The sequence below is a fragment of the Mobula hypostoma genome, chromosome 7 (genome assembly GCF_963921235.1).
Source record: "Mobula hypostoma chromosome 7, sMobHyp1.1, whole genome shotgun sequence".
Classification (NCBI taxonomy): domain Eukaryota; kingdom Metazoa; phylum Chordata; class Chondrichthyes; order Myliobatiformes; family Myliobatidae; genus Mobula; species Mobula hypostoma.
In genome coordinates this window covers 143,661,351-144,811,718 of record NC_086103.1, presented here as the reverse complement: position 1 = coordinate 144,811,718, position 1,150,368 = coordinate 143,661,351, and the positions used below count along the sequence as shown (strand labels likewise).

Here is a 1,150,368-nt window from a genome sequence, read left to right as displayed (position 1 = left end):
TTCGGAACTCTGGCTCTGGCTCTGGCTGTGAACTCTGTCCGGAGCTGTGGCTCAGAAGGAAAGGGGGGAGAAAAGGACTGCAATAGTGACAGGTGACTCCATAGTTCGAGGAGTAGACAAGAGATTCTGTGGACTATTTCTGTATGTCGCTTTCCAAGTGCCAGGGTCAGAGATGCCTCAGATCGGTTCACGACATTCTAAGGGGGGAGGGCTAGCAGCCAGAAGTCTTGGTACATATTGGCACTAATGACATGGGGAGGAGGTTGTAAGAACATAGGAAATAGGAGCAGGAGTAGGCCATCTGGCTGGCCTGTCGAGCCTGGTCTGCCATTCAATAAGATCATGGCTGATCTGGCCATTTACTCATCTCCAGCTACCTATCTTTTCCCCATAACCCTTAATTCCCCTAAAGAGGGGAAAAAGGAAAATTCCCATAAAGAGGTCCTGAAGAGAGAATTTAGAAAGCTAGGTGGCAAACTGAAAAGAAGGACCTCCAGGTTAGTAATCTCTGGATTGCTGCTTTTGGCACATGACAGTGAGGGTAAGAACAGGATGATTTGGCAGATGAATGCATGGCTGAGGAATTGGTGCAGGAGGCAGGGCTTCAGGTTTATGGATCATTGGGATCTCCTCTGGGGAAGGTATGACCTGTACAAAGGGATGGGTTACACTTGAACCTGAGGGGGCATAATATCCTTGAGGGCAGGTTTGCTGGAAATGTTAGGGAGGGTTTAAACTAATTTGGCAGGGGTATGGAAACCAGAGCAATAGGGCTGAGGATGGGCAGTTGATATACAACTAGATGCAGTGTACAGTCAAACTATCAGGGAGATGATAGGGCAAAATTGCAGTTAGTGGGATGAGTTGTAGTGTAATATGGGAACAAAATCTAAAAGGGTGTTGAATACAGGACGAAAGGTGAAGTGGTTCATTTTGGTAGGTCAAATTTGAAGACAGAATATATTAATGGTAAGACACTTGGCAGTGTGGAGGATCTGGAAGATCTTGGGGTCCGTGTCCATAGGACACTCAAGGCTGCTGCACAGTTTGAGTGTTATTAAGGTGTATGGTGTTGTGGCATTCATCAATTGTGGGATTGAGTTTAAGAGCCATTGAGGTAATATTACAGCTATATAAGGCCTTAGTTAGACCCCGCTTGGAGTACTGTGTTCAGTTCTGGTCACCCCATTACAGGAAGGATTTGGATACTATAGAAAGAGTGCAGAGGAGATTTACAAAGACGTTGCTTGGATTGCAAAGCATGCCTTCTGAGAATAGGTGGAATGAACTTGGCCTTTTCTCCTTGGAGCGGCGGAGGATGAGAGGTGACCTGATAGAGGTGTATAAGATGATGAGGGGCATTGATTGTGTTGATGGCCAGAGGCTTTTTTCCAGGGCTGAAATGGCTAACATGAGGGGGCATCGTTTTAGGGTGTTTGGAAGTAGGTACAGAAAGGATGTCGGGCATGTTTTTCACACAGAGAGTGGTGGGTGCGTGGAATGCACTGCTGGCAATGGTGGTGGAGGCATATACAATAGGGTATTTTAAGAGACTCTTAGATAGGTACCTGGAGCTTAGAAAAATAGAGGACTATGCGGTAGGGAAACTCTAGGCAGTTTCTAGAGTAGGTTACATGATTGGCACAACATTGTGGGCTGAAGGCCCTGTAATGTGTTGAGGATTTATATGTTCTATTTGACTATGCATATACAGGATGAGGCAGATGATCTTGTAGCGCAACTAGAGATTGGTAGGTGTGACGTTGTGGGTGTCACTGAGTCATAGCTGAAAGAAGGGAGTTTAATATTCATGGATACACATTATATCGAAAGGGCAGGCAGGTAAGCTGAGGGAGTGATGTGGCTCTGTTGCTAAAAAGTGAAATCAAACCTTAGAAAGAGGTGATGTAAGGTCAGAAGGATTGTTGTGGGTGGAGTTAAGAAACTGCAAGGGTAAAAAGACCCTGATAGGAGTTATATACAGACCTCTGAACAGTAGCCAGGATTTGGGCTACAAATTGCAACGGGAGATAGAAAAGGCAAGTAATAGGGCCAATGTTATGATAGTCATAAGGGATTTCAGTATGCAGGTAGATTGGGGAAATGTGATTGGTGCTGGAGCCCAAGAAAGAGAATTTTTACAATGCATATGAGACCACTTTTTAGAGCAGGTTGTGGTTGAGCCCACTAGGGGATAAACTATTTTGGATTGGGTGTTGTGTAATGAACCAGATTTGACAAGGGTATAAGGAACTGGAGATCTGGAAGAAATTCGGAAGGCGCAGGATAGGTACTGTACATTCCAAACATGAGGAAGTGTTCTAAAGGCAGGATGACACAACTGTGGCTGACAAGGGAAGTCATAGGCTACATAAAAGCAAAAGAAAGGTAACATAATAGAGGAAAAATTAATGGGAAGTTCAAGGATTGGGGAGTTTTAAAAACCAACAGAAGGCAAATAAAAAAGCCATGAGGAGGGAAAAGATGAAATATGAAAGTAAGCTAGCCAATAATATCAAAGAGGATACCAAATTTTTTTTCAGATATATAAAAAGTAAAAGAGTTGTGAGAATAGATATTGGGCCATTAGAAAATGACGTTGGAGACGTGGTAATGGGGGACATGAAAATGGTGAGCGAAATGAATAAATATTTTGCATCAGTCTTTGCTGTTGAAGACACTTGTAGTATGCCAGAAGTTCGAGAGTGTCAGGGGGCAGAAGCGAGTGCAGTTTCTATTTCTAGGGAGGAGGTGCTTGGGAAGCTGAAAAGTCTGAAGGTAGATAAGTCACCTGGACCAGATGGACTACATCCCAGGTTCTGAAAGAGGTAGCTGAAGAGACTGTGGAGCTATTAGGATTGATCTTTCAAGAATTAATAGATTCTGGCATGGTTCCAGAGGACTGAAAAATTGTAAATGTCATTCCACTCTTCAAGAAGGGAGGGAGGATGAAGAAAAGAAATTATAGGCCAGTTAGCCTGAATTAAGTGGTTGGGAAAATGTTGGAGTTGATTGTTAAAGATGAGGTTTCAGGGTACTTGGAGGCACATGATTAAATTGGCTGTAGTCAGCGTGGTTTCCTTTAGGGGAAATCTTGCCTGACAAATCTGTTGAAAGTAACAAGTGGAACAGACAAAGGAGAGTCAGTGGATGTTGTGTACTTGGATTTTCAGAAGACCTTTGACAAGGTGGCAGCTTAGCAAATAGGAGCCCATGGTATTACCGGAAAGTAACTAGTGTGGATAGAGCATTAGCTAATTAGCAGGAGGCAGAGAGTGGGAATAAAGGGAGCCTTGTTTGACTGGCTGCAGTCATTGGTGAAGCTCCACAGAGGCTGATGTTGAGACTGCTTCTTCTTACACTGGATGATGGAATTGATGGCATTGTGGCCACGTTTGTGAAAGATATGAAGATGGGTAAAGGGGCAGGTAGTGTTGAGGAAGCAATGTTGAAATTGTACTGGAATTAGCATATTAATGTTATGGAGGTGGAAGAGACTTTTGTCAACAAAGAAAGCTGGAGGTGTACAAAGCCATTGTGTATGCATGTGAAATCCAAACAGTGTAGAAACCACATTTCATTAAAATGGACAACTTACATATGAACTGTCTGAGGAAACTGTTGAGGACAAGGAGCCATTATAAGGATTTGTCACTGGGGTTCTCAGATGAGTTGACAATTTTTGCCAATAAGGTCCCAGGTCACATCACCAGGACTTCAGACAAACAATTCCCACAAAATGTTCCATGACAGGCTGAAGTAGGAAAGCATTCTCAGGGAAGCCTGAAGAAATGCTTCAGAAACCACCATAAGTCACCCTTGAAGCATTTCAAAGTATATTTATGATCAAAGTATGTATGCAGCATACAACCCTGAGACTCATCTTCTCACAGACAGCCATGGAACAAAAAAAACATCAAACCCCCAATGCACAAAAAAAAACAAATTGCATAAATGGCAAAAAAGGAACAAAAAGCGGAGAATATAAAACTTCAAAGCACAGAATCATTGAAACAGTCTAGGAATGTTCACACAAAATAATCTGCAGATGCAGAGAGAAACAGGTGAATTGATTATGGGGAGCAAGGACATGGCAGACCAATTGAATAATTACTTTGGTTCTGTCTTCACTAAGGAGGACATAAATAATCTTCCAGAAATAGTAAGGGACAGAGGGTCCAGTGAAATGGAGGAACTGGGTGAAATACATGTTAGTAGGGAAGTGGTGTTAGGTAACTTGAAGGGATTGAAGGCACATAAATCCCCAGGGCCAGATGGTCTGCATCCTAGAGTGCTTAAGGAAGTAGCCCAAGAAATAGTGGATGCATTAGTGATAATTTTTCAAAACTTGTTAGATTCTGGACTAGTTCCTGAGGATTGGAGGGTGGCTAATGTAACCCCACTTTTTAAAAAAGGAGGGAGAGAGAAACCGAGGAATTATAGACCAGTTAGCCTAACGTCGGTGGTGGGGAAACTGCTGGAGTCAGTTATCAAGGATGTGATAACAGCACATTTGGAAAGCGGTGAAATGATCGGACAAAGTCAGCATGGATTTGTGAAAGGAAAATCATGTCTAACGAATCTCATAGAATTTTTTGAGGATGTAACTAGTAGAGTGGATAGGGGAGAACCAGTGGATGTGGTATATTTGGATTTTCAAAAAGCTTTTGACAAGGTCCCACACAGGAGATTAGTGTGCAAACTTAAAGCACACGGTATTGGGGGTAAGGTATTGGTGTGGGTGGAGAATTGGTTAGCAGACAGGAAGCAAAGAGTGGGAATAAACGGGACCTTTTCAGAATGGCAGGCGGTGACTAGTGGGGTACCGCAAGGCTCAGTGCTGGGACCCCAGTTGTTTACAATATATATTAATGACTTGGATGAGGGAATTAAATGCAGCATCTCCAAGTTTGCGGATGACACGAAGCTGGGTGGCAGTGTTAGCAGTGAAGAGGATGCTAAGAGGATGCAGGGTGACTTGGATAGGTTGGGTGAGTGGGCAAACTCATGGCAGATGCAATTTAATGTGGATAAATGTGAAGTTATCCACTTTGGTGGCAAAAATAGGAAAACAGATTATTATCTGAATGGTGGCCGATTAGGAAAAGGGGAGGTGCAACGAGACTTGGGTGTCATTATACACCAGTCATTGAAAGTGGGCATGCAGGTACAGCAGGCGGTGAAATAGGCGAATGGTATGCTGACATTTATAGCGAGAGGATTCGAGTACAGGAGCAGGGAGGTACTACTGCAGTTGTACAAGGCCTTGGTGAGACCACACCTGGAGTATTGTGTGCAGTTTTGGTCCCCTAATCTGAGGAAAGACATCTTTGCCATAGAGGGAGTACAAAGAAGGTTCACCAGATTGATTCCTGGGATGGCAGGACTTTCATATGAAGAGAGACTGGATGAACTGGGCTTGTACTCATTGGAATTTAGAAGATTGAGGGGCCATCTGATTGAAACGTATAAGATCCTAAAGGGACTGGACAGGCTAGATGCAGGAAGATTGTTCCCGATGTTGGGGAAGTCCAGAACGAGGGGTCACAGTTTGAGGATAGAGGGGAAGCCTTTTAGGACCGAGATTAGGAAAAACTTCTTCACACAGAGAGTGGTGAATCTGTGGAATTCTCTGCCACAGCAAACTGTTGAGGCCAGTTCATTGGCTATGTTTAAGAGGGAGTTAGATATGGCCCTTGTGGCTACAGGGGTCAGGGGGTATGGAGGGAAGGCTGGGGCGGGGTTCTGAGTTGGATGATCAGCCATGATCATAATAAATGGCGGTGCAGGCTCAAAGGGCTGAATGGCCTACTCCTGCACCTATCTTCTATGTTTCTATGCTGGGGTCAAAGCAACACTCAACACGCTGGAGGAACTCAGCAGGTCGGGCAGCATCAGTGGAAAAGATCAGTCGATGTTTCGGGCCGGAACCCTTTGTCAGGACTGTAGGGGGAAGGGGCAGAGGCTGGGGCAGTCCTGACGAAGGGTTCCGGCCCGAAACGTCTACCGAAAGCTAGTAAAAGTACTAGCTTTGTGAACTGCCCGTTGCTTTTGGTTGTGTTGTTCACTAGCGCCATCTTTTTCCAGTCTGACAGAGTATGGCAGTATCTCCCTCATAATCATTCCATCTGATGAATCTCCACCCATACAGAAGCTACCATTGGATAGTAGAACTGAGCTATTGAAGCAGAGCAGAGTTGTGGACAGTGTTCCGGTCATGAGAGTAATATGTAGCTGTTAATCATCCAACTGAAGCAGGCATCTCCCGCTGCAAGAATTGGCCTTGTCAGCCACTTGCATGCTCACAGAATCCAAACCAACCAGTTTCGTCATTGTTACTGTTGAGCTTAGAGAACAAACAACATAAAACGAATTCCACTTTAGTAAGTTACAAACCATATATTAAAGGCCTTTCGTTCCGCCTCTCTCATGTCTCGGTGCCACACTTCTATCATGTGCACTTGCATTTCATAATGAAAAGGCTGTGTTGTATTCTCCACTAGTAAATCAAAAAGAACGCCAAAGGCTGGAACACACATTAAATATCTCAGGTTTCTTTAAATCATTTGTTAATTGCTAATGCAATTTTGCAGGCACTTAAGATAATTATAGGAACAGCCCTTATAGAAAACTTTTAATTTAGTAATAGACTAGCATCTTACTAAAGAGAGTAAAGTAAGCATTTCTTATTGAAGTGATAAAATATAGTAGACTTTTTCTTTTTATAGAGCAAGTTACAAAGACTGATCCCGCAAAGTCATGTGGAGGGGATATCAAAATTACTGAAGGTTATAAGGTTAGGAAGGAAAAGAGCATTGTGAGCATCTGCTAAATACTGACATGAAGGGGATGAGTAATAATGCAATCAATTATTTTGTGTTTAATAATTGTAATAAATTTAGAACAACTTGTAGAGATTTGTTTTCACTTTGACACAAAAGGGTCTTTTCTGTTGATCTGTGTCCAGCAAGTCAAATTAAACCCACTGTGATCTAATGTTGCAAAACAATAAAACATGTAAACTTCCAAGGCAGGGAGGGAGGATGTGAACACTTTTTGTAGGCACTGTACAACGGCAATGTAATTATATATGGCATGCTCTGTTTAGATCACCAACACAAATGGAAACTTTTCACCATCATGATTGATACAAGCGACAATAATATACCAATAAAAACAGAAACCGCTGGAGATGCTTTGGCTAGGCTACACCTATGGAGAGAAACAGGGTGAATGTTTCAAGTCAATGACCCTTCAACAGAAATAAAATTCTTGTTTCCCACTGAACCTTGTGTCTCTGGGAGAGGATCTTCACCAAACTTATTGCAAGCACAGTAACAGCAATAAAGAAAATAATGGCTGAATCAGCAGAATACCCAAATTAATTTTCAGAAGTGGTCATTATGGCATCATCTATGAATATCATTTATATGGAACTTCAGAAGACACTTGATAAAATCCTTTATCAGCTTAAAAAAATTGTAACCAACTTAGGAATTTGGCAGAGGAGTGGGAAATAGAAAATAAGATCAGTTTTAGTGTGATAGCTAGTATTTAGAAACGGTATACAAAATGAGGTTGAAAGCAATGTAAATGGATTTGCCACTGATACAAAAAAGTAAGACATTGTAATCAGATTACATTGAGGAATAAAATAGCATTAATGTTAACGGCAAATCTGTGGCAAATGGTTTTGCCAAAAAATCGGACAAAGGCAGATGTACATGGAGGATTAGATCAGCTATGATCACCTTAAGCCTTAAAAGAGGCTCAAAGTGTTAAATGGCCAACTCCTGCTTCTAAATTTCTGTGGTCTCAACCAAATTAATTTTGCTCTCTTTCTGTTGCATCAGCCTCACTTGCAAATTCAAAAACTGTCAAATAGAAGTTCAAATATTAAAGAGTGCCTCACATTTTATAAAGGCAATATTAAAACTGAATCACAAATATGTTAATAACCCCATCTAATTGTATTTCTTTATATAAAAGGAGTGAGTTCAGTTAGCGCTCAAGGTGAAAGATATTGACAGAGTAAGCATCCCTTCACTGCTAATACCCTAAAGACTTAAGTTCTGATTGATGTTTAAAACCAAATTTGATGACTTCATATTTGAACTCTTTTTGCCATAGTTTTGCCAATGAACTTGATCCGTTTGCATTTCTGCAATTTTCTTTGTCAATTTTACTGTTTATAATATTCCTGATTTTATGACAATGGCAAACTTGAATGCATGGTTCTCTAACCCATCATAATTAAGTGCATGGAAAAGGTCCTGGCTGAACACAAATCCTTTGTAGAGAGTGAATCGCAGAATCTCTCTACTTGAGTGGAGACCAGAGGGAATGCAGATGCTGGAATTTAGAGCAACGAACGATCTGCTGGAGGCTGATCAGTATCTATGGTGGTGGGGAATGCCAGTGTTTCAGGTCTTCTTGAGCCTTTGGTGATTTGCTTGACCGCCTCAGAGAGTGGTTACTAGTTGACCATATTGAACCACATGTAGGTCAGATGAAGGTGATAGATTTACTCATTATAAGACGTAGGAACAGAATTATGCCATTCAGCCCATCAAGTCCTCTCTGCCATTCCATAATGGCTTATTTATTATTGCTGTCAACCCCATTTTCCTGCCTTCTCCCTGTAACCTTCGACACCTTTACTAATCAAGAACTTTAAATATACACACATTTTAGATCATGTTTATTTAAATGAAATTTAAATTTGTTGACACATTTTAAATCAATGTTTCAGATTCACTTTAATCTGTACACTTTTTAAAAATTATTTATTGTCAAAGATTAATTATCCATTCAATGCTGTGTCATGACTGTCTCATCTAACGAGAGATGTAGTTCTGTTTCAGTATATCTCAGACGTGCCCAGTATCAAGTTGCTTCAGATTAGAAACTGGTACGAAATTGGGGACAGGAAGCTTGATTGACTTCTGTATCAGGGACATCAGAGCAGTCAAAGATAATTTTTTTTTTGTTACATTGTTGAAAACAGATGTTTCCAGTCATCTCAGACATATTAGACAGCATCTCATTAAAGGATAATGCTAAAGGCAGTGATTTTCTTTTTTACTACTTCAGGCAGCAGTTGAAGAACTGGACCTGTGTTTATTGGCTGAACAATAGAGTGGGTAGGTCATTTTGAGAGATGGATGAGCTATGGACCATAAGGAGGTAATTTATTATCTAAAGCCTGTGGCTTGGAATTGCCTGGTAACTTGAAACACCCCCACGTCATATTTTGATTAAATGAGTCGATTTATTATTTTAGGTAGCAAGGAGTCTCATAAGAACGTGATTCACCATCCACATTCTATCCTGACCTCCTGTGCCATTACGCTGTTTGTATATTCTCCCCGTGACTGCATGTTACCACTAGTTTCCTCTCACACCCCAAAACTGTGTTGAACATTAGAGTCAGTGGCCAGTGTAAAATACCCCTTGTGTGGTTGGCTGGCAGGGAAGCTGGAAAAAGTTGATGGTAAGTTATAAGTAATTTGGGGAGGAGAAGGGCTGAGGAGAATGCTCTTAGAGCTGGTACTAACTGTATGGGCCAAATGGTGTCCTCCAATAAATCTGTGTAATGTAAATAAATTACTTGTAGGTTCAGTGCCTGAATCTCTTTCTGCGATGACTGCCAACTGGTGCCACTGCTTGGATCTACTGCCCATGTTTCCCTCATGGTTTGGCTATACTCTGGAGGTCTACCTCACTGACCTGATACCAGTGGTATGGTCTGGATGCAAACAAGCCAGTGGTGTAGTGGTGTCATGAAGCGACCCAAAACTCCCCTGGCAGAAATAACCCATCTGTGAGTTTTCCAAATTGTAAAAGTTGTATGATTTCCAATAGTTTTTACAATATCTTCAACATTCAGGATATTTTAAAAGATTAACCTTCAAGAAAATGATCTTAAAATGTAAAATTCATTTGAGTTTTGGCGGAAGAGGTTTATTAAAACACGAAGTGAAAACTAGAAACTGAAGTGAAATAAATTTTGAAAAGTAATTCACAGTTATTTAATTAGCGTCAAAATAATGTGGTCTTTGATCCTGTGATTTTTTAAATTTGCACAAGATCTGAGAGGCGGGTTGCCTGCATAAGACTGCAAGATCAGAAGACAGAGGAGTCAGATCAGGCCATTTGGCCCATTGAGTCAGCTATACTATTCCATTACGGCTGCTTTATTATCGCTCACAATCCTATTCTCCCGCCTTCTCCCCATAAACTTTGACACCATGACTTTCCAAGATCTATCAACCTCTACTTTAAATATACTCAATGACTTAGCTTCCACAGCCATTTGTGGCAATGAATTTCACAGCTTCACTACCCTCTGGCTAAAGAAGTTCCTTCTCACCTCTGTTCTAAATAGACATCCTTCTATTCTGAGGCTGTGCCCTCTGGTTCTAGACTCACCCACAACAGGAAACATCCTCACTATATTCACTCTGTCGAGGCCTTTCAATATTCGATAGGTTTCGATGAGATCCCGCCCTCATTCTTCTAAACTCCTGTGAATACAGGCCCAGAGCCATCAAACGCTCCTCACAGGTTAATCCATTTCTTCCCAGACGCCTTCTCATGAAACTCCACTGAACTCTCTCCAAAGCCAGCACATCTCTTCTTGGATAAAGAGCCCAAAGCTGCCAAGATACTCCAGGTGTGGTCTGACCAATGCCTTATTTCCGGAGACCCAATCAGTGGCAGGAGCAGGCCACAGCAATGAGGTTTCTCGCAGGTCGGCAACACTTGTTTAAAAGGAGAGCTTCGTGGGTGTTCAGGCTTATTCCAACGGTCCAGCCAGTGACAGGAGCAGGTCACACTGATGAGGTTTCTCGTAGGTCAGTGGTGCTTGTTTAAAAATGCAGAAGGGACAAGCAAGGTGGCCATAGTTGGGAGTGGGTCAGTGGTGAGAGTAGGAGTGTCAGGCTTTGGCTTGAAAGAGACATTTGCACTGGGTAAGTTTCTGTTATGGTTCCCTTTTTTTCTCTCTTGCAGTAGTAGTAAATGGCCATTGTGTGTTCTTCTTGCCAGATGTTGGAGTCCTGGGAGACAGTCTCCGAGGGAACTACATCTGCATGAAGTGCATCGGGCTGAAGCTCTTTGAAGACCGTGTTAGGGACTTGGAGCAGCAGCTGGATGATCTTTAGCTTGTACAGGAGAGTGAAGAGATAATTGATCAGAGTTACAGGGAAGTAGTCAACCTGAAGTTGCAGGAGGCGAGTAGCTGGGTGACTGTCAGGAGAAATGGAAATGTTAATAAGCAGTTAGCACAGAGCACCCCTGCTGTCATTACCCTCAATAATAAGTATATCGTTTTGGACACTGTTGTGGGGGAATGACCTCGCAGGGGAATGCCACAGAGACCAGGGTACTGGCACTGAGCATGGGTCCATGATGCAGAAGGGAAAGAGGGAGAAGAGGAAAGTGGTAGTGATAGGGGACTCAATTGTCAGAGGAACAGTCAGGAGATTCTGTGGACGTGAATAGGACACCCAAATGGTATGATGCCTCCTAGATTCAGGGACATCTCGGATCACATCCACAATATTTTGGAGAGGGAGGAAGAGCAGCCAGATGTCTCGGTACATATTGGAACCAATGACATAGAAAGGAAAAGCAAAGAGATCCTGAAAAGAGAATTTAGAGAGCTAGGCAGAAAACTGAGAAGCAGGATCTCCAGGGTAAAAATTTCTGGATTGCTGCCTGTGCCACATGGCAGTGAGGGTAGAAATAGGATGATCTGGCGGACTGATGTGTGGCTGAGAAGCCAGTGCATGGGGAAGGGCTTCAGATTCTTAGATCATTGGGATCTCTGCTGGGGGAGATATGACATGTACAAAAATGATGGGTTGCCCCTGAACCTGTGGCAGACCAATAATCTCGTGGGCAGGTTTGTTAGAGCTGTTGGGGAGGGTTAAAACTAATTTGGCAGGGGGATGGAACTGGAGTGAAGGAACTCAGGACAGGATGGATGGTAAAAAAGCAAAGATAGCATGCAGTCAGACTGTCAGGAAGGGCAGGCAGATAATGGGACAAAATTGCAGTCAGCAGGGTGAGTATCAATGCATTTGGGATGTAGAATCAAAAAGGTAGAAAATACCTGTGGTAACAAATTCCACAAGTTCACCACCCTCTGGCTAAAGAAATTTCTCCGCATCTCTGTTTTAAATGGATGCCCCTCTATCCTGAGGTTGTCCCCTCTTGTTCTAGACTCTTCCACCATGGGAAACATCCTTTCCACATCAACTCTGTCTAGGCCTTTCAACATTTGAAAGTTTTCAATCACGTCCCCCCTCATCCTTCAAACAATATCAAAGTGGATAGCAAAAGCTTTTTCAATTACGTAAACAATAAGACAGATGAGAATGGATACAGGACTGCTAGAAAATGAGGCTGGAGAAATAATTACAGGGGACAAGGAGATAGTAAATGAACTAAACAAGTATTTTGCATTAGTCTTCACTGTGGAAACACCAGCAGTGTGCCAGATATTGAAGGGTGTGAGGGAAGAGAAGTGAATGCAGTTACTATTGCAAGGGAAAACATGCTCAAAAAAATGAAAGACCTAACTGTAATTAAGTCACTCAGACCAAGTGAACTGCACCCTAGGATTCTGAAAATGGTAGCAGTAGAGTTGTGGAGGCATTAGTAATGATCTTTCACAAGATCATTGCTGTTCTGTCATTATCTGTGCTAGTGTCCTCTTCCAATCAGCTATGGCCAGCTCCTCTCACAAGCCTCTTTAAGTCTCTTTACTCCACTGTAATACCGATACATCTGACTTTATCTTCTCCCTTTCAAACTGCAGGGCGAATTCTATCATATTATTATCACTGTGTCCTAAGGGTTCCTTTACCTTAAGGTCACTAATTAAATCTGGTTCATTACAAAGCACACTGTCCAGACTTGCCTTTCCCTTGATGTGCTCAACAACAACCTGCTCTAAAAAGCAATCTTGTAGGCATTCTACAACTTCCCTCTCTTGAGATCCAGCATCAACTTGATTTCCCTAATCTACTTGCATATTTAAAAATTCTCTATGACTATTGTAACACTACCATAAGTACCATAAGTTTCTATTTCCCATTGAAATTTATATCTCACACCTGGCTACTGTTCTGAGGCCTGTATATAACTCCCATCAGGGTCTTTTTACCCTTGCTGTTTCTTAACTCTACCCACAAGGATTCTACATCTTCCAATCCTATGTCGTCTCTTTCTAAGGATTTGATTTAATTTTTTAGCCACAAAGCTATCCACCCCCTCTGTTTATCTGCTTGTCCTTTTGATACAAGGTGTATCTTTGGATGTTAAGGTCCCAACTATGATCTTCTTTCAGCCATGATTCAGTGACGCTCACAATCATCTCTGCCAATCTCCAACTGCACTGCAAGATCATCTACCTTATTCCATATACTGCATGGATTCAAATACAACACCTTCAGTCCTGTATTTATCACGATTTTTAATTTTTTCCCACTTGTTACACTTCGCCTTATCCCAGTGACTACAGTTTTGCCCTGTCATCCGCCTGCCATTCCTTCCAGTCTCACGACTTGTATACCAACTACCCCGTCCACAGCCCTATCACTCCACTTCCCATCCACCAGCCAACTTAGTTTAAACGGTCCCCCAAGTTTGCATGTGCCAGTTCATGCAGAGTGCAAGGCAGATCCCAGAGCTCTTCACTGAGTGCAGATAATGAATTGACAATGAGTCTAGGGGAAGATGGGAAGAACAAAAGCACATGAGGAGGGTCTGTCATAACAAATGAAAACAGGAAGGAAAATCCCAGTGCAGTTATGCTAAGGAGTGAATAACTATAGCTTGTGGGAAGTGTGAGATAGGAGAGGAAGGTTTTTAAAGGAATTGTGTGTCCATAAGGTCAAAAGAGATTTACGACACAGAATTGGGGGCAACAACATAAAGAGACTTATTAGCAAAACTGAGTTGCTTGGGGGGTCTGAAGTGATAGGCCGATGTAGAAATGAACTATAACAGATTTCAGGCAGGGTAGGGTTTTTAATTACAACATCAAAGGAGGAGTAAAGGGTGTGGTTATACAGAGAATTTTTTCACTACATTTGATGATGTAAGTGAAGACTAATTAAATTTATATTTCACCAACAAAACATAATTGCATGGGGTTTATTGTATAACCAACAATATTTCTTTCTTGAAACATTGAAAGAAATTGGGGAATAGAAAGATAACTAAATAAATGGCTGGAAATGGAAAAACCTGGACTGCCGGTGCCAGGAAGCAGCTGCTGATGCTCATACAGCAGCTAATAATGGTTGGATCGCATGTCCCTGAAACAAAGAGCACATTATGGTGTTTTGCCCATGGTCTATGTGCCATACACAGTTCTGATTCTCTTGCCATGAGAAGTCGCATGTACCTAGTCATGAAATATAAAGGCCCTTTGTTTTGTCTCTGACTGAAGTGGCCTATGAATTGGAATGTGCTGCAGGTAGTAATCTACACTCCTGTCATTGTAGTCCTAGCTGAGCATTAACTCACTGGTAGGTTTTTGTTTCTTGGAGGCAGATCATAGGCGTAATTTGCATCTATGCACTCTGAAAAAGCCCACAACAAAGTAACAGATCTTCATATCACAGACCATGCTAAGAGCACTTTCATCTGCCTGATGATTGGGGTCAGTCTACTTTTGATAGCTGAGGGTTTATATTTTTATTTGCAAGGTTCTCTCTGCTTGAGTGGGTGTTGTAATATTATCCAGCTACCGGCAGGATTCCTATCGGAATTTTCAACTCTGGGGTTATGGAATGTAGTTTCATTTCTTGTTGCTTTTGATTAGGATGAGACATGCAGGCTGAAAAATACATCACTACCCACTTGGCATTTGATTCCTGTACATGTTTCTTTGTTCTGTTTTCCAGAATATGTTAACAAAAATGCCATGGCTTTTTTAAAAATGTTTACGTTTTCAATTAGTTTTCCCACTTTCTGTTGAAGCGATGTAAAATAATTCAACAATCTGATTCATTGCACTTCATTTGTAACTTTCTCTGTAGCTGTTTAACAGAGAGGAACTTCTGACAGAGAGCTGTTACTTACAGCAGCCTGGTTAAAGCTAAACGCAAAGAACTATTTTTCCTTCAGGAAAATTTCAGTTTGATCACTCAACAAGGCAACAAAATGGGCATGAACCAAATAGTTTCAGAGATACTCTTTTGTTGATTAATCATTGCTGAGCCCGAATTCAACACTCATGAATAATAGAAATGACACTTAAAGCCCTGTTGGTAACAGTGTTTACTTAAAATAAATTATTTTGTAGTAAAATTACTTTTCTGTCAAGCACATGAAGAATGTTGAAAGAAAAGCTCACATTTCTATAGTAATGTTCCTGGCCTTGGGTTGTCTCAATGCAGCTTCCAACATTTGTAAGTAGTTCATGTTGTAATATAGTAAACACAGCAATCCATTTGGTGAGCTCCAAAAACATCAATAAGATCATACCTTATAAGAAATCATACTGGTATCATTGTGCTAATTAAACTGTACATGAGCAATGGTTCCATTTATCATTCTGTTCCAATACAGACCAATTCTAAATCCTGGCACTGGACCATTTGTAGTGGGACAACAAGAGTGCCACAGCAGGAAAGAATTTGAATGTCACTATAATACATGTGCATCCATGAAGGGGCAGTACAGGAGGAGGCCATCTCCATTTCACCCCCTCCACAATTTCTTTATTTTATTGTGAAGGAGAGGGGTCGCTAGTCTTGTGCACAAAATATCCTTTACAACCTTCAATATTATCAGACTTCTGTTTTAATTCTCACCTCAGTGTTTTGAATAATTTTCTCATTGTAGCTTTTTTGAATGATCAGTAAACCTAGGCTCCATTTGCCCTCCAGATGAATCCAAAAGATCCCCTGAACAGGGTAATCCTGCTGCCCCAACTTGCAGTTGTCCTTTCACTCTGTGTCAGTAACAGGAGAAAATCTGCAGATGCTGGAGATCTGAGCAACGCACACAAAGTGCTGGAGGAACTCAGCAGGCCAGGCAGTGTCGATGGAAAAAAGTACATTCGATGTACTTTGGATTGGGACAGGTTGTTCTCTGGCAAAGATGTGATCGGTAGGTGGGAAGCCTTCAAAGGGGAAATTTTGAGAGTGCAGAGTTTGTATGTTCCTGTCAGGATTAAAGGCAAATTGAATAGGAATAAGGAACCTTGGTTCTCAAGGGATATTGCAAATCTGATAAAGAAGAAGAGGGAGTTGTATGAAATGTATAGGAAACAGGGGGTAAATCAGGTGCTTGAGGAGTATAAGAAGTGCAAGAAAATACTTAAGAAAGAAATCAGGAGGGCAAAAAGAAGACATGAAGTTGCCTTGGCAGTCAAAGTGAAGGATAATTCAAAGAGCTTTTACAAGTATATTAAGAGCAAAAGGATTGTAAGGGACAAAATTGGTCCTTTTGAAGATCAGAGCGGTCGGCTTTGTGCAGAACCAAAGGAAATGGGGGAAATCTTAAATAGGTTTTTTGCGTCTGTATTTACTAAGGAAGCTGGCATGAAATCTATGGAATTGAGGGAATCAAGTAGTGAGACCATGGAAACTGTACAGATTGAAAAGGAGGAGGTGCTTGTTGTCTTGAGGAAAATTAAAGTGGATAAATCCCCGGGACCTGACAGAGTGTTCTCTCGGACCTTGAAGGAGACTAGTGTTGAAATTGCGGGGGCCCTGGCAGAAATATTTAAAATGTCACTGTCTACAGGTGAAGTGCCGGAGGATTGGAGAGTGGCTCATGTTGTTCCGTTGTTTAAAAAAGGATTGAAAAGTAATCTGGGAAATTATAGGCCGGTGAGTTTAACGTCAGTAGTAGGTAAGTTATTGGAGGGAGTACTAAGAGACAGAATCTACAAGCATTTGGATAGACATGGGCTTATTAGGGAGAGTCAACATGGCTTTGTGCGTGGTAGGTCATGTTTGACCAATCTGTTGGAGTTTTTCGAGGAGGTTACCAGGAAAGTGGATGAAGGGAAGGCAGTGGATATTGTCTACATGGACTTCAGTAAGGCCTTTTACAAGGTCCCGCATGGGAGGTTAGTTAGGAAAATTCAGTCGCTAGGTATACATGGAGAGGTGGTAAATTGGATTAGACATCGGCTCGATGGAAGAAGCCAGAGAGTGGTGGTAGAGAATTGCTTCTCTGAGTGGAGGCCTGTGACTAGTGGTGTGCCACAGGGATCAGTGCTGGGTCCATTGTTATTTGTCATCTATGTCAATGATCTGGATGATAATGTGGTAAATTGGATCAGCAAGTTTGCTGATGATACAAAGATTGGAGGTGTAGTAGACAGTGAGGAAGGTTTTCAGAGCCTGCAGAGGGACTTGGACCAGCTGGAAAAATGGGCTGAAAAATGGCAGATGGAGTTTAATACTGACAAGTGTGAGGTATTGCACGTTGGAAGGACAAACCAACATAGAACATATAGGGTTAATGGTAAGGCACTGAGGAGTGCAGTGGAACAGAGGGATCTGGGAATACAGATACAAAATTCCCTAAAAGTGTCATCACAGGTAGATAGGGTCGTAAAGAGAGCTTTTGGTACATTGGCCTTTATTAATCGAAGTATTGAGTATAAGAGCTGGAATGTTATGATGAGGTTGTATAAGGCATTGGTGAGGCCGAATCTGGAGTATTGTGTTCAGTTTTGGTCACCAAATTACAGGAAGGATATAAATAAGGTTGAAAGAATGCAGAGAAGGTTTACAAGGATGTTGCCGGGACTTGAGAAACTCAGTTACAGAGAAAGGTTGAATAGGTTAGGACTTTATTCCCTGGAGCGTAGAAGAATGAGGGGAGATTTGATAGAGGTATATAAAATTATGATGGGTATAGATAGAGTGAATGCAAGCAGGCTTTTTCCACTGAGGCAAGGGGAGAAAAAAACCAGAGGACATGGGTTAAGGGTGAGGGGGGAAAAGTTTAAAGGGAACATTAGGGGGGGCTTCTTCACACAGAGAGTGGTGGGAGTATGGAATGAGCTGCCAGACAAGGTGGTAAATGCGGGTTCTTTTTTAACATTTAAGAATAAATTGGACAGATACATGGATGGGAGGTGTATGGAGGGATATGGTCCGTGTGCAGGTCAGTGGGACTAGGCAGAAAATGGTTCAACACAGCCAAGAAGGGCCAAAGGGCCTGTTTCTGTGCTGTAGTTTCTATGGTTTCTATGTTTCGGGCTGAGACCCTTCAGCAGGACTGGAGGAAAAAATGCTGAGGAGTAGATTTGAAAGGTGAGGGGAGGTGAGAGAGAAACACCAGGTGAAAGGTGAAACCTGAAGAGGGAGGGATGAAGTAAAGAGCTTGGAAATTGATTGGTGAAAGAAACAGAAGGCCATGGAAGAAAGAAAAGGGGGAAGAGCACCAGAGGGAGGAGATGGGCGGGCAAGGAGATAAGGTGAGGGATGGAAAAGGGGATCGGAAATGGTGAAGGGGGCAGGGGGGCATTACCAGAAGTTTGAGAGATCGATGTTCATGCCATCAGGTTGGAGGCTACCCAGATGGAATATAAGGTGCTTTTCTTCCAAGCTAAGTGTGGCCTTATCACGATAGTGGATGGATGTATCGGATTGGGAATGGAAAATGGGTGGCCACTGGGAGATCCCACTTGTTCTGGCAGACGGAGTGTGGATGCTCTGGGTCACTGGCCGGTTATCTCAACACTGTTCTGTGCCTTGCACAAGTTAACTGCTCCCTTTCTCTGTGTTGTGAAAGCGGCAATATTTGAAATTACTTTAGAATTGTAGAGAAATATGACATGGGAGTAGGCCCTTCGCCCACCAAGACCATTCTAGCCATCAGCTATCAGACATTAATCCACCTCATCACCTCCCCAGAGTTTAGTCACCTAGCCAAGGGCAATTTACAGTGAACAATTTACTTATTAACCCACCATCTTTGGGATGTGGAATAAAACCAGAGTACCTCGGAGAAACCCTAACAGTCACAGGGAGAACTTGCAAACACCACACTGACAATATCTTAGGGTCTCTGCATTGTGAGGCTCTACTAGCTTCACCACTGTGCTAGCCTATTGACTGTCAAATAGTTAAGACTTGTGAAATGATGGTAGATGCTTTACGCGTGACATTTTTTTTACACACTTCACAAGTCCCTACTGCCTTGTTTTGTCAGATGACACAAAGAAGACAGCAGCAAAGGTCTAGCTTGCCTGGCTTCCCAGCTTCCATTTAAAGGCCATGGAGGAGAATGTGGTAATGCCAAGTGATAGGTGAGTCATATCCTTGTGGAAAAAAAGGGAGGAGGAATCCTCAATGCCTAACGTTTCCTCTTGCACATCAATATGCGTTCGATGCCATGGCGATAAGCAGAAGAAAATACAGAACAGCACGATGAGGAAACATTGGAGGAATCCTTGTAACATAGTTGTGTATAAGTAACCTCTTTTGTCAATTGGAAATCAAAGTTTTCGCACAGAACCCTTAGATACTTAAGGCAAAGTGTACAAATGCAAAAAGCATGATCCTTTAATTTAGAATGTAGTACCTGAGAAAATGCCAATAGTTGGGGGTAGAGATTCATCTTTACCAAAGGAGGTGTCAGGCACTCCTTCCCTCTGCTCACCTGCCTTCTTCTGGGCAGCGTCTTTACGAGACTGGGGACCCCAGCCATTACCAATACTCTTCGGAGATTGTCTGCCTGGCATCAGTGGTCGCATGATCAGGGCTGTGATATACAGCCTGGGCAAGGTGTAGCACCTGCTTAGCCCCCATCAATCAGTCACGTGAAGCCATGGGAGCAGGTCATATGAGTATTAGTCATATGAGTAGCTGGTGCATATCACAAATACTATTTATGTGACCACTGACACCAGGTAGACAATCTCTGAAGAGTATTCATAATGGCTGAGGTAATCCATCTTGTAACGACACTGCCCAGAAGAAGGCAAAAGCATACCACTTCTGTAGAAAATTTGCCAAAAGCAATCATGGTCAAAAGACCATGGTTGCCTACGTCATACAACATGGGACATAATAATGACGCATTGGTCACTGGGACCCTCAAACACCTCTGCCCCCACCCCCACTTTCAATATGATCTCCCCTTCTGTATCACTTTCCCACAGCCCTCAATTCCCTCATCTTTTGCTATTGATTTAGCTCCTCTTATGTAGACGTATCTGCACTGGTATAGCCTCCCAAACCCTCTGGGGCAATGAATTCCAGTTTTCTATGACGCTCTGAGAGCAGGCTTTTAGAGTAATACTTCATTTTGATATTCATTTGATAGTAATGCCATTAAAGTTATGTAAACATCTAATAAAGCCAACATTTAATAAATATTACATTAAATTGAGTAAACAGCCAGCAAGTACAGATGCTGGAAATAATGTCAGAGAGCATCAGTGGAGCGATGGAATGTGTTGTGTCTGTGCACAACTACATATCGATTAAATAAAAGCATGCATGCAGAAGATGGTTTTACCTGGTGTATTCACACTGCAGAGAAAGAGAGAGATTGAGAGTACAATGCCCATGCATAGACAACAGTGCATGCACAGACGACAGATCAATACGTAGTGCAAAAGAGGGGGGTCATTGCTCTAAAACAAATAGATCCATACAGCACACTTCCCCCCCCCTTTAGATTCTGAGCTGTCTGAGGCCTCTGTCAATCAGAGTTGACCATGCATATTGTGTCCTAGCTGTCTAGAGATGCAAGCCTGGGCTGTACAATATGGAGAGCAAGCTGTTGCCCATGTAGCAAGCTCCCCCTCTCCACGCATCTGATAAACCCAAAGGAACAGCAGAGATCAATGCAGTTTGGTACCAGCAGTATCGCAGGAGTTGCCAGTCAGCATTGAACTCAATGTGGGACTGCCTTAGGGACTCCAGCTCTGGATTCTCCCCTCAGGGTTTACTCCTGAAGCCTTCCCCATGAGTGGATATAGCCGCAAGGCAGTGGAGGTTTGAGATCAGAGCTTTCCTTCTCCAAGGTAAGCTGCCAACCACAGCTGTCGAGCCCCATCTACCTGAAGTGACTGGTTTTAAGGCAGCAGTAACTTGCCTTCGCGTCTTCTCCTGTCATAGAAATGGTTCCACCAGGCTCAGTAGCTAAGCTGCACATGAAGGCCCAGAGCTGGACTTGGTTGTCAGAGGCTATTTGAGGCACATGCCTTTGGGAGCATTTAATAGGTAGTGAAAGCTTGTCTCCATTACCACCCCCGGCTATAAACTTAACCCCTTTAGATTAATGGAACATAAAAATGTGTATGTACAAAACATTCAATTTCCTTTTCATAAACCCATATTCCAAATAAACATGCTTTACAATAACAGTCCATAACTAACTTCACAGTTCTAAAGATTCAGTCTCTTGGGAGGTGCTCTGTTTCTTTCAGGATAGAACTTCTGGACTTGTGGAGAGGCATCAGGTTTGGTAGGTGTCTTGTCTAAGACAACATTCTTGGCTTCCGGTGTCACATTACTGTCAGAGATATCATCACTGAGAGGCAAGTCCAGTGACTGTAATGTGTCAGTCTTGTTGGATGTAGTTGACTCAGGTGTGTTCTTCGGTTGAGCATCCAGTACCTGCTCCACATGATGTCTCCATGTCTGATCTCCAACATTCACTGTGTACATCAGTGGTCCAGTTCTCGTAGCTATCCTACCGGGTGTCCACTTGTCTCCTTGGAAATCACACGCCAGGACTTCCTGTCCAATCGTGAAGCTCCTTGCTGCTTCACTTGGCCACTGGCTGAACTGTTTATTCTGCACTTCCCTCTGTAGACCTGGTTTCAGGATGTCTATGCGAGATCTCAGGTTCCTGCTCCTGAACAGCATTGCAGGTGTTTGATTTGTCGTTGCAGGAACAGAGTTCTGATACACAAAAAGGAAGTTGTTCAGCTTGTGCTGTAGAGGAATGTACTCCTTGTCCATCGCTTTAATGGATTTCTTGAAGGTTTGGATGAACCTTTCAGCTAACCCATTCATTGCTGGGTGGTGAGGAGCTGAACTGAAATGTCTGCTGCCATTTTTCTTCATGAACTGTCAGAATTCTTCTGACATGTATTGTGGTCTGCTGTCACTCACAATTTGTTCTGGTAAGCCATTTCTGGTGAAGATAGTCCTCGGTCAGAGACGATCTTTCCTGAGGTGGTTGACTTCATTGGTTTAACCTCCAGCCACTTTGAATGAGCATCCACAGCGATCAGAAACATGGAGTCCATGAATGACCCAGCAAAGTCAGTATGTACTCTTTGCCATGGCGAAGATGGCCTCTCCCACAGGGGTAACGGTGCCTGTGGGGGTGCACTTTGAACTTTTTGGCATCTGAACAGCTTTTAGCCATCTTCAATCTGTTTATCTATTCCCTTCTCAAACAGTTTCTGACTAACATTAAGCAGCTGTGACAGACTCTGTTTAGTGCCACCATTTGGGCTGCCATTGCCTGTTGTTGCCATAGTGAGAGCTTTGATTGAGTGCAAATCTAGCTGGATTTTCCTCAACCATTCATGTCCAAAAAGTGATGGCCCTCCACTTTTCAATACAAAAAAATCTAACTGTTGTGCTTGACCTCCATTAGTCACATTTACTTTCAGTTTGCTTTTGGGAGACACTTTGTCACCTGTGTAAGTCTTCAGCAGCTCTCATGGTATCTTAGAAAACAGCCTGTGTAGTCAGCCTCTGGAATTATGGACAAAGCCGACCCTATATCCATCTCCATTTTCAGTTTTACACCGGACACATCTATCGTGATCCAGATGATTCTGTGATCTGCTTCAGTTGTACCATGCAGTTCTAGACATGACAGTTCACCTTTGTCAAACTCTATGTTGTCTGATTCTGCTTTACTTTATGCATTTGCCTAGTTTGCCTAGTTTTGTGTTTGAGACTTTTCACTCAGTTGTGCTTTTTGTCTGCATTGCATGTTCTCTATATGTGACCTTGTCTGTGACACTTTCTTCAGACTTTTTCTTTGAACCTGTCATTTGCATCACGGGAGGATTTGCAACATCAATAACATTTTGCCTTATTGCACCATTCTGGGATATTTTGTGCATTTCACATTCAAACCTCCTTTTCTGTAGTTCTGCTGCACCCTTTGTTGCAGTCTCTAACAATACTGCAATGGTCAATGCCTGTTCGAAGGTTAGTGAGAGAGAGAGAGAGGGAAGAACAAGTGCAGAGAACAGATCACTATGTAGTGCTAAAAAGGTGGGGGGTGGGTGTCAAAAGAAATTGAAATAGATCCACACATTACAGAATGGTTTGGGTTTTGGGATTAGATACTTTGTCAAAACTCTGATCAGTTGTATAACAGATGGGCAAAAATAACAAGGAAAAAGTAAGAAATGGAATGTTGCATTTGGGAAAATATGCAATAGTTAGATGACAGATCCAGTATCAACAGTAAGAGGCTTAATGAGAGAAACTTCATCCTGAGTTCTGCAGCTGGGCTTTAGTGACCTGATTTTTTGGACGGCTCCTCCTTTCTCTTCATTCCCTTCAGCTGGTAATGATGGTCATCCAGGGAAACACCTCTGGCCAGGCAGTGCTGACACACCAACCTGGATTCGCATAGAATGACACAGTGGTGAAGGTGGCTAACTGACCCTAATAACTGTCCCAGCTTTCCGAAGGGGGTGATGAATTTGTTCACAGCCCTGTTCTGTCCTTAGTCTCTTTTAAATTTCTCTTTGAAATGTTCCTTTTGAATCTGTTTCAGGTCACAATCATGGTCAGGTCTCTGCTTCCTACTGAGAGCAATATTAATTTCAGGTGCCCAAACTCTGCAGCAAACGACCTGCTGAACCAGGAACCAATGGAATTTGGATGGGAACTAAAAGCTGTGTCTGTTGAGAGAAGTTCCACAGAGGAAAACCAGCCTTCATTATTCAGCATGTCAAGAGTATGGCCTAGTCCCAGTCTCACTCTTACAGGCTGACTACATGCATGCATGTTGCAGAAAATATTATTCTGAAACAACTTGGGTCAGTAATCTCAGGCCAACTGCAAGTCAGGCTAGGATCTGTTAACACTGAGCACTAATTCACTCTCCAGCTCTCTGAGATTTATACAGGATACGTTCTGGGAGAGCTTGGCCCCAGTACAATTCCAAGTGTTATTATATTTTGGTGTTGTAATGAAAGAATATCTGTGTTTTTTTCTTTTCCCGCTTTATTGCTCCTGTACACAGAACATACATTAATGTATAATAATTGTTCAGTATTAAGTCTCATCTCTCTATATTATTAAATATATCTATATTATCTCTATATTATTAAATATAAATCCTCTCTTAACGCAAGTACCTAGTAGAACTGTATAGTGCTTACACATGCTTAAAAACAATGACTATTCTATGAAGATTCAGTCAAATATAGGGAGAGCTTTGGTTCAAGAAATTCCTTTAATTTCTGCTGGATTTAAATTAGGAACTGAGAGATGAAAGTGCTTTAACACACTGCTCCACCCTGCCCTTCATTCTTTGTTCAGGAATCTGTAAACACATGAAAACTGCTGTTACTCGTCAACACTTTTCAACTGTTAACTTCAAAGAAGAAATGTATAACAAAGAAGACATTATTTGATGTCAACACATAGCTAGCAATTGCATTATTACATTCAGAAGGGTATGTTCAAAGTTAATTAGGCTTGAATTCTTCATGTTTTGTGACTTTTCCTTTCTAACTGACTTTTATTCATTTTCACCTGCTGTCAATTAAGCTTTGAAGAAAGATGCCTTAGATAATGCTGTGCTTCAAAATGGGCAATGAATGTGTTGCTCTCTTGCCATCTTCAGCTAATTGCAAGGAATGTCCTCAACCTTAACCTGAAGGTTTTCAGACTGGGACTGGGGGTGGAACAGGGTAAACAGGGCCGGCTTCTGCCACAGCAACATCATCAAAATCATTCATTCTGACTTCAGGGTCTCGTATTTCTGAAGCTCTTCTCTATTTACAATGCAAGTGATGGCACCAGAATTAAATGTTGGTAATCATCTTTTAGGCTACAGCTTTATGACTTCAGGGCAGATTTTAACATGTTACGCACAGTGTGCATTAACAGGGCTCCTGGACAGATTACCGTATGAGCAAAAACAAACCTGCTACATATCACTCCAATTCAAAGAAAGTTAAGAATCACGTTGAAAATGTTCATTTGCAGTCGCACAAGGGGTATCTGATTGTGTTTTGTTTAAGTAAACATTTTAAGTTATAATAAAGGGTAAAAACTAAAAATATTCATTAACTCGTTCATAATCCGTTATGGGTGTTAAAAGTATATTAGTAAAACAGTACGTTTTAATCATGATTATAAATAAACCACTAAAAAGTTGCTTGCAATAAAAATCTGTCTGTGACTGTATTTTTCACACCATGGGTGGGAATGTATAGGATCCAGATGGATTTTCTGGGCTTCATTCAAGACTGGGTTAACATTAATCATAAACCTTAAAGATGCTGGATTTAATCTTTTTGGGGTTCATGCCTCACACACAGTTGATGATATTGCACACAGTTCTCATCCTAATTTTTAATGGTTGAAACACCACTGACCAATGTTTAAGTGATTTCACTGACTGGATAAGGATGAGATGGGAGTCATGTTGCATGGAGGAGTCTGGCATCCAACTAGATGTGGTTTCAGTGGATGATTTCTGAAGAATGATCACACCCTCCTAACGCTAGAAATGTAAGGGGCCCGAACATGATGTGAGAGAGATGTCAGTGAAAGAAGTAATCTCACATGGATTCTGTATAGGGCAGGCTCAGTAGGCTGAATATCATTTCAGTTTAGATTTGAACTTTGTCAGACAAAACATTTGTATCAAATTCTTCCATCACCACATGAAAAAAAAACTTCTGGCTTAAGTCCATTACCAATCCTCTTCTTGACCCGCTGCAGCTTGCTTATAGATCAAATTGCTCAGTCCAGGATGCAGTTAACTTGTGCCTTCAACACATTCTTCAAAGTTTGGACTCCCCCAACACCTGTGTGAGGATCTTTGTGGATCTTAGCTCCACCTTCAACACTGTTGTTCCAGAGTTAACCCAGCTGGCTGTACCCTACAGTGTTCGTCAGTGGATTATGAACTTCCTGACAGGAAGGAATCAGTATGTAAAGCTGGGCTGCTACTTGTCCAATCCAATGTCTATAAGCACAGGCTCTCCCCAGGGCTGTGTTCTTTCACCCCTCCTGTTCTCACTTCATACCAATGACCAACTAGACAAATCAATTAAAATCCAAAAATTCACGGAGGACACAAGTGCATTTGGTCTCATCACTGATAATGATGTGACCTGCTGTCAGAGAGAGGTAGACCATCTTGCAGCACGGTGTGCTTATAACAACTTGGACCTTAATGCTATCAAGACAGTGGAAATAAGAACGGACTTCCGCTGACAACCCCTTACCTGCTCCCTTCACACCTTGGAAATTAATGGTCAGGCTGTGCCTGTGGTCGAGTCATTCAAATTCCTGGTGACTACTATTACTAATAAATTGAGTTACCTCATCACCAGGAAAGCACAGCAGAAATAATTCTTCCTACCACAGCTTAGGAAACTTAACATCTCAGCATGTACCCTGATGAATTTTTACTCATTGAAAGTGTTGTGGTCACTCTATCACCATTTGGTTTCCTGCTGCCTCCTCCCTCTCCAACTACAGGTTGTAGTGAGTGGTCCACACAAGGGAGAAGATTGCTGGCTGTCAGCTACTGACATTAAAGGACATGTTCATCGCTAGAGCAAAGAAAAGAGTCGGAAAAAATTACTGCTGACTCCACCAAATTGCCATCAGGGAGATGCTACAAGTCCATCACCACCAGGACCAGATAGATGTATAGATAGATGCTTTATTGATCCCAAAGGAAATTACAGTGTTACAGTAGCATTACAAGTGCACAGGTATAAATATTAGAAGAGAAGTAGAAAAAATAAAAAAAAATAAGTTACCACAAACAGTCTAACACTTCCTCAGCTATAGGTTGACTCATTATAGAGCCTAATGGCCGAGGGAAAGAATGACCTCATATAGCGCTCTTCAGAACAGCACAGCCGTCTTAGTCTATTACTAAAACTGCTCTTTTATTCAGCCAAGGTGGGATGCAAAGGGTGAAAAACATTGTCCAGTTCTGGTCACCTCGCTATAGAAAGGATGTGGAAGCATTGGAAAGAGTACAGAAGAGATTTACTAGGATGCTGCCTGGTTTAGAAAGTATGCATTATGATCAGAGATTAAGGGAGCTAGGGCTTTACTCTTTGGAGAGAAGGAGGATGAGAGGAGACATGATAGAGGTGTACAAGATAATAAGAGGAATAGATAGAGTGGATAGCCAGCGCCTCTTCCCCAGGGCACCACTGCTCAATACAAGAGGAAATGGCTTTAAGGTAAGGGGTGGGAAGTTCAAGGGGGGATATTAGAGGAAGGTTTTTTACTCAGAGAGTGGTTGGTGCGTGGAATGCACTGCCTGAGTCAGTGGTGGAGGCAGATACACTCGTGAAGTTTAAGAGACTACTAGATAGGTATATGGAGGAATTTAAGGTGGGGGCTTATATGGGAGGCAGGGTTTGAGGGCCAGCACAACATTGTGGGCCGAAGGGCCTGTACTGTGCTGTACTATACTATGTTCTATGCTCTATGTTCTAGAATTGCCAGGATTTTCCGTAGGGTCTTTTGTTCTACCACAGCCCCCAGTGTGTCCAGATTGACTACTATAACAGAGCCAACCTTTCTATCAGTTTATTGAACCTGTTGGCATCACCTGTGTTAATGCCTTTTGCCCCAGCACTCCACCTCATAGAAGACTGTACTGGTGACAGCAGACTGCTAGAATATGTAAAGGAGAGGCCTGAATACTCCAAAGGACCTCAGTCTCCTCAGGAAGTACAGGCAACTCTGGCCCTTCTTGTACACACCCTCTGTGTTGATGTTCCGCTCAACTCTGTCATCCAAGTGCATCCGCAGGAACTTGTAGGTCCTCAGCACATCCACGCCCTCATCATCAATAATAACAGGGAGCAGTGCAGGCTTAGTCTTCCTAAAGTCCATCACCTTCCCCTTTGTCTTACCAATGTTGAACTGCAGATGATTCAGCTCTCACCATTTGACAAAGTCCTCCATCAGAGCCTTCACTACACGTCATCTCTGAAGCTTCTTTCTTGTAGTTATCCAACTTCTTAACAAAACTCACTCAGGTGTAATACCTTAACTGTCTCTGCACAACATTTGTTAAATGATCTTTCCTGCTCTCCTTGTTTTACTAATAATTATTGAATTATTATGTTCATATGTTCAAATTTATTTAAGTTTGATTATTGATGATTGCGCATGTGACCATTCTGCTGATTGTTATTGCTCATGGCTGTTTGTTCCATCGTCTTGTAAATTGTTGGTTGCTATTATGGTATTGTCCTGTGTTTTATGCTTAGCTCTGAACCATAATCAATTCTGCTATGTTTCCCATACTGCCAATGAAGCGATTGTGATTCTGACATGAATTCCAATTTAAAAAAAAATACGCAGGGCTAGAAATTAGATTGCATAGCATCAAATAGTTTTCATGGGGCACACTTATAATCTCCAGTTGGTTGCTGTTGTCTCCAATATTTGTGGATAGGAGATTCAGTTGTATGGCAAGATTTGAGAAACTGTGTTTGTTCTCTGAAGGCAGATAAAATTAAGGAAGGATTTATTAGGAACATTCTGAATTGAGGTTTATTAACAGATGGATACTGTTTTAATAGGCAGGAGCAGCAGTATGTAATGCAACCATGAAAAGAAACAGCGGCTAGTGTAGGGATTTAGTAATTCAGTAATATTTGAGTAATATTGTAAATATATTGTTTCATTAAGCATTCTTAGTTTATTTACATAATTTATTATGGATTATATGTAAGAACTACATGAATGACATATGTCATTACACCGTTATATGTGGGCACCTTGCTAAAGAAAAAGAAAAACCAAGTAGGTAAATATCCCAGCTCGTGTTTTTTTTTTCTTTGATTATGTTCTAGAGTTACAAAACATAACAGTTAGATGACGACAATATTTCGTAGTGATGGGTTATGATCTGCAGCGAGTAGAGGAGAGAGCAAATTTCATTACAACTTTCGAAAGGAAGCTAGATAACTAGTTCAAAAGGAAGCATTTGCAATGTTATATAGAAAGAACAGATGAATGGGACCAATTGGAACATTCAGCCACTGAACTAAGTCCTGATGGAAGAAGTGGAAAAATGGAGAGGTACCTTATAACTTCAGGAGGTCCTGCAGAGTCAGGATCAGAACACAGTGAACACAGATTATGGCAGTGATAGACACCAGAGTGTTCCTTTGAGAATATGGATGCAATACAGAAAGACGTTTGACAATTTGATACTGCAAAGTATTGGTTGCTATTACTTAAAGAATTATATTATGTGACCAACCTGGTGTAAGCACAAATAGAAATGCTATTTAAGCTCTGTGTAAATTGTTCAGTTGATGAAATACTTTGTTAGTTTAACTCTTGGACAGTCCTGCAGTATTCTGGAGGTCAGTAACAACATCTCCTCCTTGCTGATCATCACCGTGGGTGCAGCTCAAGGCTGCCTGCTCAGCCCCCTGCTCTAATCTCATTACACCCACAACCGCGTGGCTAAACACAGCTGAAGTGCAAACTACAAATTTACTGTTGACACCCACTGTTGTCTGAATTACAGGAACTGATGAGTCAGTGTACAGGAGTGAGAGAGAACATATGGTTGAAAAATGTCACAATAACAACCTCAAGCTCAACGTCAACAAAACCAAGGAGCTAATTGTTGATTTCAGAAACGGGGAATTTGGGAGACTGCATACCAGATATTATTGGTGGGTCAGAAGTGGAGAAAGTAAGCAACTTCAAATTCCTGCACATTTAAATCTCGGATTGATTACCCTGGGTCCAGCAAAGAGATTCCTTCTTGAAGTGGCTGCGACAACTCCTTCACTTTCTTCAGAGTTTAAAGAGATTTGGCACTGTCACAAACTTCTACAGATGCATTGTTAGAAGCATCCTGACTGTTTGCATCATAGCCTGGTACAGATATTCCGGGGCAAGAGGCTGCAAAGAGTAGAGGACATCGCCCTACTTACCATTGACAGCATCTACAAGAGGTGCTTCCTCATCAAGGTGGCAGCTGTCATCAAGGTTTCCCAATCTTCGTGCTGCTACCTTCAGACAGGAAGGATGGAAGCCTAAAAACCCCACCCCACTAGGTTCAGGAGGAGCTGCTTTCCTACAATCTTCAGGTTCTTTAACTGATCGGCACAACTATAATCCCTCGTCAGCAATGGAGCACTATGGACCACTTATTCCATTCCTCTGGACTTGTCTCTGTCTCTCATTTTTACAGGCTTTCCTTTCTCTCTTCACTGTCTTGCATAATTCATGTACATTTATATTCTCAGTGCTCCATGTGTCTGAGTTGCAACTTCAAGTAAACTTTTTATTGTACTTCTGCTTGTGCACATGCACATGACAATAAACTCGACTTGAGGGAATGTAGAACATATAATGACGGGTCTATGAGCACCACATCTTACTGACTGCACCAGTAACCTCACCCACTCCTCATTCACTACATCCCATCGCCCAACTCAATAAGTTGGTCATCGGACTTCAATTCAGATCTTTGCATCATCAACACACAGCTGCACTTTGTAAAGCTTAATGATCAAGTGTCTGTCTCCCTCCCGCTTTCCCTCCCTCCCCACACTCGCACCCTCCTACCGCTCTCGCGCTCTCCCCCCTGCTCTCGCATGCTCCCCCTCGCTCTCGCGCTCTCCCCCCGCTCTCGCATGCTCCCCCTCGCTCTCGCGCACTCTCCTCCACTCTCGCATGCTCCCCCTCGCTCTCGCGCACTCTCCTCCGCTCTCGCACGCTCCCCCTCGCTCTCGCGCACTCTCCTCCGCTCTCGCACGCTCCCCCTCGCTCTCGCGCACTCTCCTCCGCTCTCGCACGCTCCCCCTCGCTCTCGCGCACTCTCCTCCGCTCTCGCACGCTCCCCCTCGCTCTCGCGCTCTCCCCCCTGCTCTCGCATGCTCCCCCTCGCTCTCGCGCTCTCCCCCCTGCTCTCGCATGCTCCCCCTCGCTCTCGCGCACTCTCCTCCGCTCTCGCACGCTCCCCCTCGCTCTCTTCTCTCTTGCTCGCTCTCACACTTGTTCATACATGACAGCTCCATTATTCAAACTCATGGAAACTCATCACTCTTTCTTCCCCAGCGTGGTGGTGCACACAGGTAGCACCCTAGAAGAGCCAAAATGATTACATCTATCAACTCCCAAAGACAGGGATGTGTGCCACAGAGGCATATACTATTGGCGGTGGAAAAATCTTTAATGATCATTATATCTGCATATTCAACCCTCCCCCTCCTGTCTATTACTCCTGCATCCAGTAACCTCTTGTCTAGTCAAGAAGAAAAGAAAAACTTACGAAAGGTTCAAAAAACTAGGAATTTAGAAAATTATAAGGCTAGCAGGAAGGAGCTTAGGAATGAAATTAGGAGAGCCAGAAGGGGCCATGAGAAGGCCTTGGCGGACAGGATTAAGGAAAACGCCAAGACATTCTACAAGTATGTGAAGAGCAAGATGATAAGAAGTGAAAGAATAGGACCAATCAAGTGTGACAGTGGAAAAGTGTGTATGGAACCAGAGGAGAAAGCAGAGATACTTAATGAATACTTTGCTTCAGTATTCACTATGGAAAAGGGTCTTGGTGATTGTAGGGATGACTTACAGTGGACTGAAAAGCTTGAGCATGTAGATATTAAGAAAGAGGATGTGCTTGAACTTTTTGAAAGCATCAAAGTGGATAAGTCACCAGGACTGGACAAGATGAACCCCAGGCTACTGTGGGAGGCGAGGGAGGAGATCACTGAGCCTCTGGCAATGATCTTTGCATAATCAATGGGGATAGGAGAAGTTCCAGAGGAATGGAGGGTTGTTCCCTTATTCAAGAAAGGGAGTAGGGATAGCCCAGGAAATTATAGACCAGTGAGTCTTACTTCAGTGGTTAGTAAGCTGATGGAAAAGATCCTGAGAGGCAGGATTTATGAACATTTGGAGAGGCGTAATATGATTAGGAATAGTCAGTATGGCTTTGTGAAAGGCAGGTCGTGCCTTATGAGTCTGATTGAATTTTTTGAGGATGTGACTAAACACATTGATGATGGTAGAGCAGTAGATGTATGGATTTCAACAAGGCATATGATAAGGTACCCCATGCAAGGCTTATTGAGAAAGTTAGGATGCATGGGATCCAAGGGGACCTTGCTTTGTGGATCCAGAATTAGCTTGCCCACAGAAGGCAAAGAGTGGTTGTATATGGGTCATATTCTGCATGGAGTTCGGTGACCAGTGGTGTGCCTCAGGGATCTGTTCTGGGACCCCTTCTCTTCGTGATTTTTATAAATTACCTGGATGAGAAAGTAGAGGGATGGGTTAGTAAATTTGCTGATGACACAAAGGTTGGAGGTGTTGTGGATAGTGTGGAGGGCTGTCAGAGGTTACAGCGGGACACTGATAGGATGCAAAACTGGGCTCAGAAGTGGCAGATGGAGTTCAACCCAGATAAATGTAAGGTGGTTCATTTTGGAAGGTCAAATACGATGGCAGAATATAGCATTAATATTAAGACTCTTGGCAGTGTGGAGGATCAGAGGGATCTTGAGGTCTGAGTTTTGGGGACACTCAAAGTTGCCATGCAGGTTGACTCTGTGGTTAAGAAGGCATACGGTGCATTGGCCTTCATCAATCATGGTATGAGTTCAAGAGCCGAGAGGTAATGTTACAACTATATAGGACCCTGGTCAGACCACACTTGGAGTACTAGTCACCTCACTACAGGAAGGATGTGGAAACTATAGAAAGGGTGCAGAGGAGATTTCAAATTATGTTGCCTGGATTGGGGAGCATGCCTTATGAGAATAGGTTGAGTGAACTTGGCCTTTTCTCCTTGGAGCGACTGAGTATGAGAGGTGACCTGATAGAGGTGTATAAGATGATGAGAGGCATTGATTGTGTGGATAGTCAGAGGCTTTTTCCCAGGGCTGAAGTAGCTAACAGACAGAGCACAGTTTTAATGTGCTTGGAAGTAGGTACAGGGAAGATGTCAGGGATAAGTTTTTTATGCAGAGAGTGATGAGTGGGCTGCTGGCGATGGTGGTGGAGGCGGATACGACAGGGCCTTTTAAGAGACTCCTGGATAGGTACATGAAGCTTTGAAAAATAGAGGGCTATAGGTAACCCTAGGTAATTTCTAAAGGAAGTACATGTTTGGCACAGCATTGTGGGCCAAAGGGCTTGTATTGTGCTGTAGGTTTTCAATGTTTCTATGTCTCTAAGGCTGCAGGAGGCCTCTCTCAGTAGGCTTTGTATTTTTCTCTCTCCTCTCACCACAACCCAACTCTGGGCATTTATGGCTCTTTCTGTGAGCCTTTCCATCTTCTTCTTCTTCGTCTGTTCTACAGCATCTGCTCACTTTGCCTCACCTGCGCATCATTGAGTGTGAACAGCTGGTTTTTACTGAATCCTTAATGCTTGTAAAAAATACTTTGGATTTACCACAGCACTCCTTGTCGAATTTGCAAGTTGGAACAAGTATGTAGAAAGCACCAAACATTTATTGAATTGTGGCAACAGACAGTAGAAATCAGCCAGTAGCTTAATTATAAACAGTTGATCATCCCTTTGAAGGCTGCTGGTTAGGCCTTTGCTGTTGCCAGGACATATGCCTGGACACGTTTAAGAGAAAGTGTCGGTGAAGTACTGGCCGTCAAGATGGCAGAGCCATTGATAAACCACCACTTGCGTTTCATGATCTACCTGGTCTACCTACCTTGTCTGAGATGCCTGCTGTGATTACCCAGCTAGTATGCGAGCACACATGCCCTTATGGAACTTAAAAGCACTTTTTGCATCAAGAGCAGTAATGAAGCCAATTTTATTGCCAAAAATTTTCCACTATTTTTTTTTCTGGTGAGGATGCTAATTCTGCATATGACCTTGAATAATTAAACTGAATTCTATAGTTTTGATAACATTGTTTCCCATCCTATATTAATACAGATATAGAACTGTTGGATTATTCTTTCTCCTTTCTATACTACTTCCTTTGTACTGTAAACGTACAATTAAGATGAGCTGTGTATTTGACTGAACATGACAGTTCCAAGCTGTGGAACCAAGCTATTTCACTGATCCCTTGCCAACAACTGCTGAAAAGAAAGTATTTTTAAGAAATACTATATTCCAAACTTGCTGAGTCACAGGCCATATTTAGCGGCTGGGAACATTCAGCCACCCCTGGATCACATGGACTCCATTCAATGCTTGGGACCCAGAGAAGAAACAGATTTCCTCAACTCCCTTTGTGAGTTCGGACATGACAGGAGGCTTGTGAAGCAGCAGCCAAAGACCACATGTTTGCTAAAGAGGATTAACGGCAGATGGTTTTCAGATGATGGATTAGGCTTTAAACTCTGTGGTCAACTAGCCAGATTATGGGAGGATGAGCCATCAACAATATCTCTATCCTCCATTATGGCAAGATCTGGCATGTGTGTGCTAAAAGCATTTGCAAATATGTTCAAACGGAGGAGGTGTATAGAGAATCCAACTTAGCCACATCCAGCATCACAGAAGTCAGTCTCAAGGCAATTTGATTCACTCCACGTGAAATAAAGAAATAGCTGAGAGACACAAGGAATTCTACAGATGCTGGAAATTTTGAGCGACACACGGACAATGCCGGAGGAACTCAGCAGGTCAGGCAGCAACTATGGAGAGAAATAAGGAGTCAACGTTTCAGTCTGAAACCCTTCATCAGGATTGGAAGGGAAGGGGGCAGGAGGAGGAGAACAAGTTGGCAGCTGATAGATGAGACCAGTTGCGAGACAACTGGACACAAAAAAGGATGTGGGTCCAGACAGTCACCTCACGATAATACTGAAAATCTGCTCTCCAGAACTAGCTGAGCCTCTGTTCATACCGTTCCAGTTCAATTGCAATTCTGACATTGACCTAAATGTATGAAAAATTGCTCAGGGTATGTGCAGTTCACAAAAAGTTGGGCAAATCCAAGCCAGGCAATTAATGGCCAAAGGGGCCAATTTCAATCACTGGCAAAGCCTCGGAAGTATTGGCAACGCTCACTAATCTCCATCATCCAGTTTCACCAGGACAGCTTGGCTCCAGACCTTGCCACTGCTCTGAGTTCCAGAGGTGAGGTGGCAGTGATTACCTTTGACATCACAACGGCATTGGACAGAGTGTGGCATTCGGGCAACCTGTTAAAACCGAAATCAGGCCCATTTCCAGTTGCCCACCCATGAAATTCCAATGGCAGTTCCATCATTTAGTTTCCTCAGTTAATATTCTGGAGCTCGGCTGGAATAACTACAGTGTGACTGCAAGGTAAGGTTAGGCCAGAGACTGGTTCCTGGTGGTAATTAGCTCATCTCCTAACACCGTTGTCCTTCCACCCGTAACAAGGCTTGAGTCAGGATTGGTAAGTTAAATTAGTAATTTTGTTTACTATTGTAACATATACTGAGATACAATAAATAGCTTTTCCTGGCATACCATTCATACAGATCATTTCACTGCAAAAGTGCACTGAGGTAATAGAATGTGAAGCAACGTTGTTTTGGGATACTCTCCATTTCCTTGGATGACTGCAGCTTCTGCAATGCTCAAGAATAGAACATAAAATAGTACAGCATAGTACAGGACCATTAGCACACAATATTGTGCTGACCTCTTAACCTATTCTAAGATAAATCTAACCCTTCCCTCTGACATGGACCTCCATTTCCTATTATCCACGTACCTATCTAAGAGGTTGTTAAATGTCCCTAATGTCTGCCTCTACTGCCATCCTTGGCAGGGTGTTCCACACATTCACCACTCTACGTAAAAAAAAACTTAACTCTGACATCCCCCTATACTTTCTGCCAATTACCTTAAAATTATGCCCCTTGGTATTAGCCATTTCTGCACTGGGAAAAAGCCTCTAGCTGTCTACTCGGCTTATGCCTCTTGTACATCTCTATCAAGTTGCCTCTTATCTTCCTTCACACCAAAGAGAAAAGCCCTAGCTCACCCAACCTATCCTCATTTCTAGAAATGCTCTCTGATCCAGGTAGCATCCTTGTAACTCTCCTCTGCACCCTCTCTAAAACACCTACATACTTCCTAAAATAAGACAACCAGAATTGAACATGATTTTCCAAGTGTGCTCTGACTAGGGTTTTATACAGCTGCATATTAAGAGGAATAGATAGAGTGGATAGCCAGCACCTTTTCCCCAGGGCACCACTGCTCAATACAAGAGGACATGGCTTTAAGGTAAGGGGTGGGAAGTTCAAGGGGGATATTAGAGGAAGGTTTTTTACTCAGAGAGTGGTTGGTGCGTGGAATGCACTGCCTGAGTCAGTGGTGGAGGCAGATACACTAGTGAAGTTTAAGAGACTACTAGATAGGTATATGGGGGAATTTAAGGTGGGGGGTTATATGGGAGGCAGGGTTTGACGGTCGGCACAACATTGTGGGCCGAAGGGCCTGTACTGTGCTGTACTATTCTAAGCTCTATATTACCTTGCACCTCTTGAACTCAATCCCCAATTAATGAAGACGAACATACCTATGCATTCTTAACCATCATATCAACTTGAGTGGCATCTTTGAGGGATCTATGAATGTGCACCCCAAGATCCCTCTGTTCCTCCACACTGCTAAGAATTAACCTGTATTCTGTCTTTAATTTCGACCTTCCAAAGTGAATGTCTTCAGACTTCTCTTTGATGAATTCTTCTGCCATTTCTCAGCCCAAGTCTGCATCCTGTCAATGTCCTTTCGTAACCTATGACAACTTTCTACACTATTCACAACATCCCCAACCTATTGTGTCATCTGCAAGTTTACTAACCCACTCTTCCACTTCCTCATTCAAGTTATTTATACAAGTCATAAAGAGAGGAGTCCCAGAGCAGATCCCTGCAGAACACCACTGGTTGCTGACCTCCAGGCAGAACACCCTTCATCTAAGCCACCCCACTGCCTTCTTTAGGCAAGCCAATTCTGAATCCACACAGCCAACTTTCCATGGATTTCATGCTTCCAGATGATCTGAACGAGCATGCCATGGGGAAACCTATCAAATACCTTTCTAAAATCCATATCCACCACATCTACAGCTGTACCCAGACCAATGGTCTTCAATACATCCTCAATGTCTCCTCAGGCATGAGCTGCTCCTCACTAAGCCAGGCTGATTATCCCCAATACGCCTATGCTTCTTCAATTCCTCATAAATTCTCTCTCTAAGAATCTTCTCCAATAATTTGCCCACCACTGAATATGAAGGTACCATTTATGGGTAATTTGGATAGTGCTTGAAAATGGGTGTGGGGATCTATTTTGTACTTAATCTGCACTTCCTCAACTTCATCTACACTTCATTTACTGGATTCTTATAGCTTGCATAGTCTAATGCTTTAAATGACTACCCAGCACTAAGTGCACAGTTGACTGCCTTATTTTGTAAGGGGTGAGGCAAGTAATGAACAATTAGTATCTTTTAGACCATGTGACATACACAGGAACAAACTTAGGCCGTTTGGCCCATCGAGATTGCTTTGCCATTCCATCATGGCTGATTATTATCCCTCTCAATCCCATTCTCCTGCCTTCTCCTAGTAACCTTTGATCCCCCGATTAGTCAAAAAACTATTAAGCTCCACTTTAAATATATTCAATGACTTGACCTTCATAGCTACCTGTAGCAATGAATTCCACAGATTCACCATCCTCCGGGTGGTAGGTTATTGGTCGTTGTAACTTGTCCTATGATTAAGCTAGAGTTAAATCGGGAGTTGCTGGGAGGCACAGCTTGAGGGGCTGGAAGGGCCTCTTCTGCACTGCGTCTCAATAAATAAATAAATATATTAATTGCATGCACATTGAGGCCACACAGTTTTATTTTGAGTTTCAGGCTGTTTCATTATACGTATTCTAATGTTCTCTACCCAATGGCTTTTGTTTCAATAAAAGGCAACAGTTAGCTATTTCAGCACACAGAATTCTGTCCAAAGTTTTCGGCTTTGTGCGATTTATCCCCCAACATCATTAGACATCTGCTTTTCTTGGTGACGAAGATTGATAGTTCCATAAATAACAAATTGAGAGCATTTTATTGTCATCTCCTGCCTCTGATCTAGTGGTATCGGCAGACCTCAGCCGGCATACTCAGGTCGTAAGTGCAGTTCCCCTTTAACAGAAGCGTGGAAGCTGAGCCAGTCTGTACATACGATTCAAACACAGAGGCTTTTGACTCCTGATCCCGACTATCCTGCAGATGAATGTACAGTCTCCTGAAAATAAAACTGAACACCTCAGGACAAGATTATAGTACCAGAGGTACATCAGGGACTGCTGTATACTTTGTTTCATAGAAATGTGGCTATCCTCTGCTATTTCAGATGCAGCTCTGTAGTCCAATGGCTTCATCATTCTCCGCAAAGATGGGATGGCTCAGTCTGTTAACAGTAGAGGAGGTGGCGTATGCTTTGATTAACTCATCATGGTGCACATGCGTGGCAGTTCTGTCTCAGTGCTGTCACCCAACCTCAAACATTTAGTGGTTGTTTCATCCATTATATCTGCCAAGGTAGTTTTCTGCCATCTTCCAAGTAGTGGTGTTCATTCCACCCCTGACCAACGTCAGTCAGGCACTGGAGAAGCTCAGTTCCTTGATCATAGAAACATGGAAAACCTATAGCACAATACAGGCCCTTCGGCCCACATAGATGTGCCGAACATGTCCTTGCCTTAGAACTACCTAGGCTTACCCCTAGCCCTCTATTTTTCTAAGCTCCATGTACCTATCCAGGAGTCTCTTAAAAGACCCTATTGTTTCCTCTTCCACCACTGCCACTGGCAGCCCATTCCACGCACTCACCACTCACTGTGTAAAAAACTTACACCTGATATCTCCTCTGTACCTACTTCCAAGCATCTTAAAACTATGCCCTCTCATGCTAGTCATTTCAGCCCTGGGAAAAAGCATCTGACTACCCACACGATCAATGCCTCTCATTATCTTGTACACCTCTATCAGATCACCTCTCATCCTTCGTTGCTCCAAGGAGAAAAGGCCGAGTTCACTCAACCTGTTCTCATAAGGCATGCTCCCCAATCCAGGCAGTATCCTTGTAAATCTCTTCTGCACCCTTTCTATGGTTTTCACATCCTTCCTGTAGTGAGGTGACCAGAATTGAGCATAGTACTCCAAGTGTGGTCTGACCAGGGTCCTATATAGCTGCAACATTACCCCTCGGCTCCTAACTCAATACCATGGTTGATGAAGGTCAATGTATATGCCTTCTTAACCACAGAGTCAACCTGCGCAGCAGCTTTGAGTGTCCTATGGACTCGGATGCCAAGATCCCTCTGATCCTCCACACTGCCAAGAGTCTTACCATTAACGCTATATTCTGCCATCGTATCTGACCTACCAAAATGAACCAGTTCACACTTACCTGGGTTGAACTCCATCTGCCACTTCTCAGCCCAGTTTTGCATCCTATCAATGTCCCACTGTGACCTCTGACAGCCCTCCATACTATCCACAACACCTCCAACATATGTGTCATCAGCAAACTTACTAACCCATCCTTCCACTTCTTCATCCAGGTCATTTATAAAAATCACAAAGAGTAAGGGTCCCAGAACAGATCCATGAGGCACACCACTGGTCACCAACCTCTATGCAGAATATGACCCATCTACAACCACTCTTTGCCTTCTGTGGGCAAGCCAGTTCTGGATCCACAAAGCAATGTCCCCTTGGATCCCATGCCTCCTTACTTTCTCAATAAGCCTTGCATGGGTACCTTACCAAATGCCCTGCTGGAATCCATATACACTACATCTACAGCTCTACCTTCATGAATGTGTTTAGTCACATCCTCAAAAAATTCAATCAGAATCTGCCTTTGACAAAGCCATACTGACTATTTCTAATCTTATTATGCCTCTCCAAATGTTCATAAATCCTGCCTCTCAGGATCTTTTCCATCAACTTTCCAACCACTGAAGTAAGACTCACCGGTCTATAATTTCCTGGGCTATCTCTACTCCCTTTCTTGAATAAGGGAACAACATCCGCAACTCTTCAATCCTCCAGAACCTCTCCTGTCCTCATTGATGCAAAGATCATTCCCAGAGTCTCAGCAATCTCCTCTTTCGCTTCTCACTGTAACCTGGGGTACATCCCATCTGGTCCCGGTGACTTATCCAACTTGATGCTTTCTGAAAGCTCCAACACATCCTCTTCCTTAATATCTGCATGCTCAAGCTTTTCAGTCTGCTGCAAGTCATCCCTATAATCACCAAGATCCTTTTCCGTAGTGAATACTGAAGCAAAGTATTCATAAGTACCTCTGCTATCTCCTCTGGTTCCATACACACTTTTCCACAGTCACACTTAATTGGTCCAAAATAGCGCACTCTGTTGCCTTCTGTATCATTGTGGAGATTTCAACCAGACCGGCTTGAAGAAGTCTTCGAACAACTACCTGCAAAATATCATCTGTGGAACCAGAGGAGCCAACACACTTGACCATTGTTATCAACCATCAGGAATGGTTACCATGCCATCCTGTACCCACACTTTGGAAAGTCTGATCATCTGGCTGTACTTCCATTCCCAGCGTATAGTCAGAGAATGAAGACAGCAGCATCGGTGGTGAGGACCAAGAAGGTACTTTTAAGGGAAGTGAAGAAGCACTTACAGGACTACTTTGAGTCTATGGACTAGACAATATTCAGGGAGCCATCTTAGAGTCTTAACTAATATGTGACAGTTGTCTATTAATCAAGACTTGTGTGGATGAGTGTGCGCCTTCAAAACATACCGGACATAACCAAACCAAAAGCCATGGATAAGCCAAGGGATTGTTTGTCTGCTGAGGGCAAGATCTATGGCATTCCAGTCCGGTAATCAAAAACTGTACCAGTTGTCCAGCTACAGCTTATGGGAGGCTATTTTAAGGGCCAAAAGCAACTCTGTTTGAAGTTAGTGATGGATTCGATGCATGTCAGCTCTGACAGGGTTTAAAGGCCATTACTTCCTGAAAGCGAAACCTACTGCACTGTATCATGAATGGTTGTGATGCTTCACTCCCAGATGAGCTCAATGCCTTTTATACACACTTTGAAGGAGGGGAATAAGACCACCTCTGTGAATCCCTGCAGCATCCGGTGACCCTGTGATGTCTGTGTAGGAGACTGATGTTACAATATCTTTCAAGAGGGTGAACCTTTGCAAGGCATCACGCCCTGATAATGTATCTGGTAGGGCACTGAAAACCTGTGCTGACCAACTTCGATCTCTCACTGCTGCTGTCGGAGGTTCGCAACTGCTTCAAATGGCGACAATCATACCAGTGCCAAGAAGAGCTTGGTGAGCTTACGCAACAACTATCGTCCAGTTACACTCACATCTACTGTGATGAATTGTTTTGAGAGTTTGGTCATAGCCAGAACCAGCTCTTGCCTAAGCAAGGAAATAAACCCGCCACAATAGGTCTACAACAGATGAAGGCTCACTGGCTCTCCACTCGGCCTTTGAACATCTGGACAATAGCAATACCTGCTTCAGGCTGCTAATATTAATTATAGCTCAGCATTTAGCACTATCATACCCTCAGTACTAATCAACAAGCTGGGAAACCTGGGCCTCTGTACTTCTTTCTGCAACTGGACCCTTGACTTCCTCATAAGGAGACCACAGTCAGTGTGGATCGTAAGTAAATCTCCTCACTGACAATAAAAAAATGGTGTACCTCAAGAATAAAATTGAAGACCTCTGAGCAAGATTGTAGTACCAGAGGGACCTCAGGGACTGCTGTGTACCTAGCTTCACAAAAACATGGCTATCCTCTGCCATTTTGGATGCAGCGCTCTAGCCCTCCATTCTCTACACCCCCAACTGTGTGGCTAGGCTCAGCTCAAACTCTTTCCATTTCCATCTATAAAGTTACCCATGACACAACTATTGGCAGAAATTCAGATGGTGACAAGGAGGCATACAAAAGTGAGATAGATCAGCTGGTTGAGAGGTGTCGCAACAACGACCTTGCACTCAATATCAGTAAAACCAAGGAATTGATTGTGGACTTCAGGAAGGGGAAATCGAGGGAACATGCACCAGTTTGCACCGATGGATCAGCAGTAGGAAGGGTGAGCAGTTTCGAGTTCCTGGATGTCAATGTCTCTGAAGATCTATCCTGGGTCCAACATATTGATGCAAATACAAAGAAGGCAAAACAGCAGTTATATTTCATTAGGAGTTTGAGAAGACTTGGTACGTCACAAAACACACTCGCAATTTTCTACAAGTATACCATGGAAAGCATTCTAACTGGTTGGATCACCATCTCATCTGGAAGGGCCACTGTCTAGGACTGTGTAAAAACTACAGAAAGTTGCAAACTCAGCCAACTCCATCATGGACACTAGCCTCCCCAGCATCGAGGACATCTTTAAAAGATGATGCCTCAAAAAGACAGCATCTTTCATTCAGGACCCCCGTTACATAGAAACATAGAAAATAGGTGCAGGAGTAGGCCATTCGAGCCTGCACCGCCATTTATTATGATCATGGCTGATCATCCAACTCAGAACCCCACCCCAGCCTTCCCTCCATACCCCCTGACCCCTGTAGCCACAAGGGCCATATCTAACTCCCTCTTAAACATAGCCAAATGAACTGGCCTCAACAGTTTGCTGTGGCAGAGAATTCCACAGATTCACCACTCTCTGTGTGAAGAAGTTTTTCCTAATCTCGGTCCTAAAAGGCTTCCCCTCTATCCTCAAACTGTGACCCCTCGTTCTGGACTTCCCCAACATTGGGAACAATCTTCCTGCATCTAGCCTGTCCAATCCCTTTAGGATCTTATACGTTTCAATCAGATCCCCCCTCAATCTTCTAAATTCCAACGAGTACAAGCCCAGTTCATCCAGTCTTTCTTCATATGAAAGTCCTGCCATCCCAGGAATCAATCTGGTGAACCTTCTTTGTACTCCCTCTATGGCAAAGATGTCTTTCCTCAGATTAGGGGACCAAAACTGCACACAATACTCCAGGTGTGGTCTCACCAAGGCCTTGTACAACTGCAGTAGTACCTCCCTGCTCCTGTACTCGAATCCTCTCGCTATAAATGCCAGCATACCATTCGCCTTTTTCACCGCCTGCTGTACCTGCATGCCCACTTGCAATGACTGGTGTATAATGACACCCAGGTCTCGTTGCACCTCCCCTTTTCCTAATCGGCCACCATTCAGATAATAATCTGTTTTCCTATTTTTGCCACCAAAGTGGATAACTTCACATTTATCCACATTAAATTGCATCTGCCATGAGTTTGCCCACTCACCCAACCTATCCAAGTCACCCTGCATCCTCTTCACTGCTAACACTGCCACCCAGCTTCGTGTCATCCGCAAACTTGGAGATGCTGCATTTAATTCCCTCATCCAAGTCATTAATATATATTGTAAACAACTGGGGTCCCAGCACTGAGCCTTGCGGTACCCCACTAGTCACCGCCTGCCATTCTGAAAAGGTCCCGTTTATTCCCACTCTTTGCTTCCTGTCTGCTAACCAATTCTCCACCCACACCAATACCTTACCCCCAATACCGTGTGCTTTAAGTTTGCACACTAATCTCCTGTGTGGGACCTTGTCAAAAGCCTTTTGAAAATCCAAATATACCACATCCACTGGTTCTCCCCTATCCACTCTACTAGTTACATCCTCAAAAAATTCTATGAGATTCGTCAGACATGATTTTCCTTTCACAAGACACGCCCAGGATACGCCCTCCTCTCATTGCTACCATTGAGGAGGTGGTACAGGATCCTGAAGACACACACTCAACAGATTCTCCCCCTCCTTTTTTATATATATTTCTTAATGTAAGGTATAGATTTAAAAATTTTCCTATATTGTAATGTACTGTTACCGCAGAACAACAAATTTCACAATGTAAGCCAATGATATTAAATCTGAATGTGGTTCTGAATCTCCAGTGCCTACTCTGTTTTTGTTTTGCTTACTTTTCCTTTGTAATTTGGCACTCACAATACCCCTGCTGGTAAGATTGTTCCAGCAAACTGTAGCATCAAGACAATGATTGTTTTTATGACTATCTAAGTTATGGATAATGCAACAGAAATTCTTCATTAAGGATACATCATTGGCTTAAAGAAAGACTAGAGATACAGAATTGAAATATAGGATTTTATTGAGTTCGTAGTCTTAGCTGAAAAAACATACCTTGAAATCTACTCTACACAGAAGTACTTTAACTACTATTTTAACCAAGTTTTAACATCTCGTCTATGAATGCCAATGTTCATCTTGCATTTATAAACAGAATTATCATTGCTGAAGTAAAATGTTCCAACTGAAAGTTTTCCAATCCTTTGACAAGAACTGGAACATTGCATGAGAAACAGACATCTTTTGGCCACTCTCAGCATGCACTAATGAGTAAAAGATCATTCAATTCCTTCCCCACCTTCTTCCAATACTTAGAGTCACTATCTTCCAATATATAGTCCACTACCAGCTACTCAACCAATCTTGATTCCTTCAGTAAGAAGGTTACACACATCATTCTTAATGCCAGTTATTTTGCTGAATTATTTCCTTCAGAGCACACTAGCAGTCAAATGACAGAGGTGAAAAACAATGCAAATGGCTATCTTCTTCATTTGAGAATATTAATACTTAAGAAATATTCTGTACAATGTACAGTAGCAATTTTCTAAAAAAACATTAAAGTGTACAACTGCATTTTCTAAAACTTTAATAGCAAAGATTTATATCTGGATACCTAATAAATCAAAACCAATTGGAAGAACACTGTCTATAATCCTCAGCAGGTAGTATAAGTGACTACAGTGGTTAATGCTGCAATCTTTATCTCACTGGTTGCTGTCCGAACCGTGGATCACTCATCACTTGTCTTCAGAAACCCTTTAGCAGGCTGAGTACAAAGATGTTTTGACAGTTCTTTATCGTCACCTTTGCAGCCTTAAACATTCCTTCCGCGAGCTTTGAACAACGTGCCAAATGGTTCACATAAAAAAAGTTAATAGTAAATCAGAAATGTATATTGTTGCTTAAGCTGAAGCATATATTTAATAGGTTGTGGTTTCTGTCTGTGCTGAAAACACTGAAGTATTACATGATTTGCCATTGTTCAGCTGGAAAACTCAATATCCTGAGATTTCGTGCCTTGGTGGGATATTCCTCAGCTTTAGAAGGATGAAAACTGCAATGCTCCTCCGGCATGATCAAGTCATATTCTACAAAGAGTTCTGGAAATATAAAGTTAAAGTCGCTATTAACAATAAGTAAACATACAGATAAATAAATTGTTATCCAAAGTGTAAAAAAGTCATGTGTTTAATTGAACTCACTGAATTTTTAATAAACACCCTCTATTTTTTTCTTGTTACCAACAACTAACACTTGTACATGGAATACTAACAATATAATTAAAGGTATTTCTTTGGTGTCTTTCATATTTTATATTCAATACATCCTAATATTCTGTAACCTACATGTGAAGTGCAGCCTATAACTCAAGAAACATGGTAATCAATAAATTCCTAATAATTTGCTTTGAATGATCTTAGTTAAGGGATAACTACTGGGCAGAACTACATTGGTAACTTCCAACTCTTGCTCCAACGTTGGGTTCTGGGATCTCTAATGTCCAGCAAAATGCACCTCTGATAGAATGATGTCCCTTACATACAGGAATGCCAGGTCATCTTATATATTTGTAATTAAGCCCCTGGAAGTTAGAGTGTTACAACTGAGCCATGGGTGATACAGTAATAAAGAATAGTCATTAGTAAATCATGTGATAAAAAACTGACAACTTTTCAGGCTAAACTTCCAGACAGAGCTTGATGCACCAACTTTATATAAATTTGAAATTGCAACAGGCCTAGTGACACACTCAACGTGTCAATGACCATGCTATCAAGTGGCATCTCCTCACCAATAACCTGTTCACTAATGCCCAATTTGGGTTTCTGCTTTACTGCAGACTTGATAAGAACTTCGATTCAAACGTTGTCCATGAGCTCAATTCCAGAGGAGAGGGTAAAGTGATGGCCTCTGATAGCAAGGCACTATTTGCATGGTTTGGCAAATAGGAGTCTTGGTAAAACTAAAGTCAACTGATATCTGGAAGGAAATGCTGTAATGACTGGAGTCACACCTTGCACAAAGAAAGCTGATTGCAGATGTTTGAGGGGTTCAGAGGTCAAAATCTTAGTAGTGTGGCATTTCTACAAGGCTTCCTTAGTCAGAAGACTACAATGAACATAAAATTGTACAGCACAGGATCAAGCCCTTTGACCCCAATGTTGTGCCGAACTAAATTAGTAATCAAATGAACAACTAATCTCTTCTACTTACACAATGTCCATATTCTTCCATTTTCCTCACATTCCTCTGCCCATCTAAATGTCTCCCTAAAGTCTTGAGTGTGTCAGCCTCTTCTACCACTCTTGACAGTGCATTCCTGGCACCCACCATCTTCTTTTTAAAACATTTGCAGCTCACAGCTCCTTTGTCATTACCCCCCCCCCATCTTAAATGCATTCCATCGGTATTTGATATTTTGACATTGGGGAGAGAAAGGTACTGTCTGTCTACATTCTCTATGTCTTTCATAATCTTATAAACCTCTGTTCAATGGTTCACCAACTTCTCAAGGACATTGAGAGATGGGTAATAATTGCTAAGCTTGTCAGCAATGCCCATATCCTGCAAATCAAATTTTACAAAACGCTCTGTTGTTTCAAAGAGACCTGATAATATATTCACATAATTGAACTAATTCTGCCCCAAAATAAAATGAAGGGTCCTACTGAAGGGTCTTGGCCCAAATTGTCAGCTGTACTCTTTTCCATATTTACTGTCTAGCCTGTTAAGTACCTCCAGCATTTGTGTGTGTTACTTGGATTTCCAGCATCTGCAGATTTTCTCTTGTTTGTGATCAAAATAAAATGATTTGTCCAAATGTGCACCTTGCAATAATAATTAAATGAGAAGTCTGAGTTTTGGAATAAAGTACATCACTCACTATTTCATAATAAACAGATCCCAAATTTCACTTTAATAAATCCGATACAGACTTTAGAACTCTCCTAGAATTCCGTGACTTTCAGATCAGGGTAATGAGATTTCCTCCAGGTTAGAAACAATAATCAAGCTTCAACCTGTCAAGTACTATTAGAAGAATTATTTTTGTGGTTGGTAACATGATAACCCATACTGGTGTACATAGCTCAAATATAAACACAACTCTGTATGCTTAAATAAGTTTTGAAATCTGTATTGATCCTATTTATAGTAAGTGTCACTCGTAATAATATTGACAAATCTGCTGGGCTTTTTTATTTCCACGAATTAAATATATAATTAAAACAATATTCTTTTTCTGTTTAAATTAAGTCAATCAGCATAAAGTATGATGAAACTTTCCACCTGACTGTGTCTATCTGTGCATCTAGATATGGGAATGTGATAAGAAGGCAGCAGGCGTCTGGCTATTTCTGGTGCTTTAACTCATGGATTCCCTGTGCTCAGGTTGTGGTAAGGGCAATGTCTGTGCTTCCTTGTGCAGGAAATGTTGGCTATTAATTTCAGATTTAAACTGCCAGCTTCCATTTTTACCATTTTCCACGCACAAGAGACATCACCAGCTGCTGTTTCACATTGTCACTCCTTCTCTGTCAAAGAACATTCATATTAATATTCAAAGTACTCAAAAGCAGAAAACTGTTGCTTGAATTTTACACCTGTCAAAAATATCCATATAGATCATTTTGATTGTTGCAGTTGCCTCCCCTATTGCGACATATAATTTAATCCCTGGTGATCCTTAAGTTAAACTTTTAGAAAATCCAAATCTATCTCCTTCTGATCTCATAAACACAAGAGATTCTGCAGATGCAGGAAATCCTGAGCAACACAACACAAAATGCTGGAGGAACTCAGCAAGACAGGCAGTTTCTATGGAGGGGGATAAAGAGCTGACATTTTGGGCTGAGACCCTTCATCACATCCTGATAAAAAGTTTCATCCTGAAACATTAACTGTTCACTCCTCTCCATAGATGCTGCCTGTCTTGCTGAGTAGAGTGCGCTCCTTCTGATTTCATTTCCTTCTCCATCGGTAAAACACAACAGGCCAAGATGACCTGAAAATCTATTGACAGAAAAAGTAAGCAGCAATGCAGGAATAATTGTACTGTGAAGTTTACAGACAAGTGACAATTCTTTCTTCAGCTGTATACCCCCTGCAATATTGGTTCAACAAGTGTTGTCCAATTGGTCATGACTTCCCGCATTCCATGAGCTTTAGAAATTTACTTGTGCTGAAATCTTTCTGAAAACAATGTCACTTCATTCAAGATTCTATCACTAGTGTAAACATCTTGATTCCTATCCTACTATGAACCCTTAAGAACTTTTATATTTCAATAAGATTCTTATTCTTCTAAACGGCAGACCCCATCTGCTTAGCCTCTCCTTATATAACAAATTACCCTACCTTAAGTGGGTACAGGTCGACCTTCACCAATCTGGCACCATTGGGACCTGAGGCGTGCCGGATTAGTCAAAGTGCCGAATTACAGAAGGATCACATTAAGCAATAGCTAACCTTCACTAATCAGGCTCCATTGGGACCTGAGACGTGCCAGATTAGTGAAAATGCTGAATTACAGAAGGATCACATTAAGCATAATCACTGCCGGATTATCGAAGGAACCGGTTTACAGGTAGTCGGATGAGTGAAGGTCGACCTGTATTGCGAAGTCATAGATTCCCAAATTTACTGATGTTTGATCGATGTTATTATTATATAGATGATTAAAGATTTAAATGAAACATAGGTGACATTCAACTGATCACTATGCCTTACCCCTCTATCTTCCTTTGGAACTTGCTCCACACTGCACTGCATTTGGCTCTGCTCTTCACCTCCATAGTTTGCTGTTGGGAGATCTTCGAGATGTTCAGAACCTTCTTGCTTTTTGCCCTCTACATTAGCTTCTTCCGTCTCAACTGGAAAGGACTGCAGACAAAGCGACTCAGATGGCTCCCCTTCCTTTGGACACGTATCTGAAGGCAGGATTATCGAGGCTTCTAAGTTAGGGCTACAGGCAGTGATGTGTTCGGGAGAAGTTTCAATGTCTGAGGGGTGCAGAGACTCACAAGAAGAAGCGGTGTTGCTACAGTTGGAATCTCGCATCAGAGGCCAAGCTTCTGAGACATCACTATCAAAAGAGGGTGTAAAGATGTCAAGGAGAGAAGGCAGTACATCGCGACCACAGTCCTTGTTCCTGAGTGAGACAGAAAGCATGTTACAGTTGGCAAGGGTTGGTTGATAAAGACTAGCTGGTAAACCAGTGACTCAACAGTGCAGGGCATCAAATATCTTGTGATAAGATATGCTTAGTTTCTTGAGTAAAATACAATATATTGTGCAACAGTAAATGAAAATTCAATAACTGCACATACTGGAAGTTGTAAGTAGAAGCAGAAAGTGAAGAAACACTTAGCAGGTTAGGCAGCAGTTGTGCAGAGAGAAACAGAGAAACATCTCAGATGGAAGACCCTCTGTCACCATTTGAAAAGAAAGGAAATAGATTTGGATTACTGTAAAGCTGGGAGACAGATAGATTGGGGAGAGGAAATATTTCTGTTAGGGTGAGGGCAGAATTGCCTCTGCAATGAGTTGAAAAGGTCAACCTGTCAATTTATTCATGGGACAGTTAGACAGAGAAAAATTATTTTCCTTTCCTGTTTATAATTTCACTCCTTCAGGCAGAGTAACTTGCTTTGGCATGGTATTAAGTGGCAGGAATAACAGGCAGAAATGCGTGAAGAATAGGGGAAGATGCGAGTATTCTCAGTGCATGATGGCAGCTAGAGACTGGGAATGATGAAAAAGCAATGTGAAGACATGCCAAATGCAATGCAGTATGAAATGCCTGTTAGGTCTGTTTATGCGAATAGACAAAGAGTAACACAACATGGCACTCTGTGAACTGAAGGTAGGTTTTCCACATACTAGTAACGCAAGAACACAGGGTGAAAGCAATACGACTCAAAGTCAGGGTCCCCAACCAGGGGCCCACGGACCCTTCAGTTAATGGTAGGGGTCCACGGCATAAAAAAGGTTGGGAATCCCTGCTCTAAGCCATGATCGAATGAGTCAAAACAATCTGAGACTAACCAGTTAGCACTGTAAAAGCAGACTGTTAATTGTTGCTGTGGTGAACTGTGTGAGAGCTGGTAAAGCAGCTTGCTGTTGGACACGAGGTACTTCCAGCATTTACCTTTTCAGATGCTCTGACGCACTTGGAGGGAAAGAGCTTTCACTACTGTACTCCAGACTGCAGGTGTCATCAAAGCAACAAGACGGAACCAGGTGAACAGGACCTGAAAGGAAAAGATCCAGTGACTGCAGGGAGGAAATGAATCGAAGTGGAGACAACAACATCCATGCTGTCCATTTTGGGGGGCTCACAATGTTCCTGTTCACCTTCTTAAAGAATTCTAAAAAAAGTACTGTGCTGATTCTCTTTTCTCCTCATGTTCCGCCCTTACTACTTTTGTCTTTGTCTTTGTATCTTTCCCAGGATCTGTGCTAGCTTTTCCACGTGATGAGCTTTTCCCTGTAGTTTGATCCTGTATCTTTAGCTTTTTTCTGGCACTCAGAGCTCCTGCCTCTCTGGATTATGAACTGGCTCGGTACCGCACATTAATTTTTGATCATCCCCATCTGATAGTCAGATAATTCTATCCATTAACAGATGCATTAGTCTGCAATGGCCCTTGGGCTATCTCTGTCTCGTTACAGGGAACTCAATAAATATAAATATAAATATAAATCTAGATTTTATGTTTCCCTCTCCCATACACCAGTTTGAACACTATTATAAACAATTAGATGATTTTTTTATGCTACAAAGTAAATATGGCTCATAATTGTTACATTGTCTAATCCACCCAGGCTCAAAGCTGATTCAATGACATACTCTTACAGGAAACTATCCCAAAAATTGTTCTTACTTTGCTCACAAAAATCATCTGACACAAGCTAGCTAGTTACTCATCCCAATCTATATAAAGAATTAAGTTATGCCATCTCACAGCTACTACCAGAGCATGCTTGCACAGTAACAACCATGATATTAAATCATTTTCCATTTCTTGCTTCTACACCTGAAGTCTCTGCTTCTCTTGTTACATACCTAGTGCCTCACTGAAATCAGCTCTTTTTTATTTCCTCTTTGAATAGGAGTGGCACAGCAACATGGTGGTTAGCGTAATGCTTTACAGCCAGGGTTTGATGGCCGCCACTCTCTATAAGAAGTTTGTTTACTTTCTTCATGACCGTGTGGATTTCCTCTGGCGCTCCAGTTACCTCCCACATTCTAACGATGTAAGGGTTAGTAAGTTGTGGGACTGCTACGATGGCACCAGAAGCATGGCGACACCTATGGGCTGCCCTGGCACATCCTTAGACTGTGCTGGTCATTGACGCAAACAATGCATTTCACTGTGTGCTTTAATGTTTCGACATAAGCTAATTTAGTTCCTCAGAGTTGTAAGAATCCATGTAGATGACTCAAGTCTCTGTATTTTACATAATCCCTCAGTCACTCAAAGATTATGCTCTGTTAGGTGGACTTCTTTGGCCAGAAATACAAAACTGCAGAGACTGCTAATCTGTAAGCAGTCACAGTACGTGGAACATCTTTCATTTTAAGGTAAAACACAAGGGAAGCCTCTAATTTTGATATATTTTTAGGATGTACAACTGAACCAGTGACAGAAGTTGCATTATGTCTTGTCAAATTATCACTAAAGAGTGTGCGTTTAACTTTGGACAAGCATAATTGTATTAACGATATTACTTAAATTTATTGTTAGGTTTGTTAAGTTTGTTTAGAATTTAGTAAACCCCATAATTTTCCATCAAATTGAAATGAATAGAAAGAAAACAGTCATGACTGATGCACGAAAACTAATTTAAGCTGTGCTGCTTGCAATCCTATTGTGAGACCATATGATATAGGAGCAGAATTAGGCCATTTGACCCATTAAGTCAGCTCCACCATTTCATCCTGGCTGATCCAATTTTCCTCTCAGCCCCAATCTCCTGCCTTCTTCCCATATTACTTCATGCCCTGACCAATCAAGAATCTATCAACCTCTGCCTTAAACATACATAAAGATTTGACTTCCACAGCTATCTGTGGCAAGGAATTCCACAGATTCACTACACTCTGACCAAAGAAATTCCTCCTCATCGTTCTAAAAGGATGCTCCTCTATTCTGGCTGTGCCCGCTGGTTTTAGACTCTCCCACTATAGGAAACATCCTCATTATTTTTGCATTCCTCTTACAATGCACATAAAAAGTGACTGCGGTTTTAAACAGTAAAGAGGTATAAGCAAGGGGAAACCACTGCAATGGAGGTGTCAGTGTTCCCTGAAACAACACAGGCCCTTGGGCACCTTCCCTCACACTTACCACAGGTCTGTGCTGGACTTTGCTGACAGTAGGCACAAGCTCGGTGTGGACTCAGATTAATCCTCTGCCTGTCAAGTGAAGATAGTTCAGCTCTATTGAACTGAGCATCCTGTAGCCTCATTGACCCTAATAGCAAAATAAAAAGAATGGTGCTTGATGCAGATCTCAGTAATTCTCAACATACTGTTTCAGTAGCCACACCCTCTTTCCGAGCACAGGTACTGGATGTATCGGTGACATTGGTTTTTCTACACCCACATTAACAGAAGTTTTTTTTGAGATAAACAATGATTCAAACTACAAATATTCTTGCATGACTAGAGCTATTTTAATCTTTTCTTTTCAAATATAATTAGCATATTAGATGGTACTCATGATTTTTAAGAAAAAACAAATATTTAACAGGCACTAGAAATTAGAAACATTTGAGATTCTGTGCTCATATTAGCATTGTAGATAAGATCTCCGTGTAAAGGATACACTAATAATACATAGATGGTTGTCTTAATCCAACCCTGGGGTATCCCAAATGAGATCAAGGACATTACATTTTGCAGGAGTTTATCAATGAATCAAATAAGAACAACCAGCTCCATAACCAACATTCTCAGAACATCTAAAACCTAGCACACTTCAATTATTTGTAAATGAGTTCTCATGCTAAATACAGACAGTGTTTCTTTGCAAACTTTTCTGCATATCAATGCCATATGTATCAACCCACTGAACACAGCTGATAATTTGAAATTGGTCACTTCACTGAGAACTTTGTTCAGACATAGAGACAGGCTTAATATAATATAATTGAAAACATTCCTCCTTCATGACAAACACTTCTTTTAAAGTTTAAGAGTCCTTTCCACCAGGCCTGGATTCAATCACTAGACAGGTCATCTGCCTTCCAGATCAGTCTTTAAATTTCACAACATATTCTGAAATGATATAATAAAGCTGCTGTCTATGTGTGGTCTGTATCTTTGTACTTGAAATTAATGGCTGCTTATGGTTAGTTTTAAATCCAATTGTAGATGTCAGTGCAATGAGAAGAGGTTCTATTTTTCTCACTGCTGGAAAAGGGCTGTTAACTTTTTGGTTCAATGAAAGACTGGGAAGTAAAATATATTTTCGATTTAATCCATTCACAAGAAGATAATTTAACTACACCAATATATTACAGTCGTAATGACATTATAGAACCCTGAGGACTAGATAGATAGGAATATACTCAGCTGAAGCCCGACTACTTGCTCCTTTTAGAAGCTCTTCAGATATGTCTGTACAGGAAAATTGTATTAATCACACCTTCACACCTCTTGTTACAATATTGCTTTGCAATGGTGATAAAAAGTGGACTTTGTGTCACTTTGAAATTGGTCATTTACCCCTAGACAATGACAGAGCTTGATTGATCCTGTTATCTTAATTCTGTGCACATGTGTGTTTATCATTGCTGAACTGTTGCATTTATTATCCTTTCGATTACGGTGTTGCTTGTTTCTTTAATAAAACTTTCTTAGTTCTAGTAATCCAGACTCCAACTGAGTGATCCATTTCTGCTGGTTCGGCAACCCAGTTACGGGGTACGTAACAATATGTATATTAAATTAAAAATAGTGCAAAAACAGAAATAATATTAAAAAGTGAGGTAGTGCTCATGGGCTCAATGTCCATTGAGGAATCGGATGGCAGAGGGGAAGATGCTGTTACTGAATCACTGAAAAAGTGCCTTCAAGTTTCTATACCTCTTTGTTGATGGTAACAATGAGAAGAGAGCATGTTCTGGGTGATGGGGGTCCTTAATAATGAACACTGCCTTTCTGAGGCACCAATTCTTGAAGATGTCTTGGATACAGAGGCTAGTACCCAAGATGAAGTTGACTAATTTTACTACATTCTGTAGCTTCTTTCGGTCCTGTCCAGTATCAGCCCCCCCCCCCATACCAGACAGTGATGCAGCCTGTCAGAATGCTCTCCACGGTACACCTGTAGAAGTTTTCAAGTGTTTTAGGTGACAAACAAAATCTCCTCAAACTCTTAATGAAATATAGCCACTGTCTTGCCTTCTTTATAGCTGCATTGATATGTTGGGACCAGGTTAGATCTTCAGAGATCTTGACACCCAGAACTTGAAACTGCTCACTCTCTCTGCTTCAGATCCCTCCCTGAGGATTAGTTTATGTTCCCTCGTCTTATCCTTCCTGAAGTCCACAAGCAGCTCTTTCATCTTACTGATGTTGAGTTCAGGGTTGTTGCTGCAACATCACTCAACTAACTGGAATATCTCGCTCCTGTCCACCCTCTCACCTCCATCTAAGATTCTACCAACAATGGTTGTGTCATCAGCAAATTTAGAGATGGCACTTGGGCTATACCTAGCACACAGTCATGGTATAGAGGGAGTAGAGCAGTGAGCTAAGCACACTTCCCTGAGGTGTGCCAGTGTTAGTTGTCAGCGAGGAGGTTTTATTACCAATCCACTGATGCAAGGATCCAATTGCAGAGGGAGGTACAGAGGCCCAGATTCTGTTGCTTATTGATCAGGACTGTGGGAATGATGGTGTTATACACTGACCTATAGTTAAAAAACAGCATCCTGACATAGATGTTTGTATTCTCCATGTGATCTAGGGCCACGTGAAGAGACATTGAGATTGTGTCCATTGTAGACCTATTGTGGCGATAGGCAAATTGTAGTGGGTCCAGGTCCTTGCTGAGACAGGAGTTGATGCTAGCCATGACCAACCTCTCAAAGCATTTCATCACTGTAGATATGATTGATACTGGATGATAGTCGTTAATGCAGCCCACTCTACTCTTTTACATGGCAAAAAGATGATCAAACTAACTTTGCATGGGTTGTCAGTTTGATGTTGGCATCTTTTAGCAGCAGCCATTCTTATTTCACTTAATCATGTACCTTGACACTCGGACCACAACTGATAGGACTGTGGAACTGTAGTTATACCAACCTTGTCAGTGTTGAGCTACCCTGAATCTTAGGTAAGGTCTAGCAACAGTTAAGAGGCATCCAGACAGACACAAGAACAGGTAGGGAATGAAGGGATACAGGTTATGTGCAGTCCAATGGGCTGAGTTTAAATTGGGCAAAGTGGTCAGCACAGATATTGTGGGCTGAAGGGCCTGTTCCAGTGCCATATTGTGTTGCATTTGCAGAATATATCTAGAAGGTTCCATGTGTTTGGAGTAAAAAGATGAGGCAAATTTTAACTGGAGAGCAGCTTCCAAACGATCAGCAGCAGCCAACCTTCCCCTTGCTTTTCTGCATGTTATTGCTTAGCCAATCACATTGATGTGCAGTCTATTTGACTGTAATGATACATTACAGAATTCAGTACTTTCAGAATCAGTAGTAGAATTCAATAAATATTCATTGAAAAGTAGCAGTATTTATCCTTGTATTTGACACAAGGGTGTTTTATCAACTTTAGCCATGAAGAGTTATCCTACCATTCTCTTCAGCTGTCCGTCACCTCCCTCTGTCACATCTCCTCCTTCCCTTTCTCCCCTCAGCCCTTTACCTCTTCTATGTACCACTTCCCAGCTTCTCATTTCATTCTCCCTCCCCCACCCACCCATTTTCTCCCTCATTTGAGCTCACTTTTCACCTGCCAGCTTGTACTCCTTTCTCTTTCCCCTTCCTTTCCAGTCCCTCTGAAGGGTCTCGGCCCAAGATGTCGACTGTTTACTCCCCTCCATTGTTGCTGCATGATCTGCTGAGTTCCATCAGCATTTTACTCAGGAATTAGCTCTTGTTTCTGATTTGCAGAACTCCATTCCCCACCAGGCCATACATTTATAGAGGGTCATTTCAGGTCAGAAACTTACAGTTGGGATTCTTCTCCATAAATTGTTTCTTGCAGTAGATGATGCAGAGGATAAGGAGAGCGAGCAGGACCATGGCCAAAGCACTGCAGATCACTGCAGCCAATGCCGTGTCCCGAGGACTGGAGGACGTTGATGAGATTTTCACCAGGTTCACTCTAGCACTACCTAAAAGCAAAATTAAATGGAAGTTAGTGTCAGAAATGACCTCAAAAATTTGGAATCCCACACTTCAGCCATAAATCACACCTAATCTGATTTGTATTCTGAACTATAGAGAATGAAGCAATTCTTCTATTCAGGGCCAAAGCAATTAGATTGGGCAACAATGTAGAAAGTGAGTCAGAGACCCTCTGTCAGATTTGACATATTAACTCTATTTATCTACCCGCACATTCTGCCTGATCAGCTGTATCCAGTATTTTTTACTTTTACTTCAGATTTCATAGTCACTACTGCCGTGTTGGAAACCCAACAGCCAATATGCACAAAGAAACTCTCACAGACAGAAATATGAAAAGCAAATGGTTGCAAGTAATGGAAATCAGAAAGAAATTGTAAAATGCTGGATGTACTGCAACTCTGCACAGCAAACTGAGACATGACAAAGACCGGATAGTTTGTTCTTTAACTTGACTGAGATATAAATATTGCTCAGGTCACAAATTCAGAGCAAGAAGGCTGTGAGAGGAACAGCTAATGATTTCCGGAGCAAAGGCATTTTACTACTCGGAGTAAAAGAGAGGCAAGACTGCACAGGCGCATGATGTCAGCCAGCAGAGTGAGAAAAGCTTAAAAAGACTGCCATATCCAGCAGGCAGCGGAATAAGAGGGCTTTGGCTCAACGGGCTTAGGCAGTAACGAGGCGAGGTAGGTCTAATGTGTTAATTGCAGAAAGGAAGTATGTGTGTGAGACTGGTTTTCTGTGCTCATTGTCAGATGTGGGAGGTCCTGTAGTCTCCCAGCCTCCCCGACGGCCACATCTGCACAAGGTGTGTCAAGCTGCAGCTCCTAAGGGACCGCGTTAGGGAACTGGAGTTGCAGCTTGAAGAACCTTCGTCTGGTCAGGGAGAGCGAAGAGGTGATAGAAAGGATTTATAGGCAGGTGGTCACACTGGGGCCACGGGAGACAGACAAGAGGATCACAGTCAGGAGGGGGAAGGGGAAAAGTCAGATACTATAGAGTACCCCTGTGGATGTAAGCCTTGACAATAAGTACTCCTGTCTGAGTACTGTTGTGGGGGACAGCCTACCTGGGAGAAGCAACAGTGGCCGTGCCTCTGACATAGAGTCCGACCCTGTGGCACAGAAAGGTAGGGAAAGGAAGAGGAAGGCAGTCGTGATTGGGGACTCTATAGTTAGGGGATCAGACAGGTGATCCTGTGGACGCAGGAAAGAAACTCAGATGGTAATTTGCCTCCCAGGTGCCAGGGTCCGGGATGTTTCAGATCATGTCCAAGATATCCTGCAGTGGGAGGGAGAACAGCCAGAGGTTGTGGTACATATTGGTATCAATGACGTAGGTAGGAAAAGGGAAGGGGTCCTGAAAAAAAACTACAGGGAGTTAGGAAGGAAGTTGAGAAGCAGGACCGCAAATGTAGTAACCTCGGGATTACTGCCTGGGTCACGCGAGTGAGTATAGGAATAGAATGAGGTGGAGGATAAATGCGTGGCTGAGGGATTGGAGCAGGGGGCAGGAATTCAGATTTCTGGATCATTGATCACACCTTTTTTGGAGCAGGTGTGACCTGTAAAAAAGGACGGGTTGCACTTGAATCCCAGGGGGACAAATATCCTGGCAGGGAGGTTTGCTAAGGCTACTTGGGAGAGTTTAAACTAGAATTGCTGAGGGGTGGGAACTGAATTGAAACGACTGGGGAAGAGGCGGTTGACTCACAAATAGAGAAAGCTTGAAGGCGGTGTGTGAGGGAGGATAGGCAGGTGATAGAGAAGGGACGCACTCAGACGGACGGTTTGAAATATGTCTATTTTAACGCAAGGAGTATTGTGAACAAAGCAGATGAGCTTAGAGCATGGATCAGTACTTGGAGCTATGATGTGGTGGCCATTACAGAGACTTGGATGGCTCAGGGACGGGAATGGCTACTTCAAGTGCTGGGTTTTACACGTTTCAGAAAGGACAGGAAGGGAGGCAAGAGAGATGGGGGCGTAGCACTGTTGATCAGAGATAGTGTCACGGCTGCAGAAAAGGTGGACGCCCTGGAGGGATTGTCTACGGAGTCTCTGTGGGTGGACGTTAGGAACAGGAAGGGGTCAATAAATTTACTGGGTGTTTTTTATAGGCTGCCCAATAGTAACAGGGATATCGAGGAGCAGATAGGGAAACAGATCCTGGAAAGGTGTAATAATAAGAGCTGTCATGATGGGAGATTTTAATTTCCCAAATATCGATTGGCATCTCCCTAGAGCAAGGGGGTTAGATGAGGTGGAGTTTGTTAGGTGTGTTCTGGAAGGTTTCTTGACACAATATGTAGGTAAGCCGACAAGAGGAGAGACTGTACTTGATCTGGTATTGAGAAATGAACCTGGTCTGGTGTCAGATCTCTCAGTGGGAGACCATTTTGGAGATAGTGATCATAATTCTATCTCCTTTACAATAGCATTGGAGAGAGATAGGAACAGACAAGTTAGAAAAGTGTTTAATTGGAATAAGGGGAATTATGAGGCTATCAGGCAGGAAATTAGAAGCTTAAATTGGGAACAGATGTTCTCGGGGAAAAGTACGGAAGAAATGTGGCAAATGTTCAGGGGATACTTGTGTGGAGTTCTGCAGTTCTGTCTTCCAATGAGACAGGGAAAGGATGGTAGGGTACAGGAACCATGGTGCACAAAGGCTGTAATAAATCTAGTCAAGAAGAAAAGAAAAGCTTACAAAAGGTTCAGAGAGCTAGGTAATGTTAGAGATCTAGAAGATTATAAGGCGAACAGGAAGGAGCTCAAAAAGGAAATTAGGAGAGCCAGAAGGGGTCATGAGAAGGCCTTGGCGGGCAGGATTAAGGAAAACCCCAAGGCATTCTATAAGTATGTGAAGAGCAAGAGGATAAGAAGTAAAAGAATGGGACCTATCAAGTGTGACAGTGGGAAAGTGTGTATGGAACCAGAGGAAACAGCAGAAGTACTTAAGTGAATTTACTTCAGTATTCACTATGGAAAAGGACCTTGGTGATTGTAGTGCTGACTTGCAGTGGACTGAAAAACTTGAGCATGTAGATATTTAGAGAGAGGATGTGCTGGAGCTTTTGGAAAGCATCAAGTTGGATAAGTCGCCGGGACTGGATGAGATGTACCGCAGGCTACTGTGGGAGGTGAGGGAGGAGATTGCTGAGCCTCTGGCGATGATCTTTGAATCATCAATGAGGACAGGAGAGGTTCCGGAGGATTGAAGGGTTGCGGATGTTGTTCCTTTATTCAAAAAAGGGAGTAGAGATAGCCCAGGAAATTACAGACCAGTGGGTCTTACTTCAGTGGTTGGTAAGTTGATGGAGAAGATCCTGAGAGACAGGATTTATGAACATTTAGAGAGGTATAATATGATTAGGAATAGTCAGCATGGCTTTGTCAAGGGCAGGTCGTGCCTTACGAGCCTGATTGAATTTTTTGAGGATGTGACTAAACACATTGATGAAGGTAGAGCTGTAGATGTAGTGTATATGGATTCCAGCAGGGCATTTGGTAAGGTACCCATGCAAGGCTTATTGAGAAAGTAAGGAGGCATGGGATCCGAGGGGACATTGCTTTGTGGATCCAGAACTGGCTTGCCCACAGAAGGCAAAGAATGGTTGTAGACGGGTCATATTCTGCATGGAGGTCGGTCACCAGTGGTGTGCCTCTGGGATCTGTTCTGGGACCCTTACTCTTTGTAATTTTTATAAATGACCTGGATGAAGAAGTGGAAGAATGGGTTAGTAAGTTTGCTGATGACACAATGGTTGGAGGTGTTGTGAATAGTGTGGAGGGCTGTCACAGGTTACAGCTGGACATTGATAGGATGCAAAACTGGGCTGAGAAGTGGCAGATGGAGTTCAACCCAGATAAGTGTGAAGTGGTTCATCTTGGTAGGTCAAATATGATGGCAGAATATAGCATTAATGTTAGCTGTGTGGAGGATCAGAGGGATCTTGGGGTCTGAGTCCATAGGACAGTCAAAGCTGCCGTGCAGGTTGACTTTGTGGTTTAGAAGGCATACACTGCATTGGCCTTCATCAATCATGGGATTGAGTTCAAGAGCCGAGAGGTAATGTTACAACTATATAGGACCCTGGTCAGACCCCACTTGGAGTACTAGTCACCTCACTACAGGAAGGATGTGGAAGAGATTGACTCTGTGGTTAAGAAGGCATATGGTGTATTGGCCTTTATTAATCGTGGAATTGAACTTAGGAGCTGAGAGGTAATGTTGCAGCTATATAGGACCCTGGTCAGACCACACCTGGGAGTACTGTGCTCAGTTCTGGTCGCCTCACTACAGGAAGGATGTGGAAGCCATAGAAAGGGTGCAGAGGAGACTTACAAGGATGTTGCCTGGATTGGGGAGCATGCCTTATGAAAATAGGTTGAGTGAGCTCGGCCTTTTCTCCTTGAAGCGTCGGAGGATAAGAGGTGACCTGATAGAGGTGTACAAGATGATGAGCTGCATTGATTGTGTGGATAGTCAGAGGCTTTTTTCCAGGGCTTAAATGGTTGCCACAAGAGGACACAGGTTTAAAGTGCTGGGGAGTAGGTACAGGGGAGATGTCAGGGTAAGTTTTTTACTCAGAGAGTGATGAGCGTGTGGAATGGGTTGCCGGCAACGGTGGTTGAGGTGGATACTATAGGGTCTTTTAAGAGACTTTTGGATAGGTACATGGAGCTTAGAAAAATAGATGTCATGTGTAAGCCTAGTAATTTCTAAGGTAGGGACATGTTTGGCACAACTTTGTGGGTCGAAGGGCTTGTATCGTGCTGTAGGTTTTCTATGTTTCTAAAAGATAAATGAAAAGCAATAAAAACTGTAGATGTTGGAAATCAGAGATAAAAGGTGAGCAGGTAAGACAGGATCGGTGGAGTGAGAAACCGTGGAAGCTGAACCATGGCCAGTGCACTGTTTCCAAGAATGGAGCAAGCAGGAAAGATCAAAGGGAAAGTCTGAAATTATTCATTCACACTTGGGTTCCCCATCACAATAACATGTCTGTTCAGGTCAGATGCTGTATCTCAAGCATACTTTAATTTTCATATAAGTATTCCCTTTTATTTTAGCTTTCCTGAAAGTGCAGAATGCATTACCTCACACTTCCACCACTGTTTTTAATTTTCCTCTCTCTCACGGCCTCATTCATCTCCTTCAAATTACATCTTCTCCTGACAGGTCATTTATAATCGCAAGCACTTCAGTTACCATCAGCATTATAGCCTTGATTGGTATCCACTCCTATCGCAGAAAAAACACGGTGTTTTCCCCATCCTCCTTCCCCACCTCCTCTCTGCAATTTAAATAGTTGGATTACTAAATTTTCCTAGTTCCATCAACATGAAACATTAACTCTGCTTTTCCCATTCTGTATTGATAATCAGTATGTTAGTCAACATACAAGGTTCCCAGCATTTTCTGTTGTTATCAATGGGAATAACGCCCTTGCTTTTTTTACAAAACCATGTCTTGGTATTTTTATTAGGGGCTCCTGATAGGGCAGTGTCTTGGTTTTAAAGTTCATCTGTAAGACAACATTTCTGAGAGGGCAGTAGTCCTTTGGTCCTACACCACAGAGTCAGTCTGGATTTAAGTTCCCAAATTGATGTGGGACTATAACCTCCTGATTCGGAATCAAGAAAGCTATCACTTGACCAGCAGCTTACTGGTTAATGTCATTGTAACACTGTTAAAGTTTAGGCGCAAGCAGTTAATACTAACAAATATTGACTTAGGCTGGAGCTGATGAGGCACTGTTAATCTTTTAACTGTTTCCCTGGCAAGTTCAACACTATGTCAATGTCAAGTCACTACTTGTTTTCTCAGCTTCTTAAAATGTCATGAAATAATCTTCATGTAGTGGGAATTACAGTTTCACTAGAGATATTGAATGCAACATTCACAAATACCACAACGGAGAAGGATCTCTGTTAATCATTTAGTAAAACTTTGTATGAAAATTTAGAAATCTGAATGACATTCAGAATGCAAAAGACATTACATTTCTTATTTTGGTCCTGAGGTAATTCTTAGGTTATATTGTTTCAGAAGATCACTTTGTTTAGAGGGAAGACAGGGTGCCCATGGTAGCTTACCACTTAGCACGACACTATTACAGCTCAGTGCATACTATAGTTCTGACCCATGATTAGGTTAGGCTTAATCAGATGTGGCTCCAAGGGCAGGAAGGACCTACTGGGCACTGTATTGCTAAATAATTTATTTATTAAGATACAGCACAGAGTAGACTCTTTGAGCCCTTTGAACTGAGCTGCCCAGCAATCCCTTGCTTTAATTCTGGGCTAGTCACGGACAATTTACAATGGCCAAGTAACCTACCAACCGGTACGTCTTTAGACTGTGGGAGGAAACCGGAGCACCTGGCTGAAACCCACATGGTCATGGGGAGAACGTACAAACTCCTTACAGGCAGCAGTGTGAATTGAACCGGGGTCGCCTGTACTGTAAAGCCCTAACCACTACGCTACCGCACTGTATATAAATAAAGATTTATATTTCTATTTCTGATTTACTGCAGCAGTTCCAGTATTTCTCCCACTCACTCAGAAAAGTAATATTCTTTTCATTGCAGGAAGCTGGCTAATGGGAAAACACACGGCAAAAAAAAAGATTTAAATGCATTTGTTTTCTTTGATAAAATAATGATTGAATTAATGAACAACCTTAATTTTGCAGATTATAGAGCAATTTTCATCCCAAGAGTCTGTTGTAATAAACCTTACTATTGAATCCTCCCTCCACTTCTTTAAATGTCAATACAGTAAGGTGTGGTAACAGAGCTGTGCACGGGACACCAGACACGGTCTAAACAGGGCTTTGTTTAGTGTTGACAAAACTTCCTTTTATGTTCTACTCCTTTAATTATAAGGCTAACATACATTAGCCTTTTTGATTTTTTTTACATGCTTATTTGGAATCTGGGCTGGTGTCACTGTACAATTGTTATAAAACAAACCGGTTGAATTCTGGAACTAGGTAAGGAATGAAAAAAAGATGGAAACACTGAGATAATCATGTGGCACTTGTGGAACGAGATATAGAGTTAACATTTCTGGTCAAAGACACTTCTTCCACCTGACCTGCATTTTCTATTTTCATTTCAGATTTCCAGCATTTGCTACATTTTCTGATTTTCATTTAGAGATAGCCTTGTTGATTACTATTTGGAAAACAAAGTAAGGCATTAGTACCTCCAAAAGTCTTTCAATTGCAGCGACAGAGATAACTCTTGAACAGCATGTGAATAAAAACTGTAAAAATGTAATTTTTGCATTTATATTTTGTGGAATTGTGCAAAATCAAAGTGAATCTTGAATGCGTTTACTGACTGGGAAACAACGCCATGAGTTTGATGACCAAGTTTTGAAGTGTGCACTTTACCCCCTACTCACAGGTTCCATCTGCATACTTACTGAGTGATGACAGACAGATTCCTGAATTAGGACAGGCAATATCTGAGGAAAGGCTGGACTTAGTCGTATTTCTCCAAATTCCCTCAGAGTTGCTCAAAACAGAAAGCTAAATTGAATAATGAGTGAAATTGTCTTAGCTCATTTCCTCTGGGAATTGATCAGAGCACATAAAGTCTAGTGGAAATAAACTAGGACAATTTCACTCATCATTCAATTATTCAACTGATAAATAGAGGGTTATGTGGGAGGAAATGGTTACTTTGATCTTAAGAGCAGGTTAAAAGGTTGGCAAAACTGTGGGCCAAAGGGCCTATACTATGCTATAATGTTCTATGTTCTAATATACCCTGCAATATATTTATTTTAAATACTAATTTCAGTGAGCTAAAATAATAGGCCTGCCTCTAGTCTCTATAAATCAGTTAGCTTAGCATAAGCCAAGAGGCAGCTTTGCCTAGATTTTATGGTTCCGTATAGTAAGGCTTTATGGACTAAATTACTGGACAGCTTTCTTCCACTGAACATTGAAACTGGCAAAATTATCAAAGAATCACAATAAATTTTTGTACACTTGATCTTGTTGATTCTTTAGGAGGAGCATGGGAGATTCAATGAATGTTATTTCAGCCTTCAAAGCCCTATATAATTGAGTGACTACAAGGCAAAAAAAGAATTACTGTTGTTAGGCACACAACAGCTTAAGAGAAGTAAATCCTACACGAACATAATCCCAGCATTATGAGGTCTGGCTGCATACCACCATGACAAGGTGGTTAGCCTTCACTTGCAGATGAAAGCCCTGGGGACTGGAACAAAGAAGTCTGCTTAAACAAAGAATAGGATTGAGGATTTTTTTTATTGGTGAAACAATTCAATAGAAACCTAAAATCTTTAATGGATTTCCTTTGTACTGGCATTTCTATACTGTATTATGCTTTCTGTCTGATTTTACCTGAGTGAACCCAACCTGGTGTTCTAGGCAAAGCCAGGGTGAGTCATCAGCCTACATGGCAAGTATGAACTTACCTCTATCAGATCTGACAGTGTCAATTTACTGACTAAAGCAGTCCCTGAACTCAAGGCCACGGCTCTGAGTGGTAGCAGAGTCTTTTGGGCATTAATGCCTTCATGTTGTACTTGGGGTGGAAGTGGGAAAGGTGTGGTATTGGACATTGGACAGAAATGAGACAGCAGTGTGGTAAGATGCTTTTGGGGTCAAATATCATTATCACTAGGAAGTCCTGGATAACTCTACTACCTTTACTTCAGAATATTGCTGTGGTGTGGTGTTGAGGGATATTGTCAACAGAAAAATGGAGAAATAATTTTGATAGCCAGCTAAGCCAGGTCTTCTTGCCTTATTGCCTGTCAAATATGCCTAAAACATGGAATATTGCTGCATTTTCCTATATTTAAAAAGCATTCAAAAAGTAGAAATAAAAATTTTTTAAAAATCGTAAGAACATATACAAAAAAACCAACTTAGAATTGTATACAAGTATTTAATTATTTACTGAGTCGTTTCTGGGCTAGGCTAATGCATTATCTCTGTTTTTAACTAATGTTCCTGACTGAGCCACAGAGATGAGCAAACAACATGCACCAGGCACACTGATGAGAGTGTCATTACTGGTTTACGTGGAAGCACCTCCATAGTCAGAATTCAAACATTTTCTGTTTGAACTGTGATTTTCACAGCCACAGAAAGAGTTTTCAGTCAATGAATATTTTTAATGTGCATCATTGTTGTAGAAACAAGGTAGCCAGCTTGCACTCAGCTGATACTCCACTGAACAGCTAGAAGTACTAAAGTGTTAATCTGAGATTCTATCGGCTTCATCAGGTGAATGTTATGAACTCCATTGCAATATTGCACAGTAAAAGCAGCAGAGAAAATCCTGGTGATATTTGCCTGCCTTCTCACTGATCCAGAATTCCACTTTGGCATCGTCCTGCATTATACACGCCAATGATTCTCAGCTTTATTTACAAACAACAGGAATTCTGCAGATGCTGGAAATTCAAGCAACATACATCAAAGTTGCTGGTGAACGCAGCAGGCCAAGCAGCATCTATAGGAAGAGGCGCAGTCGACGTTTCAGGCCGAGACCCTTCGTCAGGACTAACTGAAGGAAGAGTGAGTAAGGGATTTGAAAGTGGGAGGGGGAGGGGGAGATGCAAAATGATAGGAGAAGACAGGAGGGGGAGGGATAGAGCCGAGAGCTGGACAGGTGATAGGCAAAAGGGGATACGAGAGGATCATGGGACAGGAGGTCCGGGCAGAAAGACAAGGAGGGGGGGGGTTTGACCCAGAGGATGGGCAAGAGGTATATTCAGAGGGAGAAAAAGGAGAGTGAGAGAAAGAATGTGTGCATAAAAATGAGTAACAGATGGGATACGAGGGGGAGGTGGGGCCTTAGCGGAAGCTAGAGAAGTCGATGTTCATGCCATCAGGTTGGAGGCTACCCAGACGGAATATAAGGTGTTGTTCCTCCAACCTGAATGTGGCTTCATCTTTATAGTAGAGGAGGCCGTGGATAGACATGTCAGAATGGGAATGGGATGCGGAACCAAAATGTGTGGCCACTGGGAGATCCTGCTTTGCTGAACATCTACGCTCTGTCCGCCAGAGAAAGCAGGATCTCCCAGTGGCCACACATTTTGGTTCCGCATCCCATTCCCATTCTGACATGTCTATCCACGGCCTCCTCTACTGTAAAGATGAAGCCACACTCAGGTTAGAGGAACAACACCTTATATTCCGTCTGGGTAGCCTCCAACCTGATGGCATGAACATCGACTTCTCTAACTTCCGCTAAGGCCCCACCTCCCCCTCGTACCCCATCTGTTACTCATTTTTATGCACACATTCTTTCTCTCACTCTCCTTTTTCTCCCTCTGTCCCTCTGAATATACCTCTTGCCCACCCTCTGGGTCAAACCCCCCCCCCTTGTCTTTCTTCCCGGACCTCCTGTCCCATGATCCTCTCGTATCCCCTTTTGCCTATCACCTGTCCAGCTCTTGGCTCTATCCCTCCCTCTCCTGTCTTCTCCTATCATTTTGCATCTCCCCCTCCCCCACCAGCTTTCAAATCCCTTACTCACTCTTCCTTCAGTTAGTCCTGACGAAGGGTCTCGGCCTGAAACGTCGACTGCGCCTCTTCCTATAGATGCTGCTTGGCCTGCTGCGTTCACCAGCAACTTTGATGTGTGTTGCTCAGCTTTATTTACTTGCTTTTAAATATAATTCCCTGTAATTACAGCCTGATAACACAAAAAATAACTCTGAGAGGGCAGCTTTGGATCTTCCCGGCTGCTGCCTTGCTTTATTGTATTCCTACAATTTATTAGTTCAGTATTGTACTGCAGCATTTGCACACGAGGGCGTACAGGAGTGAGATATACCAACTAGTGGAGTGGTGTCACAGCATCAACCTTCCTCGGAACGCCAGTAAGATCAAAGAGCTGATTGTTGACTTCAGAAAGAGTAAGGCAATCCTCATAGAAGTATCAGAAGTGGCGAGAGAGAGAGCAATTTCAAGTTCCTGGGTGTCAGTATCTCTGAGGATCTAACATGGTCCCAACATATCGATGCAGCTATAAAGAAGGCAAGACCACAGCTGTATTTCATCAGGAGTTTGAGAAGATTTGGTTTGTCAGCTAAAACACTCGAAAACTTCTACGAATGTACTGTGGTGAACATTCTGACAGGCTGCATCACTGTCTGGTATGGGGGGTGGGCTACTGCACAGGATTGAAGTAAGCTGCAGAGAGTTGTAAGGTTAGTCCGTTCCATCATGGGTACTAGCCCCTATCCAAGACATCTGTGAGGAGCAGTGCCTTGGAAAGGTGGCGTCCATCATTAAAGACCCCCACCGCCCAGGACATACCCTCTTTTCATTGTTACCCTCAGTAAGGAGGTGCAGAAGCCTGAAGGCACAAACTCAGCGATTCAGGAACGGCTTCTTCTCCACTGCCATAGGATTCCAAAATGGACATTGAACCCGTGAACACTATCTCACATTTTAAAAATTATTTCTGATTTTCCACTACTATTATTAAATTTATGTCTTTAATATATATACGTACACACACACTTACTGAACTGATTTACTTGTTTCTATATTTATCATGCATTGCATTGTATTGCTGCTGCTAAATTAACAAATTTCACGACATATGCCGCTGATATTAAACCTGATTCTGATTTTAATTCCATTAGAATGGACAGAATTTTGTATACATCCATGTTCAGAAGTTGTGTGACTTGTAGAAGAAAATGAACTTAGATGATACGTCCTTTTCCCAAAACCATCTTGACTGTTCTTCTGATGGCGCCCCCTTTAAGGATTCCTTTTCATCTTTTACTTCTTCTGTTTCCTCATTTGTGCTCTGATAACGAGATTTTCTGCATATACTACCCCTGACTTCTCTTTTATCTTTCCTAATCCGCTTCTGTAACTGTGGCTTGCCCTTTACCATGGTAGAGAGAGTACTTGACTGCATCTCTTCAATTTCCTGCATTTCTGCTCTGTAACAGAAAATGAGAATACTCTGCTTCATTTTCCACCCTACTACTCTCCACATTGAAAAGATCGCCCTTCAGGGGGATGTAGCAGAAGCCAAGATTATGGCACTGGAAGTGGCTCTGCTGCACAGGAGGGCAGAAAAAAATGTGCCAGCGCTTTCGAGGTAGGGATTCTGTGGTAAGGGGTCGAGACTGTGGCCACAGACGGGACTCCTGGATGGTGTGTTGCCTCCAAGCTGCAAAGGCCACGGGGTGTCTCAGAACAGCTGCAGGGGATTCTGGAAGGGGAAGCTGAACAGCCAGTTGGCATCATGCACGTAGGCAGCAACAACAGAGGAAGAAAAGTAGTTTGAGATCCTACAAACCGAATTTAGGGAACTAGGAGATAAATTTTAATAAATAGTACCTCAACGGTAGTAATCGCAGGATTACTGTGCCATGTGCTAGTAGAGTAGCAATAGTAGAATGGTTACGATGAATATGTGGCTTGAGCAGTGAGCAGTGGGTAGGAGGAAGCGCTTTAGATTCCTGGGGCACTGAAAGTAGTTATTCCAGTACAAGCCAGGCAGTCTATGCTTAGGCAGAATTGAGATCACTGTTCTAAGGGGAATGTTAGCAAGTGTTGTTGGGAGGGTTCAAAGTAATATTTATTTATTGTGATACAACATGAAATAGGCCCTTCGAGTGGTTCCACCCAGCAATCCCCCAGTTTAACCCTAGCCTAATCATGGGACAAATTACAATGACCAATTAATCAACCAGCTGGTATGTCTTTGGACTATGGGAGGAAACTGGAGCACCCAAAGGAAACCCACGAGGCCACGGGGAGAATGTATAAACTCCTTACAGGCAGCAGAGGGAATTGAACCCAAGTTGCTGGTACTGTAAAGCACTGTGCTAACCACGATGCCACCATGCCCTAATATGGTAGGGGGATGGGAATCCAGGAAGAAAGTACAGAGGGCGGCAATGCAGAGACCAAAACGAAAGTCAGAAAAGTCAGAGAGTAGTAAAATTAAATGCAAGAGACCAAGATTACTAGATTCTCAAAGGACAATGAGCATTTTATCTGAATGCCTGTAGTATCGGAAACAACGTCAGTGAACTTGTGGCACTAATCAGTACAAAGGGTATAATTTATGGACATTACAGCAATGTGGCTGAAGGGTGGAGATGATTGAAAATTAAATATCCAAGGGTATCAGGAAACACGGAAGGATAGACAGGAAGGTAAGGGAGTGGGGTAGTGGTTTTAAGAATGAGAAAAGGGTGATAGCGGGAGATGATACAAGATCTAAGGAGCAGAACCTTGAATCCATTTAGGTCAAAATTAGGGATAGTAAAGGGACAAATCACAGGTAAGATTCGACTATATCGACCACTGAATTACATGTTACAGGCAATACATCAAGATGATTTGATTTATTGGAATAAATGGAATGGTAGTTATCATGGGGGGCTTTAAATTTTGCACACAGATTAGGCAAATCAAGTTGGTTGAGAAAGTCTTAGGAAGACCTCATGGAATATATCCACGAAAGCTTTCTTGAACAGCGCGTTAGTGAACCTGCTACCTTAGATCTGGGTCTGTCTAATGAGACAGGTGACAATCAACGATCTTGTAACTAGGGATCCCCTTTGAAAGAGAGCTCACAATATGATTGATTTTCTCATACAAATGGAGGGTTCAATAGTTTGAACTGAAATTAGTGCATTGTTATGATCTTGCACTTGATCGTTTACCTGCACTGCACTCTTTTGGTAGCCTTACACTTGATTCTGCATTGCTATTCTTTTACTTTACTCTAGCTCAATCATTGTGTGATGATCTGAACTAGATGAATGATATGCAGGATAAGCTTTTCACTGTATTTTAGTACATGTGACAATCATAAACCAATACACACCTTCATCGGTACTTTTCCCTGATATTATTATTATTATAATAGTGTAAATTAATTTATCAACTGTCTCAGATTATCTCCAACTAATACTTGTTTTCACATAGAAAGAATCAGGCTGAGAGCCTGGCAGGCAGGAGATGTAGATGGAGTTCATGAAACCAAATATTGGGAATGGCAGGCAGAAACCTTTGCATTCATGTCGTCCTGATGCCGAAAGAAAAATTAAACTGAAAATGGTTTCAGGATGATCAAGTCTTAATTCTGATTTAAAAATGAATTTCACCCTTTTTAAAAAAATAAATGTAACATTTAGTGAAAAAACACTTGAAACAAATATAACTTATTATAAAACATGGCTTTCCTGCAGACAGTTTTGATATTACCTTCTCCCTTATCTCATAAAATAAATAGTATTTTAGACTAGGGTAGCGGAAATCTTGCCCTAAGGTAAGGGTTCCTTACCTTAGAGCAAGATTTCCTTTAAAAAAGGAAGGCTGTGAATATAACATGATTGAATTCACCTGCAGACTGAGAGGGAGGAGCTAAAATCATGTATTCAGACTACAGTTCTATAAAGAGAATTACAGGGTCATGAGAGAGCAGCTGGCCGAAGTTGATAGGAAGGGGACCCTAGCAGAGCTGACAGCAGAACAGCAATGGCTGTCGTTTTGGGACTATTTCAGAAGACACAGGATTATTGCATCCAAAAGCAGCAGCATTTTAAAGAGAGGATGAGGCATCTGTAGCTGAAGAGGGAAGTCAAAGAAAGGATAAAAGCAAAACAGAGGAGATAAAATATTGTAAAAATTAGCAGGAGCTTGAGGATTGGGAAGCTTTTAAAAATGAACAGAAGACAACAAAAAATGTAATAAGAGGAGAAAAAATGAAATATGAAGATAAGCCAGCCAATAATATAAAAGAGAATACCAAAACTTATTTCAGATATATAAAGAGTAAAAGACAGACTGAAAAATGATGCTGGAGAGGTAGTAACTGGGAACAAAGAAATGGCGAATGAGCATTTTGCATCTGTCTTCACTGTGGAAGGTACCAGCAACTTATCAGAAATTCAAAAGACCCTTTGTAAAACATAAAGATGACCATGCCTGTAGTCAATTTTTCTTATACACAGTGGAGATCCGCTCCCTCACAGCCCCAGAGATTCTGGGAAGGTGTGGAGAATGACAGGTTTTAGTTTGTTGTTAATGGAGATTGGATGCTTGATGGTTGGCGCAGACTTTGTGGCTGAAAGGTCTGTTTCCATGCTGCTCTAAGGGGAGATCTTCTACTCTGAGCTCACTGGTTGTCTGATCATGATGTTTTGTGCCCAGTGTGGTCCATGGTATAGTTGACAACCTGACTTCCAGCACAGTTGATGGAGTGCGGGACCTTTCCCGATGTTTGGATGGGGTAGTGACAAGAATAGTGTTGACAACAGTGAGGTTTCTATACCCCTCTCACTTCCCCCTGAAACATGGTCTTAAAAAGGAATATTTGCAAATACCTTTAACTTTCTAACAATGTTAACAAACTACTAACAATAACTTAGAACACTGAACAAATTTCAGTACAGTACAGGCCTATCGGCCACGATTTTCTGCAAACCTTTTAACCTACACAATCAATCTAACATTCCCTCCCACATACTCCTCCATTTTTCTTTCATCTATGTCTCTTTAATGTCTCTAATGCCTCTACCAGCATATTCCATGCACCCACCACTCTTCTCTGTAAAAATCCTACCTCTGACATCCCTGCTGTACTTTCCTCCAAGCACTTTAAAATTATGGCCCCTCACATTAGCCACTTCTGCCCTGGGAAAATGTCACTGGCTGTTCACTTTATCTATGCCTCTATCATCTTATACACCTCTGTCTAGTCACCTCTCATTCTCTTTCTCTCCAAAGAGAAAATCCCAGTTTGCTCAACCTTTCTTCTTTAGACGTGCTTTCTAATCCAAGCAGCATTCTTGTAAAACTCCTCTGCAGCCTCACTAAAGCTTCCACATTCTTCCTATAATGCATGGAAACTTAAAGACATGCAAGACATTAGAGCCGATATTCATTAATGCCCTGTGGCCAGAGCTCTGCTGAGCAGAAGGCTTAAGCTTTAGGGAGAGGCACCTGTGGATATGGTGCGATCTTGGACACCTTGTTCACTCACTGTTTTGTTTGGGCAGCTGAAGTCCATAGTCAAAGATTAATCTGATGTTGTTCTGCTGGCTCCAAACACAAGGATATAACTACATGATGAAAGCAGCAGCTGAAATAGATCAAACAGGGTGGTGGGTGAGGGGCTGGGCTGCTCTCTGTTTGGACCCTGATCACTCTACAAATTTGCTTAGTTATCAGGATACATGCAAATACAGTTTCAAATGTCACTAGCCTGAGAGTATTAGCAGACATGGAACCAAATGTGTACAGTAATCGAGCACAATAACATTAAATCCACGTATCAGTAAATAAAAACTAAACTGATCTGTAGTGAGATATTTTAATTGGGTAAAATCACCAAACCAGAAAAAGTGAACATTTTAGATGAATATTAGCAGAGGAATGGTGAGCTGCCTTTGTTCTTTGGATTAAAGCACAGTTGAATGTGTCAAGATTAAAGTTTCTTTTTTTTGGTCTTACAAATGTTGACTAACCTGCTGAACAATACCAGCATTTTCTTCAAATGTCAACTATTCATGATCTTTTAGCTTTGGAGTGACTGTCATTCACCCGCGGAGCAATAGAGGGGCCTTGTGCATTTTCAGACTCATTCTCCGCATCCAAAAGTATGGCATTAAATGCAAGGCGTTAGCAATCCTTATTTGCTATATAATTAAAAGAAAAGATTGCAAGTATATGCATGCTGAACACTGTTGCTGGCCAGACAGATCATTTGCTGCTTGACAGTCTCTTCTCTGCCTTCTAAAACAAACATTATTTTGCTGTTTCTGCCAGAGAGGAAGCTTTAAATAACATAGTCCTTGTTAAATGGTGGCAAATTAAAAATGTTAAAACTTGTTTTTGAGGCTATTTAAATTGTCATGAATTGCAGTTTGGATGGGTACTATCACAACAACATTTCTAGCCAATAACAGAATATTTTCTAATCACAGCATAGGTTACAAGCATAGGCTGCGTCTACAACAAAAACTTTACAGTCTCATCTTTGCAAGGGAGTGGATGAAACATCCCTCCTCATTGCCATTTCATATATGCAACTTGTGGAAGTTATTCATAATTTTGCAAATATAAAATATAAAGGAGACATGCAACAATATAATTGATGTACCCCACAAATATGAATGAAATTTAAAATCAACAGTTCTTTACAGAAGAAAAAGAATAATGTTAATGAGAAGTTAAAGTGAAGGATTAAAGTTCAAAAGTTCGAAGTAAATTTATATATGTCACCATTTACAGACCTAAGACTCATTTTCTTGCAGACATACTCAGAAAATTCAAGAAACATAATAGAACTATTATGCAATTATTAAAGTTGAAACAGTAAGTTTGAAGAAAATAGGATAAGAGATTGATTGTATGAAGACAAATCTGGGTTTTAAAAGCTATATAATAATAATAATAATAATGATGATAATAATAATAGGAGACCAAAAAAAGTCGACCAGTGATAATGTACAGAATTTTGAGGACTGGAAATATGAATGCTCAAGAAATTATTTTACTTTGTTTTATGAGTAAGACTCTCATTCACAGTTGAATTTAAGTTGCCATTACTAGGGAAAAGTTGCTTGGGAAACAAAGGTCTGAAGATAGATACATCAGCTGGACCAGATGATCTACACCTCAGAGTTCTGAAGAGGTGGCTGAAAATTGTGGAAGCATGATCTTTCAAGAATCAGTTCTGGCATTGTTTCAGAGGACTGGAAAATTACAAACATCATTTCACTCTTCAAGAAGGAAGAGAGGCAGAAGAAAGGAAACTACAAGCCAATTAGTCTGACCTTAGTGGTTGGGAAGATATTGGGAGTCGATTGTTAAGGAAGAGGCCTCAAGGTACTTGGAGGCACATGATAAAATAGGCCAAAGTCAGCATGGTTTCCTTAAGGGAAATCTTGCCTGACAAATCTGCTGGAATTCCTTTTGAAGAAATAACAAGCAGGATAGACAAAGGAGAATTGCTGGATGTTGTGTACTTGGATTTTCATAAGGCCTTTTACAAGATGCCACACATGATGCTGCTTAACAAGTTAAGAATCTATGATATTAGAGGATATTAAAGATACTAGCATGGATAGAACATTGGCAGATTGGCAGAAGGCATAGAGTGGAAAAAAAGGGACCCTTGGCTGCTGGTGACCAAAGGGGTCTGTGTTGGGACCACTTTTTTTTTACGTTATATGTTAATTATTTATGTGGCTGATGGGCAGATAGTGTTGAGGAAGCAGGGAGGTTGCACAGGGACTTAAGACAGGTTAGGAAAATGGGCAAAGAAGTGCAGATGGAATACAATTGGGAAGTGTATGGTTATGCACTTTGGTAGAAGAAATAATAGGGTACACTATTTTCAAAGTGGAGAGAAAATACAAAAATCCGAGGTGCAAAGGAACTTGGGAGACCTTGAGCAGGATTCCCTAAAGGTTAATTTGCAGGTTGAGTTATTTGGTGAGGAAGGCACATGCAATGTTAGCATTCACTTCAAGAGGTCTGGAATATAAAAGCAAGTGTATAATGCCAAGGTTTTATAAGGTATTGATAAGGCCTTACTTGTATTGTGAGCAGTTTTGGGCCCCTTATCTAAAAAAGGGTGTGCTGACATTGGAGAAGGTTCAGAGGAGGGTCACAAGAATGATACCGGGAATGAAAGGTTTACCATATGAGGACTGATGGATGGCTCTGGGGAATTCAGAAGAATGAGGGGGGGGGGAAATTCATTGAAACCTATCAAATGTTGGAAGTCCTTGATAGCGTGGTTGTAGAGAGAATGTTTCCTATGGTAGGAGAGTTTAGGACCAGAGGGCATAGCCTCAGAATAGAGGGATGTCCATTTAAGATGGAGATGAGGAGCGATTTCTTCCAGCTAGAGAGTAGTGAATCTGTGAAATTTGTTGCCACAGGCGGCTGTGCAGGCTAAGTCATTGGGTATATTTAAGGCAGAAGTTGATAGATTCTTGATTAGTCAGAGTATGAAAGGTTACGGGGAGAAGGCAGGAGATTGGGGCAGAGAGGGAACTGGATCGGCCAAGATGAAATGGTGGAGCAGACTCAATGGGCCAAATGGCCTGATTCTGCTCCTATATCTTATGGTCTTATAACCTGAAGTCATTCTGTAGCCTGAACAGCTATCACAGATTCACAGAAAGTATGGAAGGCCCATTCAGCCTGAATATGCATTGTCTCTGTGCTAAAGAAATCCACTGTTGGAGATATTGCTGATGCCTAAGCAGCATTATCTTCACTAGTAAAGAACAATGTAAAATTATCTTTAGCTGTCATGCCCACTGCCTCCATGTGTCTTTTATAGTCTTACTGAGTACTCAGGATTGGGAATGGTATAGTTTCAATCTAATTTTAAAGGTTCTGAAGTAACTTATGAGGCCAAAATAGGAAGAATGGATTTTCCCACATATGGAACAGAAGGTGGTCAACAAGATGGTTGCCCAAGTAGCTTGTGAGGTAGTACATCCCTTCCAAGGCCTACACAGGGTTCCTGTGTGCTCCCAATTCTTCTCTAGAATTTCCCAGCTGTCAGAGGTGATGATGCAATTTTTCAAGCAAGCTTTGAGTATTTCCTTGAATCTGATTCTCCATTCACCTGGTAATCATCTCCCGTGACCGACCTCAGAATAGAATGCTTGCTTCAGGAGTCTGATATTGGGCATGCAAGCGATGCAACCTGCCCAGCATGGCCAACAGGTAGTTACTAAGGCCCGGAATAAACGGGCGCTGGCCTGGGAGAGGACACTGGTACTAAGTCACATCTCCTTTCAGTGAAACTAGAGGAGTTGGTGGACTCAGTGCTGGTAGTATATCTCCTGCTGTAGGTAGTCCGGCTTGCAGAAGCCTAAAGGGCATGAGTCTTATACCATGTTCCCCATTTGATCAAAGGTTGTACTATAACATTCAGCTGTTGGTGACTTTCAATATCACTGCTTGAGATTTGGCCCTTGAGATACACTTGAGAAGTTAATTACATTTTCCAGATTTTCACCAGGATCCTGAATTCTCATTGGGAAAGATGTGTCACAGCAGCAAGTTTAGAGAACCTCAATCATGTGGCAGTTGAACATAAGACCCAGTCTCCTGTATGTTTCACTGAACAGGTTAGCAATATGTATTCCAAATGCACACAAATTGCAGGAGTTACCTGTGCACTGCCACTTGACTCCTGTGGCTCGAGCCACAGTGCATCTTGATTCAGGAATGTCCTCATCCCAGGGCAAACAGTTTGGCACTGATTCTGAAGATTAGCTTCACTCTTAGAGGTACCTTCCCCCCCCCCCCCGCCCCCAAGAGGTACACATTGTGGTAAGAAGATTAAGAAGTGCTGGGTAAATAATACACAAACGACAGGAATTCTGCAGATGCTGGAAATTCAAGCAACACACATCAAAGTTGCTGGTGAACGCAGCAGGCCAGGCAGCATCTCTAGGAAGAGGTACAGTCGACGTTTCAGGCTGAGACCCTTCGTCAGGACTAACTGGAGTCCTGACGAAGGGTCTCGGCCTGAAACGTTAACTGTACCTCTTCCTAGAGATGCTGCCTGGCCTGCTGTGTTCACCAGCAACTTTGATGTGTGTTGGGTAAATAATACACCGTTGTTTGAATGCATTCTTCTCTGATATTGGTTCTGCTGCAGACCCACCAGATAGTTCCATGACTTGTGCGCCAATGTAGAGCAATGGTAAGATGCTGATTGAAACACGTATCCACACTTCTTTACACCTGCAAACTCTGCATCATCTAATGCCCACACACCTTCCTTTTTTTATTGTACTGTACCACAAGCAGCTCGTATTATTTCAACTGGCCACACATAAACAAACTTCTCTCTTCATAAAGGACACCAAGATGGAATCTTCAGGAAGGTCAGAGGCATTGTGAACATGTTTACTCCAGAGAAGTTTGACAAGCTATGCATTGAGCTCCTCAATATGGGTGTAGACTCAAATCTGGTCCTGAGAGGGACCAGCTTACTGACAGTAGACTGGAGAAAATGCTATAGAACAGAGTGAATTACACCACCTTGCAACTCGTCCATTTATATTCTCATCACAATGAACATTTGGAGAGGCATAATATGAATAGGAATAGTCAGCATGGCTTTGTCAAAGGCAAGTCATGCCTAACGAGCCTGATTGAATTTTTTGAGGATGTGACTGAACACATTATGACGGTAGAGCAGTAGATGTAGTGTATATGGATTTCAGCAAGGCATTTGACAAGGTACCCCATGCAAGGCTTATTCAGAAAGTAAGGAGGCATGAGATCCAAGGGGACATTGCTTTGTGTATCCAGAACTGGCTTGTCCACAGAAGGCAAAGAGTGGTTGTAGATGGGTCATATTCTGCATGGAGGTCAGTGACCAGTGGTGTGCCTCCGGGATCTGTTCTGGGACCCCTACTCTTCATGATTTTCATAAATGACCTGGATGAGGAAGTGGAAGGATGTGTTAGTAAATTTGCTGATGACACAAAGGTTGAGGGAGTTGTGGATAGTGTGGAGGGCTGTCAGAGGTTACAGCAGGACATTGATAGGATGCAAAACTGGGCTGAGAAGTGGCAGATGGAGTTCAACCCAGATAAGTGTGAGGTGGTTCATTTCAGTAGGTCAAATATGATGACAGAATATAGTATTAATGGTAAGACTCTTGGCAGTGTGGAAGATCAGAGGGATGTTGGGGTCTGAGTCCATAAGACACTTAAAAGGTTGCCTCTGTGGTTAAGAAGGCATATGGTGCATTGGCTTTCATCAATCGTGGGATTCAGTTTAAGAGCCGAGAGGTAATGTTGCAGCTCTGGAGGACCCTGATCAGACCCCACTTGGGGTACTGTGCTCAGTTCTGGTCGCCTCACTACAGGAAGGATGTGGAAACCATAAAAAGGGTGCAGAGGAGGTTTACAAGGATGCTGCCTGGATTGGGGAGCATGCCTTATGAGAATAGGTTGAGTGAACTCGGCCTTTTCTCCTTGGAGCGACGGAGGATGAGAGGTGACCTGATAGAGGTGTACAAGATGATGAGAGGCATTGATCATGTGGATAGTCAGATGCTTTTTCCCAGGTCTGAAATGGCTAACACGAGAAGGCACAGTTTTAAGGTGCTTGAAAGAAGAGATGTCAGGGGTAAGGTTTTTAGCAGAGAGTGGTGAGTGCGTGGAATGGGCTGCGGGCGATGGTGGTGGAGGCAGATATGATAAGGGTCTTTTAAGAGACTGCTGGAAGGGTACATGGAGCTTAGAAAAATAGACGGCTATGGGTCACCCTGGGTAATTTCTAACGTTAGGATGTGTTCGGCACAGCTTTGCTGGCTGAAGCACCTGTATTGTACTGTAGGTTTTCTATGTTTCTATGATTCTATTCCCATCATCTGCAAATTTAAAAAGAAATTCTTGTTAAAGTGGCCTTTTTTTGTAGTTATTGTTCATGCAATCTGTTGTCTATTTGTTACTTACAAAGATTACAGACAAAAACAATCCAGATCAAAGCTGTCTATTCTCTAAGTTGGCGGAGACAAGAGGAAATTAGCAATTGTTCAGAAGATTGGAGGAAAATTGGGGTGGAATGAGGTATGAATGTATATAATATTGGAGATGCAGAAACAATTTAACAGAAACCAGGTTAAAGAGCAAATAAATTGTGGCTTGAAATGGCAATTTAACCTAAGCCGGTAGATTGGTAATCAAGGGTGAGAGTGATGTAAACCAAATAGAATCGGGAAATCTTCAGAGACATCTGAGAAGACGCGACTACAGTCAAGAATCTCAAGAGTTGAGCACAGACACTGGGTGCAAAATTTCACTGGTAATGGTGTCATTGCTAAGCAATTTTCCTGTATATGTTACAAAAATTTAATAAACATCAACTCACTGTAACCCTTGTGTCCCTACATTTAAGGTCCAATTCAACAGAAACCCACAAGATTACTGTATTTTAAACAATTATTGTGGATAGAACATAAATGGAAAAGGAAACCCAACTTTAGGTCAGAACCTCTGACCACTGGCAAAGGGACAGCAATGACCTGAAGAAATGTTCTTAAAACCTCTAACCATCAACTCTGTGCCAACAAAAATGACTGGAACATGCATGCATGATTAAAATAGAAGTACAAAATCACAACAATAAAACAAAAATTAACAAGTTATTTAAAAATCTTTCTACTTCACAGTCATATGAGTAAATTCAAATACACACACAAAAAATTAGTTTAACGGAACCAGATGATTTGCTAAACTCCAATAATGGTTTGTACTTGGACTTCATGTAACTATGCACTATTTTCAGAACTTGGTAAACAGCCAAAAAGTAATAATTCATGCAATTTTGGCATCATTGAGATGTAGAATTTTTAAGTTACAAATGAAGTGCTACATGACATCGTACATCAATGATTTGGACAAGAGGATTAAGTTGGTTGAAGATACAAGGCTGCGTGGGTGGTGAGGAGGATTGAGAGAAGCTCTAAAGATATATAAACAGGTTCAATAAATGGTTGGGCAGACAGTTAATGAAATATAAAATGGAAACAATCAGATGTCATACAGATAGATAATTTATTGATCCCAAAGGAAATCAGTGTCACTGTAGCATTACAAGTGCACAGATATACAAATATCATAAGTTAGATAGAATAAAAAATAAGATGCACGAGATTTAAATATTACAAGATGTACAAGATTTCCAAGTTCACACTTATGATGGTAGTCCAAGAATTACCGTAATATTATACAGTAATGGGTGCACATTCACACCATCCAGATAAGAAGTGATGGTGACATTGCACAGGGTGTGGTAAACAAAGGTTATTGGCAGTGTAACAGGAGGGGGTCATCACTTCCCCAGCTATAGGGTTGACTCATTATAGAGCCTACTGGCTGAGGGTAAGAATGACCTCATACAGCACTCTTTGGAGCAGCGCAGTTGTCTTGTCTATTACTAAAAATGCTCCTCTGTTCAGCCAAGGTGGCATGCAGAATTTCCAGGAATTTCTGGAGGGTCCTTTGTTCTACCACAGCCTCCAGTATGTCCACTTTGACTCCTATAACAGAGCCGGCCTTTCTAATCAGTTTATTGAGCCTGTTGGCATTACCCGTGTTGATGCCATTGCCCTAGCACACCACCACATAGAAGATTGTACTGGCGACAACAGACTGGTAGAACATGAGAAGGAGAGGCCTGCATACTCCAAAAGACCTCAGTCTCCTCAGGAAGTGGAAGCAACTCTGGCCCTTCTCCTACACAGCCTCTGTGTTGGTGCTCCATTCAAGACTGTCGTCCTGGCGCACCCCCAGGTACTTGTAGGTTCTCACCACATCCATGCCCTCTTCATCAATAGTAACAGGGAGCAGTGCAGGCTTAGACTTCCTAAAGTCCATCACCATCTCCTTTGTCTTAGTGATGTTGAGCTGTAGATGATTCAGCTTACATCATTTGACAAAGTCCTCCACCAGGGCCCTGTATTCATCTTCCTGTCCTCTCTTTATACACCTAACTATTGCTGAATCATCAGAGGATTTCTGCAGATGGCGTGACTCGGTGTTGTATCTAAAGTCCGAGGTAGACAGGGTAAACCGGAAGGGAGACAATACAGTCCCCTGTGGGGCCACAGTGCTGCTTAAAGCCATGTCTGACACACAGCTCCGAAGCTGCACAAACTGCGGTCTGCCAGTCAGGTAGTCCATTATCCAGGGTACAATGGAAGTGCCAACCTGTATTAAATGGAGCATTTCCCCCAGCAATGAGAGCTGTATGGTATTGAAGGCACTTGAGAAATCAAAAAACATGATCCTCACAGTGCTGCCCTGATTATTCAAATAGGAGTAGGCTCTGTTCAGCAGGTAGATGACAGTATCGTCAACTCCAATGTGCTTCTGGTAGGCAAACTGCAGGGGAACGAGGGCTGATCTGACCAGGGGTTGGAGGTGAGCCAAGACCGGCCTCCCTAGGGTTTTTATGATGTGTTAGGGCCACTGGACGGTAGTCATTCAAGACTTTCGATCGGCCCTTCTTGGGTACTGGGGCCATGCATGATGTTTTCCACACCGTCGGGACCTTTTCTAGGCTGAGACTCAGAAAGCTGATAGAAAGACATATGTAAAAGTAAAATTTGAAATAGGAAGAGATTGAAAGGCAAGGGCGTTTAGAGGGACCAGGATTGATGAAAGTTAATGTGTAGTTACAGCAAGGAACTAGAAAGGCAATTTATTGCAAATGGATTTGAATACAAGGGAAAATAAAATGTTATTGCATTACACAAGGCTTTGACGGACTGCCCCTGTAATATTGTGTCGAGGTTTGATCTCTCTGCTCTGCTATAGTGCAACCAAAGGTTCACTAGAATGATTCCTGGTAAAGAGGGAATTGTCTTACGATGGGAATTTAAGCAGGCTCATTCAAGCATAGCAGGATAAAATATACAAAATTCTTTGTACAAGTGCTTCAGAGATGCAGGGGTAATTCCACTGACTGCAATGTCCAGAACCAGGAGTCACTGCCTCAGCATGAGCTGTTGGCAATTCAGGACAGAAACAAGAAGAAGTTTATCTACCAAGAAGATAGTGAATCTTCGGAATTCTCCAGTTACGACGAATACAAAGCTCAGCTACTGAGTATATACAAATAGGAAATCCATATATTTCTGGACACTGAGCGAACGAGAGATATGTGTTTCTGAGATAGCAAATTGGCTAGTTGAAAGGGACAGTAAGCCAGGCATATTGGGCTGAATGGCCTAACCTACTTCTTTATAGCATGTTCCCTTGAGAATGCTAAAACCAATTGCTGGTACTGTATAGATTTCTGTATTTGCCTCTGCATGCACAATATCCTTAAGGTGCTGCTAGTTTCATATCATTTGATGGCAATTGCTGGTAACTTCGCAAACACAAGGAAATCTGCAGATGCTGGAATTTCAAGCAACACACATAAAAAAGTTGTTGGTGAACGCAGCAGGCCAGGCAGCATCTCTAGGAAGAGGTACTACCTGGCCTGCTGCATTCACCAGCAACTTTTTTATGTGTGTTGCTCGTAACGTCACTGTTTTTATTACCATAGAATCTATATTTGCCTCTTTTTTCAATGGAATGAGAATTCAAATTGGAATTCAGCTGAGGTTCTTGCATCAAAGTGTTTTGCTAGGCATCAATCATGGTACAAAGTAAAAAGCTTGTGCTGAAGTACCTCATTGTGACTTTGTCAGCAGATGGAGTCATCCATCAGCCACTTGTGTTTATTTTTACACCTGAATGTGTGCTTGTTCAGCCTGGAGCACACAGGCCTGACCACAAGCAAACAGTAATCTTCTGAAGATCCTGGGCTAAGGATATATTAACATTCAACGGGAACTCCCCAGCCTGCCCCCACAGCTCCCTTTCTTCCTCAATCCCATATATTCTCGCAGAACAAAACTGACATGTCTGTCCTCAGTTGAACAAATGAAGCCGCAAACAATTCACACAAGTTGTTTTTAAATTCATGAAATCCTGTAGATCGATAGCATGCTTTGTTTAATTATTCAGGTGCAGAACATTTTAAAGCTGGTTATAGCTGGTGTTAAAAAGACAACAGCCTGACAAAGGAGTTTTAATATTGGTAAGGTCCACCATTTAAGATCGGAGAAGAAGTTCACTGGCGATCAATGATGGAAAACAGTGAAAGAATGCCAATGGGTAATTAGTTATCCAAACATAAAACTGTCACCATTACAGTGGAAGGCCCTTGACTCCACTTTGCTGTCCTTTCGGTCTGGACCTTCTCCAGTCAACCCAGACATATCTACACTGCTGCATATTCAAGGGAACTTTGTCTCCTGGGTTTTTGGCTTATGTGTATGTGTAAAAGTAGTCCTCAATGCAGCATCATTTATCAGTCCTGATACCAAGTTGTCATCCTTTGGTTTAAAAAACACAGGAGACAATGATGTGAAATCCCCTGTGACATTATGTTTTTACAGTTCCAGAAACAGTACAACTGCAAATCCACCATTGGTTGTCATTCCTACAAGTTTCTTTAATGCAGGGAAGATATTTAAACGAGAAAAGATGATTAATTTGAAGGCAAAAGCACTATAGCTTGGGGTAATATTCATTTCTCACTGCCTGCCTCTCCCTCTCCTTAAAAGGGTTTGCGTTACATGAGCATGCTTGACTTGGCCACTTGTTCCAGTCTAACCTTTAAGTGGCACTGACTTTCCACTTGCCCTTCCACACTCAGCTGCTTTCAGGAAATCACATTCAAACAGGAATCGAATGACTTTACCATATACTGGTTATCTCAGACCTAAGAAATATCACATGCATATCCAAAGCTGCCATGTAAAACAGCATTTACAGCGTAATCTGTCCCCCTGGGTTCAGATGAACTTGCAGCTTGTTGTGGATCCCTGCCTTCCCCACTTATGGCAAGGAGGGATGAGGAGGGCAGCTCTCATTGACTCTATGCATCCAGGATTCAGTCAATAAATACTACAAACATAAAAAAAAGAGACCTAGCCAGCATAGTGCAGAGTCCCCAACCCAAGACAGTATGGTGCCCTTGACTGGAGGTAAAGCTAGAGATGGAGCTTTGCCTCCGGAGGGCTTTTACAATATTTACAAGTTTCCGTCAAATTATTAAACGCGATTGAAATAATTAATCAATTGCTTTATCAGTTAAAAATTTAAAAAACTTAATTAAAACCACATTAATACAATGAACAGTAAAAATAAATTAAAATGAAGTAAAATAATTAACAGTATTTAGCAACCCCGTTCTCCAGACAAAAAATCTCTATTGAAATAAATGGGATCTGTCTGGCATATGACTGAAAGGGAAACTCATCCAGTATAAGAATGCTGGAGATAGCTGAAATGTTAACTGCACAGTTGTTGCCTGTCCTGATGAGTATCTCCAGCATTTTGTTTTTCTTGTAAATTTCAAACAGCTGCAAGTTTTTGCTTTCGAATTCCCCAGCATAATGTTGGGCAGTATGGCAAGACAGGTTCAGCCTCTGGACTCTGCACGAAGTCCTGTAACAATGGAAGGGAGGGCTTTGCTTTTGGACTTCATAGAGTCCAGCAACTGTGGGGTGACAGATCCAATGGAATATGTAATTTGGTATGTCTAGGACTTAATTATGTGGGGAAAGTCAAACACCAGAGATGCCTTTCAGAACGGTCAGTCATAACATCTGACCCATTAAAATTAGCTCCATTTTTTCAGATTTAAATTTTTTCCATAATTTCTTTCTACAGGAAATTCTATAAGAACTATTACAACCATTAGATTAATTTCAAATTACTTAATATTCTAATAATTAAGGTTTTAGAGGGAAAACTAGGTCCAGCGCAATGGCCCAAAACAAATGCTGGGGCTGATTATAAATCTACAAATTTATATTTGCAAATCTCATTCAAGCTTATAGTTGAAGAACCAAACTGCCTCCTTTAGATATGATGATCTTGTCCTGTAATCTAATCTTAACTTACCTAAGTATTTTAATTTAGGTTTAAATAATAAAACCACTAGGATTCCCCATTAGACTGAAGAGTATTAAAATTTGCCCAAGGGGTGAAGAGGCCCCATTGTTTTCCCTTTCTTTTAAAGAAATGGAGTGGAAGTGTGAGTCTGTACAAAGAAAACTGTACAAGGAACCTCCTAGAAATTCTTCCTCCTGCCTCCTGCCTTCTAAACAGAGGGAGGTGAAAACATCCGTTTACTACTGGGTAACAAACAAATGGAACGAGCTTGTACAGTATACTCACAATGAGGCTCGTAAGGAGGAGGTGGATCCCCACATGGTATGCACTCCATTTCTTGAAAACCACCCAGTTTAGTCTTTCTGTAAAACCTGGAAGGAAAGAGAAACAAGTTTCATCAGATTTACACAATACACATTTTGGGAATGTGGCAACACACTTAATGTTTCTCTTTCTCACACTGAGACACAAACTCAGAACTTCTCTGAAACGCTGTAGTCATAAGAGCCTGAAAAATCTTACCTCATACCCTTATCAGCTATAAAGAAAGGAAGGAGATGGAAGTATGAATGTGAAATGAGCATGATCCTTGGAATAATATTTTCAAAATAACATCTATAGTAATGAAGGAGAAATATACTTACACAAATTAATTAATAATGCATGTCATTAGTTTAGAAGATAAATAGCAATACACGAGAAAGGCAATCTTACCCAGATTAGGGGGTTATTGCCTTCAGAAAGAATAGAAGTGAGATACTCATCTTCATCCCCCATAAATGTGAGTAATAACATAAACCAAGACACTGTACAAAGTTCATCTCCCAAACCAATACCAGGAATGAAATTTAATTGTAGTCCTATTTAACAAAAACACACTACAGGTTTCCCCTGCCATCCGAAGGTAGAGCGTTCCTATGAAACGATTCGTAAGCCGGAACGTCGTAAAGTGAAGAAGCAATTACCATTTATTTATATGGAAAAAATTTGTGAGCGTTCGCAGACCCAAAAAATAACCTACCAAATCATGCCAAATAACACATAAAATCTAAAATAACAGTAACATATAGTAAAATCAGGAATGATATGATAAATACACAGCCTACATAAAGTAGAAATACTTTCCCGCAATCATTGCAGCACAGTCCACCGTAGTGAAAATCTCTTGCAAGCGCTCTCGGCAGAAGCACTCTCTCCAGTAACCTTTAAGCTATGAAGCTGCCAAATCATACCAAATAACACGTAAAAATACACAGCCTATATAAAGTAGAAATAATGCATATACAGTGTAGTATCACTTACCGGAATCGGGAAGACAGCGAGCACACTGATGATGGTGTGTTAGGCTGCGTTGTTGGAGGTTGGGGTGGTGGGACACTGGGGTGTCATCTCATCATCGTCTGTTTCCATCAGGGCAGGCAGATCATCTTCTTCTATGTCTGCCTGCCTCAATGTCGAAGGCCAAGGTTCGTCGTCTGCTCATGTGGAAGGCTTGAAAAACGACAGTATGCTTGACTACTTAGCCTCGCGCATTTTTCTATCATACAGTTCTTTGTAAGCACTAAAACCATCCTGCAAATATGCTCTAAACCTATTTACCCTCTCAAAATTAAACTAGCACTTTTCTGCAATCATTGCAGCGTTGTCAATTGCAGCGAAAATCTCACGCAGTTGCTTCACGTTCAGTTCTTGAATGACTTCACTTTCGGTCCGTTCGCTACTGCATTTGGTTTCGATTGTTATCCTTTCCTCTTCCAATTGCATCAGCTCTTCATTTATCAGTTCTTGGTCATGGGATGCCAAAATCTCTTCAACATCATCTTCGACAACTTCCACAAGCCAAACTCACTTTGTCCTTACTTTGTTCACCACGATCGAAACGCTTAATTATGTCTAGTTTTACACTAAGTGTAACACCCTTACGAGCTCTTTTAGGCTTTTCCAATACCTTAGAACTCATCTTGCTAACAGATGCTCAAAATAAATCGACATAAAGCACAGATGCTCACAGGCATGTGTTTAAGCAATGCCGGCTAGAATGCAGTTCCGGGGAAAGAGCTTGGCTGCTTGGGGCGTGCGCTGCCTTTTCTCGTACTGTGAAAACACCTTCTGTTAGCGAAAACAGGTTAACTAATGTAGGTCTTTCGTAACAGCGAGGTGTCGTAAAGCAAATGTTCGAAAAACAGGGGACACCTGTACTTGCAGAAAAGAAAACTACTTGTAAAATGGCTAACCTGCAGTTTTTGTTCTTTAGAAGCTTAATACTACTAAATAACTCTGCATTTTGAAAAGGATTGAAACTCAAAAACCCTTTGTCAAATCCATCCTACAATTCCTAGTTAATATAGTTAGCCTATACCATAAATTGCTTCCAATCCTATTTAATTGTCATTCCCAAATGATTCTTGGGGTAAAGGCATACTTTTATCATGTTGAAGCTCAAACATATATTTGGATTACAAAGCTTTCTCCAGGGCTTAACCAAGATACTTGAGCAGGACTGCTATTGCTGAAGCCATCAAAGTGATGTGAAAAAAAGCACAATCTTATGTCCTTAGAAGAAGGATAATAAAAACAGACAGAAAAGGGTCCCTTCATTATTTCTGAATAGTCCATGAGCCCTACCTGATTTGCAGTATATATTTACTTTTGTAGCCTATAGTAATTTTTGTTTTGCACGCTACTGCTGCTATAAAACAACAAATTTCGTGACATATGTCAGTGAAAATAAACTGTTTCCTTTCTTCTCTGTAGCTAAATTAGCATATCTTTCAGCATCTTGGAATCATTCAACTGTTAAAACACAAGAGGCCATTGGGCTCTTTATAAGACAATCTTGTCAATCCTGTTTTTTTTATCTCCCTGCATATTATCTTCCTTCATGGCCAGTCTGAATATCTTTCCATGGCCATGATTAACTCCATTTCCAACAGTTTTGTAGGCAGTGAGTTGCAAGCAATCATTCACCTGGGCCTTTAGCTTTTGTCTATCACGTAAGATCACTGTCACTGTATCTGCTAATGGGGACAGCTTCTTGCCATTTGCCCTCTCTAAACCAAGTTGCAATCCTGTACAGTTCTATCAAATCACCTCTCAATGCCCAGTTTGTACACATTTCCCCCAAGCACCTAGAAGCACTAGATCTCTTTACTCTTAAATTTCCTGACCGCTTACAATCTTCGAGACTTTTATCAAACAAGGCTCTTTTCTAATCATTGCATCTTTTCAAACTTTGTGATACTTCGTACAGCAAGCCATGATCCTTCAACATAAATGTCATTTTAAGAATTTTCAATAATTATTGGAAAGTCCTGATTTTAATCGGTGAAAAAGTGGGTGGGAAGTTCAAGGGGGCTATTAGAGGAAGTTTTTTTACTCAAGAGTGTGGTTTTTTTTTACTCATGGAAGGCACTGCCTGAATCAGTGGTGGAGGCAGATACACTAGTGAAATTTAAGAGACTACCAGACAGGTATATGGAGGAATTTAAGGTGGGGGGTTATATAGGAGGCAGGATGTGAGGGTCGGCACAACATTGTGGGACAAAGGGCCTGTACTGTGCTGTACTGTTCTATGTTCTAAAAAGCCAGATCAGCTGGTAAATGCTAATTATGAATATAACAAAAATTAGTTTCAGATTTTGGGAATCCTTAGAGTGTTAACTGAACACTTCATAGAATCATAGAATAGAAAACCTACAGCACAATACAGGATCTTCGGTCCACCAAGCTATGCCAAACATGTCCTTATCTTAGAAATTACCTAGGGTTACCCATAGCCCTGCGCTCCACGTACATGTCCAGGAGTCCCTTAAAAGACCCTATCATATCTGCCTCCACCACTGTCGCCAGCAGCCCATTCCATGCACTCACTGCTCTCTGCATAAAAAACATACCCCTGACATCTCCTCTGTACCTACTTCCAAGCACCTTAAAACTGTGCCCTCTTCTGCTAGCCATTCCAGCCCTGGGAAAAAGCATCTGACTATCCACATGATCAATGCCTCTCATCATCTTATACACCTCTATCAGGTCATCTCTCATCCTCTGTCGCTCCAAGGAAAAAGGCCGAGTTCACTCAACCTATTCTCATAAGGCATTCTCCCCAATCCAGGCAACATCCTTGTAAACCTCCTCTGCACCCTTTCTATGGTTTCCACATCCTTTCTGTGGTGAAGCGACCAGAACTGAGCACAGCATTCCAAGTTGGGTCCGACCAGGGTCCTATAAAGCTGCAACATTACCTCTTGACTCCAAAACTAAATCCCACGATTGATGAAGGCCAATACACCGTACGCTTTCTTAACCACAGAGTCAACCTACGCAGCAGCTTTAAGTGTCGCATGGACTCGGACCCCAAGATCCCTCTGATCCTCCACACTGCCAAGAGTCTTACCATTAATACTATATTCTGCCATCAAATTTGAACTACCGAAATGAACCACCTCACACTTATCTGGGTTGAACTCCATCTGCCACTTCTCAGCCCAGTTTTGCATCCTATCAATGTCCCGCTGTAACCCTGACAGCCCTCCACACTATCCACAACACCTCCAACCTTTGTGTCATCAGCAAATTTACTAATCCATCCCTCCACTTCTTCATCCAGGTTATTTATAGAAATCATGAAGAGCAGGGTCGCAGAACAGATCCCTGAGGCACACTACTGGTGACTGACCTCCATGCAGAATATGACCCATCTACAACCACTCTTTGCCTTCTGTGGTCAGGCCAGTTCTGGATCTACAAAGCAATGTCCCCTTGGATGCCATGCCTCCTTACTTTCACAATAAGCCTTGCATGGGGTACCTTGTCAAATGACTTGCTGAAATCCATATACACTATATCTACTGCTCTACCTTCATCAATGTGTTTAGTCACATCCACAAAAAATTCAATCAGGCTCATAAGGCAAGACCTGCCTTTGACAAAGCCATGCTGGCTATTCTTAATCATATTGTGCCTCTCCAAACGTTCATAAATCCTGCCTCTCAGGCTCTTCTCCATCAACTTACCAACTACTGAAGTAAGACTCACTGGTCTATAATTTCCTGGGCTATCTCTACTCCCTTTCTTGAATAATGGAACAACATCTGCAACCCTCCAATCCTATGGAATCTCTCCCGTCCTCACTGATGATGCAAAGATCATTGCCAGAAGCTCGGCAATCTCCTCCCTCGCCTCCCACAGTAGCCTGGGGTAGATCCCGTCTGATCCCGGTGACTTACACAACTTGATATTTTCCAAAAGCTCCAGCGCATCCTCTTTCTTAATATCTACATGCTCAAGCTTTTCAGTCCATTAAGTCATCCCTATAATCGCCAAGATCCTTTTCCGTAGTGAATACTGAAGCAAAGTACTCATTAAGTACCTCTGCTATCTCCTCCGGTTCCATACACACTTTTCCACTGTCACACTTGATTGGTCCTATTCTCATACGTCTTATCCTCTTGCTCTTCACATACCTATAGAATGCCTTGGGGTTTTCCTTAATCCTGTCTGCCAAGGCCCCTTCTGACTCTCCTAATTTCTTTCTTAAGCTCCTTTCTGCTAGCCTTATAATCTTCTAGATACTGTTATTACCTAGTTTTTTGAACCTTTTGTAAGCTCTTCTGTTCTTCTTGACTAGATTTACAACAGCCTTTGTACACCACAGTTCCCGTACCCTACCATCCTTTCCCTGTCTCATTGGAACATACCTATGCAGAACTCCACGCAAATATCCCCTGAACACTTGCCACATTTCTTCCATATGGTTCCCTGAGAACATCTGTTCCCAATTTGTGCTTCCAAGTTACTGCCTGATAGCTTCATATTTCCCCTTACTCCAATTAAACGCTTTCCTAACTTGTCTGTTCCTATCCCTCTCCAATGTTATGGTAAAGGAGATAGAACTGTGATCACTATCTCCAAAGTGCTTTCCCACTAACAGATCTGACACCTGACCAGGTTCATTTCCCAATACCAGATCAAGTACAGCCTCTCCTCTTGTAGGCTTATCTACATATTGTGTCAAGAATCCTTCCTGAACACACCTAACAAACTCCACCCCATCTAAACCCCTCGCTCTGGGGAGATGCCAATCGATATTTGGGAAATTAAAATCTCCCACCACGACAACCCTGTTATTATTACACCTTTCCAGGATCTGTCTCCCTAGCTGCTCCTCAATGTCCCTGTTACTATTGGGTGGTCTATAAAAAACACCCAGTAGAGTTATTGTCCCCTTCCTGTTCCTAACTTCCATCCACAGAGACTCCGTAGACAATCCCTCCATGTCTTTGTCCTCTTCTGCAGCCGTGGCACTATCTCTGATCAGCAGTGCCACACCCCCACCTCTTTTGCCTCCCTCACTGCCCTTTCTGAAACACCTAAAGCCTGGCACTCGAAGTAACCATTCCTGCCACTGAGTCATTCAAGTCTCTGTAATAGCCACAACATCACAGCTCCAAGTACTGATCCACGCTCTAAGCTCATCCACTTTATTCGTAATACTCCTTGCATTAAACTTCATAATAACAAGAAATGTTTTTTTTACACATCTTGGTTAATCAGTAACTATACAATTAGGACATATCATAAAGAAAGCGTTAGACTGATCATATGTGCCTATCTAAAAAACTTTTCAACTGAGAGTCTGCCTTTGATGTGAAGATCTATGACTCCATCACACACTTCACAATCTATCACAAACTATGCACTAACCCACTCCAGCAAGAGACTGAAAAGGTCATGACAACCGTTAAGTAATAATCCCTCTAGGGAAAGACCCTGCTGAAGTAATGAAACACAGCAGAGAAGAGGAGAGCATGCAAGGATATCTCAGACTCTATAATTGCCAACTTAAAGAATGGAAAATCTAAATGCAGTAACTACAGAGAGGTCTCACTGATGTTCATCACAAATAACAACATCCCTCTTCAATCACCTCCTCCCAGTTGCTGAAGAGTTCCAACCTAGTTTACATTCATCCAACATGAGCTACAATGGGCATGATCTTGACTGTGTGTTAAGTCCAAGAAAAATATACAGTAGAATCAACCACTGTACATGGCTTTTAATGAGTTCCTTAAAAACTTCAACTTTGTCAGCTAGGATTGATCATGGAGAACTTCTGAAATGTGCTGGTTACATGATGCCATGCAAGTTGGAATCCTAACCTGATGGTCCATCACAGACCCAGTACCAACAAGGCTTTGGTATCGCATCAGTCCTTTTCTCAATTTTCCCTTGTTGCAATTTTTCACCTCTGATCCAAGAAGCTCTCCCAGGGTGGGGTAGATTTACAGGACTAATAGAAAACTGAGAACACCCTAATCTCAACCATTAATTTACAAGATGTATAGTTGATATGATTTATATATATGGTTTCGGATTGTATGGCCTCCACAGAGCCCTGATCTCAACATCATCAAGATTGTCTGGGATTACCTGGAGAGACAGAAGGAAGTGAGGCAGCCAAAATCTGCAGAAGAACTGTGGCACATTCTCCAAGATGCTTGGAACAACCTAGCAGTCAATTTTCTCATAAACTGAATGGCCGTGTCCCCAAACAAAATGATGCAGTTTTAAAGGCAAAGCGTGGCCATGCCAAATACTGGATTTGATTTAGTTTTTTACTGTTACTGCTACTTACAGTAATTTTTTTGTTATTTAGAAAATTTTCATGATTTTTGAAAGCATATTCACTTCTTATTGTCATTTATAGTGATTTTTTAATAATGAATTGCACTGTACTGCTGCCGCAAAACAACAAATTTCACAACATATGCCAGTGATATTAAACCTGATTCTGATTCTGAAATCAAGCACTTCCTATCTGAGGCCGAGTCCGGGGATCCCATGCAGGACCCTTCAGCCACCTCAGAAGGAACAGACTGGAATGGAAGAAGCAAGTCACTCCTGATGCTGAGAAGGGCCCAAAAGGACTTTTAAATGATCTGATTTCAAGGACCACTGGTGCACACTCTTCCTTGAATACAATCTCAAAATTAAACTTCTTCCCTCCCCTCTACCTGTACATTCTTCTCATGATTGAGAGGCTTTTAAGCGCAAGCTTAAACAGCTAAATGTTACCTACTTGTTGCGTCTCACTCTTCAGAACATTCGTATGTGCTCCCTGGCACTTGGGATTCTAGTTATAAACACTGAAATCCTTGCTCTGTTAACAGTGCTCCCACTACAGAGATAGTTTACTTTTTTTGCTGGACTCAACTACAATTCCACGGAATAAATCTGACAATGATGGAGACATCACTTGGCTAAATGAACAAATGTGGAACACTTAAGTGTCCAACTTTGTTTACAGTTCTCATTTCCTGGGTTAATTCCTCACCAAAGTAAATTGACAGGGTATTAAATTCAAGCATAATAAAATGGTGGACATTACATTTTACAAACTGACCTTCCACAATAACCTTTAAAAGCATTATTTAGTGTACCAAAGAATGTAAAAACACAGCATCTCCAAACATCAGGCAATCAGTCTCAGAATGAGTAATGAATATAATGACAGGCAATAAAACAGGGGAAACATGCTAATGGCTTGTAAAAATCAGCTCTAAAAGTCACAGTTGTCAGTGTTTGCAAAATGGTCAAAAAGTCACGTACAAAAATAAACAGCATCTGCAGAATCTCTTGTGTTTATGAGCAGCTATTTTGGAATGCCTTTGAATAGCCTAATGTCCAAATTTAACAGCAATGTATTAAAGCTAGTACCTCTTTGAAACAACATGCCACATTCTATATTGTAACATGAAAATTTGACGGCGGCAGGCTGAATCATGGCAAACATGCCATACATGGTGAACTGTATTAATTAACTATTGACTGATAGCAATCAGATCTACCATTATGAAGTATTTCAAGAGGTGCTTATGGCTAGAATTAACTCCTGTCTAACCAAGAACTTGGACTCACTGCAATTTGCTTACTGCCACAACATACCTACAGCAGAGGCAATCTCACTGGCTTTCTACTTTGGAGCACCTAGCAAACAGCAAAATGTACAGCATGGTGCTGTTTTTTTGTGTACAGTTCAGTGTTGAGTACCATTGCTCTCTCAGTATTAAACACTAAGCTTCTAAACATGGACATTTTTAACTTCCTCATCGGGAGATCACAGTCTGTGCAGACTGGTGACAACAAATCCTCCAGCAGTCCTTATTGAGGGGCAACAGTGGAAAGTGTGAGCAGCTTTAAGTTCCTGGTGTCCACATTTTGGAGAATCTATCTTGGGCCCAACACATTGATGCAATCACAAAGAAGGCACACCAGTGGCTAAGTTTGACTAAGTTTGCTATGTCACCTAATATTCTTGCGAATTTCTACAGATGAAGAACGGAGAGCATTCTGACTAGTTTCACCTCAGTGTGGTATGAAGACTCCAGTGCACAGGATCGAAAGAGGATTGCAGAAGGTTGTAGACTAGCCACCTCCATTATTGGCTCAACCCTTCCCACCACCAATGACAACTTCAAGCAATGATGCCTAAAGAAGGCAGCATCCATCACCATAGACCCCCACCATCCACAACATGCACTCTTCTCTCTCATTATTATCATCAAGGAGTACAGGAGCCTAAAGACCAATGCTTAACCTTTTAGGAGCAGTTTCTTCTCTACCATCAGATTTCTGAACGGCCCATGAGCACGACCATTATAACACATCTTTTTCTCCATTTACTTATTTTGTAACCTACAGTCATTTTGTATCTTTGCACTTAACTACTGCCACAAAACAACAGAATTCATGTCATGTAGGACAGTGATAATAGTCATTGTCATACTTTATTGATCCTGAGGGAAATTGGCTTTCCTTACAGTTGCACCATAAATAATTAAATAGTAATAAAACCATAAATAATTAAATAGTAATATGTAAATTATGCTGGGAAATAAGTCCAGGACCAGCCTATTGGCTCAGGGTGTCTGACTCTCCAAGGGAGGAGTTGTAAAGTTTGATGGCCACGGGCAGGAATGACTTCCTATGACGCTCTGTGTTGCATCTCGGTGGAATGAGTCTCTGGCTGAATGTACTCCTGTGCCCAACCAGTACATTATGTAGTGGATGGGAGACATTTGTTTCTGTTGTTTCTGATTATGACTTTAATTCACTATGGGTAACACAAATTTAGAAGACATCAATGAATTCGGGATGACACAGATCCTAGCGACATTAATCCACTGGGACAGTAAAACTTATTGGAGAATTGTACCTGACTATGGCCCCCATTTCCATCCCATTCCTAGCACATCTTTATGTCTTCCCTGGTTCTTTGTTGTTGAGCTTGATTGGAAGCTCAACATCAACAAAGATGCTTGACACAGATATGAATGGAAGGTATGGTGGGAGGTAGAGGGAATGAATGAAAGCTTTTCTTAGAAATAACTGATATGCAGACAATAAAATTTCAATGTTCCTAATTCATAAGAACTAAGATGACTCAAGCATATACCAAAAAGCTCCCATGAGGATGCACATGAGGTACATAGAACAAGTTACACCTTCACACAAGAGAGCAGTTAGCTCGATGCTATAAGGGCGCAGGGTGTTGGATATCAAAGTTCAAACTTGGCATTCTTTGTAAGGGTTTGTATGCCCTCCCGGTGGATTATGTGGGTTTTCTCTGGGTGCTCTGGTTTCCTCCCACAGTCCAAAAACATACCGGTTAGTGGGTTCACAAGCAAGAGAAAATCTGCAGATACTGGAAATCCAAGCAACACACACAAAATGCTGGAGGAACTCAGCAGCCAGGCAACATCTATAGAAAAAAGTACAGGTGACGTTTCGGGCCAAAACCCTTTGGCAGGTTAGTACGTTAATTGGTCATAGTAAATTGTTCCCATGATTAGGTTAGGATTAAAATTGGGGGCTGCTCGACATTCGCCACTGCCAAGATGAGACCCAGTGCAAACATAAGAAACACCACCTCATATTCTATCTGTTTTATCTATAACACAATGGTATGAAAATTGAATTTTCCAGTTTCAGGCAACCTGCTCCTCCAAAGACTCGGCTGTCTCCCCTGGCCTAATCCATCTCCAATCATCTTATTTTGTCTTCTCTCCCATATCCCCCTGCCACCCCACCAACTAGACTCCCATTTTCCTCCCTCTTCCCATCCTCATTCCACCCGCTTACTATACTCACTGCATTTCCCTCTCCCCCATCGGCCTACCTCTCCTCTAATGGCTCCCTTGATCATCTTTTGTATTCGTCAGATTACAGCACTGGCACCCTGTTTGTCGCCCAACATCTGTCTCCACCTCCACTTGGTCCATCTGCCTGCCTATCATTGCCTTTTTCCATCTATCATCCACCTTCCACGTTTCCCCAACTTCACCCCTCCTTTCCCTACCTGGCTCCATCCGTCCATTTTCCTTCACCCACCTTCAGTCCACCAGTCATCTCACCAATCCCATCCTCTCTTTAGATTGGCTCTCTTCCCGCTCCACCCTCAGTCCTGCTTCGGGGTCCTAGTAAAAAATGTCAATAATTCCTTTCCCTCCCTGAACCCAGCACCCCCCCCCCCCCCCAGAAGCTGAGTTCCTCCATCAGGCTGTTTGTTGCTCCAAATTCCAGCATTGCGGTCTCTTGGGTTACCATCCAAATGGAAGTACGGGGAGTAACTACATCAAGGCTGGAGAGCTGATGGAACTGAAAATGGTGGGAAAGGAGAAGAGGAGGTTTTCAGAAGGCATGAATTTTAAGAAGAGTTGGTGGGAAATTTTTTGGGTGAGAGGAAGGGGAATAGAAAAGATTAAGAGACCGAATGAAAATAACATAGGAGGTGTAGCGTCATCCCCAGTGTTTTCTTTTGCACATTTCAATTCTGTCCACGTTATATCAACTTTACAGTTTTACTGATGTATTTTTTTTTATAGGTATCCTTTAGTCTCATGAGACCATGGATTTGCGCCTTGGAAAGTTTCCAGGGCACAGGCCTGGGCAAGGTTGTATGGAAGACCAACAGTTGCCCATGCTGCAAGTCTCCCCTCTCCATGACACCGATGTTGTCCAAGGGAAGGGCATTAGGACCCATACAGCTTGGCACCGGTGTTGTCGCAGAGCAATGTGTGGTTAACATTGGCCATGCGCCAACACTTATTGATGCATAGTGCTGTGCTAAATTATAAAGAGTTCCCACTGTCAACAGTATACTGGTAGGGAAATGTTTACAAGTCCTGAAAAATTCAGATTAATGCCAGGCACATATAGGGTTGGAATGGAATTACTGACATACAACTAAAGAAGCAACCGTGGACCAAGCTGAAGATATATGAAGAGTACAGGATAAAGAAGAAAGTGAAATAAATGGTTACTCAAAGTAAGTATAGTGGACTTCACATGGCGTCTCAGTAAATTTCCCCACTTTAACCAATATTGAATTATGGTACACCGTCTCTTTTGTAGCAACAAAAATAGCTATTAAAACAGAAAGTAAGGTGTCTCTTGGATTACATTAAGATGAATAGGGCTTGTTATGGAAGATTCTGGTGCTTTATTTTACAAAATCAGACAGATATTTGAGCAGAATATGCAGCCAAACGTTCTGTGGGAATAGATGTGGGATTTTTCCAACACTTTGTGCCTTCAAAGAGATAAAATTGAGTGATCCCAGATACTTAAAAGGTAAACAGATCACATCTGATGCTCCTTGAACCTACCCTGTCAAGCACTCTCCACATACTGCATTACTGGTGGCTGTGCAGTTGGCCTTCTGAATGCGATTAACGAAAGCACAGTCCAAGCATGGCTTACACTTCTGAAAACCCCAGTCTTCCTTGAACCTGCTTGGCCTGCAGGTCACGCACTGTCCATCATCCCCATATCCAAACCCGCATTCCTGAAAGGATTAATAAGAAAAGCCTGCTGTTAGAGGTAAGAGAAAAGGAGTGACAGTAAGGTAAAATTACTAGGACAAGAGGCATGTGTAATGAACACTGCAGACAGGCCTCAACTGAGACAATGGCAACCTTTCACTGCATTCAAATGCCCCTTTCAGCGTTAATAATCTCGCTTACTGCTTTAATCAACACTTAATCATTCAGTTATTTCACAATGCACAGAAAATTTGAATGACAATAAGGACTGAGGTCCCCAACAGCTACATTATTAATGGCTATGGTGCAGTTATTTTTTTTAATTAACTTAGTCACATGAAATGGAATAAATGACATGTTTCTGCATTCATTCATTGTGTTGTTTTAAAATCTGAATAGTGTAAAGAGGTTAATTTGGTTCCAAAGAAATGATTATAGCTGTCCCTTTTAAGGACTTTATCATTTGAGGCTAAAATTTTTACTTATGGAACTTGAGCTATTTTTGTTTGCGTTTGTGGTGCGAATTAAATCCACAAATTAGGAATGAACAGTATAATGAGCCTTTAGTATAATATAAAAATGCCCTCCCCTTACTCAATTTATTCAAGTATTATTAATTATTCGGGTATTTTTTGGCAGACAATAAATGACAACCAAAACTTGAAATTTTTATGATGGAAAAGTAGAGGAGGTAAGGGTTAGATTGACCGTAAGAGTAGTTTTAAAGATAAACACAATTTTGTGGAACGAAGGGTTTCTACTGTGCTGTAGTGTTTTATGTTCTGTGTTAACTATCTAACCCCTTGTTTCCAATTGGCAGTTGAATTCAGGAGCCCAGCTGCCAGAGGAGTAATTGAAACAAACCAAAACTGGGCATGTTCGAAGCACTCTCAGCAGGTCAGACAGCAACTGTGGAAAGAGAAACAGAGCTAATATTTCCAAAGAACCTTGTTGGAAATGGGAAAGAGAGAAGACAAGTTAAGTTTCAATTGCAGTGAGGGGAGATGAAGCAACTTCTTTTTTCTTTTTTCCAGTTCTACTGAAGAGTCGTCAACATGAAACATCAACTCTGGTTAAGTATAGAACATTGCAGCATGGTGGTGAGCTGCAATCATTGCAGGAGTTTCTTTATTGGTGAGGCTGCACGAGGTTTAAAAAGAACTTGGGGCCTCTCTGAACTTTTTAGCAATATGCAATCACCGTGATAAATTCATTCGTGGGGCCGTGAGAGGTGAGACTGCGCGAGGTTTAAAAAGAGCTCAAGGCCTTTCTGGAGTATTTTGGCGGGATGCAATCATTGTGCAAGGTCACTTGTTGGCGAGGTTGCACAAGGTTTAAAAAGAGCTCAGCCTCTTTGGAGGAATGTAATCATCACAATCTTTTAGGCAATCGGCAGGGGCCAAAAAAAAGATAGTGAGTTGTAAAAGGAGCGGCCATTGTTGGAGTGCGACAGTGTTAGAGAAGTCAGGCTTTGACACAACAGGGCTAGTGTTAGAGCGGACTGACTGTGATTTAACTGTCTTGGATGAGAACAGGCGGAGACTAGGACTTAAGCTTTAGAAGTTAGAGGTATAACAAGTGTAAGCAGGATGATAGTTCAGGCAGTGGAACGGCCCTCCACTGATGGGAAAGATGTGAGATTTCAGGGTACCTAACATTCTCCCTGATGACTACATCTGTATGGTCCACCCAAATTCAACTCCTGATTGAAAAGATCAAGGAACTTGAGCTGGGACTGGATTTAACCAGGACTATCTGCGAGGATGAAAAACTCATAGATGAGACTTTTTACTGAGGTGGTCACACCCAGAATGCAGGCTTCAGACAGTAGGTGGTTGATCACTAGGAGAAGAAAGGGGAATAAGCAGTTAGTACAGGACTCCCCAGTGGCAATTTCCCCCAGCAACAAGAACACTCCTTTGGAAACTGCTGGAGGGGATGACATATCAGACCACAACAGCAGCATGCAGGCCAGTGACACTGGCTGGCTCTGAGGATCAGCAGTGAAGGGTGAAATCAGGTAGAGTGATAGTGATAGAAGACTCAATAGTTCAGGGGCCAGACAGCCAGAATGGTGTGTTGCTTCCCAGGTGCTAGGATCCAGAATATTTCAGAGTGGCAGCAGAAGATTCTCAAGAGGGCAGATGAACAGCCAGAGGTTGTGGTGCACCTTGGCACCAATGATGTAAGTAGAAAGAGGGAGGAGGGGTCCTGCACAGAGAGTATAGGAAGAGGCTGAAGAACAGGACCATCAAGGTAGTAATCTTTGGATTACTCCTAGTACTATACGCTAGTTAGGGCTCAAATAGGATGATAGTACAGATGAATGTGTGGCTGAGGAAGTGATGCAGGAGGCAAGGTTTCAGATTTCCGGATCATTAGGATCTCTTCTGGGGAATGTATGACCTGCAGAAAAAGGGCAGGTTATATCTGAACCCAAGGGGGAACTAATATCACTGTGGGTGGGTTTGCTAGAGCTCTGGGTAGAGTTTAAACTAATTTGGCAAAAAGATGGGATCAGGAGTGATAGGGCTGAGGATGGGACAATTGGTATACAACTCGATGCAGTGTGTAATGAGACTGTGAGGATAGACAAGCAAATGATAGGACAAAATTGTAGTGGGATGACTTGAAGTGTAACATGGGGGCAAAATCAAAAAGGGTGATGAATACAGGATTGAAGGTGTTATATTTGAATGCACACAATAAGGTGGATCTTGTAACGCAGTTAGAGATTGGCATAGATGACGTTGTGGGTATCACTGAGTTATGGCCAAAAGAAGATCATAATTGGGAGTTTAACATACAAGGATACACATTGTATCGAGAGGACAGGCATGTAGGCAGATGGGTGGGGTGGCTCTGCTGGTAAAAAAAATGAAATGAAATCCTTAGAAAGAGGTGATGTAGGATCAGTAGATGTAGGATCCTTTTGGGCAGAGACAAGAAACTGCAAGGTTAAAAGGACTCTGATGAGAGTTATATATAGACTTCCGGTAGCGCTCATGGAGTGAAGTCGCGTTCTTGACTCGCTCCATTACCTCTGAGTTTTTTCTCTCTATGGTCAGCTATACTTTAATTAACTATTAAGGCATCAATTTTTACAATACTTTGAATTAAACTGAATTCTCTGACAATTGGATGATACTGAGATCGGCTATGTCTAAGAACGGGAAAGACGGCAAGGATGGTAAACCTCCGGTTAAACCGAAAGCTACGGATCTCCCTCCGACTGAATCACCGGTGACTTTGAAAGCGATATCGGAGTTAATTCAGAGGGAAATTTCAACCTCTGTTAGGGAGATGATTCGTACAGAAATTATGGGCTTTGTTAAAGACCTGATTCATACGGAAATCTCAACTAAGTTCCAGAAAATTGCCGATTTAATTGATAAGATGCAAACATGTATTGCGGAACATCAGTCGGCTATATCTGATCTTCAAAAATCCGCGCAACAAAGTGAGCTTAAGATGGGGAAAGTCGAAGAAACAATTAATGTAATGAAGAAGAAACTTGACTTTTTGACTTTTAAAAACTCTGACTTGGAATCTAGAATGCGACGGCAGAATTTACGAATGATTGGCGTCAGGGAAGCCGTGGAAGCTAACAACCCTATGAAATATTTCTCCCAACTTTTAAAAGATGCATTCCCTACTGTATTTCCTGACCAACCACCGCTACTGGATCGTGTTCACAGAATCCCATCATACTCGTCTAGGTCAGATAGACCTAGGCATGTTATCTTACGTTTTCATTACTTTCAAGACAAGGAGAGACTGTTTCGATTCGCTCGATCTAAAGGTTTCATTGATTTTTCGGATCTTAAGTTCCGATTCGTGGAAGATTTCAGTAAACCAATCTGGGACCAACGGGTCCGTTACAGATCCGTGATGTCGGAATTCTATAAGATGGATTTAAGACCAGCGCTGCTGTACCCTGCACGTCTAAGGATTCGCATGTTAGATGGAGCCCTTCGTTTTTTTGATTCTCCATCGGATGCCCAGAGTTATCTGGATCAACTTTCATCTTCAACATCTTAATTGCCTTTTTTTAATTTTCTCCGTTGATCGGAGACTGTGAATTGGTTGGTCTTAACTTTTCTGTGCCCTATTTGGGCAGAAAAGTTTACTTTCGATTTCTTAATATGGCTGCTAAACTTTCTTTTTAACTGCGTCATTTCTTTCTTTTCCCAGGGGATTCTGGGTGGTTACTTCCCTTTTGTCATCTTACGTATTTCCTGTGCGGCCTTAAATTTTGTAGTTTTTTTTAAATTTTATTCTGTTTTGCTTTTTATAATCATTTTATGTTAATAATCCTATTTTTTTTGTTGCTGTGTCTATTCATGAGTTTGAGGTTTATTGTGGTTTTTTTTTAATATATACTTTCCGGCTTTTGTTCTGTTCTGTGTGTATTTTAATTGAGCTAACTTTTTTTTACTTATTTTTTTACTGTTTTACAATTAGCTGATCCTTTTCATATTTATACCTTTTTTTTAGGGAGCGTATGCCGGAAGTCATGGGGGTAGTTTTAGCGCTTGCTTCTTTCTGGCGGGTCTGCTTTAGATTTCGCCTTGGGGTCTTGGGGTGGGGGGTGGTGGGAGGGGCTTCACGTTTTAGTTTGTTTCTCTTTGGGCTATATACATTATTGAAGTATTGGTTGCGTCCTTTTCCCCGGTATCTTTTGTATGTTCTGTTTCCTCTCCGGGTTTGTGGGTCGCGCCTATTGTCAATCCTCCTTGTTATGGGTTGACTTTAGGATTTATGGAGTCTATTATTAATTTTGTCTCCTGGAATACTAATGGTCTTAATCATCCTATTAAAAGGAAAAAAGTTTTTAAAGTGTTCCGGAGACTTAAAGCACAAATTTTATTTTTACAAGAGACCCATGTACGGAGGGGGGACAGACTACGTTTTTTCAAATTCTGGAAGGGACAACAATTTCATTCGAACTCCAATGCTAAGATTCGAGGCGTCTCTATTTTTATAGACTCCTCAGTTACTTTTATACAACAGGATATTATCTCTGATCCGAATGGTAGATTTTTATTGGTTAGTGGTTTACTATTTAATAAAAAAGTAGTTTTGGTTAATGTTTATGCTCCTAATATGGATTGTCCGGAATTTTATAAATCATTGTTTGATCAGTTTCCGAATTTGAACGAGTTTTCATTGATTTGGGGCGGAGATCTTAATACCTGTTTATCTCCAGCTTTGGACCGTTCGGCTCCTTTACGGACTTTACCTAATAAATCTGCAAATTTGATTAATTTTTTCCTTTCTGATTCTGGGTCGACGGACATTTGGCGTTTTCTGCATCCTCAGGAAAAAGATTTTTCCTTCTTTTCACATGTTCATCATTCCTATTCAAGAATTGATTATTTTTTCATTGATTCTCGTCTCATTCCTTCAGTGATTAAATGTGATTATGATTCTATAACCATTTCGGATCATGCTCCACTTAAGCTTTCTATTAAAATTATGGCCAATATACCAAACAATAGACAATGGCGTTTTAATTCGCTGTTGCTTCAGGACTCGGACTTTGTTAATTTTATGAATGAACAGATTGAGCTTTTTTTTATAATTAACCATACAGAAGATATTTCGGTTAACACTCTTTGGGACACTTTTAAAGCCTATATTCGGGGTCAGATTATTTCGTATTCCGTTGCTTTGAGGAAGAAACAGAAGCAGGAGGAGATGGCAATTGTGGACAAGATTAAAGAAATTGATAAGAAATATGTTATGGCTCCTTCTGAGGAGCTATACAAACAAAGAACTGAACTTCAAATGGAACACAGTTTACTACTCTCGTCCTCGATTGTAAACCAATTAAAGAAAACAAGAAGTGATTTTTATGTTCACAGTGATAAAATTGGCAAGCTGCTGGCTAATCAATTGAAATCTAATTATGTTAAATCTCAAATCAATCAGATTTATAATCAAAATGATCGATTGATATTGGATCATGTGGGGATTAATCATACCTTTTGTGATTTTTATTCTTCTTTATATCAATCAGAGTCTCCTCGAGATTCTAAATATATGAATGATTTTCTAGATAAGTTAGACTTTCCTCAGATTTCACAGGATATGTCGTCTTTATTAGATACTTCCATTACAATGGATGAGATTAAGAATGTTATTTTTTCTATGAATCTGGGGAAAGCTCCTGGCCCTGATGGGTTTACCGTTGAATTTTATAAATGTTTTGCTTCTTTATTGATTCCCTGGCTCTATAAGGTTTTTGAGGCTTCTTTGAAACTTGGTAAACTTCCGGAATCTTTTAATAGAGCATCAATTTCTTTAATACTAAAGAAGGATAAAGACCCTGCTCAATGTGCATCTTATAGACCAATATCTTTATTAAATGTTGATTCTAAAGTCTTTTCTAAGTTATTAGCAAATAGACTAGAAAAAGTACTTCCTTCTATTATTTCGGAAGACCAAACGGGTTTTATTAAAGGTCGTTACTCTTTTTATAATATTCGTACATTGTTAAATATCGTTTATACTCCCTCACAAAATGTTCCTGAGTGTGTTATTTCTTTAGATGCCGAGAAAGCTTTTGATAGAGTAGAATGGCCTTATTTATTTAAGGTGCTTGAAATGTTTAATTTTAGCCTGAAATTTATATCCTGGATTAAACTGTTATATCACTCCCCTGTAGCCTCGGTTCGTACTAACTCATTAAACTCACCTTTTTTTCCTCTCTTTCGTGGTACTCGACAAGGCTGTCCTCTTAGTCCCCTATTATTTGATATTGCATTAGAACCTCTTGCAATTGCTATTCGAGAATCTTCAAATATTACTGGGATAACTCGGGGATTAAAGTCCCATAAATTATCACTCTATGCTGATGATTTACTTTTATATATTTCTAATCCTGAGAGATCCATTCCTGCTGTTTTAGAGTTATTAGCACAATTTGGTCTTTTCTCAGGTTATAAATTAAATCTTAGTAAGAGTGAACTTTTTCCGATTAATAAACATCTTCCCTTATATTATAAATTTCCATTTAAATTGATTAATAATTACTTTTCATATCTTGGGATTAAAATTACTTGTAAACATAAAGATTTATTTAAGACTAACTTTTTACCATTAATAGACCATATTACTCAACTTTCATCTAAATGGTTTCCCTTATATTTAACTTTGATTGGTCGTATTAATGCAGTTAAGATGTTTTTTTTGCCAAAATTTTTATATGTGTTTCAGGCATTACCAATTTTCGTTCCTAAATCTTTTTTTGATAAAGTTGACTCTAAAATTTCTTCATTTATTTGGCAGAATAAGAATCCGAGACTGGGTAAAATACATTTACAGAAAGCTAAGAGAGATGGAGGTTTAGCATTACCTAACTTTAGATTTTATTATTGGGCTATTAATATTCGACATATGAAATTTTGGTTACTTGACCGGGACATACTATCTATTCCTAAATGGGTAGCATTGGAATTACAATCTGTTCAGGGTTATACACTTGGTTCTATTTTAGGTTCCTCTCTTCCTTTTGATTCGAAACGCCTTAAGCAGGTCTCTAACCCGATAGTTAAATATGCTTTGCGCATTTGGTTTCAATTCAGAAAATTTTTTTATCTTAATCAATTCGGGTTAGCGATTCCTATTTTAGGTAACATATTTTTTCCTCCCTCTTTTACGGATCGCGCTTTTCAAACTTGGAAGACTAAGGGTATTTTACGGTTTTTGGATTTATTTTTAGATGGTTCCCTTATGTCTTTTGAACAATTATCTAATAAATATAACTTATCAAGAATACATTTTTTTAGATATTTACAAGTTAGAAATTTCCTAAGTACTATACTTTCTTCCTTTCCAATGCTTCCTCCTATATATATTTTAGATTCGATAATTAACCTTAATCCATGTCAGAAAGGTGCATCGGCTATGATTTATAATATTATTATGAAACTTAGGAAAGCTTCATTTGATAAGATTAGGGTAGATTGGGAACAGGAATTGGGGCTTACCATTTCTGTGGATGATAGGGGGCAGATTTTACAATTAGTTAATACTTCCTCTATTTGTGCTAAACATTCCCTAATTCAATTTAAAGTGGTTCATAGAGCACATATGTCCAAAGATAAGTTAGCGCGTTTTTACTCGCATATTAATCCTTTCTGTGATAGATGTTCGGGGCAGATAGCCTCTTTAACTCATATGTTTTGGTCTTGCCCTACTTTGGAAACTTTTTGGAGAGATATTTTCAATATTATTTCTAAGGTATTAAATATAGATATCTCTCCTCACCCTATTACTGCTATCTTTGGACTACCTAAAAGTTCTAGTAATCTTTCCCCTTCAGCCCGTAGAATGATTGCATTTCTTACTTTAATGGCGAAAAGATGTATTTTACAACATTGGAAAGAGCTTAATGCTCCAACTACCTTTTTTTGGTTTTCTCAGACGATTTTATGTTTGAATCTGGAGAAAATTAGAAATAACCTTTATGATTCTTCATTTAAATTTGAACAGATTTGGGGACCTTTTATTCGATATTTTCATTTAATGTAATATTTACCCTTCTTGTTTTTTCTTCACTGTTTTAATGGAGGTCGGGATTGAGGACGTGATTTTAAGTTTAACTCTGTTTGGTTTCAAGTTAGCCCATTGCTTTGCTTTGCTTTTAGTTAGTTGCACGGTGGGTTTTTTTTTGGGGGTTTTTTTTTTCTTTTTTTTTCCATTGATATATATAAAATCTAGTATACTATTATGTTATCTTGGTTTCTTATGCTTAAATTACATTGTTTGTAGTATTTTCTTTTTGGTATTGTTATCTTTTGGAATTTTATTATACTTTAACATTGTATTAATGTTTATATGGCTTACCTTTTTTGTATACTTACTCAATAAAAAGATTTAAAAAGAAAGAAAGAGAGTTATATACTGGCCCATAAACAGTATCCAGGAGATGGGATGTAAATTTCAATGAGAAATAGAAAAAGCTTGTAATAAGGGCAATATTATGATAGTCATATGGGGATTGCAATATGCAGGTAGATGGAAAAAAATCAGGCTGGTGCTGGTTCGCATGAGAGGGAACTTCTGGAATTCATACAGGATGGCTTTTCAGAGTAGCTGGTAGCTGAGCCCATCAGGGGAAAGGCAATTCTGGATTGAGTGTTGTGTAATGAACCAGATTGGATTGGGGAGCTTATGGTAAAGGAACCCTTGAGACAGTGATCAAAATATGATAGAATTCATCATGCAGTTTGAGAGGGAGAAGCTAAAGTCAGATGTATCAGTATTACAGTGGAGTGAAGGGAATTACAGAGACATGAGAGAGGAGCTGACTAAAATTGATTGTAAGGGAACGATGGCAGATGACTAGAATTTATTTTCTAGGGTAATTTGTAAGGCACAGAATAGATACATCAACAAATGAAGTAGTACTCTAAAGAGAGGATATGGCAACCATGGCTGACAAGGGAATTCAACGATGCAAAAACAAAGGAGAGGGCATATAATATAGCAAAAAATTAGTGAGAACTTAAAAGGGTTGGGAAGCTTTTGAAAACCAACAGACGGCAACTTTAAAAAAAGGAAAGATGAAATATGAAGGTAAGCTAGCCAATAATATAAAAGAAGATACCAGAAGTATTTTGCAGTTATATAAAGTGTAAAAGAGAGGCAAGAGTAGATATTGGACCCTGGAAAATTAAGCTGAAGAGGTAGTAAGAGGGACAAATAAACGGCTGACAAACTTAGTAAGTACTCTGCATCAGTTTTCACCGTAGAGAACAGAAATTCAACTGTCAGGGGCCATATGGCAGTGTAAACTGAAAGATCTGATGCTAGGTAAGTCACCTGCACCAAGGGTATTTTAAGAGGTAGCCGAAGAGATTGTGGAGGCATCACTGGCTTCTGGAATTCTTCTAGAGGACAGGAAAATTGCAAATGTCACTCCACTCTTGAAAAAGGGAGGGAGATAGAAGAAATAAAATTATAGGCCAGTTAGCCTGACTTTTGTGGTTGGGATGATGTTGGGAGTCTATTATTGAGGATGAAGTCTCTGAGTACCTGGCGACACATGATAAAGAAGGCCAAAGTTAGCAAAGTTAGCATGGTTTCCTTAAGGGGAAATCTTGCCTTACTATCTGTTGGAATTCTTTTCAAGATTAACAGGCAGGATGGACAAAGGAAAGCCAGTGGATGTTGTTTACTTGGATTTTCACAAGGCCTTTGACAAGCTGCTGAATACAAGGTTACTTATCAGGATAAGAGCTCATGGTATTACAGGTAAGATACTACCACAGACAGGGCATTGACTGACTGGCAAGAGACTAAGACTGGAAATAATGGGGGCCTTTTCTGGTTGGCTGCCAGTGACTAAAGGTGTTCTGCAAGGGTCAGTATTGGGACCATTTCTTTTCACATTATATGCCAATGATTTCAATGACGGAATTGATGGCTTTATGGCCAAGTTTGCAGATCAATATGAAGATAGGTGAAGAGGCAGGTAGTGTTGAGGTAGCAGGGAGTGTGTGGAAGGAATTAGACATTTTGGAGGAATGCGCAAAGAAGTACAGATGGAATATAATGTAGGGAAATGTACGATCATGCACTTTGGTAGAATGAATAAAGGGTATTGATTGTTTTCTAAATGGGGAGAAAATGCAAAAATCAGAGGTGCAAAGGGCTTGGGTGTCATTGTGCAGGATTCCCTAAAGGATAGCTTCAAGTTGAATCAGAGGTAAGGAAGGCAAATACAATGTTAACATTCATTTAAAGAGGATTAGAATATAAAAGCAAGGATGTGATGCTGAGGCTTTATAAGACATTGGTCAGAACACACGGAGTATTGTGAGCAGTTCTGGGTCCCTTATCTAAGAAAAGAGGTGATGGCATTGGAGAGGATCTGAAGGAGGTTCACAAGAATGATTATGAGAATGAAAAAGTTACCTTATGAAGAATGTTTGATGGCTCAAGATATGCACTTGCTGGAGTTTAGAAGAATGAGGGTGAATCTCACTGAAACCTATTGAATATTGAAAGGCCTAGATAGAGTGGATGTGGAGAGAATGTTTCTTAAGAGTGAGTCTGGGATGAAAGGGCATAGCTTTAGAATAGGATGTCATTTAGAACAGAGATGAGGAGGCATTTCATTACCCAGAGAGTGGAGAATCTGTGGAATTCATTGCCATGGACAACTGTGGAGGCCAATCACTGAGTATATTTGAAGTTGAGGTAGATTCTTGATTTGTCAGGGTGAAAAAGATTATGGGGAGAAGGCAGGAGAATGGGGTTGAGAGGGAAAATAAATGAGTTAGGATGCAACGGCAGAGCAGACTCGGTGGACTGAATAGCCTAATTCTGTTGCTGTCTTCTGGTCTTACAGGCCCTTTGGCTACTATGTTGTGCTGACCTTTGAAGTTAGCCTAAGATTAACTAACCTTTCCCTCCTGCACAATCCTCCAGTTTTCTATCATCCATCTGCCTAAGAGGTCCTTAAATGCCTAATGGACTTGCCCGTACTGCCATCCCTGACAGAGTGTTCCACACACCCACCACTCTCTGTGTAAAAAACTTACCTCTGACATCTCTCCCTATACTTCCCTCCAATCACCTTAAAGTTATGTTTCCCGGCATTAGCTACTTCCACCTTTGGTTCCCTTTCCAAGGATGCTGCCTCATTGGCATTTATTGTTTTTACTTGTGACTTCCAGTACCTTTACTATTTGACTTATAGCAAACTAATTTAGTGTGAATTTAGCCTTAAGAAACACCCAATAACATCGACTCATAAACGTAATCTCTTTCGTACATATGATTCTAGGTTAATTCTCTGTGATATTCCCTTCCCAATATTGCCCCTTTTATCAATACATCTCACATTTCCTATGTCATTTTAGGAAGATGAACCAGCGCAGGATTTAACAACAGACCTGGTTTAGTTTGTCTGTGCATACAATTTTCCTAAAAACACAGACAAGTGATTGCACCAATTGTAAATGCACGAAATGGCCACTTTAACAAAGGAGCATTTACATCTCATAGAAGTTCTACAAGAAGTATTTAAGTCTAAAGGCCAATTTATACTTGTGTGTCATATTGACACTGTAGGTACGGCATAGCCGCGTACCCTACACCGTAGCCTGATGCGCAACTCCCCGAAAATGTAACTACGCGTCGCGGCAACGCAGACCGCAACAACTGTGATTGGTCCGCTTGGTAGCATCGTACTTCCTCCTACGCTGCAATAGCTTCCCATTGGGCAACTGAAGGGCAGGGAAGAAACTCTGGCTTCAATGCTTTCCGTAAAGTTTTACAGACCTCCGAAATTATGGAGGACCCTGTGCTTGACGCCAGTTTTTAGCTAGCTGTTACAGCCTGTTGACTTCCACCTGAAGCTGAAACTCAAATGGTGATTGCCAGTCTCTGAGTATACTGTGCGTACACTGATGCAAAATAAAAGGTGGGAGATGATGAACCAAATCATCAAATCTACCTGCCGACATCGGAAAATATTTGAAATGCATTTCCTCATCTATGTCTCTCAGTGGCCGGACAAGGACAGAAAATTCACTCTCCTTCAGTTTCAGTCGCCATTGTTTGAAGTTTGAGTTTCTTCGTGTTGCGTTTCAACATGAAGAAACTCAACACAGTGGCATAGAAACCCCACCGCCAACTAGCATTTTGGCGGTGAATTGCAGAGCAATGCAGACACACCAACGCACAAGTATAAATGCTCACAATGGCGTAGCCCACTTGCGTAGGCTACGGTGTAAGCCAGTACGCACAAGTATAAATCAGCCTTTAGGATCATTTTCAGAACCAAACCAACCTATGCATGATTTGCATATTAGTTACACAGTTCTTCAGCCCTCAACCTACACAGTCCAGCTTCCCGTCATTCCTTATGATTACAAGTAAAAGGTCATGAGTGATTCGTTCAACACTACAATAGAAATCGCTGGATGGAATTCAGATGAACTCAGATCATAGCAACACACACAAAATACCGTTGGAGCTCAGCAGGCCAGACAGCATCCATGGAAACGGTCGACATTTCGGGCTGAGACTCTTCAGTTCTGATGAAGGGTCTTGGCCTAAAACGTTGACTGTTTACTCTTTTCCATAGGTGCTGCCTGGCCTGCTGAGTTCCTCCAGCATTTTGTGTGTATTGCCTGGATTTCCAGCATCTGCAGATTTTCTCTTGTTTGGAACTCAGATCATAACTGCTTTCACTGAAAATTTATGACAATCTGATCTTTCACCTTGGATGAAAGTCCATCCTAACTAAGGTTGAAGACGTCATTAGCAATGGAGAACTACTTTAATTTAACAGAGTAGAACAGTTCCTTTAGTAGTTAATGAGTAAGTAACTGTCAATTGCCATACAAACTCCCGGGAAAATCCTCCCGGGAGGGGGGAGAAGATGGCGGCGCGACGACAGCGCACGCGGCCTCTCCAGTGATGAATATCTGTTATCTGTCAAGTAGGGGACCGCGCACAATTCTGATTTGATGGAGACAGACGTGAGAGAACAGAGAAACATCTGGAAAACTTCTGAAATGCCTGCTTCGCTGCCGCTGCTACTGTGTGGTAACCGGAATCTCCGGAGCTGAAGGCCCCGAAATCCTCGGCTTTGCGTGTTTCAGCAGCCGAGGAGAGGTCGAAGGCCCTCGGCAGAGGATGGCGCTCGGGAAGCTGTATCGGAGAGGAAGATTGGAAGCTCGGAGTTTTCGGACGGATGGACTCAGTGTCGGCTGCTTCCAAGGCATCGGCAAGTTGACGGTGCCTGGAGGTTTATGGCAGGGAGTTTCTTCCTTTTGCCGCCACTATCGGGGACTCGGGAGTCGATCGACTCAGAACTTTGAGAATTTTTTTTACTGTGCCCATGGTCTGTTCTTCATCAAAATATGGTATTGTTTTGCACGGCTGTAACTATATGTTATAATTATGTGGTTCTGTCAGTGTTAGTCTTTGGTTTGTCCTGTTTTCTGTGATATCACTCCGGAGAAACATTGTATCATTTCTTAATGCATGCATGCATTTCTAAATGACAATAAAAGAGGACTGAGTGATCTCGTAATCGAAAAAAAACGTGCAGATGAGAAGCATGCAGGCTCAGAACCCAGTATCAACAGAATATATTCATAATAGTTAGGGCAACAGTTGGAGTTCTGAAATTGTTTTTAGCATTTATGGAAAAGGGATGGGCAAATCTGCATATTGATGTCTATCTAATAAAATATTGGCAGGAAGTTGCTTATGTACAGATGTCACAATTTATTACCAAGGTTATCAAAAGAAGCCTCACAAAGGCAGGCAAAGTAACAAAACTATACCCCATCTGGGTTCATGGCTATTAGAGAGGAAGGAGCGTACTGTATTCAGAAAGTAATTATAACACAATTAAAAACAACTGTTTAAATAAATCTGCACTGACTATTTATTTCGAACCTTAACCCTTCTCTTTTGAGTTTTTCACTCATTGACTAGGTATTAAAAATGTTGATACTTTGGAAAGTTACCAGCTTATTGAAGTAATTTGCTTTGAATTCTCCCCTAGTGTCAGCAGCAGATTCAGTTCTACGAAGTTCAGATTTGCTCTCTTGTTAAATTATACCATCAGCCTTGTTTATCAACATCTGGGATCAGTGCAACATTTTCTGTCCTATCTCATTAGAGATAATAGTGGAAATTTCAGAGTGGCCGCCAGCTACAAATGATGCAGATTTTAGTTTTAGCTTCTCAGTGTAGTTTTCAAGATAATGAATTGGTGATGTGATTAGGTCACTGATCATAACAATGAACTCTTTGTTTAGTGCCTGGCAAAGAGCCTTTAAAAACTATGATTCTAATGGGACAAAAACTCACACAGTGAAGAGGGGGCTCATGTTAAATGGCTGTTAATCAAATACAATTTGATGTAGTAAGATTGTTCCTTCATTAACTTGATAGATATAGACAAGAATGATGCTTTCTATTTAGATCAGTTTTTGCAGGTCAAGTGGGGTAGGCAGAAGACTCACGGGCCTGCCTATTTGACTTGCCACTAATTTATTAGAATAAACACTCTATAAGAGTGGTAATTCAAATAACACTACAAGAAAAACTCAATAAGAGTTCTTTGGTCTATTCAGAGAGAAAAAAAATCTCTTTATATCTTTGTATGTAGTGGCATGTATAGACGCAGATGGATTTTTACAAAAAGGAAGGAAGAGTTTCCCAAGCTTACTGTTAAGAGGCTGGAGATTGTAAAGGGCCAGCACATATACAGGGGCAGAGTGGTGTATCCAGGCATAGTCTGGCTGTGTGAGGCAGCTAGTTACAGAAATTCACTCTTTGGGTAAAAAAAATCTACAGATGTTAGAAAAGACGGCAACATTCAGCATCATCAGTGGAAGGAGGACCATTAAGTCTCTTTCTGTTCCTAAGGGTGAAGCCTGTCCTACTGAGGGTTTTCTGATTTTATTTATTTATTATTTTTCTCCAAAGTTTTGACATCACTAGAAAGGAAAGTATCACACCACTGAATGCACCTCAACACTGAGAGGAGATATTGAGCAGCCTGAGCTTGAGGTTGAAAAAGGAGCGGAGATTGATCTCCCACCAGTGACACTACCAGCATCACCACAGTGGACCCCACAGCCTGAGGCTGACCATTCCCTGAACCCAAGCCCAAAAACCGTGTGGCAGTTCACCAAGGCAATGAGCACAAGCGCTCAGCCTAACTCTATTTGAGAATCCTGAACTCCAATAACTATGGAGATAAAACTGTAATCTCTAAATATACAGACTGTGAAGGAAACTACGTGGTGTATTAACGCCTTGCAAATACTTGCCAAGGTCAAGGCTGATGTGACTCTTGGCTGCCACATTTCTGTAGCTATAAGGTGGTTGTGATGTTGGTCCCAGTGATCATCGAGGTGTCGGAGGTGGGTGTGTGCAGGGAGGGGATTAATAATTGTACATCCAAGTTGGGTATCCTGTTGTGGGGAGACAACTTAATCTCTAAAGTTGGTGGATGGGTGGCTCCTTGTGGTTGATGTAAAGTAGTGTAACAATCAGCTCCGCTCATCAAAGTATACACTTCATCCGTTCTTTTAGCACAGACAAAAACCCTGGAAGCAATGGCTCAGCAGCAGAGTTGCACTCAGCTTTGTAGGACTAGATGGGTGAAGTGTATAAGATAAGTTTCTGGCTGGCAGCATGTCAGACTCCATGAGGAAGGGCTTTATTACCCTCATCAACAAATGAAGGAGAAGAAGGAGATCAGGAATTTTCAGTGTTGATTGTGAACTACAGTATAAGATTCTGTCCAAGGCTATTGCCAACCAGGTCAAGCTGCTCTGGGACAGGTGATCTACCCAGATCAAACCTGTGCTGTAACAGGCAAGAAAACCTGTAACAGCCTTGCACTACTCTGGGATACCATCAGCTACGGATAGGACAGAGAGGTGGATGCCTGCCTGGTCAGTGTGGACCATGAGAAGGATATCACACATGTGCATGATGGATATGTTCTCCAAACTAGGTTCTAGAGAGGAAATCAGAAATTGGATCAAACTGCTCTCCATAGATATCTGTAGTGTAGTTCAAATTAATGGTTGGGATACCATTAATATAGTTCACTTATCCCCCATCAAGAAGGCCTTAGAGCTCTTCACTTCTTTTTTGACAAAAGACCCAACTGGTTCCCTCAACCAGCACCCTCCTTCATCAGTCAGAAATGGTCCTCACCTTCAACAAATTTCTCCTTCTGCTCCTCCCACCTTCTCCAAACTCAGGTAGGAACCATGGGCACCCACACGCACCCAGGGTATGCCTGCTTCTTTGTTGGGTATGTGGAACAGTCCATGTTCCAAGCTTTAACTGGTAATGTTCCCCAACTCTTTCTGCGTAATATTGACTACTACATTGGTGCTGTTTCAAACACCCGTGCTGAGCTCGTTAATTTAACTAACTTTGCCTCCAAGTTCCACCCTGCCCTTAAATTCACTTGATTCATTTCTGACACTTCTCTCCCGTTTCTCAATGCCTCTCTCCATCTCTGGAGACAAACCATCTTCTGACATCTTTAATAAAGTTACTGATACCCATGGCTATACTGACTATATCTCCTTTCACTGTCCTGTAAAAATGCTATTCCTTTTCCTTTTCAAAGAATGAGGTTTCCCTTCTTCCACAACTGATGCTGCCCACACCCGCATCTCTTCCATTTCCTGGTCAACACTCACCCTATCTTCCTTAACAAGGATAAAGTTCCTCTTGCCCTATCTACCGCACCGTGAGCCTTCACATCCAAACACATCATTCTCGCAACTTTCACCATCTTCAACAGGATCTCACACTGCCACCCTGCCCAATTCCTTGCTTTCCACAGGGAAACATGCCCTTGTCCGTTCGTTCCGCACCAATGTATCCTTTCTGGCATGTATGCCTACAAATGACAGAAATGCTACACTTTCCCACTCTCTCCACCCTCACCTCCATTCAGGGCCCCAAACTGTACTTCCAGGTGACCAGCTTTGTGTGTGGATCTAAGTTATGTGGGCACTAGGTGTCACTGTGTGCTGAGGTTCTACTTGTCCCTGGTGTTGTGGAATAATAAAGGCTTGGCTTGCTATCTTGCAAAGCCCTAATCAGCTGGACATTGCCCCACTACCTGCCCTTCATGGAAGAGCACTTCCAAATAAATACCTTTGACCACAAGTCCATCAGGCACTGTTCAGCATGGAACATACTGTACAAACTGCAAGAACTAAGGATTCTGTGGGTTTGTTCCCTGAGTAAATGGTCCAAACCATCTGACAGAATGCCTCATTCATCAGCAGATCTGACCAACAAGCACCAATACCTCATTTTACTGGCAGTGAGAGGGACCCCGCCAGTCAGAGCCTTCCTGTATAGACAACATATCATCCCCAATGTGTGCTACCCTCGGGATGGATGTGGTGGGGAAAATGTGGTCACCCACCTCTTTGCAGAATGCAGATGTGCGAAGAGGATGTGAAGATGGATGCAAGGGTCTATGTCATGGTTTATCACCAGCAGCTGCGTATCAGAGGTCTACCTGATCTGCGGGCTGCTCCCAGGGACAGACACTGAAACAGGCATTAAGTACTACTGGAAGCCCATCAACTTGGTGAAAGTCACTCTTTGGACAGCTCAGAAATTGTTACTGTCACCTTCCTGTCAGCTTGAACTAGTCTTGCCATTCTCCTCTGAACTCCCTCAATAACAAGGCATTTTCACCCACTGAACTGCCACTCACTGGATGTCTTTTGTTTTTCACACCATTCTCAGTAACCTCTAGAGACTGTTGTGGATTAAAGTGCCAGGAGGTCAGCAATATCTGAAACACTCAAACCACCAAGTATGGCACCACAATCATCCACGGTCAAAGTCACTTAGATCACATTTCTTCCCCATTCTTATGTTTGGTCTGAACAACAAATGAACCTCTTGATAACATCTGTATGCTTTTATGCATTGAGTTGCTGCCATACGATTGACTGATTAGATATTTGCATTAATGAGCAGATTTACAGATGTACCTAATAAAGTGTCCATTGAATGCATGTTCCCAAGTTGATGTGGGACCATAATCTCCCCACTCAGAAGCAAGAATGCTATTACTTATATTACAGCTGGCAACTTACTGGTTAATGTAACTGTAACATTCTAAGGCAACCATGCTACAGGTGTACCTAAGAAAGTGCCCACTGAGTGTTAATCTGTTTTAACAAAAGCAATGTGACCAAAGTGACCAATTAGCTTCTCTCAGTACATTTTCTTGTTGATTTAGACTGGCTTCAAAACTATTTCTTCAAAGTACAAAATAAACTTTAATTGGAATGTCTTCTGCTTAAAAAAAAACAAAGTGCCTGCAAATTAGATCAGTGCATATCTGACTGCACTGGCAAAACCAAATTCTTCATACATAAACTGTAGTAATACTAACAAGTTCTAATGACTTTGAAGTGTATGCCAAGAATGAATTATTTAAAAAAATGGCATATGAAAAACCTACTTCCTGACTGTTAAACATAAAAGAAAGCTGAGTAACATTTAGATAAGATGGGGGTTAGTTGGGAGTCATGCAATTTTTCAAGAATCTACAGATCCCAAACTGGATGCAGACATGATTTAACCCATTACATAAAGGAATATTTTTTGCAACATATCCCTTTTTGCTTGCAATGTATAGAATACTTTGCTTTCTGTCATAAAAATGGTAAAACTAGTGCAGAGTTTAATTAGTAAGATTACTTGTTCAGTGCTTAGGGGGGAACAGAAATAAGCAATCCAAGATATTTTGAATTTTTTTGTTATTTTGAATGAATCAGTGTGAAGAAGCATTGATCAATGTGTGCAGTGGTGAGTGCTGGAGACAGCAGCCAGAGAATTGGAAATGAATACCAGTGAATTGATCCACTTGACCTGAAACAGGAGTGTGTGGGCCATGGCAGTCAAAGCTCAAACTGGGCACGGCACCTGATGATGATGATGATGGTGAGTGCTGACAATATCTTGAAATTAGTTTCAATATATTGCAGTCTAACCCTTAAGCTCTTAATATAAAAACTAAGAATTTGTATTTATAAAATATCTTTCATGTTGTCAGAATTTCACACTTAGTAAAGCAGATTTTTGGAATATTACCACTATTGTAACATTGGTATTGATTGAAAGGGTGAGTAATTATCATGACATCAGGGACAGCATCGCTAGCCTCCTCTGACATGCAATCTTTTATTTTCACCAGTGTAGGCAGAAAAGGACATGGTCTATTATTTCATCTAAAATGTAGCAAATGCAAAAGTCACCTTCCTGTGCTCCTGAAGTTGCTGCTACAGTAGTCATTGATCGACAACAACAATGCTGTTTTATTGTCGCTCTCTTTACATATGCTGCTTAGCTTCTTGAGTGTTTCCAGCTTTTTCCATTTATTTTACATTTTCAACATCTACAAAATTTAACTTTACTATATTTTCTAGAACAGGGGTTCCCAAACTTTTTTATGCCACGGACCAATACCTTTAAGCAAGGAGTCCATGGACCTCAGTTGGGAATCCCTGTATGAAATGAATAAATGCTATTAATCAAATTAAAGATCAAGTGAGATTTCAATATTATTTTACTTTAATGGAGCTACAAAATTTTATAAATCAGATTTTTTGTCATGCATTCTTCTGACCTGAGGTTATGCTGAATGGCTTCAGTTTTCATTATTTTTTTTTAAGTTACCATAGTGATAAACCAACACAAGTTCACAAATTGGCCAAAACATCATCAAAGATGTAGCCTAATTTTGAATGAATATTTTATAAGTTTGTTTTCTTTTGTACTTAAAGCTGTATAAGAGAATACATCTGATGACACTAACTAGAAAAGAAACTTGCTGAATATTTATGCCTCTCTTGAATCAATTCCAATGGAATGACTTCTGTTCCTTTATACAGTTCAATCTTCAACCTAAAAGCAGTCTTTTCAGTCCTTTCATAAGATATACATTCAAACAACGCAACAGTTGGAATGTCTCAACTTAGCATATTTTCAATCATTAAATTTGCCTACGTCTTAGAATTGTGCAGAGAATCCTGAGTCGCCTGAGCAACAATTCTGTTTAAAATCTATAGCAGTTAAAATGTTTCAAAGACAAAAAATACACCTGCACTGTCCGTGTATTGGAGGTTACTTTTCTTTCCAACCAATCTCATCACCAAATTTAAAGGCATTAAATCCTGAGATACTTTGGTGAGAATGATAAATGAAAATTGTTGTTTTGTTGCAGAGGTCAGGCAAAGGAACAAAGAAATTTGTTGGATTTTGTTAGATTAGTATTGGGGAACACTTATTTTCCTGCTTTCCTCTATGTGACTGCACACAGTTTGGAACAAGTGAATGCTAATAAACATGACTCCTGTGTTTACATATCTCGTTTTATGCTTCATGCACTTCCCTTATGATGCCTATTTAGATAAACATGATTTGAAAGTAAATATGGCAAAAATATACTGCTTTATGAAACACAACTCAACATGCTGGGCATACTGTTTTGGTGCCAGAATGTGTGGCGACACTTGTGAGCTTGCCAGCACATCCTTACGTTGTGTTTGTATTTCACTGTAATTTTCGATGTACATGTGATAAATAAATTAATCTGGTTTATTGAAATATTATCACTAATTAATATAGCTGATGAATTTATTAGCCCAGAAACCCACTCATAAATTTACCTAATCCACCTTCTGATTTTTAATATCCCACCATCATACAAAATGAATCCGGCATCCAGCCTCTCTTACTCAAAAAATTGGCACACCTGGGCTTTTGCTGAAAAGCTCTCATGAGGTTATCAACCACAACAGAGACTCTTATTTTACCAATGATCCTGCCACACCCTGTGCTCTGTGGTGCCTGCAGCAGATGCTAGCCGCGCTCCTAGGTTAACTCTGCCCAGCACACAGTGGTTCATTTCCAGGAAGATTAACTAAACAAGGAAAATAGGAAGAGTGTGCAAGTAATAACAGAGACGCATTGTGTAGAAAGGAAAATGGAAGGACATGGAATGAAAAATCCAAGACTTTAGAAGAGGGAAAAAGTGAGTGATGTTTGCTCCTATCCTTCTCATCATACTCCAGTATATCAGCCTGAACAAATGAGGATGGACTTTCAAATGAACACTAGTGGAGTTGGTTGCCCCTTATACCAGTTACTTGATTTTCATCCATTAAATCCATTGGAATGGAAATTGATCGTGTTCTCTACACAGACAGCGATGAGTCTGATCTTGTAGATTATTACCTACATAACCAAAGTCACCTGCTGTAATCTCCACAATGTACATAAAAATATTCACCATCCAAAAAGAAGGACCATGTCACTGGAGCCAGCCAATCTAAAAACTGTTCCTCGTGGTCACATGGTACCTTTTCTCTGATAAACAAAGCCCTCAAGATGTAACTGTAAGACCCGAAAAACAAGTTTGGCAGTCCTGCTTTATGGGCAATTGCAATATTTGACATTCAAGATCGTTTAATGTCATTTCTTGTACACAAATGCAAAGGATAACAAAATAATTGTTACTCCAGATCCGATGCACCACCACAAAAAGATAAAGAAGATAAAGAACACATTAATAATTTTTAAAAATGTAACAAATCTAAATACCCAAGATAGCTTATGTACTGTACATAGTTTTATTGTATGTCCACAAAGTGACACAAAGCTGTACGCAAGGTGAATGACAGGAAATAATAAAGCAGTGGTGGAGATGTTGATCACCCTTACTTACTTGGGAAATCCTTCATGATGTTATTGGCCCTTTTCTCACGGTTATAAACCCACGGACTCTCACAGCTACCTGGACTATACCTCCTTTCACCCTGTTACTTGTAAAAATGCCATCTCCTTCTCTCAATTCCTCCATCTCTGCCGCATCCGCTCTCAGGATAAGGCTTTTTATTCCAGAATGAAGGAGATATCCTCCTTTTTCAAAGAAAGGGGCTTCCCTTCCTCGACCATCAATGCTGCCTCAACTGCATCTTTTCCATTTCAAGCATGTCTGCTCTTACCCCATCCTCCCGGAGCCCTACCAGAGATAGGGTTCCTTTTGAACTCACCTACCACCCCACTAGCCTCTGTGTCCAGCACATAATTCTCCTCAACATCCGCCATTTCTGATGGGATCCCACCACCAAGCACATCTTTCCCTCCCCCCAATTGCTGCTTTCCGCAGGGATCACTCCCTACACAACTCCCTTGTCCATTCGTTCCTCCTCACTGATCTCCTTCCTGACATTATCCTTGCAAACGGAACAAGTGCTTCACCTGCCCCTACACCTCCTCTCTCACTACCATTCAGGGCCCCAAACAGTCCTTCCAGGTGAGGCAACACTTCACCTGTGAGTCGGCTGGGATCATATACTGTGTCCGGTACTGCCCGACGTAGATTGGGAGACCGCTTCGTTGAGCATCTACGCTCCATCTGTCAGAAGGAGTGGGATCTCCCAGTGGGATCACCCATTCCAATTTCTCTTCCCACTCCCATTCTGATATGTCACTCCATGGCCTGCTCTACTATCCCAATGAGGCCACACTCAGGTTGGAAAATTCCGTTTGGGTAGCCTCCAACCTGGTGGCATGAACATTCATTTCTCGAATTTCCGATAATGCTCCCCACCCTTCTCCACCATTCCCCAGCCCTTTTTCCCTCTCTCACCTATCTCCTTGCCCACCCACCACCTCCCTCTGGTGCTCCTCCCCCTTTTCTTTCCTCCTGTCCTCTCTTATCACCAAAAATGATGAGATAGCCTACAGAGAGGAGGTGGAAAAACTCGAGGCCTGGTGCCAGGCAAATAACCTCTTCCTTACGATCAACAAGCCGAAGGAGTCAAATATCTCTAGCCCTGTATCTCTTTCACCAATTAAATTCCCAGCTCTTTACTTCATCCCCCCCACCTCCCAGTTTCACCAAGTACCTTGTGTTTTACTCTCCCCTCCCCCCACCTTTTAATTCCGACTCCTTGGCTTTATTTCTCCAGTCGTGCCAAACTGGAGAGTCACCCTGAAACGTCGACTGTACTTTTTTCCATAGATGCTGCCTCCAGCGTTTTATGTGTGTTGTGTTGATTGCCAGTACCTGCAGATTTTCTCTTGTTTCTGCCGCCATTTATCCAGTTTAGTTTCTGTACCAAGCAGGGCTGCAGCTTGTTAGGATGCTCTCTACTGTACATCTGTAGAATGACATACGGATTGCAAAATCCAGTTCTCCTCAGCCTCCTCCCAGAATATAGGAGCATTGCTGAGCTTCCTTGGCTGTGTAGGATGTTTTCTGGGACCATGCGAGGTCGTGTGTGATGCGCATTCCCAGGAGTTTGAAACAGCTTGCAGTTTCCACTGCTATGCCACCCACATTATGGAGAGGTATGAGTGGTGTGAGTTCTTTTGAAGTCAAAAGCCACCTCCTTTGACTTGTTGACCTTAAGGAAGAGGTTATTTGCCTGGCACCAGGCCCTGAGTTATTCCACCTCCTCACTGTAGGCTATCTCATCGTTTTTGGTGATGAGCCCCACCACAGTCATGTCATCGGTGAAATTGACAATGTGATTGCTTGGGTGTTTGGCCGTGTAGTCGTGTGTGAGTTGAGTGTACAGCAGTGGGCTCAGCACACAGCCCTGGGGTCACCCGTGTTGAGCATGATGGGGAGAGAAGAGCGGTTGTGCATCCTTACTATCCGAGGTCTTTGGGTTAGGAAGTCCAACACTCAGTTGCACAGTGGCGTGTTTAGACTGAGGAGTAAAAGCTTGCTCACCAAGGTCTGTGGGACAACAGTGTTGAACGCCGAACTGAAATCCAGAAACAACCTTCTGACATAAGTGACCTTGTTTTCTAGGTGTGTCAGGGCCAGGTGCATGTCATAGAGTTGTTCTGTTGGTAATCATAATGGGGTGAGTGTCCAATTAGATTAGATTAGATTATGAGGACACGCAGTCCCCTTTTATTGTCATTTAGTAATGCATGCATTAAGAAATGATACAATGTTTTTCCAGAATGATATCATGGAAACACATGACAAACTTACTTAAAAGCTAACAAAAACCACATAATTATAACATATAGTTACAACAGTGCAAACAATACCTTAATTTGATAAGAACAAACCATGGCACGGTAATAGTCTCAAATTCTCTCGAAAGTCCCATCATCTCATGCAGACGGTAAACCTCCAGCGCCGCCAACTTGCTGATGCAGCATCCTGGAAGCATCCAACCACAGTCCAACTCTGAGTCCGTCCAAAAACTCCGAGCCTCCGACCACCTCTCCGACACCGAGCACTGAGCACCATATCTGCTGAGCGTTCCGACCTCAGCCCTGGCAACAGGCGATATGCAAAGCCGAGGATTTGGGGCCTTCTTCTCCGGAGATTTTCGATCGCGCAGTAGCAACAGCAGTGAAGCAGGCATTTCAGAAGTTACTCCAGGTGTTCCTCTGCGCTTCTCACGGCTGCCTCCATCAAATCCGGATTGTGCACAGCCCCTTAGTTACATATAATCGATACTCATTCGGAACGGCCGTGCGCGCTGTGTCGCATCGCCATCTTCTCCTCCCTCCTAGGTAAGAATGAGATAAGAATGGATTTTTTGATATGTGCCATTATCAGCTGTTCAAAACACTTCATGATGATTTGATGAAATTGCCACAGAGCAGCAGTCGTTCAGTTCTGAAGGCGTAGAGTCCTTTAGTACAGGGATGATGGCGACTGATTTGAAGCATGTGGGGACAGCAGCCTGGATGAGTGAAGTGTTGAATATGTCTGTAAAGACATCAGTGAGCTGGTGTGCACACTCCCGAGTACTCAGCCTGGGATGTTACCTGGCCCGGATGCGGAGTCCTTCTCGTGCCTGCTGCTCTTACAGACAGTGGCTGATCACCCGACGGGGGTAACTTTTGAGGCCGGCATTGTCTTGCATGCATCAAAAAGTGCAGTAAAGTTGTTTGGAGTGTCAGGGACGTAGGTGTTACTGGTACAGTTGACATTGTTTTTTTTGCGTAGTCAGTGCCCCGCCACATACAGTGGGGATCGTTATTGGACAGTTATTCCTGAATTTTGTGTGCGTAGGTGGCCTTTGCCCTCTTAATGCCTAATGCTGCTGGTTGTCCTGAGAGCATTTTTGTTACCAGACTTGAAGGCAGCATCCTAGGCTTTTAAGTAGGGAGGTCACCTCTGTGATCAGCCAGGACCTCTGGTTGGGATGTGAGACGATCGTTCTTGAGGTACCAATGTCATCTATGCTCTTGCAGCTGCAGCTGATGACAGATGAGGCATATTCCTCAAGGTTTGTGTCTTTTCTCTCTCTCTGGCAGTCTCTTTGAACATCTGCTAGTTAGTCAATTCAAAACAGTCTTGAAGCATAGAGATTGCCTCATTAGGCCATACAGCGATGGTCCTCTTGAATGGTTTCCCCATTTTCAGCAGCGGTCAGTATGCTGGGATTAACACTATGGCGATGTGGTCAGAGAAGACAAGATGAGGGCATGGGATGGTTTTGCAAGTACCACGTCTGTTTGTATAAATATAGTCCAGTCTGTTTGTTCCCCTAGCGGCCATGGTAATACGTTAGTAGAATTTGGGCAAACTGCCCTGCAGGTTAACATGATTGAAGTCTCCTGCAATTATGAAGAGACTGTCCGGATGCTTGTTTTGTAGAGAGTTGATAATACTGTAAAGTTCTCGCCGTGTGTGCTTGGCGTTCGTGCTTGTGGGGGGGGCGGGGCGGTGGGAGATGTAGACAGTGGTGGTGATGAACACAACAGTAAACTATCTGAGCGAGTATTCACGAGGAATTCTGCAGATGCTGGAAATTCAAGCAACACACATCGAAGTTGCTGGTGAACGCAGCAGGCCAGGCAGCATCTCTAGGAAGAGGTACAGTCGACGTTTCGGGCCAAGACCTGACGAAGCGTCTCGGCCCGAAATGTCGACTGTACCTCTTCCTAGATATGCTGCCTGGCCTGCTGCATTCACCAGCAACTTTGATGTGTGTTGTTTGAGCAGGTTTTCAATTGCCCCAGAACTGTGACTGCTAACTACGGGTGGGTTTGTGCATCAAACTTTGTTAATCTACACACAGATTCTGCCTCCTTTGTATTTCCCCAACAGGGAGATCCTCTCTGTGTAGGACAGTGTCATCGTGTTGAGTTGAGACACTGAGTCGGGCATGTTGTTGTTTAACCACAGCTTGGTGAAAACCAGAATGCAACAGTTTCTCACCTCTTTATGCACGTTCATTCTCAGTCTCAGTGAGTCCATTACATTTTCTAACGATTGGACGTTGGCCAGGAAAAGTGATGGTACCACTAGTCTGGTCAGGTTAGCTCTCTAGTGCCATATTTCTGCTACCCCTCACACCGGCTGCGTCTGCTGCTTCCTCAGCTGAGGTTGCTGTCGCTAGGTCTGGTGACTGTAGAATCCTAGTCTGTTCAACACCGCTATTAACTCTGCTTCCAGCAGATTAACTGTAAATTTGTCTAAGAGTTCAGTGTCGCCGTATTCGCGGAGCTTTGGATGACCGAAATCCTTGACTAAAAACTTTGAAACTATCTAAAACTTTAAAGCTAGCATTATTGGGAGTTGGAGTAGCTGCTGCCTCCCTGCACACCGCCATCTTGCAATAGTGTTTACAACATTGAAAATGAACACAAGATCATACAGAGGAGTATTATTCAAGTGATTTATCCAGACGACATTATATAATGTACATAAAATATTGAAGAAGGAAACAAACTATACTGGATTTGCAAAGCATCATGATAAATAAGGTTTTAAGAAGCAGCGATCAGCAAGATGCTATCACAGCTTGGGGCATTCCCGGAGTTTAGAGTTCAATTCCACTGCTGTTCGGTAAGGAGTCCGTCCCTCCTCCCCGTCGAATGTGTGGGCCTTCCTCCCACAGTCCAAAGACATACCAAGTGGGTTAATTGGTCATTGTAAATTGCCCTGTGATAGGTGAGGGTTAATCAGAGTTGTGGAGTTGCTGGGGCTGAATGGCTTGGAGGGCCAGAAGGGACTACTCCATACTGTACCACTAACCAGCTAAATAAACAGACAGATAAATAAATAAATAAATAGAACACGGAATAGAATTAAAAAGCTCTGAATCAGAAGTTCCAGAGGCTGTATTTTGAGAATATCTTTGTTAAGCATGCCCTTGAAGAAAATTCTCTTTACAAATATAAAATGTATTATATCGTCCAACAAGTCCTCAACCCAGTTATTGATTTATGATTTGTTAGTAGTGCATCTTTTGATCGCAGCAATATTAAGCACCCTTCTCACTGTTAAAATCTGCGCATAGTAATCCCAGTCTATTTCCTCTATATATGAATTGGTAGGTTGTACAATGCATTCAGTATTCAGAGCAGTTTACAGGTAAATGGACAGAGCAACTTGCCTAGGTACTTGGAACATGTCCAGATTGTGTAAATTGTGATTTAATATCTGTACAGCCTGTACCATTGTAAAACAAGTAAAAGCAGGAACTGACCAATGAAAGAACATAAGAGATCAGTGGAAATTTTGTATAATATATGTGATCAAGTAGCTAAACCCGTATCTTTTCCATTTTGGTGTTACTGCAATGATAGCATATTCCACAGTGTGAACCAAATTTCTCAATATGTTCACACCTTTCAGCGACTAGTAACATTAAAAGACAAAGCAATAACATTAATAGATATTGCATAGAATGGAAGAATGATTAGATACGTAATCATTGTTTCATTCTCTAACATTGCTTCGAGTAAGATCCCCATAGAAAACCAGGCTTAGCTGGAATTTTGATTGGCAGCCATTCAATTCTACAAAAAAAATATCAAACTTGCTTGAGATATAAGCCCTTATGGTTGCTTGGCTCCTGTGATAAATGATCACGTACATGCATTCACTATAAGTATGAGGGCAGAAATTTCCAAAGTTTTTCCCTACCAGTGCTTAATATTCCCATATTACACACATTTTACATGTTCTACTTTTAAAATAAACCCCAAAGGAATGTTATTCAAGGATGTTACAGCTTTTTGGATATGAATTTTAGTGATTGGAAATTCTGTTCTTTGGAGACCAAACAAAAAGATAAGAGTTAATGAACAGCTTCAAATGACAGCTGAGAAAAAGCATCTTATCACTGAAAGTATTTTAAAGAAACCAGGAGCAAGCTGGGTGTTTACCCAGGCCTTTTTAAGGCCAAAATCGTTATTTAGTTTTGATTAGAGAAAATATAAACATTGATAAGAGATATTATTATTTCGGGGTAATAATTGGGCAATTATGGAAATGAAAATAAAGAACTTACACTTGTATAGTATCATAGTTAATTAGTTTTTATTACTATTATTGGACAAACATAGCTGGCAGTTAGCACATTCACAAACAAAAGACAGGATAGTATCTGAAGAAATTCTTTTTCTTGAGATTGATTAAAGGATATAGTCAGCCCACTGTCATTCTTCAAGTATTTTATATCCACCCAAGCAGGTAACTGAGAGTTAGCACTAGATCCTTTTTTAAAGTTTAACATCTTGTTTACCACTGCAAAAAGAACCACCGCCTAGCATTTATGAGCTTAACCCAAATTATAAGGCTTTTATACCACATAACTTCCTGAGGCACGTTGTAGAATTCTCCAAGTGGGCTAAAAAGTTGCAGAAGACTTTACATCTGAATCAGACTTGTTTTCACATGTTGTACACATGCGTTTTCCAGCAGGGATCATCTCAAAAGTGATCAGGACCTACAAATGTGGCTGATATTTCCACTCCCTAGCCTGGGGCACTCAAGATCAGTTGTAGGACTCCTGCTGCTCCCCTCACTGAAATTAGCAAACCACCACATAATGCCTTAAAAGTTTAATAGAAATTTTCTTCCCAAAATAAAGGCTTATAAAATGAAGGCAAGGAAGTCTGTTGTGCTGGCAGTGTGGCACTATCAGAGGAAGACAACAAGACTACTAATAGGAATTATTAATTTGGTTACCCATGCCTAAACATGTGTGTAATTTTGCTCATTTCTTGCGCCAATGATCAAAATTCGTAATGGTCCATGAACAACAAAGACTTCGCTGAATACAAAGGCACAATGTGCATTAGAACAAGCACTCGAATTTCAATGGGTGACATGGTATTCTCACTAACAAAAAGTCACCATTGTCCCTGACTTTTTAGCATGACCATGTAAAGCAGTTCTAATGTGGCTAGGAACAAGATGACAGAACTAAAGATAACTTGAAGCCAAAACACTCATCAATGTCTAACAAAGTAAACAACAACTTAATCTAGTTCCCAACAAAGGGACTTCTAAATCACTTCTCTCTTCACACCCCACCAATAATACTACTTTGAAGCTAATCATTAATCACTTCAACCTGGTTGTATTATGAATCAGGATTTTAGCTGTTGTAAGTCATTCTGACTATTTGATTCAAAATTTATTAACTATTTGAAAATAACTGGAAACTTTTAGAGCTTTAAAAAGTACTTTTTTATTTGAGCTGAGACAAATTGATTATTCACAGTATGATGTCACTCTGTTCATCTTACTTTCAAACACATAGAGAATGGGCCAAATTCTCTAATTCTGCTCCTATATCTTATGGTCTTAAATTGGATAGCCCCCACTAAAATGACAACCATTCTGTGTGATTATATTACAGGCATTAACCCCGCTGACCATAAGGGTTCCCGCATGCAGATGGTGCTGACTGTAGCGTTCACGGCCAGCATCGGTTCAAGGGGTCTGCACCAAACAAGAAATGAATTTGAGCTGGGAGAGGGAGCAGAAAGATACAATTTTTACAAGAAACCCGAATGATTTTGGCCTAATCCATTGGGAACCTTGATGAGCAAGGGAAAATGTAGGAGACAAGTCTTAAAACAGAAATCTTATCCACTAGGATCAATAAACCCACCTCCAAATGCCACATCCCATCAACTGCATCAACAGTGTGTGACAGGTAAATTCACCAGCCCCACTGCTCACCTACCAAAAGCCTCATGTACTTCACTGCACATCTCCTTCATACACTTAACAGAGCTTCAGCCCTCCCACCCAAACTTCATGTTGTGTTGCAAAGGTTGGTGGGTTAATTGGTCATTGTAAGTTTCCTATATTTAGGCTAGAATTAAATCAGGGGCTACTGGGCAGCATGGATTAAAGGGCTGGAAGGGCCTGTTGCATGCTGTATGTCAATACATACAAACGTTTGTAAATACAATCAACCATAAAGGCTGAAACAGCCAGATGTTTCCTGATGGATTTCCTTCTCCCTTCAAGGTGAGATGACATACAAGTGGAGGCATCAGTGTCTACCTCTCCATAATGGAGGAAAGAACAAAGCTCATTATTGCAATGTACTTACATCGCTAAGGCTATTGCTTTTGATGGGGATGAAACAATAGAAATTCAGTCTACATTCACCTCTTCCTTCTCACACCCACTTGCTTCAGAATCCACAATACATCCCTTCATTAACACTAACTCCATTGGATCTCCCTTGCGTCTTTCTCTGTTCAGATAGTCTAAGGACAATCAAACTAGGCAATTGGTGGGGGGCGGGGTGTGCATAAAGTAATCAGTGATGAAGATAGGGAGTCACTCAATTTTGCATCTATTACTAATAGATATGATGGTGATATGTCATGCAACTGCATGGAGGTGGAATCTGTAACTACTGAGAAATAAGGAAAACAGCCAAAAGGATGGACAGTGCATTTGCCATTTCAGCAGTGAATGAGCTCACACAGAGATATAACAGGAGAGGATCGGGTGAAGAGTTTGAAAAAAATGGGTATGTTCAACAAAATACACCGAGAGGCAAGCCAACAACATTGAAGTATGTAAAAAACACAGTATCTGCAATAACGTGGCACATGGATTTGCACATAACTTGGAGCCCAACCTGCCTGGCATGGAAGTCAACATCAAAGTCAAGCTTATTGACATTTATGCAAAGGCACAATGAAAAACTTTCTTGCAGCAGTATCATAGGCACATGGCATCATTTAAGCAACATTCACAAGAAACAAGTCAAAGAAGAAGTCAAAGCTAATGTAAAAGTAAAAGAAAGGGCATACAACAAAGCAAAAATTAGTGGGAAGACAGAGGATTAGGAAGTTTTAAAAAATCTACAGAGAACAACTAAAAAAAATCATTAGAAAGGAAAAGATGAAATATGAAAGCATGCTAGCAAATAATATCAAAGTGGATAGTAAAAGTTTTTCCAAGTATGTTAAAAATAAAAGAGAAATGAGAGTGGATATAGGACCACTAGAAAATGAGGCAGGAGAAATAACAATGTGGGACAAGGAGATGGCTGATGAACTCAGTGAGTATTTTGTATCAGTCTTCACTGTGGAAGACACTAGCAGTATGTGTGTGAAGGAAGAGAAGTGGGTGTAGTTACTATTGCAAGAGAGAAGGTGCTCAAAAGGCTGAAAGACCTAAAAGTACATAAGTCACTTGGACCAGATGAACTGCACCCTAAGGTTCTGAAAGAGGTAGTGTTAGAGATTGTGGTGGCAAAGATCTTTTTGAAATGATCTTTAAAAAAATCATTGGACTCTGGCGACCTGAAAATTGCAAATGTTACTCCACTCTTTAAGAAAGGAGGAAGGCAGCAGAAAGGAAATTATAGACCAGTTAGCCTGACCTCAGTGGTTGGGAAGATGTTAAGAGTCAATCGTTAAGAACAAAGTGATGGAGTACTTGGTGACACAGGATAAAATGGTACAAAGTCAGCATGGTTTCCTTCAGGGAAAGTCTTGCCTGATGAACCTGTTGGAATTCTTAAAGGAGATTACAAGTAGGATAGATAAAGGGGATGCACTGGATGTTGTATATTTGGACTTTCAGAAGGACTTTGACAATGTGCCACACATGAGGCTGCTTACCAAGTTAAGAGCCCATGCTATTACAGGAAAGTTACTAACATGTTTAGACCATTGGCTGATTGGTAGGAGGCTGTGAGTGGGAATAAAAGGATCCTTTTCTGGTTGGCTGCCAGTGACTAGTGGTGTTCTGCAGGGGTCAATGTTGGGATCACTTCTTTTTATGCTGCATATTAATGAATTAGTTGATGGAATAGATGGCTTTGTTGCCAAGTTTGCAGATAATAGATGTAGAACGATTTAAAACAGATTAGGAGAATGGGCAAGAACGTGGCAAATATGTGAAAGTGTGAAACGGAAGCACCTCTTTCTCCCTTATTGTGGGGGGGGAGAGTGAGAGTGAGAGTGAGAGAGAGATATGTCAAATACCAGGTGAACGAGTAGTCTTTGGAGTACTGCAAGTCTGTGTCTTTGCTGTTGCTTTGCTGCATGCTTGAGTGCTTGGTGGTGGGTGCTGATGCTTTTTTTTGCTGGTGGGGGGAGGGGGGATCGTTGCTTGCAGCCGCTTACGCGCTGGAGGGACGGAAGCTCGGGGGGGGGCTTTGGGGTTTTAACATTCAACTATCATTCATTCTTTGGAGGTACTCCTCTGTTTCTTGTGGATGGTTGCGAACAAAAAGCATTTCAAGATGCATATTGTATACATTTCTCTGAATTGTACAAGAACTCTGCTGGTTTCAAGATACTGCTCATCGCTAGTAGAGTTTGTGACTGTTAGATGCAGACCATTTTATTTACCACGGGAATTCACCACTGTCCTTATAGTCAGTGTCTACATTCCCCCCAGCGCTAATGCTAAGGAGGCGCTCTATGAAATGTATGGTGCTATTAGCAAATGCAGAACGCACACCCTGATGGACTGTTTATTGTCGCCAGAGATTTTAACCATGCGAACCTTAAGTTAGTGCTCCCCAGATTCCATCAGAACGTGGACTTTACAATGAGAGGGGAGAACAAGTTGGACCTTGTCTACACAAACATTCCTGACGTGTACCGGGCAGAGCCCCGCCCCCACCTCGGTTACTCAGACGACATCTCCATTATGCTAATCCCAGCATACAGACCGCTCATCAGGTGCTCCAGACCCGCTCAGAAGCAGGTGAAAACCTGGCCAGCAGGAGCCATCTCTGCTCTTCAAGACTGCTTTGAGCATACTGACTGGCACATATTCAGGAAGGCTGCAACCGATGGTGACTCTACCAGCTTAGAGGAGTACACAGCATCAGTGACTAGCTACATCAGCAAGTGCATCGATGACGTCACTGTGGCTAACCAGAAATGGAGACCACATCCAGTGCTGCTGGCAGATCATCAACTCGGTGAAAGACGCTCTTTGGTCGACCCGAAACTTGATGATCTACCAGCACATGGAGATGTCCGTGGGAGAATGCTGCCAACTGGCACATTCTCGGCTGCAGGACTATGTGCTGAAACTTGGTGCAGCCACCGCAAGGGCTCAGTGGGGAAGGACCACAGTTTAGCGTTCTTCTCCCGTGGGAGTGGGAGGGGTTGGGTGGTGGGGAGTATACCCCTCAACAATGGTGTGGAAAGGTGAATCAACAGAGTGCCATGTGGGTGGCTAAAAGAGTGGAAATGTATAGACCGTAATAGAAACATCTGTAAAGGATTGACAGAAATTGAATGGTTTAATGTACATAATGTTATTTTTGAATGAAGTATATTTTGGTAAAAAAAACAGAAGCCATGGATGACCACGGAGGTGCGTGCGCTGCTCAGGATTCGTGACTCCGCCATCAGAACGACAAAGCGTGCACATGCCCAGCAAATCCACAGCCACTTCCAGGACAGCGGCGACACGCGGTGCATGTGGAAGGGCATTCAGGACATCACCAGCTACAAGACAACACCACCTGCCTGTGCTGGTGATTTCTCCCTCCCAGATGCGTTGAACAACTTCTACGCTCATTTTGAGGTGGAAAATGACGTGGTGGCGAGGAAGACCACCCCTCTTCCCAACAACCAGGTGTTGTGTCTTACTGTGGCCGATGTGAGGAGAACCCTGTGCAGGGTCAACCCACAGAAGGCTGCTGGACCAGACAATATTCCTGGCAGAGTGTTTAGAGGAAGTGCAGACCAGCTGGCTGAGATTCTCACTGACATCTTCAACATCTCCCTGAGCAGCGCCGTCGTTCCTACGTGCTTCAAGGCCGCCACCATCGTCCCTGTCCCGAAGAAGTCTTCAGTGTCCTGCCTCAGCGACTACCGTCCCATCGCACTCACATCCATCATCATGAAGTGTTTTGAGAGGTTCATCATGAGGCACATCAAGACCCTGCTGCTACCCTCACTGGACTCCTTGCAGTTCGCATACCATCCCAACCGTTCAACAGACGATGCCATTGCCATCACCCTCCACCTGGCCCTAACCCACCTGGACAAAAAAGACACATACATTCGAACGCTGTTCATAGACTTTAGTTCAGCATTCAACACAATCATTCCTCAGAAACTGACTGGAAAGCTGAGCCTACTGGGCCTGAACACCTCCATCTGCAGCTGGATCCTAGACTTCCTGACTGGGAGACCTCAGCCAGTCTGGATTGGAAGCAGCATCTCCAACACCATCACAATGAGCACAGGGGCCCCCCAGGGCTGTGTGCTCAGTCCACTGCTGTTCACTCTACTGACCCATGGCTGTGCTGCAACACACAACTTGAACCACATCAAGTTCGCCAATGACACGACCGTGGTGGGTCTCATCAGCAAGAACGATAAGTCAGCATACAGAGAGGAGGTGCAGTGGCTAACAGACTGGTGCCAAGCCAGCAATCTGTCTCTGAATGCGAACAAAAGAGATGGTTGTTGACTTCAGGAGGACACGGAGCGACCACTCTCCGCTGAACATCAACGACTCCTCTGTAGAGATCGTTAAGAGCACCAAATTTCTTGGTGTTCGCTTGGCGGAGAATCTCTCCTGGTCCCTCAACACCAGCTCCATAGCAAAGAAAGCCCAGCAGTGTCTCTACTTTCTGCGAAGGCTGAGAAAAGTCCATCTCCTATTCCCCATCCTCACCACATTCTACAGAGGTTGTATTGAGAGCATCCTGAACAGCTGCGTCACTGCCTGGTTTGGAAATTGCACCATCCTGGATCGCGAGACCCTGCAGCGGATAGTGAGGTCAGCTGAGATGATCATCGGGGTCTCTCTTCCCGCCATTACAAACATTTACACCACAAGCTGCATCCGTAAAGCAAACAGCATTATGAAGGACCCCACACACCCCTCATACAAACTCTTCTCCCTCCTGCCATCTGGCAAAAGGCACTGAAGCATTCGGGCTCTCACAACCAGACTATGTAACAGTTTCTTCCCCCAAGCCATCAGACTCCTCAATACTCAGAGCCTAGACTGACACCAACCTACTGTCCTCTATTGTGCACTTTATGCAGTCCTGGGTAGGTCTGTAGTCTGGTGTAGTTTTGTTTTGCTTTACGTAGTTCAGTGTAGTTTTTGTATTGTTCATGTTGCACCAAGGTCCTGAAAAACATTGTCTCGTTTTTACTGTACCAGCAGTTATGGTCAAAATGACAATAAAAAATGACGACTTGACTTGACATTAAATGCACCTTTGAAACCTTTGAAATGAAATACAATGTTGGAAAATGCATGGTCATGCAATTTGGTAGTAGAAATAAATGTGTTATTTTCTAAATGGGGAGAAAATCTGAAAATCTGAGATGCAAAGGTACTTGGGAGTTCTTGTGCAAAACACTCTAAAAGTTATCTTGCAGGTTAAGTCGGTGGTGAGGAAGGCAAATGCCATGTTAACATTCATTTCAAGAGGTCTAGAATACAAGAGCAACGATGTGATGCTGAGGCTTTATAAGGCACTGGTGAGGCCTCACCTTGAGTATTGTGAACAGTTTTGGGCCCCTCAGCTTAGAAAAGATGTGCTGGCCTTGGAAAGGTCCACAGGAGGTTCACAAGGATGATTCCAGGAATGAAAGGGTTATCATACTAGGAACATTTCATTTCTCTGGGTCTGTACTTGCTGTAATTCAGAAGGATGGGGCGGGGGGCAGATCTCATTGAAACCTTTTGAATGTTGAAAGGCCAAGGACAGAGTAGATGCAGAAAGGATGTTTCCCATGGTGGGACAGCCTAGGACTAGAGGGCAGAGCCTCAGGATAGAAGGGTGCCCTTTCCAAACAGAGATGCAGAGAAATTTCTTTAGCCAAAGGGTGGTGAATTTGTTGCCACAGGCAGCAGTGGAGGCCAGGTCATTGGGGGTATTTAAGGCAGAGATTGATAGGTTCTTGATTGGACACAGCATCAAAGGTTATGGGGAGAAGGCTGGAAACTGGGGTTGTGGAGGAGAAAGAAAAAGAATCAACCATGATTGAATGGTGGAGCAGACTTGATGGACCAAATGGCCTGATTCTGCTGCTATGTCTTATGGTCTTATGGATAAAAATTAAAATTATACACAATTTTTACAACAAAGAACACAATTAGAACAAAGAAACAATGTCTATTTTAGTGCAAAGTGATTAAAGTGGGCGTAAGTATTGTTAAACTGTAGTGATTAGGATCTTGCTGATTGGTTCAGGTACCCAATGGCTGAAAGGACGTAATGAATTGAATTGTCTTTATTTCTTACATCCTTCACATACATGAGGAGTAAAAATCTTTATGTTATGTCTCCGTTTTTGAACTTGATGCTGTGGGACTTCTGGGTTCTGTACCTCCTACACAATGGTAGCTATGAAAAGATGTTATAGATCTTTGATGAGAGACATTGACTTTTTGAGGCTGCATAATACCAATGGTGGGGAGTGATGTCTCCATGATGTGTTGGGTAGAGTTTACTGCTTTCTGCAACTTCTTACATTCCCACTATGATGAAGCCAAGTCAGATGTTTTCCACAGTACTGAAAGTTTGTAGGAATTAAGAGTGTTTGGTGACAAGCCAAACCTCCTAAGAAAGTACAGATGCTGTCATGCATTCCTTATGATTGTATCAATGTCCTGCCCAGGTCCAAGACAGGTCATCCATTATGCGAATGACCAGGTATTTTAAGTAGATGACTCTCTCCACTGCAGATCCCCCAATGTAGTAAGGTGTTTGTTCACCATCCTTCCCCTTCCAGCAGTCAACAATTAGCACTTTATTTTTGTTGATGTGAGTGGCATCTACTAAACCAGCAGGCCAACTGTATTTGTACACTTGTGAGTGTCGCAACTTCCATTGCAGAACAATGTCTTAGCTCTACAGTAGTAGGTCAAGTTGTTGTAAGGTCAGTTGACAACCTAGCAAGTTCATATCGTTTTCATGCCCATGGTATAAAATTACTACCCCACAACCATCAGCCTCTTGAACAAAGGGGATAACTACATTCACTTGAACATCCACTGAGATGTTTCCACAACCAATAATCTGACTTTAAGGATTCAACATCTATTTATCTCATCATCTGGTTCTTTATTGCCATTTATTTATATTTGCATTTGCACAGTTTGTTGTCTTCTGCACTCTGGTTGATCATTCACTGATCTTGTTATAATTACTACTCTACAGATTTGCTGAGTATGCCCGTAGGAAAATGTATCTCAGGATTGTATATGGTGGCATATATGCACTTTGATAATAAAATTTACTTTGATCATTGAACTCTTGACAGATAAATTTCCAAAGCGGCTTTCAGTGAGCACCTTCAATATCCCAATAATGATGGACAAGTCTGTTGAATAATGTAAGTTCAGGTTAGAAGAAGGCATTGTCTGAAGTGTAGCATGGTATCACATTAGCACAGTATGCTGTAGTGATCTCTGCTCTGCATATGTGTACAATAATGCCTTCAACCCAGGAAATCTGTGAAAATTAGCATTGTGAATGCCAACATGCATGTCATTTTGGTCACCAATAAGTAGAGAACCTTATGTTGCAGTCACAATCATAACAAATATTTATTTTTTAATTAACTCTGAGAATTTAACACTTTTGACTATATGAAGCTAACAACTCAACGATCTATCTTTATGAAGAACCATGTATGTTTTTAATATCCTTTTGCAAGTAAAGGCCTCTTTAAATCATTCCTGGCCTTCAGCTTCACTTCCACGGGGAAACTGGAGTAGATTCTGTTAAACGCTGCTTTGAACTTCCATCTGGAATTGGCAGAGCCCCCAGAAGATCTAAATTGGGCTCACCCTCAAATTCCAGCTCTGGTAAGTCAGATCCATAGCTTCAGCAATGCAGTATAATCAACAACCCCTTTGTTGCATACTTTTTGAAATCACTGCTGAGCACCATTTTATCAACATGTTGACAAATCAAAAGACACCATATGATTAAAGGCAAACAGTATTTTGTTTTTTTTTAATCAATAGTTATAAATTTATTCCAAAATGACCTCTAATAATTTTTACAACAAAACTTATTTCAGAACAAATGTGAGTTTATTCTGTTTTGAGTGAGTTCCCTCAGTATAAAAAGCCTTTAAATCACATTGACTCAAACTCTCTAGTATGTGCTTCACTTTGTATGCGCAGGGAGACAATAGTGAGCACAGCAGGGCTGGGGCCTGATGTTTTTGTATTTCCTTGTGATCTCTGAACCAGTGCCCCTTTGTATACTGGGACCACAAACAAATCTAAATTACTTGAATTCACTCACTTTTCAAGTCTAAGACAGTGACTGATTTTGACTAGTTACTTCAAATGTACCAAAGGCAAAAAGCATTAACACACTATAGTTCTGGAGCTTTGCATTTTTTTTGGGATTCTGCCAGGACTAGTTTGACATTCCATTCACTGCAAACTGTGTGCTGGAAAGTGCACGCCTTGCAGATTCAAATTGCATAGGGCCACGAACAGAAGAGAAGAAAAGTAGATAAATAATTTCTTCAGCATTTCGTACCTTTGAGAGTTCTTGCCCTGGACCACACTGTTTGCAGGCCACACAGTTCCCAGCCTCGTCCCTGTACTCCTGCTCCTGACAGTCTCCCGTTTCGCCTGCAGTTCCTAGTACCTAATGAAGATAGTTAACATTTATTGAACAAATCCAGTTCCAATCTTTCACTTATGTTGGAAGAACTAAATGTTGGTGAAGAGTAAGTGAATAATTGAAATTTCTTTGTGCATTCAGTGCCTGCAGAGCAATATCAAAAAAAAAGATGTTGATAAATCCAATGTGTCATTACTCTAGACTAAATGGGCATATTTAGGAATCAAACACAGATAAGCCTTAAGGAAGGTCTGTTTGAACTTAGAACGACAAACAAATGACATCTGCTGTTCCATACATGCTATCTAACTATTTCCAACAGTTTGTTTTCGAATTTTCAGCACCGATGTATTCCCATGTCTGGTGTTGCATTAATTCCACTACAAGTTTCCTTGTTATGTAGGTTCCAAATTGCCAGACAATGCTTATGGCAAATTAATGGGAGCCTACATTTGATATGTGCCTTCCCATTTTGGTGCTGGTGAATGTCTGGTGTTGCATAGGTTTTACACTGGCACTCCAATTACAGACAAAGCTTATGGAAAACCATCTGGAGTCTATGTTTGATCTGTGACTTTAGGACATTGCAAGGCTGGCAACAATTTCCCTTGTTTTGTCATCTGATCTATCTTCTAGCACGGCTTGATGTCAAGGACTGTAAGGATTGGCATGGAGTAACGGTGAGGCCGTTAAACTTTGCTGCAGGACCCAGAATAAACCAAACCCGTTGAGAAGATAACACTATACAAACAGTGTGGACTTTGATATTGAAGTCATCTCCGACAAAAGTCATTTTACTTTTGGAACATCTGGCATTCATGAAATGATATCAACTTAAACCTCAAATTTAGTATTAGACAATAACTGTTAGACATTCCTGCATTTTATTCTGGTACTCTGGTAATTCACGGTTGACCCTGGTTTAATTGAATTCAAGTATCTTAAAACAGCTGTGGGAATACTTGGCTAAAGAAAGATGGCAGTGTAAACATTAATATAAAACCATCCTCCTAAAATTTGGATATAAATAAAAAAGAGATAAGGAATGAAAAATATGAAAAGCCCTTTAAAATTAATTCAAGGAGACAAAATAAATGAAGGCTTATTCACAAACATTTGCTAATTGAAGTGTACTGCTGTTATACATTGCAATATATGAAAAGGGATTAGACTGACGCTACAAGGAAGAACCCTACCTAAGCATCCATTTTTAGCAGTTCCCTCCCTATTTTGCATCATTAAAAGGTTGTTTATTTATATTTTACAACTGGACTTGAGACAAATAGCACAAACTACCAGATCATGCATTAAAATACATAATGGACATATCTTCAGAATGGAATGGTCGGATGAAGAAAAACGAATAGCAACAAAAGAGAAAGGAGAGAAAGATGTTAATTCAGGCAGACTCCAAGTTACGTAAGGGGTCTTTTCCTCAGAACTGACTGTAAGCCAATTTTTCCATAATCAGAAACACCCATATTCTATAGCTGGCCATATCATATTGCTCTATATACACTTGCTATAATTTTTTAATTTCATTAAATAATTTCTCTAACACTACTTAAAATTAAACTAATGGAATATATACTGCTTCCATTCATTAATGAATACCATGAAACATTTGATAATGATAACTATTATTATTACCACCACCATTTAAAATACTTCATAAACGTATGGAAAAATTTCCATGTAAGTGATTTTGTTCTAACTCAAGTCAATCAGAATCTGGGGAGCTCCTCTCCAAAGACACAAGACAAGGTAGAAAGAGACTGATGTGATGCACAAGGTTCATGTATGAATTGTCCAATTTGAGAAACAACATAGCCTAATTATTGATTCACTTCTGAGTCAGACAGCTACCTAGTGCAGTTAATCACAATTCAACTAAAATTGGAGGTTTCTAATTCAGTGAGGATCAGACCAGACCAGCCCAGCAAGTATCCTGACTGATGTCAGGTACATCAGATTCTCATTAAGACTTTACAAGGAAATAAAAAGGGAATCTTTTTTTCTGAAAGTTGTTGTGTTACATAGATTTCCCATATTTTGTATGCTTTTGTTCAATAGATTGAGAAAAGTGTCTAAGATGTTTCACTGCAATTCATATATTGTCTAGAGATTTAAAAGAAAGGCAAACACTATTCTGGGTAATTTATAATTACAAACAACTCATGTCAGCCACCAGAAAGGCCAGGCTGCCAAAATCTGATAAAGTGTTAGGTTATCGTAAGTCTGGTATTACACAATATGCCATATTCCTTTTTTTGCACAATATATATCAGGTAACCTTCACCTTGTGTTTCCTGAATATGCAAAAATTCTAGAAAAATAATGTTAATTGAATTATCCATTTAAAGGCTTAACTGTAATTCATCATTTTGTAAAGATTATTTTGGGCAAACTAGTTAGACAGAATATTTTGAAAAATAATGGTACATGCAAAAGAAATGCAACATACATTTTAGATAGACTGCAGGTATTAAAAATTATAACATGACGCCTTCATGTTTTGTACTATCTGGGACTATTTTAAAGAGCTGGCAGCAATTTGCACTACTTTCTAAATGTTTTTGTATTTGCAAAATTGTGTACGTTCTCATTGTCCGAATTATGTGAAATATAAATGTGTGATGATAAAATGCACCTCTATCAAACTGCTCACCAACATAAAATACATAAAGATAATTTGGGAGTCTTATGATATTTGCATTACTTCCTGCAATGACGCACTGTAGTTTGCTGCAAAGACTTTTTCAAGGACTGGTACAGAAGAAGCTCCTTACCAGACAAAACAAAGCGATCAGCAGGTGTAGCAAAATGCCTTTATGTTTGTGGTCCATCCCGACTGTTCTTCGTGCCGCATCAAGAATATGCACTGAGATATGCCTCGGCTCTCCTACCAAAAAGTAGATCTGGAAAATAAAAGACCTCGGTAAATTCCAGGTAGACAAACCATCCAACTGACCACCGGCGTATCAAGCCACTCAGCTGGAGTGATAAATACACTCCCCCGCAGGATGTTCCAAATAGATGATTGCATTCCTGCAAGTTGTGGTTCAAACATGTTTTAATTCTTCAATATCAGAATTGTTCGTGAGTTGTCGTTAATATTACACTACACAAAAACATTCTGCCGACATAAATATGAGCATAACCTGATAAACATGAGCGTCTCCTTACTCAGCAGAAGTTTGTATTCCCCACAAATTCTGCCTTTGATCCAATTTCCCGCTTCTCTTTGCGCTCTTAGGTGCATTTTTAACTACAGTTTGTGAGGCGAATTGAGATTTTGCACCTTTGCAGCAGGAGACCCGGCGCTGGGTGAAGGACTACCCGCGCGGACAGCTCGGTTTGTGGCTTATTGGCGGTTCACGGCAGCGCAGAGGGGGTCGGTTCGGGGTCGCCTGGCTCCCGATACACCAGCGAGTGGCCGGGGACCTGGAACGGGACAGCTGGCGACTGCAGCCGGCTTTATCCGAAGCCCACGGCAAAGCGCGTTCTCTGGTAGGGACAGGGCGAGTTATTTTTTTAAAGGAGAAAGATATTAGTGATGCGGTTGATAATTGCCTCTGGGTCGTAACAGCATGGAGTGAAAACACTCCCCGTCCGGTCCTCAACCACAAGAGAAAGGAGCGGCATTTATACAGCTACGAAATATTTAGTTTCCCTGGGGATACTAATGTTTAATCGATGCGCGCAGTCGCTAGAGGCATCGATGACAAAGGGTGATCGTGTGGTGAGGCGAATGGCGAAGTTCGGAGCGGCTGAGCGTGACCGGCGAGCTCCCTGCGCTGGGTGACTGCCCTCGACCAGTCCCGCTCACCAAAGTAACAGGCATTTTTCCTGCGTGTGCACGAACTGCTCTCCGCGCACGTCCCAGTGTGTGTTTTGAGTTTTCTTCAAACTGGTCTGTTGTCGCCAAAGTTCAATCGACTATCAAAGGAGAAAGAGTGCCCTCGCTTTGTGGACAATTAAACCCAGCGCATGTTTCTTCCCACTGTTTTACCTGCGTCCGACTCGCCCCCATCTTCTTTCCCAGTTGGTTTCCTTTGCTTTCACTGTTTTACAATGTAAAGATTCCCGCTTCACCCCCAACCCCCACCCCACAAACTTGCCGAGCTCGGAGCCGCAAAGCCCTTTCCCGTCGGATCGCCCACTCAGTGAAAGCAGTTACTTCAAAGGAGCAGCCCGGCCAGCAGGCTCTCGTAATCTGATCGGAGATCAGCGAGCGATCAAAGGCTGCCGTGAACCCGGAGCATTTAAACAGGTTCAGCACCTACCGCGATGGGTTGCACTCTCTCTTTAATGTGGTGTCTACCTCGAAAACCTTTTTTTTCAGATCCGATTGCTTTTCTTGCATCCAGCAGTCCGGGGGGAAAAAAAGCGAGCGAGCTCTGCCAGACTTCCTGCGCAGTGTGATGTTTTATCTGGGTCTGATCGCTAGGCTGTGGAGTGTTTGTGACTGTGTGAAGTACTTCTCAGCGCCAGGGGTTACAGTCTATCCCTTTCATCTCGGTCTTCAAATCCCATGACATCATCTAAACTACAGACTGCAAAGCGGATTGGCTGGGAATGAGGCATCCTGGGGAAAGTTGGTAATAGTATAGAACAAAACTTTAATCCTTCTTCAGGCTGGCTTTAAACACATGTCTGTTTAAATTAAGAACGTAATCCTGACAAAGATACGGGCAACCACAACGAGATGCCGTTTGTCGTTTATTGTCAATACATGCGCCATCGAGGTGATACAATAAATTTCTGCATTGACATGTACAATGATAGCAAAAATTTTATTAAAACCAATTTTCACGGGATTCTTTGAAAGGCTACAGAATAGATGCAAGGTTGAATGCAAAAATACTTTGCATTTACAAAGTGGGCAGAATTGTGATGGTAACAACTTTTATGCATTTTGACATTGGGGGAATTCTTATTGCTCACTGATTTTTCCCTCCTGCTACTCAATAAATGTGAACTTCAGCTGAAGGTGGATTACACTCCAGTAACTCATCCGAGTGATTTTAACAGACTGCAAGGGGTGCCTGAACTGAATTTTAACCCATTCTCCATTAAAACATTCACACTTCTTGTAGAGTTCGTTAACTGGCAACACAAAATTGAAATACTGGTAAACACGAGAGATTCTGCCAATGCTGGAAATCCAGGGTAACATACACAAAATGGTGGAGGAACCCAGCAGGTCGGGCAGTATCCATGGAAAAGAATTAAAAGTCAATGTTTTGGGCTGAGATCCTTCATTGGGACTTGTGAAGTACTGGTGATAATCCTCTCCTTATTCCAAGGATCACATTCAGGAAATGAACCTGGAATCGTCCTGTTCATTGAAGTTTGATTATTCACTAAATTGTTATAGTTGATAAACTTGAGGAATTTTGGCTATAGTTTGGAATCATGATTACAAAATATTTCACTGTATTCTGACTTATAGATCCACATATTGCCAGATTAGTCAATGTCAGGCATTTTGTAGAAATATTATTTTCATCTCAAAACAATCAAATGAAGAAATTCACTATAAGAGTACAGGTTAAACCAAAATTGCATTGCCCTCATGAAGAGGTAACTGTAGGGATTCATCTGAGAATAACTGGGAATCACAAGATCTATAAAATAAAAATAAGGATTAAAAACAGAAAATACTCAAAGTCCTCAAGAAGTCAAAAAATGGATGGAGTAAGAAAAGCCGTAATGTTCCTTTTCTCTCTGCAGATGCTGCCTGTCCTGCAGAAACGCCAGACCGGGCAGAAGGACAGAGTAAAATTGAATCTTGAGAAAAACAGGGACCAAGGAGCTTGACAGGAGTTGAGACGCTTGGCTGTACGGATACATTCCAGATTCTTGTGATCAGTCTAGACTAAGAATGGCACCTTGGCTTCCTCCAGCCAATGCCTCCACTCCTCCAGAGCTAGCTTCACAGCCAGCAGCTCCCGGTTTCCGACATCGTAACTCCGCTCTGTGGGAGTGAGGCAGTGAGAGAAGGTGGTGCAGGGGTGTACCTTCTCATCCTTAGGCCGAGCACTGAGAGAGAACAGCTCTGACACCAATGTCAGATGCATCCACCTCCACAATGAGCTGCTGGTCAGTGTCGGGTTGAATCAGGAAGGGGGCAGAGGTGAAACGTTCCTTCAGGTCAGAGAACGCTTTTTCATCAGCGGGGGACCTGGAGAATCTGACAGCCAATGAGCTAAGAGCAGTGAGTGGTGCAGCCAGTGTACTATAATTTCTGATGAAGTGACAATAGAAGCTCAAGAAGTGTTGCAATTCCCAACGAGTTGAGGGTTGGGGCCATTCGACCACCACCTTGACCTTCTGTCGGTCCATCTGAATGAAACCACCTGAAATTACATAACAACAGATTTTGGATCTCCCCCTCCCCCTCCAACTTTCAAATCTCTTACTCACTCTTCCTTCAGTTAGTCCTGACGAAGGGTCTCAGCCTGAAACGTCGACGGCACCTCTTCCTAGAGATGCTGCCTGGCCTGCTGCGTTCACCAGCAACTTTTATGTGTGTTGCTTGAAATTACATATCCCAGGAAGGAGACTGTATTGCGATGAAACACTCATTTCTCAGCCTTTACAAAGAGCTGGTTCTCCAGAAGGCTCTGGAGAACTCTGCAGACATGTCCTGTATGTTCAGCAAGGGACCGAGAAAACAAATCAAAACATCATCGAGATACACAAAGACAAGTTGGTTCAGCATGTCCCTGAGAACGTCATTTACTAGGGCTTGGAAGACAGTGGAGGCATTGGTGAGACCAAATGGCATGACCAGATACTCATAACGGTGTAATCTGACACAGATCTGCACCCCTAGTGCATGTGCAGCATTCCTCTCTCCCATGTTTGGAGTGATAAAACACTTTTCTCATCATCTCCTCAGAAAATCACTGAAAACTACCGCAGGAAGGGGAGCATGCCTCCCAGATGGCTGTTCCCCATTCTCTCGCCCAACTGGACATTTGGGTGATGATGTAGACTACCTTGGCTTGATCAGTTGGAAATGTTGGTTGTAATTCAAAAATGAGGGTGCTCTGGGACAGAAAAGAGTAGCAGGTACCAGGCTCACCCGAGTACTTTTCTGGAGGAGGCAGACAAGGCTCTTAGACAGGAGGAATAAGCGAGAACGCAGAGGGCAGGGCAGAAGATGCAGTCGCAGAATGTTGACGGGTGCTCTGAGTTTGGGCCACAAGATCAGCTACATTGGCAGAAAACGACTCCACTGCCCTGAACACGGAGTCCAGCTGGTTCTGATATCTCCCCAGCATCATTCCCTGTTATTCCCAGACAGCTCTCGGACATCCGGGGTCTGCTGGATCCATTCTGGCCAGATTGAAGCAGGGACCCAGTTGCAGACCACATGCTGTGCACACTATGATATTTACTGAGTAGCAAATCCCCAGGGTGGGTAGGCAACAAAGTTCAGGTGGAGATCAAAAATTCCAGAGAAATCCAAAAACCAGAATCAGGAAACAGGCAGGGTCGTTATTCAGACAGACAGATTTCAGATACAATTGCTGGAAAGGCTCAGGAAAACTCACTAGCACAATCTGGCAACAAACAGGTGAAAACACAGGACTAAAATACACTGAGCAATATAACAGAGAGGCAGATGATAGGTGGAGCACAATGAGACATAAGTGGCAGGAAAACAGGTAATAATGAGAAATAGGTGAGAGGCGGAGTACTCAGTAATACAGGGGCCGGAGTAGAGCGGGAGTGGGGCCATGAAAACAAACAAGAGAACATGGTAATACAAAACCACAAACTGATGGCTAGGAGGAAACACACAAAAAGGCAGTTCAACTGGAAGTACTGACAAGTATATGTAAAACTTTACAGTTGTTTAATCCCTGAATTATTTGCCTTTGGTTAAGAAGAAAGTTATGTCAAAACAATCTTTTCAAATATTTATTGTAACATATCAAGATTTTAAACCTGGTTAGTCCTGATCCGATGTAGTATAAAAAGCACAATGAACATAAAGAACATTAAAAAAAGACAAAAATACACAATAAATAAAAATATAAAAGCAGTCCATACTGTTATATTGATGCAGCTATAAAGAAGGCAAGACAGAGGCTGTATTTCATTAGGAGTTTGAACAGATTTGGTTTGTCAACTAAAACACTCAAACTTCAATAGGTGTACTGTGGAGAACATTCTGACAGGCTGCATCACAGTCTGGTGTGGGGGTTGTGGGGGGGGGGGAACTACTGCACAGGACCGAAAGAAGCTATAGAAAGCCATAAAGTTAGTCAGCTCCATTTTGATACTGGCCTTCATAGTATCCAAGACATCTTCAAGGAACGGTGCCTCATAAAGTGACATCCATTATTAGGGACCCCCATCAGCCAGGACATGCCCTCTTCTCACTGTTGCCATCAGAAAGGAGGTACAGAAGCCTGAAGGCACACAGTCAATGATTCAGGAACAGCTTCTTCCCCTCTGTCATTCGATTCCTAAATAGAATCCATGAACAACACTACTCCACTTTTTACAAATATATATTATTTCTGTTTTTGTACTATTTTAATCTATTATATATACTTACTGAGATTTATTTATTTATTTATTTTCTTTCTGTATCGTCATGTATTGCATTGAACTACTGTGCTACATCGACAAATTTCACGCCGGTGATAATAAACCTGATTCTGATTCTGATTCCTATAAAACAAAATGTACAAGACATGCGAAATCTTTGCAAACTCCTAAGGAAGTAGCAGCATTGTCATGCTGTCTTTCAGAAGTACAGCCAGAATCAAAATCAGTTTTAATATCACTGGCATATGTCATGAAATTTGTTGTTTTGTGGTAGCAGTGCAGTGCAATCCATAATAATTTTTTAAAAGCTTTAAATTATAGTTGATTTTGGTTAATCGGGCTACATTGGGGCTGGTACATTTTGGCTCAAATAAGGGGCTACCTCAATTAGCCAAAGTTTAATTAAGTAACTAAAAAGATATAATAAAAGCGAATTACCATTTAACTGTTACTGCCTATTATACCGCTGGCGTTTAGGGCAGCAATGAAGGTCCTCCCCCTCTGGTGGTGCTCAGGGCTTCTTTCATCATGTCAGGAGCTTCCTCTCAGTTTTAACTATTGTTAGTCATCCAGTTTGGTCACCTACCTGCAGAAAAGATGTTAACAAGGTGAAAAAGTACAGAGAAAATTTACAAGTATGTCGCCGGGTCTGGAGGACCTGAGTTGTAAGGAAATATTGAATAGGTTAGGACTGTATTCCTTAGAACGTAGAAGACTGAGAGGAGATTTGATAGAGGTATACAAAATTATCGGGGTATAGATAGGGTAAATGCAAGCAGGCTTTTGCCACTGAGGTTGGCTGGGACTACAACCAGATGTCATGGGTTAAGGGTGAAAGGTGAGAAGTTTAAGGGGAGCATGAGGGGAAACTTCGTCACTCAGACAGTTGTGAGAGCGTGGAATGAGCTACCAGCACAAGTGGTATTTGCGAGCTTGATTTCAGCATTTAAGAGAAGTTTGGATAGGTACAGGGATAGTAGGGATGGGGAAGGCTGTGGTCTGGGTGTAGGTCAATGGGAGTAAGCAAGTTAAATGGCTTTGGTATGAACTAAATGGGCCAAAGGGCCTGTTTCTGTGCTGTATTTCTCTATGATTCTGTGACTCTAAGTCCAGAGTAGAGACTCAGAAATACCATTGCATTCAGATGTAGAAGGATTCTTCATTGCTGTTTCTGTTACAATTGTGTTTTACCAGTCTGGGCTGTTAGCCCAGAGCTGAACCCCTGAACCTGGAGGACCAGTGGACCACTCTTAGCCTGGCCTCTACCCTTTGAACTGTTTGGCCTGGGTGACCCTACCAAGAGCCAATGCATAAAGCCCTGACTGCAGCCTATGTAATTCTCCCAGGTCACCGAGGTACACAAGCCTCCAAACCACAGCAAGGCTGTGGTCCTCTTGGAGGACCATTTAATTGAGTTACAAATTAACTACCCATGGACACACTTTCAAGGACTCTTAATGTCACGTTCTCAGTTTTTATCGGTTATTTATTCTTTTTTCTTTTGTATTTGCATAGTGTCTTGCACATTGGTTGTTTGTCCGTCCTGTTGGGTGTAGTCTTGAATTGATTTGTTAGAAACTTGGGTTATGACCAAAGAAGAAAAATGGCTGGTGTCACTTGGCACTTCTGTGCATGGGCATTTATTAGGTGCATCAAAAAACAAGTTGACAAAAAAATAGTGAAAATAGTGAAAAGAAAAGCGCTAATATTAAAAAAATGGCATCTACCAGAAAACACAATAATAGCTCCATACTTTTTCATGTCCAGTGTGAACTCCTGGCAGCCATACTGAGGGTGATGAGCTTTTTATTAGGCACCAAGACATACTATCTTTAATTACCAACAATTTTAATTTAAGACTACACATGTATTAGAATACAATGTAAACATATTACAACTAAGTAGAAGTATCTACCTTAAATAGAGTATACAATCAACATATGAACATTTACACATCCCCATTACTAAAGAAATGGAATATTTTGTTGTGTATGGTGGGGAAGGCACCATAAAGTCAACCTGAGTGCATCAGCTTGGTTCAGGACCCAGCAGTGAAACAGCAGAATGCTCAACACGATCACATACTTACAGTTAAGACCATGACCATAAGATGTAGATACTAAAGTAGACCATTTGACCCATCGAGGCTGCTCTGCAATTTCATCACGGTACAAATACAGTACAAATAAAGAATAAAATTAAAATAAACTTTGGTGTCTGACTCGGAATGTATGCAGCAATGTGGGGGGAACCAGTGGGTTAATTATGAAAATATACCAGTGAAGACACTGAAGTACGTATACTCTGTGCAATGACAGCAGAATGACAAAGCAATGTTTGTGTGTGTCTGTGTGTGAATGAGAGTGTGTAAGGAGTGTGTTTAGCAAGTGCTCTCCGTCACATGATTCTATGTGTTTCTTGGATTTACCACGTACGCCCACCAGAAAATGAACCCCAGAGTTGTATAGGGTGACATGTATGTACTTTGATAATAAATTTACATTGAACTTTGAACTATAAACTGAATGAGAACACTACCAATACTACTACAGTACTATAAAACTGTGCATTAGTTCCTAATAGTTATTCACAGAGGAATTCATCCAATGTACACTGCCATGTTCTTTTGATTGACTGTAACTACCCAAAATCAGTACACAGTAATTTTTTTCAGCTGTGACAAATCTTTTTTTTTGGCATCTTGGCAAAGCTTTGACTTTTTTGAAAATGAAAATGAAAACCAAAATTATCAAAAATCTTTTTGAATTGGCATCTGCTGGCCCAAGTGGATAACACAACCCAACCACAAGCAAATGATGCTATTTAAAACCTGCTCACTCTAAGTAGGATGTAGTGTCTAACGGCTACACAAGTGCCACTACTGATGTGAGTTAGAAACTGTCAGCAGTCCCCTGCCCCAATTAAGCAGTATAGTGTCCCAAATAAATAAAGGAAATCCCAGTTATTTTCTCAATTCATTCTTATTCTTTAAGAGTCGTCCCAAGTAAGTGGCTGTCCCAATTAACTGATGGGCCAGTTAATTGGAATCCAATTTTTATATAAAAATTTTGGTTTAATATATAGTGCAAAAAGAGAGCCAAAAAAAAAAAAAAAAAAATGAGGTAGTGTTCATGGGTTCATTGCCCATTCAGAAAACTCTTGGCGGAGGGGAAGAACCTGTTCCTAAGATGCTGAGTGTGTGTATTCAGGCTCCTGAACCTCCTCCCTGTTGGTATCAATAAGAAGGGGAGATGTCCTGCGTGATGGTGATCCTTTAACGCCTTTTGAAAATATCCTCGAGGCTGGGGAGGCTAGTGCCCTTTGAAGATATCCTTAATGTTGGAGATACTAGTGCCCATGATTCAGCTGGCTGAGTTAATGACTTTCTGCAGCTTTTTCTGATCCTGTGCTGGGTTCCCACCATACCAGATGGTGATGCAAGGAGTTTAAATGGTCTCCACAGTACACCTATAGAAACTTGCAAGACTTTTGATGACATACCAGGTCTCTTCAAACTCCCAATGAAATATAGCCGCAGCCGTGCCTTCTTCGTAACTGCATCAATACGTTGGCCCAGGACAGATCTTCAGAGATGTTGACATCCTGGAACTTGAAACTGCTCACCCTTTCCACTGCTGATTCCTCGATGAGGATTGGTGTGTGCTGCCTCAACTTCTCCTTCTTGAAGCCCACAATCATCTCCTTGGTCTTACTGATGCTGAGTGCAAGGTTGTTTGTGATGACACTTCATGTGGTGGCTCAGGTCAGATCCTCTGAAATGTTAACAACAAGGAATTTAAAGCTGCTGACCTTCTCCACCTCTATTTCCTTAATGAGGACTGACTCATGGAACTCTGTCTTATTTCTCCTGTAGTCAATAATCAGCTCTTTGGTCTTGCTGAAGTAGAGTGAGAGGTTGTTGTTGTGGCTCCACTCAACCAGATATTGAGTTGTAGTGGCACAACTCAATCAGCTGGCCTATGGATGGTCATGGTCCTGGTAAAAGACACTTTAGCTGAAAATGGGAGATGGTCAGAACTGATTAAATGCTGTTGAATTGGAAAAAGCAGAGCTGCAGTCTCCCCTCTTTGGTGCACGAATGAGAACATTAGAATGACATTTCTGAATCTTAGTTTGTTCATTTTGATTTTCGAAAACATTTCTCCAGAATGTGTATCATATGCCAATAGTCACCATTACTAACTTATTGAAGAAACTGGTGGCTGAGTTATTCTCCAATCAAGCAGCAGTGCTGTAATCCTAAAATAAAACATGCATACGACAGTTGCTGATCTGATGACCTTTGCTCTGAAAATCATTATTGAGTTGATAAGTCAGATGACTTTCCATTAACTTTGAAAATTGAACCAATATTCTGACATTGGCATGTGAGGTGTTTATTTATTTATTTAGAGATACAATGCAGAATAGGCCCTTCCAGCCCTTTGAGCCACACCGCCCAGCAACTCCTAATTTAACTACAGCCTAATCACAGGACAATTTCCAGTGACCGATTAACCTACTAACCGGTCTTTGAACTGTAAGAGGAAACCGGGGGACCTGAAGAAAGCCCATGTATTCCACGGGGAGAACATACCAACGCCTTACAGAGGATTCTGGGATTGAACTCTGAACTCCAAGTCCCTGAGCTTTTATAGTGTCATGCTAACCGCTGCTCTACCATGCCGTGATTTGTGTGTGAGCTGTGAAAATAAGTTCATGTGGAACTGGAGTTTATCCATTTCTGCCAAACTAAATGTTGATGATGTGTGGTTGAAGAGGAATTTGAAGGTTTTATTATTATCGCTGACATAATCAGGTTTATTCTGCTGCTGACTAATAAATCCATGAGTCGATACAAAAAAAATTGACTGAAGTGATCAAGGCTTCAAGGCTGGAAGTTACTGTTGAAGGAAGCTTAGTGATTACTCTGCAATCAGAAAGTGCTCTGCAAGTCTGTGGGAATGGATATAGAGTTCAGGATGGGGTACTGACCAAATGTACTGTTTTATTGTTAATAGTATTGAGTGTTTTGAATGTTGTTGTAGATGCATCAACTTAACTGGGTTGTGAGTATAACATCCGATGAATTAAGTAGTCTGGAGGTAAGTCAGGCATATCAGAACATCCATCCCCTATTCTGCCCTTACATACAAATTGCTGATATGGCCAGTGAAGTTAAACTTCTAATCAAGTGTGCCCCAGAATATTAATTATAAGTGACACATTTTAATGCTACTGCTGAAAGTCTTTGGGAAATGTTTAGACCTACTTTGCTGAACATAGTTAATGAACTGGTAGTTAACATGATGTAATCTCACGCATTGCCTGTTCAAAACCTGGGCTCTCCTATTGGGCTGTCTAATGACTAAAGGAGCTGTGAATGGAGTGGAATATTGAAAAACTGTAAACTACCACTCACCACTCTTTGGCTTCTGACAGAGAGAAGACAATTGCTGAATGAACTGAACCTGAATGGGGAAAGGACACTGCCCAGAGAAATTCCAACATCTGTGCCTTGGTGCTGCAGTGACTGACTGATAAAGATAACCATTATCCAATATATTTAGTATCACTTTGCCCACTACAGGAACTCCCCATCAATCTTTCTTTGCAAGAGCTTGTTAACACCATACTTCATTGAGTGCAGCCTTGACACTAAATACAGTTGCTCTCCTCTCCCATATGGAGTTTCTTTTCCATGTTTGAATTAGGATTGTGATAAGATCTAGGACAAAGTGGTCCTGGAAAAACTCAAGTTGAGCACATTAATTGTTAGTTGAGTTTGTTTAATACACAGACTATGACTGTTTCAGCCACTTTATAGATGATTTTCTGAAAGATGTTAGGTTGATAACTGACCAAACCAAATGTACTAGGCTTTTTGTGGATAGGATGCATTAAGAGATTTTCATAACTGCACTTGAATATTTTGTTTAAAGGGCTATAGAATCATATAAAATAAGGGAGGACTAGTTCTTGCACACAAGTCTTTGGCATTATAACTCACAATATCTTGAAGTCTTTGGTCTCATCCTAGTGGACTGTTCAGCCTTGTGCTTTGCTTTCACATGGTGATGAGGATGCCTTCTGGTTTCCTTTTATTAGGTGCCTGACAAGATGCTATCATATCTTGGCAAAGATGCCCACCTTCAAATGTAAACTGAGATGGCATATAGCATTTACCCAATAGGTGTCGGACAATGACTGGTCTCACAACCGCTGAACTAAGTGTGTAAATGTAGGAGAGGACTATGTTGAAAAATAAATGTGCCAGGTTTTCTAAAATTGACTCCTTCTACCTTAGGCCACAAACTTATCAATCACCCCTAGTAAATATGCAGAGGAGAATGCGAAGCAAGTTTGTCCATTAGCCTTTATGAAACCCCTTGACAAAAAATAGTGAATCAAATTTATTATCACTGACATATGAAATGAAGTTTGTTGTTTTGCAGCAGCAGTACAGTGCAAAGACATAAACATCTATAGAATACAAAAACAAATAAATAATGCAAAAAAGGAATAATGAGGTAAGGTTCATGGGCCATTCAGAAATCTGATGACAGAGGGGAAAAAAACTTCTAAATTGTAGAGTGTGGGTCTTCATGCTCCTGTACCTCCTAATGGCGCAAATCAGGGTAAGGGAATTTTAGACCACAATGTCAAAGTTGCTAAGATGTTTTTTCAATGAAAATGCTTTCCCCTAGATGCCTTACTATTTAAAAAAAATTATTGACACTTTTTTTGTTATTCTCGTAACCCACTGCAATAGCTTTGATGCTAGATTAGTGGACATTCAGTTATGTTCAGTAAACAATGATTTTCCATCAAGATTAGTCTATGCAATCTCAAGAGCCTCCAGGAACATTCCTGCATTAGATAATCACAGGTCTGATGTAGCTCTCCCGGCTATTATAAAATATTGCTTAGTTGTACATTTGAGTTTGAAAGGAATTGACTTAAATTTTCACTCACTCTTCTTAAAAAAATATTCCTGTATGTAGATCTAGATTATATAATTGCATATTTATAAAATGGATCATAGAGAATGGTTTATAAATCTTATTATTGGCACTAGTTCCACATTACATGTTAAGAGCATGAATGTTTAATTACTCATACACAGGTAAAAAAATGAAAATTGTGCTTTGTGCTTTGACTCTATTGCCACAGTACGACAGTAATTATAAAGGAATCCCTTTGTATATATAACAGTGGCTGGCAGATGAATTATGGACAGATTTTCATAAACAATTCTAATGAAAGAACAGTGAAAAGAGCAACATTGAATTCTGGTAATAATTTGCTCACATTAGCACAGTGCCAGAAATTGTGTTTATTAAGATTGCTTTTATCATGATTTGGCTCCATCATCGTTGTTTTTAAACCCATCTCAGTTTGATTTGAATTCTTGGATGTTTTTCTCTTCTAGTAACCAGACTGAAGCTATCACTGTGCTCTCTTATGTTGAATTTATATTGCTACTTCATTAATCTTCTTATGAATTTTGCTCTTGGAACTTAGTTGAGAAAATAGAATGTTGTATTTTACTTTAATTAATAAGTAATTGTGAATGCATCAAGTTGTTTGTAATTATGGAGTACTTTTTGCCATAAGTGAAAGGTGTTCAACATACTCATTGGACCATTGAACTAGGCAAACCTACCTCCAATTTCCTCTACACCATGGAGCACCAATAAACATACCATATAAATTACTTAAACGTCAGCACACACAAGTTGTATTGATATACACACTGTAGAAAATCAGTGTATCTAACCTGCAGCTGTAATAACCTGGCTGCGCACACTTAATATCAATGAATATATTAAAAGTCCTCCAGTCCCAACCTGCACTAGTAATTACACTTTGGGTGGTTTCACCATAGATCACAGAATCTTTACAAAGGATCTTCTGTATACTGTGTGGTATCAGAAGTTTGGAAACAGAAAGATACTCTCAGTCATGGATTTATTCGAGTAGCTCCTATTTAAAGTAGAATAATTAAACCAATTTTCAGGAATTAATCTGAGCTAGTAGAGCTGCTGCCACACAGCTCCGGAGACCAGACCTCTGATACTGTCTGTGCAGAGCTTTCATTTTTTCTTTGCAACTGCATGTTTCCTCTAGGTGTTCCAGCTTCCCAAAATGAGCTGGCACACTATTTGTCCACTGTAAATTGGCCCTAATGTATTGGCAAGTGGTAGAATCTGAAGAAGGGTGTGTAGGTGTGAATGTAGGAAGAATATCAAACATGATTAGTGTAGATGAGTACTTGATGGTCAACACAGGCTTGCAGGATTGAAGAAATCTAAGAACAGGTTTCCAACATTAAAACTTGATGTTTCAGGAAAGCCCAATGATAGTTGCTTCTGGAATGTGATGAACTAAGTTCTGCGAGAATGATCCCAGGACTGATGTCTTCTGGATTTGCATCCAAGCTGAAAATTTTGTTAAGTCCATGAGGATGTTATGCATTAGAAGGGGCAGAGAGTAAGGTTGCTGGATTAACATTTGGACAGGGCAGGTTGTTTCATGAGGAAAACTTAGAAAAGCTAGACTTATATCCATTTGTCTTGATGAGTTGAATGTGGGAAGATTTTTCCTCTTGTGGGAGATTCCCAGATCAAGAAATTTTAGTTTAAAAATAAGTGTTCCTCCATTCAAGGTGGTGATGAGGTGACTTCTGTTTCCATTCAAGGTAGTGATGAGGTGACTTCTGTTTCCTCTCAGAGTTTGTGAGTCCTTGCAGCTCGCTTCCTAAACCATGAATAGAACAAGGAAGTGAGGTGATGAAATATTATTGCGGGTAAGCAGGATTGTGAAGGTTAAAATCACATGAACCATGATCTTATTGAATGGCAGAGCAAGTTTGGTGGTGTGTGTGTGTGTGTGTGTGTGTGTGTGTGTGTGTGTGTGTGTGGTTGGAATGTGGTGACCGATTCCCGCACCTAGTTCATATGTTTTGATGTCTGTAAACGGGATTTACATTGTGAATTGCCATGTTGAATTTCTGCTGCAACATGAAATGACCTGGAAGTGGTCATACTACATTACATTCTGGTTAAAAGTGCTTTTTCAGTCTTAAATGGATGAAATAAACAGCATGACTGAACTTGTCAGCGCTGAATTTTACATCACCTCACTGACTGTACGTTGATTGTTTCAATGAAAGCTGTAGCAGCTTATACAATGGAGGAAGTGGGGAATTACTAATAACAAGTTACGGATTTCTCCTTTGAACCAGCCATGTTTGCTCCAAATTTTGCTGTCATGTTTCATCCATTGAAGTGGAAACCCAAGCATAATTAATTATAAGTGCAATTCATTTATTTTTAAAATCCCTTTATTGTTTGCATTATCGGATTTAGTTCTGTTTAGATTAAGTTACATCTGGGCAGATGTCATGTGGAGACTCTAGGCCACTGAGCTCTGTTTTCTTCTGATAATCTTGTCCAACATTGGGAAATGAATGACAAGGAAAATGAGATTACATCAAATGATGAGGGCTGATTTCCTTCCTTGCTCACTTTGGCAATGTGAGTGCCTGCAGGAAATGCCTGATACAATGATCCCACTAATCTGTAATGACCAGTGTGTGCAAAAATCTTGTGCTGTGCAATTTTTTTTGCCCAATGACAACAACATATGCACACTGCATTTTACATTTTGAGGTATCCATTTTAGCAGCTAGCAAAACACTGTCAATAAGAACTTTGATCTCCTCTGGGTTTTGATCATTTTCGCTCTTATTCTTCTGCACTCTCACAAAACTTATGTAGCAGGTCTGTAATGGATAATGAAGGATTTTCTCACCGGAGCATATGCAAACTGCCCATATGTGATTTGCTTGCTAAATGACGCTTTAAAAAGTCAAGTTTTCAAATGTCACTCCACTTGCAAATTCTCCAGCAACTTTTGCATCGCGACAGTACACGCAGGTAACACCAGTTTCTGTATTGAACATAAATATTTCTCGTAGCTGCATGTTCCTGACCTCATGAGCTTTCGGTGTAGCAGTTTCTACTGTTTCATTAAGCCATGCTGCTTTAAATTAACTAGTAGTTCTGTTGCACTTCACACCCTTTGCTTCTTTGGAATTCGACATAGTGAATTAATAATTTCTTCCATAAAAACAGTATAGAACATAGAACATAGAATAATACAGTACAGTACAGGCCCTTTGGCCCACAATGTTGTGCCCACCCTTAAACCCTGCCTCCCACATAACCCCCACCTTAAATTCCTCCATATACCTGTCTAGTAGTCTCTTAAACTTCACTAGTGTATCTGCCTCCAGCACTGACTCAGGCAGTGCATTCCACGTACCAACCACTCTCTGAGTGAAAAACCTTCCTCTAATATCCCCCTTGAACTTCCCACCCCTCACCTTAAAGCCATGTCCTCTTGTGCTGAGCAGTGGTGCCCTGGGGAAGAGGCACTGGCTATCCACTCTATCTATTCCTCTAAATATCTTGAATACCTCTATCATGTCTCCTCTTAGCCTCCTTCTCTCCAAAGAGTAAAGCCCTAGCTCCCTTAATCTCTGACCATAATGCATACTCTCTAAACGAGGCAGCATTCTGGTAAATCTCCTCTGTATCCTTTCCAATGCTTCCACATCTTTCCTATAGTGAGGTGACCAGAACTGGACACAGTATTCCAAGTGTGGCCTAACCAGAGTTTTATAGAGCTGCATCATTACCTTGCGACTCTTAAACTCTATCCCTCGACCTATGAAGGCTAACACCCCATAAGAAACAGGACCTCCAGGGTAGTAATCTCAGGATTGCTACCTGTGCCACATGCTAGCGAGGGAAAGAATAGTAGGATCAGGCAGATGAATGCGTGGCTGAGAGACTGGTGCAGGGCCAGGGCTTCAGTTTCTTGGATCATTGGGATCTCTTCTGGGGAAAGTATGACCTGTTCAAAAAGGACGGGTTACACCTGAACCCGAAGGGGACCAATATCCTGGCGGGAAGGTTTAATAGCGCTGTTAGGGAGGGTTTAAACTAATTTGGCAGGGGGATGGGAACTGGAATAATAGAGTGGAGGAGGGGGAAAACAGAAATAAATCTAAGATAGTGAGCAGTAAAGATGTCAGGAAGGACAGGCAGGTGATGGGGCAAATTTGCAGCCATTGGGATGAGTTGCAGTGCAATAAAGTTTCAGTGCAATCAAAGCAAAAAGTACCAAATACTGGACTTAAGGTGTTATACTTAAATGCACACAGCATAAGGAATAAGGTGGACAATCTTGTCGTACAGCTACAGATTGGCAGGTATGATATTGTGGCCATCACAGAGACCTGGCTAAAAGATGAATATCTCTAGTGAACATCCAAGGAGACACGGTGTATCGGAAGGATAGGCAGATAGGCAGAGGGGGTGGTGTGGCTTTATTGGTAAGAAATGATATTAAATCATTAGAAAGAGGTGGCATAGGGTCGGAAGGTGCAGAGTCTTTATGGGTTGAGCTAAGAAATCGCAGGGGTAAAAGGACCCTGATGGCAGTTATATAGATAGGCCTCCTACTGCAGTGATGTGGACTACAAATTACAACAGGAAATAGAAAAGGCTTGTCAGAAGGGCAGTGTTATGATAATTGTGGTGGATTTTAACATGCGAGTGGATTGGGAAAATCAGGTCGGCACTGGATCTCAAGAGAGAGAATTTGTAGAATGACTGCGAGATGGCTTTTTAGAACAGCTTGTTGTTGAGCCCACTAGGGGATCGGCTGTACTGGATTGGGTATTGTGTAATGAACCGGAGGTGATTAGGGAGATTGAGGTGAAGGAACCCTTAGGAGACAGTGATCATAACATGATTGAGTTCACTGTGAAATTTGAGAAAGAGAAGCTGAAATCCGATGTGTCGGTATTTCAGTGGAGTAAAGGAAATTACAGTGGCATGAGAGAGGGACTGGCCAAAGTTGACTGGAAAGGGACACTAGCGGGAAGGACGGCAGAGCAGCAGTGGCTGGAGTTTATGTGAGAAGTGAGGAAGGTGCAAGACAGATATATTCCAAAATAGAAGAAATTTTCAAATGGAAAAAGGATGCAACTGTGGCTGCCAAGAGAAGTCAAAACCAAAGTTAAGGCAAAGGAGAGGGCATACAAGGAAGCAAAAATTAGTGGGAAGACAGAGGATTGGGAAGCTTTTAAAAGCTTACAAAAGGAAACTAAGAAGGTCATTAAGAGGGAAAAGATTAACTATGAAAGGAAGCTAGCAAATAATATCAAAGAGGATACTAAAAGCTTTTTCAAGTATATAAAGAGCAAAAGACAGGTGAGAGTAGATATAGGACCGATAGAAAATGATGCTGGAGAAATTGTAATGGGAGATAACGAGATGGCGGAGGAACTGAACAAGTATTTTGCATCAGTCTTCACTGAAGAAGACATCAGCAGTACACCGGACACTCAAGGGTGTCAGGGAAGAGAAGTTTGCGCCGTCACAATTACGACAGAGAAAGTACTCAGGAAGCTGAATAGTCTAAGGGTAGATAAATCTCCCGGACCAGATGGAATGCACCCTTGTGTTCTGTAGGAAGTAGCTGTGGAGATTGTGGAGGCATTAGCAATGATCTTTCAAAAGTCAATAGATTCTGGCATGGTTCCAGAGGACTGGAAGATTGCAAATGTCACTCAGCTATTTAAGAAGGGGGCAAGGAAGCAAAAAGGAAATTATAGCAAACAACAGGAATTCTGCAGATGCTGGAAATTCAAGCAACACACATCAAAGTTGCTGGTGAACGCAGCAGGCCAGGCAGCATCTCTAGGAAGAGGTGCAGTCGACGTTTCAGGCCGAGACCCTTCGTCAGGACTAACTGAAGGAAGAGTGAGTAAGAGATTTGAAAGTTGGAGGAGGAGGGGGAGATCCAAAATGATAGGAGAAGACAGCAGGGGGAGGGATGGAGCCAAGAGCTGGACAGGTGATTGGCAAAAGGGATACGAGAGGATCATGGGACAGGAGGTCCAGGAAGAAAGACGGGGGGGGGGGGACCCAGAGGATGGGCAAGGGGTATATTCAGAGGGACAGAGGGAGAAAAAGGAGAGTGAGAGAAAAAATGTGTGTATAAAAGTAAGTAACAGATGGGGTACGAGGGGGAGATGGGGGCATTAACGGAAGTTAGAGAAGTCGATGTTCATGCCATCAGGTTGGAGGCTACCTAGACGGAATATAAGGTGTTGTTCCTCCAACCTGAGTGTCAGGATGAGGCTTTTCATTCTAGGACGAGGGAGATGTCCTCCTTTTTTAAAGAAGGGGGCTTCCCTTCCTCCACTATCAACTCTGCTCTTAAACGCATCTCCCCCATTTCACGTACATCTGCTCTCACTCCATCCTCCCGCCACCCCACCAGGAATAGGGTTCCCCTGGTCCTCACCTACCACCCCACCAGCCTCCGGGTCCAACATGTTATTCTCCATAACTTCGGCCACCTCCAACGGGATCCCACCACCAAGCACATCCTTCCCTCCCCCCCCCACCTCTGCTTTCCGCAGGGATCGCTCCCTACGTGACTCCCTTGTCCATTCGTATTCCCTATCCCTCCCCACTGATCTCCCTCCTGGCACTTATCCGTGTAAGCAGAACAAGTGAACACATGCCCTTACACTTCCTCCCTTACCACCATTCAGGGCCCCAAACAGTCCTTCCAGGTGAGGCGACACTTCACCTGTGAGTCGGCTGGGGTGATATTCTGCGTCCGGTGCTCCCGATGTGGCCTTTTATATATTGGCGAGACCCGATGCAGACTGGGAGACCGCTTTGCTGAACACCTACGCTCTGTCCGCCAGAGAAAGCAGGATCTCCCAGTGGCCACACATTTTAATTCCACATCCCATTCCCATTCTGACACGTCTATCCACGGCCTCCTCTACTGTAAAGATGAAGCCACACTCAGGTTGGAGGAACAACTCCTTATATTCCGTCTGGGTAGCCTCCAACCTGATGGCATGAGCATCGACTTCTCTAACTTCTGCTAATGCCCCACCTCCCCCTCGTACCCCATCTGTTACTTACTTTTATACACACGTTCTTCCTCTCACTCTCCTTTTTCTCCCTCTGTCCCTCTGAATCCTCTAGGGCCTCCCTGCAACTTGTCTTTCTTCCCGGACTTCCTGTCCCATGATCCTCTCGTATCCTTTTTGCCAATCACCTGTCCAGCTCTTGGCTCCATCCCTCCCCCTCCTGTCTTCTCCTATCATTTTGGATCTCCCCCTCCCCCTCCAACTTTCAAATCTCTTACTCACTCTTCCTTCCTGACAAAGGGTCCTGACAAAGGGTCTCGACCTGAAACGTCGACTGCACCTCTTCCTAGAGATGCTGCCTGGCGTGCTGCGTTCACCAGCAACTTTGATGTGTGTTGAAGGAAATTATAGACCTGTTAGCTTGATATCAGTGGTTGGGAAGTTGTTGGAGTTGATTGTCAAGGATAAGGTTACGGAGTACCTGGAGGCATATGACAAGATAGGCAGAACTCAGCATGGATTCCTTAAAGGAAAATCCTGTCTGACAAACCTTTTGCAATTTTTTGAGGAAATTACAAATAGGCTAAACAAGGGAGATGCAGTGGATATTGTATATTTGGATTTTCAGAAGGCCTTTGACAAGGTGCCACACATGAGGCTGCTTAACAAGATAAGAGCCCATGGAGTTACGGAAAAGTTACATATGTGGATAGAACATTGGCTGATTGGCAGGAAACAGAGAGTGGGAATAAAGGGATCCTATTCTGGTTGGCTGCCGGTTACCAGTGGTGTTCCACAGGGGTTTGTGTTGGGGCTGTTTCTTTTTATGTTGTAAATCAACGATTTGGATTATGGAATAGAATGCTTTGTGGCTAAGTTTGCTGATGATACAAAGATAGGTGGAGGGGCCGGTCGTGCTGAGGAAACAGAGAGTCTGCTGAGAGACTTGGATAGATTGGGAGAATGGGCAGAGAAGTGGTAAATGAAATAACAGTGTTGGAAAGTGTATGGTTATGCACTTTGGCAGAAGAAATAAAAGGGTAGACTATTATTTAAATAGGGAGAGAATTGAAAGTTCTGAGATGCAACGGGACTTGTGAGTCCTCGTGCAGGATACCCTTAAGGTTAACCTCCAGGTTGAGTCAGTGGTGAAGAAGGTGAATGCAATGTTGGCATTCATTTCTAGAGGAATAGAGTATAGGAGCAGGGATGTGATGTTGAGGCTCTATAAGGCACTGGTGAGACCTCACTTGGAGTACTGTGTGCAGTTTTGGGCTGCTTATTTAAGAAAGGATGTGCTGATGTTGGAGAGGGTTCAGAGAAGATTAACTAGAATGATTCCGGGAATGAGATGGTTAACATATGAGGAACGTTTGTCCGCTCTTGGACTGTACTCCTTGGAATTTAGAAGAATGAGGGGGGACCTCATAGAAACATTTCGAATGTTGAAAGGGTTGGACAGAGTGGATGAGGCAAAATTGTTTCCCATGGTGGGGGAGTCTAGTACGAGAGGGCATGACTTAAGGATTGTAGGGCGCCCATTCAGAGCAGAGATGCAAAGAAATTTTTTTAGCCAGAGGGTGATGAATCTATGGAATTTGTTGCCATGGGTGGCAGTAGAGGGCAAGTCATTGGGTATATTTAAGGCAGAGATTGATAGGTATCTGAGTAGCCAGGGCATCAAAGGTTATGGTGAGAAGGCGGGGGAGTGGGACTAAATGGGAGAATGGATCAGCTCATGATAAAGTGGCGGAGCAGACTCCATGGGCAGAATGGTGACTTCTGCTCCTTTGTCTTATGGTCTTATGGTCTTATAAGCTTTCTTAACTACCCTATCTACCTGTGAGGTAACTTTCAGGGATCTGTGGACATGTACCCCCAGATCCCTCTGCTCCTCCACACTACCAAGTATCCTGCCATTTACTTTGAACTCTGCCTTGGAGTTTGTCCTTCCAAAGTGTACCACCTCACACTTCTCTGGGTTGAACACCATCGGCCACCTCTTAGCCCAATTCTTCATTCTATCAATGTCCCTCTGCAATCTTCGACAATCCTCTACACTATCCACAACACCACCAACCTTTGCGTCATCTGCAAACTTGCTAATCCACCCTTCCACCCCCACATCCAGGTCGTTAATAAAAATCACGAAAAGTAGAGGTCCCAGATCCGATCCCTGTGGGACACCACTAGTCACAACCCTCCAATCTGAATGTACTGCCTCCACCACGGCCCTCTGCTTTCTGCAGGCAAGCCAATTCTGAATCCACCTGGCCAAACTTCCCTGGATTCCATACCTTCTGACTTTCTGAATAAGCCTACCATGTGGAACCTTGTCAAATACCTCACTAAAATCCATGTAAATCACAGCCACTGCACTACCCTCATCTATATGCCTGGTCACCTCCTCAAAGAACTCTATCAGGCTTGTTAGACATGATCTGCCCTTCACAAAGCCATGCTGACTGTCCCTGATCAGACCATGATTCTCTAAATGCCCATAGATCCTATCTCTAAGAATCTTTTCCAATAGCTTTCCCACCACAGACGTAAGGCTCACTGGTCTATAATTACCTGGATTATCCCTACTACTTTTTTTGAACAAGGGGACAAGGGGACAACATTCGCCTCCCTCCAATCCTCCGGCACCATTCCCGTGGACAAAGAGGACATAAAGATCCTAGCCAGAGGCTCAAACAATTTCTTCCCTCGCCTCATGGAGCAGCCTGGGGAATATTCCAAAAGGCCCAGGGACTTATCCATCCTCATGTATTTTAACAACTCCAATACCTCCTCTCCCTTAATATCAACATGCTCCAGAACTTCAACCTCACTCATATTGTCCTCACCGTCATCGAGTTCCCTCTCATTGGTGATACCGAAGAGAAGTATTTATTGAGGACCTCACTCACTTCCACAGCCTACAGGCACATCTTCCCACCTTTATCTCTAATCAGTCCTATCTTTACTCCTGTCATCTTTTTGTTTTTTACATAATTGAAGAATTCCTTGGAGTTTTCCTTTACTCTACTCGCCAAGGCCTTCTCATGCCCCCTTCTTGCTCTCCTCAGCCCCTTCTTAAGCTCTTTTCTTGCTACCCTGTATTCCTCAATAGACCCATCTGATTCTTGCTTCCTAAACCTCATGTATGCTGCCTTCTTCCACCTGACTAGATTTTCCACCTCTCTTGTCACCCATGGTTCCTTCACCCGACAATTCTTTATCTTCCTCACCGGGACAAATTTATCCCTAACATCCTGCAAGGGATCCCTAAACATCGACCACATGTCCATAGTACCTTTCCCTGCAAAAACATCATCCCAATTCACAACCACAAGTTCTAGCCTTATAGCCTCATAATTTGCCCTTCCCCAATTAAAAAGTTTCCTGTCCTCTCTGATTCTATCGTTTTCCATGATAATGATAAAGGCCAGGGAGCGGTGGTCACTGTCCCCCAGATGCTCACTCACTGAGAGATCTGTGACCTGACCCGGTTCGTTACCTAATACTAGATCCGACCTGTGAACATACTGTGACAGGAATCCATCTTGGACACACTTAACAAACTCTGCCCCATCTAAACCATTGGAACTAATCAGGTACCAATCAATATTAAGGAAGTTAAAGTCACCCATGATAACAACCCTGTTATTTTTGCACCTTTCCAAAATTTGCCTCCCAATCTGCTCCACGGTTTCTCTGCTGCTACCAGGAGGCCTATAGAATATTCCCAATAGTGTAACTGCTCCCTTCCTGTTCCTGACTTCTACCCATACTGACTCAAAAGAGGTTCCTGCTACATTACCCATCCTTTCTGTAGCTGTAATAGTATCCCTGACCAGTAATGCCATTCCTCCTCCCCTCCCCCCCCCAACTCTTTTAAAGCACTGACATCCAGGAATATTGAGAATCTATTCCTGCCCTGGTGCCAGCCAAGTCTCTGTAATGGCCACTACAAAATAATTCCATGTATGTATCCAAGCTCTCAGTTCATCACCTTTGTTCCTGATGCTTCTTGCATTGCAATACACACACTTTAGCCCTTCTACCTTAACACTTTTTTCTGCTTCTCTTTCCTCAAAACCTCTTTATATGTTAGATCTGGCTTTACTCCATGCACTATACTTGCAGTTCTCGCATGATCTTTATCCTCCTCCACCTCAGAATCTGCTCTAACACTCTGGTTCCCCTCCCCCTGCAAATCTAGTTTAAACCCCCCCGGAGTATAAATAAGCCAGTTCTAAAATCTGCAGACAAACCATCACAAACTCCACATTGTCAACACTGTCTGCATCAGAAACTGGAAAAGGGAATGTGATTGTGTACGATGGTGAAATATACTTAACATGCCAGTGAAGTAGAGGGTGACAATCTTTTGTATGCTAGCAGAAAAAGATGTGTGCACACGCACACCTTAGAGGGAACATTGGCCTGATATTGGTCTCTGGGTTAGTGGTATTAAAGAAAGTACAGGGGAAAACACTTTTGTGTCTCATTTGAGCATGGATAAAAATGACATGTTGTTGCTATGTTTTTCACTGTTTCCCCACCTTCTTCAAATTGACGGTCCCTCTTCATCAGAATTTTGAGGCCTCACTGCACCATCCTATCCAATAGTCACCATCACTTCAGAATAGTAAGTAAAATGTCATACACTTAAATAGGGAGTGAAACTAAACTTTCTGCCTAAGGGACAACAGGCTTCAATTTGAATTTACATCATCATTCAAATCCAGAAATTGGCTAAATTTGCTATCTTTATTTAAATATTGAAGTGAATGTAACACAATATTGGTGCTGGGAAAATGGATTTTACCCTCTTACTAAATACAAGGTAAGGACAGATCTAATGCCAAAATGAAAATCAGCCAAAAGAAACACCAAGTTGGACATTCTTGCTTTAAAAAAGTTACAGTGCGATGTATACAATTCAGAGATGAATTAATGCTTTCCACCCATGCTGTTGCTCACGAAACAGGTGTTCGCCTTCTGACTCATGCAGTAGAAAATGGGTCAGTACTACTAATGTAATATTTCCAGAGAGATCCCCACCCTGGAGTAGGCTGATTGCCTCTCAGGTCACAGAGTCCAGAGCCCCAGGAGTCATCAGTACCATTAGGTCCCGATAGAGGGATCTGTTAACGGTAATTATCAGTTCACAAATCTCTGTTCTGTACCAGTGCTGACAGGCAATAGAGGTTCATAGGTAAGAAATTACTGGAGATACTTTTCAATGTGTAAAGTATTCCACTGCAATAGTTTAATTTGTGCGGTTTTCATGACTTTCAGCAGTTCTCCAACATAAATTTCCATAACACAAATCGGTTACAATATAATTGATGGATGGGGAACACTATTTGCAATACTCAGTCTACATTGGTTATGGTGCAATCACAATTAGGAAAACTTGTTAAAATCTGGGCTTGTACTGCTCTAGAACAACTTTCTTAGGAATGCAACTATCATGTCATAGCAGTACTACCTGTAATTGCACAGATCCTGATCATGACATCTAGTTCCAGTTTTGATTATTAAAAAAACAAGTCATGGTTTGCACTATGATTAGGTCATTATGGTGGGTGAAATGCAATGGGAATAATAACCCCTTTAGTGTGGATTATGCGAGGAGGTGCCCAATCCAATTTCACAATGGACGAGACTTTGCCAGGAAAAAGGCGCAAACTCTGGAACACATGCACAAATATGTATGTTATTGTTAAAACATAAAGAATGCATGCAAGTATATTTAGTCTAATGCAGTTTCTGAACTTGGCTCTGAAAACAGCAGGGTTTGCAAGCAGCTTCTATCATTGGCTTATAAATAGTCTGAAGTCTGTCTTTTGCCACTGATTTAATTTTTAAGAAAAATATCTTGGCAATTTTGCTTTAGTGCAGGAGAGGAGGATTTGATCCCTCAATGTAAGACTCCTACTTGGAATGCATCAACAAAGTTCTTCCACTCCAAACATCTGGACGTCAGCATTCTCCATTGGCAATATATCTGAGACTGGATTCTAAATGTCAGCAGCTGCCTCCATCATTTCTGGCAAAACTTCTGCAGCTGCTGTGTCATCTCCTTTCAATTCTACCCTGTGTAGTTTGTTCCAAAGATAATTTCTGACCATTTACGTTCTGTCATTTTACATCAAAATTTGTTCTCTGTAAGATCAGGGTTTCAATCCTGCTGCTGTCAGTAAGGAGTTTGTATGTTCTCCCCTTGACCACGTGGGCTTCCTCTGGGATCTTCTCTTTCCTCCCACACTCCAAAAGACATACGGTCAGGGTTGTGAGTTGTGGGCATACGATGTTGGTGCCGGAAACGTGGTGACACTTGTGGCCTGCTCAGCCACAATCCTCGCTGATTTGATTTGATGCGAAACAATGGATTTCACTGCATGTTTCAATGTACATGCGACAAATAAAGCTTTTCATTAAAATATCATACTCCAATTATATCACATAGTAAAGAATAGGAAATTGATTAAGATAAATTACTACCTGTTCTAATTATTTGTCACTTCCCTGATGCCAACAATGATGTGGCAGCAAAAAACTATTTGTCAACTGGTGTGTTATCCACTACTTTTGTTACCACATAATTAGATAGTAATTCCTAAACCTCAAAACAGATCTTTCAGGACATCATCTGAATTTTGAATGCCACCTTATCATAAGTGGCTGCAACAGTATGATAATATAAGCCCAGCATGTTGGTTTTTCTATTGTACATTTCCATTCTCTTAGATATTAGAAGGGTTGCTATTATCAAAATAAGGATCAATTTTTTATTTTCTGTTTGAATCTTTGCTGTAAGATACAAGTAGAAAAGGGAAGGTAAAGGCCTCAAAAACCTTTGTGGAATCTCTGTAATATTACCACTTTATCCCTTTAACCATGTGCAGAATGGTCCTTAATCAACACCCCATACGTGAATGATTTTAGTTTGTTGAAGAGATCCTACACATCCACATGGTGGTATCCTTTCCACACAAGGACAATGAGGCACCAGCGCAGGATCATCCCCTTTTCCCTCTAAAGGGAACGTAGGGTCAGTAACAAAGTCATTAAACCTACCTTGTTCCATGGGTAACACACAAAATGCTGGAGGAACTCAGCAGGCCAGGCAGCATCTATGGAAAAAAAGTACAGTCGACGTTTCGGACCGAGAACCCTTGGCAAGTCCTGCTGAAGGGTCTCGGCCTGGCCTGCTGAGTTCCTCCCGCACTTTGTGTGTGTTGCTTGGATTTCCAGCATGTTTGTTCCATGGGTCGGGTGTATTCACGGCATTCTCCTACACCAGCCCCTCAGCAGAGAAGAGGGAACCAACAAACCAAACAAGTTTCCATGAGATCGCCTGCCTTAGGAAGAGATATTCAGCCCCAACCTAGATGGTTGTGACACTAGGTATAGGTTCCAACCTATAGCTCCACCCTTCTCTTTGCGGAAGAAAGTCTTAGACCAAGATATTCCTTCAGGGACAGAGGGAACATTCAGAAACCCCATCTGTACTATGGAGAGAGTATGAAACTGAACACATGCCCCCAGGCCCATCTTATCCTTCACTCTCTAAATATACAAATGGATAGTGTCCATCCCAAAGGTCCACTTCCTCCCTGCAGCTCCAGGAAAACAAAATCTAAAGAAGGGGAAGGTCGACATTAATGTAACAAAAACTACACAGGAGAAATTTAGGCCCTTCCATATGCAAAAGCTCGTATTGTTGGCTAAATTTGACATGCAAGTTATTACAACAAATGCTACAAGAATTGACTCATAAAGATGTATAAATTTCCAAATGGCCAATAGCTTCTGGTCACACCCACTTCTTGAAAATGACAGACAGAGGCTATGCAATTTACATTTTAAAAAATTCTCAGCTTTATTGTACAAAAGTTAATTTCCTACTGTAAGTATGACAATTACTAATCAGGCATATAGTTTCATCCCTGAATTTAGACAAAACGTTGCTCAAGTAGGATATCTAAAGACCATAATGTTCCCCATGTAAGGCTCCTTCAGAAAGTAAGGAGGCATGGGATCCAAGGAGACCTTACTTTGTGGAGGATCTGAGAGATCTTGGGGTCTGTGTCCATAGGACACTCAAAGCTGCTGCGCAAGTTGACAGTGTTGTTAAGAAGGTGTATGGTGTCTTGGCATTCATTAACCATGAGACGGAGTTCAAGAGCAATGAGGTAATGTCACAGCTATACAAGACCTTGGTCAGACCCTACTTGGAGTACTGTGTTCATTTCTGGTCACCTCACTACAGGAAAGATGTGGATACTATAGAGAGAGTGCAGAGGAGATTTACAAAGATGTTGCCTGGATTGGAGGGTGTACCTTATGAGAATACTTGGCCTTTTCTCCTTGGAGTAACGGAGAATAAGAGGTGACCTGATTGAAGTGTATAAGGTGATGAGGGGCATTAATTGTGTGGATAATCAGAGGCTTTTTTCCAGGGCTGAAATGTCTAACACGAGGGGGCATAGTTTAAAGGTGCTTGGAAATAGGTACCGAGGGGATGTCAGGGGTGAGTTTTTTACACAGAGAGTGGTGGGTGCGTGGAATGCACTGCTGGCGGCAGTGGTGGAAACAGATAAAATAGGGTCTTTCAAGAGCCTTTTAGATAGGACATGGAGCTTAGAAAAATAGAGGGCTATGCACTAGGGAAATTCTAGGCAGTTTCTAGAGTAGGTTACATGGTCGGCACAACATTGTGGGCCGAAGGGCCTGTACTGTGCTGTAGATTTCTATGTTCTATGTTCGTAGAAGCCTTTTAATCAGCCTTAGATCTATTATGTTAGAGCTTTCATACCTGACTATGCTTAGTTTCAACAACATTATATGACAGAGGTAAGTGGAGAAATGCGAAGCTTTTTGTTTTTACCCCAGCAGATTATGAAGCACTAGAGGAATTGATGAATGCAAATTGTCAAGAATGTCTGGCCTATAGTAAATGAGCAGTCACATGACCACCTCCTGTAAGGAAAACAAAACCCACTGCACCAATGCAGGTGCGGCAAATTGATTATATAGACCTACTTCTGGCGTCCCAAGGCAACCCACCTCAGTGAAACCATAATAATTATTTCGTGATAATTGATCTTTGTACAGGATATACGTGGTTAGTTTCCACGACCTCTTGTAGTGAGGCCGCAACCATCACTGCACTTCAAAACTCCATAGTCCTATATTCTGGCAGTCACGCCTGCCATTCCTGCTAATCAGGGATCTTCCTTCAGTGGTAAAGGCTTTCAGGCCATGTGTGAACAAACAGACATGCAAGTGGAGTACAGCACGCCATTCCAGCTGAAATTGAGTGGCATGCTGAAGTGAAGGAATCAAGAGAGTAAGTAAATCCTGGCAAAACCAATCTACTCTATTTTATTTTATTTTATTTAGTGATATAGTGCAGATTAGGCCCTTTTACCTTGGAGCTTCGCTGCCCAGCAACTCCTAATTTAACCTAATCATGGGAAAATTTACAATCACCCGTTAACCTACTAACTGGTATGTCTTTGGACTGTGGGAGGAAACCAGAGTACCCAGAGAAAACCCACACTTTCCATGGGGAGGATGTACAGATGATGTTGGAATTGAACTCCGCTCTTTGAAGTCCAACGCCCTGAACTGTTCACTTGGAAGGTGGAACTTTTTAGTGACAGAAATTGTTCAAACACATTACTTACTTTTTAAAGTTTATAAAGGATATGACTCTTGGAGTAATTTGATGATTTGATCCGTGTTGTGTATCTCAAGAAAGAAATGCAAGTCTGGTTTTAAAGAATGACTTACGATGGATGCAACAATAAATGTTCTAAAAGGACCTGATATTCATTAACAATGGCTAGAAGAAACTCAGTTAAAGCAAAACAATATTTCTTTATACAGTGCATTGCATCAGTAATAGAACTGACACAATGAGACAAACAAAGCACCTGTTTCTTTCACAAGTTTTGGTTTGCAGACTCATACGAAACTCTAGACTAGATTAATGCTCTAGCTGAAACAAGAGCTCAGATCTTTCTACTAGCCACAGCACATTTAGCTTCTGCAGTTTATACAGTTTCTGCATGGATTGGCTCTACTTTAACTTGGGTTACAGATTTTTTTGTTTTGCACTTTTTAAATGGAGAATTCTCTTAGCTATTGGAATTATTGTTTTTGTATTCCTCTTTTTGTTGACATATTGAAGTCTGCAAGGTTGGAACTTTGGTGACTTCTGCTTTTTGTATAACATCTCCGCTCTTAAGACTCTGTTAATTCCCGTACCTAAGCTGCACTACCATGGGTTATCTTTCGTATAACTGCTCTGCTCTTTATCTATTCCTCTGGTTCATCCTCAGCCCTGGAAGAGTGAAGAACAGGGACTTCCCTGATCATGTTATCCTTGCCCTTTTCCTTTTCCTAGACCTGATCACTAACATTGCGTACGATTATGCATACTTCCTGCTTCATCTTAAGGGGGTTTGGGATGTGTCTGTGGCAAATAATTAGTTTAAAGACACAATCCCACAGAAAGATGAGTTGACAAACATTATTATTTACCTACCTATTTGGACGTTGCATATTTACTTTTTAACATATACTGTTTACTATATACTGTATATGGTTCCAAAAATGTTATATAATGTACTTTTTGTAAATGCGCTGTTCATTGCTAATGATGGCATTATGCTATCATGGTTTACACCTTTGACTTAAAAACCATCTACCCTACTAGCTTTTATGTGTTATTTTATACAATGACGTAAGACCTACCAGGATGAGAAAGATAGCTACCCCTGAGGAATGCTATACTACTGTTAACTTCTTACTTATTCTATTGTGATTTCTTCAGAAATGGAGGTGTAATTGTAGAGCAGTGGTTCCCAACCTGGGCTCCATGGACCTCTTGGTTAATGGTAGGGGTCCATGGCATAAAAAAGGTTGGGAACTCCTGCCCTAGAGCCTTCTAGGTCTACAAAGCATTATATTGTCTGAAGGAACTATTTGAATGTGTCTTACTTATTATTTAGGTATAAGCATATATTGTGTATGTGGTATTTCTACAATGCAACAAGTAGGACCACTAAGCCTAGTAATACTGCTACTTGTGTTATATTTGTTACCAGAGCAGTCTGTATATTTGGTTGATAAAATCCAGTGGTTTGACAGAATACACTGGATAGCCCATGCTTAGTTAAAGTTTTCTGGAAAAACACTGAAGTTTTTAGTTAAGTCCAATCCTTAAAATAGTAAATGAAGAAGACCTGAACAGTTATATACAGGACACAAGAAATTCTGCAGATGCTGGAAATCCAAAGTAACACGCACAAAATGCCAGAGGAAATCATCAGGTCAGGCAGCATCCATGGAAATGAATAAACACTTGATGTTTCGGGCCAAGACCCTTCTTCAGGACTGTAAAGGAAGTGGGAAGATACCAGCATAAAAAGGACATTCTGCTTTCAGTGGATGGAGCAGAGGTGGCTCGACGAAGCAGTCCTCCAATTTACAATGAGTCTCACCAATGTAGAGGAGACCGCATTGGGAGCACCAGATATAGTAGACGACCCCAGTAGATTTGCAAGTGAAATGTTGCTTCACCTAGAAGGACTGTTTGGGGTCCTGAATGGAGGAGAGGGATGAGGTGTATGGGCAGGTGTAGCACTTTGACCACTTGCAGGGTAAGTGCCGGGAAGGAGATTAGTGGGGAGGGACAAATGGACAAGGGAATTATGGAGGGTGCGACCCCAGTGAAAAGTGGAGAGAGTGGGGGGGGAAGTAAAGGTATGTTTGGTGGTAGGATCTCTTTGGAGATGGTGCAAGTTGTGGAGGATGATGTGTTGGATGCAGAGACTCGTGTGGTGGTAGGTGAGGAGGAAAGGAACTCCGTCTCTGTTAAGGCGGCAGGAAGATGGGGTGAGTGTGGATGCTCAGGAAATGGAGGAGATGTAGGCGAGGACAACATCAATGATGGAGGAAGAGAAACCATGTTCTTTGAAGAAGGAGGACATCTCTGAAACCCTGGAAAGGAAAGCAGCATCTTGGGAACAGATGTGGTGGAGACGAAGGTACTGAGAAAAGGGAATAGTATTTTTACAGGAGACAGGATGGGAAGAGGTATAGGCAAGTGAACCGTGTGGAATCGATGGGTTTATAAAAGAAGTTGGTCGACAGTTTATCTTGAGAGATAGAGACAGAGAGATCAAGAAAGGAGAGGAAGGTGTCAGTAATGGACCAAGTGGATTTAAGAACAAGTGGCAGTTGGAGGCGAAGCTGATGAAATCGATGAGCTTAGTATAAGTGCATGAAGCAGCACCAATAGAGTCATCATTGTTGCACAGGAAGAGTTAGGGAGCATTACTGGGGAAGGCTTGGAACATGGTCTGTTCTATGTAGCCAATGAAAAGGCAGGCATAGCTGGGGCCCATGTGTGTGCCCTCAAGAGTCATGAAAATAGGAAGAAACATACAGATGGTTTGGCTGGTATTAGAATATTAAGTTACAGCATACCAATGGATGTCCATGGAATGACATAACCAATTCCTATGTTGTGACTTTTTTTTCTGGGAGCATAGAATGAAAGTTAAAGACAGAACTCTTAACAGCAGAATTGTACTCTTCCCTGCCTTTGTAAATGTTTCTTTTTTTATGTATGTTACATTGTGGAATCACGTAGCTGATAGATATAAATTTTTATGAGTAAAATGTGAGATTACAAATCTTTAGGGAAAAAGAAGACAACGTTACACTATCAGTAACTCGTTTACAAGATTCAATTTCAGAAAACCTGAGTAAAATTGTGGATCACATCAAAGGCAATACAGACACCCCATGAAAGAGAAGAACTATCTTCAGCTTATTGAGAGACTTTGCCAGTTGACCTGATGAAGTAATGGTGACAGAGACTGATTTGGTTTGCATCAAGGAAATGGTAAGAACTGTTTGTGGGGAAGAAAATTTTAAAGGTGGACTAATATGGATTTATAATAAGGATGTTGCTGCGTCATTGTCAAGTGTTTATGGAAAATTATATTGGTGACCTTCCTTTGAGATTTGGGAAATGTGTGCAGCTGAGATTGAGAAAGTGAATACACAAAAGAGAAAATCACACAAGGAATCTCTACGTTAGGAAGTACCCAATGAGTGCTTTTGAGCATCGGATCAAAGAGAGTGAAGATAGACTTTTCTACCACCAGTAACCCACTGGAACCATTTGAGAAGTGATAGTCTGTTCCCAAGAGGAGTTTCAATCTCAAAGATAATATCAGTAGGAAGAAGTTGGGTTGGAAATCTTGCTAAGCGGGGTCGGGGGGTGGTGGTGGAGGTGATAGATAATTGCTCCTATCGCCTGTTTGCTAAGCTTGATTTTTCTAAAAAGCAGCTGTCGTTTGAAGGGTCACAAAAAGATGTAAGTAAACATTCAACTATATTGCTTTATTTAACTTCTGATTATAAATGGAAGACAGTCTTCAGTTTTTGAAATGAAAATGGAAAGCAGCTTGAAGTAAAAAAAAAATCACTCTTTGTAGAACAGCTTTAAAAATAGCCTCAGTATTTCCAAGACGCGCTGTCTGTAAAGAGTCACTGCACCTGCTTTATTATTGCTCAAGAGTAGAATATAAGACAATGGGTTGTTTCAAACAGACAAACTGACTCTTAAATTGATTAGTTCAAGGTAGCTTGCAGAATCAAATCAATAATATCATTCAGAATATCAATAACTGATGTGTTTATAGTTGGAAGAGCTTTATGACTCAGAAGTTAGTTTTACAGCATTAATGGTAGCTAGCTAAGATCTATTTCTCCAAAAAATGCTTGAAAGGATGTCTGAGGAAATATCACATGCTTGCAAGGTCACTCATGTGGGAGAAAAAGGGTACAGATGTAGAGAGCAGTTCAGGTTTATTAGGAATTGGGGAAGGAACATCAAGAAACAATGAATAACTAGAATCTATTTCTCCAGCTTTTGTTTCTGCAACAGACAACTTGTTTGTCTGCATCTTTGTTTTTTTTAGTTTATGGGAATTGTATTTGTGTTTTGGAAATCCTTAATCCTTTATGTTTGAGAAATGCTTTGTGTTTTGTGTTTTGGAAATGGTTTCTGTTTTAGAAGTGGTTTGTAATTGGGAAATACTTAAGATAGAAATCCTCTGTGAGTTTTAAATGTGTTTTAAGAGTGTTGTGTGGCTTTAATCTTGTATTACTGTAAATAAATAAAGTATGCTTTAAAATACTTTGTTAGCTGGAAGCTTGGTAGGGAGAGGAGACCCACCACTTGGATAAAATCATTATGGAGAGTAAGCAGGGAAGTAAACTAGTCTTCGAAGGTTGGGTAGTTACAGTATAATCTCCCTTTAGTGAGAATACTTGTAGCTATTTATATCCAATGTAGCTTGAAGTCTTCGTCTGAGTTTACAACTTCATGGTTAGCAAACCCAATACCAGCAGAGTATGTGATAGTATACACAGTTTCCTGGCTGTAACCATCACTTGATCACTCTGAATCATTCACCTTCCTTCTCTTTCTCATATGGCTGCTGCACTGACAATCACACATTTTGGTCATTAAGTGGAATTCTTGAGTTAGTTACTCAATCATTTCAGAATATACATTCTTTTCTCTGAAATCCATTAGCATACAAACTATTGCACTGTTCTGCATTTCCAAAATATGCTGGCACCAATTTGGGAAATGAGGTTATATCTGCAGAAAAACCTTAAATACAATGCTTTGAAAACATCACAATGCCTTCAGAAACAAAACCACATACAAGGCCAGTCAGTCCTTTTTATATGGTATGCTGGCATTTATAGCGAGAGGGCGAATGGTATGCTGGCATTTATAGCAAGAGGATTCGAGTACAGGAGCAGGGAGGTACTACTGCAGTTGTACAAGGCCTTGGTGAGATCACACCTGGAGTATTGTGTGCAGTTTTGGTCCCCTAATCTGAGGAAAGACATCCTTGCCATAGAGGGAGTACAAAGAAGGTTCACCAGATTGATTCCTGGGATGGCAGAACTTTCATATGAAGAGAGACTGGATGAACTGGGCTTGTACTCATTGGAATTTAGAAGATTGAGGGGGGATCTGATTGAAACGTATAAAATCCTAAAGGGATTGGACAGGCTAGATGCAGGAAGATTGTTCCCGATGTTGGGGAAGTCCAGAACCAGGGGTCACAGTTTGAGGATAAAGGGGAAGCCTTTTAGGACCGAGATTAGGAAAAACTTCTTCACACAGAGAGTGGTGAATCTGTGGAATTCTCTGCCACAGGAAACAGTTGAGGCCAGTTCATTGGCTATATTTAAGAGGGAGTTAGATATGGCCCTTGTGGCTACGGGGATCAGGGGGTATGGAGGGAAGGCTGGGGCGGGGTTCTGAGTTGGATGATCAGCCATGATCATAATAAATGGCAGTGCAGGCTCGAAGGGCCGAATGGCCTACTCCTGCACCTATTTTCTATGTTTCTATGTTTTTATATGTGTGCTGGATCTTTGAAGGGCTCTCCAGTTATTTTCATCTTCCTTTATTGCCAAATGGCTCTGCACAATGTTTCTTTTCAGCTTCAGATCTAATTCCCTTTGAATGTTCCTGCTAAATTTCCTTCCAGAAAACAATAACTGGTATCTCTCTTAACTTTCACATTCAGAAGAGAAAAATCCCAGTTTCTTTGTTCCTCCTAGATTACTAAAATTAGGTTTGTACATTCTGCCATATGCTAATCTCAGTGAAAAATTAAATCTGACTATAAAATTGGGCATACTGTCTTTTGCTGGAAATGCTGAACAGATTAATATGTACATGGAAACAAAGCCTATTTAGCTAATCATGTTTTATTCTCTCCACATTCCTGTCAAGTCTCCCAGATTCTGCCACTTGTCTACATACTTGAATGGCCAAATAATCTACTAAAGCATAGGATGTGGGAGCAAACTTGAAAACCTGGGGGAAAACCAAGCAGTTTCAGAGAGGATGTGAAAATTCCACACAGGCACCATCAGACCAAAATTGAATCTGGGTCACTGAAACAGTGAGGCAGCGGCTCTATTCATTGCACCAAGGTGCATTCCATGATTTAGTGCTTGCGAATCGCAGATAACTGCCCACTGTATGTCTAAAGTCCACATGCTAAGACAACCAAGGAAACAGAATGTATTATAACTTCAAATAAAAGCAGGACTAGTTATCAAGAGTAAAGCATGTGGAAGTGAGTTCTATATATAAATTATGAGCATAGTTTCAGTTATTTACAACAACGTGGTCACAAAGCCTGATTGATTGGGGAATTACCCAGTCATATCCCCCGGCTGGCATCAGCTTTGTGATTATGTCCAGATCTGACATGATAAAAAACCAGTATGACATTTTGCTACATTAAAATAATATATAACTGAAATTTGATGAAATGAATTTGTCCCTTTCTAAGTAATCTGTCAAACACGGACCCACAGTATTAGTACTCTCTTAAACCTTGAAATTAAGATCAGGATAACACGATTACAATTATCCAAGACTACTTTGCCTGCTATTACAATTAAGTCCATACTTACCTCTTTATTGTTTAGTTTTTGGAATGTAGGCGAGACCAGCATTATTGTCATCTCCAATGGTCCTAGAGTAGGTTATGCTGAACCACCCTCTAGAATCAGAACAGACCTTCTCGACCTACTCCTGACTTGAGGGGAATCCATAGACAGTGATATTCTCACGCACCTACTAACATAGTTCTTCTTCTTGTTGGAAGACAGTGGTAATTTTGGAACATGTTCAGTAACTGAAGTGTTTTACAGATGCCACATACTGCAGCCTTTTTGCTCTGGTTTTGAAGGGAATATTTATATTGATGCTAATCAATTGGGAAATTTTGTTTTGGATGACTCTAGATTCAATCACTCTTGAATACACTGCATTTAATCTTGTTTAATGTGATTCTGTCAAACACCAGGACTACTTTATTTGTTGTTATAGGCTATCTGTGTTCAGCCACTAAAATAGTCTCTGGTCATTTCTAGCCTAATATTACTGGATGCAAATATTCATACTAGATTTTCATATGATCAATATATGTGTAAAGAACAATTAAGTTGTTTCAATTCTAATCTGCAGAAGCTTTCTATTTTTGCTGTTTCCTTTTTTCTCTTATTTGGTTTTAATGGGATTCTTTCACTTATCAATGTGACAGAGGAACTTGACAGAATATTGCCGAGGAGATTCTAGAATCATTGCCCAACTTTGCTCCTGGAAACAAAGGATGGGCATTCACTATTTACCTCACTGAGAAATACTGGAGTTTTTGTGAGCTTGTAATGTTCTCCAAATATGCCATCTGTTTCAGTTTGGAGCCCTCTGCAGGATTTTATCTCTGTGAGAGTGGGAACTTGAATAAGAAGCGCTACTGCTCAGATTTAAGAAACCTTGTAGAACAGATAGAGAGAGAGATATTGAATTCCTTGATCAGGTGAGCTTGTGTGGGAGGGTGGTGGGGTAGGGAGTTGTGGGTTTTAATTAAACCAAGACTCATAGAGTATCAAAACCTAACCTAACAGTTAGGAGAATGTTGCATATATATTTCAGTAATATTTAAGTAATCATCTAAATTTATTGTTTGATTAAACATTCTTTGTTGTTTATATAATTCATTATGGTTATATGTGAAAATACATGAATTGCTTACATCATGACACTACCATGTGATACGTGCATGCCTTGCTTAAAGTATACGGAGTTAGACTCCATTTTGGACTCCTGTATCTTCTTTTGAATTAGTTTAATATTTTGAAGTTACAAAACATACCAGTGGTGATGAGGTATTTTTAAAACAAACCCGAGATAGCTACCAACCTGTTCAAGTACAACGAGATGTTGGAACTAAAAAAAAGTGCAATGAGGAACGGCGAGTAAAATATGCAGCCCAGCATGTGCAGGAATAGTTGAGTTAATAAAAAGCCAGTAAATAGAAGAATTTGTGGGTTCATAAATAGTGAGTACTGGGTGATAATAATTATAAATAAGAAGAGCAGAAATGGCTGGCTACATTGGAAAGATTGATGTGTTGATTACACAATGGATAACTGGCTCATGTAAACTGAGCTAATTGAACAGTATTTTGAAGCAAATGAAATAGCCAATGAGAAACAGGTACCAATTTTCCTAATTGGGTTTAAAGACATGCAGTTTCAAAGGTTTCAAAGGTACATTTAATGTCAGAGAAATGTATACAATATACATCCTGAAATGCTTTTTCTTCGCAACCATCCACGAAAACAGTGGAGTGCCCCAAAGAATGAATGACTGTTATATGTTAGAACCTCAAGTCCCCCCCAGCTCCCCTCCCTCCCACACGTAAGTGGCAGCAAGCACCAATCGCCCCTCCCCCCACCAGCATAACAAAAACACCGGCACCCGCCACTGAGCACTCCAGCATGAGCAAAGCAACAGCAAAGACACAGACTTACAGTTCCCCCAAAGACTTCACATTTCACCTGGTATTCGACATTCCACAGGCTCTCTCTCTCCCTAGTAAGGGAGAAAGAAGTGTCTCTATTTCACAGCGAATGGGGAGATATAGCATACAACCTGTTGGTCTATGATGTTAAAAGTCCATTATGTTGCTTTTTCGAGCTCTGTGCCCAGAGATCTCGAGTCTCTGGGCACACAGTCATAGATATTCCAACTCCCTCAATGGTACACGGGTCGCCTGCCGTGACACCAACCTTCAATCCACCCATCTCCAGAGCCCTGAGATCCTAGGCCTCCAAAGCCGAGCTGAGTCCTTGGCGTGCCGAACAATGGCCAGTTATGAAAACCCGAGAGTGGGTCCCATTCCCGTAAAGAACCAAAGTCAGCATGTAACTCCAAGTTAAGGTCTTCAAAAGAACCCTGAAAGGAAGGAATAAAGATATTAAAGAGGGAAATAGAGCAGTTTGATTTGAAGTTTAACTGCTCCAACCAAACCAGTAGAAGTTAGCTTTACTGATATTGTGAAAGTAGTGCAGGAACATTTAGAGCAAAAGCCATTGTTGATCGCAGAACACTTTAGGTTTCATAAGTGGAATCAAAAGGAAGGGGAGTCCATTTCAGCATATGTGGCTGAATTGAAGAGGTTGTCTGAGTGTTGACAGTTCAGTAATGGGCTTAATAATGCACTGAGAGATCATTTAGTTTGTGGAATCTTACAAGAAAGCATTAACAAATGGCTCCTAACTGAAACACAGTTCTTATTTAAAAGAGGAATTGAAATCGCTTTTTTTCAATGGAAATTGCAGACACTGACGCAATTGAGTTGCAGTCAGGAATAAAAGTGAATGTGAACAAAATTGCAAAGTCTAACCAGAAACTTGCCTGGCTGAACAAATTGCGTATCTGTGTGACAGGGACTCACATACACCAGACCAATGCAGATTTAAAGGCAAAACCTGTAGAAAATGCAACAAAGTAGGATACATACAAAAAGTATGTTGGGCAGAAATAGACTATACAGGGAATGAAAAGATAAAAGTCATGTTGCAGTTTCAAAAAGACCACTAATTTGCATGCTGTTGATGAAAAATCTGATGAGTGTGACACAGGACTGCATAGTCTTGGGATTTACAGTGTGAAAACTAACAAGAGATAAACCACATGGCTTACACCAGAAGTAAACTGCAAATTAACTAAAATATAACTGGATGCTGGCTTGGTTGTTTCAGTCATTCCACAAAATGAGTTTCCTTTCCAATATTTTTATTAGTTTCTACATCGAAGAATACAAAGTACAAGAAAGTATACATAAAAGGTCAAAAAAGATTTTAAAAAACTACCAGTTACATTATATCTATTCATAATAACAATCTCATTATTCCATATTCATGTAACTTTATCAAAAGTTATATTGAAATATACTAACTTATTACAAAAAAGAGTCTAACCCCCACCAAAACGGAAGATGTTTATTAAGGAGAAAATAAGTAAAATACCTTTTCATATAATAAAAATTAATAATAGCCAATATCTGAATTTAAACAACGAATTGAAGGTTTTGAAAGTTTTGAAAATAATTCAGAAAAGGTCCCCACAATGTTTGAAAGTCTTGATGAGATTCAGAAATTGAACAGCAAATCTTCTCTAAATCTAAGCATGTCATAACGTCGCATAACCATTGAGCATGAGTAGGAGGAAAAACATCTTTCCATTTAAACAAAAGTGCCCTCGTAGCTATAAGAGAGCTAAAGGCCAAACTAGGAAGGACAAACCAAGGTAGAACATACAGGGTTAATGGTAAGTGTTACGTACCCTGTAACTGGGTTGCCAAACCAGCAGAAATGGATCACTCAGTTGGAGTCTGGATTACTAGAACTAAGAAAGGTTTATTAAAGAAACAAGCAACACAATACTCTAATCAAAAGGATAATGAATGCAACAGTTCAGCAATGATAAACATACATGTACACAGAATTAAGGTAACAGGATCAATCAAGCTCTATCGTTGTCTAGGGGTAAATGACCAGTTTCAAAGTGACGCAAAGTTCAGTTCAATTTAGTTCAGTTCCGCAGTAATCGCTGCCGTGGCGATGGACAGTGGGGGGAAGGAGAGAGAGAGCAAAAACGAATGAATATTCAAAACGGCTTCCATACAGACCTTCGCAGTCAGCTTTCAGGCGAGCCCTTTGTGATGTCATCTGAGGTCACCGACCGTGACCCCTCCGTTTCCAGATACGATTGTTTCCCTGCGGTGAACCCGGCACCCAGGCAAGGGTGGACACACATCAGGTTCCCCCCGATCGTGCCTTTCCACCCTGAGCGTCTATGGCTTGATCCCACGACCAGCCGTCCTAAAGCTTCCCACTGACTTGTGGGAGGTGCACCGCTTCCAGGGTCTCGTTACCTCGGGTGTCGTGTGTGTCCCTGCCTTAGCGAACCTGTCCCTTTTTATCTCCCTGCTGGGGTATCGCCTGTCCATCACTTCAAACAGTTCAGGGTTCAAAGGGGGAGCCGATCTTGACAGCTCTCTCCTTCTCTCTCCCGTCGCTTCATTACACATCTCCAAATGCTGCTCCATTGTTTTCCTTATCTCTCTCTCTCCTGAAGACAGGTGGCAGACCAACTGCTGATCCCACTGGTGCCAGCACAGGACAGCTGCATCTTAATCTATGTGTATTCTTGTCACATAACACACTGAGGAGTGCAGTAGAACAGAGGGATCTGGGAATACAGATGCAAAATTCCCTAAAAGTGGCGTCACAGGTAGATAGGGTCGTAAAGAGAGCTTTTGGTACATTGGCCTTTATTAATCAAAGTATTGAGTACAAGAGCTGGAATGTTATTATGAGGTTGTATAAGGCATTGGTGAGGCCGAATCTGGAGTATTGTGTTCAGTTTTGGTCACCAAATTACAGGAAGGATATAAATAAGGTTGAAAGAGTGCAGAGAAGGTTTACAAGGATGTTGCCGGGACTTGAGAAACTCAGTTACAGAGAAAGGTTGAATAGGTTAGGACTTTATTCCCTGGAGCGTAGAAGAATGAGGGGAGATTTGATAGAGGTATATAAAATTATGATGGGTACAGATAGAATGAATGTAAGCAGGCTTTTTCCACTGAGGCAAGGGGAGAAAAAAACCAGAGGACATGGGTTAAGGGTGAGGGGGGAAAAGTTTAAAGGGAACATTAGGAGGGGCTTCTTCACACAGAGAGTGGTGGGAGTATGGAATGAGCTGCCAGACGAGGTGGTAAATGTGGGTTCTTTTTTAACATTTAAGAATAAATTGGACAGATACATGGATGGGAGGTGTATGGAGGGATATGGTCCGTGTGCAGGTCAGTGGGACTCGGCGGAAAATGGTTCGGCACAGCCAAGAAGGGCCAAAAGGCCTGTTTCTGTGCTGTAGTTTTTCTATGGTTTCTATGTTTTTTAATATGTAAATCAGATGTCTTCAGCTTGATATCCTGTCCTGCTGTTGCAAGGATGTGGCTGGGGACAAACCCAAGTGCAGGACACAGGCGCTGAGGCAGAGTCGTGAGTCGTGAGCACCGCTGCGAACGGGGAACCGGTATCCAGGAGAGTCTTTACACAGAGACAAGGGTCACAAAGAATATCCAGAAAACGATGCAAAACTTAGAACTGACAATTCTCAGGAATCAGGAAACGAGGTTTCTTCACACTAGAGTCGACCAACGAACTGGCAGCTCCTTGTTGTGATCACAGGGTCTTTATCCTGCATTTTCTGATGGAAAACAGATGTGTGTAGTTAGTGGAGCCTGGGAATGATCGGAAATTCAACCAGGGGATTGAGGCCCAATCCCTGAGGTAACTAGCAAGGCGGGGGATTGCCAGAAGGGACCATGGCACCTGCAACAATACCGAATAGGGCCGTCAGAGGATTAGGCTTAAAATTAACTTTGAAAAGTAAAGAGAAAGTTTGAAAAACTTCCTTCCAATATTTTTCAAGATTTGGACAAGTCCAAAACTTATGAATTAATGAAGCTTCTCCACTATTACATCTGTCACAGTAGGGAGATATATCTGAATAAAAATGACAAAGCTTATCTTTAGTCATATGGACTCTATGTACCACCTTAAATTGTATGAGGGAATGGCGAGCTCATAGTAATGAAGTATTAACCAGTTTAAAAATTTCATTCCAAGTTTCCTCAGATATTGCTGTCTGTAAATCTTGTTCCCAGAGATTCTTAATTTTATCTAAAGGAACATTCCTCGTCTCCAGTAACATACCATAAATATTAGATATTGAACCATTATGAAAAGGTGTCAAATTAAAAATTACGTCTAGTAAATTCTTATCTCAGCTTATAAGAAATGTGCATAATTGAGATCTTAGAAAGTCTCTGATTTGTTGGTATCTAAAAAAGTTAGTTTTGGGTAAGCTATATTTAGCTGACAATTGCTCAAATGAAAAAAAAAGATCTCCTCCAACAAACAGATCCCAAAAACATTTATTACCCAACCTGTCCCATTCTTTGAAAACTAAATCAGTCATGGAGGATTTAAAAAAAATAGAATAAGTGGGAATTGAAAAGGAAAATCTCAATAAACGAAAATGTTTTCTAAATTGTACCCAGATCCTTAGGGTATGTTTAACTATTAAATTATCTGTTAGTTTACTTACAAATAAAAGAAGTGAGGATCCAAGAAAAGAAATAATAGAAAATTTATTAACAGAGTTAGCTTCTAAAGACACCCATACCAGACAGTTTACACGATTAATATAACATAGCTAAAACAGAAGATATTGTATATTAACTGCCCAGTATTAAAAGCTAAAATTAGGTAAGGCTAAACCTCCAGACTTTTTAGATTTTTGAAGATGAACTTTATTTAAACGAGGGTGTTTATTTTTCCATATGAAGGAGGATAAAATAGATTCAGGAGAGTCAAAAAAGGATTTAGGAATAAAAACAGGTAAAGCTTGAAAAAGATATATAAATTTAGGTAGAATATTCATTGTAATAGAATTAATTTGTCCAATCAACGATATTGAAAGAGGTGACCAATTTAATAATATCCTTTTTACATGGTTTAATAAAGTAAGAAAGTTTTCTTTAAACAGGTGTTTGTAATTCTTAGTGACCGTTACACCCAAATAACCATATAACCATATAACCATATAACAACTACAGCATGGAAATAGGCCATCTCGGCCCTTCTAGTCCATGCCGAACTCTTACTCTCACCTAGTCCCACTGATCTGCACTCGGTCCATAACCTTCCATTTCCTTCCTGTCCATATATCTATCCAATTTAACTTTAAACGACAATATTGAACCTGCCTCAACCACTTCTGCTGGAAGCTCATTCCACACAGCTACCTCTCTCTGAGTAAAGAAGTTCCCCCTCATGTTACCCCTAAACTTTTGTCCTTTAACTCGCAACTCATGTCCTCTTGTTTGAATCTCCCCCACTCTCAATGGAAAAAGCCTATCCACGTCAACTCTATCTATCCCCCTCATAATTTTAAACACCTCTATCAAGTCCCCCCTCAACCTTCTATGCTCCAAAGAATAAAGACCTAACTTGTTCAACTTTTCTCTGTAACTTAGGTGATGAAACCCAGGCAACATTTTAGTAAACCTCCTCTGTACTCTCTCAATTTTATTGACATCTTTCCTATGATTCGGTGACCAGAACTGTACACAATACTCCAAATTTGGCGTTACCAATGCCTTATACAATTTCAACATTACATCCCAACTCCTATGCTCAATGCTCTGATTAATAAAGGTTAATCCACATGAGACTCCACCTTCAGGGAACTATGCACCATTATTCCTAGATCCCTCTGTTCTACAGCATTCTTCAATGCCCTACCATTTATCATGTATGTCCTATTTTGACTAGTCCTACCAAAATGTAGCACCTCACATTTTTCAGCATTAAACTCCATCTGCCATCTTTCAGCCCACTCTTCTAACTGGCCTAAATCTCTCTGCAAGCTTTGAAAACCTACTTCATTATCCACAACGCCACCTATCTTAGTATCATCTGCATACTAACTAATCCAATTTACCATCCCATCATCCAGATCATTAATATATATGACAAACAACATTGGACCCAGTACAGATCCCTGAGGCACACCGCTACACACCGTCCTCCAATCCGACAAACAGTTATCCACCACTACTCTCTGGCGTCTCCCATCCAGCCACTGCTGAATCCATTTTACTACTTTGATATTAATGCCTAACGATTGAACCTTCCTAACTAACCTTCCGTGTGGAACCTTGTCAAAGGCCTTACTGAAGTCCGTATAGACAACATCCACCGCTTTACCCTCGTCAACTTTCCTAGTAAGCTCATCAACAAATTCAATAAGATTTGTCAAACATGACCTTCCATGCACAAATCCATGTTGACTGTTCCTAATCAGACCCTATCTATCCAGATAATTATATATACCATCTCTAAGAATACTTTCCATCAATTTACCCACCACTGACGTCAAACTCACAGGCTGATAATTGCTAGGTTTACTCTTAGAACCCTTTTTAAACAATGGAACCACATAAGCAATACGCCAATCCTCCGGCACCATCTCTGTTTCAAATGACATCTGAAATATTTCTGTCAGAGCCCCTGCTATTTCCACACTAACTTCCCTCAAGGTCCTAGGGAATATCTTTATTAATATCTTTACTTATCTCTAAATAAGTAAATTGATTCCTTACAATTTTTAAAGGGAGATTAGTATTAAATGATACCAAATTATTTAAAGGAAATAATTCACTCTTATGTAGGTTCAATTTATATCCTGAAAACTGGCTGAAACGGGAGAGTAAAGAAAGTACGCAAGGTAACGTGGTTTCAACGTTAGAGATAAAAAGCAATATATCATCAGCATAAAGTGAGATTTTGTGCGTGATACCTCTCTTTAAAATACCACAGATATCATCAGATTCTCGAAAAGCAATGCCAAGGGGTTCTAAAGCTAAATCAAAAAGCAAAGGACTCAACAGACAGCCTTGTCTAGTTCCGTGGTGAAATTTAAATGGTTTGGAATTTTGAAAATTACTAAGAACCCGAGCAAAAGGAGATAGATAAGGTAATTTAATCCATTGAATAAAATCTGGTCCAAAATTAAATTTTTCGAAGGTTTTAAATAAATAATTCCATTCAACCCGGTCAAAGGCCTTCTCAGCATCTAAGGATATCACACATTCCGATATCTCCTGAGAAGGAGAGTAAATAACATTTAATACACAGCGTATGTTAAAATGGGAATGTTGGTTTTTAATAAATCCAGTCTGATCATCAGAAATAATAGAAGGTAAAATATTTTCAATCCTATGAGCCAGAACTTTAGAAAGAATTTTAGTATCAACATTGAGTAACAAAATTGGCCTATATGAAGAACGTTCAGTTGGGTCCTTGTTCTTTTTTAGGATAAGCAAAATAGAAGCTTCATAAAAAGATTGAGGCAAACTACCCAATTTGAATGAATCGAAAAAGACTAAATGTAACTGTGGTATAACTAATGAAGAAAAAGCTTTATAAAATTCTCCAGAAAAGCCATCTGGACCCGAAGCCTTCCCTGAGTGTAATGAACATATAGCTTCGGCGATTTCCTCGTAAGAAATGAGTTGACCCATCTCTTTGCAATTATCTGCAGAAAGTGCAGGAATATTTAATTGATCTAGAAAATCATTCATTACAGTATTATCTTTCGGGGAATCAGAACTATAAAGTTTAGAATAGAATTCTCAAAAGGTATCATTTATTTCAGAGTGATCAGTTGTCCTATCACCATTAGTTTTGCAAATTTCTTTAATTTGCCGTTTAACTACAGAAGTTTTTAATTGGTTGGCCAATACTTCGCCTGATTTATCTCCGTGAATGTAAAATTGAGAGTTATCTCTAAGAAGTTGAGTTTCAATTGGATATGTTAACAGACGATCATATTTAGTTTTAACTTCAACGCGTCTTTTATATAAAACAGGATCTGGAGCTATAGCATATTTTTGATCTAATTGTTTCAATTGATGGGCTAATTCAATTCTTTCTTTATTAGCTTTATTCATAACACTGGTAGTATGAAATCATTTGTCCTCTAATATAGGCCTTGAAAATATCTCATACAATAAGATTAGAAGTCTCTTCCTTTTTATTCTCTTCAAAAAACAAAATAATATGCTTCTATAGAAATTTTAAAAATTCCTTATCAGATAACAAAGTTGTATTAAAACGCCAAAATCAGTTGGTTTGAGGAAGACCAGGGAGATTTAAGGATAGAAATACAGGAGCATTAGCTGAAACAGCAATCTCTTTATATTCACAGGAACGAACTGATGAAATCATTAGATTATCAATAAAAAAAAATAAATCCTGGAATATGTATGATGAACATGGGAAAAAAAGCGAGTACTCCCTATCTAAAGGAATGTAAAAAATGCCAAACATCAACAATACCACATTTCAATAAAAAAGATTGAATAAACAAAGCTGATTTATTAAGAGACGCTGGTGTAAAAGATGACCGGTATAAAATTGGGTCTAGCCAACAGTTAAAATCTCCTCCCATCACCAAAGAATAAAGATTCAGATCTGGTATAAATGAAAAAAAAATGCTCAAAGAATCCTGGATCATCTACATTTGGGGCATACACATTGGCAAATACTATTAATTTATCATCTAGTTTTCCTGAAACTATAAGAAAACGTCCATTAGTATCAGCTACTACTTTATGTTGGACAAAGGAAAGTGTATTATCTATAAGAATCAAAAATCCTCTAGATCTGGCCTGAAAAGAAGAACGAAGACAAAGTCTGTTCCAACGGCTAGAAAAAAACGTGGATTGTCACATTTGCGTATGTGAGTTTTTTGTAAGAAAATAATAGGGACCTTAAATTTCCTAATATAAGCAAAAATCTTATTATGTTTAACAGGGTGATTTAAGCCTTTCACGTTAAAACTAAGTAAATTAATAGTTTGGTCCATTTTTAATATTATTTAAAGGAAGGGTTAAAATGTAACTTAAAACCAAGCCGTAAACCTTGAGAAATGGTAACCAAACGACAAGTTGGCTTAAAAATTCGAAAACAGCTTCTGAGAAAAAAAAACATACCCCGTCCACCTCCCAAAGAAAGAAGACCGACCAATAGAAAGTCAGCATCTACAACTACAGACAACCCCCCAAAAAACCTGATGATTACTCCAATTAGTTTCAAGGTTATTTGTATTCCAACCTAGACTAAACAATATCCAAAGAAGAAATTCAATTCTTGTATATCAAAAATACAGTATTAAAAATATGAAAAGAATTAGTTACAAAGGTTTACCAAAAGTAAAAAATACAATTATTCATACAGAAAGACATTAAACATTTAATCTTATATCTTCATGAAAAAAACAGACTAAGCAGTTAGCCTTCAAATTTAAAAAATCTTGTGCTTCAGCATTCAAACGATACCATTCGAAGAATCCATCTTTAATGAGATTCTCAGTCAAACTGGGTAGCCAAGGGACTGGTTAAGACCCTTGTTAAAAAAATTCCAAAAAAGTTTGTTTAAACTTAGCACATTCCTGCATAACCTTTGGCGAATAATCTTCGAGAATCTTAATATTCCACCCTATAACCAATCATGCCCCTTCAATGGGATTTGCGAATTAAAAGTTTCTCATTTAATCTTGTGTCTTCATGTTAGGACAAACTAAACAGCTAGCCTTCGGATTTTAAAAACCTTTGTGCTTCAACAGTCGAACGGAACCATTTGCAAGATCCATCTTTAGTGTGATTCTGAGTCGGGCTGGGTAGCAAAGGGAAGGCTTGAAACCCTTATTAAAAAGCTCGGACATAACTTCTTTGAACTTAACACGTCCCTGCGTAACCTCAGGCGAGTAATCTGCGACAATTCTAATCTTGCGAGCATTATAGTCAATCATGCCTCTTCGACAAGGTTCACGAATTAAGAGTTCCTTTGTTTTAAATTCCTGGAAACAAATTATTACTGATCCTGGTCTCTGACCCTTAGGAGGTCTAAACACAGGAGATCTGTGAACTCGATCAATCATGGGCACAGACGTCAAAATCTCTGGAAATAATTCTTGCAAAAAGTTTGCAAAAAATTCCATAGGATGATTACCTTCGACTAATTCTTTGAGACCCAGAACCCATAGGTTGTTTCTTCTACTTCTATTTTCTAGGTTGATAATCTTCTGTCTTAACTTTTCTTTGGACTTCGATTGCTTTTCACAAAGCTTTTGCAATTCATCCACTTCCGTTTCCAGAGATGCCAAAATTTCTTCATTATTTTTATACGTTCATCATGTCCATTAAGAGTTTGTTGAATAGAATCCAATTTACCTCCTATTTGTTTAAATTCAGAGCTGAACTGTTGAAACTTCTTAGAGGCTTCTCGTGTATGACTTTGCAGCAAATTCGTAATAGAATCCAAAAAAGCAGGGAAATCATCCTTTTTAGTACCTTTGGCCCTCCTTGTATCCATAATGAAAGAATATCACACTTAAAAAAGAAGCTTCAAGACAGGTTGGAAATAGTAAGATAGTTAGAGTTGGAGCAATGGCAGATTGCTGTTACTCCATCAGCCACCACCAGGAAAAACCCAGTCACAAAATGAGTTTGAATGGCATTTCAAACTTCAGCCTGAAAATATCCAACTGAGAAATTAATACAGGAGAAAAAGATAATTCCTGTGGGAATGACATTCATAACAGTGAAATAAAACAACCAACAAGCTATACTGGGTTTGTATGCAGCAAAAACAGGAGGGCCAGCATTGTGAGGATGCGATTGGCTGAAGCAACTATAACTTGATTGGAGATCCATTCACCATTTCCATTCTACATTCCTTACAACAGTGTCAACTGAATGCAAATCAAGAAAGGTACTGGATGATACCACCATGAATTGTTGCCCAACAGAGGGCAAACAGGTATTGGTGCCAACCTCTGTGCCTCTGGTTGGAAAGTATATTAGCCAAAGAAAGGATCATGCTGATCAGAGGAATCATGAAACTGATCTGACTACAATAGTTTTTGTAGGCAACATATCTGAGAAAGCTTCTGATACGTTAATCAGGCAGTTACTTGCAAAATGTGGCTTGGTTTTAAACTGGAAGAGAGTTCAAGGAGCTTCAGGAAAGTTGCAAGTATTTGGCTTTTGTGAACATAAAGAACCAGAATCTACTCTGAATGCATTAAGGTTATTGCATGAACTTCAAGTGGGAGACAAAAAAGTTGCTTGTGGAAGTAGATGCAAAGACCAAAGCCCAGCTGGATGACTGGAAGGACAAAAAGAAAGGAGTCAACGGAGATACAAAAACAAAAGATTCATCAGATGATGCTGTGAATGCAGAAGTCAAGGGGAGAGATCAGATCGTAAGGGGAACAAGAGAAGGATTAATAAGAGAATACTCCAGTGAACTGAAGAAGAAAATGTGAAAACCAGAAGAAGGAAAAGGAAGGAGAAGAAAGGTGTCCAGTGTTGGCAGAACCAGTTCTTGCAGTCTCAGAATCATCTCGTACAACCACCATAGAGGAGGCCCCAAAAACTAAAATTGTTTTCACAGCCACAAGTCTCACCTGCCAAGCAGAGTGATCCCCCTTGAGAGGAAAAACATTATCTCACAAGAGTAAGAAAGCCTCCACAGCGATTAAATCTTTAGGCCTGAATGGGACAATTAAAGAATTACTATGCTGTGGATGTCTGCATATAGGAGTTGTATTATATAGTATACTGTCTATATAGCTGAGATGCATTCTATATTGAGTTGGAGTTTATAGCTAAGCAGAGGGGAACATTGTGTATTTAATATTTCAGTAATATTTGAGTAATCTTGTAAATACATTGCTTGATTAAGCATTCTATGTTGTTCATGTAGTTCATTATGGTTATATGCAAAAATTCATGAATTGCTTATATCACGATGCTACCACGTGATACTTCTTTGCCTCACTTAAAGTAAACACGACGTTAAACTCACATTTCAGCCTCCTGTAACATCCTTTAAGTTGGTTTAATATTTTGAAGTTATAAAACATGACAGAGTATTGTAACTGGTTGCATCATGGCCTGATATGGAAACACCAATGCCCAGGAAAATCTACAAAAATTGTGGACACAGTCTAGTCCATCACAAGCAAAGCCCTCCCACCATTGAACTCACTTACAAAAAAGTAGCACTCATCATTAAATACCTCTCCCATTTAGGCCATGCTCTTTTCTCGCCGCTACCGTTAGGAAGGAGGTATAGAAGCTTTAGATCCCACACCCCCAGGTTCATGAACAGATTTTACCTTACAACCATCAGTTTCCTGAACCAATGTGGATAACTTCACTCATGTTAACTCTGAAATGATCCACGACTTACAGATTCACTTTCAAGAGCTCTACAACTTACGTTCAAAGGATTTTTAAAAAAAATTTGCACAATTTGTCTTCTTTTGTACATTGGTTGTTTATCTGTGTTTATTTATGTATAGTTTTTCATAAATTCTAATGTATTTTTTATTTTCCTTTAAATGGCTGTAAGAAAACTAATCTCAAGGTTGTATATGGTGTCATATATATGTACTTTGATAATAAATTTACTTTGATTTTTGACTTTGACTTTGAACCTGATTTCAAACCTGGTCACTTCTATATTTAGCCTAAATGGAGCAAGTTCCATGTAGGAACACTCCTCAGGACAATTGGGTTGGAAATTGATTGAATAAACTTTACAGTGTACGTTCTAAACTTTGGGGCAATTAACACTGCAGTTCCCAATGGCCATCTTCATCTTTGATGTAGCTTGTGCCCCAAGAAGAATCAATATCAAGACTCCAACGATAAGCAGCATTTTCCTTCTCACATACCTGTTTATGCATGGGAGAGCAGGAATTAGTAAAGTGGTGCTGTGTTCGGAAGGCCCCTTGAGGAGTTAACAAAAGCTGCAATGGCATATCTGAGATGGATAGATAAGGACAAGTCTGGCGAACTTGGGTTTTACATGCTCAAGATGGCATGTGGCATGCAGTTTCATCACTCGATTATTTAAACCACACCCATAATTAAGAATACATACATAATGATAATTTTTACTGCAAAATGAAGCAGTGAATGTTTTTTTCAACCCCAGAACAGTGAATTGTTTTCACAGGAAATGTCTTTTGCCAGCATGGTGCAAGCTAGACAGTTGCAAGAACACATGACGTTGGTGATATGTTTTGAAATCCTCAAAGACCTGGTATAGACCTCAGTATTTCGATAATAAGCAGTTGGGCCAGTTACCGCAGGTTTTGCTCTGCTTGTACATTTTCTTCTGTCATTTGTGAGTGAACACTGGATATTCAGTGATAATAAAGGTAAATACTATATGTAGTATAGCACCTCCATGAATATTTTGTCGGACTAAATGTATTTTCTTTATATTAGTAAAAGTATGTTATTAAAGTTTATCAGTGGGATATTTTTAAATTGCGTTTACCATTTTTCAGCTTGTTCAGAAGGTTACCTGAGAGAGAAAGCCATAGCAAAGAAACAAAAATGTTGATATGATGGGAGAAAAAGCGAAGATTTTCAAGAGTGATGGAGTGAAAGATCTGGCATGATTAAACAGGATGGTAAAGAATTATTTATCTTGTGTTCCAAAACAGAGGTGGGCAGAACTCCCTTTGTAAAGCAGCATTATGAAACTGTTCATAAATGGCTTTGCAATAACAGTGAGCAAGAACAAAGAGAACACACATTTCTTGAGAGATCGGCAACAAAAGCATGCAGTCAAATATTTTGATGATATTTGTTTCAGAACATTCCAAATTTGTTGCTGCTAGTTATGAGGTTTCAAATATGGAAAGCCACTCAGTGATTGGGAATATGTTAAAGAATCACAGCTAGAGTGCGCTCCTTTCCTTTTGATGGTTTTGCAAAAAACGAAAAGAATATTCAACACGTTAATGATTTGCTAGTGAGCAGAAACACAGTAAAAGATAGACTATTAATGATGAAAAGAAGCAGAACTATCAAAAGATATCAGTTCATGTATTTCCTTTTGTCTTGATGAGAGCACTGATGTTACATCACCAGCCAGCTAGCCATTATTGCTCAATTTTGTAGGTGTGATGAAGTATATAAATAACTGACTAAGCTGGAAATGCTACCTGAAAATACCATAGAATTGAAATATGTAAGACAGTAGTAAATGAATTGTTTGGTTGACAAGTTAACCTTTCAAGAATAGTTTCCGTGGCAAAAGATGCTGCACCCAGCATGGCTGGTAAAGAAACAACATACATCAAAGTTGCTGGTGAACGCAGCAGGCCAGGCAGCATCTATAGGAAGAAGCGCAGTCGACGTTTCAGGCCGAGACCCTTCGTCAGGACTAACTGAAGGAAGAGTGAGTAAGGGATTTGAAAGCTGGAGGGGGAGGGGGAGATGCAAAATGATAGGAGAAGACAGGAGGGGGAGGGATGGAGCCGAGAGCTGGACAGGTGATAGGCAGAAGGGGATACGAGAGGATCATGGGACAGGAGGTCCGGGAAGAAAGACGGGGGGGGGGTGACCCAGAGGATGGGCAAGAGGTATATTCAGAGGGACAGAGGGAGAAAAAGGAGAGTGAGAGAAAGAATGTGTGCATTAAAAAGAGTAACAGATGGGCTGGTAAAGAAGCAGATTTTATCAATCTGCAATGCATGTTGGAGAACCAACAACCCTGAATTGAAAATTCATCTCACTTGAAGAAACTGTGAAGTTCATAAACTATGTAGACAGTGTTAGAAAGTATTAGACAAACTGAATTTGAAAATGTTATAGTGGATTGATTTGGATACTTTTGAAATGCAGTTGATTGATTTAAAAAGCAGTTCAATTTGGAGGCAAAAAATTGTTGACTTAAAGCTGAACTAGAAAATAATGAAGTGACTGGATCAAAACATAAAAATCCAGACAATGTGTTTCTGAAACTCTGGAAGTCTATTCCTGAAGCTCTTAACTGTCTGAAAAATCTTGTAATGTCATTATTAACAGTATTTTCATCAAAATATTCATGTGAATCATTGTTTTCAGTGATGAACTTGGTTAACTTTGTTGGAATAGACTTACTGATGAAACTAGGACTATGCGTGTAGCTCTCAAAACAACCAAATAAGACACACACTCAACTATTAAGAAGAAGGTTTTTCCCCTCCACCTTTGGCTTTCAGAATAGTTCTTCATTATATGATCTCCTTTTTCACTATATTTTCTTTTTTATATTTCTTATTGTAACTTATATACAATAAATTTCATGACATACGTCAGTGATAGTAAACCTGATTCTGGTTCTGATCCTGATTCAGCCCAGATATAATATATTTGTCATATGAACAAAAGTCTCACTGAGTAAACTGCAAGTTTTCCTTTCCTTGATCTGTACCAAAGCTTATCATTTCATGTTCACATCTCTTAAGTTGTACAGAACAGTATATGAGGTATGGTAATAATACAGTTGAGAAATGATGTCATTTTTCAATTATCTTTTAAAAAATTAATATTACTCATTTTTGACAGTTTAAAAAAAAATACTTCATTTACTCCAATCTATCCGTTATTCCTTTATTAGTAGTAAATTAATGAATACATGTACATAAGCATTAAGACATCCTTTTTCCTTAAGGAAGTCCATAATTTTTGTAACTAATTCTTTAATCAATGATAATCTCTGCTCAAAATAACCATTTTGAAATTTTTAAAAGATTATCGCCAATATAGGTACATGGCCTCAAAAGGTTTTGCCACCCCTAGCACAGGGCATCTCAGTGGGAGGTCATATAAGCAGCTCCGACAAACAGTCAGCAGCAGAAGATGTTACATCTCCTTACCAGCCAGGTTCTTGCTTTGATGATGTGGACTCTGACAAAGGTAAGACAGGAGGTGCTTGACTGGATGAGAAGCTGGGGATTTTCAATGGTAGTGCTTTTTATCCACATTTACACTGGACTTTTGTGTGGCAGTGACAGATGGTCTCAAGGTTCTCAATAGTATCTTTCTCTATTTTGGACCGTCATGGGCCAGGGATTCTAATAATTGGGTAGTGATGTCATATTCAATCAACAAGACTTTGAAACAAGTTTGAAATGTTTCCTCTGTACACCCGTAAACCTTTTGTAGTAACGGAGCCTGGAATGCAGAATCTTTTTTGGGAGTCTCGTGTTAGTTATGTGGATAACCTACCTTTGTCCATTTCAGGCAGTTAGGTTTAATTAGGGCATCAGTCCTATGCATGTTTGCCTGTGACAGTGAGCTGATTTTGCTTCACTTATGCTGCCAGATCTGGAGAGGCAGCGTTGATGTTATCTCTCCAGTGCCTTGAGACTTTTGCTGTAGGTAACCCAAGACTCAGAAATGTACAAGAATCTAGAAATGTAAGAGACGGTGAAGGTGAGGGGATAGGTTCAAGAGGGATGTGGGGGGTAAGTTTTTTTTACTCAGAGTTGTGGATGCCTGGAATGCACTGCCTGGTTTGTTGTTAGAGACAAATACAGGTGCAAGAAAGAGTTTGTGAATCATTTGCAATTACCTGTTTTTTTTGCATTAATTACCCTTAAAATGTGGTCTGATCTTCATCAAAGTTATAATAGACAGATACAATTTGCCTAATCTAATAACACACAAACAATTGTACTTTTCATCAATACTGAGTACACCATTTAAACAAACACAGTCTAGGTTTAAAAAGGTATGTGAACTTTTGGGGTATTGCCTTCTACAAAAGCTATTTGGAGTCAGGTGTTCCATCAATGAGATGAGATTGGAGGTGTGGGTTGTAGAGGTGCCCTGCCCTATTAAAAAGACACAAGAATTCAGGCTACTGACAGAGCCTGCTCTTCTCAAGAAAGATCTGTTTATGTGCACCATGCCTCGATCAAAACCATTTTCAGAGAGCCTTAGAAGAAGAGATGCATGAAAATGGAAAAGGATACAAAAGCATTTCTAAAGACCTGAGTGTTCATCAGTCTACAGTAAGAGAAATTATTATTTTATCCAGAATATTATCTCTGATAGATCCTTACATACCAATTGAACAAGCTGGCTTCAGACATCACCACATTACTCATGAACAAGTTCTCACACTCACTTTGTACGTCAACTCAAGCTTCAGACTTTTATTGATTTATCTGTTGCATACAGCACTGCTTGGAACGGAGGCTTAATGTTAAAACTAGCCCAGATCATTCCATGTAAAAAGATCCTACGTCTCCTCCACAGAATGACAGGCACCTGTTCTTTCCTCATCTACCTATGAAGTGACACTAGTTGCATTATTAAATTCCGCAATGGCGCCCCCCCCCCCCACCCAAGGGTCAGTTCTGGTTCTAACCTTGTCCAATTTGTACTTCAGTGGCCTCCCTGAAACCAAATCTGCTAAATTTGGATACACTGATGACTGAGCCATAGCCTTCCAATTGAATGATGTCAAATCCATTGAGAAAAAACTTACCCAAGAAATCATCTCCCTTTCCAACTACTTCTCAAAGTGGTACCTAACTATGAACATCAACAAAACAGTAACTTCATTATTTCTCTGAATAACTGACTAAACTAACTTAAACTTAATATCAAACTAAATGACAGACAGCTATCCAATGATCCACACCCAAAGTACTTAGGAGTCACACGAGATCAAACTCTCTCATACAAGATCCACCTTCAAAATGTTGCAAGGAAATAGAAATCCAGAGTGGCCATGATCAGGAAGATAGCAGGAACCAAATGGGGTGCTAACCAGTCAGTCCTATGAACATCTAGCTTAGTACTATGTTTCTCAGTCGCCAAATATTATGCACTCACCTGAGAGAGAAGTGCTCACACAGACATCATCAGTACACAACTCTATACTTCTATGAGAATAATCCCAGGAGCCCCAAAATCCACACCTGTCCAAAGGCCAATGAGTGGAATAGCACCACTGGAGATCCATACAAGAGCAGCTTCAGCAAAATTCTACAAGCATATCAAAATAACAACATTCCAGTTTGTAAGCTCATCGAAAATGCTCCTCCAACTCAAATCCTGAAAACCTTCCTACAAGTTGAAAAACCTCGACTCCTATGATGACCACACTGAATGGTGCTGATACCAACACACCAACACACATCCTCCCCCCACCCCCCAGTGGAGATCTGATCGACAGCCTCGCTCCTCCTAGGCTTTACTATAGCTACCGGAAAAAAAAACTGGATAGCTGCAAATTGACTCAGAAGCTGACGTGCCAAAACAGCGCAAACACTACGCTGGTGGGGCACCTGACAAACCTCAGCTTGCCCCTGTGGTGCCTCAACCCAGGATGTCCTCCACCTGGTCCAAACATGCCCTCTCACCAAGATCCGAGGCGGCTTTGCCGCGGTCCGTCGATGTGCCATGAGCTGGAGGAGTGGCTTGACAAAAACCAATTAGAAGTGTGAAGAGAGAACCATCTGCCATATGAAACAACAAACAAGTAAGAGAAATTGTCTGCAAATGGAGGAAATTCAGTACTGTTGCTACTCTCCCTAAGAGTGGACGTCCTGCAAAGATTACAGCAAGAGCACAACGTGCAATGCTGAAGGAGGTGAAAAAGACCCCAAGGGTAACAGTAAAAGACTTAGATGAAGATCAGACCACATTTTATGAGTAATTCATGCAGAAAACTGAGTAAATGCAAAGATTTCACTAACTTTTTCTTGCCACTGTACATTAGAGGCTTTTAAGAGACGTTTGGATAGGCGCATGGATGTAAGGAAGATGGAGGGATATGGACATGGTGTAGGTAGGAGGGATTAGTGTTTGGGTGTTTTTAATTTGCTTTTTAGTTGGTTTGGCACGACATTGTGGGCCGAACAGCCTGTTCCTGTGCTGCACTCTTCTATATTCTAGGTTCTAATTACATCTTTCAGGTAGACCACAAGCTTTGTGCCAGGTCTGAGGTACTTATCTCCAAATAATCTTCTACTCGCATGGCCAAAATATGTGCAGAATTTTATCATCAATGTCAATCTTTATTTCATTGAAGTTTTGCTCTCAAGATAAGGTAAGTACGTTTTCCAGCGTATCTTTGAACACCTGTATTGACTGGTTTGTACAGGAGGGATACATTGTTGGGGAGCCTTTGTTTAGTTTATGCTTAGTGTAAGGCCCATTCTTTCATATGTTTCGGAGTGAATGATGATGCGGAGGTTGACCTTTTAACGTGCACATAAGCAATCATTGTCTGCATATTGTAATGTGGCACCACAGATTGAGTGGTTTCCCATTTGTCCTGCATTCCAGTGATGGAAGGGGAGGAGCTGCACTGCAGTAAGGAAGATTGAGAACAATGTCACGGAGACGATGATGTCTGAATTGATATCTTCCATGCTCTGTTGTGGTTCTGCAACAACACACACAAAATGTTGGAAGAACTCAGCAGGTCCAGCAGCATCAGTGGAGGGAAATAATCAGTCGATGGTTGAGGTAAAACCTTTCATTGGGACTGGAATAAAATAAAAGGGTTGGCGGGGGGAGGAACACGAGCTGGCCAGATGATATGTGAATGCGGTTGTGAGGGAGAAGGGGTAAGATTTTTAAAAAAAGAAATAACATTGGGAAGTGAAAGGTTGGGGAAACAAAAGGCTAAAGAATAAGGATTCTGATAGGAGACCAGGGAATAAAGGGAAGGAGGTGGGGAACCAGAGGGAGGAAGGTGAAGGTGATGGGCAGGTGGTGAAGGTGGGGGAGGAGAAAGAGAAGGGGTAATGGGGCCCCCTTCCTGAATGTGCTACCCTCTGCTCTTTCCATACTAATCCCAAAATAACCATCAAACCCACAAACAGGGGTGGTGTAGTCTGGCAGACTGACGTCAGCTCTCTGACACCTCCTTTTTCTAAACTCTGATCCAGGACCCCACTGAGAAGTATCAGGCCACTGCTCCTGCACCATCACCTCCTAAAAGAACATCAGAAATAGAAGCAGGAATAGGCCAAATTGCTTATTAAACCTTCTGCACTATTCATTGAGATCATAACTGATCTGGCCCTGGACTCAGCTCCACTTACCTGCCTTTTCCCAATAATCCTTAATTCCCCTGCTAGGTAGAAACCTATCTAACTGTGCCTTAAATATATTTAATGAGTAGCCTCTGCTGCTTCCTGTGCAGAGAATTCCACAGATTCACTATTCTCTGGGAAAAGCAGTTTCTCTTCATCTCCTTTCTAAACCTATTTCCCCAAATCTTGAGACTATGTCCTCTAGTTCTAATTTCACCTACCAGCAGAAACAACTTTTCTGACTCTATCTTACCTATTACTTAAAATAAGTTTGTATGTTTCTGTACATTTTTCACCAATGCTGCACCAATGCAGTCCCGGCTATGCCTGTCTTTTTGTTGACTTCGTGGAACAGTGCAAGCCCACAGCGGCATCGCTCCCCAACTCTCTCTACATTACATCGATGACTGCATTGGTGCTGCTTCCTGCAACCATACGGAGAGTTGACTCCAACCACTTTGCTTCGAAATTCCAACCTGCCCTCAAATTTACTTGGTCCATTTCCAACACCTTCCTCCACTTTCTCGATCTCTCTGTCCCCATCTGTGAAGACAGTTTATCTACTGATACCTTTTATAAACCCATTGACTCTCATAGCTATCTGAAGTATACATCTTCCCACCCTGTCACTTGTAAAAATGGATGACCTTCTCTCAGTTCCTCCATCTCTGCCACATCTGATCACAGGATGAGGCTTTTTATTCCAGAACAACTGAAATGTTTTCCTCCTTTCAAAGAAAGGGGCTTTCCTTCCTCAACCATCACTGCTACCCTCACCCACATCTCTTCCGTTTCGCACACATCCTCTGCTGCCACTCCAGGGCCTCCTGTCCTCACCTAGTACTGCACTAGCCTCTGTGTGCAACGGAATTTTTCATAATTTCCGCCATCTCCAATGGGATCCCACCACCAAACACATATTTCCCTCTCCCCACTTTCTGTTTTCCACAGGGATTGCTCCCCATGCAACTCCCTTGTCCACTCGTCCCTCCCCACTGATATCCCTCCTGGTACTCATCATAGAAAACATAGAAAACCTATAGCACAATACAGGCCCTTCAGCCCATAATGCTGTACCAAACACGTCCTTACTTGAGAAGTTACCTAGGGTTACCCATAGCCCTCTATTTTTCTAAGCTGCATGTACCTATCTAGGAGTCGCTTAAAAGACCCTATTGTATCCACCTCCACCATTGTTGCCGGCAGCCCATTCCACGCACTCACCACTCTCTGCATAAAAAACTTACCCCTGACATCTCCTCTGTACCTCCTTCCAAGCACCTTAAATCTGTGCCCCCTCATGTTAGCCATTTCAGCCCTGGGAAAAAGCCTCTGATTATCCACGTGATCAATGTCTCTCATCATCTTGTACATCTCTATCAGGTCTCCTTCCATCCCCCGTCGCTCCGAGGAGAAAAGGCTGAGTTCAGACAACCTATTCTCATAAGGCATGCTCTCCAATCTGGGCAACATTCTTGTAAATCTCATCTGCACCCTTTCTATGGTTTCCACATCCTTCCTGTAGTGAGGCGACCAGAACTGAGCACAGTACTCCAAGTGGGGTCTGACCAGGGTCCTATATAGCTGCAACATTACATCTTGGGTCCTAAACTCAATCCCACGACGATTAAGGTCAATGCACCGCATGCTTTCTTAACCACAGAGTTGACCCGTGCAGCTGCTTTGAGCGTCCTATAGACTCGGACCCCAAGATCCCTCTGATCCTCCACACTGCCATGAGTCTTATCATTAATACTATATTCTGCCATCATATTTGACCTACCGAAATGAACCACCTCACACTTATCTGGGTTGAACTCCATCTGCAACTTCTCAGCCCAGTTTTGCATCCTATCAATATCCTGCTGTAACTTCTGACAGCCCTCCACACTATCCACAGCACCCCCAACCTTTATGTCATCGGCAAATTTACTAACCCATCCCTCCACTTCCTCATCCAGGTCATTTATAAAAATCACGAAGAGCACGGGTCCCAGAACAGATCCCTGAGGCATGTCACTGGTCACCGACCTCCATGAAGAATATGACCCGTCTACAACCATTCTTTGCTTTCTGTGGGCAAACCAATTCTGAATCCACAAAATAAAGTCCCCTTGGATCCCCTGCCTCCTTACTTCTCAATAAGCCTTGCATGGAATAGCTTACAAGCGGAACAAGTACACCTGGCCCTATACCTCCTCCGTTATGACCTACTCAAGGTTCCAAACAGTGCTTCCAAGTGAGGCGACGTTTCACCTCTGAGTCTGTTGGCGTCATCTACTCTGTCCGGTGCTCCTAGTGTGGTCTCCTGAGACCGGACCTAGATTGGGAGACCGCTTTACTGAGCACCTATGCTCCATCCGCCAGAAAAGTGGGATCTCCCAGTGGCCATCTATTTTAATTCCACTTCCCATTCCTATTCTGACACGTCAGTCCATGGCCTCCTCTACTGCCGTGATGAGACCACACCATGGCAGAGCAACACCTTATATTCCAACTGGGTAACCTCCAACCTTATGGCATGAACATCGATTTCTTGAACTTCTGATAATTGCCCCCTCCCCTCTCCTTCACCATTCTCCATTCCTGTTTCCCTCTCTCACCTTATCTCCTTACCTGCCCATCACCTCCCTCTGGTGCTTCACCTCTTCCCTTTCTTCAATGGCCTTTTGTCCTCTCCGATCAGATTCCCCCTTCTCCAGCCCTTTATCTCTTCCACCAATCAACTTCACAGCTCTTTACTGCACCCCCTTCTCCCTCTCCTAGTTTCACCTATCACCTAGCACTGTGTACTTCTTCCCCCTATCCCCACCGCGCCCCCCCCCCCAGCTTCTTGCTCTGACTTCTCTTTCCTTCCAGTTCTGATGAAAGGTCTCGGCCTGAAACATTGGCTGTTTTGTCTTTTTCATAGACGCTGCTTAACCTGCTGAGTTCCTCCACCATCTTGTGTGTGTTGCTGTTCACTTTAGCTACCCCTTTCTGCTTTATATAAATATAGAGACTTTTATAATCTGTTTTTATATTTTGTGCTAGCTTACATTCATAATATTTACATCAAGACCCGTTCACCTCAAAATTCCAACCTTTCCCATTATCACTAAGACTTACCTAGATTTAAATAATTTGCAAAGTGATATCATGCAATGTCTTAATGTGGGCCAACCCTGCTCGTTCCTTCATTCATTGAATCTCTCCGTTGTGAAAGCTCACTGTGGACAGCGGTGAGAAAGATGGTCTTGCAATAGTGGTGGGGGCACAAGAAGGGAAAGAATGGTGTAATTGATACCCCCAGGTCAAGTCAGAAACTGGCAGGGAGTGGGGAGCGTTACTGGTTTTCCTGGGGATGTTTAAGGGCATCAGCCGTTCTGCTGTGACAGGAAGTGGGTAGAACCTGCTCTTTGCATTTGAGTAAGCCAAATGTTGGGGCTGCACCTCCCCCAGCTGTTCTGAAAGGGATTATAGCAGTCCCCTCCCCTGGGCCCGACAGTAGCCACAAAACAACACATTATCAGGTACAAAATGCTCTTTATTGGTACAAGGCAGTGTACAAGGAGAAGATGGCAGCACGACGCAGCGCGCGCGGCCACTCGGAATGATATCGTATATGTTAACCAGGGGTGCCACGCACAATCCGGATTTGACGGAGATAGCCATGAGAAGCACAGAGGAACACCTGGAGAAACTTCTGAAATGCCTGCTTCGCTGCTGTTGATACTGTGTGATCGAGAATCTCCGGAGACAAAGACACCAAATCCTCAGCTTTGCCTATTGCCTGTTGCTGGGGCTGGGGTCGAAGCGCTAGGCAGAGATGGTGCTCGGTGCTTGGTGTCAGAGAGCTGGTCGGAGGCTCGGAGTCAGACTGTGGTCGGATGCTTCCAGGATGCTGCATCGGCAAGTTTGCGGTGCTGGAGGTTCACCGTCTGTGTGAGATGATGGATCTTTCGAGAGACTTTGAGACTTTTACCGTGCCCATGGTCTGTTCTTATCAAATTACTTGCTTTGCACTGTTGTAACTATATGTTATTGCTTTGCACTGTTGTAACTATATGTTATAATTAGGTGGTTTTTCTCAGTTCTTAAGTTGGTTTGTCATGTGTTTCTGTGACATCATTCTGGAAAAACATTGTATCATTTCTTAATGCATGCATTACTAAATGACAATAAAAGAGGACTGCGTGACCTCATAATCTAATCTAATCTAATATGTAATTTAATAGGTTTTCCAAACAGAAGCACTTGTAACCACCGATATTTCCAAATTATTGCTTATAATAAAAAGTAAAATGATAATTAAAAACCGGCAGATCTTGGAAATCTGAAATATTAGAAACACTCAGTAGGTCAGGTAGCATAAAATTCATTATTATTTTTCAACAAGTTCTGTCTAAGTTATTTGCAGCTCAAAATTTTGATCCATCCTGTAGTTTAGGAAAGGCTTCTGTCATTGCAGTATAAATGCCACCTAGTGACTGAATACAAAATTTGCATTTACTATCTCCTGGAAACAACAATAGGAGAAAGTAGGTCATTTTCATTTAAATATGTCACCATATACTACCTTGAGGTTCATTATCTTGAAAGAAAATAAAGAAATACAATAAACGTTATGGAAAACTGTGAGTAACAAAGACTGACAAACAACCAATGTACAACAGACAATTTGTGCAAAAATAAACTTGAGAACATGATTTGACGAGTCCTTGAAAGTGAGTCCAAAGTTGGGGAATCAGTTCAGAGTTGGGCTGAGTGAGGTTAACCATGCTGGTTCAGGAGTCTGATGGTTGTATGGTAATAACTGTTCCTGAACCTGGTGATGTGGGACCGAAGACACCTATAACTCTTGCCTAATTGTAGTAGCGAGATGATAGCATGGTCTGGATGGTGGGGGTATTTTGATGATGCATGCTGCTTTCTTGTGGCAGAACTCTTTGTAGATGAGCTCGATGGTGGGAAGGGCTTTCCCTGTGATGGATCTGGGCTGTATTCACTACTTTTTGTAGACTTTTCTGTTCCTGGGCATTGATGTTTCCATACCAGGCCATGATGAAATCAGTTAGGGTACTCTCCACTCTGCTATAGAGGTTTGTCAAAGTTTTAGATGACAAGCTGAATCCATGGAAACTTCTAAAAAAAGTAGAGGACTTAGAAGTTCATTTGCTCCTTAATTGTCCTCTCTAATCTTCAGCTACTTTCTTTGGTTTTGGTCTTACAGGAATTTCTTTATACTGTAAGGATTCATTTGAGTTATTTTTTGAATAACGTTGAATAGAGTAAAAATATTTCAGCTGAGCTGTTTCTCTGTCAGCATTTTTAACAAGTACACTCAGTGGCCACATTATTATGTACCTCCTGTAATTAGTAAAGTGGAACTGAGTCTATGTTTGTGGTCTTCTGCTGCTGTAACCCATCCACTTTAAGGTTCAGTGTGTTGTGCATTCAGAGATGTCCTTCTGCACACCACGGTTGTAATGTGTGTTTATTTGAGTTATTGTTGCCTTCCTGTCAGCCTGAACCAGTCCGGCTATTCTCCTCTGACCTCTCTCACTAACAAGGTGTTTTCACCCCCAGAACTGCTGCTCACGGGATGTCTTTTCTTGTTTTTCACAAAATTCTCGGTGAACTCTAAAGAATGTTGCATGTGAAGTTCTCAGGAGATCAGCAGTTTCTGAGATATTCAAACCACCCTGTCTGGCACCAACAATCATTCCACAGTCAAAGTCCCTTAGATCACATTTCTCCATTCTAATGTTTGTTCTGAACAACAACTGATCCTCTTGACCATATCTACATGCTTTTATGTGTTGAGTTGCAGCCACATGATTGGCTGATTAGATATTTGCATTAATGAGCAGGTCTATAGGTGGACCTAATAAAGTGGCCACTGAGGGTATTTTTTCCCTTAGAATATTGGCAACTCTGCCAAAACTGGACTTTTATTGAATGTCCCTGCTTCTTCAAGATCGATCTTGATTGCTGTCTTCCTTTTCTTGGTGCTTTTCTCCTGACAATGTTTAGTTGTTTTATTTCCAAAGAAGTTAGCTCAGCAATGTGAATTTCTGCTTCAGGACCATAATCCCATTAAACAGTGCTCTGATCTTTCTTCAGGCACAAAAGGCAGGACTGTGAGGTGCTTCGGAAGAAGACAGTGAGCTGCTGCTTTGAATCCAGTACAGACTCCAGCTAAGGGCTTCCCTGGTGTAGAGGATGAATACTGAATCTTGTGGAAGTAGCTCCAGACTCTTCAATCTTTTCAGGTGACTAAATGAACATAGAACATAGAAAACCTACAGCAAAATACAGGCACTTCGGCCCACAAAGCTGTGCTGAACATGCCCTTACCTTAGAACTACCTAGGCTTACCCATAGCCCCCTATTTTTCTAAGCTCCATGTAGCTATCTAGGAGCCTCTTAAAAGACTCTACCAGTTCCACCTCCACCACTGCGCCGGCAGCCCATTCCACACACTCACCACTCTCTGCGTAAAAAACTTACCCCTGACATCTCCTCTGTACCTGCTTCCAAGCACCTTAAAACTCTGCCTTCTTGTGCTAGCCATTTCAACCCTGAGAAAAAGCCTCTGACTATCTAAACGATCAGTGCCTTTCATCGTCCTCCTGAGTTTCAGGTGGATGTCAATAACTAGGTTGGGTTGTATGGATGTTCAATATCCATAAACACATGAAACTGAAGGGTTTCCTTGCTAGACTTTTTCTGAAGAGACTACAATTTATTGGCAGTAGACTCATTGCTTGCCTACAAAAGTGTATCATTTACCCAACAGTAAATCACCGTTTAACATTAGTAAGCCTGCATGACAGCCACTCTAATTTGCCTACAGATGCAACAGGTCCACAGTAGATACCAGCTCATTGGCTCTTCACTCAACCTTGGAACATGTGGACAGTAAAGATGCATACATCAGAATTCTCTTTATCGACTACAGTTTAGCATTCAATACTGTCATCCCTTCAAAACAAATCATTAAATTTCAAGAACAAACAAGAGAAAATCTGCAGGTGCTGGAAATCTGAGCAACACGCACAAAATGCTGCAGGAACTCAGCAGGCCAGGCAGCATCTATGGAAGAAAGTACAGTCGGCATTTCGGGCCGAAACCCTTTGGCAGGACCTGAGAAAAAAGCTGAGTAGATTTGAAAGGTGGGGGGACGGGGGAGAGAAACACCAGGCGATAGGTGAAACCTGGAGGGGGAGGGGTGAAGCAAAGAGCTAGGAAGTTGAATGGTGAAAGAGACAGAAGGCCATGGAAGAATGAAGGTGGGGGGAGGAGCACCAGAGGGAGGCAATGAGCAGGCAAGGAGATAACATGAGAGAGGGACAAGGGGATGGGAAATGGTGAAGGTGGGTTGGGGGAGGGCAGCATTACTGGGAAGTTTGAGAAATTGATGTTCATGTCATCAGGTTGGAGGCTACCCAAATAGAATATAAGGTGTTGTTCCTCCAGCCTAAGTGTGGCCTTATCACAACAGTGGAGGAGGCCATGGATGGACATATTGGAATGGGATTGGGAAGTGGAATTAAAATGGGTGGCCACTGGGAGATCCCGCTGGTTCTGGTGAATGGAGAGTAGATGCTCGGAGAAGCGGTCTCCCAATCTACGTCGGGTCTCACTGATATACAAGAGGCTACACTGGGAGCACCGAGCACAGTATATAACCCCAACAGACTCACAGGTGAAGTGTCGCCTCACCTGGAAGGCTGTTTGCGGCCCTGAATGGTAGTGAGGGAGGAGGTGTAGAGGCAGGTGAAGCACTTGTTCCATTTGCAAGGGTAAGTGCCTGGAGGGAGGTCAGTGAGGAGGGACGAATGGACAAGGGAGTCGCGTAGAGAAGCAGAAAGTGGGGGGGGGGGAGAAAAAGATGTGTTTGGTGGTGGGATCCTGTTGGAGGTGGCAGAAGTTTCAGAGAATTATGCGCTGGATGCAGAGGCTAGTGAGGTGGTAGGTGAGGACAAGAGGAACCCTATCCCTGGTAGCGTGTTGGGAGGATGGGGTAAGAGCAGATGTGCGTGAAATAGAAAAGATGTGATTGAGGGCAGCGTTGGTGGTGGAGGAAGGGAAGCCCCTTTCTTTGAAAAAGGAGGACATCCCCTTTGTTCTAGAATGAAAAGCCTCATCCTGAGAGCAGTTGTGGCAGAGATGGAGGAATTGAGAGAAGGGGATGGCGTTTTTACAAGTAGCAGGGTGGGACGAGGTATAGTCCAGGTAGTTATGAGAGTCTGTTGGTTTATACTAGACATCGGTTGATAAACTGTCTCTGGAGATAGAGACAGTGAAATCAAGAAAGAGAAGGGAGGTATCGGAAATGGACCAAGTAGGTTTGAGGGCCGGGTGGAAGTTGGAGGCAAAGTGGATGAGATCAATGAGTTCAGTATGGGTGCAGGAAGCAACACCAATGCAGTTGTCGATGTAGCATAGGAAAAGTGTGGCATGGCCACCAGTGTAGGCTTGCAACATAGACTGTTTCATATAGCCAACAAACAGGCAGGCATAGTTGGGACCATGCGAATGCCCATGGCTACCCCTTTTGTTTGAAGGAAGTAGGAGGACCCAGAGGAGAAATTATTTAGAGTGAGGACAAGTTCCGCTAGACAGAGGAAAATGGTGGTGGAGTGGTGGTGGTTCAGAAAGAAACAGAGAGCTTTGAGGCCTTTCTGGTGGGGGATGGAGGTGTTTAGGGACTGGCCATCTATAGTAAAATTAAGATGATGGGGGCCAGGGAACCTGAAATCCTTGAGAAGATCAAGAGTGTGTGAGGTGTCACGAATGTAGGTGGGAAGGGGCTGAACCAGGGTGGACAAACAGAGTAGAGGTAAACTTCAAGAACTTGCCCTCAATACCTCCTTGTGCAATTGGATTCTTGATTTCCTCACTTGCAGACCCCAGTCAGTTCAGATTAGCAATAACATCTCCTCCAGAATCTCCATCAGCGCAGGTGCACCACAAGGCTGTGTGTTTCACCCCCTGCTCTACTTGCTTTATATTTATGACCGTGGTTAAGCACAGTTCCAACGCTATTTTCAAGTTTGCTGATGACACCACTGTCGCAGGCTGAATCAAATGAGATGACAAATCAGCATATAGGAGGGAGATTAAAAATCTGGCCAAGGGTGCCACAACAACAACCTCTTATTCAATGTCAGCAAGATGAAGGAGGTGATTATTGACATCAGGAGAAGGAAACCAGAAGTCCATGAGCCAGTCCTTATCAGATGATCGGAGATGGAGAGGGTCAACAACTTTAAGTTCCTCAGTGTTATCATGTTCTGAGCGCAGCACATAAATGCAATTATTAAGAAAGCACGGCCATACCTCTACTTCCTTAAGGGTCTGTGAAGATTTGGCATAACAGCTAAAACATTGACAAACTTCGATAGATGTCTACTGGAGACATCTGGTAAGGAAACTCCGGTAAGGAAAAGGGTGGTGGCGTGTACTTTTTGGGCAATACTCTTTGGTGTACCAACGTGGTGATTTATTCGAACTCATGTTCCCCTGACTTGGAACACATATTGATCAAATGCAGACCAGTCTATTTGCCTTTCAAATTATTCTTCTCTTTTATCTTGACTGCAACTTACATACCACCAGCAGCTGACTATAAGAAAGCACTCACAACACTGCAGACAAGAAACAGCTCATCGCAATGCATTTCAAATTATGGTCGGTGATTTCAACCAAGCCTGTTTGGAAGAAAACCCTTCCCAAACGTCACCAGTATACGACCTGTAGCGCCAGAGGTCCTAACACGCTGGACCACCGCTACACTACGATAAGGAATGCCTATTGTTCATCGCCGACACCGCACTTTGGCAAATTGGACCACTTGGCTGTCCTCTTACTACCTGCATACAGACAGAGCCTAAAAAGTAAGGCTCCATAGATTAGAACAACTAAGAGGTGGTTGTGGGAGGCCGAGGATCGATTACAGGATTGCTTTGAGTCAGGATACTGGGCCGTGTTCAAGCACTCATCTGAGGATGTGAATGATTACATCAGGGTTGTAACAGACTTTATTAAAATAGCTGTAGATTAGTATATCCCCATGAAATTTTTCAGAGACTTCCTCAATCAGAAGCCCTGGATGAACCATCAAATTCAAAGTTTGCTGAGGACCAGATCAGAGGCATTCAAGTCTGGAAATCAAGAAAGCTACAAGAGGTGAAGGTATGATCTCTGGAAAGCCATCTCATGGGCAAAGTGGAGATTCCACACTGGAGTGAAATCAACGAGGGATGCTCAACAGCTGTGGCAGGGTGTGAATGGCATGACCTCCTACAAAGTTAAACAAAGTGGCATGGAGGACAGCAGAGCTTCGCTTCCATGTGAACTCAATGCCTTCTATGCTCACTTTGACCATCAGAACATGGAGGAAACATCACACACCCCCTCATCTCCTGATGAGCGCTCGGTGCTCGGTGTCGGAGGGCTGGTCGGAGGCTCGAAGTTTTCGGACGGACTCGGAGTCGGACTGTGGTCGGGTGCTTCCAGGATGCTGCATCGGCAAGTTTGCGGCGCTGGAAGCTCATGGCAGGAAGAGTTTTCTTCCTTCAACCGTCTGCGTGAGATGATGGGACTTTTGAGAGACTTTGAGACTTTTTTTTACCATGCCCATGGTCTGGTCTTCTATCAAATTACGGTATTGCTTTGCACTGTTGTAACTATATGTTATAATTATGTGGTTTTTGTCTGTTTTTTCAGTCTTGGTTTGTCTTATGTTTCTGTGATATCATTCTGGAGGAACAAATTGTATCGTTTCTTAATGCATGCATTACTAAATGACAATAAAAGAGGACTGCGTGTCCTCATAACCTAATCTAATCTAATCTCAGTATCTGAAGATAATGTGCGGGCTGCCTTCAAGAGAGTGAATCCAAGGAAAGCATTCAATCTGGACGGAGTACCTGGTTGAGTATTGAACACCTGTGCTGATCAACTGGCTGGCGTGTTCATTGATATCTTTAACCTTTTGCTTTGGCAGTGTGTAAAACCCAGCTGCTTCAAGCACGCTCGATGGTGCTGGACTCAGGAAGAGTGGGGTTTCCTGTCTCAATGACTATTGCCCAGTTGGACTTACATCCACAGCGATGAAGTGTTTTGCAAGGCTGGTGTTGAAGTATATCAGCTCCCGTATGAGAGGCGACTTGGATCCACTCCAGTTTGCCTCTTGGAGCAACAGGTCCACAGCAGATGCCTTCTCATTGGCTCTTCACTCAACCCTGGAACATCTGGGCAGCAAAGATGCATACAGTACATCAAGATGCTTCTTATCAATGACAGTGCAACATTTAATATCATCATCCCCTCAAAACTAATCAGTGACCCCCAAGACCTGGGCATTAATACCTCCTTATGCAAATGAATCCTGGATATCCTCACTTGCATACCCCAGTCAACTCAGATTGGCAAAAACATCTCCTCCACAATCTCTATCAGCACTGGTGCATCACAGGGCTATGTGCTATGTGTGGCTAACTACAATTCTAACAGAACATTTAAGTTTGCATATGACACCACCGTTGTGGGCCATATCAAATGTGGTCATGAACCAGCATACAGGAGGGAGATTGAAAATTTGGCTGAGTGGTGTCATAGCAACAATGTCAGCATGACTGAGGAACTGATTGAAGATTTCAGGAGAGAATTGGTGTGCTGCACAGACACAGGAGAAGCATTCCCGTACAAGTCCAGCAAAGAGCTTTAGAATCCCAATCTCCATAAAAGAGGGGGTACCGCCTAGCGGAGCAGTCATTGTGGGAATAGTTGTCGTCAGAGTGGTCTGAGTCAGAGTTTGGTTCAACAGGGCTTCAGCAAAAACAGGTGGAGGTAAAGTAAGTTGGTAAGTTTATTCCTTATTTCTTGTTTCTTTTTTTCTTATTTAACTCTTGAGAGTATAGTGGGTATGTCTGCAGAGCCAGTTTTCTGTTCTCGGAGTCAGATGTGGGATTTCCGGAAGACCACCAGCCTCCCCAGTGGCCACATCTGCACCAGATACATCAAGATGCAGCTCCTTAGAGACCTTGTTAAGGAACTGAAGCTGCAGCTTGATGACCTTTGGCTTGTTAGAAAAAGCGAGGCGGTGATAGACAGGAGCTACAGGGAGGTAGTCACCCCAAGGCTACAGGAGACAAGAAAATGGGTGACTGTCAGGGGAGAGAAGAGAGAACGTCAGGTAGTGGAGAGCACCCCTGTGGCCGTCCCCCTCAACAATAAGTACGCCATTTTGAGTACTGTTGGAGGGACAACCTACCTTGGGGAAGTAACAGCAGCCATGCCTCTGGCGCCGAGTCTGGCCCTGTGGCTCAGAAGGCTAGGGAACTGAAGAGGATGGCAGCAGTAATAGGGGACTCTATAGTCAGGGAGTCAGACAGGTGATTCTGTGGAGGCAAAAATGAAACATGAATGGCTGTTTGCTTCCCAGGTCCCAGGGCCCAAGATGTTTCTGAACACAATATCCTGAAAAAGGAGGGTGAGCAGCCAGAAGTTGTGGTACATATTGGTACCAATGACACAGGCAGGAAAAGGGAGGAGGTCCTTAAAAAAAATTACAGGGAGTTAAGAAGGAAGCTGAGAAGCAGGACCTCAAGGTAGTAATCTTGGGATTGCTCTCTGTGCCACATGACAGTGAGGATAGGAATAGAATGAGGTGGCAGATAAATCTGTGGCTGAAGAATTGGGGCAGGGAGCAGGGGTTCAGATTTTTGAATAACTGGGATCTCTTCAGGGGCAGGTGTGACCTGTGCAAAAGGGATGGGTTGCACTTGAATCCAAGGGGGACCGATATTCTTGTGGGTAGTTTACTAGAGCTGTTGGGAGTGGTTTAAACTAACTTGGCAGTGGGATTGGAACCAATATGATAGAGCTAAGGATGAGCCAACAGGTTTACAAGTAGATGATGGGTGTAACATGAATGTAAGGAAGGACAAGTCAATGACTAGATACAAATACAGACAGAGCAAAGAGTTAAATTGTACCACAGAGGCAAAATTCAGAAGGGCAAAGAATGCAAGACTGTAGATGCTGTATTTAAATGCCCATAGCATTCCAAATAAGGTGGATGAACTTGTGGTACCATTAGAGGTTGGTCAGTATAATATTGTGGGCATCACTGAGTTGTGGCTGAAAGAAGGTCATTGTTGGGAGTTTAACGTCAAAGGATATACTTTGTATTGAAAGGACAGGCAGGAAGGTATAGGCGGTGGTATGGCTCTATTGGTAAGAGGTGGAATGACATCTTTAGAAAGAGGTGGTATAGGGTCAGAGAATGTTGAATCATTGTCAGTGGAGTTAAGAAACTGCAAGGGTAAAAAAGACCATTATGAGAATCATGTATAGACCTCAAAATAGTAGCCAAGATGTGGGGTTGAGATTTGAAAAGGAGCTGGAAAAGGCATGAAAACTTAATGACACAATTGTATTGGGGCTCTTCAATAATCAAAGGGATTGGGAAAATCAGGTTGGTGTTGGATAGAAAGAGAGGCAATTTGTTGCATGCCTACGAGATGGCTTTTTATAGCAGCTTGTACTTGAGCCTACTTGGGGAAAGGATTGGGTATTGTTTAATAACCCAGATCTTATTAGGGAGTTTAATGTAAAGGAACCCTTAGAAGGCAATCATCATAAGATGATTGAATTCATACTGCAATTTAAAAGGGAGAAGCATAAGTCACATGAATCAGTATTGCAATGGAATGAAGGGAACTACAGAAGTATGAGACAGGAATTTGCCCAGGTGGATCGGAGGGTGATACTAGCAGGGATGACAGCAGAACAGAGGTGGCTGAAGTTTCTGGGCAGGATAGATTTGTCCCACAGAAGAATAAGTTCCCAAATGGCAGGGGTAAGTAATCGTGGGTGATACGGGAAGTTAAGGACTGCATAAAAGCTAAGGAAAGGGCATACAAGGTAGCAAAAGTGAATGGGAAGTTGGATGATCGGGAAAATCCAACAAAAGAAAACTAAAAAAGCCATAAGAAGAGAAAAGATGAAATATGAGGGCAAACTAGCCAATAATATAAAGCAGGATACTAAAAGTTATATAAAGACTAAAAGGGAGGTGAGAGTTGACGTTGGAGCACTGGAGATGATGCTGGTGAGGTAGTAATGGGGAAAAAAGAAATGGCAGATGAACTTAATGGGTAGTTTGCATCAGTCTTCACTGTGGATGACACTAGCAGTATGCCAGAGGTCCATGAGTGTCAGGGAACAGGAGTGAATGGCATTGCTATTACAAAAGTGCTAGGCAAACTCAAAGGTCTTGCCCGACAAATCTGTTAGAGCTATTCAAGGAAGTAACAAGCATGGTGGACAAAGGAGAGGCAGTGGATGTCATTCGGTTTGATTTGCAGAAGCCCATGATGGAATGGCAGATCTGACTCAATAGGCTGAATGGCCTAATTCTGCTCCAATGTCTTACCGTCTTATGGTCTTAAAGAGGGAAGGCAGAAGTCCATGAGCCAGATCTTGGAGGATCAGAGTTGGAGAATATTAGAAACTTTAAATTTCTGGATGTCACTAACTCAGAGGATCTGTCCTGGACCCATCATATATATGTAATAGCAAATAAAGTACAGCAGTGCCTCTACTTCCTTAGAAGTCTGCAGAGATTTCGGCTCAACAGAGAAGTCAGCCTGAAACGTCGACTGTACCTCTTCCTAGAGATGCTGCCTGGCCTGCTGCGTTCACCAGCAACTTTGATGTGTGTTGCTTGAATTTCCAGCATCTGCAGAATTCCTGTTGTTTGATGAGCTGAAACAGTTTTGTATGAAGAAATGATCTAAAATTCCTCTTTGTTGTTGTGCAAGTCGGATCAGCAGCTACAGGAAATGTTTGGTGGAGGTTATTGCTGCTAAAGGAGGTTCTACCAGTTATTAAATACAAGGATTTACATAATCTTTCCAACCTGGACTGTGAATGATTAAACAATGTGTTCAATAAAGGCATGAAAAGTACAGTTCTTTGTGTGTTATTAGTTTAGGCAGATTGTGTTTGTCTATTATTGTGACTTAGATGAAGATAACACCACATTTTGTAGTAATTAATGCAGAAAACTAGGTAATTACAAAGGGTTCACAAACTTTTTCTTGTAACTGTATATGTACTTTGATAATAGATTTACTTCAAACTATAACTTTGAATCATTTTTATAGATCTGAAGATATCTTATACTCCTACACCCCAACATAGGGACTGAGATCCATCTGAGTCCCATCTTCTTCCGGCAACAGCTCTACCATTGCAACAGCTAACAATTGCAGGCAGAGCCTATGAGCTTTATTCCAGGCTGCAGCCAGCCAACACAATGAAACTTGCTCTGATAATTAATCCAGGTTCCTGGCAGAGATGCTAACACCCTTATCAAGACAGCTAAACAGATCACACTCTGGAGAAAAAAAAAGAGGAAAGAGAGATATCCACTTAAAAGCATTTCATCTGAAAAGTTTGAGGATTCTGAATTATTTACACAGGACTCAATATCCACCCTCCACACCATCACTACCCTTAGCTAAAGTCTGCACTGGATTTTTCAACAGCATCCCACATTTTACTGCTGTGCGTATCTGCAGTCTGATTATTAACTCAGATGTGAAGACTGAGTGATAGACAGCTGCATTGAGGGGACCTTGAAGAAGTTGAATCAAGAGAGTCACAGCTCAAGGATGCATGCTTAGTCCATCGCTTCATTTTCTCCACAACTATGACTATGTGGCTGGACACAGGAAAAATGGCATCGTTAAATTGCCGATGACAGAAATGTTGCTTGAAGAACCTTAATTGTTGATGAGGAGGCATGCAGGTTTGACATAGATGATCTGGTTGAGTGATATCATAATGCTAACCTTGCATTCAACATCAGTAAGACCAGGGAATTGATTGTGGACTTCAGGAAGGGGAAGTCTGGAGAACACACGTCAGTTCTTCCTGTGGGGCCAGCAGTGGAAAGAGTGTGCAGCTTTAATTTTCTGGGCATCAAAATGATGCCTGCAAGAAAATAAATCTCAGGGTTGTGTAGGGTGACATATATGCACGTTGATAATGCATTTACTTTGAACTTTGAACATCTCAGAGATTCTATGCTGCACCCAAAATACTAATGCAATCATGAAGGAGGCATGCTCACAGCTGTACTTCATTAGGAGTTTGAGCAGATTTGGTAAGTCGCCAATGACTCTAGCAAATTTCTACTGACGTACTATGGAGAGCATTCTGACTCATTGTATTGCCATCTGGTATGGAGCCTCCAACGCACAGGATTGTAAGAGGCTGCAGAGAATTTGGACTCAGCCACCTCCATCATGGGCATTAGCCTCCCCACCATTGAGGACATTTTCAAATGGTGATGCCTCAAGGAGTTGACATCCATTACTGAGGACCATCACATGCTGCTTTTCATTACTTCCATCAGAAAGTTGTTGCAAGCCTACACAAAATATGTCAGTGATAATAAGCCTGATTCTGAAGGAAGGTTCTGCCCAATTTAATGCCTGGATCTGCAAATTTTCTTGGCTGCAGCTTGCTGCATGAAAGAGTGAAAAACTATTGTATGGGTAAGCTTTGGGAGTCAAAGCTACCAAGTATCAGTTGTTGAATAGAGTGGAGAAGAGAATGATCAGAGACTATGATAAGAAAATGGAAGATTCAGATGGAGAGATTGCAAGACTTGGGAGAGATCAGGTTAGTTTGGAAGAATTTTGGAAAATTGCAGTGCATAATGAATTTATTTCAACTTCTTCCATGACAACAACATTCTTATAGAGACAACCACTCTGTTCGTTGGCAGTGTGTCAGCCACTGAGGCTAAAGTAGAGGCAAATGAGGCCCAGTCCCAGTTGATGTGCTGCCAATTGTTAGCATTCCATAATTGGAAAGTGGTTGTTTTTCTATGGGACACATTTTGCTCATGGCCAGGATGACAAAAAATGTCTTCTCCAAGGTTGTCACTCAGTGTACTTGCTGTTTCCCGTCAACCAACCCAGAACTTTGCCACTCTGACCAAGATGCTGTGATTCATAACCAGGGCTGGAGCATCTCAGGATATCATAAACCTGTTACTGCCATTTGTGGTCTCCTCTCACTACAAAGCACCTCTCCTTCTATCATGTTGCAGCAACTATGGTAGCATGGTGAACAAGCCATAGGAACAAAGCCATTTACATGACAAGCATTAAGAGAATGCAGAGATGATTAATTGTGTGGCATATGACCACAAATGACACATTTCATTGTATGCTTCGATATATGTGAGATAAATAAACGTAAATCTAAATTTAGTTCTAAGTTTTTCAGGAACTTTTATTTTTGCATTTGACTAAGTAAATACAATGATATAGCACTCACCACAGGTAACACATTAATCCAAACTTCATCATTATTGACCATAGCTAATTCAAATCCCACTCAAGCTGAAGTATTCATTATTCTTTCCAAATCTTGACATAACCAAACCCATGTGGAAAAATAGAAAATTAACCCTGTGCTCCACCTGTGTTGCTTTGGTCAAAAACAGAGGCGACATGTGGCATCTGTTAACCACACCCTGCTATTGCAGGCATCCTGTGCAATACTACCATCACTTCTTATCTGAACAATGAGTATATGCACCCATTACTGAATAATATAATATTACAGTAATTCTTGCACTACCATCTTATCAGTGTGAACTAATAATCTTGTAAATCTTGTAAACTTTGACTTATAAATCTTGTGCATCTTATTTTTAAGGTAACTTATTTTTTAGTCTTTCTTCAAATATTCGTATATCTGTGCACTTGTAATGCTACTGTGACACTGCAATTGCCTTTGGGATCAATACCTATCTATCTAAAACCAGGGCTCACTGTCTCATAACTAGTGGATAGTGAATGTTTGAAATTTTCTGTCCAACAGGGCTGTAGAGTCTTGGTCACTGAAAGTGAGAGATTCTTATTACTGTTTTAAGGGACATAGGAAAAGTGCAGGAAAATGGCAATTATCTAACTTATCAGCTGTGGTCAATTAGATCAATGATCTTATTGATAGACACAAAAGACATGAGAAACTGAATGATCTATGCCTACTTCTATTTCTTACGTTCCTATGTTTTGTGGCGGAGGAGTTATAAGTGAAAGAAGTGAGCTCAGGTTGGGAAGTTAGTTTACATTTAGTAGAGCAGATACCTGAAGCATAATAATGATGAAACAAAATATAGGGCAGAAAACCCTCTTTTTACAACTAATTAATTATAAGCCCTTCTACAAAATATGAGTGTTAGCAAATGGATGCTTCCTGTGAACCCGTATAGTTTATCAAAGAAAGAAAAGTTGAGCTTCCATGAGCCAGAAGCAAATTGTGCCCAATTTCCCCCTCCAATGTATATCATGAAAAGTTCCCATATTAGTTAATGAAAAACATGCAGTAATAATTAGAATTGATGTTAATTAGAGTGGATTGATCAGCTTGATTTAAATTGCAATTCATTGTCATAAGTTATCTTGTAAGACCATTGGTCTCCAGTTAGAAAATTGCAAATTTCAGAATCAGAAACAGGTTTAATATTACTGGTTAATGTTGTGAAATTTGCTGTTTTGCGGCAGCAGTACATTGCAATACATAATAATAAAACTATAAATTACAGTAAGAAGAATATACAAAAAAGAAAATTAAATAAGTAGTGCAAAAGAGAGGGGAAAATAATGAGGTAGTGTTCATTGTCCATTCAGAATCTGATGGCAGAGAGGAAGAAACTGTTCCTGAAATGATGAGTGTGTTTCTTCAGGCTTTTGTACCTCCTTCTTGATAGTAGCAATGAGAAGAGGGCATGTCCTGGGCGATGGAGGTCCTTAATGATGGATGCTGCCTTTTGAAGGTGTTCTGAATGCTGGGGAGGCTAGTGGCCATGATGGAGCTGGCTGAGGTAAAAACTTCCTGCGGCTTTTTCTGATCCTCGGCAGTAGCCCTTCCATACCAGTTGGTGACAGACCCGCTAAAATGCTCTCCACAGTACATCTGTAGAAATTTATGCATATCTTTGTTCACATTTAAATTCTCCTCAAACTCCTAATAAAATATACCTGCTATCATGCCTTCTTTGTAATTGCATCAATATGTTGGGCCCAGGATAGACCTTCAGAGACATTGACACCCAGGAACTTGAAACTGCTCACCCTTTCCACTTCTGATCCCTTAAAGAGGACTGGTGTGAGTTCCCTTGACTTCCCCTTCCTGAAGTCCTTAATCAATTCCTTGGTCTTACTGACGTTGAGCGTGTTTGTTGCTGCAAATCACTCAACCAGCTGATCTATCTCACTCCTGTACACCCCTTCATCATCATCTGAAATTCTACCAACAATAGTTGTGTCATCAGCAAATTTATAGATGGCATTTGAATTGTGCCTAGCCACACAATCATGGGTGTAGAGAGAGTAGAACAGTGGGCAAAGCATACAAACTTGAGGGGTTGATTGTCAACGAGGAACGGATGTTATTTCTGATCCACACTGACTGTGGTCTCCTGGTGAGGAAGTCAAGGATCTAATTTCAGAGGGAAATACAAAGGTTCAGGTCTTGGAGATTGTTGATTAGAACTGAGGGTATGATTGTGTTGAACGCTGAGCTGCAGTCAATAAATAGCAGCCTGATGTTGGTATTACTATTGTCCAGGTGATCCAAGGCCGAGTGAAGAGCCAGTGAGACCTGTGGGTAAACCTACTGTAGTCACAGGCAAGTGGTAGTGAGTTCAGGTCCATGCTTAGCCAGTGAGACCTGTGGGTAAACCTACTGTGGTCACAGGCAAGTGGCAGTGAGTTCAGGTCCATGCTTAGCCAGGAGTTGATTCTAGCCAAGACCAACCTTTCAAAGCACTTCATCACAGTAGAAGTGGGTGCCACTGGGTGAAAGTCATTGAGACAGATTTCCCTGCTCTTCTTGAGCACTGGTATGATTGTTGCCCTTTTGAAGCAGACGGGAACCTCTAACTTTAGCAGTGAAGATGTCCTTGAACAGTCCTGCCAGCTGGTTGGCATGGGGTTTCAGAGCCCTACCAGCTACACCATCAGGGCATGACATCTTGCCAGGGTTCGCACAGGTGTAGTTTTATTTTCCCTTTCAAAGGTGTTGAGCTCATCTGGGACTGAAGCTTCACTGTCATTCATGATGTTACGTTCTGCCTTGAAGGAAGTAATGGTCTGCCAACCCTGCCAGTGTTGATGTGCATCCAATTCCGTCTCTAACCTCAAACAGAATTGTTTTCTCGCCCTTAAAATAGCTTTCCGTCAGTCATAGCGGTACTTCTTGAATAGTTCTGGATCTAGCCCACAGATCTAGCCCTGAATCTCCTGGTTGATCCATGTCTTTTGGTTTGTGTATGTCTGGTATGTTCTCGAAGGCATACACTCATCCACACAGATCTCGATGAAGCCAGTGATGACAACTGTGTTTTTTCTATTCAGATCCAAAGATGAATTCCTAAATATTGGCCAGTCCACCAACTCAAGTGCTCCTCCACCTCCCTTGACCATATCCTTTTCATCCTCACCACTGGTGCTGCAGTTTTTTTGTCTCTGCCTATGCAGTATGTGGGACTACAGTCAGGGTGATTGGACTTTCCAAACTGTGGGTGTGAGATGGCACAGCAAGCATTCTGATGATGATAAGCATTCTCATGTGTGTTGGTTCCTCTGGTTCCACAGGTGATATGTTGGTGATGGTTAGCCAGGGAGTCTTCAAGCAGGTCTCACACAATGATAAGGAAAGCATCAAGGTACACAATTTTAGATCTACTGATTATGTTGCTCAGCTCCTCCAGTGCCTGGCTGAAAATGACCTGAGGTGAAATGTTTTAAGTTCAATACTGGAAAATATGGGCTCAAACATCTTGGTCGACCAACTAACATTGCAGTACCAACTAACTGTTTAGTTGTTCGGGGTGCTACCGGTCAGATGACATGTGAAGCCAAGGGCCCCGCAGGTGGACGTGAAAGAGCAAGCGGCACCGTTCTGAAGAAGAGCAATGGAGTTATTCAAGGTGTCCTTGGAAAGCCTGATCTCCCAGCCAACGCCATTTTTACACCGCTATTTGTGAAGGGTGCAAATTGCCTGCGGTGCTTTGAATAGTGATTCGGAACTCACACTGAAAAGCGCAATGGGACAATGTGTAGGTGCTGACAGGTGAACATTTCACAGGTAAGAAATACTATATTTTGCTCCCTGGATTTCACGAGTGACGTGATAGACTTAAAGGATCAGAGAATATCTTTGTCAAAAAAAAAGATGCTCCCAAAGTAACGGGCACAACGATTTTCATTCGACAGCAATTTCTGTCGATGTTGGTTGAGGAAAAGTGTTAACCGTCATGAAAAGCTCGGTGACCCTTTAAAATGAGGTAAACGCCTGCGCAGTGCGGTATGTTGGTGCTGGTGAGCGCGGGGCCAGTGTTGGTGCAGTGGACAGCTAGAATGTGTGTGCAGCCTGGGCTGCCGCATTGGAAAGACTTGCAACGGTTAATTTCACAGGGACATTAACCGCATGCTGCCACAGCACCGACGTCCGGTCGTCCCGCTGTGCAGATCTGAATTGTATCATCACTTCATTATCTGCGATTAAAGGAAGAGACAGTTACAGATACCATCGAGGGCGGAGACTTGGGAGCTGACAGTAAGTATTGTCTTTTAGCATCGTCCGCTGAGTGAATGGACTGCACGAGCAAAGGGGTATTTGTGTTTAAAGCAATAGCTGCATCCACCGGGAAAATCTGTACGATGAAGCAGCGGTGGATGTGACAGGCTCCCTGCAGTCCCAGTCGGTGCTCAGAGGCAGCATTTTTATTGTCTCCTTGCCGTGAGCTCCCAGTCTCTGCGGCTTTACGAGCACGGCCTCAAAGTAGATTCTGCTTGGGGTCCTCCAGATGGTTCCCCGGGCCGTGGGTGTGGCGGTGGGGGTGGGCCACACCGGTTTCCGATGACAGCTGTAATGCGCAGCAATAAACTGCAGGCAGCCCCGGTGAAAGATTTGACTACGGGGGTGCTGCAGTGTACTTAAGGCGTGGGTGTAAATATTAGCTGGTAGATAGTACTCAGTTAAGAAGCTGGCATGTTAGTAGTATCTTTACAAAACGTAAATTATATATTTCCTTCCTGTTTTAATGATAAGTAGTATGGCTTTACTGAAAGCAGAGACCCGATTGGTCTCTGAAGTTGTAAACAAATCAATCAGACCGACCTTGAAGTGCGAGTATTTTATTTGATAATTTGAATGTGACCAGTAAAATCATAGTTTCTTTCAGAATAATCTGAAAACATCGGACTAAATTTGAATTAATGAAGGATGCTCCACAGCTGTGGCAGGGCTTGAATGCTATTACCTCTTAAGTGAAATCAAGCAACACAAGTGACAACAGGGCCTCGCATCCGGATGAGCTCATTCGTTCTTTGTTCGTTTTGACCGTCAAAACATGGAGGGACACTCCCACAGCCCCCAAGGACCCCGTTTCTTCAGTCTCTGAAGCTGTCCTGAGAGCATTATTCAGGAGGCTGAACCCTCAGAAAGATTCTGGCCCAGATGAGGTACCTGGCCTAGTACTAAAGACCTGTGCTGATCAACTGGCTGGAGTGTTCATCCATATCTTTAACCTCTCGCTTGGGCAGTCTGAGGTACCCATTTGCTTCAAGCAGGCTTCAATTGTACCGGTGCCTAAGAAGAACATGGTAGCCTGCCTCAGTGCCTATTATCCAGTAGCACTTGCATCCACAGTGATGAAATCTTCTGAGAAGTTGGTAATGAAACACATCAACTCCTGTTTGAGAACAGGTCCACGGAAGATGCCATTTCATTGTCTCTTCACTCAACTCTGGAACAGCTGGACAGTAAAGATGCCTACATCAGAATGTTCTTTATTGACTACAGCATAACATTCAATAATATCATCCCCTCAAAACTAATCAATAAGCTTCAAGACCTTGGCCTCAATACCTCCTTGTGCAACTGGATCCTCGATTTCCTCACTTGCAGACCCCAGTCAGTTCGTACTGGTAACGACATCTCCTCCACAATCTTCATCAGCACAGGTGAACCACAAGGCTGTGTGCTTAGCCCCTGCTCTACTCACTTTACACTTATGTCTGCGAAACTAAGCACAGCTCTAATGCCATATTTAAGTTTGCTGATGACACCACAATTGTTGGCCAAGTCAAAGATGATGACGAGTCAGCATATACTATAGGAGAGAGGTTGAAAGCCTGGCTGAGTGGTGCTACATCAACGAGCTTCCACTCAATGTCAGTGAGACTAAAGAGCTGATTATTGACTTCAGGAGGAGGAAAGAAGACGTCTAGGAGCCAGTCCTCATAGAGTGGGGGGGAATCAGATGAAGAGGGTCAGCAACTTTAACTTCCTTGGTGTTATCATTTCAGAGGGCCTGTCCTGGGCCCAGCACGCAAGTGCAATTGCAAAGAAAACATGGCCGTGCTTCTACTTCCTTAGGAGATTGCAGAGATTCAACATGGCATCTAAAACTTTGACAAACTTCTATAGATGTGTGGCGGAGAATATATTTACTGGCTGCATTAAGCGTGGTATGGAAACACCAATGTTCTTGAATGGAAAATTCTGCAAAAGGTAGTGGATATAGCCCACTCCATCATGGATAAAGACGACGTCCCCACCATTGAGCACATCTACACTGGAGCACAATAGCAGGAAAGCAGTGTCCATCACTAGGGACTCCCACCACCCAGGTGATGGTGACAAGATGTAGGAGCCTCAGGACTCGGGTTCAGGAACAGCTACTGCCCCTCTACCATCACACCCTTGAACCAGTGGGAGATAACTTCACTTGCCCAGTCACCGATCTTTTCCCACAAACTATGGACTCACTTTCAATGACACTTCATCTTATGTTGTCAATATTTATAGCTTATTTATTTATTTATTCTTTTGTATCTGCACAAGTCATTGGCTTTTGCTGTTTGGTAGTTTGTCTCCTCTGTTGGGTGTGGTTTTTGATTGATTCTATTGTGGTTCTTCGACTTACTGAATATCCCTGCAAGAAACTGCATTTCAGGGTTGTATATAGTGACATATATGTACACTGATAATAAATTACTTTGAACTTTGAAAATATCAATACATACTATTAAGAGGAACTAAGAAATTATGAATGGAAGTTAAGATACCTTGGATTTTACTAATTCATTTATTTCTTGCAAATTATAAAAGCAGAAATCTCTGTAGTGATGTTCACACAAAGAACATAATGTTCCATAAATAATGAAATCTTGTGCTATCTGTCGTGATGTTGATTCGCTATTTAAAATCCTTCATGCAATAATTTCCTGTTTTGCAGTGCCCACTGTTGGTTCAAAAGTTAAAGGAATTGGAGTTTACTCAAATAACCTGGAACTCAGAGCTTAATAAGAGTAAACTAGGAAAAGCCACTGTGCTCATGTGGGTGGGACGAAAATGACATCTTACTGACTCAATTTTAAGAAGAGCCGTGACTGAAATGAACAGTTGGTTCTTCTTCATACTTAGATTCAGTGTTTTACTTTTGAATGATGTTATAGCTAAAATAATAATGTGCAATAATAAATGCATGAGTCATGTTCAACATTTTGCTTTGTGTGCTGCCCATGACTGAATCTAATTGAAACACTGATTGCTGAGATGCAAATCAAAATGTCTAATTTAAAAAAAAGTGGAGAGAAACTTGAGCAATGTCAGAGATTTTTACTAGTATATTTTTTTTCTCTCTGCTAATTTGCTAAAAATGAACACATGGTTAAATATTGAGAAGAAATATCACAAAAAGCAGGAGCAGAATTCCTTTAGTAATTGTCAAATGTTTTGGTGAATGCAGCAGTTTGTTTGGGAGCTCAGACACAAACGCATTTGGGTTGCAATTGTATGTCTATGTGTACAACTGGACTTGTACGCTGGTTATCCATTTACGGTTGAACGTGTAAAGGAGTCTCTCCAACCTTTGCGGCTTTGACTTGGATAGTCATGCAGTACTCCAGAAAAATACGTATGCTTTGGTTGTAAGTATTCCTGAAAAACTTACAGTTCTTCTCTCATCAAAGCTATTTTCAAATGGAAAGAGAAATTAGTTGTAACCTTGCCTTGGGGCCCTTTTCTGTGCTGTGTGACTCTGACTCTGTGCCAGCATTCACTGCTGGCTAGTGCCGACTCATATCACTGGCTGAGTGATGGGCAAGGCCTTGCATCTGGAGTGTATATTTTATATTGTCTTTGATCATACCAGCAACTCCTCTATCCTGGCCATTGACCCAATCCCACTGACCAAGATTCAACCATTCTGACTCTGGTTAGGATTGCATTCTTAGTTTTATGTGTACACTTGAGATAAGCTCCTGAGAACAAATCTATGCAATTGCTGAGATCATCTTCTCTAATTCTTTGCTTGAGTCATGTTCAACATTTTGCTTTGTGTGCTGCCCATAACTGAAACTAATTGAAACACCTAGTGCTGAGATGCAAATCAAATTGTCTAATTAAAAAAAAAGTGAAGAGAAACTGGAGCAATGGCAGAGGTTCTTGCTGGTATTTTTTTTCTCTGCTAATTCCTAAAAATGAACACTTGGTTAAATATTAGGAAGAAATATCACAGAAAAAGCAGGAGCTGAATTCTTTTAGCAATTGTTGAATTTTTGGCGAATGCAGCAGATTGCCTGGGAGCTCAGACACAAATGTGTTCGGGTTGCAATTGTGCACAACTGCACTTGTATGCCAGTATCGTTGGATTGTTTACTGACATTTTCAACCTTTCACTTTGGCAGTCTGAGGTATTCACTTGCTTCAAGCACATGCGTCAATCATAGCAGCACCCAAGAAGAATGAGCTAATGAAGTTGTGATAATCATTTCATTTTCACTCCTGGCTCTTTCTGGCACCTCCAAGCTTGAATGCTTGAAACCGCAGTGAGCAAAACAGTTCTGAATTGTCTTATTGTTTATTACACACCAACTAGCAGTGGCAAAAATCACTGTTTTTTGAACCTAAGCACGCAACTGATGCTATTTAAAAACTGTTTGCTCTAAGCACAATATAGTGTCTTACAGCCATATAAGTGCGTGTGACCAAATTGATTAGGGAGTTTAAAGTAAAGAAGTCCTTAGGAGGCAGTAATCATAATATGATAGATTTCACCCTGCAATTTGAGAAGGAGAAACTAAAGTCAGATGTATTAGTATTACAGTGGAGTAAAGGGAATTACAGAAGCTTGAGAGAGGAGCTGGCCAAAGTTGATTGGAAAGGTATACTTGCAGAGATGATGTTAGAACAGCAATGGCTGGAGTTTGTGGGAGAAATTCAGAAGATGCAGTATAGATACATCACAAAGAAGGATTATTCTAAAGGCAGAATGATGCAGCCAAGACTGACAAGGGAAGTCCAATGACATAGAAGCAAAAGAGAAGGTATATAATAGAGAAAAAATTAGTGGGAAGTTAGGAAACTTTTAAGACCCAACAGAAGGCAACTAAAAAGTAATGGGTGGAAAGGATGAAATATCAAAGTAAGCTAGCCAATAATATCAAAGAGTATATCAAATGTGTTTTCAGATATGTAAAGAGTAAAAGAGGGGTGAGAGTAGATAGTGGACTGCTGGAAAATGATACTGCAGAATGATGCTGGAGAAGTAGTAATGGGGACAAGGAAATGGCAGACAAACTAAATACAGGTGTCCCCCACTTTTCGAACATTCGCTTTACGAAACCTCACTGTTACGAAAAGACCTACATTAGTTCCCTGCTTTTGCTAACACAAGGTGTTTTCACTGTTACGAAAAAAGGCAGCGCGCGGAAAAAGCAGCACACGAAAAAAAGGCAGCGCGCGGTTTAAAAAAAAGTAGCGCGCGCCCTGAGCAGCCACTCTCCACCAGATTCGGAACTGCATTCTAGTCGGCATTGCTTAAACACGTGCCTGTGAGCAGCCGTTAGCAAGATGAGTTCTAAGGTATCGGAAAAGCCTGAAAGAGCTTGTAAGGGTGTTACACTTAGCATAAAACTAGACATAATTAAGCGTTTCAATCGTGGTGAACGAAGTAAGGACAAAGTGAGTTTGGCTTGTGGAAGTTGACGAAGATGATGTTGAAGAGGTTTTGGCATTTCATGACCAAGAACTGATAGATGAAGAGCTGATGCAATTGGAAGAGGAAAGGATAACAGTCAAAACCGAATGAGTAATGATGAAGTACGACTTTAATTTCGAAATGGTACGTCAGTTTACAGCATATTTGTAAGATGGTTTGAGTCCTTACAAAGAACTGTATGGTAGAAAAATTCGCGAGACTCAGCAGTCAAGCATACAGTACTGCCATTTTCAAGCCTTCCACAGCAGACGATGAGCCTCGACCTTCGAAATCGAGGCAGGCAGTTAAAGGAGAAGATGAGCTGCCTGCCCTAATGGAAACAGACAATGATGAGATGACACCCCAGTGTCCCACCACCCCAATCCCCAGGCTGCGGACAGATACTGATTCGCGGAGAATGCAGTGGTAGCTGGGAGGCACACAGCACATCTTTAAGAAAAAAGCCGAAATAAACATGCTAATTAATTAGGTGCTGCCGGGCACGTAATTGTTGGCCCAGATCAGAAGCGATGCAATCGGCAATCACATCTGATCTGGGCCGACAATTACGTGCCAGGCGGCACCTAATTAATTAGCTTGTTTATTTTGGCTTTTTTCTTAAAAGATGTGCTGTGTGTCTCCTGGCTACCACTGCACCCCTGCATGCTTCGCAGATTGGTATCAGTTCGCTGCCCGGAGGGTGGGGGCCACTGCACTACCCCAACCTCCAACGACTCAGCCTAACACACCTTCATCAGTGTGCTTGGCGCTTTCCGGATTCTGGTAAGTGATATTACACTGTACATACATTATTTCTACTTTATATAGGCGATGTATTTTTACGTGTTATTTGGTATGATTTGGCAGCTTCATAGTTTAAAGGTTACTGGAGAGAGTGTTTCTGCTGAGAGCGCTTGTGTGAGATTTTCGCTACGGAGAACAGTTCAGGCAATGATTGTGGAAAAGTATTTCTACTTTATATGGGCTGTGTATTTATCATATCATTCCTGCTTTTACTATATGTTACTGTTATTTTAGGTTTTATGTGTTATTTGGCATGATTTAATAGGTTATTTTTGGGTCTGCGAACGCTCACAATATTTTCCCAAATAAATAAATGGTAATTGCTTCTTCGCTTTACGACATTCCGGCTTACGAACTGTTTCATAGGAATGCTGTACCTTCAGATGGCGGGGGAAACCATCTGAAGTATTTTGTATCCATGTTTCCTTTAGAAGACATTAGCTGTATGCCAGAAGTTTGAGAGTGTAGGGGAAGAAGTGAGTGTAACTGCTATTGCTAGGGTGAAGGTGCCTGAGAAGCTGAAAAGCTCTGAAGGTAGATAAGTCACCTTAACCAGATGGGCTACACCCCAGGGTTCTGAAGGAGGTGGCTGAAGAGATTGTGGAGGCATTAGTAATGATCTTTCAAGAATCAATAGATTCTGGCATGGTTCCGGAGGACTGGAAAATTGTAAATGTCACTTCACTCTTCAAGAGAGGCAGAAGAAAGGAAATTATAGGCCAGTTAGCCTGACTTCAGTGGGTCGGAAGATGTTGGAGTTGATTGTTAAGGATGAGGTCTCATAGTACTTGGAGGCACATGATAAAATAGCATGGTTTCCTGAAGTGAAAATCTTGCCTGACAAATCTGCTTAACAAGGTAAGAGCCCATAGTATTATAGGAAATTTCTAGAATAGATAGAACATTGGCTGATTGTCAGGAGGTAAGTAGTGGGAATAAAGGAAGCCTTTTCTGGTTGGTTGCCAGTGACTAGTGGTGTTCCGCAGGGGTTTGTGTTGGGACCGCTTCTTTTGACGTTATAGATCAATGATTTTGATTTGAAATTGATGGATTGTGGCCAAGTTTGTGGATGATATGAAGATAGGTGGAGAACGGGTCGTGTTGAGGAAGTAGGGAGAGTGTGGAGGGACATAGACAGATTAGGAGAATGGGCGAAGAAGTGGCAGGTGGAGTAGAGTGTCAGAAAATGTATTGTCATGCACTTTGGTAGAAGGAATAAAAGTTTACACAATTTTCTAAACGGAGAAAATTCAAAGATCCAGGTGCAAAGGGACTTGGGAGTCCTCATGTCGGTTTCTCTAAAGGTTAACTTGCAGGCTTAGTCGCTGTGAGGAAGACAAATGAAATGTTAGCATTCATTTTGAGAGGACTAAAACGTAAAACAAAGAATGTAATGCTGAGGCTTTATGAGGCACTGGGTGAGGCCTCACTTGGAAACTAAGAAAGCATAAGACCTGAAAATATAGGAGCAGAAGTAGGTTATTTGGCCCATCGAGTCTGCTCAGCCATTCAATCATGGGCTAATCCAATGCTTCCAGTCATCCCCACTCCCTTGCCTTCTCCCCATACCCTTTGATGCCCTGGCTAATCAAGAAACTATCTATCTCTGCCTTAAATACACCTAATGACTCGGCCTCCACAGCTGCTTATGGTAACAAATTCACAGATTTACCACCCTCTGACTGAAGTAATTTCTCTGCATCTCTGCTCTCAACCAGTGGTCCCCAACAATCGGGCCGCAGAGCATGTGTTACTGGGCCGCGAGGAAACGATATGATTTGGCGATATGAAACGATATGAGTCAGCTGCACCTTTCCTCATTCCCTCTCATGCTCTGTTGAACTTGAACACCCCCAACACCCCCCCATCTCCCGTTGGCCGGTCCGCAAGAATATTGTCGATATTAAACTGGTCTGCGGTGAAAAGAAGGTTGGGGACTAGGGTTGCCAACTTTCTCACTCCCAAATAAGGGACAAAAGTAGCAGTCAAATATGGGACACTTGTGTTTACCCCGAGAAAGACTACCATGATCATGAAGCCTTGCGTGGGCACCTGTGTGCGCATGCGTGATGTGTGCATGTGTGTACGTGCTGATTTTTTTTTCTACAAATCGGTTTTGACTTAATCTTCCCGATTCTGCTTTTACTATGTGTTAGTGTTAACTTAGGTTTTAGGTGTTATTTGATATGATTTGGTAGGTTATTTTTTGGGTCTGGGAACGCTCAAAAATTTTTCCCATATAAATTAATGGTAATTGCTTCTTCGCTTTACGCCATTTCAGTTTATGAACGGTTTCATAGGAATGCTCTACCTTTTTGGGGGAAATACAGGATAAGGGCGGTCCTGTATGGGACAAACCAATTTAACCCAATATACGGGATGTCCTGGCTAATACGGGACAGTTGGCAACCCTACTGGGGACTCCTATTCTATATGGACGTCCTTCAATCCTGAAGTCATGCCCTACCATGGGAAATAACTTTGCCTTATCTAATCTGTTCAGGCCTTTTAACATTTGGAATGTTTCTATGAGATGCCCTCCTCATTCTCCTGAACTCCAAGGAATATAGCCCAAGGGCTGCCAGACGTTTCCCCATACCGTAACCTTTGCGCTGACCTCAGAGAGGGTTCAGAGGAGGTTCACAAGAATGATCACAGGAATGAAAGGTTTATCATATGAGTAGCATTTGATGGCTCTGGGCCTGTACTTGCTGGAATTTAGAAGAATGAGGGGAGATCTCATTCTTAGAAGAAGAAAGAGAAAGGCCGAGATAGAGTTGGTGTAAGGAGGATGCTTTCTATAGTGGTGGAGTCTAAAACCAGAGGGCACAGCCTCAGAATAGAGGGATGATAATTTAGAATGGAGTTGAATAGTAATTTATTTAGCCAGCAGGTGGAAAATTTGTGGAATTTGTTGCCACAGGTAACTATGGAGGCCTGGCCATTGAGTGTATTTAAACTGGAGCTTGGTAAGTTCTTGATTATTCTGGTCTTGTGATCTTATGTACTGTGCTAGTTAGAAACTGTTCGGCAACAGTCTCCTGCCCCAATTAAGCAGCATAGTGTTCTATATAAATGAAAGAAATTCCAGCTGTTTTCTTGATCAGTTTTGTTCTGGAAGAGTTGTCCCAAATAAGCGCTGCCCTGATTAACCAATGCCCAATTAATCAGAATCCACTGTTTTTACTGACTTTATATATTATTTGCACAATTTGTTCTCTTTTGAACATTGGTTGTTTGTCAGACTTTGTTAGTATGGTTTTTCATAAAATTCTATTGTATTTCTTTATTTACCTGGAAATGCCTGCAAGAAAATGAATCTCAAGGTAGTATGATGACGTATACGTAGGTTGATAATAAATTTACATTGAGCTTTGAACCTTGTTCATATTGTATATTTAATATTTCAGTAGTATTTGAGTAATATTTACAATGTATTGTTTGATTAAGCATTCTTTTTTATTTAAATTCATTACGGATTATATGTAAAAATAAGTGAATTGCATATGTCATGGCACTACCACATCATACGTGCACACCTCAGTTAAAGTAAAAATGAAGTTAGACTCACATTCTGACTCCACGCTTTTGCTTTCAATCAGTTTTTATGTTTTGGAGTTACAAAACATACCAGTTCATAGTGGGAACATTTGTCAAAACTGACAGGCTAAATTGGAGAAGCTATTACAGAGTAACAGGATGGACTGGAGTAATAGATACTCAGCTCCTTCAATGCCTAATGTGCCATGATATCAGCAGAGGTTTGTGTTCTGGTAAAGGCCCTACTCCATGGTGGTTACTTCACACACCTTTAATTAAATTTTAAGCTGGCGGTTATCCTCTTGTTCTGACATGCTTTCTTGGTCAAGATCAATACCAGCATTTTGTGTGTGTTGCTTTGGTTTTCCAGCATCTGCAGACTTTCTGGTGTTTTAAAATCATACAGTTTCTTTGTCATGAATTTCAATTCATGTTGCAGTAGATGCCGCTTTACTTCAGTTGATGTAAGCACTGTGTGTCTAATAACTTCATGGATGGACACGTGTGCCTGGAAGCCATTGATTCAGTTTCGTGCATGAATGCATATGCTGATTGCATTTAGCAATCGATTTTGCGCTTCACGCACTTAGTACAAAATAAACCAACCACTATACCATCAGAATTTCAAGGTTATGTGGTTTTACATGGATGATGTACTTTGTATGTCAGATTTGTTAGCAAGCCTGATAAAGTTTTAATTGTGCATTGAGAAGGTAAACATGAATGTGATGTGCTCCCTGACAATAAAAGTATTTAGCAAGAGTAAAATTGCTCATACATTTCCACTGTCTACCTCATAGCACAAGTAAGCCACTCTCTGCCTCTAGCCAAACAATTCAGTGTGGTTTTGTGCATGGGATAAATATTCCACTTGAGTCTGAAATGTCAGCAACCCCATGTCGTACGATGTAAGTGAGCGTGAACCAAATACGTAAGAAATGTGAAATCTTGGAATATTGTGGTCATGCCAGTGCCCAAAGCAGCTCATAGTAGCACAGGACTTTGCTTAGATTCTGGAAAAACTCTAAATGACAAAGGGAAGCCTTTGAATCCCTTGAGATTGTTCAACTGTTTATTAAGATCATTGCTAATCCCTGAGCCTGACTCAGTCCCTTCCCCATTCCCCTTTATTTAAGACATAAGACGTAGGCGCAGAATTAGGCCATTTGGTACGCCGAGTCTGCTCCGCCATTTGAGATCGGCTGATCCATTTCCCTCTCAACACCATTATTCTGCCTTCTCCCCGTAACCTTTCACACCCTGACTTATCAAGAATCTATCAACCTCCATCTTAAATGCACTCAATGACCTGACCTTCACAGCCAATGCTTTCCACAGATTCACCACCCTCTCATTTAAAAAAAAAATTCTCCTCATCTCGGTTCTAAATAGAACCTATTCTGAGGTTGTGCCTTCTGGTTCTAGACTCTCCCATTATAGGAAGCGTCCTCTCCACGTCCACTCAATCTAGATCTTTCAATATTCAATAGGGTTTCAATGAGGTTCCCTCTCATTCTTCTAAATTCCAGCAGGTACAGGCCCACAGCAGTGAAACACTCCTCACATGACATCTAAGAGAAAATCTACAAATGCTGGAAATCAAAGTAATGCACACAAAATTCTGGAGGAACTCAGCAGGCCAGGCGGCATCTATGGAAAAGAGTAAACAGTCAATGAATGGGGGAAAAAAAGAGATGAGAAGTCAGAGTGAGAAGGTGGGGGGAGGGGAAGAAGAAGTACAAGGTACTAGGTGATAGGTGAAACTGGGAGAGGAGGAGGGGTGAAGTAAAGAGCTGGGAAGTAGATTGGTGAAAGAGATAAAGAGCTGGACAAGAGGCATCTGATAGGAGAGGACAGAAGGCATGGAAGAAAGAGAAGGGGAGGAGCAGCAGAGAGAGGTGATGGTCAGGTAAGGAGATGAGGTGAGCGAGGGAAATGGGAGTGGGGAATGGTGAAGGGGGGCGGGTGGTCAATTACCAGAAGTTCGAGAAATCAATGTTCATGCCATCAGGTTGGAGGCTACCCATTTGGAATATAAGGTGTTGTTCAGCTTTTCATTCCCAGAATCATTCTCATGAACCTCCTCTGAACCCTCTCCAATGTCTGCACATCGTTTCCTAGATACGGGTTCCAAAACTGCTCACAATACTCCAAGAAAGGCTGCTCAATGCCTTATAAAACTTCAGCATTGCATCCTTCTAGTCCTCTCTATTCTAGTCCTCTCAAAATGAATGTTAACATTGCATTTGTCTTCCTAACATTGACTCAACCTGCAAGTTAAACTTTAGGGAATCCTGCATGAGTACTCCCAATCCCTTTGCACGTCTGATTTTTGAATTGTCTTCCCATGCAGAAAATAGTTTATGCTTTTATTCCTTCTACCAAAGTACATGACCATACATTTCCGGGCACTGTATTCCATCTGCCACTTGTTTGCCCATCCTCCTAATCTCCTTCTGCAGCCTCCTTGGTTCCTCAACATTACCTGCCCCTCCTTCTATCTACATAATACAATGTAAAAAGAAGTGGTCCCAACATCAATCCCTGTAGAACACACTAGTCACTGGCAGCCAATCAGAAAAGGCAACCTTTATTCCCACTCTTTGCCTCCTGCCAATCTGCCATTCCTCTATGCACGTTAGTATTTTTCCCGTAACACCATGGGCTCTGACCTTGCTAAGCAGCCTTATGTGTGGCACCTTGTCTAACGCCTTCTGAAAACCCAAGTACACAACATCCACCAATTCTCCTTTGTATATTCAACTTGTTATTTCTTCAAAGAATTCCAAGAATGTTTTCTGGCAAAATTTTCCCTTTAGAAAATCATGCTGACTTTGGCCTATTTTATCATGTGCCTCCAAGTACCCTGGGACCTCATCCTTAGTAATTGACTCAAACACCTTCTCAACCATTTGGGTCAGACTAATGGCGTAAAATTTTCCTTCTTCTGTCTTTCTTCATTTTTTGAAGAGTGGAGTGACATTTGCAGTTTTTCAGTCCTCCAGAATCTAGTGAATCTTGAAATATCATTACTAACGCCTCCACAATCTCTTCAGCTACCTCTTTCAGAACCATGGAGTGTTGTTCATCTGGTCTAGGGGACTTAACCGCCTTCAGACCTTTATGCTTCCCAAGCTCCTTTTCCATAGTAATAGCAACTGACACTTTCGAACATCTGGCATACGATAGTGTCTTTCACAGTGAACACTGATGCAAGATACTTATTCAGTGCATCTGCCATTTCCTTGTCTCCCAAAGCTACCTCACCAGCATAATTTTCCAGTGATCCAATATCTACTCTCTCCTCTCTTTTACTCTTCATATATCTGAAAAAAAAATTTGGTATCCTCTTTGATATTATTGGCTAGCTTACCTTAATATTTCATCTTTTCCATCATTATAGCTTTTCTAGTACAGTAGCTTTTTTCATTTTTAAAAGCTTTCCAATCCTCTTAACTTCCCACGAATTTTTGTTCTGTTGTATGCCTTCTCTTTTGCATTTATGTTGTTTTTGACTTCTGTTGTCAGACATGGTTGAGTCCTCCTGCCTTTATAATTCTTCTTCTTCGTTGCACGTATCTGTCCTCCATCTCCCAGGAACTTCAGCCATTGCTGTTCTGCAGTTATCCCTGCTAGTGTCCCCTTTCATTCAATTTTGGCCAGCTCCTCTCTCAAGCTTCTGTAATTTCCCTTACTCCACTGTAATACTAACACATACGACTTCAGCTTCTCCCTCTCAATATCTTTGATAAATGATTTAAAATTTACACCATACCATTACTTGCCTTTTCAGAAGGAATTTCCAGGAAGGTGGATGTGGTGCAGACTGTTGCAGTACTCTATGATCCTGCCAACCATCTTAAGCAGTAAGACCTCTGTGTACAGTGGCAGTCTGCACCTTGTATAACTGTAGCCTCCAGATGATTGTATCAGGAAGCAAAGGCAGAGAGAAAGGTAAAAGATAAAAATCAACTTTATTTGTTTCATGCACATTGAAACTTACAGTGAAATGTGCCATTTGTGTCAATGACCAACACAGTTTGAGAATATGCTCTGCGCAGCTCACAAGTATCTCCATGCTTCCAATGCCAGCTTAGCATGCTCATAACGTACTGATCCTAACCCATACGTCTTTGGAATATGGGAGGAAACCGGAGTAATCGGCGGAACCTAAGCGGTCACAGGGAGAACATGCAAACGCTGAGTTGGAGTCACATTTTTTTTCCTTTGTCTTTTAATAGAAATGAAATGTTTGTTCTTTTTGCTGCAGATACCTGGAGTGCACAACTGTAAAGGCTGGGGTACCATGAAAGTGGAGCATGGTCTCTCATGCATGCATTTGATGCTCTGTACATTTGGCCTATTGTCCTCTGGATGAACAAATTGAAGGCTTGTGATTTTATATCACTTATACTCCAGGCTATTCGGATGCTTATCAGCTTCGCCACCAGTCTTTGCTTGATTCCATAAGTATTCAGTTTGGTGGCTATTAAAGTTGAACTTCTCATGCCAGCTGACCAAAGCACAGGTCATCCTAGGTCCTCGAATAGATTTCCTTTGTTGTTTATGTTCCAACATCAGGTCTTGCTCACTTATGATTTCAGAATCACCAGGTCCACATGCTGGGCCTGAGTGCTGCCCAAAGTAAGCAATTTTCTTGGACAGGTCTGTAGCTGATTTAAGAAAACATGAATAGATCATCAGTGTAAGAGTTTTGAAGATCTTCCTGATGCATGTGATCAATTTTCACTGAGTCTTCTAAGCCAGCGGTCCTCATCCACCGGGCTGCAGAGCATGTGCTACTGGGCTGCGAGGAAACGATATGAGTCAGCTACACCTTTCCTCATTCCCTGTCACGCACTGTTGAACTTGAACATCGGGTTGCCAACTGTCCCGTATTTGCCGGGACATCCCGTATATTGGGTTAAATTTGTTTGTCCCATACGAGACCGCCCTTGTCCCGTATTTCCCCCGCTAAGGTAGAGCGTTCCTATGAAACCGTTCGTGCTGAAATGGCGTAAAGCGAAGAAGCAGTTACCACTAATTTATATGGGAAAAATTTTTGAGCGTTCCCAGACCCAAAAAATAACCTACCAAATCATTCCAAATAACACATAAAGCCTAAAATAACACTAACATATAGTAAAAGCAGGAATGATATGATAAGTACACAGCCTATATAAAGTAGAAATAATGTATGTACAGTGTAGTCAGGAAGATTAAGCCGAAACCAATTTGTGGAAAAAATTCGGCACGTATACGCTTGTGCACACAGAAGCCCGCGCAGGGCTTCATGGTCATGGTAACACACATCAAAGTTGCTGGTGAACGCAGCAGGCCAGGCAGCATCTCTAGGAAGAGGTACAGTTGACTTTTCAGGCCGAGACCCTTCATCAGGACTAACTGAAGGAAGAGTGAGTAAGAGATTTGAAAGTTAGAAGGGGAGATCCAAAATGATAGGAGAAGTCCCTCTGAATATACCCCTTGCCCATCCTCTGGGTTCCCCCCCCCCCCCGTCTTTCTTCCCGGACCTCCTGTACCATGATCCTCTTGTATCCCTTTTGCCTATCACCTGTCCAGCTCTTGGCTCCATCCCTCCCCCTCCTGTCTTCTCCTATCATTTTGGATCTCCCCCTCCCCCTCCCACTTTCAAATCTCTTACTCACGCTTCCTTCAGTTAGTCCTGACGAAGGGTCTCGGCCTGAAACGTCGACTGTACCTCTTCCTAGAGATGCTGCCTGGCCTGCTGCGTTCACCAGCAACTTTGATGTGTGTTGCTTGAATTTCCAGCATCTGCAGAATTCCTGTTGTTCATGGTCATGGTAGTCTTTCTCGGGGTAAATGCAAGTGTCCCGGGATTTGACTGCTACTTTTGCCCCTTATTTGGGAGTGAGAAAGTTGGCAACCCTAACTGTAAAAGACATATTGAGGTGAGTTTAACCCTACTTGAACCCCCCCCCCCCCACCAGTCAGCCGGTCCACAAGAATATTGTCAATATTAAACCGGTCCGTGGTGCAAATAAGGGTGGGGACCCCTGTTCTATGCAGTGCAGCTAGATGAAACAAGAATTCTGCCACTAGGTTGCTGTAGACCAACATAGCTTGTCTTCAATGGCCTTACTAGTTTACAGGTTACCACTTCTGCAGAAGGCAGGAGGATTATGATCTATGTTGTGTGATCCCTTCAGGGAAGTAAATGACCTAAAAGTGTATGTGATGGAAACGTTTGTGACTGATGATCTTGCAGAAATAAGAGTGATGTTGAATGGCGGATGGGAATAAGAAGTGCATAGACAGGATGTGATGCCACATCTACAAAGTAAATTACTGAATTGAGTAACATGGGTGTAGCCTTAAGAGGACATTTTGTGGGAGTAAAAGTCATGTGTATGTTAGGTGCTTCCTCATTTGATGAGAAATGGAAATCTCTTGTAGTGACGACTCCAAGAACATGGAAGCAGATTTCTGCTGCTTGTGTCTGAGCTAGCTTCTAGCTATGCTGTCACCAACAAACATCTTTCAAACATTCCTAGGAAATATGATATATGGATGTTCAGCAAGGAATTACTGAATTTTGCAGCAAGCTTTAGTCCATTCTTTTGCTTCCCTCGTGTTGCTGAGTCAACTCCTGATTCCATCAGTTGGCTTGTTCCCAATAACTGGAGCTGAATTTGAGGTATGGCAATTATCCTCAAACCTGCAATGTTTAATTGATCAGGAAATCCAGATCGTGAAGTTCATGCATTCTTAATGATTTTAAGAACAGCTGCCGAAGTATTTGGGCTGCCTTCCTTGGGACAAAGCTGCCTGCTTGTTTGGCATCAATCAACAATGCGAAGCAGCCACTCTCTCCACTGTTGGTGCACAGAGTTGAAGTGGGCAGATTCTGAAGGGAGGTTAAAAAATGGACAAAATGTCTGGGGCTGGGACCTCTGCTGTAGGGACTGTGATGAGATGTTTGTTCCCTGAGTGAAAAGTGGTCACCTGAGAAAGGTATTTAAGAAATGAAGGGAACTGTACAATAGGAAATTATCTAAATTGAAGAATCTGGACATGGAAGTTTTTGCTTGTTTTATTGCAGTTGAGCACCAGGTATTAAGGGTGTAGAATGATTGAAAATTTCAGTTCATTCCACACAGGACTATAAGAACACCTCCAAGTCCATTTATTCTACTTTGAGTTTATTCCAGACATGTGTGTTGCCTAACTGCACTGAAAATGTATTGAATTATAAACTATTTATAGTTGGCATGAATGGCATGCTGTTGTGCTGTATATTTCTGTAAAGGCCAGGGGTGCCAAATCTAAGATGAAACTAGCCCAAATCTCTTTGAGGTCAATAGATTTGTAGATGTTAATAACAACAAGGGGTATGAGGTTAAAATAGGAGGATGGCATTGAGGTAAAAGAACCGAATAGTGGAGCAGGGGTGACGGGATAAAGGACTTTCTTCTGTTTCTGCCGCCAAAAGAAATGAAAATTGTTCTTTCAGCCACCACTCATCTGAAACACTATTCTGTTGTTCAGGTTTATTCTGTTTTTCTAACCCATGGCACAAGACTGCTTCACTAGTTTTATCCAATGAAGTTATTAGGGTTCTTCTGTTAAAAGACATATCACATGCAGATACTTGTGTTCTTTCTTATGCAATGATTGGATGGAAAATTTTAGTTCAAAGGCATAAAACGTATAGAAATGTGAAATATAACCAGAAATTTCTGGAAATTCTCAGCAGGTCAGGCAGTGTCTATGGAGAGGGAAATGGCATTAATTTTGTAGGTTGCGGACCACGCTACCTGATGTGCTGAGTGTTTTCCAGTATTCTCTGTTTTAATTTCAGAAAGTTTTGGTCTTCCTGTTCTATCTACTGAAGAAATACTGTGTGCTTACTGACAAAATAACTATTGAGTAATGTTGGGGAGATTGTCATTTGTTTACGACAACCAAGGAGCTTGGAAAAATTTAGACAATCAAGCATACAGATATTCGTAATTATAAACGGCAGATATTTGTTATCTATAAAGCAAAACTCGTGGCTAGGGTCTGTTCAGAATGGTACAGACTTAATTCCACTCATTCAAAAACTTAACATGTTGAGCTGGCCAAAGGCAATTTTGAAAGGTTGAAGAACTGTCAATTATGCGGAATACTATCAAGCCCATTACTTCTGCAGGCAGATTGACATAATTAATTTGTGAAAATCTGTGATCTAATATTCTGAGAATACCATGTGGTATTCTAGATCTAGGCTCCTGGAGCTCTTTTCTACTGTGGCAGTGTGCATGTGTATGTGTGAAATTTCCAGAAGATACTGAAGTAGGGATGTCTCCAAGGAAATTCGCAGTCTCAGTGCAAAAGTTTGTGCTGGTGTTCCTTTACCCCCGAAATCTCAGTTGAAAGATGGTTGCTTCCTTGTGACAAGCGATCTTTGACCCAAAATGTTAATTCTGTTTCTCATCTTACAGATGCAGCCTGATCTATCTGGTAGTGAAAAAAGGCTCACAGACTTCTGATTGTGTTCAGATTGACATTTTAGCAATAAAAATTGTGTCTCTTTGCTACTAAAAGCTTGAACTAGCATAGAGACATAGAGTCAGAAGTACACAGTATAGAACCAGCTCCTTCAACTCATCCTGACCAATATGCTCCATCCAAGCTAGACTCATTTGCCAGTGTTTGGCTCAGAACCTTCTAAACCTTTCCAATTCCATGTACCTCTCCAATTTCTTAAAGGTTGATACCATACCTATCTTGACCACTACCCCGGCAGTTGATTACACAAGGATATCACCCTTTCTATGTTTAAAAAAAAATGAAGTTGCTCCTCAAGTTCCTCTTAAATCTTTCCTCTCTCACGTTAAACCCATGCTTTCCAATTCTTGATTCTCATATTCTGGAGAAATACTGAGTCCATTCACCCTTTGCTGCTTTATCTATCTCTACAAGATCACCTCTCAGTCTCTTATGCTCTGAGGTTTATCCAATCTCTCCCTATAACCAGGGGTGCAGTGCTGCCGGATCTCATTGGAGCACTGCTCCGGCACCTCTGTTATATAAAAAAGAGTCAAAATAAACAAGCTGCCAATTTAACAGTGGCCGCATATTAAATGGAGGGAATTTTACAGAAGTGGGAGTTGGGGAGAGGGGGTCGTGGCTGGTGGGGAAAATACCACTAATAACATTAGGATATTTGATTGTTTTTGGTGAAATCCTGGAGCTGTGACTGTTTTGTGAAATTCCTCCTCGCTCAACCCGTTCTCCCAGCATACCCTGCTGTAGCCTCCCGCCATTTCACAGATCCTCAGTCTCTCTCCAGCACTCGTTGTTTGAGCATTGTTCCCTAAACAATACAGTATAACAACTATTCACATAGCATTTACATTGTTTTAGGTATTACAAGTAATCTAGAGATGATTTAAAGTATACAGGAGGATGTGCGTAGGTTATATGCAAATACTATGCCATTTTATATAAGGAACCTGAGCATCCGCAGAGTTTGGTATCCACAGGGGTCCTGGAACCAATCCCCTGCAGATACCGAGGGACGACTGTACAAAAGTGTGAGCACTTTTCCGCTCTTTACAATGGGTACCAGGACTGTATGTTCACGGCAAACATCCTTGAACAGTTCTCAAACTTCTAAACCTCAAAGTATGTATAAATCCCTGCTAAATGAAATGTGTGTCCTTGATAAAGATAATTGGCCTGCTGAAATACCGCCTAATTATGGAGAAGCTGCAATGTCATCTCTCTGTAAGAGGTTTAAGCTTTCTTCTTCCTCTGTAATAAATGCCTTAAGAGATTATGTGGAGGATTGTGGACGCCGCATCCCCCAAGATTTACGCCCATTACTGAGCTGTTCACAAGTTATTCCTATTAGTACTGCTGAGTGTGAGAGAGGATTCAGTCACATGAGCTTGATAAGAACAACACAATGCTCAAGAATTCTCATAGATCATGTATCAGCACTTATGTTTGTTAAACTGCACGGACCTCCTCTAGTTTAGTGGAATCCTGAGCCGTATGTCGCATCGTGGCTGCGGTACCACAGATCAGCAGATGACACCAGGACAGGAGTTGCTTCAGACCCCGAACACATATTACACCTGACCCTTTGTGGAAATTATTGTGAAACTTCTCAATTGTGGCATTTGGTAAGTAAGTAATTACTTTTAAATTGGTAAAATACATGATTACCCTCTTTTTCTTTACTTGATAATTATATTTTATGATAATTAGTGAGTGCAACAGTGCAATACTTTGTTACATTATTAAATTAAGTATTGTATGTTTTATTGTAGTGATAGACTATAAACTTGTTGATGACTTAACTATCACTATATTTCTGTGGAGCTCTGGAATTCATATATTTCTTTCATCTTGGTTTAGTGCTTTACATTACAAGAAGTCCTATTCATATATATATATGTCACACCCAATTTGTGTACCTGCTCATTACATGAATGGGGCAAGGAAGTTGCCCAGTACTCAAAATGAGCAGGTACACAAATTGGGTGTGACATATATATGGAGAGGATATAGGAAATTGCAAGCATTTTGTCAGCTCCGGCACCTAAAAAAAAAAGTTTGCACTGCACCCCTGCCTATAACCCAGTCCCTCAAGTCCAGCCAGCATCCTTGTAAATCATTTCTGTGCTCTTTCCAGTTTAATCACATCTTTCCTACAGCAGGGTGACCAGTACCGAACAGAGTACTCCAAGTGTGGTCTCACCAGCATCCTGTAGAACTGCACCATGACCTCCCGACTATTATACGCAATGTGCTGACTGATGAAGGCCAATATGCCAAAAGCTGCCCTCACCATTCTGTCTACCTGCGACTCTACTTCCAGTGAGCTGTGTACTTACTCCCTGTTCTACAACACCCAAGGGCCCTGCTGTTCACTGTGAAAGCAGTGCCTGGATTTGACTTCCCAAAATGCAATACACTGCACATATTTGACATTCCTTGGCCCACTTACTGAGCTGATCAAGATCTCCCTGTAATTTTTGATAATTTTCTTCATCGTCCACTGTACCACCTATTTTAGAGGCATTTGCAATCTTACTGACTATGCCTTTAACATTCTTATCCTAATTGTTGATATAGATGACAAACAACAATAGGCCCAGCTCCAATCACTGAAGCTCGCTATTACTCTCAGGCCTCCAGTCCTTCCACCATCTTCATCTGCTGTCTACCATCAAGCTGATTGTGTATCCAATTAGCCAGCTCTCCCTGGATAGTACGTGATCTAATCTTTTGGAGCAGTGTACCATGAAGCTTATCAAAGGCCTGATTGAAGTCCATGTAAACCACATCTACCACCTTGTCCTTGTCAACTTTCTTGGTCACCACATCATAAACTCAATCAAATTCGTAAGACATAATCTCCCATGCACAAAATTTTGCTGACTACCCCTAATCTATCTCTGTCTAATCATCTCCAGTAACTTGACTACCACTGATGTTAGGCTTAATCCCTTGGGATTAATAAAGTACATCTATTTATCTATAGTTTTCAGGTTTTTCTTTGTTGCCCTTAATTATTGGCAGAATCAGAATCAGAATCGGGTTTATTATCACTGACATACAGCATGTGGTGAAATTTATTGTTTTGCAGCAGCATACTGTGCAATATATAAAAAAATGACTAAAGGTATAATAAGAAATATACAGTATAAAAATAAATGCATAGTGCACAAAGACAGCAAAACAGTGAAGTAGTGTTCAATTCTGATGGTGGAGGGGAAGAAGCTGTTCCTAAATCATTACAAGTGTGCTCCTGTACCTCCTCTCTGATGGTAGTAATAAGAAGGGGGCATGTCCTGCGTGACATCATTATGTGCCATGTTGTATGACATCAGCCATCATAGTCTATAACCATGATTGTTCTTGGTAAATTTTTCTACATAAGTGATTTGCCATTGCCTTCTTCTGGCCTGTGCCTTTACAAGATGGGTGACCCTAGCATTATCAATACTCTCCACAGATTGTCAGCTTGGTGTCAATGGTCACGTAACCAGGTTGTATGATATGCAGCAGCTCCTCATACAACCATCCACCACCTACATCCAAAGCTTCATGTCCTTGATTGCTCGGGTGGGGTGGGGTTGTGGGGCTAAGCAGACGTTACACTTTGCCCTAGGGAGACATGCAAGCTAGAGGAGGGAAGGAGTGCCTTACACCTCCTTTGGTAGAGACGTATCTCCATCATGCCACCCTGCATGGTGGTGGTCCTTAATGATCGATTCTGCCTTTTTAAGGATCACACTTTAAAGAGGTCCTCAGTGCTGGGGAGGCTAGTGCTCATGATGGAGCTGGCTGAGGTTATAGCTCTCTGTAGCTTTTTTTGCTCCTGTGCAATGTTAAAAGGAAGACACAAACATTTGCTACCCTCCAGTCTACAGGCACTTCACTTGTGGCTAACAATGGTGCAGATAACTCAGCCAGTGCTCCCAAAGTGTTCTTGGATATACCTGGTCAGGTCCTGGAGATTTGTCTACCTTTATACCTTCTAAGACATTCAACACTCTCTACAGTAATGCAGATTATCCCCAAGACCTCCACGTTTACTTTTTCTAGCTCCGAAGTCGTCTTGTCTTTCTCCATGGTTGAAACACAAGAGGAATACTCATTAAAGACTTCACTCATCTCCTGCAGCTCTACAGAAGGTGACCCTTTTGGTCTTTGACTGGCCCTAATTTCTCAGTTATTCCTTTTCCCTTAATATACATAAAAACACTTGGATTTTCCTTAATCTTTCCTGCTAAAACTATCTCATGCTCCCGTTCTGCTCTCCTGATTTCCTTGCTTACAGTCCTGTATCCCTTGTACTCCTCCAGGGATTTGCTTGATCCCAACTGCTGTAACTGACCCAGGAGGCTTTCTCTTCCCCGGCATTGGCCTCGATATCCCTCGTCATCCTGGGTTCCCTACTCCTACACTCGATAACAGGAATAATTAGACCTTCAGCTCTCATTATTTCATCCTTTAAACGTCTCCCACACGTCTGTGGTCCATTTGACCACAAGCAACCTTTTCCAACCAAACTTGGCATGCTGCTGTCCTGTACAGTTAAAATTTCCCTTGCTTCAATTATAAAACTAATAGGACTATCATCACTGGTCCGAGAAATCTCCCCTAATATCACCACAGACACTTGACCCACCCTGTTACCCAAAAATAGGCTCAACTTGTAGGGCACTATGTACAGTATATATTGCCTTAGCAAATGTTCCTGAATGCATTTAATAAATTCCACCCCATGTAAGCCATTAACGGTACACCAGTCCCAGTTGATGTTAAGAAAGTTAAAAATCCCTGACTAGGACACCGCTTATCCTTACAACTCTGCACAATCTCTGCATATTTGTTCTTCCAATTCCAATTCTGCGTAGGGTTCGCGGTGACGCCGTACCTACGGTGTCGAATTGACGCAGAAGTATAAATCAGCCTTTATCCTTACAACTCTGCACAATCCCTGCGTATTTGTTCTTCCAATTCCCACTAACTATTTGGGGGCCTATAGTACAATCCTAACAATGTGGTCATCTTTTATTTCTCAGCTCCTCCCATTAAACCTCACAGGATGATCCTTCAGTAATTCCATCTCTGATCTCTGCTGTGGCATTCCCCTTAATTGAAAGTGCAACTTGCTCGCCTCTCTTTCCTCCACATCCATCCCTAAAGTACCTGTACCCCAGCACATTAAGCTACAGTATTGTCCCCCCTTGGCCATGTTTCCATAGAGTCTATAATGTCCTAGTAACATGTAATGGCTATAATGTCCAAGCCCCAGGTTCATTGGCCATGCCTCTCAGACAGTTTGCATTAAAATAAATGCAATTTAATCCAATAGGCTTTCTTTGCTCCTTGCCATGCTCCTGCATGTTGTGCCTAGTCAGTTTACTGTCACTGACTTTTGCACCACTTTCCAGCCTCTCATTTGCTTCCCTATGCCTAGGATTCCACCCCCCCCCCCCACTAATCTAATCTAAACCCACTGTAGTGGTGCTTACCAGGATATTGGTCCCCATCCAGTTCAGGTGAAAATTGTCCTTCTTGTACAGATCACCCCTGCAATAGAACAGAACTATAGGTCCGAAAATTCGATTCCACCCCACCCCCCACACCAAGTTTTAAGCCACATGTTCTTTTGACACACCCTTGGGGTTTTGCTTTTTAACTTCTTCCCTAGCTCACAAGACATAGCAGCCCATCGAGTCACCGATCCCACTTAACCGCATACACCTGCCTTCTCACCATATCCTTTGATGCTCTGAATGATCAGGAAACTATCAACTTCTGTGTTAAATATACCCACGGACTTGACCTCCACCGCAGTCTGTGGCAGAGCATTCCACAGATTCACTGCTCTCTGGCTGAAAAAAATTCTCTTTACCCCTGTACTAAAAGGTCACCCCTCAATTTTGAGGCTGTGCCCTTGAGTTCTGAGTACCCCATCAGAGGAAACACCTTCTCCACATCTACCCTATCTAGTCCTTTCAACATTCAGTAGTTTTCAGTGAGATCCCCCCGCATTCTTCTAAATTCCAGTGAGCACAGGCCCAAAGTTGTCAAATGCTCCTCATATGTTAACCCTTTCATTCCTGGAATCATCCTTGTGAACCTCCTCTGGACTCTCTCCGATGACAACACATCCTTTCTGAGACATGGGGCCCAAACTGTTGACAATACTCCAAGTGCAACCTGACTACTGTCTTATAAAGCCTCAGCATTATCTTCTTGCTTTTATATTCTATTCCCCTTGAAATAAGTGCCAACATTGCGTTTGCCTTCTTCACCACAGACTCGACCTGTAAATTTACCTTCTGGGAGCTTCCAATTTTCACTGCACAGGATCTCTTCCATTTTGTCGATGTTCTGGCTGCTCACTGCCCCCCTCCCCCAAGGGAATGTTCTGTGGCTGATCCATGACACCAGGGAGGCAACATACCATTTCGGAGTCACTTCTGAGATATAGAATCTCCTGTTCACACCCACAACCCCCATCCCCACCTGTTGAGACCCCAATCACTTGAATCCTGAGCACAAAAGATTCTGCAGATGCTGGGGATCCAGAGTAATACCCATAAAATGGTGGACGAACTCAGCAGGAGATGCAGCATTTATGGAGAGGAATAAACAGTTGATGTTTTGGACTGACGTATCTTGATTTGGCTGTTAGGATTGCATGACTATTAAAGTGCAAATGGAATATCTGCCAGTTATCTTACCCTTTCTATCAAAACCAATTTCTTCTACTGGAAACATAATTTTTATTCTATTAAAGCTGCCGTAGAGATTAGACACATAGTACACCTACAATATCATGGAAGTTCCTTACTAGTGTTGAATCCCAGCTCATAGCAGAACTTTAGTACCTGTTTTCAGGATGTTGTCCTGCAACAATGAATCAAGTGAGGATCTGTAGGAATTGCATTGGAGCCACTCTTAGAAAGTGATCTGGGTTAAATTCATAGTTTCGACAGAGATAATCGATAATTAATGTTAAACTGTGGTAAATAAAATACAATAGAAATTCAGTTTGTTAAACTTTCAAGTGTGTTCCAATAGTTTTGACTGACTTTATCAATGCTAAATTACAGATTTGAGTGTCAATTTAATATGCTGATTTTTGAGCTAACTCCTAAAATGTAATTTGTTTACATGTTTACATGTTACTTAGATCATGAGATTTGATTTAGCATTAACGGGGTGGCACAGTAATGTAGTAGTCTCCTTGTTTTATAGCGCCAGCTGTAAGATCGGAGGTTCAGTTCCCACTGCTGACCGTAAGGAGTTTGTATGTGGGTTTTGTTCGGGTGCCCTGGATTCCTCCCATATTCCAGAAACATTGGGTTAGGTTTGGTCAGTTGTGGGCTCGCTATGACGGTGGTGTAAGTGTGTGGAGCTGCCCAGCACAATCATTGCTGATTTAATTTGATTTGATGCAAATGACGCATTTCATTATTTTGATGTTTATGAGACAAATAAAGCTAATCTTTAACAGTTATTTGTCGGCTCTTTAGATATATTTGCCCATTTTATTTTGGAATCTCCATAAAATTAAAGTACATTTAGAGTGCCATAAATTTGAAGCAGCTAGGTTGTGATTGTGTACTGTTTTGTGATTTTAGTTACAGATTTCCCAGTGCTTGAATGCAAATTTCTTTCTTCCCCAATACCCCCCTCCCTCCACTACATATTTACTCTTCGCAATAATGGGTAATAGCACGTGGATTTCTTGGTTGCAATTTTTAACTTGTTAATGCAACACCAGTGGTAATATCAGTGTTTTCCCCATTGTAGATCATTGATTATGAATTTAAGAACCTTATTAGGCACTGTGTACTCAGCATGAAATGATTTGTTTTTTTTAGTTTTAAGTTGATTCAGCAGGTAATTCATTTGTGGATAAACTACAACATACAATAACATTTTATAAGGTCACTAAAGTTTTACCTTTTTCCAGAATTTCTCTGTTACTTCCAGGAATTAAAGATCTGTCTTGAAAACACTGCTGACAGGACCCTAGAGGGGAAAACAATGGGGGAAAATAATATTCAATTAGGAAAATATTAGGTAAGGATAATGGTTAGTGGAGCATTCATTTGGATCAGGAAGAGTACCTTTACTGGTGGAAGATGCATGTTGTGGCATGAATGTGTGATTTGGACAGTTTGAAGCAGAAAGTTATAAAATGAAATATCTAAGGTCTAGTATTTTAAACTCTGATAATCATTCCCCTTTCAAAAGAAATTGATGAAGGCAGTTCTGAGGTTTATTTTTCAAGGAAAGTTTAATAAAATCGCAGTATCACACTGGAAACCGCTGATATTGAACTATCATGATTTAAAGGATATGGAGATCTGTCAGTTTAAACGCGGAAGGTGGAACATTGGGCCCATGGAACAATAGTTTCGGTTCGGCCCCTGGAGACTACAAGTACCAGCATGCAAAGTGCAGGCGCTGAGCAATAATTTCCCCAGCGGAGTCGAATCCGAGCAATTTATAATTGGTAACACATTCAGATGTGCTGAATCCGTAACTGTAGCAGGAAGTGACTGACCCTTGACTCTAATTATTTCCTCTTTATTCTCTTTCAGGGGAGATGGATCAGTGCGGGGAACGAATCTTCGAAGTAAAAACCCAAATATAAGTTTCATTTAAAACAAATGAGAAACGGGAAAGCAGACCCGAAAGTTCTTGTGATTTCGCGGAAAAAATATCTTCGCGAGGAAGGAGAAAGAGCAAACTGTAATCGACCAGGCAAATGGTTCGCACGAGCAGAGTTTTTCTTGGACTTTGAAAAGGCAGGATCAGCGAAAGGTTCGGGACATAACGGTACTTCTGAATGGCTGAGTCTGCCGGCCCTTTCCGAGTTGCAACGAATCGAATGCATGAGTTGTCCAGGCTGCTGGCGGCAAAACTAGAGGGAAGCAATGGAAAATCGGCTGGGAGGCAGGTACTGACACTGCGCACACTTCAAAGCTCTGCTCTATTAATTTCATAATGAAACGCGGACCGAACGCCGGCCAGTTTCATTAATGAAAATGACCGGCTTTCTCCAGGAATGATAGCGGGAAGTGTGTACGTTGGGGTGTTTGAGGAAGATGTTGACGGTTTCTAGGGGTGGTGGTGGGGGGGGGGGGGGTGCTTGCGTGTACGATCCATACGGCGTTTTGTGTTTAGTGAAAATTAAAATACCGAAGTTCACAATTTAGGGAACGCTCAGCGACTCGGCATGTGTGGAGAAGGGACTTGCAGCGGAGAAACAGGCCCTTTTGACAGAGTTAGCATTTCTGATCAATGACTGTCGGGAATGTGAAAATTCAGAGAATACGTGGGTGTGGAGAGCTGCCAACTGGAATGGTGTTGAGTGGGAACACTGTATTGTTGAAATGCTCTGCCTTACCCTTGCACTGATCTTCATTGAAAACGTCGTGAAGACTGAGTACAGAAGGCGGTATTCTTGCTTGTTCCCTTGTCAGAGATATCTCACCCTGAGAAGCAAATAACCAACGTGGAGCTGAAAGATATCCAAGAAAAATGTTTCAACAGCATGAAGTGGTGAGAGAACAGAGACCATGGGTATAAGGTCAAGTTTTAGTATTTTTGGTGATGCATGGGGAATTGTGACAGCAACTGGAGGGCCACCAGTGCTGATTGAGGACTAAACTGAGATATCTTGGAAAGAAAGCTCCCATTTTGAAAAGGAAGAGAATAGATTGAGTGTAATTAGCCTTTTCGCCTTGGAGCGTTGGAGGTTGAGAGGTGACCTGATAGAGGTGTAGAAGATGCTGAGAGGCATTGATCATGTGGATAGCCTGAGGCTTTTTCCTAGGGCTGAAAAGGCTAATATGAGGGGGCATAGTTTTAAGGTGCTTGGAAATTGGTACTGAGGGGATATTAGAGGTAAGTTTTTCACACAGAGAGTGGTGGGTGTGTGGAATGCACTTCCGGTGGTGGTGGTGGAAGTGGATACAATGGGGTCTTTTAAGAGCCTCTTAGATGGGTACATGGAGCTTAGAAAAATAGAGGGCTATATGCTAGGGAAATTCTAGGCAGTTTCTAGAGTGGTTACATGGTCGGCACAACATTGTGGGCCGAAGGGCCTGTAATGTTCTGTTAATCCCTATGTTCTATGTTTTCATGGGTGGTAGCGTTGTACAGCATGAAAACAGACCACCTGACCAACTTCTCTTCAACAATCAATAGGCAGCTTGTGTATTAGTTCCGTGTCCCAGCCTTCAATGCCAATGTGATTTAGACACTTCTTGAGTGCCTTCAGTGACCCAGCCTCACCACGCTCTCAGGCCGCGTATTCCCGGTACTACCATTCTCTGGAAGAGCTACACTCCCCCACCACCACCATATTCCCTTGAAATCTAAATCTGTGTTCCCTTGTCTTATCTGCTTCTGACACGGGGGAAATTTTCCTGCATATACCCTCTCTATCCCCCTCATGGATGTATATACCTCAATCATGTCTTCTCATTACATCCTCTCCTCCAGGGAGAACGAACCTAGTTTTGTCTGTCTGCCCTCATAATGAATTGCTTTATTCTAGGCAACATCATGATGACTCTCCTTTGCACCCTTTCCAGTGTTATCACATCCTTCCTATAGCATGGTGTCTAGAAATGCATGCAGTGCTTAAGCTGGTGTCATGCCAAGGATTTACAAAGTTGGAGCATAATCTTCTATTTTCAGACCCCTGACTAATAAAAGTAGTATTGTTTGTGCCTTCCCAACTATATTGTCTACCTATGTTGCAGCCTGCAGGGGTCAGTGAACTTGTACTCCTGTTCTGCTGCAGCTCAAGGCTATCACTCCACTGCCAACAACCTCATAGTTCCCACACCCCGCACTTTCCGTTTCTACCTCCTACCCAAGATCCACAAACCTGCCTGTCCAGGTAGACCCATTGTCTGAGCTTTCTCCTGCATTACTGAACTCATATCTGCATGCCTCGACACTGTTTTATCCCCCCCCTTGTTCAATCCCTTCCTACCTATGTTTGTGACACTTCTCACACTCTGGATTTTTTCAATGATTTTAAGTTCCTGGCCCCCACCGCCTTATTTTCACCATGGATGTCCAGTCCCTATGTACCTCCATCCCCCATCAGGAAGGTCTCAAAGCTCTCCGCTTCTTTTTGGATTCCAGACCTAACCAGTTCCCCTCTACCACCACTCTCCTCCACCTAGCAGAATTAGTCCTTACTCTTAATAATTTCCCCTTTGGCTCCTCCCACTTCCTCCATGGATACGGGTAGCCATGGGTACCCGTATGGGTCCCAGCTATGCCTGCCTTTTTGTTGGCTTTGTGAAACAATCCATGTTCCAAGCCTATACTGGCATCCGTCCCCCACTTTTCCTTCGCTACATCGACGACTGCATTGGCGCTGCTTCCTGCATGCATGCTGAGCGTGTTGACTTCATTAACTTTGCCTACAACTTTCACCCTGCGCTCAAATTTACCTGGTCCATTTCCGACACCTCCCTCCCCTTTCTTGATCTTTCTGTCTCTATCTCTGGAGACAGCTTATCTACTGATGTCTACTATAAGCCTACGGACTCTCACAGCTACCTGGACTATTCCTCTTCCCACCCTGTCTCTTGCAAAAATGCCATCCCCTTCTCGCAATTCCTCCGCCTCCGCCGCATCTGCTTTCAGGATGAAGCCTTTCATTCCAGGACAAAGGAGATGTCTTCCTTTTTTAAAGAAAGGGGCTTCCATTCCTCCACCATCTACTCTGCTCTCAAACACATCTCTCCCATTTCACATACATCTGCTCTCTCCCCATCCTCCCGCCATCCCACTAGGAATAGGGTTCCCCTTGTCCTCACCTACCACCCCAGCAGCCTCCGGGTCCAACATATAATTCTCTGTAACTTCCGGCATCTCCAATGGGATCCCACCACCAAGCACTTCTTTCCCTCCTCCCCTCTTTCTGCTTTCAGCAGGGATCGCTCCCTACGCGACTTCCTTCCATTCCATTCGTTCCATTCGTCCCTCCCATCCCTCCCCACTGATCTCCCTCCTGGCACTTATCCTTGTAAGTGGAACAAGTGCTAAACATGCCCTTACACTTCCTCCCTCACCACCTTTCAGGGCCCCAGACAGTCCTTCTAGGTGAGGCGACACTTCACCTGTGAGTCGGCTGCTGTGATATGCTGCGCCCGGTGCTCCCGGTGCGGCCTTCTGTATATTGGCGAGACCTGACGCAGGCTGGGAGACCTTTCGCTGAATACCTACGCAATGTCCACCAGAGAAAGCGGGATCTCCCACTGGCCACGCATTTTAATTCCATGTCCCATTCCCATTCTGATATATGTCTATCCACGGCCTCCTCTACTGTAAAGATGAAGCCACACTCAGGTTGGAGGAACAACACCTTATATTCCATCTGGGTAGCCTCCAACCTGATGGCATGAACATTGACCTCTAACTTCCATTAATGCCCCTCCTCCCATTCTTAACCCATCATTCATTCATTCATTCATTCATTTATTTATTTATTTATTTATTTATTTCCTCCCTCCTTTTTTTCCTCTCTTTTTTCTCTCTGCCCCTCTCACTATAACTCCTTCCCTCTCTCCATCTTCCTCTGGCGCTCCCCTCCCCCTTTCTTTCTCCCTAGGCCTCCCGTCCCATGATCCTCTTCCTTCTCCAGCCTTGTATCCCTTTTGCCTATCAACTTCCCAGCTCTTAGCTTTATCCCTCCCCCTCTTGTCTTCTTCTATCATTTTGGATCTCCCCATCCCCTTCTCACTTTCAAATCTCTTACTATCTCTTCTTTCAGTTAGTCCTGATGAAGGGTCTTGGCCTGAAATGTCGACTGTGCTTCTTCCTATGGATGCTGCCTGGCCAGCTGCGTTCCAACAACATTTTGTGTGTGTTGCTTGAATTTCCAGCATCTGCAGATTTCCTCGTGTCAAGGCCATGTTCCACACTTTCAACAACTCCTCAAGTATTTGTGTATCCATTAACCTACTGTTCTTGCAGCCCATGCTCCCATCTAACTCATTCACATAAATTAATGGAGCAGAGTGCCAGTGTTATCCTTGTGTGACACCACCAGTCACAGGCATGCAGTCACAAAAACAACCATCTACCATCACCCACTGCCTCCTATTGCAAACCCATTTCTGGATCCAGTTAGTCAAATTGCCCTGGATCCCGTAGGCCCAGCTCTTTGAACCAGTCTCCCATGTGAGACTTTATCAAAGTTTTTACTGAAGTCCATGTAAGTCACATCGACTCCCCTAGCCTCATCAATACAGTCTTGTTACCTCTAAAGAATTCAACTGATTTGGTCAGTCAGAATCTGTCCTTGTCAACGTTTCTGTCTCTGATTAGTCCCCACCTTCCCAAGTGATCATTAATCCTCTCCCAACAGAGTGTTGTTCAGTGTCATGCTTATGACTAGTGTCAGCCTGGTAACTATTGACCTATAGTCTTTTCCTGCTGCCTTTTATTGAAAAGCAGGATCACATTTGTCATTCTCCAGTCATCTTGTATCTCACTTGTGTTCAGCAAAGATTTAAAAATCTCAGCCAAAGTACCTGCATTCTCTTCTGCTGCATCCCATAGCAGCCTGGAATAATTCCTATGTGATCCTGGGGCAGGTGTGACCTGAACAAAAAGGACAGATTGCACTTGAATCCGAGGCGGGCCAGTATGCTGGTGGGGAGGTTTAAACTAGATTTGCAGGGGGGTGGGAACCAAAGTGAAGAGGCAGAGGGTGGGGAGGTTGGAGCACAAGTAGAGACAGCTTGTAAGGTGTTTGTGAGGAAGGATAGGCAGATGTTAGAGCAAAGATGCACTCAGCCAGATGGTTTGAGATGTGTCTATTTTAATTCAAGGAGTATCATAAACAAGGTGGATGAACTGAGAGAATGGAACAACATGTGGAACTATGACTTTGTGGCCATTACAGAGACTTGGATGTCTCAGGGGCAGGAATGGCTGCTGAGTGCGCCAGGCTTTAGAAGTTTCAAAAGAACGGAGAAGGAGGCAAAAGAGATGGGGGCGTGGCATTGCTAATTAGGGATAGTGTCACGGCGGCAGAAAAGGAGGAAGTCATGGAGGGATGGTTTACTGAGTCAGTTTGGGTGGAAGTCAGAAACAGGAAAGGAGCAATAACTCTACTGGATGCTTTTTATAGACCCCCCAATAGTTACAGGGATATCGAGGAGCAGATAGGGCAGATTCTGGAATGGTGCAATAATAATAGGATTGTTGTGATGGGAAATTTTGACTTTCCTAATATTGACTGGCATCTCCTTTGCACAAGGGGTTTGGATAGGGTGGGGTTTGGATAGGGTAGAGTTTGTTAGCTATGTTTGGGAAGGTTTCCTGGTGCAATATGTAGATAAACCAACTAGAGGAGAGGCTATACTTGATCTGGTATTGGGAAATGAACCTGGTCAGGTATTAGATCGCTCGGTGGGAGAGCATTTTGGTGGTAGTGACCACAACTCCATCTCCTTCACCATAGCGCTGGAAAGGGATAAGAGCAGACAATTTGGGAAAACATTTAATTGGGGTAGGGGGAAATATGAAGCTATTAGGCAGGAACTTGGGAGCAAATGTTCTCAGGGAAATGCACGGCAGAAATGTGGAAAATGTTCAGGGAACATTTACAGGGAGTTCTGCATAGTTATGTTCCATTGAGGCATGGAAAGGATGGTGGGGGTTAAAGAACCATGGTGTACAAAGGACGTAGAAAATCTGATTAAGAAGAAAGGAAAAGCTTACGAAAGGTTCAAGAAACTAGGTACTGTTAGAGCTCTAGAAAATTACAAGGTTGCTAGGAAGGAGCTTAAGAATGGAATTAGGACAGCCAGAAGGGGCCATGAGAAGGCCTTGGTGAGCAGAATTAAGGAAAACCCCAAGGCATTCTACAAGTATGTGAAGAGCAAGAGGATGAGCCATGTGAGAATAGCACCAATCAGGTGCGATAGTGAAAACGTATGCATGGAATCAGAGGAGGTACTTAATGAATACTTTGCTTCAGTATTCACAGGGACAAAGACCTTGGCAATTGTGGGAATGACTTACAGCGGAGTGAAATGCTTGAGCATATAGACATTAAGAAAGAGGATTTGCTGGAGCTTTTGAAAAGCATTAAGTTGGATAAGTCACCAGGACCGGTTGAGATGTACCCCAGGCTACTGTGGGAAGTGAGAGAGAAGATTGTTGCGCCTCTTGCGATGATCTTTGTGTCATCAATAGGGACGGGAGAAGTACTGGAGGATTGGAAGGTTGCAAATGTTGTTCCCTTGTTCAAGAAAGGGAGTAGAGATAACCCAGGAAATTATAGACCAGTGAGTCTGACTTCAGTGGTGGGCAAGTTGTTCGAGAAGATCCTGAGAAGCAGGATTTATGAGCATTTGGAGAGACATAATCTGATTAGGGACAGTCAGCATGCCTTTGTCAAGGGCAGGTCATGCCTTACGAGCCTGATTGAATCCTTTGAGGATGTAACAAAGCACATTGAAGGTAGAGAAGTGGGTGTAGTGTATATGGATATCAGTAAGGCATTTGATAAGCTTCTCCATGCAAGGCTCCTTCGAAAGTAAGGAGGAACAGGATCCAAGGAGACCTTGCTTTGTGGATCCAGAATTGGCTTGCCCACAGAAGGCAAAGGGTGGTTGTAGATGGTTCGTATTCTGTATGGAGGTCGGTGACCAGTGGTGTTCCGCAGGGGTCTGTTCTGGGACTCCTCCTCTTTGTGATTTTATAAATGACCTGCATGAAGAAGTAGAAGGGTGGTTATTAAGTTTGCTGATGACACAAAGGTTGGGGGTGTTGTGGATAGTCTGGAGGGTTGTCAGGGGTTTCAGTGGTACATCGATAGAATGTAGAACTGGGCTGTGAAGTGGCAGATGGACTTCAATCCAGCTAAATGTGAAGTCATTCATTTTGGTAGGTCAAATTTGAAGACAGAATATAATAGACCATAAGACATAGGAGCAGAATTAGGACACTTGGCCCATCGAGTCTGCTCTGTTGTTCAATCATGGCTGATCCTTTTTCTCTATCTCCTCCCTAACCTCAGTTCCCGGCCTTCTCCCTGTAACCTTTGATGCCATATCCAATCAAGAACTTATCAATCTCTGCCTTAAGTACACCTGACCTGGCTTCCAGAGTTGCATGTGGCAACAAATTCCACAGATTCACCACCCTTTGACTAAAGAAATTTCTCTGCATTGCTGTTTTGAAAAGGCGCCCATCTATCCTGAGGCTGTGCCCTCTTGTCCTGGGCTCTCCCGCCATGGGAAACATCTTTTTCACATCTACTCTGTCCAGGTCTTTCAACGTTTGAAAGGTTTCAATGAGATACCCCCCTCATCCGTCTGAATTTTAGTGAGTACAGACTCAGAGCCATCAAATGTTCCTCATATGCTCCTGGAATAATCCTTGTGAACCTCCTCTGGACCCTCTCCAATGCCAGCACATCTTTTCTAAGACGAGAGGCCCAAAGCTGTTAGAAAACTCAAGGTGAGGCCTCACTAGTGCCTTATAAAGCCTCAGCATCACATCCTTGCTCTTGTGTTCTAGACCTCATGAAGTGAATGCTAACATTGCATTTGCCTTCCTCACCACTGACTCAATGTGCAAGTTAACCTTCAGGGTGTTCTGCACAAGGACTCCCAAGTTCCTCTGCATCTCAGATTCCTGGATTTTCTTCTTGTTTAGAAAATAGTTCACGCGTTTATTTCTACTACCAAATTGCATGACCATGCATTTTCCAACATTGTATTTCATTTGCCACTTTCTTGCCCATTCTCCTAATCTGTCTAAGACCTTCTGCATCCTAACTGTTTCCTCAACACTACCTGCCCCTCCAGCACCCTTTGTATCATCTACAAACTTGGCAACAAAGCCATTTACTCCATCACCTAATTCACTTATAAACAGTATAAAAAGAAGTGGTCCTAACACCGACCCCTGCGGAACACCACTTGTCACTGGCAGCCAACCAGAAAAGGATCCTTTTATTCCCACTCGTTGCCTCCTAACAATCATCCAATGCTCTAACCATGTTAGTAACTTTCCTGTAATATCATGGGCTTTTAACTTGATAGGCAGCCTCACGTGTGGCACCTTGTTAAAGGTCTTCTGAAAGTCCAAATATACAACATCCACTGCATCACCTTTATCCTACTTGTAATCTCCTCAAATTATTCCAACAGGTTTGTCAGACAGGGTTTTCCCCAAAGGAAACCATGCTGACTTTGTAACGTCTTGTCCTGTGTCACCAAGTACTCCATCACCTCATCCTTAACAATTGACTCTAACATCTTCCCAACCACTGAGGTCAGGCTAACTGGTCTATAATTTCCTTTCTGCTGCCTTCCTCCTTTCTTAACGAGTGGAGTAACATTTGCAATTTTCAGGTCTTCTGGCACCATGCCAAAGTACAATGATTTTTGAAAGATCATTTGTAATGCCACCACAATCTCTAACGCTACCTCTTTCAGAACCCTAAGTTGTATTTCTTCTGGTCTGAGTGACTTACGTACCTTTAGGTCTTTCAGCTTTTTGAGCACCTTCTCTCTTGTAACTGTAACTGCACCCACTTCTCTTCCTTCACACTGCAAATTCAGACACACTGCTAGTGTCTTCCACGATGAAGACTGATATAAAATACACATTTAGTTCATCAGCCATCTCCTTGTCCCCTGTCATTATTTCTCCTGCCTCATTTTCTAGCGGTACTTTATCCACTCTCATTTCTCTTTTATTTTTAACGTACTTGAAAAAAGCTTTCACTATCCACTTTGATATTATTTGCTAGCTTGCTTTCATATTTGATCTTTTCCCTTCTAATGATTTTTTTTTAGTTGCTCTCTGTAGGTTTTTAAAAAACTTCCCAATCCTCTATCTTCCCACTAATTTTTGTTTTGTTATATGCCCTTTCTTTTGCTTTTACAATAGCTTTGACTTCCCTTGTCAGCCATGGTTGTACTATTTTACCATTTGAGTGTTTCTTCCTTTTTGGAATACTTGCGTCCTGCACCTTGCTCATTTTTCCCAGAAATGCTCATCTTTGCTGCTCTGCTGACATCCCTGCCAGCAGCTGCTTCCAATTTACTTTGGCCAACTTCTCCCTCATATCCTTACTCCACTGAAATACTGCTACATCAGACTTTACTTTCTCCCTATCAAATTTCAAGTTGAACACAATCATATTGTGATCCCTGGTTCCTAATGGTTCTTTTACCTTAAGCTCCCTAATTGCCTCCGGTTCATTACATAACACCCAATCCAGTATAGCTGATCCTCCAGTAGGCTGAATGAAAAACTGCTTTAAAAAGCTATCTCTTAGGTATTCAACAAACTCACTCCCTTGAGATCCATTACCAATGGATCCTTGATTTTCCCAATCGACCTGCATGTTGACATCTCCCATGACTAGCATAACATTGCCCTTTTGACACACCTTTTCTACTTCCTCTTGTAACCTATGGTCCACCTCCCAGCCACTGTTGGGAGGCTTGTATATAACTACCATCAACATCCTTTTACCCTTCCAGTTTCTTAACTCAACCCACGAGGATTCAACATCTTCTGATCCTGTGTCACATCTTTCCACTGATTTGATGCCATTCTTTACCAGTAGAACCACACCAGCCCCTCTGCCTACCTTCCTATCCCACTGATGTAATGTGTAACCCTGGACATTCAGCTCTCAACTACAACCATCCTTCAGCCACGATTCAGTAATGGCCACAACATCATGCCTGGCAATCTGCAATATTGCAACAAGATCGTCCACCTTATTTCTTATACTACATGCATTTAGATACAACACATGGAGTACTGTATTTGCTATCCTTTCTGATTCTGCATTCCTAAAATTAATGGTAAGACTCTTGGCAGCGTGGAGGATCTGAGAGATCTTGGGGTCCTTGTCCATAGGGCACTCAAAGCTGCTGCATAGGTTGACAATGTTGTTAAGAAGGTGTACGGTGTATCAGCATTCATCAACCGTGGGACTGAGTTCAAGAGCCGTGAAGTAATATAAGACCTTGATCAGACCTTGCTTGGAGTACTGTGTTCAGTTCTGATCACCTCACTACAGGAAGGATGTGGATACTATAGAGAGAGTGCAGAGGAGATTTACAAGGATGTTGCCTGGATTGGAAGGCATACTTTATGAAAATAGGTTGAGTTAGCTTGGCCTTTTCTCCTTGGAGCAAAGGAGGAGAGGTGACCTGATAGAGCTGTATAAGATGATGAGGGGCATTGATCGTGTGGATAGCCAGAGGCTTTTTCCCGGGGCTGAAATAGCTAACATGAGGGGGCATAGTTTTAAGGTGCTTGGAAATAGGTACCGAGGGGATGTCGGGGGTAAGTTTTTCACACAGACAGTGGTGGGTGCGTGAAATGCACTGCCAGCGGTGTTGGTGGAAGTGGATACAAGGTCTCTTAAGGCCCTCATAGATGAGTACTCGGAGCTTAGTAAAATAGAGGGCTATGCACTAGGGAAATTCTAGGCAGTTTCTAGAGTAGGTTACATGGTCGGCACAACATTGCAGGCTGAAGGACCTGTAATGTGCTGTAGATTTCTATGTTGTATTACTCTGCTTTTAACCCTGCTAAAGCATCTACGCTCACTCAGTGGCCACTTTATTAGGTACACCTGTGTACCTACTCATTAATGCAAATATCTAATGAGCCAATCATGTGGCAACAACTTAATGCACAAAAGCATGCGGATGTGGTCAAAAGGTTCAGTTATTGTTCAGACCAAACATTCGAATGTGGAAGAAATACGCTGTAAGTGACTTTGACTGTGGAATGATTGTTGGTGCCAGATGAGGTGGTTGGAATATCTCAGAAATTGCTAATCTCCTGGGATCTTCACATAACAGTCTCTAAAGTTTACAGAAAATTGTGCAAAAGGAAACATCCAGTGAGTGGCAGTTCTGTGGGCGAAGATGAGAGAGGTCAGAGGAGAATTGCCAGATTGGTTCAAGCTGACAATAAGGCAACAATAACTCAAATAAGCGTGTTTTAGAATAGTGGTGTTCAGAAGAGGATCTCTGAGCGCATAACATGTCGAATCTTGAAGTGGATGGGCTACATTAGCTGGGTTCTACTCCTGTAGCCACTTTCTTGGGTATATTCCTGCACTTAATGGAGTGGCCATTGAGTGTATGTCTTCTCATTTTTTTTACGGAGATCTGCACTAGGCTGTCATGTACCTCTTCACTGAATTCTCCAGTGACAAAGTTTGTTTCATCTGTTTATTTAGGACCTAATCTGGACCTTCTGGCTCCCCACACAGATTACCCAATTGTCCCTAAAGGACGTCCTTTCCCCCTTGTTACTCTTTTGCCCTTAATATACTTGTAGAATAGATTTCTCCTGATCTTGTCTGCCAGTGACTTTTTTTGTGACCTTTCTTATTTCCTTGTTAAGTTCCTTCCTATACTTTGTCTACTGTTGACAGGCCTTCCTGATCATTAGCTCTTTATACCTGCCATGCTTCCTCTCCTCTCGCTATACAATACAATATTCCTTGACATTGAAGGGTTCCTATATTTGTTACCTCTGGCTGTTACCCTTACAGGAACATTAGCCGTGAATTCTTGCTATTTCTCCTTTAAATTGGCACAGTGGGAAGCATTCAGACTTGCCTGCTGGTTGATATTCCCAATTTACCTTTTTTGCAAGATCTTCCCTTATGTTAATGAAATTGGGCTTTCCCTTATTTAAGACCTCTATTAGTAATACAGCCATATCCTTGTCTATAACCACTTTAAAATCAATGGATTCTAGTTAATTGGGGAAGTTGTTTGTTTGGGACAATTCTTTAAAGGAAAATGGCTAGAATTCCCTTTGATTTTTGGGACACTATGCTGCTTAATTGGGGCAGGAGACTGTTGCAGTACAGTTCCTAAGTAGCATCATACTTATGTGGCCGTTGGACACTACACTGTGCTTGGAGTGAACAGTGCCAGCTGCATGAAGTCGTGTTCAAAAAGCAGTGATTTTTGTCACTGGTAGTTGGAAAGAAATAAGCAATAAGATAAATCAGAACCGTTTTGCTGACTGCAGTTTCAAGCATTCAGGCTTGGAGGTGCTAGAAACAGCCGGGTGTGTAAATGAAACAATTTCAGTACATCAGCAAGTTAGTAACTATGAAGAATTTGAAGGTATCGACAAATCATCTGGATGCTACAATGAGAATGAAGATTTGGAGATTGCAATCGTCGATAGCATTGTATGAATGGACTTGGAGTCTGGACTAATTTTGTTCATTTACAGTCAATCAGAAGAATGTGGCAGAATACAGGTGTAGTGGATGATCTCCTCAAGCAATAACAATTAAGAACTAATGCACAGTTTTATAGTACTGAGATAGTATTTATATCGCTCTAATTTGTTCTGCATTTTATTTAAATACATAATTTGTTACTCAGTTGAACAGTAGTATGCCGTTTATTTATACCGTTTTAACTATTTCAGTGAAACTTTGGCTAATTGGGGCAGCTGCTTAATTGGGTCAATATGTGCTGGTCCTGAATTAACCAGAATCCACTGTTATGTCTCCAAAAAGATCTCCCACCGACACTGCCTCCATTTGACTAGCTATTATCCCCAAGACATTGTCCATTAATACTCCTCCCTTGTTGGTCTATTTATACTCTGCATCAAAAAGCTCTCCTGAACTCTTCCAAAAACTTTTCTCCTTTGAGCCATTCTAGTTAATATTTGGAAAACTGAAATCCCTGTACAATAACATTATTTATATTGCATCTGTAATGTGTGCCAACTGTACATACTTGCTTCTCTAATTTCTATTGAATGTTGGAGGTCCCAACATTCTCCTAGTAAAGTGACATATTTTATGTTCCAAATCTTTATCCATACGACCCTAGTTGAGGACTCTGCCCAGAAGGCACATGGAAAAATTTTGTTGGTATCTGGTATGCAGGAAATGTCTCCCACCGGCTAGATGATTGCAAGAACACATTACGTTGGATAATATGTTTTGAAATCATCGCAGACCTGGTGTACATATCAGTATTTGGACTGTAAATGGTTGCAATAACAATACTTTTAGATACTGCTATTTTTCAATTGTCTTTTTAAAAGGTTATTATTAATATTAATTTTTAAACAGGTTTTCTAAAATTATTTTTATCAATCCATTACACTTATTAATAGTAAAATAGTACTAATTTCTTGATGTACACATCACCGAAGATCTCACCTGGACTGTACACACCGGCTGTGTGGCAAAAAAAGCACAACAGTGTCTCTTCCATCTCAGGCAACTGAAGAAGTTTGGCATGAGCCCTCAAATCCTCAAGACCTTCTACAGGGGCACCATTGAGAGCATCCTGACTGGCTGTATGACCCCCGGTATGGAAACTGCACCAACCTTGACCGCTGGGCACTACAGAGAGTGGTACGGACAGCCCATCGCCTCTGTGGATGTGAACTTCCCTCCTTTGAGGACAATTACAGCAGCAAGTGTATAAAGAAGGCCTGGAAGATCATCAGGGACACCAGTCACCCCAACGATAAACTGTTTCAGCTGCTTCCGTCTGGCAAACGGTACCACAGCATTAAAGCCAGGACCAACAGGTTACGGGACAGCTTCTTTCTACAAGCAATTAGACTTACAAATTCACATGTCTGTACATTGCAACAGAGTCATAACAACGATTTTTACTCCTTCATATTGTGGGATGGATGTAAGATTCAAATAAATTAATTCAATTCACTCAACCAATAAATACATTTAAATAAACAACAAGACTCATCCTTCTTTTCTTATAATAAGTCCATTATTATTATTAATTCATTAATCAAGGATAATCCCTGCTCAAAATTACAATGGCACGAGAGGGAATATTTTTAAAAGATTACCGCCGATTTGGGGACAAACTCTCAGAAAGGTTTGCCACCCTTGTTCTAGAATATTCTCCCTAATACTGAAGTAATGCAATCTTTGACTGACAGTACAATATCTCCTTGTTTACTCCCCGGTACGTCTTGCCTGAAAATTCTATACCCTGACATATTGTGTTGCTCTTCCTGCCCGTTATTCAACGATATTGACAACAATATCATAGACCCATATGTTAAATAAACTTGAGTTCATCTACTTTACCAGTGATACTTTTTATGTTTAAATGGACACAATTTAGCTTTGAATTCCCATTTTAGGTGCAGGTACTGCCTTCTGAACTTACTATTTCTCCTGTATTTGATTGTACCTCTCCACCAGAATAACTATTCTAAACCCCCTCCCTTACCATCTCAGTTTAAACCTTATCCATTTACCATATATTACATATTCATACTTGTATAGATTCCTTATCTACTTATGAACTGAAGGTTCTAAGAATAGCAGAAGATGAATTGGTGTAGATAACCTTTTCTGACAATTCTCATTTCATGTAGCAATTGCTGGCAACATTGGCATTTATTACCTGTCCCTAATTGCTTGGTAGGTGGTGGTGAGCTCCTTTTTATTGGTAGTTTGGTGAGACAGGCATTTCCAACAGTGATGGAAAAAATGGCGATATATTCCTGTCTGTGCTTTTTTTCAGGGCACAGGAGACCAATTGGTTTTCATTTTTATCTGTAACTATATTAGCAATCATCATAAAGTGTCGCTGAAGTGTCGTCTTTATTTTTGTAGAGATACAGCATGGTAATAGGTCCTTCTGGCCCATGAGCCCGTGCTGTCCATTTACACCCATTTGAACAAGGAACCTGCTAACCCATGCACCTTTATTTTTGTAGAGATAGAGCACGGTAGTAGGTCCTTCTGGCCCATGAACCCCGGCTGTCCATTTACACCCATTTGAACAAGGAACCTGCTAACCCATGCACCTTTGCCATGTGGGAGAAAACTGGGGCACGCACTCATGAGGAGGATGTACAAACTTACAGAATTGAACCCGGGTCGCTGGCATTGTTTTAGTGTTATAGTAACTGCTACACGGCAGTGCCAAACTGTTTACAGAAAGCTACATTATGAAATGTTTTTGCAGAACCAAAGTTGTGACTTCTACCACAGAGAAGGGCAAGAATGTGGAATTACTTCAAGCCATATACTATTATTTCATTGTCACTCGATCAAAATCTTGTAATCCCTCCCTCTTAGCCATGAAATAACAGTCACCCCAAAGGTTGCAGCAATTCAAAGCTAAAGCCCTTTTCCACTTTTCCATAATTGTCTCTATGTAAATCAGTTCTCTTATTTGTTATACAGTATTCATTAAACTTCATATGTTATCCATGTGTGGATCTTTGAAGTGTGATCCTGCAAGGCTTCTTCAGTGAAATGTGCGTATGTGAATTTGGACGTCATTTAATGCCTTCGCATTGAGCTATTGAACTATTTAAAGACGCTTGTTCAAACAAGCTGACTGGACTAGAATTTTCAAATCTCTAAATGAATGCGCCCATTGTAGAATATTATTGCTGCATGTTGATTTACAACAAGGTTCAGATCTAACTATATGGTTTTTATTACTGGTTTCAGAAAAGTTTCATAAGAAATATTTGAAATGGTTAGAATTTAGTAAGTGCAGTGATGAAGGGTCTTGTTAGACCTCACCCGAAACATCGACTGTTCTTTTCTCTCCATAAATGCTGCCGGACTTGCTGAGTTCTTCAGCATTTTATCTGTGTTGCGCAAGCTGAACATTTTCTTGCTATATTCAGAGTCTGAGGAAAAGGCAGGTGGGTCACCAATGCCGCCTTGTCAGCAGCAGCTGGGTCATCGAAATGGAATTAGGAGCAAACAGGGAGGCTGCTTCTCATTGCTCCTCTGGACCTTGGGACAGTGCAACAGGGGCTTGGTGGCAACTTCGCAGTGCGTAGTACAGATAGAACTTTCTGGCAGAAATGAAATTAACGATTTCTAAATGTCTTTGAAACTCAGGAACTGGTTCAGACTTAGTTTAAAAAATATATTTTAGGCTCATAAGGATGGTTTTGGATGGTTTAGGGGTCAGCTTAGGGTTTAGTGACAGGGATATGGGGGAATTGGAGGACAGGCGAGATTCTAAGCTTCCACTCGGCATCGAAAGGCCAGCGGCACGGCTGTGATCAGATGCCGGGCTGGCAGACCGGTGAGGATATTCGGGGTCCTGTCATTGGCAAGACCAGAGATTGGATTGGATCATCGGTGAGTCTGGCATTCGGGGCCCTCATTCATCATCATCTGTGAGTCCTGAGTCAATCCCAAAGATGGAAGCCCAAAGGTCGATCGGAGGTCCAGATCGAAGTGCGAAGGTAGATTGGAGGTCCAGAGGTCGCGGCCTGATGGCCAGAGCCTGAGTCTGCAAATCTCTGCGAGTCCTCTGGGAAAGTCAGGGGTCAATGTCTGCGAATCCATGAGCCTGCTGGAAGCTGTGGCCAAAAAATAGCTGAAACTTTGCTTTCATTAGTACTACATAGTCCACAACTGAATTTTATATGGAGTAAATTGCAGTAACAACCATTAGTAGATGAAAACAAGGCAATCATGAAATTAGCTTAGACATGACTGCACCTGATATTCAAGTTCAAGTTTATTGTCATTCAACTGTACACATGTATACAGCTAAACAAAACAACATTCCTCTGAGACCAAGGTGTAAACCACAGTGCATATATCACATACAGCACATGAAGTTAATTAGTATTTTCTCATGAGCCTTACACTGAATGACGTTGGTCACTTTGCAATGCAAATTTCAAGCAATGCCAACATTAATTGGTGTTCAAAGTTCCTACAAAATTGACTTTTTGTCATGTAGACAAATGCATGTGTGCACAGATCCAATGAAAAACTTACTTGTAGCAGTATGTTAAGCTCATTGCATCAAAAAAGCAGCATTCACAAGAAAAACTTAATTTATCAGTAAATTATACACAATTTTTACAAGAAAAACAATTAGAACAATAAACAAAGTCAATTTCAATATAAAGAGAGCAGATTGATCATAGCATTGCTAAGCTGTGGAGATTAGAAGTTTGTCAGTTGGTACAAGAACCTAATGGTTGAAGGTGGAGGCTGACGACAGACTGTTCTGGAGTTAGAGCACTGGGTATGAGTGTTAGGGAGGGAGGAACAGGACATGTCGCACAGTTGTTGCTTTGTTGCCTGGTGTGTTATGCTGTCAAGCACTGTGGACTTGCTGTAATGGCTCCAGAATGTGTGGTGACACTTGTGGGCTTTCCCCAGCACATCCTTGTGTGTGTTGGGAGTTTGTTAACCCAAATGACACATTCTACTGCATGTTTTGATCAATAAATCTGAACCTAGTTTTAAAACAATTTTTTTTCAAATGAATGGAAACTTTAAGCTTAAGTTTGGGCAACCAGGTGATGTGGCAGGTAGTGCTGCGGCTTCAACACCAGCGATCCCATTGAGTTTGTACTTCCTCTCTGCGGCAGTGTGAGAGCTTCTGACAGGTAATCCAGATTCCTTTCATATCCCAAGGTTGCGTTGGTCAGATTCTGTAAGTTACCCCTTTGTATCTGCAAGAAGAATCAAAGGGGAGTTAACAGATTAATTTACAGGGGTAATTTTAAATAAGGAAATGGCAAAATTGAGCTGATGAGATTGTGTAGACTTAATGGGCTGAACAGTCTCCTCTGTGCTATATAAGTAAAACACACCTAAAGTTACAAATCTACTTAACTAAATAAAGCAATTGCATATCTTCAGGACTAAAATATTCATTCAAGGGAATAGGGTGTCTGATTCTTCATGAGTTCTGACTGGGCAGAAGATCAAAGTCAAATGCTCAAAGTAAATTTATTTGCGAAGTATGTATACCATAAACAATCCTGATAGTTATTTTCTTGCAAACAGTCACAGAAAAATAAAGAAATACAACAAAATACATGAAAAACCAAGCATAACAAGGACTGACAAACATCCAATGTGCAAAAGGGGACAAATCATGCAAATAATAATAATTTAAAAAAGTGAGTAAGTAATACTGTGAACATAAGCTGCAAAGTTGCTGAAAGTGAGTCTGCAGTTCAGTGCTGAGGCAAGTGATGCCATTCATACCAAGAGCCTTCAGAAAGATGATATTCAACTGGGTAATGCAGGGAATCCCTTTAAGACTTGGCTTCCCCAAAGGAGAGAATATTGATGAAATGTAATGATAAACTCCATCACATTTATCACTCATGAGGAACAAAAATAGAAGTAGGAGTAGACCTTCTGGATCTTCACTCAGTAAAATCTTTTACCCCATCACCCCTTTCCTGTATCACTTGATTCCCTAGTGGTCAAAAATCCATCAGTCTCTGCCATGAATAACACTCAGTACCAGAACCAATTGTATCAGGTCCCAATATAATTTCTAATAAGGCATCTTTATTCTGCTACTCAGATGTTTTTACAATAAGATAATAAATACTGTTTTCTTTTTTTGATTGCTTTCTATACCTGCACAGTAGCCTCCATTGATTTGTGTACAAGGACTGTCAGGCCTCTTTGAACACCAAGACATTTCAGTCCCGCCCTTTAAAATGTACTCCACTTTTCTCTACCTTTTCTACTCAAGTGGGTTGTTTGTGTGTCTCCATTATATTTCAGCTGCCACGTCCTCACTCATTCACTTAACCCATTTATATCCCCTTGATACCTATCTGTACTTTCTTCACTTCTCTCATTGTCACTCAGCTTTGTATCGTTTGAAAACCATGATTTATTACACTCGGTTTTCTCTATCAAATCATTGAGATGGAGTATGAAAAGCCAATCTTTGCGGTACTCCACTATAGTACTTCACTGAAGGGGCTGAATTCCGACTAGATGGAAGTGTGACTGGTTACAGGGCCAACAAAAGGTGCGACCATTCTATTTAAATGTACTTCTAATGACCGCAAGACCCTGCTAAACGTTAAGAACTTAAAGTACTGCAGGTCTCTACGGTCAGGGAGCTGTTTGCTGGTGGAGATAATGAAGGAGCTGCCCAATGTGCTGCTGCTGAGTCGATGGAAGCTTGCAGTCAAATAACGAGGGGCTGTTATGGTTGCTTTTCTTACGATCGCAAGACCCCTTTGGACATAGTTAATCTGGTACGTCACAAGCTCAATTTATTGGACTAAAGCAGGGGCGGGTGGGGGAGCTCCCTGGCCTCAGTCAGGGTCGGGTGGGGGAGCTCCCTGGCCTTGGTCGTATCGAGGACTAGGCCTGAAGCCATGGTGTCGCCCGTTTGCAGCCGCTGGAATGAGACGATGAAGCTGTTGCTTGTGGCAGGGCATCCAGAAGAGAGTTGGCTCTGGCCTCCCAGGGTTTCACGTGGCAGGAGGCAAGCTCTGTTGCGGTTGACTACAGTTATTTTTTTGGCGGCACTCAGTGGACAGGCTTCAAGCTGCGGGGTTGCTTGCTTTTCGGCCAACAGTGGGGAGGCATTCGAGCCATTGCACTCTACTGGGGGCAGCGCAGTACAGTTGTGGTCAACAGAAGATTTCAATTGGACTGAGGGGTCTGACCTGTATGCATATATATTTGTCTGGTTGTGTTTTTACTAATACTCTGTATGTGCCTATATAAGCAAAAACTGGGCTTCTAGCCATGGTATCACCTGATGGGTGTCAGGTTTTGTTGGGGACTGGGAGGTCTGGACTATATTCATGCATATTTTGCATTGTTGCATTTTTACTAATATTCTATTTGTGCCCGTATATGCAAGCACTGGGTCTCAAGCTGTGGCATCGCCTGGCGGGCATCGGAGCCGGTCAGCAGATGATCTCAGTGGACTGGGGGTCCGGATTATACATGTGCATATTCTGCGTTGTTGTATTTTACTGATATTCTATATGGGTTTGTTGACGTGTATATAAGAGGGCTGGGTGGGCGGCAAGCTGTGGTGTCGTGGGGGGTGCGGGGTATGTCAGGACTCGTTAATTCTGTGAATGTGTTCTTGTATGTGACTATCAGTAATGTGTTTTTGCACGCTAATCCCATAGTAACGCTGTCTCATTTGGCTGTATTCATGAATTTTCATGTATGATTAAATGATTTTGGTCCAATTAAGGGGCTGCCCCAATTAGCCAAAGTTTCATAGAAGTAGTTAAAAAGGTATAAAAAGGACAAGCTACCATTTAACTATTTCTGCCTGTTAAGCCTCTGGCGTTTAGGGCAGTAATGAAGGTCCTCCATCTCTGGTGGTGCTCAGGGCTCCCTTCATCATGTCAGTAACTTCCTCTCAGTTTCACTACTGTCAGTCATGAAGTTTTGGTCACCTACGTACAGGAAAGTTGTTAACAAGGTTGAAAAAGTACAGAGAAAATTTACAAGGATGTTGCGGGGTCTGGAGGACCTGAGTTATAAGGAAAGATTAAGTAGGTTAGGACTTTATTCCTTAGAAGGTAGAAGATTGAGAAGAGATTTGATAGAAGTATACAAACTTATGAGCGGTATAGAAAGGGTGAATGCAAGCAGGTTTTTTCCACTGAGGTTGGATGGGACTACAACCAGAGATCATGGGTTAAGGACGAAAGGTGAGAAGTTTAAGGGGAATGTGACAGGAAACTTCTTCACTGAGAAGGTCGTGAAAGTGTGGAATGAGCTGCCAGCACAAGTGGTGCATGCGAGCTCGATATCAATGTTTAAGAGAAGTTTGGATAGGTACATGGATGATAGCGAATTGGAGGGCTATCGTTGATGGGAGTAGGCAGTTTAAAAGGTTTCGGCATGGACTAGATTTGCCTGAGGGCCTGTTTCTGGACTGTTCTTCTCTATGACAATTAAACTTGAATTGATTGAATTGAAATTGAAAAATAGTTACAGTTTCTCCACTTCAAAAGGATCTGTTGACTCCAACAGTCTGTTTACATTGAATTTCAGACTTGCAGTGGACTTACATAGGACCACAAGTTACTTCTGCAGGAACGGCTCCTTTCGGAAAGATTCATTCCAGTTTTTCCACATCCATAATTATATCTCGTACCACAATTATGTTTGAAAAGCTAGTTGTAAGTAGCAGCAGTCCCTTTCCCTACCACACCCCATCCCCACCTTGTTGCCAATGCATGAAACAATGCTTTGTTTTCAAAGGCTGCTGAGTGTAACAGTTCTGCACGAATACATTGGGAGCAGAGTGTATGAGGTTGCATTGACTGCATCTGTTCAAGAGATCAAGGAGTTAATCTTTGTGGAAACGGATTTCCCTGCTTCTGAACAGCGGCTGATGCACAATGGGAAAGAGGTAACCTTGGCTTTGAGCTATGTTTGGTAATGATGCAGTAATGTAATTAATTTTATTTAGTTATCTACAAAACCTTAAAACAATAAGCTTATTCAGTACAAATTGGCAAAAATATGACTGCATGTGGATAAGAATTTCCACAGAGCCTTTTAAGGTTAGGATCAATAGTAAAAGGTTTACAGTCAGAGGGAGTTTGACATTATGATTTTGAACTCATTTGTTGCTCTGTTTTACGAGCTTGTGTGTTGTGCATTAATTAGACATGACTTGCCATGCACAAATCCATGTTGACTATCACTAATCAGTCCCTGACTATCCAAATACCTATCCATCCGGTCCCTTACAACACCTTCCGATAACCTACTCACTACTAATGTCAGGCTCACTGGCCTATAATTTTTTGGCTTATTCTTAGACCCCTTCTTAAACAACAGAACCACAGCTACCCTCCAATCCTCTGGCACATCACCCATTGCTAAGGATGTTTTAAATATATCTACTAGGGCCCCTGCAATTTCTAGCCTCTCACAAGATTGGAGGGAATGCCTTGTCAGCCCCAGGGTATTTATCTACCCTAATTTGCCTCAAGATAGCAAACTCTTTCTCCTTTGTATTCTGTAATCAGTTCATGACCTCACTGCTGTTTTGCCTTACTTCTATTGGCTCTGTGTCTTTCTGCTGAATAAATACAGATGTAAAACATTCATTTAAGATCTCACCATCTCTTTTCGCTCCATGCGTAGGTGACCACTCTGATCTTCTGGAAGACTAACTTTGTCCCTTGCAATCCTTTTGCTCCTAATATATTTCAAAGTTCAAGTACATTTATGGTCGTAGTATCTACATATTATACAACTGTGTGATTTATCTTCTAACAGGCAGCCATGAAACAAAGAAACCGAAAAGTACCCACAAAAAAAGACCATCAAACACCCATTGCGCAGAAGGAAAAGAAAAACAAATCATGCGAACAATAAACACAAGAAAATAACATTCTGAACTGAAGCCAACAGTGAGTCTGTGCCCAGACCCTTAGTTCAGCGCAGAGCAGTGAGCTGAACTGAACAGCCCTGTCCCTCGCCTCGGGCCCCAATACCCTGACCACTTCAATCTGGCCTGGCGCTTAAATTGTTGTCTGAACATCTGCTTCAGTCACTTCGGTACACTCTGGGGCCTGGGGCCTGGGCCTGGGGCCTAGACTCGGCCGCCTCGATTCTGCCTGTACCCAGCCTTTCCAAGTCGGCCTGTTGCCCAAATCAATTAAACCTTGAGTCTTCCTCACTTACGGCAATGAGCCTGCTGACTTGCCTCGCCTCAGGTGTGCCATATCGAATCGCCTCCAAGTCCAAAGGGAAGTTACAGGCTATTGTTTGCGATGATCATTTACCAGAAGAAGAATGAGTTGATTTCCTTGTTTCATTAGCCACCAACCAGAAGTTGCTGAGATTCGCCAGCGCCATCTTAAACCAGAAGAAGCCCTTGGGATTCTACTTCACCTTATCTACTGGAACAGTCTCATACCTTCTTTTATCCCGCCACAAATTTCCTTCTTAAGTGGTCTCTTGTATTTCTTGTACTCCTCAAGCACCTCACCTGTTATTTTCTGCTTACACCTGCTATGCACCTTCTTTCTCCTCTTAACCAGGGCCTCAGTATTTCTCAAAAATCCAAGGTTCTGTAAACCTGTTGTCCGTGCCTTTTATTCTGCCAGGATCATACAAACTTTATACTCTTTTTAAAATAAATAAATAAATAAATAAAATTTTATCTTTGAAGGCCTCCCACTTACCAAGTACACCTTTGCCTGAAAACAAACTGTCCCAAATCCACACTGGCCAGAACCTTTCTGATACCATCAAAATTGGCCTTTCTCCAATCTAGAATCTCAACCCGAAAACCAGACCTATTGTTCTCCATAATTACCTTGAAATGAATGGCATTATTTTTTACTAGATGCAAAATGTTCCCCTACACAAACTTCTGTCACCCGCCTTGTCTCATTCCCAAATAGAAGGTCTAATATCACACTCACCCTAGCTGGGACATCTTTGTGTTGATTAAGGAAACTTTCCTGAACATATTTGACAAACTCTATCCCATCCCCCCCCCCACCCCTTTTTTACAGTACAGGAGCCCTAATCAATATGTGCAAAATTAAAATCACCTACTAATGCAATCTTGTGTTTCTTGCAATAATGTGCAATATCTCTACAAATTTCCTCTTCTAAATCCCGCTGACTAGTAGATGGTCGACAATATAATCCTATTAATGTGGTCATTCCTTTCTTATTCCTCGGTTCCATCCATAAAGTGTCAGTAGACAAGATCCCCAGGCTGTTCTCACGATCTAGCTCATGCTCTCTTTTCACACCTACTATTGGGCAGAAGGTCTATAAACCTTCTACCAAGTCCCACACTACCAAGTTCAAGAACAGTACTTCTCTTCAACCATTCGGTTCTGGAACCAACTTGTAAAATGCTATCGCCAGTTCAGTGCAGTAATACTATGATTACTTTGTTCTACAATGGACAATTTTTAAATTCTAATTACATCATTTCCTTGTCTAATTTTGTATGATTTATGTTTAATAGTGTTTTTCTTGTGAATATTGTGTATCTAATGCTATGTGCTGGAGGTACTACTTACAATATGTTTCTCTTTGAAGCCATGCATGCATGTACTATACTTGTGCATAAACTCGATTTTGGCTTGGATTGGCGGTGCTAACATTGACCAGCTCTCTTATCCCATTTCCGCCTTTCACTGCAACCGCAGCTCTGACGTAGCCTGAGGCCAACTTCCCAATCCCAGCCTTGGGACAAGAGTAGTATGTTTCTATTCACAGAAATGTGCAGTGCCTGGTAACAAGTGAGTTCTGTGCACTGGAGCAGCAACCAAAATGCAATGCATTAATATTATTCAATATCCAGGCATGAAATAATAAATGTGGTCAAGGCATAATTTTCATATTATGGAAATACCTGCAGGTGAATTGTGTTCATAGATTGTAGGATATCAGTGTTGGAGAGTGAAATTTCCCTTTCTTATATCTCATCTACTTAACTTTTATTAACCATTATCAGTATCAGTAATCCAAAATGAACTATTGCATTACACCATGCAAAAGTAATATCCTTTAACTTTGCTCCCGATGCTATCTCTTGATGTTTATCACAAATTAGTGTAAAGCTGCATCACAATATCAGTTCTTGCATTTCACCTTTTTGGTTGCCAGCAGGGTAAACCAACCCCATGCTAATTTATAGATAGATAGATATCCTTTATTAATCCTGAGGGAAATTTCTGTGGAAGCATTCATGAGCATTTCACGTTATTAATCAAATGTCTTTCAGCTAGGGAGCAAACTGTGAGTATGACCTCCATGTAATCAAGAACAAACTGAGATAATGTTGACAATTTCGCAAATAATAACTGCCCCCCCCATTTGATTTATAACGTTTATTATCTGATTCATCATTTTCTTGTCTCTATGCCTTTATCGTTTGTTGGGTGCTGCTAACTTTTGGTGCCTGTCCTCTTCAGTATAATAAATTATTCTCAGCATTTTTCCCACTTTTCTTCCTTTCCATGCCAGGCATTTGAAATAGAGATCCGTCTCAGTACTTTATAACGTTAACAAAGTAATCGACTAACATTTTGTAGTTTATTTTGTCTTAAGCTGGACAGCATCCATCTGCTGCTGCTTAATTTCCTTTGCCTGCTTGTTTTTATATTTCTCCCAACTGATGATTTTGTGGAATGTTATTCAGGTTTCTTAATTAACTGCAAAATTTATTCTGTTATTATTTCTTGTATGTGTACAATATTGTTCAATTTTAGTAGGGAAATTGCACCCACTCAATCAAAAACCCATTGCACAGAGTAAATTGCCGCTCTTGGGAATAGTTCATCTCAGTTTTGGATGGTGCAAATAGTGATCCTGAAACCCATTTCTTTGCCAACATATGTCTCAAATCCTTTCCCCATCAAACCTTCCCTCCCTCTGAAAGTTATTGTTGAGGTCCAGCTCTCTGTGGAAACTTGATTGAGTTGTTCAGTATGCAGGGAAATTGATTCACTTCCAAATACTGTAGTTATTCTAGTTGAAATTATGAGATTAAGTAAAATTACATTAATTCTCCAATTTGGAGCAATCTAGACTGTAGTATCTTTTCAATATAATGGCCTCTGTTTTAGTTTGAATGGATGTAATTATAAAATTACTTTCAGACACTTAATATTTTTTCTGTTTATCAGGGTTTGCAGAAGGATATAATGTACCTGATTTTGATTCAAACATTGGATTGTAGAAATTTTATCTTGCTCTCTTCTCTAGTTGGAAGACTCGATACAGGTTGGGAGTTTGTTACAGTCTGGGACGCACAAGATTAATTTGACTTTGCAAGGAAGAGGCCTGAAAGGAGGAGGTAACTGATGTGGAATATAAAGTTGTCACTGCCAATAAGATTGACTTGGCATCCTCATTCTAATGCCAATAACTCTGTTCAGTAATGGAGTAACCGGTACATTCAGAATTAATTCAGAAGATCTATAATAATTTTGAACTTGTCTTGGGTGCAGTGGGAAGATCACACTGCAGAGGCAGCATATTATTAAGTCCTCTCAGTAATACCCTGTAATGACTGGGTAGCTTTAAAAGTATCTTTTACATCATTTTTTTGGTTTTGATATTTTTGCAAATGGGCCATTTTAAACCTTGTTTGCCTCTCCTCCCACTGTATGTCTAGCCAAAAGATGCAGTAAGAAATTTTCTTTCAAGATAAATCAATACTCTTGAAAAGGGGATGTAAGAAACAGAAAGTTGTAATAGTAGGGGATTTTAACTTTCCACATATTCGCTGGGACTCCCACAGTGTGAAAGGGCTAGGTGGCTTGGAGTTTGTCAAATGTGTTCAGGAAAGTTTTCTAAATCAATATCTCGAGGTACTAACGAGAGAGGATGCAATACTTGATCTCCTAATAGGGAACCAGACAGGTCAGGTGACAGAAGTATGTGTAGTCGAACATTTTGGGTCCAGTGACCATAATGTCATTAGTTTCAAGTTAATTATGGATAAGGATAGGTCTGGTCCTCAAGTTGAGGTTCTAAATTGGAGAAGGGCCAATTTTGTGGAAATGAGAAAGGATCTAGGAAGAGTGCATTGGGATAAGTTGTTTTCTGGCAAGGATGTGTTCAGTAAGTGGGAGGCCTTCAAAGGTGAAATTTTGAGAGTGCAGAGTTTGCATGTTCCTGCCAGGATTAAAGGCAAAGTCAACAGGCATAGGGAACCTTGGTTTTCAAGGGATATTGGTGATCTGGTTAAGAAAAAGAGAGAGGTGTACAGCAAGTATAGGCAACAAAGAACAAACGAGGTACTTGAAGAGTATAGAAAATGTAAGAAAATACTAAAAAAGGAAATCAGGAAGGCAAAAAGAAGACATGAGGTTGCTTAAACCCGAAGGGTTTTTCAAGTATATTAAGAGTAAAAGGATAGTAAGGGACAAAATTGGTCCCTTAGAAGATCAGAGTGGTTGTCTATGTGTGGAGCCTCACGAGATGGGGGAGACCTTAAACAGTTTTTTTGCATCAGTATTTACTCAGGAAACTGGCATAGTTCCTTCCTATAGAAGGAAGGGAAACAAGCTGTAGTATCATGGAACATACAGAGATTAAAGAGGAAGAGGTGCTTGCTGCCTTACAGCGAATAAAGGTAGATAAATCCCCCGGGCCTGACATGATATATCTTCGGACCTTGAGAGAGACTAGTGTAGAAATTGCAGGGGCCCTGGCAGAAGTATTTAAAATGTCCTTAGGCGCAGGTGCGGTGCCGGAGGATTGGAGGGTAGCTCATATTGTTCAGTTGTTTAAAAAAGGCTCCAAAAGTAAACCAGGTAATTACAGGCCGGTGAGCCTGACATCAGTAGCAGGTAAATTATTGGAAGCTGTTCTGAGAGATCGGGTATACAAGTATTTGGACAGCTAAGGGCTGATTATGGATAGCCAGCATGGCTTTGTGCGTGGTAGATTGTGTTTAACGAATCTTGTAGAATTTTTCAAGGAGGTTACCAAGAAAGTAGATGAAGGAAAGGCTGTGGATGTTGTCTACATGGACTTTAGTAAGGCCTTTGACAAGGTCCCACATGGGAGGTTAGTTCAGAAGATTCAGACACTAGGTATCCATGGAGAGGTTGTAAACTGGATTTGAAATTGGCTGTGTGGGAGAAGACAGAGAGTGGTCGTGGATGATTGTTTCTCAGACTGGAGGCCTGTGACTAGTGGTGTGTCTCAGGGATCTGTGCTGGGACCATTGTTGTTTGTTGTCTATATCAGTGATCTAGATGATAATGTAGTAAATTGGATCAACAAGTTTGCTGATGACACTAAGATTGGAGGCATTGTGGACAGCGAGGAAGGCTTTCAAAGCTTGCAGGGGGATCTGGACCAACTGGAAAAATGGCAGATGGAATTTAATGCAGACAAGTGTGAGGTGTTGCATCTTGGCAGGACAAATGAAGGTGCGACATACACACTAAAATGGTAGGGCACTGAGGAGTGCAGAGGAACAAAGGGATCTGGAAGTTCAGATACATAATTCCCTGAAAGTGGCATCACAGGTAGACAGGGTTGTAAAGAAGGCTTTTGGCATCCTGGCATTCATAAATCAAAATACTGAGTATAGGAGTTGGGATGTTATGGTGAGGTTGTATAAGACATTGGTGAGACCAAATTTGGAGTATTGTGTGCAGTTCTGGTCACTATAGGAAAGGATATCAGTAAGATTGAAAGTGTGCAGAGAAGATTTACTAGGATGTTGCCAGGTCTTCAGGAGTTGAGTTACAGGAAAAGATTGAACAGGTTAGGACTTTATTCCTTGGAGTATAGAAGAGTGAGGGGAGATTTGATAGAGGTTTACAAAATCATGAGAGGTATAGACAGAGTAAATGCGAGTAGGCTCTTTCCACTTAGATTAGGAGAGATCAATATGAGAGGACATGGCTTTAGGGTGAAAGGGGAAAGATTTAGAGGGAACTTCTTCACTTAGAGAGCGGTGGGAGTATGGAACGAGCTGCCATCTGACGTGGTAAATGTGGGCTCACTCAAGTTTTAAGAATAAATTGGATAGGTACGTGGATGGGAGGGGTCTGGAGGGTTATGGACTGGGTGCAGGTCAATGGGACTAGCGGAATAAAGTTTTGGCACAGACTAGAAGGGCCGAATGGCCTGTTTTCTGTGCTGTAGTGTTCTATGGTTCTATGGATCTAGGTTTAACCAAATCTGGTCATGTAATTCTGTGCTGGAGACTGTTGTTTGTTTTTCATTCACCAGGCAGGTTTGGTCAAACAACACCACCACTTGTGGATTTTCTCAAGGACATTTTGAGAAGGTATCCTGAGGGAGGGCAGATTCTTAAGGTGAGAATTGTTTTTCTGTTTTGTTATATCCAATAACTTTCATATTCCTTTCTCCTAACTTAGATTGTTTGCATGGAGTGATATATCATACTCAGATTGCAAAGTTGAGAGTGAGAGTGGACATTCAATATAGGAGTGGACATTCAATATAGGAGTGATAAAGATGCTCCAAGTAAACTCTTTAACATTTAGACCCCTTATTCTTTTGAGGATCAGTGGGGCTAAACCATAATTTTCAGTAGCCAGGTAGCCGGTTTATAAAGAAAAAAACAATCTCCATCTTTGCTTTTAGGAACTGATACAAAACGCTGAAGATGCTGGAGCTACTGAGGTGAAGTTCTTGTACGATGAAACTGAATATGGAACAAACTCGCTCTGGTCAGATCTGCTGAAGGAATATCAGGGTAAGAGAGCTACACATCAATAGTCATTGCTTCAGATCAGAGTTGAGGTTACTTACAGCATCATATTTGTGATGATATTGGGAGAATAGTGGCTTTTATAGATAGTAGGTAATTGTTTTGGTCAGGGGTAGGGATGTGGTGTTGGGGCTTGAGATAAATGTTATTCCTGTTAGAAAGTCTGCTTTCAGAAGCTGTAGTCCTAATCATCTATCATTGTAGTTGGAACTTGTTTGCAAGTACTAAGACAGACATTGAGGGCAGAGGCTGGAGCTGTATAAACTATAAACAGCTTGGAGTGAGTATAGTCCTAGCCATTGCATTTTAGGAAGGATGTAAGAGAAAGGTTACAGAGGAAATAGAGGGAAATTTTGTATAAGAAGTTTAGTTGGGGGGAGAGATTAGTTGAGTTGGGATTAGTTTCTTTGGTGAGGGGAAATAGTGATGTATAAAAATTGTGAGGCATAGGCAGGTTGAAGACAAAAGATCTTTGGGAGAGAAAGACCATTAAAGAACAGACATTATGATTAAAGTAACTAGTTAGAACACTCATTGGAGTATTTTGTTTATTGATTGGTTAATGTCTGAAGTTTGCAAACTGAAATGGGTCTGCAGTCAGAAACTCTCATGAAATTTTAAAAATGTTCTGGCTTAGCATTTAATATGCCATATGCAATAAAACCAGATTCTAAGAATTGGAAATCGAGCTTAATCTAGGTTACTGTATCCCTGCTCTATAACTTGGTGACTAAATGGATTCTCTGTATAGTCTGCCTGTTGTGATTTAGCTGTTTATGTATGTTAAACCTTCCTAGCTTTTAAGCCACTTTCTCCTCAGCCAGTTTTGTAGTACAGTTACTCTGATCCTGCCATGAACCCACGAATACTACCTAATTATTTCTGTTCTTTTTGTGCAATTTACTTATGATAGATTTGTATTGTTGTTGCATTGTACTGTTGCTGCAAAGCAACAGATTTAATGTCCTAAACCTGATTCTGATTCTGACTGCTGATGCTTAGGGAGCTCAGTCCACGTACTGACCTTTGCTAATGAATCATGTCAGTTCAGCAGCACTGCAAGAAGATGCATGCCACCACACTGTACACAGAGATGTCAATTCCTCCCATTTGAGCTGGGAATTGCATTGGCAGCTGATTGTGGGCAGAAGTAGAATTGAGTGGAAAGTATTTCATGATGGGAATTAATAGGAAAATGCTTGACCATAAAATGTGAGACATGGAGATCAATGAAAAGTAAGATAGGCAGTAATTGAAAGAAGAATGATAAAATTAATATTGATTGATGGAAGGACAGCTTCCACTCCTTGTACCAAGTGTGAATAGCTTTCCTCCAACAGAGTATTAAGGAGGATGGATATTTGTTCGCAATATGTAGGGTAGATAATTCCTGATGTTTTAAGGTTGGTACAAAGCTTCAAAGGTTTCAAAGGTACATTTAATGTCAGAGAAATGGATACAATATACATCCTGAAATGCTTTTTCTTTGCAACCATCCACGAAAACAGAGGAGTTCCCCCAAAGAATGAATGAGAGTTAAATATTAGAACCCCAAAGTCTCCCCCAGCTCTCCTCCCTCCCACGCATAAGCGGCAGCAAGCAATGATCCCCCCTCTCCCCCCCCACTGGCAAAAAAAAAGCATTGGCACCCACCACCGAGTACTCAAGCGTGAGCACAGCAACGGCAAAGACACAGACTTGCAGTACTCCAAAGACTACTTGTTTACCCAGTATTCGACATACCACAGTCTGTCTGTCTGTCTCTCTCTCTCCTCTCTCTCTCTCTCTCTCTCCCTCTCCCTCTCCCTCCCTCTCCCTCCCCCTCCCTCTCCCTCTCCCTCTCCCTCTCCCTCTCCCTCTCCCTCTCCCTCTCCCTCTCCCTCTCCCTCTCCCTCCCTCCCCCTCTCCCTCTCCCCCCCTCTCCCCCCCTCTCCCCCCTCTCCCCCCTCTCCCCCCCTCCCCCCTCCCCCCTCTCCCCCCTCTCCCCCCCTCCCCCCCTCTCCCTCTCCCCCCCCCAATAAGGGAGAAAGGCGTGTCTCTGTTTCATAGCGAGAAGGGAGACATAACAAACAACTCGCTGGTTTACGATGTTAGGTCCGTTGTGTCACTGTTTTCCGAGCTCTGTACCCAAAGATCTTGGGTTTCTGGGCACACAGCCTTAGATCTTCCATCTCCCACAGCACACTGATCTCCTTCCCGGACACTGACCTTTGAACCCCCATCTCCAGAACCACGAGATCTTGGCCATCCAAAGGTGAGCTGAACTCTTAGGCTAAGTCCTCGGCATGCCGAATAACAGCCAGTCGTGAAACCCCAAGAGGGTGTCCCATTCCGGCAAAGAACCATAGTCAGCATGTAACTCCAGGTCAGGGTCTTCAAAAGAATCCTGAAAGGGAAAAATAGAGATATTAAAGATGGAAATAAGAGCTTTTTCTGACAACGCAAGCAAAGGAGTTGCCGTCAGGTGCCATTAATCCTCCTAAGCTCCTCCTCCTTAACACTGATACTTACTTTTCCTGCTTGTGAAAAATCTCTTGAGATCTGTATTCCGAATACATTTTTATTAAAATGAATTAGTTGGTATTATGTAAATGCTAATATTCCAAAAACATTCACTTGAATGTATGTCCATGATCCCCAGATCAAGGAGATTTGAACCCAGTCAGGTGATTGGTGACAGCAGGTATACCTTTAGAGTTATGGTAAAATCAGTAGGAGTAAATTTCACATGGAACTTGCACAGCTTTTCCCTTCCAAGACAATGGAGTGTCTAGGTGAATTTGAGTAAAACATCTATTATTTCCACAGGATCAGCTTTGTACTCGTATAATAATGCAGTATTTACCCCAGAGGATTGGCATGGAATTCAGGAAATAGCAAGAAGCAGGAAAAGAGATGATCCCTTGAAAGTTGGTCGCTTTGGGATTGGTTTCAATTCTGTCTATCATGTAACAGGTAAGTGAATGGCTCAATTTGCCACCATTGGTGTAGTAAGTAAATAGAATTTCTGTAAATATTTTCCTGTACAATTATATTTTACAAGGAACCTGTGTCTAACTTGCCTTTTTCACACTTCGGTATTGAAGAAAGGAGAACAACTATTTAATTCTGGCTTCTTCAAGCCTGGTGCTACAAATTTAGACCCAACAATGGAGATGTAGGAAGGTTGTTTTCTATGTTGGAGTGGGGGGGGGGGTCTAAGACCAGAAGATAGAGTCTCAGAACAGAGGGATGTTCATTTAGAATGGAGATGAGGAGGAAGTCCTTTAGCCAGAGAGTGGTGGATCTGTGGAATTCATTGCCACAGGTGGCTGTGGAGGCCAAGTTATCGAGTAGATTTAAAGCAGAGGTTGATAGTCAGGGCATGAAGGGTTACAGGGAGAAGACAGAAGAGGGAAATGGATCAGTCATGATGAAATTTGTCCATTTTGGAACTTTTCCATTGTCTGTCTGCAGCTTGGCATCCCATTCATGTCCTGTGTGACTGAAATTGATTCTACACTTGAGTGAAATTTTAACTCATGTTGGATCCAACTGTTTAATTCTTAGATTAGACTGTTTAATTGTTATTTTCTTTGCAGTTTAACAATTAATTATCTGCTTGTATTTTAAGTATTGCTTAATAATGCATATAACAGTTTAATATGCCTCTAGTGGCTATACAAAGTATAATTTTGGAAAGCTCTGGAAGCATCTTAGTTTTGCATGAAGTGAATAAGTGCTTTCTCATTGATTAATTTGTATTGCAGTATTGAAGAAGTGCTTTGTAATTGGTTTATTCCTATCAATAGATTTGAAAGGAATTTTTCTTATCTTGGTAGTATAAAAATAGCTGTTTCTATGTTAGATACCATCTTTAGTTTCTTTCTTCTTCAACTAGTAGACCACTATCACTGTTCTGATCAATCTTCATCATTTAGCCCTACTTTCGCTATTTCCTTAAAATGTATTTGCCTGCTGGGTCCTTATTATTTCAACCAAATAATTTGTGTGTAAATTCATTCAAGAACACATAAGCAATGTTGGTAGAGCCTGTTCTTGATGGTTGACAGATAGCAGATTGTATTGGTTATGTAACCTAATTTTTATTACTCAATCAGCCCAAACACCTTTCAAAATTTCTCCCATTTTTCAAACAAAAACTAAAATTCAAGATTGAGTTCAAATAAGTTGAATGTAATCTGAATCTTATCTGTCCCCAATAATGGTGGTCGGGCTTGTGTGATCTGAACTTTATCTGTGCCCAGTAATGGCGGTAGAGCTTGTGTGATCTGAAATGAGGCCACTGTTTCTGCAGTTAATATCACAATCCAGCCTTAAGTTTAGTAATCTGTTCATGGAATGCCCAGAGATAGGATCTCAAATGTCTCCTGCGGGAAGGTAGCACACAATAGATCCTGTCAGGACTTTGTTGCCATGAAACCAAATCCAACTCAGATCCAAGAGACTCTCTTTTCTGTTAAGTTGCTAATTGCACCTCTCGGGGAGTGTACTGGTGCAGGATCAGATTTGGAATTTTAAGAAGTCGTCATTCACCAATAAGGAAAACTGTTTCCTCCTCTATATTTGTCTACAGATCCATGTTATGAACTCTCAAAGTTTGGCTGAATAAAGTGTTAGATGTTTAGCATGGAGATGCTGGCAAGAGAGGGAAATGTTTTGATGAAATGGTGTAGCATATGACTTTTTAAATCCAGAAGAAATGCCTTGCTTTTAATTGGCAGAAACCAGAGTGAGGAGAGAGACCATTAAAATGGGAAGTGGTGGGGTTTCGGGCTGGAGAAGAGAACTTAATTACTTTCATCCCACTATATTAGATTCAAACTAGCAAGGACATCAGCTCTGATGTCACTCATATCATTAGAGGCTGATGAGGAGACTGAAGATTTTTCGGGCCAGTAGGCAGATCAATAACGGAATTTTTTTATATTTTAGAGATACAGCATGGAACGGGCCCTCTGGCCCTTTGAGCTGTGTCACCCAGCACCTGACTGATTTAACACTAGCCTAATCACGGGACTGTTTACAATGACCAATTAACCTGCTAACCGGTGTGAATCCTCGATTACCTGATAATATAACTCTTAGTGGATAATTGCTGGTGAATAGAGTAATAGAAGGACAAAAATATAGATATCTAATGCGATCTAAAATATATTTCTTCACACAGATGTGCCTTGCATATTTAGTGGGACTCAGATTGGAATGTTGGATCCCCATCAGTCACTTTTTGGATCCTGTGAATCAGGTCAAAGTTGGAATCTAACAAGCGATCGAGATGAAATTAATGAATACCCAGACCAATTTGCACCATTCATTGGAATTTTTGATAGCACCAAAGAAACTTTTAAAGACGGCTTCTTTCCTGGCACCATTTTCAGATTCCCTCTCCGTAAGAAGCCATCCTATGTGAGCAGCAATGTTTACAATAAAGAGAAAGTTCTTGAGTTGTTTGAGTCATTCAAAGCAGATGCCAGCTCTGTTTTGCTTTTCCTTAAAAATGTGCAAAGTGTGACGTTGTACAGCAGGGAATCCAGTGGGACAGAGCGAATGCTTTTTAGGGTGAATGCCTCTGAGGGTAAGGAGCTGAAGCATGAGAGGCCAAACTCCTTAAAGATCCTAAGGACTGCTGCAGATCGGTACTGCAGTAATATTCCAAACCACAGTGTGACATGTGTGACCTACCATGTGGACATAATGACAGAAGATGTAACCTCAAAGGAAGTAAATGAAATGTCCTGGCTCGTCTGCAGCAGTATTGGCGGCAGAGGAATGTGCAATGAACTAGATTGTTTGGCTGAAGACTTGAAGTACATTCCCAATATTGGCATTGCCATGCCTCTCCTTGGTAGAGAGGAAGTGAAAGGGGCTGAGGCTGAGTTCACAGGGCGAGCATTCTGCTTTCTTCCTTTACCTCCAGGGGAAGAAAGCAAGACTGGTTTACCGGTGCACATCAGTGGTTTCTTTGGACTGACGGATAACAGGAGAAGTATTAAGTGGAGAGAAGTGGACCAGTGGAGAGACCCTGCTGCTCTATGGAATGAGCTCCTAGTTAGTAACGTAGTTCCAAAAACGTATGCCACCCTCATTCTAGAAGCTATAAAACGAATGCAGACTGGAAAAGATCAAGATTCTCCATTAACTCCCGAAGCAATTCACAAAGTATGGCCTGATATTAACAAAATCCGTGTACACTGGAAGCCAATTTTAGAGCCTCTCTTTAAGGAACTGATTCAGCATCCTGTTATCTATTCAATAAATAACCGCTGGGTGAAAGTTGACTCGGTTTATTTCTGTGAAATGGACATCAGCAGTGATTGCACAGAGCCTGTGCTCAACTTCCTCACGAAGGTGGGAGTGCAGATAGCTCAAGTACCTGCAAATGTCTCCAGTGCTGTGCAGGCCTTCAGTTCTGATGCAAGGAACCTAAAGAAAGTCAGTCCTACTCTAGTACGGCAGATGATTAGGAAATTTCGACACCGAGGCAGTGTTGAGGAGAAACTTCAACTTCTGGAGTACATACTGAGTGACCGCAACTTTGGAGAATTGATTGGATTGGAGCTACTTCCTCTACAGAATGGAAGCTTCAAATGTTTTGACTCCTCTGCAACAGACAAGGATGCTATTTATATCACCACAGATGATCATCCTCGGTAAGATTTCATAACATAAAATGGATCTGTGTTTGAGTTGTGCAGGGGAACGGGGAGATTGGAGCTACAGGATTACTGCTCACCAGCGTCATTGAGATCTGATTTGGGAGTGATAGAGAACTGAATGGTCAGGGGAATAAGCAAGTGGATGTCTAGAATGGAGGAGATTTGTGGCCAAAAAATAGCTGAAACTTTGCTTTCATCAGTACTACCAGAATCAGGTTTAATATCACTGGCATATGTCATGAAATTTGTTGTAATGTGGTTGGAGTACATTGCGATGCATAATAAAATCTGTGGACTGTAGTAAGAAGTATGTATATATATTTAAAAAGTTAAATGGGTAGTGCAAAAAGACAAAAAGAAGTAGTGAGGTAGTATTCATGAGTTCAATACCCATTTGCAAATCTGTTGGCAGAGGGGAAGAAGCTGTTCCTGAATCATTGAGTGTGTGGCTTCGGGCTTCTGTACCTCCTTCCTGATGGTAGCAATGAGAAGAGAGCATGTCCTCGGTGATGGGTCCTTCATGATGGACTCTGCCTTTTTGAGGCATTGCTTCTTGAAGATATCCTGGATGCTGGGCAGGCTAGTGCCCATGATGGAGCTGACTGAGTTCATGACTTCCTGAAGTTTATTTCGATCCTGTGCAGTACCCCCCCCACCCCCACCCTCCCAATACCAGATGGTGATGCAGCCTGTTAGAATGCTCTCTACGGTACCTCTGTAGAAATTTGTGAGTGTAAATTGCAATAACAAGCATTAGTGGGTGAAAACAAAGCAATCATGAAATTAGGTTAGACATTAGTGCACTTGATACTCAAGTTCAAGTTTATTGTAATTCAACCATATGCATATATACAGCTAAATGAAATAACATTCCTCTGAGATCAAAGTGCAAAACACAGTACATAAATCCCATACAGCACACAAAATAAAATTTTTTTGCTCATGAGCCATGCATTGAATGACACTGGTCACATTGCAATGCAAATTTCGAGTAATGCTGACATAAGTTGGTGCTCAAAGCTCCATCAAAGATGAATTTATTGTCATATAGACAAATGCATGTGTGCACGGATCCAATGAAAAACTTACGTTTAGCAGTATCATAAGCTCATAGCATCATGTAAACAACACTCACAAGAAAAGCATAAAATATCTATAAATTATACACACTGTTTACAAGAAAAAACACAATTAGAACAATAAACAAAGTCCATTTTAGTGTAAAGTGATCAGATTGGTCACAGTGTTGCTAAACTGTAGAGATTAGAGATTTGCCTTTTGGTTCAAGAACCTAATGGTTGAAGGCCATGCGGCGATAGTTTGTGGTACAATCTGAAGAGATTTAGTATTGTGATTTTTGCTTTATCTGTTAGTTTAGAGGTACACCCTTTTGACATGAGGAAGCTTGACCCGGCAACCTCAGAACTGAATGAATGTTCAAACAGCTCCAAAAACACAGAGGGTATCAAAACTAACAGGAAATGCTCATTGCAACTTTTAGCGACTGAGCTCCTTATTCCATAAGTGCCTTGAGAATCCCCCAGGGATCGTGTTCTATTGTCTGTTCAGGATGGAATGTCAGGACCTCTGAACACGATGCAATTCCAAGGAATCTGTAGAACCTGCAGCTGTCTTGGGCCAAGTCCCTTCATCAGGACTCTGATAACTCTAGTTCTGATGATGGATCTCGACCTGGAAGTGATAGGATATTAGTGGAGAGTGCATTGGTCTCATCAAGTTTCCATTATCCATTAAACTGAAAGCACCCCTGGAGTAAATATCCAATAGGTGTGATTCCCCTACTGTAGCTTGCTGCGTGTGGCACAGCTTTGCAAACAGTAGGCAGCAGTCAGTGGCAGGAGCAAAAGTCCAGGAGCGCGAGCCTCAGAGTGAGGAAGCAAAATCTAAAGATTGGTGGGAAGAAGAGGATGACCAGGGCTACAGGAGTATTACTGCCTGACTGTAGCAGCTTCAACTTCCTGCTGAGTAACTTACTCACTTGATTACTGAGCAACTCCCTTTATACAGAAATGCAGCTTGAAAAGTTAACATTCCCAAAGGAAACCAACGAAGAGTAGCGTAGGCCCCTTACTGATGCCACAGAATGTCAAGCAGTGAGTGAAGAGAGCAATAGACTCATGCGTGCTCCTCTGCCCCTGCAGGAAAGCAGTCAGGCAGTACAGCTCCCTTCTGTCCATGGAGAATGGCCAGCTGCTGACAGGCAGCAACCCTTTGCTGTTAAGCTACCATGGATCTTGGGTGCACTGGAGAATATAATCGGCCTAGATGTGGTATCTCCATGCTCAGAGAATATATCACCATATTTCCTGGTGATATATCTCTGTTCCTGAGAAGGTTCACGCTGCTCTTCTGTGACAGAAGCAGAGAAACTTTTTAATGGGCTTTGTGCTCCATGCCAGATGCCAGGTGGACTAGGAGGCATCAGTAGGGGACTGCCATTGTCCTTGCAAAGAAATGTGAAGATCGTGCTGGCCTAGCTCAGCAGGGGCCATGTGTTGACCAAATCCTGTGTGGTTCTAACATTTTGTTCTGTACTTTATGTTATTGGAGGATCTGTTATTACCACAATGGTAAATTGAGTAATTACAGACCCTCTGGCTTTATTCCCTATGACTGACTGTTGAGTCTGTACATCATCTGACTGTTATTGAAGCATGGAGTCACCAGACGAATCTGCAAGAATAATTTCCTAAAATGCAGAGATGACCTTTGATTTCTTTTCCCCCTCCTTAATAGATCACTTTTTCCCGGACTGGAAGGGAGATTTCTAGCTGAAAATTTGAAGCCATCTCTCCTGTCTGCCCTGAGGGAAGCTGCGGAAAGCCGAGGTAAGACGCATCTATTGGAATACATTTTACTGCACACTTGTGTTTCACTCCATTTTCCTGCAGCATTTGGGGGTAGGTTTCATACTGTTGGAGAAAGGCTCTAATATGACACTCTGAGACTCACTATATGAAAGTGATGTGGTTTTGTGAAATGGGACTTCCTCCGTTCTGGGAAGAATATTGCAGGCTGAACTTTTCACAAACTTGGTCCCTAAAAGCATTGGAAAGCCAAGCTCTCTAGCACACCCCCAATGAAACTCTTGACAGACATAGCTTGAAAGGAATGAATTTCGATAAGAACATAATTATTGTACCATCCAGTGGTATAAAGCGAACTTGCTGTACTGATAGGGGTCCTGATATACTGGGATTTCTAGGTGTCATTTCTCTTCTGGTACCAAAATCACCTTCCTCCACCTGTTGCCAACTTTGGCTGTAGTAACATCAGAGGTCTTGAGTATTGAATCCTGGCACCTACTGCACTTACAGACTTTGGCCCAGAATCAATAGGTAACAAGAACTTTGTTTCAAACTCATCTTGAATGTATTTTTCCCTGGGGCATTTTCTCCGGTTAACTAATTTTTTTGGAATATCTAATATTCTGACAAAATTGAGTGGCTGCAACATTCATTAGTAAGCTTTGTCACAACTTATTAATGCAGGTGCAGCTCTTTAAGAGCATAAGTTGCAGGACACTTACAACAGGTAAGTCTCCTTAGGCACCATTGATCTCTTCGGGAGAGGAGACAAGCGAGACCCAATGAACTGACTTGGTGATGTACATAGGTTCCTTGTTTGCAATGACATTTAAAAAAAAATTCTTAGCCTTATTTTCAAATCTCTCTGACTTTGTCTCCTCTTCTCTCTGAAACATCCATTAGTCATACAGCTGTGCTCCTCAAATTCTGGTCTCTTGATTGTAGCAAACTTGTACGTTCCACCTTTTGGCAGTTGTGCCTTCAGCTGTCAAGGATTAAAGGATTAAAGCTTTGGAATTTTCCCTTCCCTATCCACTCCATATTTATCTTTCCAACTTTAAGAAGAATTTTAGATTTACCTCTTTGACCAAGTCTTTAATTGGTTACTTCTGGTGAATCAAATAGTATTTTCCAATTTCAGTGAAATGCCCAATAAATTGCTGACTAGACCTGGCTGTTCCCTGCTGCCCTGGACTGTGTTGTTGAAAACAGTTCCACTTCAGTGTTCTGTAATCAAAAAAATGGCTTGTCTCTGTTTCAAAAACAACGCATACATGATGCTGGAAGAACTCAGCAGGTCAAGCAGCCTCCAGGGAGAGGAATGAATAGTCAATGTTTTGGACCGAGACCCTTCCTCGGGACTGGAAAGGAAGAGGGATGAAGCCAGAATAAGAAGGTGTGGAGAGGGGAAAGAACATCACCCAGCAGGTGATAGGTGAAACAAGGTGGGGGGAATGTGGGTGGGTGGGGGAGGAGTAATGAAGTGAGAAGCTGGTAGGTGATAGGCAGTAGGGCTGAAGAAAAAGAAATCTGATAGGAGAGGAGAATGGACTGTGGGAGAAAGGGAAGTAGAAGTCGGAGCACAGGGAGGTGATGGGCAGGTGAGAAGAGAAAGGGTAGGTGGGGAGCTAGAATCAGGAATGGAAAAGTGGGGAGAAATTTACCAGAAATTAGAGAAATAGATGTTCATGTCATCAAGTTGGAGGCTTACCAGATGGAATAGGAGGTTCCTCCAACCTGAGAGTGGCTTTATCATGACAGTAGAGGAAGCCATGGTCCAGCATGTTGAAAAGGGAATGGGAAATAGAATTAAAATGGTTGGCCACTGGGAAAACCCACATTCTGTGGTGGGCAGAGAGAAGGAGCTGTCTAACCGATGTGGAAGGGGCTACACCTGGAGCAACGGGTGCAGTAGGTGACCCTGACAGACTCGTAGGTGAAATGTCGCCTCACCCGGAAGGACTGTTTGGAGCCCACTATGGAGGTGAAGGGGCAAGTGTAGCACTTGTCCTGCTTTCAGGGTTAAGTGGCTGGAGGGAGATCATCAGGGAGGGACGAGTGGCCAAGGGAGACGTAAAGGGTGATTCCTGCAGAAAATGAAGGGTGGGTAGCAGAGTAAAATGTGCTTACTGGCTGCTCTGTTTAAAAAAAAAAGTGCTTTTAGCTTCAGATGGCAGGATCAGAGTTCTTATTGGAGACACGAGAGATTGCAGATACTGAAATCTAGAACAATAAACTATCTGCTAGGGAACTCAGCAGGTTGAGCAGCATCTGTGGGAGGAAAGGAGTTGTTGACGTTTCAGGTTGAAACCTGTCGATATGGAGGGATTACACCCACAATTTTGATAATTCCTTTTCTCCCACAGATACTGTGTGATCTGCTGAGTTCCTCCAGCAGATTGTGTGTTGCACAAACTTCTGATTGGTTCCTGACACATAGTTTCTTGAGCTATTTTACATTCAGTGTTATTTATAAATAACAAACAAATTTGCAGGTACAAATTTTGAATTAACTTGTTACCAAGAGCTGAAGAGTTTTATCAATAGAGCTTGGACATCCAGTCATGGTCTAGTCATGTCTCATGTGCCGGAGTGGGAGGAGTTAACGTGGAGTGTTTGGTACACTTGCCATTTCTGGAATTTCTGGGACATCTGCCGCAATAGGAGTGAGAAATTTCAATCTGGCTTGGGTGCCAATATATACATTGCCTGCATATCTGAGACATTTTTAGAAAAGGGTCAGATGTTTGTATGTAGTAGACTCTGCTTCTAGAAGATAGAACCGTAGAACATTACGGCACAGAAACAGGCCTTTTGGCCCTTCTTGGCTGTGCCGAACCATTTTTCTGCCTAGTCTACTGACCTGCACTTGGACCATATCCCTCCATACACCTCTCACCCATGTACCTGTCCAAGTTTTTCTTAAATGTTAAAAGTGACCCTGCATTTACCACTTCATCTGGCAGCTCATTCCACACTCCCACCACTCTCTGCGTGAAGAAGCCCCCCCCAATGTTCCCTTTAAACTTTTCCCCCCTCACCCTTAACCCATGTCCTCTTTTTTTTTTTCTCCCCTTGCCTCAGTGGAAAAAGCCTGCTTGCATTCACTCTATCTATACCCATCATAATTTGATATACCTGTATCAAATCTCCCCTCATTCTTCTACGCTCCAGGGAATAAAGTCCTAACCTATCAACCTTTCTCTGTAACTCAGTTTCTCAAGTCCTGTCAACATCCTTGTAAACCTTCTCTGCACTCTTTCAACCTTATTAATATCCTTCCTGTAATTTGGTGACCAAAACTGTACACAGTACTCCAAATTCGGCCTCACCAATGCCTTATACAACCTCACCAATGCCTTATACAACCTCACCATAACATTCCAACTCTTCTACTCAGTACTTTGATTTATAAAGGCCAATGTACCAAAAGCTCTCTTTACGACCCTATCTACCTGTGGTGCCACTTTTAGGGAATTTTGTATCTGTCTTCCCAGATCCCTCTGTTCTACTGCACTCCTCAGTGCCCTACCATTTACCTTGTATGTTGTACCTTGGTTTGTCCTTCCAAAATGCAATACCTCACACTTGTCTGTATTAAACTCCATCTGCCATTTTTCAGCCCATTTTTCCAGCTGGTCCAAATCCCTCTGCAAGCTTTGAAAACCTTCCTCACTGTCTCCAATCTTTGTATCATCAGCAAATTTGCTGATCCAATTTACCACATTATCATCCAGATCATTGATATAGATGACAAGTAACAATGGACCCAGCGCTGATCCCTGTGGCACACCACTAGCTGGTCTTGATTTGCATCTACCTTTGTCACTGAACTACACTTTGGCTTTGGATGCTCTAGAAGTTTCATAAAAGTCATCAGAATTTTACAGTTCAGGATCCAGACGATGAGTGAGGAGCTGGAGGAATGGAGTGTGACTTGTGCCTCTGGGGAGACTTTGGGAGTGGAGATTGAATTCATAGTTGTGAAGCATAGAACCAGATTCTATACCTTGTGCTGTTCCAACATTCCCTTCTCCACCCTGGAAATTTCAGGCCCGAAATTATGACGAGAGTGTTGAAATTGGAAGTGACCATACTGATATTAGTGATTATTGTACAGGCACAGAGTGTAATACTGGAGCTATTGGATTTCTGCATGAGTGTCTCATAATACTAATTTACCTATGAGGTTCTAGCATGACATTTGGCAGGACCCTTGAAAAAATGTTAATCTTCCCTGTGTTTCATGTTAGTGCACTGAAAATGACAACAACGAACATAAGTAACTACTTGAAGGTTTAAGTGCATTTGTTTTATGTGAATAACATAAAGCAAAATGCTCAAACAAAATCTCATTTTCATTGATACTAAACAGACACTACTAAACAGACATTGGGTATTCATTTTACCATTGTCTGCTTCTAGAGTTCCGTTCATTTAAAAGGTCCACTTAGGCAAAGGGATTAAATTATAAAATCCGTTCGTCTGGCAGAATAGTGTTTCTCAGTCCAGTTAATGTGAGAGTACATCCTAATCATTTAGCTTGCATTGCATTTCATTGCTGTTCTGTATTGACATTTTGAGCTTGCAATAGTGTGGTGATTAGCGAAATGCTTTACAGCGCCAACTGTAAAATTGGGGTTTGATTCCCACCACTGTCTATAAGGAGTTGGTACGTTCTTCCATTGACCTCATGGGAGTCCTCTGGGTACTCTGCTTTCCTCCCACATTCCAAAGGCATATGATTAGTGTTAGTGAGTTGTGGGCATACTGAGTTGGTATTGGAAACGTAGCAACACTCATGTGCTGTCAACGCATTGATTAGAAGTAAAACGATGCAATTTGATTTACATGTGACATATAAAGCTGATCTTTATCTTTTTAAATCTGTGAATTATGTTCAAATAATTTGTATAATTGAAAAAACAGAATTAAGGAGATGTCCTCCTCCTTCAAAGAAAGATGCTTCCCTTCCCCCATCATCAACGCTGCCCTCAGCCGCATTTCTTCCATTTTGTGCGCATCTGCCCTTACCCCATCCTCCCACCACCCACCTACACTCCATCCGCCAAAAAAAAAGTGGGATCTCCTAGTGGCCACCCATCTTAATTCCACTTCCGTTTCCTATTCTGCTATGTCATTCCATGGCCTCCTCTACTGTCATAATGAGGCCACACTCAGGTTGGAGGAACAACACTTTATATTCCATTTGAGTAGCCTCCAACCAGATGGCATGATTTCTCAAGTTTCTGGTAATGACCCCCCGCTTCACCCACTATCCTTCACCATTTCCCATTTTGCTCTCTCACCTTATCTTCTTACTTGCCCGTCACCTTCCTCTGACGCTCCACCCCTTCCCTTTCTTGGATAACCTTCTGTCCTCTACTATCGGATTCCCCCTTCGCTAACCCTTTATCTCTCTCACCAATCGACTTCCCAGCTCTTTACTTCATCCCGCCCGTCTCCTGGTTTGACCTATCACCTGCTACCTTCTATTTCTTCCTCCCCTCCCCCCACCTTCTTGCTCTGTCTTCTCATCTTTTTTTTCCCAGTCCTGATGAGGGGTCTCGGCCTGTATTGTTGACTGTACTTTTTTCCGTAGATGCTGTCTGGCCTGCTGAGTTCCTCCAGCATTTTGTATGTGTTGCTGATATAATTGTTACTGTCTCCTTTGTGATGAGTTGGAATACTAACTTTAGTGGAAAAAAACTGCAAGGTTATTTCATTGAGAGTATGTTAGTGGATCTTTTCAGGTTTAGATGATTACCAAGAAAGTAGTTGGTAATTGAGGCCTGAAGCCGTATATATCTCATGTGTAATATTAAACTATGCATGCTAGTCAGTGCATTGTACCCATCTTTGAAATTGTAATGAATCGAATTAATGCTGTGAATGGAGATGGATATTTTGGCACTAATCTTTTATTGTCCGATAGACCAGGCCAGCATGTCTCAGGCCGTGTATAATAAATAAAGTTATGTCCAGTATAATGCAAGAACAAGTACCATAGTAAAGTGGCATGGTGTCTTGGTGGAGAAACTGGAAAGTTGTAGACAGTAGTAATAGACAGTCTTATTAGGAGGAATCAGCATGACTTTGTGCACGGGAAGTGGTGCTTGATGAACCTTTGAGTTTTTTGAAGAAGTTATCATAAGCATAGATGAGGATAGGGTTGTGGATGTTGTCTAACTGGACTTCAGCAAGTCAAAGTAAGTTTATTGTCAATGTATATAGAAGTCACCGTATACCACATCGAGATCAATTTTCTTGCAGGCATTGACAGGAAAACAAAGAAATGCAATAGAATTTATGAACAACGATACACAAGCAAAGACTGACAAGCAACAAACAACCATTGTGAAAAAGAACAACCACGGCCTTTGACAAGGTCCTGCATGGCAGAATGATCTGGAAAGTTGAGTCCAATGCAACCCAAGGAGAGCTAGCTAGGCCAGGAGTCCCCAACCTTTTTTGCATCACGGACCAGTTTAATATTGACAATATTCTTGTGGACCGACTGACATGGGGGCGGGGTGGGGGGGAGGGTTGCCAACGGGCAAGAGTAGCAGTCAAATACGTAGTGTGTCCCCCGAGAAAGACTACCATGACCATGAAGCCTTGCACGGGCACATGTGTGTACATGCCAATTTTTTTTCTACAAATCGTTTTTGGCGATTCTGTTCAGTGAAACTACAGTGTACATACATTAGTTCTACTTTATACAGGCTGTGTACTTATCATATCATTCCTGCTTTTACTATATGTTAGTGTTATTTTAGGTTTTATGTGTTATTTGGTATGATTTGGTAGGTTATTTTTTGGGTCTGGGAACGCTCAAAAATTTTTCCCATATAAATTAATGGTAATTGCTTCTTCGCTTTGCGCCATCTTGGCACGAAAAGTTTCATAGGAATGCTCTATCTTAGCGGGGGAAATACAGGACAAGGGCGGTCCTGTATGGGACAAACCAATTTAGCCCAATATAAGGGATGTCCCAGCTAATATGGGACAGTTGGCAACCCTGGGGGGGGGGGCTGTTAATCACGACCAAAATATAGGTGATATGTCAACCATAAGTCACTTATAAGTGGCTATTACACTCAATTTTGTTTCTAAAAGGGTTTATGTAACGAATTTAATATTAAACACACAGCGCATATTTTCCTCGCATGAATATAGTGATAAGTCAATTATAAGTCGCTTATAAGTCAATAGCATCATAACATTTTAAGAAACGTTTGGATATTAAACACACAGCACATATTTTCCCCGTATGAACATATAAAATCATTGCAACACACCAATATCGCTGAATCAGTGGGAGCCCTGGGCTTGTTTCCCTGCAATGAGACGATCCCATCGAGGGGTGATTGGAGACAGCGATACTCGAAGAGGGTTCCTTATGTCCAGTCTATTCTGCAATTTAGTTTTCATTGCATTCATTGCAGAGATATGTTGGAAATGGAAGCAACGTTTTCAGTGCTTTCGTGGCTATCTCAGGATATTTAGCCTTGACTTAGATGCAGAATGCCGGCAGAGATGTTATGTCAAACATACTTTTCAGCCCACTGTCATTTACAAGCTGGAGGAGTTGATCTTTTTCCCGTGCTGACATGGATGATGCGTGCGTTCAAGTTCAACAGTGGATGTGACAGGGAATGAGGAAAGGTGCAGCTGACTCATATCGCCAAATCATATCATTTCCTCGCGGCCTGGTAGCACATGGTTTGCGGCCCGGTACCTGTCCGCAGCCAGTCGGTTGGGGACTGCTGAGCTAGGCGATTGAAAACTAGTTTGGAGATAGGAAGCAGAGGGTGGTTTCTTCGAATGGAGACCGGTGACTAATAGTGTGATGTTAGGACCCTTGTTATTTATGTAAGTAATTTGATTGCAAGTGCACAAAGCTTGATCAGCATGTTTGCAGGTTTCATGAAATTTGGAGGTGTTGTTGACAGTGAAGAAGGTTATTGTAGATTACAAGAGGATCTTGATCAGGTAAGGAAGTTAGCCAACAAGCCGCAAATGGATTTCAATAAAGAGTGAAGTGATGCATTTTTGGAAGCCAAACAGTGCAGGACTTCTACTGTGATAGCACACTAGGGAATGTAATGAATAGAGGGACTCAGCAGAGTTCATTCCTTAGAATGTAGGAGAATGAAGGATGATCTTATAGAAATGTTTAAAAATATTAGAAGCATAGATAAGTGGATGGTAACGGTCTTTTCCGCTATGTCTTAGTCTTATAACAAACAACAATTAACTCTGAGTGGGTCAATCATAAGCACATTTATTTTACTTGCTGCAAGGTAAGACCATCACTGCACAAGAGCTTCAAAAAAACAGATAGCATAGTCACTCCTTTATGCCCTAGTACAGATACAGTTAAAAGTCATTCTGTACGTCTGCTTAATCAGCGTACTTGGCATTCTTCCAGTAATGCATCTGCTTGTCTTTCTGCAGTTTGTTATATACTCAAGGTCCACCAGCATAATGTTGCCTGAATGCTATTAGAAGAGCACGCTGGTACAACACAGGTTCCATTTTGTTATAGACAAAAATGCCTTTTTGTTGCTACAAGTAATTTCCACAGGGATATAGATTTTAGGTGAGACTTAAAGGGGACCTGAGAGGGGGTGGTGAGTATACGGAATGAGTTGCCAGAGGAAGTGGTTGAGGTGGGTACAATGCAACATCTAAAAAGCATTTGGACAGGTACATGGAGGGGAGAGACTTCACGGATGTGAGCTGAATGGTGGTTACTGGGGCCAGCTGGGAGGACACTGTGGTTTGCATGTTCCATTTGGGCTGAAGGGCCTGTATCCCCACAGTATTGTGTTGTAATTCTATGAGTATGATTTAAAAAAACTCTTAATGACAACTACTGCTGAAGAAAGTAGTGAGGGGAGGTGGGGTGATGAGCAAGGGCAGATGGGATTAAAGGTTAATGGACAGTACCAGCATGAGGAACACGAATAAAGCAGAAAAAGTAAAAAAAACAAATCAAAAACAGCAGGAATTCTGCAGATGCTGGAAATTCAAGCAACACACATCAAAGTTGCTGGTGAACGCAGCAGGCCAGGCAGCATCTATAGGAAGAGGCGCAGTCGACGTTTCAGGCCGAGACCCTTCGTCAGGACTAACTGAAGGAAGAGTGAGTAAGGGATTTGAAAGCTGGAGGGGGAGGGGGAGATGCAAAATGATAGGAGAAGACAGGAGGGGGAGGGATGGAGCCGAGAGCTGGACAGGTGATAGGCAGAAGGGGATACAAGAGGATCATGGGACAGGAGGTCCGGGAAGAAAGACGGGGGGGGGGGTGACCCAGAGGATGGGCAAGAGGTATATTCAGAGGGACAGAGGGAGAAAAAGGAGAGTGAGAGAAAGAATGTGTGCATAAAAAAGAGCAACAGATGGGGTACGAGGGGGAGGTGGGGCCTAGCGGAAGTTAGAGAAGTCAATGTTCATGCCATCAGGTTGGAGGCTGCCCATACGGAATATAAGGTGTTGTTCCTCCAACTTGAGTGTGGCTTCATCTTTACAGTAGAGGAGGCCGTGGATAGACATGTCAGAATGGGAATGGGATGTGGAATTAAAATGTGTGGCCACTGGGAGATCCTGCTTTCTCTGGCGGACAGAGCGTAGATGTTCAGCAAAGCGGTCTCCCAGTCTGCGTCGGGTCTCACCAATATATAAAAGGCCACATCGGGAGCACCGGACGCAGTATATCACCCCAGTCGACTCACAGGTGAAGTGATGCCTCACCTGGAAGGACTGTTTGGGGCCCTGAATGGTGGTAAGGGAGGAAGTGTAAGGGCATGTGTAGCACTTGTTCCACTTACACGGATAAGTGCCAGGAGGGAGATCAGTGGGGAGGGATGGGGGGGACGAATGGACAAGGGAGTTGTGTAGGGAGCGATCCCTGCGGAATGCAGAGAGAGGGGGGGAGGGAAAGATATGCTTAGTGGTGGGATCTCGTTGGAGGTGGCGGAAGTTATGGAGAATAATATGTTGGACCCGGAGGCTGGTGGGGTGGTAGGTGAGGACCAGGGGAACCCTATTTCTAGTGGGGTGGTGGGAGGATGGAGTGAGAGCAGATGTACGTGAAATGGGGGAGATGCGTTTAAGAGCAGAGTTGATAGTGGAGGAAGGGAAGCCCCTTTCTTTAAAAAATGAAGACATCTCCCTCGTCCTAGAATGAAAAGCCTCATCCTGAGAGCAGATGCGGCGGAGACGGAGGAATAGCGAGAAGGGGATGGCGTTTTTGCAAGAGACAGGGTGAGAAGAGGAATAGTCCAGATAGCTGTGAGAGTCAGTAGGCTTATAGTAGACATCAGTGGATAAGCTGTCTCCAGAGACAGAGACAGAAAGATCTAGAAAGGGGAGGGAGGTGTCGGAAATGGACCAGGTAAACTTGAGGGCAGGGTGAAAGTTGGAGGCAAAGTTAATAAAGTCAACGAGTTCTGCATGCGTGCAGGAAGCAGCGCCAATATGTTCCTATCTATGTTCCGTGCCTATTCTGGTATCTGTCCCCCACTTTTCCTTCGCTACATCGACGACTGCATTGGCGCTGCTTCCTGCACGCATGCAGAACTCGTTGACTTTATTAACTTTGCCTCCAACTTTCACCCTGCCCTCAAGTTTACCTGGTCCATTTCCGACACCTCCCTCCCCTTTCTAGATCTTTCTGTCTCTGTCTCTGGAGACAGCTTATCCACTGATGTCTACTATAAGCCTACTGACTCTCACAGCTATCTGGACTATTCCTCTTCTCACCCTGTCTCTTGCAAAAACGCCATCCCCTTCTCGCAATTCCTCCGTCTCCGCCGCATCTGCTCTCAGGATGAGGCTTTTCATTCTAGGACGAGGGAGATGTCTTCATTTTTTAAAGAAAGGGGCTTCCCTTCCTCCACTATCAACTCTGCTCTTAAACGCATCTCCCCCATTTCACGTACATCTGCTCTCACTCCATCCTCCCACCACCCCACTAGGAATAGGGTTCCCCTGGTCCTCACCTACCACCCCACCAGCCTCCGGGTCCAACATATTATTCTCCGTAACTTCCGCCACCTCCAACGGGATCCCACCACTAAGCATATCTTTCCCTCCCCCCTTCTCTCTGCATTCCGCAGGGATCGCTCCCTACACAACTCCCTTGTCCATTCGTCCCCCCCATCCCTCCCCACTGATCTCCCTCCTGGCACTTATCCGTGTAAGCGGAACAAGTGCTACACATGCCCTTACACTTCCTCCCTTACCACCATTCAGGGCCCCAAACAGTCCTTCCAGGTGAGGCATCACTTCACCTGTGAGTCGACTGGGGTGATATACTGCGTCCGGTGCTCCCGATGTGGCCTTTTATATATTGGTGAGACCCGACGCAGACTGGGAGACCGCTTTGCTGAACATCTACGCTCTGTCCGCCAGAGAAAGCAGGATCTCCCAGTGGCCACACATTTTAATTCCACATCCCATTCCCATTCTGACATGTCTATCCACGGCCTCCTCTACTATAAAGATGAAGCCACACTCAGGTTGGAGGAACAACACCTTATATTCCGTCTGGGTAGCCTCCAACCTGATGGCATGAACATTGACTTCTCTAACTTCCGCTAGGCCCCACCTCCCCCTCGTCCCCCATCTGTTACTCTTTTTTATGCACACATTCTTTCTCTCACTCTCCTTTTTCTCCCTCTGTCCCTCTGAATATACCTCTTGCCCATCCTCTGGGTCACCCCCCCCCGTCTTTCTTCCCGGACCTCCTGTCCCATGATCCTCTCGTATCCCCTTCTGCCTATCACCTGTCCAGCTCTCGGCTCCATCCCTCCCCCTCCTGTCTTCTCCTATCATTTTGTATCTCCCCTCCCCCTCCAGCTTTCAAATCCCTTACTCACTCTTCCTTCAGTTAGTCCTGACGAAGGGTCTCGGCCTGAAACGTCGACTGCGCCTCTTCCTATAGATGCTGCCTGGCCTGCTGCGTTCAAAAACAAATCAAGTTGGGATGGAAGTCAGGTGTGATGTGAACAAGGAATGACCCAGAAATAGTGCACATAAATAGGCACGGTAACAGGAGTATGAGTTGGTGCTGAGTGTGTGGTTTCTACAGAGTTACAGCTTGGAATATGCCTTCCCTGTACCATTGTTCATTCGTCTAAAATAATGAAGAGGAAATGATGTAGCGCCCCATGACTACTGTGCTCAACCATTTAATCTGTGCCCTTTTCAGATGAAGTTTGTAAATTTGAGAGCAGTTTGAGTAAAAACAATACTGTAATGCCCTGCCAGACTTTCCTACCTACCAGATATCTGAAACATGGTAATCACTGGTGTTTCCTCCTAAATTGTGTTGAATGAGACTGTGTTATAACTTGTAACTCTACTCATACAAAAATTCTGAGAAGTTGTGCTGAACAATATTGTATGCTTACAGACTGTGAATGAGAACATTCTGATGGATGTAGTTGACTAATTAAGAGGCGTTTTTCATTGTTTTATTTTTGATATATATCTGTGAGTTAATCATGGTTAGACATACCGAATAACAATGGGGGAATTCAGTAAGTAATCTGGTGGAAATTATGTTTGAGAATAATACTTCTATAATTTTCTTTCTCTCATGAAAGCAAAATAATAGATTTTTTTAACTCAAGCAATGTGTTACCAGTTTAATTTCTAAAATGTAAGCACTTTATTCTTCTACAATATGGGCATGCATTCCTCATATCAAGCAGCAATATTAGTATTGAGAGTTATTGCCACATTGACCAGTGATTTGACATTTGCTGGATGCAGTATTTGTAGACTGCTCTCGTGCATCCTACGCTTGATATATAAGCATTTTACCAATGAAAGTATGCTTAAACTTTAATCTCCAACACCAGTAAGCCTTTTTATGATTACCATTAATGATTGTACATTTTCAATTTAACAAGAAAATGGCAGATTTGCAGATGCCTCACAGAATAAATCAAATTCTAGCTAAAAGCTGAAATGATTATTTCCTCAGGACGATTATTTGTGGATGACACAGTGGCTCAGCTGGTAGATCTGTTGCTCTAGAACTTTTGTGACCTGACCTGGGTCCATTTCTGTTTTTGTTGAGTTTGATAGCTCCCCATGACTCTGTGGGTTTTTTTCTGGGTGCTCTGATTTCAGCCCACATTCCAAATGTTGGATGGGTTGGTGGATCAATTAGCTACTGTAAATGTCCCATAGTGTGCAGGTGAGTACTACACTCTGGGGGTGGGGGTGGGAGAGGGAGTTGATGGTGAGAGTAAAATGGGCTAGGGTAGGACCAATGGCAACAGGTGCTTGATAGTAAATGCACACTCAGTGGGTTGAAGGACCTGTTTCAATGCTGATTCTATGACTCTTATTTATACTTGATGATTTTCAATAAGTTAATGGAGCTTTATGAAGATATTTCTGCCTCTGATAAAAATCTGGGTATTAAATACTGAATTTCAGTCGCAGATTTTCTGCATAGTGTTATAATATAGAGCCAATGGATAGGGGATTTGCCATTTCAAACATCAGGTTTTGAAACAAGTTGGTCTACTATTTTGCACTTAACGATGTAATAGCTTATTTTAACAAAGATATTAAAAGTAAAGTTTAAAATTTATTTTGACACAGCTGTCCATTCCTGTAGTAGACTGCTCTTCAGTTGTTTCTCATTTTCTTCAATGAAGTTCAGTACTGTGCAAACGTCTTATTTGCATTTATATAGCTAGGGTGCCTAAGACTTTTGCATAGTACTGTTGTAATTTTATGTATTGCACTGTACTGCTGCTACAAAAATAAACAAGTTTCATGATGAATGTGAGGGAAGATAAAGCTGATTCTGATGTGAGTATCTATTGTGGACTGAGACTGGGAAGGAGGCAGGGAGAGGGGAATTACGGTTGGGAAAAGGGGAAGTGAGAGGGGAGGGAGCGGGAACCACTGGAGAGACAGTCTATAATGATCAATAAACCAATTGTTTGGAATTTGCTCCTGCCAGGTTTACAAACTTGCTCTCCACTCCACATTGACAAATACAGTACTATGCAAAAGAATCAGGCACCCAAGCTATATATATGTAACTAAGACTTTCGTACAGTACTGTAAGTGAAAACTAAACCAAAAAGAAATAATGTGGCATGTATGTCATTTTGAAAAATGTCCTTGAAGAATCTGAAGTTTTACAATTTTTAAGAAATTGCATTACAAAGCAGAAAGAATTTGAAAATTGATTGATTGTGAACTCAATATCCAAAACTTATTCCTTGCTGAAAAATTAGTTGAACTGGCAGTGGTTTTGGCCCCTGTGCATGTTTAGAGCAGTATTCTTTTGTTTATGGATTTCTAGCTCTGCAGCTTGGATAAGTTGTGGGAGAGGTGAGGACAAGGTGTCCAGGGACTCGAGGGTGTCCAGTGCATTGAAGTTCGTGTAGGATGATGAGAGGTATTGGGAATAGGAACCATGGGAATCAGGAGCTGCTGGTTGATAGTGAAGGAGGGAGAAGGGGAGATCACCTTCACCTCAGGGTGATGAGCAACAGGGTCCAGTGGACTACTGTGGGGGGGCCACAAATTCTGAGTTGGGTGCTGCAGGGAGCACCTGCAGATGTTCGGTCCCAGCTAGTAGTTTTATATGGGCGTTGAAGTGAACTGTTAGATCTCTGCTAGCAAAGACTGAGCAGAATCTATTCTAATTCATAATAGAATTTTGAAATTGCCTAATCCTTTACGGTGCACTCTATCTCTGATTTGATGGTCTTTAAGGCATGACGAAATCTGTCTGGTTTCAAGATTTTGCATCTGATGAAGCCAGCTCAAATACATAGAGCCAAACCAAATTTTGCCAAACTAATAAAGTTGATGCAAAACCTGACTAAATGATACATGGATTGAATGATGATCACTTAAATTCATTTGGATTATAGACACGAGGTACTGCAGATGCTGGAAATCTAGAGCAATATACACAATGTGCTGGAGGAGCTCTGCAAGTCAAGTAGCACCTATGGATGGGAACAAACAGTTGACATTTCGGGCTGAGCTCCTCCTGCACATAGTGTGTATTGCTCTTCACTTGGGTTTCTCCTAGTTGTCTCCTGTTGACCTGTATATCTGCTATTATCTCTAACATTTCCAGTGCTCAGTATCAGGTTTACTGGATGGAAATGTCTAAATCTTTTAATTGCAATAGCTATCTAATAGTGAGTGACCCCCTATTGAAATTTTCTCTAATTGTGGATATTTGTGCTCTTTTTGAGGAGATCCAAATGTTGCTTGAATTTAGATCCTGAGGGAGTCAGAGAAGGAGAGGGATATATCTATCTATCTGGATTGTAAACATGAGTCCCAATTCATTTAGATCAGTGGTTTCCAAAGTGAGTGAAATTGCCCCCTGGGGGTGGTGGCAGCTTCTAAGGGGGCAATAAAGACAAGGGGGTAGGTGGGGTGGGTGCACGGTAGCAAGGGGGGCAGCTGAAGGATACCAGGCTTAATTTATGAAATGAATTACTCATTATAAGCACGTGATCCTCAGTGCCTCATAATTGATTACAATGATCACATAATCACCTCTTCTCCTACTAACCCACCATTCACTTAGACTTTGCTCTAAGTTATTGAAAAGCAAGCGACACTCTGTATTTAGCATATCTTGAGAAATCTGGACTAAAGAAATTGTGTTATTTCCAGGACCAACCACGCATTATTACCATTCACTACTGTAGTATAGTGTTAAATAGTATGATTTCCATACTCTTAAACACGTGGTGATGTAATTACTATGAATTGGGGTATGGCGTTCAAAGGAGTAAAGATCAGAATCTGCCTTTTCAAATTTCTCTTGCCTACGGCCAACCAAGATATTACTTTCCACTTACCTTTAGGCAGAGAGTCCGGTTTTGCCTGAGTTACGGTGACATCATAACTTTCACCTTTATTGATCACAGTGCTTGAGGTTGGACGTAAACAATAGGCGATTGACCATGGTTGTTAATCCATAACTAAAATGGCATAAGTAGACCAAACAAAAAAGAAGTGATAGCAGTATAGAATGGAGTATCTGAAATATGGAATTACATTAGCACCAACCAACCAAACAACCAACCAACAGCAGCCAATGTATCCGTCATATTAATTTTTCAATTTAGGCAGTGAATCTGTCCAGACTTCTTCAACATTTGAACAGAATGCACTCTGATAATGCAAGCAAGAACCTGGCATATCTTCAGACACTTTGTGAAAACTTCCTGAAATGGAAAACACTTAGAAACATTTTTTGCCCCCACTTCACACCAAAGCAATAATGGTTTGCTTGCTTCGTACATTTCATTGCTCATTGCTAAATCTGGAAGGCCCCTTACAATTGGAGAATAACTGATTTGGCCAGCAGTAATGGAGGTTCTGCGAATGGTTTTGCATAGGTCACCAGACAAAATAATTAAAGCAGTTTCACTCAGTGACAACTCTGATCAAAGACAAATAGATGAAATGTCTGAGAATGTGGAAGGTGCATTGTACAACATACTTAGGACAACAGAATTCTCTGCAACTCTGCAATTGGGTGAGTCATCTTTGCCCAGCAACAAATCTTTGCTTCTTGGTTATGTTTGCTTCATTAAAGATAAAAACATGGCTTAAAACAGTGATCCCCACCACCGGGCCGCAAAGCATGTGCGAGGAAACAATATGATTTGGTGATATGAAATGATTCGAGTCAGATACATCTTTCCTCATTCTCTGTCATGCTCACTGTTGGAACTTGAACGCACGCCAAGTCGTTACCCACGCGTCATTCATGTCAGCGCGGGAAGAAGATCAACTCCTCGAGCTTGCAGATGACGGTGGGCTGAAAAGTATATTTGACATAACATTTCTGCCGGCATTCTGGATCAAAGTCAAAGCGGAATATCCTAAGGTCGCCACGAAAGCACTGAAAATATTGCTTCCATTTCCAACATCATATTTCTGTGAAGTGGGCTTTTCTGCAATGAATGCAACGAAAACTAAATTGCAGAATAGACTGGACACAAGGAACCCCCTTGGAGTATCGCTGTCTCCCATCACCCCTCGACAGGACAGTCGTGTTGCAGAGAAACAAGCCCAGGGCTCCCACTGATTCAGCAAAACTGGTGTGTTGCAATGATTTTATATGTTCATGCGGGGAAAATATGCGCTATGTGTTTAATATTAAATTCGTTAGATAAACCCTTTTAGAAACAAAATTGAGTGTATTAGCCACTTGTAAGTGACTTAGTTGACTTATCACCTATATTCCGGTCGTGATGAACCGCCCTCCCCCCCCCCCCCCCACCGGTTGGCCGGTCCGCAAGAATATTATCAATATTAAACCAGTCTGCAGTGCAAGAAAAGGGTTGGGGACCCCTGGCTTAAGAGCTGTTATTTGTAAGGGAATTAGAAACAGGTATGAAGGGGGAGTCAATGTTTCAGGTTGCTGAGCAATTTTTCAGGGAGGACATTCCACTCACCAACATTCTTGCTTATGCAACAGATGGTCACTGTCAATGACACAATGCCACCGTGAGGTTATTACTTTCTTGAAATAAAACTGTACCTAATATACTTACACTGTACAATTCACAGGACGGCATCTTGTTGCAAAAAAAGAACCTAGCGATCGGCTGCACAAATCATTAAATACTGTTACCACAGCAGTAAATAAAATCAAGTCCCATACTCTCAATTCTCGAAGGTTGCCAGAGCTTTATATTGAGAAGTAGACAATGGGTTGACCCGTTGGGGCACCCTTTGAGAGAAGGGTAGTGCAGTCTGATGTGACCAGAATGAACATTAAATTTTCCTGAATGCTATTGGTATCGCTTTGCTTCAGAAATTGAAGAAGAAAACCTCAGTTTATTAAAGAAGAATGACGCGTAGCAAGGCAAATATACCTCCTCCTCTTTTAACGAAAGACCTTCTCTTTTAACGAAGGACACTTTCGATGGCATCATTTCTGGTTGATCTTCCACCCTTGTGCCTCTTGTTGTCATTCTGGAGATGTGCAGTCCTTTCATCTGCCTTCTCTTCATCTCTTCTGCTGTTTATTCTTTGTCTCCGATCTTGGAGATGTGCATTTCTCGGCTCCTTTGTCTCTTCCTCGCTCCTCCTCCTCTGCCTGTTTTTGTCATTCTGGAGACATGCAGTCCTTTCATCCCCCGTCTCTTCATCTCTTCTGATGTTTATTCTTTGTCTCTGATTCTGGAGAGGTGCATTTCTCAGCTCCTTTGTCTCTTCCTCTCTCCTCCTTCTATGCCAGTTGCTGTCATTTTGGAGATGTGCATGCCTCTCCTCCTCTGTATCTTCTTCTCTCATCCTTTTTGTCCTGACTCTTTGATCCTGGAGTTGTGCGGCCCTGGCCTCATCCGATTCTTGTTCTCTCCCTCTGCTTGCTGCTTCCCGACAACATTTGACGTCATCTCTTGACCATATTGTCCCTCTTCTCTTTCCACACGGCATAATTAGGCTGACCATTTTTTTTTACCCTAATGCTGGATAGAAGATATGAAGCAGTAACACCAAAGCCTCCAGGGTGCTGATTATTCTTGATGATGTGGTTGGTGCTCTCCTAAATGGATGTGATACAGTCACTGCTATCCTTTGACTGCAGCAAAGGGTTTGATGGGTGTCTCGAAGTACATCATTAAAGTAAGATTTAATTATCTCTTATTGATGGGTCTCAGTTTGATCTGTCCCAATCCTGCACATGCTGATGGTGATTAGCAGAATGTGACCACTCGAAATAGAGCTGCCCTGCCCTTTTGCTCCGGTTGGTATCGCTGCTGTGAGCATCGTGAGTCGCTTCTGAGGCTAGCCGTGTGCATGCGTCGTGGTGTTGCATTGCGGTTTCCATCATGGCTGACATCAGCTCTCAGGTGAAAGCGGGGCTGTTGATTTTGGTGAGTGATCAATTTTATACTTGTATATGACCCTGAACTTCACCTGCATTCTGTAAGTTAGTGCATTTTAAGTCAATTTAGCCAAAAATAGTGCTGCTGTAATGCACTGTTTGCGCTAATTGGAGGTCACAAACAGACAAACAGAGCACGAGAGTTTTAGTAGTGTATGGATGATAGACAATATGAATGCTTGCTGTTGCACACAGAAGTCAGATGGCTCGCAAAAAGAAACTGCTTGAGATACTTCTGAGCAGTTGATAAAATTCTTTGAAGACTTGAATGCTTCATTCAGTAATCAGCTCAAGAATGTTAGGTGTGACATTGCTTATTTGTTGGAATTATTCACAATGTTTAATGAAATCAATCTTTAATTGCAAGGAAGTGGTGTGAATTTTATAGAAGTCAAATTAGTCATGTCGACATTTTCTGTTCATGATAACCCTATTTAAGTGCAATAGTGGCAGTTGTGACCTTCCCTGAATTCTGAGCCTCTGAGTTGGAAGAGGAAGAAAGAATACCAGATGCTGATCTTCAAGTGTACTGTGCAGCCCACCTGGTGAGCTGTGTAAACCTATGTCAGAGAGATTTCAGGATCTTCTCTTGATCCAAGCTTCAGACTGGGTAACAAATCTATTCCTGAACACACATAATGAGGAATTAACAGGAAGGATGGAGGAATAACTGCTGTCACTACAAAATGATTTTGTACTGAAGCCGAGGTTCAAAAAATCATATCAAGATATTTGGCTGTAGAAATAAATCTCTGAATGCTCTCCTGCACTCTGGAAAAATATCAAGATGGACTTTCCAAAATATTTGGTGGAGCATGGTTTCAGTGCAGTCACCCAAATTCTTTCAAAGCAATGAAACAGCATGTGAGTTGCTGAATGTGGGGTTCTGACACTCCTGAGTGATATTCAGCCTGATGTTGAGAAGCTGATATCACTGCAGCAGGCCCATTGTAATTTGTAGACCACATCTTTGACTACTTTCTGTGCTGCTTGCACAAGTTTTTAGAGGTGCAGACAGATTTTAAACACTGCAAACCTCTCATTACATTGATCCTCTGCTGAGGAGTGGAGTCAATCAACGGTACGATCACACTGACAAGTAGCTACAGTGCAGATTATTGAGCAACATAAAAATTGCTCAATGGCCTGTATTGGAATCGATGGCTGTGGGTTAATCATGCATCACGATCCCTGTGCCTATTTCATTTTTAGAGTGATGAATTCAGCTCCAAGTCATACACTTTAGGAGAATACTATATTCACAGTTTGTTTAGGTGGTTCTTCTCTTAAAATCCACTGTTGGATTAAATGGACATTCAGACAAATCTGTAGGAATTAAATAATAACCATTGCTTTCTGTGTGTAGCTGAATAATTTCGTTTATTAAATTGATCGATATTTGTGCATTTTCCTTTATTTGAAAGTGCCCTTTTTAATTAGGTATCATTCTTAATTTTTTAATGCTTCTTCAAAGTTCAAAGTAAATTTTATTATCAAAGTACATATATGTCACAATATACAACCAAGATTCATTTTCTTGTGGGCGTACTCAGCAAACCTATAGTATAGTAACTATTACAGGATTAATGAAAGGTCAACCAGAGTGCTAAACACAACAAACTGTGCAAATGCAAATATAAATAAATGTCAATAAATACAAGAACATGAGATGCTGAGATCACTAGTTGTAGGAACATTTCAATGATGGGGTAAGTGAATGTAACTATCTCCTTTATTCACGAGCCTGATAGTTGAGGGGTAGTAATTGTTCTTGAACCTGGTGATGCAAGTCCTGAGGCACCTGTACCTTTACCCTTTACCTGATGGCAGCAGTGAGAAGAGAACATGATCTGGGTTGTGGGGATCTCTGATGATAGATGCTGCTTTCCTATGACAGTGTTTCACGTAGATGTGCTCAATGGTTGGAAGGGCTTTACCTGTGATGTTCTAGGCTGAATCCACTACCTTTGGTAGGACTTACTGTTCAAAGACATTGGTGTTTCCATCCCAGGCCGTGATGCAGCCAGTCAATATATCCTCCACTACATGTCTATAGAAGCTTGTCAAAGTTTTAGATGTCATGCTGAATCCCTGCAGACTCCTTAGGAAGTAGAGTTGCTACTGTGCTTTCTTCGCAATTGCACTTGCATGTTTGATCCAGGTCAGGTCCTCTGAAATAGAAACACCCAGGAATTTAAGGTTGATAACCTTCTCCACATCTGATCCTCTGACACGGACTGTTTCACAGACCTTGGTTTCCCTCTCCTGAAGTCTATAATCAGTTCCTTTGTCTTGCTGACATTGAGTGAGAGGTTGTTGCTATGATACCAGTTAGTCAAATTTTCAATCTCCCTCCTGCATGCTGATTTATCACCATATTTGATTCGGCTCACAGAAATGGTGTCATCAGCAAACTTGAATATGGTGTTGGAGCTGTACTTTAGCCACACAGTCATAAGTGTAATGTATGCAGAGCAGGGGCCTAAGCACACAGCCGTATGATGCACTTGTGTTGATGGAGATTGTGGAGGAGATGTTGTTGCCAATCCAAACTAACTGGGGTCTGCAAATGAGGAAATCGGGATCCAATTATACAAGGAGGTATTGAGGCCAAGGTCTTGGAGGTTATTGTTTAGTTTTGAGGGGATGATGGTATTGAATGCTGAGCTGTAGTCGATAAAGTGCATCCTAATGTACGCATCTTTGCGTTCCAATTGTTCCAGGGTTGAGTGAAATGCCAATAAGATGGCATATACTGTGAGTCTGTTGCTCCAGTGGGCAAATTGGAGCAGATCCAAGTTGCCTGTCAGGCAGGAGCTGATAAGTTTAATTACCAACCTCTCAAAACTATTCATCACTATTGATATGAGTGCAGCTGGGCGATAGTCATTGAGGTAGGTTACCAGCTCTTCTAGGGCACCGGTATAATTGAAGCCTGCTTGAAGCAGATGGGTACCTCACACTGCCGAAGTAAGGGGTTAAAGATCTCTGTGTACACACCAGCCAGTTGGTCAGCACAGGTCTTTACTACGTGGCCAGGTGCCCCGTCCGGTCTGGATGCTTTCCGTGGATTCACCCTCCTGAAGGTAACCTGCATGGCAGTTTCAGAATCTCAGATTGTGGGGTCAACGGCGGATGTAGGGGTTCGCGATGGTTTCTCCATGTTCTGACAATGCAAGCATAGGAGGCATTGAGTTTATCTGGAAGCGAAACCCTGCCGTCTCCCATGTCGCTTGATTTAACCTTGTAGGAGGTGGTAGCATTCAAACCCTGCCACAGCTGTCAAGCATCTCTCATTAATTCAAATTTGGTCCGGAATTTCCACTTAGCCTGTGAGATAGCTTTCCGGAGATCAGACCAGCATCTCTTATAGCTTTCTTGCTTTCCAGACTCGAATGCTTCTGATCTGGCCCTCAGCTGATTTTGGATCTCGCAGTTCATCAGGGCTTTTGATTGGGGAAGTCTGAATAATTCAGAGAATCATTGAGTGAGTCATCTGCTGCTTTAATGAAGCCCACTACAATCATGGTGTACTCATTCAGATTTCTAGATGAGTGCTTGAACACAGCCCAGTCATTGAGAATTTCTGCAGATGCTGGAAATCTGAGCAACACACACAAAATGCTGGTGGAACTCAGCAGTTCAGGCAGCATCTGTGGAAAAGGGTAAATAGTCACAGTTTTGGGCCACTACCCTTCTTCACTCCTTATCTTACTATAGCAGTGGTCTATATATTGGAACCTCTGGTGCTACAGGTTGTATGCTGGTGGTAAGTGGACTGGGTTTTCTCAAACAGGCCTGGTTGAAATCTCCGACTATAATTTGAAATGCGTCGGAATGGGCCGTTTCTTGTTTGGAAAAGACATCATGTAGTGTCGCGGGTGCTTCATTATGGTCTTTCTTTACTTAAATTTTTTTACGCTTATAAATTATGCGTTCCTGCAGTTTTGTTTGATTTCTTAAATCTGAGAAATTCGGTTTGTCACCATTTACCACTATCCCACATTTTTTTCTTTTTACTTTCCTTTTGCACTACTTATTTTTGTATACTTACTGTAATTTATAGTTTCAAAATTATATATTGCAGTGTATTGCTGCCACGTAACAACAAATTTCTCGACAAATGGCAGTGATATTAAAACTAACTCTGATCCTGATGACAAACTGTTCATAATGCAGTTAGATTTGCCCCATTGGAAGCTGCACTCAGTGGCCACTTTATTAGGTACCTCCTGTTTGTGCTCTTTTGCTGCTATAGCCCATCCACTTCAAAGTTCGATGTGTTGTGTGTTTAGAGATGCTCTTCTGTGCACTACTGTTGAAAATGTATGCTTACTTGTATCATTTCTTAACTCATGTATGCATTTTTAAATGACAATAAAAGAGGACTGAGTGTTCTCATAATCTATCTGATTTATTGTTGCTTGAACCTGTCTGGCCATTCTCTCAAACATGAGGAAATCTACAGATGCTGGAATTTCAAACCACACACATAAAAAATGCTAGTGAACGCAGCAGGCCAGGCAGCATCTATAGGAAGAGGAATAGTCGATGTTTCAGGCCGAGATCCTTCGTCAGGACTCTCGGCCCGAAACGCCGACTTTACCTCTTCCTATAGATGCTGTCTGGCCTGCTGCGTTCACCAGCATCTTTTATGTGTGTTGCTGGCCATTCTCTGCTGACTTCTGTCCTTAGCAAGGTGTTTTTGCCTACAGAACTGCTGCTTACTGGATTTTCTTTTCGTTTTTCGCACAATTCTCTGTAAACTCTAGAGACTGTTGTGTTTGAAAACCCCAGGAGATCAGCACTTTCTGAGATACTCAAGCCAGCCAGTCTGGCACCAACAATCATTGTACAGTCAAAGTCACTGAGATCACATTTTTTCCCCATTCTCATGTTTGGTCTGAACTGTACCTGTTGATGATGTTTGCGTGCTTTCATGCATTTTGTTGCTGCCCATGATAGGCAGATTAGATATTTGCATTATTGAGCAAGTGTGCAGGTGTACCTAATAAAGTGGCCACAGAGTGTAAGTTCACAACAATTGTGACTAACTTAAGAGGTAACTCTTGGATTTGAAACACATTGGGACATCCTGGAGACACAGATGGTTCTGTGTGAGTGCAAATCCTTTTTTCCTGAATCTCTTTTGATAAGGTTGTAGTGAATTCCATTTTTAGGCTTTTAAAAATATTTTTAAGCTTTTGATGATGAAAATCTCTGCTTTTTTTTGCCAAATGAATTGGACACAAACAAGTACTCTAAGTAAATTTATTATCAAAGTACATAGGTTACCATATATTAAGGTTCATTTTCTTACAGGTATTTACAGAAAAAAATGAAGAAATAAAATAAATTTACAAGAAAAAATAATACATAAACAAAGATGGGCACATAACCAATGTGCTAAAGATGCAAACAAAGCAAATTAAACTGAGAACACTAGTTGTAATGTGTTCTTGAAAGTGATTCTGTATGTCGTAGAATCAGTACAGGGTTTGTGTAAGTGAAGTATCCACGCTGGCTCAGAGTCTGATGGTTATAGGGTAATAACCGTTCATGAACCTGGACTGTGGGACCCAAAGGTCCTGTAGTAAGAAGAGAGCATAGCCTGGATGGTGGGGGTCTTTGATGATGGATGCTGCTTTCTTGTGGCAGTACTACTTGTAGTAGATATGCTCAATGGGAGAGAAGGCTTTGCCTGTGATGGACTGGGCTGTATCCACCACTTTCTGTAGACTTTTCCGATCCTGGGCATTGTTGTTTCCATCCCGGGCTATGATGCAACCACTTGGGGTACTCTCCACTGCCCATCTATTGAATTTTGTCAAACCTGCAAGAGAACAATAGCACAATTGAAATGTTAACCAAATGCAACTATCTACTGTGTGCGTTGTGTTCTGCTAAGTGTGTAGGCAAGCCATGTCACGGGAAATATGTATTTTATTTATTCTAGTTTTTATTTTATTGTTTTTCAGCCAAAATTTCATGAACATTTCCAGTCTAGATTTTCCAGCCAGGAGGCTTATACTAATAGCTGATTGACCTTGTCAATTAATTTAATCCAAATCATGTAGATTCAAGTCCTAACTCTCCAGAGATAAATAATTCTATTAAAAGTCAATGGGAAGTACAACTGTATAAATAGGTACATTTTGCATTCTTTCAAAGCCTGTTTAGAAGCTACCTAGTCATGTAATTTCTTATAAAGTTCCATTATCTACAGTTGTTCAGGGTCATTTACTAAATGTAATAATTCTGTTTGATTTTTAAATTGCAGTTCAGCAGCATCTTTTGGGATGTCCAGGTATGAAAGACTGAAGTGTGTTGGGGTCTGACTTCTATGCATGTTCCACTTGGAAAGTGAAGTAAAATGGCATGCATGTTTCCTTCTGTTGTGTGTTTCCTCCTGTGATTCTGCTACACAAATATTAAAGAGACCATTTGAGAAACTAATTATATCGGAAAATTTGCTGATGACTGGGTCAAGAGTTTGTGTAGGTTGGCAAGATGAGGAATGTTCTTGAAAGCCTTTTAAGGCCAGAAACAAAAGTTTCAAGATAGATCCCATTGCTGTTTATATGATGTAAATTAGGAAATTATTTTTAGGAGATGGCATGCTCTGCTGAAGCGGTGTCCAACTTTTGACTGAAATAGCACAGAAGGGCAGAATCACTGGAATCTCAGAGTATTGACTGAGTGTGTGGATGTACCTGGTGCAGAATGGATTGCTAAAATTGCCTGCTTTAATCTCTTTGTAAATGCTTAAAGTTAATATAATAATTTAGTTAGCTCTGAAGCAGTGCAGGCTGTGCAATGTAGAACCCTGTCCAGAATGAGATACAATATCCCCTTATTTACTTGATGACTCAAAGTAAATGATATTTTCTTTAAATTATCTACCTATATTATGCTTTTAGTCATGATCTAAGTTAGTTGCCTAAAAATTGAGGCCTATTGTAAGTTGTTGCAAAGTGTCAAATTGGCTAATTGTGTACTCCTTAATGATGATGAATGTTGCAGGTTCTTGTAATTTTGCAGAATAGTGAATACCTGCAAGAAAGTGAATCTCAGGGTGGTATATGGTTTCATATACATTGGTAATAAATTTACTTTGAACTTTACTCTTTGAAATTTTTGAGGGGTATGTTGGATCTCTGTTTATGATCCTTGGGGTTCTTCTGGGAATCAAAAATGGCAAGCAGTTTTAACTCCAAGAATTCATTTTATTTCAGGGTATAAACAAACATACAAGTACTAAGAAAACTAAATAAAGAGCTGAGAAATGATGCTGAGAGGGGAATTAATGCTAAGGGGAGTAAGACAAAGGAATAAAGAAAAAAAGATTTTTCAAAAGTGCTATATTGCTTTTATAGACAAAATGAAAGAAATCTCTTAGATAGGAATGAATTACTTAATAGGCCATATAATTAAAACAATTACATCATATGGGTAATATGCTAATACTTAGCCAATGAAAAATGAGAAAGTGATAAACCGTTAGTTTAGCTTTTTGTGAAAAATACATGAGTTTCTTAAAAAGTACAAATCTTATAAAAAAATATTATTTAAAAAAAACAGTGGTTTCCAACAGATACTATAGCTACGTCAAGAAAAATGCAAATTTGAAATGTTGTTCAGGATTGATGTCCTGTAAGTAGACCTCAGCTAGAGGTCTCAGCTAACCAATGTTGTGATTCTTGAATAGTAAAGTTTATGTATGATTGGGCTAAGCAGATTACCAGTTTAGTCAATCATGTTAGATATAATAATGTGTGTTTCTCTGTCTTTTTCAAATTTGAATGCTGTTGTATCATGCAGTGGAAATGAGATACAGGATCAATTAAAGTTGTGAATTGAAGATGAAATTGAGGATTGATTAGAATACAGAAGGATTATTTCCTACAATTATTTGCTGCATGGTCAATGTGCATCCATCTTTGCATATGGTCAATGTGCATCCATCTTCGCAAGTGCTATGAATAAATATTGACTTCCATAAAATTTGCATGTTGTAGAGTAGCTTACTAGCTCAAAGTTAATAAATTAGCAGGGGTGGATACTCTATGCTTGAGAATATTAACTGAGACTAACCACATTCAGAGTATGGGTACTTGAGGGAATAAATAAAATAAGCGAGAGCTTTTTAGAAAGGGAAGTTTTTAAAAATAAATAGAATTTGGGCAACTGTTCATCTGTATCTTGCATTTGTATTTGATGAAGTAACATAATTGAATCATTAACATAATGTGCTCTAACAAGCATCCTTGTTGATACTGTGAACATTTTTTTCAGCTGCTTGGCATCCTTTTGCCTAACAAGGAAACCTACCCTTCCTTAAGTCTCTTGTCTTCATTAGCCTTGATCCCATCTATCTCATGCTATTTTCCAAGTTTCCTAGTTTCTTGGACTCATTCCTGCAAACTATTTGCCACCCATTGTTTCTATGTGGCTTACAAACAATTTTATTAAATTTGACCTATGCAGAACTCCTTCATGTGCCCCTTATTTCATAACAAGCCTTGCTTTCCTTTCACACCTAATGGGTGCAGTTGCTCTTAGTGGAGTTGAACATTATTGTCCTTGCATTCCAGTGTTTTCTTTACCTCAGAGATACATACTGCCCTTTTCTGAATATTGATTCCCTTTCATCTGTTTCTTCCACTTTTCCTGTCGCTGTTGCTGTCTTGACCATCTCTGCCTTGTGGTCTAGAATTCTGTTCTATTCCAGCACACTCCTTAAAACTGACCTTAAGGACAAAAGCTGCTGGTTGCTCCCATTATCTCCTCCTTTGGTCATCCATTTTATTTGATGATGCTACTGCAAAGAACCTTGGGCATTTTTCTTGATGGTTGGTACAGACTCAGTGGACTGAAGGGCCTGTTTCCTACCCAAATGACTATGACTTTACAACTCAACAGGAGAACTTAGGATCTTCCAAGCAGAAAGACTGGGGAGAGAAATCAAATTGCTAATTGCTAGTGGACAGGAATCTAGATGGTGATTAGATTCAGGATTTTTTTTTTAAGAAGAGCAGTAATTTTGTACATGTTGTTTTTTGATTGAACAATAAATCTGACTTGCATTCCCTGCCACATTAAGTCTTCTAGTCATGTACAAAAATGGGGAAAATAATTATTGTGATTTATCAATAAAACTCTTAAGATTGCTACTCAACTACTGAAGGTAAATTGCACAAATATTTTTCTCCCCCTACCAGCTAGGTATATAAATCCTTTATATTGTGTTTACATGGATTTACAGAAGAATCTTAAAGCATTATGAAATGTACTGAGGATAAAACAGCAATGTCTATGAAACTGAGTGAGTGGAGTTGACTACAGCTGGGGAGCTGCTGCTCAAGCACATATTTACTGCTGGTGATTAAATGGAACGTAGCAAGGTAGTTTTCTGCGATGAAACCCTAAATGGGTTCATCCTAGTAAGGTTGCAGAGTTAATACACTCTTGCAACCAAGTCTCTCTAAAGACTACACTATCATAATTTTAGATATGGTCCATGCCTTGAGCTCATCTGTCTTTTCTATGATACTTCTTGAATTGAAATATATGCAGCTCAGGACCTTAGTTGCACTATGCCTAACATTTTGATTCCTGACTTTTTCTGAATTCTTAACAACATCTGTCTCCACAGCCTCTCCACTATCTGTTCAGGTGCTCTTGTTCTCATTCCCCTACAACTCTAGATTAAACCACCCCCCCACACACCCCCACAGCATTAGCAAACATTCCCACTAGGATGTTAGTCCCCTTCCAGTTCAAGTGCAAACCGTCCCTTCTGTATAGGCCCCACCTTCTGTGGAGGAGAACCCAAAGATCCAAAGATCAGACACCCTCCCTTCTACACCAACTCCTTAGTTAAACTGCATAATCTTTCTAGTTCTGGCCTCACTAGCATGTGGCACGGGTAGCAATCCTAAGATCACAACCCTAGATGTCATTTAACTTAGCACCTAACTTCCTGAAGCCGCTTTGCAAAATTTTATCAGTCTTCTTACCCATGTCATTGGTACCTACATGGATCATGACCTTTAGCAGCTCACCCTCCACCTAAGAATATGGAAGACTCAATCCAAGATATACTGGACCCTGGCTGCCTGGAAGCAACATACCATCCGGAATCTCGTTCTCGCCCACAGAGCCTCCTTTCTGTTCCCCTAACTAATGAATCCCCTACCACCAGAGCTCGCCTCTTCTCCCCCTTCCCTTCTAAGTCACAGAGCCAAACTCAGTACTGGAGACCTGAGAGCTGTGACTTTTCTGGTACTAGGTCATCTCCAACCCCCCCCACCCCACCCCAACAGTATCCAAAGTGTTGTTGAGGGGGATAGCCGCAGGGGTACTCTGCACTGGCTGTTTAACCTCTTTCCCCTCTGTTTCCTGTGTCCTGCACCTTAGGTGTAACTACCTCTCTATATGTCCTATCCATCACCCCCTCAGCCTCCCGAATGATCCGCAGTTCATCCAGTTCCAGTTCCTACTCCTTAATGCAGATTGTTAGAAGCTGCAGCTGGATGCACTTCTTGCAGTTGTAGTTGTCAGGGACACGAGATCTCCCTGCCCTCCCACATCCCACATCCCACAAGAGGAGCATTTCACTCTCCTGCCTGTCATCCCTAGTGTCCTAGCCAAGCAAATATAAAGAAGGAAAAAACACTAAATAAACTTGGGGAGGAAAACAATCTACCTGCAGCTTTTTCTCCTTCTCTCACTCAAGCCACTTCCTTGCTGAAGCCTTGAAGAGTTAAGGCCTCAAAATCCCCTCTCTACCTCTGTGCACTACAACAATGGCTGCTTCGCTTGCCCCTGCCTTATTTTAATTTGTTCTTGCCAACCAATCCCAAACGCTGATTGGCCACTGCTCAAAACACCAAACTGCCGTGAGTTCATGTCTTTTCTATTCAATCAACGAACCTGAGTGAGCCACATTTTCTCAGAATTCAGATCTCCGATTGGCCGCTGCTCAAAAAAGTTAGCAGCAAAATGGTAAAAGTAATTAACAGTAATTTAATAAATGGTAAAGGTAATCCAATTAAACAATGCCATGCTTATCACTTACAACATGGTTACTTGGATGTTTCTGTAATAAATCACGCCAATGCCTAGAGCCACAAGAGTTCATTCTTTTATAAGATAAGCTGATTTCTGCCCACTTTAAATGAACGAGATGCACCCTGAGAGCAGAAGTTTGTAAGATCAGAACACATAAACTGGGACTTGCATTAAACCATAAAATATTTCTTACTAGGGTAGTACCATGACCATATGTTTAGGAACAAAATCAACTGAGGGAAAATTGGAGGGAATATCAAGTCAGTATTAATGATCTAATCTTTTGCTAGTTGGGATTATTTGTAATAGTGGTCATTGAAACGGTTATAGTGTAATTTTTGTGTATGACCTCCTTTTCACTGAATAATTTTACAGATAAGGTGAAGAAGCAACAGCTAACAAGAAATAGCCGGTTGTTTTTTTTCCCACAGATCGTTGTACACAGTCAATTCTGTGGGGTATGCTAGTTTTATTTTGGATTGTTAAGAAATTTTCAGGTGCACTCATAAAGCTTTTTCTGTATTGTGTGGTTACAGAAAGTAGTATCTTGTCTGCTGCAGCCACATTTCTAAGGTTTGTATTTAGCTGTCTTATTTTCTCCCCCCACTCCTGAAACCAGAGTGTTCCCACCCATCTTACATTTTGACTCCTTGAAAACCTTTTGCCACTTGCAAGGCACACACGAGGAATATTCTTCACCTGGATAACAGCAGTTTCGACACTGATCAAGAAATTAGACTTCTTTCAGGATGATTAGTGCTCTTTACCAGGACTTGAGGCCCGAAATGTTGATTGCTCTTTCCCTCCATAGATGCTGCCTGATCCGCTGAGTTTGTAGCATTTTGTATGTGTTGCTCAAGATTTCCAGTGTTTGCAGAGTTTCTTGTAGTTTTAATAAGCAACTACCTTCCATACACTTCCTCAGCCTCCTTGACTTCCAGAAAACGTAATCCAAGGTGGCGCCAAGATCTGATTTATTTGTCTTCAAATTGTTTAATTGTTTGACCTTTCTTTCTTGTTTAATCTTTTTATTAGTTTTCAAGTTCATAAACATAATAACAATAGTGATATAAAGAGATTGGAATTACATTATTGGTAATAAACATATACAAGAGAGACTACAAATAGTACAAGTGTAATAGACTTCCAAGCTCTTAATATAATTAATCATGAAGAGAAAAGAAATAAAAAGAAAAGGATATCATAAAGAAAAACCCCCAAAACAAAAAAAAACAAACAAAATAAAACAGGGCTGAACCAATATATTAGATCGAATATATTCATTAATGTCGTCAACTCCGCTCCTCTATTCATATATTCTAAGTTAATAAAAAGGATTCGGAAAAGGTCAAACCACGTCATATGAAAATGTTGAATAAATGGCTTCCAAGAGACCTTTAATTGTTTTTTGGGTTTGTAATGATTGTTTTCAGGACCGAGTTAGGAAGTAGGGGTCAGGCTGGGGATTAGGAACAGGGATACGAGGGAATCAGAGGAGTTTAAGCCTCTGCACTGATTTCAAAGATCATTGACATGGACATGGGACATCTGTGGTTGGACGTTGGACTGGCAGTGAGTGGACAAGGGCAGCAAATTGTTGGCAGGTTCCGGAGTTGGATTTCCATGTGGGCAGGAGGAACAAGTTCCAATGACCCCCTAGCTTCATGAATCGATAAGACCAAAGTTCAAGATCTATTATTCAGGATCCCATCATCGGCAAGCCCAAATTTCGATGATCAGCGTGTCGATGCCCAAGAGTCAAAGGTCGAGGCCTGTTGGCTAGAGCTGAGTCTGTGAGTCCACTGGGAAGTTCGAAGCACGGTCTCTGCTCGCCCGAGTCTGTGTCTGCTGGAGGCTGCAGGTCTGAATTGAGGTTAAGGGACTGTGTATGTGCATGGGTGAGAGGGAGAGAGGATCGGGACTTGTTTATATATTGTTGTGTTCTGCCAAACATTGTGGGCAAGCTATGTTTGCAGTGGAATGTATGGCAACACTTGTGGGCTGCTCCCAGCACCCTCCCTGGGCTGTGTTGGTTGTAGATGCAGACACTGCATTTCATTGTATGTTTTGATGTACACGTGACAAATAACTTCGAATCTTGAATCAATACTGCAATAATTTGCTGAACTTTGTGGAACCTTCAACCATCAGCCTCTTGAACCAAAGGGGATAACTTCATTCAACTTCACTTGCCCCATCATTGAAATGTCCCCACAACCAATAGTTTCACTTTCAAAGACTCGTCATCTTGCTTGTTTATTTATTTATTTGTTTGTTTGCACAGTTTGTTATCTTTTGTATTTGCACAGATTGCTATCTTCTGCAGTCTTGCTGAACGCCTTAGCTGGATGGTATTTCATTGATTCTGTTATAGTTATTATTTCATAGATTTGTTGAGTATGCCCACAAGAAACTGAATCTCATGGTGGTTTATGGTGACATTTGATAATAACATTTACTTTGAACTTTGTTTAAATTCAAATGTGGCTAATGCTACCAGAGTCGCAGTTATTTTCCATTCCGTATTGAATTAGGCCACAGGGGCATAGCGGTGAATGCATTGCTTTATAGTGACAGCAGTCACCAATTGAGGTTCAATTCTCACTTCTTTCTGTAAGGAGTTTGTATGTTCTCCCCAAGTTTGCCTGCGTGTGTCCCCTCTGGGTTCTCTGGTTTCCTCCCACATTGTACAGTTAGGGTTACGAAATTGTGTGCGTGCTACGTTGGTGCCTGAAGCACTTTTGGGCTGCAGTCAGCACAATCCTTGGAATGTGCTGGCCATTAATGCATTTCGCTGTAATGTACGTTTTGATGTACATGTGAGAAGTAAAGCTAACCTTTAAAGTGATGGGGTTTATTTTTATAAACTGCAGAATTGTTTCTAACAATGCTTTTGGTAGGGAATTCCAGGTTGTTGATCTCATGATATGTTTCATGTATGACCGAAACATGAAGGGAAGGACACAGCACCCAAACAATACATATGGGCTCCGTACAACCTGAATTTCAAAGTACTAAAATATTTTACCATTGAGAGTTTAAAAGAAAGATTTAATTTATTACAAAGTGAAACAAAATGAGTGAAGATTAATCTTGGGGACATAGTCTAGAGCAAAAATTGCTGGAGGAGCTCAGCAGGTCTAGCAGCATCCATGGAGACAAAAGAATAGTTAACATTTCAGCTCGAGATTCTGTATAAATCCAGATCCAAAGTCTCTATCGGAAATATTGACCATCCATGACTTATCTTGCAGTGGAATAGATTTGGATGCTATTTTAAAACAAAATTGCACGTGGTGTACTCTAGTATTTCACCCAGTTGTCTTATGCGCTTTCAGATAGTTTAACTGCATGTGCTAAAGCAATCAAAATACCTTACTTATGTTTTTTGGCCTTGGGCAGTCAGTCCTGAGATCTTTTAGTAATACTAAAGCTATCTACTGAGGATATTTAGTTTAAAGTTATTTGGGTATCTGTCTGACAGATAACCCTAAAACATTTTTGCTTTGAGGAACCAGAAGAAAATCTGTCACCCACACACTCAAACTTCACGGAAGTTGACTAGAAGTGATCTCCATTAAGATGTTCATTTTGCGTCCACATCTCACCAGTTCTGTTAACTGAAGCCAGAGTTTGAAGTGCTTCACTCTTACGTGTGCTTACTGGTGCCCTCTACTGCTGTCTGTGCAGCTATAGGGTAATAACAGCACAGAAACAGCCCCTTTCAGCCCATCTGGTGCATGCTAACCAAGATGTGCATCCATGCCAGTCCCTTTTGCTAGCATTTGGCCCATAACTTTCTAAGCCTTGTCCTATCCTTGTAACTCTCCAACTGTCTTTTTAAAGCAAAATTATGTTTGTACCTGCCTTAACCAGTTCCTCTGGCGGTTCAGTCTGAAGAGAATAAAAGCAGGGCCCTTGATGCACAGGCTGACACCACTGGACTTGAAGATGTTTTTAATATGTGGCTTCCAGAGGAGAGTTACATGTGAGTTGCAAAATTTCAAGCTGACACAAGCAAAATTTAAACAGCTTTCCTACAGATGATTTGAAACCTCAGAGTACCTTAGTAAGTTTACACAAAGTTTTGATAAGGAAGTTTTATTTTCCAACCCCTCACACCTACACATCCTTGGAGAAATGTCACCTTGTTTTGGAATTGTTCTTGTGGATGGGATCAAATAAATGGGCTTTTGCTCCTTTCTTTCGTTCTGTGGTAATGAAGACTCTGAAATGATCAGAACTTCAATAAATGCCCTTACATACAATAGTCATGTAATTGTTGCAGCATTAGAAGAAGCCATTCAGCCAGTGAGTCAGTGTTAATTATATTGAGATAAGTTGGCACAGGTCAAATCTGTAATCAAAACTGTAATCAAATCTGGAATGGAATTTTCCATTGAACTACAAAGACTCCATTCTGAAAGGCCTTGAGGTGTTTTGTTCTGCGTTTGTGACTTCAGTTTTTATGGTTTGTGGTAAAACTAAAATTCTATAGATTCATGTTAATTGTGGTTCTACCAGAAACTATTAATATTTGGAATACTACAGTTGATTCTGGTATTTGTCAACATTTTTAGACAAAAATGCATGATCAGCATGATGAGATTGAACTTGCTGTTTTCACCTCAAACTATCATTGCACTCTGGATAAGACAGTCTGTCCTCAAGATGATATTTTTCCATGTTTGTGTATCTGTGTGGGGAAGTCAGTTGTTTGTTCTGGTTGGAGGTAAATATTTGGATTATCTGCAGTGTTGCAATGATGCCTTTAGCTTACTAGAAAACCTTAATTTTTGTTGTTGTTCCAGTTTGAAATTTTGCAAATTGACCAATATAACAGAATCTTGTTGAAAAATTAATAATAAATCTGTGAAGTTTACAGTAGATGTAATTTCAATATAAAAATAACACCAAAAATCAAAAACACAAACACAAGAAATTCTGCAGATGCTGGAAATCCTGAGCAACACACACACACACACACACACACACACAAATAACTCCCCCCCCCCCCCACCCCAGGAGGAACTCAGCAAGCCAGGCAGTATCTATGGAGCGGAATCAACAGTAGACAGTCTGAGCTGAGACCCTTCATCAGGCCAAAAATCAAATCTCGTTTAGAATAATTGATCATTGAATGATTTATTAATAGCAATTTTGTTTTTTCTGATCAACCCAAAGAAATGGCATTGGAGTAACTTTAGGCCAGCATTCAATGCCTTTATGATGTGACCATCTTGATAAATTGAGGTGTGTAATATGCCAGGTGCCCTGAGTTCCTTGCTGTTCTTTGTGAATGAGTGCTGCTGGTGGACTCTGGCAGGCTGTTTAACAGAGGAAGATATTAGAACCAGACATGATGATGATGTCATCTGATCCACACTGCATTCCTTCAGTGGTACAGTTTCTGGCAGAGCCACAAATGCTATCAATGCGTTTATTTTCTGTTGCTGACTTAAAGCTAATAACAGTTACTGGTGTTTGCCAAAATATAACGGTGACTAAAATGATAACACAGAGTTAGCAGCCAGCTGGGAATTGCAGTTGCTCATCAGGTTACTAACTCAGCGGTAGCATGAGAAGCCATGCTTTGTTTTTATCGCCACCAAATAAGCGACTGGGATTAATTATTCAATCCTAGGCCTGGTTGAGAGATATTAGCTATTGAAGTAGTTGGTTGAAGAGGCACTGTGCTGACACAGGCCAGTGGTTACCAAATTAGCAAACCAATGAGGAATGCGCTTTCTGAGAATGAAGTGCACAACATATTTTGTTTTGTCCCCTGAGTGATGAGCTATTTTCTATTTATGACCCTCCCACCTGCATTGCAATGTGAGCACTGCACCTCCCAGCTTTCAGAGAATGCCAGTCTGCTGCCAGAACTTGCCCGAGGCAGGTTTTATTTATTGCATTGTGCATTTCATCCAAACAGTCAACTGAGGATGCTTTCCTTTCTGAAGTGCCTTTTGAGATATTACCTAATGCAAGAGCAATTTAGTTTCTAGAAAGCTGAACCTTGTCACTGTCCACAGGACTTGGGTATTGATGCATCATGACCTAGTTAGATTCATTACCCACAATGTTATTACAGAGTATGTTTTCTTTAAAGGGGAATTGTTACTATATTCTGGCCCTGCAAAGTGTGATCAATTACTAATGCAATATGAGTACAATTGTGCATTGAGCTCTGTCTAAATTTGCCATGGAATCACAAGCTTTAAATTCATGAAAGCTGATTGCTGCTCAGTGAACTCCTGGTTCTTTTTCTGTTAGTCCAGAGAGGTCAGAGCAGAGGTTAGATGCTTCCTATTGCTGGAGAGACAAGGTACTACTGAAATTCTGCACATTGTCTTGCAGATTATTTTGTAATTTCTGCATCTGAAAAAGCTCGCATTCTGAATTGAATTAATGTGCTTCCAAACTAATTTTTTTTGGAGGGGTGGGTCATAACTTATACTTATTTGTTTAAAACTAAAGGTTACACAATGTCCTTCTAAATATTGCTGTCATGTTCTAGATTTCCACTGCTATTGAAAAGAGAGGGAGTGAGGTCAGGACAATCATATGCATCTTGAGATCAAAGATGGGGTTTAAAGGAACTGAACACATAATATGAAGGGAAGGTTGATGAAGTCAAACAATATTGCCATTTTCACAGTGGAGGGATTTAAATATTTGCCTCGTGTTCAGTGATCTATTGCATTTTCTGCTGAAACAAACCATAGTCACTCACTTCAGGTAGAATAAGACAGAAAACTTCAAAGGAGCACTGGTGAAAGTGACATTAATGAATTGGGGCAAATATTTTTAACTTTTTAACTAGGCTGAATACCAAGAATTCATATCCAAAGATATGTACTGGATGAAGTTATAGATCCAGTTTGGTCAAAATTGGACCATTTGTTGTGTATGTCAGAATGAGAAACTGTGGCTCTGGAGTTTCAACTGAGAATTAAAAGAGAAAAAATCTGGCGTATGTACAGAATAATTAACATAATGGAATTCTGATTGTATGGGCAGTCTAGTTTAGATGCAAATCAGTCAGCTGCCAATACAATGGGTTAAGAGAGTGTTGAACTAATGGGGGAATGACAGCTCTTTAAAACAATGGAAGCAGGCAGCAATCCTCCCAGTCTGTGGGCAGCATTTCTTTACGCAGGGCCTCTAGATACTCTGAAACAGCAAGTGCTCATAAATGCACTGTGCTTGGGAGTCCAATAGCAACTTTTTAACCCATTTTTGTACTGTAAAACTGATTGCGTTAGGCTAGGTTTTTTTTGCAGTTGTAAAGCTAGCATAAATTATTCAGCTGGATCATTCTTTTTTTAATTTTCTCTCTTTACTGCTATTAATACTCAGGTCGACTCTGTACACAACTGCAGTTGCTGACTCCCGAACGTTCTGCACGTCTTATCAAAGAAATGATGAATGCCTGCTGGCCTGGCAGAGAGATGATGGTGCAGTGGTCACCAGGAAGCCCAGAGAGGAAGCATCCACCAATGTCTTGGCTGACAACAGTATGGAGATATCTATATCATAACTTCCCTGAAGACCTAACTCTGTTTGAGGAGTTGCCACTGATCCCGAAGATGCCTTTGGATGAATCCCAAAGCACAGTCAAGCTTTTACGCCTCCGATCTCCTTCTCCCATAATCTTGGAATCTGAAAATGAAACACAGCTCCCTGAGTTTCTAGCCGATGTCATTGAGAAGCTTGGTGGAGTTGCCATTAAAGAGCTAGACCCATGTTTGCAGCACCCCCTTATGAAAAAGTACATCCATTCTCCTCTGCCGAGCACCTTGTTGCAGGTCCTGGATAATGCACTGCCACAAAAGATTACCAGTCAGGTCATGTTGTTGCCCCCAACACATAAAATTGCACTTAGGTGTTTCTTAGCTAGTTTGCCAGAAGTTAATGAGCGAGACAAGAAAATTCTTCAGGAATTAATTATCTTTAACAAAATTGAACCATCCTCTGAGAAAAGTAGCCAAAGTTTTATTGCATTGAAAGGAAGTAAAGTCTTGCATCATACTGCAAAGCTTCCGCCAGACATACGGATGTCCATTCCTGTAATACATTGCACTGATGAAGCATCCATTCGACTAGTTACCTTGCTGAAAGCTGAACAACTAAAGAGTACGGACTGCCTAAAAATTATACTGCAGGACATTGAAAAAGGCTTTTATTCTAGTAAGGATGTAACAAATATTGTATCTTGGATTCTCATTAATTTATCTTTTCTTAAAGATGAAAATGCTTTGTTTATAGAATGGCTGAAATCTTTGAAATTTATTTCTACCTCTCAGGGAAGATTACTGTCAGCTAAAGAGTTGTTTGATCCCAAAATAGAAACATTGCAGGATTTGTTTTATGCTGATGAAAAAACATTGTTTCCACCAGAGAGCTATACCTCAACTCCAGATATTTTACATGCTCTGAGACAAATAGGCTTGAAGAATGAAGATCAGTTAACTGAAAAAGAACTCATCCAAGTGGCCAAAAGAATTGAGGTACTGCAGAGCAGTAGCAAGTTTGAGCAGGAACTGGTTATCAGAAAAGCCAAGACATTACTAACAATTCTTCATAGACAAAAGACTTCACTGCTTTCTTCTGAAGCAAAGGCAACATTGCAAAAAATAAAGTGGGTTCCAGTTTGTAAGAAACGTCCTCTGAATTACCCACAATCCCTTGCTTGGAAAGGGGATGTATTAACTTTCCACAAGGCTTGTGAAATGCGGGATATATCTGATGCAGTATTAGTTGGCTCTGCCATGCCTCTTGTGGAGAACATCTCTGCTGCAGTTAGAAAATTGCTAGGATTTTCCACGGAACCCAGCTTGGACCGGGTTTTAGGGCACTTGAAGAATGTTGTGGATTGGCACAATTCCAAGGATTTCAATAACGATGAATGGTACCAGTTTCAGCATTTCTTGCTTGACATTTATGACTTTATGCAAGGACATCTGGAGAAGGATAAAGAAGGGTTCAAATCATTGATCTTTCCCTGGGTATGGACGGGGAAGGTCTTTACTGTACCTGGACATGTAGCTACAAAACCCATAGAAGAACTTGATCTGGAGCCTTACCTATATATCCTACCAAAAACAATGGCAAAATATCACAAGCTGTTTACGTTCTTTGGAGCACTGGAAGAAATAACAACCGAGCACATCTTCAATATTATTAAGATTATCAAACAGAAAAGTGATGGTGAAATCACTGAGCAAGAAAGTAAGCAAAACTTACTTCTGGTACTAAACATCTTAAGGTGGCTGTACATCAATCAAATCACGGTTAATGCTGATACTTCAATACCTATTCATTACAGTAAAGATCCCAGCAAGCTGGTAATGGAGCCCATTAAGAACTGTAGTTACTGCGACATCAAGGTGGATGACCTCAGTGACTTGCTTGATGATTCATTAGAACCCATTAATTTGGTGCATGAGGACATTCCTATGAAAATGGCTGAGGCATTGCAAGTGCCCTGCCTTAGTACGAGGCTCATTAACCCAGAGAATTTGGGCTTTGAGCAATCTGGACAAAGAGAGCCCCTCACTGTGCGAATCAGAAACATTCTAGAAGAATATCCATCAGTTGCGGATATCTTCAAAGAGCTCTTACAAAATGCCGACGATGCTGAGGGAACTGAGTGCAGCTTCCTGATTGACATGCGGAGAAACTCGGATATCCGGGAAAACCTCCTAGACCCAGGTATGGCACTGTGCCACGGGCCTGCTCTTTGGTCATTCAACAACTCTGACTTCAGTGATGCTGACTTTGTAAATATAACCAGGCTTGGTGGATCCCTGAAGAGGACTGAGGTTGACAAAGTTGGCAAGTTTGGACTTGGTTTTAACTCTGTTTACCACATCACAGATATCCCTATAATTTTGAGCCGTGAATTTATGATAATGTTTGATCCCAATATTAGTCATTTGGGAAAGCATATTCGTGATAAAACACATCCTGGGATAAAAATTAATTGGAACAAACATCAGAAGAGATTAAGAAAGTTCCCCAATCAGTTCAAGCCATTTGTCAATGTCTTTGGTTGTGATTTGCCACTGGACAAGGAAAGACCCTTTTGCTATATGGGAACTCTTTTCAGACTTCCCTTTAGAGTGGAGGAGGAGGCATTAGTCAGTGAAATTAGCAACGTTTCCTATAATATCACTGATATTTATTCTCTTGTAGATGAGTTCAGTCTGTGTGGCCATAGGTTGATTCTCTTCTCTCAGAATGTCAACACCATGTTCTTAAAATACTTAAAATCAGAAGAATCTGATCCTGGCTTTGCACAAAGTCTTATTGCAATCAAGAAAATCTTATGTTCATCAAAAGCTGTGACCACACCCATGAATATTTTAAAGGAGGCAGCAAAGTTGATGAAAACACTTGCCAGTACAAGACAGCTTCCTTCTGAAGCGCCTCGGTGTGCCTGCATAGTGCAAATAGTGGTGGATGAATTTCTTCAGGTATTCCGAAGGATAGTTGATCTTCAGTCACCTCTGTTCAGACTTCCAGATGATGGCGATTTCTTGGATTTTTCAGCAAAGATAGCACACAGCAGGAAGGGAAGTGAAGAGGAACCCCCTGAAAAAATGACTGAATCCACAACGTGGCTTATATGTTCATGCATGGATACTGAAGAAGCACTGATGTTTTCACTGCAGGAAAGTGGACGGAGATTGGGACTTGTCCCTTGTGGTGCTGTTGGTGTTCTTCTATCTGAAACAGAAGACAAAAAATGGAGCATCAAGACAAACGGTAGTGCTTACGGGGAAGTGTTCTGTTATCTGCCTTTGAGAATCAAAACAGGATTACCAGTGCACATCAATGGCTGCTTTGCAGTTTCCTCCAATCGGAAAGAAATCTGGAAAACAGATACTAAAGGCAGGTGGAACACCATCTTCATGAGGCATGTGATAGTTCAGGCATATTTGGAAGCACTTGCTGTGTTGCGGGACATGGCTGTTAATGCAGAGCTTGTTGATTACAACTATTACACATTATGGCCTGATATTACCTTGGTTCATGATGACTTTGCTGTGGTGTGGCAAGGTCTTTATGAGGACATAGCCAAAGGAAGAGGAAACAAGCTGACAGAGGTCTTCTCAGATGGAACTTCCTGGGTTTCCATCAAAAGCATAAGGTTCTTGGATGATACTTTGCTTCGTAGACCAGTCGTTGGGCCTTTGGCTTTTAGGATTCTCTTGCAGTTCCTCAAAAAGGCTGAGCCTCAACCACTGTGTGCTGTGGAACTTCCACCTTGGGTTAGAGCTGGCTTTGAAGAAGCAGGCTGCAAGAATATATTACTGGAAAATACGTTTTCTGAGAAGCAGTTTTTTACAGAGGCATTTTTCCCATATATTGAAGAGATAGAGGCTGAGCTTCGTGATCCATTAATGCTTTACATTCTCGATGAAAAGGTGTTGGAGCTTTCTGGGCTGCTGCGTACAACCTGTTGTATTCCATCGTCAGGAGAACAGCAACTGTTATCTGTTCCTTCAAGACTCATTCATCCTGAGGGTCGAGTTGCTAAGCTCTATGACATTAGTGATGGGAGATTCCCTTGTGGAACTACACAAGACTACCTGAACCCAGTCCGTCTAGTAAAGCTCGTACAACTTGGCATGATCAAGGATGATATATCCTGGGAAGATATACTGGAACGAGCGATGTCTGTGGCAGCACTAAATGAAAGTGATCATGCAGCAGCCTGCCTCCGGAGCAGCATCATACTCAGTTTAATTGATGAGAAATTAAAGTATCGGGACCACAGAGCTAAAGACTTTGCTGTGAAATTCCAGTCTGTACCTTTCCTTCCTTTCCTTAAAAAGCCTCCAGGTTTCTCATTACATTGGAAAGGAAATGATTTTCAACCTGAAACTCTATTTTCAGCTAAGGAGGTGTACGCACTTGAGTACCAGGAGATAGTCTGTCTTCTGCACCCGATTCTAAATGAAAATCCTCCCAGTAAAGGGTGCGGTACCCTGTCATTGAGTGTTAAAGACTTTTTGGGGTTGTTAAAGAAGCCACCTATTCTTGTAGTGTTAGAACAGCTGAAGAAAGTAGCCACTGGCTTTGATGGCATTACTCTTTGCCAAGAGAACATAACAAATGCTTGTTACAAATATCTTCATGAAGCCATGATGAAGAATGAAGGTGCAAAAGTGCAGATCAATGGGGAACTTGAAAATTTTGCCTTTGTTCTGGTTGAGAACACTTACGTTGAGTCAGCAAAGGTTGCCTTCCACTTGAATTTTGATGCAACTCCCTACCTTTACCAGCTTCCAAACAAGTATAGGAACAATTTCCGTGAATTCTTTGAAAAGCTGGGAGTTCAATCCTCATTCACAGTTGAAGACTTTGCATCAGTCCTTCAGGTCTTAAAAACTGAATGTGATCCTGAATCACTAAGTGAAAATAATTTTCAGCTGTGCCGAAGAATCATTAGTGAAGGAGTCTGGGGTCTCATTAGGGAGAAAAATCGAGATTACTGCAAGCGAAAATATGGAACCCTTTTGTTACCAGACGGTGATGGGTTTCTTGTTCCAGCTAAATCTTTGTGCTACAATGATTGTCCTTGGATTAGAGTGCGCGATAAGAGTGTGAAATATTGTCATCCAGATATTCCAAGAGAGGTGGCTGTTAAGCTGGGGGCATTACCAAAACGTCATAAAGCCCTAGAGCGCTATGCTTCCAATATTTGTTTCAGTACCCTTGGCAGTGAATTTGGACAGAAAGAGAAACTGACCAGTAGGATTAAAAGCATTCTCAATGCGTATCCTTCTGAGAAAGAAATGCTAAAGGAGTTGCTTCAAAATGCAGATGATGCAAAAGCCACGGAAATCTACTTTATATTTGATCCCAGGGAGCATCCAGGAGATCGAATCTTTGATGAGAAGTGGGGACCCCTCCAAGGTCCTGCAGTTTGTGTGTACAATAACCAGCCCTTCACAGAAGATGATATTAGAGGGATCCAGAACCTGGGAAGAGGGACAAAGGAAGGGAATCCTGGCAAGACTGGGCAATATGGAATCGGTTTTAATTCTGTGTATCACATAACCGACTGCCCGGCATTTATTTCTGACAACGACGTCCTCTGTATTTTTGATCCCCATGCTAAGTATGCACCCGGATCTACCAATGTCAGCCCTGGAAGGATGTTCAGAGATTTAGATTCAGACTTCAGAAATCAGTTTCATGATGTATTGAGTCCGTTTTTAGGTAACCTCTTCAAACTGGAAAATGCTACAATGTTTAGGTTTCCAATACGAAATGCAGAGATGGCCAAAATATCTGAAATCTGTCAAGTCCCTGTGTCAGATCAGATGGTCCAAAATCTTTTGGACAAATTGCGTAGCGATGGAGCTGAGCTCCTAATGTTTTTAAATCACATGGAGAAGATTTCCATTTGTGATATTGAAAAGACAACAGGGGAACTGAATGTTCTGTACTCGGTGAAAGCCAAAATCACAGATGCCGACAGGCTGAAACGGAAGCAATTCCATGCCTCTGTGCTTGATAGTGTAAATAAAAGAAAACAGCTCAGCCAGATACCAGTTCAACAGATCACTTATGCTATGGACATTGAAGATTCTGAAGGCAACCTTACAACATGGTTGGTCTGCAACAGGTCAGGTTTCTCAAACATGGAGAAAGTTTCAAAGTCTGTTATTTCAGCTCATAAAAATGAAGACATCACGCTTTTCCCTCGAGGAGGTGTTGCTGCCTGCATTAGTCATAATTACAAAAAGCCTCACAGAGCTTTCTGCTTTCTGCCTTTGTCACTAGAAACGGGTTTACCTGTGCACGTAAATGGACACTTTGCTTTGGATTCAGCAAGGAGGAATTTATGGCGGGATGACAATGGAGTTGGGGTACGCAGTGACTGGAACAATAACCTCATGACTACCTTAATCGCTCCTGCCTACGTGGAACTGCTGGTACAGGTACGGAAGCGCTACTTTCTTGGTTCTGACCCAACAATAACCGTCTTGCAAAACACACCCATTCATGTTATGAAGGATTCTTTAAAAAAATTTCTGACATTCTTTGCAGCCAACAAGCAGGACATACAGCCGGATTGGCATTGCCTTGTGAGATCCGTATATTGTTGTCTTCATGACGATCTCAAGCGTCTTCTTCCAGTAGTCAGGATACCAAATGCAGACAGTGGAGAACTGCACCCTACAATTTTTATTAGCTGGGTGAATACATCCACAGCTAATAGAAACCGGTCGTTCTTTGATAATTTGCTTCAGGATGAGCTGCAGCACATGAAAAGTACAGAATACAACATTGCAGTACGAAAGACGATTGCTGAAAACGTTTACAGGCTCAGAAATTTATTACTTGATATAGGATTCAACTTGGTTTATAGCTCGGATGAGACTTCCAACATTTACCTCTGTTTTCAGGAAGCTGGGATTCCAGTCCACTATGTAACGCCTGCTGATGTCCGAGAGTTCTTGCACACGTTTACATCTCCAGATTCAAGCTGCCACCTTGGAAAGTTGCCCTGTCGACTACATCAGACTGCACTAAAGCTCTTTCACAATTTGAAACTTCTGGTTGACTACTGCTTCAAAGATTCCGAAGAGAATGAGATTAGGGTGGAAGGGCTTCCTCTTCTCATTACTCTGGACAATGTCGTGCAGGCTTTTGATGCTAAGCGTCCAAAGTTTCTGACAACTTACCATGAGTTGATCCCATCCCGTAAAGAGCTATTCATGAACACACTTTATATGAAGTACAATAATATCTTGCTCAACTGTGGTGTTGCAAAAGCTTTTGATATAAACAGCTTTGCCGAGCTGCTCTCATTTGTGCTTCCCAGAGATTACAGAACAAGATTTGTTGTGAAATGGAAAGAAAGTTTTGTAAGTGAACCGTGGTTGAAAAGCTTTTGGCATTTCATCAGTGATGCAATTTCTGTGAAGGAAGGTGAAGCCGAGATTGGGCCAACATTTGAAATGATTGTTGAGACATTGAAGGACTGGGCTTTGTTGCCTGGTACAAAATTTACTATTTCCAGCAACAAAATGCTGGTACCAGAATGTGATGTTCTAGTACCACTTAGTTTAATGCATGTTTCAATCTTTCCAACTGGCCAAAATGAAAAGGTTTTCAGTACGCTGATGAAAGCTGGCTGTATTCAATTCGCATTGAATAAAACTTGCTCTAAAGAGAACATATTAGTCTCACAGTTGGTTTTACACTTGGCAAATGTTGAGAGTCCAACTAGCATTCTGAAGGCTCTCGATTATATGAACCGAACATCAACACTAAGGACAAATAATCTGAATGACAATGACTTTGATGTGCTTCTGATGTATTTCAATTCCAACTTGAATCAGCTGACTGCTCAAGAAGATGGTAAGATTCTGAAATCATTGCCTTGTTACAAGGCCATAAATGGCACCTATATCAGCATCTTAAAATATGGGTCTTGCTTTGTTCTAAGAAAAAACATTCCTCTAGCTGAAATTGAAAGATGGACACTGTCTTCTAACTTTGCATTTCTTGCAGACAATCCTCAGTTGAAGGACTTGTATAGTTTCCTCAACTGTGTTCCCGTGGATGATCTTGAGGTGTATTTGAAGCACTTGCTGCCAAAGTTTGATAATCTGACTACTGTGGCTAAGATCGAGCATTTGGTGCATCTGAAGAGAAAACTTTCCAACTTGGACGAAGGTACGCCAATCAGACAGCAATTGTTTGATAAACTTGAAGGCCTTGCAATCATTCCTGATTCGTTCAACCGCCTAAAGCCTACAAAGTGTTTCTATGACAGGACAGAAAATGTTTTTAAAGCAATGTTGCCAGAGAATGCTTTCATTTCTCAAGACTTTTTTCGACGACTGGAACAAGTTGAAAAACCCAAGAACCGTGCTGCATTCCTCACGTCATGGATAACGTTCTTTCGAAACATTGGACTGAATTACACAGTCTCCCAGCAACAGCTGCTGCAGTTTGCTAAGGACATTGGAGTTCGAGCTCAGGCAGAGAATTGGTCCAGAGAAACAATACAGAACAAAGTTGACGTTCTATTAAATCATATATTTCAAGAGAGGACTGATCTGTTTACCGGAACCTTTCTTAAAGACCTCTCGTTGATTTCATTCATCTACCCAGAACGCGCTTCAGCAGAGCTCTTGAAACTTCATCCTCAGTATAAGGAACTAAATGGGACTCTCTCTCTAATATGTTTCAGTGGAGCTCAAGTCAATCCCAAATTCAAGCAGACTGACGTTATGCAATTATTGTGGACATCATGCCCGGTTCTTCCAGAAAAGGCAACACCTTTGAGTATTAAGGAGCAGAAAGATAGCAGACTTGATAAACAGCAACAGGTAGAGGAACTTCTAGCAATGTTAAATGTTAGTCTGGATCCCCCACCAGACAAAGTCATTAGTAACTGCAAAAACATCTGCAACATTCCATCTCCAGAAGATGATATGATTAAAACAAGAGTCAAAGTGTTGCAGAGTACTTATGAATTTCTGAATGCAGAAAAGAAAGATTTCCGCTCCCATCTTCGAGGTGTTGCATTTGTTATGGTCGAAGATGGCCGGAAGCTACTTAAACCTGAAGAGGTTGTCATAAATCTTGAAAATGAGTCTGATTTTAAACCTTACCTGTACAAACTGCCTTTGGAACTTGGCAGCTTCCACCAGTTGTTTAAACTTCTGGGCACAGAAGATAGCATTTCGACAAAGCAGTATGTCGAGGTACTAGGGCGTATATTTAAAATATCAGAAGGGAAGCAACTGGAACCGAATGAAATGCGAACTGTAAAAAGGGCTGTGTCCGGACTTTTTAAGAGTCTTCAAAGTGAACCGGTAAGGGTCAGAATTGACTTTGAAAGTCTACGTGAGATAGGTCTTTATCTTCCAAGTCATGACGGGAGATTAACAAAGTCAAGCATGTTGGTTTTTGATGATGCACCACATTATAAAAGTCGAATGCAGGGGAATGTGGGGATGCTAATGCTGGTGGATCTCAGCCAGTGTTATCTGGGAAAAGACCATTCATTTCATACAAAGTTAATCATGCTGCTCCCTTCAAAACTTAGGCCAAGGTTACTCAGTGGAATCTTGGAAGAGATCTTAGATGAAGAAACGCCAAAAATATGTCAGTTTGGGGCACTTTGTTCACTACAGGGCCGTCTTCAGTTGCTGCTTTCCTCAGAACAGTTCATCACAGGCCTTATCCGGATTATGAAGCATGAAAATGACAATGCCTATTTGGCAAACGAAGAAAAAGCCAATCGACTTTGCAAGGCCTTGCGTGAAGGTCTAAAAGTTTCCTGCTTTGAGAAACTGCAGACGAGCCTTCGAATAAAAGGGTGTAGTACCATCCCTCATAGTAAAAGTGAAACGTTGGCATTCCTGAAGAGATATGGAAATGCAGTGATACACTTGTATATCCAGCATGCAGAGGGCAAGGATATTAATTTTCTATTGGCCCTGGCAATGACCCTTAAAACTGCCACTGACAACTTGATTTTGGATACTTCCTACCTAATAGCCATGCTTGGCTGCAATGACATCTACAGAATCAATGAAAAACTGGACAACTTAGGTGTGAAGTATGATTCTTCTACTGAACGTTCAAAACTTGAACTGCCTTTACCAGGCACACCTATACCAGCTGAAATCCATTACTTACTCCTCATGGATCCCTTGAATGTATTCTACCCAGGCGAATATGTTGGGTATCTTGTCGATGCTGAAGGTGGTGATATATATGGATCATACCAGCCAACGTACACTTATGCCATCATTGTGCAAGAAGTAGAACGTGAAGGAGCTGATCATTCCAGCTTTCTGGGAAAGTATTTCCAGATTGACATCGGCTACAGTGAGTACAAAATTGTAAGTTCTCTAGATCTGTACAAGTTTTCAAGACCTGATGAAAGTTCGCAAGGGAGAGATAGTACACCCACCACTCCTACAAGTCCCACTGAATGCCTTTCTCCAGGCCTCAGGCCGATACCTCCCCATTTTCCTGGAAGGGAAAGCCATCGAGCACCAACTTCAAAGCACCAGTCTCCAAAGAAGATTAAGCTACATGCCCTGCCTGAAATCCTTCGAGAGGTCACCTTGGTACTGGAACAGGCTTGGAGACTTCCTGAGTCAGAAAGGAAAAAGATAATACGACGGTTATATCTCAAGTGGCATCCTGATAAAAATGCAGATAATCTGGAAATAGCAACTGAAGTCTTCAAGCATGTACAGAATGAAATCAATAGGCTAGAAAAGCAAGGGATAGGAGGTTCTGAATTCGGTACTGACCGAGCTTCTAGAAGAACCTACTCTTCTTCATCTGCTCGCTTCCAATCAGAAAAGTTCTCATTTCAGAGATTTTACACATCCTGGAATCAGGAAGCAACTAGCCATAAATCTGACAGGCAGCATTTTAAAGCCAAATTTGCTTCAGCTCCAGGTTCGTCTCATTCTTCACGGTTTTTTGTGCCCCCAACCTTCAAAACTGTGGGCAACCCCATTGAGGCACGAAGATGGCTCAGGCAGGCACGAGCAAACTTCTCTGCAGCTAGAAATGACCTGCACAAAAATGCTAATGAGTGGGTATGTTTCAAGTGCTACTTGGCAGCAAAGCTTGCTTTGATATCAGCTGAATATGCAGTTAAGGGGAAGTCTGACAAAGACGTCAAACCAGCTGCACTTGCACATAAAGTGGAGGAATACAGCCAAAGTCTGGCAGGACTTGCAGCAGATGTAAATACTCTGGAAGCATATGGTGTGGATGGATTGAGAACCCGGTATCCAGATCTCCTCCCCTTTCCTCTAATTCCAAATGATAAATTCACTACGGATGTTGCAATGAGAGTGATGGAATGCACTGCACGGATCATCATAAAACTTGAAAACTTCATTCAACAAAAACTGTAAGGTTACAATTGGTAAGGTTAGGAAACACATAGGCATTAATCTGGACAACAGTTAATACAAACAGAAGCATTTTGTCATCTAGGATGAATCAAGGATATCTTATCCTTCTGTAAACGTAGCTGTCATGAAATGTTCATGTAGTCTTGTTAAATTAACTTTGTTTCATGAATTAAAACTGAAAACATAGCACAGCACTTGTTGCAATAGTTCTGAGCCAGTTGCCCTTTCTAAATGGCCAAAAACTCTTTTACTTATGCACCAGATCATAACCAGTTTGCCATCTGCAAGCTCTATATATGAAATGCTTTGAAAAAATGCAAAGAATTCTTCGTAAAGAATTAAAATGAATTAGATGTCCAGCGAGCTATCCTCCAAATGAGTGTCATGATTAGTTCAATGCCCCGCATAATATTTAAAACTTTCATTAAGACCAACATGTTCACCTCTAAACCATACGTAATATACTGAATAAATAGTTTTTTGTATGAAGTCGTTTCATATTCAGTCAATTTATCAATTTGATTATTATCTTGCTCACACTCGTAAACATTTTAGTGATTAAACCCGCTCAAAGTTTCCTTTGCACTTTTTGGACAATATGGAAACCTGTATATACACACCAATATGATTTGAAGGCATTCCTTTCAAGTAACTGTTTTGCTTTGAGAGAGAGGTTTTTCGTAAAAGATGATAGTCCCACTTTAACTCCAAATTTAACATTAAATTTCTTTCAATGCATTTGGCTAAGCATGATCAAGGTAAGCCGTTTCGTGTATCAGTGCTGAAACCCTGTGATCTTTTCATGCATCTTCATCAGCTGGAGCAGTGCAGACCAGGGTAAAGCTGAACTTTACGTAGCTGCTGGAATTAAGCTACTGTTCCGATAGAAGTATGGGCAGGCTTACTTTCCTTAATTTTAATGCCTTAAGTACATGCAACAGATTATAGTAACTTGCACTAGATGAATCCAAGAAGTTTCTTAACCTATCTCCTTTGCGGGGAAAGGAGAGGGTTAAGATTTAAGTTGTTTTCTCAATGCTTGCAATTGAAGTACCAATGGCTGTTACTAAGTAAGTATCTTTTGCCAAGTATATATACAATAGAAATCTTGAAATAAACATCCTACACAGTTGAAATCTTGACACATTCTATGAGCATTCACAAAACACAGACTGGGTCTAAACATTGGTCTACAAGTATATATATCACACCATAGTTTTACAGAATAAATGAATTGTTTGCAAACTATCACAGGTTTGAAACCTGAAGGTTCTATTTAATTGTATAATAAAAAAAAATCATTTTATATATGCATTATTGTGCAATATTTTTGTTTAAGATATTTGAGTACTTCCTGACAATAACAAAAAACATTGTTCACTGAATCAACAATGAGGTGTAATGGACTGATGTATTTTTGACTACTTTGCATGACATTTTCATAGTCAGTTTCTGCTATTCATTGTGCAGATGATGTGTGTGTTTAATGTATTTTTGGTTTTGATTTTATATTATTGTATTTTAGTGAACAGATGGCAGAGGTGCTGATCTGCAGAACACTTTTATATTTTTAATGTATTTCCTGTATTTTATTTAATGTTTCTCATTTTTCTAGAAGAGATGGGATAACTTGGTTGTTATCAGTGTATTCATACTGAATGTAATAACAGGATTCTGCTTTTTAGCTTTCTATACAAATCAGTAATTAGGAATTTTATTTGGCACCCTGATACATTGATTTAAATATATTTCAGTGGTGGGAAAGCTGAAAACAATAATTAGAGTTTCTTTTCACTAATATTGAGTACTGTTCAGCATTTCTGCAAAAAGGTCACTTGTATTTTTTTTCTGTTGAAAAAGGTAGCTTCTTCTTGAGATCATTTTTTTTCCCAAGCCAAGTCAAAGTAATATACAAACACCATTCACTTAATTTTGATTCACTGCTTCTTTTTGGAGCTCCATATATGTTCTTTCATGCAAAACATACAAAATGCTGAAGGAACTCAACAGGTCAGGGAGATCAATGGAGAGGAATAAAGAGCTGAAGTTTTGGGCCAAGGTCGATGAAGGGTCTTGGCCCGAAATATTGGCTCTATTCTCCTCTCCATAGATGTTGCCTGACCTGCTGAATTCTTTCATCATTTTGTGTCTGTTTTTCTGCATTTTCAGCATCTGCAGAATTTCTTGTGTTTTTGTTACATGCAGAATTTTCTCACTGATCTAATCCTATTGTTACATTCCCTTCGAGGAAATACTTCTGTTTTTAAAAACTCGATTTTCCTTATACAAGCGAGGCACATTTGGACACTTATCTCTGACCAAGCACAATATTCCATAACAACAACAGTTCACTGGTTTATGAGAACACTTGTAATACCCATGCAATTTTTCTACACTATTTGAAGACAAAAGGGTTTCAGCATTATAATTATTTTCTTGTACTTTCCTTAATTTTATATGCTTGTGTTAGAGTTTTAGAATGTTGCCATCTCAGCTATATTAACTAATTCATCATGACTTTATGCAGAAATATGTGTTCAGTACTCAAAATTTTGAAACAGAGAGGACTGTGTAGCTAGTTAACTGTCAATGTTTCTTTGATACACATCAGCAACTTCAGTGCCATTTAGGAATATGATCACATGTCGTACATACTGTCTTAATTGATTTTGCTGTTGTGTATATATTTGACAGAACTGTTACTGCAAGACTATGGTGTGACATTTACTAGCAGCAGGTAATCTGGGCATAGACTGCTGCGATAAATGTATTTTTGAGAAGTGATTATAGTACTGCTCATGAATTTGGAGCAGTGTAGCTCTGTCAGCTGATGTACCAAGTATCACAACTACAATAAAGCAACTTCAGTATATATGTGTCATCATTACTGTAATTGTTACAATAGTTATAGTTATGGTATTGTTGTATTATTGGTTCATTCCTGAACCAATGAAGGGTCTCGGCCGGCAACGTCGACTATTTATCCATTTCTGTAGATGCTGCCTAACCTGCTGATTTCCTCCGGCATTTTGTGTGTGTTGCTTTGGTTTATTAATGCCACATGTACCAAGATGCAGTGAAAAGGTTGTCTTGTGTACTGTTTATACAGATCAAATCATTACACAAGGCATTGAGCTAGAATAAGTAAAACAATAGCAATGCAGAATAAAGTGTAAAAGCTACTGGGAAAAAATGCAGTGCAGGTAAATGATAAAGTACAAAGTCATCACATGTAAGATTGCGAGGCCAAGGATCTGTCTGATTCTACAAGAAGTCCATTCAAGAGTCTGATAACAGTGAGACAGAAGCTGTCCTTGAGCCTGGTGGTACATACTTTTAGGCTTCTGCCTGATGCGAGAGGGTAAAAGAGAGAATATCGAGGAGGAGGGGAACTTTCTCTGTAACTCAGGTCCTCAAGTACTGTACTGGCAACATCCTTGGAAATATTTGCTGTGCTCTTAAAATCTTTTTAATATCTTTCCTGTAGGTAGGTGGTGAGAACTGCACAGCACATTTCAAATTCAGCCTCACCAACATCGTATGGAACTTCAACATAACATCCCAAATGCTGTGTTCATCACTTTGATGGATCATGGCTAATGTAGCAGCATGTGCAAGAAGTGTCTCTGCTTTTGGCTTTTTATCATGATGACAGTGCTCAACCAATGCTGAATGCGATTTATTGTATTACAGCGTACAAACAAACACAAACTTGTGAGCACTAATACCAGCTGAAGTGAACTGGTACTATAAAATGCTCTTCTTGCCCCCTCACAGAGCAGTCGGTCATTGTCTGTGCCTGCTAGCTGAAGTCACTGCACGAATGTAGAGGAGATGGTAGAAGTCAGTGTGATCACATGGCTAGTTTTGAGGATAAGGTAAAGGATGGAGTGGCCCTCAATGGAAAAGGCTTGGGCAAGACAGAATTTGTTAGATGCAGCCAGGAGGATTTCTTCAAGCAATATGTAGACAGTCTAACTAAGAAAGGGTTGTGCTAGATCTTATACTGAGAAATGAACCTGGCTGGGAAGCAAAGTTTTAGAAGCAGAACCTTTTGGGAACAATGGTTATTAAGATAACTCCAGATTAACTGGAGGAAACCTAATTACAACAGTATTAGACAGGAACTGGGGTGAATAGATTGGGAGAGGCTGTTTGGAGATAAATCCACCAATGTCATGTTGGGATCTTGTAAACAGCAGCTGTTTGAAATTCGGGACCAGCATGTTCCTGTCACAGTGAGAGATAAAGTAGGCAATTTTGTTGGATCTGGAGATATTGTGATCCAGAAGGCTCTTCGGAAACCAAGAATGAGATTAAAAAAAGCTTAAGGTATAACAGTTTTATTAGGTGTTTACAACAAGAAAATAACAATAACTCAATCAACTATAAGGGAGAGATTAATTACACACGAACAAGTGATTATATTAAAACAAGCACAAATAAAGTTAAACAACAAGAAAAATAACAATTTAGACAAATCCAACAATTTTAAATGATCCACAACATCCTGTTCAATGAAAATTCTGGCTTCATCACTTGATGCAATAGACTTTAAAAATGTATTTTATGCTGCATAGGTATTTCTATAGAATAATTAATTTCTGAACATAAAAGCTCTACTTGAGCTCCACTTGCATTGACTGTTGAGATACAAGTAGTCCTGAACAAATTATCTTTCCCAAAGATTCATCATACAGAGTTGTAGATCCCAAGAGGTGATTAATCTGTGTTTTAAATTAAGCTGCAATTCATCAACAATATATTGTTCAAAAAAAGGTGGATATAATGGTCATGTCTTTTTGAATCAATTTCTTCTTACACTAAGCTGTGGAAGTATCTCTTTGATGTTGGTAGATAGGTGATATTGTAGAACTCCATCAACATTTCTGGCAGAATGTCCATCCGAACTTCTAGACAATGTTTTTTCAAATAAATATGCAGTTTATCTTGATATTCTTCCTTGAGGTAAGCAGAAATAAATTCCCACTGTTTTGCCTTTGAGTTTCCTCTTTTTATGTTGCACAGAGGCCAACATTTTCTCTGGATTTTTAGCTTTACAAGACTCTCTGATTTCAATGTTATTGTTCTCCTTACTTGTCATAGCTTCTGAGGATTCTACAATATTCACTGGTGGAGGTGAACCCATAAAATTTCTGAAAGATGATTTTAAAAAGTTTGGAAGTCTCCTTATTTGATTGATGAACCTTTTCTTTATATTAAATTCTATTTTTTTTCAACAATGAGTGCATACAAGGAAATTGACTCATTGTTTTAACCATGGTGGAATCAGCTTTGGAGCAGTTGGAATGAATGCTTCAATTGAATTCTGACAAAAATATGATAAGACCATAAGACAAAGGAGCAGAATTCGGCCATTCGGCCCATCGAGCCTGCTCTGCCATTTTATCATGAGCTGATCCATTCTCCCATTTAGTCTCATTCCCCCGCCTTCTCACCATAACCTCTTATGTCCTGGCTACTCAGATACCTGTCAATCTCTGCCTTAAATACACCCAATAACTTGGCCTCCACTGCAGCCCGTGGAAACGAATTCCATAGATTCACCACCCTCTGCTAAAAAAATTTCTTTGCATCTCTGTTCTGAATAGGCGCCCTTCAATCCTCAAGTCATGCCCTCTCGTACTAGACTCCTCCACCATGGGAAACAATTTTGCCACACCCACTCTGTCCATATCATTCAACATTCGAAATGTTTCTACGAGGTCCCCCCCCCCTCATTCTTCTAAACTCCAAGGAATACAGTCCAAGAGCAGACAAACGTTCCTCATATGTTAACCCTCTCATTCCCGGAATCGTTCTAGTGAATCTTCTCTGAACCCTCTCCAATGTTAGCACATCCTTTCTTAAATAAGTTTGAGCCCAAAACTGCCCACAGTACTCCAAGTGAGGTCTCACCAGTGCCTTATAGAGCTTCAACATCACATCCCTGCTCCTATACTCTATTCCTCTAGAAATGAATGCCAACATTGCATTTGCCTTCTTCACTACCGACTCAACCTGGAGGTTAACCATAAGGGTATCCTGTGCGAGGACTCCCAAGTCCCGTTGCATCTCAGAACTTTGAATTCTCTCCCTATTTAAATAATAGTCTGTCCATTTATTTCTTTGACCAAAGTGCATAACCATACACTTCACAACATTGTATTTCATTTGCCACTTCTTTGCCCATTCTCCCAATCTATCGAAGTCTCTCTGCAGACTCTCTGTTTCCTCAGCACTACCGGCCCCTCCACCTGTCTAGTGATTCTTGAAAGATAATTACTAATGCCTCCATGATCTCTTCAGCTACCTCTTCCAGAACTCTGGGGTATATACAGTCTGGTCCAGGTGATTAATCTACCTTCAGACCTTACAGTTTCCCAAGAACCTTCTCTCTAGTTATGGTAACTTCACACTCTTAATGCCCCCAGACACCTGGAACTTCCACCATATTGCTAGTGTTTTCTACAGTGAAAATTGATGCAGAATACTTATTCAGCTTGTCTGCTATTTTGTTGTCCCCCTATTACTATCTCTCCAGCATCATTTTCCAGCAGTCAGATATCCATTCTTGCTTCTCTTTAACAATTAAGGTATCTGAAGAAACTTTTGGTATTGTCTTTAATATTATTGGCTATTATTATTCATATTCCATCTTTACCTTCCTAATGACTTTTTTAGTTGCCTTCTGTTGGTTTTTAAAATCTTCCCAGTCCTCTAACTTCTCACTAATCTTTGTTCTGTTATATGCCCTCTCTCTGGCTTTTATGTTAGCTTTGACTTCTCTTGTTAGCCATGGTTGCATCATCATTCCTTTGAATACTTCTTCCTCTTAGTGTGTATCCTGTGCCTTCCAAATTGCTTGCAGAAATTCCAGCCATTGCTGCTCTGTTGTCGCCCCTGCCAGTGTTCTTTTCCAATCAGTTTTGGCCAACTCCTCTCTCATGCCTCTGTAATTCCCTTTACTCCACGGCAATACTGACACATCTGACTTTAACTTCTCCTTCTCAAATTTCAGGGTGAATTTGGTCATATTATGATCACTCTCCCCTAAGGGTACTTTTTCCTTAAGCTCTCTAATCAATTCTGGTTCATTGCACAGCACCCAATCTGGAATAGCTCATTCCCTAATGGGCTCAATCACGAATTGCTGTAAAAAGCTATCTCAGAGGCACTCTAGAAATTCTCCCTCCTGGAATCCAGCACCATCCTGATTTTCCCAATCTACCTGCATATTGAAGTCCTCCATGACTATTATAACATTGGCCTTTTTGCAGGCATTTTCTATCTCCAGTTTTAATTTGTAGGCCACATCCTTACTACTGTTTGGGGGTCTGTATACAACTCCCATCAGGGTCTTTTTACCCTTGCAGTTCTTTAGCTCTATCCACAGTAGGACCACAAGACCATGACATTGGAGCAGAATTAGACCATTCAGCTCACTGAGTCTCCTCTGCTATTCCATCATGGCTGAATCCGGATCCCATTCAATCCCATACACCTGCCTTCTCACCATAACAGCATTTTGGACAGATTTATGATTGATTAGCTTCTTCTTCATATTTAGCTCCAATATCTTCTTATGTTACTATTTGTCAGCTCCGTTTACTAGACCAAACACCACTGGCATAAATATGCCAACAGAGATGATTCAGGATAGTGTGAATGAACCAGAAATGTGTGTGTATATATATATATGGAACAGCAACTATTGCTGTAAAGGACTGAAGTTTGAGTGCAGCTAGAGGAAAGGGTCTTCAACAGAAACCTATCCACCTTCAAAAAGAGAAAAAGAGACATTAAATGTAGAAATTACATCCGCAGATGAGCTCGAAGTAGCCACTCTGCAGCACCATCACGGTGCCTGCTCACTTGATGGAACAATAACAGAATATGCATGATATTGTGACTTTAGATGAGACTGCCTTGATGTGTGAACAATATTATCTAAAGAGTACTCAACATCTAATATATTACTTGTGATTTTTCTCTTCACATATTCAATATTTTTTTTCATGTTTTACTGTAAGAATTCTCAACCCTCTTTTGTGCCATGGACCAATGCCATTAAGCATGCGGTCTGTAGACCCTGGGCTGGGAAACCCTGTTCTACAGTTATGAATGGCAATTTATTGGGAACAGCAGTTTCAATTCACTGAGAAGGAATCCACTTAAGTGATGGTGAAATGAGCACCTCTGTTGGTCTCTCAGCATTTGAGGATAAATGCTGGCTGCATTGGAGTTTACTCTGTGTGATATTGCATTCAAGACAGCTTCTCATTGTTTTCATTATCCAACTCCATACCAATGGGCTCTTTTTGAGCATCCTTTGCCATAGTTAAGATCACTGCTTGTGGAGTAATCACTCTTTCTGCTATTGCCAAGTTATTTGGATTTTCTTGGAAATACAAAATTAGTTTGTTCTTTAAATTCTTTTCTAAGCAGCTAACAGCTTCCTCCTCAATAAATGGTATATGCTGTGGTATTTGCCCCCAACTCATTGTGCCAGAAGTGATAAAGCATAGGAGATGAATACTGCTAACGGATCCCTGTACATGAGGTGGAATTTAGATAGTTAGATAGATATACTTTATCAATCCCGAGGGAAATTTGGTTTCGTTACAGCCACACCGACCAAGAATAGAGAATAAATATAACAACACAAAAACCTCCAACAATCAAACAACAAAATGCAAACTATGCCAGATGGAAAATACGTCCAGGACCAGTCTATTGGCTCAGGGTGTCTGACCCTCCAAGGGAGGAGCTGCACGTTCGATGGCCACAGGCAGGAACGACCTCCCGTGCCGCCAAGTGTTGTATCCCGGTGGAATGTGGCTGAAGTCCAACAGTAAACAGTTCAATATCCAGTCTGCAAACACATTCCTCGATCGTAATATGCCCCGGTTTGCACCATCTGTTGTTAACCAGATCAGTAAGCACCCAACTCCTTTACGCTTACCGCTCTCAGTGCACTTCGGTATTACCCACCGAACTCCTCTTCTCCAAAAGTCTCTGTTGTCTCGACCCGGTCCTCTTTCCTCGGTTTTGTGATCCCCCTCTGCATCCTGTGTGTGTTTTCCTCCAGATTTCAGCAGGGGTGTCCGCCGCTCTGCTCGCTAAACCGGCTGGTATTTGCTGGTCCGTGGAATACACAATGCGACCTTGCTTCTGTCCCGTGTGGCGGGATGTAACTATTTCCAGCGCTAAAAACCCAAATAAAACTCTCTCTACCAGCATTTGGACCTGTTTCTCAGCAATATACATTTCTGGTTCATTCACACTACCCTGAATCATCTCTGGAGGCAGATTTATGCTGGTGCTGTAGAGTAAACAAAGCAGACGAATATTTTCATTGATCATTTTGCAGTTCTGCAGCATTCAGTTGTTGCATATTTTTAGTTTCAGTTAATTGAATAATCTCAATATTTCCATTTGCAATATCTTTTTCTTGCAGAACAGATTCAGCCTCTGTTTTTAATAACGTGTGTGTGAAGCACATTAGGAACAGTTATTACCCCTCAGCCATCAGGCTGTTAAATCAGATGTATAACTTCATTTGCCCAATCACTGATCTTTTCCCACAAACTTTGGACTCACTTTCAAGGACTCTTCATCTCATGTTCTTGATATTTATTTATCTATATGCTACTAAAACTCTCATGCTCTGTTTGTGACCTCCAATTAGCGCAAATGGTGCATTACAGTGGCATTATTTTTCACTAAATCAACTTAAAATGCGCTAACTTACAGAATGCAGGCAAAGTTCAGTGTTATATCTTCATTAAAATTACTCACTCACCAAAATCAACAGCCATGAAAGCCGATGTCAGCCATGATGGAAACTGCGACGCACGGCCAGCCTCAGAAGCGACTCACGATGCTCCCAGCAGCGACACCAACTGGAGCAAAAGGGCAGAACAGCTCTATTTCGAGCAGTCACATTCTGCTTATCACCATCACCATGTGCAGGATTGGAACAGGTCAAACTGAGACCCATCAATAAGAGATAATTAAATCTTACTTTAATGACGTACTTCGAGACACCCATAAAACCCTTTGCTGCAGTCAAAGGACAGCGGTGACTATATCACGTCCATTTAGGAGAGCGCCAACCACATCATCAAGAATAATCAGCATCCTTTGGTGTTAGTGCTTCATATCTTCTATCCAGCATTAGGGTAAAAAAAATGGTCAGCCTAATTATGCTGCGTGGAAAGAGAAGGGGGACATTATGGTCAAGATATGACGCCAAACGTCATTGGGAAGCAGCAAGGAGAGGGAGAGAACAAGAGTTGGATGAGGCCAGGGCCGCAGAACTCCAGGATCAAAGAGTCAGGACAAAAAAGATGAGAGAAGAAGAGACAGAGGAGGAGAGGCATGCACGTCTCCAAAATGACAACAACTGGCATAGAAGGAGGAGAGAGGAAGAGACAAAGGAGCTGAGAAATGCACCTCTCCAGGATCAGAGACAAAGAATAAACATCAGAAGAGATGAAGAGACGGTGGATGAAAGGATTGCACATCTCCAGAATGATGAGAGGCACATAGGTGCCATCAAAAGTGTCCTTCATTAAATGAGGAGGAGCTATAGTTGCCTTGCTACGCATCATCCTTCTTTAATAAATTGAGGTTTTCTTCTTCAATTTCCAAAGCAAAGTGATACCAATAGCATTCAGGAAAATTTAAAGTTCATTCTGGTCACATCAGACTGCACTACCTTTCTCTCAAAGGGTGCCCCAACGGGTCACCCCATTGTCTAGTTATTATTATTTCTTTCTTTTTGTATTTGCATAGTTTATTATCTTTTGCACAATAGTTGAACTCCGAAATTGATGTGGTCTTTCATTGATTCTTTTATGGTTACTATTCTAGTATGGATTTATTGAGTATGTATGCCTGAAAGAAAATGAATCTCAGGGTTTATATATGGTGACATATATTTACTTTGATAGTAAAATTGCTTGAGATTCTTGATATTCAGTTATGGTGTTTATTGACTTTGGGATAATCTATTATTTCTATGGCTTCATAGTTTTTCCCTTTTCCTTCAGTTGCTTTAGTTATTGATTTCACTTCAACCTGAATTACTTGATTATCATACTGGAGAGTTTTCAACATCTAATGCCACTAGAGTAACATTCAAATCAAATGTTCTGTTTCCTACATAGTGCTGGATCAGCTGATAGTATTAGTTGACAAATTGCATTTTCTCTTTGCCAATCTTTATCAGTTCTTCCCTGATATTGTTTTGGCATTTCTCAACTTTTCAGCAAAAATAGAAAAACTAATTGAACGTTTTCTTTGGTCTGGAGTAATTCAATCTTGTTTTTTTACTTTTTCTTGTGTCCATGGAGCAACTAGATGTGAGTGAAAATTGGTATTTTTCATCTGAGTGGTAGGTATCAGGAAGAAGAAATTGATTCTTTAACACAAACACCAAATAGCCCTCAGTATGGTGGTCACCAAAGTGGGTTTCTTTCCATGTGGTGCTATATCTTGATGTGCCCGATTTCCTTGTCCAATCATTTACTAGCATCAATACACTGTTCATCAGAACTTTTCTATTCAACACTTATAGTTGTTGCTCATTTTTCTTCTGAAGAAAATTGGTCAGGTGTGCTTGTTCCAACTAAAGTGTACTTATGAAGCAAATCTGCTTTTCAGGGTGTTTGTTTGGTGTCTAATAAGGCTAGACAGCCCATTCCCCAACTTTTAAGGCACCATATTTGGAATTATGACAGGAAATTGAAGTGGAGTTATGTTTCAGATGTGACTCTGCCAAATTAATGAGCGATTGTTTTCTAACAACTTTCACAACCCAGATGATCAGGAAAATATTTATTGAAGGAACCTTCAGTTACTACTTCGTTTTCTTTCAGAGCTCCTTCAGCTTTTTTAGGCTTTTTGTTGACATAGGCTTGGATTTGCATGATGTTGATTTCTGTTTGTTTGCACCATAGAATCAATACACAAAAATAGTTCTGTACCACTTTTCAATACAATATTTACAAATGAATGCCATGATCAATTCCTTGCCTAAGCACACATTTTAAAAGTGGAAATGTACAAATTAGCATGCTGTTACTATTTCACTTTTGTAACATTTTCAGATCTTCATTCTGGAAAAGAAATCATGGTAGTCTTGTGATGGGTGAACTGAACAGTGCCTACTCTGTGTCACTGAAATGATACTCATGCTGCACTTCATCTGAATTGGCAAACTGCCCAGACATTCCAGTGTTGGCGGATAGATGGATATTTGGGTCGTGATATCATGTAGCTCTAACATACGTAAGTAAGTTTCGCTTATAATACTGGTGTCTCTTTTCACTGACCCTAATTCTAAAATTACATTTTCCTTTGTTTCCATGAAGTTGATTTCTGAAAAGGCTACCCAGTTGCTGTGATATGAAACTGGACAGGTTAGTGCAACATGACAGGCAAGTGCTCAGCCATCAGCTCTTCAATGTGAAAACTGAGTACTTGAATGCCTACAGCATATTTACAATGGTAGGCTGCACACACTGACAGAGAAAAAATACTCCTGAAAAGATACATTTATTCCAATCTGCCAGGACATGCTGAAAATGAGCAGCATCAAATGCATGTATAGATTGATAACTACAGCTCAAATTTACCTCTGAGCTCTGCTGAGCAAATACAGCTACAGCCTCTACACAGCCATACAGCTTCAATAATCTTTGACATTACACTGCTTTTCAGTGAGATTCCATGCAGTGTGAAGGTGATTCCTACTTTTCTTTGCCACAAAGGACATTTCCTCATATATAGCAGGCTCTTGCAAGAAACATAAGGTTGTGATAGTAGGAGATTTTAACTTTCCACATATTGACTGGGACTCCCATATTGTAAAAGGACGAGATGGGATAGAGTTTGTCAAATCTGTTCAGGAAAGTTTCCTCAATCAGTACATAGAAGTCCCAATGAGAAAGTGTGTGATACTTGATCTGCTTTAGGGAATGACAGGACTGGTGACAAAAGTTTGTGTAGGGGATCACTTTACAACTAGTGATCACAATGCCATTAGTTTCAAAGTAAATATGCAAAAAGACAGGTCTGGTTTGTGGATTGAAATTCTAAATTGAAGAAAGACCAATTTTGATGGTATCAGAAGTATCTGGCAAGTGCTGATTCGGATAGTCCTTCCAGATGAGGCAAAAGTTCAGCTGTGAGTCTGTTGGGGTCGCATACTGTGTCCAGTGCTCCCGGTGTGGCTTCCTGTGTATCGGTGAGACCTGACGTAGATTGGAAGATTGCTTCGTCAAGCACCTATGCTTCATCCTCAAGAAAAAGCGGGACCTCCCAGTGGCCACTCATTTTAATTCCACTTCCCATTTCCATTCTGATACGTCTATCCATGGCCTCCTCCACTGTCATGATGAGGACACACTTAGGTTGGAGAAACAACACCTTACATTCACGTTTGGTAGCCTCCAACCCGATGACACAAACATCAATTTCTCAAACTTCCGGTAATGCACCCCACCTCTCCCCCACCCCCCACTTCACCGTTTCCCATCCCCTTTTCCCTCTCTCACCTTATCTCCTTGCCCGCCTATCGCCTCCCTCTAGTGCTCCTCCTCCCTCTTCCTACTTCTGTGTCCTTCTCTCTCTTTCACCAATCAACATCTTAGCTCCTTACTTCATCCCTCTGCCTTCAGATTTCACCTATCACCTTGCGTTCCTCTCTCCCCTCCCCCACCTTTTAAATCTACTCCTCAGCTTCTTTTTTCTCCAGTCCTGCTGAAGGGTTTTGGCCCAAAACACCAACTGTATTTTTTATTTATATATATTCTGCCTGCCCTGCTGAGTTCCTCCAGCATTTTGTGTATGTTGTTTGGATTTCCAGCATCTGCAGATTTGCGAATTGGGACAGGTTGTTTTCTGGAAAGGTGTATTTGGCAGGTGAAATTTTTGAGAGCAGAAAGCTTGTATGTGCCTTTCAGAATAAAAGGTAAAGATAACAAGGAATCTTAGTTTCTGAGAGATATTGAGGCCCTGGTTAAGAAAAAGGGGATGCATTGCAGGTATAGGCAAGTAGGAACAAGTGAGCTGCTTATGGAGTGTAAGAAATACAGGAAAACACCTAAGAAAGAAATCAGGAGGGCTGAAAGAAGGCATGTGGTTGCCTTACCAGACAAGGTTATAAAAAATCCTGAGGTCCTCGACAGCAATATTAAGAGTAAAAGGACTGCAAGGGACAAAATTGGTCCTCTGGAAGATCAGAGCGGTAATCAATGTGTGGAGCCAAAAGGTGTGGGAGATCTTAAATGAAATTTTTGCATATGTATTTACTCAGGAGATACATATACACACAGTCTATAGGAGTGAGGCAAAACGGCATCAACTTCATGGACTCTATACCGATTTCAGAGGACGAGCTGTTTGCTGTCTGGAGTCTAATTATGGCAGATAAAACACCTGAGACTGACAAGGTGTTCCCTCAGACCCTGTGGAGGAGTGCAGAAATTGCTGGGACCCTGGCAGAGATATTTAAAACATCCTTAGTGACAGGAGTTTTACCAGAGGATTAGAAGATAGTCAATATTGTTCCACTGTTTAAGAAAAGCTCTAAAATTAAACCAGGAAATTATAGCTGCTGATCCTTACATCAGTCGTGGGAAAGTTATTGGAAGGTATTCCAAATGACCGGATATGTGAGTATTTGGACAGACGTAAGACATAGGAGCAGAATTAGGCCATTCAGCCCATCAAGTCTTCAGCAACCTCTCTCAGAACACCAAGATGTAGTCCATCTGGTCCAGATGACCTATCCACCTTAAGACTTTTCAGCTTGCCTAGCACTTTTTCCTTTGTAATAGCAATGGCACTCACTCCTGTAGCCTGACACTCACAGACCTCTGACACACTGCTAGTATCTTCCACAGTGAAGACTGATGCAAAGTACCCATTAAGTTCATCTGCTATTTCTTTGTCCCCTATTACTACCTCACCAGCATAATTTTCCAGTGGTCCAATATCAACTCTCAACTTCCTTTTCGTCTTTATATCACTGAAAAAACTTTTAGTATCTTGTTTTATATTATCGGCTAGTTTGCTCTCACATTTCATCTTTTCCTTTCTTATAGCTTTTTTAGTTGTCTTTTGCTGGATTTTAAAAGCTTCCCAATCATCCAACTTCCCACTCACTTTTGCTACCTTATATACCCTTTCCCTAGCTTTTATGCAGTCCTTAACTTCCCATGTCAGCCACGGTTGCCTACACTTGCCACTTGAGAACTTATTTTTCTGCTGGGCATGTCTATCCTGTGCCTTGTGAACTATTCCCAGAAAATTCAGCCATCTCTGCTCTGTCATTATGCCCACCAGTGTCCCCCTCCGACCCACCTGGACAAGTTCCTCTCTCATGCCTCTGTAATTCCCCTTATGCCATTGCGATACCGATAGATGTGACTTATGCTTCTCCCTTTCAAATTACAGTATGAATTCAATCATATTTTGATCGTTGCCTCCTAAAGGTTCCTTTACGTTAAGCTCCCTAATAAGATCTGGGTTATTACACAACACCCAATCTAATATTGCCTTTCCCCGAGTAGGCTCAAACACATGCTTCTCTAAAAAGCCATCTCATAGACATTCAACAAATACCCTCTCTTGCAACCAAACACCAATCTGGTTTTCCCAATCCCTTGTGTATTGAAGTCCCCCATTACGGTTGTGTCATTACCCTTATTACATGCCTTTTCCAGCTCCCTTTGCAATCTCAACCCCATATCTTGGCTACTATTTGGAGACCTATATGTGATTTCCATGATGGGTTTTTTTTTACTCTTGCAAATTCTTAACTCCACCCACAAATATTCAAGATTCTCTGACACTATGTGACCTCTTTCTAAATGTAATTCCATCGCCTATGCTATGCACATTTAAATTCAGCATCTTCCGTCCTGCATTCTTCACCCTTTTGAATTTTGCCTCTATGGTACATTTTAACCTTTGCTCCCTCTGCACTTGTATCCAGTCATTAATTTGTCCTTCCTTACATTCATGTTACACCCATTATCTACTTGTTGACCTGCTGGCTCATCCTCAGCTTTATCGTCTTGGTTCCCATACCCCTATCATATTAGTTTAAACTACTCCCAACAGTTCTAGTAAATCTGCCTGCAAGAATATTGGCCCCCTTCGGATTCAAGTGCAACCCGTCCCTTTTGTACAGGTCCCACCTGCCCCAGAAGAGATCCCAATTATCCAGAAATCTGGATCCCTGGCCCCCGCTCCAATTCTTCAGCCACACATTTATCTGCCACCTCATTCTATTCCTGTCCTCGCTGTCATGTGGCATGGGCAGCAATCCCGAGATTACCACCCTTGAGGTCCTGCTTCTCAGATTTCTTCTTAACTCCCCATATTCCTTTTCAGGACCTCCTCCCTTTTTCTTCCTATGTAGTTGGTACAAATATGTACCAGAACTCCTGGCTGCTCATCCTCCCTTTTCAGGATATTGTGGACATGCCCAGAAACAATTCAGACCCTGGCTCCTGGGAGGTAAGCACAGAGTTGCCTATCTTACCCCCTGACTATAGAGTCCCCTATTACTGCTGCCATCAGATCCCTACCCTTCCGAGCTACAGGGCCAGACCCAGTGCCAGAGGCATGGCTGCTTTTGTTTCCCCCAGGTAGGTTTCCCCCTGCCAACAGTACTCAAAATGGAGTATTTATTGTTGAGGGGGATGGCCACAGGTGTGCTCTCCACTATCTGACGTCCCCCCTTCCCTCTCCTGATAGTCACACATTTATCTGTCACCTGTAACTTTGGGGTGACTACCTCCCTGTAGCTCCTGTCCATCACTGCTTCACTTTCCCTCACAAGCCAAAGGTCATCAAGCAGCAGCTCCAGTTCCCTGACATGGTCTCTAAGGACCGTGGACTGATTGAGGATAGTCCGCATGGCTTTGTGTGTGGTAGGTCATGTCTAACCAATCTTACATACGGTAAACCTTTTTGAGGAAGTTACCAGGAAAGTTGATGAATGGTCAATGCAATGGATGTTGTCTGCATGGACTTCAGCAGGGCATTTGACAAGGTCCCACAAGGGAGGTTAGTCAAGAAGGTTCAGTTGCTCAGCATTCACGATTAGTTAGTAAATTTTATTAGATATTGGATTTGTGGGAGAAGCCAGGAGGCCTGTGACTAGTGGAGTGCCACAGAGGTCGGTGCTGGGTCTATTGTTGATTGTCATCTATGTCTCTATACATCCCTATCATCTGAGTGGACAGAGTCAGAGTGGTGATATGGAGCTTTAGCTTTACATGGACCAGCAAGAGAGGCTTCAGTCAGAGAAAACAAATATAAAAGCTCTAGGTTAAGTTTTTTTTATCCTTTTCTTCTTTATCTCTACTCAGCTAGGACAGTAGAGATGTCAGGCAGGATAGATGAATTGATCTCTTGTGGGATGTGGGAAGGCAGGGAGACCTCCAGTGTCCCTGACGACTGCAACTGTGAGAAGTACATCCAGCTGCAGCTCCTAACACTCCATGTTGAGGAGTTAGAGCTGGAACTGGATGAACTCTGGATCATTCGGGAGGCTGAAGGGGTGATAGATAGGACATATAGAGAGCTAGTTACACCCGAGGTGCAGGAAGCAGGAAATTGGGTGACAGGCAGGAAGGGCAAAGGGGTTAAGGAGCCAGTGCAGAGTACCCCTGTGGCCATCTCCCTCAACAACAGATATATCACCTTGGATACTGTTGGGGGTGGGGTGGGGTTCATTTATCAGAGGAATGTGGCAGTGGTTGGGTCTCTGGAATTGAATCTGGCTCCTTGACTCAGAAGGGAAGGTGGGACAAGGGGCATGCTGTGATGATAGGGTATCCGCTAGTTAGGGGAATGGACAGGAGGTTCCGTGGTCAAGAATGAGATTCCCAGACGGTACGTTGCCTCCTGGGTGCCAGGGTCCGGGACATCTCAGATTGAATCCTCAGCATTCTTAAGTGGGAGGTTGTGGTCCATGTAGGTAACATGTGTAGGACTAGTGATGAGGTTCTGCATCAGGAGTTCAGGGAGTTAGGTGCTAAGTTAAAGGTCAGAACATCCAGGATAGTGATCTCAGGACTGCTGCCCATGCCATGTGCTAGTGAGGCTAGAACTAAGAAGATTATACAGTTTGATATGTACCTAAGGAGTTTGTGTAGGAGGGAGAGCATAAGGTTTTTGGATCATTGGGCTCCCTTCAGGGAAAGTGGGACCTGTACAGAAGGCCCAATGCCCTGCTAATGCCCCACCTCCCCCTCGTACCCCATCCGTTATTTATATACACACATTCTTTCTCTCACTCTCCTTTTTCTCCCTCTGTGCCTCTGACTATACCCCTTGCCCATCCTCTGGGATTCCCCCCCCTCCCCTTTTCCTTCTCCCTGGGCCTTCTGTCCCATGATCCTCTCATATCCCTTTTGTCAATCACCTGTCCAGATCTTGGCTCCATCCCTCTCCCTCCTGTCTTCTCCTATCATTTTGGATCTCCCTTCCCCTCCCCACTTTCAAATCTCTTACTAGCTCTTCCTTCAGTTAGTCCTGACGAAGGGTCTCGGCCTGAAACATTGACTGTACCTCTTCCTAGAGATGCTGCCTGACCTGCTGCGTTCATCAGCAACTTTGATGTGTGTTGCCTGTACAGAAGGGACAGTTTACACATGAACTAGAGGGGTTCTATTCTCCTGGCAGGAAGGTTTGTTAATGCTGCACGGTGGGGTTTAAATTAATGTTGCAGGAGGATGGGAACCAGAATGCCAGTGGAGAGGTTGTGGAGGCAAATGTTGGTAAGACCTCAGACAAAGTCAGGAATCAAAGAGTTGAACATGGTGTGACTAGTGTCCTGAGCTGTGTATATTTCAATGCAAGAGGTATCACAGGAAACAAGAGAAAATCTGCAGATACTGGAAATCAGAGCAACACACACAAAATGCTGAAGGAGCTCAGCAGGCCAGGCAGCATCTATGGAAAAAAAAGTACAGTCGTCGTTTCGAGCCGAAACCCTTCGACCGGTCTGGAGAAAAAGGGCTGAGGAGTAGATTTGAAAGGTGGGGGAGGGGAGAGAGAACCGCCAGGTGATAGGTGAAACTTGGAGGGGGAGGGATGAAGCAATGGTGTATGCGCACAATTCACACATTCTATTGCAACATATATCAAGTTAAATATTAAAATATTAAATATCTAATGCCATAGCAACAGGCTGTAATTGATAGTATGCTCATATAGTTAAGAATGCTGCTTGTGGAGTAATCACTCCTGCTGACTTTGCTAAGCTATTCGTATATTCCCAGGGATGCAAAGTTATTCTATTCTTTTAATTCATCATACGCACTTAACAGCTTCTTCCTTAATAAATGGTACACTCTGTGGAATTTGCCTCTGACTCCTTGTATCAGAAGATTCAAAACTAGTTGAAAATTTTTGGAAAAGGTTGTGAATACTGCTAACTGATCCTTGAACAGGAGATTGTATTTGGACCTGTTCCTCAGCAATTTACATTTCCAGTTCATTCATACTATTCTGTATAAACTCTGAAGGCATATTTATGCCTGTGGTACATGGTCTAGTAAACAGAGCTGACGAATATTGTTTGTTGTCCACTTTCCTTTGCAGTTCTCCAGCGTTCATATGTTCAGTTTTGGTTAATTGAAAGTTCTATTATTCCCATTTGCAATATCATTTTCTTTCAGGACAGATTCAACCTCTGTTCTTTCCTTTATTCGAAAATTTCCAACTTTAATTCTATCAATTGTAAATGTGATTGAACCTTGTCACTGGGCTGAAGTAACTCAATTTTTTTTAACATACCGGTATTTGTATGTCAATGGAGCATATTCCAGAGTGAAAATTTGTAGTTTTCACCAATGTGTATTTTTCATCTGAGTGGTTGGTATCAGGGAGAAGGAATTTATTCTTTAACTCAGACACCAAATACTTCTCAGTATCATGCCTATGATATTGAGATTCTTTCCACATGGTGCCACTTCTTGATGTATCTGATTTCTTTTTGTCTGAATATTTTGTTCTAATTGAAGTGTACTTGCTGAGCAAATCCACCCTTAAGGGTGTTTGTCTGGGGTTGATGATGCTAGACAGACCTTTTCCCCACCTTTTAAAGCACTATGTTCAGAAGTGTTATGGGAAATTGTTCATGTAGGTTAATTTTTCAGATGTGACTGTACTGAATGAATGAGCGGATGTTTTTTTGCAACATTCACAACCCAGATGATCAGGAAAAGATTTCTCAAAGGAACCTTCTCTTAAGTCTTTGTTTTCATTCAAAGCTCCTTTGGCTTTTCAGATTTTGTATTAACAAAGGCTTGAGTTGCATGATGTTGTTTTCTGTTTGGTTGAAACACAATAATTAATTCTATACTACTTCCCAATACGTTCAGTACATCTAAAAGAAACTGCCACAGTCAAGTCTTTGCCATAAGCACACATTTTAAAAGTGCAAGTTTACAAGTGAGCCGGCTGTTACCATTTCACCTCTGTAAAATATTTCCAGATATTCATTTAGTAACTGTAATCTTATGGTGGGTGAACTGAATAGTGCCTGTTCTGTGTCACTAGAATGATGCTGATTCTACACCTCATCTGAATTGGCAAGCTGCCCAGACATTCCAATGTTGGTGGATAGATGGAAATTTAGGTCAGAATATCATGTAGCTGCAACAACAGATTCACTTTTAAAGCTGTTGTATCTTTTCCATGAAGTTGATTTCTGAAAAGGCTACCCAACTGCTGTGATATGGAACTTGACAGGTTAGTCCAACATGACAGGCAAGTGATCAGTCATCAGTCCTTCAATGTGAAAACTGAACACTTGAATGCCTACAGCAAATTTACAATGGTAGGCTGCACACACTGACAGAGAAAAAATATTCCTGAAAAGATAAATTTATTCCAATCTGACAGGGCACAATGGAAACAGACAGGGATTCTGAACGAGTGGGCAGCATCAGATGCATATATAGATGAATAACAATAGTTCAAGTTCACTCTGAGCTCTGCTGAACAAACACAGCTACAGCCTGAACACAGCTAAAAAAATTCAACCATCTTTGATATTACACTGTTTTCCAATGAGTTTCCACATAGTATGAAGAAGTTTCCCAATTTTCCTCAGTAGAACCTTTTGCCTGATGATTTACCCACTCACTTTAACTTTCTCTAACTAACTTGTAGTGCCTTCATCCCAAACGTTAACAACTTACTTTCTTAGCAATCTTCATGTCATCAGCTAACTTAACACCGACATCTTTGGCCCCTTCATCCAACTCAGTTGTGTAACCGTAGAAAGTTTATTTATTTACTTACTGAGACAGTGCAGAATAGGCCCTCCCAGTCCTTCGAGCCTCACCGCCAAACAGTCCCTCCAAATTAACCCTAGCCTAATCACGGGATAATTTACAATGACCGGTACGTCTTTGGACCGAGGGAGGAAACTGGAGCGCTTGGAGGGAACCTACATGGCCACAGGGAGAATGTACAGGTAGCGGTGGGAATTGAACCCCTCGCCTATACTGTGCTAACCACTACCCTACCTTGGAAATACACACACAAGATTGTGACGAACTTAGCAAGTCATGTAGCATCTGTGAAGGAGAATAAACAAGTGTAATGCCCTGGTTAAGATTTCTACCATTATGCTGTAGATATTCCATTTTAACAGTTTCTGCAGAAGGAGTATTCCCTGCTGGTAGAATGTTTTAGCTTCGGCTAAAGATGAGGAACCCTGCTGCTCAATTTAGGAATGTTGTGTTAGCCAATTAGGATGGCAGAATCGGGAGAAAGTTCTAGAGAGTGGGGCGGAAAGAGATTTGTGATGGACGGTAGTCTGGGATCTTTTGGGCAGGAGCTGCAGAAAGGACAGGAGGGAAGATGGCTGAGGATGCTGGGGGAAGGAGTGTCCCTGTTACACAAAGTGCTTTGTGCAGATGAATGGCTCCAAGGAGGAAGGGCCAATACTCCTGAGAGAGAGAGAGAGAGAGAGAGCCTGTTTGCTTGAGATGGATTTCAAGCGAACTCAGAATGTGGTGTGTACTTTCATGCAGACCGTGAGTCCAGCACGACTGAAAATACAACTTCACAACGTGCTCCAATTTCATGTGCACATTTGGACTGGTCTAAGCGTAATGGGCTTTTTTGTCCTTTTCTTTTTCCTACTAACTCTTTGCTAAAGCTGAAATTTGTAAATACACTTCCTTTATAATTTTATGTGGTGTACGATTTGTTATTTCTTGCGACTGATTACTGTGTATGGGTAGAATTTACACAGCATTCGCTCAAATTGAGGTTTCTTTAATCAGAACATCACAATATTCCTGTTTGGTTGAACCCAAATCATCCTGATCTTAGACATATATTGATTATGAAAGGTGGCCTTCTCATTGCTGAGTACCTTGGCTGTTAGCAAAGACGGCTAGTGAGCCAAGTTTGCATACGAGCGCGGTGCGGGGTTACACAAGCAAGGTTTTGACCCCAGATCCCTCATCAGGACTGGAAAGGAATGGAACGAAAGCCAGAACAAGAAAGTTGGGGAAGAAGCAGGACAATAAGCTGGCAGGTGATAGGTAAGATCAGGTGAGGGGAGGAAGAGGGGATGAAGTAAGAAGCTTGAGGTGATAGGTGGAAGAGGGAAAGGGCTGAAGAGGGAATCTAATAGGAGAGGACAGTGGATCATAATGTAAAGGGAAGGACAAGGGGAGCCAGTGGAAGGTGATAGGTAGCTGAGGCGAAGGGAAGAAGTGAGAGGTAACCAGAATGGGCCATGGGAAAAGAGAGAAAGGAGTAGTAGGGGTGGAATTAGAGAAATTGGTTGGAGTTACCCAGACAGAATATGCAGTGATGCTCCTCCAACCTGGCTTGAGCCTCATCATGGCAGAAGAGGAAGCCACAGATAGACATGCCAGTATGGGAATAGAAAGTCAAATTGAAATAATCGACCATAGGTGGCTGTTTATTGCCCTCCATAGATGCCAGCTGACTTGATGAGTTCCTCCAGCATGTTGTATGTGTTGCTGGACATTTCCAGCAAACGCAGAATCTCTTATGCTTATGAAAGATGAGACACTTGGATTCACTCTACAGCACAGCACTTAGTGCATCTTAACAACCAGGAAAGGATACACTTATGTCTGTTTCCTGGTTGCCAGCCAAACATCTACCCACGCCATTAATCAACTTTGATGTGGCTCTTTGTTAGAAGCCTTGTGGAAATCCAGGGAGAGTAAATCCACTGACTCCTGTATCAGTAGTTCACGTTACTCAAAAGAGCTACAATATGCTGGTTAAATATTATCTCAGTTTCACAACAACACACACAAAATGCTGGAGGAACTCAGTAGATCAGGCAGCGTCTATGGAAAAGAGTAGACAGTCGACATTTTGAGCTGAGACCCTTCATAGGACTGGAACGGAAGGGGGAAGAAGCCAGAATAAGAATGTGGGGTAGGGGAAGGATGATAGCCAGAGGGTAATTTCACAGCACAGAGCAGAAGAAAGCACTGGGCCCTGCTGTAGGGTAATGTAATTGGTGGAAACGTACATAATTCACAGCCACCCACATTGGTTTGGGGCTCACTTTAAAAACCTGATCTGACGTGATGCCATAATTACGTAAAGTACTTTTACCGACGTGATGCCATAATTACGTAAAGTACTTTCACCGTGCAATGTTTGGAGTACAATAAATGAGTTGCTATGGTTTTCCTTAAACATAAAATGCCTCTGCCGTTTTTATTCGTGAAAACCTACACTACTACCCAGTGAAGCTGCATTATAGCCTAGAGTGTTTGATAAAACCTACCAAAAATGTTCCCTGTGCCGCTGGCTGCAACACAAGCCCAAGGCATGATCGATCCACCCCCGTGCTTAACAGTTGGAGAGGGGTTCTTTTCATGAAATTCTGCACCCTTTTTTCTCCAAACATACCTTTGCTCATTGCGGCCAAAAAGTTTTATTTTAACTTCATCAGTCCACAGGACTTGTTTCCAAAATGCATCAGGCTTGTTTAGATGTTCCTTTGAACCTTTTGAATAGAACATTTACTGGTAGAGGGAAGAATGAATTCAATTAAATACCAGCAAATTCTGGAAGCAACCATCACACTGTCTGTAAAACAGCTGAAGGTGAAAAGAGGATGGCTTCTACAATAGGATAATGAACCTAAACACACCTCAAAATCCACAATCGACTACCTCAAGAGGCGCAAGCTGAAGGTTTTGCCATGGCCCTCATAGTCCTCCGATCTAAACATCATCCAGAATCTGTGGATAGACCTCAAAAGAGCAGTGCATGCAAGATGGCCCAAGAATCTCACAGAACTAGAAACCTTTTGCAAGGAAGAATGGACAAAAATCCCCCAAACAAGAATTGAAAGAGTCTTAGCTGGCCACAGAAAACGTTTACAAGCTGTGATACTTGAAAAAGGGGGTGTTACTAAGTACTGCCATGCAGGGTGCCCAAACTTTTGCTTCGGTCCCTTTTCCTTTTTTTGTTATTTTGAAACTGTAAAAGATGGAAATAAAAAAGTTTTCTTGCTTAAAATATTAAAGAAATGTGTCATATTTAACCTTATGCCTTTAGGAAATATATATATGTGTGTGTGCCTAAGACTTTTGGACAGTACTTTACAAGAAATCGAAACTCATTTTTTCCATTTCTTTTAGAAGTGACACTTACTTTGAGCAATAAAAGATGTTGACTGTTCTTTTTTTGTCCAGCTTCAAGGTGCAATTAATTAAAGTGGGCCTGGTCAATCCTCTTTTAATTGCTCTTGTGTATCATCCACCAAATATACATACTCAATTTTTGGACTTCCCCTCAAACACTATGCCCAGACTGAGTTCTGATTTTTGGTGATTTTAACATTCATGTTTGTTGTCCCGCTAAGCCTCTCGTAAGTGATTTTATGCATCTGGTTGAGTCTTTTAATCTTGCTCTGCTTATCACTGGACCCACTCAGAAGCAAGGCCATACACTGGGATGTGGCATTAAAATGTGTGGCCACTGGGAGATCCTGCTTCCTCTGGTGGACAGAGCATAGGTGTTCAGTGAAGTGGTCTCCCAATCTGCGTCGTGTCTCACCAATATATAGAAGGCCACACCGGGAGCACCGGACACAGTATATCACACCAGCCCTTACACTTCCTCCCTCACCACCATTCAGGGCCCCAGACAGTCCTTCTAGGTGAGGCAACACTTCACCTGTGAATCGGCTGGTGTGATATACTGCATCTGGTGCTCCCGATGCGGCCTTCTATATATTGGTGAGACCCAACGCAGATTGGGGGACTGCGTCACTGAACACCTACGCTCTGTCCACCAGAGGAAGCAGGATCTCCCCATGGCCACACATTTTAATTCCACGTTCCATTCGCATTCCGATATGTCAATCCACAGCCTCCTCTACCGTCGAGATGAAGCCACACTCAGGTTGGAGGAACAGCACCTTATATTCCATCTGGGTAGCCTCCAACCTGATGGCATGAACATTGACTTCTCTAACTTCCGTAAATGCCCCCCCTCCCCTTCTTACCCCATCCCTATTTTATTTATTTATTTATTTTCCTCTCTTCCCCTCTCATAATAACTCCTTGTCTGTTCTCCATCTTCCGCTGGTGCTCCCCTCCCCCTTTCTTTCTTCCAAGGCCTTCCATCCCATGATACTCCCCCTTCTCCAGCCTTGTATCCCCTTTTTCTAATCAACTTCCCAGCTCTTGGCTTCATCCCCTGCCCCTCCTGTCTTCTTTTATCATTTTGGATCTCCCCTCCCCCTCCCACTTTCAAATCTCTTACTATCTCTTTTTTCAGTTAGTCCTGACAAAGGTTCTCGACCCAAAACGTTGAATATACTTCTTCCTATAGATGCTGCCTGGCCTGCTGCGTTCCACCAGCATTTTGTGTGTGGTCCCATTCTTTTCTCTATATATATGCTTCCCCTCGGCCAAATCATTCAAAAATATGACATTTCTTTTCACTGTTATGCTGACAACGCACAGCTTTATCTCCCCCGAAACCAAACGACCAGTCAAATCTAGCCAGCCTCATGAACTACCTTGAGGACATCAAGTGTTGGATGGCACAAAACTTCTTACAGCTGAATGAAGGCAAGTCTGAAGTTGTCCTATTTGGCCCCCCTGACTCCATCAAAGTGACTACCAACAGTCTTGGTAACCTGTCCACCCTTTCCAAACCCCATGTCAAAAACCTTGGTGTGATACTTGATTCCACCTTTAAGTTTGACAAGCAAGTTAATGCAGTAGTAAAAGCCAGCTTTTTCCAGCTTCATACTATTGCCAAAATCAAACAGTTTCTCTCTTTCAAAGATCTCGAGAAAGTCATCCATGCCCTTATATCCTCCCGCTTGGACTACTCCAACTCCCTGTATACTGGGATTAGTCAGTCGCCCCTGTCCCACCTGCAACTGGTCCAGAATGCCGCAGCCAGGCTCCTGACAGGTGCCTGGAAGAAGGACCATATTACTCCTATCCTGGCCTCCCTCCACTGGCTGCCAGTACAGTTCAGAATTGATTTTAAGATCCTCCTGTTTGTTTATAAAGCCCTAAATGGGCTGTCCCCCCCCTTCATATCACAGACCTTCTAACCCCTTATTCTACTTCTAGGTCCCTCAGGTCAGCTGACTTGGGGCTCCTGGCTGTCCCACGATCAAAATTTAAGTTCAGGGGTGACCGCACCTTTGCTATTGTAGCCCCTAGACAGTGGAACAGCATTCCCCTCCCAATCAGATCTTCCTCCTCCATCGACTCTTTTAAATCCAGGCTCAAAACTTACTTTTGTTCACTAGCGTTTGAATCCTCCTGATGTGGCTGATTTTTGGCTTGTGCCTAGGCCCTTGTGTTGTGTCTTTTGTGCCTATAAGCTGTTTGCTTTGTTGGTTAAATCTGTGTTTCTTGTATTTGTGATTTTATCTATCTGCTCTGATCTGTACAGCACTTTGGTCAACCTGGGTTGTTTTTAAATGTGCTATATAAATAAATTTGACTTGACTTGACAGTTTTCCATAGATGCTGTCTGGCCTGCTAAGTTCCTCCAGCATTTTGTGTGTGTTGCATTCTGCAGATTTTCTCTTTGTAATGAATATTGCGTTTGCTTTTGTAGAAGAGCTGGGAAATATCCTTTCTCATTTTCGGCACAATCTCTGATGTTTCGTTAGCAAGCACAGGAGAAATGTTGGAGTTGTCAGTATATCAGATGCTTTTTATACACTGAAGATGGTTGAAAAACGCATTGGTCAGATATTTCATTCATGCCAAAGTTGTTGTTAATTCTAGTTTCCCAATGTCTTTGAATCATCTTTCAATTGTCATGCTCTTCATCAAAAGAGCACTAAAAATAAACAAGTACTTCACATTTATCCAAGCAAATTAAAAATGAACTTGCAATTCAGCAACAGTAACTACCTATGAAATTTAAGGAACAATATCATTTCCGTATAGCTTTCTGTAGAAAGAGGACATAGTGTATGCATACAATTCACACATTCCATTGCAGTGTATATCTAGTTAAATATTAAAATCACAAAGTTATTACATTCACTTCAATATGCACTAAAGGATTTTACTGCAGTTATGTCTACAGGCAGAAACAGTTGTAAAAATGTCAGTATCAATCTCTAATTTCAATAACATCAGAATGTGAGCAATATTGTCAAAAATATTAGCTGAGAAATTACCTCTTGTAGTTGCAATATAATGCCATATTAATTATTCTGCTTTAATTTTACCAAAAGCATATATGCAATAATATACCTGAACTGTCTCTTAGTGACACAAACAGCATCATGAAACCTCTGAGTCAGGTGGAAGGTACATGCATTTGTATTGGAAAAGTTCCCATATCCCCTAAAACAAATATGCTATGTGCTTTCCATATGCCAGTCAGCCTCCAAATATCATAACTGATAATTCAGCTACTTCAGTACTGAATTCCTTGACAAATAGGTTTAATCTGCATTGCTACCTCAGACTTTTCTTTGCACTTAGAAGGGAAATAAGTTTCCCAGTGTTTGGTATATTTGTATTTTGAACTGTGAAATGAAGTATCAACCCTTCTCAGAAAAATGGAAACTGCATTGAAGTGAAACCTCAAACCTTCAATAGAAATGATAATCAACACTTTCTGGGGAAGAAGAGGAACTCTGAAATGATCCTTTCCACCTTCTCCAATATAAAACCATCAATGCCTTTGCTCACATAACCTTTTTATTTCTTCTAGTATTTCTCTCTCAACTCCCTCTACTCCCCTTTTCAGTTCCTATTATCTCCCCATTCGCCAACTTAAATGTCACAATTTCTTATTTCTGATGACACAGATGGAAGGTACATCAAAACCTGGCTTAGATTACATTTCAAGTCTACAAATACTTCCTCCTATATCACACATTTCACAAATATACCCTTACACAGACATAGAATAGATTCCATGGAAATAAGTGTGGACAACGGGGCAAAGCTTTGAGCAGCATCCAGTTGAACCTTCTGGAACCTTAAGCCAAAGCAGGGACCTCCTTTCAGTTTGAACAGTGATCTGCCTCATATGAAACAGTGCTGACAAAACCGTTGTGCTTTATAAGTTCGGAGGTTCTTCCATTGCCCAGAGGGAAATAATTGTGTGGACAACACGATACGTTTTTTGACAGTTATTACAGATGCAAGACATTTAAGATGCAGGGAGGACAACTGATACCTTTTACAGATCACTGGTTACATACCAATGAGAAGAATGTGTATGGCACACTTTTTTTTCCTTTACCTAATATTTGAATTCAATATTTAAACAAAATAGGGTCCCATCTAGCATACCAAGTGTCTCTCTCTTAAGGACAAGATGTACAGGTATTGCTCCAAATGAACAGTATGACATTTTTATAATATAAAATTTACAATGCTATATATGATGACTTTAGAGCAAAATGTTACATATTTGAGTTGAAGTTTATAGCTAAGCTGGGAGGTGTGTTGTGTAGTTAATATCTCCATAATATTTGAGTAACATTGTAAATATATTGTTTGATTAAATATTTTCATTTGTTTACATCATTCATTATGGGTTAATATGTGAGAAGAAGGTGAATTGCATATGTTATTATGCCACCATGTCATATGTGAGTGCCACACTAAAGAAAAGAACTAAGTACACGAGTATTATCGATTCCTGTGTTTTCTTATTAGTTTCTGAAGTTAGAAAACATAATAGGTTTCTTCCTAAGTGCAGCTGCTGCTTGGACCATGATCTTGGCCCTGCTTGAGCTATTTGGACTGCAGCAGGAGATAGGCGCTCCTGGCATATAGAGGATTGTCTAGCCTTTGCCCAAACCGCACTTGCACAATGTGATCTGCGATTTAATATCACTCCTCTAGATCACCAACCTGGGCATTGCGACATTAGTGCACACGGCTTGCTTCCTCGCCGTGCCCTTTGTATGCCCGATGCGGTACTTTCACTGGAGTAGGAGGTGGACGGTGACGCCTCTAAATGCAGACGGATCAGTCACGGTGTGACCAGGTGAGTGTCAGCAGATGAGTAGCATCTTCTCCTTGGTGTTAGCAAACTTGCACAACTCGGATTTAAATCTGGCCAAAAAGCCAGAGATTTTCATTGAGGACAGGGAGCACTCATGGAAGGAGCAATGGATTTAACGATCCAGGTCAATAGTCTCCAATCAGAACTGGACATTTGAAAAAAACATGTGGGTTTTAAGTTAGGATGTAGGGTGCAAAGAACATACCCTGCCTGTGGGTCCAAATGATGACACGTCTGTCAGAGAAATCGATTGGAAGATGGAATATGAGGCGTTGTTTCTCCACCCTGATAGTGGCCTCATCATGGCAGTAGAGGAGGCCATGGACCAACATCTCAGAATGGGAATGGGAATTGGAATTAATGCAGTTTGGCCACTTGTTGTGGTTGGAGTGAAGGTATTCGATGAAGCATCCCTCCAAATAATACTAATAAGTATTACATCTTTGTGCTACATCCAAACGGAAATGTTTAGCATTCTCAAATTATTGAGCCCCAAGGGCCTTAGGTGGCCAACCAGGATGATGAAGTTTTGCTCCCTGGGCTTACATTGAACTTGAGTGTAACCGAGAGACCACATGCTGTGTCCTGAATGCCGTATATAAAATTGGACGATACTGGGGTGAATGACTGCTTCACCAGACAGGAGTTTGGGTCAGTGGAAAATGAAGAGGAAAATGAGCACATGTGGCATCTTCTACCATTGCATGGAAAAATGTAGTGAGAGGAAAGTGGCTGGTGGAGATGGAGGAGTGAGATGGAGTGATGGAGAAAGTAGTCTATACTGAATACTGAAAAGAGATGCAGATTTAATGCTTCAGACAAAGGGTTTCCAATTTGAACCGTTAACTCTGCTTCACTTTCCACAGATGCTGTCTGACCTTCTGAGTATTTCTGATAATTTTTATTTAAGATTTTCAACACTGCAGTTATTTTAAATACAGTATAAGTTTGAGAGCCCTGTTAACAAAGTAGCTTAAAGCCTTTTCAAGCATGGTAAAAGATAAACTAATTGAAGTAACTCCTTCATTTATTCGTTGAGACATAGATGAGGAGCAGGGAAAGTATGTTTGAATTATATTCCACGCTTAGTATTCATGCAACTGAGGACTGTGCAATTCCGGTCACCGTTTTACAGGAAAGATGATACCCCACAGATGATAGTCTAAAGGAGGATATTGCCTGAAAAATTGCAGCTGTGAGGAAGGATTGGACAAGCTCAGGATTTAACCAGTGAGAGGACACTGAGTTGGTTTGCCTATCATTCCAGTGAACTTAGAGCACTTTGCACCAATACTGTGCTGTTACCTATCCTCCTCAGGATGCTCTGTGTGCATAATAGAAGTCCCCAAGGCAAACAGCAAAACAGAAGCCTGTGGAAATAAAGGGTCAATGGGGGCATTAGCTGATCACAAAAGAATAGTAACATTGATGTTCTTTGGAAGAATCTATACAGTAAATATCTCTGGGGATTGTGATCAATATGGCACCAGCGACCAACACGACCAAAAGCGACATCTTGTAGACAGCTCATAAAACCACTTCTTAGAACATAGAACGTAGAAAATCTACAGCTCATTACAGGCTCTTCGGCCCACAATTTTGTGCCGACCATGTAACCTACTCTAGAAGCGGCCTAGAATTACCCTAGCGCAAAGCTTTCTATTTTTCTAAGCTCCATGCATCTATCCAAGAGTCCCTTAAAAGACCCTATTGTATCCACCTCTACCACCCTTGCTGTCAGTGCATTCCATACATCCACCACTTTCTGTGTGAAAAACTTACCTCTGACATCCCCCTTGTACCTATTAACAAGTACCTTAAAACTATGCCCCCTCGTTGTTAGCCATTTCAGCCCTGGGAAAAAGCCTCTGGCTATCCACACGATCAATGCCCCTCGTCATCTTATACATCTCTATCAGGTCACCTATCATTCTCCGTTGCTTCAAGGGGAAAAGGCCAAGTTCACTCAATCTATTCTCATAAGGCATGCTCCCCAATCCAGGCAACATCCTTATAAATCTCCTCTGCACTTTTTCTATAGTTTCCACATCCTTCCTGTAGTGAGGTGACCAGAACTGAACACAATACTCCAAGCGGGGTCTAACTAAGGTCTTATATAACTGTAACATTACCTCATGGCTCTTGAACTCAATCCCATGGTTGATGAAGGCCAACACACCATATGCCTTCTTAACAACACTGTCAACTTGCGCATTAGTTTTGAGCGTCCAGTGGACATGGGCCCCAAGTTCTTGCTGATCCTTCACACTGCCAAGAGTCTTGCCATCAATATTTTCTACTCTCTTCAAATTTGACCTACTGAAATGAACCACTTCACACTTATCTGTGTTGAACTCCATCTGCCACTTCTCAACCTAGTTCTGCATCCTATTGATGTCCCACTGTAATCTCTGACTATCCATAGGACCCCCAACTTTTGTATCATCAGCAAAATTACTAGCCCACCCTTCTACTTCCTTATCCAGGTCATATATAAAAATCACAAAGAGGAGGGGTCCCTGAACAGATCCCTGCAGAACACCACTGGTCACTGACTTCCATGCAGAATATGAACCATCCATAACCATCCTTTGCCTTCTGTGGTCAAGCCAATTCTGGATCCACAAAACAAGGTCTCCTTGGATCCCATGCTTCATTACTTTCTGAATGAGCCTTGCATGGGGAAGCTTATCAAATGCCTTACTGAAATCCATATACACTACATCCACTGCTCTATCTTCATCAATGTGTTTTGTTACATCCTCAAACATTTCAATCAGGTTTGTAAGGCATGACCTGCCCTTGATAAATCCATGCTGACTATCCTGAATCAGATTATGTCTCTCCAAATGCTCATTAGTCCTACCTCTCAGGATCTTCTTCAACAACTTGCCCACCACTGAAGTAAGACTCACTGGTCTATAATTTCCTAGGTTATCTCCACAGCATTCCAATCGTTTGCAATATTCCAATCTTCTGGTACTTCTCCCGTCCCTATTGATGATGCAAAGATCATCACCAGAGGCTTAGCAATTTCCTCCCTCACTTCCTACAGTAGTCTGGGGTATATCTTGTCCAGTCTTTGTGACTTATCTAACATATTACCTTTCAAAAGTTCCAGCAGATTCTCTTTCAGAATGTGTATTAATGACGTCTTCTTTTAAATACACTTGCTCCCCTGAACTTTGATCTATTGCAATTTGTAATTTCCATTTTTGGGCCAACTGGGAGATCTGGAACTTTTGCTTTTTCCTGGGGAATTAGGCGAGGTTGAGAACGGAGTGTGTGACCATCATTTCTAAAAGGTGGAATGGGAGCCCGTGAAATGCTCCATTACCCTTCATCGATTGAAGTATCGACCAAGATTGAAACCGATGAGGTGTGTGCGGAAGGCAAGCAGGTGTTCGGCGCTATTTGTCTGCGTTTGATCGGTCTACTACTCACTACTACAAAGAGCAGGAGTCTTGGGCCCCACACTGCAAGGTTCGATCACGACGTGTGGCTGAGAGACTCCTTTTTTGACGAATTCTGCAGTTTGTTGATGAATATCCTCAGTGCTGATCGCGCTCCACGGGTATGGAGGACTCTACAGTTTACATTCCATGTGTTTCCAGTTACTCTGTTTTGCTATTTGTGCGATTTGATCGAGGTGCTTCGGCTCGGAGCTGTCCCTGTGGCTGTGGCCTGCATTCATCGACACAGAGCTAAACCGAACTGACTCCATGGCTGTCACTCCCGGATCATTTTGGGAACTCTGTGGTTTGCTGTTTAGTATTCTGTGTGTTATTTGCTTGCTTTTTGCTGTTTGCATCATTTGTTCTTTTTTTTTTGCACATCAGGTGTTTGATGTTTTTTTTAAATGGGTTCCAGGGTGTTTCTTTGTTGGTGGTGCCTGTGGGAAGACGAATCTCGGGGTTGTACTGTGTACATACTTTGATAATAAATGTACGTTGAAAATTTGAGTGAACTTTAGCCCACCTGGACCTGATTATATGGGGAAGAGTTTCAAAAGTTCCTAGATAATATAAATGATAAATACTGACGAGACAATTACAAACCTCCAGAAGTCATAGAATCCAGCATGGACCTAATGGATTACATAAGAGAAACTGCAGCTTCATGGTTCATAGCAGGAGAATTCCAATTATGCTTACTGCATTCTAATCAGATCAGATCAAAATAGAAGCTAGATAGTTCAGCTCAAGCTGTAAGGGAAATGTTGAACCTTCATTGTGAGAAGGCTATGTTTTCCTGACAATTCTCAGTGGAATAAACACAATAGAAATGAAGGGGAGGGTTGGCAAGGCCAGCGGAGAGAGCAAAACAGATGAGAGAAAATCTGGATGTTGTTGAGTCAGGACTGAACAGGCAGTAGTAGAGGAGGATGAAGCAGAGGAAGTGTAGGCAAACAAAGAGGTTAGGGTGGAGGATCAGATGCTGTTCAAATCACCTTTGAACCAATGGCTTTAATCTTATTTTAGTCACACATTCATATTAAATAGGTAGCCTGTTTAAAATTAATATTCCATTGCTTCAGAATTTTAAACACCTCAGTGAGGTTACCCCTCACTTTCTCCTGTGCTATCAAATTTACGGTGCTGTGGATACAAATCTCTGGCCAAATCTTTCCACCAAGCTATTTGCAGATGGAATATGTCTTATTCCACGCATTTTCAGGAATGATTGAAACTGTACTGCAACAACTGTGGTCCACTGCTACTGGCCAAGAGTTCTGGAACACCAGTCCTTGAGATGAGGTTTCTCATCACATCAACAGTGTGTGAGGCTGTTGGGAACACTTCTGGCCACCTTGTAGCTGCATCTATTACTACCAAGAAATTTGTGCCCGTGAATGGTCTGGCAAAATCCACATGAATCCTCTGCCAGGGCAATACAAGCCATTCTCAGGGATGGAGAGGCGCTGCTCTTGGCATCTTCTGTACGACATGTTAGCATCCAAAGCAATGCATGGCAAGCTGCTTGATCTGCAGATCTACCCTAGGCCACCGGACAAAGCTTCAAGCCAACACTTTCATTTTAACCATGCCTAGAAGACCGGCATGTTGCTCCTCCAACACTTTAGCACTCAGCTTGAATGGTACAATAACTCTCAATCCCTACATAAGGCAACCTCCATCAAGCACAAGTGCATTCCGGAGAGGTAAAGATGGGGGAGCTAGGATTTCTGCTGCACAATCCAATCACTCTGGGTGGCTCTGTAGACCTGAGACAGTGTGACTTCCCTTTGAATCATCGCTGTATAATAGAGAGATATTCAACTTGCACCAGCTGTGACCTCCAGAAAGCCAACTCATATGCGAATTGGCATTTCTGGACCAAACCTGAATCACTGAAGGATGCTTGACAGCTGTGGCAGGACTTGAATGCTATCACCTCCAAGAAAGCAAAGCCAAACAACATATGTGCCAACAAGGCTTCAGTTCCAGAAGCCTTTAATGATTGCTTTGACTGCCTGAAAATGGAGATGATCTCCCACAGTCTCCAGTGCTCCTGTGATTTCAGTCTCTGAAACTGAAGTGAGAGCATCCATTAGGAGGATGAATCCATCCGTTCTAGACTTTGTACATGGCCAAGACACTGAAGATCTGTAATGATTAACTGGCTGCAGTGTTTACTGACACCTTTACCCTTTTGCTTCAGCAGTTTGAGGTACCCACCTGCTTCAAGCAGGCCTCAATCATACTGGTGCCCAAGATGATCATGGTAACCTACCCCAACGACGATTTTCCAGGAGCACTTACATCCACTGTGATCAAGTGCTTTAAGAGGCTGGTCATGAAACATATCAGCTCCTGCCTGAGGAGTGATTTGGCTCCACTCCAATTTGCTTACCGTCACAACAGGTCTAAGCAGATGCCATTTCATTGGCCTTCATTCAGCCCTGGAATATCTGGACAACGAAGGTGCATACATTAGGTTGCCCTTCATTGACTACAGCTCTGCATTTAACACTATCATCCCCTCAAATCTCATCAATATGCTCCAAGACCTAGGCCCCGATAGCTCCTTGTGCAACTGGATCTTCGATTGCTCACTTGCAGACTCCTGTCAGTTCAGACTGGCAGCAACATCTCCTGCACAATCTCCATCAGCACAGGTGATGATGCACTTGTATAGATGCACAGCAGAGAGTATCCTGACTGGGTGCACCGTGGAAAAGTGTACAAAAAGTAGTGAATCCTTCATGAGTAAAGCTCTTCCCACCACTAAGCACACCCACAAGGAGCCCTTCCTCAAGAAAGCAGTATCCATCTTCAAAGACTCTCACCATCCAGGCCATGCTTTCTTCACGTCGCTGCTATCAGGAAGGAGGGACAAGAGCCTTTGGTACCACATCATCAGGTTTAGGAACAGCTACCCTCTACATGTTGTAGATAACTTCACTCACCTCAAATCTGAACTAATTCCACAACCTATGGATTCACTTTCAATGACTCTACAGTTCATGGTCTCAGTATCAATTAGTTTATTTTTATTTTGTATTTGCACAGATTGTCTTCTTTTGCACATTGATTGTAGGTCCATCTTTGTGTGCAGTTTTTCATCAATTCTATTGTATTTCTTTGTATCTACTGAGAACGCCTGCAAGAAAATGAATCTCAGGGAAGTATATACCAACAAATACATTAATAAATTTATATTGAACTATAAATTTGAAAATCCCATACCTTGCACGTATATGAAAGTATCTGTTCTGAAAAATAAAGAACTGTGATTTCCTTTGCCTGCAATTTTCTGTGAAATGCTTTTAAGTGTTAGATGATGTACACCATAAAGTAAAACTTCTTCAGGCACTGAGGATCTGTAAACCTCAACCTGAGCAAATTCCTTTTCTTCTTCTCTTCAGCTGCAAAATGCTCTAGCGCTTTTCTTGGCAGTCACAGTCTTGTGCAGAAGAAAATCTGAATATCACAAGCTTACAGAACCGTTGGTGGCTCAGACCATGTGTTTATCTGTTTTATTGGTGACCTGTTTAACTGGATTCAATGCTTCTGAGCTGAGAAATTATGCAGTGAAAGATGAGCACATTACCGGTGTCTGGCTGCTGCTGTACGAGAAGGAAGGGTTTGATCAATTAGAATTGTAAGCAGCACCTGAGTCCTTAAAGAGGCAATGACTTCTGATTTAGGCCATTCAAAACTTTGTACACGTCAATTAGTTCAAACCCTAATTGCCCCTGTTTCAAAGAAGACTATCCCAGCCTATCCAGTATGTTTCAATAGGTTTCAACAGGTACATCTCTCAATGGGTGAGCATCTGGGGGACAGTAACCACCACTCCCTGGCCTTTAGCATTATCATGGAAAAGGATAGAATCAGAGAGGACAGGAAAATTTTTAATTGGGGAAGGTCAAATTATGAGGCTATAAGGCTAGAACTTGCGGGTGTGAATTGGGATAAAGTTTTTGCAGGGAAATGTACTATGGACATGTGGTCGATGTTTACGGATCTCTTGCAGGATGTTAGGGATAAATTTGACCTGGTGAGGAAGATAAAGAATGGTAGGATGAAGGAACCGTGGGTGACAAGTGAGGTGGAGAATCTAGTCAGGTGGAAGAAGGCAGCATAGATGAGGTTTAGGAAGCAAGGATCAGATGGGTCTATTGAGGAATATAGGGAAGCAAGAAAGGAGCTTAAGAAGGGGCTGAGGAGAGCAAGAAGGGGGCATGAGAAGGCCTTGGCGAGTAGGGTAAAGGAAAACCCCAAGGCATTCTTCAATTATGTGAAGAACAAAAGGATGACAGGAGTGAAGATAGGACCGATTAGAGATAAAGATGAGAAGATGAGCCTGGAGGCTGTGGAAGTGCGCGAGGTCCTCAATGAATACTTCTCTTCAGTATTCACCAATGAAAGGGAACTTGATGACAGTGAGGACAATATGAGTGAGGTTGATGTTCTGGAGCATGTTGATATTAAGGGAGAGAAGGTGTTGGAGTTCTTAAAATACAATAGGATGGTTAGGTCCCCGGGGCCTGACAGAATATTCCCCAGGCTGCTTCATGAGGCGAGGGAAGAGATTGCTGAGCCTCTGGCTAGGATCTTTATGTCCTCGTTGTCCACGGGAATGGTACCGGAGGATTGGAGGGAGGCGAGTGTTGTCCCTTTGTTCAAAAAAGGTAGTAGGGATAGTCCGGGTAATTATAGACCAGTGAGCCTTACATCTGTGGTGGGAAAGCTGTTGGAAAAGATTATTAGAGGTAGGATCTATGGGCATTTAGAGAATCATGGTCTGATCAGGGACAGTCAGCAGGGCTTTGTGAAGGGCAGATCGTGTCTAACAAGCCTGATAGAGTTCTTTGCGGAGGTGACCATGCATATAGGTGAGGGTAGTGCAGTGGATATGATCTTCATGGATTTTAGTAAGGCATTTGACAAGGTTCCACATGGTAGGCTTATTCAGAAAGTTAGAAGGCATGGGATCCAGGGAATTTTGGCCAGGTGGATTCAGAATTGGCTTGCCTGCAGAAAGCAGAGGGTCATGGTGGAGGGAGTACATTTGGATTGGAGGGTTGTGACTAGTGGTGTCCCACAAGGTTTGGTTCTGGGACCTCTACTTTTCGTGATTTTTATTAATGACCTGGATGTGGGGGTAGAAGGGTGGGTTAGCAAGTTTGCAGATGACACAAAATTGGTGGTGTTATGGATAGTGTAGAGGATTGTCGAAGATTCCAGAGAGGCATTGATAAGATGCAGAACTGGGCTGAGAAGTGGCAGATGGAGTTCAACCTGGAGAAGTGTGAGGTGTTACACTTTGGAAGGGCAAACTCCAAGGCAGAGTACAAAGTAAATGGCAGGATACTTGGAAGTGTGGAGGAGCAGAGGGATCTGGGGGTACATGTCCACAGATCCCTGAAAGTTGCCTCACAGGTAGATAGGGTAGTTAAAAGAGCTTATGGAGTGTTAGCTTTCATGTCGAGAGATAGAGTTTAAGAGTCGCGGGGTAATGATGCAGCTCTATAAAACTCTGGTTAGGCCACACTTGGAGTACTGTGTCCAGTTCTGGTCGCCTCACTATAGGAAGGATGTGGAAGCATTGGAAAGGGTACAGAGGAGATTTACCAGGATGCTGCCTGGTTTAGAGAGTATGCATTATGATCAGAGATTAAGGGAGCTAGGCTTTACTCTTTGGAGAGAAGGAGGATGAGAGGAGACATGATAGAGGTGTTCAAGATATTAAGAGGAATAGATAGAGTGGATAGCCAGCGCCTTTTTCCCAGGGCACCACTGCTCAATACAAGAGGACATGGCTTTAAGGTAAGGGGTGGGAAGTTCAAGGGGGATATTAGAGGAAGGTTTTTTAGTCAGAGAGTGGTTGATGCGTGGAATGCACTGCCTGAGTCAGTGGTGGAGGCAGATACACTAGTGAAACTTAAGAGACTACTAGACAGGTATATGGAGGAATTTAAGGTAGGGGGTTATATGGGAGGCAGGGTTTAAGGGTCAGCACAACATTGTGGGCCAAAGGGCCTGTACAGTGCTGTACTATTCTATGTTCAAGTTGCTAACTGGACAACAACTCGACAGCTTAGACAATGGAGTAACGACAGCCAACCTGACTGCCATCTTTGAGGTTCCACCACAGCAGCCAGGTAGATCAGGTTTACCCAGGTTCCCAAGGGGAATAATGCTACAAAATCCCTCTATCCCTCTTATACACCTCTATCAGGTCACCTCTCATCCTCTGTCGGTCCAAGGAGAAAAGGCTGAGTTCACTCAACCTGTTTTTATAAGGCATGCTCCCCAATCCAGGCAACATCCTTGTAAATCTCCTCTGCACCCTTTCTCTGGTTTCCACATCCTTCCTGTAGTGAGGCGACCAGAACTGAGCACAGTACTCCAAGTGGGGTCTGACTAGGGTCCTATATAGCTGCAACATTACCTCTCGGCTCCTAAATTCAATTCCACGATTGATGAAGGCCAATACACCGTATGCCTTCTTAACCACAGAGTCAATCTGCACAGCTGTTTTGAGTGTCCTATGGACTCGGAACCCAAGATCCCTCTGATCCTCCACACTGCCAAGAGTCTTACCATTAATACTATATTCTGCTATCATATTTGACCTACCAAAATGAACCACTCACACTTACCTGGGCTGAACTCCATCTGCCACTTCTCTGCCTAGTCTTGCATCCTATCGATGTCCCACTGTAACCTCTGACAGTCCTCCATACTCTTCACAACACCCCTAACCTTTGTGTCATCAGCAAACTTTCTAACCCATCCCTTCACTTCCTCATCCAGGTCATTTACAAAAATCATGAAGAGTAAGGGTCCCCAGAACAGATCCCTGAGGCACACCACTGGTCACCAACCTCCGTGCAGAATATGACCCATCTACAACCACTCTTTGCCTTCTGTGGGCAAGCCAGTTCTGGATCCACAAATCAATGTTCCCTTGGATCCCATGCCTCCCTACTTTCTCAATAAGCCTTGGATGGGGTACCTTATCAAATGCCTTGCTGAAATCCATGTACACTACATCTACTGCTCTTCCTTCATCAATGTGTTTAGTCACATCCTGAAAAAATTCCATCAGGCTCGTAAGGCATGACTTGCCCTTGACAAAGCCATGCTGACTGTTCCTAATCATATTATACCTCTCCAAATGTTCATAAATACTGCCTCTCAGGATTTTCTCCATCAACTTACCAACCACTGAAGTAAGACTCACTGGTCTATAATTTCCTGGGCTATCTCTGCTCCCTTTCTTGAATAAGGGAACAACATCCACAACCCTCCAATCCTCCGGAACCTCTCCCGTCCCCATTGATGATGCAAAGATCATTGCCAGAGGCTCAGCAATCTCCTCCCTCATCTCCCACAGTAGCCTGGGGTACATCTTATCCGGTCCCGGCGACTTATCCAACTTGATGCTTTCCAAAAGCTCCAGCACATCTTCTTTCTTAATATCTACATGCTCCAGCTTTTCAGTCCACTGCAAGTCATCAGTACAATCTCCAAGATCCTTTTCCATAGTGAATACTGAAGTAAAATATTCATTAAGTACCTCTGCTATTTCCTCCGGTTCCATACTCATTTTCCCACTGTCACACTTGATAGGTCCTATTCTTTCACGTCTTATCCTCTTGCTCTTCACATACTTATAGAATGCTTTGGGATTTTCTTTAATCCTGCCCGCCAAGGTCTTCTCATGGCCCCTTCTGGCTCTCCTAATTTGCTTCTTAAGGTCCTTCCTGTTAGTCTTATAATCTTCTAGATCTCTAACATTACCTGGCTCTCTGAACCTTTCGTAAGCTCTTTACTTCTTGTAGATTTACAACAGCCTTTGTACAGCATGGTTCCTGTACCCTACCATAACTTCCCTGTCTCATTGGAATGTACCAATGCAGAACTCCACACTGATATCCCCTGAACAATAGTAGGGAATCGTTGACTTCTATTAGAGAAAAGTGAACTCCTGCCTCTGTAGAACTGCAGAGAGATAGCAGGAGATGAGCATATAGTAGAGAGATAAAGGGTTGGTACCAGGCAGTGAAAGATTATAGCAACATACATCAAAGTTGCTGGTGAACGCAGCAGGTCAAGCAGCATCTATAGGAAGAGGTGCAGTCGACGTTTCAGGCCTAGACCCTTCGTCAGGAATTTTGTTGCCAATTAGTTTTTGTATTGATGGTAGTGACAATCCTGAGTTATTTCAGTTACAGGATGTTGTGTACAATGTGTTGTTGAACTAGATTTCAAGTTTCTCCATAAACCAATTGCTTCCATCTTTATAAGCATAAGTAAATATTTTCCAGTAGAGTGCAGTAGAGCTGGAAAACTAGCAAAGGCAACCAGAGCAGAATAACTGGTTGGTGGAGATGGGGAAAGTGACCCCATGGGGAAAGATGTAGGAATCCCAAATCAAGCATGGTCTTTAGGGAACAACTTTTCTACCTGATATGTAGCAAAGAACAGTGTGAAGTGATTATGTTTCCCTAAGACATAGGAGCAAAATTAGGCCATTCAGCCAATCAAGTCTGCTCTGGCATTCCATCATAACTGATTTATTGTTCTTCTCAATCCCATTCTCCTGCATTTCTCCATAATCTTTGACACCCTAATTAATCAAGAACCTATCAACTTCCACTGTAAAAATAACCATTGCCTTGACCTGCACAGCCATCTGAAACAATGGACTCCACAGATTCAACACCCTCTGGCTAAAGAAATTTTTTCTCATCTCTGTTCTAAATGGATGTCCCTCAATTCTGAGGCTGTGTCCTCCGGTCCGAGACTCCATCACTATAGGAAACATCCTCCCCACATCTGCTCTATCTAGGCCTTTCAATTTTTGATAGTTTTCAATAAGATCCTGCCCTCATTCTTCTAAACTCCAGGGAGTACAGGCCCAGAGCCATCAAATGCTCCTCAGATGTTAACCCTTTTCTTCCTGGTATCATTCTTGTGAACATCCCATGGACCCTCTTGTATGCCAGCCCATCTTTTCTTAGATAAGGAGTCCAAAACTGCTCACAATACTTCAAGTGCATTCTGACCAATGCCTTATATAAACGTTATATCCTTGCTTTTGTATTCTAGTCCTCTTGAAATGAATGCTAACATTGCTTTGTCTTACTTACCACCAACTCAACCTGTGAGTTAACCATCAGGGAATCCTGCACAAGGACTCCCAGGTCTCCTTGCACCTCTGGTTTTTGAATTTTCTCCCCATTTAGAAAATAGTCCAGGCCTTTATTCCTTTTACCAATGTGCATAACCATATACTTCCCTACACTATATTCCATCTGCACTTCTTTGCACATTCCCTCAAGCTGCAGAAACCCCGCTTCCTCAACACCACCTGCCCCTCCATTTATCTGTGTATTGTCTGCAAACTTGGCCATAAGGCCTTCAATTCCTTCATCCAAATTATTGACATGTAACATGAAAAGAAGTGGTCCCAACACCGATCCCTGTGGCACACCTAGTCACCGGCAGCCAACCAGAATAAACGCCCTTTATTCCCACTCCTTGCTCCTGCCAGTCAGCCAATCTTCTTTCATGCCAGTACCTTTCTTGTAATACCACGGGCTCTTGTTTTGTTAAGCAACCTCATGTGCAGTACCTTGTCAAAGGTCTTCTGAAAATCCAAATAAGCAACATCCACTGGCTCTCTTTTGTCTATCTTGCCTGTTATTTCCTCATAGAATTTCAACAGATTTGACAGACAAGAGTTTCCCTTAAGGAAACTATGCTGACTTTGGCCTATTTTATCATATGCCTCCAAGTACCCCAAAACCTCCTTCTTAATAATGGGCTCCAATGTCTTTCCAGCCACTGAAGTCAGGCTAATTGGCCTATAATTTCCTTTCTTCTGCCTCCTACTGTTTGTAAAGAGAAACAATTCTCCAGTCTTCAATAACCATCCCAGAGTCTAGTGATTCTCGAAAGATCATTATTAATAATGTCTCCACAATCCCTTCAGCTACCTCTTTCAGAAACCTGGGGTGAAGTCATCTGGTCCAGGTGATTTATCTACCTTCAGAAACTTCAGCCTCACAAGCACCTTCTCCTTTGTAACAGCAGTGGCACTCACTTCTGTCCCCTGACACTCTCACATTTTTGGTATTCTGCTAGTGATTTCACAGTGAAGACTGATACAAAATACTTATTCAGTTCATCCACCATTTCTTTGTCCCCCCCGTTACTACCTCTCCAGCATTATTTTCCAGCGGTCCGATATCTACTCTCGCTTCTCTTTTGAGTGAGGTTTCGAATGTGAGTAATGCGTCGTAGCTGTCTACGTCATACGCAAGCCAGTACATTAGCCAGGGCAGTTCAATATGGAGAACAAGCTGTTGCCCATGCAGCAAGCTCCCTCTCTCCACACAGTTGATGAATGCAGAGGGAAGGCAGAGACTGATACTGTACAGTACTCGCGGTGTCGGAGGAGTTGTCAGTCAATGTTGAACTCAATGTAGGACTAGGGACTCCAGCGTTGTGGATTTTTCCTTGGGGTTTCCTCCGGAAGCCTCCTCCATGAGTGGGTTTAAGATCAGAGTTTTTTCCTTCTCCTAGATGAGCTGCCAACCACGGCTGGTAAACCCCATCAGTCCGAAGCAACTGATTTTAAGGTGCCAGTATCCACCTTGGTCTCTTCTCCTGTCAGCCAGGGTCTGTAGCTAAGCCGTACATGAAGGGCAGTAGCTGGACTTGGTTGTCAGGGGCTATTTGTAAGGCAGGCCATTGTGAGCATTTAATAGGTAGTGGGAGCTTGTCCCCATTACCACCCCTGGCTATGACAACCTTAGGGTCTCTTACTCTTTATATATCTGAAAAAACTTTTTGTACCCTCTTTTATATTATTGGCTACCTTACCTTCATATTTCATCTTTACTCTCCTCATGGCTTTTTTTGTTGGTTTTTGTTGATTTTTAAAAGCTTCCTAATCCTCTACTTTCCCACTAACCACAGTATTGCAACATTGACCTTTTTACATGCCTTTTCTATCTCCCACATCATGTCTACTGTTTGGAGGGCTGTGTATAACTCCCATTAGGATCTTTTTACCCATGCTGTTTCTTAACTCCATCCACAAGGATTCTACATCTTCCGATCCTATGTCACCTCTTTCTAAGGATTTGATTTTTTTACCAACAGAGCCACCCCACCCCCTCTCTCTACATGCCTGTCCTTTCCATATAACATGTATCCTTGGATGTGAAGCTCCCAACTGCATTCCTCTTTCAGCCATGACTCAGAGATACCCACTTCATACTTGCCAATCTCTAACTGCGCTACAAGATCATCTACTTTATTCTATATATGGCATGTATTCAAATATAACACCTTCAGTCCTGTAATCATCACCCTTTTTGATTCTGGCCTCCTGTTCCACTTTAACTCACTCCAATGAATGCAATTTTCAAAGTCTAAAATTCAAAGTAAATTTATTATCAAAGTATGTATACTATATACAACTTAGAGATTTGTCTTCTTACAGACAAAGAAACCCAACAGAACCCATAAAAAACAAGAAAACCACCAAACACCCAAAGTGCAGAGAAAAAACAAAACTGTTCAATCAATTAAAAAAAAGCAAATCATATTCAGAGCTGAAGTTTATGAAAGTCAGTCCACTGCCATGAAACCAGTCACAGCCAATCCAGGAACTTGCTAGTTGCGGGCCTCATTTCAGTACGGAGATCAGTAAACATCGCTGAACAGCAAGCTGAACACCAGCCCCAATCTCACCTCCAAGTCTGACACCCTGACCTTTTCAATCTGACCTGGCACTTAAATTGGTCCAACAACAGGTCGGTCCTCACACTCAGATCCAGGCCTTGCTGCTTCGATGTGCTCTCAGTCCTGGGACCCACTGCCTCGATTTGGCCAATATCCAACCTTTCTAATTCAGCCCGGTGTTTAAATCAGTCAAACTTTGGTTTGTTCCTCACTCTCAGGCCCAGGCCTGGGCCCACTGCCGTGATTCAGATCCATTCATGGCACACTGCAACCGTCCTGCACCTATGAGTCTTCAGTTCACACCGCAAAAATGCCAGGTTGTGCAGGCAGTTCAAAAGCTTGACTCCGAAAGGGAAGTTACAAACTATGGACTGCAGTTTTTGAGAAAATATGAGAGGATAATAAAATAATTCATAGTTGTTTTTGCTACCTGCAAGCCATCACTGTTCCAGCGACATCTTAAACTGTGATTTTGCCTTATCATCTGCTTGTCCTTCTTCAGTCTCACTACACACTGCATCTAGTTGTAAACTAACTCCCCATCCTCATACTTATAACTCTGAATCCCATCTGCAACACTAGTCTTATCGTGTGTGACTAGTCACTGCACTCCTTGAGAAAATCAAATTACACAAGGTGCCAACAGGCCATCAGTTGATTCTAGGCTTCAGAAGGAGGGAGGGAATAGAAACCACACACTTCTGGAGATAAGGTTTGTTTATAAGAAAAAAATAATATGTACAAAATATTTACATGAGCAAGAACAATTCAAAATTCAAACATTCTGTTTAGGTTCCAAATCTTAGATATCAAACCACAACAAATTCATTTTTAATTAGAATCAGTGATATTCCTTATTTAAAAGTTTACAGACTAAACTCTCCCTTTTGCTTTTGCCCTGGTTAGTTAGAAAACCAAATATAATGCTTATTTTCAAAATTATAGCTTACTTCAGTTTCAGTTCCAGGAAGTATATCTACAAGTTTAAATTCAAATTCAAAAATTATATATACACAGTTTAACTCCTTTCACGACAATTCTCCAACATCACAACTCTTAAACACAGTAAACCTCATTCAGTAACTCACTAAAGTCTTTGCAAAAGTAATCAGTTCTTGCAGAAAATCAAATTCAGATTCTTCGAATGAAAATAAACGTATACATCCAACCATATTAAATCCTCTGCATCATTACACACTTTGTTTCCACGCTGGTTCTGCGATCTTGGGTGGCTCGCCATGGTGTTTCTCGGATTCGTTGGAATGAAGTGGCTTATCATCCACAGAAAGTCAATTCACAAGCGTGTACAAAACTTGACCAAATGCCTTGGTATGATTTTGCAGAATTAATTCCCGACTACAGGGAAGGGAATTTGGACACTGGTCTCTGCTGATATTGTCTCGTTATACCTGTTGCATATTATAGCTGTAGTTTCAATAAATATTTTATCACTATTGTCTCTCCCCCGAGGGTTTCACCCTGAGGTTTTCAAGTTAGTAGGGTAAAGATACTCACTACTAATTCCACTCTTAACAGTTCATAGTTTTAGCTTCTAATTGTTGCTGCATTTCTCTCCTTGTCCGCCCTGTGTCCAACCCGCCCCTAGCTCACATAACGTTTTTTTTCCCAAATTCTTTTTCTTAAAATCGGTAAACCTTGTTTTCATCCCTCCGCAGGTAGAACTTTCTAACATTACAACTCTGGGTTTAATTAACCTGGGTTACACATCACTTTACCAAATTAGTTTAAACCCTTCCCAACAGTCCTAACAAATGTGGCTGCAAGGATATTGGTCCCCCTCGGGTTCATGCGTTAACTCATCCCTTTTGTATGGGTTATGCCTTTCCCAGAGAGATCCCAATGATCCAGAAATTTGAAAACCTGCCCCCAGCATCAGTTCCTCAGCAACACATTCATCTCCCAAATCATCCTATTCTCACCCTCACTGTGCATAGCACAGGCAGCAATCCAGAGATTACTACCCTGGAAGTCCTGCTTTTCATCTTTTTGCCTAACTCCCCATATTCTCTCTTCAGTACTTCCTCCCTTTTCCTACCTATGTTGTTGGTACCAATGTGGGCCACAACTTCTGGCTGTTCAACCTCACCATTTAGAATGCTGGAGAACTGACCCAAGATATCTCTGACCCCGGCATCTGGGAGACAACATATCATCGGGGTGTCTCTTTCACATCCACGATTCTGCTTTCTGCTCCTCTATTTATGGAATCCCTTATCACTATTGCATTTCTCTTCTGACCCCTCCCTTCTGAGCCACAGAGCCAGACTCAGTGCCAGAGACCTGGTCGCTGTCTCAGTAAGGACATCCTCACTGAAACAGGCAGATTTCTCAGTAGCTACCACCAACAATTTGAGAAGATAACTGAACAAGTCAAATTAATTGTGTCACTTCCAGCGTGAAGCTGGTGAAAGGACCTGCTTATGGTTTGACATCAATTTACTGTGCAAGTGAGATCAGTGATGCATTCAGTTCTAAGAGCTGAGTACATTTTGTTCTTTCTTGCTAGGGAACATTAGGTGGAATAATTTCTACCCTTTTGAAGATTATTGACAGCTATGAAGATTAATGCAGCAAATTGCAGATTCTATATTAAATGTACCGTATCTGCTGTACGATCATACACTGCCCATCATATAGGTAATATCCAGTTAATAGTCTGGTTAGCACCCTCATGCTGAGACTGTTGTGCAGTTTGGTTGCCATGATAAGCCTGAAGGAAGATACTGGGTGACAAGGAGAAGTCACAGAGGGCAGAGCTCTGAACTCTTTTGTGTAATGCCTGTATATGTGGAAAACATGGGCAAGTAACCAGGATTTGAGTGGTTGTGGCAGGAAACCATATTTAATTGTGAAACTTATTTTGAAGCTGACTATGGTACATTCAATTGCTTTGTCATTTATGCCACTTGTTTAAAAAAAAATCCGGGGTCACCCCAAACAGCTTTCTAAACTATTTAACTGCTCAATTGCATTTCAAAATGTTGGTGAACCAAAGCCTGTTGAAAATGATTGTCATTTTTTCAGGAAGGCAGAAAAGATGGAGCATGAAGAACTCCACACTCAAGTAGAAATACTGAACTCTATGGAAAAAATATTGTGACCTATGTCCTTCTGAACATCTGGAATAGCACGATGGTGAGGCATGGAGGGAACTAATGAAGAAACTTGTAATTTAAAATTGCCTGTATTAGAAATGTATACAGTATCATAAAAGTGTTTCAGATATTAAGAACATTTTAAGCTGTTAAATGATCTTTGTGATATTGCTATTGCTGTTAATTTTTATGGTTAGAAGATGTTACATCGATGTTTTAAGTATCTCCATGCAGCATTGTAGTAACACAGCAAATAAAGGAATTATTATTTGATTTTAGATTTTTAAAAATTTGTTGTTAATTTCAAATATTTTCTCTGATTAAATTTTTACTGAGTTGTGTACGTGAATATAGGTATCTCAGTAGCTGTCTGTATTGAGAAGCTACAGTGAAGCCCAGAAATATGCATCGTTAGAGTTATCTGAGATGCTCAACTACTTGGACAATATTTAAAATGATAGCAACACTCTCTGTACTGTAACAGGAGGAGGTGAGACCTAACATCATTGCCCAAGCTCTGTTACCATAACTGGAGGATTTGCAAATGGGGTAAATACTGTGGTATCAAACACGCATTCCACTAATAGAGAGAGATACCGTAGCAATGATAAATCTCTTTCATACTTTGTGACTTGGCTTAGAAATTTCCCTGCAATTTGAAAGGATCTTAAATTCTGATTAAACTCATCCACCAATTACTGACTTCAAAAATGCAGATGGAGTTCTCTTGTAATTTCAACACATCTTATTGGTACATCCTTGCCATCACAGTTTGGAATTTGTTAATTTTCCTTATCTCCAACACCAAAACAATTCTATTAGGATTATTTACTGAGTTTACCTGGTAAGATCACCAGGTGCCTTCCAACATTATCAATAATTATTTAATTATCACTCAAGGTATACATGTGCCCCATTTTTCATTCTGATTTGCAGTGTTTTATGTCCATTTGTATAAAATCTTCTCTGCTTTATTCTATAATTTAACGTTTTATCCAACATATTTTAGCTGCTCATTCCAGATGTTTTTAGAGATCCTACACAGTGTGTGTGTGTGTGCATGTACCCCTCACAACTTCCAAACAATAAAATAATAAGGGGAAGATGATCATGTTTTAAATATTCCAGCAAGCTCTTGCATTTGATTCAATGCACCATTGGCAGCTGCTGTACCTCTATTGTTGTTTTTTCTCAATGGAGCCCAAGGGACACATTTAACTAGGATAGCTGTAGATTTCTGTCCAGATGATCCTGAACTGAATGCTGTAGCACCTGGGGCTCCAATTCTTACTGTGAAGATTGGTGACATAAGACTTAGCACCATGGAAACTGCTATGGGGTTGATCAGAGCTATGAGTATTTTTTCTGAATTAATCTTTGTTATTAACAATAAAGTTGAATGTTTAACAATAATGTGTCTATAATTTTTGTTTCACTGGGGTTTTCCTCTTATTCTTGTCTGATCCCATACTTTGAAATAGAGAAGATAAAATCTTTCAGATTTGAATATGGTATTTTACAACCCTTCATTATTGCATGGGGTTGAATATTATATTCTTGTCAAATTAATGCCCTTCCAAAAAATCTAAGTTGAGTATCCCTAACTGAGAATATAAATTACACTGCTGTGAGGACTTCCTTATGGAAAACCGGATAGTTTCTGCATAGTGGAATAATAAATAGAAAATTATCCAGAATTATTTTAATGCACCTATATTTTTGTTCTGAAGGTCTAGATTAATTTGTCAAGTGACTATCAGTATCCAAGGAGCTGTTGAAGTTGCCCTGCTGTCATGCCTGGAATGTTCTGCTATTTGGAGAATTGGGATTGGCTGTATATTTGGAGTCAGATATGAGGGGAGTATGGGTTAGTTTTGCCCCAGTTTGATAGGACATACAGCTTTAGGTTACTCAGATTCCAGCTGCAACTGATGTGAAACACATTGCAGAAAGGGTACGTTGTAATTAAATAATAAAAATAATAGAGCAATGAGTCTTCTCTGAAAATCAGCATTATGCTATCAGTTTGCATCATGTGGAGCATTTTGGAATAAATTTTATTATTATAGCACAATTTGTTAAAATGCTTAATAGTACATTCTGTGGAAAATACAATGAATTAATTTGACAGAGTTATTAGAACACTTAATTGGATTGCTTAATATATCTACTGTATCAAAGTAGCAGGGACATGTTAGTTTCTTCATGATCCCGTTTGAAAAATAGGTGTAAGATTTAAAATTTCTTTTGTATGTTTTTCCACAATGGCTATTTTCCATAAGACAAGTTAATCTTTATTTCTGTTTATCACAGATGATTGAAGCAATAAAATACAAATGACAATTAACGTAAGGGTACACAATGACCCAATAGATCGAAAGAATGGTATGTAAGTTATTATTGAATCAAATTTGACAAATTGAATTTGAATAGTGAAAATAGATACAGTGAAAAACCAAAGAACCTCACCATCTTACATGCCTTCCATACAGATCATTCCAAACATAAGTGCATCCTGGTAATACAAAGGGAAGTGCAACAGCAGATGGCAGAATATAGTGTTACAGTCAAAGTTGCAGAGGAAGTAGACAAATCAGGTGCAAGGATCATGATGTGATAGACTGAGAGATCAAGTGTTCATCTTTATTGTAAAAAGTCCATTCAAGAGTTTCATAACAGAGGAATAGAAACTGACCTTGAGTCTGGTCTATTTGGATGTCCAGCATCTGCAGGTTTCAAACCATAAGACCATAAGTTATAGAGGCAGAATGAGGCTATTTGGCCCATCGAGTCTGCTCCACCATTTCATCATGGCTGACCAATTTTCCTCTCTGCCCCAATCTCCTGCCTTCTGCTTGTATTCCTACACACTCTGACCAATGAAGAATCTATCAACCTCTTAAATATACATGAAGACTTGGCCTGTGGCAAAGAATTCTACAGATTCACCACTCTCAGGCTAAAGAAGTTACTCCTCATCTTTATTCTAAAAAGACACTCCTCTATTCTGAAGCTGTGTCCTCTGGTCTTAGTGTTTCCCATCATAGGAAACATCCTCTTCACATCCACTCTATCAAGGCCTTTCACTATTCGATAGGTTTCAATGAGGTCACCCTTCCTTCTTCTGATTTCCAAAGAATACAGGCCTAGAACTATGAAATGCTCTTTATATGACAAGCTATTCAATCCTGGAATCATTTTTGTGAACCTCCTTTGAACTCTCTCCAGTTTCAGCACATCCTTTCTAAGATAAGGGGCCCAAGACTGCCCACAATACTCCAAGCAAGGCCTCCCCAGTGCTTTATAAAGTCTCAACATTACATTATTTTCTCATGTTTATTGAGTCTGGTGGTGCAGGTTTTCAAGCTTTGGTATTTTCTGGCTGAGGAAGCGGGCAGAAAAGATAACGACCCGAGTGGGACGGTTTTTCAATTATGTTGACAGGTTTTGCAAGGCAGCAGGAAATGTAGACAAAGTCAGTGGAGGGCAGACTGATTTTCATGGCAGACTGATTTTCATGGCAGAATGAGCTTTGCCTACAACTCTGCTCTACTTTTACAATCTTGTAACACCAAACTGTGATGCATCCACATAGGATGGTTTTGAATGTGTATAAAAAATTTGGTATTAACTTGCTTGCTCTTTGTGATAGCTGCCTTGGAATTAATGGGATGACTGGACAGTATGGTTTACAGGTTATTCCACTACAGAATATTTATATCCACCGATTCAGTAATATTATTTTGAGATACACAGGTGCTGACACATATCTCTCAGATAAGATGATGATATATGAATACCCCTTGTGAGAGAAGTTGTTGCCAACCAGTACACCTGGTCTTCAGGGGGACTGTGGTAAGCAACTTGGGTTGGTCATATTGTTGGTTTATCGAGGAAGATTAATGGATCTTGGATTGTTCAGTGATATTACTGAGCTGTTGGATGATAGGATTTTCCCTATGGACCTCAGTTCAGAATGCTACTTGCTTGAGGTTAGTATTTGCATAATTTCTTTGTCTGCACATTGGGTGTTTGACAGTCTTTTTTTTTAAAATATTGGTTATTTTGGCTTTCTTTGCTTTGTGGTTACCTGTTAGGAGACAAATCCCAAGATTGTATAATGTATAGATACTTTGATAATAAATGTACTTTGAACTTTGAAATTGTCCAGTGAAGATATTCATCAATGTTGTGACTCAGACATAGTTGTTTATTAGGTTCATAGAGATGGTTTTGGAAACAGTGCGGGAAGTTAGGGGGCAGGTTCAGGTTTAGGGAAGGAATGAGGAGGAAGTAGAGTCAGGGACAGTTAATGAAGTCTGAGAAGGAGCCTGTGTTTGGAGTCCAGGTCGGAGGGCTCCCTACTCAAAGGTCGGTGATCCTAGAGGTTGAATCGGCAGGCACTGAGGAGACTAGAGATCCCCAAATCGACAAGTCTCTCGTTCTCGGTTGGATTCAAGATTCAAGGTTGTTTAATGTCATTTCCAGAACACAAGTGTAAAGGAGAAAGAAACAGTTGTTACTCCAGATCCGATGCAGCACAATACAAACTCAATAAGATAAAGAAAGCAATAATATCAAAAACACAATGAAGATAAATAAGTAGCTAATATACATAGATTGATTGTAAGCTCATAAAGTGATGCTCAGTACAGGAGTGTGTGTACATAAGGGGACTCTGACAGGAAATGATGAAGTAGTGGTGGTGGTGGTGGTGTCGATTAGCTTTATTACTTGGGAAAAGTAACTGTTTTTGAGTCTGGTTGTCCTGCTGTGGATGCTACATAGCCTCCTCCCCGGTGGGAGTGGGACAAACACTCCACGGGAGGGATGTGTAAGATCCTTCATGATATTGCTGACCTTTTCTGACACCTTTCTGTACATATGTCCCTGATGCTGGGTAGGCTGGTACCGGTCTGATATGTTGGGCCATTTTGACAACCTCAACCTAGAACCTTCCTCTCCTTTGCAGGGCAGTTTCCGTACCAAGCAGTGATGCAGCTTGTTAGGATGCTCCCTTCTCTGCCTCTGTAGAAGGTCGTCAGTATTGATGTACATTGGTGAACGTCTGTATGGTGGGAGTCATGAGGATCAGTGACCCCCCCCACCCCCCATGAGGCTGCCGGGGTCAGAGGTTGGTGTGAGCCTAGATGTCGAGGCCCAAAATTCAAACCTGTGGTTGGTGAATCCTGGGGTCGATAGCCAGACATGGGCAATGTCTGCAGGGCAAAGCTGAAGATTAAATTTTAAAGCTCGGCATGTCTGGAAGTAGAAGCCAGAAGGTTGAAGAACAACGTCGGTGAGTGCGGAGGTAGAGGATGGAAGAAGTCACCAGACTGATGCCCTCTAGGTCACCAGGATTGGAGGTCGGTGAACACAGGTTGGCAAAGTCTGAAATTGGAAGCTTGATGTCTGTCAGTCTAGGACCAAGAACCTCTCCTGGGGTGAGAGGAGTGAGAGAGAGTGTGTGTGTGTGTGTGTGTGTGTGTGTGTGAGAGAGAGAGAGAGAGAAATGTGCTTGTTTTGCTGTTGTTTTCTTGCTTTACTGTGGTCATTGCTGTTGCTGCTGCTGCTTGAGCTGCTCTGCTGAAAATTTTGGGCATGCAATGTTGACACCAGAATGTGTGGTGACATTTGTGGGCTGCCCCCAGCACATCCTTGACTGTGTTTGTTATTAACGCAAGTGATGTATTTCACTGTATATGTGTTTTAATGTACATATGACAAACAAATATGAGTCTGAATAAATCTAAATCTGAAGCCCTGAATAATATATTGGCATAGTAACAGTAAACTCTGAAATTTTTGTTAAATCAAGACTATTCAGACTTATAATGATTAAACACTGGCAATTCCCTTCAGAATAACCAGCTGCAGCCAGCACTGTTCATCTCAATGTAATAAACGTAAGTCCCAGCTTTACCTGACATTTTCTGTGTTCTACATTTTGTTTCACAATTGTATCCCTCTCTCCTCTAAGACATAACATTATGATTAATAATCATATATCACCAACATCATTTCTGTCATCTGGAGAATCTCCAATCCATTGCATACATTGCTTTCTTCTCTCATACATTGCCTTTCTTCTCTCTACCCCCCTACACCTCTCTGGAACTTAAAACAAAGTTATCTTCTCACCTATTCAGTTGTGATGAAAGGTGATTGACCCAAGAGGTTATTCACTGATGCTGCCTGAACTGTTGGGTATTTCCTGCATATTCTGTTTTTATTTCAAGGCAGGGCTGTACTTCCTCCGTTAAATGATCCTGTGCAGCAGCTGGTCTGCCCAGTCTATCATTAACTTATAGTTGTGCTCCAAAGTTAGATCAAACACTTTCAAAATAGTAATCAGTTGTTTTTCTGAACAGAATTGAAAGCTGAAACAGAAGTAATGGAGTATTTCCAGAAAGTATCTGAAACAAACCTTGAACCAAACATCTTTCTGGCTTCTTCCCATATTCCTTCCAGTCCTGCTGAAGGATTTTGACTCAAGACATGGACTGTTTATTTTTCTCCACAGATGCTGTCTAACCTGCTGAGTTCCTCCAGTATTTTGTGTGTGTTTCTTTAAATCAAAAGCAGCTTTATCCCTTAGTATCATAGAGACTGTGTGGGTGGAATACTTAAAACAACTGGAGGATTACTCTTTACTTATTCGTAAGAAAGAATTTGGGGAACTTGAATTAGCACTGCACTGAAGTTTTTAAGTTTCTGTTGTGGAAAAGTGTTATAGTGAATGTTGACCTGAATAACTTACAGTAGTCACTACTATTTACAGAACAAAATTGATCAGGCTGTCAACAGTACCTCACTAGAGTCCTCTGTCCTGGGCCAGCCTTAAACATTATCTCGAGGTGTAGCCCATCTTCTCGGTGTATCCTTCCTCTTCCACCGGTGAGCTCTTTGGACCTCCTGCAGCACTGGGTTTTTACAGGATGGGGTTGCTAGATCCACACTCAAACATTCTCCTTTCACAGCCAGGCTTAGGATGGCCCATGGCTGAGTCTGGCCACTAGCATGATGGTTAAAGTTGCTGCTGTCCGTATTTGCCGAGCATGTTGTGCATGCTATGTTAAGCTGCCACTTTACTCTGAGAGTGACTGATACTAGTATTAATGTCTAATTAAACCCATTGTGAGATTTTTAGATAAATGGCTTCTTCTGGCAGTCAGTTATTTCCAAACAGAAGCTGATGGTGCCCAAAATTTGGATACTTTAGAGAAGTCACTGAGTTCCTACTTGAAATTATTAGTAAAATTATTTGAACTAATATTTTTTTTCCTCAGTATTTAATTCTCTGCCTGCTCTTACAGTTCATGTGACAGAATAATGTCAGTTCTGGCAACTACTAAGAAGAAATTGCATGTCAGTTTTATTTTAGTCACCCTCTTCCCTACATTAGTTGCAGAGCTTCATTTATTCCCAATATTTTGCTGATCAATATTTCTAATTATGGGTTCTTGTGTCCCATGCTGTATTGTATTATGTATGTAAAATATGTTTTGTTCTATTACAACTTTTGCAGGCCTTAAAGTTGATGGCGTTGGCTACAGTGTTCACTTGATTTGGCGAGCGAGCATTGAAAGCACATCCACGAAAGTTAATGATATTGAGGTGTTTGCACAAGGGCAAAGTATAATTCAGAAGCAGGTTTTTTTATCACCAATATATGTTATGAAATTTATTGTTTTGTGGCAGCAGTAGTATAATACATAAAATATTACAATAATTGATAGTAAGAAATACAATAATTAAATAGTGCAAAAGCAAAATAGTGAGATAGTGTTCTTGCGTTCATGGACCATTCAGAAATTCGGTGGCTGAGAGGAAGAAACTGTTCCTAAAATGCTGTATGTACCACCTCCCACAGAAGGTGGTGAATTTCTGGAATTCCCCACACTGAAGTGTCGTGGAGACTAAATCATTAGAGGGGATCTTAAAGAGGAAATAGATTTTTTTTCCCAAAATCAGGGAATTGAGGGCAATGGAGAAATGGCATAGATAGGAAGATAACACTTGGGATGGTTAGCCCCGATCATGTTGAATGGTAGGGCAGTCTTAATAGGCAGGTGGCCAAATTCTGCTCCTGTTTTTCTATGTTCTAATGATATAAACAATAACTTGTTACATTCTTATCTTCCTGGCATCATGGAAAGATAGGGTTTGAAAGAGAGCTTTTGGCATATTTGCCTTCACAAGTCCAGGCTTTGAGTACAGAGTTGGGATGTTTTGTTGAAGTTGTATAAGACATTAGTGACATCTAATTTGTAGTGACGTGTGCAGTTCTGGTCACTTACCTACAGGAAAGATATCAATAAGCTAGAAAGAGTGAAGTGAAAATGTATAAATATGTTCTGGGGCTTGAGGACCAGAGCCATAGGGGAAGTTGAGAAGTTTGTAACTTATTCCCTGGAGTGCAAGGGGATGAGGGGAGATCTTATATAAGATTATGAGGGATATAGACTGGGTGAAACCATGCAGACTTTTCCCCCCTCAGATTGGGTCAGACTAGAATGACAAGTCACAAGTTTCAGGTGAAGATTGAAATATTTAACCTTCTTCATTCAAAGGGTGGTTCGGTTTTAATATGGATAACCTGCTAGTGGAAGTGGTAGATGTGGGTTCAGTTGCAACATTTAAGAGAAACTTGGTTAGATACTTCAATGGGAGGGGGTTGGAGCCCTGTCATCTAGGTGCAAGTAGATGGGACTTGGCAGAAGACCATGCCAGCATGGACTAGATGAACCAAAGGGCCTGTTTCTGTGTTAAATAATTGGTTTTACTTTCAGCACCCTTTAAAGAAGTGAATTCCACATTATGACAACTTGCACCAAAAGAAAATTCCCTTCTTTGCCTCTCTAATTCTTTGTCCATTCGGCCAAAATATGCTTAGTGACTCTCCAGCTAAATGTACATTAATCAGGAGAAAATAATCGTGCACACACAGATAGGGTTGGTGTAATTTTATTTTTATACATTTCAACATAGCTTTATAAAAAGACTAAGAAAGGGTACTGCAGTTTTAATACCGTGGTTCACATACAGATGGTAAAACTTTGGATACTTTATTCCACATTGTAGTTTTGTACAAAAAGCACAGCTCTTGTGGTTCAAGTGTTATTGCAGAAAAAGGAAAAAGAATTATTGCATAGAGATCTAGCAGACACAGGTTAAAATCAACCATGTCCCTGCTGTTAAGTGTATCAAAATTTAATTACATACAATGTACTTTTATTATTAAAAAATGAACCTCACAGCTCGGCAGAAGAAGGAGTTGGAAGATGTAGACGTCAGACTGATGCACTGATAGAAAATATTGATCTGTAATTCAGAAACCATAATCTTTCCTATAAAAATGTTTTGATATAGGAGCTGAAGAACCATTGATAGTAAATCTCATTTCAATCCATTATGTGGGGCCGTTAACAATGTTGTCTGCACAGCAATGGCAATCGAGCTCAAGTCATTTTTTGCTTCTACTATTTTGACAAGAATGTTCTGAATTGTGCTCTTTTTGTCCATTTGTAAATAGATATTTTTTCTATACTGGGGTAATCAGGGGTTCAGTTTAATAGCTCAGATCATGAGACATATTCATGGAAGGAACTTTTTTACCACTTTCTTTGTGACGCTATGGCACTGATAATTGCGACTGCATTTATTGAGAAAATATTCAGGTTTTCAAAAGCTCTAGGTGACGTGCCAAGATCTCATTTGAGAAGAAACCAAGATGCTCACTGGCAGACCCGACTGTAATCCTGGCAGGTGGACCCGATGCCCGCGACTGACAGGTAGAGCTTTCCATCTGGACAGACACAGACCTCGTAAAGTCCCTGAGAGCTTCCAGGTCCACCCAGTGAGCCATGGGGCAACTTGGGTAGTTTCACTGTCTCGGCATCTAGCACCAACTGTTAATGAATGGAAACAACAAGGTTGTTTAAATGTTTCACTGCAACACTTGTATCGCAACACTTTTTATACAAATAATACAAATCATTCAGTTTGAAACTCATTCAATTGTTTTTATCCAGTGTAGTTTTCTTGGATGTGCTACAATGCCTGAAAAATCCTCAGTGGTGATATCAATATAATTTGACATCTTTCCTTCTCTTCACATCAGGGTATAGACAAGGAAGTTGCGAATAATTTCCATGCCCGGTGCGGTTTTGAGTGGCTGGGCATTCAGATTGTATAGGATCCAGAATAACAAATCTCTGCCCAGTTTGATGTTCCACAACTTTCTTCCAGATTATAAAAAAGAGCTAAGTCCACGAAACTGCAAGCCTACATCCTGTATTCCACTATTACTGCTTCATTTACTCTGGGCCTAATTATATCAATACAGGTCACATCAGCTTGAATGTGGAGGCAAGTTTAATAGGATAAGATGATTCACCTGCTGTTACAGTTGTGGACTGTGAATGCTTTCTGTGTAGAAGCATGCCATTACCATCGTCCATTGAGTGTGACTTTTATTGACTCACCCTTTCTCACATAGAGGGATTTAATTTTGGGGACGATGTTTGGACAAGAGGAGATGGTGGCAGTTTGTTGAGATCCATCAAAGGCATGGAAGACTCAGCTGCTGCCGTTGGAGGTTGTGGGCCGAAGAACTCTGGGCAGCATTAGATTCAGGGGAAGTGGTTACAGTTTACTGACCTATTCACTGACACCACCATCTACACGAGTTCCAGCAGCCCATCTCCAGCACACACCAGCAGTGTGAATTTTCTTTCACCTCTGACCTTCATGCTGAGGTGTCTTGCCGGGTTGTTTCTGGGCATTATAACTGAAAACCTCGGTGTTGACACATACTGCAAATTACAAATAAATTCATTCTGTAGCCAGTGATTTTATCAGATTCCCACAGCCATGAGACAGACTGCTGATAATTTACTGCATGACTGAGTCCCTCATGCCCAATGAATCCAAGGTACCTCCAATGACCAATCAACGTGCCTAATTGTACATCAGAAAGAAAGGCCATCACTCTGCTTGCATCACCTATTCGGGACAGAAGCACATTGAACAAGGGGCTGGACTGGGTTTAATGGAATTTGCTGTCCCTTCCTGGCAGCTACATGGACGTTCTTCCTTCACACAGCTCCTGAGGATGGCACGGCTGGCCTGCAAGTGCCCACGACTTTGGACAGTGTACCCAGACACCCCACACCTGCACTCTGTGACTGCCCTTTGACAGGTTAAAAGCAAGACCTGATTTAAGTTAATAAATTTTAAAAATTAACACTTTAACAAAAATATAAATATACAGTGAAAAAATGCTACTCAGTTCAATTTTTTTTTGACGATCAGTAACCCTATTTAAATAAGTGAAGATGTGTTGGGGCAAAGCTCATGGAGTGAATCTGGACGCTTTGCTCTGTAGGTCCTGGATTCACGACTGAAGCTCAAGCCGCCTGCATCTGACCTCCACCGTCTGTAATTGTGCACTGCCGTGCAGAAACAGAACAGCAGTCCAGACAATGCCGATGTCGCAGATGATTCTCTGTGTTTTCCCATCACACATATTTATGCTGAGCAAGTTCTCAGTCCCAGCAGTCTTCAACAGAAAATAAGACTCCTGCAGCAGCACAGTCTCCCTTGCTGATGACAGAAGGCAGAAAAACACAGCAAGGAAATCAGTGCAACAGAGACTGCCAGGTCAAATTGCAGAAGATAGCAAATGAAGAACCAAGAACCATGAAGGTTGACCATTTCAGAACTCAGCAAAGGAGGACTAAGAAATTGATAAGGTAGAATAAGGGTATATTTGACTAGAAATATAAAATAATTCTATGGATTTGTGAGAAGGAATATATCAAATAATTGGGGCTTACCAATACAGATGGAAGAACTTATAATGGGGGAAAAGGAAATGGTAGAGAAATAAAGAAATAATTTTAATCTGTCTCCACAGATACAAATACAAAACACATGCCTAAGAACGAGGATGGGGTTTTTCATATGATGTACTAGGATTAACATTGGCAACCCAACTATTCATGCCCCATATCAAGGGTAACGGAGGGGCAATTTTTCACTCAGAGGGTGGTGAATATAAGGGACAAGCTGCCAGAGGAAGTGATAGGTGCAGATACACTTTCAATGTTTAAAAGCCATTTAAGCAGGAAAGATTTAGGGGGATATGGACCAAGTGCAAGCAAATGGGACTAGCTCACGATTACAGTTTACCAAGCATGGATAAGTTGGACCAATGGGCCTGTTTCTGTGCTGAATGACTCCAAGACCACATGATGGCAGAGGAGAAGTTCACTGATGGTACAAAACTTGGCAACATTGTGAGTAGGGGGAAGGATGTAGAGGCATTGAGAGGATATGGAACAGAATATAGAAACTGAGTGAGTGGGTATGCAATATGGAAAATGCGAGATTGATAAATAAAACAAAAAAAGTAGAGTGATTTTTAGATGTTGACAGACAGAAATGTTGATGTTCAGAGGGCCTGTAAGTACATAAGTCACTGAAAAGTAATTTGCTGAACAGCAAGCACTTAGGAGAGCAAGTGACACATTACGCATTAGAGAGGGGATTTAAGTAGTAAAGAGGCCTTACTGCAATTAAATAAGACCATGACAATGATATTCAATACAATTCTGGTCTTGTTACCTAACGAAGAATATATGTATGTGTCCTAAAGGGGGAGCAGTCAATATCAATGAAACTGATTCCAGATTGGATTGATTTATGATATGAGGGAAGATTGCGTAGACCACGCCTGATTCCTCTTGTTTGAAGAATAAAAGTTATCTTACTGAAGATTACAAAATTCTTACCAGGCTTGGCAGGCTGCATGTAGAGAGGAGGATTTCCCCAGCAAAGCAATCTAGAACCGGGGGCTGCAGTATCGCTATCTTGGACTGAAAAGAGAAGGGTCTTATTCACTCAGTGAGAGGTGAATCTTTAGAATTCTCTATCTAGTAGGGTTGGGGACTCTCAGTTGAGTTTTTCCAAAACAGAAATTGAGCTTTCTGGATATGAAGGGAATCAAGGAATATGGGAATAGTGCTGGACAGTGGTGCAGCGGGAGACCAGCCATGACCTTGATGAAATAGTGAATCAACTCAAAGGGCAAGATGGCTCAGTCCTGCTCCTAATTGCTATGTTCTCAGGATTATCTGAGTAGCCCTGGGAGAAACACCTGTCCAGCAGCATCATTACTGAATGAGGAGAAAGCCCTCTGCATTCTGGCTTCAGCTTGGTTGTAGGCAGAGGAAGCAAAGGCTGAGTTTGAGGCCTTTGCTGTAGAAGTGCTGTAGCAGTTACTGATCATTGTGTAGAGGTCCTTCCAGTGTGCCCCTGCAGCAATTATCTAAGGTTCGCTGTCAGAAATGGGTCTCTCATGACAGGAGCTCTATAAGCAACAAATCATAAACACAAGAGATTCTGCAGATGCTGGAAATCCTGAGCAGTACAGACAAAAAGCTGGAGCAACGCAGTCGGTCAGAGGGAAATAAACAGTCATTTTGTTTACATTACTCTGGAAACGTGCTTATTCTGACTGCAGTGCCCAGGAACTTCTGCTCCCTAAGGCAGTCTAGTGGGAAAGTCATTTGCTCTTTCAGGTTGCACTCTACCATTTGGGCGTCAGTCTTGTCTGAGGAAGTGATTATCGTCAAAGATGTGGACTGGTAGCTTACCAGGAATGAGGTATCTGGTGCAAAAAGAAAGCGATCTGAATATCCTGGGCTCCAGCAGCAGGAATTACGGCAATCCACATCGGGGTGGCAACGTAAGGTGTTTCATTATCTTTTCTTCTTGTCGCTTTCGAAGTGTTATTCATTATTAATTACCCTCACAATACCAAAAGAGTCATGTTGAAGTTAAATTTGACATTGGGCATTATAACTCATTGAACTCCAGGAATGTGCTCTGATCTCAGCGGTGGATTAGACACAACCCTCTGCTGTCCACAGTAATGAAATTCAAGAGAGATTCAACATAATACAGAGATCCTTAGCAAGTGGCATTATCACAGAGTATCTTTCCTGATAGAGATCAAGTAAACAGAGAATGAATCAGTATGGCTTGATATTTCAGTTAAGGGGAACATGGTATGAGACAACTTTGGTTGTGCAGAATTAAACACAATTTTTAAAAAGTGAAAGGAAAAAATGCTTGATCTTCTCTTTAAAATAATGCATGCAACTGAATTGTTTCTTAATCTGGATTTGCAATACAATGCTGGAACCATTTTGGAGGACAGAAATAAAGTTGTCCTTGTGGATTTGAACTGTACTCACCATTCCTTCACTGGTGTGAAAAATGATGTCCCTCTGAGAAGAGGCTTCAATGTTTCCAGCTCGTGCTTTGATCTGAACACCTTTTGGTGCATCCATGCTCAAACAGCGAGTTGGAGATTCCAGCCTAAGGGCAAGAAAGGTCACATTTAGAGAACTGAAGGTGACACGGATCTTGTTCTGATCTATAAACAATGTTCCTTATTATACACAATTATTGTATTTTGCCACAGCTTGCATTTATGTTGCACACTTATTGCAAGGAAAACAACCCAAAGATTATGATGCATAATTTGCAAAAAGGCAAATATAAAGGCAATTTGCATAATACATAGAGAATACCAGTAAAGGTAACCTCTCAAAAGATTTTCCAGCACATAATTCTTTGTAACTCCGCCATCTCCAATGGGATACCACCACCAAGCTCATCTTTCTCTTCCCCCTCCCCCACTTTCTGCTTTCCACAGGGATTGCTCCCTATGTGACTCCCTTGTCCATTCGTCCCTCTGCACTGATCACCCTCCTGGTACTTCCCATTGCAAGTGGAACATGTACTACACCTCCTCCCTCACTACTATTTAGGGCCCCAAATAGCCCTTTCAGGTGAGGTGACACTTCACCTGTGAGTCTATTGGGGTCATATACTGTGTTTGGCGCTCCTGGTAAGGCCTCTTGTATATTGGTGAGACCCAACATAGTTTGGGAGATCGCTTCGCCAAGCACCCATGCTCCACCTGCCAGAAAAAAGCGGTATCTCCCAATGGCCACCCATTTTAATTCTACTTCCCATTCTCACTTCGACATGTCCATCCATGGTCTCCTCAACTGTCATGATGAGGTCACACTCAGGTTGGAGGAGCAACAACTTATATTCCGTCTGGGTAGCCCCCAACCTGATGGCATGAACATCGATCTCACGAAATTTCGGTAATGACCCCCCTTCTCTATACCCCATCCCCTTTACCCTCTCTCACCTTTATCTCCTTGCCTGCCCATTGTCTCTCTCTGGTGCTCCTCCCCCTTTTTCTTTCTTCCATGGCCTTCTGTCCTCTACTATTAGATTCCCCCTTCTCCAGCCCAGTGTCCCTTTCACCAAACAACTTCCCAGCTTTTCACCCCTCCCCTCTTCCCTCTCAGTTTCACCTGTCACCTTGTGTTTCTCCGTCTCCTCTCCCTGCCCTCTGACCCGAACTACTCATCATTTTTTCTCCAGGCCTGCTGAAGGGTTTCAGCCTAAAATGTCACTGTGCTCTTTTCCATAGATGCTGCTTGGCCTGCTGAGTTCCTTTAGCATTTTGTGTGTGTTAAAAAGATTTTGATGCATGCATTATCCATGGCTATCATAGCTCCCAATTATTAAGAGCTTTCATTCAATTTAATTAGAACAAAATCTTTTCTCTGGGCATGTAATTATGAGCGAGATTCTCTGTTGACAAGTGTGTGGAGTAAGTAATGTTATGATGGGGGGGGGGACACATCGATTCAGACCATGAGAGGCCTGCGTCGGGCATTTTCATGCCTTACAAGGTGCAGATTGGAAGTCTGTGTGGGGCACCACTCCTTGCACAGACACTAGAGCAATGTGTGATTAAGTGCCTTGCTCAAGGGCACAAACACGCTGCCACAGCTGAGGCTCGAACTAGTGACCTTGAGGTAACTAGATGAACGCCTTAACCACTTGGCCACATGCCCAACACATGATGAACTTTAGTAAAATATTCTAACACAATATCTGATGAATAATCTCTGACCTGACATGTTAATTTTGTTTCTTTTTCCACAGACGCTGCTTGGCTTTCTGAGTATTTCAGGCATTTTCTGGTTTTATAATTCCATTACATTCTCGACCTCTTTTTAAGAAAGATATTGAGAGGCAGAATTGTTAATTTCTGAACCCAGGGCTTTGGCAGCTGAAGGCATGGCTGCCAATGGTGTGATTGTAGTTGGGGGTAATCAGGAAGTTTGAAATGGAACAAGACGAGTATCCAGAAGAGTTATAAAAGCAGAAAATAGTGGAAACACTCCGCAAGCCAGGCAGCATCTGCAGAAAGAGAAAGAGAGTTAAGGTGTTAGGTTAGAGACCCTTTGTCAGATGTTATGACACAACATAAGATACTACTACATCATACATTATTTACTGTACTTCACATACTTTCAGCAGAAATGTTACTCACAACTGCACACCTGGGCAAAGAAGTTTTTTTTTCAAATGAATGATAGCTCTTAATAACTGGGTTCACATGACAGCAGTGGATAACAAACTCTTTACACAGTGCATGCATCATCAGCTTTGGATAGGTTCCCTTTACTGTTAGACATTCTCCACATAATGTGTAAATTATATTTGTGATGTTTCTTTTCAGATTCTGCTGATAAAAGCTTTGTGAAGAATACCTATGACCCATCAACCAAAGGTAGGAGAGCAGATAAAAAAATGCAGCAAAAAGATTTGGTGTTTATTTGTAAGGTCACTGGATTAATCATGAAAATGACATTGAGCTAGTCAAAGACATCAGGTATGCAAACATTCTATACATCTGGATGCAAATTCCTATGTTCAGCAGATGGGCAGCAATGCAAAGTAGATCACACACTCACCTCACAACAGGCTCAAACAGGCAAAAGATGGTTCATTCAGCTCACCGTGGGGTACACCTCTGTGTTATGCTACTATGAGGTGGGGCATAACTCTGCGCTATATACTCACATTGCAAGGCAGTCATTACCATTGCTGTACCTTCAAAACTATCTAATATATGCTCAAATGTCAATTATGGCACACTACAGGAGACTGAACACAAAAATTGAGAATAACTCTCCTTTGTAGTCCTGAACTTTGGATTCATCATTAGATCAGACTCTTGAATAACCCCCTCAGGTGGATGTAACAGCACCCTTTACCATATTTTTGTACAGTTTTGGTCTCCAAATTTGAGGAAGGACATTCTTGCTATTGAGTGAGTGCAGCGGAGGTTCACGAGGTTAATCCCCGGGATGGCGGGACTGTCATATGTTGAAAGATTGGAGTGACTGGGCTTATATACACTGGAATTAGAAGAATGAGAGGGGATCTGATTGAAACATATAAGGTTATTAAGGGATTGGACATGCTAGAGGCAGGAAACATGTTCCCGATGTTGGGGGAGTCCAGAACCAGAGGCCACAAATTGAGAATAAGGGGTAAGCCATTTAGAACGGAGTTGAGGAAAAACTTTTTCACCCAGAGAGTTGTGGATCTGTGGAATGCTCTGCCTCAGAAGGCAGTGGAGGCCAATTCTCTGGATGCTTTCAAGAAGGAGTTAGATAGAGCTCTTAATGATAGTGGAGTCAAGAGAAATGGGAGAAGGCAGGAACAGGGTACTGACTGTGGATGATCAGCCATGATCACAGTGAATGGTGGTGCTGGCTCAAAGGGCCAAATGGCCTACTCCTGCACCTATTGTCTATTGTCTGTTGTCTATTTAATGGAAGTACAGGGGGTGGGGGACATCTCAAGACATCTTGAGTAATAATCTTCAGTCATCATCATGGCAGCCACGGTAGCGTAGGATTAGCATGACGCTCTTCCGGCTTGGAGCACCAGAGTTTAGAGTTCAGTCCCAGCATCCTCTGTAAGAAGTCTCTGTACGTGTTCCCTAGAATGCATGGATTTCCCCAGGGGCTCCGGTTTCCTCCCACAGCCCAGTCAGATTAATTGGTCATTGCAAATTGTTCCATGATTGGGTTAGGGTTTGGATTGTTGGGTCTTGCTGGGCGGTGCGGCAGGAAGGGCCAGAAGGGCCTATTCCACACTGTATCTCCAAACAAATAAACTAAAATCAGGCTGCAGGTCATTCTTACATCATTGTTCTGAAGGAGTTTCCTGTGTGTAAATTGGCTGCTTCATCAAACTTTAAAACACCTTGGGATGTCATGAAAGGGATTCTCTAAGTACAAGGCCCTCATTATTAATTATTGTAGATACATTTATAAACAAATATAAAAGGTAGAAAGGAAAACACCAGATCAATGGGATTAAGAAATAAAAACGAACTTAGAGTTGTACCACGTATTTTACGAACGTTAAGATCTCCTCAAATGCTTCATAGAAGAACTGATAGCTTCCAAACAAGAGCCAACACAGGTGCAAGCACAACAACTGTAATGGGTCCTTTAGTGTGGTGGCGTCTTTAAAGTTTTGAAGTGTTTAGATCATTACTATTTATGAAGCATTTATCGCTCTTCAAACAGTATTTTCAAATAGCCTGATGCGGTTTTAATTGTCTTGAGAATCTCTCGGTCTTCAAGCAGACTTTTAGAAGCATTTAACAATGTTCAACTGAACAATCCAATTTTTATTTTGGTACTATCAATATGGGTAATGAGTAAAAAACCTTATTAAATATATTAAAAGCTTAAAAAAAGTCTTACATAAGTTCTAGCCATGCACGATTCCACATGAGATAAACTCCCGGATAAAAAGTTATGAAACTAATTTTAGCCTTCATACTGAAGGTAATAAATGAAAGCCTGGTTACTGTGGAAATATTCACTGTAAGTACCATGACAGTTGCTCAGCCAATTAGTTTGATCAAATCAAGTAGCATATGTAAGTTAGCATTTTACATCTGGACAGAATCACAGCGAATGTTATGTACCAATAATAACATTTCAATGTTATGGACCCACATCAGGACTGAATTTTGTTGCCTCAGTCGCTCTCATTATCAGGCATCTTATTCTGGGTTTTACAGAGTTAGCTTACAAGGAACTGAACAGAGAATCAATGATGATCTTCCAGGTAACAGTGAAGGGAATTTGTGTAAATATAAAGATAGGCTTTATTTGTCACATGTACATTGAAGCATTGAACATACTGTATGCTTAAATCAACAGCTATCACCAAGCTTCCGACACCAACGTAGCATGCCCACAGCTACCAATTCAGAGATACATGGCGCTCTCTGCTTTGTAAAGTACAAAATTGCAGGCCTTGGGAAACACTAGGGTGATGAAGGGCCCTCGTGCACTTGGCTCCATCTGCTCATCATCCCTCACCCCTTCCTCAGTCCACCAATCATCTGCTGGCCTCTGCCTCATGCCCCTCCTCTTGTCCTCATTACTGTGGCCATATTCCGTCTCCACTCTCAGTCCTGATGCAGGGTCCTGACTCAAAACAACAACTATTTCTTCCCCCCCCAGATACTCCTTAACTCTCTGACCCCCCCCGCCCACAAAAGATTACATGGTGCTCCAGTTTCCTGCATCTTCCAATCAACAGGCAGAGTTTGTTGGTGGCTCTTGGCTGATGCCAGTGGAAGGTCAGAACTACCTTGGGGATCGAGCCTCCTCATCTTGTCTCTAGGGGACCATAGGCAGGTCATGGCAGGTAACACGCATCTGAAAGAAACGCAGCTGCTTGGATCAGATCAGGACGATCCAGTGGGAAAACATTCAAGGAAGGGGTGCAGGAGAAGGAACGTGATGTTGCAGCAAAACAGATTATTTTCTACTTTTTCCCCCAAGCCAATAAAAATTATCTTTGTGCTCCTGTATAGCCGGCTGGAGTACATTCTCTTTAGCTTTAATAGCCTGAATCTAATACAATGACATACAGTCTTGTCTTGTTGAGATTCTCTGGCACTGAGAAATTGTGTCTTTGATCCTGCACTGGGTTGAAGCTGAATTCCATGGGGATTAGAGGAAACAGGATTAGGAGAAAACTGGGAATCTAAGTAACATTTTTAATTAGTTAATTTTGCTTTAATATTTTTAACTATTTATGGGTGATTAGAATTTTATTTTTCGCTTCAACAGAGGGTTATCTTACTTTCAAGCGTTTCAAGTGCTGACGGGGACTTCTGAGAAGCAGGACCTCCTCAAAGCAAAGGCTGCTGCGTGGAAGTTCAAACCAGACTACTGACCGCGATGCGGCTGGCTGGTGTGATTGCATTCAGATCACACAATCTGAGGACACAGCCAATGAAGTGGCAATTCCTCGCAGGACAGAAAGAATGTTGGGCCTACAGATTAATGCTAGTAAAGACATGATAGCATAATTATTAGCTAGCACTGAAATAAATTTGCTATTAAAGCTTGTAAGTACTCTTAATTTCTTTTAATCACAAATTGAATAAAAGTGTGTATAAATTACTGGCAGCTGATATGACTTGGATTAGGAAGATTCTTTTCTACACTAATCAGTTTAAAGTGATATAATACATTTAGTTCATGAATAGAAAAAAAATCCAATTTGAAAAGATTCAAACTTGGGAGTAATCAGATTATTCCAAAACTCGTGCATGTCACCCATTGGTACTAAATACAGTATCATTGCGTTGTGACTGCACTGATGCCAACGTTGTGGCTCACCAATGGGACGAAGATGGCAATTCATCTTTCTGGGCTATTCTTTGTGTTGTCCATAGTATTCTCACATTCCAGGTACCATAGTCCACGTCTCTCATCTTTTGGTTTCAGTAATGTTGATCACACTGAGTATGGTTTCCCATCCAGGAAAGATGGGGCAGACAACAGTTGAGGCATCTTATGTAGTGTAGCCCCTCCCAGACTGAGGTGAGATTAGGGCTGCTGTGGCAAAAGGGTACCCTTGTTCCAACACAGTTCCCTGGTGACCAGCATGTGTGTGCTGCCTGTGCGCAGAAATTTGACTACACCCCTCTGGTTTTAGAGACCTGTCTCTATCCTGAGAGCTCCATTGTCATGGGGCTCCTGTGTCAAACAGAAGCCTGCACGCGTCATGATTAGTGTGGGGACTCATGTGTATCTGGGTTGACTTCATTTTGGCAGTCAGTGGGTGGGTTTAACAGTATGGTGGACCAGGACATCAGGGCATGAGGTCCTTTAACATGTGCCGGACGATGCTGAGGATGTTCTACGAGTCTGTGGTGGCCAGTGCTATCATGTTTGCTGTTGTGTGCTGGTGCAGCAGGCTGAGGGTGGCAGACACCAACAGAATCAACAAACTCATTTGTAAGGCCAGTGATGTTGTGGGGATGGAACTGAACTCACTGACGGTGGTGTCTGAAAAGAGGATGCTGTCCAAGTTGCATGCCATCTTGGACAATGTCTCCCATCCACTACATAACGTACTGGATGGGCACAGGAGTACATTCAGCCAGAGACTCATTCCACAGAGATGCAATACAGAGCGTCATAGGAAGTCATTCCTGCCTGTGGCCATCAAACTTTACAACTCCTCCCTTGGAGGGTCAGACACCCTGAGCCGATAGGCTTGTCCTGGATTTATTTCATAATTTACTGGCATAATTTACATATTACTATTTAACTATTTATTACTATTTTTCTATTACTATTATTTCCATGACTATTACTATTACTATTTCTATTACTACGTATTATTTATGGTGCAACTGTAATAAAAACCAAATTCCCCCGGGATCAATAAAGTATGACTATGACTGCTACTATGGGGCCTCTCCCCGGTGCAGCCTTCACAGTATTTCCCCACCCGCTCTGCCACTGAGGACATTTAAAATCGTTTCTCACATTCTGCTCCCCCTCAAATTTACTGGCTGTAGGTAACCTGCTGAGATTGGAAGCTCCAGGCACTCTGCATCTTTGGGGTTGTTTGAACACACATTCCTTCCCCCACAGTAAGACAAGAAAATACAGAGGTCTTATGGCTGTTAGTTCTATTTTCCTTTGTAAAACCTTCAGTAATTTTATACAACACATACTGTATGTTGTATCATCTGTAGTGCGTGTATTTATTATGATTTTATCTGTGACGTTAATTCAGTTTTAATGAATATTTTGTAAAAATCCTGGATTGTGCAGCACTCTGAGTCTCAGATAGTTTTGACCACCCAGGAAGGGTCAGGCTGATTCCAGGTGTTAGAAATTGCTAAATGCAGATACTAAGGAACTTTAGCCAACAGGAATCTTGGGATGGGGGGATGAAAAGGAGGGGCGATCCTACCCTGGCTGGAGGATTAACTCACACAAAGAAAGATGGCTCTGGTTTTGAAGCCAGGGTTCTCAGTTCATTGCTGCTGTGTTCCTCAGGGTGGCGCTATAGGCTCAGTCATCTTCACCTGCATCACCGCTCATTTGCCTTCCAGCATTACTTGAGAAATAGAGGCATTCAAGGTTCAAGATTGTTTAAGGTCATTTCCAATACACAAATGTACTGGAGAACAAAATAATTGTTATTCTGGATTTGATGTAGCACAAAAGACACAATAAGATAAAGAGCACAATAAGTAAAAAAACAATGAATATAAATACACAAGATAGCTTATATACATAGAGTAATTGTATGTTCATAAAGGCATAGGAGTGGCTGTATATAAGGTGGCTGACAGGAAATGATAAAGTAGTGGTGGTTGGGGATGTGGAAGGGTGGGTTAGTGGAAAGGTGGAAGTGTTGATCAGCCTTCTGCTTGGGGAAAGTAACTGTTTTTGAGTCTGGTAGTCCTAGCGTGGATGCTAAGTAGCCTCCTCCCTGATGGGAGTAGGACAAGCAGTCCATGAGCAGGGTTGGTGGGATTGCTCATGATGTTACTGGCCTTTTTCTGTCACCTTTTTGTATATACGTCCTTGGTGGTGGGAGGCTGGTGCCAGTGATGCATTGGGCAGTTTTGACTACCTGTTGTAGAGCTCCCTGTTCACCGCCGCGCAGTTTCCGTACCAAGCAGTGATGTAGATGTTAGGATGCTCTCTTCTGCACGTCTGTAGAATGATGTGAGTATAGATGTGCATAGTCCAGCTCTCTTGAGCCTCCGCAGCAAGTAGAGGAGTTGGTGAGTTTTCCTGATGGTACAGAGTGTGCTCTGGAACCATGTGAGATTGTGTGAGATGTGTACTTCCTTGAAATTGAAACTGCTTGCAGTTTTCACTGCTGTGCTGCAGAGGTAAGGGGGGAGGGGATGAGTCCTGTGAGTTCTCCTGAAGTTGATAACCATCTCTGTTGTCCTGTTGACACTAAGGAAGAGGTTGTTTGCCTGATATCAGGCCTCGAGCTCTTCCAGCTCCTCTCCTAGGTTGTCTCATCGTTGTTGGTGATGAGTCCCACTGTCATGTCATCGGCGAACTTGACAATGTGATTACTCGGGTGTTTGGCCGCGCAGTCACTTGTGAGCAGAATATAGGAGTGGGTTCAGCACACAGCTTTGGGGGGCACCCACATTGAGAATGATGGGGAGGGAGGAGCGGTTGTACATCCTGACTATCTGAGGAATGGTTAGGACATCCAACACCCAGCTGCACAGTGTTGAGTTTGGAATGACGAGTAGGAGTTTGCTCACCAAGGCTTGAGGGACAATAGCGTTGAATGCTGAACTGAAATCCAGAAACAGCATTCTGACGTAAGTGTCCTTGTTTTCTAGGTGTGTCAGGGCCAGGTACATGGCATCTGTCGTAGGGCAGTTCTGTCAGTAAGCATTTTGCTGAATGTCTGGAAGGAATGCCGTTTCTGGTATGTGCCATTAGCAGCTGTTCAAAGCACTTCATGATGACTGATGTCAATGTCACCGGGCAAGTAGTCATTGGATTCGGAATGTGTTGGGTTCTTTAGTACAGGGATGAGGATGGCTGACCTGAAGCATGTAGTGAAGTGTTGAAGATGTCCATGAAGAAGTCAGTGAACCGGTCTGAACAATCCCTGAGTACTTGGCCTGGGATGTTGTTCTGGCCCAGCTGCCTTTTGAGGGTTGACTCTCTGCTGCGTCCTTCTCACATCTACTGTTGCTCCAGGTGGCTGCTCACCAGGGAGGAGTAGCTTTTGTGGCTGGTGTGGTGTTGGTATGCCTTGAAGCATGTATAAAAGGTGTTTGGAGTGTCAGGGAGGGAGGCATCACTGGTACAGTCGACACTGCTTTTACATGAATAGTCAGTACTGCTCTTGATGCCCAGCTACATATGCCAGGGTTCATGATAATTATCGGGCTGGTGTTCCTGTATTTTTTGTGCGTAGATCTTTTCCCTCCTGATGCCTAAGATGAAGTTTTCCCCTGTCTGCTCTGAGAGCTGTTTTGTCTCTAGAGCTGAAGGCAGTGTCCCATGCTTTTGTTAGGGAGTGGACCTTTGCGTTTAGGCAGGGCTTCTGGCTGGGCCATGAGAAGATCCTTTTTTAGGTATTAAAGTCATCTACACACCTACTAATGTGGTCAATAACAGCTTCTCCATTTGTGGTGACCTCCTCGAATATCTCCCAGTTAGTTTGTTCAAAACAAAGCTGTGGCATAGAGATTGCCTGATTAAGGTGATGAGTGAAGAGTGATGTTCCTCTTCACTGAAGATTAGTCACCCTACCTTTGGAAAGACATACAGTACTTGCAATTGAGGAAGTGCGAGCAGCTTGACTCCTGGCATAAATGGGCAGACAGTGTTGCCAGATGAGGAGGGATTAAGCAGTGTAGGCATATACCCTGTAGTATTGAGGAGAATGATAGATCATCTTATTGAGGTGCAGGTAATTCTTACAGAGTAGCTGAAGAGATGATGTTTCCCTGATATCACAAGCTCAAAATAAGCGATCAACCAATCAAGACTGAGGTGAGAGGGAAGTTGTTCTCTTTGATGTTTGAATGTTGCATATTCTATGTAGTAAGACGGACATCACTCCATTAACCACTTCCATTCCTTCTTACATTTTTTTTAGCCATTGTGGTGTTCGTTAGAATTCAAAGACAGCAGATATTTTATCACTGGTCGAGCAATTTCACACCTTGGAACCATCTTTGGCAGACACAAAAGTGTCTGAAGTTTCAACTGAAGATTTGCTCTCTGATAAATCAGAGTGGAAAACATTATTTCACAAGCTTAATATTCAGTATGAGCTGAAATTGCCTCATAGGTCCCCCCTTCCATTTTAGGGGGCGTGGCTGAGGAGCTGCTTGGAGGAGAAATGTGTTTTATTGAAACTGTCTGCCTGATTAACCAAAAACTAACCCGCACAGCCATTTGAATACAGCCAGTGACTAGGTGTACACTAACCAGTCACGAAGTGTTATCTGTGTTTTAAAAGTCAGACTGGATGTCAGATTATCATGTGAGTAAACCGTTAAATTTTACACAGTTAACTGCTGTGGTTTTGTGACTTTGCAGCCAGCAGCCATCACCATAGGATTCCTGATGAGTGTGTTGCCACACAGCATGGCAGCAGAGCCAGTGTGAGTGGAAAGCAGCATCACTTCCTTCATGCCTGAAGCTTTTTAAAGCTTCTAATATGGCTTGACAGGACCTTAAAACTACTGGTTCTTTTGCTAATGAGAAAATCATTCAGCGCAACAGATTTGACCTCCAGACTATCTCTGAGAAAGTTTCTCTATTGTTTTTAAACGAGTTTTGAATGAAAGAGTGAATATCCCAGCTCCCCCCCCCCCACCTACAACCAGTCAAGTATTAAACATAAGTGTAAGAGATTCTGAAAATGCTGGAAATCCAGAGTGAAACATACAAAATGCTGAAACTCAGCAGGTCGTGCAGCATCTATGGAGTTGACATTTCAGAAGGTAGAAGAATCCAAAATAAGAAGGTGGTGGATTGAGGGAGTGGGGTGGGGGGGGGGAAGGGAAGTAGTACAAGCTACACAAGGTGATAGGTGAAGTCAAGTGAGGAGGAAGGGAGGTGGGTGGGAAGAGGGCATGAAGTGAGAAGCTGCAAAGTGAGAGGTGGAGGAGGTAAAGATTGAAGAAGGAATTTGATAGAAGAGGACAGTGGACCATGGAAGAAAGGAAAGGAAAGAGGGGCACCAGAGGGAGATGATCGGCAGGTGAGGAGAAGTGAAGAGGTAAGAAGGCAACCAGAGAGGCAAATGGAAGATGGAGGAAGGGGGAGGGGGAAAGATTACTGGAAGTTAGAGAAATCTATGTTCATGCCATCAAGTCGGAGGCTACCCAGCCAGAGTATAAGATGTTGCTCCTCCAAACTGAGAATGGCCTCATTGTGGCGGTAGAGGAGGCCATGAACTGACATGTTGGAATGGGAATGTGGATTGGAATTAAAATGGCTGGCCACTGGGAAATTCTGCTTGTTACAGACAGAGTGAAATTGCTCCACAAGCCAGTCACCCAATCTACATCAGGTCTCACTAATCTAGATGAGGCCCTCTGAGGAGTACTGACTACAGTAGATGACCTTGCACAACCTTCAGGTGAAGTTTTGCCTCATCAGTAAGGACTGTTTGGAGCCTTGAATGGACGTGAGTAAGGTGAATGGAAGATGTTGCACTTCCGTCGAATGAAAAAGGGTATCATGGTGAGACTGATTACTGTGGAGAGCGGGGGTGGGAGGGGAGGGGGAAGTAAAGATGTGTTTGTACATCTAGGATGTGAAGGATTGCGTTGAAGATGGCGGAAGTTGCAGAGGATGCTGTACGGATGTGGAGGCTCATAGGTGAGGACGTGTAACTCTATCCCTGTTAAGGTGGCAGAGAGATGGGGTGAGTGCAAATGTCCGGGAAATAGAGGAGATGTGGGTGAGGGCAGTATCAATGGTGAAGAAAGGGAAACACCGCTCTTTGAAGAAGGAGGAATTTCTGATTATCAGGAAAGGAGAGCCTCAGACTGGACACAGTGTGGTGGAGAATGGAGGAACTGAGAAAAGGGGATGACATTTTTATAGGTGACGGGGTGGAAAGAAATATAGTCAAGATGGCAGTAATAGTCAGTAGGTTTATAACAGATATTTGTAGACAGTTTGTTCCCAGAGATGAAGATAGAGAGATTGATAAAGGGGAGAGATGTATCAGAAGTAGGCCAAGTGAATTTAAGGGCAGGGTGGAAGATGAAGTCACATTTGATGAAATTGCTGAGCTAGGCATGAAGCAGCAGAAAGAGTCAGGGAGCATTACCAGTGAAGACTTGGAACATGGACTGTTCCTTGTAGTGAACCAAAAGGCAGACATTACTGGAGACTATGCAGGTAGCCATGGCCACACCTTGGGTTTGGAGAAAGTAGGAGGAGCTGAAAGAAAAATTGTTAAGTGTGAGGACCAGTTCTGCCAAATGGAGGAAGGTGAAGCTGGAGGGAAGGTGGTTGGGTCTGTTGTCAAGAAAAAATGTGGAGAGCTTTAAGCCCTTCCTGATGGGTGATAGAAGTGTTTAGGGTCTGGACATCCATGTTGAAAATGAGGCAATCACGGCCAAGGAACTAAAAGTTGTTGAAGAGATCAAGAGCAGGTTAAACATTGTGTATGTAAGTGGGAAGGAACCGACCAAGGGGGATTAAATGGATTTGAGGTATGTGGGCAAGAGCTCAGGGGGTAGCAGCAGGTAGAAACAATGGACCATCAGGTTAAAGTATTAAAACATCTCACTTTCGGCAAATATAAAAATAAATGCTGAAACACGAACAGAAAATGCTGGAAGCACTCAGAAGGCTATCATTTGATCTGAAAAGTTAATTCATTTCTCTTCCCACAGATGCTGTCTGACCTTTTGAGTATTTCCAACGTTTTCTGTTTGATCAGGGTTGGTGCGTCTATTTGTACCCATGTCACCTTGGGAGGAATCAGGGTCATTTCCCAACAAACATGAGACTCATTTAGCTTGGCAAACCCTGTCTGCAAAGTGATCCCCAACAGTCAGTGGGAAATAAATAGCTTTTCCCGTTTTCAAGATTCATGGCAATTGAGCGAATACATGTCCTACAAGGTTTATACCCACATCTAACTTCTCATTATCATTGTTGAAAGAGATGGAAACTGCACAATAGTATCCATGTACATTGTCACTGCAATGTCTTTATTTCAATCACTGCTCAGCCAATGCGTCAATCAAGATCTCTGTAGTCACCTTGGGACTTGGAAACTCTTTTGTATTGTTAAAACAGTGGCATATAGTGGTAAAAGGAACTTTACCCAAAGCTGAGCAATCATCTCTACATTCCAGGCTGTCATAACACCCTGGAAACTGTGAAAACTGTGATTCCTAGCTTACTTCCAGGATTTTCATCTGCTCTAGCACCTTTATCCTGGTGTGAAACTTCCCAAAAACACATAAGCAAAGGTGCAACACCCAAAATTTGTCTCAAGCACTTTACACAACCTCACTGATATGAAGAATGTCAGTTCTTATTTACTGACAAGGTCACCAACTTTTGCAGCCCTATTTTTTCTGAAACTGTGCTGGTCAAAGAGCCAACACTGAAACTACATTCTCAGTTTTGACTGAGAACAGTGACCACCTGCACCCTCATCTACACCCTCATTCAGCTTTTTCAGCAGGGCTCAAGGTCATAGTCAGTCTCAGTTTCCTGGCCTCATGGTTATTCCAGATTGCTGATCTCAAACACTCCTAACAGTTTGCTGCTTTACAAAAGCGACCCAAACTCCATCATCAAGGAGAAGGACATCATTGACTTTTCCTCCGAGGAGAAAGCAGAATTTTTTCTGCATTACCCTCCTGCCCAAAATGCAGGTGCTCAAAGACTACCCTCACACTGTGACAGAGGACACCCTGGTAACTTTCTGTCAGGATACCAGCTTGGAGCACCGGAATGTCTCCATGCTCCATTGTAGGAAAAGGAGATCTCCTGCAGGTACTATTTTTCACATCTGAGTTTAAATTCCTCTGCGTTTCCGGGAATCATTCTTTTACCTTTGGAGCTCCCACTCTAGTAAGTAGCAATGTTCCCAAGCAATAGGGAGAATGATACTTGCATTGCAGCTTGTCACTTTGAAAGCTGGCTCCTGAGGTCACAGGTCAGTGCTTGTAAATAGGAGATCCAACATGGAACATGGATGCTGGATCCAATATCCAACAATAGGCGATCCATCATGGAAAGCTGACAACGTTGTTCTAGAACGTACTTAAAAAATCACACTGAAAAATGGGATTGTTAAAACAAGTGTCAGCAACACATTCAGTGCTTTTTAAAGTCCATTAAAATGTAATTTCATGGATTCCTTTACTAAGGGATGTGGTAAGCCAGGATGCACGGTCAATGCCAGCTGGACAGAATATTTCACACCTTTGAGATGCTCCGACTTAGCTTCCTAACTCTGACCCCTTCATTTGTTTTTAAACGGTAAGAGGAAGCAGCAAATTCAACCTGCGGAGGAAAACAAGGCAAGAAGATGCACGCACGCTCAACGTATTAGGAAAAGTTTCTTCCCCTCTGCCAATGCGCTGCTGTCACAAAACAACAAATATCATAATGTACAGTACATCAGTGATAATAAATCTGGTTTTGATTCTGAACAACAATGTAAAAAGTGATCATTTCTTATTCTGCATGAGATATCAACCCTTTTGTAACTCTATTCTTTCAAACAGATAAAAAAAATCCTTGAAATAATGATTTCTCATGAGGTTATGAGGTGTATTTTGATTTAACTTGTTTTAACATAAATGTGAGATCTATGGGTATTTTAGACAGAGAACTCAGTTCTACCATTTGTAGGTAGAGTACTGGACTAGACACTAAGTAAACAACATCCAGTATCACAGGAAGTGATGAACAGCTGAGTGGTTAATGTCTGGGTAACCTGTACTTTAGTTATTAATGATGACAATATTGTTTCAGTTTGCAGATCATTACATGATTCATTCATTCTGTGCTTGCCTGCTGAACTGATAGTACTCTACTGTCTTTCAATGAAGGACAGTCACACCGTAGAAGCCTCGTAAAACCCACGCTAATTTTCTTCCCAAGTTTTTCATCATAATTAGTATGTCGTCTTAGTCATCACTGCCACAGATTTCACTTACGTACTGGTGTGCAGCTCCTTCTGCTTGGATGCTGTAAAAGGGATTTGCTTCTGTACAGACAATAAGGAGGCAAATTGCCTTCAGCTTCCTGCATGAGCTACAGTCCAGTGTGCAAAACCAGCTCCTGGAGACTTAATTAACCCTGACATTCTGCCCGATTTCAACATGGAGGCGGTATCCATGGGGGATGGCCATAAGAAGTGTTGTGTGGTTGGGAAACAGGTTTTTCCAGTCAGAAAATAATTGGTTAGATGGTGTTTCTCTCCACACGGCAGCATGATTGATGGACTGGACACCTTACAAGCAAGAAGACTACATCGGAGAAAAAAAAACTTGAAACTGTAATCTGCCTTTAATAAATTGAAGACAGTCCCAAGGAATTTCACAGCTCTGTAAGTACTTTTTGAAGTGGAGTCATCCTTATAATGTCGTAAATGCTGATTTGTATTAAGAAACTTTGCAGAAAGAGCAAAGCAATAAAAATCAAGTGATTCTTTTTGAGTAATATCAACTGAGGGATAAATATCTGCCAGGATATCAGGGATAAATCACCCCTTTCCAAAATAATGCAATGGAGTCCTTTCAAATCAGTTGAAAGAGCAGAAGGGCCATTGATTTGAAATCTAACCTGAAAACCTGTACTAGTCATCCAACACTTGGTTGGGACAGCAACTCTCTGAGGATCATCACCTTGTCGTGGTGGAGAGGCTTGTGAGTTCTGAGATTTGGAGCTTAGCTCCTGGTAGGGTCACCCAAGGCCGTAAGGTCAAGGGAGAGGATCATGACAAAGAGAAATCCAACCGAGAGCTCAGTGGCGGAACTGGCGGAGTGATGGAAGATGACGACACATCACAGTGGCAGTGAATGTGGAAGAAAGCTGCAACAGTAAAGGGTTGCCAGTTGTCTTGCATTGCATATCACTGGATCCTGGCTCCAATCTGTCAAGAACTGGGTGGTGGCAGCCCGTGCATCAGCCTCCCCACATTAAAAATGTCATGTCAGGTGTTCTCCATGAAGGGTATAACCCCTTGGGAGTGCATCGTACTTGACTCGAGTGATTGCATTACGACTACTGCACGGAAGAGTCAGCTTAGATATTTGCGCTCAGATGCTGGGAGTGAGCATTGATCCGAAGCTCTCTGTCTCAGAGGCAAGATACCACTTGATTCAAGGCACTTAGACTGAAGTTGATGAAAGCACAGGACAAAGACCTTGTGTTACCTATTTACCTATATCATAGCAGTATTGAGGTGGGCGAGAGAAATTAATGTCCACTTACTTCTGCCTTCCAGCAATGTCTTTGGAATGCTCTGTCAAATGTGATGGTGTCATTGAATTTAGAGGATTGACAACTGGGTGTAGCAGCCCTCTGCCCTGGAAATCCAGTTCCTTGCTGCTGAGTGGTTGGACGCAGTGGGAGGTTCCTGAACACAGTCTGAATTAGCAAAATGCCTGTTCAAGTGCTGAAGAGGTGGTCATAATTTTAATATCCTGGCTGCACTAAAATTTAGCAGTTAAATCACCAGTCACTGAGCACTTTTACTCCCTGGGAATCCCAGGAGTACTTTGACAACTAATTTTGGCAGTGTTTGGTTGCATCATAAATGCAGTCTCTGGCCAATCCTGACATGAAACAGTCAGAAGAAGGTGGTGCCAGTGAGCAATGCTATCAAGGGCAACACCTTCAAGACGGTTTATGAAGCTACTCCTTCATGCTTGCCACTGTGGGAGCCTGTGATCTACTGTCCGGAGACTGTAACCTGCTGTTCAGCGCCTCTGGTCTACACTGTGTTTTCGGGCTGTCTCCGTGAGGTTGCGAGCAGTGTGGAGGTCAGGAAGCCTGGAGACGGCATGACAATGAATGATTGACTCCATTTCTCACTGATCTCACCAACTTGAAGCACTGAACAAGATTGAAGTCATTGGGGCAGGTGTTCAGCACCATCTACCAGCCTCTCACTCGCTGTTGCCGGAGGAAGGTGTCTACGTGTGATTGTCTCTATCTCTCTCTCTCTCTAGCTTGGTGCTCCCGAGGGAAGGTCCTTGCATTCGAATGATCACTCTCTCTCCCTTGAGATGGTGCCAGAGCAAGGTTTAATCCACACTGTTTGCAGATCGTGGACTCTAATTCACGTTATGATGTGTTTCTAGTTTTCTGATGGCCCCTTTTGTCTATTGCGATTTCAAATCGGGGAGGCTTGCAAATAACGACCACTGAGCTGAACTGAAATATGCCTTTTGATTGTGTGTTTTATATTCTGTGTCTCTTGCTCTTCTTTTGTTGCCGTTTGATCGATTTGGTTCTTTTTGCACGTGGGGGGAGGGGGTTTTGATGCTTTTTCCTTGATGGTTCTTCCTTGTTTCGTGGCTGTCTGTGGGGAAGACTATCCCCAGGGTTGTATACTGCATACAGACTTTGATAATAAATGTACTTTGAATCCTTAACATAAATGGATAAATGGATCATATAAATGGATCAAAACAGGATCCCCAAAACACTCAGAGACAGGCTTCCTATAACATGGACCAAGCAACTATTGTCCACCAAGCACTTGGTGAAAATTTGTTACAAGTAGTTCATGTAGGCTTGCCATGGAAATAGTTTTCTAAATTAGGATTTGTAAGCTTATAGATTTATTGTCTTATGTTCTTAAGCTCTATTTATCTATAACCTCCCAGTCTGGTGTTGCTGGGAGTTCAGGACGATGTCTCGGATCAAAATATTCTGCGTGATTGGTGATTAAATGGCAAATCATAACATAATTGTCTTCATGTTTGGGCGTTTTATTTAATCTTATCGAGAGACAGTTCATATAATTTCTTTTGTCTTCCCATTAAAAACACACACATAGAGCACACAAAATGTAATGACCACACAACTCACAGTGAGTTGTGAGTGGTGCACCTGCCTTCTACTTTAACCAATCAAAACTAAGCTGGATTGCAGATAATTTAAACCAATATTGTCGGCAGACTTTTATTCTACAATATAACACTTTTAAGTTTGTTTCAAATTTCTTTTTAGAATATCCCCCAGCTATGCTCAATCAAGAGTCAAGAGCACCTTGGCACCAATCAGCATCATTATTCAAATGAGGTTTGATTGATAAGTAATTCAAAAGTGCTATCACCCACAGAGAGCACTTACAATTGTGGCAGCTCCATCCCAGTAAGGCTTTCATTTGAATAAAATAAAAGCTGGAAATGAAAATTAATGAATACCTTCTGAAATATCTTTAGCTTCAAGACATTTGGAGATAATTGTGCAACAAGGTCTCACTAGCGGCATAATTATATTTACATTTGAAGATGCAATATATTTTGAAAATTGCATTTTCAATCTGATTTCACCACCGTTACAAAGTAGCACATTATTTTTCATGCCAAATATATGTCGTATCACTAAATCAAATATTTGATGATTGAAAATAGGTTTTTCATTAATTTAATTTTTGTTTTAAAATATGCAGCTAATATTATTTTAAGAGTCACCCTCTAACAAAATCAACATGAGTCTCAGCTATACAGTGGAGTTCACTTAATTGGGACACATCGGGACCAAGACATTTTGACCCAATTAAGTGACTGCCCTAATTAGCCGAAGTTACATAGAAATATTTAAAAAGGTATAAAAAAGAGAAACTGAGTAACAAATTATGTATTTAAATGATACACAGAACAAATTAGAACAGTACCAATACTTCTGAAGTATTATAAAACTGTATTAGTTCCTAATAGTTATCAATGGAAGAACTCATCCATGCTGCGCTCTCTTTACTGTAAATGAACAAAATCAGCACATACTCCTCATACAGATAAAGGATTTCCTTCATATAATGATGTTGACTATTGATCCTCCAAGTCTTCATTTTCATTGTAACCTTCAACTTCCTTGTAGTTTTTAACCAGTTGAAGTAGTGAAATCACTTATTTTCACACCCAAAATAAGCCGCTGCCCCAATTAACCAATGGCCCAATTAACTGGAATCAAAATGCAGGATTCTGGTTCAGCCAACATGCAGAAATCTAATACAGCTTAATGCCCAAGTCAAAGTTATAGATTTTAGTGTCCCATCAAGGCCCTTCACTCATAGTAAATCTCTGAACTCTGAGATTTTCTCTTACACCAATGATTCTCTCCAGAATTCTGGTGAGATGGTGGCGAGCTCGGATGCAGTGGGCACTCAGGGTCCGATTAAAGGTATATTTGTTCTTCCTGTACATCTTTTTTACGATTGCATTTCACTGCAGGATACTAAGAACATCAAGTACTGTAGGGCTATCCTATCAGCAAGTTACTCGAGAGCGATGGAGCTGGACTTATTGCGTACTGTTGCGTTGTTACATGGACTTCTTGTGTACGGTTATGCTAAGATGGTGTGCAATCCAACAAATAGGGCGAGTGATTGGCTTGGACATTTTTATTGGGATTGCAAGACCCTGTTGGACATTGGTAATGTAGAATACTGCAAGTCCAGTTTCAATGGTTCACTCTTGAGACCAATAGTGGGGGAGTTGTGTTGCCTTGGCTGTGGCGAGGAGTAGGTAGCATCACCCAGGGGAGGAGAGCCCAGGCAGAATGGGGGAGGGTAGGGTCCTCTGCTGGGCATGCTGGAATCTGTGCTGGGTTGGGGGCTGGCATCTTCTCTCAGTGTTGTGCTCCGGCGTTTGCTCGGTACTGCCCTCCAGTGTTTGCTCAGTGCTGCCCTCCAGGTTCATTGTTCAAACTAGTCTTTTTGTAATTAATCAGTCTGTTTGATTTGATTTAATAGAATTGCTCATACAACTTTAAACAATACTCCTGTTTTGTTTTCTATTTCCATTTCCATTATTTTCCATATGAGCAATTCTACTATATTCTATTGCACCATTTAATGATGGGAGTTACTCATTTCAGTAGTAATGAAATTTCAATCACTGCATTTTACATCAGCTCACATATTTCACTTAGCATTAAAGATTACCAGTAAAACTTCATGGTGAAATGGGCTAGTTAAATTGATAAATTAATGGATAGGACAGTGTGAGAAAGTATCATTTTATTTTCTATTGATCTCCTCCATTCTCCAGATGGTGTTGTCTTTGGTTGGATGGAGTATGAATTTCACTGCCCACTGAGCTCTTGGTCCAATCTTCACACAGACAGGGGATCATAATTAAATACTATCATGTTCTCGTTTGTCAACTAGTTTTCAGAACCTTTAAACTCAGGAATGTTGAAACTGATCACAGTATTCTAACCACTTGGCCTAGTTAGGTTCAACTAAAAGAGAGAAAATCTTGTATTTACATAGCATTTTTCATGATCTCAGGAATCCCGAAGAAGTATACTGGAAGGGGTTCCACTTTTTTATTGTAAGTCGTTGAACTGATTACACAACAGATTCTGTAGATGCAAATACAAAATAACACACACAAAATGCTCGAGGAACTCAGCGGTCAGGCAGCATCTACAGACAGAAATAAATTGTTGACATTTTGGGCCAAGGCCCTTCAACAAGACTGGAGAGGAAGGGGGCAGAAGCCAGAATAAGAAGGTGGTGGGAGGGGAAGGAGTGAAAGTTGGCAGGTGATAGGTGAAACCAGGTTAAGGGAAAGGTGAGTAGGTGGGTAAATTGGGTTATTCTTGTCACGTGTACTGAAATTCAGTGAAAAACTTTGTTTTGTATGCCATACAAAAAAAGTGCATTGCAAGCATACAGTAAAGCTATGGCGAGGTAGATCGTGATGTCAACGGTCCATCCTATCATTAAAGGGAACTATTCAATAGTCTTATTGAGTGAGGTTGATGTTCTGGAGCATGCTGATATTAAGGGAGAGGAGGTGTTGGAGTTGTTAAAATACATTAGGACAGATAAGTCCCCGGGGCCTGACGGAATATTCCCCAGGCTGCTCCACCAGGGGAGAAAAGAGATTGCTGAGCCTCTGGCTAGGATCTTTATGTCCTCGTTGTCCACGGGAATGGTACCGGAGGATTGGAGGGAGGCGAATGTTGTTCCCTTGTTCAAAAAAGGTAGTAGGGATAGTCCGGGTAATTATAGACCAGTGAGCCTTACGTCTGTGGTGGGAAAGCTGTTGGAAAAGATTCTTAGAGATAGGATCTATAAGCATTTAGAGAATCATGGTCTGATCAGGGACAGTCAGAATGGCTTTGTGAAGGGCAGATCGTATCTAACAAGCCTGACATAGTTCTTTGAGGAGGTGATCAGGCATATAAATGAAGGTAGTGCAGTGGAGGTGATCTATATGGATTTTAGTAAGGCATTTGACAAGGTTCCACACGGTAGGCTTATTCAGAAAGTTAGAAGGCATAGGATCCAGGTAAGTTTGGCCAGGTGGATTCAGAATTGGCTTGCCTGCAGAAGGCAGAGGGTGGTGGTGGAGGGAGTACATTCAGATTGGAGGATTGTGACTAGTGGTGTCCCACAAGGATCGGTTCTGGGACCTCTACTTTTCGTGATTTTTATTAACGACTTGGATGTGGGGATAGAAGGGTGGGTTGGCAAGTTTGCAGACGACACAAAGGTTGGTGGTGTTGTAGATAGTGTAGAGGATTGTCAAAGATTGCAGAGAGACATTGATAGGATGCAGAAGTGGGCTGAGAAGTGGCAGATGGAGTTCAACCCGGAGAAGTGTGAGGTGGTACACTTTGGAAGGACAAACTCCAAGGCAGAGTACAAAGTAAATGGCAGGATACTTGGTAGTGTGGAGGAGCAAAGGGATCTCGGGGTACATGTCCACAGATCCCTGAAAGTTGCCTCACAGGTGGATAGGGTAGTTAAGAAAGCTTATGGGGTGTTAGCTTTCAGTCGAGGGATAGAGTTTAAGAGTCGCGATGTAATGAAGCAGCTCTATAAAACTCTGGTTAGGCCACACTTGGAGTATTGTGTCCAGTTCTGGTCACCTCACTATAGGAAGGATGTGGAAGCATTGGAAAGGGTACAGAGGAGATTTACCAGGATGCTGCCTGGTTTAGAATGTATGGATTATTATCAGAGATTAAGGGAGCTAGGGCTTTACTCTTTGGAGAGAAGGAGGATGAGAGGAGACATGATAGAGGTGTACAAGATAATAAGAGGAATAGATAGAGTGGATAGCCAGCGCCTCTTCCCCAGGGCACCACTGCTCAGTACAAGAGGACATGGCTTTAAGGTAAGGGGTGGGAAGTTCAAGGGGGATATTAGAGGAAGGTTTTTTACTCAGAGAGTGGTTGGTGCGTGGAATGCACTGCCTGAGTCAGTGGTGGAGGCAGATACACTAGTGAAGTTTAAGAGACTACTAGACAGGTATATGGAGGAATCTAAGGTGGGGGCTTATATGGGAGGCAGGGTTTGAGGGTTGGCACAACATTGTGGGCCGAAGGGCCTGTACTGTGCTGTATTATTCTAAGTTTTATGTTCTTACAATAGCAGGATAGAAGCTGTCCTTGAGCCTGTGGTTTTCAGACTTTTTTTTAAACTTCTGCCTGATGGAGGGGGAGCAAAGAGAGAATGTTTGTGGTGGGTGGGGTATTTGGTTATACGAAATGCAGAAGTGTAGACAGAATTCATGGAGGGAAGGCTGTGATATAGGAGCAGAATTAGGCCATTCAGCCCAGCTGAGTCTGCTCCACCGTTCCATCATGGCTGATCCCGGATCCCACTCAACCCCATACACCTGCCTTCTCGCCATATCCTTTGATGCCCTGACTGATCAGGAAACTATCAACTTCCACCTTAAACATACACACGGACTTGGCCTCCACCGCAGTCTGTGGCAGAGCATTCCACAGATTCACTACTCTCTGGCTAAAAAAATTCCCCCTTACCTCTGTTCTAAAAGGCCGCCCCTATATTCTGAGGCTGTGCCCTCTAGTTCTGGATACCCCCACTGTAGGAAACATCCTCTCCACGTCCACCCTATCTAGTCCTTTCAACACTCGGTAGTTTTAATGAGATCCATCCGTATTCTTCTAAATTCCAGTGAGTACAGGCCCAAAGCTGACAAATACTCCTTATATGTTAACCCCTTCGTTCCTGGAATCATCCTCATGAACCTCCTCTGGGCTCTCTCCAATGATCTGCTTCCAGATCATACGCTTTCCAAAGTGCATCTACAAAAATTGGTGAGGGTCAACAGGGACATGCTGAACTTTCTTAGCCTCCCCAGGAAGCAGAAGATGATCGTGAGTTTCATGCCCACGATGTCCACATGGTTGGACCAGGACAAGCTGTTGTCCATGCTCACTCACAGGAACTTGAAGCTCTAAGCTCTCTCAACCGCAGCGTCACTGAGCTAAACAGAAGCACGTACACCTCTTCTGAAGTTAATGACCAGCTCTTTTGTTTTGCTAACATTGAGGGAAAGGTTGTTGTCATGACAGGCTCTCTGTCTCTTTCATTGTTATTTGTGATTTGGCCCAGTATGCTGGTGTCATCTGTGAGCTTGGAGATGGAGTTAGACCAGAATCTGTCTATGCAGCCATGAATGTATATGCTGTAAAGTAGGGGCCCAGGATGTAGACTTGTGGGGCACATGTGCTGAGGCAAATTGTGGCAGAGATATTGCTCCCTAGCCTTACTGATTGTGGTCTGCTGGTCAGGAAGTGAAGGATCCAGTGACAAAGGGGGATGTTGAATCCCAGGATTAGGAGCTTGAAAATGAGCTTGCTTGGAATCGCGTATTGATGGCAACACTCTCTGATACAGCAAACATAAATAGTAGCCTCACATAACTGCTTTTAGTCCAAGTGCTTCAGTGATGAGTGTAGGACCAGGGAGATGCCATTTGTTGTGGACCTGTTTTCAGTTGTAGGTGAATTGCAGTGGGTTGGGGACTGCTTGGGAAGCTGGAGTCAATGCATGCCTTGACCTGTCTCTCACAGCACTTCATGCTCAAATAGGGGTATCCAGAACTCGAGGGCACAACTTCAAAATTGAGGGGTGGCCAGAGGTAAGGAGGAGTATTTTTTTAGCCAGAGAGTGGTGAATCTGTGGAATGCTCTGCCACAGACTGCGGTGGAGGCCAAGTCCATGGGTATACTTTAAAGCAGAAGTTGGTAGTTTCCTAATTGGTCAGGGCATCAAAGGATATGGCGAGAAGGCAGCTGCATGGGGCTGAGTGGGATCTGGGATCAGCCATGATGGAACGGCAGAGCAAACTCGATGGACTGAATGGCCTAATTCTGCTCCTATGTCTTATGGTCCTGTTGTCTTATGATGGTGGATGTCAGAGCCTCTGAGTGATAGTCATCTATTCACATTAACCTAATTTTTCTTTGTTATGAGAATGATACTGATCTTAAAGTGGGTGAGAACTTCAGGCTTAAGCAGGGGAGATGAAAAATGTCTGCAAATACCCTCCAACAGCTGGGCTGCACAGAATCTGAAGAAGTGGCGGAGAATCCATCTGGGCCAGAGGCTTTTCATGAGATCACTCTCCAAAAGACTGATCTTATATTTCTAATAGTGACTCTGAATTTGGGTGATTGGGGGTGGAGAGTGACATATCATCCCAATTCTGTTCAAACCATGCATAGAAAGGGTTAAACTCATTGCGAAGGGATGTGCTGTTGTCAGCAAAGCTGCTCATTTCCATTTTGTATTACAGAAGACAAAGTAACCACGTTGCAAATTAATACAAGCCGCAGTGACCTAGAAATGTGATTGATGATTTTTAAATAATTCAAAATAAAATGTGATGTAACGCAATGCATGTTTGATACAGCTGGTATTATATACAAAGACTTACATCAAACTTTATATGCGCTTGCACTTTTTGCTTAACAGGAAGTTACTGCAGAACCCTTTTTTGGTGTTTGTGATTACATTCACCATAATTTATGTTTGGAGTTTGTTAGTGTAGATGTCAATGCCAACAGTGAAGCTGTGAAGATTATTTTTATACAGGTAATAATTTGGATGAAATTGTTTAAATTTTTTTGGTGTCCTGGTCATTCTAAGCTTCTTGTTGGATACCTAGCCTCGCCATCACAACCTCAAAGCCATCATAGATGTGCACTCAAGCTTCCTGAGTGAGTCCACAATCTCCACATATAAAGGTAAGTGTTACAAAGTGGAGCATAGTTGGCACCATTTAGCTAAAAAATAACGCATTACAGATTATGGATCAAATGCGGTGCGTAACTTTATAGCACCAAACTATAATCCTGCACATTCCCTCAGTGTATTGCAATTTTTGGTAATATATAATTATAATATTATAAAACCATAAGACCGCAAGAAATAGGATCAGAATTAGGCCATTTGGCCCATCGAGTCTGCTCCACCATTTTAACATGGCTGATCCAATATTCCTCTCAGCCCCAGTCTCCTGCCTTCTCTCCTTATCTCTTAAAACCCTGACCAATCAAGAATCAATCAACCGCTGCCTTCAATATAAATAAAGACTTGGCCTTCACAGCTGCCCGTGGCAAAGAGTTCCACAGATTCACCACTCTCTGACTAACAAAATTCCTCCTCATCTCCATTCTAAAAGGACACCCTTCTATTCTGAGGCTGTATCCCCTGGTCTTAGACTCTCCCACTTTTGAAAACATCCTCTCCACATCTACTCTATCAAGGCCTTTCACCATTCGATAGACTTCAATGAGGTCACCCCTCATTCTTCTGAATTCTAGTGAATCCACGCCCAGAACCATCAAACACTCTTCATATGACAAGCCATTCAATCCTAGAATCATTTTCACAAACCTCCTTTGAACCCTCTCCAGTTTCAGCACATCCTTTCTAAGATAAGGGGTCCAAAATTTCTCACAATACTCCAAGTGAGGCCTCACCAGTGCTTTATATAGTCTCAACATTACATCTTGCTTTTATATTTTAGTCCTCTTGAAATGAATGCTAACATCACATTTGCCTTCCTCACCACAGAATCAACCTGCACATTAACCTTTGGGGAATCCTACACAAGGCCTCCCAAGTCCCTTTGCATCTCAGTTTTTTTTGTATTTTCTTTCCATTTAGAAAACAGTCAGCACTTTAATTTCTTCTAACAAAGTGTATAACCGTACACTTCCAGACACTGTCTTCCATCTGCCACTTATTTGCTCATTCTCTTAATATGTCTAAGTCCTTCTGTAGCTTTTCTACTTCCTCAAAACTACCTGCCCCTTCACCTATCTTCATATTGTCTGCAAATTTTGCAACAAAAGCCATCAATTCCATCGTCCAAATCACTAACATATAATGCAAAAAGAGTCGGTCCCAAAACAAACCCCTGAGGAACACCACTAGTCACCGGCAGCCAACCGGAAAATGCTCCCTTTATTCCCACTCTTTGCCTCCTGCCAATCAGCCACTGCTTTATCTATGCTAGAATCTTTTCTATGATATGATGGGCTCATGACTCGTTAAGCAGCTTCATGTGTGACACATTGTCAATAGCCTTCTGAATATCCAGGTACACAACATCAACTGATTCTCCTTTGTCTATCCTGCTTGTTATTTCAAAGAATTCCAACAGATTTGTCAGGCAAGATTTTCCCTTAAGGAACCATGCTGACTACAGCCTATTTTATCATGTGCCTCCAAGTAACCTGAGACCTCATCCTTAATAATCGACTCCAACATCTTCCCAACCACCGAGGTCAGACTAACTGGCCTATAGCTTCCTTTTTTCTACCTCTCTCCCTTCTTGAAGAGTGGAGTGACATTTGCAATTTTCCAGTCTTCTGGAACCATTCCAGAATTTAGTGATTCTTGGATGCCTCCACAATCTCTTCAGCCACCTCTTTCAGAACTCTGGAGTATACACTATGTGGTCCAGGTGACTTATCTATTTTCAGATCTTTCAGTTTCCCAAGAACCTTCTCTCTAGTAATGATAACTTCACACACTTCATGAGCCCTGACACTTGGAGCTTCCACCATACTGTTATTTATGTGTGATATTCTGCTTGGAGTTTGTGGTAATGTTAGCTCAGTTTCTTTCTCTTTCTCTCTCTCTCTCTCTCCCTCTATATATATACAGCTGCTGTTGATCTGCTGAATATTTCCAGAAATCTCTTTTATTTCAGCCTTTCAGTAGTTAAGGCACTCTGCACCTCATAGTTCTGGCCATATTACTGATTATAATTCATCTCATTCACCTTCCTCTATTCAGATCCCTCTTACAAAGCAAAAGTGTCACTTGAACAACCTTGATCTTCATCCTGTCGCAGACATTCCCTGCAATAGCTGCTTCCATTTTAGGTTTACTGCCACACCGACTTTGGATGGAATGAAACAGATTAAGAGCCCCCAGACTGTAATAAGTGTTTACTCTGAGCAGTTATAAAGTGCAAGTCTAAATATATTACATTTGCCTTTAATTCTAAGGTGACTGAATACAGTTCCAAGTCTGACCTAGTTAAGTTGATAACATGACATAAACAAAAGACAATAAAATGGTCATTTTTAAGTGGCATAAGTTTGTACTGGTAATTACACTAGTAGAAATATTTAACTTTCATGATCAAACCTTGGGTTACTTGTGCAGTATAAAATTAACCAAAATATAACACCAGCTATACATTCTCCCATGGTCCTATGGAAACATGTTCCCTCTGTAAAATTGTTCTGAAGTCAGGAATTCAGCAATGCCAAGTTGCCTTCAGCAGCTCAGGTTGAAAATGATCAAAAGGAGTATGCAAAGTGTTTCCAGTGAATTATGCAGCAGAGTTTGTGCTGGTGAATGTATATATATCACAAAATACAGTTCCCTTCTGATGACTGATGACTAGATCTTTTAATATTTTTAATAGAGAAATTTGGCATGTACAGATAAACAACCAATTCCTCTATTTGCCCATAGTCATCTGGGTGGTGTAGGAATATTGCTCACCAGAAGATTTACAGCAAGCTGCACTTAGTCATTATATTTAACACATTGAATAATAATATTGAGAGAGATCCAAAAGTAAGAAGTACAGTAATGCGCAAAAGTCTTGGGCACATTTATATACTGTAGCTAGGGAGACTAAATTCTTTGCATATTACTGTAAAAATTTTATGTGTTGCACTATACTGCTCTCACAATAAAAAAAAAACAAATTTCATGACATGTGAGTGATGATAAACCTGAATCTGATATGGGTTTCTACTATGGATTGAGAGTGGAAAGGGGGCAGGGAGAGGGAATCATGGAAGAAGGGGAGAGGGGAGGGGAGGGAGTGGGAAGCACCAGAGATTCATTCTGTAATGATCAATAAACCAATTGTTTGGAATCAAATGACTTTGGCAGTTGTTTAAGACCTGAGTTTGTCTGGATCCTCACCATCCTCCATCTCTGGCACTCCTCTGCCACCTGCCTCACACCCCTGATGTGGCGCCCCACCCTCACCATTCCCAACATCCTTTGGTCCCACCATATTTACAGACTTACAGATATATATACGTGTGTATATATGTGTGTGTGTGCGTGTGTGTGTGTGTGTATGTGTGTCTTAAAGACTTTTGTACAGTACTGTATATTATTAGTTTTCAAGGGTTGGACTTAGTCCAAAATGTTCACATATTCCATGCTAATTCTTATTATACTTGCACAACATAAATTTGCATTTTAATTAGTGCATGTGACCTTTTTAAGTAACAAATTATTTGCAATTTAATTAGTATGTTTCAATTTCCCCAATTGCACTAGAGTTCAATAGAAATCACTTTAGTTCACAATCCTTGAACCTATTTGTCCTTTTTAACTGAATCCCACATCAATGCACCATGAATATTGAGAAGACTGACACTATGTTATTAAATACCATTGATGTTTTTTATATAAAAGCAGTCAGTTTAGGCAAATGTGTTTAATTATGGAGTATTATGACGCATTATTGCCTTTGGCTCTTGTCATTTATGCCTAAGGTAAAAAATAATTCGTGGATTCTGGCTAATTGGGACACATCAGGATCAGTACATTTTGGCTCAATTAAGCGGCTGTGCCAATTAGCCGATGTTTCATGGATATAGTTAAAAATGATATCAAAAGACAAACCATGTAAATATTATGTATTCAAATGAAATATAGAATAAGTTAGAACACTACAAATAGTACTACAGTGCTACAAAACTATGTATTAATTCTGAATAGTTATCCACGGATGAATTCATCCAGAGTATGCAATGAACAAAATCAGTGCAGACACCTAGTGGAGGTATTGGACTGCCTTCGTACAATGCTATTGATGATTGCATCCTCCAATCTTCATATTCATTGTAACATTCAAGATGATTGTCAATGCTTTCAAATTCCTCGTAGTTTCTAACTTGTTGAAGCAGTGAAATCCTTTCATTTTCACTCCCGGCCATGTCCGGCATTTCCGAGCTTGAATGTTTGAAGTGCAGTGAGCAAATCAGTTCACAATTGTCTTCCTGCTTATTTCTTGCCAACTATCAGTGACAAAAATTATAGACTTTTGAGCACAAGCGCACATAACGGACTCTATTTAAAAATTATTTGCTTTAAGCACAGTGTTGTATATAACGGCCACATAAGTGCTAGTTAGAACCTGTTTGGCAGCCGTCTTCTGTCCCAATTAAGTGGCATAGTGTCTCAAATAAACGAATGGAATCCCAGCCATTTTCTTGATTAGTTTTTGTTCTTTAGAAGTTGTCCCAAAGAACCAGCTGCCCTGTTGAACAAATGGCCCAATGAACCGGAATCCACTGTCATAGTAAAGGGAATGTTCAAAGGTGCAGTGGCGTCATAAGTATATGTTGCCATTGTGGCTCATACTTTTAATTGAATGCCAAGTGACTTCTTAAGGTACTAAGGATATTTTCAGGCTCCAAACATATGAGATCAGGAAGAGTGCACATCTGCTCTTTGATCAGACAATCTCTGCATTTGTCATATCTGTACATACATAGTGCCAGATGACACACATGAAGATGATGCTCTTTTATAACCCTCATCATTTCTCTTAGCATCAAGACAAAGGTAACAGCATAAACTTGCCATGATTTCCTATTCACTCCACACAAAAAATATCAATATGGGATGGTGCATCTAAATGTAATTGCATTTTTAATAATGTGATAAGTAATAACTATTGCTGAACCAGATCTACAGCCATAAAAAAATTAATGTCTGTGGAGTTGCATTCCACAAGAAAAAATTGTTGATGGAAATTTTGAATAAAAAATTACCATCTCTGTCTCTTTTATCTCTTTACCTTGCACATCTGAATCTTCCATTCCTTACTTCACTTCCGGCATTTCAATTATAATTAAATTTACATTTCCAGTTTTTACTTCCTGTTTTATAATTTGCAGGAATTGAATTCAACACCTTTTCCCTTTAGCAAAATCACGTTGAAGTTGTTTAATTTCCTTCATTCTTTCTAAGCATCCTGCTATTTGATCTTTGATAACAGCTTCTGAGCTTTTCCTAATACTTTATTAAGGTACCTGGCCCTCCTGTAGTTTTCTGCTTCCTGTCTTCCTCTAAGGTGATCAATGACCTCATGTTAATGGTTAAGTCAGTAAATACATCTTCAATTGCTGTACCTTAATGATTGTATCACTGACCTAAGGCATTCCAACAGTCATAACATTGACCTACTAACAGTTGATTAGACGAAAGTCAATCCTAACATGCAGGTGCTCCACCACTCCTGGACCGAGTCAGCACTGCTGAAGGGCCACCGCCACATCTCACAATTGCTGGTGCTGCCTGCTAATTCACCCCACAACCAAGCAATTCATATTACACTCAGTAGTGCACCTCCCTCTCTCTCTTGCAGTGATTCCTGGAGAAACCGGCAACGATGGATAGTGGACACTGCAAGCTATTATAAGGATGCCTGAGCAACACACAAAATACTAGAGGGACTCAGCAGGCCAGGCAGCATCTATGGAGGGGAAGAAACAGTCAAAGTTTTGGGGCAAGGCCCTTCATCAGAACAGACCTGATGAAGGGTGCCAATGTTATTGCTGAGGTTGTGGCGAACAGTGAGAATAAAGACAATATCTTCTTCACAGGTAATTCTCTTTGTCATGCTCCACATCCTCTTCAGCTACATTCCCCTCCATAATAAGCTGTAGTTGAGATGAGTATGGACCTTTCACTTCATCACTGTCCCTCACAGTAAGTTCACACTTGTCTAATTGTTACTTGGAAGACTTGAGAACTTTAATGTAGTTGCTCGTGCAGCAAGAGAAAGGTGCCATTGGGGATATAGGCACACCATAACCCAATGTCGTGCATATAGAGCAATTAAGGCATGGATGTCTGAAGGTAAATTTGTGTGTGGTGAGACACTGTAGTGCATCCTGAATTTAAATCAGTACTGCATGTTAATTAATATCAAGATGCACCTTCTATCCAAACTTTCAGTAGGTACATGGTGTGCACACATCCTCATCATTCTGGAGCTGGTAGGTATCATGTCACTTTGTTGACAGCATTTTGGCAGTGAAGTGGTATGTGCAGCAACAAAAAGGTGCCACTTCTCAGTATTCTTTGCTAGTCAATTCCATCCAACCGCTTGTGTCAATTCTGTGGACAGCTGTCAATAAATACTATGCCCATGGTGCTGACTACAAGGTCCACTCTATATCTTAATGAACACTTCAGGCTTGATATGTAAAATGGCTACTGCACAAGCGGACACCACAATTATTTTTGTGATGGATCAAAAAGGAGCTTTTCTTTTCACAGTGGGTCATTGATATAAGTAGCATCTCCTGTTTAAAACACTCTGCTCTCCATCAGATTCTTCCTTCAGTCCTCTACCTTTTCCATTTATCACTGCCCAGCTTCTCAGTTCAACCCCACTCCCCCACCCACCGACCTTCCCTATTACCTGGCTTCACCTATCACCCATCAGCTTGTACTTCTTCCCCTCCTCCACTTCTCATTCTGGCTTCTTCCCCCTTCCTTTCCAGTCCTGATGAAGAGTCTCAGCCAGAAATGTCAATTCTTTATTTCTTTCAATAGATGCTGTCTGACCTGCTGGGTTTCTCCAACATTTTGTGTGTGTTACCCTGGTTAAGATAGTCACTTTTGCCAGCGCCCATGATAGAATCTAAGCCTTCATTCAATTTACTACATTTTCATTATCATGCTTGTCTGGTCCATTGTGTCAGAAACAATATTAAAGTTATGTTGGTAGAAACACCATTTTAATATTCTGTCCTGCAAAGTTGTACGTTAGAGACCAATCACCCTCTGCGAGCTCCTGGCAATACACACACGATGCTGGAGGAACTCAGCAGGCCAGGCGGCATCTATAGAAAAGAGTACAGTTAATGTTTCGGGCTGAAACCCTTTGGCAGGACTGGTGAACAGTTTTGGCCTGAAACATCAACTGTACTCTTTTCCATAGATGCTGCCTGGCCTGCCGAGTTCCTCCAGCATTTTGTGTGTGTTGTTCGGATTTCCAGCATCTGCAGATTTTCTCTTGTTTGTGATTGGAAGACTACAAGCTCCTGGATTTGTTTTCTACTTTCACAGGCAATATGAAAATTATAAATTAGCAAAGGGTTTGCAATATTTGTGCAGTCCAGTAGTGGGTGACAAAAAAGCCAACACAACACTGTTTTGCAAATTTGTTACTCATGGTCCACAATATTAATTGATCTCAGAGATTTTTGCAATAGTTCTTCCATTTGACTCTGTGCTTGTCTTCCTTGGCAATATTAGTACCTTTCAATGTCTGTTTCCTATTTTCAGTAGCTCAGCCTAAGATTTCAGTTTCATTGCAATTTTATATAAGTTTTTTCTTCTGGGATTTGGGTTAGAAATCAGTGTTTGATCTGATTTTAAACACTGCCTCAGTTTATACTGCAACAAGTCATCACTTCTGCTGACTGCAATATTATTTGGTGTGTGTTGGGATTCTGCTGTTGTGAACTCCAGCTTCCCATTACTGTTTTGAGAGTCTTTGCTTCTGTTATTCAGGGAGTGACTGGAAAGAGCATTGCTTGCTAGCAAATACAGCTTGTAATCCTGTAAAGTGTTCTTATATCCGCAATCTTTGCCAGCATGCCGTTGCTTATGACAGGGATTGTTCGTTACTTCTTTAGCTGAGATCATAGTTAGTCCAGTTATCTTCATGGGGTTATCTGGAAAGTGGCTGGGCAAGTGTGTGGTGGTATATTAAAAATTGTAAAAATATTAGATGAAAGTCTGAACAATTCCAAGAGATACTTTACCTCTTTGTGAGCTCGTGGCACGTACGGTGTTTGGACAAGTCAAACACTGTAGGTTTGTTAAATATTTGCTAATAGTGGCTGGATTCTTTCTCAGCCTCAAGGCACCAGTGGCATGAGAGCAAAAGACCAGATAGTTTGCCTGTTTCTGTGTGCCTTGCTACGCTTGTGGATGAATCCCCATTTGTTGAGGCACTCTTCACTCGGTTTTTGCGACTTCACCTAGATCAAGAAATCACGATCGTTGGTGCCTAAGACAAACCTAGGGTGATTTCTTGAGTCAGAATTCAGAGCTCTCCTGACATCAGCGACAATCAAATGGAGACTACAGATCGTGAGCCCTGAAATCTTTGTAACTTACTATGTAGTATTTTGTGTGGTTTATTTGTGCTCTCTATTTTATGATAATACATCAGGCCTAAGTTACTTTGTTGTGCATGTATGTTTATTCCCACATCTCCTGGACACTCAAATTGTTTTGGGTCTTTTGGGTCTGATCAACCCGGCCCATTACAGCAAGTTCCCTGCCCCGGTGATAGAGCTACCTCTGTAAGTACTGTCAGTCCACCTGATAGAAACAATTACAAACTGGAGTATTACTACAGTAACACTAACGTTTTGATGCCACTCTAATAAATTTCAAAATGTTGAATTTGCTTTTGGATGCTGTGGTGATGTTGTATGAGGTTTTTTACTAACACTGCTAGGACTGTGCATGGTTATGAGACTATGCAGGAAGTCAGGTATGGTAACAAAGAAAGCAGTTCTTGTTTTTACCCATACTCAGCAGTGAGTCTGTGCAATTAATCAGAGCTCCAAGTGCCATGCTTACACTGATAATGAAGACAGGGTGAAGGACCTAGGCATATGATTGTTGCCAGTTTAAAGATATTCTGTACGAGCACCACCCAACATGAACCTTGGCTAGCTGACCTAGGAGGATTTCTTACAGGTGAGTCTGCGAGTGAGTTGTCACTTAATCCTGCAGCTTCTGAAGAGACAATCAGTTTCCACACTTAATGCAACTAATCTGAATCTGCACAAGTCAATCAAGGTCAAAGATACACATTTCAATCAATAGTAACGCACTCCCATCAATCCCATTCCCTCACATATTTATTCTCTCTCAATTGCCCATAACACTCTCTCATTCTCTTGCCAGGATTCATTTACAGTGGTCAATCAACTTTGCAGCATGTATCTGGTATGTGGGAGGAAAACCGAGCCCCCAGGGTGGGAGAGGAGAGGGGGAGAAATCCACGGAGAGGAAGTTCATACTTCATACGGATAGCACCAGAGGTCAGGACTGAACCCATATCACTGGAGCTGTGAGACATCAGCACAACCTGTGGAAGCACCTGCAGAGGCAGGAGTAGGGCAACAAGGTCCTGGTGCCTCCTCCATCACTCAATGAGATGCTTTTATCTCAAAAACCACTTCCTGCACTAACCATATATCACCTGATTTCTTTAAATCAGATCAATCTTTGTCTTTGATGAGTCACAAGATTTGCATCCATGGACAATGTAAGTAAAGTGTACTCCTTTGCACTATGTTGGTAAGAATTACATCTTATTTGTGAAACATTGTTACTTACCACTAAAGGTTACAGACAAATAAAAACTATGCAGATGTTATTGTATTTTTAGACCCATAGAAGAATGTGGGATGTGAGGCAGTTATGTTCAGCCACAATGCAAGAAGGAGAAAGTTAATAATGATCACCGTGGTCCTCCTCTGACTCAGTGAAGAAATGCCAGGATGTTTTCCATCACTAATATTAAATCTGAGGCAGTACTGAGAACACTTGCATGGCCAATGTTATTCAGGTCCAAGTGCATTCACAAGACCATAAGACATAGGAGCAGAATTAAGCCATTTGGCCCATTGAATCTGCTCTGCCATTCCATCATGGTTGATTTATTATCTCTCTCAGTCCCATTCTCCTGTCTTCTCCCCATAACTTTTGATGCTGTTACTAATCAAGAACCTATCAACCTCCGCTTTAAATATACTCAATGATTTGGCCTCCACAGACTTCTGTGGCAAAGACAGTCTACGTAGTTTCATCTGGCAGTGATAATCTTCTCAGTTTTCACACAGTATGAGCTGTTCACATTGTAAGGAGCATACATAGAATGCTAGCTGACCATTGATCGCAAAGAAAGGTCATGGACATTGTATCAGTTAAGTGAGCATGAACACTGTGCAGAAAAAAGATGGCATTGAATTAAATCAAAGGCGCAACGAAACAAGAAAGAGCTCTTCCACAGTATATGTCAGCAATTCCATTACATAAATGGGAATAAATTCTGGAAACTGAATTCTCTTGTGATATTGCACACACATTAGGAGATTTACACAAAGTGCCCAAGGAAGTCACAGTTGCACCTATTATATAGATTATGCTTGATGATTTCAAAGAAGAGCATAGAATGTGGAACAGTATAGTACAGTACAGGCCCTTCGAACCACAATGATGTGCCGACCTTTTGATTTACTTCACAATCAATCAAGCCTTTCCACTCTACGTAACTGACAGCCCTCTGTTAGCCAGAAAGAACTTCGGTTTACAAATCATGGACAGTGGAAACAGACAGACCAATTGTCTTTGCTCTTGCCATGAGGTCGAAGGAATGGAGGCTGCCATTTTGTGAAGTTTCTCTGCATCCTCCATTTTGTGAACTTGTGTTGCTTGGTTGAATCAGTGTTTTAAAGCTGACACAATGATGCTCCAGGTAATCTGCTGGACTAGAGATAATTTCCACATAAGAAGTTATTTTTTTTAGGTGTTCTTTGGTTAGATATAACATGCAGGTTTATAAATGGTGGGGTCTGTGTCTGCCTGAGTGACTCAAGCTGGTTACTAGTCTGGTAACTGTTTTAGAACAAAGAGGTATAAAATTACCAGTTGTCACTTGCGGAAAAAGGGCAATAAATGGATGCTGGCCAATAAGAAGGTGTTACAGGTCTGTCAGATGACTCATGGCCAATGACACTGCAATGCAACGTTTGAACTGGTAAGGAATGAATATAAAAGCAAAGGTTTCAAATGCAAAATAGTAATGACACTGGAGATAAACTATCACAGATACGTGTGTGAGCGACCCTACGTGGAACATATGGAGAGTCAATCGGGACTGTGAGAAAGAGCTGGCCAGCATAAACTCCTTTGCCTTGGTATTACCTTTTCTATTCTTTGACTATTCAGGAGAGTCAGGGAAACCTAGTGGATGTGCACACAGGTACTTACCGTATGAATTCACACGCTTGTTTGTTTAAGACAGTAAAGGTGCTTGTCAGTAATCGCAGATTCTTTCTGTGGCTTTCTGACCCTTATTACTAAGGAGCCATCCTTGTAATATCTCCATTTTTTTTCATCCTTGAGTCTAAGAGTCTCTGAAATGTCCAGAACTTATCAGCCTCTACCATCACCACTGGCAGTGTGTTCCATGCACATACGATTCTCTGTGTAAAAAACCTGACCTCTGACACCTTCACTAAACTTTCTTCCACTCTCCTTAAAGGAATATCCTGTGCTATTGGCCATTGCCACCCTGGGGAAAAGCCACTGATGTCCACTCTATAAATCTTATACACCTCTAGTCAAAGAGAAAAGCCCTAGCTTGCTCAAACATTTCTCGTAATATACGTTCTCCAGTCCAGGCAGCTTCCCGGTAAAATTCCTCTGCAGCCTTTCTAATGCTTCCACATTCTTCTTATAATGAGGCGAACAGAACTGAACACATATTAATGGATCAATGGAGTCATGAATGTGGGTTAGTGACTCTGAGTTCAAAGCCACGATCTTACTGAAAGTAAAGTAGGTGCACTTGTCTAAGCAATACGTTACTGGGTTGAATACAAAATCAACAAACAACTAGAATGCCAATCAACGATGACATGGAAACTGCACGTGCCGGTGATGTTGGCATCTATCACAGATTCCCTTCTGAGGAAAATGTCAGTTCTGCATCTGTGAAAGTTACACAAACAAAGCTTGATCACAGCCCTGTGTCTTGAGGATGGATTAAAGAGTTTGCATCTATAACAAACAAGAGGAAAATCTGCAGATGCTGGAAATCCAAGCAACACATACAAAATGCTGGAGGAACTCAGAATAATGAACCCATTGTGAGGACATCAGGGAGTATGCAGCAAACTGGGGAAAAATCACCCCTCTCTGGCCATATACTGATAGTGAAGTGGAGAGGTTTATGTGAATGTTTAAGAAAGTCATCTATCCTGTTTGTACTGAAGAAAATCATACAAACCAAAACCATATTAATTTATTAATAACCACACAACAATAACAATGACAAGACAACTACACCAACTACACTTACTTCGTCATACATCCCTCAACCTCTTCCAGAGATACTCTGAGAGGTAAATGATCATCATCTGCATATTTGCTACAATGACCAGAGGTAAAACGAATGAAGAGAAAGATATGAAATGCAGTTTGATGCCATTGAATTCTAGAGGCATTGTTCTTGCTAAACAAGAAAGCCACATAATCAAGCAAGCAGTTTCACAGTTTCTATTTGAAATGACTTCTGCAGAATGGTCGATAATCATAGCATTGCATGCTTGCAAAGCAGTACATGAAACTTGCCATTCTTTAAAGAACTCAGAGGGCCATCTACTATCGGTGATTCCAAAAGGGACTGAGTAATCCAGTAGATACAACTGCCACTGGACTTACATTTGGAAATCACTACATAACATACTCAGTGTCCTCTTTATTCGGTACACGTGTACACCTGCTTATTAATGAAAATAGCGAATCAGCCAATCCTGTGGCAGAAGCTCAATAAAAGCATGCAGACTTGGTCAAGAGGTTCAACAAGTGTCCTTCAGACCAAACGTTAGAATGGGAAGAAATGTGATCTAAGTGACTTTGACCATGGAACGATTGTTGGTTCCAGACCGGGTGGCTTATCCCTGAAACTGCTGATCTCCTAGGATCTTCACGCACAACATTCTCTAGAGTTTACGGAGAATGGTGCGAAAAACAAGTCAGTAGCAGTTCTGTGGGAAAAAAAACCTTGTTCATGAGAGAGGTCAGAGGAGAATGGCCAGACTGGTTCAAGGTGACAGGAAAGCAACATTATCTCAAATAATCAAGTGTGGAGACAAGCTTCTCTGTATGCACAACATATCGAATCTCAAAGTGGATAGTGTACAGCATCATATGACCATGAACATATACTCAGAGGCTGCTTTATTAGGTACAGGAGGTACCCAATAGAGTGTATGTTCACCTTGGAAATCACTATACAATATATTCATGTCCAAAAGACTTTGCAATATCTTATAAACTGAGGCTTTTCAAGGCATTGGCCAGACTGTATTTGGAGTACTGTGAGCAGTTTTGGGTGTCTGAGCTGTGAAAGGATGTGCTAGCACTGGATAGGGTCCAAAGAAGGTTCATGAGAATGATCCTGGGAATGAAAGGGTTAACATATGAGGATTGTTTAATGGCTCTGGGCTTATACTTGCTGGAATTTAGAAGAATGAGGGGAGATCTTATTGAAACTTGCAGAATATTGGAAGGCCCAGAGAAAGTGCACGTGGAGAGGATGTTTCCTATAGCAGAGCAGCCTAGGACCAGGGGGCACAACCTCAGAATACAAGAATTTCCCTTGTATTCTTCAGGAAGACCTTCTTTAGCTAGAAGGTGGCAAAACCATGGGATTCATTTCCATAGAAGGCAGGGAGGCAAAGTTATTGAATATGTTTAAAGCATTGGTTGATAGGTTCTTGATTAGGTCATGGGGAGAAGACTGGAGAACAGGGCTGAGAGGGACGATAAATCAGCCACAACAGAATGGCAGAGCAGACTCGAAGGACCAAAGCGCCTAATTCGGCCCCTGTGTCTAATGATCTTATGGCCTTAATGAAGTGATATAGAGGTTTAAAATAATATAATGTTTCTTTTAATTAAGTTTATGTGGAAATAGATAATAATGTCATGTTATGCTTGGATAGAAAGTTCCTTTTTAAGAATACTGTATTTCTTCCTAAAGACTGGTGTACTGAGTGGACACTCTTGAGTGTGGCCATTGTTTCTATTTTGAGCTCAGAAGCAGATCTGTATAATTATTTACGGACACAAGGCTTACCAGCTGCTGCCTACTATACCACTTTATCAAAAGATAAAAATACCTTTCAAACACTCATATCAAATCCACTATGGCAGCTATATAAATACGTAATAACTTCACATTTCTATTGCAGTCCTTTACAACTCTGGGTTGTGCAGTATTTGTTATTACCACTTTCATCAAATCATGGGTTTCCTATCCTTTATTATATTCTATCCCAGTTGTAAACAATATTTGCTGTTACTAAGAAAGCTCACAAGAAAACAGTTTTAATCTGATTGAAAAGCTTCTGCTGATCCCACAGAAAGGGGAGGAAATTTAATTTCACTTATAAAGATGCACAATGAGACAGACAATTTACAACATTCACAGAAAAACATTTTCACTGCCACATTTGAGATTCTTACATGAGTTTATGATTAACTTTCACTCCCACAGAATAAGATACAGATTGAATCGCACATGATGGTTATAAGAACAGATTTGGAAAGTTGTTCAGGAGATCACTTTTTGCACTGAAACTTGAGGCCATTTTGGCCAGAATTATATTAGACGCACCTGACCAGTTGATGCATTTTGACAGGGTTTTTGTTATTTTCCTTTGTGCTGGAAATACAAGTATTTTATAACAGAACCTTCTTAAAATTGCTTATCAGATGTTCTTTGAAAATCTGTACACTGCAATTGCGAATAAAATTGAAGGATTGAACTGCAGTAGTTTGAAAAAATCTTAGTTCAAAAGTAATGTAGTAAAAAACAATCTCCTCTAAAATTCAGTTGATCTGGTCAGTTTTAACACTTGAAAGAAGTTGCTTTGGTAACTAAATTTACAATCTTCAGAACAGATTTGCTAAACCCACTTTTATGCTGTTATTGTACATCTGTTGCAACTTTACACAGAGCTTTGACTAAGTTAATATTTAGGTCCTTGGGCAAAACAAATTTGCCATTGTTATTCTGGTGTTTGTTTCCTACCTAAGCTGCTTGAAAGGTTCAGCCCTGACAACTGGCGTCTCCACGGAGTGTTCAAAGAGAGCACCTTCTGGCCCTGAAAAAGAATGAAAGATTAAAATAAAAGCTGTTCAGTCAGCTAACACACCAGGAACTCTGGTTTAAATGAACAGGGCCAATTTCAAGCCGTGTCTACAAGCTACAGGAAGAATTGATTTCATCTGATATTCGATATACTGCTAATGTGGGACCTGTTTGAACCCAAGAAAGAAAAGCAACGTTTTTAACTATAACGCTAGAAACCACTGTTTAATACAAACAAAAAAAAAGTAATTCTAAGAATATAATAAATGCTTTAGTTTCTTGAAATCTTGATTTAAGATAACACAATTACAAAATACTAACCCACGTAGAAACATGTATTGTTCATTTAATTTCACCCAACATTCACTTCTCACATTCAGTTGCTTCAAAATTGCTTCAACGCTTTTGCTTCCATCACCCTACCCAGAAACACTTGAACGTGAGTGGCCACCCTTTAAGTGAAGAAGAATAGCAGTTCTAGAGTCTACAGATGAACCGTGAAGGGTATTCGAACTCGCTGCATCACCTCTGGTATGGGGGGGGTGGTGTGGGGGCTGTACTGCACTGGATTGAAGTAAGCTGCAGAGAGTTGTAAAGGTCAGCTTCATCGTGAGCATTAGTCTCTGTAGTATCCGGGACATCTTCATCATTAAGGACCCCCAAGGCCCAGGTCATGCCTTGTTCTCATTGCTACCATCAGGAAGGAGGTACAGAAGCATAAAGATACACAGTCAGTGATTCAGGAACAGCTTCTTTCCCTCTGCCATCCAATTTCCAAATGGATATTGAACCCATGAACACTACCTCACTACTTTTTAATTTCTATTTTTACACTACTTATTTAAAATAACTATTTAGTGTGTGTGTATATATATACTGTAATTCACAGCTTTTTCTCTATTATTATGTATTGTAACATACTGCTGCTGCAGAATCACAAATTTCACAAAGTGCTGGTGATATTAAACTTGGTTCTGATTCTGATTCTGACTCTGACTTATATCAGTTTGAAATTACATCCTGCCTTTAAAGCAGTATTCCAGATTAAACTCCTGAAAACAGTTCACTGATCACTGTGTAAATGCTATGGAGATGCTGAATATGGAACACCTCTTTAGTCTAACCTGTGGGAGCAGAGAAAGTGAACAAAATGCTGGAGGAACTCAGCAGATCAGTCAGCATCTATGGAGCGGTACTGGCACGAATTGTCAACTGCTTATTCCCTCCATAGATATTGCATGACTTGCTGAGTTCCTCCAGCACCTTGTGTGTTGCTCTGAATTTTCAGCACCTACAAAATCTCTAATGTTTGGGAGTAGATAAGTTATTGCAGGTACCTGCCTTACCTGCTAAAACACTATGCTTCACTCATGATTCCATGCGCGTTACCAAGGCCCAGCTTTGTGATTCTTTACCTGTTAAACCAGTTGAATCTCTCCCTGGTTTCTCAGCAATGAGTACTGTGCACAGTGCTAGGGATATGGCAAGTCTAAGTGGTACAGCTTGATTATAACTCGTGTTCTGCTGCTTTGTGTAAATCAGCATGTTTTTGTTATTTTTCTTGCTGCATTGAATGAACATTCTGAGTGATGGATTTACTAAAACTTTTTGATCACCATTAATTTCATTCTGCGCTCCTTCAATTGATTCACAGAGGGCACATCTCTTATTTTTCGTTCCTGTGTACATTAGTGTACATTTGTCACATTAAAGTTTGCCTTGCACAGTTCAGCCAACTTATATTTTATTTAGCTGCATTTTCTGGACTGCCTTCCTGGATTCTATTGACAGTCTTAATGTGATACCATCTGCACTAATGAACTTGGATTGAATTTGGAATCCAAGCCCCTGAGATAAATTAGAAAGAATAATGACCACAGTACTGAGAGAAGGGAGACCACAGTCAGTATACTGTATTGCCCCGATAATGGACCAATCAAGCTGGCTGTGACTGGCTGCCCTGAGGGCAAGTGATGTCACTCAGACACTCCGAGCTGGACTGAGCTAAGGATGTTAGCATGCCGATCTCCGTTTTAGTGTCCGACTCCATGTGCTGGTGCTGGACTTGGCTCTGTTACTCTAAACCAGATATAATCTGAATTACTGCAGGTGGCCCGGCTCTGCCCAGCCTCCCATCGCAGATCGTCAAGGCTGTCCAAAACTCTAATTACTGTTGAGGCCATTGCAGCTGGAGTCCCAGAGTTTGATAGTCAGCTCAGTGGGAATGGGTGGGAGAAACATTCCCAATCTGACACCATTTAAATGTGTTTTATTTTCTGTTTTGCGTACCAAAAAGTGGATGACTTCACTTTTTACCACATGAGATTGCATCTGAATGTTCGTGCCTACTCATTCAATTTGCGTACAGCCCCTTGAATCCTGATTGCTCTGTTCACATTCCCATCTGGCTTTGTAGAGATCAGCAAACGTGGAAACAGGACTTTTGATCCCTTCAGCCAGACTGATGCAATCAACAGAGGATTAGTATAAGCGAGAGGTTGATGGTTGGTAGATGGGCCGAAGGGCCGGTTCCATAACTCTAAACCAGAGCATCTGGGGAGAACACATGTGGTAACAGGAAGAATGTCCACTCCACACAGACAGGATTGACCTGGATCACTGAAGCAACAAGGCCTCAGCTCCGCTAGCTGCACATAGATTGACAGTATGGAGAGATGGCTCGGAGAGGAACAATGTTGCCAAATATGTGACTGTCATGAATATATATGATTGAAATGTTTCTAAATGTTTAATGTCAAATAAAATTCCAGTGCTACAGCATATTTTTATTGATTCTTATGGGTTAGGTTCAACGTCATAGATAACAGATAATATAAGAATTAGTAAAAAGCAGGTTTATTAAGTGCTGAGATATGGCGTAAAAAGGCTGGTAGTTTGAAACACACCTCCCGTCACAGGGAAAGGATGAACCGGAGCAAATGTCCAAGACACTGGTAAGGAACAAGTTGGCACAAGAAAAGGTTTGCTTGGAGGCATATAACTAGGAATGTTATCCGTCAGGTTGAAAGAAAACTGGAAAGGAAGAGTCACAGAAGGAACGAGGCATAACTTTGGCCAGGAAGCAGAGGCAGCAGCTGCTGTGGGCTCAAGTGTTTAAATATGTGGCAAAGAAATGCAAATTAACACAGCTAAGATTCCCAATTTCCTCGTTGAGAGTGGGCCCTTCATTATAATTGCCTAGCATTTTAAATGGGCACCGAGGCAAATCTATTTTGATTTGATGGTGTGTTAAAGGTGGTAACCCTCTGTTTTGTTCTGAGCAAAAATTATAAATAGACTTCAGGTTACTGGCATTTTGAGGTTTCAGCAATTTTGTTCAATTTTAGCATTTTATTTGATTTTTGTTGGCAACATTTTTTTATTGCTGCTATCAAAATATGGACACAGATGTCAAGGACCATCAGAACCTTCATCAATCTGAAATATTAACTTTGCTTCTCTCTCCACAGATAATGCCTGAGCCATTTTGTGTTCACAGCATTTGCAGTTTTTAATTCAGATTTCCAGCATCCGTCATCTTTTTAACCCAGCTTATCTTCATCATCATCATTACCCCTCCCTATCTTTGTGATCTGCTCTTGGAAAATTCTGGCTCCTGCGTATCCCTAGTTTCTTTTCTTCTTCATTGTCAGCTGAACCCTCCTTTAGGCATCAGAATTTATTTGATAAATCTTCAAGCCTCTCTCTCCTTTCTTAAAGCCTTTATCTTTATCTAAGCCAGGGGTAGGTAACCTATGGCCCGCGGGCCAAAGGTATTTTGACCAGCACGTGAGCAAATATTGGGATACTATGCTTATCTGGTCCGCGAGCGATTTTTCCTTATTCTGAGTGTTTCACATGACCACACTGATGGATATGCATGGCGTCTTGTTACACTGGCCCCAGGTTCCGTTTTGTTCCAAACCAAACACTGGTATATATGAAGGACGGGAAGGCAGACTACCTTATTAATATGTATTAGATACTCTCCGTGCACGCACAGGTTTTCAGGTGGGTTCGTTCAAATTTGTAAACAGAAACACCGTCACTGTGTTTTAACAAGAAATCCACACTAAATATCCAGATATTTACATGTGCTACGATACTTGCTGAATAACTCGCGTTTTGAAATAAAATCGAAGAAAAAAATTCCAATGGCTATGAATGCAAAATGCAAGAAGGTGAACACTGAATGCCGAAATTTCGGAGACAGAGGCCCAGGAATTGAGTAAAGAGTTTTCATCTCATTTTGCTGATTTTCGCTTGCATGCAAATGAGTTCAAGCTGTTTGCTACTCCATTTGATATGGAAGTGGACACTGCATCAGGAATTTTTCAAATGGAATTGATTGAGATGCAGTGTGATGACATATTGAGATTGAAATTTCATTCTGAAGATGTGTCAGTGCTTGACTTCTATAGAAAATATATTCATCCATGTGGGAAGTATCCTAACTTGGTGGACCATGTAAAAAAGATGGCATCATTGTTTGACAGCACTTATCTGTGTCAGCAATTATTTTCAAAAATGAAGCACATCAAGAACCATTTGAGAACAAGATTGACTGATGCCCATCTGGATAATGTCTTGCTCTTGGCATCAACAAGTCTGACACCCAATATTGAGAAGCTTTCAAGCAACAAACAGCATCAAGTTTCATGTTGATTTATCAACTGTTTGTATTAAAATTTTCTTTTTTATTATACTTAATTTACCACCATTCAATGCATCATGTTCATACGTTTTATGTTTAAAGATTCTTTGTGTCCTTTTAATAGATTCAAAAGATGTCTTGATTGAAATAAATTGCAACTAAACTGAATTATTTGATTACTAATTGGCATCCTTGGTTAAGCACAAATGATTTTCAACATGCGTTATTCATTAATTTGTGCAAAACATAACTAGATGTATTTAAATGGATAATTCCCATATTTCAAGTTTTTTATGACATTTATCTGGCCCACCGTCTGCCCATTAATACGCGATCTGGCCCACAGAGGCTAAAAGGTTGCCGACCCCTGATCTAAGCTGTCAGACATTTGTTTGAATAACTCCTTAAGTCACTTCATATCAAACTTGCCCTGTTAATGATCCAATGAACAGGCTTCTGTATGCTTTCCAATGTAATATACTGTAGGTGTTTCTCAGGCCCATATCATAAGCACATAAGATATTGAAGCAGAATTAAGTCATTAAGCTGAGTTTGTTCCACCATTCAATCATGCGTTTTTTTTCCAACCCCATTCTCCTACCTTCTCCCCATAATCCCAACTCCTTTTACAATCCAAGAGCCTAACAATGCCTGGCTTAAATACATCCAATGACTTGGCCTGCACATCCCTCAGTGGCAAAAATTCCATAGACTCACTACTCTCTGGCTGAAGAAATTCCTCCTCATCTCAGTTCTATAGGGATGTCTCTATATTCTGAAGTTGTGTCCTCTGATCTCAGATTCCGACGTACTGATGGACACACCCTCTCCATGTCCACTCTATCCAGGTCTTTCAGTATCCACTATACTTTGGAGGGGAATGGAGTCGTTGGCACTGAGGTTTTCTTCTTTTTCATTTTTAAGTTCTTAGATTTGTCCAAGTCTTTTAGTTTAGTTGATTAATTTTGTCTTTCTTTTGGGTTGGGGTTTCCTTTTTGGTTTTGATTTTTTTTTTCTTTTTCATGTTTTGTTTTTAGTTTTTTTTTTATCTGTTTTATCCGTTGTTAATTTTACATGATGGGAGCCTTGTCAAATTTCAATATTGGACTTTACAATTACTGTTTGTAAGTGTAACAATTTATCTCCTATTATTTGTATCATTGCTATGTATTGTTTATATATTCTAAAATTAATAAAGAGATTGAAAAAGAAAAGAAAGTATCCACTATACTTCAACAACAGTCCCCTCATCCTTTTGAACTCCATCGAGTGCAGGTCTGCAGGACATCAAATGCTCCTTATATGTTACATCTTTCATTCTAGGGATCATTTTTGTGTATTTCTTCTTACCTTTTCTAGCAGCAGCACATCCTTCTTCAGGTACTGAGCTCAAAATATCATAATCGGGGTGCTGGGAGCAGACCCAAACACAGACACTGAAGTACTAGGAACAGGACTTGACTAGAGAGCTGAGTTAGGGACGTGACTGGATGCAGACTAGAGAGCTGGGACAAGAACACAGACTTGGGCTAGGACATTGGCTAGGCAAGCGGGACCAGGACAAGGAACTAGGAACTGGAAGCCTGGGCTTGGACTTCGAGCCGGAGACTGGACAAGGACCCAGAACCTGGGTCTTGACTTGGGCTTGGACTCCGGAAGTAGGCGAAGACATGACGTAGCCTTGGGAGACAGGACTAGGCGAGGCTACAGGACAGAACGAGAGACTGCTGGGCAAGACGAGGGAACTCCAGTATAGGATGAAGGAACTCCAGCACAGGACGAAGCACATGGACAGGACGAGGCACATGGACAGGACAAAAACACGAAGCCTTGACTTGGACAGTATGAGGTTCTTGGACGTGGCTCGGACTAGACGAGGTACTCCTGGGCTGGGTGAGGCACAAGGACAGGACGAGACCCTGAAGCCTTGACTTGGTCTTGGGAGACAGGAACGCAGAACACAGAGCCTTGGTCTTGGGAGACAGGAGCGCAGAACACAGAGCCGGGACCCCTCCTTGGGAACAGGACTTGGGGCCGGGGCTCTACACAGAATGCTGAACACGATGAGACGGTTCCCAACACTAGGTAGCAAATGGCCAGACCTACCTACTGAAGGCATGGACACAGAGACAGTTCAAAACAACAATAGACAGTTCCTTATCTTGCTCCAGCGATTGAACTTGATAGCGGTGCAGGCAAAGGTTGCAGACAAGGCAAGGCAAGGCTTCAGACACTGGTTGCAGGGGAAGGCTTCAGGAGGAAGGGGCAGAGAAGGGATTCAGACAGGGGGTTTGGACAGGAACAATCCAGCAGCCAAGCCCTGGTCTCCAGAGGTATTTATATGTCTGCCCGTACAAGAATTAGAGCACCCAAAAGAACAATGGAAAACCGGAAAACCTGGAATACGGATTGATGGACCGGACTGTGAAACCGGAATGCAGACATCAAGGACCAGACCATGACACAAAATTATGGTCAGATCAAATCCCTATAAAGCCTCAACAGTATATCCTTGCCTTTATGTTCCAGTCCTCTTGAAATGAATGCTAACTTTGCATTTGCCTTCTTTACTACCGATTCAGCCTGTAATTTAACCTTAAGAAAATCCTGAACGAGGACTCCTAGGTCTGTTTTCACCTCCCATATCCTACCCCCAACTATTGTCAGCTGCTTCAACAATAATTTTCTTGCCTCCGTAAGATCTGAAATGGGTTGATAGTAAAGCTGTCTATGTCAAGGTAACATTTAGCAAAGAGATATTCATGCTATACATACAGGCCATCTACAACACGAAAGAATCCAATCATCTCTGCTTCATATTCCTTGTCCTTACTGTCACCAAAACCTTATGGCATCAGGATGATCAACATTGACTCAAAACAATAGATTGCAGAAGCTGGGATCTGGAATGAGGAACTCAGCAAGTCAGACAGCATCCGTGGAGACAAAGGGACGTTCGACTGTGCAAATCAAGACCTTGCATAGGGATTGAGAGATTTGGAATTCCTTTAAGATTTCACCATGATAGAGTAAAGGGAGGTGAACTTTTGACTATGTAAATTTATTGATGAGTTCCAAGATTCCTCTGTGCTCTGTATAGATACTAAAAGAGGATGTAACAAATGAAACTTCTCCTGTTTGAAGAGGGAGTGCTGGAAATATATTTACCATGCTGGGTTTTATAAATAAGACAATAAAGTGACCCCTGGCTTCATAATTCAGGTACTGTTCATGAAAGAAAGTGGGGAATGGGCCTAACTAGGTTGCACTTTCAAAGAGATGAGACTGGCACAATCCATTGATTTGTCTTCTGTTTCATTTAACTCTAGGAGGATACAAACTGCTATTATTGCTAATTCTTCATCACTGCTTCAATCCATCATCTGAAATCAGCAGCTTTCAGTCCCAAAGAAAGTCATTTAGACTTTGCACAAAATCAATACATATGAATATGATCATAAACAATCCTTCATGGTGCATACACAAAGTTCCAGTAAAGTAAGTTCACAAATAACGACGTCGATAAGCATAAATTGTAAAAAGATCTCAAAGACATATTGGATGGACAATCCAGCTGGGGAGACTGGTGTTGCTCTTTCCTTCCCCTTTCTATTAGCTGATATCGGTAACAGCACACGTGTATTTCTCCAGAATTATTGCCTCAGGTTTCAACTACTTAATGGACAATGAAACCAATGGTAGACCAGCCTACAGAATCAGAGACAATACTTGAGCCACATTTGCCTCTGATTACTATATCTCTCTGTTGTGTATTCTCTATTTCTTGCTTAATTCCACATTTTATTCTTCATCAATCCACTGTGGACTTCGTTTCACAAGTGAGGAGAGCGTCCATCATCCAATAAAATTTATAGTACGCTAATAATTTAATCTCCGTTGAGTACTCAGCATCTTCATAAAAGCTGCAAGATCTGAGAACGGATTTATATACCATATATTCACATATTTTGCTGCAAAAAAGGATACAGTAATGGAATTTCCCAAATACTATTTGCAGTATTACTTAAACTGCTAACTAATTAGCTGTGAGTTTTTGCAATGATACAGTACTCATTGCTGAATTAATCCGACTCTACTGAGATTCTATAGCTCCAGTCTCAAGCCACCAATCTCACCCTGTCTTTAACTCATATTTGTTTTCCATATTATAGCAAAGCAATGCAAAGGTCTGGAGAGTAACTACATGGTTCGTTAAATAATGTGTGTCAATATTCTTTCTTATTACCCAAGTAGCAAATAAAGCCTGTACAAAGCCATTTCTTTTCTCACAAACATAGAAAATCTAGGGAAGTGTTAACAGGCTCCTATTGAAGCATCAAAACATGATCACTCGTTGTCTGAGTGCTATGGATTCGATTATGCTCCCGCGTGCATACATAGATATTCATAATGAAAGATGCATCAACACAAGGCTTTGGTGCATGTGAGGCTATTGCTGATTCCCATCGGAATGATGTAGATTAAACATACATCTGTAAGGATGTAATGCAAATGTGATGCCTGTGCTGCCAAACAGGAACCTCAAGCATTAACCTCATTCAACATAACATGTTCTGGAGCAAGGTGAACCCCAGCTGTACCACCTCATCTATCACCTAGCGGCATTATGTAAACAATTCAGCGCTGTTAGATGACTGCAGTTAATGAGCAGCCATTGCTTTGAAATTTTGAAATACTTGGCATTTTTAAAGTTTAGACTACAAAAGTGTGAAGAGATGGCACATCAGGAGCTAATGACATACAGGAGTCAGAAGGACCATTCATCTTCATACTCAGCACAATGAACAGACGCTAGGCAAAGCAACACTGTAGTTAGGAGTGTGAGAAGGTCACTCAGTAGAAGGCATATCCACTCCAACGTGTTCAAGAAGCAATCCTCTTGCCTAAACTGAACTGCCTCTTGTGTGGCTGGGAGGGGGTCAAGAGAGAAGATTTAGTGGGCAGTTAATGGACATCAGAGAGGGAATATGTCACAAAGTGTTAATTGGATAATGTTCAAGTTTATTGTCACCAGACTGTATATCTGTATATATGTGCAGTCTGGTCACATTAAACATATGTGTGCATGCATATATGTGTGTGTGCATATGTATGTATGTATGTATGTGTGTGTGTGTGTATATATATATATGTATAAAACCAACCGAAACATTGTCCTTTCAGACCACTGTGCATCGATGAAACATTGAAACATATATCACACACAGCACATGAAACAAAATATTGCCACAAATAAATTAATAAAATATCATTCAGTGATATTTCCATACAGGTAAACAGTAACAGCTCACTTTCCTAGTGACTTTCCTTGGTGGTGGCAGGGTATTCAATAGTCTCACAGTCTGGGGGAAGAAGCTGTTACCCATTCTAGTAGTCCTAGTCCTGATGCTCCTGTACTCCTTCCTGATGGCAGTGGGTCAAAGAGATTGCGGGATGGGTGGTAGGGATACTCAACAATGCTTCAGGTCCTTTGTCTGCAATGGTCCCGGTAAATGTCACGAATAGGGGGGAGGGAGACCCCAACGATCCTCTCAGCAGTTTTTACTCTCTTCTGTAGGGTCTTGTGGTCTGATGCCTTGCAGCTTCCATACAACACAATGATACTGTCATACAGGACACTCTCGAAGATACTCTTGTAGAAAGCTGTTAGAATGGGGGCGGGGAGCCTTGCAGGCCTCAGTCTCCTCAGAAAGTGTAGACACTGCTGTACCTTCTTGGTTAGTGAGGAGGTGTTGTGGGACCAGGTTAGATTGTCCGTTATGTGCACACCAAGGAACTTTGTGCTCTTCACTCTCTCTATGGCAGAGCCATTGATGTGCAATGGAGAGTGGTTGACCTGTGCCTTCCTGAAGTCCACAATCAGCTCTTTTGTCTTGTCACGTTGAAACTGACGTTGCTATTCTCACACTATTTGACCAGCCTCTCTACTTCCTCTCTGTAGTTGACTCATCATTGTTGCTGATGAGGCCAACCACTGTGGTATCATCAGTGACTTTGATGATATGGTTTGAGTTGGATCTGGCTGTACAGTCGTGAGTCAGCAGCGTGAACAGCAGTGGACAGAGCAGATAGCCTTAGTGGTGGTGGTGTGGGGGGGAACCAGAGCTCCATGTGATGGAGCTTGAAATGTTGCTGCCAACTCAGACTGAATGTGGTCTTTCCATCAAGATGTCTGAGATCCATTTTCAGAGAGGGTTTGAGTCCCAGCAAGAACAGTTTACCCACCAGTCTCTGACGGTTGGTTGTGTTAAAAGATGAACTGAAGTCAATGAACAACATCCTGGCATATGAGGCATCAATTTCTAGGTGGGACAAGACGGAGTGGAGTGCTGAGGCTTTGCTATCATCAGTGGACTGGTTTGAGTGGAAGGCAGACTGAAGAGGATCCAATGTAGCTGGAAGATGGGATTTTATATGATGTAATACCAGCCACTCAAAGCACTTTATGATTGCTTAGGTAATCATTTAGGCCAGTTACTGTTGCTCTCTTGGGCACTGGAATGATGGTGGCTGCCTTGAAGCCCGCAGGGACAGTGTACTGTTTCAAAGCGATATTAAAGATGTCTGTTAAGACCTCTGTTGGCTGGGCGACACAGTCCATCAGCACCTGACCAGACATGTTGTCCAGTCCCGCAGCTTTGTGTGGTTTACCCTGGCTAGGATCCTCATCACCTCAGCTGTGGCCAGACAGGGGGGCCTGTTCCTCAGGGTGAGGGGTGAGAGGGGGCTTTGCTCAATATCACATCATGCATTGTGTCAAATTGTGCATGGTAGGCACTCAGCCTACCGGGATGGGAGGCCTTGCTGTTGTTGACGCACAGGGTGGACTGGTAATCTGTTATGATTAATATACCTTGCCACATGCGCCGCATATCCCTCGTGTCAAAAAAGTGTCTGTGAATTTTCTGTGAGTACTTCTGCTTTGCCTTCCTGACGGCACAGGAGAGCATAGCTCTTGCTGACCTTAGAACCGCCCTGTTTCTCTGACCTGAAGGCAGCATCCTGATCCCTAAGCTGTGCATGAACCTCTGCAGTCAGCCACGGCTTCTGATTTGTCTTGGTAGTGTAGTGTTTAATCACAGTAACATCCACAATGCACTTTCCTCTGTAGCCTGTCACTGATCCTCATTCTCCTCAATGTTGATGTGAGGATCGCAGGCAGCCACCTCCCGAACATGCTCCTGTCCGTGCTTTTGAAACAGTCCAGCTCTGCTGAGGTGGCATCTTCTGGCCAGGTCTTGATCACCCTGAAAATTGATTTGACTTGCTGAAACCAGTAGTTTATATGTAGGGATTAGCAAAATGGACATGTGGTCTGAGTATCTGAGGTGAGGGCGGGAGGTGGGAGGCGTGAGGGGAGCCTTGTGGGCTCTATGAATGTTGGTATAAACCAGTTTTAATGTATTGTCTCCTCTGGTTGGTAGAACTTTGGCAGGATGGCAGGACTGTTTTTAAGTCGGCACCATTGAAGTCAGCAACAGCAAAGAAGAAACCTTTGGGGTGAGTGGCTTTGAGCTCCTGCATCACCAGCTTGGGGGGGCAGCGGATGCAAAGAGCAACAATCTCAATGGCAGCGAACTCCCTTGGTAAGCAGAAGGGCTTTGTAGTAAGAAGTAGTAATGCTCTGAGAGTTGGTAGAGACTTAATAGCCAAATGGTCTTCTTCGATGTCATGAAGAAATCAAGAACTTTAGTGAGGTGAAGAAATGACTGCAAAAATTACCAGTTTTCCATGCACTATTGCAAAATGAATATTCTCTCTTTCAAGAAACTCTATATTTTCCTTCCACATCGTTAGGGAGCTGCACTGTATGAGGAATACAATCTTTCCTACTCCACAAAGCGACACTTAAAACACTCACTTTCAACCCACCATCCCCTTCCTTCCTGCTGTTGGATAAGTTGCGTTGTCAGTAGAAAGTTGGATAAAGGGTTAAAGATCAGGTGACTGAGAGCCAATAGAAAGCAGCCAAAGTTACAACAAGAGCCCAGGAAATCTTCCCTGCAATTTCAGAGCCTGTGACCCTAGAACTGAGATGAATAGGTTCTTGATCAGAGATAGATAGGTTCTTGATCAGAGTTAGATAGGTTCTTGATCAGAGATAGATAGGTTCTTGATTAGCCAGGGCATCAATGGTTATGGGGTAAAGGCAGGGGAGTGGGGATGACTGGAAGAATTGGATCGGCCCGTGATTGAATGGTGGAGCAAACTCACTGGGCCGAATGGCCTACTTCTGCTCCTATATCTTATGGTCTAACAGTTCATCACTGAATAGCAGTCAAGTTCCCATTATACCATTTCCAATTTTATCGCTGCTCTTTTTACACTAAGATTGAACTTTGCAAATGAAAGATTAGATAACTGAGAAAATATTTTAGATTAATAAAGCTGAATTCAAATCATGTATTAATCTCTTAATGTGCAATAGTGAAAATGAATGTATCCAAATATTTGTGAAGCTTCATAGTTATGTAGTTACGTTATTGAATGTAACAACCAATTATTTTTTCCATACAGCAGGCAGAGTGATTGGGCACAGTCTGATTTACATATTCATTTCCAATGTAAATCAGTTCATCTTTACTCTGTGATACCTGACTTGCATGTTGAAAATTGAAAAACTGAAAATGCTGGAAATTAGAAACATTTTCTGTTGAATGGGAATCGGTTGAGCTTCAAAGCAGTGGAAACTTACAGGCAAGGTTAAGGGCACGTTTGGTATTAACTCATTGTAAAAGTAGGGTTGCATTAATGTAAAATTTGTAGTGCAACATCCAGTACTCAGTAAGAGAATGTGAAGCTACTTGGAGTAGCTAAACTCACTATTGGTTCCAGTTATTCTGTTACTGCACAGGTTATAGGGGAGCTTTGTTAGTTTCCTAGGTAATGCAGTGAAATTCCTGGAATGGTTAAAACGTTCTACTATTGGCAATCCTGCCAGTGGATCAGTAATACTCTTCCCTCCGTGCAATCAGTGTACACTGCCCATGAACAGGTGTGAAACCTATACCTGCATGTCAGAATTTTAAGTATTTCTTATTTATTCAAGTTTGAAAAAGTACTTCAAAATTTCATTACCTGTTTTCAAAAGACCAATAACGTAAATACCAAGCAATGAGTTATTTCCAGATTTATTCTGGATTAACATGGCTTTCTTTTACAGAAAAAATACATTTTTCCGATACTTCAGGGCACTGAAGATTAAATAAGTTCATTCTGAAAGATTTTAATCAACAATATATCTAAATCAATGTTGAGTTCAGCACTTAAGACCATGACAGAAATACCAGGAAACTTTTGTTAAATCCTTTGAAAAAAATCATAGGACTTGGGACCACATCGACTGGTAATGAAAACAGTGGAGCACCTCCTTCCATTTGATAGTAAAGTAATTAATGTTTGGTAACTACAAAGTATTATGAATCATACAACCATGTAATTATGTTATAGCTGACTTAACTGTGCATACAGCAGAATTCACATATGAACAGCTTGAATGAGAAAAGTCATCCAGACGTTTAAACATTCAGCAAAATAATTTGTTAACTAATTTCCACTTCACAGTGAAGATTTTTATCAATTTGCAAGGGGCTTTTGATAAAGAGCAAAACATACACAGTGAAAAGTAGGATTTTCTCAAGATAGTCCTTAGATATATTACAAAGGCATTAACCTAAACTTACTCGCTCTTAGGATCAGCATTCCTGCCATTTTTTTGAGTGTATCCTCATCTCTTTTACCCTACTGGTGAACAGGCTTATCCACATATAGAATGGAGAATGTTTAAGAAAGTATCCATACCCTTCATCCCAAAGGCTGCAAATTCAAAGTAAATTTATTATTAAAGTACATGTATGTCACCATATACAACCCTGAGCTTCGATTTATTGCGGGCATACTCAGCAAATCCAAGAACCATAATAGAATCAATGAAAGGCCATACCTAACAGAGTGAACAACCAACCAATGTACAAAAGAAAACCAACTATGAAAATACAAAAGATAAAATGAAAATGACAATGATAAATAAATAGGCAATAAATATGGAGAACGTGAGATGAAGAGTCCTTGAAAGTGAGTCTGTAGGTTGTGGGAACATTTCAGTGATGGGGTAAGTGCAGTTAAATGAAGTTACTTCTGTTGGTCCAAGAGCCTGATGGTTGAGGGGTAATAATTATTCCTGAACCTGCTGGTGAGTCCTGAGGCTTCTGTACCTCCTTCCTGATGGCAGCAGCTAGCACCTGTGTGGTGGGAGGCTGTTTGGGGGTGGGGGTCCCCGATGGTGGATGCTGCTTTCTGGCAACAACGCTCTGTGTGGATGTACTCAATGAAGGGGAGAGCTTTACCCATGATGGACTGGGCTGTATCCACTGCTTTTTGTAGGATTTTCCATTCAAGGGCATTGGTGTTTCCATAGCATGCTGTGTTGCAACCAGTCAATATACTCTCCACCGCACATCTACAGAAGTTTTAGATGTCATACTGAATCTTTACAAACCTCTAAGGAAGTAAAGGCACGGCAGTGCTTTCTTTGTAATTACACTCACGGGCTGGGCCCAGGACAGATCCTCTGAATGATGACACTGAGGAATTTAAAGTTGCTGAGTCTCTCCACTTTTGATCCCCCAATGAGGACAGGCACATGGACTTCTGGTTTCCTCCTCCTGAAGTCAATAATCAACTCCTTGGTTTGCTGGACATTGAGTGAGAGGCAACTCAGCCAGATTTCAAACTCCCTCCTGTATGTCGGTTTGTCACCATCTTTGATTCTTCCAAAGGCAGTGATGTTTTCAGTAAACTTGAATATGGCATTGGAGCTGTGCCTAGCCACAGTCATAAGTGTAAAGTGAGTTGGGCTGGAGGCTAAGCACAAAGCCTTGTGGTGCTCCTGTGCTGATGGAGATTGTGGAGGAGATGTTGCCAATCCGAAGTGACTGGGGTCTGCAAGTGAGGATATAGAGGATCCAACTGCACAAGGAGGTACTAAGGCCAAGATCTTGGCGTTTATTGATTAGTTTAGAGGGGATGATAACATTGAATGCTGAGCTGAAGGCGATAAAGAGCATCATGCTGTGTGTACCTTTGCTGTCCAGGTATTTCAGGGTTGAGTGAAGGGTGAATGAAATGGTATCCGGTGTGGACTTGTTGTGCTGGTAGGCAAATTGGAATAGAGCCAAGGTGCTTCTCAGGCTGGGATTGATATGTTTCATCACTAACATTTCATCACTGTGGATGTAAGTGCTACTGGACAATAATCATTGAGGTAGGTTACCATGTTCTTCTTAGGCACTGGTATAACTGAAACGTGCTTGAAGCAGTGGGTACTTCACACTGCCGAAGCAAGAGGTTAAAGATATCGGTAAACAATCCAACCAGTTGATCAGCGCATGTCTTTAGTACTTGGCCAGGTACCCTGTCTGGGCCGGATGCTTTCACCCTCCTGAAGGATGCTCTCACATTGACCTCAGAGACTGAAACCACAGGGTCATCAGTGGCTGTGGGAGTTTGTGAAGGCTCCTCCATGTTTTGACAGTCAAATGGAGCATAGAGCGCATTGAGCTTATCTGGAAATGAAGCCCTGTGGTCGTCAGTGTCGCTTGGTTTCACTTTATAAGGGGTAATACCTTCAAGCCCTGCCACAGCTGTCCAGCATCCTTTAAGTTTAGTCAGGAATTTCCACTTTGTCGTGAGATGGTTTTCTGGAGATCGTACCTGGATCTCTTGTATCTTTGGTCGCTAGACCCAAATGACTCTGATCTGGCCCACAGCAGACTGCAGATCTCCTGGTTCATCCGGAGCTTCTGTTTGGGGAAGGCTGAATAATTTTGTGGGGCCACATTTATCTGTGACTGTTTTTATAAAGTCTGTGACAACCGTGGTGTATTCATTCCAATGCATGGATGAGTCTTTGAACACGGCCCAGTTCACCGACTTGAAGTAATCCTCTCGCTGCTCCTCTGCCTCCTGCAACCACCTTTTCACTGTCCTTATCTCTGGAGCTTTGCTCTTTAGCCTCTGCCTGTGTACAGGTAGGAGAAAGACTGCCTAGTGATCAGGTTTCCTGAAAAATAGTCTGGGCATGGAATGGAATTCATTGGCATATAACCCCTACGAAGCTTTTCTCTTTTCCTTACTTTCCACTACTTTGAATGAAACATTTCTAGCGTGGCATTCTAGTGCTCCACTTAATCTTGCCCCGCCCATGGCCATTACCAGTCAGCGGAGGCAATTCACAATGTTGGAAGAATACACATTCTGATTTGGAACAGTAAATAAAGTATTAATACTTGAGACACTGTCTCATCTGGAGGATTAAACAATTGCAGTTCATAAGTAATAAAATACGTTGTGATAACACCTGTAAGCAAAACTTGTGGTAAATTCAATGTTGAAAGCTTGGAACATTCCCAATAAGGCCATCTAAGTAAAATCATGAAGGAAAGCTGAATTGATTTGCTAAGTCCAATTAACTTTAACCACTTTTTTTTTCCTAAGTGTTATAGAGAATGTATGGTTAGAAATATTTCAAATACAGAAAATGCTTTAACAGTTAATTTAGGAATTTTATTATTTTATACGCTTTATCTGTGCTAAAGATGCTGCACTAGTGGATGAGTTGGACTAAGGGCTTGTCTTCATGCTATATATATTCCGTGACAGTACTGATTCAAACATTTTCTAGTTTACTTCAAACTTCCTCCGGTTACAGTTTTATTTTAATTTGCATTTGCGTGTAACATTTTTTTTTTACCATATATCTGTTTCCTTCATGTAAATTCATCTTTGCTGCAAGTCTTTCAACAACTAACTCCACTTAGACCAAGACGATAGCCCTTACAACATTTTCAATATATAATAAATATTTATATTAAAATTTATATTTATCCTATATCATACATAAAATTATGATATTGTGAACTTTAAATTCATAAAATAATTAATTTGTGTGAATGCACAGGTGGTGAATATTCCACATTTGGTCAGATTATTTTTATGTTAATAATTAAATATCATTGGATTTCTCTAAAAGTCATGCCAGGAACTTAAGAAGATCAAATAATGTAATCTTTTGCCTGTAGATGGTGCTCTAAAGCACTCACAGTTTATACAAGCCTCATGAAGACACTCCGGCTAGTTCAAATGCAAAGTATGAACTGGTCCTTGGTGATAGGGAAAGTACATAAATCAGCTGGGCAAACGACATGTTCACCATCACACTACAATTTAATGGTTACTGCGTTTTTAAGAGAAATACTGTAACAGGAAAGGATACTGAAATATAGTAAGGACAGAAGAACATTATGAAATAACTTTGCTGATGACATGGTGTACACTCAGTGGCCACTTTATTAGATACATCTGCTCATTAATGAAAATATCTAATCAGCCAACCACGTGGCCGTAGCTCAGTGCATAAATGCATGCAGACATGGTCAAGAGGTTCAGTTGTTGCTCAGAACAAACATCAGAATTGGGAAGAAATCTGATCTAATTGACTTTGACCATGGAATGATTGTTGGTGCCAGATGAAGTACTTTGAGTACCTCAGAAACTGCTGATCTCCTGGGATTTTCATGCACAATACTCTCTAGAGTTTACAGAGAGCGGTGCTAAAAAATAAGAGACATCCAGTGAACTGCAGTTCTGTGTACGAAAACCTTTTGTCAAGGAGAGATCAGAGGAGAATGCCGGGCTGGTTCAAGCTGACAGGAAGGTAGCAGTAACTCAAATAACTGTGCACAAAAGCAGCAGTGTGCAGAAGAGCAGCTCTGAACACACTTAACATTGAACCTTGAAGTGGAAGGGCTACACCAGAGGAAGAGCACAAACATACAGAAATAATCAGAATATAATCAGAATCAAAATCAAGTTTAATATCACCGGCATATGTCGTGAAATTTGTTAACTTTGCGGCAGCAGAACAATATTATACATGATAATAGAGAGGAAAATAAAACTCCAAATGACTGGGCAGATGAGATCAACAGTGGGGCCCAAAGGCCAAGAAGGCAGTCCTGCAAGACATCGTGGAGAGTGAAGGGCAAGATAGGGCACAGAAGAAGTTTAGGTTGTCTACCAAGGAACACCCCAGTTTGTGATGACTACTCATAGCACTGGAACTGGATTTCCCTGGTCAAGAGAGTGGAACTATCCCTGTGCAATAGCTTTTCCACTTTAAAAGCTCTCCTGCACAGGTTTTACTGTCACTGTCGGATATGACGGACAACCAACACTCTACTGTATTCTCTTGAGTGACTGTAAATGAGCAAAAGCAGTGCAGACACCTAGTGCAAATAATGGACTGCCTTCATACAATGCTTTTGACAATTGCATCCTCTAAATTTTCACTTTCATAGTAACATTCAAGATGAATGTCAATACTTCCAAATTCCTCGTAGTTCCTAACTAACTTGTTGAAGTAGTGAAATCATTTTATTTTCACCCTTGGCCATTTCTGGCAACTCCAAGCCTCAAACAGAGCTTGCACAGTGAGCAAAGAAATTTTAAATTGTTCCCTTTGTCAGAGAATGGGGTGGATGAGAACCTGAAGATGGTAGGGTTGGATAACAGGAGACTGGCATTAACCTGGGGATTAGTGACTTATGATGTGGATTATGGTGTTTGAGGGCAGGGAGGGGAGGGTGAGGCTTTGGAGGAGTATGTAATTCTTTCTGTTATTTTGTAGGCCTGCAAGTTCAGTGCTCTAACATATCCCACAGGGGCCCAAAGATGAGGACAAGTTGAGAGATGTATCTGAATTTCCAGGCAGCCATCTCTGCAGGTTTAGAGCTGTGCCTGATGGGCCACACATTAAGGTGACATTGGAACAAGTGACATTAATGTAGCAGACATTACTGGTTGCGAGAAATGTATTCTGCAGGCGATGTAATGCACTAATCCCTGCATAAAACATGTTGCTGTAATGGGAATAGTGCTCAGGATGAGAAACATAAAGATCCTGCCTGGAGCAGTGGAGGTATTAGGCAAACCAATATACTTTGTTGGAAACCTATTTCTATCCAAATTAATTTGTAACATCAAAGAGGAAAACATGTTTTATGTCAGAAACTGTATTTTGATCAGAGCATTTCAAACAAAATCTACAAATGATCTTATATTTTACTTGGAATATGTGCACTGAAGTTGTACTTGCAAGTTTAATCTGAATTCATTTGGAGTGCTCAGAATCATGGGTCACAGTTTAAAGGTAATGTATCGAACAGTCAAACTGTAATTAAGAATAAATATTGTAACCCACTGAGCAATGTATCTATAGAATTCTTTACCTCATTTTGCTCAGTTGCTGGGCATTTTCAAGACAGAGATCAGTGGATTTTCAGTTATAAGGGAAACAGAGATATGGGCTGGCACAGGAAATTGGAGCCAATGTAAAAGATGATCCTATTAATGAAGGAGGAGTAGGAATAAAGGTCTGTATGACCTTCTTCTGATTCTATTTCTTCACCTTATTATGTGGAGACACATACTTTGGAATTATTTCATCATTTAAATTCTCTTCAGATTTCTTGATTTCTTCTCCACGTACACAGGCCTCTTTCCTTTCCAGTCCTTTTGAGGGGTCTCAGCTCCAAACCATGACAGCTCATTTCCTCCACTGATGCTGCGTGCCCTGCTGAGTTCCTCCAGTGTTTTGTGTGTGTTACTTCATGTCCCAGCATCTGCAGAATCTCTTGTGTCTACACTTTTATTTGATGTTTCCATTAATTTTGATGCAGAACAAATGAACAGGTTCCGCTAAAGTATTTGTGCAGCTTTCCAAACCTTCTCAAAGTTCGTAATCACCTGAAAATACCTTGATGTATGTAGCAAAACCATTGTTCTCACAAGTGGATCAGCCCCTGTTGTTCTCTTTGCTCTTTAATTCTATTCATGAGTCTCTACCACAGAGTACTTAAAAGCTTCTTGGATAAAATTCAGTATCTGCAGTTAAATGAATGCAAGTTATCTTGATCATCATTCAGCAAACCTGAACTTCATGGAAATTAAGACCTAATTAAAACAGGTATTATTATTATTAATCTGTTACTCTGGTGACTAACTGCTGCAGGCTTGATTGAACTGAAGATATTAACCTATAATTGATTGGATTAGAGTAATACACTGCATATCAGACCATCTTCAAAACAGCATCGATAGGTTGAAAATTGTATGATTAAGATCTACAGTGATATTTCCGAGGCATAAAACAGATAAGACAGAATTGAATTAGTTTTTCTGGTTGGGAGAAATCTACCTCTTGACTGAAATTGTATCAAATTCAGTGTCAAAGGATAGCTGTCCACATCTAGAATAGGAGAAAGCGCCTCCATTTCTGACTCAGTCAAACTTATAATATCATGCACTGATAACAGTTGTCTGGAGAAAAATATTTTTATTCCTATTAAACACCATAGGCAGGGTTTCTTACAAAAAAAAAGAAGCTGCATACATGTACAGTATGATGCAAAGTCTCCGACACATATATTGTACAGTATATAGCTAGGGTGCCTAAGACTTTCGCACATGACCGTATTTGTCAACGTGGAGTGGAGAGCGAGTTTCTTAATCTGGTGGGAGCAAAGGATGTTGGGACTAGTGAGGGTGGAGCACCACAGCAAGGGTATGGAACAGGTGACAGAGAAAAAGTGCCAGGGCAGGGGGTGGGATGGGTGCCAACATACCCGGCCCTGAGACACCAGGCAAGGTCATTTGATTCTAAACAATTGGTTTATTGATCATTTCAGAATGTCTCTCTGGTGCTTCCTGTTCCTTTCCCTCTCCTTTCCCCTTTTCCCAACCATGATTCCTCTCTCCCTGCCCCCTGTCTACTCTCAGTCCATAATAGTGACCCATATCAGAATCAGGTTTATCATCACTCACGGATGTCATGATTTTTTTTTTACACTGCAATACAGTAAATTACTACAGTACTGTGCAAAACTCTTTGGCACCCTAGCTACAGCTATATATATATATGTGTGCCTAAGACTCTTGCACAGTTCTGTATATCGGTTATTAGACATACAATTGATTTTAGCAAAACTTTTTAGCAGTGTAATTCTTAATTGTAAGCAAAAATTGATAGATTAGCAACTGGTAAAAGAATTCACCTTTGGCGAATAAACAGACAAATAAATTAGAACAAGGAGATTTAATGTGTGAACTATCATCTATTTTCTATTGCTCTTTCCGTCATGAATTATGAACTGAGTAGACTTTTCTGAAGAAAGAAAAGAATTATGTAATGACATTTTCAAAATCTGTTTAGGGCATGTTGATGATGGCGTAAAGTGATCGATGATTATGATGTATGATTTATCAGTTAATACTGGTTTTTGTATCTGAAATTGCTGTAAAATTCAATTTTCATAAGGAATATTCCCTCGCACATGACATTTGTAAAGTTAACCTGATTGGTCCTTAGTCTCCTTTGGAATTAATTTTGGACTAGCTAATTACATTTTGCATCAATCTCTATCATGTCACTGCAAATCAATTCCTGCCATCTTTGCTGATTACAAACACCAAGAATTATGGTGTTGACACTGCGTTGATAATACTGGCAGCGTTCAGTTCATTTTTACCATCACGCAGATACGGTGCTTGATCAGGAAAAGGAGCAAGATGAACAAGCTACAGGACATTGATAAGAGGACATTTTTGCAGACAGGTTAATTGTTTTTTTTAACTACATGAAGTGTGTGAATATCGTTAATCCAACAAAGAGAATGAGCCAGCAAATTTGTCCCAAGCTTCCCGAATATATGGAATATCTTCCAGCAGCACTTGGAATCAATGAGAATTCCCAAAATGCCTTAGCTTCTGTCAGTGGAAGATGGCTTCAGTTGGTGCAAGGGACTTCTCACCTGGCAACCTGAGAAAGTTCCGCTCATTATAATCAGATGGGAAGCTGCAATATACAGTAACCTGCTATCTACCCCAGGTTAAATAATACGGCTTAATCATGCAGCAAACATGCATTTTTTAAATTGTAGTCTAGCTAGTCCTTCAATTATTTTATAAGCAATTTCACTTTTCCTCTGAATTATATATATTTCCTTTAGTATTCTGTTTCATTTTCAAATTGAAAAAAACTCTCAAACTACTATGAAATTGATTATGTAGCCTCAGAATATTATTCAGGTATATCTCTTACAAGATTATTGCTGGGAAATTGGATTTAGATCTTAAACTAAACCATTACAATATTCAGGTTTAGGTAAACATCATTCAAACCAATAAGGATTTCCCTTGTTGACTAACTTGGGTTTGCCCCCTCAGCATGAGGCTCAGTTCCATCATTCTTCAGTAATGATTTTAAATATGAATTCAACTTTCCAATAAGAAATAGCATGCACAGTGAGGGCTCCTGCAGGCATCCAGTCCATTACTTTCAATGGATAAAGTATTGATGTCAAGCCTCTGATTGTCCTGAGATCCACTCCTCTTGACCACTGCAATAGCTGTAAATCACTGTCGTCATGAAGTACAGACCCTTGCTGAAACACTGATGTATACTGCCAACAGAAGCCTCCCTACAATCATCCATTTCATTATACTGTTGCCATATAGAGAGGACTACGATTTGGACCATGTTCCTGAGTCGGTCCTGTTCAGAGAAGTTGTCTGTTGCCAATGAAAATTCAAGAAGACATAACTTCAATTGATAGGAATAGAATCAGAAAATAAATTGCAAATGGATCTTGAATAAAAAAGTAATACGTTCATGCTTCTGCAGATAGGAAACCCTCATACATACACAATTTAAATTCAATTAAACAAATTCCAAGGAATTAAATCATTCTACAATTATGGACATGCAGAGATTTCAGCTAATGGCCTGCTGCTTTGTTTCAATGATGTGCCTGATAGAAAATTATTAGATTAACTTATTTTTTATGAAGATAATTGACTTTAATTGCTAGGAAAATTATTTAAATCAACTTTCATTATTCCGCTTAGACAAATTTCTAACACTTCATATGTCAAATGCATTAGCGAGTCCTGGAAATCTGTATCCAGAATAATCTGGGATAACCTGAGACTATCAATAAGGACCAGCAAGTACCTGGTACAGGTCATCTCCAGCTTACAAATGTCTGACTAATGGACAGCAAGTACATATAAACATACATTTTGGGAGATCATGACTTTACCAGCTGCTGTGGGGCTACAGGCATCCTTTACCAGCTGGGAATTTGGTTTGTGGCAATATCATTGCATCTTGCAGAGAAATCTGGATAGTTGGGTTTAACTACTAATTACCCTTGGTGGCCAATTTTGTCATTTAAATACATTGCTGGGCAGCCATATTCTCAGCTTGAAAACAGGTCAGGTTATGAACAATTCTCAGGAATGGAACCCTGATGTTACTTAGCACTGACTCGTTGAAGTCACCTCGGATATACCACCCAAAACGGAGATCCCAAAGAGAGCCAATCACACTAAAGCTCTGATAATCCATCATGTTTGGGTTTTCAGTAGCTCTGGTCTAGCAGATTGTCTGGACAACTAGACCTCTTAACACACAACACACTTTTTAAAATATATCACAGTATTAGAAACGTTTTTGCAGTGAACCTGGTTAAGATGAAAAGGACATTATAACCAGGACCCCAGCGAGTTTCAAAGAAGTGTGGGAAGCCAGATACTGAATGATCATTGGACAGAGAATTAATGGAGTTTTACGGCATATTTTGTTGGATGATGATTACAGATGATCCCTTGCAAATGTTAAGGCCAGCCACAACTGGATCACCTTCCAAGGAGGGCTCCATGTCACCACACCCCAACCAAACTGCCCACAGCAAGACTTGCTAATATTTCAAAACATGTGCTTGAATTTATTGTCCAAAAAGTCTAGGTTCTGGAATGTTTCCGAAAGACAGAAAAATTGCAAATGTCACTTCACTCTTCAAAAGGAGAGAGAGGCAGAATGAAGGAAACTATAGGTCAGTTAGTCTGACCTCGGCGTTTGGGAAGATGTTGGCGTTGATTAGTAAGGATGAGGTCTCAGGGTACTTGGAGGCACATGATAAAATAGGCCATTTTCAGCATGGTTTCTACAAAGGAAAATCTTGCCTGACAGATCTGTTGGAATTCTTTGAAGAAATAACAAGCAGTACAGATAAGAGAAAATCTGCATATACTGGAAATCCAAGCAACACACACAAAATGCTGGAGGAACTCAGCAGGCCAGGGAGCATCAATGAAAGAAAGTATAGTCGACATTTCAGGCCAAAACCCCTTGGCAGGACTGGAGAAAAAAAGCTGAGGACTAGATTTGAAAGGTGGGGAGAGGGGAGTACAGATGCTGCCCTCAACTGCATCTCTTCCATTTCACACATGTCTGCTCTAACCCCATCCTCCCACCCCATTACCAGGGATAGGGTTCCTCTTGTCCTCACCTACCAACCCATCAGCTTCCGCGTCCAGCATATAATTCTCCGAAACTTCCGCCACCTCCATCTGAATCCCACCAGCAAACACATCTTTCCCTCCCCCCCCACTTTCTGCTTTCCGCAGGGATCACTCCCTATGCAACTCCCTTGTCCATTTGTCCCTCCTCACTGATCTCCCTCCTGGCACTTATCCTTGCAAACAGAACAAGTGCTACACCTCCTCCCTCACTACCATTCAGGGCCCCAAACAGTCCTTACAGGTGAGGTGACACTTGACCTGTGAGTCTGTTGGGATCATATATTGTGTTTGGTGCTCCCAGTGAGGCCTCCTGTATATCGGTGAGACCCGACATAGATTGGGAGACCGCTTCACCAAGCACCTACGCTCCATCTGCCAGAATAAGCAGGATCTTCCAGTGGCCACCCATTTTAATTCCACTTCTCATTCTCATTCCGATATGTCCATCCATGGCCTCCTCCACTGTCGGGATAAGTCCACACTTAGGTTGGAGAAACAACGTCTTACATTGTGCTTGAGTAGCCTCCAACCTGATGGCATGAACCTACAGCCGCGCCTCCCCCCACCCCCCCGCCTCACCATTTCCCATCCCCTTGTCCCTCTCTCATTTTATCTTCTTGCCTGCCCATCGTCTCCCTCGAGTGCTCTTCCCCCCCTTCTTCCTTCTTCCATGGCCTTCTGTCTCTTTCACCAATCAACTTTCTAGCTCTTTGCTTCATCCTCCCCCCTCCAAGTTTCTCCTATCGCTTGGCGTTTCTCTCTCCCCTCCCCCCACCGTTCAAATCTACTCCTCAGCTTTTTTTCTCCAGTCCTGCCGAAGGGTTTCATCCCAAAACATTGACTGTGCTTTTTTCCATAGATGCTGCCTGTCCTTCTGATTTCCTCCAGCATTTTATGTGTGTTGCTCACAGACAAAGGAGAATCGGTTGATGTTGTGTACTTGGATTTTCAGAAGGCCTTTGACAAGGTGCTTAACAAGGCTATGAGCCCATGGTATTACAGGAAAGATTCTAGCATGGATAAAGCAGTGGCTGATTGGCAGGAGGCAGAGAGTGGGAATAAAGGGAGCCTTTTCTGATTGGCTGCTGGTGATTCGTGGTTTTCTACAGAGGTCTCTGTTGAGACATTATTTTTACGTTATATGTCATTGATCTGGGTGATCTTGATAGCTTTGTTGCAAAGTTGGCAGATGACATGAAGATAGTTGGAGGGGCAGGTAGTTTTGAGGAAGTACAGATGCTACAGTAGGACTGTGACAGATTAGGAGAATTGGCAAAGAAATGGCAGATGGAATACAGTCTCAGGAAGTGTACGGCCATGCACTTTGGTAGAAGGAATGAAAGGGTTGACTACTTTCTAAATGGTGAGAAAATACTAAAAACTGAGGTGCAAAGGGACTTGGGAGTCCTTGTGCAGGATTCCCTGAAGGCTAACTTGCAGATTGAGTCTGTGGTAAGAAAGACAAATGTGATGTTAGCATTTGTTTCAAGAGGACTAGAATATAAAAGCAAGGATGTAATGTTGAGACTTTATAAAACACTGGTGAGGCCGCACTTGGAGTATTGTGAGCACCTATGGGGTCCTTCTCTTAGAAAGGATGTGCTGAAACTGGACAGGGTTCAAAGGTGGCTCACAAAAATGATTCCAGGATTGGATAGCTTGCCATATGAAGAGCTTTTGATGGCTCTGGGCCTGTATTCACTAGTATTCAGAAGAATGAAGGGTAACCTCATTGAAACCAATCGAATGGTGAAAGGCATAGAGTGGATGTGGAGATGATGTTTCCTATGGTGGGAGAGTCTAAGACCAGAGGACAGAGTCTCAGAATAGAAGGGTGTCCTTTTAGAATGGAGATGAGGAGGAATTTCTTTAGCCAGAGAGTGGTGAATCCAGGGAATTCTTTGCCATAAGCAGCTGTGGAGGCCAAGTCTTTTCACATATATAGAGCAGAGGTTGATAGATTCTTGATTTGTCAGGGTATGAAGGGATACGGGGAGAAGGCAGGAGACTGGGGCTGAGCAGAAAATTGGATCAGCCATGACGAAATGGTGGAGCAGACTCGATGGGCCAAATGGCCTAATTAAGCTCCTTTATCTTACGGCCTTGCATCATAGACATAAGTTCTCTAAGTATGGGTGAAAATCTATTGCTTCAGTGATTATTCACAGGTCCTTAATTAATTTGAATGCTTGAAAGGCAGTGAGTGTTCTTCCCACTCAGTAGACATCGGTTTCAAACCAGATGTATAATGATCGTCTGATAAGCAATATCATGTATACTTGATATTGAGATGAGGTTAAAGCATAAACTTTTAATTGGCTATCATTCTGTGAGCTCTCACTTTTTTAACTGACGTCTTCTGTACTTGATGGACAGTCTCAGTAATTCAAAGACTTCCCTGAGTGACTGATCATTTGCAGAAGCATCTCAGAGGCAGCGATGTGAAATTACGATTTATTAATACTGACAGTAACTCAGCTGTTAAAATTAGCTTATGTAAGTTTACACATAAAAAAGAAAGCTTGAAAAGCACAGTTCTGAGAAGCTGCAAATAAAACCTGTTCTACACTTCCATCTTGTCTCTTTTGAACAGGCTCAAATCTCAATGAGAGCTCTTAGACACTGAAGAAAGAAAAACTTTAAAACTGCAAAATACTTGAGCATTAAATGTAATAACATAAAACCAAACAGCAATAACTCGCTTGACTGAAGGACTTGGCCATTAATCTCATCCAGGAATTAAACTGCCTGTCTTCAATTACAGTCTAATCTAATCTTGAACATCATTATTGTCTGAGCACAGCATTTCACATCCTTGTAACATTTATCATCGTACAAAAGTTGTGCTTTGAATAGTGAAGATTCACAATCAGATAAAGGAATGACATTCTATTTTGGCTCATAAGGACACAGTTGTTGCAATGTCATTTCAACCATGTGTGTGGGTGGGAGAGAGGGAGGGAGGAACGGGGCTTGTTTTGCTGTTGTTGTTTTGTTGCTTGCTGTGTCCTGTATTGTTCTGCCGAGCATTGTGGGTATGCTAGGTTGGTGCCAGAATGTGTGGCAACACTTGCGGGCTGCCCCCGGCACATTCTTGTGTGTGTCAGTTGTTAATGCAAATGATGAACATGCTATAGGACTCTATTCTCTAGTTACTCTACCAGTAATCAATTTTTGCTCTGAGATGTGGATGTGTGTGTGCGAGCGCACGTGCGTGCACACACACACACACACACACATATCCTTTGTTACCAGCGCATAAAGGAAATTAAACTGCACACAAAAGGTTGTCACCCTTTGCCTCTGTTGGCATGTTAAGTGTATTTCACCATCGTACACAATCACATTTTCTTTTCCGATTTCTGATGTGGACAGTGTTGACAACGTGGAGTTTGTGATGATTTGTCTTCAGATTTTAGAACTGGCTTATTTATGCTATTTTTATTGAAGAAATTATTCAGTGCGCACATGTTGTTGTCACTGGACAAGAAATTGTACAGCACAAGATTTTTGTGCACACTGGTCATTCCAAATTAGAGGGAACCTTCCAGTAACCACACACACTGCACTATGTATGATCCCTCATCACATACCGAAGAAACTCTGCAGCAGTTAGGACTCCTGCCTAAAAATGACATGGTCCCTTGCACTCTCAAACACTTACCACAGCATCTCACAGCAACAAAAGTGGAATCAAAGCAAATAGGGTCAACGCAAGAATGCCTCTGGAGATAAAATATCAGCCATGATCTTACTAGAAGGTAGAGCAGGCAGAAAGGGAGGAATGGCTGACTCCTGTTTCTGTTTCTTACTCTCTACCATGTGTATTTTAACCAAAGTAGGTAAAACAGGTAAACTGCAAAGCCCTCACAAACAGGTCTCTCACTCGCATGAGGAGGAGGCTCATTGCCATTGCCAGCAGTGGTATTTATTTATTTAGAGATACAGCACAGTAACCGGCCCTTCCAGCCCAACGAGCCCACACTGTCCAATTACACCCATGTGACCAATTAACTTCCTAAGTCATACGTCTTTGGAATGTGGGGGGGCACTAGAGCACATGGAGGAACCCGTGTAGTCATGGGGAAAATGTACGAGCTCCTTAAAGACAGTGGCAGAATTGAACCCGGGTCACTAACACTGTAAGAACATTGCACTAACTACCACACTACCATGCCTCCCTGTTTAAAGGTAAAGTAGTAGGGGACAAGCCCATTCCCATTAGCTCATTGTGCTGATGCTAATTAACCAGCAGCCACTACTGACCGCACAGCCAGCAATGCCACAGGAATGACTGAAGATGTCAATGTACTTGCACTTTGTCCTCCTTTTCAGATCCCACGTCCTAGTATCATATTCTCTTTTGATTTACCATTTAAACAGTGGATGAGGTTAGCGCCTCAGAAAGATGAGATATTGCTCTCTATCCTCACCATTATCCCACCGGTGTGAAAGTTGTCACTCGTTTGGTCAAGGAATACCATGCGGCCAGGTTTTTGACAGCTGAAGAAAAGGACAGAGGAGAAGAAGGTGACAATTTCATGACCCAAAATTAGCCCAATGTTGCCACTTTCTAGAGGAATGTTTGGATCTGGGCTTTCGCAGGGACAAGCCAGTGGGTGCATATTCTCCAGCCAGAGTAGGATAGCAGTCCCAGGAAACCTGGCCCAGATACAAATTACCTGTTTAACAGAACGTTTAGTGTGATTTAACTGGCAGGACAATATGGGTTCAATAGTTAAACATTACTGTTGACTCACTAAGTCCAAAGGCAATACATGGAGTGGAAAGAAAGCAACCAAACAGCTAGTTTCGTGGTTGAGAGCTCAATCCTTAACATAAAATCTACTTATTATAAAGATATCAAAGAGGCAAAACAATCTTCAATTTTCAGCTTGGAAATGAAAAGCTCAGTTGTCCATTAGCAGTTGTGGAAATTTCAATTACTGCTTAGAGTAAAGATAATTTTGAGTCATTTTGCAATGTCAATCTACAGAGAACCACATATCAGTTTTCTTGCTCTAAGGCTAACTTAAATTACAGCCTATTTTTATTTTCTAAAAACAGAAAGCAAGACCTTTTCCTGGAGACACTATTTCCGCATGCCAATGCTGAAATCTGGCTCAGGAACAAACCCAGGAGTAACTCTGTGGATCAGGCAGCACCTGTTACACTTTTTCTTGTTGCAAAATGCAGTGGTAAGTGAAAAGGAAAGCAATTGAACATGTACAGTGGCTTTCATCAGAAGTCCAAGTTGCTGCAGATTCTTTTGGGTAAGTGATGGGAGATTGTAACATGTGCATTGGGCAAAGGGATAATTAACATTTTGGACCAAGTCACTGCATCAGAACAGACTCTTTCCTCTAGTTTTGTTTGAATATCTGAAATGGTTTGAAGATTTACTGAAACCTCCACAGCAATTTCATTTTAAATTCACTTTTACAGCAAGTATAAGTCACATTAAAAATTGATAAGCTTTTATTTTCAGTTGCGGGATTTGAGCATGTGCACCTAACATATTTGAATGGAGGCTGAACATCTTAAAGTTTTAACTTTAAAATTTCAGGAAAAGAACTGCATGGTGAGACGACAAACCTGGAGGATCTCAGTGGGGTGAGCAGTATCTGTGTGGGGGGGGGGGTGGCGGGGAAGGAATTGTTGACAATTCCGATGAAGGATTTCAATAGAAAACATTGACGATCCATTCCCTCACTCCCACACCAGATGCTGCACGACCCACTGAGTCCTTCAGCAGACGGTTTGTTGCTCCAGATTCCAACATTTGCAGACTCCTACAGAAGGTAAGTGTCTGACACTTTGCTTGGGTCCTGCTTTTTTCACACTAAATTATGTCTTCTTATAACGTGAGCTTCATTTAATTAGATCCTTTTTTTCATTTGCAACAAACAGAATGTTCAAATTTTGGATCCACCTTTGGGTTCAGGGTTGTACCTATCCAAATAAGTTAGACGGATGTTAATTTATGACTTCAATAAACTGACTGAGGGGGTCCTTAAGGTTGTCATAGCTGTTGAAGGGCTGTGAGGGAGGAGTGGGGGCAAGCTCCCACTACCTATTAAATGCTCCCAATGGCGTGTGTCTCAAACAGCCTCTGACAACCAAGTCCAGCTCCTGGCCTTCAGGTGTGGCTTAGTCACAAAGCCCAACAAAACCATTTCTACAGACAGGAGATGAGGCAAAGGTGGGTTACTGGCACCTGAAAACCAGATGGGGTTCAACAGCCGCGGTTGGCAGTTCACCTAGAAGTTAAACTCTGATTTCAAACCTCTGCTGCCTTGTGGCTATACTCACTCATGGGGAAGATTTCATGAGTAAACCCTGAGGAAAAATCTGGAGTTGGAGTCCCTAAGGCAGTCCTTTGTTGAGTTCATTGCTGACAGGCAACTACTGTGATGCCGTGGGTGACAAACTGTATTGGTCTCTGCCATTTCTATGGATTCATCAGCCGTGTGGAGCGGGGGAGCCTGCTGCATGGGCAGCAGCTTGCTCTCCATATTGTATTGCCCTGATGAGCGTACTGGCTTGCGTAGACAGCTAGGACGCAATATCCAATATCGATTCCAATCAACAGAGGGCCTACTGAACTGACTGTGATAGACTGAAACCTCTTATTAACATTCAGTACAGGTATTAATGTTTTTCATAATTAATATTGCTCATGTTTAATGAAATATCCCTTCTTAAAATGAACTCCATTTGACAATATTTCAATTAATGAAAATTATTTAACTATGATGAAGAGGGAAAACTGTTTAACTGTCCTGAGAAGAGCGGCTTATGAGGAGGATAATGTTTTTAAAAAGCAGATTCTTTTTACTGTTTGTTACTGTAAGGCAAAGGTGGCAAAGAGTGAAGTTCTTACCACGAGAACATCTTTACAGTTTTAAAACATTCTGTTTTCATATAACTGGATACTAGGAATTAGATATAATGTAAACCTAGCCAGGAATAACCCACCCCCAGCAGCACGAGTGGTGTCCCTATTAATTCTTAGTTCTATACTTCACTGACAGCCATGTTCATTTGTAAAATTCTTGCCTCAAGACAGAAACCATGAGTATAAATCCCACTCCAGATACTAAGTTGACGTTCTGTTAAAAACTGAATGAGTATACCATTGAGGGAGGTGGCATCTTTAGTCTGCAACATTAACCTGAGGTCTCCATCTCTCTTTTTAGGCAACTGTGAAATACCTCATGCAAAAATAAAAGTGGCCTGAGCTACAATTTATCCCTCAATATCACAGAAAGCCATTATTTAGTTATTTCATTGGTGCTTGCAGGATTTTCCTGTGCAACATTTGGCTGTGACAGTAAATACAGTTCCGAAGTACTTCACACAAAATGCCAGAGGAACTCAGCAAGTCAGGAGGCATCTATAAAAATGAATAAACAGTCGGCGATTTGGGCCGAGACACTTCACCAGTCCTGATGATTGTTTATTCATTTCCATAGACATTGCCTGTTCTGTTGAGTTCCTCCAGCATTTTGTGTGCGTGGCTCTGGATTTCTGCAGAATCTATTGTGTTCAGAAGTCGCTCACTGCCTTTAATATGCTTTCCAATGACCTGAAGTTATATAAACATGAATTTTCCTTTGCAGTAAGCTTATTAACTTGAAGCAGATCTTCCTAATAAATATATCAGCTTTCTTTCACTCACATTTTAATATAGAAGTTGGCAGCAGAATATGGAGAAAATCCATTCAAGTTAAGAGCATTTAACTTTATTTACAGAGCAGAAATTGCGAATTTTAACTTTTAGCTGATAAAGCAGTTGGATGAAACAATTAACAAAATGTAGAAGTAATGAATTATATGATTAACAAAATTTGATTGCGACTGACCCTTGCTGCAGCAAATCCTTAATAAAAATTAATAATAAATGGAATCGATTACAGATGTACTAGACTTCATTCTGAAGCATTTTATAGTGAGCTGGATCCCAATGAACCTGAAAGTGTAGTAGTTATTGACCTTGGAAGGATATGGAAGCATTGGAAAGGGTACAGAGGAGATTTACCAGGATGCTGCCTGGTTTAGAGAGTATGCATTATGATCAGAGATTAAGGGAGCTAGGGCTTTACTCTTTGGAGAAGAGGAAGATGAGAGGAAACATGATAGAGGTGTACAAGATATTAAGAGGAATAGATAGAGTGGACAGCCAGTGCTTCTTCCTCAGGGCACCACTGCTCAATACAAGAGGACATGGCTTTAAGGTAAGGGCTGGGAAGTTCAAGGGGGATATTAGAGGAAGGTTTTTTTACTCAGAGAGTGGTTTGTGCATGGAATGCACTGCCTGAGTCAGTGGTGGAGACAGATACACTAGTGAAGTTTAAGAGACTATTAGACAGGTATATGGAGGAATTTAAGGCGGGGGCTTATATGGGAGGCAGGGTTTGAAAGTCGGCGCAACATTGTGGGCCGAAGGGCCTGTACTGTGCTGTACTATTCTATGTCCTATGTTCTAAAATGAAGCTGTTCCTGATCAGCAGCAAATCATCTGCCCACATACTTCTCATTAGACCTTGGTGCCACATTCTCACAACATTCCCTGAGAATTATTTATGTGCCAGATTCAGTCTAAAACTTACTTTATTCAGTTATTTCCTGCCCCCATTGTTCTTTCTCCTTTCTGGTTCCCCATTTTAACATCTGCTTGGCCTCTATTTTTACGCAGGATTCATTTATCTCTCCCTGCTTTTCCTCCGCTCCATGTTTTCTCCAGGAGACCAACATATTTTCCTCTTCTTTTTTACTTGCAAAGCAAACATCATTCTACCCTTTGTTTTTCCGCCCATTCACAAGCTTCTTTAAGTAATGATATTGCAAAATAATGATTGATTTATCATTTTCTGATCACTTATGGAAAAATATGCACATTTATATTAATCCCACTCTTACGTTTCTAACTCTAGGATTGATTTTCCCAGACGCTAAAATAACCAAGGTTTATAGACTCGTAGAGTAGTGCAATAGGGAAATAGGCCTTTGGCCTAATTTGTCTGTGCTGCCCATGGTGCCCAGCAAGCTTTTCCCATTTATCCATCTTTGGCCCACATCCCTCCAAACTCCTACTATCTGTGCACTTATCTAAATGTTTTAAAAATGTTGTTATTGTACCTGCCCCAACTGTTTTCTCTGGCAGCTCGTTTTATACATGCACCACCCTCTGTGTGAAGAATTTACCCCTCAGGTTCTTTTTCATTCTTTCACCTCTCACCTGCTCTCTCATTTTTAGTTCCCCTTTCCTGAGAAAAAGACTATGTGCATTCTGTACTTCCTTGCAATTCTATAAACCTATGCAAGAAACCTCCCTTATGTAGGTATGCATGTATCAGTGGTACTGTGATACTGATGTTTGAGAACTTCAAGACCCAAGGTGTCAACATCATTGGTCCTGGTACACCACATAGGCACTATAGCCAGGAAGTGGCTCTGCTTCCTCAGAAGGCTGAGGAAATTTGACATGTCTCTGATGTCCCACTGATATTTATAGATATACCATATCAAACATCCTGACTGGATGCATTGTAGCTTGGCATGGCAATTGCTCTGCCCAAGTCCACAAGAAATGGCAAAGAATTGTGGACACAGATCAGTCCATCATGAAAGTCAGCGTTCCCTGCACTGATTCTGTCCACACTTCTCATTGTCTGGGAAAACAATGTATGGCCTAGTCACTGCATGGCCGAATGAGGCAACCTTTATGCTTTAGGACTGTTTGGAATGGACTAACTGGCATATATTCCAGGAGACCACCACAAATGGAGAAGGCAAGACCTAGAGGAATATGCCTCATCTGCCACCGGTTATATCTGTAAGAGTGTAGATGGCGTCGATACCTTAAAAACAGCCATCTCGTGGCCCAAGCAGAAGCCCTGGCTGAACACAGAGGTGTGCTCCGGGACACTGCCTCCAAGTCTGGAGACAGAACAACTCTCAGAGTAGCCAAGAGAAACCTCATTTTAGTCAAGACTACCCAGCACATCACTGGTACCAGCCTACCCACCATCAAGGACACATATACAGAAAGATGCCAGAAAAAGGCTAGCAATATCATGAGGGATCCCACTCACCCTGCTCATGGAGTGTTTGTCTCACTCTCGCCAGGGAGGAGGCTACGTAGCAGCCACGCCAGGATCATCAGACTTAAAAACAGTTACTTTCCTCAAGCAGTAAGGCTGATCAACACCTCCACCACCTAACCCACCCCACCGCCACTATTTTATCATTTTCTTTCAGAGTCACCTTAGGTACAGACACTACTGTACCTAGCATCACTTTATGTATATATAATCAGTCGATGTATATAAGCTATCTTATGTACAATGGATCCTGAATAATAGGGCCATCAGTTAATAGGGCAGTCGCTTATTTAGGACAACTCTTGATGAACAAAAGCTAATTGAGAAAATAGCCAAGATATCCTTCGTTTATTTACAAAAGGTGATTGATAGGTTCGTGGCCTAAGGTAGAAGGAGATGAGTTATTAACTTCAAACTTTCTGCATTTTCACTCAAAGAGTTGAACTGCACATGCATGTAATGAGAGCTGTATAACTCATCTCCTTCTACCTTAGACCACGAACTTATCATTCACCCCTGCTGTGGACCACCCGGAGGTCCAAGACGCTCTCGTTACATGCATGTGCAGTTCATCTCTTTGAGTGATAATGCAGAAAGTTTGAAGCTAATAACTCATCTCCTTCTTCCTCAGGCCACAAACTTATCAATCCCTCCTGCCGTCGACTACTTCTACAAAGAAGGGATCCGTGTGCTCCACAACCACTGGGCTACATGTGTACATGTAGGAGGGGACTATGTTGAAAAATAAAAGTGCTAGGTTTTCTAAAATTGACTCCTTCTACCTTAGGCCATGAACTTATCAATCACCCCTCGTATATGCCACTTAATTGGGACAAGAGAGTGTGCCGAAGAGTTTCTAACTAGCCTCAGTCGTGTGTACTCTTTCAATCTTATTGATATTTTTCCTGTAGGTAAGTGACCAGAACTGCACCCAATATTCAAAATTAGGCCTCATTATCTTCCACAACTTCAACATGATATCCCAACTCCTGTACTCGTAAACACAAAATAATCTGCAGATGCAGGGGTCAAAGCAACACTCACAACATGCTGGAGGAACTCAGCAGGTCGGGCAGCATCCGTGGAAACGATCAGTCGATGTTTCGGGCCAGGACCCTTCATCAGGACTGTAGAGGGAAGGGGCAGAGGACCTATAAAGAAGGTGGAGGGAGGGTGGGAAGGAGAAGGCTGGTAGGTTCCAGGTGAAAAACCAGTAAAGGGAAAGATAAAGGGGTGGGGGAGGGGAAGCAGGGAGGTGATACACAGGAAAGGTGAAGAAGGAATAGGGGAAAACACAATGGGTAGTAGGAGGAGGTGGAACCATGAGGGAGGTGATAGGCAGCTGGGGGAGGGGGCAGAGTGACATAGGGACAGAGGAAGGGAGGGGGAGGGAATTACCAGAAGTTGGAGAATTCTATGTTCATACCAAGGGTCTGGAGACTACCTAGATGGTATATGAGGTGTTGCTCCTCCAACCTGAGTTTAGCCTCATCATAGCAGTAGAGGAGGCCATGTATGGACATATCTGAATGGGAGTGGGAAGCAGAGTTGAAGTGGGTGGCTACTGGGAGATCCTGTCTGTTGTGGCGGACGGAGCGGAGGTGCTCGATGAAGCGGTCCCCCAATCTGCGTCGGGTTTCACCAATGTAGAGGAGGCCGCGCCGGGAGCACTGGATGCAATAGATGACCCCAACAGACTCACAAGTGAAGTGTTACCTCACTTGGAAGGACTGTTTGGGGCCCTGAATGGTGGCAAGAGAGGAGGTGTAGGGACTCCTGTACTCAATACTTTGAAGACCAACGTGCCAAAAGCTCTCTTTACAACCCTATCTATCCTATTTTTTTGTGAAGATTCGTTCAAGGAATTATGAATCTGTATTCCCAGATCCCTCTGTTCTACCACACTCCTCAGTGCCCGGCCACTCACAGTGTAAGCCCTACCCTGGTTTGGCCTCACAAAGTGTAACATCTCACACTTGTCTGCATTAAATTCCATCAACCATTTTTATTAGCCCATTTTTCCAGCTGGTCCAGATCCCACTGCAAGCTTTGATAGCATTCCTTGCTGTCTACTATGGCCTCTAATCTTGGTGTCACCCACAAATGTGCTGAGCATATTGACATATGAGTATTTCCTACCACTATAGTGGTGATAAATGTTATCAACCTGTGTTTAGGTTAATGTTAAATGATATTTAAAAGTCACACCATGCAATGTATAATATTGACAGGCTGCATGGTTAACGTATTTCAGGAAGTGACATCACGCTTGTGAGATGCTAATTTGTTGAAGAGATCAGTGTGAATTATCATTCCTGAAATTGATAATACAGAAAGGCTAAGTTTAGCTCAATGATTTAAGGTGAGAGAACTAAAAAAAATATAAATTGGCCAAATATTTTCAGCCTCTCTAGGCATCCTTTGGCATTGAGCTGAGATTATTGTATTCAGACCTAGTGTTACAACACTCATACTACCTGTGGAACTTTTAAGTTGCTCCAGCGTCACACTTCGTTCTCCCCTCAGGGCACTCAGCTCATGCAGAGTTCGATTCAGCCAATGCAGTAACTCCAGCCCGTGTCCGGGCGTTCAGGCTTCTGGGCCATACGCTTTGCTTCTCACCTCACTGAACTCCTTTGGAGACAGCAAAGCGCTGGATCACTCATTTGGCCTAAAAACACACCGTCACAGGTTCCAATTGCATGCAGCTTAACAGTAGAATCATATTTGAAAAGAGAAATAAAAGAAGAAGTAGTTTCATGAACTGTCTGCAGGACATCACCATTGGTTGTTTTGTTCACAGGCGCCATCTTGAAATGTGATCTAAGTGACTTTGACTGTGGAATGACTGTTGGTGCCAGACGAGGTGGTTTGAGTATCTCAGAAATTGCTGATCTCCTGGGAGCTTCACATACAACAATTTCTAGTTCACAGAGAATGGTGTGAGAAACAAAAAAAAAATCCAGTGAGCAACAGTTCTGCGAGCCTAAATTCCTTGTTAATGAGAGAGGTCACCAGAGAATGGCCAGACTTGCTCAAGCTGACAGGAAGACGACAGTACTGGTGTGCCTCAGGGATCTGTTCTGGGACCCTTACTCTTTGTGATTTTTATAAGTGACCTGGATGAGGAAGTGGAGGGATGGGTTAGTAAGTTTGCTGATGACACAAAGGTTGGGGGTGTTGTGGATAGTATGGAGGGCTGTCAGAGGTTACAGCGGGACATTGATAGGATGCAAAACTGGGCTGAGAAGTGGCAGATGCAGATCAACCCAGATACATGTGAAGTAGTTCATTTTGGTAGGTTAAATATGATGGCAGAATATATTATTAATGGTAGGACTCTTGGCAGTGTGTAGGATCAGAGGGATCTTGGGGTCCAAGTCCATAGGACGCTTAAAGCAGCTGTGCAGGTTGACTCTGTGTTTAAGAAGGCGTACGGTGTATTGGTCTTCATCAATCGTGGAATTGAATTTATGAGCCGAGAGGTAATGTTGCAGCTATATGGGACCCTGCTCAGACCCCACTTGGAGTACTGTGCTCAGTTCTGGTCACCTCACTACAGGAAGAATGTGGAAACCATAGACAGAGTGCAGAGGAGATTTACAAGGATGTTGCCTGGATTGCGGAGCATGCCTTATGAAAACAAGCTGAGTGAATTTGGCCTTTTCTCCTTTGAACGACAGAGGATGAGAGGTGACCTGATAGATGTGTATAAGATGATGAGAGGCATTGATCGTGTGGATAGTCAGGGGCTTTTTCCCAGGGCTGAAATGGCTGCCACAAGAGGGCACAGGTTTAAGGTGCTGGGGAGTAGGTACAGAGGAGATGTCAGGGGTAAGTTTTTTACGCAGAGAGTGGTGAGTGCGTGGAATGGGCTGCCGGCAGCCGTGGTGGAGGCAGATACGATAGGGTCTTTTAAGAGACTTTTGGATAGCTACCTGGAGCTTAGGAAAATGGAGGGCTATGGGTAACCCTAGTAATTTCTAAGGTACAACTTTGTGGGCTGAAGGGCCTGTATTGTGCTGTAGGTTTTCTATGTTTCTGTGTAATTCAAATAACCACGTGTTACAACAGTGATGTGCAGAAGAGCAGCTCTGAATGCACAACATGTTGAACCTTGAACTGGGTGAACTACAACAGAAGAAGTCCAAGAAATTACACTCAGTTGGCAACTTTATTAGATACAGAAGGTACAAGATGAAGGGGCCACTGGCTGAATGTCTTCCTGATTGCCTGCTACACCTGCATATCCTAAACAATGATAAAAAATATTGGTGAGATCACACTTGGGGTATTCTTGAGGCCATATGAAATGAAGGATGTGATTAAGCTAGAGAGGATACAGCAAAGATGCCCAAGGATGCAACCTGGGCTGGAGAGCTTGAGTTATAAGGAGAAATTGCAAAGAATCGGGCTGTTTCCCTTTGAGCCAAGAAGGCTTGGGAATAACCTTTTCAAACTGATGATGAGTGTAGATAGTCACAGTCTTTATACCATAGCATGGGAGTTTAAATCCAGAAGGCATAGATTTAAGGAGAAAAGGGAAAGATTTAAAGGGGATCTGAGGACCAAGTTTTTCCACACAGTGAGTGTGATGGGTATATGAAATGAACAGCCAGAGAAGACCTGTACAATTACATTTGGGCAGGTACAGGGATAGGAAAGGTATAAAGGGATAATGGCAAACACATATTGGTGAGTCCTGCTTAGGTAGGCATCTTGGTTATCATGGACATTGGGCCAAAAGGCCTATTTTTGCATTGTAAATGTCTGTTGTTTATTGTCATGTGAGGGAGGGTCCAGCTACCCTGGGGTTTACTCATTCAGGATTAGTTAATTCAGTCCCTCACCTGCCTTTGCTCTTTGCTCACTGCAGTCAGATAATGTGGCAACAATGCTCCTGCGTCCTCCCATATCCCGGAAACCTGTGAACTGGCCACTGTAAATTACCCCTAGTTTACAGATAGGTGGTAGAATTTGGGAATATGAGGAAAATAAATGGGATTAGAACAAGATTAATGTAAATGGGTCAAGGGCCCTGTTTTAGTGCTGGATGACTCAGATCTTCACAGGCTAGTAGACTTGCTCTCTCACAGCTCCAATGACCAGTTTTCAATCCTGATCTCCACTGGACTTTACATGATTGTGTGGGTTTCCTCAGCTCCCACATCCCAAAGAGATGCTCATTGATAGGTTGATAGGTAAATTGCTCCTAAGGTGGAGCGAGGTGGTAGAATCCGGAGGGAGCTGATGGGACTGTAGAAGAATGCAATAATACAAGTGTTGGATTGGTATAAAATGAGTGGCACAGATTTAGTAGGCCGACGGGTCTGTTTCTGTGCTGTATAACACTATGCATCTGTGACTCTTCAATAATTCAAACTACAAGATAAGAACTGAATACTCTCTTCCAAAATTATGCTTGTATTTTCCTTTATGTTCAGTTTCGCTCCACTTTATATTCTCCCCTTTTCTCTGGAATGTATTGACTGATGTAGCACAGCTTCACCACACATCTCTCATAGCCCACTCAAATCCCCCTTGTTTTGTCATGCCCCATGACAAAAGTGTACCAGTAAGCCGTTTATCACAATGAAACTACCCTTGTTTATAAATATTCATGTACTATAGAAATTACTTAAGTAGTCGACAAAATACAAAACCAGAGGATTTTTCTTTTCTCCAACCCATGTGTGCTAGGAAAAATTACAGTCCGCTTAGACCTACTTTACTTGATTTCTATTAGTGCATCAAAGCAGAGATTCAGATGTGGATTTACTTATCAGATGTACAATGAACTATACAGCGAAATGTGCGTTTACAACCAACACACCCAAGGATGTGCTGTGGACAGCCTGCAAGTAATGCCACATATTCTGGCACCAACACATCATGCCTGACATGCTCAGTAGAGCAACAGAGAACAGAAGAAAACAGAACATACCAATTGACAAAGCAACAACAGCAAAACACATTTCTACTGACACACCAAGCCATGCACATACACAGCCCTCCAGCCAAGGATAGGCTGACCTCATCTTCCAGCCTCCAGCGGACTTGTGAATTCGTAAACATTTAGCCTTCGACCTCCTCAGTGAACTTGCAGAGATTTGCAGGCTTGTGACTCCAGCTATCAGGCCTCGACCTCTGAACTTCCAATCGACCTTCAGGCTTCCATCTTCAGTACTAACCCAGCACTCACCAATGGTGATTGAGAGCAAAATTCTTTCTGAGTCACTTGGAATGTACCTTCCTTTCCCCAAAAAGAAACACTGGTGCTATTGGGTACTATACTCTGTATAAACCTATTCAGAAAAGAAATCTAGATTTCTCACAAGGGCATGGCAGTTGTATGGCAAGGATAGAAAAGGAAATAAATCTATTATTTTAGACTCAGATGGTGAAAGTTATTCGAGAGGCTTCAGTTCAATAATTCACAATGAAAGCCATGTAAGCACTGGTAAACCTAGCTCTCAGGACTCTGAAAGTTTTTCAGGAACCTTGGATGGGTGTATGAATAGACTCCAAAATGCATATTATCTGGATCTTTGTGTCACAACAGTGGTGTCCAGTCTTCATTACACATCACTGCAAACTTATTATCATGGTAATTAGAAATCCAAATGAGTGCATTGCTATCTAAAGAGATTGGGGTCAGGTCAGAACAGAGGATGCAACCATTTGTCTCCATAAGACCATAAGACCATAACACATAGGTACAGAGTTAGCCATCTGGCTCCTTGAGTCAACTCTACCAATTCATCATGGCTGACTTATTATTCCCCATTCTCCTGTCTGTCCCCTGTAACTTTTGACACCTTCACTAACCAAGAACTATCAACCTCCACTTTAAATATACTTAATGACTTGGCCTCCACAGCTGTGCGATGAATTCCACAGATTCACCACTCTTTGGCTAAAGAAATTCCTCTTCATCTCTGTTTCTAAATGAATGTCTATTCTGAGGTTGTGCCCTCTGGTCCTAGACTCACCCACCATAGGAAATATCTTCTCCACATCCACTTCATGTAGGCATTTCAATATTTGCTAGGTTTCAATAAGATTCCACTCCCCCCCCCCCCACCACCCGTTCTCCTGAACTCCAGTGAGTACAGGCCCAAGCCATCAAACACTCCTCATATGTTGACCCATTCATTCTTGGAATTATTCTCATGAACCTCCTCCTGCCCCCTACAATGTCAGCATATCCATTCTTAGATAAAGTGCCCAGAACTGCTCATAATACTCCAGAGAACTCACCAAAGCCCTCAAGACTTAGCATTGCATCATTGCTTTTATATTCTAGTCCTCCTGAACTGAATGCTAACACTGCATTTGCCTTCCTTACTACTGATTTAACTTGTAAGTTAACCTTTAGGGAATCCTGCACAAGGACTCCCCAGTCCCCTTGCATTTCTAATTTTTAAAATTTGCCCCCATTTAGAAAATAGTCCACATCTTTATTCTTTTGACTAAAACGCATGACCATACACTTTCTTACACTATATTCCATCTGCCTCTTTTTTACCCATTCTCCCAGTCTGTACAGTCCTTCTGCATACTTTTCCACCTATCTTTGTATTGGCTGCCTCTCCACCTATCTTTGTATTGTCTACAAACTTGGCCACAGCTGTCAATTCTGTCATCCAAATTATTGATCTATAATGTGAAAAGAAGCAGTCTAAACACTAGCCCCCGTTGAACACCACTAGTCACCGGCAGCCAACCAGAAAAGGCCCCCATTCCGACTCTTGGTCTCCTGCCAGTAAGCACAATCTTCTATCCATGTTTGTATCTTTCCTGTAGTACCATTGGCTTTTATTTTGTTAAACAGCCTTATATGCAGCACCTTGTCAAAGGGCTTATGAAAATCCAAATAAACAACATTCACTTACTCTCCTTTGTCTATCCTGTCTGCTATATCCTCAAGGAATTCCAACAGACTTGTCAGGCAAGATTTCCCCTTAAGGAAACCACACTGACTTTGGCCTATTTTATCATGTGCCTTCAAGTACCCCGAAAAGTCATCCTTAATTATGGTCTCCAACATCTACCTAACCCCTGAAGTCAGGCTAATTGACCTATAACTTCTTTTCTTCTGCCAACGTCCCTTCTTGAAGAGTGGAGTGATGTTTATAATTTTCCAGTCCTCTGGAACAATTCCAGAATCTAATGATTCTTGAAAAATCATTAGTACTGCCTCCATAATCTCTTTAGCTACCTCTTTCTGAACCCTGGGGTAGTCCATCTGGTCCAGGTGATTAATCTACCATCAGCACTTTCAGCTTCCCAAGCACCTTCTCCTTTGAAATAGGAACTACACTCACTCCTGCCTCCTGACACTCTCGAGTATCTGATATACTGCTAGTGTCTTCCGCAGTGAAGACTGATGCAAAGTACTTAATAAGTTCGCCTGCCATTCCCTTCTCCCCCATTATTACCTCTTATCATTCTCCAGCCGTCTGATATTGACTCATGCATCTCTTATACACTTTATGTATCTGAAAAAAATTGCTCTCCTCTTTTATATATTGGCTAGCTTACCTTTATATTTAATCTTTTCTCTCCTTATGGCTTTTTTAGTTACTTTCTGTTGGTTTTTAAATGCTTCTTGATTATCTAGATTTGCACTAATTTTTGCTGTATTATATATCCTCTTGTTTCCTTTTTTGCTGTCTTTGACTTCTCTCATCAGCCATTGTTCCCTCATCCTCACTTTAGAATACTTTTTCATCCTTGGGATGTATCTATCCTGCACCTGCTGTATTGTCCCCAGAAACTCCAGCCACTGCTATTCTGCTATCCTCTCTGCAAGTGACCCCTTTCAATCAACTTTGGCCAGCTCCTCTCTCAAGCCTCTGTAATTCCCTTTACTCCACTGTAATGCTGATACATCTGACTTTACCTTCTTCCTCTCAAACTGCGCAGTGAATTCTATCATATTATCATCACTGTCTCCAAAAGGTTTCCTTACCTTAAGTTCCATAGTCAAATCTGATTCGTTACACAACACCCAATTCAGAATTGTCTTTCCCTTAGTGGGCTCAACCATAAACTGCTCTAAAAAGCCATCTTATAGGCATTCCACAAATTTTCTCTCATGGGATCCAGCACCAGTCTGATACTCCCACTCTACCTACATATTGAATTCCTCCATGACTATCATAACATTGTCCTTTTTACATGCCTTTTCTATCTCCCGTTGTAATTTATATCCTATATCTTGGCTACTGTTTGGAGGCCTATATATAACTTCCACCTTGATATTCTTTAACTTTACTCACAAAGATTCTACATCTTCTGATCCTATGCCACCTCTTTCTAAGGATTTGATTCCATTTTTTTCAACCAGCAGAGTCATCGTACCCCCTCTGCCTACCTGCCTGTCCTTTCAATGCAAGGTGTACCCTTGGATGTTAAGCTCTCAACTGTGATCTTCTTTCAGCCACGACTTAGCGATGCCCACAACGTCATATCTGCCAACCTCTAACCTCGCTGCAAGATTATCTACCTTATTCTGTATACTGAGAGCATTCAAGTATAATACCTTCAGTCCTGTATTCATCACCCCTTTCAATTTTGCCCCCGTGTTGCACTTAAACTCATTCCATTGATTGCTATTTTGCCCTATCACCTGCTTGTCCTTCCTCACAGTCTCACTACACCCTGCATCTACTTGTACACCTACTGTACCAACGTCAGCCTTATCAGTCTGGCTCCCATCCCCCTGCCAAATTAGTTTAAAAGGTCAGGTTAACCAATCAGGTTGAAGTATTTTTGTTGATTTGCCAGGTGTCAGAACCAGGAGAACAGGATGCTTTCAGTGTAAAATGATCTGCAGACAATAAACTGTAAAGCAGGAACACAATACTGAATGATAGGAGATGGAACAAGTAGACCCTCTTAAAGTATCTCCAGTAGTAATAAAAATCTGAAAGGAGGAGACTGCGGAATATGATTTAGATGTTACTTTTCAATGCCAGAGAGACTACCTGATTATCATTTCTTCATTTCACTCCGATTGGAATGTAGAAGTCTTGGTGAGCTCAGTAGGTGTTTATCACATGAATATGAAATTATGATGCTTTTGCATGTAGCAATGGCTGGAAAATGCCAGCAGTTGGCATCTATTGGAAGAGCAGGAAACCTGGACAGCATTGCACGGTTTCTGTGTTTAACTATGCATACATTATTATTTACCCTTTAGCTATGAAGTTCACTGTTTGCCATATATATCTCTGCCACAAAATACCATGATTTTCTTTTACAACTCTTGCAAATGAGGACAAAAATAGGTTTTATAGAAATCTCATAGGAGAGATAATAGGCTACTGTCTATTGGCTTATGATCATAATATTGTGTCGAAGGGAGTCCACTGCCTATACAGTTAACTGTCAAAATATTTAAGTGGATCAGAAAAACGATGTCTCTACATGTGAAGTCGTTTCTGTCAGCTGCAGGGAATCACGTTACTGTCAAACATTTGACAGTTTTATGAGCTTCTGGTGTATCCATTACAGGGGGTTAGTGAAACTGCATGGTCTTTAGTAAAGAATGAGTGAGGATGAAATAGTGAAGAAGTCTCTGATACTAAATACAAATAGGCTTGATGTTAATATCAATCTGTAAATAATTTTAAACAAATATTTTAAAGCTCAATGAACCTCATTGAATTCAAGTACTATTTAGATCTATCTGAAAATGAAGGTTTGTTTCTAAGTAACATTTTAAATGAAATTTAAGTAGATAAGTTTTTCAGAGTAAACACAGAATAGGAGCATAATGACATTATTAATTTCAATGCAGCCATATTAATTCATTGCTCTTAGCTGGGATTAAATGGAACTCATGAGATGCTGTCAAGTGACCTTACCCTCTGTTCATCAAATCCATGTAAAGACGGAAGTGTTTGAGGTCGGTGACAATTGTCTGCATCTAAGATGATAAAGCCACATACAAATAGGCTGAATAGTGCAACTCTTTAATAACAACATTCACAGGGCAATGAAACATTGCTGCTTATCACCATGGCAGAAGTGCTGGGATTCAGAGCAAGTTGTTGATAGTGTAATGAAACCACGAAAAAGAGATTTTTTAACCACATCTTTTCTGCCTGCAGTCAACGAACAGCACAGCACTGAATTGAACTAAACTGAACATTCCTAGAGGATTTCAATGACTTTGGGGTTTGACGTTTTATGCTCTATGTTTTTCGTCCATCTTTTGCTGTTTGCACAATTTGTTCTCTTTTTGTACATTGGATGTTTGATGTTTTCTTTGAATGTATTCCATGGAGTTTTTTTGGTTTGTGACTGTCTGTGGAATGATGAATTTCAGGATTGTATACTGCATACATGTGTTGATAATAAATGCACCTTGAATCTTTGGATTAAACAAACAATAAAGATACTATATGTACGGAAATTATATGTACATTCTTATCTCTTGACAGCTGTCAAAACCATGAACTCTGCCGTGGAGTCTGGGTGCCCTTACAGGCAGGCTGCTGAAAGGGATTGGCAATCATGCTCAGGAGTATGCACATTCCAGCTAATTAGTGTTTCATCGTTGTTGCACTAAACTGCCTTCCTCTCATTTTAGTCTTGTTGAGTCGTGACCAAAGCACAGCGATGTCAACGCTCTCTGCTTACCTTTGTCCTTGTTCCAGGAGAGAAGACTACCATTTAGATCGACACTATAAAGGACTGATATCGATTTAGTACTAAGCTACTGCTTCTGAGCTGCGTTAGCTTTTGGTTTGAGAGCTTTAATTAATAGCCCGATTGGCCTAACGTTTAATTTTTTTCCCTTTAATGCTGCACAGTTCTTATTAAAATCCAGCGAACTTGTCCATCTGTTTCAGTGTCACTCCCTCTGCACTTGGGGCATAATGGCACACCCTTATCAACAGCTTATACCCTGACACTTAATTGTGTAATATCAACCAAATACGTCAGGTGCAGTAGTGCGCTGCTTATGTTACTACCAGAGACCAAGATAAAATGATCCTGAGAACATGAGTTAGAATCTCATCATAGCAGCTATGGAATTAAAATTCAGTTAATTAATTAATGACTCTGGAAGAAAAGGTAGAGCAGTTTTAATTACACACGTGGAAATATTGGATTGTCCAGAAATCCATTGTTCTGACCCAGTGTGGCCTTTAATAGCTGCAGGCCCATACTGATGTGACTGAGTTTTAAATGTCCTCTGAAACAGTTTAAGAAGACATTCTTTTCAAGTTTGATTAAAGACAGGCAATATATAGTGGTCTTGCCAGTGATGCTGATGAAGAAAATGATAAAATGTTACAAAATTTACCTCAGAGAACAAGCTGCACAAGGCAGCAGGATGAATTATAAGGAGATGATCAAGTATTATTGCAAATGTTATCTGAACTAAATTAAGGAGCTTGAGGTGCAGCAGACAATAAAGGGTGTACTTCACTTCAAATGAAACACCCTTCTGCTGAGGATTGAGAATGTTGACTTGAAACTTTGGAGGTGTTAGTTCCTTCAAAAAGCACTTGTGCCAGGCACAAAGTCTTTGATGTCAGAGGATGGACATCAAAGGCTTTGTGACTGATGAACTCCTTGAATAGTCCTGGCCAGTGGAGTATCCCCACGCATGAAAATTGGTATTGAAGCCGCAAGTCCTGAGATAGTTGTGCTCCTGGCTGAGAAGTTTCAGAGGCTCCACAGCAGATGCTAATAGCTATGACGCCTGAAAGTCAACCTGTCGGAGGGTACTGAAGTTCAAAGGTGTGTTGTAGCTACTCAGGCTGTTTGAAACTTGGCGTGGGCTCAAGTTTGACATATTACAATTGGTATATGTCAGCTTTCTTTTTAGAATTAGTTCCTCAAGGCTGAAAATTGATTTGATGTTGAAGCTGAGGTGGTATACTGGGACAGCCCCTCCTACTACAGTTTTATAATGTGAGTGATGGGTCTGGGGAGAATCTCCCCCACAATATCTCCTCCACAATCACCATCAGCGTGGGGCACCACAAGGCAGTGTGCATAGCCCTCTGCTCTACTTGCCTTATTTTTATGAGTGTGAGGCTAAGTACAGCTCCAATGCCACATTCAAGTTTGCTGACAACACCAGATGAAAGGCGGCAACGAACCAGCATACAGGAGAGAGACTGAAAATCTAGCTGAGTGGTGCCTCAACAACAACCTCTCACTCAACATTAGCAAAACCAAGGAGTTGATTATTGGCTACAGGAGAAAGAAATTGTTCTTCCATGAGCCAGTGCTCATTATGGGATTGGAGGTGGAGAGGGTCAGTGACTTTAAATTCCTGATGTCAAAGGATCTGTCCTGGGTCCAACAAATAAATGTCATTTCAAAGAAAGCATGGTGGCACCTCTACTTTCTTAAAAGTTTGCAGAGTTTCTAAAACTCTGACGAACTTCTATTGATGCGCTGTGGAGAGTATCCTAATTGGTTGCATCATGGTCTGGTATGGAAACAGAAGTGTCCAAGAACGGAAAAACCTACAAGAAGTGGTGGAGACAGCCCAGTTCGTCACAGGAAAAGCCCTCTCCACTATTGAACACATCTACAAGGAGCGCAACCACAAGAAAGCAGGAACCATCATCAAGGATCCTATCATCTAGGCCATGTTCTCTTCTCATCAGGAAGAAGGTTTAGGAAGTAGGTCCCACACCACCAGGCTCAGGAATAGTTATTACCCTTCACCTATCAGGCTCACTCACCACAACACTGAACAGATCACAACCTTTGGACTCACTTTCAAGGACTCTACAAATCATGTTCACAGTTTTACTTATTTATTTATTGTGTATTATTACTTGTTTCTTTTCGTATTTGCACAATTTGTCAGTTTTTGTCTGTAGTTTTTCTTGATTCTATTCTACTTCTTTGTTCTACTGTGAATGCCTGCAAGAAAATGAATCTCAGGGTGATATTTGGTAACATATACAATACATACTTTGATAATCAATTTACTTAAAACCTTAAACTTAGAAGCCAGAAAGAAAAGTTTTCATTAACGTAGAGGGTGTTTGATACCTTGAACCTGGTGCCAGAAGAGGTGAAGGTGAAGGAGAGGAGTTAGGTACAATCACTATGTTTCAGCGACATTTAAAAAGGCACTTGAAAAGGTAAGACATAGAGTGATACAGACTTAATGCTGGCAAATGAGATTAGTGCAAATGGCCAAGAAGATCAACTTGGATTTGGTGGGCCGAAAGTCCGGTTTCTATGTTGTTTAATTTTATCACTCCACAACTATAAAACCTAGATATTAATTTTACAACTCCCCAGAGAAACTTATTCTGTCCTCAAACCCAATTCTCTTCATTAAGCTTGTAATCTTGTATAATCATTCTGATTTAGTCTCCAGAACCACATCCCATTCACCATCAAGCTTCAGGCCATGCCACGCAGGGATTTGCGCTAATATTATTTTGTGACCGTATGTGCTATCGTAACTATTTGTGTGTGACTGTATGCACTGTGTTTTGCACCTCAGCTCCGGTGGAACATAGTTTCATTTAGCTGTATAAATAAATACAGTGTATGTATGGTTGAAAGACAATTAAACTTGAACTTGATATATACTTTTTGTTTCTGACCTCATCATTCAGAATATCTGGTTTCCAGCACCAGAATTTCCAATACCATCTTTACAATCTCAAACTGTGTGGTGGCACAGTATTGTGGTGGTTAGCACAATGCTTTATAGTAACAGCAACCCAGGCTCAATTCCCACCACTGTCTGTAAGGAGTTTCTACGTTCTCCCCGTAACCACGTGGGTTTCCTCTAGGTGCTCTGGTTTCCTCCCACAGTCCAGAGAAGTAGCCGTTAGTAGGTTAATTGGTCATTATTAATTGTTCTGTGATGGGGGTTGCAGGGCAACAGGGCTCGAATCAACCAAAAAATAGATAGATAGATAATAAATAAATAAAAACCAATATTGTCTCACTGTATTTTGATTTTCCTGTACCATGCAGCATCCTATTAAATCTGCAAAGGATTAAACCTCCCTTAATACATATTGAGATTGATATTGAACAGGATAATATAAAAGAAGTTTTGTGAGGATTAATATAAATCCTTGTAACATTTTAGTGTTTATACTCTATACAATATATTGTAAAACTGAATTCTGCAAGTTTATTATATGGTCGTGCAATTTCATGATGTCAACCCTTTAATAATCTGAATTCCTTGCCCCCGCTCCCCACAGCACTGGCTCAAATTCCAATTGCTGAAAGTTTATTTTAATCATGATACATCATGTTATATTTCCATGCCCTTTGGCCAATCTCTCCATCTTATCTGCACTTCTGCAGTCTTCAGAGAATTAGCCATATCATCTGTTTTAATATCAGCTATATCCAAGTCAGTGGTATATGTAATGGCCATCACTCATCGCGTTCTTATTGACTTCAAAATTCACTTTCCATATTTTCTATGGCAATTAATATTATGATTTATTGTTTCCTGAAGCATCATCATTAACATCACAACAATCTTGCCCCACCTTGCTTCTAGCAATATTTCTTCTTCTGAAATGATTGTTCAATATTTTATTGCTTGTTTTAATTTTTAATACACTTTTCCTCATTCTTCCTCTTGCCATTCTTTGTTTAATGTTAACTTTATTAATGTCTTTACTTGCTTTCCAGAATTTTTTTTTGTATATTTACCTTCTAACCATGTAAATAGTTTCTTTATTGTCTAGTGAAAATTACCATGGGAGATATTTTGTGGGGCACAACAGGAAATGCCACTTTGTTAGAGCAGGAAATGTAGTTCTGACCTATGAAATAATGGTAAGGCCTCTGTCCATCTATACATGCTGCCTCTCGCATTATGTTTGGCTATAATGCAGGCGCTAAGTTATCAAATTACCTATTAGATTTCTGCACGTGGATGTGCCAATATGTCTGAACATTGGCAAGCCTCAAGCTGATTTTGTTGACTCCCATAAAACTAATCTGGAGTGGACTTATTAAACAAGAGATCACAGTGAATTTCCATCTGCACACCACTGCCTTCTTCAAACCAAAAACATACCCACTACACAGACCCCTCAAACAATTACAGTACCTGTACTCAGAAATAAAAGCAGAAAGTATCTGAAAAGAATTAGTAGATCAGAAATGAAAATAGAAGTGACAGAAATACTTAACAGGCAGGCAGCATCTGTGAAGGAAGAAACCAAGTTACAGTAATACTATAGGTTATTGAACTTTCTCCAGAAATTCTCTCATTTCTATATCTTTATGATTTTTCTTTTGTACCGAGTAGATCAGGCAGCATTCCAGAGAGACAAAGGAACGGTAATTGTGCTTCTCTCTCCACAGCAGCAGTCAAGTCTGTTGTATGTTTTGCAGTATCTGTTATTTTATTTAAATATTTAAGGAATTTCACTGCTGCTGGACATCCAATCTCAGCTTTGACGGTTCCCAATTTTCATTTTGCATAACGTTTTTCTCAACCCAATAACTAAAGCTCCATATATAAGTTCTTTCAAAGCGTACCCTCTAAACTCCCCTGCTAATTTCAGGATTCCTGCTACACGGATCAGGATTATCTTCTGGCCAAGTCGCCCTTCCTCTGACTTTGGCTCCTATGCACTTTTCTCTCCCTTTACTTCATCTTTTGTGGCAGAGGCTTTAGATGTTTCGAGCAGATTCTCTGCAATTCCCCCTGCCCTCTCCTCGCTTAGCCATGCTTTCAGTCATTTCTCCTAACTCTTCCAGGGTCACTTGAAGTCACACTGAAATATTTACTGCATTATCATAGTGAATATTTCATTACTATTTCACATCATATGACCCTGAGGGTTCAGCCAGTAAGTAGATTTCTAGGTAGGAGCAGATTGTGTTGGAGAACCTAAACTGACTTGCATAGCTGCTGAGGAAATTAGACCTGACACAACAATAGTTGGAGATTTTCTATGATTAATAAATATTTTCTGCTTATCAACCTAAAGCACTAACATTATTTCTCTCTCCAAAGATGCTACCTGACCTGCTGAGTATTTGCAGCCTGTTTTGATTTTATTCCGGATTGACATACAGTGGTGTGCTGCAGCTTCAGGTTCTCAGTTTCGACAACAAACTGTTGGTAAGAGGTAAAGCGACCTCATCAAACTAGTAAGGCACGCTTCCGTTCATTTTATTTCCATCGAGTAAATCTGTCATTATGCATATTTAAATTCCAGAAATGTGGTTGATTTGATTCAGCCCTTCATACAGTTCACAAAATAAAACTTATTTCTCACAAATCTAGTCAGTTATACAGCAAAAATGCAGCCTCCTTCACTGTTGTAGCTTGATCCTTGCAAGAACTCTGTTTTTACTCGAAGGTCAGGTCTACATTCAGCATACATAATGTGACTGAGTTTCTGAATTTTAAATAGAGTTATTGTCAAATCAGGACATATTGTTAGTTCTAAGATGATTTGGTTCTCTTTTATTCAGATATTTATCACAGCTTGGATGGTGTCCAATAATCCTGAGCCAATGAGCTGCTTTCTGTCATTATTTGCCAGGTCGTTCTTTGTGATTTCTTTAGGAATGTCAAATTGTTTGATGATAAGATCCAGATTTATATGTTATTTCTGCAGGCAAATTTTGTGGATCTGAGAGCAGCATGATGCATTGCCACCCAGAATATATCAGTCATAGCACAATGTGAACATTTGGCTTCTTTTCCAGATGCACTAGAGAACAGAACACGGATGATCAAATAAAAAATGACTGTGCCTAGAAATTAGTCAGCACCTCCAGAGAAGCTTGAGACAATTTGACATCAGCTCAATGAATGCTGTGCTCATGAACCTGCCACAGGGACCCTTGTGGCAACTGCTCGGGATGCTTTTTCACATGCACATTGAAAGGAGGGGGGAATCAAGGACTGGGGCAGGGTTAGGTGGTTAATGTCTGATGGTGGGATGGTGTGTGCAGTGCTGGGAGCTCAAAGGGAAGAAGGGCACGTACACATCTCAAGGGTGGGGGGGGGGTGGAACATGAGTAACATAACTCAAAGGAATTCCAAGTGCCGGCCATGAACCTGCTCTTACAGGCTGCCTTTATATCACACAGAAGCTACGGACTGTATGGGCTGGAACTTACAGGACCATCACCTACATACAGAGTAACCTTGCTGGGGATTCTCTGTGCATTAGGGCTTCAGAGATACAGAGGAAAAAATCATCTCAAAATGAGAAATTATGGACAATACAATTTATATGAAGTCCCTGTTCCAGTTCAATTACTGGAGTCCCCCACGTTAAGGGGAAGGTGGGGTGGGGTGGGGGTGATTGTGCAGGGCTTGGCATCCTAGTTAGTGGATCCTAACATAATTTTCTGTAACACAAAGCATCAAAAAATGTGAGCTCAGAGCAAAATTGTGTTGGTTTAAAGGTAGAGCATAGTAACAGGCCCAACAAGCCCATTCCACTCAAATACACTCATCTAGCCACCTTCACCAGTCCTGAAGAAGGGTCTCGGCCCGAAACATTGACTGCCAACTCTTTTCCATAGATACTGCCTGGTCTGCTGAGTCCTTCCAGCATTTTGTGTGTATTATTTTGATTTCCAGTGCCTGCAAATTATCTCTACTAATTAACTTACCAATTAACCTACTAATCCATACGTCTTTGGAATGTGGGAGGAAACCGGAGCATCTGGAGGAAAACCAAGCACTTATGGGAGAAGGTACACACTCCTTATAGACAGTGGCAGGAAATTAACCCAGGTCTCTGGCCCTGTAGTAGTGATGCACTAACCGCCACACTACCGCGCTGCCCCATTTATTTCCTTTTATCCCCACATAAAATCTGTGAGCGTGAATTTTATTCTGCATCTTAAAGTTTTGGGCAGTGATTCTGTTAAAGAAAAATTTCTGCAATCCAAATAGCCATAACACAGGGGCCTGTACCTTTTAGTTTTCAGTGAGTACAACTGTACAACCGAATTTCTTGGTGAGCAGCTTACTTAGCTTTTAAGTTCCATTAGCGATTTTGGCCTTCAGTGTCCGTAGCTTTAAATAGATAGCTCTTAGAGCTTTAAAACTTCCACCCTTTTAAATTCAAGTATTATTCACTGGACTGAATTGTGAATTCCTAACAATGAGCATCATCATATCCAGATCACAAAAACTACAGGCATGCTCAAAAGAACTATTGGCATTAATTCCTGATAGGTTCATTTGTTCAAATAAGGGCACTTGATAGAACAATTACATTCCCTTAGATTTTGTTTTAATTCCTTAACACATGCACAAAGCAAAGTAGTCATTTAGTTTCAATTCAATCAACTTTGTTAGCACTTTTTCCTGCTGCACACACAGGTATACTAAAATTTTTGCTTGAAGAAAGCGCACGTTTACAATGTGCCGTGCAGCCTGCATGAGTCGTCACACTTCTATAGATGTCCTCGGCCGACTACAAGTGTCGCCTGTTACTCAGAATGTACCTGTTTTCTCTTACCTGTATCAACTCTGATGCAAAGTCTGAGTGATGACTAATGGGTGGAGACTGCCCAGTTACACCTCAAAAATAACTAATTTGGCAACAGGTTTTAGGTTTGATTTATTTTCCTGGGGGTAGCTTTTAACGAACATGAGAAGATACTCCATTATATCCAGGCATCACATCTGGGCGACACCTCAATTTAAAAAATATAGGTGTCCACAGAAGAGAATGATCTTCCATGCTTAAAATAGCCCTTCACTCTTTGGAAAAATAATTGAATTTAACAGAGTGAGGGAACTGAGCTCAATTAACATTGGTAGATTTACAGTTGTTAACTTGGGAAGCCTCAGTAATTTTATTACTGTGTACATTAATTCAAAATCTTAATGTCATATTCAGTGATTCAAACTTCCAGCTTCAATATTATTATAAGCATTTCTAGCTTCTTATCACAATAATATTTATTGAAATGGGGAAAAAATCATTCATGCTTATTTGGCTATAAATAGAATTGAGCATGAATTTAATTTGAAGATTTTGTTCTCATTTTCTATTTTTTGTCATAATTGTTATAATTAAATCAGTTAAGGAAAACCAGGCTCAACACTGCTGGTTTGTTGGCCACCTCAGGGTTCTGGAAAGTCACTGGTTATATTTAACGATTAGCTTTATTTGTCACATTTACATTGAAGCATACAGTGAAATACATTGCTTGTGTCAAAGCAAATCAACAAGGATTGCGCTGCAAGTGTTTCCACACTTCCGCACCAACATAGCATGCCCACTAATCCTAATCTGTATGTCTTTGGAAGGTGGGAATTAGCTCAGGCACCTGGAAGAAACTCACTTGACCCAAAGGGTAGAGAATGACAATCCGGTTTAGGGGCTAATGCACTTGGTCTTACTTCCTCCTGGAAGTATATGGAGCCAGCAAATCAATTAGCACGCAATTCTGATTTTGTGGCATCTGCCATTTTAGAACTACATATTCTTACTTTGTCCTCTCTGAACCTCATATTGACGGATAGATATAAACTAAATAGTTTGAATGACCCTTTAAGAACACTTAGACACTCGTTGGTTTAGCTCTCCAGCTATTGTTCACTTTTATATTTATTAGTTCTTCTTTGAGTTGATGAACTTTCTGCACTGGGAGATATACAGCAGGAACTGATGTAGTTAAATTGCAGCCCCAAGGACCTGTGCACAGACCGGGTTTTTCCTTGATATGCACGGATTGGTGGATGCTTTTCCTTCCAAAGGGAATTATTAGGAGAACAACAGAGACCAGAGCAGGATAGGAAAGGCAGGAAGAAGAGGAGATGGGGATGAGATTGGAGAAGAGGCTTCATCAAACAACAATATCTGAAGAGGGCAGATACTAATAATCAGTACACAGGTGTGATGCAGGTCACAGTCACGATGACAGAAGGAGGTTCTGAGCTCTGTACTAAATCCTTTGCTAACTTTACACTGGAATTTGCCATGCTGGAATACGGCAATGAACTGAAAGGTTAGATTCTGAGTCACAACCACAGACACCTGGACTCCTACAACCAAAGGACCATAAGGTATCAGAGCAGAACTAGGCCATTTGGCGCAGCAAGTCTGCTCTGCCGTTCAAATCCATTCTCTAGCTTTCCGCCTGTAACCCTTAGCCCCCACAGGTGGAAGCTGAGATTTCATGACACTGCTCTAAGCTGCCAGTGGAGATCCCATTCCCTGATGAATGCTGTTTACGCTGCAATAAAAACAGAGGCCTTCTCCATCAGCCTCTGTATTATCATTCATTACACAGGTGTAATGCAGGAGACAGCTGGCTCCATGTTCTATACCATGCCCTATTCCAAACTGTTATCTGAATTACCATGTCCTATCCCAAACTGTTATCTGAATTACCCACGTTCTTGCATTCTGAAAGCAAGTTTTCCCACTTCAAATTTCAAAGTTCAAGGAAAATATAATATCAAAGTACATATTTGTCACCATATATAACACTGAGATCCAATTTCATGTGGGCTTACACAAGTAAATCCTGGAAAGATAATAGAATCAGTGAAAGACTGCACCCAACAGGACAAACAACCAATGTGCAAAAGACAGAAAACTGCAAATACAAAAGCAAACAAAAGAAAATATTAATAATTATAACTGATCAATTATTATAGACAGGTCAATCCATAGTAACCATCCGGAAGTAATAATACAGGATAAACAAGCAAGGACAGCTTTTTAAATAGATATAGCCATTCCAATATACACGGTAACTTACAGAAATCAGTAAGTGAAAACACTAGAAATATGCTGAATTAACAGAGGAAATTGAAAGAGTTTGGAACATGAACAAGGTATACATTGTCCGATAGTAATATCTACAACTGGTATCATCCCAAAGTCACTACACAATAGCATTAAACAATTAGGGCTACACAGTAATATCTATGTAAATCTTCAGAAAGCCACAATACTAAACACCACTAAAATAGTCTGGAAGTTCCGAGCAATTGGCAAATGAGTGTGCTTGGCTATGCCAGTACTTCAGGTTTTACCAGCTTGAGCTGAGAGAGGTAGATAGATAGATAAACAAACAAACAATATTGAGAACATGAGATGAAGAGTCCTTGAAAGTGGGTCCATAGGTTGAGGACAGAGTTCAGTGATGGGGCGAGTGAAGTTATCCTCTCTGGTTCAAGAGCCTGATGGTTAATGGGTGATAACTGTGAGCCTGGTAGTGTGGGTCCTGAGGGTCCTGTACCTTTTTCCTGATGGTAGCAATGAGAAGAGAGCATGTTCTTGGTAGTGGGGGCCCTTGATGATGGCTGCTACTTTCCTGACCGTGTAGATGTGCTCAGTGGTGGGGAGAGCTTTACCTGTGATGGACTGGGCTATATCCACTACTTTTCCATTCCATCTGGGGGCACACATCCACTTGTCCTTCTTTGTAATCTGGCCCACTGAAGTTATGTACAATCTGAATCCCAGTGACCTACCTCTGCACCTCTTTTGGCTCCCTACCCAGTGATTCACTGTTTGCAGATTCCTTCTGCACCCGATGCTCGATTATACATTATATCATATTTTGTAAGGTGTTGTCACTCTCATAAAGAGAGGGAAATATGAGAGTGTGAGTCACAGTGATAAACATGTGAGAGTGAGACACCATCAATGTTGAGAAGTAGGGCACGGTGATGTAGATTATTGGCAGGATGAGTGAAGACTGCTGAATTAAGCAGTGGTTGTGTTAATAATAAAGAGGGTAAGGCTATGGAATTCACAGACCTTGACCATTTGTCTGACATCATTAACCTTCCTCCTGCCCTACTTCCATGCTGTTGGAGTTACACTGGCACTAATCTCATCCATCATGTTGGCACAACTGTATGACCCCTCTCTGCCTTAAGTGACCAGAATGTGTCTCCTCTGTCTGACCCTTCAAGCAAGAGCTCCACAGCAGTATCCAGAAACCTTGGCGTACTCTCTTTCCTATGGCAACCTATTATCCAGAGCAAAATCAAAAGTAAAATGTACTTAGCGTGAACAACAGATTTCATGATATGCCATTGATTTAAACCTGATTCTGATTCTGTAGACAAAGATTTTGAGGTGCTTGACAAAGAGCTTGTCAAATGGAGTTTGATACTGAGCCAGGTCTCCTTTGACTAAGCATATGGTCAAAGAGCTCCATTTCAATCAGCACTTAACGAGAGGATACAAAGAAAAAGAGAAAAGGAAAGATTTAGGAAAAGAATTGTGGAGGGCAGGCTGCATAAGAAGAATTAACATACAAGTTGCTTGTGACCTCATCACTTCCTGCAGCTGCAGGGAGCCTTCCCTTTAAACAGTGCATGCCAGCCTCAAATAATCCTATAGAGACTCTTGCTGAAAATGCAACTGATGAACAACTTGGATAGCACTGGCTGCAAGCAGACATGTTGATAGCATTTAGTCAGCACGTAGTTCATATGCTGACTGCACTACACTGAATAATGCTGAGGCTTTATAAGACACTAGTCAGGCCACACTTGGAGTATTGTCAACAGTTTTGGGCTCCATATCTCAGAAAGGATGTGTTTTCGCTGGAGAGAGTCCAGAGAAGGTTAATGAGGATGATTCCGGGAATGAAGGGGTTAACATATGAGGAGTGTTTGGCGGCTTTGGGCCTGTACTCACTGGAATTTAGAAGAATGTGGGGGCATCTCATTGAAACCTACCGAATGTTGAAAGGATTAGATAGAGTGGATGTGGAGAGAATGTTTCCTATGGTGGGGGTATCCAGAACCAGAGGGCACAGCCTCAAAATTGAGGGGCAACCTTTTAGAACAGAAGTAAGGAGGAATTTTTTTTATGCAGAGAGTAGCGAATCTGTGGAATACTCTGCCACAGGCTGCAGTGGAGGACAAGTCCATGGGTATATTTAAGGTGGAAGTTGATTGTTTCCTGATCGGTCAGGGCATCAAAGTATATGGGGAGAAGGCAGGTGTGTGCGGTTGAGCAGGATCTGGGATCAGCCACGATGGAATAGCAGAGCAGACTCGATGGGCTAAATGGCCTAATTCTGCTCCTTAGTCTTATGGTCTAATCGTAATTCCCATGCAAAATACCAATCAACCCCAAATTGCGAAAGAAAATGGTGTATATTGATGGTATACATTGCTAGGCTCAGTAAATTATAAATATTCTTTTTCCCAGGGATTGTATCGCACCATTCATGACTTATTCAGTCAGTAACACTTGTATCATACACCAGATGCCCAGAGCCATATCATAGATAATGTTTATGAGGAAGAATACTAATCTGATTTATTTTGTTCTTCAGTCTTGCAGTGCATGTTCCATTAAAAAGAGAATATTTGAAACATATCAAAGATTTTACAACCCAGAAATATGAGGTGAAACTAAATAATTATGGTTTTATTGAGAAACTTGGTGAAGACACAGGGCGAGTAATGACAACACAATTAAATTTAAGAAGAAAAGTGATGAATGATGATTGGATGATAACGTTTGATTTTCAGAATTATGTAGATTAATTATAATTACAGTGGCAAATCAAAGGATAGACGATCCAATGCATGACAGCTCCATTCAAAATTTAAATTTAACAATAAAGTAAAACATATTTTAGGTTATTTGTTGATTTTCTATGAAAAACAACTTATTTAGTATTTTGTGAAAATTTGTAATCTAAGGCTGAGAAAGTGGACACATCAATTTTTTTATGGTATATTGTTTGAAGTTCTATAGTTTTCAAGTTGCAAAGCGCTTCATACCTTATTTAATCAAACCATCTTGCTTTCAGAAAATATAGAAAATAATAATTAAACTTGAAAACAAAATTTGTTGCTAAGTTATTAGGCAAAATATCATATTCTGATAATATAATGCAATTGTTCTACGCTTCCAGACTTATAAAAACTGGAGACCAGTCTAATTTGAAGTCAGTGCGGATTGTCTATCAGATTAAATTAAGCTACACTATTGACAATGACAGGTCAAATTTCCATGGGATAATTATTCAAATAAGATCAATACCAACTCTCAATATTTGCCTGCCATTTGACCTCTATTTACCCAGCTAATAGCTGCTTGACTGATTTACAGACTTCACTTGTTTCTTCAAGGTAAGCTGAATTTGGAAGCTACTTATTTTGTTCAGTGTAGCATTTGCATGCTGACACATTTAAGCATTTGGTATTTGTGCCTTCTGCAAAATACTTTTTAGCTTCCAACTCTGGACACTCACCAAGACTATGCAAAAGTCTGTAGATGGTTGCTATACACGAATGCTCTGGATGGCTCTTGACGTGAGTTGGCAACAGCACATGATGAGCGTCAAGGTCTATGACAACCTACTGATGCTCACCACTAAAATCGAGGCGAGAAGACTGCAACTAGCGGGGCACTGTCTACGCCACCCCGCGCTACCTGCCAGCCTGGTCATCATATGGGAGCCCAAGCACGGGAGGATGAACCCTGGGCACCCTCCCAAGACTATGGTCAACACGCTCCTAGAAGACAGCAGCGCGGCTAATGTAGATGAACTGAACACATTGATGAGGGAGAAGGAGAAGTGGAGAGTCCGTCATCGTGCCCGACGCCGGCCCCCTAGGCCTGAGTCGCCGTAGTAGTAGTAGTAGTAGTAGTAGTAGTAGTAGTCGTGGTTCCAACTCTGGAATCTTCAGCAGTCTTTTTAGAATTTCTGCTTCCTCAGCTTTTTCCATTGTGTTATGAACATGAATCCTCTGGTGGCTTTTATCAGTGCTGCCTAAGTGGTTTGGAGGATAGCCAGAATGCCTCCTCATTTAACAGCAAAAAAACTTGGTGCAAAGAGAAGAAGGAGCTAAAATAATTCACAATTCCTCAACCTCACCCACCGCACATGTAAGTAAATAATTAGTCTGCATTCAGATATTCTTAAGGTCATCAGTTATAGATCATTGCCAAGGCTAGAATGGATAACCATATGAAGTAGAAGATGCAGAGCGTAATTAGAGAACAGCCATAAGGGCAGCATATATAATGACCAGCCTTCTGTTTGACGGACACACATCAGTAAGTATCAATAACAGTTGATTCCTGCCTTTATACTCCTCCTAATTCAACAGGAAAAGACGTTCCTACTGGAGAATCACGACATCTTAAGGCAGTTGTACAGCATTTATAATGTCCCGGCAAGTTATGCAGCCATTCCAAAGGTTTCAGTGAGAATTCTGCTGACACCTTTCATTGACTGAATGCATTCATTCATTCATTGCTCCATTTATTTATTTATTTATTTAGATATACAGGGTGGAACAGGCCCATCTAGTTCAATGAGCCGCAACACTCAGCAACCCACCTATTTAACATTAATCTAGTCACAGCATACTTTACAATGACCATTTAATCTACTAACCTGTGAGAGGAAACCAAAGCACCCGGCAGAAACCCACGTAGTCATGGGGAGAACGTGCAAGCAAACTGCTTGTATCTTGAAGGCAACTCTTCAGCATTGGGCATGTAGGTGATTCATAGATATGATATTTTTCAGCAAATGGATGACCACTACTTTTAAGGATGAATAGCACCTTTGAGAACCAGTTCGAGCTGGACTCTATTATATAACTTCCCTGAGGTGTACAAATACAAAGCAAACAGAGCAGGACTCAATAATATGGAAGGGGACATTAACACTGTCTAAGCAATTTCCGACCACTTACATTGCTAATTTTAATGTACTAATTTTCCATTAATTATTAAACCTTTTTATGTTTCCAATTTCATCGAAAAATTCACTCCAATATTCTGTTACAAGAGACTAGAAAACTGAACTACCAGAAAAGCATGCAGTTCTCTCTCAGCAAGAGTGAAGCAGCTTAATTTGAACATTTTGTTAAATTTTAATGTTAAATTTATTTTAAATTTTAGCTTTTCAATATTAGGGGACATTTAAAGGTGTTTATTTAATGGCTTAGCTAATCATTAGTCTGAGGTAGTAATCAAAGACCCATTATCAAAGAAGAGCTGCCTTCCCTGTGTTGGTTCACCTAAATCTCAGCTGAATAACAAGAACTCAGTCATGGGATAATGCTGAACAGGACCTTTCTATGCTTCTCCCCCGGTAATTGTTAATGGTCCACTGAACAAATAATTAATTCTAGTCGTTGAAATAGAATTAGAAGTGAGGGGATGAGGAGGGTGGCCAGACCTGGTAAAATTGATTTTACAAGATATGATGCACTCAGATCTATTGTGGTCAATGGAACCAAAGATTGGATGGATAAGCATTGTGAAGCCAAGAAAATATGTCTGTTTGGCCACTCACCTCTGCCTTTCACTCCTTTGTATTCAGTTTAGAAAGCCAAATTGTCTTGAATCCTGTTTATTTTCCTCAATAAACTCTTCTGAGCATATTCCTTATTCTTGCTAAACTAATTGGTATGCAGCTTTTAGCTTCTTATGTCACAATTACATTCCTATCCCATCTTGCAACAAAAACCACACTTCAGAACCCTTAATTGGTAATAATGGATTTAGGGTTGTCTGGAGGTTATTTGAAACTGCTAGATAAATATACATTCTTTGATCCTCAGTAAACTGCTTTATATTTACAGCTTTCATAAATATTAATTATATTTTTAAGAAAATAGTAAAAGAAGAAATTGATTTTTTTTTTGCATAGCGAATTATGGTTTAGAATAGACTGCCTGAAGAGATGATGGAATAAATTTAACAGTAACTTTCTAAAAAGAACTGAGTAAGCACTTAAAATGAATGAATTTGCAGGACTATGGAATAAGTGGGACTAATTAGGATAGCTGTTTAAAAGAGATTTCACAGGCCTATTGAATGGCCTGATTATATAATTCAACATTTTTTGAAGACTACAAGGGAATAAAATTCAAAACTGGATCTTCCTGCTCAGCAGTTGATGAGTTTCAGCACCGAGGATTTATTTTTCTGAGATCTGAATGAACTGGGTGGCCAGCAGAGGCAGAGAATTGGAATGCTCCTGTTGCAATTCACCAACCCTTGCATATCAGGCACCCCACACAGGCCTCAAAACCAGTCCCCTCAAACTCTTACTGGCTCCTGCCCAGAAGTGGCTATTGTTTCACTCTGATGACATGAATAAAGAATCCATTCAAACACTTGCAATTTCATGTTCTTTTTTAATATTCATACCTTTAAGAGCCAAACTTCATTCCATGTTTTAAGTTACCATTCAATTTTCTTTTCGCTTTTCTGATCTTCTCAATAGAACTGAATTCCACATTGAGAAGGTCTGAGATTCTCCTTTGTGCAGTCATCCAACTATGGGTTTAATTTCTATTTTATTCTGGGAGATGGGCATTGTTGGCACTTAATGGCTGCCTTTAATTTTTTCTGACAACCTGGCAGTGAGTACACTCATGTGATATTGGATACATTGTTCCAGCACTTAGAGCATCCATAGATTCATAGCATCCAGAAACGGGCTTCAGCCCGTCACATCCGTGCTGCCCTTTGTGTCCATCTAGATGTCATTCCATTGCCCATCCACACTAAACCCAGGTCTAACGAAAGATTTGTGCAACCTAGAAAATACTACAAAAGTGTGACATGATAGGTATGAATCGGGCAGCTCTCTGAATGAGGTGGTGTGTACACCTCCACTGAATGGGCTTATCTGAAGAGGAATGCCCTATAACTTGATGGGATGGGTTTTGCTGCGAAGAACATGGCAATTAGGTGTCTCAGCAACTCTCTCTATGGAATAAAATAACGTTTCATGACAGTTCCACTTCTAACACAGAGCCAATAAGCTACCTCCGTTGTCTCCCGATGACGTAAGGGCAGATTTCTAAAACTTACTAAAACCTTGGTCCGTATCCCAGAGGGAGACAGTGGCCCTTCGTAGACAGGATCATAAAGTCAGCAAGCCTCCAGAAAAGTGCAGGTGGAAAAGAAGAAGTGGAGAACACAAACCTCAATTGTGTCCTGTTCCTGATCAAAATAATTAGAGCTTGAACTGTCATAACCAGTATTTGGTTTCAGTAAGGAGACAGGTACAAAACCCTGCACTCCTGATCTGGCACTGGCTGATAACAACCTCTAAGTGAGAGACTGTAAGCTGTAAGGGAGCTTGCATCACCTATTAATGTCTGCTGAATCAACCACCACCTCATCTGCTCCACCACCACCATTGACTTGGCCATAGAACATACACAGCAACACACGCACATACTACTCTGAGATAATCTCAAACCTTTTAAGGAATCCACATTCAGAGGTCAGGAATAGAAAGAAGTTGTCAAGGATGGTGAGACATTCTTGATAGGGTGGATGTGGAGAGGATATTTCTTATGGTGGGAGAGACTAAGACCAGAGGACAGGTTCAGAATAGAGGGGTGTCTTTATAGAACGGAGATGAGGAGGAATTTCTTTAGCCAGTGAGTAGTGAATCTATGAAATTCTTTGCCACAGGCAGCTGTGGAAGCCAAGTAAGAGGTTCATAGATTTTTGATTGGTCAGAGAATGAAGGGATAAGGGGAGAAGGCAGGAGACTGAGGCTGAGAGGAAAATTGTATCAGCCATTAGGAAATGGTGGAGCAGACTCGATGGGCCAAAAGGTCTAATTCTGCTCCTTTGCCATATGATCTGTTCCACAATTGAAGAGAATAGCATTTTGAAGACCCGCTTATCAGAGATTCTGTTCTTGGTGTAAAAGTTTTTGTCTCCATTCCACAGAACTGAAGTGGAAGCAAATCATAGTCAACTCTGAGGGACTCTTTTAGATGAAGAAGGATACATTTGGAGAGGTGCAGATGCCGATGAGCTGCTCTCACCCTTCTCAGATAGTAAGTGTACTGGATGAGGTGAAGAAACTTTAGCAAGTTGGTGCCATGCACTATACCATTCCTATTCTTGTGTGGGCACTATGGACCAGGCAAAAAAAAACCCATCAATCTTGGAAAATAAATTGGATCATTATTACCCCCCGCACTGAGATACAGTGAAAAGCTTTTGTCTTGTGTGCCATTCATACAGATCATCCCACACATACTGCATCATATCGGGGCAGTGGAAAGAAAATAGAATAGAGGACAGAGAGTGCACTTGCAGAGGAATTGCAGTGTAGTTAAACAAATCAACTTGATTGTGGGTAATGGTGGTGAGAGGGCAGGTGAGGGAATGGTCTGGAACCCCGATGGGAAAGGTGGGGAGGACAGTCATTGATGTGATAAGTGATGAGTTTGGAGCTGTGATCAGCAGAGAGGGAACTGGGATTGGTGAGACTCCGATGTACTCAATAGGGTGTAGCAGCAATTCTGGATTGTACTGGTGGGGCGGGGGTCGTCATACACACCCTGTATGTGGTCTGGTCTCTCAGTTTTATAGCAGCTTAGCTGATGTTCAAACTGTTGCTTTAATTAGAGTAGATCTCTGAACTCCTTCTCAAAAATAAAAACACTTCAAGATCTGTGCTGCCTTTTCTAATATTCCACCTTTTATTTATTTTAATTAGTTTTAAAGAAGTGCAATATACTTCAACTACACTGATTATTTTATCATTTTAAAATATTATTTTTAAATGCTGACTGTTAAAGACTGTCCTGACACTTCTTGGGTGGATCTTGGGTTCTGTTGACGGATGTCTCTTTGCCTCATCATCCTGTTCTGCTTTGTGAATGAACCTTGGCAGACACCTTCAGCATGGCCTGGTCTGTGGGGATCACTATGGGTATGAGTCACTGCAGGGTTAGCCTGGGGGGCCTATGCAGGTCTGATCAGGCATCATCTGGGCTCTTCCTTCTTCACTGACTAGGTGATATAAGGAATCTGCTGCCAGATTCCAGTCATCAGGTCTCTCCCCAATCCTACCACAGTGCTGTATGATCAGTTCTGAAATTCATGGTCAGGCAGCATTTAAATAGTCCCTTTGGCTCACTGTGTGTATGTCAATCATCAACTACCCACTTACGATAATCCTACAACAATCCAGTTTGCTTCCCCCCACATCCTCATCAATTCCCCCCAGACTCTTCCCCACTCAGGACAATTTACAGTGATTGATTAACCTACCAGTCTGGAGGTCGTTGGGATACAGGAGGAAGCTGGAGCACCCGGAGGAAACCCATATGGTCACAGAGGATTGTATAAACCCTGCACAGACAGCACAGGGACGTCATGATTGAAGTGGGTTGTTGCAACTGTGTGGCAGCTCTGTGAGAGGCACCAATATGCCATCTCAATCAATATATAATGTTCGGGAAATATCTACCTTTAATCTGACCATCCCCCTCGTGATGAAATTAGCTGCTAATTTCCACCTGTCACATCAGTGATAGATTGTGGTATTTAGCAAACAACTGATCTGTAACCCCTGTCCCCTTCACCCCCTGTTCATGGCTCTATTGATAGCAGCTTATGATTCCTTGATTATTTTCAAAAATCCCTGGATACACAATCCAAGAGTGAAATAATCAGTTCCCATCCTTACAACCTCCACTTTAAAGTAATTTGATACAATGGCTGTGTATTTAGTTTTGCTTTCTGACACGTAACTTTCCAAAACAGTGGAATGGTTTGAAGATAATGGATGGTGTTGGAAGAGTATTGGTAGTAAAAACTGAAGACAATTAGTCGAGTATTTAATGTCACTGAATCAATTGAAATCCAGAGCCTTGTACCTCATTAGGAATGAAAATAACTTGGGGGTCTAATGTCAGAGCATTTGTTCAGACTCCTGTGGTAATGACAAGCCCTATGCTGCCCTGGGTTCAGGCAGGATCTGTTTGCAGGTTAGCAGGTGTGCAGGTTAGGGGAAGGCTGCCATGTTTGTTTTAATTTATTAGGAAACAAAAGCTTTCACAAAACAGATCTTTGGAAGCCATGCCAGCAATTATACCATGCACTGTTGACATGTACTGCCTTTTCTGCATGAGGGGTTGGTTGTGTGGAGTACGCCTGTCTGTAAACAGCATTGCCAGCCCCCCAGAGTTCCTGGTTCAATGCCATGCTGCCCTGAAGTCCTCAGCTTTCTGGAGCTAACTTGCCTTTCTCTTTCAATTCAAAACCACTTCCTTCAACCCTGGCAATGTAATCCTGAAATGCACATTTTCAATTAACACCATTTCAGTCATCAGAGAGGTAGCATGGCGATTAAAACAGAGGATGCGTGAGACACTCAGCAGGTAAGGCAGCTGTGTGGAAAGAGAACACGTCAAAGAACCTTCATCAGCAAACTGAATTGTTAACTTCCTCTTTTCAGGAATTCTGCCTGTCTTGCTGAATGTTCCAGCATTTTCTATTTTTAATTCAGATGGACAGCATCTGAAGATTTTTGATGTTCACTTTGTACGTACAATCATAGAGCACCACAGTGTAGAAACAGGCCCGTCAGCCCACGTCCTCCATGCCAACCTGTTTTTCTGCCTAGACCCATCTCCCCACACCCAGACCATAACCCTCCATATACCTCTCCATGTACTCGTCTAAACTCTTCAATGTTGCACCGAACCCACATCTACCACGTCTGCCAGCAACTCGCTCCACATTCTCACCGCTCTCTGAGTGCAGTAGTTTCCCCTCAGATTCACTCCCTGCTCTACTCACTTTAAACTTATGACTGTGAGTTGAAGTACAGCTCCAGTGCCATGTTAAAGTTTGCTAGCAACACCACTGTTGTTGGCTGAAAGGTGGTGACAAACCGGCAGATAGGAAGGAGACTGAAAATCTGGCTGAATGATGCGGCAAAAACCTCGCACTCGATGGCGGAAAAATCGAGGCGCTGTTTATTGATTAGAGGAGGAGGTCCATGAGCCAGTCCACATCAGGGCATCAGAGATGGAGAGAGTCAGTAACATTAAATTAAAGGATCTTTTCTGGGTCCAGCACATAAGTGACATTACAAAGAAAGCACGGCACTGCTTCTGCTTTCTTAGAAGTTTGTGAAGATTCAGCATGGACCTAAAACTTTGACAAACTTCTATAGATGTACGGTGGAGAATATGTTGATCGATTGCTTCACAGCCTGGTATGGAAACACTAATGCCCTTTGTGGTAAACCATATAATGTTGTCAATGGGTTACCTGTCTGGACACGCCCCTCTGCTGACTGCCCCTGTGGCTCCTCCCACAGACCCCTGAATAAAGGCGATTGGGCCATTGCTCCTCCTCTCGGTCCAGGGGCAGACACTCAACATGCTGGAGGTCACATTTTACTGCGAATAAAAGCCTTTCAGTATTTACTCTACTTCCAGTCTTTTGGAGTTATTGATGATGCATCAATTTTATTCGCAGTAATTTTAATGCATGGAACGCTTTCTGAGACCCGACAAGTTAGACCTCGACCTGCAAACACCTGAAGCTGGAAATGCTTTTGAACTCTGGCCGGCTTGCTTCGAATCATACCTAGAGGCGATTGAAGTGACTGACTCCACAGCGAAGCACAGAGTTCTCCTTTCCAGGGTCAGTCCACGGGTCTACTCGACAATCAGAGACCAGCCGAGTTACAACGGCGCGATGAGCGCACTGAAAGGACAATACCTGCGGCCAGTAAACACCGTCTATGCACGGCAACACTTAGCGACATGCCACCAGCGGCCTGGGGAATCGAGTGCTGAGTTTGTCCGGGCACTACAGACACTCGTGCGGACCTGCGGCTGCTAGGGGCTGACGGCAGAACAGCATGTGGAGCTCCTAGTGAGAGATGCCTTCGTCACGGGGACCAGGTCGGTGTATGTGCGCCAGCAGCTGCTGGAAGAAGCTGATCTTACCTTACGTTCGGTGATTGAGCTGGCCGACACACTGAAGGCCGCTCTGCACAACTCTGAGGCTCTCCAGGCATGTGATCCCCTGATGACCCTGTGGGAGCCGCAGACCCACAACCCGCCGGCGAATCGACATCGGCTGCTGCCAGTCATGAGTCCGCGAAGTGCTACTTCTGCGGACTCGAGAAGCACCCCCAGAAACGCTGCCCGGCCCGAGAAGCTACCTGCTCCAGCTGCGGAAAGAAGGGCCACTTTGCCAAGGTCTGTAAGTCCAAACCGCGAGCGGGATCGAGCAGTGCCGCATGCGAGACATGGGGGTCGCCATCTTGCCTGCCGCCATCTTCCCTGCACGTCGCCACCACGTGCGAGACATGGGGGCGGCCATCTTGGTCGGCGCCACCTCCAACGGCCTGCGACCAACAGGTGCTCATGGGGCACCCCACCGTGCCGGACCAAGACCGCGACCCAACCCTGGCCTCCGTGAATCTCGACCAAAGCGCTCCCCACCAGCTCGCGAGGTCAATGATGGACATCCTGGTGGAGGGGCACAGGACAAGCTGCCTGTTTGACACAGGCAGCACAGAGAGTTTTATCCACCCAGACATGGTGCAGCATTGTGGACTCACGATACGGCCGGTAAGACAGAGGGTCGCCATGGCTTGCGGGTCACATACAACAGACATCTGGGGGGGGTTGTGTAGCGACGTTAGTAGTGCAGGGCACAGAATATCGAGACTTTACGTTACTGGTTATGCCTCAACTGTGTGCCCCTGTGCTATTGGGGCTCGACTTCCAGAGCCACCTGAAAAGCGTGACAATGGAGTATGATGGGCCCCTCCCACCAATCACTGTTGTAAATCCCCAGTTTTGTAGGGATACGTCACATACCCCGCTACTGACCACCCACACACACCGACCCGCGCATCCCACCCGACATCATGCCAACAGCCGCACTACAGACACCACTTGTGGCCTCTCCACCCTCAAGATCCCTCCCCCACCGCTGTTCGCCAACCTGACCCCCAACTGTAAACCTGTGGCAACTAAAAGCAGGAGGTACAGCGCGGGGGACAGAGCCTTCATTAAGTCGGAGGTGCAGCGGCTGCTCAGGGAGGGGGTCATTGAGGCAAGCACAAGTCCTTGGAGGGTGCAGGTGGTGGTTGTTCGGAACGGGGAGAAGAATAGGATGGTTGTGGACTATAGCCAGACCATCAATAGGTTCACGCAGCTCGATGCGTACCCTCTACCCCACATCACGGATATGGTCAATCAGATAGCACAGTACAAGGTGTACTCAACCATAGACCTAAAATCCGCTTACCACCAGCTCCTCATCCACCGGAAGGACCGCCCTTACACCGCCTTCGAGGCGGACGGCAGGCTTTATCACTTCCTGCGCGTCCCCTTCGGTGTCACGAACGGTGTATCTGTCTTCCAGAGGGCAATGGACCGGATGGTGGACCAGTGCCAACTGAAGGCCACGTTCTTATATCTGGATAACATCACCATCTGCGGTCATGACCGGCAGGATCACGACAACAACCTCCAAAAATTTCTCCAAGTGGCCAAAGCTTTCAATCCCACCTATAACAAGGACAAGTGTGTGTTCAGAACCACCCGACTTGCTATCCTTGGGTGTGTTATGGAGAATGGAGTCATTGGCCCTGACCCCGACTGTATGCACCCCCTGTTGGAACTCTCTCTTCCCAACACCCTCAGAGTCCTCAAAAGCTGCCTGGGCGTCTTTTCATATTATGCCCAATGAGTCTCTAACTACGCAGACAAGTCCCGCCCCCGGTCAAGTCCACCACATTCTCCCTCTCAGCCGAGGCCCACGCGGCCTTCAGCTGCATAAAAGGGGACATTGCCAAAGCAGCAATGCATGCGGTGGATGAGGCCGTTCCCTTCCAACTAGAGAGTGACGCCTCCGACTTTGCGCTGGCTGCTACCCTCAACCAGGCAGGAAGACTGGTGGCGTTCTTCTCCTGTACTCTTCAAGGCCCTGAAATTCGGCACTCCGCCGTGGAGAAAGAGGCCCAGGCCATAGTGGAAGCTGTTAGGCACTGGAGGCACTATCTCGCCAGCAAAAAGTTCACTCTGCTGATTGACCAGCGCTCAGTCGCATTCATGTTTAGTAACCAACAGCAGGGCAAAATCAAAAATGATAAACTTCTGAGATGGAGGATCGAACTCTCCACGTACAATTATGACATCACGTACAGGCCTGGGAAGCTCAACGAGCCCTCTGATGCCCTATCCTGGGGAAAGTGCGCCAGCGCGCAGATCGACCGGCTATATGCCCTATATGTAGATCTTTGCCACCCAGGGGCCATCCGGCTTTTCCACTTCGTGAAAGCCCGGAACCTGCCTTACTCCCTTGAGGAGATCAGGACAATGATTAGGGACTGCCAAGTCTGTGCAGAGTGCAAACCGCACTTCTACCGACCCGAAAAGGCACCACTCATCAAGGCCACTCGTCCCTTTGAGTGACTGAGTGTTGACTTTAAGGGCCCCTTTCCCTCCACCGACCGCAATGTGTACTTTCTTAACATTGTTGACGAGTACTCACAGTTCCCCTTCGCCAACCCCTGCCCGGACACCACTACCACGTCAGTTATAAAAGCCCTGCGCAAGCTCTTCACTCTGTTCGGATACCCATGCTATATCCACAGTAACAGAGGGTCCTCGTTTATGAGTGACGAGCTGCGCCAGTACCTGCTGGCAAGGGGAATTGCAACTAGTAGGACCACGAGCTATAATCCCCGGGGGAATGGACAGGTGGAGAAGGAGAATGCCACGGTGTGGAAGGCCACACTCTTAGTCCTCAGGTCAAAGGGACTGCCGATCTCCCGTTGGCAGGAGGTCCTTCCCGAGGCACTCCACTCCATCTGCTCCCTGTTATGCACGTCCAACAATGCCACTCCTCATGAGCGACTCTTTTCATTTCCCAGAAAGTCGACCACTGGGACCACCCTACCAACTTGGCTGATGTCCCCAGGGCCAGTGCTGCTCCAGAAACATGCGAGGAGTAAAAAATACTCCCCGATGGTCGAGAGGGTTCACTTACTTCATGCGAACCCCCAGTATGCCTATGTGGTTTTACCTGATGGGCGGGAGGACACGGTCTCCATCCGCGACCTGGCGCCCGCAGGAGCACCGGGCCCCTACCCTGAACACTCCGTGGTGACTATTAACCCCGTATCCACCGATATATATACCCACCAGACACGGCGCACTCCAAGCCCTACACAGACGCCACACGACACTCCCATACCGGGTGTGATGCACACACATGAGAAATTACTGACGCCTCAAGTCAGGCCGGAGCCAGCACAACCACCGTCTGTCTGGAGACGCCCCTCTGCTGACTGCCCCTGTGGCTCCTCCTCTCAGTCCAGGGGCAGACACTCAGCATGCTGGAGGTCATATTTTACTGCGGATAAAAGCCTTTCAGTATTTACTCTACTTCCAGTCTTTTGGAGTTATTGATGGTGCATCACCCTTGAATGTAAAAGCCTACAAAAAAATAGTGGATACAGCCCAGTCCATCCCAGCTAAAACCCTCCCCACCACTGAGCGAGTGCTGTCACAGGAAAGCAGCATCCATCATCAAGGACCCTCATCATCCAGGCCATGCCCTCTTCTTGTTACTGCCATCAGGAAGGAGGTACAGGAGCCTTAGGTTCAACACCACGAGGTTCAGGAACAATTATTACCCCTCAACCAACAGGCTCCTGAACCAGAGTGGATAACTTCATTAACCTAACACAGAACTGATTCTACAACCTCTGGACTCAGTCTCAAGGACTCTACAACTCCCGTAATCAACACTATTTATTACTTACTTATGTATTATTTTGTTTTCTTTTTGCATTTGTAGAATTTGCTGACTTTTGCATATTGGTTGTTTGTCTGTCTTTGTGTGTAATTTTTTATTGATTCTATTGTTTTTCTTTGTATTTACTATGAATTCCCTCAAAGATGAATCTCAGGATACCATACTGTGACATATATCTACTTCTGATAATAAATTTACTCTGAACTTTGAGATTCCCCTTAAGTATTTCTGTGATGAGAGGCCCAGTGCTGGAGATGAGAATCGAGAAACAATTTTGAGACGGAGAAGAGAACAGGATTCTTGACTAGATGGTAGATGAGAACCTGACAAGACTAGATGAAAATCTAAATGAGACAGAAATCCTAAACGCAATGACAGACTAAACCTAGATTGAGCTGATGTTTGAGCACCGAACCTGAGTTCAGGTGCTCTTTAAATATCTAAACCGTGGCACCAAAATATGGCCACCAACTAGTGGAGTTTGTCAAAATTTTAAAGGGACCACGCAAGCTAGCCAGACTCTGGAGAACTGGAATCTCTAAACTCTGGAGGCTGGCATGGCCGGGTGCGTTCTGTAAGAATTTCATCTTTCATAATCCTATGACCTCCAGTTCTAATTTCATCCAACCTCAGGGGAAAACGCTTGCAGATATTTACCCTATCCTTACCCTTTATCATTTTGTGTGCCTCTTTAAGATCTCCCCTCATTCTCTTATGCTCAAGAGAATAAAATCCTCAGCTATTCAACCTTTCTCTAAACTCAGGTCCTCAAGTCCCAACAACATTATTATAAGTTTTCTCTGAACTCCTCCCAGCTTATTGATATTTTTCCTGTAGGTGGGTGATCAAAAATATACACAATTAAGCCTCACCAATGTCTTCTACAACTTCAACATAGCATTCCTACTCTTATATTCAGTACTATACTTTGATTTATGAGGGCCAATGTGCCAAAGGCTCTCTTGATGACCCTTATCTACCTGTGAAGCCACTTTCAAGGAAATATGGATCTGTATGCCCAGATCCTTTTGTTCTACCACATTCCTCAGTAGCATCTGGGTTTGTTTATTTACATTCTTAGCTGTTCCTGTGAAAGCAGCAAAATTAAAGCAGACTGTAACATTCCTTCTCCCCTTTCTTTAAAGCAATTGCTTTATTTTACTTGAAAGAAAATTTGATTTCTCATTTGTAAAAAGTCCCAGCTGTGCTCATAATAAAATCAATACATGTGGTGATGGATGGAAATACTTGTTTAAAGCAAATCTCATTTGGATTTGCCGAATTTCTTGGAGCTGGTCATAGTGTGTAAAAGTGATCACAGCGGTTTTGGGAAATGCATGATAGCTATGTTGCAAAGAAATGGAAGATATTTGAGTTAGCTTAGCGGAATGACATTGCACTAGTGGAACTGGAGGAGAAGATGGAACACGCTATGGTGACATTTCGTACCATTATAGAGGTAAAAGCATTTGAAATTTATTTTACTTAGACAGACTGAGATAGAGGGGAAAGAGCACCTGATTAATATTGAGGCAATGTTATGGATCTTGTCAACTGTGGAGAAAAATCCCTTCGGAAGGTATAAATTTAATACAAGAAGGGAAGATACTGGTGAATTGTGTGATCAATGCAGAAGAGCATTGTGAAAACTTGCCAATAGTTTTGAATTTCATGCAAATACACTGGAAGAAATACACAGAGGCAGACTTATGTTGTAACTGCAGACTCAAAGGGGCACAAGAGATTGTTCTGAGAAACCTGCCTGACCTTAGAGAGAAAGGAAAAGATTTGTCATGCAGCAGGAGGTTTGAATTAAAACCAACAAGACAGAATGAGATGCAGTTTGTAAAACCAAGTAAATTACCAGGGGTGACAGAAAAAAAGCCGCAAGCAAAGACTAATGGAATCTCAAAGAATCACTGTGGTGTGGCAGTTGCAGACGAAAGAAGTACATTCTGCTTTTGTTAAAATATGCAACAAGACAGTGCATTCCTTCTGCATGGAAAAGCAGTGGAAAAGAATCACCTGGACATCAATGGCTTAACACAACAACTGATGAGAAACAAGGAACAATATTTTTTTGTTTTCATTGAAATCGGTGCTTATTGCTTGGACAATGAGTGTTTTACACTCAGTCAGCCAACTACCTGCCACTTCAAATAGGCACAGGAGCCAATGCAATGTAACTCCACTTCATTTGTACAAAGAAGCCAATAAAACATTATAAACATGCAAAAGTGGAATTAATTAAATTGTTGCTTATGATGGTTACTGTTGTTGTCTTATGCAGTACAGGCATGATGATTGGCTCAGGATGTAATTCTAGGTGTGAGTTTCACTGTTACCTTGCCGATTGTATGGACATTAGGAGCTCCTCTGGGCTGAGAGGCGTGTTGGACTATGGGTGATATCAAGCTTGATAACACCATCTCCCTGAGTCATGTGATGAATGATAAATGATTGGAAGCCAGTTTCCATGGAGTGTTTATGGGTGTGTGCACAGATACCCTTGGTGACTTCTCCCAGGTGGGCCTTTGTTAAGGAGGGGGTGGGGGAGGAGACAAATATCATATGGGTTTCCAGGTCAATCATCTGGGAGGAAACAGGAAGGGTGGAAAAATTGAAGAAATATTTAAAATATATATATATTTTATAAAACCAGGACCAACAACTGTTTTCCTTTAGCAAAACACCCAGAATACTGGAGGGAATCAGCAGGGCAGGCAACACCTATGGAAATGAATAAACAATTGATGTTTCAGGCTGAGACCCTTCATCAGGACTGTGGTTATTAATTTCCATAAAATGCTGCCTAATCTGCAGAGATCCTTCAGCATTTTGCGTGTCTTGCCTTGGATTTCCAGCATCTGCAGATTTTCTTGTGTTTGTGGAACTGTTTTCCTTTAATTATTTGTGAAAAGTTCCTCTGCCTTGACAGCTGATATTTTGTAGATAAAGTAGTATGGGCAATTCTCAACAAATTTACCACCAATGGCATCAAATGGCATTTCTCCTCACTTTCCCTTCTTGAATTACAGAACAACATTAACTACCTGCCAGTCCTCTGGGACTGTGGCTAGTGAGGATATCAGGATACTGGTCAAGGGTTTAGCAATCTCATCTCGTGCTGCTTTCAATAACCTAGGCATATCCCGTCAAGCCCTGGGAACTTATCTACCTTAATGTTTTTTAAGACTACTTCCTTGATGTCACTGTTCTCCCACTGAAACATTGATCACCTGGCCATGCTCATTGCCCAACACCAAGTCCAGTACAGCCCCTCTTCTTGTTGGACTATCTACATATTGATCTAAAAAAGCCTCTGGTTTGCAGTTGACACATTCCACCTTGTCTAAACCACTTGCACTAAGGAGGTCCCAGTCTACACCAGGTAAGTTAAAGTCACCCACTACAACAAGCTTGTTGCTATTACACTCTTCCTTAATCTGCCTGTGTATCTATTCATCAATGTTCCAGTACCTATGGTGGTAAGGGGGTTTCTGTAGCATAATCCCATCAGAGTATTTGTACCTTTCTTATTTACATGCAATGAGTGTGGAGAAGTCTTAAATAAACATGAAGTGAAATTTAGGAGGCAAGAATTTGCTCATATAGCTGCAGGCTAAGGACTGTGTGTAGATTGAGCCAAAATTAAATCAGTTTTAGAGATGCTTGCTTGAACAGATATGGCAGGAGTCCAACATCAGCTGGCATTTGCCCAATATCTGAGAAAGTTTCTCCCTCAGTTGTCACATATGGTGAAGCAGCTCTGATGTTTAACAAGAGGCAGAGAGAATCCCAAGAACTGGTGCTGAAAAATCTTAATATCCAGCACTCGAATGGCAAATTGCGATTTTGTAATCTAGTATGAAGACCATAAGGCCATAATTTATAGAAGCAGAATGAAGCCATTCTTCCCATTGAGTCTGCTTCACTATTCCATCATGGCTGATTTATTATCCCTTTCAACCCCATTCTCCCCTTTCTCCCCATAACCTTTGTCGAATAAAGAACCTATTAACCTCCACTTTGGCCCAATGACTTGGCCTCCACAGCTGTCTGTGGCAATGTATTCCACAGATTCACCATCCTTTGGCTAAAGAAATTCACCCTCATCTCTGTTCTAAAGGGACATCCTTTTCATCTGAGGCTGTACCCTCTGGTCCTAGACTCTCACATTATGGAAAACATCCTCTCCACATCCACTCTTTATAGACCTTTCAATCCTTAATAAATTTCAATGAGATTGTCCCCCTTACTCTTTGAAACCCTAGTGAGTTCAGGCCCAGAGCCATAAAATGTTCCTTATGCATTAACCTTTTCATTGCCGAGATCATTCTTCTGAACCTCCCCTGGACCCTGTAGATGCCAGCACAACCTTTCTTTGATAAGGGTCTAAAACTACTCACAATACATCAATAGGGTCTTTTAAGAGACTCCTGGACAGATACATGGAGCTCAGAAAATTAGAGGGCTATAGGTAACCCTAGGTCACTTCTAAAGTAAGGACATGTTCGGCACAGCTTTGTGGGCCGAAGGGCCTGTATTGTGCTGTAGGTTTTCTATGTTTCTATAAGAGGTAACAGCAGGAGTAGCCCACTTAGCATTTCAGATTTGCTCCACCATTCAGCAAGAACTTGAGTAATCTTCTTCTGTGGTCCCCAACCACCGGGCTGCAAGGAAACGATATGATTTGGCGATATGAGTCAGCTGCACCTTTCTTCATTCCCTGTCACCCACTGTTGAACTTGAACGCACATGAGGTCATTACCCACGCGTTATCCATGTCAGTGCGGGAAGAAGATCAACTCCTCGAGCTTGCAAATGACGGCGGGCTGAAAAGTATGTTTGACATAGCATCTCTGCTGGCATTCTGGATCAAAGTCAAGGCTGAATATCCTGAGATAGCCATGAAAGCACTGAAAACGTTGCTTCCATTTCCAACATATCTCTGCAATGAATGCAATGAAAACTAAATTGCAGAATAGACTGGACATAAGGAACCCCCTTCGAGTATCGCTGTCTCCCATCACCCCTCGATGGCACCGTCTTGTTGCAGGGAAACAAGCCCAGGACTCCCACTGATTCAGCGATATTGGTGTGTTGCAATGATTTTATATGTTCATACGGGGAAAATATGTGCTGTGTGTTTAATATCCAAACGTAACTTAAAATGTTATGATGCCATTGACTTATAAGTGGACTTCTATCAGGGGTCCCCAACTGACTTATATAACCATATAACAATTACAGCACAGAAACAGACCATCTCTGCCCTTCTAGTCCGTGCCGAACGCTACTCTCACCTAGTCCCACCGACCTGCACTCAGCCCATAACCCTCCATTCCTTTCCTGCCCATATACCTGTCCAATTTTTCTTTAAATGATAATATCGAACTTGCCTCTACTACTTCTACTGGAAGTTTGTTCAACGCTTACTTCAAGCTCCCCTGTCCTCCCCGATAATTGACTTAACACTATATTCATACGAGGAAAATATGCGCTGTGTGTTTAATATTAAATTGTTAGATAAACCCTTTTAGAAACGAAATTGAGTGTATTAGCCATTTATCATCTATATTCCGGTCGTGACTAACACCCCCCACCCCCCTGAACAGAATCGTCAAAAATGATTTTTTGGGGGGGGGGGGAATCGGCAGGTCACGCATGCGCCCTGGTGCCCGTGCAAGGCTTCATGGTTATTGTAGTCTTTCGTGGGGTAAACAATGTATTTGACTGCTACTCTTGTCCGTTGGCAACCCTACCACAGCACCCCCCCCCCGGGTCGGCCGGTCCGCAAGAATATTGTAAATAGTAAACCGGTCCGCAGTGCAAAGAAGGTTGGGCACCCCTGTTCTATCTGAGCCACTTTCCCCATGTCATTTGATTCCTTGGTATCCAGAAATCTTTTGACTTCTGTTTCGAATGAATTCGATGATCAACCCTTTGATGGATCATAACAAATCTTAACCACTACTATAATTAGAGGGGGATTATTGATCTGGGAAGCAGGCAAGGCATTCTGGGTGCTTGGCGGTAAAGACTCCTTGCTCTGCTTCATGCCACTGTAAAGATATGTACATAGTGCAAATTGCTCCAGTGGTTATTTGAGATATTTTCTGCAGGTTGGAGATTATTTTAGCTAAGGATCAAGTTAAAGGTCAGTTTAAACTAGGAAGATGAAGACTGGAAGGAATTACACATTTGTTTACATATTTACACACATACATACATGCATACATTTATTTATCTATCTATCTACCTTTCTATTTATTTATTTGTTTGTTTGTTTGTTTATTTATTTAGAGATACAGTGCAAAAGTCCCTTCCAGCCCATCGTGCTGTGCCGCCCAGCAATCCCCCGGTTTAACTCCTGGTATAATCACAGGACAATTTAAAAAGATCAACTTAACCTATTAAGCAGTATGTCTTCAGACTGTAGGAGGAAACCAGAGCACCTGGAGAAAACTCACACGCACACAGGAGGAATGTACAGGGGATGCGGGAATTGAACTCTGAACTGTGGCGTTCGGAACTGTAATAGTGTTGCACTCATGGCTGCACTACCATGTTGCTCGTATACAAAGAGGAAAGGATGGACAGAATAAGCATGTGACCTTCAAGAGTTCTTTTAAATCATGCATGGTTCTGCATGAATACAGTTAGAGAGAATGTTTTTGCCTTTGAGAAGGATCTAAACTAGTGATCAGTAAGATAGTCACCAAAGAAACAAATAGGAAATTCAAAAGAATTTTTTCTAATCCAAGGAGTGTAATTCATGTGTGAGGAAATAGTATAAATGTTATAGACAGATTAATCATATGAGGAGAGAAGGATTGGAGGATTATAGCAATAGGGTTAGATTAGTAAATATGGGAGAAGACTCAGCAAATGAGAATTGTTGGCGTGGACTAATCCACCAAAATAGTCGATCTCTGCTTTACATTGTTCCTAATTCCTTGCAAAAACATCTATACACGGGGAGCCTTTTTAACGGTAGTCATGGGGATTTCAACTATTTCTTTGTAATTTTATGTTTCCCACATTAATGAGGGAAGTTGAAAATGGTGAAAAAATGTAACTTTGGTTGCATGTGGAGTGAGCAAATTTAATCAGGAGGGAATGAATTTAATTTTTACTCCATTCTCAGACCACTGAAGCTGAAATAAATGCTGAGCCTTTGCATATTGCCTCAATACCACATTCATTTCTCCATCACAAAACGTAAAGTTAAATTAGCAGATGATATTTTGTATTTAACTTTTAAATGGCATCTGCTTCCCTGAAACGAGTAATTTATAATTATGTGTATTATATGTCAATTTAAGCCCAAAGCTGGAATGGAAAAGTCATTACATCAATGTGTAATACATAATCTGAAAACCAAAATTTGTCAGGAGAAAATGGTTCAGGTTATCCATAGTAATGGGGTGTGATGTTTGGGTTGCTGATAGTGAATTTAGTAATTCATTTAAAACAGCTTTGTTTTAAACATTGTCCATTTTTGATCCTGTCATGAACTATATATTTCAATCAAAAGCTTTGGCTTGAACCAACTATGGATATTCATTCAGAACAACAACCTCTCATTATAATGCTTCCTTCAGATCTCCAGAAAGTGGCGAGAAGGATATAACACTGATGAATTATTCAGAGTTCTTCGTTAAGGAATTTGCTCTACGAGATGTGAATCATCTATACTGATTCAGCTTTGAACACAAAGCATTTCCAGGTGAGAAGGTGTTGCTAATCTGGAGGAGCCGTGAGTAGTTTATAAATAAAAGACTCACTAAAGATCATACAATGTAACAGGGATTTACTGTTTGAAGTAAGAGCATTTATTGGAGATTGCATAATGCAACACAGTTTTGTAAATGGTCAGGAGTGAAAGCAGTAGTGAAGGACACCAAATAACCCAGGAAAATTGTTCATCAATTGAAATATCTACTTCAGCACGTACATAAAATATGCATTTATTCTGCTGGATAATGAATTTATGTTCAAATTTTATGATCATTGAGTAGTATGGACAGTAATTCATGTAAATTTATTTGGGTTTATTTGAATATTAGGAAATAGAACTCCCTATGTCCGTAGAGTTATATACTTTATACTTTATTGTCGCCAAACAATTGATACCAGAACGTACAATCATCACAGCGATACTTGATTCTGTGCTTCCCGCTCCCTGGATTACAAATTGATAGTAAATATTAAAAAGTTAAATTATAAATCATAAATAGAAAATAGGAAAATGGAAAGTAAGGTAGTGCAAAAAAACCGAGAGGCAGTTCCGGTTATTTGGAGGGTATGGCCCAGATCCTGGTCAGGATCCATTCAGCAGTCTTATCACAGTTGGAAAGAAGCTGTTCCCAAATCTGGCTGTACGAGTCTTCAAGCTCCTGAGACTTCTCTCGGATTGAAGAGGGACGAAAAGTGTGTTGGCTGGGTGGGTCATGTCCTTGGTTATCCTGGCAGCACTGCTCCGACAGCGTGCGGTGTAAAGTGAGTCCAAGGACAAAAGATTGGTTTGTGTGATGTGCTGCGCTGTGTTCACGATCTTCTGCAGCTTCTTCCGGTCTTGGACAGGAGAACTTCCATACCAGGTTGTGATGCACCCTAGAAGAATGCTTTCTACGGTGCATCTATAAAAATAAGTGAGGGTTTTAGGGAACAGGCCAAATTTCTTCAGTTTCCTCAGGAAGTAAAGGCGCTGGTGGGCCTTCTTGGCAGTGGACTCTGCTTTGTTGGACCAAGTCAGGTCATTTGTGATATTGACCCCGAGGAACTTAAAGCTTTTGACCTGTTCCACTTGCGCACCACCGATGTAAATGGGGTCGTGTGGTCCGCTACTCCTTCTGAAGTCAACAACCAATTCTTTCGTCTTGCTGACGTTGAGGGATAGGTTATTGTCTTCGCACCATGCCGCCAGGTTCTTAATTTCCTCTCTGTACTCAAACTCATCATTACCTGAGATATGGCCTACAATTGTTGTGTCATCAGCAAACTTATATATTGAGTTTGATGGAAACTTGGCTACACAATCATGGGTGTACATTGAGTACAGCAGGGGGCTGAGTACACAGCCTTGTGGGGCACTGGTGCTCAGAGTGATTGTAGAGGAGAGCTTGTCCCCTATTTTTACAGCCTGGGTCCTGTCTGTGAGGAAGTTGAAGATCCAGCTGCAGATCTGAGTGCTAAGGCCCAGGTTCTGGAGCTTAGGAATTAGTTTATTTGGAATGATGGTATTAAAGGCAGAGCTGTAGTCAATGAAAAGGAGCCTTTCGTATACGTCTTTATTCTCCAGGTGTTCTAAGGAGGAATGTAGGGCCAGAGAGATGGCATCTGCCATTGACCTGTTGCTCCGGTAGGCAAATTGCAAAGTGCTGAGGTTGACCGGTAGGCTGTGGTTGATATGTGCCATAACTAATCTCTCGAAGCACTTCATAGCAATTGATGTCAGAGCCACAGGTCGATAGTCATTCAGGCATGCCACCTTGCTCTTCTTCGGCACTGGGAAGGCACCTTGCCTTCTTAAAACACGAGGGGATCTAAGACTGAAGCAAGGAGCAGTTGAAGATGTCAGCAAATACTCCAGCTAGCTCGCTTGCACGGGCCCGGAGAACCTGGCCCAGGACACCATCTGGGCCCGTCGCCTTCCTTGGATTTATCTTCAGGAAGGCCCTTCTAACATCCTCCTCGATGCCACCAGGTCCCGTTCATCCAGAGGGAGCGGAACGCTCCTCTTCTGTTCGAATCTTAGAATACGTTAAGTTTGTCAGGAAGAGAACAGGAAGAGAAGCGCCACAGTTATTGATATTCCCAGCCTTTTCTTTGTGCCCAGTAATCTCATTTAGACCCTGCCATAGTCTACTGGCATCCCTCTGGTTAGCCTGGGCTTCCAACTTGGCTCGATATTGCCTCCTGGCACCCTTACTGGCTTTCCGGAGTTCACGCCTAGTGAGTGGTATCCCCGGACCTAAAAGCCACAGCTCTAGTCTTCAAAAGGCACTTGACCTCATAATTCATCCAAGATTTCCGGTTAGGGAATACCCGGATCATCTTGCGAGACACACAATGCTCCGTGCATTTCCAAATAAAGTCCGTGACAGCTGAGGCATACTCATCGAGGTTAGCTGGAGAGTCCTTGAATACTAACCAGTCCACCAATTCAAAGCAGTCACGGAAGCAGTCATGGAGGACCTCATTCATTTCCTCCATCCAACGCAACACTACTTCTGACACCGTGACCTCCCGCTTCAGTTTCTGTTTGTAAGCCGGGAGGAGGAATATGGCCTGATGGTCCGATTTTCCGAAGTGAGGTTGTGGGACGGAACGGTAGGCATCCTTGACTGCTGTGTAGCAGTGGTCAAGTATATAGCCCAAGCCTTCCATGCTGACCAAGTGATTTCCTGAGCTAGACCCACTTACATGGAACAATGAAAATAGAACATAGAAGAGTACATCACAATAAAAAGTACTTTGCCCTATAAAGTCTTTGCCAAACACTGTACCAAATTAAACTAAATCTCTTCTGTTTATGCATGAACCATATCTCAGATTTTCTGCAAATTCATGTGTTTATCTGAAAGCCACTCAAATGCCTCTATTTATATCAAACTGTGGTTAATATACATGAAGACAAGATTGATACCTAATTATATGACTCAGGACTCTATCAACCCATAAAATGAACCTCCATAATTTTAGCCAAGTCTCAAAGGTCACAGCTTAACTTTTTAAAGCCCAATTGACATCTGGTTGGAGTTGCAAGTGAGCTAGAGGAACGTTTGAGGAACCTTAGTCCCAACAGTTGATGTTGGTCAAAGCCCATGACTTTTAACTAAATAAGGCTCTAATCACAAAACACTTACTTGAAGGCCTCTGTTAAGACCTTTATGGGCCCCCATCTCAAGTTGAGATTGTGGTTAAAATGACGGTGAATGGGAATATGACATAAATACAGTACTGGGAGCAGCAACACTTTCAACCTGCCTAACTCATTTTCATACTCGGACCATGTTCAGAGTCAGGCCAGTGCTCTTTGTTAATCTGATAATCCAAAAACCTTTTGTAAAAATGCACATCTATCTGCTTCAGTTCATAACATCTAAAGGTATATCAGTCAGGTTTTCAAATTAACAATGGAAAGGCCTTTTTATTGATATATGGCATTTGACAGAGCTCCACAAATACAAAGCCAAACACAGACTATACTAATCTTACCACAAATAGAGGGAGTAATATTTAATGAAAGTACATTGACTTACATATTTTGAATGCATCTTTTATTCATAAACTTTTCCTGCAGTGCGTATTTTGAATTTAGAATCTAACTGGGCCACCTCAAACGAGACAGAGGAGTTATTTTACACAGTAACCAGTTGTACAGAATCATGCTCACACTGATTTGCAATGAAATATTGCACAAACACTACTTCATCAACTACTTTGGAGAAATAGCTCATGATTTAGCAACACACTAGCCAGATATTTTAGTGCATATCTGAAGAACTGTGGCAGTCGTTCTCCAATATTACTGATGTTTCTTTTGAACTAAGTTCGGCTGTTATTATTATTAAGTTTAACTCATTAAATCTAGTGACTTCAATGGGTTTTATTAAAGGCCCACAGGGAAGATGAAATGATATCCCTTTTTAATGACATCCTGACGAAGAGTCTCGGCCTGAAACGTCAACTGCACCTCTTCCTACAGATGCTGCCTGGCCTGCTGCGTTCACCAGCAACTTTGATGTGTGTTGCTTGAATTTCCAGCATCTGCAGAATTCCTGTTGTTTCCCTTTTTAATGGGTCTACTTAGTGAGATAGAATATACACCCATCTTCAGTTCTTAATTTAAGAACCATTCTTTATCCTACCAAGCAATGATAGATTAGGCATGGCAACTCAGTGATGAGGCTTTACCTGATGTTGTTATAAAGTATGTTAGCTATCATGTGTAGACTTCCCCACTCTATGGCCTTGGTTTAGTATGCCTGCTTCATGGTATAAGGAATTCATTATTTTATCTATAAGATTCATAACTATTACCCCATCTTCTTGATATGAGTACACAAGAAATATTCAGTACCTGTGACTCGAAGTCTATCAGCTCCGACTACCACCTCTTCCTCTGCTGCAGAGAACAGCATTCTGCCTGTATTGGAGTGAACTTCAAAATGTTTTCCATGGGCTTGCAGTGTGCTGGGTCCTTAAGCCAAAAGATAAACAATATCAAAATAAAAGAAATATGTGACACACGAAGATTCCTAAAGGATGAGAAAAAAGTCAATGTCAAATAATCTTGCGCGAGGGCTTCAGCAATGTTATTTATGTATCTTGAAACAAGCTCTAAACAATGACAGTTTTAACAAAAATAGTCAAGGCAGGGATATTTGAAATATATTTGTTCTTTTCTTGTGTCTAAGAATTTTGAAATGAATGGACAGAACAGTACAAACTTCATGAGTGAGCAGGAAAGAATTCTTCGGAATGAAGGTTTGAAAAACTGTTTTATTCAGTCAAAAATACATTTATTTCACAAAATGTCAAAGAATGTTGGATGGAATTTGAGAAACAGTGACATGATGATCCTCAGCAAACATAGAGATAAGGCCAACAAGAAGGCTTATCAAAATATTAAATCTTTTTCAAGTGGCAGTATTGTGTGCAATTTACAACAGCTTTTACAGCTCCAGTTTCTCATAAATATAGAACCTCAACTACTATTTCTTGTAGCCACTTCAGCTGTATGTTAATAATCAACTCTGAGAGACATAGTGTGTGGCTTTTACTTAGTCAGTGTGCCTGTCAGTCTGACATATAAATTAAGGATGGTGAGACGTGGGCTTGACTTTCTTCACCTTCACATTGATTTTGGGGCTCATCGACCATGGTTGGCAGCTCATCTAGGAGAAGGAAAACTCTGATCTCAAACCTTTGCTGTGTTACAGCTACACCAACTCATGGAGGAGGCTTCGGGAGTAAACCCTGAGGGAAAAATTTGGAGCTGGAGTCCCTGAGGCAGGCCTAGGTTGAGTTCAATGCTGAGTGACAACTCCTATGATGTTGCTGGTGCCAAACTGCATCGGTCTCTGTCATTCCTTTGGGTTCATCAGATGTGTAGAGAGGGGGAGCTTGCTACATGGACAACAGCTTGCTTTCCATATTGTACTGCCCAGGCTTGCGTATCTAGACTGTTCAGACACAATATCCATGGTCAACCATGACTGATGGAGGCCCACACATATACCATGATATTGGACACCCAGAAAATACGGTAACAGTCCCCCAGGTTGTTTTAGCAACAACAGTAGTAGAGAGGAAAGGCAGACATCTCATCCCCTCTAATAAAGTATTTGGTACATGAAGAAAGGGCAGAAGAGAACACTGCATTCTCTTCATCCCATTTATGAATTTATGTTTGTTAGATAGGATGGTCTGACCACTGGGTACAACTGATCAGTCTGCCTAAAGTCCTAGAGTTATGAAAACAACTCCTCGGCCCCAATTGTCCAAGGCATCTTCCTGTACGAGCCCTCTTTGCTTGCATTTGGTCTATATCCTTCTAGATCCTTCCTGTCCATGTACCTGTTCCAGTATCTTTTAAACATTGCATTATACCCACTCATAGCTAATTAGACATGGCTATCACCCTCTCTGTAAAAAAATCTGCCCCCCAGGATCCCCTTTATATCATTTTCCTCTCATTTTAATATGCATTCTACCTTTAGAATTGCATATTGTGGGAAAAAGACTGTGACAGCCCTCATGATTTTATAAACCTCAAGCAGGTCAGCTCTGAGCTTCTTTCACTCCGGGGAAAAAAACAGTCTCAGTTTATGCAGTCTCTCCCGATCACTCAAGCCCTACAACATCCAGGTGAATCTTTTCTGCACCTCTCTAGCTTAATCACATCCTTCCTATAATATTTCTGTCAGATCTTTCCCAACAATCTCACCAACATCCTACATAGCTGAAACATTACACTCAACTCTGATGAAGACAAATGAGTGATACACCCTCTGCTCCACCTTATTTACTTGTGTTGCCACTTTCACAGAGTTGTATACTTGTCCCCCAGGCTTGATCTTTCACTCTGTATGTCCTGCCCTAGTTTAACTTTCCAAAATGCATCACCTTGCACTTGTCTGAGTTAAATTCCATCTGTCATTCCTTGGCCCACTTTCCTAGTTAATCTAGATTCTGCTGTCCATCACACCATCAACGTTGGTGTCATCTGCAAACTTTCTAATCATGCCATCTACGTGCTCAAATTGTTAACATGGACAAGAAACAACAATGTACACAGGACCGATCCCTTTGGCCCGCCAAATGTAAAAATTTAAAAAAAGAAATCAAATCCTTCAATACCACCCTCTGTCTACTTACACCCCCCCCCAAGTCAATTTTGTATCCGACTGGCTCGCCACCCTGGATCCCATGTGACATATCCTTCCATATCACTTAGTGTGGTTCTGAACAATTGTTGCAGGACTGATTTTCTGAGAGACAGTAAAATGAAAATGAACCAGCTGAAATAAAGCTGCGGGCTGTTCACAGTAAGCTCTCATGTTTGGATAGATGTGGCTTTTATTAGACGTTATTCTCATTCACTCAACCCAATGTCATTTCATTTTTCCTTAGAATTCTTTTATAAAGGATTTATGGAATGGCACTTTAGTGTAGCGATGACATAATGCTATTACATCGCCAGTGAGCTGGTCCCGTTCTGCTACCGACTGTTAGGAGTTTGCACATTCTCCCCGTGACCATGTAGGTTTCCCTCGGATGCTCCAGTTTCCTCCGGATGCTCCAGTTTCCTCCCACAGTCCAAAGAATTGGTTAGTATGTTAATCAGTCACATTGTGTAATTGAGCAGCAAGGGTTTGTTGGGCCTGAAAGGCATGATTTCATGCTGTATCTCTGAATGGATAACGGTCCTTTGCAGAGCACCACATTAATCAGAATGCAGTGATGGTGACTTACTGCGTTCCTGCAAAGTCACCTTTGGTTTTAAAGTAAGCTGATTTATTAAGCTCATTCACGGTTGATAATATTACCGAGCAGGCAATGTACAAGGGAAGTGGAAGTTCCTCCTGCCAGCATAGAGCTCCTACTCCACAGCCCCTTGACAATTTGCTGACCCTTCAGGAGCTATCTGCCTCTGTCCATGTTAGCCTGTTGGCCAGGCATCCTGGCCCGGTCCGCTGATGTCCCACGTCCTTCATTGTTGGTCAACTGTGGAGCTGAGACTTAAGCCTCCAGCCTGTTTCTAATTTCCCCATGTCTCTGTCCCCAAAACCCTAACCTGACCCCAAAACATCCCCACAAACCAAAAAACACACTAAAAAAACAACAAAAATCACTATAAAATATCAAATATTGTGCTCAAGGTGTCAGGCATAGAGGAGCCAGACTTATACAGCATGAAGGGTTTTCTTTGGACGCTGTACCATTTCAAAACCCAATAGTCAGAGCCAGGAATGAGGCTGGGATAAGTTAGGATAATAGTTATGAAGGCGAGTCAGGTCAAGGGTCAGATGCAAGTAAATGACAAATCAGGATTCTGTGACTGACATTTGAAAGTTATCCAGCACAGAAACAGGCCTTCTGTCCTACCATTTACATGTTGACCTCCAATTAACCATCTACTTTAATCCCATTTACAAACACTCAATCTGAGTTTTCCATATCTTAACAATTTAAACGCTTGTCTAGGTATTAGATTAGATTAGATTATTAGATTATGAGGACACTCAGTCCTTGTTTATTGTCATTTAGAAATGCATGCATTAAAAAATGATACAATGTTCCTCCAGAATGATATCACAAGAAAACACAGGACAAACCAAGACTAAAACTGACAAAACCACATAATTATAACACACAGTTACAACAGTGCAAAGCAATACCGTAATTTGATAAAGAGCAGACCATGGGCACGGTAAAAAAAAGTCTCAAAGTCCCATCATCTCACGCAGACGGTAGAAGGGAGGAACTCTCCCTGCCATGAACCTCTAAGCGCCGCCAACTTGCCGACGCAGCACCATTGGAAGCATCCGACCACAATGGACTCTGAGTCCGTCCGAAAACTTTGAGCCTCCGACCAGCCCCTCCGACACAGCCTCTCCGAGCACCATCCTCTGCCGAGCACTTCGACCCCGCCCCGGCCGTCAAGCAACAAGCAAAGCCGAGGACTCGGGCTTTCTCCTCTGGAGATTCTGGACCACACAGTAGCAGCAGCTGCGAAGCAGGCATTTCAGAAGTTTCTCCAGATGTTCCTCCGTGCTCTCACGTCCATCTCCAGCAAATCAGGATTGTGCACGGCACCCTACTTGACAGATAACAGACATCACCACCGGAGTGGCCGCTGCGAGCTGCGTCACGCCGCCATCTTCCCTTCTCCTAATTTCTTAAATGTTGTGAATTGTGAGTTGGCCTGCTCCAGGAGCTCCAGGATCCACTCAGGAATGTATTCTAGATTCCAACCACTACCTCAGTCAAAAATTCTTCATTAAATCCCCTCTAAACCTCTTCTCACTTTACCATAAACCTATAGCCTTTAATTTTAGGCACCACTGTAACTAGGAAAAACTTCAACTGCTTGTCCTCTCTAAGCCACTCCTACTGTTGTACATTGGGTTACCAACTTTCTCACTCCCAAATAAGGGACAAAAGTAGCAGTCAAATACGGGACACTTGTGTTTACCCCGAGAAAGCCTACCATGACCATGAAGCCTTGCACGGGCACCTATGTGCGCATGCATGATGTGCGTATACGTGTGCATGCCGATTTTTTCTACAAATCAGTTTTGGCTTAATCTTCCCAATTCTGATACACTGTACATACATTATTTCTACTTTATATAGGCTGTGTATTTATCATATCATTCCTGCTTTTACTATATGGTGGTGTTATTTTAGGTTTTATGTATCATTGGTATAATTTGGTAGGTTATTTTTTGGGTCTGGGAACGCTCAAAAATATTTCTCATATAAACTAATGGTAATTGCTTCTGCGTTTTACGCCATTTCGGCTTACGAATGGTTTCATAGGAGCGCTCTACTTTAGCAGGGGAAATACGGGACGAGGGTGGTCCCGTATGGAACAAACCAATTTAGCCCAATATACGGGATGTCCAGGCTAATATGGGACAGTTGGCAAACCTAGTTGTACACCTCAGTCAGGTCCCCCTCTCAGTCTCCGCTGTTCCATAAAAAGTAAAGTTTATCCAATGGCACTTCGATAGTGAAACATTCCATTCCAGACAACATCCTGGTGAATCTCCTCTGCACTTCTCCATGCATTTAGTCATTTAAATAAAGCCATTATAAAATTACACCAAACTCTCTTCAGTTTTGTCATGATCGTTAGCCAAAAACCCTTTTAGAATCAGGTTGCATCAGGTTATAAAATGTCAGTATAGACCAGCTTTGGTGTGGTATTGAGTCATAGTAATACAATACAGAAAAAGCCCTTCAGCCAACCCAGCATATGCTGCTTATCCATACTAATAACACTTACTAGTAATTGGCTCATAGCCTTGATAACTCAAGTGCTCATATAGCTGCTTTTTAAATGGTATCTGAAGCTATAAATCAACTTCTTAAATTTGAAGGATGGTAAGCCTTCTTGCATTGCAAAATAGGTCCAGCCACATGGACAGTACACCAATGCCTCTACTTCCTCAAGGGATAAGGAAATTCAAACCCTTGTTAGATTTTACAGATGCACCACAGAAAGCATTCTGTCCAAATACGTCACAACTTGGTATAATTACTACTCTACTAAAGACCACAAGAAATTGCAGAGAATTGTGAATGCAGTTCAATCCATCATGAAAAATACTCTCCCCTTCTTAGATTCCACCTCTGTTTGGAAAAACAGCCAATGTAATTAAGAGCTTCTCCCACCCTGGTCGTTCTCTCTTTCAACAATTCCCATTGGGCAGATAATACAATTCCTATTCCTGTATTTCACAAGCACTCGGTATCACACCATTGAACTCTCAGGTCCTTTCAGTGGAGCCAATTAATAAAATAAATAGAAATCTGGAGCTCAGGTAAACAGAATTATTGTTTTTCGAACAGATTTGCCTGAAGCAAATAATAGACCACATAGGTTTTGAAGATTGTGCACAGAGGTACTGTAGATGTCTTACACTGTTCTCATTGATTTTGCAAGACCTCTGCCTTGTTCTAATACAGACTGGGGGTCCTCAGAATTATTCTGGATGACCTTTCATTACTTTGAGCAATCATAAACCAGAGATTCCTGGGAGCCAGTGGGAACTTTGTACTTCTTCAAAGAAGAAAGACGTAATGCTGTAGTAAGACTTTCCATGCCAAAGGACACTAGTTTAGATAGAAGAGCCACAGTGTGTAAATGTGGGGTGGGAAAGTGTGGTAAACCATATAAATGTTGTAACTGGGTTAACTGTCTGGACACGCCCCTCTGCTGACTGCCTCTGTGGCTCCTCCCACAGTTCCTGAATAAAAGTGATTTTGCCTTGCCCCTGCCCCTCAGTCCGGGGGCAGACACTCACCATGGAGGTCGTATTGTACAGCGAATAAAAGCCTTTCAGTATTTACCCTACTTCAGTCTTTTGGAGTTACTGAAGGTGCTTCAGAAAGCTTAGATGGCAAGGTCATTGATGGGTTTGGATGAATGTTGTGAGTTTTCCAGGAGGTGGGACTGGTGTAGAGGTGGGAAACATAAAGGAGAGCAGGTAAATAAATACATTAAAAGGGACCAACTTGAGATGGGTTCCCTATGCAGGGTCCAGTCCTGCTCAGGGTGGACCCTCTGTAGACCAATACCCCAAGAGTGCAAACATGAGGAAATCTGCAGATGCTGGAAATTCAAGCAACACACATAAAAAATGCTGATGAACACAGCAGGCCAGGCAGCATCTATAGGAAGAGGTACAGTCGACGTTTCGGGCTGAGACCCTTCATCAGGACTAACTGAAGGAAGGGCTAGCAAGAGATTTGAGAGGGGGAGGGGGAGGGGGAGATCCGTAATGATAGGAGAAGACAGGAGGGGGAGGGATGGAGCTAAGAGCTGGAAAGTTGATTGGCAAAAGGGATATGAAGGGAGAGGATCGTGGGACGGGAGGCCTAGGGAGAAAGAAAGGGGGAAGGGAGCCCAGAGGGTGGGCAAGGAGTTGTAGTGAGAGAGACAGAGGGAGAAAAAAGAGAGAGAAGAAATAATAATAATAATAATAATGATAGATAAATAAATAAATAAGGGATGGGGTATGAAGGGGAGGTGGGGCATTAGCAGAAGGTAGAGAAGTCAATGTTCATGTAATCAGGTGGGAGGCTACCCAGATGGAATATAAGGTGTTGTTCCTCCAACCTGAGTGTGGCTTCATTTTGACAGTAGAGGAGGCCGTGAATGGACATATCAGAATGGAAACGGGACGTAGAATTAAAATGTGTGGCCACTGGGTGATCCTGCTTTCTCTGGCAGACAGAGCGTAGGTGTTCAGTGAAACAGTCTCCCAGTCTGCCTCTGGTCTCGCCAAAATATAGCAGGCTGCACCGGAAGCACCGGACGCAGTATATCACCCCAGCCGACTCACAGGTGAAGTGTCGCCTCACCTGGAAGGACTGTCTGGGGCCCTGAATGGTGGTGAGGGAGGAAATGTAAGGGCATGTGTAGCACTTGTTCCACTTACAAGGATAAGTGCCAGGAGGGAGATCCATGGGAAGGGATGGGGGGGATGAATGGACAAGGGAGTCACGTAGGGATCAATCCCTGCAGAAAGCAGGAAGAGGCGGGGAAGGAAAGATGTGCTTAGTTGTGGGATCCCGTTGGAGGTGGTGGAAGTTATGGAGAATTATATGTTGGACCTGGAGGCTGGTGGGGTGGTAGGTGAGGACAAAGGGAACCCTATTCTTAGTGGGGTGGCGGGAGGATGGGGTGAGAGCAGATGTGCGTGAAATGGGAGAGATGCATTTGAGAGCAGAGCTGATGGTGGAGGTAAGGAAGCCCCTTTCTTTAAAAAAAGAGGACATCTCCTTCATCCTGGAATGAAAAACCTCATCCTGAGAGCAGATGTGGTGGAGACCCCAAGAGTGCATTGCCTTAGTCCATAAGACCATAAGACATCAGAGCAGAATTCAATCATTCAGCCCATCGAGTCTGTTATACTTTATACTTTATTGTCACCAAACAATTGATACCAGAACGTACAATCATCACAGCGATATTTGATTCTGTGCTTCATGCTCCCTGGAATACAAATCGATAGTAAATATTAAAAATTTAAATTATAAATCATAAATAGAAAATAGAAGAGGGAAAGTAAGGTAGTGCAAAGAAACTGAGAGGCAGGTCCGGATATTTGGAGGGTATGGCCCAGATCCGGGTCAGGATCTGTTCAGCAGTTGGAAAGAAGCTGTTCCCAAATCTGGCTGTACGGGTCTTCACGCTCCTGAGCCTCCTTCTGGAGGGAAGAGAGACGAAAAGTGTGTTGGCTGGGTGGGTCGTGTCCTTGATTATCCTGGCAGCACTGCTCTGACAGCATGCGGTGTAAAGTGAGTCCAAGGACAGAAGATCGGTTTGTGTAATGTGCTGCGCCATGTTCACGATCTTCTCCAGCTTCTTCCGGTCTTGGACAGGACATCTTCCATACCAGGTTGTGATGCATCCTAGAAGAATGCTTTCTATGGGGCATCTATAAAAATTAGTGAGGGTTTTAGGGGACAGGCCAAATTTCTTTAGCTTTCTCAGGAAGTAAAGGCACTGGTGGGCCTTCTTAGCAGTGGACTCTGCTTGGTTGGACCAAGTCAGGTCATTTGTGATATTGATCCTGAGGAACTTAAAGCTTTTGATCTGTTCCACTTGTGCACCACCGATGTAAATGGGGTTGTGCGGTCCGCTACTCCTTCTGAAGTCAACAAAACCAATTCCTTCGTATTGCTGACGTTGAGGGATAGGGTATTTTCTTCACACCATGCCACCAGGTTCTTAATTTCCTCTCTGTACTCAAACTCATCATTACCCGAGATACGGCCTACAATTGTGGTGTCATCAGCAAACATATATTGAGTTTGATGGAAACTGGGCTACTCAATCATGGGTGTACAGTGAGTACAGCAGGGGGCTGAGTACACAGCCTTGTGGGGCACCGGTGCTCAGAGTGATTGTAGAGGAGAGCTTCTGGAATTCCATCATGGCTGATCTACCATTCCTTACCAACACCATTTTCCTGCCTTCTCCCTATGATCTTGGATACCCATAGTAATCGAGAACCTAACTGCTTCCAGCTTAAATATACCCATTGAGTTGGGCTCCACAACCCTCCATGGCAATGAATTCGACAGATTCACTACCACCTGACTAAAGCAGTACTTTTGCATCGCTGGTCCTAGGTTCCTCCACTACTGGAACCATCTTCTGCACGTCCACTATATCCAGGCCTATCAATATTCAGTATGTTTCAATGAGATTCCCCTCATCCTTCTAAACACCAGTGAGTACATGTTAAAGTATAAGGAGCTCCATCAAGTACTCCTCATACTTTAATTGTTTCATCTCCAGGATCTTTGTCATAAACCTCCTCTGGACTCTCTCCAATGCCAATGGACGCTTCCTTAGATATGGGATCCAAAACTGCTCATAATAGTCCACGTTTGGTCTAACCAGTGCCTTATAAAGTCTCACCATTACATCCTTGATTTTATATTCCAGTCCTCATGAAATGAATGCTAACATTGCATTTGCCTTGCTCACTACTGATATCACCTGCAAGTTGACCTTCAGGGAATTTTGCACTAAGACCCCCAAGTCCTTTGCACTTCCAATTTCTGAAGTCTCTCCCCACTTTAAAAAAGTGCATGACCATATAGATCCCAATGTTGCTTTTCATCTGCCACTTATTTGCCCATCTTTCCCACCTGTCCAAGGCTTAATGCAGACTCTCTCCTTTCTGAGAACTACCTTCCCTTCCACCTATCTTTGTATTTATCTGCAAACATGGGTACAAGCCATCAATTCCATCATCCAGATCATTAACAAATAACATGAAAATTAATGGACCAACACCAATCCTTGTGGAACACTACTAGCAACCAGCAGCCAACCAGAAAAGGCCCCCTTTATTCCCACTCTTTGCCTTCTGCCAGTCAGCCAATCCTCTATCCATGCTAATACCTTTCCTGTAACATCATGAGCTCCTATCTTGTTTAGCAGTTTCTGATGCTGCACTTTGTCAAAGGCCTTCTGAAAACCCATGTAAAACACATAAACTGACTCTTCTTTGTCTATGTTGCTTGTTACTTCCTGAAAGAACCCCAGAAAGTTTGCCAAGCAAGAATTCCCCTTCTGGAATTTACGTGTTAATTTCAAAAAGTGAGCACGGCCTGTCGGGACCTGTTTGTGGAGTGGGAGATTGCGAAGAGAGTTGGAGAAAGTTCTTTGTGGACTTTACGCAGCAGTTTTAAAAAAGCTAGTGGTGCCTGTCAAGAATGTGAGTATCTCTTTCATCAATCAACCTCTCAGCTCTTTACTTCATCCTTCCCCCCTCCTGGTTTCACCTATCACCTTGTGTTTCTCTCCCACCCCCCCACCCCCATCTTTTAAAACTACTCCTCATCTTTTTTTCTCCAGTTCTACCAAAGCATCCTGGCCCAAAATGTCGACTGTACTTTCTTCGATGGAAGCTGCTTGACCTGCTGAGTTCCTCCAGCATTTTGTGTGTGGGATCTGTTAGGAGTTGCCTGCAGAGTGGGAGATCATGTGGGTTATTATTAATTTAGCAAGGACCAACAAAAGCAAGTTTGGTTGAGGTGGAGCAGTCATTGTGGGAGCGGCTTTTGTGAGAGAGGGTCAGGGTTAGAGCGTAAGGCTTTGGCGAGAACAGGCAGAGGCTAAGGGTGTTGAGTCACTTGGAATCATTTATTTAATTGTAGAACATAACTTAAGAAGTTAGAGCCAAAGCTATAAGCTAGGTTATAAGAGGCAGGCAGGATAGTAGTTAAGGCAGTGGAATGCTGTTTCTCTAAGCTGTGGGATCACAGAGTGCCTAACAGTCTCCACAATGACTACATCTGTGGGAAATAAACCCAACTTCAGCTCCTGATGGACGAAGTCAAGGAACTGAGCTGGAGCTGGATGTACTGATGTCCATCCGGGAGGCTGAAAACGTCAGGGATGGAAGTTTTACGGAGGTTGTCACACGCAGAGTGCAGGCTTCAAATAGTAGATGGGTGACCACCAGGAGAGGTAAGGGAAGTAAACAGTCAGGCAGCATTTCCCTGTGGCCATTCTCCTCAACAACATGTATATTCCTTTGGACACCACTGGGGGGCTGAGGACTCAAGAAGGGAATTAGGAAAGCCTTATTAGGAAGTAGGAGGGGTCATGAAAAGTCCTTGGCAAGTAGGAGGGGTCATGAAATGTCCTTGGCAAGTAGGATTAAAGAGAACCCCAAGGCATTCTATACATACATCTAGAGCAAGAGGATAACTAGGGAGAGAGTAGGACTTCTCAGGGATAAAGGGGACAACATTTGCTTGGATGCTGAGGATGTGAGTGAGATCCTCAATGAATATTTTGTGTTGGTATTTACCAAGGAGAAGGAAGTGGAGGATAGGGAGATCAGTGCCCAGAATATTCATCTGTTCGGGCATTTCAATGTAAAGGAGGAGGCAGTGTTGGATCTCTTAAAGAGCATTAAGGTGGATAAGTCTCCAGGTTATTAAGAGAGGCAATAGAAGTGATCGCTGTGGCCTTGACCAATATCTCTGTGCACTCTGTAGCCATAGAGGACTGGTGAGTAGCTAATGTTACTCCATTATTCAGGAAGGGAACCTGGAAACTATAGCCCGGTGGGTCTCATGTCAGTGGTAGGAAAGTTCCTGGACAGAATTATTGGGGATAGAACTTATAGGATTTTGGAAAACCATGGCCTAATTTGGAAGAGCCAGCACAGCTCTGTACAGGGCAAGTTGTGTCTTATGGACTTGTTTGAGTTTTTTGAGGAGGTGACAATGTGACTGATGAAAGTAGAGCTGTGGGTCTTGCCGACAGGGGTTTTAGTAAGGGGTTTGATGAGGTCCCTCTTGGGAGACCCTTACAGTGTTGATGATCAAAGGGATCTTTGGGCCCAAGTTCATAGCTTCTGGAAAGTGGCTAAACAGGTTGTTAGGGTGGTTAGGAAGGTATATGTCTTGCTTGCCTTTGCTAGTTGAGGCACTGAGTTCAAAAGTCATGAAATTATGTTACAACTTTGTAAAACTCTAATTAGGCTGCATCTGGAGTATTGCATACAGTTATTACCCCATTATAGGAAGGATGCCTAGGCCTTGGAGAGGATGTAGAAGAGGCTTACCAGGATTAGAGGGCATGTGCCATAACGAGATGTTGGACAAACTTGGGTTGGTTTCTCTGGAGCGTCAGAGGCTGTCTGGAGATCTGATAGAGGTTTATAAAATTATGACAGACATAGATAGAGTAGACAGACAGTCTAATTTATCTTTTTCCCAGTGCTGAAATGCCCAATACCAGAAGGCTTGTATTTAAAGTAAGGGATAAGTTCAAAGGAGACGTGAGAGGCAGGTTTTTTTACAAAGACAGTGGTGGATACCTGGAACACGCTGCCTGGTGAGGTGGTAGAGGCAGATACGTTAGGGACTTTTAAGAGATGTTTAGATAGGCATATGAATGTGAGTACACTGGAATATATGGACATTTTATAGGCAGAAAAGATTAGTTCGGTTAACCATTTGATTAATAACTTAATTGGTTGGCACAACATTGTGGGCTAAAGGGCCTATTCTAGGCAGTACTGTTCTATGAAAACTGCTGACTTTGGCCTATTTCATCTTGTGCTTTCAAGAAATTTCATCCTTAATATTGTATTCTAAACTCTTACCAACTACTAACGTCAGGCCATCTGGCCTATAGTTTCCTATCTTTTGCTTCCTTCCCGTCATAAAGAATGAAGTGACATTTGTGATTTTTTAGTCCTGAGGAACAATTCCAGAACCTCAAGAACCTAGTGAATTTTGAAAGATCACTATGAATGCCTCCACAGTCTCTTCAGCTATCTCTTTCAGAACTCCGGGATGTAGTCCATCTGGTCCAGGTGACTTATATACTTTCAGACCTTTCAGTTTCCCAAGCACCTTCTCCTTAGTAATAGTGACTACACTCACTTCTGCCCCCTGACACCCTTGAATTTCCGGCATACTGCTTGTGTCTTCCACAGCAATGACAATGCAAAATACTTATTTAGTTTATCCGCCATTCCTTTTTCCTTTATTACTACTTCTTCAACATCATTTTCTGAAGGTCTAATGTCCACTCTTGCCTTTCTCATGCACAGCAAATTACTTCATTATATGCACACTGTGCTAGGAAAATGGCTGATTCAAGTACATATGATTCATTTCTGGAATGGCACAATCTGATGCAAAGACTATAACAAACATGTTCCCCTCTGGGAAAAATTTATTGTCATCTGCTTGTGTTGATAAAAACCAAGCTGTACAGTCAAATATCTGAGTAACTGTACATTGTAAAATTAAATAATTTTCACAGTGAGATAAATTAATATATAAACTATAAAGTAGGCCATCAAATATGTGCTGTGCTTATATTTGTACTGATGGAATTTTAAATAAGTTCATTTGGACTATGTGCTCCATTTCATTGAAATCACTTACACAAAAGTTCAATTATTGGCGATGCAGTACTTAGAATATTTTATTCAATGGAAATGTGTTCACAAATGGAAATTTAATGTTTTGGAATAACCTATAAATAAAGTGCATATGAAAATCGTGAAAACAAACAATCTTCTCTGTGTATAGATGCTGAATAAATCACGTAATTAGTCACTAGCTAACTCCCTAGGCCTGTGTTTTTACTACTTTTAGGAAAAAATTATGCATGTTCTCTCTAAAATCAGAACCATACTTTCTGCTGAGGGAGGAGGTGTTTGAATCTGCTTCAGTTAAAAAGATCCTGACACATGGAGTGTCAGTGGATAAATTACCTTCCATCTTGTGCAAAACTGAGCTTTTCAAAGGAGATGCATAATTTAACCTAAAAGTAGTAATAACAGGCAAAAAGAGTTAACTAGTGACTAATTATGTGGTTTATTCAGCATCTATACATATATCTCCTCCCTCAGCAGAAAGTATGGTTCTGATTTTAAAGAGGATGGTTTGATGGACATTGCCCCTCTCCTGGCCATGTGCCAGTCAGAGTAGGAACAACAGCACAGTTAGGGTATGTGGCTTGAGCTATGGTGCAGGAGGGAGAGTTCCAGAATCCTGAGGCATTCGAACCAGTTCTGGGGGATGTGGGACCAGCATAAACTGGATTGTCTACACATGGGCTGGACCAGAACTAATGTCCTAGGATGATTGTTTGCTAGTGCTGCTGGGACAGAGAAATGGCAGGCAGTTGGAAAACTCGGTGGAAAAACAGATGGAAGCAATGCAGGGATCACATCAAAGGTTAGAAAAGCAAAAAAAAAAGCAAGAGTGTATTAGAGAAAAGTCAAATGCAAAGGACACAAAGGTTCTAAAAGGACAATGGGTATGAGGGCACTTTATCTGAATGTCCGTGATATTCAAAACAAGGTCAGCGAACCTGTGGTACAAAACAGTACAGAGGGATATGATACAAAGGACATTACAGAAATGTGGTTGCAGGGCGAAGATGATTGGGAACTAAGTATCCAAGGACATCAGGTAATATGGAAGGCAGGAAGGTACGAGAGGTGGACAAACGCTCTTAACTAAGGGTGAGATCAGTGACAGTGAGAGATGGTATAAGGAACAGAATGTTGAGTAATCTGGGAAGAGATTAGGAATAATAAAGGGACAAAAGAATCACCAGTGGGATTTGTCTTTAGGTCACCAGATAATGACATTACAGGGGCATAGGCAATAAACCAAGAAATAGGTGTTACATGTAAGAATGGAATGGCAGTTTTCTTGGGGGACTTTGACTTGCACATAAATTCGACAAATCAAGTTGGGTCAAGGCAGCCTTGAAGAGTATTTAATAGAATGCATCTGTGATAGCTTTCTTAAACAACATTTTAGTAAATCCACAAAGTAAAATGCTATATTTGATTTTGTCCTATGCAATGAGACAGGTAAAATTAACAAATTCATAGTTAGGGATCCTCTTGAAAAGAGTGATCACAGTATGATTGAATTTCTCATACGAATAGGAGGTGCAAAATTTCAATCTAAAATCTGTGTATTATGCCTAAAAAACGAAGACTACAACAGGATGAGGGAGGACCTTGCTATCTTAGACTAGGAACACAGGCTATACAGTGGGGCAGTTGAGGAACAGTTAAAAACTTCCAAAGCAATTTCTCACAGGGGTCAACGAAAGTATATTCCAGTTAAAAGCAAGGGCAATAAGAATGGAGAGATCTAGCTTTGGAAGAAAATAAAAGGCTCTTGAACCAGAGGAGATAACTTAATTTATTATTATTATTATTATTATTATTTTTCTCTTTTGTATTTGCAGTTTGTTGTCTTTTGCTCATTGGTTGCTTGAGTTGGGTGCAGCCTTTCATTGATTCTGTAATGTTTCTTGAAATAACCGTGCATGCCAGACAGAAAATGAATTTTAGGGTTATGTATGGTGACATTTAGGTATGTTGATAATAAATTTACTTTGAACTTTGAAAAGAAAGTATCAAACCAAAGCTAATGCATACAAGCTCACCAAGACTAGTGGAAACTGGAAGATCGGTAAGACTTTAACCAGCAACAAAGAACCATTAAGCAAGGAATATGGAAAGGGAAGATGGATTACACTGGACAACATAAATTTTGCTTCCTGAATACCTTTGGGTGTATCTTATGGATTTTCGGTTGCTGATCATGAAAATCAACCATGAAATTTCCCTACCTTGCACCATTTTTTAAAAATTGCCTATATTTGTTATTTCAATTCATAATTCAGCCAATTAAAATGTTGCCCACAATATAAGCTGAGAAGTTTTCTATCTTGTCCAGGCATGCCTGGACATATTTAGGCAAATTGGATGTTGCATAGCAGTACAAGTTTTAGAAAGGTTCCCATGGAGGATTTTGGCATTTGAGACAGATGTTTCCCAGAGTAGCTGATGCCAAGATTAAGGAAGATATTTTTTTTGGTCACACAAATTAAACAGGTCATTAATGACTGGCAATTCGAAGAACCTCTAGTGGGACTGGAGAAAACTGCATTCAAGGGTGTTGTTGAAAATTTTCTTGACAACTACAGAGCACCAAACTACATGCAGCTGGTAGACAACCTGCTTCAAGCATACAAAACCATGAAGTGCAACATGTCACTAAAGATTCATTTTCTGCATTCCCATTTAGTCTTCTTCCCTACAAATCTAGGTGCTGTCAGTAATGAGCATGGTGAAAGGTTTCACCAGGACATTACAGTCATGGAGAAACAGTATTAGGACAACTGGAATCCATCAATGCTGGCTGATTATTGTTAGACACTTAAGCAAGAAGCTTTAGACACTGAGTACAAATGAAAATCATCAACAAAACATTTTTAGCTTAGCTGAGCTATTGCAAAGCATCAACATTGTTATGCAATTAAACACATTTTATTCAATAAAAGTTAATTTCTTGTTTCTCCAAATTCCCATGTTATACAAGTAGTCTGAAATTATACTTCTGTTCAGCTTCAAGCAGCCTATCATAAACAAAAAAAATTCTGAGCAAGCAACACTTTAAAAAATTGTTGTCCGGTGATATTAAAGTACCTAGCATAAAATATAAAAAAGATAGTAAAAGTTCTTATAATTATATGAAGTGGAAAAGAATGGCCAAAGTGAATGTAGGTCCTGAGGAAAATGGGAAAGGGGGCTTAAATTTGGGTAATGTGGAAATGGCTGAGGCTTTGAATGACTATTTTGTGTCACTCTTCATGGTGGAGAACATGTCCAACATGCTAAAGAGAGATAACATGGATGTGATGGAAGGTGAGGTCAGTGAAGAGATAGTGATGATCAAACAGTGGGCTTCAATGTAGGTGGAGCTGAGTCCACAGCCAGATCAGCCATGATCTTAATGAATGATGGAGCAGACTTGATGGGCCAGATGGCCGACTCCTGCTCCTATTTCTTATGTTTTTATAAACCAATTCTGTCCATAATCCTCCATCTGTCATTTTCTAACTGACAAGGAGGGATTGTTTTCTACCTCATTCCTTTGGGTCTTGATGATACCATGGAGAAACTATTTGCTTATTTCCTTCTTCTTATCTGGGCTCGGTGAGTGTTTCCATTATATTTTGTTTTAATCCAGATTTAATGTAAATTATGTTCCTGCACATTAAAAAAATCAAGAAATCTACAAATGCTAGAAATCCAAAAATAAAAGCAGAAAAATTCAGTAAGTCATGTTGCAGTAATGGTGATAGTAATGTATAGTTAAGTTCAAGCGAGGTTATATACAAGTTGTCTTCTCACCAATGGAGACCCTCTTTCTTTGCTTGCAGAACAAGATGGCTGACAACAGAAGCTGTGAACAGAGGTTAGGATTGCTTGCTATGTTGGCGCTGGAAGCGTGGTGACACTTGTGGGCTGCCCAGCACAATTCTCGCTGATTTGATTTGACGCAAATGACATATTCCACTGTATGTTTTGATGTACATGTGAAAAATAATGCTAAAGGGGAGACTTCTTTGAGGTGGACAAAAACAAGAAGCGGCTAGGTATATAGGAAGAAGTTATTTCTGTTAACTGAGGGACCAAAACCCAGGGGATACACGATTAAGATAATTGATAGAAGGATTGAAAGGGAGGTAAGGGAAATATATATTTTTTTCCACTTAGAGGATAGTGGGGGCTCTGGAACTCCAAAACTGTTATGGCAGTCAAAGCTGAAATGCTCACCATATTTAAATCGGGCTTGAATGTGCACCTGAGTATCCATATATTGGAGAACTACAGATCTGATGCTCAGAGGTGGGATGAGGTTGGTTAGCTGTTGTGACAGACCAAAACGTGATGCACTGAACAGCCTCATGTGGCATATATTTTCCATGATTATAGAAGAAGCAGAAAGTATGAGGCTGTAGAAACAAGGGTTTGGCAATGTTCAAGGCAGTCTTACTCACAGTTTAAAGAATGGCGTCTATCTCCCCAGAGTCAGTTATATACTTATTCAAACTGACACAAGCATATAGTATGTTTAAACACGTCAATGCAGCCTATTGGATAATGTAATGCAATCAGTACTTGAGAAAAAAAATGCAGCAACCAGCACTATGTTCAGAAAGGATTAGGGTTGTGAGAATGGCCAAATGTTGTTAGTTATGGCCAGAAGCCAAATTTACCTGCTTGATCTGCATTAAATGTCTCAGATTCAGCACTCAACATTAATAATTTAAATGTTTGGAATTTTAGAAGTAAAGAATTTACTTTAACAAAATATGTCAAATTTTACATGATACATGCTCCTATGAAACACCAAAAATGTGCAGTTTCTGCATTAATGCTATTTTGAATTTCATTACATGAAAAGAATCAAATAAAATGCCATTGTTCAAAGCATTTCAAGCTTCTCCTGCTCATTGTCAGGATTAGTTTTAAAACCTAACCAGACAATAATTAAAGCTGCTCAAGTAATTAACTCTCTGAATATTTATGTTTACCAAGAATAAATGGACACTTTCATCTTTGTCACAGAACCATCAGGCTTTTGAACAAAAGGGGATAACTGCACTCATCTATTGAAATGTTTCCACAACCAATGGTGTTTTTTTAAGGACTCTTTATCTTGTTATTTCATGCTCTCATTATTTATTGCTATTTATTTATATTTGCATTTGCACAGTTTGTTGACTTCTATGCTCTACTTGATCTTCCATTGATCCTATTATAGTTAGTATCTATAGATTTGCTGAGTATGCCTGCAGGACAAATAGCCTCAGGGTTGTATGTGGTGACATAGATATTTATACTCTAATAATAAAATTTACTTTGAACTTTTTTCTATTTTTAGAGATGAATCTTTTAATTAACATACTAAGTTTGGTTGCGACTATTGGCCCAGTAACAACAAAAGTTTATTTTAATGCATTTCCGGTAAAATAGGAAATACTGAGTGGAAATATATTTAGTGGGAAGAAAGATAGAGCATTCACATTGAGGTGCTTTTCAGGACAGGGCAGCAGAAAACAGTTTTTGAAAATAGAAATGACCAAATGTGATGTTTGTCAATATCATTGATCATTACTAGTTAATCAACTTTAGATGGGTTTGTAGTATAGAAATTGCTCTTATTGTACTCTTGCCATTTTACTTCAGCTCTAAGCAATTAAATATGTATATTACAATTAACGATTATCTTTGGCTAATTTTGTACATTCCTAAAATCTGACTGGGCGCTTCCTAGTATGAATGATTTTTGCATGACTTACACAATTCCTGCATCAGGCAGACAACAATTTACATCTTTCTGCAAGCACTGCATTTTTTGGAGCACTGTAGAAGAATTAGACCATGTTGTACAGGAGAGAGGGCACTCTGAGGAAAAATAGGCTGATGTAAAGCTTTTCAAAGCACTGGATAAATACCACCAAAAGCATCTTTGAAAAATCCTCCAAATGGATTTGAAGGAAGGAAAATACTTTATTACTCACAGCTGCTCACTGCCAAGATGCAACTGTTGTTGAGGTTGTGGCTCAATCTTAATTAGTTTTTAGGTTCATAGCGATGGTTTGGGGGCCAGAGAGAGGAGATAGAGGTCAGGTTAGGGTTTAGGGCAGGGATGTGAGGGAGTTAGTGGTCAGGGTGAAATTAAAGCCACTGATCCATGCGCCGCATTTGAAGGCCAGCAACGTGGATGTGCAAGGAAGACATCTGTGTATGGACGTCAGGCCAATGAGCACTGTGGACTAAGACCAGCATAAATGAGGGTTGGTATCCCCCATAGGTCAGTGAGTCTCCACAATTTTGTGGGTCCCAGGATCAGAGATCCATATGTGCAAATTGGCGAGTCCAAAGTTTGAAGCCTGGAATTTTGGGTCCCGTCATTGGTGGAGTCTGTATTTCAGGGTCCTGACATCATGGACAGCTCTGTCCATAACTCTCAGCAGTTTTTTTTTTGCATGGTCACCACCACAGCAGTTTCCACACCAGGCCAGTATCATCCAGATATGATAAACTTATTGATAAAAATAATTAATAAACATAACTGCTGTTTTCCTTGTTTTCCTTTACAATGTACTTAGCTTTGACTACAGATTTGTAACAGTACCACTGACATTATTCTTTTCGTGTGTTAGCACAGCCTTAATATTTGTAGTTAGGAAATACTGAGCCATTTGGAATACTCACTCCACAAGTGGATTGACCAGTGTTGTACTGAACTCAGCAGCCAAATACACCTTATCCAGGGCTGCTTCACTTAAGCAATACCCCTTCCACTGAATGGGGTCATAACTAAGTTAAGTGAATGTTGCATACTTTGCTTTTTTTGTCTTTATTTCACTATTGCAAATAACAAGAGTACTCAATATATTTAACTCATTTATTTTGTAAGCAGATAAGCAACTTTTAATTTTAATTAATTATCCCTGACCATCAAAGATACTGAGAGGGGGTTGAAAAGACCTTTGACTGCACCAGCTGTCATACAGCCATCCGGGCAGCCCAGAGACAAGGGGCTAGTCAAATACAGATTCAGAATGAGGTTTGTTATCACGGACATATGGTGCAAGATTCACTGTACTGTGCTGTTGCCACAAAACAAGATGTTAAAAAATACTGTAAGTTACAAAAATAAACAAACAGCGCAAAAGAGAAATAATGCAGTTATGTTCTTCACTGACCATTCAGAAATGTGATGGTGGAGGAGAAGAAATAGTTCCTAAGATGTATAATGTGGCTATTCAGTCTCCTGTACCTCCTTCCTGATGGTGGCAATGAGAAGAAGACATGAATCCAATGGTGAGGGTTCCTTAAGAATGGATACTGCCTTTGTGCCTTTTTAAAGATGTTCTGATTGGTGGGCAGGATTGTACTGAGATGGAGCTGGCTGAGCCAACACCATCTGCAGCCTCCATACCAGGCTCCTGCACATCAGAGCCTCCATAGCAGGCTGTGTTGCAGCCAGTCACAATGCTCTCCACTGTACATCTGTAGAAATTTGCACAAGTCTTCGGTGACATACCAATCTCCTCAAACACCTAACGAGGTAGAGCCATGGGCTGCCTTCTTCATGATTCCATCAATGTATTGGCCAATATAGATCCTCCAAGATATTGATACCCAGGAACTTGAGGCTGCTCACCCTTTCTACCACTAATCCCCAAGTGAGGAACAGTGTGTATGTTCTCCCAACTTCAGCTTCGGGAAATCTACAATAAATTCTTTGGACTTGCTGATGTTGAGTGTGAAGTTGTTGCTGCATTACTACTCAACCAACTAATCGATCTCACTGACGTTGGGAGCCTCATGGTCCCGAAGACGACAGTGGGGAAATGAGATACTTGAGGCCTAGGTCATCTCCAGTATGACTCAGGCCATTATCATGATTATTGATTTTTAATGACTCTTCTTTTTCAAATATACATGTTGTATTTTGTATTGTTGGTCACTCTGATGCATAGAGGCCCAGGATACAACAGCCCATAATAAGCTGGAAGATGTCAGTGATGCAGCCCAGAATGAACCTGAGGTGTCTCGCCTGGGCTCCAGTTCCAAATGTGTCTGTGGCAAGTGCTTCAGTTCTCTGGCAGTCTGCTTCGTGTTGTAGTAGGAAAGGAGCTTTCCCAGTGGGCTACTGGGAACATACCCCTCCATCACAGGACCCTACTCATCACACCTTACCGAACTGCTCCTCCTTCCTCCTGCATTGCCTCCTTTCCTAAATCAAACATGTTGCAAGGCTTGAATTCATTGAATGGAACCCCCACAGATTTATTGCTGATTTTAATGTACTGACTTCAGGATGAGCTTTTCCTTTGATAGACAAAGCAATTTCACAAAAGATTGCGACCAAAAGTGTAACTGTCATTTAACAATTCTAATGCCTCTGAAATGCCCAATGGATGTGTTTGGAACAGATTAATTCAATACTTCAGGTGGGATCAGTCTGATGTAATACCACAGCATCACCTTTTTGATTTATTTTATGCATGAGAATCAATCAGATTTCCCAGTTTCAAAATAAGCCACAAATTATTTGGCTCCTGTTAGCACTGAATGTAGAATCGCAAAGCACAGGCCACTTGGTCAAAATAATGCCATCTAACAGTCTCATCGGCCTACATGGATGCTATATCCTTTCATTTCATGCCTATTCATTTCACGCTATTGCATCTGGTTCCACGGCTTCCCTTGCTGAGAGTTCCAGGCATCAACCTCTCTATGTGGATAACCCTACAAAAGGTGGTGGCTACAACCCAGTCCATCACAGGAATAGTGCTCTCCATCTTTGAGCACATCTACAAGGAGTGTTGCCACAAGAACACAGTATCTATCGTCAAGGAACCCACCATCCAGGTCATGCTCTCTTTTCTCTGCTGCCATCAGGAAGGAGTTACAGGAACCTTCACTCTTACATTACCTGGTTCAGGAACAGTTATTACCCTTCAACCATCAGGCTCCTGAACCAGCAATGATAACTTGACTTATCTCAACACGGAACAGGTTCCACAGCCTATGGACTCACTTTCAAGGACTCTACAACTCATGTTTGCTATTTATTTATAATTTGTCTGTTTGTTTGTTTATTTATTTGTGTATTTTTCATATTTGCAGTTTGTCTTCTTTTGTACATTCATTGTTTGTAGTTCTTCATTGATTCTACTGTATTTCTTTATTCTACTGTGAATACCCACAAGAAAATGAATCTCAGGGTAGTATATGGTGACACATATGTACTTTGAACTTTTAATTTGTGCTTTAAATTTATTTTGAAATTTGAAATGTGTAAAAAAAACTTACCTTTAAATCACTTCAAACTTTCCTCCTCTCCTCTCAAAAATATCCCCTCTACTATTTAACATTTCCCCTCTGGAAAAAGATTCTGACCATTTGCCCTAGCTATGCCTCCTTTAATTTTATATGCTTCTATCAGTCTCTGATGCTTCTGTGAAAATAATCCAAGTTTGTCCAATCTCTCTTTATAGCTAATTCTCTCTCCTCCAGGCAACCTCCCGTTGATCCTCTTCTGCACCCTCTCCAGAACTACAGATAAACTGCAAATGTGGAAATGCCCCTGACTTCCACATTTTTATACTCAGCACTCCAAATGATGAAGGGAAGTATGATCTACATCTTTGTTACCACGCTACCCACTCGTGCTGCCACTTTCAGGGTGCCATGGACCTGCACACCAACATTCCTCAGTACATGTGAATGCTCCTGAGAGTCTTGCAGGAAATGGAGACGGTATGAATCATGTGCGGGCAGATAGGATTATTTTGAACTAGCATCTAGATATTAAGGGCCAAAGGGCCAATTCTTGTGCTGCAATATTCTATGCTCTATGTTTTACGTTCGATGTTCTAAACTCTCTGAAATTCCAGCTGTATGGCTTGATACAATATAAAACTGGCAGGGACCGAGTTAATTTTTTTTACTCTTGGATCTCAGATTGAATCTGTAAGTGACCCAGACTTTATCCTCTTTGTTAATTATATCAGAATCCCTTGATTAATTCCCAGCCTCATTATTTCCTCTGAAACAGCCACGATTCCAGCCATAAATAATGATTTACTTTATCCACCTGAGTAACTCCCATGACAAAATCTTTACTTATCTGATTTCCAACCTAATACAACAATGGAAGTTATGGACAGTAAGAGGTGAAAAGATAAGCAAGAGGCCTGAAGAACAGTCCAGATGAAGTATTAAAAAGAAGAGACTCATGATTTTGCTAACTAATGTTTAGTTTACAGAAGCATTGTTTATAATTATCATACTTTATAAACGTGCCAAAATTCAATTTATAACGTGGAAGTGCACAGTGGCAAATATTCATTACTTATAACCAAGGTTTGCCATATCTAAGGGCAATGAGAAGAGAGGCAGCTCAACCAAGTGCTTGCTGTAGTAAATTCAAATGCGAATGCATTTTTAAAAATTACATGTACTATGTGGCATGACTTTTGATATATGCTTGGTCGGTAAGTGCTGTCTATATTCAACAATGGTTGCTTTGTTGGTAGCTCCTTCCACCACCCAGGACATGTTCTCTTCTCATTACTACCATCAGTGAAGAGGTATAGCAGTCTGAAGATATGGACTCGATGTTTCAGGAACAGCTTCTTCTCCACCATCAGATTTCTGAACAGACAATGAACGCACGAACACTACTTCACTATGTTTGCTCTCATTTTGCACTACTTGTTTATTTTCCAATATATATTTCTTATTATAAAGCATATTTTGTGTATTGCACTGAACTGCTGCTGCAAAACAACAAATTTCGTGAGATACGTCAGTGATAATAAGCCTGATTCTCTTCATTATTTGTCCTTACTCAACATCAACTCATAGGAGCCTACAGACATGACATGAGTGATGAAATCCTCCCGGGAGTGGGGAGAAGATGGCAGCGCGAAGACAGCGTGCGTGGCCACTTCGGTGATGAATATCTGTTATCTGTCAAGTAGGGGACCATGCACAATCCTGATTTGATGGAGACAGACGTGAGAGCACAGAGCAACATCTGGAAAACTTCTGAAATGCCTGCTTTGCTTCCGCTGCTACTGTATGGTAACCGGAATCTCCGGAGCTGAAGGCCCCGAAATCTTCGGCTTTGCATGTTTCAGCGGCCGGGGAGAGGTCGAAGGCGCTCAGCAGAGGATGGCGCTCCGGAGGCTGTATCGGAGAGGCTGCTCGGAAGCTCGGAGTTTTTGGACAGATGGACTCGGGGTCGGCTGCTTCCAAGGTATCGGCAAGTTGACGGTGCCTGGAGGTTTATGGCAGGGAGTTTCTCCCTTTTGCCACCTGCTATCGGGGACTCGGGAGTCGATTGACTGGGGACTTTGAGACTTTTTTTTTACTGTGCCTATGGTCTGTTCTTTATCAAATTATGGTATTGCTTTGCACTGCTGTAACTATATGTTATAGTTATGTGGTTCTGTCAGTGTTAGTCTTTGGTCTGTCTTGTTTACTGTGATAACACTGGAGAAACATTGTATCATTTCTTAATGCATGTATGCATTTCTAAATGACAATAAAAGAGGACCGAGTGTTCTCATAATCTAAATCTAAAATTGGGACTAGCAGGGGAGTGGCATCCGTTAGTCTCGCGAGACCATGAATCTGCGCCTGGAAAGTCTTGCTTCAGTCTGTGTTAGAGCAGCGTCTGTTGTGGCTGTAGAGGCCCACACGGGAGTGACAGTCTCAGCTGCAGCGACTGCACTTGAAGGTGCTGTCCTCCAGTGTTGTCTTGGTGCTGTTTTACCGATGAGTGCGCTTTTCTTCAGCGGCAAGTCTCAGCTTCTCTTCTCTTTTTAGACCTCTGCGTAGTTCCAGCCTCCAGTAGGAGCGATCGCTTGTGACGTCCTCCCACCTCTCGACGTTCATTTTCAGTGACTTCATGTCTCTCTTGCAAACGTCTTTGAAACGAAGATGGGGCCTCCCTTGTGCTCTCTTGCCGGAGGCCAGTTCCCCGTACAGCAGGTCTTTCTAGATCCTCCCGTCTGACATGTGGTGTACGTGGCCCAGCCAGCAGAGATGGCGTTGTTGGAGCAGGGTGAAGAGGCTGGGTATCTGGGCACAGGCCAGGACCTCATTGTTGGTGACTTGGTCAGTCTATTTAATGTCCGGAATGCGTCTCAGGCTGCAAAGGTGGAAGGTGTTGAGACGCCACTCTTGTCTGGAGTAGACGCTCCAGGTCTTGCTGTCGTAAAGCAGTGTGCTGAGGACGCAGGCCCTGTAGACTGCAACTTTAGTGTGTGTCGTCAACTTTCTGTTCTCACAGACTCTCGTTGTCTCCTCAGGATAGTTCAGTCATTCCACACAGGCATGAAGGGCGTCATTCAGTTTGACGGCTCTTCTTCGGAGGCCTTCAACATCTGCAGCGGTGTGAAGCAGGGCTGTGTGCTTGCCCCCACCCTGTTTGGCATCTTCTTCACAGTCATGCTGAAGCACGCCTTTGGAACATCAACTGATGGTGTCTACCTCCACACCAGATCGGACGGGAGGCTGTTCAGTCTGTCCCGGCTGAGGGCAAAAACCAAGGTTCGTGAAGTACTCATCAGGGACATGTTGTTTGCAGACGATGGGGCACTGGCAACACAGCCTGAAGAGCAGGGGAGTAAGTTAGTGTAAATTGGTTATGAATAGATTTTTCCAGGTAAAGGATAGTGATGATGGGCTGAGAGTGTGGTTGATAGGTCAGAGTGATTTAGCTGTTTGCTCCATATGTAGAATAGTTGGAAAAGTTTGGTATTCTTCTTCACAGCTGATACTCCAGCCACGTTGTGGTGGAGGGGGGCAGCCAGGGAGGGAGGAGTTTGCTGGTGAATTTCAAGAGAGCTTAAAAGAGCTTGACAGTGAGATGTGATAACTGGGGACCTGTCCTAGGCCCAGCATGCAAGTGCAATTATGAAGAGAGCATGGCAGTTCCTCCACTTCCTTAGAAGTTCGCAAAATACGGCACGACATCTAAAAGTTTGACAAACTTCTATAGACATGTGGTGGAGAGTATTACTGGTTGCATCTCGGCCTGATATGGCTACACCAATGCCCTTGAATCCTACAAAAAGAAACGGATTCAGCCCAATCTATCATGGGTAAAGCGCTCCCTACCATTGAGCACATCTACATAGAGCAGCATCCATCATCAAGGACCCCCACCACCCAGGCCATACTCCCTTCTCATTGTTGCCATCAGAAAGAAGGTATAGGAGCCTCAGGACCCACACCACCAGGTTCAAGAACAGTTACTATCCCTCCACCATTAGGCTCTTGAACCAAAGAGCAGAACTTCACTCAAATTCACTTGCCCCGTCACTGAACTGTTCTTACAACTCAGTTTGTTGTCTTTTGCATGTTGTTGTTTGTTCATCCTATTGGGTGCAGTCTTTCATTGATTGTATCATGTTTCTTGGATTGACTGAGTATGCTCGCAAGAAACCGAATCTCAGGGTTGTATACGATGGTATATACTGCGTGTACATTGATAATAAATTTACTTAGGACTTGGAACAAAAACAAAGTGAAACAGGAGTTTAAAATGTTATAAGTATTTAAACAAATAGGAAACAAATAGGATCAAAATGGGGGAAAATGCCCAAGGGTCAAATTCAATGGAATCTAGAACGAGATTAGTAAACTACGCACAGAAATAGTGGTGAATGAAACTGATCTAACTACATCACAGAAAAGTGGAGTAGAGTGACCAAAGCTGGGAATTAAATATTGCATAGGATTCAACATTTAGGAAGAACAGACAAAATTAAGAGGAGCAGGGTTATTAATAAGGGGTGATATTAGTGCAAAGTTAGAAAGGATATTGATGGACAGATCATGGCATTGCATTAGAATCTGTCTGGATGGAGTAGGAAGCAGAAAGGACTAGAAAACATTAGAGATGTTGATAAGCCTCCAAGTAGTAGTTTTGCTGTAGGACATGAGGAAATTAGAAACACATCTGAGAGAAATAATCAAGCTAGACCTTGATCTATATAGGGATTTGATAAATCAAACATGTACCAACAATGTAGAGGATAGGGTGCTTATCAGTTTGTTCAGAAACTGACAACAGAATTTTCCATTGACAATGACAATTTAGGTAACGTTTTGTTCAATGAGGAGTCATTTATGAATTTGTGGGAAAGAATGATGATAGGATTTGACATTAGGTTTAAAATGATTTAATTTCATCAAAAGTCTCAGTTTTCAACCAAAACGATAGAATCTATGTAGATTGGGCAGCAGGTTGGCAGTGGTGGCTTAGGAAACTATGTTAATGCTGTCTGGTTAGATGGGGCTATACTGCTTCAAAAATGGTGAGCCTCTGATTACAATTCATTTTTTCTGTGTGGTTGAGGAAATATATCCTGAAGCAGGTGCCAGGTCCATTTTAAATTGCTAATTGAGAGCTAGTGAGATATGTGTGTTCAAGCCTGTAAAAGGACAGTGAAGAATGTAGAAGGAAGTTTCTCTGTTTTGTGCATAGGGAAGTGAAATTGTGTTTTTATGAACTTTGTTAAAGTACTCTGGGTTCTTGCTAATAAACTTCTACATCTCCATTCCCATTACAGGTTGAGCACCCCTTCTCTGAAATGCTTGGGTTTTGCTTGGGAAGTGATTTGGATTTTAGAATTTTTCAAATTTTGGAATATTTGCATTAATAAGACACATATCTTGGTGATGAGACCTGTCTACACATGAAAACCATTTACACTACATATACAGATTATACTAATTCCTTAAAGGTAGATTTATATCATATTTTTAATCACTTTGTGCATGAAACAATGTGCACATTGAACCATCAGAAAGGCAAGCTAACCATACCTTGGCTGCCCAAGTGGACAGTTAGTGGCTGTTAGGCATCACCATCACTCCTGGCTCTGAATTTATGTGCAACCAGTAAGCAGTCCTTGTCTTACTTTTGCTCATCACACATATGTACTGATCCAGCCTTTCAGTGTGTTAGATTTTCAACAGCGGTGAACTTCGCAAGCTCGTCAATGAATTTCTCTGCCACTTCATGGTCAGCAGATGCTTCATCACCACAAATCTTTTCTTAAGTTTCTGCAACCTACCTGCTGAATATTCACAATTGCCTTCAATTTTCAGTTTGTCACGACAGATCTTTGCTTGTTTTATGATCAGCATACCGTTAAGCAGCAAATGCTCACCCGGACGCCGATGAATCCACTCTTTCAATACATGGTTGAGATCCTCATTTTTCGCTTTATGCAGTACTTTCATTGTATTTTTTCATTAACTTCTGTTCATTACAAATGTGAGGTCACTTCTTAGAACTGTCTATGGTGCGCAGAGAACTGCACATTGCCTGGGAACCTTCCCAGCGCCTTGTGGAATTTTCCATTTGTGACATCATGTCAACACTTTAAAAAATGTTGGATTTCAGAGGTTTTTGGACTTTGGAATTTCGGATAGGGGATGCTCAACCTGTACTAAACAGTTTTACAATTTCTTTGACGGGTAAAGAAATAAGTGACGAGCAGCAATAATTAATTTGTGTACATCTTTATGTTCTTGACTGTAACAGCTCAGGCAGCGTGGAGGCTTGGCAGTTAGCACAATGCTTTACAATAGCAGTAACCTGGGTTCACTTCTTGCCACTGTTTGTAAGGAGGTTGTACGTTCTCCCCGTGACCGCGTGGGTTTCCCCCGGGTCCCCGTTTCCTCCAACAGTCTAAAGATGTACTGGTTGGCAGGTTAAAGGTCATTGTAAATTGTCTGTGATTAGACTAGGTTTGTACAGAGGGTAGCTGGGTGGTGTGGCTTGAACAGCCAGGAGGGCCTACCCCACACTATCTCATTAAATACATAAATAAAATTAATATAAAAAATAACTAAAATGCTTCCACTTCAAGGACAAGGGACATTAAATACAATAACACCTGGTAATCAACCAAAAGACAAACTGCACCCTCACTATAAATAAATGTATTGAAATAACACAGCATACTGTGTAAGTAACATTGCATTGACCCTGATAGGTTGCAGTTACATTTAACTCTGGTTTGTCTTATGTTCGCAATTCAGCTTCAGATTTATATCTCTGCCAATGAGAAATAGCCATTTTGGGAAATACACATTATAACATACACCAGATGCATTCTCAATAAATTCTTAAATTTCTTCTTTTTCAAAAACGTACCTAGACATCTCTTGAGCCATATAAATAGGTGGGTAATTTTTGCCATTTTTCTAATCGAATAATTCTCATTAGTGAGACCACTAAATGGGTCTGTCCTTGCCTAGTACATAGGTGGAAGCACAACCACGGGTTAGACAGAAATCATTTATCCTGAGAATGAGGTTGCCTAGCTACTTCACCTTGCCTTTGGAAAAGCAAAAGCAATAACATTCTGTCAAAGCTGGCCTGGCCTATAAACTACTTGACAGTTTATAACTTCATTGAACAGTGAAGAGATAAATGAATGACAAATGGGAATGACCAATTTGTTTACACTTTTATATACTTAACTGTAGCTACTCAGAATATAGAAAATAACTCCAATGCTCCTCTGCACGAACAAGCAATATTAAGTGAGACCTTTAATTACAATCACTGATATGGTGACTGTTTTTATCCAAAATGACTTGAAGATAACTCCTGAGCTGGACAGAAATCCAAAGCACCTACCGCAGGGTTGTTAATGACATGGAACTCAATCACAACATCCCTGGTCCCCTCCCCACCACTTTCTTCCACTTCTTGAAGAAAAGGCACAACCTCTTATTTGATTCTTATGATAAACAGGCTTCAGAGACAAGCACAAGTGCAGTCGTCATTTGGAGAGTTCAAGGGCATCTCATAACCTAGTTAGCTAGGGTGTCAGCAACTCCAGTGCAATGACCTTCATCGTTTCAGGAACTAACACGTATTCCAGCAGCCAAGACAAGTGACCAGCATTTACAAAATACATTTAAAGTGACAACCATCTTGGAGACAAGATAAAAATGACTTTTTATTATTTGAAATATAACTATAATTTTCTCTGTTGCAATCCCCAAATTAACACAATGGTCATGACAAAAATGAAAAGATTTTGCTAGTCCTGCTATTGTCATGAACAGACTGGTGTTTAAATAGGAGAGTTATTTCATTGACTAGTCAAGCAACAGCCTGCGAGTCACAATAAGAAAATCACTCCTTGATGACAAAATTGCAAACTCCTCTATCATAATCCCAAAGAATCCTGACTGATTACCAGGACTGACACAGGACAGGTGATGGTACAATGGTAAACAGACACAAGGCATTAGGGGTCCGCAAAACTAACTCTCTGGAGTGTCATGGCATCGGGTCAAGCCTGAGAAAGAGAACCTTCTCCTGATTTCCACCTAATATCATCCTTCAGTGATGAATCAATACTTCTCAGGGAAGAGGCAATGAAAGTGGCAAGAGCACAGAATATACTCAGAGTTGGGGGGATTTGCAGTAAATGGCTTGGTAGCATCACCATTGGCCACGCTGGTTGTATCCTGAGGGACATTGCTGGTAGACTGGGCCTGTGCCAGTTGATAAACAAATCGGCACAAGAAAATGGCCTACTTGACTTTCATCTTTACCAATCTCTCCTGTGGAAATAAAATATTATCTTCATTCCAAATACGCCCTATATGGGAAAATAATTGCGGGGGATTGAACAGATCTGGCATCTTGAGACTGGTACTATGGGCCCTCGGCAGCAGCAACAATGTTACCATCACAATCTCTCATTTCAGCTTCCAACATATCACCACTCCATCAAGACAGTGCTTTGATTCAAAGAGTAAGAAGGGCATGCCAGGATCAGCCTCAGGCTTCCCTACAAATGAGATGCTGAGCTGGCCAAACAGCAGCATGGAATGGGGAGAAGCAAATGGTTCCACAAATAATGGATCAGATCAGACCTCTGAAGTGCTGTCACAATTAATGATGTATATTAACACTCAAATAAATAACAAATGGGATGAGGCTCCAAAAAAAGTTAAAATCCTCAAATATTGTGAGAACCAAAGTCGATGCAAAACATTTGCAATTATGTTCAGTAAGAAGTGCCACATGGATGATCCACCTTGCTTTCTGGCTGATAATTATTCTGTACCCAATTCAGCTTGTGATACCCTGAGGACACTGGATATAACAAAGACTACTGGACCAAAAAGTGAAACTTAAAACCTGCTTCAGAATAGGCAAGCTCGTAGACAAACTGTTCCAGTAAAGTTATAATGCTGACCGACAATGTGGAAAATGTTCTGTCCACAAAAAAAAAGTAAAATCCGCACTGCTAATTACCTCTTCAACGTTTCACTTCTGTCATCATTGGAAATCCAATGGCAAGAATGTGAATAACCTGCCCTTTGATATCTTGTTTAGGTTTTCCCATGATTACTCAGCTCCAGGTCCAATTACAGCCTAAATCCTAACATACTGTACCTAAAGATCTGAAATACTGATTTGGGGTACAGTAAATATCCTCAACAGCAAGGCAACAAGTGATATACCATACCATCAAGGAGCTTTGATCAATAAGAAGAATATATTCCACTAGTTGGAGCCATTACTCACACAATCAATGCCGCCCAGAACAATGCTACAGAAGTTAGTCAGGGCAGCATCTAACCATTACCTGCTGCTTTGTCAATGATCTGTGTGCCAGCATAATATCAGAACTGATGACATCAGCTGATGAGTGCATCCTTATACTATGTGACGACATTAATTGCTTTAAGAACCTCTAGATAAAGAATTTGTCCAATTCTCACTGTTTGCTTACTTGCTGAGAGGCCCTCACCATTCTTTTCCAACGTGGGGAAGTCACCGCCTTTTGAAGACATTTTCCAGTGCCAACCTTCTCTAATACCGTCAAAATATTAAAATACTTCAAGAAGTGGTAAATCTATATTTCAATTTAAAAAAAGTTTCCCAAAGTCATCATGCTCTGCATTTACACAATGCTTTTAATGAAGGAAAATATCCCAAACTGCTTCACAGGCAGAGGATGAAATCGTAAGAGGAAGAACATTACAAGCACATTTACAAATTTGGGAAAGAAGTAATTTGGCTTTACCAAAGGTTTGAAGATAGGGATATAAGGCTTTGTAAAGGGAGTTCCAGCAAGCAAGGCTTGGGTATCCAATGATGGGAATCATTAAGATAAAAATTAGGTCAGAGAATTGGAGAGTTTAGAATGAGATGTCTGCCTGGAGCAATGAGAGGCAAAGGCAAGAAAATCTTGAAGGACAATTATGTTAAATTTGAGGCACTAGTCAATGGGGATCCAGCATAAATTGTTATGAGTGGAATTTGTGGAGCAATGGGATTTGTATAGCAAAGGAAATGAGTGCACAGTGTTTGATGACTTGACTCACCAGAGGCTGGGAGAAAATCTAGCAGCATTAAAATTAGTCAAGATCCAAGGGCAACAAATGTATAAAGGAGAAATGCAGTGGTAGGTGGAGTGAGGTAAAGAAAGGCAAGGACAGTAATGCTAATGGAAATACTCAGACTGAGTATGGAGAGAAGACCCCACTCTGTAAAATCTGGGCCTATGTCACTGATAACTCAGATGAAATTCAAACCATTTTTTTTATATATTGTAAGCTACCTGGGAGTGTGAATTACTCCTGATCCACTATAGAAGCAGCCAAAAACGTCTTTTATCAAACCCTAAAATACAGTTTAATTCTGCCTCTGATGAGTAAATCTCTACTCTGGCAGAGTAGCATTATCAATGCTTATCCTAGATAAATATTTGCTTATTGTGTGACACGTCAAATATTATGACATTAAGTGACAAGTCTATTGTGTCCTGTACAATTTCAATAAGCATTTTCTATAGCAACTTGAGACGGAAATCATTACAGTAGCACTTACCCACTGTTAATCTGCCAGTCACGTGTCCATTGGAGTTACGAGCATTAACAGTCACATTCTGAGAAGAATCCACAAGCAAGGGGGAATCCTGCAGGGAGTTGAAGCAAAGTCTATTTACATTTGGAAAATCCGGTCCGTAAGTAAGAATTACCACATATAAAACACTCTTTTTTTTGGAAGAAAACCCCAAGTAATAATGAAAACCATAAACAGAAAATGCAGAAATACTCAACCTTCATAGAGCAAGAAACATTGTTAAATTTTCAGATCAGTAATATTTTATTGGAACTGGGGAAATTCTCAATACACTTTTATTCATTCACAACTTTCTCAATTTTTTAAAGTTTGAATTTAATTGTTCCATTTCTTTTCCTTCTCTTTTCATCACCCCACTGATTTGAGAAACAGGACCCAAGTCCCATGAGTTCACCACAGTTGTGTCCTGGTTTTTCATGCATGAACGTTCCAAGCAGCAGTTTTAGTCATCCGTCCCCGAGAAAGAAATATTTTAAAAAGGAGGAGCTTGCATAGGCCACAGATGTGGACATCATTCTCTAAGGTGCATGCAGTGAAACCAAGCTGTGCTTTTGCAGTGAAGTTGTCAGTTCCATTCCTAGTTTTAAGGGCTTTATTTTTTTTTGCAAGTTGCTAATATTTATTTAAAAAGAATATCAACAGGAACAGTGAAATGGACAATGAGAGAGCCCAGAGCTAACTATTCATAGAAATCATAGGCAATACTTCATAATAAGATGAAATAGTATATGTCATCTCTTACATCCCCTAAGGTAGAAATTTAGTGAGTTCCCATGTAATGAACTTCATAATGCATGACATTTTGAGTCCAACTAATCAGAATATTCAAGGAACTTGAGGTCATTTTACTTCGAACCATTTTCATATCCAGAGCAAAGCATCAACTTTGCACGCAAAATATTTGAGTCCATAAATTCCACAGTTTGGTTTTATTGGTGCCAGCAAGTGGAAGAAATGTGAAGAGAAATCTGTGAATGAACCATTGGTTCCGAGCAGCAGGGAGAGATAAAGCCTGCTACTGTTTAAAAGACCAATATCAACACTGGAGGAAGAAACTTGAAGCAATTAGTAATCAACTTGAAGAGACTACAAGGAAATCCCAATTCAGAAAACCTGAGCTGGCAGGGATACAAACCTCGTAGTGTTGGGAGTTTGTGGGTAGGAGTGGTAATTAAAGGGTTTAAGCGAAAACAATGTGGACAGAGTTAGTGCTGAGAATTTTTAATCCTACTACTCCTCTATGGAGTGATGAAAAACAGAGTAATTGCACCACAGCCACAAATCTAAGACATCTGGAATCTATATAACTGTTTGCACTCTGAATTAAAATACTTGTAAAATGAGTATTTTTTTAATATCTCAAACCATTATTATCTGTACTCAGATTCAATCTCAGGCATCTGAAAACCAACATCCATAACAATAGAATTTAAAGTACCTTGCCTGAAGTTGACAGATGAAGTCTTTGGAAGGCGGACTGGTCTTTTATTAAAGGATAGCCAAAGATTCCCCAACACCTCTTTAACAGCAACAGAGAGCACTTGGCCACTAAAGGATGATCCCCAGCTATTGGATATGATTCAGAGAAGACAAACAATAGCCTTTGACAGACATGGACTCTTTAAATGCTCATGTAAATATACAGGTTGAATACAGCATTCTCTGAATCAGACAAGAGGTGCGGGTCATCTACTAGAATCCTCTGGAGTTTAATATCATCTATAACATCCTTTTGTATTTCAAAAACATACTTTATTTTTTTTAAAAAATCAGGAAATACAATGCAATCATTTCACATTCTTCTCTGTACTCATTGTACTGTCAAATCAATCTCTCTTATTACAATGCATCAGAGCCACTTACAGTATGTTTCTTCATCTCCCCCATCTTTCTGACTGACAGGCACTAACCTATACCCAAGTGACTATTGTAGTTGCATCATTTGGCATGGCTTAGTTTAAACTTCCTTCAGGAATAGCTGTCTCCAGAAGCATCTCTTTTGTTGAGATGCCCATAGAAGAAATATCGCCTGCAGAATTTTGTTGTTTATGCCTCCTGAACCACTTGTCTCCTCTCTCTCATCTTTCCCTACTTGCTCTCTATTCCATCATTATGATATTCTTTTAGGGAAATGCTAAATAAACCACAAAGCTCTGGTAGCAACAGGGTTCTTCTGAAGTCTTGAGGTAAACATAACCCATTCACAGATAGGAACATGGTTTGTAAACACCAAACTGCAGCTTACTGTAGCCAACATTGTGAATAAATCAGTGACCAACCTGCAGATACTGATGAGTCCTTTAACTAACGCATGCAGTTCAGTCCTTTCTGCTGATAAATACTGAATCCTGCAAAAATGTTGCACATGTGAAGTAAGATACAAAATTAAAGTCTTATTTGGCAGTGTTCTGTTTAAAGTTGGTGGTGTACTCTTGTTGGCATCCAAATCTACCGACTCATGGACTTAAACATAAGTGACTTTATGCTGAAAACCCAGAGTAACACACACTCTTACTGGAGGACTCAGTAAGTCAGGCAGCATCCATGGAGAGGAACAAACAATCAACATTTCAGGCCTAAAACTTTTACTGTCTATTCCTCACCACAGATACTGCCTCACTCGATGAGCTTCTCCAGCACTCTGTGTGTGTTACCCTGTGTACTTTCAGGATTCTGGAGTGTATTCAAAAGGCATGCGTCCTGCTATAATTGTGAACATAAACATCAGATCTCATAGTGCCCAAACAGCAGATGCTGCACGTCAGGCATCTGTCATCCATATCTCTACATCCCAAGATACTTGGGTGGCTTTTGGTGCAACAACAGGCCTGGATAGAGATATCTTTACATTAAGCTCCAATCTTCATGCTGAATGTTTAGTTAAAAGTTTATATTGGTTCACTTTACCTTTCAAATTCACTGGAAGTGAATGGACATCAGTGTCCTCTTCCCACTCACTCAACATCCTCAGCAGATTGAATTTGATGGCAAATTGCAGTATAACAAAAGGATTAGATCAGTCCTTCATGGTGAACCATCCACTGTCAGATATTGAATGCTCAACTATGATTTGGTACAAGCTAATCATATCCTGAATGTAGAGGAATCAATCTTCTGGTAGAAGCTTGTGTATTCTCACTGTGAAATACCATGTCAAACCCCAAGCCAAGTTTGCTTCTTAAACAGTTCCTAGGAATCAAGAACATCTTGCTATCTCTCTGTTCTTTTTGGTTTCTAAGATGGCTAACAAGGCCAATGTGGCAACACAAACTCTTCCACAGATAGAGCCAAAAGGTAGCTGACAGGGCAGGATGGGAGATAATTTGTGAGGTAATACACTCTTTCTGCTTACATAGAGATCTTGTGTGTTTATGATGCACGGTTGTAAGGTTTTCAGTGCCGTCTTGAATGAATCGCCGTTCCTACACTGTCACTGGATCACAATTATGAAATTAGTTCCCTAACAGAACCACAGCTCAAGGCCTGCAGCTGTTCAAGAAGGAATCTCACTAACACCTTCCCAAGGGCAATGCTCTTTCTACATTTGAATAGTTATTGACTAAATTCATAGAGCACAGATCACAGAAAGTAGAACATAAAACAATGCCAGCCTGCGATGTGTGTGACAAATTAAGTTAAATCCTTTCTACTTCCACATGATCCATATCCCTCCATTCCTTGTATACTCATGAGTCGATCTAAAAGCTTCTTAAACACATTATTCCACCACTGCCCCTGGCAACCCATTCCAGGCACCTACTACTTGCTGTATAAAAAAAAACCTGCCCCACACATCTCCTTTAAATGTTCTCTGCTTCACTTTAAATTTATGTTCTTCAGTGTTTGAGTTTTCTACCCTGAGAAAAAGATTCCGATTTTGTACCCTATTTATGCCTCTCACAAAGTTAATACGCTCAGTGACCACTTTATTAGGTACACCTGTGCACCTGCTTATTAATGCAAATATCTAATTAGCCAATCATGTCACAACAACAATGCATAAAAGCAGGCAGACATGATCAAGAGGTTCAGTTATTGTTCAGATCAAACATCAGAACAGGGAAGAAATGTGATCTCAGTGACTTTGACAGTTGGTGCCAGACGAGGTGGTTTGAGCATCTCAGAAACTGCTGATTTTCTGCAAATTTCATGAACAAGAGTCTCTAAGAGTTTACAGAGAATGGTGCAAAAAACAAAAAAAAGCAGTGAATGGCAGTTCTGTGGGCAAAAACGCCTTGTTAATGAGAGAGGTCAGAAGAGAATGAAAAGACTGGTTCAAACTGACAGGGAGATGACAGTACTCAAATAATGACTCATTACAACAGTGGTGTGCAAAAGATCATCTCTGAGTGCACAACATGTCAAAGGTTGAAGTGAACGGACCACAGAAGCAGAATAATAGGAACATGCACTCAGTGGCCAGTTTATTGGGTACAGGAAGTAACAGGTCTCCCCTGAGCCTCAACAATCCACAGAGAACAACACAAGCTTTTTTCCCCAACCTCTCTTTACAGCTCATCCCTCTAATCCAGGCAGCATCCAAGTAAACATTTCTGTAACCTTTCCAAAGCTTTCACCTTTTTCCTCCGATGGAGTGACTAGAATTACACATGATTCTCCAAGTATTGCTGAAGTTTTATAAACCTGCTAAGTGACTTTTCTAACCTTGTACTCGATGCCCAGAGCAGAGAAGGCAAGTGTGCCAAAAGCCTTCTTTCCCACCCCCGCTGTTTTCAGGAAACTATGGACTCGGACCCCAAGATCCCCCCATACATCAGTACTGTTAACAATCTTGCCAATAACTATATACAGTACTTTGCTTTTCATTAGACCTTCCAAAGTTCAACACTTCACACGTGTGCCGATTAAATTTGATCTGCCATTTCCCTGCCCAAATCTGTATTCCTTGGAGTCAGCAGAATGTGGCATTTCTTCAAAGAAGGTTTGAACCCACGCTTGAAATTTTTTCCTCCCTTTGCCTGCTAATTTCTTCTGTGACTGAGTCAGTCAAACAGCACTGAAACAGGTCTTTTGGCCCACCATGTTTATGTTAATTGTTAAGTGCTTTACCTGTCATCATCACCATCATCATTATGCGCCATGTTGAATGACGTAGGACGGTGATCGTGGTCTCATGACCATGATTGTTCTTGGCAAATTTTTCTATGGAACTGGTAATCCTAGCCTTTTTCTGGGCTGTGTCTTTATAAGATGGGTGACCCCAGCTATAATCAATACACTTCGGAGATTGTCTACCTGGCGTCAGTGGTCGCAAAACCAGGGCTTGTGATATGCACCAGCTGCTCACATGACCATCCACCATCTGCTCCATGGCTTCACTTGACCCTGACTGTGGGGCTAAGCAGGTGCTACATCTTGCCCAGGGGTGACCTGCGGGATAGCGGAGAAAGGGAGCGCCTTACATCTCCTTTGGTAGAGATGTATCTCCACCCTGCGTATCTATACTAATCCTATTTACCAACACTCAGTCTGTACCTTCTTATGCCTTGATGATTCAAATTTCAAAGTAAATTGAAATTCATTTTCTTGCAGGTGTTCACAGTAGAACAGAGCAATACAACAGAATCAATGAAAATCTATACACAAAGACAGATAAACAACCTATTTGCAAAAGAAGGCAAACTGCAGATAAATAATTAAATAATACTGAGAACATGAGTTGTAGAGTCCTTGAAAGTGAGTCCATTGGTTGTGGAATCAGATCAGAGTTGAGGTGCATGAAGTATTCCACACTGGTTCAGGAGTCTGATGATGGTGTAAGGGTGATAACTGTTCCTGAACCTGGTGGTGAAGGTCCTAAGTCTCTGTACCTCTTTCCTGATGGCAGCAGCGAGAAGAGAACATGGCCTGGGGCTGGGGGTCCTTGATGATGAATGCTGCTTTTTTTGGCAGAGTTCTTTGTAGATGCGCTGAATGTTGGGGAGGGTTTTGCCTGTGGTGGCCTCTCCCACCTTCTCAGTGTATGTGTTCCAGATTGGAATCATCATCTGGAAGAATATATTATTCCTCAAATCCCATCAAAACTCTTTGCTAAGGCAAAACCTAACATCATGAATGGCTGTGATGCTTCACTCCTGGATGAGATCAACATCTTTTATGCACGTTTTTAAAGGGAGAATAGAACTACACCTGTGTAAATCCCAGCCACATCCGGTGACTCTGTAATCTGTATCTTGAAGTCCAACGTCCGAACATATTTCATTGCAAGGACTTAGACCCTGATGGCATACCTGGTAGGCCACCAAAACCATGTGCCAACCAACTGGTGAGAGAGCTCAAGGACATCCTCAATCTCTCACTGCTGCAGCCAGAGGTTTCAAAAGGGCGACAATCATAGCAGTACCTAGGAAGAGAAGGGCGAGCTCCCTCCACGACTATCACCTATTTGTACTCACATCTACTGTGATGAAGTGCTTTGAGAGGATGGTCATTGCAGAATCAACTCCAGCTTGAGCAAGAACTTGGACCCGCTGTAATTTGCCTATCACCACAGCCTCATCGATGGGTCAGCAGTGGAAGGGGTGAGGAGTTTCAATTTCCTGGGTGTCAACATTTCTGAAGACCTATCCTGGGCCCACCACATTGACGCAATTACAAAGAAGGCATGATCTACAGGTATCAACAGCTGTTTGGAATGAATGACCTGCGGAGTGCGCATTAATGGATTAAATGCCATGTTTGAAAATTAGAGCTTAAATTGGAACTGATTTACTAGGGAAGTGGTCTACAATTAAGTAGCAACCTTTCCAAACTGACAGTTAATCTATCAATGTAAATCACCTGAGAGGTCCATTATTCTCTAATTATAATTGCAAATCTCTAAATACAAAATAGATTTTAATTGTTTCATGAATATATTAAATGCATTTCATGGCCAGTTGACTTTGGTGTGAAGTCCAGACACACACATCTGTTTTCTCTTTTTTTCGGTATCACTGTACAGGAAAGGATCTATATTGAAGTTAAGAATATGCATGGGCAAGATTAAAAAAAAGACACATCCAAAGTACATTCAATGTACGGGAACACCCAATCAATAACCATGCTGTTGAGCAACTCGAATACAAACCTTCATTTTCTAGCAACTACATATCATATTTGGGGTGCGTGTAGTGCAGCAGTTAGCATAACACTATGACAGTGGCAGATGGAGCATTGTGGTTCGATTCTCAGCACTGCCTGTAAGGAGTTTGTTCATTCTCCCCAGACTGTGTGGGTTTCCTCTGGATAACCATATAACAATTACAGCATGGAAACAGGCCATCTCGGCCCTTCTAGTCCATGCTGAATGCTTACTCTCACCTAGTCCCACCGACCTGCACTCAGCCCATAACCCTCCATTCCATTCCTGTCCATTTATCTATCCAATTTAACTTTAAATGACAACATCGAACCCGCCTCAACTACTTCTGCTGGAAGCTCGTTCCACACAGCTACCACTCTCTGAGTACACTTCTGCTGGAAGCTCCTTCCACACAGCTACCACTCTCTGAGTAAAGAAGTTCTCCCTCATGTTACCCCTAAACTTTTGCTCTTTAACTCTCAACTCATGTCCTCTTGTTTGAATCTCCCCTACTCTCAGTGGAAAAAGCCTATCCACGTCAACTCTATCTATCCCCCTCATAATTTTAAATACCTCTATCAAGTCCCCCCTCAACCTTCTACGCTCCAAGGAATAAAGACCCAACTTGTTCAACCTTTCTCTGTAACTTAGGTGATGAAACCCAGGTAACATTCCTGTAAATCTTCTCTGTACTCTCAATTTTGTTGACATTTTTCCTATAATTCGGTGACCAGAACTGTACATAATACTCCAAATTTTGCCTTACCAATGCCTTGTACAATTTCAACATTACATCTCAACTCCTATATTCAATACTCTGATTTATAAAGACCAGCATACCAAAAGCTTTCTTCACCCCGCTATCCACATGAGATTCCACCTTCAGGGATCTATGCACTATTATTCCTAGATCTCTCTGTTCTACTGCATTCTTAAATGCCCTACCATTTACCATGTATGTCCTATTTTGATTAGTCCTACCAAAATGTAGCACCTCACATTTATCAGCATTAAACTCCATCTGCCATCTTTCACCCACTCTTCTATCTGGCCTAAATCTCTCTGCAAGCTTTGAAAACCTACTTCAATATCCACAACTCCACCTATCTTAGTATCATCTGCATACTTACTAATCCAATTTACCACCGCATCATCCAGACCATTAATGCATATGACAAACAACATTGGACCCAGTACAGATCCCTGAGGCACACCACTAGTCACTGGCTTCCAATCTGACAGACAGTTATCCACCACCACTCTCTGGCGTCTCCCATTCAGCCACTGCTGAATCCATTTTACTACTTAAATATTAATACCTAACCACTGAACTTTCCTAACTAACCTTCCGTGTGGAATCTTGTCAAAGGCCTTACTGAAGTCCATATAGACAACATCCACTGCTTTACCCTCGTCAACTTTCCTAGTAACCTCTTCAAAAAATTCAATAAGATTTGTCAAACATGACCTTCCATGCACAAATCCATGTTGACTGTTCCTAATCAGACGCTGTCCATCCAGATAATTATATATACCATCTCTAAGAATACTTTCCATCAATTTACCCACCACTGATACCAAACTCACAGGCTGATAATTGCTAGGTTTACTCCTAGAACCCTTCTTAAACAATGGAACAACATGAGCAATACGCCAATCCTCCGGCACCATCCCCATTTCTAATGACATTTGAAATATTTCTGTCAGAGCCCCTGTTATTCCACATTAACTTCCCTTAAGGTCCTAGGGAATATCCTGTCAGGACCCAGAGAATCATCCACTTTTATATTCCTTAAAAGTGCCAGTTCTTCCTCTTCTTTAATCATCATAGTTTCCATAACTTCCTTACCTGTTTTCCTTACCTTACACAATTCAATATCTTTCTCCTTAGTGAAGACCGAAGAAAAGAAATTGTTCAGAATCTTCCCCATCTCTTTTGGCTCCACACATAGCTGTCCACTCTGATTCTCTAAGAGACCAATTTTATCTTTCACTATCCTTTTGCTATTAATATAACTGTCGAAACCTTTTGGATTTATTTTCACCTTACTTGCCAAAGCCACCTCATATTTTCTTTTAGCTTTTCTAATTTCTTTAAGATTCTTTTTACATTCTTTATATTCCTTGAGCACCTCATTTACTCTTAGCTGCCTATATTTATTGTAGAATATGCATCTCTCTTTTTCCAAACCAAGTTTCCAATATCCCTTGAAAACCATGGCTCTCTCAAACTTTTAACCTTTCCTTTCAACCTAACAGGAAGATAAAGATTCTGTACCCCCAAAATTTCACCTTTAAATGACCTCCATTTCTCTATTACATCCTTCCCATAAAACAAATTGTCCCAATCCACTCCTTCTAAATCCTTTCACATCTCCTTAAAATTAGCCTTTCTCCAATCAAAAATCTCATCCCTGGGTCCAGACCTATCCTTCTCCATAATTATATTGAAACTAATGGCATTGTGATCACTGGATCCGAAGTGCTCCCCAACACAAACCTTCGTCACCTGACCTATCTCATTCCCTAACAGGAGATCCAACACTGTCCCTTCTCTAGTTGGTACCTCTATGTATTGCTGCAAAAAAACTATCTTGCACACATTTTACAAACCGGATACTCTGGTTTCTTCCCACATTTCAAATACATATGGATTGCTATGTTAATTGGTCACATGGGTGTATTTGGGTGGCAGAAGCTTGTGGGGTTGGAAGGGTTACCTTGAAATAAATGATTATTTATGTTTGCAACAATGGAACTCCAGGTATATTATTAAATTCCTGTGAGTTTAAAAATTATCATTAACTTCACACAAAGAATATGTTTCAGCAATATTATTTATTACAGTTCTGCTGACTGTGTACTTGCTACTGAATGTATCTGAGTAACTGAAGTTACAATGTCACGGCCTGGAAACTTACACCAAGTACTGGTGGCATCTCTGTTGACGTGGTCATTGCTCACAACGTCGTATCCTGTCACACAGAATGCTTTCCCGCCCCAGGGTAAAAGCAGCTAAGGAACAGGTGGAGCTACAACTTAACTTTTCATTCCTAGACTAAAACTGGATTTCAGGATGTTCAGATTTTGTGCTCTGCTCAGTGGATTTTGCATTGTTCCGGAATTATCTTGGCCCTTCACTGATCCTCACTTATTGACACCTTGGAGCACAAACAGCATTGCACAAAGAAGTCTACTTTGAATTATGTTTCTAACGAAAGTTCCCAGATCTACTGGGTTGTATCCACTTGGACAAAACATCAATAGGCAGTCTGTCCAGAGGACAATAGAGGGAATCAGGGACAGGAAACATGGGGAACATTTTCTGGCATTTGGAATTCCAAGGTTAGACCTCCGGTATTCCATGTTTGTATACTTGATCCTCACCACAGTCAGACCCCTGAACTGTTCCCACAAACTATGGACTCAGTTTGAAGGACTCTACAATTTGTTCTCGGTATTATTTATTTATTTACCTATCCATTCATCCATTTATTTATTTTTTTATTTATGTGTATTTATACAGCTTGACCTTTGCATATTGTTTTCTTGTCAGTCTTTGTGAGTAGACTTTTACTGATTCTATTTTATTTCTTTGTTCTACTGTGAATGCCTGCAAGAAAATAAATCTCAGGATGGTCCTGGTGCCATATAAGTACTTACTTTGAACTTTGAACTTATAAACAATTTGAGGGTTACAATTGAGGCCAAGCACATTCTCCTGAAGCAGTTGCATGTGTACCTTAGGTGCCTTCTTAACATATCCCTTTACTCTGACATTAACGTTAATGTAAGGAAGCCCATATTCACACGTTGCAGATCCTTCCTCTTTTTACAGATAAGTTGAACTCTATTTTCAAAATGAGTTTCAAAACCTACCAGAAAACCCCTACCTGGTACCTCAAAATCAGTGACTGTTCCAAAAACGCTAGGGAGAAATAGCATATGGGACGGAAAATGCACAAGATTATAGGTCATTGTACTCTGTACTTTACTGTACAAAAATAGCAGGTTCATGATACCAGCAAACAAATTGTAGATTTAGGCATGGTGGTGGAGAAAACACACTAAAAATTGAAATGAAAATGGTTCACCTTTGTTGATATTCTAATGCTAGAAATGATTACTTTCAATACCTTTCCTCATAACCTGACATGAGTGAGCAAATCTTCTGTTCAGGAATCATCTGCGAAGTTACTCAACTACATATTTATTAAACTGAAGCAGCATGGTGAACCACTCTCAAACATTCTGTTAAAGTCACAGAAAACTTCAATTGTGAGGTTCAGGTCTGTTGTCAGTTTTCTCCGTGTAATGCTGATTTGAAATGGACGTTTTCATTTCAGCACAGGAATCCTTGCAGATGCATTGCAGATTATCATCACATAGCAAAGGGTCCATGACCATTTAAAGGAACATACAACCGGGCAAGCCACACTCCTTATCTACAGGCATTGAATGAATAGGTGGTTCACTGAAGGGATGCAGAGAGTTGAAAGCTCTCCAGGAAGGTCAGAGTATCTCGACAGAGTGGTAAAGAACAGTGCCTGCAGAAATTATGTCTGTCCTGCATGGGGAGTGCTAACACAGCTACAGCAAACACTTCTGCCAGCAAGTTTCCAGGGAGGTTTTGTTAAATACCTGAGTGCAGTGTCTGAAGATTTTATTCTGGGGGAGCCTGTTCTGCCTTCCTTTGTGGGCTGAAGGAAAATCAGTTTGTTCTTCTTCAGTATGGAATTTGGGTGAACTCCTGAATGCACCAGCGAGCAGCATACTGTAGGAAGTTGCAAAAGCCAACAGAAACAACCCAGAATGACCCTGAATCTAGAAAATTAAGATTGACCATGACCCTGACTTCCACGGGCAAAGCAGTTAACACATATATAATAGGTTCTACTGAGGTTATAGAAGGTCACTGCTCTCAGTAGACAGAGAATGCAGTTTGACCTTTTAAAAACACCATTTCAAGGGAAACAGGTTAGTAAAGGCTAATTGTTCTATAAATAAATATACTTTTTCTAACTGGGAAGGTCGAAAAATCTTCATTGCAGACAACTTGCATGATGCATCACGTTTAATGACATTTGAGGAGTGTTTATGTTGGAAGAAAATTTCCAGGGTAAATGAAAAACCCACTGCAAAATGTGGAGAGAAACAAATGAATTTTCCAATGGATACTTAAGCTCCCAGATATGTAGTTTATTTTTTTTTAATTACACACATTTTTCTAGACCATAACCTTCTTCCAGGGTTGTCCAAGGTTGTGAAGGAATATATTTAACTATATGATGCCTTTTAACACTATGACCTAAGGATTGTAATGGTAGGGCCTCAGAAGCTGAGTTTTGGGTTTCACTTACTGAGCAAATCTGTTCATTGGGTGAACCGGGGAACAAGCTATAGAAGGCTAATCCTCATTCTGGCACCATAGGCAGTAATGATAAGCAAAATCCCCCCAAAGAGTCATACCAAACTGAAACAGGCCATTCAGCCCACCAAACCTGTGCTGACCACAAATATGCATTTACTCTAAACCTGAATTAAGACCTTTTTGATTCTCTGTATATTCCCATCAGCTCACTCCCAGATTCTACCACTAACCTATACTACTTCAGGGTCTTGCACAATATTGGGATGTGGGAAGAAGTCAGTACACCCAGAGTAAACCCAGCTGGTCACTGAAGAATACATAAACTCAGACAGCACAGGACATCCAGACTGAACCTGTGTTACTGGAGCTATGAGCCAGCTGCCCTATTAGCTGTACCGGGAGGAGTAAAAGATGGCACCAGAGGATTTTGTGGGCCTGGGTGAATTTCTTCGACTTCATCCGTGAAACTGTTTAAATCGCCCGTTCTCTTGACTGATTTTTGTGCGGACCAATGGACGACCCAATTCCTCGCTGACATCATGGGAGATCGGAACATTGAGACCGAGGGCACAGCTGTTGGAGACCTGTGTACTCCAGCGATCGCTTTCTCTCTCTCTCGATGGTGAGCGAGTTTGCTGATTCTCGAGTCAACGGAACTCGAAATAAGTGACATTGCACTCTGTAACATTGAAACTGAACTGTGATCTCCCTTCTCGCTGTGGCAGGGGTGATATCTCTCTCTCCCTTGTTAGTGCGAGAGAGGGACTGTTGAGATATTGGTTAGGATAGGCAGCAGTTTTTGATGGTCTACAGATCATGGTCACTGGGGCTTGCTGTTCCTTGGTGGATGATTGGGGGAGCTGGTGCTTTCTGCTGGAACGAGCGGGGGGAGGGTTGATACTTTGCTGTGGCTTGTGTGTGGGATGGGGAGGGAGCTTTGGTACCTTTCTCTCTGTATCATGGATGTCTGTGAAGGGTAAAGATTTCAGCTTGTATATTACATACATTCTCTGACATTAAGTTGAACTATTGAACCGTTCCACCTTCTTGGGAAGTAGCTGGGAGCTGTTGTAACAGAAAGTAAGTCACTGGAGAAACTGGAGAAGTTGTAGATATTAAAGTTTTATTTATCATGACAGACGTTCTTGTAGAGACACTCATGGTAGAGGATCACAAACCCGAAAGCATTGCATGCCACATTTTTATACCTTTAAGACCAGAGGTAACAGCAAGCGATTCAATACAATCTCAATAGTTATCATTACACCATTTACTGTACTTCAATATTTTGAGTTGACAAGCTTCCTTTGAATTACATTTTTACAGTGGGAGACATTTCTGAATGTTCAAACACCCCCATTGACACAGATATTCTAAAAACGTCTGATAATAGAACATAGAATATACAGCACAGTACAGGCCTTTCGGCCCACAATGTTGGGCCGACCCTCAAACCCTGCCTCCCATATAACCCCCCACCTTAAATTCCTCCATATAACTGTCTAGTAGTCCCTTACATTTCACTAGTGTATCTGCCTCCACCACTGACTCAGGCAGTGCCTTCCACGCACCAACCACTCTCTGAGTAAAAAACCTTCCTCTAATATCCTCCTTGAACTTCCCAGCCCTTACCTTAAAGCCATGTCCTCTTGTATTGAGCAGTGGTGCCCTGGGGAAGAGGCGTTGGTTATCCACCCTATCTATTCCTCTTAATGTCTTGTATACCTCTATCATGTCTCCTCTCATCCTCCTTCTCTCCAAAGAGTAAAGCCCTAGCTCCCTTAATTTCTGATCATAATCCATACTCCCTAAACCGGGCAGCAACCTGGAAAATCTTCTCTGTACCCTTTCCAATATTTCCACATCCTTCCTATAGTGAGGTGACCAGAACTGGACACAGTACTCCAAGTGTGGCCTAACCAGAGTTTTATAGAGCTGCATCATTACCTTGTGACTCTTAAAATCTATCCCTCGACTTATGAAAGCTAACACTCCATAAGCTTTCTTAACTACCCTATCTACCTGTGAGGCAACTTTCAGGGATCTGTGGACATGTACCCCGAGATCCCCCTGCTCCTCCAGACTACCAAGTATCCTGCCATTTACTTTGTACTCTGCCTTGGAGTTTGTCCTTCCAAAGTGTACCACCTCACACTTCTCCGGGTTGAACTCCATCTGCCACTTCTCAGTCCACTTCTGCATCCTATCAATGTCTCTCTGCAATCTTCGACAATCCTCTACACTATCCACAACACCACCAACCTTTGTGTCGTCTGCAAACTTGCCAACCCACCCTTCTATCCCCACATCCAGGTTGTTAATAAAAATCACGAAAAGTAGAGGTCCCAGAACCGATCCTTGTGGGACACCACTAGTCACAGCCCTCCAATCCGAATGTAATAGACAGCCAGAAGCAAGAAGCCGGAGTACACAATAGATTAGCTATTGATTTCTACTGTACCTGTGATCATGTTTGATATGCTGCGTGACAGCCTGGTCTGCAAGCTTGAAGTCAGTCACCATGACGCAAACAGCTTAGCCATGTTTGCCCGGTTTGATGCAGGACAATTAGCACAATCCCATTGTCTTAATGTTTGGCTGTTGCATATGCAAGCATGATTCATTGCCACCATTTTGCAAGGGTGTGCTTTTAACTTCAAATTGCTGCTTGCAATTTTCAATATCCATTAAGAACCGAAGACTGGTTTTCACCTGAATTAATATAACTCCAAAATACGAACAGGAGCTGTGGGCACAAGCTTACAAGTGTATTAGTTTGTTTGAAAGTCTGCCTGCCTTATCTTGTTGATTTATTTCAAAGCAGTGAATCAATCTACTGATTGTTGGAGAGAGAGCATTTGAATACTGGCATTCACAGTTTTATTTCAGGGCGCCTGCCCATGCCAGAGTAAGGTTTCAGCGTTCCAGCTTTCTGTAACTGACACCCCAAACATTCAATTGTTCTTACTTTCAAGTAGAAAAGGCTCAGGGAATACACAGCTCCACCCATCCATCGACAGCGAACACAGAGTTATTTCGATTCCAGGCTTTGAGCTCATCATAATGTTCTGGCATATTTTAGTAATGCTCAGGAATGATGCATTGCTGGAAAACTGCCAGAGAGCTGCTTAGAGTGAGCTCAGGAAGCTTTTTTTCCAAAATATTCACAGACTTACAGTTACGATAATGGAAAAAGAACTCCATAAAGAGGAAAACATGAAACCATAAAACAAGCCTTTGACACTTGAACTGTATGTAGACAGTGGAACAACTGCCATCAATGAGGTTGAAAAGGGAAAGAAAAGAAGTCCCACCCTGGCTAGTTTGTGCATACAGTATTAGTGCACTCCGGAGTGGGAAGTGAAGGAAAGCCACTAGTCAACTGTAGATCTGGAAGTGAGGGCTGGCATTTGATTGGAATGGTGAAAGGTGGGGATAGGGGTCTCAACCAACTTGATTTGGAAATGGACAACTTGGATTTTTATTGCTGATCTGCATTGGGATGATTGGAATAGAAGTTTACTTGAGTTTAGAGTTAAAAGCCAACCTGACCAGGGCCAAACTGTTACATTGTAACTTTATCCATACTTTAGCAAACATTCACTGTGTATATAGAAATTATATTGGTGTGTTTGAGAATGAAACAAATCAACAGGGATCAACAGGAATTCTGCAGATGCTGGAAATTCAAGCAACACACATCAAAGTTGCTGGTGAACGCAGCAGGCCAGGCAGCATCTCTAGGAAGAGGTGCAGTCGACGTTTCAGGTCGAGACCCTTCGTCAGGACTAACTGAAGGAAGAGTGAGTAAGGGATTTGAAAGTTGGAGGGGGAGGGGGAGATCCAAAATGATAGGAGAAGACAGGAGGGGGAGGGATGGAGCCAAGAGCTGGACAGGTGATAGGCAAAAGGGATACGAGAGGATCATGGGACAGGAGGTGTCAATAGGGATCAACAACTTTTGAGGAGATTTATTATGTCACCGGAAACACTTGCAAACTTCTGGAGATGTACCATGAAGAGTATTCTAACTGGCTGCATCGCAATCTGGTGCTGTTGCATGGGATCAAGGTAAGCTGCAGAGAGATGTAAAGTCAGTCAGCTCCATCATGGGCACTAGCCTCTGTAGTATCCAGGACATCTTCAAGAAGCAGTGCCTCAAAAAGGTGGCGTCCATCATTAGGGACCCCAATCACCCAGGTCATGCCTTGTTCTCATTGCTATCATCAGGAAGGAGGTACAGAAGTGTGAAGCCACACTCTCAGCGATTCAGGAACAGCTTCTTCCCCTCTGTCTCCTGATTTCTGAATGAACATTGAACCCATGAACACTACCTCACTACTTTTTAATTTCCATTTTTGCACTACTTAATTAATTTGACTATTTAATATATGCATTTATAGTAATTCAGTTATTTCTCTATTATGATGTACTGCATCGTACTGCTGCCGCAAGTTAACAAATTCCATGACACATGCTGATGATATTAAACCTAATTCTGATGCAACAGAGGACACATGCAGCAAAACCAAGCAAAACAAAGCTTCACCCAACCTACAAGACTAAATCTACCAATGCAGCAGCCTCTTGGGATCCAACCGGAGGTGTTTCTTTCTTTATTAAATGTCTTTTTACGATCGCAAAACAATGCTGGACTCCAAGAGCACTGAGAACTGCAGGTCTACCTCATCAGTGAGATGCTCATTGATCAGAGTAGCTGGATTGGATGTTGAAGGAGCTGGACTGAGTGCAGACCATGTTGCTGCCTGCTACAGGAAGGCATCGAAGGCATCAGAATTGATGCATAAAGGCAATGTGCAGTGTAACCGTGGCTGATTGTCTTGCACGTTTCTCTGGTGATTGCAAGACCCTGTGGACATTGATAATAGATGCTGCAGGCCTGTTTCCCTTGATTGGTGACATGACAGATGGCAGGGCAGCTGCATGGCCTCATTTTAAGAATAAGGGGTAGGCCGTTTAGAACGGAGTTGAGGAAAAACTTTTTCACCCAGAGAGTGGTGGATATACGGAATGTTCTGCCCCATTAGGCTGTGGAGGCCAAGCCTCTGGATGCTTTCAAGAAAGAGATGGATAGAGCTCTTAAAGATAACGGAATCAAAGGTTATGGGGATAAGGCAGGAACTGGATACTGACTGTGGATGATCAGCCATGATCACAGTGAATGGTGGTGCTGGCTCGAAGGGCCGAATGGCCTACTCCTGCACCTATTGTCTATTTGTAGCGAGGACTAGGCCTCAAGCCATGAGCTTGCCTATTACTACTGTCCAGGAGAGGAGACGCTGGAGGCAGTGTATCGTGGTGTCCGTGCTTGGTTGGGGGCTGGCCTCTCCCACCAGTGCTGCCCTCCAGTGTTTGATTCGTGGAATGACAGGCTGGATTGTGTATTTATGTTTGTTGCGCTCTGCTGGGAACTGCACCATCTAATTGCAGGACATGTTGCTCAGGGACACACTGTATATATATATTTTTTTTTGGCGTAACTATGTTTTTTTTGCTTGCTACTTTGAATGTGCTCTGTATGTTTTGCACCTTGGCCCCAACGGAACACTAGCTGCATTCATGTATGGTTGAATGATAATTAAACGAATTTGATTTGAATTTTGATTTGATTATTGTCAGAGTATATACCTAACTAATCCTGAACTTGGTTGTACTACTGGATGTGATGAAATGATCTGTATGGACCGCATACAAAACCAAGCCTTTCATTGTACCTCAGTACATGTGGTGATAATAAACTAGTTTACCAAATGTAGTTGGGTCCTATCAGATTTGGGATTGGCTTTCCAGGCTTAATATGCATTTTGATTGGACTTGTAACTGGAAAATTACTTTTAAACATGAAGTCACCTGGATTTAGAAGGTAATTTGTTTGTCTACATTATCTTCCAGGTAAGTTTCAGGCAGACAGAGAAACATTTCGAGACTTGGTCTCTGAGACTTCTACTTATCCTGCTGAACTCTCCCTCTCCCAAAAGCTTTTGAAATGATTTAATCTGACAGAAAAGTCAAAGTAATTTCATTAGTATGGTCATGATCCTTCTCATTCAGTGCTCCCCGAGATGTATATATTCATGACGTTCCCTCTGTTTTGAAATACGTATTTCTGCCTAGTAGTTGCCGTGAGTCCTTAAATTAATAACCAGTGGGAATGGGCCACTAAAACATGCACTCCATTTTAAACCTATTGTGCTTGGAATAAAGGGAAAAAAGCAGAAGCCAAAAGCCGTGGATGAACCAGGAGGTTTGTAGTCTGTTGAGGGCCAGCTCTGTGGCATTTAAATCTGGAAATCAAAGTCTGTATAAGAAAATCAAGTATGGCTTGTGGAGGGTTATTTCAAGAGCAAAGAAACAATTCCAAGCGAGGTTGGAGGCGACATCGGCTACACGCCAACTCTGGCAGGGTTTGCAGGCCATTACTTCCTACAAGGCAAAACCCAACACTCATGAATGGCAGCGATGCTTCACCTCCAGACGAACTCAATGACTTTTATCCTCGTAGGGAGAATAAAACCACAGTTATGAGGATCCCTGCAGCAGCTGATGACCCTGTGATCTCTGTCTCAGAGGCTGACGTCGGGCTGTCATTCAAGAAGGTGAACCCTTGCAGAGTGGCAGGGCCCGATGGAGTACGTGGTAAGGCCCTGAAAAGCTAGGCCAACCAACAGGCAGGAGTATTCAAAGACATTTTCAATGTCTCACTACTACAGTCAGAAGTTCCCACCTGCTTCAAAAGGGTAACAATTATACCAGTGCCCAAGAAGAGCAGAGTCAATGACTATTGTCCAGTTGCACTGACATCTACGGTGAATAAATGCTTTAAGAGGTTGGTCATGGCTAACTTGTCTCAGGAAGAACCTGGAACCACTGCAATTTGCCTATTGCCACAATAGGTCTGCAGGACAAGTGATCTCAATGGCTCTCCGTGCAGCCTTGGATCACCTACACAATGCAAATCCCTATGTCAGGATGCTGTTTGTTGACTGCAGCACCGCATTAAACACCATCATTCCTACAGTCCTGATCGAAAAGCTACAGAACCTGGGCCTCTGTACCTCCCTCTGCAACTGGATTCTTGGCTCTCTAACCGGAAGACCACAAAATGTGTGGACTGGAAATAACATCTCCACCTTGCTGTCAATTAACACTGGCGCTCCACTGAGCTGTGTCCCAAGCCCACTAATCTACTCTCTCTACTCCCACGATTGTGTGGCTAGGTATAGCTCAAAGGGTATCTATAAATTTGCTGGTGATACAACCAATGTTGGCAAAGTTTCAGATGGTGATGCGAGGGTGTATAGGAGCAAGATATACCAGTTAGTTGAGTGATGTCGCAGCAACAACCTTGCACTCAGTGTCAGCAAGATCAAACAGCTGATTGTGGACTTCAGGAAGGGTAAGACGAGGGAACACAGGTCAATCCTCACAGAGGGATCAGAAGTGGAGAGAGAGAGCAATTTTAAGTTCCTGGGTGTCAATATCTCTGAGGACCAAGCAGAATGCAACATATCAATGCATCTATAAAGAAGGCAAGACAGCAGCTATATTTCATTAGGAGTTTGCGGAGATTTGTTTAGTCAACTAAAACACTCGAAAACTTCTACAGATATACCGTGGAGAACATTCTGACTGGTTGCATTACCATCTGGTATGGTGGGGGGGGTACTACTGCACAGGAACAAAATAAGTTGCAGAAACTTGTAAAACTACATAGCTCTATCATAGGTACCAGCTTTCGTAGTATCCAAGACATCTTTAAGGAGTGGTGCCTTAGAAAGTTTGAGTCCATCATTAAGGATCCCCACCACCCAGGACATGCCTTCTTCACAGTGTTACCATCGGGGTGTATGGGGTGTCAGGGAGGGGTAGCACCTCTGGTGGGGTAACATGTCACGTCCTTTTCAAGGCGGTTACTCCACCTTTGGTCCCCACCTGGCACTCAGCTCTCACCTGTGGCTCCCCGTAGCTGTTTGCATGCGACAGCGGCCACACCCCGGGCAACGACTTCGACAAGCTGGCTAAACCAGGTGAGGGTAGCCAACGGGTCTCAAACCCTTGGTGAGATAGGGAGTTGTCTATCCCAGCATGTGAAGACAGATTCCAGTGGATTGAGTGGATGAGACCAATGGAAGGTCCAACGGTCAAGAAGGCGGTCTCTGCAAGCATCATGGAACGTGTAGAGCAGGACAAGACACAGAAGATGTCCTGGTCATCCACTGCGCCTAGTCCCATCTCCAGCCGTCTCAACTCTGTCTTGCCACTGGATCCAGATGGGAATTGGGAAGAGAGAGTGAGGCTGATGCTGCGCAACTCTCCCTCACTTAAATCCAAATCACGCGCTAGTCTCAACACCATCAATATGGTGTTGAGGTCCTCATCGACGTACGATGGACGGACAACAACAACAACCATCGGGAAGGAGGGACAGAAACCCAAAGGCACACACACAGCGCTTCAGGAACAGCTTCTTCCCCTCTGCCATCTGATTTTTAAATGGACATTGAACCCATGAAGACTACCTCATGTTATTCACAAGACATATATATATAGACTATAGGACCATAAGACATAGGAGTAGAATTGGGCCATTTGGCCCATTGAGTCTGCACTGCCATTCAATCATGGCTTATCCTTTTTTCCTCTCCTCAGCCCCACTCCCCGGCCTTCTCCCTGTAACCTTTGATGCCATGTCCAATCAAGAACCTATCAATCTCTGCCTTAAATACACCCAATGACCTGACCTCCACAGCTGCCTATGGTAATAAATTCCACAAATTCACCACCTTCTGGCTGAAGAAATTTCTCCATTTCTCTGCTTTAAATGGATGCCCCTCTATCCTGAGGCTGTGCCCTTTTATCCTAGACTCTCCCACCATGGGAAACATTCTTTCCACATATACCATGTTTAGGTCTTTCAACATTCAAAAGGTTTCAATGAAATCCCCCCTCATCCTTTGAAATTTCAGCGAGTACAAACCCAGAGCCATCGAACGTTCTTAATGTAACTCAGTTTTTCTCTCTACATTTATTTATCATGTATTTCATTGTACTGCTGCTGTAAAGTTAACAAATTTCACCACATATGCCGGTGATGTTAAATCTGATTCTTTTATTCTGATTCTGAAGTATTGCGAACCAAAATATCTCTTTCGTATCTGTGGCTTTTTATTCATGGTAATTGTAATCCCAATGAAAACATTTCTCAATTATGCCTCAGCATTTTATAAACAATCAAACTTATGATGGACTTCCATATAAAATAAAGGCAGTTCCAAACGCTGCAAAGAAATATTCTAACCCTATTGCACCTGTGGCAAAGTCTAGCCTTGAGGCAGACAGGTCTGCAGCTCACCGTGGCACAGCTAATAATTGAAATGCCAAGCTAGTTTCCTCTTTGAAATGAAAACGACAGTATCTGTCCATGATTCTTCCCTTTCAGCCTCACAGATTTCAGCAAGTTTTGCTAATTTAATGGTATGGAAGTATAGCGTTTCAGGTCGTTGAAGGTGGACGGATCATTTTAATTCTTTTTCTGTTGGAGGTTATTATCTAAGCAGAGAGATACTGCAAATGAGTGAAGCTCAGATGGATCTAGGTGTTTTAGTGCTTGAATCACAAAAATTTAGCTGGCAGGTCCAACAATCAGTGAAGAGGGCAAACAACATGTTGGCTGTTATAGCGAAGGGATTGGAGAATAGACAGTTTTTGTTGCAGTTATACAGGGTACACCAGTTGTCAACTCACCAAATAAAATACTGTATCAGGTGGCACTGGAGGCAGTCCAAAGGAGATTCCTGAGGCTACAGTCCATGAACACATGAACATCACCTCATAAATCCTTTTACTTTACATTATTTATTTTTTGGAATTTATAGACTTTTGTGTATTTGCACTGTACGGTTGCTACAAAACAACAAATTTCACTTCATATGTCAGTGGTAATAAATCTGATTCTGATTCTACTTCTTGGGATGCAGGGCTGCATCAAACATGCAAAATCCTAAGGAGGTCCAGGCCTGAATCATCGACCCTTGATCTCCCTCTACAGCTGCTGTCTGAACAGCAGAGTTCTCCAGCATCTTATGCATTGCTCAAGCACCTAAGGGGACCTGGCAGCCTAGAACATACTCACCTGAGAATAGCGGAGGCCAGATCTGTTTAATTAGACACCAGATACGTTTAAGGTGGAGATAGATAAAAAAACTTGAACAAGTAAGGTATTGAGTGTAATGGGGCACTGACATTGAATGTTTGCTATGATGGAGAGAGATCATTTGTTAATGTTGACCATCAAGGAAAGTATGGCATGAAGAGATTTAAGTTCAACGGTGCTGTGAAGGCAACCAATATGTACAGAGAGAGATGGGGTACTTGCAAAATGAGCTGGTGAGAGAGTGGTGCACAGGATCACAACCGGTGAGGTTGTGAGGTGGGGATGGTGAAGTATCATACACTTCAGAGGAATGTGGATGTGGATATGCCATTGCACCTACCTCTTCTAATCTGTTGAACCATTTGCAGTGCTACATTTGATATAAGGATAGAATGTCTTCTTTCTCTGTAGGTACTCCATTCTTAGTCTTGTTCTCTCACTGACGGGAGAGAATTTTTTTGAGTCCCTTCGGGATCTGACAGCTTAAAAATGAAATTAAGCAGAGAGTGCTTAAGGTGTGTAGGGTAGGCTTGTCTCACTTTTGATCCTTCTCTGTACTACCCTTGCAGTGGAGTCATCCCCAGAGTCCAACAAGTGTCACACTTGTATTGCCCCTTTAAACAGCAGAGATGGAACTGAATCATAGATTGCAGCATTGCCCCCAGCTCAAACTAACACGCTAGGAAATCTGGAAAGAATACATTAGCACAATAGATGGATAAGAAATCTCAGGCAAATGCATTGCAAAGACATTTGGGCTTTTGTTCAATTTACATATTAAAATTCAGACCTGTAAGTTCAGATGCTGTATTAAGGAGGTTATGAAATTTAACTCAATCCGTCAATGGAAACACTGAAGCAAAAGTAAACCAAATATGTTGTAAGAGATGAACTCTAAAGGGAAGAGAAGGATATGCATTAGCTCTTAGAGTTATGGAGAAGTACCCCACAGAACAGGTCCTTCAGCCTGTTTAGTCCATGTTGAAAACATTTAAAATGCCTACTCCCATGGCCCTGCACCGGGACCATAGCCCTCCATATCCCTACTATCCATGTACCTATCCAAACTTCTCTTAAACATTGAAATCGAGCTCGCATGCACCACCTGTGCTGGTAGTTCATTTCACACTTTCACGACCCTCTGAGTGAAGAAGTTTCTCCCCATATTCCCCTTAAACTTCCCACCTTTCACCCTTTACCCATGACCTCTCGTTGTAGTCCCACCCAACCTCAGTGGAAAAGCCTACTTGCATCTACCCTTATCGATATCCCTCATAATTTTGTATGCCTCTATCAAACCTCCTATCACTCTTCTATATTCTAAAAAATACAGTCCTAACCTATTCAATCTTTCCTTATAACTCAGGTCCTTCAGACCCAGCAAATTGTAAATCTTTCTCTTGTAAATTTTCTCTGCACTCTTTCAACCTTGTTTACATCTTTCCTGTAGGTAGGTGATGAAAATTGCTTACAATACGTCGGATTAGGCCTCACCAACATCTTATACAACTTCAACATAACATCTCATCTCCTGTACTCAATACATCAATTTATGAAGGCCAATGTGCCAAAGCTTTCTTTACATCCCTATCTACCTGCGATACCACTTTCAATGAATTATGTACCTGTTCTCAAATCCCTTTGTTCTACAACACTCCTCAGTGCTTTACTATTTACCATGTAAGACCAACCCTGGTGGTCCTATCGAAGTGCAAATGCTTGCACTTGTCGCATTAAATACCATCTGCCATTTTTCCCCCTATGTTTCCAGCTGATGCAGATCCCTCTGCAAGCCATGATAGCCTTCCTCACTGTCCATTACACTCCCAGTCCTGGCATCATCTGCAAATTTGCTGATCCAGTTAACTACATTATCATCCAGATTATTGATATACAGTAGATGTCAAACAACAAAGGACCCAGCACCGATTGCTGCAGCACACCACTAGTCACAGGCCTCCAGTCAGACAGCCAACCCTCTACTACCACTCTTCGGCTTTGCCCACAAAGCCAATGTCCAATCCAATTTACGACGTCATCCTGAATGCCAAGTGACTGAACCCTCCTGACGAGCCTCCAATGCCTTGTCAAATGCCTCACTAAAGTCCACGTGAATAACATCTACCGCCTTGCCTTCATCCATTTTCCTGATAACTTCCTCAAAAAACTCTATAAGATTGATTCGACACAACCTACCACCCACAAAACCATGCTGACTATCCTTAATCTGTCCATGTCTATCCAAATACTTAGAAATCAGATCCCTTAGAATACCATCCAATAACCTTCCCACTACTGATGTCAGGCTCATCAGGCTGGAATTTTCTGGTTTCTGTTTAGAGTTTTTTTTAAAACAGTGGAACAACATTGGCTGTCCTCCAATCCTCTGGTACCTCCCCTGAGGCTAAGGATGTTTTAAATATCTCTGCTCGGGCCCCGGTGATTTCCCACAGGATCCACAGGAACACCCTGCCAGGCCCTGGGAATTATCCACCCTGATTTGCCTCAGGGTGGCGAATACCTCCTCCTCTGTAATCTGTACAGGTTCCATGAAGTTGATGCCACTTTGCCTCACTTCTATAGGCTCTGTATCCAACACCCATGTAAATACAGATACAAAGAGTGCATTGAGATCACCTTCGTCTGCTTTGGCTCCACACATAGAATACCATTCTGGTCTTCCAGAGGACCAATTTTGTCCCTTGCAATCCTTTTGCTATTAACATATTTGTAGAAGCCCTTAGGATTCTCCTTCACCTTGCCTGCTAGAGCAACTTTATGTCTTCTTTTAGCCCTCTTGATTTCTTTCTTAAATGTTTTTTTGCATTTCTTGTACTTCATAAGCACCTTAATTGTTCCTACCTGCCTGTACTTGCTATATACCTCCTTTTATTTCTCTTAACCAGGGCCTCAGTACTCTGGAAAACCAAGGTTTCCTACACTTGTTATCTTACTTTTTATTCTGACAGGCACATATGAGCATTGCACTATGAAAATTTCATTTTTGAAAGCCTACCACTTTCCAAGTATACCTTTGCCAGAAAACAGCTTGCCCAATCCATACTTCCCAGATTAGCACCATAGAATATTACAGCACAGAAACAGGCCTTTTGGCCCTTCTTGGCTGTGCCGAACCATTTTTCTGCCAAGTCCCACTGACCTGCACCTGGACCATATCCCTCCATACACCTCCCATCCATGTATCTGTCCAATTTATTCTTAAATGTTAAAAAAGAACCCGCATTTACCACCTCTTCTGGCAGCTCATTCCACATTCCCACCACTCTCTGTGTGAAGAAGCAATGTTCCCTTTAAACTTTTCCCCTTTCACACCTAACCCACGTCCTCTGGTTTTTTTCTCCCCTTGCCTCAGTGGAAACAGCCTGCTTGCATTAACTCTATCTATACCCATCATGATTTTATATACCTCTATCAAATCTCCCCTCATTCTTCTACGCTCCAGGGAGTAAAGTCCTAACCTATTCGACCTTTCTCTGTAACTGAGTTTCTCAAGTCCCGGCAACATCCTTGTAAACCTTCTCTGCACTCTTTCAACCTTATTAATATCCTTCCTGTAATTTGGTGACCAAAACTGAACACAATACTCCAGATTCGGCCTCACCAATGCCTTATACAACCTCACCATAACATTCCAACTCTTATACTCAATACTTTGATTTATAAAGGCCAATGTACCAAAAGCTCTCTTTACGACCCTATCTACCTGTGACGCCACTTTTAGGGAATTTTGTATCGGTATTCCCAGATCCCTCTGTTCTACTGCACTCCTCAGTGCCCTACCATTTACCTTGTATGTTTTCCCTTGGTTTGTCCTTCCAAGGTGCAATACCTCACACTTATCAGTATTGAACTCCATCTGCCATTTTCAGCCCATTTTTCCAGCTGGTCCAAATCCCTCTGCAAGCTTTGAAAACGTTCCTCACTGTCTACTACACCTCCAATCTCTGTATCATCAGCAAACTGCTGATCCAATTTACCACATTATCATCCAGATCATTGATATAGATGACAAATAACAATGGACCCAGCGCTGATCCCTGTGGCACACCACTAGTCACAGGCCTCCACTCAGAGAAGCAATCCTCCACTACCACTTTCTGGCTTCTTCCATTGAGCCAATGTCAAATCCAATATACTACCTCTCCATGTATACCTAGCGACTGAATCTTCCTAACTAACCGCCCATGCGAGACCTTGTCAAAGGCCTTACTGATGTCCATGTAGATAACATCCACTGCCTTCTCTTCATCCACTTCCCTGGTAACCTCCTCGAAAAACTCTAATAGATTGGTTAAACATGACCTACCATGCACAAAGCCATGTTGACTCTCCCTAATAAGTCCCTGTCTATCCAAATGCTTGTAGATCCTATCTCTCAGTACTCTTTCCAATAATTTACCTACTACCGATGTCAAACTTACCGGCCTATAATTTCCCGGATTACTTTTAGACACTTTTTCAAACAACGGATCACCCTGAGCTATCCTCCAATCCTCCGGCACCTCACCTGTAGATACCGATATCTTAGATATATCTGCCAGGGCCCCTGCAATTTCAACACTAGTCTCCTTCAAGGTCCGAGGGAATACTCTGTCAGGTCCTGGGGATTTATCTACTCCGATTTGCCTCAAGATAGCAAGCACCTCCTCCTCTTCAATCTGCATAGGTTCCATGACCTCACTACTTGTTTGCCTTATTTCCATAGACTCCATGCCAGTTTCCTGTAAATACAGACGCAAAAAACCCACTTAAGATCTCCCCCATTTCTTTTGATTCCATACATAGCCAACCACTTTGATCTTCAAGAGGACCAATTTTGTCCCTTACTATCCTTTTGCTCTTAATGTACCTGTAGAAGCTCTTTGGATTATCCTTCACCTTGACTGCCAAAGCAACCTCATGTCTCCTTTTAGCCCTCCTGATTTCTTTCTTAAGTATTTTTTTGCACTTTTTATACTCCTCAAGCACCTTATTTGCTCCCTGTTTCCTATACATGTCATATATTTCTCTCTTCTTCTTTATCAAAGTTCCAATATCCCTTGAGAACCAAAGTTCCATATTCTTATTCACTTTGCCTTTAATCCTGACAGGAACATACAAACGCTGCACTCTCAAAACTTCTCCTTTGAAGGCTTCCCACTTATCGATCACATCCTTGCCAGAGAAGAACCTCTCCCAATCCATTAAATCTGATTCCATTAAAATTGGCCTTTCTACAAGTCAGAATCACAACCCGTGGACCCAACGTATTTTTTTGCATATTCACTTTGAAACTAATGGCATTGTTGTCACTGAATGCAAAGTGTTTCCCTACACAAGCTTCTGTCACCTGCCCTGTCTCATTCTTTAATAGCAGTTCCAACATAGCATGCTTTGTCGTTGGGACTTCTATGTGCTGGTGAAGGAAACTTTCCTGAGCACATTTGACAAACTCTATCCCATCTAGTCCTTTTACTGTATGGGATTCCCAATCAATATGTGGAAAGTCAAAACCAACTACTATAACAACCTACACACATAAAAGTTGCTGGTGAACGCAGCAGGCCAGGCAGCATCTCTAGGAAGAGGTGCAGTTGACGTTTCAGGCCGAGACCCTTCGTCAGGACTAACTGAAGACTTCAGTTAGTCCTGATGAAGGGTCTCGGCCTGAAACGTCAACTGCACCTCTTCCTAGAGATGCTGCCTGGCCTGCTGCGTTCACCAGCAACTTTTATGTGTGTTGCTTGAATTTCCAGCATCTGCAGAATTCCTGTTGTTTGACTATAACAACCTTATGTTTCTTGCAACAGTCTATGATCTCTTTACAAATTAGGAAAGGTATGTCGCATCCGGAGTTTCTCTGACGTAGTGGGGAACTGCATATTAGGCAAGTTACAGCAGTGGTTTGCCATTGCCTTCTGCTGGGTGAATTTTGAAATAGATCACCAGCTCGTAACCCAGCACAGATGGAAAGCGTGCAGGGGAGCCAGCTGGATTCCAGCTCGGGACCTTTCGTCCCGAAGTCTGGCACTAATGCCTCTATGCCACCAGCCGGGTCCTTCACAAATTAGTTTCTCTAAATCCCTAGGACTTTTGCGTGGTCTGTAATATAGCCCCATTATTGTGGTCATACCTTTCTTATTTCCTGATTCCAGCCATAACGTCTCTCTAGTCAGATTCTCCATTCTGTCCTGACTGAGCACTGCCGTGACACTTCCCCAGACCAGTAACGCCAACCCTCTCCTTTAATCCCCCAGCTCTGTCACGTCTAAAACAATGGAACCCTGGAATATTGAGCTGCCAGTCCTGTCCCTTCTACAGCTAAGTCTCACTAATGGCTACAATATGATAATTCCATGTGCTGATCCATGTCCTGAGCTCATCTGCCTTTCTTATGATACTTCTTGCATCGAAATATATGGAGCTCAGGACATTAGTCACACCATGCTCAACTTTTTGATTCCTGACTTTGTCTGAGGTCTTAGCAAAATCTGCCTCCATAATCTCTCCATTAACTGTTCTGGTACTCTGGTTCCCATCCCCTTGCAATACTAGTTTAAACCCCACCGTGCAGCATTAACAAACCTCCCTGCTAAGATATTAGTCTCCCTCCAGTTCAGGTGCAAACTGTCCCTTCTGTACAGGTCCCACCTTCCCTGGAAGAGAGGCCAATGATCCAAAAATCTTATGCCTTCCCTCCTACACCAACTCCTCAGCCATATATTAAACTGTATAGTCTTCCATGTTCTAGCCTTACTAGCACGTGGCACAGGTAGCAATCCCGAGATCACAACCCTGGAGATCCTAACCTTTAGCTTAGCACCTAACTTCCTGAACTCCCTATGAAGAACCTCCTCACTCATCTTACCCATGTCATTGGTACCTATATGGACCATGACCACTAGCTGTTCACGCTCCCACTTAAGAATGATGAAGACTCGATCGGAGATGTCCCAGGCCCTGGCACCTGGGAGGCAACATACCATCTGTGAATCTTGTTCTCGCCCACAGAATCTCCTGTCCGTTCCCCGAACTAACAAATCTCCTATCACCACAATGTGCTTCTCCTTTCCCCTTCCCTTCTGAGTTGTAGAGCCAAACTCAGTTGCATAGACCTGGCCACTGTGACTCTCCTCTGTTAGGTCAACCCCTCCGCCACCCACCCAAAATATCCAAAGTGATATATCTGTTGTTGAGGGGGGAGGGCCACAGGGGTACTCTGCACTGGCTCTTTAACCCTTTCTCCTTCCTGACTATCACCTAGTTTCCTGTGTCCTGCACCTTGGGTGTAAATACCTCTCTATATATCCTTTCTATCACCCCTTCAGCTTCCCGAATGATCCGCAGTTCATCCAGTTCCAGCTCCAACTCCTTAACACGGATTGTTAGAAGCTGTAGCTGGATGCACTTCTTACAGTTGTCGTTGTCAGAGACACTGGAGGTCTCCCTGCCTTCCCACATCCCACAAGAGGAGCATTTCACTATCCTTCCTAGTGTCTGTACCATCCTAGCTGAACAGATATAAATAAGGGAAAGACAAAAAAACTTACATATTAAAATACAGCCCAATGAGTTCAAATCCGGTATTAAGGAGTTGTGAAATTGATCTCAATCCATCAATAGAAAGATTGAAGCAAAAATGTTGTAAAAGTTCAACTCTGGGCCTGTCAGAGAGTATTTTGACTGGCTACAACACAGCCTGGTAGCGTAACACAATGCCCTTGAATGGAAAATTCCACAAAAAATAATGGATATGGCCCAGTCCATCACTGGTAAAGCCCACCCCCCACCCCTCCATTGAGCACATCTATGTGAAGCACAGTTGTAGCAAGGCGGCATCAATCATCAGGGTCCCCCAGCACCCAGGACAGGCTCTGTTCTCACTGCTGCCACCAGAAAGAAGGTACAGGAGTCTCAGAACTCACACCACTAGGTTCAGGAACAGTTACTACCCTTCAACCATCAGACTCTTGAACCAAAGGGGATAACTTCATTTAACTTCGCTACGCCATCATTAAAATGTTTGCACTTTACTTGACTCACTTTCAAGGACTCTTCATCTAATGTTCTCAATATTTATTGCTTATTTATTCATTATTATTATTTCTTCTTTTTGTACTTGTGCAGTTTGTTGTCTTTTGCACACTGGTTGAAAGCCCTGTCTTTCATGAACCCTCTTATGTTTATTATTCTGTAGATTTACTGAGGATGCCCACAAGAACATGAATCTCAGGGTTGTATGTGGTGGCATACATGTACCTTAATGATAAAATTTACTTTGAACTTTGGACTCTGAAGGGAAGAGGAGGATGTGCATTAGCTCTTAACCACCAATATTGTGACTTAGCACGATCATTGGCTGCAGGTGCCTCCCTGGTTATAAATCCACATCAGTGTTCCATGTGCAAGAGTTATTTAATTATCTTTCTGAATACTGTCTCTATTTATTTGTTCATAGAAATGGACATTGAATGCCCCTGGCCTCTTTGACGCACAGGGCCATTCTAGTGGAGAGTTAACAGTCAACTACACTTTTAGTCTGAAGTCATATGTAAACAAGTTAGTGTGTTTTTTGCTTTGGGTCACGACTGTATTCCGTAGTCTCTTTGAAGTTTACCAGTACAGAAGAGAAATTACTGTTTCCAGTAGTGCTGAATAAATACTTATATTATGCATTTGGGACTCTCTCACAAAATCTGTTGAGGTAAGGGTAATTGGACATTTGTAATGTGAGATTAACAAATTTTTCTCAGGCAAGTGCAAGTCGTGTAGTGGAAATAAAGGAAACTGCAAATCAGCCATTCTTTTGAATGGCAGAACTAGCTCAAAGGTCAGAATGGCTAACATCTGTTCTTCACTCCACAATTTTCTTGCATAGAGTAAAACATTTAACACACCAAGTAAATGAACAGAGAGGAGAATTTAACATGAGATGATTGACTGTTTACATGTTAAGATCATCAACTGTAATTTGGAAGATTATAAAAATATTATTGTACTTCATGGAGCACCTTCCAGTTCACCCCAGTCTCTGTGTATTCTCCATTAAAACCCCATTGGGTATTGGGTATGCTAACTGCATAGCAGAGCTTCCCTAGGTGGACTCTATGCTTAGGCAGCTTCAGAAGGAAACTATTATTTCTTTAAATTAATTCCAACATAAAAGAAAGTTTTTGTTCTTGTTATGAAATAAACAACTTATGTTATTTATTAGTTATTAAAATACTTGACAGTTTATATTCACCTCCCTTAATAATAATTCATAAAGTTAAATATTCTGCCTACAAATGAAATTCTGAATAGGTTTGGTATTCATTACGTACCGTTCTGGAGCGAATTTCTTTGGCGTACAATGGGAAAAGAAACTCTGACTCTCCCTCCAAACGAATTCCATTTTCTGTAACTCTCAGGTGTCCCATTCCATCCTAAAGAAAAAGAAAATAAAAATCAAATAACCAGAGCATGCTGCGAGTTTCAACACCGTATTTGGGACGTAGCAAGAGCAAGCCATCATAATTGGATTGATGCTCCAGAACACTTAGTCAGTGACAATGGGATGCAGCTTGTTGTGGAGCAGTTTCAGTCATTCCTGAAAATGAATGGAATAAGACATATTACAGTTACACCACACCCCCCAGCCACAAATGGATTAGAAAAAATGTTTGTCCAGAGTTTAAAGAATGCAATGCAAGTAATGCCAGCAAAGCACACTACACTGACACCAAATCTGAAATTTGCTAATTTTCTGCTTGCATATCACAATGCAGCACACTCCACCACCAAAAACACTCAGATCTGCTGTTCCTGGGTAGTTCCTGTACATTCACATTTGGATCTCCTCAAGCTCAACTCAGAAGGAGTATGCAGGACAAACAGCTGAGAGAAATTGAAGGCTCCTCAAACAAGGATGTTTGATGTTCCACTCCTGGACAAGCAGACCTGGTGAGAGACTACAGAGATGATCAAATTTGGGTCCTTGGAAACAGAACTGGGCCTTTGCATCAGATATCCTCTAGAGTATTTCATTTATGTATAGGGTGGTGGGGGGGGGAGAAAGCAAGAAAAAGAGAGAGAGAGAGGAAGAGAGAGAGAGAGGAAGAGAGAGTGAGAGGAAGAGAGAGAGGAAGAGAGAGAGAGAGGAAGAGAGAGAGAGAGGAAGAGAGAGAGAGAGGAAGAGAGAGAGAGAGGAAGAGAGAGAGAGAGGAAGAGGGAGGAAGAGAGAGAGAGGGTGGAAGAGAGAGAGAGGGAGGAAGAGAGAGAGAGGGAGGAAGAGAGAGAGAGGGAGGAAGAGAGACAGAGCGTAGAAGTTTATAGCTAAGTAGGGAGGAGTGTTGTGTATTTAATATTTCAGTAATATTGTAAATATATTGTTTGTTTAAGCATTCTTTGTTGTTTCCATAATGCATTGTGGGTTATATGTAAAGTACATAAATGGCATACGTCATTACACCACCATGTCATATCTGCGTGCTTCACTTGAAGTAAGAACTACATTAGATTCACAAAGCTGGCTTCCTGGTTTTTCTTTCAATTAGTTTTTATGTTTTGTAGTTAAAAAACAACTATGCCCTCTAAGGATTTAACCTTTGATGCTCTTTCAGAATCTATATGTTTCAGTGAGTTTACCTCTGAAATCTAAAATCCAGTGATTGTAGACATTAATAACTTTTGTTCCCCATTACACAACTCTCTCATAACCAATGTCGGTTGGAAACAATTCTGTTTTAAGGCAGTACCTTTTTAAGAATTGTATTGTGTGATTATTTGGTCTCCATGTTGTGGCAACAATGTTTATTTCACAAACTTGTTCAGAGTCTGTGACTGAGGAGAAAACTACAGGCAAAAATGCTGCCGTGACACTAAGAAAGTACCCATATAAATTTGAATTACAGATTAATTTCCAGAGAGATAAAGAGTCATACTATCAGAAGTGCTGGACAATGAAACTCTGAAATTTCAGTATTACACTCAAAGTATTGAGCAAGGAGCATTATTGAGATAACATGTTGACATACAGAGAGACAGCGAGCTGTGTAATTCAGCTGAGATCATGCATGGAGGAGCAAAATAAAGATACCTGGGCTGCTGGAGTTCCAGGAAGGTATCACATTTACAGAGAATGGAGGCAGTGGAAGAGGAAGTTTACATTTCATGTTAAGCTGGCTATAGCAGATATACCAGAGCACACAGAAATTAAAAAAATAACAGTATCCTACTGGATCACCAGGAAAGAGAATCCTACCACTCGATTAAGCTGTCAAATGAGCTCCTAGAGTCGCACTAGAAATATATTGCAATTGACCCAGAAATGAAACATTGACAGTCACTGTGTTTTTTTCCATGCACCCAGCAGCAGGGAGAATCCTTTATAGAGCCAAGGCTGTAAGCAGATAATTATAGTTCTGAAGACCTGACATCTGGACCATCTACAATGTGAGACAGAATATGCATGCAAAAATCCAAAGCCTTAGAGCGATCCAAAGCCTGCCCAAATATAGGAATCTGATGTTGCGCAGCTCAAAAATATACAGAAACAGAAATCAAATGTGATATATATTGCAAATTCTGTGGACAATAACATGGATGAAGAAGAAATACCTGCACAGGGGAAAAAGTATGAGTGAAGTAGATTGGGAAAAAAAATTCCATGATCAATACACAATGAAGAAGACATTTAATGACAGTGGACTGAACAGAGGGAGGATCAGGTTCATGATCAGCTGAAAGAAAAGTACCTGTTGGCAAACAAGGTACATTATGGAAAGGAAAACCCACTAAATATATCTTAGCCATTATGTTGGTGCAAGAGCATACATTGACATTTCAACTTCTTTCTGGAACACGAGGCTTTGCCCTCCCAAAAACATACCATCAATCTCAAAACAGTGCAGCATTCTATTTATGGAAGGGTTAGATCAATTCATCTATTCAGAACAGGACTATACTGAATTCTGCAAGGAGATGCTCTCCAAAGATACAAAAAATCAGAAATATGGTGCACAGGATTGGATATCTATGTGGATTTATTTGTGGTTTCTGGGATATTTTAACTATTTGAACGTGTTTTTGCACTACATGTGAGAAGTGTGAATCATGAACTCAACTAATTGAGAGCAATATGGAATGGATTTGGTTCAGATTAATAAATATGCAAATTATATCATTAAACTGGGCATGGCCCAAAGCAGAATACATTAAAAGATCATGGTAAATTGTTCTTCCTTCGTTAAATATAGTTTGTATTCTATGTTGTTCACACAATAGCTCCAACCATGATTTATTTTAATTATTAACAGCCAGCTGACAATTAGCTAAGAGGCACATAGGTAGACACACGGAAAAGAGAAAAATGGAGGGCTGTGTGGAAGGGTTAGATTGATCTTGGAGTAGGTTAAAGGGTTAGCATAACATCATTGGCTGAAAGACCTGCACTGTTCTATGTTCTAAGAGAGAACACTGCAGATTCTTAATCCTTTTTGTCTTGCTTCAGTGTAGTTCACTCAGCCTTTCATGTAGGCGTTTCCAATTGTTCACCTCCTAGATTTTTTCATGGTCAGTGGCTTGTGTCATCTCAATTTTTCTTCACATAGGTACTCCAGCTACTCTTCCTCTGATCTTATAACTTGTTATTTGTTAACAAACAAACCTAACAATTGATCCAAGACTATAAATAATCTGGATTCATTTCCTAGAATTTTACTGACCTTATCTCCCCGATATATTTTCCTCAATAGTCTCCTAACCATGATAGTGTCACGGTCCCGGGCATCCCTCCCGTTTATTCCTCATGTTCTAATTCCCTTTTCCTCGTGTGTCTCCTGCTCCCCTGACTGCGGCGCACCTGAATCTCATCTAACCTGCAGCATAATTACCCCGGCTTTCCATCCGCTCATACCAGATCGTTGCTTCAGCCCGTGTGGCAGTTCACATTCTAGGCCGCTTAGAATTGTGTATTCTTAATTTTGTTTCTGCGCTGTTGTTTGCCTGTGTTGACTCTGTCTCTCTCTGTTAACATGAGCTTTGCATGCCTCCTGCCTTCCCGTCACCCTCCTGCCTGCCGTTCTCCTCCAGCCACGCTCACACCCTGGTCTGTATCCCTGTTCTGCCTCGTCCCGCCGCCCGCCTACACTCTCCGCTGGCTCAGTGGTTAAACACCGCGCTCTCACCGCAGCGATCCGGGTTCGTCTCCCGGTCAAGCTTCGCTCTCTCCTCTGCTTTCCTCGGCCTAATCCTCACTCCCCGGCCTTCCTGGCAACCATTAATAAACACGTGACAGATTACCTCTGTGTCAGTGTCCTGCGTTTGGGTTCACCCGTTCCCCACAACGGAACGATCTGGCCAACATAGACCCAGCGGACACAAACACCATCCAACAAGTCCTCGCCAGCCAGGGTTCCCGACTGGGACAGCATAACCAACTCCTCTGGGAGGTCATGAAGAACCTCTGTTCCCTGTCTGGTCACGTCACACAGATCGGTGACCAGGTGGACCGTGTCTCCACTCATATCACTCAACCCACACCTGCAACCCAGCCGAGCCAGCCCAGACAGCCTGTAGTGGTAACGCCCCCCCCCCAAGCTTCACCAACACCCTCACCCAAAGAGCTACCAGAGCTAGAGCACTACGCTGGAGACCTGGGGAGGTGCCGGGGTTTCCTCCTTCACTGCTCCCTGGTGTTTGAGCAGCAGCCATCGACCTACTCCACAGATACGTCTAAAGTTGCTTATGTCATTGGGTTGCTGAGGGGAAACGCGTTAGCATAGGCCACAGCAGTTTTGGACAACCAACTTGGTATCTGCTCCTCTTTCGTCAGTTTCATTGCGGAGACGAGAAAGGTCTTCAATCACCCAGTCCGGGGTAAAGATGCCGCTAAGCACCTACTCACTCTCCACCAGGGCTCCTGCAGTGTTGCTGAATATTCAGTGGAGTTCTGGACATCCGCAGCCGACTCGGGGTGGAACGAGGAGTGGCTCCAGGGGGTATTTCTGGGTGAACTTAGCGATCTGGTGAAGGATGAGTTGGTGGTGACAGACGATTCCGACAGCCTGGATTCCCTGATCTCCCTGGGCACCAGGTTGGACAATCGCCTCCGGGAGCGCCGTGGAGAGAGAACTGGTCTTCCACCACCTTTAGACACTTCTCGGTTCTCTTTACCGCCTCTCACCAGAACAAGCCTCTCTCCCCCTCCTGCACCCCGAGAAGCTCCCAGCCCTGCCGCTTCGACCACCCCGGGAGAGGAACCCACGCACTGGGACGGGACCGCCGTTTCCACCGCCCCGGGAGAGGAACCCACGCGGCTGGGACGGGACCGCCGTTTCCGCCGCCCCGGGAGAGGAACCCACGCGGCTGGGATGGAACCGCCGTTTCCACCGGCCCGGGAGAGGAACCCACGCGGCTGGGATGGAACCGCCGTTTCCACCGCCCCGGGAGAGGAACCCATGCAGCGGGGCCGGACTGGCCTTTCTCCCGCTGAACGTTTACAGAGAATGAGAGCGGGCGAGTGTCTATATTGCGGTCAGTCCGGCCACTTCCTTGCCACCTGCCCCCTTCAGCCAAAAGTTGGGGGCTCACCAGTAGCAGTGGGGACCCCGGTGAGCCAGACAACCTTCCCTGTCGTCCCCCGACCCCGGATGCAGCTTCAAGCCACTCTGTGTCATAATCAGCAGTCCTTGCCTCTGCTAGTGCGAGTGGACTTCGGCACAGAGGGCAACTTCCTGGATGAAAACCTAGCCCTCCAGGCCAGTATTTCTCCTGAGCCTCTGTATACACCCCTGGACGCCAATGCGCTAGACGGTGGACTCCTGGCCCGTGTCACGCACTGCACGGAACCTTTGCTTCTCCTCTCCGGAAACCATCGGGAACAGATACGGTTCAATCTAATCCCCTCTCCTCAGGCCCCTTTAGTTCTCAGCCACTTTTGACTAAGCCGTCACAACCCCCACATCGACTGGCCCACCGGGACGACAGTCAGCGGGAGCTCGTTCTGCCATTTCTCGTGTCTGAAATCAGCCCTTCCCCCAGTGGAGTATGATCAGTCAGGATCTAAAGCATACAGATATCAAAAATGAAGAAACTGTAGAAGGGAAAGAAGATATTGTACATTTTGAGTTAAAGGAATGGCATTTAGGAGAAAATGAAACAAATAGTACAGAAGAAAAATCTGAAAATACATTCTCAAAGTCTAGTGAAAGATTTGAAAATGATCAGTCTAATTATGAAGGAACTGATATAGAAAATTCCCAGTTACATTTAAAAGAAAGCAGGCTGGATACTAAGGAAATTGCTCACGCTTCTCCAAGAAACATGGTGCAAATTGTAAATTTGATAAAATCTGAAGACAAATGAGAGGAGAAATCTGCTGTAGTGGATGAACCTGTTGAAGTCACACCAGTCCAAGAACAAGGAGAGGAAAGTCCAAAACCATCGCAGTAAAAGACGACAAAGGTTGAAGATAAAGCAAGACACCCGATCAGTGATGTAAGTAGCCAGAATAAACCAACCACTCATGTAGCTAAGAAAGTAAGCAGTCCTGAGCATTTATCTGTAACTGAACAAGAAAAGCGTTCACTGACTTCCACAAAAGAGAAACCAGCAACTGATTTAAAGTCGGGAAAATCTCCAGCACCAGTATCAATTACAAGATCAAGAAATCAACCATCTCCTGTGATTAGACAAGAGTGGAAAAGAGAAGCAAGTCCAGAACGCAAAAGACGACAACATAAGACTGAAGCTACGCAGATCCATGTGCATTAATCCCATTTCACGTTTCACTATTGAAACTCGTATCTGTCAGCCCTTTGTGCCCCCCTGCGAAACACCCTCCACCCGCCCGGGTCATCAACAATCTGGGCAAGCCTGGTGGTTCACCTGGAGGCTCCTGTAGAGGGAGGGGGGTACTTTCACGGTCTCGGCCGTCCCTCCTGTTTATTCCTCATGTTCTAATTTCCTTTTCCCCGTGTTTCTCCTACTCCCGTGTGTGTGTGTGTGTGTGTGTGTGTGTGTGAGCGTGGTAGGCATGGTGTTCCCTTTGTTCTCCCGGGCTTCCTGATTGAGGCTCACCTGAATCTCATCTAACCTGCAGCATAATTACCCCGGCTTTCCATCCACTCATCGCCAGATCGTTGCTTCAGCCCGTGTGGCAGTTCACATTCTAGGCTGCTTAGAATTGCGTATTCTAAGTTTTGTTTCCACGCTGTTGTTTGCCTGTGTTAACTCTGTCTCTCTGTGTTAAAGGGAGCATTGCATGCTGCCTGCCTTCCCTTTCACCCTCCTGCCTGCCGTTCTCCTCCAGTCACGCTCACACCCTGGTCTGCATCCCTGCTCTGCCTCGTCCTGCTGCCCGCCTACACTCTCCGCGGGCTGAGTGGTTAAACACCGCGCTCTCACTGCAGCGACCTGGGTTCGTCCCCCGGTCAAGCCTCGCTTTCTCCTCTGCTTTCCTCGGCCTAATCCTCACTCCCCGGCCTTCCCGGCAACCATCAATAAACACATGACAGATTACTCTACCTCCGTGTCAGTGCCCTGCATTTGGGTTCACCCATTCCTCGCAACAGGTAGCCTCCTTCCATCTCATCTTAAAGATACACAAGCGGGATGAAATTGGTGGAACCATCATTTTGGATGCTTCTTTCCCCGTGGCTGTATCCCAATCTTTTGTCAACTGTTTCATTTTCTTCTCACCTCTGTCTGCAACACTTTTGCTGGCCTCTAGCATTTTAACAGCTTCCAATTTCCTGATCTTAACCAACTCATTTTCATTATGAATGTATCCAATCCCTCCACATGTCCAACATTAGATCTGCCTTAAGACCATCTTCTGCCTCAGTGAATGGAGGCAAAAACAGTTCCATTCACTTCCTATGGACCTTCACCACTGAACATGCCTTAACAATGAGCAACATTGCTCAGAATCTGTTCACTCGTCTGAAATAAAAGGTTTAGCTGTAGCAACCCAAATAGATGATGGCCATGCCTAACTTTTTGTGGGATATATAAATCCTCTTTATTCCACTCAGTTCACTTTTGCTTCAAAACTGAAAACGTTATCTATTTTACTTCCAGTTTCAAGTCTCTGTTATTTTCACATTATCTGCTTCCATCTCCCCTGTGTTTCTATTTTTTTATCACCATTTCAGGGATGGGTTAGTGAGCAGTATCCAGTACAAGCCTATTGACCAGCGCCCATAAGATATAGGAGCAGAAGTAGGCCATTTGGCCCGTCGAGGCTGCCCCATCATTCAGTCATGGGCTAATCTAATTATTCCAGTTATTCCCACTCCCCTGGCTTCACCCCATATCCTTTGATGCCCTGGTTAATCAAGAACCTATCTATCTCTACCTTAAATACACCCAATGACTTGGTCTCCACAGCTGCTCGTGGCAACAAATTCCACAGAGTTACCAGCCTCTGACGAAAGTAATTTCTCCGCATCACAATTCTAAATAGATGTCCTTCAATCCTGAAGTCATGCCCTCTTGTCCTAGAATTCCCTACTATGGGAAATAACTTTGCCATATCTAATCTGTTCAGGCCTTTTAACATTCGGAAAGTTTCTATGAAATCTCCCTTCATTCTCCTGAACTCCAGGGAATACAGCGTAAAAGCTGCCAGACCTTTTAGACCTCCTTTTAATCTACAGTATGATCCTGTGCTTCCAGTCACCTGATGTTTTAAAAAGCCATCTTATTCCTGGTTTAGTTTCTCAATGCTCTCCCTCCTACACTGTGATGATTTACTTCAGAATAAAAATAAAACCTGACCACAGCTACAAGTGTAACCATCTCAATCCAAACCTGAGTAAACAGCACACTCCTCAATCAATCCAGCACCGTGCAACTCATGTGTGGAGCCTCCAGTCCACAGGATTGGAAAAGGCTTCAGAAGATTGTAGACTCAGCCAGCTCCATCACAGACACAACCCTCCCTGCCACTGAGGACATCTTGATGTCTTAAGAGCTGGCATCCATCATTAAGTGACCTCACAAACCGGGATATTCCCTCTTCTCATTGCTGCTATCAAGAAGGACATACAAGAGCCTGAAGGCCCTCACTCAACATTTTTGGAACAGCTTCTTCCCCTCCACCATCAGATTTCTGAATGATCCATGAATTATTTTTGCTATCCCTATTTTGAACTATTTATTTACTTCTTGTAACTTAGAGTAATTTCTTTCTGTTGCATTGCACTGCTGTTGCGAAACAACAATTATCAGGAGATATGTCAGTGATAATAAATCTTATTCTGATTTTCAATCTTTTATGTACATGCAAACTCTTTAAACACTTCTCTTTGTTTTCCCTCTACCCTTTCAGTCAAAATCATTAGCTCCCTGTTCTGACTCATCCTGAGCTGGAGTCACATCTCTTTGATCTCTGCTGTATACATTCATGCTGAGAGTAATCAAAGATTCAAAGATCCAAAGCACATTTATTATCAAAGTATCTATGCAGTATACATCCCTACCATTCTTCTTCCCACAGACAGCCGCGAAACAAAGAAACACTACGGAACATGTTCAAAGAAAACAACAAACACTCAATGTGGAATAAAAAGAACAAATTATACAAAAGGCAAAAATATTCACCAGAAAGTTCGCAATATTTTGAGAATAGGGCAAGCTTCTGCCCTATTGCAAATACTTCCTTCTGTTCTGTTTGCTGTTCCCTCCATTTTAGAACACTGAACATTACAGCACAGTACAGACCTATCAGCCCAAGTTGTCGGACATTTTAACCTATTCTAAGATCAATCTAACCCTTCCCTTTTACGTATCCCTCCATTTTCCCGTCATCCATGTGCCGATCAAAGAGTTTGTTGAATGTCCCTAACGTACCTGCCTCTGCCATCAGCCCTGGCAGGTCATTCCATGCGCCTGTTTGCACCATGCATGTTTTCCATATTTTAAAACTACTGCTTCTCATTTTTGATGGAATGTCATCAAGCAACAGAAGCAAAACCTTCTTGATCCTGAAGTGATCCTGACAAAACAGGAAAACTGCAAAAGTAACACTACTTTTCAAGAAAAGAGAGGTACAGAAAACAGGTTATAAGAATACATATCATTGGGAAAATATTGGAACCCATGATTAAGGAAATTGCAAAAGAACATTTAGAAAATAGTGGCAACAAACAGCCAGACTTTCAGAACATAGCCAGCAGGCTGAAGTTAGCAGATGAATTAAATATTATGCGGATAGGTCAGAAAAGTGAAGTTGAAGTCAAGAACAGATTAGCCATGATCTCATTGAATGGTGGAATATGTGGATTTGAGAGGTGCTCTTATTTCTCACGTTTTCTCTCCACAGACACCTCCTGATCCTTTGAGCATTCTCTTGCATTTTCTGCCTGTTTATCTCATCAATGATTCTGGACTACAACCTCTTTGATATATAAAATTGGTATTCTGGGCCACAGCTTATCCTTGCATGCCTAACAATTATTTCTTCAAAGGTCCTATCAGATGTGGCTTTATATATTGTGCTTTGCAGGTTCCAAGCAGCTACCATCTATAAAGCTGAGTATACTTCAATTACAGCAAGTATAATTCACAACTAATTTTGGTAAGACCTTAAGACCATAGGACACAGGAGCAGAATTAGGCCATCTGGCCCATCGAGTCTGCTCCGTCGTTAAATCATGGCTGATCTTTTTTTCTATCTCCTCCTCAACCCCTGTTCCCGGACTTCTTCTCGTAACCTTTGATATCATGTCCAATCGAGAACCTATCAATCTTTGCCTTAAATACACCAACAACCTGGCCTCCACAGCTGCATGTGGCAACAAATTCCACAAATCCACCACGCTTTGGCTAAAGAAATTTCTCTGCATCTCTGTTTTGAAAGAGCACCCCCCTATCCTGAGGCTGTGCCCTCTTGTCCTAGACTCCCCACCATGAGAAACATCCTTTCCACGTCTACTCTGTCCAGGCCTTTCAACATTTGAAAGGTTTCAATGAGATCCCCCCTCATGCTTCTGAATTCCAGCGAATACAGACCCAGAGCCATCAAATGTTCCTCTTATGATAACCCTTTCATTCCTGGAATCATCCTTGTGAACCTCCTCTGGACTCTCTCCAATGCCAGCACATCTTTTCTTAGATGAGGAGCCAAAAACTGTTCACAATACTCAAGGTGAGGCCTCACCAGTGCCTTATAAAGCCTCAGCACCACATCTTTGCTTTTGTATTCTAGACCTCTTGATATGAATGTTAACATGGCATTTGCCTTCCTCACCATCGACTCAACCTGCAAGTTAACCCTCAGGATGTTCTGCAAAAGGACTCCCAAATCCCTCTGCATCTCAGATTCCTGTGTTTTCTCCCTGTTTAGAAAATAGTCCGCACATTTATTTATACTACCATAGTGCATGACCATGCATTTTCCAACATTATATTTCATTTTTCACTCTCTTGTCCATTGTCCTAAGCTGGCTAAGTCCTTCTGCATCTACCTGTTTCCTCAACACTACCTGCCCCTCCATCAACCTTCATATCATCTGCAAACTTGGCAACAAAGCCATCTATTCCATCATCTAAATCATTTATCTACAGCATAAAAAGAAGTGGCCCCAACACCGACCTCTGGGGAGCACCACTAGTCACTGGCAACCAACCAAAAAAGGATCCTTTTATTTTCACTCACTGCCTCCTACCAATCAACCAATGCTTTAACCATGTTAGTAACTTTCTTGTAATGTCATAGGCTCTTAACTTGGTAAACAGCCTCATGTGTGGCACCTTGTCAAATGCCTTCTGCATCCACTGCATCTCCTTTATCTATCCAACATCCACTGCATGACCTTTATCTATCCTACTTGTAATCTCCTCAAAGAATTCCAACAGGTTTGTAAGGCAGGATTTTCCCTGAAGGAAACCATGCTGACTTTGTACTATCTTGTCCTGTGTCTCCAAGTACTCCATCACCTCATCCTTAAAAATTGACTCTATCATCTTCCCAACCATTGAGGTCAGGCTAACTGGTCTATAATTTCTTTGCTGCCGCCTTCCTCCTTTCTTAAAGAGTGAACTGACACTTTCAATTTTCCAGTCCTCTGGCACCATGCCAGAGTCCAATGATTTTTGAAAGATCATTTCTAATGCCACCACAATCTCTAACACTACCTCTTTCAGAATCCTAGGGTGCAGTTCCTCTAGTCCGGGTGACTTATGTACCTTTAGGTCTTTCAGCTTTTTGAGCACCTTCTCTCTTGTAACAGTAACTGCACCCACTTCTCTTCCTTCACACACGACAACATCAGGCATACTGCTAGTGTCTTACACAGTGAAGACTGACGCAAAATACTCATTTAGTTCATTAGCCATCTCCTTGTCGCCCATTATTATTTCTCCTGCCTCATTTTCTAGAGGTCCTATATCCATTCTCATTTCTCTTTTATTTTTATCATACTTGAAAAAACTTTTACTACCACTTTGATATTATTTGCTAGCTTGCTTTCATATTTCATCTTTTCCCTTCTAATAATTTTTTTAGTTGCTCTCTGTAGGTTTTTAATACTTCCCAAACCTCTGTCTTCCCACTAAATTTTGCTTTGTTGTATGCTCTTTCTTTTGCTTTAACGATAGCTTTGACTTCCCTTGTCATCCAAGGTTGGGTTATTTTACCATTTGAGTATCTCTTCCTTTTTGGAATACACATGTCCTGCACTTCCCTCATTTTTCTCAGAAATGCATGCCATGGCTACTCTGCTGACATTCCTGCTAGCAGCTCCTTCCAATTTACTTTGGCCAACTTCCCTCTCATACCATTGTAATTTCCCTTACTCCACTGATCTCAAGAGATTGAGTTTGTTGAATCCCTAAGAGATAGCTTTTTAGAGCAGTTTGTCATTGAGCCTACTAGGGGATCAGCTATACTGGATTGGGTGTTATGTAATGAACCGGAAGTGATTAGGGAGCTTAAGGTAAAAGAACCCCTAGGAGCTAGTGATCACAATATGATTGTGTTTCACCTTGAAATTTGATAGGGAGAAAGTAAAGTCTGATGTAGCAGTAGATCCATTACCAACCTGATTTTTCCAATTGACCTGCATGTTAAAATCTCCCATGACTACCATAACAATGCTTTTTGACTCGCCTTTTCTATTTCCTGTGTCACCTGTTGTCCACTTCCCAGCCACTGTTGGGAGGCCTGTAAATAGCTGCCATTAACATCCTTTCACCCTTGCAGTTTCTTAACTCAACCCACAAGGTTTCAAATCTTCCTATCCTATGCCACATCTTACTACTGATTTGATGTCACTCTTAACCAGTACAGCCCCACCACCCCCTCTGCCTACCTTCCTATTCCTCCAATATAATGTGTAACCTTGGATATTCAGTTCCCAACTACAACCATCCTTCAGCCACGATTCAGTGATGGCCACAACATCGCACCTGACAATCTGTTATGTTGCAACAAGATCACCCACCTTATTTCTTGTACTACGCACATTTAGATACAACACCTTGAGTACCATATTTGCTATCCTTTCTGATTCTGCATCCCTAATGCTTTGTTACTCAGCTTGTTGGCTGCAACTAAGTCCCATCACCTGCCTGCCCTTCCTGACAGTCTGACTGCATTCTATCTTTACTTTTTTTTTAACCATCCGTCCTTTCCTGAGTCCCTTCTCTCCAGTTCCCACCCCCCTGTCAAGTTAGTTTAAACCCTCCCCAACAGCTCTAACAAACCTGTCCACGAGAATATTGGTCCCCCTCATGTTAGGGTGAGAATCAACCGCATTCCCCCCATCCCCACAGCCCCGACTTCTGCTGGATATTCAGCCTAATGGCAATAAAAATTCTTCATGTAAAGTTGCAGTTGTTATGTAGTATCTATGTACTGTGTGATAACAATCATCAAATCTTTGCATGTTGTCAGCAAGACCACAAAAGCATTTACCTGAAACTGTTCTGTCCAGCTGAGAAATCTCCAAAAGTCAAATAGCTAGCTAATGCATTCATACTCCAGTGAATTTTAGTACTAAATAATGTCTTTCCTTATTTGTTGCAAATTATTTTTATATATTTATTACAGTGTTCTCCAAAAATCATCAGCCACACATAGCAAATTGGAAATACTAATATCCTTTACAGCACACACAAAATGCTGAAGGAACTCAGCAGGTCAGGCAGCATCAATGGAAACGAATGAATAGTTGGAGTCCTGATGAAGGGTCTCAGCCCAAAATGTCGACTATTTTCTCTTTTCTGTAGATGCAGCCAGGTCCGCTGAGTACCTCCAGCATTTTGTGTGTTGCTTTGGATTTCCAGCATCTGCAGATTTTCTCATGTTTGCGATTCTACTAACATCCTTTATGCCATTTATGTATAACAAATGAACTTGCATAATTTGCACTGGCGTTAGATGCAGTGCATGCATTCATCAACCATACAAATCCATATATTAATCATTGTGAATGCTGTTACGATAACAATGTGTAAAGCAAGTGTGTGTTTGTTTGCTCCAAACCTTTAACTTGCTTTAAATTACTGAAGCTGGCAAATGATACTGAAGTAAAAATAATATATATCTCAATTGCACAAATGCATGTGGGGCAGATTCAGCCAAGATTAGTTTATGTGGCCTGCAGATTGTCTTGTTGGACAGTTCTGACCCTTAGATCAAAGACACAGTATTCCATACAATGCATTACACAATAATGCTGTTATTGCAATGTAATGACAGTACTATTTATATTGTAAATACATGCTGGTATTTAAGTATTTATGCACATATTATTCCATATCGATCCAACTTCCAACTTTAATTTTTAGATTATTCTTTATAATTGTTGAAAGTTCCAACCTGATGGCATGAACAACAAGTTCAACAATTGGCAATTTTATCCCCCTCCCCCATCCCTCTTCTTCATTTCCCTTCTCTGGTCTGCCTCTTACCTCTTCTCATCTGCCTATTTCCTCCCTCTCCTCTCATATCAGCTTCCTTCTTCTCCAGCCCTTTCCCTTTTCCACCTCAGAGCTTCTTACAACATCACCCCTTCCCCACCTGGCTTCACCTATCACCCTCTAAATTGTGCTCCTTCCCCTCCCCACACCTTCTTACTCTGGCATCTTCCTCCTTCCTTTCCAGTCCTGATGCAGGGTCTTGGCCCAAAACGTTGACTGTTTATCCTCTCCATAGATGCTGCCTGACATCATTTTGTTCCTCCGGCATTTTGTGTGTGTTACTCTTAGATTTTCTGCATCTGCAGAATCTCTTGTGTTTATAATTGTTGAATGTTGCCTTTTTATTGGATGTCATGCCCGGACCAACACAACACAGCAAATTCCAAATACATGTAAATGTATATGACAACTAAAATTGACAGCTAAAAGTTGATCATTGACAAGGTACTAAAGAAATCAACAATTTTTTTGTAGCTGATCTTGAATACTCTGCCAACTAGTTATAGACCACAGCTGACAATAGATTGGCCATATACCTTGCTTTGTGCTCACTGCTTAAACCTGAATAGTGATCTAGAAATGGTCAACTTTTATTTAGCAGCTATTGGTTCAGGGTTTCAAACAGATGAACTTCCTATACACTGTTTTATCACCCGTTGTTCAATCCCTTCCGACCTATGTTCGTGACACTTCTCACGCTCTTAAACTTTTCGATGATTTTAAGTTCCCTGGCTCCCACCGCTTTATTTTCACCATGGATGTCCAGTCCTTATATACTTCCATCCCCCATCAGGATGGTCTCAAAGCTCTACGCTTCTTTTTGGATTCCAGACCTAATCAGTTCCCCTCTACCACCACTCTGCTCCGTCTAGCGGAATTAGTCCTTACTCTTAATAATTTCTCCTTTGGCTCCTCCCACTTACTCCAAACTAAAGGTGTAGCTATGGGCACCCGTATGGGTCCTAGCTATGCCTGCCTTTTTGTTGGGTTTGTGGAACAATCTATGTTCCATGCCTATTCTGGTATCTGTCCCCCACTTTTCCTTCGCTACATCGACGACTGCATTGGCGCTGCTTCCTGCACGCATGCAGAACTCGTTGACTTTATTAACTTTGCCTCCAACTTTCACCCTGCCCTCAAGTTTACCTGGTCCATTTCCGACACCTCCTTCCCCTTTCTCGATCTTTCTGTCTCTGTCTCTGGAGACAGCTTATCCACTGATGTCTACTATAAGCCTACTGACTCTCCCAGCTATCTGGACTATTCCTCTTCTCACCCCGTCTCTTGCAAAAACGCCATCCCCTTCTCGCAATTCCTCCGTCTCCGCCGCATCTGCTCTCAGGATGAGGCTTTTCATGCTAGGACGAGGGAGATGTCTTCCTTTTTTAAAGAAAGGGGCTTCCCTTCCTCCACTATCAACTCTGCTCTTAAACGCATCTCCCCCATTTCACATGCATCTGCTTTCACTCCATCCTCCCACCACCCCACTAGGAATAGGGTTCCCCTGGTCCTCACCTACCACCCCACCAGCCTCCGGGTCCAACATATTATTCTCCGTAACTTCCGCCACCTCCAACGGGATCCCACCACTAAGCACATCTTTCCCTCCCCCCCTCTCTCTGCATTCCACAGGGATCGCTCCCTACGCGACTCCCTTGTCCATTCGTACCCCCCCATCCCTCCCCACTGATCTCCCTCCTGGCACTTATCCGTGTAAGCGGAACAAGTGCTACACATGCCCTTACACTTCCTCCCTTACCACCATTCAGGGCCCCAAACAGTCCTTCCAGGTGAGGCATCACTTCACCTGTGAGTCGACTGGGGTGATATACTGCGTCCGGTGCTCCCGATGTGGCCTTTTATATATTGGCGAGACCCGACGCAGACTGGGAGACCGCTTTGCTGAACATCTACGCTCTGTCCGCCAGAGAAAGCAGGATCTCCCAGTGGCCACACATTTTAACTCCACATCCCATTCCCATTCTGACATGTCTATCCACGGCCTCTTCTACTGTAGAGATGAAGCCACACTCAGGTTGGAGGAACAACACCTTATATTCCGTCTGGGTAGCCTCCAACCTGATGGCATGAACATCGACTTCTCCAACTTCTGCTGAGGCCCCACCTCCCCCTCGTACCCCATCTGTTACTCATTTTTATGCACACATTCTTTCTCTCACTCTCCTTTTTCTCCCTCTGTCCCTCTGAATATACCTCTTGCCCATCCTCTGGGTCACCCCCCCCCCCTTGTCTTTCTTCCCGGACCTCCTGTCCCATGATCCTCTCGTATCCCCTTTTGCCTATCACCTGTCCAGCTTTCGGCTCTATCCCTCCCCCTCCTGTCTTCTCCTATCATTTTGGATCTCCCCCTTCCCCTCCAACTTTCAAATCCCTTACTCACTCTTCCTTCAGTTAGTCTTGACGAAGGGTCTCGGCCTGAAACGTCGACTGCACCTCTTCCTACAGATGCTGCTTGGCCTGCTGCGTTCACCAGCAACTTTGACGTATGTTGCTTGAACTTCCTATAATATTGTTTGTTATTCAGTTAACACATGGGGCTTTATTAACTAATGATCTCATGCTTTAATAAAATACTTATACACTTGCTTTGAATAAAAATATTCTATCATACTGTACAAAATCCAATTAATATTTAAATAGTTGTTAAAACACATTAGATTAAAAAATGATTAGAAATACTTTGACATAAATTTTGCCGGTATATCTGAACTCTCATAAGAAGGTGCAAAAATTCAATAAGCATGCATAGCAAGGAAAGGCAATGTTGCCTCATAAATGATCAGTTGTTAGAACTATAGTGCGTGCTGAAACAAATGTTGGTGGTAGTAAAATGTACCTCTCCTTAATAAGGTGCTCAGAAAAAATTTTCGGCATACACCTAATCCCAAATCAGGGTCACCAAATAATATGGTAAAATAGGGATATCTTTGCATTAAGAACTTGTTATCATGGTTTCTTCTCTTTAAGATATCATGACTCAACCTGTGTTACTGTTTAATCACTGGTGTGCAGACTCATGGGAAGTGAGAAAACTCAATGAAAGGACTTCCATGAAGATGACGGAACATTATGGTGGAATTGAGGTTGGTGAAGAATATCAGAGAAGAAAATAAGCATATTAGGAGACAACAGTAAATGAGTCCAGGGAACATCATAGTTGCAGTGGCTAATCATAACCTGTTCTGTGCATTAGCAGCAGTAGGTCTCTGTGAGTTGCAGGCATGAGTGCACAGACACTTTGATCTGTGCTCAGTGTTGTCAGTGATGAGACTTTTAAAATGTTAAATTGACTCAGGTGTGCTGGGGGCAAACTTATAAAGCAGAAAAACAATGCCCCAAATCACACAAAGTTCATTATTTCCAATACAACTTGCTTCCTGCTTTATTGAGGATAGTTGGGATTTCTGATTCAACATGTTGGTAAGTAATTAATCAGCACAGCATATGTTGATATTATTACATGCAGGAGATTGCTGGCCAGCAAGAACAATCAAGCAAAGAAAATACAATTAATGAACAAGAATGAAGGCGGCCATTTTGTGAGATTGTCCTTGCAGTTGCCATTTTGCGAACTGTTTGATGAACTGATTTTTGCTCTGGGATAACTTAATTAGAGCAATTGAATGTGACACAAGGAGTTTCTGCTAATGATCTGTTAAGCTGGAGACCATTCTCAGATAAGAAGCTGTTTATTGTGTTAAACAACACACACAAAATGCTGGAGGAACTCTGCAGGTCAGGCAGCATCAATGGAAATGAATAAATACTTGATGTTTCAGGCTGGCGCCCTTCTTCAGGACTGGGGAAAGATGGCAGAATAAAAAAGGTGGGGGAGGGAAAGGAGGATAGAAAGAAGGTGATAGGTGAAGCAGATAGGTACTATAGATAAAAGGCTAGAGAGGAATGAATCTCATAGGAGAGAAGAGTAGACTAAAGGAGAAAAAGAAGGAGGAAGGGACACAGGGGAAGGTGACAGGCAGGTGATAAGAGCTAAGTGTCCAGAGTGGGGAATAGAGGAGGAGGGGGCAGAACCTGGAGGAGAACTTGATACTCATGCCATTAGGATGGAGGGAGGCTACCCAGATGGAATATAAGATGTTGTTCCTCCACCCTGAGGGTGGCCTCACTGTGGATCAAGGGGAGGCCATGGACCAACATGTTGGAAAAGGAATGGGAACTGGAATTAAAATGTTTGGCCATTGGGAAGTTCCACTTTTGGTGGATGGGGTAGACATGCTCAACAAATCAGTCCCTTAATTTATGACAGGTCTCAGCAACATAGAAAAGGCTGCATCAGCAGCACCGAATACAATAGGCAACCCCAGCAGATTCACATTATGGAAGTTGCAGAGAATGATATGTTGGGCGCAAAGGCTCTTGGGGTGGTTGGTAAGGACAAGAGGAACTCTGTCACTGTTAAGGCAGCGGGAAGAAGGAGTGAGCATGGGTATTCAGAAAATGGAGGAGATGTGGGTGAGGGCAGCATCAATGGTGGAGGAAGGGAAACCCTGTTCTTTGAAGAAGAGGGCTTGCCCTCAAATGGAAAACCTCATTCTGGGCACAGATGCAGTGGAGATGAAGGAACTGAGGAAAAGGAATAGCACTTTTATAGGAGACATGGTGGGAAGAGGGATAGTAAAGATATCTGTGGGAATCGGTAGGTTAACAATGGCTGGTGTGCAAAATGGCAGGTTTGCGACAGTAATTTTGTTATCTCAGCCCAGGGTCGTGATGATCAGGTTTAACTGGCTTGAACCCCTCAGAGTTGAATAGAACAAGAGAAATCACCTAAGGCACGTGGTTGATAGCGAAGGCCATAAAACAATACCACTTGCAACCCTGGTCTACACCCAATGGGAATCTGACACAAGTCAGTCACATGACCTTGAGCCAATGAAATTGAAAGAGTGTAAAAACAGAGGATTTTGGGAGCTCAAGCAGCAACAACTGTCTGGAGATTAACCATTGTGGATGTGAAGGACGCCATGTCAGACACGTAGAGATCACAGCAGGACCATAGGAACACCTGGCAGGATAGACTTTTTCCTAGGTATTACTTTTCTATTCTTTGAGTGTTCATGGAGGGTCAGGGAAACTTATTAGGTATGTACACAGGTATTCAGTTGTGTAAATTAGTGTTCTTGTGGACTGAGCAAATAAAGATACTTCTCAGTATATACAGATTTTCTCTGTGGCTAACCAATCATTATTCCTAATGTGTAATCCTTGTAACAAGATACAATGGAGAAGTGAAACACAGGTTCAGGGAGAACCAAAATGTGGCTAATTTAATTTCATGCTAGTTTGATTCAACACTTTAAATCATGCAAAGATTTCTTTATAAATGTGTGTTAAAAATGGGCATAAGTGTTTACTTTCCTCATCTAATGCCTGGACTTATCGGTACAGCGTAACAGAGGTAAGTAAATCTTAAAATCCAACACAGCTGCCAAGCTCCATGTCAACTGAACATTTAGCCTGTCTCTTTTTCTATTGCAACTGACATCTGGATCATTTCTTGCTGTATGTAGATTTTATACACTACTGTTCTTATGGAAGCACAAATCAATATGCCTTCACAGTTCAAAAGAAACAACTCAAAGCTCAACATGGAACTCAATGAGTTTGAAATGTTCATGGCACCAGCAAGACAGAGCCATTATATAAATGTATATGGGATTTACAATTAAAATTGAGTATGCCAGACATTTTACAGCACTCTGATAGTCAATTATAGCACCCACATTGATTTATACTGAACTAATGTTTACTTGACTATTTGCTTTTCAATTAAACATTAACTGAATTGTTTATTAATGCTATATTCAGACAGGTACAATAATTTCTAAAGCCAAGTGCGGCTCCAAAAACAACCATTATTTATATTGTAATTTACATCAATCAGCTACTACTTGGGAATACTAGTACATTGGCAAAGGAAATTGTCACAATCTCAAATACTAACAGCACATCAATATGAAATCATTCATGCAAATACCAGTGATTCATTGTTCCTCTTCAATACATTTCACTGAACAGGAGATGATTGATTTCTTGCTCTTTTCTCATGCCAAAAAATAAATAAAATGTTCCAGTGAGAATGAGTGAGACTCAGCAAGACCTTTGTTTCCTTTGTCATTTAGTTTAGGTTAGTTAAATAATGTGTTCATCAAAATTTCTTCATACAAGTATACAGTATTTGGCAGAGCATATATCAATATGTTTTAATATGTCAATATATTGATGATTATCAGTCTATTTATTATCAATAATCATTACATTATTTAATCAACACATTTTAACAATATTCCATTGTAAGAAACAAAATTAATTTTATCTGAAGAGACTTAAGTTTTTATTTTTTTCAGCTGACAACAAAGTACAGGGAGACATCAGAAGCAAAGAACTACAGTCATTGGAAATACAGAATAAAATTGAAAAATCTGGTGGTATGGAGCAGGTCAGGCAGCATATATTGAACAGCATTGACCTGACATGTTATACCTCTTTCACTCTCCACAGATTCCGCATGACCTGCTGAGTACCTCCTACATGTTTTGTCTACATCATAGGCTGTCATCTTTCTCTTCATACACTTTAAACCACTTTTTATAATGCTGTTTACATTGTAAATACATGCTGTCACTTATATATTTATGCACATTTTATTGCATATTCGCACTCCTAACTTTCATTTTCATATAATTCTTTATTCTTTATGTATATTTTTTGTTGCTTGTTGTGCCAACACAGCACAGCAAATTCCTAATACGTATCGAATAAAGTTGTTCCTTGATCCTTTTGCTTTACCTTTGGAGACTTTGTCCATCTTATAGGTAGCTCACCCTCCATTCCACTCTTGCCAAAAGACAAATTTGCCCTCAGCATATTTAATGAAAAATAATAATCATGACAGTTAAATATGCTGAGGGCAAATTTGTCTTTTGGCAAGAGTGGAATGGAGGGTGAGCTACCTCAATGACTATCGCCCAGTTGCACTCATAACTACTGTGATGAAGTACTTTGACAGGTTGATCATGGCTAGAATTAACTTCTGCCGAAGCAAGGGCTTGAACCCACTGCAATTTTCCTACCACCACAATAGGTCTAGAGAGGATGCATTTTCACCGGTTATCCACTCAGCCTTGGACAACCTGGACAACAGCAATATATATGTCAGTCTGGTGTTTATTGATTACAGCACAGCATTCAATGCAAACATCTCCTCAGTACTAATCAACAAGTTTCAAAACCTGGGTCTCTGTACCTCCGTCTGCAATTGGATTCATGACTTCTTCATCGGGAATTCGCAGTCAGTGCGGATGGGAAATAATACCACTTGCTCACTGACGATCAACGCAGGTGCATTACTCCCTCTACATTCATGACTGTGTGAGTGGGCACAGCACAAACACCATCTATAGATTCCCTGACGACACAACTGTCAGCCTCAATGTGCAGGGTCAAGATGTCCTGCCGCACACTAAAATGATGTAGCCTGCAGCTACCTTAGATATGTGCTTACTAAAGCAAATGCACCTATCAAACACAAAAAAGGTGAAGTGATGGAGGAAGTTAAGTGATATTGTGTAAGGAACATAGAGGGCACCCTTAAACATCTGGTTTATCAGCCATTGGTTAACCAAGACAAAATGAGTAGAAATGAAAATACTTCATGTCAAGGGGATAACCACAAAAAGTTTTCACAGCTTCACAAAGATTAATCATTGATGCTCACTGTTCTGTTCTAGGGCAGATAGAGTGCTACGAATTAAATTGTCACAGGCAGTTACAGAAATAAATCAAAATGGTGAATGAAATGCTGGCCTTTATATAAAACAGGCTGCAGCACAAAGTGTCATAAGCTATGCTTCAGTTTTATAAATCTTTAGTTAGGTAGTTGGGAAGCACTTCTACACAGAAGTCCCTTACACACATAACTACTAACGCTGGGTCAATTGTTAACTACAATTAGAGATTGATAGATTTTTGTTAACCAAAGGTCCTAAGGAATAGATTAAGGCAAAAGGTAAGATATAAGAAATCAAGTCACAGGTCAGTAATGATGTTGTACGGCAGGACAGAATATAATCTCCCTTTGGAAGACCAAATCCAGACCAGGGAAATTGTGTTTCACGAATATGATTGATTTTTTAAGAAGTAGTAATCAAGAGGATTGATGGCGGGGGGTGGGGGGGGGGTGGTAGACGTTGCTTATGCAGGCATTGACAAAGTCCTACATGGTGGGGTGGTCTGGAAGGTTAGAATGCATGGAATTCAGGTGAGTTAGGAAATTCGATGCAAAATTGGCTTGGTGATAGGAGCCAGAGCATTATGGTAGAGCACTGCCTTCAGAATGGATCAGTGCTGGGTCGTTTTATTCTGGGGAAATTATACTGATCCATTATTATAGATTCTTAATAACCAACCAGATATAATATTACTGTCATAAGGTGGGTGTTGGGAGTGGGCCCAAATGCAAGACACAGACACTGAAGTACTAGGAACAGGACAAGTTTTATCAAGAAAGCAAGGAGAGTCTGGAGGACACGGCGCTGGACATTGACACAGGCCCTGGACGAGACTAGGATTCAGAGCCTGGGCTGGGACTTGAACTCGAAACATGGGATCCGGACAGGGAACTAGGAACTAGGAGCCTGGACTAGGAACATGGAACTCCGGAACCAGAGCCTGGACAAGGACCCCCGGAACCTGGGTCTTGACTCAGAACCAGAACCCGGGTCTAAGCTAGGACCCAGGACTAGGATCTTGGCAAGGACAGGACGTGGAACTCCAGGATGAGGCACATGGACAGGATGAGGTTCTTGGATGTGGCTACAGGACAGGACGAGGTACCCCAGCACAGGACAAGGAATTTCCAGCACCAGGCTGGGCGAGGCACTAGACCTAGATGAGGACACGGAGCTCAGATTTGGATAGGGCTGGAACATGGCGCCTGGACTTGGTCTTGGAACACAGGAACACAGGGCCTTTTACGTGGACTGGACAAGGTACTCCAGGGCAGGACGAGGCTCTTGGACTAGGTTTGGCTCGGCTCTTGGACTCGGCTCGGTTAGGCTCTTGGGTATGGGCCCAGGTCTTCCCCTTGGACCGCAGGGCTGGGACCCTTTCTAGGATGCAGGGCCGAGATGCTTTTGCAGGGCTGGGACCCTTTCTAGGACACAAGGCCAGGATGACTGCTGAGGACACTTGCCGACGTAAACTGCCGAGGAACTCCTGGACTGGATGAGAACATGAAGCCTGGGCTTGCACAGGACTGGAACCTGGCACCTGGACTTCATCTTGGAACACAGAACCTTGGACTTGAGCACTAGAACACAGAACACAGAGCCAGGACCCCTCCTTGGGGACACAACAGAGGGCCAGGACTCGTACACAGAACACAGAGCCAGGACCCCTCCTTGGGAACAGGACCTAGGGCCGGGACTCTTCTTTGACATGGATACTAAACACGGGGACACAAAGAGATAGTTCCAAACTCAGTGATAGACAGTTCCTTATCTTGGTGTGGCAAGGCTCTGGTCTCACTCCAACAGTTGAACTTGACGGGGATGCAGGCGAGGCTTCCAGCAGAAGGGGAAGGGAACAGTCCAGCAGGGAATCCTTGGTTTGAGAGGTATTTATGTGCCGGCCCAAAACGAGAATCAGGTGCCTCAATTAAGGCACCCAATGGGACAAGGGCAAACAGGAATAAGGAATCAATGGACCGGACTGTGAACCAGAATGTGGACTTCGTGGACCGGACCATGATAGTACCCCCCCTCCCCCATGTGAGCCACCTGGTGAGCTAACAGGCTTTCCTGGACTATGGATGACCCGGGCGGGTGGGGGGGCGGGTGGTATTCAACAGGAGGGAACCCAGGATGGCGAGAGTGAAATGACAGTGTCTGCATCGCTGGGTCCATGTATGGCAGGACTGTTTTGTCATAAGGTGGGCATTGGGAGTGGACCCAAATGCAAGACACAGACACTGAAGTACTAGGAACAGGAGAAGGTTAGAAGGTTTATCAAGAAAGCAAGGGGAGTCAGGAAGACACGACACTGGACATTGACACAGGCCCTGGACAAGACTAGGATTCAGGACCTGGGCTAGGACTTGGACTAGAAACACAGGACATGGACGGTGAACTAGGAACAAGGAGCCTGGACTAAGAACTCAGAAGTCCGAAACCAGAGCCTGGACAAGGACCCAGAACCTGGGTCTTGGCTGGGACTCGGAACCTGGGTCTTGGCTGGGACTCGGAACCTGGGTCTTGGCTGGGACTCGGAACCTGGGTCTTGGCTGGGACTCGGAACCTGGGCCTTGACTCAGAACCGGAACCCAGGTCTAGGCTAGGACTCGGGACTAGGATCTTGGCAAGGACAGGACGTGGCTATAGGACAGGATGTGGAACTCCTGCACAGGACAAGGCACATGGACAGGATGAGTTTTTCGGATGTAGCTACAGGACAGGATGAGGTATTCCAGCACTGGACGAGGTACTCCAGCACTGGACGAAGAATCTCCAGCATTGGGCTAGGCAAGGAACTCCTGGGCTGGGCGAGGCACCAGAACTAGATGAGGACACAAAGCTCAGATTTGGACAGGGCTGGAACACAGTGCCTGGACTTGGTCTTGGAACACAGCAACACAGAGCCTTGCACGTGGACTGGACAAGGTACTCCAAGGCAGGATGAGGCTCTTGGACTAGGTTTGGCTCAGCTCTTGGACTCGGCTTGGTTAGGCTTTCGGGTACGGAGCCGGGACTCCTCCTTGGAGCGCAGGGCCGGGACCCTTTCTCGGACGCAGGGCCGGGACCTTTTCTAGGACGCAGGGCCAGGATGACTACCGAGGACACTTGCTGAGGTAAACTGCCGAGGGACTCCTGGACTGGACGAGAACATGAAGCCTTGACTTGGACAGGACTGGAACATGGCACCTGGACTTGGTCTTGGAACTAGGTCTAGGGTTGTAAAGAGAGCTTTTGGTACATTGGCCTTTATAAATCAAAGTATTGAGTATAAGAGTTGCAATGTTATGGTGAGGTTGAACAAGGCATTGTTGAGCCTGAATTTGGAGTATTGTTTACAGTTTTGATCACCAAATTACAGGAAGGATATTAATAAGGTTGAAAGAGTGCAGAGAAGGTTTACAAGGATGTTGCCAGGACTTGAGAAACTGAGTTACAGAGCAAGGTTGAATAGGTTAGGACTTAGAGGGAAGATTTGATAGAAGTATATAAAACTATGATGGGTATAGATAGAGTGAATGCAAGCAGGTTTTTTTCCACTGAGGCTAGGGGAGAAAAAAAACCAGAGGACATGGGTTAAGGGTGAAGGGGGAAAAGTTTAAAGGGAACATTAGGGGGGGCTTCTTCACACAGAGAGTGGTGGAGGTGTGGAATGAGCTGCCAGATGAAGTGGTAAATGCGGGCTCATTTTTAACATTTTAGAAAAACTTGGACAGGTACATGGATGGGAGGTGTATGGAGGGATGTGGTCCAGGTGCAGGTCAGTGGGACTAGGCAGAAAAATGGTTTGGCACAGCCAAGAAGGGCCAAAAGGCCTGTTTCTGTGCTTTAATTTTCTATGGTTCTATGGTTCTAACACAGGAACACAGAGCCTTGGACTTGAGCACCAGAAAACCGAACACAGAGCCGGGATCCCTCCTTGGGGATAGGACATAGGGCCGGGACTCGTACACAAGACATAGGGCTGGGATTCATACACAGAACACAGAGCTAGGACCCCTCCTTGGTAACAGGACTAAGGGCCGGGGCTTTTCACAGGGTCAGGACCCCTCCTTGGGAATAGGACTTAGGGCTGGGACTCTTCTTTGACATGGATACTAAACACGGGGACACAAAGAGATAGTTCCAAACTCAATGATAGATAGTTCCTTATCTTGGCATGGCAGGTTCCGGTCTCACTCCAGCGGTTGAACTTGACAGGGATGCAAGCAAGGCTTCAGGTGGAAGGGGAAGGGAAATTCCAGCAGGGAATTCTTGGTTTGAGAGATAGTTATGTGCCAGCCCAAAATGAAAATCAGGTGCCTTAATTTAGGCACCCAATGGGACAAGGGAAAACAGGAAAACCCGAATTAAGGAATCAACGGACCGGACCGTGAACCAGAATGTGATTTCATGGACCAGTCCATGACAATATCACCCCCCGCCCCATGGGAGCCTCCTGGCGACCTAACAGGCTTTCCTGGACTATGGACGACCCGGGCAGGTGGGGGGCGGTGGTGGTATTCACCAGGAGGGAGCCCAGGAAAGCGAAAGTTAAATGGCAGTGTCTGCATCGCTGGGTCCATGTATGGCTGGACTGTTTTGTCATAAGGTGGGTGTTGGGAGCAACCCAAATGCAAGACACAGACACTGAAGCACTAGGAACAGGAGAAGGTTTATCAAGAAAGCAAGGGGAGTCAGGAAGACACGACACTGTACATTGACACAGTCCCTGGACGAGACTAGGATTCAGGGCCTGGGCTAGGACTTGGACTAGAAACACAGGGCACAGACGGTGAACTAGGAACTAGGAGCCTGGACTAGGTACACGGAGCTCCAGAACCAGAGCCCGGACAAGAACCCGGAACCTGGGTCTTGGATGGGACTCAGAACCGGAACCCGGGTCTAGGCTAGGACTTGGGACTAGGATCTTGGCAAGGACAGGACGTGGAACTCCTGCACAGGACAAAGCACATGGACAGGACGAGGTTCTTGGATGTGGCTACAGGACAGGACGAGGTACCCCAGCACTGAACGAAGAATCTCCAGCACTGGGCTGGGCGAGGCACTGGAACTAGATGAGGGCGCGAATCTCAGATTTGGACAGGGCTGGAACACAGTGCCTGGACTTGGTCTTGGAACACAGCAACACAGAGCCTTGCACGTGGACTGGACAAGGTACTCCAAGGCAGGATGAGGTTCTTGGACTAGGTTTGGCTCGGCTCTTGGACTCGGTTTGGTTAGGCTTTTGGGTACGGAGCCGGGACTCCTCCTTGGAGCGCAGGGCCGGGACCCTTCCTCAGATGCAAGGACTGGGATGACTGCTGAGGACACTTGCCGAGGTAAACTGTCGAGGGACGCCGGGACTGGACGAGGGACTCCTGGCCTGGATGAAAACATGAAGCCTTGACTTGGACAGGACTGGAATATGGTGCCTGGACTTGGTCTTGGAACTAGGTCTAGGGTCGTAAAGAGAGCTTTTGGTACATTGGCCTTTATAAATCAAAGTATTAAGTATTAGAGTTGGAATGTTATGCTGAGGTTGTATAAGGAATTAGTGAGGCTGAATTTGGAGTATTGTGTACAGTTTTGGTCACCAAATTACAGGAAGGATATTAATAAGGTTGAAAGAGTGCAGAGAAGGTTTACGAGGACCAGGACTTGAGAAACTGAGTTACAGAGAGAGGTTGAATAGGTTAGGACTTTATTCCCTACAGCGTAGAAGAATGAGGGGAGATTTGATAGAAGTGTATAAAATTATGATGGGTATAGATAGAGTGAATGCAAGCAGGCTTTTTCCACTGAGGCAAGGGGAGAAAAGAACCAGAGGACATGGGTTAAGTGTGAAGGGGGAAAAGTTTAAAGGGAATATTGGGGGGGGCTTCTTCACACAGAGAGTGGTGGGAGTGTGGAATGAGCTGCCAGATGAAGTGGTAAATGCAGGCTAACTTTTAACATTTAAGAAAAACATGGACAGGTACATGGATGAGAAGTGTATGGAAGGATATGGTCCAGTTGCTGGTCAGTGGGACTAGGCAGAAAAATGGTTCAGCACAGCCAAGAAGGGCCAAAAGGCCTGTTTCTGTGCTGTAATGTTCTATGGTTCTATGGTTCTAACATAGGAACACAGAGCCTTGGACTTGAGCACCAGAACACCAAACACAGAGCCGGGGCCCCTCCTTGGGGACAGGGCATAGGGCCGGGACTTGTACACAGAACAAAGAGCCAGGACCCCTCCTTGGGAACAGGACCTAGGGCAAGGACTCTTCTTTCACACGGACACTAAACACGGGGGCAAAAAGAGATGGTCCCAAACTCAACAATAGATCGTTCCTTATCCTGGCGTGGCAAGGCTCCAGTCTCACTCCAGAAGTTGAGCTTGACAGGGATGCAGGCAAGGCTTCAGGCGGAAGGGGAAGGGAACAGTCCAGCAGGGAGTCATTTCACGGACTGGACCATGACAATTACAGGATAAATAAGCAAGAACAACTTTATAGATACAGTGTAGCCATTCCAAACACACGCAACATATAGAAATCAGTAAGTGAAAAACACCAGAAAAATGCTGAATTTAAAGTGGAAATTGAAGGACTATGGACCATGACTATTGTCCCAATAGTAATATCTACAACTGGTATCGTCCTAAAGTCACTACACAATAGAATGAAACAATTAGGCTTACACAGCAATATTTATGTAAATATCCAGAAATCTAGAAGGCTAAATATCCCTAGAATGGTCTGAAAGTTCCTAGCAATGGAGAAATGACTGTGCTTGGCTATGCCCATACCTCAGGTTTACAAACTTGAGCTGAGAAAAAATAAATATAGTAATAAATAAATAGAAAGATAGATAGACAGCTCAATAGATAGATAATACTGGGAACATGAGTTGTGGAGACTTTGAAAGTGAGTCCATAGGTTGTGGAATTAGTTCAATGTTGAAGTAAGTTAAGGTTATCCACACCAGTTCAGGAGCCTGAAGGTTGGAAGGTAATAACTGTTTCTGAAACTGGTGGTGTGGGACTTAAGAATTCTACACCTCCTTCCTGATGGCAGCAGCGAGGAGAGAGCATCGCCTAGATGGTGGAATTTCCTGATGACGGACGCAGTTTTCTGGTGGCAGCGTTCCTTGCAGATGTAGTCAACGGTGGGGAGGGTTTTTCCTGTGAAGAACTAGCTTGTATCCATCACTTTGTCACAGCTTTTCCATTCTTGAGCATTGGTGTTTCCATACCAGGCTGAGATGCAACAAATAGAGATACTCTCCTCTGTGCAAGACAGAGCAGACACGATGGGCCGAGTGGCCTGATTCTGCTCCTATATCTTATGGTCCTAAGCATCTGTAGAAGTTTGTCAAAGTTTTAGAAGACATGCCAAATCTGCACAAACTTCTAAGAAAGTAGTGGCGCCACTGTGCCTTCTGTGAAATGGCATTTACACGCTGATCCCAGGACAGATCCTCTGATATGAAAACGTCAAAGAATTTTAAGTTATTGACACTCTCCATCTCCGATTCCCTGATGAGGACTAGCTCATGGAGCCCTGGTTTCTTCCTCCTGTTGTAGACAATAATCAGCACTTTGGTTTTGCTGATGTTGAGTGAGAAGTTGTTGTGGCGGAACCATTCGACCAAATTCTCAATCTCCCTCCTACATGTTGACTTGCCATCACCTTTGATTTGACCAACAACTTTAGTGTCGTCAGCGAACTTACATATAGCATTGGAGCTGTACTTAGCCTCACGGTCAGAAGTAAAAAGTGAGAAGAGCAGGACTTCCACCAAGCCCAGTTGTGAAAGGAGGAGGGTTGGGCAGGGGGTTAGCAACCCCTCTTGTAGAAAGCCAGAGCTACAGAAACAGAAACAGAAGCTCCAGAGATCTCATTCCCGGGAGAGGAAGGATCCTCAAAGATAGGCTACATGTAGGAACAATTTGAAAGAAAGAAGCAGGTAGTTATAGAGTCACACAATACTTAAACAGAGACAATCATGAAATATTCATCCAGAACATGGAATAGTCCAGCACAGTATATGTCCATTATGTTGTGCCAACCTATACAATCTATCTAACCCTTCCTCGTACACAGCCATAATGCTCTTTTTTTTTTAACACATCTATGTGCCTAAGAGTATCTTAAATGTCCCCATTGAATCAGCCTCTACTACCACCCTGGCAGCCACCACTCTCTATGAGAAAAAAACTGCCTCTAGTATGATATCTCCCCTAAACCCTCCTCCACGCAATTTAGTTGAATACCCTCTGGTATTGGCCACTGCCACCCTGGGGAAAAGGTGCTGGTTATCCACACTATCTATTCCCCTCATGGTCTTATACATCTCTGTCAAGTCACCTCTCATCCTCTGCCAATCCAAAGAGAAAAGCTCTAGCTTGCTCAGCTATCGTACAATTAACCTTCACTCCCCAACCCCACCACCAGATCCAGCCACTCACTGACACAAGACTTACAGTGGCTCATTAATCTACTGACCTAGATGCCTTTGAGGTATGGTAGGGAACAAGAGCACCCAGAAGAGACCCATCTGATGAAATGGAGAATTGCAAACTACACACTGACGGCATTAGAGGTCAGGTTAGAAACCAGGTCATTGGCATTGTGAGGTGAGACTGCATCTATTAGTGGAAGCTCCTACCACCCCTCCATGATCTGGTCAGGAAAATTCCAACTGACAATAATGCAATCTTGGTTCACATGCTGAATGATTGCAGAACAAAATCCTGGTTAGCGAAGTGAGGGGCAACAGTAGGGGTTTAAGGGTCATTTACTTCAGCATAGATCACAGTTTATATGAAATTCACTTCTCACTATCAGTGGGCACTCAGTGTTCTGATAATACGCTGATCAATGCAGGCCAAGTCCTGTTGGCTAAGTTCACTCACAAGTAGCACCAGGAGGCAGGCCATGGATCAATATGAGTCTTCTCTTTCCAGCAGCTTCAATTATTGCTGGTCATGCTTGAGAAAAACAAAACTTTAATTTACTTGCAGAAGTTAAATAGCACTTTCCAGAACACAAAGTACATGGATAGGAAAGGTTTACAGGGATATGGGTCAAGCATGGTTAAGTAGTACAGGTCGACCTTCACTAATCCAACTACCTGTAATCCAGTTCCTTCGATAATCTGGCACTGATAGTGCTTAATGTGATCCTTCTGTAATCCGGCACTCCTCAGGTCCCAATGGTGCCAGATTAGTGAAGGTGGACCTGTACTAGTGTAAATGAACATCTTGGTCAGCACAGATAAGTTGGGCTGAAGGGTCTGCTTCTGTGCTATAACAGCCTAAAGCTGGATCTATCTCTTCTATTGGGACATGGGGCAGAATTATATCATTTGTCACATTGAGTCTGCTCCTCCATTTCATTGTGGCAAATTTATTTTCCCTCTCAGGCCTGTCTTCTCCCCATAGCCTTTGACACCCTTACTAACCAAAAGCCTATTAACATACATAGCCATCTGAGGCAATGAATTCCACAGATTCACCAACTTCTGGCTAAAGGAATTCCTTCTCATCTCTGTTCTAAAGGATGTCCTTCTACTCTGAGTCTGTGCTCTCTGGACCTAGACTCTTCCACTATTGGAAACATCCTCTCCACTTCCACTCTATCCAGACATTTCAATAATTGGTAGGTTTCAATGTGATGCCCCCTCATTCTTTTAAACTCCAGTGAGTACAGGCCCAGAACCGTCAAATGCAATAGAGCTTCCCACATCATAGGACTATTGTGTAGGTGCAACCAAATGAAGTCCTTCCTATAAAATTGCCTGGACCACCCTCCCCTTTATTAAATGCCATATAGCCTACTTTATCAGTTTGAAATGACAGTCCCCTAAATTTAATCCAGTTCTTTATTTCTATAGATAGAACAATAGATTTCTTTTCCTCAAATATGATTACCGCAAATGAATGAATGGACAAACAGAGACTTTAAAGTTTACACGGTTGGTTTCTGATGGCAGCAGCAATGTCTGCAAAATGATTCACATTAAAAATGTATTAATTTTGTTGTTAGTTTTTAAGATTGAATTTGCATAATTCAAATTTAAGAGGTTGTGGTAGAGGCAGATACATTAGTGGCATTTAAGAAACTCTTGGATAGGTACATGCATGAAAGGAAAATAGAGGCTATGTAGGAAGGAAGGGTTAGATTGATCGTAGGCTAGATTAAAAGGGCAGCACAACACTGTGGGCCAAAGGGCCTGTACTGTGCTATAATGTTCCATATTCTATGTTTATCTTTAATATTCAGAGCCAGGAGGGGTTGAGACTTGCAGGCCTAGAAATTGAATGTAGTTTTTCATGTTAAAACTGCATTGTGGTCATCCTAACATAATTTGTGAAAGTCACAAAGATTGAAAGACTCAGTTGCACTCTATTGTCAGGCTGACCTTGTGAAACTCAGCCGGGATGCTCCACTGGTATGTTGTTGCAGTCTTCCAGATGTTACAATATAATGCAGCCGTTGCAATACTTCCAGAACGTTCTTAAAGGAACATCCTGTGGTACAAGCAATGCTCTTACAGCTAAGGAATGAATGGGCTCTGAGAGACATGTGTAATAAGTGATTCTGGGTTTCAGAAGAACAGAACAGATTGATGAAGAACATTGTGTTCAGGAGGCGTCTTCTTTGGCCTCAGAAACCAGCCAGGATCACAGCCAAAGTCACCTGGCAGTAAATTGACAAGGAGGACTCCGCAAGAATACAAGTGCAATCATAAACACAAGAGATTCTGCAGATGCTAGAAATCTTGAGCAACATGCAGTCTGTGGATAGCCATAATTTGGGGAAGGCTGAAAATTCCTGCGCCCACTCTTTCTGTACCTGTGTGTTTAATGAAAGCTCGATGGTCTCCTTTCTGTGAGTAAGGTGTTTGGGAGACATTCCACAATAGAAACCGAGACATAGAAATACAATAGAAATTGAGAGGCGAATGCGGAAGGTAAGCACCGGCTGCCTGCCTTTTGTTCGCTGGTGGGATTTCTCTGCTGCCGGATAAAGGAAAGCCTGCTGCTCTGCCTGGAGAATGTTACCCAGGTTTTCCGCATTTTGGATTTGGATATGGATGTGGACTTGACACAAAAAAGACTTTTTTCCAGTCGTACAGTTTTTTATATTCTGTATTTTTCACCAGATTTTTCTCGTTTTTTGTGTGGGGGAGGGGGATTTGGGGGTTGATGTTGTGTTGCCATGCTTTTCTTTCTTGGTTTTATGACTATCTGGAGAAGAAGAATTCCAGAGTGATATACTTTGATAATAAGTGAACCTCTGAATCTTTGAAATTGGTGCTGGCAGTTCAGCGAGTGATTCTTAAAGGAACAGATGATGTTTGCCCTTTTCCTCCGTTGCTACTAGAAAGTATGGCTTCTGAAACTGATCTACTACCTTCATTATTCATTCATATAAAAAATGGGAACACATTGCACACAGATCAGAAATGAGATGGCAATTAAGGGTGTGTACTGTAATGGTGGAGTCTTGCCGATATCAGTATTCAATGCTCAGTATGAAGGAAAATCACTCAGCGTAGCTCCTTTCACTGATTACAGCTTCTGTGAGTAAGCCAGTTCTAAGCTGCATCTCATCATCACTAGTTCCTTGATATGAACAAAAACCGAATAGGACCGTCAACCCCCAAATCATGCCCCCCACACAAAAAGTGAGAAAGATAGGGTGAAAAACACAGAATATAAAAAAACTACGAGACTGGGAAAAAAAGTCCATCATCATGCCTCATGATTCAAAGGTTCAAAGTTTCATTTATTATCAAAGTATGCATCCAGTATACAACTCTGAGATTCATCCTCTCCAGATAGCCACAGAACAAGGAAAAACATCAAGCCCCTGCACAAATGACAACATCACCCCTCCCCCACATAGACAAACAAATTGTGCAAACAGCAAAAACATCAAACTCCTAATTCCCACACAAAAAACTAACAAACTACAACAAGAAAGAACAGCAACCACCCCCCCCACCACTATGCAAAAAAAAAACAATGATGAGGGACTACTATCCATGGGACAAAGGAGAGCACAATGCTACCCTCCCCATGTGCTGGTCCTCCCTTAGGACAGCTACTTGAGTCACTCCACTGTGGCTGCCAGTGGGAACAGCGCTGACCTACTTCCCAGTGCTCAGCGTGGCACTGATGCAGCATCTGAGCTTTGTGTTCACCTCCCAGAAGCAGCCGATCAGTTCCTGTTACCGCCCACAGGTCTGTAGACAAGCCCACAGGACTGCCTTTCATGTAACTTTGCCCAATTTCACAGATTGGAGAAGGCATTAGGGCTTTACACAGTACAAGTGTAACATATCCAAAATGAGTGAAACTCTATTTCTGTTAAAATTTATCCAAAGGCTGATCTTTACACAGTGCCAGCAGAGTTCTCATTCATTTTACATGCTCTGTTCTTTTCCATTTAGATCTTTTTTTTCCCCATTCACACTTCACTACATGATAATACCATTAGTTAAAGAAACTCAGTAAGTTGAAGGTGTAATATACCACTGCCATTTTCTGTCAGCCCTTATTTGCAAAAAAAAAAATCATATTATTTTACACAGAAAACTAATGTGAAACAACTCAGTCCATTACAGAACTTCCCAAGTGTCACTTCCTCTCACAGCCTCTCCGAGATTTCAGAGACCATCATTATTTCTTTATTTATATTCAGCAGAGTCATGAAAGCCATTAAATATCTTTGAAAGCTTACTGATTTTGCTCAGGCAATATCTCTAACCATCACATTTACTCTAATTCAAAATGTGTCAAAGTTAAGCACGCATACAAGCCAAAAGCCTGCTCCTGTTTGGTGTTTCTGTCTCTGAGCATCAGTTCTAGTGTGAGCATCTTAAGAAGATCAGCAAGCTTTGAATAAGAGAAAGATTATTCATCCCATCAGAATCATTATTCCATCATCCGCCTAAAATACGGTCTTTTCAATGAATCCATTATAACAATAAAGTCTTTGCGAACTTTCTCCTGTTTCTAGCCATGGCGAATCAAGCACAACTCTGAAGACCTATTTAATCTCTAATTTTACGCCCAGTGTCATGCCATTCTTGACATGATATATCCAAAGCCACAGCAGCTCAGGGACTATCATGTTCACTGGAGCTTTTGATTATTTTTGTTTGCAATGTAAAAAGTTTCATCTTCTGACTTAAAGGTAAAAGCTGATATAATCTTAATAACATCAAACCATTCATCTTCATTTAAAAATAGAAATTAACTTTCTAAAAATGTTTGCAGTGTGACTTCAAACTGGTAATTCAATAAAAATATATACTTTTAGTATAATTTTAAAAATAATTGAAAATGTCTCATTTTAACATTGTAACACAATTCCCGCCACTGTCCGTAGGCAGCTTGTACATTTTCCCCGTGACTGCGTGGGTTTCCTCCAGGTTCTCTGGTTTCCTCCCACAGTCCAAAGACATACTGGTTGCTATGTTAATTAGTCATTGTAAATTGTCCCATGATTAGGCTAGGGTTAAATCAGATGAGTTGCTGGGCGGTGCAACTCAAAGGGGCGGAATGTCCTATTCCATGCTAAATCTCAATAAATAGATAAATAAACTCAGGGGCAACAAGAGTAGCAAACAAAAAAGTCAGCAAGATATTAAAAGCAAATCATTTCATTTCAATTTTAACTTTTACGTACCAAATACATTCAGCCAACCATTCTCCCAACTTCATACCCATATATTTATGCTGGTCCTCTGCCAAGACTTGAAGCCTTTGTGACTGCTCACTTGTTTCAATGTGTTATAGCTTTCACATCATCAACATTTCTGGCCTTCAATCCCAAGCAAAGTGCCAAGGTTACTGAGTACAGCCATGAATCTCATCTCTTACCAGGCTGTAACTTGACAAGGTGTGCTAAAAGGGTCCTGCGATTAGTCATAACATCCAGTTGAAGGAGCCCTAAAATAATTGTAAAATTGGTGACATTGACCATTAAGAAGGCTTGAACGCTGATCATTGCATTACAGTGAGCATGTGAAATTGCCAAAGGCAGCTGAAGCAGAAAGGGTGAGTTATCCCATGTTCCGGCCTATATTTATCCCTCATCAAACAGCTCTGAAACCCATTATCTGGTCATTGTTAAAATGCTGTTAATTTCCACCTCTACATTACACCAGAGACTCCACTTCAAAAGTATTTTGTTGGCACTTTCTGAAAGAGTCATGAAAAATCTTGTATAAATATGCCCTTGCTTTCATTTCATTCCTATCCCACTAAAGTCCTACTGTATCCTCTGCTTGCCTCATTGAAGGAAATATTAAACCAAAGTTAAACGTTCAAATTAAATTATTCTCAAAGTACATATATGTCACTGTATACAACCCTGAGATTTACTTTCTTGCGAGCATATACAGTAAATCCAAGAAATACAATAGAATCTTTGGGTACAGAGCTCGGAAAAAGAGATGCAATGAACTTTTACCATCGTAAGTCAGCGAGTTGTTTGTTATGTCTCCCCTCTCGCTGTGAAACGGAGACATCTCTTTCTCTCTTATTAGGGGGAGAGAGAGCCTGTGGTATGTTGAAAACCAGGTGAATGAGTAGTCTTTGGGGTACTGAGTCTGAGTCTTTATTGATGCTTTGCTGCATGCTTGAGTGCTTGGTGGTGGGTGCCGATGCTTTTGTTTTGCTGGTGGGGGAGGGGGGATCATCGCATTGCTGCTACTTACGTGTGTTGGGGGGGTACTTTGGGGTTCTAACATTTAACTGTCATTCATTCTTTGGGGGCACTCCTCTGTTTTCGTGGATGGTTGCGTTACTCTGAAAGACATTTCTTTGACATTAAATGTACCTTTGAAACCTTTTGAGAATCAATGAAAGACTTCACCCAACAGGGCGAACGAACAGCTAAAGACAACAAGCTGTGCAAATACAAATGAGAAAAATCATAATAATAAATAAATAAGCAATTGATTTCTAGAACATGAGAAGAAGTGCCCTTGAAAGTGAGACTCTTGGTTGTGGGTACAGTTCTGTGATATGGCAAGTGAAGTTGAGTGAGGTTATCCTCGTTGGTTCAACAGCCTGATAGTTGAGGGGTAATAAATGTTTCTGTTCCTTATCCTGCTGGTGTGGGTCCTGCAGCTCCTTTAACTTCTTCCTGATGGCAGCAGTGGCCTGGTTGAGGAGGCCCTTGATGATGGATGCTGCTTTCCTACAACAGCGCTCCGTGTAGATGTGCTCACTGGTGGGGAGGGCATTACTCATGATGGACTGGGCTATATCCACTACTTTCTGTAGGATTTTCTGCTCAAGAGCATACCAGGCCTTGATACAACCAATCAATAATCTCTCCATCACACATCTATAGAAGTTTCTCAAAGTTTTAGAAGCCATGCCGATTTTTCACAAACTTCTAAGGAACTACAGGTGCTGTCATGTTTTCTTTGTAATTGCACATACTGTATGTAGGTGCTGGGCCTAGAACCGATCCTCGAAATGATAACACTGAGGAATTTAAAGTTGCTGACCCTCTCCACCTCCGATTCTCCAATGAGGACTTGCTCATGGACATCTGGTTTATATTATCCTTATATTTAAATCCCTTTATGATCTTGAATTTTCTATACTGGTATCCACAGGCTGGTTCAGATATAAAATTAAATCCAGAGCTGAACTTAAACTGACTCCACCAAGCCAACCTGAATCCAAACACTAATTATATTTTCCATTTTGACCCCTCTATTGTACTAAATAGTAGAAGTTCCAGCATGCTATTGATATGTAGGAGGATGAAACATTCAATATTGATTAAGATCAGAATATATCCTAATTTTGAGCAAATCATCCCCACCTGATCAACCCAAATCCAAACATATTCTCAGAAACACATTTTCTGAACCGGACACATTATTGGGTCCCACAGGACCTAGGTCATTTAGTCAGTACTTGCTGGTCATTTCCTTCAACCATAAATCTCCCTCCACTTAACTTCTAATCACAGAGTACTACCACAGAAAAACAGGATCTTCGGCCCAACTAGACAGTGCCAATCTGAATCTCTGTCTAGTCCTATCTACCTGCACCTAAACCATATCACTCCATACCCCTCCCATCCATGTACCTATATCTGCCCAGACTGGCACCACCCTCTGAGTGAAAAGGTTTTCCCTCAGACTCCCCGAAAAATATTTCACCTTTCACCCAAATCCTCTAATCTCTCTCAATCTGGGGGAAAAGCCTATATGCATTGATCCTACCTATAACCCTCATAATTTTAACACTGTACCTTTGTAATATCTCTCCTCATTCTTCTGAACATCAGCTCCAGGGAATTACAACCTAACCTATTCAGCCTCTCTTTGCTGGATGAACACAACTCAGTCAAACTTTCGTAAGAAGATGCTGCCAACTGGAATATCCTCAAGTCCTCAAGTCACGGCAATATCCTTGTGAAATTTGTCTGCACTCTACCTAGTGGCTAGAGGCTCAAATTCAACTGGACTATCCTAAATGTGTTCCACGTTTAGCCATAGCATCCAGTGAAAGAACCCTAAAAATTGCAAAATTTGGAAAATACACTCAGTGGCCACTTTATTAAGAACACCTGTACACATGTTTATTAATGCAAATATCTAATCAGCCAGAGTGACAGAACTCAATACTTAAAAGCATGCAGGCATGATCAAGAGGTTTGGTTGTTGTTCCGACTAATATCAGAATGGGGAAGAACTGTGATCGAAGTGACTTTCACCATGGAATGATTGATGGTGCCAAATGGGTGGTTTGAGTATTTCAGGAACTGCTGATTTCATGCAGAACAGTCTCTACAGTTTACAGAGAATGGTGCGAAAACGAAAAAAAAAAAATGCACATCCAGTGAGCAGCAGTTCTGAGGGGAAAAATTCCCTGTTAATGAGAGAGGTCAGAAGAGAATGGCCAGACTTGTTCAAGCTGACAGGAAGGCAATAGTAACTCAAATAACCAAGTGTTACAACAACAGTGTGCAGAAGAGCATCTCTGAATGCACAATACATCAAACCTTGAAATGGATAGGCTACAGCAGCAGAAGACCATGAACATAGACTCAGTAGCCACATTATTAGGTACAGGAAAATTTCAGGAAGATATTTCTAGGATATCATTGTTTTATTTACACTGATTGCTACCTTACACTGGGCCTGTGGGTTCCTGAAGACAGTTACCTGGAGTAATCACATCTGCCCTACCTCCGTTGCTGGGATCATGGGTAGTGGTCTCAGTGTTAAAACCACACTACTGCCGCATTAAAGACTCAAGAAAAATTGGAGATATGAAGACAAGTTTACAATATGACCAGCATCACCCATCTGCCTATCTAGTCCTAGACTCAGAGTCACTCCAAGGTGAGATATTGACTGGTTGGAACACTGTAGAACTGACAGCATTTTTCTCTGTTGTGTGTAGATATTTTTTCAATTATCTACATTATTCATAGATATATTGTAGATATAATCTGTACATGACATTATTAATTAAATATTAATATTTATATATTAATTAAACCATCAGTTAAATACATTCTCTTACAGTGTTCAAATGCTTCATGATTTATCCTTAAAGAATGCACTCATGAACCATATAGAAGCTGTTCCACAGGCCCAGTCGCTTGACAGGATCCAAGAGTATGGTCCTTGCCTACCCACAAACTTCAGCAGGTCCCCAAGTGTGTGATTCTGCACTTCAGAAATTGCTAGTTGGCAGCATTCTCTAACAAACATTTCCTTATCCTGGAAGACCAACTAGTTTTGGCAGACCAAACAGTGTCCTCCCCTGAGTTGATGATCTTCCAGCAGCAGTTGATGTTTACCTCAGCATGCATCCTCTGGAAGAGCCAGAAGGTCACCAGAGTTCTCAATTATGCAGTTGCTTGGGGTGAACTTCAAAAAGGGCCATAGCATCCCTTTCCAAGCACACTGTCCATAAGGAGACGGTCAATATTTTTATTACATTGCAGTCACACCGAGGGCAGCATGTGGTAGGATTGATGGGAAGGATTACTTCTTTTGCCACCAAGCTCTTGGTGTTAGAGTGGATTTCTTTTTGAGTAGATGATTTGTTAACACTTAAATGACTTTGGCCACCAGACTTCTATTTTAACTGTTTGACAAAGGACTGTGGATTGAGTCCACCACAATGGGCTTCCTAAAAGGTGTAAATACCAGATGCTTCTGGTGCCTGATGCTGTAGTTTCGAAGACAGTCTTATCTATACATTATAAATATTAATTGTCTTCTATGTTAGCACGTAAAATGCCAAATAAATGTACTGTGGATTGAACTAAAGGCTGTGGATACCAACACAGACATGTTGGCGTCAGAAGGAAAGGATGAAATCCGAAGGTGTGATATTTGTATGTAACTTCAAAAGGAAGCATTGTCTGTAATTTTTTATGTAGCGATTGCCTTTGTGTTTAGCATATAAATATCAAGCCCACCTTTTAGCTAGCAGACCTTTCTGCGGAAAGCGTCTCTATCCGTTGAGATGCCTGCTGTACCTTGCTGTGTCGAATAAAGAAGCTGCTTTGTATCTAACCAGTGACTCTGTCTCTCCGGTAATTTCATCCATGCTACAACACTTGGTACAGTACTTATATGAGAGTTTTGGAAAGGAGGCAATCTACAAAATGTCTAATCAGAGAAACCTCTCACAGGATCTGCCATCTCCTTCTCCTCAGTATTCAGCTGACCACTACCTAATAAATCGTGGTCAAGGGTGTTCTTTTGCATAAATTTTTCTGGGCAACAGATAATGTAAGGGCCGGCAACAATGTGTGAGGTATCCAGAATATTATAAACTCAGGCAGGAAGATCAAACTCTACATATTAATGAGCTAGTGAGCTCCTTTTTACAATTATAAACTTGCTTCGTTTCTCTTCCTTTGCATTTCTGATGAAATGTCATAAAGCTGAAAAGTTCTCTCTGTTTCTCTCCATTCTTTCTCCACAAACAATGTCCACATCTGTGACTATTTTATCTTTTTTCTATTTTTAACTCAGGTCTCTTTTCTAACTTATTGTGAGCTTTCCTCTTTGTTTTAATGACAATTAAAAATGCAAGTTGAAGACTCTGCATTATTGTGGCAGTATCTGTTAGTAACACAGGGGCTTTATGTAAATGACATGGGTAAAATGTCAATCACTCTAAGGAGAATCAAGTATAGAATGCACTATTTATGTAAAAGGGGCAAACATGGATTTGATTCCTTGCCTCTAGTCCAGTGACTCTGGTCTTCCGTGCAACTCCCCCCTTAAAATTTTTGTAATGAATAAAAGTTTTGCTTTCAAGGCCATAATACAATAATATGTTTTTCCTTACATGTCAAATGTTAAAGCACATCGTTGGCAAAGATCTTCTTTTAACTAAAGGCAAAACACTGCAAGTGCTAGATTTCTAGAGTAAAAGATAGATGCGCTGAAAACACTTAGCAGGATGTGTGGAGAGGAGAACAGGGTTAACATTACCGCTAAAGATCCCTCATCAGAATTCAAAGCTTCATTTAAAAGAGGGGTCTATGATATTGCTGTTATCCCTGAGACATGGTTGAAGGATAGACAGGAATGGCAACTCAATATCCCAAAGCACAGAGTTTTCAGACAAGACAAGGGAGGAGTAAAATTAGAGGACGTATTACACCAGTAGTTAAAAAGGCATTACTTCAGTGGTAGGGGAGAGCATCCTGGAAGACTTTCACACAAGAACACATGAGTAGAGATTAGAAACAAAAAGAGTATTGCCACTTTGATGGAGAGTGTATGATAGACCACCTAAAGGCCAACAGGAGATAGATACACAAGGGATTCTACAGATGCTGGAAATCTGAGTTAAATATAAGAAGGCAGTGATTTCAAAGAAACCTGAGAGGAAACTTCTTTATACAGAGAGTATTGAGTACCTGGAATGAGCTGCCAGATGAAGTGGTTGAGACGGGTATAATTGGAACACTTAAGAGGCATTTACAAACGTTTGTAGATAGGTGCATGGAGGGGAGGGGCTTGGAGGGTCATGGGCAGAAAGAAGGCAACTGAGACTGGCAGGGATGATGCTGCAGTCAGCATGGGGCCTGCTTCCATGCTGTATTATTCTATGACTCAATATAAATCCTTCAACAGACCTCAGTCGGAGTATTGCGTGCAGTTCTGGTCACCAAGGTTTCGGCAGTTTGTGATAGCTGTAGAGATGGTGCAGAAGAGATTCACCAGGATGTTGTCTGAGATGTTTCACTTATAAGGAGAGACTGCAGAAGCTATGCCTTCTCTCCCCAGAGTAGAAGGGATTACAAGGAAATTTGATGGAGGTATATGAGAAGTGTCAGAGTGATTTTTGGGTATAGCACATTTATATTCAGCAAATTACTTTGGCCATCAGTCTTCAGGTCTGAGTATAAATTGTGGATATTATTAGGAGAGCAGCTCTGAACAGTGGGTTCCTAAAAGCCATGAATCCTAGCCCAGACAATGCTGATTAAAATTTATTTGGATGTCTGTGGTGTGGGTGTGAATTGGGGGATGTGATGTTTGTGTGCAGTTTCAAAGAAAGCATTGTAGATATATTGTAAAGATAGAGCTCTTCTTTGATGTTTAGCACATAAAATATTGAACCCCACAGTGGGCCAGCCAGACCTTTTGACTGAAAGTGTCTCCATATAATGCCTGCTGTACATTGTTCTATGGAATAAAGAAGCTGCTTTGTATCTGTCAGTACTTTTCTCGAGTGACTTCATTCACACAACATCAAGGCGTATAGTCAAGGTAGACTGCAAGAAACTGTTCCCTTTATGAGAGGTAGATAAAACTGGAGGAGTTAGGTTGAGGGGGTAAGAGAGGCAGAGGCTTATGAAGGGGATTTTCTTCACCCAGAGAGTGTTAAGTACCCAGAATGCACTGTGTGCAAGTGCCACTGAGGCTGGGTTACTGACCGCTCCCTGGCCTTTATAATTATCATGGAAAAGGATAGAATCAAAGAGGACAGGAAAATTTTTAATTGGGAAAGGCAAATTATGAGGCTATAAGGCTAGAACTTGCGGGTGTGAATTGGGATGATGTTTTTGCAGGGAAATGTACTATGGACATGTGGTCGATGTTTAGAGATCTCTTGCGGGATGTAAGGGATAAATTTGTCCCAGTGAGGAAGATAAAGAATGGTAGGGTGAAGGAACCATGGGTGACAAGTGAGGTGGAAAATCTAGTCAGGAGGAAGAAGGCAGCATACATGAGGTTTAGGAAGCAAGGATCAGCAGGGTCTATTGAGGAAAATAGGGAAGCAAGAAAGGAGCTTAAGAAGGGGCTGAGGAGAGCAAGAAGGGGGCATGAGAAGGCTTTGGCGAGTAGGGTAAAGGAAAACCCCAAGGCATTCTTCAATTATGTGAAGAAAAAAAGGATGACAGGAGTGAAGGTAGGACCGATTAGAGATAAAGGTGGGAAGATGTTCCTGGAGGCTGTGGAAGTGAGCGAGGTCCTCAGTGAATACTTCTCTTCGGTATTTACCAATGAGAGGGAACTTGATGATGGTGAGGACAATATGAGTGAGGTTGATGTTCTGGAGCAAGCTAATATTAAGGGAGAGGAGGTGTTGGAGTTGTTAAAATACATTAGGACAGATAAGTCCCCGGGGCCTGACAGAATATTCCCCAGGCTGCTCCACGTGGCGAGAGAAGAGATTGCTGAGCCTCTGGCTAGGATCTTTATGTCCTCGTTGTCCACGGGAATGGTACGGGAGGATTGGAGGGAGGCGAATGTTGTTCCCTTGTTCAAAAAAGGTAGTAGGGATAGTCCAGGTAATTATAGACCAGTAAGCCTTACGTCTGTGGTGGGAAAGCTGTTGGAAAAGATTCTTAGAGATGGGATCTATAGGCATTTAGAGAATCATGGTCTGATCAGGGATGGTCAGCATGGCTTTGTGAAGGGCAGATCGTGTCTAACAAGCCTGATAGAGTTCTTTGAGGAGGTGACAAGGCATATAGATGAGGGTAGTCCAGTGGATATGATCTATATGGATTTTAGTAAGGCATTTGACAAGGTTCCACACGGTAGGCTTATTCAGAAAGTTAGAAGGCATGGGATCCAGGGAAGTTTGGCCAGGTGGATTCAGAATTGGCTTGCCTGCAGAAGGCAGAGGGTGGTGGTGGAGGGAGTACATTCAGATTGGAGGATTGTGTCCAGTGGTGTCCCACAAGGATCTGTTCTGGGACCTCTACTTTTCGTGATTTTTATTAACGACCTGGATGTGGGGGTAGAAGGGTGGGTTGGCAAGTTTGCAGACGACACAAAGGTTGATGGTGTTGTAGATAGTGTAGAGGATTGTCAAAGATTGCAGAGAGACATTGATAGGATGCAGGAGTGGGCTGAGAAGTGGCAGATGGAGTTCAACCCGGAGAAGTGTGAAGTGGTATACTTTGGATGGACAAACTCCAAGGCAGAGTACAAAGTAAATGGCAGGATACTTGGTAGTGTGGAGGAGCAGAGGGATCTCGGGGTACATGTCCACAGATCCCTGAAAGTTGCCTCACAGGTGGATAGGGTAGTTAAGAAAGCTTATGGGGTGTTAGCTTTCATAAGTCGAGGGATAGAGTTTAAGAGTCGCGATGTAATGATGCAGCTCTATAAAACTCTGGTTAGGCCACACTTGGAGTACTGTGTCCAGTTCTGGTCACCTCACTATAGGAAGGATGTGGAAGCATTGGAAAGGGTACAGAGGAGATTTACCAGGATGCTGCCTGGTTTAGAAAGTATGCATTATGATCAGAGATTAAGGGAGCTAGGGCTTTACTCTTTGGAGAGAAGGAGGATGAGAGGAGACATGATAGATGTGTACAAGATAATAAGAGGAATAGATAGAGTGGATAGCCAGCGCCTCTTCCCCAGGGCACCACTGCTCAGTACAAGAGGACATGGCTTTAAGGTAAGGGGTGGGAAGTTCAAGGGGGATATTAGAGGAAGGTTTTTTACTCAGAGAGTGGTTGGTGTGTGGAATGCACTGCCTGAGTCAGTGGTGGAGGCAGATACACTCGTGAAGTTTAAGAGACTACTAGACAGGTATATGGAGGAATCTAAGGTGGGGCTTATATGGGAGGCAGGGTTTGAGGGTCGGCACAACATTGTGGGCCGAAGGGCCTGTACTGTGCTGTACTATTCTATAATGTATTAGAAGTGTTTGGCTAAGAAGCTGAATCACTTGGGCGTAGAGGGATGGACAATTGGGTTAATATGGAAGCTTGCTCACGAGTTGGAGTGGACAAGTTGGGTGGAATAGCCTGCTTACCGTGTTGTATGACTCTCACCTCACCTTTGACTCAGTGTCTACTAGTTTATTTTCTTTCAGACTTTGTGTATCATCTGGATGTATTGCGAATTAAAGATGCTGCTAACAAAAGGTGTTTTTTGATGTTTTATGTGAAAAATTCTTCTAGAAACATAAAAAACCTACAGTACAATACAGGCTCTTTGACCCACAATGCTGTGCTGAACATGTACTTACTTTAGAAATTACCTAGGGTTACACATAGCTCTCTATTTTTCTAAGCTCCATGTACCTATCCAGGAGTCTCTTGAAAGATCCTATCATATCTGCCTCCACCACCATTGCTGGCAGCCCATTCCATGCACTCACCACTCTCTGTGTAAAAAAACTTACCCCTGATGTCCCCTACTTCCAAGCACCTTAAAACTGTGCCCTCTCATGTTAGCCATTTCAACCCTAGGAAAAAGCCGCTGACTATCCACACGATCAATGCCTCTCATCATCTTATACACCTCTATCAGGTCAGCTCTCATCCTTCGCCGCTCCTTGGAGAAAAGGCCAAGTTCACTCAACCTATTCTCATAAGGCATGCTCCCCAATCCAGGCAACATTCTTGTAAATCTCCTCTGCAGCCTTTCTATAGTTTTCACGTCCTTTCTGCAGTGAGGTGACCAGAACTGAGCACAGTACTCTAAGTGGGGTCTGACCAGGGTCCTGTATAGCTGTAACATTACCTCTCAGCTCTTAAAATCAATCCCACAGTTGATCAAGGCCAATAAACCGTATGCTTTCTTAACCACAGAGTCAACCTGCACAGCAGCTTTGAGTGCCCTATGGACTTGGACCCCAAGATCCCTCTGATCCTCCACACTGCCAAGAGTCTTACCATTAATACTATATTCTGCCACCATATTTGACCTACCAAAGTGAACCACTTCACACTTATGGATGAGGCTTTTCATTCTAGGACGAAGGAGATGTCTTCCTTTTTTAAAGAAAGGGGCTTCCCTTCCTCCACTATCAACTCTGCTCTTAAACGCATCTCCCCCATTTCACGTACATCTGCTCTCACTCCATCCTCCCGCCACCCCACTAGAAATAGGGTTCCCCTGGTCCTCACCTACCACCCCACCAGCCTCCGGGTCCAACATATTATTCTCCGTAACTTCCGCCACCTCCAACGGGATCCCACCACTAAGCACATCTTTCCCTCCCCCCCTCTCTCTGCATTCCACAGGGATCGCTCCCTACGCGACTCCCTTGTCCATTCATCCCCCCCATCCCTCCCCATTGATGTCCCTCCTGGCACTTATCCGTGTAAGCGGAACAAGTGCTACACATGCCCTTACACTTCCTCCCTTACCACCATTCAGGGCCCCAAACAGTCCTTCCAGGTGAGGCAACACTTCACCTGTGAGTCGGCTGGGGTGATATACTGCGTCCGGTGCTCCCGATGTGGCCTTTTATATATTGGCGAGACCTGAAGCAGACTGGGAGACCGTTTTGCTGAACACCTACGCTCTGTCCGCCAGAGAAAGCAGGATCTCCCAGTAGCCACACATTTTAATTCCACATCCCATTCCCATTCTGACATGTCCATCCACGGCCTCCTCTACTGTAAAGATGAAGCCACACTCAGGTTGGAGGAACAACACCTTATATTCCATCTGGGTTGCCTCCAACCTGATGGCATGAACATCGTCTTCTCTAACTTCCGCTAATGCCCCACCTCCCCCTCGTACCACATCTGTTACTTATTTTTATACACACATTCTTTCTCTCACTCTCCTTTTTCTCCCTCTGTCCCTCTGAATATACCTCTTGCCCATCCTCTGGGTCCCCCCCTCCCACCTTGTCTTTCTTCCCAGACCTCCTGTCCCATGATCCTCTCGTATCCCTTTTGCCTATCACCTGTCCAGCTCTTGGCTCCATACCTCCCCCTCCTGTCTTCTCCTATCATTTTGGATCTCCCCTCCCCCTCCAACTTTCAAATCCCTTACTCACTCTTCCTTCAGTTAGTCCTGACGAAGGGTCTCGGCCTGAAACGTCGACTGCACCTCTTCCTAGAGACGCTGCCTGGCCTGCTGCGTTCACCAGCAATTTTTATGTGTGTTGTTTGAATTTCCAGCATCTGCAGAATTCCTGTTGTTACAACTTATCTGGGTTGAATTCCATCTGACACTTTTCAAACCCAATTTTGCATCCTATCGATGTTCCACTCTAACCTCTGACAGCCCTCCACACTATCCACAACACCCCCAATCTTTGTGTCATCAGCAAATTTACTAACCCATCCCTCCACTTCCTTATCCAGGTTGTTTATAAAAATCATGAAGAGAAGGGGTCCCAGAATAGATCCCTGAGGCACATCACTGGTCACCAACCTCCATACAGAATATGACCATTTACAACCACTCTTTGCCTTTTGTGAGCAAGCCATTGTGGAGCCACAAAGCAAGGTCCCCTTGGATCCCATGCCTCCTTACCTTCTCAATAAGCCTTGCATGGGGTTCCTTATCAAATGTCTTGCTGAAATCCATATACACTACATCTACTGCTTTACCTTCATCAATGTGTTTAGTCACCTCCTCAAAAAATTCAATCAGGCTGTAAGGCACGATCTGCCTTTGACAAAGCCGTGCTGACTATTCCTAATCATATTATGCCTCTCCAAATGTTCATAAATCCTGCCTCTCAGGATCTTTTCCATCAACTTACCAACTACTGAGGTAAGACTCTCTGGTCTATAATTTCCTGGGCTATCTCTACTCCCTTTCATGAATAAGGGAACAACATCCGCAACCCTCCAATCCTCCGGAACAATGACGAGCAAAGGTTATTGTCAGAGGCTCAGCAATCTCCTTCCTTGCCTCCCACTGTAACCTGCGGTACATCTCATCCAGTCCCGGAGACTTATCCAACTTGATGCTTTCCAAAAGTTCCAGCACATCCTCTTTCTTAATGTCTATATGCTCAAGCTTTTCAATCCTCTTGTAAGTCATCCCTGCGATCACCAAGATTCTTTTCTGTAGTGAATACTGAAGCAAAGTATTAATTAATTACCTCTGCTATCTCCTCCAGTATCATACACACATTTCCACTGTCATAATTGATTGGTCCTATTCTCTCACGTTTTATCCTCTTGTTTTTCACATACCTGTAGAATGCCTTAGGGTTTTCCTTAATCCTGCTCACCAAGGCCTTCTCATTGCCCCTTCTGGCTCTCCTAATTTCGTTCTTAAGCTCCTTTGTAATCACCATCTCCAAAATGCTCTACCACTGAGAGACCCGACACTTGACCAGGTTCATTTCCCAATACCAGATCAAGTACAGCCTCTCCTCCTGTAGGCTTATCTACATATTGTGTCAGGAAACCTTTCTGAACACACCTAACCAACTGCATCCCATCTGAACCCGTTACTCCAGGAAGATGCAAAACAATATTTGGCAAGTTAAAATCTCCCACCACAACAACCCTGTTATTATTACACCGTTCCAGAATCTGTCTCCTTATCTGCTCCTCGATGTCCCTGTTACTATTGGGTGGTCTATAAAAAACACTCAGTAGAGTTATTGACCCCTTCCTGTTTCTATCTTCCACCCACAGAGACTCAGTAGACAATCCCTCCATGATTTCCTCCTTTTCTGCAGCCGTGACACTATCTCTGATCAGCAGTGCCATGCCCCCATCTCTTTTGCCTCCCTCCCTGTCCTTTCTGAAACATCTAAAACCTCATTAGCCCTTATCAAAGACTGTTCTTAATTGTGATAAGAATTAAGAATCAAAACATTCATTTGTTCAACATTTTTCAGTTTTGTTGCTAAAAAGATTCCCTTGATCAGTGCAAGGCAGCAGATGAAAAGTGGGAACATTTGACCAATATGACTTTCAAAATATGAAACGTAGCTAAAATATAATATCTGAATATTTGGAAAATGCAATTGAATTCTGAACAGCTTCTTTATAACTTCTTAAATCTGAATGCCTTTAATATTGGAATAGATTTGAGGAGAAGGAGATGGAATAACAGAAATATTTGCGAATGAAGCAATGCAGCCAAATGGAACAATGCTAATTTTTCAGAGAAGCTCGAAATGCAAACAGAAATCTAATCATTCCACAATTACCGGGCACTGCAGACGCTGGACTGCACTATTGGGTAAACAGAAGCCTGGCTAAATCAAAGCTGAAATTACATTTATTTCTGCACAATAAGGGAAAAAGTAATTCCAGAGAAGGTCAAAATTATGGAAGGAAGGACAAGACAGAATGAATAATTGGCATAAACAACACAATATCAGGCAGAACAGAGGTAATCAAAAAATAATTTGTTCATCTCAGTAGGATGAAGAAAAGAGTTTAGAATAACAATAGAGGAAGAAAGCAAAGTTATTTTGTTATTTACTTTTCAGATGCTGGCATAACAAAGTACTCACAGTGAATACAGCAACCCTTTCCTTTGCCAGACTTTGCTGGTAATGCAGATATGTTTGGCTGCACTTTCGAACTGAATTAAATATTCTTGTTTTAGGTCGGTCATTCTCTGTGGTTTAACAAGTTCCATGCCCACAAATCTACTGCTGTGTCTCTAACAAGAGAGAGTGGAGTTGGGGTGGGTATAGGATAGGGTGGTGTGACACACATAATCCTGATCCCAGCCTGCCTTCATGGGATTGGAAAGGGGCACGAGGTTGCATTGTGAACACCAAATGCAGTAGACTGAACTGCTGCTTCACCTGGAAGGATAGTTTGGATCCCTGGATGGAGGAAAATGAAGAATTGAAAGGAGAGGTGTTGCACCTCTTGTAATTGCATTGTGAAGTGCCATAATATTGGGAATATTAGTGGTGGGGTGAGTAGGCTGAGATTTCAAATGACCCAAGCTTTGTTCTGTAGTTACTGGTTCTGGATAACTCAACAGAGTGATACACTCTCCCTGCATCTAGGTGTCCTGCTTTGTAAACCCTTAAGGCATTTTACATATTTTTATGTGGTGTCATTTCATTCTTCTAAAATTTAGGAAATAAGCAATACAATCTATTTAAGTCCTCTCATATGACAAGCCATAGCCACCCCCACCCCAGCAATGCCTGGAAGCACTAATAATTTTTTTGCTGCTCTCCCTTTCAAAGTAAGCATATCCTGTCTTAAGTATACAATGTGCTACGTGTGGTCTCATTAAGGTCTTAATACAATAGCATAAGATTTTTTTTCTCCTGTACAGAACTTGTGTAATAAAGTCAAACGTACCACTTACTCTCTTTTGTTGAACCTTTATGTTGGCCTTTGAAAATTTATAAACAAACACACCTTAATTGCATTGAGCATCAACACTACCAAACCTCTCACAATTTGACAAGTAATTCACCTTCCTGTTATTATGAAATGACCTCACATTTTTCAAAGTTATAATCCATTTGCTTTGCTCTCACCCACTCACTCCCCTTATCCATATCTCCTTGAGCACGCATTACATCTTCTGTATTCAAAATTCCACTTGGTTTTATGTCATCAGCAAACTTTTGGAAATTTGATATTTGCCCCCCCCCCCAACCACATCATTGGTTTGGATTGTGAAAACCTGGGGGCTAAACATTTCTCCCTGCAGAAACACTGAATGCCAATCTGATAATAAACTGTTCTTTCCCTACCTTTGCTTTTTGGCAGGCAACCTGTTCGCATTCCATATCACTATTTTACCCCACAATCATTCAAATCATGCCTTTCTGTCTCTCTCTCCTTACCTCAGGAATTCAACTCCTTTGTCATAATTCAAACATGGCCGAACTGAGACAATTCTTGGGGTGTGGGTTATGGTGAGAATTCTTCACATCAAATAGTGCCATCCATTGCTTCACTGATGATTGAGAGTGATGGATCAGATCTTGGCTGGATTACATTTATACGTCCAACATGCTCAAGTTGATGCAAATTTTGTAGCATTACTGCCACAGCCAACACTTGAGCACAGATCAGTCCAGGACTTTATGAGGTTTATAACAAAAGCAACATCAAGCAGATCTAGTTTGTGCTTCAGTCTTAGATGTGCCTCTTATCAAATTCTCACACTTTTCATTGAACCAGGAACAATGGTAAAGTGAGAGATATGCAATGTTGCAGGCATACAGCTAATGAGATGTGGGTTTAATCAATGGCACCAGCACTATGAGGAGCCTTGTAAGCTTCCCAATACAGTATGTTTGCTTTACTTGTTGCTCTCTATAAAGAGAGACTGATATCTACCTAATTGTGACATACTGTACTATTCCATTCTTTCCATTCCAATCTTTGACAGGCTTAATAAATAGAAGTTGATGGCCACAATAACCTTAATGGCCACTCATAATATGGTTTGCCTCTTGTTTTGCATTTGCATTTATGGCTGGAAGATGTGGCATATGGTAGTGAGCAATCTTCGGTGATGTGCAGAATGCTCACCAGCTGTTCCTCAGCAAGGTGGCTGCAGCATTTCTATTACTGCATTGATTTGGGGTTAATTGATTCAGCACCAAAGAGGTCTGCCTTCTCCTTTATCGACCATGCCATGTGAGCTTGCTTAAGTCCAGCTGATTTGCTGCAGAAGAGACTTTCATCTTCTCTGTATGGCTTAGCATAGGTACTGTACTGCCAATTTTTGAAGTACTATTTTATTTGATTCAGCACTTTGGTCTTTTCAGGTTATGATTGTTCAATATTACAGTTTATCAGATTCCACATTGAACTTTACTATTGAGTGTTTATTTTCACAAATTCCATTCATTGTGAAGGCCAGCAGAGTTAAAATTGAAAAAATGGTTTAATATCACCAGGTAGCATCATCATGTAGTGCTATAGAACTGATATTGCAGATTAAAACAGTTTCAAATTGAAGAGAAGAGAAAGTCTGCAGATGCTGGAAATCCGAGCAACACACACAAAATGCTGGAGGAACTCAACAGGCCAGGTAGCATCTATGCAAAAAAAAAAGTACAGATGATGTTTTGGGCCGAAACCCTTTGGCAGGACTGGAGAAAAAAAGCTGAGGAGTAGATTTGAAAGGTGGAGGGAGGGGAAAGAGAAACACCAGATGATAGGTGAAACTTGGAGGGGGAGGGATGAAGCAAAGAGCTAGAAAGTTGACTGGTGAAAGAGATAGAAGGTCATGGAAGAAAGAAGCGGGGGGGGGGAGGGCTAGGAGTACCAGAGGGAGGCAATGGGCAGGCAAGGAGATAACATGAGAAAGGAAAAGGGGATGGGAAATTGTGAGGGGGGAGGTGGAGGCATTACTGGAAGTTTGAGAAATCGATGTTCGTGCCATCAGGTTGGAGGCTACCCAAACGGAATATAGGGTGTTGTTCCTCCAGACTAAGTGTGGCCTTATCCCGGCAGTGGAGGAGGCCATGGATGGATGTATCAGAATGGGAATGGGAAGTGGAATTAAAATGAATGGCCACTAGGAAATCCAGATTATTATGACGGATTTAGCATAGATGCTTGGCGAAGCGGTCTCCCAATCTACGTCAGGTCTCAGCGATATACAAGAGGCCACACCGGGAGCACTGAACACAGTATATAACCCCAACAGACTCACAGGCGAAGTGTCGCCTCACCTGGAAGGGCTGTTTGGCACCCTAAATGGCAGTGAGGGAGGAGATGTATGGCCAGGTGAAGCACTTGTTCCGCTTGCAAGGACAAGTTCCAGGAGGGAGATCAGTGGGGAGGGACGAATGGACAAGGGAGTCACGTAGGGAGCAGAAAGTTGGGGGGGGAGGGAAAGATGTGTTTGGTAGTGGGATCCAGTTGGAGGTGGCGGAACTTTTAGAGAATTATGTGCTGGACACAGAGGCTGGTGGGGTGGTATCGTGGTGGGAGGATGGGGTAAGAGCAGACAGGCGTGAAATGGAAGAGATGCGGTTGACAGCAGTGTTGATAGTGGGGGAAGGAAAGCCTCTTTCTTTGAAAGAGGAGGACATCTCCTTCATTCTAAAATAAAAAGCCTCATCCTGAAAGCAAATACAATGGAGACAGAGGAATTGAGAGAAGAATGGGATGAGATATAATCCAGATAGCTGTGAGAGTCCGTGGGTTTGTAGTAGACATCGGTGGATAAGCTGTCTCCGGAGACAGAAACAGTGAGATCAAGAAAGGGAAGGGTAGTGTCGGAAATAGACCAGGTGAATTGGAGGCAAAGTGGATGAAATTGATGAGTTCAGCAGGGGGGACAGAAGCAGCACCAATGCAGTCATCGATGTAGCGTAGGAAAAGTGCGGGACACTCACCGGTGTAGGTTTGTAACATAGACTGTTCCGTATAGTCCACAAATAGGCAGGCAGAGCTGGGACCCATGCAAGTGCCCATGGCTACCCATTTTGTTTGAAGCAAGTGGGAGGACCCAAAGGAGAAATTAGAGTGAGGAATTGAATTGAATTGACTTTATTACTTACAGCCCTCATATACATGAGGAGTAAATACCTTTACGTTATCTCCATTCAAATGTGCAATGTGCATTTATAGTAATTTATAATAAATATTATGTACAACAGGATAGTCAATATAACGTAGAAATACAGTTGCATCAGCATGAATTAATCAGTCTGATGGCCTGGTGGAAGAAGCTGTCCCGGAGCCTGTTGGTCCCGGCTTTTATGCTGCGGTACTGTTTCCTGGACGGAAGCAGCTGGAACAGTTTGTGATTGTGTTGACTCGGGTCCCCAATGATCCTTCAGGCCCTTTTTACACATCTGTCTTTGTAAATGTCCTGAATAGTGGGAAGTTCACATCTACTGATGCGCTGGGCGTCCGCACCATCTCTGCAGAGTCCTGCGATTGAGGGAAGTACAGTTCCCATACCAGGCAGTGATACAGCTAGTTTCTCAATCATGACCCTATAGGAAGTTCTTAGAATTTGGGGGGTGGGATCCATAACAAACCTCTTCAACCGTGTAAGGTGAAAGAGGCCAGTATGTTCAGACCACGTGAGATCCTTGGTGATGTTTATGCCGGGGAACTTAAAGCTGTTCACTCTCTCAGCCCCAGATCCATCGATGTCTATAGGGCAAGTTCTGCTAGGCAGAGGAGAGTGGTGGTGCAGGGGAACTGGTTGGGTCTGGTGTCCAGAAAGAAACCCAGAGCTTTGAGGCCTTCCTGGTGGGGGATGGAGGTGTACAGGGACTGGACATCCATAGTCAAAATAAGATGATGGGGGCCAGGGAACCTGAAATCCTTGAAAGGATCAGGAGCATGTGAGGTGTCACGAATGTAGGTAGGAAGGGACTGAACCGGGGGCGGGGGGAATAAAACAGAGTCAAGGTAGGCAGATATAAGTTCAGTGGGGCAGGAACAAACTGAAACAACGGGTCTACCTGGACAAGTGGGATTGTGAATTTTCAGTAGGAGATAGAAACGGGCGGTGTGGGGTGCAGGAACTATGAGATTGGTGGCAATGGATGGGAGATCCCCAGAGTCAATAAGGTTGGTCTGGTGTTCCTTAGTGTGATCATGTTTGAGAGTAAGTAAGAGGAGGTGTCGGAAAGTTGGCGCTAGGCCTCATCAAGGTAGAGGTCAATTTGCCAGACTACTCCCTTACTACTATTCAGGGCCCCAGACAGTACTTCCAGGTGAGGCGACACTTCACCTGTGAGTGGGCTGGGGTGATATACTGCGTCCGGTACTCCCGATGCAGCCTTCTATATATTGGCGAGACCCGACGCAGACTGGGAGACCATTTCGCTGAACACCTACACTCTGTCTGCCAGAGAAAGCAGGATCTCCCAGTGGCCACACATTTTAATTCCACGTCCTATTCCCAATCTGATATGTCTATCCACGTTCTCCTCTACTGTAAATGTATATGAAGCCACACTCAGGTTGGAGGAACAACACCTTATATTCCGTCTGGGTAGCCTCCAACCTGACGGCACGAACATTGACTTCTCTAACTTCCGTTAATGCCCCACCTCCCCCTCGTACCCCATCTGTTATTGCCCATCCTCTGGGCTTCCCCCCTCTCCCTTTCTTTCTCCCTAGGCCTCCCATCCCATGATCCTCTCATATCCCTTTTGCCAATCAATTGTCCAGCTCTTGGCTCCATCCCTCCCCATCCTGTCTTCTCCTATCATTTTGGATCTCCCCTTCCCCCTCCCACTTTCAAATCTCTTACTAGCTCTTCTTTCAGTTAGTCCTGACGAAGGGTCTCGGCCCGAAACGTCAACTGTACCTCTTCCTATAGATGCTGCCTGGCCTGCTGCATTCACCAGCAACTTTTATATGTGTTGCTTGAAATTCCAGCATCTGCAGATTTCCTTGTGTTGCATTACTAAAGCACCTGCCTTACCTGCGGGTTTGATGGGGAGGTCAGGATTAGTGCAGAGGGAGTGGAGAGCCGAGCATTCAAAAGGAGTGTGGTTAGAATAGGAGAGAGGAGAGTTAAAGTCTAGGCGGTTAAGGTCCCGTCAGCAGCTGGCAATGAAGAGGTCCAGAGCAGGCAGCAGATCGGGGCGGGGTGTCCAGAGCAGGCAGAAAAACATGACCTCCTCCACTGTTGGGATAAGGTCACACTTGGGTTGGAAGAACAACACCTCATACTCCATTTGGGTAGCCTCCAACCTGATAACATGAACATCGATTTCTCAAACTTCCAGTAATGCCTCCACCACACCTCACCCCATCCCCATTTCCCATCACCTTGTCTCTCTCTCATGTTATATCCTTGCCCGCTCATCGCCTCCCTCTAGTTCTCCTCTCCCCACCCCTTCTTCTTTCTTCCATGGCATTCTGTCTCTTTTACCAGTCAACTTCCCAGCTCTTTACTTCATCCCTCCCCCTCCAAGTTTCACCTATCACTTGGCGTTTCTCTCTCCCCTCCCCCCACCTTTCAAATTTTTCTTCAGTCCTGTTGAAGGGTTTTGGCCCGAAACATTGACTGTACCTTTTTTCCATAGATGCTGCCTGGCCTGCTGAGTTCCTCCAGCATTTTGTGTGTGTTGCTCAAATTGCAGAGGGTATAGAAACATAGAAACATAGAAAATAGGTGCAGGAGTAGGCCATTCAGCCCTTCGAGCCTGCACTGCCATTCAGTACGATCATGGCTGATCATCCAACTCAAAACCCTGTACCTGCCTTCTCTCCATACCCCCTGATCCCTTTAGCCACAAGGGCCATATCTGACTCCCTCTTAAATATAGCCAATGAACTGGCCTCAACTGTTTCCTGTGGCAGAGAATTCCACAGATTCACCATTCTCTGTGTGAAGAAGTTTTTCCTCATCTCAGTCCTAAAAGGCTTCCCCTTCCCCTTTATCCTACTCAGCCTTTGCCTGATTCACATCAGTGTTTGCAGTATTTATTTCCCTTGTAAGGTATTCATATAACTCAATCAGCAAGAAATTAGACCCTCTACACACTTTTCTGTGCAGCCTTAGTTGATAAAGCTACCTGTTTTATTATCTATAGCTTACATAAGTGCAACACTAACTACTACAGACTACTGTGGAATCTCAGGCCAAACATTGATAGAAGTTCACTCATAACAGAAACTGACAAAAGTCTAAAAAGAGGTTAGAGGGTCTCAGTCCAAACGTTGACTGCTTGTTCCCCTCCATCATTGCTGCTTTACTTACTTGTTTATTGCGTCTTGCACTTGAATATTGATCATATTTTTATATCAACCATAATTTGCATTGATATTTCAATAAAATAAAAATATTACAAATCAATTACTGTTCCATGATTTATATTGTGTCGACCAGATGTCAGAGAAGTCAGTCCACTGTGATATTGGATGGTTCAGTGAGCAACCAAGTAAACAGAACACTCAAAGAACAAATACTAAGCTGTGCTGTTTTGACATGAAAGGTGCAGCCAAAAGCATTATCCTTGTTCAAATCCACATTATCTTGACTGACTTCCGGGAATACAAGGAGAGAAGCTTCCCGCAAAGGACAATAATGTACCTGATCTATAGTAACACATAACATACAAAATAAAATCCTTGTCTCCATAATAACTTTGTTCTTTCAATTTTTAAATGGAAAAATTTCAGGTTATCCACACTATCCATAGATGAAAGACGTGCATGTCCCATATATTAGGCACAAGCTATATGTGGTTAGTTGACACATTAGAGTTTTGATGAGTAAAAGTTCACTTGTGCTGAGCAAGTAGTTGCCATATATACGTTTGCATTGTCCAGGATAAGACAGTTCTTTTGGGGTCCACACTCAACTCTTAGTCCTGAACACTGATAATGTTTTCACCAAGAACTGGAAAATTCATCAAATTTGCTTCAAGATTTTACTTCAATCACCTCCATATAAATTGCTTTTAATTCTTCTGAACTTACTTAGCCTCCCTTCTGGGGATGGGCTTTTAACCAAAACCACTGTCAGCTTTTTGACCTTCATTACTTTCTCTTCACACCTTACTTCCACAGTTCTGACAATTCTACCTATCACACCAGCAGTTTTGTATTAAATTCACTCCTCATCAGGTTCTCAGCTGTCTCCATTTCTTTTGTCTCTTGATGCTTCCCCATCATCACACCATCCATGTTCATTTGGTCTCTCATCTTGTGCTTGATGCGACCCACCCAGCATTTCTTTTCTTCTCATCTGTCTAATTTCCAAGGGGATTGTTCTATCTGTGACATCTTGATCCATTCTCTTCAAACCCCAACCGACCCTCTCTACTGCCTTAGACCCTCTCACCTTCCTATGCATGGTGTATCTTTCAGTACTCTGGGAAAATTAAAACAATACATATGCTGTATATCTGAAATACTGGAAACACTCAGTAGGTCAGACATTTTCAGAGGAAAATAGATATAGTTAATGCTTCAGAATGAAGACCTCAAGGGCCTGCTGAAGGATCTTCAATCTGAAATGCTAACTCTGTTGTCTGAACTGTTGAGTGTCATTAACAGTTTCTACTTTTATTTAAGGATTATGGTGCAGTGTGTGATATGACTTTCGATACTTCGCAGTACCACAATTAATTGAAAATTACTAGAAAGGAATTTTTGATGTTGGTTCTATCACTGTCATAGTCTAACTAGGCAGCAATGGCAGAACCTATGGAATTTCTCCATGCAGGCAGAAGAGGAGAAATCCTTGCTCTCCTCCTTCAAACGTCCAGAGAACCAAGCAATCCTATAAGGGGAAGTTGAAGTTTATTTGTACAGTAATGTGCTGCTTTTGCTGACCATAATGTAGCTTGCTCTACTTGGAGAAGACTAAATGCAGACAGGGGATTGATCTACCTACAGCCCACAACATGGCTGTAGGGATTGTGGGGGCTGGAGGTGACAGTAAGGATTGTGGGGGGGGGGATTGGGGGTGGTGGTGTCTGTAGGAATTGTGGGGGGGGGGGGAGAAGAGCTGTGCATCATCCATTTTGTCAAGTAATCTCTCCTGCCGTCCAATTGGCCACAGACCATCCCTTATTCTTTCCACCCTTTACCTCTGTTTCTGATTCTGAACTGGTTTAAAAATGAAAAGTTCTGTAATGTTTCTGGCACTCTTGTTTTCGCTCCAGAAATGATGCCTTAAGTGCTGAGCATTTCCAGCAATATATAGGTTTTAGTCAGATTTCCGATAACTACAACAAGCCAGGTTGACTCGTTATCAGCACCCAGCCTTTGTACTAATCTAAGACCTGTCTTCATTGTGTCCCTAAATGTTGGCCCACTTGGTTGAAAGGAATTAAAATACTAAACAAATGATTAAATTATAAATTAAAAACACACACACTTAGTTAAAATGCTTTGCACTGCTACTAATTAATTCAAATATATTTATCCAATGAATACAGAAAAATTTCAATAAAACTGAACTAAACTTATCTTTTCAATGAAGATTGGAAACCACCGTTGAAACAAATGGAGTTATTGGTTTGTACCAGCCAAGGCTGGAGTAAAGCTGAGGGGTTGCATCCAGTCCCTCTGCTCAGTGTGTTTTGGGGCTACCACCGGATTCTTAGTTGAATCCAGGGTGGAGCAAGAGAGCAAAATTAGCTAATCAATGATGAGCAGAAGGGCACCAGATCCCAACAAAATGACCACCTCCAATGAATTATGACTTGGCCCAATAGCTTACTTCGGCAAGATGTGAAACAGAGTACGCTCTGGTATATAAATTTTGTTAGAATGTTTTACGTCACTATCATTCATTGTGGCAGATAAAGTTGCAAATAATCTCCTGGATCTCCACATATTGCAATTGCCCCGCTTTATAGATTAGTGACAACTGGGTGTCATAATACAAATATGGAAAGAAAACAAAGGAAGTATACAATAGATCATTGAAATATTGGTCATATTTTGTTCCCTTCAGTAGTTATTTCCAGAGATTAATGCTTGTGAAAGACATATTAGGTAAATCTGCCATATTTAAGAACACTAAGGATAATACTGCTAGGAAAACTCAATGTGGATATGAAACACAGAATGGTATCAGCAATAATTTCAGTCTGTGATCTAACTTGAAAATAACCTAAGCAGAAAAGTTTGGGCAACAATGGTGAAAACATTTTTCAACACCTCTCTGGTCATAATTATGAGGTGTCATACAATGCACTGCCAATTTATAGGTGACACACAATGCATTGCCAATTAGAAGTTGGCATCCCATTTGGAGGTGGCATACAATATATTGTCAGCTGGGAGTGGCATATGTCATAATCAATTAGTGAGTTAACAATAACTATCAGGGATTAACTTGTCACCCCTCATTCTTCTGAATTCTAGTGAGTACAAGTCCAGAGCCATCATATGCCCTTCATATGACAAGCCATTCGATCCTGGAATCATTTTCATGAACCTCCTTTGAACCCTCTCAAGTTTCAGCACATTCTTCCTACGATAATGGGCCCAAAATTGCTTACAATACTCCGTAAGACTTCATCAGTGCGTCATAAAGTCTCGACATTACATCCTTGCTTTTATATTCCATTCCTCTTGAAATGAATGCTAACCTTGCATTGGCTTTCCTCATCACAGACTCAACCTGCAAATAAACCTTCAGGGAATCCTTCACAAGGCCTCCCAGGTCCTTTTGCACTTCAGTTTTTCGAATTTTCTCTGAATTTAGAAAATAGACGACCCTGTCATTTCTTCTGCCAAAGTGCATGACTAGACACTTCGCAACACAGTATTCCATCTGCCATTTTTTTGCCCATCGTTCTAATCTGTCTTAGTCCTTCTGTAGCCTCTCTACTTCCTCAAAGCTACCTGCCCTTTTACCTACCTTCATATTGTCTGTAAACTTTGCAACAAAGCTATCAATTCCATCATCTAAATCTTGACATATAACATAAAAAGAATCAGTCTCCACACAGCCATCCGGAAAAGGCTCCCTTTATTCCCACTCTTTTCCTCCTGCCAATCAGCCACTGTCTTTCCTGCATTTCCTGAAATACCATGGGCTCGTAGCCTGTTCACCAGCCACATGTAAGGCCTTCTGAGAATCCAAGTACACCACACCAACCGATTCTGTCTATCCTGCTTGTTATTTCTTCAAAGAATTCCATCGAGGAAACCATGCTGACTACAGCCTATTTTATCAGGTACCTCCAAGTACACTAAGATCTCATCCTTAATAATCGACTCCAACATCTTCCCGACCACTGAGGTCAGACTAACTGGCATATAGTTTCCTCTTTCAGAACTCTGCGATGTGTACCATCTGGTCCAGGTGACTTCAGACCTTTCAGGTTCCCAAGAACCTTCTCTCTAGTAATGGTAATTGCACACTTCATGACCCCTGACACCTGAAACTTCCACCATACTGGTAGTGTCTTCCAGAGTGAAGACTGATGCAACATACTTATTCAGTTTGTCTGCTATTTCATTGTGCCTCATTATCACCTCTCCAGCGTCCTTTTCCAGCAGTCTGATATCCACTCTTGCCTCTCTTTTACACTTTATCTTTTTGAAGAAACTTTTGCCATCCTCTATAATATTGTTGGCTAACTTAGTTTGGTATTCCATCTTTACCTTCTCAATGACTTTTTTAGTTAGAAACATAGAGAAAAACCTACAGCACAATACAGGCCTTTTGGCCCATGATTTTGTGCCGAACATATACTTACTTTAGAAATTACCTAGGGTTACCCAGAGCCTTCTATTTTCCTAAGCTTCATGTACCTTTCCAGGAGTCTCTTAAAAGATCCTATTGTAATCGCTTCCAAGACCCTATCGCATCCGCTTTATATTTCATCTTTTCTCTCCTTACGGCTTTCCTAGCTGCCTTCAGTTGGTTTTTACAAGATTCCCGATCCTCTAACTTCCACTATTTATTTTACTACATTATACGCTTTTTCTTTTGCTTTATGCTGGCTTTGACTTCTCTTGCCAAGTCACAGTTGCCTCATCATTCCTTTAGAATAATTTTTTGATCTTTGGGATGTATCTATCCCATGCCTTTCTAATTGCTGCCAAAAACTCCAGCCATTACTCTTCTGCCTTCATCCTGCTCATGTCCCTTTCTAATCAACTTTGGCATCTCATGCCTCTGTAATACCCTTTATTCCATTCTAATACTGATATATCTAACTTTATCTTTTCCATCTCAAATGTCAGGAAGAATTATATCATATTCTGATCACTGTCTCTGAAGAGTTCTTTTACCTAATCAAATCTGCTTCATTACACAACACCCAATCCAGAATTGCCTTTCCCCTTGTGGGCGGAGACAGAAGCTGCTCTAAAAAGCTATTTCCTAGGCAATTTACAAATTCCCTCTTGGGTTCCAGCACCAACTTGATTTTCCTGATCAACCTGCAGATTGAAATCCCCCATAACTATCATATTACCCTTTTGACATGTTTTTTCTATCTCCGTTGTAATTTATATCCCACATCCTGGCTACTGTTCAGAAGCATGTACATACTTCCCATCAGGGTCTTTTTAACTTTGAAATTTCTTAGCTCTACCCACAATGATTCTACATCTTACAATCCTATGTCATGACTTTCTAAGGATTTGATTTCACCAACAGAGACACCCCACACCCTCTACCTACCTGCCTGTCTTTTTGATAAAAAAGTGTGTTCTTGGATGTTAAGCTCCCAACTAAGATCTTCTTTCAGCAATGACTCAGTGATGCAGGTATCCCACAACATCATAACTGCCAATCTCTAACTGCGCTACAAGGTAATCTGCTATATACTGTGTGCATTCAAATATAACACCATCAGTCTTGTATTCATCACCCTTTTTGACTTTGCCCCCATGTTACAATTCAACTCATACTACTGACTGCCCTAGTTGCCTTCTGTTGGTCTTTAAAAGCATCCCAATCCTCTAACTTCCTACTAATTTTTGCTCTATTATATGTCCTCTGTTTGGCTTTTATGTTAGCTTTGACTTCTCTTGTTAGCCACTGTTATGTCATCCTTCCTTCAGAATACATTTTCCTCTTTTGGATGCATATATCTTGTGCATTCCAAATTGCTTCCAGAAATTCCAGTCATTGCTGCCTTACCATCATCCCTGCCAGTGTTCTTTTCCAATCCATTCTGGCCAATTCCTCTCTCATGTCTCTGTAACTTCTTTTACTCCACTGTAATACTGATATATCTGACCTTAGCTTCTCCTTCTCAAATTTCACAGTGAGTTTGGTCATATTATTATTATTTTCCCCTAAGGGTTCTTTTACCTTACACTTTGTAATCAACTCTGGTTCAGTGCACCCCACCCAATCCAGAATAGCTGATCCTGTAGTGGGCTTAACCATGAGCTGCTCTAAAAAGACATCTCATAGGGACTATAGAAATTAGAGTGCTGTAATCCAGCACCAACATGATTTTCCCAATCTACCTGCATATTGAAGTTCCCCAGGACTATTTTAACACTGCCCTTTTGGCATGCATTTTCTACCTGTAACTTGTAGGCCACATCCTTACAACTGTTTGGAGGTCTGTATCTAACTCCCATTCATCATCGTCATCAGGTGCCATGCCTAGTTTGAGCTTTGACTGCCATGGCCCAAACACTCCTGTTTCAGGTCAAGTGGGTCCTGCTTCCTTTTCCGTTGGCTTTCTCTTTTATTAGTTCCTTTTTTTTTTGTTTTCTCAGAGAAGTAAGTTCTTCAAAGTGTCATATAGAAGTTGATGCCAAAGTGCTTCCTTCATTTCTTGAACTTCCCAACTTCCAATGTCAACCTACGTTTCATCAGAGAAGTTCTAAGTGTGTTCCTGTTACGGTTCTTTGGAGTTCTCAAATTCCTTTGCCTCGACTATGGTGGAACATTGCCAGAAGAGTGCAAAAGGAGCTTTAACCCATATTTAAATGTGCCTTAGCTAACCAGGAATAGCTTGAAGGTAAAATTACCAGAAAGTTTCATTTTTTAACTCCGAGTCATTAAGTATCATCTGAAAAGAACACGGAATGCAAGGGAGAGCAGAATCTCACAGTGATCGCAAACTTTGACTCCAGTAAGTTTATGAGAAGACAGCCTGTTGTAACAGTTCACCTTATCCAATTTTCTTTATCTATTTTACTGAAAAAATGCCTAATGGCCATATGAAATATTCAATTAACTCACCTATGAGTGAAATGAGAAATACACTATTCTCTCTTATTGTAAGTGTGAGTTCGATTTTCAAGTACAAGTTCCATTTGAATGATATGCTTTGTTCCTTGGACCACTTTTGGTAGCAATGTAGATTTTGGACAATAATACCTTCCTAATGGGTGCGCAGTATTTTCCTAGTGGATAAATTAGGTTGAATTATCTGACCCAACCCCATCACCACTGAATCAGATCAGATTTATCAGAATCAAATTTATTATCACTGACTTATGTTGTGAAATTCATTGTGTTGTGGCACCAGTACACAGAAAGACATAAAAATTGCAATAAAAATGATAACGTTACAAAAAAAGATAGTGCAAATGATGAATAATGAGGTAATGTTCATGGAAAATTCAGAAATCTGATAGACAAAGGAAGAAGCTGTTCCTAAAACACTGCGTGTGAGTCTTCAAGCTTTTGTATCTCCTTCATGACAGTAGAAATGAGAAGAGAACTTGTCCTATAGTGAGAGAAGTTAATAATGGATGCTGCCTTCTTGAGTCACTACCTCTGGAAGATATCCCTGACATTGGGGACTCCTGAAATAGACCTGGGCGAGGCTACAAACCTCAGCAGCCTCTTGTGATCCTGTGCATTGGAGACTCCATACATGGCTCCGATGCAACTAGTCAGAACATTCTCCATAGTACATCTGAAGAACTTTTCAGAAATCTTTGGTGACATACCAATCTTCTCAAACTCCTAATAAACTAGAGTCACTGTCATAAGACATAGGAGCAGAATTAGGCCATTTGGCCCACATGAGCCTGCTCCACCATTCAAACATGGCTGATCTTTTTTTTCTGTCATGATGGTTTAAATGTGTTAGACCCAAGATACCTATAGATGCTTGGAGATATTGAACTTGCAACTGCTCACTCTTTCCACCTTTGACTCACACCACCCACCCCCCACCGCCCCGACAAGGACTGGTGTTCCCACCACTTCCCCTTCCCAAAGTCTACATCAATTGCTTGGTCCTGTTAAGTGAGAGGTTGTTAGTGCAACACCACTTAAACAAGCTTATCTATCTCACTCACTCTTGTACGATTTCTTGTCACCATCTGATATTCTGCCAACAATGGCACCATTGGCAGGATTTACCCAGGTTCCGCTAAGAATGTCCAGTATTCAGCTACAGATTTAGTGTAAGCAAATCTTCCACTTTGCCACCTGTTGCCTAGTGTAATCCTCATGGAGTTCTGTACGGTGGCAGAGGGCTCTGCTGATTAAACCTGTTGCAAGTATGGGATAAAACAGCTGCAGGGTGAAGTTTGAACTCATAGTCAACTGATTTAAGGAGCAGAAGTACTACACTGAGCTGAAGCTGACATATGAGGCTTCCTATTAGCAATGAGACCGCAACACCACAAGACATAGGAGTAGAATGAGGCTGCTTGGCCCATCGAGTCTGACCCACCATTCCGTCATGGCCAGTCATTATCCATTTCCCTGCCTGCTCCCTGTAACTTGATTAATCAAAAACCTTTCAAACTCCGCCTTAAATACACACTATGACTTGGCCTTCACAGCTAACTGTGACAATGAATTCCAAAGATTCATCACCCTCTGGCTAAAGAAATTCTTCCTTATCTGTGTTCTAAGTGACATCCCTGTATTCTAAGGATATGCCCTCTGGTCTTGGACTCCCCCACTACAGGAAACATCCCCTCCACATCACTCTATCCGGGCCTTTCAATGTTTGATAGATTTCAGTGAGATTCACCCCCCCCCCATTCCTTTAAACTCCAGAAAGTACAAGACCAGAACAATCAAACACACCTCATACATTAACCCTTTCATTTTAAGGAATAATTCTCATTAACCTCTTCTGGATCCCCTTCAATGCCAGCAGATCTTTTCTTGGATAAGGGCCTAAAAATGCCCACTTTACTCCAAGCACAGTCTGACCAATGCCTTAAAAAGCTTTGGCATCACATCCTTGCTTTTATGTTCTAGTCCTTTCAAAGTGAATGCTAATATTGTCTTCCACACCACCAACTCAGCCTGCAAGTTAACCTTTAGGGAATCCTACACATGGACTCCCAATTCCCTTTGAAACTTTGAGTTTTGAATTTTCTCCTCATTTAGAAATTAGTCTACGTCTTTATTCCTTCTACCAAAGTGCACAGTACTATCTGTCACTTCTTTGTCCATTCTTCCAATCTGTCCAAGCCCATCTGCAGACTCCCTGCTTCCTCAACACTACCTGACCCTCCACCTATCTTTGTATTATCTGCAAGCTTGGCACAAGCCATCAATTCCACCATCCAAGTCATTGACATATAACATGAAGAGAAGCAATCCCAATACTGACCCTTGAGGAACACAACCATTCTTCTGAAACCAACCCTTCATTCCTGCTCTTTGCCCTTTGCCAGTTAGCCAATCTTCTATCCATGCTAGTATTTTTCCTGTAATACTATGGGCTCTTATCTTGTTAAGTAGCCTCAATGTGCAGCACCTGAAAATCCAAGTAAGCAACATCCACTGGCTCTCCTTTGTCTATATTGCCTATTATTTCCTCAAAGAATTCCAACAAATTTCTCAGCACAATTTCCCATGCTGACTTTGCCTCTAAGTATCTCAAAACCTCATCCTTAATAATGGACTCCAACATCTTCCCAACCAGTCAGGCTAACTGGTCAATAATTTCTTTCTTTCTGCCTCCCTCCCTTCTTAAAGAATGGAGTGACATTGGCAATTTTCCAGTCCTCCGGAACCATTCCAAAATGTAGTGATTTTTGAAAGATTATTACCAATTCCTCCACTATCTCTTCAGCTACCTCAATCAGAACTCTGGGGTGTAGTCCATCAAGTCCAAGTGCCTTCAGAATCAGGTTTAATATCACTGGCAGCAGTACACTAGAATGCATAATAATCATTTTATGTGACGCTCAGGCTCAACCAACACGTGTTCGTCTAGGGGGAAACGACTTCTGGCTCTGCCAGACTGGGAAATCTCATCTGTGTGGATACTGCATGATGTGTTGCCCAGTTAGAAATCTACACTGCAAAATATCTGACAGTACACCATATGCAATTAAACGATTGACCTTCATAATTCTTAATTTGACTATATGGCTAGTAAACAAACAAAAAAAGAAAAGTGCCCATTTTCATGAAACAGTCTATTGTGCGTCGTTGGAGCTCACTGTTCGTTCATTTATTCCCGTTGACCTCCAGGCGTAGCCAGCCATCGGACCCTCGCTCCTCAGTCCACTCCATCCGGTGGTCTTCCGACTCTTTCCATTCGCGTCCTCTCTCTCCATTGCTCCCCGACGAAAGACTGTGAAAAACACAGCTCCCAGACACATAAGAAAGAACAACATTTCTCCACTGGATAGCCTCTGCATTCCAAAGCCCTGTTATCTCTAGTCATAACCCAAACATTGCTGCTACAGAGAAACTGTTACCTTAGCAGTGGAACATTACATAGAAGCCATTACATTAGCCTTAGCAGTGAAACCTTACAGCATGTTACATATAAGTTACAGTAAGCATCTTCAGAGGTTTCCAGTTGACTTGAACACATTGGGACCATTAGGTTTTGGTCCAATTAAGTGGCTGCTCCAATTAGCCAAAGTTTCATGGAAATAGTTAAAAGGTATTAGAAAGTCTAACTAATATTTAACTGCATAAATTTTTAGTATTTAAATGGAATGCAGTACAAATTAGATTACTACCAATACATCTACAGTAGGTATTAGTTCCTAATATTTATTAGCGTAAGAATTCGTCTACTGTGTTCTTTTGATTGTAAGCAAAGAAAATCAGCGCAGACACTTGGTACAGATAATGTCCTGATTTCATACAATGCTTTAGCGAATGCATCCTCCAAATCTTCATTTTCATTGTAACATTCAAGATGATTGTCGATTAAATTAAACAAGTAGTGCAAAAAGAGAGGAAAAAATAGTGAGGTAGTGTTCATGGGTTCGTTGTCCAGTCCGAATTTTAATGGCCAAGGGGAAAATGTTCATAAAATGTTGAGTATATGACTTCAGGCTCCTGTATCTCCTCCTTGATGGTAGCAATGAGAAAAGGGCTTATCTTAGGTGATGGGGTCCTTATTGGTGGATGCCACATTATTCAGGCATTGCCTTTTGAGAATATCCTTGATGATGCGGAGGCTAGTGCCCATAATGGAGCTGGCTGAGTTTTCAATTTTCTTCAGTGTTTTCTGATCCTGTGCAGTGGCCCCTTTGTAACAGATGATGATGGAACCAATTAGAATGCTCTCCATCTGTAGAAATTTGCGAGCGTCTTTGGAAAAATACCAAGTCTCCTCAAACTCCGAATGGAATAAAGCCGCAGCTGCGGCTTCTTTGTGATCACATCAATATGTTCATCCCAGGATAGATCTTCAGAGATGCTGACACTCAGGAACTTGAAACTGCTCACCCTTTCCACCGGCAATCCGTCAATGAGGACTGGTGTGTGTTCCCTTAACTTCCAAATCCTGATTTTAAGGCAATGCACTGGTTGGTATTTATATTTCTAATCAAGGGAGTCATAGAACATAGGACATAGAATAGTACAGCACAGTACAGGCCCTTCGGCCCACAATATTGTGCTGACCCTTAAACCCTGTCTCCCATATAAACTTCCACCTTAAATTCCTCCATATACCTGTCTAGTAGTCACTTAAATTTCACTAGTAGATTTGCCTCCACCACTGACTCAGGCAGTGCATTCCAAGCATCAACCACTCTCTGAGTAAAAAACCTTCCTCTAATATCCCCCTTGAATTTCCCACCGCTTACCTTAAAGCCATGTCCTCTTGTATTGAGCAGTGGTGCCCTGGGGAAGAGGTGCTGGCTGTCCACTCTATCTGTTTCTCTTAATATCTTGTATACATTTATTATGTCTCCTCTCATCCTCCTTCTCTTCAAAGAGTAAAGCCTTAGCTCCCTTAATCTCTGATCATAATGCATACTCTCTAAACCAGACAGTATCCTGGTAAATCTCCTCTGTACCCTTTCCAATGCTTCCACATCCTTTCTATAGTGAGGCGATCAGAACTGGACACAGTACTCCTAAGTGTAGCCTAACCAGAGTTTTATAGAGCTACATCATTACATCGCGACTCTTAAACTCTATCCCTCGACTTATGAAAGCTAACACCCCATAAGCTTTCTTAACTACCCTATCTACCTGTGAGGCAACTTTCAGGGATTTGTGGACATGTACCCCCAGATCCCTCTGCTCCTCCACACTACCAAGTATCCTGCCATTTATTTTGTACTCTGCCTTGGAGTTTGTCCTTCCAAAGTATACCACCTCACACTTCTCTGGGTTGAACTCCATCTGCCACTTCTCAGCCCACTTCTGTATCCTATCAATGTCTCTCTGCAATCTTCGACAATCCTCTACACTATCTACAACACCACCAACCTTTGTGTCATCTGCAAACTTGCCAACCCACCCTTCTACCCCCACATCCAGGTCATTAATAAAAATCACGAAAAGTAGAGGTCTCAGAACTGATCCTTGTGGGACACCACTAGTCACAATCTTCCAATCCAAACGTACTCCCTCCACCACGACTCTCTGCCTTCTGCAGGCAAGCCAATTCTGAATCCACCTGGCAAAACTTCCCTGGATCCCATGCCTTTTGACTTTCTGAATAATCCTACCATGTGGAACCTTGTCAAATGCCTTTCTAAAATCCATGTAGGTCACATCCACTGGACTACCCTCATCTATATGCCTGGTCACCTCCTGAAAGAACTCTATCAGGCTTGTCAGACATGATCTGCCCTTCACAAAGCCATGCTGACTGTCCCTGATCAGACCATGATTCTCTAAATGCCCATAGATCCTATCTCTAAGCATCTTTCCCAACAGCTTTCCCACCACAGACGTAAGGCTCACTGGTCTATAATTACCCGGACTATCCCTACTACCTTTTTTGAACAAGGGGACAACATTTGCCTCCCTCCAATCCTCGGTACCATTGTCCACCATTCCCGTGGACAATGAGGACATAACGATCCTCGTCAGAGGCTCTTCCCTCGCCTCGTGGAGCAGCCCAGGGAATATTCCGTCAGGCCCCGGGGACTTATCTGTCCTAATGTATTTTAACAACTCCAACACCTCCTCTCCCTTAATATCAGCATGCTCCAGAACATCAACCTCACTCACATTGTCCTCACCATCATCAAGTTCCCTCTCATTGGTGAATACCGAAGAGAAGCAGGTTTCACTATTATTCATGATGTTATGGTAATAAATGGTAATAAAATGGATTGCTTTAGAACACATTGTTGGTACACAGTGATCATACTTTTGATGTGAATCCTAGACACAACCAATGAAAAATATAAAACACAAACAAAAATTGTCAACATTGCTATTGTCACAGTCCATAAAGGTTGATACATTGCTATGTTCAATTAGAAATATAGAAGTAATTAGACCGCTGATTTTCATTAAAAATATCCCACAACCATTTGTAAGGCAGCTGATTGACTGTGTGATGTAAAATAGCAATAGGTGAATAATGAGGTACCTTCTCATCGGTCACATGGTTAAATCAATGTCAAAACATGTGATTTAATGCCATAAAAAGTTCTAAACTAAATCTACTGAAGATAAAGAAGCAAATCTGCAAGCCTCAGGTCAGTTTATCTTTGGTGATTCCCTATAAATAAGCTGTGATTTGACATCTTTTAAAATAGTAAATTCTGCAAACGATCAATTCTCAGACTATAATCAAGTTGGTAGGCAATATTATGTACAGAATTGATTAGAATGTGAGGAATCTCCAGCAAAGACCAAGATGATCTAAAATCAGAATGTCTGTTGGAGCTGTGCTGCGCGTATTCCAGCCAAATTGTCATTTGACTTCCTGAAGTGTAAATGACACTGTCAGCACAGACAAAATGCTGGAGGGACTCTGCGAGTCTCTGTGGTACAGCCACTTCCGCATTTGAAAATACAACAATGTTCAAATTCAGATTCATTTATTTATCACATATACATGAAAACATACTGTGAAATGCGTTGTTTGCGTTAACAATCAACTCAACCTAAGGATGTGCTGGGGGCAGCCCATAGGCATCACCACACATTACGACACAAACATAGCATGCCCAGAATGTCAGAATGTTCTGCAGGGCAACCCAAGCAACCACAACAATAACAACAGCAACAACAAAACCAAACAACATCGAAACAACAGACACGCCTCCTCTGGGCTCCAACATCTGTCAATCCCTAGCTCAAATCATAACCTCTGACTTCCAGACACACTGACCCAAGGTCTCTGATCATTGGACCTCGGCTTCAGGTTTCACCAACTTTGTTTGTCAACCTTCGAGCTTCAACCTCTGATACCGACCTCAGGACTTTAAACACACAGCCTCGAACTCCTGGGTCTTAGCAAACTGGAGGGGGGGGGGTGCGCAGAGTTGGTCACAGGCTCTCACAGACCTCGGATCTGGGGACTCACTGCCCTGACAAGATTCACCGACCTGATGGAGTCATCACCCTCGTTCATGGGGCCCACCAACCCGACATCCTACTATGGGGAACACTGGTCTTTGACCACAGTACCTTCCGACCTGAACTCTGGCCACAAGCTCCTGCCCCTGACCCCAAACTCTGTCTAATCCCTGTCCCTAAACATTAACCTGACCCCCAACTCCTTGCACTGTCCCCAAAATTATCCCTAAAAACTTAAAATATGGACAATGCAGCTCAGTGCCATCTTGTCCAGAAAGGCAATAATGTTCAAAGAAAAAAAACTGAAATCTCAACTGATTATCTCATAGGTTTAAATGTTGGAAGAAAACATAATTTAAGAATAATTTATAATGCTTTACCCAAGCCGAATTGTGAATTACTGCCCAAGGAGACACAGGGGCCATAATATCGGGGCCTAAAAATTACGACCAGAAGGACCTGTGATCAGTGAATCATTTTAACACCTTGGGGCATAAGGGGTGCTTGGAAAATAAAGGACTGTAGGGTATCTGTCACACCATCAAAATAAACCCAGGTGATTTTCAGACAAAGAATTTGATATAGTGCCTCTGATATTTTGTTGGCAAATAAAAGATGACAATATTTTGTATGAAATATCACAGAAAGATTTAGGTGGATGGCTAATCAATCTACTTTTCTAGGCACTAACTGCTGAGCCACACACATTGAGGGATTTATATGTAACTGATTGCATTTTGGGTACATTTAATAAATAGCACACTTCATAGAACTGCACTGGCTTTCTCTTTGCTGCTTTCATGAAAGCTTCATTGTTTTGCTCCAAAATGATTGCCACCTGCTCTGTGCCTGCCGCTACAACCGAGGCATCAGGTGGCCAACATAAACATGGAGAGCAATAAGAACGTTGAGAATCAACTCAGATTTTCCTGCCACTATTATGGAGACAGGATTAAAAGCATGTTCTGGTTTAAAATAATATAAACAGCTCGACTTCAAGAGCTGCTTCAGAATGCATAATTTATAACACCAATCATTCTGGCCCAGGCGAATCCTCTCTTCTCTCAATCTCACCCCATTGTGAATAACCCTCATATTATTATACAAAATGCAGTCGCAAAGGCAATTTAAGAAACTCAGAGCTGCAGGAATCCATAAGACCATATAGGAGCAGAATTAGGCCACTCAGCCCTTTGAGTCTGCTCCAACATTCCATCAAGGCTGATCCCGAGTCCCACTCAACCCCGTACACCTGCCTTCTCGCCATATTCTTGGATGCCCTGTCCAATCAGGAAATGATCAACTTCTGCCTTAAATATACGCACGGACTTGGCCTCCACCGCAGTCTGTTGCAGAGCATTCCACAGATTTACTACTCTCTGTCTAAAAAAATCCTCCTTACCTCTGTTGTAAAGGGTCGCCCCTCAATTCTGAGGCTGTGCCCTCTAGTTGTAGATACCCCACCATAGAAAACATCCTCTCCACATCCACCCTATCTAGTCCTTTCAATATTCGATAGGTTTCAATGAGATCCACCTCCCCGCCCCCCCAAATTCTTCTAAGTTCCAGTGAGTGCAGGCCCAAAGCTGTCAAACACTCCTCATATGTTAACTCCTTCATTTCCAGAATATCCCGTAGTCAGTACAGGTAGAGCAACCTAACTCAGTAAGGCTTCAAAGGCCACAGGGAAACCAACAAAGTGGATTTTAAAAGCCCAGCTCTGCTTAGAGTTTCCTTTCTAGAAGGCAGAAAGGCAGAAGGCAAAAGGCAGCTGCAAAGGGAGATAGATATTGTGGGGAATTGGCTAAAATCCCATTGATCCAAATCAGTTATTTTAGTCAATATGAATAATCATAAACAGACAAAGAGTGAAATTCTCTTTGGAAATTGAAGATACTGGCAATATATCGATGGCATCTGTGATGTTTCAGCCTCCTTTCCTTTCTTCATCCTCCATATTCTTAAACCCCTGTTCAAACGTTCAAAGTTAATTTTATTATCGATGTATGTATGCATAATACAACCCTGAGATCCATCTTCGCCAGAGAGCCACGAAATACAGAAAGACCATGGATATCATTGAAAGAAGACATCAACCCCTCCCACCGCATGAAAAAGAAAAAGAAACAAAACTCGCAAACTCCAAACCCCCCCCCAACCCCTCCCTCACACAAAAACTAACAGATCACCCACTCGGACACGGCAGCTAACACATCAAACCTCTAACCCCTAAGCCCATCCCATGCGAAAAAGACCAGCAACAGTAATATCAAACCCCTAAATCTTGCACTCAAAAATCTAACAGATCGCTCACATGAAAAAACACCAACAAGAAAATCAGACCCCAAATCTCCATCCCTTCCTTGCCCGAAAAAAGTAACATATCGCCCACCCGCCAATTGGCAACAACAAAGAAAACACAAAAAAACTGAAGTGGTAATATTAACTACAGTCTACTCCAATAATCACATATATCTTGAAATTTCAAAAACATCCTCTGTCAGCATTGAGGAGAGTGACAGCTCGAACTCAGTCCTTCCACAGGAAGTGACCACCGACCCGTGGCCTTCATCCACCATCCCGCAGTCTCCCAAACTCTGGCCTGACGCAGCCTCCTGTCCTCCAGCCTGACGTGGCCTCTTGACCTCCAGCTCAACCTGTGAAGTACAACCACCGACCTGGCATCCCCCACGTATGCCTCGATGTTTCAATGCTCCTCGACATCTTGATCGGTGAGAAATGGGGTCGAACAGTGGCCCTGCGCCTCATCTCTACTCTCCTGCTGAAGACAACTCGTGCTTGCGGTCCTCTTCTGGAATTTTCTTTGCTCAGCAGAGTGGCAGAGCACAACTAAAATAAAAAGACTAAGTAAAAACCTTGGGAAAAGGGAAATAATTGACTATCTGGAAGATGTCACCTGAGAAATCGATATTCGCTAATGCCATCTCAACTGGAAGAAACCCAGTTGAACTTGAACAATGAGCATTGTGAAAGGGAAATGCCATGGCTCCATTTAGAATAGTTACAATCAGCCATTATTTTCTATTGTCCTAAATGTATTAAAAAGCCAGATGATTGAATCCACTGAATGAGGCAACACATTCCTGTTGCCACTACTTCATCATAGGTAATGGGATAATAATCAGAACACGGGCAATAATTCCTCTCCAAGGCTAAGTGTACTTGCCTTCTCCTTGGCAGAGATGGCTCAAAGTCTCTGAATTTTTTTGTTAATAATGAATCAGTTATTTTCACAGTCCTGGCAAAGGAACAAGTGTGAAAGTTAATGACAGCCAGATAATAAACAACTGTGAGAACTTTACTTAAACAGTAAATGTTTTGACTGTGGTAAATAATTTAATTTATATTATAGGTATCACAAAACTTTTTTGTATATTTCTTTATACATTATTATGCCAGGAGCAATAACATTAATTTAGTGTGAAATTTTCAATACTCAAAATGATACAGCATTGACAACTGAATTGTAATGTTAAATTTTGTAATGCATTTCCTTTGAGGGGTTATCTTGCATGTAACTAGATTGGAACAATAGTGATTACCTGCTATTAATGGTTTCACTCTATTGATTCTGAGTTATATAAATAGGGCTACATCTGCATATATCATGAGGCAGAACTTGTGTGCATTTTTATTTCCAGTACTAGTACTGCAGGTGTCCACATACCTCAGTATTGTCTTGAACTCATTATAGGAGAGGGTTTTGTTAAAGCCTCGAGTACACTGTGATAACGTATTTGAAAAGACTGAGAGGAAGGATACCTACATTTTTACACCGCTCATCCCAACTTGACCTGAATCCTCTCGACTAGATCCCTTCACCTGTCTCTCCAACTCAACCCCTCTGCCAGTCACCTAAACTCAACCCAACCTGAACCTTCCACCAGGATCAGAATCAGAATCAACTAGCACCTGTCATCAAATTTGTTGTTTTGCGGCATCAGTACATTGCAGTACATAATAATAAAAAAAATTTACAATAAGTATATAATTTAAAAAAGTTACCTGTCACCCAACTTGACTCAACTCCTCTGCCAATCCTCTTGACCCGACTCAAACTCTCTTCTGGTTCCCTCCATGACCCGACCCCGTCACCAGTATCGACCAACCTGCTGGGAATCCTCCCGATTCGATCCCTCCACCAGTCTCATAGATCCCATCCGACCTCTCCACTGGACTCCTGGACTTAACCACCCACCATCCTCTTTGATCCAGCTCTTCTACCTGCCTCACCGGCCCAAATAGACCTACTCTATTTCCAAAGGCAGCCTGCTGAAAACCCCACCACCACTCACTGACATGAACTCCGATTCCCAACGCTGCTGTCATTGCTGTGCCTCTGTCTCCCTCAGCCCTCTGCCCTATCCCCTTTTCAACTTTCCCCTTCAGCAACTACAATTACTCCAAAGTCTGTCCTCAGACCACTCTCAAATACTGCACTATGGTGATACAAGTAAAGTCAAAGTAATTAGCAGCTTAATACCTATTCAGGAATGCCACCTCGGATTGTGTGTTTCCGAATTTTCCAACTCTGAGTTATTGAACAAAATGATTGTTTCCCCCTCCCACTCCCCACAACACCAACTGTGCTCACCAGAACCATATATTTTGAGGTATTTACATTTCAACTGATTTATAAACTGTTCATGATGGGATTCTTAAGCACAAGTGCTTAGTGCTACTCAAGTAGATGTCTGGCTTTCTGTTTAGTTCCTCCACAAAGCATAGCCTTTCAATAAGACAGGGGTTTAGGTATGATGAAGAAAAAATCCTTTTATTCAGCCACATAAATTGTTTCCAACAAGGTCAGGTGAGGAAATGCTGAACAGTAAATCACCAAATATGAAAAATTTAATCTTTTCAGAAAACTAGAAAAGAATACTGCTTAGCTTCATGGTGTTTAAAATCTGGGTTGTCATTGATCATCACTGGCATTTTCAAATTTTGCGTAAACTTTTTCCATTTATAAACAGGGTCATAGAACACTACAGCACAGAAACAGTTCCTTCGGCCTATCTAGTTTGTGCTGAACTATTAATCTGCCTAATACATGGGCTAGATTCTCAAACTGTTGTCTGTGTGCATATACAGTGTTGTGAATAGGCTGCCTGTTATAGAAAGTTTCTGACTTTCACTTCCATTGAAAGCTCATTCTGAAATTGCACCAAAACTAGATTAAGTCATAGTTCAGTTGATTATTTATGGTACTGAACTGGAATACAAAGGATTACTCATTGGAACAGAGAGATGACTCAGATCTTGATGCCAATTATTTGGCATTTTTACTAAAATGTGAAAGGAATTTCTAGTTTAGATATTCCAACTTTCTGTCAAAGCCGTAATGCTTTGAACTTTCATTTTGCTTTAATAAAATATGCATGGGATGTAAGTAAAGCAATAAAACTTGCCTTGCTAGCCCCTCATCTCTCAGTCCACAGAGTGACTGGGCTGCATAGAACTACAACTTAATAATACAATCACATCTTCTTCTCTTGTCCATTGTACAGTTCAATTTATTACCATCATAGGAAAACATGTAACTAATATTGAATGTAAGTTTACTTGATTTTTAACAATTATGAGCAACAATTTTGGGAAACTTTTTTATTCCCCGAATTCCTTTGACAACAGCGCAAATTACTAAATCTCTTATTCTCTCAGTAAAAATCTCAGTTTAAAAGGAATAGTTCCAGATTGCATTGCTTGATTCTGTAAATGATCTTGTGCCCTCTTCGCATATTGAAATCATGCTCTGTTTTGACAGGCCAGTAAGAGATGTGATATGTCAATGAAAATTCAGCAATCTTCTATGTAAATGAAAATGTATGCAAGATGTTGAATTTAAATATACAAAAATAAAATTACAGATCATACAAGGTGGAAATGAAGCATAGATTTCTCAGTTTTCTGTTATCACACTTGCTTTTATGGCAATTTGAAGCATGGTTTTTATATGCTGAAAATTTTTCGAAACTTTATTCTAAGACACTAATAAACTGTAGGCCTTTGCCTATTACTTGCAGGAAGAATGGGACATAAAAAGAAGCTTTTAATAGTTCCCAAAAGGCCAAAGCATCATATGACTTAATTGGCTTGTTGTTCCAAAAGACAAAATTATTGAACCAAAATATCATTTAAATAAAACGTGCCAGAAGTAATATATAACTTACAAAGATTAAACAATAAAGGTGTCATTGATATTAATGATCTTGCAATTGGAGATGAGCATTTTCTGGCACACTTAAATGAGTATTGCGCCTAATTAGTTGTTGATCAACAAGATCAAGGAACCAGTGAAAATTCTGATAGAAAAACCATCTGGGTATTGCTGGGGACTTCCTGTCGGGTTGCAGCTACATTGTAAGTTAAGTACGAAGCTCATAAGTTACACGTTATTGTTCCAGTTCTTTTTGTGAGACAGAGAAGAGCATCGCACACAATGATGATGTTCTGTGTGCCAATGACAATGGAAAATAAGTGGTTGTGCTGAACTGCCATGTCTGATGGGAACTCCATGTGTTAAAAGATGCACTAAGCGTCTTTTTTTTTTGCCTTGGATTGTCATGTAAAAACCCCAGTGCTGATGTGTCCAACTTTCAGGCAAATACTTATAATATTTACCTACTGCTTTGGAAAATATGGTTAAGAAATATCTTTGCAATTCACTCTGCAAGCTTGCTTTTACTCAGTTAATTATTTTTCCACTTTGCTATGCCAGTTATTTCAATTAACTTTCATCATTCGCTTCTCAAAATGTGTTTTCCTGAAAGAGTGGGGTAGATCAGTCCTGATCATTTTGAATAAGAGGACAGGTCAGTGGGGCCAGATGGCCTATTCCTGTTCTTATTATCTTCTGTTCTCAATCACCTTGTGCTTCTGGCTAAGGCTATCACTGTGGTAGCATTAAACAGTGAGCTGTTCTCACTGCTACTAGTCCTCTGGTGACTAATAATTAGACAGACTGTCATTCATGGAGCCTGGCTGACTGACATCAGAGGTGAGCGTTTCAGCACCATGAAAGTTGGCTGCCAGAGGAGTCTAATTATTTGTTTGTCAAACTCCAGGGCAAGCTTGAAGTCCCATCACCACTCTTTGTATTTCTCCAAAGCAAAGCGCCAAAGAGTAGTGTAGTAGTTAGCACGGCACTATTACAGCTTGAGGTCTTTATTCTTTGGAGCGTAGAAGGTTGAGGGGGGACTTGATAGAGGTATTTAAAATTATGAGGGGGATAGATAGAGTTGACGTGGCTAGGCATTTTCCATTGAGAATGGGGGAGATTCAAACAAGAGGATATGAGTTGAGAGTAAAGGGCAAAAGTTTAGGGGTAACATGAGGGGGAACTTCTTTACTCAGAGAGTGGTAGCTGTGTGGAACGAGCTTCCAGCAGAAGTGGTTGAGGCAGGTTCGATGTTGTCAGTTAAAGTTAAATTGGATAGATATATGGACAGAAAAGGAATGGAGGGTTATGGGCTGAGTGCAGGTCGGTGGGACTAGGTGAGAGTAAGAGTTCGGCACGGACTAGAAGGGCCGAGATGGCCTGTTTCCATGCTGTAATTGTCATATGGTTATATGGAGGTGTCAGAGTTCGAGTTCAATTCTGACATTGTCTGAAAGGAGTTTGTATGTCTTCCCTGTGGAATGTGTGGGTTTTCACCGGGTGCTCCAGTTTCTTTCCACAGTCTAATGATATACTGGTTAATAAGTTAATTGGTCATTGTGAATTGTCCTGTGACTAGGCTAGGGTTAAATCAGGGGTTTCTGGGTGGCATGACTCAAAGAGCCAGAAGGGCTTCTTCCGCACTCTCTCTCTAAATACAATAAGTAAAAATAAAAAATATGTTAGAAGTCTTTAATTGAAGCAGCTACATAGTAGTGATAGCAATGATGGGAGTCCTTCCTCCAGCTGTAAAAGATGGGGGAAGAAATAAATGTCTGGCAGTGCACAATGTGAAGACATTATGCAAGTGATGTGCTCGTTATTCTCGTAAAATCAACTGATTCATCAAAACTCATGTTTTGGTAGATTCTCATTTATCAGTGGTTAACAGTATTTTGAATGATTCAAATTTACTCAGTTGGATAAACAGCAATTTAATAACCAAGCTAGTTGAATATTTTCTTAACAGAAGGAACCCGTTCATTTCCCAATAATCTTTGATTAGATGCTCATATGACCAAACACCAAAGTCTCAATGAGATAATAGGGGCACAGCATTTCTGATCAACTGTGTTAAAAAAAACAAAGGTGTATACTGTAAGATAATAGAGGCAAAGTCCCTATTCATCTAGAACACTGGGTTCCAAAGTTAGGAAAATGTCTGGGATCAGGTTGACTGAATTGAGAGATGTAAGAATAAGATGGATCTTAGGAGCAAGATTCGCACCCTGTCAATACTTGGAATGCTACAGAACAAACACTTGGGTCTGAGTTTAGGATGTTAAACGTCATCTGAAGATTCATCACCACTGTCTTGAAAGGTAATATCCATACAGGATGATGATAGTAAACTTGTTCAAGTTTATCTTTTAGCTGCCTCGATATGTTTGGAGAAGTGCACATCAATGGTACAACACAGAAAGCATCCAACATACTGCATGTGTCTTCAACTGGATGAGATGGGCAGCTCACCATGAGGAGAGTTTCAAATTAACTCTTTGACTGATGTTGAGTCTGGAATTTCAGTCAAGTGGTAAACGCTGTCATTATTGCACCTTTCTGTTAGACTATTAGCAATGTTCATATTACTGGTTGTCATGTTTGCTTGATTCAAGAGTCAGAAATTTATAGAATGTGAAGATCCCAAGGACCTCCTCAGAGCTTATCTATCAAAAGAACAGAATTCTGACCGGCTTTTCAGTTTTCACCAATTTTTATTTTTTGTTGGAAAATATTACTTGCAGACATTCTTGTTATATGATATTACATTTAGTATAGTCACTTCTATCCTGAAGATGAGCACAGAATGAATTAACACAGACTAAAGTCCAACAATAGGCAAATGACCTAAGTTGTTTTAAATGTGTTTCCTGACACGAAGCAAACTGCTGCAAGGCTTTGAGATGCATGGTGGAATGGTTTCAATACTGCCTCATCATGACTTCACCATATTTTTGCTTGTAAACCTTGGTTGACCCCCCCCCCCATCTATCCTGACGATGTCACAATTCAAGCAAAGTGCAAAATACACAGTGCACAAAAAAAGTAAACTGCTGGAGGAACTCAGCAGATCAGGCTGCATCTGTGGAGAGGAAGTGATGATTGATGTTTCAGGTCGAGATCCTGCATCAGACCCAGCATCTCCAGTCTCTTGTGGCTGCAAAATATATACAATTTTATGCATGCAATGTCATGTTGGTCCTTTCCACTTTCAGCCTTGAAACACCATTGAATTAATCTTCATGAGGAGCCCAGGATTTCCCAGAAAAATAAGGACTATTAACTCCAATACTTCCTTGTCAAATTAGTTATATGAATAGCTCAACCATGATCAACAGAAAAATCTCAGGTATGTGTCGAGCTATTGATCTCATTCAGGTCTTTGATTATAACAGCATTAAAATATTAATTTCTTTCAATAATAGCACTCTTCCCTCTGACTAACAACACAGGATGACGTGACTGTGCAATCCAAAGAAGTTGTTGCTCTTTCAGAAAGACAATCTTTGCAATGAGACTCTCTCCACATGCTAAAAACTATGTAAAAGATGTCAGTTTGCTTCGTGTCAGGAAACGCATTAACAAAACGACTTAGGTCACTTGCCTATTGTTGGACTTTAGTTTGTCTTAATTCGTTCTGTGCTCATCTTCAGGATAAAAGTGACTCATACTAAATGTAATTTATTTTCTGGGATGAGCTCTGCAACTACTTGAAGATGACAAAGGAACTATGATATGGAATTTTCAGTTTCAAAATAGATTTCTGGAGGAAGAACCCAGCATAGCTGCTCCAGAACAATAAAATAAACCAGTACTCATAACGCTTGGGATTTAAAAACTCTTGTGGAAGTGAATGGTATTTACAAAGGGTTTGAAGACAGTGATAAAGCTGTTAGCTGTGTGCCTTTCGAAGTATTTCAGAGCATTGTAGCAATGCCTGAAAGACTGGCCATCATCAGAGAGAATATGAAATAAGAAGCAAGCCAAGAGGGCCAAGGCCTTCACGTGGAATCTTTAATTGCAGGAAATGTGGAAATAGATTGGTGAGGTGATAGCAACGGTTAGAGTTTCAAAATACATTTATCATCAAAGTGTACAGTATACAACCCTGAGATCTGTCCTCCCTCAGGCAGTCAGAAACACCATGGAATCCATTAAAAGAAAAAAATCAAACACTCATCACAGAAGAAAAAGAACAGATTGCGCAAACCAGTGAAAAACAAGCAAATAACATACAGAATATTAAACGTCAAACTGCAGAATCCCCAAAACGTTCCAGGAGCCACAGCCACTGAGTCAGTTTAGCACTGTGACAACGACTGTAGGCTTCAGCCACAGAATCAGTTCCACGCTGAAGTGCCTCAGTCAAATCATGCAAATAGCACATAAAAGTAACCAGAAACACATGGAATGTGAACTGCAGTCTCCTCCAAAAACGAGTCCACAACCATGAAGCACATTCAGTGATGAGGGCATTAAACATCAAACTGCAAAGTCCTCCAGCAAAGAGTCCCACAGCCATGAGCCACGCTGCCAGGGCAATGAAACCTGCACCTTCCTCTGGCAGTGCAAGAGGTAGACCAGTCAATCGCAGGCGGACGCTGCTGGACATCTGCTCGTCTTCTGCTGCGGAGGTGATCGAACCTGCACCTTCCTCTGGCAGTGCAAGAGGTAGACCAGTCAATCGCAGGCAGACACTGCTGGATATCGGCTTGTCTTCCACTCTGGTCCTCATCAATTTCAATCTTGCTCAACGCTTTAATTAGCGAGGATTAATGGAATTGACCATGTGATCGTGTTCTGCCATTAAGAAACAATGGCTGCACACGATGAACTCCACCTCATTGAATTTTCCAGATCGCTCAGTTGGTTGAAAAATGCATCAACAAAATGGAAAATACAGGCTGTAATCAATCGCAGTTCAGGGGAAGAAATGTATTAAAAAGATGACGAGAAGTCGCTTCTTGAGCTGTTTGCAGAATGTCACATTGGTCGTATTGGTCAAAGGCGCAAACTTGTGCAAGGGCAAGGATTGGGACTTCAGGTATCAAAGTTTTGTTTTATTTAGGCCATCCAAGATTTTGAACATTGCCTTCATCAAACTTGGCCTTTTCTGCTCTAAAGAAAACCAGCTCAGGTATTTTCAGCCAATGTGTCTGAAGGTTTTCATCCCTCATACCATTCAGGTAAATCTGTGTGCTCTTTCTCTCTTGCCTCAAGATCATCCTGAAGAGTGCTGTCACGGACTGGCCTAGACATTGTTTTATAAATGGTTAGGATAACATCCTTACTTTTGTGCTCTGAGGCTTAAAACTTCAACGCCAGTTAGCAGTGCTGAAGTCATTATACAATAGCATGTATTAAACTCTGCCTCTGAAACTCATTCCATTGAATCAGCCTTCTCAATTTCTTTCTTGTACTTACAATGATTCATGAACACAGATCCCTATGTTTATGCACCCTTTTTAAGAATGGGCAATTTACTTCTACTGCCTTTTATTCTTCCCACCAGACAATACTTCATTTCAATTCACTATACTAAATTCTATCTGTCATAAGTCTGTCACTCAACTTACTCCTGAATTCTCTCTGCCACTACATTTCTGAGTTGAATATTATCTACAAAGCTTTAAAGCGATGTCCGGTATAGTCATGTCTGGATCATTTATGTGCATCAAAAAAAATCACGTACCAACACCATTCCCCTGGGAGTGTTGCTGCATGCTTTCTGCAAATCGGAACAATAGCCCTTCAACCTAGACTGGTCAGTCTTTCTCAAGCTCTGCAGCTCTTCGTCATGTGTTTCCATTGAAAGTGATAGCTGTGTATTCACACCTTATTGTCTTTTTTCAGCACAGACATTTGATAAAATACTTTGTATGTTGCCTGTTTGGTTTTATCCTGTTCAAAAATCTCAAGTAAAACACACTCTGTGCATATTTGCCAGTAGCTGCCATGCATCTGTTTTGAAATACAGTGAGATGACCCTATTGCTCAGTGGTAAACCTACAACATGCCAAGATGAGCACAGCTGCATTAACATGCTAAAGAGCTCAGGGACATAGAGGACAAAGCTGCTGGCTTGACCAGGTTTAGGATTGGCCTAAAGATCCATCCTATCAACACTCAGCATTAAGGTTAACTGCAAAGACTTAGCAAATAGCTGAGTCTTTGTTAGTTATATCTGCTAAACCTATGATTTCCCTCACATAGAAGGTCAAGGATAGTATGAGCAAAGGAGTGCCATCACCTCAGAGTTCTCCGCTAATCACGCAACTCCCTAAATAAAGATTAATTGTCCTCCGCTATTACCTGATTGAATTCCAGTAACTGTCCACCTAGCAACACAATGGACACATCTTCATCACTCCAATCTCTCGGATTAGGAAGCAGACATTTTTAAACAGGGTAAAGAGCAATGGGCAATAAGTACCAGCAGTACCCACTTACTGGAACTGAATGAAAGGAAGTATCTGAGTGGGTAACTATTTATTTCAGGCAGAACAATGGAAAATGGCAACCTAATAATGTAAGCAAGCCATTGAAGTGCCTCATTTCTACTCTGTCTTTCCAGAAAATACATTTGATCTTTGACCCAACTCCACAAACAAGTCTTTTCACCATTTCCCCAATATTTTTGCTGAATATAGATTATCAGTCTCAGATTTAAAACTAGCATCAACTGTCATATCTCAAGCATTTTTTGCATTTAATATATAGGAGAAGTTTGATTGCAACATCTAAGTTTGGATTGTGCATTCATGGGAGGAGTATGGGAAGCTATGGTCCACATGTGGGTTGATAGGACTAGGCAGGATAATGGTTCAGCAAGGACTAAGAGATCTATTTCTGTACTACAGCGTCTTTGACTCTATGTCTCCACACTCTAATTGTTCTTACCTTCATTTGTAAAAGGTTCAGCAGCCTTTCCTAAGCCATGTTGTTAACTCACAGATACTACAACCAGCAGAAATAATTTCCATCCATCAAAAACTGGGATTAACTTATCCCTTAGGCATCTAAATTTCAGGAAATACATCCATATTTACCACATCTGTCCTCATAATTTAACTCTTAAAGTCTAGTATCCTGTGGTTAACCTGAAATGCACCCTCTCCAAAGATCACCACAGTTTTTCTAAGGCTAGGCACCAAGAATTGAAATTTCTAAAGAGGGAACATTTGGTTGTGTCTAAACTCTCGAAAAAATAACTCACTACTATGAAGTAACTCACCATTGTTGCCAAAAACTGATGCACAAGTGTTCACAGATCTGAAACTGCAAGAAATGAGGACATCGCCTAACCTGTGGTATTCCGTAACACCTACACATTTTGGAATCTTAATTGGTGGTAGCTGTGGAATATGATCTCTTTGATCTTCGCGTGCTAAAAGCTGATTAATATTTCTGAGAAGAATCTCACAATTCTGGGGCTGTGCATCACAACAAATGAACTAGTGGTAATCAAAGAACAGGTCATTGGAGGCAGGAATACTGCAGACAATATTCTTCAATAAATTCAGTGTAGCGATTGTCAGAGCCCTGCCCATTTTAACCACATGCCAGTTTATGTCTCACTGGTTTCTGGATTGAGTTCTAAAGTTCAGTGCTCAGTCACACTTCCACTCTCCAATATCTTTTACTGGAGAGCACTCGGTAAACGCACTCCTCACACACGCTTACACATAAACACTGCCTTGTCATTCTGCTGTCATTGCAGTGAGTGTGGGCACTTCACCGTCTTCCCTCGTATATTCTCATAGTTGACCCACTGGTTTTTCCTCCGCATTGCTGTTTGCATTTGCAATCTGGCACCAAGGGTTAGTTCGATTTCAGTCTTTATTCGTACTTGAATGCAAGTATGCGATTGTGTTGAGCGTTCTGCGGTTTCCCAGCAGACATGAGGCATCACAAACAAGAGAAAATCTGCAGATGCTGGAAATCCGAGCAACACCCACAAAATTCTGGAGGAATTCAGCAGCCCAGGCAGCATCTATGGAAAAGAGTACAGTCGACGTTTTGGGCCAAAACCCTTCGGCAGGACATAAGGCGTCCATAGGATCGTAAACCGAGCTGATGTACTCGAGTTGGCTTTATGGTGCCTTTCCCACCATACACAGTGGAATATTCCATTTTCTCAGTATCGGAAAAGACCATATGTTGTTTGCATATTGTATTTACGATAGATACTTCTGTATATTTTGTAATATGATTGTAACTACATCGTGGGGTGCATCATAACCTAATTCATATGTAGTCTTTAGTTAACTTTGTTGGTAATTAAAGATGGTATGTCCCAGTACCTTTGGGAACAGGAACTCTTTGCCCTCAGTATGAGAGAGAGAGAGAGAGAGATAGAGAGAGATAGAGAGAGATAGAGAGAGAGAGAGAGAGAGAGAGACAGACAGACAGACAGACAGACAGACAGACAGACACAGAGAGAGACAGACAGACAGAGAGAGAGGCAGGCAGGTGCTGTCTGGTGTTCACACTGGACAAGTCAAAGTGTGGAACTATTCTTGTGTTTTCTGGTAGATATCATTTTGTAAAATATTGGCATTTTTCTTTTCACTATTTTCCCTAATTTTTGTAAGTTTGATTTTTGACGCATCGAATAAACACCCTTGCACTAAAGCACTAAGCGACTCCAGCCATTCTTTCTTTGGTCATGACTCACGTACCTAACAGAATTATTGTTCTTGGCTATGGACTGCTGTTTTCATTAGCTTTTGTCATTTCCTGCTGGTTATGACTGCCAAGTAACATCATTGTACCACCAGGGAATAATGAGGACAGTGACAATGAGCAGAAGCTGCTTCAAATTCTTTGATATATATTGAATTAAGATCATAGAGCAGTACCACACAGGAACAGGCCTTTCAGTCCAGAGGTATGCCGACTATGATGCCAATCTAAACTAATCCCACCCGCCTAATCATGGTCTATAACACTTCATCCCCAGCCTTTTCATGTGTCTGTCAAAACTTCTCTTAAATGTTCCTATTATATCTGCCTGCACCACTTCCTCTGGCGGCACATTCCAGGCATTTACTGTTCTCTATATAACAAACCTGTCCCATAAATCATGGTAGTGTAGTGGTCAGCACAAAGGTTTACAGTACCAGGGACACGGGTTCAATTCCCGCTGCTGCCTGTAAGGATTTTGTCTACTCTCCCCGTACCTGCATGGGTTTTCTCCCACAGTCCAAAGATGTACCGAATGGTAGGTTAATTGGTCAATGTAAATTGTCCAATAGGTCGGAGAGGGTTAAATTGGGGCAGCACAGCTCAAAGGGTTGGAAGGGTGGTGATCTTAAGGTTTTAGCTCAGCAAAGAAAGGCTTCTTTGTTAGAAGAAAAGGTCAAGTTTTCCCCTTCTCTTCTTTATATCTGCTCAGATAGGTAGAGATGATAGGCGGGATAGTGCAACGCTCCTCTTGCAGGATGTGGGAAGACAGCGAGACTTCCTGTCTGACCACTACAACTATGAGAAGTGCATGCAGCTGCAGCCTCCAACAAACTGTGTTAAAGTACTTGGAGCTGGAACTGGATGAAATGTGGATCATTCAGGAGGCTGAAGGGGTGATAAACAGTACATATAGAGAGGTAGGTGCAGGACACAGGAAAGGGAAAGCGATTGAGGGGTTAAGGAGCCACTGCAGAGCACCCCCTGTGGCAATCCCCCTCAACAACATTTATATCACTTTGGATACTCTCTGGGGCGGGGGGGTGGGAAATAACTTAACAGAGGAAAGTCACAGTGGTCGGGTCTCTGGCACTGAGTTTGCCTCTGTGACTCAGACGGAGAGGGGGAGGGTGATAGTGAATTTATTAGTTAGCGGAACGTACAGGAGGTTCTGTGGGCAAGAATGAGACACCCGGATGGTATGTTGCCTCACGGGTGCCAAGGTCTGGGACATCTCGGATCGAGTCCTCAGCATTCTTAAGTGGGAGGGTGAACAGTCAGAAGTTGTGGTCCATGTAGGTACCGATGACATTGGTTGGATGAGTGATGAGGATCTACATAGGGAGCTCAGGGAGTTAGGTGCTAAGTTGAAGGGCAGAAACTCCAGGGTTGTGATCTCAGGATTGCTACCCATGTCACTTGCTAGGGAGGCCAGAACTAGGAAGATTATACAGTTTAATATGTGGCTAAGGAGTTGGTGTAGGAGGAAGGACACAAGATTTTAGGATCATTGGGCTCTCTTCCAGGGAAGGAGGGGCCTATAAAGAAGGGATGGTTGGCCCCTGAACTGGAGGGGGACTAATATCCTAGCAGAAACGTTTGTTAATGCTGTACAGTGGGAGAGATTATAGCTGGGAGCTTAATGTACAAGGATACACGTTATATTGAAAGGACAGATAGGAAGGCAGAGGTGGCAGCGTTTCACTGTTGGGAAAAAATGAAATCAAACCATTAGAAAGAGGTGTTGAATCGTTATAGATCATACTAAGCAACTGCAAGGGTAAAAAGACCCTAATGGGAGGCTATATACAGACTCTCAAACAGTAGCAAGGATGTTGTCTTAAAAAAATTACAACAGGATATATATAGAAAATGCATGCCAAAATGGCAATGTCACAATAGTCATGGGGGACTTCAATATGCAGGTAGATTGGGAAAATCAGGTTGGTGCTGGATTACAGGAGGGGGAATTTCTAGACTGCCATCTAGAGCAGCTTGTGGTTGAGCCCACTAGGGGATCAGCTATTCTGAATTGGGTGTTGTACAATGAACTAGAACTGATTTGAGAACTTAAGATAAAAAAAACCCTCAGGGGCACGTGATCATAATATGATTTGAATTCACCCTGAAATTTGAGAAGGAGAATCTCAAGTCAGATGTATCAGTATTCCAGTGGAGTAAAGGGAATTACAGAGGCATGAGAGAGGAGTTGGCCAGAATTGATTGGAAAAGAACATTGGAAGGGATGATGGCAGGCAGCAATGGCTGGAATTTCTGGAACTAATTCAGAAGGCACAGGATATATACATCCCAAAGAGGAAGAAGTATCCTAAAGAAAAGATGGCAAAATCATGGCTAACAAGAGAAGTCAAACCCAACATAAAAGCCAAAGAGAGGGCATATAATACAGCAAAAATTAGTGCCAAGTCAGAGGACTGGGAAGCTTTTAAAAACCAACAGAAGGCAACTAAAAAGTTATTAAGAAGATAAAGATGGTAGACGTTTCTTCTAACTCAACCCAGTGTCATCTAGAGACCCCAGCCTTGGAATCACACCTTCGTTACCTTTTTTTAAATTATTCGCGTTTCTTGGCTCTCATTTGTTCAGGGAGTAGATTGATTAAGCTATATTCTGCAAATTTCAACGATATACTAACAGATAAATACACACGGCTAAGGACAAAGTAAAATTCATTTCTTTTAATGTCAATGGGCTGTTGAATCCAGTCAAGCACAGTAAAATTCTATCAAAAATGAAAAAAAGAACAAGCCCATGTAGTATACTTACAGGAAACTCACTTAAGTGATAATGAGCATGGAAAATTAAAGAGAATGGGCTGCACTAATTTGTTTTTCTCCTCGTATAAATCAGGACATAGAAGAGGAGTTGTTATTCGCATCTCAAGCAAGCTAAATGTTGAAAAGGTATTCGAAATGGGAGATAAGGAGGGCAGATATATTCCAGTAAGGGGGAATATAGACAGAAATCCAGTTACTTTATTGAATGTACACACACCCCCAGGAAGTGATATTAGTTTCTTCCAGAAAATTACTAATATTATGGTAATGGAAACAGAAGGTCTCCTGATACGTGGGGGAGACATAAATTTACAATTACAACCAAAGTTAGACTCCTCCAATAGAAAAACTTATGAAACAAAGTCCTTACATAAGAAAGTTAACACTCTTTTTGAGGATGTTGGTCTAATTGATATATGGAGGGACCCTTTCCCCGACAGAAGGGATTACACTCATTATTCTTCCCCCCATTCCGTATATACAAGAATAGACTATTTCATCGTCGATTTCAGACGGTCTCAGCCTGAGCACACACCCCTCAGCATCAGCGGCTCCACAGTGGAGAGAGTGGAAAACATCAAGTTCCTTGGGGTGCAGATTTCGGACAATCTCACCTGGTCCAGGAACACCACTGGGATTGTGAAACGGGCCCAGCAGAGATTGCACTTTTCTGAGGAAGCTTAAAAAAGCATCACTCCCCACTAACATCTGAACTGCATTCTACAGAGGCGTGGTTGAGAGTGTGCTGACCTTTTGCATCACAACCTGGTACTCCAGCTGCAGTGCTGTCAACAAAAAAAGCCTTGTAGAGGGTGGTTAGGGGAGCAGAGAAGGTTATTGGGGTCTCCCTACCTTCTGTCCAAGACCTCTTTCAGAGTCGATGCTTCCAGAAGACACGGTACATCATTAAAGACCCCTCACACCCTCTACATGAACTGTTTGTTATTCTGCCCTCAGGCAAACGTTACAGGAGCATCAAAACTAAGACCACAAGGCTACTAAACAGTTTCCTCCCACAGGCAGTCAGACTGCTAAATAGCTGCTCTACCTGACTCTGCTTTGGACACTTTTAATTTGCACTGGACACTATAACTGATTTTAACTGACATGTGGCTGTTGTGTTTTACTATTTATTGTTATGTTTATTATTTAGTGTTGCGTTTATGTTATGATAGCACTGCCCCTGAGAAACACTGTCTCATTCTGCCCTGCAGAGTATGGCTAGAATGACAATAAAGTTTTTTGAATCTTGAATCTTCATAACATTTGGAAAAGATAGAGAAAAAATAATCACCTGTGGAATTGGGACAATAGATGTAAGTGACCATGCACCTATATATTTATCTGTTGGCTTTGACCTACAACCAAAGAATACTATTTGGAATCTAAATTCAAGTCTACTCAATGATCCCTATTTTAAGGAACAAATGAAAAAAGAAATTGGTCTTTACTTAGAATTCAATGATAATGGAGAGGTTTCACCTCCCATTCTATGGGGTACTCTGAAGGCTGTCTTAAGAGGGAAAATTATAGCGATATCTTCATATAAGAAAAAAAATATGGAATAAAACATTAGAAGAATTACAAAATAAGCTGAAGGAACTAGAAAAAAAACACAAATTGAGTTTGGCACAGGATATACTAGAGGAAACTTTTAAAATTAGGAATGAAATTAATAGTTTGGCTACACAAGAAATTAGAAAAAATTTAATGTTTCTGAAATAGAGACACTATGAAAATGGATCTAAATCTATGAAAATACTGGCGTGGAAACTGGAAAAAAAAGATAGCAGAAAATACAATTCATAGAATTAGGGATCCAAGAACAAAAGTGATAAAAAATAAACTAAGTGAAATTCAAGAAGCTTTTGAAATTTTTTTCAATACTCTATATTCTAATGTTTCAGGGGGAAGCATAACCCAAATTGACACCTACGTGAATTCTTTAGAGTTACCCACTTTAAACAAAGAACAAAATAGAACGATGACTGCTGACATAACTGAAGCTGAACTAAAAACTGCAATTAGTAGACTCAAATTAAGCAAGTCATCAGGATCAGATGGATATATGGCAGACTGGTATGAAGAGTTTAGAAATGACTTAATCCCTGTTTTACTCCCCACACTGAACTTGGCCCTAAGAAGGGCGCAAATGCCCCCCAGCTGGACGGAGGCGATAATCTCAGCTATACTGAATAGTCATTTGAAATCACCCTTTCTTTGTCAGTAAGTGATTGAATCTTAAGGGAGTTAAGGGAATGTGGAAAGAATAAAAAGGGATTAGTGTAGTATTGGTGTGGTCAGGTGCCCTGATGCTTGCTGTAGACAGTGGAACAAAGGGCTTGTTTCCATTCTGTGCAATTCCAAATCTTAAATGGACCTGTAAATGAGTTGAATGGCTGAACGGGCAGATACATAGGACATTAATGAGTATAATACCTATTGGCCTTTGGTACAAAAGTGGTGATGAAATTATTCTTAGTTTTGCATGGAGGCAGAAGCAGCACTGTGTCCACCATTGGGATATTTCAATTGCCAGCTCCACTCACCCCACTGAACTCAGCAAAGGAAAAGCAGGGCTTGATGCACTTTACATCTGGGCCATCACTTCATGCCCACCAATCATTAATGTCTAAATATTTTAATGTTTAACTTTTTAAAAATTATAAATAACTTAGTGTTTTATTTATTTAAATGATTGAGGGATTTTTGAATGTAGAAGCATTTACGAACTTTCCAGACTCCTTGACAGAGGCACGTCTAAGACCTAGTCACAACTCACTGCTCTTTCGAGTGTAACTCATGATGCCCTCTCCACTTGGAAAAGACAATGGGACCGGCCCTGAGAAACAAGTGCAGTTCAGATTTATTGGGATAGTACCAGACTCACTGGCAATGGAGTTGTTTCTTTGTTGCTAATCTGAAAATTAATGAGTAACTTGCCAGATATCTACAATATTCTACAAAATTACAATTACAAAATTGTCCCAATCTTACTGGATTTTATGGGTTTAAAAAAATCTATTAAGATTTCAAGAATTGACTAATTACCAAGATCCTGCCTGTAGCCAGCCTACTGAGATCTGCGATAGCTGAGATCCAGAATGTACTTCAGAGAATTGTAGAAAACCATGTAACATCACCATGATAACAGATGTTGAAACAACAACAGCATTCCAAAATAATTTATTAGTGAGAAGCCACTCTTCACAGTACATTCCTGTCTTCAACATGAGGAGATTTGTTTGCCCTGCTTGTTCTTGCCAAACATTCCTGCCATCCACACGACTGTCCCCTCTATATTCTCTTCCCCTTTCCCCTCAACCTCATTCAAACCCTTGAACAACCTCTCCTCACCCAGCTCCACAATGTCCCTCTACAAACTGGCTTAGTCTTCCAAAGTAGAGATGCCTTCCACCCACTGATTTTACTGAACCAGTATCCAGCGTTCAAAGCCACAGGGGAGTCACAGATGACATCAGACAGTGTTGCCATGGCAGAAATAAGTATAAAGAAATAACCTGAGTCAGATAATCAAAGTGTCACTCTTTACAAACCTTGAAGGAAAAGAAGATGCAGGCTTAAAATGGGAAAATGGGTAATATATATGTGGCAGTAATAAAATACTTGGGAGTAATCAGGAGAGTTAATAGAGTACAGTAGATAGCTCATGTGGAGAGAAACTCTGAGACTGTGAACCAATGCTTTACTCAGCTATGGTCAGATCTACTGTAGGTTTCATCTAGTAAATATTCTCTATTTGCTCGATGGGAACGGATTTTATCTCCTCTAGCAACTGACATTTCTTTCAAAATGATCAAAGAAGGTGGTTTATATTTATATTTACCAGTTGACAGACCCAGAAAATGAGATATTAATAAATGCATTGGGGTATCAGAAGACTGAGTAAATCTCACCATGGGCTAAAGAGAAATCAAGTGAACAAGATCATTGCTTTCAGCTGTGAAATAGCTTAGCAACCCTTCATGATTTGTTATCTATCTATATATATATACACACACACACACACACATATAGACTTGTTAAATAAATAAGTATACTGTAATTTCACATCAGGTCAAGGGAAGAGCGGTAATTGTTTGGATTCAACTTAAAGTCAGCTTTCAAACTACGTTCAGCACAATGAAGCAGTAGTTCCCAATATACTTGTTAAAAGTACTTGGATTTACTACTCACTAGATACTTGCCAGTAATTTTCATGCATTCCCCCAATTTTCACCACAAAGCTACATAAACTATTTGTGTGGGATGCTCCCGTCTGGTTTCCAGAGCTCCACTATTCAAATTATAGTGGATGATTATGAAAACTTTGGTATTCTGCAATAATATGGTGATCTGTTCCTCAGTTTCACATGAAGAGATACTGTAAAACAAGCCTTAGATTTCTGGGAATCCAAGTGGGTATTAGTCAGTTAAAGGTGGCAAGCTGTGATCTTATGCAATGGCTTCTATTCTTGGTACGCTGCCTGGACTCCTATGTGTTTTCTGGAAGATGCATCTTAACATGAATCTTGCTTCAATTAAAGCAATCTAGTATCTTGGCAAGTATTTCACACACTTTCATGGCTCAAGGCCTAATTAAGCAACTGCAAGCAACTGAACTTTCAGACTCCCAACTGCTTTCTAAGCATCACTACTCCCACTAACAAGGAACAAAATGTAGTCTATATTCAATATGCTTGCTGACAATTAAGGCATTATGTGTTGAAGTAGTGTTGGATTACTGACAGAGATACTTCACACACAAATCAGTGTTGGAACTTCCATTGTTTATGATATATGGCTATCCAAACATGTAGATAGGTTGGTCAGTAAGTTTGTCGATGAATAAAAAAGAATTGGTGAAGCTGCAGAGAGTGAAGAAGGTCATCAAAGGATACAGCAGAACTGGGGGAAAAATAGCAGATGGAGCTAGTATGAGGTGTTGCACTTGGGAGAACAAATGGCAGGACCCTTTACTTCATTGATGTCTAGAAGGATCTTCAAGTCCATACCTCCTTGAAAGTGGAAACATAAGTAGATAGAATGGTTAAAAAAAAGTTTACCGTTGAGGGTAGAGTTAAGAAACTGTAAGGGCAAAACGATCCTGATGGGAGATATATACAGACCTCTGAATGGTGGCCAGGATGTGGCCTTCAGATTACAATGAGATCTGGAAAAAGCCTGTAAAAAGGACAATTTTGTGATAGCTATGGGGGATTTCAATATGGAGGTAGATTGAGAAAATCAGGTTGGTGCTGGATCCCAAGAGAAGGAATTTGTAGAATGCCTACGAGATGGCTCTTTAGGGCAGCTGGTGGTTTAGTCCACTAGGGGAATGGTAATTCTGGCCTGGATGTTATGTAATGACCCAGATTTGATTAGGGAGCGTAAGTTAAAGAAACCCTTGGGATATATTGATGATAATATGATAGTATACATCCTACAGCTTGAGAGGGAGGAGCTAACATTGGACATATCAGCATTACAGTGGAGTAAAGGGAATTCCAGAGGCATGAGAGGAGCCGGCCAAAATTGATTGAAAGGGAACACTAACAAGGATGACAGCAGAACAGAAATGTCTGGAGTTCCTGGAAGCAATTCAGAAGGCACAGGAAAGATATATTCCAAAGATGAAGAAGTATTCTAAAGGGAGGGTGAGGTAATCATGGCTGACAAAGGAAGTCAAAGACAGCAGAAAAGCAAAAGAAGAGGGGATATAATATAGCAAAAAAATCATGGGAAGCTTTTAAAGCCCAACAAAAAGTGACTAAAAAGCCATAAAGAGAGAAAAGATTAAATATGAAGGTAACTTAGCCAATAATATAATAGAGGTACAAAAAGTATTTTCAGATATATAGCGTAAAAGATAGACAAGAGTGGATATTGGATCGCTGGAAAAAAATGCTGGAGGAGTCGTAATGGGGACAAAGAAATGGTGGACAAACTTAATAAGTATTTTGTGTCAGTCTTTACTGTAGAAGGTACGAGCAGAATGCCAGAAATGGGAGAGTCAGGGGTCAGAATGAGTATAGTTGCTATTACTAAGCAGAAGGTCAAAGTTCAAAGTAAATTTATTATCAATGTACAGAAATGACACCATATACAGCCCTCAGATTCAGTTTTTGCGAGTGTACTTAATAAAACTAATAACCATAATAGAGTCGATGAAAGACTGCACCAACAGGGTGGACAACCAGTGTTCAAAAGACAACAAATTGTGCACATACAAAAGAAAGTAAAAATAATACTAATAATAAATTAGCAATAGATATTGAGAAAGTGAAATGATGAGTCCTTGAAAGTGAGTCCATTGGTTGTGGAGCAGTTCAGTGACAGGGCAAGTAAAGCTGAGTGAAGTTATGCCCTCTGGTTGAACAGCATAATAACTGTTCCTGAACAGAGTGGTGTGAGTCCTGAGGCTACTGTACCTTCTTCCTGATGGCAACAGCGATCTGGGGGATGGGGGTCCCTAATTATGGATGCAGCTTTCCTGCGGCAATGCCCCATGTGGATGTGCTTAGTTTTGAGGAGGACTTTACCGTGATGGACTGGGCCATATACAATACTTTCTGTAATTATTTCTGTTCAAGCGCATTGGTGTTTCAATTCCAGGCTGTGATACAGCCAGCCAATATACTCTCCACCACACATTTATAGAAGTTTGTTAAAGTTTTAGATGTCATGCTGAATCTTTGTTAAACTCCTAAGGAAGTAGAGGTGCTGGTGTGCTTTCTTCATAATTGCACTATGTGCTGGGCTCAGGACACAACAACTGAAAGATAACACCAAGGAAATTAACATTGCTGGCTCTCTCCAGTTATGACCCCCCTGATAAGAAATGGCTCAAGGATCTCCAGTTTCCAAATCCTGAGGTCAATAATCAGTTCCTTGGTCTTGCTGACTTTAAGTAAAAGGTTGTTGTTGTAGCTGCACTCATCAGGTTTTCAATCTCCCATGTATATGATGATTCGTCACCACTTTTGATTCAGCCAGCGACAGTGGTGTCATCAGTAAATTTGAAAACGAATGCTTGGGAAGCTGTAAGGTCTGAAGTTAGGTCAATCACCTGGATCAGATGGATCTCACCCCAGGGTTCTAAAGGCGGTGGCTGGAGGAGGCATTCGTAATGATTTTTCAAGGATCACAAGATTCTGGAATGGTTCCTGAGGACTGGAAAATTACAAATATCACTCCACTCTTTAAGAAGGAAGGGAGGTAGAAGAAAGGAAATTATAGACCAGTCAGCTTGCCATCAGTGGTTGAAAAGATGTTGGAGCCTATCACTAAGGATGAGGTTTCGATGTACTTCGAGCGCATGATAAAATAGACCAAAGTCAGCATGGCTTCCTTAGAGGAAAATCTTGCCTGACAAATCTGTTAGAATTCTTGCAGGAAATAACAGACAGGATAGACAAAGGACAAAGGAGAGTCAATGGATGTTGCTTATTTGGATTTTCAGAAGGCTTTTGAAAAGGTGCCACACGTGAGGCTACTTAACATGATAAGAGGCAATGGTACTACAGTTAAGATACTAGCATGGATAGAACATTGGCTGACTGGGAGGAGGCAAAAGGTCAGAATAAAGGGGGCCTTTTCTGGTTGGCTGCCGGTGACTAGAGGTGTGTAGCAGGGGTTGGTGTTGGTGTTGGGACCGCATCATTTCACATTATGTATCAATGATTTGGATGCAGGAATTACTGGTTTTGCAGTCAAGTTTACAGACGATACGAAGTTCAGTAAAGAGACAGGCAGTCTTGTGCAAACAGGGTGTTTGCACAAGGACTTAGACAGATTGGGAGAATAGGCAAAGAAGTGGCAGATGGTACATAATGTAGAGAATTGCATGGCCATACACTTTGGTAGAAGGAGGTGTAGGTGATTTTCTAAATGGGGAGAAAATTCAAAAATCAGAGGGGAAAGGGACTTGGGATCCCTCATGCAGGATTCCCCCAAAGGTTAACTTGCAGGTTGAGTTGGTGGTAAGGAAGGCAAATGCAATGTTTGCATTCATTTTGAGAGGACTAGAATACAAAAACAAGGATGTAAGCTGAGGATTTATAAGGTGTTGGTCAGACCACACCTGGAGCAGTTTTGGGCATCTTATCTAAGAAAACGTGCTGGCATTGGAGTCAGTCCAGAGGAGGTTAACAAGAATGATCTCAGGAACAAAATGGTTGACATATGGAGCGTTTGGTAGCTCTGGCCTGTACTCACTGGAGTTTAGAAGAATGAGGGAGCCATTTCATTGAAACCTATCAAATATTGAAAGGTCTACATAGAGTGGATGTGGAGAGTATATTTCCTATAGTTGGGGAGTCTAGTGCCAGGGGCACAGCCTCAGAATAGAGGGACAGAGATGAGGAAAAATTTCTTTGAGCAGTGGTTGGTGAATCTGTGGATTCCATTGCAACAGACAGCTGTGCAGGCCAAGTCACTGGGTATATTTAAGGTGAAGATTGATAAGTTCTTAATTACACAAACAACAGGAATTCTGCAGATGCTGGAAATTCAAGCAACACACATCAAAGTTGCTGGTGAACGCAGCAGGCCAGGCAGCATCTCTAGGAAGAGGTACAGTCAACGTTTCAGGCCGAGACCCTTCGTCAGGACTAAGTTCTTAATTAAACAGGTTGTCAATGGTTACCGGCAAAAGACAGGAGGATGGGTTTGAGAGGGATAATAAATCGGCCATGATGGAATGGCAGAGAAAACTCAATTAGCCAAATTGCCTAATTCCGCTCCCGTATATTATGGTCTTATAGTGTCACGTTACGATTGCCTTCATTGTGCCCAGAGCAGAAGAGTAGAAGAGTCAGAAAATCATATGAAGTTTGCATAAAACTTTGCTAGACTGCACTAAGATCATATCAGAATTGGAATCAGGTTTATTATCACTGGCATATGTTGTGAAATTTGCTGTATTCTGGCAACAGTACAGTGCAATAAATAAAGAAAATTACTATGTTACAATAAAGTATTCAAATAAATAAATTGCGCAAAAGATCAATAGCGAGATAGTTTTCATCGGTACATAGACTGTTCAGAAATCTGAATGTGGGGTGGAGGGAAAAGTGCTGTTCCTTAAATGTTTTATGTGCATCTTCAGGATCCTGTACCTCTTCCCTGATGTTGGTAATGAGAAGAGGACATGTCCTCGATGGTGAGAGTCCCTAATGATGGATGCTGTCTTCTTGAGACACCACCCTTTTGAAGATATCCTCAATGGTGGAGACCTTGTGCCCATGATGGAGCTGGTGGTGCTTACAACCCTCTGCAGTCTCTTTTCATCCTGCACATTGTGCCTCTGTGCCAGATGTTGATACAACCAATCAGAACGTTCTCCATGACACGTTGGTAGAAATTTGCTGGAATCATTGTTGACATACCAAATCTTTTCACACTCCGAATGATGTATAACCAGTGCCATGCCTTTTTCATGATTGCATCAATATGTTGGGCCCAAGATATATCCTCTGACTTGATCAGCAGACTGAAAAGCTTGAGCATGTAGATATTAAGAAAGACGATGTGCTGGGCTTTTGGAAATCATCAAGTTGGATAAGTTGCCGGGACCGGATGAGATGTACCCCAGGCTACTGTGGAAGATAAGGGAGGAGATTGCTGAGCCACTGGCAATGATCTTTGAATCATCAATGGGGACAGGAGAGGTGCGATGTTGTTCCTTTATTCAAGAAAGGGAGTAGAGGTAGACCAGGAAACTGTAGACCAGTGAGTCTTACTTCAGTGGTTGGTAAGTTGATGCAGAAGATCCTGAGAGGCAGGATTTATGAACATTTGGAGAGGTATAATATGATTAGGGATCGTGTGCATGGCTTTGTCAAGGGCAGGTCATGCCTTACGAGCCTGATTGAACTTTTTGAGGATGTGACTAAACACATTGATGAAGGTAGAGCAGTAAATACAGTGTATATGGATTTCAGCAAGGCATTTGATGAGGTACCCCATGCAAGGCTTATTGAGAAAGTAAGGAGGCATGGGATCCAAGGAGATATTGCTTTGTGGATCCAGAACTGGCTTGCCCACAGAAGGCAAAGGGTGGTTGTAGACGGGTCATACTCTGTATGGAGGTCGGTGACCTGTGGTGTGCCTCAGGGATCTGTTCTGGGACCCTTACTCTTCATGATTTTCATAAATGACCTGAATGAGGAAGTGGAGGGGTGGGTTATTAAGTTTGCTGATGACACAAAGGTTGGAAGTGTTGTGGATAGTGTGGAGGACATTACAGTGGGACATTGATAGAATGCAAAACTGGGCTGAGAAGTGGCAGATGGAGTTCAACCCAGATAAGTGTGAAGTGGTTCATTTTGGTAGGTCAAATAGGATGGCAGAATATAGTATTAAAGGTAAGCCTCTTGGCAGTGTGGAGGATCAGAGGGATCTTGGGGTCCGAGTCCATAGGACTGCAGCTGAGCAGGTTGACTCTGTGGTTAAGAAGGCATACGGTGTATTGGCCCTCATTAATCGTGGAATTTAATTTAGGAGCCGAGAGGTAATGTTGCAGCTATATAGGACCCTGGTCAGACACCACTTGGAGTACTGTGCTCAGTTCCAGTCGCCTCACTACAGGAAGGATGTGAAAACCATAGAAAGGGTGCAGAGGAGATTTACAAGGATGTTGCCTGGATTGGGGAGCATGCCTTATGAAAACAGGTTGAGTGAATTTGGCCTTTTCTCCTTGGAGCGATGGAAGATGAGATGTGACCTGATAGAGGTGTATAAGATGATGAGAGGTATTGATCGTGTGGATAGTCAGAGGCTTTTTCCCAGGGCTGAAATGGCTGCCACAAGAGGACACAGGTTTAAGGTGCTGGGGAGTACAGAGGAGATGTCAGGGGTATGTTTTTTACACAGAGAGTGGTGAGTGCATGGAATGGGCTGCCGGCAACAGTGGTGAAGGTGGATACGATAGGGCCTTTTAAGAGACTTTTGGATAGGTATGTGGAGCTTAGAAAAATAGAGGGCTATGTGTAACCCTAGTAATTTCTAAGGTAGGGACATGTTCGGCACAACTTTGTGGGCCAAAGGGCCTGTATGGTGCTGTAGGTTTTCTATGTTTCTATGTTGACACCCAGGAGTGAAGCTGCTCACCGTTTCTACTGCTGACCCCTTGACGAGGACTGGTGCGTGTTATTCCTTCTTCTCCTTCCTGAAGTCTGTGATCTATTCCTTGGTCTTGCTGACATTGAGCGCAAGTTTGCCATAGTGACACGACTCAAACAGCTGATCTATTCACCCCTTGTTGCCTCCTGAGATTCTGCCAACAGTGCTGTCATTGGCGGATTTAGAAAGGGTGTCGGAGCTGCACATAGAGAGCAGAGTAGTGAACGAAGTACGTATACTTGAGGTGTGCCTGTGCTGATTATCAGTGAGGAGGAGATATTATTACTGATATGCACTGACTGTGGTCTCCCAATGGGGAAGTCAAGGATCCAGCTGCAGACGGAGGCACAGAAGCCCAGGTTTTGATTCTTGTTTGGTACTAAGGGGATGACAGAGACGAGGGGATTGGTAAGTAATAGCATTCAAAGAAAAAACATATCATTTTCAGACTCAACTTGTCTAACTGGGCACAACATTGGTACCAATAGATGTCATAAATGGAAAAATATTAAGAGCACAAGACTACAGAAGACCATGTTACAAATCCATACACTTGTAATTGCATGACACAATGAACATGTTTACATGAGGTCTAAAGAGAGAACATAAAAACTGCAGTGAACTGAGTTGCAGAAGTATTTATTCTACTGTGTTGGATGACAGGGGTTCTAGCCACACCTCTGCTTTCCTTCCAAACTTACATGAAGCTACTTCAGCTGGTTTATTGTTTTCTATCTAGTTCCTAAACTTGTTTATTTTAGTTCTGCATAGAAAACAACAATTATCAAGTAGGTATCATTTACTAGAGGACTGGCGCAGCACTGAGGACAATCACAACTCCACATGGTTGAGACACTGTCCTCAAAGAATTACATTCCATTGAATCTAATATTTCAAACAGGAATGCTTATTGAGAGGAGTCAATAGTTGAATCTTGTCATCACAAGCATAGAGGTTAGCGCAACGGTTTACAGTGCCAGCGATCCGCGATCGGGGTTCAATTCCTAACGCTGTCTCTAAGGAGTATGTACATTCTCCCCATGGCTGTATGGATTTCCTCTGGGGCTCCAGTTGCCTCTCATGGTAAATTGTGGCCATGTGATGTTGGCGCCAGGAGCAAGATGACATGAGTAGGCTGACCCCAGCATATCGTCGGAGTGTGCTGGTCATTGCCGGAAATAATGCATCTCACTGTATGTTTCGATGTACAAGTGACACACAAAGCTAATCTGTAATCAGCATCTGATTGGGCCAAAAAACTTGGCAACAGTAAAGCACAGGATGGTTGGAATAATAAGCCTGTAAGTCATTCATTATTTATTATTCCACATATAGAAACTATCCTGAAAATCTTGTGAATGTTTTTTTACATGACACCAATTATTACAATGCAGATCTAACCCTAGCATTCAATATTAATCTTCCCAACCCCTGAACAGTTTTGTTATTATACCCTGTGTTCTATATATCATACACACTGCATATGTTTTTAAAGAAATGCACTAGATGTATGCATAAATACAAAGCTGATGAGTTTAAAGCTGCAGTAAATAGCAGTAGTCATAAAGAAGGTGCTTACAATTCTGAACATCTGACATTTGCAGCCATCCTTGTACATCAAGCAGACAATTTATTCATCTAATCAGTTGTGAAAATGGGAAGCTATCAGCTACAATCAAGCTGAACAGAAGGTAGAAAAATTATAAAGTACAAGACAATAAATAAAAGACAAGAAGATTTAGATGCATGAGAAAGGTGGAGAGAAATACAATGTAAACGGAAGAAGATTAAACCTCGCCAAATACCTACACCACAAAGTACATTTCAAAATGCATGTTAAAAAATCAACTGATGGCACTTACTGTGGAAAACCACATCACTTTGAGAATCCAGATCGTTAATGCAAAATTCACCACCAGGATAACGAGAAGCAGCAGCACAAATAAATAAAGGCAGCGCTTCCTCCAGCCATAGATTCCAATCTTGTAGACATATTGGTTCTCTGGCCTTTGTAGGCTATTGCCTTGCGTTGTCAGGTATTGTTCCCGTACCATCTGCTGGGAAGGGGAGAGAAGGTAAATTAGTGACGTGCCATAATCAAACAAAAGGAGTTAATTCTCAACAAACCCTGCTAAATAGCTACATGGGGTTATCTGCAAGATACAAAATGTTGTATATCCAAGTTCTGATCTGTTAAAAAAAGGTTAAAGCAGACAGATCCATCAGCTTTAAGAGATTTTTAAACTAAATTCTTACCAGAGGAGAAATCAATCACAGGTGACCATCAAAAAGAAAAGAGCATAATTCATCAAAGTATTCTCAGGGCACACCATTAATAAATACTTTGAGCTAGGAATGAAAATTACAATTTTATTGACACAGTCTGTTTATGAACACTAGCGACAAGCAACATCTGTTTTAATGCTTTCCGTTGCAGAAACTAATCAAGTGTCGTGAAGCTGGGAAATTCTGCAAGCCCTAGAACGGCGCACAGGCCAGATGAATGTCAGCGGATCTCCCATCCACAAAGCAGCAATTCTTATTCCCCACTCTGCTACTTTCACAAGATTTGCTGCCCGAGAACTTAATTGAATGAAAGCAGAGTTCTGAGTGATCTCTCTTTATAGCTCTGACTCTCCACAGGGAAATAATGGTTTACTATGCTCAGCACATCTGATTTGACAAGCCTGATTATATTTCATCATCCTTGCAACTGAATTATTCCAATTTGTTAAATAACTTAATTATCATATTTTGTCTATCAAGCATGTGTGGTCCTCCTCAGCAATTTCCTCTATTTCCCTTCATTGCCGCTCCAGGTTTGTTATGGCAGAACTCTTAGCTAGTAAAGCAACTGATTCTACACCATCAAGATTTGCTCTTTCTCACACTTCTCCATAATTACAGTCTCATTGCAAATTTTTCTCTTTTTCTCCAGAGACTTCAGTCTCAAATAAATAGAATTGATGTTAATGAGACTCCAAATAAAAGTCAAAATCAAATGTACTGTCATTTGCAACATGTACGTGTATGCACAGGGGCAATGAGAAATTTACTGGCAGCAGGATCACTGGCACGTAGCATCAGATAAGCTGCATTCACAAGATAAACAAATTAAACAGAGATTATGTACATTTTGAACAAGAAAGACCACAATTAGACCACATAAACAACATTTCACATTTGCTAACCTTCTTCAAGGGAAGAATCAAAGGACATTGGGGAAAATGAGTAACAGGTAGTTCATTCTACATCATCCAGTATACATTTATTTTTGTCTAAGTGGGAACAATATGAAGCCTGCAGAGAAATTGTGATTCCCATCATTTATAGTGCATAACAGAATTATCTTATCTCATCAAAGCATCCCCTTGCGACTGAGGAAGACTTAGCTCCACTCTACTGCTGTGTGTTCCACAGTGGCTGATGAGGCCATTGTGTGACTTTCACACTCTGCCTCAGGTGTAGCAGGAGGTAGCTGGGCAGGTGTCTACTTCGAGAGGTGGTGCCTTGTACCTGACCTTTGTGCTTGTCCTCTTTGTCTTTCTGACGCATGGACTCGAGATTCTCAGTCCGAACCCAAATGCATCTCCTCCAAATTAACACTGTTAAAGCACCAGCAACCTGCATTCAATTCCCACCACTGATTGTATGTTCTGCCTGTGACTACATGAGTTTCAGTCTGGTGCTCCAGTTTCCTTCCTCATTGTAAAGATGTACGTGTTAATAGATTAATTAGTCACGTGGGTGTAATTGGGCGGTGCACATTCATTGTGTCAGAAGTGCCTGTAACTGTGGTGTGTCCCTCAATAAAATAAAAAGTACGAATCAGATTACAATTTATGTGTATTTTCTGGTTTTATTGCTTCTTTGTGGAGCAGACGATAAGGTTCCAACAAAGCAACAACCTACTGATTTAATTGTTCTGTTTCCCACTTGCTTGTGTTAATTAGATATTGAGTAATTAAATAACAAAAGAGTCAAATCCACAGAAGGATCTGGTACAAATTGGTTGATGCATACTTTCCCTCTGCACTGCGAGTAAAGGTAAGCAAATAAGTCTGTTTGAACCTCAGCCAAATCCCTTATCCATTTCATTGGGAGGTGAAAATTTGGCTCAGCTTTACTTTGCTTTTTGTCCTTCCTAAAATAAAACTGAGACTGGACCTGTCAGAAGTATTTTCTTCATTTCTAATTGAATTCAGATATTGGTTGCATATCTGCAGTAAAAGCAAAATCACAATTACAAAAACAAAAAAATACGAACCTATGAATTAGGAGCAGGTGTTGACCATTCAGAGCAGAAAGGAGAATCCTAAGAGTTTCTGTAAGTATTTTAAGAGTTAAAAGGTAATGAGGAAGAGAATGGATCTCTTAAGGATCAGTGTGGACATCAATGAGGGGAGCCACAGGAAATGAGTGAGGTGTTAAATGAATATTTTCATCTGTGTTTACTGCGAAGGAGGTCATGGAAGCTAGGGAATTCAGGAAAAAGAACAGTAATCTCCTGAAATGTATTGCCCTTACAAAAGATAAGGTTCCAGTGGTCTTAAAGTACATAAATGTGGATTAATCCCCAGGACTTCATATTGTTGGATGCAAGGAAAGAAGTTGCACAGATACCAGCAGAGATATTTGTATCATTTTAGCCAAGAGTGAGTTGTCAAAAGACTGGACAGTGGCTAATGTTATGCTTTTATTTAAGAAGGTCTACAAGGACAAGCCAGGGAACTACAGATCAATGAGCCTAACATCAGTGGTAAGCAAGTTTCGGAAGGATATCCTGACAGGCAGGATCTATTTACATTTGGAAAGGCAAAGACTTGATTAGAGATAGCCAGCATGGCTTGGTACATAGGAAATAGTGTTTCATAAGTTTGACGAAGTTTTTTGAAGATGTATTCAAGGGGATTAATGAGGACAGGACAATTGTTATTATCTACATAGAACTTTGCAAGGCCTTTGACAAAGTCCAGCATGCTGGACAGTGTCTGGAAAGTTAGATCAACTGGGATCCAGGATGAGCAAGCTAACTGAATTCAAAAATAGTAAGGAAGAAGGAAACAGTGTGATAGTGGAGGAATAATCTTTTAGATTGGAGATTTGTGACCAGTGGTGTGCCACAGCTGACTCTACTATTGTTTGTCATATATTTTCTGATTAGTAAGTTGTCAGATGACAGTAAACTTGGTGGCGTAGAGGTCAATGAAGAAGGTTGTCTGATGTTACAACAGGATCTAACTCATCTGTGAAAGTGGGCCAAGGAATAACAGATGGAATTTAATTCAGAGAAGAGGAAAGTGATGTGCTTTCAGAAGTTAAACCAGGGTAAGACATACCCAGTGAATGAAAGGGGGATGTTTTAGGAAAAAAGAGACTTAAGGGCACAAATACATAGTTACCTGAAATTGGAAAACAGAGATAGATAAGGTAACCGTGCTTGCAATCATTGGATGGGGCATTGAGTTGAGACTTATTATTAGGGCTGGCATTAGTGAGACTGTACCTGGAATATTGTATGCAGATAGTGGCCATACTACAGGAAAGATGTCAATAAGCTAGAGAGAGTGAAGAAAGGATTCACCAGGATTTTGCTGGGACTGAAAGGCTTGAGCAATAAGGTGAGACAGGTTTGGCTGGAATTGTTTACCCTGGAGTGAAGGAGACTAATATGTGACATTACAGAGGTTTATAAAATTGAGGGACATAGTTTGAATAATCATTATATGATATTATGGATAATCTTAATCATTTTCCAAGGGTAATGAATTCTAAAAGCAGAAGGGATAGGTTTAAGGTGAGAGGGGAAATATTCAAAGGGGACCTGAGAGGGAAGTCCTTCACACAGACAGTGATGGGTATGTGGAGGAAGTGGTAAACAACATTTAAATGGACAGGAAAGGTTTCTGGGTCAAATATGAGCAAATAGGACTGAAGGCACTTAGGTCTGTATGGATCATAGTGCTACGGTATGCACCCCACCCTGCCAGCCTCTAGGGTTTAGACGCCCTGATTCTCCTAAGAAAGGATAGCTGGCACAGTCCTTTTAAAGATTCTGGCCCACTCCGCTAATTTGTGCCATGTTTTAGCACTGAGGTTTGGATATTTAAAGAGCACCTGAACTCAATCTTCAGCTCAACTTTGGTTCAATCTGCGATTGCACTTAGGGTTTCTGTCTCATTTGGATTCTCGTCTAGTTTCGCCAGGATCCTGTCTAGCATCTAGTCAAGAACCCTTTTCTTATCTCAGTCTCAAAATCATGTCTCGATTCTAGTTTTAAGTACTCCAGCACTTGCGTCTTTACCATCCTTGACTAGGCCTCTCATCACAGATAGGGCCTTCTTCCACGCTGTATCTAAGTCTTGGTAACTCTCAGTCTGCATAATAATTTGCATAATTTCATTCTGTTATGTAGCACAGAAAATGACCCCTTTGCCTGCCATGACCTCACTAACCACTGAATTTATCTGAATTAATACTATTTGCCTGCCCTTGGCTTGTCGCCTTCTATACCTTGGCAACTTAAGTATTTGTCGAGATGCTGCTTAAATGTGGTTGGAGTATTTGCCCCTACCACCTCCTCAGACTGCACTTTCCAAATTCCAACCAGTCTTTGTGTGAAATTATTCCCTCACAATTGCTCTCTTTACTTCCTACCTCTCACCTCATACCAATATCCTTTTGTTTTAAAAAATCCTGCCTTGGGATAAAGACTATTACTACCAATCTTATCTATCTTTGTATGCCTTTACTAGATCAGTTCTCACTCTCTCCATTCCAAGGAAAACAAACCCAGAGTGTTCAGTCTCTCCTGACAACTGAAGTTTCCAATCCAGGCAATGTCCTGGTAAATTTGCTCTACACCCTCCAGTACAAACACATTCTCCCTATACAATATGAGGTGACCAGAACTAACATAACGCTCCAGCTGTGGCCTAACTAAGGTTTGATAAAGTTGTAACACAATGTCCCTGCTTTCATCATAAAACTTTTCTTCATTTTCATTTTTAAATCTGTTGTATTAATTATTATTGAAAATCAACAAAAATACATTAAAGTAATGAAGTGAACATGTCAATATGTACAATAAGAATAAAACTTTTTTTTTTGGAAAAAAGAAAGAAGGAAAAAAGAACCCCTACTAACTAAAACAAACAAAAAAACCCTACTAACAAAAAAAAAGACAAAAAACCCATTGGGAGTACAACCCCGGAGCTATACGCCATACGAGCTTCCATAAAAGAAAAACATCAATCCGCCAGCCAAATCCATTTAAATATGTTGGTCTGATATAGAAATACCATGAATATATTGGGGTATTATACTGAACAAAACTGTCAATTTATTAGGTTGTAAATTAATTTTTAAAGCTTTAGGAATTGTAGAGAAAATAGATTTCCAAAACTGTTTCAATACAGAACACGACCAAAACATATGTGTCAGTGTAGCTGTCTCAGTTTTACATCTATCACACTGACTATCAACATTAGGAAATATTTTAGACAGTCTCTCCTTTGTTAAATAGTAATGATGTACAATTTTAAATTGAATTAGAGAGTGACTGGCACAAATAAGAGTTAACCAACTTCAAAATTCGCAACCAATCCTCTGTTATCAAGGTCATGTTAAGCTCTCTTTCCCAATCTTGCTTAATCTTAAGTAAAGGATAATTGTACCATTGTAATAGTAAATTATAAATTTTCCTTTTTCTTGATGACAGCATTGACTGGAACATGGAGCTTGAAGGTCAGTGTGTTTTCTTTTCTGGAAGTAAAACAAAATCAGGGACATCTGATCTCCATGACAAATTTCTCCACTTGTATTGCCCTCTGCTATGTATGCAGTCCAAAATGATTGACCTAGTTGTGAAGAATTTTCAGCTTATCTTTGTTTCAGACAAATGTAAATAATAAATGCTCAGCTATGAAAAACTTTGAGCTTTTGACTGTAACAATTACATTGGGATTAATTCCCTCTCCCTCTCCCCCCCACCCCCATTTAACTAAGCATTTCTATTAATTCAAACTACTGGCCAAATTGCTATCCTTTATTGTTTAAGATTATGATATTGATGCATATTCTGGAAAAACAGATCAAGTTCAAGTTTAATTATCATTCAACCATATGTGAATACCTATGAATACAGTACAGCCAACGAGATAGCATAACTCTGGGGCCAAGGTGTGAACCCAAGCACCAACAGTCACACACTTCATGCGGCACATCTAACACATACAAGATAGAAAGTACGTATAAGATATCAACAAAATACAGCTACAGAAAAAATATATATTCCAAGACCCTGAGACCATGAATGATGCAACAATGACGAGTCAAGCACAATACAGCTTGTCTTCTGCTGAGCCAAGACTGGGGGCAGCACTGACTCCAGCTTAGACGCTGCACCATCCCACCTCTGGAGGAGTGCACTGGCTTCAATGTCTTTCCCCTGGGCAGCTGTAACCAGGCATCATCACGGCTTGAGGCCAAGACCTCAGTATAACCACGCAGCTCTCCTGCCGTCCACCCCTGTTGTTCACCAATAAATCAGTGAATCGGACTTCCAGCATTCCATATAACAATGTCCAGCTGGATCTTCAATCACAAGAAAAGTAACAAAGACAATCACTCACTGTTAGACTGCATATCGCATTCACTCAGCAACTCCTCTGATGCCTCTTTGCTGCAGACAGGAGTACAATCCACACAAAGTCCTGCCCTTTCAGTTTCTCTGCAAAGGAGCAACTCACAGATGGGGTAGACTTGCAATAGTTTAAGTTCTTAATGTCCTTGCAATTGTAAAAGATACAATTCACCAACCCTAACTGTACATCTTTGGAACATGGAAGATACTGAAGCACCTGGAGGAAATCTATGCTGTTTTGGGAAGAAAGTACAAACTCTTTACAGTGAACGGTGGGAAATGAAACCCAATTGGTTATCACTGGCACTGTGAAGCAATTTAATAACCACTATGCTATCGTGCTACCCATTGACATGCCAACAACCACAAAAAGTCTCATATTGTGACCTTAAGTGGAAAGATCACTCAAAAGAGCACGTTGTAGTTCTAAAGTCTGATTTTCTAACTTACTCATGAAAAGTCAGAATAAAAGACAATTGATTGTAGCCTTGTTTCCACTTTTGTTATCGACATCCTTGTACAGAACTCACAATACACTAACTGACTATCCAGTAATATGTAGGCAAATTAGATTACATTGGCTCCATTCTTCATTTGCCATATCTAACTCTCCTGCTGGACCATAATGATCTCCTGTAACTTCTAGACAATATAGTGTCATTGATATTCGGATTATAATGTTGGAATTTCCAAACTTTTTTTAAGGACCTAGGTTATTACTTGATGGGCCAATTGTGAGATCAGTCTATAAGGATTTCCAGCAGACTATAAGAGCATAAGACGTAGGAGCAGAATTCAGCCATTCAACCCATCGAGTCTGCTCCACCATTCCATCATGGCTGATTTATTATCCCTCTCAACCTTATCCTCCTGTCTTCTCCCCATAACCTTTGACCCTCTGTCCAATCAAGAACCTATCAACCTCCATTTTAAATGCACCCAGTGGCTTGGCCTCCACAGCCATCCATGACAATGAATTCTAGATTTACTACCTTCTGGCTAAAGGGTGTGCTCCTCATCTCGGTTCTAAATGGATGTGCCTCTATTTTGAGGTTGTACCCTCTGGTTCTAGACTTCACCACTATGAGAAACAGTTTCTCATTTTCTCCACATCCACTCTATCTAGGCCTTTCAGCATTCGATATGTTTCAAGGATAATCCCCCTTCATTCTTCTAAACTCCATTGATTCCAGGCCCAGAGCCATCAAATGCTCCTCATACATTAACCCCTTCATTCCTGAAATAACTCCTGTGAGCTCCCTCTGAACCCCTCCAATGCCAGCACATTATTTTCTTAGATAAGGGGCCCAAAACTGCTCACAATACTCCAAGTGCAGTCTGACCAATGCCTTATAAAGCCTCAGCATTACATCCTTGCATTTACATTCTAGTCCTCTTGAAATGAATGCTAACATTGCATTCGCCTTCCTTAGTAAAAACTGAATCTGTAAGTTAACCTTTAGGGAATTCAGCACAAGACTCCCAGGTCCTCTCATTTTTGAATTTTCTCCCCATTTAGAAAATAGCCTACACCTTTATTCCCTCTACCAAAGTGCATGACCATACATTTCATACACTACTGTGCATCTACCACTTCTTTGTCCAGTCTCCCAATCTGTCTAAGTCCTTCTGCAAATTCCCTGCTTCCTCAACACTATCTTCCCTCCACTTATCTTCATATCATTCATAAAACTTGGTTACAAACCATCAATTCCAGCATCCAAATCATTGAAAAGAAGCAGTCCCAACACTGATGAGTGTAGAACACTACTAGTCACTGGAAGCCAAACAGAAAAAGCCCTCTGTATTCCCACTCTTTGCCTTCTGCCAGTCAGCCAATCTTCTACTCATGCTAGTATCTTTCCTGCAATTCCATGGACTCTTATCTTGTTAAGCAACCTCATGTGAAGCACCTTGACAAAGACCTTCTGAAAATCCATGTATACTGCATTCACTGACTCTACTTTTTTATCCTGCTTGTTAATTCCTCAAAGAATTCCAATAGATTTCCCAGGGAAGATTGTCCCTTAAGGAGACATTTTATCATGCGCCTCCAAATACCCTGAAACAACGTCGTTAATAATGGACTCCAACAACTTCCCAACCACTAAAGTCAGTCTATTTGGCCTATAATTTCCCTTCTACCTTCCCACCTTCTTAAAGAGTGGAGTGACATTCACAATATTCCAGTCCTCCTGTACCATTCCAGAATCTAGTGATTCAAGGATCATTACTAATGCCTCCTTGATCTCTTCAGCTCCCTCTTTCAAAACCCTGAGGTGTAGTCCATCTGGTCCAGTTGACCTATCTACCTTCAGACCTTCAGCTTCCCAAGCACATTCTCTTTAGTAATAGATTCTACAATCTCTTCTGCTGCCTGACACTCCCGATTTTCCACAGTGAAGACTGATGCAAACTACTTATCAAGCTTGTCCACCATTTCTTTGTCCTCCATTACTTCCGTTCCAGCATCATTTTCCCGTGGTCCAATATTCATTCTCACCTCTATTTTATTCTTTATAAATCTGAAAACTTTGGTATCCTCTTTGATATTATTGGCTAGCTTACCTTCATATTCCATTTTATTTTGTGACAGGTGAACTGGTGTAGGCTTTGGTGTCATTCCTCTATAATTCCTTTTACTCAACAGTAATACTGATACGTCTGACTTTAGCTTCTCTACCTGAAGCTGCAGGGTGAATTCTATCATATTATGATCACTGCCTCCTAAGGGTCTGTTTACCCTAAGCTCCCTAATTAAATATGGTTCAATATACAACATCCAATTAATAATTGCTTTTCCTCTAGTGGGCTCAACCACAAGCTGCTCTAAAATCCATCTTGTAGGCATTCTACAAATTCCATTTTGTGGGATTTTTCCAATCTACCTGCATATTGAAATTCCTCTTGACTATCGAAATATTGCACTGTTTACATGCTTTTTCTATCTCCTGCTGTAATTTATATCCCACATCCTGAATACTGTTCAGAGGCCTCCATCAGGAACTTTTTACCCCTGCAGATTCTTAACTCTACCCACAAAGGTTCTACATCTTCCGATTCTATACCACTTCTTTCTAAGGATTTGAATTCATTTTTTACCTAGTGAGTCACCCCACCCCTTCAGCCTATCTGCCTGTCCTTTCAATACGATGTGTATCCTTGGATGTTAAGCTCCCAATTACCATCTTCCTTCAGCCACAACTCAGTGATGCCCACGCCATTCCTGCCTATCTCGAACTGTACAAGATCATTTACCTTATTCCATATACTGTGTGCATTCAAATATAACACCTTCAATCCTGTATTCTTCACCCTTTTTGATTTTATTCCCATGTTGCTCTTTAACTAATCCCACATTGACTGCAATTTTCTCCTATCATCTGCCTGTCCTTCCTTACAGTCTCACTACACACTGCATCTGGATGTATACCAACTGCCCCATCATCAGCCCTATCACTGGTTCTCATCTGACTACCAAATTAGTTTAAATCCTCCCAACAGCTCTAGCAAACCTTTCTACAAAAATATTGGACCCCATCAGGTTCAGGTGTAATCTGTACTTTTTATACAGGTCAGACCTTCTGCGAAGAGACCCCAAAGATCCAGAAATCTGATACACTGCCAGCTGCACAATTCTTCAGCCATGCATTAATCTGCTAATTCATCCAATTTTTACCTTCACTGGTGCATGGCACAGGAAGAAAACCAGAGATTACTACCCCAGAGATCCTGCTTTTCAGCTTTCTACCTAGTTCCCCATATTTTCTCTTCATGGCCTGCTTCACTTTCCTACCTACAGTATGTCCTTGGTACCAATGTGTCCCACAACTTCCAGAAGCTCACTCTCCCTTTTAGAATACTGTGGACTCAATTTGAGGCATCCCTGACTCTGGCACCTGGGAGGCAATGTACCATCTAGGAGTCTCTTTCACATCCACAGAATCTCCTGTCTGTTCCTTTAACTATGGAAGCCTCAATCACTACCGCACCTCTCGTCTCCCCTCTCCAGTGGTATTGATTGCCAAAGGAATGGAAGAATGTCTGCTCTTTACGTATTTATGCAACATTTTAAGTAATTCGTAATATAATCTAAGCTTATCATATCTTACTGCTTCTTAATACAGCAGGGAAGCATATTCTCCTGTCACTAGGGATCTCCGCATTCATAGTTCCCTTAATCTTCTTTCCAAAATAATTTTATTTATTTACAGTCTTCATGATTTTATTTTTAAAAGCCGTCTGTTACTTGGTTCGCAATGAATGTATTCAGCGAGACCTTACAAATCTTGTTATCATTGTGGTGCAGCATGATTACATGCAGCAAATCGAGCCAGATAAACACGCCAGATATAAAGAGGCTCATACAAAAAGGCTGATCATCTGGGAGTGCAAAGGAATCACAACTAGGGATTTTCTTTAAGAGGCTGCATTCATAAACCTTATCTAAAAATGAGATTTACTGTTTTAAGATATTCTGAAAAAAAACTAGAAATGCTTGGAAGTAACATATTGAACTAATTGAGTATCAGTCAGGTGTTAATAACATACCATAATTGCTCATTTAATAAAACAATTGGAGTAAAAAAGGGTACTTGGGACGGCTGTTTCCTGAATCAACCTTATCACTGTTACAAGATAGAAAAAATGTGCTTAATTTGTGTGGGCCAATTAAATCGTTTATCTTTGAGCTACTTTCACTTTAATTGATACATTTGAATAATGAGTTGGAAAATAATAATGATTACAACGATGACCTATGAGTCAGGCATTGAAGCAAATAATGTTATTGCAATGAAGAGATAAATCTGTTGTTCCTATAGAAAAGGGTGATGGACATGATGAGATAGCGGGGAGAGATGTATATTAACATCTAACACTGTCTATGATATTACATTATACTTCTTACACATTAATTTTACCTTAGTGGATCTCACGATTTCAGAACCTGAGTTTCATTTAGCCATAATATATTTACACGGATTTAATCAAGTATGAATGCAGAGACCCAATGTCGGATGACTTCAGAGCAAAAGAAAAAGCCATCACACTGACTGTGATCTGCACTTCTCAGATGATGTTGCGTTCAGCTCTAACTTGTCGGAAGAATTGCAGGTGATAACGAATATCGTCTCTTATGCCCGCATCAAGTGCCATGACTGTCAACACTGAGAAAGCAAGTAGCAGATATCCTACCCAATAAAGAACTCTGAACAAGTTCAATTCTGTTCTTGACTCACTTAGTCAAGATACAGGCAACCTGAAAGAAAAACGAAACACACAAAATTGCTGGAAGAGCTCAGCAAGATAGGCAGTATCTATGGAGGGGAATGAACAGTCAATTGTTTTGGGCTGAGATCTCTCATCAGGGACTGAATGGAAGGGGCAGGAATTAGAATAAGGAGGAGGAAGCAGGAGAAGCAGTACTAGCTGGCAGGTGATAAGTATGATCAGGTGAGGGGAAAGGTGGGCGGGTGGATGAAGTAACAACTGGGGGGGAGATAGGTGAAAGAGGTAAAGGGCTGAAGATGAAGGATCTAATAGGAGACGATAGTGGACTAAAGAAGAAAGGCAAAGCCTCTGTCATTTTTCACTAACGTTGTTCATGCGTCTGAAACAACATCGCTAACCTTAGGCACTAAGTTGTCTGACCATCATGGTTGCGTCCTCAAATCCCTTTGTTAAAGATGCGAAAACAGATTTTGTCCAGCTTCCAATTTTGGTGCATCAGAAAAGTCCTTGCAGTCATATATGACAAATGGATCACCAAGGGATCTTTGAGAGAACCAGATTGTAGTCTCTACTGGACATGCATAGGCCTTGGGGGCTGAGATATAAAACCTACACAATAAGATATCACCTACCAGAGGCTGAGTCTACAATTGGATCATAAACGGCAGTACAAAGGTCTGAGACCACAACAAGAGAAAGCAAGATCTTAGCTAAGTCCAGCATTCCCACTGACCAATGGCAGAAATGTACTACTGATCTTTCCATCTGGGCAACAAGTCAAGGTGAGTATAGTCACCATGGAGCCCAGATGAGCCACTGAACAGAGATCGCTTCACCCTCAATCTGGTGAACAGACACGGAGAATTGGAGTCTTCGCTTAACGAGCAGCATCAACTGACTTAGATGTACTGGCTTTCAAATCTCAGAAAGTAGGATAAGCTTCAAACTTAATGAAACAAAATACACTCAGTGGCCACTTTATTAGGTACACCTGTACAGCTCCTCACTAATGCAAATATCTAATCAGTCAATCACATGGAAGCAATTCAATGCATAAAAGCTTGCAGACATGGTCAAGGTGTCCAATTCCTGTGCAGACCCAATATCAGAATGGGGAAGAAATGTGATCTATGTGACTTTAACTATGGAATAATTGTTGATGCCAGACAGGGTGGTTTGAGTATCTCAGAAGCTGTTGATCTCGTTGGAATTTTCGTGCACGATAGTCTTACCAAAACCAAAACATTCAATGAGCAGCAGTTCGGCAAAAGCACCTTGTTAATGAGAGAGGTCAGAGGAGAATAGTTCAAGCTGACAGGAAGTCGACAGTAACTCAAATAAACATGCTTTACAATAGTGGTGTGCAAAAGAGCATCACTGAAAGCACAAAACATTGAACATTGAGGTACATGAGCAACAGCAGCAGAAGACTACAAACATCTACTCGGTGGCCACTTTATTAAGCATAGGAGGTACCTAAAAAGTGGCCACTGAATGTATATAGCTTTGTTTTTTCAAGAACAGTATAGCTAAAAAGCAAGGATGGCACTGACAATAACATTCATCAAAATATTTAATCTGGGTGTCCTATATATCATGGTAATTCATAGGTGATCATAAGCAAAATGTATCTCACAAAGATATTAAAGTTTTTGTGTGGGGTTGGGTGAAATACTTCCCTTCATCTTTTATTACAGGAATTCAATCAGAAAAGATTTTTATTATTCTTAACGTACTGCTACATAAATAATGTGGGAAATTTATACTTTCAATTTCAGAAATTAAATCTTATTGGTAGGAGGACAGGACAGAAGGCGTCTACGTTGGTAATATCTTGCTCCATAGAATGATTGGATTAGGGACCCTCTATTCTTATACTGGGCAAACATATGGAATTCTTTCATCCAGAACTCATTATTTGCTGCCACATTCTATTAACAATGCTCCGAAGTCCAAGGATTTTTCTTTATTTCTAAAAGGCAAAAAGTTCCAGCTTTTATGTACAGTATTTGCGTTTGTTTAAAGGTTTGAAAAATCAAAAAAGAGCTGAGTCAAGTCCTTTGCTGACTTGGGTAGTGCTTTACAATTAATTTTAACATGCAATGCAGATAACTGGGGTGGCATGGGACTGTTACACTCCACGCCTTGTCGTTTCTTTAGCACTTTCTGCTTTTCATAAGGCCAAGTTCCTCGCTCGTTGCTGAACCCAGCACGTACGGAAAGTGTGCAAGGAGCTGGCTGGATCTGAATCTGGAAATACTCGCCACAAAGTCCATTGAGGATGCCACTACATCACCAGCCGGTAAGTGTAGTAATTAGCACAACCTTATTCCAGTGCCAGAGACTCCAGTTCAATTCCACCACTGTCAGTAAGGAGTTTGTACACTCTGGTCTCCCTACTTGAGGAAGGATATACTGGCTTTGGAGGCAATGCAGAGGAGGTTCACCAGATTGATTCCAGAGATGAGGGGGTTAGACTATGAGGAGAGATTGAGTTGCCTCAGACTGTACTCGCTGGAATTCAGAAGAATGATAAGAGATCTTATAAAAACGTATAAAATTATGAAAGGGATAGATAAGATAGAGGCAGAAAAGTTGTTTCCACTGGTAAGTGAGACTAGATCTAAGAGACATAGCCTCAAGATTTGGGGGAGTAGATTTAGGATGAAGATGAGGAGGAACTGCTTTTCTTAGAGACTGTTGAATCTGTGGAATTCTCTGCCCAATGAAGCAGTGGACGATACCTCAGTAAATATATTTAAGACAAGGTTGGACAGATTTTTGCACAGTAGGGGAATTAAGGGTTATAGGGAAAAGGCAGGTTGGTGGAAATGAGTCCATAGCCAGATCAGCTATGATCTTATTGAATGGTGGAGCAGGCTTGATGGGCCAGATGGTCTACTCCTGCTCCTATTTCTTAGGTTTTTATGCCCATGTAACTGTGTGAGTGTCCTCTGGGAGCTTTGATTTCCTCCCAGATTCCAAAGATATATGGGTCAGTTGGTTAATCTGTCACATGAATGTAATTTGGCAGTGCAGCCCATAGGGGTGGAAAGGTTCATTGCCACGCTGTAATCTATAACTAAGAAAGTAATAGAAACACGTTTGAATTGAAGTGGATCTGAACAACCTCCAGTCCTTGTCAAAAGTCATTGCAAAGCTAAAGATATACGTACTGTATAACATCAATCTTTTCAGACAATGCAATTCACTCTCCCAGGCCAGCACAAGAGAGAAGTGTCATATTTTGACATGTTGGAAATGATATCCTCTGCCCAATTACAAACAACACCATTGCCACTTTGTATGTTGATATTTTAATAGAAAAATCTTTTGAGAGAAGGGACAGATTTTTTAGCTGTTCAAGTTAGCTGAACTAAAGAATTGAGGGGGATCAGATTTTGAAATTCACCTATAGCAGTGGCTTGAAATTCATTCACACAGTTACACAGGGGAGCTGGGAGAGGGGACTTTGGGGTTCTAACATTTTTTTGTTGTTCATTCTTTTGGGGTTCTTCTGTTTTCGTGGATGTCTGTGAAGACTAGGTATTTCAGGTCATATGCTGTATACTTTCTCTGATAATAAACAGAAGCAAAACTATTTGAACCAGAATATACAATTATTCAATATAAAATGGAATGATTTTTTTCACACATTTTTGGATGCTTTTGCATCCATCAGGAAATTTGCTTCTTCATTTATAGGTGTGATTTTCACATTCTCTTACATTGATTTTCCTCAAAAAAGACCACAACCTTGTTGTAGGGTTTGGAGGCTTGTGTGTCTCAATGACCCAGAGAGTATGCTGGCTGAAGTCAGGGCTTTATGTTTTAGCTCTTGATAGGGCTATCCAGGTCAGGCCGAACAGGTCAAGGAGCAGAGGCCAAGCTAAGAGTGATCCACCAAGTCCTGTAAGTTTGGTGGTTCAGTTTAGGGCTAACAACCCTGACTGGTCAAATGGAAACAGCAATGAAGAATCCTTCTACATCAGTGTGTGACAGTACTCCTGAATCTCCACCAAGAACTTACATGGCCGACAGTAGTGAAAACCAAGAGTAAGCTACTGGCATGAAGAAGAAAGCCCTGAACACTGGCAAGAGCAAGACCAAAACTGGTTTCCGACAGACAGAGATAGAGGACCTTCATTGCTGCCTTAAACACCAACAAGTGTAATGGGCAGTTATAAGTAAATTCCATTAATTTTGGTGTATTGCAACACCTAAATGACACCAACAATAAAGCAAAGCACACAATTAATCTGTAGTGAGATTCACAACTTCACTGAACTGCAAAATTAGAGATTTTATTTACCCAAAGGAGAGCAAACTTTTAATGGCTCTGTTTCTCTTGAAGCCATACTATTTAATGAGCCAACACTCAAAATGAATTCATTGTTTTCACTGAAATCTACCTGGATGGCTTTGCCTATGGAAATCAGGCCATTTCAGAGTTGTTTCCAGCTGCTGTCAATCTCTGCCATATCTCATGTTCGCTGCTCACTAGTACATTTGGGGGGTCTCACTTACTTCACACTCAAGAAGGCACATAATCTTATTTCCCTTTAGCAGGGAAAGCAGGGTCAGATATTTGCCTACATTGCAAGCTTCCACAATTTACACCTTAAAGGCCTTAGTGACAATTTCCTGCTCGGGATATCTGACTCTGACTATTATGAGACATTTGCCTATCTCACATGAGGAGTCACTGAGATGTTACAGTGTCTATTGTCCTGGCAATCACAACAAATCAAGAGTTTCAGTCTGAAAACAGTGCAACATTATACAGTGAAACCAGATGTTACTGTTCTCAGCTAAGTTCAGAACCGAGAAGCTCCAAACATATCAACTGGAGATAATTGTGACTGCTTTTCCCCCAATGTAAACTAATGATTTTTTTTCTGGAGATAGTCCTATCCAAGATATCAAGTTCAGCCCCAAGTAATACTTCTTTATATAACCTGTAGTCCTGAGAGAAAAAAACATTAGCATTAAATAGTGAGTGAAATTAGTTTAAAAACAGGGCAGATAAATTTCTTCAGAGGTTATAATTACAATCACTACTGACTAAAGTGTTGATTTATCCCTAGTCTGAAAGGCCTGAACCAGAATAAATTCTCATACTTTTTCTGTTTCCCATTGCTCTCAGGCTGTATTGTTTCTTAATTATCTATCATTGACAACATGTTTGGATGCAACCAATTGAATAATTACTTTGGTTCTGTCTTCACTAAGGAGGACATAAATAATCTTCCAGAAATAGTAAGGGACAGAGGGTCCAGTGAGATGGAGGAACTGAGCGAAATACATGTTAGTAGGGAAGTGGTGTTAGGTAAATTGAAGGGATTGAAGGCAGATAAATCCCCAGGGCCAGATGGTCTGCATCCTAGAGTGCTTAAGGAAGTGGCCCAAGAAATAGTGGATGCATTAGTGATAATTTTTCAAAACTCGTTAGATTCTGGACTAGTTCCTGAGGATTGGAGGGTGGCTAATGTAACCCCACTTTTTAAAAAAGGAGGGAGAGAGAAACCGGGGAATTATAGGCCGGTTAGCCTAACGTCGGTGGTGGGGAAACTGCTGGAGTCAGTTATCAAGGATGTGATAGCAGCACATTTGGAAAGCGGTGAAATGATCGGACAAAGTCAGCATGGATTTGTGAAAGGAAAATCATGTCTGACGAATCTCATAGAATTTTTTGAGGATGTAACTAGTAGAGTGGATAGGGGAGAACCAGTGGATGTGGTATATTTGGATTTTCAAAAGGCTTTTGACAAGGTCCCACACAGGAGATTAGTGTGGAAACTTAAAGCACACGGTATTGGGGGTAAGGTATTGGTGTGGGTGGAGAATTGGTTAGCAGACAGGAAGCAAAGAGTGGGAATAAACGGGACCTTTTCAGAATGGCAGGCGGTGACTAGTGGGGTACCGCAAGGCTCAGTGCTGGGACCCCAGTTGTTTACAATATATATTAATGACTTGGATGAGGGAATTAAATGCAGCATCTCCAAGTTTGCGGATGACACGAAGCTGGGTGGCAGTGTTAGCAGTGAGGAGGATGCTAAGAGGATGCAGGGTGACTTGGATAGGTTGGGTGAGTGGGCAAACTCATGGCAGATGCAATTTAATGTGGATAAATGTGAAGTTATCCACTTTGGTGGCAAAAATAGGAAAACAGATTATTATCTGAATGGTGGCCGATTAGGAAAAGGGGAGGTGCAACGAGACCTGGGTGTCATTATACACCAGTCATTGAAAGTGGGCATGCAGGTACAGCAGGCGGTGAAAAAGGCGAACGGTATGCTGGCATTTATAGCGAGAGGATTCGAGTACAGGAGCAGGGAGGTACTACTGCAGTTGTACAAGGCCTTGGTGAGACCACACCTGGAGTATTGTGTGCAGTTTTGGTCCCCTAATCTGAGGAAAGACATCCTTGCCATAGAGGGAGTACAAAGAAGGTTCACCAGATTGATTCCTGGGATGGCAGGTCTTTCATATGAAGAAAGACTGGATGAACTGGGCTTGTACTCGTTGGAATTTAGAAGATTGAGGGGGGATCTGATTGAAACGTATAAGATCCTAAAGGGATTGGACAGGCTAGATGCGGGAAGATTGTTCCCGATGTTGGGGAGGTCTAGAACGAGGGGTCACAGTTTGAGGATAGAGGGGAAGCCTTTTAGGACCGAGGTTAGGAAAAACTTCTTCACACAGAGAGTGGTGAATCTGTGGAATTCTCTGCCACAGCAAACTGTTGAGGCCAGTTCATTAGCTATGTTTAAAAGGAAGTTAGATATGGCCCTTGTGGCTACAGGGGTCAGGGGGTATGGAGGGAAGGCTGGGTTCTGAGTTGGATGATCAGCCATGATCATAATAAATGGCGGTGCAGGCTCGAAGGGCCGAATGGCCTACTCCTGCACCTATTTTCTATGTTTCTATGTTTCTATGTAACTCCATACACCTTGAAAGCTATCCATTTAAAGCAATTTCTGCACTGATGTATTAAATGGCTTTTTCTGTCAATATGTTTTTCTGCTATTTTGAAAGTGACAATTTGTCACACCATGACTTTTACCTCTTATTGTCAGACTGCTGACCCATGGAGTGCTGTCCGTGGATGGATGCACAGGGACAAGATTATTCAGCTGCAATTTTTGAGATCAGTCAGAACATTGTAGCATCACAGTGATTACTAATACTGATGACTTTCTGTACAAAGCCTTAAGACTTACATAATGTTAAAAGGTAATCACAAGGGAAAGAAAATTATTCCTCCACTAAGCTGTGACATGGATGTCAACTTCGCAATATATCATAACAATAGTTTAGTTCCTCAAAAACTCAGCTCACTCATTAAGCCAAAATTGTTGAGGCAAGTACAATAAAAATAAATTTTAACACAGGTTATGGCAGCAACAGTTCAATTCTGTTCATATTGAAAAAGCATCTAAAATGTTTTACATGCTCAAGGTTATTAATCCCAAAACAAAAGCTTCAAATTTCAAAATTTCCTTTCAGCCATTTTATGGCAGGCTGAAATACAATTGACCCAAAATATTCATCATCAGATGTATTTTTTCTGAGTCTCTCTCTTAGTTAGGTTGTTTACAATGCAGAAACAGAAGGGTTAAACTTGATTGCCATTGGAAGTTTGTTCAGATTATTATGTGTGATGCACTGTGACAGCCAGATCCATTCACACAACATTTCAATTCAGGCCATCACTTCATCAGCAATCAGCCAGTGCTAATTTCACTATTCACATTCGTAGGTTATCACCAGAAGGATGATTCTGAAAGGAATTAACACCAAAAAGTTAGCTAAAAGGGAGCCTTCATCTCTGGAAGTGGAGATTCATTGTTGCTATAGCATATGCTTGTTGTAGTAACTTGCAGGAAAAGACAGAAAGCAGGCTCCCCAATTCTACAGTGTTTACACTGGCAGCTTTGTTGAAATCCAGGCATTTGACAAGATCCTGCATGGGAGGTTGGTCAGGAAGGTTCAGTTACTTGACGTTGAAGATGAGGAAGTAAATTGCATTAGACATTGGCTTTGTGGGAGAAGTCAGAGGGTGATAATAGATACAACACACATCTGTAGGTTTTCTCTTGTTAGTGGTAGTTAGTGTAGTTAGTGGTAGAGGCGGCCTCTCTCACTGGAAGCCTGTGACTAGTGGAATGCCTCAGGGATTGGTGTTGGGTCCATTGTTGTTTGTCATTTATATCAACGATCTGGATGATAATGAGGTTAACTGGATCAGCAAGTTTGTGAATGGTACCAAGGTTAGGGGTATAGTGGACAGGGAGGAAGGCTATCATGGCTTGCAGTGGGATCTGCATCAGCTGAAAAGCAGTAGACGGAATTTAAACCAGACAAGTGCGAAATTTTGCACTTTGGTAGGGCCAACCAGGGTAGGCCTTACACAGTGAACGGTAGGGCACTGGGGAGTGTGGGAGGACAAAGGGATCTGGGAATACAGGTCCATAATTCATTGAAAGTGGTGGCACAGGTAGACGGGGTGATAAAGAAGGCTTTGGACACATTGGCCTTCATAAATCAAAGTACTGTACTGAGAACAGGAGATGGGAAGTTATGATGAGGTTGTAAAGATGTTGCTGAGGCCTAGTTTTGAGTATTGTATGTAGTTTTGGTCACCTAGTGCAGGAAAAATGTAAATAAGATTGAAAGAGTGCAAAGAATATTTACAAGGATGTTGCCAGGACTGGTGGACCTGAGTTATAAGGAAAGATTGAATAGATTACAACTTTATTCCTTGGAATTTAGAAGATTGAAGGAAGATTTGATAGAGGTATACAAGATTATGAGGGCTATAGATAGGGTAAATGCAAGCAGGCTTTTTCCACTGAGCTACAACTAGAGCTCATGGGTTAAGGGTGAGAGGTGAAATGCTTATGAGGAATAGGAGGGGAAGCTTCTTTGCTCAGAGGGTCGTGAGAGTGTTAAATGCGTGCAAGCTCAATATCAACATTTAAGAGAAGCTTAGACAGGTACACAGATGGCATTGATACTTAGATCCCCTTAAATCTCTTTACTTCTTTCTGGACAACAGACTTACCGTAACTTATTCCCCTCCATCATCACCCTCAACAATTTCTCTTTTGGCTCCTCCCATTTTGTCTGAATCAAAGGTGTAGCCACAGGCAGTTGCATGGGCTTCTGCAAGGCCTGTCTTTTCGTCAGCTACGTGGAATAGTCCACGCTCCAAGCCTACGTTGATAACACTTCCCAAATCTTCCTCCGCTACATTGATATCTGCATTAGGGCTGTTTCCTGCACCCATACTGAGCTCATCAATTCCATCAAATTTGCCTCCAACTTTTGCCCTGTCCTTAAACTTACTTGGTGTATCTCTGATAACTCTCTCCCCTGCCTTAATCTCTCAGTCTCCATCTCTGGAGACAGACTATCCACTGTCACATTTTACAAGCCTACTGACTCTCAGTTATCTTGACTATAACTCTTCCTAACTGGTCACTTGTAAAAATGCTATTTTTCTCTCTGAATTTCTCTGTCTTCACCACATCTGTTCTCAGGATTCTAGAGAATCTGAGATATCTTCTTTTTTCAAAAAAATAAGGTTTCTCTTACAACAACATCAAAGCTGCCCTCACCTGTTTCCCCTTCATTTTATGCATATCTGGCCTCACCCCATCCTCTTGCCATCATAAGAGGGATAGGATGCCCCTTGTCGTTACCCACCACACCACGAGCCTCAGTATCCAGCACATTCTTTGTAATTTCCGCCATCTCCAATGGGATCCTGCCACAAGCACATCTTTCACTCCCCTCCCATCTGCACTTCCCCACTTCCCAAAGTCCATTGTCCATTTGTCCATCTCCACTGATCTCCCTCCTGGCAATTATCCCTACCGTCAAGAGAAGTGCTACACCTGCCCCTGCACTCCTCCTTCACCAACATTCAGGGCCTCAAACAGTCTGTCCAGCAAATGCGACATTTCACCTGCATGTCAGTCGGGGTAGTCCCCTGTATCCAGTGCTCCTAGTGTGACCTCCTCTGCATTGATGAGACCTGATGCAGATTGGGGGACTGCTTTGTCAGGCATCTTCACTCTGTCTCCTTCAAAATACAAGACCTCTTGATAGCTACCCATTTTAATTCATCTTCCCATTCCTATGTTGACACAGCTGTCCACTGCTCCCTCTACTACCACAATGAATTCAAACTCAGGTTGGAGGAGGAACACTTCATATTCCCTTTGGGTAGCTTTCAACCTGATGGCATTGTCTAAATTCTGGTAATTATTCCCTCCTCCCCCTTTTCCCAGTATCCTCTCCTATTAGGTTCTTTCTTCTTCAGCCCTTTATAGTTGTTCCATCAACCTGCAGCTTCTAACTCTCCCCCCCCCCCCACCTATACCTATTGGAGTTCAGAAATAAACATGCTATTGGAATTGGTCGGAGTGGAGCTGAGATGATGGTTCATATCTTCTGGGGAAATCTATGAGGCCATCCATTGGATGTTGTGACCCAGCTGTCTACATGATACACAAGCCAGGGTAGTATGATATGGAGAGCAAGCTTTTGCCAATGTGACAGGCCCTCCTCACCACGCAGCTGATGAATCCAAAGGAAGAGCAGAGACCAATACAGTTTGATACCAATAGCATCGCAGGAGTTCCCAGTTAGCATTGTATGATTGCCTTAGGGATTCCAGCTCCAGACTTTTCCTTGGTGTTTACATCTGAAGCTTTCTTCATGAGTGAGTATAGCCAAAAGGCAGGGGAGGTTTCAGATCAGAGTTTTCCTTCTCCTAGATGAGCTGCCAACCATGATTGACGAACCCGATCTGCCCAAAGCAACTGGTTTTAAGGTGCCAGTAATGCACTTTTGGCCCTTGTCCTGTTAGTGGAAATGGTTCCACCAGACTTAGTAGCTAAGTTATTCGTGAAGGCCAGCAGCTGACTTGTTTGTCAGAGACCATTTGAGACAGACATCTTTGGGAACATTTAACAGGAAGAGAGGGAATATCACCACTACCACCTTGGTTATAACAACCTTAATGAACTAGAGGAATCTATAGTTACACAATCAAGGATGTAAATTAAGACAGAGTGGAAGAGAAACTTCTTCTCTTAGAAGGTTGAGAATTCTTGGAATTTTTTAAATCATAAAATCATTGAAAATTTATGACACAAAAGGTCATTCGAATATATGCACTAACCAAAAAAGAGCTACTATATCCACTTCTGCCTTCTGGCATTGTGAGAAGCCCATAAGACCATGGCTCTTCAAGTGCAACCTAAGTACTGTTTAAATGTGAAGAAGGCTTCAGCATCTACCAGCCTTTCAAGTTGCAAGTTCCAGGTCCCAGCTCTCTCTTACTTCTACTCTTTCTACTGACTACTTTAAAACTTCTGATCTCATTCTGCCCCAGGGTATATTAAAGGTTGAATTATGCTTAATATCAGAAAGTACAGAATTTTGGTTTATTGTGGAGTCAATGGCTATGGGGAATGGGGATGAAAATGGACTGGGGCCAAGATCAGAACACCCAGCATCTTGCTGAGGAGAAAAGCATGTTCAAGGGACCATATGGATTTTCTATCGTTTTCTTCATGGGCTGTTTATCAATGTGCCTTTGGTGTCTGCAATGAACATTAGAGAGCCCCAGTTTGGGAGGCATTCTCTGATATTTATTTGACTCTTCTCTCATTTGAAAATAATGAAGCATTCAGGCCAGATGCTGGCCTTGTCCCACTGGGATGCATCTGGAAACCATTCCTAATAACTCCCACATAGGCAGTTGCTCTTCAACATAGTGTTCATTGTGTTAAGAAGTAATATGGGGATTCAGTTTAAATGTCAGGAAATAAATAAAGTCATCATACTTCAAGGTGACCATGAAGTCATCAAGCTATTACAAAAACAATGGACCACTGACATCCTTTAGTGAAGGAAGCTAACTTACCCTCACTTTGGCTAATATCCATATGTAATTGCTTACCAAGATGGTTAACTCTTAACCTTCTTGATTTGTGTCAAACATTTTCAGGGCAAATAGCAATGACTAAGAAATGTTGGCTTTGGATGCATCATGCCCCTGGAATAAATAAACCAAAATTATGAGAAGAGTGATTAGGAAGAACATGAACCTAGGAGCAGTCTTCTTCATTGCAATGATGACCAGCAGTTTCAGAGTAAAACCAGGGTTGAGCCAAGTGGCTTAACCTCAGGGAAAGGATCACACACTTCAACAAAATGCAGATTTTTAAAATATATTGAACATCAAGTAAACACAGTTCTGATTGTCAACACAGTTAATTCCAAAGGAGAAAATGATTCCTTAATTCTCCGGGTGAATTGTATATTATGTTTTTTTTTCATTCTCCATCAGGTTAGAAGCTGTCAAGTGATTGATATTTGATAATTCATCCATGAAATCTAATAAACTGCAGATTCAGAATAAATGGAACTCCTCATTGGTGAAATAAAGAAACAGAGCATTGTATAAACTCCTGTCCCTTCCAACATCTGATGCTAAAATTCCTATGTTGCATCCCTTTCTGAAAATTTTTTTTTAACTTTACTTCCAATTTTGCCTTTCAAAAGCCACTTCCACATTTTTTTATTGCCTAAAACTCATCTTTAAATAGTTCTAAGTCTCCTGGAACTTCTTCCTCCCAGGGAGATGCAAAACAAATTCTATACATGAATCTTATTCATTTGGAATATTTACAATCTTTAAAGAAAATTTTGAAAACTTTTATACCACAGTTCAAGGGATTAACAATGGAACAACAGTGTTAATTTTATAAGCTGCTACTTTCGAAAGATGAGCTGTAAGAGTAGGTTATAATAAGAACTGAAATGTAATTACTTTCTAATTTGAGGGCAGAGATGAGTTGCAAGTGTTGGTGAGAAAGGGTGAACATTCATTAACACTTATATGCTTCAGTAACACATTTCACACTTTTGGGTGGCCTTGTTCTGAACATCAGCAACTTCCTCAGAAGGCAATGATCTTTTGTGTGACTGCAGTACAATACTGATATTAAGACAAAGCTTTCAACTACTGATTGATGCTGTTTGTGTTAGAATGTACCGCACCACAGAGATTGATGAATGTTCATCCAACATGGCATATTATGAATTCATCTCAGAAATGCTAGCTGAGAAGTTTCCTGACTCAATATAATCAGGACAGAGTCTAAAATAGCATCTTGATGATTTACACTTTTCTTTTTCCCAACTATTTTATGCTACTTCAATTATTTTCTTTTTAAACATCTCCTTCAGTGTTTTCTCACTATTTTCAGTTGTTCTTGCATTGGGACTAGAGGATACCAATGTAATGTGTAAACGATTAGAATGCATGAGGGTGTCCTTTATTTCTCCTTTCTACTAGTATGAACGTAGGTTGTAATGTTGAGTAAGTGCTTGTTGCTCTTTTGATGTGACAGGCTCTGATTTACTTCTAACTTCATACACGATGAGAAATCGTGCTGTTCAGGGAATAAGTCAGTCCAACTGCTAATATATTACTCTTAGATCCTAGAAGCATGATGTCTGGGCAGTTAGTGACATCAGTAATTGACGCCAGCACCGCCAAATTGGACTGCAAAGCTATGAGGAAAGCCCCCACCCACATTCCACATGCTCTTTAAAAGCATCCTGACTGATGTATGTTAGTTGGCATGGCTTGAAAGGTAGTTGGTTGAAAATATTAATTTGGTTTTCTTGTACAATATTTAGTGGAGTTTCAAAAGTTATGAAAGTAAATTACAAATTAAATTTATGTTCCCTTAGCTTGCAGTAGGACAAGTGAAATATTGCATAAATGGAATCTTGCCTCCAGGAGTTCAGCATAGAAGGGAGGAAGGGTAGAAGGCTGACTGAATAGGGCAATATCCTGGAGAGCATTAAGGAGTCCCTTACAACCCTAATCATAACAGGGTTTTGGAGGACCACTGTTGACAGTACTCCCCTGCTCCAGAGAGTTGCATGGGCCTGCCCTGTGCTGCAGCTACACTTGTTACCTGGAAGGACCAGGCCCATGACACAGTGACAACCAAGAGGAAATGCCATGTTGAATTTCTGTGTATTTTCTCAGGTCAGTGCTTAAAACATGTAGTATACCTCTCAATCTGCAACTCACCACTTGCCCATTGGAAGTGATGGAGTCTTCACTACCTCACTGAATAGCAATGGCTTGGGCTAGCTGCCCGACAGGCAAAAGCAAGTGTGCTGGTGGGATGGCAATGGTTGGCTCATGACGCTTCCTGTCCAGAGGGAGGATATGCTTGATGGAAATACTGCCAGCCTCTGTGACAGTAAGTGACATTTTGGAAGAGTGTAGCCAAATGGAGATTAAATCTCACTTAAAATATGTAAAACAAATCTGTAACTGTACTTTGATCATCTGCTTCCCCAGCTCAATCTTGCCTCCTTGATCAGTTCTCTGACCCAATACTCTTGCCACTTTGCGAAACAGTAGCTGGTTAATAAAGTCCATATCAAACAAACTTCAGACCCACAAACTTTAACATAACGATCAAATGGAAAGTGCATAAATTATCAATCTTAAATATTGTTTCACAGCTTACTGAAAAGGGATATAAATGCTTGCAGGTTGTGACTTGGTCCAGACTGTGTTAGGATGTGTTGATGGGTCTCTTTCGCCCTCAATTTAAAGAGCTGGCTGAATTGTATTCTCTTATCTAAGACTGGAACATATGTTCAAAATAACTTGGCAGGCTGCAGGGAAGGAATGTGTATTTCTGTCTGTAAAAAAAAAAAATGCCCATGTTGAAAAATTTATGTTTCCCATTGATTTTCACTGCAGATGCAGTGATCAACCAAAGCTGCCTGGTGGCCAACCTCAAGGTCTGTACATAGCCTTCCCTTAAGTGTAATGAGGGCACTAACTTGGTGGTGGTGATACAGGACAAAATAAATAGCTATTATTAGTTGTAAAATTAAATTAATTTGATCTGTTACCTTGTGAGGTTGTACTGGAAAGAAAAAAAAACTATGAAGGCTATAAAAATAGCAGAAGTTGTCATATATGTTCAGTAATAGCCTTCAGAGAATTTGTGATTGCTACTCCGTTCAATCCATATGACTCAGGTTCTATGTTTTATGATTGCCATCACAAAGGTTAGTTTGTAGATGCCTTTCTTGCATTGCCCACTTCTGAGATCAAATATATATCCTATAACTTTTGTTATCTGTGGAGTAGTTCATAGCTGAATTCATTGATGAATCTCTCAATTTGTGTGTTAGTTGACCATCAGAATGGTGGCTATGTACAATCATTTCTCACTGTCTAGAAAGGTAATGTGGACCTATATTTGCAATAATGAAATCAAAAACTTAAGTTCAAAACTTTTAAACATACATCTCAATAGATTTTAGGGTTATTTGTGCAGATTACTCAATCCATGTATTCGACTTTCTTTCAAGCATATATCCAATTTCCATTGGATTGTTATTATCACACCTGTTTCCATTATTCCCTTAGCCACATCATTCTAGCCTGAGTACTGATAAAAATGGAAATCAGTCTATTCCAGCAGACGTCATCCAAGCAAACCTGGCAGGATACTATGGCATCAAAACCCAAAACAATTGTGATGATTATACCTTGGAGAAAGGTATGCATGGACCTCGAAGCTGTTCGAGCAGTTGATCACCTTTGCAGTAAGCATTGATTGGCAAACCCTATGCCTGTTTTCTTAACACAAGAGATTCTGGAGATGCTGGAAAGTCAGAGCAACACATGGAAAATGCTGGAGGAACTTAGCAGGTAAGGCAGCATCTATGGAAACAGTCAGTGTTTCGGACTGAGACTCTTAATGAAGATTGGAAAGGAAGAGGCAAGACACCAGAATAAGATGGTGGAGGGAGGAGAAGGAGTACAAGCTAGAAGGTGATAGGTGAAGCCAGGTGGGTGGGGGAGGAAGAAAGAAGCAGGGAGGTGATAAGTGGAAAAGGTAAAGGGCTGGAGAAGAAGGAATCTGTAGGAGACAAGAAAAGACCATGAGAGAAAGGGAAGGAGGAGGGGCACCAGAGGGAGGTAATAGGAGCTGAGAAGAGGAGAGTTGAGAGGAGAGTGGAGAAAGGAAGAGGAAGGAAGGAGGAGAGGGAAAAGTTACCGGAAGTAACATGGAAGTGGAGGCAGCCATGGACTGATATGTCAGAATGGGAATGGAGATTGGAATTAAAATAGTTGGCCACTGGGAATTCTGCTTTTTGCGGATGGAGTGAAAGTACTTGAAAAAGTGGTCCCCCAATCTATGTTATGTTGGGTCTCACCAATGTAGCGGAGGCTGCATCAGGAGCACCAGATACAATGATGACCCTAACAGATTTACAGGTGAAATGTTGCCTCACCTGGAAGGACTGTTTGGGGCCTTGAATGGAGGTGAGGGAGGAGATGAGTGGGCAAGTGTAGTACTTCTTTTGATTGCAGGGATAAATGTCAGGAGCGTCTTTCGTGGGGAGGCACGAATAGACAAGGGAATCCCAGAGGAAGCATCAGGAGCATCAGATACAGTAGATCAAGGGTCCCCAACATTTTTGCACTGCGGACCGGTTTAATATTGACAATATTCTTGCGGACCGGCTGATGGTGGTGGTGGTGGGGGGGTGGTTGGTGTTCAAGTTCAACAGTGCGTGACAGGGAATGAGGAAAGGTGCAGCTGACTCATATCGTTTCATATCGCCAAGTCATATTTTTTCCTCACGGCCCGGTGGTTGGGGACCACTGCAGTAGATGACCTCAACAGATTCCCTCCATGACTCCTTTGTCCATTCATCCCTTCTCACTAATCTTCCAGCTTCTTTCTTCCTCCCCCATCGACCTGACTTCACCTATCACCTTCTAGCTTGTACTACTTCCCCTCCCCCTACCTTCTTATTCTGGCTTCTTCCTCTTCCTTTCCAGTTGTGATGAAGGGTCTTGGTCCGAAACATCGAATGTTTATTCATTTCCATAGATGCTGCCTGACCTGCTGAGTTCCTCCGGCATTTTGTGTGTTGTCTGCTTCCTTTGCTAAACAGTTAAAGGGTTTGCTCTCTCCCCTTCCAAGTAACACACTGTCATGATTGCTACGAGTTACACATTGCTTTGCACTATTTTCAGTCCTATTTGTATGAAATGGATGTAAAAGCAATATCTGCAATGCACATTAGACAAATTAGAAATAACTTATACTAATTATGTGTAACCAAAAATTTTGTAATTTTTTTGAGTTAGTTATCTAATGGGAAGAGCTGATACAACATTATTGGCAAATGTGCAGTGCTGTATCAAAGAACACTGGATACACAACAATATCCAGATGTGCACACATCATAGACACAGCATACACTAGGAACTGAGTAATCAGACACAAATTAATGGGCCAACTCACTGAATTCAGAGATTAAACTCTGAGGCTCCTCATTGTATATCTGTTATTTAACCACTGAAGAATAACATCCAGAAATATCAAAAGTTTAACTTTCAAAAATTCAACAATATTATGAAGCAATCTCTTTTGTTTGCTTTTTCTCTCTTCTACCACTATCTCCTCATGACCCCGCAGCATTTTATACCAGCTCACGTGGTAGGCATGAAAAATGCTCTCAATCTTTATCAAAGCCATTGTTTGAGTTAGCTATAACTCAGGAGAACAAAAAAAAAGCATCTGGTGCTTTCCTGGCATAGATGATGAATTAACATATCTCGGGCTTCCAGGTGGGTATAGGTATTGATTTTAACTGGCGTTTCAATGATAAACTCTGCCATCTTCATCAGCAATGATGACTGGGCACGTCTAGTCTGGTGGCACAAATACCCCTATCATCCGTTCCTCCTGATTGGTTAATCCTCATCCCATCAGGATTCCACTGTCCCACCTTGTTCACAACCAAATTTCAACAACCGAAGGACAACTTCTTGCGCTTGAGATCCCCTCATGGTTAATGCTTCTCTCTCCAATTAAGAGTTCTGTCGTACATTTCTGACATTACCTCAGCTGGGATCGATTAATGGACCAGGTAAAAACTATTTCAATTTGAGCTGCTCAAGAACTGCTATTTTTCTCTGTGTTGTTGTCCAATAAAGCTCTGTAGATACCTGCAACACATCAGATTAATCTACCTCTACAGAACAATACCTCTGGCAACCATTAATGAATGTCATGAAAGCACAATATCTACATCACACACAGTAATGTCTGTCTCTTTTGTAAATTAATTGACAAAGTCAGATTGCTGGCAATCAGTCAACCACATGCCTATCACATGAATAGCAGGAGAACAAAAGGTGAACCAGATGGGCTTTCACCCTTTTGCTTCTGGCAAAGTCCCAACATTAAACTAAATTGCACCTAAAATTTAGGACAAGATCTGAGGTTGCAATTTTGCAACACGGTTTGTGAGCCTGGTAAATATCAACCTCATGGAACGGCTAGTGCAAACACGAGCTAGCATTACTCACATACTAAAGGAAATTATGGAGCCCTTCAGGATCAACAAAAGTTAAAAAAAAAAGTAAAATGTCCAAAATGATGATGGCAAGGTAAGAAAGGAGTGGAGGAGTATTTGGCAGAGGCAGGAAAATGTGAAGAAGTTGAAACTGTATGTCATTTATTTTACTTTCACAGTTGCTTCTGAACTTTCAGCCCAGTGAAACATTGGGGTTCAGTCCTTTCAGATAAGCAGAAAATTGCAGTCTGGTCAAACCCAGGAAATAGATACAAGAAGCAGAGGTCTTTGATTCTTAGTGTTATACAACACGGAAATAGGCTCTTCAATCCAGCATGTCCATTCGGGTCAGAAAGGACCTATAATATTCATCCTCTTTTCCAGCACTTCATCCATAACCTGGGCATTTATTCTAAATACTGTGGAGTTTGGTTAATTGGGGCTATTCATTTTGGCCCAATTAAGCGGCTGCCCCAATTAGCTGAAGTTTCATGGGAATAGTTAATAAGGTATAAAAAATAGATTACTACTTAACTGAGTAATAAATTGTGTTTATTTGAAATAGAGAACAAATTAGAACACTATCAATACTACTATAGTACTATAAAACTGTTCCTAATAGCTATCAACAGAGGAACTCATCCATGTTCTTTTGATTGACTATAATTGAACAAAATCAGTGCAGACACTTAGTGAAGAGAATGGACTGCTCTCATACAATGCCTTTTATGGTTGCATCCCCTAAATCTTCATTTTCATTGTAATATCATTTACTAACTTTGGGCTGTTTTTCCCTCTCCCAGGAGCGTTCAGGTCAGAATAAATAGAATAACACTACTCCACCCTGTCTTTCCTGAAACTTCAAATCAAGCTTTCTACATTTCTGCTCTGGAAAGGAGGACTGATGTGGAATTGATCAGACTGCTGGCATAACCACTGTTCAATTTCCGCCTTCTCCAGTTAACAAAATACTCACATTTCTATCTTGTTGAATCATTCAGTGTGGAACATATCTCATAACTTTCCCTGGTGTCACTGCATTATTCTAAAACATTAAACAAATGGAACTATGAAATAAAAACAAAGTGTTGGAGATAATTACTTGAAGTCTAAGAATGATACAACTTTCATTTTATTATTTTGGGTGAATGGACAGATACATCTTCGGATGTGTGCAGCACATGCAAATAATTTTTGAATGACATTTTATTTTTCTTTTTAATGTACTTTTCTTTTTGTTGAATATCCCATTGTCTTAATATTTCTGTCCAATCTTTATGAGAATGGTTACTTCCAATGGTGTTGGGTTAAACAACAGGCAATTAGTGCACTTGTATCCAAGTACAAAGAACCAACAAGAATAGCAAGTGAGAATTTGCTCAAAAATTCAAAATATTGCTAATTACACCCCCTGCAACTCTTTCCCTCTATTGAAGTGAATAAAGTCACTGAAATTGCCAAAATCTCCTTGGTGTCTACTGAGGAGAAAATTGTTGTTGCTCAAGAGCAAAAGGAAGCAAGTGGAGATGTTTTGGAGGACTTTCATATTACCAGGAAGGAGCCAGTTGCAGACTTACAGCACATTAAGGTGGATAAATCCCCAGGGCCTGACTGAATAGATTCTCACACTTAGTGGGAGGTTGGAGAAGAAATTGAAGGGGTTGCAGAGATATTTGCTCCTGAAGACGATAAGATAGCTAATGTTGTTCCATTGTTTAAGAAGGGTAGAAGGGACAAGCCAGGGAACTACCGGCTGGTTAGCTTGACATCAGTTGTGGGGACTAGCTAGGTGGACAACACGCTGGCATGGATCCTTTGGGCTGAATGGCCTGTATCCATGTTGTATTGTTCTGTGATTCTATAACTTTTGCTTACATTATTTTAATTATGAAAATTACAATGTGTCTCCAATTTACTGAGACCCCCAGCACCCAAAATGTTCTTGGGGGTTAGATAAGCTTTTAAAAGATGTTAAAGGGTCTTATAAGATATGGCACAGATTGAGCCTAGGCTGACACTGTGGCACATACCACACACAAGCACCTATACAGACAAACACTTTGGAAAATGACAGGATGGGCCATAGTTAGAAATATTTCCTTTTACAATATGCAACAAAATATTTTTTAAAAACCTTCTGCTATTAATCCTCCATTAGTTTGAGAATGTTTTTATCCCCCCTGTTCCTTATGCAATCTGCTGATAACTGACAGCACAGACAGGCCATATCTTCTGATTGTATTGTTCCATAGCTGGTTGCTAAGTGATGAGTGGGTGCACCATGGGAGGAGAATTTTTCTGTTCAGTCACTGTAGCAAAACCAGTAATGTATTATTTCTGTCCACACTAACAACTTCACTGCAAATAGAGAACACTGGCCCACAGCTCAAATTGTTGTCTGTATTTGCACATTGATTTGGAGAAAGGTTTGCCTTGTCCCATGGGGACACCAGATGTGTTGAAGAAGTCCATTGTGTAGAGAGCTATGAATATGAATTTGCTTCAGTGATTCCGATTACTCAAACAAGACATAAATTTCACCATTGTTCTGCCAGTTGTGGCTTTATCCTGTTATTTGAGAAAATTGTGTTATTTGGATTTCATATTTCAACAAAGCCCCCAACGCAGAGCACAAAAAAGGTGCAGTTATAATACAAAAGTTCAGATTTCAAAGTAAATTTATTATCAAAGTCTGCATATGTCACCATATACTACCCTGAGATTTATTTTCGTGCAGGCATTCGCACTAGAACAAAGAAATACGATAGAATCAATGAACAGCTACACACAAAGATTGACAAACAACCAATGGGCAAAAGAAAATAGCGGAAATATAAAAAAAAGGGATAAATAAATAAATATATACTGAGAATGAGTTGTAGAATTCTTGAAAATGAGTGCATAGGTTGTATCAATGATCAGTTCAGCATTAAGGAGAGTGAAATTATCCAGGATAGTTTAACAGCCTGATAGTTGAAGAGTAATAATTGTTCCTGAACCTGGTGGTGTGGGACCCAAGGGACCTGAGCCTGGTGGTGTGAGACCCAAGGGTGCTGAGCCTGGTGTTGTGGGACCCAAGGGTGCTGAGCCTGGTGGTGTGGGACCCAAGGGCGCTGAGCCTGGTGGTGTGGGACCCAAGGGTGCTGAGCCTGGTGTTGTGGGACCCAAGGGACCTGAGCCTGGTGGTGTGGGACCCAAGGAACCTGAGCCTGGTGGTGTGGGACCCAGGGGTGCTGAGCCTGGTGGTGTGGGTCCCATGGGTCCTGAGCCTGGTTGTGTGGGTCCCATGGCTCCTGAGCCTGGTGGTGTGGGACCCAAGGGTGCTGAGCTTGGTGGTGTGGGACCCATGGGTCCTGAGCCTGGTGGTGTGGGACCCAAGGGTGCTGAGCCTGGTGGTGTGAGACCTAAGGGTCCTGTACCTTCTTTAGTCCTGTCCCTCGGTGGTAACATCGAGAACAGAGCACGGCCTGGATGGAGCAGGTTTCCTGTTATATTTCAAACTCTCTGCACACCACTTATAATCCATAAAAAAACTACCTTTGCAAGCAAATTCATGAGCCAAACTTCTACTGAATTATGCAAGTTAATAAATCACATTGTGGTCCTTGTTATCTTTAATTGTTAAGTTATAAATATTACATAGCCAGCATTTAATTCAGATTTCTCAAAAAATATGAAAGACTTGCATTTAAAGATCATTATTCATGTCCATTTCTATATTTCCAGCGCTTTAAAGTCAATAAACTAATGTGAAATGTAATCACTGTGAAATTATGGGGAGTGCACCAGATAATTTGCACACAACACACTCCCACAAGCAGCAACATGAATCAGATTGGCAGTAAGTATTTGGTGGCACAGCAGCGTAGCGGGCAGCATAGCGCTGTTACAGCACCAGTGACCTCGGTTCAATTCCCACCGCTGTCTGTAGAGGGAATATACAGTACACAGGCACACATCTCTAGCTAGGGGTGCTGAGGGCTTTTGCACAGTATTGTATTAATTTTATGTCTGGCAAAAAAAAATTATGATATACTATCTGTGAGTGATGATGAACCTGATTCTGATATGGGTCTCTTTTGTGGACTGAGAGTGGGAAGGGGACAGACAGAGGGGAATCATGCTTGGGAAAAGGGGAAGGGAGAGGGTGGTGAGTGGGAAGCGCCAGAAAGACATCCTGTAATGATCCATAAACCTGCGCCACCCCCCGGTACTCCTCTGCCACCTGTCCCACACCACTCCTGCAACACTCCACCATCGCCATTCCCAACATCATTTGCTTCTGCCAGATTTACAAAAACGCTCTCTGCCTCACGTTGACAAATGCAGTGCTGTGCACAGTCTTTGGCACCCTAGCTGGATATATGTGGCTAGGACTTTTGCAGTGTACATTCTTTCCGTTACTACGTGGATATCCTCCTGGGGCTTCTCTTTCCCCCCACTTCCAAATACACATGTATTCGTTGGTTAAATGGTCAGATGGGTGTAGTTGAGTGGCTTGGGCTCATGAGCCAGAAGGGCCTTTTTACCATGCTGTATCTCCAAATAAAAATTAAAAATAAAGATATTTGAAAACCTCCTTTATTCTTCTTCAAAAAAACTGAGGTGAATCTTTCATGCTGACCATAGAAGGCAATGCCAAAGAGATAACATGCAAATCTGGAACCTATCTTGTGGGCAGAGAAATGTCTAACTGACCCCCTTATGACAATATTTCCCAAGCACAGGCACACTCCTCATCTTATCCCCACTCCCTTTGTCCATGGTGCCACGAACCTTGGATCCCAACAGTATCTAATTTGGTGCATGTGTTAGTGAAGTGAATGACTCCAATGCTGCCTGACTATCTTTCCTGGTCAGACATCTCTTCTCTTTCTGTACCCATGGAATGATCAGTTCTCAAAAGGCACTGTCTACTACATTCACTATATCCTGAGTGCTCTAGAGAGAGTCCATTTGCAACTCTGACTGACCTAGATGATCTACCAAGAACTGCAGCTTGACACACCTTCTGTGGGTATAGTCATCAGGGCACTGGAATTCTCCTTGACCTCCCACGGCGTGTAGGAAGAGCATATCATTGCCCAAGCCTCAATATAGAAAATTCAGATTCTCCATCCAACAACAGTTAAGTAGCTCAGGTGATGATGACAAAGAATGGCAACGTGATGCAGGTTGGTTGATATGAGTTAAGTCTTCCAGTTGGTAACTCTATCTGCAGATCTCACTGATCTCAGAGCAGACACTAAAGGACTGCAAGTTCTGTTTAAAGAAGCCAATCATTGGCGAGTTATTTGTAAAATACAAACATTTTTTTTAAAATTTCTTTTTGCTTCTTTGTTGCAATCTTCAAAGTAGGAAGGCAGGATCTACACCTCATCAGAAATGTAATGCTTGATTATCTATGTATGTGAAATTAGCCAGTGAGGTCAGGCAAGGAAGCGAAATGCCGTATCATTGCCAGGAACATTACTGCTTATCTTTCTCTCCCTCAGATGCTTCTGGTTGCAGCCTGTATCAAGGTGCAGGAGCAGCTGCAGAATCAAGTACACAGGAATGGAAAATATCAATAGTTTTGCTGCCAATTTCCATCCATTCTACCTTTATATCCTTCCCTTTCAGGATATTTCTGTTACCATAAATGGAGGAAAGGTTAATACCAAATATCCCACAGCTCACAGACTTCTACAGCTATCTCAACACTATTTCTTCTCACTCTGCCTCCATTCCATTGCCCTAGTTCCCCTGTCCCCACTGTATGTACACTGACGATAACATTTCCCACACAAATACCTTTGAATTGTCTTCCTTAACATAGCTTCCCCACTACTACAGATGTTCTTGGAGGCACCACTTCTACTTTCGGTATCTCTGCTCTCAGCACCTCTCTTTCCAGATAGATTGAGAAAGGAGTCTCTGTTCATCATTTTCCTCTCCATCAGTCTCTACATTGAATGGATCATCCTCGGTCATTTTAGATACCTTCAAGTGGACTCCACCACAGTACCTTTTTGCTTTTCCCCTTTCTTTTCACCATTCCAACGAGACTGCAGTGGAAAGGGCAAGCAGCTTCAAGTTCCTTGAAGTCAGCAACTCAGAGGATGCATCCCAGAACCAACACATTAATGCAATCGTGAAGAATGATTGCCAGCAGCTATACTCCATTAGAAATTTGAGAGATTTGGTATGCCATCAAAGACTTTTGTAAGTTTCTACAGATGCATGTTGGAGAGTATTTTGACTGGTTGCATTACTGCCTGGTATGAAGGCTTGAAAGCACAGAATCACCAGAAGAAGCAGAAGGCTGTAGATTCAGCCAGCTCCATCACAGAACAATCCACCCCGCCAGCAAGGACATCTTCAAAGCACAATCCACCCCGCCAGCAAGGGCATCTTCAAGCACAATCCACCCCGCCAGCAAGGACATCGTCAAGCACAATCCACCCCTCCAGCGAGGACATCTTCAAGCACAATCCACCCCGACAGCAAGGACATCTTCAAAGCACAATCCACCCCGCCAGCAAGGACATCTTCAAGCACAATCCACCCCTCCAGCCAGGACATGTTCAAAGCAGAATCCACCCCGCCAGCAAGGGCATCTTTAAGCACAATCCACCCCGCCAGCAAGGGCATCTTTAAGCACAATCCACCCCTCCAGCAAGGACATCTTCAAAGCACAATCCACCCCGCCAGCAAGGACATCTTCAAAGCACAATCCACCCCGCCAGCAAGGACATCTTCAAAGCACAATCCACCCCGCCAGCAAGGACATCTTCAAAGCACAATCCACCCCTCCAGCGAGGACATCTTCAAGCACAATCCACCCCGACAGCAAGGACATCTTCAAAGCACAATCCACCCCGCCAGCAAGGACATCTTCAAGCACAATCCACCCCACCAGCAAGGACATCTTCAAAGCACAATCCACCCCGCCAGCAAGAACATCTTCAAGCACAATCCACCCCACCAGCAAGGACATCTTCAAGGCACAATCCACCCTGCCAGCAAGGACATCTTCAAAACACAATCCACCCCGCCAGCAAGGACATCTTCAAGCACAATCCACCCCACCAGCAAGGACATCTTCAAGCACAATCCACCCCGCCAGCAAGGACATTGTCAAGCACAATCCACCCCGCCAGCAAGGACATCTTTAAAGCACAATCCACCCCGCCAGCAAGAACATCTTCAAGCACAATCCACCCGCCAGCAAGGACATCGTCAAGCACAATCCACCCCGCCAGCAAGGACATCGTCAAGCACAATCCACCCCTCCAGCAAGAACATTTTCAAAGCACAATCCACCCCGCCAGCAAGGACATCGTCAAGCACAATCCACCCCTCCAGCGAGGACATCTTCAAAGCACAATCCACCCCGCCAGCAAGGACATCTTCAAAGCACAATCCACCCCGCCAGCAAGGACATCTTCAAAGCACAATCCACCCCGCCAGCAAGGACATCGTCAAGCACAATCCAGCCCGCCAGCAAGGACATCTTCAAAGCACAATCCACCCCGCCAGCAAGGACATCTTCAAAGCACAATCCACCCTGCCAGCAAGGTCATCTTCAAAGCACAATCCACCCCGCCAGCAAGGACATCTTCAAAGCACAATCCACCCTGCCAGCAAGGACATCTTCAAAGCACAATCCACCCCGCCAGCAAGGACATCTTCAAGGAGCAGTGCCTCAGGAATGGGCATCCAGCAGTAAAGTCCCTCACTATCCAGGACATGCCCTTTTCGCGTTACTATCATCAGGGAGAAATCACAGAAGCCTGAAAACAACACACATCTTAAGAACAGCTTCAGATCTAGGTTCATTTATTGATCACGCATACATTGAAACTCATAGAGGTAAATACAATCATTTACATACACAGCCAACACAACCCAAGGATGTGATGGCGGGGGGGGGAGGGGGCTGCAGCCTGAAACTGTTGCCACATATTCTGTCACCAATATACCATGCCCCCAATGTTCAGCAGAGCAACACAAGCAACAACAAGAACAGCAACAAAATAAGGTAACATCAGCTAGGCAGATCCCTTTCCCACACTCACATCCATCCTCAGGCCTCTGACCCCAGTCCCTAGCCCAAACCTGCAGACGTTGAGCCTCCGACATGCCAACCCTGAGGCTTCAACCTTTGGGCTTCGATGTCCAGTATTGACCCCAGGACTCTCCAACCATGGGACATTAAACTCTAGGCGTCAACCTCTTTACTTGCAAGGACCTCCAACCTCAGGATTCGCCAACCTGCCCTCATGCCTCCTGCTCATGTGGGCCTCTAACCCTGGGACTTGCCTACCTTGGGGATTGTCGACTTGGGCATCACTAGACCTCATCTTTGGCCCATGTCAACGTGGTCCTTCACCACAGGGTTCACTGCTCTTCATCCTTCGTGCCTGCTAATCCAACTCTCAGCAATCGCTAGCCTTTTACCACAGAACACTCCAACCTGGACTCTGACCACCAGCTCCTGCCCCCAATTCTTCTCTTACTGCCACTTAACTTTGCCCTTGGGCTGGCTGGTGACATCAGTACCGGACTTCGAGGCAGATAGTCCTGAGTTTGAATCTGACCAGGTCTCAACCTGGGCACTAACAGCTTTTGCACAGAAAAAAAGGCCTGGCAATCTACTTCCGTATTTTGCTACAAAAAACCACATGGATAACTACATTATCCATAGGATCAACTCATAACTCAACAGCACTCAACAACACCAACAACATCTCTCTCCCTAAAACCTGAACATAATCCCTAACCTTTGCTGTCTCTAAAACCATCCCTATGAACCTAAAAAGCAACTAAGTCTGAGGCATAGCCTCAATGAACGTTGCAGCTTTATGCCATCTTAACAATCTTCTCTGCCCTCAGCTTTCCAAAAAGATCATGAACCAATGAACTCCACCTCTTATTCAACTTTTGCACAATTTATTTTGTAACTTATAGCAACTTTGTCTTGCACGGTACTGATGCCACTAAAGAACAATTTTCACAACATACGTCAGTGATTATAAACTGATTCTGATTCTACCCGTCCCAGTGTCTGTTTTCTCCTTCCCTCCTATCTGAGCTCATCGATCGATTAAGTAGACAGTTTTGTCAGCAGTTTTTCACACGTCAACCCTGTTCTGTAAATCTTCACTTCAGATTGATGCTGCATTTCTTATGCATGATCCCACAGACTTCACATTACCAGGAAAAAGTTGAACTTGGCAACGTTCTTACGATTCACAGCTAACCTTTCACATTTGCCTAAGATGCAACTGTCTAGTCTATTAGAGTTCTGCATTAGGTTCATGTCTAATGTCAGACTGCAGTAGGACGCAGGAACTTACAATGAGGAATAAAGTTATGCAGCACTGTAGCCTGATGCTCCATGTAATCCGAGATGAAATGATGTTTGATGTGGATATCAGTGTCTTATATAAATAGCACAAAATTTAGCTTAAGCTTTTGGCACAGACAGACATTAGGAATTCTAGGTTACCAGACATCAGAATCTAACTTAAACATTTGCAATACGGTCACGCAGACATTGATAAGCAGGATACTTATGGAAACTTGGCTTCCTTTTGGGTTTGTTCTACATCAAGGGATTTAATTGTACCTCCAACAGCTTTTGGCAACTCAATATAAATAGATTAGAAAATGAGTTAAATAAAACAGAAATCTGAAATAACAGAATTTTTATCTGAAGACATTTTCAAGGAACTTTATTTTTATGTATATATTTATTTATTGAGATGCAGTGCTGAAGAGGCCCTTCCAGCCCTTTGATCTGCGCCACCCAGCGACCCCCAATTTAACCCTAGCCTAAGCATGGGACAATTTTCAACAACCAATTAACCTACCAACCGGTATATCTGTGGACTGTGGGAGGAAACCCGAGCACCTGGAGGAAACCCACATGGTTATGGCAAGAATGTACAGGCAGCGGTGGGAATTGAACTTGGGTCGCTGGTACTGTAAAGCAGTGCGCTCATCGCTATGCTGCTGTGCCACCCCAGAAATAATGAATTATGGCGATGTGATGAAGTGGTTATTCATTGTCATCCTTAGTTCCTTTAAGAAGCAGGTGGGTGGGCCTTTTACTGTGGTTATATCAAACCTGTGGTTTGATATAACTTATTGGTTTCCAAGTTCACTTTAAAAATCGGAATGCGGCTTGACTGAAGATCAGTCTGGGAAAGGAAGGCAGGTTTCTGTTCCCAAGTACAAGAACATAAAATAGAAGGTGTAGGCCATTAAGTCCTTCATTCCTATTCTCGCATTGAATAAGGTGATGTTTGGTCAACTCTACCATTTTCTTGTATAAATTCTGTACCTTTTGATTCTCCATTATTCAATCACCTAATGATCCTTTTTTTCCCCCAGTGAATATGATTCCAGATCCTGGGTTTTTATCCTATCAAGCTTTGTACAAATTTTTATGTTTCCATAAGATTAAGCTTTCCTACTTCTAAAGACCTAGTTTGCTTAATCTCTTGTCATACAACAAAAATGCTTCCTTATTCCAGGAATCAATCTGGTGAACCTTTAATGCTGATTTCGCTATATTTTGGATAGGGAGAGCAGACCTATACACAATGCTCCAGGTGTGGAATCACCAATGTGCTCTACATAATTGCATGAACATCCTTATTCATGTATTCAAATCCTCTTACAAAAAAGACCATAATATCTTTTGCCTTCTTATTTGCCTGTTGAAGTTCACGTTCAAGTTAATTGTCATTCAACCATACACATGTATACAGATAAATGAAACAGGGTCTCTTTGTGGCCAAGTTACAAATCTCAGTCTCTCTCTCTCTCTCACACACACACACACACACACACACACACACACACACACACACACACACAGACATACAATCACTATTAGCACAAATCCTTGTGTGGGATGTTGTCCTGGAGCCACGTTTCTGCAAGAAGAAGCAGGCAGTTCTTCATTTCGAGCTGGGGCGGCTGCAGATGGAGGCAATCCAGCTTGTCTTCCATGGAGCAAACACTGGAGAGCAGCATCAACAGAAGAACAGGCCTGCAGGGGCCGGCCTCCAACTCAGCACCAGTTCCAGTGCACCTGCCATAGATGTGCTCCCTCCCACACTGCCTCTGGTGTCTCCTCCGCGGGGTGGGTGTAACAGGTGACACTGCCACATGAGGGCATGGTCCACACAACAAATGAGGCCGCACAGCTCCCCTGCCATCAGTCTCACCAATAAACTGGACTTGTGGTGTTTTGTATTAGCACTGTCCGCCAGGATCTTGTGACCACAAGAAGAATGTTTAAACAAATACTTGCAGAATATTTGCAGAGAGGCTACTACAACCAAGCCATCTTGCTAGAAATCGACACGCTGTGCCTGCACGATAGCATTCAGTGATTCCTGTATGGAGGACTGCCAGTTCTCCCTGAATAACAACATTTTTCAAACTCACTATTTAATAAATACTCCGGATTTCTATATACTTCCACCAAAATAGATTGCCTTATATTTTTCCACTATTGTATTCCATCCGTCACATTATTATCCATTGACCTTGTTCCAGCTACCTGTCACCCACACACATCTTCTGCTTCTCTATCCCCTTCCCCACTGGTTTCACCTGCCCTCATCCCTCTCTTATCTGTTTTGCCTTCCTTACTTATCAGATTCCAAACCTGTCGCTTCCTATCAATTTCCTGCCTGTCTCTACTTCCACCTTCCTAACAAATCACCTGGCTCATATCCCTCATTTATCCTTTCTTTACTTATCTTTCTGTCTCACCCACAATCAGTCAGTGTCTTCTCTTCCTCCCCCACATCGTTCCAACTTTTGCCTGGTAGTCCCTATCTCAACCCTCCCTCTCAGATCTTTATACTAGTCATCACTCTTCTGCATTCTTGGTTGCAATAGATTAGATTAGATTATGAGGACACTCAGTCCTCATTTATTGTCATTTAGAAATGCATGCATTAAGAAATGATACAATGTTCCTCCAGAATGATATCACAGAAACACAGGGCAGACCAGGACTAAAACTGACAAAAACCACATAATTATAACGTATAGTTACAACAGTGCAAAGCAATACCATAATTTGATAAAGAGCAGACCATGAGCACGGTAAAAAAATGTCTCAAAGTCCCGATAGCCTCATCATCTCACGCAGACGGTAGAAAGGAGAAACTCTCCCTGCCATGAACCTCCAGCGCTGCAAACTTGCCGATGCAGCATCCCTCTGACACCGAGCACCGAGTACCATCTCTGCCGAGCACTTTGACCCCGCCCCGGCCGCCGAGGACTCAGGCCTTCCCCTCCTGAGATTCTGGATCACACAGTAGCAGCGGCAGCGAAACAGGCATTTCAGAAGTTTCACCAGATGTTCCTCCATGCTCTCACGTCTGTCTCCATCAAATCAGGATTGTGCACGGCACCCTACTTGACAGATAACAGATATTCATCACTGGAGTGGCCGCTGTGTGCTGCGTCGTGCCACCATCTTCTCCTCTTAGAGGGCCTTGACCCAAATTTTTGACTATCCTTTTGCCTCCACAGAAGCTGCCTGACCCTCCAGCAATTTCTTTGCCACACATTCCAGCATCTACAGCCCTTTGTGCCTTACCTCAGCAGCAAACTTGGATTAATTATGCTTGGTTCCCTCGACCATATCACTTGTATAAACTATGGAAGATCCATGCAGAACCACACAAGTCTTTCCAACTTCAAAACTGAGCTGTTGTTTTCCTGCTCCATTAATGAATCTTTCATCCATGCCAGAACATCAATCTAGTTTTGTTTAATGAAGTCTTATGTGACGTTTATCACATTTTTCATGAAAATTCAAATATTACCACATGGACTGCTTCCTAACTAGTGATATCAGCCCAACAGTCTTCTGTTTTCTCTTGCACACCTTCCTTAAATATTAGGGTAAAGAGCTGTTGTCTGCAATCCATCCCGTTGACTACACCAATATTTTTTTTTAAGTGCTGATTTCTTTCAGATCCCTGCCTGCTCTTGACTTCTTCTACATCTTTTCTGAGAAGGTTTCCGCATCAGAAGTCAGAGAAAAAAAATATGCCATTTACTTATATCCAAACATATTTCTCCTGTCTCCGTTTGCAAGGGGTGCTCATTAATTTTTGCTAATCTTTCTCCATTTTGCAATCTGTTTTCATGTTTCCTGCCAGGTTACCATCAAATTCCACCTTCTCTTTTCTAATTGATGACTTGCAGCTCCTTTGCTGAATTCTGAAGACATCCCAATCCCCAGGCTTACTGATCTTTTCAGCAATAGTATAAATCTTATTTTTGATCTGATTTTCTTTTAAACTCCTCTTTTATTAGGCATGGTTGGGTCACTGCTTTAAATGAGTAAAAGGATATATACTTGTTGTGAAGGCATGGGATCCAGGGAAACCTGGTTGTGTGGATTCAGAATTGATTTGCCCAGAGAAGGCAGAGGGTGGTAGTAGACGGAGTTTATTCTGACTGGAGGTCCGTGACTAGTGGTGTTATACTAGGGTCTGTTCTAGGACCCCTGCTCTTTGTGATTTTTTTAAATGGCTTGGATGAAGAAGTGGAAGGGTGTGTTAATAAGTTTGCAAATGACACGAAGGTTGGTGCAGTTGTGGATAGTGTAGCTAGTTGTCATAGGTTACAACAGGACATTGACAGGATGCAGAGCTGAGTTGAGAAGTGGCAGATAGAGCTCAACACTGAAAAGTGTGAAGTAATTCCCTTTGGAAGGTTGAAATTGAAGGCCGAATACAGGATTCTTAGCAGTGTGGGGGCACAAAGGGATCTTGGGGGTCCATGTCCATAGTTCCCTCAAGGTTGCTGCACAGGTTGATGGGGCTGTTAAGATGAATGGTCTGTTGCGTTTCATCAGTCAGGGGATTGTGTTTAAGAGCCGTGAGGTTATATTACCCTGGTTAGATCACATTAGGAATGGTGCACTTAGTTACAGCTCCCTCATTATAGGAAGAATGTAGAAGCTTTAGAGAGGCTGCAGAGGAGATTTGCCTGCACTGGAGAGCATGCTTCATGAGGATAGGTTGAACGGGCCGGGGAGTTTCTCTTTAGAACAATGGATGATGAGAGGCGATTTGTTTGAGGTGTTTAAGTTTATCGGAGGCATAGGTTGAGTGGATTGCAACAGCTTTTTCCCCAGGGCAGAAAGGGCTAATATGAGAAGGCATACTTTTAAGGTGATGAGAGGAAAATTATAGGGAGCTATCAAAACTAATTTTTTTTTACAAAGAGAATGGTGGGTGTGTGGAATGCCCTGCCAAGGGTGGTGGTAGTGACACATGCATTAGTGACAATTAAGAAATTCTTAGATAGGTACATGGATAATAAAAAATGGAGCTATGTAGGTTGGAAAGGTTAGATTAATTTCAGGATATGTTATGTCAGCACAACATTGTGGGCCGAATGGCCTGTATTAACCATAATGTACTGTCATTCTATGTTCTAATTCTTTAAATGTTATCCTTTGCTCACTTACTGTCTTATTCATTCAATCTACCATTGCCAGTTCATGCCCCATATCCTTGAAGCTTGCTCTGATGACATTTGAGACAAGGGTTCCTTTCAAATTTTAAAGATATTTTGAATGCTGTAATCACTCTTCCCAAAAGGCCCCTGACTATCAGAAGTCTATTAAACCTTTCTCATTGCACAATACTTGTTCTAAAACAACCATACATCATTAGTTCTTTAACACTTTTGGTGAATTCATTCTCTACACTATTACTGTCCAGTCTATGTGTGTGTGTGTGTGTGTGTGTGTGTGTGTGTGTGTGTGTGTGTGTGTGTGTGTGTGTATACTTATCCTCTATTCTTGATATATGCACCTCTGATTCCCCGATTTACCTTGCATGACCATGAGATCATATGAAAAAGTCCCTCCAATGTCTTGCCCCTTGGTCCACCCAATTAAACCGTTCCTACTTTATTTTTTAACTTGATATCTACTCTTCCTGTTGTTTTTATCCCAGATTATTATATTCCCTCTTTCTTGTTATTTACCTCCCAACACTGGGCACTTTGTAATCACCATCTCCATTACAGCGAGATCACATCCATTTATTCCTACCTGCACTATTCATTAATCCACCTCGTTACAAATGTTGCTTGTACTTAAAGAACCATCAATTTTGTCCTCTAACTAATCTTCCCTGCTCTGAAAATTCTGATATTTGCAACCTTTGTCTCTTTATGACAGACACAATTGTCATTTAGCTGCCCCTCACCTTTGCCTTTTATTTTCTGCTTTATTTCCTAAGTTTTCCTAAAGGGGCAAACCTCACCAGTATTCACACTGAAGCTTCACCCACAGCCCTAGCTCTGTGATTCGTTAGCAATCAAAGCCAGATTCTAGTGAAGTCCTTCCTAATATATCAGCTTTGATCCACCAGGGATTGGTCTTGATGAAAGGTCTCAGCCCACAATGTTGATCGTCCATTTCCCTACATCAATACTGTCTGACCTGCTGAGTTGCTCCAGCGTTGTGTGTGTGTGCTGGCCAATGGATCAGTTTTTCCTTTCTGCACTGCTGGTGCCCAAACCCCTTGAATTGAAACTCATTCCTCCCACACAAAATTTTAAACCATACATTAAACTCTCTGGTAATATTTACCCTTTGCCAGTTTGCTTAGGGCTCGGATAGATTTCCAGAGGTTTTGGCTGTGGTTCATAATTTGGACTCCAGCTTGACCAGAACCTTCCTTGTTGTCCTACTTTGACTCTTGTTCCCTCCATTAAACACTTTAAGCACCTCACTAGACTTGAAGAAATTACCTTAATTCTGGCGACATAGCCTTTAGGGCTTAAGCTTACAGTCAGCAACATTGAAATGATGTGTAACTGCGGCCAAATCCTGTCTTTGAAATGTTACGAGTATAATGGTAATATGCTTAAATACAGAAATGCATTTCATATCAAGGACGTATGGAGCAAGCCTCAACGGCTTGTGAGGGTCACTTTTCTGAGTGATTGTTAAATGATGCCAAGTGAAATTGCCTCCATTAAAGCAAGTAGGCCTCAGGAGGAGGCGGAAGAGGAGCTGCAACAGTGTCTCTCACAACAACCAGTCTGGAGAACAAGCTCCCTGCCGCAAAGCAATTACAGGAATGGACAATGGGAGCAGAATAAAGTTAGAGTCATGGATTCACTCAGCACAGAAACAGACCCTTTGGCCCTTCATATCAATCCTAACCTTCAAATACTTACCATCACTAATCTCATTTAGCAGCACTTGGTCCGAGGCCTTCTACGCCTTGGTGATTCCAGCCCTCAGCATACACACCACCAAGGATCTCACATGGTTTATGTGTACCTGATGTGTGGTGAAAAAAGCACAACAGTTGAGGCCCCCAGATCCTAAGAACTTTCTACAGGGGCACAATTGAGAGCATCCTGACTGGCTGTATCACTGCCTGGTATGGGAACTATACTTCCCTCAATCGCAGGACTCTGCAGAGAGTGGTATGGACAGCCCAGCACATCTGTAGATGTGAACTTCCCACTATTCAGGACATTTATAAAGACAGGTGTGTAAAAAGGGCCCAAAGGATCATTGGGGACCTGAGTCACCCCAACCACAAACTGTTCCAGCTGCTACCATCCGGGAAACGTTACTGAGCATAAAAGCCAGTACTAACAGACTCTGGGGCAGCTTCTTCTGCCAGGCGATCAGACTGATTAATTCATGCTGATACAATTGTATTTCTATGTTATATTGACTGTCCTGTTGTACATACTATTTATTACAAATTACTATAAATTGCACATTGCACATTTAGATGGAGACGTAATGTAAAGATTTTTACTCATGTACATGAAGGGTGTAAGTAATAAAGTCAATTTGATTCAGTCCAATTCATGTTGTGAGTGTATCAGCTTCCACCATCCACAGGAGCAGTGAATTCAGGACTTCAAGCACCCAAGTGGTGAAAAAGTTCTTTCTCTGATCCCCTTTAAATCTCTTAGTTTTACCTCAAATGCATACTTTCCAGTTTTAGATCCATAGAAACCATAGAAACTACAGCATAGAAACGGGCCTTTTGGCCCTTCTTGGCTGTGCCGAACCATTTTCTGCCTAGTCCCACTGACCTGCACACGGACCATATCCCTCCATACACCTCCCATCCATGGATCTGTTCAATTTATTCTTAAATGTTAAAAAAGAACCCGCATTTACCACCTCGTCGGCAGCTCATTCCATACTCCCACCACTCTGTGTGAAGAAGCCCCCCTAATGTTCCCTTTAAACTTTTCCCCCCTCACCCTTAACCCATGTCCTCTGGTTTTTTTCTCCCCTTGCCTCAGTGGAAAAAGCTTGCTTGCATTCATTCTATCTATACCCATCATAATTTTATATACCTCTATCAAATCTCCCCTCATTCTTCTACGCTCCAGGGAATAAAGTCCTAACCTATTCGACCTTTCTCTGTAACTGAGTTTCTCAAGTCCCGGCAACATCCTTGTAAACCTTCTCTGCACTCTTTCAACCTTATTTATATCCTTCCTGTAATTTGGTGACCAAAACTGAACACAATACTCCAGATTCAGCCTCACCAATACCTTATACAACCTCATCATAACATTCCAGCTCTTATACTCAATACTTTGATTAATAAAGGCCAATGTACCAAAAGCTCTCTCTACGACCCTATCTACCTGTGACGCCACTTTTAGGGAATTTTGTATCTGTATTCCCAAATCCCTCTGTTCCACTGCACTCCTCAGTGCCTTACCATTAACCCTGTATGTTCTACCTTGGTTTGTCCTTCCAACGTGCAATACCTCACACTTGTCTGTATTAAACTCCATCTGCCATTTTTCAGCCCATTTTTCCAAGCTGGTCCAAGTCCCTCTGCAGGCTCTGAAAACCTTCCTCACTGTCTACTACACCTCCAATCTTTGTACCATCAGCAAATTTGCTGATCCAATTTACCACATTATCATCCAGATCATTGCTATAGATGACAAATAACAATGGACCCAGCACTGATCCCTGTGGCACACCACTAGTCACAGGCCTCCACTCGGAGAAGCAATTCTCTGCTACCACTCTTTGGCTTCTTCCATTGAGCCAATGTCTAATCCAATTTACCACCTCTCCGTGTATACCTAGCGACTGAAAAACTCCAATAGATTGGTCAAACATGACCTACCACGCACAAAGCCATGTTGACTCTCTCTAATAAGTCCCTGTCTATCCAAATGCTTGTAGATTCTGTCTCTTAGTACTCCCTCCAATAACTTACCTACTACCAATGTTAAACTTACTGGCCTATAATTTCCCGGATTACTTTTCGATCCTTTTTTAAACAATGGAACAACATGAGCCACTCTCCAATCCTCCGGCGCCTCACCCGTAGACAGCGACATTTAAAATATTTCTGCCAGGGCCCCTGCAATTTCAACACTACTCTCCTTCAAGGTCCGAGGGAACACCCTGTCAGGTCCCAGGGATTTATCCACTTTAATTTTCCTCAAGACAGCAAGGACCTCCTCCTTTTCGATCTGTACAGTTTCCATGATCTCACTACTTGTTTCCCTTAATTCAATAGACTTCATGCCAGTTTCCTTAGTAAATACAGACGCAAAAATCCTATTTAAGATCTCCCCCACTTCCTTTGGTTCCGCACATAGCCGACCACTCTGATCTTCAAGAGGACCAATTTTATCCCTTACAATCCTTTTGCTTTTAATATACCTATAAAAGCTCTATGGATTATCCTTCACTTTGACTGCCAAGGCAACCTCATCTTCTTTTAGCCCTCCTGATTTCTTTCTTAAGTATTTTCTTGCACTTCTTATACTCAAGCACCTTATTTACTCCCTGCTTCCTATACATGTCATACAACTCCCTCTTCTTCTTTATCAGAGTTGCAATATCCCTTGAGAACCAAGGTTCCTTATTCTTATTCACTTTGCCTTTAATCCTGACAGGAACATACAAATTCTGCAATCTCAGAATTTCTCCTCTGAAGGCTTCCCACTTACCGATCACATCCTTGCCAGAGAACAACCTATCCCAATCCATGCTTTTTAGATCCTTTCTCATTTCTTCAAATTTGGCCTTCTTCCAGTTAAGAACCTCAACCCTAGGACCAGATCTATCCTTGTCCATGATCCGTCTGCTCAGTGTGTGAATTGTAATGAAATAAGTGGGCTGGGGTGGTCTTACAGAGGCTGAGGGGGACAGGAGCTCTCCATCCTGACTTTGAAGGGGCTGTGGAAGGGAATGTCACAGTACAGCAGTAGGCATTTATCAGAATATGGAACGTCACCTTCATCAACTAACTAGGATGAAAAGCCAACACTGCTCAACTTGTTGCAAGGTTACCAGAGGAAGAGCAAAAGAATCAGCAGATTGAAAAAGTGTGCGGAAGCTTAAGAGTGAGACCAAAGAAGTCCCAAACGGCACATTTTTAAAAATTCTGTGTAAGCAGAAGGTGCAAAGGCTGGGCAGACAGCCTGAGTCGTTTGACTTTTAACAAATCCCAATCTCTTCATCAACTGCAAAAACTAAGACTTCAATGATGCAAAATTTACAAGGATGTTGCCGGGTCCTCACGAGCTGAATTATAGGGAAAGGGTGAATAAGTTTGGAATTTATCCCGTCGAACATAGAAAATTGAGGGGAGATTTGATAGAAGTATACAAAATTATAAGGGGTTTAGATAGCATACAAGCAAGCAGACTTTTTCCACTCAGGTTGGGTGAAACTGCAAGTAGTGGTCATGAGTTTGGGGTGAAAGGTGAAATATTTAAAGTGAATTTCTTCACTCAGAGGGTGGTGAGAGTGTGGAATGAGCTGCCAGCACAAGTGGTGGATGCAGGTTCAATTTCAACAGTTAAAAGAAATTTGGACAGGTAGATGGATGGGAGGGGTACGGAGGGCTATGAACTGGTTGTAGATTGATGGGACCAGGCAGATTAATGGTTTGGCCCAGACTAGATGGGCTGAATGGCTTGTTTCAGTTCTGTAGTGTTCTATGACTCATTGAGTCAAAATGCCCTCAGTTCAATACCAGTTGAGTACTGAGAACAATATTGGTCTGTCAAAAACGAGTCTCGGCCCGAAACGTTGACTGTACCTCTTCCTAGAGATGCTGCCTGGCCTGCTGCGTTCACCAGCAACTCTGATGTATTGAATGATGACATACCTCTGATCCACATGTTGCTGAAACTTAAGCACACCTACCAAGGAAAGGTACCAGTATTTGATTTGAGAAGATAGAGAAATGCTTTTTCTGGTTATTCATTTATTGAATGCCAGCATTTATGTTACATCCCTAAGTACATATGAGCCGATGAGACTGTTGAGAGTCAACACATTAGTGGAACTAGAGTTACATTTAGTCCAGATGGTTTTTAAGGATAGCATAATTCCTTTCATGAAGGAGATCAGTGAACCAGATGAATTTTTTTTAAACAATCTGGTAGTTTTATAGTAAAGTTATTGAGATAAGTTTTTTTTTCAAAAAAATCCAGATATGTTGTATTACTTCAATTTAAATTCTTCGGGTAAGATTTCAATTTCAGTGTCTTTGGATCAATGGTTCAGAACCACAATTGCTAATCTTGTACCATAACCACAGCACCAAGGGTACTGCACATCAAAACAAGTTGAATCTTTTCTTAGAGTCACACTACAGCACAGAACCAGGCCCTTCCATCCACCTAGTCTGTGCCAAACTATTAACCTGCTTAGTCCCATCAATCCGCACCCAGATAACAGCTCTCTATACCCCTCCCATCCATGTACCCATCCAAATTTCTCTTAAATGTTGTAACTGAACCACATCCACTACTTGTGCTGGCAGATTATTTCATAGTCTCAACACCCTCCGAGTGAAGATGTTCCCCCTTGTGTTCCCTTCAAACATTTCACCTTTCATCCTTAACCCATGACCTCTAGTTTTAGTCTCACCCAACTTCAGTGGAAAAAAGTCTGCTTACATTTACCTTATCTATATCCCTCATAATTCTGTATACCTCTATCAAATCTCCCCTCATTCTCCTGTGCTCTAGGGAATAAAGTCCGAACCTGTTCAAACATTTCCCTATAACTCAGGTCCTCAAGTCCCAGCCACATCCTTATACATTTTCTCTGCCGTCTTTTAATCTTATTAATATCTTTCCTGTAGGTAGGTAACCAGAACTGCACAGAATATTCCAGATTAGGCCTCACCAAAATCTTTTCCAACTTCAACATAACATCCCAACTCCCTTACTCAGTACTTTGATTTATGAAGGCCAATATGCCAATAGTTCTCTTTGCAATCCTATTTTGTGAATATGCCTACATTTTTAACATTATTAGTTCAAATGTAATACTATACAGAACCAAACAGACCAATTGGTAAAATAGAAAAGTATGTTTTTATTAAACATACTGTAAATTCTCCTTACTAGTAGTTTTTTCCTCAACAGTGATAATCATTATTGAATTTGAATTCACTCACTATCACTATTCACTCACTATGATAATTGACAACAGGATCAATCAGTCCAAATGGCCATGTTCCACACAAGCCTCCTCATCTCAGTCTATAATCATATCCTTACTCTCTAATGATCTTTAGATAACTCCCTTTCAAATGTGTCAATTGTATACACCTCCACGTAGCAGCATGTTCAAAATGATCATTTTTAAAGAAAGAAAATTCAAGAGAACTGAAAACCTGAAACAATCGAATAAAGAATGACTGAAATGCACACTTCATCAATTAAAATTCGGAAAATCAATGATTTAGATGTAATCTTTTATTTCAAATTTGTATTAAGCTTATCTTAAAATATTGATCAGCTCAATATATATTTCCAGTATCTTCTGTTTTACAGATCTGATTGTTTTTGTGTTAAAGATGTACCACTAAAATTCCCCCTATACTTTCTTCCAATCACCTTAAAATTACACCCCTTGCACTAGCCATCTCTGTCCTGGGAAAAAATCTCTTGCTGTCCACTCTATGCCTTTTATCATTTCATACTCCTCTATCAAGTCACCTCTCATCCTTCTTTGTCCTAAAAAGAAGAAAAAAAAGCCCTAGCTCGCTCAACCTTTCCTCATGACATGCTCTCTTATCCAGGAAGCATTGTGGTAAATCTCATCTGCATTTTTTCTAAAGCTTCCACACCCTTCCTATATGGAGGGGGCCAGAACTAAACATAATACTGTGAGTGTGGTTTAACCAGAGTTTTATAGAGGTGCAACATTACCTCTGGCTGTTGAACTCAATTCCTCCAACTAATGAAGGCTAACATACCACAACATACGTCGGAACTTTGAGGGATGTATGGACGTGGACTCCAAGATCCCCCTGTTCCTCCACACTGCCAAGAATTCTGCCATTAACCCTGTACTCTGCCTTTAAATTCAACCTTCCAATGTGTATCACTGAACACTTTTCCGGATTGAACTCCACCTGCCACTTCTTAGTCCAGCTCTGCATCCTATCAACATCCCACTGTAACCTATGACAATCTTCTACACTGTCCACAGGCAGAATAGGCGAAGGATCAAAAAAGAAAACACCTGTGGAGGTCTAGTTCCTGTCAGCTCCTGCTTCTAACACTCTGGATGGGACTTCAGCTGTTATAGGAAGATGTGGAAGTGCTCCTTCTGTGAAGGGCACTGTGCACGGTAGAGCTCATCTCCATGGCAGTCAAACAAAAGTGAAAGGGGCCACCCAGTCACTGAAAAGAGATGTGCTGAACATTAAGTTTATTCGCTGTGATATAGTACTTGAGGATCTAATTAGCCTACCATCCTGCACATATTTACAAATTCAGAGAAAACCAGAGTACAAAGTTGGAACATGTAGTCACAGTGAGAACTTGCAAATTCCAAGCATAACTAAGCATAGTGTAGGAGATTGTTATAGTTTATAACAGGAGATTGATGATACATACTTTCATCTCATCTGCAAATTACTAGCCCACCCTTCCACTTCCTCATCCAAGTCATTTATAAAAATCACAAAGAGCAGAGGTTCCAGATCTGATTTCACTCGTCACTGATCTCCATGCAGAATACACTCCATCTACCAGCATCCTCTGCCTTCTGTGGTCAAGCCAATTCTGAATCAACACAGCCTTCTGCTTTAACATGGCTCTACTGAAGGTGGGCAACAGCTTACTGGCAGTTTTCAAAGCAAGAAATACAACTAAATGCTCTATTAGTAACACTTTTTATGTGAAAAATTGTGGTAAATGAGCACTGTAAACAATAAAGAGGAGAGCAGAGGCAAAGCTGATCTGAGGATCAGGGCATGCGGGAGTGAGATAGAGTCAGAGTAAAGTCAAGGTGTGTTTGAGGAGAAGTTGGAGTCAGAGGTGGAGTCGGAGCCGGAGCCGGAGATGAAGTCGGAGCAAGATGAGTGAAGAATAGTTGAAATGGTGTTGTTTTGGAGCCTATCCACTTAAACCAGGAACAAAGTTGGATCTATCAAAACACCAAGCCAATTTGGAAATGTTGAATATGAGCTGGAAGCAGCCCATAGCATATCGCTGTGGTGGCACCTGAGACCGAGTGCGGGGATGACCCAGTGTTTGGACAATTGAAACACTGGTCCAGATGGACTGAAAAGGCTGAGGATGAGGCTGTGTTGTGCTCTGGCTTAGTATCTATGAGCTTTGTGGTGATTTGCCCCACTGTGTGATGAACTGAGACAGAGGCTATGGGCCTAATGTGACTGCTCCTGGCTTCGGGTTCATGGACTCATTTTGGTTCTGAATGCTATTGCTTGCTTCATTGTTTGCATGAGTTGTTTTTTTCTTTCTGCACATTGGGTGGTGGTCTCTGGGTACTTGAAGGCACATGACAAAATAGGCAATAGTCAGCATGGTTTCCTCAAGAGAAAATCTTGTGGAATTCTTTGAAGACATAACACGTGGGTGTAATGTCTTGTTCACATCTTTATTGTTATGGTGTAGGTATTTCATTTAGCAACTCTGTAAGAGCTGTTTGTTCTGCTTTCAGCCTGTTTGGGTTATTGTTGAGGATAAGGGATGCTTTGGAATGTGTGCCAATTGGAGACTTTTCTTGGTGAGGGACAATAAAGTTGGTCTTGGGCTTGTGGTTGGCAGGAGATGGAAAGAGAAGGCACTGGGGAGAACTGGTCGTAGCATACGATCTGGTGGGAGACCCGTTTGTTTGAGATGGATTGTGAGCAACGTTGGGAAGGTGGTGTATGCTCTCAAGTTGACTGAGGGACCAGCACGTCAGTGATAAAGAAGTTCCAGATGAGCTCCAACTTGTGCACATTTGACTGTTTAATTAGTCTGGGCTCTTTTCTTTTTGTTATTCTTTGCTAACCCTTTAGTTAAGTTAAAATTCATAAATATAATTTCTTCAATTGTATGCAGTGTGTTGCCTGTTATTTCGTGGCACTAATTTGTAACAGGGTAGCAAATTACCCAGCATCGACACAAACCAGGGTATAGGGTGGGATCGAGTGCGCCCCAATCTCGTGTGTTTGGCAGGGCCAGAGGTAGTCTTCCCTAGACTTAAGCAGCCAAGGAAACCAGGAGATTTCACAGGATAGACAAAGGAGAATCGGTTGATGTTGTGTACTTGAATCTTCAGATGGCCTTTGACAAGGTGCCACACAAGAGGCTGCTCAAGCTATGAGCCCATAGTATTACGGGGAAGATTCTAGCATGGATGAAACTATGGCTGTTTGGCAGAAAACAAAGAGTGGGAATAAAGGGAGCCTTCTGTGGTTGGCTGCCGACGATTCATGATGTTCCACAAGGGTCTGTATTGGGACCAATTCTTTTTACATTATATGTCAATAATTTGAATGATGGAATTGATGGTTTTGTTGCAAATTTTGTGGATGATATGAAGATAGGTGAAGGGGCAGGTAGTTTTGAGGAAGTAGAGAAGCTACAGAAGGACTTAGACAGATTAGGAGAAATGGGCAAAGAAATGGCAGATGGAATACATTGTTGGGAAGTGTATGGTCATGCACTTCTGTGGAAGAAATGAAAGTGGTGAGAGAATACAAAAAAATTAAGGTGAATAGGACTTGAGAGTCCTTATGAAGGATTCCATAAAGATTAATTTACAGGCTGAGTCTGTGGTGAAGAAGGCAAATGGGATGTTAGCATTCATTTCAAGAGGACTAGAATATAAAAGCAAGAGTGTAATGTTGAAACTTTATGAAGCATTGGTGAGGCCTCACTTGGAATATTGTGAGCAGGTCTGGACCCCTTATCTTAAAAAGGAAGTACTGAATCTGGCTGGTGTTCAAAGGAGGTTCATGAAAATGACTCCAGGATTAAATGACCTGTCATATGAAGAGCGCTTGATGCTCTGGGCTTGCATTCACTGGAATTCAGAAAAATGAGGGGTGACCTCATTGAAACTTAACGAATGGTGAAAGGTCTTGATAGAGTGAATTTGGATAGGATATTTCCTATAGTAGGAGAGTTTAAGATCAGAGGACACATCCACAGAATGGAGGGATGTCCTTTTAGAATGGAGATGAGAAAGAATTCCTTTAGCCAGAGAGTGATGAATCTGTGGAATTCTTTACCAGCTTTGGAGGCCAAGTCTTTATGTATATTTAAGACAGAGGTTGATAGATTCTTGTTTGTCCAGGGTATGAAGGGATTTGGGGAGAAGGCAGGAAATTGGGGCTGAGCGGAAAATTGGATCAGCCATGATGAAATGGTGGAGCAGACTAGATGGGCCAAATGGCCCAATTCTGCTCCTATATCTTATGGTCTTAATTGGGTCTTTCTGGTTTCTTGTTTTGTGGCTGCCAGTAAGCAGATGAATCTCAAGGTTGTATAATTTATTCATACTTTGATAATAAATATGTTTTGAACCTTTGAACCTTTTGAAGTTTCCCAGGATCACATGCCTCCAGACTTTCTGAATAAGCCTACTGTAGGAAACCTTGTCAAAATCCATATAGACCACATCCACCACTCTCACCTCATTAATTTGTTTTAATTTTGGTCACTTACTCAAAGAATTCAATCAAGTTTGTGTTTACGACCTGCCACTCACAAAGACCTGCTGACTATCCCTAATCAGACAATACTGCTCCAATTGCCTGTAAATCCTGTCTCCAAGAATCATCTTTATTAGTTTGCCCACCACTGATGCAAATCTCACTTGTCTACTATTGTTTCTAATTATGTGCATCCATATACAACATTTACATTGAAAGCAGTAATATTACTAAATTCAAAGCAAATGAATCATTCTGAGCACTTAACCTGATCCAACAGACTGCTAGTTTATAAATGGTGACAATAGAATCGAGTCACTTTAGAAATATGGAATAGCAGTTAAATATATGCAGAATGGGAGAATAAGCTCTAGAGCAAAATAAACAGATTGCTTAGCTTAAATATTCTCCTTAGCTGCATTGAGCATCCTATTGTAACTCTGCAGTATTTTCTTTTCTATTTGGTCATGGCTCACTGAAAGCAGTACACATGTATATCATGATATATCAAATTCATAACACAAAAAAAGCCATTCAGTCAAACTAATCCATGCTGGTGTTAATGTTTCTCTTGAATGTTAACTCTTGCCTTATCACCTAATATATCCTTTTATTTGCTTTGCCTCCATATGCTTACTTGGTTTTCCTTTAGGGGGTATCAGGCCAGAGGAGTTTCCTACTGTATATTACATTCATATTCTCATAAGAGATAGTAGAAAAGTGTTTTGGTCGATTAAGTACATACTGGTCAATACAGCAATCCAATTCCACACGATTTTGTAACTTATTTTCCCCAACTGATCTCTATATAAGGAGCATTGGGGCAGGCAGTTTGAGCCTGGACATAAAAGCTCTTTGCAGCTGTACAGGCAGATGCTGAAGTGAGTGGGGTTTATGGTACTATTGCACCATATCTTCAGAATATTCTATCAGCTAACTACACACTTGTGGCAATTTAGTGCTCAATTAACCCACTGACCTGCACATATTTAGGAATTCAGAGAAAGAGGAGTGCCAGGTGGAAACATAAGATCACCGTGAGAATGTGCAAATTCCATGCAGACAGCATTGGAAGTAGGGATTGAACCAGGGTGACTAGCGTCATAAGGTAGCATCTCTACAGTCTGCACCACTGTTCCACAATGTTTATTTGCCTACCTCTGTACAGTACCTGAATTTTTAATATGCAGCCCCTTTGCTCGAAATTAACGCCATAGTAAAAAATAGTAAAATTCTTCTCAAAATTGCAATATTTTCAATTTCATTCACGAATGGCAGTATTTATTTCAAGTAATTAAGTACTATATTTTAAAATGGTAATGTTCTGGAACATACAACACTTAGTGTGATAATAATAAAAGATATAGAATATAGAATCGAAATTCAGAAGCCTTGATCCAATTTTGCTTCTTTATCAACTAGATGAAATTTTCAGTTTGATGACAAGTTCTTTCTAAATAATCATCATGAACTTACTTACATCAATATTACCTATTATAACATCCATAAAACAGGAACGTAATTATAGTTATACATAGTTCCAAGTAGTACTGTGTACTGGTGCCTGATTGGAGAATAACCGGTACTTACAGAGCTCTCTTTCTTTCTCAATATTTGTACAATGTGGAATGAACTTCTAATCAAATACAGTAAATCAACAATGAGGCATGCACTGATGACTTACATAATTCCAACCATCACCAGAGGAATAAATAAATGGATATTAGATGCCTGATGCTGCAAGATCAAAGATCAGGTAAGTCTACTATAATCAAGAACTTGGTGACTTTGTGCCACAGTTTGGATAATAGGAAGAAAATTTGATCAATTCTCGGCAGGAAAAATAGTACCGTCAATATAGTGTTAGTAAGATTGCTAAATAATTAATTGCAATAAAAATACAATTAAATTTTAATTAATCGCAAGATTAAAAATTAGTTTTAACTCCTACTTTAAAATAATAAAGAACTTCACCATTCTTAATGGTCTAATGACATTATTTTGATCAAAATCTGATAGAAAATATTCTGGCTTAATTTGTTTAACAATGGAATTTTAAACGTTCATGTTTGTGTCCAAATCTCTGTATGAGCCTGTTCCTTCTTGTATTTGTAGCCTCCTTCAGTCCCATAATTTTCTCGGCGGGTAGCAATCAGCACCAGAGTTCATTGGTTGGTGTTGCAGCGTGAGGTTTAATAATAGCCTGGATGCTTTTTGGCTTTGTTTTAGGCAGGCAGCAATCAGCTCGAGGCCAAAAAAAAGAAAGGAGGTGTAAGCAGAGCGGCCATTGTTGAAGTGGGATATTGTTAAGAGTGGTCCGGCTTTGGCTCAACAGGCTTGGGTGAGAACAGGCCGAGGTTCTAAGTAAGTAAGAGAGATTCTAGAAAGTTTTTTTTTCTCTGTTAGTAGCCAGTGTGCTGCGAATGGATCTGAAATGGTTCCTTGTGTGAGATGTGGGAAACTTGGGAGACCTCCAGCCTCCCTGATCACTGCATTTGCATGAAGTACACTGTGCTGCAGTTCGTTAGAGACACTGTTAAAGAACTAGAACTGCAGCTGGATGAGTTTTGGCTCATATGGGAGAACAAGGAGGTGATAGGTAGGAGCTACAGGCAGGTAGTCAATCCAAAGTTGCAGGAGGCAGGTCCCTGGTGACTGTCAGGAATAGGCAGCCAGTGCAGAGTACTCCTGTGGCCACTTCCTTCAAAACTGTTTTGGATACTGTAGGGAGGATGACCTACCATGGAAAAGCTGCAGCAACCATGTCTGAGTCTATCTCTGTGGCTCAGAAGGGAACTGGGGAAAAGAGGAATGCCATGATGATAGGGAACTCCATTATTAAAAGAGCACAATGCTGATTCTATGGATGTGAAAGGGACACCCAGATGATATGCTGCCTCCCATGTACCAGGGTCAGGGATGCCTTGGATTGTGTCCACAGCATTCTAAAGAAGGAGGTGAACAGCCGGAGGTCATGGTACATATTGGTACCAATGACATAGGTGGGAAAAGGAAGGGGGTTCTGAAGAGGGATTAGAGGGAGTTTCAAAGGTTTCAAATGTACATTTAATGTCAGAGAAATGTATACAATATACATCTTGAAATTCTTTTTCTTTGCTGGTGACTGTCAGGAGTCAGCCGGAAAGCTGAAAAGCAGGACCTCCAGGGTAGTAATCTCTGGATTCCTGTCTGTGCCATGTGCCAGTGCGGGTAAGAATAGGATGATGTGGCAGATGAATGTGTCGATGAGGAATTAGTGGCTGTGGCAGGGTTTCAGATTTCTGGATCATTGGGATCTCTTGTGCTGAAGGTATGACCTGTACAAATAGGACAAATTACATGTGAACCTGAGGGTGGTGGGGGGGGGGGGAATCAATATTCTTGTGTGCAAGTTTGCAAGAGATGTTGGGGAGGGTTTAAACTAATCTCGCAGTGGAATGAGAACTGGAGTGACAGGTCTGAGAAAAAAAAAAGTTGGTGCATTGTGTAGTGAGGCTGACAGGACTGTCAGACTTGGGAGTTCTCATTCTGAAATTGCAGGTTGAGTTGATGGTAAGCAAGCCATTCATTTTGAGAGAACTAGAATACAAAAGCAAGATTGTAATGTTGAGATGTCATAAGGCTTTGATCAGACCACACTTAGAGTATTGAGAGAGGTTTTGGGCCCCTTATTAAGGAAGGATGTGTTAGCATTGGAGACGGTCCAGAGGAGGTTCACGAGAATGACCCCAGAATTGAAAGTGCTAACATATGAGGAGCATTTGATGGCTCTGGGCCTGTACTCAATGAAGTTTAGAAGAATTGAATTGAAGGGGAGGGGGCAATTTCATTGAAACCTAATGATCATTTAAATGTCAGAATACAGTGGATGTGGAGAGGATGTTTCCTTTATTGGGGGAGTGTAGGTCCAGAGAGCACAGCCTTAGAATTGAAGGATGTCTATTTAGAACAGAGATGAGGAAAAATTTCTTTAGCCAGAGGGTGGTGAATCTGTGGAATTCTCCGCCACAGACAGCTGTGCAGGCCAAGTCATTGGGTATACTTAAAGTCTAGTTTGATAGGTTCTTGATTAGTAAAGGTGTCAAAGGTTATAGGTAGAACAGGAGTATGGGGTTGAGAGGGATAATAAATCAGACATGTTGGAATGGCAGAGCAGGCTTGATGGGCCAAATGGCCTAACTCTGCTTCTAGGTCTTATGGTCTTACTATCACAAAACCTCTGGAGCAACAGATACCATATTCCGACCTAGTGAATCAAGCAAGGACATTTTGATCGAGTTTTGCTGTATTCAACTCGAAAATATCAGTGACCAAGAATTTAACCTTGAGAGCACGGAATCACCAGCATTTATTTTAGAGATAGCTTCCCCTCCAAGTCTCCAATATGTCTGCCTGATCAGATTGGCTGCATGGATTCTGAATTGGCTTGCCCACAGAAGGCAGGGAGTGGTAGCAGATGGAGAGCATTTTGCCTGGAGGTCAGTGACTAGTGGTGTTCCACAGGGATCTGTTTACAGGCCTCTGCTCTTTATGGCTTTTATAAATGACTTGGATGAGGAAGTGGAGGGGTGATTTAGTAGGCTTTCAAGTGACACAAATGTTGCTGGTGTTGTAGATAGTAAAGATGGATGTTGTAGGTTACAATAGCCACCAGATAGAATGCAGAGTTGGGCACAACAATGGCAGATGGAGTTCAGTCTAGAAGAGAGTGAAATGATACTCTGAAAGATCGAACTTGAAGGTGGAATACAAGGACAGTTGCAAGATTCTTGCCAGTGTGTAGCAACAGGAGGATTTTGGAATCAAGATCCCTCAAAGTTGCCACACAAGTCGATAGGGAGGTTAAGAAGGTATATGGTGTGCTGGCCTTTATTAGTAGGGGAATTGATTTCAAGAGCAGTGAGCTCATGTTGCAGTTCCATAAAACTCTGGTGAGGCAATACTTGCAGAACAATGTTCATTTCTGCTCACATAATTATAGGAATGATGTGCAGCTTTGGAGAAGGTTCACTGGAGGTTTACCAGGATGTTGCCCGGATCAAAGGTCGTGTCTTATGAGAAAAGCTGGAGATTATCTCTTTGGAATGATGGAGGATGAGAAGCGACTTGGTAGAGGTGTATGGGTTTATCAGAGGTAGAGATAGAGTGGATAGCCAGTAGGGCAACAGTGGCCAATACCACAGGGCATGAATTTAAGGTGAGTTGAAGAAAGTTCAAAAATGTAGGGGAGAGGCTAGAAGCATTTTTTTTGCATCTGCCTGGAATGCCCTGCTGCTGGTGGTGGTAGAGACTGATACAACTGGGACATTTAAATGGTCCTTAGATAGGTACATGGATTGGAGAAAAATGGAGGGTTGTGGCCTGTGTAGGAGGGAAGGGTTAGATCATTTATACAGGTTAGCACAATATGCTGGGCTGAAGGACCTTTTCCTATGCTGTAGTGTTCCATGTTCTATAGGATAACAAAATATTAATCAGTTATACACTACAGTTTTATAGTCCAGTTACACTAAAATTGAAAGGATAATGCATGTCAAAAATCATTAATCAGGAGCTTTCAACCACCACTCTATCTATGAAAACTCTGAGGTAAGTGCACTATTCAGGCAGGTGTTGACTTACAAATGAGTAAGTGAAAGTAACTTTGTTAAACATTTCAGCTCTTTTTCTCTCTCCGTCAAGGTGGCTTCAAAGGCTTGTCACAAAATTCACTCGTAGCATTATTCATCGTAATTTATGGAACAAATGACTTTTTGCAGTATTGGGCCTTCGTTCAAAAGTAATTTATAGGCTGTTTTTTTGCATTTAGGTACACGTCCTTACTAAGTGTACAATAAAACAAACGCTCAGTTTGGAAAAGCACCAAGTCAATTACTTATTGTGTTCAAAATTCATTAAGGTCAGTTGTAGATTGGGTTTTATTTGATATATACACAGGAATTACTCTCACCATTGTAAAATAATGTAATAGCTGAAATTTAATTGTAATATACTGCACTAAATATGGTGCAGTAATTTGACTGGTTAACATTACACATATCAAGCACTGCACAGACAAGGTTACTTAATGAAACAGAGATGTTAAACAAGTCCTACTTTCATTCACTATTTGAAAATGTGCGTGTATAATTCAAGCTAAGCTTCTCCATAATGAGACAACAGAGTGATGTGGTCTTATTTGGCAAATAAAAACTGTGGACATTTTAAAAACTTTTACCACGGTCATATATTACAGTTCATACCAAATTACTATGATGCCTAAAAAACACAAGGTGAGAAATTGGGTTTTGTGGCAATTTCTTATGATTTATTCAGCCCGCTTCTGGCTCTCAATGGAGTCAGTATGAAATTCTTACGTAATCTCACTCCGCACCACCTTTCTAATACAGCCAGACGCTTGTTTCCTTTTCATTTCAGATTCCACAAATATGCACCATTGTCTGATCAGGACACAAAAATGTTTTCAAAATCCTCCTTAAAATTCAGTTGATAATTTTCAAGGCATTGCAGTTTTCTTCAAATTGTCGAGTGTAAAACATTTGAAATGATAATACAAGCATATTACAGGAATCAGAATGGTTGTTTTATGGCTCATTACACAGCCACCTACAACGGTGGGCCAGTGACGTCAAAGTACACATCAGTAAAAAGATTCTAGTTTAGGAGAGAATAATCAGTGTTAGTTCTTGCAGCTATGTATGTCGATCAATAAATCTGGCTGCGCTCACGAAGGGTCAGTGATTTACAACCTTCATCTAAGCAAATCATGAGAATAATCTAAGCAGAACCCAGGCGTTTTTGTAAAGATGCTGGAAGTTGCATTTCCTTGAAACAACTATTTTCCAGCGTCAAGATTCAGCAATGTCAACCTCCCCACCTGACCTGCAACTTACAAAGCAAATTTGGTCTCTCTCTGAGTTCTGATGAAGGGCATTCAAGCTGAGGCATTAACTCTGTTTCTCTTCCCACAGATGCAACCTAACTTGCTGAGTATTTCCAGAATTTTTTTTGGTCTTACCATCAGTTATTTGTTCTGCTTATGTTCAACATCACAATTTCATACCAACGAGCACTGTTTCTACTACATAAAATACAGATCCTTGCAGAACACCACCGGTCACAGAGCTTCAGTCAGAAAAGCACACCTCCATTACTATCGTCCCTATTCTGTGACAGAAACAATTTTATATCAACTGGCTAACTTAAAGTTCAAAATTCACATTTCAAAGTACATTTATTATCAAGTATGTATACATGATACAATCTTATGATTTGTCTCCTTACATTGCAGCCATAAAGTAGAGAAATCCAATAGAACCCACTTTAAAAAAGACCACCATACACCCAATATGCAGAAAAAAATTATCATGCAAACAATAAAAACAAGCAAATAGCATTCAGAACTGAAGTCCACTAATCCGTTCACAGACACGAAGTCACGGAGCCTCAGTTCAGCATAGAGCCGAGTAACTGTCACAGAGCAGTGAGCTGAACCAGCCTGTTCCTCGCTCGGGCCCCGACGCCCTAATCTCACTGTGAATCCCTTGTAACTTAAGCTTTCACAAGCGGTATGTGGAGAGTACTGTCTTTGATGTGATCCCTCCCCTGTCATTGTTCCTTCTTCCAAAACATTACAACACAGTACAGGCCCTTCGGCGGCACAACGTTGTGCCAATCTTTTAACATCCTTTAAGATCAATCTAACCTTTTCCTTCCACATAGCCTTCCATTTTTCTCTCATCCATATGCCTAAGATTCTCTTAAATGTCCTGAATGTATCTCCCTCTCCCAGCAGTATACTAGTTCAGCTTCATTCTGACAGCTGAAGGCCAGTCTGAAATTCAATAGTTCACTGCCTTATTCAAGTCCCAATTTCATTTTAATCATGTTTATCTGCATTTGATACTCATATTCATCTTGGGCTTACAGATAACCAGTCCTATATGGTGCCAAAGAAGCTAGTAAAAATTACCAGGAATGCTGGGCATCATTTCCCATCGGATAATGGCCTGCCTCCTCTTCTCCAGCCCTTGAATCCAGTCTTTCACGTTGGCTTTCATTGGGAACCAAATATAACCTATTCAAATTATCTGAAAGCAGCTGCTTTTAAGATTGCTCTTAAGCAGTGTCAAGGCATGCATTTATTAAACATTCCATTAATAGTGAAGGAGATGAAGTCATTCTTCATACAGTTTATAGCTTTGCAATTATACCTCTCATCAACCCTTAATAAAGCTGGAAGCATCTCTTAGCACATAGCATATTCTCTTGGATCAGTTTATCATCCCTAGTATTCCATTACAGTCAACAACTTTAAATTGTCCTGAAATTCACATGTTCCCTTTAAATAACCTATTAGTTGATAAGTTTTGATTTGAAACTGACTGAAGTTCATAACAGATGAATGAGATTAAATTGTCATGGGATTGCTGCACCAGATAAGTGTGGTGTGATGTCAGCTTCACTCAACACGGTCACAACCTGATGTGTCACAGAAGTTCATCATTCTGAAAGTGAATAAAAAGGCTCAACGAAGCCTGAAAAAGGGCGTGCGCCCAGAACATCGACTCTTTATTCCTTTCCATAGATGCTGCCTGACCTTTTGGGTTCCTCCAGCATTTTGTGCATGTTATTCTAGAAAAGAATCAATGGTTGAAGCAATTGAATGCTTTCAGTGCTTCCAAAGCTGGCAAATTTCAACCAAATGCAGCCAGTAAGGCACAAGACAGAAGAATTATGACACCTGGATGAAGGCATTGCCAACAATATTCAAGAAGTTCAATATCATCCACAGTAAATTAGTTGGCTTGACTACTACTTAGTCCATTAACCAAAATCTTTATTCCCTCCACCATCAGCATACTACGACTACAGTGTGCACCATCTACAAAATGCACTGCAGCAACTTGCCAAGATTTCTTCATCAGTATCTTCCAACCCCACAGCTTATATTAACAACAAGAAACAAGCAGGTATGTTGGAATTCCTTTAGCTGCAACCATCTGGGAAAAACACTCTCCTGACCTGGAAACTTCGTTGCTAGTCACTGCATTTAAACCGTGCAATTCTTAGCACGACTGTGAAAGTCCCCTGAGCAGTAGAACTGCTGCAGGTCCAGGTGCCTAACCAGCTTTCTCAAGGGCAACCCTACTGTCAGGCAAATAAAATGAATTTTGCTAAGCTTATTATTTCAGCTGACAGCACAAAGGAGGGGTGACCATAAATACCTGAGTCAGAACATGAGTGGGTTGTATAGAGAAAATACTAGTGTAAATCATCTCAGATTTTAATTTGTTGAATATGGCAAATTATGACAAGTTCAAATTCTGCGTCAATCCTGTTGGATGTTAACTTTGGAGATCAAATTTCCTCCACTCAGCATCGTATCATGCATTATGGCAACACCTCTACTTCCTCAGGAGTTTGCAGAGATATGCATAACATCCGAAACTTTGATGAACTTCTATAGATGTGTAGTAGAGAGTATATTGACTGGCTGCATTATAGCCTGGTGTGGCAATGGAAAATCCTACAAAAAACGTAGTGGATATGGCCAAGTCAATCATGGGTAAACCCTCCCAACCACTGAGCACATCTACATGCAACACTTTTGCAGGAAAGCAGCATCCAATAGGGATCTCCACCACACAAGACATGCTCTCTTTTCACTGCTGCCACCAGAAAGGTGGTACAAAAACCTCAGGACTCACACCACCAGGCTTCGGAACAGTTACTGCCCCTCAACCAACAGGCTCTTGAGCCAAAGGGGATAACTTCACTCAACTTCACTTGCCTCAACATTGAAATGTTCCCATAACCAATGGACTCACTTTCAAGGACTCTTCATCTTGTGTTCTTGATATTTATTGCTTATTTACTTATTAATATTGTTTCTTCTTTTTGTACTTGTATAGTTTGTTGTCCTCTGCACTCTGGTTGAATGCCCTAGTTGGCCAGTCTTTCATTGATTCTATTATAATTATTATTCTATACATTTGTTGAGTATGTTTACAAGAAAATGAAGTCAGGGTTGTTGACATATATGTACTTTGATAATAAAATTTACTTGAACTTTGTTAACAAATGTACAGTCACTGGAGAACAAGATTGAGACCTAAGAGCAAGATTGCTGTATCAGAGGGAAATGAGGGATTCCTATGTTCTCTGTTTCACAGAGACGTGGCTCACTCTGGACAAGCCAGATATGTCGGTAACACCCAAGGTCTTTTATCAGTAGGTTTCAAAGGTACATTTAATGTCAGAGAAATGTATACAATATATATCCTGAAATTCTTTTTCTTCTTGATACAGCGGATGAACCAGACTGCTGTTTCAAAGAGGGCAAAAGTGTTTCATGATAAGCTCTTCATGGTACTCAGACATAGCAGTCTTGTTCCACTCTTGGTTCCTCAAAGTGGAACATCAAATGATTAAGAGTTGCCCATTCTATGTACCAAGAGACTTCTCTTCCATGATCCTGACCACAGTCTACATACCAGCAAAGGCCAATGTTAAGCAGGCCTTCAAGGTATTGAGTGCAGCAAAAAGAAAACAAGAAACAGCCTACCACAACACCTTTCAAATCATTGCTGGGGACTTCAGTCAGGCTTGTTTGAAGAAATCTTTGCCCAATTATCATCAACATATCACTTGCAGCACAAGTGGTCCCAACACACTCAAGCTCTGTTATACTACAATTAGGGCTGTCTATTGCTCCATTGCTAAACCACACTTCAGGAAATTTGACCATCTGGCCATCCTCCTCCTACCTGCATACGAGCAGAGGCTAAAGAGCAAGGCTCCAGAAGAAAGGACAACAAAGAAGTGGTCGCAGGAGGTGGAGAGGCGGCTACAGGATTGCTTTAAGTCAGTGGACTGGGCTGTGCTCAAGGACTCCTCAGAGGATCTGAACAAATATGCCACGTTCGTCATGGACTTTATAAACATCAATCATGGATGAGTGTGTCCCAAAAAGTCATTTCAAGTCTTTCCCACCAGAAGCCATGGATGAACAAGGAGATCCACAACCTGCTGTGGCATTCAGGTCTGGTGACCAAGTAAAGTACATAAGATCTAGATATGACCTCCGGAAAAAACATCTCCTATGCAAAGTGGCAATTTCAGTCCAAACTGGATTACAGAAGGATGCTCAACAACTGTGGCAGGGTTTGAATGCTATCACCTCTTGCAAAACCAAACATAGGTGACAACAAGGTTTCACTCCCAGTTGAGCTCAATGCCTTTTATGCTCACTTTGACCAACCAAACATGGAGGCACCTTCATGAACTCCCACAGCTCTGACGACCCTATGATTTCAGTCTCTGAGGCTGACGTGAGAGCATCTTTCAAGAGAGTGAATTTATGGAAAGCACCTTGACCAGATGGGATACCAGGCCAAGTACTAAACACCTGTGCTGATCAACTGGCTGAAGTGTTCACTGAATATCTTTAACCTCTCGCATTGCAGTCTGAGGTACCCACCTGCTTCAAATAGACGGTTGCTTAAGAAGAACTGGGTAACCTGCCGCAATGACTATATTCCTGTAGCAGTTACGTCCACTGTGAGGAAGCACTTTGCGAGGTTGGTGATGAAACATATCAACTCCTGTCTGACAAGAGATTTGGATCCATTCCAGTTTCCCTACCATCACAACAGGTCCACAGCAGATGCCATTTCATTGGCTCTTCACTCAACCCTGGAACATCTGGATAGCAAAGATGCATACATCAGGATGCTCTTCATTGACTACAGAGCTGGATTCAATACTATCATCCACACAAGACTAATTAATAAGCTCCAAGATCTAAGCCTCAGTACCTCCTTGTGCAATTAAATCCTTAATTTCCTCACTTCCAGTCAATTTGGTTTAGCAACAACATCTCCTCCACAATCACCATCAGCACAGGTGCACCAAAAGGCTGTGTGCTTAGCTCTCAGCTCTACTCACTTTATTCTTATGACTGAGACTAAGCACAGTTCTCAAGCCATATTTAAGTTTGCTGATGACATCACTGTTGTTGGCCATATCAAAGGTGGTGATTATCAGCATAGAGGAAGGAGATTGAAAATTTAGCTAAGTGGAACCACAACAACAACCTTTCACTGAATGTCAGCAAGAGAAAGGAGCTGATTATTGACTTCAGGAGGAGAAAACCAGAAGTCCATGAGCCAGTCCACATTGGGGGATCAGAGGTGGAGAGGGGCACCAACTTGAAATTCCCCAGTGTTTTCATTTCAGGGGATCTATTCTGGGTATAGATGTGCAGTGAAGAGTATACTGTCAGGTTCCAACACAGCCTAGTATAGAAACACCAGTGCCCTTGAACAAAAAAGTCTACATAAAGTAATGGATACAGTCCAGTCCATCATGGGTAAAACACAAAATACTCTGCAGATGCTGGGGTCAAAGCAACACTCACAACACGCCGGAGGAACTCAGCAGGTCGGGCAGCGTCTGTGGAAACAATGAGTCAATGTTTCCACGGCTGCTGCCCGACCTGCTGAGTTCCTCCAGCATGTTGTGAGTGTTGCCATCGTGGGTAAAAGCCTCCTCCCCATTGGGTACATCCACAAAGAGCACTATCACAGAAAAACAGCATCCATCATCGAGGACTCCAACCATGTAGGCCATGCTCACTTCTTGCTGATGCCTTTAGGAAGGAGGTACAGGAGCCTCAAGACCCACACCACCAGGTTCAAGAACATTGATTGTACCTCAAACATCAGGCTCTTGAACCAGAGGGAATAATTTTACTCACCCCCAACACTGAACTGTTCCCACAGACTATGGATGCACTTTTAAGGACCCTTCATCTCATATTCTCAATATTTTTTGCTGATTTATTTATTATTACTAGATATTTGTCTTTCTTTTTATTTGCACAGTCTGTTGTCTTTTGCGCAGTAGTTGTTTGTCCATCTTGTGTGCAGTTTTTCATTGATTTTGTTTTGTTTCTTTGTATTTACTGAAAATATTTGCAAGAAAATGAATCTCTGGGTTGTATATGGTGGTATATACTATGTATTTTGATACTAAATTTACTGTGAACTTTGCAGAAACTTCAGATGTTTTGACATTAAGCAACAAATGTTCTAAATGTTTTAAAATATCAAGGATGACAGAAAGTGTCAACAAGAATATAAATAACATTATTTTCAGTATAAAACTTGCATATTTTTGTCAAGATAACCAAGAAGGGGATTGTCAACTTCTGTCCACCCTCCCTCACTTGAGCATTTATGCAGGCAGCAGCTGTACATCGAAGCAGGCAATGGAGGATAGGAAAGCCACTGCCACCTCATTGATGACTAGAGCATATCTATGTAGCCCCCCAGCCACCCTCAGGGTTGCTCAGCTCACTGTCGTCTAGGGAAACAGCCCTCGGCCCCGCCAAACTGGGTAATTAGTTTGGGTGGATGCTGTGTGATGTACCCCACCCCACCCAAATAACAGACAATACACCAGATACGATTAAATGATTTACAGTTTATAGGTATTACGGGAACTATATAATTAATAGAGAATAAAATATAAAAAGAAAATAAAAGGCGCCACACTTATCGAAGTTCAATCTCTTCGTGCACAAAACAGTTGGAGCTCGGGACCCTTCTTCTTCACCCTGCGACCCCTCAGACTGCCTCGACCGGCAGCTGGGACCAAAAACGGTGGTTGACCAGACGTTCCATATGAGTCTGTCTCCATCTCCCCTCCTCGCCGAACGCCCTGCTCGGGGTCCGACGCCGTTAGCGGGCTCACAGCACCTGGTCTATTCTCTGTCTCTCTCTCCCGCCTTCTGCCTCAAAACCCCGCGCATACAAATCTTCCAGATACACCAAAGTCATAACAACTATCCCAATTAGTTCATAACATCCCCTTATCACCCCCTAACCCACAACAAGCTGCTAGCGCAAAGTTTTCTCAGCGTTTAACATAACAAAGCATTCCCGATTATAACATAACAAAGAAGCCATTTCAATTAGCCTCCGCAGTAACATAAAGACGAAACCCCCTTACACCTACATAAAAGGGGCAGCAGCTTACTTTCCCCACTGACATCAAACTGGGGTCCTGCTCTAGGTGCTGTATTTGTAATCTTCAGGTACAAAGTATCACTGAGTTTATTCACAAAATACCTGATATAATGATAAAATGCTTGTTTTTGCACTAGAAAAAGAATGCCACAAATGGATGTGTAGAAAGGGAGATTATTTTCACCCTCCTAGCCTAGCTATACTTGCTAATTAACTCTTTTCACAGTCAAATCCAAGGATTCAGAAATTCTAGGATGGATTTTTTTCTTCAATGAAAGATCGAATAGGATGGCCTTGTTTACTTTGAGGTGTAAGAGTTGACAGAGGTATACAACACTATCTGAGGGTAGATAGGGTAGATAATAGGGAACTCTTACATTTAACAGAGTTGGCTGTAATGAGAAGGCATAGGTTGAGGGTAAAGGGTAAGAGATTTAGAGGGATCAGAGGAAGTAGTTGTGTTCACCCAGTAATTTATTCTTTGTTCCACCTCCCAACAGCCTACCCCACTTTGCAGATCTGAACCCAGCACCTAACATTACAGCAGAGCCTGTTAATACTTTATAGTCGCCAAACAATTGATACTAGAACGTACAATCATCACAGCGATATGTGATTCTGCGCTTCCTGCTCCCTGGATTACAAATCGATACTAAATATTAAAAATTTAAATTATAAATCATAAATAGAAAATAGAAAAATGGAAAGTTAGGTATTGCAAAAAAACCTATAGGCAGGTCCGGACATTTGGAGGGTACGGCCCAGATCCAGGTCAGAATTACCTGGACACAAGGGATTCTGCAGATGCTGGAAATCCAGAGTAACAGACACAAAATGCAGGAGGAACTCAGCAGGTCAAGCAGCATCTATGGAAAGGAATAAACAGTCAACATTTTGAGCTGAGACACTTCATCAGCATGTGTCCTGAAGAAGGGTCTCGGCCCGAAACGTCGGCTGTTTATTCCTTTCCATAGATGCTTCCTGACCTGTGGAGTTCCTCCAGCATTTTGTGTCTGTTACCTTAAAAATACCTGGGTCTGTTTCTTATTAAAATGAAGTCCACATTAGGGCCTAAAATCAACCAACCCTAACATGTGGTTCAGATTTATCATTTTTGTTCATAATTTTGATAACTTCAAGTTAATTAATTTGGTATAGTCCCCATGCAGTTTGAAGGCACAAGCACAATTTGCTCATGATACACATAGGCAGGATAAATGAAGATTTTAATAATTTATTTTGTGATCATACCTGTCTCTGACACTGCACAGCTACTGTTGAAGATGTCCCAGTGCCATCCACGGAGTTAATTTAATTTTGTTTTTCTTGACTTTTTGCTCCTGTGGCAAGACATGTGGAAATACTACATTTCAAAGGGAGTACATGTTACTTGAATAAAAAATCTTTTAACTTATGCTGACAATACTACATAGGATGCATGGATGACATCTCTCCAACAAGTGAGAAATCACCTAGGTTTCGTCTGCTCTTACAGCTCTTAAAAATGGGTTGTGTCAAACTGTTGCAGTCTCTAAATAGGTTTGAGTGTAGCTGTTAGACACAAGTGGTTCTGGCAGATTCTATATTTAATGTTGAACTGAAAGAGAGTTCACTCTAGCCATTCTTTATGGGAGTTTGAGTCACTGTAAATTGGTTTCTGCTTGGCTTACATGAGGATGCTGGAGACAACATAGTCTGCAATGAGAAAGCAATTAATCAGCCGAGGGACTGTACAATCTAAGCTGAAGAGAGCAGATCTTTCATTTCTGTATCCACAGACCATGGAGGCAGGTGTGGTTGAAATCAGTGGGGATGCCTGAAAAAGCAAAATGATCACTTTCGAGCATTGCAAACTGCCCAAAATAGCTAGTGTGTTAAAACACCATGCTTACAAAGTGTCACTAGCCTGATACAGGCATTTCACTGGGACGTGCAGGGATACTTCCAGTATTAGAGAGTGAATTTTCCATTTTAAAGCATAACAAGTCAATTTTTTCTTAAGGTATCCTAATAAATTCACAGCCTTGATAACCCGAATCATCTTTGCTGCAATTTTCTCAGTGCTTTCAGGCACAATCTTTTTGAAAACTCAAGAATGCAGTTATTTTATTCCAGGTGGATTTTGATTAGCACTTTGTACCATATCTATACCTTGATTTGACTTGGATGTTAAAATGACTTGAAAAATTATTGAAGCAGAGAATACATTTTTGAAAATATGTCAGCAGGTGAAGAGTTGTGAAGGGTTGGCATATAATGCAAAATAAAATTAAGGTTTGGGACATGGGCCAACAACTGAAGGTAAAGATATGACTCTACAGTTCACACTGTGCTACATAAATTCCATCCCTGCGATGAGCAGGTAGACAAGCCCGTTAGAGTTTTTTGAGACGGTAATCAAGGGGATTGATGAATGCAGGGTGTTGGACCTTGTCTATTTTCAGCAAGGCCTTTGACAATGGTATTCTAGAGAGAGCTGGCTAAGTGGATACAGACGATTGACTTGAAGGTAGGAAGCAGGGAGTGATGCAGGAAGGTTGTTTTATGGACTGGAGGCCTGCGACTAGTGGTGAGAATCCAAATCATATCCTCTTAAAGAGAATCCGTTTTGTAAGTTCTAGTCAAGGTGGTACCAAGCTGTGACGTCCACCGGTGTGGCTCAGACGTCCATTGATGGCATGATTTAGATTGAGTTGTAAGAATCGTTTTAGGTTATAAGTATGGATTTGCAGACAGCATGGGATGTTAGGGGTCAGGTTAACACTTAAGGACTGGATGAGGTCCATGTGAGTTCATAAGTCAAGACTCAAAGTACTCTGCAGTTGAAGCTCAGAGACCTCTGGAGGTCGAGTTGGCAGGCATTATGGAGACCAGTGATCAAGTCAGAAGTCTGTATGGCAAGAGTCACGAGGACCTGTGATTCCTCTAGCTTACTGCGGATGGGGGTCTATGGGAGTCCAGAAGGCCTGAAGGTCCAATCCATGATCAGTGAGTACTGAGATCAAGACCCAAAGGTTAAGCCCATGACTGGCGAGTCCTGGAGTCGATGCCCAGAGGTGGGTGAAATGTGGACGGCAAAACTTAAGGTCCATGTCCAGAGCTCGGTGAGCCCAGAGGTAGAAAGCCCAAAGTCAAAGACCAAATTTGGTCAGTCGGAAGGTAGAGGCATGAAAACGAGTCTGTGAGTCTTGGACAAGGACTGGAGGCTGGAAGCTTGATGTCTGTGAATCTGAGAGTCTGGGGCCAAGGACTGAAGGCCTGGAGGTGGGTTGTCTTAGGATTGGAGGCCTATCTGTGTGGGTTGTTGTCTTGTTTGTTCTGTTATTGTTGAGAAACAACGAAGTGAAACAGAACTGTACAACCACATCAGTGAAGGAAACAACTCCCAGTGACCTTAATGGACCATGGACCAGTAACCATCTATACAATCATATAGCTTGGAAATAGGCCATTCGGCCTAACTCAATGCAACCAGTGGTACCTGATCCATTGTCTTCTGTGACTAAGCAACTCAAGTGCTTGTCTATACACTCCGTAATTGCTGTCAGTGCCTCAACTTTAATCACTCTCTCATATAGTGCATGTCAGATACTTAACACCCTCTGGCTGAAAAAGATCCCCCTCGTATCCCCAGATCTCTTCCCCTTACCTGAAATGAATGTCCCCTAATTTTATCTACCTTTGATATGGAAAAAAATTCCTGTAGTCTGCCCTATCTAGATCTCTCATAATTTTGTAAACTATAATCATGTCTTTCCCCTAACTATCTCCATTACAGGAAGAAAAATGGAATCTAATTTCTACAGTCTCTTTTCATAACTGAATTGGTACATACCAGGCAGCTTACTGATGAATCTCCTCTGCGCCTTCTCTAGCACTACCTCATACTTCCCATACCTTTGGGACCACAGTTAGACACAATACTCCATCCAAGGTCTGAATTTCCTCTGCTTGGTGACAACAGTTGTCAATGGTACTCCAGCTGAGTTCTAACCAAGATTCATAAAGTTGGAGTATAACTGCCCTACATCAGCTTTCGGTGCCCTGAATAATGAAGGCAGGTTTCAACAGGTACATTTAATGTCAGAGAAATGTACACAGTATACATGGTGAGGATTTATTCCCTTAAAGGAGAATGCCTATGCATGTGTGACTTTGTGTAACGTGGGGAGGCTGACACACAGGCAGCAATCACATTGTCCTCAATAGACTGGAAACCTTTCACCCTCTGCCCTCACCACTGTTGTGATGCGTCATCATCTTCCGCCAGCTCCACCAATGAGGTCTTGGTTGGATCGCTCTTTGTCTGGATCCTCCCCCTTAACCTCACCACCCCGAGTCATCCTACCAGGTGCCAAGCTCCAGAAGGCATTGCTTTTGGGATCTCAGGAAGTCACAAGTCTTGCCACCACAACAAGGTGATGATCTTTGGAGAACAGCAACAGTCACAGGCATCAAATCACAAACCAACTATCTACCTCACCCTCTATATCTTCTTTTGCCAACTTGTCCTGGATCCCACGGACTCTAACCTTTTGAATTCATTTCCTATTTGTGACAGATAGGAAATAGGAATAAGATCTTGTTACAGATCTTACTAAAGTCTACAGTATGTAAATCACATCTACTCCTCTGATCTCATTTGTTACCCCTTTAAAGAATTCAATCAAAGAGACAGGATTTGCCCTTGGCCACGTCATGTTGGCTGTCTATGATTAGTAGCTGCCTGTTCAAATGATCATTAACTCTCTCACTTGGAATTTTTTTCATTATCTTTCTCACTGATATTAAAGTTCAAAGTATGTATGGAGAATACAACCTTGTGATTCAACTTCCCACAGACAGTCACAAAACAAAGAAAACATATAAAATTATGAAAGGAATAGATAAGTGCAGTAAAGTTGTTTCCACTGGTAGGTGAGACAAGAACTAGGGGACATTGAGTGTTGGTCTTCAGGTTCCTGTACCTCCTCCATGACGGTAGCAATGAAAAGTGAACATGTCCTGGCTGATGGGGTCTGGGGTCCTTAATGACAGATGTCACCTTCTTGAAGCATTGCCTTTTGAACATGTCCTCAATGCTGGGGAGGCTAATGCCCTTGATGGAACGGATTGAGTCCACAACGTTCTGCAGCTTCTTTCGATCCTGTGCAGTACCCTCCCCCCACCCCCATACTAGATGGTGATGCAGCCAGTTAAAGTGCTCTCCATGGTATATCGATAGAAATGTTTTTGTGTCTTTGGTGACAGACCAAATCTCCTCAAACTTCTAATGAAATATAGCCACTGTCACGCCTTCTTTGTAACTGCACCAAGATGTTGGGTCCAGTTTAGTTCCTCAGAGATGTCGACACCTGCGAACTTGAAATTGCTCACTCTTTCCACTTCTGATCCCTATATGAGGATTGGTTTGTGTTCCCTGGTCTTACCCTTCCTGAAGCCCACAACCAGTTCTTTGGTCTTACCGACGTTGAGAGCCAGGTTGTTGCTGCAACACCACTCAGCTATCTAATATATCTTGCTCCTGCACATCTTCTCATCACCATCTGAAATTCTGTCATCGATAATTGTATCATCAGCAACTTATAGATGGCATTTGAGCTGTGCCTAGCCACACAGTCATGGTATAGAGTAGAGCAGTGGGCTAAGCACACACCCTTCAGCTGCAATAATGTTGATTGCCAGCGAGGTGAAGATGCTATTTCCAACCCGCACAGACCATGGTCTTCTGGTGAGGAAGTCAAGGATCCAGTTGCAGAGGGAAGCACAAAGGCCCATGTTATGGAGCTTTTTGATCACTTTGATGTTCCTTTCCCAAAGTCCACAATCACTTCCTTGGTCTTACTCATGTTGAGTGCAAGGATGATGTTATGACACCACTCTTCCCCAGTCTTCTGCAGAAGCATGAAATAAATCCTATCCTTACTTAAGGATTTAACCACTTTTAAGCCATGCTTATTTATGGAAACTAGACTTTCACCAACTACTTCACTGAGATCTCCAGCTACAGTGTCTTCCCTTCGTGAATGCCAATGAAAATTTTTCATTCATGACCTCCTATGTAGTTTTGTCTCCAGCCACTGATTTCCCCTACTGGCCCTACTTTCCCCCTAGTTATTTTTACCCTTATTATTCCCAGTAGGCACCTTAATAGATGGAAAACAAATGCAGTCAGTACACATTAAAAATGCTTCTGATGGTTGATGGGCTGTTTTTAAGTGGGTTGATATGTTCTAGGATGGTGCTATTCATCTGAAATGTGGTTGGTGCTGCATTCATCATACTTTGACCTGTAAATGGTGGGAAGTTCTAAGGATATTGAGAAGTGAGTCGGTCACTATTGAAGTCTTGGCCTCTAACCTGTTTTTGTATCACAATATTTTTGGGGCTGGTTCAAGCGACTCTCAGGATGTTGAAAGTGGAGGACTTGACAACTTCAAGGCAGGTGGTTAGACTCTGTCATGGTCACGGCCTGGTGCTTTAGTGGATTAGAAAAAGCGCGAACATACTTTCTTGTTTACTAAGAATGGAGACGGGAAGCAGGAGGATCAGTGTATTTAAGTCCTATTTGCTGCTAACGTAAATATAGGTGGGAAAGCAAATTATGAAGTGTTTCATTAAAATTCTGATAAGGAAATTGAGTGGGTAGAAGTCTGGCAAATGAACTACATTATGGAGAAGTGTGAGGTTATTCACACTGGTAGGGAAAATGGAGAAGGTGAATATTGTAGAAATGGAGCGAGACCATGGGATGCAAAGCTACACAAAGATCTCTCTCTCCCTGCATATGAGATACAGTATGTTAGAGCAAGTATTTTAAAAACACCTTTTAATGTAAGAGATAAGAGTATAAAAGTATGGAAATCTTGCTCCAACTGTACAGGGCATTTGTGAAATGATACCTTGTATTAAAATTATACTCCAAAGTGGTGTCATAGCATGATTACTGCTATTCAGGGAATTTTGGTTTATATTATAAAGATATATGATAAGCTTTATTGTACATCAAATCATAGAGAAATACATCACTTGTGTCAAATCAAATCAGCGAGGATTACGCTAGGCAGCCCACAAGTGTTGTCACATTTCCGGCGTCAACATAGAAAGCCTACAACTCTATAACCCTGATCGTACAACGTTGGAATGTGAACAACGTTGAAACCAGAGAACCTGGAGGAAACCCACGCGGTCACGGGGAGAATATATAAATTCCTCCGGGAGCTGCATGATCTCACAGCTGGTGTTGCAATTGCGTTACGCCAACTGTTACACTGCTGTGCCAGTCTACAGACTGATAACTGCTTCAGTCTCTGTGGCTAAGCTATACTGGGTTACATTGCTGGTTCTTCGATGCCTTCTGGCCTAACTGCTGAATGCATTCACTGGCCTTTTCTTTTTGAAATTACTATACCAAAAGGCCAATTGAATGATCAATTGGATAGTCAGATTTTTTTTTAAACCAGTAAGTACTTTCACATACATTGCAGTTATACAGCAGCCTGTACAAAGCAAAGTTGTTTAGACCACTATACTTTATGGCCATTGCATCAGTACAGCTTGTCAGAATGAGACGCTACATGCTCAGCAAATGCAAGTATTATTTATGCTGCTACTTTATGTATTATTAATTCAACATCATGGCATCAATTATGGTCAAACAAGTTTATCTTGGAGGAGTTTCCAGCTCCCAAAATGTGTGATTAATATCAAGGTTACCACCACCTGGCAGGCGATATTAAGAAATGTTTACCTGTGCGTACCCGTAGCTAGAGGGAAATTTATAATGAAATTACTTCAGTTCTGTGAAACTCTGTTCAGTCAGAAAAATCAGTCATAATGATGATGTTTGTCAAAATCATTCCAGTTATCTTCAATGAATTCTGAGCACTTTTCTTCTTTAAAGATGAAATACATATAACAATATTGTAGGATTTACAGTGCAATGAATAAAATACAGAGAATCAAACCATAATGGGTCAACTTTTCTGGAGTGAGGTTGTGTGGTTGATGCTGGACCGATGGAATTTCAAAACGCACATTTTTAGATATTAGGAAAACAGAAGCTGATGGTGTCAAGACAAAGGTACCATGCTGGACATACGACTCCCAGTGGGCCAAGGCTGGAGCAACAATAAGACAATAGGAGCAAGATTAGGCCATTCGGTCCATTGAGTCCACTCCGCCATTTCATCATGGCTGATCCATTTCCCTCTCAACCCCATTGTCCCGCCTTTTCCCCATAACCTTTAACACCCTGACTAATCAAGAACTTTTCAATCTCTACCTTAAGTACACCCAATGACCTGGCCTCCGCAGCCATCTGTAGCTATGATTTTCACAGATTCACCACACTCTGCAAGAAATTCCTCCTCATCTCTGTTCTAAATGGACGTCCCACTATTCTGAGACTGTGCTCTCTGGTCCTAGACTCCCACAATACAGGAAACATCTTCTCCACAAACTGCTTTTCAGACTAGAGATAATTGTGCATTAAATCCTCCAGAAAGTCAGAGCAGGGATCATCGCTCTTCTTGACAAATATTAATAACTGGACTTGGGCATATAGGGCATAACGTCAGAGTCTGAAAGGTTCAGAAAACATAGAAGTGTAGTAGATAAAAGACCACAGTAGAATACAGACACTACTTAAAAATGGAGACACAAGTCAATCTAATCTAATGTAGAGAATGTATGTCACTCACTATTCTGATGTGGAAACATGATTGTTCCTGGTTTGTTATGGGTTTAAGTCCTGGACACAGCAAAATGATTATAAAAGTGTATTCATCTCCAGGATTGCAGTAGATAAAGAAAGCCTGTCACCACCACTAAGCCAAGTGAAGGTGGGCAAAAAGTCATAGACTTGAAGTATTAGCTGTTTCTACACATGTGCTGCCTGAGCAGCAGAATACCTATGATATTTCTTCTTTTTTAGAATCCCAGTATTGTTACTATTTTGCCTATGAGCAAAAATGTTTTGTTGCTTATACCCTCTGTTTGAACATTAGGTATGAATGAACTCTTTTTGCAAGACGATGTGTAGAAGGATGATAAACCAAACTGTATAGATTTAAAGTGGATAACGGGAATAGTGATTAATGAGGATGCACTATATGTGCATATATCTTTGGAGATGAATGGGCAAGTTGAGAACACGCTTTAAGAAAATTTGGAATTCTTGATTTTATGAAAAGAGAAACTGGAAATAACAAAAAAGCAATAATATTAAGTCTTTCACAATATAAATGTTGGGTGCCATGTGAAGAATTGTGACCAATTGTGGCTAAGTCAGGGTTCCAAAGATCATGAAGCCTTAAGCACTTTCTAGTAAAAGTGAAGAAAATCAGATTGTTGTCCTCAGAGTAAAGAACACCGCAGGGAGATTTGATACTGGCATTCAAAAAATAAAGAGCTTCAAAGGGTAAATAAGGAGAAAGTGTTTCCAGCCTTTAATGGAATGATCAACAAAATGGAGCAGATTTAATTGGCAAAGAAATCATAAGAAAAATGTTTCCATTTAACATATTTGTTAGCCTCTGAAATGTATTTTCTAAAAGGAGATTCAATAAAAACTTTCAACTGGATAAGTGCTTAAACGGAAAAGTGTTGCCAAGGCAGAGCAGCATGAGAGTGAGACGATTTAAATGATCGTTCAAAGACTCTAATTCTGTATTAATCAGCAATTAGCTAGAATCTATGATTAGTTAGACTTTCCTGCATCCTTTAACTTAGATATGACTGGCATCATAAATCATTGGAAGTGTGGGCTGTTATTGGTACAGTAAGAGCGAAGAGCTATTGTGGCACCTTCAAGAACGACGGCTTTAACGATATGTCTCTTTAACTGATGAGATTTCAAGATTAAGAACAAAATAAAGGACTGACAGAAACTTTAGTCAAATGAAGAGAATAAAAGAGAAGTAGAGGAAAAGAAAGATTACATTGCAAGAGAGAAAGTGAGGCCCGGGGGTTTCGTATCCCCTTTCTGAGCCGGAGAGATTGATTGGCATTGGATTAACGATTGAGACATTAAGTGGATATCTCTGTTGTTAATTAGGAGCTCTGACATTCTGCAATACGTTTAATGAACAATGGGATAGCTGAGGCCAAGAAGCATTTGTGTGAATTTAAATTAACTAATGGGTTTTTACAACTCACAAATGATAGCATATTCTCTCATGCGTTGAACTTGCTGGTCAATTTGCACAGTACCATTGGTGTACGTGGTAAACATTGAACTTACCGGGAAGATTTAGCCCAAGGTCTTTCCTTTTACAAATATATACAAAGTGGTGAACATTGACATATTCACTACTAGATTTCTAGGAAATATGTGGTATAGATTGGTACTATTTGTTATCAGCTGTGGGTAAGAATTAGTCATTCACTAATATTCATCCAACAGCCTTTTCATTAAAAGACACAAAATGTTTAAACATTTCACAAATTATAAAGGAGTAAAAAGATTCTCCAAATTAGTTCCTAAAATAATTGCTTTTTGTCAGTGAAATTGGTCTGATCAGCATATACTCCAGAACAATCTACAGTATATCAGAATCAACATTCAGTTTGAGTGTAGCCTGTGCTACTTTAAACTCATATCACTGAACCAAAAGCACTGCAGTGCATTGAAAGTCAAATCTGTGTTTGACAGATTTGTAGCTATCTCGTGTTGACAAAAAGAATGGTGCAAAGTACTTCTAAAAGCTCCTGTAAAGGTCAATTTCTTTAGCTCAAAAATTGCCTAGGCTTATGTTTTTGTTTCATCTTGGCACATGATGGATCATTTTGGATGAGTGTCACATTTTGGACGAGGATGCTTGCCAAATGTAAAAAATTAGCTCACTTCCATTTTTACCCACACATTGTGTTTCTGCTTGGGTGGATCTTCAGTTTAGTTCTCCAAAGACTTGGATTTTCACATGTTATAATTTCATCTCAACATCTTCCCCTTCCCTCTGGAATTGTTTAGATAAGATTTGGTCATGTCTGCTTTTAAGATATAATCCCATGCTTGCTATGAAAAGCTCTACCTTTTAGCTTTTACAATTTACCTAGAATGCTGTTCTCTAATTGATCCTTCATGAAGTTTAAGTTTTCATTTGCCTGGGTTGCACCCAACATGTCATCCTCTATCTATTTCTGCTACAGTGGACAAGAAATTTTTTTGAAGATGTTGCTTCCTCAGAATTTTTTTATTGTTTATGATAGACCACTTGAAGCTAAATACAAATATAATTTCAGACTACTTGTATTACGTAGGAATTTGGAGAAAGAAGAAATTAACTTTTATTGAATATAATGTGTTTAATTGCATAATAGTGCTGATACTTTGCAATAGTTTAACAAAGCTAAACATGTTGATGATTTTCATTTGTACTCCTTGTCCGAGGCTTCTCCCTTAAGTACCAACAATAATCAGCCAGCATTAATGGATTCCAGTTGCCAATATCATTTCTCCATGACCTCAATGTCCTGGTGAAACCTTTCATCATACTTGTCAATGACAGCACCAAGATTTGCAGGGAAGAGTTTAAATGGGAATGCAGAAAATGAATCTTTAGTGACATGTGCACTTCGTGGTTTTCTATTCTTGAAGCATGTTGTCAACCAGCTGCACATTGTTTTTGTGTTCTGTAGTTGCCAAGAAGATATTCAACAACATCCTCGAATGCCTTCCATGTGATTTTCTCCAGTCTCACTAGGTCATCGAATTGCCTAACATTGATGACCTGTTTGATTTGTAGACCAAAAAAAATGCCTTCCTTAATCTTGGCATCGATTATACTGACTTGAATTATGAATTGAAATATCAAATATAGACGATTTAAAAAAAAAATGTGTAATAGGTAAATTCCATGGTGATTTTCATGATCAGCAGCCCAAAGTCCCTAAGATACACACAAAGGTATTCAGGAAGCATATTTTTTGTTGTCCCGTGTTATTGTTCCTTGACTCAGTGACCAATCCTCCCTCTTCAATGACCAGTAACGGCCTGCAACTCAGTGTCTCTACAACACACTGGCCCTCTTAACCACCACCAACTAATTCTCATTCCAGCACCCCTTTGCATCAAAATTCACACACCACCAAACTCTGATTCTTAACCCATTTTTCTTTGGATGCTCTGCACAGGCATACGTGGTGAAGGAACGCAAGGTGATGCCTGACACATTCTGTACTACTGAAGCTATAAGTCCAAAATGGTCTTAGGCTCAGAGAGTATCAACAGAATGAGGCACTGTTAGAGGTTCTGATATACTACCCTATTACCCCCCATTCACTCTGTGATAGAGGTTCCACCTCATGTAGCATACTTATTCAACTCTGCCTTATTTCTCGTGTCATTTTGAACATAGGCATAAGTGAATCTCATTACTAATGTTATTAGAAACAATTAAGTCTCAACATGAATCAGTACAATACACAGAGCATAGTTTGTTAATCAATTCTCGTTCTTTAAATATTATTGAACATCTTGTCAAATACTTGAAAATGTAAGATCTTCAGTTGTACTAAATGGAATATTTTTTCAGCAAGATCTTCAGTTGTTCCAAATGGAATTTTTTTTTTAATCCAATGACTTTGGTACCTGAAAAGGAATGTTAAATGCATGGAGCGCTGCAGGCCATCAAGAACTGCTTCCTCACAAAACATGCTACACAAAATTAGGTAGCCTTTATCAGCTTAAAGTGCACAAAGAATTTTCCTCCACCCATTGTGCTAGGTGCGCTAAGGATGCAAGGGTCTGGGTCATGGAATGTGGAAGCGATGGGGGGTGGGGGTGAGATGTAATTTGAGGCATCATTCTGTTGGGGGGGGGAGAAATGATAATATTGAGGGTTGGCAGGGATCGTGACTGACTGTCGGGAAGGGTTTGGGCTGCAACCGAATGAGTCAAAGTATATTTAATATCAAAGTATCTACATAGTATACAACCCTGAGATTTATCTTCCTACAATCATGAAACAAACACCATGGAATCCATTCAAAGAAAAACATTAAACACCTCATGTTCAAAAAAAAAAGAACAAATCACTTTAATGGGAAAAAAAAAGTGAAAAACAGAATATAAAACATCCAACCACCAAAGTCATCAAAAGATTCCAGGCACCTTCTGTCCGGTCAGTTCGACCCAACTCAGCGCTGCGTTGTTCATAATCTTCAGGCTGCAGAGCCAGTCCTCCCTGATCAAAATCGCACAAAACAGCAACAAGAAAAGGAACAACCAGAAACATATCATAACATGAACTACAGGGTCCAATCCACAAACCGCATCGATTAAACCTTGTCCAAGGTCCTAGACACTGGCACCTTCCTCTAGCAGCATTGAGCGATAAGGAGACAGAAATCGTTTATATGCTGGCATCTTCCTCCGAGAGCAGCAGATAAGGAGCAGGGAGAGAGACAGGCCACACTCAGGTAGATGGTGCTAAACACCCGCCTGCCTTCCACTCTCGATGTTGAGTTCAATCTTCCTCGATGCTTTAATCGGCGAGAAATGGAGTCGATCACGGGCTTGTGCCCCATTTCCAGGCTTCTTGGCCTCCAGGCCACACATTTTGCTCAAAACCTCACCAAAAACCCTCGGAGACAGCAAAGCACCAGATTGCTTAATCAGCCCAAAAAACACACCACCAAAATGTAGATCACAGGCTGCAACAGTAGCAGAACCACATTTGAAAGGAAAAGATGAAGTAACAGAAGTCAAAGTAGATTTGTGAACTGTCTGGTGGTTACCTTGTTTGCCAGTGCCATCTTCTTCCAGAGAGAAATCTGACTCCAAGAGTTGGGACTTACTTACCCTGGTCTCTTTTAGATTGTGCTTTCATAGTCCTCAAGGGACTATAAGAGGCTCATACTCATAAGCGGCTCCATCTGCCTGAGCTGCAGCTGCCATTTGTGACCCATACCTAGGCAAAGTAATATCATGGACACGTGACCATGCCATTCGAAGGAATTGTGCATTGCTAGGTACTTCTGTGCAGATACATGGAAGACTCAGAATTAAAAATTCTCACATCTTAGACCACCTGAATGAGCATCATTGTCTTTTACGTACTGCTGCCGAATAGCTCACGTTTATACAACACCATTTAATAGTAATCCCAGAGCTATATTTTTTAAATTGCAAGAATCATGTGCTAACAGTACACAAAGGCTTAAATTGTCTGAATAAAAATTAATTGTCTGAATATATTCTCATAAGCACTGAATTTACAGACAGCACCTTCCCCTACCTTTTCCCTTCTGCTTCATCAAGTCTCAATTCATTTCTAGAGATAGTCTATCTGCTGATATCTTTTATAAATCCAGGTTCTCACAGCTACCTGGACTTTACCTCCTACCACCCCGTCACTTGTAAAATTGCTGCCCCCTTCTTTCAGTTCCTGCGTCTCCACCACATCTGTTCTCAGGATGAGGCTTTTCATTCCAGAACTACTGAGATGTTCTCCTACAAAGGGGCTTCTGTCCTCCACCATCAATGCCCCCTTCACCTGCATCTCTTCCATTTTGTGCACATCTGCCCTCATCCCATCCTCCCACCGCCACACCAGGGATAGGGTTCCACTTGTCCTCACCTACCACCCCACCAGCCTCCATGTCCAGCACATAATTCTCCGAAACTTCTGCCATCTGCAACGGGATCCCACCGCCAAGCACATCTTTCCCTAGCCCCACTTTCTGCTTTTTACAGAGATCACTTCTCACACGACTCCCTTGTCCGCTCATCCCTCCCCATTGATCTCCCTTCTTCCAAGCGGAACAAGTACCACACCTACCCCTACACTTCCTTCCTCCCTACCATTCAGGGCCCCACACAGTTCTTCCAGGTGAGGCAACACTTAACTGAGAGTCTGTTGGAGTCACCTACTATATCTGGTGCGCCAAGTGTGGCCTCCTGTATATTGGTGAGACCTGACGTAGATTGGGGTACCACTTCACTGAGCACCTACGCTCCGTCCGCCAGAAAATGTGGGATCTCCAGGTAGCCACCAGTTTCAATTCTACTTTGGATTCTTATTATGTCAGCCCACAGTCTCCTCTACTGCTGTGATGAGGCCACACTCAGGCTGAAAGAGCAACACCTTATATTCTGTCTGAGTAGCCTCCAACCTGATAGCATGAACATCAATTTCTGGAACTTCTGATAATAGCTGCTCCACACTCTCCTTCACCATTCCCCATTCCTATTTACCTCTCTCACACCTTATCTCCTTATTGGCTCATCACCTCCCTCTGGTGCTCCTCCTCCTTCCCTTTCCTCCCTGGTCTTCTATCCTCTCCTATCAGATTCCCCCTTCCCCAGCCCTTTATCTCTTTCCAATCAACTTCCCAGCTCCTTACTTCAACCCCTTCCCCTCTCCCGGTTTCACCTATCACATACAACCTTGTACTTCTTCCTCCCCTCCTCCCACCTTCTTACTCTGACTTCTGCTCTTTCTTTGCAGTCCTGATGAAGGGTCTCGGCCCAAAATGTTGACTGTGTACTCTTTTCCAAAGATGCTGCCTGACTGCCGAGTTCCTCCAGCATTTTGTGTATGTTGTTTTCAATTCTACTGAAACCTATCAGCCTTCAGACACCTCACTTCTAGACTGAATGGCCAAGCAGGTGAAGACAAGAGGATACTTAGCTCAGTTTATCTGAAGATTCCACAAGACCTGGAGACAGAACAAACAAGGGGACGAGAGAAATAAGAAGACAAGCTGAACGGAAGTTTCTAGTCATTCAGTTAAACTTTCAAATGAGCAGGAGCAAAGGAAGTAAATCTGAAGTATTGATACACTAAGAGAAAGCAGACAAAATCACACATTTACAGAAAAGAATCTGAACATCCGAAGGGCCAAATTAATTAGAGCTAGAGAAATACATAAATACGTAAAATATCTAACCTTTGCAAAATAGGACTCAAAAATTATTAGTAAAATGGATTGATAAAATATATTTTTTTTCCACTTACATAAATGGGAAACCATTTGCAAACTACTAGATTTTCAAGTAATTTATCACAATGAACCTATGTTCTTGAATGACTTATTTTCAGTATATCAGGAATGATTTAGTGAAGTCAAAAATGTAATTAATCTGATTTTCAATGAAATATGGTATTTGAAATTGCTTCACTTAAGGAAATATTAATAAAGTTAATTTGTTTTAGAAGGAATCAGTGAAGAATGACCTGTGAGGTTACAGTCAAGGACAGGTTAATGGGGACGCAGCAACATACTCCTTAAATTTGCTACTGACAGGAAGCACTTGAACGTAAATCTGATCACACTAATGCCATTGCGAATAATAGTACATGAAAAACAGCCTGGGATACAATTTTCCCTTTTTTATCCACATCCCCACCACAGTGCCCTTCTTTCCATCACTAATACCTGTTTTCCAGATCAGAGTCTCCGGAATAACCTCCCTAAATCACAGGGTCTTCGCACCACATTTTTTTTTATATATATATAAACATTCTGCATAAAATCTCCTCTCAAACTCCAGTTCATACTTTCTTCATTGGCTGAAACTCTGCTTTATTCCAAAACTGCATCCGTAGCTTACAGCATTATTTGTAGAAATAACTAAATGCCATTTTTTGTTTTAACTGTTGCTTCAGAAAAGCAAGTTAATCCTCCTCGACAGACTCTGTTGTAATTGACTATCTGAAGAAGCAATGCCCTGGTACTCTGGGGAACAATGCCCACATTATTAAGAAAATATATGAATGGAGAAATTTCATTGGAGGTGTGAGTCTTTCCAACAGGTTTCACATAACTCTTCAATACAAACAAGTGGGCTGCAATCACTGAGAGTGCTCGCTTGTTTGGCTGAGGTGACACAAGGTTTACAGAGAGCTCAGGACCTTCCAGGACTTTGTGGCTGGCTGCAATCATTATGAACAGTCACTTGCTTGGCTGAGGCAATGCAAAGTTTAAAAAGAGTTCAGGACCGTTGTGAATTTTTTGCGGGCTGCACTCATAACAATCTGTGAGGCGCTCCACAATGGCCAATAAAAAGAAGTGAGGTATAAACGTAGCTGCCATTGTGGGAACAGCCATTAATTAAATAAATGGGCCAGTGTTAGAGTGGTCAGGCTTTGGCTCAACAGGCTTAGCTGAAAAAAGCTGGAGGGTCTAAGTAAGTTTCTAGTAAGTTCTTTTCCTCTTTCTTTGACAATTGGTACATAACTAATCCGGTGAGTAGAGACCCAGGGTTAGTGGTAAGTTTTTCTTGTGAGATGTGAGAACTCTGGGAGACCTCCATCTCCTTGAAAACTACATGTATCTGGTTGCAACTCCTGAGAGACTCTGTCTAAGGGGGAGGGTGAAGAGCCATAAGATGTACATATTGGTACCAATGATATAGGTAGGAAAAGGGAGGAAGTCCTGAAGAGAGATTATAGAGAGTTAGGTAGAAAGCTGAAAAGCAGGACCTCCAGGGTAGTAATCTCTGGATTACTGCCTGTGCTATTCACTGGTGAGGGTAAGAATAGGATGATTCGGCAGATGCATCCATGGCTGAGGAATTGGTGCAGGGGGAAGAGCTTCAGATTTCTGGATCATTGGGATCTCTCCTGGGGAAGGTATGACCCGTACAAAAAGGACGGGTTACACCTGAACTCAAGGGGGACTAATATTCTTGCAGACAGTTTAGAGTTTTTGGGGAGGGTTTAAACTAACTTAGCAGGGGGATGGGAACTGAAGTGATAAGGCTGAGAATGGGGCAACTGGGATACAAGAAAATACAGTGTGTAGCGAGACTGAGGAAAGACAGGCAGATGATAGGGCAGAATTGCAGTCGGTGGGATAGGATAAAGTATACAGTACAAAGATGAAGAAATATTCTAAAGAGAGGATGTCACAACATGGCTGACAAGGAAAGTCAAAGACCAGAGGGCACAGCCTCACAAGAGAGAGACATCTACTTAAAACAAAGGGGAGGAATTCCCCTCCCCTTCTCTGAGAAGTGTGGTGAGTCTGTGAAATTCATTGCCACAGATGGCTATGGAGTCCAAGACATTGGGTGTATTTAAAGCAGAGGTTGATGGGTTGTTGATTCATCAGGGTGTCAAAGGTTATGGAGAGAAGGGAGGAGAATGGGTTTAGAGCAATAATAAATCAACCATGCTGAAATGGCGAAGCAGATGCAATTGACCGAATGCCCTATTTCTGCTCTTATGTCTTTTAGTCTTATGGTTAAAGCTCTATGGGACAGTGTCAGATACCATAGATGGAATCTTCCTAGAGGCCCATGTTAATGTTAAATGACATGTTAATTTGGCAGGCTAGTAAACCCACCATTAAGAACGCAGTATCCCTTAAGGATACTTCGTGTGCTACACCAATTTGGAATGTGAATCAGAATAACAGGTGAATTCAGGACTGAGACCAGAACCAAATGGTCACAAGGGACAGAAGTCCTTCAGCAATATTGAGGTACAGCAACTGTGGCCTTGGGAGTGCTTATTGCCACTGAAGGGAAGGGAAGGGATTAGGGCCTGCAATCTGTCACTTTACTATTCATGTAACATATTGAATCCCTTCATTAATTTTCCTGATGGAAGTAAAAAAAAGTCAAACAAAAGTCAAATATTTATTAAGAAAATTGATTCAAATATAGAAAAATACAAAAAAGATTCATCTCTACCCAGGAAAGTACAGCAGAGTGGTATTGTTCATCTCACTATGACATCAATGAGTTAAATATATTAGACTTGGACTTACATACAGTAAATAAAGGCAAAGCTTTTGAGCTATTTATGGCATCAAACGTTAGATTGCTTACAATGTAATAGTCCAAATGAACAGCACGCATCAGATAGTAATCTGTTGCATTAGTTTGCTTTAAGATAGTTAAATTCCAGCTATAATCTTGTGCAAATAACAGCTTTTATGAGATTTTCTCATCTGCATGTAAAGTTCATTAACTTCATTCAGAGAATCGTAAGAATGATTAGTTTCTTCATATCCACATTTCAGATAGACAAGCAAACCAAAACAAATCTGGATTAAATGTGCTTTCTGCTAATTCCAACTGTGCCACCTTATAGCCAGTGCATGCACAAACAGACTATAGAGGTTTGCTGCATGACATTTTCAGATGCACACAGACACACTCACACCATTACAATACATCTCAATTTTCCCAGTCTTTTGTTAGTTCTCAACCATATCTCAGCTCATTATAACCATCCTGCCCCAAGCTAAAGAACTATGCCGAAAATGTTGTGCAATTACTCAGGTTTTTAACAAATGCAAACTTAATCAGAATTTTAGGCAATTAGGAAGTAAAATCATTTTTTCTGTTTCATTTAAATTTGTTACAACTTTTGTTTCAAAATAGAATCTTCACAGATACCATAAGATATAGGAGCAGAAGCAGGCCATTTGGCCCACCATTCAGTCACGGGCTGATCCAGTTCTTCCAGTCATTCCCACTCCCCTGCCTTCACCCCATACCCTTTGATGCCCTGGCTAATCAAGAATCTCTGTCCAATGACTTGGCCTCCACAGCCGCTCGTGGCAGCAAATTCCACAGATTTACCATCCTCTGACTAAATTAATTTCTCCGCATCTCAGTTCTAAATGGACGTCTTTCAATCCTGAAGTCATGCCCCCTTGGCCTGGAATCCCCTACCATGGGAAATAATTTTGCCATATCTAATCTGTTCAGGCCTTTTAACATTCAGAATGTTTCTATGAGATCCCCCTCATTTGCCTGAACTCCAGGGAATACAGCCCAAGAGCTGCCAGACGTTCCTCATACGGTAACCCTTTCATTCCTGTAATCATTCTTGTGAATCTTCTCTGAATCCTCTCCAATGTCAGTATATCCTTTCTAAAATAAGGAGCCCAAAACTGCACACAATACTCCAAGTGTGGTCTCACGAGTGCCTTATAGAGCCTCAACATCACATCCCTGATCTTATATTCTGTACCTCTAGAAATAAATGCCAACATTGTATAAACCTTCTTCACAACCGACTCAACCTGGAGGTTAACCTTTAGGGCATCTTGCACAAGGACTTCCAAGTCATTTTGCATCTCTGCATTTTGAATCCTCTCCCCATCTAAATAATAGTCTTCCCATTTATTTCTTCAACCAAAGTGCATGACCACACACTTTCCAACATTGTATTTCATTTGCCACTTCTTTGCCCATTTCCCTAAACTATCTAAATCTCTCGGCAGGCTCTCTGTTTCATCAACCCTACCTGCTCCTCCACCTATCTTTGTATCATTGGAAAATTTAGCCACAAATCCATTAATACCGTAGTCCAAATCACTGACATACAAAAAGCAGTGGTCCCAACACCGATCCCGTAGAGCTCCACTGGTAACCGGCAGCCAGCCAGAATAGGATCTGTTTATTCCCACTCTGTTTTCTGCCGACCAGGTATTGCTCCATCCACGCTAGTAACTTCCCTGTAATTATATGGGCTCCTATCTTGCTAAGCAGCCTCATATATGGTACCTTGTCAAAGGCCTTCTGAAAATCCAAGTACATCATACCTACTGCATCTCCTTTGTCTACCCTGTTTGTAATTTCCTCAAAGAATTGCAGTAGGTTTGTCAGACAGGATTTTTCTTTCAGGAAACTATGCTGGCTTTGGGCTATCTTGTCATGTGCCTCCAGGTACTCTGTAATCTCATCCCTAACAATCGATTCCAACAACTTTCCAACCACTGATGCCAGGCTAACAGGTCTATAGTTTCCTTTCTGCTGCCTCCCACCCTTCTTAAATAGTGCAGTAACACTTCCAATTTTTGAGACATCTGGTACAATGCCAGAATCTATCGATTCTTTAAAGATCATTGTTAATGCCTCCATAATCTTTCCAGCTATTTCCTTCTGAATCCCACTGTGCAGGATTTATCCACCCTCAGGCCATTAAGCTTCCTGAGCACCTTCTCGGTCGTAATTTTCACTCACAAACTTCACTTCCCTGACTCTCTTGAATGTCCAGTATACTGCAGACATCTTCCACTGTGAAGACTGATGCAAAATACACATTCAGTTCCTCTGTCATCTCTGCATCTCTCATTACAATATCTCCAGTATCATTTTGTATTGGTCCTATATCTACCCTCGACTCTCTTTTACCCCTTATATACTTCAAAAAGCTTTTAGTATCTTCTTCGATATTAGTCGCCAGCTTCTTTTCATAATTCATCTTTCCTTCTTAATGACCTTCTTAGTTTTCTTCTGCAAGTTTTTTTTAAAGCTTCCCAATCCTCTATCTTCCCACTAGCTCTGGCTTCCTTGTACGCCTGTCTTTTGCTTTTACTTTGGCTCTGATTTCACTTGTCAGCCACGGTAATGTCCTTCTTCCCTTTGAAAATTTTCTCTTATTTGAAATATATCTGTCTTGCACTTCCCTCATTTTTCACAGAAACTTCAGCCATTGCTGCTCTGCTGTCCTTCCTGCAAATTTCTCTTTCCAGTTCCCCTTTCATGCCATTGTAATTTCCTTTATTCCACTGAAATACTGACACACTGGATTTTATTTTTTCCCTCTCAAATTTCAATGTGAACTCGATGATATTGTGATCACTGTTCCCTAAGAGTTCCTTAACCTTAAGCTCTCTTATCACCTCTAGATCATTGCTCAACACCCAATCCAGTACAGCCAACCCCCTAGTGGGCTCAACAACAAGCTGTTCTAAAACGCCTTCCTTTAGACATTCTATCAAAATGACACCTTGTTATCATTTTCAGATCCTGTGGACAGCTTTTAATAAAGCTTCATATGTGTCATAATCAAACTTAACTTCAAAACATCACAGAGTATTTTGGCAGATATGATTGAATGATAAATTAAGGCCAAACGCGGGCTCAAATTTTTCCTGATTTTTTACAACTTTAATGTTGAGGAATATGCAAATAAGATTAGCAGAAAATTTGACTTCAACCTACTTCAGACGGAATGGACATGGGAATGAGAGAATTCTTTATACGAATTCTGCTTCACATCTTTATCTAAATTCAAAGCCCAGATGCCTAAGCATAAAGGATGCCTAAACATTGACAGTTTCTCTATTAATAAAAACTGTTTATGCCAAGTTATTTTTAAGAATGGGGTATAAGATATGATATCTAAATTGAGGTGTGATCCATTAACCTGGTTTAATAGAGTTTAAAAGGGTATTTCTTAATAGTACATAACATTGAAATTACATCTTTCTACACGAGCATTGTCAAGCGTACTGATCAGTGCTAAGGGAAAATGATGTGGAGTACAATATGGGTAATTTGGAATGAATGCCCCCTATGAAACATATGGCAGATTTATTCCACCTTGTTATGGGATCATATAACTGTCTTGCCAAAAAGTAAGGGAAAGTTTCCAAAGTACACTGGGACTATTGTAACATTTTTTTTCAAAAATGGGAATAAGAGTTAGGAGCTGTCTATAGTTTTGACAGAAAAATCAATGAAGTTGAAGCAGCATGAAATGTCACCATAATTTCATCCAAATAGAAAAAGCGCACACACACACACACACACACACACACACACACACACACACACACACACAATGGAAATTCTCCATTCTGGGGTCTGCATCATGGGCATTGCCAGGATCTTGAAGCTCCAGAAGACCATATACCTGTAGTTGAATCCATTTATTAAAGTCATTCCAAAAGCATTCTGCAGAACAGCTTTTTCCCCTCTGCCATCAGATTTTTGAATGGACCATGAACCTATAAATTCTACCTTGTTATTTCTTTTATGTACTATTTATTGATTTTTTACAATTTATAGATTTTCATGTCTTTGCTGCCTTAAGACAACAAATTTCATATCATATATCACTGATAATAAATCTGATTCTGATTCGGAGCTCTTGACAGGAATGCAGTGATTCAATGTGGCTCACCTTGTCTCTGTGAAGCACTGAAGTCTGTTCTGTTGCCTCTGCTTGCACCAGGCTCAGTTAACTTAAAACACAACAGCAGAAGGAATCTATCAAGTGAGACCTTCTCAGCTCCAAACTGTCTGGGAAGTATATCAACAAAGGCATATCAACATATCATCTCTGCCTTATAGCTCTCTTCGTATGTAGAGCACTGAGTATTTTTATCTGTAAAATAGGCACAGCTCATTCTGATCTAGCAGTGGAATGGCCTATGCCAACCGTGCAGACAATCCCAAATTTATAAGCATTTTGTTGGGCATATCAAGCAGAGTACCATAAAAGCCACAAAAATTTCAAAAGAAAAACGAGAATTGCTTTGATGAAATAGTGTTAACATGGCCTTAACAAAATTTGCATGCATTTCTGCATGAGCTAACGTGGGCTGTAGATATCATTTGGTCCTTTCATTTGGCAAGTTAGGCTGTTCATCTCAGGCAATTGTTCAGAAGATGGAAACATACAACTAACATTGTTCGACCTTGCCTACCTCCCTCTTGCCAAAGCAACTCAGTCGAAACTAAAGCAAATACCAATGAACCATGAAGACTGTTTATTGCAGGCAATCTCTACAATTTATAACTTATTGTGAAGACATGAATATTGGAGATCAACCTACGTCAGCTCTTGATGCAAGAAACATTTATTCAAAGTATGAAGTTCACCCGTTGTGTATTTCATCTGTTTGTTCAAAGGATTAGTACCACTGTTCTAAACTTTAGCAATGCCATCAACATAAGCAACCAGCTTCACATTTCCACATGTTCCACATCAGAATGAATACAAGGAAGGTAGCAGAATAAATGACATACAGTTAAATAACATATTTCCTGTCCTAAAGATACCACAGAACATTTCACAGCCAATGTAAAACACTGAATAGTAGAGTGTATATTTTAGGTAATATAGTAGTCTATCTGTCCACAAAATGCAACACTTTCACGCATCCAAATTAAACTCCATTTGCTATTCCTTAGTCAGCTGATTAAGACCCCCCTGTAATTTTTGATAAACTTCTTCATTGTCCACTATATCAACTACAAAATTATGAACTTTGCCTTGTACATTTTTATCCAAATCATTGATATATATGACAAACAGCAAAGGGCACAGTTCTGAACCCCAAGGCACAGGCCTGCAGCTTGAGAAACAACCTTACACCATCGCCTTCTGATTTCTACTTTCAAGCCAACTGTGTATCCAACTAGCCAGCTCTCCCTGGATTGAATGCAATCTAGCAATACACAGTAAACTACCTGATGATCTGATGATTTCACGTCAAACAGGAGTAGGACTTCACAAAGCAAGACACTGAAGGTCACGGATGCCAGGATATGCTTTGTCCATATTCTTTAGTGATAAGATCTTATGAGCTAGGAGAAACTAAAAATCATTATGAAATTTTAGCTTCTCCTAGTTCATAAGATCTTATCACCAAAGAAAATGAACAAAATATCTGTAGCTCAACATGAAGCTCTTGGGCTTCCCCATCCTTGACATTGTCTCTTACACTTCATGATGCACTGAACCATTACTTTGGGACTACTGATCTGTAATTATCTTGGGTGATGTGGTTTTCTATTCTGTCCACTATCCTGATGTCAATCTCGCCGCTTTTGAACAGATGTGCTCAAGGAAGGCCGAGGAGCGCTTACAGGACTGCTTTGAGTCAGTGGACCAGACAATATTCTGGGACTCATCTTCGAATCTGAATGAATATACCACAGTTGTCACTGACTTCACCAAGACCTGTATGAATGAGTGTGTGCCTTCGAGAACATATCGAATATACCCAAACCAAACGCCAAGGATGAACTAAGAGTTTTGTAGTCTGTTGAGGGCTGGATCTCTGGAATTCAAGACTGGTGATCCAGAACTATACAAGAAATCTAGCTACAACTTACAGAAGGCTATCTTGAGAGTAAAAAATCAATTGCAATTGAGGTTAGAGACAGAATTGGATCCATGTCCAATCTGGCTGGATTTGTAGGCCATGACTTCCTACAACGTGAAACTTAACATTGTTTGTTTAATTTTATTTATTGAATTACAGTGTGGAGTAGGCCTTTCCGATTCTTCATGCTGCACTGCCCAGCAACACCGAACCTAATCCTTTCCAGGTCATTGCCAGAATGAATTCCTGCCTGAGCAAGTACCTGAACCCACTGAAATTTGCCCACTGCCACAATAGGCCTGCCATGGATGCAATCTCACTGGCTCCCAACGAGTCCTTCGAGCACCTGGACAATAGCAATACCTGTGTTGGGCTGCTTTTACAGCTCAGTATTCAACACAATTATACCCTTAATTCTAATCTACAAACTCCAAACCTGGGCCTCTGGAGCTCTCTCTGCAACTGGATCCTTGACTTCTCACCAGGAGACCATAGTCAGTGTGGATCAGAAATTACATCGCCTCCTCGCTGACATTTAGCACTGGCACACCTCAAGAATGTGCGCTTGGGCCGCTGCTCTATTCTTTCTGCATCCACAACTGTGTGGCTATGCACAGCTCAAATGCTATCTGTAAATTTGCCAACGACACAACTATTGTTGGCAGAATTTCAGATGGTGGCAAGGAGGTGGATAGGAGCAAGACATATCTGCTGGTTGAGTGGTGTCACAACAGCAACCTTGAACTCAACATTAGAAAGAACAAAGAATTGATTGTCTTCAGGAAGTGGAAATCAAGGAATCAGCAGTGGAAAGGGTGAGCAGTTTCAAATTCCAACATATTGATGCAATTGCAAAGAAGGCACAACAGCAGCTATACTTCATTCAGAGTTTGAGGAGACTTGGTATATCACCAAAGAATCTCGCAGATTTCCACAGACATACTGTGGACAGCATTCTAACTGATTGCATCACCATTTGGTATGGAAGGGCCTCTGCACAGGATAGGAAAAAGCTACAGAAAGTTGTAAACTCAGCCAGCTCCATCATGGGCACTAGCCTCCCCAGCATCGAGGGCGCCTCCAAAAGACGATGTCTCAAAAAGGCTGCATCTATTATTAAGGTCACCCATCACCCAGGATATGCCCTCCTCCCATTGCTACCATCAAAGCAGAGGAGTTTCAGGAGCTTGAAAACATATACTCAATGTTTCAGGAATAGCATCTTCCCTCTGCCATCACACTTCTGAATTGACAATGAATCCTGAACACTATGTCACTATTTTTAACTTCTTTTTTCTTCTTTTTTGGAACTACTTATTTAATTTATTTTATATATATTTCTTGTTGTAATTTATAGATTTTTCATTACTATATTTACAATGTATTGCTGCTGCAAAACAAATTTCATGACATATGCCAGTCACAACATATTAAACCTCATTCTGATTCAAATCCACTTCTCTGCCTTTTGCTGTGAAAGTGCTTCACTGGAACTTTGTGGTAGAAATGCATTGAGTTAGATCTATCTGAATATTATGTCAAGATAGATCTGTATGAAAGGCACTAAAGCCTACCCAATGCTGGACAAATAGCAGGGGATAATAAAACAGGGACAGAGGTTCCAGAGGAAATGTTTGCATCTTCGTCTTGCTCTGAAAGAAATGAACCAAATAGCTAAACAGTAGGAGCACTGCAATCGGTATTATTTGTCAGTTATTCTCCACACAACAACAAAGAGTATCGTGAGGTCCAACTATAATTCCTATGACTTCTTCAGGTAGACCATTAGATTAGGTCTACAATGGCCAGTAGCCTTCTCTGTGAATATTTCAGCATGACCCCAGTGTGGTGTTGGGATCTTTGAAAACTTCAGTGGAAGCTGAGGTGGTTGCCTTTTCCAGGAGGGAACACAGGAATGAGTTTTGAGAATTTCACAACCCCGTTGCATTCTGCACTTGTGCAACAGAAAGCAGCAATAGTAACAGTGCACAGCAACCTACGGTCCGCCATTGTCTTCATCCAAGTGTAGAATTTCTGCAACAAAATAGACTAGGAAATGAGGTGGAGCACACGAGTCTCTATGGATCAATGGTGCTGAGGTGGAGGTGGTTGAAAGTTTCAAGTTCCTAGGTGTAAGCATGAACAACAGCTTGTCCTTGTCCAACTGCATAGACACTATGGCCAAGAAAGCACATGTAGAAAATACATAAGCTTAAAAATTTGCATGACAGGCTCAAGGATGTTTTCTGTTGCATTGTTGTAAAACTCTTAATCAGACCTTTAGTATGTTAAAGATGAACTCTTGACCTCAAAATCTAATTTGCCATGGTCGTTGAACCTTATTGTCTACCTGCACTTTCAGATTTTGTCTACCTGCTCTTTCAGATCCAGAATTATTTATCACAAATACAGTGAAACAGACTGTGAAATACATTGTTTGCATTAACAACTTATGCAACCCAAGAATGTGACAGAGGCAGCCTGCAAGTTTTGCCACACATTCTGGCACCAAATGTAGTATGTCCACAATGTTCAGCAGAATAAAACAAGTCAACAACAGTGAAACAAGCCCCCTTTCTCACGCACCCAACCCCTCACATACACACACAGTGATACAGACAGGCCTCCAGACCCAGGATAGGCTGCCTCCAGGCCTCCAGTTCATCTCCAGACTCTCAGATGATAGGCTTCCAACTTCAGACTTTACCCTATTTACCCTAGGGCAAAAATCATAGTTTTGACTTTTGGGCCTTGACTTCTGGATTCACATGGACCTTGGACTGCAGTAACCCATAACTTCATGACTCATTCAGACCTCCACTTTAGGTTTTTGATTTTTAGGCTTCTACCTCCAGTCTCAGTGTGCTCTGAACTTTGACCTTCTGGTTTGCCCTCTGGACTTTGTTGGCAACTGGGTATCAACCCCAGGAATCGTCAATCACAGGTTTGATCTTCAGGCCTCTGGAACTCTACAACCATAACTATAACAGTATATTTCTGGAATCCATTATTGCTTTTCCCTTGTACTACCTCAATGTACTTACATTCTGTATGGCTGGCTTGCAAAACTAAGTTTCTTACTTCATTTCAGTTCACATGATGATAATAAACCAATTACAACTCCAAGTCCATGATTTTATTTTTGTTTCTTCTAAATGATGCTTTGCTCCTCAAAATATTTAACGTTTCTTTTTTTAATCATTTCTCTGATATTCAGCCTCCAAGAAGTCACAAACTATCAGGTGATGAAAACAAATGCTTATTTTGATTTATGAATTGAATGTAGTAGTGTAGGGCTGCTGAAAGGTGGTAAAGTGGAACAAGTTTTCTTTGTATCGAAAACAGAGGGATTTGAAGCAGACACTTTAGTGAACACCAATATCTGGTGATCACCTTCTGAATTACTACTGTAACTACTGAATTACACATGGAAGAAACTCTTTTACATTACAGTGCAGAACTGCTTATAAGCAAAACAATGTTTTATACACTTACTGACTTGTTCTTGAATCAAATACTTTTAGAATGTTTCAGTAAGTATTTCTTACTGATATGCACACAATATATATAAAACTGTTTTGATGACATTTTCTGTTCTTTAAAAGAGCAGCAACACTTACACTCATGGATCTATATCTTCCATAACCTTTCAAGACCTCAATGTCAATATTGCAAGGTGCAAAGACTGACTGAATCCAGGTCTTAGTGGTCTCTTTCTTTTACTCTAATACTTTCTCCCCATTATATTCCACTTGATTGTCTTTTACTTTGGAAATGCCATACCTGAACTTCAGGGAGATATTCAGTTGAGGAGTATGCATCATGCTAATTGGCAGCATTTGAAAAGACGTGTGTAATCAAGATAAGAAAGCACATCCAAACTGTACTTGCACACTTCGCTACCTCCCACATGTCCATCTGTTAACAATAACCTCTAACAATCAACACTCACACCTAATATCCAATTGGCCAGAAAACTGACCTAGCACTATTCTAGTGCTCATAGATACATCTCAGAGGAACCAGCTTCAGACTGACGAGATAGGGTTGAGTGGAGGGTGCTGGCTTACAGGCATTTGACTTCCCATGGATTGAAGATCATATTTAATCTACAATGAATCTGAATTTAGATAGTCCATCTCCCTTTACTTCTATAATCTATGAGGAGGAGAGGAGAAGATGGCGGCGCAATGCAGTTTGCAGCAGCCACTCTGGTGGTGATGTCTGTTATTTGTCAAGTAGGGTGCCGTGCACAATCCTGATTTGATGGAGACAGATGTGAGAGCACGGAGGAACATCTGGTGAAACTTCTGAAATGCTTGCTTTGCTGCTGCTGCTGCTACTGTGTGGTCCGAAATCTCTGGCGGGGAAGGCCCCAAGTCCTCGGCTTTGCTTGTTGCTCGGCGGCCGGGGCGGGGGTTGAAGCACTTGGCAGAGGATGGTGCTCGGAGTCAAAGGGCTGGTCAGAGGCTCGACGTTCTCGGATGGACTCAAGAGTCCGCTGCAGTCGGGTGCTTCCAATGGTGCTGCATCAGCAAGTTTGCGGCGCTTGGAGGTTCATGGCAGGGAGAGTTTCTCCCTTCTGCCGTCTGCGTGAGATGATGGGGCTAGCGGGACTTTGAGACTTTTTTATACCGTGCCCATGGTCTGCTCTTTATCAAATTACGGTATTGCTTTGCACTGTTGTAACTATATGTTATAATTATGTGGTTTTGTCAGTTTTAGTCTTGGTTTGCCCTGTGTTTCTTGTGATATCATTCTGGAGGAACATTGTATCATTTTTCAATGCATGTATTTCTAAATGACAATAAACGAGGACTGAGTGTCCTCATAATCTAATAATCTCTTCTTCCTATAAAATCTAACAGTTTTAAAAGTATTTAGCAAATATAGGCAAGACATACTTGAGTGTAAGAAATACAACAGAACAATGAAGAAGGAAATCAGAAGGGCTAACAGAAGTCATCAGGTTGCTTGAGCGCACAAGATTAAGGAGAATCCCAAGGGCTTCAACAGGTTTATAGAGAGCAAAATGATTGCAAGGGACAAAATTGGTCTTCTGGAAGTTCCAAGTGGCCATCTATACACGGAACTGAAAAAGATGAGGGAGATCTGAAATGCAGCAGGCCAGGCAGCATCTGTAGGAAGAGGTGCAGTCGACGTTTCAGGCCGAGACCCTTCGGCAGGACTAACGAAGGGTCTCGGCCTGAAACGTCGACTGCACCTCTTCCTACAGATGCTGCCTGGCCTGCTGCGTTCACCAGCAACCTTGATGTGTGTTGCTTGAATTTCCAGCATCTGCAGAATTCCTGTTGTTTGAGATCTGAAATGGGATGTTTTTGCATTTGTATTTACTCGGGAGATGAACTCAAAGTCTATAGAAGTGAGGCAAAGTAGCAGTGAGCAGTGATCGTAGAGGAGGTGTTTTCTGTCATTTTGCAACTTGGGGTAGATAAATCCCCAGAGCCTGACAAGGTGTTCCCTTGGACTTTGTGAGAGGCTAGTGCAGAAATTGCACGGGTCCTAGCAGAGATAATTAAATCATCCTTACTGATAGGTAAGGTACTGGAGGACAGTGGATAACTGATGTTGTTCTACTTAAGAAAGGCTCTGAAAAAAAAAATGCCAGGAAATTATTGGCCAGCAGGCCTGACATCAGTAGTGGGTAAATTATTGGAAAATATTCTAATGGACAAGATATATAAATATTTGGATAGATAGGGATTGATTAGATACAGTACAGTCAATATAGATTTGTGCATGGTAGGTCTCGTCTAACCAAACCTATTGAGCTTTTTGAGGAAAATGGCATGAAAGTTGATAAAGGCAAGGCAGTGCATGTTTCTGCAAGGCCTTTGACAAGGCCCTGGAGGGGAATTTGGTCAAGAAAGTTCAGTCACTTGGCATTCAAGATAAGATAGTAAATAAATTAGATATTGGTTTCGCAGGAGAAGCCAGAGTGGTGGTATTGATGACAGTAGTTGGAATATTATGTTGAAGTTCTATAAGATCTAAGTTGGTGAGGGCTAATTTGGAGTATTGTGTGCAGTTTTGGTCCCCTACCTACAGGAAAGATGTCATAAGATTGAAAAAGTGCAGGGAAAATTTACAAGGGTGTTACCATGACTTGTGGGCCTGAGTTACAGGGAAATGTTTGAATAGGTTCAGATTTTATTCCCTGGAGGATAGGAATGAGGGGAGATTTGATGGAGGTATACGAATTATGAGCATATAGATAGGATAAATGTAAGCAGGCTTTTTCCACTGAGGCTGGGTGAGTCTAAAACTAGAGGTAGTTGGTTAAGGGTGAAAGATGAAAAGTTTAAGGAGAACATGAAGGGGAAATTCTTCACTCAGAGGGTGGTGAGAGTGTGAATGAGTTGCTAGTTCAAGTGGTGGATGAGAGTTCAATTTCAACATTTAAGAAAAGTTTGGATAGGTACACGGATGGGAGGATTATGGAGGACTATGGTCCAGGTGCAGGTCAATGGGACTAGGCAGATTGGCAGTTCAAAATGGATTTATAGGCTGAGGAGCCTATTTCTGAGCTGCTGTGTTTTGTGACTCTGTTACTTTATGTGCCAGGGAAGGTGGTAGAAGCAGATACAACAATAATTTGAACAAAAACACAACAGATTCTGCAGATGCTGGAGATCCAGAGAAATACATACAAAATGCTGGGAGAACTCAGCTGGTCAGGTAGCGTCTATGAAAGGAAAGATCAGTCGATGTTTCGGGCCAAGATCCTTCATTGGGAATGGAAAGGAAGGGAAAAGAAGCCAGAAACAGTACTCCTATCCATAGATGCTGTTTGATCTGCTGAGTTCCTCCAGCATTTTGTACATGAATTAAACAAGCAGGGAATAGAGGGTATGAACCATGTATAGGCAGATGGGTTTAGTTTAGATTGGCATGATGGTTGGTGTAGACAAGGTGGGATACAGGGCCTGTTACTAGACTGTAGTATGTTCTATGTGTTCCCTTACATACACATTTCCATCCCAGCAATATGAGACTTTGTCAAGTACTCCCCTTCTGCTATCAATTGTATGGTGCAGGCAACAGTGATGTGATCCTCGTGCAACCAAGCCTACATATAATCCTATGTCTTCACGTTTTCAACAGTAAATGGTTCACAAATTCTACTGCTTTGCCTACCAGCAGTTATGACAATCACTTATGAATTAAAGTGAGCCTATAATCAGTGATGGGAAAATGACTCACAAATTTGATTGAGTTATTTTGAAGAGGTAACAAGACTGATGAAGGTCTTTGACAAGGTCCCGCATAGAAGGTTAGTCTGAAAGATTAGATCACCTGGGATCTAATTAGTTGCAAAATTGTCTTGGTAGAAGGAGGCAGAGGGTACGAGTGGAGAACTCCTTTCCAAATTGGAGGCCTGCATACAGTGGTGTGCCACTGGAATTAGTACTTGGTCCCCTGTTGTCTGTCATCTGTATTAACAATTTCAATGACGACATTGTTAACATGGTCATTAAATTTGCAGATGACACCAAAGTTGGCTGTGCAATGGACGTAGAAGAGGTTATCTATGTTCACAGCAGGCTCTAGATGAAATGGGGAAATAGGCCAAGGAATAGCAGATGGAATTTAACTCTGACAAGTGTGCAATGTTAAATTTTGGTCAGTTCAACCAAGTGGGAAATGATACAGTAAATGGCAGGGCTCTGGAGAGGGTTGTAGAATAGAATAGACATCTACTGTGATGAAGTGCTCTGAGAGGTTGGTCATGGCTTAAAATAAGGATCTGTGCCCACTGCAATTTGCCTATGACCATAATAGGTCTATGGTGATGAAATCTCACTGGATCTTCACTCGGCCTTGGACTACCTGGACAATAGCAATACCTATGTCAGGTTGCTGTTTATTGACTACAGCTCAGCGTTTAACACAATCATACCCTCAGTTCTAACCAACAAGTTTTAAAAGCTCAACCTTTGTACCTCCGTCTGCAACTGATCCTCGACTTCCTCAGCGGGAGACCACAGTCTATGCAGATTGTAAATAAAAACCCCTCCTTGCTGACAACCAACACAATGCAGCTCAAGGATGTGTGCTCATCCCACTGCTCTACTCTCTCTACACCCACGACTGTGTGGCTAGGTGCAGCTCAAATGCTATCTATAAATTTGCTGATGACAACTATTGTTGGCAGAACTTTAGATGGTGACAAGGAGGCTCTCAGGAGTCGGATAGATCAGCTGCTTGAGTGGTCTTGCAGCAGCAGCCTTATACTCAACATCAGTAAGGCCAAGCAATTGCCTGTGGACTTCAGGAAGGGAAAGTTGAGGAAACACACACCAATCCTTAGAGGGATCAGAACTGGAAAGGGTAAGCTGTTTCAAGTTCTTAGGTGTCAATATCTGTGAGGATCTATCCTGGCCCAACACATTGATGCAATTGCAAAAAGGCACAACAGTGGTTATATTTCTTTTGGTGTCTGAGGAAACTTTGTATGTCACCATAGACACTCTCAAATTTCTACAGATGTACCCTGGAGAGCATTCCAACTGGATGCATCACCGTCTGGTAAGGAGGGGCCAATGCACAGGACTGGAAAAAGCTCAGAAAGTTGTAAACTCTGCCAGCTCCATGATAGGTACTAGCCTCCACAGTATCCAGGACATATTCAAAAGATGATGCCTCAAAAAGTCATCATTCATCATTTAGAACCACCATCACCCAGGAATGCCCTCTTCTCATTGCTACCATCAAGGTGGTGGTCCTGGAGCCTGAAGGCACACACTACGTTTCATTATCCCCGCCACCCCCCCACCAACAGATTTCTGAATGGAACTCATGAACACTACCTCAGTATTTTTCAGTTTCCTCTCTTTTTGCACTACTTAATTTAATTTTCTTTTTTATATACTTATTACAATTTATATATTTATTATGTATTGCAATATGCTGCTGGTGCAAAACATCAAATCTCACGACACACTGTATTCCAGAGATATTAAACCTGATTCTGATTCTGAGTTTATCAAAATTACATCCTTAAGAGTTACTTCATTTCAAAGACCAAAGTTACTGATGAAATATGAAGTGTAATCCAAGTACCCTTGAATCAGGCAATCACTGAAACAGTACATTTCAGTAAAAATGCTGGCTATCCTTTCAGACTTTTCAACCTTGTGACATCAGTTAAATTTATTTTCTGTACTGATTCAACAATTATAAAAATCAAAATATAACTTGTACAGATCTAATAACTATTTTTGCACTGACAGTATTCTTAGAATAAAGTATTTGTTCCTTTTATTTTGCAATGAAGTTCTTCCCTGTACTTCAAATCATTCGAAACACCAAAAGGAATAATCAGGAGCAAGAATGCCTTTCAGATATCCCATGGTCCTGTACCATGGTGGGATATTATTACTGTGAATATTAGTACAGGAGAAAATTAAGTGAGCAATCAAGATAAACATAATTTGTTTGCCCAGAAATGATTTAAAGACTTTTCAATATATGAATATGTCCACTCCCTTCAAAATATAATTTGTGAGAATTTTTTTTAAAAGATGCTGAATGATGGAAAGACTTATGTCCTTCATTAGCAGGGCTGGTTGTTATTTTGGAACTGCATTGACATTGCTCATGAAGGAGAGTCAGATTAGTCTCCTGATGTAAACACAATTACTGGGTTTATCAAGCAGGACTCAAATGCAACTCTGTCCATGTTACGACAGTCCATTAATAAAACTTTCACACTCCAACACTCACATTTACCTTTATTCCATTCCTTATCACTTTTGTTTTGGAGCTCTGTGCTTGATTACACCAAACTAGATTTGAGTTATGAAGATGAACACACACACGGGCTAGTATTAACCCATAGGTAATTTAAGCTCCACAGATAGAACAATTCCTATGATCTGCAGTAAGCATTCAAATTAGCAAAGTACAGGCTGTGACCTGATTGTGCTTTCACACTTGACTGTAGGATCACAAATACTGCTTGATTGACTGATGTAACAAAAAGATTTTTAAATAACTTGAAATTAACCAAGCATTGTTGAGTGTTAACACAAAATAATCTGCAGATGCTGGGGTCAAAGCAATCCTCCACAACACGCTGGAGGAACTCAGCAGGTCGGGCAGCATCCATGGAAAAGATCGGTCGATGTTTCGGGCCGGAACCCTTCGTCAGGACTGAAGAGGGAAGGGGCAGAGGCCATATGAAGAAGGTGGGGGGAGGATGGGAAGGAGAAGGCTGGTAGGTTCCAGGTGAAAAACCAGTAAGGGGAAAGACAAAGAGGTGGGGGAGGGGAAGCAGGGAGGTGATGGGCAGGAAAGTTGAAGAAGGAATAGGGGAAAACACAATGGGTAGTAGGAGGTGGAACCATGAGGGAGGTGATAGGCAGCTGGGGGAGGGGGCAGAGTGGCATAGGGATAGAGGAAGGGAGGGGGAGGGAATTACCGAATTTGGAGAATTCTATGTTTATACCAAGGGGCTGGAGACTACCTAGACGGTATATGAGGTGTTGCTCCTCCAACCTGAGTTTAGCCTCATCAAGGCAGTAGAGGAGGCCATGTATGGCCATATCTAAATGGGAATGGGAAGCAGAGTAGAAGTGGGTGGCTACTGAGAGATCCTGTCTGTTGTGGCGGACGGAGTGGAGGTGCTCGACGAAGCAGTCCCCCAATCTGCGTCGGGTTTCACCGATGTAGAGGAAGCCGCACCACGAGCACCGGATGCAATAGATGACCCCAACAGACTCACAAGTGAAGTGTTGCCTCACTTGGAAGGACTATTTGGGGCTCTGAATGGTACAGAGTTCCTCTTGTCCTCACCTACCACCCCACCAGCCACCGGACCCAGCACATTATCCTCCGCAACTTCCACCACCTTCAACAGGACCCCATCACTAAACACATCTTTCCCTCTTCACCCCTCTCCGCATGCTGCAGGGATCGGTCCCTCCGCGACTCCCTGGTCCACACGTCCCTCCCCACGGATCTCCCACCCGGCACTTATCCCTGTAAATGCAAGTGCTACACCTGTCCCTACACCTCCTCTCTTGCCACCATTCAGGGCCCCAAAGATAAGGAGAAATGTATGTAGAAGGGGAAATTCCTTCACCCTGAGAGTGGTGAACCTGCCAAATTCTCTGCCACAGAAATGCACTGAAGACAATCATTAAGTATATTCAGGAAGGAGTTAGTCAACATTGTTGGAGCTAAATAGATCCAGGAGTATGGGGATGAAGCAGGTATAGGGAATTGCACTGGGATGATCAGCCATGATCATATTGAATGGCAGAGGAGGTTCTGATGACTAAAAGGTTTATGGTCCCTGCCATCTTTCACTAAATATAGTGTTAAACTGGATAATGTTAAGATTTCTTGAAGAAGTTTTAACTCGTCATGCTACTAGCTTGCCTTTATTAGCCATAGTATTATTTTACATATTGATGAAAATGATAAAACACTGAAATTAGCTTTGACATTATTACAGTGTCCTAAAATATTTCTGTAGAAGAGAGCATAATGCAATTTTTGCAAGCAGTCTCTGGGAAAATATGATCTTTGAATAAATGATCAGAAGCTCCTGTGTTTCTGTTGCAATGGAAGGTGTTAACAATGTTAAAGAAACTGTAACTAACATAATGAGAAATTAACCACAATATCAATTGTAGTTAATTTTGGAAGTCTGAATTTCCAATTCCTACTTCCAAAAAATCAGAATTTATTTTTCTGTCAACTATTTCATGTGACATTGAAGCTAAACAAATATGTTTATACAACAGACAATAATATCTTTTAGAATGTTGTACTTCTGTAAAAGAGTACCAATCACAATTTGACATTGCAGGTTTGTCTGGGCCCTACTTAAGCCTAACAAGCAAAAGGGGCTTTCTGTTCATTGGTTACAATCATTATAAAGTAGATGCTACCTTAAACGTAGAAATATAGAAACATAGAAAATAGGTGCAGGAGTAGGCCATTCGGCCCTTCGAGCCAGCACCGCCATTTAGTATGATCATTGCTGATCATCCAATTCAGAACCCTGTACCTGCCTTCTCTCCATACCCCCTGATCCCTTTAGCCACAAGGGCCATATCTAACTCCCTCTTAAATATAGCCAATGAACTGGCCTCAACTGTTTCCTGTTTAATGCAGGTGTTTCTAAAAGTTAACCTCTTAATCAGTCTATTGAAGCAAGAGTGATAAGGAAAAGAATGCCACTTTTCATTACGATGTTCGTAAGTTATTAAGGCATCTCCTTGTTAAGAATGGAAATTGCTCTGCTGGTTCTTGTTGTGAACCATGTTAGCCCTTCTGACTGTAATGATGAATTTTGATCCAAGGATCTGCATTATTGTGGTTGTATTGACATGAATATTGTCATGAATTAGTTCACACTAACGATACTCAGAAACAGAAATGGTGGTATAATTTTGATATTAACTCCATACAAAACAAACGTGCTGCCCACCGGCTCATCCTGCTTTCCTATCTGCCTATTCTTGAACTTTTTATATTCTGTTCATCTATTTTTGTTACTTCTACTTTTTGTATTTCATTAGCTCTCTTTGTTAAACTCCTACTTCTGGAACTAAATTTCAATATTAGAACAATAGCCAGATTGCAAATACTACCTGGCTTTCAAACTGATTAGTCAGCATGTGAAGTAATAGTAGTTCATAAATTTACAACTTTGAATCTTTCGCAACAAAAGGTCATTATTTGACACATTTAAAACACAGATAAGGATGTGTCACTGCAGGACAAAGTATCTTACCTCCAGTGCTGGGAAAAAAAATATCTGCTCACAGTTTAAGGTAGGCCAATGATGCCCACAGCTTAATTCTGTTGGCAATAGCATGCATCAATTTTAAAAGCCTAAAATTGTTATTAATCTATTTGAAATCAACATTTCTTTTCTGCAGGATTGACCTATCATTCCTCGGATGGTATTCTTAGGTTGAAGATGAAGGACAACCTTTCTCAACAGGAATTCACACTTGGCAGTTATAAATGGATAAGTACATTGAACATGTTTCTATTTAAGGCAGGTCAGATAAATTAAGAGTGTTGTTCGTTATCACACTTTCTTCACCTTGTGCTCCAGTTTTACATGTTCTGCTCAGTCTGACTTTCTGCTTAATCCACAAATGATATTAAACAGTGCAATGGATTATACCTTTGAACATGAAATCTAATTTCTTAAGTGATATCATGGTTAGGAGGAATCCTAACCCTGCTGTACCATACCCACCACCCCCCAACAACTTTGAAAATTACCTTGGCATTGCCAGTGCACTTAACTCCAAAATAATTAAAAAGAAAAGGAAGATTCACATTTATACAGTGTGTTTCCTGACAATCTATCTGAAAGAATTTTATAGCCAATGGCATAACTTTTAAAGTTGTTTGTAGTAAATGCAAATGCTGACATGTACATAGTTAGGTGCCACGCACAAGAGGAAATTCTCTTTTTGACATTGGTGGCAGGGCAGGTACAGGCCAGAACTCCAGGGAAATCTCCCCTTTTTGATGTAACAAAATCCTAAGGGCACTATGCACTTCTCTTGTATGGACAGATTTAACGCCTCTAGTGGTGGTTTATACATAGAACTTAGACTAATTTTAGAAAATTGTATTCTACTAGGGAGCTTTGATTCCAGAGAGTCCTTACTAGGAAATGGTAGGTACATTTGCTTAGAGAAACAGTCCATTAATAACCCACAATCACAGATAGCCCAAGTTTGTCAACATGGCATTTGCTGGAGGGCTCAGTTACAGCATAGTTCTAAATTTCATTCAGGAATATAGTAAGCTTCAGTATCAGGCAAGTGCTAAAGAGGCATACTGCTGAATTTGATCAGACAGTGGCTATTTCAGGGTGATTTTACATTAGATTTCTTTTTCTATGAACAGGATTCTCTCATTGTCCCTCATGAATAATATTGCGGTGAGCACTTGGTCCATGATGACAGACAGGAAAAGCTCGGTTGACTCAACAGCTGTTTTTTATTGCGATAAACACAAAAACAGACCGGGCGCTATGATCCAGAGAGAGAAGCCCCTCAGTCACATACAGATGGGGGAGAATATTATTACACACCCCAGCTACAGTCAGGGTGCCCACATACACACGTGAACAACTGTGTAACCCAAGCTGAAATGTAATAATAAATGAACTTGAACATTCCTCAGGAACCCCACGAAAGCATTTTTACACAAGAACAATAATAGTGCTGGTCATGGGATGCTGGGGTGGGCTGTCAACCGTGCCCCGCCCCCCAGAGCACCATGATATCATCCCTATGATATTATTCATGATTATATTGACTGATTTCATCACAGCCTGGTATGGAAACACCAACACCTTTTTCTGGAAAAGCCTGCAAAAAGTAGTGGATACTGCCCAGTCTATCACGTGTAAGGCCTTCCCCACCATTGAGCACATTTATACTGAGCGCTATCGCAGGAAAGCAGCATTCTTTATCAAGAACTCCCACCACCGAGGCCATGCTCTGTTCCCACTGCTGCCATCGGGAAGGTGGTACAGGAGCTTCAGGACCCACACCACCAGGTTCAAGAACAGTTATTTTCTCTCAACCATCAGGCTCTTCAACCAAAGGGGATAACTTCACTCAACTTCATTCGCCCCATCACTGAATTGTTCCCGTAACCTATGGGCTCATATTCAAGGACTCTTCATCTTATGTTCTTGATATTTATTGTTCGTTTATTTATTTATTTACTTTTGTATATTGGTTGCTGTCCATCCTGTTGGGTGCCATCTTTCATTAATTCTATTGTGTTTCTTGTATTTACTGTGATTGCCCACAAGAAAATGAATCTCAGAATTGTAAATGGTAACATATATGTACAGTACTTTGGTAATAAATTTACTTTGAACTTTGAACCTCCTGTAGATATATATATTGTGAGCTGAAAAGCTGGTGGAATACATAGTAACAAGTTAATCTGCTACCACTTGCTTTGTGTTCCTACCAAAATGCAATTTTAAACAATATCAATTACAGCTGGGAAATAGAGTTGCCACACAGAAGGAAGAAAGTGTTGTTCTGTCACTAACTGTAAGCAACCCGTCCAGATAGATAAGTGGGGTTTATGTTGAAGCATTAAATTCCAATAGCAAACTTGAGAATTTGGAAAAAAAAACCCTATGGAAATATGGAAATTAGAGGTTTTGAGGGTTATCTTGAGCTTGTGAGGTTCACAAGAACACAAAGAAATAGGAGCAGGAGTGGGCCACTAGGCACCTTTAACCTATCCTGTCAATCACTATGATCATGACCGGTCTCTGTTGTCCTTAACCTCCCTTTTGTGTCTGATCCCCATAGCCCTGAATTGCTCACACTCCCACATGTTTCTGTCTCCAGCTTAAATGCTGTGTATCTATTGAGTTGGCTTCCTCCAGCCTGGAGGACAGGGAATTCCTGATATTCGCTTTCCTCTGAGGGGAAAAAAATTTCCGTGCTCCCCAGTTTGAAGTGACCAGCTCCTTATCTTGTTGCTATGTCCCTTTGTTTCTGACACTCCCATGAGTGAAAAAAATCTCAGTGTCAAGCCCCCTTTGAATTTTGGATGGATCCTTACCGTTCTTCAAATTCTAAACCCCAAGAAATACATATCCAAACCGTCTAGTGTCTCTTTATAGGCAAGTCCCCACAGACACCTGGGGCATCTTAGCAATCTAAAACACCACCCCAAGAAGAATTCCATTTAGGTTCAATCTATTATGACAGAATGGAAATGCACACCTCAACTGAAATCAAAAGGAGTCAGTGTCACTTACATAGGTCTCCTTCAGAAAAAGTCACTGAAATCACAGCACTTTTGTTATACACTTATCCTTATTTATTTAGAGATAGAGCATAGTAAAAGCCCCTTCCAGTCCAACAAACCACGCTATACAATTACACCAGTATGACCCACCAATCAACTAACCTGTATATCTTTGGAAATTGGGAGAAACCAGAAACCCACACAGTCATGGAGGGAACGTACAAATTCCTTGCAGATGGTGGCAGAATAGAACTTCCATGAGTTTTAGGACTGTTTTCAAATAAAGAAAAATAAATATCTTTAGGGACAAACCTCAGTGCCAAAATGCAAAGAGATATGCTAATATTTCTTCAGTGCAAGATGTTGCAATTGGTTAATTGGCTATTGTAAATTGGGATTAGTGTAGGTACAGGAATGCTTCAAGTGCATTCATAGACACAACCGTGTCAATGTTTTTCTTCTCTGTCATGAGAAAATATGAGAAGTGGGTTGTGTTCTAGCTTTAGATGGAAGAAATATTAGCATACCACTCTGTATCTTAACACTGTGATCCTAACATATTTTTTGCTTTGTTTGAAACCATTCTAAAAACACTGAAGTTAAAAAAAAAATCATTGCTAAGCAAGTAAAATGTTGTGATTTCAGTGATTTTCTGAAAGTGGCTTCAGTCTTTGCCCCTATAATGCTACACAGATTCCTTTTCATTTTCGCTTGAGGTGCACCTTCACATTCAGTTGCATTAGGCTGAGCTGCACTCCATCAATATGGAAAGAGCTTTAACAATTCTTCTTGGGTGAGGCATCTGTGGGGAGTTATTTACATTTACCCAACACAATATTACATCCACCGTTGTTCAGCACATCTTTCAAGCATTAAAAGGGATAAGCAATACCCAGAATGAAGGTAATCACCCTCTGTGCATAGTGGATTCAAATCTGCATTCCTCTTGAGATGAGAATGATTATGTATTTGATCAGTCACTTTGCAGCCTTTTGCCAAGGAAAAAAAATGCCCATGTATTTAAGAGTACCTAAATTTCACAAATTGGTTTTATTGATATCAATGGATAATTACTTCAGCCAATCAGTTTTAGAGCTGTTTCCATGGAGAAGGTAACACCTTCCAGCTGAAATCCCTGTGCATTTTTACTATGTCAGCATGAAAACACAAAGAGACAGTTCCAAACTCAACAATAGATAGTTTCTTATCTTAGCATGGCAAGGCTCCAGTCTCACTCCAGTGGTTGAACTTGCCAGGGATACTGACACAATTGCAGACAAAGGTTTCCAAGGGAAGGGAACAGTCTAGCTAGGAATCTTTGGTTTGAGAGGTATTTATGTGCCAGCCCACAACGAGAAACAGGTACCTCAATTAAGGCATCCAACAGAACAAAGGAGAAAACAGGAAAACCCGGAACAAGGATTGATGGACCGGACTGTGAACCGGAATGAGGACTTCATGGACTGGACCATGACATAAGGATTGTCTAGAAAAGAGAGGGAAGAGTACGGAGGAATCAACAGAAAGAATTGCAGACAATGGCACCTCGACAGCCGAAAACATGGTTAAAATAGTGGAATGAAGGAAACTGGGGAAGACTAGGAGGCCGTAGCTGGGGATGGGTAGGGACGTTGGTTGGTTTTACGCTGGATGAGGAGATTATCAGGACACAAACATATTAGAAAATCAACATAAAATATTAAAATAGAAACACATTTACAGGAGTAAGCATGGGGGCGGTGTGTATGACACTTGTGCAAGTTAGAATAGATTTTGGTGAGCTTCTTTAAGCTGAATAGAAGATGGGAGACCAGCCAAGAGGTAACTGAAATACTCAAATCTAGATGATTAAAGGCATTGAGTCATCGACTCCTAGGGTGCTACAGCAAAAGAAGAGCCATTTCACCCCTTGCCAAACTGTTATCCTGCCGAGTGTCATTGATACGCACATGGACACAGCCCTACATACCATGCACCTGTCCAAAATTCTCTTAAATTTTGCAATCGAACTCACATCCATCACTTCCTCTGGCAACTTGTTCCACAGACGCACCCCCTTCTGAGTGAAGAAGTTCACTCTCAGGTTCCCCTTAAATATTTCACCTTTCACCCTTAACCTAACCCCAGTGGAAAAAGCCTGCTTGCATTATCCTATCTATACCCCTCTTTATTTTGTATACCTTTATCAAATTTCCCCTCATTCTCCTACACTCAAGGGAATTAGAGTGCTAACCTATCCAACCATTCCCTATCACCCAGGTGCTCATGTCCTGACAATATCCTTGTAAATTTCCGCTGTACTCTTTGCAACACACATCAAAGTTGCTGGTGAACGCAGCAGGTCAGGCAGCATCTCTAGGGAGAGGTACAGTCGACGTTTCAGGCCGAGACCCTTTGTCAGGACTCTTTGATATCTTTCCTGTAGGTAGGCATCCAGAACTGCACATGATACTCTAAATATGGCCTCGCCAACGTCTTATACAACTTCAACATAATATCCCAAATTCAGTAAGTGGCAGTTCTGCGGCTGAAAACACCTTGTTAATGAGAGAGATCGGAGGAGAATGGCCAGGCTGCTTCATGCTGACAGGAAAGCGACAGTAGCTCAAATAACTACATGTCACAACAGTGACATACAGAAGAGCATCTCAGAATGCACAACATATTGAACTTTGAAGTGGATGGGCTACAGCAGCAGAAGATCACGGCTATACACTCAGTGACAACTTTATTTGTTCCAGAAAGTACGTAATAAGGTGGACACTTAATGTAATTACAATAAATGATTTATTTTAAAAACATATCAGAAAGAATTGAGCTTTTTGTCACAGAACCAATAATGGTGTGGGGGGGGGGATTAAACACTAATCTGATCAAGACCATAAGACATGGAGCAGAATTAGGCCATTCAGTCCATCGAGTCTGCTCCGCCATTCCATCATGGCTGATCCTGGATCCCACTCAACCCCATACACCTGCCTTCTCGCCATATCCTTTGATGCCCTGACTGATCAGGAAATGATCAACTTCCACCTTAAATATACCCATGGACTTGGCCTCCACTGCAGTCCGTGGCAGAGCATTCCACAGATTCACCACACTCTGGTTAAAAATAAAATCCTCCTTAGCTCTGTTCTAAAAGGTTTCCCCTCAATTTTGAGTCTGTGCCCCCTAGTTCTGGATACCCCCAACACAGGAAACAATCCTCTCCTCTTTCCACCCTGTCTAGTCCTTTCAATATTTGGTAGGTTTCAATGAGATTCCCCTACATTCTTCTAAATTCCAGTAAGTACAGGCCCAAAGCTGCCAAACACTCCTCATATGTTAACCCCTTCATTCCCGGAATCGTCCTTGTGAATCTCCTCTGGACTCTCCAATGACAAGACATCCCTTCTGAAATATGGGGTCCAAAGCTGTTTACAGTACTCCAAGTGCGGCATGACTAATGTCTTACAAAGGCGCAGCATTATCTTCCTTCTTTTATATTCTATTCCCCTTGAAATAAATGCCAACATTGCATTTGCCTTCTTTACCACAGATTCAACCTGTAAATTAACCTTTTGGGAGTCTTAAATGAGGATTCCTAAGTCTCCCTACACCTCTGATGTTTGAACCTTCTCCCCATTTAAATAATAGTCCACACTATTGTTCCTTTTACCAAAATGCATTTTCATACATTTCTCAACCCCGAAGTCCATCTGTCATTTTTTGCCCATTTTTCCAATTTGTCTAAGTCCTGCTGCAATTGCATTGCTTCCTCAGCACTACCTATCCCTCCACCTATCTCTGTATCATCCACAAACTTTGCTACAAACCCATCAATTCCACTGTCTAAATCATTGACAAACAATTTGAAAATTCGCGGTCCCGATACTGATACCTGAGGAACACCATTAGTCACTGGTAGCCAACTAGAAAAGGTCTGTTTTAGAAAAATAGAAACATAGAAAACATACAGCACAGTACAGGCCCTTCAGCCCAGAAAGCTATGCCGACCATGTCCTTACCTGAGAGTTTTATTCCAACTCACTGCCTCCTGCCTGTCAGCCATTCCTCTATCCATGCCAGTATCTTTCCTGTAATGCCATAGAATTTTATCTTGTTAAGCAGCCTCATGGATGTCACCTTATCAAATGCCTTCTGAAAATCCAAGTAAGTGACATCCACTACCTCTCTTTTGTCCACCCTGCTTGTTACTTCCTCGAAGAACTCTAACAGATTTGTCAGGCAAGATTTCCTTTTACAGAAACCATGCTGACTTTGAATTATTTTATCATTAGTCTCCAAGTACCCCGAAACCTCATTCCTAATAATAGACTCTAATACTTTCCCAACCACTGAGGTTAGACTAATTGGCCTATAATTTCCTTTCTGTAGCCTTCATCCCTTCTTAAAGAGTGGAGTAACATTTACAATCAAGTGATTCCTGAAAGATCATGACCAATGCATCTGTTATCTCTTCAGTAATCTCTCTCAAGACTGCAGACATTATTTTTTGTTTTTGCACTATTTTCTGAAAACTCTAGTGACTGTTGTGTGTGAAAATCCCAGATCAACAGTTTCTGAGATACTCGAACCACCCAATCTGCCACCAACAAACATTCCACAATCAAAGTCATTTAGATCACAGTTCTTACCCATTCTGATGTTTGGTCTGAACAACAACTAAACTTCTTGAACGTACGTAACCCTCTCACCAGACTTGTAGGCAATCTTGGTTCGTCACCTAACTCTGGTAACAGCCACGTGATTCAGCAGTGAGAAGGCCCCCTTTCATAAACAATATCCGTCTACGATGGGTATCAGGTGGGGTGGCACCAAACAGGAACCTTGAGATGTTCCGATTGAAGAAAACTCAATTTGAGAATGCTGTGAAGATACCGCTCATACACAATTGTCAGTCAGCATGAAATAACAGATCATAGACTGTGTAAAATTATAAAGAAAGTATATTTACCAAGTCCTGCTTTATCAAACAGTTAATAGGGAAAAGAAAATTAAAGAAAAGGCCTCATTACAGTTAAACCAGTCCCATGTGAACAGAACATTGGAGCTCATATTGGAGTTATCTTTTACTCACATGCTGGACCCACAATCTGTGTGAAACCACCTGCCACATTTTGAACATCCCTCAAAGTCTACCTTGAACAAACTGGCTCGCTTTCATGAGCATCAGCCTCCTTAGAAACATTCATCTGCACAATGCATTAGGACTCTCCTGCCAATGGCATTCTGCAGCTTCTTCCCTTCTGTCCCACCAAAAAGACTCTAAACTGGACTACTGTCCATCACAAAACCGTCTCCATCCCACTCTCTCTAGAACTTTCTCTCAATCCCACCATCCTGATTGGCAGACACAACACTCCTAAGATAAACAACATGGTGTCTTATCTCTTGCCGAAACCAAAACATTCTACCAGGGCACACTGCTTTTGCAAAAAACTGCTAAAATGAAATACCTACAGCATAGCAGTAGAAACCTTAACCAGGAATTACACATATTTTGGTTGCTATCCAACATTATCTTATGACTGAATTGTAATTGTTGAGGAATTTCAATAGTTCATTGCATATAAATTATCTATTATTTGTACTTTCCACAACTAAGCATGCTTCAGAACTAAAGAATCTTGTTATATTTCAGTGCTAATCTATACTTTTCACCTGTATAGTATGACCTACAACATATAACAGTATGTTGCAGATCATACCGTACAAGTGAAAATAATAACCTAATTTTGAAGCCAGAGCTGCACTTACTATCTGGCATAGGCAAAATCCAGATTCATGTGTAATGAGGAAACGTTTTGGGAAATTTGACTGCAATGCATATTTTTGCACTAAAATTATTGAAATTATGTGTAGCAAGAAAGCTGCACTGATCACTAATTTGTTTTTGAATAAGCATTTAGTCACCCTGCCTGATATCAACTTTGTCAGTTCACCATCCATTTTGTCTTCCCTTTCTCTCTATAATGGTACATTTATCTAAGAAAAACAAATTGTTGAAAGCTAGTTGTTCTCCATATTGATGAATGTGCTTGGGTATTATCCAAAACAATGCAGACATTGTGCTCTGCCTGTCCCTGTTCCTCATTCAGTCACGGCAAAGTGAAAACATAAAGTCTTATTACGGAATTGATTATTATGAAATTTATGACAAGGTGGCAATTCTATGCGAAATTTAAGTATGTGAGCACCATTACCTTGAGAATCATGCCAAAACAGGGGTTTGCACTGACACTTGAAAGCAAAACTGAAGCTGGTTAAAAAGAGGTCAGTACTAATTTTGTTTTTAATACCCGTTCATTAAATCAAAGTAAACATTAATATAGCGGCTACTAATTTGCTGATATTCAAATCTGAAAGGAATTTTCGTTCAAATTTTTCAAAGCTTATTGCATACAAACATAGAAGATCTGTGTTTCTTTTGGTAGGAATTCAACAAATAAGTTTCTTTTAAGTTCTGATGTGGACAGCTAGATCCAGCTGTAATAATGGTCATATCATCTTGTTATTTTTGATCATTCAAAGTGTGGCCAATATTAACAACCAAATGGAATTAGGGTCAGACATTCAGAACTTGCTGAATATTATTTACCATTTTCCAGAATGAAACTAGAATCTGTTTTTTCAATGGCAATCCTCAGTCAGTCTAGAGCAGTGATCTTCAATCCCACTCAGAAGAATGAGGTAACCTACCTCAATGACCATCGTCCAGCAGCATTTACATCCACTGTGATGAAGTGCATTGAGAGATTGGTCATGAAACAAATAAACTCATGCCCGAGGAGTGACTTGGATCTGCTTTTGTTTTCCTACTGTCACATCAGGTCAACATCAGATGCCATTTCATTGGCTCTTCACTCAAGCCTGGAACTTCCAAATAGTGAAGCTGCATACATCACGAGGCTCTTCACTGACTACAGCCCTATCATCCTCTCAAAACTAATCAACATGCTCCAAGACTTTGGCCGCAATACCTCCTTGTGCAATTAGATCATCGATTTCCTCACCTGCTGACCCTGGTCAGTTCAGAATAGCAACATCTCCTCCATAATCACCACCATCACAAGTGCACCACAAGGCTGTGTGCTTAGCCCCCTGCTCAACTCACTTTATCATGATGACTCTGAAGCTAAGTACAGCTCCAATGCCATATTAAAGTTTTCTGATGGCACCATTCTTGTTAGCCCGATCAGTCGTGGTGTGGTTATCAAGCAGGATATAGGAGGGAGATTTTAAATCTGACTGAGTGGTGCCACGACAACAACCTCTCACTCAATGTCAGCAAAAACAGGAGGGGGAATGAGCATGGAGAATGAGTATCAAACATGGAGAGGGTTAGCAACTTTAAATTCCTCGGCACTATCATTTCCCAGCACGTGCCATTACAAAAAGGCATAGCAGCTCCTCTACATTCTTGGAAGTCTGCAAAGATTCATCATGTCACCTACAACTTTGAAAAACTTCTATAAATGCGCGATGGGGAGTACACTTACTGGTTGTATCATGCCTTGGAAACACCAATACCTTTGAGTGGAAACCCTACAAAAAGTAGTGGATACAGCCAGTCCATTACAAGGTTAGAGCACTGGCTGATCGGTAGGGCGCAGCGAGTGGGAATAAAAGGATCCTTTTCTGGTTGGCTGCCAGTGACTAGTGGTGTTCCGCAAGGGTCGGTATTGGGACTACTTCTTTTTATGCTGTATATCAATAATTTAGATGATGGAATAAATGGCTTTGATGCCAAGTTTGCAGATGATACGAAGATTGGTGGAAGGGCAGGTAGTGTTGAGGAAACAGGTAGGATGCAGAAGGACTTAGACAGATTAGGAGAATGGGCAAGAAAGTGGCAAATGAAATACAATGTTGGAAGTGCATGGTCATGCACTTCGGTAGTAGAAATATATGTGTGGACTATTTTCCAAATGGGGAGAAAGTCCAGGAATCTGAGATGCAGAGGGACTTGGGAGTCCTTGTGCAGAACACTCTGAATGTTAACTTGCAGGTGAGCCATTGGTGAGGAAGGCAAATGCCATGTTAGCATTCATTTCAAGAGGTTTAGAATACAAGAGCAAAGATGTGATGCTGAGGCTTTATAAGGCACTGGTGAGGCCTCACCTTGAGTATTGGGAACAGTTTTGGGTCCCTCATCTTAGAAAAGATGTGTTGGCATTGGAGAGGGTCCACAGGAGGTTCACAAGGATAATTCTAGGAATGAAAGGGTTATCATATGAGGAATGTTTGATGGCTCTGGGTCTGTACTCGCTGGAATTCAGAAGGATGAGGGGGGATCTCATCGAAACCTTTTGAATGTTGATAGGGCTAGACAGAGTAGATTAGTTGCAGAAAGGATGTTTCCCATGATGGGAGAGCCTAGGATAAGGGAGCATAGCCTCAGGACAGAAGGGCTCCCTTTCCAAACAGAGATGCAGAGAAATCTCTTTAGCCAAAAGGTGGTGAATTTGTGGAATTTGTTGCCACATGCAGCTATGGAGGCCAGGTCATTGGGTGTATTTAAGGAAGAGATTGATAAGTTCTTGATTGGACATGGCATCAAAGGTTACGGGGAGAAGGCTGGGAACTGGGGTTGAGGAGGAGATAGAAAAAAAGGATAGCCATGATTGAATGGTGGAGCAGACTCGATGGGCTAAATGGCCTAATTCTGCTCCTATGTTTTATGGTCTTATGGTCTTATATTACAGGTAAAGCCCACCCTACTACTGAGAACATCTCCAAAGTGCACTTTCGCAGGAAAGCAGCATCCATCAACAAAGACCCCCACCAATCAGGCCATACTGTCGTATTGCTGCCATCAAGAAGGAGATAGAGGGGCCTTAGGTCACATAGGAATAGTTATCATCCTTGAAATATCAGGCTCTTGATCCAGAGTGGATAACTTCACTCACTTCAACACTGAACTGATTCCACAATCTATGGACTCACTTTCAAGGACTCTATAACCTATTTTCTCAATATTCATTATTTATTTATTTTTCATTTTTGTATTTGCATTATTTGTTGTCTTTCGAACATCGGTGGTTTGTCCATCCTTGCTGTGTGCAGTTTCTTCTATTGATTTTGTCATGTTGCTTTGTATTTACTGTGAATGCCTTCAAGAAAATGAATCTCAGGATTGTATATGTTGACATATATGTACTTTGATAATAAATTTACTTTTAACTTTGAACTCACTGAATTAGATTTGAAGATGCATCACATGCACAAAATAATGGTGGGAATAAAAATCTTCGCCTCTCCTGGCCTGAGAATATCATAAGTATTTTTCTAAAGAAGGGCCAACGCTTAAGTCTTTGTGATGCACGAAAAATTCCACAGAAGCCTCTTACAAAATGGTAATCAGTTGCCAAAAAAAAAACACAAAACTGATCTATACAGGCCAGCAAATGCCAGATTTTTGCCCAGATGAAAACTTAAAAAGTCAATCCCCAAATTCATAATACACCCTTTATGCCATTTTATTGTATGAAAGCTCATGGTTAATACAAATGTGGGGCAAATTCAGCGTTCTAATACTGGGATGTGACCAGATCATGGAAAATAAAAGAATGCGTCAAATTAAAGATCAGTCCACCACACAAAAAAAAAGACATGTTTACATTTTGGAAAAAAAACTTGGCCATCCCTGTTCCCAGATTAGCATATTGTCAAGATTTCTGACTTTGGGATATTTGCTTTGGTTCTCCTGATGCTGCAGTTCTTGATGGGGTCATCATCAGAGATTGCACTGAGCAGATCTCAGTTTTCGTGCATGCTTCAGCATCATGTGAGATTTCAGCCTCAGTGTGTATAGTTATTTTCATTTCCAGGATTCTATTCTAAAGAGCCTTTTAATGATTTGCAAATATAATTTTTTATACTCCAGAATAAAAATTGTCTAAACTTATTGTTGGGATGGATAAATTTACACTATGTAGTGCCTATAACAAACTTTTTATGGAGACTGGATTCATAATAGAGATATCTTCCTTCACTCCAGTATTCTCTGAACACAGTGACATTTTCATTTTCATCCATGGGTATTGTCCAAGTGCTTCGCCCGAGTTCTATAAATAAATTTATGTTTCTTTCTGTAATGCACTGTAAGTTTTTCACATAGCACACTCGTTTTGCTTGTCACAGCGATCGTTTTTTTCCTCAAATTTTGTGAGTTAAAACTTTGTTAATTGCTTCAGAACAGCCACATTTCCAATGTCAGAGTAAATTAAGAATCAATACGTTAAGACAATATTGGTAGCAGGGTCCAAATTTAAAGTTAACCTGAGAATTAAACCCTTGAGCCGTATTGCTTTGTACAAAAGTGTTAATCATTAATGTCTGTATTTTAATGTTTCATTCACAACCAAAGATGGTTCATGGAATTCAGAGTATTTCGTTCCATTCACAATGGCAGATACATCAAAATACTGACCAACTACTGAGTAATGATTTCTGTATTAGACTGGTCTAGAACATATAAAATTGCAGACTTGAGTCCTGATGAAGGGTCTCAGCCTGAAACATTGATTGCTTACTCTCTGTGGATGCTGCCTGACCCACTGTGTACCTCCAAAATTTGATGTATGTTTCTCTGTGTTTTCAGCATCTGCAAATTCTTTTGTGTTTAAAATTACAGACTATTGTGCATGGATCGACACCCTTCCATCTAGGGTCTTTCTATGTTGGTTAGTTATGGTGGAAGTCTAGCTTGCATCTGTTTTCATTATCCATTAATGGACAATATGGTCTTAATTCATGAAAATGGGAATTGAAAAATTACTATTTCTGTGAGAAGTGAGAAAAGCAGAAAACAGGATGTGATTTTTGCTCCATGTCCGAGGATGGCTCTTGATGAAGAAAAATGTATTCACTGCTCCTTTTGTCACGCTACTCATAGATTCTATCTAGTTTAACCAGATTGACGTCTCCTTAATTTGTGACAACGTAGAGCACATACATGTGACATTCTGTGTGTACTCCCCTGGACTGGAATGGTCAGAGTCAGTATGTCAAATTAATTTTCAAATTCTCCAGCTGATAATTATTCATGGAATAGTCCAGGTCCACAGCTGAGGATATAGATTCTTTAAATACTCATTTTTATTCAAGATAGGGAAATGAAATGTCTTTTAAAAGCTCATTTCTTTTCATTAATTCCAGAATGTTTCTGTTGCTGGAATTTGCAGAGAGCATCAGCACAGCAGGAGAAGGTAGAAATGAGTCAGCACAGACTCATATTGCTTCAGCATCCAAATTGCGGCTTTTTCTCAGCATTAAAGTAAATCTCCATTAACGGTTGGTGCTATATATTCGTATTTGCAAATCAGAATATCCTTCAGAAAAGTGAACACTGGAAGGTGATGGGGTGGGGTTGGGTGGTGCAGGGGAACTAAACTGGATAAAACGTCTGCTGGGTTCACAACACATGATTAATCCATGCCTGTCTGAGCTGGCACATGCATTCATCAAATTTGCGTCCCCTGCTTGTTAAGATTTTGGCAGCCTGTGGCATTAACCACCCTAATAATCAGTTCACTCTGCAGGGCTAGCACTCATTCAATAAGATCGGAGTAGCACAGAGCTTTAATTACTGGAAAAGAATCCAGAGATGTGAAATACTCTCAGGAGCCAAATGAGTTCAGTTGCCACCAATTCTATTAATTGAATTTGGAATAAAGGCGACTGTGTGCATGTACCACCAGATTCTTATTCTCACTTGGTCTATGTGTGATATCACAATCACAGCAACGACAAACCTTTCAGTCCCAGAGCAATTAGTGTTTGGCAACAAACGATACCAGCATCCTGAGAACATATGAAGGAACATACCAACTATCATTGATGAGAGCTGCTTGTGTGAAGGCGAATGCAAGGAGGCACTTCAAAAGGAATGCCATGCTGTAACAAGTTCAGTAACATCACACAGGCGGACAGCGTCAGGGAGAATCCAGAAACTGTGTGGTGAAAGTTGGTATTGGTGTGGATTCCTACAAAGCGAAACCCAATAGTATGAATGGCAACAATACTTCACTACCAGATGAACTCAACACTTCCTATGCAACACTTTGAAAGGGAGAACACAGCTACAGCTGTGAAGATCCCTGTTGCACCTGATGACGCTGTGATCTCCATCTCAGAGGCCGATGTTAGGCTGTCTTTAAAGACAGTGAACCCTCACAGGACAGAAGGTCCCAATGGAATACCTGGTAAGGCTCTGAAAACGTGTGTTAACCAACTAGCGGGAGTAGTCAAGGGCATTTTCAACCTCTCACTGTTACGGGCAGAAGTTCCAACTTGCTTCAAATAGGCAACCATTATACCAGTACCTACAAAGAATAATGTGGGCTGCCCTAAGGACTATCGCCTGGTAGCACTCACATCGACAGTGATGAAATGCTTTGAGAGGTTGGTCATAACTAGACTGAACTCCTGCCTCAGCAAGGACCTGGACCCATTGCACTTTGCCTATCGCCACAATAGGTCAATGGCAGACGCAATCTCAATAGCTCTCCACACGGCTTTAGACCACCTGGACAACACAAGTACCTACGTCAGGATGCTGTTCATCGACTATAGCTCAGCATTTAATACCATCATTCCCACAATCCTGATTGAGAAGTTGCAGACGACAATCTGTGTGGATTGGTGATAACATATCCTCCTTGCTGATGATCAACACTGGTGCACCTCAGGGGTGTGTGCTTAGCCCACTGCTCTGCTCTCTCTATACACATGACTGTATGGCTAGGCATTGCTCAAATACCATCTATAAATTTGCTGATGATACGACCATCGTTGGTAGAATCTCAGGTGGTGACGCAAGGGTGTACAGGAGTGAGATATGCCAACTAGTGGAGTGGTGCCACAGCAACAACCTGGCACTCAACGTCAGTAAGACGAAAGAGCTGATTGTAGACTTCAGGAAGGGTAAGATGAAGGAACGCATACCAATCCTCATAGAAGGATCAGAAGTGGAGAGAGTGAGCAGTTTCAAGTTCCTGTGTCAAGATCTCTGAGGATCAAACCTGGTCCCAACATATCGATGTAGTTATAAAGAAGGCAAGACAGTGACTATACTTTATTAGGAGTAGGAAGAGATTTGGTATGTCAACAAATACACTCAAAAACTTCTATAGATGTACCATGGAGAGCATTCTGACAGGCTGCATCACTGTCTGGTATGGCGTGGGGGAGCTACTGCACAGGACCAAAAGAAGCTGCAGAAGGTTGTAAATCTAGTCAGCTCCATCTTGGGTACTAGCCTACAAATTACCCAGGACATCTTCAGGGAGCGGTGTCTCAGAAAGGCAACGTCCATTATTAAGGATCTCCAGCACCCAGGCCATGCACTTCGGTCACTGTTACCATCAGGTAGGAGGTACAGATGCCTGAAAGCACACACTCAGCGATTCAGGAACAGCTTCTTCACTCTGCCATCCAATTCCCAAATGGACATTGAATCTTTGGACACTACCTCACTTTCTTTTAATATATAGTATTTCTGTTTTTGCATGTGTAAGGGGTTTCTTTTTTTCATGTCACTGCATAGTCTAATTAAATTGGCTTCTTTGTTATGTTATAATTGAAAGGGCTTCTTTGTTATGTTAACTGCTGAGAAAGTCCTCCCGCTAGCAGTTTGTTTGAATCACATTACTGATAAGAAGATGTTATGGACCAATTGGGATAGTTGTTATGTTTTTGGTGTGTCTGTAAGATATTGTATGCGCTGGATTTTGTGGGGGGAGAAGGTGGGAGAGAGAGACAGAGGATGGACCAGGTGCTGTGAGTCCGCTAACGGGGTCGGACCCCAAGCAGGGCGTTTGGCGAGGAAAGGAGACGGAGATGGACTCGTGTGGAGCGTCTGGTCGACCACCGTTGTTGGTCCCAGTCGGCTGGTCGAGGTGGTCGGAGGAGTCACAGGGTGAAGAAGAAGGGTCCTGAGCTCCAACTGTTCGTGCGTGAAGAGATTGAACTTTGATAAGTGTGGCACCTTTGATATTCCTTTTATATTTTATTCTCTATTAATTATATAGTGGAGGTGCTTGACGAAGCGGTCCCCCAATCTGCGTCGGGTTTCACCGATGTAGAGGAGGCCACACCGGGAGCACCGGATGCAATAGATGACCCCAACAGACTTACAAGTGAAGTGTTGCCTCACCTGGAAGGACTGTTTGGGTCCCTGAATGGTGGCAAGAGAGGAGGTGTAGGGACAGATGTAGCACTTACGCTTACAGGGATAAGTGCCAGGTGGGAGATCAGTGGGGATGGACGCGTGGATAAGGGAGTCGCAGAGGGACCGATCCCTGCGGAAATCGGAGAGGGGTGGAGAGGGAAAGATGTGCTTTGTGGTGGGGTCCTGTTGAAGGTGGCGGAAGTTGCAGAGGATAATGTGCTGGATCCGAAGGCTGGTGGGGTGGTAGGTGAGGACAAGGGGAACTCTGTCCCTGTTGTGGTGGCAGGAGGATGGGGTGAGGGCTGAAGTGCGGGAAATGGAGGAGATGCAGGTGAGGGCATCATTGATGATGGTAGAAGGGAAACCACGATCCTTAAAGAAAGAGGACATTTGAGATGTCCTGGAACGGAAAGCCTCATCCTCGGAGCAGATATAGCGGAGATGGAGGAACTGGGAATAGGGAATGGCATTTTTGCATGTAGCGGGGTGGGAAGAGGTATAGTCGAGGTAGTTATGAGAGTCAGTGGGCTTGTAGAAGATGTCAGTGGACAGTCTGTCTCCAGAGATGGAGACCGAGACATTGAGAAAGGGGAGAGAAGTGTCCGAGATAGAGGAAGTGAATTTGAGGGCTGTGTGGAAGTTAGAAGTAAAGTCGATGAAATTGACGAGCTCAGCATGGGTGCAGGAAGCAGCACCAATGTAGTCATCAATGTACCGAAGGAAAAGTTGGGGAGCAGTACCAGAATACGACTGGAGCACAGACTATTTCACATAACCAACGAAGAGGCGGGCGTAGCTGGGTCCCGTGCGAGTTCCCATAGCTACACCCTTAGTCTGAAGAAAGTGGGAAGAGCCAAAAGAGAAGTTATTAAGTGTGAGAACCAGTTTCGCTAACCGGAGGAGGGTAGTGGTGGTGGTGAACTGGTGAGGTCTATTATCCAGGAAGTAGCGGAGGGCTTTGACGCCTTCTTGATGGGGAATGGAGGTGTATAAGGATTGGACATCCATAGTAAAAATGTAGCAGTTGGGACCGGGGAACTGGAAGTTATTGAAGAGGTGGAGGGCATGGGATGTATCCCGGATATAGGTGGGGAGGGACTGAACTATGGGTGACAAAATGGAGTCCAGGTAGGCAGATACAAGTTCGGTGGGACAGGAGCAGGCAGAAACTATGGGTCTACCGGGACAGTCAGGCTTGTGCATCTTTGGGAGGAGGTAAAACCGAGCAGTACAGGGTGTGGGAATAATGAGTTTAGAGGCTGAGGGTGGAAGGTCTCTGGAGTTGATAAGGGCGGTGATGGTGCGGGAGACAATCCATCCCCCACAACAGACAGGATCTCCTGGTAGCCACCCACTTTAACTCTGCTTCCCATTCCCATTCAAATACGTCCATACATGGCCTCCTCTACTGCCATGATGAGGCTAAACTCAGGTTGGAGGAGCAACACCTCATATACCATCTAGGTAGCCTCCAGCCCCTTGGTATGAACATAGAATTCTCTAACTTCCGGTAATTCCCTCCTCTATCCCTATTTCACTCTACCCCCTCCCCCAGCTGCCTATCACCTCCCTCATGGTTCCACCTCCTCCTACTACCTATTGTTTTCAGGGCTATGACGTCAATGCTTCCCCTCCCCCACCCCTCTGTCTTTCAAATTACTGGTCTTTCACCTGAGGCTACAAGCATACTTTAAATCCTTCCCCATCTTTCATTCTTCAGTCCTGACGAAGGGTTCCAGCCCGAAACGTTGACTCATCGTTTCTGACTGATGCTGCCTGACCTGCTGAGTTCATCCAGCGTACCGATAATAAACCTGATTCTGATTCTGATACTGAGTGATTGGAGATTTTTATTTCTTTTAATTTAGAGACACAGGGCCAGTTACACTCATGTGATCAATTAACCTGCTAACCTGTACATTTTTAGAATGTGGGGGTGGAGCTGGAACACCTGGAGGAATTTCATGTGGTCATGGGGAAAATGTACAAAGTCCTGGCAGACAGTGGCGGAATTGAACCCAAGTCGTTGCCGCTGTAATATAGCATTACACTAATCACAATGCTACTGTGCTGCTCCAAAACTGTGTGTTCCGAGGGGGTGAAGAGATGAAAGGTCTCAGCATGAAATACCGTCTTGTCCGTCCTGTGATTAGGCTAGGGTTAAGTCAGTGGGTCACTGGCTGGTGTGCCTCTAGAAGGGCCTGTCTTGCGCTGAATCTCTAAAGTAAAAATAAAGTACAAAATAAATTTCCCTCTACAGTGCCGCCTGAGTTCCTCCAGCAGTGTGTTTGTTGGACAAGGTTATATCTCAGAAGCTACACCACTATCCCCACACACAGCTTAATGGCGTTCATAGATATCATTCACTTCCAAATGAGTTCCATCAATCAGGACTGAGACCTAACCTTTACAGTACTTTCACCCCTTCTTCTTAAGCAGCGTATTGGGATTGAGGAAGAGTTGTTTTCCGCTCTGAGGTGGTTATTAAGGCCAATATGGGAATGGATGTCTCTTCTCCAGTGGTGAATGGGCTGAGTGTGTATGAGGTTGTTATCTCCTACTCCCACTTATGAGAGGCTTCAGTGTGCTGCCAATACATTGCCTTGAAGTTCTCAATTCCATAGCAAATGTTCCTTCTCCACTTTCAGACAGTGTTGTTGGAACTTTTCCAGTGTTTTAGATAGTCCAGCTGTAGGACTGTAGGTAGTCCAGCTCTCAAAAGCATATAGGACAGCTGAGATCTTTGAGATTCTGGCACTGTGCCAGCTCTTTCTCCACTGCATTGATGATTACATCATTGCTGCCTCCTAAACTGGTGTAGAGTGGCGCGTGGCCAAGTGGTTAGGGCGTTGGGCTCACAATCTGAAGGTCGTGGGTTCGAGTCTCGGCCAAGGCAGCGGGTTGTGTCTTTGAGCAAGGCACTTAACCACACACTGCTCCAGTCCACCCAGCTGAAAATGGGGACTGGCAAATGCTGGGGGTTAACCTTGCGATAGACTGGTGTCCTATCTGGGGGGGGGGGGGAGTCTCATACTCTCAGTCGCTTCACGCCACAGAAACCGGCATAAGCACTGGCCTGATGGGCCACAAAGGCTCAGGACAGACTTTGATACTTGTGTAGAACTCATCAACTTCACCAGCTTACCAGTGACATCCTGTATAAACTTATTGATTCACACGCACACCTTACCCAGCCTCTTCCCACCTTGCCTCCTGTAGGGATGATATCCCTCATTGCAATTTCCCCATTTCTGCCACATTGCATCTGCAGTGCTCCTCCTTGTGGATGTGCAGCCTCCCCTCTGCCATAGTTGATGGAATTTCCTTCATTACCTGTATGTCTGCCCTGACTACCCACTCCCCTTCCCAAAGAGAACAGAGATAGAAGTCCCTTGGTCTTCACCTTTCACCCCACCAGCCTCCACATTCAACACATCAAACTCTGCATTTTCCATTGGCTCCAGCAGGATCCCACTACCAGTCACATCTTGCCCTCTCCAGCCCCTCCAGCGTTCCCACAGATTCTGTTCTCTTCAGGACTTCTTAGTCCACTTATCACTCTCCACCCAGCCCCTCCCATTTCCCGGCATTTTCTCCTGCAACCAAAGGAGATAATAGAAAAGATATAAATATTAGCTTTATTTGTCACATGTACATTGATACATGTAGTTAAGTGCATAGTTTTGCATCAATTCAAATCAGCGAGCATTGTGCTGGGCAGCCTGCAAATGTTGCCACGCTTCCAGTGCCAATGTAGCATGTCCACAACTCGCTAATTCTAACCCTTACTGCTTTGGAATCTGGGAGGAAAGCAGACCACTCATTGGAAACCCATGTGGTCACAGAGAGAAGTGCAAACTCCTTATAGACAGTGATGGGAATTGACCTGTGATCTTACATCTGGTGTGGTAATAGTGTTACATTAACCACGGCACTTCTATGCTACCCACAGTATTGGAGCTAAAGGACATGTACTACCTTATCTTCATGTCCTCCTTTTACCACCATCCAAGAACCAGACAGCCCTTTTAGGTGAGGAAGAGGTTCCCATGTCCTTCTTCCAACCTGGTCTACCGCATATGGTGCTTGGGATGGATGGTTCTCCACATTGTGAAACTAAGTGGAGGCTGGGCAACCATTTTGAGGAGTATATGCATTCTGTCCACAACATCCTTCTCAGGTTTTCAGTTGCCTGCCATTTTAACTTTTTATTCCTACTCACACAACCACCTGACTGCCCTTGGCCTCCACCATGCTATGGAAAGGTCAAAAACAAATTGGAAAAACATTTAATTTTCTACTTATGTAGTACAATCCAACAGTACCAATACCAATTTTTTGCAGTTTCAGGTAGCTCACACCCTCTAGTGCTCTCCCCCACACTCACATACCTGTCTGTCCACCTCGCTCTCTTCTCCCTCTGTTCCTCTCTCCCATACCATTTTCAATCTATTCATCATTCCTCCTTACCTCGTTCCACCAATCACCCAACAGCTTCTATCTAACCTTCCCCCATACACTGCGATATATTCACTGTCTTCCATGTTCCCTCTCAGTCAGTTCTGCTGCAGTCTCAAACTAAAATGTTGAATTGCACCTCCTGCTTGACCCACTGAATACTTGAAGCATTTTGTTTTGCTCTAGATCCTGATAATTGCCGTCTCTTCCATCTTCAGGGATCACTGTTGCTTGGGAGAGGATATTTTGCTCTGAATCTGAGGTCTTGATCTTAAGTATCTTTCTCCCCAGTCAACTGAATGCTTTATTGTTCCATTGAAGGCTGTGGCCAATTTCAACATTGATATCTGCTTTTGCCAAGAAGTGCTGCTGGAATTAATGGGAAGTCGTCCATATTTTCTAGTACTCTCACTGTGAAACCTCAACCATCAGTCTCCTGAACCAGCATGAATAACTTCACTCACCTCAACTCTGAATTAATTCCACAACCTACAGAATCACTTTCAAGTACTATACAACCTGTGTTCTCGTTAGTATTTATTTACATGATTTATTTATAGTCTTTGTTTATAGTTCGTATAGTTCTTCAAACATTATTTTGTACTTCTTTATTTTCCTGTAAATGCCTTCAAGAAAATGAATCTCAAGGTAGTACGGTCAGTGGGCACTTTCTTTGATTCTGTCTGTACCTAATAAAGTGGCTACTGAGTGAACTTTTGCTACTTAGGAAGCTGGGTGACATCAGATGGCAGGTGCGACATAGACATCAAAAGAAGAATAGGAATGGCAAAGGACACCTTTAGGAGAATGAAGAGTGTACTGACCAATAGTAAACTAGGCATGACAACCCGCCTCAGAGTACTGAAATGTTATGTTTATCCAGTTACGTTATATGGCTCAGAATGTTGGACAGTATCAGTATGAGGAAACCAATTGAAGCAGCAGAGATGTGGTTTTTGAGGAGGATGCAAAGAATATCATGGATGAAACGAATATCTAACGAGAATGTCGTGAAAAGAGCAAACACAAAAAGAGAAATAATGTATGAGATCATGAAAAGGCAATGTAACTTCATTGGACACGTGATTAGGAGAGAGGAGTTAGAATGCATGGTAATTATGGGAAAGATTGAAGGGAAGAAAGCAAGAGGAAGACAAAGACAAATGATGATGGAGACAGCAGCCAGAGAACTGGAAATGAATACCAATTAAATGATCCACTTGACCCGAAACAGGAGTGTGTGGGCCACGGCAGTCTAAGCTCAAACTGGGCATGGCACCTGATGATGATGATGACTGAGTGTATGTTCCTGGTCTTTTGCTGCTGTAGCCCATCCACTTCAAAGTTCAAACATGCTCTTCTGCACACCACTGTTGTAACATGGTTATTTGAGGTACTATTGCCTTCTCGTCAGCTTGAACCAGTCTGGCCATTTTCCTCTGACCACTCTCATTAACAAGATCTTTTTGCCCACAGAACAGCTGCTCACTGAATGTTATTTTGGGATTTTTTTTAACCACTCTCTGTAAACTTCTGGACTGTAGTGCGTGAAAGTCCACAGTTTCTTCAATACTCAAACCACCTTGTCTGGCACCAACAATCATTCCACAGTCAAAGCCACTTAAATCACATTTCTTCCTCATTCTGATGCTTGGTCTGAATATTTTGACCATGTTGGCATGATTTTATGCAATGAGTTGCTGCCACATGATTAGCTGAGTAGATACTTACTTCACTGAGCAGATGTACAAGTGTACCTAATAAAGTAGCCACTGAGTGTACTTTGAGGATAAATTTACTTTGCCTTTGACTACTTTGAACCCCTGTTGTTGAAGGGCAATGTGACGCAGCTGGAGTTGGTTGGTATTGTGGATATAGAATGGACGAGACATTTTTTAGAACTCTTCAGTGAATGAGTTAACAATGTCAAGGAGCTTATCCCACTAAGCACAGCTAAATGCCATCTGCATACTGCTGTTCAACTACTGACATTCAGGTGACCTTTCTTCAAGAGTGAAGTCACCATAGATCGAATAGTTTCCCATTCGTTCTGAAGGTTAGCTCCAGTCCCATGAGGTGAGTTGCAACAGAGTGGCAAGAAAGATAGAGAAGAGTGCAATGACGTCGGCGATGATGGAGCCTTGTTTAACACTGGTTTTCATTTGTTTATTTATTTAGAGATACAGTGCAGAACAGGTTCTTCCGGCCTAATGAGCCACACGACCCAGCAACCCACCTGTTTGACACTTGCCTAATCACAGGACAATCTACAATGACCCATTAACATACTAACACCTAAGCCTTTTTTGCTGGAGCACCTACAGGAAACCCACGTGGTCACAGGGGAAACAAACGAACTCCTTACAGATGGCACCAGAATTGAATTCTGACCTCTGATGCCCTGAGGAGTAATATTGTCACACTATCCGCTACTGTTGCAGCTCATTTCTACTGCTGGGTTTCCTACTATGTCCTTACACATTTATAAATACTCACAGGCTTGTATTGCAGATTTTGCTACCTATAACCACAACACTACAATGGACAGTATGGTAGCAGAACAGTTAGCGTAAGACTATTACAGCACCACTTAAAAGATTAGGGTTTGATTCCCGCTGCTTCCTCTAAGGAATTTGTACGTCCTCCCTGTGACTGTGTGGGTTTCCTCCAAGTGCTCCGGTTTCCTCCCACATTCCAAAAGCATACTGTGCTCAATTCTGGTCGCCTTACTACAGGAAAAACATGGAAACCATAGAAAGGGTGCAGAGGAGATTTAAAAGGATTTTGCCTGGATTGGCGAGCATGCCTTATGAGAATAGGTTGAGTGAACTTGGCCTTTTCTCCTTGGAGTGATGGAGGATGAGAGATGACCTGATAGAGATGATGATGAGAGGCATTGATTGTGTAGATAGTCAGAGGCTTTTTCCCAGGGCTGAAATGACTAGCACGAGAGGGTACAGTTTTAAGGTGCTTGGAAGAAGGTACAGAGGAGATGTCGGGGGTAAGTTTTTTTACACAGAGAGTGGTGAGTGCGTGGAATGGGCTGCCGGCGGCGGTAGTGGAGGCGGAAATGATAGGGTCTTTTAAGAGACTCCTGGATAGGTACATGGAGCTTAGAAAACTAGAGGGTAAACCTAGGTAGTTCTAAGGTAAGGACATGTTCGGCACAGCTTTGTGGGCTGTAGGGCCTGTATTGTGCTGTAGGTTTTCTATGTTTCTATACGGTTGAGAAAGTTGTGGGCATGCTAGATTGGCACTGGAAGCATGGCCTAGCGCAATCCTTGCTGATTTGATCTAACGAAAACGATGCATTTCACGGCATGCTGAGATATACATGTGAAAAGTAAAGCTAATCCTTAACCAACCGTGCTAACTGCATTACTCAAACATAACATTAACATATTTTGTTTCCTCCAGGGCAAAGTTAAAAAAGTGGGTGAGGGACTCATATGGCTGAAACATTTTACCAATCTATAAGTGGAGAATGTATTGATATGCATAGATGTCTAATTCAGGACAGAGATTGGAAAGTCTTCCTATTCAGTCTTCCTTAATTCATCCCCTTCATCCCATGTCTCACAATCAATCCCTACTTTAACTGAGGTCCTGATTTAGTGGCCAGCAAGGTGAAGTCTGCTCTGGATTGGGAACTGGGGATTGTATTTACTGGTTGTACAGATCTGTCGGGAGGGGATCCCAACATTGCCTCCCTCTTTTTACTCCGGTTCTACCACCTTAACTGTATGATCTTTGGGCTGTACAGGACCCAGGCATTTGGAACAGGTTGCTGAGGAAGCATTACTTTGATAAATGCCTATTGAACTCCTGTACATGGGTTACCTCCTGCACTCCAGAGACAGCTGGTAAGAGGATAGGCTTGTCACCAATACTCCACTCTTCTGGTTTGGTGTGGTGACTCAGATAAAGCAAACACAACAGACAGAACAAACAAGAGAAAATCTGCAGATGCTGGAAATCCAAACAACACACACAAAATGCTGGAGGAACTCAACAGGCCAGGCAGCATCTATAGAAAAGAATACAGTCGACATTTTGGGCCAAGATCCTTCAGCAGAACTGGAGAAAAAAAGGATGAGGGGTACAGTTGAAAGGTGGGGGAGGGGAGGGAGAAAAACAATGTCATAGGTGAAGAGGGGGAGAAATGAAGTAAAGAGCTGGGAAGTTGAATGGTGAAAGAGATACAGGGCTGGAGGAGGGTGAGTCTGACAGGAGAGGGCAGAAGACCATGGAAAAAAGAAAAGGGGAGAGGACCATCGGAGGGAGACACCGTGGAGACAAGGAGATAAGGTGAGAGAGGGAAAAGGGGATGGGGAATGGTGAAGGAGGAGAGGGTGGGGCCATTACCAGAAGTTTGAGAAATCGATGTTCATGCCATCACGTTGGAGGCTACCCAGACAGAATAAAGGTGCCATTCCTCCAACTTGAGTGTGGCCTCATCACAACAGTAGAGGAGGACATAGACTGACATACCAGAATAGGAATGTGAAGTGACGTAGATTGGGAGACGGCTTTGCTAAGCACCTATGAGAAAAAGCGGCATCTCCCAATGGTCACCCATTTTAATTTCACTTCCCATTCCCATTCTGGTATGTCTGTCAATGGCCTCCTCTACTGTCGAGATGAGGCTACGCTCAGGTTGAAAGAACAACACCTTGTATTCCGTCTGGGTAACCTCCAACCTGATGGTATGAAGATTGATTTCTCGAACTTCAGGTACTGGCCCCACCCAAACCTCCTTCACCATTCCCCATCCTCTTTTCACTCTCCAATCTTATCTGCTTGCCTGCCCATCACCTCCAGCTACTTTCTGGATGCCAGGTAGAAACCATCTTTATTCAATTACCAGCTCTTCTGGCTCTGGTATGCTTTGGGATTTAAATGTGATGCTCATATTGTGGTGCATATTTACAATCTGGGCAGCACTGTGTGTAGCAGTTAAGTGTTTGCACTAACCACTACACCATGCACCAATTGTAGGATCGGGATTCAATACCGACTGCTGTCTGTAGGAGTTTGAATTTTCTCCCTGTGACCGTGTGAGTTTCCTTTGGGTGCTCTGGTTTCCTCCCACATTCCAAAGACAAACAGTTAAGGTTAGTGACTTGTGGACGTGCTATGCTGGCACCTGAAGCATGGCAAAATTGGTGGGCTAGCCCAGCACAATTCTCACTGATCTGATTCACTGCATTTCTTTGTACATTTCAATGTACATCTGACACAGAAAGCTAATATTTAATCTGATTTTGCTCAGAACAGTCTGTTTTCTCTGGTGATCCTTACAGTGCTCATGTTCAAGCAATGTCTCCCTGTGCCACTGCGAGACCTGCCATCAGGAAAAGCCACACTCATGCTGCCTGCCTTTTGACAGATAGGGATGCAGATAAAGTCAACTTCTAGGAGTGGAAGGTTTGGGGATCTTTTGCGGCACTGGATACTGAAAAGTCTTGCAGATATACAGATACATATATGCAGATAAATAGCAAAAGATATATCTTAGATATCCTGGAATGAGCTAGAACCATAACAGCTGATGGCAACCATAGCCTTACAGTGACTGTTCTGTACATGCTGCAACTTGCAGTATATTTCGTATCTGATAGAGTGAAAGGGGGTGATTTGGGGCAATGGTGCTAAGTTTGTGTTTTCTTCCCTCTTTATAAGTTTAATGTACTGACCAGAAGGATTAAAGCTTTTGCACTGTCTCTTCCTTTTTTATGTACTTTTTTCAAAATTTTGAATAGTTTATTGCTTCTCCATGTGATGGTGATCGAATAATTGCACCACAATACGCTAGTTGGATTGAGACTCCTGTTCAGAACTCGCTCTCTGTTTTCTTCATTGACCTTTCCACTTTGGCTCAATAATGCCTTGACTGTGGTGGAGAGATAAGCAAATGCCCCATATCTGGCATTTGAGAACTCCACCATAGTTTGCAGTGAGTTCTTTCCTTTCACTCTCTTCACAAACTGTAATGCAATCTGGAAATATCAAACAGTAGTATACTCCCACCCACACACCGTGAATCAATGCACAAATAAGGGTAAGTCATATATTCAGAGAGCCCTGCAGCACAGAAATGGCTAAGTATCGATGATCCTTCTAAATAATGTAGTTGGAGGGAAAGTTTTCCCCATTGCTAAATTCCATAAGTGGGATTTCATGATATCCAATTTGCCAGTTCTGACATCAGATCAGTGTTACATGGTGATTGATGTTATGATCTGGTTTCACTATACGCTTTCATTCAGAGTGAGTCATACTCTCCCCAACAGTGCAACCATCAGAACACTGTACAGATTTGCAGTGTACACTGCACTCCGAATAGGTAGCAAATCATACTGTAGGCAGTAAGCAGTCAAATTTTATGGCCAGTAATTAAACTTTAGAGCAGTATTGCTGTATATTTCAGCTCTAGATCAGAATTTGGACTGGATTTACATAGTAAATATTTGAATGTCTGAATTAAAGCCTCCTGCAAGGAAGTTAAGCTTCATAAAATCTCAATGAACAACTTGCAAGTGCTGCATAACTCCTTTATTAATGCCAGCAACTTAGGATGGATACTTAAGAGTAAGTTGTGGTTCCCTCTAGATAGCCAGCTTTATGTGCAGCTTCAGAGAACTTTAAGCTTCTTCTCTGGGATGAAAGAAATACTGTTGACTTATTTCTCTTATTATCTGGATATGGGCTAGGCTCAGTTCCCCAGATGTGGTCATACTGTGACTCAAGTGTGTCACAAACACACAAGGATTGCTAGCTTTGTTGAGTTCTGCAAATTAAGTGAGGGCTGGTGCATTTATGGGGTCAGAATATATACCATGAGATGGTCTGATGTCACTGTGATCTCACCATCATCCCTGCAACCAGCCAAGATCACTCAGACGTTCCAATGTGAAATTGTGGATCACTAGTAAGGAGTCAATCCACAATCGCTATAGCATCAGGCTGGCAATGTTCTTGCATGTGCAAGTAACACATTTGAGAAAACAAAGTGGGTGCTCAGTAAAAGTCAGTTTGATGTCATTAGAGCAAATGTCCAGGGAAGAGAAAATTTTGGATACGTACAACTAAAGAACTGGCATCCATGAAGAGGAAAGGCAAACCGCACAGTGATTTTCCCTATTAAGTTCAAACCATTTTAGCCTGCTTCCTTTGACCGACCTAAATGTTCTATTTTATTGATTACTAACTGTTGTGTCCTCCAGAGGCGCAGTTCGTTTTGCATGAACATCACTTCCTGCACCTAAGTTGCTTTTTTATTTCATTTCCTGTGCAGGAAATCACCTTTATATGGTCCTGATGCATGGGTAATTCCAGACATTAAAACTCTAAGAAATAAATCTAACATTACTGCTAAAGCCAGCAAGGCGTGCCTGTGATGGCTTTAAGAATCAAAATTCTCCCAACTGACAGTCAAGACATGAGGCTAACAGTGCTGTATTAGTGATTCTTCATTGTACTGTCATAATACCTGTGGTCACTTTCACTGGAAGGCCACAAGAACCTTACTGCTACTAGAAGTGTGCTTCTGGGTCTGATCTGCAGCCACTGTAGCATATGGCAGAAACCTCTTTTAATGACTTTACTCAAGTAATTATTTTAACCATAGTCCCCACTGGGATGTTCAGAGAATAATCATACTCCTAACATCCTGGGTGGAGAGGACTTTTGAATGGTTCCCTTCTACTAAGTACATCACCCCATCTTGTCCTCCCAAACAGCAGCACAGAGACTAACCTGGCAGCAGGGCAATAAAGTCCCACTGTAGAAACTGGTAGACTGATTGTACACAATGCAAGCTATTGGTGTTGTTGGACACTAAGGAGTTAGATTTTACCTCATTACATTTCAAAGGAGTTAAAGACAGGGCAACAGCATCACTTCAGGAAATCTAAAGATGCTGAGACATAATTTGAAATATTGCAAAAAGTTACTATTTCTGCCCAGTTTGTGTTCTGTGGAACATTGTGGGCATGCTACGTGGTGTGTTATTATGTGTGTACATAATAAAGAATTCAGTTCCCAGTGTGCAATGCGGGCGATTCACCTGGAACTGGAAGTGATGTTAGTGAACTGGCAGAGTGCGGGCTAAAGTCTGGAGCTAGAAGCAATCATATCTAGAATCTCCTATTAATAAATGTGTTAAAGTTTAAATTCACGCAGTTGTCTTTTATCAAGAACAAACGTAATGTGGTGTCAGAAGTCGGCATGAGGTTTAAATATGAAGTATTATGACGCTCTGGGGGGGCGTGGTCAACAGCCCGCCTCTGCATTTTTAATGAACAGTACTGTTTATTGTTCCTGTGTTAAGGTGTTTTTGTGGGATTATAGTGGGAAGTTCCAGTTCATTTATTGCTGCATTTTAGCTTGGGTTATACACTTGCTTGTGTATTTGTGGGTCACTCTAACTGTAAACAGAGTGTTTGATGGTCAGTCTGTATGAGACTGGTTGGGTTCACTCTCCGGGTCATGGTGCCCGGTCTGTTTTGTGTTTATCACAATAAAACGGTTGTTGAGTTCAACGAGCTTCCTCATCTGTCATTATGGACCAAATGCTTGCCACAGTATAACTGAATACCACGAATAACTAAGAAAGACATACTAGGTTCTGGTGGAAAGAAGCTGCTGCCAATGAGCACATTGTCTCAAAGTTCACCAAGAAACTGAGGTGAGATCCTACAAACTCCCTCAATGGATAATCTAAATCCTCTTGCAGCTATACGGTTTGCTGGCAATCTAGCCGATAATTGGAAACACTTCAAATAGCGATTCAAATATGTATTTAGTGGAGAGCAGAGCCAGTAGGGTGGAGGTAAAATTGAAAGTGTCTTCTTTCTACATGCTTCAGACATCTACAACAGCTTTCAAATTGATGAGACAGCTTTGACATTGGACACTTTGATGACAAAATTTGAGGTGTATTTTGTCCCGAGTAAAAACATCATATTTGAGAGATGTAAGTTCTTCTCCTGTAACCAGAAACAAGGTCAGAGACAAAATAGTTTGTAGAATCCCAGATAATGGGTTCAGAGAAAGATCGCTTTGTGAAAAAGATTTGATGGTAGAAAATGCTCTGAATATGTGCAGGGCAGTGGAGACCACACAAGCACAAGCTAAGGAGCTGCACAGAGCAGAAACAACAGTGTTCTGTGAAAACAGAGAGGCAGAGCACAAGGTGTTTCCCAAAGCAACAGCAAAGCAAAGAGGTAGGCTCAACGGCCAATGCAGCAAATATGCAGGTAGGCAATTTCAAAGATGCACCCTGCTTATGGAAAGACCTGCAATAATTGTGGGAAGAAGAATCATTTTGCAAAGTGCTGCAAACTGGGGCTACCAAGAGAAATGTCCACATGGCTGTTGAGATAATGGAGGAAGTTTTTGTAGATTCTGTACAGACTGTTAGCGCTGGTAAAACAGAATGGGTCGTTCCATTGACTGTGGGTGAGACAGTAATTCCATTCAAGCCTGACACTGGAGCGCAGGTAAATCCGTTGTCTATGGATGATTGCAAGACTCTCAAAGTAAAGAGCAAGATTCACCAGGTGAAGTTAAAAGTGATTGGCTACACTGGACAGAATGTTCCAGTCAAAGGAGACTTTCAAGCAAAGGGCAGCACCTAAAGGCACAGATACTGATTGGAGAAAAGTGAGTACAGCCACTATTAGGTCCAACTGCATGCAAAAGGCTCAATGTGGTGAAAAGAGGTTTTGTAGTGGCTTCACAGACAAAAGGTGACCAGAAACACGCAGTAAAGAGTACACAGAAGTCTTTGAGGGGGTTGGATGCTTTCCCAATGTAACTTAAGAAACCCATAACAGCATCCATGAGAGGTTATGCAAGAGAAGCACAAGAACTCTACCTTCCATAGACATTCATATCAGCTACACCAGCATGACAGTCAGGATGCCAGTGTGGAATAGAGTGATCATGATGAAGTCGCCAGTCTTGCTTCTGCATTTTGCAGCTTTGGTTCAAAATTTGTCTTTCATCAACTTCCAGTTAAAGAGTGGAAATCAAAACTATCTCCACAATCCTCACCGAAGTTGAAGAGGAAAAATACAAAGAAAGATAGGGATATCATGCAAGATCCAAGGTTAGAAGAACAGAAATAGTTCAACACAAACCAACAGGAGGAGTTGCTATCTGTGATATGCAGCCAACAGAAGAAGCTTTGTGAATTGAGATAGAATCAGTTGTAACTTGTGAAAAGATTCACTGATCACATGGATGTAGTCTAGGGCTCCATTGTGAGGCACATGGACTGAATTATGGTCACACAGCAAGAACAAGAACAAAGATGAACAGATAGGATCCTGCCAGAAGGATGTGGGGAAAAAATGAACCTGTAGATCAAAGTTCTCAAAAGGACTCTGGTATTAACAGAGCAAGTGAAAGCAAGGCATCTGTGGAAACAAATAGCAGTCCAGAAAGGATCATTAAGCCACCACAGAGACGGACTGACAGTAGCCGAATGAATAAGGGACTATATTTGCTCATTACATTTGACATTAATGTAAATATCTGTGTTGGAAAACATTTTTATTTCTTGCAGGTTTATGAGGACATAATATTGTGTTTGTATGCTTTAAAGGGGGAAGATGTGTTATTATGTGTGTACATAATGAAAAACTTCAACTCCCAGTGTGCAATGCAGGTGGTTCATCTGGAACCCGAAGCGACATTGGTGAACTGGTAGAACATGCGCTAAATTGTGGAGCTAGAAGCCATCATATCTAGAGTCTCCTTTTCATAATTGTGTTAGCATTTAAACACACACAAAATTTGTCTCTTATCAAGACAAACATAACATGTGGGTGCCTGAATGTGTCAACACTTATGGGTTACCCCTAGCAGATTGTGTAGTTGTTAAAGCGAACAAACACATTTCACCATGTGCTTACATATACACGTAATCAATCGAACAATCGATCAATCAATCAATCCATCTGAATCTCCAACGCCTTCCTCAAGGAATAACAGAAGTCATGAGCGGGTTGTTTATTTTGGAGCTGGTTGCTGAGCATTGCCCGCAGAGACTTGTTGACATTTTTGTCAACATAAGTTATAGCACTATGACAGTGCTCCAGTTTCCTCCCACAGTCCAAACTCATACCAGTTAGTAGGTTAATTGATCATTGTAAATTGTTCTGTGATTAGGCTAGAGTTAAATAGATGGGTTGCTGGTTGGTGTGGCTCATTGGGCTTGAAGGGCCAGTTCTGCTCAAGATCTCTAAGTAAATAAATACATATATGAAGTGATTCAGTGTGTGAAACACTTTGAAATGCTTTGATGTGATAAAGTGCTATTTAAACATAACTCTTACTATATGGGATGAATTATCCCATCCTCCTCTTCACAGAACAATATGTCAGACATGAGTTTGAAATGCTCTAATTTACATGTTTTATTCATGAAGTAAAAATCCAGTATTTATGAAATCTTGAACAATATTATTGGGGGAAAATATAAACATGGAGTACATCATTCACATCCACATGAAAAAGCCTCTGATTCAGAAGGATCAATAATATATCAGAAATACTGACAGCAAGTGTACAAAGAACTAAACGGAAGAATAAGACTGATGGTTTGGTTTGCACTTTGGATGAGGCTTGAGAATAATTCTCAAAATATAAAGTGACACTGTAAAGGATACATGCCTAGAAATACATTAACTAAAGATGAGTCAAAATGGTGCTTCGTCCCACTCTGGTTTTGTCAGAAGATATAAGAGTGATTTTCTAACATTTAGGAAAGCAATGCATTATGCAAGTTTAACTTACAGATCTCAGTCCTTTTGCATAGTTACATGTAAAATGTTTACTTTAGTTATAATCATGTGACAAGTGCAAACATTGCCTCTATATTTCTTTCTCACCGTGATGAGAGCAGTTAAGGTGGCAGCTCCCAATGCAACGAAATAGAGCTGAAACATTCATGTACATGAGAAATTGATATGCAGTGCAGGATCGATTGCTAATGCAAGGCTTTTGTTGGCTTCATTAGGGCAGGTAAGAATGGAGCAAGACATTGCAATCTCATGAATCTCACAGAAAAGGCACACCCACGGTATGTGGAGGATGAGAAGGAATGATCCTCAGCTACAATTATTAAAGTTAGTTTTAGTATGTTTGACACGGTTAATTTTGATAGTCTGTTGTAGTGAAAAATAGATCAATGTATGTCATGGAAATGGTAGTGAGATAAACTCAATTTTAGGGTAAGGGTACAATTGAATGGAGTGGTAAATGGAAAAGGATATGGAATAAAACAGATTCTTTAATGACATTGAAACAAGATCTTTTAAATTTTTAAGTGATTTAAGGGCAGTTAGTGTAGCATTAGCATATATGGTAGGAGATGGCATCAGCGAACAATGTGACCAAAGACAAGATCCTTCAGACAAATAAACTCTTCTTGGGTTTCCAGCCAGGTACAGGTATCAATAATTGACATTTCAATGACAAAAGATGGTGGAGACAGTCATCGAAATGTCAGTTATAAGTGATACCTGTACCTGGCTGGAAGCCCAAGAACAGTTTATTTGTTATATATGCCGGGAAAGCACTAGATCCTTTATTCTTCAGACATATCATGAAATAACCTCTTTTACCTCCTCTTTCAAACATAATTCACCTACTATTGGAGCTTGTGACCTACAGTTTGATAGTGTGTTTTCAGGCCGATTGAGTGAGTTGGTGCTTTGGAGTCTCCGAGGTATTTCGGTGAGGTTTCGAGCGAAGTGCATGGCCTGGAGACCAAGTAGCCTGGAGATGGGGAACGAGCCCATGATCGACTCCACATCTCGCTGATATTACCAATTAAAGCATCGAGGAAGATTGAAATCAACGAGGACGAGAGAGGATGGCGAGCGGCTGTTCAGTGCCACCTTGCTGTGAGTGGTTGGTGTCTCCCTCGCTTGCTTGCTGCTCTAAGCGGAATGAACCTGCGTTCGGTCAGCCTCTCTCCCTCTCACTTACTGTTGCCGGAGGATGGTGCCAGAGTCTTGGGTCCTGGACAAGGTTTAATTGATGCAGTTTGTGGATTGGACTCTGTAGTTCATGTTATGATGTGTTTATGGTTTCTGGTTCTTCCTTTTTTTTTGTTGCTACATTGTGCAATTTTGATTGGGGCAGACTAGCTCTGCGGCCTGCAGTCAACGAATAACGAAGTGCTAGATTGAACTGAATAGAGCTGAAACTGAACAGTACTGGACTGCTTCATTGACTTTGTGGTTTGATGTTTAATATTATGTGTCTTACACTCATTTTGTTTGTGTTTGCGTGATTTGTTCTTTTTTGCGTTTTGGGGCTTGATGTTCCCTTTTGAATGGGTTCCATAGTTTGCTTTGCTTTGTGGCTGTCTGTGGGAAGATGAATCTCAGGGCTGTATATTGCATACTTTGGTAATAAATGTACTCTGAACCTTTGAATTACAGCGTCAGCTGTAAGATAGGGTTTCAATTCCCACCGCTGTCTGCAAGGAGCAACCTCCCACGTTCCAAAGACATACGGTTAGGGTGAGTGAGCTGTGGGCAACAGAATCAGGTTTAATATCACTGGCATATGTTGTGAAGTTCGTTGTTTTGTGGCAGCAGCACACAACAGTACATAAAAAAGCTATAAATTACAATTTAAAAACTATAATAATAAGTAGTGGAAAAAAGAAAGCAAAAAAAAATGTGGTTTATTGTCCATTCAGAAAAATCTGATAGTGGAAGGGAAGAATCTATTCCAAAAATGTTGAGAGTGTGTCTTCAGGCTCCTGTACCTCCTCCTTGATAGTAACAATGAGAAGAGGACATACCCTGGGTGATGGGGGTCCTTAATGATGGATGCCGCTTTTTTTGAAGTATCAAATTTTGAAAATACCTTCAAGGCAGGGAGGCTGAGTTTACGACTTTCTGCGGCTTTATCGGCTCTGTGCTGTGGACTCTCTATACCAGACAGAGATGCAACCAGTTAGAGTGCTCTCCACGGTACATACCAAGTCCCCGCAAACTCCGAATGAAATACTGTATAGACACTGTCATGCCTTCTTTGTAATTGCATCAATGTCTTGGGCCCAAGATAGATTTTCATAAATGTTGATGCCCAGGAACTTGAAACTGCTCACCCTTAGTAAAAATGATAATGATAAACAGACTGATGGGTCTCGTGCAGAACATGAATATGATGAAGTTTGTGAGGAATAATGGGCAGAATGCATAGGGGAATTGTGGATGTCCTTGTGCCAGATTTATCACTCCATCCCAGCAGTGCTGCCCATATTTCAAACTGTTTAGTAAACCTAAGATTTTTACTTGAAGTTTCAAACTATGCATCCATTAAAAGATAAGAATTCATTTACATCTATTCTGAAAATACCCTTTGAACAGAACTCCAAGTTAATATTAAATGCAACCGTAAAGTTAGGATGCAGAGTCTAGGAAGATGATTTTCAATGCAGCATCTTATAGTAGATTTTATCTAAATAAGACAGTGTGCACTGCTGCTTGGATCGGCTCCAAATGATTATTAACCAACATTGGAATTCACACATAGTACTTAAATGGTTAAAGCATACTGCAGATCTGGCAAAGAATTGGAATAAAAATGCTCTCTGATGGTGAGCGAGGCTTCATGTTCTGACCTGGCAGAACTGATGCTATAAAACTGCAACAAAGTTTGTTTCATCAGATGAGGACATTGTGCCCCCAGAACTTATTTCTCCTCAATTATGAGCAAAAGGCATACTCATACTGTGCAAAATTTCAGCAGGCAGACTGCTTTTTACTCTTCTGCAGATGTATTCTATCTCTGTCCAAGCTATTCCAATATTCAAGCCATTAATTTCAACCATATGAATTAATAAGAGGCAGGCCAGAACAACTTGAAAACAATTAGACAACGGAGAGGCTGCCTTCAGAAGCATGGGGAAAATACTTCAGGAATAGGTCAGATTGAAAGACAGACTTTCCAGTGTTGGATATTTCTCTAAAGAATAGGATTAAGATACCCTGAAGTTTTGACTGTTTATGTTTAATGATATGATTTGCAAACTTGCCTTTCTCTTTGCTGTCTGATTCCAACATGTGTCAGTTTTGAAAGAGTGGAAGCTAGCTGCTGCGGGGGCCGCACCCAACCTCACATGGTTTGCTGCACCATGTGATTCACACATCGCTTAAACAAATTCATGCAGACGTTCCAAAGCTTCTACCTCCACATGTTTGGAGTTGTTAAGTTGCTTTTTTTTTTGTGATTCAGATAGAACGTCAAAAGCAGAAAAATATTTGTGGTGGCAAAAAGTTTTGGGGGGGGGAGGGTGGGTTGTATTCCTGCAAAGCTGCCAGTCAAAACTAGAGGATTTCACCACTGTCATCTGCCAGCATTAACCCTGCATTATATTTGACCAGCTTTTCTAAAATTCCACTCATTGCAAATTATCCACTACAGATGCAAGCTGAAAGATGTCACCTGTGACTTTAGTATCCAGTAGCTTGTTACATAAACAAGGACGCAGTTCTGCTAATTCAAAGGATTTTCATGCCAACATTTCTAGTCCTCAGCTGGCCCTGACACCTCGCAGGGTTTTATCCATTTAGTGAAATAACTGTACAAAGCTTGTCTGTATCAAATCAAGAGTAACAATCAAACCTACTTATCAAATCAGAAACTGATCAAAAATACCAAAAAGTACCAATCACTGTTTTGGTTGGGAACAGAAAGTGTTTCTCCTGCTAAGAAAGAATGACATTTCATTAAAAGTACAGTTTCAGATACAATAAATACAAACCACCAAGTTGCGCTGTTCCCTACCCTAGTATCTCGTGCTGTTGCTTGCCTTTCTGTTGAGGTCTCCCTGGACTGCTGCGCTTCACACTACTGCTCAACACTGAGACTCGAATCAGACATCCAACAGCTGCAGGTCATAAATTTAGGTCTGTCATGGTTCAAACTAATCATGTGGTACTAGGCACTCATTGCCTTTTATAAATTCACTGCTTGGAATTCCTTTCTACTGCTCTGTCTACATTCAAAACATTTACTAATATTTGAAAAATGATGAACTGGTCATTTTCAATCCTCCAGAGCTGATTATAATAAATACTTGGCAAATGGTTTTCAATTTATATCCAAGTTCTTTGGGAAAAAATACACAATAGAACTCCTGTGGGCTGGGCTGGTCCATAGCACAATGGTACAAACACCATTTGAAGAAATAGTTTAACAAGCGTAAGAGGAAGTTTTGAGCTTGTACTAAGTCACCCCTTTTCTTGAGCTGCAGCCTGCCACAAGGATATCCTGGATGAAATCAGAGTGCTAGTAAACTGTGGGAATTGACAATAACCATTTTCCATTTACCTTAGAGCAAGGTCACACGGAGACTGACAGAGGGAACAAATACTTTATTGTTAAATTCAAGCAGGAGAATTCTTAAGCAAACACGAGGAAATCTGCAGATGCTGGAAATTCAAGCAACACACAAAAAATACTGGTGAACGAAGCAGGCCAGACATCATCTATAGGAAAAGGTACATTCGACGTTTCGGGCTGAGACCCTTCGTCAGGACTAACTGAAAGAAGAGATAGTAAGAGATTTGAAAGTGGGAGGGGGAGGGGGAGATCCAAAATGCTAGGAGAAGACAGGAGGGGGAGAGAAGGAGCTAAGAGCTGGAAAGTTGATTGGCAAAAGGGATACGAGGCTGGAGAAGGGAGAGGATCATGGGACAGGAGGCCTGGGGAGAAAGAAAGGGGGAGGGGGGAAAACCCAGAGGATGGGCAAGGAGTTATAGTGAGAGGGAAAGAGGGGAAAAAAAAGAGGAAAAAAGGGGTGGGTAAATAAATAAATAGATAAGGGATGGGGTATGAAGGGGAGGTGGGGCATTAACGGAAGTTAGAGAAGTCAATGTTCATGCCATCAGGTTGGAGGCTACCCAGACTGAATACAAGGTGTTGTTCCTCCAACCTGAGTGTGGCTTCATCTTGACAGTAGAATTCTTAAGCATATCTTTTTAAAAATCAACGTTCAACACATTCAAGCAACACACATCAAAGTTGCTGGTGAACGCAGCAGGCCAGGCAGCATCTCTAGGAAGAGGTACAGTCGACGTTTCAGGCCGAGACCCTTCGTCAGGACTAACTGAAAGAAGAGTTAGTAAGAGATTTGAAAGTGGGAGGGGGAGGGGAAATCCAAAATGAAAGGAGAAGACAGGAGGGGGAGGGATGGAGCCAAGAGCTGGACAGGTGATTGGCAAAGGGGATATGAGAGGATCATGGGACAGGAGGTCCGGGGAGAAAGACAAGGGGGGAGGGGAACCAGAGGATGGGCAAGGGGTATAGTAAAAGAGGGACAGAGGGCGAAAAAGGAGAGTGAGAGAAAGAATATGTGTATATAAATAAATAACGGATGGGGTATGAGGGGGAGGTGGGGCATTAGCGGAAGTTAGAAAAGTCGATGTTCATGCCATTAGGTTGGAGGCTACCCAGACGGAATATAAGGTGTTGTTCCTCCAACCTGAGTGTGGCTTCATCTTTACAGTAGAGGAGGCCGTGGATAGACATGTCAGAATGGGAATGGGATGTGGAATTAAAATGTGTGGCCACTGGGAGATCCCGCTTTCTCTGGCGGACAGAGCGTAGGTGTTCAGCAAAGCGGTCTCCCAGTCTGCGTTGGGTCTCGCCAATATATAGAAGGCCACATCGGGAGCACCAGATGCAGTATATCACCCCAGCCGACTCACAGGTGAAGTGTCGCCTCACCTGGAAGGACTGTCTGGGGCCCTGAATGGTGGTAAGGGAGGAAGTGTAAGGGCATGTGTAGCACTTGTTCCGCTTACAAGGATAAGTGCCAGGAGGGAGATCAGTGGGGAGGGATGGGGGGGATGAATGGACAAGGGACTCGCGCAGGGAACAATCCCTGCGGAAAGCAGAGAGAGAGGGGGAGGGAAAGATGTGCTTAGTGGTGGGATCCTGTTGGAGGTGGTGGAAGTTACGGAGAATAATATGTTGGACCCGGAGGTTGGTGGGATGGTAGGTGAGGACCAGGGGAACCCTATTCCTAGTGGAGTGGCAGGAGGATGGAGTGAGAGCAGATGTGCGTGAAATGGGGGAGATGAGTTTGAGAGCAGAGTTGATAGTGGAGGAAGGGAAGCCCCTTTCTTTAAAAAAGGAGGACATCTCCCTCGTCCTGGAATGAAAAGCCTCATCCTGAGAGCAGATGCGGCGGAGACGGAGGAATTGCGAGAAGGGGATGGCATTTTTGCAAGTGACAGGGTGAGAAGAGGAATAGTCCAGATAGCTGTGAGAGTTAGTAGGCTTACAGTAGACATCAGTGGATAAGTTGTCTCCAGAGACAGAGACAGAAAGATCTAGAAAGGGGAGGGCGGTGTCGGAAATGGACCAGGTAAACTTGAGGGCAGGGTGAAAGTTGCAGGCAAAGTTAATAAAGTCAACGAGCTCAGCATGCGTGCAGGAAGCAGCGCCAATGCAGTCGTCGATGTAGCAAAGGAAAAGTGGGGGACAGATACCAGAATAGGCACGGACAACACATTCATTTTTCTGCCCCAAATTCCAACCTTGCAATCAAATGTTCTTTTGATGAAGAAGACGTGGATTGAAAGGGGTCTTTTGAATAAAAGTTAAAAATGAAAATCTTCAAATTTTAAGAAAAGTAATAATTTGAGAAGGAGGCAACTATTTCACAGAACATTTCATGAAGCTTCAGGGTGAAAATCAGCATCCAAAAAAAAAGCTGATATCAGATCAGCAGGTATAACTTTAAAAATTTTGAAGGCTGATACTAAGTTGCCCAAACACAAGAGGTTCTGCAGATGCTGGAAATCCTGATGAAGGGGGTCCTGATAAAAGGGCTTGGCCTGAAATGTCAACTGTTTATTCCCCTCCATAGACGCTGCCTGACTTGCTGAGTTTCTGCAGCATTTTCCGTTATCCATTTGCCTCCAGTATGAGCTTTAATCAGAGAAGGACAAGGGGTCATATTGTACATTTAGGTATGTTAATGAGGTTTGTAACATCATTACTCTACTTTGTAGATTTAATAGTGGCCATGTCAGGTTCTCATATCTTCAGAGACCTGTCAGCTGCATTGGAAGCAAGCACAAATTCAGTAAAATAATTTTACCAAACCATCTATGGGCCCAGCTCCTACAGCCCTCAGCCCCTACAGTATTCATATCCCTCCCCCAGATACTACTTACAAAGCCCCTAGCAGTCATGGATTGGATTAATACTAGAATCGGACTCTCCTCTCCACGGGGTGAGGGGTTTCTGTCCTTGACCTTATAATCACACACCCATCACACCCCATGTCCAGGACCAGAGAACAGCAAATGAGTCAGAGATGAAACCCCCTTCCTCAGGATAAGCCATAGCTTCAGGTTTGTAAATCAGCCATTCCTGGGATTTAAACATTTTCCTGAGTGTGAGTTTGGCTTTACTGGTGCCTTTGGATGGTCCTTCTCACTGAACACTCGTTCAGCTCCATCGGAATGAGTGCCACACCCAACCATTGTGGCTAGGAACGTAAAAAGTAACCACATCATGTATCCCATCCGGTACAACTATTGTTGGCAGAGTTTCAGATGGTGATGAGGCGCACAGGAGAGAGATAGATCACCTGGCTGAGTGGTGTCACAACAATAACCTTTCAGTCAATGTCAATAAGAACAAAGAATTGATTGTGGACTTCAGGAAGGGAAAGTTGAGGGAGTACACACCAGTTCTCATTGAGGGATCAGAAGTGGAAGGGGTGAGCAGTTTCAAGTTCCTGGGTGTCACCATCTCTGAGGATCTATCCTGGGCCCAACATATTGATACAGTAACACAGCAGTTATACTTCATGGAGTTTGAGGAGGATCAGTATGTCACCAAAGACACTCACAATCTTTCACAGATGAACCATGGGGAGCATTCCATCTGGTTGCATCACCATTTAATATGGAGAACAACTGGACAGGGTCAGAAAAAGCTGCAGAAAGTTGTAATCTCAGCCGACTCCATCACGGGCACTAGCCTCCTTGAGCAGCCAATGCCACAAAAGGCAGCATCCATCATTAAGCACACATCACCCAGGACGTGCCCTCTTCTCATTACCACTATCAAGGAGGAGTTATAGAAGTCTGAAAACTCACACTTAACGTTTCAAGAGCAGCTTCTTCCCCCCCCACCATCAGTTCTGAATGGACGATGAACCCAGTTCCCTCTCTTTCTGCATTACTTATTTAGTTATATAGACTGTGTGTGTGTGTGTGTGTGTGTGTGTGTGTGTGTGTGTGAGAGAGAGAGAGAAAGAGAGACATTTGTTGTCATTTATAGCTTTTATTGTTATGTACTGCAATGCACTGCTGTTGTAAATCATCAAATTTCACAACATATGCCAGTGATATTGAATCTGATTCTGATCCTTCTCATCCAGGACTTCAATTCCTCATCGATGAATTCACCTTCACTACCATCCCCTCACCTGGCCAACACAGTCCTCTCTTAACATACCAAATCTGTACACCATCTGCTCCAAAAAAAGAAGCCAGCCATCTGCAGGTGGCAAAGTCCTTGTGCCTCTGGTATGGCAATCCCGCCTTTCAGTTCATAAACCTGTTGAACCCCAATCCAACAAACAACCTATCCCATCAATGAAGCAAATCACTCATCCGTAATGTAGTAAACATTCTGCTTAACAATGCACTAATATAGAACACAGAACATATCACCCATGTGCCTATCTAAGAGCTTCTTAAATGCCCCTAAAGTATCTGCCTCTACCATTACCCCTGGGAGCACGTTACATGCACCCACGACTCTCTGTATAAAATATTTACCTCTGAATTCCCTGCTATACCTTCCACCAATCACCTTAAAATTATGCTCCTTTGCATTAGTCATTTCTGCCCAAGTAGAAAGTCTCTGGTTATCCACTTGATATATGCCTCTTATCATCTTATACACTTTTATCAAGTCACCTCTTCCTCTTTTCCTCTGAGAAAAGTTCTAGCTCACTCATCCTATCCTCATAAAACACGCTGTCCAATCTGGGCAGTATGCTGGCAAATCCCCTCTGCACCCTCTCTAAGGTTTCCTATAATGAGGTAATGAGAACTCATGCCAATGCAACAAACCACATGACTAAGCAATGTAGCACACTACATCCTGTCAATCACAAACCCCCTGTTTCAGTCATGTAGGAAAACTCCTGCCTACCAATCTACTAAATCTCCTGTTGCCAGTGTAGGAAAACCTGCTTCACCAGTAGAGCAGTAAGCCTGGCCAACAGAGGCAGTAAATCTCCTACCCCCAGGGCAGCAAGCCTTCTGAGTATCCACGCTGCAAATATATGCCCCATCAATAAAGTCTGTTTTTTGCTCCACTAAGGTAACAAACCTCCTGCTACCAGTGCAGTAAATCTACTCCAGTTAATGCAACAAAATTCCTGTCCCCAATGCAGCAAAATCCATGCAGTTCCAATGTAGCAATTCTCCTGCCCACCAACGTAGCAAAGTTCTGGTCTTACTAAGGTAAAATCCTCCTGCTTAACGAAATTCCTGCCAAAAACCTGGACATTGCAGTGAACTTCCTGTCTTCGTCTGGACAAAACTAACTTCCTGCCTTCATCCCAGATGAAGGGTCTTGGCCTGAAGTTCAGCAGGTCAGGCAGCATCTCAATGAGCTCCTCCAGCTTTCAGTGTCCTTCATTACCAGACTAAATAATGTTGTGTCCCACCAGCGTAGAAAACCTTCTACATGCCAATGTAGCAAAACCCCTATCCTGACAACCCAGCAATACTTCTGCCCATGAATGTAGCAAAATTTCTGTTGCCAAGGGAGCAAACAATGCACTTTTCCACTGTAGCAAAGCTTGGGCCGCCAGTTTCCAAAATTCCTGCTGTCCAAACAACTTTCCTGTCCCAACTCACACCCCGACCCCATCCCTCAATGTATCAAGCAGCCTTTCATCTGTAAAAATACTAGAAACGTTCAGCAGGTCAGTGGGTATCAGTGGTGAGAGAGACAGAGTTAATGTTGTAGGTTGAAGACCCATCTTCAAAACTGCAAGTTAACTTTAATTTGCAAAGAGGGTAGGAAAAGAATGATAAGACAAAGGGAATATCTTTAATAGAGTGACAAAAGGGCTGCTATGTTGCAGCGAAATTCCAACCCCAAAGGAAGGAAGATTCGTTAATATGCTGCCAATTCTCCAAATTTTCACCTCCCATTGTGGGAAGGCACTTTTTGGCAATGTGGCAAAGATCCTGCACCAATGAAGCAGACCTCCTGTCTGCCAAAGGAACAAAGTTTCTGCTCAGCTAAGGTAGCAGGACACATGCCCCAGCAATGCTCTAAAATTTAGATCAGTGATTCCCAACCGTTTTTTATGCCATGGACCAATACCATTAAGCAAGGGGTCCATGGACCCCACATTGGGAACCGTTGCTCTAAATCTTCTGGCTCACCATGGCAGCAAACATTCTACTGCCCATAGCAGCAAACAACACCCAACATCGCAACCGGCTTCCTGCCATGCCAATACAATAACATTTTTTGTTCCAAACTCCCCATTGCAGCGAAACAGTGGTCCATCAACACAGTACACATCCAAAGACCATAGAAAAATATAGTACATGCCCTTTTACCCATTCTGTCAGTGTCGGCCATGATGCCAATATATCCCATAATTCCATGCTGTTCTTGTAAATGCCTCTTAAAAGTTGTTATTGTATCTGCTTTCATCACTTCTCCTGAAGTGCATTAAGTGCAACTACCAGACTTTCTGTAAAAATACTTGCCTCGTTTATCTCCCTTAAATGTTTATTTTTTTATCTTAAAGCTAATACCCTCTGCCATTCGATATTTGCACCTTGAGAACAACATGCTGACTACCTGCCCAGCTCATGCATCTCATAAATATGTACACTTCTGTACGGTCACCCCTCCGCCTCCAATATTCCAGTGAAAACAAACCGAGTTTGTCCATCTGATAATATAGAGCATAGAACATGGCAGCACAGTAGAGGACCTTCGGCCCCACGATGTTGTGCCAACATTTTAACCTGCTCTAAGATCAATCTAACCCCTCCCTCCCACATGATCCCACATTTTTCTCTCTTCCATGTGCCTACCTAAGAGTTTCTTAAATGCCCCTAATGTATCTGCCTCCACTACCACCCCTGGCAGGGCATCACACACACATACAGCTAATATACCTTCACCCAGGGAACATCTTGGTGAACATCTATAAAAGAACAGCGCCCTTCCTGCGAAATGGCAACCAGCACTACACACATTACTTCAAATGTGGACTAACTGAAATTTCATAGAATTTCCTGACTTTTATATCTGACAGCCCAAGTGATGAAGGCAAACATGTTGTACATCTTCTTTACTGTGTCTACTTACATTGATGTTTGGCTAGATGTTTTGCGAGCTAAATTTAGTTGGCAAAATTCTTGCTCTCCAGTTCACAAATTGTACACACCATCAACTCTCACCTCATGAACTTAGCAACGCTCCCACCTTCCAAAGTACAAATATCCAGCCCGCCAAATAACACACCTTCTACCCAATCAATGGATCCAAAGATCTCTTGACCAGCGTAGCAAATGTCTTGCCACCAATGAAGTGAACAAACAGCCTGTCGATGTAACAAACCTATGGTCCGCGAGCTGAGCAAAATCTGACCAACCAACACAGCAAAGCATCTGTCCCACCATTGTAGCAGACCTCTTGCTCTCATGCTGTCCATTGTAGCAAATTATCCACCTCACCAAGCACTAAAGCATCTGTGGGAACAGAAATACACTTACATTTTCAGGCTAAAGACCTCTCTGTCAGGCCTGCATCCTTAATTCTCTTTCTCTCTCAGTGGAAGATGCCTGATCTGCTGCGTACCTCCAGCACTTTCTGTTTCAATTTTAGATTTCCAGTATCAAGTCTCCTCCCTCGCCAGAGTATGAAATCTTCTAGCTGCAGCAAGCCTTTTCCCTCCTGATGCTGAGCAGGCAGTGTTTGCTATATTGCTTACTTTGCTGTATGGGTAGGACAGGTTTCTTCCTACATGGTTAGGCATATTGTATGCAATATTCATGGGGAAGGGCATTCGCGACATTGATAACAGGAAATTTCCTGCAGTTGGGGCCAGAGGTGCTGAAGTATTTGCAGGCCAGTTAGATTGATTCGCATTGTATTGCCCCGTAATGCAGTGCATCTCCTCTCTGAAATGCAGCCTGGGCCTTTCTATCCCTCTAGAGAAAACAAAGCCTCTGTATAATGAAGAGAAAATCTGCAGATGCTGGAAATCCGAGCAACACACACAAAATGCTGAATGAATTTAGCAGGCTGGGCAGCATCTAGTTCAAGTACAGTCGACGTTTCAGGCTGAAACCATTGGGCAGGACTTTTGTATAATTATTATTTGTGAGAGTTTCAGATTTTAATTGGTATTTAGCATTGCCTTATATTATGTAATAAACTTTTCTCAATATTTTAAAATACATTAACATTTTTTTTTGTTTTTAAACTTTCCCAAATGTTACCGAACATTTGTGAATGCCAAAGATGCTCCTGAGCTTTCAGAGGTCCCGATCACGCCGATGAAACACATTGTTTTGGTGCGTGAAGAAAGGATAAAGCAGTGCCTCGTCTCATGTGTCAGGAAATGCTAGGAGTGCAGCAGTCTTGACCAGGATGAAAATAAACTGGAGGCACTTAAAAAGCTGGCAGCACTTCAGAATCAGAATCAGGTTTAATATCAATGTCAAATTTCATGTCTTGCGGCAGCAATAAGTGAAAAATATTACAAAATACCATAAGAAAATAGATATGGAAGAAACTTAAATTAAGTTAAATAAAAAGAGAGCAAAATTAGTGATGTAACATACATCAAAGTTGCTGGTGAACGCAGCAGGCCAGGCAGCATCTATAGGAAGAGGCGCAGTCGACGTTTCAGGCCGAGACCCTTCGTCAGGACTAACTGAAGGGTCTCGGCCTGAAACGTCGACTGCGCCTCTTCCTATAGATGCTGCCTGGCCTGCTGCGTTCACCAGCAACTTTGATGTATGTTGCTTGAATTTCCAGCATCTGCAGAATTCCTGTTGTTTGCGTTAAAATTAGTGATGTAGTAGTCACTGGTTCGGTGCCCATTGAGATATCTGACGGTGCAGGGGAAGAAGCTGTTCCTCAAACATTGAGTGTGTGTCTTCAGGCTCCTGTAGAGCCTCCCTGATGGTAGTAACAAGAAGAGAGCACGTCCTGGGGGATGGAGGTCCCTACTGATGGATGTTGCCTTTTTGAGGCATTGCCCTTTAAAGATGTTCCTGATATTTAAAAGTAGAAGTTACCCAGTCCGATGAGATGTGACCTGATGCAGAAGGATGGAAGACTTGAAGCAACAGTGGCTTGGCATAATCTTCCGAAAATCCTTAGACAAAACAGCAGAGACTTGGAAACTTTAAAATATTGTATCTGTGTTTAAATGTGTAGAAAAGGTTTAACCACTAGTCACAAAACAACAATTCAAATGTCAAAAGGAGATAGCATTTAGAAACAAAAATTAATTATTACTAAGAAATAGTAGATTTATTAAATTTAAATGTTGTTCATTAACTTGATTGAATTCTTTGATAATGTAACAGAGAGGGTGATGACGTTATTGTTGTGTGTACTCTCTTGAAGAAGGCGCCAGGCAAAGTACACAGTAACAGATGTGTTAACAAAACTGAACCTCATGGGATAAAGTAAGAGTTGCTGAGTGGATACAAAACTGGTGCAGAGAACAGGATAAAAAACTGTTCATTGAGACTGAATCAAATCGTACAGTGCCGTTGGAAACACAAGAGACTGCAGATGCTCGAATCTGGAGCAAAAGCAAAAAACTGCTGTAAGAACAGTGTGGGCTGAGCAGTATCTGTGTTGGAATGAAGTGGTCAACGTCATGGGACAAGACCATGTATTAGCGCTATAGTGCTATCCCCTTGATATTTTGACCCCTGTTCTTGTTAATAGAAACTATCAGCCTGGATTTGGGTTTGCAATAATAATTTCTTTACTTTTGGATGACAAAAAACTCAATAATGTAGTGAACGGTGACAGAGACTTCAGGAAGACAGACATACTTGGTTAATGGGCAGATGCACTTTAACACCTTTAGATTAAATGGTACCAGGTTAAAGGGGATGTGGAGGATGGGCACACATATCAAAAAATAGTCAGAGTAGTTGAAAAGACATGCAAGATCTTTGGTTTCATAAATATGACCACCAGAAATCACACGGAGCATTGAAATTTCACTGCTTAGGAGCCAAGTAAAACAATGATCCATATTTTGCTGGTGAGTGCCAGTGTTTCCACACAGATACATCATCCTTGTAGGTACCACCAGGTTCAGTACCTACTCTTGAATGCAAGAAGTCATGAAGGTGTTGGATGAGTTCTGCTGGTGTGCACCACACATAGACAACATTTGGAGTCTAACAGTGCAGCAGGATGCTGGGAAATCTGTTGTCAGCCCTCTCCAGATTTAACTATTTTGTAGGGCTTTGGAAAAAGGAAGTAAATACATTTTTCTAAGTATTTGTTGTATTTTAATTCTGTTTTAATTAAGTCTTAAAATATTTCAATTGTTTAGTTAATTTTCATAATTTTGATTTTTTAAAAATACATTTGACATTAGCAGATGGCAAAGCTGGACAATAAGATGGGCTCTCAGATCCGGCCTGGTACGTTTTGGACTGTGGAGAATAAAGCAGCAAGTGTGGGCTATGGGCTTCACTCAGAAAAATCTGGCTCTGTAAATTCTGCTCTGGGCACTAGGTTTTAACAAGGCAATATAAGAAATCCTTAATATAGAACCAGGAATGGGCCTCATCAGTTATGTGGAAACAGGTCTTGTTTTGTTTGGAATAAATAAGGATAAAACTAAATCTCAAAAATCATTAAGGATTTTATTAGAGTTAATAAGGAGAAAATATTTCCATTAGAAAAAGAATTTTGACACTTTCTTACCTAATAAGTTGTTATCATGTGGAAGGCACTATCTAAAAAGGTGATGGCAACAGAATTTTAAAAAGGGAATTGGAAAACTCTTGAAAGGGAATTTTTTGCCAGGATTTGAGGAAAGAACAGGGATTAAGATACATTGGATTGTCTTTACAAGGAAGCGTCTACTCAATCTAAAGGAAAAAGTTAATCACACAGGCATTGAGATGCAATGATCAAATGACATATTAACAATTTTTTGAACATGAATATGTCATGGATAAATGTTTTCCGAATATTTTCTTTGCAATGCTGTTGATAGATTCCAAGACATAATCAAACAGAGATCAATGCAGATCCAACTATTGTTGGTCAGTGTGTATAATAGATCTCTAAGAGCTCCAGCTTCCCATAGTATAACTACTTGTGATCTCCCACGTAGTTGCCACTCCCATTTTCAAGCAAACACAGATTTCTTGTCCGTCAACGTTCCAAATGTAAGCATGATCTTCGAGTTTCTACAAGGGTCTCATTCCATTAGACCCATCCTGCTTCAATGCTACCAACAGGCTCTACTTGTTTGTTAAAGCTCTTCACCGTTAACCCTGCTTTCCCTGGTCAGATATTCAAGCGCCTTGGCCTCTTTCTATTGAGATCTTTGTTTCTTTCTTAGCTCCTCTCTATTTTCCTTCTCTCTAAAGTCCATCCATTCATTGAGTTTCCTCCCAATTCCCCTCTCGACAGCTTGATATTTGTTTATCTGCTGGGATTTTTTTTTTGCCTAACGTTGTATAATTGCAAGTTGTTATTGCTGCTGTTCATCATAATTTAGCATGTATCCTGCTGTTTGCCTGCACACTTTACAGCTGGTCTACAACTAGCCTCTGGATGTCTATTTGTTTATCTATTGCTGGGTTTGTTATGATTAACGACTGTTCTGCATCTGGACAGTGGGGCTCAGTTCTTCTACAGGTTTAGCTCCTTTGTACTGTGCAGTGTCTCTGGTGACTGGCTTCTGCTCTCCAAAGGCTGATGTTTTTCCATATCATACTTCAGTACATTTACACTATCACATCAATGAATATTTGAAAGATCAGTTTTGTGGATATGAGCTAAAAACCCAATTCCTAGCCTAGCAATTTAATAAAATTTAACATCTTGCCTGACAAACCATTGCCCCATGTCATGTATAGTAAATTATATTTTCTACGTTACTTCAGGCTTTTATCACAGACCAGGAAAGTCTTTTTTTTCCTCTGTCATTAGATACTGTATCAAATAAGAAGTCAGCTTTTACTTTGATTAACTGGTAGCTAAAGAACAAATTATTCTTTTGACATTCCAATTAAAAAGCATAATTACAGTTATACTTTGCAGCGGCAAACTGAAGTCATTATTTAGGCGTTGGAGCCTTTCTTGTCATATTCTGAAATGCAGGAGTGATTTACAGGTCCTTTGGTAGTAGGATTTCCTATGTCCCAATCATTCGGTTAATACAGCACATTTCCAGCTACGTGAAATGTTCACCTTTCTGAGGTTCCTTTGAAATGCTTGCACAATCAAAAATCAGAACTATTAGTTTTATTAAACCTCTGAAATGACATTCATGGTGCAGGTACAGATTTGAGGGATGAATTATGATAGGTACCCTATTGATGAGGCTTAAGTGTTACAGCGGTCAATGACAACCTGATGTAAGCAGAGCAGGCCAAGCATTGACCAATTAGCAGGCATTACTGACACTATGGATCTCCGCACCCCAGCCAATGCCCTTTCTTAACCTTGCACTACTGAAGTTATCTTCAGCAGCCATGTTATTTAAAGAGCGTGTTCATTAGTTAGAGCAGGGGTTGGCAACCTTTTTGCCTCTGTGAGCCGGATCGCGTATTAATGAGCCAGATAAATGCCATAAAAACTTGAAATATGGGAAGTATCCCTTTAAATACATCTAGTTATGTTTTGCCTCAAATTAATGAATAACGCATGCTAGAAAATCATTTGTGCTTAGCCAAGGATACCAATTACTAACCAAAGAACTCAGTTTAGTTGCAATTTATTTCAATTAAGATATGTTTTGAATCTATTAAATGGACACAAAGAATCTTTAAACATAAAACGTATGAACATGATGCATTGAATGGTGGTAAATTAAGTATAATAAAAAAGAAAATTTTAATGCAAACAGTCGATAAATCAATGTGAAACTTGATGTTGTTTGTTGTTTGAAAGCTTCTCAATATTGGGTGTCAGACTTGTTGATGCCAAGAGCAAGATTTTATCCAGATGGGTATCAGTCAATCTTGTTCTCAAATGGTTCTTGATGTGCTTCATTTTTGAAAATAATTGCTGACACAGGTAAGTGCTGCCAAACAATGATGCCATCTTTTTTGCATGGTCCACTAAGTTAGGATACTTCCCACTTGGATGAATATATTTTCTACAGAAGTCAAGCACTGACACATCTTCAGAATGAAATTTCAATCTCAATATGTCATCACACTGCATCTCAATCAATTCCATTTGAAAAATTCCTGATGCAGTGTCCACTTCCACATCAAATGGAGTAGCAAAAAGCTTGAACTCATCTGCAGGCAAGTGAAAATCAGCAAAACGAAATGAAAACTCCTTTCTCAATTCTTGGACCATATTCACAAAAATGCCTGGATCTAGTGCTTTACTTTTTTGAAAAGTGGGCAAATGTGCACAAATTTGAACGATCCCACCTGAAAACCTGCGCATGCACGAAGAGTATCTAATACATATTAATAAGGTAGTCTGCCTTCCTGTCATTGGTATATACCAGTGTTTGGTTTGGAACAAAACAGAACCTGGGGCCAGTGTAACAAGACGCCATGCATGTCCGTCAGTGTGGTTGCGTGAAACACTCAGAATGAGGAAAAATCGCTCGCAGGCTGGACAAGCATAGTATCCCAACATTTGCTCGCGGGCCGGATTTGGCCCGCGGGCCGTAGGTTGCCTACCCCTGAGTTAGAGGATAGTTACTGATTGATGTAGTCCAACAGTTGCTATGGTAGCACAAGTGTCTGGCTCTTTCTAATAGTGTTGATGGAAATGTGCATAGAAAGTGGAGTAGGAGACTCAGAAGGGAAAGGGCAATGCAGGAAATACTCAACAGGTCAAGCAGACTCCGCCGGAGAGGGGAACAGAGTTGAGAAGATTAAAGGTTAGTTTTATTTGTCACAAATACATCAAAACATTGAAAGATACAGTGAAGTGTGTCACCTTTTATTGGCAATGACCAACCCAATCTGAATATATGCTGGGAGCAGACCGTAAGTATTGCCATACTTACTCCACAACTCACTAACCTCAGACAAACGTTGTTTGGAATGAGAGAGGAAACCGGAGTACCTGGAGCCACGGGGAGAAAGTACAAGCACTTTACGGACTGGGGAAAGGATTGCAACTGGGCACAGCTGTGCTACTGGGCCATCCTTTGACTTAGACGGATAACTAATGGCTATTCAGGGCCTTGCTGCTCATCTTTGGGACTAGCTGAGCTCGTGAGATTGTCCTTCCAGTAATGGAGGATGCTCAGTTCAGCAATGGGAAGGGCAGCTGATGAATGCAGGCAGTGGATCCCACTCAGGGTAGTCTTGGCAATAGGGAGAAAAACTCAGTGAATCACCTAACACACTGCAGATGACATACATCCTACAGTTCTGAAAGTGGTGGCTGCGTTTGGAGTTCGTGGACACATTACTAAAGATCCTGTGATACTCCAGATATTGAAAATTTCTAGTGGATAGGAAGGTGGCAAGGGAAGTAAGAGGGAAGAAAAGAAAATATATGACAGCCAGCCTGAAATAAACAGGTGTGAAATTTGTAGTATTGTTTAGGAAGTGGTAGATCTTTAGAAAGTGGTAATCTTTAGAAAAAGATTATTTGACAATACAATGTCAAAAGGGCTTGGCAGCTATGCTTTACAATTTTTTTAGAGGATATAATACAAGATTGATAGTGAGAATCATACTGAAAGGCATTTGAGAAAGTTTCACAGAAAAGAAAGTAATTAAAAGTTGGGAATAACATAATGGAACATATAGAAGATTGACTATATGACATGATTAAGAATAAACTTATTTATATGTGTTATGCAATGGCATGTTGCAAGAATCTGTGAAGAGTTTTTATCTATTTACAATTTATAGGAACAATTTAGAGAAGGCATGAAGCGTATTGTATCCAACCTTACAAAACTAGGTGGGAAAGTAAGCTGTTAGGGGAAACAGAAAGTCTTTGAAGCCTTGAAATACCACATTTCTTTAACCTATGGCCATTTTCAAAGCTTTTGTTTATTTCCCGTACTCAGTTCAAAAATAACCCTTTTACATTCCCGAAGTATATTCACTCCTTCATGGAAGGTAAATGAAGACAACAAAATTCCACTTCTTCAATAAACTATTAGACCCACCTACGTCTTTCTGTGTGAATAAATGGAATCACACTGAAAAAGAATGTTCCCTGTAGCACACAAGGAGAGTAGGGAGATACAGGGCAGGATGAGGAGTGAGCAGGAGTCTGTGTGGAGAATAAATATTGATGTAGACCCATTGAGTGAGGAAAGTGAGCACCATATTCTTGACTAACTATCTGTAAGATTGCAGTGGGAAGCAGCTGTCACTCCACCATTCTATTTTCTTCAAATGTCTTTGAATGTATTCTTCATCTAAAATTGCAGTTTGTCTCCTGAACTCATTTATATTGCACGCCTCACTGGCTTTCACTGGTAACATTTCTAAATTTATGTTATCTTTTAGTTGCATTGTTGCTGGAAACTTCATCTTCTTACTTCTTACTTTTAGTTTTTGTTTCATAATTCTGTATTTTTAACTTGACTAACTATTTCCTTAAGTCAATGTTGTTAATTTTCCCTTATAATCTGGACATTTGATTGACATAAACTTTTACCTCCTCTAATTTCCAAGCTCTCTGCCTTTTTGACCAAGTGCTCACCCAGGCTCACCTGCTATAGATGCTGTCTAGCCTGCTGAGTTCCTAAATCATTTTGTGTGTGTTTCTCAAGAATTCCAGAATCTGCAGAATCTTTTGTGTCTCTGATTTGCTGCTTCACTGCAAGTGTATTTGAGGTAAGTCTGCCCTAAAGAACTTTAACTCCTCTCTTCGATGGCAACTCAGTGAGGCTCCCTCTCTCTGTTCCCCCTTGGTGATCTCCATTGCCCTCCAGCTCTTCAACCATGTGCTCACTCAGTCTTGCCTTCCATTGATTCTGGTTGGCCCGCTGAGCTCATCCAGCATTCTGTGCATGTAAGCCTAGTTCTATAACTTCTACTCATAATATAAAGGACTAATATTTGTAATCATGCTCACTTCTCAATGTAGAGCCCTCAATAACAATAATGTGGCTAACTTACACATTAATGCACAAAGGAGCTAACCAATGTCTGGCCCATCAACATCTCCTCTTCTGCTCTGCAATTTGGTCTCCTGCCATTGAAACTGGTACAGTGAAACCACATGCCTCACATGTTGTTTGCCTCAACTTTTGTCAGGTTTCTTTTAAATGAAATTATTTCTTGATCCGAGCATATATTTTCTGAACACATTTTCCCTTCCACACGTGTCCACTTTTCATCAATTACTTCCCAATAAATCATCAGTATCAGCTCTGCATTAAACATCAGTAGTTGCTATTGGCCTCAGCTACCTCAAAGTCTGCATTACTGATGCTAGATGGACTTCTTTTTCATTATTCATTACTAAATTTAATCATTGCCAGTCTCAGTAGTTTGGCTTCCAATCTAAAATGTTCCCAATTTTTTTGTTTTATTCAATATATCCTTTATATGTTACATAATCCCCTGTCTTTCCTATGAATCACAACAGTGAAAGACTTGAATCTCTTGAAAAATATTTCTGAGATTTTCCATTCAGACCTGGCCAAAACATGCTATGGTGGGGCAACAAACAACAATTAGTTAAATCTCCTTGTCTATGAAATGCTAACAATACTTTTGGTTTCAAATTTCTTGAATTTCAGGAAAAAAAGAATTTCAGAATGTATATTGTATACATTTCTCTGACATTAAATGTACCTATTGAAACCTATTGAATTGGAAATTAAATATTCCAATATTCAGTAATTCTATCTCTCTAATGAATTTAATAAGGGGATGTTGAAATTAACAATTCAAAGGCAGAAGGTTGTGTTGTAGATAGTGAGGAATGTTGTTTAAGACTACAGTGTAATGTACAGGAGGTATCTAATATTCACTAAGTGTATGTTCATGGTCTTCTACTACTGTAGCCCATCCACTTCAAGGTGCAAAGTACTGTGCATTCAGAGATGCTCTTCTGCACACCACTGTTATAAAGTGTGATTATTTGAGTTACTGCTACCTTCCTGTTAGCTTAAACCAGTCTGGCCATTCTCCTTTGACCTTTCTCATTAACAAAGCATTTTCGCCCACAGTACTGCCACTCCCTAGACTTTTTTGTTTCCTGCACCGTTGTCTGTAAACTCTAGAGACTATCGTGCATGAAAATCCCAGATCAGCAGTTTCTGAGATACTCAAACCACCCCGTCCAGCACCAGTAATCATTCCATGGCCAAAATCATTTCGATCACATTTCTTCACCATCCTGATGTTTGGTCTGAAAAGCAATTGAACTTCTTGACTATGTCTACATGCTTTTATGCATTGAGTTGCTGCCACATGATTGGCTGATTGGATGTTTGCATTAACGAGCAGGTGGCCACTGAGTGTAGAAGAGCTGAAATGTTGAGCAGAACAATTGCAAATGAAAGTTAATCCTGTCAAGTGTGAAGTGGTACATTTTGGGAAGGCAGGCAATGATAAAGCCCTAGGAAGTGCTGATGACCAGGAGGACCTTGGACTACACTGTAAGTCCATAGATCACTAAATCTGGAAACAGAAGTGGATATGGTGATGAAGGAGGTATTTAGGACGCTTGCCTTCATACAAGATTACAAGAACTGAGATGCAATGTTAACACCTCATAAAACATTGGTTAGGCTGCATTTGAACTATCAAGCACAGTTCTAGTTTCTGTACTATTTGAATGAAGTGATTCTCCTTGAAAGGATAAAGAGGATTTTCACTGGGACATCCCCTGTATTGGAGCATTATAATTATTAGTAAGACTAGTGAGTTTGTGATTGTTTTCCCTGGAATTGAGGAAACGATGGGGTGGGCGTTGGTAGAATATGTTGAGGTATATAAGGGGAATAGATAGGGCATAGGGTGAGAGGTAGGAGGTTTAGAAGGGAAAGTCTTTTTTACACAGTGGCTGGAGTCTTGAATGCCCTATCTGCAGAGGTGGTGGAGCCAGATATGCTCAAAACACTCAAGAAATATCGAGACAACTAATTGAATCACCAAGTCATAAAAGGCAACGATCCTAATGCAGGTAAAATGGATTAGTGGAGGTAAACAGAATGGGCAGCAGGGACAGGGACCAAAGGGATTGTTTTTGTGTGGTATGGTTCTTTGACCCTATGATTTTAGTATCAAATGAGGTATAATTTTGGTGCAGGTGTTAGCTTTTGGGGTCATTCCACTATAAAACTGATAACAAAATCTGAACGAATCATATGAGCAGTTAAAGGTAGAAATCTAGAAGATGCTGGAAGTGATTTGATGTTCTTCCATGGGGTGAACCGTCTGAGCAATCTCCAACAGAATCTCCAGAACTCAGTGATCTGACGAAACATTTTAGCATTGTGATCAGTTTTGGGCCCACTATCTAAGAAAACATGTGTTGGCATTGGAAATAGTCCAGAAGAGGTTCATGAGAATGATTCCAAGAATTAAAGGGTTAATATATGAGGAGTTTTTGATGGCTCTGAGCCAATACTCACAGGTGTTTAAAAGAATGAGGGAGGATTTCATTGAAACCTGTGTTACGTACCCCGTAACTGGGTTGCCAAACCAGCAGAAATGGATCACTCAGTTGGAGTCTGGATTACTAGAACTAAGAAAGTTTTATTAAAGAAACAAGCAACACAGTAATCGAAAGGATAATAAATGCAACAGTTCAGCAATGATAAACACACATGTGCACAGAATTAAGATAACAGGATCAACCAAGCTCTATCGTTGTCTAGGGGTAAATGACCAATTTCAAAGTGACACAAAGTCCAGTTCAATTTAGTTCAGTTCGCAGTAATCGCTGCCATGACGATGGACAATGTGGAGGGAAGGAGAGAGAAAAGAACGAATGATCATTAAAAACGGCTTCCACTCACAGACTGGCGATATTGCTCACAAGCAGCTTTCGGGCGAGTCCTTTGAGATGTCACCTGAGGTCACCGACAGTAACCCCTCCTCCAGATGCGGTCGATCCTCTGCAGTGAACCTGGCACCCAAGCAAGGGCGGACACACACCGGGTTCCCGCTGATCGTACCTTTCCACCCTGTGCGTCTAAGGCTGATCCCGCGATCAGCCGTCCAAGAGCTTCCCACCGACTTGTGAGAGGCGCACTGCTTCCAGGGTCTCGTTACCTCGGGGTGTCGTGTGTGTCCTGCCTTAGCGAACCTGTCCCTTTTTATCCCCCTGCTGGGGTATCGCCTGTCCATCACTTCAAACAGTTCAGGGTTTAAAGGGGGAGCCGCTCGAGACAGCTCTCTCTCCCGTCCCTTCATTACACATCTCCAAATCGCCTGTCCATCACTTCAAACAGTTCAGGGTTCAAAGGGGGAGCTGATCTTGACAATACCCAGACTGATGGCTCCTTCATTAACATCTCCAAATGCTGCTTCATTGTGTTCCTTATCTCTCCCTCCCCTGAGGACAGGTGGCAGACCAACTGCTGATGCCACTGGTGCTAGCCCAGGCCAGCAAACATCTTAGTTTATGTGTATTCTCGTCACACCTGTTAAATACTTAGAGGCCTGTATAAAGTGGAGAGGATGTCTCCTATAGTGGGAGAGTCTAGGATCAGAGGGCACAGCCTCAAAATAGAATGGTATCCACAGAACAGAAATGAAGAAGAATTTCTTTTGCAAAAGGGTGGTGAATCTGTGGAATTCATTGTTGTGGATGGCTGTGGAAGCCAAGTCATTGAGTAGGTTTAAAACGGAGGTTAAGTGGTTCTTGAAAATTCAGGGTGTCAAAAGTCATGGGGAGAAGGCAGGAGAATAGTGTTAAGAGGGTAATAAATCAGCCATGCTGGAATGGCAAAGCAAACTTGATAGGCTGAGTGGCCTAACTTTGATCCTCTGTTTTATGGCCTTATCTGGACGGTCAAGTTCCGTCTTCGACCTTTGGGCTTCAACTTCTGGTTCTGACTCCAGGAATTACTGAATAGTGGACTTTGAACTCTGGGCCTCGACCACCACAGATCTCCAACCCAGGGACTCACTAGTCCTTGTCTTACAGCCCATCAACCATGGTCCTTGACCATGTGAATCACCAGTCTTTGTCCTCAGTATCGGCTGGCCAGATCCTTCAGGACTGCTGACATAAGGCTGTGGGTGCTCTCCGTTCTGGAGTTAGGAAGCTAACATAATCAAAATCTTGTGGAAATCTCACTGATTGTATTGGATGTGGGCTTAGATTCTCACCCAGCTTTCCTTCCTGTTGAAGTTAATCCTGTCATTTTAGTGCTTGGTAGTCAAAGAGTCATTCAGCATGGAAACAGGCCTAATAGCCCAACTGGCCTGTGCCTATCAAAATGCCTATTTAAGCTAGACTCATTCCTCCCATGTTTGGCCCATATCTCTCCAAACATTTTCAATCCATGTCTTGTCCAAATGCCTTTTCATGGTGTTAATGCACCTGCCTCAACAATTTCACATGTTCTGTGATTCCCCGACACTGGTATAAAGACTCTGTACCTTCAAACTATCTAGGCCTCTGTAGTGCGTACATTTTTTTGTTTCACATGATACAGAATACCAGATGAATGACCCGTAGTTTTAGGTTTTACAAATATGTGAATTGAGCGCAAGAATTAAGAAGAATGAGAAAGTTGGATAAGGTGATTGTTGATAAGAATATCGTGGAACATAATTAGATACAGCATGTTGCTCTTTGCACCTCAACATAAAACATTAACACCAATGGGGAATACGCAGGTGAAACAGGACAATGCTACAAAATTACTGTACTTTCAGTTTAATGGTAGAAATTCAAACAAAAGGGAATGGAAGTCAGCTAATGACATTCAGATTCATGAAACAATTGCACAGTGAAATACATGACTTGCATCAAATCAAATCAGTACGATTGTACTGGGCAGCCTGCAAATGTCACCACGTTTCTCTCACCAGCTTTGCTCGCCCACAGATCACTAAATCGAACCATATGTCTTTATAATATGGGAAGAAACTGGAGCTCCCAGAGGAGACTCATGGGGTCACAGGAACAATGTACAAAGACCATACAGGCAATGGCAGGAATTGAACCGTGATCAGTAATCAGTTGGGCAATAAAGCAATGCATTAAATGCTACACAACAGTGCCGTCCCTTCTGCACTCTAATTTCAAATTAGGTGTGCAAATATCAGCCTACAGTCATTGTATCTTTTGAATATCTAATTAACCTTTCTACTGTATTGCAGCCCTTCTAACAAGTTTACTTCAAAATGGGTAAAAATTGTTCAATAGCCTCTAATTAAAAATGGCCAGCTTTACATTTGCTGTTACTAATTATATCCCAGTATAATATCACTTGTGTTTAATTTTTGATGTACTTGAACTGAAAGATGCGCGTTGACATCCTTAGGACAGATGTGTCCTAATTGGGATTTACTCTAGGGCTTGTTATGCTGAGTTACATGAAGGAACAAATACTGCAGCCACTTTGCAGGTCAAGCTACCAGTCGAAAGTTTTCAACGAGTGTAAAAAAGATCTAATTGTGCATGCAGTTGTCCAAGATAACAATATCAATGCTAGAAGCCTGTGTGTAAACTGGTAAAATGAATTACTCAATCATTATTCACCATGCCTTGCATATTACCTGCTATTTGTGTTGAAAGCATTGCCATTGAAATTTATCCCCTTCACTGAATCTTCATGGTTATCTCTGCAGAACATCACTCTAGAAAAGCTCCTAGAATTTTGATTGCATTTTGAATGATGCCTATGATAAATCTTTTACATGTGACATAGAAACTATATAAAACAAAGTTCCATCTTTTTCGTCACCTCTAGAAACTGACTGCTAAAATTTGTGGCCATTTTCCATTATACAAATATGCGTGATACAGTAAGTTTAGTCTAGAAATTTGATGCATTAGTGTCTGCTGTTCAAAGGCAAGTTGTTCATTAATGAGTTTTTACTCAGAGTAGACATGCTACACATCATTTCCAGGTGAAATCAGGCCCTTGGGAAAATTGGTGCAATGCACAGTGTACAGTAAATAATCAACTTTCACCAAGGGCTAGAGAAGCTTAACAACAATACAGATATTAACTGAATGGGTAGGGATCTGGCAAATTGAACTTAATGCGAGGAAAGGGTGAAATCAACAAAGTGCATAGAACAGAGAACAGTGGAGCACAGGAATAGGCCCATCAGCCTATAATGTGCTGAACTAACACAACGCCCAACCAAGCTGCTCCCTTCTGCCTACACGATGTCCATTTCCTGCACACTTACGTCCCTGTGTAAGAGCCCCTTGAACACCCACCCATGTGACTGCATAAAATAAAAACTTGCCCTGCACATCTCCTTTGAACTTATCTCATCTCACCTTAAATACATGTCATCTGGTATTAAACATTTCAACCCAAAAGAAGATGCTGGCTGTCTACGCTATCTACACCTCTCATAATCTTATAAACCTCAATAATATACTGTATCCCCTCAACCTCTGCTGCTCCAGAGAAAAGAACCCAAGTTCGTCTGGCCTCTCCTTATAGCACATGCCCTCTAATCCACACAGCATCCCAGTAAACCTCTTTGGCACCCTCTCTCCAAAGTCTCGAGATTATTCCTGCCGTGGGGTGAGCAGAGCCGAATGCAATACTCCATATCTGACCTAATTAGAATTTGACATAGCTTCCTCTCTCTTGAACTCATTTCCTTGACTAATGAAAGCAAGCATACCATATGCCTTCTTTACCACCCTATCAGCCTGTGTCGCCGCTTTCAGTGAGCTGCCTTCATGTCCCCTGTGTATATCAACACTGTTAAGGGCCCTGCTATTAACAATAGAACCTGCCTCCTTACATTTCATCTTCAAAGCTGCAACACTTCACATTTGTCTGGGTTAAATTCCATTTGCCATTTCTCTGTCCAATCAGTGGATTCTGTTTAATTGGGACACATTCTGACCAAGTACATTTTGTACCCAAGTAAGCGGCTGCATCAATTAGTTGATGTTTCATGGAAATAGTTAGAAAGGTATAAAAAAGGCAAACTGAGTAACTAATTATATATTTAAATGAATTACAGAGCAAATTAGAACACTACCAATACTACTACAGTACTGTAAAACTGTGTATTAGTTCCTAATATTTAGCCACGGAGGAATTGATTCAGCGCACACTGCCATATTCTTTTCATTGACTGTAAATGAACAAAATCAGTGCAGAAATAAAGTGCAGATAGCAGGCTGCATTCATACAATGCTTTCAATGATTGCATCCTCCAAACCTACAATTTCATTGTAACATTCAAGATGATTATCAGTAACTTCAAATTCTTTGTAATTCCTAACTTTCTGATGTAGCGAAATTATTTCATTTTCATTCCCAGCCATTTCTGACATCTCTCCACCTGAATGCCTGAAACCATGGTGAGCAAAGCAGATCTGAATTGTCTTTCTGCTTATTACTCACCAACTATCTGTGACAAAAATCACTGATTTTTGAACATAAACACACATGACTTGCTATTTAAAAACCGCTCACTCTAAGCACAGTGAAGTGTATAACAGCCACACAAATGTGACTGTTAGAAACTGTTCCGCAAGTCTCCTGTCCCAGTTAAGTAGCATGGTGTCCCAAATAAATAAAGGGAGCCTGGCTATTTTCTTGATTCGTTTTTATTCTTTAAGAATTGCCCTAAATAAATGGTTGCCCCAATTAACCGATGGTCCTTAATATTAACCGGAACCCATTGTATTTGCAATGGACCTACTGCAGCCCATTGTATCCTTTGCCAGTCTTCAAAACTATCTAAACACCAACAATCTTTGCATCTTCTGCAAAATTACTAAATACCACCCATCTACATTTTCATCCGGGTAGTTTATTTATATATCACGAGCTGCAGAGGTACCAGCATGGATGCCTGCAGAACACCACCAGTCACAGACCTCCAGCCAGAATAAGTTCCATCAACCACTACTCCATTTCTTCTGTGGGCATGCTAATTCTAATCCAAACAGCCAATTCACCATGGAGCCTATGCTTCTTAATCTTCAAATTCAAGTTTAATTATCATTCAACCCTACATGAATACAGCCGAATAAAACAGCGTTCCTCTGGTGCCAGGGTGGAAAACATACACAGCACATTCAAGGTAGGGTGCACACATACAGTCATGCAGAAAAAAAATAGCCTGTGTCCCTGAGAGACATGTCCCGCAAAATGATGGTGCAGTTTCCAGCAGTCCACAAACAAACACACCCATGCAGCAAGCCAGGCAGCATCTCTAGGAAGAGGTACAGTTGACCTGCCTGGCCTGCTGCATTCACCAGCAACCTTGATGTGTGTTGCTTGAATTTCCAGCATCTGCTGAATTCCTCGTGTACACGCATGCAATCCAGTCTGTCATGCCACCAACTGAACACTAGAGGGCAGCAGTGACAGAAGAGACCAACCCCCACTGAGCATGGACACCACACTATACCGCCTCCGCCGTCTCCTCTCCTGGACTGCAGCATCAGACTTGAGGCCTAGTCCTCACTACTACCGAGGCCAGGCAGCTCTCCTGCTGTCTGTGTACCACCAAACAAGGGAAACAGGCCTTCGGCATCTTACAGTATCAATGTCCAACAGGGTCATGTCCAAGACCATCACCTGCCATTACACAGCATGCTGCCTTTGTGCTCCAACTCCAACTCCTTTGGCGTATTCCTATAGCAGGCAGCAACACAGTTCACACCAAGTCCAGCTCCTCTGCCAATGAGTAGCTCACTGACGGGGTAGACCTGCAGTACATGAAGTTCTTGAAATCCAGCATTGTCTTGCAATCATAAAAAAGATGTTTAAAGCGATAAATGATATCTGGTTGACCCTTGAGAGGCCGTTGTGTCCAGCACGCTGCCATCTTACCAGCAGATCTTCTGGATCTTCTGGATGAGCCTCCTGTGACATACCTTGTCAAACACCTGACTAGAATCCATGCAGAAACCTTCCACAGTTCTACGTTCATCAGTCACCTTCACTGCCTCCTCAGAACAACTCAATCAAGTTAGTCAGACTTTGGCTACATGAAGTCATGATGACTGTCCCTATTACGGACATGGTTTTCTGGTGGCTGATAAATATTATCCCCATGAGTCCTCCCCAGAAATGTCCCTACTACCACTGGCATGAGTCTCCATAAAACCATAAGACTATAAGATGTAGGAGCAGGATTAGGCCATCTGGCCTATCAAATCTGCTCCGCCATTCAATCATGACTGATCCTTTTTTTCAATCTCCTCCTCAACCCCAGTTCCCGGCCTTCTCCCCCTAACCTTTGATGCCATGTCCAATCAAGAACCTATCAATCTCTGCCTTAAATACACCCAGTGACCTGGCCTCCATAACTGCATGTGGCAACAAATTCCACAAATTCATCACCCTTTGGCTAAAAAAACTTCTCTGCATCTCTGTTTTGAAAGAGCGTCCCTCTATCCTAAGGCCATGCCCTCTTGTCCAAGACTCTTCCACCATGGGAAAGATTATTTCCACATCTACTCTGTCTAGGCCTTTCAACATTTGAAAGGTTTCAATGAGGTCTCCCCTCATCCTTCTGAATTCCAGCGAGTACAGACCCAGAGCCATGAAACATTCCTGGAATCATCCTTCTGAACCTCCTCTGGATCCTCTTCAATGCCAGCACATCCTTCCTAAGATGAGGGGCCCAAAACCGTTCACAATACTCAAGGTGAGGTTTCACCAGTGCCTTATAAAGCCTCAGCATCACATCCTTGCTCTTGTATTTTAGACCTCTTGAAATGAATACTAACATGGCATTTGACCTCCTAACCACCGACTCAGCCTGCAAGTTAACCTTCAGGGTGTTCTGCCCAAGTCCCGCTGCAGCTCAGATTCCTGGATTTTCTCCCTTTTAGAAAATAGTCCGCACATTTATTTATACTACCTAAGTACATGACCATGCATTTTCCAACATTATATTTCATTTGCCACTTTCTTGTCCATACTCCTAATCTGTCTATAAGTCCTTCTGCCTCCTACTGTTTCCTCAACACTACCTGCTCCTCCACCAATCTTTGCATCATCTGCAAACTTGGCAACAAAGCCATCTATTCCATCATCTAAATTATTTACATACAGCATAAAAAGAAATGGTCCCAATGCCGACCCCTGTGGAACACCACTAGTCACTGGCAGCCAACTAGACAAGGATCCTTCTACCGTATTCCCACTCGCTGTGCCCTACCAGTCAGCCAATGCTGTAACCATTCTCACCGGTCTACAGTTTCCAGGATCGTTCCTATTCCCTTCTTGAAGAACGGAACAATGTCAGCTACACACCAGTCCTCTGGAACCTTACCGATGGCTACAGAGGACATAGCAATATTGGCCAAGGCCCCAGCAATCTCATCTCTTGCCTCTCTCAATAACCTGGGACATATCCCATCAGGACCTGCAAACATAACCCCCTTAATGTTCTTTAAGTGACCCCACACTACTTCCTTCGTTATCTTGAAATGCCCTTGTAAATTTGCACACTCCACACTGATAATGCTGTCCTTCACATCTCTCTCCTTGGTAAATACTGACGTGGAGTACTAATTTAGGACCTCACACACATCCTTCCCCTCCAAGCGCATGTTCCTTCTTTATCCTTGAGTGGTCCTACTGCTCCAAGTTATCCTCTTGCTCTTGATGTCTGGATAGAACACTTTGGGACTCCAAGGACTTTTTATGGCTCCCCCTGGCTTTCTTAACTCACCTTCTTGAGTGTTTTTCTGGCTTCTCTATAATCTTAAAGGGCACTGTTTGATTTTTTAGCTTCCTAAACCTCACATACTCTCCACTGCACGTGTGTAATGATTTGCTGCTCTTTCCTGCTGAGCCTTAGAGTGCCAATGACCTGGCTGCCCCCGTGTGCCCAGACAGGTCACTCCGACCCCAGTAGGGGGTGGAGGGGGGTTAAGTAAGACTTGTGTTTGCTGGGGTTGAGAAGAATAAGAAGGGTTCATTAAAACAGTTAAGACTATTAATCACCTTGACAAAGTAGATGTGGTGAAAATGTGGGAGAATTTCAAGCCCGCACTCACCCTTCCAGAGTAAGGGGACTCTCTCTTCAGATGGAGATGTGGCAATTTTTTTCTTTTTCTCGCTCTCTCTCTCTCAGGTCTTCATGATTCTTTGGATCTCCCTTCCTAAATGATCAGGTATTTTTAAAGCAGAGTTAAGTATTTTTGTAGAGGAGCTGAAAGGTTACTGGAGGTCAACAGGAATGTGGAGCTGAGGTTACAGTCAGATTTACCGTGATCTTACTGCACGGTGGAGTAGACCCCAGGGGCCAAGTGACCTGCTCCCGCTGCTGGATTAGCTGACACAAAGCTCAGATGCTTTCAAGTGCAATTTAATAAAGCACAGTGTGCACTGGGCACCAAATGGCATCACACATTGGGCAGCACAAATTTCCTCTCTTGCTGGCTAAAACTAAAGCTCCTGAGTGCAGCCCATGACCTTTGCTGGATCACAGAACAACTAGAACTACACTGAACTGCCTTGCTGTATTAGTGTGTTCTGGAAGTATCGAAGGACTTGACTCAGCAACTTCAGACCCACTGGAAACTGCTCCTACACCTTGTGGAGCTCACAGCGTGTGCCAAAGCAAACAGCAAATGCTTGTTCCAGTAGTTAGCTGCTGGCACACTCATCAACAGGTACCTCAATGGCAAAGCAAGCAGCAGCAGAACGTTAGAAACCATTTCAGATGAAGCTTTGCAGCAAATCCCGGAATTACCACATTAGTACCAAGTATCTCTGCACAGTGAAGGGTAGTTTCTTTTACCATAACCAAGAACCCATTTCAACAATTCCAGTATACTCACAAGCATATTTAACAGAAATGTATTAAATGATAAAAAAATGATAATTTTTTTTGTCAATAGAATTACGCAAACTTCCACTTTCACTACCTTATACAGGTCTATGAGCTTTGAGATTCTGAAACTGAATCTCTGTCCATTGCCCAATACTGAGGGTATATGCAAACAACAGGAATTCTGCAGATGCTGGAAATTCAAGCAACACACATCAAAGTTGCTGGTGAACACAGCAGGCCAGGCAGCATCTGTAGGAAGAGGTGCAGTCGACGTTTCAGGCCGAGACCCTTCGTCAGGACTAACTGAAGGAAGAGTGAGTAAGGGATTTGAAAGTGTGAGGGGGAGGGGGAGATGCAAAATGATAGGAGAAGACAGGAGGGGGAGGGATGGAGCCAAGAGCTGGACAGGTGATAGGCAAAAGGGGATATGAGAGGATCATGGGACAGGAGGTCCGGGAAGAAAGACAAGGGGGGGGACCCAGAGGATGGGCAAGGGGTATATTCAGAGGGGCAGAGGGAGAAAAAGGAGAGTGAGAGAAAGAATGTGTGTATAAAAATAAGTAACAGATGGGGTACGAGTGGGAGGTGGGGCATAAGCAGAAGTTAGAGAATTCCCACCTCCCCCTCGAACCCCATCTGTTACTTATTTTACTTATTAGTAACTTTAAATACCTGGGTGTTATCATGTCAGAGGTTCTGCTCTGGAATCAGCATGTAAATGCCACTTCAAAGAAAGCAAGCCAGGGTCTCTACTTTCTTAGAAGTCTCAACTAAAACGCTGACAAACTTCCATAGATACACAGTGGAGAGCATCCTGATTGGTTGTATCATGATCTGACACAGAAACAACAGTGCCAAAGAAAGGAAAACCCTCCGAAAAGTGCTGGATACAGACCAGTTTATATAAGAGCATGAGACATAGGAGCAGAATTAGGCCTTTTGGCCCACCGAATCCTCTCCACCATTTCATCATGGCTGATCCAATTTTCCTCTCAGCCCCAATCCCCTGCCTTCTACCCATATCCCTTCATGCCCTGACCAATCAAGAATCATCAACCTCTGCCATAAAAACTTGGCCTCCACAGCTGCTTGAGGCAAAAAATTCCACAAATTCACCACTATCTGGCTAAAGAAATTCTTCTTCATTGCCGTTCTAAAAGGACGCCCTTCTATTCTGAGGCTGTGTCCTTTGGTCTTAGGCTCTCCCACCATGGGAAACATCCTCTCCACATCCACTCTATCAAGGCCTTTCACCATTCAATAGGTTTCAATGAGATCACCCCACATTCTTCAGAATTCCAGTGAATAAAGGCCCAGAGCCATCACACGCTCATCATATGACAAGCCGTTCAAACCTGGAATCATTTTTCTGAACCCCCTTTGAACCCTCTCAAGTTTCAGCTCAACCTTTCTGAGATAAAGGGCCCAAAACTGCTCACAATACTCCCAAGTGAGACCTCACCAGTGCTTTACTAAGTTTCAGCATTACATCCTTGTTTTTATATTTTAGTCCTCTTGAAATGAATGCTAACGTCATATTTGCCTTCCTTACCACAGACTCAAACTGCAAATTAACCTTTAGGGAATCCTACACAAGCACTCCCAAGTCCCTTTGTGCCTTAGATTTTTGTATTTTCTTTCCATTTAGAAAATAGTCAACCCTTTCGTTTCTTCCACCAAAGTGCATAACCATATACTTCTCAACACCGTATTCCATTTGCCACTTCTTTGCCCATTCTCCTAATCTGGCTAAATCCTTCTGCAGCTTCTCTATTTCCTCAAAACTACATGGCCTCCACCTATCTTCATATCGTCTACAAACTTTGCAACAAAGCCATCAATTCCATCATCCAAATCACTAACATATAACGTGAAAAGAATAGGTCCCAACACAGACTCCTGTGGAATACCACTAGTCACTGGCAGCCAACCAAAAAAGTCTCCCTTTATCCCACTCTTTGCTTCCTGCCAGTCAGCTACTGCTTCATCCATGCTAGTATCTTTCCTGTAATACCATGGGCTTGTTGCTTGTTAAGCAGCCGCATGTGTAGCATCTTGTCAAAGGCCTTCTGAAAATCCAAATACACAACATCAACCAATTCTCCTTTGTCTCTCCTGCTTGTTAATTCATCAAAGAATTCCAATGGGTTTGTCAAACAAGATTTTCCCTTGAAGGAACCATGTTGACTATGGCCTATTTCATCATGTGCCTCCAAGTACCCTGAAACCACATCCTTAACAATTGACTCCAACATCTTCCCAACCAATGAGGTCAGATTAACTGGCCCATAATTTCCTTTCTTCTGTCTCTCTCCCTTCTTGAAGAGTGGAGTGAAATTTGCAATTTTCACATCTTCCAGAACCATTCCAGAATCTTGTGATTCTTGAAAGATTATTACTAATGCCTCTACAATTTCTTCAGCCACCTCTTTCAGAACCCCGGGGTGTACACTACCTGGTCCAGGTGATTTATCTACCATCAACCCTTTCAGTTTCTCAAGAACCTACTCCCTAATAATGGCAACTTCACACATTTCATGACCCCTGACACCTGGAACTTCCACCATACTGCTGGTGTCTTCCACAGTGAAGACTGATGCAAAATACTCTTCAGTTCATTTGCCATTTTTTGTCCTGCATTACTATCTCTCCAGCATCGTCTTCCAATGGTCCAATATCCACTTTCGCATCTGTTTTACACTTAATGTATCTGAAGAAACATTGGTATCCTTTTTAATATTATTGATTGGCTAGCTTACTTTTATATTCGATCTTTACTTTCTTAATGACCTTTTAGTTGCCTTCTGTTGGTATTTGAAAGCTTCACAATCCTCTAACTTGCCACTAATTTTTGCTCCATTATATGTCTTATTTTTGGATTTTATGTTGACTTTAACTTCTCTTGGTTGTGAATACTTCTTCCTCTTTGGGATGTATACAGACTGTGCCTTCTGTATTGCTTCCAGAGGTTCCAGCCATTGCTGCTTTGCTATCATCCCTGCCAGTGTTCTTTTCCAATCAATTCTGGCAAACGCCTCTCTTAAGCCTCTGTAATTCCCTTTAATCCACTGTAATACTAACTCTAGCTTCTCCTTCTCAAAATTCAGGGCTAATTCGATCATATTATGATCATTTTCCCGGAAGGGTTCTTTTACCTTAAGCTCTCTAATCAATTCCAGTTCATCACACAACATGCAATCCAGAATAGCTGAACCTCTCGTGGGCTCAACCATGAGCTACTCTAATAAGACATCTCATAGGCATTCTAGAAATTTCCCCTCTTGGAATCCTGCACCAACCTGATTTTCCCAATCTATTTACATATTGACAACAAAGACACTTATGCCAGAATCCTGTACATTGATTTCAGTTCAGCGTTCAATACCATCATCCCGCAGAGACTAGTGGAGAAACGGTCACTGCTTGGCCGTAGCACTGCCATGTGTTGCTGGATTCTGGATTTCTTGACAGAGAGACCAGAGTCAGTCCGTGTTGGCAGGAACATCTCTGACTCCATCACACTGAGCACTGGATCCCCACAAGGCTGTGTGCTTAGCCCATTGCTGTTTACACTGCTAACACATGACTGTGCAGCCAGATTCAAGGAGAACCAGATCATTAAATTTGCAGATGATGCCACAGTGGTGGGGCTCATCAGCAAAAATGATGAAACTATGTACAGGGAGGAGATCAAACACCTAGCGAGCTGGTGCAGTGATAACAACTTGATGCTTAATGTCACCAAAACCAAAGAGATGATCGTCGATTTCAGACGGTCTCAGCCTGAGCACACACCCCTCAGCATCAGCGGCTCCACAGTGGAGAGAGTCGAAATGTCATGGTCCGGATCGGGGCCCCTTTAAATTTACTTTGTTTATGTTACGATCCGGACCGTTGATTCCCTGTTTTCCCGTGTCCCTTGACTTTGGTGATTAGAGACAATTAACACTCGGCTGAACCGGTAGTTTATAGTCTCCGGTTTTCAGCCGTTCGGCGCGGGAGCGTCTGCAAAGTCATCCGAGGTACGGAGTGCCGATGTCATCTGGCCAGAGTAAGCCTAGTCTGTGCCGAAGCCAGTGCCGGTAATTCGCCTCTCCTCACCGGAGCAACCCTGTCCAGTTACCTCGCCAAAGCTAGCCTGCAAAGTTTCCTCACCAAGGTGGGTCCGTCAGTTAACCCGCTGGAGGGAATCAAGAACCGCTGTCAACTGTTCCCAGGCCGAGTCGAAAACTCGCCACTACCCAGAGGCTCCAAGTCAAGTCCTGGCCCTGGCGGCACTCAAGTTCCAAGTCAAGTCCTGGCTTCGGTGACATTCAAGTTCCAAGTCAAGTCCTGGCTCTGGCGGCATTCTAGCACCAAGTCAAGTCCTGGCCCTGGCGGTCTGTGATTCCTGTCTTACTCCCTTGTCTGAATCTCTTCTCTGACCCTCTCGCCTCTAGCCCTCATCTGCAGCCCCTGCCTGCACTTCGGTCTAGTTCCATCTCCGGAGCTAGACAGGTACTGTCTGGTGTTCATTCGTGTTGGTCTTATCTTGTCTTGTCCTCGCCTCTGTGAGGTAAGTCAGGCCGTCTTGCCGTTGCCCCGCAGGGGGTCATGTCTTGTCTTGTCTTGTCCTCGCCTCCGTGGGGTAAGTCAGGCCGTCTTGCCGTTGCCCCGCAGGGGGTCATGTCTTGTCTTGTCTGGTCCTCGCCTCCGTGGGGGTAAGTCTGGCCATCTTGCCGTGGCCCCGCGGGGCGTCATGTCTTGTCGTGTCTTGTCCTCGCCTCTGTGGGGTAAGTCAGGCCATCTTGCCGTTGCCCTGCGGAGGGTCATGAGTCCCGGCCCTAAGTCCTGTATCCAAGCAGGGGTCCCGGCTCTCTGTTGTGTGTGTGAGTCCCGGCCCTATGTCCTGTGCCCAAGGGGGGGGTCCCAGCTCTCTGTTCTGTGTGCGAGTCCCAGCCCTATGCCCTGTACCCAAGGAGGGGTCCCGACTCTGTGTTCTGTGTATGTGTCCATGGTTCCATGTACCTGCTCTCCCGAGACCGAGGCCCTGTGTTCCCATGTTCCTCCTCTCCCTAGCCCACGTCATGTCCTTGCCTGGTTCTGGGGTCCGAGTCCGAAGCAAGACCCAAGTATTGGGTCCTTGCCCAGTCTCTGGCTCGGAGTCCATACCTTAGCCTCTTCATGTCGCCTCTAGTTTTGGGATCCGATTCCGAGTCCCAGCCCAGACCCTTGTCCCAGCCTAGTCGCAGTCCTGAGTCCTTGTCCAGTTTGCTATTCCTGCTCCTGCCTTGCTCTCCTGGTATCAAACAATAAACTAAATCTAAGTAACCTCACAAGATGTGTCTTGCATTTGGGTCCACCCTTGCTCCCAAAGCCCCCACCATTGTGACAGGAAGACATCAAGTTCCTTGGGGTGCAGATCTCGGACAATCTCACCTGGTCCAGGAACACCACTGGGATTGTGAAATAGGCCCAGCAGAGATTGCACTTTCTGAGGAAGCTTAAACAAGCATCACTCCCCACTAACATCTGAACTACATTCTACAGAGGAATGGTTGAGAGTGTGCTGACCTTTTGCATCACAACCTGGTACTCCAGCTGCAGTGCTGTCGACAAAAAAGCCTTGCAGAGGGTGGTTAGGGGAGCAGAGAAGGTTACTGGGGTCTCCCTACCTTCTGTCCAAGACCTCTTTCAGAGTCGATGCCTCCAGAAGACACGGTACATCATTAAAGACCACTCAAACCCTCTCCATGAACTGTTTGTTCTTCTGCCATCAGGCAGACATTACAGGAGCATCAAAACTAAAACCACAAGGCTACTAAACAGCTTCCTTCCACAGGCAGTCAGACTGCTAAATAGCTGCTCTACCTGACTCTGCTTTGGACACTTTTATCTTACACTGGACACTTATAACTTGAATTTAACTGACATGTGGCTGTTATGTTTTACTATTTATTGTTATGTTTATTATTTAGTGTTGCATTTGTTATGTTATGATTGCACTGCTCCTGAGAAACGCTGTCTCATTCTGCCCTGCAGAGCTGATGTACGGTTAGAATGGCAATAAAGTTTTTTGAATCTTGAATATTGAAATCCCCCATGACTATTGTAACATTGCACTTTTGGCATGCATTTTCTCTCTCTCATTGTAATTTGGTAGACCCCATCCTTACTACTGTATTGAGGTCTGTATATAAATCCTATCAGGGTCTTTTTAACCTTACAGTTCCTTAGCTCTATCCACAATGATTCAACACCTTCCGACCCTATGTCACCTCTTTCTAATGATTTGATTTAATGTTTTACCAACAGAGTAATGCCACCCGCTCTGCCTTCCTGCCTGCCCTTTTGATACACAATGGACATTAAGCACCCAGCTATAATCTTTTTCAGCCATAATTCAATGATGCATACAACATCATACGTGTCAATCTGTAACTGTGCTAGAAGTTCACCTACCTTATCCCGTATACTGCGCGCATTCAAATATAACACCTTCAGTCCTGTATTCACCCTTGTCAATTTTGTCTACTTTTCATGTTACAACTCATCCTGTTGACTGCAATTTTGCCCTATCATCAGCTGCTCCTTACTAGGAGTCTCACTGCTACCATCCAGGAAATGGTACCACAGCATAAAAGCCAGGACTAAATCCGGGACAGCTTCTTCCACCAGGCTATCAGGCTATCTCTCAAGACCTCCTCCTATTGTCTACCTATGTCATTGGTGCCAATATGCACCAACACTTCTGGCTGCTAACCCTCGTCCTTGAGAATGTCAAGGACTTGATCCAAGACATCCCTGATCCTAGCACCAGGGAAGCAACATACCATCCGGATGTCTCTATCGCACCCACAGAACCTCATCTTTGATCCTCTAAGGAATCCTATCAGCACATCAGTCCTCTTCATCTCTCTGCTCTTCTGAACCACAGCACCAGACTCAGTGTCAGAGACCAGGTCACTGTGGCTTCCCCCTTGTTAGCTCATCCCCCTCAGTAGTATCTAAAGTTGTATACTTATTATTGAGGGGTACGGCCACAGGTATACTCTGCACTGGCTGTGCATTTCTCCTCCTTCTCCTGACAGTCACTCAGTTACCCGTCTCCTGAAATTTAGGGATGACCACCTCATTGTAGCTCCTATCTATCACTTCCTCATTCTCCTGTATGAATCGAATGTCATCGAGCTGCAGCTCCAGTTCCTTAATACATTCTCTCAGTTGCTGCAACTCCATGCATCTGGTGCAAATGTTTATCAGGGAGTCTGGAGGTCTCCCAGACCTCTCGCGTCCCACACAGAGTACAAAACTGCCCCTGGAGCCATTCCCACTAACCTACTATGCCCTAACAGAGGAGGAATGAACAAATAAGGACAGAGAGAGAGAGAGAGAAAGAGAGAGTAACTTACAAGGCAATGTCCCTTACCTAAACCTGATCTCACCATAGACTGATGAGCCAAAGCCACTCTAAACACTGGTACACTCACAAGAATGGCCACTCCACTTGCACTTGTATTATTCATATTGGCCCTTTCTAATGAATCCCTCTTGCTGACTGGCCACTCCTCAACTCAGAGAAACTGCGGCAAAACTCTGCCTTTCAAACCTCGATCACCCTCCTGAATAAAAGGTAACTCTTTTCACACAGCTTTGTCCAACTCAGAGAAAACTGGTGCTTATCGCAGGGAAAACCATTCCCCCACCATTGAGCACATCTACAAATAGCATTGCCCCTGGAGCCATTCTCACTAATCTACTATACTCTAGCACTGCCACAAGAAAGCAACATCCATCACCAGGGACCTTCACCATCCAAGCCATGCCTTCTTCTCTCCGCTACCATCTGAAGCCTTAGTTCCAACACCACCGGGTTCAGGAACAGTTATTACCCTTCAACTATTGAAGGGTAATAACTTCCTGCACCAGTGTGATCATCTTCACTCACCACAATACTAAATTCATTATTGAACACACCCTTTGGACTTACTTTCAGCTCATGTTCTCAGTTTGTTACCTGTTTCTTTTTGTATTTGCACACTTTGTCTGTCTTTGTATGTAGTTTTTCACTGATTCTATTGTACTTTGTGCTACTCTGAATGCCTTCAAGAAAATACATCTCAGGGAGTTAGTTGGTGACCTATGTATGTACTTTGATAATAAAATTAATTTTGAACTTTGAAATTTGAGAGCATACCATCAAAAAAGCAACAATAGTGAAACTAGCCCATTCATCCACCCCTCCTACCCACCCACCCATCCACACACATACACAGTCCTCTAACCCCAGAACAAGACACCTTCAGCCTCCAGCGGACTCGTGGACTTACAGACCGTGGGTGGCAGATCCTGAGCCCCCACTTCCCCAGTGGACTTGTAGAGGTTCTCTGACTGGGGCTGCACCCAACAGGGCTCAGCTGCATTTCCGAGTGACCTTCAGGCCTCTACTATGTGCAGTTTGTCTCAATAGTCAATGAGCAATATTATACTTGCATTAAGAGGTAGTTCAAAAATGGTTCACTAGATTGATTTCTGGGGTTAAAGGATTGACTTCTGAGAAAATGTTGAACAAATTAGGACTGTGTGCATGATAGCAGAAGAACGAGAGACAATCTTAATGATATTTAACACTCTAACAGGGATTGCAAAAGTAGCTGATGACAGGATGTTTCCCTTTGAGGAAAAACCTAGAAACAGAGGACATCAACACAAGAGTGTCTACAAATGCTGGAAATCCAAAGCAAGCCACAAAAAATGCTGGAGGAACTCAGCAAGCCAGGCAGCATGTAAGGAAATGATTAAACCATCTATGTTTTGAGCCGAGACCCTTCATCAGGACTGAGAAGGAAGGAGGAAGATGTCAGGATACAAAGGTGGGAGACAGGAAGGAGGCTAGTTGGAAGGTGATAGTTGAAGCCAGGTGGGTGGGAAAAGTCAAGAAGGAATCTGATAGGAGAGGAGATTGACCACAGGAAAAAGGGAAGGAGGAGAGGACCCAGAGGGTAGTGATAAGCAGGTGAGAAGAGGTAAAAGTTCAGAGTGCGGAATAGAAGAAGTGGAGCTGGAAAAAAATATTACCAGAAGGAGAAATCAATATACATGTCATCAGGTTGGAGGCTACCCAGACGGAATATAAGGTGTTGTTCCTCCACCCTGAGGGTGGCATCATCTTGGTACAAGAGGAGGCCATGGACTGACATGTCAGAACAGGAATCAGAGTTAAAATTTTGCCACCAGGAAATTCACTTGTGGCAAATGTGCTCGACGAAGCAGTCTCACCAATGTGGAGGAGGCTGCATGGGGAGCACTGGATGCAATAGATGACCCCAGTAGATCTGCAGATGAAGTGTTGCCTCACTTGGAGGGACTGTTTGGGGCCCTGAATGGAGGTGAGGGAGGAGGTGTATGGGGAGGTGTAGCGTTGAGCCACTTGCGGGGATAAGATCGGGAGGGAGATTATTGGGGAAGGACGAATTGACAGGAGAATCACGGACGGAGCAATCTCTGCAGAAAGCAGAATGGGGCAGGGAGGACATAATTTCAGAATTTGATGTCTCCGTTTAAGAGACCTGTAGAAGTAGAATAATTTAATATATGAGGCTGAGCGTACTGGAGCTTTTATGATTCCGGTTCTTTTCAATATACCATGGGGAAGAAATACAATATCTGTCAACTCACATTGCTCAGACACATCAAACAATTCATTGTAACATTCCTCACTTGGGCAATCAACCCTCTGGAAGTCTAACACAGGGTATAAAATTTGTTCACAATGTCGGAGGGGCACACACTTCGCGGGTGCCTCTGATGGATGTTTGACTTTCCCATAGTTTTCATTATAATTTGCAATGTGTCAAAACTACTCTTAAGGAGCAGCAAGGAAATAATGCTTTTAACATAGCATCCCGTTTTAAATGTAGACCGACTGAGGTCTAAATCTATTGATGCTGTAGATGAGGAAAGAGGTAAACTGATGTTCAACTCAACAAACACAAAATGCTGGAGGAACTCAGCAGGCCAGCCGGCATCTATGGAAAAGAGTACAGTCGAAGCCTCAGCCCGAAACATTGACCATACACCTTTCCACAGATGCCTGGCCTGCTGAGTTCCTCCGGGATTTTGTGTGTGTCGCTTGGGTTTCCAGCATCTACAGGTTTTCTCTTGTTGGTGTTCAACACACCAGGTTTCTCTATTTCCTCATCTATTCCTGCGCACCCCCCCCATGGTTCATGTTTCACCCGAGGCGCCCTCTCAATACTTTGATCAGTGGACTTCTGTTGGGATGCCACTGGGATTTTCCATTAAAGAAATTAGTGCTGCAGGGGTTGCTGAGACTCTGCATTCATGAGCACCTCTGGTACTTGGACTTCTCCCACAGAAATGCACATCAGAATATTGGCTCCAAGGCACATCTTCAAGCAGAGCTGGTATAAATAACATATCATAAATAAACAATAGCACATTGGAACAAGGTGCTGGAAAATACACAAATTGAAAAGTGAATGTGTAATAAAACTAGTTCAACATTCAAGGTAAATTTATTATCAAACTATGTATATGTTACCATACACTACCCTGATGTTCATTTTCTTGCAGGCATTTACAAGAAAATAAAGAAATACAAAGAATTTACAAAAAACTGAAAAAACAATGTACAAAAGAGGGCAAATTGTGTAAATTTGAATTTAAAAAAAACATACTGGGGGACTTCCGGTAGCGCTCATGGAGTGAAGTCGCGTTCTTGACTCGCTCCATTACCTCTGAGTTTTTTCTCTCTATGGTCAGCTATACTTTAATTAACTATTAAGGCATCAATTTTTACAATACTTTGAATTAAACTGAATTCTCTGACAATTGGATGATATTGAGATCGGCTATGTCTAAGAACGGGAAAGACGGCAAGGATGGTAAACCTTCGGTTAAACCGAAAGCTACGGATCTCCCTCCGACTGAATCACCGGTGACTTTGAAAGCGATATCGGAGTTAATTCAGAGGGAAATTTCAACCTCTGTTAGGGAGATGATTCGTACAGAAATTATGGGCTTTGTTAAAGACCTGATTCATACGGAAATCTCAACTAAGTTCCAGAAAATTGCCGATTTAATTGATAAGATGCAAACATGTATTGCGGAACATCAGTCGGCTATATCTGATCTTCAAAAATCCGCGCAACAAAGTGAGCTTAAGATGGGGAAAGTCGAAGAAACAATTAATGTAATGAAGAAGAAACTTGACTTTTTGACTTTTAAAAACTCTGACTTGGAATCTAGAATGCGACGGCAGAATTTACGAATGATTGGCGTCAGGGAAGCCGTGGAAGCTAAAAAAAACATACTGAGAAGATGAGTTGAAAGTGAGTCTGAGGGTCATAGAATCAGTTCAGAGTGCCGTTTCCATACCAGTTCAGGATTGTATGGTAAAAGCTGTGGTGTGGAACCTAAGGCTTCCATACCTCCTGCCTGATGGTAGTAGTGGGAAGATGAGGTCTTCGATGATGGATGCTGCTTTCTTCTTGTTGTGCTCCCTGTAAATGTGCTCCATGGTGGGAAGGATTCGACCATAATGAACTAGGGTGTATCCAGCACTCTTGGTAGTTTTTTCCATTTCTGGAAATTAATGTCTCTATACCAGGCTGTAATGCAACAAGTCAGGATACTCTGAGCTGGCCTTAAGGTCAAGAAGCTGCCTTAGAAAATGCTCAATTCAAATTATCACCCAAGTCCAAAACTTCAAGCTTACTGACCTATAACTTCCTTTCTTCTGCCTCCCTGCCTTCTTAAAGAGTGGAGTGACATCTGCAATTTTACAGTCCTACAGAACCATGCCAGAATCCATTAATTCTTGAACGCTACCTCTGTCGAAACCCTGGGGTGTAGTCCATCTGTTCCAGGTGACTCATCTACCTTCAGACCTTTCAGATTCCTAAGCACCTTCTCCTTAGTAATAGCAAAGCACTCACTTCTGCCCCGACACTCTTCAATTTCCAGCATACTGCTGTCTTCAACAGCGAAAACTGACGCAAAACACGTATTCAGTTTGTCCACTATTTCTTTGTTCCATTACTACCTCTCTAGCATCATTTTCCAGAGGTCCGATATCTAGTCTCACCTCTCTTTGACTCCATACATGTGAAACAATTTTGGTATCATCTTCTATATTATTGAGTTGCTTACCTCCATATTTCATCTTGTCTCTTGATATGGCTTTTTAAAGTTGTCTTCTGTTGGTTTTTAACTGCTTCCCAATCCTCTAACTTCCCATTAATTTTTGCTACTTTAAATGCCCTTTCTGGTTTTAATGCTGCTTTTGATGTCCTTGTCAACCAAATTGCCTCATTCTCCCTTTAGAATTCGCAGTAACCTGCCTCAGTGTCTAGTAGCACTTACTTCCACTGTGATGAAGTGCTTTGAGAGGTTGGTAATGAAACATATCAACTCCTGCTCGAGAAGTGACTTAGATCAACTCCAATTTGTCTACGATCACAACAGTTCAACAACAGATGCCATATCATTGGCTCTTCACTCAACCCTGGAAGATGTGGACAGTGAAGATGCATACATTGGGATGCTTTTCATTGACTACAGCTCAGCATTGAATACTATCATCCCCTCAAAACTAATCATTAAGCACCAAGACCTAGGCCAGAATACTTCCTTGTGCAACTGAATCTTCAATTTCCTCACTTGCAGACCTCAAGTCAGATCAGATTGGCAACTACATTTCCACAATCTCCCTCAGCACAGGTGCACCACAAGGCTGTGTGCTTAGTCCTCTGCTTTACTCACTTCATAATTATGACTGTGAGGCTAAGCACACAGGCCGAATCAAAGGTGGTGACGAATCAGCACACAGGAGCGAGACTGAAAATCTGGCTGAGTGGTGCATAGCAAAAACCTATCACATAATGTCAGCAAGAACAAAGAGCTGATGAGTGACTTCAGGAGGAGGAAAGCAGAAGTCCATGAGCCAGTTCTCATCAGGGGATCACAGGTGGAGAGGGTTAGCAACTTTAAATTCCTCTGTGTTATAATTTTAGAGCATCTATCCTGGATCTAGCACGTGCCAAATCATCCTATTCTTACCCTCACTGGCACGTGGCACTGGAAGCAATCCAGAGATTACTACCCTGGAGGTCCTTCTTTTCATCTTCCTGCCTGACTCCCTAAAATCTTCCTTCAGGACCTCCTCACTTTTCCAGCCTATGTCGCTGGTACAATATGTACCTTGACATCTGACTGCTCATTCTCCCCGTTTAGAATGCTGTGGACCCGATCCGAGACATCCCTGACCCTGGTACCTGGATGACAGCCTCCCATCCGGGTGTCTCTTTCATGTCCACAGAACCTCTCCCCACTTCCCTTCTGAGCCACAGAGCCAGACTCAGTGTCAGAGACCTGGAAGCTGTGAATTCCCCCAGTATGTCACCCCACCAACTGTATACAAAGTGGTATACTTATTATTGAGGGGAAAAGCCACAGGGGTAGTCTACCTGGCTGCCTACTTCCTTACCGTCTCCTGACTGTCTCCCAGGTACCTGCCTCCTGCAACTTCAGGTGACTACCTCTCTGTAGCTCCTATCTATCACCTCCTCATTCTCCAGTATGAACCGAAGGCACTGGAACAATCGAAGCCTGCTTGAAGCAGGTAGGTACCACACACTGCCACAGCGAGAAGCTGAAGATATCCGTGAATACACCAGCCAGCCGGTCAGCACAGGCCTTCAGCACTCAGGCAGTTACTCTGTCAGGATCAGATGCTTTCCTTGGATTCACTCTCCTGAAGGTGTCATGGTCCAGTCCGTGAAATCCACATTCCGGTTCACAGTCCGGTCCATGTTCCTTATTCCAGGTCTTCCGGTTTTCCCCAGTTTCTGTTGAGGCAGCTGATTCTCATTTGGGCTGGCTTCATAAATAGCTTCAGGATTCAGCCTCTGGCTGCTGGATTGTTTCTGTTCATACCCCCTGTCTGTATCCCTTCTGTTCCCCTTCCATTTGTTGCCTCGCCCTGCCTTGTCTGAAGCCTTGCCTCGCCCTGACTCCTCTGAAGCCTTGCTTTACCTGTAACCATTGCCTGCACTGCTGTCTAGTTCAATTGCTGGAGCAAGATAAGGAACTGTCTATCATTGTTTTGAACTGTCTGTATCCATGCCTTTGCTAGGTAGGTCTGGCTGTTTGCTGCTACCTAGTGTTGGGAACTGTCTGTATCCAAGCCTCTGTAATGGCCACAACATCATATCTCCAAGTACTGAGCCACGCTCTAAGCTCGGCTGCGTTGTTCATGATACTCCTTGCATTAAAATAGACACATCTCAAACCATTAGTCTGAGCGCATTCCTTCTCTATCACCTGCCTATCCTCCCGCTCACCGCATATGAGATTTTTCTATTTTTGAGACAACTGCCCCTTCCTCCATCTCTTCAGTTCAGTTCACACCCCCCTAGCAATTCTAGTTTAAACTCTCCCCAATATCCTGACAGGACATTGGTCCCCCTCGGATTCAAGTGCAACCCATCCATTTTGTACAGGTCATGCCTGCCTCAAAAGAGGTCCCAATAATCCAGAAATCTAAATCCCTGCCCCCTGTTCCAATCCCTCAGCCATGCATTTATCCCCCACTTCACTCTATTCCTAAACTCACTGCCGCGTGTCACAGACAGTAATCCCAAGGTTTCTACCTTTGAGGTCCTGCTTCTCAGCTTCTTTTCTAACGGCCTGTAGTCTGTTTTCAGGACATCCTCCCTTTTCCTGCCAAATTGGTAAAGGTGCTGAGGAAGAGGATTTCTTGGAATGTATGCGGGATGGTTTTTTGAACCAACATGTCGAGGAACCAACTAGAGAGCAGGCTATTCTGGACTGGGTTTTGAGCAATGAGGAAGGGTTAATTAGCGATCTTGTCGTGAGAGGTCCCTTGGGTAAGAGTGACCATAATATGGTGGAATTCTTCATTAATATGGAGAGTGACATAGTTAATTCAGAAACAAAGGTTCTGAACATAAAGAGGGGTAACTTTGAAGGTATGAGACGTGAATTAGCTAAGATAGACTGGCAAATGACACTTAAAGGATTGACGGTGGATATGCAATGGCAAGCATTTAAAGGTTGCATGGATGAACTACAACAATTGTTCATCCCAGTTTGGCAAAAAAATAAATCAAGGAAGGTAGTGCACCCGTGGCTGACAAGAGAAATTAGGGATAGTATTAATTCCAAAGAAGAAGCATACAAATTAGCCAGAGAAAGTGGCTCACCTGAGGACTGGGAGAAATTCAGAGTTCAGCAGAGGAGGACAAAGGGCTTAATTAGGAAAGGGAAAAAAGATTATGAGAGAAAACTGGTGGGGAACATAAAAACGGACTGTAAAAGCTTTTATAGATATGTAAAAAGGAAAAGACTGGTAAAGACAAATGTAGGTCCCCTGCAGACAGAAACAGGTGAATTGATTATGGGGAGCAAGGACATGGCAGACCAATTGAATAATTACTTTGGTTCTGTCTTCACTAAGGAGGACATAAATAATCTTCCAGAAATAGTAAGGGACAGAGGGTCCAGTGAGATGGAGGAACTGAGCGAAATACATATTAGTAGGGAAGTGGTGTTAGGTAAATTGAAGGGATTGAAGGCAGATAAATCCCCAGGGCCAGATGGTCTGCATCCTAGAGTGCTTAAGGAAGTAGCCCAAGAAATAGTGGATGCATTAGTGATAATTTTTCAAAACTCCTTAGATTCTGGACTAGTTCCTGAGGGTTGGAGGGTGGCTAATGTCACTCCACTTTTTAAAAAAGGAGGGAGAGAGAAACCGGGGAATTATAGACCGGTTCGCCTAACGTCGGTGGTGGGGAAACTGCTGGATTCAGTTATCAAGGATGTGATAACAGCACATTTGGAAAGCGGTGAAATGATCGGACAAAGTCAGCATGGATTTGTGAAAGGAAAATCATGTCTGACGAATCTCATAGAATTTTTTGAGGATGTAACTAGTAGAGTGGATAGGGGAGAACCAGTGGATGTGGTATATTTGGATTTTCAAAAGGCTTTTGACAAGGTCCCACACAGGAGATTAGTGTGCAAACTTAAAGCACACGGTATTGGGGGTAAGGTATTGGTGTGGGTGGAGAATTGGTTAGCAGACAGGAAGCAAAGAGTGGGAATAAACGGGACCTTTTCAGAATGGCAGGCGGTGACTAGTGGGGTACCGCAAGGCTCAGTGCTGGGACCCCAGTTGTTTACAATATATATTAATGACTTGGATGAGGGAATTAAATGCAGCATCTCCAAGTTTGCGGATGACACGAAGCTGGGTGGCAGTGTTAGCTGTGAGGAGGATGCTAAGAGGATGCAGGGTGACTTGGATAGGTTGGGTGAGTGGGCAAATTCATGGCAGATGCAATTTAATGTGGATAAATGTGAAGTTATCCACTTTGGTGGCAAAAATAGGAAAACAGATTATTATCTGAATGGTGGCCGATTAGGAAAAGGGAAGGTGCAACGAGACCTGGGTGTCATTATACACCAGTCATTGAAAGTGGGCATGCAGGTACAGCAGGCGGTAAAAAAGGCAAATGGTATGCTGGCATTTATAGCGAGAGGATTCGAGTACAGGAGCAGGGAGGTACTACTGCAGTTGTACAAGGCCTTGGTGAGACCACACCTGGAGTATTGTGTGCAGTTTTGGTCCCCTAATCTGAGGAAAGACATCCTTGCCATAGAGGGAGTACAAAGAAGGTTCACCAGATTGATTCCTGGGATGGCAGAACTTTCATATGAAGAGAGACTGGATGAACTGGGCTTGTACTCGTTGGAATTTAGAAGATTGAGGGGGGATCTGATTGAAACGTATAAAATCCTAAAGGGATTGGACAGGCTAGATGCAGGAAGATTGTTCCCGATGTTGGGGAAGTCCAGAACGAGGGGCCACAGTTTGAGGATAGAGGGGAAGCCTTTTAGGACCGAGATTAGGAAAAACTTCTTCACACAGAGAGTGGTGAATCTGTGGAATTCTCTGCCACAGGAAACAGTTGAGGCCAGTTCATTGGCTATATTTAAGAGGGAGTTAGATATGGCCCTTGTGGCTACGGGGGTCAGGGGGTATGGAGGGAAGGCTGGGGCGGGGTTCCGAGTTGGAGGATCAGCCATGATCATAATAAATGGTGGTGCAGGCTCGAAGGGCCGAATGGCCTACTCCTGCACCTATTTTCTATGTTTCTATGTTTCTATGTTGTTCGTACCAATATGTACCACCACCTCTGGCAGTTCACCTTCCCATTTCAGGATATCGTGGACGCGATCAGAAACATCCTCTGAACCCTGGCACCTGGGAGACAAACTACCATCTGTGTTTCTTTCTTGTGTCTATAGAATCATCTGTCTACCCCACAGAGTCGCCTGTCAGCCCCGTTCATCCAGGGCTTCTGGTTGGAGAAATGCCTGAATGATTTAGTAGGGATACACCCATCCACCTCTGTTTTAATAGTATCTGCAATGACCCTGCTGTAGTCACTCAAGTCGTCAGACGAGTTCTCGAACAAAGTCCAATCCACTGACTCAAGGCAATCCTGTTAATGTTCCTTGGACTCCTGCAACCACCTTTGGGTTGTCTTGATTTCTGCAGCCTTGCTCTTTGGGCTCTGTCTGTATGTAGGTAGCAGGCGTACAGCCAAATGATCCAAGTTGCCAAAATGTAACTCTCGGGAAGGAATGATAGGCATTCCTTATCATTGAGTAGCAATGGTCTAGTCTGTTGGGGCGTCTGGTACAACAGGTTACATGTAGGTGCTAATTGGACAAGGTTTTCTTCAAACAGGTCTGGTTAAAGTCATCGACTGTAAGTTGAATTGCCTCGGGATGGGCTGTTCTTTGTTTATAGGCAGCATCATGCAATTTCATGAGTTTTGCTTTTAGTTGTCCGCTGGCGGTATGTAAACTGTGATTTACATTTTATGTGCATTGGGATAAATGGAAACTGCAAGTCATCCTCTTGCAAGAATAGAGAAATGCCTGATGAACAGATAATATTATTGTAACGTGTTCCCTCATCTTTCACCATCCCATCATGGAGCTTGTTCCAAATTCATCGTTCTTCTGCTGGTTTGATTTACTATTCTAGACCTTACAGAGAACTTGCTCTGTGAACTCTTGCACGTCACCTGCAACTGGGTCGCCCCACTTATTACTGAACCTCTGTGTCCAGAGGCTGAATTTACCTTTAATTGTACTGGATTCTCCTACGCTGCAGGTTGATGGTCTTTCAAAGCACAAGAAAAAATGTCATGCAGAAGAGATGGCATGAATCCTGTCTTCTACACATCCTTTTCCCACCAATTAGCAATTTCAAAATGAAGGCATTGGTAAAAGCAAGGTAGTCCAAAGATCACGTTTATATGTAACACATCCAGTTGAAGGTCCAAGCCTGAGAATGCCTATTTTGCCCACAGCAGATACGTATGTCAGTAAGTCTATTGTCATTGACAATTACGTGGTCTCTAATCAGTATTCCAGGTAGCTCGCTTTCACCGTTGACTGAGCAATTGCATTACATAGATAAGAACAATGCACAATCTATTTTCTAGCTACCATTTTAAATATAAACTTCTGTCAAACACTATCAACAAATCTTTGAATTCCAAAATCACTACTTCCCCCACATTTGAACATTTAAGGTTAACACTGATTTTTATTTGTTGGTGGTAGCCTTTACAGTTTAACAGCTTGTCCTAAAGCAGGCCTTATAAAGAATGACCACTTTGGTGAGGTCGACAGTTACTGAAGTTGAAAGAATCGTCAGCAATCGCGACTGCCATTTCTGAGGAACCTGTAACATGGCACAGCACCCCAAAGAACCCGAGAGGTGCAAGATCCAACAAAATAAATGCTATCAAGGTCTTTTATACATAAATGCAGAAACTAAAATATTTGATCAAAGGAGTAGCTCTTTATCAACATAAAGGAGGAAAGAAAAACAGAAAGGAAAGTGTTATGGAACTATTCCCTGCAGTAAAGCAATTTTTAGGGTGCTCAGTATTCAGAGTGATCAAGAGGCTATGATTGAGGAACACAGCTATCTTAATGAGTAGCATTAAATGGGATTACAGAACAAGAGAGCAGGGAAATCATGGATATTCAAAAATAGGCATGATAATTGTAAAATTTAAATATTGCTCATGCCAGTATAGATCAGTAGTCACACGGCGATGATAAATGGGATTTAGATCATGGGCAGTAGAATTGTGGATGATCTCTAGTTTACAGGGACTGGAATGAAAGTATGAATATAAATTCATTTTGGAAAGTTAAATTTAGAGTGAAAAACTCATGCCTAAGGACTTCAGGGTTAAATAAGCCAAGGTAGGGAGATGTTCCAGAAGTAGAAATAGCTATCTTTAGTGATGACCCAGCACTGAGGTCTGAATCTCAACTTAGAACCCGACATGAATCAAGCTTATGAACAGACCAGCTCACTTACTCATAATTTCCAAGGAGGGACTCTGAGCTATTAGCAAAGGGAATGGAATTTGCAGTCAGGCACACAGAGTCATTGTGTTTTAGAGGGAGGGGAAGAAAAGGAAAACTGTATCTTAAATTCTGAAATTGCAGATGGAATACAGATGCAGCAAATCTGGTGGAAAGCCAAGACCCAGATTGAAGTTTAATAGGGTTCAGCAATGGACCTTGACAAGTTTAATAGGGCTGTTGTAAAGCATTAGAATTTATAGCAGACAAAACCTTAGAAACTATGCATGGGCAATCAGCAAGAACAAACTAATCAACAGTTGCCAGTAAGTGAGTAGAAACCAATAACCGTGGTGTAGCTATCTAATTAAGATATATTGATGCAAATGCTTTTTGAGTCCCTGAAGGCATCAGTTCATTGGTCCGTCTTAAAGTTCCAAAAGATTATTGTTTTGCAAATTGTTTTTCTAAGAAGCAAAACAACTTCAGAAAAGTCTTTCGGTTAGCTGCTGATTCCTCTACGGACGTTTCTATTTAAAGTACTCACACCATCAAATGCAAAGCAGATTTGACCTTCGCATGTTTTATTGTGAAAAACACAATTTTCATTGAAGTAACTTCATTTTTGTTATTAACAATGAACTCTACAAAGTAATCTTGTAAATCTCATCCTCATTTAGCCATGAATAATGATAGACAATTTAAAAAGCTAACAACAGGAGGAAGCTCTAAGATCAATCCTGTCCTCAACGACAGAAGACCCTTGTGTGTGAGTTCCAAAGTTGCCTTTGTAACCATCTTCAACCAGCGAAGTGAGTGATCCATTCCAGTACCATCACCAAACACAGCTAGAAACAGCTCAGGACAATGTCAATGGCCTTTCTCCAATAAGAGGATTGACTTAGGGTGTCTATTGATGAATCATTATTGCGGCCTATGGTGAAAACTGGTTTGTGATTCATGTTCTACATGGGTACCAGGAAATAACCAACTCATTTGTCCAGTCATCTGTTCTTGATAGCCGATGGCATTACCAGAACCAAATCTTCCACCATCAACTTCCATAGATCAGATATTTAATTGGTTATATATTGTGATTATAAAAATAGGTTGAAAGTTTCAACCTCACCCCAGAGATTTTCTACCAACCATAATGGATGTTTAGTGTAGATTTTTTTAAAAATTCTACATGCTAGAAAGAATGCAATTCCTATGACATTCAAGAAAATTGACACCATCTAGGACAAAGGACTCTGATTCAATGATATCTCACTCATCACCTACACATTTATTCTCTACACTAACAGTATCCTCGCTGTCGTGTGAATCATTTACAATTATTCATCAGATCTACTTAAACAGTACCTCCCAAATCTGTAACATCAAGTGCTAGGAAGGGCAAGGGCAGTAAGCACACGAAAGCACCATCACTTGTAGGTTCCTCTCAAAGTTGCACAATATCATGAGCTGGAGATATACTAAATTTCCTTCATCACTGCTGGGTGTAAATCCCTATCCAACAACACTTTCATCAGAAGGTCTCCAGTGCTTTCAGAAAGAAGATCATCACATCCCAAGGACAATTTGGATAGTCAATGTATACTGGGCTTGCAGCTACACCTACTTACAGCTAACAAACAGGAAAGTATTCTGGGCACATCTGATTACTCAGGTACACCATGAACAAGCTTTATCACATGTATGACGAACACTGAAAAAAAAGAAATGTCTGCTCTCCATAAAAAGTGCAAAGCTTTTTAGAAATTATGAAGTGAATAACTGCTGTAAGTAAAATTGTTTCAAATACTTATTTCCCACTATGTTGAAAATGGTTTGACACTTCCATAGGCTGGAATTGTTTAGCTAATCACTGTTAATTGGGGAATATGGGAAACATCATTAATAAGTATTTAAATAGCAATGCAGCCATATACAGTAAACATAAATTAGTACAGAAGTAATGTAGAATTATTGTAAAGAATCAAGCATGAGCTTAAACAGTTCTTACAATAAACTTCAGAAGTTTTAAACTGTCACTGAAGAAAGCATGAGCTCCTTCACTGGAGACAATGGAGAGGCACATTCATTACATAGGAAACCCATTACTGTCTTCTCAAAGCAACATTGGGTGGTAATAAATGTAGTCTTTGCTCATAACACCACAACCCACAAATAAAAAAGACCATTGGGTTAGTTATTATAATTCATAAAGTTCTAATGACAATAAATAGTTTATTCTATCATTTAATTCCAGTGAGTAAGTCAGTAGTTAGAAGGTATGCCACCAACATTATAATGCATAAGCTGGAAGCAAGTAGTTCCATAGCTTGTCTGTCTTAACAGGTGGTTAAAGTACAAAGCTCAAAGTAAATTTATTATCAAAGTACATATTTGTCATCAGATACAACCTTCAGATTCGTTTTCTTGTGGCGTTCACAGTTACTGCTATGAAACACAATAGAATCACTGAAAAACTGCACAAAACAAAGACAGACAAACAACCAATGTGTAAAAGACAACAAACTGTGGAAATACAAAAAGAGAAAAGAAAACAAAATTGTAATAATAAATAAATAAGCAATAAATATTGAGAAAATAAGTTGTACCGTCCTTGAAAGTGAGCCCATAGGTTGTGGAACCAATTCAATATTGGGGTAAGTGAAGTTATCCACTCTAGTTCAGGAGCCCGATGGTTGAGCAGTAATAACTGTTCCTGAACCTGGTATCATCGGACCTAAGGCTTCTACATCTTCTTGATTGCAGCAGTGAGAAGAGAGCCTGGTCTGGATGGTGGAGTTCCTTGATGATGGATGTGGCTTTCCTGCAACAGCACTCTTTCCTTAAAGTTGTTATAGCCAGCTGTGGTGATGGGGACAAGCTTCCACTACCAATGCTCCCAATGGCGTGCGCCACAAATAGCCTCTGACAACCAAGTCCAGCTCCTGGCCTTCACATCCGGCGTAGCTGCTAAGTCTGGTAGAATAATTTGTACTGGCTGGAGAAGGGGCGAAGGCAGGTTACAGGCACCTTAAAACCAGTAGCTTCGGGCAAATGGGGCTCGTCAGCCATGGTTAGCAGCTCATCTAGGAGAGGGAAAACTCTGATCTCAAATCTCCATTGCTGTGTGTCTATACTCACTCATGGGGAAGGCTTTGGGAGTCAAACCCAAGGGTAAAATCCAGTGCTGGAGTCCCTAAGTCAATCCTATGTTGAAATCAGTGCTGACCAGCATCTCCCGCAACACAGCTGGAATCAAACTGTATCGGTCTCTACCGTTCCTTTGGGTTCATCAGATGTGTGGAGAGGGGGAGCTTGCCACTTGGGCAAGAGCTTGCTCTCCATATCATACTACTTAGGCTTGCGTATCTATGACGCAATATACATGGTCAGCTGTGACCAGTGAAGGCCTCCCTCACTCCCTCACTCACTCTTTGTAGATATGCTCAGTGGTGGGGAGGCTTTACCTGTGGTGGACTGGGTTGCCTCCATTACTTTTTGTAGGCTTTTCATTTCAAGGGTACAGGTATTTTTATACCAGGCCTTGATGCAACCAGTGACTATACTCTCCAATGTGCATCAATAGATGTTTGTGAAAGTTTTAGATGATGTGCCAAATCTTCGCAAACTTCTAAGAAAGTAGAGGCACATGCCTTCTTTGTAATGGCACCTATGTGCTGAACCCAGGACAGATCCTCTGAAATTATAACAATGAGGAATTTGTAGTTACTGACCCTCTCCATCTCTGATCTCCGATGGAGACTGGCTCATGGACCTCTGGATTTTCCTTCATCACTAGCCTCCCACAATGATTGAGAGGGCACCTTATCTGGTCCTGGGGACTTATCCACCCTAATGTACTTCAAGACAGCAAGTGCCTGCTCTTTAGTATTCTGCGTATTTCTCCCCTATTCACCCCATTCAACCGTTTGCTGCATTTCCTCATTCCAACTCAAAAATCACAAAATATTCAGCTATACTTTAAACATCTGAGACTGAAGAATGTATTAGCTTGTTCCCTCATTTGTTAAATTAAACCAACTTACTTTCCACCAGTCTTGGAAGTTTGAAGGTCTGAACAGAAAATATATCAAGTTTATGGTTCTTATTAATATCAGTGATACAAAATCTCAATTGTGGTTACTTTATACTCCCAAATTTATTTGAAGCCAGGTTTGTGTGGTTAAAATTCAGAATCAATGAGAGGGACTTACAAGTCAGAATTTACTCTCTTTTTCTGGAGTAATGATTTGATGTATCTTTAAGAGTATAATACTTAAATTTAAATAGTTCAAATTCACAAGTAAAATTACAGATCATGTCAAGATCTCACAACTCTCAATGATTTCTGTGTTGCATTAAATCTTTCCTAGAGAGCAATTCAGTTACAGTTAGTACAATTATTATCAAAATCTCTTCATTTTTTAAAAAAAGAAAACAAAATAATAATAATTGCTAAATAAGCAATAAATATTGAGAACATGAGTTGTAGAGTCCTTGAATGTGAGTCCATAGGTTGTGGAACCAATTCAGAGTGAGGTTCTTTTCAAAGGTAATATCATCTTTCAAACTGGAGCTACAGATAAACTCACTTTGTGCATATAGTGAAGCAGCTAGCAGTGTTTATGCTCACTTGTATTGGCTGCTTCACTGAATGCATTTTTCAACACACTCTAACATACATAGGGCACCATTATCTCTGCTGGTCCTTAAGAAAGATAGAATATATGATGTACTGTACTGCCCTCTGGAGAATGTTACCTTCTCAGTCTTCACCCTCACAACTCCACCATATTTCTCTCCCACCCCCTCACCCCCACGACTGTTTAATTTTGCAGAAATGAAGCTGAAGAGTTATCAACTGGCTGTTGACAGAGAAATGCAGGTTTGTAGTGTTCTGGATGCAGTTAAACTCCTGACAGCTGGAGAGGAGTGAAGGAACCAGGATGCATTGAAAAGTTCAGAGAAGAGTTCTGATGTTACAAGCATTAGAATACAAGAAGATAATATTGTCAATTTGTAATCTAAAGAATGAAAAAAGATATAAGTAGAAGACTGCGGTATGAGGGAGAAGGATTTAAGAGGAAGGATGAAAACATTATAGTTAGGTATTAATAAGAGAGCAAAATATAAGATCTGTACTCACCTTTACAGGTCTTGCCAGATCACTGAAAAACATTGATCTCAGGTCCCTGAGAATGGTGCTTTGGACACAGACTCACTCAGTCAATAGGCTCCAAAGCCTAGTGGGAATTTTTCTCTGCATGCTGAGAAACTATTGTCATTCTTTCCACGTCATTGTCCATCAGAGAGATAACAGGAAACCTCGGGGACTGCCATGCCACTCAGTGCTAAAATACACTTCAATGCTGCGGTATAATAACAAATCTAATATCTGGGAATCTCAGGGGCATTGGCTTCTGAATGCTATTGGGTAGTTAGTCTGCCAAATATGCTTAGAAATTAATGCTGTCCATTCGTATGCTGATAATATTGAATGTATGGGGTGCACATTCCATCCCTCATCTTCTCAAATGCTACTTTGGCTGAAAACTGGGTCCACAACCTTTAATTCAGAATCAGAATCAGATTTGATATCACCAGCATATGTCATGAAACTTGTTAACATTAAAGCAGCAGTATAATGAAATACATGATAAATAAATATAGAGGAAAAAACTGAATTACAGTAAGCAAATATATGTCTAATAAATAGTTGAGTTAAAATAAGTAGAGCAAAATACAGAAAAAAAATAGTGAGAAAACCCTCCCTCGTCTTCGTGAAGTCAATAATCAGTTCCTTAGTTTTAATGATGTTGCAGCATCACTCAACCTGGTGTCTAATCTTGCTCAGGTACACTGTCTTGTGACCACCTATAATTCATCCAACAATAGTGATAGTGTTGGTAAATTTGTAAATGTGATTGGAGCTGTGCTTAGCCACAGTCACGAGTGTATAGAGAGCCAAACAGGATCTAAGCACATAACCTGGATTCCCTTTACAGACTTCCGTGCATCTGTGCTGATGGACAGCGAGGAGGAGATATTATTAAGTGTTCATGTGTGTGATGAATCTCTTATTGCAATGAAAATTAGGCTACCCCAAATTAAATATACTGTACCATGTTTTCGTAATATTTAGGAATGCTCACTGTCATCAGTCATCAAAGTTGCTGGTGAATGCAGCAGGCCAGGCAGCATCTATAGGAAGAGGTACAGTCAACGTTTCGAGCTGAGATCCTTCATCATGAAGGGTCTCGGCCCGAAACGTCGACTGTACCTCTTTCTATAGATGCTGCCTGACCTGCTGCGTTCACCAGCAACTTTGATGTGTGTTGCTTGAAATTCCAGCATCTGCAGATTTCCTCGTGTTCGCTGTCATCAGTGATCTTTTAGGTTCTTGTCTTCAGTTAACTGCCTTTTGGGGGGGGGGGTTTGAACTGTCCATTAATCAGAGACCCCACCCATCCCCAACATTCTTTGTTCTCCCCTCTCCTATCAGGCAGAAGATACAACAGCCTGAAAGCACAGATCACCTGGCTCACAGAGAACATTTATCCCTCCTGCTATCAGACTCTTGAAAGGACTTCTTGTACAATAAGATGGACTATTGGCCTCACAATCTACCTCATTATGGTTTTGTACTTTCTCATTTATCTGTACTGCACTTTTTTGGTAGCTTTTTACTCTTGAACATTATTATTGTTTACCTTGTTCTATCGCAATGCACTGTATAAAAATGTAATCTGTGTTAACGGTCTGTAATACAAGCATTTCACTGTCTTGGTACAGGGCAATAATAAACCAAAACCAGCAGCAAATCAGTTCCACTCCTTCATTCTAATTTTCAGTCATTTATCATTAACTCTGCCTTTGCCAAGACAGCTGATAGATAACCTGCAGTGTTATTAGAGTGTTTCACTTGGTGAGCGAAAAATTCTCAGGTTAATGTATTCAATGCCTACTGGAAGTCCCTTATGAGGTCTCTAAAGACAATCAGAAAATCTGTTTCATTAGAGAGAATTTGTTCAAATATAGAAAGAAACATTTCCCCATTGATGTTGAGTGCAACAGCCAATTTGCCAGGCACCCCTTACAATACAGTAACTTTAGCTGAAAATGTTTTTTAAGCTTAGTACTGTATTTTTTTCTTCCATGTATCAAGCAGCCTCATCAAAATTGTGGCATTCAGTGGATTTCTTATTTTACTGGTCAGGGAATAGTCCACCCTTTGACTGAGCATAGAAAACTCAAAAGTGATCTTAAAAGTGGTAGTGACGATTGAAACAAAAGTTCATGTTGCTTTTTTTTTAATGACAAGCCCAATCTGCTGATTAATTTTTCTAGCTTCATCTAGCTCAGGAGTATGATTTGGATCTTCAGTGTGCATTATGCAGCTTGCACTTGTTGGAAATTTCAACAGCTTTAAAGCCCATTAATGTTTTCATTTAGCTAGACTGTTATCAGGTAAAACTGAAACATTTAACGTTATTATTAAAGATTCAAAGTATCAGAAAGTCAGCCAATCATGTAATAAATTAACCGTTTTATTTTGACAAAGCTTCATCAAATAAGCTTTTATAAGCCTTTCAGAAGCTATAAACATGTGTAACGAGAATTTAACTACACAGTAACTAAAATATAGCTGTGTAATTACACAGATGAAACAATGCTATTAATATGCTAAAGAAGAATGGTTAGATGAACTAATGTTGCAGTTCTGAAAATCATTACTACCTAATTGTTAAATGTAGTAATTTGTTGAATTCTATATTAGCATATCAGATGCAATGTTCCAATAGTGAAAAATACTGTATCGGTTGCAATCACAGCAGTGGTGTAAGAATCGAGGCGGCCACTTCACCCACTGTAAACTCCCACAAGTAGTAACGTGCTATTGACCAGATAATCTGTTCTTCGTGAGGTTGCTGAAACGATAAATATTGGCCAGGACACCGGAATAAATTTCATGCTGTTTTTTTTATTAAGAAACAGTCATGGATCTTTTAAACCTACCTGAGAGGTAAGTTGTGGTCCCTGTTTAATAAAAACTTGAAAGACGGCAGGTCTAAGAATGGGACTTTGTCAATGTGAAACTGAAATGTCAGCCAAGGTTTTGTTGCTTAAGGGAGCACATAGGGGACCATTAAAAGAAAAGCAGATGGATGCTTCAGTGCTCTTCATCTATATCTTACCCTATTATTTCATTTTCATCATGATACAAACAAAGCCATGTTAAAGAAAAGCATGACATGTGATTACCTTCTGATTGCACTGTAAATGTAATTATTAATAAATCTGAAGGGAATCCCAGGATATAACACTCAGAGCATTAGATTTATCATGAAATCCTACTTTTCTGGAATTCATAAAGACGTCTCGAGACATCAACTTTTGTAATACCTAATCCAAAAGAGATAAGTAATCTGTTTCAATAGCATTGTTCACTGTATTGCCATGTCACTTTTGAACATCAATTACTGCTTGTAGAAATTATATGAAAATATTCATCTTTTGTATTTTCATCAAAAAACACATTTATTGAATATCTCTGATTTAAAAACTATCCAACATTTTAAACTATAGGACAACAAGTCCAACATCACTGAAATGTAGTCGCCTCATTAATATTAAACTTAAGAGGAGCAAGTATCATTTTTGGCTGCAAAATGATGAGAATTTGGTTGGAACGCTTGAAGGTCTATCCAGATCTCAAAGGTAAACCTATTTCAGTTTTCTGCACTCATCTAATTTCCATATTATTCCACATATCAAAACATAGGTGGATCACAGAATTATACCCATGACAGGAAAAGAAAAGTGCATCAGTGAAATTTAAAACTGTTCAAAGGGAATGTCATCAGGAGGATGTTTCTGGACAGCACTGAAAGGCATTTCAACCCATCAGCCGCCTTTGCCGGGATGAGGAGACAAGGACTTAAGTGGTGGAGTGACAAGATAAAAGAAAAGGGACCAATAATTGGATGCATTAGTTGCAAGTAAATGTCAGTACAGCCCAAAGTTGGCCTCCCCTTCTGACAGTTGAGAATAAAATGTAGTTGCATGAGCTGCTTACAAAGAGGATTTCTTTCCACCATTAAAATGATGGTTCAGTGTTCCATAATGCCTGTGAGAAACAGTAGTGGAATTTGAGATTACTGTTAGCAAATGCTATCTATACAATAGTGCAAGCTTTAACTTGCATAAGAACTGCAAATTTTCAGTTAAAGTATGACAGGAATCAAGCAAATAAATTTTGATATCTTTGTCTAGTGTGGCCTTTTATTGAATAGCACCTTGTGATTGCTTGGCATAATTTCTTCCATAACGTATTAAACTTTAGTTCTGCAAATCAAAATCTTAGAAGGTGAAGTGATTTACTTGTACTCTGGTAAATTCAGTACATCGGGTTTAATATTTATGAATGTTGTTTCTGTGTTGAGGAACACATATTGGACAACTGCTTTGCAATACACTGTTGTTTACACTGCATGAGTGAGCCAACATTTTTGTTGCCCTCTCTCTTTAAATCTCTATCCCATGCACTCTGATCTCCCTGACCTTGGTTTCTCATCAGCACTGATCCAACTTAAGCTTAAGAAACAGCACCTCACCTTCTGACTAGTGCATCACAGTCTTCCTAATTAAACATTTCATAGAAAACATAGAATAGTAGAGCACAGTACAGGCCCTTCAGCCCACAATGTTGTGCCGACCCTCAAACCCTGCCTCCCTTAAATTCCTCCATATACCTGTCGAGTAGCCTCTTAAACTTCACTAGTGTATCTGCCTCCACCACTGACTCAGGCAGTGCATTCCACGCACCAACCACTCTCTGAGTAAAAAACCTTCCTCTAATATCCCCCTTGAACTTCCCACCCCTTACCTTAAGGCCATGTCCTCTTGTACTGCGCTGGCTATCCACTCTATCTATTCCTCTTATTATCTTGTACACCTCTATCATGTCTTCTCTCATCCTCCTTCTCTCCAAAGAGTAAAGCCCTAGCTCCCTTAATCTCTGATCATAATGTACACTCTCTAAACCAGGCAGCATCCTGGTAAATCTCCTCTGTACCCTTTCCAATGCTTCCACATCCTTCCTATAGTGAGGTGACCAGAACTGGACACAGTACACCAAGTGTGGCCTAACCAGAGTTTTATAGAGCTGCATCATTACATCACGACTCTTAAACTCTATCCCTCGACTTATGAAAGCTAACACCCCATAAGCTTTCTTAACTACCCTATCCACCTGTGAGGCAACTTCGAGGGATCTGTGGACATGTACCCCCAGATCCCTGTGCTCCTCCACACTACCAAGTATCCTGCCATTTACTTTGTACTCTGCCTTGGAGTTTGTCCTTCCAAAGTGTACCACCTCACACTTCTCCGGTTTGAACTCCATCTGCCACTTCACAGCCCACTTCTGCATCCTATCAATGTCTCTCTACAATCTTTGACAATCCACTACACTATCTACAACACCACCAACCTTTGTGTCATCTGCAAACTTGCCAACCCACCCTTCTATCCCCACATCCAGGTCATTAATAAAAATCACGAAAAGTAGAGGTCCCAGCACAGATCCTTGTGGGACACCACTAGTCACAATCCTCCAATCTGAATGTACTCCCTCCACCACGACCCTCTGCCTTCTGCAGGCAAGCCAATTCTGAATCCACCTGACCAAACTCCCCTGGATCCCATGCCTTCTGACTTTCTAAATAAGCCTACAATGTGGAACCTTGTCAAATGCCTTACTAAAATCCATATAGATCACATCCACTGCACTACCCTCATCTATATGCCTGGTCACCTCCTCAAAGAACTCTATCAGGTCTGTTTCCCATTGTTGTTTTGACTTGTGGATTCCTTGTTTAATTGTCTGTTTTTGAATCAAATTATACATACAAGAAATAATTTTTTTAATTTTTCCTTTTTGAATTAAAATTTCAATTTCATTGGGTTTTGGCAAAAACATTGTTTGACCCAGTTTGCCTTTTAAGTAAGCCCTTAATTGAAGGTAACAAAAGAAAGTGTTATTTGATATTTTATATTTATTCTTTAGTTGTTCAAATGACATCAATATACCTCGTTCATAACAGTCTCCTATAGATCTAATCCCTTTTTGGTACCAATTATATAAATATAAGTAAAAGGAATACGTCTGTTTTGGAACAAAGGTCTCCTTGCTAATAAAGATTTCTTTATTTCATTATCAACATTTATCTTATTCTGTAGATCAATCAAATGTTTTAATATAGGAGATTCTTTCTTTTCTCGTATCCATTTAGATTCCCATTTATAAATAAAATCTTCGGGTGTATTCTCTCCTATCTTATCTAATCCTATTCTAATCCATGCCGGTTTTCGATCATCGAAGAAAGATGCAATAAATCTAAGTTGATTTGCTTTATAATAATTATAATAAAGTTTGGAAGTTGTAACCCTCCTAACTCAAATTTACATGTCAATTTTTCCAATGATATTCTTGATATCTTACCTTTCCAAAGAAATTTCCTCACACATTTATTTAACTCTTGAAAAAATTTCTGTGGCACTTGTATTGGTAATGTTTGAAACAAATACTGTAATCTAGGAAATATATTCATTTTTACAACATTGACTCTACCCACTAATGTTACTGGTAGTATCATACATTTGTCAAGATCTTCTTGAATTTTTTTCAATAGTGGTAAATAATTAAATTTATATAAATTCTTTACATCATTATCAAGTCTTATACCTAAATACTTTATACCATTTACCGGCCATCTAAATTGGGTTGCTAGTCGACATTGGCTATAGTCTCCTTTAGTAAGAGGTAAAATTTCACTTTTATCTCAATATTATCTGAATATTAATATCGATGAAACAAATTGGTCAAGTCTGTGCCTTGACAGTATGACAAATACAATAAACGTTCAACTTAGATTAGTACAATATAATTTTTTACACCAATTATATATTTCACCACAAAAAATAAATAGATTAAATTCAAATTTATCTGATCAATGCTTTCGGTGTAATCAAGAAATTGGTACTTTCTTACATTCTACTTGGTCTTGTTCTAAAATTCAACCTTTTTGGATAAATTTAAGAGTCTTATTGGAACAAATTACTGGAACTCAACTTCCACATAACCCTGCATTATTTCTATTAGGTGATATTGAAGGGATAAAACCGAAACTTAAATTGAATAAATATCGGAAAGAATTCATAAACATTGCATTGGCAGTAGCTAAGAAGGCTATAGAAGTTACTTGGAAATCCGATTCATATTTAAGTATGAATCGTTGGAACAATGAAGTGGCTAGTTCTATTCCACCCGAAAAAATTACTTATAATTTAAGATATAAATATGAAACATTTTTGAATATTTGGTGCCCTTATTTACAAAAGATAGGATGGCATATTTAGTTGCTCCGATGATAAAGACCTTGGTCCCTTGGGGAAAGTAATAAATAAATATACTAAATTTATTTTGAATCCCATGGAGCATGTGGAAACCTTCCAATATCCAGGCAGTTTTTCTTTATTTTCTTCTTTCTTTCTTTCTTTTTTTTAGGTAGGAGTATATATCGAGGGGAAGGGTTAAGGGGAGGGGGGAGGGCAGACATTATTTTTTCATGTATTCACTTTGAAAACTCAATAAAAATTATATCAAAAAAAAGAACTCTATCAGACTTGTTAGACACGATCTGCCCTTCACAAAGCCATGCTGACTGTCCCTCATCAGGCCATGATTCTCTAAATGCCCATAGATCTTATCTCTAAGAATTTTTTCCAACAGCTTTCCCACCACAGACATGAGGCTCACTGGTCTATAATTACCCAGACTATCCCTACTACCTTTTTTGAACAAGAGGACAACATTCGCCTCCCTCCAATCCTCCGGTACCATTCCCGTGGACAACGAGGACATAAAGATCCTAGCCAGAGGATCAGCAATCTCTTCCCTCAACTCTTGGAGCAGCCTGGGGAATATTCTGTCAGGCCCCGGGGACTTATTTGTCCTAATGTATTTTAACAACTCCAACACCTCCTCTCCCTTAATATCAACATGCTCCAGAACATCAACCTCACTCATATTGTCCTCACCATCATGGAGTTCCCTCTCATTGGTGAATACCGAAGAGAAGTATTCATTGAGGACGTCGCTCACTTCCACAGCCTCCAGGCACATCTTCCCACCTTTATCTCTAATCGGTCTTACCTTCACTCCTGTCATCCTTTTTTTCTTCACATAACTGAAGAATGCCTTGGGGTTTTCCTTTACCCTACTCGCCAAGGCCTTCTCATGCCCCCTTCTTGCTCTTCTCAGCCCCTTCTTAAGCTCCTTTCTTACTTCCCTATATTCCTTAATAGACCCATCTGATCCCTGCTTCCTAAACCTCATGTATGCTGCCTTCTTCCACCTGACTAGATTTTCCACCTCACTTGTCACCCATGGTTCCTTCACCCTACCATTCTTTATCTTCCTCACCAGGACAAATTTATCCCTAACATCCTGCAAGAGATCAGTAAACATCGACCACATGTCCATAGTACATTTCCCTGCAAAAACCATCCCAATTCACACCCGCAAGTTCTAGCCTTTTGCCTCATAATTTGCCCTTCCCCAATTAAAAATTTTCCTGTCCTCTCTCATTCTATCCTTTTCCATGATAATGCTAAAGGCCAGGGAGCGGTGGTCACTATCCCCCAGATGCTCACCCACTGAGAGATCTGTGACCTGACCCGGTTCATTACCTAGTACTAGATCTAGTATGGCATTCCCCCTAGTCAGCCTGTCCACATACTGTGACAGGAATCCATCCTGGACACACTTAACAAACTCTGCCCCATCTAAACCCTTGGAACTAATCAGGTGCCAATCAATATTAGGGAAGTTAAAGTCCTCCATGATAACAACCCTGTTATTTTTGCACCTTTCCAAAATCTGCCTCCCAATCTGCTCCTCGGTATCTCTGCTGCTACCAGGGGGCCTATAGAATACCCCCAATAGAGTAACTGCTCCCTCCCTGTTCTTGCCTTCCACCCATACTGACTCAAAAGAGGATCCTGCTACATTACCCACCCTTTCTGTAGCTGTAATAGTATCCTTGATCAGTAATGCCACCCCTCCTCCCCTTTTTCCGCCCTCTCTATCCCTTTTAAAGCACTGAAATCCAGGAATATTGAGAATCCATTCCTGCCCTGGTGCCAGCCAAATCTCTGTAATGGCCACACGTCATAATTCCATGTATGTATCCAAGCTGTCAGTTCATCACCTTTGTTCCTGATGCATCTTGCATTGAGGTACACACATTTCAGCCCTTCTACCTTACTGTCTTTACATCGTTTATTCTGCTTCTCTTTCCTCAAAGCCTCTCTGTATGTTAGATCTGGCTTTACTCCGTGCACTTCTTTCACTGCTCTATCGCTCTGGGTCCCATCCCCTTTGCAAGTTAGTTTAAACCCTCCCGAACCATACTAGTAAACCAACCTGCAAGGATATTACTCCCCCTCGAGTTCAGGTGCAACCCATCCAATCTGTACAGGTCCCACCTTCCCCAGAAGAGATCCCAATGATCCAAAAATCTAAAACCCTGCTCCCTGTACCAACTCCTCAGCCACGCATTCAACTGCCATCTCCTCCAATTCTTACCATCACTGTCACGTAGCACTGGCAGCAATCCTGAGAACGCTACCCTTGAGGACCTGTTCTTCAGCCTTCTGCCTAGTTCCCAAAACTTACACTTCAGGACCTCATTCCTCTTCCTGCCTATATCGTTGGTCCCTACATGTATCACGACTTCTGGTTGCTTTCCCTCTCGTATCAGGATGTTGTGCACCCGGTCAGAGACATCCCGGAGCCTGACACCCGGAGGGCAACAAACCATGCGGGTGTCCTTCTCACATCCACAAAATTTCTTGTCTGCTCCCCTGACTATAGAGTCTCCAATGACGACAGCTCTGCTCTTCTCCGTACCACCCTTCTGCACCACAGGGTCAGACTCAGTGGCGGAGGCCCTGCCACTGTGGCTCACACCTGGTCGGTCGACCCCGCCAACAGTATCCAGGACGGTAACCTTATTGTTCAGGGGAATGGCTACAGGGGTGCTCTGCACTACCTGTCTGCTCACCTTCGCTTTCCCCCCTCTGACTGTCACCCAACGACCTGCTTCCGACAGCCTAGGTGTGACTACCTCCCTGTAGCTCTCATCTATGACTTTCTCATTCTCCCTTATGAGTCGAAGGTCATCCAGCTGCTGCTCCAGATTCCTTACACGGTCTTCCAGATCACCCAGCCGCATGCACTTCTGGCAGATGTGACTCTGCAGAAGAGGGGCGTTCCCCCAGGACTGCCACGTCTCACATGAGAGGCACATCACAGTCTCAGGAGACATTGTAAAGACTAACTGCGAGCTAGCTCGTCCTCCGCCTCTTCTCATCGAAGCCTCTCGAGTCAAAGTTTCAAAGCTCCACTCCTTCACTGGCTGCTTTCAGACAGGCTTTGTCAACAACGATATTTCAATCTTCTCATAATCACACCTTCAATTATTTTAAGTATTCTGCATTTACATCAGTGCAAAAATTGCTATCAATGGCTTTTTAACCTTGCATAAATTTGTCATAAGGCCATTATTTTCTTCCACCAACTCCTCTCCCCAATTTGTTCCAGCATTAAACTAGTTTTATGTCCAATTATTCCCTGTTCTGATGAAGTCAAAGTTGAAACATTAACTGAACGGATGCTGTTTGCACTGCTGAATGCTCCCAGCATTTCCTGCATTCACTCTACAGATGAAAATCCCATGGTGATTGGATGGGTCAGTGCTCAAAGATAAACAAAAGTAGACTCTCCACCATCAGAAAACCTCATTGCAGCTCTGTTTGAGTAAAGGCCACATGTAAGAGACATGAAACAACTATCTTCCTTAATTTGACATTTCCTTCACCTTTTAGAGTAGAAACCAGAACTGTAATACATTTAAATAAAATATTGACACTGCAGGTCATGTAGCAAACCTTGAAACGCTTTGAAGTGATGAGAAGATGGCACAACTCACATTCTTTTTTCTTCTTCAGAATGAATCCATCAACCTGGTGAGCATTTTCTTGCTTATCTTTAATAAACAAATGTGTAATTGCTCCTTGGAATTCTAGATCTGTAATAAAGAGTGAAGAATGTTGTTAAAACAAGCAAAGTTTTAGCAGTAAATAATTAATACAACAAGGCATAGTACATGTGAAGTATTTCCATCCAGTGAGATCATAATGGCAATTTTCAGAACATTTTTAAATTATAAAATTTATTATAGTATTTCAATATAACATCAGCCTGCCAAGATTTGAAAGAAAGGATAAGGTCCAAGGATAGGTAACCTCTGATGCAAACTGATCTAATGAATGTTTCTGACGTCCTCTTTTTTCTCCCTCAGAAGAAATGTTTGAGCGATCCTTGTCAGAGTTGAATGCTCCAATATTTCAAGTGTTAAAATTGTTAATTTGGAGTTCCTCTGATCAACTCAAAGGCAAATTAAACCCAGTGAATGAACCTAAATGATATTTATCCTATGGCAGCCATAGTAAATTTGCCAATAACTAACATTCTGCATCATTTTATTTTTTAAAAAATGTAGAATAATCCGTTTTCTGCAAACATTTATAGAAATGATGTAAACATTTATTGTAATCGTAAAGACAACAATGTGATCAATCTACTTTAATACAGATGATGACAAGGCATAATGTAGACAAAAGAATCATCATAAATTATAACACCAATAAATATTTCCCAATTATGATTATGGATATTGTTGAAAGCCTAATTCTAATGATGAGCTGGGCGTCTCTGTTACTAGAGTAAATAGTCATTAGTTGTCCGTTAAGGTCAGCATAAATAATTAGTACATAATAATCCTATACATTTTCCAAAGTCATTTTCCTTGGACTTTGTAAAACTAATCACAATTGCCAATGAGAGCTCAATTAACATATGTGGCTTAAGAAGAAAATGCAATACTCTAATTAATTATGTTCATTTTTTAAAAATGACGAAATTTTCTCAGGATGATAAAATACAATTACTAAGGTAGCATGTGGTGTCCTTTTTCGAAACTAATGTTAATAATGTACATTTAATCTCAACAACATCTGAAGCAATCAAGCAGTATGGATTTTGCACTGAAATAAGCAGCACAATGAAAGTTATATACACGGTGTAGAAGTCATGTAGCTGATCTCTATTTGCCTTGCATTCTGTGTTGTGCATTTACTGTAGTATTGACCTCTTTCAGTTCTATGTTTTTATCATGTTCTCGCCCATTCCTTCTTGTTGCTGATTAGCAGACTGGGGGTTTGGGTGATCTTAGTTTTTGTGTGAGAGAGGGGTTGGGGGGGGTTTAGGGTTTGCAAGTTTTTGTTTCATTTTCTTTTCGTGCGCGGGGGGGGGGATTGATATCTTTCTTTCAACTACCCTATGGTTTTCTGTATGTTATGACTATCTAGAGAAGACAAATCTTAGAGTTGTATTCTGCATACATACTTTGATAATAAAATGAACCTTTGAGCCTTTAAACCTTTTACGATGTTTATTATGATAATTAGTCATGAGTTGGGTCATGGTAAAGCAAAGAGAATAAGTTATTTATTCCTGGTTACTTCATTGCAATTTGTAGCTTGGGACCAGCAGAGGTCGTATCTTTCGCTGACCACTGAGATAGCATGCAATAACGCTTAATTGTATGCTTGCTAATTGCTAATAAAGGACTGAATAAAGGGTTTGACTTTTAGAGCAATCATTGAAGCTTGTGGGTATGTCAAGCAAGTATAACTGTCTGTATGGTCACAGGCAAGTGACAATTGTTTTGCTTTGATTTTGGATTAGCTTCACTGCTACATTTTGTTAGCAAATATTTTGGCAGTTATGACTTCCGCCCAGTTGCACTCACACCCAACATTGCAAAGTGCTTTGACAGACTGGTTCTATCACATCTGAAATCCTGTCTGCCCACTACCCTGAGCCCCCATCAATTTGCCTATCGCACCAACAGGTCAACAGAAGACGCCATTTCCACGGCACTTCACTCTGCCCTGACCCACCTGAACAGCCCCAACTCTTACGTCAGAATGTTGTTCATTGACTTTAGTTCAGCATTCAATACTGTGATCCCCTCCAAACTGATCGCCAAATTCGCCAGCTTGGTATCAGCTCATCCCTCTGCAACTGGACCCTGGACTTTCTGACTAACAGACCCCAATCAGTTAAGTTAGACAACCTCTCCTCCTCCATTCTCACAATGAACACCAGCGTGCCTCAAGGCTGTGTGCTGAGCCCTCTTCTGTACCCCCTTTTCACCTATGATTGTGTTCCTGTACATGGTTCTAACTCCATAATCAAGTTTGCAGACGACACCACGGTGGTTGGCCTGATCAGAGGGGATGACGAGATGGCCTACAGGGATGAGGTCCAGCACCTGGTCGCGTGGTGTGCCAACAACAACCTGGCCCTTAACACCCAGAAGACCAAGGAGATCATTGTGGACTTCAGACATGCTAAGAGCCACACTCACATCCCCATCTACATCAATGGAGCTGTAGTGGAGCACGTATCAAGCTTCAAATTCCTTGATGTCCACATTTCCAAGGATCTCACCTGGTTCCTGAACTCCTCCATCCTTATCCAAAGGTGCAACAGCGCCTTTATTTCCTGTGGAGCATCAAGAAAGCTCACCTCTGTCCCAGGATACTGACGGACTTTTACCGCCGTACCATTGAGAGCATACTCACCAACTGCATCTCAGTGTGGTATGGCAACTGTCTCATATCAGACCGCAAAGCACTCCTGCGTATGATGAAAACTGCCCTGTGGATTATTGGCAGCCAATTACCCACCATTGCGAATATCTACCTTAAACGCTGCCTAGGCAGGGCAAAATGCATTATCAAGGATGTGTCTCACCCTAACCATGGACTTTTTACTCTCCTCCCATCTGGTAGGTGCTACAGGAGCCTCCGCTCCCGCACCAGCAGGCACAGGAACAGATTCTTCACTGAGGCTGTGACCCTGCTGAACCTCACATCACAGCGCTAAGCAGTATTGCATCCGTATTGTACTGTCTCAGTACTTTTACAAACGTTTGTATATTTGTGTGCCGTAGCACTTTTTATTCGCAGTTATTTTGTAAATAACACTATTCTTTGCGTTTCTGGTTAGATGCTAACTGCATTTCATTGGCTTTGTATCTGTACTTGGCACAATGACAATAAAGCTGAATCTAATCTAATTTAAACGAGATCAGCATTCAGATGTGTCTGAGAAATTAGAAGCACCACAGCCTGGAGCAGCTTGTGTCAAGTAATGACCTTTTGTTGAGACATGCTGTGTGTTTGGGTTTGAAACACAGTTTTGAGTGGTCATTGTTGCCGTATCCAACTGGGTTGGACTGAAAAGCTGTCTTGTGGTGTTTACCGAAGTGCTTGACTCTTGATTCTGTTGAAAGGCTGAAGAATTGATTTGCTTCCATTGTTGAAAAGCTGAATTGACACTGCCACTGTTTTGTCTGATTTGTGCATTTGGAAGACAAAATGAGTTCAGCTGGAAGCAGTGACCTTGAAGCCCAATCTAAGAGAAATTATACAAACATGCGATGCTGAAGATCAGTTCCGAGGTAAATGAAAATACTTACAAAGCCAAAGAACAGTCTGTGACTACGTATAAAGGCGATGAATTACAGAATGACGTGTGTGCAGAGAACAGTGTGTCTAACGGATGTGCAGCACGTTCTACAGTCACTAGCAGACATCCTGTGCATCTGATACCACATCCGTACGCATTAGAATGGAGGCTAATTTAGCCGAGTTTTATGTAAGACAACAAATATTGAGGGATAAACACACACTGGAAAAACAGGTGGAACAGCTTTGTAGAAGCCAGATTGAAGAGCAACTTTGAAGAAAAATGGAACAGCTTAAGTTGCAGGAAGATGGCTAAAGTTAAAGTGCTAAGGGCTGCAAGTGCTGTGGGTGCCAAGCATGCTACATCAGAGCAGTTCTCTGGTGAGAGTTCCTATGTTGACAAGGAACTGAGAAAATCCAGCATACTCAATGTCAATGTCGATATATTTGAGAATCAGATTTCTATGATCCACAACTTTGAACCCCAAGGGGTAATTCAGGGTGTTCACTCTCAGCCTGTACCAAGGAGGCACTCTGAGTCCACGCCAAGAGCACAAGGAGCTTCTGAGGACATTGATATATGGTATGGTTACACGTGTTTCAGATGACAAAGGTCTAAATACCGCCCTGGAGGCTGTAAGGACACGAAAGGAAACAACAAGCTTAGTGATGCAACAACAATGCATTGCATCTCTGTCTAAAAGAGAGAATCAAATCTTTGACAGTGATCCATAGCAGTATCATTCATTTATGAGGGCTTTCAAGACTAGCATTGAAGGCAAGACTGATAGTTCTGATGACCGTCTCTATTTACTTAAACAGTTCACTGGAGGTTACCCGAGAGAGCTTGTTTAGTTGCCAGCAGGCCAGCCCGGAGCAAGGATATCTACGGCCTAAACTTTAATGCAGGACCATTTTGGTGAGGAGCACGGAATTGCTGCGGCCTACATGGAAAAGGCTCTTTCTTGGTGGTATACTAAGTTGGAAGACTTGAAAGCTCTTCAGACTTTTTCTTAGACGTTGTTGCAACGCAATGGAAGACGTGTGAGTTGGACGCGCCAGCTAAAATAAAGATTGTCATAAATAAAGTGCCTGATGAACTTAGAAAAGAATGGAGATCAGTGGTGTATGAACTGCAGGAAAAGCATAACCGTAAGGATACTTCCAATGATATTGTTGATTTTATTGAAAAACAACTAAAGATTGCTACACCCAATGTTTTGGAATGCATACAAAGCTACATTGCCAACAGGAAGTAAAAGTGTGAACACAACTAGATCACAAATTTGTTCTCAAGCTGAAGGAAGTAGCTTTATCATTACTGTGGCTACTGTGCAAAGTGAAGCTGAAACTGAGTCCAGAACTTATGAAAAGGGTGCAGATTCCAGACAATCCAGGAATTAACCAAAAACAGCAGCAAGTACCCGCTCTGGCATCTAATGGTCTTATGGGAACTGGTGAACATGATTGTAAACTTCCTATAATTCCAGTTCAGATGAAGTCTAAGAAGAGTAACAAGACAGTGGTTACTGATGCTTTCCTAGATCAAGGAAGTACAATCACAAACAAGAGAAAATCTGCAGATGTTGGAAATCCAAGCAACACACATAAAGTGCCGGAGGAACTGAGCAGGCCAGGCAGCATCAGTGGAAAAGAGTACAGCCAACATTTCTGGCCAAGACCCTTCATCAGATGGGTCTCTGCCTGGAACATCAGCTGTACACTTTTCCATAGACGCTGCCTGGCCTGTAGAGTTCCTCCAGCATTTTCAGTGTACTTCAAGGAAGTACAGCAGTGTTCTTCCAGTGATCCTCATGAATGTGCTCAACCTGACAGGAAAAAGAAGGGTGTATAGAGCTATGCTGTTTCAGAGTTGGAGTAGCCAGCCTGGATAGAGAAATCTATTGTGAACTGCCAAACATTTATACACAGGAACGTATGCCTGTTCACAAAAGAAACACTCCTCATCAGAGAAATCTTCAGGAATGGTCTCACCTGAAAAATGTTTATTCACCAGAAATTGAGCTGTTGATAGGGATGAGGGTGCCTGAGGCATTGAAACCATTGCAAGTGTTAATGATAGACTCTATCGAATCAGAGCAATGCTAGGATAGACTATTATTGGACCATCGAAAGTAGACCATGCTGATGGAAGAGACTACACTTGGCCAGAGCTGACAGTTTTGCGCTTGGCAGCAGTGATTCAAAACAGATTTTTCTGAATGCAGTCAAGATAGACCACCTGGTTTGGCAGGAGAAGATCACAATCCAGGATAGATTGCTTACTAAAAGAGGACATTTATGTAAAGGTTGAGATCTCATGCCTCCTGAGTCTTGGCAACGTGTAGATGTAATTAGTATAGTAAAAAATAATTTGGAGGCTGGAACGCAGAGGCCATGTATCCATTCTCTATCTGTTTTGAACTCTGTGTTGTGTGTTTTCTATGTCTATTGTGGTAACTAGTCACATGAGTGGGGACGTGGTAAAAGCAAAGGGAATAAGTTATGTATTCCCTGTTCTATTCCTTAGAATAGAAGGGTGTCCTTTTAGAGTGGAGATGAGGATGAATTTCTTTAGCTAGAGAGCGGTGAATCTGTGGAATTCTATGCCAGTTCTGGAGGGGCCAAGTTTTTATGCATATTTAAAGCAAAGTTTGACAGATGCTTTATCAGACAGGACATGAAAGGATGCAGGGAGAAGGCAGGAGATGGGGGCAGAGAGGAAAATTGGATCAGCCATGATGAAATGGCGCAGCAGACTCAATGGACCAAGTGGCCTAATTCTGTTCCTATATCTTATGGTCTTGTGGTATTTTTAAAATTTTGTTGCAGTTTTTAGCTCGGGGCCAGCAAAGGTCGTATCTTTTGCCGACTGCTGAGATAACACTCAATAATGCATAATTGTATGTTTGCCAATTGCTGATAAAGGTTCAAATAAAGGGTTCAACTTTTGGAGCAATCATTGAAACTGTGGGCAAGTTAAGGAAGTATGACAGTCTGTGCAGCCACAGGTAAGCAGCAATTGTTTTGTTTGGATTTTGGATTAGTTTTGCCATGACTCACGGGGAATAATAAATGGAGGGGCTGGAGTGCACTGAATGCTTAGCAGACTTTAAGATCTTTTTAAAAATTGGAATTTACTCCTGATGACAGAGTCCTGTGTATAGACACATGTTGCTACATTTCCATTCTATTTTAATGGAAGCATTAATCTTTTAATTTAAATAATTTAATGCTTCCCTTAAAATAGAAGAAAAAGGAATTCCATAAGAACGTGTTCTGTAAATTAATCTGCTTGAGAGCAATTTCAACAACACTCTTTTAAATTATTCTTTTTAGATGGGTTCTATTTCTTGTTATTAAAATGTTTAATGCATTGGGCAGTGCTCTGAAACTAAATATGTGCTGTTACTGTAGCCGACATTCTTTGTGTTTTACAATGTTCCTACGCTGCCACTAGTAGGCAAGAGGACAGGACAAGGACTGAAATTATGTTTTACCATCAACTTGAAGGCTGTTTTTAACTCCAAGACTTCCCTTAGTTCCACCAGCCAGCTAATTACTCAAAACCAATGTAAAGATGAAGTGATGTAGCAACTGGAAGTCAAAGGCCCAGCGCCAATGACTTTTGGAGGGTATTCCAGATGTACACAGTTGCTGATGCGAAGAAATGCATCTTGATAATTCATACTTCCGCGTTCTGCACTTCCCAATGGAGGAAATAGTTACTCAACAAACCCTTGGGCAATTTTAGCCATTTCATTTCACTCACCCCTTAATATTCTACACTGTAGCCTACTCCACATAATTTTGCTCATAAATTCACCCCTTCTAGCCCTGGACTCAATCTGTACCCAAGCTCGTAGGGGAACTTGATTTTGTTTTAATCATGAGGCAACCTTTTTAACTAACTGTCACAACTGACACAACAAGTAACTAAAGGGAAAAGGCCTTCACATCATCATAACATGAACATATTCTTCAGGTGCTTTATGTATTAAGCTGGCTTTCTGCTTGGGATGGTACATAACTGGCAGGATGGATGTGAGACAAAATGTTCTTGATTGTACTGTACTAAAATTAACCAATGTGACAAAGACTGCAGAACGTCTGCCCTTGGACACAAAAGATATCCATCACGGATGGCACTCATAAATTGTGTTGTGTCACAGGCTCATATTATGCTTTCAGCACTGTAACAAATTCTGTTCAAGAAACTTTTACTGCATTGAGGCTCTTTACCATTAAAAATGGCAAACCACTTAACATACAGTAAATGACTAAAAGACAAGCTCAAGCTATAATTTCCTGAACATTTGAAGCACAATACATGAACAGATCTTGGAAATAGACATCACTGTTAAAACCAACATACTTATTGTGCATACTTAATTTGCTCTCGAACTGAGTGATCATTGGCTGATTCAGAGTACAGGTTCTGAATTCAGAGGAGCCATCCAGATAGGTAGGTGTGGAGTTGCACAGAGGCTAAGCTAGTTAAAGATGGCAAATTTCCTTCCATGAAAGACAGCCACGAACTGGAAGGACACCTTAATTTTAACAGGGCAAAACTGAAAACAGTGCAAGAAGTAGATGAAGAACGTGGTCAACTTGTAGAGTTCTAGGTAACTCTCTAGAAGAACAATAAAGTGGCAATGGAAGGAGACCGTGCAGAATTCAATGTTAGGAGGGCAACCCCACTGACCTGCGTGAGTGCAACAACTGTTCAATGTTGTGACATGCATGGTCAAGGTCTATGTAGGTATATTCATATGCCATATTTCATCCGCTACCAACTAATGCCTCACACATATCTGTCAGTCGCTTACTGATAGTCTCTATTAATCAGAACTGAGATCTAATCAAAACACAAGAGCTTCTGCAGATGCTGGAAATCCAGACCAACACACACAAAATGCTGGAGGACCTCAGCAGGCCAGGCAGCATCTGCGAAAGAAGTAAACAGTCAATATTTTGGGCCAAGACTCTTCATCAGAGCTGGAAAGGAAGGGCAAAGAAGCCAGAATAAGAAGATATGAGGAGGGTAAGGAGTACAAGCTGGCAGGTGATAGGTGAAGATCCACCTCCTCCTTCAGCATTTTGTGTGTGTTCTTCTGGGATTTAATCAACATACATCCACCACCTCAGGTCTCTGAGCCACAAAATCATCTTTTGCAGCTTTCACACACTGCCAGGTATTGAACCACAACACTACATTGCATTCACTAACCTTCTCTTATTGAACTATGTGATGTATAACAGAAGCCAGCAACACCAAGCCAATGGAAACATGCACTGAAAGCTCAAACTGTTAGCATACAAGGTTAGACTGTTGCTGCTCTGCTTGGGAATGCTTACTGGAAGTTAGTTCTTAGCTTGTTATTGTGGTCCAACAGTCTCACGAGGTTTATCAAGAGAAGGAAGATACGACAGAAATTGCTGTGGAGTAGGAAATTGGAATTGTGCCTTTTGACAGCATGATATGACAGGTTGTTATCAGATTGCCCAGCAATAGTCAGGCTCTGTCTGCTCTCAACCCTCTTTCTTTCCTCTCCCTTCTGCCCCACTGCTGGCAAGAAATAAACCTACATTATTCTCATCTTTAAGAGTTGCTTCCCTGTACATTGCAAGGCTCCAACAGAGCAGTCCAGGCAATGGAGGCATTGTCTGAGGATATCAGTACTCTGACCTTTGAGACTGTCACAGCCAGCATGAGTTTCACTGTATGCATGTTGCCCGCTTTGGCATGGATGGTACTCTGAAATCAACAGCCAGCTGTCCGTGGATAACTTTTGGCTCCAAGAGGCCTTTGGTTTGGCTTTGTGGCTTAAATTCAGCACAGCAGACTGGTACTGGTGCTGAACAAGATCTATGTGGCTCCTTGGAAATCAGGCAATATGATGCCACAGGAAAGTAGACGTAGACATTCAGGCAGGGCAAGTCTTTGCAGATGGAAAACATCTCTGAATTCAAATGGGACATTGTGATTGCAACGTGCTGTTCTTGTGAATCCATGTACATGCTCTGACTATTGCTCTTTGCTAAGATTGAGTAAAATGAATTTCAATCTCTTGTTCAACTAATGAGTAATTTATTGTGTGAGTATAAAAAAACTGGCAAAATGTTATCGAGAATCCCCAATCCCTGACCCAGCCTGGAAAGAACCAGTGGCGACTTCAGTCAAGAGTTCCAATGTTAATAAAAAGTAACCTGATTTTTTAACAGTAACTATAAAACCATTCAGTTATCTTAAGATGTTACAAAGATCTCAGGAAAAAACTACACCAATTATTCTGCACTTATTTTTTATAAAATAATAAAATTAGATCCTGTAGAATGATGTACTGAGATAGAAAAATCCATGTTAATGCTGGGTGGACATTCACACCGTGAGTTGAACATTTGCAAACAATATACAGATTCTAGAAATATGAAAGGAAAACAGAAATATGCAGGAAACACTCAGCAAGGTTACTGAGCATCTATGGAAAGAGACCAGTGTTATATTTTAGGTTGAAGCCCCTTCATCTCCTGCAGAATGTTCCAGTATTTTCTGTTTTCAATTCAAATGGTGAAAATGAGTGGATGTGCCAGTCTGTAGCCTGCACCGTGGGCATGGGTTATTCAAATAATGTGATCTCACACCCTTTTACCAGCATTATCCATTCAGTAAGCTTCAAATTTCTAAGGAGTTATTTTCACGTTCCCACCAGCACTTTGGTGAATACCATAGAGAGAGTGCAGAGGAGATTTACGAGGATGTTGCCTGGATTGGAGGATGTACCTGCTGAGAAAAGGTTGAGTAAACTTGGCCTATTCTCCTTGGAGCGACGGAGAATGAGAGGTGACCAGATAGAGGTGTATAAGATGATGAGGGGCATTGATTGTGTGGATAGCCAGAGGCTCTTTCCCAGGGCTGAAATGGCTAACACGAGAGTCATAGTCTTAAGGTGCTTGGAAATAGGTACCAAGGGGATGTCAGGGTTAAGTTTTTCACACAGAGTGGTGGGTGTGTGGAATGCATTGCCAGCAGCGGTGGTGGAAGTGGATACAATAGGGTCTTTTAAGAACCCTTTAGATAGGTACAAGGAGCTTGGAAAAATAGAGGGCTATATGCTAGGGAAATTCTAGGCAGTTTCTAGAGTAGGTTACATGGTCGGCACAACATTGTGGGCTGAAGGGCCTGTAATGTGCTGCAAATTTCTATGTTCTATGTTCTGTGTCTTCAAACCACCGGAGAAGCAACGTAAATGCTAAGGAAGGATACACTTGAAACTGGACTGCGATATATTAACATGTCATGGGGAGATTGTTCCAGGAGGAGAGGTTAAACAAATTGCTCCCATATTCTCTGGACTTTAGAAGAATACCACTGAAAAAGCTAAAGGTTTTAATGCTGCTTGACGGAGAAGACACATCCAGTTTCATCCAAAACCAGTGCCAACGTCTTAAAATACTGATTTGGCCATTCAGGAGAGAAACGTAGTGATCTTCAAAAATATTGTTGATATCATGAAGAAGGAGTTATTGGGCTCTTGAAAAACATAAAGGTGACAATTTCCCCAGGGCCTGATGGAATCCATCCCAGGTTACTGAGAGAGGAAGAGAGGATATTAGTGGCAGCCTAGATGGAGATCTTTGTGTCCTTTTTAGCCGCGTGTGAGGTTCTAGAAGACCAGGCAATAGCCAATGCTGTTCTTCTTTTTAGGAACTGACAGCAGAAATAAAACAGGAAATTATAGGTCAGTGAGTCTTACATCAGTGGTATGTTAGTTATTGGAGAAGATTCATAGAGTTTGGATCTACTCATATCTGGAAATCCAGTGACTTATTAGGAATAGTCCACATGGCTTTATGCACGGGAGGTAATGTTTTACAAACTCAAATGAACTTTTGAGGAAGTGAGGAAGATGATTGATGAGGTTAGGGCAGGGTTGATGTAAACACAGATTTTAGCAAAGCTTTCAACAAGATCATAGTAGGCAGAGAAGGCTGATCCAGGAGATTAAGGCATGCATTGAGAAGTTCAAAACTGATTCAAAATTGGATTGGCAATAGAAGACAGAGGGTAGTGGTGGAGGGCTGTTATTCTGACTGGAAGTCTGTGGTCTGTTCTGTTCCACAAGGACTGGTGCTGGGATTTCTTTGTAGTTAGGTGGAAAGTTTTTCTAAAGATTGAGCAGGATTTAGATGTGTTGAAAATATGAGCAGAGAAATGGCAAAAGGGTAAGTGTGAGGCGCTACATTTTGGAGATGACATGTAAGACAAAACTATACAGTAACTGGCAGGATCCCGAGGGCCACTGATGCAGAGAGGGTTCCTGGAATGCAACTTCACAGCACTCTGAAAGATGCAGCACAAGTAGCCAGGGTAGTACAGAATGTTTACGGCACACCTGCTTTTGCCTGTCAGGGCGTTGAGTATAATCAAGACATCATGATGCAGCTTCATTTAGGCCACGTTTGCAGCATTATGCACAGTTCTGGTCATCACATTATAGGAAGGATGTAGAGAGCTTGGAGAAGATGCAGCAGGGATTCAGCAGGATGTTGCCTGGATTAACCGGTGGTGTACTAAAGTCCCCTGCTCTTACATTCCCTGCCTTCCCCAATAAAGGAAATCATTCACAATGATTCTTTTTTAACTACTTTGTTGACAAATCCTGCTACCTTTAGAATTCTGTGGATATTTGTTTCAACGTCTCTTTGTTCCTTCACATCACTCCGTAGCCTTGATGTTTACGCTAACAAAACAGCAGAGGAGTTTTATGGTTAAGAAAAACTGTAACAACTCATTTATTGCACTCCCAAACACTGAACACAAAAGGTGCGGTAACAGAATTTCATGTAATCACAACATCACATCAGACCAGCCTCTTAAAGTGAACTTCAACTCAATGTTGGTGGTTGTGAATTATGTATGTTTCCAGCAATTACATTACCCTACACAGGGTCCCTACTTGAATTCACTAAAACTGGCCTTGCGAGCCTGTCCAGAGCTTGGAAGAGAGTTGCCTGGCTCGGGTTCTATGTTCCATAGGTTGAGGAACACCAGCTACTTCTGACTCATCCAGAGGCATGTTGACACGGTCATGGTTATGTCATGATGGCAGGGGCACGGTAGCGGAATCCTTCAGATCTTGGTGGGCCGGTTTAAGATGGTCTACCGAAATACATTCAGATTCACCTCTTTCATCTATGATAAAAGTTTTTTCTCTCCATTTCAAAACATGGAACAGGCCATCATAAGGGGGCTTAAGCAGATGTTGGTGTGCATTATAGTGGACAAAAATAAACAAGGCAGAACGTAGGTCAACAGAAACCCAAGCGTGCTGTACTCCATGATGTGAGGTAGGACCAGATGCAAAGGATTTAAATCGACGGAGGAGGGTGGAACACGGTTGGGAGGCCGGCCAGGCAGTCATAGCATCAGGAATAAAGTTACCTGGCACTCATAATGGCTGCCCGTATGCCAACTCAACCATGGACAATTGAAGACGACAGGAATTCTGCAGATGCTGGTAATTCAAGCAACACACATCAAAGTTGCTGGTGAACGCAGCAGGCCAGGCAGCATCTCTAGGAAGAGGTACAGTCGACATTTCAGGCCCAGATCCTTCGTCAGGACTAACTGAAGGAAGAGTTAGTAAGAGATTTGAAAATGGGAGGGGGAGGGGGAGATCCAAAATGATAGGAGATGACAGGAGGGGGAGGGATGGAGCCAAGAGCTAGACAGGTGATAGGCAAAAGGGATATGAGAGGATCATGGGACAGGAGGCCCAGGGAGAAAGACAAGGGGGGATGGAAACCCAGAGGATGGGCAAGGAGTATAGTCAGAGGGACAGAGGGAGAAGAAGGACAGTGAGAGAAAGAATGTGTGTATAATAATAAATAACGGATGGGGTACGAGGGGGAGGTGGGGCATTAGCGGAAGTTAGAGAAGTCAATGTTCATGCCATCAGGTTAGAGGCTACCCACGGAATATAACCATTCGTCCTCCCCCATCCCTCCCCACTGATCTCCCTCCTGGCACTTATCCTTGTAAGCGGAACAAGTGCTACACATGCCCTTACACTTCCTCCCTTACCACCATTCAGGGCCCCAGACAGTCCTTCCTGGTGAGGCGACACTTCACCTGTGAGTCGGCTGGGGTGATATACTGTGTCCGGTGCTCCCGATGTGGCCCTCTATATATTGGCGAGACCCGACGCAGTCTGGGAGACCGCTTTGCTGAACACCTACACTCTGTCCGCCAGAGAAAGCAGTATCTCCCAGTGGCCACACATTTTAATTCCACATCCCATTCCCATTCTGACATGTCTATCCACGGCCTCCTCTACAGTAAAGATGAAGCCACACTCAGGTTGGAGGAACAACACCTTATATTCCGTCTGGGTAGCCTCCAGCCTAATGGCATGAACATTGACTTCTCTAACTTCCACTAATGCCCCACCTCCTCCGCGTACCCCATCTGTTATTTATTTTTATACACACATTCTTTCTCTCTCTCTCCTTTTTTTCCCTCTGTCCCTCTGACTTTACCCCTTGCCCATCCTCTGGGTTCCCCCCCCCCTGTCTTTCTCCCTGGGCCTCCTGTCCCATGGTCCTCTCATATCCCTTTTGCCAATCACCTGTCCAGCTCATGGCTCCATCCCTCCCCCTCCTGTCTTCTCCTATCATTTTGCATCTCCCTCTCCCCCTCCCACTTTCAAATCTCTTACTAACTCTTCCTTCAGTTAGTCCTGACGAAGGGTCTCGGCCTGAAACGTCGACTGTACCTCTTCCTAGTGATGCTGCCTGGTCTGTTGCGTTCACCAGCAACTTTGATGTGTGTTGCATGGACAAATGAAGGTTCTCTATTGGAGCTGTTCTAAGTCTCAGCAGGACCCACCAAAGATGACCATGTTAAAACTCAGCAGCCCAGGTGCAGATGAACACCCAAGCCATGTCTGTGGCCATTGTTAATGGCAGAGGGATGTCCTCTGGCCACCCGGTCATATGGTATACCATGGTTTGGAGGTGCGTGAAACTGCAGGAAGGGGAAAGAGGACTAACAAAGTCCATATTGACATGGTCAAACCATTGGTTAGTGACCTCAAAAGGTGCCGATGGTGCCTGAGCATGACGTTTAAATTTTGCCCACTGGCACTCCACATAGGCTGCGGTCCAAACACGCACTTCCTTCCTAAGGCAGTGCCACACAAACTATAATGCAACCAGTTTCTGTGAGGCCTTCTGGCCCAGATGCAAGAGGCCATGCACCGAGTCAAAAACAGTTCACTTCCAGTTTACGTGCACAAAGGGGCGAGGGCAACTGGTTGAGACATTGCACCGGAGAGAAACCCTAGCTTCCCCAAACTTAATGTCAGCCAACTGCAGGCCTGTGACTGCTGTTCGGTAAGCTTAGACCTCTGGGTCAATAGCTTGGTTGGCTGCCATTCCAGCAGTTAACCCTTATGTATATGACCTCCACAGCTGGCCATGAGGGGCAATCAGTCATGCCATTATTTTTCTCCTTGAAATGTTGTACTCTTTATCCGATGTGTAGGCCAGTGCAGACACAAGGGTCTGATATTTTGGCCATCACATGCATGAGGGGTTTGTGGTCAACAAATGCAGTGAAATTTCTAGAAGGAAACAAAAACGGTGAAGAGCCAGATAGAAACCAGTAAGCACACAGTCAAATGTGCTGGACTTCCTTTCGGGAGGATGGAGTTGGCTGCTGAAGAAGGGGATGTGCCACAAGCCTCCAACCAGAGCATAGACTGAAATGTCAATAGTAATGGAAAGGTATGTTGGGAGCAGGTGTGCCAGTAGGGTTACATTTGAAAAAGCCTATTTGGTATCATAAAATGCCCCGATCGTGTCCACTGACCAGTTTGGGGGTCTTGCTGACGGGGCTTATTGAGACAGGGAAAGGAGGAGGAATGATGCACCACTGTCTGGCTGAGTATAGACCATTAGCTATAATCCTTTATGGGTGCATTAGCGAGGACTATGCAAACTTGATGAGGCCTTTGTTGCATGAAGAGTTCTTTAAGAATAACACAAGGATGGTGATTTCCCAGGAGGGACAGCATGTGATCCATTGGCTCTAAAGGCTTAGCATTGCTGTGGCCAGGCAAGGAGAGCGACTGTTTAGTGCACTCAGACTTTGATCGTCCAAAAGTCTGTAAAAGATGAGTTTTCAGCGATCGGTATTTATCATGTTCAGGCAGGTGTTCTAGCAGACACACCACCTCCACAGCCGTGGAGATGCTGAGCGACTAGGGTTGTCAACTGTCCCATATTAGCCGGGACATCCCGTATATTGGGCTAATTTGGTTTGTCCCATATGGGACCGCCCTTGTCCCTTATTTCCCCCGCTAAGGTAGAGCGCTCCTATGAAACCTTTCGTGCCGAAATGGCGTGAAGCGCAGAAGCAATTACCATTAATTTATATGGGAAAAATTTTTGAGCGTTCCCAGACCCAAAAAATAACCTACCAAATCATACCAAATAACACATAAAACCTAAAATAACACTAACATATAGTAAAAGCAGGAATGATATGATAAATACACGGCCTATATAAAGTGGAAATAATGTATGTACAGTGTAGTTTCACTTAATAGAATCGGGAAGGTTAAGTCAAAACTGATTTGTAGACGGTATGTCACGCATGCGCACATAGGTGCCCGGGCAAGGCTTCATGGTCATGGTAGTCTTTCTCGGGGTTAGCACAAGTGTCCCGTATTTGTCCCTTATTTGGGAGTGAGAAAGTTGGCAACCCTATGAGCGACTCTGCCACATAGAAAAATTTGGTGTCAGCGGTGATTTCCCACAGTGCGAATTGGGCCTTGGCTTGTACAAACCAAGCGACGGCATTTTGCTTCCAAAACTCTGGCAGTTTTAAATCAACTGCATTGGTCGGCGTTTAATAACTCTGGAATTGTCCGAGAGCATCAGGGTCACCAAAGTAGGTTTTCGCAAATAAAACGGCGGAGGCATTGTATTTTTAAGAAAAATTGTAACAACTCATTTATTGTACTCCAAACACTGAACACAAAGAGCGTAGTAACAGAACTTTACATAATATGTTATCACGTAGACCAGCCTCTTAAACTGAACCTCAACTCAATATCAGTTGTTGTGAATTCCACCAACTACGTTACCCTCCAGCCTTCTATTGATGGTGTAGTCACTTATCTTGTTTCCCCTCTAGGAACACATTAACATACACTTCTCCAGATAGAATTCCTTTTACCTTCAGCTGTCATTTCGAATGTTATTGGTTTACACCCTGCATTTTCCTGTGTTGTAACTAATGTATCTGCGGCTCGCTTGTGCTGTGTGTGTAAAGTTGGCACGTTCTCTCTGTGACTCCAGTGGCTTCCCCCCTGTGCTCCAGTTTCCTCAGGTTAATAGATTAAATGGCCCTCATGTGGAACTGATAGGGACATGGAGAGATTGGTTTAAAGGGGCAAGTAGTGGGGTAACGGGATTGCTTTGAGAGCTGGAATGAACTTGACATGCCGAACAGTCTCTTCCTAATTCATAAGGAAATGTGGAAGTATGAGATTTACTGCAAAAAGCAAGAGACCGTGATCTGGGCCCTGTGAAACGTTATTAGGTGGAGCCACCGAATTGCAAAAACATCTGCCAATCATTATTGCTGCTGATTGCCACTGACCTAATTTTGTGTCTAACTTGCAAACTCTCCCTTTGATTCCATGGGCTCTTACTTTTTTCACCAGCTTCCTTTGTGAGAGCTTAGCAAAGGCCTTGCTAAAATCCATATAAACAATTTCAAACATATTGGTGTCATCGTCCACTCATGCTATCTCCTCGGGCAAGTTCAGCAGATCTCACTCTCCTCACATTCAGAGTTCATCATCAGCCATGCCTTTGAACTACATCTGGGAATGAGGGCAGAGAGAGCAGGTTGAGCTGCTAATCCATCAATAAGAATGAAAGGTCCGGAGTTTAAAAATAGCCCGGCTATATTTTCCTCCGGCTGGAGGATTGGTGACAGGGTGAAACAACCTCTAAGTCATTGAGATCTACAATTAACCTCAACATTTTCTTTCGGAAGATCTATGTGTACCTGTCACAAGCCTTAGAAGAAGTCAACCACTCTTCACAAATTGACTGCACCTGGGAAGTTGGGCAGTCTGCTGTGGTTACTGGGTGTTAGCTCAATGCTCAACATGTTGCAGCTAATCAAAGTTAAACATAGAGTTTTAGGTGAAGAATCTATAATTGGAAAGACAGTTTGAAAGAGCAGGAGTCCCAAGGGAATCTATAGCAGGAAGGGCTCCCAGCTTCATCTGTGAATTTTTTATTTTAATATTCAAAGCTTAAGGAGAACTAGTCCCAGGGACTGAGATTAAACATTGCTACAGGATGTTTCAAGTCATACAGAAAGAGGCAGCTAGCGAGTACTAACTAGATTATGACAGTGGGGTGATTTAATTACTGTGCTAATCATTCAAATGATTGCTTAAAATATTTATGCCACTGACTCATTTTGAATACTGCGGCAGATTTGCAGTGTTTGAAACATCTCAAACATCTACTCTGTCAAGGTCTTTAGCCCAGCCCACATGAACCAGAAGTATAAGGAAAGCAATGAGCTCATGAGAAGTGGAAGACTATATTGAATGGGTTAGAAAGTGTGCAACAACTATGCAAGTGAAAGCAACTCTTTGCTTTTATCTGGTGCCAAGTTGGAGCTGTAGCTTCATTGTTATAGGAAATCAGAGGATGCAAGATATGGTAGCAAAAGGTGAGAGGATTGACTCAGTACATTGCAGGCTGCTTTGCTGATGTAGAAAATTGAAGTGAGCTGAACATACAGAGCAAGTACAATGAAAATATCTCTTACAGCAGACATTATTTATTGATGAGTTCTTCTCAGAGTCACAATACAAACTCTGCCCATCACTTCTGCACAGTAAGCATGACCCGAGAAATAAGAATGGAAAATACAGAGAGCAGCATTGACCACTGTACAGGATTCTCTTTTAGCTTTTAAAAACCTTCAACTTAATCAACTGATGGTGAAGCATCCCTCTCAAAGTTGTCCCCCACTGGATATCATTTTAAAGTGGTTGAAAGAAAATATAGAGGGATGCCAGAGGTATTGTTTTTACACAAAGGATGGTGGTGCATGGAGTGCTCTGCTAGACGTGGTGATAGAGGGGATCTTATAGAAACATATAAAATTATGAAAGGGATATGTAAGACAGGCAGGATAGTTGTATCCACTTGGAGGTGAGACTAGAACCAGGAGACATATCCTGAAGATTTGGGGCAGTAAATTTAAGACAGGGATGAGGAAGAACTTCTTTTCCCAAACAGTGGTGAATCTGTGGAATTCTCTGCCCAATGAAGCAGTGGAAGCTACCTCAGTAGGTATATTCAAGACAAGGTTGGACAGCTTTTTGCATAATAGGAAAATTAAGGGTTATGGGGAAAGGGCAAGAAACATTCCTTCTGTGATAACCCTTTCATTCCTGGAATCATCTTTGTGAACCTCCTCTGGGCCCTCTCCAATGCCAGTACATCTTTTCTAAGATGAGGGGCCCAAAACTGTTCACAATACTCAAGGTGAGGCCTCACCAGTGCCTTATAAAGCACCATTATATCCTTGGGATTAGGGGGTGTGCTGTGGTGTGGGTGGAATACTGTCTAACTTGGGGTAGTAATGAAAAGTGATGATATGAATGTGTGGACCCTTTTTAGAGAGTTGAATAGGAGTACGATCTAACCGAAGGACTGAGTGGTGAGACCTGGCTTTGATTATATGTATTAAGGAGTAAGGTTGGTAAGTACTACACTTGTCCTACACCTCCTCTGTCACCACCATCTACGGCCCCAAACAGTCCTTCCAGGTGAGGCAAAACTTCACTTGTGAGTCTGTTGGGGTCAGCTATTGCATCCGGTGCTCCCGGTGCGGCCTCCTGTACATTGGTGAGATCCGACGCAGATCGGGGGACCGCTTTGTCGAGCACCTCCACTCCGTCCACCACAACAAACAGGATCTCTCGGTTGCCACGCACTTCAGCTCTGCTTCACATTTCCATTCGGATATGTCCATACATGGCCTCCTCTACTGCCATGATGAGGCCAAACTCAGGTTGGAGGAGCAACACCTGCGTAGTCTCCAGCCCCTTGGCATGAACATTGAATTCTCCAACTTCTGGTAATTCTATCCCCCTCCCTTCCCCCATCCCTGTTTCACTCTGCCCCCTCCCCCAGCTGCTTATACCTCCCTCGTGGTTCCACCTCCTTCTACTACCTATTGTGCTTTCCCCTATTCCTTCCTCACCTTTCCTGCCTATCCCCTCCCTGCTTCCCCTCCCCCACCCCTTTATCTTTCCCCTTACTGGTTTTTCACCTGGCACCTACCAGCCTTCTCCTTCCCACCCTCCCCCCACCTTCTATATAGGGCCCCTGCCCCCTCCCTCCTCAGTCCTGACGAAGGGTCTCGGCCCGAAACGTCGACTGTTCATTTCCACGGATGCTGCCCGACCTGCTGAGTTCCTCCAGCGTGTTATGTGTGAATGTTGGTTAGATTCTGATGGTAGTTCCATGTCTAATCTCAGTGGAGTCAGTCTCCAAAAGCAGGCAAGGTATCTGCAATGGAAGGGTTGTGTATTGAGAATATATGACGACGGTAGATTCTGATGGAAATCAAGTCTGATTTCCGTCCACAAATAATGCAATAAAATGACTAAACTTTTTTGCAAAACTGTTCTTGTCACCTTTTATCACCTGGGTTTTGCCAGCCCAGGAAATATGGGCAGACCAGGTTAAACTTGAGGATAAGGAAAGAACTAATCTTGTTGTTTTTAAATGGCCATTCTACCTCCCAGATGTGGATAGGTGTCCTCTCTTCTGCCTAAACTTTGATAAATGTGAGAGGAAACAAGCTGGTTAATTCAGTGTGTCTATTCACAAATGCTGTTTGAACTACTGAGTAGTTTCAGAAATTTCTTTTTTACTTAAGACTTAAATAAATGTCTGCATTTGTTTTACAGTCATATTCAATTCTCCCTCAAAAGTGACATCTGTATTAACTACTGCCTCAAACAGGAGCCACAATCTAAATCTTCACTGGTTTGATTAAAGAATCTTTCTGGCATTTTCTACTTTTACTTAGAATTCCTAAACTTACAATGATTTATTTTACATAGTAAGAAGCTTATAATGCTTTATGTGTGATTTGTTGTTTCTGAGGAAGTCAGATTTAAGTATTCAAATTACCGACACCTCAGACATACGGAGATCTTTACATGCTGATGTTAACACAAGCCAGCATCCCAAAGCAGGTACCAAATCCCATTTGAATTTGGCAGGGTCTGTCTGAGAGCCCCCAAGATCGGCACTAGTATTTTATCACATGCCCTGTTCTTTACTAAAGGTAATATTAAAAACTGTACATTTGTGAAAAAGAGCTATTTTAGTGCAAAATATGTATTACAGGGTGTAAAACGAGAGGAACAGGAAGAGAGAAAAAAATAAAGCAGATTTGCACAATAACAAATATGACGCAAGTCAAAAATATTTTAGGAATATACTTAAGGTGATTGTCCCTCTGAAAATCATAAAGCATGATTGCTGCCCTCGGAAATCATTAAATACTGGCAGGGAAAACAGCTACATTCTTACTGAATAGAGCAGACTTGAGGGGCCGAATGACATATTCCTGCTTGATTTCCTCAGATTATTAAATCTGGGAGACAGGTTTCCTGCAAGTCCCGCTTCCTACTGTTATCACAGAACTTTGAGCTCATACAATAAAAGAGTACTGTGTGTGTTCAGAGATGGAGTGGAATAATGAAAGAGCAGTGCAGGCAAAAATGGAGTGGGAGAAAAGCAATTACAGGGTAGGGGAATTTCTTTTAGATTTTTGCTATAATGCAATAGGAGGTCATTTATAATTGTATAATACATACTAAATTACAGAGTAAGATGCTGCTCTTGTAAGACAGCAAACATTCCAAGTAAATTGAGCAATGTCATAAGAGCTCAGTTGGTGGACTTAAAATGTGGATAAATTCATCACTTTCTCCTGCAGTTAGATGAACACAAGGCACTGTTTCATACAACTTTTCACTGCTGTAGCAGCCTTATGTGTGACACTTTGCAGATTCTGACAACGGAGCCTTGAAAATTAATAATTCCTTGATACAACGATCAGGACTAGTGAATCAAAGGTTCAATAAGCCCCTGCATACATTAAAAGGTTCAACAGGCAATATTAATTTTACCCAGTTTTATTTTTAGACAGGCTGTCATTTCTTTCTTTAATAAACTTTTATCACCTCTAATGATTTTACCCAGAAGTTGGCAGGAGATTTGAAAAGTTGCCACAGGGGACTGAAAATCATATGGTTATGTTACTCAGCTGTGGCTTTGTCTTTTTAAAACTTCTAATCAAAATGTTCCGATCTTCTAGCCTGACATAATGCGGTCATTGTGTTCATCAGTAATAAGACCAAAAGACATAGGAGCAGAATTAGGCAATTTGGCTCCACGATTCTGCTCTGCCATTCCATCATGGCTGATTTATTATCCCTCTCAACCCCATTCTCCTGCCCTCTCCCTGTAACCTTCAATGCCTTGACTAATCAAGAACCTATCAACCTCCACTTTAAATATACCCAATGACTTGGCTTCTACAGCTGCCTGTGACAATGAATTCCATAGATTCATTATGCTCTAGCTAAAGAAATTCCGCCTCATCACTGTTATAAATGGATGTCCTTCTGATCTGAGGCTGTGACTTCTGGTCCTAGACTCATCCACTATAGGAAACATCCATCTAACATCCACTCTATCAGACCTTTCAATATTCGATAGGTTTCAAAAAGAATGCTCCTCATTCTTTTAAACTCCAGAGAGTACAGACACATAGCCATTAAAAAACTCCTCATATGCTAACCCTTTCATTCTCTGAATTATTCTCGTGAACCTCTCCAGTGCCAGCACATCTGTTCTTAGAGAAGGGGCCAAAGCTGCTCACAATACTGCAAGTGGGGTCTGACCAATGCCTTATAAAGCCTCAGCATCACATCCTTGATCTTATATTCTAGTCCTCCTTAAATGAATGCCAACATTGCAATTGTCTACCTTATCACCGACTCAACCTCCTAGTTAGCCTTTAGGGAATCTTGCACAAAGACTCCCAAGTCCCTTTGCACTTATGATTTTTGAATTTTCTTCCCATTTAGAAAATAGTCTACATTATTATTCCTTCTATCAAAGTGCATGACCATACACTTACAATATTCCATCTGCCACTTCTTTGCCCATTCTCCCGAAATGTCTAAGTCCTTCTGCAGCCTCACAGCTTCCTCAACACTACCTGCCCTCCACCTACCTTCATATCATCTGCAAACTTGGCCACAAAGCCAACATTCTGTCATCCAAATCTTTCAGATGTAACCTGAAAAGAAGTAGTCCCAACACTTGACCACTGCAGAACATTACTAGTCATTGGCAGTCAACCAGAAAAAGTCCTCTCTATTCCCATCCTTTACCTCCTGCCTGCCAATAAAACTTCTATCCATGCTAGTATTTTTCCAGCCTATCTTGACTATTATTTCTTCAAAGAATTCCAGCAGATTTGCCAGGCAAGATTTCCCTTTCAGGAAACCATAAAGATTCTGGCCTATTTTATCCTCCCTTAATAATGGTCTCCAACATCTTCCTAACCACTAACTAGCCGATAATTTCCTTTGTTCTGCCTCCCTCCCTTTGTAAAGAGTGGAAAGACATTTTCAATTTTCCAGTTCTCCGTAACCATGCCAGGATCTAGTGATTATTTAAAGATCATTACTAATACCTCCATAAGCTCTTCAACTACCTCTTTCAGAACCCTGGGGTTGTCATGGTCCTGATCAGGTTATTCTGTGGTTCCCTTTAAATTTCCTTTGTGTCATGATTGGACCGTTGACTCCTTGTTTTCCTTTAATTCATTGTTTCCCTGTGTTTCTTGGGCTCTGTAATTACAGGCACTTGATTCTCAGCTGAACGACCAGTACTTAGTGTCAGGCTTACAGCTACTCGGCGCTAGACCGCCACCTGACATCACCTCACGTCACCGAAGCAAGTGCGAGCAGGTCACCTTGCCGGAGTGAGCCAAGTCACAACGTCGGAGCGAGTCAAGTCTCCTCTCCGTAGCGAGTGCCAGTAAGTCGCCTCTCCTTGCCGTAGCAAGCCCATCAAGTTACTGCGCCTGAGCGAGCCTGCTATGCTACCTCACTGGAGCAGGTCCATCAAGTTAACCTGCCGGAGTGAGTCAAGAGCCGCTGTCTGTAGTTCCGGGGCCAAGTTGAGAACTCAACGCTACTGGAAGCCACTCCATGCCAAGACAAAGAAGTGTCTATTGTTGTGTGGTTTTGTCTCTTCGTGTCCTCGCCTCCGCTGGGTAGGTCTGGCTGTTTGCAGCTACCTTGAGTTAGGAAATGTCTTTTTGTGTCCTTGCCTCTGCTGGGTAGGTCTGGCCGTTTGCTGCTACCCTGAGTTGGGAACTGTCTTTTCATGTCCTTGTCTCCACTGGGTAGGTCCAGCCGTTTGCTGCTACCCTGAGTGGGAACTGTCTCTTCGTGTTCTGTGTTCTGTGTCCTGTATCCAAGAAAGAGTCCCGGCTCTGTGTCCTGTGCCCAAGAAGAGTCCCGGCTCTGTGTCCTGTATTGAAGGAAGAGTCCTGGCTCCGATGTTCCGCGTTCCAAGTCTAGGCTCCAAGTCCAGGTCCCAAGTTCCAAGTCCAGGCTCCAAGTCCCAATCCAAGTCCAAGTCCGGGTCCTGAGTCCCGAGTTCCCAGGCCAAGCTCAAGTCCAAGTCCGGGTCCCGAGTTCCCAGGCCAAGCCCAAGTCCAAGTCCGGGTCCCGATTCCCAGGCCAAGCCCAGGGCCTGAGTCCCAGTCTAAGTCCAGGATCCAAGCCCAAATCCAGCCACACATATTCCTGCTTCCACTTCATTCACTCCTTGATGTCTCTCTGTACAATCCTTGCATCCCTGCTTTCCTAGTAACTACTAATAAACTCTATTTTTGTTAACGCTACGAAACATGTTTGTGTCCTGCATTTGGGTCCACCTATGCTCCACACTTGTGACGCCTTGTAGATTTTTTAGTTGCCTTCTGTTGGTTTTTAAAAGCTTCGCACTCTTCTAATCTACCACTAATTTTTGCTATATTGCCTGTCTTCTTTCCTTTCATGCTGTCTTTGACTTCCTTTGTGAACCACGGTTGACTCACTTTAGAATACTTCTTCATCCTTGGGATGTATTTATCCTGCACCTTCCAAATTGTCCCCAGAAACTCCAGCAATGGTTGTTCTGCTGTCATCCCTGCTGGAGTACCTTTCCGATCAACTTCAGCCAGCTCCTCTCCCAAGCCTCTGTAATTCCTTTTACTTCACTGGAATACTGATTCATCTGATTTTATACTTTATACTTTATTGTCGCCAAACAATTGATACTAGAGCATACAATCATCACAGCAATATTTGATACTGCGCTTCATGTTCCCTGGAGTACAAATCGATAGTAAATATTAAACATTTAAATTATAAATCATAAATAGAAAATAGAAAAATGGGAAGTAAGGTAGTGCAAAAAAACCGAGAGGCAGTCCGGATATTTGGAGGGTACGGCCCAGATCTGGGTCTGGATCCGTTCAGCAGTCTTATCACAGTTGGAAAGAAGCTGTTCCCAAATCTGGCTGTATGAGTCTTCAAGCTCCTGAGCCTTCTCCCGGAGGGAAGAGGGATGAAAAGTGTGTTGGCTGGGTGGGTCGTGTCCTTGATTACCCTGGCAGCACTGCTCCGACATTGTGCGGTGTAAAGTGAGTCCAAGGACAGAAGATTGGTTTGTGTGATTAGCTGCGCCGTGTTCACGATCTTCTGCAGTTTCTTCCGGTCTTGGACAGGACAACTTCCGTAACAGGTTGTGATGCACCCTAGAAGAATGCTTTCTATGGTGTATCTATAAAAATTAGTGAGGGTTTTAGAGGACAAGCCAAATTTCTTTAGTTTACTCAGGAAGTAAAGGCGCTGGTGGGCCTTCTTGGCAGTGGACTCTGCTTGGTTGAACCAAGTCAGGTCATTTGTGATACTGACCCCGAGGAACCTAAAGCTTTTGACCTGTTCCACTTGCGCACCACTGATGTAAATGGGGTTGTGCGGTCCACTACTCCTTCTGAAGTCTACAACCAATTCCTTCATCTTGTTGACGTTGAGGGATAGGTTATTGTCTTCACACCATGCCACCAGGTTCTTAATTTCCTCTCTGTACTCAAACTCATCATTACCCAAGATACGGCCTACAATTGTCGTGTCATCAGCAAACTTATATATTGAGTTCGATGGAAACTTGGCTACACAATCATGGGTGTACAGTGAGTACAGCAGAGGTCTGAGTACACAGCCTTGTGGGGCACTGGTGCTCAGAGTGATTGCAGAGGAGAGCTTGTCCTTCCCCCAAGATTTTACTTCCCCCTCTGAAACTTCAGGGTGAATTCTATCATATTATGATCACTGCTTCCTCAGGGTTTCATTACCTTGGGCTCCTTAATCAAATTTGGTTCATTACACAGCAACCAATCCAGAATTTCCTTTCCCCAGTGGGCTCAACCACAAGCTGCTGTAAAAAGCCATCTCATAGGCATTCTACCAGTTCCCTCCCTTGGAATCTAGCACCAACCTGATTTTCCCAAACTACCTGCATATTGAACTCCCCCATGACTATCATAACACTGTCAATTTTACATGCCTTTTCTATATCCCATTGTAATTCGTAGTACATATCGCGGTTGCTGTATAAAACTCTCATCAGGATCTTTTTATCATTGCGGTTTCTTAACACTACCCACAAGGATTCCACATCTTCTGATCCTATGTCACCTCTTTGTAAGGATTTGATTCCATCCTTTATCAACAGAGCCACCTGACCCCCTCTGCCTACCTGCTCGTACTTTCAAAACAGGGTGTATTATAGAACATAAAATAGTACAGTACTGCCTTTTCTACACTAGGCTCTCCTGATTGCACGATCAATGGGAGATTCACCTACCACACAGCCGCTACCTCAGAAGTAACGTCCTAGTGAGGTTGAGACGGCGTGCTAATTGGCCGCCGCTCCCGAGCATACTGGCTAACGTTCAGTCCCTGGACAATAAGCTGAGCGAAGCGACAGCCAGTATGTTCTATCAGCGAGAAAGAAAGGAATGCAACGTTTTGTGCTTCGTGGAGACCTGGCTGATGGAGGAGATACCAGATCATGCCATCAAGCCCTTTGGGTTCTCCCTGTTCCAGGCGGACAGGTGTAAACGCCTGTCTAGGAAGATTAAAAGAGGTGGGGTATGGTTCATGGTCAATAATGCATGATGTGACCCCCGGAGCATGCATGCCCTCAATCTTATTGTTCCCCGGATCCGGAGCACCTGGTGCTGCTGTGTAGACCTTACAGGCTGTTATTATCACAGCTGTGTATATTCCACCACAGGCTGATACTGACCTGGCTCTTAAGGAACTGTACAAGACCATCAGCTCCATGGAGACTGCACACCTGGAGGCTGCCTTCATCATTGCCAGTGACTTTAATAGAGCGTCACTGACTGAAGTCTCTCTGACGTTTTGCCAACACATCCAGGTGAGCACACGGGGAGATAGCATACTCGACCACTGCTACTCTCCCTTTTGCAACACTTACAAAGCACACCTCTGCCTTCCATTTGGAAAATCAGATCACTCCTCCATTTTTTTGGTGCCAAAGTACAGGCAGAAGCTGAAACAAGAGGCGGTCATAGTTTAAACTGTCCACTGTTGGTTTGACCAATCGGCCTCTATGCTGCAAGACTGCTTTCATGATGTCTGGAATGATGAGCATGTCTCTAAGTTCACCCATGGGGTCATGAATTTCATTCGGAAGTTTACCGAGGATGTTGTCCCCCAGAATTCAGTCAGTGTCTTTCCAAACCAGAAACCCTGGATCAACAGTTCCACGCGAGCAGTACTTACCATGCGAGACAGAGCTTACGTTGCTGGTAATCAACAAGAGCTCAGGAAATGCAGCGACGATCTGTGCAAAGTTATCAAGGCAGCGAAACAACAATACAGAGACAAGATTCATACTCAACTTTCCACCAACAACACACACAGCTCATGGCAAGGTCTGCACACCATTGCAGCCTTCAAAGCTAAGCGCAACATCGATGCCTCTCTCCCAGATGAACTAAATCGTTTTTACACTCCATTCGACGTCGCCAATACTGAGCCCCTGAGGAGACCTGCAGGTGATGCGACTGGCAGCTTGGTCATCATGAGGCCGAAGTACGCAGATGTTTCCAGTGGGTGGACAGTTGCAAATCCGTGGGGCCGGACGGCATCCCAGGGCAGGGCACAACTGGCAGGTGTGTTTACAGACATTTTTAATCTCTCCCTCTCCCAGTGTATAGTGCCTTCCTGCTTCAAAACATCCACTATTGTCCCTGTACCTAAAAAGACCAAGGTAACGTGTTCGAACGACTGGCGTCCTGTCGCACTCACCTCAATAACAAGCAAACGTTTTGAGAGGCTGGTCAAGGACTACATCTCCAGCTTGCTGCCACCCACACTGGACCCTCTACCATTTACCTACCAACACAACCAATCGACAGATGACACAATAGCCACAGCTCTACACACCGTCCTTACACATCTGGAGAAGAGGGATGCCAATGTGAGAATGCTCTTCTTGGACTACAGTTCAGCATTTAACGCCATAATTCCCTCCAGGCTCAACGAGACTCTCAGAGATCTCGGCATTGACCATGCTTTGTGTAGCTGGATCCTGGACTTCCTGCCAGATCGCCGGCTGATGGTAAGAGTGGGCTCCTTCACCTCTGCCTCTCTGACCCTCAACACAGGTGCCCCTCAAGGCTGTGTACTAAGCCCCCTCCTTTACTCTCTGTATACCCATGACTGTGTTGCCACCCACAGTTCCAATCTGCTAATTAAATTTGCTGATGATACTACACTAATTGGCCTAATCTCAAATAATAATGAGGCAACCCATAGAGAGGAAGTCATCAACCTGACACGGTGGTGTCAAGAAAACAACTTCTCCCTCAACGTCGCAAAAACAAAGGAGCTGGTTGTGGACTACAGGAGGAATGGAGACCGGCTAACCCCTATAGATCTCAATGGATCTGGGGTTGAGAGGGTGAACAGCTTTAAGTTCCTCAGCATAAACATCACCGAGGATCTCACATGATCTGTACATACCAGCTGTGTGGTGAAAAAGGTACAACAGCGTCTCTTTCACCTCAGATGGTTGAAGAAGTTTGTTATGGCCCCTCCAAATTCTAAGAACTTTCTACAGGGGCATGATTGAGAGCATCCTGACTGGCTACATCACTGCCTGGTATGGGAACTATACCTCCCTCAACGGCAGGACTCTGCAGAGAGTGGTGCAGACAGCCCAGCGTATCTGTAGATGTGAACTTCCCATAATTCAGAACATTTACGAAGACCAGTGTGTAAAAAGGGCCCGAAAGATCATTGGAGACCCGAATCACCCTAACCACAAACAGTTCCAGCTGCTACCATCTGGGAAATGGTACCACAGCATAAAAGCCAGGACCAACAGCCTCCAGGACAGCTTCTTCCACCAAACTGCTTAATTCATGCTGATGCAACTGTATTTCTATGTTATATTGACTATCTTGTTGTACATAATTTTTATTATAAATTACTATAATTGCACATTGCACATTTGAACGGAGACATAACGTAAAGATTTTTACTCCTCATGCATATGAAGGATGTAAGTAATAATGCCAATTCAATTCAATACAGGAACAGGCCCTTTGGCTCATAATGCTGTGCTGAAACAGCTACAAAAGTAAATGTAAAAAAACCTAAAAACTAATACCCCTTACTTTTACAACATCCATATCCCTCTATCTTCCACTTATTCATGTGCCTACCTGAATGCTATTTAAAAGCCTCTAATGCATTTGTGTCTACCATCATACCAGGCAACACATTCCAGGCATCCACCACTCTCTGAGTGAAAAACATCCCCTTTGAACCTACGCCCTCTCACCTTCAACGCGTGCTCTCTGGTATTAGACATTTCTACTCAGGGAAACAGATACTTCCTGTATATTCTATCTATGCCTCTCATAATCTTATAAACCTCTGTCAGATCTTGCTCAGCCTCCACCGCGCCAAAGAAAACAACCCAAGTTTGTCCAGTCTTTCATAATAACATATACCCTTTTAATCAGGCAGCATCCCGGTACATCTTCTCTGCACCGTCTCCAAAACCTCAACATCCTGCTTATATTGGGATGAACAGAACTGTATGCAATACTCCAGATGTGGCCTAATCAGAATTCTATAAAGTTGCAACATAACCTCTTGACTTTTGAACTCAGTGCCTTGACTAATAAAAGCAAGCATTCCATAAGCCTTCTTAACCACCCTATTGACCCATGTAGCCGTTTTCACGGAGCAATGAACTTGGACCCCAAGATCTCTCTGCTCAGTAACACCGTTAAGGGTCTTGCCCCTAACAGTTTTTCAGTCTCCTTGCATTTGCCCTACCAAGGTGCAACACCTCACATCTACCTGGGTTAAAATCTATCTACCATTTCTCTACCCAAGTCTGCAACTGATCGATATTGCACTGTATTCTTTACCAGTCTTCTACACTATCCACAACTCCTTGGATGTTAAGTTCCCAACTATGATATTTTCAGCCACAACCCAGTGATGCCCACACCTCATACCTGCCAATCACTAACTGCGCTACAAGACTATCTACCTTTTTCCATATACTCTGTGCATTCAAATATAGCACCTTCAAGCTTGCACTCATCACAACTTTTTGATTTTGCTCCCACGTTACACTTCAATTCATCTTACTGTCTGCAATTTTTCCCTATCATCTGCCTTTCAGAGTTTAACTACACACTGTATCTACCTGTATTCCAACTGTACCATCCTCTGCCCTATCACTCCCATTCCCATCCCCCTGCCAAATTAGTTTACACCTTCCCTAACAGCTCTAGAAAATCTGCCCGCAAGGATAATGGTCCCACTCGGGTTCAGGTGTAGCCCTTCCCCTTTTGTATAGGTCATTCCTTCCCCAGAAGAGAACCCAATGATCCAGAAATCTGAAATCTTCTCCTTGCACCAATTCGTCAGCCAGGCCTTCAACTGCCAAATCATCCTGTTATTATTCTCATTGGCGTATTGTACAGGCAGCAATCTTTTGATTACTACCCTGGAGTTCCTGCTTTTCAGCTTTCTACCTAACTCCCTGTATTCTCTCTTCAGAACCTCCTGCCATTTCTTACCTATGTCATTGATACTAATATGTACCACAACTTCTGGCTGTTCACCCTCCCCCTTTAGAATACTGTGGACTCAATCTGAAATGTCTCTGACCCTGGCACTTGGGAGGCAAAAATCATCCGGGTGTCTTTATTACATCCCCAGAATCTCATTTCTAATCCCCTAACTTTGGGATACTACTGCACTCCTCTTCTCCCTGGTTCCCTTCAGAGCCAGACTCAGTACGAGAGACCTGCTCGCTGTGGTTTCTCCCTGGTAGGTCATTCCCCCTCCCCCCCAACAGTATTGAAAGTGATATAATTGTTATTGAGAGGAATGGCCACTGAAGTACTCAGTACAGGCTGCCTATTCCCTTTTCCTCTCCTGACAGTCACCCAGGAATCTGCTTCCTGCAGCTACCTTCCTATAGCTCCGATCTATCACCTCCTCAGAATCCCGTATGAGCAGAAGGTAATCAAGCTGCAGCTCTAGTTCCTTAACACAGTCTTTAAGGAGCTGCAGCTCAATGCATTTTGTGCAGATGTATTAATCAGGTAATCCGGAGGTTACCACATCTCTTACACGGATCATAACCACCAACTCTGCATTCTTTCTCAGCACACTAGCTATGTACTAACATAGAAAAAAAACTTACGAGAAACTTACTTAGAACCTCCGCCTATGCTTGCCCGAGCCTGTTGAGCCAAAGCCAGACTGTACTAATACTCTCAAATTCATTAATGAGTTCACGTATGAATAACAAATTCATTAACAGTGAATTCAGCAAAATTGAAACGTTTATGCTCTAATCATCAATCGCTAATATCACTGCACTTTGCATATATGAAGATCAATAAATAACTCACTGTGAAGTAACGTTTGTAAGATGACAATGGTTGTTTTTTTTCCCTAAGAATGTTTGTTTTTAGTTGCATTTTATCTACAAAGCCCACTTACTCAGATCCCTACCCATTAATGACATTTCTTCTCCTATTTTTAAAGTGTGACGCTCTGAGCTGTGAATATCTTCCCATGCTTCATATTCATTGATAAACCACTAGGCAATGTATTTAATAAATAACTGAGACAGAATCAGAATCGGGTTTAATATCACTGGCATATGTTGTGACATTTGTTGTTTTGTGGCAGCAGTACACTACAGTATATAATAATAAAAACTATAAAATACAATAGGATATATACTGTATATTATATATGTCCATAATATAATATTAAAAATTATATCCATATAAATTAAATTAAATAATGCAAAAAGGGAGCCATAAAGTAGTGAGGTAGAGTACATAGGTTCATTATCCATTCAGAAATCTGACGGTGGAGGGGAAGAAAGGAAGGAAAGATACATCGCATCTTGAATTTCTCCAGTTAGTGCACGATTTCCGTCCACGTCGCTGTGACATAGATGGAAGTCGCGTACGAGGCAAGTTACAGGCGAAGAAGCTGTTCCAAAAAAGTTGAGTGTGTGGCTTCAGCTTCCTGTATCTCCCCCTTGACGGTAGCAATGAGAAGAGGCCAGTTATGGGTGACGTGAGTCGTTAATGATGGATGCTTTCTTTTTGAGGTATCGCATTTTGAAGATGTCCTCTGTGCTGGGAAGGCTAGTGCTCATGCCCATGATGGAGGTGGCTGAGTTTGCAGCTTTTTCTGATTCTGTGCAGTGGCCCCTCCATACCGGACAGTGATGCAACCAGTTAGAATGCTCTCCACGGTACATCTGTAGAAATTTGCAAGAGTCTTCGGTGACATACCAAATTTCCTCAAATTTCTAAGGTAATATAGCTACTGTCATGCCTTCTTTGTAATTGCATCAATATGTTGTGTCCAGGATACTGCAGATCTTCAGAGATGTTGACACCCAGGAATGTGAAACTGTTCTCCGTTTCCACCGCTGACCCCTCAGCGAGGACTGGTGTGTGTTCCCCAACGCAACTGAACCAGTTGATCTATCTCATTGCTGTACGCCTTCTCATCACCATCTGAAATTCTGCCAACAATAGTTGTGCCCATCGGCAAATTTCTAGAATGCACTTGAGCTGTGCCTAGTCACACAGTCGTGGGAGTAGAGACAGTAGTTCAGTGGGCTGAGGTGCACCTGTGTTGGGTGTCAGCGAGGAGACAAATTGGTCCTACTGACTTTATTTTCATCAGACCTTCTGCTGACCAAGTGCGGATTCACTGAGTGACCACCTTCGGATATCTCAATGCTTTACAAGTCCATTGGTCAACTAAGAAAATGAGCAAGAGCCCTCTTGGCAGCTGATGGACTAACATCGTTTCAGATTGCTCCTACCCTGTTTACTTAATTGTCTCCTACCAGTCTTTTTTTTGAAACCTTATTATAATAATTTAACACCGCTTTACTATGGCTGAGAAAAGAACAAAAGCTTCTGCAAAAGAAAAAGAAACAGAAGATGAATCCCCAGTCACTTTGGATTCAATCAGTGACTTCCTTAAACGGCAAAAATCGGAATTTTCTGAGAAGTTTCAACGACTTAAAGGCAAATTGGATACAATTCAAAAACTTTATCTGAGCATGAGAACTGAATTCAGGAAAATACTGCGAAGCTGGTGAGACTTGAAGAGGACGTTGATGATACAATTAAACTCTGCAAAGTGTTATCTTTATCCAATGATAAAATGATGAAAAGGATCATCAGTCTCGAAAATAGAAACAGGAAAAATAACTTGCGAATTCTGGGTCTTGAAGAATCAATTGAAGGCGCTGACCCTACAAAGTTTTTTGCAAACTTTTTGAAACAGCTATTCCCTGCTTTATTCACTTCCGAGCCAAAGCTCGATCCAGCATCTCGCTCATCGACTTCGAAGCCATTGTCGGCGGCAGCAAAACCCAGATCAGTCATTCTAAGCTTTCATGAATTTCATATTAAGGACCTTTTAATTCGCCATACCCGTCGACAAGAAATGATTGATTTCCAAAGTTACAAGGTTAGGTTTGTGGAAGACTATTCCCCTGAAGTTATGGCCGATTGCATGAAGGATAAAGAAGTTATGTTGGAATTTTATAATAAAGGATATAAATTATCTCTTCAGTTTCCCGCCCATCTGAGTGTTATTTTGAAGAACGGATTGCAAAAAAGAATAAAGTTGGTTGAAGAAGCAAAAGAGTTTTTGAAGGATGAAGTCTAAAACTGTTATATTTCTTACTTGATCAATTTTTTCTTCTGTTAATATGAATTTGAAATAAGGTTTCATTAAGCTTACATTTTGGCTGTTTATATATTGTTTTTTGTTTTTTTTGATACTTTTTTATAACTTTTTTGAGGCTTTATTTTAATACAGCTTTCTTTGAATTTGTTTAAACTGATCCTTTCAAATATTTTCAAATACTGAGTTATTTATCTTTTTATGTTGTGTCTTGGTAGGGACATAATGACCTTGTAGGACCGGAGTTTTTGGGCAGGGAACTTAGTTCTTAGCTCACTGACTGCCTATTGGTCAGCTTTCTTGCTTTGGGTGGGGGGAGGGGACAGGGCCTATTTTTCTCTGGGAGCTGTGTTGGGTTGAATATATGATTGCTTGTTTGAATACCTTCCCTTATGGTTTGGTTTTGTTTTAATAACTTATGGCCAGATCTTTTAATTACATGTTGATTGGTATTTAAAATGGTTTGAAATATTAACCTATTTAGTTTGAATGTGAAAGGGCTGAATCACCCCATCAAAAGGAACAAAGCGTTTGCTTATATTAAAAAATTAAAAGCACCCATTATTTTCTTACAAGAAACACACATACGCAGCTGTGATAGCTTATGTTTTTTTACTGGGTAGAAGGGTATGCAATTCCTTTCTTTTTTAATGCAAAATCATGTGGAGTTTCAATTTTTGTAGATAATACAGTTTCCTTCATTCAGCATAAAGTTGTTTCGGGCCCTAATGGTCGATTTGTTATTGTATCAGGGAGTTTAGACAGTAAATTGATTGTTTTTGCTAATGTATATGCCCCCAACGTAGACGATCCAGGATTTTTTGAACGTCTATTTTCATTTTTGCCAGATTTGTGCACTTACTCTCTTGTGATGGGGGATGATCTTAACTGCTGGTTAGATCCAGTATTAGATCGCTCATCTGTCAAACCAGCCACAATTAGTAAATCAGCTTTGTTTATCCAATCCTTGGGAAGGTTTAATAGAGCTCTTAGGGAGAGTTTAAACTAATTTGGCAGGGGGATGGGAACCAGAATGATAGAGCAGAGGAGGGGGAAAACAGAACTAAATCTAAGATGGTGAGCAGTAAAAATGTCAGGAAAGACAGGTAGGTGATGGGGCAAATTTGCAGTCATTGGGATGAGTTGCAGTGCAATCAAAGCAAAAAGTACCAAATACTGGACTTAAGGTGTTACACTTAAATACACACAGCATAAGGAATAAGGTGGATGATCTTGTCGTACAGCTACAGATTGGCAGGTATGATATTGTGGCCATCACTGAGACATGGCTAAAGGATGCATGTCTCTGGGAGCTGAACATCCAAGGATACACGGTGTATCGGAAGGATAGGCAGGTAGGCAGAGGGGGTGGAGTGGCTTTATTGGTAAGAAATGATATTAAATCATTAGAAAGAGGTGACATAGGATCAGAAGGTGCAGAATCTTTATGGGTTGAGCTAAGAAATCACAGGGGTGAAAGGACCCTGATGGCAGTTATATACAGGCCTCCTAACAGCTGCAGTGATGTGGACTACAAATTACAAAAGGAAATTGAAAAGGCTTGTCAGATGGGAAGTGTTATGATAATTGTGGGGGATTTTAACATGTTAGTGGATTGGGAAAATCAGGTCAGCAATGGATCTCAAGAGAGAGAATTTGTAGAATGTCTACAAGATGGCTTTTTAGATTAGCTTGTTGTTGAGCCCACTAGGGGATCGGCTGTACTGGATTGTGTATTGTGGGTGATTAGAGAGATTGAGGTGAAGGAACCAAGAGGTGAAATTTGAGAAAGAGAAGCCGAAATCCGATGTGTCGGTATTTCAGTGGAGTAAAGGAAATTACAGTGGCATGAGAGAGGAACTGGCCAAAGTTGACTGGAAAGGGACACTAGTGGGAAGGACAGCAGAGCAGCAGTGGCTGGAGTTTATGCGAGAAGTGAGGAAGGTGCAAGACAGATAGATTCCAAAAAAGAAGAAATTTTCGAATGGAGAAAGGACGCAACCGTGGCTGACAAGAGAAGTCAAAGCCAAAGTTAAAGCAAAGGAGAGGGCATACAAGGAAGCAAAAATTAGTGGGAAGACAGAGGATTGGGAAGTTTTTAAAGCTTACAAAAGGAAACTAAGAAGGTCATTAAGAAGGAAAAGATTAACTATGAAAGGAAGCTAGCAAGAGGATACTAAAAGCTTTTTCAAGTATATAAAGAGTAAAAGACAGGTGAGAGTAGATAGAGGACCGATAGAAAATGATGCTGGAGAAATTGTAATGGGAGATAACGAGATGGCGGAGGACCTGAACGAGTATTTTGCATCACTCTTCACTGAGGAAGATATCAGCAGTATACCGGACACTCAAGCGTGTCAGGGAAGAGAAGTGTGCGCAGTTACAATTACAACAGAGAAAGTACTCAGGAAACTGAATAGTCTAAGGATAGCTAAATCTCCCAGACCAGATGGAATGCACCCTAGTGTTCTGAAGGAAGTAGCTGTGGAGATTGCGGAGGCATTAGTGATGATCTTTCAAAAGTCCATAGATTTTGGCATGGTTCCGGAGGACTGGAAGATTGCAAATATCACTCCGCTATTTAAGAAGGGGGCAAGGAAGCAAAAAGGAAATTATAGACCTGTTAGCTTGACATCGGTGGTTGGGAAGTTGTTGGAATCAATTGTCAAGGATGAGGTTACGGAGTACATGAAGGCATATGACAAGATAGGCAGAACTCAACATGGTTTCCTTAAAGGAAACTCCTGCCTGACAAACCTATTGCAATTTATTGATGAAAATACAAGTCGGCTAGACAAGGGAGATGCAGTGGATGTTGTGTATTTGGATTTTCAGAAGGCCTTTAACAAGGTAATGCACGAGGCTGCTAAACAAGATAAGAGCCCATGGGATTATGGGAAAGTTACATACATGGATAGAGCGTTGGCTGATTGGCAGGAAACAGAGAGTGGGAATAAAGGGATCCTATTCTGGTTGGCTGCCGGTTACCAGTGGTGTTCCACAGGGGTCTATGTTGGGGGCCGCTTCTTTTTACACTGTACAGCAACAATTTGGATTGTGGAATAGGTGGCTTTGTGGCTAAGTTTGCTGATGATACAAAGATAGGTGGAGGAGCCGGTAGTGCTGAGGAAACAGACAGTCTGCAGAGAGACTTGGATAGATTGGGAGAATGGGCAAAGAAGTGGCAAATGAAATACAATGTTGGAAAGTGTATGGTTATGCACTTTTGGTAGATGAAATAAACGGGAAGACTATTATTTAAATGGGGAGAGAATTCAAAGTTCTGAGATGCAACGGGACTTGGGAGTCCTCATGCAGGATACCCTTAAGGTTAACCTCCAGGTTGAGTTGGTGATGAGGAAGGCGAATGCAATGTTGGTATTCATTTCTAGAGGAATAGAGTATAGGAGCAGGGATGTGATGTTGAGGCTCTATAGGGCACTGGTAAGACCTCTCTTGGAGTAGTGTGTGCAGTTTTGGGCTCCTTATTTAAGAAAGGATGTGCTGACGTTGGAGAGGGTACAGAGAAGATTCACTAGACTGATTCCGGGAATGAGAGGGTTAACATATGAGGAACGTTTGACTGCTCTTGGACTGTACTCCTTGGAGTTTAGAAGAATGAGGGGGGACCTCATAGAAATATTTCGAATGTTGAAAGGCATGGACAGAGTGGATGTGGCAAAGTTGTTTCCCTTGGTGGGGGAGTCTAGTACGAGAGGGCATGACTTAAGGATTGAAGGGTGCCCATTCAGAACAGATAGGCGAGGAAATTTTTTTAGCTGGAGCGTGGTGAATCTGTGGAATTCGTTGCCACGGGCAGCAGTGGATGTCAAGTCATTGGGTATATTTAAGGCAGAGATTGATAGGTATCTGAGTAGCCAGGGCATCAAAAGTAATGGTGAGAAGGCAGGGGAGTGGGACTAAATGGGAGAATGGATCAGCTCATGATAAAATGGTGGAGCAGACTTGATGGGCCGAATGGCCAACATCTGCTCCTTTGTCTTATGGCTTTCTGGTCTTATCTATTTACATCCTTAGAAAAATTTAATTTTGGACCTAATTTTATTCATTGGATTAAATTACTTTATCAATCTCCCTCCTCTCAGGTTCTTACTAATTTTCAGAATTCTAAACCCTTTAAATTCCAACGCGGCACTAGACAAGGTTGCCCTCTGAGCCCTCTGCTTTTTGATTTGGTATTAAAACCCTTAGCAATTGCTTTTTGAGAGTCTAAAGAGATTACTGGTATTTTAAGGAGAGGTACTCTTCATAAAGTGTCGCTCTATGCTGATGACTTATTGATTTTTGTATCTCGTGTTACAACCTCCTTATCATTTGTGTTCCGTTTACTGACTAATTTTAGTCAGTTCTCAGGATATAAATTAAATTTACAGAAGAGTGAACTGTTTCCTTTAAACAATTTAACACCAACTGATATTAATCTTCCTTTTAAAATTTTAAGAAAATAACTTATGTGTTTAGGAGTAATAATTACTAAGAATTATAAAGATTTTGTGGTCGCGCTGATACGCAATGAGTGAAAGCAACACACTGAGTTGAGCAGGGTCTGGTTGAACTGTTTACTGTTTCAATCCGCGCGCGCTTCAGTGCCCGCTCCCAGCATCCCCCGCTCTTTGCGGGGTGGAAGTGACGTCGGCTTCTGGGTCGAGGTCTGGCACGCACTCAGAGCCATCTCAGTTGCTGCTGGCTGCGGACTCGCCCGCGACTGTTGGAGCCAGTTCGCTTGCTGCGTGGGTGAGCCGCCACATGACCCCCACCACCTACCCCACCCCAGAACGGGTGCTATGAGGTACAGAGTCCACAGCCTGCGCACGGTCAGTTCTTTTAGGTGGCCGGCCTCGTGGTCGTGGGGGTGGCACCGCAACCGGGCGTTCAAAGTCTAGACGCGCCAGTTTGAGACTGTCAATGGTAAAAGTCTCTTCATGACCGCTGATATCAAGAACACAGATCATCCCATTATGGTGCACCACCTTGTAGGGTCCTTCAGGTCGCTGCAGGGGTGGTCTGTGCGCGCCTCGGCAAACAAAAACATACTTGCTCTGTTGTAGGTCCTTGGGCACGAAAGAGGGTGTCGTTCCATGATGGGATGTCGGGACTAGGGCAAGTGTTCCAAGCTGCTCCCAGAGTTTAGTTAGGACTGCTGTAGGTGTATCCTCCTGGCCATGGGGTGCTGGTACAAACTCACCAGGAACTGTGAGCGAGGCACCGTAAACCAGTTCGGCAAATGATGCGGCCAGGTCCTCCTTGGGTGCCGTGCGGATGCCAAGCAGCACCCAGGGGAGTTCATCAACCCAGTCTGGCCCTCGGGCGTGCCATCAGGGCCGACTTCAAGTGCCTGTGGAAACGTTCCACCAGGCCATTGGACTGCGGGTGGTAAGCAGTCGTTTGGTGGAGCTGGGTTCCGAGGAGTTGTGCCAGCGCAGACCACAAAGCCGATGTGAACTGTACACCCCTGTCTGAAGTGACGTGGGCTGGGAGTCCGAACCGTGCCACCCAGGTGGTAATCAGGGCTCTGGCGCATGCCTCCGTGGCCGTGTCAGCGAGTGGGATAGCTTCCGGCCACCTCATGAACCTGTCCACCATGGTGAATAGGTATCTCGATCCTCTCGAAACCGGCAGTGGGCCGACGATGTCCACGTGGACATGTTCAAACCTCCCATGTGTCGGCTGGAAGGGTTGCAGTGGGGCCCTCACGTGCCTCTGGATTTTGGAGGTTTGACAGTGCGTGTATGTCCTGGCCCAGTGCCCGACCTGCTTCCATAGGTCGTGCCACACAAACCTGTCTGCGATCAGCCGGATGGAAGGGTGGGCTAAACCATGCAAGGTGTCGAAAACACGGTGCCTCCAAGCGGTCAGGACAATCGGCCGAGGTTGCCAGGTGGACACATCGCAAAGGAGCTTCTTACCTTCGGGCCCAATGGGTATATCTTCGAGGCGGAGTCCTGAGACTGTGGTTCGGTACGCCAGCATCTCGTTGTCCAGTCCTTGCGCCTCAGCTAACGCCGCATAATCCACCCCCGGAGACAGAGAGTGCACTGATTGGACGGAGGTTCGCGACAACGCATCGGCTACCACGTTGTTCTTCCCGGAGATGTGCTTGATCGTGGTGGTAAACTCCGAGTTGTATGACATGTGGCATTGCTGGCGGCTGACCATGGGTCCGACACTTTGGCAAACGCGAAAGTGAGGGGCTTGTGGTCTGTGAAGACTGTGAACTCCCTCCATTCCAGGAAATACCTGAAGTGCCGAATGGCAGGGTACAGGGCCAGCAGCTCCCTGTTGAAAGCGCTGTACTTAAGTTCTGGGGGTCATAGGTGCCAGCTGAAAAAAACGAGTGGCTTCCACTCTCCTTTGATAAGTTGCTCGAGCACACTGCCAACTGCTGTGTCGGAAGTATCCACAGTGAGGGCAGTGGGGACATCAACCCGTGGGTGGACTAGGAGCGTGGCATTTGCTAGTGCATTCTTGGCTTGTTCGAAAGCTACCGTCGCCTCCTCTGTCCAGGTGACCTCTTTGACCTTGCTGGACATCAAGCCGAAAAGGGGCCGCATGATCCGGGCTGCTGAGGGCAGGAAGCAGTGGTAAGAGTTAACCATCCCAACAAATTCCTGCAGGCCTTTAGCAGTGCTAGGTCTGGCGAATGGCTTCAACTTTTGCCGGCAGGGGCACAGCTCCATGGCGGTCGATTTGATGTCCCAAGAAGTCGATGGCAGGTAGGCCGAACTGGCATTGGCGGGGTTGGTAGCCAGGCCGTAGTCGCTTAGGCGGCAGCAGAGCAGGCGTAAATGTGCTAGATGTTCCTGGCGGGAGCAGCTGGCGATAAGTATGTCATCCAGGTAGATGAACAGAAAGTCCAGATCTCACCCTACTGCGTCCATCAGGCGCTGGAACGTCTGCGCCGTGTTTTTGAGCCCGAGCGGCATCCTGAGGAACTTGAACAGGTCAAAGGGGGTAAAGAGGGCCGTCTTGGGTACATTGTCCGGGTGGACTGGGATCTGATGATACCCTCAGTCCAGGTCAATCTTCGAAAAGTTGCGCGCCCTGTGCAGGTTGGCTGTAAAGTCCTGGATGTGTGGTACTGGATAGCGATCGGACGTGGTGGCATCGTTCAGCCTCCTATAGTCGCCACACAATCTCCACCCTCCCGCGGACTTGTGCACCATATGGAGTGGGGAGGCCCACGGGCTGTTGGAACGCAAAACAATCCCCATCTCCTCCATCTTCTTGAGTTCCTCTTTCGCGAGGCGGAGCTTGTCGGGCGGTAGCCTGCGGGCCCGGGCATGAAGGGGAGGTCCCTGTGTGGGGATCTAGTGCATCATGCCGTGCTTGGGGTCTGTTGAGGAAAACTGCGGCGTGATGATAGATGGGAACTCCGATAACACTCTCGCGAACTCGTTGTCGGAATAAGTGACAGAGTCCAGGTGCGGGGCCGGTAACCTGGTCTCACCGAGGGAGAAAGTCTGGAACATCTTCGCATCAAGCAATCGTTGTCCCTTCAAATCCACGAGCAGGCAGTGCGCGCGGAGGAAGTCCGCACCCAGCAGTGGCTGTGATACTGCGGCCAGTGTAAATGTCCATGTAAAGCGGCTGGATCCGAACTGCAAGGGGATGGTTCTTGTGCCGTAGGTGCGGATGGTGCTGCTGTTGGCTGCCGTAAGTTCTGGTCCTGTTTTTCTAGTTCGGGTATCGTGGTTCAAGGGGGGTAGGACGCTGATTTCCACCCCCATGTCCACCAGGAATCTACGCACAGAGTGCTTGTCCCAAACGTAGAGGAGGCTATCACAGTGACCAGCCGCTGTAGCTATCAGCGACGGCTGGTCCTGGCGCTTCCCTGGAACGAGCATGGCGGTCAGCAGCGGCGGGCCGGGACCCCACCTTTGATGATAAAAACACCAAGACTCAGAAGTGGTGCCATCCCTTGGTGTGGGTGTTCGATGCTCCGCTGCTGGGGTGTGGGAGGGCTGGGCTTTAGGCCATGCCGCAGCACTGATTTCGATGGTGGTTCTACCATTTTGTTTGGCGCGCCAAAGCACATCCGCGTGAGCAGCCACCCTGCGCGGGTCTCTGAAGTCCTCATCTGCTAGCAGAAGGCGGATGTCTTCTGGCATTTGCTTCAAGAAGATCTGTTCAAAAAGCAGGCAAGGCTTATGGCCTTCTGCCAGTGCTAGCATGTCGTTCATCATATGCAGTAACCCGTTCATGGCGGGAGAGGCCAAATATGCAGATTAACAGGGCTTTGAGTGCCTCGTACCTGTCTTGCCGGGGGCTGATGCAGCAAGTCAATAATGCGGCCCGCTGTCTCCTGGTTGAGGGTGCCCACCACGTAGTAATACTTGGTGGCGTCTGAGACAATTTACCCGACCTGAAACTGGGCCTCTGCTTGCTCGAACCAAACCAGGGGTTGAGTAGTCCAGAAGGTTGTCAGTTTAAGGGAAACTGCACTCTGCAGAGCCAAGTCGTTCATGCTGGGTCCAAATGCCGTTGGACCATCAGGGTCACCAATGTGGTCAGGCTGATACGCAATGAGTGAAAGCATCACACTGAGTTGAGCAGGGTCTGGTTGAACTGTTTACTGTTTCAATCCGCGTGTGCTTCAGTGCCCGCTCCCAGCATCCCCCACTCTTTGTGGGCGGAAGTGACATCGGCTTTTGGGCCAAGGTCTGCCCCGCACTCAGAGCCCTCTCGGTTGCCGCTGGCTGCGGGCTCGCCCGCGACTGCTGGAGCCGGTTCGCTTGTCGCGTGGGAGAGCCGCCACAATTTATTTAAGGAAAATTTTTTAAGTTTATTGAATTATGTTAAAAAAACACTTTCTAATTGGTTGCCTCTCTCTTTATCACTGATTGGCTGAATCAATTCTATTAAATTGAATATTTTACCTAAATTTATATACCTTTTTCAAGCTGTGCCAGTTTTTATTCCTAAATTTTTTTTGACTCTTTGGATTCAATTCTTTCTTCCTATATATGGAAGAATAAAAAACCTCGTATAAATAAAGCTCACCTTCGAAAAACCAAACAGAATGGATGCTTTGCCTTACCCAATTTTAGGTTATATTATTGGGCAGTTAATATATGTAATATTACATTCTGGATATATCACATTAACCATGAGAATTGCCCTACATGGGTTTCTTTGGAAGTCAACTCTGTTATAAAATTTTCCATTATCCTTTACTTGGATCCTCACTTCCTTTATCTTTAAATAAACTAACTGACAATGTGGTGGTTAAAACATACATTGAGGATTTGGTTACAGTTTAGGAAACATTTTGGTTTATTGAGATTCTCCCTCTGAAGTCCCATATTTTCTAATTTTTTTAAAACCATCTTTAATTGACTTATCTTTTAAAGAATGGGCTAGATTGGGTATGAAACGATTTCAGGATTTCTTTGATGGAGGGAATCGCTCTTCTTTTGTGCAACTTTCAATGAAATTTAACCTTTCCAATACTCACTTCTTTCGATACTTACAGATTAGAGATTTTTTAAGATCTCAATTACATACATTTCCTACAAGTCCAGATAAGAAAATAATAGATACAATTCTTAATCTGAAACCCTTTGATAACGGTTCAATATCTTTTATTTATGGTCTACTGTTGGGACTGAAAAAGGCCTCTTTAGATAAAATTAAAGGAGATTGGGAAAAGGATTTACAGATTTTCATATCTGACGAGAGCTAGAAGATTGTTTTGAAATTGATTAATTCTTCATCGTTATGTGCTCGTCATTCTTTATTACAATTCAAAGTGGTACATAGAATTCATATGTCTAAAGACGAGCTCTCCCGTTTCTACGCAGATATTTCCCCTTACTGTGATAGATGTACTGATGGAGTGGCCACACTAATTCATATGTTTTGGACATGTCTGAGCCTTGAAAAATTCTGGAAAGATGTATTTCAAACTTTTTCTGCTCTTTTCAATGTCAGCTTTAAGCCCAATCCTTTGACTGCCATGTTTGGTATTGTTGAGGATAGTGCTACAAAATTGAAGCCATCTAATTTGCGGGTATTGGCCTTTATGTATCTTATGGCCAGGAGGGCGATCTTGTTCAAGTGGAAGGAGGCCACCCCGCCCACTCATGTTCAATGGCTATCTGACGTTATGTTGTGCCTTGATCTAGAGAAGATTCGTTGTTCGATTTCTGATTCTAAACACGATTTTCTAATGTTATGGGGACCCTTTCTGAATTATTTTCACAATCTTTGAACTGTTATTAAAGTATGGATCTGAGCCATTATTATTATAATATCATATGGTAAGGTATTTTTCTTTTTACTTTTTTTTAACCAACTAGCTCATTTTTGTAGTGGGGGTAGAATTTTGTAAGAAAATACAATTACTTTATTTCATTTCACAATTCAATCTTTTTTTCTACATGATTGATTTGGAATATGGGATACTGTGATCATATTACTGTGATTTAAATGTAATGTAATTCGTAATATTTACTTGTATCATTATGAATATTGTATTTGTATTCATGCAATTTATATAATATCAATAAAAATATTGAAAAGTGAAGAAAATAAGTGGGCAATGTGATTCTCAACACAATTTCATTTGAAGTCAAAAATGTCATTAAATGTTTATTCTAGAGGGAAAAGGGAGGATTGTGGATTACACCAGAGCAATGCAAGCCCTGATGGATGGCCCAAAGTCTCATTAGGATTAAAATAGGAACTGAGGTCACTGCCCTTCTCAGTACTGCACACTGAGAGTCACAAAGCTCTTTTCATATTGAACAGAAAAGTAAATTATTAATTTTAAGAATAGGGTTGTCTACACAGCAAGCATTCAAGAATTGATAAATAGGATGAAGGTTAATTACTGCTATTCTGTCACTAATGCAACAAAACTCAGCTGTATTGCCTTCAACTGAAACCTAATAATGTAATACAAGTCATATTCATAACCAAGGGCATGTTTTTTTTTAATTGCTATAAGAAAATCTGTCCGTATTTAATATTTTTGTTAAAAACTCATCAGCAATACTTAGAAACAAATTTCACACATGGCCACAATAAAATAGCCTAATGATGTCAGTGATATTCTACTGACTGAAATGATTTTGAAGAGAGCTCATTTACTTAAACAGCTTTTGCAAGACATATGCAAGAATATTTACTTGTGTAGAGACCTGAAACCTGGCCAATAAAGTGAACTGATGCAGGAACATTCAGCTGGACACCACCTTCAGAGAGTGCCAGTCTCTGGCACTAAACATGTTTACAAGGGATCATAAGGTGGGCATCACAACTGCATAACCATCACAAGACCATAAGATGTAGGAGCAGAATTAGGCCAGTTGGCCCATCAAGTCTGCTCCACCATTTCATCATGGCTGATCTAATTTTCCTCTCAGCCCCAATCTCCTGCCTTCTCTCCAAATCTCTTCATACCCTGACCAATCAAAAACCTATCAACTTCTGCCTTAAATATACATAAGACTTGGTCTCCATATCTGCCTGTGGCAAAGAATTCCACAGATTCACCACTCTCTGGCTAAAGAAATTCTTCCTCATTTCCATTCTAACAGGACCTCTCTCTATTCTGAGGCTGTATCCTCTGGTCTGAGAATCTCCCACCATAGGTGACATCCTCTCCACATCCACTCTATCAAGGCCTTTCACCAATCGATGGGTTTCAATGAGATCTCCGCTCACTCTTCTGAACTTTAGTGAATACAGGCCCAGAGCCATCAAACACTCTTCATAGAGCAAGCCACTCAATCCTGGAACCATTTCCATAAGCCTCCTTTGAACCCTCTGCAGTTTCAGCACATTCTTTCTACGACAAGGGGCCCAAACCTGCTCATATAACTTCAAGTGAGACCTCATAAGTGCTTTATAAAATTTTAACATTACATCATTGCTTTTATATTCTAGTGCTTTTGAAATGAATGCTAACATTGCATTTGCCTTCCTCACCACAGACTCAACCTGCAAGTTAACCTTTAGGGAAACCTGCGCAAGGACTCCCAAGTTCCCTTGCACCTCAGATAATCATAATTTCTCTCCATTTAGAAAACAGCCAGCTCTTTCCTTTCTTCTACCAAAGTGCATTACCACATACTTTCTGATGCTATATTCTGTCTGCCATTCTTTTGCCCATTCTCTGAATCTGTTTAAGTCCTTATGTAGCCCCTCAACTTCCTCAAAAGTACCTGCCCCTCCACACATCCTCATATCGCCTGCAAACTTTGCAACAAAGCCATCAATTCCATCATCCAAATCATTGACATATAGCATAAAAAGAATTGGTCCCAACACAGACCCCTGCAGAACATCACTAGTCATCGGCAGCCAGTTAGAAAAGGCTCCCTCTATTCCCACTCTTTGCTTCCTGCCAATCAGCCACTGCTTTATCCATGCTAAAATCTTTCCTGTAATACCACAGACTCATAGCTTGTTAAGCAGCCGCATGAGTGGCACCTTGTCAAAGGTTTTCTGAAAATCCAAGTACACAACTTCAACCGATTCTCCTTTGTCTATCCTGCTTGTTATTTCTTCAAATAATTCCAACAGATTTGTCAGGCAAACCATGCTGACTAAGACCTAATTGATCATGTGCCTCCAAGTACCCTGAGACCTCATCCTTAGTAATCTACTCCAACTTCCTCACAACCACTGAGGTCAGACTAATTGGCCTATAGTTGCTTTTCATCTGCCTCTCCCTTCTTGAAGAGTGAAGTGACATTTGCAATTTTCCAGTCTTCTGAAATCATTCAGGAATCTAGTGATTCTTGAAAGATCATTACTAATGCCTCTACGATCTCTTCAGCCACCTTTTTCAGAACTCTGGAGCGAACTCTCATCCAGATGACTCATCTACTTTCAGACCTTTCAGTTTCCCAAGATCTTCTCTCTAGTAATGGTAACTTCACACACTTCATAACCCCTAACACCTGGAACTTCCACCATACTGCTAGTGTCTTCCACAGTGAAGACTGATGCAAAATACTTATTCAGTTCATCCGCTATTTCAATGTCCCCCATTATTACCTCTCCAGCATCATTTTCCAGCAGTCTGATATCCACTCTTGCCTCTCTTTTACATTTTATGTATTTAAAGAAACTTTTGGTATCCTCTTTAATATTATTGGCTAGCTTTGACTTCTCTTGCTAGCCATGGTTGTGTCATCTGCGCTTCTAAATATTCTTCCTATTTGGGATGTGTCTGTCCTGTGCCTTCCGAATTGCTTCCAGAAATTCCAGCCATTGCTGCTCTGCCATCATCCCTGCCAGTGTTCTTTTCCAATCAATTCTGGCCAGCTCCTCTCTCATGCCTCTGTAATTCCCTTTACTCCACTGTAATACTGATACATTTGACTTTAGCTTTTCCTTCTCAAATTTCAGGGTGGATCCGATCATATTATGATCGTTTGGCCCTGTCACCTCTTTCTAATGGTTTGATTTTTTTTTGCTACCAACAGAGCAACACCATCCCCTCTGCCTTCCTGCCTATCCTTCTGATACAATAAAATCCTTGGACATTAAGCTCCCAGCTATAATCTTTCACCCGTGATTCCATGGTGCCTACAACATCATACCTGCAAATGTGCAACTGTGCTGCTAGTTGTTATACCTTATTCTGTATACTACCCGCATTCAAATATAACACCTTCAGTTCTGTATCTGCCCTTTTCAATTTTTGACCTTGTCTGCCTTTTATGTTGCAACTCACCCCATTGACTGCAATTTTGCCCTATCGACAGCCTGTCCTCACTACACATTACTTCTGTTTGTAAACCAGCTACCTCATCTTCAGCACTATTATCCGTCTTTCCTACGATACCTCTTGCATGGAAATATATGCAACTCAGGACACTAGTCACACCATGCTCAACCTTTTGATTCCTATCTTTGTCTGAAGTCTTTCCAACATCTGTCTGCACAACCTCACCAGTAACTGTTCTGGCACTCTGGTTCCCATCCCCCTACAACTCCAGTTTAAACCCCACTGTGCAGCATTAAAAGACCTTCCCGCTATGATATTCGTCCCTTCTGTTCCTTCTGTACAGGCTCCACTTCCCTGGAAGAGGGTCCAAAAATTTTATGCCCTCCCTCCTACTTCAACTCCTTAGCCACATAGTAAACTGTATAATCTTCCTAGTTCTAGCCTCACTAGCTCGTGGCACGGGCGACAATCCTGAGATCACAACCCTGGAGGTCCCGCCCTTTACCTTAGCACCTAACTTCCTGAACTCTCTATGCAGAACCTCATCACTCACCCTACCCATGTCATTGGTACCTATATGGACCACAACCTCTGCCTGTTCACCCTCTCATTTAAGAATGCTGAGGACTCAGTCCGAGCTATCCTGGACTTTGGCACCCGGGAGGCAACATACCATCCAGGAATCTCGTTCTCGCCCACGGAACCTCCTGCCCGTTCCCCTATCTAAAAAATGCCCTATCACCATGGTGTGCCTCTTCTCTCACCTCAGCTTCTGAGTCACAGAGGTAGACAGTGCCAGAAACCCGACCATGGTGACTTTCCTCTGTTAGAATATCCTTCCCGACAGTATCCAAAGTGATACACCTGTTGTTGAGGGGGATGGCCCAGGGGAACTCTTTTTTGCTATACCCACCTGTTGCTGCCTCTTATCCTTGAGTAATGGGCCTGATTGAAGCCCCCCCCCCCCACTCCGCTCTGAGCTTCCGATGTTCAGATTCGCTGCTGGTCAAAGCTCTGTCTCACTGCTGCAACCCACTGCTACCTTTTATCCTCGGGCAGTGGACCTCATTGAAGTCCCCTTTCAAAATTTCCGATGTTCAGTTTGGCATTGATCAAAGCTCTTTTTCATGAACCGTCAACTGAAATGGCCTGACAATGCCTGACATTGTGAGAAAAGGGAGCTTTCTCAGAGAAAACGCCTCCTGTCATGCTCATTTATAAATGTCGATCCTCTGATTATTCCTTCACTCAGCCTAGAGTAGTGAGTTCAGGCTACTTTCTTGGTTTGCACTCCTCTGGTCTGGCCCATTTTCCCTCAAGCTGTAATTAGTAGGCTTCGCTTTTCTTAGCAAATCAATTTCAAAAATATTACAGATCACAATAAAATACAGACTGGTGAGAACTCCTAGCAAAGTAAACTGTTACACCAAATTTATCCTCTCTCTCCCTGTAAAGGTGGTGGAAAACGAGAAATGGAAGAGAATTTTTCTGAGTGTAGTGTGGTTGAGCAATGGGAGGGAGTGAAAGGTCGTGATGTTGTTCCATCTGTCTTCCGCTTGGAGTACAGCAGAAAAGCAGACAGTCCTCTGCAAACTCTCAGCAAAGTGCAGAAAAGTGGAAGAGAATTCATCATGATGATCAATTTATCTGGGTGTCTTTTATTTCACTCACACCACTCTAATATGAACCAAGAAAGAGAGTGTTGATGTTCTTTTTAAACAGTGATAATTAGCTCAGCCAGAAAGAAGAGGTAAGTCAAACATTCCCCCATGCTTGTTGTCACATAACAAGTTTAATTTGTAAGATTCAAACTAACGTAAAGGTTATTAAACAAAAGAAACCTGAATCTGGAAATTACTATTCAGATACCTGTCTGGTCAAAAGTTTTTATTATTGTTCATCATAGTCAAGCAACTATGGAACTTGATTATTTGTGACCTCCCCACCCAGAACCAGAATCAGGCTTAGATTACGAAGACAGGTAGTCCTCTTTTATTGTCATTTAGTAATGCATGCATTAAGAAATGATACAATATTTCCTCCGGTGTGATATCACAAAAACACAGGACAGACCAAGACTGTAAAAACTAACAAAACCACATAATTATAACATATAGTTACAACAGGGCAACAATACCATAACTTGATGACGAAGTTTATTATCACCGGCATGTGATGTGAAATTTGTTAACTTAGCAGCAGCAGTTCAGTGCAATACTTAACATAGAAGAAAGAAAAAATATTAAACACAGAATAATAATAATAAATTACAGTATATGTATATTGAATAGATTAAAAATCATGCAAAAAACAGAAATACTATATATTTTTTTAAAAAGTGAGGTAGTGTCCAAGGGTTCAATGTCCATTTAGGAATCAGATGGCGGAGGGGAAGAAGCTGTTCCTGAATCGCTGAGTGTGTGCCTTCAGGTTTCTGTACCTCCTACCTGATGGTAACAGTGAGAAAAGGGCATGCCCTGGGTGCTGAAGGTCCTTAATAATGGACGCTGCCTTTCTGAGACACCGCTTCTTGAAGATGTCCTGGGAACTTTGTAGGCTAGTACCTACGTTGGAGCCAACTAAATGTACAACTCCCTGCAGCTTCTTTCGGTCCTGTGCAGTAGCCCCTCTCCCCATACCAGACAGTGATGCAGCCTGTCAGAACGCTCTCCACGCTACATAGAGGTTTTTGAGTATATTTGTTGACATACCAAATCGCTTCAAACTCCGAATGAGGTATAGCCGCTGTCTTGCCTTCTTTATAACTGCATCAATATGTTGGGATCAGGTTAGATCCCTCACATATTCCCATTGTAACTACAGCTGGAAATCATGAAAAACACCAAGAACCAAACACCATGATGTCTGGCCAGCATTATCACAAGGGCTTTAACATTTACCTGCCATTTTCTATGTCAGAGATAGAGAGAGTCGGGAATTATCAGGAATATTTTGGTGGAAGGTTGAATTTCTTTGGAAGTTGGTTTAATGCAGTGAGTCAAAATATCCTTGGAGACTCATTTTCACCTATTACACCAGAATTGCCGCTGCTGTTGATCCCATCATCTAACTTGGATCCACATGAGAGATCACCAGCACTTTGGTACTACCTTAGATTTTGCACATTAGTGGCTTTATAAGTATAAAGCTTTACTTGTCATGTGTACATCTAAATATCAAAACACGTAGTTAAATGCATTACAGTATTTGCATCAAATCAAATCAGCAAATATTGAGAAGTGTCACCACACTTCCGGTGCCAACTTAGCATGTCCACAACACACTATCCCTAACCGTATGTCTTTCCAATGTGGGGGTAAACTGGCAAACCTGGAGGAACCCCACGCGGTCACAAGGAGAACTTAGAAGCTCCTTGCAGGCTGCAGTGGGGACAGAACCCCGATTGAAGAAAATTGATGCTGTAAAGTGATGCACTAACTGTAACACTGTTGTGCAGCCCTACTACACTACTACTGCAGATTTATATAGACTGCTCATTTATGACTCGATATCTAAATATGCAGCTGAAAATGGAATGGCAAAACCATTTTCAGATGAAGTGATTGATTCACAGCTGCTGGAACTGAATAATAATGATCAACTCATTTTAATTATATATCATAACAGTTAACCTGGCAGTGAAAAGCATAATTTTTATTTATATCATTTGTCAGTGTCCCTTTAGATCAACTATGCTGTGTAATTATTACGGTCGAATTCTAAAAACCTATAATCATTATAAATGTTAAAATATTTTTGTTATTACATTGTAGAAAATAATATCAAATTTAAATTACTATAATAGTTTAATTTAGAACTGGATATTTATGGCAGATCTCCAACTAACCATATGTCAAGTGGGTAAGGAGAAATTAAATTTGCTCATTTTGGCATAACTCAGTATTAATGAAATACAATGCAAGAAGTTGCAAGGTAACAGGAACCTTACACTTTCTTAGTATTTTAATTTATTTGGGTGAGCACAGATCATCTAATTGAAATTACTGTAGAAAATATAAGTAGGTCACCAATGATCTCCCAGGATCAATGGGGTGCCACATTATTTTGGTGAGACTGAGAAAGGCTCATTTGTTGTTCGTTAGCATAGTCACAGTACTGGCTTCCAATGCAGATGAGTCACCAGCTGCTCCTAGAGCATGAGCTGGTCAACATGACACTTTCTCCAACAACACACTTCCAAAATGCCATTGAGAAACTGGAGGACTTCGGACCTCCTGCCTAACTCAGAGCACCATTGCTCACCGTGGTGTGTAAAACTGGGAAGTCTCTCCTTCAATTTTTCTGGATGCTTTTATGGGGCAGTTGATTCAAAATTCACTTCAATAATTTCTTCCAAAAGAACAGATACTGTACGCACTGATTTTGGTTATAATCATTTACCGGATTAAGCAGATAGGTAGCTAGAGAAATTTATTGCAGTAGATGACAGTTGAGCATTCAGAAAAGACGCCATTGCAGTCAGTCAGACTTTGAAATCAATCTGAATCCAACCAGTCCACATCATCCTGATTTGTGCTGGCCAGTCGGAAATGACAGCAAATGATCCAGATTGTGTGAACCACAATAATCTTTTACCAGAAGCAATTTAGCACCATCAACATGGTAGAGTGTCACAATTTTCCTCAGTTAATTTGGTTCATCACAAATCACAGGCAATTGAACAGGCCACATCTTCAAGAAAACATCCAGATAGAGACACTCAGTGAATAATTTAGGGTTTCATGAATATACACTCCTTGGATGTAAATAAACATCTGCCCAACATATACTTCTGCAAAAAATCAGATACCAAAATTTACAATTTTTAAAACAATTTATCGTTCTTATTTCACTTCAATCACAGCTATCATTTCTACTTAACCTTGTGAAAATATTGGTACAATGCTGCACTTTGCAGTTCAGGGCAACTCCTCACTAGTGGATGCAAAATTATCCCAATATGAATCTCTATGAAATGAGAGATAGGAGGAAATGGGAGAAGTGATGAGGAGAGGGCTAGACTGTAGAGGAGGGGAAAATTGGTGGGTAGGAGGGAGGTAATAGAAGAGGGAGTTTAGAAAGAGGGATGCTGGATTGCAGTGATTGGCAAACAGTGAGCAAGAGGGGCAAATGGAAATGCAATGCATGAAAAGGTGTTGTTGAGAGGGAGAAAGATGGGTGTATATGTGGTGAGATAATGGTGTGGGTGCTTAAGAATATTGGGTGTTAAGGAGGAGGGTGGCAAGTGGGCAAAGGAGAAGTATTGGTTGGAAGGATGAGGATAGAAGAGTAGGAGAAAATGAAGAAAAAAGATTTTCACCACCAAATATTAGGAATCTAATGCCTCTGTCAGATCTACATCCAGTGACTACGCAGGTGGCTTTATCAAAATAGCAAATAATTTACTCCCAAAATAGAATAAATCCAGATCTACAGTTCCTTCAATGCTTGCTTTCACTTGTAAAAGCTCTAGATTTAAAAGATGTTCAATTTAGAAATTAGTGTACTGATTAAAGAATTTAGGGCACGTGTTAAGACTGACAGATGAAACTTAAGATAAACAGATTTACAGAAAGCCATTAGTATTTTTATGTAGCCTATAGAATTTATTTGTTTAATAAAGGGGAGAAATCTGATCTGCTGACCTGCGAAATATCACACTTGAAATTCAGCCCAGTGAATATCAAGAAGGGGATAAAACAGGTGGCCACATGCTATTATTCTTGTACAAAATTGTCAAGACCTGTCCTTCAATGTATACCCACTGCTGCTACTCATAGCATCAAGAAAGCTTCTTTGGTACAGTTCAATAATTTTTGTTAAATGTGCTTTGATCTGGTGTTCATCTGAAAATATAAACAATTCAATTCTATGGATCATTGACATTGTTCTTCCTTCACTGCTTGTAATAAACTAATTTAAACTACAAAATAGCATTTAACATGTTACCAGGCCATACATTATTGAGCTTAACTATTGAGTCAAAGCTGAAGGGATACTTCAGTCAGATATGCCTCAATATTCAAACATTGTCATTAAATGGGTGGGAGGAGAAGATGGCGACGCAACACAGCGCAGCCTCTCTGATGAAATGATATTGTATTTGTTAAATAGGGTACAGTGCACAATTCTGATCTGATGGTGACAGCCGTGAGAAGCAGAGGAACATCTGGAGAAACTTCTGAAATGCCCGGTTCACTGCCGCTGCTACTGTGCGATTGAGAATCTCCAGAGGGAAGGCCCCAAATCCTCGGCTTTGCCTGCTGCTGTCAGCCGGGGCTGGGGTCGAAGCGCTCGGCAGAGATGGTGCTCGGTGTTCAGTGTCGGAGGGCTGGTCAGAGGCTCGAAGTTTTTGGAGGACTCAGAGTCCGACTGTGGTTGGGCATGGCAGGGAGAGTTTTCTTCCTTCTCCCGTTTGCGTGAGATGTGGGACTTTCGAGAGACTTTGAACTTTTTTTACCGTGCCCATGGCCTGTTCTTCATCAAGTTACGATATTGCTTGCACTGTTGTAACTATATGTTACAATTATGTGGTTTTTGTCATTTTTTCAGTCTTGGTCTGTCCTGTGTTTCTGTGATATCACACTGGAGGAATATTGTATCATTTCTTAATGCATGCATTACTAAATGACAATAAAAGAGGACTGCATGTCTTCATAATCTAATCTAATCTAAATATTTCAATCTACATAAACGCTTAGAGGAGTGTATAAATTGCTAAGAATATCTGTATTACAACACTGAATATAAAATGGCTTTCCTTCTAAACTGTTTCAGGAAAATTCAATAAAATAAATCAATTTTAATGATTACTGTTTTGAACAAATCTTCACCAAAATGTTGTTAATTCTCAAAGATTTTTTTTCTTTGTGTATCAGCATTGCACTTTTTTTCAATATAATTTATGATGCTTGGCTCCTTGGGGATTGAGGCAAAAATTGTTGGTTTATTTATTGAACTAGGAAAGCTTGAAAAATGAGACTGATTTTATCACAAATTTTAAAATTCTATTACAAGCATTTAGAAGTTTTATCACATCAAGTAGAACACTTGACCCCATTTACTCTGAATTACAAAGGCTGTATACTTCACCTCCAGGTGGATGAGATCTACAGTGAGATTCAACAGCCAGGAAGGCGGTTTTGCAATGCTCCACGGAGAGCAAAGGGCTTGACAATGCACAGAAGGAGTCATGGTCATTGACTGCAATCAAGGAAGACCTCACTTGTGATGTTCGTTTGTACCACTGGACCCAGGCTTCTGAGGTCGAGAGGGAACTGCCCCAGGTGCAATGAATTTCCACTTTAGAAAATCTTTCGTACAGGTTTCCTGCCGTCATCGGACACAATGGACAGCTACCATCATAGTTCCACCTCTGTGGCACTGCACATATCCATAAGCACTGTCAGAGTGGCTTCTATTGAAACCCTCATCAATACTTTATCTACAGTTTTGAAATTCCACTGCTCCCTGCTGAGCTGTATCATATACCATCACTGTGAACACTACTCAAACACTCAAAGTCATCACTGTTCACAGGAAGTCAGGAGAACTCGCATCATTAAGGAGTCAGCAGTGGAAATGGTGATCAGCTTCAAGTTCCAAGGAGCCAGCAATCTCCGAGGATCTACCCTGGGCCCACAAAGAAGACAGGCAAGCAGCCATACTTCATTAGGATGTTTGAAGTGGATTGGTGCATCTCCAATGACCCTAGCAGATTCATGCAGAGTACTCTGAGTGGCAGTATCACCACCTGATATGGAGGCTCCAATGCACAGGATCCTAAAAGGCTGCAGAGGATTGTAGACTCAGCCGGCTTCATCATGGGCACCAGCCTCCCCGCTATTGAGGTCATCATCGGAGGCAATGCTTCAAGAAGGCAGCATCCATCACTAGAATCCCTCACAATTCAGGACTCTTCGCAATATTACCGTCAGGAGCCTGAAGGTGCACATGCAATGTTTTAGGAACCACTGCCACCTGATTTCTGAACAGGACATGGACACTACCTTACTATTTTGCTTTCTTTTTGCACAATTAATTATTTTAATACACTTCTCATTTTAACTTATAGTTTATTGCACCATAAGACAAAGCATTTCATAATATATGTCAGTAATAATAAACCTGATTCTTATAACATATATACATAGGTGAACCTATATCGAATTCCAGCCCACTGACTCACTGTTTTTAAAGTTACTTATGTTTAGATCCATCCAACATCCCCCCCCCAAACATTGTTTTAAGTTTCTCCATCTATACCACTTTAATACATCCATGTTTTTTCAACCCAGGCATATGTGCATCTCCCAGTCAGTCCTTTACCCCTGTACATTCAGCAGCATAATATCCATGACTACATGGTTATTTTCACATATAGGTTCAAAGGTTCATTTATTGTCAAAGTATGCATGTCTACTCCAGATAGCCATTAAATACAGAAAGACCATCGGTGTTGATGAAAGAAAAGACACCAACTCCATCCCCTCAACTGGCACAAAAAAGAAACAAAACTCGCAGACCCCAAGATTCAACCCACCCCTCACCCACGGCAAAACACAGCCACGATAACAATCAACGACCTTCTGGACATAACAATCCCCAGCACTCTCACTCACAGAAAAGAACAGCAAGTCAGTAGCACCAAAGCCTCTAACGCCCACCCCCAACTACACAGAAAAAAATTAACAGATCACCCACCTGTCATTCATCCACAGGAAAGAAAACACTGAAGCTGAAGGAAACCAATATAAAGTCCAGTCCAATAATCACATAAACCTCAGAATATGGGAAACGTCTTTTCATCCGCATACAAGGAAAGTAGCCGCACTGACTCAGTCCTTCTGTAAAACATGACCTCCCACTCTGGTCCTAATGGTGCCGATCCGAGGCCAAGGGCAGCCAAGTTTAAGGCAGGTGATACCTACCTGTATCAACTGCCCCCAAATTTGCCCCTAAGCAGCCCCTCTATGTGATGCCATAGGTCCTATTGACAACTGCTGATCTAGGAAATCTGGTCATGATGAAGAAGAAGAGCACAATTTGTTTAGCTTGACCAACTTTGCACCTAACGTGAAATTGTTGTGTGATTATATACTGTATTCCCAAAATTTGTGGTTCCAACATATCATGTCTGAATATGCAAGTCATGTCAGATATGTAGAGCGGCTTGTTAACATAGTGGTTCGCTCATCGCTTTGCAGCACCAGTGATCACTGTGCGGAGTTCAAATTCCTGCCATTGTGTGTAAGGAAGTTTTACATTCCCCCTGTGAGCAGGTGGGTTTCCTCCGGGTGCTCTGATTTGCTCCAACATTCCCAAGATGTATGGTTAGTAATTTTCCGGCATGCTATGTTGGCACTGGAAGTGTGGTGACACTTGAAAGCTGACCAGCACAATCCTCACTAAGTTCTGAAAAATATTTGCCTGAAGAGGAGGAGCCCTGCAGAGTGCAGCCCAGGCAGAGCAAACTTACCAGGCCTAGCTACCTGATGATACAAACCTGTATTCTGATCTGGATCTAGGCTGCTTCATTTTACTGAAGATTATACTGATATTATGCTGCTGAATATATAAATACAAATAGAATTCTGAAATTCAAAAAGACTTACAGTAAGTGTCCACTTTAGTCTGAAGAGTGCCCCCACTGATTTTTAAGTGGTTTTCTGTATTACTGGAGAATAAACATACAATTTCCATCATAACCTTGGTACAAATATAATCCAGTCAGAAACAATTTCAAGGAAATTTAGTATTAAAGTCCCATAGGTTTATCTTTATCTATATTGCTGTTTGCATCCTCAATTTTCCCTTAAAAATGTTTTTTGTGTCTGTCTAATTATGTAATGATTGATGAACTGTTCTGTTACCATGTTCTTAATAATGAATTCCAGCATTTTTCTGACATTAAATGTCAGTCTGACAGATTACAATTCTAATTCTTTTTTCTTTTTCTTCTGATTTGAATGGCAGGGTTGGATTTTGCTGTCTTTTAACCTGACAAGAAGATCATCTTTTCCAGAATCTGGGGAATTTTGGAAGATCATCTCTAATGAATCAACTATCTCTGCAGCCATCTCTTTCAAAATCAGATTGTACAAGTGAATTTATAGTCCTTTTTATTTTATTAGTGCTTTGCCTTCAGAGATATTGATGGTTTTAAGTGCCTCCTTCACATTAGAATGGAGATCTCCCTACTTTGGCTGCATTTATCGTACCTTCTGCAGTAAAGATAGATATAAAAAGAATTGTTCAATATTTCAGACATTTCTTTATTCTCATCACTTCACCTGTCACTGTTTTTGTGGGATCTATGTTTATATGCACCATCCCATTCTTCTTTCCATGTCATTCTTTATTATGGTTTACTAATTAACCCTGTATCATTATGCAAGATAAGATCTAGTGCAGACTGTTCTCTGCTTGTATCATTCATGGATATTGTCAAATACTCTTCATGAACTCATCTTTCAAGCTACTTTTCCAAATTTTGATTTGCCCTCTTTGAATGAAGGTGAGGATGCAGTATCCATAAAGTCCCACAAGGACACTGCATCATAAGCTCTTCTCACTTCTTGGTTAATTCTCTTCACAATCGTTGTGTTGTCATGAGGGGACCTACAAACCCCCTCAGTCCAGTGTTTTCTGTTCTTTTCCATCTCTAATCCTTATCGAAAAAGATTCTTCTTTCTCTCCTTCTTGGCCAAGATTAGTGTTCACTATTGCCTTATGTCGTCCTTTTATTCACATTACTAATAATATTTAAAAACTAATTGCTCAAGTTTAAATAAGATAGCGTTTAACAATAGTCTATCAGTAAAGTTAGCCCATTAGAATTCAGACATAGTAATACAATGGTTGTCACAATCCAATTAACTTGGCGCAAAGGGTCAAGCCAGTCAATCTGTGAGCAGTACAGAAGTGACCTCTAAGGCTTTGTAGAACCATTTATAATATGTAGTCATTCTCCTTCAAAAGGTGATACATCAAAAGGGTAACATTCATCATTAAGGACTCCATGACCCAGGCCATGCCCTCTTCTCATTGTTGCCATCAAGAAAGAGATACAGGAGTCTGAATTGTTTTCTAATTTACAACATGGTCAGTTTCAAGAATCAGTAAAGTTCTGGCAAAACATCTTTTTCAGAATGCACTGCTGATTCTCTAAGATTCATTGTTACCCCAGCCTAAATGTAGCAAAAATGGCCAAAACCATACCTTGCTGGATATCGTTTTCAAATGACGTTGAAATGTGAATATCATAAATGTGCATGGGGAACCAGAAAGAGTCGCCTGTATTAGGGCTTGGCTTTCATCAAATTGTTGAATATTATCTATTAATTGTATAATATCTCTGATTTTATCAAAATATGAACTGAGTTTCAGTACTGCTAACAAGTTCCTCATAATCTGTACACCACAAAGCTAAAATCAATGTGTGTATCATCTGTACAATCTGAGTACAATCATCATTTTCCATTAACTAAGTAATTTTGGCAGCAAAACAATAATGAAATCCAAGGTATTGTGAAGCATAAATTAGATTTGGAACAAAACTGGATTATCTTTGGTTAACCAGGAATAATGTTTGCAATGTGGCAGAATCGATAGACTTTGTGTATGTTTACATGTCCATTTTCAGCACTGCAGTAATGCAGTTTTGGTTCTGCTGCAAATCTAAATTTGGAGTTGCAGCAGAACCAAAACTGCATTACTGGGTTAAAATGTGACCACAAGTGCGAGGTGAAATAAATCTACTGTTCAGCAGGTTCCATATTTCTCATTCCTGTCATGGGCAATCATCATGTCATGGCATCACAAGGTCACAGGTCACAAGTCTTGAAAAATAATTATTAGTTCTCAATTCAGTCGGAGAAGTGTAGATAATAAAACTGAAGACCTCAGAGCAAGTTTGCAGTAGCAGAGGAACATCAGGAACTGTTGTGCACTCTGCTTCAGAGAGACATGGTTCACCCCAAGCACTCTTGACACAGCACTCCAGACTGCAGACTTCACCATTCACAGTATGGGCTAGACATTGGTGGTGGCATTTGTTTTGTGATACTCTCAGGGGATGGTGCACAGAAGTGGCAGTTCTATCTCAATCCTGTTCCCCCAACTTGGTACATCTAGTAGACACATGTCATCCATTCTATCTGCTGAGAGAATTCTTCCTCATCACTCTGGTAATGGTGTACATTCCATCTCTAGCAAACATCAAGCTGGCACTGAAGGAGCTGAGCACTATGGCCTACAGTCACCAATCAGCATACCCTGATGTCTTCCCGATTATCATGGGGGACTCCAACCAGGCCAGCTTGAAGAGGGCTCTGACCAACTACCCCTAATGTGTTACCTGTGAAACCAGAGGAGCCACAAATCTTGAACACTTTAATCCACCGTAAGGAGCGCTGACCATGCCATTGTTTGCGAGCAATTTGGCAAATCTGATCACCTGGCTGGACCTCAAATTCCAACGTATAGGCAGAGACTAAGGACCACAGTACCAGTGATGAAACCATGAAGGTATGGTCAAAGGAAGCAGAAGAGTGCTTTTAGGATTGCTTTGAATTGGTGGACTGGAGCAAATACAAGGGATTAATCTTTAGATCTGAATGAACAGGCCATCGCTGATACCGACTTCATCAAGATCTGCATTGAGGAGTACATGCCCTTGAGAACATACCAAATCTTCACAAACCAGAAGCTCTGGATGAACTAGTAGGTCTACAAGTCCGCTGAACGTTAGATCTTCAGTGTTCAAGGCTGGCAATCTAGAATCCTACAAAACCCAGGTATTGTCTATAGAAGGCCATCGCAAAAGGAAAAGACATTTCCATGTGAAGTTAGGGACACAATTGGATACGCAGCTGTGGCAGGGTTTGCATGCCATTACATCCTATAAGCAGAAACCTAACAGCATAATGCTTCATTCCCTGATGAGCTCAATGCCTTTTCAAAGGGTGATTAGCACAACACCTGTGTGAATCCCACAGCATCCAGCAAACCTGTGATCTGTCTCAGGGGCCAATATCAGAACATCCTTCAAGATGGTGGACAATCGCAAGGCATTCAACCTCAATATCTGGGTACCAAAAACCTGTGCCGACCAACTGGCTGGAGTGTTCAAGGACATCTTACACCAGTCTGAGGTTCCTACCTGCTTCAGGATATCAGCAACCATACCAGTGCCCAAGAAGTGCAGGGTGAGATGCCTCAAAGACTATCAATTGTTAGTACTCACATCTATCACAATGAAGTGCTTTGGGAGGTGAGTCATGAATAGAATTAATTCCTGCCTGTGCAAGGCGCAAGGACCTGGTCCACGTGTAATTTGTCCACCACTGCAATGTCTACAGTCGATATAATCTCACTCATTCTCTACACTGCTTTGGAACACCTAGACAACTGTAAAACATGTGGCAGGCATTCAATACCATCATCCCCATCAGTGTTAAACACCAAACTTCTAAACCTGGTCTCTGTACATTCCTCTGCAAATGGATCCTCGCCTTTCTATTCAGCAAACCACAGTCAGTATGGATCAGCGATAACATCTCCTCTTCGCTAACAAGTAACACCACCTCAATATGCATGCTTAGCCCATTGCTCTGCTCTGGCTACACTCATGATTCCTTGACTGAGCACAGCTGAAATTCATTTTCATAAGGCCATCACCCCTTCTGGGGCATAGGCCACTGACAGCAGTTCACCAGAGTCCTCTGTCCTGGGACAGTCTTTCAAGTTTTTCCAGATGTAGCTCATCTTCTTGATGTATCCTTCCTCGCTCAAGGATGATGTCTTTGGAGCTTCTGATGGTGTTTCTGTAGCACTGGGTTTTAATTGGATGGGGTTGCTGGCCCCCTGCCCAATTCTCCTCCTTTCACAGCCAGGCTCGGCAGAGTAACAGCTCAAAGACAGATGATACTACTTTGTCTGCAAAATTTCAGATGGCAACGAAGTAGTGTGTAGGAGTCAGACAGACTGGCTGGTTGAATGGTGTCACAGCAACAATCTCACATTCAACATCAGAAAACCAAGGAACAGATTGTGGAATTCACAAAGGGGAGTTCAGAAGAAAACACACACCAATCCTCATTGTGGGGCCAGCAGCAGAAAGAGTAAGCAGCTTGAAGGTCCTCAATCCGAACATCTCTAAAGATTTGTCCTCGGCCTGACACATTGAATCAATCTTGAAGAGGAGTTTGGGGAGATGTGGTAGGTCACTAAAGATACTTGCAAATTTCCATAGACGTATGGTGGAGAGAATTCTGAGTGGTTGCATCACAGTCTGGAATGGAGACTCCAAAGTGCAGATTCACAAGAGGCACCAAAGGGTTGTAAACAAATCAGTTCCACCATGGGCACAACCATCCCCACCACTGAGGACATTTTTTACAGGTGGTGCCTCAAGAAAGTGGCATTGTATCATTTAGGACCCTCATTCTCTGGGACATGTCCTGATCATTACAACCATCTGGGAAGAGCTCCAGGAGCCTGATGATCCACACACAATGATTCGGGTATGGCATCCTCCCCTCCATCACAAATGTCTGACTGGTCTGTGACCACGTGAACACTACTTCATTTTTCCTTTCTCTTTACACTGATTATTTTGTAATTTATTTTAATTTATGTCTTTGCACTGCACTGCTGCCACAAAACAACAAATTTGACGCCATATAAGACAGTGATAATAAACCTGATTCTGAATGTATATATTTGTGAGTTAGCCATAAACAAACACATCCTGAGAGTTTGACCACTAAAGTGTAGATGCTCAGAAAGTGTCTGACCTGTATGACCTGCTCAATGTGCTGGTACTTGTTGTCTAGGCATGAAATTTCATGTGAAGGATGTGAATTTATAAAATGTTATCATAAAGGTTATTAAAGTTTTTAATGCATACTAAATCCACCGTGCAACTGACAACTTGCAGCATATTGATACACACGCAAAGCAGTTCACAAAATGAAGAAATAAATCATATAGCCAGAGCGGTAAGCCAAAATCTCCTAGGAAAATGCGACCTGTATAATTGTTTGTAAGGTATGTAACAATCGTAATGCTGAGTGTAACATTTTTGTTTCATGTAGTCACACTCTCTCGTTACAAAGTTCATATAACGAACGTGGAGGTGACCATGGGCAGGATACTACTGCATCCAGTGCATGTCTCACTGCTGCTGTGTGTGCTTTCCTCATAACTGCTCTAATTTTATGCAGGCAGAATGGTCCCAAATCACTCCTGGTGTCACTACCAGGGGTGCAGTGCTGCCGGAGCTCACCGTAGTGCCACTCCGGTACCTCCGTAAAAAAAAGTCAAAATAAAACAAGCGGGCAATTTAACAGCAGCCGCATATTAAATAGAGGCAATTTTACGGAAGCGGGGGTTGGGGAGAGGGGGTGGTGGCTGGTGGGGAGAATACCACTAATAACATTAGGATATTTGATTGTTTTTGGTGAAATCCTGGAGCTGTGACTGTTTTGTGAAATTCCTCCTCACTCGACCCGTTCTCCCAGCATACCCTGCTGTAGCCTCCCGCCATTTCACAGATCCTCAGTCTCTCTCCAGCACACGTTGTTTGAAAATCTTAGATCTTTTGAAATGTGGCATGTCGCTTGCCGAAGTGGGCCGTAAGGTCGGTAAGAACGAATCGAGCATTCGCACAATAAAGCAGAAAGAAGCTGAAATTCGTGGAAGTGTTAGTGCCACCCCTACAACGGCAAAAATGGTCTCTCTGGTTCGTGATAAAGCGCTTGCAAAGACTGAGAAAGCATTAAGTGTGTGGCTAGAGGACATGTCACAGAAGCATATCCCTGTTGATGGCAAAATCATGTGTGAAAGAGCACTTAGACTCTATGAGCACTACTGTGAGGGGGTTTAGGAGAGTGAGAGGAAGGAGTTTAAAGCTAGTAAGGGATGGCTGGCTAGATATGTAAAGTGCTACGGCCTCAAGAACTTAAAGATCACGGGAGAATCCGCATGGCAGGTGTACAAAGTATCCTACTATGGAGCCGATCGAAGCACACGCTTGAAGTCTCTCAGAAAAAAAATTGTTGATCACAGACTATCAAAAGCTCACACAGTGTTGAAAATATAGCTAGCGAAGATGCTCCTGAAAAATTGTGTGACACCATGAATGCTTTGCATCCAAAGGCAACTTGTTCAATTTTTCGTTCTGCATATTATTTAGCTCAGAATGACAGACCATACTCAGATCACTTTGGCTTATTGGAACTTCAAAAAAAAATGGTATTGACATAGAAACATAGAAAATAGGTGCAGGAGTAGGCCATTCGGCCCTTCGAACCTGCACTGCCATTTAGTATGATCATTGCTGATCATCCAATTCAGAACCCTGTACCTGCCTTCTCTCCATACCCCCTGATCCCTTTAGCCACAAGGGCCATATCTAACTCCCTCTTAAATATAGCCAATGAACTGGCCTCAACTGTTTCCTGTGCCAGAGAATTCCACAGATTCACCACTCACTGTGTGAAGAAGTTTTTCCTCATCTCCGTCCTAAAAGGCTTCCCCTTTATCCTCAAACTGTGACCCCTCGTTCTGGACTTCCCCAACATCGGGAACAATCTTCCTACATCTAGCCTGTCCAATCCCTTTAGAATTTTATACGTTTCAATAAGATGCCCCCTCAATCTTCTAAATTCTAAAGAGTATAAGCCTAGTCGATCCAGTCTTTCATCATATGAAAGTCCTGCCATCCCAGGAATCAATCTGGTAAACCTTCTTTGTACTCCCTCTATGGCAAGAATGTCTTTCCACAGATTAGGGGACCAAAACTGCACACAATACTTCAGGTGTGGTCTCACTAAGGCCTTGTACAACTGCAGTAGTACCTCCCTGCTCCTGTACTCGAATCCTCTTGCTATGAATGCCAGCATACCATTCACCTTTTTCACCGCCTGCTGTACCTGCATGCCCACTTTCAATGACTGGTGTACAATGACACCCAGGTCTCGTTGCACCTCCCCTTTTCCTAATCAGCCACCATTCAGATAATAATCTACTTTACTGTTCTTGCCACCAAAGTGGATAACCTCACATTTATCCACATTAAACTGCATCTGCCATGAACGTGCCCACTCACCTAACCTATCCAAGTCACCCTGCATCCTCTTAGCATCCTCCTCACAGCTCACACTGCCGCCCAGCTTCGTGTCATCCGCAAACTTGGAAATGCTGCATTTAATTCCCTCGTCTAAGTCATTAATATATATTGTAAACAACTGGGGTCCCAACACTAGTCACTGCCTGCCATTCTGAAAAGGTCCCATTTATTCCCAATCTTTGCTTCCTGTCTGCCAACGAATTCTCTATCCACATCAATACCATACCCCCAATACCGTGTGCCTTAACTTTGCACACTAATCTCCTGTGTGGGACCTTATCAAAAGCCTTTTGAAAATCCAAATATACCACATCCACTGGTTCTCCCCTATCCACTCTATTGTTACATCCTATGAGATTCGTCAGACATGATTTTCCTTTCACAAATCCATGCTGACTTTGTCCGATGATTTCACCGCTTTCCAAATGTGCTGTTATCACATCTTTGATAACTGACTCTAGCATTTTCCCCACCATCGAGGTCAGGCTTACTGGTCTATAATTCCCCGGTTTCTCTCTCCCTCCTTTTTTAAAAAGTGTGGTTACATTAGCCACCCTCCAATCCTCAGGAATTAATCCAGAATCTAAAGAGTTTTGAAAACTTATCACGAATGCATCCACTATTTCTTGGGCTACTTCCTTAAGCACTCTGGGATGCAGACCATCTGGCCCTAGGGATTTATCTGCCTTTAATCCCTTCAATTTACCTAACACCACTTCCCTACTAACATTGGAGTCAATTGTCAAGGATGAGGTTACAGAGTACCTGGAGGCATATGACATGATAGGCAGAACTCAGCATGGATTCCTTAAAGGAAAGTCCTGCCTGACAAACCTATTACAATTTTTTGAGGAAATTACAAGTAGGCTAGACAAGGGAGATGCAGTGGATGTTGTATATTTGGATTTTCAGAAGGCCTTTGACAAGGTGCCACACATGAGGTTGCTAAACAAGATAAGAGCCCATGGAATTACGGGAAAGTTACATACGTGGATAGAGCGTTGGCTGATTGGCAGGAAACAGAGAGTGGGAATAAAGGGATCCTATTCTGGTTGGCTGCCGGTTACCAGTGGTGTTCCACAGGGATCAGAGTTGGGGCCGCTTCTTTTTACATTGTACATCAACGATTTGGATTATGGAATAGAGGGCTTTGTGGCTAAGTTTGCTGACAATACGAAGATAGGTGGAGGGGCCGGTAGTGCTGAGGAAACGGAGAGTCTGCAGAGAGACTTGGATAGATTGGAAGAATGGGCAGAGAAGTGGCAAATGAAGTACAATGTTGGAAAGTGTATGGTTATGCACTTTGGCAGAAAAAATAAACGGGCGGACTATTATTTAAATGGGGAAAGAATTCAAAGTTCTGAGATGCAACAGGACTTGGGAGTCCTCGTACAGGATTCCCTTAAAGTTAACCTCCAGGTTGAGTCGGTAGTGAAGAAGGCGAATGCAATGTTGGCATTCATTTCTAGAGGAATAGAGTATAGGAGCAGGGATGTGATGTTGAGGCTCTATAAGGCACTGGTGAGACCTCACTTGTGGGCAGTTTTGGTCTCCTTATTTAAGAAAGGATGTGCTGACGTTGGAGAGGGTACAGAGAAGATTCACTAGAATGATTCCGGGAATGAGAGGGTTAACATATGAGGAACGTTTGTCCGCTCTTGGACTGTATTCCTTGGACTTTAGAAGAATGAGGGGAGACCACATAGAAACATTTCGAATGTTAAAAGGCATGGACATAGTGGATGTGGCAAAGTTGTTTCCCATGATGGGGGAGTCTAGTACGAGAGGGCTTGACTTCAGGATTGAAGGGCGCCCTTTCAGAACAGAAATGCGAAAAAATTTTTTTAGTCAGAGGGTGGTGAATCTATGGAATTTGTGGCCACGGGCAGCAGTGGAGGCCAAGTCATTGGGTGTCTTTAAGGCAGAGATTGATAGGTATCTGAGTAGCCAGGGCATCAAAGGTTATGGTGAGAAGGCGGGGCAGTGGGACTAAATAGGATAAAATGGATCAGCTCATGATAAAATGGCGGAGCAGACTCGATGGGCCGAATGGCCTACTTCTGCTCCTTTGTCTTATGGTCTTATGATCTTATGTATTCCCCTCAGTTCCTCCATCTCACTAGACCCTCGGTCCCCTACTATTTCTGGAAGATTATTTATGTCCTCCTTAGTGAGGACAGAACCAAAGTAGTTATTCAATTGGTCTGCCATGTCCTTGTTCCCCATGATCAATTCACCTGTTTCTGACTGTAAGGGACCTACATTTGTCTTAACTAATCTTTTTTTTTTCACATATCTATGAAAGCTTTTACAGTCAGTTTTTATGTTCCCTGCCAGCTTTCTCTCATAATCTTTTTTCCCTTTCCTAATTAAGCCCCTTGTCCTCCTCTGCTGGACACTGAATTTCTCCCAGTCCTCAGGTGTGCCACATTTTCTGGCTAATTTATATGTTTCTTCTTTGGAATTGATACTATCCCTAATTTCCCTTGTCAGCCACGGGTGCACTACTTTCCCTGGTTTATTCTTTAGCCAAACTGAGATGAACAATTGACATTGGAATTGGACTGCATTCCTGCACTAGTGCTACAGAGATAATTAATCACATAGCCATTAATATGAAAAAGAAAATTTGCCAGCATATCAAACAGATAAATGGCAAATTTTCTGTTCTCATTAATGAATCAACAAGCTTGAGCATTAAGAATGCCCTAATAGTTTATTTGAAATGTGAAAGTGATAAGGAAGGAGATAGCAACACACACAAAAAACGCTGGTGAACGCAGCAGGCCAGGCAGCATCTATAGGAAGATGTACAGTTGACGTTTTGGGCCGAGATCCCTCGTCAGGACTAACTGAAAGAAGAGATAGTAAGAGATTTGAAAGTGGGAGGGGGAGGGAGAGATCCGAAATGATAGGAGAAGCCAGGAGGGGGAGGGATGGAGCTAAGAGCTGGAAAGTTGATTGGCAAAGGGGATATGAGGCTGGAGAAGATCATGGGATGGAAGGCCTCGGGAGAAAGAAAGGGGGAGGGGAGCCCAGAGGATGGGCAAGGAGTTATAGTGAGATGGACAGAGGGAGAAAAAAGAAAGAGAGAAAAAGAGGGGGGTAAATTATGATAATTAATAAATAAATAAATTGATTGATAGATAGATAGATAGATAAGGGATGGGGTACAAAGGGGAGGTGGGGCATTAACAGAAGTTAGAGAAGTCAATGTTCATGCCATCAGGTTGGAGGCTACCCAGATAGAATATAAGGTGTTGTTCCTCCAACCTGAGTGTGGTCTCATCTTGACAGTAGAGGAGGCCGTGGAGAGACATATCAGATTGGGAATGGGACGTGGAATTGAAATGTGTGGCCACTGGGAGATCCTGCTTTCTCTGGCGGGCAGAGGCCACTGGGAGATTCTGCTTTCTCAGGTGGACAGAGAGGAAGGAGATCCCCATTTTATGTTTTTTGATCTAATTGAACTTCCTGATCAGAAAGCTGCAACTACTGCTAAGCATCTATTGAACTGTCTCAATAACCATGGGTTTGATGACTCTTTACTTGTAGCATTTGCCAGTGATGGGGCGAGCGTAATGCTTGGAGCCAAATTTGGTGTTGCTACATTTCTCAAGGAACATTACCCTGATGTGATAATTTGGCACTGTCTTAATCAAAGATTAGAACTTGCAGTAGGTGATTCAGTGAGAGAAGTTCATGGAATAAATAATTTTTAATCATTTACGGACAAATTGTACTCTCTTTACAGTAGATCACCTCCAAATCAAAAGGAACTGTCTGAATGTGCCTCTCAACTAGAACAAATTTGCAAAAAAAAGCCATGTTCTGGGCACCAGTTGGGTAGCTAACTCATTTCGAACAGTTTCAGCAGTGTGGCAAAATTATTAAGCACTGTGTTTTCATTTTGAAAAAGCAATGAAGGATGAAACAAGATCTGGGAGTGACATAAAAACCTATGAAGGTCTTTTGAAAAGACTCTCTTCAGAACAGTTTCCACTGGACATGTTGCATGAACTTGGTTTACTGTCAGAGTGTTTACAGAAACGCACTACTACAATTGTTTATGCAGACAAACTGATCCAATGGAGCATAAGATCACTGCATGGACTGAAAGAACAACCTGGTACAAAAACTCTAGAAGCTCAAGAGGCAGTTGAAAAGGGGAAGTTTGGAGAAATTACCTTAACAAGCAACAACAAAATTGTCTCCATTAATTATCTACAGTTTCTTACTAGTCTTATAAACAATTTGCAGCACCGTATGTTCACGGCAACATCCTTGAAAGGTTCTCAAACTTCCAAACCTCAAAGTATGTATAAATCCCTGCTAAATGAAATGTGTGTCCTTGATAAAGATAACTGGCCTGCTGAAATACCACCTAATTATGGAAAAGCTGCAATATCATCTCTCTGTAAGAGGTTTAAGCTTTCTTTCTTCTTCCTCTGTAATAAATGCCTTCAGAGATTATTTGGAGGATCGTGGACGCTGCATCCCCCAAGATTTACGCCCATTACTGAGCTGTTCACAAGTTACTCCTATTAGTACTGCTGAGTGTGAGAGAGTTTTCAGTCACATGAGCTTGATAATAACTATATGAAGGTAGTTGGGTTTTATCTATGTTGATCTTGTATCCTGATAATTGGCCATATTGTTCAAAGGATTGCATCAATTTAGATAAAGAGTATGTTGGTTGCCCTAGATAGATCAAAATGTTATCCGCGTAACAGGCCAATTTATGTTCTATCCCTTTAATAGTAATTCTACTAATATCTTCATCTTGTCTGATATATTGAACTAATGGTTCCAGATATAATGCAAGGTAGCAGTAGGATTGTCGTATAGTGCCCGTATAGTTTTAATAATTGTGTCATGTAGACCAAATCTATGTAAAATTCTGTAGAATGGTTATCACAGGAGAGCCCTACTTTAAATGTATGGATGGATATTACAATGGACATTTATAAAATGGAGAAGATAACAGCATCTGTTAATCATAAGTTGGAACAAATTGATTCATACTGGGAAAAATGGTTTAACTACATAACACCTCATAGGCCTGATTTTATTCCCACAAGTCAATGAATATGTTGTAAAAAAAGAGATCACTCCCTACTTTGTACATAGTTTTCTTTTCTCGATTGTTCTTTCTTTCCTCTCCTTTCTATAAGTGTATACCTCAGATAAATATTATGTGGAGATTTGTGACAAATATGATTATCTGATATATATGTACAGTATCTGAAATACATCATATGGAAATGTTTGTTTTATGATGAACTTCAATAAAAAATAAATTACAAAAAAAATAACTTGATAATAACAACAACATGCTCAAGAATTCTCATAAATCATGTATCAATACTTATGTTTGTTAAACTACACGGACCTCCTCTAGTTCAGTGGAATCTTGAGCCGTATGTCACATCGTGGCTGCGGTACAACAGAACAGCAGATGATACCAGGTGTTACGTACCCCGTAACTGGGTTGCCAAACCAGCAGAAATGGATCACTCAGTTGGAGTCTGGAGTACTAGAACTAAGAAAGTTTTATTAAAGAAACGAGCAACACAGTAATCGAAAGGATAATAAATGCAACAGTTCAGCGATGATAAACGCACATGTGCACAGAATTAAGATAACAGCATCAATCAAGCTCTATCGTTGTCTAGGGGTAAATGACCAAATTTCAAAATGACTCAAAGTTCAGTCCAGTTCAGTTCGCAGTAATCGTTGCCATGGCGATGGACAACGTGGGGGAAGAGAGAGATAGAATAGGAACAACTGATCAGTCAGAACACTGCTTCACTCACAGACCAGCGAGATGGCTCACAAACAGCTTTTGGGCGGGTCCTTGGTGATGTCACCTGAGGTCACCGACTGTGACCCCTCCTCCAGATGCGGTCGATCCTCTGCAGTGAACCCGGCACCCAGGCAAGGGCGGACACACACCGGGTTCCCGCTGATCGTACCTTTCCACCCTTGTCGTTGTCTGGCACTTCTCACCCACTCGTGAGAGGCGCACTGCTTCCAGGGTCTCGTTACCTCGGGTGGCGTGTGTGTCCTGCCTTAGCGAACCTGTCCCTTTTTATCCCCCGCTGGGGTATCGCCTGTCTATCACTTCAAACAGTTCAGGGTTCAAAGGGGGGAGCCGCTCCAGACCTTTCCCTCCCACATCCCTTCATTACACATCTCCAGACGCTGCTCCATTGTTCCTCATCTCTCCTTCCCCTGAGGGCAGGTGGCAGACCAACTGCTGATGCCACTGATGCTAGCCCAGGCCAGCAAACATCTTAATTTTATGTGTATTCTCGTAACACAGGACAAGGGTTGCTTCAGACCCCGAACACATATTACGCCTGACCCTTTGTGGAAACTATTGTGAAACTTCTCATTTGTGGCATTTGGTAAATAAGTAATTACTTTTAAATTGGTAAAATACATGATTACCCTCTTTTTCTTTACTTGATAATTATATTTTATGATAATTAGTGAGTGCAACAGTGCAATACTTCGTCATTTTATTAAATTGAGTATTATATGTTTTATTGTACAAGTTATACACTGAAATGTAGTGATAGGCTATAATCTTGTTAATGTCTTAACTATCACTATATTTCTGTGGAGCTCTGGAATTCATATATTTCTTTCATCTTGGTTTAGTGCTTGACATTATAAGAAGCCCTATTCATTTATATATGTCACACCCAATTTGTGTACCTGCTCATTACATGAATGGGGCAAAGAAGTTGCCCAGTACATGAAATGAGCAGGTACACAAATTGGGTGTGACATATATATAGAGGATATAGGAAATGCCAAGCATTTTGTCAGCTCCAGCACCTAAAAAATTAGCACTCCACCCCGGACACTACATTCCACAAAACGCAGTGGGCAGGTCACAGTTAACAGGAACCAAAGCCTCACCCATAGATCACCATCTATCCTGCACTCTATTGCTGCCGTAAATGAAAAAAATTCATAACAAATGTCATTGATTATGAAGTTTTCTGATGCACTGTGTCAGGAAGCCTCCCTCACTGTTTCCAAATATGGTTTATGATCAGAGGTAATTCAAACCTATTGAAAAAAAAGGTAACTGAAAATATCTAAATTTATGGAAAGAAATTTGCTAGAAGAACAATATATGACATTTTCATGAATTCAAACATCAATATGCACAGAAGTAATGTAAAATAAACAAATTACATATCTAAACACCTTCTCAGTGAAGGTTGATGGCCCCAGTCAACTGAATGGGTCATGCTAAATGCCACCTACGGCTGGTATAAAGTTAAGGTGCTGGGCACTAGCTTATCCTATGGTTTCCCCTGGACTGAGTGGTGAGTTTAGTGGCAGGCCAAGAGTGTATTCATCTGGTATCCAGTGCATTCCTGACTCAGTGCCCCACCTCCTGGTATGGAAATCCAGAGCACCTTGCTGTAGGCTCTGCGAAAAGCTGCCGGCTTTCTACCAGTCAGTATAAAACTGTGCTGGTTCCCTGTTCAGAAATAACAACAGCATATCAAATGCTATTTTAAAATTAATACACCAGGCAGGAAAAGGGAGAACGAATTTGTCAGTTTTTTTACACCCAACAGGTTTTACATTATTAGAGTAGTTGTGGGGTATAGTGTAAAACAAGGCAGACTGAGCCAGAAAGTTTTCCTGGTACATGATTGGTAAACACCACTCCTTTGATGTCTTCTAATTTTGGAATTGGAACTGGAATTGGTTTATTATTGTCACATGTACTAAGATATAGTGAAACACTTGTCTTTCGTACTGTTCATACAGATTAGATCATCACACAGTGCATTGAGATAGAACAAGGTAATACAATAATAGTGCAGGATAAAGTGCAACAGCTACAGAGAAAGTGCATCACAGGTAAACAACAAGATTCAAGATCATAATGAAGTACATTGTGAGGTCAAGAGTCCAACTTATCATAGTAGGAAAGTGTTTAGTACTCTTGTAACAAGGGGGTGGAAACTGTCCCTGAGCCTGGTGGTACACGCTTTCAGGCTTTTATATCTTCTGCCCAATGGAAGGGGGAGAAAGGGAGCATGTCCAGGGTTGGGAGAGCATTCGATTATGCTAGCTGCTTTACTGGTGCAGTGACAAGTATAGACAGAGTCCATGGAGAGGAGGCTGAGCTGTCTTCAGAACTTTGCAGTTTCTTCTGGTCACAGGCAGAGCGGTCGCCCTGCCAAAACATCATGCACCCAGATAGTGTGCATTTCATGGTGTTTCAATAAAAATTGGTAAGGGCCAAGGAGAAATGCCAACTTTGTTTCAGCCTCCTGAGGCAGACATGTATACCACCAAACAGAATACTGTTCCTCCGGACCAAGGTGCACAACACAGTACGTATACTGCAACTCACCCACATAACACAAAGTAATACTACCACCAGTAATTTGATGCACTTATGACACAAGTTAAAAAATAAAGAGTATATGCTCATTCCTGCGTGTATTCAGGTGTGTTGAGACCTGGGTGGAGGCAGGAAGTTCAGTAGTCTTACAACCTTGGGGAAGAAGCTGTTTCCCATTCTAACAGGTCATGTCCTAATGTTAGGGTACCTCCTGCCTGATGGAAGGAGGGGGTCACAGACATTGTTGGACGGATGGGAGGGATCACTGACAATGCTATGGGCCCTGCACACACAGCACTCCTGATAAATGTCTCCGATGGGTGGAAGAAAGATCTTGATGATTGTCTCAGTAGTCCTCGCAATCTTTTGTAGGGTCTTGTGGTCAGGTGCCTTGCAATTCCAGTTCCAGACTGTGATACAGCTGGTCAGGTCATTCTTGAAGATGCTCCTCTAAAAATTGGTGAGAATAGAGGTAGGCAGCCTCACTCACCTCAATTCCCTCAGGAAGTGACGGCACTGCTGTGCTTTCTTCACCAAAGAGAAGGTGTTGAGGGACCAGGTGAAATCATCCATTATGTGCTCTCCCGGAAACATGGTGCTCCTAACTCTCTCCACGGAGGAGCCGCGTATGTGCAGTGAGGAGTGGTCAGCCTGCAACTCCCTAAAGTCCACAATCATCTCTTTGATTTTCTCCATATTGAGACTCAAATTGTTGTGGTCGCACCATTCTACCAGTTCTCATTGTTGTTGTCGATGAGGACAACCACTCGTGTCATCAGCAAACTTGATGATTCGGTTTGAACTGGATCTAGTAATGCAGTCATGTGTCAGCAGCGTGACCAGCAGCAATCTGAGCACACAGCACTGAGGAGCACCAGGGAGCATGATGGAGCAAGAGACGTTTCTGCCAATATGAACTGACTGTGGCCTTTCTGTCAAGAAGTCCAGGATCCAGTAACAGAGACAGGTGCTGAGACCAAACAATGACAACTTACTCACCAGCTTCTGAGAGATGATCATATTAAACACTGAGCAGAAGTTTAAAAACAGCATCCAGGCATATGAGTGGATCAATCTGAACGATATGTGAATTGGAAAAGGTCCATTGTAGCAATGTGAGATGGGATTAAATATGATTCATAACCAGCTGCCTAAAGCACTTCATTCTTGTTGAGGTCAGTGCTACTAGATGGTAGTCATTGAGGCAGATTACTGTCGCCCTCTTGGGCACCGGGATGATGGTGCCTTGCCTTGAGTTTTAGGGGACAGTGGACTGTTCCAGAGAGATGTTGAAGATGTTTGTTCGAACCTTTGTCAAGTCCATCAGCATCATACCAGGTATGTTATCAGGTCCCGCAGGTTTCTCACGTCAGGGTCTTCCTCACATCAGCTGCAGCTAGACAGAGTGACTGCTCCTTACATGAGCAGTAATGAGAAGATCTGCAGAAAGCAGCTTACACTGAGTCACCACGCTCTAGACCCAACAAGTATAAGAATATTTTAGACCAATTGTAAGATTTACATCTCTCACTCTGAATGCACACCCAGGAAATATAAACCTTAAAAGCTAATTGCATGCTTTGTATGCAAAAAAATGCTGCCAGTGAGCATTTGCATTACCCTGCTATTGCAGCATGGGAAGTAATATTCTGGTTTTAGACTTATAAGTGAAATTAATGCTGTTAGTCAAATATATACCCCTATCTGATGGCCGCAGCTATGGAACAGTTCACCGAGATACCTCAAAAACCTTTGTCAGCGTTCTTATTAGGTGTAACCCAAAGGGGTCCGATATCCTAGTGGGTACATTTAATAGAGCTGTTAGAGAGGGTTTAAACTAATTTGGCAGGGTGATAGGAACCGGAGTGATAGGGCTGAGGAAGGGGAAAGCAGAAATAAATCGAAGATAGCATGCAAAAGAGATTATAGAAAAAACGGGCAGGAGATGAGGCTTAATCAAAGCCAGTGGCATGAGTTACAGGGCAATAGAGGCATGGTGCAGTTAAAACAGAAAGCAACAAATACTGGACTGAGTGTTGTATTTGAATGCACCCAGCATAAGGAATAAAATGGATGATCTTGAAATTCAGCTATAGCTTGGCAAGTATGACATTGTGGCCATCTCCGAAATTTGGTTAAAGGATGGCTGCCATTGGGAGCTGAACATCCAAGGATATATAGTATATCGGAAAGATAGGTTAGTAGGCAGAGGGGGTGGTGTGGCTCACTGTATAAGAAATAATATAAAATCATTGGAAAGAGATGACATAGGATAGGAAGGTGCAGTCTCTATGGGTTGAGTTAAGAAATGGCAAGGGTAAAAGGACCCTAATGGCAGTTGTATATCGGCCTCAAAACAGCAGCCAGGATGTGGATTACAAATTACAGCAGGGATAGAAAAGGCGTGTCAGAAAGGCAATGTCATGATAATCATTGGGGGTTTTGATATGAAAGTGGATTGGGAAAACCAGGTCAGTACTGGACCTCAAGAGAGAGAATTTGTAGCATGTCTAAGAGATGGCTTTTTATAACAGCTTGTTGTTGAGCCCACGAGAGGGATCGGCTGTGCTGAATTTGGTGTTAAGGAACCTTTAGGGAAAAGTGATCACAATATGATCGAGTTCACAGTGAAATTGGAGAGGGAAAAAATAAAATCCAATGTGTTGGTATTTCAGTGGAATAAAGGAAATTACAATGGTATGAGAGGGGTACTAGCCAAAGTTGACTGGAAAGGGACATTTTCAGGAAAGACAGCAGGGCAGCAATGGCTGTAATTTCTGCAAAAAATGTGGAAAGTAACAGACAGATATATTCCAAATAAGAAGAAATTTTCAAAGGGAAGAAGGACACTTCCGTGGCTGACAAGTGAAATCACAGCCAAAGTAAAAGCAAAAGAGAGGGCATACAAGGAAGCCAGAGCTAGTGGGAAGATAGAGGATTGGGGAGCTTTTAAAAACTTACAGAAGGAAACTAAGGTCATTAGGAAGAAAAAGAGGAATTATAAGAGGAAGCTGGTTACTAATATCAAAGAAGATATGAAAAGCTTTTTTAAGTATATAAAGGTAAAAGAGAGTAGAGGGCCCAAATAGAACCAATACAAAATGATACTGGAGATATTGTAGTGAGAGATGCAGAGATGGCAGAGGAACTGAATGTGTATATTGCATCAGTCCTCACAGTGGAAGACATCTGCAGTATACAGGTTTCACCCGCCATCCGAAGGTAGAGCGTTCCTATGAAACGGTTCGTAAGCCGGAATGTCGTAACGCGAAGAAGCAATTACCATTTATTTATATGGGAAAATTTTGTGAGCGTTCGCAGACCCAAAAATAACATACCAGATCATGCCAAATAACACATAAAACCTAAAATAACAGTAACATATAGTAAAAGCAGGAATGATATGATAAATACACAGCTTATATAAGGTAGAATTACTTTTCCATAATCATTGCCGACACTGTTCTCCGTAGCGAATATCTTACGCAAGCGCTCTCGGCAGAAACACTCTCTCCAGTAACCTTTAAGCTATGAAGCTGTCAAATCATACCAAATAACATGTAAAAATACACAGCCGATATAAAGTAGGAATAATGTATGTACAGTGTAGTATCACTTACCGGAATTGGGACAGCACCGAGCACACTGATGGTGGTGTGTTAGGCTGAGCTGTCGGAGGTTGGGGTGGTGCAGTGGCCCCCACCCTCCGGGCCGCCGACCGATACCTATCCGCGAAGCATGCAGGGGTACAGAGGTAGCCGGGAGGCACACAGCACATCTTTAAGAGAAAAGCCGAAATAAACAAGCTAATTAATTAGGTGCCGCCTGGCACGTAAATGTCGGCCCAGATCAGAGGCGATCGCCGATTGCGTCGCCTCTGATTTGGGCCGACATTTACGTGCTGGGCAGCACCTAATTATTTAGCGTGTTCATTTCGGCTTTTTTCTTAAAGATGTGCTGTGTGCCTCCCGGCTACCGCTGCATCCTCCGCAAATCAGTATTGGTCTGCGGCCAGGATTTGGGGTGGTGGTGTGTCACCTCATCATCATCTGTTTCCGTTAGGGCAGGCAGGTCATCTTCTTCTATGTCTGCCTGCCTTGATGTCACTTTCGGTCCGTTCACTACTGCATTCGGTTTCGATTGTTATCCTTTCCTCTTCCAACTGCATCAGCTCTTCATTTATCAGTTCTTGGTCATGGGATGCCAAAACCTCTTCAACATCATCTTCGTCAGCTTCCACAAGCCAAACTCACTTTGTCCTTACTTCGTTCACCACGATCGAAACGCTTAATTATGTCTAGTTTTACGCTAAGTGTAACACCCTTACGAGCTCTTTTAGGCTTTTCCGATACCTTGCAAACGGCTGCTCACAGGCACGTGTTTAAGCAATGCGGGGGAGAATGCCGTTCCAAATCCGGTGGTGAGCGGCTGCTCGGGGCGCGCTGCTTTTTTTTATCGCACGTTGTTATTTTTCGCGCACTGCTTTTTATCATGCGCTGCTTTTTTCGTAACAGTGAAAACACCTTCTGTTAGCGAAAACAGGGAACTAATATAGGTCTTTCGTAACAGTGAGGTTTCATAAAGCGAATGTTCGAAAAGCGGGGGGACACCTGTACCGGACATTCAAGAGTGTCAGGGAAGTGAAGTATGTGCAGTGAAAATTACATCTGAGAAGGTGCTCAGGAAGCTTAATGGTCTGAGGGTGGATAAATCTCCTGGACCTGATGGAATGCACCCTCGGGTTCTGAAGGAAGTAGCTGGAGAGATTGTGGAAGCAATAACGATGATCCTTCAAGAATTGAAAGATTCTGGCATTGTTCTGGATGACTGGAAAATAGCAAATGCTACTCCACTATTTAAGAAGGGTGGGAGGCAGCAGAAAGGAAACTATAGACCTGTTAGCCTGACATCAGTGGTTGGGAAATTGCTGAAATCAATTGTTAGGGATGAGATTACAGAGTACCTGGAGGCACATGACAAGATAGGCCAAAGCCAGCACAGTTTCCCGAAAGGAAAATCCTGCCTGACAAACCTACTGCAATTCTTTGAGGAAATTACAAGCAGGGTAGACAAACGAGATGCAGTTGACATAGTGTACTTGGATTTTCAAAAGGCCTTTGATGAGGTGCCATATATGAGATTACTTAGCAAGATAAGAGCCTATGGAATTACAGGGAATTCACTAGTGTGGGTGGAGCTTTGACTGGTCGGCAGAAAACAGAGAATGGAAATAAAGGGATCCCATTCTGGCTGGCTGCCAGTTACCAGTGGAGTTCCACAGGGGTTGGTATCGGGACCGCTGTTTTTTACGATGTATGTCAATGATTAATGGGATTAATGGATTTGTGGCTAAATTTGCTGATGATACAAAGATAGGTGGAGGAGCAGGTAGCATTGAGGAAACAGAGAGCCTGCAGAGAGATTTAGATAGTTCGGGGGAATGGGCAAAGAAGTGGCAAATGGAATACAATGTTGGAAAGTGTATCGTCATCCACTTCGGTGGAAGAAATAAACAGGCAGACTATTATTTAGATGGGGAGAGAACTCAAAATGCAGAGATGCAAAGGGACTTGGGAGTCCTTATGCAAGATACCCTAAAGGTTAACCTCCAGGTTGAGTCAGTTGTGAAGAAGGCGAATGCAATGTTGGCATTTGTTTCTAGAGGTACAGAATACAAGAGCAGGGATGTGATGTTGAGGCTATATAAGGCACTCGGGAGACGACACTTGGAGTATTATGTGCAGTTTTGGGCTCCTTATTTTTGAAAGGATATACTGGCATTGGAGAGGATTCGGAGAAGATTCACAAGAATGATTCCAGGAATGAAAGGGTTACCATATGAAGAACATCTGGCAGCTCTTGGGCTATATTCCCTGGAGTTCAGGGGAATGGGGGGGGGGGGTGGATCTCATAGAAACAGTCAGAATGTTAAAAGACCTAAGCGGATTAGATATAGCAAATTTATTTCCCATGGTAGGGGATTCTAGGACAAGTGGGCGCGACTTCAGGATTGAAGGATGTTCTCTTAGAACTGAGATGTGGCGAAATGCTTTAGTCAGAGGGTGCTAAATCCATGGAAATTGTTGCCATGAGCAGCTGTGGAGGCAAAGTCACTGGGTGTATTTAAGGCAAAGATAGATAGGCTCTTGATTAGCCAGGGTATCAAAGGATACAGGGTGAAAGCGGAGTGTGGGGATGACTGAAAGAATTGGATCAGCCCATGATTGAATGGTGGAGCAGACTTGATGGGCCAAATGGCCTACTTCTGCTCCTATATCTTATGGTCTCATGGTATAAGTCATATGCAAACCTATAAATGAACAATTAAAACAACTGTCCTAGAAAACTCTCAGTACATTGGTCTTTGCAGAATATTTAAAGTGAATAAGTTGGCCTTATCTATCCTGAATAAATTCAATTATCTGACATCGTATTGGAATCAAGCCATATGACAAATGATTTACTGAAGAATGTATGATTCAGCATTTCTCTAGAATAAGAAAGCTATCTAAACTGCAACATGTCAATGCAAATTATAGAAAAAGTCAGAGATAGCTACATGTACCCTTTAATAAAATGGAAGTCATCAAATAATTTTAAGTTAACAAAGCTGAATCATTTTGATATTATTAATTGTATCAAGGATGAATTACTTATCTGTCCCAGAAAAAAAGCAACAGATTGCTGCATGGTAGTAATGGGGCACAAAGGAATAGCATACAAGCTCAGTAAGTATGTTGTATCAGTCTTCACTGTGGAAGACACCAGCAGAAAGCCAGAAATTGGAGTGTGCCAAAATTCCAGCATAGTGCTGGTGAGGGGGCAGAAATGAGTGTAGTTTCTAGTACTAAGGAGAAGGTGTTTGAGAAGCTGAAAATTCTGAAGATAGATAAATCACCTGCACCAAATGGACTACACCTCGGAGTTCTGAAAGAAGAAGCAAGAAAATTTATGGAGTTATTAGTAATGATCATTCAAGATTCACGAGATTCTGAAATGGTTTCCAAGGAGCAGGAAATTGCAAATCTCACTCCACTCATTAAGCAGAAAAGGAGGCAAAAGACAGGAAGTTATAGGCCAGTGGTTTGCAAGATGTTGGAGACCATTATTGAAGATAAGTTTTCAGGATACTTGGAGGCACATGATAAAATAGGTCAAAGTCAGTATGGTTTTCTGAAGGGGAAATCTTGCCTGACAAATCTGTTGGAATTCTTTTGAGAAAGTAACAGGCAGGATAGACAAAAGAGAGTCAGTGGATGTTGTTTACTCGCAGTTTTAGAAGGTCTTCGACAAGGTGGCATACATGAAGCTGTTTGACAAGATAAGAACTCATGGCATTATGGGAAATATATTAGCATGGATTAAAGATTTGCTGACAGGCAGAAGGCAAACAGTAGGAATAAAGGGGGCCTTTTCTGGTTGACTGCTGGTGAGTAGTGGTGATCCGCAGGGGTCAATGATGGAATCACATCTTTTCATATTATATATGAACGATTTAGAAACATAGAAAACCTACAGCACAATACAGGCCCTTCAGCCCACAATGCTGTGCTGAACATGTACTTACTTCAGAAATTACCTAGGGTTACCCATAGCCCTCTATTTTTCTAAGCTCCATGTTCCTGTCCAGGAGTCTCTTAAAAGACCCTACCGTATCCACCTCCACCCCCGTTGCCAGCAGCCCATTCCACATACTTGCCACTCTCCGCATAAAAAAACTTACCCCTGACATCTCCTCTGTGCCTACTTCCAAGCACATTAAAACTGTGCCCTCTCGTGTTTGCCATTTCAGCTCTGGGAAAAGCCTCTGACTATCCACACAATCAATGCCTCTCATCATCTTATACACCTCTATCAGGTCACCTCTCATCCTCTGCCACTCCAAGGAGAAAAGGCTGAGTTCTCTCAACTTATTCTCATAAGGCATGCTCCCCAATCCTTGTAAATCTCCTCTGCACCCTTTCTATGGTTTCCACGTCCTTCCTGTAGTGATGTGACCAGAACTGAGCAGAGTACTCCGAGTGGGGTCTAACCAGGGTCCTATATAGCTGTAACATTACCTCTCAGCTCTTAAACTCAGTACCACGGTTGATGAAGGCCAATGCACCATATGCCTTCTTAATCACACAGTGGTTAAGCAGGTTTGAGTGTCTTATGGACTTAGACCCCAAGATCCCACCGATCCTCCACACATTCCCAAGAGTCTTACCATTACCTAATACTATATTCTGCCATCATATTTGACCTACCAAAATGAACCACCTCACACTTATCTGGGTTGAACCCCATCTGCCACTTCTCAGCCCAGTTTTGCAATCTTATCGAAGTCCCACTATAACCTCTGAGAGCCCTCCACACTATCCACAACACCCCCAACCTTCATGTCATCAGCAAATTTACTAAACCATCCCTCCACTTCCTCATCCAGGTCATTTATAAAAGTCATGAAGAGTAGGGGTCCCAGAACAGATCCCTGAGGCACACCACTGGTCACCACCCTCCATGCACAATATGACCCATCTACAACCACTCTTTACCTTCTGTAGCAAGCTTGATTCATCCTATTCTCTTATGTCTTATCCTCTTCCTCTTCACATACTTGTAGAGTGCCTTGGGGTTTTCTTTAATCCTGCTCACCAAGGCCTTATCACTGCCCCTTCTGGCTCTCCTAATTTCATTCTTAAATTCCTTCCTGCTAGCCTTATAATCTTCTAGATCTCTATCACTACCCTAGTTTTTTGAACCTTTCATCAGCTTTTTTTTCTTCTTGACTAGATTTTCATCAGCCTTTGTACACCACAGTTAGTGTACCCTGCCGTCCTTTCCCTGTCTCATTGGAACATACCTATGCAGAATGCCACACAAATATCCCCTGAACATTTGCCACATTTCTGTCGTATATTTCCCCGAGAACATCTGTTCCCAATTTAAGCTTCCAAGTTCCTGCCTGATAGCTTCATATTTCCCCTTACTCCAATTAAATGCTTTCCTAATTTGTCTGTTCCTATCCCTCTTCAATGCTATGGTAAAGGAAATAAAATTGTGATCACTATCTCCAAAATGCTCTACCACTGAGAGACCTGACACCTGACCAGGTTCACTTCCTAATACCAGATCAAGTACAGCCTCTCCTCTTGTAGGCTTGTCTACATATTGCGTCAGGAAACCTTCCTGAACAAACCCAACAAACTCCATCCCATCCAAACCCTTTGCTCTAGGGAGATGCCAATCAATATTTGGGAAATTAATTAAACCTTTCCAGAATCTGTTTCCCTATCCGCTCCTCGATGTCCCTGTTACTATTGGGTGGTCTATAAAAAACACTCAGTAGAGTTATTGACCCCCTTCCTGTTTCTAACTTCCACCCATAGAGACTCAGTAGACAATCTCTCCGCTTCCTCCTTTTCTGCAGCCGTGACACTATTTGTGATCAGCAGTGCCACGCCCCCACCTCTTTTGCCTCACTCTCTGTCCTTTCTGAAACATCTAAGGCCTAGCACTCTTAAGTAACCATTCCTGCCCCTGAGTCGTCCAACTCCTTCTAGTGGCCACAACATCATTGCTTCAAGTACTGATCCACACTCTAAGCTCATCCACTTTATTCATGATGCTTCTTGCGTTAAAATAAGACACATCTCAAACCATCGGTCTGAGCAATATCCCTTCTTTATCACCTGCCTATCTTCCTTCTTGCACTGTCTCCAAACTTTCTCTATTTGTGAGCCAACCACCCCTTCCTCCATCTCTTCAGTTCGGTTCCCACCCCCCAGCGATTCTAGTTTAAACTCTCCCCAGTAGACCTAACAAACCTCCCTGCCAGAATATTGGTTGCCCTCGGACTCAAGTGCAACCCATCCTTTTTGTACAGGTCACGCTTGCCCCAAAAGAGGTCCCAATTACCCAGGAATCTGAACCTCTGTCCCCTGCTCCAATCCTTCAGCCACGCATTTATCCTCCACTTCACTCTATTCCTATACTCACTGTCGCGTGGCACAGGCAGTAATCCCAAGATTACTACCTTTGAGGTCCTGCTTTTCAACTTCCTTCCTAACTCCTTGTAGTCTGCTTTCAGGACCTCCTCCCTTTTCCTATCTATGTCGTTGGTACCAATATGTACCATGACCTCTGGTTGTTCACCTTCCCACTTCAGGATATCATGAACACGATCAGAAACATCCTGGACCCTGGCACCTGGGAGGCTAACTAACATATGTGTTTCTTTCCTGCATCCACAGAATCGCCTCTCTGATCCCCTCACTGTAGAGTCCCCTATCACTGCTGCCTTCTTCCTTTCCCTATCCTTCTGAGCTGCAGGGCCAGACTCTGTGCCAGAGGCGCAGCCACTGTTGCTTCCCCCAGGTGTATTTATTGTTAAGGGGGACAGCCACAGGGGTGCTGTCTAGTATCTGACTCTTGCCCTGCCCTCTCCTGACTGTTACCCACTTATCTGTGACTATTTGCCTTTAGCTCCTCACTTTCCCTGACCAGACGAAGGTCATCAAGCTGCATCTCCAGTTTCCTAACCTCGTCCCTAAGGAGCTGCAGCTCGATGCATCTGGCACAGATGTGGCCGTTCAGGAGGCTGGGAGTCTCCCAGACATCCCACATCTGACACCCAGTACAGAACACTGGCCTCACAGACATACTTCCTGTTTCTATTCTTCACAGATAACCTACCTGGCCGCGACCGTTATCGCCGAAGCCCAAATGAGCCAAAGCCCTGCCACTCTGCCTTAGGTCACTCTGTCCATGACCGCTCTGCTAGGCAGTGTCTCCCTTTTATGTTTGACCCTTCCCTGCTATCTAACTGACAATTGATGCTCCAGTTATAGCCACTGATAGGCCATGTACAATGAACAAACGCTCTTGAAGCTCGCTTTTTAAATAACTGCTGCCGACCTGCAACAAATCCCTCTTGGTAAAGCTGAGTTGACGTTGCTGATAAGCCACGCACAATGGACAAACGCTCTCGAAGCTCTCCTTTTAAATAACCGTCGCCAAAGCTCCCTTTTTAAATAACCGCCACTTGGATGATGGAATTGACTGCTTTGTGGCCAAGTTTGGAAACAATATGAAGATAGGTGGAGGGGCAGATAGTGTTGAGGGACCAAGGAATCTGCAAAAAGACTTAGGCAGATGAGGACAACGGCAAAGAAGTATCAGATGGAATGCAGTGTAGGGAAGTGTTCAACTATGTATTTTGGTAGAAGGAATAAAGGCATAGATTATTTTCTAAATGAGAATAAAATTCAGAAATCAGTGGTGCAAAGAGACTTGGAGTTCTCAAGCAGGATTCTCTAAAGATTAACTGGCAGGTTGAGTTGGTAGTAAGGAAGGCAGATGCAATGTTAGCATTCATTTTGAGAGGACTAGAATATAAAAGCAAGGGTGTCATGCTGAGGCTTTATAAGGAATGGGTCAGATTGAACGGAGTGAACAGTTTTGGGCCCTTTATCAAAGGCCAGATATGCTGGTACTGGAGGTTCACAAAAAGGATCACAGGAATGAAAGGTTTGACATGTTAGGAGCATTTGTTGGCTCTGGGCCTGTACTTGCTGGAGTTCAGAAGAATGGTGGGAGGTGGGAGTGGAAAGGAGGATCACATTGAAACCTAATGATTATTGTAAGGCCTAAACAGAGAGGACATGAGGAGGATCTTTCCCAGAGTGGGGGAGTCTAGGTCCAGAGAGCACCATTTCAAATTACAAGGATGTCTTTTTAGAACAGAGATGAGGAGGAATTTCTTCAGCCAGAAGATAGTGAACCTGTGGAATTCATTGCCACAGACTGCTGTTGATGGGTATATTTAAAACAGAGGCTGAGAGGTTTTTGATTAGTAAGTGTGCCAAAGGTTACAAGGGAGAATGCAGGAGACTGGGACAAGAGGGAAAATAAATTACAAAGTTTGTATTTATGATGAAATGATGGAGCAGACTTGAATGGCCTAATTCTATTCCTGTGTCATGATAACCAAAAACAAAACACTGCAATGGTTAAAAAACTAAAATGAAAATAAGTGCTTGAAACATATGTACGTCAGGTAAGGCAACAACTACGGATAAAGAAAAGGAATTAACGTTTCAGATCCAGGACAGAATGATCTGATAAAAGGCCATCATTCTGAAACATTAATTCCGTTTCTCTCTTGACACATTGCTTGGTATAGTAAGATTTTTATAACTACATTACATCTTTGATTTTTTTCAATCATTGCCATCTAATTAATATGGGGATGCATAACTGAAATTCAGATTCTAAAATTTGAATTGATTGTGAAGATGAAGCCACACTCAGGTTGAAGGAACAACACCTTATATTCCGTCTGGGTAGCCTCCAACCTGATGGCATGAACATTGAGTTCTCTAACTTCCGTTAATGCTCCACCACCCCCTCGTACCCCATACGTTATTTATTTATATACACACATTCTTTTTCTCTCTCAACACACATCAAAGTTGCTGGTGAATGCAGCAGGCCAAGCAGCATCTACAGGAAGAGGCGCAGTCGACGTTTCAGGCCGAGACCCTTCGTCAGGACTAACTTTTTCTCTCTCTCTCCTTTTTCTCCCTCTGTCCTTCTCACTATACCCTTTGCCCATCCTCTGGGCTTCCCCCCCTCCCCCTTTCTTTCTCCCTAGGCCTCCTGTCCCATGATCCTCTCTTATCCATTTTGCCAATCACCTGTCCAGCTCTTGGCTCCATCCCTCCCCCTCCTGTCTTCTCTTATCATTTCGGTTCTCCCCCTCCCCCTCCCACTTTCAAATCTCTTACTTGCTCTTCCTTCAGTTAGTCCCGATGAAGGGTCTCGGCCCGAAACGTTGATTGTACCTCTTCCTAGAGATGCTGCCTGGCCTGCTGCATTCACCAGCAACTTCTATGTATGTTGCTAGAATTGATTGGGTTTGTTTTTGGACAAAACAAATACATATCTTTCCAATGTCCATTTGAGAAATGTCAACAGGTTTTATTTTCAGGAGAGACGCATCAGAAATCAATTTTATCATACAAATGAGATCTGGGACCAAAGCAAAAGCGTTATGTAACTCATTCCCTAGGTTATGAATCATAGAAGTGTTTACAACTTTGTGTTGCTTCATATTTAAAAATGTAAGTTTGCTGAAGGTATATTCTGTTACAGCAAAAGGAAAATAATTATAAAATAAGTGAGGAATCAACATTTGCCTTAATGTAAAAGTCAGTGATGTTGACAGGGATACAGTAAATGGTCTGACTTGTATGTAAATCTACCAATGACATTATAATAAACAGTTTGGCAGAACTATAAGTTTCAGTCAAAGGCCTGCACCCGGAGCAACAATGAATTGCAGAAAATTCCTCCTTTATCACATTGTCTGATCCTTCCACCTTCAGCTGAAAAATAATCTACACTGCATTTGGACTTTATAGGTAATTCATTAAATTACATCAAGCTCTTCCTCTACAAAGTTCTCTATTCCTCTAATATGTTAAATAAACAATGCTGTGGAAATGCCACAATGGTCCAAAGCAAAAAGAATCTCAGTGGTCATTTGCTTCTTTTGGATAACTGTGGAATTAATCACTGAATTAAGACTGTTTTAATCAGTTTCTAGTAAACATTTGATAAGTTTTTATTTGGATTGATTGACTAGGGAAAGTGAATCTGAATAATATTCATTTATCACTTTCTACAGTTTATTAAAACTGAGGAGATGAAGTTTGATGGCTGGAACTACTTAAATGTGATTAAATATACCTTATTCTTGGTGGATATTTCCTGTTGGTACCACAATAGCTACTGACTTGTATCCTTCAATAAGATTTTATATATAAAATCCAAATATATAATATATTAAAATCTTACAATTCTGTGTATAATTCCTGTCACAGTTTTGCATTAAAAATTCTAATGTCTACTTCAATAATGGAATCTGTCAATGTAAACTTGACATGCTGTAATTACACTCTTTTCCCAGTGCAGACATTTACATAGCCAGATTCCATTATAAATGTTGACATTAGGATTTATAATAGAAGTGTTTTCAAATAAGTTCCAGGCCAATTATCCCCTATTCCTTCATTTCTCTATGCTTGTGGATGCAATGTAGACTTGTGTGTTGTATCATTGTAAATTGACCAACAACTAATAAAAATTATGTCAATCCTGACTCTAAACCTAGTCCATAAGACCATAAGACTAGGAGCAGATTTAGGCCATTTGGCCATTGAATCTGTTCCACCATTCCATAATGGTCAATTTATTATCCCTCTCAATCCCATTGTTATGTCTTCTCCCTGTAACCTTTGACACCCAGACTGATCAAGAACCTATCAACCTCTGCTTTAAATATACTCAATGACTTGGCTTCCACAACCATCTGTGCCAATAAATTCCGAAGTTTCACTATACTCTGGCTAAAGAAATTTCTCCTCTTCTCTGTTCTAAATGGATATCCGTCTGTTCTGAGGCTGTGCCCTCTGCTCCTAGACTCCCCCAACACAGGAAACATCCTCTCCATATCCACTCTATCTGGGCCTTTCAATATTTGATAGGTTTCAATGTGATCCCCCCTCATTCTTCTAAACTCCAGGGAGTACAGGCCCAGAAGCATAAAACGCTCCCCAAATGTTAACCCTTCCACTCCCAGAATCATTCTCATGACCCTCCTCTGAACTCTCTCGAATGCCAGCATATCTTTTCTCAGATCAGAGTCCTAAAACTGTTCAGAATACACCAAGCACGGTCTAACCAATGCCTTATAAAGTCTCAACATTACATCATTGATTTTATATTCTAGTCCTCTTGGAATGAATGCTAACAATGCATTTGCCTTCCTTACCACTGACTCAACCTGCAAGCTGTCCTTCAGGGAATCCTGCATAAGGCCTCCCAAATACCATTGCACTTCAGATTTTTGAATTTTCTCAGCAGTTAGAAAGTTGTGCCTTTATTCCTTCCACCAAAATGCATGACCGTACACTTCCTTACACTATATTTCATCTGCCACTTCTTTGCCCATTTTCCCAATCTGTCTAAGTCCTTCTGCAGTGTCCCTGCTTCCTCAACACTACCTGCCCCACCTCCTATCTTTGTATCATCAGTAAATTTGGCCACAAAGCCATCAATTCCATCATCCAAATCACTGACATATAACATGAAAAGAAGGACTACCCTGTGGAACACCACTAGTCACCAGTAGCCAAACAGAAAAGGCCCCCTTTATTCCCACTCTTTGCTTCCTGCCTGTCAGCCAATCTTCTATCCATACTAGTATCTTTCCTGTAATACCATGGGCTCTTATCTTATTAAGGAGCTTCATGTGTGGCACCTTGTCAAATGCTTTCTGAAAATCCAAGTAAGCAACATGAACTGACTCTCTTTTGTCTATCCTGCCTGTTATTTCCTCAAAGAATTTCAACAGATTTATCGGGCAAGAAATCATGCTGATTTTGGCCTGTTTCATCATGTACCCCAAAATATCCTTAATAATGTGCTCCAACATCTTGAACATCTCCAACACTTGAGTCAGGATAACTGGCCTATAAATTCCTTTCTGCCTCCATCCCTTCTTAAAGAGTGGAGTCCTTCATTTTTCTTTTATAAAACTGGTTCTGAGAAACACCGATTAGCCACTAATAACTTACCTGATGACAGATGTGAATTTCTAAATGGATGATAAAACAGAAGAACACTAGAACATTGTAACAGAGTGCCATCAAATACTGTATACTAGGGACATCTTGCATGTTGGTATAAGTATTTAGTCTCACGTTTCTACCTCTCAAATGAAACCCTACTGAGAAAACTTGGAATCCTTAAAATGTTGCCTGCTTTCACCTAACGTTTGAAGCCATATCCACTTTGTGCAATTGTATGTTTTCTAACAGTGCAAGATGAGCTCCACCATCAAGCCATACCTCACCAAGATAAAAGACCAAACTTACTGAAGCCAGAAAACCATTAAACTTCCGAGGTCAAGTCACTAAAAGGGAATGCTGCATCAACATCTTAGCCTCCATAGTCACCTCCTGGATAGGCTGGATAGGCACTAGATGAACAAAATGATACATTTACCAACACCTTGGAACTCAGTTTACCTGGAACTCTAGGTATCAGTCTTGCACATGATCGTCACTGGAAATGTTTAACAGAATGAAGATATTCATCCTTCTGTGATGTGACAATGGGCTACTCAATCTCAATGGTGCAGCAAAATCTTATGACGTATCTCTGTCTCTCACTTTACTGGGGAAATGAGTCAGTGAACACATCTGCAGCTGAAGAACAAAACTAAAATGTACAACAAATGAGCATACCAATATATGAACATACAAGTGCGAGTGAATGCCACTTGGCTGTGGGAGCCTATTCCACCATTCAGCAAGATCATGACTGGTCTGATTGGACCAAGCACTGCACATACACATGGGGACTATAATGAAAATATAAACACAAGGTCGCTGAATAAAAGATATGTTAGAACTCACATGAAACCTTTCTCAGAGCTATGTGACCTAGAGACTTGAAGTTAGCAGCAACTACAGCCCAGTCAACAAGAGAGCTGTCAGAGGAACGACATGAGACACATTAGTTGCTCTGAATAAATTACAGTGGTTTTTCAGGGATTTCACAATCTTATCCATGTTAGCATTAAAGTATCTTGTGTATTGCCCATTAGATAATTGATGTGCTCTGACAGTAAATAGTTGACCACTGAATCATCTGAATTTGATATTTAACATTAATTGCCCAAAAACAAAATATCAGTAATTATTCAACAGAGACCAGATTGCTTAGATGCTATCCTTTCTAACACTGCAGTATTGGCTGTGGAATGAAGCAGATGAATTTCCTCATTAGATGAGACTCAGTCCATGAACAAGAGAATTTTCCGGTATCACTGGGTAGACCCACACTCAGTAAATTAGTGGGTGATTCTTTAAGTAAGGTAACTTTTCTGTCCCTGGGATAGATTTTCAAGAAAAAAATAGCCTTTACGAAAACAAGTACTGTAGTTCAGTGACATATCTAAGGTATGGCAGGTATGGCACGTGCCCTGGACGCCACTGGGCAGTTTCTATTAAAGTCAGACAAGCCATCCTCGGATAGTGAAAAAAGAATTTTCTTCAGATGTATGATCTGTCTTTGATTATCATGGGTGAGAAGCACTAGGATGGCCTTATTTCAGAGCATTGTGTAAGACAACCATGAAACACTACTTCATAAAAAAGAAGAAAAGTGGACCTGAAGGACAGAAGAGACAAAAGTTGGAGGCGGAGGAAGCCAAGAAGTCGAGCACATTCCTCATGCCCTTCTTTGAAAAGCCCGGAACAAATAGTTCGACACGTTCCATGGAGTCGCCTGCACCTGCTACGTTTGTTAGAATCCGAAGTTGGATCAAGTACAAATGCGTCACAAGCCGAGGAGGAAGTCAAGTCAGATAAATCCGAGTATGACGACATTAAGAGTGAGGCTGCCACAGAGAACATGGACATGACAGGAGGGGAAGACGATGGTGGTGGTAGTGATGTTGAGTTTATTGATGAGATTTTACCTGACGAGATTGAACCTGATGACACTGAACCTAGTGAACTGGATGGTGTCAAAGAGCCTCGAACTGTCATACCAGAGGTGATTGAACAGCATGACATTGGGCTTCTGAAGTTCGACAAGGATACTGGAAAAGCAATTCTGCCTGACGCATTGAAAACAAAAATAATAAAGCTGCGTTCAAAGTATTTCCGGAACAGTGAGGGGCCTTTCCTACCAACAAATAACTGCTCAATGAACAAAACTTGGTTCAAGAAGAAATTGGGAAATGGTCATGGTGTGGAAGTGACTCGCTCATTGCTGGTCTATTCCCCTTCTAAAAAGTCTGCATTTTGTATCTGTTGTCTTCTCTATTCCCGGTCAGACCATCAATCCTCATTGGAGCAGGAAAGTGGATTCAACCAGTGGAAAGCACCTGAAAGGATCAGTGTTCATGAAAATGCCAAGAATCATCTGGAATGCTTCACACAGTGGAAAGAAATGGAAAGAAATTTAGCTGGAAACAGAGGAGTTATTGATGCGGTATTTCAGTCACAGACTGAGAAGGAAAAGCGAAAGTAGTGTGATATCTTGACGAGAGTCCTTCACTGCATAAAATCCCTTGCGACTCAGAACTTAGCTTTGCGAGGACACAGGGAGTTACTTCAGCTAGACGATGACTCCAATGTGGGAAATTTCCTTGGCTTACTGAAACAACTGGCCACCTTTGACCCTGTTATAAAAGAACACCTCACTCATTTGTAAAGTCATCCTGGATCCACGTCTTATCTTTCACCAGGTGTCCAGAATGAATTCATCCACATGATGGCATCCACTGTTTACTGAGAAGCATTCATGAAGCCAAGTACTTTGGTCTCATGTTCGACTTGACTCCTGATCAGGCACACCGTGAGCAGATGTCACAAGTAGTGAGGTATGTGGAAGTTGATTTTGAGAGGAAAACAGTCCGTGTTAGAGAGTCCTTCCTTGGTTTTATCCAGATAAGCCAGAAGGATGCTGAGAGCTTGGTTGAAGACATCTTGAAACAGCTAGAGAAGGATGAAATGGAGCTACAAGATTGTCGGTCACAGTGCTATGACAACGCTGCTGTGATGGCTGGACACAGAAGTGGTGTTCATCAAAGAATAAGTGAGAAAAACAACCTGGCAGTGTTGGTGAATTGTGACACTCACTCACTCAACTTGGTGGGTGTACATGCAGCCAAGCAGGATACAATGATGGTCATGTGTTTTGGAACCATCAAAGCTCTCTCGTTCAACACAGTGCTGGGAAAAACTCAAAAATGTCATGCCTATGGTTGTTAAGTCGGAGTCCGAAACCAGGTGGAGTGCAAGGACAGAAGCAGTGACGCCCATCAACAAGTACCTTGAGGAGATACTTCAGGTTCTCCAGGATATGTTAGACAATGAAAACGAGATCAGTGAAACAAGAAGTGACGCAAGACAGCTGTACAATCGCATGTTGAGTTACGATTTTCTGATTTTGCTAGGATTTTGGAACAAAGTACTCATTCGCATTGACTGTATTCAAAAGATGCTGCAGGATCCTAGCATGAACTTCCATGATGCTGCCCTGGATTTGAAAGCCCTTCGAGATCATTTTTATGATGAAAGAGAATTGTTGGTCAGTGGGTCACTCGAAGGAGTTGGTCTCTGTCAAGAGTGGAATATTGAAGTTGAAAGATGTCAGAGACGAAAGAAACGAATGGCTGATGAGAACTCGAGAGATGCTGGATTAACAGCTAAGGAGGAAATGGAAAGAGTCATGAAGGGAACACTCGACCATCTTAGCAGGGAAATGGATGAAAGGTTCACTCGTTTGCATGACGCTGACGCCAAGTTTGGCCTCATTCTCGATGTCGAGGGACTGTGTCATGGCGCCGACAGTAATGATCTAAGGAAGAAGTGCGAAAATTTGGGCGAATTTTACAGCTCTGATGTTGATAGACAGCAGCTATATGAAGAAATTTTGGATTGCAGAATGTTGCTATCAAGGCAGGTCAACATGAAAATATCAAGACCTGAAGAGCTTCTTGAATTTATTGTTCAGTATGGAGATGAGAGCGTCTTCCCCAATCTTCGCATTACTATTCAGATAATGCTAACCATCGCAGTTTCCATTGCCAGCTGTGAGAGATCATTCAGCAAGTTAAAACTAATACTTTCATATTTGAGAGCCTCCGTGGGTAAAGGCAGACTATGTGATCTTGCTCTGCTGAGTGTAGAAAGAGAAGAAACTGAAAAAACTGACTTTGATCACATCATAGACCAATTTGCATCAGTGAAAGCAAGGAAGGTGCGGTTATAATTTTCATTTAGTGTCATAAGTTATTAATTAAAGATTAATGAGCTTGACTTGTATTTTTGAGCTGATATTATGGTAAAGTTAACTGAAAGATGGGTGTCAGATGTTTGGACAGGGGCGAATTTCAGTGCTTGCCATAGGCACTAATTTCTGTAGATATGCCCCAGCTGTAGTTTTAATAATTAGGTAACAGTAACTCTAAACTTTTTGCAGTATGCTTCATAAATATTAATTTCTTAATTTTCAAATGAGTTAAAAACTTGAATGTGCCTGAATTTCACTATTTTGGGCTTGTCCCCTACCCAGATTCTATAAATTTGTCTTCAAAATAACGTAGTAATAAGTATAAAATTCATCAAACTTTTAGTTTATATTTTCTCACAAGGACCTTTAAAACACATTTCAAATTCATGTAGCTTATTTTTTTTATACAATTTGTACATAATTTATGACAAAGAACCACTTCTGTCATTACCAACACAGAACATGTTTTAGAGACCAATCAAGTTTTTTTTCAAACTTTGTGGTTGGCTTGGAAATGAGATGTGACAGAAGAGCATTTGGATGTCATGGCAGAAGACTGATATCTTGAGGTCCTGAAAAGTGAGTGATTTAAAGATTTAAACCTCCTGATCTGACAGTATGTTTATTACGTGACATTACCAAATGAGTTACTATTTGAGTGTTTTAACTGAGAAGTAAATAACTTCACTTTATTTCTGTATAATTAAATTACTTTTACAAGCTAGCTATCCAGTCGAGTTAGCAAGTGCGAGACTTAGCCAACCTTTTCTTTAAAAAGTGTGAAGTGTCATTGCCATCACACACCTGGTGATAAAGTTGTCAAAATAGCCCAAAAATCATCAACAGACCAAGCAAAACAAAATACAGAGACACGTTTAAAGACACAGTGAAATATCAGCACTACCTGAAAGTCAGCACTTGAAAGTGAAAGTGAGACACAAACAAAAGGGAGACAGGAAAACAAGATCATCTCACAATTACCAAAGCGCAAACAGAGACTGAAGAGACGAGAGTGGAGAGTTAATCAAAGAAACAGAAGGGTTGCTGATAAGAAAACACAGGCAGTTCAAAGTTTTATAGCAGAGAATACCCCACCAGATTCTCCAGTAGGCCAGCAACAAGAACAGAATATCCTCTCTTCCTGAGGCTTCACGGAAGCATTCTGACAAGTCTAGCACACACCGTGGAACACCTCATAGGAGAGGTGGGAAAAAAGTGAGAGCAAACAGCGCTAAAGTATATTAAAGTAAATTTATTAAAGGGCATGGTTTTCACTTGTAGGATTGACTTTGAAATATCTGCAATTTCATTTTAAATTAAATTCAGTATTTTGATGGTGTGATCGTAATGACAATTCTGTGAAAACTCTGCAAAGGGCCTTAGAATATAAAAGTTCTCTTAAAGGTTGATTAACATCAAGATCTGGACTTCATTCCAGAGCCGAAAATAAAGGTTATAACATAAACAAAAGAGAGTTTCAAGAAACACACATCAAAGTTGCTGGTGAACGCAGCAGGCCAGGCAGCATCTCTAGGAAGAGGTACAGTCGATGTTTCAGGCCAAGACCCTTCATCAGGACTAACTGAAAGAAGAGCTAGTAAGAGATTTGAAAGTGTGAGGGGGAGGGGGAGATCCAAAATGATAGGAGAAGACAGGAGGGGGAGGGATGGAGCCAAGAGCTGGACAGGTGATTGGCAAAAGGGATATGAGAGGATCATGGGACAGGAGGCCCGGGGAGAAAGATAAGGGGGAGGGGGGAAAACCCAGAGGATGGGCAAGGGGTATAGTGAGAGGGACAGAGGGAGAAAAAGGAGAGAGAGAGAAAGAATGTGTGTGTATATAAATAAATAACGGATGGGGTACGAGGGGGAGGTGGGGCATTAGCGGAAGTTAGAGAAATCAATGTTCATGCCATCAGGTTGGAGGCTACCTAGACGGAATATAACGTGTTGTTCCTCCAACCTGAGTGTGGCTTCATCTTTACAGTAGAGGAGGCCGTGGATAGACATGTCAGAATGGGAATGGGATGTGGAATTAAAATGTGTGGCCACTGGGAGATTCTGCTTTCTCTGGTGGACAGAGCATAGGTGTTCGGCAAAATGATCTCCCAATTTCATTTTTTCAGAATTTCTAGTAGTCAATCACCCTCGTGCAGTTGACACTGATGTTAATTGCAGACATAATTTATAGGAATCTCAGTTTTCTGCTGGCTTCTCAGCTTCATTTGCCACACATTTTCCCCAAATGTAGATCAGATACAATTACCAGGAAATTGATTTAATATTTATTACTGGACATCCAGCATTTATCTAGAGTGAAGGCTAATTGGAAGCATTAATATCAATCTTTTTTGCAATTATTTAGATGGATTTTTTTTGTTAGAGCTGCTCACAAAATGCCAGGTGCTTGTTTGATTTACATTTGTCCAAATACTTTATTTTGTGCTTTGTGTAGCAAATTACTATCAGGCCAACATCTGAAATGCCCAGGACACTCCCTATGGGAGCTGGGACACAAACTAAACAAAATTTCTTCCATGTGTATAAGGCACTAACTTTTGTGCTCCCTATTTTTGTTTTACAAATCTGTGCCCTGCTAAATGACTTGAACATCAACCACGATGCTGTGGGTCTGGAATCAATAAAGTTTCCTTTACTAAAGGACACTGATGATCCAGGTGTAGTTTTATCACCCAGGAGAATCATATTTATCATTACTGGTAACAATAATTGATTAGTAATTTTCATTGCCCAGTTGCTCAATTGAGGTTTGAACAAATCAGTCCAGGTTTTTGGACTTCGCTTTTTAGTCAGTTGCTCAGGGGTCAAAACTAATTTGAGTCACTGGTTTTGTGGATTCCAAAGTAGCTGATGAAGTCAAAATCACAATTGTAGATCCTTCCACAACAGGGAGAGGAGACACTGTTAAAATAGTTGGGTGGACAGAATGTGAGGTGGTGTGTACCTTCCAGAGCTTACCAAGGACTTCTGTACAGCTCAGAACAGTAGAGCACAGTACAAACTACAAATGTGGTACCAACCAGAATAAACCTTCCCCATGACCAATCTTTCCTCCTACACCTGCCATGGTGCAATTTGAACTCAGATCACTGGACTTTTAGTCCTGTCTTCCATTCCTCAGTATCTTAATTGCTGTACTACCATCATACCTTATATTCCATTTCTACGTCCAATACTGACAAAAACGTATAGATAATTTTCAATCTGTTTATATGTATATTCAGAATTTCAGATCAGAACGGCCTCAATCACATTAATCCAATTTGTCTGGTATATTTAAGCCTGTGGCTAGAATTCACTGAAGATGCAGTTAATATATCAAAATCTCTTAGCTACTAGATTTCCTTTAATTGCAAAAAGACAAGAGGAACACCATAGTAGACTTTTTTTTACCCTTCAGTCCTGTGTTTCTAATACAATTTCATTTAAGTATGTTGGTTGACAGCTTTTATGGATAAGGTTTGTTGCAGAAAGCAATTTTGCATCTGAAACTTGATGCTATGAAGAAAGTTAGAGAACTGTCAGCATAATACCATCTTTATCTATATAATAATGACTTGCACAGACAGGCCCCTGAAGCTGTTTGTCATGGTCCCTAATAACCTTGTGTGTTGACAAAACAAAGAGATGTGAAGAAATGATAAGATTACATCCGCTAACAATCAAATAAGTATTCTAGTCAGTGGATTTTGAGCTATCAGGAAAGTAAGTTAAGACCTTCTCATTGACTCACATCAACAATGAACAGATCATAACCTACAGTGGGGTCCCCTCTCTCTGGATTAGATTGCAATTCATTACTTTAAATAAAAAATATTGTACAATAATATCATGGTTATGTTGCTGGCCCTGCAGCCACAGACCTGGACCAATGAATCTAATATAAATGAAACTCCACCATAAATTTGAAATGAAAACAAAAGATTCCGAGTCTCCTCTCCCTAAAAACTCTCCAGAGACTCACTGTATAACTCTGAGGCATCAGTATTTATGCAAACTGGATTACTGTGGATTCCCCAATTCAGAACACTACTTCTGATTTCCTCGTAAACACGAGGAAATCTGCAGATGCTGGAATTTCAAGCAACACACACAAAAATTGCTGGTGAACGCAGCAGGCCAGGCAGCATCTCTAGGAAAAGGTACAGTCAACGTTTTGGGCCCAGACCCTTCGTCAGGACTAACTGAAAGAAGCGATGGTAAGAGATTTGAAAGTGAGGGGGGAGAGGGAGATCCGAAATGATAGGAGAAGACAGGAGGGGGAGGGATGGAGCTAAGAGCTGGAAAGTTGATTGGCAAAAGGGATGGCATGAACACTGACTTCTCTAACTTCCGTTAATGCCCCACCTCCCCTTCATACCCCATCCCTTATTTATTTATTTATTTATTATTATTAATTTTTTTTCTTTCTCTCTCCTTTTTCTCACTCTGTCCCTCTCACTATACTCCTTGCCCATTCTCTGGGCTTCCCCTTTCTTTCTCCCTAGGCTTCCCGTCCCATGATCCTCTCCCTTCTCCAGCCTCGTATCCCTTTTGCCAATCAACACTCTCTCTCTCTCTCTCTCTCTCTCTCTCTCTCTCTCTCTCTCTCTCCCCCCCTCCCTCCTTCTTTTTGTTCTTCCACCCCTCCCTACAATGTATTGCAATTACTTTCTTTGACCAGGTTTCAATCATCTGTTACATATTGAGACACTTCCAGTTAAACTTCCAATTTCAGATACCACTGGTAAAGCTCAGCGACCATTTGCTTGTGACAAACAAAACATGAAAAAAACTGAATATTTTAATAATTACACTTTTTTTGGAAATGACCAATGCAATCAATAGCCTGTATCTGCCCTTTCAGAGTTGATCTTTTGAAACGCCTGTACGACCTGGCATTTTTGCAATGTGATTGAAGTCTTGCAGGGTAGTTGTGGCGTGGTGGGTGCAGACCGAATCTAGGCAGCAGAACAGATAATGAGCCAATATTTGGCCATGGCTAGAGTGGACTTGGAGGCAATTCAATGCACCAGAACCAAGATGAGATGAGTAGAGGCGTGACAGAGTCACGGTGAAGCCCAGGCTCAAGAGTGAGGAAAGATCGGAGGTTTGATCGATTTAAGTGCAGGGCTGAATTGGAAAAGTCAGAGACTCAGGACCAAAGACTTTGAATGGGCCAGTTCAGTCCATGAGGTTTACTCATCTCTACTAACAGGCTACCACATCGGCTGCTGGCTTCGTGTCTGTGGACTCACTTTCATGAACTTCATTCCTGAATGTTATTTGCTTACTCTTATTGCTTGCACAATTTGATTTTTTTCTGCACATTGGGTGTTTGATTTTTCAATGGGTTCCATTGGGCTTCTCTGCTTTGTGGTTGCCTGCTAGGAGACAAATCTCATGGTTGTATACAGTAGATAGATAGATAGATATACTTTATTGATCCTGAGGGAAATTGGGTTTCGTTACAGCCGTACCAACCAAGAATAGAGCATAGATACTGATTATAAATGTAATTTGAACTCTGAACTTTTGACACATATCGTTTCATTATTTGCACTAAACTGCACTAGAACAACAATAAAAAATGTAAGTTGTCTTGCTATTTTGTTTTGCAGTCATTAAAAAGCTTATATTCATTTGAATGATAGGATTTAACTTCCTGTGATGATCTTAATGGGCAATTAGAGGCAAAATATAGCAAGATCCAAAAATAATTGAAGCCTGACACGAAGGTAACATTTCTCCTACTTTCCATCTGTGTGTTTTCTTTGAAGAAGACTGCTGAATCAGTACCAATTAGTATGAAGTTTGAAACTACTTTTTGCTGCAGGTCAACTGGGAAATGGTTTGAAATTTCAAACCTATTTTCATTGAGTTTCTTAACAGCAACAAAGAGTTTGCTGTGTAATCCAGAGTGTGCATTGGGTTATAATTTTTAAATATCCTAATTTTTTTATGATTTCTATTCTCCTGATAATTCTAACTTCCATGTTCCAGATTCTCCAGTAGAGTGGTGTGGAAATTATTACAATAACCCTCCCCAGAAACTCAGATGGACAGAAGACTCAGTCTACTAAAGCTGGAAGTAAAACTATCCTTATTGTACGAGAACTATTTTCATGTTGATATACACACTTTCCATTTTGTCACGGAGACATACCAATGTCACTATTGCTCTAAGCCAATCTTAAGGTCACCAATCAAACATTTGAAATGTCACCACTGAAATTTTGTTTGAGGAAGTAACATAAATTTCTACAATGAAGGAATCTACTTTGCATATTGTATTTGGACTAGCAATGGCTTTTGTAACAAGCTTTTCTCTAATCCCAGTTCTCCATATTACAATATCTGATTTGTCTACAATATTGACAGTATTTTCAAGCATGGCTTTGTGTAAAAGGTAGTACTGTGAAATCAGAATGTAAAACTACCACTCATTCCTTTTGCTGACCTTTCAATCAGGATATAGCCAGAGGCAGCTAAATGACCACATGAAATGTAAATGAGAATCTCGAATGTATGTCAGCCTGGGACTGTGACCAAAATATCATATAATGCATTTTAGCAAATGCTCAGCTCCACACTTACCCGCCACAACTAGTCATGATTACTTGGAAAGCACTATTCCAACAATATTTACATGCAATTACAATAGTCAAATAGTTAACATCTATCTGGAAAGATTTTTGTTAATTTGTTCATTTAACTTGTGGTTTATGTTGCATTTTTTTCTATTTCACCATACTTTTAGCACAGTAAGTCACCGGTATTACTGTACTGTGAAATAGCCTTATTTAATAATTTAGGAAATCAAAAACCTAAAACACCTAGAAAACCTTTAAGAAATAAAACAAAAGCAAAATCCTGCAGATGCTGAAAATCTAAAATAAAACAGATATCTGAATATACTTGACAAGTCAGGCTGCTGTTGAGAGAAATCAAATGTTTCAGATCAATAATCTTCATTAGAACTGAAAAATAGTCGCTATGTAAGAGGTTTTAAATGTAACTTGATGATTGAGGTTGGAGTGATTATAAGAGGAGCACTTTGAGACCTGCTGTGTATTTGGGAGGCAAACACAATCAGCAGAAGGAGCACAATGACAAACCAATTAACCCAGCCATTTGACCCATCAAGCTCCACTGTACCACGGTTCAGCTCAGAACTAAACAAAACTGCTATGGAAGCATGTTAGCTTCAGCCACAAGGGAGATCCGAAGAAACTGGACAGATTTTAGCAAAGTAGCTGTAGAAAAGCAAAGGAAAGAATAAAAGAAAAGGTTTAGGATATGGGATAGCAGGAGAGATTAAATTATGAAAGAGAATTGTAGAGCAAGACAGAGCGTGTTAATGGGGACAATAAAGAACAAGGGATGTGTCTTCAGAAGATCTAAATGGGAATCTGAGATTGTTGAACTCTGTGAGTCAAAGATGCTGTAAGACCTCTTGAAAGGAAGAGGTGCAATTCCTCAGGCATCCATTGAGCTGGGTTGGGAGTGTCCATTTACCCAAACACAGAAAGGTCAGACAGGAGTGGGAATTGAAATAAGGTGTAAAATTAAAGTGAAGGGCAATCAGAAACTCCAAATCATACTTGTACACGAAGCAGGACTGAAAAGGAAGGGGGCTGATGCCAGAATAAAAAGGTTGGAGAGAGGGAAGGAGGACATGTTTGAACTTCCCAGAGTAGAGACTGTATGGACAAAAGACAAAATAACAGTAATCCTTCAGTGCCAATCCCCAATGCCTTCTCTATTTTAGTTCTCAATTTATAAGACCATAAAACTATAAGGTATAGGAGCAGAATTAGGCCATTTAGCCCACCAAGTCATTTCATCACAGCTGATCCATTTTTCCTCTCAGCCCCAATCTCCTGCCTTCTCCCTGCATCTCTTCATGCCCTGACCAATCATGAATCTATCAACCTCTTCCTTGAATATTCATAAAGACTTGACCTCCACAGCTGACTGTGGCAAAGAGTTCCACAGAAATTCACTAAAGAAATTCCTCCTCATTTCCATTCTAAAAGGACATCCTTCCTCAAGAGACTCTAGACTTAGACTCTCTAGGAAAGATCCAAGAAACATCCTCTCCCCATCCACTCTATCAAGACCATTCAGCATTCAATTACGCACCCATCATTCTTCTGAATGCTAGTAAAAACTGGCCCAGGGCCATCAAAAGCTGTTCATATGACAAGCCATTCAATCCTGGAATCATTTTCGTGAACCCCGTTTTGAACCCCCTCCAGTTTCAGCACATCCTTCCCAAGATAAGGGGCCCAAAATTGCTCATAATACTCCAAGTGAGGCCTCACAAGTACTTAATAAAGTCTCAACGTTACATTCTTGCTTTTATATTCTAGTCCTCTTGAAATGAATGGTAACATCGAATTTGCCTTCCTCACTGCAGACTCAACTTGCAAATGAACCTTTAGGGAACCCTGCACAAAGACTCCCAAGTATATTTGCACCTCAGTTTTATGGTATTTTCTCTCCATTTAGGACGTAGTCAACCCTTTCATTTCTTCTAACAAAGTGCATGACCATACACTTCTGAACACTGTATTCCATCTGCCACTTCTTTGTCCATTCTCCTAATCTGTCTAAGTCCTTCTGCAGCACCTCTACTTCCTCAAAACCACCTGTCCCTCCACCTATCTTTGTTTCATCTGTGAACTTTGCAACATATAATGTAAAAAGAATTTGTTCCAACAGAGAACCCTGTGGAACACCACTAGTCACCGGCAGCCAACTAGAAAAGGCTCCCTTTATTCCCACTCTTTGCCTCCTGCCAATCAGCCACTGCCTTATCCATGCTAGAATCTTTCCTGTAATACCATGGGCTCGAAGCTTGTTAAGCAGCCTCGTGTTTGGCATTTTGTCAAAGGCCTTCTGAAAATCAAAGTACACAACATCAATCAATTCTCCTCTGTCTATTCAGCTTGTTATTTCTTCAACGAATTCAAACAGACTTGTCAGGCAAGATTTCCCCTTGAGGAAACCATGCTGACTATGGCCTATTTTATCATGTGCCTCCAATTACCCTGCGATCTCATTGTTAATAATCAACTCCAAAATCTTCCGAACCACTGAGGTCAGACAAACTGGTTGATAATTTCCTTTCTTCTGCCTCTCTCCCTTTTTGCGGAGTGGAGTGACATTTACAGTTTTCCAGTCTTCCGGAACCATTCCAGAATGTAGTGATTCTTGAAAGATCATTACTAATGCCTCTACAATCTCTTCAGCCATCTCTTTCAGAACTCTGAGGTGTACACCATCTGGTCCAGGTGACTTATCTACCTTCAGACCTTTCAGTTGCCCAAGAAGCTTCTCCCTAATAATGGTAACTTCACACACCTCATGACCCCTGACACCTGAAACTCCCACCATTATGCTAGTGTCTTCCACAGTGAAGACTGGTGCAAAATACTTATTCTGTTCATGCACCATTTCCTTATACCCCAGTACTACCTCTCCAGCATAGTTTTCCAGGAGTCCAATATCCTCTCTTGCCTCTCTTTTACACTTCATGTATCTGAAGAAACTTCTAGAATCCTCTTTAATATTTTTGGCTAGGTTACTTTCATATTCCATCTTTACCTTCTTAATGACTTTTCAGTTGCCTTCTGTTGGTATTTGATCCTCTAACCTCCCACTAATTTTAGCTCTATTAAATGCCCTCTCTTTAGCTTTTATGTTGGCTGTGACTTCTCTAGTTAGCCATGGTTATGTCCTCTCACCTTTAGAATACTCATGGAGCACTCTTCTCAAGCCAATGTAATTCCCTTTACTCCACTGTAATACTGAAACATCTGCCTTTAGCTTCTCCTTCTGAAATTTCAGGGTGAATTTGATCATCTTATGATCACTTACCCCTAAGGGTTATTTTACCTTAAAGAGCCCTAATCAATTCTGGTTCATTGCTTAACCCCCAATCCAGCATGGCTGATCATCTAGAGGACTCAACTATGAGCTACTCTAAAAAGCCATCTCATAGGCATTCTGGAACATCCTCCTCTTGCAATCCTGCCTAACCTGATTTTCCCAATCCATCTGCATTTTGAAATCCCCCAGGACTATTGTAACATTGCCCTTTTAGCATGCATTTTCTGTCATCCTTACCACTGTTTGGGAGTTTGCATATAACTCCCATCAGGGCCCTTTTACCCTTGCAGGTCCTTAGCTCTTTCCACAATGATTCAATCTCTTCCAACCCTATGTCACCTCTTTCAAGCGATTTGATTTCATTTTTTCCCTACAAACCAACATTACCTCTTTGCCTTCCTGCCTGTCCTTTTGACAAAATCTACTACAAAAGGCTCATTATCAACCCTTATTATTGAAAATGGAATACCAGTGTTCAGATGAATATTCTTGAGTTGCTTGTAGCTGCAAACTTGAAGCCTTGTTGCACACTATACTCCTCTGACTGCCACCACATCACATTGGCAAGCAAGCTTTCTGAGATTGCATCAGATATTGGATAAGAACACAAGGGCATCATATTGATGCTGCTAGTACAGCAATGAAAGAGGTTCCATCTCACAATGAGACAGCTTTTGCTTCCCTTGGAGGGAATGTGTACAAGAGGAATATGTAGAGAGACTTCAAGGAGACAGAGACTAGTGGAGTGAGGGGACAAATGACTGGTTTCGATCTGTCCTCTAGTGTTGACTATGTGAGTTTACATGCTCTTTCTGCCAATGCACAGGTTTCCACTGGATTCTCAGATTTCCCCCCACCTTTCAAAGCCGCATAGGTTGGTAGGTTAGTTGGCTGCTGTACAAATACGTGGAAAGGTATTGGGATTGATAGAGTGCTGTGAGAACATGTTAGAGGGAAAATTAGCTGGGAAATAGGGCTGGTCCATTTTCCTGCAGAATCCCCATATTGTTTGATTCCCTATCTATTGATCTCTGATTGAATGTGTTTTATGACTGAGGCTCCACACCCCATTGGGGTAGAAAATTTCAAAGACTTGCACCCTCTTGATAAAGAATTTTCACCTCATCTCGGTTCAAGATGCCCTACCCCTTATTTTGAGATACCTCTTTCTAGCTCCCCAGCCTTGGGAAGCATACTCCCTGCATTCTGCCTGTTGAGTTCTGCAAAAGACCGCCTTCTTTCTTCTAAATTCGTGATAATACATGTCCAGCTTTCTTAATCTTTCCACGTATTGCAAACCCATCATTACTGGAATTCACCAGGTGAATTTTCACTCTAACTCCTCTATGGTAAAAATAACCTTTTATTTAAGTAAGGAGACCAAAGTAATGTTCCAGTTGTGGTTTTGTTAAGGCACTTTATAATTACAGAGAACATCTATATCCCTGTCTTCAAATCCTCTTGTAATGAAGACCAACTTAATTGCTTTCTACACCTGCATGGTGAATTGTGTCTAAGGATAGCTCGATCTCTTTGAACAAAATTACCTCAATTCTTATTTTAAAAATACTGTATTGATCTGTGACTACATTGGATAATTGCACTTTTCAATATTAGCCAAGTTCTTTCCCATTCACTCAATTTGTCAATATCACTTGAACCTCTTCACATCCTCTTCTCTATACACAGACCAACCCAGGGAAACAAAAGGACAATAATTGCAAAATAGAGCCTCTCATTGAAACACTGTCATGTCATGGTCACCACCACTGATCTTTTGAAGAGCAGGCTAGCGAAGATCAATGCTGTGACTGAAGTTCTTATTATTGTGAATGCCAACCTTTTAGAGATGATAGACATCATGCAGCTTTGAGACTCAATCACACCACTTTTCAGATTCGATCAAAGATATTTTTCTGGGAGCTGCAGGCTCCAAGATAAATCAGTATTCATAAAATAAACCACACAATTTTATGATTGATTACAGTTTTGATGTCTTGTACCATAAACACTTACAGTATGAAAGTAGACTTCTGCATACTCTCTGAGATAATAAAAAGCTCATGGTCTAACAATTCAACGCCTCAGGTAATTGCTGAATACTTAAAGGATCTTTATTTTAAGATTGCAGCATCTCTGTCTTGTTTAGCACAATATAATATCTGGCCTGTTTTTTGGTACTCACTTACTAGCCTTTTCTTTCCACTACTGTCAGCTCCTAACTGTCTGTCCGACCCCATGCAGACTTCTCTCACTTACCATTGACACCACCAATAGTCCCACCCTCACACTCAACCCTGTCACCACTGCGGATAGCGAACTCTGTGTTGGTTTTAGGACAAACGGAGTAAATGATGGTGCATCTCCATAACAGTGGTTCCCCTCCACCTCTTGTTCAGTGGGACCCAAGTCACTGGATTAACCTGGTTAAAGAGAAGAAAAGGCACAGAACATAACATGAAGGTCACACAGCATCAAATGAATGAGAACACTAAGCACCAGGCTATCTCATGGCTGGATAAAGAAAGGAAATGTGAAAATATCGGGGTGTCCTCTAGTATTGCCATGTTTGACATTTCTCTTAATCCAATTATCAGTAAGGCTTCCTCAGAGAGTGGTGGAGGTTGGCCTCCTCCTGACTCTGGTCTTTCCCATTGTATTGTCAACCAGCTTGATCTACAGCAAGAATAGGTGTGAGTTAAGGTACTGACTTGGTCCAAGGGCTGGACAGATACATGAGGGTGCTTTGTATAGTGTTCTTGCTGAATGGGAGAGCCAACATTTCCCAAACAAGAAACAAACAGCAATGAGCAAGAAAATACCTCTGGTGTGACGCATTATGGAAGTTTGCGAGAAAGCAAACTAGTTTCCAGTTATTACCAGGTTTATTTTGCTCCAAATGCAGCAGCATGTGATTAAAATTAGAAGAAATGAAATGGCTTCTTGTTGTGATTGAATAAGAAATGGCTGGGTTGTGAGGGCATATTCTGGAGTTAGGGTATATAGCAAACATTAAATTTCAGCAGCAGCTAGTCTTCCATCTGGCATGTGGATTGTAGATTGAATTTAAAATGCAGCTCTGAACAATGGTCTTCCTGGAGTTGCAGGCTGGGGTTGATCACCTGAGATGTTTGCATATGCATGAATGCAGCCAGAGAGATGACGGGGATTAACATTTATTTTGGGAGTCTGGAGTGTTAGAGGTGTTTGAAAATTATATGCAACTCAGAAGAAGCATAAGACCATAAGAGATAGGAGCAGAATTAGGCCATCTGGCCCATCGAGTCTGCTCTACCATTCAATCATGGCTGATCCTTTTCTTTTACAGTATATCCTCCTCAACCTCAGTTCCCAGCCTTCTCCCTGTAACCTTTGATGCCACGTCCAATCAAAAACCTATGAATCTCTGCCTAAAATACACCCAACGACCTGTCCTCCACAGCTGCATGTGGCAAGAAATTCCACAAATTCACTACCCTTTGGCTAAAGAAATGTCTTCGCATCTCTGTTTTGAAAGGGCGCCCCTCTACCCTGAGGCTGTGCCCTCTTATCATAGACTCTCCCACCATGGGAAACATCCTTTCTGCAACTAATCTACTCTGTCTAAGCCTTTCAACATTCGAAAGGTTTCAATGAGATCCCCCCTCATCCTTCTGAATTCCAGCGAATACAGACCCAGAGCCATCAAGCGTTCCTCATATGATAACCCTTTCATTCCTGGATCATCCTTGTGAACCTCCTCTGGGCCCTCTCCAATGCCAGCACGTCTTTTCTAAGATGAGGGGCGCAAAACCGTTCACAATACTCAAGGTGAGGCCTCACCAGTGCCTTATAAAGCCTCAGCATCACATCCTTGCTCTTGTAATCTAGACCTCTTGAAATGAGTGCGAACATGGCATTTGCCTTCCTCACCACTGATTCAACCTGCAAGTTAACCTTCAGGGTGTTCTGCACAAGGACTCCCAAGTCCCTCTGCATCTCAGATTCCTAGATCTTCTCCCTGTTCAGAAAATAGTCCACACATTTATTTCTACTACCAAAGTGCATGACCATGCATTTTCCAGCATTGTATTTCATTTGCCACTTTCTTGCCCATTCTTCCAATCTACGTCCTTCTGCATCCTACCTGTTTCCTCAACACTACCTGCCCCTCCATCTATCTTTGTATCATCTGCAAACTTGGCAACAAAGCCATCTATTCCATCATCTAAATCATTTATATACAGCATTAAAAGAAGTGGTCCCAACACCAACCCCTGTGGAACACCACTAGTCACTGGCAATCAACCAGAAAGGGATGCTTTTATTCTCACTCACTGCCTTCTAACAATCATCCAATGCTCTAACCATGTTAGTAATTTTCCTATAATACCATGGGCTCTTAACTTGGTTAGCAACTCATGTGTGGCACCTTGTCAAAGGCCCTTCTAAAAGTCCAAATATACAACACCCACTACATCACCTTTATCTATCCTACTTGTAATCTCATCAAAGAATTCCATAGAACCATAGAACCATAGAACATTACAGCACAGAAACAGGCCTTTTGGCCCTTCTAGGCTGTGCCGAACCATTTTTCTGCCTAGTCCCACTGACCGCACCTGAACCATATCCCTCCATACACCTCTCATCCATGTACCTGTCCAAGTTTTTCTTAAATGTTAAAAGTGAGCCCACATTTACCACTTCATCTGGCAGCTCATTCCACACTCCCACCACTCTCTGTGTGAAGAAGCCCCCCCAATGTTCCCTTTAAACTTTCCCCTTTCCCGCTAGCCTCAGTGGAAAAAGCCTGCTTGCATTAACTCTATCTATACCCGTCATAATTTTATATACTTCTATCAAATCTCCCCTCATATTTCTAAGCTTCAGGGAATAAAGTCCTAAACTACTCAACTTGTCTCTGTAACTCAGTTTCTCAAGTTCCGGCAACATTCTTGTAAACCTTCTCTGCACTCTTTCAACATTATTAATATCCTTCCTGTAACTTAGTGACCAAAACTGTACACAATACTCCAAATTCGGCCTCACCAATGCCTTATACAACTTCACCATAACATACCAACTCATATACTCAATAGTTTGATTTATAATGGCCAATGTACCAGAAGCTCTCTTTACAACCCTATCTACCTGTGACACCACTTTTAAGGAATTTTGTATCTGCATTCCCAGATCCCTCTGTTCTACTGCACTCCTCAGTGCCCTACCATTTACCTTGTATGTTTCAACAGGTTCTGCAGGCAGGATTTTCCCTGAAGGAAACCATACTGACTTTGTACTATCTTGTCCTGTGTCACCAAGTACTCCATCACCTCATCCTTAACAATTGACTCTAACATCTTCCCAAGCACTGACGTCAGGCTAAATGATCTATAATTTCCTTTTTGCTGCCTTCCTCCTTTCTTAAAGAGTAGAGTAACATTTGCAATTTTCCAGTCCTCTGGCACCATGCCAGAGTCCAATGATTTTCGAAAGATCATTTCTAATGCCACCACAGTCTCTAACGCCAGCCCTTTCAGAACCGTAGAGTGCAGTTCCTCTGGTCCGGGTGACTCATGCACCTTTCGGTATTTCAGCTTTTTGAGCACCTTCTCTCTTGTCTCTCTCTATAGAATTGTCTTACGGTTACCTTTGGTCTTTAGCATATAGAAATACCATGTAGTATTGGGCCAGGAAGGCCTCGTCTTCAAAGAGTGCCTGCTGCTTGTTTCGACATCCACCAGCTTCAGTGTCTCTCCGGTGACTTTGTTCAGTCACAACAGGGTTATATGGAGAAGGCTTATCCTGGGAACAGGAAGACCTCATGCACATGTTTTCCATCTGACAGAAGTAATCGGAGCCTCTGGTGTTCTGGGATGGTATTCTCAGTCGCCTCCCAGCGGTCCTGCCCACAATACCTACTGCACACTATAGCGTAGCGGTTAGCGCAATGCTTTGCACCGCCAGCAGTCCGGCTCCAGTTCCTGTAAGGAGTTTGTACATTCTTCTCCTCTGCTTTCCTCCCATATTCCACGGACATACGAGTTAGGGTTAGTAATTTGTAGGCACGCTATGTTGGCGCCCGAAGCAGGCGACACTCGCAGGTCATCCGCAGACTGTGTTGGCGGTTGATTCAAACGACGCATTTCACTGTGTGTTTCTAGGTACATGAAAAAATAACACTAATCTTTATTTTTAACGAGTAAAATACTGTAATTTCACGCATACATTCAACACTGGACTGCTGAAAAGAATATTCTGCAGTGAACTCTGTAATAGAAAGTGATCACCTCTCGGAAACTATTCCAGGTAATGCTCAAAACTTCCTTTAACAGATGCAACGACCCCACCGTCTCCGAGCCCAAGACGCTCACAGTGCAGAAGGAGCATTCAGTACTCTGAAAACTTCCAGTCCGTGCATTCAGAGCACACAGCCCTGAGCAAATAGTGGAAGGAAAACACCTTATCAGGTACAGCACCTATAACCCATCTGTGGTAAAGTCTGCCGCTTCCACTTTGGGCTCATCTCAGAACCCACAGAACTCTGGCCAATCGTACTGTAGTATCGTTATTTGTTTCAACGATTCTTTAGCGCTCACTTCAGAAGTTAAGTATAATATGTGAGTTTATATCCAGTATTGAAAAATACATTGTTGAAGTACTGATGGCATTAGATGAACCCTGCAGATTCCTCGTGACCAAGACAATTCGAAGTTACATTAAGCCTAGACTAAGTTTTTTTTTCGATACAATGTGTTTTGTCCACAAAACAGTGAGCGTACTTCGAGGTACTAGAGTGACCCATGCTTTAACCCCGTGGAACAGAAAGTAACCGGTCCCGACACGCGTTCTCATGTCCGAAAAAAAACACTCCAGTGAATATCTTTTGTTTTGGTATTTCCTTCCCACTGCAAACTCACAAGATGAAATTTTTGGAGAAAGTATTCTGACACCACAGAGCACGCAGGAAGGAGCGTTCCCTTTTACCTGATTGGAGGCGGGTTACGTGAACAAGTGTAAGAAAGAGAGGTCTTCAGTCGCTCAGAGTAAAATACCACATAATCGATGTACAAGATCGACCGGGGGAGGGGTGGGGGGCGAGGCGCGGGCACGCTGGGGCCATCGCTTGTCTCTGCCAAGCTGCCGAAAACATCCATTGGAAACCTCCGGCTCTCCAGTTGCAACAAGCCGTTTCACATTGATTTTTTTCAGCACTAAGAAAGCCTCACTAGATTGTCACTGTCGCACGGGAAAGCATTACTCCTAAAGATGATAATTTCATTTAATGGTCGAAACTGAAGGTGAGAGAGTCTGGCATACAGCTTAAATTCAGAGCGGCGCTACCACGGAATGCAAGTTACAGCTTTACCGTGCGAGAACAGAAAAGCCAGTCGTTTCATGGCTGATACAGTTTTTTAAAACCATCCTTCGGTTTTGTTATCATCGAATTTTTCTAAAAGCACACGAATTGTTCAAATACATCAATGGAATGACGTCTAATCGAGAGACAACCTGATTTTATTATACTTTTCGGCTTAGACAAGGTTACCAAGAAAGCTAGAGCTTCATTGCGGACTCTTGTAATCTGGACTTTCTGGGTGCCAGGATTGTTCCCGCAACATCCAACGAGCAACTTCATCTTTAACTCGAAGTTATGTTAACTAACCCAGCCACGCAAAAACTTGAAGCAGGCATATTTATTATGAGTAACTGGACGGCAAGTGGTTAATTTCCACTAAAACATGTTTTGCTATTTTAACAAAATTATGCGTGTTAAATACATTTTGATGCGAACTAGAATTGGGACCTAAACTATGCGCACGGTTTCAAATGTCCCAGATTAAAACACATTGATCCGACATTGATCGTGATACCAACTGTACCATAAAACAGATCGCTTCTTAACTTTTTGTCTGTGAGAATCCTAATGTCTGAGCATAAGATAGAACTCAACAAATATCAGGACAGGAGCTGCTTAAAACATAGAACAATCCATGGGCAACGTCAGTTTTTGTCAGTATGCAACACATCCGCGGGTGCAGCCATTCTGTTTGGAGTTTCCTGGTTTCTTTTCCGAACAGTTCCGCGGTACGTTTCACTGTGAATGTATCGGACGCCAAATACTGTTAGGCATTAGAAATGAACAGAGATAACAAAACCACACTACAGCCTCCATACGAAGGTGTTCCCTTCAGCACCGCCAAATATCACCCAGCCACATAATCTTTCTCTGCTTTAAAACTCGCAACAAAAGCGCAGCACTGTACCATTATCAAATAATACCTTTCCTTTTTAAAGTCATTGATAGCTATAAATCATGGTAAATGACGGAGCCTGCTTCCCTGGGGTACGGACACGATTAGGTTGATGTAAGCAAACTCGGGAGTAGCTTTGGAAAGTCATCTTGACCAGTCCATTAGAAGTTATTTAAATACTATTGGAGTTAATTATCAATGGACGGTCCTGGTTCTAATTCAGCTTTACTACATGCCACATTCACTCCCTCAATCTTACATTAATCTAACTGCATTGGACAGAGAGGCTAATGGAATACTTCTGAGGTTTTCTGAGAGTTTAAAACACGGCGGATAACAGATGTGGCTGTCTATTAGTTAATAAATGCTCATAAATAACAATTGTAGTTAATGACAACGCAGCATACTAGACAATGTATAACCTTACCTGAAGCCACTAGTTACCTGCGTGAATCGAAACCCTTAGTTATTTCGGAATAAACTAGAAAGAACAGGGCGCTCCGCAACAGTGTTAGACAGTAACAAATTTTGACAAGTTCATTTCCATTTTCACACCACGCCTTTTTACATGGTAACACCCGGCCTACCTAGCGGCAAATATGCTCATTTCTGTCGATCCGTGCCAAGATTTATACTCCGCAATATTCATACATCCTTGTCAAATTGCATCTGCCAATCAGCTCTCAATTTTTTACAATAGAATTCTTCTACACGTGGCACCAGAAAATTTCAAAAATAGTTTTTTTTAGTGGGAATAAAACCTTGAAAATCCAGTGTATGTCATGCAGCGGCAACAAGCTCTCATTCGTTTTCTCTAGGGCGAAGCATTGAATCATATTCTTGGTAGAACACCATATGATCGAGCCGGTACAATACCTCATTGGGGAAAGGATCCCCGCTCCTGGCTTTGCCGCGCCTGCGCTCGCTTTGCAGCCTGGGCTTTGTAGTTCATCTCTGTCGCCACCGTAGAGTCGTAATCACAGGGACACTTGATCTCGGGTTCTCTGGATGTACCGGCGCTGGTCCAGTGTATGCTGTTGCCCGTGAGCCGGGCTTGATGTGTCCCCCCCCCCCCCCCCAGTTTTCGCAGTTGCATCTGAACGAAAGCCGGTGAAGGACATGAGATATATGCATGCAACCAAAGGAACGCCCTCTAAAATGTAAGGCGTTAAAATCATTGTGCCTAATTTGCTTTTAAATGCTACTTTTGAAACACGTTATTTTGAACATATATAAGCAGAATGCTGACATATTTTCACAATATGTTTTACAACGTTGGTCAGATCATGCTTCTCAGTATTAATAATTCTCTGTTCACAGTTATGCAATTAATATGCCACAACACAGGAACAGGAATCGGCATTGTAGCAGCTCATTTATTTTGATCTTGACTGATCTATAACTTATTTTCATTTACCGCGACTTTCCTGCAATAACTTTGGTTATACAAAGTCTATCAATGTTGCATCAATTATCTTTACACCAATCCACCGGAGTGGAGAAAGGTGCCGCCAGCAAAAACGAAACAAAAACTACTGCAGTAACTCGGGAAGTCAAATAGCATCTGTGGAAGCAACCCACGCGAGTGGAAAACACAGCCACAAGATAGCCAGTATAAAGAGGTGAGAGGAGGACTGAGACAGGGTTTGATAGCTGGAACCAAGTGAGTTGGGAGGTGCCGGGCAGGTGGACCCGTGTGGTGGTGGGGAGTGAGGTAGTCTCCAGATTCAGGCCTCTCTGTTTGGGTCTCAAGTATGTACAATTTATTCACCACTTCTCCCAATAGTTTTTCTCCACTTTGTACAATCTACCTTGTCCTCAATCCTAATGCAAGGTCTCAACCTGGAATGTCGGCAATCACTTTGCTTCAACAATGCTGCCGACTCTCTGATCCCAGATCTCGCCTCTGCCATCTCCTATGTCTCTGTGAGTACCGGTCTCTATCACTCTGAATGCTTCCCAGTTTCTCTTCTGAAAAGCATGTGTCTAATAGGTTAGATAATACCTCCCAATACTAGGTTCACTAGGCAGCAGAAATATTACTGGTTATTGGTAGAGGTACTTGTTTATTACTGTCACAGTGAAAAGCTTGGCTTGCATACAGAGAAACTGCAGTGCAGGTAAACAATGAAGTGCAAGATCAGAATGAGGTAGATTGTGAAGTCAAGAGTTACCTTATCGTACAAGAGGTTTGTTCATGAGCATGATAACAGTGGGATAGGGCTGTCCTTGAGCTTGGAGGTATCAAGCCTTCAGTATCTTCTGCTTGATGGGAGAGGGAAGAAGAGAGAATGAAGTAGGTGGACACTTTGATTATGAGGCAGTGGGAAGTATAGACAGGGTCCTAGAGGGAAGGCTGGTTTCTGTGGTGTGTTGAGCTCTGTCTACAACGCTGCAGTTTCTTTTTTGTTTATTTACCCAATCATTTCAACTTAACATGATGCACACTGATATCCAGTCACTCCGTGTAGCCCTCTGAATTTAAGACAAAATTCAGAGTTGGAGTTGGGGTTCCATCATTGGCGAGTCTGGAGTTTGAGGCTTGGAGTTCAGGGTTCCATTATCAGCTGGGGTTGATATCAAAGCTCGATTGGAAGTCCAGAAGTCAAAGTCGGAAGGCCGAAGTCCTGGGTCTATGGGTCTGGTGTCAAAGACCCATTGTCTGCGAGTCTGCTGGAGGCCCAGAGGCCTCTCCTGGCGTTTGAGGACTGTCTGTGTGTGTGGTAGGGTGGGAGGGAGGATAGGAGCTTGTTTTGCAGCTGTGGTTTTGTTCTGTTGCATTCCGTGTTGTTCTGCCGAGCATAGCAGGCATGTTATGTTGGTGCTGGTGACACTTCAATCTGTCCCCAGCACATTGTTAGGTTGCATTGGTTGTTAATGCAAATGACACACTTCTCTGTATGTTTTGATGTGCAGATGATAAATAAACCAATCTGACTATTCACAGAGCCCAGCCCCAGTCTAAGCAAACCTTCAAACAGCTGAGGAAAAACTAGCTTGTACTCTATTCTTCTAGTTATAGGAACCGCAAATCCAGGAGTCTTTTTTTGTTATTTTTCTGCTTGTTTCAAACATTTTGAAGATTCACACATATAGATCCTCATATTTCAGCTCAGTGCTTCCAGTTTTTTTCTATATAGAAAATATTATTTTTATCTACGTTAGATTTAAAATTCATTGAAAATTGTTGGCCATAATTTAACCCATTTTCTTAATCTATAATCTTTGTCTCTGCGTGAAACATTGGCTTCGAAGTTAAGTGATTTCTCTATAACTGTAGTGATTAATCTGAACATCTTTTAAAGATTTTGGAATTCACTCAATAAGTCCTTGAACAGTTTGTTTCTGATTCTTCAAGGGATAAAATGCTTTCCATGCCATATTGGCATCTGTAAAATTGTGAATGATTGTATCATCGACTGCATTAAAATGGAGGCAATGAACTGAGGGTAAGCCCAGCCTTGCATGATGCAGTGTTGTCAGTGACAAATTTGATGGACTTGACAAAGTGGAATCCTTTTCTGTTGATTAAGTTAGAAGTGTACAGGTATAAGCAATGATCTCTAAGGCCTTGGGAATTCTTCCACTCTGTAAAAATTGCTTTATCCTGCTCTGCTGCTATTGGCTGTATATGGGGAAGCTGATGAACTAACCTCTGTCATAAGCAGTCAATCTGTGGCTTGATTCATGTGTCTCTGTCAGCGATTGACTGATGCTGGCTCATAGCTCATTAGAATGTTTCTTTCCAGCCACGTGATTCTGCATCATTCTTCCTTCTTCATTTCAGGTGAGCACAGGACATTTGAGTGTAGAGGCAGACTTCATTGATACATTACAAATCATTAAACTATGCAGTATAAAGGCAACCGTTGGTTCTTCTCTCTTTAGTAAGATACTCTTGGGAATTCCTCGTATATTTTCAGAAGTTGATTTTACAGATAAATAGTCTTATCCTAACTGTCCAACTGGTTCATGAGTAACTTTCACTGACTACATCATTTAGCTGTCTCTGGGGGGGGCAACTTGTTTACTAAATAGTGACAGATATTAATTCATTACTATAATCAATTGATCCTTCTGATAATTATTACATTAATCACTACAGTTATACTGACATCACTGAACTTGGATTACAAAGCTAATGTTTCAAGCTTTTTGTTTTGTTCAGTCATACATTTTGTCAAAAATACACCTTGTGCCTCTGTCGGAGGGATTTGATCTGACGTGGAAATTTTGCAAGAATTTGTTGTACGACAAGAGTGAGAGTCTTCATCCCTAGCAAAGCTTATGCCTGTTAGCAAATTTCCTGGCCAGCTTCCTGCCTACACTGGCAACTTGGAAGTTAGTGGCCTGCAAAGAAAATGCATCTGGATGTTGCCTGACATCTGTCAGATGAGTCACCATAATGGGTCTCAGGAGGATTTCACTTGAATGAAGTGGAAAATAAACCGAGGAACAATGGCCCAAAGATTCAAGAGAAGTGTTCTAATCGGATTAGAAAAGAATGCCCCCAGCCAGAGGCTCTCTAGATGTCTTAGTGATGTCAGAGGGCATTGATTTTCTTTTCCCCGTGACACTTACCAACTGAGTTAACTGGCAATCTCAATAGCAGAACAATGGTGTCAAAGTGGTGGTGGGACAGCAAGAGAGCAGTGAGTAGACCTCACGCACATTGCTGGAGGAACTTGGCAGAGGAATAAACAGCCAGTGTTTTGGGCTAAGACCATTCATCAGCACTGGAAAGGAAGAGGGAAAAATCCAGAAGAAGAAGGGGGAGGGGGGAGGAGGAGGAATATAGGCGAGCATGTGATAGGTGAAGCCAGGTGAGGGGAAAGGTGATGGGTGGTGGTGGATATGAATTGAAAAGCTGGAAGGTGATAGGTGGAAAAGCTACATCTCCTCCATTTCCCAGACATCAGCCCTCACCCTATCTTCCCACCACCATAACAGGCATTGTGTCCCTTGTCCTTGCCTACCACCCCACAAGCCTCCGTATGTAGCACATCATTCTCCGTAACCTCCACCATCCTCAATGGGATCCTACCTCAAAACACACGTTTCCCTGCCTCCACGATAGCATAGCATAGTCGTTAGCACAATGCTATTACATCTCAGGGCATTTCGGAATTTCGAGTTCAAAACCAGCATCATCTGTAAGGAGTTTTACATTCTCCCTGTGATCCATGTGGGTTTAGAAACATAGAAAACCTACAGCACAATACAGGCCCTTTGGCCCACAAAATTGTGCTGAACATGTCCTTACCTTAGAAATTCCTAGGCTTACCATAGCCCTCTATTTTTCTAAGCTCCATGTACCTATCCAAAAGTCTCTTAAAAGACCCTATCGTATCTGCCTCCACCACCGTTGCCAGCAGCCCATTCCACGCACTCACCACTCTCTGAGTAAAAAACTTACCCCTGACATCTCCTCTGTACCTACTCCCCAGCAGCTTAAACCTGTGTCCTCTTGTGGCAACCATTTCAGCCCTGGGAAAAAGCCTCTGACTATCCACACGATCAATGCCTCTCATCATCTTATACACCTCTATCAGGTCACCTCTCATCCTCCGTCGCTCCAAGGAGAAAAGGCCGAGTTCACTCAACCTATTCTGATAAGGCACGTTCCCCAATCCAGGAAACATCCTTGTAAATCTCCTCTGCACCCTTTCTATGGCTTCCACATCCTGCCTATAGTGAGGCGACCAGAACTGAGCACAGTACTCCAAGTGGGGTCTGACCGGGGTCCTATATAGCTGCAACATTACCTCTCAGCTCCTAAATTCAATTCCACGATTAATGAAGGCCAACACACCGTATGTCTTCTTAACCACAGAGTCAACCTGCGCAGCTGCTTTGAACATCCTATGGACTCGGACCCCAAGATCCCTCTGATCCTCCACACTGCCAAGAGTCTTACCATTAATACTATATTCTGCCATCATATTTGACCTACCAAAATGAACCACTGGGTTGAACTCCATCTGCCACTTCTCAGCCCAGTTTTGCATCCTATCAATGTCCTGCTATAACCTCTGACAGCCCTTCACACTATCTGCAACACCTCCAACCTTTGTGTCATCAGCAAACTTACTAACCCATCCCTCCATTTCCTCATCCAGGTCATTGATAAAAATCACAAAGAGTAAGGGTCCCAGAACAGATCCCTGAGGCACACCACTGGTCACCGACCTCCATGCAGAATATGACCCGTCTACAACCACTGTTTGCCTTCTGTGGGCAAGCCAGTTCTGGATCCAAAAAGCAATGTCCCCTTCGATGCCAAAACTCCTTACTTTCTCAATAAGCCTTGTATGGGGTACCTTATCAAATGCCTTGCTGAAATCCATATACACTACATCTACTGCTCTTCCTTCAACAATGTGTTTAGTCGCATCCTCAAAAAATTCAATCAGGCTCGTAAGGCATGACCTGCCCTTGACAAAGCTATGCTGACTATTTCTAATCATATTATACCTCTCCAAATGTTCATAAATCCTGGCCCTCAGGATCTCCTCCATCAACTTACCAACCACTGAAGTAAGGTTCACTGGTCTGTAATTTCCTGAGTTATCTCTACTCCCTTTCTTGAATAAAGGCACAACATCCGCAACCCTCCAATCCTCCGGAACCTCTCCCATCCCCATTGATGATTCAAAGGCTCAGCAATCCTCTGTGTGCTGTTTCCTCTCACAGTCCAAAGACATATGGGTTAGCTGGTTAATTGGTCATTGTAAGTTGTCCTGTGATTCGACTAAGGTAAAATAGCTGGGTTGCTGGATGGTGCAGCTCATTGGGTTTGAAGGGCCTGTTCCATGCTATACAGTATCTCTAAATAAATAAACTCTTCATTTTCCATAAGAATTGCTGTGTCCATGACTTGCTTATCAATTTGTCCCTCCCCACTCATTTCCCTCCTAGCATTCTTTCCTGCAAGCGGAACAAGTGCTACACTTTATCCCTTCAGCACCTCCCTCGTCACCATTCAGGGCCCCAAACATGAGGCCACTCTCATGTCTGAGGAGAAACACCTTATCTTACATCCAGGGAGTCTAACCTGACACTGACCATCAATTTTGCTAACTTCAGATAATTTCTCCCCCCTTCCCCTTCTCCCATTTTCCATTCCCCATTTTGGCTCCCTTCTTACCCTTTCTCTTCTCCTCACCTACCTATCACCACCGTCTTGTGTCCCTCCTCCTTCCCTTTCTCCTATGGTCCACTCTCCTTGAAGATTCCATATTCTTTAATCCTTTACTTTTTCCAGTTATCACCTCCCAGCTTCTCACTTACCCCTCCCCGTCCCCACCAACACACCTTCCCCCTCACTTGGCTTCAGCTGCTAGCTTTTTCTCTTCCTTTTCCTCTTCTTCTCCCCACCTTCTTGCTCTGGCTTCTTCTCCCATCCTTTCCAGAACTGATGAAGGGTCTCGGCAGAAAAGTTGTCTGTTTATTACTCTTTACAAATGCTGCTTGACCTGCTGAGTTCCTCCAGCATTTTGTCTGTGTTCCTCTGGATTTCCAACATCTCTTGTGCTAGTGAGTGGACCATTTAGTGAAAAGATTTGAAGTACCTCATCTTGCCAATGTTTGTACTATATAACCAGTATAGCTCCCTGTTTTTAGATGTTTTACTAACCATTAAGATGCCCTCTTTCATTAATATTGAAAAGTTATGACCATGAGAAAAATAGATAGCCTATTTTTTTCTCAAGCACACTGTTATCCTTCCACTCTACTGAAAATCGGCTTCTTATGTTGTTCTAAGCCAAAAAGACAATAGACAATAGACAATAGGTGCAGGAGTAGGCCATTCAGCCCTTCGAGCCAGCACCACCTGATCATCCACAATCAGTATCCAGTTCCTGCCTTATCCCCATAACCTTTGATTCCGCTATCTTTAAGAAAAACTTAAGTGGGCAGGCAATTAAAATAGTGAGTTTAGCACATCCTTTCTCCTAAATTTCCTAATCAACTTGCTGGCAAATAGATTATTTATTCTGAATTAATTTTATATTACGTTGTAAAAATTCTGTATTTTCATTTGTCATTTTGCCAATGAACAAATTGACTCAGTAAGACACACAAAATGCTGGAGGAACTCAGCAGGCCTGGCAGCATCTAGGAAAAGAATAAACAGTTGACGTTTCTGGCCGAGACCCTTCATAAGGACTGGGAAAAAAAGATGAGAAGTCAAAGTAAGAAGGTGGGAGAAGGGAGGAAGAACAACAAGGTGATAGGTGAAACCGGGAGAGGAGGAGTGATGAAGTAGAGAGCTGGGAATTTGATTGGTGAAAAAGATAAAGGGCTGGAGAACGGGGGAATCTGATAGGTGAGAACAGAAGACCATGGAAGAAAGAGAAGAGGGAAGAGCACCAGAGGGAGGTGATGGACAGGTAAAGAGATAAATTGAGAGAGTGAAATGGACATAGGGAATGGTGAAGGAGAATGGAGGGGGGGGCAATTGTGAGAATTTCGAGAAATCGATGTTCATGCCTTCAGGTTGAAGGCTACCTAGATGGAATATAAGGTGTTGCTCCTCCAACCTGAGTGTGGCCTCATCGCGATGGTAGAGGAGGCCATGGACTGACATATCAGAATGCGAATGGGTAGTAGAATTGAAGTGGGTGGGCACCGGGATATCCTGCTTTTTCTGGCAGATGGAGCTTACGTGCTCGGCGAAGCGGTCTCCCAATCTATGTTGAGTTTCACCGATATCCAGGGAGGCACACCAGGAGCACTGGATAGGGTAGATGACCCCAACAGACTCACAGGTGAAGTGTCGCCTCACCTGGAAGGACTGTTTGGGGCCCTGAATGGTAGTGAGGGAGGAGGTGTAGGGGCAGGTGCAGCACTTGTTCCGCTTGCAAGAATAAGTGCCAGGAGGGAGATCAGTGGGGAGGGATGAATGGACAAGTGATTCACATAGCAAGCAATCCCTGTGGAAAGCGAAACGTGGGGGGAGAGGGAAAGATGTGCTTGATCGTGGGATCCCGTTGGAGATTGCAGAAGTTACAGAGAATTATATGCTGGATGCGGAGGCTGGTGGGTGGTAGGTGAGGACAAGAGGAACCCTATACCTGGTGGGGTGGCGGGAGGATGGGGTGAGGGCAGACGTGCCTGAAATTGAAGAGATGCGGGTGAGGGCACCATTGACAGTGGAGGAAGGGAAGCCGCTTTCTTTTAGCAGGATGTCTCCTTCATTCCAGAATGAAAAGCCTCATCCTGAAAGCAGCTGCGGCCGAGACAGAGGAATTGAGAGTAGGGGATGGTGTTTTTACAAGTAACAGGTGGAAAAAGGTATAGTCCAGGTTACTGTGAGAATCAATGAGTTTATAAAAGATATATATAGGTAAGCTGTCTCCAGAGATAGAGACAGAGAGATTGAGAAAGGGGAGGGAGGTGTCAGAAATGGACCAGGTAAATTTGAGGGCAGGGTGGAAGTTGGAGGCAAAGTTGATGAAGTCGATGAGCTCCACGTGGGTGCAAGAAGCAGCACCAATACAGTCATCAGACATCAGGAAAAGTTGGGGAGTGGTACTAGGTAGGCCTGGAACATAGACCACATAGCCGACAAAAAGGCAGGCACAACTGGTACCCACGCAAGTGCCCACGGCTACACCTTTTGTTGGATTGAAGTGGGAGGAACCAAAGGAGAAAGTATTGAGAGTGAGGATCAGTTCCGCCAGACGGAGAAGAGTGATGTTGGAGGAGAACTGGTTGGGCCTGGCGTCCAGAAAGAAACGGAGAACTTTGAGGCTACCCCGGTGGGTGATGGAGGTGTATAGGGACTGGACAAATAGACTGATAGCTGTAAGTGTTTATTTACTATTTTATATTTTAAAGCCAATATTGACATATTAGCAGTGTGTTTCAAATTATATAATAAATTGGTAGTTTTGGTCTCCTTTCTGTACTGAAAATGTGTTAAAGCAGATATACAAGCTAATATATAGAGGAGTTGAAATAAAAAAAACAGATCTTGGGACATGAAACCAATTTCTATGGGCTTTATTCAAATAATCAATGTGTTATTGGCAAAATATCGACTGGATTAACATCGTATGATAATGCAGGAGTCTTCATTCAATAATGTATTGCATTCAATACAAGAGGCTGAATGGAACTATCTGAATATACTTTCCAACTTTAATATTAGAAATTGTATGATTTTTAAACTTAACTACAAATCAATTAAATGTTCTATCTTGACATATACTATTCTCACAAAAGTTTTGAAAGCTATTTTTTGTGCAATGCTTTATTCCTTTTGCTAAATTTTCAGTTTTGATTAATGATCATTCGGACTTCCCTTACACTTTCTTTATGCATGAGGTACATGCAGATTATCCTATCCTGTAGGATATTCCTATCCTGTACAACCTGACAACTAAAATACACATTTCCTGGCAAAGCACTGTGCGTGCAAGTCTCCCAAACTTTCCGTATTTTCCTTTAATAGCTTCTTGTTCCTCAAAGAGCCATATGTATCAAGATGCTGAAAGAAGTCACTGCAGAGCCACCCCTGAAAACATTTGTCCTCTTATCTGTTTGAATCATGATTGGTGGCTTCCAACCTTCCAGTAATGTTCTATCAACAGAACCTCAACCAAGATGAAATGCAACTAACCCTGTATGGGACATTCAGACCGGAGGGGCAGCAGCAGATGATGGTTGATTTGCATCATTTGCAGCTTGTCTGTGTAATGGTTTAAAAGCACATGAACAGCAAACAATACGTGGACGTGAGATGTTCATAATAGCCAATTAATAATGTACCATTTCTTCAACTTGTTTCCTCTAGGTCATCCAATTGAAAGCACCATGACACTGAGCTGGAAAAAAATAAGAAGAATAAATTGTAGTAACACACGCAAAGTGCTGAAGGAGCTCAGCAGGCCAGGCAGCATCAATGGAAAAGAGTAAACAGTCGACGTTTCCGGCCGAGACCCTTCCAGCATCTGCAGATTTTCTCATATTTGAGAATAAAGTGCAGCAGTGGAGATGTGTCACCAGATGAACCGCAAACACTATGCGGCACAAAAGGCAGATAAAAGTAAAATCTAATACTACAGAATTATGGCTCAGTAGAAGCCTCTCAGTCAGTCCTTGGTGTGCAGCATATGGATCTAGAAAGAGTCATAGAGTCATACAAAAGTACAGCACAGAAACGGGCCCTTCAGCCGATCTAGTCTGTGCAGAATCATTTAAACTGTCTATTCCCATCGATCTGCACCCGAACCATTACCCTCCATCCCCCTACCATCCATGTGCTAATTCAAACTTTACTTAAAAGCTGAAATTGAACTTACATGCACCACTTGCACTGGCAGCTCATTCCACACTCCCATGATCTTCTGAGTGAAGAAGTTTCTCCTTATGTTCCCCTTAAACTTTTCACCTTTCACCCTTAACCCATGACCTCAACTTTTAATCTTCCCAAACTTCAGTGGAGAAAGCCTATTTGCATTTACCCTACTAATACCCCTCATAGTATTCTATACAGTACCTCTATCCAATCTGCCCTTGAATTTCTACGTTCCTAGGAATAAACTCCTAAGTTATTCAGTCTTTCCTTGTAACTCAGGTTCTCCAGACCCGGCAACATCCTTGTAAATTTTCTCTGTACTCTTTCAACCTTGTTTACATCTTTTCTGTAGGTAGGTCACCAAAAACTACCCACAATACTCTAAATTTGACCTTACTAACATCTTATACAACTTCAACACAACATTCCATTTCCTGTACTCAATACTTTGATTTATGAATGCCAATGTGCCAAAAGCTTTCTTTAGACACCTATCTACCTGTGCCACAACTTTCAATAAATTATGGACCTCTATTCCCAGATCTTTTAGCTCTACCGCACTCATAAGTGCCCTACCATTCACCATGTAAGATCTACCCTGGTTGGTCCTACCGAAGTACAATGTCTCACACTTGTCTGCATTAAATTCCATCTGCCATTATTCAGCTCATTTTACCAGCTGGTCCAGGTTCCGCTGCAAGTTCTGATAGTCTTCCTTGCTGTCAACTATACTCCCAATTTTAATGCCATCCACAAATTTGCTGATCCAGTCAACCAAATTATCATTCAGATCATTGTTATTGATGACAAACAACAACAGATCCAACACCATCCCTGCGGTACTCCACTAGTCACACGTTTCCAGTCAGAGAGGCAACCCTCTACTACCACTCTTTGGCTTCTCCCACAAAGCCAATGTCTAATCCAATTTACTATTTCATCTTGAACACCAAGTGACTTTTTGACCAACCTCCCATGCGAGACCTTGTCAAGTGCCTTGTTAAACATCCACTGCTTTGCCTTCATCAATTTTCCTGGTGACTTCCTCAAAAAACTCTATAAGGTTGGTTAGACATGACCAACCACGCATGAAGCCATGCTGACTATCCCTAATCAGTCCATGCCTATCCAAATACTCATATATCTGCTCCCTTAGAATACGTTCCATTAACTTTCCCACCACTGATGAAAGGCTCATCGGCCTGTAAATTCTTGGTTTATTTTTAGAGCTTAAACAGCAGAACAGCATTAACTATCTTCCAATCCTCTGTACCTCACCTGTCATTTACCTCTGCTCGGGCCCCTGTAATTTATGCACTTATCTCCCAGAGGATCCCAGGGAACACCTTGTTCAGGCCCTGGGGATTTATCCACCCTAATTTGCCAGCAAACGTCTCCTTCTCTGTAATCTTTACAGCATCCATAACCTCGCTGCTGCTTTGCCTCACTTTTGTAGACTGTGTCTGTCTCCTGAGTAAATGCTGATGCAAAAAATCCATCTAAGATCTCCCCCATCTCTATTGACTCCATGCATAGATTACCATCCTGATCTTCCAGAGGACCAAATTTATCCCTTGCAATCCTTTTGCACTTAACATATCAGTACAATCTCTTAGGATTCTCCTTCACCTTGTCTGTCAGTGCAACCTCTTACCTTCTTTTAGCCCCCCTGATTCCTGATTTCTTTCTTAAGTGTTCTGTTACAGTTTCTGTACTCCATAAGCACCTCACTTGTTTCTACCTGCCTATAGCTGCTATGCAACTTCTTTATTTTCTTAATCAAGGCCTCAGTATCTCTTGAAAACCAAAGTTCCCTAAGCCTGTTATCTTTACTGTTTATACTGACAGGCACATACAAGCTTTGTACCCTCAAAATTTCATTTTTAAAGTCCTCCCACTTATCAAGTACACCTTTGCCCGAAAACAGCCTGTCCCAGTGGACACTTGCCAGGTCATTTCTGATACCATCAAAACTGGCCATTCTCCAATTTCAAATCTCAACCAACGGACCAGACCTATCCTTTTCCATATTTGCTTTGAAACTAATGACATTATGCTCACTAGATGCAAAGTGTTCCGCAACACAAACTTCTGTCACCTGCCCTGTCTCATTCCCTAATAGCAGATCAAGTGTTGCACCCTCTCTCACTGGGACTTCTATGTGCTGAGAAAGGAAACTTTCCTGAACATATTCGAGAAACTCTATCCCATCTAGTCCTTTTACCGTATGGGCGTCCCAATTAAAATCTCCTATTATACCAATCTCAGAAAATGCTGGAGGAACTCAGCAGGCCAGGCAGCATCTATGGTAAAGACCTGCTGAATGTTCTCGGCTTGAAACATCGACTGTACTCCTTTCCATATATGCTGCCTGGCCTGTTGAGTTCCTCCAGCATTTTGTGTGTGTTGCTTGGATTTCCAGCATCTGCAGACTTTCTCTTGTTTATCATAACAAGATTATATTTCTTGCAAGAATCTACGATCTCTCTACAAATTTGTTCCTCTTAATCCTGTGGTCTGTCGAGTGGTCTATAATCTAGCCCCATGAACATGGTCATACCTCTCTTATTCCTCAGTTCCACCCATAAAGCCTCACTAAATGAGTTCTCGAATCTCTCCTGTCTGAGCACTACCACGACATTTTCCCAGCCTAGTAAATCCACCCCTCCCCCTTTAATCCTTCACACTCTGTCATATCTAAAACAACGGAACCCCAGAATATTGAACTGTCAGTCCTGCCCCTCCTGCAAACAAGTCTCACTAATGGCTACAATATCATAATTCCATGTGTTGATCCATGCCCTGAGCTCATCTGTCTTTCCTAAAACACTTCTTACAGTGAAATACACATAGTTCAGGACATTAGTTGCAACGTGCTCAACCTTTTGATTCCTACCTCTGTCAGAGGTCTTACCAACATCTCTACCATCTGATCTGGCTGTATGGTTCCCATCCAAAACCCTACACCACACTACAGCCACGCATTAAGCTGTATGATCTTCCCATTTTTGACCTCACTAGCATGTAATACAGGTAGCAATCCTGAGATCACAACCCTCAAGGACCTGCCCTTTAACTTAGCACCAAACTCCCTGAACTAACTTAGTGCCTTATCACTCCTCCTACCTACATGGGCCACAACCTGTGGCTGATCACCCTCTCACTTAAAAGTACTGATCAGTCGATCCAAGATATCCCGGACCCTGGCGCCCAAGAGGCAACATGCCATTAGGAATCTCATTCACATCCACAGAGCCTCCTTTCTGTTCTCCTAACGAATGAATCCCCTATCACCACAGCTTGTCTCTTCTCTCACCTTTCCCTTCTGAGTCACAAATCCAGAGACCTGACCACTGTGACTTTCTTCTGCTAGGTCATTCCCACCTCCCCCCCTCCCCAGGCAGTATCCAAAGTGGTATACCTGTTGTTGATCTGGCTGGCCACAGGGGTACTCTGCACTGGCTGCTTAACACCTTTCACCTTCCTGACTATCACCCAGCTTCCTGTGTCCTGCACCTTGGGTGTAACTACCACTCTATATGTCCTATCCGTTACTCCCTCAGCCTCCTGAACGATCCGGAATTCATCCAATTCCAGCTCCAACTCCCTAACGCGGATTGTTAGAGGCTGCAGCTGGATGCACTACTTGCAGTTGTAGCTGCGTGAGACACCGGAGGTCTCCTTGCCTTTCCACATCCCGCAAGAGGAGCATTCAACTAACATCCTTGCTGTGCTAGCTGTGCAAATACAAAGGAAGGAAAGTAATGAATAAACTTGGGGGGGGTTGGGGGGGGAGGAATCTACCTATAGCTTTTCGCGTTCTCTCAGTAAAGCCTCAATAATCTGCACTTTAACACTGTCCGCTTCAACAATGACCGCTCCAGTAAAGGGTGCTCCACTTGCCCCTGCCTTATTTTAATTTGTTTCTGCTAATCAATCCCGATTGCTGATTGGCCACTGCTCAAAACACCAAACTGCCACAAATTGATGCCTTATGTACTCAGTCAGTGAAACTGAGTGAACTACGTTCGCGGTGTTGACCCAAAGGGTATTATACAAATATTAGGGAACTCAGAACACCTGGCAAAGATAGTGCAGCCTAGTGCTGAGTCAGTGTATCCCATGTGAATACTCAAACTCCGTTTCAATGGTGAGAATGAAGCAACTACCTTCCAAGACTAAGTGCCAGCTCTAACTGCACGATTAATTCCATCACATCTGTCCTCTCTCTGATTAGTGGCCCAAATGGAGTGACATTTTATAACTGTATGCTCTCTCATGATAGCAGCTCATGTAAAAGTTTCGACCAACCTTTCTGATTCAAGCTCCTTTAGCTATCGCAATAGAGAACCAAACTAGCATGTTGGTGCAACCAGAACAAGTTCAGCTTCAAGTTCATTGTAATCTGATGGTGCAGCCACAAAAAATGTAACACACACAGCACAGAAACCCAAATATTACCATAAATAAGTTAATAAATTCAAAATGCATGTAGTGCGCAGCACTGGTAAACAGTACAATAAGCAGTAAACAGCTCACTGTCGTAGTGACGAGACCTTGGTGATGGCAGGGTATTCATTAGTCCTACAGCCTGAGGGAAGACGCAGTTACTGTCCTAAGGTGGTGGCTGGGAATGGACCCAAGTGCAAGACACAGATACTGAAGTACTAGGGACAGGACTAGGATACAGGGTGAGGGCAAGGACATGGACACGAAAACCGGGAACCCAGAACAGGACTGGACAAGAGAGCTAGGAGCCTGAGCTTGGAATCTGAGCCAGAGACTGGACAAGGACCCAGTACCTGGGTCTTGGCTCTGGCTCGGACCCCAGAACTAGGCAAGGAAGAGTCTTGGCTGGCAGGCAGGACAAGGCTGGAGTCTTCGGGCTTGAGGTGAGGCTTGAGGCTAGAGACTGGAGGCTAGAGGCTTGAGGCTAGAGACTGGAGGCTAGGGACTGGAGGCATGAGGCTAGAGACTGGAGGCTTGAAGCGAGGCTTGAGGCTAGAGGCTGGAGGGGAGACTTGAGGCGAGGCTGGAGACCAGAGACTTGAGGCGAGGCTGGAGACTAGAGACTTGATGTGAGGCTTGAGACTAGAGACTTGAGGCTTGGGGTGAGGTTTGAGGCTTGGGGTGAGGCTTGGGGTCTTGAAGCTTGGCTTGGGATGAGGCTCAAGGCTTGGGGTCTTGAAGCTCCTCCTGGGCAGGGTGCGGTACTCCAGCGCAGGGCGCGGATCTCCACCCGACGGAGGCGACGGACTGGAAGGGACAGAACTCACCTCAGGGTAACGGCAATCTGGCCTGGCTTACCTGACTGAGGCAAGGGACGGGAAGGGACAGAACCCACCTCAGGGTAACGGCAATCTGGCCTGACTTACCCGACTGAGGCAAGGGACAGGACCCATTGCAAGGTAATGGCAATCTGGCCTGCTGTACCCGATGGAGGCAAGGGACAGGAAGGGAGCTAGGTTCACGGTGGCTCCAAGTCAAGACTTCAGGCAAGACGAGGCAAGAGCTACCAGCAAGACAAGGCAAGGCTTCAGGCAATGCAAGGCGAGACAAGTGCTTTAGGCAGGACGGGAGTTACCAGCAAGACAAGGCAGGGCTTCAGGTGAGGAAACAGAAGGCAGGGGAAGGGATACAAGGAGTAAAGACAAGAACAATCCAGCAACCACGCCCTGGTCTCTGGAGGTATTTATGCAGCCAGCCCCAATGAGCATCAGCTGCCTCAATTAGTGCTCAACAGGAACAGAAACGGGGTAGACAGGAAAACCTAGAGAAAGGGTCGATGGACCGGACCGTGAACCAGAATGCAGACTTCACAGACTGGACCATGACAGTTACCCAGTCTGGCAGTCCTAGTCCTGATTCTCCTGTACCTCCTTCCTTATAGTAGTGGGCCAAAGAGATTGTGGGATGTGTGGTCGAGATCTTCATCAATACTTTGGGCCCTTCATCTGCAATGCTCCAGGTAAAAGTCACAAATGGAGGAGGAAGAGAGGGAGACCCCAACAATCCCTTCAGCTGTCGTCACTGACCTCTGCAGGATTTGTGGTCTGATGTCTTGCAGATGCTGTACCGCACAATGATGCAACCAGGAAGGACACTCTCGATGAGTGCCCTGTAGAGAGTTGCTAGAATGGGGGCGGGGAGCCTTGCATGCCTCAATCTCCTCAGAGTGTTTAGACACCACTGTGCCTTCTTGACTAGTCAGGAGGTGTTGCGGGACCAGGTTAGATTGTCCGTTATGTGCACACCAAGGAACTTTGTGCTCTTCAGTCTCTCCATGGCAGCACGGCAGATCCATTGATGTGCAAAGGAGAGTGATTGACCTGCGCCTTCCTAAAATCCACAATCATCTCTTTTGTCTTGTCACATTGAGACCCAGGTTGTTATTCTCGCAGCATTTGACAAGTCTCACTACCTCCTCTCAGTACACCGACTCTCATTGTTGCTGATTATCATGATAATACCACTGTATTACCACCGGCGAATTTGATGAACTCATACTGTAGTTTGAGCTGAATCTGGCAGTGTCGTTGTGAGTTAGCAGCAAGCTGACCATACAGCTGTGGGGGGAGGTGGAGATGGAGGCACCAGTGCTCAATATGGTGGAGCTTGAGATGTTCCTGCCAACTCGGACTGACTGGGGACTTCCCATCGAGAAGTCCAAGTTCCAGTTACAGAGAAGAGTGCTGAGTCCCAGTGAGGGTAGTTTACACACCAGCCTCTGAGGGATGATTGTGTTCAACACCAAGCAGAAGTCGATAAACAACATCCCGGCACATGAGGCATCATTTTCTAGATGAGACAGGACTGAGCGGAGGTTGAAGGCTGTGGCATCATCGGTGGACTGGTTTGAGCGGAAGGCAAACTGGAAAAGATCCACTGTAGCTGGAAGATGGGATTTTATATGATCCATTACTAGCTGCTCAAAGCACTTAATGATTGTTTAAGTCAGTTCCGCTGGCTGGTAATCTTTTAGAGCAGTTACCATTGCTCTCTTGGGCACCACAATGATAGTGGCTGCCTCAAAGCCTGCAGAGACAGTGGACTATTTCAGAGAGATAATAAAGTTATCCATTAAGATCTCTGTTACCTGGGTCACACAGTCCCTCAGCACCTGAGCAGGGATATTGTTCAACTCCACAGCTTTGCATGGGTTTACCCCGGCTAGGATCTTCCTCAGCTTGGCTGCGAACAGACAGGGAGCCTGTTCCTCAGAGGGAGAGCGTGCTTTCCTTGATGTTACATCATTCAATGTGTCAAATCATGCATCGAAGGCATTCAGCCTGTCAGGAAGGGAGACATCCCCGGCATTGACACGCAGGGTGGGCTTGTAATCAGATATAGCTTGTACGCCTTGCCACATGCGCTGCGTCTCCCTGGTGTCACAAAGGTGTCTGTCAATTTCCTGTGTGTACTTTCGCTTTGCCTTCCTGATGGCACGGGAGAGCGCTGCTCCAGCTGACCTTAGAGTCATTCTCTGCCCCGATCTGAAGGCCGCGTCCCAATCCCTAAGCAGTGTATGAACCTTTGCAGTCAGCCACAGTTTCTGCTTTGTACTAGCAGTGTTTAATCTCGGTAACGTCCTCCATGCACTTTTCCTATGTAGTCTGTCACCGATCTCGCATATTCCTCAGTTGACGTGATGATCATAAGCAGCCGCCTCCCTGAATATGCTCCAGTCCGTGCTTCAGTTGCAATCTGGCAGTGCTGAGCTGACATCTTCTGGCCAGGTCCTGATCTCTCTGTGAGCTGGTTTGACTTGTATAGGGATTAGCAAAATGGATATGTGGTCTGACTATCCATGCTGGGGAAGGGGGCAGCCTTGAAGGCTCCATGAATGTTGGTATAAACCAGGTCCAATGTATTCTCTCCTCCGGTTGCAAAGTTTTCAATCTGCTAGAACCGTTTTAAAGTTAGCCTGATTGAAGTCATGAGCAACAATGAAGATGCCATTGGGGTGAATGGCTTTGAGTTTGCAGATGGTGCTGTAGAGCTCCTGCTAGCACAGGTGGCGGGGTGGGTGGGGGATAGGTCTAAATAGCAATGATCACAATGTCAGTGAATTCCTGTGGTAAGTAGGATGGCCTGCATTTCACCCTTCAAACCACTCTCTGCAGTGAGCCACAGGCCATTTATCGCTGAGGCGTTCACACACCAGTACTTATTGATGTAGACGCGCAGATCTCCTCTGCAGGCCTTGCCAGAAGGTGCAGCATTTTATTTTGCCTGAAAGGAGATTAAGCCGTCTCGCTGGATGGTTGAGTTTGGATTGATGTCCTAGAGCCCTGTTTCTGTCAGAGCAGGTGTCCACCAGTCCCCTCATTTCTCGCTGATTCAGAGGCACATGCAAGTAATCCGGCTTATTCTCTGGCAATCGAACATTAATGAGTAGAAGAGTTGAAAGTGTGAGCCTGTAGAGATCCGCTTTAGGTCTTGATTGAATAGTGATGCACTTACCACATTTCTGCAATCAATGGCACTGCTTACTCAAGTAGCTGTAGTAGACGGCAGTGTGGAACGAGGGCCCACTCCTCGTGTTAGTCAGTAACCTTCGTCATTCCGTACACTAGCGAGGTAGACTTGGAGATTTTAGTGTTCTTTATGTTCAGCGGTGTTTTCTGGTCATAGAAAAGACGAACAGGACAAGATATTTCACTGTTAAATGGAGCTGGAATGGCCGCTGCGTCTATCATAATCTGCTGTGGAGACCTCCATGACTCAAAAGTACTGTTCCAAAGAGACCAATGATGCTAAGCATCAGTGGAATCACTGGTTTTTGAATGCTATCAAGATCAGAGCAAGAAGGGTGCCAAATGTAGGTTTAAAAATCAGTTGTCCACAATGTAAATCATTAATACAAGAGGACATGGCTTTAAGGTAAGGGATGGGAAGTTCAAGGGGGATATTAGAGGAAGGTTTTTTACTCAGAGAGTGGTTGGTGCGTAGAATGCGCTGCCTGAGTCAGTGATGGAGGCAGATACACTAGTGAAATTTAAGAGACTACTAGACAGGAGGAATTTAAGGTGGGGGGTTATATGGGAGGCAGGATTTAAGGGTCGGCACAACATTGTGGGCCAAAGGGCCTGTACTGTGCTGTGCTATTCTGTGTTCTATGTTAATGATAACGTTCATTGTTCCAAATTATTTCTCTTCTATACAATATGTTTTGAGGGAGTATATAAAATCAGCTTCCAGAAATTGCTTCTATATCCTCTCCTGAAAATTTGCTTGGATGCTACCCTGAGGCAACAGCAGTAGCTGTGGCTTTTGTAAAAGACTAATCTTTAATTTGATTTCTCAGCTTTCTCTATAGCCATTTTTTCTTCCTTGTTCTACCTCCATGTAATCCTCAACTAAGCTCCACAGAAAGCCCTTGTGACTAATATATAGATTTTTCTCTCTAAAACTAAATAAAAGGCAGCTGAAAAATCCCTTCCTAATGGAAAATCTAAGTGAAAATGTTATCAATTGTTCCAGTCAAAGCGATTGTCTCAGGTAGAGATTGTGGAATTATAAAGCCAGTGGGGTTCCTTTCCAAATCGATGTTCCAGACGGACAATGCATCTGTAACCCTTACTTGAGATAGATGCTATTCTGGTTGAAATATTCATGCTTACCCTCATTCTCTTTTAAATTGGCTGTATTTGTTACATGGGATAGGGGAATCAAAGCCATCATGTGCCTCTTCCCTTATCACCATCATCTTAATTTGACATTTGTTTGAGAAATGCATAAATGGAACATCGGATATTCCCTAAATTTTGTATTTCTCTGCAGGATGCACACAACCTTTACTCACAGAAGAGTACAGAATTTTAGCCCCTGTATCTCAGAATAAATGCCAAAGGTTCAGAGCAAATAAGAGTTAACTTAAAACAATCTCAATAAAGTAATAATTCTCTGTAAGAAATGCAAGGGGTAAACAGAAAGTCATGTTTAACAGAGAATATTTAAGGGGAGTACATCTATGACTTTATTCAGATGGGTGGCTTATTGACTTAATTCTTGATTTAAAAGTACTCTGGAGACTAAATTCATATATACACTTGACATTTATTCTTAAAAGAATAATTACTAGTGTCTTAGGATAATGCATCATTGAGCACTTTAAATTGCAATTTCTCAAATTCATATTTGTAAAACAAACCTTTTAACCAAAAAGCTTTTGAATACTTGCAGAATTGACAATAACAAATTTCACACTTCATTACTGAGCAGATTTATGGCCTATTATATTTCTTCAATAATAATGACAGTTAATTGCTAGTACGTTCTCTATATTGCATTCTTAAAATGGAAGTAATTTTAAATATTACTCCTCTTAAGAAGAAATTCTGCTGCTGGAAGCTTATGAATGCCATTAAAGATATCTAATATAATAATACCATACAAAATTTGAATACATATCATGGAGATACCATATGTAGTCAGTTATTTGAAATAGTATGTAAAAGCATGTCAGTTACAAATTCTAGATCTGATTCTGGTTTGAGTTCGGGATTAACAGTATGTCCTGTAACATATTCTATGTTGATTCACCTTATTTTCCTCAAGTGCAGAAAAAATTCTCAAAGCATGTAATCTATTACAAACACAGTTACATCAAAATATTAATGGCAGGCCAGAGAAAGTATTTCAAGGATGTTCTCAAAGTCTCCTTAAAAAGTGTAACATCTTTACTGACTGATGGAAGAACTAGAGGGAACCATTTGGAAAGGTTTTGAGCACCTTAGTGTCCGGAACAAGAGAACATGGAGGTCATGTGTAAACTGCAGAAACAAAATTTAACACCACCCATCAACCATCACCTCCCCTGCCTGTGGGAGAGGCTGCATATCACACATAGGGCTCTTCATCTGCTTCAGAATCCATGAAATGGAAATAAAGCAAACGGTCCTTAACTCTGAGAGATAGAACATAGAACAGTACAGCAGAGGAAAAGGCATTCAGCTCACTATGTTGTGTCAAACCAATTAAATTAGTCATCTCTTCTGCCTACACAATGTCTATATCCTTCCATGTTCTTCACATTCATGTGTTTATCTAAGCACCTCTTACTAAATCTGCTCTACCACCACCCCAGGCATCGCATTCCAGGTATCCACCACTCTCTCTATAAAACAACTTGTTTCTCACATCTCCGTTGAACTTACCCCTTTTTATCTTAAGTGCATGCCCTCTGGTATTAGACATTTCAACCCTGGGGAAAAGATAGTGGCTGTCTACTCTATCTATGCCTTTCACAATCTTATAAACCTCAATCAGATCTTGCCTCAGCTTCTGCTGCTCTAGAGAAAGCAACCCAAAGTTGTCCAGCTTCTCATTATGGCACATGCCCTCTAATCCAGACTGCTTCCTGGTAAAGCTCTTCTGCACCCTCTCCAAAGCTTCAATATCCTTAAAGGGCAACCTTTATGCAGTACTGTATGCAGTACTCCAGATACACCTAACTAGAGTTTTATAAAACTGCCACATGATGTCCTGACCTTTGAACTCAACGCCTCCACTAATAAAGGCAGGCATGCCAAATGCCTTCTTAACCACCCTGTCGACCTTTGTAGCTACTTCAGAGAGCTATGAACCCGGACCCTAAGATCACTCCGCTTATCAACACTGTTAAGGGTGTTGCCCTTAACAGTCTACTGTCTCTGAACATTTGGATCTAAGAAGGAAGTTTACTATCAATGTCTAGGCCAGTGATGGCAGACATAAAAATGAAGATCTTTAACAATTTTGTGTGTATCTATATATCCCAATTTTACTGAAAATTAGGAATTAAGAATAAATAAATGATTTTCATCAACATAATTAAGTGTGTGTACATGTAAACCTCAATTCACTTTAAATTGTATTGGCAAATTTACCTGCATTATAGAAAGTAACAAAGCATATTATATTATTTTTGTTAATATGCTATGTGACTTTATCATACATTTATTTGAGACAGATCTGCTTTATCTTAGAATCACTGAAAACTCTCAGTATTCCTTGCACAGGTACTCTCAACTCACCTTCATGCTGTATGTTTTCCTCCATTGCTTCAATGAGATAGAAAGCACTAACCTGATTTCTGACTTCTCCACTCCGGAGGATAACTATTAAACCAATTTAACCAAAAATATATTTCTGATTAAGAACTCTCAAGCTGCAGGGAGCAATCTCAACATAGTGAACATGAGTCCATGTGAGTACTGGAACACGTTTCTAAAAAGCTGGAGCAGCAAGCAAGAAATCTTATTCCACAAACTTAAAAGGCATTTGTTAGTCTTACGAGACCATGGATCTGCGCCTGGAAAGTCTCCCCTCTCCATGACACCAATGTTGTCCAAGAGAAGGGCATTAGGACCCATACAGCTTGGCACCAGTGTCGTCACAGAGCAATGTGTGATTAAGTGCCTTGCTCAGGGACACAACATGTTCCCTCGGCTGGGGCTCGAACTCCCGACCTTCAGGTAGCTAATCCAATGCCTTAACCACTTGGCCACGTGCCCACGTGTCCACAAACTTATTAATTAAATTTAAAACATAGCCTTCTCCCCTCAGTATCACAAATTCAAACTTGTATCTTAAACCCTTGATAGCTGAATTTGGCTGCTGACAACAGTATTATGCAGATGACATAATCTCCCACCGTGGCTAGAAGTCCAGAACTGTAGCACAGTAAGGCATTATTCAATTAATAGGACCTTAAATTTAAAAATAATGTATAAGATATATTTTACTCAAATACTGCTAAATAATGCAGCTGTGTTTCTTCCAAGATGTGCAAGTATTTGCCCATAAATGGTTTATTCTTGAGCAGAAATGTGACCATAAGACCTAGAACTAGAATTAGGCCATTGGGCCCATCAAGCCTGCTCTGCCATTCCATCATTGCTGACTTATTATTCCTCTCAAGCCAATTCTTCTGCCTTCTCCTTGTAACTTTTGATGTCTTTACTAATTAAAAACCTATCAACCTCCAATTTAAATGCACCCAATGACTCAGCCTCCATAGCCATACATGGCAAAGAATTTCACAGATTCTCTACCCACTAGCTAAAGAAATTCCTCTTTTCTGTTCTAAAGGGATATCCTTGTATTCTCAGGCTGTGCCCTCAGGTCCTAAACTCCCTCACTATAGGAAACATCACCTCCAAGTCCACTTTATCTAGGTCTTTCAGTATTTGAAAGGTTTCTACTTTGAAAGGCTTAGATTGGGGGTAGGAACTCCCCATTTCTGGTGCGATTTCTCATATTTATCCTTCAGCAGAAAATACTTTGCAATGTTTGGTGTGTGTTAAGATTAACATTAATATATTAAGTTTTGTTTGATAGGACTGCACTCCAATGAAGCATCGCAGTACCATTTATTTTCCTATGTTTTGTGATTGTCCCATCACTGAACAAATGAATTGTTGTGTACTTTTTTTTCTACAAACTTAGCTAGTTTCGGGTCCAAAGAGCTGAACTACCAAGATTGCTACAACAAAGAGCTGGTGCAGAATTCCTGTCTGTGGGATTGCTGTTATTTGCCTCATTTAACAAATTCTAAGGATCTTGTTTTCTAATTGCAGCAAAGGAAAAGATTACAGTGAAACAGCCTTGCTGCCAAAAACAATATATAATTTTGTAAATTCTTAGTGATGGGAATAAAGGAAGCTGTCATTTGAATGCATGGCTGTTATTTATAGAGAGGGAGCAGGTGGACCCTGCCTTCAGGAGTCAGCAATGGGATCATCCTGCAAATGCTAAACACATGGAGGTCCTGCCAGACTTAGCAGCAAGATTATATTAGTAGTGGGTCAGATTAGAAATGAAATTAAATGCGGAGCATGATAACAAAGTACAGAAGGCTGGAAGCAGAGTCGTTTGAATAAATTTCCCTGCAATGCTGGTTTATAGTACTGCAGTGCACTTTGAAGGTGAAGGGATTTGACGAGGAAGATAAACAGCAGACGTAGGGAGCAAAATAGCGGCTGGAGGAAGGAAAAGCAGGGCTTTCATTAGAATGCTACATCCACCAGAGGTGTTCAGGGAGATGCTACCCGACCTAAACTTCAGCGTAGTGTAAGAGCCGAGAAATCTGATTACTTGGTCCGATTTCATGTGAAGGTTTTCCCAGGATGAAAAACAGTAATGACCCTTTCAGATTGTTTGGCTTCATTTTAGACACCCAGCTGAACGCTTTCATGTATCTAACACAATTTTCATGTAAAACGCATATTAAATGATATCATTGCTCATCCAAAAGTGTTGGCAGGGCAATTCAATAAAACAACTGTCACCAGGAAAAATCCAACATTTATAAGCAAACTACTCCCAGCTCCTGACTGCGATAACATTAAGGTTAGTCTTAGCTGGATTTTGTTTGACTTGGCCTGCGTTGTGACGGAGGTGGAAACTAGAGCAGTTGTGGGAACGCAGACAATCAAGAAGTATTTGCAAATATTACAGAGACAGCGGGAGAGGTCAGGATTAAACCTAGGTCATCAGAACCGTGAGAAAGCCGTATATTAAAAATTAATGGAAGTGAATAATCAATGTATGTTTTCCTTGTAAATTAATTTTTAAAAGAATCAGTAATTACAATTACCTTCACTTATACTATTTTCCAGGTTTGTGACTCTATTCCTATGAAAGCAATCACATTACACAAATGGACTGAAGCTTAACGGGCAGGTATAATGTGGATTCAGCCCTTCAGTTCAAGACTTGTGTCCTTTGCCTCTGGACACGGGCAGAGCCAGCAGCCACTAATGTGCTAATCCAGGAGGAGCACCTCACAGGCTGTTACCTACCTAACCATTGTCAAATTCCTTATCTCCGAGTCTTCAGACTGCTGCCATAACAAACCCCCACAAGATGAACCCATACAACCGCTGCCAAATGACTCCAACCGCATTAAGTGCCTGACTGAATGATTACAGAATTCTCTGTTGTTCTAAAATGATTCAACTCCTGAAACTAATCGTCACATTGCACCAACCACTTAAGAAGTGCAATGATCTTCAGATCGTACAGAACAGCCAATCTGTACAGATTAGTACGCATTGGCCCCTGGCTGATTCGTTCGTGCCATCTAGATGCAGGACTCATGTATGTGGGAAAGGCACGATGACCAGGTTTCTGGCATTGAGTCTGTCTCTGTGGCTCAGAGGGAAGGGGTGAGAGGTGAAGACAAGAGCAGTAGTTAGGGGGGCAGGCGATATTGTTAGTGGAGACGATGAGCAGCCGGGACTCTCAGTGCATATTGGTACAATTGGCATATCTAGGAAGGTGGATGATGTGAAGAGCAAATAAAGGGGGCTAAGACTGAAGCTAAGAGAGCAAGTCCTCAAGGGTGTCCACGGTAGCTTATTAGTTAGTGGGATTATGTTACATTCTGGAATTCGGAGTTCAATTGCAGCGCCATTCTGTAAGGAGTTTCTGTATGTCCTTCCCATGGAATGCATGGATTTTATCCGGGTGTTCCAGTTTCCGCCCACACTCCAAAGGTGTACCGGATAAGTTAATTGGTCATTATAAATGGTCCCATGATTAGGTTAGGGTTAATCGGGATTGTGGGGTTACTGGGGTGGCGTGGCTCAAAGGGCCAGAAAGTCCTACTCCGCACTGTATCTAATTAATTAAAGGCATCCGTTAGTCTTGCGAGACCATGGATCTGCGCCTGGAAAGTCTTCACTCTCCAGGGCGCAGGCCTGGGCAAGGTTGTATGGAAGACCAGCAGTTGCCCATGCTGCAAGTCTCCCCTCTCCATGACACCAATGTTGTCCGAGGGAAGGGCATTAGGACCTATACAGCTTGGCACCAGTGTCATCGCAGAGCAATGTGTGGTTAAGTACCTTGCTCAAGGACACAACACATTCCCTCGGCTGGGGCTTGAACACACGACCTTCAGGTCGCTAGTCCAATGCCTTAACGACTTGGCCACGTGCCCACACTGTATCACTAAATCAACAAACAGTGAAGCTGGGATTGCTGCCTGTGCTCTGCATCACTGAGGGTAAGAACAGGTGAAGAATTGGTGCAGGCGGCACGGTTTCAGATTTGTGAATCTTTGTGACGTGTTCCAGTGGAAGGCATGCTCCTGTACAAAAGGGATAGGTTACACCTGAACTCGGGAGGGACCGATGTTCTTGTGGGTAGATTTGCTAGTGCTGTTGGAAGGGTTTAAACTGGTTTGGCAAGAGGATGGGAAGCAGAGTGATAGGTTACAAGATGGAGCAGTTGGTGTGAAGGTAGATGTAATGTGCAGAGAAACTGGGGAAGGATAGGCAGAGGATGGGGAACAACTATCATGAGTTACTTTAATGCAAGTATCAGGAACAAGAGTGATGAATTTCGAACGTGGATTAGTACATGGAACTGCAATGCTGTGACCTTTACAGAGACGTGGCTATCACAGGGCACAAATGGCCGCTGTATGTTCCGAGGTGGACAGGGATGGAGGTAAAAGAGGTAGGGGAGGGACATTGCTAATCAGGGGTAGCATCACAGCTGCAGAGAGGAAGGTTTGTTTACTGACTCCATGAGGATAGAAGTTAGAAACAGTCTGTTAGGAAAGCTAGAAGGGGTCATGAGAAGACCTTACCAAGTCAGATGAAGGAAAATCCCGAAGCATTCTACACATTATGTGAAGAACAGAAGGATGACTAGAGTGAGGGTAGGACTGATTAGGGGCAAAAGAGGAAATATGGCTGGAGCTGAAGGAACGAAGGGATGTCCTTAATGAATGCTTTGTTTCAGTATTCACCAGTGATGAATGTGCAGTAAGCTTAGAACAGGCTAAGTTGCTGGAACATTACAATATTGAGAAAGAAAATGTGCTAGAACTTTTGAAAAACATTCAGATAAGTCCTGGTGCCGAACTGGATATTCCCCAGGTTTTTAGGGAAGCAAGGGAAGAGACTGCTGTGATGATCTTTGCATTCTCACTGTCCTATGGAGTAGCATCTGAAGTTTGGAGATGACACAGGTTATTCCTTTGATCAAGAAAGGGATAATCCTGTAAATTATAGATCAGTTACTCTTATATTAGTGGTGGGCAAACTATCGGAGAGATATCGTAGAGACAGAATTTATGAGCTTTTGGAGAAGCATGGTCTTAATATGAATGGTTAGCATGGCTTTGTGATGGCAGGCCATGCGTCACAAGCCTGACTGACTTTTTCAAGGAAGTGACAAAACCAATTAGTGAAGGTTGTGTGGTGGATGTGGTATATATGGATTTTAGTAAAATGTTTGACAGGGTTCCCCATGATAGGCTCCTTCAAAAAGTCAGGAGGCATGGGATCCAGGGAAACTTGGCTGTGTGGATTCAGAATTGGCTTGCCCATGGAAGGTGGAGGGTGGTAGTAAATGAAGTATGTTCTGTCTGGAGGTTGGTGGCCAGTGGTGTTCAGCAGGAGTCAGTTCTGGGACCCCTGTTCTTTGTGATTTTTATAAATGACTTAGATGATGAAGTAGAAGGGTGTGTTAGAAGCTTTACGTATGACACAGAGGTTGGTGGTTTTGTAGATAATGTAGAAAATTGTTGTAGGTTACAACAGGACATTGATAGGGTGCAGTGTTGGCCGGTGAAATGGTAGATGGAATTCAATCCAGAGTAGGGTGAAGCAATTCTCTTTGAACAATCAAACTTGAAGACAGAGTACAAAGGTTGATGTCAGGATTCTTAACATTGTGGAGGAACTGAGGGATCTTGGGGTCCATGCCCACTGATCCCCGGAAGTTGCTCTGCAGGTTGATAGGTACTTCAGAAGGCAAATAGTATGTTGGCCTTCATTAGTCAGGGGATTGAGAACCAGAACTGTGAGGCAATGTTGCAGCTCTATAAAACTCTGGTTAGACCACTGCTCAGTTTTGGTTGCCTCGCAACAGGAAGGATGTGGAAGAAGGGGAGATTTACTAGGATGATGCCTGAATTAGAGTATTATGAGGAAAGGTTGAGCAAGCTAGGTTTTTTCTCTTTGGAGCGAAAGAATGGGAGGTGACATGATAGAGGTGTATAACATGATAAAAGAGTGGACAGCCCTGCCTTTCTCCCTAGAAAGCAATAGCTAATAAGAGAAAGGCTAATTTTAAGGTGATTGGAGGGGGGTATAGGGGGAATGTCAGGGGTAGATTTTTTTAAGATACATTTGTGACATTTAAGAGACTCCAGATAGACATATGGATGAAAACAAGTTGGAGGGCTATGTGGGAACTTAGAATTAGATTGATCTTGGAGTAGATTAAAAGGTTGGCACAACTTTGTGGGCTGAAGGGCCTGTATTGTGCTATACTGTTCTATATTCTATGTGAACTGGGCAGAATAATGTTGGCATACTGCCAATATTATTAACTTGGGCTAATCTCATATTGTGATCTTTGAGCCCATTTTCTGGGCTTAGCCATTTTAGCTACCATTATACAAAGTAACATCTTGGAATAGTGAACTCTGTTAAGGGACAATTCTGAATGATGAATGTCACAGTTGGTATCGTTTAATGGAAACAGTGCAGAGCAGTGAAGTTCTCTTTGTAGCTTGATTAACAATAATAGTTTATTATATTTAAAACCCCAGAATTCAAAATGCAAGTAAATCCAATGACAGATATTTCAAAATGTTTTATCAGTTGTTCATTTTTGGTGGACAAACAAAAATATTCAACAAATGACTTTCATTGAACATGTTCATAAAAACAGGTTTAATCTGTCTAAAGCATTCATGGAAGACGTCCTCAGCAGATAGTGTAAACATTGTTATTCATTTTAAATGTCTGAAGAGTGAGATTAATGAGTTTTCTATAACAACAGATAGTTAAGCTCATGCTGACTCCAGTAAAAGGTGAAAATCAGATTGGAAATGAGTAAACCAATGAATATTAAGTGATACTATTGCTGTTGGCACTTACCTTGATTCCCTTGCATTGATTTTAGAACAATACACAAATGCCCCTATTATTCTTCATCCTTCAGTGCTGTACTTCGAAAACAATTAAATTGAATATATTTCTTCTTACTGTACTTTCTAGATTATCCTGCACTGTATGTAAGGAGCATACAGACAAATTAAATGTAACCATTTGAGCACTTACCTGATCTTATGTGGCAAGCTGCTTCCTTTAGGTAGTCCTTGCTGAAATCTGCTGTTTGTTGCAGCCATTCCTGCTATTTTTAATACTGCCCCATTTTGTCACTCATAATAGTCCATGCATATTACAAATCTGGTTTCTGCCACCTATATTGAGAATGGAAAAGATCCACTGCAAGTTATGGTTGAACCTGCACACATATCACTCTTCTTTCGTTATTGCTGGGGTCAATGTAGTGGGCTTCTCAGTGTGGTAGCAGTTTTGTTGCAGCGTTTCATGGTGGCCAAAACTACCCTGCATTGGAATTACATTGGGTCTGTAATGATGAAGGTGTTGGCATCAAACACTAGCCATAAATCGATGCCTAATGATTCAATATCTGCACAGCCTTTAGAAAACTCAATAGTTCAGCTAATGTTCCATCTTTAAAATATGCAACCAAGTACATGTCCTGTTGCAGGAACGACCTGAAAGAAGGAAGAGGAGATGCAGGAAAAGAGCTCTTATATGACCTTATGTGCCAAGGAGCTTCTTTAAGGAAGTCCTTGCTGAAACCTGCCACTTGTTGCAGCCATTCCTACTATTTTTGAGCAGGGTACTGACCACTTTGTCAGTGACTGTATCAGTAACCTCAACAATAAATTTTATACACTTGGCTGTATATTTGGTAGACTTGTAAATGCTTGCAACATTTTTACACTGATGCTCTCTATTTAAGAAGAGCCATCAATATCTCTTTCTCTCTTCGCAGGGACAAGAAAGTGAAGGGAACAGATGTTCTGTAGCTTCACTATAGTATTTTATCTACCCAGGTAGTATTTACATTCATTATTGAAACAAAAGCGATCCAGTCCCTCAGCAATATGCTTGTGTTTTACCATGCAGCTCAATGCTCAAACAGTTGCCATGCCAAGCTGTGAAGCACTCAGATAGGATGTTTTTGATCGATTAAAATTGCTGAGAAACAATGAGAACATGCTGAATTTCCTTAGCCTACTCAGGAAGCAGTGGCAGTGATGCTCTTCTGTAGCCATGACATCCAAATGTTTGGACCAGGATGTTCACACCTAGGAGCTTAAAGTTCTCAACTATCTTCAGCTCAGCACAATTGATACATAGAGAGGAGTAGGTGCTTCTCCCTTCTTCCTGAACTTAATGACCAGGTCTTTTATTTTGATGACATTAAAGGAAAGAATATTGTCATCACACCATGCCACTAGGTTCTCTATGTCCTTGCTGTACTATGCTTCATTGTTATTTGAGATCTGGCCCCTATGGTGGCATCATCTGTGAACTTTTGGATGGAGTTTGAGCAGAATCTCATCCTGGAATGAGTTATGAGTAAATAGGGAGTAAAGAAGGAGGCTGAAGATGCAGTCTTCTGTGACACCATTATTGAGGAGGTGTTGCTGTCTGTCTTTACTAATTGTGGTCTGTTAGTCAGGAAGACAAAGGTCCAGTCGAAAAGAGACGTGCTTGGTCTAGTTGAGGTGAGTTTGTTTGGAATCAGGGTATTGATGGCAGAGTTGGAATTAATAAATGGGAAACTGACATAGATGTCTTTATTAACCAGATGTCCCAGAGATGAGTGCAGGGCCAGGGAGTTGTCATTTGTCATGGACTTGTTGCAGGGATAGGTGAATTGCAATGGCTTGAGGTAGTCCGGCAGGCTGGAGTGGATGTGTGCACTTTATGATTATGGATGTCAGTGCCACTGGATAGTAATCATTAAGACACTTTAACAGGGGATCTTTTAAAAACAGGTGGAGGTTATAGAATGGCGTAGGGAGGGTTAAAAGTATTTGCAAATTCTCCTAACAGGTAACCTGCACAGAACCTAAAGACAAGGCCAGGAACTCCATCTGAGCCTGACAATTTCCATGACTCTGTCCTCCCAGGAATTAGTTTGTGATCCTTTACTGCACTGCCTACATGGCGTGAGCAACCATCCTCAGAATCTTGAATATTTTGATGTTTTCACCTCTTCTAAACTCTAGCATATAGGGTCACCCAACTTAACTCATGCAGAGTCTCATCCTGAAACATCAACCCCAACTTTGCTTCCACAGATACTGCTTGACCCACTGTTTTCTTTCAGCATTTTTTTTGCTCCAGATTTCCATACCTGTCAATCATACAATCAATACTATCATTCAAGGAATTAAATTGGTGTATTTCTTCAATGTTGGTCTATTCTTCCTAAAATTTATTTGGAGATACAGCATGGCAACAGGCTCTTCCAAGCCTACAAGCTCATGCCACCTAATTACATACATCTGACCAATTAACCTACTAACACATACTGTACGTCTTTGGAACATGGGAAGAAACCAGAGCACCTGGAGGAAATTACAAACTCCTTACACAACATGGCAGAATTGAACCCTGGTTACTGCCGCCATGCTGCCACTAAGTGTAGAGATTAGATCAGGGAAAACAGGATGCGCAGAGTACCTCTATCCTCTGGTCACTGTCAATAGCTGCATTTCACTACTGATAAATGAAAGAGAGTAAAGAGCTGGAGTGGTGCCCCCGAGATGCACAGAACCCTGTTTAAAAACCATGCTCAGTACTCAACCAGTCCATTTTACTTTGTCACGAGGAAATCTGCAGATGCTGGAAATTCAAGCAACACGCACAAAATGCCAGTGGCCCAAAATGTCAACTGTACCTCTTCCTATAGATGCTGCCTGGCCTGCTGCGTTCCACCAGCATTTTGTGTGTGCCATTTTACCTTGTGTTGTCTCTAGTCAACGAACCCCTATAACAGGATATGCTTTGCAAATCCTTGACATAAACACAGTTTAAAACATAATTTTTGACTTGCATTTTTCTGATTTAAATGTCAAACACTGAATTGCTTGTCTTATTCATAAAGATCAAACTACTCTGTTTAATCACAATGCAAAATCAGTTGTTCTGATGGATTTAATTAGTTGTACAAGTCTGATATGTGTCAAGTAATGGAAAATGTATCAAGAAAATTCTACTTCAAATGAAGTTATTAGAAGTATATTGTCGAGACCTAAAGACCTAGAAAGTTATAAAGATCTTAGAGTAGTTTAAAAGGCCGGCACAACATCATAAGCCAAAGGGCCTGTACTGTTTTGTTCTATGTTATCCATTTACCTTGGGACCACTAATGATTAGCTGTAATGACTTAATATAAAAATATTATATAAGGTAGAAATTTATATTATATACTGGCCTCTACTACTTCATGATAATCTGTATCATAGGAGGAAGTCATTGAACTTAGCATAGCCATTAGTGAAGCTATATGCAGTGCCTATAAATAGTATTCACCCACCCACCCTTTTAAGTTTTCATGTTTTATTACTTTATAACATTGAATCAGGGTGGATTTAATTTGGCTTTTTTGACACTGACCAACAGAGAAAGAGTTTTTCATGTCAAAGTGAAAACAGATCTTTACAAAGTGATCTAAATTAATTACAAATATAAAACACAAGATGATTGATTGCTTAAGTACTCACCCTCTTCAAGTCTGTATTTAGTAGATGCACCTTTGGCAGCAATTACAGCTTTGAGCCTGTGTGAATAGGTCTCTATCAGCTTTGCACATCTGGACATTGCAATTTTTCCCCATTCTTCTTTACAAAACCGCTCAAGCTCTGTCTGATTGCATGGGGATCATGAGTGAACAGCCCTTTTCAAATCCAGCCGCAAATCCTTAATTGGATTGAGGTCTGGACTCTGACTTGGCCACTCCAGGACATTAACTTTGTTGTTTTTAAGCCACTCCTGTGTAGCTTTGACTTTATGCTTAGGGTCATTGTTTTGCTGGAAAACAAATCTTTTGCCAAGTCACAGTTCTCTTGCAGACTGCATCAGGTTTTCCACCAGGATTTCCCTGTATTTTGCTGCATTCATTTTACCCTCCACCTTCACAACCCTTCCAGGGCCTGCCGCAGTGAAGCATCCCCACAGCATGATGCAGCCACCACCATGCTTCACGATAGGTATGGTGTGTTTTTGATGATGTGCAGTGTTTGGATTATGCCAAACATAGCGCTTAGTCTGATGGCCAAAATGCTCAATTCTGGTTTCATGAGACCATAGAATCTTCTTTCAGCTGACTTCAGAGTCTCCCACATGCCTTCTGACAATCTCTACCTGAGATTTTATGTGAGTTCTTTTCAACAGTGGCTTTCACTTTGCCACTCTCCCATAAAGCTGCGACTGGTGAAGCAGCCGAGAACAGTTGTTGTATGTGCATTCTCTCCCATCTCAGCCACTGAAGCTTGAAACTCCTCCAGAGTTGTCACGGGTCTCCTGGTGGCCTCCCACACTAGTCCCCTTCTTGCACAGTCACTAAGTTTTTGAGGATGGTCTGCTCTTGGCAGATTTACATCTGTGCCATATTCTTTCCATTTCTTCATGATTAAATAAACTGTACTCCAAGGGATATTCAGTGACTTGGAAATTTACTTGTATCCATCTCCTGACTTGTGCTTTTCAATAACCTTTTCGTGGAGTTGCTTGGAGTGTTCTTTTGTCTTCGTGGTGTAGTTTTTGCCAGGAGACTCACTCACCAGCAGTTGGACCTTCCAGATACGGGTGCATTTTTACTGCAATCAATTGAAACACCTTGACTGCAAACACAGGTCTCCAAAAACAGATCCCCATTTAACTAATTGTGTGATTTTTAAAACCAATTGGCTGTACCAGTGATGATTTGAAGTGTCATATTAAAGGGGAGGGGGAATGAATACTTATACAATCAATTATTATGTGTCTTATATTTGTAATTAAATTAGATCACTTCGTAGAGATCTGTTTTCACTTGACATGAAAGAGTCTTTTTCTGTTGATCAGTGTCAAAACAGCCAAAATAAATCCAATGTGTTTCAATGTTGCAAAGCAATGAAACATGAAATCTTCCAAGAGGGGGAATGAACACTTTTTATAGGCACTGTAACTGATCTCATTCATTTCCCAAGGGCTTAAGCGGATCTCTTCTGAAAGTTACAAAATAATCAGTTTCTACCACACTTTCACGTGTTCATCCCAGAACTCTGGGGAAACAAATGAATTCTCATAACACCTCTGGTCCTTTTTGCCAATCACTTGAAATTTATTCGTCTGGGTACTGACCTTTCAACAATGGAAACAATTTCTCTATTTTTATCAGAACCATTCTGATTTTGAACATCTCTTCTAAATTATCCTTAGCTTGTCCAGCTTTTCCATGTATTTGTAATATGTCACATTGCTATAATTCTAATATTTTTCTGTCTCCTTTCCAAGGTCTTGACATACTTCTTAAATCTTGGTGCTTGGGGCTGAAGACAATAACTTAGCTGAAACATGAGCAATGTAAAGGCTTACCAGATGCTGTTTTGTTTTCTTTGCCTCTGTTAATCAAACAAAAGATTCAATATCCTCTCTCAACAGCTCTCTTATTTTAAGCAAATCATTACACTTCATCTCTGCTGTTAGTCAGTTCTGTTAGTCTGGTAGTCAGTTCTGTATTCATGGTAGCACTGGCTCTTTCAGAGACTTTAATTATTGAAATAGAAAATCAGAGCTCTTATCAAACCAATTGTGCCAAAGTTTGAAAGCCGTATCAATATAATGGTTTCTGGCCTTCTAGAAAAATATAATTTTATATTGTGCCTTTTCTTGTCATATAATATTCTGAATCATTTTATAAACAGTGACATGCCTATGATAATTGATGAATAGATTTATTTGTCACATATACCATAAGAAAAAGGAACAGAAGTCGGCCATTTGGCCCATCGAGTCTGCTCCGCCATTTTATCATGAGCTGATCCATTCTCCCATTTAGTTCCACTCCCCTGCCTTCTCACCATAACCTTTGATGCCCTGGTTACTCAGATACCTATCAATCTCTGCCTTAATTACACCCAATGACTTGGCCTCCACTGCCACCCATGGCAACAAATTCCATAGATTCACCACCCTCTGGCTAAAAAAATTTCTTCGCATCTCCCGTACTAGACTCCCCCACCCTGGGAAACAACTTTGCCACATCCACTCTGTCCATGCCTTTCAACATTCGAAATGTTTCTATGAGGTCCCCCCCTCATTCTTCTAAACTCCAAGCAGTACAGTCCAAGAGCAGTCAAACGTTCCTCGTATGTTAACCCGCTCATTCCCGGAATCATTCTAGTGAATCTTCTCTGAACCCTCCCCAATGTCAGCACATCCTTTCTTAAATAAGGAGCCCAAAACTGCACACAGTACTCCAAGTGAGGTATAACCAGTGCCTTATAGAGCCTCAACATCACATCCCTGCTCCTATACTCTATTCCTCTAGAAATGAATGCCAACATTGCATTCGCCTTCTTCACCACCGACTCAACCTGGAGGTTAACCTTAAGGATATCCTACACGAGGACTCCCAAGTCCCATTGCATCTCAGAACTTTCAATTCTCTCCCCATTTAAATAATAGTCTGCCTGTTTATTTCTTCTACCAAAGTGCATAACCATACACTTTCCAACATTGTATTTCATTTGCCGCTTCTTTGCCCATTCTCCCAATCTATCCAAGTCTCTCTGCAGACTCTCTGTTTCCTCAGCACTACCGGCTCCTCCACCTATCTTTGTATCATCAGCAAACTTAGCCACAAAGCCATCTATTCCATAATCCAAATCGTTGATGTACAACGTAAAAACAAGCGGCCCCAACATGGATCCCTGTGGAGCACCAGCGGTAACCGGCAGCCAACCAGAATAGGATCCATTTATTCCCACTTTCTGTTTCCTGCCAATCAGCTAATGCTCTATCCACATATGTAACTTTCCCGTAATTCCATGGGCTCTTATCTTGTTAAGCAGCCTCCTGTGCGGCACCTTGTCAAAGGCCTTCTGAAAATCCAAATACACAACATCCACTGCATCTCCCTTGTCTAGCCTACTTGTAATTTCCTCAAAAAATTGCAATAGCTTTGTCAAGCAGGATTTTCCTTTGAGGAAACCATGCTGAATTCTGCCTATCTTGTCATATGCCTCCAGGTACTCTGTAACCTCATCCTTGACAATCGACTCCAACAACTTCCCAACCACCGATGTCAAGCTAACAGGACTATAAATTCCTTTTTGCTTCCTGCCCCCTTCTTAAATAGCGGAGTGACATTTGCATCAGAACATACAGTGAAATGTCGTTTGTGTAAAGTCAAATCAGTGAACATTTTGCAGGGCAGCCCGCAAGAGTTGCTACACCGTCATTGCCAACATAATATGCCCATAACTTACTCATCCTGACTGTCTGTCTTTGGAATGTGGGAGGAAACCAGAGCACCTGGAGGAAACACACGTGGTCACGAGGAGAAAGTACAAACTCATTTCAGGGAGGGCAGCAATTGAAACGCTATCACTGATCGGTGAGCTGTTGTTGCAGCAGTTTAAGCACATTGAAGTCCCACAATGCAATGAGATAATGACATGGTAATCTATTTGTTAAATTTGTTGGTGAACACATGAAGCATACATCCCTTGTCTTCTATACATTAGCGGCATGGGATTATTTGTATCCACCTCAAAAAATATACAGGTCCCAAGGTTAATGCTCCAATCAAAAGAGAGAGAAAAATACTGCAGAAGCCTACCAATCCTCCATTGCAGTCCACTGGACATTCAGAGGTTAAGCATTGTGTACCTTTCAAATACCTGAAGTTCGGACTTCCCAAAGGGGGCCAAGATGGGTGCCAATGGTGCTCTATATACAGAGTATGCTCACACTACACATATATAGAACCAATTACCCTATCAATATTTGAAGTGAATGAGACTATGAATGTAAAGAAATCCATGCATTTTTTTTGTGTTTCTTATATATTTTATGATTAAAGTTTGATTTGATATAGAAACAGCAAATTTTGTACCCAAATCTGTGGAGTAGGTTTTGAATCCACCCCGGCTTTATAAATTAGAATGGTGCCAAAAGGGACACAATGCTGAGAGTGTCAAATGCTATTCTACATCCTTCTGATGTTGTCAAAATATCTTGCTGTCATTTGATTGAGATGAGAGGGCAGCATTTACTGTTTTAACAGCACTGGAAAGCCAACATATAGTATCAAACTGAAGTTCGCCTCGATTGTTACAGCCATTAAGCAGCTACTACCACCAAGCTCTGGTGCCAATCTACATATTAATGAACATTTGATGTTTAATTACAAGGCCTAGAGTGGTGAAATTTAAATCCATCCTCTGTAGGTTGCTACACAAGCTGCTATTTAACCACCTGGCTTACGCTAAGGTCTAGAACAGGATTTACTTTAAATATTACCTACTCTGCTTATACATAGAACATAGAACATAGAATATTACAGCACAGTACAGGCCCTTCAGCCCACAATGTTGTGCCGACCCTCAAACCCTGCCTCCCATATAAGCCCCCACCTTAAATTCCTCCATATACCTGTATAGTAGTCTCTTAAACTTCACTAGTGTATCTGCCTCCACCACTGACTCAGGCAGTGCATTCCACGCACCAACCACTCTCTGAGTAAAAAACCCTCCTCTAATATCCCCCTTGAACTTCCCACCCCTTACCTTAAAGCCATGTCCTCTTGTATTGAGCAGTGGTGCCCTGGGGAAGAGGCGCTGGCTATCCACTCTATCTATTCCTCTTATTATCTTGTACACCTCTATCATGTCTCCTCTCATCCTCCTTCTCTCCAAAGAGTAAAGCCCTAGCTCCCTTAATCTCTGATCATAATGCTTACTTTCTAAACCAGGCAGCATCCTGGTAAATCTCCTCTCTACCCTTTCCAATGCTTCCACATCCTTCCTATAGTGTGGTGACCAGAACTGGATACAGTACTCCAAGTGTGGCCTAACCAGAGCTTTATAGAGCTGCATCATTACATCGTTACTCTTAGACCCTATCCCTTGACTTATGAAAGCTAACACCCCATAAGCTTTCTTAACTACCCTATCTACCTGTGAGGCAACTTTCAGGGATTTGTGGACATGTACCCCGAGATCCCTCTGCTCCTCCACACTACCAAGTATCCTGCCATTTACTTTGTACTCTGCCTTGGAGTTAGTCCTTCCAAAGTGTACCACCTCACACTTCTCCAGGTTGAACTCCATCTGCCACTTCTCAGCCCACTCCTGCATCCTATCAATGTCTCTCTGCAATCTTTGACAATCCTCTACACTATCTACAACACCACCAACCTTTGTGTCGTCTGCAAACTTGCCAACCCATCCTTCTACCCCCACATCCAGGTCGTTCATAAAAATCACGATAAGTAGAGGTCCCAGAACAGATCCTTGTGGGACACCACTAGTCACAATCCTCCAATCTGAATGTACTCCCTCCACCACAACCCTCTGCCTTCTGCAGGCAAGCCAATTCTGAATCCTCCTGGCCAAACTTCCCTGGATCCCATGCCTTCTGAGTTTCTGAATAAGCCTACCGTGTGGAACCTAGTCAAGTGCCTTACTAAAATCCATATAGATCACATCCACTGCACTACCCTCATCTATATGCCTTGTCACCTCCTCAAAAAACTCTATCAGGCTTGTTAGACACGATCTGCCCTTCACAAAGCCATGCTGACTGTCCCTGATCTGACCATGATTCTCTAAATGCCCATTGATTCTATCTCTAAGAATCTTTTCCAACAGTTTTCCCATCACAGACGTAGGGCTCACTAGTCTATAATACCCGGACTATCCCTACTACCTTTTTTTCACAAGGGGGCAACATTCGCCTCCCTCCAATCCTCCGGTACCATTCCCGTTGACAACAAGGACATAGAGATCCCAGCCAGAGGCTCAGCAATCTCTTCTCTCGCCTCGTGGAGCAGCCTGGGGAATATTCTGTCAGGCCCCGGGGACTTACCTGTCCTAATGTATTTTAACAACTCCAACACCTCCTCTCCCTTAATATCAACATGCTCCAGAACATCAACCTCACTCATATTGTCCTCACCATCATCAAGTTCCCTCTCATTGGTGATACCGAAGAGAAGTATTCATTGAGGACCACACTCACTTCCACAGCCTCCAGGCACATCTTCCCACCTTTATCTCTAATCAGTCCTACCTTCAAGCCTGTCATCCTTTTTTTCTTCACATAATTGAAGAATGCCTTGGGGTTTTCCTTTACCCTACTCGCCAAGGCCTTTTCATGCCCCCTTCTTGCTCTTCTCAGCCCCTTCTTAAGCTCCTTTCTTGCTTCCCTATATTCCTCAATAGACCCATCTGATCCTTGCTTCCTAAACCTCATGTATGCTGCCTTCTTCCACCTGACTAGATTTTCCACCTCAGTTGTCGCCCATGGTTCCTTCACCCTACCATTCTTTATCTTCCTCACAGGGACAAATTTATCCCTTACATCCCGCAAGAGATCTCTAAACATCAACCGCATGTCCATAGTACATTTCCCTGCAAAAACATCATCCCAATTCACACCCGCAAGTTCTAGCCTTATAGCCTCATAATTTGCCCTTCCCCAATTAAAAATTTTCCCGTCCTCTTTGATTCTATCCTTTTCCATGGTAATGCTAAAGGCCAGGGAGCGGTGGTCACTGTCCCCCAGATGCTCACCCACTGAGAGATCTGTGACCTGACCTGGTTCATTACCTAGTACTAGATCTAGTATGGCATTCCCTCTGGTCGGCCTGTCCACATACTCTGACAAGAATCCATCCTGGACACACTTAACAAACTCTGCCCCATCTAAACCCTTGGAACTAATCAGGTGCCAATCAATATTAGGGAAGTTAAAGTCACCCATGATAACAACCCTGGTATTTTTGCACCTTTCCAAAATCTGCCTCCCAATCTGCTCCTCTGTATCTCTGCTGCTACCAGGGGGCCTATAGAATACCCTCAATAGAGTAACTGCTTCCTTCCTGTTCCTGACTTCCACCCATATTGACTCAAAAGAGGATCCTGCTGCATTACCCACCCTTTCTGTATCTGTAATAGTATCCCTGACTAGTAATGCCACCCCTCCTCCCCTTTTTCCACCCTCTCTATCCCTTTTAAAGCACTGAAATCCAGGAATATTGAGAACCCATTCCTGCCCTGGTGCCAGCCAAGTCTCTGTAATGGCCACTACATCATAATTCCATGTATGTATCCAAGCTCTCAGTTCATCACCTTTGTTCCTGATGCTTCTTGCATTGAGGTACACACATTTCAGCCCTTCTACCTTACTGTCTTTACATTGTTTATTCTGCTTCTCTTTCCTCAAAGCCTCTCTGTATGTTAGATCTGGCTTTACTCCATGCAATTCTTTCACTGCTCTATCGCTCTGGGTCCCATCCCCCTCGCAAATTAGTTTAAACCCTCCCGAACCATGCTAGCAAACCTACCTGCAAGGATATTGCTCCCCCTCGAGTTTAGGTGCAACCCATCCAATCTGTACAGTTCCCACCTTCCCCAGAAGAGATCCCAATAATCTAAAAATCTAGAACGCTGCTCCCTGCACCAACTCCTCAGCCACGCATTCAACTGCCATCTCCTCCAATTCTTACCATCATTGTCACGTAGCACTGGCAGCAATCCTGAGAACGCCACCCTTGAGTCCTATTCTTCAGCCTTCTGCCTAGTTCCCAAAACTCACACTTTAGGACCTCATCCCTCTTCCTGCCTATATCATTGGTCCCAACATGTATCACAACTTCTGGTTGCTTTCCCTCTCATACCAGGATGTCATGCACCCGGTCAGAGACATCCCGGACCCTGGCACCCAGGAGGCAACAAACAATGCGGGTGTCCTTCTCACGTCCACAAAATCTCCTGTCTGCTCCCCTGACTATAGAGTCTCCAATGACGGCAGCTCTCCTCTTCTCCATCCCACCCTTCTGCACCACAGAGTCAGACTCAGTGCCAGAGGCCCTGCCACCATGGCTCACACCTGGTCGGTCGTCCCCGCCAACAGTATCCAGGATGTTAAACTTATTATTCAGGGGAATGGCTACAGAGGTGCTCTGCACTACCTGTCTGCTCACCTTCACCTTCCCCCCTCTGACTGTCACCCAACAACCTGCTTCCAACAGCCTAGGTGTGACTACCTCCCTGTAGCTCTCATCTATGACTGCCTCATTCTCCCTTATGAGTCGAAGGTCATCCAGCTGCTGCTCCAGATTCCTTATACGGTCTTCCAGGTCGCCCAGCCGTATGCACTTCTGGCAGATGGGACTTTGCAGGAGAGGGGAGTGTCCCCCAAGACTGCCACATCTCACATGAGAGGCACATCACCGTCTCAGGAGGCATTGTAAAAACTAACTGCGAGCAAGCTTGTCCTCTGCCTCTTCTTGTCGAAGCCTCTCGAGTCAAAGCCTCAAAGCTCCACTCCTTCACTGGCCCTCTGACTCACTGGTCTCTTTTCACATCCTATATAGTAATTCATTCATGAACACCAAGGCGTATTTACTGAAGAGAAACTTAAGGTAATTAATTCTGCTGAAGAAGATTACTAAAGATTTTGTAGTATCACTTTGTAGTATTTGTTACCCTTCTCATTCATTACAGTATATATATAGGAGGACGTAGACTAGAACAACAGCTTGTGAAAATGTACCTCACTCCATAGCATACTTCAGAATAATCTCTCAAAGTTCCAGCTCCAACAAGTCTACCTAAGGCATTTATAATGCAGAGAGGCTTTGACCAGAACTAAGTGATGGTACCGGAGAAGCTGGAGGAAACTGGGTGTCAGTATCGGTGTTGGTTTATTATTTTCACATGTACCAAGGTACAGTGAAAAGCTTGTCTTGCATACTGTTCATACAGATCAGATCATTACACAGTGCACTGAGGAAGTACAGGGTAAAACAGTAACAGAATAAAGTCCTCCTGAAATGACAACTGTACTCTTTTCCATAGATGCTCTTTGACCTGCTGACTTGCACTAGCATTTTGTGTGTGTTGACGGGATATACATTACAGAGAAATATTAGTATCAAGGTAGATTGTGAGATCATAATCCCATTTTATCATTGTAGGGAACCAGTTAAAGTTTTATAGTGGGGTAGAAGCTGTTCTTGAGCCTGGCTGTACAGACTTTCAGACTTCTTTATCTCCTACCCAACGGAAGAGGGGAAAAAAGAATGTCTGGGAAGGATGGGGTCTTTATTAGGCTGCCTGCTTTACGGAGGCAGCAAGAATTATAGGCAGGGTCCATGGAGGGGAGGCTGGTTTCCATGATATGCTGAGCCGTGCCTACAATTTTCTACAGTTTCTTGTGGCTAGGTGCAGAGCGGTCACCATACTAAGCTGTGATGCAACCAGACAGGATGATTTTCATCACATCTGTTCTATCGGCATAAAGTAGTTGTCCAAGCATCCAAATGGACAGCAACGTGCCCAAGTTGTACATCCTGCATATGCTCTTTCCCACTATATTGTTTTTTTTCTCTGTAAGCAACCAGGATGTGAACTAGAATAAATTGGGATTTTCAAAAAATGCTATGAGATTGGACTGGGATGACAGCTTTCTGGTGAATCGAATCAACAATTGATGTTACCATTCAGCAAAGTTTCTCCAGCAGGACCATTTAATGGGATCATGTTAGTTCTAAGATTTCCTGATTAAGAACTTGCTGTCTTTTGTCTTATTTATTCTGGTGAAAAATTATTACTTGTGTGGGGGTATCACTGGGTGACTTGAAAATGGGTTTTCAGCAATCATGAATACGTAGAACTATTGACAGGGTTGGAAGAGGAGGAGGAGGAAAGTTAACCCAAGATCAGAAGAGGCTGGGGAAAGAGTAGCATTGCATCTTGCAGGCCTGACCGAATCCTGATATTAGTCATGATTTACTCATCCTGGGCCAGTTCACCATACCACCTACAGTATACTCCAGTCTGTTCAGACATTGGACTCCATGGTGTTATCCCCATCAGACTTGAATTGTCCTTTTACCACAAACCTTGTATCTGCTGCTGAAGCACCATACATTGACAGTGATGTGTGTAGTTTACCCAGCTGCTTCTACAATCTAATTTGCATGAAATATCTTTTGCAAGGCACTGGAAGATATAAGATTTCTCTTAAAGGTTCATACTCTCATAAGTGCAATTTAAACTTAGTGATGAATATAAAATGGCCATCATGCGTGGGTGACGTTGTGACTGTGATCCAAATCACCAGGGAGATACTGAAGCCACTGATATAAAGGTCTTTATTCATCACGCCAAGCAGGCATTCTCCTGGAGACCCTCTCAGTTGAGACTCCCAAACTCAAAGTACATCACATTTTATACCCTTAAGATCAAATATAATACCAAAAATAGATGACCAAAATAGATGATTCAATAGGTGACCAAAAATAAGACCAAAACTAGGTGATTCAATACAATTTCAATAGTTACAATGACATTGCTTACTTCAATATTTTGGGTTGACAATACTTCCTTTGAGTTATATACGTACATTGGCAGACATCCCTGAATCTTCAAATACCTTTGATGAGGCAAAGTAATTCACACAGATGGTGTGAAAGCTTCTGGGGTCAAAGATCCCAAACACCCAAAATTAATGTTAGCAGGGTGTCTGAGTACACAAACATCTCAACTATTGATTGATCAACTATACCTGTGACCATATTTGATATGCTAAATGACAACATCAGTCTAGTCTGCCAGTTTGAATTCAGTCACAATGGTGCAAATAACCTAGAGAATGTTGCTTGGCTTGATGCAAGTCAATTAACATAACCCCATTGTTTTACATTTGGCCAATGCAATGATAATATCTCATGTCACTTCGTATCTCTTGAGCAGTCAGTTGCCTGAGCTCTGTACACGATGCTGCTTGCTTGCAACCTGTCTTTTTAACTTCCGAATCATTATTGCTGGCAATTTACATTGAGAACTGATGACTGTTTTTTGAATTAATATCTGCTATATTAACATAACTCCAGAATACTTCCTAACAGGTGAATATGTGATTTAACAAGCATATTGCATTTGCTATCATGATATTTACCTTTGCAAAGACAGATTATAATCCTAACATAACCTTGGGCTATTCTTCAATTGCATGGTTAATATCCTGCTATGAAATATTGCAAATTTAAAATACTATACCTCTATGCCACCAGGAAAGTTTCATTAAGATTTCTTGGAAAAAGCCGACAGTTACAACAGAAATACATTCTTTGGCAAATGTGAACCTATGTTGAGATACTTTAGCTACTTAATTGAAATATGGTTTATATCTCTCCTACCCCCCTGCCCAATGGGAATGAAAGGGCAAATCTTGGAAAATAAAAATAATGAAAGATTACCACAGATGTATGGGTTATTGATGAGTCTATACCTGGAGTACTGTGCAGAGTTTTGCTATCTTACTTTAGAAAAGCAACCCAAAGGAGAATAATTCAATGAATTTCTGATAGAAGAGGGCAGACATATCACAAGTGGTGAAAGAATTTAGATCAATATTCTTGGCAGTGTAAAACAATGAGGGGTCATCTTATTGAAACTATCATGATTCTGAGAAGAATTTAAGTGTTGATATGTTTTCACTAATGGGAGAATCTCAAACAAGGGAACATACTGTAGTTACAAGATAAGGAATGTTCATTTAAAATAGATGCAAATCAACTTCTTCAGGAAGAAGGTTTTGAATCTCTGGAATTCTTCACTCCAGCAGTTCCAGAGGCTAAATTAGAGCACAGGATATTACAGTATAGTACAGGCCACTGGCTCGTTAGGTCATCCTTTTAATCCACTCTTAAGTTTCATCATTCCTTCCTCCATAGTCCTCTCTTTTCTTTCATTTATGTGCTTATAGAAGAGTCTCTTAAATGCCCCTAATGTATCCATCTCTACCACCACCCCTAGCAGCGTGTTGCATGCACCCACCATTCTGTGCAAAAAACTACCTCTGACATTCTGGTTATACTTTCCTGCAATCACCTTAAAATTATGCCCCCTTGTATTAACACCATTTTTACCCAGGGAAAAAGTATCTAGCTGTATACTTGATCTATGTCTCTTATCATCTTGTACACCTTTATCAAGTCACCTCTCATCAATTATTGGTGTTTTAAAGGAGGAGCACATAACCTTTTGGAAGGTTAGAGAATTGAGGGTTCTGGAGAACTAGTGCAGAAGAAAGGAAGCCTGGGGTAAATCAGTGAAGGTCGTATTGATGGTGGAGAGACCAAAATGTCCTGGCCTACAAATACCGTTTGTGCTCCTGCCCACCCGCACTCATCTGTGAGAGACTTGCAGGGTCCACCTCTCTGATTCACAATGTCTAGATATGCCTCAGATCTTGCATTCGAGGCCTAAAACAAAACTCTTCCTCAAAAGTTAGTGGAGGTTTTGAAGCAATTAGATTCTTGTCAGGGCAAAGGGATAAGCGTTTACTGGGGGTAGATAGGAGTTCATTATTGGAGTGACGGAGCTCCCATGATGTGGATTGGAGGAGCATGGTCAAGGGGCTGAGTGGCCTCCTGTTCCTGACTGACCGGTTACGGTGTGGTCAATCCATCGATGTTGTCTGCATGGTTGCTTCCCCAAACCTAGAGGCTGATTGCTGTGGCAACAGTGGAGCAGAGGGGAGATTTGGATCAGTTATCTCAGCAGAAGGAGTCTGATGGGCCTGGGTGTTTCAACGGCAGCATCACCTCACCATCTAACTGTTCTGTCCCTTATACAAGCCAATTGGAGACAGATCCCGGCAATATGGAGACCCAAAGGAGTATAGAAGCAGACAACAGATTTGATGGGTCATGGATGGGAGGGTAGAACATTATTTTGGGCGTCCAATCAGAAACTCAAACCAAAAGAGTTGGACTGGCAGAAAAAGAGAGTCTAGAACAGCAGGCTGATTGTATTTTTTATTGTGGGGGGGTGGGTGGTGAGGTGATATTGAGAAGTTGGATTAGAGGTGCATTAATAACTCATTCCACACTCTCTGGACAAATATTTTCTTGTTCAGTAATTTATATAAGTCAAGAGAAGTTTTTCCATTGGTTTTTGCATTGATGAATATAATGAAATCTCTGGTTTATATCATGCTAACTTATTTTAAATTTGTTTGATATGAATCACCAAAGAGAATTTACTCAAATGAAAGCATTGCAAAGGGTTGTTTCTAAAAGGGATACATCTGTGGTACAGTCTTGTTGGAGCTGGCTGAATTTGCAAAGGATGATCCATTGAGCATAGAGGCTGGTGTAGTTGAAGGTGAGAACCGGGATATTCGATCCTTTGTCTAAACCAGAGGAGAGGTGAGAGATGATGCCTGGAAAGTAAATGCAGAGCAGTCAATACCTAACCAGTTCCCCTCTACCACCACTCTGCTCCGTCTAGCGGAATTAGTCCTACACTTAAAAATTTCTCCTTTGGCTCCTCCCACTTCCTCCAAACTAAAGGTGTAGCCATGGGCACCCGTATGGTCCCAGCTATGCCTGCCTTTTTGTTGGCTTTGTGGAACAATCCATGTTCCAAGCCAAAAATGGTATCTGTCCCCCACTTTTCCTTCGCTACATCGACAACTGCATTGGCGCTGCTTCCTGCATGCACGCTGAGCTTGTTGACTTCATTAGCTTTGCCTCCAACTTTCACCCTGCCCTCAAGTTTACCTGGTCCATTTCCAACACCTTCCTCCCCTTTCTTGATCTTTCTGTCTCTATCTCTGGAGACAGCTTACCTACTGATGTCTATGATAAGCCTACGGACTCTCACAGCTACCTGGACTATTCCTCTTCCCACCCTGTCTCTTGCAAAAATGCCATCCCCTTCTCGCAATTCCTCCGTCTCTGCCGCATCTGCTCTCAGGATGAGGCCTTTCATTCTAGGACAAAGGAGATGTCCTCCTTTTTTAAAGAAAGGGGCTTCCCTTCCTCCACCATCAACTCTGCTCTCAAACGCACGTCTCCCATTTCACACACATCTGCTCTCACTCCATTCTCCCGCCACCCCACTAGGAATAGGGTTCCCCTTGTCCTCACCTACCACCCCACCAGCCTCCAGGTCCAACATATAATTCTCCATAACTTCCACTACCTCCAACGGGATCCCACCACTAAACATATCTTTCCTTCCCCCCCCCTTTCTGTATTCCGGAGGGACCGCTCCCTATGCAACTCCCTTGTCCATTCATTTCCCCCCCCCATCACTTCCCACTGATCTCCCTCCCGGCACTTATCCGTGTAAGCGGAACAAGTGCTACACATGCCCTTACACTTCCTTCCTCACCACCATTCGGGGCCCCAGACAGTCCTTCCAGGTGAGGCAACACTTCACCTGTGAGTCGGCTGGGGTGATATACTGCGTCCGGTGCTCCCGATGCGGCCTTCTATATATTGGTGAGACCCGACGCAGACTGGGAGACTGTTTCGCTGAACACCTACGCTCTGTACACCAGAGAAAGCAGGATCTCCCAGTGGCCACACATTTTAATTCCACGTCCCATTCCAATTCTGATATGTCTACCCACGGCCTTCTCTACTGTCAAGATGAAGCCACACTCAGGTTGGAGGAACAACATGTTATATTCCGTCTGGGTAGCCTCCAACCTGACGGCGTGAACAGTGACTTCTCTAACTTCCGTTAATGCCCCACCTCCCACTCGTACCCCATCCGTTAATTATTTATTTATCTTTATTATTATTTTTTTTTCTCTTTCTCTTTTTTCTCCCTCTGTCCCTCTCACTACAACTCCTTGCCCATCCTCTGGTGCTCCCCTTCCCATTTCTTTCTCCCTAGGCCTCCCGTCTCATGATCCTCTCCCCTCTCCAGCCTCGTATCCCTTTTGCCAATCACCTGTCCTGCTCTTGGCTCCATCTCTCCCCCTCCTGTCTTCTCCTATCATTTTGGATCTCGCCCGCCCCCTCCCGCTTTCAAATCTCTTAAAATCTCTTCTTTCAGTTAGTCCTGACGAAGGGTCTCGGCCCGAAATGTCAACTGTACCTCTTCCTATAGATGCCGCCTGGCCTGCTGCATTCACCAGCATTTTTTGTGTGTGTAGCAGTCAATATCTGTTCATTTTGAAGGAGGAAAAGCAGGGGTTCAGGCAGGAGCAAGGCATTTCAGGGGCAAGTTTCTGCAGAATGTCATCAAAGGATCAAATATGAGAAAGATGGAAGAACTGGGATTTGGAATAGAATCCTTATGAAGTTCAGTCATGTTGGCTGAGTGTGCCTTTGGGTTGGTCATCAATCAAATGGAGAGCTTAAGAAAGAGTTGGAGATGAACTATATGAAAGTGAGAAAAGGGTGAAAATGATTGCAAAAGTAATGAAGCAGCAGTAATGAAGTTGTTTGTGTACCAGACAAAAAGAGAAAAAACACCCCCCCCACCCCAGCACCCCAGCAAAGCAGGACTAAAGCAAAATCTGTTCCATGTATCCCACAAAAAGACATATATATCTTGGGTCCATGCAAGTTCCCATAGCTACACCTTGAATCTGGAGAAAGGTCGTAGGTCTACAATCTGGAATTGAAAAAAAGTTCTCCATTTGAGAGTAACTGCATTTTCTATTTTTATTCTTTTTTTATTGTACTTTTGGCAGCTTCTTTCTGTTAAATTGCCACTTACAGAACAAGTACACCAAAACAATATATTTTGGTAATTATTATGTTCTGTTCTTACTGCACAATTTTCATACTTGACTTAACCGTAAATCCACAAGCAGAAGCATTTCTAATTTTGTAACACTTACACGTTCCATTTGATAAACTGCAATTATGATACACTTAGAGACATTATGAAAAGCCTTTAAGTGGCCATTGTATTTCAACTGAATGCACAGAGCTTCACTGATGCAATCTCATAAGTTGCTTAGTGTTTGAAGACTGAATCGGATGAATCGTTTAATACTATTCACACAAAGCCTCTCAAGTAGGTGAAAAAAACAAAACATCACTGACCCTGGAAATAAGAAGTAAAAATCAGAAAATGCTGGAAATTTTCAGCAAGTTAGGCCAAATATGTGGGAAAGTAAACAGTCCAGTTTAAGGTCAAAGACCCTTCATCAGAATTAGGAAGGAAACAAAAGCTTGTAAAGCTGTAGGGAGGGCGTGGGAAGGAATGTTTCCAATAGGGTCAAAGTAGGGTGTGTAAACAGTAATTGAGTGGTTGGGAGCAGTAAGAGAGAAAAGACATGGACTAAAGAAAGTCAGAGTAAACCAAGAAAGGGCAGGAGACCATGCCCAGATATGTCCTCTGCCCACAGAAAGGAAATAAGAGCAAAGTAAAAAGTTTGGGGAGGGGTGTGATTGGAACAAGCTGAGTCAACATTATAGATGGACATTTGACACAGACAGATCTATTTGCATGAAGTAGCAGAATTCGGGATACAGATTGGCTACTAAGATCCATCATTAGCCTATCAAGCTCCCACAGCCATCTCAACTGTTCTGCATCTCACCCTCTCTCTTACAAGCTTTCTATTCCTTTCTCATAGGACCTCCATCTCATTTGTATTTGCACCAAGACTTTCTGTCCAGGTAGCTCCATCTTCCTGAGCCATAGTTTTCTTCTACCTTTGATAACGTTTCATCCCTTCCCGCAACCTCCACTCTCACTTCCTTTTCAAAGGGACAGGACCCCATCAGCTTCCACGTTCAACAGACAATTCAGTGTTCATTTTGAATTGCCGCATTCCGGAAAGTGCATATGTTGAGGTTTTGCAGGGTGCAGAAGAGGTTCACCAGGATGCCATGTGGATGAGAGAGCAATAACTACAAGGAGAGGTTGGGCAGATTCGGGTTGTTTTCACAGGAGTCTCAGAGGTGTGACCTGATAGAAGTGAGTTGAAAATACATGTGGACTAAGATGTTAACTGTCCTGTGCTATCACCAGTGGGATCATCAGTTGATCTGCCACCTGTCTTCAGGAGTTTCGGCCCGCTTATGATCAAGACTCCCTCGAGGTGGTGGGCCAGCAGTGCTAAAGCACCACCTCCCACTGGTGAGCTTAAAAACTTGGCATCTGCCTCAGGTGTATACACTGTCTGACTATCTGCTCCTCTGGACATACTTGGTCCACACACATGCCGATCCTGTCTCTGCTGCCTCAGCTGCAGCCCTACTGGTTGACTTGATCTCTCTTCTAGTGAAGCCAAGGTCACACAGCCACTTCTGGAAAGTGAATGCAATAAACCCATGGCAACCTACTTCGAATGGATAGCATGAGACCTTCCACCCTCTGTCTCTGCACTCTGATCTTAATTCTGCATACTTGGTTAACTTGTGCTCATGGGCTTCATCGATGTTGTCTTCCCAGGGACTGTGAGTTCACCAATAACCACTTCTCTACTGGTGTCAGACCATACGATTATATCTGGACGCAATGTGGTGAAAGCTATTTGCTCCGGAAAACTGCCTTTCCCATCCAGGTCAACCTTGACACACCAATCATTGGCTGAAGAAAGTATGCTTGATCGTGAGCCTGTGCTGTACACCCTTGACTTGGAGCCTTCTTTCACAAATGATATGCGATGTTCTGTGCAGCATGGGGCATGAGATAAGTTGTGCTGTAGTACTCTCTGCTCAACTGCTTCTGTTACAATTTTGAGAACGTTGTTATGTCTCCAGTGTACATGCCGCTGGAAAGATTGAATCTGCATGCACTCAAAACACGTTGAAGTGTTCCCTTCTCACCACAAGCAGCACACCTGTCTGTCTTATCTTCATACCAGGTGCTGAGATTGGCAGGTGTTGGGAGCAGGTCATACACTACCCTGCATAGAAAAAAAAATGTGGAGCGATTCCATCTGCCAAAGAACATTCCAAGATAGATGTCGCTGTTCAACACTTTCCCACCAGGTCCAAGCCCCTTGTTTAGCCAGGCCAGCTGTTTTAGCTAACCTCTTCTCCTCTTCTACCTCTCGTATTTCTTGTGTTACAGGCTCACGGTGCTCCTTACCTGTAGAAGATGACCACCACTTGTGGATTGTCCATCCAAGACCCTGGTGGCCTAGCTGGATAGCCCCAACCGTCTCCTTGTGCTTCAATCTAGACTCTGCCTCATCAACTGCTACACGGGCTGACCACTTCCTGCCTATCTCACATCTGGCTGGGTGGTCTTTTGAGTCTCGAAGCATCAAGAATGATCTTACCATGGCCATCTTGACCTCTTCAACAAGGGATCACACTTATGATTGATATAGATAGAGTCTTTTACCTCCAGGAAGGAAATGTCATATAGTAGAGGGCACAGATGTAAGCTAAGAGTAGAAAAGTTTAAAGGAAATTTACGCATCATGTTACATTTAAATGCCTAAATATGCAGCCAGATGTCAGAGAAGAATTTAAGAGGCATTTAGACAGCCACATGAACAGCTAGGTAATAGAGGGATAGGGATCTTGTGCACACAGGACATCAGTTTAGATTGACACAGACATGGTGGATGAAGGGCTTGTTTATTTTTATTATTTCTATTTATTTTAGGGATACAGTGTGGGATAGGCCCTCCTGGTCCAACAAGCCACACCACCCAGCAACCCATCTGTTTAACACTACCCTAATCACCAGGTTACTCACAATGACCAATCAACCTACTCACCAGTATGTCTTTGGACTGCGGGAGGAGACCGGAGCACCCAGAGCCGTCTGTAAGAAGTTTGTATGCTCTCCTCGTGGTCCTGCAGCAAAAAGGATGTTGCTTATTGGAATCAGGCCTGGCAGTAACAGCAGTGAATTCAAACTTTCAGCTTTTTATCATCATTACACAACTGGGTTCACATTAAAAGCAGACACTGTGAAAGCAAAAAGAGAACATAGCTGATGTTAAAAATATGAAAATTCTGATCTGAAATTATAGTTAGAAAGCAAATTAAAATCTGCACAGGAAAACCTGGTAAACAGCCTCTGTATCTGGGGGAGAATGGCATGATCATTATTTTAAACTATGTGAATAATGAGATTGTAGGTTTTTAAACAGCATTGAAGGCTCAGATAACAATGGTGGAAATAATAATAGCAATTGTAGGTGATACAGAGAGAGCTTACATCAAACAGTTTGAAAGTGAAATGCTGTCACATGTGTTGGTGGTTCCAGCTATAACTTGCAAAAATAACTCTACTCATTCTGTCGATGTATCTTCGTGCCATGGTCTTTTACCTGGATTGGCATCAACTTGTGCACGATGCAGTGCTCAATTCAACTTCACTGAAAAATCACAGGTATACTTTAATCTCCACAATGTTTGTAGTTTTCTTGCTGGGTCTATGGCACTTGAATGTATGACCTTTAGCATACAATGCAAACTTGGTCACTATTTCTGGGGATTAAAGTTCCATAAAGCAGGTCTCAGCCTGTGGAATTCTCTGTTCAGTCATCCATACAAGTTGTAGATATTAAGTCTTATAACTCCAAAGCATTAAACTAATTGAAAGAAAAAGCAGAGAATTGGAAGACAAGTTGTGTACTTCATTTTTGCTTTAAGTGAGGCGCGCACATATCACATGATAGTGTCATGATGTATACAATTTGCATACTTTTACACATAACCTGCAATGTATTGTGTAAACCACAAAGAATGCTTAATCGAACAATATATTTACAATATTACTCAAATATTACTGAAATATTAAATGCACAACAGCTGAGCTAGGGTCCAATTCATTTTAATTAATTTGCAGTTCACTTCTGATGTAATCCATATTGCTTGTCTCCTGTTAGTTTTCAAATTGTAAATCTCAAGGCTACACAGTCCTGTGCTCTCTCATCATTATTGGATTTTTCATCAACAGCATGCAGATTAGTGCTCTTTTTGAAACTACAATTAGATATTTTTATTTTTATCTCTTCTCTGTGCAGTCCATATATTTTTGTCTGCCCAGCCTGCTCTTTGTATATTCCTAATTTGTTGCATTTCTGCAAGCTTTACCTTTAAACCTGCATTGGTCTGGTGAATGTAAGCCCTTCCACAACAACAACACAATTTGTTCAGCCAGGCCAGTTTCTGTTTAGACTCTTCAATTTTGTTCACATTCACTTTCATTCCTGACTGCATCTCAATTGTGTCTCTGTTTACGGTTTCCATTGATACAGCGATTTCAACTGCTCTTTTAAATGTAAGTTGCGATTCAGTTAGGAACTATTTTTGAATACTTTCTTCTAAGCTTCCTCAAGCAAAACAATCTCTCAATATATTATTAAAACTATCATAGAATTGTCAATGCTCAGACAATTTCTTCAATTCAGCCACATACGCTGAAATGGACTCCCCTACCTTTTGGTTCTGCTTATGAAACTTAAAGCATTCTGCACTTAACAATGGTTTCGATTCTAATGGTTTCATCATATCAGCAAAGCTCATTTCAGCTAGTTTGATTGAAGCAGTTAAACTCCTAACTAAACTGTATGCCTTTAAATCCAATAAACTCAACAAAATTAACACTTCTTTCTCATTGGCTACTCCATTTGCTTCAAAATATTGCTCAGTCTGTTTACTATAAAAATCCAGTTATCTGTGGTGTAATCAAAGGATGCAGCCAGCCATTTCTGCTAATTTTTTATGACTATTATCTCTTGCCTCTCACTGTTTATGAACACAAGAATTCTTCTATTTTTTGCCTTTTAAAAAAAATTTGATCGTGTCTTCTCTTCCAGAGAGCATGTGCTGCACTTTCAGTGTAAGATGGCGCTACCAAAGATGTGTGACAGCTAACTGGTAGTCCAAAAGCAAAGGAATTCAATTAAAACCATTATTAATAACACTGGTGTTAAAGTAAATTGTGGTAAACTGTCAATGCAAACAATAAAGAGGCAAGCAAAGACGAAACAAATTTACGAGATGTGCCCTGCTGGTGTGCTTCAAAATCGATGTACTTGGAGTTGAAGCTGTGCTGGTTGAAGTGAACAATTCGGAGAGGGGGAGACAGAACAGATGAGTTCCAATGCCCGTCCCACTAACCCGGGTACGAGGGTGGATTGCTCTAAATGCCCAGCCAAACTGGAGAGGTCGAGAACAGCTTCTTCGGCAGCGAAATCCAGGTCCGAAGTGAGTTGATGGGCATCATTTTCAAGGCCCGAAGTGACTTGCCCCGGCAAGGCCGGATCCTAATGTGAGGTACAATCTGCTGTTTGGACAATTTAAACACGGCCCATATAGACTGGAAAGCCAGGGTGTCGAAAGTTGGATGAGGTTGGATTGCTCTGGGCACTGAGCCAGTTTGGAGAGGTTAAGAATAGCTCCCTTGGCAGTGAAACCTAGGCCTCTAGCGATTTGCCAGCGGCAGGGCCTGGGTCCTAGTGCGAGGTTTGGACTATTTAAACGCCAGCCCAGATAGTCTGGGAGAATTCTCTCTGTGTGACGCTAAGGCTGTGAGACTGTCCCCCAACTGCTGTAGTTCGTGTCTGCGAACTTTGCGGTGATTTGCTCTGCTGATACAATGAACAGAACACCTTGGCTTTGGGTCTACTCTGAGCTGCTCCAGGGATTTGGATCTAAGGACTCAGTTTGGTTCAGGATGCTGTTCTTGTTGCTCGCTTCTACTGTTTACATGATTTGATTCGTGATTTTATTTTCTCTTTCTCTGTGGGCACGGTTGGGGGGGTGGAGGTTGGTCTTATTTTATAAAATGGACTCTCTCGGGTTCCTGGCTTTGTGACTGCCTGTAAGCAAATAAATTTCAAGGTTATTTAATTTATACATTCTTTGATAATAAATGCACTTTGAAACTTTGGAACCGCTTTTTATTTTACTCAAACGTCATGCTGCACTTCCACAAGAAGGTAGTGGTCTTGATTACATTTTTAAAATACCTCATTGCCGCTGTTATGTTTTTTATCTCCGAAGTATTAAACTAATTGAAAGGAAAACAAGAGATTCGGGAGATAGGTTGTGTACTTCTTTTTTACTTTAAGTGAGGTGTGTATGTATCATGAGCTAGCATCATAACATTGGCAACTTACATACTTTTATATATAAACTCTAATGTATTATGTAAACAACAAAGAATGCTTAATCAAACAATTTATTTATAATATTACTCAAATATTACTGAGTTATTAAATACACAACAGCAGATTTTTTGTCCTTACCCAGGCACCCACTCTCTCCCCAACTTAGGAATTTTGGCCATCCTTTCCTGCAGTGATCTGCTACCCAACCACAGTTCATCCACCCACCTTATCCTTCTCAATGTTATTGTGTAATTTTTCCTACTTACCGCCATAAATTATCTGTACGTCCATATATTGTCACCTATTGACAATACTCAGCCCAATCTCATAGATGTCAAGCCAGGTAGATCCTCCTACTGATTCCTGACACCCAAACCCTTATCCCAACTGTTCTAATCCCCACCTCACATTCCTATTCATTTCTGTCTCCTACTACCTAGCAATCCTCAGTGGCTGACTGTGTCTCCCGCTCTTTCTGATGAACCTACCTGATTTCCTGGGTCCTGATCCACCAGTGGAGGCCCCATCCATTCTGTTCACCCTTGCCACACAGTTTCCACCCCCTACATGACCCCAATTTCCTCATGAGTTTGCACAGGCTAAAAGTGCAAAGGGAAAGTTTCTGAGAGTGCAAGGCCTGTTTCGTAACACATGATGCCTTAAACTTTGTGCCTGAATTTTACATTTGTGGGTCTGAGCTACACAGCCACTTATTCATCCCACCAGGCACCATTCGATTTTTAAATCAATATGTCAAACTTCTTCCAGTACAGATAAAGTTCATTAGTCAGAAAAGTTAATTTCTTTCCCCTTGGACGTTGCCTGATAAAGCAAATTTTGATTTTAATTCAGATCTGCAACATTCTTTTTTTTCAATAGTTTATGTTTAATTTTACTAACTAATCAATTTCAATGGAAAAAGTTAATCACAGGGAAAATACATTCCTGCTTCGCTGCACAAATCTATCAAAAAAGAGCCATTTTTAAGCAAAGCAATACACCTGGAAATAATGTAATACTGCTTCATTAAAATATGTTCTGATTATCATTGCAAGAAAATGTTTGAAGGCTGAAAGCTTATAGCAAAGTTAGTTGTAAAGGATCCACCATCTGATTTTGGAGCTGCATATTAAATTAAGTATATTCGTTTCGAGTACTGTTTTTGCATTTCCTCTCACTTTTCTGGCAGGCTGTTATTCTGTGGAAAAGTGAATTGAAATTTCTGCAATTCTTAACTATAACTAGGAGGTGAGGGTATTATTTCTTATGATATTGGTGACTGAGGTGTACAAAGGAATATTCAACTATTTAAAGAATTTGATCAACAGCTTGTCATTCAGTCCCACTGTTTACCTCAGTGCCACTTTGCATACCAATGCCACATTCCTTGATTCCCTTCATAGTCAAAAGACTAGTGAGCTGTCTTGAACATGCTGTCACTGAGTCTCCACAGTCCTCTTGGGTTGTTAATTCCAAGGATGGAGTACCCTGTGAAGGAAGGTCCTCAAAGGCAGTCCCTTATTTTGAGACTATGGCCCATGGCTGCAAACATACCAGCTATGGGAAACATTATTCTTGTATCCGTTGCTGTAAAGCTTGGTAAGAATTTTATAAGTTTGAGAAAAATCACCTTATTCTTCTAAACTCTTAAGAGTATACACCTAAATTGCTTAATTTCTCCTCAGAGGACAATGTTCCCCATTCAAACAATTTATCTGTTGAATCTTCATTGTACTTCTTCCTTCACATGCATTTCCTTAGGAGATATGTACATATTGTTATAGTTCAGTGGCCTGTACAATTTCAGAAAGACGTCTTTGTTCTTCTACTGAAATCCTCCTGTAATACAGCCTTCCTAACTGCTTGTTGTATCAGCAGATTAACTTTCAATGATTCTTGTGCAAAGATACCTATGGCCATTTGAACATCACTTTCCAATTTCTCACCATTCTCATCAATTTTTCCACCAAGGTGGAAGATTTCATGTTTTCCACTTTATATACTATCTAACAAGTCCTTACTGATCCACATTGTTCATTTGTCAGTACCTCTGAAGCCTCTCAGCATTCCACTCACACTGTCACTCACCACTATATCAGTGGACATGGAGATATCACAATGGGCTTCCTCATACTTTTCTATGGCACCTCACCATGACTACCGCCCCACTTCCCAACAATGACTTATTTGCTCCCATATTTTGTTTTCTGACCTTTAACCAATTACTAATCCTTCCCAGTATATTAGCCCCTAGAACCTATCCCATATATTGTAATCAAAGTTCACATCAACTCTGTCCAATTTTCCAAGTGGTGCTGTCTTTATAATAAATTTAGTACTTTCTCTATCATTGATGCAAGGCAACCATTGCTTGCAGCTCCCCACTTACATTCTTCCCTCTTTCTGAAACAATGGAGTTACATTTTCTATCATCCAATCTGACCTCTTTACATCAATGGCACAGAAGTTTCAAACTCCTGGGAGTGCACATCTTGCACAACCACTCATGGTCCTAGAACACATCCTACACAGTCAGTAAAGCTCACCAACACCTCTACTTTCTGAGGAGGCAGAAGAGATTTGGACTATGCACACTTAAACTCATGTCATTCTACAGATGCGTGATAGAGAGCATCGTTACAAACTGTGTCACTGCATGGCACAGAAACTGCACTGCGATGGACAGAAAGGCTCTGCGACGATAGTCAAAACTGTCTGATGCATCAACAGCACCAGCCTACCCACCATCAAGGACATATATACAGAAAGATTCCAGAAAAGGGCCAGTAACATCATGAAAGATCCCACCCATCCTGCTCATGGACTGTTTGTCCAACTCCCATTGGGGAGGAGGTTACGTAGTAACCAGAACAGGACCACTAGACTCAAAAGCCATACTGGGCTAGCATCACCTTATGGATGTGCAATCATTCTACTTATATAAGTTATTATACTTATTTATATTCATCGTGTTTTTGAATGATTATTGTGTCCTTTATCTTATTGTGTTTCTTTTTGTGCTGCATCAAATCCAGAGTTATAATTATTTTGTTCTCCTTTACATCTTGTTTAATGGAAATGGCATGACACAATCTTGAATCTTGAGGCAATCATTTTAGAACCTGTGACATTTTGAAAGATAACAACCAGAGCTTCTACAATCTTTAAAGCCATCTCCCTCAATATCTTAGTAGCAGATCATCAGAGTCTAGGGATTTATTTGCAGCCAGTCTCATCAATTTCTCTAATGCTATTGGTTTTTAGTAATATGAATATCTTGCAGCTCCTCATTGTCTGGAGACTCTGGGAGGATTCCTGTCATCTTCTGTGAGGACATTTAAGTATAAGACCATAAGATTTAGGATCAAAATTAGGCCTTTTGGCCCATTGAATCTGCTCCGACATACAAGCATAGCTGATTCTTTTTCCCCCTCCTCAGCCTCACTTCCTGGCCTTCTCCCACAACGTTTGATGCAGTATCCAATCAAGAACATCAAGTATAAACAGTCAAGAATATCAAGTATAAATATACGAGATGCTGCAGATGCTGGAAATCTGGTGTAAAACACATAAAATGTTGGAAGAACTCAGCAGATCAGCTAGCATCTATGGAGAGAAGTAAAAAGCTTTTTTTTTAAATTCTGGTCTCTTCTTCCTTCCTTTCCAGTCCTGATGTAAGTTCTCACCCCAACATCTCACTCCAGCTCTTCATTCCTCTCCATAGATGCTGCCTGACCTGCCGAGTTCATCCAGCGTTTTGTGTGCAGTTACTTAAGTTTTCTCACTTTTATTTTATTTATTTAAAGATTTATGGATCAGGCCTTTCCAGCCCATCGCGGTGTGCTGCCCCGTAACCCACCTTTATAATCCTAGCCTAATCACAGGACAATTTATAATGACCAACTGACCTACTAAGCGGTATGTCGTTGGACTGTGGGAAGAAGCCAGAGCTCCTGGACGAAACCCACATGTTAGAGTACAAATTCCTTACAGAGAGCACCGGAACTGAACGCCAAGCTCTGATGCCCATTCGGTAATAGCTTCACACTAACTGCTACTTAATCGACATAGTTTCTTGTTGTATTTGTCATAATTACAAGATGATAGCATCCTTCAGGAGGGTGAACCCATGGAAAGCATCTGACCCAGACAGGCTACCTGGCTGAGTACTAAAGACCTGTGCTGATCAACTGACTGAAGTGTTCACCAATATCTTTAACCTCTCGCTTCAGCAGCCTGAGGCACCCACCCGCTTCAAGCAGGCTTCAATTATACTGGTCCTAAGAAAAACATGGCGACCTATCTCAATGACTATCATCCAGTAGCACTTACATCCACCGCGATGAAGTGCTTAGAGAGGTTTGTGATGAAACATATCAATTCCTACCTGAGAAGTGACTTGGATCCACTCCAGCTTGCCTACAGATCAACAGCAGATGCCATTTCATTAGCTCTTTCACTCAATCCTGGACAGCAAAGATGCATACATCAGGATGCTCTTTACTGACTATAGATCGGCATTCAATATCATCCCTCAAGCTCCAAGTCCTAGGTCTCAGTACCTTCTTGTGCAATTGGATCCTCAGTTTTCCTCACTTGCAGACCCCATTTTGGGTTGGCAACAACATCTCCACCACAATATTCCACGGCAAGGTGCACCACAAGGCAGTGTGTTTCGCCTCCTGCTCTACTCACTTTATGCTTATGATTGTGAGGCAAAGCACAGTTCCAATGCCATATTTAAATTTGCTGACGACAGCACTGTCATTTACTGAGTCAAAGGTTATCAAAGTAATCAAAGAATCAGCATACAGGAGGGAGAAAGAAAATCTGGCTGAGTGATGCCACAGTAACGACTTCCCACTCAAAGACAGTAAGGCCAAGGAGCTGATCATTGACTTCAGGAGGAAGAAACCAGAGGAGGTTTGTGAGCCGGTCCTCAATGGGGGAACAGAGAGGGAGAGGGTCAGCAACTTTAAGTTCCTTGGTGTTGTCAGTTCAGAGGATCTGTTCTGAGTCCAGTATGTAAGTCTTTCTTTCTTCGGTTGTCCATCGAAATCCAATGACAATGTCCGCTCCTTTAACTGTGAGATCTTTGATAACTGTACAGTCCTATCCTGGACCCACAAGCTCTATTGTAGGTGGGACATATATATGTGGTAGCGGTGGCAACCATGGCTGTATTTCTCCTGGCTTTCTTCTGCTGTCTTCTGGTTGTTCTTTCCATCTCCAGAATACGAACCCTGTCTCTACACAGCTGTCGCCAAGCGGTATGGTCAGCAGCAACCTTCTCCAGGTCCTCAGGTCTGATCTTGCATTTCCTTAAAGCATTCTTCATCTGATCCTTATAGCGCTTCTTCGGCCTTCCAGCTGAGCGTCAACCATGATGTAGCTGGCCGTATAACACTCTGCGGGGTAGCTGACATGGGGGCATCCTTATCACGTGTCCCAGCCACTGCAGCTGACGCTGGGTGATCATGGCCTCAACACTCCTGCAGTTAGTCTTTACAAGTACTTCAGTGTGAGGCACCCGCTCACGCCTGGTGATTCCCAGGATGCGCTGGAGGCAGCTTATGTGGAAGCGCTCCAAGGACTTGATGTGACGGCTGTAGGTTACCCAAGCTTCACAACTATAAAGGAGGGTGGTGACACAGGCCACTTGGTATATGGCGACCTTTGTGGAGGGACGAAGGCTCCTGTTCTGAAAAACTCAACGCCAAAGTCTCCCAAAGGCAGCTGATGCCTGTTTAATGTGGCTCTGGATGTTGTTGTCAATGCCGCTATCCTCAGAGAGAATGCTCCCCAGATATTTGAAAGATGGCACTACTGACAGCTTTTCATCACCAACAGTGAAGGCAGAGTGGATGGGACACTGGTACTCCACTGGCAAACCACTTCTGTCTTGGTGGTATTGACAGTCAGCCCCATCCTGCTGTACGCTCTCACTGCCACAGCAAGGACAGTCTGAAGATCCTCCGGAGTATGGGCCACAAGAGCACAGTCGTCTGCATTTTGCAGCTCCAGGACTCGCTCTCTGCGGAGTTTGGTGGTTGCATGGAGCCTCCTGATGTCAAAGAGGTTGCCATCTAATCTGACGTCCACTGCCACACTGCTGCTATCTTCAATCTCGTTGTGGAGAAGCTTGGTGACACACAAGAGGAAGATGTTAAAGAGCACTGGTGCTAGCACACATCCCTGCCTCAGCCCTTTACATCAAGGAAGGGCTAGGACTGTAAGTACAATTATAAAGAAAGCATGGCAGTGCCTGCATTTTCTTAGAAGCTTGCGAAGATTTGGCATGACATCTAAAACTTTGACAAATTTCTACAGATGTGTGGTGAAGAGTATATTGACTGATTGTATCATGGCCTGGTATGGAAACACCAAATTTCTTGATGGAAAAGCATATGTAAAATAATGGATACAGCCTAGTCCATCACAGGTACAGCAAAGCCCACCCGACCATGATCAGGCAACATCATCAGGGTCCCCACCCCCAGCCCCACCATCTGCGTCATGCCCTCTTCTCGCTGCTGCCATCAGGAAGAAGGTACAGAAGCCTCAAGGTCCACACCACCAGGTTCAGGGACAGTTATTACCTCTGAACAAACAGGCTCTTGAACCAGAGGGGATAACTTCACTCACCCCTTCACTGAACTGTTCCCACAACCTATGGCTTCACTTTCAAGGACTCTTCCTCTCATGACCTTGATATTTAATGCTTACTTAGTTATTGTTATTATTTTTTCATTTTTGTAATTGCACTTATTTTTTTGTTTTTATTTTACACATTGATTGCAGTCGGTCCTGATGGGTGTGGTCTTTCTGTTGTGGTTATTGGGCTGTTGAGTATGCCCGCAAGAAAATGAATCTCAGAGTTGTCTGTGGTGACATATGTGATAATAATTTGATAATAAATATATTTTGAACTTTAAACTGATTTATAACACATGGAAAGTGGCCTTCAGTGCACTGTCTGTGCCAGTATTCAGTGCAGTCCCATTCTCAGACTTCACAGAGAAGCCCCGCGTTGATCAGGGTCAACCATAAATGTTACATCCCAGATGTCTTTGTGATATGCAAGCCAGCGTGCAAGCCGAGGTAGTACAATATGGAGAGAAAGCTATTGCTCATGTAGCAGGCTCCCCTTCTCAATGAAGCTGAAGAATTGAGAAGCTGAAGAATACAGCAGAGACCAATATGGTTTGGCACCAGCAGCATCACAGGAGTTGCTATCAGCATTGTACTCAATGTAGGACTGCCTTAGGGACTCTACCTCCAGAATTTTCCTCAGCATTTACTCCCAAGCCTTCCCGTGAGTGGGTATAGCACATGACAGTGGAGGTTTGCAATTAGACTTTTCCTTCTCCTAGATGAACTGCGGTCAACAAGCCCCATCTGCCCAAAGTGACGAATTTTAAGGCACCAATAACCTGCCCTTGCCCCTTCTTCTGTCAGTAGAAACTGTTCCGCCAGCCTTAGAAGCTAAGCCACACGTGAAGGCCAGGAGCTACACTTGATTGTCTGAAGTTATAAACTGTATGCCATTGGGAGAATTTAGTAGGCAGTGGACGCTTACCCCCAGGCTATAACAATCTTAAGGAGCTACTTATTTTCTTTCACATATGTCCATTAACAACACTAAACACAAGAGATTCTGCTGAAGCTGGATATCTTAAAGAACACACACAAAGTGTTGGAGGAACTCAGCAGGTCAGGCAGCCTTCGTGTGTGTTAACATCACCCACTTAAATTAGGTTAATTAACTTTTGTAAATTGCTCCTAACAACCAGCGCATAGTCACAAAATGCTGGCTTACCACAGTAAGATTCTAATCTAATCAATACGCTTGACAAAATTGTTTTATTAAGCAATTAGTAACAAATTAAATAAACCACTCTCATAGTGGAAACCCCGAGTGACAACAAATGTAAGGTCATAAATTGCCCTTAATACCACAGATGACATGACCACAGTTCAAAAGGAAAACCCAATTAATTGAAACAAACCCACCGCCCCAGTAACATCATTCTTGTATTTCTTCTGCTGTTTTGGACTCCTAGCAACAGCAAGCATAAAAACAACTTGTCTAGTAAAAATGTCACCACTCACAATCCCAGTCCAAGGTGGAAAATTTCCTTGTAGACATAATCAAAACAACTTCGAGGCGTATCATCAATTACTATAGCACACTGGCTTTAGTTAGGCGTGTTATCATATTAACCATCACCACATCAGTGATTTAACATTATTGCACATATCACAAAGGATTAATAAACCAAGTAAAATGTGTAATATTATACTATTCTAAGTAATTTCTGTATCACACTATACGTATTGTTTGCTTGCAGGAGAAAACCTGAGCATCTGGAGAAAACCTACAAAGCCTCAGGTAACAAATAACAAAATGCTGGAGGAACTCTGTGGGTCTGTGGAGGAAAATGGACAGTTGATGTTTTGGGTTGAGACACTTCACCTGAACTAAGAGATAAGCGGGGAAATGAAGAGAACTCTAGCTCTCGTCCAGATGAATTGTTCATTTCTTTGTTATGTGCCATGTCATATGACATAGCTGATCATGGTCTTTTCATGACGATGATTGCTCTTGTCAAATTTTTCTACAGAAATGATTTGCCACTGCCTTAAAACCATAAGACCACAAGATGTCGGATCAGAATGCTCCACCCAACTGGGAATCATCTACTGTTATGTGCCAGAGATAGGCACTAAGCCTTACTTTGCAGTTATGTTTCGTCTGGGGTTCAGTTGCTTGAAAAACTGCCTGTAACTACAGTATACGATAAAGTCTAAGCCCTAGGTACAGAAAAGGTATAATGCCTTTAAATCTTGCCTCATTGTCAACTTCACCCAGCACCTTAGGAGGCTAAAGAAATTCAGCATGTTCCCATTGACTCTTTCTGTTGTGTATTTAAAATTTCAGTAATATCTGAGTAATCTTGTGTATATGTGTGTGTGTGTGTGTGTGTGTGTGTGTGTGTGTATAAAATATTTAAGCATTCTTGTTCATTTAAATAATTCATTACAGATTAGAACATAGAAACATAGAAAACCTACAGCACGATACAGGCCCTTCAACCCATAATGCTGTGCCGAACATGTACTTATTTTCGAAATTACCTAGGGTTACCCATCGCCCTCTATTTTTCTAAGCTCCATGTACCTATCCAAGACTCTCTGAAAAGACCCGATTGTATCCACCTCCACCACCGTTGCCGGCAGCTCACCCCATGCACTCACCACTCTCTGCATAAAAAACCTACCCCTGACATCTCCTCTGTACCTTCTTCCAAGCACCCTAAAACTGTGCCCTCTCATGTTAGCCATTTCAGCCCTGAGAAAAAGCCTCTGACCATCCACACAATCAATGTCTCTCATCATCATATACACCTTTAACAGGGCACCTCTCATCCTCCGTCGCTCCAAGGAGAAAAGGCCAAGTTCACTCAACCTATTCTCATAAGGCATGCTTCCCAATTCAGGCAACATCCTTGTAAATCTCCTCTGCACCCACATCCTTCCTGTAGTGAGGTGACCAGAACAGAGCACAGTACTCCAAGTGGGGTCTGACTGGGATCCTATATTTAAAATATTTAAAAATAATTTAATGAACAAATATAAAATACATGATTTCAAATGAATGGGAGTAATGTAAATAAATGATACTTGGAATTGGATTTTATGTTAAAAGATTATGAAATTTTTTTGTTTTGATGTGATGTTGCCAAATGTGTTGTTGTATAAGTAAGAGGGGTAGGCGTAATAAGCTGTAGCTTCACCCTACACCCTTTCGGTCTGTTTTCAAGAATATCCATGTTTTTTTTTGTTGTAATTTTGTCCTATGAAATCATCGTTGAAAATGATGCTTTTTGTTATGTTTGTACTGACCAAAAATTTCGTTCATTCATTCTTTTATATAGCTGTAACATTACCTCTCGGCTCTTGAACTCAATCTCACGGTTGATGAAGGCCAATACACCATATGCCTTCTTAACCACACAGCCAAGCTGCGTGGCAGCTTTGAGTGTCCTGTGGACTCGGACCCCAAGATCCCTCTGATCCTCCACACTGCCAAGAGTCTTACCATTAATACTATATTCTGCCATCATATTTGACCTACCAAAATGAACCACCTCACACTTATCTGGGTTGAACTCCATCTGCCATTTCTCCGCCCAGTTTTGCATCCTATTGATGTCCCGCTGTAACCTCTGACAGCCCTCCACACTATCCACAACACCCTCAACCTTTGCATCATCAGCAAATTTAACCCATCCCTCCACTTCCTCACCCAGGTCATTTATAAAAATCATGAGAAGGGGTCTCAGAACAGATCCCTGAGGCACACCACTGGTCACTGACCTCCATGCAGAATATGACCCATCTGCAACCACTCTTTGCCTTCTGTGGGCAAGCCAGTTCTAGATCCACAAAGCAATGTCCCCTTGGATCCTGTTCCTCCTTACTTCTCAGTAAGCCTTGCATGGGGTACCTTATCAAACACCTTGATGAAGTCCATATACATTACATCTATTGCTCTACCTTCATCAATGTGTTTAGTCACATCCTCAAAAAACTCAATCAGGCTCGTAAGGCATAACCTGCCTTTCACAAAGCCCTGTTGACAATTCCTAATCATATTATGCCTCTCCAAATGCTCATAAATCCTGCCTCTCAGGATCTTCTCCATCAACTTACCAACCACTGAAGTAAGGCTCACTGGTCTGTAATTTCCTGGGCTATCTCTACACCCTTTCTTGAATGAGGGAATAACATCTGCAACCCTCCAGTCCTCTGTAACCTCTCCCAAACCCATTGATGATGCATGGAGGAACATCTGGAGAAACTTCTGAAATGCTTGGTTCATTGCCGCTGCTACTGTGCAATCGAGGATCTCCGGAGGGAAGGCCCCAAATCCTCAGCTTTTCCTGTTGCTGGCGGCCAGAGCTGAGGTCGAAGCGCTCGGCAGAGATGGTGCTCGGTGCTCGGTGTCGGGGGGCTGATTGGAGGCTCGAAGTTTTCGGACGGACTCAGAGTCGGACTGTGGTCGGGTACTTCCAGGGTGCTGCATCGGCAAGTTTGCAGCACTGGAAGCTCTGGCAGAGAGAGTTTTCTTCCTTCTCCCACCTGCTTGAGATATGGGACTTTCAAGAGACTTTGAACTTTTTTTACCATGTCCATGGCCTGTTCTTCATCAAGTTACGGTATTGCTTGCACTGTTGTAACTATATATTATAATTATGTTGTTTTTGTTAGTTTTTCAGTCTTGGTCTGTCTTGTGTTTCTGTGATATCACACCGGAGGAACATTGTATCATTTCTTAATGCATGCATTACTAAATGACAAAAAAAGAGGACTGCGTGTCCTCATGATCTAATCTAATCTAAGATCATTGCCAGGGGCTCAGCGATCCCCTCACCTCCCACACTATCCTGGGGTACATCTCGTCCGATCCTGGTGACTTATCCAACTTGATGCTTTCTCAAAGCTCCAGCACATCCTCTTTATACGTGAAAAATATATGAACTGCACATGTTATCACGCTACCACGTGATACGCTTGCGCCTCCTTTAAAGTAACACGAAATTAGATCTGCATTCCTTTGAAATATATTAATGTTTTGAAGTTGCAAAACAATACTTTCCAGTGTTTAATTGATGCACCATTTCGTCCAGTTGGTTTGGCAAATGCTCTGCCTGTGAGTTCAATAAACAGTGGACAGTGAGCTGTGGACAGAATTCAGCATGTCACAGGAACCAGCCTCCCCTCTATGCCTTATTCAAAGACCACCTACCCCAGACACTCTCTATTCTCCCCCCTTCCATCAGGCAGAAGTTTACAAAACCCTGAAAGCATTCACACCAAGCTCAAGGCCATCTTCTACCCCACAGTCATCAGACTCTTGAATGAACCTCTTCTATGATAAGATGGACTTTTGGCCACACAATCAACCTCCTTATGAACCTGCACTTGCACTCATTTACACCTGTAAGTACATAGGTGAAAACTACCTTTTCGGTAGTTATTGAATTTTATCCTATATTGTTAGTGTTTTACCTTATTCTAGCTCAATGCACTGTGTAATGATTGGATCTGTATACACAGTCTGTAAGACAAGCCTTTCACTGTATTTTGGAACAGGTGACAATAAAATACCAATACTTCCAGAAAACAGATATTTAAGATATTTACTTGCACTCAAACACAGACAAAATAAAGAAAGGAAAATCATTCCAAGAAGAAATGTTATTAAACTAATGATTTCTATGTGCTAATGAAAGATATTCAAGACTAAGACTTATGGGGAGATTTCGGATCTCCCCCTTCCCCTCCCACTTTCAAATCTCTTACTAGCTCTTCTTTCAGTTAGTCCTGACGAAGGGTCTCGGCCTGAAACATTGACTGTACCTCTTCCTAGAGATGCTGCCTGGCCTGCTGCGTTCATCAGCATTGTGTGTGTGTTGCTTGGAATTCCAGCATCTGCAGATTTCCTCATGTTTGCTTATGGAGAGATGACAGTTTAGTCAATGATGTGAAATTCCTTTGATACAACATATGCAGACTGTTGTTAGAATTTGCTCTTGATCGTGTTGATATTTTTTTGCAGCTTTTGTTGATAAATTATTTATGGTAGTTTGCTGATTTGTCGATAATATATTAGTGCAGGCTAAATTTATAGTTTAGAATGCAAAACACTTTGGTCTTCTCCAATTAATATTAACTTAAAAAAAGAAAAATAACCAGTTCCACAAAAACAGTGTTTACAATCAATTCACAGTAATATAGATTACAGCAAATCGAAAAGCTGTACCATGACTGATGCTTTGATATGCTCCTGTGGTCGATAAGAAATGAATGTATTGATTTCATATAATAAACCAATAATAATTTCACATTTGACATTATGGGCTCATTTCTTAATGATAAATAAAGGCAACAGTTGAAATTTTAACAGCAGTGCAGGAATTGAAAATCTAGCAAGGTCATCCTTTCATTTGCAATGGGATGGTCTCTAGGGACAGGGGTTTTGTGGGAGCACTGGAATGGAGGTTTGGGGATGGTTGAGGCCATGCTAACACTTCTCCTGTCACTACTGGAGTTTCTGACTCTTATGATTGTTAAGAGTATTGGATTTTCTGCAGTGGCATACGCTCACCTGCCGTATGATAATCAGTTGTCCCTCCTGTTTAAGATTATGAAGTCCAGTAAGGTTAACATTACAGGGCACCCATGGGGTTTCAGACAGTAGAATTCCTTCCTACCTGCTGCTTTCTAGATACAATCCTTTGAAACGGCAGTGCATTTATTTCTTGGACAATCATGCATGCAGAACAAATTAGAGTCTTTTCTAGTTATCATTTTCTAGCAGGGGTCAGAATATTCCTTAGATACTTCGGTCTTCATCATTCCTTCGGTGTGCACACACTGAGGCAAGTTGTTGATGTGCTGGAAGTCCTGTGGCACGTGCAGCACAGTTATACGACAGTTAGCACTTCATGTACAAAATGATTTCACTTTAATTTTCACCTCTGCTGGAAGACTGGGAAGAAGTGTGCTCCCAAGAAGTCCCTGTTGACACACACACCTATCATTTTCACCAAGTTGCTCATTCAGCATTAGACTAGTGAAGCTCCAAATATCATTCAACGGGGGGGGGGCGGGGTGAATTAATATTAAAACAACATGAAAAGATTAACCTTTGCTCCAACTACATGGACTTTAAAAAAGAAGTAATGTTTTGAAAGTACCAGGAAAATACCCCTTTTTGGGTGCTATGCATAAAACGTCTATAAACCATTTTTGCCATTTTGTTGCATGTAGTACATAGGAAAATTCCACAAATAAGCTGAGGTCTTATAGATAAGTAATTTTAATACATTGTACAAATTAAATCTAATTTATTAATAAGATAACTAAAAATTTCTCAAAGAACTGAGTGTTTGTTGACAGAACTGTATTGAATATAATCAGTTTTAAAAGCTTGTATTGTTTAATCAAATATAGAAAATTGTTTTATAGCTAGTTACCCTTATAAATTATCACATTCTGTCAAATTCATAAATAAAATCCAGAATCTATTCATTTGGTATTCTTTTACCTAAAGTTTTCTGTATCTTTGAATTCCAGCTTGAATGCCAGCTCAAAATAGATACCGTAAATAAATGATTCACAGGACTGAGGTGGAAATGGTTGCTATATAGTTAAGAGGTAATATTTTATGATCAATTAAATCACAAACATGATTCTTAGCTGTTTAGTTCACACACATACACACACACACACACACACACACACACACACACACCTTGTGTCATAATATTACGGGTTCAAGTCCCATTCAAGATAGCTGAATACACAAGTCTATGCACATACACCAGTGCAGAACTGATGAGCACTGGTCTATTCGAGGTGAGATATTTAGCTCATTCTCTGACCTTTCAGGTAGATATAAACGACTTGCTGTAAACTTGGTGTCCTGTTTAACAATACTCTCCCAAACCATTTCACTGAAAGCAGATAACAGATCATTATTGTAATACTGATTGTGGGATCTTATTGTACACAATGAACCTGCAACATTGACACACACCAAAATTTTCTTTGACACCAAGGCTTTTTAGGCATTGAAAATGGTGCTACACTATACAAGATCATCCTTATATTTTTTCCCTTCCTGTAAATTCTGACAGGAACAATAGATGTAATCTTGTTCCTTTCCGTAATACAGAGCACATGACCTCCAAAGGCTTAGATTTCAGATGTTACCTGCAAAAGCACCGTGAATATTGCTGCGAGCTGGAAGCACTTTCTCTGCACACTTAACGCCACTGAATTGGCCTTATTCAAGAAAAGAATTTCCTCTCTTCCATCCAGCATTGCAGAATGCATGTAGGGAATCAGCTAAGTCTGGGGCTGGAGCACCCAAGGAGAAAGTCTGAGGGAGAGGGTGAAGACACCTATTGACTTATTAGCATGGAGGAGCTGATGGCGGCACCTTCAGAGACTGAGCGTGGACAGGTACACAGGTACTCAATGGGAAGCCAAGGTCAATTGCTTAAGTGAACTGTTTGAGTAAGGTGTGCAGTGACAGGGCTGCAGCTTGCTGGGGTAAGATGGTAGGGAGATAAATCTTGTAAGATGCATTAAAGCAAGATTCACAAATGTTGTTAAGACCTTCTGTGTGAGGAGAAATGTATGAAAATTACTGAAGTGCCATCTAGATATCATATCTGTTACAAACCATTGAATCCAATTGTGCATTTCTGGGATCACCTGCGCATGAGCACGCCAAACACAAACAGAACGCAGAATGGAAGTCAATGATTTTGTGATCACTGTGTTAAGATTATGATTATCAGTAACTTTATTTTTCATAGAATTGTTTTGCATTGTGCATAAATGTGGTGCTACTCTATCCAAATTGTAACCAGTTATTCTCCAACATCATTTCACTTTTCAAGATCAGTTGTTATTTTTTCAAATTTTATTTAGTGGCACAGCACAGGAACAAGCCCTCCAGCCCAGCAAGTCCGTGCAAGTACACCTATGTGACAGAATAATCTACCAACCCATACACCTTTGGAATGTAGAAGGAAATCTATGCAATCACAGAGAGAACATACAAGCCCCATGAAGACAGAGGCGGAATTGAAGCTGGGTCACTCGCTACTCTACTATGCTGCCGTACTGATTCAGTACCAATGAATTTCTTTTGGAATTTATATCAAAGTGTTTTTTTACAATAATGAATTGCAAGTTAGTTCTGTTGTAATGCATTAACAAATCGTTTGCTTCTAGTGTGATTACTCTCAGTCATTAATACCATGAAGAAGATTGAGTTACCTTCTGCATTAACAGCTGCTGCCATTACATAAATATAAAATCTTCATATAAAATGGAAATATAACTCATCCCATGGGGTAACTTCAAGGTTGTTAACCAAACTTCACATTCATATGTTGATGTTAATGGTCAAATTCCTCAATGTCATAAGTTTTGTTAAGAACTAACTTCTGGATTTGATTATAGAGTCAAAGAATCTTAGAGAAACACAGGATAGAGACAGACCATTTGGCCCCTCTAGCCTGTATCAAAACATTTAAACTGCCTACTCCCATTGGCCTTCACCCAGACCATCACCCTCCATACCCCTTCCATCCATGTACCGTGGTATATAAAGGCTGTGGTAAATCTAGTCAAGAAGAAAAGAAGAGCGTACGAAAGGTTCAAAAAACTAGGTAATGATGGAGATCTGGAAGATTATAAGGCTAGCAGGAAGGAGCTTAAGAAAGAAACTAAGAGAGCCAGAAGTGGCCATGAGAAGGCCTTGGCAAATAGGATTAAGGAAAACCCCAAAGCATTCTACAAGTATGTGAAGAGCAAGTGAATAAGATGTGACAGAATAGGATCAATCAAGTGTGGCATTGGAAAAGTGTGTATGGAACCAGAGGAGATAGCAGAGGTACTTAATGAATACTTTGCTTCAGTATTCACTACAGAAATGGATCTTGGTGATTGTAGGGATGACTTACAGCAGACTGAAAAGCTTGAGCATGCAGATATTAAGAAAGAGGATGTGCTGGAGCTTTTGGAAAGCATCAAGTTGGATAAGTCACTGGGACAAGACGGGATCTATGCCAGGCTACAGTGGGAGATGAGGGAGGAGATTGCTAAGCCTCTGGCAATGATCTTTGCATCATCAATGGGGATGGGAGAGGTTCCAGAGGATTGGAGGGTTGTGGATGTTGTTCCCTTATTCAAGAAAGGGAGTAGAGATAGACCAGTGAGTCTTACTTCAGAGGTTGGTAAGTTGATGAAGAAGATCCAGAGAGGTAAGATTTATGAACATTTGGAGAGGCACAATATGATTAGGAACAGTCAGCATGGCTTTGTGAAAGGCAGGTTATGCCTTACAAGCCTGATTGAATTTTTTGAGGATGTGACTAAACACATTGATGAAGGTAGAGCAGTAGATATAGTGTATATGGATTTCAGCAAGGCATTTTACAAGGTACCCCATGCAAGACTTATTGAGAAAGTAAGGAGGCATGGGATCCAAGGGGACATTGCTTTGTGGATCCAGAACTAGATTGCCCACAGAAGGCAAAGAGTGGTTGTAGATGGGTCATTTTCTGCATGGAGGTCGATGACCAATGGTGTGCCTCAGGGATCTGTTCTGGACCCCTACTCTTTGTGACTTTTATAGATGACCTGGATGAGAAAGTGGAGGGATGGGTTAGTAAATTTGCTGATGACACAAAGGTTGGAGGTGTTGTGGATAGTGTGGAGGGCTGTCAGAGGTTACAGTAGGACATCAACGGGATGCAAAACTGGGCTGAGAAGTGGCAGATGGAGTTCAACCCAGACAAGTGTGAGCTGGTTCATTTTGGTAGGTCAAATATGATGACAATATATGGTATTAATTGTAAGACTCTTGGCAGTGTGGAGGATCAGAGGGATCTTGGGGTCTAAGTTCATAGAACACTCAAAGCTGCTGCGTAGGTTGACTGTGTGGTTAAGAAAGCATACAGTGCATTGGCCTTCATCAATCGTGGGATTGAGTTTAGGAGCTGAGAGGTAATGTTACAGTTATATCGGACCCTGGCCAGACCTCACTTGGAGTACTGTGCTCAGTTCTAATCACCTCACGATAGAAAGGATGTGGAAGCTATAGAAAGTGTGCAGAGGAGATTTACAAGAGTGTTGCCTGGATTGGGGAGCATGCCTTATGAGAATAGGTTGAGTAAACTCAGTCTTTTCTCCTTGGAGTGACCGAGGATGAGAGGTGACCTGATGGAGGTGTATACAATGATGAGAGGCATTGATCGTGTGGATAGTCAGAGGCTTTTTCCCAGGGCTGAAATGGCTAGCACGAGAGAGCACAGTTTTAAGGTGCTTGGAAGGAGGTATAGAGGAGATATCAGGGGTAAGTTTTTTTTGCAGAGAGTGGTGAGTGCTTGGATTGGGCTGCCAGCGACAGTGGTGGAAGCAGATACGATAGGATCTTTTAAGAGACTACTGGACAGGTACATGGAGCTTGGACAAATAGAGGGCTATGGGTAACCCGAGGTAATTTCTAAGATAAAGACATGTTCGGCACAGCTTTGTGGGCCGAAGGGCCTGTATTGTGCTGTAGGTTTTCTATCTTTCTATGTCTCTATGTTTCTATCCAAACTTCTCTTAAATATTCAGATTGAGCTCAGATGCATCACTTGGACTTGCAGCTCATTGCAGACTCCCATGATCAAAAAAACTACTTTGAATTCTTTATGACATCTATTTTTGATGTATGGTACCTTTATTTTGCTAATCTTTTATAGATTTCACGCCTCCAAGATAATGGATGCCATTGAGAACTGAAATATTTTTCTCTCCTTATCCAGTATGCATAGCAGCATACGAAATAAAAGCAGGATTAGAGGACTTGATTGCTCGCACCTTCTGCACTATTCAACATTGTGACTGATCTGAATTTAACCTCAACTGTTCATTCCAACCTAATCTCTAATCCAGGCAGCATCCTGGTAAATCTCCTCTGTACCCTCTCTAGAGCTTTCACATCCTTTCTATAATGAAGTGTCCAGAACACAATAATTGCAGAGTGTTATAGAGCTGCAACATTACTTCATGGCTCTTGAACACAGTCCCCCTGCTAATGAAGGCCAACACACCATACGCCTTCTTAATCACCCTATCAACTTATGTGGACCCTATGATCCTTCTGTTCCTACACACATCTAAGAATCCTGCCATTAACCGGTGCTCTTCCTTCAAGCTTGACCTTCTAAAGTGTATTACTTCACACTTGTTCACATTGAACTCCATGTGCCATTTCTCTGCCCAGCTCCTTATACTATCAATGTCCTGTTGTAACTTTTAGCATTACCCACAACACCACCAGCAATGGAGGGAAATAATCAGTCGATGTTGCAGTCTAAGACCCTTCATTATGACTGGGAGCAGAAGCAGAAGTCAGAGTAAGAAGGAAGAAGTGGGGGAGGGGGAAGTGGAGGAGTAGAAGCTGGCATGGTGAGCAGGTGGGAGGATTTGATGTGAGACGCTGGGAGGTGATGAGTGAAAGAGGTAAAGGGCTGAAGGAGAAGGAATCTGAAAGGACAATGGGCCATGGAATACCGGGTATCAAGTGTGGAACCAGAAAGAGTTGATGAGCAACAGAGAGTAATTTAGTGGATGGGAATAGGTTGGGCATTTGATCATGGCAAGACGTGAAGGAGTTGTGGCTGATTCTGAGGAGGATGGATGTACATGTATCGGGTCACCATGTAAAATAGAATCTGCTGACGCCACTGGAGATAACTGAAGGCTCTCAGCCTTATGCTGTTGTGGGAAAGCTGCAGACTTCCGCATTAAGCACTGATTGTAACTATTTCAGAACCATAACAATTGCTTTATTGATATCAATTGGTGACTCCTCCATTATTAATTAAAGCTCTTCTAGATGTATTACTTGCTTAATTCTTTGTTCTATTTTTACCTTTTTTTGAACTCTGCATCAAAATCTCTTTGGTCTTTTAAATCATTCCTTCTTTCCAGCCTGCATTTTGTTAGCTACCTGTTGGTAATCTGAAGAATCTACAGGTTTCCCTTCATCAACTCTCCTTGTTCCATCCTCAAAGAATATGAGCAAATTGTCAAACATGATTTGCCTTTCATAAAATGCCCTATATTCAGCTTTCTTGAGTCATTAGATCTTGTTGATAAAAGCTGCTAAACAACTGACCTTAAGTTCCCTGCCATTTGCTTTTCTTCTTTTTTTTAACTAAGGGAGTCATTGACTGAACTCCACTTATATCCTCCACGGGAGAAAAGGAAAGTGGATACCCCATCATCCTCCTTAAAGCTGTCCACTTCTTTCTCAACACCAGACCCGATGGGTGTCACTCCTCTACCACCCTCCTCTGCCTGGCAGAAATGGTCCACTGTATCTGGTGCTCCCAATGAAGCCTCCTCTACATTGGTGACACCTGACATAGATTGGGAGACCACCTTGTTGAGCACCTTCGCTCTATCTGCAAAAAACAGTATTTCCAGTGGCTAACCATTTTAATTCCAATCGCTGTTCTGACATGTCAGTCTATGGCCTCCTCTCCTGCACCTTCTCAGAATGGAGAAGCATTTGTTTAGCTTCCCATGTGATAGCATAAACATCGATTTTTCTAACATCTGGTCATTTTTCCCTCCCCCTTCTTCCATTTCCCACTCTGACTCCCCTCTTACTTTTTCTCTTCTCCTCACCTGTCCCTGGTGCCCCTTCTCCTTCCCTTTCTCCCATGGTCCACTCTCCTCCCCAATCAGATTCCTTCTTCTTCAGCCCATTACCTGTTCCACCGACTACCTCTCTGCTTCTCCTTTCAAACCCCCTCCCCTATTCTATAACCTTCTAACTTGTAATCCTTCCTCTTCCCCCAGCTTCTTATTTTGGCTTCTTCCCTCTTCATTTCCAGTCATGATGAAGAGTCTTAGCCCAAAACATCAACTCTTTATTCCTTTCCATAGATGCTGCCTGACCTACTGTGGTTTTCCAGCATTTTGTATGCATCACTCTGACTTCCAATCTTCTGGTTCCGTACTGGAGTATGGCACATTATTAAAACAATGGGTGGAAAAGCAAATGGTACAGGGGATATAGAGATTCTGCAGAGGGGTTTAGATAGATTAAGTGAGTGGGTAAGAGCCTGGCAGATGAAGTACAATGTTGGTAAATGCAAGGTCATCCACTTTGGAAGGCAAAATGAAAGAGCAGATTATTATTTAAATGGTAAATGGATTGTGGGTGCAGCAGGCTATCAAGAAGGCAAATGGAATTTTGGTCTCCATTGCTATAGGGATTGATTTTAAGAGAAGGGAGATTGTGCTGCAACTTTATAGGGTTCTGGTGAGGCCTCATCTAGAGTTCTACATGCAGTTCTGGTCTCCTTACTTGAAGGATATATTGGCTTTGGAGGTGGTGCAGAGGAGGTTCATCAGGTTGATTCCAGAGATGAGGGGGTTAGACTATGAGAAGAGATAGAGTCACCTGGGACTGTAAGTGTTGGAATTCAGAAAAATGAGAGGAGATCTTATAGAAACATATCAAATTATGAAAGGGATAGATAAGATAGAGGCAGGAAAGTCATTTCCACTGGTAGGTGAGACTAGAACTAGGAGACATAGCCTCATGATTTTGGGGAGTAAATTTAGGACAAAGATGAAGAGGAAGTGCTTTTCCCAAAGAATGGTGAATCTTTGGAATTCTCTGCCCAATAAAGCAGTGGAGGCTACCTCAGTAAATATATTTAAGACGAGGTTGGATAGACTTTTGCATAGCAGGGGAATTAAGGGTTATGGGTAAAAGGCAGGTAGGTGGAGTTGAGTCTATGGTCAGATCAGCCTTGATCTTATTGAATAGTGGAGCAAGCTCGACGAGCCAGATGGCCTACTCCTGCTCCTATTTCTTACGTTCTTATAACCAATGGATCCACAATCATTCCCTTTTAAAGACCTGATATCCAGTAAATTCAGTTGTGGTTACTTATCTGCTTCGGTCCATGAGTTTCTCCAACACAGTATTCCTTTGTACTTTCTATCCCATTAGTTAAAATTAGTCTGTCTGCTGTGACAGGGATATTAGTAATGTAACATCAGCAATAACCTTTGTTACTATCTCGCCAGCCTTGTTCTCTAGAGGCCCCACAGTTATCTTGGCCGCTTTCTTCCTCCTTATGTATTTATAGAAACTTTTACTGTTTATGTTTATACTATCTGTAAGTTTTCTCTCAAAATGCCCCCTTTTCTCCCTTAACACTCTTTTGCTGCTAGATCCTAAAACCTTCCCAGTCCGCTGATCTGCTATTAGCCCTTGCCACTTTGTACATTCTACTTTTCAACTTGATGTTATCCTTTACCTCAGAATCAGAATCAAATTTAATATCACTGGCGCACATCGTGAAATTAGATTTTTTTTGCGGCAATACCTTGCAATACTTAATAATACTAAAAACTATAATTTCAAAAGGAAATATATATATAAATTAAATAAATAGTACCAAAAGAGAGAAAAAAAATAAGCAAAAAATCGTGGGGTAGTGTACATGGGTTCATTATCCATTCAGAAATCTGATGGCAGAGGGGAAGAAGTTGTTCCTGAAACATTGAGTGTGTGTCTTCAGACTCCTGTACCTCCTCCTTAATGTAGAAGAGGGCATGCCCTGGGTGATGAAGGACCTTAATGATGGATGCTGCCTTTTTGAAGCATCACCTTTTTTATGGTGTCCTTGATGCTGGGGAGGCTAGTGCCTATAAGCACAAGAAATTCTGTAAATGTTGGAAATCCAAAGCAAAACATATAAAATGCTGGAGGAACTCAGCAGGTCAGGCAGTATCCATGGAAATGAACAAACAGTCAAAGTTTCAGGCTGAGATTCTTCTTCAGGACCTATAATGAGTTTAGAATTTTCTGCAGCTTTCCCTGGCCTCTCCATACCAAAAGGTAATTAGAATTAAGAAATTTGCACAAGTATTTGGTGACGTATCAAGCCTCCCTCAAACTCCTAATGAAATATGTCTGCTGTCATGCCTTCTTTGTAATTGTATCAATACGTTGGGCCCCAGGATAGATCTTCAGAGATGTTGACACACAGAAGCTTGACACTGCTTAACCTTTCCACTGCTGATCCCTCGATGATGACAGTGTGTGTTCCCACGACTTCCCCTTCCTGAAGTCCACAATCAATTCCCTGGTCTCATTGATATTGAGTGCAAGGTTGCTGTTGTGACACAACTTAACATGCTCCTGTACATCTCCTCATCACCATATGAACTTCTGTCAGTGACAAATTTATAGATGGCCTTTGAGCTGTGCCTAGCCACACAATCATGGGTGTAGAGAGAGTAGAGCAGTGGGCCAAGCTTGCACCCTTGAGGAGGGCCAGTATTGATTGTCAAAAAGGAGATATTATTTCTGATCCAAAGTGACTGTGGTCTCTTGGTGAGTATGTCAAGGATCCAGTTGCAGAGGGAGGTACAGAGACCCAAGTGTTACAGGAAAGCAAGTTCGCCGATTTAGTAAATGGACAGAAGATACTGATTGTAATAAACACATTAACTATTAATTTACAAGGTAAACAGTGAAACACTCAATCAAGCATCTAAGTCAAACAAGTACTTACCTAAACACCCTAAATGACAAGATTACGACACTATACATTCAAATACTTTTCAAGCTAAACTCAGCTTCAGATACTTAAGCACACTGAGTGCCCAAAGTGGCAGGACAAAACAGATACTAAACATATATAGTACACAGCTGCAAATACTTAACTAAAGTGTGCAACCTGTCCCTTCCTAAAATTGACAATTATCTCTTCCATCTTGTCCACCTTGAGTCTCAAGTTGTTGTTGTTACACCTTTCTACCAGCTGCTCAACCTCCTCTTTGTACGCCATCTTGTCCCCAGCGATGAGGCCAACCACTGTTGTGTCATCAGTGAACCTGATGATTCACTCGAACTGGATCTAGTGGTACAGTCAAACCCCAGGCACCAGTGCTAAGCATGATGGAGCTACAAACGTTGCTGCCAACATGGACTGACTGTCACACAAGAGAAAATCTGCAGATGCTGGAAATCTGAGCAACACACACAAAATGCTGCAGGAACTCAGCAGGCCAGGCAGCATTGATGGAAAAAAAAGTACAGTCGATGTTTCAGCCCGAAAGGTTGACTGTACTTTTCTCCACAAATGCTGCATGGACTGACTGTGTCCTTTCCGTCAAGAAGTTCGGGATCCAATTTTATTTCCTCCCTTCTGTCTTGGAGCCGTCCTCCCATCCTAGCTAGTTTAAAGCCCCATCTTCAACCTTCGATATGACAAACCAGATACCATGGCTGACTGCAGAGGTTCATGCACTGCTCGGGGATTGGGAAGCTGCTTCCAGATCGAGGGACAGAACGACTCTAGGATAGCGAGAGCTAAATTCCACACATGCCATCAGGAAGGCAAGAGGAGAGTACTTACAGAAAATTCACGGACACCTTTGTGACACCAGAGGCACATGGCAGAATAGGCAAGGTATACAAATCATAACAGGTTATAAGTTCACCCTGCACATCAACAACAGCAACGCCTCCCATCCTTATAGGCTGAATGCCTTCTATGCGCAATTTGACTAACTGAATGATGTGGCATTGAGGAAAGCCCCCTGTACCCCTGAGGAACAGGCACTCTGTCTGGTTGCAGCCGATGTCAGGAGGATCCTAGTCAGGGTAAACCCATGTAAAGCTGTGAGGCTGGACTACATACCTGGTCGAGTGTGGCCCAGCTAACAGAGGTCTTAACAGACATCTTTAATATCTTTCTGAAGCAGCCCATTGTCCCTGCAGGCTTCAAAGTAACCACTATCATTCCAGTGCCCTAAAGAGCAATGATAACTGGCTTGAACAGTATCCGCAGAGTGGCACTGACCTCAACAATCGTGAAGTGCATTAGGTGGCTGATATTGGATCACATAAAATCCCACCTTCCAGCTACAATGGACCCTTTCCAGTTTGTCTACCACTCAAACCATTCCACTGATAATGCCATAGACTCGACCCTCCACTCTGTCCTGCCTCACCTAGGAACAATGCCATATATGCCAGAATATTGTTCGTTGACTTCAGCTTGGTGTTTAACATGATCATCCCTCAGAGGCTGGTAGGTAAACTACCCTTGTTAGGACTCAACACCCCTCTCTGTAACCGGACCTTGGACCTCTTGATGAAAAGAGTCCAAGTTGGGAGCAACTTCTCAAGCTCTCTCATGCTGAACACTAGTGCCCTCTCCCACTCCCAGGCTGCGTGCTCTGTCAACTGCTGACTAATGACTGCCCTGCCAGGTCCAACTCAAACCACATCATCAAGTTCGCTGATGATACAACAGTGGTGGCCTCATCAGCAACAATGCTGAGTCAGCATATAGAGAGGAGGCAGAGAGGCTGGTCAAGTGGTGTGAGAACAACAACCCCAGTTTCAACGTGGACAAGATAAAAGAGCTGATTGTGGACTTCAGGAAGGCACAGGTCAACCACTCTCCATTGCACATCAATGGCTCTGCCATAGAGAGAGTGAAGAGCACAAAGTTCCTTGGTGTGCACATAACGGACAATCTAACCTACACCCACAACACCTCCTCACTAGTCAAGAATGCACAGCAGTGTCTAAACTTTCTGAGCAGATTGAGGTGTGCAAGGCTCCCCATTCTAACAGCTATTTACAGGAGCACTATCATAAGTGTCTTTTCTGGCTTTGTCACTGTGTGATACAGAAGCTGCAAGATGTCAAACCACAAGACCCTAAGATGACAGTAAGAACCACCAAGAGGATCACAGGGGTCTTTCTCTCGACATTTGTGAAATTTACTTGGACCGTTACAGACAAGGGGTCCAAAGGATTGTTGAGGATTCCCACCACCCATCCCACAATCTCTTTGACCCACTACCATCAGGAAGGGGGTACAGAAACATCAGGACTAGTATGGCCAGACGAGGTAACAGCTTCTTCCCTCAGACTGAGAGACTAATGAATACACTGCCACCACTCAGATCTCACCACTGGGACAGCGAGCTGTTTACTGTACTGTTTACCTGTGCTGCACACTACATGCATTTAAATTATACTTTATTAACTTATCTCTGGTAATATTTTGTTTCATGTGCTGTGTGTGATATACATTTTGTGGATGCATCATGGCCTGGAGGAAAGTTGTTTCATTTGGTTGTACATATTGTATGTACAGTCAGATGACAATAAAATTGAACTTAAAATTTGCCAAGGCATTGGTCCCAGGTGAGACTCATTGTAACAGAAAAGCTCTCTCCTTCCTCTGTACTGGTGTCATTGTCCCACCAATTGGAATTCTCCCACAGTAAATGTAGAGCCACAAATTTATCTATTTACCCTTTGCATTTTGCAAGTGATTCAGTTAATGATCCGGAGATGATCAAACTTGTGATTCTGCCATTCAATTTTTCCCCTAGCTCCTCATAATCCTTCCACAGAACTTTGTCCTTCATCCTAGCTTTGTTGGTGGCTCGTAAATGGACACAGTTATTTGATCCTTCTCTTCCCATTCAGAGTTCCTCTCCAATCCAAAGAGATGCTCTTAACTGTAGCATGGAACATGCAAAACAGGCTCTCCACTGTTATACAGATAACAGTTTTTATTCCTCAAATTATGACTGTTACATTTTTTTTTTTGCTACCCCCACTTGAATGGCTGCCTGTGCTACAGACAGTTTCCACATCCTCCCAGTAATCCCCAGCCTCACACAGACATGCCGAGGCAGCTTCAGAACTACCATCTGGATCCCTCTTCTACTGTCATAGTGTCTTATGCTTGACCATTCACCAATTTAGAGATAGTTAATGTAAGGCATGTGATCTTAAGGAATCATATTGGTTACAAATGCTCCCCTCTTCTTCTAAGTGACCTTTTAATATACATTTATTTATGGAAATGTCCATCATTACCTGAATCCTATAGACTGTACATTTATGCTGGAGGAAATGTCATTTTTCTCCTTCATATAATGCAAATTATATTGCAAGTTTTGATTGGATGAAGTTTTAAAGATCCTATTTTTATGAGCTCATAAAAAGAATTATTTACTACTCAATGGATCCACTTTTAACTTTATTACATGAATGGACAGTCTCAAGTATGTACTTAAGCTGTAAATTCCTATTTCATGTTTATACTCACACCAGAACAACACTATATTTAGATTGTAGACTGAAGATAAAAGATAGTACATTGCAGATGAAAGAGGCTCACATTTGAAAAATTTTGCTGACTATAAGATTTTTGTCTCAAACATCACTGAATTAAGAGGCCACCTACTCCATTATATTTAAGTATTAAATTTCATAGTTCTATTGCCGATTGAACATATGGCAATAAACATATAAATGCAATTCCTATCTTTAAAAGGTATTTGGATACTTACCAAGAGCAGATTTGGAGACTATGATGTGCAGCTAACCCATGTCTATGTTAGGATCAAAGTGAACTTTTATAATATCGTTCATAATAATTTACTTTTCAAGCTTTGCTATCTGTAGTGATATTTGGCCTTATGCGCAAGAGAAATTGCTTTATTCTGTTGCTGGAGAAAATTATGTTAATCTGTCTCAAGGACTGCTGCCCTGTGGCTCTGGTGTTTACCGTCGCAAAGTGCTTCGAGGGATTGGTTATGACACACATCGATTTCAGTAACCCAAACAATCTCAATGTACTGCCATCTATCTTCTGCTGAAATAGGTCCTCAACCAACACTATCTCTGTGGTCCTACACTCATCGAGGAACACCTGGATGACAAAGGACCTACGTAAGACTCTGATTTATTGACCATAGCTTTGTCCCATACCATACTTCCAAACAAGCTAGCCCCAAACACCGAGATACAGGGCTCAGCACCTCCCTCTGCAACTGGAACCTGATTTTCTGCAGTAAGTATAGGCTGCAACAGCTCCTTTATGATACACAACACTGCTGCATCCTCCCTTACTTTACTGTACTCTAACTCCATCTGTAAGTTTCCAGATGCTGTTGTTGTTTTGCATGGCAGGTGCTTTACTCTTCACACACCTATATGATTTTTGTCAAGGCAATCCCCCAGCTCGTGGCGCATTGATGGGCAGCGGCAAAGCCGTCTTGGTCCGTGGTAACAAAGCATTTTTGTATACTTTTCAACCACGCCGGACTCTGGGCACTATAAATGCATAGTAGGCAGATCTTCAAACAATGATGGGGCAAACTACAGGAAGGACATAGCCAAATGACACAGTATCAAGACAACAAATGCCAGCAAAACAAATGAGCTGGTCATCACCTTCTGGAAGCGGTATGTAACAATGATGCTGAGATGGAGATGGTTGAGAGCTTCACGTTCTTGGTTGTAAGTGTCACTACGAGCTTGTCCTGCTGCAGCCATATAGACACTATGATGAAGAAAGGCCAATGGCACCTCTACTTACCTAGACGGCTCAGCAAATTCAGCATGTCACCATTGATCCTCACTCATTTTTCTAGATGCACCATATGAAACATCCTGTCTGGATGAAACACTGCATGGTATGGCAACTGCTCAGCCCAAGAATACAAGGAATTATAGCAAATTGTGGACACAACATAGCACATCACAGAAAACAGCCTCCCCTCTGTGACTGCCAATATTTCCTGGTGCCCCCAGGAAATTAGCTAACATAATCAAATATCACTCCTAAACGTCCTTCACTAGCTTCAAAAAGCTTGAAAGCACAAATCACCAGGCTCAAGGACAGCTTCTATCCTGGCAATGTAAATAACTTGAACCAATCTCTCCTGTGATAAAGAACCCTTGATCATTCAGTCTATCCTGTCATGGCCCTTGCTCCTCATTGAGTACATGCTCTGTACTTTTTCTGTTACAGGAACTGTATATTTGATTACATGCTCTGCACTTTCTCTGTTACAGGAACTGTACATTTGATTAATGAACTGCATTTTCTCTGGAACTGTAACAGTATATTCTGTATTTTGTTATCGCTTTTCTCTTTGTACTTCCTCAAAGTAACTGTTTTGATATGACCTTATGGATGACATGCAAAATAAGGTTTTTCAGTGTATCTGAGTGCATGTGTTAATAGTAAACCAATTACTTGTAGTTACCTCTAGAATATCAAGCCAATTATGTATGAAGGAAGTAGACATTTCCTTAAAACTATACTATTAATCCTTAAAGAAGAAAACTGGAATTTTACAACCTGCTTTTAAGAGTGGCAATAATCGGTAAACTGTCCTTACATTTACCAATTTGTCTTGAAACTAAGTCATTTTTACAACCTTCAATTAGGCAACACAAGCTACGAAGGAAGTGAATTAATTCTTTTCTTTTGCCAGTTTATCAAAACATAGAGATCAGTTCATGTACTAACAAAAACTTATTCATGAAAAAAATCACATTGTAGTTTACAGATATTATGTCAAGGCTTATGAGAAATTTGGATCATAAATTGTTAAAGACAAAAGTTATTGAGTAGGTGAGGTTACTTGGTTATATCTGTGTAAATCAACAGAATGAATAGTAAGTAGTAATTATACGGTATATGGGATCAGAATTTGAGATGACTACAATTACAAAGTAAAGGCAAATTAGCAAAATTAGAACCTTTATTATATAGCTTACAGTTTAAACATGTGGCAGAGATACATCCAATTCCTTATGAATGGCATGGTTCAATCAATCAATTTCCTTCACTGGGTAACCATCATTATCTCTTTGGATCGCCACCCGGTATTTGCAGTTAGTGAAAAAGAACATTGATTTCAGTTGACCTTGAAGCAATTTCCTTAAGTGCTGGCACTCCCTGCGGAGAGAACTGTTCTTTTTGTGATATCCACCTGGCTACTGTCAGGCTTCAATTCAAAGAGATCACTGGTTCCCAAAAGCTGCAGTGTCTTCAAGCTAATTCAGCAGCCAATTGCATCAAAGTGTTTTCACCGACATTGTGAAAGGATTCAAAAGTGATGCTTTTTAATTTCTCTTTTATAGATGTACTAAATGAAGATTAAAACACGGACATAAAACAGAAACTGGAAAAGTTATTTATTTATATATTTAGAAATATTTACAAATGTAGGATTCTTCCAGTGGCACTATTAAGAAGACGACTTGTGCAAGCAGCTCCAAATGATTACTACTACTACGTCGACTCAGGCTTAGGGGGCCGGCGTCGGGCACGATGACAGACTCTCCACTTCTCCCTCTCCCTCATTATGAGCTCCAAATGAAATCATCAAATATTCCCAGTTTAAACTGCTGCAGCTAAAATCCACAGCTACAGCCATGGACAATACAATAAACAACATTGTTTTAAGGTATTTTAAAAAAATCTACCATTACTCAATGTGAACAAATCTCGAAAGGCCCAGTCTCCGGTTGCATGTGTGGTTTCCCCTTAAGACAGCAGAAGGGAGAATGCCACGCTGAACTAAAAGTTTAGCGAAGAAGGTTCTGACTTCCACTACTGACTATTCTGCTGGCAAATGTACAGACTCTGGAAAATAAAATCTCAGAGCAAGATTGCTGTACCAGAGACACTTCAGGGATTGTTGTGTTTTTTGTTTCATAGAGACTTGTCTACCCCCCTGCCATCCTGGACACAAGGATACAGCTCGCTGGCTTCATGATTCACCACCGAGATAGGACTGCTGAGTCTTTCAAAGGTAGAGGAGGTGGAGTATGCTTTGTGATTAACCTCAGGCCTGTGTCAAACAAGCTCTAGACGAACCGACCAACATAATCAACAGGGTGAAACAGCACATCCTGATGCCTTCCCCATCATTTTGGAGGGTCTTAACCAGGCCAGTTTGAAAAAGTCTCAATGCAATTATCACCTACATATCACTTTGGAAACCAGAGGAGCCAACACAGTGGGCCACTGTTATACCACCATCAAGAACACTTACTGTGTCTTTCTTTCTTTTTAAATCTTTTTATTGAGTAAGTATACAAAAAAGGTAAGCCATATAAACATTAATACAATGTTAAAGTACAATAAAATTCCAAAAGATAACAATACCAAAAAGAAAATACTACAAACAATGTAATTTAAGCATAAGAAACCAAGATAACATAATAGTATACTAGATTTTATATATATCAATGGAAAAAAAAAAGAAAAAAGAAAAAAAAACCCCCCAAAAAAAAACCCACCGTGCAACTACCTAAAAGCAAAGCAAAGCAATGGGCTAACTTGAAACCAAACAGAGTTAAACTTAAAATCACGTCCTCAATCCCGACCTCCATTAAAACAGTGAAAAAAAAAACAAGAAGGGTAAATATTACATTAAATGAAAATATCGAATAAAAGGTCCCCAAATCTGTTCAAATTTAAATGAAGAATCATAAAGGTTACTTCTAATTTTCTCCAGATTCAAACATAAAATCGTCTGAGAAAACCAAAAAAAGGTAGTTGGAGCATTAAGCTCTTTCCAATGTTGTAAAATACATCTTTTCGCCATTAAAGTAAGAAATGCAATCATTCTACGGGCTGAAGGGGAAAGATTACTAGAAATTTTAGGTAGTCCAAAGATAGCAGTAATAGGGTGAGGAGAGATATCTATATTTAATACCTTAGAAATAATATTGAAAATATCTCTCCAAATTACTGTGTCATCCCACACTTACGCTTTGGAAAATCGGATCATCTGACTGTATTTCCACTCCCTATGTATAGACAAAGACTGAAGACTACAGCTCCATTAGTAAGGACCAAGAAGGTATGCTCAAGAGGGGTGGAGGAGCACTTACAGGACTGCTTTGAGTTGGTGGACTTATCTGTACTCAGGAATTCACCTTTGAGTCTGAATGAATATGTCACATCTTTCACTGACTTAATTAGATCTGTGTGAATGAGTGTGTGCCTGTGAGAGCTTACTGTACATACCCAAACCAAAAGCCGTGGATGAACCAGGATTCATAGACTGCTGAGGGCAAGATTTGTGGCATTCAAGTCTCGTGATTCAAGACTATACAAGAAGGCCAGGTATAACTTACAGAGGGCTATCTAAAGAGCAAAAGAACAATTTCAGATGAGGTTTGAGGCGGGAGTGGATGCAGATCTGCTCTGGCAGGACTTGTGGCCATCAATTCCTACAAAGTGAAACCCAACATCATGAATGGCAACACACACAAATTCTGGTGGAACACAGCAGTCCAGACAGCATCCATAGGATAAAGCACGGTCGACGTTTCAGGCTGAGACCCGACATATACCGACAAATAAATCCTGTGTGTGACAGATGTAATTCTGAGGTGGCCTCTCTGACACATATGTTTTGGTCTTGCCCTCTTTTAGATAAATATTGGAAAGATATTTTTGATATTATTTCAACTGTTTTGTGTATTAATTTAAAACCTCACCCTATCACTGCAATTTTTGGATTACCAGTGACAGATGTTGGTCATTTGTCCTTTTCAGCTTGCTGTTTGATTGCATTTGTCACACTAATAGCTAAAAGATCCATCTTACTTAAATGGAAAGATTCTGATCCTCACTACTTTTCAATGGTTTTCTCAAACTATATTATGTTTAAACCTGGAAAAAATTAGGTGTGGTATGGTTGATTCTTCAGTTAAATTTGAAGAAACCTGGAGATCATTTATTCAACGTTTTCCTATGATGTAAGTTGTCCCTTTCAAACCCTTTTTTATAAATAATCTTTTGTTTATCTCTGGAGGAGCGGAGTTAACGACAAATAATGTTCTTATCCGAAGGAATAGGACATCCCAGTTTTGTTTTGTTCTTGTTTTGTTTTATTTTACTTTAGGGGGTTCTTTATAAAATTCTTTTTTCATGTTCAATTACTTAGAGATTGGGAGGCTTGAATTATATATTTTACTTGAATTATGTTTGTATATGTTAACCATTATCAATGTTATACCGATCTCTTTGTATCATTAGTATTGTTATGTCTATTAATCTGAAACTTAATAAAAAGATTGAAAAAGAGACCCTTCGTCAGGACTAACTGAAAGAAGAGCTAGTAAGAGATTTGAAAGTGGGAGGGGGAGGGGGAAATCTGAAATGATAGGAGAAGACAGGAGGGGGAGGAATGGAGCCAAGAGCTGGAAAGTTGATTGTCAAAAGGGATACAAGGCTGGAGAAGGGAGAGGATCATGGGACAGGAGGCCTGGGGAGAAAGAAAGGGGGAGGGGAGCCCAGAGGAAGATGGAGAGCAGGCAAGGAGTTATAGTGAAGGACAGAGAGAGAGAAAAAAGGAAAAAATAATAAACAAATAAATAAGAGATGGGGTAAGAAGGGGAGGAGGGGCATTAACGGAAGTTAGAGAAGTCAATGTTCATGCCATCAGGTTGGAGGCTACCCTGACGGAATATAAGGTGTTGTTCCTCCAACCTGAGTGTGGGTTCATCTTGACAGTAGAGGAGGCCGTGGATAGACATATCAGAATGGGAATGGGACTGGCAGTGAAGTTTCACTCCCAGGTGAGATCAATGCCTTGAAGCGTGCTTTGAAAGGCAGAATAAAACCACAGCTATGAGGATCCCTGCAGCTATGGTGACCCTATGATCTCTGTCTCAGAGTGCCTTTCAAGAGGGTGAACCTTGCAAGGCAACAGGCCCCGATGGTGTACCTGGTTGGGCTCTGAAAACCTGTGCCAACCAACTGGTGAATATGTTCAAAATATTTTCAATGTCTCAGTGTTATAGTTGGAACTTACTACCTGCTTCAAAAGGGCAGCAATCATACCAGTGCCCAAGAAGAGCAGGGTAAGCTGCCTTAATGATTATGGTGATGAAATGCTTTGAGAAGTTGGTCATAGGTAAAAGAAAACCCTGCTTCAGCGAGGATCTAGACCCACTGCAATTTTCCCATCACCACACGAGGCCTACAGCAGATGCAATCTCATTCATTGGCTCTTAACGAGACCTTGGATCTCCTGGACAATGCTAATAATTGTGTCAGGCTGCTGTTTATTGACTACAGTTCAGCATTTAACACAATCATTCCTACAGCTCCAATCAAAAAACTCCAAAACTTGGGCCTCTATACCTCACTCTGCAACTAGATCCTCAACTTCCTCAATGGAGGACCACAGTTTGTGCGGCTCTGAAATAACATCTCGTCCTCACTGGCGCACTTCAAGAAATGTGCTCAGTCGATTGCTCTGCTCTCTCTACTCCCATGACGGTGTGGGTAGGCAGAGCCCAAATGCCATCTATAAATTTGTTGACAACACAACTATTGTTGGCAGAATTTCAGATGGTGTCAAGAAGGTATATAGGAGCGAGATAGATCAGCTGGTTGAGTGATATTGCAGCAACAACCTTGCACTCAGTAAGACCAAAGAATTGATTGTGGACTTCAGAAAGGGTAAGACAAGGGAACACACACAAGTCCTCATCGAGGGATCAGAAGATGAGTAGTTTCAAGTTCCTGGGTATCAACAACTCTGAGGATCTACGCTAGGCCTAACATATTGATGTAGTTTCAAAAAAGGCTATATTTCATTGGGAGTTTGAGGAGATTTTATATATTACCAAAGACACTTGGAAATTAAGGACCAATCAACCAGGACATGCCCTCTTCAGTAGGAGGTACAGGAGCCTGAAATCACACACTTAGCGATTCAGAAACAGCTTCTTCCCAATTGCCATCTGATTTCTGAATGGACATTGAACCCATGAACACTACTTCACTAGTTTTTTTTTCTCTTTTTGTACTACTTATATAATTTAACTTTTTAATATATATATATACTCCTTACAGTAATTTACAGTTTTTATAATCATGTATTGCATTGTACTGCTGCTGCATTACAACAAAGTTCACAACATACGCCAGTGATATTAAACCAGATTCTGATTCTGAGCCCCTGCATTTCAGCCCTGACCCTAACCCTAACCCAATTACAACCATGTGACCAATTAACCTAGTAACCGGTATGTCTTTGGAATGTGGGAGGAAACTGGAACACCCAGAGAAAGCATGTACGTTCTCCGTGTGACGCATGAACTCCATACAGAGAGTTACAGGAATTGAATCCAGTTCACTGGCACTGTAATAGCATTATGCTAACCACTACTCTACCATGCTGCACCAGCAAACAATACAATTTTTATAATTTTTTATATTTTACAACATCCTTGGAAAAGAATTACAGTACACATATATCAAATAAGTCCTTCAGAGACATATAATTTGCCAAGAGGTACTTGTGGACAAGTATATTATTCAAATCTCTCTCACACCTCATGTATTAAAGTGTCGGAATTTCAAGGAAGATCTTTGAGTGGGATTATATGGGAACAAGTTTAAATTCATGTTATTTCTGATCATTTTGCTTCATTGAAATGGAGGAGTCCATACACAGCGCAGCCGGTGAAAGTGCCTGGGCCAACAGCAGAAAATTCAGACAGTTCAATATTAAACATTAGAAGGACAGAAATCCTTAAACTGCTGCCAATTCCACATAGTAATGGTGGTTACAAAAAACATCTCCAAATTGCAATTCAATTTTACAGCATAATGATGGTGAATAAATCCCAAAATTGCTGACAGTTTCAGAGTAATGATGTGAAGCCCCATCATTGACGTCAATTTAATGGTATATTGACCAATCGCTTCACAGTTGCTACTAAATCCAAGGCCCCATGCCCCTTTAGTAATTTTTCTTGACCTTGTTCCAAATTTGCTGATCCCAGACACTTTTATAATTAAGGAACACAACTTTCAGTTTCCTGCAACTGATGGCTTCTCAAAGATAATTTAGCTTTGCAAATTGACGGACGACTATTAAGATATCTCAACATTCACCAGCCTCTGTTGGATGCAGAGCAGTCTATTTATCTTAATTTAAGAGAGGAGCTCCTAATTCTGTAATCACTGTGGGTTATGTTTAAAACATCTCAATTTTTTTGTATTTATCATTCCTAAAATATGTAGTTTTCTTGGAAATATTACTGATCCATTAGAAGTAACAATTACATTGGTAGGACAGCATTCTTCATTCCCTGAATGCTCATCAAAATGCCTGAAATGGACAGAGACCGGTACTTGTCATGCTTGAGACTGACTTTGAGATTTTCATCCCAGATGAATGGGGTGCAACACTCTTATTCTCTGTGCGTTGTTTTAAGTGCAGAACAACAAATGAATAGACATTTAATCAGATAATTCTTTATTTCCCTGGTGATACATGATTGAAAATGACTGATCCTGAATAAAACTGGGTAACAACCAATCCTTGGTCATTTTGGATCATTCTGCATAGTCAGCGCACCATCTCCAAATGTCCTGACGAAGGGTCTCGGCCCGAAACGTCGACTGTACCTCTTCCTAGAGATGCTGCCTGGCCTGCTGCGTTCACCAGCAACTTTGATGTGTGTTGTCCAAAGGTGAGGATTCTTTATCAGGATTCCTTGTGCAGCACACAGTTTGGTCCATCACAGAGGCTTGGGCCATGTTGATTTGAGCTCACCAACCAACAATGAATAGCATTATGACAACTTGCCCTCCCATGCCACTGTTAGACTGGAAACTGTCTTGATTAATTGTCGCATTGCTTTGGGGCAATCCTGCACTGACCAGTGTTCCATCATCATTATCAGTTTTGATCCATCGTCTCTCTAGCCACTGTTCTGGTTGCACCACTCTACATCCTGCCATATGGCAAAATCCCAACCAGAGCTCTTTATCTCCAATTCCATCCAAACCCCGCCTGTCAAATTATCAGCCTGATCTTTGGTCTAGTACAGTGGCCTGAGGCTTCTTCACTGCAGTAGTGCTTTGATCCATCTCCTCCCTTGCAGAGCGCAATACTCCAATACCTATCCCCACTAACACCATACTGCGCTCTATTACATCGTCCACCTTCCTACCATGGCACTGATTAATGCTCCACTGTCACAAGCATATCCCCACCCCCCACACCACTGCACACAGCTCAGTGCTCTGATTCATCTCTCTATCTACAATACCCAGCATTCTGGTGCCTCTCCTATCCCACACCGCAGCTTAGTACTCTACTGCTACTCCCACCACAGCTTAGTACTCTATTGCTACTCCCACCACAGCTTAATACTCTACTGCTACTCCCACCACAGCTTAGTACTCTATTGCTACTCCCACCACAGCTTAGTACTCTATTGCTACTCCCACCACAGATTAGTACTCTACTGCTACTCCCACCACAGCTTAGTACTCTACTGCTACTCCTTCCACAGCTTAGTACTCGACTGCTACTCCCACCACAGCTTGGTACTCTACTGCTATTCCCTCCACAGCTTAGTACTCTACTGCTACTCCCACCACAGCTTAGTACTCTATGGCTACACCCACACAACCCTCACTTCTCAACCCAGAGATGTTTCCATCAGTTAGAGTCATACAACATGGAAATGGGCCTGTTGGACCAACTCGTCCATGCTCCTCACCAAGACTCCCATCTAAGCAAGCCCCAGTTGCCCAAGTTTTGCCCATATCCCTCTAAGCCTTCGCTATTCATGCACCTTTCCAAATGATTTTTAATGTTGTTACTGTATCTGCTTCACCACATTCTCTGGCAGCTCAGTTCATATATGAACCAACATTGGGTGAAAAATCTGCTCCTCAGTCTCCCATTAAATTTCTCCCCTCTCACCCTACACCTGTGCTCTCTAGTTCTTGGTTTCTTGGGGAAAGAAGAAAACTGCGCACATTCACCATATCTATGTCCTTCACAATTTTACACACCTCTGTAGCATCACTCCTCTTTCTCTTATAATCAAGTGTAAAAAGCCCCAAACTGCTTAAACTCCTTCCATGACACAGACCCGCAAGACCCGGCAACACCTTTGTAAATCTCCTCTCCACTCTTTTCAGCCTAATGACATCTTCCCTATTGCAGGGTGATCAAAATTGAACACAATACTCCAAGTGCAATCTCACCAACTTCTTGTACAACTGCAACGTAACTTTTCAATTTTTATACCCAGTGTCCCTTACTGATGAAGACCAGCATGCCGAAAGCCTTCTGCACCTCTCTGGCCGCCTGAGATGCTACTTTCAGAGAACCTTGCACTTGTGAAGTATAGGGAACCACAAACTTCCTATGCCACTATATTTTAATCCAATACAGTCTGATATTTTCCCCGTTCTTGCAATGCCCATTAAGCTAACTAAGCATTCTATACCAACATTTCTATTGCAGTAAGGTGTCTTGCTTAAATACACAGTCCTTTCCAGGGTTATTTTAATGGCTTAATTACCTCAAGTCCTTTATTGGAAAACATTGTCTTTGTTGGCTGAGAGCCTAGGTGATGGTTTCTATCACATTTTATCATTCAGTTCTCTTTCATTGACACCACTTAAATTGAATTTCATCCATTCTAAATTCATTTCAGGAGTTTCACAGAGAATTTCCCTGATGGATCTCAATGAAAGCCCTTATGCAACTTGTAGGCTGCTGTGGTGCTCAATGTCATTAGCATACATGCAGAAGTTGACTGAATGGGGATAAATAGGATTTCCATGCTGCAGCACATAAACAAGAAAATGATTGTACCGCAAATGATCACTTCTGAATGAAAAATACAGCAAGTAATAAATAATCTGTTGAACATCAGCATTTTATCATGCTAAGTGATCAAATATAGTCAATAATAAGGATGCTCTATAACAAAATCACAAGTAAATGAGTAATATGAGTGTCCTATTGCTTGTGCAGAAACATGCAGTGAATTTAAAATTAAATCTGTAGCACAAAACATAATTGGACCCATATAATTAGAAGGATGAAGGGCAGTTGAAGAGAATAATCATTCAAACTATCAAGCATATCCTAATGTTTCTCCATCGTAATGTCCATAAAACTATAAGACATAGGAGCAGAATTAGGCCATTCAGCCCATCAACTTTGCTCCACCATTCTAGCATGCTGATTTATTATCCCTCTCAAACACTTTCTCCAGCCTTTGATGCACTTATGAATCAAAAACCTATCAACCTTTGCCTTAAATATACATAAATACAGTACTTGGCCTCCACAGCCATTTGTGGCAATGAATTCCACAGATTCACCTGCTCTCTAGCTGAAGAAATTCCTCCTCATCTCTGTTCTAAAGGGATGCTGATGTATTCTGAGGCTGTACCTTCTGGTGTTGGACTCTCCCATGTTAGGAAATATCCTCTCCTTGTCCACTCTATCTTGGTCTTTCAATATGCGATACACTTCAATGAGATCCCTATTGTCCCACTGATCCTTCAAAGACTTTCAAAGCTATTTAAGTTGCCTGTGTCCTGTCTGTGATAAATGCTTCATCTTCTTATACATTTGTCCAAGATCTTTAGCTTGAAAACTTTAATTTTAGATAACAAGTCACTACAGACAAACATGACATTTTGGATTGAGCAATATTATCCCTTATCTCATAAGTAAGCAAAAGGGTAATTACAATTTGTCAGATTGATCAATTACAGAAACAATCCGAAATTAATAATACAATAAATGCTGTCATACTTGTTTTAATTAGAAGGTCAGTTACCGCAAAGAGCCTTGTGATTATTATTCGTATTTGTTTTGATTAGAAGGTCAAGGTTACTGCAAAGATCTTCTTGACTACCACCAGCATTCACGTTCATGCATATTTAAAGTCTAAATGTTGGAAATATGCTTGCTGGCAGTAGAACCATAAATGGTGAATGGTTGGGGGAGATGATGTTCATAGATTGAGCGCCTGTAGCACCAAACATGCTTTCTGATGATGTGACAGGCAGTGTGCAGTTGAGAACTTGGAGGCTGAAGATAGATCCTCAGTGACTGCAGATGGCAATAACTGGACAGATGGATGAGGGTGTTTCACTCAACTCATAACATAGGGAGTCTGATATTTTTAAAGTGTGTCACATATGGATGAAAAATAGATGGTTTCCATTCCAATGAAAGAAGCTGGGATAAATTCGGGCAGTGTCAACATGAAGTGATATTTCTACAGACAATAAATCCACTCATTCGAAACTGTTTAATAAGAGGTTTTGCTAAAGTAATTGTAAATCTACTGAGTGTTGAAACATGAATTAACACTTGACTTTTCCCTTGAAATACATAACTAGAGTTCAACAGTGTACCATATGGTTAATTGGATGAAGCAGTTGAGAAGACTTCAATGATATCCAGAAAAAAATCTGGCTATGGAAGTCTTTACTGTTTTTTCAAAAGGATCTAATTTTCATTTATATTTATGTTGCAATTTTCTGCTCTCAGGTGACCAAAATTATGTCTTACAACTGTCAAAGTACATTTTATTTGTCGTCACTGATATCAAAGTTACCAATTTTCAAACAACCAGCTCACACACAGATCAAAACTAGGAGAATTGATGAAGGCATGATGATAGACATAGTATATGTAGACTTTTAAACTTTAAACCAGAAAATTAAAGAAAATAAGATCTAAGATGTATTGGCAAACTGGATCCAAAATTGTTTTGGTGATAGGAAGCAAAGGTTAGTGATATTGGAGGTTTGTAATAATAGGATTCGTTGCTAGGACCTTTGTCTTGTATCATACACAAATAATTCGAATGAGAATGTAGGTAGGCTATTGAGTAAGTTTGCTAATGAAATTAAAATTGGTGGAATTGTAGATAGTGGAGAGGGTTGTCTAAGGGTACAGAGCGATGTAGATCAAAGTTTAAAATAAAATTTATTATCAGAGTACATGTATGTCACCACATACAACCCTGAGATTCTTTTCCCTGCAGGCATACTTAGAAAATCTACAGAACAGTAGCTGTAAGCAGAATCAACAAACTGCACAAATGCAGATATAAATAAATAGCAATAAATAATGAGTATGAAATATCAAGACAAAGTGTCCTTAAAGTGAGACCATCTGAAGTAGAATAAGTTTAGCTATCCCCTTTTGTTCAAGAGCCTGATGGTTGAGGGATAGTAACTGTTCTTGAACTTGGTGGTGCGAGTTCTAAGGTACTTCTATCTTCTACCTGATAGCAGCAGTGAGAAAAGAGCATGGCCTAGGTGGTGCCCTGACGAAAGGTCTCGGCCCGAAACGTCGATTGTACCTTTTCCTATAGATGCTGCCTGACCTGCTGCGTTCACCAGCAACTTTTATGTGTGTGGCCTAGGTGGTGAGGATCTTTGATGACGGATGCTGCTTTTCTGTGGCAGTGTTTCAGGTAAGTGTGCTCAATGGCTAGGAGGGTTTTACCTGTGATGTACTGGGCCGAAACCACTACCTGTGGTAGGATTTTCCTCTCAAAGGCACGTTCGCAAACTAGACTGTAAGGCAGCCAGTCAGCACACTTCCCACCACACATCTGTGGAAGTTTGCCAAGGTTTTTGATATCATGCCGAATCTCTGCAGACTCCTGAGGAAGTAGAGGTGCTGTTGTGTTTTCTTTGCATATATCTATATGATGGGTCCAGGGCAGGTCCTCTGAGATGGTCACACTCAGGAATTTAAAGTTACTGACCCTCTCCGTCTCTGATCCCCTGATGATTACTGGCTCATGGACCTCTGGTCTCCCCCTCCTGAAGTCTACAATCACTTCCTTGGTCTTATTGACATTGAGTGAGAGGTTGTTGTTATTACACCACTCAGCCAAGTTTTCAAACTCCCTCCTGTATTGGAGCTGTACTTAGCCACAGAGTCATAGGTGTGAAGTGAGTAGAGCAGGGAGCTAAACACACATCCCTGTGGTGCTCCTGTGCTGATGGAGATTGTGGAGGAGAGGTTTTTGCCAATCCCAACTGACTGGGGTCTGCAAGTGAGGAAATCCAGGATCCAGTTGCACAAGGGGGTATTGAGGCCCAGGTCGCTTACTGAGGAGTTTTGAGATCAACTGGAAAGTTGGGTTGAGTGGTGGCAGATGGAAATGAATCCAGCTGTAATTTAATGCATTTTAAGATGTCAAATACTGGCAGTACATGTACAATAGGATTTCTGAATGGTCAAAGAACTTAGGAACACTACCTCTTTTGCACTAATTATTTTTGTGAGTTATGGTATTTTTCATGTCTTACATTGTACTAGTCTTGCAAAACGTCGAATTAATGACAGGTGTCAATGATAATAAAGCTGAATCGAGTTCTGAATTCTTTGTTCTTGAAATGGGGTGAGATAAATGGATAGGGTAGTGAGGAAGATGTTTGGCATTTGGTATTCATATGCTGAAGTACTCAAAAATGTGAGTGAAGACATAATGTTGCAGCTGTACAAAGCACTTTTTATTGTGTACAGTGCTGGCTGCCCTACTGCAGGAAGGATGTGGCAGCATTAGAAACTGCAAAAGGGATCTATCAGGAAGCTGCCTGGTATGGACTGCTTTAATTACAAGGAGAGATGTGGAGAGGCTGGTTTGTTCTCACTGGAGCTTAGGAGACAGATGGGTGACTTTAGAGGTTAATGAAAGATATAGATAGAGTGTCTTTCCCAGGACAGGCATGTCTAAAACAAGAGGACATAGGTTTAAGAGGAGGGAGGAGAAATTCAAAGCAGATCTCAGGAGTAAGGATTTTTTTTTTTGCAAAAGAGTGTGGTAGTTATCAATAATGATAAACCAGAGGGAAGTGGTAGAGATAGACCCATTTACAATATTTTAAAGGTACTTGGGTGAATAATCAGATAGGAAGTAAAGGGACATGGACATAATGCAGGCAAGTGGGATTAATAATAAGTAGTTATCATGTTCAAAGGAGAGAGTTGGGCTAAAGAACTTGTTTCTGTACTGTACAGTTCTATATAAATAGCAATATCATCTCTTTTCAGGTATTGAAGAACCAGAAGAGTCTTTTCTGTTAAACCCTTGACACTGATGCAATTATATCAGCCCTCTCTCCCAGTGCTTCTGTAGTTTAATATTTCGTGTAGAATTATTTTTGTTCCATCTATTATTACAAAAAGTGCACAGAGGGAATGAAGAAAACAGAAACAAAATCTTTAAAAAAAAATCAAATAGACTTTGGCCCTCTAAAGAATGTTTCACCTGCTGCAAAGGGGTCCACACCGTGATATCTTCCTGAACAGATGGCAAACTGTACAAAAAGTAGTTTAAATTAATTAACACCAACTCAAAATGCATGACAACACTTTAAAGTAGCCTAAAAGATGGTCTGGAAGATCATATTGGATACAAAACAAACAGAGACGTAACAGCAATGTGTACCCAATTTCCAACCCCCCATTATATGCTAGCAGGATCTATTTCATATATTGTAAAACCTATTTATTTTAATTCGACAGATGTTTGATATTTTTAGATCTTTTCAGTGTTCCTTAGACCAGTATGAATAGGGCTGTTCGAGAGATTAACTGATTAATTTCAAATGATTGCAAAACTGGGAAATAAATTCTGTAAAATCAATAACAAAACCCCCGTGGGTATAAGCACAAGGGTGAAAGCTGAAGGAATGATGGATTTCACAATCAGTTTTGCTTGCTGTAATTTTTAAAAAATTTTATCATATTTTACCAGCGCCTCTTTAATGTTAGGAACATACCCATTTTGTTTGTTTAGGATATTTGTGGTGAATTAATGATGTATTGACCAATGATCAATTATTCTTGTTAAATTGTTGTAAGGACAACTGGTATTTTGTCATTATTTTAAATAGTCATGTTCTTGCTGAATGTTTGCTGTAATGAAATTAATCTTTAGATTTTCCCGGGATAATGCAATAATAATGATATACTTTTATAATTTTCTAAAGGAATTAACTAATTGAAACCTGAAAAACATTCCAGAACTGCAACCCCGCTCGCTGATGAATCCACTTGTAATTTTTAAAATGGAGCTCCTTAGGGCAGGTTCCGCTGGCAAAGTGGAGACTGCTGACAGTGGGTGCTCTGCCACTGATCTCCAGTCGGCAGATCATTAACAATAGTCTCCCAGAAGCTTGGGGCTCCTCAGGAAAATCTGCATAATGCTTTCTCATGTACCCAAGTTTCTTCAAAAAATTTTAATGAAGCATCATAAATTTACTAAACAGTTAACTAGTATCACATTTCCTTTTTAACCATACGCTTCAAGCTAAAATCCATCTGTCATTTCTTAACTATGTAGTTAATAGTCCAGCTCTTTATTTTATGGTTTCATTGAAACTAGCAACACATGCACAAAACTCAAAATGATGGTAACCTCATTTAAAATTTCCTCAAACATATTCACAGGTACATTACTTGGCTCATATTGTTTTGTACTCAGCTACTGTTATTTCATAATCAACACTTAAAGTAACCAATTAAATCATTTCTAACTTTGTAGTGCAGAAAAATATTCAGGATTCCCTAACAAACTAGTTACTCCACACACCAGAAACACATCTGGTAATATCTTCAGTATTTAATGAGGTCATTTGGCTGATTGTACCTGCACCACTTTTCTGAATGTGCAACACTACTCTACCCACAATTCCTAATGCTTTCTTGAATGTGCTTGTTCCTCAAGGTCCTGTGCAGCTTGCAACTCAAGCTGTTTATGGGATCGTCTTCCAGCACCTTTTCCAGAAGAAAGACATTTCCCCTCACCTTTCCTTAGCTACACTCTGTGGTACACCTGCTCTTAAATGCAATTATCTAACCAGCCAATCATAAGGCAGCAGCAACTCAGCACATAAGAGCATGCAGACACAGTCAAGAGGTTCAGCTGTTGTTCAGACCAAGTAATAGAATGGGGGAAGAAATCTGATCTAAGTGACTTTGACTGGAGTGATTGTTGGTGCCAGGCCAGACAGGCTGAGGATCTCAAAAACCCACTGATCTCCTGGAATTTTCACACACAGTCTCTAGAGTTTACAGAGAATTCTGAAAAAAGCAAAAATCATCCTGTGAGCGGCAGTTCTGTGAGCAAAAGCACCTTGATAATGAGACAGGTTAGAGGAGAATAGGCTGACTGGTTCAAACTGACAGGAAGGCGACAATAATTCAAATAACCACAAGTTACAACAGTGGTGTGTGGAGGAGCATCTCTGAATGCACAATACATCGAACCCTGAGGTGGATGGGCTACAGCAGCAGAAGACTATGAACAAACACTCAGTGGCCACTTTATTAGGTACAGAACAGTCATTAGTGTCTGTCTTTTGATCCACTTGCCAAATGTAGTAGATTTTTGTCTCCGTACTTGATTGAAACTTCTCATAGTTCTCAGCTCCAAGAAGAGCAGCCCTGACTTTGCCAATCACTTGTCAAGTCACTTATTTCTGAAAATATCATGGTGAATCTCTTCCAAATCATTTCTCAGGTCCTTACATCCATCTTGAAATGCAGTGTTCAGCATTGCCCATAACACCATTGCTGACACCTAACCATTATTTTAAAAAAATCGTCTGACTTGGCCTGTGCAAGAGCTGATGGATCCAATAAAGACCTCAGTAGCCAGTTCAAAACCCTCAAGATGATGGTGAAAGCAAGTCATCATCAATTCCAGGGGACCGCCTTTAGGTCTGATTCTTATAACTTCAAACATTGGATCACCTTCCTTCCCATAAATCAAACATCTGTTTAATCACGATCACCCATTAAATAATAACTTTGATGTATTTTCATTGTTGAATATTTCCTCAAAAATGTTATCTGAAAATTCGTCAATTTGTTCTGGAGGAATCCTAGTTCAGAGGATTATGATGGTAGTTTTGCTGGTGGTGGCCAATTTTTTTTTGCCTATTCCCTGAAAGAATACTTAGCCAAGGAAAGAAAAAACAACCCCTTAATCAAGTCAATTCCCAAGTGAAAAAATGTCAATGACTTTCAATCACTATACAGATACACCAGATCATGCAGAGACTATTGATATACAGTAAGTTAATATTTGTGTTACTGCTAAGAATGCATTTGTCTTGCTACTATCCCTGTCTGTAAGAATAATGGCTCTTCAGCTGAGAAGGAACATTGAGATTGATACCTCAAGCTGTTGTACCTTAGGGGGTCCATGTTAACTTCACTTTCCTTCAGAGGAAACATGATAAACATCGTGAATGATAAACAATGCAACAATTTCATCAATAACCAGCGTAAAGATGATACAGGAAGTTAATAGCTTCTTATAATTTTAATGTTGATGTGACCAGGGATGCATATAGTGAGATAATTGATTTTTTCACCTGGTGATATTCCTTCCAATTATGTTATTACTAATTTAGTCAGGTTACGTACACTAGTTTCCACAGTCTGATAGCATCTTCAATGCATTCAATAATCCGCCTAAAAAATTAAGATGAAACATCTCAATAAGCTTCTCAGACTATGGATTACTTTTCACGTGCACACACCAGCATTCGTCAAATTGCACACATCAAAGTCACTTGATCCCAAAGTCAACTCGACCCTTTCTCAAACAATTATGGACAGCAGGCTGAAGGCCTAGCCTGATGTGGACTATGGACTGCAGAATTGGGACTTCCACAGCAACTGATGACCAATGCGGTGGTGGGCGAATATTTTATGAGGTGTTCATTCCTTCTGCTACTTATGTTGGGCTTTTGTGAGCTTCCCATTCATGACCTTAAGTCTTTCAATATCATTCTGAATATCGCTTCCCCATTTTAAATTGTCATGGGCCAGATTTTCCGAAGAATCAGTAGGGATTTTGCTCTTCTTCCTGAAGGCTTTGAGCAGGTCCTTAATCCTTTTCTCTGACTGCCTGGCAATCTCATCTCACAACACAAGGGGATCTAGTGTCTGACATGTTAACGTGTGGCCCACTCAATATAACTGCCTTTGTACTGGATGATGTTGGCCTGGGAGAGGATGCTACCTTGATCTTGATAATTTTCAAAGTTCATATTGAATTTATTGTCAAAGTACATATATGAACATATGTATATATGAACATATTGTGTGTATACACACATACACACAATGCTGAGAGTCATTTTCTTGCGGATATTCATAATTAAAGAAATATATATCAAAAACAAAGAGCTGAAGAGTCTATGGAAGCGAGTCCATAGTTGTGGGAACTGTTCAGTGATGGGGCAAGTGGAGTGAGGTTATCTCCTCTGGTTCAAGAGCCTGATGGTTGAGGGGTAATAACTGTTCTGGTACCTGGTTGTGTGGGGCCCGAGGTTCCTGTACCTCCTTCCTAATGGTGGCAGTGAGAAGAGAACATGGCCTGGATGGTGGGGGTCCTTGATGATGGATGCTGCTTTCCTGCAACAACGCTCCATGTACTAAATGTGCTCAGTAGTGGGGAGGGCTTTACCTGTAATGGACTGGGCCGTATCCATAACTTTTTGAAGGCTCCTCCATTCAAGCCCATTGGTGTTTCCATACCAGGCCTTGATGCAACCAATCAATATTGTTATGTTATAGACACACATATACTGTACACACACTATATACTATATAATACATCTACTATATAGATCCAAGCATAGTAAATTTCAAATTATCCATTCAGGCCTAAAGATTTAATCGCAGTGAAGGATTTCTTACCCTTGTGGGATAACGTCTCTCCTGACAAGGGGGAATCACTCTGCTTGGCAGGTGAGACTTGTGGCTGTGAAACAATCTCAGATTCTGGGGCCTCCTCTGTGGTGGTTGTAGAAGTTGACTCTGGTACTGCAGGAAGTGGTTCTGATAGCAGTAGCCACTTGTTTTGACTCTGCTCTCCTTAACTGATCAATGTGTCGTCTCCAGATGCCATCAGGTGCAATCTCCACTGTGTAGGAGAGTGGTCCAATTCTGTCCTTAATCTTTCCAAGTACCCACTTTTGATCACCACTGTAGATCCTTGCCAGGACTCTTTGTCCAGGAGTGAAACATCTAACCTCCTTGTTTGAGGAGCCATCAGTTTGTCCTATCTATTTGTCTAGCATACGCCTTCTGAGATTGGGTTTGAGGAGATCCAAGTGTGAGTGCAAGGAACGAGCCAGGGACAACATAGCTGGTGAGTTGCTGGTTATGGAGTGTGTTGTATCGAGATATGCGAGGAGGAAATTAGAGAGATTCTGAGAGTGTCAGCGTAGTGTGTTCTGCTGACATACGGTGCATTCTTTAAACTCTGGACAGACCTTTCCTCCAAGCCATAATTCCTCCAAGCTGGATGGTATGGTGCAGATTTAATATGTCTCATTCGATTCATTTTCAGGAATGTGAATCTGTTCCACAACAAACTGTGGTCCATTGTCACTAAATGTTCTGGATTACCAGTCCTTAAGATAAGGGATTCTCAACACATCAACCGTGTGTGAGGCTGCGGTGGCCAACGGGGTGGTGGGCAAATATTTTATGAGGTGTTCATTCCTCTGCTACTTATGTAGGGTTTCCATAAGCTTCCAATTCATAACCTTAAGTCTTTCAATATCATTCTGAATATTGCTTCAAAATATAGTGGAGGCTATTGGGAACACATCTGATCACCTTGAATGGTCCAACAAAATCCACATGAATCCTCTGCCAGAGCAATGTCGGCCATTCTCAGGCATGGAGAGGCGCTGCTCTTTGGCATCTTCTATACGACGTGTTAGCATCCAAAACAATGCATGGCAAGCTGCTTAATCTGCTGATCTACCCCAGGCCACCAGACAAAGCTTTGAGCCAAAGCTTTCATTTTGACCATGCCTAGACAACCAGCATGGAGCTCCTCCAACACATTAGCGCTGAGCTTGGACGGTACAAGAACTCTCAATCTCCATGTAAAGCAACCCCTTTCAAGGATGTTCATTCCAGTACTAGTAAAAATGGGGGAACTGGCATTTCTGCTGCACATTCCAGTCATTTTAGGTTGCCATGTAGACCAAGACAGTATGGGGTCTTTTCTGGTTTCCCTTTGAATCATCTCTGCCATTCTAAGAAGACTTTCAATTTGCATAACATAGAAACATAGAAACATAGAAAATAGGTGCAGGAGTAGGCCATTCGGCCCTTCGAGCCTGCACCGCCATTTATTATGATCATGGCTGATCATCCAACTCAGAACCCAGCCTTCCCTCCATACCCCCTGACCCCTGTAGCCACAAGGGCCATATCTAACTTCCTTTTAAACATAGCTAATGAACTGGCCTCAACAGTTTGCTGTGGCAGAGAATTCCACAGATTCACCACTCTCTGTGTGAAGAAGTTTTTCCTAACCTCGGTCCTAAAAGGCTTCCCCTCTATCCTCAAACTGTGACCCCTCGTTCTAGACCTCCCCAACATCGGGAACAATCTTCCTGCATCTAGCCTGTCCAATCCCTTTAGGATCTTATACGTTTCAATCAGATCCCCCCTCAATCTTCTAAATTCCAACGAGTACAAGCCCAGTTCATCCAGTCTTTCTTCATATGAAAGACCTGCCATCCCAGGAATCAATCTGGTGAACCTTCTTTGTACTCCCTCTATGGCAAAGATGTCTTTCCTCAGATTAGGGGACCAAAACTGCACACAATACTCCAGGTGTGGTCATCAGGCGGACTGTCCTCTGTTGTATATTTTTCAGATATTTCATTTTCCAAGGATAAACAACACAGCCATTAGCATTTCCATGATCACTCATCCTCTCGAATTCAATCTTGTAATTGTCTCCTCCAAGCAACAGAGCCCATCCCTGCCTTTGTGCTGCTGCTGTTCATGGAAAATGCTTCCAGGCATTGTGGAGTACCATCTACCTGCATTTGTCTGCTCTCTCTCTCCCTTATGCTTACTCCACCTGGAGGAAGGTGCCAGCGTATGAACAGTCTCTCTCTCCCTTTCACTTGATGCTGTTGGAGGACTGGATCTTGGGCGAGGTTTAATCAATGTGGTTTGTGGATTAGACTCTGTAGTTCATGTTATGATGTATTTTCTGGGTGCTCCTTTTTTGATGCTGTTTTGTAGCAGCCTACAGATAATGAATAGCACAGGGCTAGATTGAACTGAACTGAATATGGTTGAACTCTTTTCATTACTTTGTGGGTTGGTGTTTTATATTCAGTGTTTTTCATTCTTTTTTTGCCATTTGCACAATTTGTTTTTTTTTACCAATGGGGGCTTGATATTTTTCTCTTGGAATTGATTCCATGGTTTTCTTTGTTCCATGGCTGTCTGTGGGAAAATGAATCTCAGGGGTGTAAACTGCATACGTACTTTGATAATAAAAGTACTTTGAATTTTGAATCTTTGATATTAGTGGTTAATGATCAGTGATGAGGATAAACTTTCTCCCGTACAATTATTGGGTGAAATGCTTCACACCCCAAACAAGACTCAAGGAATCTCTGTCAATCTGTGTGCAACTTTTCTCTGTAGCAGTAACGGAACATGATGCAAATGCTATGGGGCTTTCACTTCCATCTCTCAGAACATGCGACATGACTGCACGTACATCATAAGGCAAGGCGTCACAGGTGGGCTTCACTGGAATATGTGGATCATAATCGCAGTGCCTGTCATCACCATTTCATTTCCCTTTTGGAAAGGCACCTCATACTGCTTTGTCCATTGCCATTTCTTCTCGATCTGTAGTAATGAATTCCAGGGGTCGAGCACAGTAGTCAGGTTTGGTAGTAACCTGTTATAGTAAATGACAAATCCTAAAAAGGGCTACAACTGTGACATGGTCTTTGGCCTTGGGGCAGCCACCACTACTTGATTTTCTCAGCACACTTGTATAATCCTTGTGCATTAAGGGTGTGACAATTGTTAACTTGATCAGGAAAGGACAGGGATGAAGAAGCACATGCTCTTTTTTTTGTTAAAAATTGAATGTCTTACTGAACTTTTTAAAAAAGTTTGTACTTCTCATTGTGCTGCAACTGGTAGGTAGTCGTCTCGGGTTCATTTAAAATCCCATCCCCTTTGCCATTGCTATGCTTTGTTAACTCAAAACAGAAAACTCATTGAACGAAAAACACAGAGCTGGGAAATAATGCTTATCTACTTTAGTTTTGTTTTACTTTTCAGTGCGGCACGCATGTATGACGTGGTGACATTATGACGTATGTCATTCACTTACTTTTACATATAACCCATAAAGAACTTTGTAAACAACAAAGAATGCTTAATCAAACAATATATTTACAACATTATTCAAATATTACTTAAGTATTAAATGCACAGGAAATATATTGAAGTTTTGTATTGTATTGAAGTTTTTCAAAGTTTTAGATGTGTTACGTACCCCGTAACTGGGTTGCCAAACCAGCAGAAATGGATCACTCAGTTGGAGTCTGGATTACTAGAACTAAGAAAGTTTTATTAAAGAAACAAGCAACACAGTAATCGAAAGGATAATAAATGCAACAGTTCAGCGATGATAAACACACATGTGCACAGAATTAAGATAACAGCATCAATCAAGCTCTATCGTTGTCTAGGGATAAATGACCAAATTTCAAAGTGACTCAAAGTTCAGTCCAGTTTAGTAGTTCAGTTCGCAGTAATCGTTGCCATGGCGATGGACAACGTGGGGGGAGAGAGAGAGAGAACAGGAACAACTGATCATTCAGACACGGCTTCACTCACAGACCGACGATATGGCTCACAAGCAGCTTTTGGGCGGGTCCTTGGTGATGTCACCTGAGGTCACCGACTGTGACCCCTCCTCCAGATGCGGTCGATCCTCTGCAGTGAACCCGGCACCCAGGCAAGGGCGGACACACACCGGGTTCCCGCTGATCGTACCTTTCCACCCTGGCCGTTGTCTGGTACTTCCCACCGACTCGTGAGAAGCGTACCGCTTCCAGGGTCTCGTTACCTTGGGTGGCGTGTGTCTTGCCTTAGCGAACCGGTCCCTTTTTATCCCCCTGCTGGGGTATCGCCTGTCCATCACTTCAAACAGTTCAGGGTTCAAAGGGGAAGCCGCTCCAGACAGCTCTCTCTCCCCCGTCCCTTCATTACACATCTCCAGACGCTGCTCCATTGTTCCTTATCTCTCCTTCCCCTGAGGGCAGGTGGCAGACCACTTGCTGATGTCACTGATGCTAACCCAGGCCAGCAAACATCTTAATTTTATGTGTATTCTCGTCACAGATGACATTCCAAATCTTCACAAACTACAAAAAGTAGAAGCATTGCCATGCTTCCTTTAGAATGGCACATATGTGCTGGACCATAAGATCATATGACATAGGAGCAGAATTAGGCCATTCAGCCCATTGAGTCTGCTCCGTCATTCCATCATGGCTGATCCTGGATCCCACTCAACCCCATACGCTTGCCTTCTCGCTATATCCTGTGATGTCCTGACCGATCAGGATACAATCAACTTCAGCCTTAAATATACACATAGACTTAGCCTCCACCCCAATCTCTGGCAGAGCATTCCGTAGATTTACTACTCTCTGGCTAAAAACAAAATCCTCCTTACCCCTGTTCTAAAGGGCCATCCCTCAATTTTGAGGCTGGCCCTCTAGTTCTGGACACCCCACCATAGGAAACGTCCTCTCCACATCCACCCTACCTAGGCCTTTCAACATTTGATAGGTTTCAATGAGTTACCCCCGCATTCTTCTAAATTCCAATGAGTACAAGCCAGTGAGAGGACCCAGGACAGATTGGCTGAAATAACACTGAGGAATTTAAAGTTGCTGACCCTCCCCACATCTGAATCCTTCATTGAGGACTGTTTTTCTCTGCCTGTAGTCAATAATCAGCACTTTGGTCTTGCTGACATTGAGTAAGACGTTGTTGTTGTGGCAGTGCTCAGCCAGATTTTCAATCTCCCTCCCATATGCTGATTTGACACCACCTTTGATTCGCCAATGATAGTGGTGTCATCAGCGAACTTAAATATGGCATTGGAGCTGAGCTTAGCCACACAATTGTAAGTATAAAGCAAGTAGAGCAGGTGGTTAAGCACACAGCCCTTTGTTGCACCTGTGCTGATGGTAATTGGGGAGAAGGTGCTATTGCCAAACCGAACTGACTAGAGTTTCCAAGTGAGGAAATTGAGGATCCAGTGGCTCAAGGAGGTGTTGAAGCCTATTTCCTGGAGCTTATTGATTAGATTCAAGGGTTGATCATATTGTATTCTAAGCTGCGGTCAATGAAGAGCACCCTGATGTATGCATCTTCACTGTCCAGATGTTCCAGGATTGAGTGAAAAGCCAATAAAATGGCCTTGGCTGTTGACCTGTTGAGATGGTAGGCAATCGGAGTGGATCCAAGTCTCTTCTCATATGTTTCATCACCAACCTGTCAAAGCACTTCATCACAGTGGATGAAGTGAGGTAGGTTACCACATTTTTCTTGGGCATTGGTATAATTGAAGGCTGCTTGAAACAGATGGGTATCTCAGACTGCAAAAGTGAGAAATTAAATTTAATGGTGAACACTATAGCCAGTTGAGCTGCACAGATCTTTGGTAATTGGCCAAGTACTCCAAATGGGCCGGGTGATTTCCATGGGTTCACCCTCCTCTCACATTAGCCTCAGAGACTGAAATCACAGGGTCATCAGGCACTGTGGGAGTTCGTGAAGATGCCTCCATGTTTTGATGGTCAAAGCGAATATAAAAAGCAGTGAGCTCATCTGTGAGCAAAAACTTGCTGTTATCTATGTTGCTCGGGTTCATTTTGTAGGAGGTGATAAAATTCAGTCCCTGCCACATCTGTTGAGCATCTTTCAATGATTCCGGTCTGGTCTGGAATTGCCACTTCACATGTGAGATGGGTTTCCAGCAGCTGCATGAGATGGCCTTCCTGGACTTCTTGTATATTGCCTGGTCGCCAGACCTGAATGCCACTCAGCTGGCCCTCAGCAGATTGCAGATCTCATGATTCATCCAAGGCTTCTGTTTGGGAAAGACTCTGAATGATTTTAAGGGAACACACTCACCTACAACTGTTTTTATAAAGCCCGTAACACCGTGGCATATTCATTCACATCCTCTGAGGAGTCCTTGAACACAGCCCAGTGCACCGATTCAAGCAATCCTATAGCCACTCTTCTGCCTCCTGCGATCGCCTCTTCATTCTCTTTATCTCTGGAATCTTGTCTTTAGCCTCTACCTGTACACAGGTAGGAGGACAGCTAGATGATAAGATTTCCCAAAATATAGTCTAGAGATGGAACTATTGGTATTCCTAATCATTGGATAACTGGTCGACTGTGTTGGGACCCTTTGTGCTGCAGGTAACATGTTCATGAAAAATGGGCAGAGATGTATTCAAACAAGCCTGATCAGCCCCAAACGGTGATTTCAAAGGCATCAGGGTAGGCAGTTTCTTGTTTGCTGATCACTGAACTCAGTTACTAAGTGGTTGCTTAACATCAGCCTTTGGTATTATATAAACTGCAGTCGGGATTATGGAGAACTCTCTTGGTAAGTAAAACTGTCAGCACTTAATTATTAGATGCTTAGGTCAGCATCAAGAGTGTGAAAAGACCATCCACTATGGGAAGTTTATCATAAAACACAGACCCCACACCCTTCACTGGTGGCCCTGTTCAAATCAGCAGACTGCTCCATTTGGTGTATCGAGAAGCCCTTGGGTCTTACTGATGCATTTGGCATGGCTTGAGTGAGCCACGTTTCCATGAAACACAGAACGCAGCAACTCCTCATTTCCCACCAATACAGCAATCTTGCCATTGGGTCCACAATCTTGTTCTGCTGTAACTGTACATTTGTCAACAAGGTACTGCATAGAGGAGGTTTTATACCCTATTGTTTCAGTCTGGCTTGGATTCCTTCCCTGGTCCCTCTCTTCCAGCCATTGCAATGTATCCTTAAAGGAGTAATATCTGCATTCCTGACAGTTAAGTCCATCAAGTCCTTTAGAAAATTGTGAAATCACTAGTTCATTAAGACAGCTCAGAAATATGTTATTTAAAGGGATATTACAGGCAGCAGATTACAGTGAGAATAATTCAGAAGCAGTATATTTAAAAGTATTATAAGCTTCCTGGAAAATGCCGACGTGTTTCACCAGCATCTTGGTCTCCTCATTTCTCAACTGACTAAGCACTTCTCCACTTTAAAAGCTGAAGTGGATTTCATTATTTATTGCTGCTGTTACAAAGAGGTGGCTTTTGAGATATGGGAAATTATCAATGTTTTCCAGAGTCTTTATTTATGGAGGGCAGTGTGGTGCAACAGGGGAAGATTGTTAAAAGAACTTTGTTTTGTGGATATTGACTATAACACCCATCTCCTTGTGTGCTTCATTGAAAGTGTCAGCAATGATTTGGAGCACAAATAGCAACTGTCTCTGCACTACCTAGCTTGACTATAGAGATTTGAGTAACTTAGTTTTGGCATGTAGTCAACATAAGTTGAACAGCTTCCCATTAGTTGTAAAGGTTACCTCCTGTCCTTGGGGGAGTTTGCCAAAAATGATGTTTGTTGAATGTCACAAAAATAAGACTGGAGTAAGTTGTTGTCAGCCTTGTTTGACACTGGACTTCACTGAGAATGGCTCTGCTTGACAAGACCAGAGAGAACAGGAACACTAAAAGCACTCATCCACTTTAAAATGCAGACTATAGCCACAGAAATACTTTCACCTGATACAGGGGGCTCACTGAGCTTCAAAATGTAATGATCTGATGATGTGATACTCATACCAATATTTTGATCCAAAATTTCACAATTCACTTGCATTTCAGAATCTGAAGGGAGCTGGGTATGTAGTTCCACTAAGGAAATCTTATTGACCCTTTCATAATACACCAACCTATCCGCCCCCTACCATAGCATTGCCAGGTCGGTACATTTACTTCCAATTCTTTACAGTAGCTTGTTCTTACACCATTTCCTACTCCTGCTTAGTATTCTCATACAGGACTCCAGAGGATCTGGGAGCAAGAAAAGCCTCTCTGCAACTCCTGTTCTCACCCTTCCTCCTCCACAATGAACTCTCACTTCAAGTTACAACTGCAGCAGTTTTATGCCTTTGGAAAATGCTCAAAAACATTTATTCTCCACTAGACAAAACAATAACTAAATCCTTAGTTAATAATGTGGAAAAAACACAGGTGTATCGGCATGGAAAAGCTGCCTATTTTCCATGCTTGTACACTTCCTCTTAATAACAATAACTTGCACTTTATCTAGTCTTCAAAAAAAAAGAACAAAATCAAAAAGGTTCGAAATGATTAAGATCACAGTTCCTTACCCTGTGTCTACAAAAAGGAATGTGCATCAGGTGGAAAAATAGTCTGATTTATTGTCTGAGTGATGCTCTTTTCCCAAATTACACCTGCTGTGGTTTGAAATGACAGTTGGGAAATACATCTTAATCTATAAGGGAGCACTTTGTCATTCAGGTCCAACAGGATTATGGGTAATTGTTAATGGGCTGCAAAATTTGCTAATCTGCTTCTATTACCGTGTTGTTGAACAGATTTACTGTGGCAGATTTTTAAAGGCTAATTAACTTTTCTTTATCTGTCTCTGGGTCAACTAGATACTGCATTTTTAAGGCTAATTAGCAAAAGAACCAGAAGGGGAGGTTTGTGGAGAGATATTTTTACTTAGTATGTGTTATGATCTAGAAAGCATAGCCTGCAAAGGCAGCTCAAACAAATTCAATTGTAATTGTCAAAAAGAAACATTTGAATTGAATTGGATTACAGCTAAATTTGAATGGATAGAGCTAGAGGAAAATCAGCTGAGATCTAACTGAATTGTTTGTTCCAATGTCAAAGGAAGAGGGGAAATGTTGCAGGAAAACTGTGCTGAATCAAATCCTTAAGTATTGTATAATTTTATGTTCTGAAAGTCATCTCCTGTCAGGTGATTTATAAAAATTGTTAAAAGAGACAGTCTCCCGTTTAGCAATCCAAAGATGAATTCACTGACCATGCAAGGATGGAGCCAGTCTGTTGCTTTCTGCAACTATTCCACACCCTTTAACACAGAAGCTGAGCCACTAAAAGCTAATTTGCTTTGCTATTTAGTCCCTGTAGTTTATCCATAGCCACCTTCAATGGGTCTGGATTGAACAAGCTTCCAGAATATATGTAGGACATCTTGCAAAATATTGTTGCCTTGGCTTCAGATACTTTTACAATGATTTCCAGATAACAGAACAATGTGTAAGAATGCAAACACAAGGAAATCTGCAGATGCTGGAAATTCAAGCAACACACACAAAACGCTGGTGGAATGCAGCGGGCCAGACAGCATCTGTAGGAAGCAGCACAGTGATGTTTCAGGCCAAGACCCTTCATCAGGACTGGGCACACGCGGAACTTGCTGAGGTGTGGGCGAAGGGGGACAAAGGTAAGGCTGTTACTGAGGACAGAGAGCTCTGCCTCAGAGAGTGGAAGGTCGGAGGGGATGGTGAAGACCTGGCACGGATGAGAGCTGGGATCAGAGGGGGGAGGGGGAGGGAGGCTGGTAGTGTCAGTGGAGAGGGGAGGGTTGGGGTGAGAGGAAGATGGAGCCCCTGAGGGCCCAGGAGCTGATAATGGGATCTGAGGGAGACGGGGTTGCAGAGTGATTGTGGGGGAAGGGGAGATGGGAGTCACGATAGTAGCATGTGAAGACCCGGCCTGGAGTTCAAGGCTGGAGTCACAGTCGGAGGTTGCGCAATTGCTTTGAAGGTGTCCATGGTCGTTGAAACCCGCATTGATGGTGCTGGAGTCCGGGTTTTGAATATGCCCTGGCTTAGTAGAGCCGCCGAGATTGATGGCGGGGTCCGCAATCCGAAGTTCACACCTGCTAGCGTCAGAGCCAGCAGGCTCTGGGGTCTGCAGATGGAAGATCTTGCGATCTTTGCCTAACATGACAAAGTCAAAGAAATGGCGATTGCACGCATGGATCTGATGGAGGATGAAATAACGGGCAGGTCCATTACGAACTTTGAAGGAAGTGTCCCAGAGCTGTGTAAGGGACCTAGATAGGGATGCCAGGTACCTCCTCATGGCAGAAAGGGTCACCCTCAGAGATCGACGGGAGAAAGAACGGGAACCAGAGTCAATTAAATGTGAGTACCTGGGATCTTCAGAGAGTCCAAATTGAGAGGCTTGAATACAAATCCTGAAGCCAACTGGAGTAAGTTGACGGCGGAGACATGTTCCAAGGAAGGATATGTGGCTGCAGTAGCGGGTCTGGGTCAAAATGTGGTCGAAAAGTTGAAGGGCCAAAGAAATTATAGGTGGGGAGCAGTGAGAGAGGGTTTCACTAAACTCCCGTCCAAGAGAAGATTTAAACTTCTTCAGTGTAGGCATCACTGGAAGAGGCTTCGCAGTAGTTAATTTAAAAATGCAAACACAAGGAAATCTGCTGATGCTGGAAATTCAAGCAACACACAAAATGCTGGTGGAACGTCAGGACAAAGGGTCTTGGCCTGAAAGGTCGACTGTGCTTCTTCCTATGGATGCTGTCTGGCCTGCTGCGTTCCACCAACATTTTGAATGTGTGAGAATATTTTGTCTCATATCTAAACATCTGTATATCTAACATTCTCAGAGACTATAGCTATGGCTCCAGAAAACTTCAAGATCTATACAATGATTTTGATCATCATTTCCATCAAGACGACATCTCTTTAGGAGGATTAAGGACTTCACTCAGTAATTTTTAACTTAATTGTTAGGCACTGGTTAATCAGGAAAATGGCATTTAAAGTGGTGCACTAAGACAAATATATTTGAACCCCTCCTTTATTTCTAGGATTTTCCTGGAACTTCAGACAATGTAGGAATGTCAATGTAAAACCATTGTTTTAAAGAAGATGAAAAGATTAACTTGCCGTGCAGCCTAAACTTGGTGCCCGATAAAGGAACAAAATTTTCAGGCTGAATGATGATATTATCAGCCTCACTCATTGCTGAGTATTGTGAACTAATACATTTGGGGTTGTCAAAGAGGCTAGGCTCTGCTCAATAATGGTAAGCTACTGAGACATTTCAGGTGACATTAGGATCTTGGAATTTACATCAGACAGATGAGATGGATATGAAGGCATATGTGATACTTGTCATTATTGTCTGAGGGATGGGATAGAAAAGAAGAACAGGGAGGTCATGCTCGCACTGTATAAAACAGATCACCGATCTGCAATAAGTTACCTGCTTTGACTGAACAATTTTCATTCTTTTTGTCCATGAGGAAATGCCATTCTATTTCATGTTTTGTCACATCGAAATTGTTTTGATTGGAAGAAATCTGGACTTACCAGTTTTATGAAAAGTTGGTGAATGGGTTCTGATGTTTGACACTTCCAAAGATGCTGGAAACAAATCCAGGTTTGGTGGAATCTTACTTGTTACTTCTGCATTGACCTATAAATCCTGTTGATAACTAGATCACTGTGGTTTAGAATAGAGAAGGAAGCTTGCAGTTAAAGTCAAGCTCTATCTTAGTTTACGTTTATATGAATGGCCTCAGCCCTTCACCTCTGCACAGTGTGCCGCCATAGTAAGCCTGGATTTTTTTTAAATACGTGAAGACCCAATATCTTCATAGTCCAGCCACCTAACTCCATTAGTGTTGGTTTAATGAAACCTTTCTTGTTTCAGGTTTAAATATACCCAAGTGTGTCAGAGATACTTCTTGACAATATTGCTAGTACTCAAGAGATTTATTTCTGAGGAGGGATTAGAAAGATGGATCAAACAGCCTCTTCCATTCCCTGAATTCAATGATTCTGTGGCCTAGAAATTCATAGCATCGTAGAGTTACACAGTGCAGGAACAGGTCCTTCGACTTGTCTATGACAAGAAGGATGTGTGTCTGAACTCATCCTATTTGCCTGTGTTTGGCCATATCCCTCTGAAACTTGTCTACTCATACACCTATACAAATGGGTGTAAATGTACCAGCCTCTATCACCACCTCTGGTGGCTTGTTCCATGTACCCACCAACCACTGTGCGAAAGATCTTCCACTCAGATCCCCCTCCCCTCTCACTTTAAACTTATGCCCAATAGTTTTAGACTCTCCTAACCTAGGGGAAAGATTGTGACTACCCTATCTATACTCCTCATGATTTTACACACATCTATAAGGTCACCACTTGGGTTCTTGTGCTCTGGAAAATGGACCCAGCCTATCCAAACTCTCCTTATATCTGAAACTCACCAGTGCCAGCAATATCCTTTTACAATTTTTCTACACTCTCTCTGGACACGTGAATAGGCAGGGAATAGATTGTACACAGGTAAATGAGAGAGGCACCTAACACTCTCTGTGTGAAAGAAATAGCCTCGTAAATCTCCTGCACATAATACTCTTAATCAAAGTTTTATACAGCTGCAATATGACTTTCTGACTTTCATACACCACAAACAATGATGGTAGGTAAGGCAAGCGTGTTTGTGTTGCTTTCTTCAGTGAGCTATGGACTTCAGTAACTCCCCAAGCCCTCCAAGAGCCCTCTGTACATCAGTATACTGAAGGATCCTTTTATTTACTGGGTGCTTTCCTCTTTCATTTGACCTCACACTTGGCCAGATTCAACCTCATCTGTCATTTTAAAAGTTTATTTATTGAGATACGGTGTGGTATAGGCCCTTCTGGCCCTTTGAGCCACACCGCCCAGCAACCCCTAATGCAATCCTAGCCTCTTCACAGGACAATTAACAATGACCAATTAACCTACCATGCAGTACGTCTTTGGACTATCGAAGGAAACCAGAGTCCTTTGGAAGAAGCTCGTGCTGTCACGGGGAGAACATACAAATTCCTTACAGGCAAGGGTGGGCATTCAACCCGGGGCATCTGTACTGTAAACCATTGTGCTAACCACTATGCTACTGTGCCACCCCATATTCTCTGCCCATATTTCCAACTGGTCTATATCCCGCTGAATCCTTTGACAACTTCCCTCACTATCCACAACTCTGCTGATTTTTGCAAACTTACTAATCAGCCATCATCTTTTTGTCCAATTTATTCAGACAGTATATATGAAAAATAACTACAATAATAATATAGACAGAAATGTATTTTAGTATTGTTTGTGTAGCAAATTCTGTGATGATTCATAATTTATTTAAAATAAAACCTTTTGACTGAATTCAATGCATTTAACTGAAAAATGTCAACAGTCGGCAAATTTACCATTACAGATCCAGCCTCATTTAAAATATGGTGTTGGAAACCCACTATTTAAAAAAAAATGCAGTGTTACTTTCTATAAACAGATCAGTAAAATATTAAAAGGATAATGTTCATAATGTTTCCTAACAACTACTGAATTCTTTTTCAAGAAGTGAATGTACTATTCCTGGATACTTGGTTAGGATCAGTTATACTTTTTAGACATGTTTAGGTTTTTAATATGTCTTTAAATAGTCGACAATAGTTTTATCAATCATTTTGGAGGAGTATTACCCTGCACTGATTTGATCTGGAAAACATACCTCACACACACGTCTTCTAAACTGTCCACTCAGGGGTTTGAATTGATATGTAAATACAATTTAATAAGTATTAAAACCGAACATGGGCTTAGGTATTATCAGCAAGGTTGCAACAGAGAAACACTTAATAGATTCATTTAGGTTCTGAGATGTTAGTAATATTAAATCAGAAGCATTAACTTTGTTTCATTTCATAGGCATTACCTGACCTGTTTCCTGTTTTTATTTCAGATTTCCAGTATCTGCAGATTTTTCACTTTCGTGCATCATTTATTCGCACAGAATGGTAAACTACAAGATAATTTCATCAATATCTTTGCTTAAACAGCAGTGTGAGGAATCTCATTTCAATCTACAATGACAAAGAAATTTTCAAACAAAACCTAGCATCTTATTAACTTGATGGATTATTAGTTTAGCTCAGCTGGTAACAATATCGTATTTAAGTCATCAACTTGTTGTTTTAAAGGTGGCCCTGAGTTTAGGTTCTCTCTCTCGAGCTCAGCACTGAAAGAGTATTCCACTGGAGTGTAGGTGAAATGTTACAATGAAGGCTAATACGTCTGTGTTAAAAATTCCAGGCTGCAATTTAAAGAGTAATACTTTGTCCCAGTGTCCCAAACAGTAAAAATTATTGTGTGAAACAGATGATTATTTTTTTCAAAGCTGTTTGTGGAGTCTGCTGGTGATGAATGATTGTCTTGTTTCTCTGGTTAATATTCACTCTCCCACAGAGCAATTAAATTAAATACTGCAGATCTTGACAATCAGAGAAACAAAATAGGAAGTACTGAAGGTAAGAGGTTTTGGGAGGGGGGGATTATTGGTGACCACCTGTGTAGTCTGTAACTTCTTCCAGTTCTGTGAAAGGCCATTAACTCTGTCCTATACTCTGGTGTGTCTAAATCAATTGAGCACTGGCAATCTTTCCATTCTTTATGAAGTAATTATTCTTGTTGCTGAATTATGCAGAATATAATTGCAAATATTACATTGTTAGCATCAGCACAATTCAAGTAGGTCAGTTATTCCAAAGAGGATTGTCAACAAAAGTTTTTTGACCCAAATATTCTATTTGATTTACAGCAATTCCCAAGAAATGATTCAGCAACTGTTTACTCCTGACACCTCTTCAGTAAATTCCTCAAAATGTTAACATTAGTTATACAGTTTGTCTACCATACCTCTCCCCACCCTGTCACTTGTCCTTTCTCTCCCCACCCTGTCACTTGTCCTATACCTCTCCCCACCCTGTCACTTGTCCTTTATCTCTCCCCACCCTGTCACTTGTCCTTTCTCTCTCCCCCCACTCTGTCACTTGTCCTTTATCCCTCCCCACCCTGTCACTTGTCCTATACCTCTCCCCACCCTGTCAATTGTCCTTTCTCTCTCTCCCCACCCTGTCACTTGTCCTTTATCTCTCCCCACCCTGGACACAAATGTTGGCTGAGATGGTACTGAGCTACTTTCAGAGAGTCCACAACTAGATATCTGGTGGAAAGCCATTATATCAATTACCAGCCACCTTTTTGCATGTTCTCTTTCATGCCATGAATTATGGGAAGTCTATTTTGGAGAAGATTAGTTCTACGCGATGATCAAAATCTTGTCTTGTATATACCAGCAAAAAGAGCTTTTCACTTCATGACTAATGACATAAGTCACTATTCAATGGTTCTCAACCCTTTCACGAGTGAGAACAGATTCCCTTTATTTACCCATCAGACTGATAATAATTGTGAGCACATGTATAAAATTTTCTCTCAACATGAAAGTGAGAACACTTTTCCAATATGTAATGTGTTTCCTGTCCTTTCTTTTATTTTAATACATCGAGTGGTGTAACAATTATCAACACAGGTGGCTTCTCCATTAGCTTGGTCTGTAATTTGTCAGAAAGGTCTCTAGTCTATGATAACACTTGCAGATTGGATTACTGTACATGCAGTACAATTATGAGTTGATAATGGGAACTGTGAGGGGAAAGGTGAATGGCAGGTGGAATTAGAACCAGATGGAGAGGAGAGAAGCCTTTGTGTGTAGGGTAGATGGAATCAGAAGAAGAAAGTGGATGAAGAAGGATGATGGTGTGGAAGTGGGAAAAGAGGCAAAAATGGGAGACCAGATGAGAATTGGAAGGAGAGATGATGGGAAAAGGAGAGGCTTCTATTATTACTTCTTTTAATTACTAGATTCCAGCACCGGAAGTTCCTTGTGTTCTTGCTTATCTCTCTCCAGCAGCTTTCTCTGATATTCACAACCCCTTCCCCCAACTTATTTCATCTGCCTCTCATTTATTTCTTTTTGTCTGTCTGTACCCATCATCCACCTACCACCATTACCAGCTCCACCCACAATCCTCCCCTTCCCTCTCCTACTTGGTGCAACCTGTCCATCATCTTTCACTCCTCTCCAATCCACAAATCACCATAGGCTCCTTTCTTGCCACACCCCCACCATTTCCTCTTAATACTGGCCAACTCTCCTCTCCACTCTCTGTCCTGAAGCATTAACAATGCCTTTCGGCCCACTCCCACTCGGCAGTATTCTGCTTGACTCAATGAGTTCATTGAGCCGATCGTTTGTTGCTCAAGGTTCTAGCTTCTGCTGTCTCTTTTACCATGATACATGTATATTACTTGCCAGAGATAGATAAATAAAGCATAGTACGAACTGGCTGTTGGATTCCATTATGTACTATAGCTGTGCATAGCTTTTAAGAATTACAGTACAGAATAGTTAAATTCAGAGCAGCAAAATTTTGCATTTGGTATTCCTTGTTAAGCCAGTCTGCCATCTGCAATGGTGGTCCTGTGCATTATTTATTGTGGTCAGTATTATAGTGATCTGTTATAGTATTAGACAAAACTGAGCTGAATCAGAAACATTGTATAGTTCTACACGATGATCAGACTCTTGTATATACCAAATGGCCTCTAGCCTCACTTCTACCTTTGTAGACAACATTTCTATTAAATAAATAAAGAAAGATAGTTTGTAATTTCTCATCACTATTTTCCACTTGCAAAAAAACACAAATATTATGTTAAATACAAGTAGAGACAATTGTACTTTTATACTCTGGTAGTGAATGATTTGATCAAAAGAATATTATTCTTTGGTAGATTTTACCAAACAAATGGCATTGCCCTAACTGTTATATGTCAATTCAATAAAGTAAGAAGACTGTCATTTAGTTCAGGGTTCCCCAATCATTTTTATGCCATGGACCAATACCATTAAGCAAGGGGTCCGTGGACGCCAGTTTGGGAACTTGCGTTTAACAAGTTTGTGTTAGTTTTCTCTAATCAGTCTACAATTCTCCAAATGCCTGATAAATCCAACACTGATGATTGTCTCATAACACTACCAAGTAACAAGGTTAATCTAAAATAGAGAATGCTGAGAGTGCTCAACAGGTCAGACAGCATCAATGGAGAGAGAAACAGAATCATCCTCAGGTCAAAGACCCTTCATCAGAACTGGAAAAGTGAGAAGACAAGTGTGTCTTAAGTAGTCGACACAAAAGGGAAGAGAACAGATGAATGTCTGTGATGGGGTGAAGGGTGAAGTTGTCAAGATAACATTTACTCAAAAATTAGAAATCAGAACAAAATAACACACACACTATCCTGGAGGAACTCAGCAGGTCAAGCAGCATCTATGGAAATGAACAAATAGTTCAGAACCTACAGCCCAGACTTAATAAAAGGTCTCGGCCTGCAACATTAACCATTTACTCTTTTCTGTAGAATCTGCCTGGCCCGCTAATTTCCTCCAGCATTTTGTGCGTGTTGCTATTAACAAGCAATTGACATTTTGGGCTGAGACCCTTCTTCAGGACTGGAAAGGAAAGATGAAGCTCACAGAGTAAAAAGGTAGGGGAGGGGAAGAAGGCTAGCTAGAAGATGATAGGTGAAACCAGGTAGATGGGAAGGTAAAGAGCTGGAGAGGAATGAATAATATGGTGGCAATGACAAGTCCCCAGAGAGGATATGTGGCTGTGGTAGTGAATCTGGATGAGTACATTTTAAAGAGTTGGAGGACAGCAGAGATCACAGAGGGGGAAGCAGTGAGGGATGGTCTCGCTGAACTCCTGTCAAAGCGAAGATTTAAATTTCTTCAGGGTAGGCATTCCTTGAAGAACAAAATGATACAGAATCAAATTGAAGCATAACAAATTCATATAAATGTGTAGCCACATCCTAGAAACAAAGTTCTTTTCCCCTAAAATTGTTAAACTCCATAATGATTCTTGTTGTGTTACCACCACCAGAATAAGCTGTTCCCACCTTCAATCCTTCCGGGTCAGAACAATGATAGGCCTCCACGTGTCCTTACTTTCCACTTCACCAGCCTCCACGTTCATTGATTGTCCTTCATATTTTCTGCTTTCTCCAATAGTGTTTCTCCACTAGAAAGAGGATTAATTTCCTCTGTGACTCTCTGGTCCACTTTTTAAGTCTACCATCCTCTGCCTCTAATGGTAGGTTCTCAGGCAACTGTGAGAACTGTTACATCTGCCTTTATAATTTTTCCTTCCCACTGTTCAGAAAGCAAATCAATGAAGATAAAACTGTAATTCATTGGCATTTCTTTTAATTTTGTGGGCTGCATGTAGTACACATACTGCAGCTTTGTCTACATTGAAGAAAACAAATGCAGCTTGGATGACTGTTGTTCAGAACACGTCAGTTCACCAGGGCATTTCTAAGTTTCCAGTCATCTATAACTTTAATTATCTATCCTATTCCCAGTGTGACCTCTGTCTTTGGCCTATTCTGTTGGTCCAGTGATGTACAGCATAAAAATTGAAGAACAACATCTTATCTTCCCACTAGGTATTTAATAACTCTCAGAGCTTAATATCTAGTTGAACAATTTCAGTGAAACACTTTTTTCAGTTATGGATGTGACTATACCTCCACCATTTATTTCTCTCTTCCAGCTGTTGGTTTTAAAGTAACTTTTATCTCTCCACACATCTCCTCTGCAACTTAAGATATGCTTGTCTCCTCATGTTCCCAGTTCTATTGAAGGGTCTTCGACCAAATCAAGCCAACTTTGTTAGCTTCGCTCTGAAGTTGCCGGGCACCTCCAGCATTATTCTGTTTTAGTTTGATTTCCAGCATCTGCAGTTTCTTACTCCAATTTGGGTTCAGTTGATTATATGGTGAATGATTATATAGGTTTTTCATGTTGCTTTTAATCAGCATTTGAGTTTTGTTTTCATATTTTCACAGATATACTGTGCAATAGACCGATTTCTCTATCCTCCCTTTACTCCTTTTTCCATGGTATTCTTCACAGCATCTTCTGCCTACCACCCAGCCACCCTTTGTTACTTACAGCATTGTTATCAGAGTTAACATGGGCAAGTAGAATTTTAGTGATGTGGATCTTCAGTGCAATGTGTTGGAATTACACTGGTTTCATTTTGTTAATTCCAGGGGAATATCTTGGCCATTAATTTCACATGTGGTTACCACATGCCAAGGATAGAAATCTATGGTGTTGAGAATTTCCAAGTTGGATTTTTAATAGCAAATAGTCTTATTCATGCACCATTAAGTTTATAATGGAGGAAATCTACTTGAATGGCAACAATGCTTAGTTCTCTTGAATGAAATTTATTAATGTTCCATTATATACAGTAAGTAAGACATGAATACTATTGAATGTGGCAGCACTTTATTATTTCCCATAAACAATATTTTTTAAGCTCAGTCATTGTTGATTTGCAGACATAAAAATATAGCCCAATCTATACACAGCAAGATCCTAAAAATAAAGAAAATGAGAAAAAATGGCAGAATCCTCTTGGTTAAGGGAAAAGTACTGACCAGGAATATTGAGCAATGAAACAACAACGTTGTTAAGTAGAATTATGGAATTATGTTAAGTAGAATTATGGAATTGTAGCATCCAGCTGAAGGGGCAACTGGAGCCTTCTTGCCAAAGACAGCCTATTTGCCAGTGCAGCATTCCTTAAATCCAATTCCATTACTGAAGAGGATAACTGCCAGAAGACTTACAGGAGTCTGAGACTTGGAGCTCTTCTTCTTCTAGTAAAGTTTAATGGTGGTTGGCAGACCAATGTAATGTGCATTAGCACTGCCTACTAAGCTGGAGTGCAGAGCAAGGAGATAGGAAGTACAGACTCTTTAACTCCCCTCCAACAGAATTCAAGTAATATCAAAAAGTCTCATGCTTTTCAGAAAGTCAAATATGCAATTATATGCATTACAATGGTAGTAATATCCTAATAAACTTTCCATGTTAAACTGTCTGTCCTAAAGATCTCAATTTAGCAAATACAAGTTTCCTTTGCACCTTATAGGATCTGCATTCAGACGTACATGCTACACCATTTCTTGACAAGTGTACTTCCTACAAATCTCCTTATCATCAATATTAGTTCTGAACAAGGAATTATTTAACCTAGTATGTCCAATATGTACATGTGTAAGTATAACTTCTTCCCTCCTGTTATACCCATCTCCCAAATGAGCTCCCACCATCCCTGAATTTTATATAAATGTAGTCCTTTCTTTTCCTTATCCCAACTTTGTTGCCACAGTGATCAAATAAACATTTTAATTATGGCTTTCACTTCCCTTTGTGCAAAGGCACCAGAACATTAACTGTACGTCCTTAATTTTTAGTGATTGCTTGGCCTCTTAGGCCTGAGTCGACAACATCATCATCATGATCATCATGGCTAGAAGGTCTGGCACCTCATTTCCTTCAACCCCTACATGGGCAGGGACCCACAAGAAAAGGGTGCAAGCCTAGATCCAACATCCTGAGATGTTATCCAATCTCTGGAAGAACGTCTGGCCTACAATTTGAAGTACCTACTTAAATAGATGTCAAAACCGAGAATGAATCAGAACTCAGAAGGACATCCTGATTATGTACTTCTTCGACCCATTCCAAGGCTAAAATAATAGCAAACATCTCAGACATGAATACCAATACTTTGCCTGATAATAGTCACCTGAAAGTTTGGAACACAAACAGAAACAACTGAATGACCTGTTACTGGAGCTTTCGAACTGTCTGTATAGATCTGACAGAGCCAAAATATCTGGCTTGCATGTATTGCTTAAGCACTGTTATACAATCAAATTTTGATTGAAGGCTTGATTTTATTTTAAGGCTTAAGTCAACCACAGACAAAGGAGAACCCTGGAGGAATGGTCATAAGGGGTACACTGGGACAATATTCCACACTAAACAACCCAAGATGTTGTGCCTATCATTTCCCATTCACCCAAAACTAAAGACCTTACAAATGAAGTTCTCTCAATACTCTTTTCATGCTGCCAACATTGGATGATCAACTTTACGTGCTCTTATGTTAACAATAAACCATTGCTAACTGTAACTTGCATCAATATAAATTCACCATTTCTACCAATAATGGCGAAAATATGGATGATTTAATTGTACTACAACATAATATCAATGTTTGAGTTTGAACTTTAATACTCCCTTTGTAAAATCCAGATTGGTATACGCCTAATTTTCCATTACTTTCCACAAACTAAGAAAGTCTTGCTGTAACCATTCCTTCCATTATCATAGATATATGTGAGGTTATCCAAATAGGTCTAGAACTGAAAGGATTTGATTGATCCTTACCAAGTTTCAACATAGGGATAACAACTGTTAATTTCCAGGAAGGAGGAAGTCACCCTTCAACCTCCCTTTTTGAGAAGTTAATCCAGGTACATGTCCTCACAGAACTGGAACTGGATCTGGAGGTACTATGGACCATCTAGGAGTTCGAGGACTTCATAGTTAAGAATTGTACTGAGATGATAATACTGAAGTTATAGGCCTCAGATAGATGGGTGACCACCAGGAATAGGCAGTCAACGCAGTACTCCCCTAAGGCTATTCCCCATACCTCTTTGGATACTGATGAGGGAGATGCTCTTTCAGGGGCTAGCAGCAGTAGTTAGCTCTCTGGCACTATGACTGGCTCTGAGTCTCAAAAGGGAAGAGAGCAGTCAGATAAGGCAATAGTTATAGATGATAGTGAGAGGATAGGACATAGAATAGTACAGCACAATACAGGCCCTTCAACCCACAATGTTGTGCCGACCCTCAAACCCTGCCTCCCATATAACCCCCTACCTTAAATTCCTCCATATACCTGTCTAGTAGTCTCTTAAACTTCACTAGCGTATCTGCCTCCACCACTGACTCAGGCAGTGTGTTCCACACAACAACCACTCTCTGAGTAAAAAACCTTCCTCTAATATCCCCCTTGAACTTCCCACCCCTTACCTTAAAGCCATGTCCTCTTGTATTGAGCAGTGGTGCCCTAGGGAAGAGGCACTGGCTGTCCACTCTATCTATTCCTCTTAATATCTTATACACCTCTATCATGTCTCCTCTCTTCCTCCTTCTCACCAAAGAGTAAAGCCCTAGCTCCCTTAATCTCTGATCATAATGCATACTCTCTAAACCAAGCAGTATCCTGGTAAATCTTCTCTGTACCCTTTCCAATGCTTCCACATCCTTCCTATAGTGAGGTGACCAGAACTGGACACAGTACTACAAGTGTGGCCTAACCAGAGTTTTACAGAGCTGCAGGATAGACAGGAACTTAGAATCAAGAAGGGGATGGTTGCACTGGGAGGCTATAATAATTGACCACACTAACCCCCGCAAATAGTGTTTGGGATCTTGAGGAGCAGGTGTGTTGAGAAATTGCATGTAGTTGTGAGAATAGGGAAATAGAGCTAGTGGGAGATTTTAATTTTATTGGTACTGACTGACCCACCCAGAGTTCAAAAAGCAAGATGGAGTAGAATTTGTGTGCTATGTCCAAGGTAGATTCTTTGTGCAATAGATAGAAGAATCTAATTGGAAAAGAGCAATACTGGACTTCCTCTTAGGGAGTGAGGTAGAACATACAACATAGAACATAGAACATAGAACAGTACAGCACAGTACAGGCCCTTTGGCCCACAATGTTGTGCCGACTCTCAAACCCTGCCTCCCATATAAGCCCCCACTTTAAATTCCTCCATATACCTGTCTAGTACTCTCTTAAACTTCACTAGTGTATCTGCCTCCACCACTGACTCAGGCAGTGCATTCCATGCACCAACCACTCTCTGAGTAAAAAAAAACCCTCCTCTAATATCCCCCTTGAACTTCCCACCCCTTACCTTAAAGCCATGTCCTCTTGTATTGAGCAGTGGTGCCCTGGGGAAGAGGCGCTGGCTATCCACTCTATCTATTCCTCTTATTATCTTGTACACCTCTATCATGTCTCCTCTCATTCTCCTTCTCTCCAAAGAGTAAAGCCCTAGCTCCCTTAATCTCTGATCATAATGCATATTTTTTAAACCAGGCAGCATCCTGATAAATCTCCTCTGTACCCTTTCCAATGCTTCCACATCCTTCCTATAGTGAGGTGACCAGAACTGGACACAGTACTCCAAGTGTGGCCTAACCAGAGTTTTATAGAGCTGCATCATTACATCGCGACTCTTAAACTCTATCCCTCGACTTATGAAAGCTAACACCCCATAAGCTTTCTTAACTACCCTATCCACCTGTGAGGCAACTTTCAGGGATCTGTGGACATGTACCCCGAGATCCCTCTGCTCCTCCACACTACCAAGTACCCTGCCATTTACTTTGCCTTGGAATTTGTCCTTCCAAAGTGTACTACCTCACACTTCTCCAGGTTGAACTCTATCTGCCACTTCTCAGCCCACTTCTGCATCCTATCAATGTCTCTCTGCAATCTTTGACAATCCTCTACACTATCTACAACAGCACCAACCTTTGTGTCATCTGCAAATTTGCCAACCCACCCTTCTACCCCCACATCCAGGTCGTTAATAAAAATCACGAAAAGTAGAGGTCCCAGAACAGATCCTTGTGGGACACCACTAGTCACAATCCTCCAATCTGAATGTACTCCCTCCACCACCACCCTCTGCCTTCTGCAGGCAAGCCAATTCTGAATCCACCTGGCCAAACTTCCCTGGATCCCATGCCTTCTGACTTTCTGAATAAGCCTACCATGTAGAACCTTGTCAAATGCCTTACTAAAATCCATACAGATCACATCCACTGCACTACCCTCATCTATATGCCTGGTCACCTCCTCAAAGAACTCTATCAGGCTTGTTAGACACGATCTGCCCTTCACAAAGCCATGCTGACTGTCCCTGATCAGACCATGATTCTCTAAATGCCTATAGATCCTATCTCTAAGAATCTTTTCCAACAGCTTTCCCACCACAGATGTAAGGCTCACTGGTCTATCATTACCCAGACTATCCCCACTACCTTTTTTGAACAAGGGAACAAGATTCGCCTCCCTCCAATCCTCCGGTACCATTCCCTTGGACAACGAGGACATAAAGATCCTAGCCAGAGGCTCAGCAATCTCTTCTCTCGCCTCGTGGAGCAGCCTGGGGAATATTCCGTCAGGCCCCGGGGACTTATCTGTCCTAATGTATTTTAACAACTCCAACACCTCTTCTCCCTTAATATCAACATACTCCAGAACATCAACCTCACTCATATTGTCCTCACCATCATCAAGTTCCCTTTCATTGGTGAATACCAAAGAGAAGTATTCATTGAGGACCTCGCTCACTTCCACAGCCTCCAGGCACATCTTCCCACCTTTATCTCTAATCGGTCCTACCTTCACTCCTGTCATCCTTTTTTTCTTCACATAATTGAAGAATGCCTTGGGGTTTTCCTTTACCCTACTCACCAAGGCCTTCTCATGCCCCCTTCTTGCTCTTCTCAGCCCCTTCTTAAGCTCCTTTCTTGCTTCCCTACATTCCTCAATAGACCCATCTGATCCTTGCTTCCTAAACCTCATGTATGTTGCCTTCTTCCACCTGACTAGATTTTCCACCTCACTTGTCACCCATGGTTCCTTCATCCTACCATTCTTTATCTTCCTCACCAGGATAAATTTATCCCTTACATCCCGCAAGGGATCTCTAAACATCGACCGCATGTCCATAGTACATTTCCCTGCAAAAACATCATCCCAATTCACACCCGCAAGTTCTAGCCTTATAGCCTCATAATTTGCCCTTCCCCAATTAAAAATTTTCCTGTCCTCTTTGATTCTATCCTTTTCCATGATAATGCTAAAGGCCAGGGAGCAGTGGTCACTGTCCCCCAGATGCTCACCCACTGAGAGATCTGTGACCTGACCCGGTTCATTACCTAGTACTAGATCTAGTATGGCATTCCCCCTGGTCGGCCTGTCCACGTACTGTGACAGGAATCCGTCCTGGACACACTTAACAAATTCTGCCCCATTTAAACCCTTGGAACTAATCAGGTGCCAATCAATATTAGGGAAGTTAAAGTCACCCATGATAACAACCCTGGTATTTTTGCACCTTTCCAAAATCTGCCTCCCAATCTGCTCCTCTTTATCTCTGCTGCTGAAAAGTGGCATTTTGGGAGCACTTGGGTCCAGTGTTCAGAACTTTATTAGTTTTAAAGTAATTATGGGAAAAATATAGAGCAAGTCCACAGGTTAAAGTCCTGAACTGGAGCAGGGCAATCTTGTGGGCATTAGGCAGGATCTAGCTGTGTTGATTGGGTAACTCTATTTAAAGCAAAGCGATAGTCAGCAAGTGGGAGGCTTTTAAAACGGCCAGACCAAGAGTCCAGGGCAGCACGTTCTGTTAGGTGAAGAGTAGACATACCAAGTTTGAGGAACCTTGCCTGGTGAGAGATACTGAACTCTAGTCAGAAGAAAGAAGAAAGTGTACATTGCTTTTAAGCAGAGTGTTACAAATGAATCACTAAACAAACATTTTACAAAGTGTAAGAACAGGCTTAAGGAGGAAATAAGGAGGGCAAAAAGAGTCTATGTGATGGGTTTGGCAGACGGGATTACAGATGATCCCTATAGAATCTCTTGTGTTTATGATTTCCTTCCCTTTGCTCTTTTGTCCACCACTCCAGCATTTTCAAATGGCAACAAATACTGTATTTAAACTCTTCTGCTTCCTGAAATTTACTGATCCTAACAGTGAGCATTTGCCTTGGAATGTTATCTGCTACCAGGATTTTACAATGACAGTTGTATGCAGAATATAATTAAAGAATTCTCTAACATTGTTTATCAGAAACTTGGAGATTAAGGGTGACTTAACTTTTTGAAGAATCTAAGTGCAATTCATGGGCAGGTGGAAACTATTGGGCCAGGGTTTGTGAAATAGCCCAAAAGATAAAGCCCAGACAATTGGAAATGAAATTAGAAAATACTTCTGTTCTGGAAATGGTAATTAATACTAGACAATTTTAAATGTTGCATTGAATATAGAAAGATTATTGTTAACCAAAGATATATAGGATCGGGGCAATGACAATGAATGGAAATAATAATCACTCAGGCCTTAGTTAATAGTGGAACGGGCCTATGGAAGTAAGTTACTTCCTGTTGTTCTACTGTTCCCCTCAAAGATGATGAGATAAATTTTAAAGTATGGTGTCAAGCAACCACCACAATATCTGAGCAGACCGCTAAAGAATCAGCGTAATTCTCTTGCCTTCACACTATTTCATTATTTATAAAGCCTATAACTTAATGTACTTAGAGCCATAGAACGCTACCATTTAACTCCATCCAGTCAGTGCTGACTTGTTTTCTGCCTAGTCCCATCACCCTGCAACTGGTCTTTGCCCTCCATACCCCTGTCCCTGTCATCCATGTACCTATTCAAACTTCTCTTAAATGTTACAATTGAATCCTCATCATTCCACTGGATCACCACCCTCTCACCTCCCTTTGAGTGTAGAAGTTTCTTCTCAAATTCCCCTTAAATATTTCAACTTTTACCCTAAACCTATCACTCCATTCTAGTCTCACCCAACCTCAAATTCTGTACCAACCATGTGTTTACAGCTTTCTGAGAAAACCCTGCTTCCTTCAAAGATTTGTTTGCATACTGTCCCCATCACTTAAGTCTTGCATCCCTTTTAAAATTATACCTATAGTTCATACTGTCTCTCCTCTTTCTTCCTCCTTGCATGCATTATTCCACATCTCTCTGGATTAAGAACCATATCTGATGTGCCCAACAATTCCAGCTGTCATTCTTAGAGTAACTGCTGAAATCCCAGAAATCCAATAAGAAAATTATTTTTTTCCTTAAATAGAGCATATTTATGAAGGTTTCCAGTCAAATTCTGTCACTCTGGAAATTTTACTAGGAACTTTCTATCATGACTCACACCACCTTAGAGCAATGCCTGAAGATATTAGTTGCCATGGGTTAGAAATACTGTTAGTGGCAGAACAAGTGATCCTGATTGAGCTGAAAATGCTAACAGTGTTTCTAACCCATGGCAACTAATATCTTCAGGCATTGCTCTAAGGTGGTGTGAGTCATGATAGAAAGTTCCTAGTAAAATATTCAGAGTGACAGAATTTGACCTGGAAACCTTCATAAATATGCTCTATTTAAGGAAAAAAATAATTTACATTGGATTTCTGGGATTTCAGCAGTTACTCTAAGAATGACAGATGGAATTGGTGGGCACATCAGATATGATACTTACTCCAGAGAGATGTGGAATAATGCATACAAGGAGGAAGAAAGAGGAGAGACAGTATGAACTATAGGTATAATTTTAAAGGGGATGCAAGACTTGAGTGATGGGGAAAGTATGCAAACAAATCTTTGAAGAAAGCAGGGCTCTAAGCTGTAGAAAGCTGTAAACACATGTTTGGTACAGAATTTGAGATTGGGTGAGACTATAACGGGGTGATAGATTTGGAGTAAAAGTTGAAATATTTAAGGGGAATTTGAAAAGAAACTTCTACACTTGGACTTGGGTTTGTGGGGGTGTGTAGGAGGGTAGGAGATGTTAGGTTTAGGGGTAGGGCAAAGAACTGTAACATAAGCCCTTTTGTGGGGTGTGGCTTGGGTTATTTGGGGTGCTGTCCGGTTTAGTCAGGGTGCACGGTCCGTTGGAAGTTAGAATGAGGGTGAAGGGTAGGGTTGGGGATGTTTGTGGGATGGCATGGTAGTGTTAAACTGGTGATGTGGGGTGAACTTGGCTCCTTGGTGGAGAGAGGGCTCAGGTTTATGGGGGAGTATAGGAGGGTTGGAGGTGTTAGGATTAGGGGTATGGCTGGGAGATGGGGCTGCGGGACCTTGCGGTGGAGGGAGTGGAGCGCTTTTGTGGGGTGTGGCTTGGGTTATTTGGGGAGCTATCCAGTTTAGTTGGGGTGCATGGTCCATTGGAAGTTAGGATTAGGGTGAAGGGTAGGGTTGGAGATGTTTATAGGGTGACATGGTACTGGTGATGCGGGGTGAAATTAGCTCCCTGGTGGTCAAGTCCTGAACTTATCCCAGTATATTGAGGGTGGCTTTGAAATGCGACAAATTACAGGAACAGTATTCATTGACTTAACAGCAGCATATGACACTGTGAATCACAGAGGCCTTCTACTGAAATTATATAAAATGTTAAAGAATGAAACCATCGTCAAAGTAATAAGAAGCCTCTTAGAAAATCGCAGATTTCATGTAGAAATGAATAGAATTAAGAGTAGGTGGCATCCACAAAAGAACAGACTACCACAGGGATCAGTTCTGGCACCTCTACTATTTAATGTTCACATAAATGACCAACCAACCTTTCCTATCACACGCAGGTTTATCTATGCAGATGACCTATGCATAGCAACACAAGCTAACTCCTTCCAAGAAGATAAAGTACGACTTACAGCAGTCCTCGAAGCAATGAAGCAGTATTTTGAAAAATGGTCTCTGAAACCAAATACATCAAAAATTCAAGTGTAAACGACAAGAATTCTGCAGATGCTGGAAATTCAAGCAACACACATCAAAGTTGCTGGTGAACGCAGCAAGCCAGGCAGCATGTCTAGGAAGAGGTACAGTCGACGTTTCAGGCTGAGACCCTTCGTCAGGACTAACTGAAGGAAGAGTTAGTAAGAGATTTGAAAGTTGGAGGGGGAGGGGGAGATCCAAAATGATAGGAGAAGACAGTAGGGGGAGGGATGGAGCCAAGAGCTGGACAGGTGATAGGCAAAGGGGATATGAGAGGATCATGGGACAGGAGGCCCGGGGAGAAAGACAAGTGGGGGGGAACCCAGAGGATGGGCAAGGGGTATAGTCAGAGGGCCAGAGGGAGAAAAAGGAGGGTGAGAGAAAGAATGTGTGTATAAAAATAAATAACGGATGGGGTACGAGAGGGAGGTGGGGCATTAGCGGAAGCTAGAGAAGTCAATGTTCATGCCATCAGGTTGGAGGCTACCCAGACGGAATATAAGGTGTTGTTCCTCCAACCTGAGTGTGGCTTCATCTTTACAGTAGAGGAGGCCATGGATAGACATGTCAGAGTGGGAATGGGATGTGGAATTAAATCGACGGGAGTTCAGTGAAACCATCTCTCACTGCTCCCCATCTGTAATTTCTTCGGCTCTTCAACTTTTTGACCACTTTTTGACTCAGACTTGCTATCACAGCCATATATCCTTTCTTGGAACGTGCCTCCGTCGCCAACTTACTCCAGTTGGCTTTAGGATTCGTTTCCGAGCCTCTCAATTTGGACCTTCTGAGGATCCCAGGTACTCACATTTTATTGACTCTGTCTCGCGCCGCTTCTCCCGTCAAGCTTTGAAGGCGACCCTCTCCACCATGAGGAGGTATTTGGTGTCCCTATCCCAGACCCTTCCACACATTCGGGACACTTTCTTCGCCGTCTGTAATGGTCCTATCCGTTATTTCATCCTCCGTCGGATCCATGCCTGCAATCGCCGTTTTCTTGACTTTGTCATGTTAGGCAAAGATCACAAGATCCTACATTTACGGACTCCAAAGCCTGCTGGCCCTGAAACTAGCAGGCATGAACTTCAGATTGCCTCTGCCATTGATCTTGCCAGCTCCAACACCTCAGGGCATATTCAAAACCCGGACTCCAGCAATGACCATGAACACCTTCACAGCGATTGCGCAACCATCAACTGCGACTCCAGCCTTGAACTCCAGGCCGGGTCTTTATGTACTGCTATTGTGACTCCCGTCTCTCCTTCCCCCACAAATACTCTGCAATCCCGTCTCCCTCAGATCCCATCGTCAGCTCCTGGGTACTCAGAGGCTCCATCTTCCTCTCACCCCAACCCTCCCCTCTCCACTGACACCCCCAGCCTCCCCCCTCTGATCCCAGCTCTGATCCATGCCGGGTCTTTACCATCCCATCCGACCTTCAACTGTCGGAGGCAGAGCGCTCTGTCCTCAGTAAGGGCCTCACCTTTGTCCCCCTTCGCCCACACCTCAGCGAGTTCCGTGTTCGCCATGATGCGGAACTCTTCTTCTGCTGTCTCCGTCTCTGAGTCTACTTCTTCGGCAAGGACTCTTCCACCCCCACCGATGACCCCTTCTCCCATCTTCAACCCTTCTCTTCTTCATGGACACCCTGCTCTGGTCTTCTGCCTGCTCTGGATCTCTTTATTGCTAACTGCGGACAGGACATCACCCTTCTCGACTTCACCGCAACTTGTCCCCATTCCAACCTCACTCCTTCCGAACGCTCCGCTCTCCACTCCCTCCGCACTAATCCTAACCTTACTATTAAACCCGCCGATAAGGGGAGTGCTGTTGTAGTCTGGCGTACTGACCTCTACCTTGCCGAGACACAGCGACAACTTGCGGAATCCTCCTCTTATTTACCCCTTGATCGTGACCCATTGTCTCCCACACCATCACCAACTTTATCCGCTCAGGGGATCTCCCATCCACTGCTACCAACCTTATAGTTCCCACACCTCACACTTCCCGTTTCTACCTCCTACCCAAGATCCACAAACCTGCCTGTCCTGGCAGACCTATTGTCTCAGCTTGCTTCTGCCCCACTGAACTCGTTTCTGCATACCTCGACACGGTTTTATCTCCCCTTGTTCAATCCCTTCCTACCTATGTTTGTGACACTTCTTACACTCTTAAACTTTTCGATGATTTTAAGTTCCCTGGCCCCCACCGCTTTATTTTCACCATGGATGTCCAGTCCCTATATACTTCCATCCCCCATCAGGAAGGTCTCAAAGCTCTACGCTTCTTTTTGGATTCCAGACCTAATCAGTTCCCCTCTACCACCACTCTGCTCCGTCTAGCGGAATTAGTCCTTACTCTTAATAATTTCTCCTTTGGCTCCTCCCACTTCCTCCAAACTAAAGGTGTAGCTATGGGCACCCGTATGGGTCCTAGCTATGCCTGCCTTTTTGTTGGGTTTGTGGAACAATCTATGTTCCGTACCTATTCTGGTATCTGTCCCCCACTTTTCCTTCGCTACATCGACGACTGCATTGGCGCTGCCTCCTGCACGCATACTGAGCTCGTTGACTTTATTAACTTTGCCTCCAACTTTCACCCTGCCTTCAAGTTTACCTGGTCCATTCCCGACACCTCCCTCCCCTTCCTAGATCTTTCTGTCTCTATCTCTGGAGACAGCTTATCCACTGATGTCTACTATAAGCCTACTGACTCTCACAGCTATCTGGACTATTCCTCTTCTCATCCTGTCTCTTGCAAAAATGCCATCCCCTTCTCGCAATTCCTCCGTCTCCGCCGCATCTGCTCTCAGGATGAGGCTTTTCATTCCAAAACGAGGGAGATGTCCTCCTTTTTTAAAGAAAGGGGCTTCCCTTCCTCCACCATCAACTCTGCTCTCAAACGCATCTCCCTCATTTCACGCATATCTGCTCTCACTCCATCCTCCCGCCACCCCACTAGGAATAGGGTTCCCCTGGTCCTCACCTACCACCCCACCAGCCTTCGGGTCCAACATATTATTCTCCGTAACTTCCGCCACCTCCAACAGGATCCCTCCACTAAGCACATCTTTCCCTCCCCCCCCCCGCTTTCCGCAGGGATCTCTCCCTACGCGACTCCCTTGTCCATTCGTACCCCCCATCCCTCCCCACTGATCTCCCTCCTGGCACTTATTCTTGTAAGCGGAACAAGTGCTACACATGCCCTTACACTGCCTCCCTTACCACCATTCAGGGTCCCAGACAGTCCTTCCAGGTGAGGCGACACTTCACCTGTGAGTCGGCTGGGGTGATATACCGCGTCCGGTGCTCCCAATGTGGCCTTCTATATATTGGCGAGACCCGACGCAGACTGGGAGACCCCTTTGCTGATCACCTACGCTCTGTCCACCAGAGAAAGCAGGATCTCCCAGTGGCCACACATTTTAATTCCACATCCCATTCCCATTCTGACATGTCTATCCATGGCCTCCTCTACTGTAAAGATGAAGCCACACTCAGGTTGGAGGAACAACACCTTATATTCCGTCTGGGTAGCCTCCAACCTGATGGCATGAACATTGACTTCTCTAACTTCCACTAATGCCCCACCTCCCCCTCGTACCCCATCCATTATTTATTTTTATACACACATTCTTTCTCTCACCCTCCTTTTTCTCCCTCTGGCCCTCTGACTATACCCCTTGCCCATCCTCTGGGTTCCCCCCCTTGTCTTTCTCCCCGGGCCTCCTGTCCCATGATCCTCTCATATCCCCTTTGCCAATCACCTGTCCAGCTCTTGGCTCCATCCCTCCCCCTCCTGTCTTCTCCTATCATTTTGGATCTCCCCCTCCCCCTCCCACTTTCAAATCTCTTACTAACTCTTCCTTCAGTTAGTCCTGATGAAGGGTCTCGGCCTGAAGCGTCGACTGTACCTCTCGCAAAAATTCAAGTGTGTGCATTCCACCTGAGGAATCGAGAAGCAGCTCGGAAACTCAAGACCTTCTGGTGTGGGAAGGAGCTCGAAGACCATCCGACTCCAATTTACCTGGGCGTGACACTGGATAAGATGCTCTCATTTGACACCCACATCCAAAAACTCCAAGGGAAAGTTGGCTCTTGCAATCCTCTCTTGAAAAAATTAGCAGGCACGAAATGGGGAGCTAATGCTCACACACTTAGATCAACTGCCCTAACACTCTGCTATGCACCTGCAGAATACTGTGCACCTGTATGGGGAAGATCAGCCCATGCGAAGAAAATAGACCTGTTGCTTAACAAAGCCTGCCAAATAATCACGGGCACACTGTGCCCCACACCCACTAACTTCATTTACAGACTTGCAGGCATTGCTCCCCCAGAGATCCGAAGACATACTACAACAAAATTGAAAAAGGTAAACAGAACTCGGATCCACAGCACCCACTACACCATCATGTGCCAGTTTCCAACCGCCTAAAATCGAGGAAAAGCTTTGCTACAGTGGAGGAACTACCGCACGGAACATCCCCCCAACATACAGGTATTGACCTCTGGCAACAAACAGAAGCCAGAAGCCCACCAAACAATACAGTGCAAGACCCCACAGAAATGTTGCCAGATGAGGCACTGCTTGACAGACGGAAGTGGTGCACTCTCAACAGAGCGAGAGCGGGAGTTTGTAGGATGGGAGACAATATGGTGAAGTGGGGTTTAAAGACCAGCGAGTCCTGTGAGTCTGGTGGAAGGGTGCAGAACATTGAACACGTTCTGCGCAACTGCCCACTCTCACCTGATTTAGCTGACACTGACCTGCTCAACATCAACCAAACAACACTAGAGTGGCTGGCTGTCTGTTGTGACAAGCTATGATGATGAGCTCAATCAGGAGTTTACATTGGTTACTTTGAAGAAGTACAATTTAAGAGGATCTCTGAGTAGGCAAATGCCTGAGTAACCAGAAGTGTATTAGCAGTCAGTACACGATCTGACAACTACCATTTTGATTAAGGGCTTGTCATTTGAAAATTCAGTGATGGTTGTGGCCTATTGCTTTGGGTGCTACTTGGTTGGCCAGTGCAAAGGGGAACGATTCAGTCTGAGGCCAGCGAAAATCAAAATAAAACTGTAATTACTGGATATCTAAAACAAAAAAAATAGGAACTGCTGGAAAAACTCAGCAAGTCAGGTTATATCTGTGGAAAGAGAAGGTTTCCAACTCAGGAGCACTATGCAGAAGAGGGTGATAGCTGACCTGGTTAATTGCAGGGGAGGGGACCTGGGTATGGGAGGGATAATTGTTACGTTTTGAGCTCCAGAAACTAATTCAAGGAAAAGCACAAGAATAGGAGATGTTTCATTCACCTAGTTTTTCTTTAGTGAGGCGCTCACGTATGATGTGGCAGCGTCATGACTTACGCCATTCACAAACTTCTTACATATAACCCGTAATGGATTATGTAAATAAGCAAAGAATGCTTAATCAAGCAGTACATTTACAATATTACTCAAATATTAATGAAATATAAAATACACAACACTCCTCCCTGCTTAGCCATAAACTACAAATCAATATGGAATGTGTGTGTGTGTGTCTGTGTGTGTGTGTCTGTGCGTGTGTGTGTGTGTGTGTGTGTGTGTGTGTGTGTGCGCGTGCGCGTACGTATACAAACACACATACATTCCATATTGATTGTTATATTTTATCACTCTTTCTCTCTCTGTGGAGGGTTTCTCACTCTTGTGGCTAACATCTGGGGCGGGTCACTCTGCTTGGCAGGTGAGACTTATGGCTGTGAAACAATCTTGTGTTCTGGGGTTTCCTCTGTGATGGTTGTAGGAATTGACTCTGGGACTGCAGGAAGTTGTTCTGACATCTCTGAACACCTTTCTTCTGGGCACATTGGTGCCCCAAACAGTGCATGGCAAGCTGCCCGAACTGCTGATCTATCCCAGGCCATCAAGGCATCAAGCCATTCTGACCACGCCTGGATGACCTGCATGTAGCTCCCCCAACATTTTAGCTCTCAGCACAGAAGGTACAACAATTCTCAATCCCCACACAAGACAATCCCTGTCAAGTGCAAGTTCAAACCGTCATTGGTAAAAATGAGGGAATTGGAATTTCTGCTGAACATCCCAAACAATTTAGGTGGCCATGTAGATCTGAGATGGGGTGGGGTCTTTTCTGGTTTCCCTTTGGATCAACTCTGCCGTAACAGGGAGACTTTTGATTCGCATTAGGAAAAATATGTCAAAAGGAGTGTCCTCCATTGTAAAATTTTCAGGTACGTTCTTTTCCAAGTATAAATGGGACCATCCACAAGCATTTCCATAACTAGTTGTGACAGAGTAGGTCTGCCACAAGTAACTTATACTCCCCCACCCTGTAACCCTGTAATTCTCATTATCCCTGTTTGGTAGTGCTGTACTCAATGCATTGATTTATGAAGGGCAATGTGCCAAAAGCTATCTTTATGATCCTATCTCTCTGTGATGCCACTCTCTACCAATTATAGACCTGTATTTCCAGATCCCTTTGTTCTACCGCACACCTCACTGCCCTACTGCTCACTGTATAAGACCTACTCTGATTGGTCCGACCGAATTGCAAAACTTCATACTTGTCTGTATCTGCCATTTCCTCAGCTCATTTTTCCAGCTGATGCAGATCCCTCTGGAAACCATGAAAGCCTTCCTCACTGTCCACTACACCCTAGTCTTGGTGTCATCCGCAAATTTACTGATCCAGTTAACCACATTATCATTCAGTTCATTGATATAGATGACAAGCAACAAAGAACCCAGCATCAACCCCTGTGGCATTCCACTAGTCACAGGCCTCCAATCAGAGAGGCAACCTTCTGCTACCAATCTTTGGCTTCTCACAAAGCCAATGTCTAATCCAATTTATCACCTCATTGTGAATGCCAAGTGACTGAACCTTCTTGACCAACCTCCTATGCAGGGCCTTGTCCAATGCCTTACAAATGTCCATGTAGACACCATCCACTGCCTTGTCTTTATCCCTTTTCCTGGTAACTTCCTTGAACAACTCTTGAAGAATGATTAGACATGACCCACCACACACAAAGCAATGCTGATTATCCTTAATCAGTTCATGTTTATCTACGTGCTTAAATATCCGGTCCCTTTGAATACCTTCCAATAACATTCCCACAGCTGATGTCAGACTCACAGGCCTATAATTTCCTGGTTTATGTTTAAAACCTTGTTTAAACAGTGGATCATCACTGGCTGTCCTCCAATCCTCTGGTACTTCCCCTGTGGCAACGTCCAGTACTTTTCTTAATTCACTTTCAGTTGACTCTGTTGCAGGGATGTGGCATGCAAATGACGGATGGATCTCCAGTCAAGTTGTAGTTCTCTCAGCCAATCATGGTTCCACAATGCTGGCCCTCTGGTTTTTACCACATTCAAGCCCAATGTGGCTTGTTGGTTGATATATTTCACTGTTACGAATGTTATTCCCACAGGAGTCATCTTTTCTCCAGTATAATTTCTTAG

General features: G+C 41.8%; 3 protein-coding genes and 1 long non-coding RNA gene across 16 annotated transcripts; 1 reads left to right on the top strand and 3 right to left on the bottom strand.

Moving 5' to 3' along the window:
- Window positions 1–44,363: 44,363 nt before the first annotated feature.
- On the bottom strand, window positions 44,364–141,985 carry LOC134349029 (tumor necrosis factor receptor superfamily member 19-like). The gene is given in 11 exon segments (XM_063052875.1): window positions 44,364–45,449; window positions 49,078–49,498; window positions 50,498–50,600; window positions 52,701–52,826; window positions 56,547–56,711; window positions 85,512–85,597; window positions 97,892–98,070; window positions 137,350–137,460; window positions 140,226–140,354; window positions 141,723–141,772; window positions 141,775–141,985. Coding segments are annotated over 11 exon segments (1,410 nt in total). The 5' UTR covers window positions 141,803–141,985; the 3' UTR covers window positions 44,364–45,437.
- Window positions 141,986–219,789: 77,804 nt separating this feature from the next.
- Window positions 219,790–337,673, top strand: sacs (sacsin molecular chaperone). Of its 4 annotated transcripts, XM_063054191.1 has the most exons (10): window positions 219,790–220,085; window positions 246,972–247,330; window positions 268,424–268,574; window positions 272,912–273,002; window positions 275,903–275,988; window positions 276,281–276,392; window positions 279,216–279,362; window positions 281,578–283,060; window positions 285,824–285,915; window positions 323,249–337,673. In XM_063054191.1, the coding sequence occupies exons 2-10, from the start codon at window positions 247,308–247,310 to the stop codon at window positions 334,810–334,812; spliced, it is 13,749 nt and encodes a 4,582-aa protein (XP_062910261.1). In that variant the 5' UTR covers window positions 219,790–220,085; window positions 246,972–247,307; the 3' UTR covers window positions 334,813–337,673. The 4 variants fall into 4 exon arrangements, with proteins under 4 accessions (XP_062910261.1, XP_062910264.1, XP_062910262.1 ...); XM_063054194.1 differs by lacking the exons at window positions 219,790–220,085; window positions 246,972–247,330 and adding an exon at window positions 247,913–247,935; XM_063054192.1 differs by lacking the exons at window positions 219,790–220,085; window positions 246,972–247,330 and adding an exon at window positions 268,241–268,341.
- Window positions 337,674–391,659: 53,986 nt separating this feature from the next.
- Window positions 391,660–1,011,692, bottom strand: sgcg (sarcoglycan, gamma). 10 transcript variants are annotated; one of them, XM_063054200.1, is made up of 9 exons: window positions 1,011,520–1,011,692; window positions 899,774–899,872; window positions 690,417–690,611; window positions 588,172–588,273; window positions 556,184–556,271; window positions 522,744–522,863; window positions 437,859–437,931; window positions 396,973–397,096; window positions 391,660–392,619 (listed from the first exon to the last, which is right to left on the bottom strand). In XM_063054200.1, exons 3-9 carry the CDS (start codon window positions 690,606–690,608, stop codon window positions 392,446–392,448), a joined length of 873 nt encoding a protein of 290 aa, XP_062910270.1. In that variant the 5' UTR covers window positions 690,609–690,611; window positions 899,774–899,872; window positions 1,011,520–1,011,692; the 3' UTR covers window positions 391,660–392,445. The 10 variants fall into 10 exon arrangements, with proteins under 10 accessions (XP_062910270.1, XP_062910268.1, XP_062910273.1 ...); XM_063054198.1 differs by having other exon boundaries at window positions 690,417–690,608; XM_063054203.1 differs by lacking the exons at window positions 899,774–899,872; window positions 1,011,520–1,011,692 and adding exons at window positions 762,138–762,226; window positions 835,936–835,961 and having other exon boundaries at window positions 690,417–690,608.
- Window positions 1,011,693–1,058,294: 46,602 nt separating this feature from the next.
- LOC134349028 (uncharacterized) lies at window positions 1,058,295–1,066,510 on the bottom strand. The gene is made up of 3 exons (XR_010018564.1): window positions 1,066,306–1,066,510; window positions 1,063,950–1,064,028; window positions 1,058,295–1,058,681 (listed from the first exon to the last, which is right to left on the bottom strand). It is a non-coding gene; the product is annotated as an uncharacterized LOC134349028 (long non-coding RNA).
- Between the last annotated feature and the right edge of the window lie 83,858 nt (window positions 1,066,511–1,150,368).

Bases quoted from the DNA above. Each gene is read 5' to 3' on its own strand.
- sacs (XM_063054191.1), top strand. From the start codon at position 247,308: ATGGAAAATCGGCTGGGAGGCAG. The intron at 247,331-268,423 runs GTACTGACACTG...TTGTTTTCAAAG, and splicing joins GAAAATCGGCTGGGAGGCAG to GCTGCTGAGTGTAACAGTTC. The intron at 268,575-272,911 runs GTAACCTTGGCT...TCTCTTCTCTAG, and splicing joins TGATGCACAATGGGAAAGAG to TTGGAAGACTCGATACAGGT.
- sgcg (XM_063054196.1), bottom strand. From the start codon at position 721,871: ATGATTCAACAAGATAGAAAT. The intron at 690,612-721,850 runs GTGAGTATTTTG...TCCCCTTCCCAG, and splicing joins TGATTCAACAAGATAGAAAT to CAGATGGTACGGGAACAATA. The intron at 392,620-396,972 runs GTGAGTACAGTT...ATTCATTAACAG, and splicing joins TTCACACCAGTGAAGGAATG to TTGGTGCTAGATGCCGAGAC.